Here is a 1,153,433-nt window from a genome sequence, read left to right as displayed (position 1 = left end):
TGCTCCAAGTAGGGAGATTGCTAGTAAAGTGGCTGGAATGGCGAACCCGAGCACAAGGAGATGAGAAATGAGGTGCGTTTTAGAAACCTTTCCCCATCACACGGTGTACCATCTTCTGGGTTTCTCATGCATGTTTTCGATGTAGGAAGATGCCCTTGAACCTGGAGATTTGGGACCCATGCGATGGGTAGCACGCAGTATTACTTTAAAGGGTCTGCGTTTGCTCACCCAACCTCACCAAACCTCTCAGCCCCAAGAGTGTCCACCCTTATGTCTCATCCAGCTGTGGGTCTAGATATGGTCAATCCAGGTTGCATCACAGCCCCTGAACGAATTGTGTAAGAATTTCTCTCTCTTTCCCTGTCTTTGTTTCATGGGTTTTTAAAAGTAATTTATTTTTATAATGGGGTTTAGCTGCTTTTCACGGCTGTGTTTATGCCGCTTTACACCCACTTGACACACTAACAGAGAGATATCAATACATAGGTTTTAAGATTATTACTAGTCAGATATATTCTTGTGCGGTGAATCGGGCGTGTTGAGTCCAGTTCTCTGAGCAAGGAGTAGGTCTTGTCTATTACATATTGGGTTTATGGAACGGTATCTGAGCTAATTTGAAACTCTTGTTTTATGTATCACCCCACCTCACCTTATTCGTTAAGCAGCCATAGTGTGTTTTCTGCATGTGTGACTCTGTTCTGTTTTGTAATTCAGTTCAAGTGTAACGGTTTTTACATTCCCTCTATAAGTGACACCTTATGAGAAGTGTCCTTTTCTGTGTGACTTATTTCACTTAGAATCGTCTTACCTAAATCCACTCATCATGCTGCTGCTAGCCTTATGACATTGATTTCATGGCTGAGTGATATTCCATTGTACATAAGGACCACCACTTTTTTATCCATTTTTCGCTTTCCTGGGATATTTAAGGTGGAATGAAGTGGAGGTCCTTGTCAACAGAGCAGCCCTAAACTTTGGGGTGCTTGTGTCTTGCTGATTTTCAATTTTCCCACTTTATCCCCCCATGCGTGGAAGTGCCCTATGCTCTCTAAGCTGTGTTTTTTAGATGTTTCAGCACACACCGTACACTTCTCCAGAGTGGCTGTTGGCAATTTACATCCCGCCCATCAGTGTAGCAAGGCTCCCATTTCTCCATGGCCTGTCCTGCATTTCTGGTTTTGACACTTTTTTCAGCATGGCCCTTTTGACCGATGGGAAGCGAGACTTCTTTGTAGCGCTGATTTGCCTTTCCAGGTTGCTTGGTTGGCCAAAAAGGGCGTATGCGTTTTTTCCTGAATATATTCAGGAAAAAACGCATACGCCCTTTTTGGCCAAGGGCATCATTGTCAACGTTTTGCCGCTTTTCATGTGCTTTAAAGGCGATTCGAATCTACCTCCTAAAATCTGTTTCCTGCAATTTTGCCTTGATTTCAAATCCTCTTCTTTGCCTTCCCTCAATATATTTGTGGACGAGAGTTATCATTTATAACTCTGCAGGTTTGTGAATTGCAGTGCCCTGAAGCTCCATTTTACAAGTCGCTTTTTTGGGAGCTTGCCGCAAAAGCGCAGGATGGCTTCAGGCCCTGTTCTGGTTCCGGGGGGCAGGCTGAGCCTGTGGTTAATTCTTCTTCCTGATGGGAAAATAGAGTGACCTGTGCCTGTCCCAACACCAAGAGCTAGTCTCTCATTGGTTCCCCGTCTTCCCGTTCATCCTCAGGACAAATTGCAACCTGTACGGAACAGGAGGTTAAAGGTGCTGATGCTCCAAGTAGGGAGATTGCTAGTAAAGTGGCTGGAATGGCGAACCCGAGCACAAGGAGATGAGAAATGAGGTGCGTTTTAGAAACCTTTCCCCAGCACACGGTGTACCATCTTCTGGGTTTCTCATGCATGTTTTCGATGTAGGAAGATGCCCTTGAACCTGGGGATTTGGGACCCATGCGATGGGTGGCACGCAGTATTACTTTAAAGGGTCTGCGTTTGCTCACCCAACCTCACCAAACCTCTCAGCCCCAAGAGTGTCCACCCTTATGTCTCATCCAGCTGTGGGTCTAGATATGGTCAATCCAGGTTGCATCACAGCCCCTGAACGAATTGTGTAAGAATTTCTCTCTCTTTCCCTGTCTTTGTTTCATGGGTTTTTAAAAGTAATTTATTTTTATAATGGGGTTTAGCTGCTTTTCACGGCTGTGTTTATGCCGCTTTACACCCACTTGACACACTAACAGAGAGATATCAATACATAGGTTTTAAGATTCTTACTAGTCAGATATATTCTTGTGCGGTGAATCGGGCGTGTTGAGTCCAGTTCTCTGAGCAAGGAGTAGGTCTTGTCTATTACATATTGGGTTTATGGAACGGTATCTGAGCTAATTTGAAACTCTTGTTTTATGTATCACCCCACCTCACCTTTCCCGTTACGCAGCCATAGTGTGTTTTCTGCATGTGTGACTCTGTTCTGTTTTGTAATTCAGTTCAAGTGTAACGGTTTTTACATTCCCTCTATAAGTGACACCTTATGAGAAGTGTCCTTTTCTGTGTGACTTATTTCACTTAGAATCGTCTTACCTAAATCCACTCATCATGCTGCTACTAGCCTTATGGCATTGATTTCATGGCTGAGTGATATTCCATTGTACATAAGGACCACAACTTTTTTATCCATTTTTCGCTTTCCTGGGATATTTAAGGTGGAATGAAGTGGAGGTCCTTGTCAACAGAGCAGCCCTAAACTTTGGGGTGCTTGTGTCTTGCTGATTTTCAATTTTCCCACTTTATCCCCCCATGCGTGGAAGTGCCCTATGCTCTCTAAGCTGTGTTTTTTAGATGTTTCAGGACACACCGTACACTTCTCCAGAGTGGCTGTTGGCAATTTACATCCCGCCCATCAGTGTAGCAAGGCTCCCATTTCTCCATGGCCTGTCCTGCATTTCTGGTTTTGACACTTTTTTCAGCATGGCCCTTTTGACCGATGGGAAGCGAGACTTCTTTGTAGCGCTGATTTGCCTTTCCAGGTTGCTTTGTTGGCCAAAAAGGGCGTATGCGTTTTTTCCTGAATATATTCAGGAAAAAACGCATACGCCCTTTTTGGCCAAGGGCATCATTGTCCACGTTTTGCCGCTTTTCATGTGCTTTAAAGGCGATTCGAATCTACCTCCTGAAATCTGTTTCCTGCAATTTTGCCTTGATTTCAAATCCTCTTCTTTGCCTTCCCTCAATATATTTGTGGACGAGAGTTATCATTTATAACTCTGCAGGTTTGTGAATTGCAGTGCCCTGAAGCTCCATTTTACAAGTCGCTTTTTTGGGAGCTTGCCGCAAAAGCGCAGGATGGCTTCAGGCCCTGTTCTGGTTCCGGGGGGCAGGCTGAGCCTGTGGTTAATTCTTCTTCCTGATGGGAAAATAGAGTGACCTGTGCCTGTCCCAACACCAAGAGCTAGTCTCTCATTGGTTCCCCGTCTTCCCGTTCATCCTCAGGACAAATTGCAACCTGTACGGAACAGGAGGTTAAAGGTGCTGATGCTCCAAGTAGGGAGATTGCTAGTAAAGTGGCTGGAATGGTGAACCCGAGCACAAGGAGATGAGAAATGAGGTGCGTTTTAGAAACCTTTCCCCATCACACGGTGTACCATCTTCTGGGTTTCTCATGCATGTTTTCGATGTAGGAAGATGCCCTTGAACCTGGAGATTTGGGACCCATGCGATGGGTAGCACGCAGTATTACTTTAAAGGGTCTGCGTTTGCTCACCCAACCTCACCAAACCTCTCAGCCCCAAGAGTGTCCACCCTTATGTCTCATCCAGCTGTGGGTCTAGATATGGTCAATCCAGGTTGCATCACAGCCCCTGAACGAATTGTGTAAGAATTTCTCTCTCTTTCCCTGTCTTTGTTTCATGGGTTTTTAAAAGTAATTTATTTTTATAATGGGGTTTAGCTGCTTTTCACGGCTGTGTTTATGCCGCTTTACACCCACTTGACACACTAACAGAGAGATATCAATACATAGGTTTTAAGATTCTTACTAGTCAGATATATTCTTGTGCGGTGAATCGGGCGTGTTGAGTCCATTTCTCTGAGCAAGGAGTAGGTCTTGTCTATTACATATTGGGTTTATGGAACGGTATCTGAGCTAATTTGAAACTCTTGTTTTATGTATCACCCCACCTCACCTTTCCCGTTAAGCAGCCATAGTGTGTTTTCTGCATGTGTGACTCTGTTCTGTTTTGTAATTCAGTTCAAGTGTAACGGTTTTTACATTCCCTCTATAAGTGACACCTTAAGAGAAGTGTCCTTTTCTGTGTGACTTATTTCACTTAGAATCGTCTTACCTAAATCCACTCATCATGCTGCTACTAGCCTTATGACATTGATTTCATGGCTGAGTGATATTCCATTGTACATAAGGACCACAACTTTTTTATCCATTTTTCGCTTTCCTGGGATATTTAAGGTGGAATGAAGTGGAGGTCCTTGTCAACAGAGCAGCCCTAAACTTTGGGGTGCTTGTGTGTTGCTGATTTTCAATTTTCCCACTTTATCCCCCATTGCGTGGAAGTGCCCTATGCTCTCTAAGCTGTGTTTTTTAGATGTTTCAGGACACACCGTACACTTCTCCAGAGTGGCTGTTGGCAATTTACATCCCGCCCATCAGTGTAGCAAGGCTCCCATTTCTCCATGGCCTGTCCTGCATTTCTGGTTTTGACACTTTTTTCAGCATGGCCCTTTTGACCGATGGGAAGCGAGACTTCTTTGTAACGCTGATTTGCCTTTCCAGGTTGCTTGGTTGGCCAAAAAGGGCGTATGCGTTTTTTCCTGAATATATTCAGGAAAAAACGCATACGCCCTTTTTGGCCAAGGGCATCATTGTCAACGTTTTGCCGCTTTTCATGTGCTTTAAAGGCGATTCGAATCTACCTCCTGAAATCTGTTTCCTGCAATTTTGCCTTGATTTCAAATCCTCTTCTTTGCCTTCCCTCAATATATTTGTGGACGAGAGTTATCATTTATAACTCTGCAGGTTTGTGAATTGCAGTGCCCTGAAGCTCCATTTTACAAGTCGCTTTTTTGGGAGCTTGCCGCAAAAGCGCAGGATGGCTTCAGGCCCTGTTCTGGTTCCGGGGGGCAGGCTGAGCCTGTGGTTAGTTCTTCTTCCTGATGGGAAAATAGAGTGACCTGTGCCTGTCCCAACACCAAGAGCTAGTCTCTCATTGGTTCCCCGTCTTCCCGTTCATCCTCAGGACAAATTGCAACCTGTACGGAACAGGAGGTTAAAGGTGCTGATGCTCCAAGTAGGGAGATTGCTAGTAAAGTGGCTGGAATGGCGAACCCGAGCACAAGGAGATGAGAAATGAGGTGCGTTTTAGAAACCTATCCCCATCACACGGTGTACCATCTTCTGGGTTTCTCATGCATGTTTTCGATGTAGGAAGATGCCCTTGAACCTGGAGATTTGGGACCCATGCGATGGGTAGCACGCAGTATTACTTTAAAGGGTCTGCGTTTGCTCACCCAACCTCACCAAACCTCTCAGCCCCAAGAGTGTCCACCCTTATGTCTCATCCAGCTGTGGGTCTAGATATGGTCAATCCAGGTTGCATCACAGCCCCTGAACGAATTGTGTAAGAATTTCTCTCTCTTTCCCTGTCTTTGTTTCATGGGTTTTTAAAAGTAATTTATTTTTATAATGGGGTTTAGCTGCTTTTCACGGCTGTGTTTATGCCGCTTTACACCCACTTGACACACTAACAGAGAGATATCAATACATAGGTTTTAAGATTCTTACTAGTCAGATATATTCTTGTGCGGTGAATCGGGCGTGTTGAGTCCAGTTCTCTGAGCAAGGAGTAGGTCTTGTCTATTACATATTGGGTTTATGGAACGGTATCTGAGCTAATTTGAAACTCTTGTTTTATGTATCACCCCACCTCACCTTTCCCGTTAAGCAGCCATAGTGTGTTTTCTGCATGTGTGACTCTGTTCTGTTTTGTAATTCAGTTCAAGTGTAACGGTTTTTACATTCCCTCTATAAGTGACACCTTATGAGAAGTGTCCTTTTCTGTGTGACTTATTTCACTTAGAATCGTCTTACCTAAATCCACTCATCATGCTGCTACTAGCCTTATGGCATTGATTTCATGGCTGAGTGATATTCCATTGTACATAAGGACCACAACTTTTTTATCCATTTTTCGCTTTCCTGGGATATTTAAGGTGGAATGAAGTGGAGATCCTTGTCAACAGAGCAGCCCTAAACTTTGGGGTGCTTGTGTCTTGCTGATTTTCAATTTTCCCACTTTATCCCCCCATGCGTGGAAGTGCCCTATGCTCTCTAAGCTGTGTTTTTTAGATGTTTCAGGACACACCGTACACTTCTCCAGAGTGGCTGTTGGCAATTTACATCCCGCCCATCAGTGTAGCAAGGCTCCCATTTCTCCATGGCCTGTCCTGCATTTCTGGTTTTGACACTTTTTTCAGCATGGCCCTTCTGACCGATGGGAAGCGAGACTTCTTTGTAGCGCTGATTTGCCTTTCCAGGTTGCTTGGTTGGCCAAAAAGGGCGTATGCGTTTTTTCCTGAATATATTCAGGAAAAAACGCATACGCCCTTTTTGGCCAAGGGCATCATTGTCAACGTTTTGCCGCTTTTCATGTGCTTTAAAGGCGATTCGAATCTACCTCCTGAAATCTGTTTCCTGCAATTTTGCCTTGATTTCAAATCCTCTTCTTTGCCTTCCCTCAATATATTTGTGGACGAGAGTTATCGTTTATAACTCTGCAGGTTTCTGAATTGCAGTGCCTTGAAGCTCCATTTTACAAGTCGCTTTTTTGGGAGCTTGCCGCAAAAGCGCAGGATGGCTTCAGGCCCTGTTCTGGTTCCGGGGGGCAGGCTGAGCCTGTGGTTAGTTCTTCTTCCTGATGGGAAAATAGAGTGACCTGTGCCTGTCCCAACACCAAGAGCTAGTCTCTCATTGGTTCCCCGTCTTCCCGTTCATCCTCAGGACAAATTGCAACCTGTACGGAACAGGAGGTTAAAGGTGCTGATGCTCCAAGTAGGGAGATTGCTAGTAAAGTGGCTGGAATGGCGAACCCGAGCACAAGGAGATGAGAAATGAGGTGCGTTTTAGAAACCTTTCCCCATCACACGGTGTACCATCTTCTGGGTTTCTCATGCATGTTTTCGATGTAGGAAGATGCCCTTGAACCTGGAGATTTGGGACCCATGCGATGGGTAGCACGCAGTATTACTTTAAAGGGTCTGCGTTTGCTCACCCAACCTCACCAAACCTCTCAGCCCCAAGAGTGTCCACCCTTATGTCTCATCCAGCTGTGGGTCTAGATATGGTCAATCCAGGTTGCATCACAGCCCCTGAACGAATTGTGTAAGAATTTCTCTCTCTTTCCCTGTCTTTGTTTCATGGGTTTTTAAAAGTAATTTATTTTTATAATGGGGTTTAGCTGCTTTTCACGGCTGTGTTTATGCCGCTTTACACCCACTTGACTCACTTCCAGAGAGATATAAATTCATAGGTTTTAAGATTTTTACTAGTCAGATATATTCTTGTGCGGTGAAGAGGGGGTGTTGATTCCAGTTCACTGAGCAAGGAGTAGGTCTTTCTATTACATATTGGGTTTATGGAACGGTATCTGAGCTAATTTGAAACCCTTGTTTTATGCATCACCCCACCTCACCTTTCCCGTTAAGCAGCCATAGTGTGTTTTCTAAACGTGTGACTCTGTTCTGTTTTGTAATTCAGTTCAAGTGTAGCGGTTTTTACATTCCCTCTATAAGTGATAGCTTATGATAAGTGTCTTTTTCTGTGTGACTTATTTCACTTAGAATTGTCGTACCTAAATCCACTCATCATGCTGCTACTAGCCTTATGACATTGATTTCATGGCTGAATGATATTCCATTGTACATAAGGACCACCACTTCTTTATCCATTTTTCTCTTTCCTGGGATATTTAAGGTGTCATGAAGTGGAGGTTCTTGTCAACAGAGCAGCCCTAAACTTTGGGGTGCCTGTGTCTTGCTGATTTTTAGTTTTCCCAATTTATACGCCAATGAGTGGATGTGCCCTATGCGCACTAAGCTGTGTTTTTTCGATGTTTCAGGACACACCGTACACTTCTCGAGAGTGGCTGTTGGCAATTTACATCCCGCCCATCAGCGTAGCAAGGCTCCCATTTCTCCATGGCCTGTCCTGCATTTCTGGTTTAGAGACTTTTTTCAGGATGGCCCTTTTGACCCATGGGAAGCGAGACTTCTTTGTAGCGCTGATTTGCCTTTCCAGGTTGCTTGGTTGGCCAAAAAGGGCGTATGCGTTTTTTCCTGAATATATTCAGGAAAAAACGCATACGCCCTTTATGGCCAAGGGCATCATTGTCGACGTTTTGCTGCTTTTTATGTGCTTTAAAGGCGATTCGAATCTACCTCCTGAAATCTGTTTCGTGCAATTCTGCCTTGCTTTCAAATCCTCTTCGTTGCCTTCCCTCAGTATATTTGTGGATGAGAGTTATCATTTATAACTCTGCAGGTTTGTGAATTGCAGTGCCCCTGAGCTCCATTTTTCAACTCGCTTTTTTGGGAGCTGGCCGCAAAAGCGCTGGATGGCCTCAGGCCCTATTCTGGTTCCGGGCGGCAGGCTGAGCCTGTGGTTAATTCTTCTTCCTGATGGGAAAATAGAGTGACCTGTGCCTGTCCCAACACCTAGAGCTAGTCTCTCATTGGCTCCCCCTCTTCCCGTTCATCCTCAGGACAAATGGCAAGCTGTACGGAACAGGAGGTTAAAGGTGCTGATGCTCCAAGGAGGGAGATTGCTAGTAAAGCGGCTGGAATGGCGAACCCGAGCACAAGGAGATGAGAAATGAGGTGCGTTTTAGAAACCTTTCTCGGTCACACGGTCTACCACCTTCTGGGTTTCTCATGCATGTTTTCGATGTAGGAAAATGCCCTTGAACCTGGAGATTTGGGACCCATGGGATGGGTAACAGGCAGTAGTACTTTAAAGGCTCTGCGTTCGCTCCCCCAACCTCACCAAATCTCTCAGCCCCGAAAGTATCCACCCTTACGTCTCATCCAGCTGTGGGTCTAGATATGGTCAATCCAAGTGGCATCACAGCCCCTGAACGAATTTTGTAAGAATTTCTCTCTCTTTCACTGTCTTTGTTTCACGGGTTTTTAAAATTAATTTATTTTTATAATGGGGTTTAGCTGCTTTTCACGGCTGTGTTTATGCCGCTTTACACCCACTTGACTCACATCCAGAGAGATATCAATACATAGGTTTTAAGATTCTTACTAGTCAGATATATTCTTGTGCGGTGAATAAGGGGTGTTGAGTCCAGTTCACTGAGCAAGGAGTTGGTCTTTCTATTACATATTGGGTTTATGGAACGGTATCTGAGCTAATTTGAAACCCTTGTTTTATGCATCACCCCACCTCATCTTTCCCGTTAAGCAGCCATAGTGTGTTTTCTAAACGTGTGACTCTGTTCTGTTTTGTAATTCAGTTCAAGTGTAGCGGTTTTTACATTCCCTCTATAAGTGATAGCTTATGATAAGTGTCTTTTTCTGTGTGACTTATTTCACTTAGAATTGTCGTACCTAAATCTACTCATCATACTGCTACTAGCCTTATGACATTGATTTCATGGCTGAATGATATTCCATTGTACATAAGGACCACCACTTCTTTATCCATTTTTCTCTTTCCTGGGATATTTAAGGTGTCATGAAGTGGAGGTTCTTGTCAACAGAGCAGCCCTAAACTTTGGGGTGCCTGTGTCTTGCTGATTTTTAGTTTTCCCAATTTATACGCCAATGAGTGGATGTGCCCTATGCGCACTAAGCTGTGTTTTTTCGATGTTTCAGGACACACCGTACACTTCTCGAGAGTGGCTGTTGGCAATTTACATCCCGCCCATCAGCGTAGCAAGGCTCCCATTTCTCCATGGCCTGTCCTGCATTTCTGGTTTTGAGACTTTTTTCAGGATGGCCCTTTTGACCCATGGGAAGCGAGACTTCTTTGTAGCGCTGATTTGCCTTTCCAGGTTGCTTGGTTGGCCAAAAAGGGCGTATGCGTTTTTTCCTGAATATATTCAGGAAAAAACGCATACGCCCTTTATGGCCAAGGGCATCATTGTCGACGTTTTGCTGCTTTTTATGTGCTTTAAAGGCGATTCGAATCTACCTCCTGAAATCTGTTTCGTGCAATTCTGCCTTGCTTTCAAATCCTCTTCGTTGCCTTCCCTCAGTATATTTGTGGATGAGAGTTATCATTTATAACTCTGCAGGTTTGTGAATTGCAGTGCCCCTGAGCTCCATTTTTCAACTCGCTTTTTTGGGAGCTGGCCGCAAAAGCGCTGGATGGCCTCAGGCCCTATTCTGGTTCCGGGCGGCAGGCTGAGCCTGTGGTTAATTCTTCTTCCTGATGGGAAAATAGAGTGACCTGTGCCTGTCCCAACACCTAGAGCTAGTTTCTCATTGGCTCCCCCTCTTCCCGTTCATCCTCAGGACAAATGGCAAGCTGTACGGAACAGGAGGTTAAAGGTGCTGATGCTCCAAGGAGGGAGATTGCTAGTAAAGCGGCTGGAATGGCGAACCCGAGCACAAGGAGATGAGAAATGAGGTGCGTTTTAGAAACCTTTCTCGGTCACACGGTCTACCACCTTCTGGGTTTCTCATGCATGTTTTCGATGTAGGAAAATGCCCTTGAACCTGGAGATTTGGGACCCATGGGATGGGTAACAGGCAGTAGTACTTTAAAGGCTCTGCGTTCGCTCCCCCAACCTCACCAAATCTCTCAGCCCCGAAAGTATCCACCCTTACGTCTCATCCAGCTGTGGGTCTAGATATGGTCAATCCAAGTGGCATCACAGCCCCTGAACGAATTTTGTAAGAATTTCTCTCTCTTTCACTGTCTTTGTTTCACGGGTTTTTAAAATTAATTTATTTTTATAATGGGGTTTAGCTGCTTTTCACGGCTGTGTTTATGCCGCTTTACACCCACTTGACTCACATCCAGAGAGATATCAATACATAGGTTTTAAGATTCTTACTAGTCAGATATATTCTTGTGCGGTGAATAAGGGGTGTTGAGTCCAGTTCACTGAGCAAGGAGTTGGTCTTTCTATTACATATTGGGTTTATGGAACGGTATCTGAGCTAATTTGAAACCCTTGTTTTATGCATCACCCCACCTCACTTTTCCCGTTAAGCAGCCATAGTGTGTTTTCTAAACGTGTGACTCTGTTCTGTTTTGTAATTCAGTTTAAGTGTAGCGGTTTTTACATTCCCTCTATAAGTGATAGCTTATGATAAGTGTCTTTTTCTGTGTGACTTATTTCACTTAGAATCGTCGTACCTAAATCCACTCATCATGCTGCTACTAGCCTTATGACATTGATTTTATGGCTGAGTGATATTCCATTGTACATAAGGACCACCACTTCTTTATCCATTTTTCTCTTTCCTGGGATATTTAAGGTGTCATGAAGTGGAGGTCCTTGTCAACAGAGCAGCCCTAAACTTTGGGGTGCCTGTGTCTTGCTGATTTTTAGTTTTCCCAATTTATACGCCCGTGAGTGGAAGTGCCCTATGCGCTCTAAGCTGTGTTTTTTAGATGTTTCAGGACACACCGTACACTTCTCCAGAGTGGCTGTTGGCAATTTACATCCCGCCCATCAGCGTAGCAAGGCTCTCATTTCTCCATGGCCTGTCCTGCATTTCTGGTTTTGACACTTTTTTCAGCATGGCCCTTTTGACCGATGGGAAGCGAGACTTCTTTGTAGCGCTGATTTGCCTTTCCAGGTTGCTTGGTTGGCCAAAAAGGGCGTATGCGCTTTTTCCTGAATATATTCAGGAAAAAACGCATACGCCCTTTTTGGCCAAGGGCATCATTGTCGACGTTTTGCCGCTTTTCATGTGCTTTAAAGGCGATTCGAATCTACCTCCTGAAATCTGTTTCGTGCAATTCTGCCTTGCTTTCAAATCCTCTTCGTTGCCTTCCCTCAATATATTTGAGGACGAGAATTATCATTTATAACTCTGCAGGTTTGTGAATTGCAGTGCCCCTGAGCTCCAATTTTCAACTCGCTTTTTTGGGAGCTGGCCGCAAAAGCGCAGGAAGGCCTCAGGCCCTATTTTGGTTCCGGGCGGCAGGCTGAGCCTGTGGTTAATTCTTCTTCCTGATTGGAAAATAGAGTGACCTGTGCATGACCCAACACCTAGAGCTAGTCTCTCATTGGCTCCCCCTCTTCCCGTTCATCCTCAGGACAAATTGAAAGTTGTACAGAACAGGAGGTTAAAGGTGCTGATTCTCCAAGGAGGGAGATTGCTAGTAAAGCGGCTGGAATGGCGAACCCGAGCACAAGGAGTTAGAAATGGGGTGCGTTTTAGAAACCTTTCCCGGTCACACGGTCTACCACCTTCTGGGTTTCTCATGCAAGTTTTTGATGTAGGAAGATGCCCTTGAACCTGGGGATTTGGGACCCATGCGATGGGTAGCACGCAGTATTACTTTAAAGGGTCTGCGTTTGCTCACCCAACCTCACCAAACCTCTCAGCCCCAAGAGTGTCCACCCTTATGTCTCATCCAGCTGTGGGTCTAGATATGGTCAATCCAGGTTGCATCACAGCCCCTGAACGAATTGTGTAAGAATTTCTCTCTCTTTCCCTGTCTTTGTTTCATGGGTTTTTAAAAGTAATTTATTTTTATAATGGGGTTTAGCTGCTTTTCACGGCTGTGTTTATGCCGCTTTACACCCACTTGACACACTAACAGAGAGATATCAATACATAGGTTTTAAGATTCTTACTAGTCAGATATATTCTTGTGCGGTGAATCGGGCGTGTTGAGTCCAGTTCTCTGAGCAAGGAGTAGGTCTTGTCTATTACATATTGGGTTTATGGAACGGTATCTGAGCTAATTTGAAACTCTTGTTTTATGTATCACCCCACCTCACCTTTCCCGTTAAGCAGCCATAGTGTGTTTTCTGCATGTGTGACTCTGTTCTGTTTTGTAATTCAGTTCAAGTGTAACGGTTTTTACATTCCCTCTATAAGTGACACCTTATGAGAAGTGTCCTTTTCTGTGTGACTTATTTCACTTAGAATCGTCTTACCTAAATCCACTCATCATGCTGCTACTAGCCTTATGGCATTGATTTCATGGCTGAGTGATATTCCATTGTACATAAGGACCACAACTTTTTTATCCATTTTTCGCTTTCCTGGGATATTTAAGGTGGAATGAAGTGGAGGTCCTTGTCAACAGAGCAGCCCTAAACTTTGGGGTGCTTGTGTCTTGCTGATTTTCAATTTTCCCACTTTATCCCCCCATGCGTGGAAGTGCCCTATGCTCTCTAAGCTGTGTTTTTTAGATGTTTCAGGACACACCGTACACTTCTCCAGAGTGGCTGTTGGCAATTTACATCCCGCCCATCAGTGTAGCAAGGCTCCCATTTCTCCATGGCCTGTCCTGCATTTCTGGTTTTGACACTTTTTTCAGCATGGCCCTTTTGACCGATGGGAAGCGAGACTTCTTTGTAGCGCTGATTTGCCTTTCCAGGTTGCTTGGTTGGCCAAAAAGGGCGTATGCGTTTTTTCCTGAATATATTCAGGAAAAAACGCATACGCCCTTTTTGGCCAAGGGCATCATTGTCAACGTTTTGCCGCTTTTCATGTGCTTTAAAGGCGATTCGAATCTACCTCCTGAAATCTGTTTCCTGCAATTTTGCCTTGATTTCAAATCCTCTTCTTTGCCTTCCCTCAATATATTTGTGGACGAGAGTTATCATTTATAACTCTGCAGGTTTGTGAATTGCAGTGCCCTGAAGCTCCATTTTACAAGTCGCTTTTTTGGGAGCTTGCCGCAAAAGCGCAGGATGGCTTCAGGCCCTGTTCTGGTTCCGGGGGGCAGGCTGAGCCTGTGGTTAATTCTTCTTCCTGATGGGAAAATAGAGTGACCTGTGCCTGTCCCAACACCAAGAGCTAGTCTCTCATTGGTTCCCCGTCTTCCCGTTCATCCTCAGGACAAATTGCAACCTGTACGGAACAGGAGGTTAAAGGTGCTGATGCTCCAAGTAGGGAGATTGCTAGTAAAGTGGCTGGAATGGCGAACCCGAGCACAAGGAGATGAGAAATGAGGTGCGTTTTAGAAACCTTTCCCCAGCACACGGTGTACCATCTTCTGGGTTTCTCATGCATGTTTTCGATGTAGGAAGATGCCCTTGAACCTGGAGATTTGGGACCCATGCGATGGGTGGCACGCAGTATTACTTTAAAGGGTCTGCGTTTGCTCACCCAACCTCACCAAACCTCTCAGCCCCAAGAGTGTCCACCCTTATGTCTCATCCAGCTGTGGGTCTAGATATGGTCAATCCAGGTTGCATCACAGCCCCTGAACGAATTGTGTAAGAATTTCTCTCTCTTTCCCTGTCTTTGTTTCATGGGTTTTTAAAAGTAATTTATTTTTATAATGGGGTTTAGCTGCTTTTCACGGCTGTGTTTATGCCGCTTTACACCCACTTGACACACTAACAGAGAGATATCAATACATAGGTTTTAAGATTCTTACTAGTCAGATATATTCTTGTGCGGTGAATCGGGCGTGTTGAGTCCAGTTCTCTGAGCAAGGAGTAGGTCTTGTCTATTACATATTGGGTTTATGGAACGGTATCTGAGCTAATTTGAAACTCTTGTTTTATGTATCACCCCACCTCACCTTTCCCGTTACGCAGCCATAGTGTGTTTTCTGCATGTGTGACTCTGTTCTGTTTTGTAATTCAGTTCAAGTGTAACGGTTTTTACATTCCCTCTATAAGTGACACCTTATGAGAAGTGTCCTTTTCTGTGTGACTTATTTCACTTAGAATCGTCTTACCTAAATCCACTCATCATGCTGCTACTAGCCTTATGGCATTGATTTCATGGCTGAGTGATATTCCATTGTACATAAGGACCACAACTTTTTTATCCATTTTTCGCTTTCCTGGGATATTTAAGGTGGAATGAAGTGGAGGTCCTTGTCAACAGAGCAGCCCTAAACTTTGGGGTGCTTGTGTCTTGCTGATTTTCAATTTTCCCACTTTATCCCCCCATGCGTGGAAGTGCCCTATGCTCTCTAAGCTGTGTTTTTTAGATGTTTCAGGACACACCGTACACTTCTCCAGAGTGGCTGTTGGCAATTTACATCCCGCCCATCAGTGTAGCAAGGCTCCCATTTCTCCATGGCCTGTCCTGCATTTCTGGTTTTGACACTTTTTTCAGCATGGCCCTTTTGACCGATGGGAAGCGAGACTTCTTTGTAGCGCTGATTTGCCTTTCCAGGTTGCTTTGTTGGCCAAAAAGGGCGTATGCGTTTTTTCCTGAATATATTCAGGAAAAAACGCATACGCCCTTTTTGGCCAAGGGCATCATTGTCCACGTTTTGCCGCTTTTCATGTGCTTTAAAGGCGATTCGAATCTACCTCCTGAAATCTGTTTCCTGCAATTTTGCCTTGATTTCAAATCCTCTTCTTTGCCTTCCCTCAATATATTTGTGGACGAGAGTTATCATTTATAACTCTGCAGGTTTGTGAATTGCAGTGCCCTGAAGCTCCATTTTACAAGTCGCTTTTTTGGGAGCTTGCCGCAAAAGCGCAGGATGGCTTCAGGCCCTGTTCTGGTTCCGGGGGGCAGGCTGAGCCTGTGGTTAATTCTTCTTCCTGATGGGAAAATAGAGTGACCTGTGCCTGTCCCAACACCAAGAGCTAGTCTCTCATTGGTTCCCCGTCTTCCCGTTCATCCTCAGGACAAATTGCAACCTGTACGGAACAGGAGGTTAAAGGTGCTGATGCTCCAAGTAGGGAGATTGCTAGTAAAGTGGCTGGAATGGTGAACCCGAGCACAAGGAGATGAGAAATGAGGTGCGTTTTAGAAACCTTTCCCCATCACACGGTGTACCATCTTCTGGGTTTCTCATGCATGTTTTCGATGTAGGAAGATGCCCTTGAACCTGGAGATTTGGGACCCATGCGATGGGTAGCACGCAGTATTACTTTAAAGGGTCTGCGTTTGCTCACCCAACCTCACCAAACCTCTCAGCCCCAAGAGTGTCCACCCTTATGTCTCATCCAGCTGTGGGTCTAGATATGGTCAATCCAGGTTGCATCACAGCCCCTGAAAGAATTGTGTAAGAATTTCTCTCTCTTTCCCTGTCTTTGTTTCATGGGTTTTTAAAAGTAATTTATTTTTATAATGGGGTTTAGCTGCTTTTCACGGCTGTGTTTATGCCGCTTTACACCCACTTGACACACTAACAGAGAGATATCAATACATAGGTTTTAAGATTCTTACTAGTCAGATATATTCTTGTGCGGTGAATCGGGCGTGTTGAGTCCATTTCTCTGAGCAAGGAGTAGGTCTTGTCTATTACATATTGGGTTTATGGAACGGTATCTGAGCTAATTTGAAACTCTTGTTTTATGTATCACCCCACCTCACCTTTCCCGTTAAGCAGCCATAGTGTGTTTTCTGCATGTGTGACTCTGTTCTGTTTTGTAATTCAGTTCAAGTGTAACGGTTTTTACATTCCCTCTATAAGTGACACCTTAAGAGAAGTGTCCTTTTCTGTGTGACTTATTTCACTTAGAATCGTCTTACCTAAATCCACTCATCATGCTGCTACTAGCCTTATGACATTGATTTCATGGCTGAGTGATATTCCATTGTACATAAGGACCACAACTTTTTTATCCATTTTTCGCTTTCCTGGGATATTTAAGGTGGAATGAAGTGGAGGTCCTTGTCAACAGAGCAGCCCTAAACTTTGGGGTGCTTGTGTCTTGCTGATTTTCAATTTTCCCACTTTATCCCCCATTGCGTGGAAGTGCCCTATGCTCTCTAAGCTGTGTTTTTTAGATGTTTCAGGACACACCGTACACTTCTCCAGAGTGGCTGTTGGCAATTTACATCCCGCCCATCAGTGTAGCAAGGCTCCCATTTCTCCATGGCCTGTCCTGCATTTCTGGTTTTGACACTTTTTTCAGCATGGCCCTTTTGACCGATGGGAAGCGAGACTTCTTTGTAACGCTGATTTGCCTTTCCAGGTTGCTTGGTTGGCCAAAAAGGGCGTATGCGTTTTTTCCTGAATATATTCAGGAAAAAACGCATACGCCCTTTTTGGCCAAGGGCATCATTGTCAACGTTTTGCCGCTTTTCATGTGCTTTAAAGGCGATTCGAATCTACCTCCTGAAATCTGTTTCCTGCAATTTTGCCTTGATTTCAAATCCTCTTCTTTGCCTTCCCTCAATATATTTGTGGACGAGAGTTATCATTTATAACTCTGCAGGTTTGTGAATTGCAGTGCCCTGAAGCTCCATTTTACAAGTCGCTTTTTTGGGAGCTTGCCGCAAAAGCGCAGGATGGCTTCAGGCCCTGTTCTGGTTCCGGGGGGCAGGCTGAGCCTGTGGTTAGTTCTTCTTCCTGATGGGAAAATAGAGTGACCTGTGCCTGTCCCAACACCAAGAGCTAGTCTCTCATTGGTTCCCCGTCTTCCCGTTCATCCTCAGGACAAATTGCAACCTGTACGGAACAGGAGGTTAAAGGTGCTGATGCTCCAAGTAGGGAGATTGCTAGTAAAGTGGCTGGAATGGCGAACCCGAGCACAAGGAGATGAGAAATGAGGTGCGTTTTAGAAACCTTTCCCCATCACACGGTGTACCATCTTCTGGGTTTCTCATGCATGTTTTCGATGTAGGAAGATGCCCTTGAACCTGGAGATTTGGGACCCATGCGATGGGTAGCACGCAGTATTACTTTAAAGGGTCTGCGTTTGCTCACCCAACCTCACCAAACCTCTCAGCCCCAAGAGTGTCCACCCTTATGTCTCATCCAGCTGTGGGTCTAGATATGGTCAATCCAGGTTGCATCACAGCCCCTGAACGAATTGTGTAAGAATTTCTCTCTCTTTCCCTGTCTTTGTTTCATGGGTTTTTAAAAGTAATTTATTTTTATAATGGGGTTTAGCTGCTTTTCACGGCTGTGTTTATGCCGCTTTACACCCACTTGACACACTAACAGAGAGATATCAATACATAGGTTTTAAGATTCTTACTAGTCAGATATATTCTTGTGCGGTGAATCGGGCGTGTTGAGTCCAGTTCTCTGAGCAAGGAGTAGGTCTTGTCTATTACATATTGGGTTTATGGAACGGTATCTGAGCTAATTTGAAACTCTTGTTTTATGTATCACCCCACCTCACCTTTCCCGTTAAGCAGCCATAGTGTGTTTTCTGCATGTGTGACTCTGTTCTGTTTTGTAATTCAGTTCAAGTGTAACGGTTTTTACATTCCCTCTATAAGTGACACCTTATGAGAAGTGTCCTTTTCTGTGTGACTTATTTCACTTAGAATCGTCTTACCTAAATCCACTCATCATGCTGCTACTAGCCTTATGGCATTGATTTCATGGCTGAGTGATATTCCATTGTACATAAGGACCACAACTTTTTTATCCATTTTTCGCTTTCCTGGGATATTTAAGGTGGAATGAAGTGGAGATCCTTGTCAACAGAGCAGCCCTAAACTTTGGGGTGCTTGTGTCTTGCTGATTTTCAATTTTCCCACTTTATCCCCCCATGCGTGGAAGTGCCCTATGCTCTCTAAGCTGTGTTTTTTAGATGTTTCAGGACACACCGTACACTTCTCCAGGGTGGCTGTTGGCAATTTACATCCCGCCCATCAGTGTAGCAAGGCTCCCATTTCTCCATGGCCTGTCCTGCATTTCTGGTTTTGACACTTTTTTCAGCATGGCCCTTCTGACCGATGGGAAGCGAGACTTCTTTGTAGCGCTGATTTGCCTTTCCAGGTTGCTTGGTTGGCCAAAAAGGGCGTATGCGTTTTTTCCTGAATATATTCAGGAAAAAACGCATACGCCCTTTTTGGCCAAGGGCATCATTGTCAACGTTTTGCCGCTTTTCATGTGCTTTAAAGGCGATTCGAATCTACCTCCTGAAATCTGTTTCCTGCAATTTTGCCTTGATTTCAAATCCTCTTCTTTGCCTTCCCTCAATATATTTGTGGACGAGAGTTATCGTTTATAACTCTGCAGGTTTCTGAATTGCAGTGCCCTGAAGCTCCATTTTACAAGTCGCTTTTTTGGGAGCTTGCCGCAAAAGCGCAGGATGGCTTCAGGCCCTGTTCTGGTTCCGGGGGGCAGGCTGAGCCTGTGGTTAGTTCTTCTTCCTGATGGGAAAATAGAGTGACCTGTGCCTGTCCCAACACCAAGAGCTAGTCTCTCATTGGTTCCCCGTCTTCCCGTTCATCCTCAGGACAAATTGCAACCTGTACGGAACAGGAGGTTAAAGGTGCTGATGCTCCAAGTAGGGAGATTGCTAGTAAAGTGGCTGGAATGGCGAACCCGAGCACAAGGAGATGAGAAATGAGGTGCGTTTTAGAAACCTTTCCCCATCACACGGTGTACCATCTTCTGGGTTTCTCATGCATGTTTTCGATGTAGGAAGATGCCCTTGAACCTGGAGATTTGGGACCCATGCGATGGGTAGCACGCAGTATTACTTTAAAGGGTCTGCGTTTGCTCACCCAACCTCACCAAACCTCTCAGCCCCAAGAGTGTCCACCCTTATGTCTCATCCAGCTGTGGGTCTAGATATGGTCAATCCAGGTTGCATCACAGCCCCTGAACGAATTGTGTAAGAATTTCTCTCTCTTTCCCTGTCTTTGTTTCATGGGTTTTTAAAAGTAATTTATTTTTATAATGGGGTTTAGCTGCTTTTCACGGCTGTGTTTATGCCGCTTTACACCCACTTGACTCACTTCCAGAGAGATATAAATTCATAGGTTTTAAGATTTTTACTAGTCAGATATATTCTTGTGCGGTGAAGAGGGGGTGTTGATTCCAGTTCACTGAGCAAGGAGTAGGTCTTTCTATTACATATTGGGTTTATGGAACGGTATCTGAGCTAATTTGAAACCCTTGTTTTATGCATCACCCCACCTCACCTTTCCCGTTAAGCAGCCATAGGGTGTTTTCTAAACGTGTGACTCTGTTCTGTTTTGTAATTCAGTTCAAGTGTAGCGGTTTTTACATTCCCTCTATAAGTGATAGCTTATGATAAGTGTCTTTTTCTGTGTGACTTATTTCACTTAGAATTGTCGTACCTAAATCCACTCATCATGCTGCTACTAGCCTTATGACATTGATTTCATGGCTGAATGATATTCCATTGTACATAAGGACCACCACTTCTTTATCCATTTTTCTCTTTCCTGGGATATTTAAGGTGTCATGAAGTGGAGGTTCTTGTCAACAGAGCAGCCCTAAACTTTGGGGTGCCTGTGTCTTGCTGATTTTTAGTTTTCCCAATTTATACGCCAATGAGTGGATGTGCCCTATGCGCACTAAGCTGTGTTTTTTCGATGTTTCAGGACACACCGTACACTTCTCGAGAGTGGCTGTTGGCAATTTACATCCCGCCCATCAGCGTAGCAAGGCTCCCATTTCTCCATGGCCTGTCCTGCATTTCTGGTTTTGAGACTTTTTTCAGGATGGCCCTTTTGACCCATGGGAAGCGAGACTTCTTTGTAGCGCTGATTTGCCTTTCCAGGTTGCTTGGTTGGCCAAAAAGGGCGTATGCGTTTTTTCCTGAATATATTCAGGAAAAAACGCATACGCCCTTTATGGCCAAGGGCATCATTGTCGACGTTTTGCTGCTTTTTATGTGCTTTAAAGGCGATTCGAATCTACCTCCTGAAATCTGTTTCGTGCAATTCTGCCTTGCTTTCAAATCCTCTTCGTTGCCTTCCCTCAGTATATTTGTGGATGAGAGTTATCATTTATAACTCTGCAGGTTTGTGAATTGCAGTGCCCCTGAGCTCCATTTTTCAACTCGCTTTTTTGGGAGCTGGCCGCAAAAGCGCTGGATGGCCTCAGGCCCTATTCTGGTTCCGGGCGGCAGGCTGAGCCTGTGGTTAATTCTTCTTCCTGATGGGAAAATAGAGTGACCTGTGCCTGTCCCAACACCTAGAGCTAGTTTCTCATTGGCTCCCCCTCTTCCCGTTCATCCTCAGGACAAATGGCAAGCTGTACGGAACAGGAGGTTAAAGGTGCTGATGCTCCAAGGAGGGAGATTGCTAGTAAAGCGGCTGGAATGGCGAACCCGAGCACAAGGAGATGAGAAATGAGGTGCGTTTTAGAAACCTTTCTCGGTCACACGGTCTACCACCTTCTGGGTTTCTCATGCATGTTTTCGATGTAGGAAAATGCCCTTGAACCTGGAGATTTGGGACCCATGGGATGGGTAACAGGCAGTAGTACTTTAAAGGCTCTGCGTTCGCTCCCCCAACCTCACCAAATCTCTCAGCCCCGAAAGTATCCACCCTTACGTCTCATCCAGCTGTGGGTCTAGATATGGTCAATCCAAGTGGCATCACAGCCCCTGAACGAATTTTGTAAGAATTTCTCTCTCTTTCACTGTCTTTGTTTCACGGGTTTTTAAAATTAATTTATTTTTATAATGGGGTTTAGCTGCTTTTCACGGCTGTGTTTATGCCGCTTTACACCCACTTGACTCACATCCAGAGAGATATCAATACATAGGTTTTAAGATTCTTACTAGTCAGATATATTCTTGTGCGGTGAATAAGGGGTGTTGAGTCCAGTTCACTGAGCAAGGAGTTGGTCTTTCTATTACATATTGGGTTTATGGAACGGTATCTGAGCTAATTTGAAACCCTTGTTTTATGCATCACCCCACCTCACTTTTCCCGTTAAGCAGCCATAGTGTGTTTTCTAAACGTGTGACTCTGTTCTGTTTTGTAATTCAGTTTAAGTGTAGCGGTTTTTACATTCCCTCTATAAGTGATAGCTTATGATAAGTGTCTTTTTCTGTGTGACTTATTTCACTTAGAATCGTCGTACCTAAATCCACTCATCATGCTGCTACTAGCCTTATGACATTGATTTTATGGCTGAGTGATATTCCATTGTACATAAGGACCACCACTTCTTTATCCATTTTTCTCTTTCCTGGGATATTTAAGGTGTCATGAAGTGGAGGTTCTTGTCAACAGAGCAGCCCTAAACTTTGGGGTGCCTGTGTCTTGCTGATTTTTAGTTTTCCCAATTTATACGCCCGTGAGTGGAAGTGCCCTATGCGCTCTAAGCTGTGTTTTTTAGATGTTTCAGGACACACCGTACACTTCTCCAGAGTGGCTGTTGGCAATTTACATCCCGCCCATCAGCGTAGCAAGGCTCTCATTTCTCCATGGCCTGTCCTGCATTTCTGGTTTTGACACTTTTTTCAGCATGGCCCTTTTGACCGATGGGAAGCGAGACTTCTTTGTAGCGCTGATTTGCCTTTCCAGGTTGCTTGGTTGGCCAAAAAGGGCGTATGCGCTTTTTCCTGAATATATTCAGGAAAAAACGCATACGCCCTTTTTGGCCAAGGGCATCATTGTCGACGTTTTGCCGCTTTTCATGTGCTTTAAAGGCGATTCGAATCTACCTCCTGAAATCTGTTTCGTGCAATTCTGCCTTGCTTTCAAATCCTCTTCGTTGCCTTCCCTCAATATATTTGAGGACGAGAATTATCATTTATAACTCTGCAGGTTTGTGAATTGCAGTGCCCCTGAGCTCCAATTTTCAACTCGCTTTTTTGGGAGCTGGCCGCAAAAGCGCAGGAAGGCCTCAGGCCCTATTTTGGTTCCGGGCGGCAGGCTGAGCCTGTGGTTAATTCTTCTTCCTGATTGGAAAATAGAGTGACCTGTGCATGACCCAACACCTAGAGCTAGTCTCTCATTGGCTCCCCCTCTTCCCGTTCATCCTCAGGACAAATTGAAAGTTGTACAGAACAGGAGGTTAAAGGTGCTGATTCTCCAAGGAGGGAGATTGCTAGTAAAGCGGCTGGAATGGCGAACCCGAGCACAAGGAGTTAGAAATGGGGTGCGTTTTAGAAACCTTTCCCGGTCACACGGTCTACCACCTTCTGGGTTTCTCATGCAAGTTTTTGATGTAGGAAGATGCCCTTGAACCTGGAGATTTGGGACCCATGCGATGGGTAGCACGCAGTATTACTTTAAAGGGTCTGCGTTTGCTCACCCAACCTCACCAAACCTCTCAGCCCCAAGAGTGTCCACCCTTATGTCTCATCCAGCTGTGGGTCTAGATATGGTCAATCCAGGTTGCATCACAGCCCCTGAACGAATTGTGTAAGAATTTCTCTCTCTTTCCCTGTCTTTGTTTCATGGGTTTTTAAAAGTAATTTATTTTTATAATGGGGTTTAGCTGCTTTTCACGGCTGTGTTTATGCCGCTTTACACCCACTTGACACACTAACAGAGAGATATCAATACATAGGTTTTAAGATTCTTACTAGTCAGATATATTCTTGTGCGGTGAATCGGGCGTGTTGAGTCCAGTTCTCTGAGCAAGGAGTAGGTCTTGTCTATTACATATTGGGTTTATGGAACGGTATCTGAGCTAATTTGAAACTCTTGTTTTATGTATCACCCCACCTCACCTTTCCCGTTAAGCAGCCATAGTGTGTTTTCTGCATGTGTGACTCTGTTCTGTTTTGTAATTCAGTTCAAGTGTAACGGTTTTTACATTCCCTCTATAAGTGACACCTTATGAGAAGTGTCCTTTTCTGTGTGACTTATTTCACTTAGAATCGTCTTACCTAAATCCACTCATCATGCTGCTACTAGCCTTATGGCATTGATTTCATGGCTGAGTGATATTCCATTGTACATAAGGACCACAACTTTTTTATCCATTTTTCGCTTTCCTGGGATATTTAAGGTGGAATGAAGTGGAGGTCCTTGTCAACAGAGCAGCCCTAAACTTTGGGGTGCTTGTGTCTTGCTGATTTTCAATTTTCCCACTTTATCCCCCCATGCGTGGAAGTGCCCTATGCTCTCTAAGCTGTGTTTTTTAGATGTTTCAGGACACACCGTACACTTCTCCAGAGTGGCTGTTGGCAATTTACATCCCGCCCATCAGTGTAGCAAGGCTCCCATTTCTCCATGGCCTGTCCTGCATTTCTGGTTTTGACACTTTTTTCGGCATGGCCCTTTTGACCGATGGGAAGCGAGACTTCTTTGTAACGCTGATTTGCCTTTCCAGGTTGCTTGGTTGGCCAAAAAGGGCGTATGCGTTTTTTCCTGAATATATTCAGGAAAAAACGCATACGCCCTTTTTGGCCAAGGGCATCATTGTCAACGTTTTGCCGCTTTTCATGTGCTTTAAAGGCGATTCGAATCTACCTCCTGAAATCTGTTTCCTGCAATTTTGCCTTGATTTCAAATCCTCTTCTTTGCCTTCCCTCAATATATTTGTGGACGAGAGTTATCATTTATAACTCTGCAGGTTTGTGAATTGCAGTGCCCTGAAGCTCCATTTTACAAGTCGCTTTTTTGGGAGCTTGCCGCAAAAGCGCAGGATGGCTTCAGGCCCTGTTCTGGTTCCGGGGGGCAGGCTGAGCCTGTGGTTAGTTCTTCTTCCTGATGGGAAAATAGAGTGACCTGTGCCTGTCCCAACACCAAGAGCTAGTCTCTCATTGGTTCCCCGTCTTCCCGTTCATCCTCAGGACAAATTGCAACCTGTACGGAACAGGAGGTTAAAGGTGCTGATGCTCCAAGTAGGGAGATTGCTAGTAAAGTGGCTGGAATGGCGAACCCGAGCACAAGGAGATGAGAAATGAGGTGCGTTTTAGAAACCTTTCCCCATCACACGGTGTACCATCTTCTGGGTTTCTCATGCATGTTTTCGATGTAGGAAGATGCCCTTGAACCTGGAGATTTGGGACCCATGCGATGGGTAGCACGCAGTATTACTTTAAAGGGTCTGCGTTTGCTCACCCAACCTCACCAAACCTCTCAGCCCCAAGAGTGTCCACCCTTATGTCTCATCCAGCTGTGGGTCTAGATATGGTCAATCCAGGTTGCATCACAGCCCCTGAACGAATTGTGTAAGAATTTCTCTCTCTTTCCCTGTCTTTGTTTCATGGGTTTTTAAAAGTAATTTATTTTTATAATGGGGTTTAGCTGCTTTTCACGGCTGTGTTTATGCCGCTTTACACCCACTTGACACACTAACAGAGAGATATCAATACATAGGTTTTAAGATTCTTACTAGTCACATATATTCTTGTGCGGTGAATCGGGCGTGTTGAGTCCAGTTCTCTGAGCAAGGAGTAGGTCTTGTCTATTACATATTGGGTTTATGGAACGGTATCTGAGCTAATTTGAAACTCTTGTTTTATGTATCACCCCACCTCACCTTTCCCGTTAAGCAGCCATAGTGTGTTTTCTGCATGTGTGACTCTGTTCTGTTTTGTAATTCAGTTCAAGTGTAACGGTTTTTACATTCCCTCTATAAGTGACACCTTATGAGAAGTGTCCTTTTCTGTGTGACTTATTTCACTTAGAATCGTCTTACCTAAATCCACTCATCATGCTGCTACTAGCCTTATGACATTGATTTCATGGCTGAGTGATATTCCATTGTACATAAGGACCACAACTTTTTTATCCATTTTTCGCTTTCCTGGGATATTTAAGGTGGAATGAAGTGGAGGTCCTTGTCAACAGAGCAGCCCTAAACTTTGGGGTGCTTGTGTCTTGCTGATTTTCAATTTTCCCACTTTATCCCCCCATGCGTGGAAGTGCCCTATGCTCTCTAAGCTGTTTTTTTTAGATGTTTCAGGACACACCGTACACTTCTCCAGAGTGGCTGTTGGCAATTTACATCCCGCCCATCAGTGTAGCAAGGCTCCCATTTCTCCATGGCCTGTCCTGCATTTCTGGTTTTGACACTTTTTTCAGCATGGCCCTTCTGACCGATGGGAAGCGAGACTTCTTTGTAGCGCTGATTTGCCTTTCCAGGTTGCTTGGTTGGCCAAAAAGGGCGTATGCGTTTTTTCCTGAATATATTCAGGAAAAAACGCATACGCCCTTTTTGGCCAAGGGCATCATTGTCAACGTTTTGCCGCTTTTCATGTGCTTTAAAGGCGATTCGAATCTACCTCCTGAAATCTGTTTCCTGCAATTTTGCCTTGATTTCAAATCCTCTTCTTTGCCTTCCCTCAATATATTTGTGGACGAGAGTTATCGTTTATAACTCTGCAGGTTTCTGAATTGCAGTGCCCTGAAGCTCCATTTTACAAGTCGCTTTTTTGGGAGCCGGCCGCAAAAGCGCAGGATGGCTTCAGGCCCTGTTCTGGTTCCGGGGGGCAGGCTGAGCCTGTGGTTAGTTCTTCTTCCTGATGGGAAAATAGAGTGACCTGTGCCTGTCCCAACACCAAGAGCTAGTCTCTCATTGGTTCCCCGTCTTCCCGTTCATCCTCAGGACAAATTGCAACCTGTACGGAACAGGAGGTTAAAGGTGCTAATGCTCCAAGTAGGGAGATTGCTAGTAAAGTGGCTGGAATGGCGAACCCGAGCACAAGGAGATGAGAAATGAGGTGCGTTTTAGAAACCTTTCCCCATCACACGGTGTACCATCTTCTGGGTTTCTCATGCATGTTTTCGATGTAGGAAGATGCCCTTGAACCTGGAGATTTGGGACCCATGCGATGGGTAGCACGCAGTATTACTTTAAAGGGTCTGCGTTTGCTCACCCAACCTCACCAAACGTCTCAGCCCCAAGAGTGTCCACCCTTATGTCTCATCCAGCTGTGGGTCTAGATATGGTCAATCCAGGTTGCATCACAGCCCCTGAACGAATTGTGTAAGAATTTCTCTCTCTTTCCCTGTCTTTGTTTCATGGGTTTTTAAAAGTAATTTATTTTTATAATGGGATTTAGCTGCTTTTCACGGCTGTGTTTATGCCGCTTTACACCCACTTGACACACTAACAGAGAGATATCAATACATAGGTTTTAAGATTCTTACTAGTCAGATATATTCTTGTGCGGTGAATCGGGCGTGTTGAGTCCAGTTCTCTGAGCAAGGAGTAGGTCTTGTGTATTACATATTGGGTTTATGGAACTGTATCTGAGCTAATTTGAAACTCTTGTTTTATGTATCACCCCACCTCACCTTATTCGTTAAGCAGCCATAGTGTGTTTTCTGCATGTGTGACTCTGTTCTGTTTTGTAATTCAGTTCAAGTGTAACGGTTTTTACATTCCCTCTATAAGTGACACCTTATGAGAAGTGTCCTTTTCTGTGTGACTTATTTCACTTAGAATCGTCTTACCTAAATCCACTCATCATGCTGCTGCTAGCCTTATGACATTGATTTCATGGCTGAGTGATATTCCATTGTACATAAGGACCACAACTTTTTTATCTATTTTTCACTTTCCTGGGATATTTAAGGTGGAATGAAGTGGAGGTCCTTGTCAACAGAGCAGCCCTAAACTTTGGGGTGCTTGTGTCTTGCTGATTTTCAATTTTCCCACTTTATCCCCCCATGCGTGGAAGTGCCCTATGCTCTCTAAGCTGTGTTTTTTAGATGTTTCAGGACACACCGTACACTTCTCCAGAGTGGCTGTTGGCAATTTACATCCCGCCCATCAGTGTAGCAAGGCTCCCATTTCTCCATGGCCTGTCCTGCATTTCTGGTTTTGACACTTTTTTCAGCATGGCCCTTTTGACCGATGGGAAGCGAGACTTCTTTGTAGCGCTGATTTGCCTTTCCAGGTTGCTTGGTTGGCCAAAAAGGGCGTATGCGTTTTTTCCTGAATATATTCAGGAAAAAACGCATACGCCCTTTTTGGCCAAGGGCATCATTGTCAACGTTTTGCCGCTTTTCATGTGCTTTAAAGGGGATTCGAATCTACCTCCTGAAATCTGTTTCCTGCAATTCTGCCTTGATTTCAAATCCTCTTCTTTGCCTTCCCTCAATATATTTGTGGACGAGAGTTATCATTTATAACTCTGCAGGTTTGTGAATTGCAGTGCCCTGAAGCTCCATTTTACAACTCGCTTTTTTGGGAGCTGGCCGCAAAAGCGCAGGATGGCTTCAGGCCCTGTTCTGGTTCCGGGGGGCAGGCTGAGCCTGTGGTTAATTCTTCTTCCTGATGGGAAAATAGAGTGACCTGTGCCTGTCCCAACACCAAGAGCTAGTCTCTCATTGGTTCCCCGTCTTCCCGTTCATCCTCAGGACAAATTGCAACCTGTACGGAACAGGAGGTTAAAGGTGCTGAGGCTCCAAGTAGGGAGATTGCTAGTAAAGTGGCTGGAATGGCGAACCCGAGCACAAGGAGATGAGAAATGAGGTGCGTTTTAGAAACCTTTCCCCATCACACGGTGTACCATCTTCTGGGTTTCTCATGCATGTTTTCGATGTAGGAAGATGCCCTTGAACCTGGAGATTTGCGACCCATGCGATGGGTAGCACGCAGTATTACTTTAAAGTGTCTGCGTTTGCTCACCCAACCTCACCAAAACTCTCAGCCCCAAGAGTGTCCACCCTTATGTCTCATCCAGCTGTGGGTCTAGATATGGTCAATCCAGGTTGCATCACAGCCCCTGAACGAATTGTGTAAGAATTTCTCTCTCTTTCCCTGTCTTTGTTTCATGGGTTTTTAAAAGTAATTTAAGTTTATAATGGGGTTTAGCTGCTTTTCACGGCTGTGTTTATGCCGCTTTACACCCACTTGACACACTAACAGAGAGATATCAATACATAGGTTTTAAGATTCTTACTAGTCAGATATATTCTTGTGCGGTGAATCGGGCGTGTTGAGTCCAGTTCTCTGAGCAAGGAGTAGGTCTTGTCTATTACATATTGGGTTTATGGAACGGTATCTGAGCTAATTTGAAACTCTTGTTTTATGTATCACCCCACCTCACCTTTCCCGTTAAGCAGCCATAGTGTGTTTTCTGCATGTGTGACTCTGTTCTGTTTTGTAATTCAGTTCAAGTGTAACGGTTTTTACATTCCCTCTATAAGTGACACCTTAAGAGAAGTGTCCTTTTCTGTGTGACTTATTTCACTTAGAATCGTCTTACCTAAATCCACTCATCATGCTGCTACTAGCCTTATGACATTGATTTCATGGCTGAGTGATATTCCATTGTACATAAGGACCACAACTTTTTTATCCATTTTTCGCTTTCCTGGGATATTTAAGGTGGAATGAAGTGGAGGTCCTTGTCAACAGAGCAGCCCTAAACTTTGGGGTGCTTGTGTCTTGCTGATTTTCAATTTTCCCACTTTATCCCTCCATGCGTGGAAGTGCCCTATGCTCTCTAAGCTGTTTTTTTTAGATGTTTCAGGACACACCGTACACTTCTCCAGAGTGGCTGTTGGCAATTTACATCCCGCCCATCAGTGTAGCAAGGCTCCCATTTCTCCATGGCCTGTCCTGCATTTCTGGTTTTGACACTTTTTTCAGCATGGCCCTTTTGACCGATGGGAAGCGAGACTTCTTTGTAGCGCTGATTTGCCTTTCCAGGTTGCTTGGTTGGCCAAAAATGGCGTATGCGTTTTTTCCTGAATATATTCAGGAAAAAACGCATACGCCCTTTTTGGCCAAGGGCATCATTGTCAACGTTTTGCCGCTTTTCATGTGCTTTAAAGGGGATTCGAATCTACCTCCTGAAATCTGTTTCCTGCAATTCTGCCTTGATTTCAAATCCTCTTCTTTGCCTTCCCTCAATATATTTGTGGACGAGAGTTATCATTTATAACTCTGCAGGTTTGTGAATTGCAGTGCCCTGAAGCTCCATTTTACAACTCGCTTTTTTGGGAGCTGGCCGCAAAAGCGCAGGATGGCTTCAGGCCCTGTTCTGGTTCCGGGGGGCAGGCTGAGCCTGTGGTTAATTCTTCTTCCTGATGGGAAAATAGAGTGACCTGTGCCTGTCCCAACACCAAGAGCTAGTCTCTCATTGGTTCCCCGTCTTCCCGTTCATCCTCAGGACAAATTGCAACCTGTACGGAACAGGAGGTTAAAGGTGCTGAGGCTCCAAGTAGGGAGATTGCTAGTAAAGTGGCTGGAATGGCGAACCCGAGCACAAGGAGATGAGAAATGAGGTGCGTTTTAGAAACCTTTCCCCATCACACGGTGTACCATCTTCTGGGTTTCTCATGCATGTTTTCGATGTAGGAAAATGCCCTTGAACCTGGAGATTTGCGACCCATGCGATGGGTAGCACGCAGTATTACTTTAAAGTGTCTGCGTTTGCTCACCCAACCTCACCAAACCTCTCAGCCCCAAGAGTGTCCACCCTTATGTCTCATCCAGCTGTGGGTCTAGATATGGTCAATCCAGGTTGCATCACAGCCCCTGAACGAATTGTGTAAGAATTTCTCTCTCTTTCCCTGTCTTTGTTTCATGGGTTTTTAAAAGTAATTTAAGTTTATAATGGGGTTTAGCTGCTTTTCACGGCTGTGTTTATGCCGCTTTACACCCACTTGACACACTAACAGAGAGATATCAATACATAGGTTTTAAGATTCTTACTAGTCAGATATATTCTTGTGCGGTGAATCGGGCGTGTTGAGTCCAGTTCTCTGAGCAAGGAGTAGGTCTTGTCTAATACATATTGGGTTTATGGAACGGTATCTGAGCTAATTTGAAACTCTTGTTTTATGTATCACCTCACCTCACCTTTCCCGTTAAACAGCCATAGTGTGTTTTCTGCATGTGTGACTCTGTTCTGTTTTGTAATTCAGTTCAAGTGTAACGATTTTTACATTCCCTCTATAAGTGACACCTTATGAGAAGTGTCCTTTTCTCTGTGACTTATTTCACTTAGAATCGTCGTACCTAAATCCACTCATCATGCTGCTACTAGCCTTATGACATTGATTTCATGGCTGAGTGATATTCCATTGTACATAAGGACCACAACTTTTTTATCCATTTTTCGCTTTCCTGGGATATTTAAGGTGGAATGAAGTGGAGGTCCTTGTCAAGAGAGCAGCCCTAAACTTTGGCGTGCTGGTGTCTTGCTGATTTTCAATTTTCCCACTTTATACCCCCATGCGTGGAAGTGCCCTATGCTCTCTAAGCTGTGTTTTATAGATGTTTCAGGACACACCGTACCCTTCTCCAGAGTGGCTGTTGGCAATTTACATCCCGCCCATCAGTGTAGCAAGGCTCCCATTTCTCCATGGCCTGTCCTGCATTTCTGTTTTTGACACTTTTTCAGCATGGCCCTTTTGACCGATGTGAAGCGAGACTTCTTTGTAGCGCTCATTTGCCTTTCCAGGTTGCTTGGTTGGCCAAAAAGGGCGTAGGCGTTTTTTCCTGAATATATTCAGGAAAAAACGCCTACGCCCTTTTTGGCCAAGGGCATCATTGTCAACGTTTTGCCGCTTTTCACGTGCTTTAAAGGCGATTCGAATCTACCTCCTGAAATCTGTTTCCTGCAATTCTGCCTTGATTTCAAATCCTCTTCTTTGCCTTCCCTCAATATATTTGTGGACGAGAGTTATCATTTATAACTCTGCAGGTTTGTGAATTGCAGTGCCCTGAAGCTCCATTTTACAACTCGCTTTTTTGGGAGCTGGCCGCAAAAGCGCAGGATGGCTTCAGGCCCTGTTCTGTTTCCGGGGGTCAGGCTGAGCCTCTGGTTAATTCTTCTTCCTGATGGGAAAATAGAGTGACCTGTGCCTGTCCCAACACCAAGAGCTAGTGTCTCATTGGTTCCCCATCTTCCCGTTCATCCTCAGGACAAATTGCAACCTGTATGGAACAGGAGGTTAAAGGTGCTGATGTTCCAAGTAGGGAGATTGCTAGTAAAGTGGCTGGAATGGCGAACCCGAGCACAAGGAGATGAGAAATGAGGTGCGTTTTAGAAACCTTTCCCCATCACACGGTGTACCATCTTCTGGGTTTCTCATGCATGTTTTTGATGTAGGAAGATGCCCTTGAACCTGGAGATTTGGGACCCATGCGATGGGTAGCACACAGTATTACTTTAAAGGGTCTGCGTTTGCTCACCTAACCTCACCAAACCTCTCAGCCCCAAGAGTGTCCACCCTTATGTCTCATCCAGCTGTGGGTCTAGATATGGTCAATCCAGGTTGCATCACAGCCATTGAACGAATTGTGTAAAAATTTCTCTCTCTTTCCCTGTCTTTTTTCATGGGTTTTTAAAAGTAATTTATTTTTATAATGGGGTTTAGCTGCTTTTCACGGCTGTGTTTATGCCGCTTTACACCCACTTGACACACAAACAGAGAGATATCAATACATAGGTTTTAAGATTATTACTAGTCAGATATATTCTTGTGCGGTGAATCGGGCGTGTTGAGTCCAGTTCTCTGAGCAAGGAGTAGGTCTTGTCTAATACATATTGGGTTTATGGAACGGTATCTGAGCTAATTTGAAACTCTTGTTTTATGTATCACCCCACTTCACCTTTCCCGTTAAGCAACCATAGTGTGTTTTCTGCATGTGTGACTCTGTTCTGTTTTGTAATTCAGTTCAAGTGTAACGATTTTTACATTCCTCTATAAGTGACACCTTATGAGAAGTGTCCTTTTCTGTGTGACTTATTTCACTTAGAATCGTCGTACCTAAATCCACTCATCATGCTGCTACTAGCCTTTTGACATTGATTTCATTGCTGAGTGATATTCCATTGTACATAAGGACCACAAATTTTTTATCCATTTTTCGCTTTCCTGGGATATTTAAGGTGGAATGAAGTGGAGGTCCTTGTCAACAGAGCAGCCCTAAACTTTGGCGTGCTTGTGTCTTGCTGATTTTCAATTTTCCCACTTTATACCCCCATGCGTGGAAGTGCCCTATGCTCTCTAAGCTGTGTTTTATAGATGTTTCAGGACACACCGTACCCTTCTCCAGAGTGGCTGTTGGCAATTTACATCCCGCCCATCAGTGTAGCAAGGCTCCCATTTCTCCATGGCCTGTCCTGCATTTCTGGTTTTGACACTTTTTTCAGCATGGCCCTTTTGACCGATGGGAAGCGAGACTTCTTTGTAGCGCTGATTTGCCTTTCCAGGTTGCTTGGTTGGCCAAAAAGGGCGTATGCGTTTTTTCCTGAATATATTCAGGAAAAAACGCATACGCCCTTTTTGGCCAAGGGCATCATTGTCAACGTTTTGCTGCTTTTCACGTGCTTTAAAGGCGATTCGAATCTACCTCCTGAAATCTGTTTCCTGCAATTCTGCCTTGATTTCAAATCCTCTTCTTTGCCTTCCCTCAATATATTTGTGGACGAGAGTTATCATTTATAACTCTGCAGGTTTGTGAATTGCAGTGCCCTGAAGCTCCATTTTACAACTCGCTTTTTTGGGAGCTGGCCGCAAAAGCGCAGGATGGCTTCAGGCCCTGTTCTGGTTCCGGGGGGCAGGCTGAGCCTGTGGTTAATTCTTCTTCCTGATGGCAAAATAGAGTGACCTGTGCCTGTCCCAACACCAAGAGCTAGTGTCTCATTGGTTCCCCGTCTTCCCGTTCATCCTCAGGACAAATTGCAACCTGTACGCAACAGGAGGTTAAAGGTGCTGATGCTCCAAGTAGGGAGATTGCTAGTAAAGTGGCTGGAATGGCGAACCCGAGCACAAGGAGATGAGAAATGAGGTGCGTTTTAGAAACCTTTCCCCATCACACGGTGTACCATCTTCTGGGTTCCTCATGCATGTTTTTGATGAAGGAAGATGCCCTTGAACCTGGAGATTTGGGACCCATGCGATGGGTAGCACGCAGTATTACTTTAAAGGGTCTGCGTTTGCTCACCCAACCTCACCAAACCTCTCAGCCCCAAGAGTGTCCACCCTTATGTCTCATCCAGCGGTGGGTCTAGATATGGTCAATCCAGGTTGCATCACAGCCCCTGAACGAATTGTGTAAAAATTTCTCTCTCTTTCACTGTCTTTGTTTCATGGGTTTTTAAAAGTAATTTATTTTTATAATGGGGTTTAGCTGCTTTTCACGGCTGTGTTTATGCCGCTTTACACCCACTTGACACACAAACAGAGAGATATCAATACATAGGTTTTAAGATTATTACTAGTCAGATATATTCTTGTGCGATGAATCGGGCGTGTTGAGTCCAGTTCTCTGAGCAGGGAGTAGGTCTTGTCTATTACATATTGAGTTTATGGAACGGTATCTGAGCTAATTTGAAACTCTTGTTTTATGTATCACCCCACCTCACCTTTCTCGTTAAGCAGCCATAGTGTGTTTTCTGCATGTGTGATTCTGTTCTGTTTTGTAATTCAGTTCAAGTGTAACGATTTTTACATTCCCTCTATAAGTGACACCTTATGAGAAGTGTCCTTTTCTGTGTGACTTATTTCACTTAGAATCGTCGTACCTAAATCCACTCATCATGCTGCTACTAGCCTTATGACATTGATTTCATGGCTGAGTGATATTCCATTGTACATAAGGACCACAACTTTTTTATCCATTTTTCGCTTTCCTGGGATATTTAAGGTGGAATGAAGTGGAGGTCCTTGTCAACAGAGCAGCCCTAAACTTTGGGGTGCTTGTGTCTTGCTGATTTTCAATTTTCCCACTTTATACCCCCATGCGTGGAAGTGCCCTATGCTCTCTAAGCTGTGTTTTATAGATGTTTCAGGACACACCGTACCCTTCTCCAGAGTGGCTGTTGGCAATTTACATCCCACCCATCAGTGTAGCAAGGCTCCCATTTCTCCATGGCCTGTCCTGCATTTCTGTTTTTGAAACTTTTTCAGCATGGCCCTTTTGACCGATGTGAAGCGAGACTTCTTTGTAGCGCTGATTTGCCTTTCCAGGTTGCTTGGTTGGCCAAAAAGGGCGTAGGCGTTTTTTCCTGAATATATTCAGGAAAAAACGCCTACGCCCTTTTTGGCCAAGGGCATCATTGTCAACGTTTTGCCGCTTTTCACGTGCTTTAAAGGCGATTCGAATCTACCTCCTGAAATCTGTTTCCTGCAATTCTGCCTTGATTTCAAATCCTCTTCTTTGCCTTCCCTCAATATATTTGTGGACGAGAGTTATCATTTATAACTCTGCAGGTTTGTGAATTGCAGTGCCCTGAAGCTCCATTTTACAACTCGCTTTTTTGGGAGCTGGCCGCAAAAGCGCAGGATGGCTTTAGGCCCTGTTCTGTTTCCGGGGGTCAGGCTGAGCCTCTGGTTAATTCTTCTTCCTGATGGGAAAATAGAGTGACCTGTGCCTGTCCCAACACCAAGAGCTAGTGTCTCATTGGTTCCCCATCTTCCCGTTCATCCTCAGGACAAATTGCAACCTGTACGGAACAGGAGGTTAAAGGTGCTGATGTTCCAAGTAGGGAGATTGCTAGTAAAGTGGCTGGAATGGCGAACCCGAGCACAAGGAGATGAGAAATGAGGTGCGTTTTAGAAACCTTTCCCCATCACACGGTGTACCATCTTCTGGGTTTCTCATGCATGTTTTTGATGTAGGAAGATGCCCTTGAACCTGGAGATTTGGGACCCATGCGATGGGTAGCACACAGTATTACTTTAAAGGGTCTGCGTTTGCTCACCTAACCTCACCAAACCTCTCAGCCCCAAGAGTGTCCACCCTTATGTCTCATCCAGCTGTGGGTCTAGATATGGTCAATCCAGGTTGCATCACAGCCCCTGAACGAATTGTGTAAAAATTTCTCTCTCTTTCACTGTCTTTGTTTCATGGGTTTTTAAAAGTAATTTATTTTTATAATGGGGTTTAGCTGCTTTTCACGGCTGTGTTTATGCCGCTTTACACCCACTTGACACACAAACAGAGAGATATCAATACATAGGTTTTAAGATTATTACTAGTCAGATATATTCTTGTGCGGTGAATCGGGCGTGTTGAGTCCAGTTCTCTGAGCAAGGAGTAGGTCTTGTCTAATACATATTGGGTTTATGGAACGGTATCTGAGCTAATTTGAAACTCTTGTTTTATGTATCACCCCACCTCACCTTTCCCGTTAAACAGCCATAGTGTGTTTTCTGCATGTGTGACTTTGTTCTGTTTTGTAATTCAGTTCAAGTGTAACGATTTTTACATTCCCTCTATAAGTGACACCTTATGAGAAGTGTCCTTTTCTCTGTGACTTATTTCACTTAGAATCGTCGTACCTAAATCCACTCATCATGCTGCTACTAGCCTTATGACATTGATTTCATGGCTGAGTGATATTCCATTGTACATAAGGACCACAACTTTTTTATCCATTTTTCGCTTTCCTGGGATATTTAAGGTGGAATGAAGTGGAGGTCCTTGTCAACAGAGCAGCCCTAAACTTTGGGGTGCTTGTGTCTTGCTGATTTTCAATTTTCCCACTTTATACCCCCATGCGTGGAAGTGCCCTATGCTCTCTAAGCTGTGTTTTATAGATGTTTCAGGACACACCGTACCCTTCTCCAGAGTGGCTGTTGGCAATTTACATCCCACCCATCAGTGTAGCAAGGCTCCCATTTCTCCATGGCCTGTCCTGCATTTCTGTTTTTGACACTTTTTCAGCATGGCCCTTTTGACCGATGTGAAGCGAGACTTCTTTGTAGCGCTGATTTGCCTTTCCAGGTTGCTTGGTTGGCCAAAAAGGGCGTAGGCGTTTTTTCCTGAATATATTCAGGAAAAAACGCCTACGCCCTTTTTGGCCAAGGGCATCATTGTCAACGTTTTGCCGCTTTTCACGTGCTTTAAAGGCGATTCGAATCTACCTCCTGAAATCTGTTTCCTGCAATTCTGCCTTGATTTCAAATCCTCTTCTTTGCCTTCCCTCAATATATTTGTGGACGAGAGTTATCATTTATAACTCTGCAGGTTTGTGAATTGCAGTGCCCTGAAGCTCCATTTTACAACTCGCTTTTTTGGGAGCTGGCCGCAAAAGCGCAGGATGGCTTCAGGCCCTGTTCTGTTTCCGGGGGTCAGGCTGAGCCTCTGGTTAATTCTTCTTCCTGATGGGAAAATAGAGTGACCTGTGCCTGTCCCAACACCAAGAGCTAGTGTCTCATTGGTTCCCCATCTTCCCGTTCATCCTCAGGACAAATTGCAACCTGTACGGAACAGGAGGTTAAAGGTGCTGATGTTCCAAGTAGGGAGATTGCTAGTAAAGTGGCTGGAATGGCGAACCCGAGCACAAGGAGATGAGAAATGAGGTGCGTTTTAGAAAGCTTTCCCCATCACACGGTGTACCATCTTCTGGGTTTCTCATGCATGTTTTTGATGTAGGAAGATGCCCTTGAACCTGGGGATTTGGGACCCATGCGATGGGTAGCACGCAGTATTACTTTAAAGGGTCTGCGTTTGCTCACCTAACCTCACCAAACCTCTCAGCCCCAAGAGTGTCCACCCTTATGTCTCATCCAGCTGTGGGTCTAGATATGGTCAATCCAGGTTGCATCACAGCCACTGAACGAATTGTGTAAAAATTTCTCTCTCTTTCACTGTCTTTGTTTCATGGGTTTTTAAAAGTAATTTATTTTTATAATGGGGTTTAGCTGCTTTTCACGGCTGTGTTTATGCCGCTTTACACCCACTTGACACACAAACAGAGAGATATCAATACATAGGTTTTAAGATTATTACTAGTCAGATATATTCTTGTGCGGTGAATCGGGCGTGTTGAGTCCAGTTCTCTGAGCAAGGAGTAGGTCTTGTCTAATACATATTGGGTTTATGGAACGGTATCTGAGCTAATTTGAAACTCTTGTTTTATGTATCACCCCACCTCACCTTTCCCGTTAAACAGCCATAGTGTGTTTTCTGCATGTGTGACTTTGTTCTGTTTTGTAATTCAGTTCAAGTGTAACGATTTTTACATTCCCTCTATAAGTGACACCTTATGAGAAGTGTCCTTTTCTCTGTGACTTATTTCACTTAGAATCGTCGTACCTAAATCCACTCATCATGCTGCTACTAGCCTTATGACATTGATTTCATGGCTGAGTGATATTCCATTGTACATAAGGACCACAACTTTTTTATCCATTTTTCGCTTTCCTGGGATATTTAAGGTGGAATGAAGTGGAGGTCCTTGTCAACAGAGCAGCCCTAAACTTTGGGGTGCTTGTGTCTTGCTGATTTTCAATTTTCCCACTTTATACCCCCATGCGTGGAAGTGCCCTATGCTCTCTAAGCTGTGTTTTATAGATGTTTCAGGACACACCGTACCCTTCTCCAGAGTGGCTGTTGGCAATTTACATCCCGCCCATCAGTGTAGCAAGGCTCCCATTTCTCCATGGCCTGTCCTGCATTTCTGTTTTTGACACTTTTTCAGCATGGCCCTTTTGACCGATGTGAAGCGAGACTTCTTTGTAGCGCTGATTTGCCTTTCCAGGTTGCTTGGTTGGCCAAAAAGGGCGTAGGCGTTTTTTCCTGAATATATTCAGGAAAAAACGCCTACGCCCTTTTTGGCCAAGGGCATCATTATCAACGTTTTGCTGCTTTTCACGTGCTTTAAAGGCGATTCGAATCTACCTCCTGAAATCTGTTTCCTGCAATTCTGCCTTGATTTCAAATCCTCTTCTTTGCCTTCCCTCAATATATTTGTGGACGAGAGTTATCATTTATAACTCTGCAGGTTTTTGAATTGCAGTGCCCTGAAGCTCCATTTTAAAAGTCGCGTTTTTGGGAGCTGGCCGCAAAAGCGCAGGATGGCTTCAGGCCCTGTTCTGGTTCCAGGGGGCAGGCTGAGCCTGTGGTTAATTCTTCTTCCTGATGGGAAAATAGAGTGACCTGTGCCTGTCCCAACACCAAGAGCTAGTGTCTCATTGGTTCCCCGTCTTCCCGTTCATCCTCAGGACAAATTGCAACCTGTACGGAACAGGAGGTTAAAGGTGCTGATGCTCTAAGTGGGGAGATTGCTAGTAAAGTGGCTGGAATGGCGAACCCGAGCACAAGGAGATGAGAAATGAGGTGCGTTTTAGAAACCTTTCCCCATCACACGGTGTACCATCTTCTGGGTTTCTCATGCATGTTTTTGATGTAGGAAGATGCCCTTGAACCTGGAGATTTGGGACCCATGCGATGGGTAGCACGCAGTATTACTTTAAAGGGTCTGCGTTTGCTCACCCAACCTCACCAAACCTCTCAGCCCCAAGAGTGTCCACCCTTATGTCTCATCCAGCTGTGGGTCTAGATATGGTCAATCCAGGTTGCATCACAGCCCCTGAACGAATTGTGTAAAAATTTCTCTCTCTTTCACTGTCTTTGTTTCATGGGTTTTTAAAATTAATTTATTTTTATAATGGGATTTAGCTGCTTTTCACGGCTGTGTTTATGCCGCTTTACACCCACTTGACACACAAACAGAGAGATATCAATACATAGGTTTTAAGATTATTACTAGTCAGATATATTCTTGTGCGGTGAATCGGGCGTGTTGAGTCCAGTTCTCTGAGCAAGGAGTAGGTTTTGTCTAATACATATTGGGTTTATGGAACGGTATCTGAGCTAATTTGAAACTCTTGTTTTATGTATCACCCCACCTCACCTTTCCCGTTAAGCAACCATAGTGTGTTTTCTGCATGTGTGACTGTGTTCTGTTTTGTAATTCAGTTCAAGTGTAACGATTTTTACATTCCTCTATAAGTGACACCTTATGAGAAGTGTCCTTTTCTGTGTGACTTATTTCACTTAGAATCGTCGTACATAAATCCACTCATCATGCTGCTACTAGCCTTATGACATTGATTTCATGGCTGAGTGATATTCCATTGTACATAAGGACCACAACTTTTTTATCCATTTTTCGCTTTCCTGGGATATTTAAGGTGGAATGAAGTGGAGGTCCTTGTCAACAGAGCAGCCCTAAACTTTGGCGTGCTTGTGTCTTGCTGATTTTCAATTTTCCCACTTTATACCCCCATGCGTGGAAGTGCCCTATGCTCTCTAAGCTGTGTTTTATAGATGTTTCAGGACACACCGTACCCTTCTCCAGAGTGGCTGTTGGCAATTTACATCCCGCCCATCAGTGTAGCAAGGCTCCCATTTCTCCATGGCCTGTCCTGCATTTCTGATTTGGACACTTTTTTCAGCATGGCCCTTTTGACCGATGGGAAGCGAGACTTCTTTGTAGCACTGATTTGCCTTTCCAGGTTGCTTGGTTGGCCAAAAAGGGCGTATGCGTTTTTTCCTGAATATATTCAGGAAAAATCGCCTACGCACTTTTTGGCCAAGGGCATCATTGTCAACGTTTTCCTGCTTTTCACGTGCTTTAAAGGCGATTCGAATCTACCTCCTGAAATCTGTTTCCTGCAATTCTGCCTTGATTTCAAATCCTCTTCTTTGCCTTCCCTCAATATATTTGTGGACGAGAGTTATCATTTATAACTCTGCAGGTTTGTGAATTGCAGTGCCCTGAAGCTCCATTTTACAACTCGCTTTTTTGGGAGCTGGCCGCAAAAGCGCAGGATGGCTTCAGGCCCTGTTCTGGTTCCGGGGGGCAGGCTGAGCCTGTGGTTAATTCTTCTTCCTGATGGGAAAATAGAGTGACCTGTGCCTGTCCCAACACCAAGAGCTAGTGTCTCATTGGTTCCCCGTCTTCCCGTTCATCCTCAGGACAAATTGCAACCTGTACGGAACAGGAGGTTAAAGGTGCTGATGCTCCAAGTAGGGAGATTGCTAGTAAAGTGGCTGGAATGGCGAACCCGAGCACAAGGAGATGAGAAATGAGGTGCGTTTTAGAAACCTTTCCCCATCACACGGTGTACCATCTTCTGGGTTTCTCATGCATGTTTTTGATGTAGGAAGATGCCCTTGAACCTGGAGATTTGGGACCCATGCGATGGGTAGCACGCAGTATTACTTTAAAGGGTCTGCGTTTGCTCACCTAACCTCACCAAACCTCTCAGCCCCAAGAGTGTCCACCCTTATGTCTCATCCAGCTGTGGGTCTAGATATGGTCAATCCATGTTGCATCACAGCCACTGAACGAATTGTGTAAAAATTTCTCTCTCTTTCACTGTCTTTGTTTCATGGGTTTTTAAAAGTAATTTATTTTTATAATGGGGTTTAGCTGCTTTTCACGGCTGTGTTTATGCCGCTTTACACCCACTTGACACACTAACAGAGAGATATCAATACATAGGTTTTAAGATTATTACTAGTCAGATATATTCTTGTGCGATGAATCGGGCGTGTTGAGTCCAGTTCTCTGAGCAGGGAGTAGGTCTTGTCTATTACATATTGGGTTTATGGAACGGTATCTGAGCTAATTTGAAACTCTTGTTTTATGTATCACCCCACCTCACCTTTCCCGTTAAGCAGCCATAGTGTGTTTTCTGCATGTGTGACTCTGTTCTGTTTTGTAATTCAGTTCAAGTGTAACGATTTTTACATTCCCTCTATAAGTGACACCTTATGAGAAGTGTCCTTTTCTGTGTGACTTATTTCACTTAGAATCGTCGTACCTAAATCCAATCATCATGCTGCTACTAGCCTTATGACATTGATTTCATGGCTGAGTGATATTCCATTGTACATAAGGACCACAACTTTTTTATCCATTTTTCGCTTTCCTGGGATATTTAAGGTGGAATGAAGTGGAGGTCCTTGTCAACAGAGCAGCCCTAAACTTTGGGGTGCTTGTGTCTTGCTGATTTTCAATTTTCCCACTTTATATCCCCATGCGTGGAAGTGCCCTATGCTCTCTAAGCTGTGTTTTATAGATGTTTCAGGACACACCGTACCCTTCTCCAGAGTGGCTGTTGGCAATTTACATCCCACCCATCAGTGTAGCAAGGCTCCCATTTCTCCATGGCCTGTCCTGCATTTCTGGTTTGGACACTTTTTTCAGCATGGCCCTTTTGACCGATGGGAAGCGAGACTTCTTTTTAGCACTGATTTGCCTTTCCAGGTTGCTTGGTTGGCCAAAAAGGGCGTAGGCGTTTTTTCCTGAATATATTCAGGAAAAAACGCCTAAGCCCTTTTTGGCCAAGGGCATCATTGTCAACGTTTTGCTGCTTTTCACGTGCTTTAAAGGCGATTCGAATCTACCTCCTGAAATCTGTTTCCTGCAATTCTGCCTTGATTTCTAATCCTCTTCTTTGCCTTCCCTCAATATATTTGTGGACGAGAGTTATCATTTATAACTCTGCAGGTTTGTGAATTGCAGTGCCCTGAAGCTCCATTTTACAACTCGCTTTTTTGGGAGCTGGCCGCAAAAGCGCAGGATGGCTTCAGGCCCTGTTCTGGTTCCAGGGGGCAGGCTGAGCCTGTGGTTAATTCTTCTTCCTGATGGGAAAATAGAGTGACCTGTGCCTGTCCCAACACCAAGAGCTAGTGTCTCATTGGTTCCCCGTCTTCCCGTTCATCCTCAGGACAAATTGCAACCTGTACGGAACAGGAGGTTAAAGGGGCTGATGCTCCAAGTAGGGAGATTGCTAGTAAAGTGGCTGGAATGGCGAACCCGAGCACAAGGAGATGAGAAATGAGGTGCGTTTTAGAAACCTTTCCCCATCACACGGTGTACCGTCTTCTGGGTTTCTCATGCATGTTTTTGATGTAGGAAGATGCCCTTGAACCTGGAGATTTGGGACCCATGCGATGGGTAACACGCAGTATTACTTTAAAGGGTCTGCGTTTGCTCACCTAACCTCACCAAACCTCTCAGCCCCAAGAGTGTCCACCCTTATGTCTCAACCAGCTGTGGGTCTAGATATGGTCAATCCAGGTTGCATCACAGCCACTGAACGAATTGTGTAAAAATTTCTCTCTCTTTCACTGTCTTTGTTTCATGGGTTTTTAAAAGTAATTTATTTTTATACTGGGGTTTATCTGCTTTTCACGGCTGTGTTTATGCCGCTTTACACCCACTTGACACACAAACAGAGAGATATCAATACATAGGTTTTAAGATTATTACTAGTCAGATATATTCTTGTGCGATGAATCGGGCGTGTTGAGTCCAGTTCTCTGAGCAAGGAGTAGGTCTTGTCTATTACATATTGGGTTTATGGAACGGTATCTGAGCTAATTTGAAACTCTTGTTTTATGTATCACCCCACCTCACCTTTCCCGTTAAGCAGCCATAGTGTGTTTTCTGCATGTGTGACTCTGTTCTGTTTTGTAATTCAGTTCAAGTGTAACGGTTTTTACATTCCCTCTATAAGTGACACCTTATGAGAAGTGTCCTTTTCTGTGTGACTTATTTCACTTAGAATCGTCGTACCTAAATCCACTCATCATGCTGCTACTAGCCTTATGACATTGATTTCATGGCTGAGTGATATTCCATTGTACATAAGGACCACAACTTTTTTATCCATTTTTCGCTTTCCTGGGATATTTAAGGTGGAATGAAGTGGAGGTCCTTGTCAACAGAGCAGCCCTAAACTTTGGGGTGCTTGTGTCTTGCTGATTTTCAATTTTCCCACTTTATACCCCCATGCGTGGAAGTGCCCTATGCTCTCTAAGCTGTGTTTTATAGATGTTTCAGGACACACCGTACCCTTCTCCAGAGTGGCTGTTGGCAATTTACATCCCACCCATCAGTGTAGCAAGGCTCCCATTTCTCCATGGCCTGTCCTGCATTTCTGTTTTTGAAACTTTTTCAGCATGGCCCTTTTGACCGATGTGAAGCGAGACTTCTTTGTAGCGCTGATTTGCCTTTCCAGGTTGCTTGGTTGGCCAAAAAGGGCGTAGGCGTTTTTTCCTGAATATATTCAGGAAAAAACGCCTACGCCCTTTTTGGCCAAGGGCATCATTGTCAACGTTTTGCCGCTTTTCACGTGCTTTAAAGGCGATTCGAATCTACCTCCTGAAATCTGTTTCCTGCAATTCTGCCTTGATTTCAAATCCTCTTCTTTGCCTTCCCTCAATATATTTGTGGACGAGAGTTATCATTTATAACTCTGCAGGTTTGTGAATTGCAGTGCCCTGAAGCTCCATTTTACAACTCGCTTTTTTGGGAGCTGGCCGCAAAAGCGCAGGATGGCTTTAGGCCCTGTTCTGTTTCCGGGGGTCAGGCTGAGCCTCTGGTTAATTCTTCTTCCTGATGGGAAAATAGAGTGACCTGTGCCTGTCCCAACACCAAGAGCTAGTGTCTCATTGGTTCCCCATCTTCCCGTTCATCCTCAGGACAAATTGCAACCTGTACGGAACAGGAGGTTAAAGGTGCTGATGTTCCAAGTAGGGAGATTGCTAGTAAAGTGGCTGGAATGGCGAACCCGAGCACAAGGAGATGAGAAATGAGGTGCGTTTTAGAAACCTTTCCCCATCACACGGTGTACCATCTTCTGGGTTTCTCATGCATGTTTTTGATGTAGGAAGATGCCCTTGAACCTGGAGATTTGGGACCCATGCGATGGGTAGCACACAGTATTACTTTAAAGGGTCTGCGTTTGCTCACCTAACCTCACCAAACCTCTCAGCCCCAAGAGTGTCCACCCTTATGTCTCATCCAGCTGTGGGTCTAGATATGGTCAATCCAGGTTGCATCACAGCCCCTGAACGAATTGTGTAAAAATTTCTCTCTCTTTCACTGTCTTTGTTTCATGGGTTTTTAAAAGTAATTTATTTTTATAATGGGGTTTAGCTGCTTTTCACGGCTGTGTTTATGCCGCTTTACACCCACTTGACACACAAACAGAGAGATATCAATACATAGGTTTTAAGATTATTACTAGTCAGATATATTCTTGTGCGGTGAATCGGGCGTGTTGAGTCCAGTTCTCTGAGCAAGGAGTAGGTCTTGTCTAATACATATTGGGTTTATGGAACGGTATCTGAGCTAATTTGAAACTCTTGTTTTATGTATCACCCCACCTCACCTTTCCCGTTAAACAGCCATAGTGTGTTTTCTGCATGTGTGACTTTGTTCTGTTTTGTAATTCAGTTCAAGTGTAACGATTTTTACATTCCCTCTATAAGTGACACCTTATGAGAAGTGTCCTTTTCTCTGTGACTTATTTCACTTAGAATCGTCGTACCTAAATCCACTCATCATGCTGCTACTAGCCTTATGACATTGATTTCATGGCTGAGTGATATTCCATTGTACATAAGGACCACAACTTTTTTATCCATTTTTCGCTTTTCTGGGATATTTAAGGTGGAATGAAGTGGAGGTCCTTGTCAACAGAGCAGCCCTAAACTTTGGGGTGCTTGTGTCTTGCTGATTTTCAATTTTCCCACTTTATACCCCCATGCGTGGAAGTGCCCTATGCTCTCTAAGCTGTGTTTTATAGATGTTTCAGGACACACCGTACCCTTCTCCAGAGTGGCTGTTGGCAATTTACATCCCACCCATCAGTGTAGCAAGGCTCCCATTTCTCCATGGCCTGTCCTGCATTTCTGTTTTTGACACTTTTTCAGCATGGCCCTTTTGACCGATGTGAAGCGAGACTTCTTTGTAGCGCTGATTTGCCTTTCCAGGTTGCTTGGTTGGCCAAAAAGGGCGTAGGCGTTTTTTCCTGAATATATTCAGGAAAAAACGCCTACGCCCTTTTTGGCCAAGGGCATCATTGTCAACGTTTTGCCGCTTTTCACGTGCTTTAAAGGCGATTCGAATCTACCTCCTGAAATCTGTTTCCTGCAATTCTGCCTTGATTTCAAATCCTCTTCTTTGCCTTCCCTCAATATATTTGTGGACGAGAGTTATCATTTATAACTCTGCAGGTTTGTGAATTGCAGTGCCCTGAAGCTCCATTTTACAACTCGCTTTTTTGGGAGCTGGCCGCAAAAGCGCAGGATGGCTTCAGGCCCTGTTCTGTTTCCGGGGGTCAGGCTGAGCCTCTGGTTAATTCTTCTTCCTGATGGGAAAATAGAGTGACCTGTGCCTGTCCCAACACCAAGAGCTAGTGTCTCATTGGTTCCCCATCTTCCCGTTCATCCTCAGGACAAATTGCAACCTGTACGGAACAGGAGGTTAAAGGTGCTGATGTTCCAAGTAGGGAGATTGCTAGTAAAGTGGCTGGAATGGCGAACCCGAGCACAAGGAGATGAGAAATGAGGTGCGTTTTAGAAAGCTTTCCCCATCACACGGTGTACCATCTTCTGGGTTTCTCATGCATGTTTTTGATGTAGGAAGATGCCCTTGAACCTGGGGATTTGGGACCCATGCGATGGGTAGCACGCAGTATTACTTTAAAGGGTCTGCGTTTGCTCACCTAACCTCACCAAACCTCTCAGCCCCAAGAGTGTCCACCCTTATGTCTCATCCAGCTGTGGGTCTAGATATGGTCAATCCAGGTTGCATCACAGCCACTGAACGAATTGTGTAAAAATTTCTCTCTCTTTCACTGTCTTTGTTTCATGGGTTTTTAAAAGTAATTTATTTTTATAATGGGGTTTAGCTGCTTTTCACGGCTGTGTTTATGCCGCTTTACACCCACTTGACACACAAACAGAGAGATATCAATACATAGGTTTTAAGATTATTACTAGTCAGATATATTCTTGTGCGGTGAATCGGGCGTGTTGAGTCCAGTTCTCTGAGCAAGGAGTAGGTCTTGTCTAATACATATTGGGTTTATGGAACGGTATCTGAGCTAATTTGAAACTCTTGTTTTATGTATCACCCCACCTCACCTTTCCCGTTAAACAGCCATAGTGTGTTTTCTGCATGTGTGACTTTGTTCTGTTTTGTAATTCAGTTCAAGTGTAACGATTTTTACATTCCCTCTATAAGTGACACCTTATGAGAAGTGTCCTTTTCTCTGTGACTTATTTCACTTAGAATCGTCGTACCTAAATCCACTCATCATGCTGCTACTAGCCTTATGACATTGATTTCATGGCTGAGTGATATTCCATTGTACATAAGGACCACAACTTTTTTATCCATTTTTCGCTTTCCTGGGATATTTAAGGTGGAATGAAGTGGAGGTCCTTGTCAACAGAGCAGCCCTAAACTTTGGGGTGCTTGTGTCTTGCTGATTTTCAATTTTCCCACTTTATACCCCCATGCGTGGAAGTGCCCTATGCTCTCTAAGCTGTGTTTTATAGATGTTTCAGGACACACCGTACCCTTCTCCAGAGTGGCTGTTGGCAATTTACATCCCGCCCATCAGTGTAGCAAGGCTCCCATTTCTCCATGGCCTGTCCTGCATTTCTGTTTTTGACACTTTTTCAGCATGGCCCTTTTGACCGATGTGAAGCGAGACTTCTTTGTAGCGCTGATTTGCCTTTCCAGGTTGCTTGGTTGGCCAAAAAGGGCGTAGGCGTTTTTTCCTGAATATATTCAGGAAAAAACGCCTACGCCCTTTTTGGCCAAGGGCATCATTATCAACGTTTTGCTGCTTTTCACGTGCTTTAAAGGCGATTCGAATCTACCTCCTGAAATCTGTTTCCTGCAATTCTGCCTTGATTTCAAATCCTCTTCTTTGCCTTCCCTCAATATATTTGTGGACGAGAGTTATCATTTATAACTCTGCAGGTTTTTGAATTGCAGTGCCCTGAAGCTCCATTTTAAAAGTCGCTTTTTTGGGAGCTGGCCGCAAAAGCGCAGGATGGCTTCAGGCCCTGTTCTGGTTCCAGGGGGCAGGCTGAGCCTGTGGTTAATTCTTCTTCCTGATGGGAAAATAGAGTGACCTGTGCCTGTCCCAACACCAAGAGCTAGTGTCTCATTGGTTCCCCGTCTTCCCGTTCATCCTCAGGACAAATTGCAACCTGTACGGAACAGGAGGTTAAAGGTGCTGATGCTCTAAGTGGGGAGATTGCTAGTAAAGTGGCTGGAATGGCGAACCCGAGCACAAGGAGATGAGAAATGAGGTGCGTTTTAGAAACCTTTCCCCATCACACGGTGTACCATCTTCTGGGTTTCTCATGCATGTTTTTGATGTAGGAAGATGCCCTTGAACCTGGAGATTTGGGACCCATGCGATGGGTAGCACGCAGTATTACTTTAAAGGGTCTGCGTTTGCTCACCCAACCTCACCAAACCTCTCAGCCCCAAGAGTGTCCACCCTTATGTCTCATCCAGCTGTGGGTCTAGATATGGTCAATCCAGGTTGCATCACAGCCCCTGAACGAATTGTGTAAAAATTTCTCTCTCTTTCACTGTCTTTGTTTCATGGGTTTTTAAAATTAATTTATTTTTATAATGGGATTTAGCTGCTTTTCACGGCTGTGTTTATGCCGCTTTACACCCACTTGACACACAAACAGAGAGATATCAATACATAGGTTTTAAGATTATTACTAGTCAGATATATTCTTGTGCGGTGAATCGGGCGTGTTGAGTCCAGTTCTCTGAGCAAGGAGTAGGTTTTGTCTAATACATATTGGGTTTATGGAACGGTATCTGAGCTAATTTGAAACTCTTGTTTTATGTATCACCCCACCTCACCTTTCCCGTTAAGCAACCATAGTGTGTTTTCTGCATGTGTGACTGTGTTCTGTTTTGTAATTCAGTTCAAGTGTAACGATTTTTACATTCCTCTATAAGTGACACCTTATGAGAAGTGTCCTTTTCTGTGTGACTTATTTCACTTAGAATCGTCGTACATAAATCCACTCATCATGCTGCTACTAGCCTTATGACATTGATTTCATGGCTGAGTGATATTCCATTGTACATAAGGACCACAACTTTTTTATCCATTTTTCGCTTTCCTGGGATATTTAAGGTGGAATGAAGTGGAGGTCCTTGTCAACAGAGCAGCCCTAAACTTTGGCGTGCTTGTGTCTTGCTGATTTTCAATTTTCCCACTTTATACCCCCATGCGTGGAAGTGCCCTATGCTCTCTAAGCTGTGTTTTATAGATGTTTCAGGACACACCGTACCCTTCTCCAGAGTGGCTGTTGGCAATTTACATCCCGCCCATCAGTGTAGCAAGGCTCCCATTTCTCCATGGCCTGTCCTGCATTTCTGATTTGGACACTTTTTTCAGCATGGCCCTTTTGACCGATGGGAAGCGAGACTTCTTTGTAGCACTGATTTGCCTTTCCAGGTTGCTTGGTTGGCCAAAAAGGGCGTATGCGTTTTTTCCTGAATATATTCAGGAAAAATCGCCTACGCACTTTTTGGCCAAGGGCATCATTGTCAACGTTTTCCTGCTTTTCACGTGCTTTAAAGGCGATTCGAATCTACCTCCTGAAATCTGTTTCCTGCAATTCTGCCTTGATTTCAAATCCTCTTCTTTGCCTTCCCTCAATATATTTGTGGACGAGAGTTATCATTTATAACTCTGCAGGTTTGTGAATTGCAGTGCCCTGAAGCTCCATTTTACAACTCGCTTTTTTGGGAGCTGGCCGCAAAAGCGCAGGATGGCTTCAGGCCCTGTTCTGGTTCCGGGGGGCAGGCTGAGCCTGTGGTTAATTCTTCTTCCTGATGGGAAAATAGAGTGACCTGTGCCTGTCCCAACACCAAGAGCTAGTGTCTCATTGGTTCCCCGTCTTCCCGTTCATCCTCAGGACAAATTGCAACCTGTACGGAACAGGAGGTTAAAGGTGCTGATGCTCCAAGTAGGGAGATTGCTAGTAAAGTGGCTGGAATGGCGAACCCGAGCACAAGGAGATGAGAAATGAGGTGCGTTTTAGAAACCTTTCCCCATCACACGGTGTACCATCTTCTGGGTTTCTCATGCATGTTTTTGATGTAGGAAGATGCCCTTGAACCTGGAGATTTGGGACCCATGCGATGGGTAGCACGCAGTATTACTTTAAAGGGTCTGCGTTTGCTCACCTAACCTCACCAAACCTCTCAGCCCCAAGAGTGTCCACCCTTATGTCTCATCCAGCTGTGGGTCTAGATATGGTCAATCCATGTTGCATCACAGCCACTGAACGAATTGTGTAAAAATTTCTCTCTCTTTCACTGTCTTTGTTTCATGGGTTTTTAAAAGTAATTTATTTTTATAATGGGGTTTAGCTGCTTTTCACGGCTGTGTTTATGCCGCTTTACACCCACTTGACACACTAACAGAGAGATATCAATACATAGGTTTTAAGATTATTACTAGTCAGATATATTCTTGTGCGATGAATCGGGCGTGTTGAGTCCAGTTCTCTGAGCAGGGAGTAGGTCTTGTCTATTACATATTGGGTTTATGGAACGGTATCTGAGCTAATTTGAAACTCTTGTTTTATGTATCACCCCACCTCACCTTTCCCGTTAAGCAGCCATAGTGTGTTTTCTGCATGTGTGACTCTGTTCTGTTTTGTAATTCAGTTCAAGTGTAACGATTTTTACATTCCCTCTATAAGTGACACCTTATGAGAAGTGTCCTTTTCTGTGTGACTTATTTCACTTAGAATCGTCGTACCTAAATCCAATCATCATGCTGCTACTAGCCTTATGACATTGATTTCATGGCTGAGTGATATTCCATTGTACATAAGGACCACAACTTTTTTATCCATTTTTCGCTTTCCTGGGATATTTAAGGTGGAATGAAGTGGAGGTCCTTGTCAACAGAGCAGCCCTAAACTTTGGGGTGCTTGTGTCTTGCTGATTTTCAATTTTCCCACTTTATATCCCCATGCGTGGAAGTGCCCTATGCTCTCTAAGCTGTGTTTTATAGATGTTTCAGGACACACCGTACCCTTCTCCAGAGTGGCTGTTGGCAATTTACATCCCACCCATCAGTGTAGCAAGGCTCCCATTTCTCCATGGCCTGTCCTGCATTTCTGGTTTGGACACTTTTTTCAGCATGGCCCTTTTGACCGATGGGAAGCGAGACTTCTTTTTAGCACTGATTTGCCTTTCCAGGTTGCTTGGTTGGCCAAAAAGGGCGTAGGCGTTTTTTCCTGAATATATTCAGGAAAAAACGCCTAAGCCCTTTTTGGCCAAGGGCATCATTGTCAACGTTTTGCTGCTTTTCACGTGCTTTAAAGGCGATTCGAATCTACCTCCTGAAATCTGTTTCCTGCAATTCTGCCTTGATTTCTAATCCTCTTCTTTGCCTTCCCTCAATATATTTGTGGACGAGAGTTATCATTTATAACTCTGCAGGTTTGTGAATTGCAGTGCCCTGAAGCTCCATTTTACAACTCGCTTTTTTGGGAGCTGGCCGCAAAAGCGCAGGATGGCTTCAGGCCCTGTTCTGGTTCCAGGGGGCAGGCTGAGCCTGTGGTTAATTCTTCTTCCTGATGGGAAAATAGAGTGACCTGTGCCTGTCCCAACACCAAGAGCTAGTGTCTCATTGGTTCCCCGTCTTCCCGTTCATCCTCAGGACAAATTGCAACCTGTACGGAACAGGAGGTTAAAGGGGCTGATGCTCCAAGTAGGGAGATTGCTAGTAAAGTGGCTGGAATGGCGAACCCGAGCACAAGGAGATGAGAAATGAGGTGCGTTTTAGAAACCTTTCCCCATCACACGGTGTACCATCTTCTGGGTTTCTCATGCATGTTTTTGATGTAGGAAGATGCCCTTGAACCTGGAGATTTGGGACCCATGCGATGGGTAACACGCAGTATTACTTTAAAGGGTCTGCGTTTGCTCACCTAACCTCACCAAACCTCTCAGCCCCAAGAGTGTCCACCCTTATGTCTCAACCAGCTGTGGGTCTAGATATGGTCAATCCAGGTTGCATCACAGCCACTGAACGAATTGTGTAAAAATTTCTCTCTCTTTCACTGTCTTTGTTTCATGGGTTTTTAAAAGTAATTTATTTTTATACTGGGGTTTATCTGCTTTTCACGGCTGTGTTTATGCCGCTTTACACCCACTTGACACACAAACAGAGAGATATCAATACATAGGTTTTAAGATTATTACTAGTCAGATATATTCTTGTGCGATGAATCGGGCGTGTTGAGTCCAGTTCTCTGAGCAAGGAGTAGGTCTTGTCTATTACATATTGGGTTTATGGAACGGTATCTGAGCTAATTTGAAACTCTTGTTTTATGTATCACCCCACCTCACCTTTCCCGTTAAGCAGCCATAGTGTGTTTTCTGCATGTGTGACTCTGTTCTGTTTTGTAATTCAGTTCAAGTGTAACGATTTTTACATTCCCTCTATAAGTGACACCTTATGAGAAGTGTCCTTTTCTGTGTGACTTATTTCACTTAGAATCGTCGTACCTAAATCCACTCATCATGCTGCTACTAGCCTTATGACATTGATTTCATGGCTGAGTGATATTCCATTGTACATAAGGACCACAACTTTTTTATCCATTTTTCGCTTTCCTGGGATATTTAAGGTGGAATGAAGTGGAGGTCCTTGTCAGCAGAGCAGCCCTAAAATTTGGGGTGCTTGTGTCTTGCTGATTTTCAATTTTCCACTTTATACCCCCATGCGTGGAAGTGCCCTATGCTCTCTAAGCTGTGTTTTATAGATGTTTCAGGACACACCGTACCCTTCTCCAGAGTGGCTGTTGGCAATTTACATCCCGCCCATCAGTGTAGCAAGGCTCCCATTTCTCCATGGCCTGTCCTGCATTTCTGGTTTGGACACTTTTTTCAGCATGGCCCTTTTGACCGATGGGAAGCGAGACTTCTTTGTAGCACTGATTTGCCTTTCCAGGTTGCTTGGTTGGCCAAAAAGGGCGTATGCGTTTTTTCCTGAATATATTCAGGAAAAATCGCCTACGCACTTTTTGGCCAAGGGCATCATTGTCAACGTTTTGCTGCTTTTCACGTGCTTTAAAGGCGATTCGAATCTACCTCCTGAAATCTGTTTCCTGCAATTCTGCCTTGATTTCAAATCCTCTTCTTTGCCTTCCCTCAATATATTTGTGGACGAGAGTTATCATTTATAACTCTGCAGGTTTGTGAATTGCAGTGCCCTGAAGCTCCATTTTACAACTCGCTTTTTTGGGAGCTGGCCGCAAAAGCGCAGGATGGCTTCAGGCCCTGTTCTGGTTCCGGGGGGCAGGCTTAGCCTGTGGTTAATTCTTCTTCCTGATGGGAAAATAGAGTGACCTGTGCCTGTCCCAACACCAAGAGCTAGTCTCTCATTGGTTCCCCGTCTTCCCGTTCATCCTCAGGACAAATTGCAACCTGTACGGAACAGGAGGTTAAAGGTGCTGATGCTCCAAGTAGGGAGATTGCTAGTAAAGTGGCTGGAATGGCGAACCCGAGCACAAGGAGATGAGAAATGAGGTGCGTTTTAGAAACCTTTCCCCATCACACGGTGTACCATCTTCTGGGTTTCTCATGCATGTTTTTGATGTAGGAAGATGCCCTTGAACCTTGAGATTTGGGACCCATGCGATGGGTAGCACGCAGTATTACTTTAAAGGGTCTGCGTTTGCTCACCTAACCTCACCAAACCTCTCAGCCCCAAGAGTGTCCACCCTTATGTCTCATCCAGCTGTGGGTCTAGATATGGTCAATCCAGGTTGCATCACAGCCACTGAACGAATTGTGTAAAAATTTCTCTCTCTTTCACTGTCTTTGTTTCATGGGTTTTTAAAAGTAATTTATTTTTATAATGGGGTTTAGCTGCTTTTCACGGCTGTGTTTATGCCGCTTTACACCCACTTGACACACAAACAGAGAGATATCAATACATAGGTTTTAAGATTATTACTAGTCAGATATATTCTTGTGCGGTGAATCGGGCGTGTTGAGTCCAGTTCTCTGAGCAAGGAGTAGGTTTTGTCTAATACATATTGGGTTTATGGAACGGTATCTGAGCTAATTTGAAACTCTTGTTTTATGTATCACCCCACCTCACCTTTCCCGTTAAGCAACCATAGTGTGTTTTCTGCATGTGTGACTGTGTTCTGTTTTGTAATTCAGTTCAAGTGTAACGATTTTTACATTCCTCTATAAGTGACACCTTATGAGAAGTGTCCTTTTCTGTGTGACTTATTTCACTTAGAATCGTCGTACCTAAATCCACTCATCATGCTGCTACTAGCCTTATGACATTGATTTCATGGCTGAGTGATATTCCATTGTACATAAGGACCACAACTTTTTTATCCATTTTTCGCTTTCCTGGGATATTTAAGGTGGAATGAAGTGGAGGTCCTTGTCAACAGAGCAGCCCTAAACTTTGGCGTGCTTGTGTCTTGCTGATTTTCAATTTTCCCACTTTATACCCCCATGCGTGGAAGTGCCCTATGCTCTCTAAGCTGTGTTTTATAGATGTTTCAGGACACACCGTACCCTTCTCCAGAGTGGCTGTTGGCAATTTACATCCCGCCCATCAGTGTAGCAAGGCTCCCATTTCTCCATGGCCTGTCCTGCATTTCTGATTTGGACACTTTTTTCAGCATGGCCCTTTTGACCGATGGGAAGCGAGACTTCTTTGTAGCACTGATTTGCCTTTCCAGGTTGCTTGGTTGGCCAAAAAGGGCGTATGCGTTTTTTCCTGAATATATTCAGGAAAAATCGCCTACGCCCTTTTTGGCCAAGGGCATCATTGTCAACGTTTTGCTGCTTTTCACGTGCTTTAAAGGCGATTCGAATCTACCTCCTGAAATCTGTTTCCTGCAATTCTGCCTTGATTTCAAATCCTCTTCTTTGCCTTCCCTCAATATATTTGTGGACGAGAGTTATCATTTATAACTCTGCAGGTTTGTGAATTGCAGTGCCCTGAAGCTCCATTTTACAACTCGCTTTTTTGGGAGCTGGCCGCAAAAGCGCAGGATGGCTTCAGGCCCTGTTCTGGTTCCGGGGGGCAGGCTGAGCCTGTGGTTAATTCTTCTTCCTGATGGGAAAATAGAGTGACCTGTGCCTGTCCCAACACCAAGAGCTAGTGTCTCATTGGTTCCCCGTCTTCCCGTTCATCCTCAGGACAAATTGCAACCTGTACGGAACAGGAGGTTAAAGGTGCTGATGCTCCAAGTAGGGAGATTGCTAGTAAAGTGGCTGGAATGGCGAACCCGAGCACAAGGAGATGAGAAATGAGGTGCGTTTTAGAAACCTTTCCCCATCACACGGTGTACCATCTTCTGGGTTTCTCATGCATGTTTTTGATGTAGGAAGATGCCCTTGAACCTGGAGATTTGGGACCCATGCGATGGGTAGCACGCAGTATTACTTTAAAGGGTCTGCGTTTGCTCACCTAACCTCACCAAACCTCTCAGCCCCAAGAGTGTCCACCCTTATGTCTCATCCAGCTGTGGGTCTAGATATGGTCAATCCAGGTTGCATCACAGCCACTGAACGAATTGTGTAAAAATTTCTCTCTCTTTCACTATGTTTGTTTCATGGGTTTTTAAAAGTAATTTATTTTTATAATGGGGTTTATCTGCTTTTCACGGCTGTGTTTATGCCGCTTTACACCCACTTGACACACAAACAGAGAGATATCAATACATAGGTTTTAAGATTATTACTAGTCAGATATATTCTTGTGCGATGAATCGGGCGTGTTGAGTCCAGTTCTCTGAGCAGGGAGTAGGTCTTGTCTATTACATATTGGGTTTATGGAACGGTATCTGAGCTAATTTGAAACTCTTGTTTTATGTATCACCCCACCTCACCTTTCCCGTTAAGCAGCCATAGTGTGTTTTCTGCATGTGTGACTCTGTTCTGTTTTGTAATTCAGTTCAAGTGTAACGATTTTTACATTCCCTCTATAAGTGACACCTTATGAGAAGTGTCCTTTTCTGTGTGACTTATTTCACTTAGAATCGTCTTACCTAAATCCACTCATCATGCTGCTACTAGCCTTATGACATTGATTTCATGGCTGAGTGATATTCCATTGTACATAAGGACCACAACTTTTTTATCCATTTTTCGCTTTCCTGGGATATTTAAGGTGGAATGAAGTGGAGGTCCTTGTCAGCAGAGCAGCCCTAAAATTTGGGGTGCTTGTGTCTTGCTGATTTTCAATTTTCCACTTTATACCCCCATGCGTGGAAGTGCCCTATGCTCTCTAAGCTGTGTTTTATAGATGTTTCAGGACACACCGTACCCTTCTCCAGAGTGGCTGTTGGCAATTTACATCCCGCCCATCAGTGTAGCAAGGCTCCCATTTCTCCATGGCCTGTCCTGCATTTCTGGTTTGGACACTTTTTTCAGCATGGCCCTTTTGACCGATGGGAAGCGAGAATTCTTTGTAGCGCTGATTTGCCTTTCCAGGTTGCTTGGTTGGCCAAAAAGGGCGTAGGCGTTTTTTCCTGAATATATTCAGGAAAAAACGCCTACGCCCTTTTTGGCCAAGGGCATCATTGTCAACGTTTTGCCGCTTTTCACGTGCTTTAAAGGCGATTCGAATCTACCTCCTGAAATCTGTTTCCTGCAATTCTGCCTTGATTTCAAATCCTCTTCTTTGCCTTCCCTCAATATATTTGTGGACGAGAGTTATCATTTATAACTCTGCAGGTTTGTGAATTGCAGTGCCCTGAAGCTCCATTTTACAACTCGCTTTTTTGGGAGCTGGCCGCAAAAGCGCAGGATGGCTTCAGGCCCTGTTCTGTTTCCGGGGGTCAGGCTGAGCCTCTGGTTAATTCTTCTTCCTGATGGGAAAATAGAGTGACCTGTGCCTGTCCCAACACCAAGAGCTAGTGTCTCATTGGTTCCCCGTCTTCCCGTTCATCCTCAGGACAAATTGCAACCTGTACGGAACAGGAGGTTAAAGGTGCTGATGTTCCAAGTAGGGAGATTGCTAGTAAAGTGGCTGGAATGGCGAACCCGAGCACAAGGAGATGAGAAATGAGGTGCGTTTTAGAAACCTTTCCCCATCACACGGTGTACCATCTTCTGGGTTTCTCATGCATGTTTTTGATGTAGGAAGATGCCCTTGAACCTGGAGATTTGGGACCCATGCGATGGGTAGCACGCAGTATTACTTTAAAGGGTCTGCGTTTGCTCACCTAACCTCTACAAACCTTTCAGCCCCAAGAGTGTCCACCCTTATGTCTCATCCAGCTGTGGGTCTAGATATGGTCAATCCAGGTTGCATCACAGCCACTGAACGAATTGTGTAAAAATTTCTCTCTCTTTCACTGTCTTTGTTTCATGGGTTTTTAAAAGTAATTTATTTTTATAATGGGGTTTAGCTGCTTTTCACGGCTGTGTTTATGCCGCTTTACACCCACTTGACACACAAACAGAGAGGTATCAATACATAGGTTTTAAGATTATTACTAGTCAGATATATTCTTGTGCGGTGAATCGGGCGTGTTGAGTCCAGTTCTCTGAGCAAGGAGTAGGTCTTGTCTAATACATATTGGGTTTATGGAACGGTATCTGAGCTAATTTGAAACTCTTGTTTTATGTATCACCCCACCTCACCTTTCCCGTTAAACAGCCATAGTGTGTTTTCTGCATGTGTGACTTTGTTCTGTTTTGTAATTCAGTTCAAGTGTAACGATTTTTACATTCCCTCTATAAGTGACACCTTATGAGAAGTGTCCTTTTCTCTGTGACTTATTTCACTTAGAATCGTCGTACCTAAATCCACTCATCATGCTGCTACTAGCCTTATGACATTGATTTCATGGCTGAGTGATATTCCATTGTACATAAGGACCACAACTTTTTTATCCATTTTTCGCTTTCCTGGGATATTTAAGGTGGAATGAAGTGGAGGTCCTTGTCAACAGAGCAGCCCTAAACTTTGGGGTGCTTGTGTCTTCCTGATTTTCAATTTTCCCACTTTATACCCCCATGCGTGGAAGTGCCCTATGCTCTCTAAGCTGTGTTTTATAGATGTTTCAGGACACACCGTACCCTTCTCCAGAGTGGCTGTTGGCAATTTACATCCCGCCCATCAGTGTAGCAAGGCTCCCATTTCTCCATGGCCTATCCTGCATTTCTGTTTTTGACACTTTTTCAGCATGGCCCTTTTGACCGATGTGAAGCGAGACTTCTTTGTAGCGCTGATTTGCCTTTCCAGGTTGCTTGGTTGGCCAAAAAGGGCGTAGGCGTTTTTTCCTGAATATATTCAGGAAAAAACGCCTACGCCCTTTTTGGCCAAGGGCATCATTGTCAACGTTTTGCCGCTTTTCACGTGCTTTAAAGGCGATTCGAATCTACCTCCTGAAATCTGTTTCCTGCAATTCTGCCTTGATTTCAAATCCTCTTCTTTGCCTTCCCTCAATATATTTGTGGACGAGAGTTATCATTTATAACTCTGCAGGTTTGTGAATTGCAGTGCCCTGTTGCTCCATTTTACAACTCGCTTTTTTGGGACCTGGCCGCAAAAGCGCAGGATGGCTTCAGGCCTTGTTCTGGTTCCAGGGGGCAGGCTGAGCCTGTGGTTAATTCTTCTTCCTGATGGGAAAATAGAGTGACCTGTGCCTGTCCCAACACCAAGAGCTAGTGTCTCATTGGTTCCCCGTCTTCCCGTTCATCCTCAGGACAAATTGCAACCTGTACGGAACAGGAGGTTAAAAGTGCTGATGCTCCAAGTAGGGAGATTGCTAGTAAAGTGGCTGGAAAGGCGAACCCGAGCACAAGGAGATGAGAAATGAGGTGCATTTTAGAAACCTTTCCCCATCACACGGTGTACCATCTTCTGGGTTTCTCATGCATGTTTTTGATGTAGGAAGATGCCCTTGAACCTGGAGATTTGGGACCCATGCGATGGGTAGCACGCAGTATTACTTTAAAGGGTCTGCGTTTGCTCACCCAACCTCACCAAACCTCTCAGCCCCAAGAGTGTCCACCCTTATGTCTCATCCAGCTGTGGGTCTAGATATGGTCAATCCAGGTTGCATCACAGCCCCTGAACGAATTGTGTAAAAATTTCTCTCTCTTTCACTGTGTTTGTTTCATGGGTTTTTAAAAGTAATTTATTTTTATAATGGGGTTTAGCTGCTTTTCACGGCTGTGTTTATGCCGCTTTACACCTACTTGACACACTAACAGAGAGATATCAATACATAGGTTTTAAGATTATTACTAGTCAGATATATTCTTGTGCGATGAATCGGGCGTGTTGAGTCCAGTTCTCTGAGCAAGGAGTAGGTCTTGTCTATTACATATTGGGTTTATGGAACGGTATCTGAGCTAATTTGAAACTCTTGTTTTATGTATCACCCCACCTCACCTTTCCCGTTAAGCAGCCATAGTGTGTTTTCTGCATGTGTGACTCTGTTCTGTTTTGTAATTCAGTTCAAGTGTAACGATTTTTACATTCCCTCTATAAGTGACACCTTATGAGAAGTGTCCTTTTCTGTGTGACGTATTTCACTTAGAATCGTCGTACCTAAATCCACTCATCATGCTGCTACTAGCCTTATGACATTGATTTCATGGCTGAGTGATATTCCATTGTACATAAGGACCACAACTTTTTTATCCATTTTTCGCTTTCCTGGGATATTTAAGGTGGAATGAAGTGGAGGTCCTTGTCAGCAGAGCAGCCCTAAAATTTGGGGTGCTTGTGTCTTGCTGATTTTCAATTTTCCACTTTATACCCCCATGCGTGGAAGTGCCCTATGCTCTCTAAGCTGTGTTTTATAGATGTTTCAGGACACACCGTACCCTTCTCCAGAGTGGCTGTTGGCAATTTACATCCCGCCCATCAGTGTAGCAAGGCTCCCATTTCTCCATGGCCTGTCCTGCATTTCTGGTTTGGACACTTTTTTCAGCATGGCCCTTTTGACCGATGGGAAGCGAGACTTCTTTGTAGCGCTGATTTGCCTTTCCAGGTTGCTTGGTTGGCCAAAAAGGGCGTAGGCGTTTTTTCCTGAATATATTCAGGAAAAAACGCCTACGCCCTTTTTGGCCAAGGGCATCATTGTCAACGTTTTGCAGCTTTTCACGTGCTTTAAAGGCGATTCGAATCTACCTCCTGAAATCTGTTTCCTGCAATTCTGCCTTGATTTCAAATCCTCTTCTTTGCCTTCCCTCAATATATTTGTGGACGAGAGTTATCATTTATAACTCTGCAGGTTTGTGAATTGCAGTGCCCTGAAGCTCCATTTTACAACTCGCTTTTTTGGGAGCTGGCCGCAAAAGCGCAGGATGGCTTCAGGCCCTGTTCTGATTCCGGGGGGCAGGCTGAGCCTCTGGTTAATTCTTCTTCCTGATGGGAAAATAGAGTGACCTGTGCCTGTCCCAACACCAAGAGCTAGTGTCTCATTGGTTCCCCGTCTTCCCGTTCATCCTCAGGACAAATTGCAACCTGTACGCAACAGGAGGTTAAAGGTGCTGATGTTCCAAGTAGGGAGATTGCTAGTAAAGTGGCTGGAATGGCGAACCCGAGCACAAGGAGATGAGAAATGAGGTGCGTTTTAGAAACCTTTCCCCATCACACGGTGTACCATCTTCTGGGATTCTCATGCATGTTTTTGATGTAGGAAGATGCCCTTGAACCTGGAGATTTGGGACCCATGCGATGGGTAGCACGCAGTATTACTTTAAAGGGTCTGCGTTTGCTCACCTAACCTCACCAAACCTCTCAGCCCCAAGAGTGTCCACCCTTATGTCTCATCCAGCTGTGGGTCTAGATATGGTCAATCCAGGTTGCATCACAGCCACTGAACGAATTGTGTAAAACTTTCTCTCTCTTTCACTGTCTTTGTTTCATGGGTTTTTAAAAGTAATTTATTTTTATAATGGGGTTTAGCTGCTTTTCACGGCTGTGTTTATGCCGCTTTACACCCACTTGACACACAAACAGAGAGATATCAATACATAGGTTTTAAGATTATTACTAGTCAGATATATTCTTGTGCGGTGAATCGGGCGTGTTGAGTCCAGTTCTCTGAGCAAGGAGTAGGTCTTGTCTAATACATATTGGGTTTATGGAACGGTATCTGAGCTAATTTGAAACTCTTGTTTTATGTATCACCCCACCTCACCTTTCCCGTTAAGCAACCATAGTGTGTTTTCTGCATGTGTGATTCTGTTCTGTTTTGTAATTCAGTTCAAGTGTAACGATTTTTACATTCCCTCTATAAGTGACACCTTATGAGAAGTGTCCTTTTCTGTGTGACTTATTTCACTTAGAATCGTCGTACCTAAATCCACTCATCATGATGCTACTAGCCTTATGACATTGATTTCATGGCTGAGTGATATTCCATTGTACATAAGGACCACAACTTTTTTATCCATTTTTCGCTTTCCTGGGATATTTAAGGTGGAATGAAGTGGAGGTCCTTGTCAACAGAGCAGCCCTAAACTTTGGGGTGCTTGTGTCTTCCTGATTTTCAATTTTCCCTCTTTATCCCCCCATGCGTGGAAGTGCCCTATGCTCTCTAAGCTGTGTTTTATAGATGTTTCAGGACACACCGTACCCTTCTCCAGAGTGGCTGTTGGCAGTTTACATCCCGCCCATCAGTGTAGCAAGGCTCCCATTTCTCCATGGCCTGTCCTGCATTTCTGGTTTGGACACTTTTTTCAGCATGGCCCTTTTGACTGATGGGAAGCGAGACTTCTTTGTAGCGCTGATTTGCCTTTCCAGGTTGCTTGGTTGGCCAAAAAGGGCGTAGGCGTTTTTTCCTGAATATATTCAGGAAAAAACGCCTACGCCCTTTTTGGCCAAGGGCATCATTGTCAACGTTTTGCTGCTTTTCACGTGCTTTAAAGGCGATTCGAATCTACCTCCTGAAATCTGTTTCCTGCAATTCTGCCTTGATTTCAAATCCTCTTCTTTGCCTTCCCTCAATATATTTGTGGACGAGAGTTATCATTTATAACTCTGCAGGTTTGTGAATTGCAGTGCCCTGAAGCTCCATTTTACAACTCGCTTTTTTGGGAGCTGGCCGCAAAAGCGCAGGATGGCTTCAGGCCCTGTTCTGGTTCCGGGGGTCAGGCTGAGCCTGTGGTTAATTCTTCTTCCTGATGGGAAAATAGAGTGACCTGTGCCTGTCCCTACACCAAGAGCTAGTGTCTCATTGGTTCCCCGTCTTCCCGTTCATCCTCAGGACAAATTGCAACCTGTACGGAACAGGAGGTTAAAGGTGCTGATGCTCCAAGTAGGGAGATTGCTAGTAAAGTGGCTTGAATGGCGAACCAGAGCACAAGGAGATGAGAAATGAGGTGCGTTTTAGAAACCTTTCCCCATCACACGGTGTACCATCTTCTGGGTTTCTCATGCATGTTTTTGATGTAGGAAGATGCCCTTGAACCTGGAGATTTGGGACCCATGCAATGGGTAGCACGCAGTATTACTTTAAAGGGTCTGCGTTTGCTCACCCAACCACACCAAACCTCTCAGCCCCAAGAGTGTCCACCCTTATGTCTCATCCAGCTGTGGGTCTAGATATGGTCAATCCAGGTTGCATCACAGCCACTGAACGAATTGTGTAAAAATTTCTCTCTCTTTCACTGTCTTTGTTTCATGGGTTTTTAAAAGTAATTTATTTTTCTAATGGGGTTTAGCTGCTTTTCACGGCTGTGTTTATGCCGCTTTACACCCACTTGACACACAAACAGAGAGATATCAATACATAGGTTTTAAGATTATTACTAGTCAGATATATTCTTGTGCGATGAATCGGGCGTGTTGAGTCCAGTTCTCTGAGCAGGGAGTAGGTCTTGTCTATTACATATTGGGTTTATGGAACGGTATCTGAGCTAATTTGAAACTCTTGTTTTATGTATCACCCCACCTCACCTTTCCCGTTAAGCAGCCATAGTGTGTTTTCTGCATGTGTGACTCTGTTCTGTTTTGTAATTCAGTTCAAGTGTAACGATTTTTACATTCCCTCTATAAGTGACACCTTATGAGAAGTGTCCTTTTCTGTGTGACTTATTTCACTTAGAATCGTCGTACCTAAATCCACTCATCATGCTGCTACTAGCCTTATGACATTGATTTCATGGCTGAGTGATATTCCATTGTACATAAGGACCACAACTTTTTTATCCATTTTTCGCTTTCCTGGGATATTTAAGGTGGAATGAAGTGGAGGTCCTTGTCAACAGAGCAGCCCTAAACTTTGGGGTGCTTGTGTCTTGCTGATTTTCAAATTTCCCACTTTATACCCCCATGCGTGGAAGTGCCCTATGCTCTCTAAGCTGTGTTTTATAGATGTTTCAGGACACACCGTACCCTTCTCCAGAGTGGCTGTTGGCAATTTACATCCCGCCCATCAGTGTAGCAAGGCTCCCATTTCTCCATGGCCTGTCCTGCATTTCTGGTTTTGACACTTTTTTCAGCATGGCCCTTTTGACCAATGGGAAGCGAGACTTCTTTGTAGCGCTGATTTGCCTTTCCAGGTTGCTTGGTTGGCCAAAAAGGGCGTAGGCGTTTTTTCCTGAATATATTCAGGAAAAAACGCCTACGCCCTTTTTGGCCAAGGGCATCATTGTCAACGTTTTGCCGCTTTTCACGTGCTTTAAAGGCGATTCGAATCTACCTCCTGAAATCTGTTTCCTGCAATTCTGCCTTGATTTCAAATCCTCTTCTTTGCCTTCCCTCAATATATTTGTGGACGAGAGTTATCATTTATAACTCTGCAGGTTTGTGAATTGCAGTACCCTGAAGCTCCATTTTACAACTCGCTTTTTTGGGAGCTGGCCGCAAAAGCGCAGGATGGCTTCAGGCCCTGTTCTGTTTCCGGGGGTCAGGCTGAGCCTCTGGTTAATTCTTCTTCCTGAGGGGAAAATAGAGTGACCTGTGCCTGTCCCAACACCAAGAGCTAGTGTCTCATTGGTTCCCCATCTTCCCGATCATCCTCAGGACAAATTGCAACCTGTACGGAACAGGAGGTTAAAGGTGCTGATGTTCCAAGTAGGGAGATTGCTAGTAAAGTGGCTGGAATGGCGAACCCGAGCACAAGGAGATGAGAAATGAGGTGCGTTTTAGAAACCTTTCCCCATCACACGGTGTACCATCTTCTGGGTTTCTCATGCATGTTTTTGATGTAGGAAGATGCCCTTGAACCTGGAGATTTGGGACCCATGCGATGGGTAGCACGCAGTATTACTTTAAAGGGTCTGCGTTTGCTCACCCAACCTCACCAAACCTCTCAGCCCCAAGAGTGTCCACCCTTATGTCTCATCCAGCTGTGGGTCTAGATATGGTCAATCCAGGTTGCATCACAGCCCCTGAACGAATGGTGTAAAAATTTCTCTCTCTTTCACTGTCTTTGTTTCATGGGTTTTTAAAAGTAATTTATTTTTATAATGGGGTTTAGCTGCTTTTCACGGCTGTGTTTATGCCGCTTTACACCCACTTGACACACAAACAGAGAGATATCAATACATAGGTTTTAAGATTATTACTAGTCAGATATATTCTTGTGCGATGAATCGGGCGTGTTGAGTCCAGTTCTCTGAGCAAGGAGTAGGTCTTGTCTAATACATATTGGGTTTATGGAACGGTATCTGAGCTAATTTGAAACTCTTGTTTTATGTATCACCCCACCTCACCTTTCCCGTTAAACAGCCATAGTGTGTTTTGTGCATGTGTGACTTTGTTCTGTTTTGTAATTCAGTTCAAGTGTAACGATTTTTACATTCCCTCTATAAGTGACACCTTATGAGAAGTGTCCTTTTCTCTGTGACTTATTTCACTTAGAATCGTCGTACCTAAATCCACTCATCATGCTGCTACTAGCCTTATGACATTTATTTCATGGCTGAGTGATATTCCATTGTACATAAGGACCACAACTTTTTTATCCATTTTTCGCTTTCCTGGGATATTTAAGGTGGAATGAAGTGGAGGTCCTTGTCAACAGAGCAGCCCTAAACTTTGGCGTGCTTGTGTCTTGCTGATTTTCAATTTTCCCACTTTATACCCCCATGCGTGGAAGTGCCCTATGCTCTCTAAGCTGTGTTTTATAGATGTTTCAGTACACACCGTACCCTTCTCCAGAGTGGCTGTTGGCAATTTACATCCCGCCCATCAGTGTAGCAAGGCTCCCATTTCTCCATGGCCTGTCCTGCATTTCTGTTTTTGACACTTTTTCAGCATGGCCCTTTTGACCGATGTGAAGCGAGACTTCTTTGTAGCGCTGATTTGCCTTTCCAGGTTGCTTGGTTGGCCAAAAAGGGCGTAGGCGTTTTTTCCTGAATATATTCAGGAAAAAACGCCTACGCCCTTTTTGGCCAAGGGCATCATTGTCAACGTTTTGCTGCTTTTCACGTGCTTTAAAGGCGATTCGAATCTACCTCCTGAAATCTGTTTCCTGCAATTCTGCCTTGATTTCAAATCCTCTTCTTTGCCTTCCCTCAATATATTTGTGGACGAGAGTTATCATTTATAATTCTGCAGGTTTGTGAATTGCAGTGCCCTGAAGCTCCATTTTACAACTCGCTTTTTTGGGACTGGCCGCAAAAGCGCAGGATGGCTTCAGGCCCTGTTCTGGTTCCGGGGGGCAGGCTGAGCCTGTGGTTAATTCTTCTTCCTGATGGGAAAATAGAGTGACCTGTGCCTGTCCCAACACCAAGAGCTAGTCTCTCATTGGTTCCCCGTCTTCCCGTTCATCCTCAGGACAAATTGCAACCTGTACGGAACAGGAGGTTAAAGGTGCTGATGCTCCAAGTAGGGAGATTGCTAGTAAAGTGGCTGGAATGGCGAACCCGAGCACAAGGAGATGAGAAATGAGGTGCGTTTTAGAAACCTTTCCCCATCACACGGTGTACCATCTTCTGGGTTTCTCATGCATGTTTTTGATGTAGGAAGATGCCCTTGAACCTGGAGATTTGGGACCCATGCGATGGGTAGCACGCAGTATTACTTTAAAGGGTCTGCGTTTGCTCACCCAACCTCACCAAACCTCTCAGCCCCAAGAGTGTCCACCCTTATGTCTCATCCAGCTGTGGGTCTAGATATGGTCAATCCAGGTTGCATCACAGCCCCTGAACGAATTGTGTAAAAATTTCTCTCTCTTTCACTGTCTTTGTTTCATGGGTTTTTAAAAGTAATTTATTTTTATAATGGGGTTTAGCTGCTTTTCACGGCTGTGTTTATGCCGCTTTACACCACTTGACACACAAACAGAGAGATATCAATACATAGGTTTTAAGATTATTACTAGTCAGATATATTCTTGTGCGATGAATCGGGCGTGTTGAGTCCAGTTCTCTGAGCAGGGAGTAGGTCTTGTCTATTACATATTGGGTTTATGGAACGGTATCTGAGCTAATTTGAAACTCTTGTTTTATGTATCACCCCACCTCACCTTTCCCGTTAAGCAGCCATAGTGTGTTTTCTGCATGTGTGACTCTGTTTTGTTTTGTAATTCAGTTCAAGTGTAACGATTTTTACATTCCCTCTATAAGTGACACCTTATGAGAAGTGTCCTTTTCTGTGTGACTTATTTCACTTAGAATCGTCGTACCTAAATCCACTCATCATGCTGCTACTAGCCTTATGACATTGATTTCATGGCTGAGTGATATTCCATTGTACATAAGGACCACAACTTTTTTATCCATTTTTCGCTTTCCTGGGATATTTAAGGTGGAATGAAGTGGAGGTCCTTGTCAACAGAGCAGCCCTAAACTTTGGGGTGCTTGTGTCTTGCTGATTTTCAATTTTCCCACTTTATACCCCCATGCGTGGAAGTGCCCTATGCTCTCTAAGCTGTGTTTTATAGATGTTTCAGGACACACCGTACCCTTCTCCAGAGTGGCTGTTGGCAATTTACATCCCGCCCATCAGTGTAGCAAGGCTCCCATTTCTCCATGGCCTGTCCTGCATTTCTGGTTTTGACACTTTTTTCAGCATGGCCCTTTTGATCGATGGGAAGCGAGACTTCTTTGTAGCGCTGATTTGCCTTTCCAGGTTGCTTGGTTGGCCAAAAAGGGCGTAGGCGTTTTTTCCTGAATATATTCAGGAAAAAACACCTACGCCCTTTTTGGCCAAGGGCATCATTGTCAACGTTTTGCCGCTTTTCACGTGCTTTAAAGGCGATTCGAATCTACCTCCTGAAATCTGTTTCCTGCAATTCTGCCTTGATTTCAAATCCTCTTCTTTGCCTTCCCTCAATATATTTGTGGACGAGAGTTATCATTTATAACTCTGCAGGTTTGTGAATTGCAGTGCCCTGAAGCTCCATTTTACAACTCGCTTTTTTGGGAGCTGGCCGCAAAAGCGCAGGATGGCTTCAGGCCCTGTTCTGATTCGGGGGGCAGGCTGAGCCTCTGGTTAATTCTTCTTCCTGATGGGAAAATAGAGTGACCTGTGCCTGTCCCAACACCAAGAGCTAGTGTCTCATTGATTCCCCGTCTTCCCGTTCATCCTCAGGACAAATTGCAACCTGTACGGAACAGGAGGTTAAAAGTGCTGATGTTCCAAGTAGGGAGATTGCTAGTAAAGTGGCTGGAATGGCGAACCCGAGCACAAGGAGATGAGAAATGAGGTGCGTTTTAGAAACCTTTCCCCATCACACGGTGTACCATCTTCTGGGTTTCTCATGCATGTTTTTGATGTAGGAAGATGCCCTTGAACCTGGAGATTTGGGACCCATGCGATGGGTAGCACGCAGTATTACTTTAAAGGGTCTGCGTTTGCTCACCCAACCTCACCAAACCTCTCAGCCCCAAGAGTGTCCACCCTTATGTCTCATCCAGCTGTGGCTCTAGATATGGTCAATCCAGGTTGCATCACAGCCCCTGAACGAATTGTGTAAAAATTTCTCTCTCTTTCACTGTCTTTGTTTCATGGGTTTTTAAAAGTAATTTATTTTTATAATGGGGTTTAGCTGCTTTTCACGGCTGTGTTCATGCCGCTTTACACCCACTTGACACACAAACAGAGAGATATCAATACATAGGTTTTAAGATTATTACTAGTCAGATATATTCTTGTGCGGTGAATCGGGCGTGTTGAGTCCAGTTCTCTGAGCAGGGAGTAGGTCTTGTCTATTACATATTGGATTTATGGAACGGTATCTGAGCTAATTTGAAACTCTTGTTTTATGTATCACCCCACCTCACCTTTCCCGTTAAGCAACCATAGTGTGTTTTCTGCATGTGTGACTCTGTTCTGTTTTGTAATTCAGTTCAAGTGTAACGATTTTTACATTCCCTCTATAAGTGACACCTTATGAGAAGTGTCCTTTTCTGTGTGACTTATTTCACTTAGAATCGTCGTACCTAAATCCACTCATCATGCTGCTACTAGCCTTATGACATTGATTTCATGGCTGAGTGATATTCCATTGAACATAAGGACCACAACTTTTTTATCCATTTTTCGCTTTCCTGGGATATTTAAGGTAGAATGAAGTGGAGGTCCTTGTCAACAGAGCAGCCCTAAACTTTGGGGTGCTTGTGTCTTGCTGATTTTCAATTTTCCCACTTTATACCCCCATGCGTGGAAGTGCCCTATGCTCTCTAAGCTGTGTTTTATAGATGTTTCAGGACACACCGTACCCTTCTCCAGAGTGGCTGTTGGCAATTTACATCCCGCCCATCAGTGTAGCAAGGCTCCCATTTCTCCATGGCCTGTCCTGCATTTCTGGTTTTGACACTTTTTTCAGCATGGCCCTTTTGACCGATGGGAAGCGAGACTTCTTTGTAGCGCTGATTTGCCTTTCCAGGTTGCTTGGTTGGCCAAAAAGGGCGTAGGCGTTTTTTCCTGAATATATTCAGGAAAAAACGCCTACGCCCTTTTTGGCCAAGGGCATCATTGTCAACGTTTTGCCGCTTTTCACGTGCTTTAAAGGCGATTCGAATCTACCTCCTGAAATCTGTTTCCTGCAATTCTGCCTTGATTTCAAATCCTCTTCTTTGCCTTCCCTCAATATATTTGTGGACGAGAGTTATCATTTATAACTCTGCAGGTTTGTGAATTGCAGTGCCCTGAAGCTCCATTTTACAACTCGCTTTTTTGGGAGCTGGCCGCAAAAGCGCAGGATGGCTTCAGGCCCTGTTCTGATTCCGGGGGGCAGGCTGAGCCTCTGGTTAATTCTTCTTCCTGATGGGAAAATAGAGTGACCTGTGCCTGTCCCAACACCAAGAGCTAGTGTCTCATTGGTTCCCCGTCTTCCCGTTCATCCTCAGGACAAATTGCAACCTGTACGCAACAGGAGGTTAAAGGTGCTGATGTTCCAAGTAGGGAGATTGCTAGTAAAGTGGCTGGAATGGCGAACCCGAGCACAAGGAGATGAGAAATGAGGTGCGTTTTAGAAACCTTTCCCCATCACACGGTGTACCATCTTCTGGGTTTCTCATGCATGTTTTTGATGTAGGAAGATGCCCTTGAACCTGGAGATTTGGGACCCATGCGATGGGTAGCACGCAGTATTACTTTAAAGGGTCTGCGTTTGCTCACCTAACCTCACCAAACCTCTCAGCCCCAAGAGTGTCCACCCTTATGTCTCATCCAGCTGTGGGTCTAGATATGGTCAATCCAGGTTGCATCACAGCCACTGAACGAATTGTGTAAAACTTTCTCTCTCTTTCACTGTCTTTGTTTCATGGGTTTTTAAAAGTAATTTATTTTTATAATGGGGTTTAGCTGCTTTTCACGGCTGTGTTTATGCCGCTTTACACCCACTTGACACACAAACAGAGAGATATCAATACATAGGTTTTAAGATTATTACTAGTCAGATATATTCTTGTGCGGTGAATCGGGCGTGTTGAGTCCAGTTCTCTGAGCAAGGAGTAGGTCTTGTCTAATACATATTGGGTTTATGGAACGGTATCTGAGCTAATTTGAAACTCTTGTTTTATGTATCACCCCACCTCACCTTTCCCGTTAAGCAACCATAGTGTGTTTTCTGCATGTGTGATTCTGTTCTGTTTTGTAATTCAGTTCAAGTGTAACGATTTTTACATTCCCTCTATAAGTGACACCTTATGAGAAGTGTCCTTTTCTGTGTGACTTATTTCACTTAGAATCGTCGTACCTAAATCCACTCATCATGATGCTACTAGCCTTATGACATTGATTTCATGGCTGAGTGATATTCCATTGTACATAAGGACCACAACTTTTTTATCCATTTTTCGCTTTCCTGGGATATTTAAGGTGGAATGAAGTGGAGGTCCTTGTCAACAGAGCAGCCCTAAACTTTGGGGTGCTTGTGTCTTCCTGATTTTCAATTTTCCCTCTTTATCCCCCCATGCGTGGAAGTGCCCTATGCTCTCTAAGCTGTGTTTTATAGATGTTTCAGGACACACCGTACCCTTCTCCAGAGTGGCTGTTGGCAGTTTACATCCCGCCCATCAGTGTAGCAAGGCTCCCATTTCTCCATGGCCTGTCCTGCATTTCTGGTTTGGACACTTTTTTCAGCATGGCCCTTTTGACCGATGGGAAGCGAGACTTCTTTGTAGCGCTGATTTGCCTTTCCAGGTTGCTTGGTTGGCCAAAAAGGGCGTAGGCGTTTTTTCCTGAATATATTCAGGAAAAAACGCCTACGCCCTTTTTGGCCAAGGGCATCATTGTCAACGTTTTGCTGCTTTTCACGTGCTTTAAAGGCGATTCGAATCTACCTCCTGAAATCTGTTTCCTGCAATTCTGCCTTGATTTCAAATCCTCTTCTTTGCCTTCCCTCAATATATTTGTGGACGAGAGTTATCATTTATAACTCTGCAGGTTTGTGAATTGCAGTGCCCTGAAGCTCCATTTTACAACTCGCTTTTTTGGGACTGGCCGCAAAAGCGCAGGATGGCTTCAGGCCCTTTTCTGGTTCCGGGGGGCAGGCTGAGCCTGTGGTTAATTCTTCTTCCTGATGGGAAAATAGAGTGACCTGTGCCTGTCCCAACACCAAGAGCTAGTCTCTCATTGGTTCCCCGTCTTCCCGTTCATCCTCAGGACAAATTGCAACCTGTACGGAACAGGAGGTTAAAGGTGCTGATGCTCCAAGTAGGGAGATTGCTAGTAAAGTGGCTGGAATGGCGAACCCGAGCACAAGGAGATGAGAAATGAGGTGCGTTTTAGAAACCTTTCCCCATCACACGGTGTACCATCTTCTGGGTTTCTCATGCATGTTTTTGATGTAGGAAGATGCCCTTGAACCTGGAGATTTGGGACCCATGCGATGGGTAGCACGCAGTATTACTTTAAAGGGTCTGCGTTTGCTCACCCAACCTCACCAAACCTCTCAGCCCCAAGAGTGTCCACCCTTATGTCTCATCCAGCTGTGGGTCTAGATATGGTCAATCCAGGTTGCATCACAGCCACTGAACGAATTGTGTAAAAATTTCTCTCTCTTTCACTGTCTTTGTTTCATGGGTTTTTAAAAGTAATTTATTTTTATAATGGGGTTTAGCTGCTTTTCACGGCTGTGTTTATGCCGCTTTACACCCACTTGACACACAAACAGAGAGATATCAATACATAGGTTTTAAGATTATTACTAGTCAGATATATTCTTGTGCGGTGAATCGGGCGTGTTGAGTCCAGTTCTCTGAGCAAGGAGTAGGTCTTGTCTAATACATATTGGGTTTATGGAACGGTATCTGAGCTAATTTGAAACTCTTGTTTTATGTATCACCCCACCTCACCTTTCCCGTTAAGCAACCATAGTGTGTTTTCTGCATGTGTGATTCTGTTCTGTTTTGTAATTCAGTTCAAGTGTAACGATTTTTACATTCCCTCTATAAGTGACACCTTATGAGAAGTGTCCTTTTCTGTGTGACTTATTTCACTTAGAATCGTCGTACCTAAATCCACTCATCATGATGCTACTAGCCTTATGACATTGATTTCATGGCTGAGTGATATTCCATTGTACATAAGGACCACAACTTTTTTATCCATTTTTCGCTTTCCTGGGATATTTAAGGTGGAATGAAGTGGAGGTCCTTGTCAACAGAGCAGCCCTAAACTTTGGGGTGCTTGTGTCTTGCTGATTTTCAATTTTCCCTCTTTATCCCCCCATGCGTGGAAGTGCCCTATGCTCTCTAAGCTGTGTTTTATAGATGTTTCAGGACACACCGTACCCTTCTCCAGAGTGGCTGTTGGCAATTTACATCCCGCCCATCAGTGTAGCAAGGCTCCCATTTCTCCATGGCCTGTCCTGCATTTCTGGTTTGGACACTTTTCTCAGCATGGCCCTTTTGACCGATGGGAAGCGAGACTTCTTTGTAGTGCTGATTTGCCTTTCCAGGTTGCTTGGTTGGACAACAAGTGCGTAGGCGTTTTTACCTGAATATATTCAGGAAAAAACGCCTACGCCCTTTTTGGCCAAGGGCATCATTGTCAACGTTTTGCTGCTTTTCATGTGCTTTAAAGGCGATTCGAATCTACCTCCTGAAATCTGTTTCCTGCAATTCTGCCTTGATTTCAAATCCTCTTCTTTGCCTTCCCTCAATATATTTGTGGACGAGAGTTATCATTTATAACTCTGCAGGTTTGTGAATTGCAGTGCCCTGAAGCTCCATTTTACAACTCGCTTTTTTGGGAGCTGGCCGCAAAAGCGCAGGATGGCTTCAGGCCCTGTTCTGGTTCCGGGGGTCAGGCTGAGCCTGTGGTTAATTCTTCTTCCTGATGGGAAAATAGAGTGACCTGTGCCTGTCCCTACACCAAGAGCTAGTGTCTCATTGGTTCCCCGTCTTCCCGTTCATCCTCAGGACAAATTGCAACCTGTACGGAACAGGAGGTTAAAGGTGCTGATGCTCCAAGTAGGGAGATTGCTAGTAAAGTGGCTTGAATGGCGAACCAGAGCACAAGGAGATGAGAAATGAGGTGCGTTTTAGAAACCTTTCCCCATCACACGGTGTACCATCTTCTGGGTTTCTCATGCATGTTTTTGATGTAGGAAGATGCCCTTGAACCTGGAGATTTGGGACCCATGCAATGGGTAGCACGCAGTATTACTTTAAAAGGTCTGCGTTTGCTCACCCAACCACACCAAACCTCTCAGCCCCAAGAGTGTCCACCCTTATGTCTCATCCAGCTGTGGGTCTAGATATGGTCAATCCAGGTTGCATCACAGCCCCTGAACGAATTGTGTAAAAATTTCTCTCTCTTTCACTGTCTTTGTTTCATGGGTTTTTAAAAGTAATTTATTTTTATAATGGGGTTTAGCTGCTTTTCACGGCTGTGTTCATGCCGCTTTACACCCACTTGACACACAAACAGAGAGATATCAATACATAGGTTTTAAGATTATTACTAGTCAGATATATTCTTGTGCGGTGAATCGGGCGTGTTGAGTCCAGTTCTCTGAGCAGGGAGTAGGTCTTGTCTATTACATATTGGATTTATGGAACGGTATCTGAGCTAATTTGAAACTCTTGTTTTATGTATCACCCCACCTCACCTTTCCCGTTAAGCAACCATAGTGTGTTTTCTGCATGTGTGACTCTGTTCTGTTTTGTAATTCAGTTCAAGTGTAACGATTTTTACATTCCCTCTATAAGTGACACCTTATGAGAAGTGTCCTTTTCTGTGTGACTTATTTCACTTAGAATCGTCGTACCTAAATCCACTCATCATGCTGCTACTAGCCTTATGACATTGATTTCATGGCTGAGTGATATTCCATTGAACATAAGGACCACAACTTTTTTATCCATTTTTCGCTTTCCTGGGATATTTAAGGTGGAATGAAGTGGAGGTCCTTGTCAACAGAGCAGCCCTAAACTTTGGGGTGCTTGTGTCTTGCTGATTTTCAATTTTCCCACTTTATACCCCCATGCGTGGAAGTGCCCTATGCTCTCTAAGCTGTGTTTTATAGATGTTTCAGGACACACCGTACCCTTCTCCAGAGTGGCTGTTGGCAATTTACATCCCGCCCATCAGTGTAGCAAGGCTCCCATTTCTCCATGGCCTGTCCTGCATTTCTGGTTTTGACACTTTTTTCAGCATGGCCCTTTTGACCGATGGGAAGCGAGACTTCTTTGTAGCGCTGATTTGCCTTTCCAGGTTGCTTGGTTGGCCAAAAAGGGCATGTGCGTTTTTTCCTGAATATATTCAGGAAAAAACGCATACGCCCTTTTTGGCCAAGGGCATCATTGTCAACGTTTTGCCGCTTTTCATGTGCTTTAAAGGCGATTCGAATCTACCTCCTGAAATCTGTTTCCTGCAATTCTGCCTTGATTTCAAATCCTCTTCTTTGCCTTCCCTCAATATATTTGTGGACGAGAGTTATCATTTATAACTCTGCAGGTTTGTGAATTGCAGTGCCCTGAAGCTCCATTTTACAACTCGCTTTTTTGGGAGCTGGCCGCAAAAGCGCAGGATGGCTTCAGGCCCTGTTCTGATTCCGGGGGGCAGGCTGAGCCTCTGGTTAATTCTTCTTCCTGATGGGAAAATAGAGTGACCTGTGCCTGTCCCAACACCAAGAGCTAGTGTCTCATTGGTTCCCCGTCTTCCCGTTCATCCTCAGGACAAATTGCAACCTGTACGCAACAGGAGGTTAAAGGTGCTGATGTTCCAAGTAGGGAGATTGCTAGTAAAGTGGCTGGAATGGCGAACCCGAGCACAAGGAGATGAGAAATGAGGTGCGTTTTAGAAACCTTTCCCCATCACACGGTGTACCATCTTCTGGGTTTCTCATGCATGTTTTTGATGTAGGAAGATGCCCTTGAACCTGGAGATTTGGGACCCATGCGATGGGTAGCACGCAGTATTACTTTAAAGGGTCTGCGTTTGCTCACCTAACCTCACCAAACCTCTCAGCCCCAAGAGTGTCCACCCTTATGTCTCATCCAGCTGTGGGTCTAGATATGGTCAATCCAGGTTGCATCACAGCCACTGAACGAATTGTGTAAAACTTTCTCTCTCTTTCACTGTCTTTGTTTCATGGGTTTTTAAAAGTAATTTATTTTTATAATGGGGTTTAGCTGCTTTTCACGGCTGTGTTTATGCCGCTTTACACCCACTTGACACACAAACAGAGAGATATCAATACATAGGTTTTAAGATTATTACTAGTCAGATATATTCTTGTGCGGTGAATCGGGCGTGTTGAGTCCAGTTCTCTGAGCAAGGAGTAGGTCTTGTCTAATACATATTGGGTTTATGGAACGGTATCTGAGCTAATTTGAAACTCTTGTTTTATGTATCACCCCACCTCACCTTTCCCGTTAAGCAACCATAGTGTGTCTTCTGCATGTGTGATTCTGTTCTGTTTTGTAATTCAGTTCAAGTGTAACGATTTTTACATTCCCTCTATAAGTGACACCTTATGAGAAGTGTCCTTTTCTGTGTGACTTATTTCACTTAGAATCGTCGTACCTAAATCCACTCATCATGATGCTACTAGCCTTATGACATTGATTTCATGGCTGAGTGATATTCCATTGTACATAAGGACCACAACTTTTTTATCCATTTTTCGCTTTCCTGGGATATTTAAGGTGGAATGAAGTGGAGGTCCTTGTCAACAGAGCAGCCCTAAACTTTGGGGTGCTTGTGTCTTCCTGATTTTCAATTTTCCCTCTTTATCCCCCCATGCGTGGAAGTGCCCTATGCTCTCTAAGCTGTGTTTTATAGATGTTTCAGGACACACCGTACCCTTCTCCAGAGTGGCTGTTGGCAGTTTACATCCCGCCCATCAGTGTAGCAAGGCTCCCATTTCTCCATGGCCTGTCCTGCATTTCTGGTTTGGACACTTTTTTCAGCATGGCCCTTTTGACCGATGGGAAGCGAGACTTCTTTGTAGCGCTGATTTGCCTTTCCAGGTTGCTTGGTTGGCCAAAAAGGGCGTAGGCGTTTTTTCCTGAATATATTCAGGAAAAAACGCCTACGCCCTTTTTGGCCAAGGGCATCATTGTCAACGTTTTGCTGCTTTTCACGTGCTTTAAAGGCGATTCGAATCTACCTCCTGAAATCTGTTTCCTGCAATTCTGCCTTGATTTCAAATCCTCTTCTTTGCCTTCCCTCAATATATTTGTGGACTAGAGTTATCATTTATAACTCTGCAGGTTTGTGAATTGCAGTGCCCTGAAGCTCCATTTTACAACTCGCTTTTTTGGGACTGGCCGCAAAAGCGCAGGATGGCTTCAGGCCCTGTTCTGGTTCCGGGGGGCAGGCTGAGCCTGTGGTTAATTCTTCTTCCTGATGGGAAAATAGAGTGACCTGTGCCTGTCCCAACACCAAGAGCTAGTCTCTCATTGGTTCCCCGTCTTCCCGTTCATCCTCAGGACAAATTGCAACCTGTACGGAACAGGAGGTTAAAGGTGCTGATGCTCCAAGTAGGGAGATTGCTAGTAAAGTGGCTGGAATGGCGAACCCGAGCACAAGGAGATGAGAAATGAGGTGCGTTTTAGAAACCTTTCCCCATCACACGGTGTACCATCTTCTGGGTTTCTCATGCATGTTTTTGATGTAGGAAGATGCCCTTGAACCTGGAGATTTGGGACCCATGCGATGGGTAGCACGCAGTATTACTTTAAAGGGTCTGCGTTTGCTCACCCAACCTCACCCAACCTCTCAGCCCCAAGAGTGTCCACCCTTATGTCTCATCCAGCTGTGGGTCTAGATATGGTCAATCCAGGTTGCATCACAGCCACTGAACGAATTGTGTAAAACTTTCTCTCTCTTTCACTGTCTTTGTTTCATGGGTTTTTAAAAGTAATTTATTTTTATAATGGGGTTTAGCTGCTTTTCACGGCTGTGTTTATGCCGCTTTACACCCACTTGACACACAAACAGAGAGATATCAATACATAGGTTTTAAGATTATTACTAGTCAGATATATTCTTGTGCGGTGAATCGGGCGTGTTGAGTCCAGTTCTCTGAGCAAGGAGTAGGTCTTGTCTAATACATATTGGGTTTATGGAACGGTATCTGAGCTAATTTGAAACTCTTGTTTTATGTATCACCCCACCTCACCTTTCCCGTTAAGCAACCATAGTGTGTTTTCTGCATGTGTGATTCTGTTCTGTTTTGTAATTCAGTTCAAGTGTAACGATTTTTACATTCCCTCTATAAGTGACACCTTATGAGAAGTGTCCTTTTCTGTGTGACTTATTTCACTTAGAATCGTCGTACCTAAATCCACTCATCATGATGCTACTAGCCTTATGACATTGATTTCATGGCTGAGTGATATTCCATTGTACATAAGGACCACAACTTTTTTATCCATTTTTCGCTTTCCTGGGATATTTAAGGTGGAATGAAGTGGAGGTCCTTGTCAACAGAGCAGCCCTAAACTTTGGGGTGCTTGTGTCTTGCTGATTTTCAATTTTCCCTCTTTATCCCCCCATGCGTGGAAGTGCCCTATGCTCTCTAAGCTGTGTTTTATAGATGTTTCAGGACACACCGTACCCTTCTCCAGAGTGGCTGTTGGCAATTTACATCCCGCCCATCAGTGTAGCAAGGCTCCCATTTCTCCATGGCCTGTCCTGCATTTCTGGTTTGGACACTTTTCTCAGCATGGCCCTTTTGACCGATGGGAAGCGAGACTTCTTTGTAGTGCTGATTTGCCTTTCCAGGTTGCTTGGTTGGACAACAAGTGCGTAGGCGTTTTTACCTGAATATATTCAGGAAAAAACGCCTACGCCCTTTTTGGCCAAGGGCATCATTGTCAACGTTTTGCTGCTTTTCATGTGCTTTAAAGGCGATTCGAATCTACCTCCTGAAATCTGTTTCCTGCAATTCTGCCTTGATTTCAAATCCTCTTCTTTGCCTTCCCTCAATATATTTGTGGACGAGAGTTATCATTTATAACTCTGCAGGTTTGTGAATTGCAGTGCCCTGAAGCTCCATTTTACAACTCGCTTTTTTGGGAGCTGGCCGCAAAAGCGCAGGATGGCTTCAGGCCCTGTTCTGGTTCCGGGGGTCAGGCTGAGCCTGTGGTTAATTCTTCTTCCTGATGGGAAAATAGAGTGACCTGTGCCTGTCCCTACACCAAGAGCTAGTGTCTCATTGGTTCCCCGTCTTCCCGTTCATCCTCAGGACAAATTGCAACCTGTACGGAACAGGAGGTTAAAGGTGCTGATGCTCCAAGTAGGGAGATTGCTAGTAAAGTGGCTTGAATGGCGAACCAGAGCACAAGGAGATGAGAAATGAGGTGCGTTTTAGAAACCTTTCCCCATCACACGGTGTACCATCTTCTGGGTTTCTCATGCATGTTTTTGATGTAGGAAGATGCCCTTGAACCTGGAGATTTGGGACCCATGCAATGGGTAGCACGCAGTATTACTTTAAAGGGTCTGCGTTTGCTCACCCAACCACACCAAACCTCTCAGCCCCAAGAGTGTCCACCCTTATGTCTCATCCAGCTGTGGGTCTAGATATGGTCAATCCAGGTTGCATCACAGCCACTGAACGAATTGTGTAAAAATTTCTCTCTCTTTCACTGTCTTTGTTTCATGGGTTTTTAAAAGTAATTTATTTTTATAATGGGGTTTAGCTGCTTTTCACGGCTGTGTTTATGCCGCTTTACACCCACTTGACACACAAACAGAGAGATATCAATACATAGGTTTTAAGATTATTACTAGTCAGATATATTCTTGTGCGATGAATCGGGCGTGTTGAGTCCAGTTCTCTGAGCAGGGAGTAGGTCTTGTCTATTACATATTGGGTTTATGGAACGGTATCTGAGCTAATTTGAAACTCTTGTTTTATGTATCACCCCACCTCACCTTTCCCGTTAAGCAGCCATAGTGTGTTTTCTGCATGTGTGACTCTGTTCTGTTTTGTAATTCAGTTCAAGTGTAACGATTTTTACATTCCCTCTATAAGTGACACCTTATGAGAAGTGTCCTTTTCTGTGTGACTTATTTCACTTAGAATCGTCGTACCTAAATCCACTCATCATGCTGCTACTAGCCTTATGACATTGATTTCATGGCTGAGTGATATTCCATTGTACATAAGGACCACAACTTTTTTATCCATTTTTCGCTTTCCTGGGATATTTAAGGTGGAATGAAGTGGAGGTCCTTGTCAACAGAGCAGCCCTAAACTTTGGGGTGCTTGTGTCTTGCTGATTTTCAATTTTCCCACTTTATACCCCCATGCGTGGAAGTGCCCTATGCTCTCTAAGCTGTGTTTTATAGATGTTTCAGGACACACCGTACCCTTCTCCAGAGTGGCTGTTGGCAATTTACATCCCGCCCATCAGTGTAGCAAGGCTCCCATTTCTCCATGGCCTGTCCTGCATTTCTGGTTTTGACACTTTTTTCAGCATGGCCCTTTTGACCAATGGGAAGCGAGACTTCTTTGTAGCGCTGATTTGCCTTTCCAGGTTGCTTGGTTGGCCAAAAAGGGCGTAGGCGTTTTTTCCTGAATATATTCAGGAAAAAACGCCTACGCCCTTTCTGGCCAAGGGCATCATTGTCAACGTTTTGCCGCTTTTCACGTGCTTTAAAGGCGATTCGAATCTACCTCCTGAAATCTGTTTCCTGCAATTCTGCCTTGATTTCAAATCCTCTTCTTTGCCTTCCCTCAATATATTTGTGGACGAGAGTTATCATTTATAACTCTGCAGGTTTGTGAATTGCAGTGCCCTGAAGCTCCATTTTACAACTCGCTTTTTTGGGAGCTGGCCGCAAAAGCGCAGGATGGCTTCAGGCCCTGTTCTGATTCCGGCGGGCAGGCTGAGCCTCTGGTTAATTCTTCTTCCTGATGGGAAAATAGAGTGACCTGTGCCTGTCCCAACACCAAGAGCTAGTGTCTCATTGGTTCCCCGTCTTCCCGTTCATCCTCAGGGCAAATTGCAACCTGTACGGAACAGGAGGTTAAAGGTGCTGATGTTCCAAATAGGGAGATTGCTAGTAAAGTGGCTGGAATGGCGAACCCGAGCACAAGGAGATGAGAAATGAGGTGCGTTTTAGAAACCTTTCCCCATCATACGGTGTACCATCTTCTGGGTTTCTCATGCATGTTTTTGATGTAGGAAGATGCCCTTGAACCTGGAGATTTGGGACCCATGCGATGGGTAGCACGCAGTATTACTTTAAAGGGTCTGCGTTTGCTCACCTAACCTCACCAAACCTCTCAGCCCCAAGAGTGTCCACCCTTATGTCTCATCCAGCTGTGGGTCTAGATATGGTCAATCCAGGTTGCATCACAGCCACTGAACGAATTGTGTAAAAATTTCTCTCTCTTTCACTGTCTTTGTTTCATGGGTTTTTAAAAGTAATTTATTTTTATAATGGGGTTTAGCTGCTTTTCACGGCTGTGTTTATGCCACTTTACACCCACTTGACACACAAACAGAGAGATATCAATACATAGGTTTTAAGATTATTACTAGTTAGATATATTCTTGTGCGATGAATCGGGCGTGTTGAGTCCAGTTCTCTGAGCAGGGAGTAGGTCTTGTCTATTACATATTGGGTTTATGGAACGGTATCTGAGCTAATTTGAAACTCTTGTTTTATGTATCACCCCACCTCACCTTTCCCGTTAAGCAGCCATAGTGTGTTTTCTGCATTTGTGACTTTGTTCTGTTTTGTAATTCAGTTCAAGTGTAACGATTTTTACATTCCCTCTATAAGTGACACCTTATGAGAAGTGTCCTTTTCTCTGTGACTTATTTCACTTAGAATCGTCTTACCTAAATCCACTCATCATGCTGCTACTAGCCTTATGACATTGATTTCATGGCTGAGTGATATTCCATTGTACATAAGGACCACAACTTTTTTATCCATTTTTCGCTTTCCTGGGATATTTAAGGTGGAATGAAGTGGAGGTCCTTGTCAACAGAGCAGCCCTAAACTTTGGGGTGCTTGTGTCTTGTTGATTTTCAATTTTCCCTCTTTATCCCCCCATGCGTGGAAGTGCCCTATGCTTTCTAAGCTGTGTTTTTTAGATGTTTCAGGACACACCGTACACTTCTCCAGAGTGGCTGTTGGCAATTTACATCCCGCCCATCAGTGTAGCAAGGCTCCCATTTCTCCATGGCCTGTCCTGCATTTCTGGTTTGGACACTTTTTTCAGCATGGCCCTTTTGACCGATGGGAAGCGAGACTTCTTTGTAGCGCTGATGTGCCTTTCCAGGTTGCTTGGTTGGCCAAAAAGGGCGTAGGCGTTTTTACCTGAATATATTCAGGAAAAAACGCCTACGCCCTTTTTGGCCAAGGGCATCATTGTCAACATTTTGCCGCTTTTCACGTGCTTTAAAGGCGATTCGAATCTACCTCCTGAAATCTGTTTCCTGCAATTCTGCCTTGATTTCAAATCCTCTTCTTTGCCTTTCCTCAATATATTTGTGGACGAGAGTTATCATTTATAACTCTGCAGGTTTGTGAATTGCAGTGCCCTGAAGCTCCATTTTACAAGTCGCTTTTTTGGGAGCTGGCCGCAAAAGCGCAGGATGGCTTCAGGCCCTGTTCTGGTTCCGGGGGGCAGGCTGAGCCTGTGGTTAATTCTTCTTCCTGATGGGAAAATAGAGTGACATGCGCCTGTCCCAACACCAAGAGCTAGTGTCTCATTGGTTCCCCGTCTTCCCGTTCATCCTCAGGACAAATTGCAACCTGTACGGAACAGGAGGTTAAAGGTGCTGATGCTCCAAGTAGAGAGATTGCTAGTAAAGTGGCTGGAATGGCAAACCCGAGCACAAGGAGATGAGAAATGAGGTGCGTTTTAGAAACCTTTCCCCATCACACGGTGTACCATCTTCTGGGTTTCTCATGCATGTTTTTGATGTAGGAAGATGCCCTTGAACCTGGAGATTTGGGACCCATGCGATGGGTAGCACGCAGTATTACTTTAAAGGGTTTGCGTTTGCTCACCCAACCTCACCAAACCTCTCAGCCCCAAGAGTGTCCACCCTTATGTCTCATCCAGCTGTGGGTCTAGATATGGTCAATCCAGGTTGCATCACAGCCCCTGAACGAATTGTGTAAAAATTTCTCTCTCTTTCACTGTCTTTGTTTCATGGGTTCTTAAAAGTGATTTATTTTTATAATGGGGTTTAGCTGCTTTTCACGGCTGTGTTTATGCCGCTTTACACCCACTTGACACACAAACAGAGAGATATCAATACATAGGTTTTAAGATTATTACTAGTCAGATATATTCTTGTGCCATGAATCGGGCATGTTGAGTCCAGTTCTCTGAGCAGGAAGTAGGTCTTGTCTGTTACATATTGGGTTTATGGAAAGGTATCTGAGCTAATTTGAAACTCTTGTTTTATGTATCATCCCACCTCACCTTTCCCGTTAAGCAGCCATAGTGTGTTTTCTGCATGTGTGACTCTGTTCTGTTTTGTAATTCAGTTCAAGTGTAACGATTTTTACATTCCCTCTATAAGTGACACCCTATGATAAGTGTCCTTTTCTGTGTGACTTATTTCACTTAGAATCGTCGTACCTAAATCCACTCATCATGCTGCTACTAGCCTTATGACATTGATTTCATGGCTGAGTGATATTCCATTGTACATAAGGACCACAACTTTTTTATCCATTTTTCGCTTTCCTGGGATACTTAAGGTGGAATGAAGTGGAGGTCCTTGTCAACAGAGCAGCCCTAAACTTTGGGGTGCTTGTGTCTTCCTGATTTTCAATTTTCCCACTTTATACCCCCATGCGTGGAAGTGCCCTATGCTCTCTAAGCTGTGTTTTATAGATGTTTCAGGACACACCGTACCCTTCTCCAGAGTGGCTGTTGGCAATTTACATCCCGCCCATCAGTGTAGCAAGGCTCCCATTTCTCCATGGCCTGTCCTGCATTTCTGGTTTTGACACTTTTTTCAGCATAGCCCTTTTGACCGATGGGAAGCGAGACTTCTTGGTAGCGCTGATTTGCCTTTCCAGGTTGCTTGGTTGGCCAAAAAGGGCATAGGCGTTTTTTCCTGAATATATTCAGGAAAAAACGCCTACGCCCTTTATGGCCAAGGGCATCATTGTCAACGTTTTGCTGCTTTTCACGTGCTTTAAAGGCGATTCGAATCTACCTCCTGAAATCTGTTTCCTGCAATTCTGCCTTGATTTCAAATCCTCTTCTTTGCCTTCCCTCAATATATTTGTGGACGAGAGTTATCATTTATAACTCTGCAGGTTTGTGAATTGCAGTGCCCTGAAGCTCCATTTTACAACTCGCTTTTTTGGGACTGGCCGCAAAAGCGCAGGATGGCTTCAGGCCCTGTTCTGGTTCCGGGGGGCAGGCTGAGCCTGTGGTTAATTCTTCTTCCTGATGGGAAAATAGAGTGACCTGTGCCTGTCCCAACACCAAGAGCTAGTCTCTCATTGGTTCCCCGTCTTCCCGTTCATCCTCAGGACAAATTGCAACCTGTACGGAACAGGAGGTTAAAGGTGCTGATGCTCCAAGTAGGGAGATTGCTAGTAAAGTGGCTGGAATGGCGAACTCGAGCACAAGGAGATGAGAAATGAGGTGCGTTTTAGAAACCTTTCCCCATCACACGGTCTACCATCTTCTGTGTTTCTCATGCATGTTTTTGATGTAGGAAGATGCCCTTGAACCTGGAGATTTGGGACCCATGCGATGGGTAGCACGCAGTATTACTTTAAAGGGTCTGCGTTTGCTCACCCAACCTCACCAATCCTCTCAGCCCCAAGAGTGTCCACCCTTATGTCTCACCCAGCTGTGGGTCTAGATATGGTCAATCCAGGTTGCATCACAGCCACTGAACGAATTGTGTAAAAATTTCTCTCTCTTTCACTGTCTTGGTTTCATGGGTTTTTAAAAGTAATTTATTTTTATAATGGGGTTTAGCTGCTTTTCACGGCTGTGTTTATGCCGCTTTACACCCACTTGACACACAAACAGAGAGATATCAATACATAGGATTTAAGATTATTACTAGTCAGATATATTCTTGTGCGATGAATCGGGCGTGTTGAGTCCAGTTCTCTGAGCAGGGAGTAGGTCTTGTCTATTACATATTGGGTTTATGGAACGGTATCTGAGCTAATTTGAAACTCTTGTTTTATGTATCACCCCACCTCACCTTTCCCGTTAAGCAGCCATAGTGTGTTTTCTGCATGTGTGACTCTGTTCTGTTTTGTAATTCAGTTCAAGTGTAACGATTTTTACATTCCCTCTATAAGTGACACCTTATGAGAAGTGTCCTTTTCTGTGTGACTTATTTCACTTAGAATCGTCATACCTAAATCCACTCATCATGCTGCTACTAGCCTTATGACATTGATTTCATGGCTGAGTGATATTCCATTGTACATAAGGACCACAACTTTTTTATCCATTTTTCGCTTTCCTGGGATACTTAAGGTGGAATGAAGTGGAGGTCCTTGTCAACAGAGCAGCCCTAAACTTTGGGGTGCTTGTGTCTTCCTGATTTTCAATTTTCCCACTTTATACCCCCATGCGTGGAAGTGCCCTATGCTCTCTAAGCTGTGTTTTATAGATGTTTCAGGACACACCGTACCCTTCTCCAGAGTGGCTGTTGGCAATTTACATCCCGCCCAACAGTGTAGCAAGGCTCCCATTTCTCCATGGCCTGTCCTGCATTTCTGGTTTTGACACTTTTTTCAGCATGGCCCTTTTGACCGATGGGAAGCGAGACTTCTTTGTAGCGCTGATTTGCCTTTCCATGTTGCTTGGTTGGCCCAAAAGGGCGTAGTCGTTTTTTCCTGAATATATTCAGGAATAAACGCCTACGCCCTTTTTGGCCAAGGGCATCATTGTCAACGTTTTGCTGCTTTTCACGTGCTTTAAAGGCGATTCGAATCTACCTCCTGAAATCTGTTTCCTGCAATTCTGCCTTGATTTCAAATCCTCTTCTTTGCTTTCCCTCAATATATTTGTGGACGAGAGTTATCATTTATAACTCTGCAGGTTCGTGAATTGCAGTGCCCTGAAGCTCCATTTTACAACTCGCTTTTTTGGGACTGGCCGCAAAAGCGCAGGATGGCTTCAGGCCCTGTTCTGGTTCCGGGGGGCAGGCTGAGCCTGTGGTTAATTCTTCTTCCTGATGGGAAAATAGAGTGACCTGTGCCTGTCCCAACACCAAGAGCTAGTCTCTCATTGGTTCCCCGTCTTCCCGTTCATCCTCAGGACAAATTGCAACCTGTACGGAACAGGAGGTTAAAGGTGCTGATGCTCCAAGTAGGGAGATTGCTAGTAAAGTGGCTGGAATGGCGAACCCGAGCACAAGGAGATGAGAAATGAGGTGCGTTTTAGAAACCTTTCCCCATCACACGGTGTACCATCTTCTGGGTTTCTCATGCATGTTTTTGATGTAGGAAGATGCCCTTGAACCTGGAGATTTGGGACCCATGCGATGGGTAGCACGCAGTATTACTTTAAAGGGTCTGCGTTTGCTCACCCAACCTCACCAAACCTCTCAGCCCCAAGAGTGTCCACCCTTATGTCTCATCCAGCTGTGGGTCTAGATATGGTCAATCCAGGTTGCATCACAGCCACTGAAAGAATTGTGTAAAAATTTCTCTCTCTTTCACTGTCTTTGTTTCATGGGTTTTTAAAAGTAATTTATTTTTATAATGGGGTTTAGCTGCTTTTCACGGCTGTGTTCATGCCGCTTTACACCCACTTGACACACAAACAGAGAGATATCAATACATAGGTTTTAAGATTATTACTAGTCAGATATATTCTTGTGCGATGAATCGGGCGTGTTGAGTCCAGTTCTCTGAGCAGGGAGTAGGTCTTGTCTATTACATATTGGGTTTATGGAACGGTATCTGAGCTAATTTGAAACTCTTGTTTTATGTATCACCCCACCTCACCTTTCCCGTTAAGCAGCCATAGTGTGTTTTCTGCATGTGTGACTCTGTTCTGTTTGGTAATTCAGTTCAAGTGTAACGATTTTTACATTCCCTCTATAAGTGACACCTTATGAGAAGTGTCCTTTTCTGTGTGACTTATTTCACTTAGAATCGTCGTACCTAAATCCACTCATCATGCTGCTACTAGCCTTATGACATTGATTTCATGGCTGAGTGATATTCCATTGTACATAAGGACCACAACTTTTTTATCCATTTTTCGCTTTCCTGGGATACTTAAGGTGGAATGAAGTGGAGGTCCTTGTCAACAGAGCAGCCCTAAACTTTGGGGTGCTTGTGTCTTCCTGATTTTCAATTTTCCCACTTTATACCCCCATGCGTGGAAGTGCCCTATGCTCGCTAAGCTGTGTTTTATAGATGTTTCAGGACACACCGTTCCCTTCTCCAGAGTGGCTGTTGGCAATTTACATCCCGCCCAACAGTGTAGCAAGGTTCCCATTTCTCCATGGCCTGTCCTGCATTTCTGGTTTTGACACTTTTTTCAGCATGGCCCTTTTGACCGATGGGAAGCGAGACTTCTTTGTAGCGCTGATTTGCCTTTCCAGGTTGCTTGGTTGGCCCAAAAGGGCGTAGGCGTTTTTTCCTGAATATATTCAGGAAAAAACGCCTACGCCCTTTTTGGCCAAGGGCATCATTGTCAACGTTTTGCTGCTTTTCATGTGCTTTAAAGGCGATTCGAATCTACCTCCTGAAATCTGTTTCCTGCAATTCTGCCTTGATTTCAAATCCTCTTCTTTGCCTTCCCTCAATATATTTGTGGACGAGAGTTATCATTTATAACTCTGCAGGTTTGTGAATTGCAGTGCCCTGAAGCTCCATTTTACAACTCGCTTTTTTGGGAGCTGGCCGCAAAAGCGCAGGATGGCTTCAGGCCCTGTTCTGGTTCCGGGGGTCAGGCTGAGCCTGTGGTTAATTCTTCTTCCTGATGGGAAAATAGAGTGACCTGTGCCTGTCCCTACACCAAGAGCTAGTGTCTCATTGGTTCCCCGTCTTCCCGTTCATCCTCAGGACAAATTGCAACCTGTACGGAACAGGAGGTTAAAGGTGCTGATGCTCCAAGTAGGGAGATTGCTAGTAAAGTGGCTTGAATGGCGAACCAGAGCACAAGGAGATGAGAAATGAGGTGCGTTTTAGAAACCTTTCCCCATCACACGGTGTACCATCTTCTGGGTTTCTCATGCATGTTTTTGATGTAGGAAGATGCCCTTGAACCTGGAGATTTGGGACCCATGCAATGGGTAGCACGCAGTATTACTTTAAAGGGTCTGCGTTTGCTCACCCAACCACACCAAACCTCTCAGCCCCAAGAGTGTCCACCCTTATGTCTCATCCAGCTGTGGGTCTAGATATGGTCAATCCAGGTTGCATCACAGCCACTGAACGAATTGTGTAAAAATTTCTCTCTCTTTCACTGTCTTTGTTTCATGGGTTTTTAAAAGTAATTTATTTTTATAATGGGGTTTAGCTGCTTTTCACGGCTGTGTTTATGCCGCTTTACACCCACTTGACACACAAACAGAGAGATATCAATACATAGGTTTTAAGATTATTACTAGTCAGATATATTCTTGTGCGATGAATCGGGCGTGTTGAGTCCAGTTCTCTGAGCAGGGAGTAGGTCTTGTCTATTACATATTGGGTTTATGGAACGGTATCTGAGCTAATTTGAAACTCTTGTTTTATGTATCACCCCACCTCACCTTTCCCGTTAAGCAGCCATAGTGTGTTTTCTGCATGTGTGACTCTGTTCTGTTTTGTAATTCAGTTCAAGTGTAACGATTTTTACATTCCCTCTATAAGTGACACCTTATGAGAAGTGTCCTTTTCTGTGTGACTTATTTCACTTAGAATCGTCGTACCTAAATCCACTCATCATGCTGCTACTAGCCTTATGACATTGATTTCATGGCTGAGTGATATTCCATTGTACATAAGGACCACAACTTTTTTATCCATTTTTCGCTTTCCTGGGATATTTAAGGTGGAATGAAGTGGAGGTCCTTGTCAACAGAGCAGCCCTAAACTTTGGGGTGCTTGTGTCTTGCTGATTTTCAATTTTCCCACTTTATACCCCCATGCGTGGAAGTGCCCTATGCTCTCTAAGCTGTGTTTTATAGATGTTTCAGGACACACCGTACCCTTCTCCAGAGTGGCTGTTGGCAATTTACATCCCGCCCATCAGTGTAGCAAGGCTCCCATTTCTCCATGGCCTGTCCTGCATTTCTGGTTTTGACACTTTTTTCAGCATGGCCCTTTTGACCAATGGGAAGCGAGACTTCTTTGTAGCGCTGATTTGCCTTTCCAGGTTGCTTGGTTGGCCAAAAAGGGCGTAGGCGTTTTTTCCTGAATATATTCAGGAAAAAACGCCTACGCCCTTTCTGGCCAAGGGCATCATTGTCAACGTTTTGCCGCTTTTCACGTGCTTTAAAGGCGATTCGAATCTACCTCCTGAAATCTGTTTCCTGCAATTCTGCCTTGATTTCAAATCCTCTTCTTTGCCTTCCCTCAATATATTTGTGGACGAGAGTTATCATTTATAACTCTGCAGGTTTGTGAATTGCAGTGCCCTGAAGCTCCATTTTACAACTCGCTTTTTTGGGAGCTGGCCGCAAAAGCGCAGGATGGCTTCAGGCCCTGTTCTGATTCCGGGGGGCAGGCTGAGCCTCTGGTTAATTCTTCTTCCTGATGGGAAAATAGAGTGACCTGTGCCTGTCCCAACACCAAGAGCTAGTGTCTCATTGGTTCCCCGTCTTCCCGTTCATCCTCAGGACAAATTGCAACCTGTACGGAACAGGAGGTTAAAGGTGCTGATGCTCCAAGTAGGGAGATTGCTAGTAAAGTGGCTGGAATGGCGAACTCGAGCACAAGGAGATGAGAAATGAGGTGCGTTTTAGAAACCTTTCCCCATCACACGGTCTACCATCTTCTGGGTTTCTCATGCATGTTTTTGATGTAGGAAGATGCCCTTGAACCTGGAGATTTGGGACCCATGCGATGGGTAGCACGCAGTATTACTTTAAAGGGTCTGCGTTTGCTCACCCAACCTCACCAAACCTCTCAGCCCCAAGAGTGTCCACCCTTATGTCTCATACAACTGTGGGTCTAGATATGGTCAATCCAGGTTGCATCACAGCCACTGAACGAATTGTGTAAAAATTTCTCTCTCTTTCACTGTCTTTGTTTCATGGGTTTTTAAAAGTAATTTATTTTTATAATGGGGTTTAGCTGCTTTTCACGGCTGTGTTTATGCCGCTTTACACCCACTTGACACACAAACAGAGAGATATCAATACATAGGATTTAAGATTATTACTAGTCAGATATATTCTTGTGCGATGAATCGGGCGTGTTGAGTCCAGTTCTCTGAGCAGGGAGTAGGTCTTGTCTATTACATATTGGGTTTATGGAACGGTATCTGAGCTAATTTGAAACTCTTGTTTTATGTATCACCCCACCTCACCTTTCCCGTTAAGCAGCCATAGTGTGTTTTCTGCATGTGTGACTCTGTTCTGTTTTGTAATTCAGTTCAAGTGTAACGATTTTTACATTCCCTCTATAAGTGACACCTTATGAGAAGTGTCCTTTTCTGTGTGACTTATTTTACTTAGAATCGTCGTACCTAAATCCACTCATCATGCTGCTACTAGCCTTATGACATTGATTTCATGGCTGAGTGATATTCCATTGTACATAAGGACCACAACTTTTTTATCCATTTTTCGCTTTCCTGGGATATTTAAGGTGGAATGAAGTGGAGGTCCTTGTCAACAGAGCAGCCCTAAACTTTGGGGTGCTTGTGTCTTGCTGATTTTCAATTTTCCCACTTTATACCCCCATGCGTGGAAGTGCCCTATGCTCTCTAAGCTGTGTTTTATAGATGTTTCAGGACACACCGTACCCTTCTCCAGAGTGGCTGTTGGCAATTTACATCCCGCCCATCAGTGTAGCAAGGCTCCCATTTCTCCATGGCCTGTCCTGCATTTCTGGTTTTGACACTTTTTTCAGCATGGCCCTTTTGACCGATGGGAAGCGAGACTTCTTTGTAGCGCTGATTTGCCTTTCCAGGTTGCTTGGTTGGCCAAAAAGGGCGTAGGCGTTTTTTCCTGAATATATTCAGGAAAAAACGCCTACGCCCTTTTTGGCCAAGGGCATCATTGTCAACGTTTTGCCGCTTTTCACGTGCTTTAAAGGCGATTCGAATCTACCTCCTGAAATCTGTTTCCTGCAATTCTGCCTTGATTTCAAATCCTCTTCTTTGCCTTCCCTCAATATATTTGTGGACGAGAGTTATCATTTATAACTCTGCAGGTTTGTGAATTGCAGTGCCCTGAAGCTCCATTTTACAACTCGCTTTTTTGGGAGCTGGCCGCAAAAGCGCAGGATGGCTTCAGGCACTGTTCTGATTCCGGGGGGCAGGCTGAGCCTCTGGTTAATTCTTCTTCCTGATGGGAAAATAGAGTGACCTGTGCCTGTCCCAACACCAAGAGCTAGTGTCTCATTGGTTCCCCGTCTTCCCGTTCATCCTCAGGACAAATTGCAACCTGTACGGAACAGGAGGTTAAAGGTGCTGATGTTCCAAGTAGGGAGATTGCTAGTAAAGTGGCTGGAATGGTGAACCCGAGCACAAGGAGATGAGAAATGAGGTGCGTTTTAGAAACCTTTCCCCATCACACGGTGTACCATCTTCTGGGTTTCTCATGCATGTTTTTGATGTAGGAAGATGCCCTTGAACCTGGAGATTTGGGACCCATGCGATGGGTAGCACGCAGTATTACTTTAAAGGGTCTGCGTTTGCTCACCTAACCTCACCAAACCTCTCAGCCCCAAGAGTGTCCACCCTTATGTCTCATCCAGCTGTGGGTCTAGATATGGTCAATCCAGGTTGCATCACAGCCACTGAACGAATTGTGTAAAAATTTCTCTCTCTTTCACTGTCTTTGTTTCATGGGTTTTTAAAAGTAATTTATTTTTATAATGGGGTTTACCTGCTTTTCACGGCTGTGTTTATGCCGCTTTACACCCACTTGACACACAAACAGAGAGATATCAATACATAGGTTTTAAGATTATTACTAGTCAGATATATTCTTGTGCGGTGAATCGGGCGTGTTGAGTCCAGCTCTCTGAGCAAGGAGTAGGTCTTGTCTAATACATATTGGGTTTATGGAACAGTATCTGAGCTAATTTGAAACTCTTGTTTTATGTATCACCCCACCTCACCTTTCCCGTTAAGCAACCATAGTGTGTTTTCTGCATGTGTGATTCTGTTCTGTTTTGTAATTCAGTTCAAGTGTAACGATTTTTACATTCCCTCTATAAGTGACACCTTATGAGAAGTGTCCTTTTCTGTGTGACTTATTTCACTTAGAATCGTCGTACCTAAATCCACTCATCATGATGCTACTAGCCTTATGACATTGATTTCATGGCTGAGTGATATTCCATTGTACATAAGGACCACAACTTTTTTATCCATTTTTCGCTTTCCTGGGATATTTAAGGTGGAATGAAGTGGAGGTCCTTGTCAACAGAGCAGCCCTAAACTTTGGGGTGCTTGTGTCTTGCTGATTTTCAATTTTCCCTCTTTATCCCCCCATGTGTGGAAGTGCCCTATGCTTTCTAAGCTGTGTTTTTTAGATGTTTCAGGACACACCGTACACTTCTCCAGAGTGGCTGTTGGCAATTTACATCCCGCCCATCAGTGTAGCAAGGCTCCCATTTCTCCATGGCCTGTCCTGCATTTCTGGTTTGGACACTTTTTTCAGCATGGCCCTTTTGACCGATGGGAAGCGAGACTTCTTTGTAGTGCTGATTTGCCTTTCCAGGTTGCTTGGTTGGACAACAAGTGCGTAGGCGTTTTTACCTGAATATATTCAGGAAAAAACGCCTACGCCCTTTCTGGCCAAGGGCATCATTGTCAACGTTTTGCCGCTTTTCACGTGCTTTAAAGGCGATTCGAATCTACCTCCTGAAATCTGTTTCCTGCAATTCTGCCTTGATTTCAAATCCTCTTCTTTGCCTTCCCTCAATATATTTGTGGACGAGAGTTATCATTTATAACTCTGCAGGTTTGTGAATTGCAGTGCCCTGAAGCTCCATTTTACAACTCGCTTTTTTGGGAGCTGGCCGCAAAAGCGCAGGATGGCTTCAGGCCCTGTTCTGATTCCGGGGGGCAGGCTGAGCCTCTGGTTAATTCTTCTTCCTGATGGGAAAATAGAGTGACCTGTGCCTGTCCCAACACCAAGAGCTAGTGTCTCATTGGTTCCCCGTCTTCCCGTTCATCCTCAGGACAAATTGCAACCTGTACGGAACAGGAGGTTAAAGGTGCTGATGCTCCAAGTAGGGAGATTGCTAGTAAAGTGGCTGGAATGGCGAACTCGAGCACAAGGAGATGAGAAATGAGGTGCGTTTTAGAAACCTTTCCCCATCACACGGTCTACCATCTTCTGGGTTTCTCATGCATGTTTTTGATGTAGGAAGATGCCCTTGAACCTGGAGATTTGGGACCCATGCGATGGGTAGCACGCAGTATTACTTTAAAGGGTCTGCGTTTGCTCACCCAACCTCACCAAACCTCTCAGCCCCAAGAGTGTCCACCCTTATGTCTCATACAACTGTGGGTCTAGATATGGTCAATCCAGGTTGCATCACAGCCACTGAACGAATTGTGTAAAAATTTCTCTCTCTTTCACTGTCTTTGTTTCATGGGTTTTTAAAAGTAATTTATTTTTATAATGGGGTTTAGCTGCTTTTCACGGCTGTGTTTATGCCGCTTTACACCCACTTGACACACAAACAGAGAGATATCAATACATAGGATTTAAGATTATTACTAGTCAGATATATTCTTGTGCGATGAATCGGGCGTGTTGAGTCCAGTTCTCTGAGCAGGGAGTAGGTCTTGTCTATTACATATTGGGTTTATGGAACGGTATCTGAGCTAATTTGAAACTCTTGTTTTATGTATCACCCCACCTCACCTTTCCCGTTAAGCAGCCATAGTGTGTTTTCTGCATGTGTGACTCTGTTCTGTTTTGTAATTCAGTTCAAGTGTAACGATTTTTACATTCCCTCTATAAGTGACACCTTATGAGAAGTGTCCTTTTCTGTGTGACTTATTTTACTTAGAATCGTCGTACCTAAATCCACTCATCATGCTGCTACTAGCCTTATGACATTGATTTCATGGCTGAGTGATATTCCATTGTACATAAGGACCACAACTTTTTTATCCATTTTTCGCTTTCCTGGGATATTTAAGGTGGAATGAAGTGGAGGTCCTTGTCAACAGAGCAGCCCTAAACTTTGGGGTGCTTGTGTCTTGCTGATTTTCAATTTTCCCACTTTATACCCCCATGCGTGGAAGTGCCCTATGCTCTCTAAGCTGTGTTTTATAGATGTTTCAGGACACACCGTACCCTTCTCCAGAGTGGCTGTTGGCAATTTACATCCCGCCCATCAGTGTAGCAAGGCTCCCATTTCTCCATGGCCTGTCCTGCATTTCTGGTTTTGACACTTTTTTCAGCATGGCCCTTTTGACCGATGGGAAGCGAGACTTCTTTGTAGCGCTGATTTGCCTTTCCAGGTTGCTTGGTTGGCCAAAAAGGGCGTAGGCGTTTTTTCCTGAATATATTCAGGAAAAAACGCCTACGCCCTTTTTGGCCAAGGGCATCATTGTCAACGTTTTGCCGCTTTTCACGTGCTTTAAAGGCGATTCGAATCTACCTCCTGAAATCTGTTTCCTGCAATTCTGCCTTGATTTCAAATCCTCTTCTTTGCCTTCCCTCAATATATTTGTGGACGAGAGTTATCATTTATAACTCTGCAGGTTTGTGAATTGCAGTGCCCTGAAGCTCCATTTTACAACTCGCTTTTTTGGGAGCTGGCCGCAAAAGCGCAGGATGGCTTCAGGCACTGTTCTGATTCCGGGGGGCAGGCTGAGCCTCTGGTTAATTCTTCTTCCTGATGGGAAAATAGAGTGACCTGTGCCTGTCCCAACACCAAGAGCTAGTGTCTCATTGGTTCCCCGTCTTCCCGTTCATCCTCAGGACAAATTGCAACCTGTACGGAACAGGAGGTTAAAGGTGCTGATGTTCCAAGTAGGGAGATTGCTAGTAAAGTGGCTGGAATGGTGAACCCGAGCACAAGGAGATGAGAAATGAGGTGCGTTTTAGAAACCTTTCCCCATCACACGGTGTACCATCTTCTGGGTTTCTCATGCATGTTTTTGATGTAGGAAGATGCCCTTGAACCTGGAGATTTGGGACCCATGCGATGGGTAGCACGCAGTATTACTTTAAAGGGTCTGCGTTTGCTCACCTAACCTCACCAAACCTCTCAGCCCCAAGAGTGTCCACCCTTATGTCTCATCCAGCTGTGGGTCTAGATATGGTCAATCCAGGTTGCATCACAGCCACTGAACGAATTGTGTAAAAATTTCTCTCTCTTTCACTGTCTTTGTTTCATGGGTTTTTAAAAGTAATTTATTTTTATAATGGGGTTTACCTGCTTTTCACGGCTGTGTTTATGCCGCTTTACACCCACTTGACACACAAACAGAGAGATATCAATACATAGGTTTTAAGATTATTACTAGTCAGATATATTCTTGTGCGGTGAATCGGGCGTGTTGAGTCCAGCTCTCTGAGCAAGGAGTAGGTCTTGTCTAATACATATTGGGTTTATGGAACGGTATCTGAGCTAATTTGAAACTCTTGTTTTATGTATCACCCCACCTCACCTTTCCCGTTAAGCAACCATAGTGTGTTTTCTGCATGTGTGATTCTGTTCTGTTTTGTAATTCAGTTCAAGTGTAACGATTTTTACATTCCCTCTATAAGTGACACCTTATGAGAAGTGTCCTTTTCTGTGTGACTTATTTCACTTAGAATCGTCGTACCTAAATCCACTCATCATGATGCTACTAGCCTTATGACATTGATTTCATGGCTGAGTGATATTCCATTGTACATAAGGACCACAACTTTTTTATCCATTTTTCGCTTTCCTGGGATATTTAAGGTGGAATGAAGTGGAGGTCCTTGTCAACAGAGCAGCCCTAAACTTTGGGGTGCTTGTGTCTTGCTGATTTTCAATTTTCCCTCTTTATCCCCCCATGCGTGGAAGTGCCCTATGCTTTCTAAGCTGTGTTTTTTAGATGTTTCAGGACACACCGTACACTTCTCCAGAGTGGCTGTTGGCAATTTACATCCCGCCCATCAGTGTAGCAAGGCTCCCATTTCTCCATGGCCTGTCCTGCATTTCTGGTTTGGACACTTTTTTCAGCATGGCCCTTTTGACCGATGGGAAGCGAGACTTCTTTGTAGTGCTGATTTGCCTTTCCAGGTTGCTTGGTTGGACAACAAGTGCGTAGGCGTTTTTACCTGAATATATTCAGGAAAAAACGCCTACGCCCTTTTTGGCCAAGGGCATCATTGTCAACGTTTTGCTGCTTTTCATGTGCTTTAAAGGCGATTCGAATCTACCTCCTGAAATCTGTTTCCTGCAATTCTGCCTTGATTTCAAATCCTCTTCCTTGCCTTCCCTCAATATATTTGTGGACGAGAGTTATCATTTATAACTCTGCAGGTTTGTGAATTGCAGTGCCCTGAAGCTCCATTTTACAACTCGCTTTTTTGGGAGCTGGCCGCAAAAGCGCAGGATGGCTTCAGGCCCTGTTCTGGTTCCGGGGGTCAGGATGAGCCTGTGGTTAATTCTTCTTCCTGATGGGAAAATAGAGTGACCTGTGCCTGTCCCAACACCAAGAGCTAGTGTCTCATTGGTTCCCCGTCTTCCCGTTCATCCTCAGGACAAATTGCAACCTGTACGGAACAGGAGGTTAAAGGTGCTGATGCTCCAAGTAGGGAGATTGCTAGTAAAGTGGCTTGAATGGCGAACCAGAGCACAAGGAGATGAGAAATGAGGTGCGTTTTAGAAACCTTTCCCCATCACACGGTGTACCATCTTCTGGGTTTCTCATGCATGTTTTTGATGTAGGAAGATGCCCTTGAACCTGGAGATTTGGGACCCATGCAATGGGTAGCACGCAGTATTACTTTAAAGGGTCTGCGTTTGCTCACCCAACCACACCAAACCTCTCAGCCCCAAGAGTGTCCACCCTTATGTCTCATCCAGCTGTGGGTCTAGATATGGTCAATCCAGGTTGCATCACAGCCACTGAACGAATTGTGTAAAAATTTCTCTCTCTTTCACTGTCTTTGTTTCATGGGTTTTTAAAAGTAATTTATTTTTATAATGGGGTTTAGCTGCTTTTCACGGCTGTGTTTATGCCGCTTTACACCCACTTGACACACAAACAGAGAGATATCAATACATAGGTTTTAAGATTATTACTAGTCAGATATATTCTTGTGCGATGAATCGGGCGTGTTGAGTCCAGTTCTCTGAGCAGGGAGTAGGTCTTGTCTATTACATATTGGGTTTATGGAACGGTATCTGAGCTAATTTGAAACTCTTGTTTTATGTATCACCCCACCTCACCTTTCCCGTTAAGCAGCCATAGTGTGTTTTCTGCATGTGTGACTCTGTTCTGTTTTGTAATTCAGTTCAAGTGTAACGATTTTTACATTCCCTCTATAAGTGACACCTTATGAGAAGTGTCCTTTTCTGTGTGACTTATTTCACTTAGAATCGTCGTACCTAAATCCACTCATCATGCTGCTACTAGCCTTATGACATTGATTTCATGGCTGAGTGATATTCCATTGTACATAAGGACCACAACTTTTTTATCCATTTTTCGCTTTCCTGGGATATTTAAGGTGGAATGAAGTGGAGGTCCTTGTCAACAGAGCAGCCCTAAACTTTGGGGTGCTTGTGTCTTGCTGATTTTCAATTTTCCCACTTTATACCCCCATGCGTGGAAGTGCCCTATGCTCTCTAAGCTGTGTTTTATAGTTGTTTCAGGACACACCGTACCCTTCTCCAGAGTGGCTGTTGGCAATTTACATCCCGCCCATCAGTGTAGCAAGGCTCCCATTTCTCCATGGCCTGTCCTGCATTTCTGGTTTTGACACTTTTTTCAGCATGGCCCTTTTGACCAATGGGAAGCGAGACTTCTTTGTAGCGCTGATTTGCCTTTCCAGGTTGCTTGGTTGGCCAAAAAGGGCGTAGGCGTTTTTTCCTGAATATATTCAGGAAAAAACGCCTACGCCCTTTTTGGCCAAGGGCATCATTGTCAACGTTTTGCCGCTTTTCACGTGCTTTAAAGGCGATTCGAATCTACCTCCTGAAATCTGTTTCCTGCAATTCTGCCTTGATTTCAAATCCTCTTCTTTGCCTTCCCTCAATATATTTGTGGACGAGAGTTATCATTTATAACTCTGCAGGTTTGTGAATTGCAGTGCCCTGAAGCTCCATTTTACAACTCGCTTTTTTGGGAGCTGGCCGCAAAAGCGCAGGATGGCTTCAGGCCCTGTTCTGATTCCGGGGGGCAGGCTGAGCCTCTGGTTAATTCTTCTTCCTGATGGGAAAATAGAGTGACCTGTGCCTGTCCCAACACCAAGAGCTAGTGTCTCATTGGTTCCCCGTCTTCCCGTTCATCCTCAGGACAAATTGCAACCTGTACGGAACAGGAGGTTAAAGGTGCTGATGTTCCAAATACGGAGATTGCTAGTAAAGTGGCTGGAATGGCGAACCCGAGCACAAGGAGATGAGAAATGAGGTGCGTTTTAGAAACCTTTCCCCATCACACGGTGTACCATCTTCTGGGTTTCTCATGCATGTTTTTGACGTAGGAAGATGCCCTTGAACCTGGAGATTTGGGACCCATGCGATGGGTAGCACGCAGTATTAATTTAAAGGGTCTGCGTTTGCTCACCCAACCTCACCAAACCTCTAAGCCCCAAGAGTGTCCACCCTTATGTCTCATCCAGCTGTGGGTCTAGATATGGTCAATCCAGGTTGCATCACAGCCACTGAACGAATTGTGTAAAAATTTCTCTCTCTTTCACTGTCTTTGTTTCATGGGTTTTTAAAAGTAATTTATTTTTATAATGGGGTTTAGCTGCTTTTCACGGCTGTGTTTATGCCGCTTTACACCCACTTGACACACAAACAGAGAGCTATCAATACATAGGTTTTAAGATTATTACTAGTCAGATATATTCTTGTGCGATGAATCGGGCGTGTTGAGTCCAGTTCTCTGAGCAGGGAGTAGGTCTTGTCTATTACATATTGGGTTTATGGAACGGTATCTGAGCTAATTTGAAACTCTTGTTTTATGTATCACCCCACCTCACCTTTCCCGTTAAGCAGCCATAGTGTGTTTTCTGCATTTGTGACTTTGTTCTGTTTTGTAATTCAGTTCAAGTGTAACGATTTTTACATTCCCTCTATAAGTGACACCTTATGAGAAGTGTCCTTTTCTCTGTGACTTATTTCACTTAGAATCGTCTTACCTAAATCCACTCATCATGCTGCTACTAGCCTTATGACATTGATTTCATGGCTGAGTGATATTCCATTGTACATAAGAACCACAACTTTTTTATCCATTTTTCGCTTTCCTGGGATATTTAAGGTGGAATGAAGTGGAGGTCCTTGTCAACAGAGCAGCCCTAAACTTTGGGGTGCTTGTGTCTTGCTGATATTCAATTTTCCCACTTTATACCCCCATGCGTGGAAGTGCCCTATGCTCTCTAAGCTGTGTTTTATAGATGTTTCAGGACACACCGTACCCTTCTCAAGAGTGGCTGTTGGCAATTTACATCCCGCCCATCAGTGTAGCAAGGCTCCCATTTCTCCATGGCCTGTCCTGCATTTCTGGTTTTGACACTTTTTTCAGCACGGCCCTTTTGACCGATGGGAAGCGAGACTTCTTTGTAGCGCTGATTTGCCTTTCCAGGTTGCTTGGTTGGCCAAAAAGGGCGTAGGCGTTTTTTCCTGAATATATTCAGGAAAAAACGCCTACGCCCTTTTTGGCCAAGGGCATCATTTTCAACGTTTTGCTGCTTTTCACGTGCTTTAAAGGCGATTCGAATCTACCTCCTGAAATCTGTTTCCTGCAATTCTGCCTTGCTTTCAAATCCTCTTCTTTGCCTTCCCTCAATATATTTGTGGACGAGAGTTATCATTTATAACTCTGCAGGTTTGTGAATTGCAGTGCCCTGAAGCTCCATTTTACAAGTCGCTTTTTTGGGAGCTGGCCGCAAAAGCGCAGGATGGCTTCAGGCCCTGTTCTGGTTCCAGGGGGCAGGCTGAGCCTGTGGTTAATTCTTCTTCCTGATGGGAAAATAGAGTGACCTGTGCCTGTCCCAACACCAAGAGCTAGTGTCTCATTGGTTCCCCGTCTTCCCGTTCATCCTCAGGACAAATTGCAACCTGTACGGAACAGGAGGTTAAAGGTGCTGATGTTCCAAGTAGGGAGATTGCTAGTAAAGTGGCTGGAATGGTGAACCCGAGCACAAGGAGATGAGAAATGAGGTGCGTTTTAGAAACCTTTCCCCATCACACGGTGTACCATCTTCTGGGTTTCTCATGCATGTTTTTGATGTAGGAAGATGCCCTTGAACCTGGAGATTTGGGACCCATGCGATGGGTAGCACGCAGTATTACTTTAAAGGGTCTGCGTTTGCTCACCTAACCTCACCAAACCTCTCAGCCCCAAGAGTGTCCACCCTTATGTCTCATCCAGCTGTGGGTCTAGATATGGTCAATCCAGGTTGCATCACAGCCCCTGAACGAATTGTGTAAAAATTTCTCTCTCTTTCACTGTCTTTGTTTCATGGGTTTTTAAAAGTAATTTATTTTTATAATGGGGTTTACCTGCTTTTCACGGCTGTGTTTATGCCGCTTTACACCCACTTGACACACAAACAGAGAGATATCAATACATAGGTTTTAAGATTATTACTAGTCAGATATATTCTTGTGCGGTGAATCGGGCGTGTTGAGTCCAGCTCTCTGAGCAAGGAGTAGGTCTTGTCTAATACATATTGGGTTTATGGAACGGTATCTGAGCTAATTTGAAACTCTTGTTTTATGTATCACCCCACCTCACCTTTCCCGTTAAGCAACCATAGTGTGTTTTCTGCATGTGTGATTCTGTTCTGTTTTGTAATTCAGTTCAAGTGTAACGATTTTTACATTCCCTCTATAAGTGACACCTTATGAGAAGTGTCCTTTTCTGTGTGACTTATTTCACTTAGAATCGTCGTACCTAAATCCACTCATCATGATGCTACTAGCCTTATGACATTGATTTCATGGCTGAGTGATATTCCATTGTACATAAGGACCACAACTTTTTTATCCATTTTTCGCTTTCCTGGGATATTTAAGGTGGAATGAAGTGGAGGTCCTTGTCAACAGAGCAGCCCTAAACTTTGGGGTGCTTGTGTCTTCCTGATTTTCAATTTTCCCTCTTTATCCCCCCATGCGTGGAAGTGCCCTATGCTCTCTAAGCTGTGTTTTATAGATGTTTCAGGACACACCGTACCCTTCTCCAGAGTGGCTGTTGGCAGTTTACATCCCGCCCATCAGTGTAGCAAGGCTCCCATTTCTCCATGGCCTGTCCTGCATTTCTGGTTTGGACACTTTTTTCAGCATGGCCCTTTTGACCGATGGGAAGCGAGACTTCTTTGTAGCGCTGATTTGCCTTTCCAGGTTGCTTGGTTGGCCAAAAAGGGCGTAGGCGTTTTTTCCTGAATATATTCAGGAAAAAACGCCTACGCCCTTTTTGGCCAAGGGCATCATTGTCAACGTTTTGCTGCTTTTCACGTGCTTTAAAGGCGATTCGAATCTACCTCCTGAAATCTGTTTCCTGCAATTCTGCCTTGATTTCAAATCCTCTTCTTTGCCTTCCCTCAATATATTTGTGGACGAGAGTTATCATTTATAACTCTGCAGGTTTGTGAATTGCAGTGCCCTGAAGCTCCATTTTACAACTCGCTTTTTTGGGACTGGCCGCAAAAGCGCAGGATGGCTTCAGGCCCTGTTCTGGTTCCGGGGGGCAGGCTGAGCCTGTGGTTAATTCTTCTTCCTGATGGGAAAATAGAGTGACCTGTGCCTGTCCCAACACCAAGAGCTAGTCTCTCATTGGTTCCCCGTCTTCCCGTTCATCCTCAGGACAAATTGCAACCTGTACGGAACAGGAGGTTAAAGGTGCTGATGCTCCAAGTAGGGAGATTGCTAGTAAAGTGGCTGGAATGGCGAACCCGAGCACAAGGAGATGAGAAATGAGGTGCGTTTTAGAAACCTTTCCCCATCACACGGTGTACCATCTTCTGGGTTTCTCATGCATGTTTTTGATGTAGGAAGATGCCCTTGAACCTGGAGATTTGGGACCCATGCGATGGGTAGCACGCAGTATTACTTTAAAGGGTCTGCGTTTGCTCACCCAACCTCACCCAACCTCTCAGCCCCAAGAGTGTCCACCCTTATGTCTCATCCAGCTGTGGGTCTAGATATGGTCAATCCAGGTTGCATCACAGCCACTGAACGAATTGTGTAAAAATTTCTCTCTCTTTCACTGTCTTTGTTTCATGGGTTTTTAAAAGTAATTTATTTTTATAATGGGGTTTAGCTGCTTTTCACGGCTGTGTTTATGCCGCTTTACACCCACTTGACACACAAACAGAGAGATATCAATACATAGGTTTTAAGATTATTACTAGTCAGATATATTCTTGTGCGGTGAATCGGGCGTGTTGAGTCCAGTTCTCTGAGCAAGGAGTAGGTCTTGTCTAATACATATTGGGTTTATGGAACGGTATCTGAGCTAATTTGAAACTCTTGTTTTATGTATCACCCCACCTCACCTTTCCCGTTAAGCAACCATAGTGTGTTTTCTGCATGTGTGATTCTGTTCTGTTTTGTAATTCAGTTCAAGTGTAACGATTTTTACATTCCCTCTATAAGTGACACCTTATGAGAAGTGTCCTTTTCTGTGTGACTTATTTCACTTAGAATCGTCGTACCTAAATCCACTCATCATGATGCTACTAGCCTTATGACATTGATTTCATGGCTGAGTGATATTCCATTGTACATAAGGACCACAACTTTTTTATCCATTTTTCGCTTTCCTGGGATATTTAAGGTGGAATGAAGTGGAGGTCCTTGTCAACAGAGCAGCCCTAAACTTTGGGGTGCTTGTGTCTTGCTGATTTTCAATTTTCCCTCTTTATCCCCCCATGCGTGGAAGTGCCCTATGCTCTCTAAGCTGTGTTTTATAGATGTTTCAGGACACACCGTACCCTTCTCCAGAGTGGCTGTTGGCAATTTACATCCCGCCCATCAGTGTAGCAAGGCTCCCATTTCTCCATGGCCTGTCCTGCATTTCTGGTTTGGACACTTTTCTCAGCATGGCCCTTTTGACCGATGGGAAGCGAGACTTCTTTGTAGTGCTGATTTGCCTTTCCAGGTTGCTTGGTTGGACAACAAGTGCGTAGGCGTTTTTACCTGAATATATTCAGGAAAAAACGCCTACGCCCTTTTTGGCCAAGGGCATCATTGTCAACGTTTTGCTGCTTTTCATGTGCTTTAAAGGCGATTCGAATCTACCTCCTGAAATCTGTTTCCTGCAATTCTGCCTTGATTTCAAATCCTCTTCTTTGCCTTCCCTCAATATATTTGTGGACGAGAGTTATCATTTATAACTCTGCAGGTTTGTGAATTGCAGTGCCCTGAAGCTCCATTTTACAACTCGCTTTTTTGGGAGCTGGCCGCAAAAGCGCAGGATGGCTTCAGGCCCTGTTCTGGTTCCGGGGGTCAGGCTGAGCCTGTGGTTAATTCTTCTTCCTGATGGGAAAATAGAGTGACCTGTGCCTGTCCCTACACCAAGAGCTAGTGTCTCATTGGTTCCCCGTCTTCCCGTTCATCCTCAGGACAAATTGCAACCTGTACGGAACAGGAGGTTAAAGGTGCTGATGCTCCAAGTAGGGAGATTGCTAGTAAAGTGGCTTGAATGGCGAACCAGAGCACAAGGAGATGAGAAATGAGGTGCGTTTTAGAAACCTTTCCCCATCACACGGTGTACCATCTTCTGGGTTTCTCATGCATGTTTTTGATGTAGGAAGATGCCCTTGAACCTGGAGATTTGGGACCCATGCAATGGGTAGCACGCAGTATTACTTTAAAGGGTCTGCGTTTGCTCACCCAACCACACCAAACCTCTCAGCCCCAAGAGTGTCCACCCTTATGTCTCATCCAGCTGTGGGTCTAGATATGGTCAATCCAGGTTGCATCACAGCCACTGAACGAATTGTGTAAAAATTTCTCTCTCTTTCACTGTCTTTGTTTCATGGGTTTTTAAAAGTAATTTATTTTTATAATGGGGTTTAGCTGCTTTTCACGGCTGTGTTTATGCCGCTTTACACCCACTTGACACACAAACAGAGAGATATCAATACATAGGTTTTAAGATTATTACTAGTCAGATATATTCTTGTGCGATGAATCGGGCGTGTTGAGTCCAGTTCTCTGAGCAGGGAGTAGGTCTTGTCTATTACATATTGGGTTTATGGAACGGTATCTGAGCTAATTTGAAACTCTTGTTTTATGTATCACCCCACCTCACCTTTCCCGTTAAGCAGCCATAGTGTGTTTTCTGCATGTGTGACTCTGTTCTGTTTTGTAATTCAGTTCAAGTGTAACGATTTTTACATTCCCTCTATAAGTGACACCTTATGAGAAGTGTCCTTTTCTGTGTGACTTATTTCACTTAGAATCGTCGTACCTAAATCCACTCATCATGCTGCTACTAGCCTTATGACATTGATTTCATGGCTGAGTGATATTCCATTGTACATAAGGACCACAACTTTTTTATCCATTTTTCGCTTTCCTGGGATATTTAAGGTGGAATGAAGTGGAGGTCCTTGTCAACAGAGCAGCCCTAAACTTTGGGGTGCTTGTGTCTTGCTGATTTTCAATTTTCCCACTTTATACCCCCATGCGTGGAAGTGCCCTATGCTCTCTAAGCTGTGTTTTATAGATGTTTCAGGACACACCGTACCCTTCTCCAGAGTGGCTGTTGGCAATTTACATCCCGCCCATCAGTGTAGCAAGGCTCCCATTTCTCCATGGCCTGTCCTGCATTTCTGGTTTTGACACTTTTTTCAGCATGGCCCTTTTGACCAATGGGAAGCGAGACTTCTTTGTAGCGCTGATTTGCCTTTCCAGGTTGCTTGGTTGGCCAAAAAGGGCGTAGGCGTTTTTTCCTGAATATATTCAGGAAAAAACGCCTACGCCCTTTCTGGCCAAGGGCATCATTGTCAACGTTTTGCCGCTTTTCACGTGCTTTAAAGGCGATTCGAATCTACCTCCTGAAATCTGTTTCCTGCAATTCTGCCTTGATTTCAAATCCTCTTCTTTGCCTTCCCTCAATATATTTGTGGACGAGAGTTATCATTTATAACTCTGCAGGTTTGTGAATTGCAGTGCCCTGAAGCTCCATTTTACAACTCGCTTTTTTGGGAGCTGGCCGCAAAAGCGCAGGATGGCTTCAGGCCCTGTTCTGATTCCGGCGGGCAGGCTGAGCCTCTGGTTAATTCTTCTTCCTGATGGGAAAATAGAGTGACCTGTGCCTGTCCCAACACCAAGAGCTAGTGTCTCATTGGTTCCCCGTCTTCCCGTTCATCCTCAGGGCAAATTGCAACCTGTACGGAACAGGAGGTTAAAGGTGCTGATGTTCCAAATAGGGAGATTGCTAGTAAAGTGGCTGGAATGGCGAACCCGAGCACAAGGAGATGAGAAATGAGGTGCGTTTTAGAAACCTTTCCCCATCATACGGTGTACCATCTTCTGGGTTTCTCATGCATGTTTTTGATGTAGGAAGATGCCCTTGAACCTGGAGATTTGGGACCCATGCGATGGGTAGCACGCAGTATTACTTTAAAGGGTCTGCGTTTGCTCACCTAACCTCACCAAACCTCTCAGCCCCAAGAGTGTCCACCCTTATGTCTCATCCAGCTGTGGGTCTAGATATGGTCAATCCAGGTTGCATCACAGCCACTGAACGAATTGTGTAAAAATTTCTCTCTCTTTCACTGTCTTTGTTTCATGGGTTTTTAAAAGTAATTTATTTTTATAATGGGGTTTAGCTGCTTTTCACGGCTGTGTTTATGCCACTTTACACCCACTTGACACACAAACAGAGAGATATCAATACATAGGTTTTAAGATTATTACTAGTTAGATATATTCTTGTGCGATGAATCGGGCGTGTTGAGTCCAGTTCTCTGAGCAGGGAGTAGGTCTTGTCTATTACATATTGGGTTTATGGAACGGTATCTGAGCTAATTTGAAACTCTTGTTTTATGTATCACCCCACCTCACCTTTCCCGTTAAGCAGCCATAGTGTGTTTTCTGCATTTGTGACTTTGTTCTGTTTTGTAATTCAGTTCAAGTGTAACGATTTTTACATTCCCTCTATAAGTGACACCTTATGAGAAGTGTCCTTTTCTCTGTGACTTATTTCACTTAGAATCGTCTTACCTAAATCCACTCATCATGCTGCTACTAGCCTTATGACATTGATTTCATGGCTGAGTGATATTCCATTGTACATAAGGACCACAACTTTTTTATCCATTTTTCGCTTTCCTGGGATATTTAAGGTGGAATGAAGTGGAGGTCCTTGTCAACAGAGCAGCCCTAAACTTTGGGGTGCTTGTGTCTTGTTGATTTTCAATTTTCCCTCTTTATCCCCCCATGCGTGGAAGTGCCCTATGCTTTCTAAGCTGTGTTTTTTAGATGTTTCAGGACACACCGTACACTTCTCCAGAGTGGCTGTTGGCAATTTACATCCCGCCCATCAGTGTAGCAAGGCTCCCATTTCTCCATGGCCTGTCCTGCATTTCTGGTTTGGACACTTTTTTCAGCATGGCCCTTTTGACCGATGGGAAGCGAGACTTCTTTGTAGCGCTGATGTGCCTTTCCAGGTTGCTTGGTTGGCCAAAAAGGGCGTAGGCGTTTTTACCTGAATATATTCAGGAAAAAACGCCTACGCCCTTTTTGGCCAAGGGCATCATTGTCAACATTTTGCCGCTTTTCACGTGCTTTAAAGGCGATTCGAATCTACCTCCTGAAATCTGTTTCCTGCAATTCTGCCTTGATTTCAAATCCTCTTCTTTGCCTTTCCTCAATATATTTGTGGACGAGAGTTATCATTTATAACTCTGCAGGTTTGTGAATTGCAGTGCCCTGAAGCTCCATTTTACAAGTCGCTTTTTTGGGAGCTGGCCGCAAAAGCGCATGATGGCTTCAGGCCCTGTTCTGGTTCCGGGGGGCAGGCTGAGCCTGTGGTTAATTCTTCTTCCTGATGGGAAAATAGAGTGACATGCGCCTGTCCCAACACCAAGAGCTAGTGTCTCATTGGTTCCCCGTCTTCCCGTTCATCCTCAGGACAAATTGCAACCTGTACGGAACAGGAGGTTAAAGGTGCTGATGCTCCAAGTAGAGAGATTGCTAGTAAAGTGGCTGGAATGGCAAACCCGAGCACAAGGAGATGAGAAATGAGGTGCGTTTTAGAAACCTTTCCCCATCACACGGTGTACCATCTTCTGGGTTTCTCATGCATGTTTTTTATGTAGGAAGATGCCCTTGAACCTGGAGATTTGGGACCCATGCGATGGGTAGCACGCAGTATTACTTTAAAGGGTTTGCGTTAGCTCACCCAACCTCACCAAACCTCTCAGCCCCAAGAGTGTCCACCCTTATGTCTCATCCAGCTGTGGGTCTAGATATGGTCAATCCAGGTTGCATCACAGCCCCTGAACGAATTGTGTAAAAATTTCTCTCTCTTTCACTGTCTTTGTTTCATGGGTTCTTAAAAGTGATTTATTTTTATAATGGGGTTTAGCTGCTTTTCACGGCTGTGTTTATGCCGCTTTACACCCACTTGACACACAAACAGAGAGATATCAATACATAGGTTTTAAGATTATTACTAGTCAGATATATTCTTGTGCCATGAATCGGGCATGTTGAGTCCAGTTCTCTGAGCAGGAAGTAGGTCTTGTCTGTTACATATTGGGTTTATGGAAAGGTATCTGAGCTAATTTGAAACTCTTGTTTTATGTATCATCCCACCTCACCTTTCCCGTTAAGCAGCCATAGTGTGTTTTCTGCATGTGTGACTCTGTTCTGTTTTGTAATTCAGTTCAAGTGTAACGATTTTTACATTCCCTCTATAAGTGACACCCTATGATAAGTGTCCTTTTCTGTGTGACTTATTTCACTTAGAATCGTCGTACCTAAATCCACTCATCATGCTGCTACTAGCCTTATGACATTGATTTCATGGCTGAGTGATATTCCATTGTACATAAGGACCACAACTTTTTTATCCATTTTTCGCTTTCCTGGGATACTTAAGGTGGAATGAAGTGGAGGTCCTTGTCAACAGAGCAGCCCTAAACTTTGGGGTGCTTGTGTCTTCCTGATTTTCAATTTTCCCACTTTATACCCCCATGCGTGGAAGTGCCCTATGCTCTCTAAGCTGTGTTTTATAGATGTTTCAGGACACACCGTACCCTTCTCCAGAGTGGCTGTTGGCAATTTACATCCCGCCCATCAGTGTAGCAAGGCTCCCATTTCTCCATGGCCTGTCCTGCATTTCTGGTTTTGACACTTTTTTCAGCATGGCCCTTTTGACCGATGGGAAGCGAGACTTCTTGGTAGCGCTGATTTGCCTTTCCAGGTTGCTTGGTTGGCCAAAAAGGGCATAGGAGTTTTTTCCTGAATATATTCAGGAAAAAACGCCTACGCCCTTTATGGCCAAGGGCATCATTGTCAACGTTTTGCTGCTTTTCACGTGCTTTAAAGGCGATTCGAATCTACCTCCTGAAATCTGTTTCCTGCAATTCTGCCTTGATTTCAAATCCTCTTCTTTGCCTTCCCTCAATATATTTGTGGACGAGAGTTATCATTTATAACTCTGCAGGTTTGTGAATTGCAGTGCCCTGAAGCTCCATTTTACAACTCGCTTTTTTGGGACTGGCCGCAAAAGCGCAGGATGGCTTCAGGCCCTGTTCTGGTTCCGGGGGGCAGGCTGAGCCTGTGGTTAATTCTTCTTCCTGATGGGAAAATAGAGTGACCTGTGCCTGTCCCAACACCAAGAGCTAGTCTCTCATTGGTTCCCCGTCTTCCCGTTCATCCTCAGGACAAATTGCAACCTGTACGGAACAGGAGGTTAAAGGTGCTGATGCTCCAAGTAGGGAGATTGCTAGTAAAGTGGCTGGAATGGCGAACTCGAGCACAAGGAGATGAGAAATGAGGTGCGTTTTAGAAACCTTTCCCCATCACACGGTCTACCATCTTCTGGGTTTCTCATGCATGTTTTTGATGTAGGAAGATGCCCTTGAACCTGGAGATTTGGGACCCATGCGATGGGTAGCACGCAGTATTACTTTAAAGGGTCTGCGTTTGCTCACCCAACCTCACCAATCCTCTCAGCCCCAAGAGTGTCCACCCTTATGTCTCACCCAGCTGTGGGTCTAGATATGGTCAATCCAGGTTGCATCACAGCCACTGAACGAATTGTGTAAAAATTTCTCTCTCTTTCACTGTCTTGGTTTCATGGGTTTTTAAAAGTAATTTATTTTTATAATGGGGTTTAGCTGCTTTTCACGGCTGTGTTTATGCCGCTTTACACCCACTTGACACACAAACAGAGAGATATCAATACATAGGATTTAAGATTATTACTAGTCAGATATATTCTTGTGCGATGAATCGGGCGTGTTGAGTCCAGTTCTCTGAGCAGGGAGTAGGTCTTGTCTATTACATATTGGGTTTATGGAACGGTATCTGAGCTAATTTGAAACTCTTGTTTTATGTATCACCCCACCTCACCTTTCCCGTTAAGCAGCCATAGTGTGTTTTCTGCATGTGTGACTCTGTTCTGTTTTGTAATTCAGTTCAAGTGTAACGATTTTTACATTCCCTCTATAAGTGACACCTTATGAGAAGTGTCCTTTTCTGTGTGACTTATTTCACTTAGAATCGTCATACCTAAATCCACTCATCATGCTGCTACTAGCCTTATGACATTGATTTCATGGCTGAGTGATATTCCATTGTACATAAGGACCACAACTTTTTTATCCATTTTTCGCTTTCCTGGGATACTTAAGGTGGAATGAAGTGGAGGTCCTTGTCAACAGAGCAGCCCTAAACTTTGGGGTGCTTATGTCTTCCTGATTTTCAATTTTCCCACTTTATACCCCCATGCGTGGAAGTGCCCTATGCTCTCTAAGCTGTGTTTTATAGATGTTTCAGGACACACCGTACCCTTCTCCAGAGTGGCTGTTGGCAATTTACATCCCGCCCAACAGTGTAGCAAGGCTCCCATTTCTCCATGGCCTGTCCTGCATTTCTGGTTTTGACACTTTTTTCAGCATGGCCCTTTTGACCGATGGGAAGCGAGACTTCTTTGTAGCGCTGATTTGCCTTTCCAGGTTGCTTGGTTGGCCCAAAAGGGCGTAGTCGTTTTTTCCTGAATATATTCAGGAATAAACGCCTACGCCCTTTTTGGCCAAGGGCATCATTGTCAACGTTTTGCTGCTTTTCACGTGCTTTAAAGGCGATTCGAATCTACCTCCTGAAATCTGTTTCCTGCAATTCTGCCTTGATTTCAAATCCTCTTCTTTGCTTTCCCTCAATATATTTGTGGACGAGAGTTATCATTTATAACTCTGCAGGTTCGTGAATTGCAGTGCCCTGAAGCTCCATTTTACAACTCGCTTTTTTGGGACTGGCCGCAAAAGCGCAGGATGGCTTCAGGCCCTGTTCTGGTTCCGGGGGGCAGGCTGAGCCTGTGGTTAATTCTTCTTCCTGATGGGAAAATAGAGTGACCTGTGCCTGTCCCAACACCAAGAGCTAGTCTCTCATTGGTTCCCCGTCTTCCCGTTCATCCTCAGGACAAATTGCAACCTGTACGGAACAGGAGGTTAAAGGTGCTGATGCTCCAAGTAGGGAGATTGCTAGTAAAGTGGCTGGAATGGCGAACCCGAGCACAAGGAGATGAGAAATGAGGTGCGTTTTAGAAACCTTTCCCCATCACACGGTGTACCATCTTCTGGGTTTCTCATGCATGTTTTTGATGTAGGAAGATGCCCTTGAACCTGGAGATTTGGGACCCATGCGATGGGTAGCACGCAGTATTACTTTAAAGGGTCTGCGTTTGCTCACCCAACCTCACCAAACCTCTCAGCCCCAAGAGTGTCCACCCTTATGTCTCATCCAGCTGTGGGTCTAGATATGGTCAATCCAGGTTGCATCACAGCCACTGAAAGAATTGTGTAAAAATTTCTCTCTCTTTCACTGTCTTTGTTTCATGGGTTTTTAAAAGTAATTTATTTTTATAATGGGGTTTAGCTGCTTTTCACGGCTGTGTTCATGCCGCTTTACACCCACTTGACACACAAACAGAGAGATATCAATACATAGGTTTTAAGATTATTACTAGTCAGATATATTCTTGTGCGATGAATCGGGCGTGTTGAGTCCAGTTCTCTGAGCAGGGAGTAGGTCTTGTCTATTACATATTGGGTTTATGGAACGGTATCTGAGCTAATTTGAAACTCTTGTTTTATGTATCACCCCACCTCACCTTTCCCGTTAAGCAGCCATAGTGTGTTTTCTGCATGTGTGACTCTGTTCTGTTTGGTAATTCAGTTCAAGTGTAACGATTTTTACATTCCCTCTATAAGTGACACCTTATGAGAAGTGTCCTTTTCTGTGTGACTTATTTCACTTAGAATCGTCGTACCTAAATCCACTCATCATGCTGCTACTAGCCTTATGACATTGATTTCATGGCTGAGTGATATTCCATTGTACATAAGGACCACAACTTTTTTATCCATTTTTCGCTTTCCTGGGATACTTAAGGTGGAATGAAGTGGAGGTCCTTGTCAACAGAGCAGCCCTAAACTTTGGGGTGCTTGTGTCTTCCTGATTTTCAATTTTCCCACTTTATACCCCCATGCGTGGAAGTGCCCTATGCTCGCTAAGCTGTGTTTTATAGATGTTTCAGGACACACCGTTCCCTTCTCCAGAGTGGCTGTTGGCAATTTACATCCCGCCCAACAGTGTAGCAAGGCTCCCATTTCTCCATGGCCTGTCCTGCATTTCTGGTTTTGACACTTTTTTCAGCATGGCCCTTTTGACCGATGGGAAGCGAGACTTCTTTGTAGCGCTGATTTGCCTTTCCAGGTTGCTTGGTTGGCCCAAAAGGGCGTAGGCGTTTTTTCCTGAATATATTCAGGAAAAAACGCCTACGCCCTTTTTGGCCAAGGGCATCATTGTCAACGTTTTGCTGCTTTTCATGTGCTTTAAAGGCGATTCGAATCTACCTCCTGAAATCTGTTTCCTGCAATTCTGCCTTGATTTCAAATCCTCTTCTTTGCCTTCCCTCAATATATTTGTGGACGAGAGTTATCATTTATAACTCTGCAGGTTTGTGAATTGCAGTGCCCTGAAGCTCCATTTTACAACTCGCTTTTTTGGGAGCTGGCCGCAAAAGCGCAGGATGGCTTCAGGCCCTGTTCTGGTTCCGGGGGTCAGGCTGAGCCTGTGGTTAATTCTTCTTCCTGATGGGAAAATAGAGTGACCTGTGCCTGTCCCTACACCAAGAGCTAGTGTCTCATTGGTTCCCCGTCTTCCCGTTCATCCTCAGGACAAATTGCAACCTGTACGGAACAGGAGGTTAAAGGTGCTGATGCTCCAAGTAGGGAGATTGCTAGTAAAGTGGCTTGAATGGCGAACCAGAGCACAAGGAGATGAGAAATGAGGTGCGTTTTAGAAACCTTTCCCCATCACACGGTGTACCATCTTCTGGGTTTCTCATGCATGTTTTTGATGTAGGAAGATGCCCTTGAACCTGGAGATTTGGGACCCATGCAATGGGTAGCACGCAGTATTACTTTAAAGGGTCTGCGTTTGCTCACCCAACCACACCAAACCTCTCAGCCCCAAGAGTGTCCACCCTTATGTCTCATCCAGCTGTGGGTCTAGATATGGTCAATCCAGGTTGCATCACAGCCACTGAACGAATTGTGTAAAAATTTCTCTCTCTTTCACTGTCTTTGTTTCATGGGTTTTTAAAAGTAATTTATTTTTATAATGGGGTTTAGCTGCTTTTCACGGCTGTGTTTATGCCGCTTTACACCCACTTGACACACAAACAGAGAGATATCAATACATAGGTTTTAAGATTATTACTAGTCAGATATATTCTTGTGCGATGAATCGGGCGTGTTGAGTCCAGTTCTCTGAGCAGGGAGTAGGTCTTGTCTATTACATATTGGGTTTATGGAACGGTATCTGAGCTAATTTGAAACTCTTGTTTTATGTATCACCCCACCTCACCTTTCCCGTTAAGCAGCCATAGTGTGTTTTCTGCATGTGTGACTCTGTTCTGTTTTGTAATTCAGTTCAAGTGTAACGATTTTTACATTCCCTCTATAAGTGACACCTTATGAGAAGTGTCCTTTTCTGTGTGACTTATTTCACTTAGAATCGTCGTACCTAAATCCACTCATCATGCTGCTACTAGCCTTATGACATTGATTTCATGGCTGAGTGATATTCCATTGTACATAAGGACCACAACTTTTTTATCCATTTTTCGCTTTCCTGGGATATTTAAGGTGGAATGAAGTGGAGGTCCTTGTCAACAGAGCAGCCCTAAACTTTGGGGTGCTTGTGTCTTGCTGATTTTCAATTTTCCCACTTTATACCCCCATGCGTGGAAGTGCCCTATGCTCTCTAAGCTGTGTTTTATAGATGTTTCAGGACACACCGTACCCTTCTCCAGAGTGGCTGTTGGCAATTTACATCCCGCCCATCAGTGTAGCAAGGCTCCCATTTCTCCATGGCCTGTCCTGCATTTCTGGTTTTGACACTTTTTTCAGCATGGCCCTTTTGACCAATGGGAAGCGAGACTTCTTTGTAGCGCTGATTTGCCTTTCCAGGTTGCTTGGTTGGCCAAAAAGGGCGTAGGCGTTTTTTCCTGAATATATTCAGGAAAAAACGCCTACGCCCTTTCTGGCCAAGGGCATCATTGTCAACGTTTTGCCGCTTTTCACGTGCTTTAAAGGCGATTCGAATCTACCTCCTGAAATCTGTTTCCTGCAATTCTGCCTTGATTTCAAATCCTCTTCTTTGCCTTCCCTCAATATATTTGTGGACGAGAGTTATCATTTATAACTCTGCAGGTTTGTGAATTGCAGTGCCCTGAAGCTCCATTTTACAACTCGCTTTTTTGGGAGCTGGCCGCAAAAGCGCAGGATGGCTTCAGGCCCTGTTCTGATTCCGGGGGGCAGGCTGAGCCTCTGGTTAATTCTTCTTCCTGATGGGAAAATAGAGTGACCTGTGCCTGTCCCAACACCAAGAGCTAGTGTCTCATTGGTTCCCCGTCTTCCCGTTCATCCTCAGGACAAATTGCAACCTGTACGGAACAGGAGGTTAAAGGTGCTGATGCTCCAAGTAGGGAGATTGCTAGTAAAGTGGCTGGAATGGCGAACTCGAGCACAAGGAGATGAGAAATGAGGTGCGTTTTAGAAACCTTTCCCCATCACACGGTCTACCATCTTCTGGGTTTCTCATGCATGTTTTTGATGTAGGAAGATGCCCTTGAACCTGGAGATTTGGGACCCATGCGATGGGTAGCACGCAGTATTACTTTAAAGGGTCTGCGTTTGCTCACCCAACCTCACCAAACCTCTCAGCCCCAAGAGTGTCCACCCTTATGTCTCATACAACTGTGGGTCTAGATATGGTCAATCCAGGTTGCATCACAGCCACTGAACGAATTGTGTAAAAATTTCTCTCTCTTTCACTGTCTTTGTTTCATGGGTTTTTAAAAGTAATTTATTTTTATAATGGGGTTTAGCTGCTTTTCACGGCTGTGTTTATGCCGCTTTACACCCACTTGACACACAAACAGAGAGATATCAATACATAGGATTTAAGATTATTACTAGTCAGATATATTCTTGTGCGATGAATCGGGCGTGTTGAGTCCAGTTCTCTGAGCAGGGAGTAGGTCTTGTCTATTACATATTGGGTTTATGGAACGGTATCTGAGCTAATTTGAAACTCTTGTTTTATGTATCACCCCACCTCACCTTTCCCGTTAAGCAGCCATAGTGTGTTTTCTGCATGTGTGACTCTGTTCTGTTTTGTAATTCAGTTCAAGTGTAACGATTTTTACATTCCCTCTATAAGTGACACCTTATGAGAAGTGTCCTTTTCTGTGTGACTTATTTTACTTAGAATCGTCGTACCTAAATCCACTCATCATGCTGCTACTAGCCTTATGACATTGATTTCATGGCTGAGTGATATTCCATTGTACATAAGGACCACAACTTTTTTATCCATTTTTCGCTTTCCTGGGATATTTAAGGTGGAATGAAGTGGAGGTCCTTGTCAACAGAGCAGCCCTAAACTTTGGGGTGCTTGTGTCTTGCTGATTTTCAATTTTCCCACTTTATACCCCCATGCGTGGAAGTGCCCTATGCTCTCTAAGCTGTGTTTTATAGATGTTTCAGGACACACCGTACCCTTCTCCAGAGTGGCTGTTGGCAATTTACATCCCGCCCATCAGTGTAGCAAGGCTCCCATTTCTCCATGGCCTGTCCTGCATTTCTGGTTTTGACACTTTTTTCAGCATGGCCCTTTTGACCGATGGGAAGCGAGACTTCTTTGTAGCGCTGATTTGCCTTTCCAGGTTGCTTGGTTGGCCAAAAAGGGCGTAGGCGTTTTTTCCTGAATATATTCAGGAAAAAACGCCTACGCCCTTTTTGGCCAAGGGCATCATTGTCAACGTTTTGCCGCTTTTCACGTGCTTTAAAGGCGATTCGAATCTACCTCCTGAAATCTGTTTCCTGCAATTCTGCCTTGATTTCAAATCCTCTTCTTTGCCTTCCCTCAATATATTTGTGGACGAGAGTTATCATTTATAACTCTGCAGGTTTGTGAATTGCAGTGCCCTGAAGCTCCATTTTACAACTCGCTTTTTTGGGAGCTGGCCGCAAAAGCGCAGGATGGCTTCAGGCACTGTTCTGATTCCGGGGGGCAGGCTGAGCCTCTGGTTAATTCTTCTTCCTGATGGGAAAATAGAGTGACCTGTGCCTGTCCCAACACCAAGAGCTAGTGTCTCATTGGTTCCCCGTCTTCCCGTTCATCCTCAGGACAAATTGCAACCTGTACGGAACAGGAGGTTAAAGGTGCTGATGTTCCAAGTAGGGAGATTGCTAGTAAAGTGGCTGGAATGGTGAACCCGAGCACAAGGAGATGAGAAATGAGGTGCGTTTTAGAAACCTTTCCCCATCACACGGTGTACCATCTTCTGGGTTTCTCATGCATGTTTTTGATGTAGGAAGATGCCCTTGAACCTGGAGATTTGGGACCCATGCGATGGGTAGCACGCAGTATTACTTTAAAGGGTCTGCGTTTGCTCACCTAACCTCACCAAACCTCTCAGCCCCAAGAGTGTCCACCCTTATGTCTCATCCAGCTGTGGGTCTAGATATGGTCAATCCAGGTTGCATCACAGCCACTGAACGAATTGTGTAAAAATTTCTCTCTCTTTCACTGTCTTTGTTTCATGGGTTTTTAAAAGTAATTTATTTTTATAATGGGGTTTACCTGCTTTTCACGGCTGTGTTTATGCCGCTTTACACCCACTTGACACACAAACAGAGAGATATCAATACATAGGTTTTAAGATTATTACTAGTCAGATATATTCTTGTGCGGTGAATCGGGCGTGTTGAGTCCAGCTCTCTGAGCAAGGAGTAGGTCTTGTCTAATACATATTGGGTTTATGGAACGGTATCTGAGCTAATTTGAAACTCTTGTTTTATGTATCACCCCACCTCACCTTTCCCGTTAAGCAACCATAGTGTGTTTTCTGCATGTGTGATTCTGTTCTGTTTTGTAATTCAGTTCAATTGTAACGATTTTTACATTCCCTCTATAAGTGACACCTTATGAGAAGTGTCCTTTTCTGTGTGACTTATTTCACTTAGAATCGTCGTACCTAAATCCACTCATCATGATGCTACTAGCCTTATGACATTGATTTCATGGCTGAGTGATATTCCATTGTACATAAGGACCACAACTTTTTTATCCATTTTTCGCTTTCCTGGGATATTTAAGGTGGAATGAAGTGGAGGTCCTTGTCAACAGAGCAGCCCTAAACTTTGGGGTGCTTGTGTCTTGCTGATTTTCAATTTTCCCTCTTTATCCCCCCATGCGTGGAAGTGCCCTATGCTTTCTAAGCTGTGTTTTTTAGATGTTTCAGGACACACCGTACACTTCTCCAGAGTGGCTGTTGGCAATTTACATCCCGCCCATCAGTGTAGCAAGGCTCCCATTTCTCCATGGCCTGTCCTGCATTTCTGGTTTGGACACTTTTTTCAGCATGGCCCTTTTGACCGATGGGAAGCGAGACTTCTTTGTAGTGCTGATTTGCCTTTCCAGGTTGCTTGGTTGGACAACAAGTGCGTAGGCGTTTTTACCTGAATATATTCAGGAAAAAACGCCTACGCCCTTTCTGGCCAAGGGCATCATTGTCAACGTTTTGCCGCTTTTCACGTGCTTTAAAGGCGATTCGAATCTACCTCCTGAAATCTGTTTCCTGCAATTCTGCCTTGATTTCAAATCCTCTTCTTTGCCTTCCCTCAATATATTTGTGGACGAGAGTTATCATTTATAACTCTGCAGGTTTGTGAATTGCAGTGCCCTGAAGCTCCATTTTACAACTCGCTTTTTTGGGAGCTGGCCGCAAAAGCGCAGGATGGCTTCAGGCCCTGTTCTGATTCCGGGGGGCAGGCTGAGCCTCTGGTTAATTCTTCTTCCTGATGGGAAAATAGAGTGACCTGTGCCTGTCCCAACACCAAGAGCTAGTGTCTCATTGGTTCCCCGTCTTCCCGTTCATCCTCAGGACAAATTGCAACCTGTACGGAACAGGAGGTTAAAGGTGCTGATGCTCCAAGTAGGGAGATTGCTAGTAAAGTGGCTGGAATGGCGAACTCGAGCACAAGGAGATGAGAAATGAGGTGCGTTTTAGAAACCTTTCCCCATCACACGGTCTACCATCTTCTGGGTTTCTCATGCATGTTTTTGATGTAGGAAGATGCCCTTGAACCTGGAGATTTGGGACCCATGCGATGGGTAGCACGCAGTATTACTTTAAAGGGTCTGCGTTTGCTCACCCAACCTCACCAAACCTCTCAGCCCCAAGAGTGTCCACCCTTATGTCTCATACAACTGTGGGTCTAGATATGGTCAATCCAGGTTGCATCACAGCCACTGAACGAATTGTGTAAAAATTTCTCTCTCTTTCACTGTCTTTGTTTCATGGGTTTTTAAAAGTAATTTATTTTTATAATGGGGTTTAGCTGCTTTTCACGGCTGTGTTTATGCCGCTTTACACCCACTTGACACACAAACAGAGAGATATCAATACATAGGATTTAAGATTATTACTAGTCAGATATATTCTTGTGCGATGAATCGGGCGTGTTGAGTCCAGTTCTCTGAGCAGGGAGTAGGTCTTGTCTATTACATATTGGGTTTATGGAACGGTATCTGAGCTAATTTGAAACTCTTGTTTTATGTATCACCCCACCTCACCTTTCCCGTTAAGCAGCCATAGTGTGTTTTCTGCATGTGTGACTCTGTTCTGTTTTGTAATTCAGTTCAAGTGTAACGATTTTTACATTCCCTCTATAAGTGACACCTTATGAGAAGTGTCCTTTTCTGTGTGACTTATTTTACTTAGAATCGTCGTACCTAAATCCACTCATCATGCTGCTACTAGCCTTATGACATTGATTTCATGGCTGAGTGATATTCCATTGTACATAAGGACCACAACTTTTTTATCCATTTTTCGCTTTCCTGGGATATTTAAGGTGGAATGAAGTGGAGGTCCTTGTCAACAGAGCAGCCCTAAACTTTGGGGTGCTTGTGTCTTGCTGATTTTCAATTTTCCCACTTTATACCCCCATGCGTGGAAGTGCCCTATGCTCTCTAAGCTGTGTTTTATAGATGTTTCAGGACACACCGTACCCTTCTCCAGAGTGGCTGTTGGCAATTTACATCCCGCCCATCAGTGTAGCAAGGCTCCCATTTCTCCATGGCCTGTCCTGCATTTCTGGTTTTGACACTTTTTTCAGCATGGCCCTTTTGACCGATGGGAAGCGAGACTTCTTTGTAGCGCTGATTTGCCTTTCCAGGTTGCTTGGTTGGCCAAAAAGGGCGTAGGCGTTTTTTCCTGAATATATTCAGGAAAAAACGCCTACGCCCTTTTTGGCCAAGGGCATCATTGTCAACGTTTTGCCGCTTTTCACGTGCTTTAAAGGCGATTCGAATCTACCTCCTGAAATCTGTTTCCTGCAATTCTGCCTTGATTTCAAATCCTCTTCTTTGCCTTCCCTCAATATATTTGTGGACGAGAGTTATCATTTATAACTCTGCAGGTTTGTGAATTGCAGTGCCCTGAAGCTCCATTTTACAACTCGCTTTTTTGGGAGCTGGCCGCAAAAGCGCAGGATGGCTTCAGGCACTGTTCTGATTCCGGGGGGCAGGCTGAGCCTCTGGTTAATTCTTCTTCCTGATGGGAAAATAGAGTGACCTGTGCCTGTCCCAACACCAAGAGCTAGTGTCTCATTGGTTCCCCGTCTTCCCGTTCATCCTCAGGACAAATTGCAACCTGTACGGAACAGGAGGTTAAAGGTGCTGATGTTCCAAGTAGGGAGATTGCTAGTAAAGTGGCTGGAATGGTGAACCCGAGCACAAGGAGATGAGAAATGAGGTGCGTTTTAGAAACCTTTCCCCATCACACGGTGTACCATCTTCTGGGTTTCTCATGCATGTTTTTGATGTAGGAAGATGCCCTTGAACCTGGAGATTTGGGACCCATGCGATGGGTAGCACGCAGTATTACTTTAAAGGGTCTGCGTTTGCTCACCTAACCTCACCAAACCTCTCAGCCCCAAGAGTGTCCACCCTTATGTCTCATCCAGCTGTGGGTCTAGATATGGTCAATCCAGGTTGCATCACAGCCACTGAACGAATTGTGTAAAAATTTCTCTCTCTTTCACTGTCTTTGTTTCATGGGTTTTTAAAAGTAATTTATTTTTATAATGGGGTTTACCTGCTTTTCACGGCTGTGTTTATGCCGCTTTACACCCACTTGACACACAAACAGAGAGATATCAATACATAGGTTTTAAGATTATTACTAGTCAGATATATTCTTGTGCGGTGAATCGGGCGTGTTGAGTCCAGCTCTCTGAGCAAGGAGTAGGTCTTGTCTAATACATATTGGGTTTATGGAACGGTATCTGAGCTAATTTGAAACTCTTGTTTTATGTATCACCCCACCTCACCTTTCCCGTTAAGCAACCATAGTGTGTTTTCTGCATGTGTGATTCTTTTCTGTTTTGTAATTCAGTTCAAGTGTAACGATTTTTACATTCCCTCTATAAGTGACACCTTATGAGAAGTGTCCTTTTCTGTGTGACTTATTTCACTTAGAATCGTCGTACCTAAATCCACTCATCATGATGCTACTAGCCTTATGACATTGATTTCATGGCTGAGTGATATTCCATTGTACATAAGGACCACAACTTTTTTATCCATTTTTCGCTTTCCTGGGATATTTAAGGTGGAATGAAGTGGAGGTCCTTGTCAACAGAGCAGCCCTAAACTTTGGGGTGCTTGTGTCTTGCTGATTTTCAATTTTCCCTCTTTATCCCCCCATGCGTGGAAGTGCCCTATGCTTTCTAAGCTGTGTTTTTTAGATGTTTCAGGACACACCGTACACTTCTCCAGAGTGGCTGTTGGCAATTTACATCCCGCCCATCAGTGTAGCAAGGCTCCCATTTCTCCATGGCCTGTCCTGCATTTCTGGTTTGGACACTTTTTTCAGCATGGCCCTTTTGACCGATGGGAAGCGAGACTTCTTTGTAGTGCTGATTTGCCTTTCCAGGTTGCTTGGTTGGACAACAAGTGCGTAGGCGTTTTTACCTGAATATATTCAGGAAAAAACGCCTACGCCCTTTTTGGCCAAGGGCATCATTGTCAACGTTTTGCTGCTTTTCATGTGCTTTAAAGGCGATTCGAATCTACCTCCTGAAATCTGTTTCCTGCAATTCTGCCTTGATTTCAAATCCTCTTCCTTGCCTTCCCTCAATATATTTGTGGACGAGAGTTATCATTTATAACTCTGCAGGTTTGTGAATTGCAGTGCCCTGAAGCTCCATTTTACAACTCGCTTTTTTGGGAGCTGGCCGCAAAAGCGCAGGATGGCTTCAGGCCCTGTTCTGGTTCCGGGGGTCAGGATGAGCCTGTGGTTAATTCTTCTTCCTGATGGGAAAATAGAGTGACCTGTGCCTGTCCCAACACCAAGAGCTAGTGTCTCATTGGTTCCCCGTCTTCCCGTTCATCCTCAGGACAAATTGCAACCTGTACGGAACAGGAGGTTAAAGGTGCTGATGCTCCAAGTAGGGAGATTGCTAGTAAAGTGGCTTGAATGGCGAACCAGAGCACAAGGAGATGAGAAATGAGGTGCGTTTTAGAAACCTTTCCCCATCACACGGTCTACCATCTTCTGCGTTTCTCATGCATGTTTTTGATGTAGGAAGATGCCCTTGAACCTGGAGATTTGGGACCCATGCAATGGGTAGCACGCAGTATTACTTTAAAGGGTCTGCGTTTGCTCACCCAACCACACCAAACCTCTCAGCCCCAAGAGTGTCCACCCTTATGTCTCATCCAGCTGTGGGTCTAGATATGGTCAATCCAGGTTGCATCACAGCCACTGAACGAATTGTGTAAAAATTTCTCTCTCTTTCACTGTCTTTGTTTCATGGGTTTTTAAAAGTAATTTATTTTTATAATGGGGTTTAGCTGCTTTTCACGGCTGTGTTTATGCCGCTTTACACCCACTTGACACACAAACAGAGAGATATCAATACATAGGTTTTAAGATTATTACTAGTCAGATATATTCTTGTGCGATGAATCGGGCGTGTTGAGTCCAGTTCTCTGAGCAGGGAGTAGGTCTTGTCTATTACATATTGGGTTTATGGAACGGTATCTGAGCTAATTTGAAACTCTTGTTTTATGTATCACCCCACCTCACCTTTCCCGTTAAGCAGCCATAGTGTGTTTTCTGCATGTGTGACTCTGTTCTGTTTTGTAATTCAGTTCAAGTGTAACGATTTTTACATTCCCTCTATAAGTGACACCTTATGAGAAGTGTCCTTTTCTGTGTGACTTATTTCACTTAGAATCGTCGTACCTAAATCCACTCATCATGCTGCTACTAGCCTTATGACATTGATTTCATGGCTGAGTGATATTCCATTGTACATAAGGACCACAACTTTTTTATCCATTTTTCGCTTTCCTGGGATATTTAAGGTGGAATGAAGTGGAGGTCCTTGTCAACAGAGCAGCCCTAAACTTTGGGGTGCTTGTGTCTTGCTGATTTTCAATTTTCCCACTTTATACCCCCATGCGTGGAAGTGCCCTATGCTCTCTAAGCTGTGTTTTATACTTGTTTCAGGACACACCGTACCCTTCTCCAGAGTGGCTGTTGGCAATTTACATCCCGCCCATCAGTGTAGCAAGGCTCCCATTTCTCCATGGCCTGTCCTGCATTTCTGGTTTTGACACTTTTTTCAGCATGGCCCTTTTGACCAATGGGAAGCGAGACTTCTTTGTAGCGCTGATTTGCCTTTCCAGGTTGCTTGGTTGGCCAAAAAGGGCGTAGGCGTTTTTTCCTGAATATATTCAGGAAAAAACGCCTACGCCCTTTTTGGCCAAGGGCATCATTGTCAACGTTTTGCCGCTTTTCACGTGCTTTAAAGGCGATTCGAATCTACCTCCTGAAATCTGTTTCCTGCAATTCTGCCTTGATTTCAAATCCTCTTCTTTGCCTTCCCTCAATATATTTGTGGACGAGAGTTATCATTTATAACTCTGCAGGTTTGTGAATTGCAGTGCCCTGAAGCTCCATTTTACAACTCGCTTTTTTGGGAGCTGGCCGCAAAAGCGCAGGATGGCTTCAGGCCCTGTTCTGATTCCGGGGGGCAGGCTGAGCCTCTGGTTAATTCTTCTTCCTGATGGGAAAATAGAGTGACCTGTGCCTGTCCCAACACCAAGAGCTAGTGTCTCATTGGTTCCCCGTCTTCCCGTTCATCCTCAGGACAAATTGCAACCTGTACGGAACAGGAGGTTAAAGGTGCTGATGTTCCAAATACGGAGATTGCTAGTAAAGTGGCTGGAATGGCGAACCCGAGCACAAGGAGATGAGAAATGAGGTGCGTTTTAGAAACCTTTCCCCATCACACGGTGTACCATCTTCTGGGTTTCTCATGCATGTTTTTGACGTAGGAAGATGCCCTTGAACCTGGAGATTTGGGACCCATGCGATGGGTAGCACGCAGTATTAATTTAAAGGGTCTGCGTTTGCTCACCCAACCTCACCAAACCTCTAAGCCCCAAGAGTGTCCACCCTTATGTCTCATCCAGCTGTGGGTCTAGATATGGTCAATCCAGGTTGCATCACAGCCACTGAACGAATTGTGTAAAAATTTCTCTCTCTTTCACTGTCTTTGTTTCATGGGTTTTTAAAAGTAATTTATTTTTATAATGGGGTTTAGCTGCTTTTCACGGCTGTGTTTATGCCGCTTTACACCCACTTGACACACAAACAGAGAGCTATCAATACATAGGTTTTAAGATTATTACTAGTCAGATATATTCTTGTGCGATGAATCGGGCGTGTTGAGTCCAGTTCTCTGAGCAGGGAGTAGGTCTTGTCTATTACATATTGGGTTTATGGAACGGTATCTGAGCTAATTTGAAACTCTTGTTTTATGTATCACCCCACCTCACCTTTCCCGTTAAGCAGCCATAGTGTGTTTTCTGCATTTGTGACTTTGTTCTGTTTTGTAATTCAGTTCAAGTGTAACGATTTTTACATTCCCTCTATAAGTGACACCTTATGAGAAGTGTCCTTTTCTCTGTGACTTATTTCACTTAGAATCGTCTTACCTAAATCCACTCATCATGCTGCTACTAGCCTTATGACATTGATTTCATGGCTGAGTGATATTCCATTGTACATAAGAACCACAACTTTTTTATCCATTTTTCGCTTTCCTGGGATATTTAAGGTGGAATGAAGTGGAGGTCCTTGTCAACAGAGCAGCCCTAAACTTTGGGGTGCTTGTGTCTTGCTGATATTCAATTTTCCCACTTTATACCCCCATGCGTGGAAGTGCCCTATGCTCTCTAAGCTGTGTTTTATAGATGTTTCAGGACACACCGTACCCTTCTCCAGAGTGGCTGTTGGCAATTTACATCCCGCCCATCAGTGTAGCAAGGCTCCCATTTCTCCATGGCCTGTCCTGCATTTCTGGTTTTGACACTTTTTTCAGCACGGCCCTTTTGACCGATGGGAAGCGAGACTTCTTTGTAGCGCTGATTTGCCTTTCCAGGTTGCTTGGTTGGCCAAAAAGGGCGTAGGCGTTTTTTCCTGAATATATTCAGGAAAAAACGCCTACGCCCTTTTTGGCCAAGGGCATCATTTTCAACGTTTTGCTGCTTTTCACGTGCTTTAAAGGCGATTCGAATCTACCTCCTGAAATCTGTTTCCTGCAATTCTGCCTTGCTTTCAAATCCTCTTCTTTGCCTTCCCTCAATATATTTGTGGACGAGAGTTATCATTTATAACTCTGCAGGTTTGTGAATTGCAGTGCCCTGAAGCTCCATTTTACAAGTCGCTTTTTTGGGAGCTGGCCGCAAAAGCGCAGGATGGCTTCAGGCCCTGTTCTGGTTCCAGGGGGCAGGCTGAGCCTGTGGTTAATTCTTCTTCCTGATGGGAAAATAGAGTGACCTGTGCCTGTCCCAACACCAAGAGCTAGTGTCTCATTGGTTCCCCGTCTTCCCGTTCATCCTCAGGACAAATTGCAACCTGTACGGAACAGGAGGTTAAAGGTGCTGATGTTCCAAGTAGGGAGATTGCTAGTAAAGTGGCTGGAATGGTGAACCCGAGCACAAGGAGATGAGAAATGAGGTGCGTTTTAGAAACCTTTCCCCATCACACGGTGTACCATCTTCTGGGTTTCTCATGCATGTTTTTGATGTAGGAAGATGCCCTTGAACCTGGAGATTTGGGACCCATGCGATGGGTAGCACGCAGTATTACTTTAAAGGGTCTGCGTTTGCTCACCTAACCTCACCAAACCTCTCAGCCCCAAGAGTGTCCACCCTTATGTCTCATCCAGCTGTGGGTCTAGATATGGTCAATCCAGGTTGCATCACAGCCCCTGAACGAATTGTGTAAAAATTTCTCTCTCTTTCACTGTCTTTGTTTCATGGGTTTTTAAAAGTAATTTATTTTTATAATGGGGTTTACCTGCTTTTCACGGCTGTGTTTATGCCGCTTTACACCCACTTGACACACAAACAGAGAGATATCAATACATAGGTTTTAAGATTATTACTAGTCAGATATATTCTTGTGCGGTGAATCGGGCGTGTTGAGTCCAGCTCTCTGAGCAAGGAGTAGGTCTTGTCTAATACATATTGGGTTTATGGAACGGTATCTGAGCTAATTTGAAACTCTTGTTTTATGTATCACCCCACCTCACCTTTCCCGTTAAGCAACCATAGTGTGTTTTCTGCATGTGTGATTCTGTTCTGTTTTGTAATTCAGTTCAAGTGTAACGATTTTTACATTCCCTCTATAAGTGACACCTTATGAGAAGTGTCCTTTTCTGTGTGACTTATTTCACTTAGAATCGTCGTACCTAAATCCACTCATCATGATGCTACTAGCCTTATGACATTGATTTCATGGCTGAGTGATATTCCATTGTACATAAGGACCACAACTTTTTTATCCATTTTTCGCTTTCCTGGGATATTTAAGGTGGAATGAAGTGGAGGTCCTTGTCAACAGAGCAGCCCTAAACTTTGGGGTGCTTGTGTCTTGCTGATTTTCAATTTTCCCTCTTTATCCCCCCATGCGTGGAAGTGCCCTATGCTCTCTAAGCTGTGTTTTATAGATGTTTCAGGACACACCGTACCCTTCTCCAGAGTGGCTGTTGGCAATTTACATCCCGCCCATCAGTGTAGCAAGGCTCCCATTTCTCCATGGCCTGTCCTGCATTTCTGGTTTGGACACTTTTTTCAGCATGGCCCTTTTGACCGATGGGAAGCGAGACTTCTTTGTAGTGCTGATTTGCCTTTCCAGGTTGCTTGGTTGGACAACAAGTGCGTAGGCGTTTTTACCTGAATATATTCAGGAAAAAACGCCTACGCCCTTTTTGGCCAAGGGCATCATTGTCAACGTTTTGCTGCTTTTCATGTGCTTTAAAGGCGATTCGAATCTACCTCCTGAAATCTGTTTCCTGCAATTCTGCCTTGATTTCAAATCCTCTTCCTTGCCTTCCCTCAATATATTTGTGGACGAGAGTTATCATTTATAACTCTGCAGGTTTGTGAATTGCAGTGCCCTGAAGCTCCATTTTACAACTCGCTTTTTTGGGAGCTGGCCGCAAAAGCGCAGGATGGCTTCAGGCCCTGTTCTGGTTCCGGGGGTCAGGATGAGCCTGTGGTTAATTCTTCTTCCTGATGGGAAAATAGAGTGACCTGTGCCTGTCCCAACACCAAGAGCTAGTGTCTCATTGGTTCCCCGTCTTCCCGTTCATCCTCAGGACAAATTGCAACCTGTACGGAACAGGAGGTTAAAGGTGCTGATGCTCCAAGTAGGGAGATTGCTAGTAAAGTGGCTTGAATGGCGAACCAGAGCACAAGGAGATGAGAAATGAGGTGCGTTTTAGAAACCTTTCCCCATCACACGGTGTACCATCTTCTGGGTTTCTCATGCATGTTTTTGATGTAGGAAGATGCCCTTGAACCTGGAGATTTGGGACCCATGCAATGGGTAGCACGCAGTATTACTTTAAAGGGTCTGCGTTTGCTCACCCAACCACACCAAACCTCTCAGCCCCAAGAGTGTCCACCCTTATGTCTCATCCAGCTGTGGGTCTAGATATGGTCAATCCAGGTTGCATCACAGCCACTGAACGAATTGTGTAAAAATTTCTCTCTCTTTCACTGTCTTTGTTTCATGGGTTTTTAAAAGTAATTTATTTTTATAATGGGGTTTAGCTGCTTTTCACGGCTGTGTTTATGCCGCTTTACACCCACTTGACACACAAACAGAGAGATATCAATACATAGGTTTTAAGATTATTACTAGTCAGATATATTCTTGTGCGATGAATCGGGCGTGTTGAGTCCAGTTCTCTGAGCAGGGAGTAGGTCTTGTCTATTACATATTGGGTTTATGGAACGGTATCTGAGCTAATTTGAAACTCTTGTTTTATGTATCACCCCACCTCACCTTTCCCGTTAAGCAGCCATAGTGTGTTTTCTGCATGTGTGACTCTGTTCTGTTTTGTAATTCAGTTCAAGTGTAACGATTTTTACATTCCCTCTATAAGTGACACCTTATGAGAAGTGTCCTTTTCTGTGTGACTTATTTCACTTAGAATCGTCGTACCTAAATCCACTCATCATGCTGCTACTAGCCTTATGACATTGATTTCATGGCTGAGTGATATTCCATTGTACATAAGGACCACAACTTTTTTATCCATTTTTCGCTTTCCTGGGATATTTAAGGTGGAATGAAGTGGAGGTCCTTGTCAACAGAGCAGCCCTAAACTTTGGGGTGCTTGTGTCTTGCTGATTTTCAATTTTCCCACTTTATACCCCCATGCGTGGAAGTGCCCTATGCTCTCTAAGCTGTGTTTTATACTTGTTTCAGGACACACCGTACCCTTCTCCAGAGTGGCTGTTGGCAATTTACATCCCGCCCATCAGTGTAGCAAGGCTCCCATTTCTCCATGGCCTGTCCTGCATTTCTGGTTTTGACACTTTTTTCAGCATGGCCCTTTTGACCAATGGGAAGCGAGACTTCTTTGTAGCGCTGATTTGCCTTTCCAGGTTGCTTGGTTGGCCAAAAAGGGCGTAGGCGTTTTTTCCTGAATATATTCAGGAAAAAACGCCTACGCCCTTTTTGGCCAAGGGCATCATTGTCAACGTTTTGCCGCTTTTCACGTGCTTTAAAGGCGATTCGAATCTACCTCCTGAAATCTGTTTCCTGCAATTCTGCCTTGATTTCAAATCCTCTTCTTTGCCTTCCCTCAATATATTTGTGGACGAGAGTTATCATTTATAACTCTGCAGGTTTGTGAATTGCAGTGCCCTGAAGCTCCATTTTACAACTCGCTTTTTTGGGAGCTGGCCGCAAAAGCGCAGGATGGCTTCAGGCCCTGTTCTGATTCCGGGGGGCAGGCTGAGCCTGTGGTTAATTCTTCTTCCTGATGGGAAAATAGAGTGACCTGTGCCTGTCCCAACACCAAGAGCTAGTGTCTCATTGGTTCCCCGTCTTCCCGTTCATCCTCAGGACAAATTGCAACCTGTACGGAACAGGAGGTTAAAGGTGCTGATGTTCCAAATACGGAGATTGCTAGTAAAGTGGCTGGAATGGCGAACCCGAGCACAAGGAGATGAGAAATGAGGTGCGTTTTAGAAACCTTTCCGCATCACACGGTGTACCATCTTCTGGGTTTCTCATGCATGTTTTTGATGTAGGAAGATGCCCTTGAACCTGGAGATTTGGGACCCATGCGATGGGTAGCACGCAGTATTACTTTAAAGGGTCTGCGTTTGCTCACCCAACCTCACCAAACCTCTAAGCCCCAAGAGTGTCCACCCTTATGTCTCATCCAGCTGTGGGTCTAGATATGGTCAATCCAGGTTGCATCACAGCCACTGAACGAATTGTGTAAAAATTTCTCTCTCTTTCACTGTCTTTGTTTCATGGGTTTTTAAAAGTAATTTATTTTTATAATGGGGTTTAGCTGCTTTTCACGGCTGTGTTTATGCCGCTTTACACCCACTTGACACACAAACAGAGAGCTATCAATACATAGGTTTTAAGATTATTACTAGTCAGATATATTCTTGTGCGATGAATCGGGCGTGTTGAGTCCAGTTCTCTGAGCAGGGAGTAGGTCTTGTCTATTACATATTGGGTTTATGGAACGGTATCTGAGCTAATTTGAAACTCTTGTTTTATGTATCACCCCACCTCACCTTTCCCGTTAAGCAGCCATAGTGTGTTTTCTGCATTTGTGACTTTGTTCTGTTTTGTAATTCAGTTCAAGTGTAACGATTTTTACATTCCCTCTATAAGTGACACCTTATGAGAAGTGTCCTTTTCTCTGTGACTTATTTCACTTAGAATCGTCTTACCTAAATCCACTCATCATGCTGCTACTAGCCTTATGACATTGATTTCATGGCTGAGTGATATTCCATTGTACATAAGAACCACAACTTTTTTATCCATTTTTCGCTTTCCTGGGATATTTAAGGTGGAATGAAGTGGAGGTCCTTGTCAACAGAGCAGCCCTAAACTTTGGGGTGCTTGTGTCTTGCTGATATTCAATTTTCCCACTTTATACCCCCATGCGTGGAAGTGCCCTATGCTCTCTAAGCTGTGTTTTATAGATGTTTCAGGACACACCGTACCCTTCTCCAGAGTGGCTGTTGGCAATTTACATCCCGCCCATCAGTGTAGCAAGGCTCCCATTTCTCCATGGCCTGTCCTGCATTTCTGGTTTTGACACTTTTTTCAGCACGGCCCTTTTGACCGATGGGAAGCGAGACTTCTTTGTAGCGCTGATTTGCCTTTCCAGGTTGCTTGGTTGGCCAAAAAGGGCGTAGGCGTTTTTTCCTGAATATATTCAGGAAAAAACGCCTACGCCCTTTTTGGCCAAGGGCATCATTTTCAACGTTTTGCTGCTTTTCACGTGCTTTAAAGGCGATTCGAATCTACCTCCTGAAATCTGTTTCCTGCAATTCTGCCTTGCTTTCAAATCCTCTTCTTTGCCTTCCCTCAATATATTTGTGGACGAGAGTTATCATTTATAACTCTGCAGGTTTGTGAATTGCAGTGCCCTGAAGCTCCATTTTACAAGTCGCTTTTTTGGGAGCTGGCCGCAAAAGCGCAGGATGGCTTCAGGCCCTGTTCTGGTTCCAGGGGGCAGGCTGAGCCTGTGGTTAATTCTTCTTCCTGATGGGAAAATAGAGTGACCTGTGCCTGTCCCAACACCAAGAGCTAGTCTCTCATTGGTTCCCCGTCTTCCCGTTCATCCTCAGGACAAATTGCAACCTGTACGGAACAGGAGGTTAAAGGTGCTGATGCTCCAAGTAGGGAGATTGCTAGTAAAGTGCCTGGAATGGCGAACCCGAGCACAAGGAGATGAGAAATGAGGTGCGTTTTAGAAACCTTTCCCCATCACACGGTGTACCATCTTCTGGGTTTCTCATGCATGTTTTTGATGTAGGAAGATGCCCTTGAACCTGGAGATTTGGGACCCATGCGATGGGTAGCACGCAGTATTACTTTAAAGGGTCTGCGTTTGCTCACCCAACCTCACCAAACCTCTCAGCCCCAAGAGTGTCCACCCTTATGTCTCATCCAGCTGTGGGTCTAGATATGGTCAATCCAGGTTGCATCACAGCCCCTGAACGAATTGTGTAAAAATTTCTCTCTCTTTCACTGTCTTTGTTTCATGGGTTTTTAAAAGTAATTTAGTTTTATAATGGGGTTTAGCTGCTTTTCACGGCTGTGTTTATGCCGCTTTACACCCACTTGACACACAAACAGAGAGATATCAATACATAGGTTTTAAGATTATTACTAGTCAGATATATTCTTGTGCGATGAATCGGGCGTGTTGAGTCCAGTTCTCTGAGCAGGGAGTAGGTCTTGTCTATTACATATTGGGTTTATGGAACGGTATCTGAGCTAATTTGAAACTCTTGTTTTATGTATCACCCCACCTCACCTTTCCCGTTAAGCAGCCATAGTGTGTTTTCTGCATGTGTGACTCTGTTCTGTTTTGTAATTCAGTTCAAGTGTAATGATTTTTACATTCCCTCTATAAGTGACACCTTATGAGAAGTGTCCTTTTCTGTGTGACTTATTTCACTTAGAATCGTCGTACCTAAATCCACTCATCATGCTGCTACTAGCCTTATGACATTGATTTCATGGCTGAGTGATATTCCATTGTACATAAGGACCACAACTTTTTTATCCATTTTTCGCTTTCCTGGGATACTTAAGGTGGAATGAAGTGGAGGTCCTTGTCAACAGAGCAGCCCTAAACTTTGGGGTGCTTGTGTCTTGCTGATTTTCAATTTTCCCACTTTATACCCCCATGCGTGGAAGTGCCCTATGCTCTCTAAGCTGTGTTTTATAGATGTTTCAGGACACACCGTACCCTTCTCCAGAGTGGCTGTGGGCAATTTACATCCCGCCCATCAGTGTAGCAAGGCTCCCATTTCTCCATGGCCTGTCCTGCATTTCTGGTTTTGACACTTTTTTCAGCATGGCCCTTTTGACCGATGGGAAGCGAGACTTCTTTGTAGCGCTGATTTGCCTTTCCAGGTTGCTTGGTTGGCCAAAAAGGGCGTAGGCGTTTTTTCCTGAATATATTCAGGAAAAAACGCCTACGCCCTTTTTGGCCAAGGGCATCATTGTCAACGTTTTGCTGCTTTTCACGTGCTTTAAAGGCGATTCGAATCTACCTCCTGAAATCTGTTTCCTGCAATTCTGCCTTGATTTCAAATCCTCTTCTTTGCCTTCCCTCAATGTATTTGTGGACGAGAGTTATCATTTATAACTGTGCAGGTTTGTGAATTGCAGTGCCCTGAAGCTCCATTTTACAAGTCGCTTTTTTGGGAGCTGGCCGCAAAAGCGCAGGATGGCTTCAGGCCCTGTTCTGGTTCCGGGGGGCAGGCTGAGCCTGTGGTTAATTCTTCTTCCTGATGGGAAAATAGAGTGACCTGTGCCTGTCCCAACACCAAGAGCTAGTGTCTCATTGGTTCCCCGTCTTCCCGTTCATCCTCAGGACAAATTGCAACGTGTACGGAACAGGAGGTTAAAGGTGCTGATGCTCCAAGTAGGGAGATTGCTAGTAAAGTGGCTGGAATGGCGAACCCGAGCACAAGGAGATGAGAAATGAGGTGCGTTTTAGAAACCTTTCCCCATCACACGGTGTACCATCTTCTGGGTTTCTCATGCATGTTTTTGATGTAGGAAGATGCCCTTGAACCTGGAGATTTGAGACCCATGCGATGGGTAGCACGCAGTATTACTTTAAAGGGTCTGCATTTGCTCACCCAACCTCACCAAACCTCTCAGCCCCAAGAGTGTCCACCCTTATGTCTCATCCAGCTGTGGGTCTAGATATGGTCAATCCAGGTTGCATCACAGCCCCTGAACGAATTGTGTAAAAATTTCTCTCTCTTTCACTGTCTTTGTTTCATGGGTTTTTAAAAGTAATTTAGTTTTATAATGGGGTTTAGCTGCTTTTCACGGCTGTGTTTATGCCGCTTTACACCCACTTGACACACAAACAGAGAGATATCAATACATAGGTTTTAAGATTATTACTAGTCAGATATATTCTTGTGCGATGAATCGGGCGTGTTGAGTCCAGTTCTCTGAGCAGGGAGTAGGTCTTGTTTATTACATATTGGGTTTATGGAACGGTATCTGAGCTAATTTGAAACTCTTGTTTTATGTATCACCCCACCTCACCTTTCCCGTTAAGCAGCCATAGTGTGTTTTCTGCATGTGTGACTCTGTTCTGTTTTGTAATTCAGTTCAAGTGTAACGATTTTTACATTCCCTCTATAAGTGACACCTTATGAGAAGTGTCCTTTTCTGTGTGACTTATTTCACTTAGAATCGTCGTACCTAAATCCACTCATCATGCTGCTACTAGCCTTATGACATTGATTTCATGGCTGAGTGATATTCCATTGTACATAAGGACCACAACATTTTTATCCATTTTTCGCTTTCCTGGGATACTTAAGGTGGAATGAAGTGGAGGTCCTTGTCAACAGAGCAGCCCTAAACTTTGGGGTGCTTGTGTCTTCCTGATTTTCAATTTTCCCACTTTATACCCCCATGCGTGGAAGTGCCCTATGCTCTCTAAGCTGTGTTTTATAGATGTTTCAGGACACACCGTACCCTTCTCCAGAGTGGCTGTGGGCAATTTACATCCCGCCCATCAGTGTAGCAAGGCTCCCATTTCTCCATGGCCTGTCCTGCATTTCTGGTTTTGACACTTTTTTCAGCATGGCCCTTTTGACCGATGGGAAGCGAGACTTCTTTGTAGCGCTGATTTGCCTTTCCAGGTTGCTTGGTTGGCCAAAAAGGGCGTAGGCGTTTTTTCCTGAATATATTCAGGAAAAAACGCCTACGCCCTTTTTGGCCAAGGGCATCATTGTCAACGTTTTGCTGCTTTTCACGTGCTTTAAAGGCGATTCGAATCTACCTCCTGAAATCTGTTTCCTGCAATTCTGCCTTGATTTCAAATCCTCTTCTTTGCCTTCCCTCAATATATTTTGGACGAGAGTTATCATTTATAACTCTGCAGGTTTGTGAATTGCAGTGCCCTGAAGCTCCATTTTACAAGTCGCTTTTTTGGGAGCTGGCCGCAAAAGCGCAGGATGGCTTCAGGCCCTGTTCTGGTTCCGGGGGGCAGGCTTAGCCTGTGGTTAACTCTTCTTCCTGATGGGAAAATAGAGTGACCTGTGCCTGTCCCAACACCAAGAGCTAGTGTCTCATTGGTTCCCCGTCTTCACGTTCATCCTCAGGACAAATTGCAACCTGTACGGAACAGGAGGTTAAAGGTGCTGATGCTCCAAGTAGGGAGATTGCTAGTAAAGTGGCTGGAACGGCGAACCCGAGCACAAGGAGATGAGAAATGAGGTGCGTTTTAGAAACCTTTCCCCATCACACGGTGTACCATCTTCTGGGTTTCTCATGCATGTTTTTGATGTAGGAATATGCCCTTGAACCTGCAGATTTGGGACCCATGCGATGGGTAGCACGCAGTATTACTTTAAAGGGTCTGCGTTTGCTCACCCAACCTCACCAAACCTCTCAGCCCCAAGAGTGTCCACCCTTATGTCTCATCCAGCTGTGGGTCTAGATATGGTCAATCCAGGTTGCATCACAGCCACTGAACGAATTGTGTAAAAATTTCTCTCTCTTTCACTGTCTTTGTTTCATGGGTTTTTAAAAGTAATTTATTTTTATAATGGGGTTTAGCTGCTTTTCACGGCTGTGTTTATGCCGCTTTACACCCACTTGACACACAAACAGAGAGATATCAATACTTAGGATTTAAGATTATTACTAGTCAGATATATTCTTGTGCGATGAATCGGGCGTGTTGAGTCCAGTTCTCTGAGCAGGGAGTAGGTCTTGTCTATTACATATTGGGTTTATGGAACGGTATCTGAGCTAATTTGAAACTCTTGTTTTATGTATCACCCCACCTCACCTTTCCCGTTAAGCAGCCATAGTGTGTTTTCTGCATGTGTGACTTTGTTCTGTTTTGTAATTCAGTTCAAGTGTAACGATTTTTACAATCCCTCTATAAGTGACACCTTATGAGAAGTGTCCTTTTCTGTGTGCCTTATTTCACTTAGAATCGTCGTACCTAAATCCACTCATCATGCTGCTACTAGCCTTATGACATTGATTTCATTGCTGAGTGATATTCCATTGTACATAAGGACCACAACTTTTTTATCCATTTTTCGCTTTCCTGGGATATTTAAGGTGGAATGAAGTGGAGGTCCTTGTCAACAGAGCAGCCCTAAACTTTGGGGTGCTTGTGTCTTCCTGATTTTCAATTTTCCCACTTTATACCCCCATGCGTGGAAGTGCCCTATGCTCTCTAAGCTGTGTTTTTTAGATGTTTCAGGACACACCGTACCCTTCTCCAGAGTGGCTGTTGGGAATTTACATCCCGCCCATCAGTGTAGCAAGGCTCCCATTTCTCCATGGCCTGTCCTGCATTTCTGGTTTTGACACTTTTTTCAGCATGGCCCTTTTGACCGATGGGAAGCGAGACTTCTTTGTAGCGCTGATTTGCCTTTCCAGGTTGCTTGGTTGGCCAAAAAGAGCGTAGGCGTTTTTTCCTGAATATATTCAGGAAAAAACGCCTACGCCCTTTTTGGCCAAGGGCATCATTGTCAACGTTTTGCTGCTTTTCACGTGCTTTAAAGGCGATTCGAATCTACCTCCTGAAATCTGTTTCCTGCAATTCTGCCTTGATTTCAAATCCTCTTCTTTGCCTTCCCTCAATATATTTGTGGACGAGAGTTATCATTTATAACTCTGCAGGTTTGTGAATTGCCGTGCCCTGAAGCTCCATTTTACAATTCGCTTTTTTGGGACTGGCCGCTAAAGCGCAGGATGGCTTCAGGCCCTGTTCTGGTTCCGGGGGGCAGGCTGAGCCTGTGGTTAATTCTTCTTCCTGATGGGAAAATAGAGTGACCTGTGCCTGTCCCAACACCAAGAGCTAGTGTCTCATTGGTTCCCCGTCTTCCCGTTCATCCTCAGGACAAATTGCAACGTGTACGGAACAGGAGGTTAAAGGTGCTGATGCTCCAAGTAGGGAGATTGTTAGTAAAGTGGCTGGAATGGCGAACCCGAGCACAAGGAGATGAGAAATGAGGTGCGTTTTAGAAACCTTTCCCCATCACACGGTGTACCATCTTCTGGGTTTCTCATGCATGTTTTTGATGTAGGAAGATGCCCTTGAACCTGGAGATTTGGGACCCATGCAATGGGTAGCACGCAGTATTACTTTAAAGGGTCTGCGTTTGCTCACCCAACCACACCAAACCTCTCAGCCCCAAGAGTGTCCACCCTTATGTCTCATCCAGCTGTGGGTCTAGATATGGTCAATCCAGGTTGCATCACAGCCACTGAACGAATTGTGTAAAAATTTCTCTCTCTTTCACTGTCTTTGTTTCATGGGTTTTTAAAAGTAATTTATTTTTATAATGGGGTTTAGCTGCTTTTCACGGCTGTGTTTATGCCGCTTTACACCCACTTGACACACAAACAGAGAGATATCAATACATAGGTTTTAAGATTATTACTAGTCAGATATATTCTTGTGCGATGAATCGGGCGTGTTGAGTCCAGTTCTCTGAGCAGGGAGTAGGTCTTGTCTATTACATATTGGGTTTATGGAACGGTATCTGAGCTAATTTGAAACTCTTGTTTTATGTATCACCCCACCTCACCTTTCCCGTTAAGCAGCCATAGTGTGTTTTCTGCATGTGTGACTCTGTTCTGTTTTGTAATTCAGTTCAAGTGTAACGATTTTTACATTCCCTCTATAAGTGACACCTTATGAGAAGTGTCCTTTTCTGTGTGACTTATTTCACTTAGAATCGTCGTACCTAAATCCACTCATCATGCTGCTACTAGCCTTATGACATTGATTTCATGGCTGAGTGATATTCCATTGTACATAAGGACCACAACTTTTTTATCCATTTTTCGCTTTCCTGGGATATTTAAGGTGGAATGAAGTGGAGGTCCTTGTCAACAGAGCAGCCCTAAACTTTGGGGTGCTTGTGTCTTGCTGATTTTCAATTTTCCCACTTTATACCCCCATGCGTGGAAGTGCCCTATGCTCTCTAAGCTGTGTTTTATACTTGTTTCAGGACACACCGTACCCTTCTCCAGAGTGGCTGTTGGCAATTTACATCCCGCCCATCAGTGTAGCAAGGCTCCCATTTCTCCATGGCCTGTCCTGCATTTCTGGTTTTGACACTTTTTTCAGCATGGCCCTTTTGACCAATGGGAAGCGAGACTTCTTTGTAGCGCTGATTTGCCTTTCCAGGTTGCTTGGTTGGCCAAAAAGGGCGTAGGCGTTTTTTCCTGAATATATTCAGGAAAAAACGCCTACGCCCTTTTTGGCCAAGGGCATCATTGTCAACGTTTTGCCGCTTTTCACGTGCTTTAAAGGCGATTCGAATCTACCTCCTGAAATCTGTTTCCTGCAATTCTGCCTTGATTTCAAATCCTCTTCTTTGCCTTCCCTCAATATATTTGTGGACGAGAGTTATCATTTATAACTCTGCAGGTTTGTGAATTGCAGTGCCCTGAAGCTCCATTTTACAACTCGCTTTTTTGGGAGCTGGCCGCAAAAGCGCAGGATGGCTTCAGGCCCTGTTCTGATTCCGGGGGGCAGGCTGAGCCTGTGGTTAATTCTTCTTCCTGATGGGAAAATAGAGTGACCTGTGCCTGTCCCAACACCAAGAGCTAGTGTCTCATTGGTTCCCCGTCTTCCCGTTCATCCTCAGGACAAATTGCAACCTGTACGGAACAGGAGGTTAAAGGTGCTGATGTTCCAAATACGGAGATTGCTAGTAAAGTGGCTGGAATGGCGAACCCGAGCACAAGGAGATGAGAAATGAGGTGCGTTTTAGAAACCTTTCCGCATCACACGGTGTACCATCTTCTGGGTTTCTCATGCATGTTTTTGATGTAGGAAGATGCCCTTGAACCTGGAGATTTGGGACCCATGCGATGGGTAGCACGCAGTATTACTTTAAAGGGTCTGCGTTTGCTCACCCAACCTCACCAAACCTCTAAGCCCCAAGAGTGTCCACCCTTATGTCTCATCCAGCTGTGGGTCTAGATATGGTCAATCCAGGTTGCATCACAGCCACTGAACGAATTGTGTAAAAATTTCTCTCTCTTTCACTGTCTTTGTTTCATGGGTTTTTAAAAGTAATTTATTTTTATAATGGGGTTTAGCTGCTTTTCACGGCTGTGTTTATGCCGCTTTACACCCACTTGACACACAAACAGAGAGCTATCAATACATAGGTTTTAAGATTATTACTAGTCAGATATATTCTTGTGCGATGAATCGGGCGTGTTGAGTCCAGTTCTCTGAGCAGGGAGTAGGTCTTGTCTATTACATATTGGGTTTATGGAACGGTATCTGAGCTAATTTGAAACTCTTGTTTTATGTATCACCCCACCTCACCTTTCCCGTTAAGCAGCCATAGTGTGTTTTCTGCATTTGTGACTTTGTTCTGTTTTGTAATTCAGTTCAAGTGTAACGATTTTTACATTCCCTCTATAAGTGACACCTTATGAGAAGTGTCCTTTTCTCTGTGACTTATTTCACTTAGAATCGTCTTACCTAAATCCACTCATCATGCTGCTACTAGCCTTATGACATTGATTTCATGGCTGAGTGATATTCCATTGTACATAAGAACCACAACTTTTTTATCCATTTTTCGCTTTCCTGGGATATTTAAGGTGGAATGAAGTGGAGGTCCTTGTCAACAGAGCAGCCCTAAACTTTGGGGTGCTTGTGTCTTGCTGATATTCAATTTTCCCACTTTATACCCCCATGCGTGGAAGTGCCCTATGCTCTCTAAGCTGTGTTTTATAGATGTTTCAGGACACACCGTACCCTTCTCCAGAGTGGCTGTTGGCAATTTACATCCCGCCCATCAGTGTAGCAAGGCTCCCATTTCTCCATGGCCTGTCCTGCATTTCTGGTTTTGACACTTTTTTCAGCACGGCCCTTTTGACCGATGGGAAGCGAGACTTCTTTGTAGCGCTGATTTGCCTTTCCAGGTTGCTTGGTTGGCCAAAAAGGGCGTAGGCGTTTTTTCCTGAATATATTCAGGAAAAAACGCCTACGCCCTTTTTGGCCAAGGGCATCATTTTCAACGTTTTGCTGCTTTTCACGTGCTTTAAAGGCGATTCGAATCTACCTCCTGAAATCTGTTTCCTGCAATTCTGCCTTGCTTTCAAATCCTCTTCTTTGCCTTCCCTCAATATATTTGTGGACGAGAGTTATCATTTATAACTCTGCAGGTTTGTGAATTGCAGTGCCCTGAAGCTCCATTTTACAAGTCGCTTTTTTGGGAGCTGGCCGCAAAAGCGCAGGATGGCTTCAGGCCCTGTTCTGGTTCCAGGGGGCAGGCTGAGCCTGTGGTTAATTCTTCTTCCTGATGGGAAAATAGAGTGACCTGTGCCTGTCCCAACACCAAGAGCTAGTCTCTCATTGGTTCCCCGTCTTCCCGTTCATCCTCAGGACAAATTGCAACCTGTACGGAACAGGAGGTTAAAGGTGCTGATGCTCCAAGTAGGGAGATTGCTAGTAAAGTGCCTGGAATGGCGAACCCGAGCACAAGGAGATGAGAAATGAGGTGCGTTTTAGAAACCTTTCCCCATCACACGGTGTACCATCTTCTGGGTTTCTCATGCATGTTTTTGATGTAGGAAGATGCCCTTGAACCTGGAGATTTGGGACCCATGCGATGGGTAGCACGCAGTATTACTTTAAAGGGTCTGCGTTTGCTCACCCAACCTCACCAAACCTCTCAGCCCCAAGAGTGTCCACCCTTATGTCTCATCCAGCTGTGGGTCTAGATATGGTCAATCCAGGTTGCATCACAGCCCCTGAACGAATTGTGTAAAAATTTCTCTCTCTTTCACTGTCTTTGTTTCATGGGTTTTTAAAAGTAATTTAGTTTTATAATGGGGTTTAGCTGCTTTTCACGGCTGTGTTTATGCCGCTTTACACCCACTTGACACACAAACAGAGAGATATCAATACATAGGTTTTAAGATTATTACTAGTCAGATATATTCTTGTGCGATGAATCGGGCGTGTTGAGTCCAGTTCTCTGAGCAGGGAGTAGGTCTTGTCTATTACATATTGGGTTTATGGAACGGTATCTGAGCTAATTTGAAACTCTTGTTTTATGTATCACCCCACCTCACCTTTCCCGTTAAGCAGCCATAGTGTGTTTTCTGCATGTGTGACTCTGTTCTGTTTTGTAATTCAGTTCAAGTGTAATGATTTTTACATTCCCTCTATAAGTGACACCTTATGAGAAGTGTCCTTTTCTGTGTGACTTATTTCACTTAGAATCGTCGTACCTAAATCCACTCATCATGCTGCTACTAGCCTTATGACATTGATTTCATGGCTGAGTGATATTCCATTGTACATAAGGACCACAACTTTTTTATCCATTTTTCGCTTTCCTGGGATACTTAAGGTGGAATGAAGTGGAGGTCCTTGTCAACAGAGCAGCCCTAAACTTTGGGGTGCTTGTGTCTTGCTGATTTTCAATTTTCCCACTTTATACCCCCATGCGTGGAAGTGCCCTATGCTCTCTAAGCTGTGTTTTATAGATGTTTCAGGACACACCGTACCCTTCTCCAGAGTGGCTGTGGGCAATTTACATCCCGCCCATCAGTGTAGCAAGGCTCCCATTTCTCCATGGCCTGTCCTGCATTTCTGGTTTTGACACTTTTTTCAGCATGGCCCTTTTGACCGATGGGAAGCGAGACTTCTTTGTAGCGCTGATTTGCCTTTCCAGGTTGCTTGGTTGGCCAAAAAGGGCGTAGGCGTTTTTTCCTGAATATATTCAGGAAAAAACGCCTACGCCCTTTTTGGCCAAGGGCATCATTGTCAACGTTTTGCTGCTTTTCACGTGCTTTAAAGGCGATTCGAATCTACCTCCTGAAATCTGTTTCCTGCAATTCTGCCTTGATTTCAAATCCTCTTCTTTGCCTTCCCTCAATATATTTGTGGACGAGAGTTATCATTTATAACTCTGCAGGTTTGTGAATTGCAGTGCCCTGAAGCTCCATTTTACAAGTCGCTTTTTTGGGAGCTGTCCGCAAAAGCGCAGGATGGCTTCAGGCCCTGTTCTGGTTCCAGGGGGCAGGCTGAGCCTGTGGTTAATTCTTCTTCCTGATGGGAAAATAGAGTGACCTGTGCCTGTCCCAACACCAAGAGCTAGTGTCTCATTGGCTCCCCGTCTTCCCGTTCATCCTCAGGACAAATTTCAACCTGTACGGAACAGGAGGTTAAAGGTGCTGATGCTCCAAGTAGGGAGATTGCTAGTAAAGTGGCTGGAATGGCGAACCCGAGCACAAGGAGATGAGAAATGAGGTGCGTTTTAGAAACCTTTCCCCATCACACGGTGTACCATCTTCTGGGTTCCTCATGCATGTTTTTGATGTAGGAAGATGCCCTTGAACCTGGAGATTTGGGACCCATGCGATGGGTAGCACGCAGTATTACTTTAAAGGGTCTGCGTTTGCTCACCCAACCTCACCAAACCTCTCAGCCCCAAGAGTGTCCACGCTTATGTCTCATCCAGCTGTGGGTCTAGATATGGTCAATCCAGGTTGCATCACAGCCCCTGAACGAATTGTGTAAAAATTTCTCTCTCTTTCACTGTCTTTGTTTCATGGGTTTTTAAAAGTAATTTAGTTTTATAATGGGGTTTAGCTGCTTTTCACGGCTGTGTTTATGCCGCTTTACACCCACTTGACACACAAACAGAGAGATATCAATACATAGGTTTTAAGATTATTACTAGTCAGATATATTCTTGTGCGATGAATCGGGCGTGTTGAGTCCAGTTCTCTGAGCAGGGAGTAGGTCTTGTCTATTACATATTGGGTTTATGGAACGGTATCTGAGCTAATTTGAAACTCTTGTTTTATGTATCACCCCACCTCACCTTTCCCGTTAAGCAGCCATAGTGTGTTTTCTGCATGTGTGACTCTGTTCTGTTTTGTAATTCAGTTCAAGTGTAACGATTTTTACATTCCCTCTATAAGTGACACCTTATGAGAAGTGTCCTTTTCTGTGTGACTTATTTCACTTAGAATCGTCGTACCTAAATCCACTCATCATGCTGCTACTAGCCTTATGACATTGATTTCATGGCTGAGTGATATTCCATTGTACATAAGGACCACAACTTTTTTATCCATTTTTCGCTTTCCTGGGATACTTAAGGTGGAATGAAGTGGAGGTCCTTGTCAACAGAGCAGCCCTAAACTTTGGGGTGCTTGTGTCTTGCTGATTTTCAATTTTCCCACTTTATACCCCCATGCGTGGAAGTGCCCTATGCTCTCTAAGCTGTGTTTTATAGATGTTTCAGGACACACCGTACCCTTCTCCAGAGTGGCTGTGGGCAATTTACATCCCGCCCATCAGTGTAGCAAGGCTCCCATTTCTCCATGGCCTGTCCTGCATTTCTGGTTTTGACACTTTTTTCAGCATGGCCCTTTTGACCGATGGGAAGCGAGACTTCTTTGTAGCGCTGATTTGCCTTTCCAGGTTGCTTGGTTGGCCAAAAAGGGCGTAGGCGTTTTTTCCTGAATATATTCAGGAAAAAACGCCTACGCCCTTTTTGGCCAAGGGCATCATTGTCAACGTTTTGCTGCTTTTCACGTGCTTTAAAGGCGATTCGAATCTACCTCCTGAAATCTGTTTCCTGCAATTCTGCCTTGATTTCAAATCCTCTTCTTTGCCTTCCCTCAATATATTTTGGACGAGAGTTAACATTTATAACTCTGCAGGTTTGTGAATTGCAGTGCCCTGAAGCTCCATTTTACAACTCGCTTTTTTGGGAGCTGGCCGCAAAAGCGCAGGATGGCTTCAGGCCCTGTTCTGGTTCCGGGGGGCAGGCTGAGCCTGTGGTTAATTCTTCTTCCTGATGGGAAAATAGAGTGACCTGTGCCTGTCCCAACACCAAGAGCTAGTGTCTCATTGGTTCCCCGTCTTCCCGTTCATCCTCAGGACAAATTGCAACCTGTACGGAACAGGAGGTTAAAGGTGCTGATGCTCCAAGTAGGGAGATTGCTAGTAAAGTGGCTGGAATGGCGAACCCGAGCACAAGGAGATGAGAAATGAGGTGCGTTTTAGAAACCTTTCCCCATCACACGGTGTACCATCTTCTGGGTTTCTCATGCATGTTTTTGATGTAGGAAGATGCCCTTGAACCTGGAGATTTGGGACCCATGCGATGGGTAGCACGCAGTATTACTTTAAAGGGTCTGCGTTTGCTCACCCAACCTCACCAAACCTCTCAGCCCCAAGAGTGTCCACCCTTATGTCTCATCCAGCTGTGGGTCTAGATATGGTCAATCCAGGTTGCATCACAGCCCCTGAACGAATTGTGTAAAAATTTCTCTCTCTTTCACTGTCTTTGTTTCATGGGTTTTTAAAAGTAATTTAGTTTTATAATGGGGTTTAGCTGCTTTTCACGGCTGTGTTTATGCCGCTTTACACCCACTTGACACACAAACAGAGAGATATCAATACATAGGTTTTAAGATTATTACTAGTCAGATATATTCTTGTGCGATGAATCGGGCGTGTTGAGTCCAGTTCTCTGAGCAGGGAGTAGGTCTTGTCTATTACATATTGGGTTTATGGAACGGTATCTGAGCTAATTTGAAACTCTTGTTTTATGTATCACCCCACCTCACCTTTCCCGTTAAGCAGCCATAGTGTGTTTTCTGCATGTGTGACTCTGTTCTGTTTTGTAATTCAGTTCAAGTGTAATGATTTTTACATTCCCTCTATAAGTGACACCTTATGAGAAGTGTCCTTTTCTGTGTGACTTATTTCACTTAGAATCGTCGTACCTAAATCCACTCATCATGCTGCTACTAGCCTTATGACATTGATTTCATGGCTGAGTGATATTCCATTGTACATAAGGACCACAACTTTTTTATCCATTTTTCGCTTTCCTGGGATACTTAAGGTGGAATGAAGTGGAGGTCCTTGTCAACAGAGCAGCCCTAAACTTTGGGGTGCTTGTGTCTTGCTGATTTTCAATTTTCCCACTTTATACCCCCATGCGTGGAAGTGCCCTATGCTCTCTAAGCTGTGTTTTATAGATGTTTCAGGACACACCGTACCCTTCTCCAGAGTGGCTGTGGGCAATTTACATCCCGCCCATCAGTGTAGCAAGGCTCCCATTTCTCCATGGCCTGTCCTGCATTTCTGGTTTTGACACTTTTTTCAGCATGGCCCTTTTGACCGATGGGAAGCGAGACTTCTTTGTAGCGCTGATTTGCCTTTCCAGGTTGCTTGGTTGGCCAAAAAGGGCGTAGGCGTTTTTTCCTGAATATATTCAGGAAAAAACGCCTACGCCCTTTTTGGCCAAGGGCATCATTGTCAACGTTTTGCTGCTTTTCACGTGCTTTAAAGGCGATTCGAATCTACCTCCTGAAATCTGTTTCCTGCAATTCTGCCTTGATTTCAAATCCTCTTCTTTGCCTTCCCTCAATATATTTGTGGACGAGAGTTATCATTTATAACTCTGCAGGTTTGTGAATTGCAGTGCCCTGAAGCTCCATTTTACAAGTCGCTTTTTTGGGAGCTGTCCGCAAAAGCGCAGGATGGCTTCAGGCCCTGTTCTGGTTCCAGGGGGCAGGCTGAGCCTGTGGTTAATTCTTCTTCCTGATGGGAAAATAGAGTGACCTGTGCCTGTCCCAACACCAAGAGCTAGTGTCTCATTGGCTCCCCGTCTTCCCGTTCATCCTCAGGACAAATTTCAACCTGTACGGAACAGGAGGTTAAAGGTGCTGATGCTCCAAGTAGGGAGATTGCTAGTAAAGTGGCTGGAATGGCGAACCCGAGCACAAGGAGATGAGAAATGAGGTGCGTTTTAGAAACCTTTCCCCATCACACGGTGTACCATCTTCTGGGTTCCTCATGCATGTTTTTGATGTAGGAAGATGCCCTTGAACCTGGAGATTTGGGACCCATGCGATGGGTAGCACGCAGTATTACTTTAAAGGGTCTGCGTTTGCTCACCCAACCTCACCAAACCTCTCAGCCCCAAGAGTGTCCACGCTTATGTCTCATCCAGCTGTGGGTCTAGATATGGTCAATCCAGGTTGCATCACAGCCCCTGAACGAATTGTGTAAAAATTTCTCTCTCTTTCACTGTCTTTGTTTCATGGGTTTTTAAAAGTAATTTAGTTTTATAATGGGGTTTAGCTGCTTTTCACGGCTGTGTTTATGCCGCTTTACACCCACTTGACACACAAACAGAGAGATATCAATACATAGGTTTTAAGATTATTACTAGTCAGATATATTCTTGTGCGATGAATCGGGCGTGTTGAGTCCAGTTCTCTGAGCAGGGAGTAGGTCTTGTCTATTACATATTGGGTTTATGGAACGGTATCTGAGCTAATTTGAAACTCTTGTTTTATGTATCACCCCACCTCACCTTTCCCGTTAAGCAGCCATAGTGTGTTTTCTGCATGTGTGACTCTGTTCTGTTTTGTAATTCAGTTCAAGTGTAACGATTTTTACATTCCCTCTATAAGTGACACCTTATGAGAAGTGTCCTTTTCTGTGTGACTTATTTCACTTAGAATCGTCGTACCTAAATCCACTCATCATGCTGCTACTAGCCTTATGACATTGATTTCATGGCTGAGTGATATTCCATTGTACATAAGGACCACAACTTTTTTATCCATTTTTCGCTTTCCTGGGATACTTAAGGTGGAATGAAGTGGAGGTCCTTGTCAACAGAGCAGCCCTAAACTTTGGGGTGCTTGTGTCTTGCTGATTTTCAATTTTCCCACTTTATACCCCCATGCGTGGAAGTGCCCTATGCTCTCTAAGCTGTGTTTTATAGATGTTTCAGGACACACCGTACCCTTCTCCAGAGTGGCTGTGGGCAATTTACATCCCGCCCATCAGTGTAGCAAGGCTCCCATTTCTCCATGGCCTGTCCTGCATTTCTGGTTTTGACACTTTTTTCAGCATGGCCCTTTTGACCGATGGGAAGCGAGACTTCTTTGTAGCGCTGATTTGCCTTTCCAGGTTGCTTGGTTGGCCAAAAAGGGCGTAGGCGTTTTTTCCTGAATATATTCAGGAAAAAACGCCTACGCCCTTTTTGGCCAAGGGCATCATTGTCAACGTTTTGCTGCTTTTCACGTGCTTTAAAGGCGATTCGAATCTACCTCCTGAAATCTGTTTCCTGCAATTCTGCCTTGATTTCAAATCCTCTTCTTTGCCTTCCCTCAATATATTTGTGGACGAGAGTTATCATTTATAACTCTGCAGGTTTGTGAATTGCAGTGCCCTGAAGCTCCATTTTACAAGTCGCTTTTTTGGGAGCTGTCCGCAAAAGCGCAGGATGGCTTCAGGCCCTGTTCTGGTTCCAGGGGGCAGGCTGAGCCTGTGGTTAATTCTTCTTCCTGATGGGAAAATAGAGTGACCTGTGCCTGTCCCAACACCAAGAGCTAGTGTCTCATTGGCTCCCCGTCTTCCCGTTCATCCTCAGGACAAATTTCAACCTGTACGGAACAGGAGGTTAAAGGTGCTGATGCTCCAAGTAGGGAGATTGCTAGTAAAGTGGCTGGAATGGCGAACCCGAGCACAAGGAGATGAGAAATGAGGTGCGTTTTAGAAACCTTTCCCCATCACACGGTGTACCATCTTCTGGGTTCCTCATGCATGTTTTTGATGTAGGAAGATGCCCTTGAACCTGGAGATTTGGGACCCATGCGATGGGTAGCACGCAGTATTACTTTAAAGGGTCTGCGTTTGCTCACCCAACCTCACCAAACCTCTCAGCCCCAAGAGTGTCCACGCTTATGTCTCATCCAGCTGTGGGTCTAGATATGGTCAATCCAGGTTGCATCACAGCCCCTGAACGAATTGTGTAAAAATTTCTCTCTCTTTCACTGTCTTTGTTTCATGGGTTTTTAAAAGTAATTTAGTTTTATAATGGGGTTTAGCTGCTTTTCACGGCTGTGTTTATGCCGCTTTACACCCACTTGACACACAAACAGAGAGATATCAATACATAGGTTTTAAGATTATTACTAGTCAGATATATTCTTGTGCGATGAATCGGGCGTGTTGAGTCCAGTTCTCTGAGCAGGGAGTAGGTCTTGTCTATTACATATTGGGTTTATGGAACGGTATCTGAGCTAATTTGAAACTCTTGTTTTATGTATCACCCCACCTCACCTTTCCCGTTAAGCAGCCATAGTGTGTTTTCTGCATGTGTGACTCTGTTCTGTTTTGTAATTCAGTTCAAGTGTAACGATTTTTACATTCCCTCTATAAGTGACACCTTATGAGAAGTGTCCTTTTCTGTGTGACTTATTTCACTTAGAATCGTCGTACCTAAATCCACTCATCATGCTGCTACTAGCCTTATGACATTGATTTCATGGCTGAGTGATATTCCATTGTACATAAGGACCACAACTTTTTTATCCATTTTTCGCTTTCCTGGGATACTTAAGGTGGAATGAAGTGGAGGTCCTTGTCAACAGAGCAGCCCTAAACTTTGGGGTGCTTGTGTCTTGCTGATTTTCAATTTTCCCACTTTATACCCCCATGCGTGGAAGTGCCCTATGCTCTCTAAGCTGTGTTTTATAGATGTTTCAGGACACACCGTACCCTTCTCCAGAGTGGCTGTGGGCAATTTACATCCCGCCCATCAGTGTAGCAAGGCTCCCATTTCTCCATGGCCTGTCCTGCATTTCTGGTTTTGACACTTTTTTCAGCATGGCCCTTTTGACCGATGGGAAGCGAGACTTCTTTGTAGCGCTGATTTGCCTTTCCAGGTTGCTTGGTTGGCCAAAAAGGGCGTAGGCGTTTTTTCCTGAATATATTCAGGAAAAAACGCCTACGCCCTTTTTGGCCAAGGGCATCATTGTCAACGTTTTGCTGCTTTTCACGTGCTTTAAAGGCGATTCGAATCTACCTCCTGAAATCTGTTTCCTGCAATTCTGCCTTGATTTCAAATCCTCTTCTTTGCCTTCCCTCAATATATTTTGGACGAGAGTTAACATTTATAACTCTGCAGGTTTGTGAATTGCAGTGCCCTGAAGCTCCATTTTACAACTCGCTTTTTTGGGAGCTGGCCGCAAAAGCGCAGGATGGCTTCAGGCCCTGTTCTGGTTCCGGGGGGCAGGCTGAGCCTGTGGTTAATTCTTCTTCCTGATGGGAAAATAGAGTGACCTGTGCCTGTCCCAACACCAAGAGCTAGTGTCTCATTGGTTCCCCGTCTTCCCGTTCATCCTCAGGACAAATTGCAACCTGTACGGAACAGGAGGTTAAAGGTGCTGATGCTCCAAGTAGGGAGATTGCTAGTAAAGTGGCTGGAATGGCGAACCCGAGCACAAGGAGATGAGAAATGAGGTGCGTTTTAGAAACCTTTCCCCATCACACGGTGTACCATCTTCTGGGTTTCTCATGCATGTTTTTGATGTAGGAAGATGCCCTTGAACCTGGAGATTTGGGACCCATGCGATGGGTAGCACGCAGTATTACTTTAAAGGGTCTGCGTTTGCTCACCCAACCTCACCAAACCTCTCAGCCCCAAGAGTGTCCACCCTTATGTCTCATCCAGCTGTGGGTCTAGATATGGTCAATCCAGGTTGCATCACAGCCCCTGAACGAATTGTGTAAAAATTTCTCTCTCTTTCACTGTCTTTGTTTCATGGGTTTTTAAAAGTAATTTAGTTTTATAATGGGGTTTAGCTGCTTTTCACGGCTGTGTTTATGCCGCTTTACACCCACTTGACACACAAACAGAGAGATATCAATACATAGGTTTTAAGATTATTACTAGTCAGATATATTCTTGTGCGATGAATCGGGCGTGTTGAGTCCAGTTCTCTGAGCAGGGAGTAGGTCTTGTCTATTACATATTGGGTTTATGGAACGGTATCTGAGCTAATTTGAAACTCTTGTTTTATGTATCACCCCACCTCACCTTTCCCGTTAAGCAGCCATAGTGTGTTTTCTGCATGTGTGACTCTGTTCTGTTTTGTAATTCAGTTCAAGTGTAATGATTTTTACATTCCCTCTATAAGTGACACCTTATGAGAAGTGTCCTTTTCTGTGTGACTTATTTCACTTAGAATCGTCGTACCTAAATCCACTCATCATGCTGCTACTAGCCTTATGACATTGATTTCATGGCTGAGTGATATTCCATTGTACATAAGGACCACAACTTTTTTATCCATTTTTCGCTTTCCTGGGATACTTAAGGTGGAATGAAGTGGAGGTCCTTGTCAACAGAGCAGCCCTAAACTTTGGGGTGCTTGTGTCTTGCTGATTTTCAATTTTCCCACTTTATACCCCCATGCGTGGAAGTGCCCTATGCTCTCTAAGCTGTGTTTTATAGATGTTTCAGGACACACCGTACCCTTCTCCAGAGTGGCTGTGGGCAATTTACATCCCGCCCATCAGTGTAGCAAGGCTCCCATTTCTCCATGGCCTGTCCTGCATTTCTGGTTTTGACACTTTTTTCAGCATGGCCCTTTTGACCGATGGGAAGCGAGACTTCTTTGTAGCGCTGATTTGCCTTTCCAGGTTGCTTGGTTGGCCAAAAAGGGCGTAGGCGTTTTTTCCTGAATATATTCAGGAAAAAACGCCTACGCCCTTTTTGGCCAAGGGCATCATTGTCAACGTTTTGCTGCTTTTCACGTGCTTTAAAGGCGATTCGAATCTACCTCCTGAAATCTGTTTCCTGCAATTCTGCCTTGATTTCAAATCCTCTTCTTTGCCTTCCCTCAATATATTTGTGGACGAGAGTTATCATTTATAACTCTGCAGGTTTGTGAATTGCAGTGCCCTGAAGCTCCATTTTACAAGTCGCTTTTTTGGGAGCTGTCCGCAAAAGCGCAGGATGGCTTCAGGCCCTGTTCTGGTTCCAGGGGGCAGGCTGAGCCTGTGGTTAATTCTTCTTCCTGATGGGAAAATAGAGTGACCTGTGCCTGTCCCAACACCAAGAGCTAGTGTCTCATTGGCTCCCCGTCTTCCCGTTCATCCTCAGGACAAATTTCAACCTGTACGGAACAGGAGGTTAAAGGTGCTGATGCTCCAAGTAGGGAGATTGCTAGTAAAGTGGCTGGAATGGCGAACCCGAGCACAAGGAGATGAGAAATGAGGTGCGTTTTAGAAACCTTTCCCCATCACACGGTGTACCATCTTCTGGGTTCCTCATGCATGTTTTTGATGTAGGAAGATGCCCTTGAACCTGGAGATTTGGGACCCATGCGATGGGTAGCACGCAGTATTACTTTAAAGGGTCTGCGTTTGCTCACCCAACCTCACCAAACCTCTCAGCCCCAAGAGTGTCCACGCTTATGTCTCATCCAGCTGTGGGTCTAGATATGGTCAATCCAGGTTGCATCACAGCCCCTGAACGAATTGTGTAAAAATTTCTCTCTCTTTCACTGTCTTTGTTTCATGGGTTTTTAAAAGTAATTTAGTTTTATAATGGGGTTTAGCTGCTTTTCACGGCTGTGTTTATGCCGCTTTACACCCACTTGACACACAAACAGAGAGATATCAATACATAGGTTTTAAGATTATTACTAGTCAGATATATTCTTGTGCGATGAATCGGGCGTGTTGAGTCCAGTTCTCTGAGCAGGGAGTAGGTCTTGTCTATTACATATTGGGTTTATGGAACGGTATCTGAGCTAATTTGAAACTCTTGTTTTATGTATCACCCCACCTCACCTTTCCCGTTAAGCAGCCATAGTGTGTTTTCTGCATGTGTGACTCTGTTCTGTTTTGTAATTCAGTTCAAGTGTAACGATTTTTACATTCCCTCTATAAGTGACACCTTATGAGAAGTGTCCTTTTCTGTGTGACTTATTTCACTTAGAATCGTCGTACCTAAATCCACTCATCATGCTGCTACTAGCCTTATGACATTGATTTCATGGCTGAGTGATATTCCATTGTACATAAGGACCACAACTTTTTTATCCATTTTTCGCTTTCCTGGGATACTTAAGGTGGAATGAAGTGGAGGTCCTTGTCAACAGAGCAGCCCTAAACTTTGGGGTGCTTGTGTCTTGCTGATTTTCAATTTTCCCACTTTATACCCCCATGCGTGGAAGTGCCCTATGCTCTCTAAGCTGTGTTTTATAGATGTTTCAGGACACACCGTACCCTTCTCCAGAGTGGCTGTGGGCAATTTACATCCCGCCCATCAGTGTAGCAAGGCTCCCATTTCTCCATGGCCTGTCCTGCATTTCTGGTTTTGACACTTTTTTCAGCATGGCCCTTTTGACCGATGGGAAGCGAGACTTCTTTGTAGCGCTGATTTGCCTTTCCAGGTTGCTTGGTTGGCCAAAAAGGGCGTAGGCGTTTTTTCCTGAATATATTCAGGAAAAAACGCCTACGCCCTTTTTGGCCAAGGGCATCATTGTCAACGTTTTGCTGCTTTTCACGTGCTTTAAAGGCGATTCGAATCTACCTCCTGAAATCTGTTTCCTGCAATTCTGCCTTGATTTCAAATCCTCTTCTTTGCCTTCCCTCAATATATTTTGGACGAGAGTTAACATTTATAACTCTGCAGGTTTGTGAATTGCAGTGCCCTGAAGCTCCATTTTACAACTCGCTTTTTTGGGAGCTGGCCGCAAAAGCGCAGGATGGCTTCAGGCCCTGTTCTGGTTCCAGGGGGCAGGCTGAGCCTGTGGTTAATTCTTCTTCCTGATGGGAAAATAGAGTGACCTGTGCCTGTCCCAACACCAAGAGCTAGTGTCTCATTGGTTCCCCGTCTTCCCGTTCATCCTCAGGACAAATTGCAACCTGTACGGAACAGGAGGTTAAAGGTGCTGATGCTCCAAGTAGGGAGATTGCTAGTAAAGTGGCTGGAATGGCGAACCCGAGCACAAGGAGATGAGAAATGAGGTGCGTTTTAGAAACCTTTCCCCATCACACGGTGTACCATCTTCTGGGTTTCTCATGCATGTTTTTGATGTAGGAAGATGCCCTTGAACCTGGAGATTTGGGACCCATGCGATGGGTAGCACGCAGTATTACTTTAAAGGGTCTGCGTTTGCTCACCCAACCTCACCAAACCTCTCAGCCCCAAGAGTGTCCACCCTTATGTCTCATCCAGCTGTGGGTCTAGATATGGTCAATCCAGGTTGCATCACAGCCCCTGAACGAATTGTGTAAAAATTTCTCTCTCTTTCACTGTCTTTGTTTCATGGGTTTTTAAAAGTAATTTAGTTTTATAATGGGGTTTAGCTGCTTTTCACGGCTGTGTTTATGCCGCTTTACACCCACTTGACACACAAACAGAGAGATATCAATACATAGGTTTTAAGATTATTACTAGTCAGATATATTCTTGTGCGATGAATCGGGCGTGTTGAGTCCAGTTCTCTGAGCAGGGAGTAGGTCTTGTCTATTACATATTGGGTTTATGGAACGGTATCTGAGCTAATTTGAAACTCTTGTTTTATGTATCACCCCACCTCACCTTTCCCGTTAAGCAGCCATAGTGTGTTTTCTGCATGTGTGACTCTGTTCTGTTTTGTAATTCAGTTCAAGTGTAATGATTTTTACATTCCCTCTATAAGTGACACCTTATGAGAAGTGTCCTTTTCTGTGTGACTTATTTCACTTAGAATCGTCGTACCTAAATCCACTCATCATGCTGCTACTAGCCTTATGACATTGATTTCATGGCTGAGTGATATTCCATTGTACATAAGGACCACAACTTTTTTATCCATTTTTCGCTTTCCTGGGATACTTAAGGTGGAATGAAGTGGAGGTCCTTGTCAACAGAGCAGCCCTAAACTTTGGGGTGCTTGTGTCTTGCTGATTTTCAATTTTCCCACTTTATACCCCCATGCGTGGAAGTGCCCTATGCTCTCTAAGCTGTGTTTTATAGATGTTTCAGGACACACCGTACCCTTCTCCAGAGTGGCTGTGGGCAATTTACATCCCGCCCATCAGTGTAGCAAGGCTCCCATTTCTCCATGGCCTGTCCTGCATTTCTGGTTTTGACACTTTTTTCAGCATGGCCCTTTTGACCGATGGGAAGCGAGACTTCTTTGTAGCGCTGATTTGCCTTTCCAGGTTGCTTGGTTGGCCAAAAAGGGCGTAGGCGTTTTTTCCTGAATATATTCAGGAAAAAACGCCTACGCCCTTTTTGGCCAAGGGCATCATTGTCAACGTTTTGCTGCTTTTCACGTGCTTTAAAGGCGATTCGAATCTACCTCCTGAAATCTGTTTCCTGCAATTCTGCCTTGATTTCAAATCCTCTTCTTTGCCTTCCCTCAATATATTTGTGGACGAGAGTTATCATTTATAACTCTGCAGGTTTGTGAATTGCAGTGCCCTGAAGCTCCATTTTACAAGTCGCTTTTTTGGGAGCTGTCCGCAAAAGCGCAGGATGGCTTCAGGCCCTGTTCTGGTTCCAGGGGGCAGGCTGAGCCTGTGGTTAATTCTTCTTCCTGATGGGAAAATAGAGTGACCTGTGCCTGTCCCAACACCAAGAGCTAGTGTCTCATTGGCTCCCCGTCTTCCCGTTCATCCTCAGGACAAATTTCAACCTGTACGGAACAGGAGGTTAAAGGTGCTGATGCTCCAAGTAGGGAGATTGCTAGTAAAGTGGCTGGAATGGCGAACCCGAGCACAAGGAGATGAGAAATGAGGTGCGTTTTAGAAACCTTTCCCCATCACACGGTGTACCATCTTCTGGGTTCCTCATGCATGTTTTTGATGTAGGAAGATGCCCTTGAACCTGGAGATTTGGGACCCATGCGATGGGTAGCACGCAGTATTACTTTAAAGGGTCTGCGTTTGCTCACCCAACCTCACCAAACCTCTCAGCCCCAAGAGTGTCCACGCTTATGTCTCATCCAGCTGTGGGTCTAGATATGGTCAATCCAGGTTGCATCACAGCCCCTGAACGAATTGTGTAAAAATTTCTCTCTCTTTCACTGTCTTTGTTTCATGGGTTTTTAAAAGTAATTTAGTTTTATAATGGGGTTTAGCTGCTTTTCACGGCTGTGTTTATGCCGCTTTACACCCACTTGACACACAAACAGAGAGATATCAATACATAGGTTTTAAGATTATTACTAGTCAGATATATTCTTGTGCGATGAATCGGGCGTGTTGAGTCCAGTTCTCTGAGCAGGGAGTAGGTCTTGTCTATTACATATTGGGTTTATGGAACGGTATCTGAGCTAATTTGAAACTCTTGTTTTATGTATCACCCCACCTCACCTTTCCCGTTAAGCAGCCATAGTGTGTTTTCTGCATGTGTGACTCTGTTCTGTTTTGTAATTCAGTTCAAGTGTAACGATTTTTACATTCCCTCTATAAGTGACACCTTATGAGAAGTGTCCTTTTCTGTGTGACTTATTTCACTTAGAATCGTCGTACCTAAATCCACTCATCATGCTGCTACTAGCCTTATGACATTGATTTCATGGCTGAGTGATATTCCATTGTACATAAGGACCACAACTTTTTTATCCATTTTTCGCTTTCCTGGGATACTTAAGGTGGAATGAAGTGGAGGTCCTTGTCAACAGAGCAGCCCTAAACTTTGGGGTGCTTGTGTCTTGCTGATTTTCAATTTTCCCACTTTATACCCCCATGCGTGGAAGTGCCCTATGCTCTCTAAGCTGTGTTTTATAGATGTTTCAGGACACACCGTACCCTTCTCCAGAGTGGCTGTGGGCAATTTACATCCCGCCCATCAGTGTAGCAAGGCTCCCATTTCTCCATGGCCTGTCCTGCATTTCTGGTTTTGACACTTTTTTCAGCATGGCCCTTTTGACCGATGGGAAGCGAGACTTCTTTGTAGCGCTGATTTGCCTTTCCAGGTTGCTTGGTTGGCCAAAAAGGGCGTAGGCGTTTTTTCCTGAATATATTCAGGAAAAAACGCCTACGCCCTTTTTGGCCAAGGGCATCATTGTCAACGTTTTGCTGCTTTTCACGTGCTTTAAAGGCGATTCGAATCTACCTCCTGAAATCTGTTTCCTGCAATTCTGCCTTGATTTCAAATCCTCTTCTTTGCCTTCCCTCAATATATTTTGGACGAGAGTTAACATTTATAACTCTGCAGGTTTGTGAATTGCAGTGCCCTGAAGCTCCATTTTACAACTCGCTTTTTTGGGAGCTGGCCGCAAAAGCGCAGGATGGCTTCAGGCCCTGTTCTGGTTCCGGGGGGCAGGCTGAGCCTGTGGTTAATTCTTCTTCCTGATGGGAAAATAGAGTGACCTGTGCCTGTCCCAACACCAAGAGCTAGTGTCTCATTGGTTCCCCGTCTTCCCGTTCATCCTCAGGACAAATTGCAACCTGTACGGAACAGGAGGTTAAAGGTGCTGATGCTCCAAGTAGGGAGATTGCTAGTAAAGTGGCTGGAATGGCGAACCCGAGCACAAGGAGATGAGAAATGAGGTGCGTTTTAGAAACCTTTCCCCATCACACGGTGTACCATCTTCTGGGTTTCTCATGCATGTTTTTGATGTAGGAAGATGCCCTTGAACCTGGAGATTTGGGACCCATGCGATGGGTAGCACGCAGTATTACTTTAAAGGGTCTGCGTTTGCTCACCCAACCTCACCAAACCTCTCAGCCCCAAGAGTGTCCACCCTTATGTCTCATCCAGCTGTGGGTCTAGATATGGTCAATCCAGGTTGCATCACAGCCCCTGAACGAATTGTGTAAAAATTTCTCTCTCTTTCACTGTCTTTGTTTCATGGGTTTTTAAAAGTAATTTAGTTTTATAATGGGGTTTAGCTGCTTTTCACGGCTGTGTTTATGCCGCTTTACACCCACTTGACACACAAACAGAGAGATATCAATACATAGGTTTTAAGATTATTACTAGTCAGATATATTCTTGTGCGATGAATCGGGCGTGTTGAGTCCAGTTCTCTGAGCAGGGAGTAGGTCTTGTCTATTACATATTGGGTTTATGGAACGGTATCTGAGCTAATTTGAAACTCTTGTTTTATGTATCACCCCACCTCACCTTTCCCGTTAAGCAGCCATAGTGTGTTTTCTGCATGTGTGACTCTGTTCTGTTTTGTAATTCAGTTCAAGTGTAATGATTTTTACATTCCCTCTATAAGTGACACCTTATGAGAAGTGTCCTTTTCTGTGTGACTTATTTCACTTAGAATCGTCGTACCTAAATCCACTCATCATGCTGCTACTAGCCTTATGACATTGATTTCATGGCTGAGTGATATTCCATTGTACATAAGGACCACAACTTTTTTATCCATTTTTCGCTTTCCTGGGATACTTAAGGTGGAATGAAGTGGAGGTCCTTGTCAACAGAGCAGCCCTAAACTTTGGGGTGCTTGTGTCTTGCTGATTTTCAATTTTCCCACTTTATACCCCCATGCGTGGAAGTGCCCTATGCTCTCTAAGCTGTGTTTTATAGATGTTTCAGGACACACCGTACCCTTCTCCAGAGTGGCTGTGGGCAATTTACATCCCGCCCATCAGTGTAGCAAGGCTCCCATTTCTCCATGGCCTGTCCTGCATTTCTGGTTTTGACACTTTTTTCAGCATGGCCCTTTTGACCGATGGGAAGCGAGACTTCTTTGTAGCGCTGATTTGCCTTTCCAGGTTGCTTGGTTGGCCAAAAAGGGCGTAGGCGTTTTTTCCTGAATATATTCAGGAAAAAACGCCTACGCCCTTTTTGGCCAAGGGCATCATTGTCAACGTTTTGCTGCTTTTCACGTGCTTTAAAGGCGATTCGAATCTACCTCCTGAAATCTGTTTCCTGCAATTCTGCCTTGATTTCAAATCCTCTTCTTTGCCTTCCCTCAATGTATTTGTGGACGAGAGTTATCATTTATAACTGTGCAGGTTTGTGAATTGCAGTGCCCTGAAGCTCCATTTTACAAGTCGCTTTTTTGGGAGCTGGCCGCAAAAGCGCAGGATGGCTTCAGGCCCTGTTCTGGTTCCGGGGGGCAGGCTGAGCCTGTGGTTAATTCTTCTTCCTGATGGGAAAATAGAGTGACCTGTGCCTGTCCCAACACCAAGAGCTAGTGTCTCATTGGTTCCCCGTCTTCCCGTTCATCCTCAGGACAAATTGCAACGTGTACGGAACAGGAGGTTAAAGGTGCTGATGCTCCAAGTAGGGAGATTGTTAGTAAAGTGGCTGGAATGGCGAACCCGAGCACAAGGAGATGAGAAATGAGGTGCGTTTTAGAAACCTTTCCCCATCACACGGTGTACCATCTTCTGGGTTTCTCATGCATGTTTTTGATGTAGGAAGATGCCCTTGAACCTGGAGATTTGGGACCCATGCGATGGGTAGCACGCAGTATTACTTTAAAGGGTCTGCGTTTGCTCACCCAACCTCACCAAACCTCTCAGCCCCAAGAGTGTCCACCCTTATGTCTCATCCAGCTGTGGGTCTAGATATGGTCAATCCAGGTTGCGTCACAGCCCCTGAACGAAATGTGTAAAAATTTCTCTCTCTTTCACTGTCTTTGTTTCATGGGTTTTTAAAAGTAATTTAGTTTTATAATGGGGTTTAGCTGCTTTTCACGGCTGTGTTTATGCCGCTTTACACCCACTTGACACACAAACAGAGAGCTATCAATACATAGGTTTTAAGATTATTACTAGTCAGATATATTCTTGTGCGATGAATCGGGCGTGTTGAGTCCAGTTCTCTGAGCAGGGAGTAGGTCTTGTCTATTACATATTGGGTTTATGGAACGGTATCTGAGCTAATTTGAAACTCTTGTTTTATGTATCACCCCACCTCACCTTTCCCGTTAAGCAGCCATAGTGTGTTTTCTGCATGTGTGACTTTGTTCTGTTTTGTAATTCAGTTCAAGTGTAACGGTTTTTACATTCCCTCTATAAGTGACACCTTATGAGAAGTGTCCTTTTCTGTGTGACTTATTTCACTTAGAATCGTCGTACCTAAATCCACTCATCATGCTGCTACTAGCCTTATGACATTGATTTCATGGCTGAGTGATATTCCATTGTACATAAGGACCACAACTTTTTTATCCATTTTTCGCTTTCCTGGGATACTTAAGGTGGAATGAAGTGGAGGTCCTTGTCAACAGAGCAGCCCTAAACTTTGGGGTGCTTGTGTCTTCCTGATTTTCAATTTTCCCACTTTATACCCCCATGCGTGGAAGTGCCCTATGCTCTCTAAGCTGTGTTTTTTAGATGTTTCAGGACACACCGTACCCTTCTCCAGAGTGGCTGTTGGCAATTTACATCCCGCCCATCAGTGTAGCAAGGCTCCCATTTCTCCATGGCCTGTCCTGCATTTCTGGTTTTGACACTTTTTTCACCACGGCCCTTTTGACCGATGGGAAGCGAGACTTCTTTGTAGCGCTGATTTGCCTTTCCAGGTTGCTTGGTTGGCCAAAAAGGGCGTAGGCGTTTTTTCCTGAATATATTCAGGAAAAAACGCCTACGCCCTTTTTGGCCAAGGGCATCATTGTCAACGTTTTGCTGCTTTTCACGTGCTTTAAAGGCGATTCGAATCTACCTCCTGAAATCTGTTTCCTGCAATTCTGCCTTGATTTCAAATCCTCTTCTTTGCCTTCCCTCAATATATTTGTGGACGAGAGTTATCATTTATAACTCTGCAGGTTTGTGAATTGCAGTGCCCTGAAGCTCCATTTTACAAGTCGCTTTTTTGGGAGCTGTCCGCAAAAGCGCAGGATGGCTTCAGGCCCTGTTCTGGTTCCAGGGGGCAGGCTGAGCCTGTGGTTAATTCTTCTTCCTGATGGGAAAATAGAGTGACCTGTGCCTGTCCCAACACCAAGAGCTAGTGTCTCATTGGCTCCCCGTCTTCCCGTTCATCCTCAGGACAAATTTCAACCTGTACGGAACAGGAGGTTAAAGGTGCTGATGCTCCAAGTAGGGAGATTGCTAGTAAAGTGGCTGGAATGGCGAACCCGAGCACAAGGAGATGAGAAATGAGGTGCGTTTTAGAAACCTTTCCCCATCACACGGTGTACCATCTTCTGGGTTCCTCATGCATGTTTTTGATGTAGGAAGATGCCCTTGAACCTGGAGATTTGGGACCCATGCGATGGGTAGCACGCAGTATTACTTTAAAGGGTCTGCGTTTGCTCACCCAACCTCACCAAACCTCTCAGCCCCAAGAGTGTCCACGCTTATGTCTCATCCAGCTGTGGGTCTAGATATGGTCAATCCAGGTTGCATCACAGCCCCTGAACGAATTGTGTAAAAATTTCTCTCTCTTTCACTGTCTTTGTTTCATGGGTTTTTAAAAGTAATTTAGTTTTATAATGGGGTTTAGCTGCTTTTCACGGCTGTGTTTATGCCGCTTTACACCCACTTGACACACAAACAGAGAGATATCAATACATAGGTTTTAAGATTATTACTAGTCAGATATATTCTTGTGCGATGAATCGGGCGTGTTGAGTCCAGTTCTCTGAGCAGGGAGTAGGTCTTGTCTATTACATATTGGGTTTATGGAACGGTATCTGAGCTAATTTGAAACTCTTGTTTTATGTATCACCCCACCTCACCTTTCCCGTTAAGCAGCCATAGTGTGTTTTCTGCATGTGTGACTCTGTTCTGTTTTGTAATTCAGTTCAAGTGTAACGATTTTTACATTCCCTCTATAAGTGACACCTTATGAGAAGTGTCCTTTTCTGTGTGACTTATTTCACTTAGAATCGTCGTACCTAAATCCACTCATCATGCTGCTACTAGCCTTATGACATTGATTTCATGGCTGAGTGATATTCCATTGTACATAAGGACCACAACTTTTTTATCCATTTTTCGCTTTCCTGGGATACTTAAGGTGGAATGAAGTGGAGGTCCTTGTCAACAGAGCAGCCCTAAACTTTGGGGTGCTTGTGTCTTGCTGATTTTCAATTTTCCCACTTTATACCCCCATGCGTGGAAGTGCCCTATGCTCTCTAAGCTGTGTTTTATAGATGTTTCAGGACACACCGTACCCTTCTCCAGAGTGGCTGTGGGCAATTTACATCCCGCCCATCAGTGTAGCAAGGCTCCCATTTCTCCATGGCCTGTCCTGCATTTCTGGTTTTGACACTTTTTTCAGCATGGCCCTTTTGACCGATGGGAAGCGAGACTTCTTTGTAGCGCTGATTTGCCTTTCCAGGTTGCTTGGTTGGCCAAAAAGGGCGTAGGCGTTTTTTCCTGAATATATTCAGGAAAAAACGCCTACGCCCTTTTTGGCCAAGGGCATCATTGTCAACGTTTTGCTGCTTTTCACGTGCTTTAAAGGCGATTCGAATCTACCTCCTGAAATCTGTTTCCTGCAATTCTGCCTTGATTTCAAATCCTCTTCTTTGCCTTCCCTCAATATATTTTGGACGAGAGTTAACATTTATAACTCTGCAGGTTTGTGAATTGCAGTGCCCTGAAGCTCCATTTTACAACTCGCTTTTTTGGGAGCTGGCCGCAAAAGCGCAGGATGGCTTCAGGCCCTGTTCTGGTTCCAGGGGGCAGGCTGAGCCTGTGGTTAATTCTTCTTCCTGATGGGAAAATAGAGTGACCTGTGCCTGTCCCAACACCAAGAGCTAGTGTCTCATTGGTTCCCCGTCTTCCCGTTCATCCTCAGGACAAATTGCAACCTGTACGGAACAGGAGGTTAAAGGTGCTGATGCTCCAAGTAGGGAGATTGCTAGTAAAGTGGCTGGAATGGCGAACCCGAGCACAAGGAGATGAGAAATGAGGTGCGTTTTAGAAACCTTTCCCCATCACACGGTGTACCATCTTCTGGGTTTCTCATGCATGTTTTTGATGTAGGAAGATGCCCTTGAACCTGGAGATTTGGGACCCATGCGATGGGTAGCACGCAGTATTACTTTAAAGGGTCTGCGTTTGCTCACCCAACCTCACCAAACCTCTCAGCCCCAAGAGTGTCCACCCTTATGTCTCATCCAGCTGTGGGTCTAGATATGGTCAATCCAGGTTGCATCACAGCCCCTGAACGAATTGTGTAAAAATTTCTCTCTCTTTCACTGTCTTTGTTTCATGGGTTTTTAAAAGTAATTTAGTTTTATAATGGGGTTTAGCTGCTTTTCACGGCTGTGTTTATGCCGCTTTACACCCACTTGACACACAAACAGAGAGATATCAATACATAGGTTTTAAGATTATTACTAGTCAGATATATTCTTGTGCGATGAATCGGGCGTGTTGAGTCCAGTTCTCTGAGCAGGGAGTAGGTCTTGTCTATTACATATTGGGTTTATGGAACGGTATCTGAGCTAATTTGAAACTCTTGTTTTATGTATCACCCCACCTCACCTTTCCCGTTAAGCAGCCATAGTGTGTTTTCTGCATGTGTGACTCTGTTCTGTTTTGTAATTCAGTTCAAGTGTAATGATTTTTACATTCCCTCTATAAGTGACACCTTATGAGAAGTGTCCTTTTCTGTGTGACTTATTTCACTTAGAATCGTCGTACCTAAATCCACTCATCATGCTGCTACTAGCCTTATGACATTGATTTCATGGCTGAGTGATATTCCATTGTACATAAGGACCACAACTTTTTTATCCATTTTTCGCTTTCCTGGGATACTTAAGGTGGAATGAAGTGGAGGTCCTTGTCAACAGAGCAGCCCTAAACTTTGGGGTGCTTGTGTCTTGCTGATTTTCAATTTTCCCACTTTATACCCCCATGCGTGGAAGTGCCCTATGCTCTCTAAGCTGTGTTTTATAGATGTTTCAGGACACACCGTACCCTTCTCCAGAGTGGCTGTGGGCAATTTACATCCCGCCCATCAGTGTAGCAAGGCTCCCATTTCTCCATGGCCTGTCCTGCATTTCTGGTTTTGACACTTTTTTCAGCATGGCCCTTTTGACCGATGGGAAGCGAGACTTCTTTGTAGCGCTGATTTGCCTTTCCAGGTTGCTTGGTTGGCCAAAAAGGGCGTAGGCGTTTTTTCCTGAATATATTCAGGAAAAAACGCCTACGCCCTTTTTGGCCAAGGGCATCATTGTCAACGTTTTGCTGCTTTTCACGTGCTTTAAAGGCGATTCGAATCTACCTCCTGAAATCTGTTTCCTGCAATTCTGCCTTGATTTCAAATCCTCTTCTTTGCCTTCCCTCAATATATTTTGGACGAGAGTTAACATTTATAACTCTGCAGGTTTGTGAATTGCAGTGCCCTGAAGCTCCATTTTACAACTCGCTTTTTTGGGAGCTGGCCGCAAAAGCGCAGGATGGCTTCAGGCCCTGTTCTGGTTCCGGGGGGCAGGCTGAGCCTGTGGTTAATTCTTCTTCCTGATGGGAAAATAGAGTGACCTGTGCCTGTCCCAACACCAAGAGCTAGTGTCTCATTGGTTCCCCGTCTTCCCGTTCATCCTCAGGACAAATTGCAACCTGTACGGAACAGGAGGTTAAAGGTGCTGATGCTCCAAGTAGGGAGATTGCTAGTAAAGTGGCTGGAACGGCGAACCCGAGCACAAGGAGATGAGAAATGAGGTGCGTTTTAGAAACCTTTCCCCATCACACGGTGTACCATCTTCTGGGTTTCTCATGCATGTTTTTGATGTAGGAAGATGCCCTTGAACCTGGAGATTTGGGACCCATGCGATGGGTAGCACGCAGTATTACTTTAAAGGGTCTGCGTTTGCTCACCCAACCTCACCAAACCTCTAAGCCCCAAGAGTGTCCACCCTTATGTCTCATCCAGCTGTGGGTCTAGATATGGTCAATCCAGGTTGCATCACAGCCACTGAACGAATTGTGTAAAAATTTCTCTCTTTTTCACTGTCTTTGTTTCATGGGTTTTTAAAAGTAATTTATTTTTATAATGGGGTTTAGCTGCTTTTCACGGCTGTGTTTATGCCGCTTTACACCCACTAGACACACAAACAGAGAGATATCAATACATAGGTTTTAAGATTATTACTAGTCAGATATATTCTTGTGCGATGAATCGGGCGTGTTGAGTCCAGTTCTCTGAGCAGGGAGTAGGTCTTGTCTATTACATATTGGGTTTATGGAACGGTATCTGAGCTAATTTGAAACTCTTGTTTTATGTATCACCCCACCTCACCTTTCCCGTTAAGCAGCCATAGTGTGTTTTCTGCATGTGTGACTCTGTTCTGTTTTGTAATTCAGTTCAAGTGTAACGATTTTTACATTCCCTCTATAAGTGACACCTTATGAGAAGTGTCCTTTTCTGTGTGACTTATTTCACTTAGAATCGTCGTACCTAAATCCACTCATCATGCTGCTACTAGCCTTATGACATTGATTTCATGGCTGAGTGATATTCCATTGTACATAAGAACCACAACTTTTTTATCCATTTTTCGCTTTCCTGGGATATTTAAGGTGGAATGAAGTGGAGGTCCTTGTCAACAGAGCAGCCCTAAACTTTGGGGTGCTTGAGTCTTGCTGATTTTCAATTTTCCCACTTTATACCCCCATGCGTGGAAGTGCCCTATGCTCTCTAAGCTGTGTTTTATAGATGTTTCAGGACACACCGTACCCTTCTCCAGAGTGGCTGTTGGCAATTTACATCCCGCCCATCAGTGTAGCAAGGCTCCCATTTCTCCAAGGCCTGTCCTGCATTTCTGGTTTGGACACTTTTTTCAGCATGGCCCTTTTGACTGATGGGAAGCGAGACTTCTTTGTAGCGCTGATTTGCCTTTCCAGGTTGCTTGGTTGGCCAAAGAGGGCATAGGCGTTTTTTCCTGAATATATTCAGGAAAAAACGCCTACGCCCTCTTTGGCCAAGGGCATCATTGTCAACGTTTTGCTGCTTTTCACGTGCTTTAAAGGCGATTCGAATCTACCTCCTGAAATCTGTTTCCTGCAATTCTGCCTTGATTTCAAATCCTCTTCTTTGCCTTCCCTCAATATATTTGTGGACGAGAGTTATCATTTATAACTCTGCAGGTTTGTGAATTGCAGTGCCCTGAAGCTCCATTTTACAAGTCGCTCTTTTGGGAGCTGGCCGCAAAAGCGCAGGATGGCTTCAGGCCCTGTTCTGGTTCCAGGGGGCAGGCTGAGCCTGTGGTTAATTCTTCTTCCTGATGGGAAAATAGAGTGACCTGTGCCTGTCCCAACACCAAGAGCTAGTGTCTCATTGGTTCCCCGTCTTCCCGTTCATCCTCAGGACAAATTGCAACCTGTACGGAACAGGAGGTTAAAGGTGCTGATGCTCCAAGTAGGGAGATTGTTAGTAAAGTGGCTGGAATGGCGAACCCGAGCACAAGGAGATGAGAAATGAGGTGCGTTTTAGAAACCTTTCCCCATCACACGGTGTACCATCTTCTGGGTTCCTCATGCATGTTTTTGATGTAGGAAGATGCCCTTGAACCTGGAGATTTGGGACCCATGCGATGGGTAGCACGCAGTATTACTTTAAAGGGTCTGCGTTTGCTCACCCAACCTCACCAAACCTCTCAGCCCCAAGAGTGTCCACCCTTATGTCTCATCAAGCTGTGGGTCTAGATATGGTCAATCCAGGTTGCATCACAGCCCCTGAACGAATTGTGTAAAAATTTCTCTCTCTTTCACTGTCTTTGTTTCATGGGTTTTTAAAAGTAATTTAGTTTTATAATGGGGTTTAGCTGCTTTTCACGGCTGTGTTTATGCCGCTTTACACCCACTTGACACACAAACAGAGAGATATCAATACATAGGTTTTAAGATTATTACTAGTCAGATATATTCTTGTGCGATGAATCGGGCGTGTTGAGTCCAGTTTTCTGAGCAGGGAGTAGGTCTTGTCTATTACATATTGGGTTTATGGAACGGTATCTGAGCTAATTTGAAACTCTTGTTTTATGTATCACCCCACCTCACCTTTCCCGTTAAGCAGCCATAGTGTGTTTTCTGCATGTGTGACTCTGTTCTGTTTTGTAATTCAGTTCAAGTGTAACGATTTTTACATTCCCTCTATAAGTGACACCTTATGAGAAGTGTCCTTTTCTGTGTGACTTATTTCACTTAGAATCGTCGTACCTAAATCCACTCATCATGCTGCTACTAGCCTTATGACATTGATTTCATGGCTGAGGGATATTCCATTGTACATAAGGACCACAAATTTTTTATCCATTTTTCGCTTTCCTGGGATATTTAAGGTGGAATGAAGTGGAGGTCCTTGTCAACAGAGCAGCCCTGAACTTTGGGGTGCTTGTGTCTTGCTGATTTTCAATTTTCCCACTTTATAACCCCATGCGTGGAAGTGCCCTATGCTCTCTAAGCTGTGTTTTATAGATGTTTCAGGACACACCGTACCCTTCTCCAGAGTGGCTGTGGGCAATTTACATCCCACCCATCAGTGTAGCAAGGCTCCCATTTCTCCATGGCCTGTCCTGCATTTCTGGTTTTGACACTTTTTTCAGCATGGCCCTTTTGACCGATGGGAAGCGAGACTTCTTTGTAGCGCTGATTTGCCTTTCCAGGTTGCTTGGTTGGCCAAAAAGGGCGTAGGCGTTTTTTCCTGAATATATTCAGGAAAAAACGCCTACGCCCTTTTTGGCCAAGGGCATCATTGTCAACGTTTTGCTGCTTTTCACGTGCTTTAAAGGCGATTCGAATCTACCTCCTGAAATCTGTTTCCTGCAATTCTGCCTTGATTTCAAATCCTCTTCTTTGCCTTCCCTCAATATATTTTGGACGAGAGTTAACATTTATAACTCTGCAGGTTTGTGAATTGCAGTGCCCTGAAGCTCCATTTTACAACTCGCTTTTTTGGGAGCTGGCCGCAAAAGCGCAGGATGGCTTCAGGCCCTGTTCTGGTTCCGGGGGGCAGGCTGAGCCTGTGGTTAATTCTTCTTCCTGATGGGAAAATAGAGTGACCTGTGCCTGTCCCAACACCAAGAGCTAGTGTCTCATTGGTTCCCCGTCTTCCCGTTCATCCTCAGGACAAATTGCAACCTGTACGGAACAGGAGGTTAAAGGTGCTGATGCTCCAAGTAGGGAGATTGCTAGTAAAGTGGCTGGAATGGCGAACCCGAGCACAAGGAGATGAGAAATGAGGTGCGTTTTAGAAACCTTTCCCCATCACACGGTGTACCATCTTCTGGGTTTCTCATGCATGTTTTTGATGTAGGAAGATGCCCTTGAACCTGGAGATTTGGGACCCATGCGATGGGTAGCACGCAGTATTACTTTAAAGGGTCTGCGTTTGCTCACCCAACCTCACCAAACCTCTCAGCCCCAAGAGTGTCCACCCATATGTCTCATCCAGCTGTGGGTCTAGATATGGTCAATCCAGGTTGCATCACAGCCACTGAACGAATTGTGTAAAAATTTCTCTCTCTTTCACTGTCTTTGTTTCATGGGTTTTTAAAAGTAATTTATTTTTATAATGGGGTTTAGCTGCTTTTCACGGCTGTGTTTATGCCGCTTTACACCCACTTGACACACAAACAGAGAGATATCAATACATAGGATTTAAGATTATTACTAGTCAGATATATTCTTGTGCGATGAATCGGGCGTGTTGAGTCCAGTTCTCTGAGCAGGGAGTAGGTCTTGTCTATTACATATTGGGTTTATGGAACGGTATCTGAGCTAATTTGAAACTCTTGTTTTATGTATCACCCCACCTCACCTTTCCCGTTAAGCAGCCATAGTGTGTTTTCTGCATGTGTGACTTTGTTCTGTTTTGTAATTCAGTTCAAGTGTAACGATTTTTACAATCCCTCTATAAGTGACACCTTATGAGAAGTGTCCTTTTCTGTGTGACTTATTTCACTTAGAATCGTCGTACCTAAATCCACTCATCATGCTGCTACTAGCCTTATGACATTGATTTCATGGCTGAGTGATATTCCATTGTACATAAGGACCACAACTTTTTTATCCATTTTTCGCTTTCCTGGGATATTTAAGGTGGAATGAAGTGGAGGTCCTTGTCAACAGAGCAGCCCTAAACTTTGGGGTGCTTGTGTCTTGCTGATTTTCAATTTTCCCACTTTATACCCCCATGCGTGGAAGTGCCCTATGCTCTCTAAGCTGTGTTTTATAGATGTTTCAGGACACACCGTACCCTTCTCCAGAGTGGCTGTGGGCAATTTATATCCCGCCCATCAGTGTAGCAAGGCTCCCATTTCTCCATGGCCTGTCCTGCATTTCTGGTTTTGACACTTTTTTCAGCATGGCCCTTTTGACCGATGGGAAGCGAGACTTCTTTGTAGCGCTGATTTGCCTTTCCAGGTTGCTTGGTTGGCCAAAAAGGGCGTAGGCGTTTTTTCCTGAATATATTCAGGAAAAAACGCCTACGCCCTTTTTGGCCAAGGGCATCATTGTCAACGTTTTGCTGCTTTTCACGTGCTTTAAAGGCGATTCGAATCTACCTCCTGAAATCTGTTTCCTGCAATTCTGCCTTGATTTCAAATCCTCTTCTTTGCCTTCCCTCAATATATTTTGGACGAGAGTTAACATTTATAACTCTGCAGGTTTGTGAATTGCAGTGCCCTGAAGCTCCATTTTACAACTCGCTTTTTTGGGAGCTGGCCGCAAAAGCGCAGGATGGCTTCAGGCCCTGTTCTGGTTCCGGGGGGCAGGCTGAGCCTGTGGTTAATTCTTCTTCCTGATGGGAAAATAGAGTGACCTGTGCCTGTCCCAACACCAAGAGCTAGTGTCTCATTGGTTCCCCGTCTTCCCGTTCATCCTCAGGACAAATTGCAACCTGTACGGAACAGGAGGTTAAAGGTGCTGATGCTCCAAGTAGGGAGATTGCTAGTAAAGTGGCTGGAACGGCGAACCCGAGCACAAGGAGATGAGAAATGAGGTGCGTTTTAGAAACCTTTCCCCATCACACGGTGTACCATCTTCTGGGTTTCTCATGCATGTTTTTGATGTAGGAAGATGCCCTTGAACCTGGAGATTTGGGACCCATGCGATGGGTAGCACGCAGTATTACTTTAAAGGGTCTGCGTTTGCTCACCCAACCTCACCAAACCTCTAAGCCCCAAGAGTGTCCACCCTTATGTCTCATCCAGCTGTGGGTCTAGATATGGTCAATCCAGGTTGCATCACAGCCACTGAACGAATTGTGTAAAAATTTCTCTCTTTTTCACTGTCTTTGTTTCATGGGTTTTTAAAAGTAATTTATTTTTATAATGGGGTTTAGCTGCTTTTCACGGCTGTGTTTATGCCGCTTTACACCCACTAGACACACAAACAGAGAGATATCAATACATAGGTTTTAAGATTATTACTAGTCAGATATATTCTTGTGCGATGAATCGGGCGTGTTGAGTCCAGTTCTCTGAGCAGGGAGTAGGTCTTGTCTATTACATATTGGGTTTATGGAACGGTATCTGAGCTAATTTGAAACTCTTGTTTTATGTATCACCCCACCTCACCTTTCCCGTTAAGCAGCCATAGTGTGTTTTCTGCATGTGTGACTCTGTTCTGTTTTGTAATTCAGTTCAAGTGTAACGATTTTTACATTCCCTCTATAAGTGACACCTTATGAGAAGTGTCCTTTTCTGTGTGACTTATTTCACTTAGAATCGTCGTACCTAAATCCACTCATCATGCTGCTACTAGCCTTATGACATTGATTTCATGGCTGAGTGATATTCCATTGTACATAAGAACCACAACTTTTTTATCCATTTTTCGCTTTCCTGGGATATTTAAGGTGGAATGAAGTGGAGGTCCTTGTCAACAGAGCAGCCCTAAACTTTGGGGTGCTTGAGTCTTGCTGATTTTCAATTTTCCCACTTTATACCCCCATGCGTGGAAGTGCCCTATGCTCTCTAAGCTGTGTTTTATAGATGTTTCAGGACACACCGTACCCTTCTCCAGAGTGGCTGTTGGCAATTTACATCCCGCCCATCAGTGTAGCAAGGCTCCCATTTCTCCAAGGCCTGTCCTGCATTTCTGGTTTGGACACTTTTTTCAGCATGGCCCTTTTGACTGATGGGAAGCGAGACTTCTTTGTAGCGCTGATTTGCCTTTCCAGGTTGCTTGGTTGGCCAAAGAGGGCATAGGCGTTTTTTCCTGAATATATTCAGGAAAAAACGCCTACGCCCTCTTTGGCCAAGGGCATCATTGTCAACGTTTTGCTGCTTTTCACGTGCTTTAAAGGCGATTCGAATCTACCTCCTGAAATCTGTTTCCTGCAATTCTGCCTTGATTTCAAATCCTCTTCTTTGCCTTCCCTCAATATATTTGTGGACGAGAGTTATCATTTATAACTCTGCAGGTTTGTGAATTGCAGTGCCCTGAAGCTCCATTTTACAAGTCGCTCTTTTGGGAGCTGGCCGCAAAAGCGCAGGATGGCTTCAGGCCCTGTTCTGGTTCCAGGGGGCAGGCTGAGCCTGTGGTTAATTCTTCTTCCTGATGGGAAAATAGAGTGACCTGTGCCTGTCCCAACACCAAGAGCTAGTGTCTCATTGGTTCCCCGTCTTCCCGTTCATCCTCAGGACAAATTGCAACCTGTACGGAACAGGAGGTTAAAGGTGCTGATGCTCCAAGTAGGGAGATTGTTAGTAAAGTGGCTGGAATGGCGAACCCGAGCACAAGGAGATGAGAAATGAGGTGCGTTTTAGAAACCTTTCCCCATCACACGGTGTACCATCTTCTGGGTTCCTCATGCATGTTTTTGATGTAGGAAGATGCCCTTGAACCTGGAGATTTGGGACCCATGCGATGGGTAGCACGCAGTATTACTTTAAAGGGTCTGCGTTTGCTCACCCAACCTCACCAAACCTCTCAGCCCCAAGAGTGTCCACCCTTATGTCTCATCAAGCTGTGGGTCTAGATATGGTCAATCCAGGTTGCATCACAGCCCCTGAACGAATTGTGTAAAAATTTCTCTCTCTTTCACTGTCTTTGTTTCATGGGTTTTTAAAAGTAATTTAGTTTTATAATGGGGTTTAGCTGCTTTTCACGGCTGTGTTTATGCCGCTTTACACCCACTTGACACACAAACAGAGAGATATCAATACATAGGTTTTAAGATTATTACTAGTCAGATATATTCTTGTGCGATGAATCGGGCGTGTTGAGTCCAGTTTTCTGAGCAGGGAGTAGGTCTTGTCTATTACATATTGGGTTTATGGAACGGTATCTGAGCTAATTTGAAACTCTTGTTTTATGTATCACCCCACCTCACCTTTCCCGTTAAGCAGCCATAGTGTGTTTTCTGCATGTGTGACTCTGTTCTGTTTTGTAATTCAGTTCAAGTGTAACGATTTTTACATTCCCTCTATAAGTGACACCTTATGAGAAGTGTCCTTTTCTGTGTGACTTATTTCACTTAGAATCGTCGTACCTAAATCCACTCATCATGCTGCTACTAGCCTTATGACATTGATTTCATGGCTGAGTGATATTCCATTGTACATAAGGACCACAACTTTTTTATCCATTTTTCGCTTTCCTGGGATACTTAAGGTGGAATGAAGTGGAGGTCCTTGTCAACAGAGCAGCCCTAAACTTTGGGGTGCTTGTGTCTTGCTGATTTTCAATTTTCCCACTTTATACCCCCATGCGTGGAAGTGCCCTATGCTCTCTAAGCTGTGTTTTATAGATGTTTCAGGACACACCGTACCCTTCTCCAGAGTGGCTGTGGGCAATTTACATCCCGCCCATCAGTGTAGCAAGGCTCCCATTTCTCCATGGCCTGTCCTGCATTTCTGGTTTTGACACTTTTTTCAGCATGGCCCTTTTGACCGATGGGAAGCGAGACTTCTTTGTAGCGCTGATTTGCCTTTCCAGGTTGCTTGGTTGGCCAAAAAGGGCGTAGGCGTTTTTTCCTGAATATATTCAGGAAAAAACGCCTACGCCCTTTTTGGCCAAGGGCATCATTGTCAACGTTTTGCTGCTTTTCACGTGCTTTAAAGGCGATTCGAATCTACCTGCTGAAATCTGTTTCCTGCAATTCTGCCTTGATTTCAAATCCTCTTCTTTGCCTTCCCTCAATATATTTTGGACGAGAGTTAACATTTATAACTCTGCAGGTTTGTGAATTGCAGTGCCCTGAAGCTCCATTTTACAACTCGCTTTTTTGGGAGCTGGCCGCAAAAGCGCAGGATGGCTTCAGGCCCTGTTCTGGTTCCGGGGGGCAGGCTGAGCCTGTGGTTAACTCTTCTTCCTGATGGGAAAATAGAGTGACCTGTGCCTGTCCCAACACCAAGAGCTAGTGTCTCATTGGTTCCCCGTCTTCCCGTTCATCCTCAGGACAAATTGCAACCTGTACGGAACAGGAGGTTAAAGGTGCTGATGCTCCAAGTAGGGAGATTGTTAGTAAAGTGGCTGGAACGGCGAACCGGAGCACAAGGAGATGAGAAATGAGGTGCGTCTTAGAAACCTTTCCCCATCACACGGTGTACCATCTTCTGGGTTTCTCATGCATGTTTTTGATGTAGGAAGATGCCCTTGAACCTGGAGATTTGGGACCCATGCGATGGGTAGCACGCAGTATTACTTTAAAGGGTCTGCGTTTGCTCACCCAACCTCACCAAACCTCTCAGCCCCAAGAGTGTCCACCCTTATTTCTCATCCAGCTGTGGGTCTAGATATGGTCAATCCAGGTTGCATCACAGCCACTGAACGAATTGTGTAAAAATTTCTCTCTCTTTCACTGTCTTTGTTTCATGGGTTTTTAAAAGTAATTTAGTTTTATAATGGGGTTTAGCTGCTTTTCACGGCTGTGTTTATGCCGCTTTACACCCACTTGACACACAAACAGAGAGATATCAATACATAGGTTTTAAGATTATTACTAGTTAGATATATTCTTGTGCGATGAATCGGGCGTGTTGAGTCCAGTTTTCTGAGCAGGGAGTAGGTCTTGTCTATTACATATTGGGTTTATGGAACGGTATCTGAGCTAATTTGAAACTCTTGTTTTATGTATCACCCCACCTCACCTTTCCCGTTAAGCAGCCATAGTGTGTTTTCTGCATGTGTGACTCTGTTCTGTTTTGTAATTCAGTTCAAGTGTAACGATTTTTACATTCCCTCTATAAGTGACACCTTATGAGAAGTGTCCTTTTCTGTGTGACTTATTTCACTTAGAATCGTCGTACCTAAATCCACTCATCATGCTGCTACTAGCCTTATGACATTGATTTCATGGCTGAGTGATATTCCATTGTACATAAGGACCACAACTTTTTTATCCATTTTTCGCTTTCCTGGGATACTTAAGGTGGAATGAAGTGGAGGTCCTTGTCAACAGAGCAGCCCTAAACTTTGGGGTGCTTGTGTCTTGCTGATTTTCAATTTTCCCACTTTATACCCCCATGCGTGGAAGTGCCCTATGCTCTCTAAGCTGTGTTTTATAGATGTTTCAGGACACACCGTACCCTTCTCCAGAGTGGCTGTTGGCAATTTACATCCCGCCCATCAGTGTAGCAAGGCTCCTATTTCTCCATGGCCTGTCCTGCATTTCTGGTTTTGACACTTTTTTCAGCATGGCCCTTTTGACCGATGGGAAGCGAGACTTCTTTGTAGCGCTGATTTGCCTTTCCAGGTTGCTTGGTTGGCCAAAAAGGGCGTAGGCGTTTTTTCCTGAATATATTCAGGAAAAAACGCCTACGCCCTTTTTGGCCAAGGGCATCATTGTCAACGTTTTGCTGCTTTTCACGTGCTTTAAAGGCGATTCGAATCTACCTCCTGAAATCTGTTTCCTGCAATTCTGCCTTGATTTCAAATCCTCTTCTTTGCCTTCCCTCAATATATTTGTGGACGAGAGTTATCATTTATAACTCTGCAGGATTGTGAATTGCAGTGCCCTGAAGCTCCATTTTACAAGTCGCTTTTTTGGGAGCTGGCCGCAAAAGCGCAGGATGGCTTCAGGCCCTGTTCTGGTTCCGCGGGGCAGGCTGAGCCTGTGGTTAATTCTTCTTCCTGATGGGAAAATAGAGTGTCCTGTGCCTGTCCCAACACCAAGAGCTAGTCTCTCATTGGTTCCCCGTCTTCCCGTTCATCCTCAGGACAAATTGCAACCTGTACGGAACAGGAGGTTAAAGGTGCTGATGCTCCAAGTAGGGAGATTGCTAGTAAAGTGGCTGGAATGGCGAACCCGAGCACAAGGAGATGAGAAATGAGGTGCGTTTTAGAAACCTTTCCCCATCACACGGTGTACCATCTTCTGGGTTTCTCATGCATGTTTTTGATGTAGGAAGATGCCCTTGAACCTGGAGATTTGGGACCCATGCGATGGGTAGCACGCAGTATTACTTTAAAGGGTCTGCGTTTGCTCACCCAACCTCACCAAACCTCTCAGCCCCAAGAGTGTCCACCCTTATGTCTCATCCAGCTGTGGGTCTAGATATGGTCAATCCAGGTTGCATCACAGCCCCTGAACGAATTGTGTAAAAATTTCTCTCTCTTTCACTGTCTTTGTTTCATGGGTTTTTAAAAGTAATTTAGTTTTATAATGGGGTTTAGCTGCTTTTCACGGCTGTGTTTATGCCGCTTTACACCCACTTGACACACAAACAGAGAGATATCAATACATAGGTTTTAAGATTATTACTAGTCAGATATATTCTTGTGCGATGAATCGGGCGTGTTGAGTCCAGTTCTCTGAGCAGGGAGTAGGTCTTGTCTATTACATATTGGGTTTATGGAACGGTATCTGAGCTAATTTGAAACTCTTGTTTTATGTATCACCCCACCTCACCTTTCCCGTTAAGCAGCCATAGTGTGTTTTCTGCATGTGTGACTCTGTTCTGTTTTGTAATTCAGTTCAAGTGTAACGATTTTTACATTCCCTCTATAAGTGACACCTTATGAGAAGTGTCCTTTTCTGTGTGACTTATTTCACTTAGAATCGTCGTACCTAAATCCACTCATCATGCTGCTACTAGCCTTATGACATTGATTTCATGGCTGAGTGATATTCCATTGTACATAAGGACCACAACATTTTTATCCATTTTTCGCTTTCCTGGGATACTTAAGGTGGAATGAAGTGGAGGTCCTTGTCAACAGAGCAGCCCTAAACTTTGGGGTGCTTGTGTCTTCCTGATTTTCAATTTTCCCACTTTATACCCCCATGCGTGGAAGTGCCCTATGCTCTCTAAGCTGTGTTTTATAGATGTTTCAGGACACACCGTACCCTTCTCCAGAGTGGCTGTGGGCAATTTACATCCCGCCCATCAGTGTAGCAAGGCTCCCATTTCTCCATGGCCTGTCCTGCATTTCTGGTTTTGACACTTTTTTCAGCATGGCCCTTTTGACCGATGGGAAGCGAGACTTCTTTGTAGCGCTGATTTGCCTTTCCAGGTTGCTTGGTTGGCCAAAAAGGGCGTAGGCGTTTTTTCCTGAATATATTCAGGAAAAAACGCCTACGCCCTTTTTGGCCAAGGGCATCATTGTCAACGTTTTGCTGCTTTTCACGTGCTTTAAAGGCGATTCGAATCTACCTGCTGAAATCTGTTTCCTGCAATTCTGCCTTGATTTCAAATCCTCTTCTTTGCCTTCCCTCAATATATTTTGGACGAGAGTTAACATTTATAACTCTGCAGGTTTGTGAATTGCAGTGCCCTGAAGCTCCATTTTACAACTCGCTTTTTTGGGAGCTGGCCGCAAAAGCGCAGGATGGCTTCAGGCCCTGTTCTGGTTCCGGGGGGCAGGCTGAGCCTGTGGTTAACTCTTCTTCCTGATGGGAAAATAGAGTGACCTGTGCCTGTCCCAACACCAAGAGCTAGTGTCTCATTGGTTCCCCGTCTTCCCGTTCATCCTCAGGACAAATTGCAACCTGTACGGAACAGGAGGTTAAAGGTGCTGATGCTCCAAGTAGGGAGATTGTTAGTAAAGTGGCTGGAACGGCGAACCGGAGCACAAGGAGATGAGAAATGAGGTGCGTCTTAGAAACCTTTCCCCATCACACGGTGTACCATCTTCTGGGTTTCTCATGCATGTTTTTGATGTAGGAAGATGCCCTTGAACCTGGAGATTTGGGACCCATGCGATGGGTAGCACGCAGTATTACTTTAAAGGGTCTGCGTTTGCTCACCCAACCTCACCAAACCTCTCAGCCCCAAGAGTGTCCACCCTTATTTCTCATCCAGCTGTGGGTCTAGATATGGTCAATCCAGGTTGCATCACAGCCACTGAACGAATTGTGTAAAAATTTCTCTCTCTTTCACTGTCTTTGTTTCATGGGTTTTTAAAAGTAATTTATTTTTATAATGGGGTTTAGCTGCTTTTCACGGCTGTGTTTATGCCGCTTTACACCCACTTGACACACAAACAGAGAGATATCAATACTTAGGATTTAAGATTATTACTAGTCAGATATATTCTTGTGCGATGAATCGGGCGTGTTGAGTCCAGTTCTCTGAGCAGGGAGTAGGTCTTGTCTATTACATATTGGGTTTATGGAACGGTATCTGAGCTAATTTGAAACTCTTGTTTTATGTATCACCCCACCTCACCTTTCCCGTTAAGCAGCCATAGTGTGTTTTCTGCATGTGTGACTTTGTTCTGTTTTGTAATTCAGTTCAAGTGTAACGATTTTTACAATCCCTCTATAAGTGACACCTTATGAGAAGTGTCCTTTTCTGTGTGACTTATTTCACTTAGAATCGTCGTACCTAAATCCACTCATCATGCTGCTACTAGCCTTATGACATTGATTTCATGGCTGAGTGATATTCCATTGTACATAAGGACCACAACTTTTTTATCCATTTTTCGCTTTCCTGGGATATTTAAGGTGGAATGAAGTGGAGGTCCTTGTCAACAGAGCAGCCCTAAACTTTGGGGTGCTTGTGTCTTGCTGATTTTCAATTTTCCCACTTTATAACCCCATGCGTGGAAGTGCCCTATGCTCTCTAAGCTGTGTTTTATAGATGTTTCAGGACACACCGTACCCTTCTCCAGAGTGGCTGTGGGCAATTTACATCCCGCCCATCAGTGTAGCAAGGCTCCCATTTCTCCATGGCCTGTCCTGCATTTCTGGTTTTGACACTTTTTTCAGCATGGCCCTTTTGACCGATGGGAAGCGAGACTTCTTTGTAGCGCTGATTTGCCTTTCCAGGTTGCTTGGTTGGCCAAAAAGGGCGTAGGCGTTTTTTCCTGAATATATTCAGGAAAAAACGCCTACGCCCTTTTTGGCCAAGGGCATCATTGTCAACGTTTTGCTGCTTTTCACGTGCTTTAAAGGCGATTCGAATCTACCTCCTGAAATCTGTTTCCTGCAATTCTGCCTTGATTTCAAATCCTCTTCTTTGCCTTCCCTCAATATATTTTGGACGAGAGTTAACATTTATAACTCTGCAGGTTTGTGAATTGCAGTGCCCTGAAGCTCCATTTTACAACTCGCTTTTTTGGGAGCTGGCCGCAAAAGCGCAGGATGGCTTCAGGCCCTGTTCTGGTTCCGGGGGGCAGGCTGAGCCTGTGGTTAATTCTTCTTCCTGATGGGAAAATAGAGTGACCTGTGCCTGTCCCAACACCAAGAGCTAGTGTCTCATTGGTTCCCCGTCTTCCCGTTCATCCTCAGGACAAATTGCAACCTGTACGGAACAGGAGGTTAAAGGTGCTGATGCTCCAAGTAGGGAGATTGCTAGTAAAGTGGCTGGAATGGCGAACCCGAGCACAAGGAGATGAGAAATGAGGTGCGTTTTAGAAACCTTTCCCCATCACACGGTGTACCATCTTCTGGGTTTCTCATGCATGTTTTTGATGTAGGAAGATGCCCTTGAACCTGGAGATTTGGGACCCATGCGATGGGTAGCACGCAGTATTACTTTAAAGGGTCTGCGTTTGCTCACCCAACCTCACCAAACCTCTCAGCCCCAAGAGTGTCCACCCTTATGTCTCATCCAGCTGTGGGTCTAGATATGGTCAATCCAGGTTGCATCACAGCCCCTGAACGAATTGTGTAAAAATTTCTCTCTCTTTCACTGTCTTTGTTTCATGGGTTTTTAAAAGTAATTTATTTTTATAATGGGGTTTAGCTGCTTTTCACGGCTGTGTTTATGCCGCTTTACACCCACTTGACACACAAACAGAGAGCTATCAATACATAGGTTTGAAGATTATTACTAGTCAGATATATTCTTGTGCGATGAATCGGGCGTGTTGAGTCCAGTTCTCTGAGCAGGGAGTAGGTCTTGTCTATTACATATTGGGTTTATGGAACGGTATCTGAGCTAATTTGAAACTCTTGTTTTATGTATCACCCCACCTCACCTTTCCCGTTAAGCAGCCATAGTGTGTTTTCTGCATGTGTGACTCTGTTCTGTTTTGTAATTCAGTTCAAGTGTAACGATTTTTACATTCCCTCTATAAGTGACACCTTATGAGAAGTGTCCTTTTCTGTGTGACTTATTTCACTTAGAATCGTCGTACCTAAATCCACTCATCAAGCTGCTACTAGCCTTATGACATTGATTTCATGGCTGAGTGATATTCCATTGTACATAAGGACCACAACTTTTTTATCCATTTTTCGCTTTCCTGGGATATTTAAGGTGGAATGAAGTGGAGGTCCTTGTCAACAGAGCAGCCCTAAACTTTGGGGTGCTTGTGTCTTGCTGATATTCAATTTTCCCACTTTATACCCCCATGCGTGGAAGTGCCCTATGCTCTCTAATCTGTGTTTTATAGATGTTTCAGGACACGCCGTACCCTTCTCCAGAGTGGCTGTTGGCAATTTACATCCCGCCCATCAGTGTAGCAAGGCTCCCATTTCTCCATGGCCTGTCCTGCATTTCTGGTTTTGACACTTTTTTCAGCACGGCCCTTTTGACCGATGGGAAGTGAGACTTCTTTGTAGCGCTGATTTGCCTTTCCAGGTTGCTTGGTTGGCCAAAAAGGGCATAGGCGTTTTTTCCTGAATATATTCAGGAAAAAACGCCTACGCCCTCTTTGGCCAAGGGCATCATTGTCAACGTTTTGCTGCTTTTCACGTGCTTTAAAGGCGATTCGAATCTACCTCCTGAAATCTGTTTCCTGCAATTCTGCCTTGATTTCAAATCCTCTTCTTTGCCTTCCCTCAATATATTTGTGGACGAGAGTTATCATTTATAACTCTGCAGGTTTGTGAATTGCAGTGCCCTGAAGCTCCATTTTACAAGTCGCTCTTTTGGGAGCTGGCCGCAAAAGCGCAGGATGGCTTCAGGCCCTGTTCTGGTTCCAGGGGGCAGGCTGAGCCTGTGGTTAATTCTTCTTCCTGATGGGAAAATAGAGTGACCTGTGCCTGTCCCAACACCAAGAGCTAGTGTCTCATTGGTTCCCCGTCTTCCCGTTCATCCTCAGGACAAATTGCAACCTGTACGGAACAGGAGGTTAAAGGTGCTGATGCTCCAAGTAGGGAGATTGTTAGTAAAGTGGCTGGAATGGCGAACCCGAGCACAAGGAGATGAGAAATGAGGTGCGTTTTAGAAACCTTTCCCCATCACACGGTGTACCATCTTCTGGGTTCCTCATGCATGTTTTTGATGTAGGAAGATGCCCTTGAACCTGGAGATTTGGGACCCATGCGATGGGTAGCACGCAGTATTACTTTAAAGGGTCTGCGTTTGCTCACCCAACCTCACCAAACCTCTCAGCCCCAAGAGTGTCCACCCTTATGTCTCATCAAGCTGTGGGTCTAGATATGGTCAATCCAGGTTGCATCACAGCCCCTGAACGAATTGTGTAAAAATTTCTCTCTCTTTCACTGTCTTTGTTTCATGGGTTTTTAAAAGTAATTTAGTTTTATAATGGGGTTTAGCTGCTTTTCACGGCTGTGTTTATGCCGCTTTACACCCACTTGACACACAAACAGAGAGATATCAATACATAGGTTTTAAGATTATTACTAGTCAGATATATTCTTGTGCGATGAATCGGGCGTGTTGAGTCCAGTTCTCTGAGCAGGGAGTAGGTCTTGTCTATTACATATTGGGTTTATGGAACGGTATCTGAGCTAATTTGAAACTCTTGTTTTATGTATCACCCCACCTCACCTTTCCCGTTAAGCAGCCATAGTGTGTTTTCTGCATGTGTGACTCTGTTCTGTTTTGTAATTCAGTTCAAGTGTAACGATTTTTACATTCCCTCTATAAGTGACACCTTATGAGAAGTGTCCTTTTCTGTGTGACTTATTTCACTTAGAATCGTCGTACCTAAATCCACTCATCATGCTGCTACTAGCCTTATGACATTGATTTCATGGCTGAGTGATATTCCATTGTACATAAGGACCACAACTTTTTTATCCATTTTTCGCTTTCCTGGGATACTTAAGGTGGAATGAAGTGGAGGTCCTTGTCAACAGAGCAGCCCTAAACTTTGGGGTGCTTGTGTCTTGCTGATTTTCAATTTTCCCACTTTATACCCCCATGCGTGGAAGTGCCCTATGCTCTCTAAGCTGTGTTTTATAGATGTTTCAGGACACACCGTACCCTTCTCCAGAGTGGCTGTTGGCAATTTACATCCCGCCCATCAGTGTAGCAAGGCTCCTATTTCTCCATGGCCTGTCCTGCATTTCTGGTTTTGACACTTTTTTCAGCATGGCCCTTTTGACCGATGGGAAGCGAGACTTCTTTGTAGCGCTGATTTGCCTTTCCAGGTTGCTTGGTTGGCCAAAAAGGGCGTAGGCGTTTTTTCCTGAATATATTCAGGAAAAAACGCCTACGCCCTTTTTGGCCAAGGGCATCATTGTCAACGTTTTGCTGCTTTTCACGTGCTTTAAAGGCGATTCGAATCTACCTGCTGAAATCTGTTTCCTGCAATTCTGCCTTGATTTCAAATCCTCTTCTTTGCCTTCCCTCAATATATTTTGGACGAGAGTTAACATTTATAACTCTGCAGGTTTGTGAATTGCAGTGCCCTGAAGCTCCATTTTACAACTCGCTTTTTTGGGAGCTGGCCGCAAAAGCGCAGGATGGCTTCAGGCCCTGTTCTGGTTCCGGGGGGCAGGCTGAGCCTGTGGTTAACTCTTCTTCCTGATGGGAAAATAGAGTGACCTGTGCCTGTCCCAACACCAAGAGCTAGTGTCTCATTGGTTCCCCGTCTTCCCGTTCATCCTCAGGACAAATTGCAACCTGTACGGAACAGGAGGTTAAAGGTGCTGATGCTCCAAGTAGGGAGATTGTTAGTAAAGTGGCTGGAACGGCGAACCGGAGCACAAGGAGATGAGAAATGAGGTGCGTTTTAGAAACCTTTCCCCATCACACGGTGTACCATCTTCTGGGTTTCTCATGCATGTTTTTGATGTAGGAAGATGCCGTTGAACCTGGAGATTTGGGACCCATGCGATGGGTAGCACGCAGTATTACTTTAAAGGGTCTGCGTTTGCTCACCCAACCTCACCAAACCTCTCAGCCCCAAGAGTGTCCACCCTTATGTCTCATCCAGCTGTGGGTCTAGATATGGTCAATCCAGGTTGCATCACAGCCACTGAACGAATTGTGTAAAAATTTCTCTCTCTTTCACTGTCTTTGTTTCATGGGTTTTTAAAAGTAATTTATTTTTATAATGGGGTTTAGCTGCTTTTCACGGCTGTGTTTATGCCGCTTTACACCCACTTGACACACAAACAGAGAGATATCAATACTTAGGATTTAAGATTATTACTAGTCAGATATATTCTTGTGCGATGAATCGGGCGTGTTGAGTCCAGTTCTCTGAGCAGGGAGTAGGTCTTGTCTATTACATATTGGGTTTATGGAACGGTATCTGAGCTAATTTGAAACTCTTGTTTTATGTATCACCCCACCTCACCTTTCCCGTTAAGCAGCCATAGTGTGTTTTCTGCATGTGTGACTTTGTTCTGTTTTGTAATTCAGTTCAAGTGTAACGATTTTTACAATCCCTCTATAAGTGACACCTTATGAGAAGTGTCCTTTTCTGTGTGACTTATTTCACTTAGAATCGTCGTACCTAAATCCACTCATCATGCTGCTACTAGCCTTATGACATTGATTTCATGGCTGAGTGATATTCCATTGTACATAAGGACCACAACTTTTTTATCCATTTTTCGCTTTCCTGGGATATTTAAGGTGGAATGAAGTGGAGGTCCTTGTCAACAGAGCAGCCCTAAACTTTGGGGTGCTTGTGTCTTGCTGATTTTCAATTTTCCCACTTTATACCCCCATGCGTGGAAGTGCCCTATGCTCTCTAAGCTGTGTTTTATAGATGTTTCAGGACACACCGTACCCTTCTCCAGAGTGGCTGTGGGCAATTTACATCCCGCCCATCAGTGTAGCAAGGCTCCCATTTCTCCATGGCCTGTCCTGCATTTCTGGTTTTGACACTTTTTTCAGCATGGCCCTTTTGACCGATGGGAAGCGAGACTTCTTTGTAGCGCTGATTTGCCTTTCCAGGTTGCTTGGTTGGCCAAAAAGGGCGTAGGCGTTTTTTCCTGAATATATTCAGGAAAAAACGCCTACGCCCTTTTTGGCCAAGGGCATCATTGTCAACGTTTTGCTGCTTTTCACGTGCTTTAAAGGCGATTCGAATCTACCTCCTGAAATCTGTTTCCTGCAATTCTGCCTTGATTTCAAATCCTCTTCTTTGCCTTCCCTCAATATATTTTGGACGAGAGTTAACATTTATAACTCTGCAGGTTTGTGAATTGCAGTGCCCTGAAGCTCCATTTTACAACTCGCTTTTTTGGGAGCTGGCCGCAAAAGCGCAGGATGGCTTCAGGCCCTGTTCTGGTTCCGGGGGGCAGGCTGAGCCTGTGGTTAATTCTTCTTCCTGATGGGAAAATAGAGTGACCTGTGCCTGTCCCAACACCAAGAGCTAGTGTCTCATTGGTTCCCCGTCTTCCCGTTCATCCTCAGGACAAATTGCAACCTGTACGGAACAGGAGGTTAAAGGTGCTGATGCTCCAAGTAGGGAGATTGCTAGTAAAGTGGCTGGAACGGCGAACCCGAGCACAAGGAGATGAGAAATGAGGTGCGTTTTAGAAACCTTTCCCCATCACACGGTGTACCATCTTCTGGGTTTCTCATGCATGTTTTTGATGTAGGAAGATGCCCTTGAACCTGGAGATTTGGGACCCATGCGATGGGTAGCACGCAGTATTACTTTAAAGGGTCTGCGTTTGCTCACCCAACCTCACCAAACCTCTAAGCCCCAAGAGTGTCCACCCTTATGTCTCATCCAGCTGTGGGTCTAGATATGGTCAATCCAGGTTGCATCACAGCCACTGAACGAATTGTGTAAAAATTTCTCTCTTTTTCACTGTCTTTGTTTCATGGGTTTTTAAAAGTAATTTATTTTTATAATGGGGTTTAGCTGCTTTTCACGGCTGTGTTTATGCCGCTTTACACCCACTAGACACACAAACAGAGAGATATCAATACATAGGTTTTAAGATTATTACTAGTCAGATATATTCTTGTGCGATGAATCGGGCGTGTTGAGTCCAGTTCTCTGAGCAGGGAGTAGGTCTTGTCTATTACATATTGGGTTTATGGAACGGTATCTGAGCTAATTTGAAACTCTTGTTTTATGTATCACCCCACCTCACCTTTCCCGTTAAGCAGCCATAGTGTGTTTTCTGCATGTGTGACTCTGTTCTGTTTTGTAATTCAGTTCAAGTGTAACGATTTTTACATTCCCTCTATAAGTGACACCTTATGAGAAGTGTCCTTTTCTGTGTGACTTATTTCACTTAGAATCGTCGTACCTAAATCCACTCATCATGCTGCTACTAGCCTTATGACATTGATTTCATGGCTGAGTGATATTCCATTGTACATAAGAACCACAACTTTTTTATCCATTTTTCGCTTTCCTGGGATATTTAAGGTGGAATGAAGTGGAGGTCCTTGTCAACAGAGCAGCCCTAAACTTTGGGGTGCTTGAGTCTTGCTGATTTTCAATTTTCCCACTTTATACCCCCATGCGTGGAAGTGCCCTATGCTCTCTAAGCTGTGTTTTATAGATGTTTCAGGACACACCGTACCCTTCTCCAGAGTGGCTGTTGGCAATTTACATCCCGCCCATCAGTGTAGCAAGGCTCCCATTTCTCCAAGGCCTGTCCTGCATTTCTGGTTTGGACACTTTTTTCAGCATGGCCCTTTTGACTGATGGGAAGCGAGACTTCTTTGTAGCGCTGATTTGCCTTTCCAGGTTGCTTGGTTGGCCAAAGAGGGCATAGGCGTTTTTTCCTGAATATATTCAGGAAAAAACGCCTACGCCCTCTTTGGCCAAGGGCATCATTGTCAACGTTTTGCTGCTTTTCACGTGCTTTAAAGGCGATTCGAATCTACCTCCTGAAATCTGTTTCCTGCAATTCTGCCTTGATTTCAAATCCTCTTCTTTGCCTTCCCTCAATATATTTGTGGACGAGAGTTATCATTTATAACTCTGCAGGTTTGTGAATTGCAGTGCCCTGAAGCTCCATTTTACAAGTCGCTCTTTTGGGAGCTGGCCGCAAAAGCGCAGGATGGCTTCAGGCCCTGTTCTGGTTCCAGGGGGCAGGCTGAGCCTGTGGTTAATTCTTCTTCCTGATGGGAAAATAGAGTGACCTGTGCCTGTCCCAACACCAAGAGCTAGTGTCTCATTGGTTCCCCGTCTTCCCGTTCATCCTCAGGACAAATTGCAACCTGTACGGAACAGGAGGTTAAAGGTGCTGATGCTCCAAGTAGGGAGATTGTTAGTAAAGTGGCTGGAATGGCGAACCCGAGCACAAGGAGATGAGAAATGAGGTGCGTTTTAGAAACCTTTCCCCATCACACGGTGTACCATCTTCTGGGTTCCTCATGCATGTTTTTGATGTAGGAAGATGCCCTTGAACCTGGAGATTTGGGACCCATGCGATGGGTAGCACGCAGTATTACTTTAAAGGGTCTGCGTTTGCTCACCCAACCTCACCAAACCTCTCAGCCCCAAGAGTGTCCACCCTTATGTCTCATCAAGCTGTGGGTCTAGATATGGTCAATCCAGGTTGCATCACAGCCCCTGAACGAATTGTGTAAAAATTTCTCTCTCTTTCACTGTCTTTGTTTCATGGGTTTTTAAAAGTAATTTAGTTTTATAATGGGGTTTAGCTGCTTTTCACGGCTGTGTTTATGCCGCTTTACACCCACTTGACACACAAACAGAGAGATATCAATACATAGGTTTTAAGATTATTACTAGTCAGATATATTCTTGTGCGATGAATCGGGCGTGTTGAGTCCAGTTTTCTGAGCAGGGAGTAGGTCTTGTCTATTACATATTGGGTTTATGGAACGGTATCTGAGCTAATTTGAAACTCTTGTTTTATGTATCACCCCACCTCACCTTTCCCGTTAAGCAGCCATAGTGTGTTTTCTGCATGTGTGACTCTGTTCTGTTTTGTAATTCAGTTCAAGTGTAACGATTTTTACATTCCCTCTATAAGTGACACCTTATGAGAAGTGTCCTTTTCTGTGTGACTTATTTCACTTAGAATCGTCGTACCTAAATCCACTCATCATGCTGCTACTAGCCTTATGACATTGATTTCATGGCTGAGTGATATTCCATTGTACATAAGGACCACAACTTTTTTATCCATTTTTCGCTTTCCTGGGATACTTAAGGTGGAATGAAGTGGAGGTCCTTGTCAACAGAGCAGCCCTAAACTTTGGGGTGCTTGTGTCTTGCTGATTTTCAATTTTCCCACTTTATACCCCCATGCGTGGAAGTGCCCTATGCTCTCTAAGCTGTGTTTTATAGATGTTTCAGGACACACCGTACCCTTCTCCAGAGTGGCTGTGGGCAATTTACATCCCGCCCATCAGTGTAGCAAGGCTCCCATTTCTCCATGGCCTGTCCTGCATTTCTGGTTTTGACACTTTTTTCAGCATGGCCCTTTTGACCGATGGGAAGCGAGACTTCTTTGTAGCGCTGATTTGCCTTTCCAGGTTGCTTGGTTGGCCAAAAAGGGCGTAGGCGTTTTTTCCTGAATATATTCAGGAAAAAACGCCTACGCCCTTTTTGGCCAAGGGCATCATTGTCAACGTTTTGCTGCTTTTCACGTGCTTTAAAGGCGATTCGAATCTACCTGCTGAAATCTGTTTCCTGCAATTCTGCCTTGATTTCAAATCCTCTTCTTTGCCTTCCCTCAATATATTTTGGACGAGAGTTAACATTTATAACTCTGCAGGTTTGTGAATTGCAGTGCCCTGAAGCTCCATTTTACAACTCGCTTTTTTGGGAGCTGGCCGCAAAAGCGCAGGATGGCTTCAGGCCCTGTTCTGGTTCCGGGGGGCAGGCTGAGCCTGTGGTTAACTCTTCTTCCTGATGGGAAAATAGAGTGACCTGTGCCTGTCCCAACACCAAGAGCTAGTGTCTCATTGGTTCCCCGTCTTCCCGTTCATCCTCAGGACAAATTGCAACCTGTACGGAACAGGAGGTTAAAGGTGCTGATGCTCCAAGTAGGGAGATTGTTAGTAAAGTGGCTGGAACGGCGAACCGGAGCACAAGGAGATGAGAAATGAGGTGCGTCTTAGAAACCTTTCCCCATCACACGGTGTACCATCTTCTGGGTTTCTCATGCATGTTTTTGATGTAGGAAGATGCCCTTGAACCTGGAGATTTGGGACCCATGCGATGGGTAGCACGCAGTATTACTTTAAAGGGTCTGCGTTTGCTCACCCAACCTCACCAAACCTCTCAGCCCCAAGAGTGTCCACCCTTATTTCTCATCCAGCTGTGGGTCTAGATATGGTCAATCCAGGTTGCATCACAGCCACTGAACGAATTGTGTAAAAATTTCTCTCTCTTTCACTGTCTTTGTTTCATGGGTTTTTAAAAGTAATTTAGTTTTATAATGGGGTTTAGCTGCTTTTCACGGCTGTGTTTATGCCGCTTTACACCCACTTGACACACAAACAGAGAGCTATCAATACATAGGTTTGAAGATTATTACTAGTCAGATATATTCTTGTGCGATGAATCGGGCGTGTTGAGTCCAGTTCTCTGAGCAGGGAGTAGGTCTTGTCTATTACATATTGGGTTTATGGAACGGTATCTGAGCTAATTTGAAACTCTTGTTTTATGTATCACCCCACCTCACCTTTCCCGTTAAGCAGCCATAGTGTGTTTTCTGCATGTGTGACTCTGTTCTGTTTTGTAATTCAGTTCAAGTGTAACGATTTTTACATTCCCTCTATAAGTGACACCTTATGAGAAGTGTCCTTTTCTGTGTGACTTATTTCACTTAGAATCGTCGTACCTAAATCCACTCATCAAGCTGCTACTAGCCTTATGACATTGATTTCATGGCTGAGTGATATTCCATTGTACATAAGGACCACAACTTTTTTATCCATTTTTCGCTTTCCTGGGATATTTAAGGTGGAATGAAGTGGAGGTCCTTGTCAACAGAGCAGCCCTAAACTTTGGGGTGCTTGTGTCTTGCTGATATTCAATTTTCCCACTTTATACCCCCATGCGTGGAAGTGCCCTATGCTCTCTAATCTGTGTTTTATAGATGTTTCAGGACACGCCGTACCCTTCTCCAGAGTGGCTGTTGGCAATTTACATCCCGCCCATCAGTGTAGCAAGGCTCCCATTTCTCCATGGCCTGTCCTGCATTTCTGGTTTTGACACTTTTTTCAGCACGGCCCTTTTGACCGATGGGAAGTGAGACTTCTTTGTAGCGCTGATTTGCCTTTCCAGGTTGCTTGGTTGGCCAAAAAGGGCATAGGCGTTTTTTCCTGAATATATTCAGGAAAAAACGCCTACGCCCTCTTTGGCCAAGGGCATCATTGTCAACGTTTTGCTGCTTTTCACGTGCTTTAAAGGCGATTCGAATCTACCTCCTGAAATCTGTTTCCTGCAATTCTGCCTTGATTTCAAATCCTCTTCTTTGCCTTCCCTCAATATATTTGTGGACGAGAGTTATCATTTATAACTCTGCAGGTTTGTGAATTGCAGTGCCCTGAAGCTCCATTTTACAAGTCGCTCTTTTGGGAGCTGGCCGCAAAAGCGCAGGATGGCTTCAGGCCCTGTTCTGGTTCCAGGGGGCAGGCTGAGCCTGTGGTTAATTCTTCTTCCTGATGGGAAAATAGAGTGACCTGTGCCTGTCCCAACACCAAGAGCTAGTGTCTCATTGGTTCCCCGTCTTCCCGTTCATCCTCAGGACAAATTGCAACCTGTACGGAACAGGAGGTTAAAGGTGCTGATGCTCCAAGTAGGGAGATTGTTAGTAAAGTGGCTGGAATGGCGAACCCGAGCACAAGGAGATGAGAAATGAGGTGCGTTTTAGAAACCTTTCCCCATCACACGGTGTACCATCTTCTGGGTTCCTCATGCATGTTTTTGATGTAGGAAGATGCCCTTGAACCTGGAGATTTGGGACCCATGCGATGGGTAGCACGCAGTATTACTTTAAAGGGTCTGCGTTTGCTCACCCAACCTCACCAAACCTCTCAGCCCCAAGAGTGTCCACCCTTATGTCTCATCAAGCTGTGGGTCTAGATATGGTCAATCCAGGTTGCATCACAGCCCCTGAACGAATTGTGTAAAAATTTCTCTCTCTTTCACTGTCTTTGTTTCATGGGTTTTTAAAAGTAATTTAGTTTTATAATGGGGTTTAGCTGCTTTTCACGGCTGTGTTTATGCCGCTTTACACCCACTTGACACACAAACAGAGAGATATCAATACATAGGTTTTAAGATTATTACTAGTCAGATATATTCTTGTGCGATGAATCGGGCGTGTTGAGTCCAGTTCTCTGAGCAGGGAGTAGGTCTTGTCTATTACATATTGGGTTTATGGAACGGTATCTGAGCTAATTTGAAACTCTTGTTTTATGTATCACCCCACCTCACCTTTCCCGTTAAGCAGCCATAGTGTGTTTTCTGCATGTGTGACTCTGTTCTGTTTTGTAATTCAGTTCAAGTGTAACGATTTTTACATTCCCTCTATAAGTGACACCTTATGAGAAGTGTCCTTTTCTGTGTGACTTATTTCACTTAGAATCGTCGTACCTAAATCCACTCATCATGCTGCTACTAGCCTTATGACATTGATTTCATGGCTGAGTGATATTCCATTGTACATAAGGACCACAACTTTTTTATCCATTTTTCGCTTTCCTGGGATACTTAAGGTGGAATGAAGTGGAGGTCCTTGTCAACAGAGCAGCCCTAAACTTTGGGGTGCTTGTGTCTTGCTGATTTTCAATTTTCCCACTTTATACCCCCATGCGTGGAAGTGCCCTATGCTCTCTAAGCTGTGTTTTATAGATGTTTCAGGACACACCGTACCCTTCTCCAGAGTGGCTGTTGGCAATTTACATCCCGCCCATCAGTGTAGCAAGGCTCCTATTTCTCCATGGCCTGTCCTGCATTTCTGGTTTTGACACTTTTTTCAGCATGGCCCTTTTGACCGATGGGAAGCGAGACTTCTTTGTAGCGCTGATTTGCCTTTCCAGGTTGCTTGGTTGGCCAAAAAGGGCGTAGGCGTTTTTTCCTGAATATATTCAGGAAAAAACGCCTACGCCCTTTTTGGCCAAGGGCATCATTGTCAACGTTTTGCTGCTTTTCACGTGCTTTAAAGGCGATTCGAATCTACCTGCTGAAATCTGTTTCCTGCAATTCTGCCTTGATTTCAAATCCTCTTCTTTGCCTTCCCTCAATATATTTTGGACGAGAGTTAACATTTATAACTCTGCAGGTTTGTGAATTGCAGTGCCCTGAAGCTCCATTTTACAACTCGCTTTTTTGGGAGCTGGCCGCAAAAGCGCAGGATGGCTTCAGGCCCTGTTCTGGTTCCGGGGGGCAGGCTGAGCCTGTGGTTAACTCTTCTTCCTGATGGGAAAATAGAGTGACCTGTGCCTGTCCCAACACCAAGAGCTAGTGTCTCATTGGTTCCCCGTCTTCCCGTTCATCCTCAGGACAAATTGCAACCTGTACGGAACAGGAGGTTAAAGGTGCTGATGCTCCAAGTAGGGAGATTGTTAGTAAAGTGGCTGGAACGGCGAACCGGAGCACAAGGAGATGAGAAATGAGGTGCGTTTTAGAAACCTTTCCCCATCACACGGTGTACCATCTTCTGGGTTTCTCATGCATGTTTTTGATGTAGGAAGATGCCGTTGAACCTGGAGATTTGGGACCCATGCGATGGGTAGCACGCAGTATTACTTTAAAGGGTCTGCGTTTGCTCACCCAACCTCACCAAACCTCTCAGCCCCAAGAGTGTCCACCCTTATGTCTCATCCAGCTGTGGGTCTAGATATGGTCAATCCAGGTTGCATCACAGCCACTGAACGAATTGTGTAAAAATTTCTCTCTCTTTCACTGTCTTTGTTTCATGGGTTTTTAAAAGTAATTTATTTTTATAATGGGGTTTAGCTGCTTTTCACGGCTGTGTTTATGCCGCTTTACACCCACTTGACACACAAACAGAGAGATATCAATTCTTAGGATTTAAGATTATTACTAGTCAGATATATTCTTGTGCGATGAATCGGGCGTGTTGAGTCCAGTTCTCTGAGCAGGGAGTAGGTCTTGTCTATTACATATTGGGTTTATGGAACGGTATCTGAGCTAATTTGAAACTCTTGTTTTATGTATCACCCCACCTCACCTTTCCCGTTAAGCAGCCATAGTGTGTTTTCTGCATGTGTGACTTTGTTCTGTTTTGTAATTCAGTTCAAGTGTAACGATTTTTACAATCCCTCTATAAGTGACACCTTATGAGAAGTGTCCTTTTCTGTGTGACTTATTTCACTTAGAATCGTCGTACCTAAATCCACTCATCATGCTGCTACTAGCCTTATGACATTGATTTCATGGCTGAGTGATATTCCATTGTACATAAGGACCACAACTTTTTTATCCATTTTTCGCTTTCCTGGGATATTTAAGGTGGAATGAAGTGGAGGTCCTTGTCAACAGAGCAGCCCTAAACTTTGGGGTGCTTGTGTCTTGCTGATTTTCAATTTTCCCACTTTATACCCCCATGCGTGGAAGTGCCCTATGCTCTCTAAGCTGTGTTTTATAGATGTTTCAGGACACACCGTACCCTTCTCCAGAGTGGCTGTGGGCAATTTACATCCCGCCCATCAGTGTAGCAAGGCTCCCATTTCTCCATGGCCTGTCCTGCATTTCTGGTTTTGACACTTTTTTCAGCATGGCCCTTTTGACCGATGGGAAGCGAGACTTCTTTGTAGCGCTGATTTGCCTTTCCAGGTTGCTTGGTTGGCCAAAAAGGGCGTAGGCGTTTTTTCCTGAATATATTCAGGAAAAAACGCCTACGCCCTTTTTGGCCAAGGGCATCATTGTCAACGTTTTGCTGCTTTTCACGTGCTTTAAAGGCGATTCGAATCTACCTGCTGAAATCTGTTTCCTGCAATTCTGCCTTGATTTCAAATCCTCTTCTTTGCCTTCCCTCAATATATTTTGGACGAGAGTTAACATTTATAACTCTGCAGGTTTGTGAATTGCAGTGCCCTGAAGCTCCATTTTACAACTCGCTTTTTTGGGAGCTGGCCGCAAAAGCGCAGGATGGCTTCAGGCCCTGTTCTGGTTCCGGGGGGCAGGCTGAGCCTGTGGTTAACTCTTCTTCCTGATGGGAAAATAGAGTGACCTGTGCCTGTCCCAACACCAAGAGCTAGTGTCTCATTGGTTCCCCGTCTTCCCGTTCATCCTCAGGACAAATTGCAACCTGTACGGAACAGGAGGTTAAAGGTGCTGATGCTCCAAGTAGGGAGATTGTTAGTAAAGTGGCTGGAACGGCGAACCGGAGCACAAGGAGATGAGAAATGAGGTGCGTCTTAGAAACCTTTCCCCATCACACGGTGTACCATCTTCTGGGTTTCTCATGCATGTTTTTGATGTAGGAAGATGCCCTTGAACCTGGAGATTTGGGACCCATGCGATGGGTAGCACGCAGTATTACTTTAAAGGGTCTGCGTTTGCTCACCCAACCTCACCAAACCTCTCAGCCCCAAGAGTGTCCACCCTTATTTCTCATCCAGCTGTGGGTCTAGATATGGTCAATCCAGGTTGCATCACAGCCACTGAACGAATTGTGTAAAAATTTCTCTCTCTTTCACTGTCTTTGTTTCATGGGTTTTTAAAAGTAATTTATTTTTATAATGGGGTTTAGCTGCTTTTCACGGCTGTGTTTATGCCGCTTTACACCCACTTGACACACAAACAGAGAGATATCAATACTTAGGATTTAAGATTATTACTAGTCAGATATATTCTTGTGCGATGAATCGGGCGTGTTGAGTCCAGTTCTCTGAGCAGGGAGTAGGTCTTGTCTATTACATATTGGGTTTATGGAACGGTATCTGAGCTAATTTGAAACTCTTGTTTTATGTATCACCCCACCTCACCTTTCCCGTTAAGCAGCCATAGTGTGTTTTCTGCATGTGTGACTTTGTTCTGTTTTGTAATTCAGTTCAAGTGTAACGATTTTTACAATCCCTCTATAAGTGACACCTTATGAGAAGTGTCCTTTTCTGTGTGACTTATTTCACTTAGAATCGTCGTACCTAAATCCACTCATCATGCTGCTACTAGCCTTATGACATTGATTTCATGGCTGAGTGATATTCCATTGTACATAAGGACCACAACTTTTTTATCCATTTTTCGCTTTCCTGGGATATTTAAGGTGGAATGAAGTGGAGGTCCTTGTCAACAGAGCAGCCCTGAACTTTGGGGTGCTTGTGTCTTGCTGATTTTCAATTTTCCCACTTTATAACCCCATGCGTGGAAGTGCCCTATGCTCTCTAAGCTGTGTTTTATAGATGTTTCAGGACACACCGTACCCTTCTCCAGAGTGGCTGTGGGCAATTTACATCCCGCCCATCAGTGTAGCAAGGCTCCCATTTCTCCATGGCCTGTCCTGCATTTCTGGTTTTGACACTTTTTTCAGCATGGCCCTTTTGACCGATGGGAAGCGAGACTTCTTTGTAGCGCTGATTTGCCTTTCCAGGTTGCTTGGTTGGCCAAAAAGGGCGTAGGCGTTTTTTCCTGAATATATTCAGGAAAAAACGCCTACGCCCTTTTTGGCCAAGGGCATCATTGTCAACGTTTTGCTGCTTTTCACGTGCTTTAAAGGCGATTCGAATCTACCTCCTGAAATCTGTTTCCTGCAATTCTGCCTTGATTTCAAATCCTCTTCTTTGCCTTCCCTCAATATATTTTGGACGAGAGTTAACATTTATAACTCTGCAGGTTTGTGAATTGCAGTGCCCTGAAGCTCCATTTTACAACTCGCTTTTTTGGGAGCTGGCCGCAAAAGCGCAGGATGGCTTCAGGCCCTGTTCTGGTTCCGGGGGGCAGGCTGAGCCTGTGGTTAATTCTTCTTCCTGATGGGAAAATAGAGTGACCTGTGCCTGTCCCAACACCAAGAGCTAGTGTCTCATTGGTTCCCCGTCTTCCCGTTCATCCTCAGGACAAATTGCAACCTGTACGGAACAGGAGGTTAAAGGTGCTGATGCTCCAAGTAGGGAGATTGCTAGTAAAGTGGCTGGAACGGCGAACCCGAGCACAAGGAGATGAGAAATGAGGTGCGTTTTAGAAACCTTTCCCCATCACACGGTGTACCATCTTCTGGGTTTCTCATGCATGTTTTTGATGTAGGAAGATGCCCTTGAACCTGGAGATTTGGGACCCATGCGATGGGTAGCACGCAGTATTACTTTAAAGGGTCTGCGTTTGCTCACCCAACCTCACCAAACCTCTAAGCCCCAAGAGTGTCCACCCTTATGTCTCATCCAGCTGTGGGTCTAGATATGGTCAATCCAGGTTGCATCACAGCCACTGAACGAATTGTGTAAAAATTTCTCTCTTTTTCACTGTCTTTGTTTCATGGGTTTTTAAAAGTAATTTATTTTTATAATGGGGTTTAGCTGCTTTTCACGGCTGTGTTTATGCCGCTTTACACCCACTAGACACACAAACAGAGAGATATCAATACATAGGTTTTAAGATTATTACTAGTCAGATATATTCTTGTGCGATGAATCGGGCGTGTTGAGTCCAGTTCTCTGAGCAGGGAGTAGGTCTTGTCTATTACATATTGGGTTTATGGAACGGTATCTGAGCTAATTTGAAACTCTTGTTTTATGTATCACCCCACCTCACCTTTCCCGTTAAGCAGCCATAGTGTGTTTTCTGCATGTGTGACTCTGTTCTGTTTTGTAATTCAGTTCAAGTGTAACGATTTTTACATTCCCTCTATAAGTGACACATTATGAGAAGTGTCCTTTTCTGTGTGACTTATTTCACTTAGAATCGTCGTACCTAAATCCACTCATCATGCTGCTACTAGCCTTATGACATTGATTTCATGGCTGAGTGATATTCCATTGTACATAAGGACCACAACTTTTTTATCCATTTTTCGCTTTCCTGGGATATTTAAGGTGGAATGAAGTGGAGGTCCTTGTCAACAGAGCAGCCCTAAACTTTGGGGTGCTTGAGTCTTGCTGATTTTCAATTTTCCCACTTTATACCCCCATGCGTGGAAGTGCCCTATGCTCTCTAAGCTGTGTTTTATAGATGTTTCAGGACACACCGTACCCTTCTCCAGAGTGGCTGTTGGCAATTTACATCCCGCCCATCAGTGTAGCAAGGCTCCCATTTCTCCAAGGCCTGTCCTGCATTTCTGGTTTGGACACTTTTTTCAGCATGGCCCTTTTGACTGATGGGAAGCGAGACTTCTTTGTAGCGCTGATTTGCCTTTCCAGGTTGTTTGGTTGGCCAAAAAGGGCGTAGGCGTTTTTTCCTGAATATATTCAGGAAAAAACGCCTACGCCCTTTTTGGCCAAGGGCATCATTGTCAACGTTTTGCTGCTTTTCATGTGCTTTAAAGGCGATTCGAATCTACCTCCTGAAATCTGTTTCCTAAAATTCTGCCTTGATTTCAAATCCTCTTCTTTGCCTTCCCTCAATATATTTGTGGACGAGAGTTATCATTTATAACTCTGCAGGTTTGTGAATTGCAGTGCCCTGAAGCTCCATTTTGCAACTCGCTTTTTTGGGACTGGCCGCTAAAGCGCAGGATGGCTTCAGGCCCTGTTCTGGTTCCGGGGGGCAGGCTGAGCGTGTGGTTAATTCTTCTTCCTGATGGGAAAATAGAGTGACCTGTGCCTGTCCCAACACCAAGAGGTAGTCTCTCATTGGTTCCCCGTCTTCCCGTTCATCCTCAGGACAAATTGCAACCTGTACGGAACAGGAGGTTAAAGGTGCTGATGCTCCAAGTAGGGAGATTGCTAGTAAAGTGGCTGGAATGGCGAACCCGAGCACAAGGAGATGAGAAATGAGGTGCGTTTTAGAAACCTTTCCCCATCACACGGTGTACCATCTTCTGGGTTTCTCATGCATGTTTTTGATGTAGGAAGATGCCCTTGAACCTGGAGATTTGGGACCCATGCGATGGGTAGCACGCAGTATTACTTTAAAGGGTCTGCGTTTGCTCACCCAACCTCACCAAACCTCTCAGCCCCAAGAGTGTCCACCCTTATGTCTCATCCAGCTGTGGGTCTAGATATGGTCAATCCAGGTTGCATCACAGCCCCTGAACGAATTGTGTAAAAATTTCTCTCTCTTTCACTGTCTTTGTTTCATGGGTTTTTAAAAGTAATTTATTTTTATAATGGGGTTTAGCTGCTTTTCACGGCTGTGTTTATGCCGCTTTACACCCACTTGACACACAAACAGAGAGCTATCAATACATAGGTTTTAAGATTATTACTAGTCAGATATATTCTTGTGCGATGAATCGGGCGTGTTGAGTCCAGTTCTCTGAGCAGGGAGTAGGTCTTGTCTATTACATATTGGGTTTATGGAACGGTATCTGAGCTAATTTGAAACTCTTGTTTTATGTATCACCCCACCTCACCTTTCCCGTTAAGCAGCCATAGTGTGTTTTCTGCATGTGTGACTCTGTTCTGTTTTGTAATTCAGTTCAAGTGTAACGATTTTTACATTCCCTCTATAAGTGACACCTTATGAGAAGTGTCCTTTTCTGTGTGACTTATTTCACTTAGAATCGTCGTACCTAAATCCACTCATCATGCTGCTACTAGCCTTATGACATTGATTTCATGGCTGAGTGATATTCCATTGTACATAAGGACCACAACATTTTTATCCATTTTTCGCTTTCCTGGGATACTTAAGGTGGAATGAAGTGGAGGTCCTTGTCAACAGAGCAGCCCTAAACTTTGGGGTGCTTGTGTCTTCCTGATTTTCAATTTTCCCACTTTATACCCCCATGCGTGGAAGTGCCCTATGCTCTCTAAGCTGTGTTTTATAGATGTTTCAGGACACACCGTACCCTTCTCCAGAGTGGCTGTGGGCAATTTACATCCCGCCCATCAGTGTAGCAAGGCTCCCATTTCTCCATGGCCTGTCCTGCATTTCTGGTTTTGACACTTTTTTCAGCATGGCCCTTTTGACCGATGGGAAGCGAGACTTCTTTGTAGCGCTGATTTGCCTTTCCAGGTTGCTTGGTTGGCCAAAAAGGGCGTAGGCGTTTTTTCCTGAATATATTCAGGAAAAAACGCCTACGCCCTTTTTGGCCAAGGGCATCATTGTCAACGTTTTGCTGCTTTTCACGTGCTTTAAAGGCGATTCGAATCTACCTGCTGAAATCTGTTTCCTGCAATTCTGCCTTGATTTCAAATCCTCTTCTTTGCCTTCCCTCAATATATTTTGGACGAGAGTTAACATTTATAACTCTGCAGGTTTGTGAATTGCAGTGCCCTGAAGCTCCATTTTACAACTCGCTTTTTTGGGAGCTGGCCGCAAAAGCGCAGGATGGCTTCAGGCCCTGTTCTGGTTCCGGGGGGCAGGCTGAGCCTGTGGTTAACTCTTCTTCCTGATGGGAAAATAGAGTGACCTGTGCCTGTCCCAACACCAAGAGCTAGTGTCTCATTGGTTCCCCGTCTTCCCGTTCATCCTCAGGACAAATTGCAACCTGTACGGAACAGGAGGTTAAAGGTGCTGATGCTCCAAGTAGGGAGATTGTTAGTAAAGTGGCTGGAACGGCGAACCGGAGCACAAGGAGATGAGAAATGAGGTGCGTCTTAGAAACCTTTCCCCATCACACGGTGTACCATCTTCTGGGTTTCTCATGCATGTTTTTGATGTAGGAAGATGCCCTTGAACCTGGAGATTTGGGACCCATGCGATGGGTAGCACGCAGTATTACTTTAAAGGGTCTGCGTTTGCTCACCCAACCTCACCAAACCTCTCAGCCCCAAGAGTGTCCACCCTTATGTCTCATCCAGCTGTGGGTCTAGATATGGTCAATCCAGGTTGCATCACAGCCCCTGAACGAATTGTGTAAAAATTTCTCTCTCTTTCACTGTCTTTGTTTCATGGGTTTTTAAAAGTAATTTAGTTTTATAATGGGGTTTAGCTGCTTTTCACGGCTGTGTTTATGCCGCTTTACACCCACTTGACACACAAACAGAGAGATATCAATACATAGGTTTTAAGATTATTACTAGTCAGATATATTCTTGTGCGATGAATCGGGCGTGTTGAGTCCAGTTCTCTGAGCAGGGAGTAGGTCTTGTCTATTACATATTGGGTTTATGGAACGGTATCTGAGCTAATTTGAAACTCTTGTTTTATGTATCACCCCACCTCACCTTTCCCGTTAAGCAGCCATAGTGTGTTTTCTGCATGTGTGACTCTGTTCTGTTTTGTAATTCAGTTCAAGTGTAACGATTTTTACATTCCCTCTATAAGTGACACCTTATGAGAAGTGTCCTTTTCTGTGTGACTTATTTCACTTAGAATCGTCGTACCTAAATCCACTCATCAAGCTGCTACTAGCCTTATGACATTGATTTCATGGCTGAGTGATATTCCATTGTACATAAGGACCACAACTTTTTTATCCATTTTTCGCTTTCCTGGGATATTTAAGGTGGAATGAAGTGGAGGTCCTTGTCAACAGAGCAGCCCTAAACTTTGGGGTGCTTGTGTCTTGCTGATATTCAATTTTCCCACTTTATACCCCCATGCGTGGAAGTGCCCTATGCTCTCTAATCTGTGTTTTATAGATGTTTCAGGACACGCCGTACCCTTCTCCAGAGTGGCTGTTGGCAATTTACATCCCGCCCATCAGTGTAGCAAGGCTCCCATTTCTCCATGGCCTGTCCTGCATTTCTGGTTTTGACACTTTTTTCAGCACGGCCCTTTTGACCGATGGGAAGTGAGACTTCTTTGTAGCGCTGATTTGCCTTTCCAGGTTGCTTGGTTGGCCAAAAAGGGCATAGGCGTTTTTTCCTGAATATATTCAGGAAAAAACGCCTACGCCCTCTTTGGCCAAGGGCATCATTGTCAACGTTTTGCTGCTTTTCACGTGCTTTAAAGGCGATTCGAATCTACCTCCTGAAATCTGTTTCCTGCAATTCTGCCTTGATTTCAAATCCTCTTCTTTGCCTTCCCTCAATATATTTGTGGACGAGAGTTATCATTTATAACTCTGCAGGTTTGTGAATTGCAGTGCCCTGAAGCTCCATTTTACAAGTCGCTCTTTTGGGAGCTGGCCGCAAAAGCGCAGGATGGCTTCAGGCCCTGTTCTGGTTCCAGGGGGCAGGCTGAGCCTGTGGTTAATTCTTCTTCCTGATGGGAAAATAGAGTGACCTGTGCCTGTCCCAACACCAAGAGCTAGTGTCTCATTGGTTCCCCGTCTTCCCGTTCATCCTCAGGACAAATTGCAACCTGTACGGAACAGGAGGTTAAAGGTGCTGATGCTCCAAGTAGGGAGATTGTTAGTAAAGTGGCTGGAATGGCGAACCCGAGCACAAGGAGATGAGAAATGAGGTGCGTTTTAGAAACCTTTCCCCATCACACGGTGTACCATCTTCTGGGTTCCTCATGCATGTTTTTGATGTAGGAAGATGCCCTTGAACCTGGAGATTTGGGACCCATGCGATGGGTAGCACGCAGTATTACTTTAAAGGGTCTGCGTTTGCTCACCCAACCTCACCAAACCTCTCAGCCCCAAGAGTGTCCACCCTTATGTCTCATCAAGCTGTGGGTCTAGATATGGTCAATCCAGGTTGCATCACAGCCCCTGAACGAATTGTGTAAAAATTTCTCTCTCTTTCACTGTCTTTGTTTCATGGGTTTTTAAAAGTAATTTAGTTTTATAATGGGGTTTAGCTGCTTTTCACGGCTGTGTTTATGCCGCTTTACACCCACTTGACACACAAACAGAGAGATATCAATACATAGGTTTTAAGATTATTACTAGTCAGATATATTCTTGTGCGATGAATCGGGCGTGTTGAGTCCAGTTTTCTGAGCAGGGAGTAGGTCTTGTCTATTACATATTGGGTTTATGGAACGGTATCTGAGCTAATTTGAAACTCTTGTTTTATGTATCACCCCACCTCACCTTTCCCGTTAAGCAGCCATAGTGTGTTTTCTGCATGTGTGACTCTGTTCTGTTTTGTAATTCAGTTCAAGTGTAACGATTTTTACATTCCCTCTATAAGTGACACCTTATGAGAAGTGTCCTTTTCTGTGTGACTTATTTCACTTAGAATCGTCGTACCTAAATCCACTCATCATGCTGCTACTAGCCTTATGACATTGATTTCATGGCTGAGTGATATTCCATTGTACATAAGGACCACAACTTTTTTATCCATTTTTCGCTTTCCTGGGATACTTAAGGTGGAATGAAGTGGAGGTCCTTGTCAACAGAGCAGCCCTAAACTTTGGGGTGCTTGTGTCTTGCTGATTTTCAATTTTCCCACTTTATACCCCCATGCGTGGAAGTGCCCTATGCTCTCTAAGCTGTGTTTTATAGATGTTTCAGGACACACCGTACCCTTCTCCAGAGTGGCTGTTGGCAATTTACATCCCGCCCATCAGTGTAGCAAGGCTCCTATTTCTCCATGGCCTGTCCTGCATTTCTGGTTTTGACACTTTTTTCAGCATGGCCCTTTTGACCGATGGGAAGCGAGACTTCTTTGTAGCGCTGATTTGCCTTTCCAGGTTGCTTGGTTGGCCAAAAAGGGCGTAGGCGTTTTTTCCTGAATATATTCAGGAAAAAACGCCTACGCCCTTTTTGGCCAAGGGCATCATTGTCAACGTTTTGCTGCTTTTCACGTGCTTTAAAGGCGATTCGAATCTACCTGCTGAAATCTGTTTCCTGCAATTCTGCCTTGATTTCAAATCCTCTTCTTTGCCTTCCCTCAATATATTTTGGACGAGAGTTAACATTTATAACTCTGCAGGTTTGTGAATTGCAGTGCCCTGAAGCTCCATTTTACAACTCGCTTTTTTGGGAGCTGGCCGCAAAAGCGCAGGATGGCTTCAGGCCCTGTTCTGGTTCCGGGGGGCAGGCTGAGCCTGTGGTTAACTCTTCTTCCTGATGGGAAAATAGAGTGACCTGTGCCTGTCCCAACACCAAGAGCTAGTGTCTCATTGGTTCCCCGTCTTCCCGTTCATCCTCAGGACAAATTGCAACCTGTACGGAACAGGAGGTTAAAGGTGCTGATGCTCCAAGTAGGGAGATTGTTAGTAAAGTGGCTGGAACGGCGAACCGGAGCACAAGGAGATGAGAAATGAGGTGCGTTTTAGAAACCTTTCCCCATCACACGGTGTACCATCTTCTGGGTTTCTCATGCATGTTTTTGATGTAGGAAGATGCCGTTGAACCTGGAGATTTGGGACCCATGCGATGGGTAGCACGCAGTATTACTTTAAAGGGTCTGCGTTTGCTCACCCAACCTCACCAAACCTCTCAGCCCCAAGAGTGTCCACCCTTATGTCTCATCCAGCTGTGGGTCTAGATATGGTCAATCCAGGTTGCATCACAGCCACTGAACGAATTGTGTAAAAATTTCTCTCTCTTTCACTGTCTTTGTTTCATGGGTTTTTAAAAGTAATTTATTTTTATAATGGGGTTTAGCTGCTTTTCACGGCTGTGTTTATGCCGCTTTACACCCACTTGACACACAAACAGAGAGATATCAATACTTAGGATTTAAGATTATTACTAGTCAGATATATTCTTGTGCGATGAATCGGGCGTGTTGAGTCCAGTTCTCTGAGCAGGGAGTAGGTCTTGTCTATTACATATTGGGTTTATGGAACGGTATCTGAGCTAATTTGAAACTCTTGTTTTATGTATCACCCCACCTCACCTTTCCCGTTAAGCAGCCATAGTGTGTTTTCTGCATGTGTGACTTTGTTCTGTTTTGTAATTCAGTTCAAGTGTAACGATTTTTACAATCCCTCTATAAGTGACACCTTATGAGAAGTGTCCTTTTCTGTGTGACTTATTTCACTTAGAATCGTCGTACCTAAATCCACTCATCATGCTGCTACTAGCCTTATGACATTGATTTCATGGCTGAGTGATATTCCATTGTACATAAGGACCACAACTTTTTTATCCATTTTTCGCTTTCCTGGGATATTTAAGGTGGAATGAAGTGGAGGTCCTTGTCAACAGAGCAGCCCTAAACTTTGGGGTGCTTGTGTCTTGCTGATTTTCAATTTTCCCACTTTATACCCCCATGCGTGGAAGTGCCCTATGCTCTCTAAGCTGTGTTTTATAGATGTTTCAGGACACACCGTACCCTTCTCCAGAGTGGCTGTGGGCAATTTACATCCCGCCCATCAGTGTAGCAAGGCTCCCATTTCTCCATGGCCTGTCCTGCATTTCTGGTTTTGACACTTTTTTCAGCATGGCCCTTTTGACCGATGGGAAGCGAGACTTCTTTGTAGCGCTGATTTGCCTTTCCAGGTTGCTTGGTTGGCCAAAAAGGGCGTAGGCGTTTTTTCCTGAATATATTCAGGAAAAAACGCCTACGCCCTTTTTGGCCAAGGGCATCATTGTCAACGTTTTGCTGCTTTTCACGTGCTTTAAAGGCGATTCGAATCTACCTGCTGAAATCTGTTTCCTGCAATTCTGCCTTGATTTCAAATCCTCTTCTTTGCCTTCCCTCAATATATTTTGGACGAGAGTTAACATTTATAACTCTGCAGGTTTGTGAATTGCAGTGCCCTGAAGCTCCATTTTACAACTCGCTTTTTTGGGAGCTGGCCGCAAAAGCGCAGGATGGCTTCAGGCCCTGTTCTGGTTCCGGGGGGCAGGCTGAGCCTGTGGTTAACTCTTCTTCCTGATGGGAAAATAGAGTGACCTGTGCCTGTCCCAACACCAAGAGCTAGTGTCTCATTGGTTCCCCGTCTTCCCGTTCATCCTCAGGACAAATTGCAACCTGTACGGAACAGGAGGTTAAAGGTGCTGATGCTCCAAGTAGGGAGATTGTTAGTAAAGTGGCTGGAACGGCGAACCGGAGCACAAGGAGATGAGAAATGAGGTGCGTCTTAGAAACCTTTCCCCATCACACGGTGTACCATCTTCTGGGTTTCTCATGCATGTTTTTGATGTAGGAAGATGCCCTTGAACCTGGAGATTTGGGACCCATGCGATGGGTAGCACGCAGTATTACTTTAAAGGGTCTGCGTTTGCTCACCCAACCTCACCAAACCTCTCAGCCCCAAGAGTGTCCACCCTTATTTCTCATCCAGCTGTGGGTCTAGATATGGTCAATCCAGGTTGCATCACAGCCACTGAACGAATTGTGTAAAAATTTCTCTCTCTTTCACTGTCTTTGTTTCATGGGTTTTTAAAAGTAATTTATTTTTATAATGGGGTTTAGCTGCTTTTCACGGCTGTGTTTATGCCGCTTTACACCCACTTGACACACAAACAGAGAGATATCAATACTTAGGATTTAAGATTATTACTAGTCAGATATATTCTTGTGCGATGAATCGGGCGTGTTGAGTCCAGTTCTCTGAGCAGGGAGTAGGTCTTGTCTATTACATATTGGGTTTATGGAACGGTATCTGAGCTAATTTGAAACTCTTGTTTTATGTATCACCCCACCTCACCTTTCCCGTTAAGCAGCCATAGTGTGTTTTCTGCATGTGTGACTTTGTTCTGTTTTGTAATTCAGTTCAAGTGTAACGATTTTTACAATCCCTCTATAAGTGACACCTTATGAGAAGTGTCCTTTTCTGTGTGACTTATTTCACTTAGAATCGTCGTACCTAAATCCACTCATCATGCTGCTACTAGCCTTATGACATTGATTTCATGGCTGAGTGATATTCCATTGTACATAAGGACCACAACTTTTTTATCCATTTTTCGCTTTCCTGGGATATTTAAGGTGGAATGAAGTGGAGGTCCTTGTCAACAGAGCAGCCCTGAACTTTGGGGTGCTTGTGTCTTGCTGATTTTCAATTTTCCCACTTTATAACCCCATGCGTGGAAGTGCCCTATGCTCTCTAAGCTGTGTTTTATAGATGTTTCAGGACACACCGTACCCTTCTCCAGAGTGGCTGTGGGCAATTTACATCCCGCCCATCAGTGTAGCAAGGCTCCCATTTCTCCATGGCCTGTCCTGCATTTCTGGTTTTGACACTTTTTTCAGCATGGCCCTTTTGACCGATGGGAAGCGAGACTTCTTTGTAGCGCTGATTTGCCTTTCCAGGTTGCTTGGTTGGCCAAAAAGGGCGTAGGCGTTTTTTCCTGAATATATTCAGGAAAAAACGCCTACGCCCTTTTTGGCCAAGGGCATCATTGTCAACGTTTTGCTGCTTTTCACGTGCTTTAAAGGCGATTCGAATCTACCTCCTGAAATCTGTTTCCTGCAATTCTGCCTTGATTTCAAATCCTCTTCTTTGCCTTCCCTCAATATATTTTGGACGAGAGTTAACATTTATAACTCTGCAGGTTTGTGAATTGCAGTGCCCTGAAGCTCCATTTTACAACTCGCTTTTTTGGGAGCTGGCCGCAAAAGCGCAGGATGGCTTCAGGCCCTGTTCTGGTTCCGGGGGGCAGGCTGAGCCTGTGGTTAATTCTTCTTCCTGATGGGAAAATAGAGTGACCTGTGCCTGTCCCAACACCAAGAGCTAGTGTCTCATTGGTTCCCCGTCTTCCCGTTCATCCTCAGGACAAATTGCAACCTGTACGGATCAGGAGGTTAAAGGTGCTGATGCTCCAAGTAGGGAGATTGCTAGTAAAGTGGCTGGAATGGCGAACCCGAGCACAAGGAGATGAGAAATGAGGTGCGTTTTAGAAACCTTTCCCCATCACACGGTGTACCATCTTCTGGGTTTCTCATGCATGTTTTTGATGTAGGAAGATGCCCTTGAACCTGGAGATTTGGGACCCATGCGATGGGTAGCACGCAGTATTACTTTAAAGGGTCTGCGTTTGCTCACCCAACCTCACCAAACCTCTCAGCCCCAAGAGTGTCCACCCATATGTCTCATCCAGCTGTGGGTCTAGATATGGTCAATCCAGGTTGCATCACAGCCACTGAACGAATTGTGTAAAAATTTCTCTCTCTTTCACTGTCTTTGTTTCATGGGTTTTTAAAAGTAATTTATTTTTATAATGGGGTTTAGCTGCTTTTCACGGCTGTGTTTATGCCGCTTTACACCCACTTGACACAAAAACAGAGAGATATCAATACATAGGATTTAAGATTATTACTAGTCAGATATATTCTTGTGCGATGAATCGGGCGTGTTGAGTCCAGTTCTCTGAGCAGGGAGTAGGTCTTGTCTATTACATATTGGGTTTATGGAACGGTATCTGAGCTAATTTGAAACTCTTGTTTTATGTATCACCCCACCTCACCTTTCCCGTTAAGCAGCCATAGTGTGTTTTCTGCATGTGTGACTTTGTTCTGTTTTGTAATTCAGTTCAAGTGTAACGATTTTTACAATCCCTCTATAAGTGACACCTTATGAGAAGTGTCCTTTTCTGTGTGACTTATTTCACTTAGAATCGTCGTACCTAAATCCACTCATCATGCTGCTACTAGCCTTATGACATTGATTTCATGGCTGAGTGATATTCCATTGTACATAAGGACCACAACTTTTTTATCCATTTTTCGCTTTCCTGGGATATTTAAGGTGGAATGAAGTGGAGGTCCTTGTCAACAGAGCAGCCCTAAACTTTGGGGTGCTTGTGTCTTGCTGATTTTCAATTTTCCCACTTTATACCCCCATGCGTGGAAGTGCCCTATGCTCTCTAAGCTGTGTTTTATAGATGTTTCAGGACACACCGTACCCTTCTCCAGAGTGGCTGTGGGCAATTTACATCCCGCCCATCAGTGTAGCAAGGCTCCCATTTCTCCATGGCCTGTCCTGCATTTCTGGTTTTGACACTTTTTTCAGCATGGCCCTTTTGACCGATGGGAAGCGAGACTTCTTTGTAGCGCTGATTTGCCTTTCCAGGTTGCTTGGTTGGCCAAAAAGGGCGTAGGCGTTTTTTCCTGAATATATTCAGGAAAAAACGCCTACGCCCTTTTTGGCCAAGGGCATCATTGTCAACGTTTTGCTGCTTTTCACGTGCTTTAAAGGCGATTCGAATCTACCTCCTGAAATCTGTTTCCTGCAATTCTGCCTTGATTTCAAATCCTCTTCTTTGCCTTCCCTCAATATATTTTGGACGAGAGTTAACATTTATAACTCTGCAGGTTTGTGAATTGCAGTGCCCTGAAGCTCCATTTTACAACTCGCTTTTTTGGGAGCTGGCCGCAAAAGCGCAGGATGGCTTCAGGCCCTGTTCTGGTTCCGGGGGGCAGGCTGAGCCTGTGGTTAATTCTTCTTCCTGATGGGAAAATAGAGTGACCTGTGCCTGTCCCAACACCAAGAGCTAGTGTCTCATTGGTTCCCCGTCTTCCCGTTCATCCTCAGGACAAATTGCAACCTGTACGGAACAGGAGGTTAAAGGTGCTGATGCTCCAAGTAGGGAGATTGCTAGTAAAGTGGCTGGAACGGCGAACCCGAGCACAAGGAGATGAGAAATGAGGTGCGTTTTAGAAACCTTTCCCCATCACACGGTGTACCATCTTCTGGGTTTCTCATGCATGTTTTTGATGTAGGAAGATGCCCTTGAACCTGGAGATTTGGGACCCATGCGATGGGTAGCACGCAGTATTACTTTAAAGGGTCTGCGTTTGCTCACCCAACCTCACCAAACCTCTAAGCCCCAAGAGTGTCCTCCCTTATGTCTCATCCAGCTGTGGGTCTAGATATGGTCAATCCAGGTTGCATCACAGCCACTGAACGAATTGTGTAAAAATTTCTCTCTTTTTCACTGTCTTTGTTTCATGGGTTTTTAAAAGTAATTTATTTTTATAATGGGGTTTAGCTGCTTTTCACGGCTGTGTTTATGCCGCTTTACACCCACTAGACACACAAACAGAGAGATATCAATACATAGGTTTTAAGATTATTACTAGTCAGATATATTCTTGTGCGATGAATCGGGCGTGTTGAGTCCAGTTCTCTGAGCAGGGAGTAGGTCTTGTCTATTACATATTGGGTTTATGGAACGGTATCTGAGCTAATTTGAAACTCTTGTTTTATGTATCACCCCACCTCACCTTTCCCGTTAAGCAGCCATAGTGTGTTTTCTGCATGTGTGCCTCTGTTCTGTTTTGTAATTCAGTTCAAGTGTAACGATTTTTACATTCCCTCTATAAGTGACACATTATGAGAAGTGTCCTTTTCTGTGTGACTTATTTCACTTAGAATCGTCGTACCTAAATCCACTCATCATGCTGCTACTAGCCTTATGACATTGATTTCATGGCTGAGTGATATTCCATTGTACATAAGGACCACAACTTTTTTATCCATTTTTCGCTTTCCTGGGATATTTAAGGTGGAATGAAGTGGAGGTCCTTGTCAACAGAGCAGCCCTAAACTTTGGGGTGCTTGAGTCTTGCTGATTTTCAATTTTCCCACTTTATACCCCCATGCGTGGAAGTGCCCTATGCTCTCTAAGCTGTGTTTTATAGATGTTTCAGGACACACCGTACCCTTCTCCAGAGTGGCTGTTGGCAATTTACATCCCGCCCATCAGTGTAGCAAGGCTCCCATTTCTCCAAGGCCTGTCCTGCATTTCTGGTTTGGACACTTTTTTCAGCATGGCCCTTTTGACTGATGGGAAGCGAGACTTCTTTGTAGCTCTGATTTGCCTTTCCAGGTTGTTTGGTTGGCCAAAAAGGGCGTAGGCGTTTTTTCCTGAATATATTCAGGAAAAAACGCCTACGCCCTTTTTGGCCAAGGGCATCATTGTCAACGTTTTGCTGCTTTTCATGTGCTTTAAAGGCGATTCGAATCTACCTCCTGAAATCTGTTTCCTAAAATTCTGCCTTGATTTCAAATCCTCTTCTTTGCCTTCCCTCAATATATTTGTGGACGAGAGTTATCATTTATAACTCTGCAGGTTTGTGAATTGCAGTGCCCTGAAGCTCCATTTTACAACTCGCTTTTTTGGGACTGGCCGCTAAAGCGCAGGATGGCTTCAGGCCCTGTTCTGGTTCCGGGGGGCAGGCTGAGCGTGTGGTTAATTCTTCTTCCTGATGGGAAAATAGAGTGACCTGTGCCTGTCCCAACACCAAGAGGTAGTCTCTCATTGGTTCCCCGTCTTCCCGTTCATCCTCAGGACAAATTGCAACCTGTACGGAACAGGAGGTTAAAGGTGCTGATGCTCCAAGTAGGGAGATTGCTAGTAAAGTGGCTGGAATGGCGAACCCGAGCACAAGGAGATGAGAAATGAGGTGCGTTTTAGAAACCTTTCCCCATCACACGGTGTACCATCTTCTGGGTTTCTCATGCATGTTTTTGATGTAGGAAGATGCCCTTAAACCTGGAGATTTGGGACCCATGCGATGGGTAGCACGCAGTATTACTTTAAAGGGTCTGCGTTTGCTCACCCAACCTCACCAAACCTCTCAGCCCCAAGAGTGTCCACCCTTATGTCTCATCCAGCTGTGGGTCTAGATATGGTCAATCCAGGTTGCATCACAGCCCCTGAACGAATTGTGTAAAAATTTCTCTCTCTTTCACTGTCTTTGTTTCATGGGTTTTTAAAAGTAATTTATTTTTATAATGGGGTTTAGCTGCTTTTCACGGCTGTGTTTATGCCGCTTTACACCCACTTGACACACAAACAGAGAGCTATCAATACATAGGTTTTAAGATTATTACTAGTCAGATATATTCTTGTGCGATGAATCGGGCGTGTTGAGTCCAGTTCTCTGAGCAGGGAGTAGGTCTTGTCTATTACATATTGGGTTTATGGAACGGTATCTGAGCTAATTTGAAACTCTTGTTTTATGTATCACCCCACCTCACCTTTCCCGTTAAGCAGCCATAGTGTGTTTTCTGCATGTGTGACTCTGTTCTGTTTTGTAATTCAGTTCAAGTGTAACGATTTTTACATTCCCTCTATAAGTGACACCTTATGAGAAGTGTCCTTTTCTGTGTGACTTATTTCACTTAGAATCGTCGTACCTAAATCCACTCATCAAGCTGCTACTAGCCTTATGACATTGATTTCATGGCTGAGTGATATTCCATTGTACATAAGGACCACAACTTTTTTATCCATTTTTCGCTTTCCTGGGATATTTAAGGTGGAATGAAGTGGAGGTCCTTGTCAACAGAGCAGCCCTAAACTTTGGGGTGCTTGTGTCTTGCTGATTTTCAATTTTCCCACTTTATACCCCCATGCGTGGAAGTGCCCTATGCTCTCTAATCTGTGTTTTATAGATGTTTCAGGACACGCCGTACCCTTCTCCAGAGTGGCTGTTGGCAATTTACATCCCGCCCATCAGTGTAGCAAGGCTCCCATTTCTCCATGGCCTGTCCTGCATTTCTGGTTTTGACACTTTTTTCAGCACGGCCCTTTTGACCGATGGGAAGTGAGACTTCTTTGTAGCGCTGATTTGCCTTTCCAGGTTGCTTGGTTGGCCAAAAAGGGCATAGGCGTTTTTTCCTGAATATATTCAGGAAAAAACGCCTACGCCCTCTTTGGCCAAGGGCATCATTGTCAACGTTTTGCTGCTTTTCACGTGCTTTAAAGGCGATTCGAATCTACCTCCTGAAATCTGTTTCCTGCAATTCTGCCTTGATTTCAAATCCTCTTCTTTGCCTTCCCTCAATATATTTGTGGACGAGAGTTATCATTTATAACTCTGCAGGTTTGTGAATTGCAGTGCCCTGAAGCTCCATTTTACAAGTCGCTCTTTTGGGAGCTGGCCGCAAAAGCGCAGGATGGCTTCAGGCCCTGTTCTGGTTCCAGGGGGCAGGCTGAGCCTGTGGTTAATTCTTCTTCCTGATGGGAAAATAGAGTGACCTGTGCCTGTCCCAACACCAAGAGCTAGTGTCTCATTGGTTCCCCGTGTTCCCGTTCATCCTCAGGACAAATTGCAACCTGTACGGAACAGGAGGTTAAAGGTGCTGATGCTCCAAGTAGGGAGATTGTTAGTAAAGTGGCTGGAATGGCGAACCCGAGCACAAGGAGATGAGAAATGAGGTGCGTTTTAGAAACCTTTCCCCATCACACGGTGTACCATCTTCTGGGTTCCTCATGCATGTTTTTGATGTAGGAAGATGCCCTTGAACCTGGAGATTTGGGACCCATGCGATGGGTAGCACGCAGTATTACTTTAAAGGGTCTGCGTTTGCTCACCCAACCTCACCAAACCTCTCAGCCCCAAGAGTGTCCACCCTTATGTCTCATCAAGCTGTGGGTCTAGATATGGTCAATCCAGGTTGCATCACAGCCCCTGAACGAATTGTGTAAAAATTTCTCTCTCTTTCACTGTCTTTGTTTCATGGGTTTTTAAAAGTAATTTAGTTTTATAATGGGATTTAGCTGCTTTTCACGGCTGTGTTTATGCCGCTTTACACCCACTTGACACACAAACAGAGAGATATCAATACATAGGTTTTAAGATTATTACTAGTCAGATATATTCTTGTGCGATGAATCGGGCGTGTTGAGTCCAGTTTTCTGAGCAGGGAGTAGGTCTTGTCTATTACATATTGGGTTTATGGAACGGTATCTGAGCTAATTTGAAACTCTTGTTTTATGTATCACCCCACCTCACCTTTCCCGTTAAGCAGCCATAGTGTGTTTTCTGCATGTGTGACTCTGTTCTGTTTTGTAATTCAGTTCAAGTGTAACGATTTTTACATTCCCTCTATAAGTGACACCTTATGAGAAGTGTCCTTTTCTGTGTGACTTATTTCACTTAGAATCGTCGTACCTAAATCCACTCATCATGCTGCTACTAGCCTTATGACATTGATTTCATGGCTGAGTGATATTCCATTGTACATAAGGACCACAACTTTTTTATCCATTTTTCGCTTTCCTGGGATACTTAAGGTGGAATGAAGTGGAGGTCCTTGTCAACAGAGCAGCCCTAAACTTTGGGGTGCTTGTGTCTTGCTGATTTTCAATTTTCCCACTTTATACCCCCATGCGTGGAAGTGCCCTATGCTCTCTAAGCTGTGTTTTATAGATGTTTCAGGACACACCGTACCCTTCTCCAGAGTGGCTGTTGGCAATTTACATCCCGCCCATCAGTGTAGCAAGGCTCCTATTTCTCCATGGCCTGTCCTGCATTTCTGGTTTTGACACTTTTTTCAGCATGGCCCTTTTGACCGATGGGAAGCGAGACTTCTTTGTAGCGCTGATTTGCCTTTCCAGGTTGCTTGGTTGGCCAAAAAGGGCGTAGGCGTTTTTTCCTGAATATATTCAGGAAAAAACGCCTACGCCCTTTTTGGCCAAGGGCATCATTGTCAACGTTTTGCTGCTTTTCACGTGCTTTAAAGGCGATTCGAATCTACCTCCTGAAATCTGTTTCCTGCAATTCTGCCTTGATTTCAAATCCTCTTCTTTGCCTTCCCTCAATATATTTGTGGACGAGAGTTATCATTTATAACTCTGCAGGATTGTGAATTGCAGTGCCCTGAAGCTCCATTTTACAAGTCGCTTTTTTGGGAGCTGGCCGCAAAAGCGCAGGATGGCTTCAGGCCCTGTTCTGGTTCCGCGGGGCAGGCTGAGCCTGTGGTTAATTCTTCTTCCTGATGGGAAAATAGAGTGTCCTGTGCCTGTCCCAACACCAAGAGCTAGTCTCTCATTGGTTCCCCGTCTTCCCGTTCATCCTCAGGACAAATTGCAACCTGTACGGAACAGGAGGTTAAAGGTGCTGATGCTCCAAGTAGGGAGATTGCTAGTAAAGTGGCTGGAATGGCGAACCCGAGCACAAGGAGATGAGAAATGAGGTGCGTTTTAGAAACCTTTCCCCATCACACGGTGTACCATCTTCTGGGTTTCTCATGCATGTTTTTGATGTAGGAAGATGCCCTTGAACCTGGAGATTTGGGACCCATGCGATGGGTAGCACGCAGTATTACTTTAAAGGGTCTGCGTTTGCTCACCCAACCTCACCAAACCTCTCAGCCCCAAGAGTGTCCACCCTTATGTCTCATCCAGCTGTGGGTCTAGATATGGTCAATCCAGGTTGCATCACAGCCCCTGAACGAATTGTGTAAAAATTTCTCTCTCTTTCACTGTCTTTGTTTCATGGGTTTTTAAAAGTAATTTAGTTTTATAATGGGGTTTAGCTGCTTTTCACGGCTGTGTTTATGCCGCTTTACACCCACTTGACACACAAACAGAGAGATATCAATACATAGGTTTTAAGATTATTACTAGTCAGATATATTCTTGTGCGATGAATCGGGCGTGTTGAGTCCAGTTCTCTGAGCAGGGAGTAGGTCTTGTTTATTACATATTGGGTTTATGGAACGGTATCTGAGCTAATTTGAAACTCTTGTTTTATGTATCACCCCACCTCACCTTTCCCGTTAAGCAGCCATAGTGTGTTTTCTGCATGTGTGACTCTGTTCTGTTTTGTAATTCAGTTCAAGTGTAACGATTTTTACATTCCCTCTATAAGTGACACCTTATGAGAAGTGTCCTTTTCTGTGTGACTTATTTCACTTAGAATCGTCGTACCTAAATCCACTCATCATGCTGCTACTAGCCTTATGACATTGATTTCATGGCTGAGTGATATTCCATTGTACATAAGGACCACAACATTTTTATCCATTTTTCGCTTTCCTGGGATACTTAAGGTGGAATGAAGTGGAGGTCCTTGTCAACAGAGCAGCCCTAAACTTTGGGGTGCTTGTGTCTTCCTGATTTTCAATTTTCCCACTTTATACCCCCATGCGTGGAAGTGCCCTATGCTCTCTAAGCTGTGTTCTATAGATGTTTCAGGATACACCGTACCCTTCTCCAGAGTGGCTGTGGGCAATTTACATCCCGCCCATCAGTGTAGCAAGGCTCCCATTTCTCCATGGCCTGTCCTGCATTTCTGGTTTTGACACTTTTTTCAGCATGGCCCTTTTGACCGATGGGAAGCGAGACTTCTTTGTAGCGCTGATTTGCCTTTCCAGGTTGCTTGGTTGGCCAAAAAGGGCGTAGGCGTTTTTTCCTTAATATATTCAGGAAAAAACGCCTACGCCCTTTTTGGCCAAGGGCATCATTGTCAACGTTTTGCTGCTTTTCACGTGCTTTAAACGCGATTCGAATCTACCTCCTGAAATCTGTTTCCTGCAATTCTGCCTTGATTTCAAATCCTCTTCTTTGCCTTCCCTCAATATATTTTGGACGAGAGTTAACATTTATAACTCTGCAGGTTTGTGAATTGCAGTGCCCTGAAGCTCCATTTTACAACTCGCTTTTTTGGGAGCTGGCCGCAAAAGCGCAGGATGGCTTCAGGCCCTGTTCTGGTTCCGGGGGGCAGGCTGAGCCTGTGGTTAACTCTTCTTCCTGATGGGAAAATAGAGTGACCTGTGCCTGTCCCAACACCAAGAGCTAGTGTCTCATTGGTTCCCCGTCTTCCCCTTCATCCTCAGGACAAATTGCAACGTGTACGGAACAGGAGGTTAAAGGTGCTGATGCTCCAAGTAGGGAGATTGCTAGTAAAGTGGCTGGAATGGTGAACCCGAGCACAAGGAGATGAGAAATGAGGTGCGTTTTAGAAACCTTTCCCCATCACATGGTGTACCATCTTCTGGGTTTCTCATGCATGTTTTGATGTAGGAAGATGCCCTTGAACCTGGAGATTTGGGACCCATGCGATGGGTAGCACACAGTATTACTTTAAAGGGTCTGCGTTTGCTCACCCAACCTCACCAAACCTCTCAGCCCCAAGAGTGTCCACCCTTATGTCTCATCCAGCTGTGGGTCTAGATATGGTCAATCCAGGTTGCATCACAGCCCCTGAACGAATTGTGTAAAAATTTCTCTCTCTTTCACTGTCTTTGTTTCATGGGTTTTTAAAAGTAATTTAGTTTTATAATGGGGTTTAGCTGCTTTTCACGGCTGTGTTTATGCCGCTTTACACCCTCTTGACACACAAACAGAGAGATATCAATACATAGGTTTTAAGATTATTACTAGTCAGATATATTCTTGTGCGATGAATCGGGCGTGTTGAGTCCAGTTCTCTGAGCAGGGAGTAGGTCTTGTCTATTACATATTGGGTTTATGGAACGGTATCTGAGCTAATTTGAAACTCTTGTTTTATGTATCACCCCACCTCACCTTTCCCGTTAAGCAGCCATAGTGTGTTTTCTGCATGTGTGACTCTGTTCTGTTTTGTAATTCAGTTCAAGTGTAACGATTTTTACATTCCCTCTATAAGTGACACCTTATGAGAAGTGTCCTTTTCTGTGTGACTTATTTCACTTAGAATCGTCGTACCTAAATCCACTCATCATGCTGCTACTAGCCTTATGACATTGATTTCATGGCTGAGTGATATTCCATTGTACATAAGGACCACAACTTTTTTATCCATTTTTCGCTTTCCTGGGATACTTAAGGTGGAATGAAGTGGAGGTCCTTGTCAACAGAGCAGCCCTAAACTTTGGGGTGCTTGTGTCTTGCTGATTTTCAATTTTCCCACTTTATACCCCCATGCGTGGAAGTGCCCTATGCTCTCTAAGCTGTGTTTTATAGATGTTTCAGGACACACCGTACCCTTCTCCAGAGTGGCTGTTGGCAATTTACATCCCGCCCATCAGTGTAGCAAGGCTCCCATTTCTCCATGGCCTGTCCTGCATTTCTGGTTTTGACACTTTTTTCAGCATGGCCCTTTTGACCGATGGGAAGCGAGACTTCTTGGTAGCGCTGATTTGCCTTTCCAGGTTGCTTGGTTGGCCAAAAAGGGCGTAGGCGTTTTTTCCTGAATATATTCAGGAAAAAACGCCTACGCCCTTTTTGGCCAAGGGCATCATTGTCAACGTTTTGCTGCTTTTCACGTGCTTTAAAGGCGATTCGAATCTACCTCCTGAAATCTGTTTCCTGCAATTCTGCCTTGATTTCAAATCCTCTTCTTTGCCTTCCCTCAATGTATTTGTGGACGAGAGTTATCATTTATAACTCTGCAGGTTTGTGAATTGCAGTGCCCTGAAGCTCCATTTTACAAGTCGCTTTTTTGGGAGCTGGCCGCAAAAGCGCAGGATGGCTTCAGGCCCTGTTCTGGTTCCGGGGGGCAGGCTGAGCCTGTGGTTAATTCTTCTTCCTGATGGGAAAATAGAGTGACCTGTGCCTGTCCCAACACCAAGAGCTAGTCTCTCATTGGTTCCCCGTCTTCCCGTTCATCCTCAGGACAAATTGCAACCTGTACGGAACAGGAGGTTAAAGGTGCTGATGCTCCAAGTAGGGAGATTGCTAGTAAAGTGGCTGGAATGGCGAACCCGAGCACAAGGAGATGAGAAATGAGGTGCGTTTTAGAAACCTTTCCCCATCACACGGTGTACCATCTTCTGGGTTTCTCATGCATGTTTTTGATGTAGGAAGATGCCCTTGAACCTGGAGATTTGGGACCCATGCGATGGGTAGCACGCAGTATTACTTTAAAGGGTCTGCGTTTGCTCACCCAACCTCACCAAACCTCTCAGCCCCAAGAGTGTCCACCCTTATGTCTCATCCAGCTGTGGGTCTAGATATGGTCAATCCAGGTTGCATCACAGCCCCTGAACGAATTGTGTAAAAATTTCTCTCTCTTTCACTGTCTTTGTTTCATGGGTTTTTAAAAGTAATTTAGTTTTATAATGGGGTTTAGCTGCTTTTCACGGCTGTGTTTATGCCGCTTTACACCCACTTGACACACAAACAGAGAGATATCAATACATAGGTTTTAAGATTATTACTAGTCAGATATATTCTTGTGCGATGAATCGGGCGTGTTGAGTCCAGTTCTCTGAGCAGGGAGTAGGTCTTGTCTATTACATACTGGGTTTATGGAACGGTATCTGAGCTAATTTGAAACTCTTGTTTTATGTATCACCCCACCTCACCTTTCCCGTTAAGCAGCCATAGTGTGTTTTCTGCATGTGTGACTCTGTTCTGTTTTGTAATTCAGTTCAAGTGTAACGATTTTTACATTCCCTCTATAAGTGACACCTTATGAGAAGTGTCCTTTTCTGTGTGACTTATTTCACTTAGAATCGTCGTACCTAAATCCACTCATCATGCTGCTACTAGCCTTATGACATTGATTTCATGGCTGAGTGATATTCCATTGTACATAAGGACCACAACATTTTTATCCATTTTTCGCTTTCCTGGGATACTTAAGGTGGAATGAAGTGGAGGTCCTTGTCAACAGAGCAGCCCTAAACTTTGGGGTGCTTGTGTCTTCCTGATTTTCAATTTTCCCACTTTATACCCCCATGCGTGGAAGTGCCCTATGCTCTCTAAGCTGTGTTTTATAGATGTTTCAGGACACACCGTACCCTTCTCCAGAGTGGCTGTGGGCAATTTACATCCCGCCCATCAGTGTAGCAAGGCTCCCATTTCTCCATGGCCTGTCCTGCATTTCTGGTTTTGACACTTTTTTCAGCATGGCCCTTTTGACCGATGGGAAGCGAGACTTCTTTGTAGCGCTGATTTGCCTTTCCAGGTTGCTTGGTTGGCCAAAAAGGGCGTAGGCGTTTTTTCCTGAATATATTCAGGAAAAAACGCCTACGCCCTTTTTGGCCAAGGGCATCATTGTCAACGTTTTGCTGCTTTTCACGTGCTTTAAACGCGATTCGAATCTACCTCCTGAAATCTGTTTCCTGCAATTCTGCCTTGATTTCAAATCCTCTTCTTTGCCTTCCCTCAATATATTTTGGACGAGAGTTAACATTTATAACTCTGCAGGTTTGTGAATTGCAGTGCCCTGAAGCTCCATTTTACAACTCGCTTTTTTGGGAGCTGGCCGCAAAAGCGCAGGATGGCTTCAGGCCCTGTTCTGGTTCCGGGGGGCAGGCTGAGCCTGTGGTTAACTCTTCTTCCTGATGGGAAAATAGAGTGACCTGTGCCTGTCCCAACACCAAGAGCTAGTGTCTCATTGGTTCCCCGTCTTCCCGTTCATCCTCAGGACAAATTGCAACCTGTACGGAACAGGAGGTTAAAGGTGCTGATGCTCCAAGTAGGGAGATTGCTAGTAAAGTGGCTGGAATGGCGAACCCGAGCACAAGGAGATGAGAAATGATGTGCGTTTTAGAAACCTTTCCCCATCACACGGTGTACCATCTTCTGGGTTTCTCATGCATGTTTTGATGTAGGAAGATGCCCTTGAACCTGGAGATTTGGGACCCATGCGATGGGTAGCACGCAGTATTACTTTAAAGGGTCTGCGTTTGCTCACCCAACCTCACCAAACCTCTCAGCCCCAAGAGTGTCCACCCTTATGTCTCATCCAGCTGTGGGTCTAGATATGGTCAATCCAGGTTGCATCACAGCCCCTGAACGAATTGTGTAAAAATTTCTCTCTCTTTCACTGTCTTTGTTTCATGGGTTTTTAAAAGTAATTTAGTTTTATAATGGGGTTTAGCTGCTTTTCACGGCTGTGTTTATGCCGCTTTACACCCACTTGACACACAAACAGAGAGATATCAATACATAGGTTTTAAGATTATTACTAGTCAGATATATTCTTGTGCGATGAATCGGGCGTGTTGAGTCCAGTTCTTTGAGCAGGGAGTAGGTCTTGTCTATTACATATTGGGTTTATGGAACGGTATCTGAGCTAATTTGAAACTCTTGTTTTATGTATCACCCCACCTCACCTTTCCCGTTAAGCAGCCATAGTGTGTTTTCTGCATGTGTGACTCTGTTCTGTTTTGTAATTCAGTTCAAGTGTAACGATTTTTACATTCCCTCTATAAGTGACACCTTATGAGAAGTGTCCTTTTCTGTGTGACTTATTTCACTTAGAATCGTCGTACCTAAATCCACTCCTCATGCTGCTACTAGCCTTATGACATTGATTTCATGGCTGAGTGATATTCCATTGTACATAAGGACCACAACTTTTTTATCCATTTTTCGCTTTCCTGGGATACTTAAGGTGGAATGAAGTGGAGGTCCTTGTCAACAGAGCAGCCCTAAACTTTGGGGTGCTTGTGTCTTGCTGATTTTCAATTTTCCCACTTTATATCCCCATGCGTGGAAGTGCCCTATGCTCTCTAAGCTGTGTTTTATAGATGTTTCAGGACACACCGTACCCTTCTCCAGAGTGGCTGTTGGCAATTTACATCCCGCCCATCAGTGTAGCAAGGCTCCCATTTCTCCATGGCCTGTCCTGCATTTCTGGTTTTGACACTTTTTTCAGCATGGCCCTTTTGACCGATGGGAAGCGAGACTTCTTGGTAGCGCTGATTTGCCTTTCCAGGTTGCTTGGTTGGCCAAAAAGGGCGTAGGCGTTTTTTCCTGAATATATTCAGGAAAAAACGCCTACCTCCTTTTTGGCCAAGGGCATCATTGTCAACGTTTTGCTGCTTTTCACGTGCTTTAAAGGCGATTCGAATCTACCTCCTGAAATCTGTTTCCTGCAATTCTGCCTTGATTTCAAATCCTCTTCTTTGCCTTCCCTCAATGTATTTGTGGACGAGAGTTATCATTTATAACTCTGCAGGTTTGTGAATTGCAGTGCCCTGAAGCTCCATTTTACAAGTCGCTTTTTTGGGAGCTGGCCGCAAAAGCGCAGGATGGCTTCAGGCCCTGTTCTGGTTCAGGGGGGCAGGCTGAGCCTGTGGTTAATTCTTCTTCCTGATGGGAAAATAGAGTGACCTGTGCCTGTCCCAACACCAAGAGCTAGTCTCTCATTGGTTCCCCGTCTTCCCGTTCATCCTCAGGACAAATTGCAACCTGTACGGAAGAGGAGGTTAAAGGTGCTGATGCTCCAAGTAGGGAGATTGCTAGTAAAGTGGCTGGAATGGCGAACCCGAGCACAAGGAGATGAGAAATGAGGTGCGTTTTAGAAACCTTTCCCCATCACACGGTGTACCATCTTCTGGGTTTCTCATGCATGTTTTTGATGTAGGAAGATGCCCTTGAACCTGGAGATTTGGGACCCATGCGATGGGTAGCACGCAGTATTACTTTAAAGGGTCTGCGTTTGCTCACCCAACCTCACCAAACCTCTCAGCCCCAAGAGTGTCCACCCTTATGTCTCATCCAGCTGTGGGTCTAGATATGGTCAATCCAGGTTGCATCACAGCCCCTGAACGAATTGTGTAAAAATTTCTCTCTCTTTCACTGTCTTTGTTTCATGGGTTTTTAAAAGTAATTTATTTTTATAATGGGGTTTAGCTGCTTTTCACGGCTGTGTTTATGCCGCTTTACACCCACTTGACACACAAACAGAGAGCTATCAATACATAGGTTTTAAGATTATTACTAGTCAGATATATTCTTGTGCGATGAATCGGGCGTGTTGAGTCCAGTTCTCTGAGCAGGGAGTAGGTCTTGTCTATTACATATTGGGTTTATGGAACGGTATCTGAGCTAATTTGAAACTCTTGTTTTATGTATCACCCCACCTCACCTTTCCCGTTAAGCAGCCATAGTGTGTTTTCTGCATGTGTGACTCTGTTCTGTTTTGTAATTCAGTTCAAGTGTAACGATTTTTACATTCCCTCTATAAGTGACACCTTATGAGAAGTGTCCTTTTCTGTGTGACTTATTTCACTTAGAATCGTCGTACCTAAATCCACTCATCAAGCTGCTACTAGCCTTATGACATTGATTTCATGGCTGAGTGATATTCCATTGTACATAAGGACCACAACTTTTTTATCCATTTTTCGCTTTCCTGGGATATTTAAGGTGGAATGAAGTGGAGGTCCTTGTCAACAGAGCAGCCCTAAACTTTGGGGTGCTTGTGTCTTGCTGATATTCAATTTTCCCACTTTATACCCCCATGCGTGGAAGTGCCCTATGCTCTCTAATCTGTGTTTTATAGATGTTTCAGGACACGCCGTACCCTTCTCCAGAGTGGCTGTTGGCAATTTACATCCCGCCCATCAGTGTAGCAAGGCTCCCATTTCTCCATGGCCTGTCCTGCATTTCTGGTTTTGACACTTTTTTCAGCACGGCCCTTTTGACCGATGGGAAGTGAGACTTCTTTGTAGCGCTGATTTGCCTTTCCAGGTTGCTTGGTTGGCCAAAAAGGGCGTAGGCGTTTTTTCCTGAATATATTCAGGAAAAAACGCCTACGCCCTCTTTGGCCAAGGGCATCATTGTCAACGTTTTGCTGCTTTTCACGTGCTTTAAAGGCGATTCGAATCTACCTCCTGAAATCTGTTTCCTGCAATTCTGCCTTGATTTCAAATCCTCTTCTTTGCCTTCCCTCAATATATTTGTGGACGAGAGTTATCATTTATAACTCTGCAGGTTTGTGAATTGCAGTGCCCTGAAGCTCCATTTTACAAGTCGCTCTTTTGGGAGCTGGCCGCAAAAGCGCAGGATGGCTTCAGGCCCTGTTCTGGTTCCAGGGGGCAGGCTGAGCCTGTGGTTAATTCTTCTTCCTGATGGGAAAATAGAGTGACCTGTGCCTGTCCCAACACCAAGAGCTAGTGTCTCATTGGTTCCCCGTGTTCCCGTTCATCCTCAGGACAAATTGCAACCTGTACGGAACAGGAGGTTAAAGGTGCTGATGCTCCAAGTAGGGAGATTGTTAGTAAAGTGGCTGGAATGGCGAACCCGAGCACAAGGAGATGAGAAATGAGGTGCGTTTTAGAAACCTTTCCCCATCACACGGTGTACCATCTTCTGGGTTCCTCATGCATGTTTTTGATGTAGGAAGATGCCCTTGAACCTGGAGATTTGGGACCCATGCGATGGGTAGCACGCAGTATTACTTTAAAGGGTCTGCGTTTGCTCACCCAACCTCACCAAACCTCTCAGCCCCAAGAGTGTCCACCCTTATGTCTCATCAAGCTGTGGGTCTAGATATGGTCAATCCAGGTTGCATCACAGCCCCTGAACGAATTGTGTAAAAATTTCTCTCTCTTTCACTGTCTTTGTTTCATGGGTTTTTAAAAGTAATTTAGTTTTATAATGGGATTTAGCTGCTTTTCACGGCTGTGTTTATGCCGCTTTACACCCACTTGACACACAAACAGAGAGATATCAATACATAGGTTTTAAGATTATTACTAGTCAGATATATTCTTGTGCGATGAATCGGGCGTGTTGAGTCCAGTTTTCTGAGCAGGGAGTAGGTCTTGTCTATTACATATTGGGTTTATGGAACGGTATCTGAGCTAATTTGAAACTCTTGTTTTATGTATCACCCCACCTCACCTTTCCCGTTAAGCAGCCATAGTGTGTTTTCTGCATGTGTGACTCTGTTCTGTTTTGTAATTCAGTTCAAGTGTAACGATTTTTACATTCCCTCTATAAGTGACACCTTATGAGAAGTGTCCTTTTCTGTGTGACTTATTTCACTTAGAATCGTCGTACCTAAATCCACTCATCATGCTGCTACTAGCCTTATGACATTGATTTCATGGCTGAGTGATATTCCATTGTACATAAGGACCACAACTTTTTTATCCATTTTTCGCTTTCCTGGGATACTTAAGGTGGAATGAAGTGGAGGTCCTTGTCAACAGAGCAGCCCTAAACTTTGGGGTGCTTGTGTCTTGCTGATTTTCAATTTTCCCACTTTATACCCCCATGCGTGGAAGTGCCCTATGCTCTCTAAGCTGTGTTTTATAGATGTTTCAGGACACACCGTACCCTTCTCCAGAGTGGCTGTTGGCAATTTACATCCCGCCCATCAGTGTAGCAAGGCTCCTATTTCTCCATGGCCTGTCCTGCATTTCTGGTTTTGACACTTTTTTCAGCATGGCCCTTTTGACCGATGGGAAGCGAGACTTCTTTGTAGCGCTGATTTGCCTTTCCAGGTTGCTTGGTTGGCCAAAAAGGGCGTAGGCGTTTTTTCCTGAATATATTCAGGAAAAAACGCCTACGCCCTTTTTGGCCAAGGGCATCATTGTCAACGTTTTGCTGCTTTTCACGTGCTTTAAAGGCGATTCGAATCTACCTCCTGAAATCTGTTTCCTGCAATTCTGCCTTGATTTCAAATCCTCTTCTTTGCCTTCCCTCAATATATTAGTGGACGAGAGTTATCATTTATAACTCTGCAGGATTGTGAATTGCAGTGCCCTGAAGCTCCATTTTACAAGTCGCTTTTTTGGGAGCTGGCCGCAAAAGCGCAGGATGGCTTCAGGCCCTGTTCTGGTTCCGCGGGGCAGGCTGAGCCTGTGGTTAATTCTTCTTCCTGATGGGAAAATAGAGTGTCCTGTGCCTGTCCCAACACCAAGAGCTAGTCTCTCATTGGTTCCCCGTCTTCCCGTTCATCCTCAGGACAAATTGCAACCTGTACGGAACAGGAGGTTAAAGGTGCTGATGCTCCAAGTAGGGAGATTGCTAGTAAAGTGGCTGGAATGGCGAACCCGAGCACAAGGAGATGAGAAATGAGGTGCGTTTTAGAAACCTTTCCCCATCACACGGTGTACCATCTTCTGGGTTTCTCATGCATGTTTTTGATGTAGGAAGATGCCCTTGAACCTGGAGATTTGGGACCCATGCGATGGGTAGCACGCAGTATTACTTTAAAGGGTCTGCGTTTGCTCACCCAACCTCACCAAACCTCTCAGCCCCAAGAGTGTCCACCCTTATGTCTCATCCAGCTGTGGGTCTAGATATGGTCAATCCAGGTTGCATCACAGCCCCTGAACGAATTGTGTAAAAATTTCTCTCTCTTTCACTGTCTTTGTTTCATGGGTTTTTAAAAGTAATTTAGTTTTATAATGGGGTTTAGCTGCTTTTCACGGCTGTGTTTATGCCGCTTTACACCCACTTGACACACAAACAGAGAGATATCAATACATAGGTTTTAAGATTATTACTAGTCAGATATATTCTTGTGCGATGAATCGGGCGTGTTGAGTCCAGTTCTCTGAGCAGGGAGTAGGTCTTGTCTATTACATATTGGGTTTATGGAACGGTATCTGAGCTAATTTGAAACTCTTGTTTTATGTATCACCCCACCTCACCTTTCCCGTTAAGCAGCCATAGTGTGTTTTCTGCATGTGTGACTCTGTTCTGTTTTGTAATTCAGTTCAAGTGTAACGATTTTTACATTCCCTCTATAAGGGACACCTTATGAGAAGTGTCCTTTTCTGTGTGACTTATTTCACTTAGAATCGTCGTACCTAAATCCACTCATCATGCTGCTACTAGCCTTATGACATTGATTTCATGGCTGAGTGATATTCCATTGTACATAAGGACCACAACATTTTTATCCATTTTTCGCTTTCCTGGGATACTTAAGGTGGAATGAAGTGGAGGTCCTTGTCAAGAGAGCAGCCCTAAACTTTGGGGTGCTTGTGTCTTCCTGATTTTCAATTTTCCCACTTTATACCCCCATGCGTGGAAGTGCCCTATGCTCTCTAAGCTGTGTTCTATAGATGTTTCAGGATACACCGTACCCTTCTCCAGAGTGGCTGTGGGCAATTTACATCCCGCCCATCAGTGTAGCAAGGCTCCCATTTCTCCATGGCCTGTCCTGCATTTCTGGTTTTGACACTTTTTTCAGCATGGCCCTTTTGACCGATGGGAAGCGAGACTTCTTTGTAGCGCTGATTTGCCTTTCCAGGTTGCTTGGTTGGCCAAAAAGGGCGTAGGCGTTTTTTCCTGAATATATTCAGGAAAAAACGCCTACGCCCTTTTTGGCCAAGGGCATCATTGTCAACGTTTTGCTGCTTTTCACGTGCTTTAAACGCGATTCGAATCTACCTCCTGAAATCTGTTTCCTGCAATTCTGCCTTGATTTCAAATCCTCTTCTTTGCCTTCCCTCAATATATTTTGGACGAGAGTTAACATTTATAACTCTGCAGGTTTGTGAATTGCAGTGCCCTGAAGCTCCATTTTACAACTCGCTTTTTTGGGAGCTGGCCGCAAAAGCGCAGGATGGCTTCAGGCCCTGTTCTGGTTCCGGGGGGCAGGCTGAGCCTGTGGTTAACTCTTCTTCCTGATGGGAAAATAGAGTGACCTGTGCCTGTCCCAACACCAAGAGCTAGTGTCTCATTGGTTCCCCGTCTTCCCCTTCATCCTCAGGACAAATTGCAACGTGTACGGAACAGGAGGTTAAAGGTGCTGATGCTCCAAGTAGGGAGATTGCTAGTAAAGTGGCTGGAATGGTGAACCCGAGCACAAGGAGATGAGAAATGAGGTGCGTTTTAGAAACCTTTCCCCATCACATGGTGTACCATCTTCTGGGTTTCTCATGCATGTTTTGATGTAGGAAGATGCCCTTGAACCTGGAGATTTGGGACCCATGCGATGGGTAGCACACAGTATTACTTTAAAGGGTCTGCGTTTGCTCACCCAACCTCACCAAACCTCTCAGCCCCAAGAGTGTCCACCCTTATGTCTCATCCAGCTGTGGGTCTAGATATGGTCAATCCAGGTTGCATCACAGCCCCTGAACGAATTGTGTAAAAATTTCTCTCTCTTTCACTGTCTTTGTTTCATGGGTTTTTAAAAGTAATTTAGTTTTATAATGGGGTTTAGCTGCTTTTCACGGCTGTGTTTATGCCGCTTTACACCCTCTTGACACACAAACAGAGAGATATCAATACATAGGTTTTAAGATTATTACTAGTCAGATATATTCTTGTGCGATGAATCGGGCGTGTTGAGTCCAGTTCTCTGAGCAGGGAGTAGGTCTTGTCTATTACATATTGGGTTTATGGAACGGTATCTGAGCTAATTTGAAACTCTTGTTTTATGTATCACCCCACCTCACCTTTCCCGTTAAGCAGCCATAGTGTGTTTTCTGCATGTGTGACTGTGTTCTGTTTTGTAATTCAGTTCAAGTGTAACGATTTTTACATTCCCTCTATAAGTGACACCTTATGAGAAGTGTCCTTTTCTGTGTGACTTATTTCACTTAGAATCGTCGTACCTAAATCCACTCATCATGCTGCTACTAGCCTTATGACATTGATTTCATGGCTGAGTGATATTCCATTGTACATAAGGACCACAACTTTTTTATCCATTTTTCGCTTTCCTGGGATACTTAAGGTGGAATGAAGTGGAGGTCCTTGTCAACAGAGCAGCCCTAAACTTTGGGGTGCTTGTGTCTTGCTGATTTTCAATTTTCCCACTTTATACCCCCATGCGTGGAAGTGCCCTATGCTCTCTAAGCTGTGTTTTATAGATGTTTCAGGACACACCGTACCCTTCTCCAGAGTGGCTGTTGGCAATTTACATCCCGCCCATCAGTGTAGCAAGGCTCCCATTTCTCCATGGCCTGTCCTGCATTTCTGGTTTTGACACTTTTTTCAGCATGGCCCTTTTGACCGATGGGAAGCGAGACTTCTTGGTAGCGCTGATTTGCCTTTCCAGGTTGCTTGGTTGGCCAAAAAGGGCGTAGGCGTTTTTTCCTGAATATATTCAGGAAAAAACGCCTACGCCCTTTTTGGCCAAGGGCATCATTGTCAACGTTTTGCTGCTTTTCACGTGCTTTAAAGGCGATTCGAATCTACCTCCTGAAATCTGTTTCCTGCAATTCTGCCTTGATTTCAAATCCTCTTCTTTGCCTTCCCTCAATGTATTTGTGGACGAGAGTTATCATTTATAACTCTGCAGGTTTGTGAATTGCAGTGCCCTGAAGCTCCATTTTACAAGTCGCTTTTTTGGGAGCTGGCCGCAAAAGCGCAGGATGGCTTCAGGCCCTGTTCTGGTTCCGGGGGGCAGGCTGAGCCTGTGGTTAATTCTTCTTCCTGATGGGAAAATAGAGTGACCTGTGCCTGTCCCAACACCAAGAGCTAGTCTCTCATTGGTTCCCCGTCTTCCCGTTCATCCTCAGGACAAATTGCAACCTGTACGGAACAGGAGGTTAAAGGTGCTGATGCTCCAAGTAGGGAGATTGCTAGTAAAGTGGCTGGAATGGCGAACCCGAGCACAAGGAGATGAGAAATGAGGTGCGTTTTAGAAACCTTTCCCCATCACACGGTGTACCATCTTCTGGGTTTCTCATGCATGTTTTTGATGTAGGAAGATGCCCTTGAACCTGGAGATTTGGGACCCATGCGATGGGTAGCACGCAGTATTACTTTAAAGGGTCTGCGTTTGCTCACCCAACCTCACCAAACCTCTCAGCCCCAAGAGTGTCCACCCTTATGTCTCATCCAGCTGTGGGTCTAGATATGGTCAATCCAGGTTGCATCACAGCCCCTGAACGAATTGTGTAAAAATTTCTCTCTCTTTCACTGTCTTTGTTTCATGGGTTTTTAAAAGTAATTTAGTTTTATAATGGGGTTTAGCTGCTTTTCACGGCTGTGTTTATGCCGCTTTACACCCACTTGACACACAAACAGAGAGATATCAATACATAGGTTTTAAGATTATTACTAGTCAGATATATTCTTGTGCGATGAATCGGGCGTGTTGAGTCCAGTTCTCTGAGCAGGGAGTAGGTCTTGTCTATTACATATTGGGTTTATGGAACGGTATCTGAGCTAATTTGAAACTCTTGTTTTATGTATCACCCCACCTCACCTTTCCCGTTAAGCAGCCATAGTGTGTTTTCTGCATGTGTGACTCTGTTCTGTTTTGTAATTCAGTTCAAGTGTAACGATTTTTACATTCCCTCTATAAGTGACACCTTATGAGAAGTGTCCTTTTCTGTGTGACTTATTTCACTTAGAATCGTCGTACCTAAATCCACTCCTCATGCTGCTACTAGCCTTATGACATTGATTTCATGGCTGAGTGATATTCCATTGTACATAAGGACCACAACTTTTTTATCCATTTTTCGCTTTCCTGGGATACTTAAGGTGGAATGAAGTGGAGGTCCTTGTCAACAGAGCAGCCCTAAACTTTGGGGTGCTTGTGTCTTGCTGATTTTCAATTTTCCCACTTTATATCCCCATGCGTGGAAGTGCCCTATGCTCTCTAAGCTGTGTTTTATAGATGTTTCAGGACACACCGTACCCTTCTCCAGAGTGGCTGTTGGCAATTTACATCCCGCCCATCAGTGTAGCAAGGCTCCCATTTCTCCATGGCCTGTCCTGCATTTCTGGTTTTGACACTTTTTTCAGCATGGCCCTTTTGACCGATGGGAAGCGAGACTTCTTGGTAGCGCTGATTTGCCTTTCCAGGTTGCTTGGTTGGCCAAAAAGGGCGTAGGCGTTTTTTCCTGAATATATTCAGGAAAAAACGCCTACGCCCTTTTTGGCCAAGGGCATCATTGTCAACGTTTTGCTGCTTTTCACGTGCTTTAAAGGCGATTCGAATCTACCTCCTGAAATCTGTTTCCTGCAATTCTGCCTTGATTTCAAATCCTCTTCTTTGCCTTCCCTCAATGTATTTGTGGACGAGAGTTATCATTTATAACTCTGCAGGTTTGTGAATTGCAGTGCCCTGAAGCTCCATTTTACAAGTCGCTTTTTTGGGAGCTGGCCGCAAAAGCGCAGGATGGCTTCAGGCCCTGTTCTGGTTCAGGGGGGCAGGCTGAGCCTGTGGTTAATTCTTCTTCCTGATGGGAAAATAGAGTGACCTGTGCCTGTCCCAACACCAAGAGCTAGTCTCTCATTGGTTCCCCGTCTTCCCGTTCATCCTCAGGACAAATTGCAACCTGTACGGAACAGGAGGTTAAAGGTGCTGATGCTCCAAGTAGGGAGATTGCTAGTAAAGTGGCTGGAATGGCGAACCCGAGCACAAGGAGATGAGAAATGAGGTGCGTTTTAGAAACCTTTCCCCATCACACGGTGTACCATCTTCTGGGTTTCTCATGCATGTTTTTGATGTAGGAAGATGCCCTTGAACCTGGAGATTTGGGACCCATGCGATGGGTAGCACGCAGTATTACTTTAAAGGGTCTGCGTTTGCTCACCCAACCTCACCAAACCTCTCAGCCCCAAGAGTGTCCACCCTTATGTCTCATCCAGCTGTGGGTCTAGATATGGTCAATCCAGGTTGCATCACAGCCCCTGAACGAATTGTGTAAAAATTTCTCTCTCTTTCACTGTCTTTGTTTCATGGGTTTTTAAAAGTAATTTAGTTTTATAATGGGGTTTAGCTGCTTTTCACGGCTGTGTTTATGCCGCTTTACACCCACTTGACACACAAACAGAGAGATATCAATACATAGGTTTTAAGATTATTACTAATCAGATATATTCTTGTGCGATGAATCGGGCGTGTTGAGTCCAGTTCTCTGAGCAGGGAGTAGGTCTTGTCTATTACATATTGGGTTTATGGAACGGTATCTGAGCTAATTTGAAACTCTTGTTTTATGTATCACCCCACCTCACCTTTCCCGTTAAGCAGCCATAGTGTGTTTTCTGCATGTGTGACTCTGTTCTGTTTTGTAATTCAGTTCAAGTGTAACGATTTTTACATTCCCTCTATAAGTGACACCTTATGAGAAGTGTCCTTTTCTGTGTGACTTATTTCACTTAGAATCGTCGTACCTAAATCCACTCATCATGCTGCTACTAGCCTTATGACATTGATTTCATGGCTGAGTGATATTCCATTGTACATAAGGACCACAACATTTTTATCCATTTTTCGCTTTCCTGGGATACTTAAGGTGGAATGAAGTGGAGGTCCTTGTCAACAGAGCAGCCCTAAACTTTGGGGTGCTTGTGTCTTCCTGATTTTCAATTTTCCCACTTTATACCCCCATGCGTGGAAGTGCCCTATGCTCTCTAAGCTGTGTTTTATAGATGTTTCAGGACACACCGTACCCTTCTCCAGAGTGGCTGTGGGCAATTTACATCCCGCCCATCAGTGTAGCAAGGCTCCCATTTCTCCATGGCCTGTCCTGCATTTCTGGTTTTGACACTTTTTTCAGCATGGCCCTTTTGACCGATGGGAAGCGAGACTTCTTTGTAGCGCTGATTTGCCTTTCCAGGTTGCTTGGTTGGCCTAAAAGGGCGTATGCGTTTTTTCCTGAATATATTCAGGAAAAAACGCCTACGCCCTTTTTGGCCAAGGGCATCATTGTCAACGTTTTGCTGCTTTTCACGTGCTTTAAAGGCGATTCGAATCTACCTCCTGAAATCTGTTTCCTGCAATTCTGCCTTGATTTCAAATCCTCTTCTTTGCCTTCCCTCAATATATTTTGGACGAGAGTTAACATTTATAACTCTGCAGGTTTGTGAATTGCAGTGCCCTGAAGCTCCATTTTACAACTCGCTTTTTTGGGAGCTGGCCGCAAAAGCGCAGGATGGCTTCAGGCCCTGTTCTGGTTCCGAGGGGCAGGCTGAGCCTGTGGTTAACTCTTCTTCCTCATGGGAAAATAGAGTGACCTGTGCCTGTCCCAACACGAAGAGCTAGTGTCTCATTGGTTCCCCGTCTTCCCGTTCATCCTCAGGACAAATTGCAACCTGTACGGAACAGGAGGTTAAAGGTGCTGATGCTCCAAGTAGGGAGATTGCTAGTAAAGTGGCTGGAATGGCGAACCCGAGCACAAGGAGATGAGAAATGAGGTGCGTTTTAGAAACCTTTCCCCATCACACGGTGTACCATCTTCTGGGTTTCTCATGCATGTTTTGATGTAGGAAGATGCCCTTGAACCTGGAGATTTGGGACCCATGCGATGGGTAGCACGCAGTATTACTTTAAAGGGTCTGCGTTTGCTCACCCAACCTCACCAAACCTCTCAGCCCCAAGAGTGTCCACCCTTATGTCTCATCCAGCTGTGGGTCTAGATATGGTCAATCCAGGTTGCATCACAGCCCCTGAACGAATTGTGTAAAAATTTCTCTCTCTTTCACTGTCTTTGTTTCATGGGTTTTTAAAAGTAATTTAGTTTTATAATGGGGTTTAGCTGCTTTTCACGGCTGTGTTTATGCCGCTTTACACCCACTTGACACAAAAACAGAGAGATATCAATACATAGGTTTTAAGATTATTACTAGTCAGATATATTCTTGTGCGATGAATCGGGCGTGTTGAGTCCAGTTCTCTGAGCAGGGAGTAGGTCTTGTCTATTACATATTGGGTTTATGGAACGGTATCTGAGCTAATTTGAAACTCTTGTTTTATGTATCACCCCACCTCACCTTTCCCGTTAAGCAGCCATAGTGTGTTTTCTGCATGTGTGACTCTGTTCTGTTTTGTAATTCAGTTCAAGTGTAACGATTTTTACATTCCCTCTATAAGTGACACCTTATGAGAAGTGTCCTTTTCTGTGTGACTTATTTCACTTAGAATCGTCGTACCTAAATCCACTCATCATGCTGCTACTAGCCTTATGACATTGATTTCATGGCTGAGTGATATTCCATTGTACATAAGGACCACAACTTTTTTATCCATTTTTCGCTTTCCTGGGATACTTAAGGTGGAATGAAGTGGAGGTCCTTGTCAACAGAGCAGCCCTAAACTTTGGGGTGCTTGTGTCTTGCTGATTTTCAATTTTCCCACTTTATACCCCCATGCGTGGAAGTGCCCTATGCTCTCTAAGCTGTGTTTTATAGATGTTTCAGGACACACCGTACCCTTCTCCAGAGTGGCTGTTGGCAATTTACATCCCGCCCATCAGTGTAGCAAGGCTCCCATTTCTCCATGGCCTGTCCTGCATTTCTGGTTTTGACACTTTTTTCAGCATGGCCCTTTTGACCGATGGGAAGCGAGACTTCTTGGTAGCGCTGATTTGCCTTTCCAGGTTGCTTGGTTGGCCAAAAAGGGCGTAGGCGTTTTTTCCTGAATATATTCAGGAAAAAACGCCTACGCCCTTTTTGGCCAAGGGCATCATTGTCAACGTTTTGCTGCTTTTCACGTGCTTTAAAGGCGATTCGAATCTACCTCCTGAAATCTGTTTCCTGCAATTCTGCCTTGATTTCAAATCCTCTTCTTTGCCTTCCCTCAATATATTTTGGACGAGAGTTAACATTTATAACTCTGCAGGTTTGTGAATTGCAGTGCCCTGAAGCTCCATTTTACAACTCGCTTTTTTGGGAGCTGGCCGCAAAAGCGCAGGATGGCTTCAGGCCCTGTTCTGGTTCCGAGGGGCAGGCTGAGCCTGTGGTTAACTCTTCTTCCTCATGGGAAAATAGAGTGACCTGTGCCTGTCCCAACACGAAGAGCTAGTGTCTCATTGGTTCCCCGTCTTCCCGTTCATCCTCAGGACAAATTGCAACCTGTACGGAACAGGAGGTTAAAGGTGCTGATGCTCCAAGTAGGGAGATTGCTAGTAAAGTGGCTGGAATGGCGAACCCGAGCACAAGGAGATGAGAAATGAGGTGCGTTTTAGAAACCTTTCCCCATCACACGGTGTACCATCTTCTGGGTTTCTCATGCATGTTTTGATGTAGGAAGATGCCCTTGAACCTGGAGATTTGGGACCCATGCGATGGGTAGCACGCAGTATTACTTTAAAGGGTCTGCGTTTGCTCACCCAACCTCACCAAACCTCTCAGCCCCAAGAGTGTCCACCCTTATGTCTCATCCAGCTGTGGGTCTAGATATGGTCAATCCAGGTTGCATCACAGCCCCTGAACGAATTGTGTAAAAATTTCTCTCTCTTTCACTGTCTTTGTTTCATGGGTTTTTAAAAGTAATTTAGTTTTATAATGGGGTTTAGCTGCTTTTCACGGCTGTGTTTATGCCGCTTTACACCCACTTGACACAAAAACAGAGAGATATCAATACATAGGTTTTAAGATTATTACTAGTCAGATATATTCTTGTGCGATGAATCGGGCGTGTTGAGTCCAGTTCTCTGAGCAGGGAGTAGGTCTTGTCTATTACATATTGGGTTTATGGAACGGTATCTGAGCTAATTTGAAACTCTTGTTTTATGTATCACCCCACCTCACCTTTCCCGTTAAGCAGCCATAGTGTGTTTTCTGCATGTGTGACTCTGTTCTGTTTTGTAATTCAGTTCAAGTGTAACGATTTTTACATTCCCTCTATAAGTGACACCTTATGAGAAGTGTCCTTTTCTGTGTGACTTATTTCACTTAGAATCGTCGTACCTAAATCCACTCATCATGCTGCTACTAGCCTTATGACATTGATTTCATGGCTGAGTGATATTCCATTGTACATAAGGACCACAACTTTTTTATCCATTTTTCGCTTTCCTGGGATACTTAAGGTGGAATGAAGTGGAGGTCCTTGTCAACAGAGCAGCCCTAAACTTTGGGGTGCTTGTGTCTTGCTGATTTTCAATTTTCCCACTTTATACCCCCATGCGTGGAAGTGCCCTATGCTCTCTAAGCTGTGTTTTATAGATGTTTCAGGACACACCGTACCCTTCTCCAGAGTGGCTGTTGGCAATTTACATCCCGCCCATCAGTGTAGCAAGGCTCCCATTTCTCCATGGCCTGTCCTGCATTTCTGGTTTTGACACTTTTTTCAGCATGGCCCTTTTGACCGATGGGAAGCGAGACTTCTTGGTAGCGCTGATTTGCCTTTCCAGGTTGCTTGGTTGGCCAAAAAGGGCGTAGGCGTTTTTTCCTGAATATATTCAGGAAAAAACGCCTACGCCCTTTTTGGCCAAGGGCATCATTGTCAACGTTTTGCTGCTTTTCACGTGCTTTAAAGGCGATTCGAATCTACCTCCTGAAATCTGTTTCCTGCAATTCTGCCTTGATTTCAAATCCTCTTCTTTGCCTTCCCTCAATATATTTTGGACGAGAGTTAACATTTATAACTCTGCAGGTTTGTGAATTGCAGTGCCCTGAAGCTCCATTTTACAACTCGCTTTTTTGGGAGCTGGCCGCAAAAGCGCAGGATGGCTTCAGGCCCTGTTCTGGTTCCGAGGGGCAGGCTGAGCCTGTGGTTAACTCTTCTTCCTCATGGGAAAATAGAGTGACCTGTGCCTGTCCCAACACGAAGAGCTAGTGTCTCATTGGTTCCCCGTCTTCCCGTTCATCCTCAGGACAAATTGCAACCTGTACGGAACAGGAGGTTAAAGGTGCTGATGCTCCAAGTAGGGAGATTGCTAGTAAAGTGGCTGGAATGGCGAACCCGAGCACAAGGAGATGAGAAATGAGGTGCGTTTTAGAAACCTTTCCCCATCACACGGTGTACCATCTTCTGGGTTTCTCATGCATGTTTTGATGTAGGAAGATGCCCTTGAACCTGGAGATTTGGGACCCATGCGATGGGTAGCACGCAGTATTACTTTAAAGGGTCTGCGTTTGCTCACCCAACCTCACCAAACCTCTCAGCCCCAAGAGTGTCCACCCTTATGTCTCATCCAGCTGTGGGTCTAGATATGGTCAATCCAGGTTGCATCACAGCCCCTGAACGAATTGTGTAAAAATTTCTCTCTCTTTCACTGTCTTTGTTTCATGGGTTTTTAAAAGTAATTTAGTTTTATAATGGGGTTTAGCTGCTTTTCACGGCTGTGTTTATGCCGCTTTACACCCACTTGACACAAAAACAGAGAGATATCAATACATAGGTTTTAAGATTATTACTAGTCAGATATATTCTTGTGCGATGAATCGGGCGTGTTGAGTCCAGTTCTCTGAGCAGGGAGTAGGTCTTGTCTATTACATATTGGGTTTATGGAACGGTATCTGAGCTAATTTGAAACTCTTGTTTTATGTATCACCCCACCTCACCTTTCCCGTTAAGCAGCCATAGTGTGTTTTCTGCATGTGTGACTCTGTTCTGTTTTGTAATTCAGTTCAAGTGTAACGATTTTTACATTCCCTCTATAAGTGACACCTTATGAGAAGTGTCCTTTTCTGTGTGACTTATTTCACTTAGAATCGTCGTACCTAAATCCACTCATCATGCTGCTACTAGCCTTAAGACATTGATTTCATGGCTGAGTGATATTCCATTGTACATAAGGACCACAACTTTTTTATCCATTTTTCGCTTTCCTGGGATACTTAAGGTGGAATGAAGTGGAGGTCCTTGTCAACAGAGCAGCCCTAAACTTTGGGGTGCTTGTGTCTTGCTGATTTTCAATTTTCCCACTTTATACCCCCATGCGTGGAAGTGCCCTATGCTCTCTAAGCTATGTTTTATAGATGTTTCAGGACACACCGTACCCTTCTCCAGAGTGGCTGTTGGCAATTTACATCCCGCCCATCAGTGTAGCAAGGCTCCCATTTCTCCATGGCCTGTCCTGCATTTCTGGTTTTGACACTTTTTTCAGCATGGCCCTTTTGACCGATGGGAAGCGAGACTTCTTTGTAGCGCTGATTTGCCTTTCCAGGTTGCTTGGTTGGCCAAAAAGGGCGTAGGCGTTTTTTCCTGAATATATTCAGGAAAAAACGCCTACGCCCTTTTTGGCCAAGGGCATCATTGTCAACGTTTTGCTGCTTTTCACGTGCTTTAAAGGCGATTCGAATCTACCTCCTGAAATCTGTTTCCTGCAATTCTGCCTTGATTTCAAATCCTCTTCTTTGCCTTCCCTCAATGTATTTGTGGACGAGAGTTATCATTTATAACTCTGCAGGTTTGTGAATTGCAGTGCCCTGAAGCTCCATTTTACAAGTCGCTTTTTTGGGAGCTGGCCGCAAAAGCGCAGGATGGCTTCAGGCCCTGTTCTGGTTCCGGGGGGCAGGCTGAGCCTGTGGTTAATTCTTCTTCCTGATGGGAAAATAGAGTGACCTGTGCCTGTCCCAACACCAAGAGCTAGTGTCTCATTGGTTCCCCGTCTTCCCGTTCATCCTCAGGACAAATTGCAACGTGTACGGAACAGGAGGTTAAAGGTGCTGATGCTCCAAGTAGGGAGATTGCTAGTAAAGTGGCTGGAATGGCGAACCCGAGCACAAGGAGATGAGAAATGAGGTGCGTTTTAGAAACCTTTCCCCATCACACGGTGTACCATCTTCTGGGTTTCTCATGCATGTTTTTGATGTAGGAAGATGCCCTTGAACCTGGAGATTTGAGACCCATGCGATGGGTAGCACGCAGTATTACTTTAAAGGGTCTGCATTTGCTCACCCAACCTCACCAAACCTCTCAGCCCCAAGAGTGTCCACCCTTATGTCTCATCCAGCTGTGGGTCTAGATATGGTCAATCCAGGTTGCATCACAGCCCCTGAACGAATTGTGTAAAAATTTCTCTCTCTTTCACTGTCTTTGTTTCATGGGTTTTTAAAAGTAATTTAGTTTTATAATGGGGTTTAGCTGCTTTTCACGGCTGTGTTTATGCCGCTTTACACCCACTTGACACACAAACAGAGAGATATCAATACATAGGTTTTAAGATTATTACTAGTCAGATATATTCTTGTGCGATGAATCGGGCGTGTTGAGTCCAGTTCTCTGAGCAGGGAGTAGGTCTTGTCTATTACATATTGGGTTTATGGAACGGTATCTGAGCTAATTTGAAACTCTTGTTTTATGTATCACCCCACCTCACCTTTCCCGTTAAGCAGCCATAGTGTGTTTTCTGCATGTGTGACTCTGTTCTGTTTTGTAATTCAGTTCAAGTGTAACGATTTTTACATTCCCTCTATAAGTGACACCTTATGAGAAGTGTCCTTTTCTGTGTGACTTATTTCACTTAGAATCGTCGTACCTAAATCCACTCATCATGCTGCTACTAGCCTTATGACATTGATTTCATGGCTGAGTGATATTCCATTGTACATAAGGACCACAACATTTTTATCCATTTTTCGCTTTCCTGGGATACTTAAGGTGGAATGAAGTGGAGGTCCTTGTCAACAGAGCAGCCCTAAACTTTGGGGTGCTTGTGTCTTCCTGATTTTCAATTTTCCCACTTTATACCCCCATGCGTGGAAGTGCCCTATGCTCTCTAAGCTGTGTTTTATAGATGTTTCAGGACACACCGTACCCTTCTCCAGAGTGGCTGTGGGCAATTTACATCCCGCCCATCAGTGTAGCAAGGCTCCCATTTCTCCATGGCCTGTCCTGCATTTCTGGTTTTGACACTTTTTTCAGCATGGCCCTTTTGACCGATGGGAAGCGAGACTTCTTTGTAGCGCTGATTTGCCTTTCCAGGTTGCTTGGTTGGCCAAAAAGGGCGTAGGCGTTTTTTCCTGAATATATTCAGGAAATAACGCCTACGCCCTTTTTGGCCAAGGGCATCATTGTCAACGTTTTGCTGCTTTTCATGTGCTTTAAAGGCGATTCGAATCTACCTCCTGAAATCTGTTTCCTGCAATTCTGCCTTGATTTCAAATCCTCTTCTTTGCCTTCCCTCAATATATTTTGGACGAGAGTTAACATTTATAACTCTGCAGCTTTGTGAATTGCAGTGCCCTGAAGCTCCATTTTACAACTCGCTTTTTTGGGAGCTGGCCGCAAAAGCGCAGGATGGCTTCAGGCCCTGTTCTGGTTCCGGGGGGCAGGCTTAGCCTGTGGTTAACTCTTCTTCCTGATGGGAAAATAGAGTGACCTGTGCCTGTCCCAACACCAAGAGCTAGTGTCTCATTGGTTCCCCGTCTTCCCGTTCATCCTCAGGACAAATTGCAACCTGTACGGAACAGGAGGTTAAAGGTGCTGATGCTCCAAGTAGGGAGATTGCTAGTAAAGTGGCTGGAACGGCGAACCCGAGCACAAGGAGATGAGAAATGAGGTGCGTTTTAGAAACCTTTCCCCATCACACGGTGTACCATCTTCTGGGTTTCTCATGCATGTTTTTGATGTAGGAATATGCCCTTGAACCTGGAGATTTGGGACCCATGCGATGGGTAGCACGCAGTATTACTTTAAAGGGTCTGCGTTTGCTCACCCAACCTCACCAGACCTCTCAGCCCCAAGAGTGTCCACCCTTATGTCTCATCCAGCTGTGGGTCTAGATATGGTCAATCCAGGTTGCATCACAGCCACTGAACGAATTGTGTAAAAATTTCTCTCTCTTTCACTGTCTTTGTTTCATGGGTTTTTAAAAGTAATTTATTTTTATAATGGGGTTTAGCTGCTTTTCACGGCTGTGTTTATGCCGCTTTACACCCACTTGACACACAAACAGAGAGATATCAATACTTAGGATTTAAGATTATTACTAGTCAGATATATTCTTGTGCGATGAATCGGGCGTGTTGAGTCCAGTTCTCTGAGCAGGGAGTAGGTCTTGTCTATTACATATTGGGTTTATGGAACGGTATCTGAGCTAATTTGAAACTCTTGTTTTATGTATCACCCCACCTCACCTTTCCCGTTAAGCAGCCATAGTGTGTTTTCTGCATGTGTGACTTTGTTCTGTTTTGTAATTCAGTTCAAGTGTAACGATTTTTACAATCCCTCTATAAGTGACACCTTATGAGAAGTGTCCTTTTCTGTGTGACTTATTTCACTTAGAATCGTCGTACCTAAATCCACTCATCATGCTGCTACTAGCCTTATGACATTGATTTCATGGCTGAGTGATATTCCATTGTACATAAGGACCACAACTTTTTTATCCATTTTTCGCTTTCCTGGGATATTTAAGGTGGAATGAAGTGGAGGTCCTTGTCAACAGAGTAGCCCTAAACTTTGGGGTGCTTGTGTCTTCCTGATTTTCAATTTTCCCACTTTATACCCCCATGCGTGGAAGTGCCCTATGCTCTCTAAGCTGTGTTTTTTAGATGTTTCAGGACACACCGTACCCTTCTCCAGAGTGGCTGTTGGCAATTTACATCCCGCCCATCAGTGTAGCAAGGCTCCCATTTCTCCATGGCCTGTCCTGCATTTCTGGTTTTGACACTTTTTTCAGCATGGCCCTTTTGACCGATGGGAAGCGAGACTTCTTGGTAGCGCTGATTTGCCTTTCCAGGTTGCTTGGTTGGCCAAAAAGGGCGTAGGCGTTTTTTCCTGAATATATTCAGGAAAAAACGCCTACGCCCTTTTTGGCCAAGGGCATCATTGTCAACGTTTTGCTGCTTTTCACGTGCTTTAAAGGCGATTCGAATCTACCTCCTGAAATCTGTTTCCTGCAATTCTGCCTTGATTTCAAATCCTCTTCTTTGCCTTCCCTCAATGTATTTGTGGACGAGAGTTATCATTTATAACTCTGCAGGTTTGTGAATTGCAGTGCCCTGAAGCTCCATTTTACAAGTCGCTTTTTTGGGAGCTGGCCGCAAAAGCGCAGGATGGCTTCAGGCCCTGTTCTGGTTCTGGGGGGCAGGCTGAGCCTGTGGTTAATTCTTCTTCCTGATGGGAAAATAGAGTGACCTGTGCCTGTCCCAACACCAAGAGCTAGTCTCTCATTGGTTCCCCGTCTTCCCGTTCATCCTCAGGACAAATTGCAACCTGTACGGAACAGGAGGTTAAAGGTGCTGATGCTCCAAGTAGGGAGATTGCTAGTAAAGTGGCTGGAATGGCGAACCCGAGCACAAGGAGATGAGAAATGAGGTGCGTTTTAGAAACCTTTCCCCATCACACGGTGTACCATCTTCTGGGTTTCTCATGCATGTTTTGATGTAGGAAGATGCCCTTGAACCTGGAGATTTGGGACCCATGCGATGGGTAGCACGCAGTATTACTTTAAAGGGTCTGCGTTTGCTCACCCAACCTCACCAAACCTCTCAGCCCCAAGAGTGTCCACCCTTATGTCTCATCCAGCTGTGGGTCTAGATATGGTCAATCCAGGTTGCATCACAGCCCCTGAACGAATTGTGTAAAAATTTCTCTCTCTTTCACTGTCTTTGTTTCATGGGTTTTTAAAAGTAATTTAGTTTTATAATGGGGTTTAGCTGCTTTTCACGGCTGTGTTTATGCCGCTTTACACCCACTTGACACAAAAACAGAGAGATATCAATACATAGGTTTTAAGATTATTACTAGTCAGATATATTCTTGTGCGATGAATCGGGCGTGTTGAGTCCAGTTCTCTGAGCAGGGAGTAGGTCTTGTCTATTACATATTGGGTTTATGGAACGGTATCTGAGCTAATTTGAAACTCTTGTTTTATGTATCACCCCACCTCACCTTTCCCGTTAAGCAGCCATAGTGTGTTTTCTGCATGTGTGACTCTGTTCTGTTTTGTAATTCAGTTCAAGTGTAACGATTTTTACATTCCCTCTATAAGTGACACCTTATGAGAAGTGTCCTTTTCTGTGTGACTTATTTCACTTAGAATCGTCGTACCTAAATCCACTCATCATGCTGCTACTAGCCTTAAGACATTGATTTCATGGCTGAGTGATATTCCATTGTACATAAGGACCACAACTTTTTTATCCATTTTTCGCTTTCCTGGGATACTTAAGGTGGAATGAAGTGGAGGTCCTTGTCAACAGAGCAGCCCTAAACTTTGGGGTGCTTGTGTCTTGCTGATTTTCAATTTTCCCACTTTATACCCCCATGCGTGGAAGTGCCCTATGCTCTCTAAGCTATGTTTTATAGATGTTTCAGGACACACCGTACCCTTCTCCAGAGTGGCTGTTGGCAATTTACATCCCGCCCATCAGTGTAGCAAGGCTCCCATTTCTCCATGGCCTGTCCTGCATTTCTGGTTTTGACACTTTTTTCAGCATGGCCCTTTTGACCGATGGGAAGCGAGACTTCTTTGTAGGGCTGATTTGCCTTTCCAGGTTGCTTGGTTGGCCAAAAAGGGCGTAGGCGTTTTTTCCTGAATATATTCAGGAAAAAACGCCTACGCCCTTTTTGGCCAAGGGCATCATTGTCAACGTTTTGCTGCTTTTCACGTGCTTTAAAGGCGATTCGAATCTACCTCCTGAAATCTGTTTCCTGCAATTCTGCCTTGATTTCAAATCCTCTTCTTTGCCTTCCCTCAATGTATTTGTGGACGAGAGTTATCATTTATAACTCTGCAGGTTTGTGAATTGCAGTGCCCTGAAGCTCCATTTTACAAGTCGCTTTTTTGGGAGCTGGCCGCAAAAGCGCAGGATGGCTTCAGGCCCTGTTCTGGTTCCGGGGGGCAGGCTGAGCCTGTGGTTAATTCTTCTTCCTGATGGGAAAATAGAGTGACCTGTGCCTGTCCCAACACCAAGAGCTAGTGTCTCATTGGTTCCCCGTCTTCCCGTTCATCCTCAGGACAAATTGCAACGTGTACGGAACAGGAGGTTAAAGGTGCTGATGCTCCAAGTAGGGAGATTGCTAGTAAAGTGGCTGGAATGGCGAACCCGAGCACAAGGAGATGAGAAATGAGGTGCGTTTTAGAAACCTTTCCCCATCACACGGTGTACCATCTTCTGGGTTTCTCATGCATGTTTTTGATGTAGGAAGATGCCCTTGAACCTGGAGATTTGAGACCCATGCGATGGGTAGCACGCAGTATTACTTTAAAGGGTCTGCATTTGCTCACCCAACCTCACCAAACCTCTCAGCCCCAAGAGTGTCCACCCTTATGTCTCATCCAGCTGTGGGTCTAGATATGGTCAATCCAGGTTGCATCACAGCCCCTGAACGAATTGTGTAAAAATTTCTCTCTCTTTCACTGTCTTTGTTTCATGGGTTTTTAAAAGTAATTTAGTTTTATAATGGGGTTTAGCTGCTTTTCACGGCTGTGTTTATGCCGCTTTACACCCACTTGACACACAAACAGAGAGATATCAATACATAGGTTTTAAGATTATTACTAGTCAGATATATTCTTGTGCGATGAATCGGGCGTGTTGAGTCCAGTTCTCTGAGCAGGGAGTAGGTCTTGTCTATTACATATTGGGTTTATGGAACGGTATCTGAGCTAATTTGAAACTCTTGTTTTATGTATCACCCCACCTCACCTTTCCCGTTAAGCAGCCATAGTGTGTTTTCTGCATGTGTGACTCTGTTCTGTTTTGTAATTCAGTTCAAGTGTAACGATTTTTACATTCCCTCTATAAGTGACACCTTATGAGAAGTGTCCTTTTCTGTGTGACTTATTTCACTTAGAATCGTCGTACCTAAATCCACTCATCATGCTGCTACTAGCCTTATGACATTGATTTCATGGCTGAGTGATATTCCATTGTACATAAGGACCACAACATTTTTATCCATTTTTCGCTTTCCTGGGATACTTAAGGTGGAATGAAGTGGAGGTCCTTGTCAACAGAGCAGCCCTAAACTTTGGGGTGCTTGTGTCTTCCTGATTTTCAATTTTCCCACTTTATACCCCCATGCGTGGAAGTGCCCTATGCTCTCTAAGCTGTGTTTTATAGATGTTTCAGGACACACCGTACCCTTCTCCAGAGTGGCTGTGGGCAATTTACATCCCGCCCATCAGTGTAGCAAGGCTCCCATTTCTCCATGGCCTGTCCTGCATTTCTGGTTTTGACACTTTTTTCAGCATGGCCCTTTTGACCGATGGGAAGCGAGACTTCTTTGTAGCGCTGATTTGCCTTTCCAGGTTGCTTGGTTGGCCAAAAAGGGCGTAGGCGTTTTTTCCTGAATATATTCAGGAAATAACGCCTACGCCCTTTTTGGCCAAGGGCATCATTGTCAACGTTTTGCTGCTTTTCATGTGCTTTAAAGGCGATTCGAATCTACCTCCTGAAATCTGTTTCCTGCAATTCTGCCTTGATTTCAAATCCTCTTCTTTGCCTTCCCTCAATATATTTTGGACGAGAGTTAACATTTATAACTCTGCAGCTTTGTGAATTGCAGTGCCCTGAAGCTCCATTTTACAACTCGCTTTTTTGGGAGCTGGCCGCAAAAGCGCAGGATGGCTTCAGGCCCTGTTCTGGTTCCGGGGGGCAGGCTTAGCCTGTGGTTAACTCTTCTTCCTGATGGGAAAATAGAGTGACCTGTGCCTGTCCCAACACGAAGAGCTAGTGTCTCATTGGTTCCCCGTCTTCCCGTTCATCCTCAGGACAAATTGCAACCTGTACGGAACAGGAGGTTAAAGGTGCTGATGCTCCAAGTAGGGAGATTGCTAGTAAAGTGGCTGGAACGGCGAACCCGAGCACAAGGAGATGAGAAATGAGGTGCGTTTTAGAAACCTTTCCCCATCACACGGTGTACCATCTTCTGGGTTTCTCATGCATGTTTTTGATGTAGGAATATGCCCTTGAACCTGGAGATTTGGGACCCATGCGATGGGTAGCACGCAGTATTACTTTAAAGGGTCTGCGTTTGCTCACCCAACCTCACCAGACCTCTCAGCCCCAAGAGTGTCCACCCTTATGTCTCATCCAGCTGTGGGTCTAGATATGGTCAATCCAGGTTGCATCACAGCCACTGAACGAATTGTGTAAAAATTTCTCTCTCTTTCACTGTCTTTGTTTCATGGGTTTTTAAAAGTAATTTATTTTTATAATGGGGTTTAGCTGCTTTTCACGGCTGTGTTTATGCCGCTTTACACCCACTTGACACACAAACAGAGAGATATCAATACTTAGGATTTAAGATTATTACTAGTCAGATATATTCTTGTGCGATGAATCGGGCGTGTTGAGTCCAGTTCTCTGAGCAGGGAGTAGGTCTTGTCTATTACATATTGGGTTTATGGAACGGTATCTGAGCTAATTTGAAACTCTTGTTTTATGTATCACCCCACCTCACCTTTCCCGTTAAGCAGCCATAGTGTGTTTTCTGCATGTGTGACTTTGTTCTGTTTTGTAATTCAGTTCAAGTGTAACGATTTTTACAATCCCTCTATAAGTGACACCTTATGAGAAGTGTCCTTTTCTGTGTGACTTATTTCACTTAGAATCGTCGTACCTAAATCCACTCATCATGCTGCTACTAGCCTTATGACATTGATTTCATGGCTGAGTGATATTCCATTGTACATAAGGACCACAACTTTTTTATCCATTTTTCGCTTTCCTGGGATATTTAAGGTGGAATGAAGTGGAGGTCCTTGTCAACAGAGTAGCCCTAAACTTTGGGGTGCTTGTGTCTTCCTGATTTTCAATTTTCCCACTTTATACCCCCATGCGTGGAAGTGCCCTATGCTCTCTAAGCTGTGTTTTTTAGATGTTTCAGGACACACCGTACCCTTCTCCAGAGTGGCTGTTGGCAATTTACATCCCGCCCATCAGTGTAGCAAGGCTCCCATTTCTCCATGGCCTGTCCTGCATTTCTGGTTTTGACACTTTTTTCAGCATGGCCCTTTTGACCGATGGGAAGCGAGACTTCTTGGTAGCGCTGATTTGCCTTTCCAGGTTGCTTGGTTGGCCAAAAAGGGCGTAGGCGTTTTTTCCTGAATATATTCAGGAAAAAACGCCTACGCCCTTTTTGGCCAAGGGCATCATTGTCAACGTTTTGCTGCTTTTCACGTGCTTTAAAGGCGATTCGAATCTACCTCCTGAAATCTGTTTCCTGCAATTCTGCCTTGATTTCAAATCCTCTTCTTTGCCTTCCCTCAATGTATTTGTGGACGAGAGTTATCATTTATAACTCTGCAGGTTTGTGAATTGCAGTGCCCTGAAGCTCCATTTTACAAGTCGCTTTTTTGGGAGCTGGCCGCAAAAGCGCAGGATGGCTTCAGGCCCTGTTCTGGTTCTGGGGGGCAGGCTGAGCCTGTGGTTAATTCTTCTTCCTGATGGGAAAATAGAGTGACCTGTGCCTGTCCCAACACCAAGAGCTAGTCTCTCATTGGTTCCCCGTCTTCCCGTTCATCCTCAGGACAAATTGCAACCTGTACGGAACAGGAGGTTAAAGGTGCTGATGCTCCAAGTAGGGAGATTGCTAGTAAAGTGGCTGGAATGGCGAACCCGAGCACAAGGAGATGAGAAATGAGGTGCGTTTTAGAAACCTTTCCCCATCACACGGTGTACCATCTTCTGGGTTTCTCATGCATGTTTTTGATGTAGGAAGATGCCCTTGAACCTGGAGATTTGGGACCCATGCGATGGGTAGCACGCAGTATTACTTTAAAGGGTCTGCGTTTGCTCACCCAACCTCACCAAACCTCTCAGCCCCAAGAGTGTCCACCCTTATGTCTCATCCAGCTGTGGGTCTAGATATGGTCAATCCAGGTTGCATCACAGCCCCTGAACGAATTGTGTAAAAATTTCTCTCTCTTTCACTGTCTTTGTTTCATGGGTTTTTAAAAGTAATTTAGTTTTATAATGGGGTTTAGCTGCTTTTCACGGCTGTGTTTATGCCGCTTTACACCCACTTGACACACAAACAGAGAGATATCAATACATAGGTTTTAAGATTATTACTAGTCAGATATATTCTTGTGCGATGAATCGGGCGTGTTGAGTCCAGTTCTCTGAGCAGGGAGTAGGTCTTGTCTATTACATATTGGGTTTATGGAACGGTATCTGAGCTAATTTGAAACTCTTGTTTTATGTATCACCCCACCTCACCTTTCCCGTTAAGCAGCCATAGTGTGTTTTCTGCATGTGTGACTCTGTTCTGTTTTGTAATTCAGTTCAAGTGTAACGATTTTTACATTCCCTCTATAAGTGACACCTTATGAGAAGTGTCCTTTTCTGTGTGACTTATTTCACTTAGAATCGTCGTACCTAAATCCACTCATCATGCTGCTACTAGCCTTATGACATTGATTTCATGGCTGAGTGATATTCCATTGTACATAAGGACCACAACATTTTTATCCATTTTTCGCTTTCCTGGGATACTTAAGGTGGAATGAAGTGGAGGTCCTTGTCAACAGAGCAGCCCTAAACTTTGGGGTGCTTGTGTCTTCCTGATTTTCAATTTTCCCACTTTATACCCCCATGCGTGGAAGTGCCCTATGCTCTCTAAGCTGTGTTTTATAGATGTTTCAGGACACACCGTACCCTTCTCCAGAGTGGCTGTGGGCAATTTACATCCCGCCCATCAGTGTAGCAAGGCTCCCATTTCTCCATGGCCTGTCCTGCATTTCTGGTTTTGAAACTTTTTTCAGCATGGCCCTTTTGACCGATGGGAAGCGAGACTTCTTTGTAGCGCTGATTTGCCTTTCCAGGTTGCTTGGTTGGCCAAAAAGGGCGTAGGCGTTTTTTCCTGAATATATTCAGGAAATAACGCCTACGCCCTTTTTGGCCAAGGGCATCATTGTCAACGTTTTGCTGCTTTTCATGTGCTTTAAAGGCGATTCGAATCTACCTCCTGAAATCTGTTTCCTGCAATTCTGCCTTGATTTCAAATCCTCTTCTTTGCCTTCCCTCAATATATTTTGGACGAGAGTTAACATTTATAACTCTGCAGCTTTGTGAATTGCAGTGCCCTGAAGCTCCATTTTACAACTCGCTTTTTTGGGAGCTGGCCGCAAAAGCGCAGGATGGCTTCAGGCCCTGTTCTGGTTCCGGGGGGCAGGCTTAGCCTGTGGTTAACTCTTCTTCCTGATGGGAAAATAGAGTGACCTGTGCCTGTCCCAACACCAAGAGCTAGTGTCTCATTGGTTCCCCGTCTTCCCGTTCATCCTCAGGACAAATTGCAACCTGTACGGAACAGGAGGTTAAAGGTGCTGATGCTCCAAGTAGGGAGATTGCTAGTAAAGTGGCTGGAACGGCGAACCCGAGCACAAGGAGATGAGAAATGAGGTGCGTTTTAGAAACCTTTCCCCATCACACGGTGTACCATCTTCTGGGTTTCTCATGCATGTTTTTGATGTAGGAATATGCCCTTGAACCTGGAGATTTGGGACCCATGCGATGGGTAGCACGCAGTATTACTTTAAAGGGTCTGCGTTTGCTCACCCAACCTCACCAGACCTCTCAGCCCCAAGAGTGTCCACCCTTATGTCTCATCCAGCTGTGGGTCTAGATATGGTCAATCCAGGTTGCATCACAGCCACTGAACGAATTGTGTAAAAATTTCTCTCTCTTTCACTGTCTTTGTTTCATGGGTTTTTAAAAGTAATTTATTTTTATAATGGGGTTTAGCTGCTTTTCACGGCTGTGTTTATGCCGCTTTACACCCACTTGACACACAAACAGAGAGATATCAATACTTAGGATTTAAGATTATTACTAGTCAGATATATTCTTGTGCGATGAATCGGGCGTGTTGAGTCCAGTTCTCTGAGCAGGGAGTAGGTCTTGTCTATTACATATTGGGTTTATGGAACGGTATCTGAGCTAATTTGAAACTCTTGTTTTATGTATCACCCCACCTCACCTTTCCCGTTAAGCAGCCATAGTGTGTTTTCTGCATGTGTGACTTTGTTCTGTTTTGTAATTCAGTTCAAGTGTAACGATTTTTACAATCCCTCTATAAGTGACACCTTATGAGAAGTGTCCTTTTCTGTGTGACTTATTTCACTTAGAATCGTCGTACCTAAATCCACTCATCATGCTGCTACTAGCCTTATGACATTGATTTCATGGCTGAGTGATATTCCATTGTACATAAGGACCACAACTTTTTTATCCATTTTTCGCTTTCCTGGGATATTTAAGGTGGAATGAAGTGGAGGTCCTTGTCAACAGAGTAGCCCTAAACTTTGGGGTGCTTGTGTCTTCCTGATTTTCAATTTTCCCACTTTATACCCCCATGCGTGGAAGTGCCCTATGCTCTCTAAGCTGTGTTTTTTAGATGTTTCAGGACACACCGTACCCTTCTCCAGAGTGGCTGTTGGCAATTTACATCCCGCCCATCAGTGTAGCAAGGCTCCCATTTCTCCATGGCCTGTCCTGCATTTCTGGTTTTGACACTTTTTTCAGCATGGCCCTTTTGACCGATGGGAAGCGAGACTTCTTGGTAGCGCTGATTTGCCTTTCCAGGTTGCTTGGTTGGCCAAAAAGGGCGTAGGCGTTTTTTCCTGAATATATTCAGGAAAAAACGCCTACGCCCTTTTTGGCCAAGGGCATCATTGTCAACGTTTTGCTGCTTTTCACGTGCTTTAAAGGCGATTCGAATCTACCTCCTGAAATCTGTTTCCTGCAATTCTGCCTTGATTTCAAATCCTCTTCTTTGCCTTCCCTCAATGTATTTGTGGACGAGAGTTATCATTTATAACTCTGCAGGTTTGTGAATTGCAGTGCCCTGAAGCTCCATTTTACAAGTCGCTTTTTTGGGAGCTGGCCGCAAAAGCGCAGGATGGCTTCAGGCCCTGTTCTGGTTCTGGGGGGCAGGCTGAGCCTGTGGTTAATTCTTCTTCCTGATGGGAAAATAGAGTGACCTGTGCCTGTCCCAACACCAAGAGCTAGTCTCTCATTGGTTCCCCGTCTTCCCGTTCATCCTCAGGACAAATTGCAACCTGTACGGAACAGGAGGTTAAAGGTGCTGATGCTCCAAGTAGGGAGATTGCTAGTAAAGTGGCTGGAATGGCGAACCCGAGCACAAGGAGATGAGAAATGAGGTGCGTTTTAGAAACCTTTCCCCATCACACGGTGTACCATCTTCTGGGTTTCTCATGCATGTTTTTGATGTAGGAAGATGCCCTTGAACCTGGAGATTTGGGACCCATGCGATGGGTAGCACGCAGTATTACTTTAAAGGGTCTGCGTTTGCTCACCCAACCTCACCAAACCTCTCAGCCCCAAGAGTGTCCACCCTTATGTCTCATCCAGCTGTGGGTCTAGATATGGTCAATCCAGGTTGCATCACAGCCCCTGAACGAATTGTGTAAAAATTTCTCTCTCTTTCACTGTCTTTGTTTCATGGGTTTTTAAAAGTAATTTAGTTTTATAATGGGGTTTAGCTGCTTTTCACGGCTGTGTTTATGCCGCTTTACACCCACTTGACACACAAACAGAGAGATATCAATACATAGGTTTTAAGATTATTACTAGTCAGATATATTCTTGTGCGATGAATCGGGCGTGTTGAGTCCAGTTCTCTGAGCAGGGAGTAGGTCTTGTCTATTACATATTGGGTTTATGGAACGGTATCTGAGCTAATTTGAAACTCTTGTTTTATGTATCACCCCACCTCACCTTTCCCGTTAAGCAGCCATAGTGTGTTTTCTGCATGTGTGACTCTGTTCTGTTTTGTAATTCAGTTCAAGTGTAACGATTTTTACATTCCCTCTATAAGTGACACCTTTTGAGAAGTGTCCTTTTCTGTGTGACTTATTTCACTTAGAATCGTCGTACCTAAATCCACTCATCATGCTGCTACTAGCCTTATGACATTGATTTCATGGCTGAGTGATATTCCATTGTACATAAGGACCACAACTTTTTTATCCATTTTTCGCTTTCCTGGGATACTTAAGGTGGAATGAAGTGGAGGTCCTTGTCAACAGAGCAGCCCTAAACTTTGGGGTGCTTGTGTCTTGCTGATTTTCAATTTTCCCACTTTATACCCCCATGCGTGGAAGTGCCCTATGCTCTCTAAGCTGTGTTTTATAGATGTTTCAGGACACACCGTACCCTTCTCCAGAGTGGCTGTGGGCAATTTACATCCCGCCCATCAGTGTAGCAAGGCTCCCATTTCTCCATGGCCTGTCCTGCATTTCTGGTTTTGACACTTTTTTCAGCATGGCCCTTTTGACCGATGGGAAGCGAGACTTCTTTGTAGCGCTGATTTGCCTTTCCAGGTTGCTTGGTTGGCCAAAAAGGGCGTAGGCGTTTTTTCCTGAATATATTCAGGAAAAAACGCCTACGCCCTTTTTGGCCAAGGGCATCATTGTCAACGTTTTGCTGCTTTTCACGTGCTTTAAAGGCGATTCGAATCTACCTCCTGAAATCTGTTTCCTGCAATTCTGCCTTGATTTCAAATCCTCTTCTTTGCCTTCCCTCAATATATTTGTGGACGAGAGTTATCATTTATAACTCTGCAGGTTTGTGAATTGCAGTGCCCTGAAGCTCCATTTTACAAGTCGCTTTTTTGGGAGCTGGCCGCAAAAGCGCAGGATGGCTTCAGGCCCTGTTCTGGTTCCGCGGGGCAGGCTGAGCCTGTGGTTAATTCTTCTTCCTGATGGGAAAATAGAGTGACCTGTGCCTGTCCCAACACCAAGAGCTAGTGTCTCATTGGTTCCCCGTCTTCCCGTTCATCCTCAGGACAAATTGCAACCTGTACGGAACAGGAGGTTAAAGGTGCTGATGCTCCAAGTAGGGAGATTGCTAGTAAAGTGGCTGGAATGGCGAACCCGAGCACAAGGAGATGAGAAATGAGGTGCGTTTTAGAAACCTTTCCCCATCACACGGTGTACCATCTTCTGGGTTTCTCATGCATGTTTTTGATGTAGGAAGATGCCCTTGAACCTGGAGATTTGGGACCCATGCGATGGGTAGCACGCAGTATTACTTTAAAGCGTCTGCGTTTGCTCACCCAACCTCACCAAACCTCTCAGCCCCAAGAGTGTCCACCCTTATGTCTCATCCAGCTGTGGGTCTAGATATGGTCAATCCAGGTTGCATCACAGCCCCTGAACGAATTGTGTAAAAATTTCTCTCTCTTTCACTGTCTTTGTTTCATGGGTTTTTAAAAGTAATTTAGTTTTATAATGGGGTTTAGCTGCTTTTCACGGCTGTGTTTATGCCGCTTTACACCCACTTGACACACAAACAGAGAGATATCAATACATAGGTTTTAAGATTATTACTAGTCAGATATATTCTTGTGCGATGAATCGGGCGTGTTGAGTCCAGTTCTCTGAGCAGGGAGTAGGTCTTGTCTATTACATATTGGGTTTATGGAACGGTATCTGAGCTAATTTGAAACTCTTGTTTTATGTATCACCCCACCTCACCTTTCCCGTTAAGCAGCCATAGTGTGTTTTCTGCATGTGTGACTCTGTTCTGTTTTGTAATTCAGTTCAAGTGTAACGATTTTTACATTCCCTGTATAAGTGACACGTTATGAGAAGTGTCCTTTTCTGTGTGACTTATTTCACTTAGAATCGTCGTACCTAAATCCACTCATCATGCTGCTACTAGCCTTATGACATTGATTTCATGGCTGAGTGATATTCCATTGTACATAAGGACCACAACATTTTTATCCATTTTTCGCTTTCCTGGGATACTTAAGGTGGAATGAAGTGGAGGTCCTTGTCAACAGAGCAGCCCTAAACTTTGGGGTGCTTGTGTCTTGCTGATTTTCAATTTTCCCACTTTATACCCCCATGCGTGGAAGTGCCCTATGCTCTCTTAGCTGTGTTTTATAGATGTTTCAGGACACACCGTACCCTTCTCCAGAGTGGCTGTGGGCAATTTACATCCCGCCCATCAGTGTAGCAAGGCTCCCATTTCTCCATGGCCTGTCCTGCATTTCTGGTTTTGACACTTTTTTCAGCATGGCCCTTTTGACCGATGGGAAGCGAGACTTCTTTGTAGCGCTGATTTGCCTTTCCAGGTTGCTTGGTTGGCCAAAAAGGGCGTAGGCGTTTTTTCCTGAATATATTCAGGAAAAAACGCCTACGCCCTTTTTGGCCAAGGGCATCATTGTCAACGTTTTGCTGCTTTTCACGTGCTTTAAAGGCGATTCGAATCTACCTCCTGAAATCTGTTTCCTGCAATTCTGCCTTGATTTCAAATCCTCTTCTTTGCCTTCCCTCAATATATTTTGGACGAGAGTTAACATTTATAACTCTGCAGGTTTGTGAATTGCAGTGCCCTGAAGCTCCATTTTACAACTCGCTTTTTTGGGAGCTGGCCGCAAAAGCGCAGGATGGCTTCAGGCCCTGTTCTGGTTCCGGGGGGCAGACTGAGCCTGTGGTTAACTCTTCTTCCTGATGGGAAAATAGAGTGACCTGTGCCTGTCCCAACACCAAGAGCTAGTGTCTCTTTGGTTCCCCGTCTTCCCGTTCATCCTCAGGACAAATTGCAACCTGTACGGAACAGGAGGTTAAAGGTGCTGATGCTCCAAGTAGGGAGATTGCTAGTAAAGTGGCTGGAATGGCGAACCCGAGCACAAGGAGATGAGAAATGAGGTGCGTTTTAGAAACCTTTCCCCATCACACGGTGTACCATCTTCTGGGTTTCTCATGCATGTTTTTGATGTAGGAAGATGCCCTTGAACCTGGAGATTTGGGACCCATGCGATGGGTAGCACGCAGTATTACTTTAAAGGGTCTGCGTTTGCTCACCCAACCTCACCAAACCTCTCAGCCCCAAGAGTGTCCACCCTTATGTCTCATCCAGCTGTGGGTCTAGATATGGTCAATCCAGGTTGCATCACAGCCCCTGAACGAATTGTGTAAAAATTTCTCTCTCTTTCACTGTCTTTGTTTCATGGGTTTTTAAAAGTAATTTAGTTTTATAATGGGGTTTAGCTGCTTTTCACGGCTGTGTTTATGCCGCTTTACACCCACTTGACACACAAACAGAGAGATATCAATACATAGGTTTTAAGATTATTACTAGTCAGATATATTCTTGTGCGATGAATCGGGCGTGTTGAGTCCAGTTCTCTGAGCAGGGAGTAGGTCTTGTCTATTACATATTGGGTTTATGGAACGGTATCTGAGCTAATTTGAAACTCTTGTTTTATGTATCACCCCACCTCACCTTTCCCGTTAAGCAGCCATAGTGTGTTTTCTGCATGTGTGACTCTGTTCTGTTTTGTAATTCAGTTCAAGTGTAACGATTTTTACATTCCCTCTATAAGTGACACCTTATGAGAAGTGTCCTTTTCTGTGTGACTTATTTCACTTAGAATCGTCGTACCTAAATCCACTCATCATGCTGCTACTAGCCTTATGACATTGATTTCATGGCTGAGTGATATTCCATTGTACATAAGGACCACAACTTTTTTATCCATTTTTCGCTTTCCTGGGATACTTAAGGTGGAATGAAGTGGAGGTCCTTGTCAACAGAGCAGCCCTAAACTTTGGGGTGCTTGTGTCTTGCTGATTTTCAATTTTCCCACTTTATACCCCCATGCGTGGAAGTGCCCTATGCTCTCTAAGCTGTGTTTTATAGATGTTTCAGGACACACCGTACCCTTCTCCAGAGTGGCTGTGGGCAATTTACATCCCGCCCATCAGTGTAGCAAGGCTCCCATTTCTCCATGGCCTGTCCTGCATTTCTGGTTTTGACACTTTTTTCAGCATGGCCCTTTTGACCGATGGGAAGCGAGACTTCTTTGTAGCGCTGATTTGCCTTTCCAGGTTGCTTGGTTGGTCAAAAAGGGCGTAGGCGTTTTTAACTGAATATATTCCGGAAAAAACGCCTACGCCCTTTTTGGCCAAGGGCATCATTGTCAACGTTTTGCCGCTTTTCACGAGCTTTAAAGGCGATTCGAATCTACCTCCTGAAATCTGTTTCCTGCAATTCTGCCTTGATTTCAAATCCTCTTCTTTGCCTTCCCTCAATATATTTGTGGAAGAGAGTTATCATTTATAACTCTGCAGGTTTGTGAATTGCAGTGCCCTGAAGCTCCATTTTACAACTCGCTTTTTTGGGAGCTGGCCGCAAAAGCGCAGGATGGCTTCAGGCCCTGTTCTGGTTCCGGGGGGCAGGCTGAGCCTGTGGTTAATTCTTCTTCCTGATGGGAAAATAGAGTGACCTGTGCCTGTCCCAACACCAAGAGCTAGTGTCTCATTGGTTCCCCGTCTTCCCGTTCATCCTCAGGACAAATTGCAACGTGTACGGAACAGGAGGTTAAAGGTGCTGATGCTCCAAGTAGGGAGATTGCTAGTAAAGTGGCTGGAATGGCGAACCCGAGCACAAGGAGATGAGAAATGAGGTGCGTTTTAGAAACCTTTCCCCATCACACGGTGTACCATCTTCTGGGTTTCTCATGCATGTTTTTGATGTAGGAAGATGCCCTTGAACCTGGAGATTTGAGACCCATGCGATGGGTAGCACGCAGTATTACTTTAAAGGGTCTGCGTTTGCTCACCCAACCTCACCAAACCTCTCAGCCCCAAGAGTGTCCACCCTTATGTCTCATCCAGCTGTGGGTCTAGATATGGTCAATCCAGGTTGCATCACAGCCCCTGAACGAATTGTGTAAAAATTTCTCTCTCTTTCACTGTCTTTGTTTCATGGGTTTTTAAAAGTAATTTAGTTTTATAATGGGGTTTAGCTGCTTTTCACGGCTGTGTTTATGCCGCTTTACACCCACTTGACACACAAACAGAGAGATATCAATACATATGTTTTAAGATTATTACTAGTCAGATATATTCTTGTGCGATGAATCGGGCGTGTTGAGTCCAGTTCTCTGAGCAGGGAGTAGGTCTTGTCTATTACATATTGGGTTTATGGAACGGTATCTGAGCTAATTTGAAACTCTTGTTTTATGTATCACCCCACCTCACCTTTCCCGTTAAGCAGCCATAGTGTGTTTTCTGCATGTGTGACTCTGTTCTGTTTTGTAATTCAGTTCAAGTGTAACGATTTTTACATTCCCTCTATAAGTGACACCTTATGAGAAGTGTCCTTTTCTGTGTGACTTATTTCACTTAGAATCGTCGTACCTAAATCCACTCATCATGCTGCTACTAGCCTTATGACATTGATTTCATGGCTGAGTGATATTCCATTGTACATAAGGACCACAACTTTTTTATCCATTTTTCGCTTTCCTGGGATACTTAAGGTGGAATGAAGTGGAGGTCCTTGTCAACAGAGCAGCCCTAAACTTTGGGGTGCTTGTGTCTTCCTGATTTTCAATTTTCCCACTTTATACCCCCATGCGTGGAAGTGCCCTATGCTCTCTAAGCTGTGTTTTTTAGATGTTTCAGGACACACCGTACCCTTCTCCAGAGTGGCTGTGGGCAATTTACATCCCGCCCATCAGTGTAGCAAGGCTCCCATTTCTCCATGGCCTGTCCTGCATTTCTGGTTTTGACACTTTTTTCAGCATGGCCCTTTTGACCGATGGGAAGCGAGACTTCTTTGTAGCGCTGATTTGCCTTTCCAGGTTGCTTGGTTGGCCAAAAAGGGCGTAGGCGTTTTTTCCTGAATATATTCAGGAAAAAACGCCTACGCCCTTTTTGGCCAAGGGCATCATTGTCAACGTTTTGCTGCTTTTCACGTGCTTTAAAGGCGATTCGAATCTACCTCCTGAAATCTGTTTCCTGCAATTCTGCCTTGATTTCAAATCCTCTTCTTTGCCTTCCCTCAATATATTTTGGACGAGAGTTAACATTTATAACTCTGCAGGTTTGTGAATTGCAGTGCCCTGAAGCTCCATTTTACAACTCGCTTTTTTGGGAGCTGGCCGCAAAAGCGCAGGATGGCTTCAGGCCCTGTTCTGGTTCCGGGGGGCAGACTGAGCCTGTGGTTAACTCTTCTTCCTGATGGGAAAATAGAGTGACCTGTGCCTGTCCCAACACCAAGAGCTAGTGTCTCTTTGGTTCCCCGTCTTCCCGTTCATCCTCAGGACAAATTGCAACCTGTACGGAACAGGAGGTTAAAGGTGCTGATGCTCCAAGTAGGGAGATTGCTAGTAAAGTGGCTGGAATGGCGAACCCGAGCACAAGGAGATGAGAAATGAGGTGCGTTTTAGAAACCTTTCCCCATCACACGGTGTACCATCTTCTGGGTTTCTCATGCATGTTTTTGATGTAGGAAGATGCCCTTGAACCTGGAGATTTGGGACCCATGCGATGGGTAGCACGCAGTATTACTTTAAAGGGTCTGCGTTTGCTCACCCAACCTCACCAAACCTCTCAGCCCCAAGAGTGTCCACCCTTATGTCTCATCCAGCTGTGGGTCTAGATATGGTCAATCCAGGTTGCATCACAGCCCCTGAACGAATTGTGTAAAAATTTCTCTCTCTTTCACTGTCTTTGTTTCATGGGTTTTTAAAAGTAATTTAGTTTTATAATGGGGTTTAGCTGCTTTTCACGGCTGTGTTTATGCCGCTTTACACCCACTTGACACACAAACAGAAAGATATCAATACATAGGTTTTAAGATTATTACTAGTCAGATATATTCTTGTGCGATGAATCGGGCGTGTTGAGTCCAGTTCTCTGAGCAGGGAGTAGGTCTTGTCTATTACATATTGGGTTTATGGAACGGTATCTGAGCTAATTTGAAACTCTTGTTTTATGTATCACCCCACCTCACCTTTCCCGTTAAGCAGCCATAGTGTGTTTTCTGCATGTGTGACTCTGTTCTGTTTTGTAATTCAGTTCACGTGTAACGATTTTTACATTCCCTCTATAAGTGACACCTTATGAGAAGTGTCCTTTTCTGTGTGACTTATTTCACTTAGAATCGTCGTACCTAAATCCACTCATCATGCTGCTACTAGCCTTATGACATTGATTTCATGGCTGAGTGATATTCCATTGTACATAAGGACCACAACTTTTTTATCCATTTTTCGCTTTCCTGGGATACTTAAGGTGGAATGAAGTGGAGGTCCTTGTCAACAGAGCAGCCCTAAACTTTGGGGTGCTTGTGTCTTGCTGATTTTCAATTTTCCCACTTTATACCCCCATGCGTGGAAGTGCCCTATGCTCTCTAAGCTGTGTTTTATAGATGTTTCAGGACACACCGTACCCTTCTCCAGAGTGGCTGTGGGCAATTTACATCCCGCCCATCAGTGTAGCAAGGCTCCCATTTCTCCATGGCCTGTCCTGCATTTCTGGTTTTGACACTTTTTTCAGCATGGCCCTTTTGACCGATGGGAAGCGAGACTTCTTTGTAGCGCTGATTTGCCTTTCCAGGTTGCTTGGTTGGTCAAAAAGGGCGTAGGCGTTTTTAACTGAATATATTCCGGAAAAAACGCCTACGCCCTTTTTGGCCAAGGGCATCATTGTCAACGTTTTGCCGCTTTTCACGAGCTTTAAAGGCGATTCGAATCTACCTCCTGAAATCTGTTTCCTGCAATTCTGCCTTGATTTCAAATCCTCTTCTTTGCCTTCCCTCAATATATTTGTGGAAGAGAGTTATCATTTATAACTCTGCAGGTTTGTGAATTGCAGTGCCCTGAAGCTCCATTTTACAACTCGCTTTTTTGGGAGCTGGCCGCAAAAGCGCAGGATGGCTTCAGGCCCTGTTCTGGTTCCGGGGGGCAGGCTGAGCCTGTGGTTAATTCTTCTTCCTGATGGGAAAATAGAGTGACCTGTGCCTGTCCCAACACCAAGAGCTAGTGTCTCATTGGTTCCCCGTCTTCCCGTTCATCCTCAGGACAAATTGCAACGTGTACGGAACAGGAGGTTAAAGGTGCTGATGCTCCAAGTAGGGAGATTGCTAGTAAAGTGGCTGGAATGGCGAACCCGAGCACAAGGAGATGAGAAATGAGGTGCGTTTTAGAAACCTTTCCCCATCACACGGTGTACCATCTTCTGGGTTTCTCATGCATGTTTTTGATGTAGGAAGATGCCCTTGAACCTGGAGATTTGGGACCCATGCGATGGGTAGCACGCAGTATTACTTTAAAGGGTCTGCGTTTGCTCACCCAACCTCACCAAACCTCTCAGCCCCAAGAGTGTCCACCCTTATGTCTCATCCAGCTGTGGGTCTAGATATGGTCAATCCAGGTTGCATCACAGCCCCTGAACGAATTGTGTAAAAATTTCTCTCTCTTTCACTGTCTTTGTTTCATGGGTTTTTAAAAGTAATTTAGTTTTATAATGGGGTTTAGCTGCTTTTCACGGCTGTGTTTATGCCGCTTTACACCCACTTGACACACAAACAGAGAGATATCAATACATAGGTTTTAAGATTATTACTAGTCAGATATATTCTTGTGCGATGAATCGGGCGTGTTGAGTCCAGTTCTCTGAGCAGGGAGTAGGTCTTGTCTATTACATATTGGGTTTATGGAACGGTATCTGAGCTAATTTGAAACTCTTGTTTTATGTATCACCCCACCTCACCTTTCCCGTTAAGCAGCCATAGTGTGTTTTCTGCATGTGTGACTCTGTTCTGTTTTGTAATTCAGTTCAAGTGTAACGATTTTTACATTCCCTCTATAAGTGACACCTTATGAGAAGTGTCCTTTTCTGTGTGACTTATTTCACTTAGAATCGTCGTACCTAAATCCACTCATCATGCTGCTACTAGCCTTATGACATTGATTTCATGGCTGAGTGATATTCCATTGTACATAAGGACCACAACTTTTTTATCCATTTTTCGCTTTCCTGGGATACTTAAGGTGGAATGAAGTGGAGGTCCTTGTCAACAGAGCAGCCCTAAACTTTGGGGTGCTTGTGTCTTGCTGATTTTCAATTTTCCCACTTTATACCCCCATGCGTGGAAGTGCCCTATGCTCTCTAAGCTGTGTTTTATAGATGTTTCAGGACACACCGTACCCTTCTCCAGAGTGGCTGTGGGCAATTTACATCCCGCCCATCAGTGTAGCAAGGCTCCCATTTCTCCATGGCCTGTCCTGCATTTCTGGTTTTGACACTTTTTTCAGCATGGCCCTTTTGACCGATGGGAAGCGAGACTTCTTTGTAGCGCTGATTTGCCTTTCCAGGTTGCTTGGTTGGTCAAAAAGGGCGTAGGCGTTTTTAACTGAATATATTCCGGAAAAAACGCCTACGCCCTTTTTGGCCAAGGGCATCATTGTCAACGTTTTGCCGCTTTTCACGAGCTTTAAAGGCGATTCGAATCTACCTCCTGAAATCTGTTTCCTGCAATTCTGCCTTGATTTCAAATCCTCTTCTTTGCCTTCCCTCAATATATTTGTGGAAGAGAGTTATCATTTATAACTCTGCAGGTTTGTGAATTGCAGTGCCCTGAAGCTCCATTTTACAACTCGCTTTTTTGGGAGCTGGCCGCAAAAGCGCAGGATGGCTTCAGGCCCTGTTCTGGTTCCGGGGGGCAGGCTGAGCCTGTGGTTAATTCTTCTTCCTGATGGGAAAATAGAGTGACCTGTGCCTGTCCCAAAACCAAGAGCTAGTGTCTCATTGGTTCCCCGTCTTCCCGTTCATCCTCAGGACAAATTGCAACGTGTACGGAACAGGAGGTTAAAGGTGCTGATGCTCCAAGTAGGGAGATTGCTAGTAAAGTGGCTGGAATGGCGAACCCGAGCACAAGGAGATGAGAAATGAGGTGCGTTTTAGAAACCTTTCCCCATCACACGGTGTACCATCTTCTGGGTTTCTCATGCATGTTTTTGATGTAGGAAGATGCCCTTGAACCTGGAGATTTGAGACCCATGCGATGGGTAGCACGCAGTATTACTTTAAAGGGTCTGCGTTTGCTCACCCAACCTCACCAAACCTCTCAGCCCCAAGAGTGTCCACCCTTATGTCTCATCCAGCTGTGGGTCTAGATATGGTCAATCCAGGTTGCATCACAGCCCCTGAACGAATTGTGTAAAAATTTCTCTCTCTTTCACTGTCTTTGTTTCATGGGTTTTTAAAAGTAATTTAGTTTTATAATGGGGTTTAGCTGCTTTTCACGGCTGTGTTTATGCCGCTTTACACCCACTTGACACACAAACAGAGAGATATCAATACATATGTTTTAAGATTATTACTAGTCAGATATATTCTTGTGCGATGAATCGGGCGTGTTGAGTCCAGTTCTCTGAGCAGGGAGTAGGTCTTGTCTATTACATATTGGGTTTATGGAACGGTATCTGAGCTAATTTGAAACTCTTGTTTTATGTATCACCCCACCTCACCTTTCCCGTTAAGCAGCCATAGTGTGTTTTCTGCATGTGTGACTCTGTTCTGTTTTGTAATTCAGTTCAAGTGTAACGATTTTTACATTCCCTCTATAAGTGACACCTTATGAGAAGTGTCCTTTTCTGTGTGACTTATTTCACTTAGAATCGTCGTACCTAAATCCACTCATCATGCTGCTACTAGCCTTATGACATTGATTTCATGGCTGAGTGATATTCCATTGTACATAAGGACCACAACTTTTTTATCCATTTTTCGCTTTCCTGGGATACTTAAGGTGGAATGAAGTGGAGGTCCTTGTCAACAGAGCAGCCCTAAACTTTGGGGTGCTTGTGTCTTCCTGATTTTCAATTTTCCCACTTTATACCCCCATGCGTGGAAGTGCCCTATGCTCTCTAAGCTGTGTTTTTTAGATGTTTCAGGACACACCGTACCCTTCTCCAGGGTGGCTGTTGGCAATTTACATCCCGCCCATCAGTGTAGCAAGGCTCCCATTTCTCCATGGCCTGTCCTGCATTTCTGGTTTTGACACTTTTTTCAGCATGGCCCTTTTGACCGATGGGAAGCGAGACTTCTTGGTAGCGCTGATTTGCCTTTCCAGGTTGCTTGGTTGGCCAAAAAGGGCGTAGGCGTTTTTTCCTGAATATATTCAGGAAAAAACGCCTACGCCCTTTTTGGCCAAGGGCATCATTGTCAACGTTTTGCTGCTTTTCACGTGCTTTAAAGGCGATTCGAATCTACCTCCTGAAATCTGTTTCCTGCAATTCTGCCTTGATTTCAAATCCTCTTCTTTGCCTTCCCTCAATATATTTGTGGACGAGAGTTATCATTTATAACTCTGCAGGTTTGTGAATTGCAGTGCCCTGAAGCTCCATTTTACAAGTCGCTTTTTTGGGAGCTGGCCGCAAAAGCGCAGGATGGCTTCAGGCCCTGTTCTGGTTCCAGGGGGCAGGCTGAGCCTGTGGTTAATTCTTCTTCCTGATGGGAAAATAGAGTGACCTGTGCCTGTCCCAACACCAAGAGCTAGTGTCTCATTGGCTCCCCGTCTTCCCGTTCATCCTCAGGACAAATTGCAACCTGTACGGAACAGGAGGTTAAAGGTGCTGATGCTCCAAGTAGGGAGATTGCTAGTAAAGTGGCTGGAATGGCGAACCCGAGCACAAGGAGATGAGAAATGAGGTGCGTTTTAGAAACCTTTCCCCATCACACGGTGTACCATCTTCTGGGTTCCTCATGCATGTTTTTGATGTAGGAAGATGCCCTTGAACCTGGAGATTTGGGACCCATGCGATGGGTAGCACGCAGTATTACTTTAAAGGGTCTGCGTTTGCTCACCCAACCTCACCAAACCTCTCAGCCCCAAGAGTGTCCACCCTTATGTCTCATCCAGCTGTGGGTCTAGATATGGTCAATCCAGGTTGCATCACAGCCCCTGAACGAATTGTGTAAAAATTTCTCTCTCTTTCACTGTCTTTGTTTCATGGGTTTTTAAAAGTAATTTAGTTTTATAATGGGGTTTAGCTGCTTTTCACGGCTGTGTTTATGCCGCTTTACACCCACTTGACACACAAACAGAGAGATATCAATACATAGGTTTTAAGATTATTACTAGTCAGATATATTCTTGTGCGATGAATCGGGCGTGTTGAGTCCAGTTCTCTGAGCAGGGAGTAGGTCTTGTCTATTACATATTGGGTTTATGGAACGGTATCTGAGCTAATTTGAAACTCTTGTTTTATGTATCACCCCACCTCACCTTTCCCGTTAAGCAGCCATAGTGTGTTTTCTGCATGTGTGACTCTGTTCTGTTTTGTAATTCAGTTCAAGTGTAACGATTTTTACATTCCCTCTATAAGTGACACCTTTTGAGAAGTGTCCTTTTCTGTGTGACTTATTTCACTTAGAATCGTCGTACCTAAATCCACTCATCATGCTGCTACTAGCCTTATGACATTGATTTCATGGCTGAGTGATATTCCATTGTACATAAGGACCACAACATTTTTATCCATTTTTCGCTTTCCTGGGATACTTAAGGTGGAATGAAGTGGAGGTCCTTGTCAACAGAGCAGCCCTAAACTTTGGGGTGCTTGTGTCTTGCTGATTTTCAATTTTCCCACTTTATACCCCCATGCGTGGAAGTGCCCTATGCTCTCTAAGCTGTGTTTTATAGATGTTTCAGGACACACCGTACCCTTCTCCAGAGTGGCTGTGGGCAATTTACATCCCGCCCATCAGTGTAGCAAGGCTCCCATTTCTCCATGGCCTGTCCTGCATTTCTGGTTTTGACACTTTTTTCAGCATGGCCCTTTTGACCGATGGGAAGCGAGACTTCTTGGTAGCGCTGATTTGCCTTTCCAGGTTGCTTGGTTGGCCAAAAAGGGCGTAGGCGTTTTTTCCTGAATATATTCAGGAAAAAACGCCTACGCCCTTTTTGGCCAAGGGCATCATTGTCAACGTTTTGCTGCTTTTCACGTGCTTTAAAGGCGATTCGAATCTACCTCCTGAAATCTGTTTCCTGCAATTCTGCCTTGATTTCAAATCCTCTTCTTTGCCTTCCCTCAATATATTTGTGGACGAGAGTTATCATTTATAACTCTGCAGGTTTGTGAATTGCAGTGCCCTGAAGCTCCATTTTACAAGTCGCTTTTTTGGGAGCTGGCCGCAAAAGCGCAGGATGGCTTAAGGCCCTGTTCTGGTTCCAGGGGGCAGGCTGAGCCTGTGGTTAATTCTTTTTCCTGATGGGAGAATAGAGTGACCTGTGCCTGTCCCAACACCAAGAGCTAGTGTCTCATTGGCTCCCCGTCTTCCCGTTCATCCTCAGGACAAATTGCAACCTGTACGGAACAGGAGGTTAAAGGTGCTGATGCTCCAAGTAGGGAGATTGCTAGTAAAGTGGCTGGAATGGCGAACCCGAGCACAAGGAGATGAGAAATGAGGTGCGTTTTAGAAACCTTTCCCCATCACACGGTGTACCATCTTCTGGGTTCCTCATGCATGTTTTTGATGTAGGAAGATGCCCTTGAACCTGGAGATTTGGGACCCATGCGATGGGTAGCACGCAGTATTACTTTAAAGGGTCTGCGTTTGCTCACCCAACCTCACCAAACCTCTCAGCCCCAAGAGTGTCCACCCTTATGTCTCATCCAGCTGTGGGTCTAGATATGGTCAATCCAGGTTGCATCACAGCCCCTGAACGAATTGTGTAAAAACTTCTCTCTCTTTCACTGTCTTTGTTTCATGGGTTTTTAAAAGTAATTTAGTTTTATAATGGGGTTTAGCTGCTTTTCACTGCTGTGTTTATGCCGCTTTACACCCACTTGACACACAAACAGAGAGATATCAATACATAGGTTTTAAGATTATTACTAGTCAGATATATTCTTGTGCGATGAATCGGGCGTGTTGAGTCCAGTTCTCTGAGCAGGGAGTAGGTCTTGTCTATTACATATTGGGTTTATGGAACGGTATCTGAGCTAATTTGAAACTCTTGTTTTATGTATCACCCCACCTCACCTTTCCCGTTAAGCAGCCATAGTGTGTTTTCTGCATGTGTGACTCTGTTCTGTTTTGTAATTCAGTTCAAGTGTAACGATTTTTACATTCCCTCTATAAGTGACACCTTTTGAGAAGTGTCCTTTTCTGTGTGACTTATTTCACTTAGAATCGTCGTACCTAAATCCACTCATCATGCTGCTACTAGCCTTATGACATTGATTTCATGGCTGAGTGATATTCCATTGTACATAAGGACCACAACTTTTTTATCCATTTTTCGCTTTCCTGGGATACTTAAGGTGGAATGAAGTGGAGGTCCTTGTCAACAGAGCAGCCCTAAACTTTGGGGTGCTTGTGTCTTGCTGATTTTCAATTTTCCCACTTTATACCCCCATGCGTGGAAGTGCCCTATGCTCTCTAAGCTGTGTTTCATAGATGTTTCAGGACACACCGTACCCTTCTCCAGAGTGGCTGTGGACAATTTACATCCCGCCCATCACTGTAGCAAGGCTCCCATTTCTCCATGGCCTGTCCTGCATTTCTGGTTTTGACACTTTTTTCAGCATGGCCCTTTTGACCGATGGGAAGCGAGACTTCTTTGTAGCGCTGATTTGCCTTTCCAGGTTGCTTGGTTGGCCAAAAAGGGCGTAGGCGTTTTTTCCTGAATATATTCAGGAAAAAACGCCTACGCCCTTTTTGGCCAAGGGCATCATTGTCAACGTTTTGCTGCTTTTCACGTGCTTTAAAGGCGATTCGAATCTACCTCCTGAAATCTGTTTCCTGCAATTCTGCCTTGATTTCAAATCCTCTTCTTTGCCTTCCCTCAATATATTTGTGGACGAGAGTTATCATTTATAACTCTGCAGGTTTGTGAATTGCAGTGCCCTGAAGCTCCATTTTACAAGTCGCTTTTTTGGGAGCTGGCCGCAAAAGCGCAGGATGGCTTCAGGCCCTGTTCTGGTTCCGCGGGGCAGGCTGAGCCTGTGGTTAATTCTTCTTCCTGATGGGAAAATAGAGTGACCTGTGCCTGTCCCAACACCAAGAGCTAGTGTCTCATTGGTTCCCCGTCTTCCCGTTCATCCTCAGGACAAATTGCAACCTGTACGGAACAGGAGGTTAAAGGTGCTGATGCTCCAAGTAGGGAGATTGCTAGTAAAGTGGCTGGAATGGCGAACCCGAGCACAAGGAGATGAGAAATGAGGTGCGTTTTAGAAACCTTTCCCCATCACACGGTGTACCATCTTCTGGGTTTCTCATGCATGTTTTTGATGTAGGAAGATGCCCTTGAACCTGGAGATTTGGGACCCATGCGATGGGTAGCACGCAGTATTACTTTAAAGGGTCTGCGTTTGCTCACCCAACCTCACCAAACCTCTCAGCCCCAAGAGTGTCCACCCTTATGTCTCATCCAGCTGTGGGTCTAGATATGGTCAATCCAGGTTGCATCACAGCCCCTGAACGAATTGTGTAAAAATTTCTCTCTCTTTCACTGTCTTTGTTTCATGGGTTTTTAAAAGTAATTTAGTTTTATAATGGGGTTTAGCTGCTTTTCACGGCTGTGTTTATGCCGCTTTACACCCACTTGACACACAAACAGAGAGATATCAATACATATGTTTTAAGATTATTACTAGTCATATATATTCTTGTGCGATGAATCGGGCGTGTTGAGTCCAGTTCTCTGAGCAGGGAGTAGGTCTTGTCTATTACATATTGGGTTTATGGAACGGTATCTGAGCTAATTTGAAACTCTTGTTTTATGTATCACCCCACCTCACCTTTCCCGTTAAGCAGCCATAGTGTGTTTTCTGCATGTGTGACTCTGTTCTGTTTTGTAATTCAGTTCAAGTGTAACGATTTTTACATTCCCTCTATAAGTGACACGTTATGAGAAGTGTCCTTTTCTGTGTGACTTATTTCACTTAGAATCGTCGTACCTAAATCCACTCATCATGCTGCTACTAGCCTTATGACATGGATTTCATGGCTGAGTGATATTCCATTGTACATAAGGACCACAACATTTTTATCCATTTTTCGCTTTCCTGGGATACTTAAGGTGGAATGAAGTGGAGGTCCTTGTCAACAGAGCAGCCCTAAACTTTGGGGTGCTTGTGTCTTGCTGATTTTCAATTTTCCCACTTTATACCCCCATGCGTGGAAGTGCCCTATGCTCTCTAAGCTGTGTTTTATAGATGTTTCAGGACACACCGTACCCTTCTCCAGAGTGGCTGTGGGCAATTTACATCCCGCCCATCAGTGTAGCAAGGCTCCCATTTCTCCATGGCCTGTCCTGCATTTCTGGTTTTGACACTTTTTTCAGCATGGCCCTTTTGACCGATGGGAAGCGAGACTTCTTTGTAGCGCTGATTTGCCTTTCCAGGTTGCTTGGTTGGCCAAAAAGGGCGTAGGCGTTTTTTCCTGAATATATTCAGGAAAAAACGCCTACGCCCTTTTTGGCCAAGGGCATCATTGTCAACGTTTTGCTGCTTTTCACGTGCTTTAAAGGCGATTCGAATCTACCTCCTGAAATCTGTTTCCTGCAATTCTGCCTTGATTTCAAATCCTCTTCTTTGCCTTCCCTCAATATATTTTGGACGAGAGTTAACATTTATAACTCTGCAGGTTTGTGAATTGCAGTGCCCTGAAGCTCCATTTTACAACTCGCTTTTTTGGGAGCTGGCCGCAAAAGCGCAGGATGGCTTCAGGCCCTGTTCTGGTTCCGGGGGGCAGGCTGAGCCTGTGGTTAACTCTTCTTCCTGATGGGAAAATAGAGTGACCTGTGCCTGTCCCAACACCAAGAGCTAGTGTCTCATTGGTTCCCCGTCTTCCCGTTCATCCTCAGGACAAATTGCAACCTGTACGGAACAGGAGGTTAAAGGTGCTGATGCTCCAAGTAGGGAGATTGCTAGTAAAGTGGCTGGAATGGCGAACCCGAGCACAAGGAGATGAGAAATGAGGTGCGTTTTAGAAACCTTTCCCCATCACACGGTGTACCATCTTCTGGGTTTCTCATGCATGTTTTTGATGTAGGAAGATGCCCTTGAACCTGGAGATTTGGGACCCATGCGATGGGTAGCACGCAGTATTACTTTAAAGGGTCTGCGTTTGCTCACCCAACCTCACCAAACCTCTCAGCCCCAAGAGTGTCCACCCTTATGTCTCATCCAGCTGTGGGTCTAGATATGGTCAATCCAGGTTGCATCACAGCCACTGAACGAATTGTGTAAAAATTTCTCTCTCTTTCACTGTCTTTGTTTCATGGGTTTTTAAAAGTAATTTATTTTTATAATGGGGTTTAGCTGCTTTTCACGGCTGTGTTTATGCCGCTTTACACCCACTTGACACACAAACAGAGAGATATCAATACATATGTTTTAAGATTATTACTAGTCAGATATATTCTTGTGCGATGAATCGGGCGTGTTGAGTCCAGTTCTCTGAGCAGGGAGTAGGTCTTGTCTATTACATATTGGGTTTATGGAACGGTATCTGAGCTAATTTGAAACTCTTGTTTTATGTATCACCACACCTCACCTTTCCCGTTAAGCAGCCATAGTGTGTTTTCTGCATGTGTGACTCTGTTCTGTTTTGTAATTCAGTTCAAGTGTAACGATTTTTACATTCCCTCTATAAGTGACACCTTATGAGAAGTGTCCTTTTCTGTGTGACTTATTTCACTTAGAATCGTCGTACCTAAATCCACTCATCATGCTGCTACTAGCCTTATGACATTGATTTCATGGCTGAGTGATATTCCATTGTACATAAGGACCACAACTTTTTTATCCATTTTTCGCTTTCCTGGGATACTTAAGGTGGAATGAAGTGGAGGTCCTTGTCAACAGAGCAGCCCTAAACTTTGGGGTGCTTGTGTCTTGCTGATTTTCAATTTTCCCACTTTATACCCCCATGCGTGGAAGTGCCCTATGCTCTCTAAGCTGTGTTTTATAGATGTTTCAGGACACACCGTACCCTTCTCCAGAGTGGCTGTGGGCAATTTACATCCCGCCCATCAGTGTAGCAAGGCTCCCATTTCTCCATGGGCTGTCCTGCATTTCTGGTTTTGACACTTTTTTCAGCATGGCCCTTTTGACCGATGGGAAGCGAGACTTCTTTGTAGCGCTGATTTGCCTTTCCAGGTTGCTTGGTTGGTCAAAAAGGGCGTAGGCGTTTTTTCCTGAATATATTCCGGAAAAAACGCCTACGCCCTTTTTGGCCAAGGGCATCATTGTCAACGTTTTGCCGCTTTTCACGAGCTTTAAAGGCGATTCGAATCTACCTCCTGAAATCTGTTTCCTGCAATTCTGCCTTGATTTCAAATCCTCTTCTTTGCCTTCCCTCAATATATTTGTGGAAGAGAGTTATCATTTATAACTCTGCAGGTTTGTGAATTGCAGTGCCCTGAAGCTCCATTTTACAACTCGCTTTTTTGGGAGCTGGCCGCAAAAGCGCAGGATGGCTTCAGGCCCTGTTCTGGTTCCGGGGGGCAGGCTGAGCCTGTGGTTAATTCTTCTTCCTGATGGGAAAATAGAGTGACCTGTGCCTGTCCCAACACCAAGAGCTAGTGTCTCATTGGTTCCCCGTCTTCCCGTTCATCCTCAGGACAAATTGCAACGTGTACGGAACAGGAGGTTAAAGGTGCTGATGCTCCAAGTAGGGAGATTGCTAGTAAAGTGGCTGGAATGGCGAACCCGAGCACAAGGAGATGAGAAATGAGGTGCGTTTTAGAAACCTTTCCCCATCACACGGTGTACCATCTTCTGGGTTTCTCATGCATGTTTTTGATGTAGGAAGATGCCCTTGAACCTGGAGATTTGAGACCCATGCGATGGGTAGCACGCAGTATTACTTTAACGGGTCTGCGTTTGCTCACCCAACCTCACCAAACCTCTCAGCCCCAAGAGTGTCCACCCTTATGTCTCATCCAGCTGTGGGTCTAGATATGGTCAATCCAGGTTGCATCACAGCCCCTGAACGAATTGTGTAAAAATTTCTCTCTCTTTCACTGTCTTTGTTTCATGGGTTTTTAAAAGTAATTTAGTTTTATAATGGGGTTTAGCTGCTTTTCACGGCTGTGTTTATGCCGCTTTACACCCACTTGACACACAAACAGAGAGATATCAATACATAGGTTTTAAGATTATTACTAGTCAGATATATTCTTGTGCGATGAATCGGGCGTGTTGAGTCCAGTTCTCTGAGCAGGGAGTAGGTCTTGTCTATTACATATTGGGTTTATGGAACGGTATCTGAGCTAATTTGAAACTCTTGTTTTATGTATCACCCCACCTCACCTTTCCCGTTAAGCAGCCATAGTGTGTTTTCTGCATGTGTGACTCTGTTCTGTTTTGTAATTCAGTTCAAGTGTAACGATTTTTACATTCCCTCTATAAGTGACACCTTATGAGAAGTGTCCTTTTCTGTGTGACTTATTTCACTTAGAATCGTCGTACCTAAATCCACTCATCATGCTGCTACTAGCCTTATGACATTGATTTCATGGCTGAGTGATATTCCATTGTACATAAGGACCACAACATTTTTATCCATTTTTCGCTTTCCTGGGATACTTAAGGTGGAATGAAGTGGAGGTCCTTGTCAACAGAGCAGCCCTAAACTTTGGGGTGCTTGTGTCTTGCTGATTTTCAATTTTCCCACTTTATACCCCCATGCGTGGAAGTGCCCTATGCTCTCTAAGCTGTGTTTTATAGATGTTTCAGGACACACCGTACCCTTCTCCAGAGTGGCTGTGGGCAATTTACATCCCGCCCATCAGTGTAGCAAGGCTCCCATTTCTCCATGGCCTGTCCTGCATTTCTGGTTTTGACACTTTTTTCAGCATGGCCCTTTTGACCGATGGGAAGCGAGACTTCTTTGTAGCGCTGATTTGCCTTTCCAGGTTGCTTGGTTGGCCAAAAAGGGCGTAGGCGTTTTTTCCTGAATATATTCAGGAAAAAACGCCTACGCCCTTTTTGGCCAAGGGCATCATTGTCAACGTTTTGCTGCTTTTCACGTGCTTTAAAGGCGATTCGAATCTACCTCCTGAAATCTGTTTCTTGCAATTCTGCCTTTATTTCAAATCCTCTTCTTTGCCTTCCCTCAATATATTTTGGACGAGAGTTAACATTTATAACTCTGCAGGTTTGTGAATTGCAGTGCCCTGAAGCTCCATTTTACAACTCGCTTTTTTGGGAGCTGGCCGCAAAAGCGCAGGATGACTTCAGGCCCTGTTCTGGTTCCGGGGGGCAGGCTGAGCCTGTGGTTAACTCTTCTTCCTGATGGGAAAATAGAGTGACCTGTGCCTGTCCCAACACCAAGAGCTAGTGTCTCATTGGTTCCCCGTCTTCCCGTTCATCCTCAGGACAAATTGCAACCTGTACGGAACAGGAGGTTAAAGGTGCTGATGCTCCAAGTAGGGAGATTGTTATTAAAGTGGCTGGAACGGCGAACCCGAGCACAAGGAGATGAGAAATGAGGTGCGTTTTAGAAACCTTTCCCCATCACACGGTGTACCATCTTCTGGGTTTCTCATGCATGTTTTTGATGTAGGAAGATGCCCTTGAACCTGGAGATTTGGGACCCATGCGATGGGTAGCACGCAGTATTACTTTAAAGGGTCTGCGTTTGCTCACCCAACCTCACCAAACCTCTCAGCCCCAAGAGTGTCCACCCTTATGTCTCATCCAGCTGTGGGTCTAGATATGGTCAATCCAGGTTGCATCACAGCCACTGAACGAATTGTGTAAAAATTTCTCTCTCTTTCACTGTCTTTGTTTCATGGGTTTTTAAAAGTAATTTATTTTTATAATGGGGTTTAGCTGCTTTTCACGGCTGTGTTTATGCCGCTTTACACCCACTTGACACACAAACAGAGAGATATCAATACTTAGGATTTAAGATTATTACTAGTCAGATATATTCTTGTGCGATGAATCGGGCGTGTTGAGTCCAGTTCTCTGAGCAGGGAGTAGGTCTTGTCTATTACATATTGGGTTTATGGAACGGTATCTGAGCTAATTTGAAACTCTTGTTTTATGTATCACCCCACCTCACCTTTCCCGTTAAGCAGCCATAGTGTGTTTTCTGCATGTGTGACTTTGTTCTGTTTTGTAATTCAGTTCAAGTGTAACGATTTTTACATTCCCTCTATAAGTGACACCTTTTGAGAAGTGTCCTTTTCTGTGTGACTTATTTCACTTAGAATCGTCGTACCTAAATCCACTCATCATGCTGCTACTAGCCTTATGACATTGATTTCATGGCTGAGTGATATTCCATTGTACATAAGGACCACAACTTTTTTATCCATTTTTCGCTTTCCTGGGATACTTAAGGTGGAATGAAGTGGAGGTCCTTGTCAACAGAGCAGCCCTAAACTTTGGGGTGCTTGTGTCTTGCTGATTTTCAATTTTCCCACTTTATACCCCCATGCGTGGAAGTGCCCTATGCTCTCTAAGCTGTGTTTTATAGATGTTTCAGGACACACCGTACCCTTCTCCAGAGTGGCTGTGGGCAATTTACATCCCGCCCATCAGTGTAGCAAGGCTCCCATTTCTCCATGGCCTGTCCTGCATTTCTGGTTTTGACACTTTTTTCAGCATGGCCCTTTTGACCGATGGGAAGCGAGACTTCTTTGTAGCGCTGATTTGCCTTTCCAGGTTGCTTGGTTGGCCAAAAAGGGCGTAGGCGTTTTTTCCTGAATATATTCAGGAAAAAACGCCTACGCCCTTTTTGGCCAAGGGCATCATTGTCAACGTTTTGCTGCTTTTCACGTGCTTTAAAGGCGATTCGAATCTACCTCCTGAAATCTGTTTCCTGCAATTCTGCCTTGATTTCAAATCCTCTTCTTTGCCTTCCCTCAATATATTTTGGACGAGAGTTAACATTTATAACTCTGCAGGTTTGTGAATTGCAGTGCCCTGAAGCTCCATTTTACAACTCGCTTTTTTTGGAGCTGGCCGCAAAAGCGCAGGATGGCTTCAGGCCCTGTTCTGGTTCCGGCGGGCAGGCTGAGCCTGTGGTTAATTCTTCTTCCTGATGGGAAAATAGAGTGACCTGTGCCTGTCCCAACACCAAGAGCTAGTGTCTCATTGGTTCCCCGTCTTCCCGTTCATCCTCAGGACAAATTGCAACCTGTACGGAACAGGAGGTTAAAGGTGCTGATGCTCCAAGTAGGGAGATTGCTAGTAAAGTGGCTGGAACGGCGAACCCGAGCACAAGGAGATGAGAAATGAGGTGCGTTTTAGAAACCTTTCCCCATCACACGGTGTACCATCTTCTGGGTTTCTCATGCATGTTTTTGATGTAGGAAGATGCCCTTGAACCTGGAGATTTGGGACCCATGCGATGGGTAGCACGCAGTATTACTTTAAAGGGTCTGCGTTTGCTCACCCAACCTCACCAAACCTCTCAGCCCCAAGAGTGTCCACCCTTAAGTCTCATCCAGCTGTGGGTCTAGATATGGTCAATCCAGGTTGCATCACAGCCACTGAACGAATTGTGTAAAAATTTCTCTCTCTTTCACTGTCTTTGTTTCATGGGTTTTTAAAAGTAATTTATTTTTATAATGGGGTTTAGCTGCTTTTCACGGCTGTGTTTATGCCGCTTTACACCCACTTGACACACAAACAGAGAGATATCAATACATAGGATTTAAGATTATTACTAGTCAGATATATTCTTGTGCGATGAATCGGGCGTGTTGAGTCCAGTTCTCTGAGCAGGGAGTAGGTCTTGTCTATTACATATTGGGTTTATGGAACGGTATCTGAGCTAATTTGAAACTCTTGTTTTATGTATCACCCCACCTCACCTTTCCCGTTAAGCAGCCATAGTGTGTTTTCTGCATGTGTGACTTTGTTCTGTTTTGTAATTCAGTTCAAGTGTAACGATTTTTACATTCCCTCTATAAGTGACACCTTTTGAGAAGTGTCCTTTTCTGTGTGACTTATTTCACTTAGAATCGTCGTACCTAAATCCACTCATCATGCTGCTACTAGCCTTATGACATTGATTTCATGGCTGAGTGATATTCCATTGTACATAAGGACCACAACTTTTTTATCCATTTTTCGCTTTCCTGGGATACTTAAGGTGGAATGAAGTGGAGGTCCTTGTCAACAGAGCAGCCCTAAACTTTGGGGTGCTTGTGTCTTGCTGATTTTCAATTTTCCCACTTTATACCTTCATGCGTGGAAGTGCCCTATGCTCTCTAAGCTGTGTTTTATAGATGTTTCAGGACACACCGTACCCTTCTCCAGAGTGGCTGTGGGCAATTTACATCCCGCCCATCAGTGTAGCAAGGCTCCCATTTCTCCATGGCCTGTCCTGCATTTCTGGTTTTGACACTTTTTTCAGCATGGCCCTTTTGACCGATGGGAAGCGAGACTTCTTTGGAGCGCTGATTTGCCTTTCCAGGTTGCTTGGTTGGCCAAAAAGGGCGTAGGCGTTTTTTCCTGAATATATTCAGGAAAAAACGCCTACGCCCTTTTTGGCCAAGGGCATCATTGTCAACGTTTTGCTGCTTTTCACGTGCTTTAAAGGCGATTCGAATCTACCTCCTGAAATCTGTTTCCTGCAATTCTGCCTTGATTTCAAATCCTCTTCTTTGCCTTCCCTCAATATATTTTGGACGAGAGTTAACATTTATAACTCTGCAGGTTTGTGAATTGCAGTGCCCTGAAGCTCCATTTTACAACTCGCTTTTTTGGGAGCTGGCCGCAAAAGCGCAGGATGGCTTCAGGCCCTGTTCTGGTTCCGGCGGGCAGGCTGAGCCTGTGGTTAATTCTTCTTCCTGATGGGAAAATAGAGTGACCTGTGCCTGTCCCAACACCAAGAGCTAGTGTCTCATTGGTTCCCCGTCTTCCCGTTCATCCTCAGGACAAATTGCAACCTGTACGGAACAGGAGGTTAAAGGTGCTGATGCTCCAAGTAGGGAGATTGCTAGTAAAGTGGCTGGAACGGCGAACCCGAGCACAAGGAGATGAGAAATGAGGTGCGTTTTAGAAACCTTTCCCCATCACACGGTGTACCATCTTCTGGGTTTCTCATGCATGTTTTTGATGTAGGAAGATGCCCTTGAACCTGGAGATTTGGGACCCATGCGATGGGTAGCACGCAGTATTACTTTAAAGGGTCTGCGTTTGCTCACCCAACCTCACCAAACCTCTCAGCCCCAAGAGTGTCCACCCTTAAGTCTCATCCAGCTGTGGGTCTAGATATGGTCAATCCAGGTTGCATCACAGCCACTGAACGAATTGTGTAAAAATTTCTCTCTCTTTCACTGTCTTTGTTTCATGGGTTTTTAAAAGTAATTTATTTTTATAATGGGGTTTAGCTGCTTTTCACGGCTGTGTTTATGCCGCTTTACACCCACTTGACACACAAACAGAGAGATATCAATACATAGGATTTAAGATTATTACTAGTCAGATATATTCTTGTGCGATGAATCGGGCGTGTTGAGTCCAGTTCTCTGAGCAGGGAGTAGGTCTTGTCTATTACATATTGGGTTTATGGAACGGTATCTGAGCTAATTTGAAACTCTTGTTTTATGTATCACCCCACCTCACCTTTCCCGTTAAGCAGCCATAGTGTGTTTTCTGCATGTGTGACTTTGTTCTGTTTTGTAATTCAGTTCAAGTGTAACGATTTTTACATTCCCTCTATAAGTGACACCTTTTGAGAAGTGTCCTTTTCTGTGTGACTTATTTCACTTAGAATCGTCGTACCTAAATCCACTCATCATGCTGCTACTAGCCTTATGACATTGATTTCATGGCTGAGTGATATTCCATTGTACATAAGGACCACAACTTTTTTATCCATTTTTCGCTTTCCTGGGATACTTAAGGTGGAATGAAGTGGAGGTCCTTGTCAACAGAGCAGCCCTAAACTTTGGGGTGCTTGTGTCTTGCTGATTTTCAATTTTCCCACTTTATACCCCCATGCGTGGAAGTGCCCTATGCTCTCTAAGCTGTGTTTTATAGATGTTTCAGGACACACCGTACCCTTCTCCAGAGTGGCTGTGGGCAATTTACATCCCGCCCATCAGTGTAGCAAGGCTCCCATTTCTCCATGGCCTGTCCTGCATTTCTGGTTTTGACACTTTTTTCAGCATGGCCCTTTTGACCGATGGGAAGCAAGACTTCTTTGTAGCGCTGATTTGCCTTTCCAGGTTGCTTGGTTGGCCAAAAAGGGCGTAGGCGTTTTTTCCTGAATATATTCAGGAAAAAACGCCTACGCCCTTTTTGGCCAAGGGCATCATTGTCAACGTTTTGCTGCTTTTCACGTGCTTTAAAGGCGATTCGAATCTACCTCCTGAAATCTGTTTCCTGCAATTCTGCCTTGATTTCAAATCCTCTTCTTTGCCTTCCCTCAATATATTTTGGACGAGAGTTAACATTTATAACTCTGCAGGTTTGTGAATTGCAGTGCCCTGAAGCTCCATTTTACAACTCGCTTTTTTGGGAGCTGGCCGCAAAAGCGCAGGATGGCTTCAGGCCCTGTTCTGGTTCCGGCGGGCAGGCTGAGCCTGTGGTTAATTCTTCTTCCTGATGGGAAAATAGAGTGACCTGTGCCTGTCCCAACACCAAGAGCTAGTGTCTCATTGGTTCCCCGTCTTCCCGTTCATCCTCAGGACAAATTGCAACCTGTACGGAACAGGAGGTTAAAGGTGCTGATGCTCCAAGTAGGGAGATTGCTAGTAAAGTGGCTGGAACGGCGAACCCGAGCACAAGGAGATGAGAAATGAGGTGCGTTTTAGAAACCTTTCCCCATCACACGGTGTACCATCTTCTGGGTTTCTCATGCATGTTTTTGATGTAGGAAGATGCCCTTGAACCTGGAGATTTGGGACCCATGCGATGGGTAGCACGCAGTATTACTTTAAAGGGTCTGCGTTTGCTCACCCAACCTCACCAAACCTCTCAGCCCCAAGAGTGTCCACCCTTAAGTCTCATCCAGCTGTGGGTCTAGATATGGTCAATCCAGGTTGCATCACAGCCACTGAACGAATTGTGTAAAAATTTCTCTCTCTTTCACTGTCTTTGTTTCATGGGTTTTTAAAAGTAATTTATTTTTATAATGGGGTTTAGCTGCTTTTCACGGCTGTGTTTATGCCGCTTTACACCCACTTGACACACAAACAGAGAGATATCAATACATAGGATTTAAGATTATTACTAGTCAGATATATTCTTGTGCGATGAATCGGGCGTGTTGAGTCCAGTTCTCTGAGCAGGGAGTAGGTCTTGTCTATTACATATTGGGTTTATGGAACGGTATCTGAGCTAATTTGAAACTCTTGTTTTATGTATCACCCCACCTCACCTTTCCCGTTAAGCAGCCATAGTGTGTTTTCTGCATGTGTGACTTTGTTCTGTTTTGTAATTCAGTTCAAGTGTAACGATTTTTACATTCCCTCTATAAGTGACACCTTTTGAGAAGTGTCCTTTTCTGTGTGACTTATTTCACTTAGAATCGTCGTACCTAAATCCACTCATCATGCTGCTACTAGCCTTATGACATTGATTTCATGGCTGAGTGATATTCCATTGTACATAAGGACCACAACTTTTTTATCCATTTTTCGCTTTCCTGGGATACTTAAGGTGGAATGAAGTGGAGGTCCTTGTCAACAGAGCAGCCCTAAACTTTGGGGTGCTTGTGTCTTGCTGATTTTCAATTTTCCCACTTTATACCCCCATGCGTGGAAGTGCCCTATGCTCTCTAAGCTGTGTTTTATAGATGTTTCAGGACACACCGTACCCTTCTCCAGAGTGGCTGTGGGCAATTTACATCCCGCCCATCAGTGTAGCAAGGCTCCCATTTCTCCATGGCCTGTCCTGCATTTCTGGTTTTGACACTTTTTTCAGCATGGCCCTTTTGACCGATGGGAAGCGAGACTTCTTTGTAGCGCTGATTTGCCTTTCCAGGTTGCTTGGTTGGCCAAAAAGGGCGTAGGCGTTTTTTCCTGAATATATTCAGGAAAAAACGCCTACGCCCTTTTTGGCCAAGGGCATCATTGTCAACGTTTTGCTGCTTTTCACGTGCTTTAAAGGCGATTCGAACCTCCTGAAATCTGTTTCCTGCAATTCTGCCTTGATTTCAAATCCTCTTCTTTGCCTTCCCTCAATATATTTTGGACGAGAGTTAACATTTATAACTCTGCAGGTTTGTGAATTGCAGTGCCCTGAAGCTCCATTTTACAACTCGCTTTTTTGGGAGCTGGCCGCAAAAGCGCAGGATGGCTTCAGGCCCTGTTCTGGTTCCGGCGGGCAGGCTGAGCCTGTGGTTAATTCTTCTTCCTGATGGGAAAATAGAGTGACCTGTGCCTGTCCCAACACCAAGAGCTAGTGTCTCATTGGTTCCCCGTCTTCCCGTTCATCCTCAGGACAAATTGCAACCTGTACGGAACAGGAGGTTAAAGGTGCTGATGCTCCAAGTAGGGAGATTGCTAGTAAAGTGGCTGGAACGGCGAACCCGAGCACAAGGAGATGAGAAATGAGGTGCGTTTTAGAAACCTTTCCCCATCACACGGTGTACCATCTTCTGGGTTTCTCATGCATGTTTTTGATGTAGGAAGATGCCCTTGAACCTGGAGATTTGGGACCCATGCGATGGGTAGCACGCAGTATTACTTTAAAGGGTCTGCGTTTGCTCACCCAACCTCACCAAACCTCTCAGCCCCAAGAGTGTCCACCCTTAAGTCTCATCCAGCTGTGGGTCTAGATATGGTCAATCCAGGTTGCATCACAGCCACTGAACGAATTGTGTAAAAATTTCTCTCTCTTTCACTGTCTTTGTTTCATGGGTTTTTAAAAGTAATTTATTTTTATAATGGGGTTTAGCTGCTTTTCACGGCTGTGTTTATGCCGCTTTACACCCACTTGACACACAAACAGAGAGATATCAATACATAGGATTTAAGATTATTACTAGTCAGATATATTCTTGTGCGATGAATCGGGCGTGTTGAGTCCAGTTCTCTGAGCAGGGAGTAGGTCTTGTCTATTACATATTGGGTTTATGGAACGGTATCTGAGCTAATTTGAAACTCTTGTTTTATGTATCACCCCACCTCACCTTTCCCGTTAAGCAGCCATAGTGTGTTTTCTGCATGTGTGACTTTGTTCTGTTTTGTAATTCAGTTCAAGTGTAACGATTTTTACATTCCCTCTATAAGTGACACCTTTTGAGAAGTGTCCTTTTCTGTGTGACTTATTTCACTTAGAATCGTCGTACCTAAATCCACTCATCATGCTGCTACTAGCCTTATGACATTGATTTCATGGCTGAGTGATATTCCATTGTACATAAGGACCACAACTTTTTTATCCATTTTTCGCTTTCCTGGGATACTTAAGGTGGAATGAAGTGGAGGTCCTTGTCAACAGAGCAGCCCTAAACTTTGGGGTGCTTGTGTCTTGCTGATTTTCAATTTTCCCACTTTATACCCCCATGCGTGGAAGTGCCCTATGCTCTCTAAGCTGTGTTTTATAGATGTTTCAGGACACACCGTACCCTTCTCCAGAGTGGCTGTGGGCAATTTACATCCCGCCCATCAGTGTAGCAAGGCTCCCATTTCTCCATGGCCTGTCCTGCATTTCTGGTTTTGACACTTTTTTCAGCATGGCCCTTTTGACCGATGGGAAGCGAGACTTCTTTGTAGCGCTGATTTGCCTTTCCAGGTTGCTTGGTTGGCCAAAAAGGGCGTAGGCGTTTTTTCCTGAATATATTCAGGAAAAAACGCCTACGCCCTTTTTGGCCAAGGGCATCATTGTCAACGTTTTGCTGCTTTTCACGTGCTTTAAAGGCGATTCGAATCTACCTCCTGAAATCTGTTTCCTGCAATTCTGCCTTGATTTCAAATCCTCTTCTTTGCCTTCCCTCAATATATTTTGGACGAGAGTTAACATTTATAACTCTGCAGGTTTGTGAATTGCAGTGCCCTGAAGCTCCATTTTACAACTCGCTTTTTTGGGAGCTGGCCGCAAAAGCGCAGGATGGCTTCAGGCCCTGTTCTGGTTCCGGCGGGCAGGCTGAGCCTGTGGTTAATTCTTCTTCCTGATGGGAAAATAGAGTGACCTGTGCCTGTCCCAACACCAAGAGCTAGTGTCTCATTGGTTCCCCGTCTTCCCGTTCATCCTCAGGACAAATTGCAACCTGTACGGAACAGGAGGTTAAAGGTGCTGATGCTCCAAGTAGGGAGATTGCTAGTAAAGTGGCTGGAACGGCGAACCCGAGCACAAGGAGATGAGAAATGAGGTGCGTTTTAGAAACCTTTCCCCATCACACGGTGTACCATCTTCTGGGTTTCTCATGCATGTTTTTGATGTAGGAAGATGCCCTTGAACCTGGAGATTTGGGACCCATGCGATGGGTAGCACGCAGTATTACTTTAAAGGGTCTGCGTTTGCTCACCCAACCTCACCAAACCTCTCAGCCCCAAGAGTGTCCACCCTTAAGTCTCATCCAGCTGTGGGTCTAGATATGGTCAATCCAGGTTGCATCACAGCCACTGAACGAATTGTGTAAAAATTTCTCTCTCTTTCACTGTCTTTGTTTCATGGGTTTTTAAAAGTAATTTATTTTTATAATGGGGTTTAGCTGCTTTTCACGGCTGTGTTTATGCCGCTTTACACCCACTTGACACACAAACAGAGAGATATCAATACATAGGATTTAAGATTATTACTAGTCAGATATATTCTTGTGCGATGAATCGGGCGTGTTGAGTCCAGTTCTCTGAGCAGGGAGTAGGTCTTGTCTATTACATATTGGGTTTATGGAACGGTATCTGAGCTAATTTGAAACTCTTGTTTTATGTATCACCCCACCTCACCTTTCCCGTTAAGCAGCCATAGTGTGTTTTCTGCATGTGTGACTTTGTTCTGTTTTGTAATTCAGTTCAAGTGTAACGATTTTTACATTCCCTCTATAAGTGACACCTTTTGAGAAGTGTCCTTTTCTGTGTGACTTATTTCACTTAGAATCGTCGTACCTAAATCCACTCATCATGCTGCTACTAGCCTTATGACATTGATTTCATGGCTGAGTGATATTCCATTGTACATAAGGACCACAACTTTTTTATCCATTTTTCGCTTTCCTGGGATACTTAAGGTGGAATGAAGTGGAGGTCCTTGTCAACAGAGCAGCCCTAAACTTTGGGGTGCTTGTGTCTTGCTGATTTTCAATTTTCCCACTTTATACCCCCATGCGTGGAAGTGCCCTATGCTCTCTAAGCTGTGTTTTATAGATGTTTCAGGACACACCGTACCCTTCTCCAGAGTGGCTGTGGGCAATTTACATCCCGCCCATCAGTGTAGCAAGGCTCCCATTTCTCCATGGCCTGTCCTGCATTTCTGGTTTTGACACTTTTTTCAGCATGGCCCTTTTGACCGATGGGAAGCGAGACTTCTTTGTAGCGCTGATTTGCCTTTCCAGGTTGCTTGGTTGGCCAAAAAGGGCGTAGGCGTTTTTTCCTGAATATATTCAGGAAAAAACGCCTACGCCCTTTTTGGCCAAGGGCATCATTGTCAACGTTTTGCTGCTTTTCACGTGCTTTAAAGGCGATTCGAATCTACCTCCTGAAATCTGTTTCCTGCAATTCTGCCTTGATTTCAAATCCTCTTCTTTGCCTTCCCTCAATATATTTTGGACGAGAGTTAACATTTATAACTCTGCAGGTTTGTGAATTGCAGTGCCCTGAAGCTCCATTTTACAACTCGCTTTTTCGGGAGCTGGCCGCAAAAGCGCAGGATGGCTTCAGGCCCTGTTCTGGTTCCGGGGGGCAGGCTGAGCGTGTGGTTAATTCTTCTTCCTGATGGGAAAATAGAGTGACCTGTGCCTGTCCCAACACCAAGAGCTAGTGTCTCATTGGTTCCCCGTCTTCCCGTTCATCCTCAGGACAAATTGCAACCTGTACGGAACAGGAGGTTAAAGGTGCTGATGCTCCAAGTAGGGAGATTGCTAGTAAAGTGGCTGGAACGGCGAACCCGAGCACAAGGAGATGAGAAATGAGGTGCGTTTTAGAAACCTTTCCCCATCACACGGTGTACCATCTTCTGGGTTTCTCATGCATGTTTTTGATGTAGGAAGATGCCCTTGAACCTGGAGATTTGGGACCCATGCGATGGGTAGCACGCAGTATTACTTTAAAGGGTCTGCGTTTGCTCACCCAACCTCACCAAACCTCTCAGCCCCAAGAGTGTCCACCCTTAAGTCTCATCCAGCTGTGGGTCTAGATATGGTCAATCCAGGTTGCATCACAGCCACTGAACGAATTGTGTAAAAATTTCTCTCTCTTTCACTGTCTTTGTTTCATGGGTTTTTAAAAGTAATTTATTTTTATAATGGGGTTTAGCTGCTTTTCACGGCTGTGTTTATGCCGCTTTACACCCACTTGACACACAAACAGAGAGATATCAATACATAGGATTTAAGATTATTACTAGTCAGATATATTCTTGTGCGATGAATCGGGCGTGTTGAGTCCAGTTCTCTGAGCAGGGAGTAGGTCTTGTCTATTACATATTGGGTTTATGGAACGGTATCTGAGCTAATTTGAAACTCTTGTTTTATGTATCACCCCACCTCACCTTTCCCGTTAAGCAGCCATAGTGTGTTTTCTGCATGTGTGACTTTGTTCTGTTTTGTAATTCAGTTCAAGTGTAACGATTTTTACATTCCCTCTATAAGTGACACCTTTTGAGAAGTGTCCTTTTCTGTGTGACTTATTTCACTTAGAATCGTCGTACCTAAATCCACTCATCATGCTGCTACTAGCCTTATGACATTGATTTCATGGCTGAGTGATATTCCATTGTACATAAGGACCACAACTTTTTTATCCATTTTTCGCTTTCCTGGGATACTTAAGGTGGAATGAAGTGGAGGTCCTTGTCAACAGAGCAGCCCTAAACTTTGGGGTGCTTGTGTCTTGCTGATTTTCAATTTTCCCACTTTATACCCCCATGCGTGGAAGTGCCCTATGCTCTCTAAGCTGTGTTTTATAGATGTTTCAGGACACACCGTACCCTTCTCCAGAGTGGCTGTGGGCAATTTACATCCCGCCCATCAGTGTAGCAAGGCTCCCATTTCTCCATGGCCTGTCCTGCATTTCTGGTTTTGACACTTTTTTCAGCATGGCCCTTTTGACCGATGGGAAGCGAGACTTCTTTGTAGCGCTGATTTGCCTTTCCAGGTTGCTTGGTTGGCCAAAAAGGGCGTAGGCGTTTTTTCCTGAATATATTCAGGAAAAAACGCCTACGCCCTTTTTGGCCAAGGGCATCATTGTCAACGTTTTGCTGCTTTTCACGTGCTTTAAAGGCGATTCGAATCTACCTCCTGAAATCTGTTTCCTGCAATTCTGCCTTGATTTCAAATCCTCTTCTTTGCCTTCCCTCAATATATTTTGGACGAGAGTTAACATTTATAACTCTGCAGGTTTGTGAATTGCAGTGCCCTGAAGCTCCATTTTACAACTCGCTTTTTTTTGGAGCTGGCCGCAAAAGCGCAGGATGGCTTCAGGCCCTGTTCTGGTTACGGGGGGCAGGCTGAGCCTGTGGTTAATTCTTCTTCCTGATGGGAAAATAGAGTGACTTGTGCCTGTCCCAACACCAAGAGCTAGTGTCTCATTGGTTCCCCGAGTTCCCGTTCATCCTCAGGACAAATTGCAACCTGTACGGAACAGGAGGTTAAAGGTGCTGATGCTCCAAGTAGGGAGATTGCTAGTAAAGTGGCTGAAATGGGGAACCCGAGCACAAGGAGATGAGAAATGAGGTGCGTTTTAGAAACCTTTCCCCATCACACGGTGTACCATCTTCTGGGTTTCTCATGCATGTTTTCGATGTAGGAAGATGCCCTTGAACCTGGAGATTTGGGACCCATGCGATGGGTAGCAGGCAGTATTACTTTAAGGGTCTGCGTTTGCTCACCCAACCTCACCAAAACTCTCAGCCCCAAAGGTGTTCACCCTTATGTCTCATCCAGCTGTGGGTCTAGATATGGTCACTCCAGGTTGCATCACAGCCCCTGAACGAATTGTGTAAGAATTTCTCTCTCTTTCCCTGTCTTTGTTTCTTGGGTTTTTGAAAGTAATTTATTTTTATAATGGGGTTTAGCTTCTTTTCACGGCTGTGTTTATGCCGCTTTACACCCACTTGACACACTAACAGAGAGATATCAATACATAGGTTTTAAGATTATTACTAGTCAGATATATTCTTGTGCAGTGAATCGGGCGTGTTGAGTCCAGTTCTCTGAGCAAGGAGTAGGTCTTCTCTATTACATATTGGGTTTATGGAACGGTATCTGAGCTGATTTGAAACTCTTGTTTTATGTATCACCCCACCTCACCTTTCCCGTTAAGCAGCCATAGTGTGTTTTCTGCATGTGTGACTCTGTTCTGTTTTGTAATTCAGTTCAAGTGTAACGGTTTTTACATTCCCTCTATAAGTGACACTTTATGAGAAGTGTCCTTTTCTGTGTGACTTATTTCACTTAGAATTGTCGTACCTAAATCCACTCATCATGCTGCTACTAGCCTTATGACATTGATTTCATGGCTGAGTGATATTCCATTGTACATAAGGACCACAACTTTTTTATCCATTTTTCGCTTTCCTGGGATATTTAAGGTGGAATGAAGTGGAGGTCCTTGTCAACAGAGCAGACCTAATCTTTGGGGTGCTAGTGTCTTGCTGATTTTCAATTTTCCCACTTTATACCCCCATGCGTGGAAGTGCCCTATGCTCTCTAAGCTGTGTTTTATAGATGTTTCAGGACACACCGTACACTTCTCCAGAGTGGCTGTTGGCAATTTACATCCCGCCCATCAGTGTAGCAAGGCTCCCATTTCTCCATGGCCTGTCCTGCATTTCTGGTTTTGACACTTTTTTCAGCATGGCCCTTTTGACCGATGGGAGCGAGACTTCTTTGTAGCGCTGATTTGCCTTTCCAGGTTGCTTGGTTGGCCAAAAAGGGCGTATGCGTTTTTTCCTGAATATATTCAGGAAAAAACGCATACGCCCTTTTTGGCCAAGAGCATCATTGTCAACGTTTTGCTGCTTTTCACGTGCTTTAAAGGCGATTCGAATCTACCTCCTGAAATCTGTTTCCTGCAATTCTGCCTTGAGTTCAAATCCTCTTCTTTGCCTTCCCTCAATATATTTGTGGACGAGAGTTATCATTTATAACTCTGCAGGTTTGTGAATTGCAGTGCCCTGAAGCTCCATTTTACAAGTCGCTTTTTTTGGAGCTGGCCGCAAAAGCGCAGGATGGCTTCAGGCCCTGTTCTTGTTCCGGGGAGCAGGCTGAGCCTGTGGTTAATTCTTCTTCCTGATGGGAAAATAGAGTGACCTGTGCCTGTCCCAACACCAAGAGCTAGTCTCTCATTGGTTCCCCGTCTTCCCGTTCATCCTCAGGACAAATTGCAACCTGTACGGAACAGGAGGTTAAAGGTGCTGATGCTCCAAGTAGGGAGATTGCTAGTAAAGTGGCTGGAATGGCGAACCCGAGCACAAGGAGATGAGAAATGAGGTGCGTTTTAGAAACCTTTCCCCATCACACGGTGTACCATCTTCTGGGTTTCTCATGCATGTTTTCGATGTAGGAAGATGCCCTTGAACCTGGAGATTTGGGACCCATGCGCTGGGTAGCACGCAGTATTACTTTAAAGGGTCTGCGTTTGCTCACCCAACCTCACCAAACCTCTCAGCCCCAAGAGTGTCCACCCCTATGTCTCATCCAGCTGTGGGTCTAGATATGGTCAATCCAGGTTGCATCACAGCCCCTGAACGAATTGTGTAAGAATTTCTCTCTCTTTCCCTGTCTTTGTTTCATGGGTTTTTAAAAGTAATTTATTTTTATAATGGGGTTTAGCTGCTTTTCACGGCTGTGTTTATGCCGCTTTACACCCACTTGACACACTAACAGAGAGATATCAATACATAGGTTTTAAGATTATTACTAGTCAGATATATTCTTGTGCGGTGAATCGGGCGTGTTGAGTCCAGTTCTCTGAGCAAGGAGTAGGTCTTGTCTATTACATATTGGGTTTATGGAACGGTATCTGAGCTGATTTGAAACTCTTGTTTTATGTATCACCCCACCTCACCTTTCCCGTTAAGCAGCCATAGTGTGTTTTCTGCATGTTTGACTCTGTTCTGTTTTGTAATTCAGTTCAAGTGTAACGGTTTTTACATTCCCTCTATAAGTGACACTTTATGAGAAGTGTCCTTTTCTGTGTGACTTATTTCACTTAGAATCGTCGTACCTAAATCCACTCATCATGCTGCTACTAGCCTTATGACATTGATTTCATGGCTGAGTGATATTCCATTGTACATAAGGACCACAACTTTTTTATCCATTTTTCGCTTTCCTGGGATATTTAAGGTGGAATGAAGTGGCGGTCCTTGTCAACAGAGCAGACCTAAACTTTGGGGTGCTAGTGTCTTGCTGATTTTCAATTTTCCCACTTTATACCCCCATGCGTGGAAGTGCCCTATGCTCTCTAAGCTGTGTTTTATAGATGTTTCAGGACACACCGTACCCTTCTCCAGAGTGGCTGTTGGCAATTTACATCCCGCCCATCAGTGTAGCAAGGCTCCCATTTCTCCATGGCCTGTCCTGCATTTCTGGTTTTGACACTTTTTTCAGCATGGCCCTTTTGACCGATGGGAAGCGAGACTTTTTGTAGCGCTGATTTGCCTTTCCAGGTTGCTTGGTTGGCCAAAAAGGGCGTATGCGTTTTTTCCTGAATATATTCAGGAAAAAATGCATACGCCCTTTTTGGCCAAGGGCATCATTGTCAACGTTTTGCTGCTTTTCACGTGCTTTAAAGGCGATTCGAATCTACCTCCTGAAATCTGTTTCCTGCAATTCTGCCTTGAGTTCAAATCCTCTTCTTTGCCTTCCCTCAATATATTTGTGGACGAGAGTTATCATTTATAACTCTGCAGGTTTGTGAATAGCAGTGCCCTGAAGCTCCATTTTAAAACTCGCTTTTTTTGGAGCTGGCCGCAAAAGCGCAGGATGGCTTCAGGCCCTGTTCTGGTTACGGGGGGCAGGCTGAGCCTGTGGTTAATTCTTCTTCCTGAAGGGAAAATAGAGTGACCTGTGCCTGTCCCAACACCAAGAGCTAGTGTCTCATTGGTTCCCCGAGTTCCCGTTCATCCTCAGGACAAATTGCAACCTGTACGGAACAGGAGGTTAAAGGTGCTGATGCTCCAAGTAGGGAGATTGCTAGTAAAGTGGCTGGAATGGGGAACCCGAGCACAAGGAGATGAGAAATGAGGTGCGTTTTAGAAACCTTTCCCCATCACACGGTGTACCATCTTCTGGGTTTCTCATGCATGTTTTCGATGTAGGAAGATGCCCTTGAACCTGGAGATTTGGGACCCATGCGATGGGTAGCAGGCAGTATTACTTTAAGGGTCTGCGTTTGCTCACCCAACCTCACCAAAACTCTCAGCCCCAAGAGTGTCCACCCTTATGTCTCATCCAGCTGTGGGTCTAGATATGGTCACTCCAGGTTGCATCACAGCCCCTGAACGAATTGTGTAAGAATTTCTCTCTCTTTCCCTGTCTTTGTTTCTTGGGTTTTTGAAAGTAATTTATTTTTATAATGGGGTTTAGCTGCTTTTCACAGCTGTAATTATGCCACTTTACACCCACTTGACACACTAACAGAGAGATATCAATACATAGGTTTTAAGATTATTACTAGTCAGATATATTCTTGTGCGGTGAATCGGGTGTGTTGAGTCCAGTTCTCTGAGCAAGGAGTAGGTCTTGTCTATTACATATTGGGTTTATGGAACGGTATCTGAGCTGATTTGAAACTCTTGTTTTATGTATCACCCCACCTCACCTTTCCCGTTAAGCAGCCATAGTGTGTTTTCTGCATGTGTGACTGTTCTGTTTTGTAATTCAGTTCAAGTGTAACGGTTTTTACATTCCCTCTATAAGTGACACCTTATGAGAAGTGTCCTTTTCTGTGTGGCTTATTTCACTTAGAATCGTCTTACCTAAATCCACTCATCATGCTGCTACTAGCCTTATGACATTGATTTCATGGCTGAGTGATATTCCATTGTACTTATGACCACAACTTTTTTATCCATTTTTCGCTTTCCTGGGATATTTAAGGTGGAATGAAGTGGAGGTCCTTGTCAACAGAGCAGACCTAAACTTTGGGGTGCTTGTGTCTTGCTGCTTTTCAATTTTCCCACTTTATCCCCCCATGCGTGGAAGTGCCCTATGCTCTCTAATCTGTGTTTTTTAGATGTTTCAGGACACACCGTACACTTCTCCAGAGTGGCTGTTGGCGATTTACATCCCGCCCATCAGTGTAGCAAGGCTCCCATTTCTCCATGGCCTGTCCTGCATTTCTGGTTTTGACACTTTTTTCAGCATGGCCCTTTTGACCGATGGGAAGCGAGACTTCTTTGTAGCGCTGATTTGCCTTTCCAGGTTGCTTGGTTGGCCAAAAAGGGCGTATGCGTTTTTTCCTGAATATATTCAGGAAAAAACGCATACGCCCTTTTTGGCCAAGGGCATCATTGTCAACGTTTTGCCGCTTTTCATGTGCTTTAAAGGTGATTCGAATCTACCTCCTGAAATCTGTTTCCTGCAATTCTGCCTTGATTTCAAATCCTCTTCTTTGCCTTCCCTCAATATATTTGTGGACGAGAGTTATCATTTATAACTCTGCAGGTTTGTGAATTGCAGTGCCCTGAAGCTCCCTTTTACAAGTCGCTTTTTTGGGAGCTGGCCGCAAAAGCGCAGGATGGCTTCAGGCCCTGTTCTGGTTCCGGGGGGCAGGCTGAGCCTGTGGTTAATTCTTCTTCCTGATGGGAAAATAGAGTGACCTGTGCCTGTCCCAACACCAAGAGCTAGTCTCTCATTGGTTCCCCGTCTTCCCGTTCATCCTCAGGACAAATTGCAACCTGTACGGAACAGGAGGTTAAAGGTGCTGATGCTCCAAGTAGGGAGATTGCTAGTAAAGTGGCTGGAATGGCGAACCCGAGCACAAGGAGATGAGAAATGAGGTGCGTTTTAGAAACCTTTCCCCATCACACGGTGTACCATCTTCTGGGTTTCTCATGCATGTTTTCGATGTAGGAAGATGTCCTTGAACCTGGAGATTTGGGACCCATGCGCTGGGTAGCACGCAGTATTACTTTAAAGGGTCTGCGTTTGCTCACCCAACCTCACCAAACCTCTCAGCCCCAAGAGTGTCCACCCCTATGTCTCATCCAGCTGTGGGTCTAGATATGGTCAATCCAGGTTGCATCACAGCCCCTGAACGAATTGTGTAAGAATTTCTCTCTCTTTCCCTGTCTTTGTTTCATGGGTTTTTAAAAGTAATTTATTTTTATAATGGGGTTTAGCTGCTTTTCACGGCTGTGTTTATGCCGCTTTACACCCACTTGACACACTAACAGAGAGATATCAATACATAGGTTTTAAGATTATTACTAGTCAGATATATTCTTGTGCGGTGAATCGGGCGTGTTGAGTCCAGTTCTCTGAGCAAGGAGTAGGTCTTGTCTATTACATATTGGGTTTATGGAACGGTATCTGAGCTAATTTGAAGCTCTCGTTTTATGTATCACCCCACCTCACCTTTCCCGTTAAGCAGCCATAGTGTGTTTTCTGCATGTGTGACTGTTCTGTTTTGTAATTCAGTTCAAGTGTAACGGTTTTTACATTCCCTCTATAAGTGACACCTTATGAGAAGTGTCCTTTTCTGTGTGGCTTATTTCACTTAGAATCGTCTTACCTAAATCCACTCATCATGCTGCTACTAGCCTTATGACATTGATTTCATGGCTGAGTGATATTCCATTGTACTTATGACCACAACTTTTTTATCCATTTTTCGCTTTCCTGGGATATTTAAGGTGGAATGAAGTGGAGGTCCTTGTCAACAGAGCAGACCTAAACTTTGGGGTGCTTGTGTCTTGCTGCTTTTCAATTTTCCCACTTTATCCCCCCATGCGTGGAAGTGCCCTATGCTCTCTAATCTGTGTTTTTTAGATGTTTCAGGACACACCGTACACTTCTCCAGAGTGGCTGTTGGCGATTTACATCCCGCCCATCAGTGTAGCAAGGCTCCCATTTCTCCATGGCCTGTCCTGCATTTCTGGTTTTGACACTTTTTTCAGCATGGCCCTTTTGACCGATGGGAAGCGAGACTTCTTTGTAGCGCTGATTTGCCTTTCCAGGTTGCTTGGTTGGCCAAAAAGGGCGTATGCGTTTTTTCCTGAATATATTCAGGAAAAAACGCATACGCCCTTTTTGGCCAAGGGCATCATTGTCAACGTTTTGCCGCTTTTCATGTGCTTTAAAGGTGATTCGAATCTACCTCCTGAAATCTGTTTCCTGCAATTCTGCCTTGATTTCAAATCCTCTTCTTTGCCTTCCCTCAATATATTTGTGGACGAGAGTTATCATTTATAACTCTGCAGGTTTGTGAATTGCAGTGCCCTGAAGCTCCCTTTTACAAGTCGCTTTTTTGGGAGCTGGCCGCAAAAGCGCAGGATGGCTTCAGGCCCTGTTCTGGTTCCGGGGGGCAGGCTGAGCCTGTGGTTAATTCTTCTTCCTGATGGGAAAATAGAGTGACCTGTGCCTGTCCCAACACCAAGAGCTAGTCTCTCATTGGTTCCCCGTCTTCCCGTTCATCCTCAGGACAAATTGCAACCTGTACGGAACAGGAGGTTAAAGGTGCTGATGCTCCAAGTAGGGAGATTGCTAGTAAAGTGGCTGGAATGGCGAACCCGAGCACAAGGAGATGAGAAATGAGGTGCGTTTTAGAAACCTTTCCCCATCACACGGTGTACCATCTTCTGGGTTTCTCATGCATGTTTTCGATGTAGGAAGATGCCCTTGAACCTGGAGATTTGGGACCCATGCGCTGGGTAGCACGCAGTATTACTTTAAAGGGTCTGCGTTTGCTCACCCAACCTCACCAAACCTCTCAGCCCCAAGAGTGTCCACCCCTATGTCTCATCCAGCTGTGGGTCTAGATATGGTCAATCCAGGTTGCATCACAGCCCCTGAACGAATTGTGTAAGAATTTCTCTCTCTTTCCCTGTCTTTGTTTCATGGGTTTTTAAAAGTAATTTATTTTTATAATGGGGTTTAGCTGCTTTTCACGGCTGTGTTTATGCCGCTTTACACCCACTTGACACACTAACAGAGAGATATCAATACATAGGTTTTAAGATTATTACTAGTCAGATATATTCTTGTGCGGTGAATCGGGCGTGTTGAGTCCAGTTCTCTGAGCAAGGAGTAGGTCTTGTCTATTACATATTGGGTTTATGGAACGGTATCTGAGCTAATTTGAAGCTCTCGTTTTATGTATCACCCCACCTCACCTTTCCCGTTAAGCAGCCATAGTGTGTTTTCTGCATGTGTGACTGTTCTGTTTTGTAATTCAGTTCAAGTGTAACGGTTTTTACATTCCCTCTATAAGTGACACCTTATGAGAAGTGTCCTTTTCTGTGTGGCTTATTTCACTTAGAATCGTCTTACCTAAATCCACTCATCATGCTGCTACTAGCCTTATGACATTGATTTCATGGCTGAGTGATATTCCATTGTACTTATGACCACAACTTTTTTATCCATTTTTCGCTTTCCTGGGATATTTAAGGTGGAATGAAGTGGAGGTCCTTGTCAACAGAGCAGACCTAAACTTTGGGGTGCTTGTGTCTTGCTGCTTTTCAATTTTCCCACTTTATCCCCCCATGCGTGGAAGTGCCCTATGCTCTCTAATCTGTGTTTTTTAGATGTTTCAGGACACACCGTACACTTCTCCAGAGTGGCTGTTGGCGATTTACATCCCGCCCATCAGTGTAGCAAGGCTCCCATTTCTCCATGGCCTGTCCTGCATTTCTGGTTTTGACACTTTTTTCAGCATGGCCCTTTTGACCGATGGGAAGCGAGACTTCTTTGTAGCGCTGATTTGCCTTTCCAGGTTGCTTGGTTGGCCAAAAAGGGCGTATGCGTTTTTTCCTGAATATATTCAGGAAAAAACGCATACGCCCTTTTTGGCCAAGGGCATCATTGTCAACGTTTTGCCGCTTTTCATGTGCTTTAAAGGTGATTCGAATCTACCTCCTGAAATCTGTTTCCTGCAATTCTGCCTTGATTTCAAATCCTCTTCTTTGCCTTCCCTCAATATATTTGTGGACGAGAGTTATCATTTATAACTCTGCAGGTTTGTGAATTGCAGTGCCCTGAAGCTCCCTTTTACAAGTCGCTTTTTTGGGAGCTGGCCGCAAAAGCGCAGGATGGCTTCAGGCCCTGTTCTGGTTCCGGGGGGCAGGCTGAGCCTGTGGTTAATTCTTCTTCCTGATGGGAAAATAGAGTGACCTGTGCCTGTCCCAACACCAAGAGCTAGTCTCTCATTGGTTCCCCGTCTTCCCGTTCATCCTCAGGACAAATTGCAACCTGTACGGAACAGGAGGTTAAAGGTGCTGATGCTCCAAGTAGGGAGATTGCTAGTAAAGTGGCTGGAATGGCGAACCCGAGCACAAGGAGATGAGAAATGAGGTGCGTTTTAGAAACCTTTCCCCATCACACGGTGTACCATCTTCTGGGTTTCTCATGCATGTTTTCGATGTAGGAAGATGTCCTTGAACCTGGAGATTTGGGACCCATGCGCTGGGTAGCACGCAGTATTACTTTAAAGGGTCTGCGTTTGCTCACCCAACCTCACCAAACCTCTCAGCCCCAAGAGTGTCCACCCCTATGTCTCATCCAGCTGTGGGTCTAGATATGGTCAATCCAGGTTGCATCACAGCCCCTGAACGAATTGTGTAAGAATTTCTCTCTCTTTCCCTGTCTTTGTTTCATGGGTTTTTAAAAGTAATTTATTTTTATAATGGGGTTTAGCTGCTTTTCACGGCTGTGTTTATGCCGCTTTACACCCACTTGACACACTAACAGAGAGATATCAATACATAGGTTTTAAGATTATTACTAGTCAGATATATTCTTGTGCGGTGAATCGGGCGTGTTGAGTCCAGTTCTCTGAGCAAGGAGTAGGTCTTGTCTATTACATATTGGGTTTATGGAACGGTATCTGAGCTAATTTGAAGCTCTCGTTTTATGTATCACCCCACCTCACCTTTCCCGTTAAGCAGCCATAGTGTGTTTTCTGCATGTGTGACTGTTCTGTTTTGTAATTCAGTTCAAGTGTAACGGTTTTTACATTCCCTCTATAAGTGACACCTTATGAGAAGTGTCCTTTTCTGTGTGACTTATTTCACTTAGAATCGTCTTACCTAAATCCACTCATCATGCTGCTACTAGCCTTATGACATTGATTTCATGGCTGAGTGATATTCCATTGTACATAAGGACCACAACTTTTTTATCCATTTTTCGCTTTCCTGGGATATTTAAGGTGGAATGAAGTGGAGGTCCTTGTCAACAGAACAGCCCTAAACTTTGGGGTGCTTGTGTCTTGCTGATTTTCAATTTTCCCACTTTATCCCCCCATGCGTGGAAGTGCCGTATGCTCTCTAAGCTGTGTTTTTTAGATGTTTCAGGACACACCGTACACTTCTCCAGAGTGGCTGTTGGCAATTTACATCCCGCCCATCTGTGTAGCAAGGCTCCCATTTCTCCATGGCCTGTCCTGCATTTCTGGTTTTGACACTTTTTTCAGCATGGCCCTTTTGACTGATGGGAAGCGAGACTTCTTTGTAGCGCTGATTTGCCTTTCCAGGTTGCTTGGTTGGCCAAAAAGGGCGTATGCGTTTTTTCCTGAATATATTCAGGAAAAAACGCATACGCCCTTTTTGGCCAAGGGCATCATTGTCAACGTTTTGCCGCTTTTCGTGTGCTTTAAACGCGATTCGAATCTACCTCCTGAAATCTGTTTCCTGCAATTCTGCCTTGATTTCAAATCCTCTTCTTTGCCTTCCCTCAATATATTTGTGGACGAGAGTTATCATTTATAACTCTGCAGGTTTGTGAATTGCAGTGCCCTGAAGCTCCATTTTACAAGTCGCTTTTTTGGGAGCTGGCCGCAAAAGCGCAGGATGGCTTCAGGCCCTGTTCTGGTTCCGGGGGGCAGGCTGAGCCTGTGGTTAATTCTTCTTCCTGATGGGAAAATAGAGTGACCTGTGCCTGTCCCAACACCAAGAGCTAGTCTCTCATTGGTTCCCCGTCTTCCCGTTCATCCTCAGGACAAATTGCAACCTGTACGGAAGAGGAGGTTAAAGGTGCTGATGCTCCAAGTAGGGAGATTGCTAGTAAAGTGGCTGGAATGGCGAACCCGAGCACAAGGAGATGAGAAATGAGGTGCGTTTTAGAAACCTTTCCCCATCACACGGTGTACCATCTTCTGGGTTTCTCATGCATGTTTTCGATGTAGGAAGATGCCCTTGAACCTGGAGATTTGGGACCCATGCGATGGGTAGCACGCAGTAGTATTACTTTAAAGGGTCTGCGTTTGCTCACCCAACCTCACCAAAACTCTCAGCCCCAAGAGTGTCCAACCTTATGTCTCATCCAGCTGTGGGTCTAGATATGGTCAATCCAGGTTGCATCAGAGCCCCTGAACGAATTGTGTAAGAATTTCTCTCTCTTTCCCTGTCTATGTTTCATGGGTTTTTAAAAGTAATTTATTTTTATAATGGGGTTTAGCTGCTTTTCACGGCTGTGTTTATGCCGCTTTACACCCACTTGACACACTAACAGAGAGATATCAATACATAGGTTTTAAGATTATTACTAGTCAGATATATTCTTGTGCGGTGAATCGGGCCTGTTGAGTCCAGTTCTCTGAGCAAGGAGTAAGTCTTGTCTATTACATATTGGGTTTATGGAACGGTATCTGAGCTAATTTGAAGCTCTCGTTTTATGTATCACCCCACCTCACCTTTCCCGTTAAGCAGCCATAGTGTGTTTTCTGCATGTGTGACTGTTCTGTTTTGTAATTCAGTTCAAGTGTAACGGTTTTTACATTCCCTCTATAAGTGACACCTTATGAGAAGTGTCCTTTTCTGTGTGACTTATTTCACTTAGAATCGTCTTACCTAAATCCACTCATCATGCTGCTACTAGCCTTATGACATTGATTTCATGGCTGAGTGATATTCCTTTGTACATAAGGACCACACCTTTTTTATCCATTTTTCGCTTTCCTGGGATATTTAAGGTGGAATGAAGTGGAGGTCCTTGTCAACAGAGCAGCCCTAAACTTTGGGGTGCTTGTGTCTTGCTGATTTTCAATTTTCCCACTTTATCCCCCCATGCGTGGAAGTGCCCTATGCTCTCTAAGCTGTGTTTTTTAGATGTTTCAGGACACACCGTACACTTCTCCAGAGTGGCTGTTGGCGATTTACATCCCGCCCAGCAGTGTAGCAAGGCTCCCATTTCTCCATGGCCTGTCCTGCATTTCTGGTTTTGACACTTTTTTCAGCATGGCCCTTTTGACCGATGGGAAGCGAGACTTCTTTGTAGCGCTGATTTGCCTTTCCAGGTTGCTTGGTTGGCCAAAAAGGGCGTATGCGTTTTTTCCTGAATATATTCAGGAAAAAACGCATACGCCCTTTTTGGCCAAGGGCATCATTGTCAACGTTTTGCCGCTTTTCATGTGCTTTAAAGGTGATTCGAATCTACCTCCTGAAATCTGTTTCCTGCAATTCTGCCTTGATTTCAAATCCTCTTCTTTGCCTTCCCTCAATATATTTGTGGACGAGAGTTATCATTTATAACTCTGCAGGTTTGTGAATTGCAGTGCCCTGAAGCTCCCTTTTACAAGTCGCTTTTTTGGGAGCTGGCCGCAAAAGCGCTGGATGGCTTCAGGCCCTGTTCTGGTTCCGGGGGGCAGGCTGAGCCTGTGGTTAATTCTTCTTCCTGATGGGAAAATAGAGTGACCTGTGCCTGTCCCAACACCAAGAGCTAGTCTCTCATTGGTTCCCCGTCTTCCCGTTCATCCTCAGGACAAATTGCAACCTGTACGGAACAGGAGGTTAAAGGTGCTGATGCTCCAAGTAGGGAGATTGCTAGTAAAGTGGCTGGAATGGCGAACCCGAGCACAAGGAGATGAGAAATGAGGTGCGTTTTAGAAACCTTTCCCCATCACACGGTGTACCATCTTCTGGGTTTCTCATGCATGTTTTCGATGTAGGAAGATGCCCTTGAACCTGGAGATTTGGGACCCATGCGCTGGGTAGCACGCAGTATTACTTTAAAGGGTCTGCGTTTGCTCACCCAACCTCACCAAACCTCTCAGCCCCAAGAGTGTCCACCCCTATGTCTCATCCAGCTGTGGGTCTAGATATGGTCAATCCAGGTTGCATCACAGCCCCTGAACGAATTGTGTAAGAATTTCTCTCTCTTTCCCTGTCTTTGTTTCATGGGTTTTTAAAAGTAATTTATTTTTATAATGGGGTTTAGCTGCTTTTCACGGCTGTGTTTATGCCGCTTTACACCCACTTGACACACTAACAGAGAGATATCAATACATAGGTTTTAAGATTATTACTAGTCAGATATATTCTTGTGCGGTGAATCGGGCGTGTTGAGTCCAGTTCTCTGAGCAAGGAGTAGGTCTTGTCTATTACATATTGGGTTTATGGAACGGTATCTGAGCTAATTTGAAGCTCTCGTTTTATGTATCACCCCACCTCACCTTTCCCGTTAAGCAGCCATAGTGTGTTTTCTGCATGTGTGACTGTTCTGTTTTGTAATTCAGTTCAAGTGTAACGGTTTTTACATTCCCTCTATAAGTGACACCTTATGAGAAGTGTCCTTTTCTGTGTGGCTTATTTCACTTAGAATCGTCTTACCTAAATCCACTCATCATGCTGCTACTAGCCTTATGACATTGATTTCATGGCTGAGTGATATTCCATTGTACTTATGACCACAACTTTTTTATCCATTTTTCGCTTTCCTGGGATATTTAAGGTGGAATGAAGTGGAGGTCCTTGTCAACAGAGCAGACCTAAACTTTGGGGTGCTTGTGTCTTGCTGCTTTTCAATTTTCCCACTTTATCCCCCCATGCGTGGAAGTGCCCTATGCTCTCTAATCTGTGTTTTTTAGATGTTTCAGGACACACCGTACACTTCTCCAGAGTGGCTGTTGGCGATTTACATCCCGCCCATCAGTGTAGCAAGGCTCCCATTTCTCCATGGCCTGTCCTGCATTTCTGGTTTTGACACTTTTTTCAGCATGGCCCTTTTGACCGATGGGAAGCGAGACTTCTTTGTAGCGCTGATTTGCCTTTCCAGGTTGCTTGGTTGGCCAAAAAGGGCGTATGCGTTTTTTCCTGAATATATTCAGGAAAAAACGCATACGCCCTTTTTGGCCAAGGGCATCATTGTCAACGTTTTGCCGCTTTTCATGTGCTTTAAAGGTGATTCGAATCTACCTCCTGAAATCTGTTTCCTGCAATTCTGCCTTGATTTCAAATCCTCTTCTTTGCCTTCCCTCAATATATTTGTGGACGAGAGTTATCATTTATAACTCTGCAGGTTTGTGAATTGCAGTGCCCTGAAGCTCCCTTTTACAAGTCGCTTTTTTGGGAGCTGGCCGCAAAAGCGCAGGATGGCTTCAGGCCCTGTTCTGGTTCCGGGGGGCAGGCTGAGCCTGTGGTTAATTCTTCTTCCTGATGGGAAAATAGAGTGACCTGTGCCTGTCCCAACACCAAGAGCTAGTCTCTCATTGGTTCCCCGTCTTCCCGTTCATCCTCAGGACAAATTGCAACCTGTACGGAACAGGAGGTTAAAGGTGCTGATGCTCCAAGTAGGGAGATTGCTAGTAAAGTGGCTGGAATGGCGAACCCGAGCACAAGGAGATGAGAAATGAGGTGCGTTTTAGAAACCTTTCCCCATCACACGGTGTACCATCTTCTGGGTTTCTCATGCATGTTTTCGATGTAGGAAGATGTCCTTGAACCTGGAGATTTGGGACCCATGCGCTGGGTAGCACGCAGTATTACTTTAAAGGGTCTGCGTTTGCTCACCCAACCTCACCAAACCTCTCAGCCCCAAGAGTGTCCACCCCTATGTCTCATCCAGCTGTGGGTCTAGATATGGTCAATCCAGGTTGCATCACAGCCCCTGAACGAATTGTGTAAGAATTTCTCTCTCTTTCCCTGTCTTTGTTTCATGGGTTTTTAAAAGTAATTTATTTTTATAATGGGGTTTAGCTGCTTTTCACGGCTGTGTTTATGCCGCTTTACACCCACTTGACACACTAACAGAGAGATATCAATACATAGGTTTTAAGATTATTACTAGTCAGATATATTCTTGTGCGGTGAATCGGGCGTGTTGAGTCCAGTTCTCTGAGCAAGGAGTAGGTCTTGTCTATTACATATTGGGTTTATGGAACGGTATCTGAGCTAATTTGAAGCTCTCGTTTTATGTATCACCCCACCTCACCTTTCCCGTTAAGCAGCCATAGTGTGTTTTCTGCATGTGTGACTGTTCTGTTTTGTAATTCAGTTCAAGTGTAACGGTTTTTACATTCCCTCTATAAGTGACACCTTATGAGAAGTGTCCTTTTCTGTGTGGCTTATTTCACTTAGAATCGTCTTACCTAAATCCACTCATCATGCTGCTACTAGCCTTATGACATTGATTTCATGGCTGAGTGATATTCCATTGTACTTATGACCACAACTTTTTTATCCATTTTTCGCTTTCCTGGGATATTTAAGGTGGAATGAAGTGGAGGTCCTTGTCAACAGAGCAGACCTAAACTTTGGGGTGCTTGTGTCTTGCTGCTTTTCAATTTTCCCACTTTATCCCCCCATGCGTGGAAGTGCCCTATGCTCTCTAATCTGTGTTTTTTAGATGTTTCAGGACACACCGTACACTTCTCCAGAGTGGCTGTTGGCGATTTACATCCCGCCCATCAGTGTAGCAAGGCTCCCATTTCTCCATGGCCTGTCCTGCATTTCTGGTTTTGACACTTTTTTCAGCATGGCCCTTTTGACCGATGGGAAGCGAGACTTCTTTGTAGCGCTGATTTGCCTTTCCAGGTTGCTTGGTTGGCCAAAAAGGGCGTATGCGTTTTTTCCTGAATATATTCAGGAAAAAACGCATACGCCCTTTTTGGCCAAGGGCATCATTGTCAACGTTTTGCCGCTTTTCATGTGCTTTAAAGGTGATTCGAATCTACCTCCTGAAATCTGTTTCCTGCAATTCTGCCTTGATTTCAAATCCTCTTCTTTGCCTTCCCTCAATATATTTGTGGACGAGAGTTATCATTTATAACTCTGCAGGTTTGTGAATTGCAGTGCCCTGAAGCTCCCTTTTACAAGTCGCTTTTTTGGGAGCTGGCCGCAAAAGCGCAGGATGGCTTCAGGCCCTGTTCTGGTTCCGGGGGGCAGGCTGAGCCTGTGGTTAATTCTTCTTCCTGATGGGAAAATAGAGTGACCTGTGCCTGTCCCAACACCAAGAGCTAGTCTCTCATTGGTTCCCCGTCTTCCCGTTCATCCTCAGGACAAATTGCAACCTGTACGGAACAGGAGGTTAAAGGTGCTGATGCTCCAAGTAGGGAGATTGCTAGTAAAGTGGCTGGAATGGCGAACCCGAGCACAAGGAGATGAGAAATGAGGTGCGTTTTAGAAACCTTTCCCCATCACACGGTGTACCATCTTCTGGGTTTCTCATGCATGTTTTCGATGTAGGAAGATGCCCTTGAACCTGGAGATTTGGGACCCATGCGCTGGGTAGCACGCAGTATTACTTTAAAGGGTCTGCGTTTGCTCACCCAACCTCACCAAACCTCTCAGCCCCAAGAGTGTCCACCCCTATGTCTCATCCAGCTGTGGGTCTAGATATGGTCAATCCAGGTTGCATCACAGCCCCTGAACGAATTGTGTAAGAATTTCTCTCTCTTTCCCTGTCTTTGTTTCATGGGTTTTTAAAAGTAATTTATTTTTATAATGGGGTTTAGCTGCTTTTCACGGCTGTGTTTATGCCGCTTTACACCCACTTGACACACTAACAGAGAGATATCAATACATAGGTTTTAAGATTATTACTAGTCAGATATATTCTTGTGCGGTGAATCGGGCGTGTTGAGTCCAGTTCTCTGAGCAAGGAGTAGGTCTTGTCTATTACATATTGGGTTTATGGAACGGTATCTGAGCTAATTTGAAGCTCTCGTTTTATGTATCACCCCACCTCACCTTTCCCGTTAAGCAGCCATAGTGTGTTTTCTGCATGTGTGACTGTTCTGTTTTGTAATTCAGTTCAAGTGTAACGGTTTTTACATTCCCTCTATAAGTGACACCTTATGAGAAGTGTCCTTTTCTGTGTGGCTTATTTCACTTAGAATCGTCTTACCTAAATCCACTCATCATGCTGCTACTAGCCTTATGACATTGATTTCATGGCTGAGTGATATTCCATTGTACTTATGACCACAACTTTTTTATCCATTTTTCGCTTTCCTGGGATATTTAAGGTGGAATGAAGTGGAGGTCCTTGTCAACAGAGCAGACCTAAACTTTGGGGTGCTTGTGTCTTGCTGCTTTTCAATTTTCCCACTTTATCCCCCCATGCGTGGAAGTGCCCTATGCTCTCTAATCTGTGTTTTTTAGATGTTTCAGGACACACCGTACACTTCTCCAGAGTGGCTGTTGGCGATTTACATCCCGCCCATCAGTGTAGCAAGGCTCCCATTTCTCCATGGCCTGTCCTGCATTTCTGGTTTTGACACTTTTTTCAGCATGGCCCTTTTGACCGATGGGAAGCGAGACTTCTTTGTAGCGCTGATTTGCCTTTCCAGGTTGCTTGGTTGGCCAAAAAGGGCGTATGCGTTTTTTCCTGAATATATTCAGGAAAAAACGCATACGCCCTTTTTGGCCAAGGGCATCATTGTCAACGTTTTGCCGCTTTTCATGTGCTTTAAAGGTGATTCGAATCTACCTCCTGAAATCTGTTTCCTGCAATTCTGCCTTGATTTCAAATCCTCTTCTTTGCCTTCCCTCAATATATTTGTGGACGAGAGTTATCATTTATAACTCTGCAGGTTTGTGAATTGCAGTGCCCTGAAGCTCCCTTTTACAAGTCGCTTTTTTGGGAGCTGGCCGCAAAAGCGCAGGATGGCTTCAGGCCCTGTTCTGGTTCCGGGGGGCAGGCTGAGCCTGTGGTTAATTCTTCTTCCTGATGGGAAAATAGAGTGACCTGTGCCTGTCCCAACACCAAGAGCTAGTCTCTCATTGGTTCCCCGTCTTCCCGTTCATCCTCAGGACAAATTGCAACCTGTACGGAACAGGAGGTTAAAGGTGCTGATGCTCCAAGTAGGGAGATTGCTAGTAAAGTGGCTGGAATGGCGAACCCGAGCACAAGGAGATGAGAAATGAGGTGCGTTTTAGAAACCTTTCCCCATCACACGGTGTACCATCTTCTGGGTTTCTCATGCATGTTTTCGATGTAGGAAGATGTCCTTGAACCTGGAGATTTGGGACCCATGCGCTGGGTAGCACGCAGTATTACTTTAAAGGGTCTGCGTTTGCTCACCCAACCTCACCAAACCTCTCAGCCCCAAGAGTGTCCACCCCTATGTCTCATCCAGCTGTGGGTCTAGATATGGTCAATCCAGGTTGCATCACAGCCCCTGAACGAATTGTGTAAGAATTTCTCTCTCTTTCCCTGTCTTTGTTTCATGGGTTTTTAAAAGTAATTTATTTTTATAATGGGGTTTAGCTGCTTTTCACGGCTGTGTTTATGCCGCTTTACACCCACTTGACACACTAACAGAGAGATATCAATACATAGGTTTTAAGATTATTACTAGTCAGATATATTCTTGTGCGGTGAATCGGGCGTGTTGAGTCCAGTTCTCTGAGCAAGGAGTAGGTCTTGTCTATTACATATTGGGTTTATGGAACGGTATCTGAGCTAATTTGAAGCTCTCGTTTTATGTATCACCCCACCTCACCTTTCCCGTTAAGCAGCCATAGTGTGTTTTCTGCATGTGTGACTGTTCTGTTTTGTAATTCAGTTCAAGTGTAACGGTTTTTACATTCCCTCTATAAGTGACACCTTATGAGAAGTGTCCTTTTCTGTGTGACTTATTTCACTTAGAATCGTCTTACCTAAATCCACTCATCATGCTGCTACTAGCCTTATGACATTGATTTCATGGCTGAGTGATATTCCATTGTACATAAGGACCACAACTTTTTTATCCATTTTTCGCTTTCCTGGGATATTTAAGGTGGAATGAAGTGGAGGTCCTTGTCAACAGAACAGCCCTAAACTTTGGGGTGCTTGTGTCTTGCTGATTTTCAATTTTCCCACTTTATCCCCCCATGCGTGGAAGTGCCGTATGCTCTCTAAGCTGTGTTTTTTAGATGTTTCAGGACACACCGTACACTTCTCCAGAGTGGCTGTTGGCAATTTACATCCCGCCCATCTGTGTAGCAAGGCTCCCATTTCTCCATGGCCTGTCCTGCATTTCTGGTTTTGACACTTTTTTCAGCATGGCCCTTTTGACTGATGGGAAGCGAGACTTCTTTGTAGCGCTGATTTGCCTTTCCAGGTTGCTTGGTTGGCCAAAAAGGGCGTATGCGTTTTTTCCTGAATATATTCAGGAAAAAACGCATACGCCCTTTTTGGCCAAGGGCATCATTGTCAACGTTTTGCCGCTTTTCGTGTGCTTTAAACGCGATTCGAATCTACCTCCTGAAATCTGTTTCCTGCAATTCTGCCTTGATTTCAAATCCTCTTCTTTGCCTTCCCTCAATATATTTGTGGACGAGAGTTATCATTTATAACTCTGCAGGTTTGTGAATTGCAGTGCCCTGAAGCTCCATTTTACAAGTCGCTTTTTTGGGAGCTGGCCGCAAAAGCGCAGGATGGCTTCAGGCCCTGTTCTGGTTCCGGGGGGCAGGCTGAGCCTGTGGTTAATTCTTCTTCCTGATGGGAAAATAGAGTGACCTGTGCCTGTCCCAACACCAAGAGCTAGTCTCTCATTGGTTCCCCGTCTTCCCGTTCATCCTCAGGACAAATTGCAACCTGTACGGAAGAGGAGGTTAAAGGTGCTGATGCTCCAAGTAGGGAGATTGCTAGTAAAGTGGCTGGAATGGCGAACCCGAGCACAAGGAGATGAGAAATGAGGTGCGTTTTAGAAACCTTTCCCCATCACACGGTGTACCATCTTCTGGGTTTCTCATGCATGTTTTCGATGTAGGAAGATGCCCTTGAACCTGGAGATTTGGGACCCATGCGATGGGTAGCACGCAGTAGTATTACTTTAAAGGGTCTGCGTTTGCTCACCCAACCTCACCAAAACTCTCAGCCCCAAGAGTGTCCAACCTTATGTCTCATCCAGCTGTGGGTCTAGATATGGTCAATCCAGGTTGCATCAGAGCCCCTGAACGAATTGTGTAAGAATTTCTCTCTCTTTCCCTGTCTATGTTTCATGGGTTTTTAAAAGTAATTTATTTTTATAATGGGGTTTAGCTGCTTTTCACGGCTGTGTTTATGCCGCTTTACACCCACTTGACACACTAACAGAGAGATATCAATACATAGGTTTTAAGATTATTACTAGTCAGATATATTCTTGTGCGGTGAATCGGGCCTGTTGAGTCCAGTTCTCTGAGCAAGGAGTAAGTCTTGTCTATTACATATTGGGTTTATGGAACGGTATCTGAGCTAATTTGAAGCTCTCGTTTTATGTATCACCCCACCTCACCTTTCCCGTTAAGCAGCCATAGTGTGTTTTCTGCATGTGTGACTGTTCTGTTTTGTAATTCAGTTCAAGTGTAACGGTTTTTACATTCCCTCTATAAGTGACACCTTATGAGAAGTGTCCTTTTCTGTGTGACTTATTTCACTTAGAATCGTCTTACCTAAATCCACTCATCATGCTGCTACTAGCCTTATGACATTGATTTCATGGCTGAGTGATATTCCTTTGTACATAAGGACCACACCTTTTTTATCCATTTTTCGCTTTCCTGGGATATTTAAGGTGGAATGAAGTGGAGGTCCTTGTCAACAGAGCAGCCCTAAACTTTGGGGTGCTTGTGTCTTGCTGATTTTCAATTTTCCCACTTTATCCCCCCATGCGTGGAAGTGCCCTATGCTCTCTAAGCTGTGTTTTTTAGATGTTTCAGGACACACCGTACACTTCTCCAGAGTGGCTGTTGGCGATTTACATCCCGCCCAGCAGTGTAGCAAGGCTCCCATTTCTCCATGGCCTGTCCTGCATTTCTGGTTTTGACACTTTTTTCAGCATGGCCCTTTTGACCGATGGGAAGCGAGACTTCTTTGTAGCGCTGATTTGCCTTTCCAGGTTGCTTGGTTGGCCAAAAAGGGCGTATGCGTTTTTTCCTGAATATATTCAGGAAAAAACGCATACGCCCTTTTTGGCCAAGGGCATCATTGTCAACGTTTTGCCGCTTTTCATGTGCTTTAAAGGTGATTCGAATCTACCTCCTGAAATCTGTTTCCTGCAATTCTGCCTTGATTTCAAATCCTCTTCTTTGCCTTCCCTCAATATATTTGTGGACGAGAGTTATCATTTATAACTCTGCAGGTTTGTGAATTGCAGTGCCCTGAAGCTCCCTTTTACAAGTCGCTTTTTTGGGAGCTGGCCGCAAAAGCGCTGGATGGCTTCAGGCCCTGTTCTGGTTCCGGGGGGCAGGCTGAGCCTGTGGTTAATTCTTCTTCCTGATGGGAAAATAGAGTGACCTGTGCCTGTCCCAACACCAAGAGCTAGTCTCTCATTGGTTCCCCGTCTTCCCGTTCATCCTCAGGACAAATTGCAACCTGTACGGAACAGGAGGTTAAAGGTGCTGATGCTCCAAGTAGGGAGATTGCTAGTAAAGTGGCTGGAATGGCGAACCCGAGCACAAGGAGATGAGAAATGAGGTGCGTTTTAGAAACCTTTCCCCATCACACGGTGTACCATCTTCTGGGTTTCTCATGCATGTTTTCGATGTAGGAAGATGCCCTTGAACCTGGAGATTTGGGACCCATGCGCTGGGTAGCACGCAGTATTACTTTAAAGGGTCTGCGTTTGCTCACCCAACCTCACCAAACCTCTCAGCCCCAAGAGTGTCCACCCCTATGTCTCATCCAGCTGTGGGTCTAGATATGGTCAATCCAGGTTGCATCACAGCCCCTGAACGAATTGTGTAAGAATTTCTCTCTCTTTCCCTGTCTTTGTTTCATGGGTTTTTAAAAGTAATTTATTTTTATAATGGGGTTTAGCTGCTTTTCACGGCTGTGTTTATGCCGCTTTACACCCACTTGACACACTAACAGAGAGATATCAATACATAGGTTTTAAGATTATTACTAGTCAGATATATTCTTGTGCGGTGAATCGGGCGTGTTGAGTCCAGTTCTCTGAGCAAGGAGTAGGTCTTGTCTATTAAATATTGGGTTTATGGAACGGTATCTGAGCTAATTTGAAGCTCTCGTTTTATGTATCACCCCACCTCACCTTTCCCGTTAAGCAGCCATAGTGTGTTTTCTGCATGTGTGACTGTTCTGTTTTGTAATTCAGTTCAAGTGTAACGGTTTTTACATTCCCTCTATAAGTGACACCTTATGAGAAGTGTCCTTTTCTGTGTGGCTTATTTCACTTAGAATCGTCTTACCTAAATCCACTCATCATGCTGCTACTAGCCTTATGACATTGATTTCATGGCTGAGTGATATTCCATTGTACTTATGACCACAACTTTTTTATCCATTTTTCGCTTTCCTGGGATATTTAAGGTGGAATGAAGTGGAGGTCCTTGTCAACAGAGCAGACCTAAACTTTGGGGTGCTTGTGTCTTGCTGCTTTTCAATTTTCCCACTTTATCCCCCCATGCGTGGAAGTGCCCTATGCTCTCTAATCTGTGTTTTTTAGATGTTTCAGGACACACCGTACACTTCTCCAGAGTGGCTGTTGGCGATTTACATCCCGCCCATCAGTGTAGCAAGGCTCCCATTTCTCCATGGCCTGTCCTGCATTTCTGGTTTTGACACTTTTTTCAGCATGGCCCTTTTGACCGATGGGAAGCGAGACTTCTTTGTAGCGCTGATTTGCCTTTCCAGGTTGCTTGGTTGGCCAAAAAGGGCGTATGCGTTTTTTCCTGAATATATTCAGGAAAAAACGCATACGCCCTTTTTGGCCAAGGGCATCATTGTCAACGTTTTGCCGCTTTTCATGTGCTTTAAAGGTGATTCGAATCTACCTCCTGAAATCTGTTTCCTGCAATTCTGCCTTGATTTCAAATCCTCTTCTTTGCCTTCCCTCAATATATTTGTGGACGAGAGTTATCATTTATAACTCTGCAGGTTTGTGAATTGCAGTGCCCTGAAGCTCCCTTTTACAAGTCGCTTTTTTGGGAGCTGGCCGCAAAAGCGCAGGATGGCTTCAGGCCCTGTTCTGGTTCCGGGGGGCAGGCTGAGCCTGTGGTTAATTCTTCTTCCTGATGGGAAAATAGAGTGACCTGTGCCTGTCCCAACACCAAGAGCTAGTCTCTCATTGGTTCCCCGTCTTCCCGTTCATCCTCAGGACAAATTGCAACCTGTACGGAACAGGAGGTTAAAGGTGCTGATGCTCCAAGTAGGGAGATTGCTAGTAAAGTGGCTGGAATGGCGAACCCGAGCACAAGGAGATGAGAAATGAGGTGCGTTTTAGAAACCTTTCCCCATCACACGGTGTACCATCTTCTGGGTTTCTCATGCATGTTTTCGATGTAGGAAGATGTCCTTGAACCTGGAGATTTGGGACCCATGCGCTGGGTAGCACGCAGTATTACTTTAAAGGGTCTGCGTTTGCTCACCCAACCTCACCAAACCTCTCAGCCCCAAGAGTGTCCACCCCTATGTCTCATCCAGCTGTGGGTCTAGATATGGTCAATCCAGGTTGCATCACAGCCCCTGAACGAATTGTGTAAGAATTTCTCTCTCTTTCCCTGTCTTTGTTTCATGGGTTTTTAAAAGTAATTTATTTTTATAATGGGGTTTAGCTGCTTTTCACGGCTGTGTTTATGCCGCTTTACACCCACTTGACACACTAACAGAGAGATATCAATACATAGGTTTTAAGATTATTACTAGTCAGATATATTCTTGTGCGGTGAATCGGGCGTGTTGAGTCCAGTTCTCTGAGCAAGGAGTAGGTCTTGTCTATTACATATTGGGTTTATGGAACGGTATCTGAGCTAATTTGAAGCTCTCGTTTTATGTATCACCCCACCTCACCTTTCCCGTTAAGCAGCCATAGTGTGTTTTCTGCATGTGTGACTGTTCTGTTTTGTAATTCAGTTCAAGTGTAACGGTTTTTACATTCCCTCTATAAGTGACACCTTATGAGAAGTGTCCTTTTCTGTGTGACTTATTTCACTTAGAATCGTCTTACCTAAATCCACTCATCATGCTGCTACTAGCCTTATGACATTGATTTCATGGCTGAGTGATATTCCATTGTACATAAGGACCACAACTTTTTTATCCATTTTTCGCTTTCCTGGGATATTTAAGGTGGAATGAAGTGGAGGTCCTTGTCAACAGAACAGCCCTAAACTTTGGGGTGCTTGTGTCTTGCTGATTTTCAATTTTCCCACTTTATCCCCCCATGCGTGGAAGTGCCGTATGCTCTCTAAGCTGTGTTTTTTAGATGTTTCAGGACACACCGTACACTTCTCCAGAGTGGCTGTTGGCAATTTACATCCCGCCCATCTGTGTAGCAAGGCTCCCATTTCTCCATGGCCTGTCCTGCATTTCTGGTTTTGACACTTTTTTCAGCATGGCCCTTTTGACTGATGGGAAGCGAGACTTCTTTGTAGCGCTGATTTGCCTTTCCAGGTTGCTTGGTTGGCCAAAAAGGGCGTATGCGTTTTTTCCTGAATATATTCAGGAAAAAACGCATACGCCCTTTTTGGCCAAGGGCATCATTGTCAACGTTTTGCCGCTTTTCGTGTGCTTTAAACGCGATTCGAATCTACCTCCTGAAATCTGTTTCCTGCAATTCTGCCTTGATTTCAAATCCTCTTCTTTGCCTTCCCTCAATATATTTGTGGACGAGAGTTATCATTTATAACTCTGCAGGTTTGTGAATTGCAGTGCCCTGAAGCTCCATTTTACAAGTCGCTTTTTTGGGAGCTGGCCGCAAAAGCGCAGGATGGCTTCAGGCCCTGTTCTGGTTCCGGGGGGCAGGCTGAGCCTGTGGTTAATTCTTCTTCCTGATGGGAAAATAGAGTGACCTGTGCCTGTCCCAACACCAAGAGCTAGTCTCTCATTGGTTCCCCGTCTTCCCGTTCATCCTCAGGACAAATTGCAACCTGTACGGAAGAGGAGGTTAAAGGTGCTGATGCTCCAAGTAGGGAGATTGCTAGTAAAGTGGCTGGAATGGCGAACCCGAGCACAAGGAGATGAGAAATGAGGTGCGTTTTAGAAACCTTTCCCCATCACACGGTGTAACATCTTCTGGGTTTCTCATGCATGTTTTCGATGTAGGAAGATGCCCTTGAACCTGGAGATTTGGGACCCATGCGATGGGTAGCACGCAGTAGTATTACTTTAAAGGGTCTGCGTTTGCTCACCCAACCTCACCAAAACTCTCAGCCCCAAGAGTGTCCAACCTTATGTCTCATCCAGCTGTGGGTCTAGATATGGTCAATCCAGGTTGCATCAGAGCCCCTGAACGAATTGTGTAAGAATTTCTCTCTCTTTCCCTGTCTATGTTTCATGGGTTTTTAAAAGTAATTTATTTTTATAATGGGGTTTAGCTGCTTTTCACGGCTGTGTTTATGCCGCTTTACACCCACTTGACACACTAACAGAGAGATATCAATACATAGGTTTTAAGATTATTACTAGTCAGATATATTCTTGTGCGGTGAATCGGGCCTGTTGAGTCCAGTTCTCTGAGCAAGGAGTAAGTCTTGTCTATTACATATTGGGTTTATGGAACGGTATCTGAGCTAATTTGAAGCTCTCGTTTTATGTATCACCCCACCTCACCTTTCCCGTTAAGCAGCCATAGTGTGTTTTCTGCATGTGTGACTGTTCTGTTTTGTAATTCAGTTCAAGTGTAACGGTTTTTACATTCCCTCTATAAGTGACACCTTATGAGAAGTGTCCTTTTCTGTGTGACTTATTTCACTTAGAATCGTCTTACCTAAATCCACTCATCATGCTGCTACTAGCCTTATGACATTGATTTCATGGCTGAGTGATATTCCTTTGTACATAAGGACCACACCTTTTTTATCCATTTTTCGCTTTCCTGGGATATTTAAGGTGGAATGAAGTGGAGGTCCTTGTCAACAGAGCAGCCCTAAACTTTGGGGTGCTTGTGTCTTGCTGATTTTCAATTTTCCCACTTTATCCCCCCATGCGTGGAAGTGCCCTATGCTCTCTAAGCTGTGTTTTTTAGATGTTTCAGGACACACCGTACACTTCTCCAGAGTGGCTGTTGGCGATTTACATCCCGCCCAGCAGTGTAGCAAGGCTCCCATTTCTCCATGGCCTGTCCTGCATTTCTGGTTTTGACAATTTTTTCAGCATGGCCCTTTTGACCGATGGGAAGCGAGACTTCTTTGTAGCGCTGATTTGCCTTTCCAGGTTGCTTGGTTGGCCAAAAAGGGCGTATGCGTTTTTTCCTGAATATATTCAGGAAAAAACGCATACGCCCTTTTTGGCCAAGAGCATCATTGTCAACGTTTTGCTGCTTTTCACGTGCTTTAAAGGCGATTCGAATCTACCTCCTGAAATCTGTTTCCTGCAATTCTGCCTTGAGTTCAAATCCTCTTCTTTGCCTTCCCTCAATATATTTGTGGACGAGAGTTATCATTTATAACTCTGCAGGTTTGTGAATAGCAGTGCCCTGAAGCTCCATTTTAAAACTCGCTTTTTTTGGAGCTGGCCACAAAAGCGCAGGATGGCTTCAGGCCCTGTTCTGGTTACGGGGGGCAGGCTGAGCCTGTGGTTAATTCTTCTTCCTGATGGGAAAATAGAGTGACCTGTGCCTGTCCCAACACCAAGAGCTAGTGTCTCATTGGTTCCCCGAGTTCCCGTTCATCCTCAGGACAAATTGCAACCTGTACGGAACAGGAGGTTAAAGGTGCTGATGCTCCAAGTAGGGAGATTGCTAGTAAAGTGGCTGGAATGGGGAACCCGAGCACAAGGAGATGAGAAATGAGGTGCGTTTTAGAAACCTTTCCCCATCACACGGTGTACCATCTTCTGGGTTTCTCATGCATGTTTTCGATGTAGGAAGATGCCCTTGAACCTGGAGATTTGGGACCCATGCGATGGGTAGCAGGCAGTATTACTTTAAGGGTCTGCGTTTGCTCACCCAACCTCACCAAAACTCTCAGCCCCAAAGGTGTTCACCCTTATGTCTCATCCAGCTGTGGGTCTAGATATGGTCACTCCAGGTTGCATCACAGCCCCTGAACGAATTGTGTAAGAATTTCTCTCTCTTTCCCTGTCTTTGTTTCTTGGGTTTTTGAAAGTAATTTATTTTTATAATGGGGTTTAGCTTCTTTTCACGGCTGTGTTTATGCCGCTTTACACACACTTGACACACTAACAGAGAGATATCAATACATAGGTTTTAAGATTATTACTAGTCAGATATATTCTTGTGCAGTGAATCGGGCGTGTTGAGTCCAGTTCTCTGAGCAAGGAGTAGGTCTTCTCTATTACATATTGGGTTTATGGAACGGTATCTGAGCTGATTTGAAACTCTTGTTTTATGTATCACCCCACCTCACCTTTCCCGTTAAGCAGCCATAGTGTGTTTTCTGCATGTGTGACTCTGTTCTGTTTTGTAATTCAGTTCAAGTGTAACGGTTTTTACATTCCCTCTATAAGTGACACTTTATGAGAAGTGTCCTTTTCTGTGTGACTTATTTCACTTAGAATCGTCGTACCTAAATCCACTCATCATGCTGCTACTAGCCTTATGACATTGATTTCATGGCTGAGTGATATTCCATTGTACATAAGGACCACAACTTTTTTATCCATTTTTCGCTTTCCTGGGATATTTAAGGTGGAATGAAGTGGAGGTCCTTGTCAACAGAGCAGACCTAAACTTTGGGGTGCTAGTGTCTTGCTGATTTTCAATTTTCCCACTTTATACCCCCATGCGTGGAAGTGCCCTATGCTCTCTAAGCTGTGTTTTATAGATGTTTCAGGACACACCGTACCCTTCTCCAGAGTGGCTGTTGGCAATTTACATCCCGCCCATCAGTGTAGCAAGGCTCCCATTTCTCCATGGCCTGTCCTGCATTTCTGGTTTTGACACTTTTTTCAGCATGGCCCTTTTGACCGATGGGAAGCGAGACTTCTTTGTAGCGCTGATTTGCCTTTCCAGGTTGCTTGGTTGGCCAAAAAGGGCGTATGCGTTTTTTCCTGAATATATTCAGGAAAAAACGCATACGCCCTTTTTGGCCAAGAGCATCATTGTCAACGTTTTGCTGCTTTTCACGTTCTTTAAAGGCGATTCGAATCTACCTCCTGAAATCTGTTTCCTACAATTCTGCCTTGAGTTCAAATCCTCTTCTTTGCCTTCCCTCAATATATTTGTGGACGAGAGTTATCATTTATAACTCTGCAGGTTTGTGAATAGCAGTGCCCTTAAGCTCCATTTTGCAAGTCGCTTTTTTTGGAGCTGGCCGCAAAAGCGCAGGATGGCTTCAGGCCCTGTTCTGGTTACGGGGGGCAGGCTGAGCCTGTGGTTAATTCTTCTTCCTGATGGGAAAATAGAGTGACCTGTGCCTGTCCCAACACCAAGAGCTAGTGTCTCATTGGTTCCCCGAGTTCCCGTTCATCCTCAGGACAAATTGCAACCTGTACGGAACAGGAGGTTAAAGGTGCTGATGCTCCAAGTAGGGAGATTGCTAGTAAAGTGGCTGGAATGGCGAACCCGAGCACAAAGAGATGAGAAATGAGGTGCGTTTTAGAAACCTTTCCCCATCACACGGTGTACCATCTTCTGGGTTTCTCATGCATGTTTTCGATGTAGGAAGATGCCCTTGAACCTGGAGATTTGGGACCCATGCGCTGGGTAGCACGCAGTATTACTTTAAAGGGTCTGCGTTTGCTCACCCAACCTCACCAAACCTCTCAGCCCCAAGAGTGTCCACCCCTATGTCTCATCCAGCTGTGGGTCTAGATATGGTCAATCCAGGTAGCATCACAGCCCCTGCACGAATTGTGTAAGAATTTCTCTCTCTTTCCCTGTCTTTGTTTCATGGGTTTTTGAAAGTAATTTATTTTTATAATGGGGTTTAGCTGCTTTTCACGGCTGTAATTATGCCACTTTACACCCACTTGACACACTAACAGAGAGATATCAATACATAGGTTTTAAGATTATTACTAGTCAGATATATTCTTGTGCGGTGAATCGGGTGTGTTGAGTCCAGTTCTCTGAGCAAGGAGTAGGTCTTGTCTATTACATATTGGGTTTATGGAACGGTATCTGAGCTGATTTGAAACTCTTGTTTTATGTATCACCCCACCTCACCTTTCCCGTTAAGCAGCCATAGTGTGTTTTCTGCATGTGTGACTGTTCTGTTTTGTAATTCAGTTCAAGTGTAACGGTTTTTACATTCCCTCTATAAGTGACACCTTATGAGAAGTGTCCTTTTCTGTGTGGCTTATTTCACTTAGAATCGTCTTACCTAAATCCACTCATCATGCTGCTACTAGCCTTATGACATTGATTTCATGGCTGAGTGATATTCCATTGTACTTATGACCACAACTTTTTTATCCATTTTTCGCTTTCCTGGGATATTTAAGGTGGAATGAAGTGGAGGTCCTTGTCAACAGAGCAGACCTAAACTTTGGGGTGCTTGTGTCTTGCTGCTTTTCAATTTTCCCACTTTATCCCCCCATGCGTGGAAGTGCCCTATGCTCTCTAATCTGTGTTTTTTAGATGTTTCAGGACACACCGTACACTTCTCCAGAGTGGCTGTTGGCGATTTACATCCCGCCCATCAGTGTAGCAAGGCTCCCATTTCTCCATGGCTTGTCCTGCATTTCTGGTTTTGACACTTTTTTCAGCATGGCCCTTTTGACCGATGGGAAGCGAGACTTCTTTGTAGCGCTGATTTGCCTTTCCAGGTTGCTTGGTTGGCCAAAAAGGGCGTATGCGTTTTTTCCTGAATATATTCAGGAAAAAACGCATACGCCCTTTTTGGCCAAGGGCATCATTGTCAACGTTTTGCCGCTTTTCATGTGCTTTAAAGGTGATTCGAATCTACCTCCTGAAATCTGTTTCCTGCAATTCTGCCTTGATTTCAAATCCTCTTCTTTGCCTTCCCTCAATATATTTGTGGACGAGAGTTATCATTTATAACTCTGCAGGTTTGTGAATTGCAGTGCCCTGAAGCTCCCTTTTACAAGTCGCTTTTTTGGGAGCTGGCCGCAAAAGCGCAGGATGGCTTCAGGCCCTGTTCTGGTTCCGGGGGGCAGGCTGAGCCTGTGGTTAATTCTTCTTCCTGATGGGAAAATAGAGTGACCTGTGCCTGTCCCAACACCAAGAGCTAGTCTCTCATTGGTTCCCCGTCTTCCCGTTCATCCTCAGGACAAATTGCAACCTGTACGGAACAGGAGGTTAAAGGTGCTGATGCTCCAAGTAGGGAGATTGCTAGTAAAGTGGCTGGAATGGCGAACCCGAGCACAAGGAGATGAGAAATGAGGTGCGTTTTAGAAACCTTTCCCCATCACACGGTGTACCATCTTCTGGGTTTCTCATGCATGTTTTCGATGTAGGAAGATGTCCTTGAACCTGGAGATTTGGGACCCATGCGCTGGGTAGCACGCAGTATTACTTTAAAGGGTCTGCGTTTGCTCACCCAACCTCACCAAACCTCTCAGCCCCAAGAGTGTCCACCCCTATGTCTCATCCAGCTGTGGGTCTAGATATGGTCAATCCAGGTAGCATCACAGCCCCTGCACGAATTGTGTAAGAATTTCTCTCTCTTTCCCTGTCTTTGTTTCATGGGTTTTTGAAAGTAATTTATTTTTATAATGGGGTTTAGCTGCTTTTCACGGCTGTAATTATGCCACTTTACACCCACTTGACACACTAACAGAGAGATATCAATACATAGGTTTTAAGATTATTACTAGTCAGATATATTCTTGTGCGGTGAATCGGGTGTGTTGAGTCCAGTTCTCTGAGCAAGGAGTAGGTCTTGTCTATTACATATTGGGTTTATGGAACGGTATCTGAGCTGATTTGAAACTCTTGTTTTATGTATCACCCCACCTCACCTTTCCCGTTAAGCAGCCATAGTGTGTTTTCTGCATGTGTGACTGTTCTGTTTTGTAATTCAGTTCAAGTGTAACGGTTTTTACATTCCCTCTATAAGTGACACCTTATGAGAAGTGTCCTTTTCTGTGTGGCTTATTTCACTTAGAATCGTCTTACCTAAATCCACTCATCATGCTGCTACTAGCCTTATGACATTGATTTCATGGCTGAGTGATATTCCATTGTACTTATGACCACAACTTTTTTATCCATTTTTCGCTTTCCTGGGATATTTAAGGTGGAATGAAGTGGAGGTCCTTGTCAACAGAGCAGACCTAAACTTTGGGGTGCTTGTGTCTTGCTGCTTTTCAATTTTCCCACTTTATCCCCCCATGCGTGGAAGTGCCCTATGCTCTCTAATCTGTGTTTTTTAGATGTTTCAGGACACACCGTACACTTCTCCAGAGTGGCTGTTGGCGATTTACATCCCGCCCATCAGTGTAGCAAGGCTCCCATTTCTCCATGGCTTGTCCTGCATTTCTGGTTTTGACACTTTTTTCAGCATGGCCCTTTTGACCGATGGGAAGCGAGACTTCTTTGTAGCGCTGATTTGCCTTTCCAGGTTGCTTGGTTGGCCAAAAAGGGCGTATGCGTTTTTTCCTGAATATATTCAGGAAAAAACGCATACGCCCTTTTTGGCCAAGGGCATCATTGTCAACGTTTTGCCGCTTTTCATGTGCTTTAAAGGTGATTCGAATCTACCTCCTGAAATCTGTTTCCTGCAATTCTGCCTTGATTTCAAATCCTCTTCTTTGCCTTCCCTCAATATATTTGTGGACGAGAGTTATCATTTATAACTCTGCAGGTTTGTGAATTGCAGTGCCCTGAAGCTCCCTTTTACAAGTCGCTTTTTTGGGAGCTGGCCGCAAAAGCGCAGGATGGCTTCAGGCCCTGTTCTGGTTCCGGGGGGCAGGCTGAGCCTGTGGTTAATTCTTCTTCCTGATGGGAAAATAGAGTGACCTGTGCCTGTCCCAACACCAAGAGCTAGTCTCTCATTGGTTCCCCGTCTTCCCGTTCATCCTCAGGACAAATTGCAACCTGTACGGAACAGGAGGTTAAAGGTGCTGATGCTCCAAGTAGGGAGATTGCTAGTAAAGTGGCTGGAATGGCGAACCCGAGCACAAGGAGATGAGAAATGAGGTGCGTTTTAGAAACCTTTCCCCATCACACGGTGTACCATCTTCTGGGTTTCTCATGCATGTTTTCGATGTAGGAAGATGTCCTTGAACCTGGAGATTTGGGACCCATGCGCTGGGTAGCACGCAGTATTACTTTAAAGGGTCTGCGTTTGCTCACCCAACCTCACCAAACCTCTCAGCCCCAAGAGTGTCCACCCCTATGTCTCATCCAGCTGTGGGTCTAGATATGGTCAATCCAGGTTGCATCACAGCCCCTGAACGAATTGTGTAAGAATTTCTCTCTCTTTCCCTGTCTTTGTTTCATGGGTTTTTAAAAGTAATTTATTTTTATAATGGGGTTTAGCTGCTTTTCACGGCTGTGTTTATGCCGCTTTACACCCACTTGACACACTAACAGAGAGATATCAATACATAGGTTTTAAGATTATTACTAGTCAGATATATTCTTGTGCGGTGAATCGGGCGTGTTGAGTCCAGTTCTCTGAGCAAGGAGTAGGTCTTGTCTATTACATATTGGGTTTATGGAACGGTATCTGAGCTTATTTGAAGCTCTCGTTTTATGTATCACCCCACCTCACCTTTCCCGTTAAGCAGCCATAGTGTGTTTTCTGCATGTGTGACTGTTCTGTTTTGTAATTCAGTTCAAGTGTAACGGTTTTTACATTCCCTCTATAAGTGACACCTTATGAGAAGTGTCCTTTTCTGTGTGGCTTATTTCACTTAGAATCGTCTTACCTAAATCCACTCATCATGCTGCTACTAGCCTTATGACATTGATTTCATGGCTGAGTGATATTCCTTTGTACATAAGGACCACACCTTTTTTATCCATTTTTCGCTTTCCTGGGATATTTAAGGTGGAATGAAGTGGAGGTCCTTGTCAACAGAGCAGCCCTAAACTTTGGGGTGCTTGTGTCTTGCTGATTTTCAATTTTCCCACTTTATCCCCCCATGCGTGGAAGTGCCCTATGCTCTCTAAGCTGTGTTTTTTAGATGTTTCAGGACACACCGTACACTTCTCCAGAGTGGCTGTTGGCGATTTACATCCCGCCCAGCAGTGTAGCAAGGCTCCCATTTCTCCATGGCCTGTCCTGCATTTCTGGTTTTGACAATTTTTTCAGCATGGCCCTTTTGACCGATGGGAAGCGAGACTTCTTTGTAGCGCTGATTTGCCTTTCCAGGTTGCTTGGTTGGCCAAAAAGGGCGTATGCGTTTTTTCCTGAATATATTCAGGAAAAAACGCATACGCCCTTTTTGGCCAAGAGCATCATTGTCAACGTTTTGCTGCTTTTCACGTGCTTTAAAGGCGATTCGAATCTACCTCCTGAAATCTGTTTCCTGCAATTCTGCCTTGAGTTCAAATCCTCTTCTTTGCCTTCCCTCAATATATTTGTGGACGAGAGTTATCATTTATAACTCTGCAGGTTTGTGAATAGCAGTGCCCTGAAGCTCCATTTTAAAACTCGCTTTTTTTGGAGCTGGCCACAAAAGCGCAGGATGGCTTCAGGCCCTGTTCTGGTTACGGGGGGCAGGCTGAGCCTGTGGTTAATTCTTCTTCCTGATGGGAAAATAGAGTGACCTGTGCCTGTCCCAACACCAAGAGCTAGTGTCTCATTGGTTCCCCGAGTTCCCGTTCATCCTCAGGACAAATTGCAACCTGTACGGAACAGGAGGTTAAAGGTGCTGATGCTCCAAGTAGGGAGATTGCTAGTAAAGTGGCTGGAATGGGGAACCCGAGCACAAGGAGATGAGAAATGAGGTGCGTTTTAGAAACCTTTCCCCATCACACGGTGTACCATCTTCTGGGTTTCTCATGCATGTTTTCGATGTAGGAAGATGCCCTTGAACCTGGAGATTTGGGACCCATGCGATGGGTAGCAGGCAGTATTACTTTAAGGGTCTGCGTTTGCTCACCCAACCTCACCAAAACTCTCAGCCCCAAAGGTGTTCACCCTTATGTCTCATCCAGCTGTGGGTCTAGATATGGTCACTCCAGGTTGCATCACAGCCCCTGAACGAATTGTGTAAGAATTTCTCTCTCTTTCCCTGTCTTTGTTTCTTGGGTTTTTGAAAGTAATTTATTTTTATAATGGGGTTTAGCTTCTTTTCACGGCTGTGTTTATGCCGCTTTACACACACTTGACACACTAACAGAGAGATATCAATACATAGGTTTTAAGATTATTACTAGTCAGATATATTCTTGTGCAGTGAATCGGGCGTGTTGAGTCCAGTTCTCTGAGCAAGGAGTAGGTCTTCTCTATTACATATTGGGTTTATGGAACGGTATCTGAGCTGATTTGAAACTCTTGTTTTATGTATCACCCCACCTCACCTTTCCCGTTAAGCAGCCATAGTGTGTTTTCTGCATGTGTGACTCTGTTCTGTTTTGTAATTCAGTTCAAGTGTAACGGTTTTTACATTCCCTCTATAAGTGACACTTTATGAGAAGTGTCCTTTTCTGTGTGACTTATTTCACTTAGAATCGTCGTACCTAAATCCACTCATCATGCTGCTACTAGCCTTATGACATTGATTTCATGGCTGAGTGATATTCCATTGTACATAAGGACCACAACTTTTTTATCCATTTTTCGCTTTCCTGGGATATTTAAGGTGGAATGAAGTGGAGGTCCTTGTCAACAGAGCAGACCTAAACTTTGGGGTGCTAGTGTCTTGCTGATTTTCAATTTTCCCACTTTATACCCCCATGCGTGGAAGTGCCCTATGCTCTCTAAGCTGTGTTTTATAGATGTTTCAGGACACACCGTACCCTTCTCCAGAGTGGCTGTTGGCAATTTACATCCCGCCCATCAGTGTAGCAAGGCTCCCATTTCTCCATGGCCTGTCCTGCATTTCTGGTTTTGACACTTTTTTCAGCATGGCCCTTTTGACCGATGGGAAGCGAGACTTCTTTGTAGCGCTGATTTGCCTTTCCAGGTTGCTTGGTTGGCCAAAAAGGGCGTATGCGTTTTTTCCTGAATATATTCAGGAAAAAACGCATACGCCCTTTTTGGCCAAGAGCATCATTGTCAACGTTTTGCTGCTTTTCACGTTCTTTAAAGGCGATTCGAATCTACCTCCTGAAATCTGTTTCCTACAATTCTGCCTTGAGTTCAAATCCTCTTCTTTGCCTTCCCTCAATATATTTGTGGACGAGAGTTATCATTTATAACTCTGCAGGTTTGTGAATAGCAGTGCCCTTAAGCTCCATTTTGCAAGTCGCTTTTTTTGGAGCTGGCCGCAAAAGCGCAGGATGGCTTCAGGCCCTGTTCTGGTTACGGGGGGCAGGCTGAGCCTGTGGTTAATTCTTCTTCCTGATGGGAAAATAGAGTGACCTGTGCCTGTCCCAACACCAAGAGCTAGTGTCTCATTGGTTCCCCGAGTTCCCGTTCATCCTCAGGACAAATTGCAACCTGTACGGAACAGGAGGTTAAAGGTGCTGATGCTCCAAGTAGGGAGATTGCTAGTAAAGTGGCTGGAATGGCGAACCCGAGCACAAAGAGATGAGAAATGAGGTGCGTTTTAGAAACCTTTCCCCATCACACGGTGTACCATCTTCTGGGTTTCTCATGCATGTTTTCGATGTAGGAAGATGCCCTTGAACCTGGAGATTTGGGACCCATGCGCTGGGTAGCACGCAGTATTACTTTAAAGGGTCTGCGTTTGCTCACCCAACCTCACCAAACCTCTCAGCCCCAAGAGTGTCCACCCCTATGTCTCATCCAGCTGTGGGTCTAGATATGGTCAATCCAGGTAGCATCACAGCCCCTGCACGAATTGTGTAAGAATTTCTCTCTCTTTCCCTGTCTTTGTTTCATGGGTTTTTGAAAGTAATTTATTTTTATAATGGGGTTTAGCTGCTTTTCACGGCTGTAATTATGCCACTTTACACCCACTTGACACACTAACAGAGAGATATCAATACATAGGTTTTAAGATTATTACTAGTCAGATATATTCTTGTGCGGTGAATCGGGTGTGTTGAGTCCAGTTCTCTGAGCAAGGAGTAGGTCTTGTCTATTACATATTGGGTTTATGGAACGGTATCTGAGCTGATTTGAAACTCTTGTTTTATGTATCACCCCACCTCACCTTTCCCGTTAAGCAGCCATAGTGTGTTTTCTGCATGTGTGACTGTTCTGTTTTGTAATTCAGTTCAAGTGTAACGGTTTTTACATTCCCTCTATAAGTGACACCTTATGAGAAGTGTCCTTTTCTGTGTGGCTTATTTCACTTAGAATCGTCTTACCTAAATCCACTCATCATGCTGCTACTAGCCTTATGACATTGATTTCATGGCTGAGTGATATTCCATTGTACTTATGACCACAACTTTTTTATCCATTTTTCGCTTTCCTGGGATATTTAAGGTGGAATGAAGTGGAGGTCCTTGTCAACAGAGCAGACCTAAACTTTGGGGTGCTTGTGTCTTGCTGCTTTTCAATTTTCCCACTTTATCCCCCCATGCGTGGAAGTGCCCTATGCTCTCTAATCTGTGTTTTTTAGATGTTTCAGGACACACCGTACACTTCTCCAGAGTGGCTGTTGGCGATTTACATCCCGCCCATCAGTGTAGCAAGGCTCCCATTTCTCCATGGCTTGTCCTGCATTTCTGGTTTTGACACTTTTTTCAGCATGGCCCTTTTGACCGATGGGAAGCGAGACTTCTTTGTAGCGCTGATTTGCCTTTCCAGGTTGCTTGGTTGGCCAAAAAGGGCGTATGCGTTTTTTCCTGAATATATTCAGGAAAAAACGCATACGCCCTTTTTGGCCAAGGGCATCATTGTCAACGTTTTGCCGCTTTTCATGTGCTTTAAAGGTGATTCGAATCTACCTCCTGAAATCTGTTTCCTGCAATTCTGCCTTGATTTCAAATCCTCTTCTTTGCCTTCCCTCAATATATTTGTGGACGAGAGTTATCATTTATAACTCTGCAGGTTTGTGAATTGCAGTGCCCTGAAGCTCCCTTTTACAAGTCGCTTTTTTGGGAGCTGGCCGCAAAAGCGCAGGATGGCTTCAGGCCCTGTTCTGGTTCCGGGGGGCAGGCTGAGCCTGTGGTTAATTCTTCTTCCTGATGGGAAAATAGAGTGACCTGTGCCTGTCCCAACACCAAGAGCTAGTCTCTCATTGGTTCCCCGTCTTCCCGTTCATCCTCAGGACAAATTGCAACCTGTACGGAACAGGAGGTTAAAGGTGCTGATGCTCCAAGTAGGGAGATTGCTAGTAAAGTGGCTGGAATGGCGAACCCGAGCACAAGGAGATGAGAAATGAGGTGCGTTTTAGAAACCTTTCCCCATCACACGGTGTACCATCTTCTGGGTTTCTCATGCATGTTTTCGATGTAGGAAGATGTCCTTGAACCTGGAGATTTGGGACCCATGCGCTGGGTAGCACGCAGTATTACTTTAAAGGGTCTGCGTTTGCTCACCCAACCTCACCAAACCTCTCAGCCCCAAGAGTGTCCACCCCTATGTCTCATCCAGCTGTGGGTCTAGATATGGTCAATCCAGGTAGCATCACAGCCCCTGCACGAATTGTGTAAGAATTTCTCTCTCTTTCCCTGTCTTTGTTTCATGGGTTTTTGAAAGTAATTTATTTTTATAATGGGGTTTAGCTGCTTTTCACGGCTGTAATTATGCCACTTTACACCCACTTGACACACTAACAGAGAGATATCAATACATAGGTTTTAAGATTATTACTAGTCAGATATATTCTTGTGCGGTGAATCGGGTGTGTTGAGTCCAGTTCTCTGAGCAAGGAGTAGGTCTTGTCTATTACATATTGGGTTTATGGAACGGTATCTGAGCTGATTTGAAACTCTTGTTTTATGTATCACCCCACCTCACCTTTCCCGTTAAGCAGCCATAGTGTGTTTTCTGCATGTGTGACTGTTCTGTTTTGTAATTCAGTTCAAGTGTAACGGTTTTTACATTCCCTCTATAAGTGACACCTTATGAGAAGTGTCCTTTTCTGTGTGGCTTATTTCACTTAGAATCGTCTTACCTAAATCCACTCATCATGCTGCTACTAGCCTTATGACATTGATTTCATGGCTGAGTGATATTCCATTGTACTTATGACCACAACTTTTTTATCCATTTTTCGCTTTCCTGGGATATTTAAGGTGGAATGAAGTGGAGGTCCTTGTCAACAGAGCAGACCTAAACTTTGGGGTGCTTGTGTCTTGCTGCTTTTCAATTTTCCCACTTTATCCCCCCATGCGTGGAAGTGCCCTACGCTCTCTAATCTGTGTTTTTTAGATGTTTCAGGACACACCGTACACTTCTCCAGAGTGGCTGTTGGCGATTTACATCCCGCCCATCAGTGTAGCAAGGCTCCCATTTCTCCATGGCTTGTCCTGCATTTCTGGTTTTGACACTTTTTTCAGCATGGCCCTTTTGACCGATGGGAAGCGAGACTTCTTTGTAGCGCTGATTTGCCTTTCCAGGTTGCTTGGTTGGCCAAAAAGGGCGTATGCGTTTTTTCCTGAATATATTCAGGAAAAAACGCATACGCCCTTTTTGGCCAAGGGCATCATTGTCAACGTTTTGCCGCTTTTCATGTGCTTTAAAGGTGATTCGAATCTACCTCCTGAAATCTGTTTCCTGCAATTCTGCCTTGATTTCAAATCCTCTTCTTTGCCTTCCCTCAATATATTTGTGGACGAGAGTTATCATTTATAACTCTGCAGGTTTGTGAATTGCAGTGCCCTGAAGCTCCCTTTTACAAGTCGCTTTTTTGGGAGCTGGCCGCAAAAGCGCAGGATGGCTTCAGGCCCTGTTCTGGTTCCGGGGGGCAGGCTGAGCCTGTGGTTAATTCTTCTTCCTGATGGGAAAATAGAGTGACCTGTGCCTGTCCCAACACCAAGAGCTAGTCTCTCATTGGTTCCCCGTCTTCCCGTTCATCCTCAGGACAAATTGCAACCTGTACGGAACAGGAGGTTAAAGGTGCTGATGCTCCAAGTAGGGAGATTGCTAGTAAAGTGGCTGGAATGGCGAACCCGAGCACAAGGAGATGAGAAATGAGGTGCGTTTTAGAAACCTTTCCCCATCACACGGTGTACCATCTTCTGGGTTTCTCATGCATGTTTTCGATGTAGGAAGATGTCCTTGAACCTGGAGATTTGGGACCCATGCGCTGGGTAGCACGCAGTATTACTTTAAAGGGTCTGCGTTTGCTCACCCAACCTCACCAAACCTCTCAGCCCCAAGAGTGTCCACCCCTATGTCTCATCCAGCTGTGGGTCTAGATATGGTCAATCCAGGTTGCATCACAGCCCCTGAACGAATTGTGTAAGAATTTCTCTCTCTTTCCCTGTCTTTGTTTCATGGGTTTTTAAAAGTAATTTATTTTTATAATGGGGTTTAGCTGCTTTTCACGGCTGTGTTTATGCCGCTTTACACCCACTTGACACACTAACAGAGAGATATCAATACATAGGTTTTAAGATTATTACTAGTCAGATATATTCTTGTGCGGTGAATCGGGCGTGTTGAGTCCAGTTCTCTGAGCAAGGAGTAGGTCTTGTCTATTACATATTGGGTTTATGGAACGGTATCTGAGCTTATTTGAAGCTCTCGTTTTATGTATCACCCCACCTCACCTTTCCCGTTAAGCAGCCATAGTGTGTTTTCTGCATGTGTGACTGTTCTGTTTTGTAATTCAGTTCAAGTGTAACGGTTTTTACATTCCCTCTATAAGTGACACCTTATGAGAAGTGTCCTTTTCTGTGTGGCTTATTTCACTTAGAATCGTCTTACCTAAATCCACTCATCATGCTGCTACTAGCCTTATGACATTGATTTCATGGCTGAGTGATATTCCATTGTACTTATGACCACAACTTTTTTATCCATTTTTCGCTTTCCTGGGATATTTAAGGTGGAATGAAGTGGAGGTCCTTGTCAACAGAGCAGACCTAAACTTTGGGGTGCTTGTGTCTTGCTGCTTTTCAATTTTCCCACTTTATCCCCCCATGCGTGGAAGTGCCCTATGCTCTCTAATCTGTGTTTTTTAGATGTTTCAGGACACACCGTACACTTCTCCAGAGTGGCTGTTGGCGATTTACATCCCGCCCATCAGTGTAGCAAGGCTCCCATTTCTCCATGGCCTGTCCTGCATTTCTGGTTTTGACACTTTTTTCAGCATGGCCCTTTTGACCGATGGGAAGCGAGACTTCTTTGTAGCGCTGATTTGCCTTTCCAGGTTGCTTGGTTGGCCAAAAAGGGCGTATGCGTTTTTTCCTGAATATATTCAGGAAAAAACGCATACGCCCTTTTTGGCCAAGGGCATCATTGTCAACGTTTTGCTGCTTTTCACGTGCTTTAAAGGCGATTCGAATCTACCTCCTGAAATCTGTTTCCTGCAATTCTGCCTTGAGTTCAAATCCTCTTCTTTGCCTTCCCTCAATATATTTGTGGACGAGAGTTATCATTTATAACTCTGCAGGTTTGTGAATTGCAGTGCCCTGAAGCTCCCTTTTACAAGTCGCTTTTTTGGGAGCTGGCCGCAAAAGCGCAGGATGGCTTCAGGCCCTGTTCTGGTTCCGGGGGGCAGGCTGAGCCTGTGGTTAATTCTTCTTCCTGATGGGAAAATAGAGTGACCTGTGCCTGTCCCAACACCAAGAGCTAGTCTCTCATTGGTTCCCCGTCTTCCCGTTCATCCTCAGGACAAATTGCAACCTGTACGGAACAGGAGGTTAAAGGTGCTGATGCTCCAAGTAGGGAGATTGCTAGTAAAGTGGCTGGAATGGCGAACCCGAGCACAAGGAGATGAGAAATGAGGTGCGTTTTAGAAACCTTTCCCCATCACACGGTGTACCATCTTCTGGGTTTCTCATGCATGTTTTCGATGTAGGAAGATGTCCTTGAACCTGGAGATTTGGGACCCATGCGCTGGGTAGCACGCAGTATTACTTTAAAGGGTCTGCGTTTGCTCACCCAACCTCACCAAACCTCTCAGCCCCAAGAGTGTCCACCCCTATGTCTCATCCAGCTGTGGGTCTAGATATGGTCAATCCAGGTTGCATCACAGCCCCTGAACGAATTGTGTAAGAATTTCTCTCTCTTTCCCTGTCTTTGTTTCATGGGTTTTTAAAAGTAATTTATTTTTATAATGGGGTTTAGCTGCTTTTCACGGCTGTGTTTATGCCGCTTTACACCCACTTGACACACTAACAGAGAGATATCAATACATAGGTTTTAAGATTATTACTAGTCAGATATATTCTTGTGCGGTGAATCGGGCGTGTTGAGTCCAGTTCTCTGAGCAAGGAGTAGGTCTTGTCTATTACATATTGGGTTTATGGAACGGTATCTGAGCTAATTTGAAGCTCTCGTTTTATGTATCACCCCACCTCACCTTTCCCGTTAAGCAGCCATAGTGTGTTTTCTGCATGTGTGACTGTTCTGTTTTGTAATTCAGTTCAAGTGTAACGGTTTTTACATTCCCTCTATAAGTGACACCTTATGAGAAGTGTCCTTTTCTGTGTGACTTATTTCACTTAGAATCATCTTACCTAAATCCACTCATCATGCTGCTACTAGCCTTATGACATTGATTTCATGGCTGAGTGATATTCCATTGTACATAAGGACCACAACTTTTTTATCCATTTTTCGCTTTCCTGGGATATTTAAGGTGGAATGAAGTGGAGGTCCTTGTCAACAGAACAGCCCTAAACTTTGGGGTGCTTGTGTCTTGCTGATTTTCAATTTTCCCACTTTATCCCCCCATGCGTGGAAGTGCCGTATGCTCTCTAAGCTGTGTTTTTTAGATGTTTCAGGACACACCGTACACTTCTCCAGAGTGGCTGTTGGCAATTTACATCCCGCCCATCAGTGTAGCAAGGCTCCCATTTCTCCATGGCCTGTCCTGCATTTCTGGTTTTGACACTTTTTTCAGCATGGCCCTTTTGACTGATGGGAAGCGAGACTTCTTTGTAGCGCTGATTTGCCTTTCCAGGTTGCTTGGTTGGCCAAAAAGGGCGTATGCGTTTTTTCCTGAATATATTCAGGAAAAAACGCATACGCCCTTTTTGGCCAAGGGCATCATTGTCAACGTTTTGCCGCTTTTCGTGTGCTTTAAACGCGATTCGAATCTACCTCCTGAAATCTGTTTCCTGCAATTCTGCCTTGATTTCAAGTCCTCTTCTTTGCCTTCCCTCAATATATTTGTGGACGAGAGTTATCATTTATAACTCTGCAGGTTTGTGAATTGCAGTGCCCTGAAGCTCCATTTTACAAGTCGCTTTTTTGGGAGCTGGCCGCAAAAGCGCAGGATGGCTTCAGGCCCTGTTCTGGTTCCGGGGGGCAGGCTGAGCCTGTGGTTAATTCTTCTTCCTGATGGGAAAATAGAGTGACCTGTGCCTGTCCCAACACCAAGAGCTAGTCTCTCATTGGTTCCCCGTCTTCCCGTTCATCCTCAGGACAAATTGCAACCTGTACGGAAGAGGAGGTTAAAGGTGCTGATGCTCCAAGTAGGGAGATTGCTAGTAAAGTGGCTGGAATGGCGAACCCGAGCACAAGGAGATGAGAAATGAGGTGCGTTTTAGAAACCTTTCCCCATCACACGGTGTACCATCTTCTGGGTTTCTCATGCATGTTTTCGATGTAGGAAGATGCCCTTGAACCTGGAGATTTGGGACCCATGCGATGGGTAGCACGCAGTAGTATTACTTTAAAGGGTCTGCGTTTGCTCACCCAACCTCACCAAAACTCTCAGCCCCAAGAGTGTCCAACCTTATGTCTCATCCAGCTGTGGGTCTAGATATGGTCAATCCAGGTTGCATCAGAGCCCCTGAACGAATTGTGTAAGAATTTCTCTCTCTTTCCCTGTCTTTGTTTCATGGGTTTTTAAAAGTAATTTATTTTTATAATGGGGTTTAGCTGCTTTTCACGGCTGTGTTTATGCCGCTTTACACCCACTTGACACACTAACAGAGAGATATCAATACATAGGTTTTAAGATTATTACTAGTCAGATATATTCTTGTGCGGTGAATCGGGCCTGTTGAGTCCAGTTCTCTGAGCAAGGAGTAAGTCTTGTCTATTACATATTGGGTTTATGGAACGGTATCTGAGCTAATTTGAAGCTCTCGTTTTATGTATCACCCCACCTCACCTTTCCCGTTAAGCAGCCATAGTGTGTTTTCTGCATGTGTGACTGTTCTGTTTTGTAATTCAGTTCAAGTGTAACGGTTTTTACATTCCCTCTATAAGTGACACCTTATGAGAAGTGTCCTTTTCTGTGTGACTTATTTCACTTAGAATCGTCTTACCTAAATCCACTCATCATGCTGCTACTAGCCTTATGACATTGATTTCATGGCTGAGTGATATTCCTTTGTACATAAGGACCACAACTTTTTTATCCATTTTTCGCTTTCCTGGGATATTTAAGGTGGAATGAAGTGGAGGTCCTTGTCAACAGAGCAGCCCTAAACTTTGTGGTGCTTGTGTCTTGCTGATTTTCAATTTTCCCACTTTATCCCCCCATGCGTGGAAGTGCCCTATGCTCTCTAAGCTGTGTTTTTTAGATGTTTCAGGACACACCGTACACTTCTCCAGAGTGGCTGTTGGCGATTTACATCCCGCCCAGCAGTGTAGCAAGGCTCCCATTTCTCCATGGCCTGTCCTGCATTTCTGGTTTTGACACTTTTTTCAGCATGGCCCTTTTGACCGATGGGAAGCGAGACTTCTTTGTAGCGCTGATTTGCCTTTCCAGGTTGCTTGGTTGGCCAAAAAGGGCGTATGCGTTTTTTCCTGAATATATTCAGGAAAAAACGCATACGCCCTTTTTGGCCAAGAGCATCATTGTCAACGTTTTGCTGCTTTTCACGTGCTTTAAAGGCGATTCGAATCTACCTCCTGAAATCTGTTTCCTGCAATTCTGCCTTGAGTTCAAATCCTCTTCTCTGCCTTCCCTCAATATATTTGTGGACGAGAGTTATCATTTATAACTCTGCAGGTTTGTGAATAGCAGTGCCCTGAAGCTCCATTTTAAAACTCGCTTTTTTTGGAGCTGGCCACAAAAGCGCAGGATGGCTTCAGGCCCTGTTCTGGTTACGGGGGGCAGGCTGAGCCTGTGGTTAATTCTTCTTCCTGATGGGAAAATAGAGTGACCTGTGCCTGTCCCAACACCAAGAGCTAGTGTCTCATTGGTTCCCCGAGTTCCCGTTCATCCTCAGGACAAATTGCAACCTGTACGGAACAGGAGGTTAAAGGTGCTGATGCTCCAAGTAGGGAGATTGCTAGTAAAGTGGCTGGAATGGGGAACCCGAGCACAAGGAGATGAGAAATGAGGTGCGTTTTAGAAACCTTTCCCCATCACACGGTGTACCATCTTCTGGGTTTCTCATGCATGTTTTCGATGTAGGAAGATGCCCTTGAACCTGGAGATTTGGGACCCATGCGATGGGTAGCAGGCAGTATTACTTTAAGGGTCTGCGTTTGCTCACCCAACCTCACCAAAACTCTCAGCCCCAAAGGTGTTCAACCTTATGTCTCATCCAGCTGTGGGTCTAGATATGGTCACTCCAGGTTGCATCACAGCCCCTGAACGAATTGTGTAAGAATTTCTCTCTCTTTCCCTGTCTTTGTTTCTTGGGTTTTTGAAAGTAATTTATTTTTATAATGGGGTTTAGCTGCTTTTCACGGCTGTAATTATGCCACTTTACACCCACTTGACACACTAACAGAGAGATATCAATACATAGGTGTTAAGATTATTACTAGTCAGATATATTCTTGTGCGGTGAATCGGGTGTGTTGAGTCCAGTTCTCTGAGCAAGGAGTAGGTCTTGTCTATTACATATTGGGTTTATGGAACGGTATCTGAGCTGATTTGAAACTCTTGTTTTATGTATCACCCCACCTCACCTTTCCCGTTAAGCAGCCATAGTGTGTTTTCTGCATGTGTGACTCTGTTCTGTTTTGTAATTCAGTTCAAGTGTAACGGTTTTTACATTCCGTCTATAAGTGACACTTTATGAGAAGTGTCCTTTTCTGTGTGACTTATTTCACTTAGAATCGTCGTACCTAAATCCACTCATCATGCTGCTACTAGCCTTATGACATTGATTTCATGGCTGAGTGATATTCCATTGTACATAAGGACCACAACTTTTTTATCCATTTTTCGCTTTCCTGGGATATTTAAGGTGGAATGAAGTGGAGGTCCTTGTCAACAGAGCAGACCTAAACTTTGGGGTGCTAGTGTCTTGCTGATTTTCAATTTTCCCACTTTATACCCCCATGCGTGGAAGTGCCCTATGCTCTCTAAGCTGTGTTTTATAGATGTTTCAGGACACACCGTACCCTTCTCCAGAGTGGCTGTTGGCAATTTACATCCCGCCCATCAGTGTAGCAAGGCTCCCATTTCTCCATGGCCTGTCCTGCATTTCTGGTTTTGACACTTTTTTCAGCATGGCCCTTTTGACCGATGGGAAGCGAGACTTTTTGTAGCGCTGATTTGCCTTTCCAGGTTGCTTGGTTGGCCAAAAAGGGCGTATGCGTTTTTTCCTGAATATATTCAGGAAGAAATGCATACGCCCTTTTTGGCCAAGGGCATCATTGTCAACGTTTTGCTGCTTTTCACGTGCTTTAAAGGCGATTCGAATCTACCTCCTGAAATCTGTTTCCTGCAATTCTGCCTTGAGTTCAAATCCTCTTCTTTGCCTTCCCTCAATATATTTGTGGACGAGAGTTATCATTTATAACTCTGCAGGTTAGTGAATAGCAGTGCCCTGAAGCTCCATTTTAAAACTCGCTTTTTTTGGAGCTGGCCGCAAAAGCGCAGGATGGCTTCAGGCCCTGTTCTGGTTACGGGGGGCAGGCTGAGCCTGTGGTTAATTCTTCTTCCTGAAGGGAAAATAGAGTGACCTGTGCCTGTCCCAACACCAAGAGCTAGTGTCTCATTGGTTCCCCGAGTTCCCGTTCATCCTCAGGACAAATTGCAACCTGTACGGAACAGGAGGTTAAAGGTGCTGATGCTCCAAGTAGGGAGATTGCTAGTAAAGTGGCTGGAATGGGGAACCCGAGCACAAGGAGATGAGAAATGAGGTGCGTTTTAGAAACCTTTCCCCATCACACGGTGTACCATCTTCTGGGTTTCTCATGCATGTTTTCGATGTAGGAAGATGCCCTTGAACCTGGAGATTTGGGACCCATGCGATGGGTAGCAGGCAGTATTACTTTAAGGGTCTGCGTTTGCTCACCCAACCTCACCAAAACTCTCAGCCCCAAGAGTGTCCACCCTTATGTCTCATCCAGCTGTGGGTCTAGATATGGTCACTCCAGGTTGCATCACAGCCCCTGAACGAATTGTGTAAGAATTTCTCTCTCTTTCCCTGTCTTTGTTTCTTGGGTTTTTGAAAGTAATTTATTTTTATAATGGGGTTTAGCTGCTTTTCACGGCTGTAATTATGCCACTTTACACCCACTTGACACACTAACAGAGAGATATCAATACATAGGTTTTAAGATTATTACTAGTCAGATATATTCTTGTGCGGTGAATCGGGTGTGTTGAGTCCAGTTCTCTGAGCAAGGAGTAGGTCTTGTCTATTACATATTGGGTTTATGGAACGGTATCTGAGCTGATTTGAAACTCTTGTTTTATGTATCACCCCACCTCACCTTTCCCGTTAAGCAGCCATAGTGTGTTTTCTGCATGTGTGACTGTTCTGTTTTGTAATTCAGTTCAAGTGTAACGGTTTTTACATTCCCTCTATAAGTGACACCTTATGAGAAGTGTCCTTTTCTGTGTGGCTTATTTCACTTAGAATCGTCTTACCTAAATCCACTCATCATGCTGCTACTAGCGTTATGACATTGATTTCATGGCTGAGTGATATTCCATTGTACTTATGACCACAACTTTTTTATCCATTTTTCGCTTTCCTGGGATATTTAAGGTGGAATGAAGTGGAGGTCCTTGTCAACAGAGCAGACCTAAACTTTGGGGTGCTTGTGTCTTGCTGCTTTTCAATTTTCCCACTTTATCCCCCCATGCGTGGAAGTGCCCTATGCTCTCTAATCTGTGTTTTTTAGATGTTTCAGGACACACCGTACACTTCTCCAGAGTGGCTGTTGGCGATTTACATCCCGCCCATCAGTGTAGCAAGGCTCCCATTTCTCCATGGCCTGTCCTGCATTTCTGGTTTTGACACTTTTTTCAGCATGGCCCTTTTGACCGATGGGAAGCGAGACTTCTTTGTAGCGCTGATTTGCCTTTCCAGGTTGCTTGGTTGGCCAAAAAGGGCGTATGCGTTTTTTCCTGAATATATTCAGGAAAAAACGCATACGCCCTTTTTGGCCAAGGGCATCATTGTCAACGTTTTGCCGCTTTTCATGTGCTTTAAAGGTGATTCGAATCTACCTCCTGAAATCTGTTTCCTGCAATTCTGCCTTGATTTCAAATCCTCTTCTTTGCCTTCCCTCAATATATTTGTGGACGAGAGTTATCATTTATAACTCTGCAGGTTTGTGAATTGCAGTGCCCTGAAGCTCCCTTTTACAAGTCGCTTTTTTGGGAGCTGGCCGCAAAAGCGCAGGATGGCTTCAGGCCCTGTTCTGGTTCCGGGGGGCAGGCTGAGCCTGTGGTTAATTCTTCTTCCTGATGGGAAAATAGAGTGACCTGTGCCTGTCCCAACACCAAGAGCTAGTCTCTCATTGGTTCCCCGTCTTCCCGTTCATCCTCAGGACAAATTGCAACCTGTACGGAACAGGAGGTTAAAGGTGCTGATGCTCCAAGTAGGGAGATTGCTAGTAAAGTGGCTGGAATGGCGAACCCGAGCACAAGGAGATGAGAAATGAGGTGCGTTTTAGAAACCTTTCCCCATCACACGGTGTACCATCTTCTGGGTTTCTCATGCATGTTTTCGATGTAGGAAGATGTCCTTGAACCTGGAGATTTGGGACCCATGCGCTGGGTAGCACGCAGTATTACTTTAAAGGGTCTGCGTTTGCTCACCCAACCTCACCAAACCTCTCAGCCCCAAGAGTGTCCACCCCTATGTCTCATCCAGCTGTGGGTCTAGATATGGTCAATCCAGGTTGCATCACAGCCCCTGAACGAATTGTGTAAGAATTTCTCTCTCTTTCCCTGTCTTTGTTTCATGGGTTTTTAAAAGTAATTTATTTTTATAATGGGGTTTAGCTGCTTTTCACGGCTGTGTTTATGCCGCTTTACACCCACTTGACACACTAACAGAGAGATATCAATACATAGGTTTTAAGATTATTACTAGTCAGATATATTCTTGTGCGGTGAATCGGGCGTGTTGAGTCCAGTTCTCTGAGCAAGGAGTAGGTCTTGTCTATTACATATTGGGTTTATGGAACGGTATCTGAGCTAATTTGAAGCTCTCGTTTTATGTATCACCCCACCTCACCTTTCCCGTTAAGCAGCCATAGTGTGTTTTCTGCATGTGTGACTGTTCTGTTTTGTAATTCAGTTCAAGTGTAACGGTTTTTACATTCCCTCTATAAGTGACACCTTATGAGAAGTGTCCTTTTCTGTGTGGCTTATTTCACTTAGAATCGTCTTACCTAAATCCACTCATCATGCTGCTACTAGCCTTATGACATTGATTTCATGGCTGAGTGATATTCCATTGTACTTATGACCACAACTTTTTTATCCATTTTTCGCTTTCCTGGGATATTTAAGGTGGAATGAAGTGGAGGTCCTTGTCAACAGAGCAGACCTAAACTTTGGGGTGCTTGTGTCTTGCTGCTTTTCAATTTTCCCACTTTATCCCCCCATGCGTGGAAGTGCCCTATGCTCTCTAATCTGTGTTTTTTAGATGTTTCAGGACACACCGTACACTTCTCCAGAGTGGCTGTTGGCGATTTACATCCCGCCCATCAGTGTAGCAAGGCTCCCATTTCTCCATGGCCTGTCCTGCATTTCTGGTTTTGACACTTTTTTCAGCATGGCCCTTTTGACCGATGGGAAGCGAGACTTCTTTGTAGCGCTGATTTGCCTTTCCAGGTTGCTTGGTTGGCCAAAAAGGGCGTATGCGTTTTTTCCTGAATATATTCAGGAAAAAACGCATACGCCCTTTTTGGCCAAGGGCATCATTGTCAACGTTTTGCCGCTTTTCATGTGCTTTAAAGGTGATTCGAATCTACCTCCTGAAATCTGTTTCCTGCAATTCTGCCTTGATTTCAAATCCTCTTCTTTGCCTTCCCTCAATATATTTGTGGACGAGAGTTATCATTTATAACTCTGCAGGTTTGTGAATTGCAGTGCCCTGAAGCTCCCTTTTACAAGTCGCTTTTTTGGGAGCTGGCCGCAAAAGCGCAGGATGGCTTCAGGCCCTGTTCTGGTTCCGGGGGGCAGGCTGAGCCTGTGGTTAATTCTTCTTCCTGATGGGAAAATAGAGTGACCTGTGCCTGTCCCAACACCAAGAGCTAGTCTCTCATTGGTTCCCCGTCTTCCCGTTCATCCTCAGGACAAATTGCAACCTGTACGGAACAGGAGGTTAAAGGTGCTGATGCTCCAAGTAGGGAGATTGCTAGTAAAGTGGCTGGAATGGCGAACCCGAGCACAAGGAGATGAGAAATGAGGTGCGTTTTAGAAACCTTTCCCCATCACACGGTGTACCATCTTCTGGGTTTCTCATGCATGTTTTCGATGTAGGAAGATGTCCTTGAACCTGGAGATTTGGGACCCATGCGCTGGGTAGCACGCAGTATTACTTTAAAGGGTCTGCGTTTGCTCACCCAACCTCACCAAACCTCTCAGCCCCAAGAGTGTCCACCCCTATGTCTCATCCAGCTGTGGGTCTAGATATGGTCAATCCAGGTTGCATCACAGCCCCTGAACGAATTGTGTAAGAATTTCTCTCTCTTTCACTGTCTTTGTTTCATGGGTTTTTAAAAGTAATTTATTTTTATAATGGGGTTTAGCTGCTTTTCACGGCTGTGTTTATGCCGCTTTACACCCACTTGACACACTAACAGAGAGATATCAATACATAGGTTTTAAGATTATTACTAGTCAGATATATTCTTGTGCGGTGAATCGGGCGTGTTGAGTCCAGTTCTCTGAGCAAGGAGTAGGTCTTGTCTATTACATATTGGGTTTATGGAACGGTATCTGAGCTAATTTGAAGCTCTCGTTTTATGTATCACCCCACCTCACCTTTCCCGTTAAGCAGCCATAGTGTGTTTTCTGCATGTGTGACTGTTCTGTTTTGTAATTCAGTTCAAGTGTAACGGTTTTTACATTCCCTCTATAAGTGACACCTTATGAGAAGTGTCCTTTTCTGTGTGACTTATTTCACTTAGAATCGTCTTACCTAAATCCACTCATCATGCTGCTACTAGCCTTATGACATTGATTTCATGGCTGAGTGATATTCCATTGTACATAAGGACCACAACTTTTTTATCCATTTTTCGCTTTCCTGGGATATTTAAGGTGGAATGAAGTGGAGGTCCTTGTCAACAGAACAGCCCTAAACTTTGGGGTGCTTGTGTCTTGCTGATTTTCAATTTTCCCACTTTATCCCCCCATGCGTGGAAGTGCCGTATGCTCTCTAAGCTGTGTTTTTTAGATGTTTCAGGACACACCGTACCCTTCTCCAGAGTGGCTGTTGGCGATTTACATCCCGCCCAGCAGTGTAGCAAGGCTCCCATTTCTCCATGGCCTGTCCTGCATTTCTGGTTTTGACACTTTTTTCAGCATGGCCCTTTTGACCGATGGGAAGCGAGACTTCTTTGTAGCGCTGATTTGCCTTTCCAGGTTGCTTGGTTGGCCAAAAAGGGCGTATGCGTTTTTTCCTGAATATATTCAGGAAAAAACGCATACGCCCTTTTTGGCCAAGAGCATCATTGTCAACGTTTTGCTGCTTTTCACGTGCTTTAAAGGCGATTCGAATCTACCTCCTGAAATCTGTTTCCTGCAATTCTGCCTTGAGTTCAAATCCTCTTCTTTGCCTTCCCTCAATATATTTGTGGACGAGAGTTATCATTTATAACTCTGCAGGTTTGTGAATAGCAGTGCCCTGAAGCTCCATTTTAAAACTCGCTTTTTTTGGAGCTGGCCACAAAAGCGCAGGATGGCTTCAGGCCCTGTTCTGGTTACGGGGGGCAGGCTGAGCCTGTGGTTAATTCTTCTTCCTGAAGGGAAAATAGAGTGACCTGTGCCTGTCCCAACACCAAGAGCTAGTGTCTCATTGGTTCCCCGAGTTCCCGTTCATCCTCAGGACAAATTGCAACCTGTACGGAACAGGAGGTTAAAGGTGCTGATGCTCCAAGTAGGGAGATTGCTAGTAAAGTGGCTGGAATGGGGAACCCGAGCACAAGGAGATGAGAAATGAGGTGCGTTTTAGAAACCTTTCCCCATCACACGGTGTACCATCTTCTGGGTTTCTCATGCATGTTTTCGATGTAGGAAGATGCCCTTGAACCTGGAGATTTGGGACCCATGCGATGGGTAGCAGGCAGTATTACTTTAAGGGTCTGCGTTTGCTCACCCAACCTCACCAAAACTCTCAGCCCCAAAGGTGTTCACCCTTATGTCTCATCCAGCTGTGGGTCTAGATATGGTCACTCCAGGTTGCATCACAGCCCCTGAACGAATTGTGTAAGAATTTCTCTCTCTTTCCCTGTCTTTGTTTCTTGGGTTTTTGAAAGTAATTTATTTTTATAATGGGGTTTAGCTTCTTTTCACGGCTGTGTTTATGCCGCTTTACACCCACTTGACACACTAACAGAGAGATATCAATACATAGGTTTTAAGATTATTACTAGTCAGATATATTCTTGTGCAGTGAATCGGGCGTGTTGAGTCCAGTTCTCTGAGCAAGGAGTAGGTCTTCTCTATTACATATTGGGTTTATGGAACGGTATCTGAGCTGATTTGAAACTCTTGTTTTATGTATCACCCCACCTCACCTTTCCCGTTAAGCAGCCATAGTGTGTTTTCTGCATGTGTGACTCTGTTCTGTTTTGTAATTCAGTTCAAGTGTAACGGTTTTTACATTCCCTCTATAAGTGACACTTTATGAGAAGTGTCCTTTTCTGTGTGACTTATTTCACTTAGAATCGTCGTACCTAAATCCACTCATCATGCTGCTACTAGCCTTATGACATTGATTTCATGGCTGAGTGATATTCCATTGTACATAAGGACCACAACTTTTTTATCCATTTTTCGCTTTCCTGGGATATTTAAGGTGGAATGAAGTGGAGGTCCTTGTCAACAGAGCAGACCTAAACTTTGGGGTGCTAGTGTCTTGCTGATTTTCAATTTTCCCACTTTATACCCCCATGCGTGGAAGTGCCCTATGCTCTCTAAGCTGTGTTTTATAGATGTTTCAGGACACACCGTACCCTTCTCCAGAGTGGCTGTTGGCAATTTACATCCCGCCCATCAGTGTAGCAAGGCTCCCATTTCTCCATGGCCTGTCCTGCATTTCTGGTTTTGACACTTTTTTCAGCATGGCCCTTTTGACCGATGGGAAGCGAGACTTCTTTGTAGCGCTGATTTGCCTTTCCAGGTTGCTTGGTTGGCCAAAAAGGGCGTATGCGTTTTTTCCTGAATATATTCAGGAAAAAACGCATACGCCCTTTTTGGCCAAGAGCATCATTGTCAACGTTTTGCTGCTTTTCACGTTCTTTAAAGGCGATTCGAATCTCCCTCCTGAAATCTGTTTCCTGCAATTCTGCCTTGAGTTCAAATCCTCTTCTTTGCCTTCCCTCAATATATTTGTGGACGAGAGTTATCATTTATAACTCTGCAGGTTTGTGAATAGCAGTGCCCTTAAGCTCCATTTTGCAAGTCGCTTTTTTTGGAGCTGGCCGCAAAAGCGCAGGATGGCTTCAGGCCCTGTTCTGGTTACGGGGGGCAGGCTGAGCCTGTGGTTAATTCTTCTTCCTGATGGGAAAATAGAGTGACCTGTGCCTGTCCCAACACCAAGAGCTAGTGTCTCATTGGTTCCCCGAGTTCCCGTTCATCCTCAGGACAAATTGCAACCTGTACGGAACAGGAGGTTAAAGGTGCTGATGCTCCAAGTAGGGAGATTGCTAGTAAAGTGGCTGGAATGGCGAACCCGAGCACAAGGAGATGAGAAATGAGGTGCGTTTTAGAAACCTTTCCCCATCACACGGTGTACCATCTTCTGGGTTTCTCATGCATGTTTTCGATGTAGGAAGATGCCCTTGAACCTGGAGATTTGGGACCCATGCGCTGGGTAGCACGCAGTATTACTTTAAAGGGTCTGCGTTTGCTCACCCAACCTCACCAAACCTCTCAGCCCCAAGAGTGTCCACCCCTATGTCTCATCCAGCTGTGGGTCTAGATATGGTCAATCCAGGTAGCATCACAGCCCCTGCACGAATTGTGTAAGAATTTCTCTCTCTTTCCCTGTCTTTGTTTCATGGGTTTTTAAAAGTAATTTATTTTTATAATGGGGTTTAGCTGCTTTTCACGGCTGTGTTTATGCCACTTTACACCCACTTGACACACTAACAGAGAGATATCAATACATAGGTTTTAAGATTATTACTAGTCAGATATATTCTTGTGCGATGAATCGGGCGTGTTGAGTCCAGTTCTCTGAGCAGGGAGTAGGTCTTGTCTATTACATATTGGGTTTATGGAACGGTATCTGAGCTAATTTGAAACTCTTGTTTTATGTATCACCCCACCTCACCTTTCCCGTTAAGCAGCCATAGTGTGTTTTCTGCATGTGTGACTCTGTTCTGTTTTGTAATTCAGTTCAAGTGTAACGATTTTTGCATTCCCTCTATAAGTGACACCTTATGAGAAGTGTCCTTTTCTGTGTGACTTATTTCACTTAGAATTGTCGTACCTAAATCCACTCATCATGCTGCTACTAGCCTTATGACATTGATTTCATGGCTGAGTGATATTCCATTGTACATAAGGACCAAAACTTTTTTATCCATTTTTCGCTTTCCTGGGATATTTAAGGTGGAATGAAGTGGAGGTCCTTGTCAACAGAGCAGACCTAATCTTTGGGGTGCTAGTGTCTTGCTGATTTTCAATTTTCCCACTTTATACCCCCATGCGTGGAAGTGCCCTATGCTCTCTAAGCTGTGTTTTATAGATGTTTCAGGACACACCGTACACTTCTCCAGAGTGGCTGTTGGCAATTTACATCCCGCCCATCAGTGTAGCAAGGCTCCCATTTCTCCATGGCCTGTCCTGCATTTCTGGTTTTGACACTTTTTTCAGCATGGCCCTTTTGACCGATGGGAAGCGAGACTTCTTTGTAGCGCTGATTTGCCTTTCCAGGTTGCTTGGTTGGCCAAAAAGGGCGTATGCGTTTTTTCCTGAATATATTCAGGAAAAAACGCATACGCCCTTTTTGGCCAAGAGCATCATTGTCAACGTTTTGCTGCTTTTCACGTGCTTTAAAGGCGATTCGAATCTACCTCCTGAAATCTGTTTCCTGCAATTCTGCCTTGATTTCAAGTCCTCTTCTTTGCCTTCCCTCAATATATTTGTGGACGAGAGTTATCATTTATAACTCTGCAGGTTTGTGAATAGCAGTGCCCTGAAGCTCCATTTTAAAACTCGCTTTTTTTGGAGCTGGCCGCAAAAGCGCAGGATGGCTTCAGGCCCTGTTCTGGTTACGGGGGGCAGGCTGAGCCTGTGGTTAATTCTTCTTCCTGATGGGAAAATAGAGTGACCTGTGCCTGTCCCAACACCAAGAGCTAGTGTCTCATTGGTTCCCCGAGTTCCCGTTCATCCTCAGGACAAATTGCAACCTGTACGGAACAGGAGGTTAAAGGTGCTGATGCTCCAAGTAGGGAGATTGCTAGTAAAGTGGCTGGAATGGGGAACCCGAGCACAAGGAGATGAGAAATGAGATGCGTTTTAGAAACCTTTCCCCATCACACGGTGTACCATCTTCTGGGTTTCTCATGCATGTTTTCGATGTAGGAAGATGCCCTTGAACCTGGAGATTTGGGACCCATGCGATGGGTAGCAGGCAGTATTACTTTAAGGGTCTGCGTTTGCTCACCCAACCTCACCAAAACTCTCAGCCCCAAGAGTGTCCACCCTTATGTCTCATCCAGCTGTGGGTCTAGATATGGTCACTCCAGGTTGCATCACAGCCCCTGAACGAATTGTGTAAGAATTTCTCTCTCTTTCCCTGTCTTTGTTTCTTAGGTTTTTGAAAGTAATTTATTTTTATAATGGGGTTTAGCTGCTTTTCACGGCTGTAATTATGCCACTTTACACCCACTTGACACACTAACAGAGAGATATCAATACATAGGTTTTAAGATTATTACTAGTCAGATATATTCTTGTGCGGTGAATCGGGTGTGTTGAGTCCAGTTCTCTGAGCAAGGAGTAGGTCTTGTCTATTACATATTGGGTTTATGGAACGGTATCTGAGCTGATTTGAAACTCTTGTTTTATGTATCACCCCACCTCACCTTTCCCGTTAAGCAGCCATAGTGTGTTTTCTGCATGTGTGACTCTGTTCTGTTTTGTAATTCAGTTCAAGTGTAACGGTTTTTACATTCCCTCTATAAGTGACACTTTATGAGAAGTGTCCTTTTCTGTGTGACTTATTTCACTTAGAATCGTCGTACCTAAATCCACTCATCATGCTGCTACTAGCCTTATGACATTGATTTCATGGCTGAGTGATATTCCATTGTACATAAGGACCACAACTTTTTTATCCATTTTTCGCTTTCCTGGGATTTTTAAGGTGGAATGAAGTGGAGGTCCTTGTCAACAGAGCAGACCTAAACTTTGGGGTGCTAGTGTCTTGCTGATTTTCAATTTTCCCACTTTATACCCCCATGCGTGGAAGTGCCCTATGCTCTCTAAGCTGTGTTTTATAGATGTTTCAGGACACACCGTACCCTTCTCCAGAGTGGCTGTTGGCAATTTACATCCCGCCCATCAGTGTAGCAAGGCTCCCATTTCTCCATGGCCTGTCCTGCATTTCTGGTTTTGACACTTTTTTCAGCATGGCCCTTTTGACCGATGGGAAGCGAGACTTTTTGTAGCGCTGATTTGCCTTTCCAGGTTGCTTGGTTGGCCAAAAAGGGCGTATGCGTTTTTTCCTGAATATATTCAGGAAAAAATGCATACGCCCTTTTTGGCCAAGGGCATCATTGTCAACGTTTTGCTGCTTTTCACGTGCTTTAAAGGCGATTCGAATCTACCTCCTGAAATCTGTTTCCTGCAATTCTGCCTTGAGTTCAAATCCTCTTCTTTGCCTTCCCTCAATATATTTGTGGACGAGAGTTATCATTTATAACTCTGCAGGTTTGTGAATAGCAGTGCCCTGAAGCTCCATTTTAAAACTCGCTTTTTTTGGAGCTGGCCGCAAAAGCGCAGGATGGCTTCAGGCCCTGTTCTGGTTACGGGGGGCAGGCTGAGCCTGTGGTTAATTCTTCTTCCTGAAGGGAAAATAGAGTGACCTGTGCCTGTCCCAACACCAAGAGCTAGTGTCTCATTGGTTCCCCGAGTTCCCGTTCATCCTCAGGACAAATTGCAACCTGTACGGAACAGGAGGTTAAAGGTGCTGATGCTCCAAGTAGGGAGATTGCTAGTAAAGTGGCTGGAATGGGGAACCCGAGCACAAGGAGATGAGAAATGAGGTGCGTTTTAGAAACCTTTCCCCATCACACGGTGTACCATCTTCTGGGTTTCTCATGCAGGTTTTCGATGTAGGAAGATGCCCTTGAACCTGGAGATTTGGGACCCATGCGCTGGGTAGCACGCAGTATTACTTTAAAGGGTCTGCGTTTGCTCACCCAACCTCACCAAACCTCTCAGCCCCAAGAGTGTCCACCCCTATGTCTCATCCAGCTGTGGGTCTAGATATGGTCAATCCAGGTTGCATCACAGCCCCTGAACGAATTGTGTAAGAATTTCTCTGTCTTTTCCTGTCTTTGTTTCATGGGTTTTTAAAAGTAATTTATTTTTATAATGGAGTTTAGCTGCTTTTCACGGCTGTGTTTATGCCGCTTTACACCCACTTGACACACTAACAGAGAGATATCAATACATAGGTTTTAAGATTATTACTAGTCAGATATATTCTTGTGCGGTGAATCGGGCGTGTTGTGTCCAGTTCTCTGAGCAAGGAGTAGGTCTTGTCTATTACATATTGGGTTTATGGAACGGTATCTGAGCTAATTTGAAGCTCTCGTTTTATGTATCACCCCACCTCACCTTTCCCGTTAAGCAGCCATAGTGTGTTTTCTGCATGTGTGACTGTTCTGTTTTGTAATTCAGTTCAAGTGTAACGGTTTTTACATTCCCTCTATAAGTGACACCTTATGAGAAGTGTCCTTTTCTGTGTGACTTATTTCACTTAGAATCGTCTTACCTAAATCCACTCATCATGCTGCTACTAGCCTTATGACATTGATTTCATGGCTGAGTGATATTCCATTGTACATAAGGACCACAACTTTTTGATCCATTTTTCGCTTTCCTGGGATATTTAAGGTGGAATGAAGTGGAGGTCCTTGTCAACAGAGCAGCCCTAAACTTTGGGGTGCTTGTGTCTTGCTGATTTTCAATTTTCCCACTTTATCCCCCCATGCGTGGAAGTGCCCTATGCTCTCTAAGCTGTGTTTTTTAGATGTTTCAGGACACACCGTACACTTCTCCAGAGTGGCTGTTGGCGATTTACATCCCGCCCATCAGTGTAGCAAGGCTCCCATTTCTCCATGGCCTGTCCTGCATTTCTGGTTTTGACACTTTTTTCAGCATGGCCCTTTTGACCGATGGGAAGCGAGACTTCTTTGTAGCGCTGATTTGCCTTTCCAGGTTGCTTGGTTGGCCAAAAAGGGCGTATGCGTTTTTTCCTGAATATATTCAGGAAAAAACGCATACGCCCTTTTTGGCCAAGGGCATCATTGTCAACGTTTTGCCGCTTTTCATGTGCTTTAAAGGCGATTCGAATCTACCTCCTGAAATCTGTTTCCTGCAATTCTGCCTTGATTTCAAATCCTCTTCTTTGCCTTCCCTCAATATATTTGTGGACGAGAGTTATCATTTATAACTCTGCAGGTTTGTGAATTGCAGTGCCCTGAAGCTCCATTTTACAAGTCGCTTTTTTGGGAGCTGGCCGCAAAAGCGCAGGATGGCTTCAGGCCCTTTTCTGGTTCCGGGGGTCAGGCTGAGCCTGTGGTTAATTCTTCTTCCTGATGGGAAAATAGAGTGACCTGTGCCTGTCCCAACACCAAGAGCTAGTCTCTCATTGGTTCCCCGTCTTCCCGTTCATCCTCAGGACAAATTGCAACCTGTACGGAACAGGAGGTTAAAGGTGCTGATGCTCCAAGTAGGGAGATTGCTAGTAAAGTGGCTGGAATGGCGAACCCGAGCACAAGGAGATGAGAAATGAGGTGCGTTTTAGAAACCTTTCCCCATCACACGGTGTACCATCTTCTGGGTTTCTCATGCAGGTTTTCGATGTAGGAAGATGCCCTTGAACCTGGAGATTTGGGACCCATGCGCTGGGTAGCACGCAGTATTACTTTAAAGGGTCTGCGTTTGCTCACCCAACCTCACCAAACCTCTCAGCCCCAAGAGTGTCCACCCCTATGTCTCATCCAGCTGTGGGTCTAGATATGGTCAATCCAGGTTGCATCACAGCCCCTGAACGAATTGTGTAAGAATTTCTCTCTCTTTTCCTGTCTTTGTTTCATGGGTTTTTAAAAGTAATTTATATTTATAATGGGGTTTAGCTGCTTTTCACGGCTGTGTTTATGCCGCTTTACACCCACTTGACACACTAACAGAGAGATATCAATACATAGGTTTTAAGATTATTACTAGTCAGATATATTTTTGTGCGGTGAATCGGGCGTGTTGTGTCCAGTTCTCTGAGCAAGGAGTAGGTCTTGTCTATTACATATTGGGTTTATGGAACGGTATCTGAGCTAATTTGAAGCTCTCGTTTTATGTATCACCCCACCTCACCTTTCCCGTTAAGCAGCCATAGTGTGTTTTCTGCATGTGTGACTGTTCTGTTTTGTAATTCAGTTCAAGTGTAACGGTTTTTACATTCCCTCTATAAGTGACACCTTATGAGAAGTGTCCTTTTCTGTGTGACTTATTTCACTTAGAATCGTCTTACCTAAATCCACTCATCATGCTGCTACTAGCCTTATGACATTGATTTCATGGCTGAGTGATATTCCATTGTACATAAGGACCACAACTTTTTTATCCATTTTTCGCTTTCCTGGGATATTTAAGGTGGAATGAAGTGGAGGTCCTTGTCAACAGAGCAGCCCTAAACTTTGGGGTGCTTGTGTCTTGCTGATTTTCAATTTTCCCACTTTATCCCCCCATGCGTGGAAGTGCCCTATGCTCTCTAAGCTGTGTTTTTTAGATGTTTCAGGACACACCGTACACTTCTCCAGAGTGGCTGTTGGCGATTTACATCCCGCCCATCAGTGTAGCAAGGCTCCCATTTCTCCATGGCCTGTCCTGCATTTCTGGTTTTGACACTTTTTTCAGCATGGCCCTTTTGACCGATGGGAAGCGAGACTTCTTTGTAGCGCTGATTTGCCTTTCCATGTTTCTTGGTTGGCCAAAAAGGGCGTATGCGTTTTTTCCTGAATATATTCAGGAAAAAACGCATACGCCCTATTTGGCCAAGGGCATCATTGTCAACGTTTTGCCGCTTTTCATGTGCTTTAAAGGCGATTCGAATCTACCTCCTGAAATCTGTTTCCTGCAATTCTGCCTTGATTTCAAATCCTCTTCTTTGCCTTCCCTCAATATATTTGTGGATGAGAGTTATCATTTATAACTCTGCAGGTTTGTGAATTGCAGTGCCCTGAAGCTCCATTTTACAAGTCACTTTTTTGGGAACTGGCCGCAAAAGCACAGGATGGCTTCAGGCCCTGTTCTGAGTCCGGGGGGCAGGCTGAGCCTGTGGTTAATTCTTCTTCCTGATGGGAAAATAGAGTGACCTGTGCCTGTCCCAACACCAAGAGCTAGTCTCTCATTGGTTCCCCGTCTTCCCGTTCATCCTCAGGACAAATTGCAACCTGTACGGAACAGGAGGTTAAAGGTGCTGATGCTCCAAGTAGGGAGATTGCTAGTAAAGTGGCTGGAATGGCGAACCCGAGCACAAGGAGATGAGAAATGAGGTGCGTTTTAGAAACCTTTCCCCATCACACGGTGTACCATCTTCTGGGTTTCTCATGCATGTTTTCGATGTAGGAAGATGCCCTTGAATCTGGAGATTTGGGACCCATGCGATGGGTAGCACGCAGTATTACTTTAAAGGGTCTGTGTTTGCTCACCCAACCTCACCAAACCTCTCAGCCCCAAGAGTGTCCACCCCTATGTCTCATCCAGCTGTGGGTCTAGATATGGTCAATCCAGGTTGCATCACAGCCCCTGAACGAATTGTGTAAGAATTTCTCTCTCTTTCCCTGTCTTTGTTTCATGGGTTTTTAAAAGTAATTTATTTTTATAATGGGGTTTAGCTGCTTTTCACGGCTGTGTTTATGCCGCTTTACACCCACTTGACACACTAACAGAGAGATATCAATACATAGGTTTTAAGATTATTACTAGTCAGATATATTCTTGTGCGGTGAATCGGGCGTGTTGAGTCCAGTTCTCTGAGCAAGGAGTAGGTCTTGTCTATTACATATTGGGATTATGGAACGGTATCTGAACTAATTTGAAACTCTCGTTTTATGTATCACCCCACCTCACCTTTCCCGTTAAGCAGCCATAGTGTGTTTTCTGCATGTGTGACTCTGTTCTGTTTTGTAATTCAGTTCAAGTGTAACGGTTTTTACATTCCCTCTATAAGTGACACCTTATGAGAAGTGTCCTTTTCTGTGTGACTTATTTCACTTAGAATCGTCTTACCTAAATCCACTCATCATGCTGCTACTAGCCTTATGACATTGATTTCATGGCTGAGTGATATTCCATTGTACATAAGGACCACAACTTTTTGATCCATTTTTCGCTTTCCTGGGATATTTAAGGTGGAATGAAGTGGAGGTCCTTGTCAACAGAGCAGCCCTAAACTTTGGGGTGCTTGTGTCTTGCTGATTTTCAATTTTTCCACTTTATCCCCCCATGCGTGGAAGTGCCCTATGCTCTCTAAGCTGTGTTTTTTAGATGTTTCAGGACACACCGTACACTTCTCCAGAATGGCTGTTGGCGATTTACATCCCGCCCATCAGTGTAGCAAGGCTCCCATTTCTCCATGGCCTGTCCTGCATTTCTGGTTTTGACACTTTTTTCAGCATGGCCCTTTTGACCGATGGGAAGCGAGACTTCTTTGTAGCGCTGATTTGCCTTTCCAGGTTGCTTGGTTGGCCAAAAAGGGCGTATGCGTTTTTTCCTGAATATATTCAGGAAAAAACGCATACGCCCTTTTTGGCCAAGGGCATCATTGTCAACGTTTTGCCGCTTTTCATGTGCTTTAAAGGCGATTCGAATCTACCTCCTGAAATCTGTTTCCTGCAATTCTGCCTTGATTTCAATTCCTCTTCTTTGCCTTCCCTCAATATATTTGTGGACGAGAGTTATCATTTATAACTCTGCAGGTTTGTGAATTGCAGTGCCCTGAAGCTCCATTTTACAAGTCGCTTTTTTGGGAACTGGCCGCAAAAGCACAGGATGGCTTCAGGCCCTGTTCTGGTTCCGGGGGGCAGGCTGAGCCTGTGGTTAATTCTTCTTCCTGATGGGAAAATAGAGTGACCTGTGACTGTCCCAACACCAAGAGCTAGTCTCTCATTGGTTCCCCGTCTTCCCGTTCATCCTCAGGACAAATTGCAACCTGTACGGAACAGGAGGTTAAAGGTGCTGATGCTCCAAGTAGGGAGATTGCTAGTAAAGTGGCTGGAATGGCGAACCCGAGCACAAGGAGATGAGAAATGAGGTGCGTTTTAGAAACTTTTCCCCATCACACGGTGTACCATCTTCTGGGTTTCTCATGCATGCTTTCGATGTAGGAAGATGCCCTTGAATCTGGAGATTTGGGACCCATGCGCTGGGTAGCAAGCAGTATTACTTTAAAGGGTCTGTGTTTGCTCACCCAACCTCACCAAACCTCTCAGCCCCAAGAGTGTCCACCCCTATGTCTCATCCAGCTGTGGGTCTAGATATGGTCAATCCAGGTTGCATCACAGCCCCTGAAGGAATTGTGTAAGAATTTCTCTCTCTTTCCCTGTCTTTGTTTCATGGGTTTTTAAAAGTAATTTATTTTTATAATGGGGTTTAGCTGCTTTTCACGGCTGTGTTTATGCCGCTTTACACCCACTTGACACACTAACAGAGAGATATCAATACATAGGTTTTAAGATTATTACTAGTCAGATATATTCTTGTGCGGTGAATCGGGCGTGTTGAGTCCAGTTCTCTGAGCAAGGAGTAGGTCTTGTCTATTACATATTGGGATTATGGAACGGTATCTGAGCTAATTTGAAACTCTCGTTTTATGTATCACCCCACCTCACCTTTCCCGTTAAGCAGCCATAGTGTGTTTTCTGCATGTGTGACTCTGTTCTGTTTTGTAATTCAGTTCAAGTGTAACGGTTTTTACATTCCCTCTATAAGTGACACCTTATGAGAAGTGTCCTTTTCTGTGTGACATATTTCACTTAGAATCGTCTTACCTAAATCCACTCATCATGCTGCTACTAGCCTTATGACATTGATTTCATGGCTGAGTGATATTCCATTGTACATAAGGACCACAACTTTTTTATCCATTTTTCGCTTTCCTGGGATATTTAAGGTGGAATGAAGTGGAGGTCCTTGTCAACAGAGCAGCCCTAAACTTTGGGGTGCTTGTGTCTTGCTGATTTTCAATTTTCCCACTTTATCCCCCCATGCGTGGAAGTGCCCTATGCTCTCTAAGCTGTGTTTTTTAGATGTTTCAGGACACACCGTACACTTCTCCAGAGTGGCTGTTGGCGATTTACATCCCGCCCATCAGTGTAGCAAGGCTCCCATTTCTCCATGGCCTGTCCTGCATTTCTGGTTTTGACACTTTTTTCAGCATGGCCCTTTTGACCGATGGGCAGCGAGACTTCTTTGTAGCGCTGATTTGCCTTTCCAGGTTGCTTGGTTGGCCAAAAAGGGCGTATGCGTTTTTTCCTGAATATATTCAGGAAAAAACGCATACGCCCTTTTTGGCCAAGGGCATCATTGTCAACGTTTTGCCGCTTTTCATGTGCTTTAAAGGCGATTCGAATCTACCTCCTGAAATCTGTTTCCTGCAATTCTGCCTTGATTTCAAATCCTCTTCTTTGCCTTCCCTCAATATATTTGTGGACGAGAGTTATCATTTATAACTCTGCAGGTTTGTGAATTGCAGTGCCCTGAAGCTCCATTTTACAAGTCGCTTTTTTGGGAGCTGGCCGCAAAAGCGCAGGATGGCTTCAGGCCCTGTTCTGGTTCCGGGGGGCAGGCTGAGCCTGTGGTTAATTCTTCTTCCTGATGGGAAAATAGAGTGACCTGTGCCTGTCCCAACACCAAGAGCTAGTCTCTCATTGGTTCCCCGTCTTCCCGTTCATCCTCAGGACAAATTGCAACCTGTACGGAACAGGAGGTTAAAGGTGCTGATGCTCCAAGTAGGGAGATTGCTAGTAAAGTGGCTGGAATGGCGAACCCCAGCACAAGGAGATGAGAAATGAGGTGCGTTTTAGAAACCTTTCCCCATCACACGGTGTACCATCTTCTGGGTTTCTCATGCATGTTTTCGATGTAGGAAGATGCCCTTGAACCTGGAGATTTGGGACCCATGCGCTGGGTAGCACGCAGTATTACTTTAAAGGGTCTGCGTTTGCTCACCCAACCTCACCAAACCTCTCAGCCCCAAGAGTGTCCACCCCTATGTCTCATCCAGCTGTGGGTCTAGATATGGTCAATCCAGGTTGCATCACAGCCCCTGAACGAATTGTGTAAGAATTTCTCTCTCTTTCCCTGTCTTTGTTTCATGGGTTTTTAAAAGTAATTTATTTTTATAATGGGGTTTAGCTGCTTTTCACGGCTGTGTTTATGCCGCTTTACACCCACTTGACACACTAACAGAGAGATATCAATACATAGGTTTTAAGATTATTACTAGTCAGATATATTCTTGTGCGGTGAATCGGGCGTGTTGAGTACAGTTCTCTGAGCAAGGAGTAGGTTTTGTCTATTACATATTGGGTTTATGGAACGGTATCTGAGCTAATTTGAAACTCTTGTTTTATGGATCACCCCACCTCACCTTTCCCGTTAAGCAGCCTTAGTGTGTTTTCTGCATGTGTGACTCTGTTCTGTTTTGTAATTCAGTTCAAGTGTAACGGTTTTTACTTTCCCTCTATAAGTGACACCTTATGAGAAGTGTCCTTTTCTGTGTGACTTATTTCACTTAGAATCGTCTTACCTAAATCCACTCATCATGCTGCTACTAGCCTTATGACATTGATTTCATGGCTGAGTGATATTCCATTGTACATAAGGACCACAACTTTTTGATCCATTTTTCTCTTTCCTGGGATATTTAAGGTGGAATGAAGTGGAGGTCCTTGTCAACAGAGCAGCCCTAAACTTTGAGGTGCTTGTGTCTTGCTGATTTTCAATTTTCCCACTTTATTCCCCCATGCGTGGAAGTGCCCTATGCTCTCTAAGCTGTGTTTTTTAGATGTTTCAGGACACACCGTACACTTCTCCAGAGTGGCTGTTGGCGATTTACATCCCGCCCATCAGTGTAGCAAGGCTCCCATTTCTCCATGGCCTGTCCTGCATTTCTGGTTTTGACACTTTTTTCAGCATGGCCCTTTTGACCGATGGGAAGCGAGACTTCTTTGTAGCGTTGATTTGCCTTTCCAGGTTGCTTGGTTGGCCAAAAAGGGCGTATGCGTTTTTTCCTGAATATATTCAGGAAAAAACGCATACGCCCTTTTTGGCCAAGGGCATCATTGTCAACGTTTTGCCGCTTTTCATGTGCTTTAAAGGCGATTCGAATCTACCTCCTGAAATCTGTTTCCTGCAATTCTGCCTTGATTTCAAATCCTCTTCTTTGCCTTCCCTCAATATATTTGTGGACGAGAGTTATCATTTATAACTCAGCAGGTTTGTGAATTGCAGTGCCCTGAAGCTCCATTTTACAAGTCGCTTTTTTGGGAGCTGGCCACAAAAGGGCAGGATGGCTTCAGGCCCTGTTCTGGTTCCGGGGGGCAGGCTGAGCCTGTGGTTAATTCTTCTTCCTGATGGGAAAATAGAGTGACCTGTGCCTGTCCCAACACCAAGAGCTAGTCTCTCATTGGTTCCCCGTCTTCCCGTTCATCCTCAGGACAAATTGCAACCTGTATGGAACAGGAGGTTAAAGGTGCTGATGCTCCAAGTAGGGAGATTGCTAGTAAAGTGGCTGGAATGGCGAACCCGAGCACAAGGAGATGAGAAATGAGGTGCGTTTTAGAAACCTTTCCCCATCACACGGTGTACCATCTTCTGGGTTTCTCATGCATGTTTTCAATGTAGGAAGATGCACTTGAACCTGGAGATTTGGGACCCATGCGATGGGTAGCACGCAATATTAGTTTAAAGGGTCTGCGTTTGCTCACCTAACCTCACCAAACCTCTCAGCCCCAAGAGTGTCCACCCTTATGTCTCATCCAGCTGTGGGTCTAGATATGGTCAATCCAGGTTGCATCACAGCCCCTGAACGAATTGTGTAAGAATTTCTCTCTCTTTCCCTGTCTTTGTTTCATGGGTTTTTAAAAGTAATTTATTTTTATAATGGGGTTTAGCTGCTTTTCACGGCTGTGTTTATGCCACTTTACACCCACTTGACACACTAACAGAGAGATATCAATACATAGGTTTTAAGATTATTACTAGTCAGATATATTCTTGTGCGGTGAATCGGGCGTGTTGAGTCCAGTTCTCTGAGCAAGGAGCAGGTCTTGTCTATTACATATTGGGTTTATGGAACGGTATCTGAGCTAATTTGAAACTCTTGTTTTATGTATCACCCCACCTCACCTTTCCCTTTAAGCAGCCATAGTGTGTTTTCTGCATGTGTGACTCTGTTCTGTTTTGTAATTCAGTTCAAGTGTAACGGTTTTTACATTCCCTCTATAAGTGACACCTTATGAGAAGTGTCCTTTTCTGTGTGACTTATTTCACTTAGAATCGTCGTACCTAAATCCACTCATCATGCTGCTACTAGCCTTATGACATTGATTTCATGGCTGAGTGATATTCCATTGTACATAAGGACCACAAAGTTTGTATCCATTTTTCGCTTTCCTGGGATATTTAAGGTGGAATGAAGTGGAGGTCCTTGTCAATAGAGCAGCCCTAAACTTTGGGGTTCTTGTGTCTTGCTGATTTTCAATTTTCCCACTTTATCCCCCCATGCGTGGAAGTGCCCTATGCTCTCTAAGCTGTGTTTTTTAGATGTTTCAGGACACACCGTACACTTCTCCAGAGTGGCTGTTGGCGATTTACATCCCGCCCATCAGTGTAGCAAGGCTCCCATTTCTCCATGGCCTGTCCTGCATTTCTGGTTTTGACACTTTTTTCAGCATGGCCCTTTTGACCGATGGGAAGCGAAACTTCTTTGTAGCGCTGATTTGCCTTTCCAGGTTGCTTGGTTGGCCAAAAAGGGCGTATGCGTTTTTTCCTGAATATATTCAGGAAAAAACGCATACGCCCTTTTTGGCCAAGGGCATCATTGTCAAAGTTTTTCTGCTTTTCATGTGCGTTAAAGGCGATTCGAATCTACCTCCTGAAATCTGTTTCCTGCACTTCTGCCTTTATTTCAAATCCTCTTCTTTGCCTTCCCTCAATATATTTATGGACGAGAGTTATCATTTATAACTGTGCAGGTTTGTGAATTGCAGTGCCCTGAAGCTCCATTTTACAACTCGCTTTTTCAGGAGATGGCCGCAAAAGCGCAGGATGGCTTCAGGCCCTGTTCTGGTTCCGGGGGGCAGGCTGAGCCTGTGGTTAATTCTTCTTCCGGATGGGAAAATAGAGTGACCTGTGCCTGTCCCAACACCAAGAGCTAGTCTCTCATTGGTTCCCCGTCTTCCCGTTCATCCTCAGGACAAATTGCAACCTGTACGGAACTGGAGGTTAAAGGTGCTGATGTTCCAAGTAGGGAGATTGCTAGTAAAGTGGCTGGAATGGCGAAGCCGAGCACAAGGAGATGAGAAATGAGGTGCGTTTTAGAAACCTTTCCCCATCACACGGTGTACCATCTTCTGGGTTTCTCATGCATGTTTTCAATGTAGGAAGATGCCCTTGAACCTGAGATTTGGGACCCATGCGATGGGTAGCACGCTGTATTACTTTAAACGGTCTGCGTTTGCTCACCCAACCTCACCAAACCTCTCAGCCCCAAGAGTGTCCATCCTTATGTCTCATCCAGCTGTGGGTCTAGATATGGTCAATACAAGTTGCATCACAGCCCCTGAACGAATTGTGTAAGAATTTCTCTCTCTTTCACTGTCTTTGTTTCATGGGTTTTTAAAAGTAAATTATTTTTATAATGGGGTTTAGCTGCTTTTCACTGCTCTGTTTATGCTGCTTTACACCCACTTGACACTCTAACAGAGTGATATCAATACATAGGTTTTAAGATTCTTACTAGTCAGATATGTTCTTGTGCGGTGAATAGGGGGTGTTGAGTCCAGTTCACTGAGCAAGGAGTAAGTCTTGTCTATTACATATTGGGTATATGGAACGTTATTTGAGCTAATTTGAAATCCTTGTTTTTGCATCACCCCAGCTCACCTTTCCCATTAAGCAACCATAGTGTATTTTCTAAATGTGTGACTCTGTTCTGTTTTGTAATTCCGTTCAAGTGTAACGGTTTTTACATTACTTCTGTTAGTGATATCTTATGATAAGTGTCTTTTTCTGTGTGACTTATTTCACTTAGAATTGTCGTACCTAAATCCACTCATCATGCTGCTACTAGCCTTATGATATTGATTTCACGCCCGAGTGATATTGTATTGTACATAAGGACCACAAATTCTTTATCCATTTTTCTCTTTCCTGGGATATTTAAGGTGGAATGAAGTTGAGGTTCTTGTCAACAGAGCAGCCCTAAACTTTGGGGTGCCTGTGTCTTGCTGATTTTTAGTTTTCCCAATTTATACCCCCATGAGTGGATGTGCCCCTTCCTCTCTAGCTGTGTTTTTTAGATGTTTTAGGAAACACCATACCCTTCTCCAGAGTTGTCATTGGCAATTTACATCCCTCCCATCAGTGTAACAAGGCTCCCTTTCCTCCCTGGCCTCTCCTGCATTTCTTGTTTTTACACTTTTTTAGGAAGGACCTTTTGACCGATGGGAAGTGAGACTCCTTTGTAGTGCTGAATTGCATTTCCGGCTTGCTTGGTTGGCCAAAAAGGGCCTATGGGTTTTTTCCTGAATTTATTCAGAACAAAACGCATATTGTCTTTTTGGCCAAGTGCATCATTGTGGACGTTTGGCCGCTTTTCTTGTGCTTTAGGGGCTATTCAAATCTAACTCCTTAAATCTGTTTCCTGCAATTCTGCCTTGATTTCAAATCCTCTTCGTTGCCTTCCTTCAATATATTTGTGGACGAGAGTTATCATTTATAACTCTGCAGGTTTGTGAATTGCAGGGCCCCTGAGCTCCATTTTTCAACTCGCTTTTTTGGGAGCTTTCCGCAGAACCGCTGATTTGTTTTTGGCCCTCTTCTGGTTCCCGGTTGCAGGCTAAGCCTTTGCTTAATTCTTCTTCCTTACTGGAAAGTAGAGTGACATGTGCCTCTCTGAACATCTTGGGCTTGGCTCTCCTTGTTTCTCCTCCTTCCCCTTCTTCCTTTGGACAAATTCCAATTTCTGTGCAACTGGTTGTTGAAGGTGCTGACATACTCAAGTGGGGAGATTTTAAGGAAAAAGGCTGGAGGGGTGAACCCAATAACCAGGAAATTAGGAGTTTTAGTGCCTTTTCCAAAATCTTCCTGATCCAACCGTGTTCCATCTTCTGGGTGTCACAGGCATGTTGTAGCTGTAGGAAAGGTCCCGTGTATGTAAGGAGAACACCAGGGATTTTTCCAAATCATTGTCTCCCCTAACTCCAATCTGGGGAATTTTTAAGCTACTGGTACATGTGTGTTCATTAAGGGACTTGGGCCGTAGGCAGAGTCCGAACTTTAGATGATTGAAGTCTTCAGGTTCAGAAACGCTCACCATCGGCCTCCTTTAGTTTCCATTTTATCTGTAGTTGATAGATGATGTCGATATAGATATCTATGGTTTTTCAGATTATTTCCCCTCAGGGGTCATTACAAAATATTGAGTATAGTTCCCTGTGCTATACAGTAGTTCCTTGTTGATGATATATTTTATACATAGCAGTGTGTATATGTTAATCTGAAACTGTTAATTTATCCCTCCTCCCACCTTTCCCCTTTGGTAATAAAAAATATAAGATTTTATACTTCTCAGAAATCTAGGAGCTGAAAGACAGGTATCATTTTCAATGGAAAATCATTCGAAACAAGGTTGAAACTTCAACCAAGATTATTAGATGTACATCCTTGGAAAGAAATCACTGCATTTCTCTACTGTTGACCTGACAAATAAGACAAACCCCTCCACTGAACTTGCTTATAATAAAGTGATGGAAATATCAAATGGAAGTGTTAGAAACATCTTATTTTACACGAGCCTTATACACTGCTCTATGTTAATTACAGTTTGGCTCAGACATCTGTTCATTGAAGTTACAATGTTCTCAAATTCTGTTACTGCTCCTGCAGAGTGGGCCCCAACAAGGGTCTCCCTGCCCAGTGTCATTGGAGCCAACAGATCGAGACTGACTTTGGTTCAGAAGCAAAGGAAATCTTTATATTTTGATCAGAGAATGGAGAGGTGATAGTGTGTGCTCCCCTGCGGGTTGTGGGCCTGGCTGCTGTGTAGGGTTCCTGTCAGCATCAGCGGGAGTGAGGGGGCGGAGCTCTCGAGGGCTGGGTTGCCTGGAGCTCAGGCTCTATGTCGCAGAGTCTGCACGGGGCCCCACGAGCTGAGGTGTCGGCCCAGCCATTTTGCACTAGGAAATCGGGTCTGAAGTGTCGGGTGTGGGACCTCTGCATGTGGAAACCTAGGAGCAAGTGAAATTAGACAAAGCACAAAGGAAAAAATGGTTAGACTTTATTTTATTGCCCAGATTCTATTTTTATCTCCCAGGAATTTTTAATGGGCTTTGCCAGTGACAAAGCCCTCCTCTGCCTTTTGTCCCATTCCTCATTCTTGGGGCGCTGAGGGTGCAGACACGTCTTCTGTAAATGCTTCGTGCTGAGTTGGGTGTCCTCATACCCGGGTGTAGGGGCAGGACTTCTCCCCAGCAGCGTCCAGGTGAGATTGATTTTCCGCAGGCCTCCTCCCTCACTGCTCGTCTGCCTGAGCACCAGCATTGGCAGTTTTATAGATTCTAATGACCTTTAAGGGTCCAGGAAAGAGATGTGCAGAGACGCTGAGGGGGTGGGCGGTTTTACCCTGCTCCACATTGGTTCGGCCCCCTTAGGCTGACGGTTTCTGCCAGCCTAGATGCTCTGACCAGTAGTCTGCGCTTTCTTCAGTTAGGCCAACTGAATTAACGTACAAACAGCACCAGGTGTCAGAGCCCTGCTTGCTCAACTCCCAGACATTCCAGGGCCGGTGGTGATCCAGGACCATGACGGCCACTCAGTCAACGGCCTTTTGAAGTAGCCAGGAGTACAGCCGGTCTCATTGGCCCCCGTCACCACGGTGTCTGTAGGTTTTTCTATGGTGGCAGCGTTATTTACGGTTCCCCTGCCAAGTTTATTAGCTCGGCTCTGGGTGCAGTAAGTCCTGTAAGCAATAGTCAGCTCTTTAGGGGCACACTCTTGTTGTTTTCTGAGAGAAGCTCCAGGTCAAGTGATGGTCACACGAGTCGTCATGGGGGCCCATTGCCCCAGGTTGTCTCTCTGGAGGTTGGTGTTGGAGGGCCTCCTCACTCGAGGTCATTGTGCCCACGGAGCAATCCCTGCAACTTCATGGCATGGTGGGTGGTTAGGATCACCAAGTGGCGTCCTTTTCCCTTAGGAGGGAGCTGGCCTTGCGGGCTGCTGATTTCCAGGTTTTTAGATACCCCCAGTATCCTGGTCGGATGGGGTGGCTGGCCAATGCCTGGAGGGCATTCTTGCATTGTTCCATTTCAAGTGGTCCCAGTTTTTGCACTAATACTCCAAGGGCGATTCACCTTGGACCAGGAATGTAAAGGTCAAAGGGTTTAGCTAACTTAGGGAGGTCCAGGGCCAGGGTCTGAATTGACTGCTCTTTCCATTCTTGAAAGGCCGCTTCTGGATTCTATTCAAAAGGATCATCATCTTTTCCTTTCAGTGTTTCATATAGAGGCCCAGCTATTAGACTCTAGTTAGGGATCCAGATGCAGCAAACCCCGGTCTCCCCAGGAACCCCTAAGCTGTCTTCTAGTTTCAGGAAGGCTGAGGCTGCAAATGGCTTCTTCCCTTTCCTGGGGTGGGCTTCTCCGACCTTCTGTGCGAATGAAGCCCAGGAAGGCCACTTTAGTTTGTGATATTTGAGCCTTTTCCTTGGACACCTTCTATCTTTTATTGGCTAGGTAGTTCAGAGGCCTCCTTAGTCGGGCTGGTGATCAGAATGTCATCTGCATATTGAAGGAGGGTTCCCTTCTCCAGAGGTAGATCTTTTAGGTCTTTAGCTAACGTTTCCCCAAAGATGGTGTGGGAATTTTTGAACCCCTGGGGCAGGACGGCCCAGCAGTATTGTTTTTGTTGTATGTTGAGTCCTGCCACTCACAGCCAAAATTTCTTGTGACTCTGGGACTAATGGAATACAGAAGAAGGCATCATTGAAATCTAATACAGAATACCATGTCCTGGTGGATGGTAGAATGACCAGCAGGGTGTAGGAATTAGGAACTACTAGATGTATATCCTCTGTGGCTTCACTGACTGTCCTGGCGTCCTCTACCAGGTCCCCAGCAGTCCACGGGGCTCTTTTGGTCAGGCCCCTCCCAGGATATGGAGCTTACCTGGGCAGGTACCCAGCGGCCCACAGGGCTCTGGTGGTTAGGCCGCTCCCAGGATATGGAGCTCACCTGGGCAGGTACCCAGCAGCCCATGGGGCCCTCATGGTCAGGCCCCTCCCAGGATATGGAGCTCACTTGGGCAGGTACGCAGCAGCCCACGGGGCTCTCGTTGGCAGGCCCCTCCCTGGATATGGAGCTCCCGTGGACAGGTACCCCGGCAGGGCTGGGCTCACAGGAACCGTGCACATAGCCCTCATTGCAGAGCACCCCCAGCACACCTGTCACTCAGAGCTGACACAGAGCACCTCAGAGCAGAGCTTGAACTAACAAACAGCAGCTCCAACAGGTCTGTGACCCTAGGCTTCACTCTGTGCAGCCTCCCTCTGCCTGGTCTTCCAGGGGCTTCCACTGCAGCCGGGGCACCAGGCCTCTGTCTCCACCCACCACCCCTCCTCTCCCTGACTCCTGGGTTCCTCTCATTAGCAGAGGTTCTTCTTGAAGTTGTCTCCCACTCATGGACCAGATAAAATGATTAGAAAACAAGCCAGGGCTGCCGCCCCTTATCTATCCTGACTCTCGGGACCCTACACCTGTTTCTTGGATCTGGCCGGTGCAGCAAGGCCCATTCTCTGCAACTCTGAGCCCCTGAGGGGCGAGGATTGGCTGACCTGGGCAGCCTGACCCGGCCGGCCAGCCCTTCCCAGGTGTGCCTGGGTTGAGGTCAATATAAACACCCCTCCAGGCAGCAAAAGCCTCTGCAGCTGTGCCTGACGCCATATTCTCTGCCCCGTCAGCAGTCTCGGGGTTGGGCTGGTGGGAGGGAGTAGGGCCCACGGCTCTATGAGTGGCCCGGTGTGACTGGGGCTCTGCTGGACTTTCTGCAGGAGTTGCCGGGCTGCCACCTGCTAAAGAAGAGGATGTGTCACCCATACTTGCTGCTGGAATTTCTCCCCGGGCAGAGGTGAGGAAGGAAAAAAGCAGTGGGGGCCGGGACAGGAGGGGTACCTCAGGCAGGGAAATGGAAAGCTTCCAGACGAGCGCCCGGGGCCAGGACCATCCTGGCTGGCCTGCAGGCACCATGTCGGCCTGCGTGCTGTCACTGGTGTGACTCCAAGCCCCTTCCTCTAGTTTTTAAAGTCTTTGCACACATTCAGGTGTTTTACCTGGGAAGGGTGGGAAAAGTTCAGCAGCAGCTGGCCTGGGGCTCAGCTCACGTTTACTCAGAGACGCCTCCTCACGGTCCCCCAGCTTTGCAATGAGGACGCTCCTCGTTTGGGGGCTGCTGGCTGCATGGGAGATGATTCCCCACCTGTGACCAACTTCAGAATTGTTTACCACTGGAGCAAGTGCCCTGATAGGGTTTTCCTCTGTATGACCAGTGGGTTCTGTTTTTTTTTTTTTCTTTTTTGGTTCAAGGTAAGTTTTATTCCTCATTTTGTATTTATGGATATAAGCATGGAAATAATTCATTCATATAAATACGTCTATGGGAAGGACAGAACTTTTTTTTCTGTTTTATTTCTTTAAGTATTATTTCTTTTTTAATTTTTGAATTTATTTTATTCATTTTTTTATACAGCAGGCTCTTATTGGTTATCTATTTTATACACATAAGTGTATATATGTCAATCCCAGGCTCGCAATTCATCCCACCACCACCACCCTGCCACTTTCCCCCCTTGGTGTCCATACATTTGTTCTCTACATCTGTGTCTCTATTTCTCCCTTGCAAACCGGTTCATCTTTACCATTTTTCTAGGTTCCCCATGTATGCATTAATATACGATATTTGTTTTCTCTTTCTGACTTACTTCACTCTGTATGACAGTCTCTAGATCTATCCACGTCTCTACAAATGACCCAATTTCATTCCTTTTTATGGCTGAGTAATATTCCATTTTGTACATGTAGCACATCTTTTCTGTTCGTCTGTCTATGGGCATTTAAGTTGCTTCCATGACCTGGCTATTATAAATAGTGCTGCAATGAATATTGTGGTGAATATGTCTTTTTGAATTATGGTTTTCTCTGGGTATATGGCCAGTAGTGGGATTGCTGGGTCATATGGTAATTCTATTTTTAGTTTTTTAAGGAACCTCCATACTGTTCTCCATAGTGACTGTATCAATTTACATTCCCACAAATAGTGTAAGAGGGTTCCCTTTTCTCCACACCCTCTCCAGCATTTGTTGCTTGTAGATTTTCTGATGATGCCCATTCTAACTCGTGTGAAGTGATACCTCATTGTAGTTTTGGTGTATATTTCTCTAATAATTAGTGATGTTGAGCAGCTTTTCATGTGCTTCTTAGTCATCTGTATGTCTTCTTGGGACAAATGTCTATTTACATCATCTGCCCATTTTTGGATTGGGTTGTTTGTTTTTTTACTGTTGAGCTGCATGAGCTGTTTATATACATTGGAGATTACTCCTTTGTCCATTGATTCGTTTGCAAATATTTTCTCCCATTGTGAGGGTTGTCTTTTCGTCTTGTTTGTAGTTTCCTTTGCTTTGCAAAAGCTTTTAGGTTTCATTTGCTCCCATATGTTTATTTATTTTTTATTCCATTACTCTACAAGGTGGATCAAAAAAGATCTTGCTGTGATTTATGTCAAAGAGTATTCTTCCTATGTTTTCCTCTAAGAGTTTTATAGTGTCCGGTCTTACATTTTGGTCTCTAATCCATTTTGAGTTTATTTTTTGTGTATGGTGTTAGGGAGTGTTCTAATTTCATTCTTTTACATGTAGCTGTCCATTTTTCCCAGCACCACTTATTGAAGAGACTGTCTTTTCTCCTTTGTATACCCTTGCCTCCTTTGTCATAGATTAGTGGGCCATAGGTGTGTAGGTTTACCTCTGGGCTTTCATTTTTTTTTTCTTTTACATCTTTATTGGAGTATAATTGCTTTACAATTGTGTGTTAGTTTCTGCTGTATAAAAAAGTGAATCAGCTGTGCGTATACATATAACACCATATCCCCTCCCTCTTGCACCTCCCTCTCACTCCCTTATCCCACCCTTTTAGGTGGTCACAAAGCACAGAGCTGATCTCCCTGTGCTATGTGGCTGCTTCCCAGTAGCTATCAATTTTACATTTGGTAGTGTATATTTGTCCATACCACTCTCGCACTTTGTCCCAGCTTACCCTTCCCTCTCCCCATGTCCTCAAGTCCTTTCTCTACGTCTGTGTCCTTAATCCTTTCCTGCCCCTAGGTTCTTCATAAACTTTTTTTTTTAGATTCCATATATATGTGTTAGCATACGGTATTTGTTTTTCTCTTTCTGACTTACTTCACTCTGTAGGACAGACTCTAGATCCATCCACCTCACTAAAAATAACTCAATTTCGTTTCTTTTTATGGCTGAATAATGTTCCATTGTATATATGTGCCACATCTTCTTTATCCATTTATCTGTTGATGGACACTTAGGTTGCTTCCATGTCCTGGCTATTGTAAATAGAGCTACAGTGAACATTGTGGTACATGACTCTTTTTGAATTATGGTTTTCTCAGGGTAAATGTCCAGGAGTGGGTTTGCTGGGTTGTATGGTAGTTCTATTTTTAGGTTTTAAGGAACCCCCATACCATTCTCCCTAGTGGCTATGTCAATTTACATTCCCACCAACAGTGCAAGAGGGTTCCCTTGGCTCCAATAAATGCCTCTCCAGCATTTATTGTTGGTAGATTTTTTGATGATGGCCAATCTGACTGGTGTGAGGTGATACCTCACTGTAGTTTTGATTTGCATTTTTCTAATGATTAGTGATGTTCAGCATCCTTTCATGTGTTTGTTGGCAACCTGTATATCTTCTTTGGAGAAATGTCTATTTAGGTCTTCTGCCCATTTTTGGATTGGGTTGTTTGGTTTTGTGATATTGAGCTACATGAGCTGCTTTTTGGAGATTAATCCTTTGCCATTTGCTTCATTTGAAAATATTTTCTCCCATTCTGATGGTTGTCTTTTCATCTTGCTAATGTTTTCCTTTGCTGTGCAAAAGAATTTATGTTTCATTCAGTCCCATTTTTTAATTTTTGTTTTTATTTCCATTTCTCTAGGAGGTGGGTCAAAAAGGATCTTGCTGTGATTTATGTCATAGACTGTTCTGCTTATGTTTTCCTCTAAGAGTTTTATAGTGGCTGGTCTTATATTTAGGTCTCTAATCCATTTTGAGTTTACTTTTGTGTATGGTGTTAAGGAGTGTACTAATTTCATTCTTTTACATGTAACTGTCCAGTTTTCCCAGCACCACTTACTGAAGACACTGTCTTTTCTCCATTGTATACCCTTGCCTCCTTTGTCATAGATTAGTGAACCATAGGTACATGGGTTTATCTCTGTGCTTTATATCCTGTTCTATTGACCTATATTACTGTTTTTGTGTCAGTACCATATTATCTTGATTACTCTAGCTTTGTAATATAGTCTGAAGTCTGGAAGTCTGATTCCTCCAGCTCTTTTTTTTCCCCCTCAAGACTGCTTTGGCTATCCAGGGTCTTTTGTGTCTCCCTACAAATTTTAAGATTTTTTTTTCTTGTTCTGTAGAAAATGCCAAAGGTATTTTGATCGGGATTGCATTGAATATGTAGATTGCTTTGGGTAGTATAGTCATTTTCACAATATTGATTCTTCTAATCCAAGAACATGGTATATGTCTCCATCTGTTTATATCATCTTTGATTTCTTTCATCAGTGTCTTATAGTTTTCTGAGTACAGGTCTTTTACTTCCTTAGGTAGGTTTATTCCTAGGTATTTTATTCTTTTTGTTGCAGTGGTAATGGGATTGTTTCCTTAATTTCTCTTTCTGATCTTTCATTGTTAGTGTAGAGGAATGCAAGCAATTTCTGTGCATTAATTTTGTATCCTGCAACTTTACCAAATTCATTGATTAGCTCCAGTGGTTTTCTGGTGGCATCTTTAGGATTCTCTATCTATGATATCATGTCATCTGCAAACAGTGACAATTTTACTTCTTCTTTTCCTTTTTGTATTCCTTTTATTTCTTTTTCTTCTCTGATTGCCATGGCTAGGACTTCCAAAACTATGTTGAATAGCAGTGGTGAGAGTGGACATCCTCGTCTTGTTCCTGATCTTAGAGGAAACGCTTTCAGTTTTTCACCATTGAGAATGCTGTTTGCTGTGGGTTTGTCATATATGGCCTTTATTATGTTGAGGTAGTTTCCCTCTATGCCCACACTCTGCAGAGTTTTTATCGTAAATGAGTGTTGAATTTTCTCAAAATCTTTTCCTTCATCTATTGAGATGATCATATGGTTTTATTCTACAATTTGTTAATATGGTGTATCACATTGATTTGTGTATATTGAAGAATCCTTGCATCCCTGGGATAAACCCCACTTGATCATGGTGTATGATCCTTTTAATGTGTTGTTCGATTCTGTTTGCTAGTATTTTGTTGAGGATTTTTACATCTATATTCATCAGTGATATTGGTCTATAATTTTCTTTCCTTGTAGTATCTCTGTCTGATTTTGGTATCAGGGTGATGGTGGTCTCATAGAATGAGTTTGGGAGTGTTCCTTCCCCTGCAATTGTTTTGAAGAATTTGAGAAGGTTGGGTGTTAGCTCTTCTCTAAATGTTTGATAGAATTCACCTGTGATGCCATCTGGTTCTGAACTTTTGTTTGTTGGAAGATTTTTAATCACAGTTTCAATTTCATTGCTTGCGATAGGTTTGTTCATATTTTCTATTTCTTCCTGGTTCAGTCTTAGAAGGTTATCCCTTTCTAAGAATTTGTCCATTTCTTCCAGATTGTCCATTTTATTGCCCTAGAGTTGCTTGTAGTAGTCTCTTAGGATGCTTTGTATTCCTGTGGTGTCTGTTGTAACTTCTGCTTTTTCACTTCTAATTTTGTTGATTTGCGTCCTCTCTCTCTTTTTCTGGAGTCTGGCTAAAGGTTGATCATTTTTGCTTATCTTCTCAAAGAACCAGCTTTTAGTTTTATTGATCTTTGCTTTCGTTTTCTTTGTTTCTATTTCATTTATTTCCGCTCTGATCTTTATGATTGCTTTCCTTCTACTAACTTTGGGTTTTGTTCTTCTTTCTCTAGTTCCTCTAGGTGTAAGGTTAGATTATTTATTTGAGATTTTTCTTGTTTCTTGAGGTAGGCTTGTATTGCTATAAACTTCCCTCTTAGAACTCCTTTTGCTGCATCCCATAGGTTTTGGATCATCGTGTTTTTGTTGTCATTTGTCTCTAGGTAGTTTTTGATTTCCTCTTTGATTTCCTCAGTGATCTCTTGGTTATTTATTAACGTATTGTTTAGCCTCCATGTGTTTGTGTTTTTTACGTTTTTTTCCATGTAATTGATTTCTAATCTCATAGCATTGTGGTCGGAACAGCTGCTTGATATGATTTCAGTTTTCTTAAATTTACTGAGGCTTTATCTGTGACCCAAGATGTGATCTATCCTGGAGAATGTTCCGTGTGCAGTTGAGAAGAACGTGTAATCTGCTGCTTTTGGATGGAATGTCCTATAAATATCAATTAACTCTATCTGGTCTGTTGTGTCATTTAAAGCTTGTGTTTCCTTATTAATTTTCTGTCTGGCTGATCTCCACTGGCGTAAATGAGCTGTTAAAGTCCCCCGCTATTATTGTGTTACTGTCGATTTCCTCTTTTATAGCTGTTAGCAGTTGCCTTATACATTGAGGTGCTCCTATTTTGGGTGCATATATATTTATAATTGTTATATCTTCTTCTTGGATTGATCCCTTGACCATTATGTAGTGTCTTTCCTTGTCTCTTGTAACATTCTTTATTTTAAAGTCTATTTTATCTGATATGAGTATTGCTACTCCAGCTTTCTTTTGATTTTCATTTGCATAGAATATATTTTTCCATCGCCTCACTTTGAGTCTGTATGTGTCCCTAGGTCTGAAATGGATCTCTTGTAGACAGCATATATATGGGTCTTGTTTTTGTATCCATTCAGCGAGCCTGTGTCTTTTGGTTGGAACATTTAGTGCATTCACGTTTAAGGTAATTATCGATATGTATGTTCCTACTACTATTTTCTTAATTGTTATGGGTTTGTCTTGGTGGGTCCTTTTCTTCTCTTGTGTTTCCCACTGAGAGAAGTTCCTTCAGCATTTGGTGTAGAGCTGGTTTCATGGTGCTGAATCCTCTTAGCTTTTGCTTGTCTGTAACGCTTTTGATTTCTCCATCAAATCTGAATGAGCTCTTTGCAGGGTGGAGTACTCTTGGTTGTAGGTTCTTCCCTTTCATCACTTTAAATTTATCATGCCACTTCCTTCTGGCTTGTAGATTTTCTACTGAGAAATCAGCTGTTCTCCTTATGGGAGTTCCCTTGTATGTTATTTGTCATTTTTCCCTTGCTGCTTTCAATCATTTCTCTTTGTCGTTAATTTTTGTCAATTTGATTACTATGTGTCTTGTCATTTTTCTCCTTTGGTTTATCCTGCCTGGGACACTCTGTGCTTCTGGACTTGGGTGGCTATTTCTTTTCCCATGCTAGGGAAGTTTTTGACCATAATCTCTTCAAATATATTCTCGGGTCCTTTCTCTCTCTCTTCTCCTTCTGGGACCCCTATAATGCGAATGTTGTTGTGTTTAATGTTGTCCCAGAGGACTCTTGCGGTGTCTTCATTTATTTTCATTCTTTCTCTTTATTCTGTTCCATGGCAGTGATTTCCACCTTTCTGTCTTCCAGGTCACTTATCCGTTCTTCTGCCACAGTTATTCTGCTACTGATTCCTTCTAGTGTATTTTTCATTTCAGTTATTCCATTGTTCACCTCTGTTTGTTTGTTCTTTAATTCTTCTAGGTGTTTGTTCCTTAATTCTTCTAGGTCTTTGTTAAGCATTTCTTGCGTCTTCTCGATCTTTGCCTCCTTTCTTTTTCCAAGGTCTTGGCTCAACTTCACTATCATTATTCTGAATTCTTTTTCTGGAAGGTTCCCTATCTCCACCTCATTTCATTTTTTTCTTGGGTTTTATCTTGTTCCTTGATCTGGTATAATGTCCTCTGCCTTTTCATTTTGTCTATCTTTCTGTGAATGTGGTTTTCCTTCCACAGGCTGCAGAATTGTAGTTCTTCTTGCTTCTGCTGTCTGCTCTCTGGTGGATGAGTCTATCTTAGAGGCTTGTGCAAGCTTCCTGATGGGAGGGACTGGTGGTAGGTAGAGCTGGGTGTTGCTTTGGTGGACAGAGCTTTAAACTGCTTGTCTACGGATTAAATAAAACTTTAATAAAAAGTTTAATCCGCTTGTCTGCTGATGCATGGGGCTGGGTTCCCTCCCTGTTGGTTGTTTGGCCTGAGGCGACCCAGCACTGGAGCCTACCTTGCTCTTGGTGGGGCTAACGGCGGACTCTGGGAGGGCTCACACCAAGGAGTATTTCCCAGAACTTCTGCTGCCAGTGTCGTTGTCCTCACGGTGAGCCACAGCCACAGACACCACCTGCCTCTGCAGGAGACCCTCTAAAAGTAGCAGGTAATTCTGGTCATTCTCCTATGGGGTCACTGCTCCTTCCCCTGGGTCCTGATGTGCACACTACTTTGTGTGTGCCTTCCAAGAGTGGAGTATCTGAGTGGAGTTGAGACTCTGATTCTCTGTGTGGAGTCGCACAGACTCTGGGTCCTGTGAAGCTTCGATGTTTTCTGATTCTAGAAATCCTATAGGAGACGGTCCACAGCAGGTGACACTAATGTTGTCAGTAAAGGTGTTGAAGCCAAAGATCTGCAGTTCCAACTAGAGGTGCCGATGTACATACAGGACAAAATCATCTCGTGTGAATGTAGTTCAGGCATGTTTAAGATGAATGGAGTCATGTTAATGCCTACCATATTCTATCTTGAACCTCTCCTCAGGGACCCCCTCCTCAGTTCCTGAGGCTCCTGTAAGTCATGTACAGGGGACTGAAGAGTGGGCTCCGTCCAGTCTGAGCCCTGAGTTACCCTGTGTGTATCTTAGGATACTTTGTATTTCTGTGGTGTCTGTTGTAACATCATCTCTTTCATTTCAGATTTATTTGGGCCCTCTCTTTTTAAAAAAACATACGACTGTTGTCTTTTATTCTTTACAGAAGTTTAATAAGTGTTTGATCTACTATCCTTACCCTATGTATACTTTTTGCAGTGAGATTTTTACTTTTCTTTGTTTCCTTGTTACTATCAATAATTAGTGAGACTTCTTTTAAGCTACCTTCAACATTGCTTATAAAGCTGCTTTATTAGTGATGACAGAGCCTTAATGGAAGTCATGTTCTGGTTGTAAATTAGAATGCAATGTGCCAGCAAAAAGCCCCTTAAGTTTATGTCTCATTACTTCTTGTTCTTTTTTTAATTTAATTTTTATTTTTTGTCAGAGCAAATGTAATTAAAATGTTTTGTTTCTTCTAGGTGTGCAAGATGTGGTTCTTTTAAACATATACATATATCTATTCTTCTTTGGATCATTTTCCCATGTAGGTTATGATACGATGTTGAGTAGTCTTGTCTTGGTATTACGTAGGTCTTTGGTGATTACATATTTCACATGTGTTTCTATATCTATCTTAACCCCAATATCCTAATGTTTCCAATCCTCACACCTTTCCATTTGGTGAACCATAAGTTTGTTTAATGAACCTGTGATTGCATTTCTCTGTGGAAATATCTTCATTGGTATCAATTTTTAGCTAAGACCTATAAGTGATATTATAGGATATGTGTCTTTTGCTTTCTGACTTAGTACAATTTGCCTGATTACCTCAAGAATCATACATGGTGCTGCAAATGGCATTGTTTCATTTTTTTCCCTGGCTAATAGTCCATCTGTATGTGTACCAGTTCTTCTTTGGCCACGCACCTGTTGATGGACTTTCTGGTTGCCTCCATGTCTTGGCTATTGTAATACTGCTGCAATGCACATTTGCTTGCCTGTGTCTTTCCAGTTCTATCTTCTTATGTTATAGGCCAAGGAGTGGGCTTGCTGTATCATATGGTAGCTCAGTGTGTACGTTTTAAAGGCACCACCATTCAGTTCTCATTAGTGGCTCTTTCCAGGTTACGTCCCACTTAAAATTGAGGGTATGCATTTCTCCAAAACACCTTCAATATTTATTGTTTGTAATTTTCTTGCTGATGGATATTCTAACAGGTGTGAGCTGATACCTCTCTGTGGTTGAATTTGCATGTGTCCCATAATCTGTTGAAATTGAGCTTTAAAGCATGCCCTTTTTATTTATCAAACTGTGATTACAGCTTAGTTGTTCAAAGTGTTTTCTTAAAATAAGTGTCACATTTTGAAAATTTTTGGCCATTACCTCCATCAAGACATTTTGAGGGCAGGTTTCATTTACAGCCCTGAAGTACTTGTTCATATGAAGTGACCATTAGCACAGGTTTTAAAGCTGTTTTACAGGTAAAGGCAAGAGGGCGGCAGCCTTTCTACGTTCCCCAATCTGGTAACTAGGGAAAGAGACCTTCAGCCCCAAGAGTGTCCAGCTTTATTTCTCATCCAGCTGTGGGTCTAGATATGGCCACACCAGGTTGCATCACAGCCCCGGAACGAATTATGTAAAAATTACTCCCTCTATCACTGTCTTTGTTTTTTGGGTTTTTTAAAGTAATTTATTTTTATAATGGGGTTTACCTGATTTTCACTGCTGTGTTTATGCCACTTTACACCCACTTCTTTCACTTACAGAGAGATATCAATACATAGGTTTTAAGATTTTTACTAGTCAGATATATTCTTCTTCGTTGAATAGGGGGTGTTGCGTCCACTTCACTGAGCAAGGAGTAGGTCTTGTCTATTACATATTGGGTTTATGGAACGGTATCTGAGCTAATTTGAAACCCTTGTTTTATGCATCACCCCACCTCAGCTTTCCCGTTAAGCAGCCATAGTCTGTTTTCTAAATATGTGACTCTGTTCTGTTTAGTAATTCAGTTCAAGTGTAACGGTTTTTACATTCCCTCTATAAGTGATATCTTATGATAAGTGCCGTTTTCTGTGTGACTTCTTTCACTTAGAATCGTCGTACCTAAATCCACTCATGATGCAGCTACTAGCATTATGACATTGATTTAATGGCTGAATGATATTCCATTGTACATAAGGATCACAACTTCTTTATCCATTTTTCTCTTTCCTGGGATATTTAAGGTGGAATGAATTGGAGGTCCTTGTCAACAGAGTACCCCTAAACTTTGGGGTGCCTGTATATTGCTGATTTTTCATTTTCCCGATTTATACCCCATGCGTGGAAGTGCCCTATGCTCTCTAAGCTGTGTTTTTTAGATGTTTCAGGACACACCGTACACTTCTCAAGCGTGGCTGTTGGCAATTTACATCCCACCCATGAGCGTAGCAAGGCTCACATTTCTCCACGGTCTGTCCTGCATTTCTGGATTTTACACGTTTTTCAGCATGGCCCTTTTGACCGTTGGGAAGCGAGACTTCTTTGTAGCGCTGATTTGCCTTTCCAGGTTGCTTGGTTGGCCAAAAAGGGCGTATGCGTTTTTTCCTGAATATATTCAGGAAAAAACGCATACGCCCTTTTTGGCCAAGGGCATCATTGTCCACGTTTTGCCGCTTTTCATGTGCTTTAAAGCCGATTCGCATCTACCTCCTGAAATCTGTTTCCTGCAATTCTTCCTTGCTTTCAAATCCTCTTCGTTGCCTTACCTCAATATATTTGTGAATGAGTTTTATCATTTATAATTCTGCAGGTTTGTGAATTGCTGTGCCCTTGAGCTCCATTTTTCAACTCGCTTTTTTGCGAGCTCTCTGCAAAAGCGCAGGTTTCTTTCAGGCCCTATTCTAGTTCCGGAGAGAAGGCAGAGCCCATGTTTAATTCTTCTTCCCGACGGGAAAATAGAGTAACCTGTGCCTGTTCCAACACCTAGAGCTAGTCTCTCATTGGTTACCCCTCTTCCCGTTCACCCTCAGGACAAATTGCAAACTGTACGGAACAAGAGGTTAAAGGTGCTGATGCTCCAAGTAGTGAGATTGCTAGTATAGAGGCTGGAATGGTGAACCCAAGCACAAGGAGATGAGGAATGAGGTACGTTTTAGAAACCTTTCCCCATCACACCGTGTACCATCTTCTGGGTTTCTCTTGCATGTTTTCGATGTAGGAAGATGCCCTTGAACCTGGAGATTTGGAACCCATGCGATGGGTAGCACGCAGTATTACTGTGAAGGGTCTGCGTTTGCTTACCCAACCTCACCAAACCTCTCAGCCCCAAGAGTGTCCACCCTTATGTCTCATCCAGCTGTGGGTCTAGATATCGTCAATCCAGGTTGCATCACTGCCCCTGAATGAATTGTGTAAGTATTTCTCGCTCTTTCACTGTCTTTTTTCATGGGTTTTTAAAAGTAATTTATTTTTATAATGGGGTTTGGCTGCTTTTCACTGCTGTGTTTATGCCGCTTTACAGCCACTTGACACACTTACAGAGAGATATCAATACATATTTTAAGATTCTTACTAGTCAGATATATTCTTATTCGGTGAATAGCGGGTGTTGTGTTCAGTTCTCTGAGCAAGGAGTAGGTCTTGTCTATTACATATTTGGTTTATGGAATGGTATCTGAGCTAATTTGAAACACTTGTTTTATGCATTACCTCACCTCACCCTTCCCATTAAGCAGCCATCGTGTATTTTCTGCATGTGTGACTCTGTTTTATTTTGTAAATCAGTTCAAGTGTAACGGATTTTACATTCCCTCTATAAGTGATATCTTATGATAAGTGTCTTTTTCTGTGTGACTAATTTCACTTAGAATCGTCGTACCTAAATCCACTCCTCCTGCTGCTACTAGCCTTATGACATTGATTTCATGGCTGAGTGATATTCCATTGTACATAAGGAACACAACTTCTTTATCCATTTTTCTCTTTCCTGGGATACTTAAGTTGGAATGAAGTGGAGGATCCTGTCAACAGAGAAGCCCTAAACTTTGGAGTGCCTGTGTCCTGCTGATTTTTGGTTTTCCCAATTTATACCCCCATGAGTGGAAGTGCCCTATGCTCTCTAAGCTGTGTTTTTTATATGTTTCAGGACACACCGTACACTTCTCCAGAGTGGCTGTTGGCAATTTACATCCTGTCCATCAGAATAGCAAGGCTCCCATTTCTCCATGGCCTGTCCTGCATTTCTGGTTTGTACAGATTTTTCAGCATGGCACTTTTGACCAATGGGAAGCGATACTTCTTTGTACCTCTGATTTGCATTTCCACGTTGCTTGGTTGGCCAAAAAGGGCGTATGCGGTTTTTCCTGAATATATTCAGGAAAAACCGCATACGCCCTTTTTGGCCAAAGGCATCATTGTCGACGTTTTGCCTCTTTTCATGTGCGTTAAAAGCGATTCGAATCTACCTCCTGAAATCTGTTTCCGGCAATTCTGCCTTGCTTTCAAATCCTCTTTGCTGCCTTCCCTCAATATATTTGTGGATGAGAGTTATCATTTATAACTCTGCAGGTTTGTGAATTGCAGTGCCCCTGACGCCCATTTTTCAACTCGCTTTTTAGGGAGCTGACCGCAGAAGCACAGGATTGCTTCAGGCCCTATTCTGGTTCCGGGGGGAAGGCTGAGCCTATGTTTAATTCTTCTTCCCGATGGGAAAATACAGTGAACTGTGCCTGTTCCAACACCTAGAGCTAGTCTATCATTGGTTCCCCCTATTCCCGTTCACCCTCAGGACAAATTGCAACCTGTACGGAACAGGAGGTTAAAGGTGCTGATGCTCCAAGTAGGGAAATTGCTAGTAAAGCGACTGGAATGGGGCACACTAGCACAAGGAGATGAGAAATGAGGTGCGTTTTAGAAACCTTTCGCCATCACACGCTGTACCATCTTCTGGGTTTCTCATGCAAGTTTTTGATGTAGGAAGATTCCCTTGAACCTGGAGATTAGGGACCCATGGGAGGGGTAACACGCAGTATTATTTTAAGGGTCTGCGTTTGCTCACCCAACCTCAACAAACCTCTCAGCCCCAAGAGTGTCCACCCATATGTCTCATCCAGCTGTGGGTCTAGATATGGTCAATCCAGGTGGCATCAAAGCCCCTGAACGAATTCTGTAAGAATTTCTCTCTTTTTCACTGTCTTTGTTCCATGGGGTTTTAAAAGTAATTTATTTTTTATGATGCGGTATAGCTGCTTTTCACTCCTGTGGTTATGCCACTTTACACCCACTTGACACATTTACAGTGATATATCAATACACAGGTTTTAAGATTCTTACTAGTCAGATATATCCTTTTGCGGTGAATAGGGGGTGTAGAGTCCATTTCCTGAGCAAGGAGTAGGTCTTGTCTATTACATATTGGGTTTAAGGAACGGTATCTGAGCTAATTTGAAACCCTTGTTTTATGTATCACCCCACCTCACCTTTCCCGTTAAGCAGCCATAGTGTGTTTTCTGCATGTGTGACTCTGTTCTGTTTCGTAATTCAGTTCAAGTGTAACGGTTTTTACAATCCCTCTCTAATTGATACCTTATGAGAAATGTCCTTTTCTGTGTTACTTATTTCACCTAGAATCGTCGTACCTAAATCCACTCATCATGCTGCTACTAGCTTCATGACATTGATTTCATGGCTGAGTGATATTTCAGTGGACATAAGGACCACAACTTCTTTATCCATTTTTCTCTTTCCTGGGATATTTAAGGTGGAATGAAGTGGAGGTCCTTGGCAACAGAGCGTCCCTAAACTTTGGGGTGCATGTGTCTTGCTGATTTTAAATTTTCCCTATTTATATCCCGAGGAGTGGATTTGCCCTATGCTCTCTAAGCTGTGTTTTTAGATGTTTCAGGACACACCATACCCTTCTCCAGAGTGGCTGTTGGCAATTTACATCCCACCCATCAGTGTAGCAAGGCTCCCATTTCTCCATGGCCTGTCCTGCATTTCTGGTTTTGACACTTTTTTCAGCATGGCCCTTTTGACCGATGGGAAGCGAGACTTCTTTGTAGCGCTGATTTGCCTTTCCAGTTTGCTTGGTTGGTCAAAACGGAATATGCGTTTTTTCCTGAATATATTCAGGAAAAAACGCATACGCCCTTTTTGGCCAAGGGCATCATTGTCAACGTTTTGCCGCTTTTCATGTGCTTTAAAGGCGATTCGAATCTACCTCCTGATATCTGTTTCCTGCAATTCTGCCTTGATTTCAAATCCTCTTCTTTGCCTTCCCTCAATATATTTGTGGACGAGAGTTATCATTTATAACTCTGCAGGTTTGTGAAATGCAGTGCCCTGAAACTCCATTTTACAAGTCGCTTTTTTGGGAGCTGGCCGGAAAAGCGCAGGATGGCTTCAGGCCCTTTTCTGGTTCCGGGGGCCAGGCTGAGCCTGTGGTTAATTCTTCTTCCTGATGGGAAAATAGAGTGACCTGTGCCTGTCCCAACACCAATAGCTAGTCTCTCATTGGTTCCACGTCTTCCTGTTCATCCTCAGGACAAATTGCAACCTGTACGGAACAGGAGGTTAAAGGTGCTGATGCTCCAAGTAGGGAGATTGCTAGTAAAGTGTCTGAAATGGTGAACCCGAGCACAAGGAGATTAGAAATGAGGTGCTTTTTAGAAACCTTTCCCCATCACACGGTGTACCATCTTCTGGGTTTCTCATGCATGTTTTCGATGTAGGAAGATGCCCTTGAACCTGGAGATTTGGGACCCATGGGATGGGTACCACTCACTATTACTTTAAAGGGTCTGCGTTTGCTCACCCAACCTCACCAAACCTCTCAGCCCCGAGAGTGTCCACCCTTATGTCTCATCCAGCTGTGGGTCTAGATATGGTCAATCCAGGTTGCATCACAGCCCCTGAACGAATTGTGTAAGAATTTCTCTCTCTTTCCCTGTCTTTGTTTCATGGGTTTTTAAAAGTAATTTATTTTTATAATGGGGTTTAGCTGCTTTTCACGGCTGTGTTTATGCCGCTTTACACCCACTTGACACACTAACAGAGAGATATCAATACTTAGGTTTTAAGATTATTACTAGTCAGATATATTCTTGTGCGGTGAATCGGGCGTGTTGAGTCCAGTTCTCTGAGCAAGGAGTAGGTCTTTCTATTACATATTGGGTTTATGGAACTGAATCTCAGCTAATTTGAAACCCTTGTTTTATGAATCACCCCACCTCACCTTTCCCGTTAAGCAGCCATAGTTTGTTTTCTGCATGTGTGACTCTGTTCTGTTTTGTAATTCAGTTCAAGTGTAACGGTTTTTACATTCCCTCTATAAGTGATAACTGATGAGAAGTGTCCTTTTCTGTGTGTCTTATTTCACTTAGAATCGTCGTACCTAAATCCACTCATCATGCTGCTACTAGCCTCATGACATTGATTTCATGGCTGACTGATATTCCATTGTACATAAGGACCACCAATTCTTTATCCATTTTTCTCTTTCCTGGGATATTTAAGGTGTCATGAAGTGGAGGTCCTTGGCAACAGAGCAGCCCTAAACTTTGGGGTGCTTGTGTCTTGCTGATTTTTAATTTTCCCACTTTATACCCCCATGCGTGGAAGTGCCCTATGCTCCCTAAGCTGTGTTTTTTCGATGTTTCTGGACACACCGTACCCTTCTCCAGAGTGGCTGTTGGCAATTTACATCCCGCCCATTAGTGTAGCAAGGCTCCCATTTCTCCATGGCCTGTCCTGCATTTCTGGTTTTGACACTTTTTTCAGCACTGCCCTTTTGACCTTTGGGAAGTGAGAATTCTTTGTAGCGCTGATTTGCCTTTCCAGGTTGCTTGGTTGGCCAAAAAGGGCGTATGCGTTTTTTCCTGAATATATTCAGGAAAAAACGCATACGCCCTTTTTGGCCAAGGGCATCATTGTAGACATTTTGCCACTTTTCATGTGCTTTTAAGGCGATTCGAATCTTCCTCCGGAAATCTGTTTCCTGCAATTCCGCCTAGCTTTCAAATCCTCTTCCTTGCCTTCCCTCAATATATTTGTGGACGATAGTTATCATTTATAACTCTGCAATTTTCTGAATTGCAGTGCCTCTGAGCTCCATTTTTCAACTTGCTTTTTTGGGAGCTGGCCGCAAAAGCGCAGGATTGCCTCAGGCCCTATTCTGGTTCTGGACGGCAGGATGAGCCTGTGGTTAATTCTTCTTCCTGATGGGAAAATAGGGTGACCTGGGCCTGTCCCAACACCTAGAGCTAGTCTCTCATTGGCTCCCCCTCTTCCAGTTCATCCTCAGGACAAATTGCAAGCTGTACGGAACAGGAGGTTAAAGGTGCTGATTCTCCAAGGAGGGAGATTGCTAGTAAAGCGGCTGGAATGGCGAACCCGAGCACAAGGAGGTGAGAAATGAGGTGCGTTTTAGAAACCTTTCCCGGTCACACGGTCTACCACCTACTGGGTTTCTCATGCATGTTTTCGATGTAGGAAGATGCCCTTGAACCTGGAGATTTGGAACCCATGCGATGGGTAGCACGCAGTATTACTGTGAAGGGTCTGCGTTTGCTTACCCAACCTCACCAAACCTCTCAGCCCCAAGAGTGTCCACCCTTATGTCTCATCCAGCTGTGGGTCTAGATATCGTCAATCCAGGTTGCATCACTGCCCCTGAATGAATTGTGTAAGTATTTCTCGCTCTTTCACTGTCTTTTTTCATGGGTTTTTAAAAGTAATTTATTTTTATAATGGGGTTTGGCTGCTTTTCACTGCTGTGTTTATGCCGCTTTACAGCCACTTGACACACTTACAGAGAGATATCAATACATATTTTAAGATTCTTACTAGTCAGATATATTCTTATTCGGTGAATAGCGGGTGTTGTGTTCAGTTCTCTGAGCAAGGAGTAGGTCTTGTCTATTACATATTTGGTTTATGGAATGGTATCTGAGCTAATTTGAAACACTTGTTTTATGCATTACCTCACCTCACCCTTCCCATTAAGCAGCCATCGTGTATTTTCTGCATGTGTGACTCTGTTTTATTTTGTAAATCAGTTCAAGTGTAACGGATTTTACATTCCCTCTATAAGTGATATCTTATGATAAGTGTCTTTTTCTGTGTGACTAATTTCACTTAGAATCGTCGTACCTAAATCCACTCCTCCTGCTGCTACTAGCCTTATGACATTGATTTCATGGCTGAGTGATATTCCATTGTACATAAGGAACACAACTTCTTTATCCATTTTTCTCTTTCCTGGGATACTTAAGTTGGAATGAAGTGGAGGATCCTGTCAACAGAGAAGCCCTAAACTTTGGAGTGCCTGTGTCCTGCTGATTTTTGGTTTTCCCAATTTATACCCCCATGAGTGGAAGTGCCCTATGCTCTCTAAGCTGTGTTTTTTATATGTTTCAGGACACACCGTACACTTCTCCAGAGTGGCTGTTGGCAATTTACATCCTGTCCATCAGAATAGCAAGGCTCCCATTTCTCCATGGCCTGTCCTGCATTTCTGGTTTGTACAGATTTTTCAGCATGGCACTTTTGACCAATGGGAAGCGATACTTCTTTGTACCTCTGATTTGCATTTCCACGTTGCTTGGTTGGCCAAAAAGGGCGTATGCGGTTTTTCCTGAATATATTCAGGAAAAACCGCATACGCCCTTTTTGGCCAAGGGCATCATTGTCGACGTTTTGCCTCTTTTCATGTGCGTTAAAAGCGATTCGAATCTACCTCCTGAAATCTGTTTCCGGCAATTCTGCCTTGCTTTCAAATCCTCTTTGCTGCCTTCCCTCAATATATTTGTGGATGAGAGTTATCATTTATAACTCTGCAGGTTTGTGAATTGCAGTGCCCCTGACGCCCATTTTTCAACTCGCTTTTTAGGGAGCTGACCGCAGAAGCACAGGATTGCTTCAGGCCCTATTCTGGTTCCGGGGGGAAGGCTGAGCCTATGTTTAATTCTTCTTCCCGATGGGAAAATAGAGTGAACTGTGCCTGTTCCAACACCTAGAGCTAGTCTATCATTGGTTCCCCCTATTCCCGTTCACCCTCAGGACAAATTGCAACCTGTACGGAACAGGAGGTTAAAGGTGCTGATGCTCCAAGTAGGGAAATTGCTAGTAAAGCGACTGGAATGGGGCACACTAGCACAAGGAGATGAGAAATGAGGTGCGTTTTAGAAACCTTTCGCCATCACACGCTGTACCATCTTCTGGGTTTCTCATGCAAGTTTTTGATGTAGGAAGATTCCCTTGAACCTGGAGATTAGGGACCCATGGGAGGGGTAACACGCAGTATTATTTTAAGGGTCTGCGTTTGCTCACCCAACCTCAACAAACCTCTCAGCCCCAAGAGTGTCCACCCATATGTCTCATCCAGCTGTGGGTCTAGATATGGTCAATCCAGGTGGGATCAAAGCCCCTGAACGAATTCTGTAAGAATTTCTCTCTTTTTCACTGTCTTTGTTCCATGGGGTTTTAAAAGTAATTTATTTTTTATGATGCGGTATAGCTGCTTTTCACTCCTGTGGTTATGCCACTTTACACCCACTTGACACATTTACAGTGATATATCAATACACAGGTTTTAAGATTCTTACTAGTCAGATATATCCTTTTGCGGTGAATAGGGGGTGTAGAGTCCATTTCCTGAGCAAGGAGTAGGTCTTGTCTATTACATATTGGGTTTAAGGAACGGTATCTGAGCTAATTTGAAACCCTTGTTTTATGTATCACCCCACCTCACCTTTCCCGTTAAGCAGCCATAGTGTGTTTTCTGCATGTGTGACTCTGTTCTGTTTCGTAATTCAGTTCAAGTGTAACGGTTTTTACAATCCCTCTCTAATTGATACCTTATGAGAAATGTCCTTTTCTGTGTTACTTATTTCACCTAGAATCGTCGTACCTAAATCCACTCATCATGCTGCTACTAGCTTCATGACATTGATTTCATGGCTGAGTGATATTTCAGTGGACATAAGGACCACAACTTCTTTATCCATTTTTCTCTTTCCTGGGATATTTAAGGTGGAATGAAGTGGAGGTCCTTGGCAACAGAGCGTCCCTAAACTTTGGGGTGCATGTGTCTTGCTGATTTTAAATTTTCCCTATTTATATCCCGAGGAGTGGATTTGCCCTATGCTCTCTAAGCTGTGTTTTTAGATGTTTCAGGACACACCATACCCTTCTCCAGAGTGGCTGTTGGCAATTTACATCCCACCCATCAGTGTAGCAAGGCTCCCATTTCTCCATGGCCTGTCCTGCATTTCTGGTTTTGACACTTTTTTCAGCATGGCCCTTTTGACCGATGGGAAGCGAGACTTCTTTGTAGCGCTGATTTGCCTTTCCAGTTTGCTTGGTTGGTCAAAACGGAATATGCGTTTTTTCCTGAATATATTCAGGAAAAAACGCATACGCCCTTTTTGGCCAAGGGCATCATTGTCAACGTTTTGCCGCTTTTCATGTGCTTTAAAGGCGATTCGAATCTACCTCCTGATATCTGTTTCCTGCAATTCTGCCTTGATTTCAAATCCTCTTCTTTGCCTTCCCTCAATATATTTGTGGACGAGAGTTATCATTTATAACTCTGCAGGTTTGTGAAATGCAGTGCCCTGAAACTCCATTTTACAAGTCGCTTTTTTGGGAGCTGGCCGGAAAAGCGCAGGATGGCTTCAGGCCCTTTTCTGGTTCCGGGGGCCAGGCTGAGCCTGTGGTTAATTCTTCTTCCTGATGGGAAAATAGAGTGACCTGTGCCTGTCCCAACACCAATAGCTAGTCTCTCATTGGTTCCACGTCTTCCTGTTCATCCTCAGGACAAATTGCAACCTGTACGGAACAGGAGGTTAAAGGTGCTGATGCTCCAAGTAGGGAGATTGCTAGTAAAGTGTCTGAAATGGTGAACCCGAGCACAAGGAGATTAGAAATGAGGTGCTTTTTAGAAACCTTTCCCCATCACACGGTGTACCATCTTCTGGGTTTCTCATGCATGTTTTCGATGTAGGAAGATGCCCTTGAACCTGGAGATTTGGGACCCATGGGATGGGTACCACTCACTATTACTTTAAAGGGTCTGCGTTTGCTCACCCAACCTCACCAAACCTCTCAGCCCCGAGAGTGTCCACCCTTATGTCTCATCCAGCTGTGGGTCTAGATATGGTCAATCCAGGTTGCATCACAGCCCCTGAACGAATTGTGTAAGAATTTCTCTCTCTTTCCCTGTCTTTGTTTCATGGGTTTTTAAAAGTAATTTATTTTTATAATGGGGTTTAGCTGCTTTTCACGGCTGTGTTTATGCCGCTTTACACCCACTTGACACACTAACAGAGAGATATCAATACTTAGGTTTTAAGATTATTACTAGTCAGATATATTCTTGTGCGGTGAATCGGGCGTGTTGAGTCCAGTTCTCTGAGCAAGGAGTAGGTCTTTCTATTACATATTGGGTTTATGGAACTGAATCTCAGCTAATTTGAAACCCTTGTTTTATGAATCACCCCACCTCACCTTTCCCGTTAAGCAGCCATAGTTTGTTTTCTGCATGTGTGACTCTGTTCTGTTTTGTAATTCAGTTCAAGTGTAACGGTTTTTACATTCCCTCTATAAGTGATAACTGATGAGAAGTGTCCTTTTCTGTGTGTCTTATTTCACTTAGAATCGTCGTACCTAAATCCACTCATCATGCTGCTACTAGCCTCATGACATTGATTTCATGGCTGACTGATATTCCATTGTACATAAGGACCACCAATTCTTTATCCATTTTTCTCTTTCCTGGGATATTTAAGGTGTCATGAAGTGGAGGTCCTTGGCAACAGAGCAGCCCTAAACTTTGGGGTGCTTGTGTCTTGCTGATTTTTAATTTTCCCACTTTATACCCCCATGCGTGGAAGTGCCCTATGCTCCCTAAGCTGTGTTTTTTCGATGTTTCTGGACACACCGTACCCTTCTCCAGAGTGGCTGTTGGCAATTTACATCCCGCCCATTAGTGTAGCAAGGCTCCCATTTCTCCATGGCCTGTCCTGCATTTCTGGTTTTGACACTTTTTTCAGCACTGCCCTTTTGACCTTTGGGAAGTGAGAATTCTTTGTAGCGCTGATTTGCCTTTCCAGGTTGCTTGGTTGGCCAAAAAGGGCGTATGCGTTTTTTCCTGAATATATTCAGGAAAAAACGCATACGCCCTTTTTGGCCAAGGGCATCATTGTAGACATTTTGCCACTTTTCATGTGCTTTTAAGGCGATTCGAATCTTCCTCCGGAAATCTGTTTCCTGCAATTCCGCCTAGCTTTCAAATCCTCTTCCTTGCCTTCCCTCAATATATTTGTGGACGATAGTTATCATTTATAACTCTGCAATTTTCTGAATTGCAGTGCCTCTGAGCTCCATTTTTCAACTTGCTTTTTTGGGAGCTGGCCGCAAAAGCGCAGGATTGCCTCAGGCCCTATTCTGGTTCTGGACGGCAGGATGAGCCTGTGGTTAATTCTTCTTCCTGATGGGAAAATAGGGTGACCTGGGCCTGTCCCAACACCTAGAGCTAGTCTCTCATTGGCTCCCCCTCTTCCAGTTCATCCTCAGGACAAATTGCAAGCTGTACGGAACAGGAGGTTAAAGGTGCTGATTCTCCAAGGAGGGAGATTGCTAGTAAAGCGGCTGGAATGGCGAACCCGAGCACAAGGAGGTGAGAAATGAGGTGCGTTTTAGAAACCTTTCCCGGTCACACGGTCTACCACCTACTGGGTTTCTCATGCATGTTTTCGATGTAGGAAGATGCCCTTGAACCTGGAGATTTGGGACCCATGGGATGGGTAATACTCAGTAGTACTTTAAAGGCTCTGCATTTGCTCCCCCAACCTCACCAAATCTCTCAGCCCAGAGAGTATCCACCCTTACGTCTCATCCAGCTGTGGGTCTAGATATGGTCAATCCAGGTGGCATCACAGCCCCTGAACGAATTATGTAAGAATTTCCCTCTCTTTCACTGTCTTTGTTTCACGGGTTTTTAAAATTAATTTATTTTTATAATGGGGTTTAGCTGCTTTTCACGGCTGTGTTTATGCCGCTTTACACACACTTGACTCACATCCAGAGAGATATCAATACATATGTTTTAAGATTTTTACTAGTAAGATATATTCTTGTGCGGTGAATAGGGGGTGTTGAGTCCAGTTCTCTGAGCAAGGAGTAGGTCTTTCTATTACATATTGGGTTTATGGAACGGTTTCAGAGCTAATTTGAAACCCTTGTTTTATGCATCACCCCAGCTCACCTTTCCTGTTAAGCAGCCATAGTGTGTTTTCTAAACGTGTGACTCTGTTCTGTTTTGTAATTCAGTTCAAGTGTAGCGGTTTTTACATTCCCTCTATAAGTGATAGCTTTTGATAAGTGTCTTTTTCTGTGTGACTTATTTCACTTAGAATCGTCGTACCTAAATCCACTCATCATGCTGCTACTAGCCTTATGACATTGATTTCATGGCTGAGTGATATTCCATTGTACATAAGGACCACCACATCTTTATCCATTTTTCTCTTTCCTGGGATATTTAAGGTGTCATGAAGTGGAGGTTCTTGTCAACAGAGCAGCCCTAAACTTTGGGGTGCCTGTGTCTTGCTGATTTTTAGTTTTCCCAATTTATACGCCCGTGAGTGGAAGTGCCCTATGTGCTCTAAGCTGTGTTTTCTCGATGTTTCGGGACACACCGTACACTTCTCCAGAGTGGCTGTTGGCAATTTACATCCCGCCCATCAGCATAGCAAGGCTCCCATTTCTCCATGGCCTGTCCTGCATTTCTGGGTTTGACACTTTTTTCAGCATGGCCCTTTTGACCGATGGGAAGCAAGACTTCTTTGTAGCGCTGATTTGCCTTTCCAGGTTGCTTGGTTGGCCAAAAAGGGCGTATGCGTTTTTTCCTGAATATATTCAGGGAAAAACGTATACGCCCTTTTTGGCCAAGGGCATCATTGTCAACGTTTTGCCGCTTTTCATGTGCTTTAAAGGCGACTCGAATCTACCTCCTGAAATCTGTTTCCTGCAATTCTGCCTTGCTTTCAAATCCTCTTCTTTGCCTTCCCTCAATATATTTGTGGACGAGAGTTATCATTTATAACTCTGCCGGTTTGTGACTTGCAGTGCCCCTGAGCTCCATTTTCCAACTCGCTTTTTTGGGAGCTGGCCGCAAAAGTGTAGGATGGCCTCAGGCCCTATTCTGGTTCCGGGCGGCAGGCTGAGGCTGTGGTTAATTCTTCTTCCTGTTGGGAAAATAGAGTGACCTGTGCCTGTCCCAACACCTAGAGTTAGACTCTCATTGGCTCCCCCTCTTCCCGTTCATCCACAGGACAAATTGCAAGCTGTACGGAACAGGAGGTTAAAGGTGCTGATTCTCCAAGGTGGGAGATTGCTAGTAAAGCGGCTGGAATGGCGAACCCGAGCACAAGGAGATGAGAAATGAGGTGCGTTTTAGAAACCTTTCCCGGTCACACAGTGTACCACCTTCTGGGTTTCTCATGCATGTTTTCGATGTAGGAAGATGCCCTTGAACCTGGAGATTTGGGAACCATCGGATGGGTAAAAGGCAGTATTACTTTAAAGGATCTGCCTTTGCTCCCCCAACCTCACCAAATCTCTCAGCCCCGAGAGTGTCCACCCTTATGTCTCATCAAGCTGTTGGTCTACATATGGTCAATCCAGGTGGCATCACAGCCCCTGAACGAATTTTGTAAGAATTTCTCTCTCTTTCACTGTCTTTGTTTCACGGGTTTTTAAAATTAATTTATTTTTATAATGGGGTTTAGCTGCTTTTCTCGGCTGTGTTTATGCTGCTTTACACCCACTTGACTCACATCCAGAGAGATATCAATACATAGGTTTTAAGATTCTTACTAGTCAGATATATTCTTATGCGGTGAATAGGGGGTGTTGAGTCCAGTTCACTGAGCAAGGAGTAGGTCTTTCTATTACATATTGGGTTTATGGAACGGTATCTGAGCTAATTTGAAACCCTTGTTTTATGCATCACCCCACCTCACCTTTCCCGTTAAGCAGCCATAGTGTGTTTTCTAAACGTGTGACTCTGTTCTGTTTTGTAATTCAGTTCAAGTGTAGCGGTTTTTACATTCCCTCTATAAGTGATAGCTTTTGATAAGTGTCTTTTTCTGTGTGACTTATTTCACTTAGAATCGTCGTACCTAAATCCACTCATCATGCTGCTACTAGCCTTATGACATTGATTTCATGGCTGAGTGATATTCCATTGTACATAAGGACCACCACATCTTTATCCATTTTTCTCTTTCCTGGGATATTTAAGGTGTCATGAAGTGGAGGTTCTTGTCAACAGAGCAGCCCTAAACTTTGGGGTGCCTGTGTCTTGCTGATTTTTAGTTTTCCCAATTTATACGCCCGTGAGTGGAAGTGCCCTATGTGCTCTAAGCTGTGTTTTCTCGTTGTTTCGGGACACACCGTACACTTCTCCAGAGTGGCTGTTGGCAATTTACATCCCGCCCATCAGCATAGCAAGGCTCCCATTTCTCCATGGCCTGTCCTGCATTTCTGGGTTTGACACTTTTTTCAGCATGGCCCTTTTGACCGATGGGAAACAAGACTTCTTTGTAGCGCTGATTTGCCTTTCCAGGTTGCTTGGTAGGCCAAAAAGGGCGTATGCGTTTTTTCCTGAATATATTCAGGGAAAAACGCATACGCCCTTTTTGGCCAAGGGCATCATTGTCGACGTTTTGCCGCTTTTCATGTGCTTTAAAGGCGACTCGAATCTACCTCCTGAAATCTGTTTCCTGCAATTCTGCCTTGCTTTCAAATCCTCTTCTTTGCCTTCCCTCAATATATTTGTGGACGAGAGTTATCATTTATAACTCTGCCGGTTTGTGACTTGCAGTGCCCCTGAGCTCCATTTTCCAACTCGCTTTTTTGGGAGCTGGCCGCAAAAGTGTAGGATGGCCTCAGGCCCTATTCTGGTTCCGGGCGGCAGGCTGAGCCTGTGGTTAATTCTTCTTCCTGTTGGGAAAATAGAGTGACCTGTGCCTGTCCCAACACCTAGAGTTAGACTCTCATTGGCTCCCCCTCTTCCCGTTCATCCACAGGACAAATTGCAAGCTGTACGGAACAGGAGGTTAAAGGTGCTGATTTTCCAAGGAGGGAGATTGCTAGTAAAGCGGCTGGAATGGCGAACCCGAGCACAAGGAGATGAGAAATGAGGTGCGTTTTAGAAACCTTTCCCGGTCACACAGTGTACCACCTTCTTGGTTTCTCATGCATGTTTTCGATGTAGGAAGATGCCCTTGAACCTGGAGATTTGGGAACCATCGGATGGGTAAAAGGCAGTATTACTTTAAAGGATCTGCGTTTGCTCCCCCAACCTCACCAAATCTCTCAGCCCCGAGAGTGTCCACCCTTATGTCTCATCAAGCTGTTGGTCTACATATGGTCAATCCAGGTGGCATCACAGCCCCTGAACGAATTTTGTAAGAATTTCTCTCTCTTTCACTGTCTTTGTTTCACGGGTTTTTAAAATTAATTTATTTTTATAATGGGGTTTAGCTGCTTTTCTCGGCTGTGTTTATGCTGCTTTACACCCACTTGACTCACATCCAGAGAGATATCAATACATAGGTTTTAAGATTCTTACTATTCAGATATATTCTTGTGCGGTAAAGAGGGGGTGTTGAGTCCAGTTCACTGAGCAAGGAGTAGGTCTTTCTATTACATATTGGGTTTATGGAACGGTATCTGAGCTAATTTGAAACCCTTGTTTTATGCATCACCCCACCTCACCTTTCCCGTTAAGCAGCCATAGTGTGTTTTCTAAACGTGTGACTCTGTTCTGTTTTGTAATTCAGTTCAAGTGTAGCGTTTTTTACATTCCCTCTATAAGTGATAGCTTATGATAAGTGTCTTTTTCTGTGTGACTTATTTCATTTAGAATTGTCGTACCTAAATCCACTCATCATGCTGCTACTAGCCTTATGACATTGATTTTATGGCTGAGTGATATTCCATTGTACATAAGGACCAAAAATTCTTTATCCATTTTTCTCTTTCCTGGGATATTTAAGGTGTCATGAAGTGGAGGTTCTTGTCAACAGAGCAGCCCTAAACTTTGGGGTGCCTGTGTCTTGATGATTTTTAGTTTTCCCAATTTATTCGCCCGTGAGTGGAAGTGCCCTATGCTCTCTAAGCTGTGTTTTTTCGATGTTTCAGGACACACCGTACCCTTCTCCAGAGTGGCTGTTGGCAATTTACATCCCGCCCATCAGCGTAGCAAGGCTCTCATTTCTCCATGGCCTGTCCTGCATTTCTGGTTTTGACACTTTTTTCAGCATGGCCCTTTTGACCGATGGGAAGCGAGACTTCTTTGTAGCGCTGATTTGCCTTTCCAGGTTGCTTGGTTGGCCAAAAAGGGCGTATGCGCTTTTTCCTGAATATATTCAGGAAAAAACGCATACGCCCTTTTTGGCCAAGGGCATCATTATCGACGTTTTGCCGCTTTTCATGTGCTTTAAAGGCGATTCGAATCTACCTCCTGAAATCTGTTTCGTGCAATTCTGCCTTGCTTTCAAATCCTCTTCGTTGCCTTCCCTCAATATATTTGAGGACGAGAATTATCATTTATAACTCTGCAGGTTTGTGAATTGCAGTGCCCCTGAGCTCCATTTTTCAACTCGCTTTTTTGGGAGCTGGCCCCAAAAGCGCAGGATGGCCTCAGGCCCTATTTTGGTTCCGGGCGGCAGGCTGAGCCTGTGGTTAATTCTTCTTCCTGATGGGAAAATAGAGTGACCTGTGCCTGTCCCAACACCTAGAGCTAGTCTCTCATTGGCTCCCCCTCTTCCCGTTCATCCTCAGGACAAATTGAAAGTTGTACGGAACAGGAGGTTAAAGGTGCTGATTCTCCAAGGAGGGAGATTGCTAGTAAAGCGGCTGGAATGGCGAACCCGAGCACAAGGAGATTAGAAATGGGGTGCGTTTTAGAAACCTTTCCCGGTCACACGGTCTACCACCTTCTGGGTTTCTCATGTATGTTTTTGATGTAGGAAGATGCCCTTGAACCTGGAGATTTGGGACCAATGGGATGGGTAACAGGCAGTAGTACTTTAAAGGCTCTGCGTTTGCTCCCCCAACCTCACCAAATCTCTCAGCCCTGAGAGTATGCACCGTTACGTCTCATCCAGCTGTGGGTCTAGATATGGTCAATCCAGGTGGCATAACAGCCCCTGAACGAATTTTGTAAGAATTTCTCTCTCTGTCACTGTCTTTGTTTCACGGGTTTTTAAAAGTAATTTATTTTTATAATGGGGTTTAGCTGCTTTTCACGGCTGTGTTTATGCCGCTTTACACCCACTTGACACACAAACAGAGAGATATCAATACATAGGTTTTAAGATTCTTACTAGTCAGATATATTCTTGTGCGGTGAATAAGGGGTGTTGAGTCCAGTTCACTGAGCAAGGAGTTGGTCTTTCTATTACATATTGGGTTTATGGAACGGTATCTGAGCTAATTTGAAACCCTTGTTTTATGCATCACCCCACCTCACCTTTCCCGTTAAGCAGCCATAGTGTGTTTTCTAAACGTGTGACTCTGTTCTGTTTTGTAATTCAGTTTAAGTGTAGCGGTTTTTACATTCCCTCTATAAGTGACACCTTATGAGAAGTGTCCTTTTCTGTGTGACTTATTTCACTTAGAATCGTCTTACCTAAATCCACTCATCATGCTGCTACTAGCCTTATGACATTGATTTTATGGCTGAGTGATATTCCATTGTACATAAGGACCAAAAATTCTTTATCCATTTTTCTCTTTCCTGGGATATTTAAGGTGTCATGAAGTGGAGGTTCTTGTCAACAGAGCAGCCCTAAACTTGGGGTGCCTGTGTCTTGCTGATTTTTAGTTTTCCCAATTTATACGCCAATGAGTGGATGTGCCCTATGCGCACTAAGCTGTGTTTTTTCGATGTTTCAGGACACACCGTACACTTCTCCAGAGTGGCTGTTGGCAATTTACATCCCGCCCATCAGCGTAGCAAGGCTCCCATTTCTCCATGGCCTGTCCTGCATTTCTGGTTTTGAGACTTTTTTCAGGATGGCCCTTTTGACCCATGGGAAGCGAGACTTCTTTGTAGCGCTGATTTGCCTTTCCAGGTTGCTTGGTTGGCCAAAAAGGGCGTATGCGTTTTTTCCTGAATATATTCAGGAAAAAACGCATACGCCCTTTTTGGCCAAGGGCATCATTGTCGACGTTTTGCTGCTTTTCATGTGCTTTAAAGGCGATTCGAATCTACCTCCTGAAATCTGTTTCCTGCAATTCTGCCTTGCTTTCAAATCCTCTTCGTTGCCTTCCCTCAATATATTTGTGGACGAGAATTATCATTTATAACTCTGCAGGTTTGTGAATTGCAGTGCCCCTGAGCTCCATTTTTCAACTCGCTTTTTTGGGAGCTGGCCGCAAAAGCGCAGGATGGCCTCAGGCCCTTTTCTGTTTCCGGGCAGCAGGCTGAGCCTGTGGTTAATTCTTCTTCCTGATGGGAAAATAGAGTGACCTGTGCCTGTCCCAACACCTAGAGCTAGTCTCTCATTGGCTCCCCCTCTTCCGGTTCATCCTCAGGACAAATTGAAAGCTGTACGGAACAGGAGGTTAAAGGTGCTGATTCTCCAAGGAGGGAGATTGCTAGTAAAGCGGCTGGAATGGAGAACCCGAGCACAAGGATATGAGAAATGAGGTGCGTTTTAGAAACCTTTTCCGGTCACACGGTCTACCACCTTCTGGGTTTCTCATGCATGTTTTCGATGTAGGAAGATGCCCTTGAACCTGGAGATTTGGGACCCATGGGATGGGTAACAGGCAGTAGTACTTTAAAGCCTCTGCGTTTGCTCCCCCAACCTCACCAAATCTCTCAGCCCCGAGAGTATCCACCCTTACGTCTCATCCAGCTGTGGGTCTAGATATGGTCAATCCAGGTTGCATCACAGCCCTTGAACGACTTGTGTAAGAATTTCTCTTTCTTTCCCTGCCTTTGTTTCATGGGTTTTTAAAAGTAATTTATTTTTATAATGGGGTTTAGCTGCTTTTCACGGCTGTGTTTATGCCGCTTTACACCCACTTGACCCACATCCAGAGAGATATCAATACATAGGTTTTAAGATTCTTACTAGTCAGATATATTCTTGTGCGGTGAATAGGGGGTGTTGAGTCCAGTTCACTGAGCAAGGAGTAGGTCTTTCTATTACATATTGGGTTTATGGAACGGTATCTGAGCTAATTTGAAACCTTTGTTTTATGCATCACCCCACCTCACCTTTCCCGTTAAGCAGCCATAGGGTGTTTTCTAAACGTGTGACTCTGTTCTGTTTTGTAATTCAGTTCAAGTGTAGCGGTTTTTACATTCCCTCTATAAGTGATAGCTTATGATAAGTGTCTATTTCTGTGTGACTTATTTCACTTAGAATCGTCTTACCTAAATCCACTCATCATGCTGCTACTAGCCTTATGACATTGATTTTATGGCTGAGTGATATTCCATTGTACATAAGGACCACCAATTCTTTATCCATTTTTCTCTTTCCTGGGATATTTAAGGTGTCATGAAGTGGAGGTTCTTGTCAACAGAGCAGCCCTAAACTTGGGGTGCCTGTGTCTTGCTGATTTTTAGTTTTCCCAATTTATACACCCGTGAGTGGAAGTGCCCTATGCGCTCTAAGCTGTGTTTTTTCGATGTTTCAGGACACACCGTACACTTCTCCAGAGTGGCTGTTGGCAATTTACATCCCGCCCATCAGCGTAGCAAGGCTCTCATTTCTCCATGGCCTGTCCTGCATTTCTGGTTTTGACACTTTTTTCAGCATGGCCCTTTTGACCGATGGGAAGCGAGACTTCTTTGTAGCGCTGATTTGCCTTTCCAGGTTGCTTGGTTGGCCAAAAAGGGCGTATGCGTTTTTTCCTGAATATATTCAGGAAAAAACGCATACGCCCTTTTTGGCCAAGGGCATCATTGTCGACGTTTTGCCGCTTTTCATGTGCTTTAAAGGCGATTCGAATCTACCTCCTGAAATCTGTTTCGTGCAATTCTGCCTTGCTTTCAAATCCTCTTCGTTGCCTTCCCTCAATATATTTGAGGACGAGAATTATCATTTATAACTCTGCAGGTTTGTGAATTGCAGTGCCCCTGAGCTCCAATTTTCAACTCGCTTTTTTGGGAGCTGGCCGCAAAAGCGCAGGATGGCCTCAGGCCCTATTTTGGTTCCGGGCGGCAGGCTGAGCCTGTGGTTAATTCTTCTTCCTGATGGGAAAATAGAGTGACCTGTGCCTGTCCCAACACCTAGAGCTAGTCTCTCATTGGCTCCCCCTCTTCCCGTTCATCCTCAGGACAAATTGAAAGTTGTACGGAACAGGAGGTTAAAGGTGCTGATTCTCCAAGGAGGGAGATTGCTAGTAAAGCAGCTGGAATGGCGAACCCGAGCACAAGGAGATTAGAAATGGGGTGCGTTTTAGAAACCTTTCCCGGTCACACGGTCTACCACCTTCTGGGTTTCTCATGCATGTTTTTGATGTAGGAAGATGCCCTTGAACCTGGAGATTTGGGACCCATGGGATGGGTAACAGGCAGTAGTACTTTAAAGGCTCTGCGTTTGCTTCCCCAACCTCACCAAATCTCTCAGCCCTGAGAGTATGCACCGTTACGTCTCATCCAGCTGTGGGTCTAGATATGGTCAATCCAGGTGGCATCACAGCCCCTGAACGAATTTTGTAAGAATTTCTCTCTCTTTCACTGTCTTTGTTTCACGGGTTTTTAAAAGTAATTTATTTTTATAATGGGGTTTAGCTGCTTTTCACGGCTGTGTTTATGCCGCTTTACACCCACTTGACTCACATCCAGAGAGATATCAATACATAGGTTTTAAGATTCTTACTAGTCAGATATATTCTTGTGCGGTGAATAAGGGGTGTTGAGTCCAGTTCACTGAGCAAGGAGTTGGTCTTTCTATTACATATTGGGTTTATGGAACGGTATCTGAGCTAATTTGAAACCCTTGTTTTATGCATCACCCCACCTCACCTTTCCCGTTAAGCAGCCATAGTGTGTTTTCTAAACGTGTGACTCTGTTCTGTTTTGTAATTCAGTTTAAGTGTAGCGGTTTTTACATTCCCTCTATAAGTGATAGCTTATGATAAGTGTCTTTTTCTGTGTGACTTATTTCACTTAGAATCGTCGTACCTAAATCCACTCATCATGCTGCTACTAGCCTTATGACATTGATTTTATGGCTGAGTGATATTCCATTGTACATAAGGACCACCACTTCTTTATCCATTTTTCTCTTTCCTGGGATATTTAAGGTGTCATGAAGTGGAGGTTCTTGTCAACAGAGCAGCCCTAAACTTTGGGGTGCCTGTGTCTTGCTGATTTTTAGTTTTCCAATTTATACGCCCGTGAGTGGAAGTGCCCTATGCGCTCTAAGCTGTGTTTTTTCGATGTTTCAGGACACACCGTACACTTCTCCAGAGTGGCTGCTGGCAATTTACATCCCGCCCATCAGCGTAGCAAGCCTCTCATTTCTCCATGGCCTGTCCTGCATTTCTGGTTTAGACACTTTTTTCATCATGGCCCTTTTGACCGATGGGAAGCGAGACTTCTTTGTAGCGCTGATTTGCCTTTCCAGGTTGCTTGGTTGGCCAAAAAGGGCGTATGCGCTTTTTCCTGAATATATTCAGGAAAAAACGCATACGCCCTTTTTGGCCAAGGGCATCATTGTCGACGTTTTGCCGCTTTTCATGTGCTTTAAAGGCGATTCGAATCTACCTCCTGAAATCTGTTTCGTGCAATTCTGCCTTGCTTTCAAATCCTCTTCGTTGCCTTCCCTCAATATATTTGTGGACGAGAATTATCATTTATAACTCTGCAGTTTTGTGAATTGCAGTGCCCCTGAGCTCCATTTTTCAACTCGCTTTTTTGGGAGCTGGCCGCAAAAGCGCAGGATGGCCTCAGGCCCTATTTTGGTTCCGGGCGGCAGGCTGAGCCTGTGGTTAATTCTTCTTCCTGATGGGAAAATAGAGTGACCTGTGCCTGTCCCAACACCTAGAGCTAGTCTCTCATTGGCTCCCCCTCTTCCCGTTCATCCTCAGGACAAATAGAAAGTTGTACGGAACAGGAGGTTAAAGGTGCTGATTCTCCAAGGAGGGAGATTGCTAGTAAAGCGGCTGGAATGGCGAACCCGAGCACAAGGAGATTAGAAATGGGGTGCGTTTTAGAAACCTTTCCCGGTCACACGGTCTACCACCTTCTGGGTTTCTCATGCATGTTTTTGATGTAGGAAGATGCCCTTGAACCTGGAGATTTGGGACCCATGGGATGGGTAACAGGCAGTAGTACTTTAAAGGCTCTGCGTTTGCTCCCCCAACCTCACCAAATCTCTCAGCCCCGAGAGTATCCACCCTTACGTCTCATCCAGCTGTGGGTCTAGATATGGTCAATCCAGGTGGCATCACAGCCCCTGAACGAATTTTGCAAGAATTTATCTCTCTTTCACTGTCTTTGTTTCACGGGCTTTTAAAATTAATTTATTTTTATAATGGTGTTTAGCTGCTTTTCACGGCTTTGTTTATGCCGCTTTACACCCACTTGACTCACTTCCAGAGAGATATAAATTCATAGGTTTTAAGATTCTTACTAGTCAGATATATTCTTGTGCGGTGAAGAGGGGGTGTTGATTCCAGTTCACTGAGCAAGGAGTAGGTCTTTCTATTACATATTGGGTTTATGGAACGGTATCTGAGCTAATTTGAAACCCTTGTTTTATGCATCACCCCACCTCACCTTTCCCGTTAAGCAGCCATAGTGTGTTTTGTAAACGTGTGACTCTGTTCTGTTTTGTAATTCAGTTCAAGTGTAGCGGTTTTTACATTCCCTCTATAAGTGATAGCTTATGATAAGTGTCTTTTTCTGTGTGACTTTTTTCACTTAGAATTGTCGTACCTAAATCCACTCATCATGCTGCTACTAGCCTTATGACATTGATTTTATGCCTGAGTGATATTCCATTGTACATAAGGACCACCACTTCTTTATCCATTTTTCTCTTTCCTGGGATATTTAAGGTGTCATGAAGTGGAGGTTCTTGTCAACAGAGCAGCCCTAAACTTTGGGGTGCCTGTGTCTTGCTGATTTTTAGTTTTCCCAATTTATACGCCAATGAGTGGAAGTGCTCTATGCGCACTAAGCTGTGTTTTTTCGATGTTTCAGGACACACCGTACACTTCTCCAGAGTGGCTGTTGGCAATTTACATCCCGCCCATCAGCATAGCAAGGCTCCCATTTCTCCATGGCCTGTCCTGCATTTCTGGTTTTGACACTTTTTTCAGGATGGCCCTTTTGACCCATGGGAAGCGAGACTTCTTTGTAGCGCTGATTTGCCTTTCCAGGTTGCTTGGTTGGCCAAAAAGGGCGTATGCGTTTTTTCCTGAATATATTCAGGAAAAAACGCATACGCCCTTTTTGGCCAAGGGCATCATTGTGGACGTTTTGCTGCTTTTCATGTTCTTTAAAGGTGATTCGAATCTACCTCTTGAAATCTGTTTCCTGCAATTCTGCCTTGCTTTCAAATCCTCTTCGTTGCCTTCCCTCAATATATTTGTGGATGAGAGTTATCATTTATAACTCTGCAGGTTTGTGAATTGCAGTGCCCCTGAGCTCCATTTTTCAACTCGCTTTTTTGGGAGCTGGCCGCAAAAGCGCAGGATGGCCTCAGGCCCTATTCTGGTTCCGGGCGGCAGGCTGAGCCTGTGGTTAATTCTTCTTCCTGATGGGAAAATAGAGTGACCTGTGCCTGTCCCAACACCTAGAGCTAGTCTCTCATTGGCTCACCCTCTTCCCGTTCATCCTCAGGACAAATTGAAAGATGTACGGAACAGGAGGTTAAAGGTGCTGATTCTCCAAGGAGGGAGATTGCTAGTAAAGCGGCTGGAATGGAGAACCCGAGCACAAGGAGATGAGAAATGAGGTGCGTTTTAGAAACCTTTCCCGGTCACACGGTCTACCAACTTCTGGGTTTCTCATGCATGTTTTCGATGTAGGAAGATGCCCTTGAACCTGGAGATTTGGGACCCATGGGATGGGTAACAGGCAGTAGTACTTTAAAGGCTCTGCGTTTGCTCCCCCAACCTCACCAAATCTCTCAGCCCCGAAAGTATCCACCGTTAGGTCTCATCCAGCTGTGGGTCTAGATATGGTCAATCCAGGTGGCATCACAGCCCATGAACGAATTTTGTAAGAATTTCTCTCTCTTTCACTGTCTTTGTTTCACGGGCTTTTAAAATTAATTTATTTTTATAATGGTGTTTAGCTGCTTTTCACGGCTGTGTTTATGCCGCTTTACACCCACTTGACTCACTTCCAGAGAGATATAAATTCATAGGTTTTAAGATTCTTACTAGTCAGATATATTCTTGTGCGGTGAATAAGGGGTGTTGAGTCCTGTTCACTGAGCAAGGAGTTGGTCTTTCTATTACATATTGGGTTTATGGAACGGTATCTGAGCTAATTTGAAACCCTTGTTTTATGCATCACCCCACCTCACCTTTCCCGTTAAGCAGCCATAGTGTGTTTTCTAAACGTGTGACTCTGTTCTGTTTTGTAATTCAGTTTAAGTGTAGCGGTTTTTACATTCCCTCTATAAGTGATAGCTTATGATAAGTGTCTTTTTCTGTGTGACTTATTTCACTTAGAATCGTCGTACCTAAATCCACTCATCATGCTGCTACTAGCCTTATGACATTGATTTTATGGCTGAGTGATATTCCATTGTACATAAGGACCACCACTTCTTTATCCATTTTTCTCTTTCCTGGGATATTTAAGGTGTCATGAAGTGGAGGTTCTTGTCAACAGAGCAGCCCTAAACTTTGGGGTGCCTGTGTCTTGCTGATTTTTAGTTTTCCCAATTTATACGCCCGTGAGTGGAAGTGCCCTATGCGCTCTAAGCTGTGTTTTTTCGATGTTTCAGGACACACCGTACACTTCTCCAGAGTGGCTGTTGGCAATTTACATCCCGCCCATCAGCGTAGCAAGGCTCTCATTTCTCCATGGCCTGTCCTGCATTTCTGGTTTTGACACTTTTTTCAGCATGACCCTTTTGACCGATGGGAAGCGAGACTTCTTTGTAGCGCTGATTTGCCTTTCCAGGTTGCTTGGTTGGCCAAAAAGGGCGTATGCGCTTTTTCCTGAATATATTCAGGAAAAAACGCATACGCCCTTTTTGGCCAAGGGCATCATTGTCGACGTTTTGCCGCTTTTCATGTGCTTTAAAGGCGATTCGAATCTACCTCCTGAAATCTGTTTCGTGCAATTCTGCCTTGCTTTCAAATCCTCTTGGTTGCCTTCCCTCAATATATTTGTGGACGAGAATTATCATTTATAACTCTGCAGTTTTGTGAATTGCAGTGCCCCTGAGCTCCATTTTTCAACTCGCTTTTTTGGGAGCTGGCCGCAAAAGCGCAGGATGGCCTCAGGCCCTATTTTGGTTCCGGGTGGCAGGCTGAGCCTGTGGTTAATTCTTCTTCCTGATGGGAAAATAGAGTGACCTGTGCCTGTCCCAACACCTAGAGCTAGTCTCTCATTGGCTCCCCCTCTTCCCGTTCATCCTCAGGACAAATAGAAAGTTGTACGGAACAGGAGGTTAAAGGTGCTGATTCTCCAAGGAGGGAGATTGCTAGTAAAGCGGCTGGAATGGCGAACCCGAGCACAAGGAGATTAGAAATGGGGTGCGTTTTAGAAACCTTTCCCGGTCACACGGTCTACCACCTTCTGGGTTTCTCATGCATGTTTTTGATGTAGGAAGATGCCCTTGAACCTGGAGATTTGGGACCCATGGGATGGGTAACAGGCAGTAGTACTTTAAAGGCTCTGCGTTTGCTCCCCCAACCTCACCAAATCTCTCAGCCCCGAGAGTATCCACCCTTACGTCTCATCCAGCTGTGGGTCTAGATATGGTCAATCCAGGTGGCATCACAGCCCCTGAACGAATTTTGCAAGAAATTCTCTCTCTTTCACTGTCTTTGTTTCACGGGCTTTTAAAATTAATTTATTTTTATAATGGTGTTTAGCTGCTTTTCACGGCTTTGTTTATGCCGCTTTACACCCACTTGACTCACTTCCAGAGAGATATAAATTCATAGGTTTTAAGATTCTTACTAGTCAGATATATTCTTGTGCGGTGAAGAGGGGGTGTTGATTCCAGTTCACTGAGCAAGGAGTAGGTCTTTCTATTACATATTGGGTTTATGGAACGGTATCTGAGCTAATTTGAAACCCTTGTTTTATGCATCACCCCACCTCACCTTTCCCGTTAAGCAGCCATAGTGTGTTTTCTAAACGTGTGACTCTGTTCTGTTTTGTAATTCAGTTCAAGTGTAGCGGTTTTTACATTCCCTCTATAAGTGATAGCTTATGATAAGTGTCTTTTTCTGTGTGACTTTTTTCACTTAGAATTGTCGTACCTAAATCCACTCATCATGCTGCTACTAGCCTTATGAAATTGATTTTATGCCTGAGTGATATTCCATTGTACATAAGGACCACCACTTCTTTATCCATTTTTCTCTTTCCTGGGATATTTAAGGTGTCATGAAGTGGAGGTTCTTGTCAACAGAGCAGCCCTAAACTTTGGGGTGCCTGTGTCTTGCTGATTTTTAGTTTTCCCAATTTATACGCCAATGAGTGGAAGTGCTCTATGCGCACTAAGCTGTGTTTTTTCGATGTTTCAGGACACACCGTACACTTCTCCAGAGTGGCTGTTGGCAATTTACATCCCGCCCATCAGCATAGCAAGGCTCCCATTTCTCCATGGCCTGTCCTGCATTTCTGGTTTTGACACTTTTTTCAGGATGGCCCTTTTGACCCATGGGAAGCGAGACTTCTTTGTAGCGCTGATTTGCCTTTCCAGGTTGCTTGGTTGGCCAAAAAGGGCGTATGCGTTTTTTCCTGAATATATTCAGGAAAAAACGCATACGCCCTTTTTGGCCAAGGGCATCATTGTGGACGTTTTGCTGCTTTTCATGTGCTTTAAAGGCGATTCGAATCTACCTCTTGAAATCTGTTTCCTGCAATTCTGCCTTGCTTTCAAATCCTCTTCGTTGCCTTCCCTCAATATATTTGTGGATGAGAGTTATCATTTATAACTCTGCAGGTTTGTGAATTGCAGTGCCCCTGAGCTCCATTTTTCAACTCGCTTTTTTGGGAGCTGGCCGCAAAAGCGCAGGATGGCCTCAGGCCCTATTCTGGTTCCGGGCGGCAGGCTGAGCCTGTGGTTAATTCTTCTTCCTGATGGGAAAATAGAGTGACCTGTGCCTGTCCCAACACCTAGAGCTAGTCTCTCATTGGCTCACCCTCTTCCCGTTCATCCTCAGGACAAATTGAAAGATGTACGGAACAGGAGGTTAAAGGTGCTGATTCTCCAAGGAGGGAGATTGCTAGTAAAGTGGCTGGAATGGAGAACCCGAGCACAAGGAGATGAGAAATGAGGTGCGTTTTAGAAACCTTTCCCGGTCACACGGTCTACCAACTTCTGGGTTTCTCATGCATGTTTTCGATGTAGGAAGATGCCCTTGAACCTGGAGATTTGGGACCCATGGGATGGGTAACAGGCAGTAGTACTTTAAAGGCTCTGCGTTTGCTCCCCCAACCTCACCAAATCTCTCAGCCCCGAAAGTATCCACCCTTACGTCTCATCCAGCTGTGGGTCTAGATATGGTCAATCCAGGTGGCATCACAGCCCATGAACGAATTTTGTAAGAATTTCTCTCTCTTTCACTGTCTTTGTTTCACGGGCTTTTAAAATTAATTTATTTTTATAATGGTGTTTAGCTGCTTTTCACGGCTGTGTTTATGCCGCTTTACACCCACTTGACTCACTTCCAGAGAGATATAAATTCATAGGTTTTAAGATTCTTACTAGTCAGATATATTCTTGTGCGGTGAATAAGGGGTGTTGAGTCCTGTTCACTGAGCAAGGAGTTGGTCTTTCTATTACATATTGGGTTTATGGAACGGTATCTGAGCTAATTTGAAACCCTTGTTTTATGCATCACCCCACCTCACCTTTCCCGTTAAGCAGCCATAGTGTGTTTTCTAAACGTGTGACTCTGTTCTGTTTTGTAATTCAGTTTAAGTGTAGCGGTTTTTACATTCCCTCTATAAGTGATAGCTTATGATAAGTGTCTTTTTCTGTGTGACTTATTTCACTTAGAATCGTCGTACCTAAATCCACTCATCATGCTGCTACTAGCCTTATGACATTGATTTTATGGCTGAGTGATATTCCATTGTACATAAGGACCACCACTTCTTTATCCATTTTTCTCTTTCCTGGGATATTTAAGGTGTCATGAAGTGGAGGTTCTTGTCAACAGAGCAGCCCTAAACTTTGGGGTGCCTGTGTCTTGCTGATTTTTAGTTTTCCCAATTTATACGCCCGTGAGTGGAAGTGCCCTATGCGCTCTAAGCTGTGTTTTTTCGATGTTTCAGGACACACCGTACACTTCTCCAGAGTGGCTGTTGGCAATTTACATCCCGCCCATCAGCGTAGCAAGGCTCTCATTTCTCCATGGCCTGTCCTGCATTTCTGGTTTTGACACTTTTTTCAGCATGGCCCTTTTGACCGATGGGAAGCGAGACTTCTTTGTAGCGCTGATTTGCCTTTCCAGGTTGCTTGGTTGGCCAAAAAGGGCGTATGCGTTTTTTCCTGAATATATTCAGGAAAAAACGCATACGCCCTTTTTGGCCAAGGGCATCATTGTCGACGTTTTGCCGCTTTTCATGTGCTTTAAAGGCGATTCGAATCTACCTCCTGAAATCTGTTTCGTGCAATTCTGCCTTGCTTTCAAATCCTCTTCGTTGCCTTCCCTCAATATATTTGAGGACGAGAATTATCATTTATAACTCTGCAGGTTTGTGAATTGCAGTGCCCCTGAGCTCCAATTTTCAACTCGCTTTTTTGGGAGCTGGCCGCAAAAGCGCAGGATGGCCTCAGGCCCTATTTTGGTTCCGGGCGGCAGGCTGAGCCTGTGGTTAATTCTTCTTCCTGATGGGAAAATAGAGTGACCTGTGCCTGTCCCAACACCTAGAGCTAGTCTCTCATTGGCTCCCCCTCTTCCCGTTCATCCTCAGGACAAATTGAAAGTTGTACGGAACAGGAGGTTAAAGGTGCTGATTCTCCAAGGAGGGAGATTGCTAGTAAAGCGGCTGGAATGGCGAACCCGAGCACAAGGAGATTAGAAATGGGGTGCGTTTTAGAAACCTTTCCCGGTCACACGGTCTACCACCTTCTGGATTTCTCATGCATGTTTTTGATGTAGGAAGATGCCCTTGAAACTGGAGATTTGGGACCCATGGGATGGGTAACAGGCAGTAGTACTTTAAAGGCTCTGCGTTTGCTTCCCCAACCTCACCAAATCTCTCAGCCCTGAGAGTATGCACCGTTACGTCTCATCCAGCTGTGGGTCTAGATATGGTCAATCCAGGTGGCATCACAGCCCCTGAACGAATTTTGTAAGAATTTCTCTCTCTTTCACTGTCTTTGTTTCACGGGTTTTTAAAATTAATTTATTTTTATAATGGGGTTTAGCTGCTTTTCACGGCTGTGTTTATGCCGCTTTACACCCACTTGACTCACATCCAGAGAGATATCAATACATAGGTTTTAAGATTCTTACTAGTCAGATATATTCTTGTGCGGTGAATAAGGGGTGTTGAGTCCAGTTCACTGAGCAAGGAGTTGGTCTTTCTATTACATATTGGGTTTATGGAACGGTATCTGAGCTAATTTGAAACCCTTGTTTTATGCATCACCCCACCTCACCTTTCCCGTTAAGCAGCCATAGTGTGTTTTCTAAACGTGTGACTCTGTTCTGTTTTGTAATTCAGTTTAAGTGTAGCGGTTTTTACATTCCCTCTATAAGTGATAGCTTATGATAAGTGTCTTTTTCTGTGTGACTTATTTCACTTAGAATCGTCGTACCTAAATCCACTCATCATGCTGCTACTAGCCTTATGACATTGATTTTATGGCTGAGTGATATTCCATTGTACATAAGGACCACCACTTCTTTATCCATTTTTCTCTTTCCTGGGATATTTAAGGTGTCATGAAGTGGAGGTTCTTGTCAACAGAGCAGCCCTAAACTTTGGGGTGCCTGTGTCTTGCTGATTTTTAGTTTTCCAATTTATACGCCCGTGAGTGGAAGTGCCCTATGCGCTCTAAGCTGTGTTTTTTCGATGTTTCAGGACACACCGTACACTTCTCCAGAGTGGCTGTTGGCAATTTACATCCCGCCCATCAGCGTAGCAAGGCTCTCATTTCTCCATGGCCTGTCCTGCATTTCTGGTTTAGACACTTTTTTCATCATGGCCCTTTTGACCGATGGGAAGCGAGACTTCTTTGTAGTGCTGATTTGCCTTTCCAGGTTGCTTGGTTGGCCAAAAAGGGCGTATGCGCTTTTTCCTGAATATATTCAGGAAAAAACGCATACGCCCTTTTTGGCCAAGGGCATCATTGTCGACGTTTTGCCGCTTTTCATGTGCTTTAAAGGCGATTCGAATCTACCTCCTGAAATCTGTTTCGTGCAATTCTACCTTGCTTTCAAATCCTCTTCGTTGCCTTCCCTCAATATATTTGTGGACGAGAATTATCATTTATAACTCTGCAGTTTTGTGAATTGCAGTGCCCCTGAGCTCCATTTTTCAACTCGCTTTTTTGGGAGCTGGCCGCAAAAGCGCAGGATGGCCTCAGGCCCTATTTTGGTTCCGGGCGGCAGGCTGAGCCTGTGGTTAATTCTTCTTCCTGATGGGAAAATAGAGTGACCTGTGCCTGTCCCAACACCTAGAGCTAGTCTCTCATTGGCTCCCCCTCTTCCCCTTCATCCTCAGGACAAATAGAAAGTTGTACGGAACAGGAGGTTAAAGGTGCTGATTCTCCAAGGAGGGAGATTGCTAGTAAAGCGGCTGGAATGGCGAACCCGAGCACAAGGAGATTAGAAATGGGGTGCGTTTTAGAAACCTTTCCCGGTCACACGGTCTACCACCTTCTGGGTTTCTCATGCATGTTTTTGATGTAGGAAGATGCCCTTGAACCTGGAGATTTGGGACCCATGGGATGGGTAACAGGCAGTAGTACTTTAAAGGCTCTGCGTTTGCTCCCCCAACCTCACCAAATCTCTCAGCCCCGAGAGTATCCACCCTTACGTCTCATCCAGCTGTGGGTCTAGATATGGTCAATCCAGGTGGCATCACAGCCCCTGAACGAATTTTGCAAGAATTTCTCTCTCTTTCACTGTCTTTGTTTCACGGGCTTTTAAAATTAATTTATTTTTATAATGGTGTTTAGCTGCTTTTCACGGCTTTGTTTATGCCGCTTTACACCCACTTGACTCACTTCCAGAGAGATATAAATTCATAGGTTTTAAGATTCTTACTAGTCAGATATATTCTTGTGCGGTGAAGAGGGGGTGTTGATTCCAGTTCACTGAGCAAGGAGTAGGTCTTTCTATTACATATTGGGTTTATGGAACGGTATCTGAGCTAATTTGAAACCCTTGTTTTATGCATCACCCCACCTCACCTTTCCCGTTAAGCAGCCATAGTGTGTTTTGTAAACGTGTGACTCTGTTCTGTTTTGTAATTCAGTTCAAGTGTAGCGGTTTTTACATTCCCTCTATAAGTGATAGCTTATGATAAGTGTCTTTTTCTGTGTGACTTTTTTCACTTAGAATTGTCGTACCTAAATCCACTCATCATGCTGCTACTAGCCTTATGACATTGATTTTATGCCTGAGTGATATTCCATTGTACATAAGGACCACCACTTCTTTATCCATTTTTCTCTTTCCTGGGATATTTAAGGTGTCATGAAGTGGAGGTTCTTGTCAACAGAGCAGCCCTAAACTTTGGGGTGCCTGTGTCTTGCTGATTTTTAGTTTTCCCAATTTATACGCCAATGAGTGGAAGTGCTCTATGCGCACTAAGCTGTGTTTTTTCGATGTTTCAGGACACACCGTACACTTCTCCAGAGTGGCTGTTGGCAATTTACATCCCGCCCATCAGCATAGCAAGGCTCCCATTTCTCCATGGCCTGTCCTGCATTTCTGGTTTTGACACATTTTTCATCATGGCCCTTTTGACCGATGGGAAGCGAGACTTCTTTGTAGCGCTGATTTGCCTTTCCAGGTTGCTTGGTTGGCCAAAAAGGGCGTATGCGCTTTTTCCTGAATATATTCAGGAAAAAACGCATACGCCCTTTTTGGCCAAGGGCATCATTGTCGACGTTGTGCCACTTTTCATGTGCTTTAAAGGCGATTCGAATCTACCTCCTGAAATCTGTTTCCTGCAATTCTGCTTTGCTTTCAAATCCTCTTCGTTGCCTTCCCTCAATATATTTGTGGACGAGAATTATCATTTATAACTCTGAAGGTTTGTGAATTGCAGTGCCCCTGAGCTCCATTTTTCAACTCCCTTTTTTGGGAGCTGGCCGCAAAAGCGCAGGATGGCCTCAGGCCCTATTTTGGTTCCGGGCGGCAGGCTGAGCCTGTGGTTAATTCTTCTTCCTGATGGGAAAATAGAGTGACCTGTGCCTGTGCCAACACCTAGAGCTAGTCTCTCATTGGCTCCCCCTCTTCCCGTTCATCCTCAGGACAAATAGAAAGTTGTACGGTACAGGAGGTTAAAGGTGCTGATTCTCCAAGGAGGGAGATTGCTAGTAAAGCGGCTGGAATGGCGAACCCGAGCACAAGGAGATTAGAAATGGTGTGCGTTTTAGAAACCTTTCCCGGTCACACGGTCTACCACCTTCTGGGTTTCTCATGCATGTTTTTGATGTAGGAAGATGCCATTGAACCTGGAGATTTGGGACCCATGGGATGGGTAACAGGCAGTAGTACTTTAAAGGCTCTGCGTTTGCTCCCCCAACCTCACCAAATCTCACAGCCCCGAGAGTATCCACCCTTACGTCTCATCCAGCTGTGGGTCTAGATATGGTCAATCCAAGTGGCATCACAGCCCCTGAACGAATTTTGTAAGAATTTCTCTCTCTTTCACTGTCTTTGTTTCACGGGTTTTTAAAATTAATTTATTTTTATAATGGGGTTTAGCTGCTTTTCACGGCTGTGTTTATGCCGCTTTACACCCACTTGACTCACATCCAGAGAGATATCAATACATAGGTTTTAAGATTCTTACTAGTCAGATATATTCTTGTGCGGTGAATAAGGGGTGTTGAGTCCAGTTCACTGAGCAAGGAGTAGGTCTTTCTATTACATATTGGGTTTATGGAACGGTATCTGAGCTAATTTGAAACCCTTGTTTTATGCATCACCCCACCTCACCTTTCCCGTTAAGCAGCCATAGTGTGTTTTCTAAACGTGTGACTCTGTTCTGTTTTGTAATTCAGTTTAAGTGTAGCGGTTTTTACATTCCCTCTATAAGTGATAGCTTATGATAAGTGTCTTTTTCTGTGTGACTTATTTCACTTAGAATCGTCGTACCTAAATCCACTCATCATGCTGCTACTAGCCTTATGACATTGATTTTATGGCTGAGTGATATTCCATTGTACGTAAGGACCACCACTTCTTTATCCATTTTTCTCTTTCCTGGGATATTTAAGGTGTCATGAAGTGGAGGTTCTTGTCAACAGAGCAGCCCTAAACTTTGGGGTGCCTGTGTCTTGCTGATTTTTAGTTTTCCCAATTTATATGCCCGTGAGTGGAAGTGCCCTATGCGCTCTAAGCTGTGTTTTTTCGATGTTTCAGGACACACCGTACACTTCTCCAGAGTGGCTGTTGGCAATTTACATCCCGCCCATCAGCGTAGCAAGGCTCTCATTTCTCCATGGCCTGTCCTGCATTTCTGGTTTTGACACTTTTTTCATCATGGCCCTTTTGACCGATGGGAAGCGAGACTTCTTTGTAGCGCTGATTTGCCTTTCCAGGTTGCTTGGTTGGCCAAAAAGGGCGTATGCGCTTTTTCCTGAATATATTCAGGAAAAAACGCATACGCCCTTTTTGGCCCAGGGCATCATTGTCGACGTTTTGCTGCTTTTCATGTGCTTTAAAGGCGATTCGAATCTACCTCCTGAAATCTGTTTCCAGCATTCTACCTTGCTTTCAAATCCTCTTCGTTACCTTCCCTCAATATATTTGTGGACGAGAGTTATCATGTATAACTCTGCAGGTTTGTGAATTGCAGTGCCCCTGAGCTCCATTTTTCAACTCGCTTTTTTGGGAGCTGGCCGCAAAAGCGCAGGATGGCCTCAGGCCCTATTTTGGTTCCGGGCGGCAGGCTGAGCCTGTGGTTAATTCTTCTTCCTAATGGGAAAATAGAGTGACCTGTGCCTGTCCCAACACCTAGAGCTAGTCTCTCATTGGCTCCCCCTCTTCCCGCTCATCCTCAGGACAAATTGAAAGCTGTACGGAACAGGAGGTTAAAGGTGCTGATTCTCCAAGGAGGAAGATTGCTAGTAAAGCGGCTGGAATGGCGACCCCGAGCACAAGGAGATGAGAAATGAAGTGCGTTTTAGAAACCTTTCCCGGTCACATGGTCTACCACCTTCTGGGTTTCTCATGCATGTTTTCGATGTAGGAAGATGCCCTTGAACCTGGAGATTTGGGACCCATGGGATGGGTAACAGGCAGTAGTACTTTAAAGGCTCTGCGTTTGCTCCCCCAACCTCACCAAATCTCTCAGCCCCGAAAGTATCCACCCTTACGTCTCATCCAGCTGTGGGTCTAGATATGGTCAATCCAGGTGGAATCACAGCCCCTTAACGAATTTTGTAAGAATTTCTCTCTCTTTCACTGTCTTTGTTTCACGGGTTTTTAAAATTAATTTATTTTTATAACGGGGTTTATCTGCTTTTCACGGCTGTGTTTATGCCGCTTTACACCCACTTGTCTCACATCCAGAGAGATATCAATACATAGGTTTTAAGTTTCTTACTAGTCATATATATTCTTGTGCGGTGAATAGGGGGTGTTGAGTCCAGTTCACTGAGCAAGGAGTAGGTATTTCTATTACATATTGGGTTTATGGAACGGTATCTGAGCTAATTTGAAACCCTTGTTTTATGCATCACCCCACCTCACCTTTCCCGTTAAGCAGCCATAGTGTGTTTTGTAAACGTGTGACTCTGTTCTGTTTTTAATTCAGTTCAAGTGTAGCGGTTTTTACATTCCCTCTATAAGTGATAGCTTATGATAAGTGTCTTTTTCTGTGTGACTTATTTCACTTAGAATCGTCGTACCGAAATCCACTTATCATGCTGCTACTAGCCTTAAGACATTGATTTCATGGCTGAGTGATATTCCATTGTACATAAGGACCACCACTTCTTTATCCATTTTTCTCTTTCCTGGGATATTTAAGGTGTTATGAAGTGGAGGTTCTTGTCAACAGAGCAGCCCTAAACTTTGGGGTGCCTGTGTCTTGCTGATTTTTAGTTTTCCCAATATATACGCCCGTGAGTGGAAGTGCCCTATGCGCTCTAAGCTGTGTTTTTTCGATGTTTCAGGACACACCGTACACTTCTCCAGAGTGGCTGTTGGCAATTTACATCCCGCCCATCAGCGTAGCAAGGCTCCCATTTCTCCATGGCCTGTCCTGCATTTCTGGTTTTGAGACTTTTTTCAGGATGGCCCTTTTGACCCATGGGAAGCGAGACTTCTTTGTAGCGCTGATTTGCCTTTCCAGGTTGCTTGCTTGGCCAAAAAGGGCGTATGCGTTTTTTCCTGAATATATTCAGGAAAAAACGCATACGCCCTTTTTGGCCAAGGGCATCATTGTCGACGTTTTGCTGCTTTTCATGTGCTTTAAAGGCGATTCGAATCTACCTCCTGAAATCTGTTTCGTGCAATTCTGCCTTGCTTTCAAATCCTCTTCGTTGCCTTCCCTCAATATATTTGAGGACGAGAATTATCATTTATAACTCTGCAGGTTTGTGAATTGCAGTGCCCCTGAGCTCCATTTTTCAACTCGCTTTTTTGGGAGCTGGCCGCAAAAGCGCAGGATGGCCTCAGGCCCTATTTTGGTTCCGGGCGGCAGGCTGAGCCTGTGGTTAATTCTTCTTCCTGATGGGAAAATAGAGTGACCTGTGCCTGTCCCAACACCTAGAGCTAGTCTCTCATTGGCTCCCCCTCTTCCCGCTCATCCTCAGGACAAATTGAAAGCTGTACGGAACAGGAGGTTAAAGGTGCTGATTCTCCAAGGAGGGAGATTGCTAGTAAAGCGGCTGGAATGGCGAACCCGAGCACAAGGAGATTAGAAATGGGGTGCGTTTTAGAAACCTTTCCCGGTCACACGGTCTACCACCTTCTGGGTTTCTCATGCATGTTTTTGATGTAGGAAGATGCCCTTGAACCTGGAGATTTGGGACCCATGGGATGGGTAACAGGCAGTAGTAATTTAAAGGCTCTGCGTTTGCTCCCCCAACCTCACCAAATCTCTCAGCCCCGAGAGTATCCACCCTTACGTCTCATCCAGCTGTGGGTCTAGATATGGTCAATCCAGGTGGCATCACAGCCCCTGAACGAATTTTGTAAGAATTTCTCTCTCTTTCACTGTCTTTGTTTCACGGGCTTTTAAAATTAATTTATTTTTATAATGGTGTTTAGCTGCTTTTCACGGCTGTGTTTATGCCGCTTTACACCCACTTGACTCACTTCCAGAGAGATATAAATTCATAGGTTTTAAGATTCTTACTAGTCAGATATATTCTTGTGCGGTGAAGAGGGGGTGTTGATTCCAGTTCACTGAGCAAAGAGTAGGTCTTTCTATTACATATTGGGTTTATGGAACGGTATCTGAGCTAATTTGAAACCCTTGTTTTATGCATCACCCCACCTCACCTTTCCCGTTAAGCAGCCATAGTGTGTTTTGTAAACGTGTGACTCTGTTCTGTTTTGTAATTCAGTTCAAGTGTAGCGGTTTTTACATTCCCTCTATAAGTGATAGCTTATGATAAGTGTCTTTTTTTGTGTGACTTATTTCACTTAGAATTGTCGTACCTAAATCCACTCATCATGCTGCTACTAGCCTTATGACATTGATTTCATGGCTGAATGATATTCCATTGTACCTAAGGACCACCACTTCTTTATCCATTTTTCTCTTTCCTGGGATATTTAAGGTGTCATGAAGTGGAGGTTCTTGTCAACAGAGCAGCCCTAAACTTTGGGGTGCCTGTGTCTTGCTGGTTTTTAGTTTTCCCAATTTATACGCCAATGAGTGGATGTGCCCTATGCGCACTAAGCTGTGTTTTTTCGATATTTCAGGACACACCGTACACTTCTCCAGAGTGGCTGTTGGCAATTTACATCCCGCCCATCAGCGTAGCAAGGCTCCCATTTCTCCATGGCCTGTCCTGCATTTCTGGTTTTGAGACTTTTTTCAGGATGGCCCTTTTGACCCATGGGAAGCGAGACTTCTTTGTAGCGCTGATTTGCCTTTCCAGGTTGCTTGGTTGGCCAAAAAGGGCGTATGCGTTTTTTCCTGAATATATTCAGGAAAAAACGCATACGCCCTTTTTGGCCAAGGGCATCATTGTCGACGTTTTGCTGCTTTTCATGTGCTTTAAAGGCGATTCGAATCTACCTCCTGAAATCTGTTTCCTGCAATTCTGCCTTGCTTTCAAATCCTCTTCGTTGCCTTCCCTCAATATATTTGTGGACGAGAATTATCATTTATAACTCTGCAGGTTTGGGAATTGCAGTGCCCCTGAGCTCCATTTTTCAACTCGCTTTTTTGGGAGCTGGCCGCAAAAGCGCAGGATGGCCTCAGGCCCTTTTCTGTTTCCGGGCGGCAGGCTGAGCCTGTGGTTAATTCTTCTTCCTGATGGGAAAATAGAGTGACCTGTGCCTGTCCCAACACCTAGAGCTAGTCTCTCATTGGCTCCCCCTCTTCCGGTTCATCCTCAGGACAAATTGAAAGCTGTACGGAACAGGAGGTTAAAGGTGCTGATTCTCCAAGGACGGAGATTGCTAGTAAAGCGGCTGGAATGGCGAACCCGAGCACAAGGATATGAGAAATGAGGTGCGTTTTAGAAACCTTTTCCGGTCACACGGTCTACCAACTTCTGGGTTTCTCATGCATGTTTTCGATGTAGGAAGATGCCCTTGAACCTGGAGATTTGGGACCCATGGGATGGGTAACAGGCAGTAGTACTTTAAAGGCTCTGCGTTTGCTCCCCCAACCTCACCAAATCTCTCAGCCCCGAAAGTATCCACCCTTACGTCTCATCCAGCTGTGGGTCTAGATATGGTCAATCCAGGTTGCATCACAGCCACTGAACGACTTGTGTAAGAATTTCTCTTTCTTTCCCTGCCTTTGTTTCATGGGTTTTTAAAAGTAATTTATTTTTATAATGGGGTTTAGCTGCTTTTCACGGCTGTGTTTATGCCGCTTTACACCCACTTGACCCACATCCAGAGAGATATCAATACATAGGTTTTAAGATTCTTACTAGTCAGATATATTCTTGTGCGGTGAATAGGGGGTGTTGAGTCCAGTTCACTGAGCAAGGAGTAGGTCTTTCTATTACATATTGGGTTTATGGAACGGTATCTGAGCTAATTTGAAACCTTTGATTTATGCATCACCCCACCTCACCTTTCCCGTTAAGCAGCCATAGGGTGTTTTCTAAACGTGTGACTCTGTTCTGTTTTGTAATTCAGTTCAAGTGTAGCGGTTTTTACATTCCCTCTATAAGTGATAGCTTATGATAAGTGTCTATTTCTGTGTGACTTATTTCACTTAGAATCGTCTTACCTAAATCCACTCATCATGCTGCTACTAGCCTTATGACATTGATTTTATGGCTGAGTGATATTCCATTGTACATAAGGACCACCAATTCTTTATCCATTTTTCTCTTTCCTGGGATATTTAAGGTGTCATGAAGTGGAGGTTCTTGTCAACAGAGCAGCCCTAAACTTGGGGTGCCTGTGTCTTGCTGATTTTTAGTTTTCCCAATTTATACACCCGTGAGTGGAAGTGCCCTATGCGCTCTAAGCTGTGTTTTTTCGATGTTTCAGGACACACCGTACACTTCTCCAGAGTGGCTGTTGGCAATTTACATCCCGCCCATCAGCGTAGCAAGGCTCTCATTTCTCCATGGCCTGTCCTGCATTTCTGGTTTTGACACTTTTTTCAGCATGGCCCTTTTGACCGATGGGAAGCGAGACTTCTTTGTAGCGCTGATTTGCCTTTCCAGGTTGCTTGGTTGGCCAAAAAGGGCGTATGCGTTTTTTCCTGAATATATTCAGGAAGAAACACATACGCCCTTTTTGGCCAAGGGCATCATTGTCGACGTTTTGCCGCTTTTCATGTGCTTTAAAGGCGATTCGAATCTACCTCCTGAAATCTGTTTCGTGCAATTCTGCCTTGCTTTCAAATCCTCTTCGTTGCCTTCCCTCAATATATTTGAGGACGAGAATTATCATTTATAACTCTGCAGGTTTGTGAATTGCAGTGCCCCTGAGCTCCAATTTTCAACTCGCTTTTTTGGGAGCTGGCCGCAAAAGCGCAGGATGGCCTCAGGCCCTATTTTGGTTCCGGGCGGCAGGCTGAGCCTGTGGTTAATTCTTCTTCCTGATGGGAAAATAGAGTGACCTGTGCCTGTCCCAACACCTAGAGCTAGTCTCTCATTGGCTCCCCCTCTTCCTGTTCATCCTCAGGACAAATTGAAAGTTGTACAGAACAGGAGGTTAAAGGTGCTGATTCTCCAAGGAGGGAGATTGCTAGTAAAGCGGCTGGAATGGCGAACCCGAGCACAAGGAGTTAGAAATGGGGTGCGTTTTAGAAACCTTTCCCGGTCACACAGTCTACCACATTCTGGGTTTCTCATGCATGTTTTTGATGTAGGAAGATGCCCTTGAACCTGGAGATTTGGGACCCATGGGATGGGTAACAGGAAGTAGTACTTTAAAGGCTCTGCGTTTGCTCCCCCAACCTCACCAAATCTCTCAGCCCCGAGAGTATCCACCGTTACGTCTCATCCAGCTGTGGGTCTAGATATGGTCAATCCAGGTGGCATCACAGCCCCTGAACGAATTTTGTAAGAATTTCTCTCTCTTTCACTGTCTTTGTTTCACAGGCTTTTAAAATTAATTTATTTTTATAATGGGGTTTAGCTGCTTTTCACGGCTGTGTTTATGCCGCTTTACACCCACTTGACTAACTTCCAGAGAGATATAAATTCATAGGTTTTAAGATTCTTACTAGTCAGATATATTCTTGTGCGGTGAAGAGGGGGTGTTGATTCCAGTTCACTGAGCAAGGAGTAGGTCTTTCTATTACATATTGGGTTTATGGAACGGTATCTGAGCTAATTTGAAACCCTTGTTTTATGCATCACCCCACCTCACCTTTCCCGTTAAGCAGCCATAGTGTGTTTTCTAAACGTGTGACTCTGTTCTGTTTTGTAATTCAGTTCAAGTGTAGCGGTTTTTACATTCCCTCTATAAGTGATAGCTTATGATAAGTGTCTTTTTCTGTGTGACTTATTTCACTTAGGATTGTCGTACCTAAATCCACTCATCATGCTGCTACTAGCCTTATGACATTGATTTCATGGCTGAATGATATTACATTGTACATAAGGACCACCACTTCTTTATCCATTTTTCTCTTTCCTGGGATATTTAAGGTGTCATGAAGTGGAGGTTCTTGTCAACAGAGCAGCCCTAAACTTTGGGGTGCCTGTGTCTTGCTGATTTTTAGTTTTCCCAATTTATACGCCAATGAGTGGATGTGCCCTATGCGCACTAAGCTGTGTTTTTTCGATGTTTCAGGACACACCGTACACTTCTCCAGAGTGGCTGTTGGCAATTTACATCCCGCCCATCAGCGTAGCAAGGCTCCCATTTCTCCATGGCCTGTCCTGCATTTCTGGTTTTGAGACTTTTTTCAGGATGGCCCTTTTGACCCATGGGAAGCGAGACTTCTTTGTAGCGCTGATTTGCCTTTCCAGGTTGCTTGCTTGGCCAAAAAGGGCGTATGCGTTTTTTCCTGAATATATTCAGGAAAAAACGCATACGCCCTTTTTGACCAAGGGCATCATTGTCGACGTTTTGCCGCTTTTCATGTGCTTTAAAGGCGATTCGAATCTACCTCCTGAAATCTGTTTCGTGCAATTCTGCCTTGCTTTCAAATCCTCTTCGTTGCCTTCCCTCAATATATTGGAGGACGAGAATTATCATTTATAACTCTGCAGGTTTGTGAATTGCAGTGCCCCTGAGCTCCATTTTTCAACTCGCTTTTTTGGGAGCTGGCCGCAAAAGCGCAGGATGGCCTCAGGCCCTATTTTGTTTCCGGGCGGCAGGCTGAGCCTGTGGTTAATTCTTCTTCCTGATGGGAAAATAGAGTGACCTGTGCCTGTCCCAACACCTAGAGCTAGTCTCTCATTGGCTCCCCCTCTTCCCGTTCATCCTCAGGACAAATAGAAAGTTGTACGGAACAGGAGGTTAAAGGTGCTGATTCTCCAAGGAGGGAGATTGCTAGTAAAGCGGCTGGAATGGCGAACCCGAGCACAAGGAGATTAGAAATGGGGTGCGTTTTAGAAACCTTTCCCGGTCACACGGTCTACCACCTTCTGGGTTTCTCATGCATGTTTTTGATGTAGGAAGATGCCCTTGAACCTGGAGATTTGGGACCCATGGGATGGGTAACAGGCAGTAGTACTTTAAAGGCTCTGCGTTTGCTCCCCCAACCTCACCAAATCTCTCAGCCCCGAGAGTATCCACCCTTACGTCTCATCCAGCTGTGGGTCTAGATATGGTCAATCCAGGTGGCATCACAGCCCCTGAACGAATTTTGTAAGAATTTCTCTCTCTTTCACTGTCTTTGTTTCACGGGCTTTTAAAATTAATTTATTTTTATAATGGTGTTTAGCTGCTTTTCACGGCTGTGTTTATGCCGCTTTACATCCACTTGACTCACTTCCAGAGAGATATAAATTCATAGGTTTTAAGATTCTTACTAGTCAGATATATTCTTGTGCGGTGAAGAGGGGGTGTTGATTCCAGTTCACTGAGCAAGGAGTAGGTCTTTCTATTACATATTGGGTTTATGGAACGGTATCTGAGCTAATTTGAAACCCTTGTTTTATGCATCACCCCACCTCACCTTTCCCGTTAAGCAGCCATAGTGTGTTTTCTAAACGTGTGACTCTGTTCTGTTTTGTAATTCAGTTCAAGTGTAGCGGTTTTTACATTCCCTCTATAAGTGATAGCTTATGATAAGTGTCTATTTCTGTGTGACTTATTTCACTTAGAATCGTCTTACCTAAATCCACTCATCCTGCTGCTACTAGCCTTATGACATTGATTTTATGGCTGAGTGATATTCCATTGTACATAAGGACCACCAATTCTTTATCCATTTTTCTCTTTCCTGGGATATTTAAGGTGTCATGAAGTGGAGGTTCTTGTCAACAGAGCAGCCCTAAACTTGGGGTGCCTGTGTCTTGCTGATTTTTAGTTTTCCCAATTTATACACCCGTGAGTGGAAGTGCCCTATGCGCTCTAAGCTGTTTTTTTTTCGATGTTTCAGGACACACCGTACACTTCTCCAGAGTGGCTGTTGGCAATTTACATCCCGCCCATCAGCGTAGCAAGGCTCTCATTTCTCCATGGCCTGTCCTGCATTTCTGGTTTTGACACTTTTTTCAGCATGGCCCTTTTGACCGATGGGAAGCGAGACTTCTTTGTAGCGCTGATTTGCCTTTCCAGGTTGCTTGGTTGGCCAAAAAGGGCGTATGCGTTTTTACCTGAATATATTCAGGAAAAAACGCATACGCTCTTTTTGGCCAAGGGCATCATTGTCGACGTTTTGCCGCTTTTCATGTGCTTTAAAGGCGATTCGAATCTACCTCCTGAAATCTGTTTCGTGCAATTCTGCCTTGCTTTCAAATCCTCTTCGTTGCCTTCCCTCAATATATTTGAGGACGAGAATTATCATTTATAACTCTGCAGGTTTGTGAATTGCAGTGCCCCTGAGCTCCATTTTTCAACTCGCTTTTTTGGGAGCTGGCCGCAAAAGCGCAGGATGGCCTCAGGCCCTATTTTGGTTCCGGGCGGCAGGCTGAGCCTGTGGTTAATTCTTCTTCCTGATGGGAAAATAGAGTGACCTGTGCCTGTCCCAACACCTAGAGCTAGTCTCTCATTGGCTCCCCCTCTTCCCGTTCATCCTCAGGACAAATAGAAAGTTGTACGGAACAGGAGGTTAAAGGTGCTGATTCTCCAAGGAGGGAGATTGCTAGTAAAGCGGCTGGAATGGCGAACCCGAGCACAAGGAGATTAGAAATGGGGTGCGTTTTAGAAACCTTTCCCGGTCACACGGTCTACCACCTTCTGGGTTTCTCATGCATGTTTTTGATGTAGGAAGATGCCCTTGAACCTGGAGATTTGGGACCCATGGGATGGGTAACAGGCAGTAGTACTTTAAAGGCTCTGCGTTTGCTCCCCCAACCTCACCAAATCTCTCAGCCCCGAGAGTATCCACCCTTACGTCTCATCCAGCTGTGGGTCTAGATATGGTCAATCCAGGTGGCATCACAGCCCCTGAACGAATTTTGTAAGAATTTCTCTCTCTTTCACTGTCTTTGTTTCACGGGCTTTTAAAATTAATTTATTTTTATAATGGTGTTTAGCTGCTTTTCACGGCTGTGTTTATGCCGCTTTACATCCACTTGACTCACTTCCAGAGAGATATAAATTCATAGGTTTTAAGATTCTTACTAGTCAGATATATTCTTGTGCCGTGAAGAGGGGGTGTTGATTCCAGTTCACTGAGCAAAGAGTAGGTCTTTCTATTACATATTGGGTTTATGGAACGGTATCTGAGCTAATTTGAAACCCTTGTTTTATGCATCACCCCACCTCACCTTTCCCGTTAAGCAGCCATAGTGTGTTTTGTAAACGTGTGACTCTGTTCTGTTTTGTAATTCAGTTCAAGTGTAGCGGTTTTTACATTCCCTCTATAAGTGATAGCTTATGATAAGTGTCTATTTCTGTGTGACTTATTTCACTTAGAATCGTCTTACCTAAATCCACTCATCATGCTGCTACTAGCCTTATGACATTGATTTTATGGCTGAGTGATATTCCATTGTACATAAGGACCACCAATTCTTTATCCATTTTTCTCTTTCCTGGGATATTTAAGGTGTCATGAAGTGGAGGTTCTTGTCAACAGAGCAGCCCTAAACTTGGGGTGCCTGTGTCTTGCTGATTTTTAGTTTTCCCAATTTATACACCCGTGAGTGGAAGTGCCCTATGCGCTCTAAGCTGTGTTTTTTCGATGTTTCAGGACACACCGTACACTTCTCCAGAGTGGCTGTTGGCAATTTACATCCCGCCCATCAGCGTAGCAAGGCTCTCATTTCTCCATGGCCTGTCCTGCATTTCTGGTTTTGACACTTTTTTCAGCATGGCCCTTTTGACCGATGGGAAGCGAGACTTCTTTGTAGCGCTGATTTGCCTTTCCAGGTTGCTTGGTTGGCCAAAAAGGGCGTATGCGCTTTTTCCTGAATATATTCAGGAAGAAACACATACGCCCTTTTTGGCCAAGGGCATCATTGTCGACGTTTTGCCGCTTTTCATGTGCTTTAAAGGCGATTCGAATCTACCTCCTGAAATCTGTTTCGTGCAATTCTGCCTTGCTTTCAAATCCTCTTCGTTGCCTTCCCTCAATATATTTGAGGACGAGAATTATCATTTATAACTCTGCAGGTTTGTGAATTGCAGTGCCCCTGAGCTCTAATTTTCAACTCGCTTTTTTGGGAGCTGGCCGCAAAAGCGCAGGATGGCCTCAGGCCCTATTTTGGTTCCGGGCGGCAGGCTGAGCCTGTGGTTAATTCTTCTTCCTGATGGGAAAATAGAGTGACCTGTGCCTGTCCCAACACGTAGAGCTAGTCTCTCATTGGCTCCCCCTCTTCCCGTTCATCCTCAGGACAAATTGAAAGTTGTACAGAACAGGAGGTTAAAGGTGCTGATTCTCCAAGGAGGGAGATTGCTAGTAAAGCGGCTGGAATGGCGAACCCGAGCACAAGGAGTTAGAAATGGGGTGCGTTTTAGAAACCTTTCCCGGTCACACAGTCTACCACCTTCTGGGTTTCTCATGCATGTTTTTGATGTAGGAAGATGCCCTTGAACCTGGAGATTTGGGACCCATGGGATGGGTAACAGGCAGTAGTACTTTAAAGGCTCTGCGTTTGCTCCCCCAACCTCACCAAATCTCTCAGCCCCGAGAGTATCCACCCTTACGTCTCATCCAGCTGTGGGTCTAGATATGGTCAATCCAGGTGGCATCACAGCCCCTGAACGAATTTTGCAAGAATTTCTCTCTCTTTCACTGTCTTTGTTTCACGGGCTTTTAAAATTAATTTATTTTTATAATGGTGTTTAGCTGCTTTTCACGGCTGTGTTTATGCCGCTTTACACCCACTTGACTCACTTCCAGAGAGATATAAATTCATAGGTTTTAAGATTCTTACTAGTCAGATATATTCTTGTGCGGTGAAGAGGGGGTGTTGATTCCAGTTCACTGAGCAAAGAGTAGGTCTTTCTATTACATATTGGGTTTATGGAACGGTATCTGAGCTAATTTGAAACCCTTGTTTTATGCATCACCCCACCTCACCTTTCCCGTTAAGCAGCCATAGTGTGTTTTGTAAACGTGTGACTCTGTTCTGTTTTGTAATTCAGTTCAAGTGTAGCGGTTTTTACATTCCCTCTATAAGTGATAGCTTATGATAAGTGTCTATTTCTGTGTGACTTATTTCACTTAGAATCGTCTTACCTAAATCCACTCATCCTGCTGCTACTAGCCTTATGACATTGATTTTATGGCTGAGTGATATTCCATTGTACATAAGGACCACCAATTCTTTATCCATTTTTCTCTTTCCTGGGATATTTAAGGTGTCATGAAGTGGAGGTTCTTGTCAACAGAGCAGCCCTAAACTTGGGGTGCCTGTGTCTTGCTGATTTTTAGTTTTCCCAATTTATACACCCGTGAGTGGAAGTGCCCTATGCGCTCTAAGCTGTTTTTTTTTCGATGTTTCAGGACACACCGTACACTTCTCCAGAGTGGCTGTTGGCAATTTACATCCCGCCCATCAGCGTAGCAAGGCTCTCATTTCTCCATGGCCTGTCCTGCATTTCTGGTTTTGACACTTTTTTCAGCATGGCCCTTTTGACCGATGGGAAGCGAGACTTCTTTGTAGCGCTGATTTGCCTTTCCAGGTTGCTTGGTTGGCCAAAAAGGGCGTATGCGTTTTTTCCTGAATATATTCAGGAAAAAACGCATACGCTCTTTTTGGCCAAGGGCATCATTGTCGACGTTTTGCCGCTTTTCATGTGCTTTAAAGGCGATTCGAATCTACCTCCTGAAATCTGTTTCGTGCAATTCTGCCTTGCTTTCAAATCCTCTTCGTTGCCTTCCCTCAATATATTTGAGGACGAGAATTATCATTTATAACTCTGCAGGTTTGTGAATTGCAGTGCCCCTGAGCTCCATTTTTCAACTCGCTTTTTTGGGAGCTGGCCGCAAAAGCGCAGGATGGCCTCAGGCCCTATTTTGGTTCCGGGCGGCAGGCTGAGCCTGTGGTTAATTCTTCTTCCTGATGGGAAAATAGAGTGACCTGTGCCTGTCCCAACACCTAGAGCTAGTCTCTCATTGGCTCCCCCTCTTCCCGTTCATCCTCAGGACAAATAGAAAGTTGTACGGAACAGGAGGTTAAAGGTGCTGATTCTCCAAGGAGGGAGATTGCTAGTAAAGCGGCTGGAATGGCGAACCCGAGCACAAGGAGATTAGAAATGGGGTGCGTTTTAGAAACCTTTCCCGGTCACACGGTCTACCACCTTCTGGGTTTCTCATGCATGTTTTTGATGTAGGAAGATGCCCTTGAACCTGGAGATTTGGGACCCATGGGATGGGTAACAGGCAGTAGTACTTTAAAGGCTCTGCGTTTGCTCCCCCAACCTCACCAAATCTCTCAGCCCCGAGAGTATCCACCCTTACGTCTCATCCAGCTGTGGGTCTAGATATGGTCAATCCAGGTGGCATCACAGCCCCTGAACGAATTTTGTAAGAATTTCTCTCTCTTTCACTGTCTTTGTTTCACGGGCTTTTAAAATTAATTTATTTTTATAATGGTGTTTAGCTGCTTTTCACGGCTGTGTTTATGCCGCTTTACATCCACTTGACTCACTTCCAGAGAGATATAAATTCATAGGTTTTAAGATTCTTACTAGTCAGATATATTCTTGTGCCGTGAAGAGGGGGTGTTGATTCCAGTTCACTGAGCAAAGAGTAGGTCTTTCTATTACATATTGGGTTTATGGAACGGTATCTGAGCTAATTTGAAACCCTTGTTTTATGCATCACCCCACCTCACCTTTCCCGTTAAGCAGCCATAGTGTGTTTTGTAAACGTGTGACTCTGTTCTGTTTTGTAATTCAGTTCAAGTGTAGCGGTTTTTACATTCCCTCTATAAGTGATAGCTTATGATAAGTGTCTATTTCTGTGTGACTTATTTCACTTAGAATCGTCTTACCTAAATCCACTCATCATGCTGCTACTAGCCTTATGACATTGATTTTATGGCTGAGTGATATTCCATTGTACATAAGGACCACCAATTCTTTATCCATTTTTCTCTTTCCTGGGATATTTAAGGTGTCATGAAGTGGAGGTTCTTGTCAACAGAGCAGCCCTAAACTTGGGGTGCCTGTGTCTTGCTGATTTTTAGTTTTCCCAATTTATACACCCGTGAGTGGAAGTGCCCTATGCGCTCTAAGCTGTGTTTTTTCGATGTTTCAGGACACACCGTACACTTCTCCAGAGTGGCTGTTGGCAATTTACATCCCGCCCATCAGCGTAGCAAGGCTCTCATTTCTCCATGGCCTGTCCTGCATTTCTGGTTTTGACACTTTTTTCAGCATGGCCCTTTTGACCGATGGGAAGCGAGACTTCTTTGTAGCGCTGATTTGCCTTTCCAGGTTGCTTGGTTGGCCAAAAAGGGCGTATGCGTTTTTTCCTGAATATATTCAGGAAGAAACACATACGCCCTTTTTGGCCAAGGGCATCATTGTCGACGTTTTGCCGCTTTTCATGTGCTTTAAAGGCGATTCGAATCTACCTCCTGAAATCTGTTTCGTGCAATTCTGCCTTGCTTTCAAATCCTCTTCGTTGCCTTCCCTCAATATATTTGAGGACGAGAATTATCATTTATAACTCTGCAGGTTTGTGAATTGCAGTGCCCCTGAGCTCCAATTTTCAACTCGCTTTTTTGGGAGCTGGCCGCAAAAGCGCAGGATGGCCTCAGGCCCTATTTTGGTTCCGGGCGGCAGGCTGAGCCTGTGGTTAATTCTTCTTCCTGATGGGAAAATAGAGTGACCTGTGCCTGTCCCAACACCTAGAGCTAGTCTCTCATTGGCTCCCCCTCTTCCTGTTCATCCTCAGGACAAATTGAAAGTTGTACAGAACAGGAGGTTAAAGGTGCTGATTCTCCAAGGAGGGAGATTGCTAGTAAAGCGGCTGGAATGGCGAACCCGAGCACAAGGAGTTAGAAATGGGGTGCGTTTTAGAAACCTTTCCCGGTCACACAGTCTACCACATTCTGGGTTTCTCATGCATGTTTTTGATGTAGGAAGATGCCCTTGAACCTGGAGATTTGGGACCCATGGGATGGGTAACAGGAAGTAGTACTTTAAAGGCTCTGCGTTTGCTCCCCCAACCTCACCAAATCTCTCAGCCCCGAGAGTATCCACCGTTACGTCTCATCCAGCTGTGGGTCTAGATGTGGTCAATCCAGGTGGCATCACAGCCCCTGAACGAATTTTGTAAGAATTTCTCTCTCTTTCACTGTCTTTGTTTCACAGGCTTTTAAAATTAATTTATTTTTATAATGGGGTTTAGCTGCTTTTCACGGCTGTGTTTATGCCGCTTTACACCCACTTGACTAACTTCCAGAGAGATATAAATTCATAGGTTTTAAGATTCTTACTAGTCAGATATATTCTTGTGCGGTGAAGAGGGGGTGTTGATTCCAGTTCACTGAGCAAGGAGTAGGTCTTTCTATTACATATTGGGTTTATGGAACGGTATCTGAGCTAATTTGAAACCCTTGTTTTATGCATCACCCCACCTCACCTTTCCCGTTAAGCAGCCATAGTGTGTTTTCTAAACGTGTGACTCTGTTCTGTTTTGTAATTCAGTTCAAGTGTAGCGGTTTTTACATTCCCTCTATAAGTGATAGCTTATGATAAGTGTCTTTTTCTGTGTGACTTATTTCACTTAGGATTGTCGTACCTAAATCCACTCATCATGCTGCTACTAGCCTTATGACATTGATTTCATGGCTGAATGATATTACATTGTACATAAGGACCACCACTTCTTTATCCATTTTTCTCTTTCCTGGGATATTTAAGGTGTCATGAAGTGGAGGTTCTTGTCAACAGAGCAGCCCTAAACTTTGGGGTGCCTGTGTCTTGCTGATTTTTAGTTTTCCCAATTTATACGCCAATGAGTGGATGTGCCCTATGCGCACTAAGCTGTGTTTTTTCGATGTTTCAGGACACACCGTACACTTCTCCAGAGTGGCTGTTGGCAATTTACATCCCGCCCATCAGCGTAGCAAGGCTCCCATTTCTCCATGGCCTGTCCTGCATTTCTGGTTTTGAGACTTTTTTCAGGATGGCCCTTTTGACCCATGGGAAGCGAGACTTCTTTGTAGCGCTGATTTGCCTTTCCAGGTTGCTTGCTTGGCCAAAAAGGGCGTATGCGTTTTTTCCTGAATATATTCAGGAAAAAACGCATACGCCCTTTTTGACCAAGGGCATCATTGTCGACGTTTTGCCGCTTTTCATGTGCTTTAAAGGCGATTCGAATCTACCTCCTGAAATCTGTTTCGTGCAATTCTGCCTTGCTTTCAAATCCTCTTCGTTGCCTTCCCTCAATATATTGGAGGACGAGAATTATCATTTATAACTCTGCAGGTTTGTGAATTGCAGTGCCCCTGAGCTCCATTTTTCAACTCGCTTTTTTGGGAGCTGGCCGCAAAAGCGCAGGATGGCCTCAGGCCCTATTTTGTTTCCGGGCGGCAGGCTGAGCCTGTGGTTAATTCTTCTTCCTGATGGGAAAATAGAGTGACCTGTGCCTGTCCCAACACCTAGAGCTAGTCTCTCATTGGCTCCCCCTCTTCCCGTTCATCCTCAGGACAAATAGAAAGTTGTACGGAACAGGAGGTTAAAGGTGCTGATTCTCCAAGGAGGGAGATTGCTAGTAAAGCGGCTGGAATGGCGAACCCGAGCACAAGGAGATTAGAAATGGGGTGCGTTTTAGAAACCTTTCCCGGTCACACGGTCTACCACCTTCTGGGTTTCTCATGCATGTTTTTGATGTAGGAAGATGCCCTTGAACCTGGAGATTTGGGACCCATGGGATGGGTAACAGGCAGTAGTACTTTAAAGGCTCTGCGTTTGCTCCCCCAACCTCACCAAATCTCTCAGCCCCGAGAGTATCCACCCTTACGTCTCATCCAGCTGTGGGTCTAGATATGGTCAATCCAGGTGGCATCACAGCCCCTGAACGAATTTTGTAAGAATTTCTCTCTCTTTCACTGTCTTTGTTTCACGGGCTTTTAAAATTAATTTATTTTTATAATGGTGTTTAGCTGCTTTTCACGGCTGTGTTTATGCCGCTTTACATCCACTTGACTCACTTCCAGAGAGATATAAATTCATAGGTTTTAAGATTCTTACTAGTCAGATATATTCTTGTGCGGTGAAGAGGGGGTGTTGATTCCAGTTCACTGAGCAAGGAGTAGGTCTTTCTATTACATATTGGGTTTATGGAACGGTATCTGAGCTAATTTGAAACCCTTGTTTTATGCATCACCCCACCTCACCTTTCCCGTTAAGCAGCCATAGTGTGTTTTCTAAACGTGTGACTCTGTTCTGTTTTGTAATTCAGTTCAAGTGTAGCGGTTTTTACATTCCCTCTATAAGTGATAGCTTATGATAAGTGTCTATTTCTGTGTGACTTATTTCACTTAGAATCGTCTTACCTAAATCCACTCATCCTGCTGCTACTAGCCTTATGACATTGATTTTATGGCTGAGTGATATTCCATTGTACATAAGGACCACCAATTCTTTATCCATTTTTCTCTTTCCTGGGATATTTAAGGTGTCATGAAGTGGAGGTTCTTGTCAACAGAGCAGCCCTAAACTTGGGGTGCCTGTGTCTTGCTGATTTTTAGTTTTCCCAATTTATACACCCGTGAGTGGAAGTGCCCTATGCGCTCTAAGCTGTTTTTTTTTCGATGTTTCAGGACACACCGTACACTTCTCCAGAGTGGCTGTTGGCAATTTACATCCCGCCCATCAGCGTAGCAAGGCTCTCATTTCTCCATGGCCTGTCCTGCATTTCTGGTTTTGACACTTTTTTCAGCATGGCCCTTTTGACCGATGGGAAGCGAGACTTCTTTGTAGCGCTGATTTGCCTTTCCAGGTTGCTTGGTTGGCCAAAAAGGGCGTATGCGTTTTTACCTGAATATATTCAGGAAAAAACGCATACGCTCTTTTTGGCCAAGGGCATCATTGTCGACGTTTTGCCGCTTTTCATGTGCTTTAAAGGCGATTCGAATCTACCTCCTGAAATCTGTTTCGTGCAATTCTGCCTTGCTTTCAAATCCTCTTCGTTGCCTTCCCTCAATATATTTGAGGACGAGAATTATCATTTATAACTCTGCAGGTTTGTGAATTGCAGTGCCCCTGAGCTCCATTTTTCAACTCGCTTTTTTGGGAGCTGGCCGCAAAAGCGCAGGATGGCCTCAGGCCCTATTTTGGTTCCGGGCGGCAGGCTGAGCCTGTGGTTAATTCTTCTTCCTGATGGGAAAATAGAGTGACCTGTGCCTGTCCCAACACCTAGAGCTAGTCTCTCATTGGCTCCCCCTCTTCCCGTTCATCCTCAGGACAAATAGAAAGTTGTACGGAACAGGAGGTTAAAGGTGCTGATTCTCCAAGGAGGGAGATTGCTAGTAAAGCGGCTGGAATGGCGAACCCGAGCACAAGGAGATTAGAAATGGGGTGCGTTTTAGAAACCTTTCCCGGTCACACGGTCTACCACCTTCTGGGTTTCTCATGCATGTTTTTGATGTAGGAAGATGCCCTTGAACCTGGAGATTTGGGACCCATGGGATGGGTAACAGGCAGTAGTACTTTAAAGGCTCTGCGTTTGCTCCCCCAACCTCACCAAATCTCTCAGCCCCGAGAGTATCCACCCTTACGTCTCATCCAGCTGTGGGTCTAGATATGGTCAATCCAGGTGGCATCACAGCCCCTGAACGAATTTTGTAAGAATTTCTCTCTCTTTCACTGTCTTTGTTTCACGGGCTTTTAAAATTAATTTATTTTTATAATGGTGTTTAGCTGCTTTTCACGGCTGTGTTTATGCCGCTTTACATCCACTTGACTCACTTCCAGAGAGATATAAATTCATAGGTTTTAAGATTCTTACTAGTCAGATATATTCTTGTGCCGTGAAGAGGGGGTGTTGATTCCAGTTCACTGAGCAAAGAGTAGGTCTTTCTATTACATATTGGGTTTATGGAACGGTATCTGAGCTAATTTGAAACCCTTGTTTTATGCATCACCCCACCTCACCTTTCCCGTTAAGCAGCCATAGTGTGTTTTGTAAACGTGTGACTCTGTTCTGTTTTGTAATTCAGTTCAAGTGTAGCGGTTTTTACATTCCCTCTATAAGTGATAGCTTATGATAAGTGTCTATTTCTGTGTGACTTATTTCACTTAGAATCGTCTTACCTAAATCCACTCATCATGCTGCTACTAGCCTTATGACATTGATTTTATGGCTGAGTGATATTCCATTGTACATAAGGACCACCAATTCTTTATCCATTTTTCTCTTTCCTGGGATATTTAAGGTGTCATGAAGTGGAGGTTCTTGTCAACAGAGCAGCCCTAAACTTGGGGTGCCTGTGTCTTGCTGATTTTTAGTTTTCCCAATTTATACACCCGTGAGTGGAAGTGCCCTATGCGCTCTAAGCTGTGTTTTTTCGATGTTTCAGGACACACCGTACACTTCTCCAGAGTGGCTGTTGGCAATTTACATCCCGCCCATCAGCGTAGCAAGGCTCTCATTTCTCCATGGCCTGTCCTGCATTTCTGGTTTTGACACTTTTTTCAGCATGGCCCTTTTGACCGATGGGAAGCGAGACTTCTTTGTAGCGCTGATTTGCCTTTCCAGGTTGCTTGGTTGGCCAAAAAGGGCGTATGCGCTTTTTCCTGAATATATTCAGGAAGAAACACATACGCCCTTTTTGGCCAAGGGCATCATTGTCGACGTTTTGCCGCTTTTCATGTGCTTTAAAGGCGATTCGAATCTACCTCCTGAAATCTGTTTCGTGCAATTCTGCCTTGCTTTCAAATCCTCTTCGTTGCCTTCCCTCAATATATTTGAGGACGAGAATTATCATTTATAACTCTGCAGGTTTGTGAATTGCAGTGCCCCTGAGCTCTAATTTTCAACTCGCTTTTTTGGGAGCTGGCCGCAAAAGCGCAGGATGGCCTCAGGCCCTATTTTGGTTCCGGGCGGCAGGCTGAGCCTGTGGTTAATTCTTCTTCCTGATGGGAAAATAGAGTGACCTGTGCCTGTCCCAACACGTAGAGCTAGTCTCTCATTGGCTCCCCCTCTTCCCGTTCATCCTCAGGACAAATTGAAAGTTGTACAGAACAGGAGGTTAAAGGTGCTGATTCTCCAAGGAGGGAGATTGCTAGTAAAGCGGCTGGAATGGCGAACCCGAGCACAAGGAGTTAGAAATGGGGTGCGTTTTAGAAACCTTTCCCGGTCACACAGTCTACCACCTTCTGGGTTTCTCATGCATGTTTTTGATGTAGGAAGATGCCCTTGAACCTGGAGATTTGGGACCCATGGGATGGGTAACAGGCAGTAGTACTTTAAAGGCTCTGCGTTTGCTCCCCCAACCTCACCAAATCTCTCAGCCCCGAGAGTATCCACCCTTACGTCTCATCCAGCTGTGGGTCTAGATATGGTCAATCCAGGTGGCATCACAGCCCCTGAACGAATTTTGCAAGAATTTCTCTCTCTTTCACTGTCTTTGTTTCACGGGCTTTTAAAATTAATTTATTTTTATAATGGTGTTTAGCTGCTTTTCACGGCTGTGTTTATGCCGCTTTACACCCACTTGACTCACTTCCAGAGAGATATAAATTCATAGGTTTTAAGATTCTTACTAGTCAGATATATTCTTGTGCGGTGAAGAGGGGGTGTTGATTCCAGTTCACTGAGCAAAGAGTAGGTCTTTCTATTACATATTGGGTTTATGGAACGGTATCTGAGCTAATTTGAAACCCTTGTTTTATGCATCACCCCACCTCACCTTTCCCGTTAAGCAGCCATAGTGTGTTTTGTAAACGTGTGACTCTGTTCTGTTTTGTAATTCAGTTCAAGTGTAGCGGTTTTTACATTCCCTCTATAAGTGATAGCTTATGATAAGTGTCTATTTCTGTGTGACTTATTTCACTTAGAATCGTCTTACCTAAATCCACTCATCCTGCTGCTACTAGCCTTATGACATTGATTTTATGGCTGAGTGATATTCCATTGTACATAAGGACCACCAATTCTTTATCCATTTTTCTCTTTCCTGGGATATTTAAGGTGTCATGAAGTGGAGGTTCTTGTCAACAGAGCAGCCCTAAACTTGGGGTGCCTGTGTCTTGCTGATTTTTAGTTTTCCCAATTTATACACCCGTGAGTGGAAGTGCCCTATGCGCTCTAAGCTGTTTTTTTTTCGATGTTTCAGGACACACCGTACACTTCTCCAGAGTGGCTGTTGGCAATTTACATCCCGCCCATCAGCGTAGCAAGGCTCTCATTTCTCCATGGCCTGTCCTGCATTTCTGGTTTTGACACTTTTTTCAGCATGGCCCTTTTGACCGATGGGAAGCGAGACTTCTTTGTAGCGCTGATTTGCCTTTCCAGGTTGCTTGGTTGGCCAAAAAGGGCGTATGCGTTTTTTCCTGAATATATTCAGGAAAAAACGCATACGCTCTTTTTGGCCAAGGGCATCATTGTCGACGTTTTGCCGCTTTTCATGTGCTTTAAAGGCGATTCGAATCTACCTCCTGAAATCTGTTTCGTGCAATTCTGCCTTGCTTTCAAATCCTCTTCGTTGCCTTCCCTCAATATATTTGAGGACGAGAATTATCATTTATAACTCTGCAGGTTTGTGAATTGCAGTGCCCCTGAGCTCCATTTTTCAACTCGCTTTTTTGGGAGCTGGCCGCAAAAGCGCAGGATGGCCTCAGGCCCTATTTTGGTTCCGGGCGGCAGGCTGAGCCTGTGGTTAATTCTTCTTCCTGATGGGAAAATAGAGTGACCTGTGCCTGTCCCAACACCTAGAGCTAGTCTCTCATTGGCTCCCCCTCTTCCCGTTCATCCTCAGGACAAATAGAAAGTTGTACGGAACAGGAGGTTAAAGGTGCTGATTCTCCAAGGAGGGAGATTGCTAGTAAAGCGGCTGGAATGGCGAACCCGAGCACAAGGAGATTAGAAATGGGGTGCGTTTTAGAAACCTTTCCCGGTCACACGGTCTACCACCTTCTGGGTTTCTCATGCATGTTTTTGATGTAGGAAGATGCCCTTGAACCTGGAGATTTGGGACCCATGGGATGGGTAACAGGCAGTAGTACTTTAAAGGCTCTGCGTTTGCTCCCCCAACCTCACCAAATCTCTCAGCCCCGAGAGTATCCACCCTTACGTCTCATCCAGCTGTGGGTCTAGATATGGTCAATCCAGGTGGCATCACAGCCCCTGAACGAATTTTGTAAGAATTTCTCTCTCTTTCACTGTCTTTGTTTCACGGGCTTTTAAAATTAATTTATTTTTATAATGGTGTTTAGCTGCTTTTCACGGCTGTGTTTATGCCGCTTTACATCCACTTGACTCACTTCCAGAGAGATATAAATTCATAGGTTTTAAGATTCTTACTAGTCAGATATATTCTTGTGCCGTGAAGAGGGGGTGTTGATTCCAGTTCACTGAGCAAAGAGTAGGTCTTTCTATTACATATTGGGTTTATGGAACGGTATCTGAGCTAATTTGAAACCCTTGTTTTATGCATCACCCCACCTCACCTTTCCCGTTAAGCAGCCATAGTGTGTTTTGTAAACGTGTGACTCTGTTCTGTTTTGTAATTCAGTTCAAGTGTAGCGGTTTTTACATTCCCTCTATAAGTGATAGCTTATGATAAGTGTCTATTTCTGTGTGACTTATTTCACTTAGAATCGTCTTACCTAAATCCACTCATCATGCTGCTACTAGCCTTATGACATTGATTTTATGGCTGAGTGATATTCCATTGTACATAAGGACCACCAATTCTTTATCCATTTTTCTCTTTCCTGGGATATTTAAGGTGTCATGAAGTGGAGGTTCTTGTCAACAGAGCAGCCCTAAACTTGGGGTGCCTGTGTCTTGCTGATTTTTAGTTTTCCCAATTTATACACCCGTGAGTGGAAGTGCCCTATGCGCTCTAAGCTGTGTTTTTTCGATGTTTCAGGACACACCGTACACTTCTCCAGAGTGGCTGTTGGCAATTTACATCCCGCCCATCAGCGTAGCAAGGCTCTCATTTCTCCATGGCCTGTCCTGCATTTCTGGTTTTGACACTTTTTTCAGCATGGCCCTTTTGACCGATGGGAAGCGAGACTTCTTTGTAGCGCTGATTTGCCTTTCCAGGTTGCTTGGTTGGCCAAAAAGGGCGTATGCGCTTTTTCCTGAATATATTCAGGAAGAAACACATACGCCCTTTTTGGCCAAGGGCATCATTGTCGACGTTTTGCCGCTTTTCATGTGCTTTAAAGGCGATTCGAATCTACCTCCTGAAATCTGTTTCGTGCAATTCTGCCTTGCTTTCAAATCCTCTTCGTTGCCTTCCCTCAATATATTTGAGGACGAGAATTATCATTTATAACTCTGCAGGTTTGTGAATTGCAGTGCCCCTGAGCTCTAATTTTCAACTCGCTTTTTTGGGAGCTGGCCGCAAAAGCGCAGGATGGCCTCAGGCCCTATTTTGGTTCCGGGCGGCAGGCTGAGCCTGTGGTTAATTCTTCTTCCTGATGGGAAAATAGAGTGACCTGTGCCTGTCCCAACACGTAGAGCTAGTCTCTCATTGGCTCCCCCTCTTCCCGTTCATCCTCAGGACAAATTGAAAGTTGTACAGAACAGGAGGTTAAAGGTGCTGATTCTCCAAGGAGGGAGATTGCTAGTAAAGCGGCTGGAATGGCGAACCCGAGCACAAGGAGTTAGAAATGGGGTGCGTTTTAGAAACCTTTCCCGGTCACACAGTCTACCACCTTCTGGGTTTCTCATGCATGTTTTTGATGTAGGAAGATGCCCTTGAACCTGGAGATTTGGGACCCATGGGATGGGTAACAGGCAGTAGTACTTTAAAGGCTCTGCGTTTGCTCCCCCAACCTCACCAAATCTCTCAGCCCCGAGAGTATCCACCCTTACGTCTCATCCAGCTGTGGGTCTAGATATGGTCAATCCAGGTGGCATCACAGCCCCTGAACGAATTTTGCAAGAATTTCTCTCTCTTTCACTGTCTTTGTTTCACGGGCTTTTAAAATTAATTTATTTTTATAATGGTGTTTAGCTGCTTTTCACGGCTGTGTTTATGCCGCTTTACACCCACTTGACTCACTTCCAGAGAGATATAAATTCATAGGTTTTAAGATTCTTACTAGTCAGATATATTCTTGTGCGGTGAAGAGGGGGTGTTGATTCCAGTTCACTGAGCAAAGAGTAGGTCTTTCTATTACATATTGGGTTTATGGAACGGTATCTGAGCTAATTTGAAACCCTTGTTTTATGCATCACCCCACCTCACCTTTCCCGTTAAGCAGCCATAGTGTGTTTTGTAAACGTGTGACTCTGTTCTGTTTTGTAATTCAGTTCAAGTGTAGCGGTTTTTACATTCCCTCTATAAGTGATAGCTTATGATAAGTGTCTATTTCTGTGTGACTTATTTCACTTAGAATCGTCTTACCTAAATCCACTCATCCTGCTGCTACTAGCCTTATGACATTGATTTTATGGCTGAGTGATATTCCATTGTACATAAGGACCACCAATTCTTTATCCATTTTTCTCTTTCCTGGGATATTTAAGGTGTCATGAAGTGGAGGTTCTTGTCAACAGAGCAGCCCTAAACTTGGGGTGCCTGTGTCTTGCTGATTTTTAGTTTTCCCAATTTATACACCCGTGAGTGGAAGTGCCCTATGCGCTCTAAGCTGTTTTTTTTTCGATGTTTCAGGACACACCGTACACTTCTCCAGAGTGGCTGTTGGCAATTTACATCCCGCCCATCAGCGTAGCAAGGCTCTCATTTCTCCATGGCCTGTCCTGCATTTCTGGTTTTGACACTTTTTTCAGCATGGCCCTTTTGACCGATGGGAAGCGAGACTTCTTTGTAGCGCTGATTTGCCTTTCCAGGTTGCTTGGTTGGCCAAAAAGGGCGTATGCGTTTTTTCCTGAATATATTCAGGAAAAAACGCATACGCTCTTTTTGGCCAAGGGCATCATTGTCGACGTTTTGCCGCTTTTCATGTGCTTTAAAGGCGATTCGAATCTACCTCCTGAAATCTGTTTCGTGCAATTCTGCCTTGCTTTCAAATCCTCTTCGTTGCCTTCCCTCAATATATTTGAGGACGAGAATTATCATTTATAACTCTGCAGGTTTGTGAATTGCAGTGCCCCTGAGCTCCATTTTTCAACTCGCTTTTTTGGGAGCTGGCCGCAAAAGCGCAGGATGGCCTCAGGCCCTATTTTGGTTCCGGGCGGCAGGCTGAGCCTGTGGTTAATTCTTCTTCCTGATGGGAAAATAGAGTGACCTGTGCCTGTCCCAACACCTAGAGCTAGTCTCTCATTGGCTCCCCCTCTTCCCGTTCATCCTCAGGACAAATAGAAAGTTGTACGGAACAGGAGGTTAAAGGTGCTGATTCTCCAAGGAGGGAGATTGCTAGTAAAGCGGCTGGAATGGCGAACCCGAGCACAAGGAGATTAGAAATGGGGTGCGTTTTAGAAACCTTTCCCGGTCACACGGTCTACCACCTTCTGGGTTTCTCATGCATGTTTTTGATGTAGGAAGATGCCCTTGAACCTGGAGATTTGGGACCCATGGGATGGGTAACAGGCAGTAGTACTTTAAAGGCTCTGCGTTTGCTCCCCCAACCTCACCAAATCTCTCAGCCCCGAGAGTATCCACCCTTACGTCTCATCCAGCTGTGGGTCTAGATATGGTCAATCCAGGTGGCATCACAGCCCCTGAACGAATTTTGTAAGAATTTCTCTCTCTTTCACTGTCTTTGTTTCACGGGCTTTTAAAATTAATTTATTTTTATAATGGTGTTTAGCTGCTTTTCACGGCTGTGTTTATGCCGCTTTACATCCACTTGACTCACTTCCAGAGAGATATAAATTCATAGGTTTTAAGATTCTTACTAGTCAGATATATTCTTGTGCCGTGAAGAGGGGGTGTTGATTCCAGTTCACTGAGCAAAGAGTAGGTCTTTCTATTACATATTGGGTTTATGGAACGGTATCTGAGCTAATTTGAAACCCTTGTTTTATGCATCACCCCACCTCACCTTTCCCGTTAAGCAGCCATAGTGTGTTTTGTAAACGTGTGACTCTGTTCTGTTTTGTAATTCAGTTCAAGTGTAGCGGTTTTTACATTCCCTCTATAAGTGATAGCTTATGATAAGTGTCTATTTCTGTGTGACTTATTTCACTTAGAATCGTCTTACCTAAATCCACTCATCATGCTGCTACTAGCCTTATGACATTGATTTTATGGCTGAGTGATATTCCATTGTACATAAGGACCACCAATTCTTTATCCATTTTTCTCTTTCCTGGGATATTTAAGGTGTCATGAAGTGGAGGTTCTTGTCAACAGAGCAGCCCTAAACTTGGGGTGCCTGTGTCTTGCTGATTTTTAGTTTTCCCAATTTATACACCCGTGAGTGGAAGTGCCCTATGCGCTCTAAGCTGTGTTTTTTCGATGTTTCAGGACACACCGTACACTTCTCCAGAGTGGCTGTTGGCAATTTACATCCCGCCCATCAGCGTAGCAAGGCTCTCATTTCTCCATGGCCTGTCCTGCATTTCTGGTTTTGACACTTTTTTCAGCATGGCCCTTTTGACCGATGGGAAGCGAGACTTCTTTGTAGCGCTGATTTGCCTTTCCAGGTTGCTTGGTTGGCCAAAAAGGGCGTATGCGTTTTTTCCTGAATATATTCAGGAAGAAACACATACGCCCTTTTTGGCCAAGGGCATCATTGTCGACGTTTTGCCGCTTTTCATGTGCTTTAAAGGCGATTCGAATCTACCTCCTGAAATCTGTTTCGTGCAATTCTGCCTTGCTTTCAAATCCTCTTCGTTGCCTTCCCTCAATATATTTGAGGACGAGAATTATCATTTATAACTCTGCAGGTTTGTGAATTGCAGTGCCCCTGAGCTCCAATTTTCAACTCGCTTTTTTGGGAGCTGGCCGCAAAAGCGCAGGATGGCCTCAGGCCCTATTTTGGTTCCGGGCGGCAGGCTGAGCCTGTGGTTAATTCTTCTTCCTGATGGGAAAATAGAGTGACCTGTGCCTGTCCCAACACCTAGAGCTAGTCTCTCATTGGCTCCCCCTCTTCCTGTTCATCCTCAGGACAAATTGAAAGTTGTACAGAACAGGAGGTTAAAGGTGCTGATTCTCCAAGGAGGGAGATTGCTAGTAAAGCGGCTGGAATGGCGAACCCGAGCACAAGGAGTTAGAAATGGGGTGCGTTTTAGAAACCTTTCCCGGTCACACAGTCTACCACATTCTGGGTTTCTCATGCATGTTTTTGATGTAGGAAGATGCCCTTGAACCTGGAGATTTGGGACCCATGGGATGGGTAACAGGAAGTAGTACTTTAAAGGCTCTGCGTTTGCTCCCCCAACCTCACCAAATCTCTCAGCCCCGAGAGTATCCACCGTTACGTCTCATCCAGCTGTGGGTCTAGATATGGTCAATCCAGGTGGCATCACAGCCCCTGAACGAATTTTGTAAGAATTTCTCTCTCTTTCACTGTCTTTGTTTCACAGGCTTTTAAAATTAATTTATTTTTATAATGGGGTTTAGCTGCTTTTCACGGCTGTGTTTATGCCGCTTTACACCCACTTGACTAACTTCCAGAGAGATATAAATTCATAGGTTTTAAGATTCTTACTAGTCAGATATATTCTTGTGCGGTGAAGAGGGGGTGTTGATTCCAGTTCACTGAGCAAGGAGTAGGTCTTTCTATTACATATTGGGTTTATGGAACGGTATCTGAGCTAATTTGAAACCCTTGTTTTATGCATCACCCCACCTCACCTTTCCCGTTAAGCAGCCATAGTGTGTTTTCTAAACGTGTGACTCTGTTCTGTTTTGTAATTCAGTTCAAGTGTAGCGGTTTTTACATTCCCTCTATAAGTGATAGCTTATGATAAGTGTCTTTTTCTGTGTGACTTATTTCACTTAGGATTGTCGTACCTAAATCCACTCATCATGCTGCTACTAGCCTTATGACATTGATTTCATGGCTGAATGATATTACATTGTACATAAGGACCACCACTTCTTTATCCATTTTTCTCTTTCCTGGGATATTTAAGGTGTCATGAAGTGGAGGTTCTTGTCAACAGAGCAGCCCTAAACTTTGGGGTGCCTGTGTCTTGCTGATTTTTAGTTTTCCCAATTTATACGCCAATGAGTGGATGTGCCCTATGCGCACTAAGCTGTGTTTTTTCGATGTTTCAGGACACACCGTACACTTCTCCAGAGTGGCTGTTGGCAATTTACATCCCGCCCATCAGCGTAGCAAGGCTCCCATTTCTCCATGGCCTGTCCTGCATTTCTGGTTTTGAGACTTTTTTCAGGATGGCCCTTTTGACCCATGGGAAGCGAGACTTCTTTGTAGCGCTGATTTGCCTTTCCAGGTTGCTTGCTTGGCCAAAAAGGGCGTATGCGTTTTTTCCTGAATATATTCAGGAAAAAACGCATACGCCCTTTTTGACCAAGGGCATCATTGTCGACGTTTTGCCGCTTTTCATGTGCTTTAAAGGCGATTCGAATCTACCTCCTGAAATCTGTTTCGTGCAATTCTGCCTTGCTTTCAAATCCTCTTCGTTGCCTTCCCTCAATATATTGGAGGACGAGAATTATCATTTATAACTCTGCAGGTTTGTGAATTGCAGTGCCCCTGAGCTCCATTTTTCAACTCGCTTTTTTGGGAGCTGGCCGCAAAAGCGCAGGATGGCCTCAGGCCCTATTTTGTTTCCGGGCGGCAGGCTGAGCCTGTGGTTAATTCTTCTTCCTGATGGGAAAATAGAGTGACCTGTGCCTGTCCCAACACCTAGAGCTAGTCTCTCATTGGCTCCCCCTCTTCCCGTTCATCCTCAGGACAAATAGAAAGTTGTACGGAACAGGAGGTTAAAGGTGCTGATTCTCCAAGGAGGGAGATTGCTAGTAAAGCGGCTGGAATGGCGAACCCGAGCACAAGGAGATTAGAAATGGGGTGCGTTTTAGAAACCTTTCCCGGTCACACGGTCTACCACCTTCTGGGTTTCTCATGCATGTTTTTGATGTAGGAAGATGCCCTTGAACCTGGAGATTTGGGACCCATGGGATGGGTAACAGGCAGTAGTACTTTAAAGGCTCTGCGTTTGCTCCCCCAACCTCACCAAATCTCTCAGCCCCGAGAGTATCCACCCTTACGTCTCATCCAGCTGTGGGTCTAGATATGGTCAATCCAGGTGGCATCACAGCCCCTGAACGAATTTTGTAAGAATTTCTCTCTCTTTCACTGTCTTTGTTTCACGGGCTTTTAAAATTAATTTATTTTTATAATGGTGTTTAGCTGCTTTTCACGGCTGTGTTTATGCCGCTTTACATCCACTTGACTCACTTCCAGAGAGATATAAATTCATAGGTTTTAAGATTCTTACTAGTCAGATATATTCTTGTGCGGTGAAGAGGGGGTGTTGATTCCAGTTCACTGAGCAAGGAGTAGGTCTTTCTATTACATATTGGGTTTATGGAACGGTATCTGAGCTAATTTGAAACCCTTGTTTTATGCATCACCCCACCTCACCTTTCCCGTTAAGCAGCCATAGTGTGTTTTCTAAACGTGTGACTCTGTTCTGTTTTGTAATTCAGTTCAAGTGTAGCGGTTTTTACATTCCCTCTATAAGTGATAGCTTATGATAAGTGTCTATTTCTGTGTGACTTATTTCACTTAGAATCGTCTTACCTAAATCCACTCATCCTGCTGCTACTAGCCTTATGACATTGATTTTATGGCTGAGTGATATTCCATTGTACATAAGGACCACCAATTCTTTATCCATTTTTCTCTTTCCTGGGATATTTAAGGTGTCATGAAGTGGAGGTTCTTGTCAACAGAGCAGCCCTAAACTTGGGGTGCCTGTGTCTTGCTGATTTTTAGTTTTCCCAATTTATACACCCGTGAGTGGAAGTGCCCTATGCGCTCTAAGCTGTTTTTTTTTCGATGTTTCAGGACACACCGTACACTTCTCCAGAGTGGCTGTTGGCAATTTACATCCCGCCCATCAGCGTAGCAAGGCTCTCATTTCTCCATGGCCTGTCCTGCATTTCTGGTTTTGACACTTTTTTCAGCATGGCCCTTTTGACCGATGGGAAGCGAGACTTCTTTGTAGCGCTGATTTGCCTTTCCAGGTTGCTTGGTTGGCCAAAAAGGGCGTATGCGTTTTTACCTGAATATATTCAGGAAAAAACGCATACGCTCTTTTTGGCCAAGGGCATCATTGTCGACGTTTTGCCGCTTTTCATGTGCTTTAAAGGCGATTCGAATCTACCTCCTGAAATCTGTTTCGTGCAATTCTGCCTTGCTTTCAAATCCTCTTCGTTGCCTTCCCTCAATATATTTGAGGACGAGAATTATCATTTATAACTCTGCAGGTTTGTGAATTGCAGTGCCCCTGAGCTCCATTTTTCAACTCGCTTTTTTGGGAGCTGGCCGCAAAAGCGCAGGATGGCCTCAGGCCCTATTTTGGTTCCGGGCGGCAGGCTGAGCCTGTGGTTAATTCTTCTTCCTGATGGGAAAATAGAGTGACCTGTGCCTGTCCCAACACCTAGAGCTAGTCTCTCATTGGCTCCCCCTCTTCCCGTTCATCCTCAGGACAAATAGAAAGTTGTACGGAACAGGAGGTTAAAGGTGCTGATTCTCCAAGGAGGGAGATTGCTAGTAAAGCGGCTGGAATGGCGAACCCGAGCACAAGGAGATTAGAAATGGGGTGCGTTTTAGAAACCTTTCCCGGTCACACGGTCTACCACCTTCTGGGTTTCTCATGCATGTTTTTGATGTAGGAAGATGCCCTTGAACCTGGAGATTTGGGACCCATGGGATGGGTAACAGGCAGTAGTACTTTAAAGGCTCTGCGTTTGCTCCCCCAACCTCACCAAATCTCTCAGCCCCGAGAGTATCCACCCTTACGTCTCATCCAGCTGTGGGTCTAGATATGGTCAATCCAGGTGGCATCACAGCCCCTGAACGAATTTTGTAAGAATTTCTCTCTCTTTCACTGTCTTTGTTTCACGGGCTTTTAAAATTAATTTATTTTTATAATGGTGTTTAGCTGCTTTTCACGGCTGTGTTTATGCCGCTTTACATCCACTTGACTCACTTCCAGAGAGATATAAATTCATAGGTTTTAAGATTCTTACTAGTCAGATATATTCTTGTGCCGTGAAGAGGGGGTGTTGATTCCAGTTCACTGAGCAAAGAGTAGGTCTTTCTATTACATATTGGGTTTATGGAACGGTATCTGAGCTAATTTGAAACCCTTGTTTTATGCATCACCCCACCTCACCTTTCCCGTTAAGCAGCCATAGTGTGTTTTGTAAACGTGTGACTCTGTTCTGTTTTGTAATTCAGTTCAAGTGTAGCGGTTTTTACATTCCCTCTATAAGTGATAGCTTATGATAAGTGTCTATTTCTGTGTGACTTATTTCACTTAGAATCGTCTTACCTAAATCCACTCATCATGCTGCTACTAGCCTTATGACATTGATTTTATGGCTGAGTGATATTCCATTGTACATAAGGACCACCAATTCTTTATCCATTTTTCTCTTTCCTGGGATATTTAAGGTGTCATGAAGTGGAGGTTCTTGTCAACAGAGCAGCCCTAAACTTGGGGTGCCTGTGTCTTGCTGATTTTTAGTTTTCCCAATTTATACACCCGTGAGTGGAAGTGCCCTATGCGCTCTAAGCTGTGTTTTTTCGATGTTTCAGGACACACCGTACACTTCTCCAGAGTGGCTGTTGGCAATTTACATCCCGCCCATCAGCGTAGCAAGGCTCTCATTTCTCCATGGCCTGTCCTGCATTTCTGGTTTTGACACTTTTTTCAGCATGGCCCTTTTGACCGATGGGAAGCGAGACTTCTTTGTAGCGCTGATTTGCCTTTCCAGGTTGCTTGGTTGGCCAAAAAGGGCGTATGCGCTTTTTCCTGAATATATTCAGGAAGAAACACATACGCCCTTTTTGGCCAAGGGCATCATTGTCGACGTTTTGCCGCTTTTCATGTGCTTTAAAGGCGATTCGAATCTACCTCCTGAAATCTGTTTCGTGCAATTCTGCCTTGCTTTCAAATCCTCTTCGTTGCCTTCCCTCAATATATTTGAGGACGAGAATTATCATTTATAACTCTGCAGGTTTGTGAATTGCAGTGCCCCTGAGCTCTAATTTTCAACTCGCTTTTTTGGGAGCTGGCCGCAAAAGCGCAGGATGGCCTCAGGCCCTATTTTGGTTCCGGGCGGCAGGCTGAGCCTGTGGTTAATTCTTCTTCCTGATGGGAAAATAGAGTGACCTGTGCCTGTCCCAACACGTAGAGCTAGTCTCTCATTGGCTCCCCCTCTTCCCGTTCATCCTCAGGACAAATTGAAAGTTGTACAGAACAGGAGGTTAAAGGTGCTGATTCTCCAAGGAGGGAGATTGCTAGTAAAGCGGCTGGAATGGCGAACCCGAGCACAAGGAGTTAGAAATGGGGTGCGTTTTAGAAACCTTTCCCGGTCACACAGTCTACCACCTTCTGGGTTTCTCATGCATGTTTTTGATGTAGGAAGATGCCCTTGAACCTGGAGATTTGGGACCCATGGGATGGGTAACAGGCAGTAGTACTTTAAAGGCTCTGCGTTTGCTCCCCCAACCTCACCAAATCTCTCAGCCCCGAGAGTATCCACCCTTACGTCTCATCCAGCTGTGGGTCTAGATATGGTCAATCCAGGTGGCATCACAGCCCCTGAACGAATTTTGCAAGAATTTCTCTCTCTTTCACTGTCTTTGTTTCACGGGCTTTTAAAATTAATTTATTTTTATAATGGTGTTTAGCTGCTTTTCACGGCTGTGTTTATGCCGCTTTACACCCACTTGACTCACTTCCAGAGAGATATAAATTCATAGGTTTTAAGATTCTTACTAGTCAGATATATTCTTGTGCGGTGAAGAGGGGGTGTTGATTCCAGTTCACTGAGCAAAGAGTAGGTCTTTCTATTACATATTGGGTTTATGGAACGGTATCTGAGCTAATTTGAAACCCTTGTTTTATGCATCACCCCACCTCACCTTTCCCGTTAAGCAGCCATAGTGTGTTTTGTAAACGTGTGACTCTGTTCTGTTTTGTAATTCAGTTCAAGTGTAGCGGTTTTTACATTCCCTCTATAAGTGATAGCTTATGATAAGTGTCTATTTCTGTGTGACTTATTTCACTTAGAATCGTCTTACCTAAATCCACTCATCCTGCTGCTACTAGCCTTATGACATTGATTTTATGGCTGAGTGATATTCCATTGTACATAAGGACCACCAATTCTTTATCCATTTTTCTCTTTCCTGGGATATTTAAGGTGTCATGAAGTGGAGGTTCTTGTCAACAGAGCAGCCCTAAACTTGGGGTGCCTGTGTCTTGCTGATTTTTAGTTTTCCCAATTTATACACCCGTGAGTGGAAGTGCCCTATGCGCTCTAAGCTGTTTTTTTTTCGATGTTTCAGGACACACCGTACACTTCTCCAGAGTGGCTGTTGGCAATTTACATCCCGCCCATCAGCGTAGCAAGGCTCTCATTTCTCCATGGCCTGTCCTGCATTTCTGGTTTTGACACTTTTTTCAGCATGGCCCTTTTGACCGATGGGAAGCGAGACTTCTTTGTAGCGCTGATTTGCCTTTCCAGGTTGCTTGGTTGGCCAAAAAGGGCGTATGCGTTTTTTCCTGAATATATTCAGGAAAAAACGCATACGCTCTTTTTGGCCAAGGGCATCATTGTCGACGTTTTGCCGCTTTTCATGTGCTTTAAAGGCGATTCGAATCTACCTCCTGAAATCTGTTTCGTGCAATTCTGCCTTGCTTTCAAATCCTCTTCGTTGCCTTCCCTCAATATATTTGAGGACGAGAATTATCATTTATAACTCTGCAGGTTTGTGAATTGCAGTGCCCCTGAGCTCCATTTTTCAACTCGCTTTTTTGGGAGCTGGCCGCAAAAGCGCAGGATGGCCTCAGGCCCTATTTTGGTTCCGGGCGGCAGGCTGAGCCTGTGGTTAATTCTTCTTCCTGATGGGAAAATAGAGTGACCTGTGCCTGTCCCAACACCTAGAGCTAGTCTCTCATTGGCTCCCCCTCTTCCCGTTCATCCTCAGGACAAATAGAAAGTTGTACGGAACAGGAGGTTAAAGGTGCTGATTCTCCAAGGAGGGAGATTGCTAGTAAAGCGGCTGGAATGGCGAACCCGAGCACAAGGAGATTAGAAATGGGGTGCGTTTTAGAAACCTTTCCCGGTCACACGGTCTACCACCTTCTGGGTTTCTCATGCATGTTTTTGATGTAGGAAGATGCCCTTGAACCTGGAGATTTGGGACCCATGGGATGGGTAACAGGCAGTAGTACTTTAAAGGCTCTGCGTTTGCTCCCCCAACCTCACCAAATCTCTCAGCCCCGAGAGTATCCACCCTTACGTCTCATCCAGCTGTGGGTCTAGATATGGTCAATCCAGGTGGCATCACAGCCCCTGAACGAATTTTGTAAGAATTTCTCTCTCTTTCACTGTCTTTGTTTCACGGGCTTTTAAAATTAATTTATTTTTATAATGGTGTTTAGCTGCTTTTCACGGCTGTGTTTATGCCGCTTTACATCCACTTGACTCACTTCCAGAGAGATATAAATTCATAGGTTTTAAGATTCTTACTAGTCAGATATATTCTTGTGCCGTGAAGAGGGGGTGTTGATTCCAGTTCACTGAGCAAAGAGTAGGTCTTTCTATTACATATTGGGTTTATGGAACGGTATCTGAGCTAATTTGAAACCCTTGTTTTATGCATCACCCCACCTCACCTTTCCCGTTAAGCAGCCATAGTGTGTTTTGTAAACGTGTGACTCTGTTCTGTTTTGTAATTCAGTTCAAGTGTAGCGGTTTTTACATTCCCTCTATAAGTGATAGCTTATGATAAGTGTCTATTTCTGTGTGACTTATTTCACTTAGAATCGTCTTACCTAAATCCACTCATCATGCTGCTACTAGCCTTATGACATTGATTTTATGGCTGAGTGATATTCCATTGTACATAAGGACCACCAATTCTTTATCCATTTTTCTCTTTCCTGGGATATTTAAGGTGTCATGAAGTGGAGGTTCTTGTCAACAGAGCAGCCCTAAACTTGGGGTGCCTGTGTCTTGCTGATTTTTAGTTTTCCCAATTTATACACCCGTGAGTGGAAGTGCCCTATGCGCTCTAAGCTGTGTTTTTTCGATGTTTCAGGACACACCGTACACTTCTCCAGAGTGGCTGTTGGCAATTTACATCCCGCCCATCAGCGTAGCAAGGCTCTCATTTCTCCATGGCCTGTCCTGCATTTCTGGTTTTGACACTTTTTTCAGCATGGCCCTTTTGACCGATGGGAAGCGAGACTTCTTTGTAGCGCTGATTTGCCTTTCCAGGTTGCTTGGTTGGCCAAAAAGGGCGTATGCGCTTTTTCCTGAATATATTCAGGAAGAAACACATACGCCCTTTTTGGCCAAGGGCATCATTGTCGACGTTTTGCCGCTTTTCATGTGCTTTAAAGGCGATTCGAATCTACCTCCTGAAATCTGTTTCGTGCAATTCTGCCTTGCTTTCAAATCCTCTTCGTTGCCTTCCCTCAATATATTTGAGGACGAGAATTATCATTTATAACTCTGCAGGTTTGTGAATTGCAGTGCCCCTGAGCTCTAATTTTCAACTCGCTTTTTTGGGAGCTGGCCGCAAAAGCGCAGGATGGCCTCAGGCCCTATTTTGGTTCCGGGCGGCAGGCTGAGCCTGTGGTTAATTCTTCTTCCTGATGGGAAAATAGAGTGACCTGTGCCTGTCCCAACACGTAGAGCTAGTCTCTCATTGGCTCCCCCTCTTCCCGTTCATCCTCAGGACAAATTGAAAGTTGTACAGAACAGGAGGTTAAAGGTGCTGATTCTCCAAGGAGGGAGATTGCTAGTAAAGCGGCTGGAATGGCGAACCCGAGCACAAGGAGTTAGAAATGGGGTGCGTTTTAGAAACCTTTCCCGGTCACACAGTCTACCACCTTCTGGGTTTCTCATGCATGTTTTTGATGTAGGAAGATGCCCTTGAACCTGGAGATTTGGGACCCATGGGATGGGTAACAGGCAGTAGTACTTTAAAGGCTCTGCGTTTGCTCCCCCAACCTCACCAAATCTCTCAGCCCCGAGAGTATCCACCCTTACGTCTCATCCAGCTGTGGGTCTAGATATGGTCAATCCAGGTGGCATCACAGCCCCTGAACGAATTTTGCAAGAATTTCTCTCTCTTTCACTGTCTTTGTTTCACGGGCTTTTAAAATTAATTTATTTTTATAATGGTGTTTAGCTGCTTTTCACGGCTGTGTTTATGCCGCTTTACACCCACTTGACTCACTTGCAGAGAGATATAAATTCATAGGTTTTAAGATTCTTACTAGTCAGATATATTCTTGTGCGGTGAAGAGGGGGTGTTGATTCCAGTTCACTGAGCAAAGAGTAGGTCTTTCTATTACATATTGGGTTTATGGAACGGTATCTGAGCTAATTTGAAACCCTTGTTTTATGCATCACCCCACCTCACCTTTCCCGTTAAGCAGCCATAGTGTGTTTTGTAAACGTGTGACTCTGTTCTGTTTTGTAATTCAGTTCAAGTGTAGCGGTTTTTACATTCCCTCTATAAGTGATAGCTTATGATAAGTGTCTATTTCTGTGTGACTTATTTCACTTAGAATCGTCTTACCTAAATCCACTCATCCTGCTGCTACTAGCCTTATGACATTGATTTTATGGCTGAGTGATATTCCATTGTACATAAGGACCACCAATTCTTTATCCATTTTTCTCTTTCCTGGGATATTTAAGGTGTCATGAAGTGGAGGTTCTTGTCAACAGAGCAGCCCTAAACTTGGGGTGCCTGTGTCTTGCTGATTTTTAGTTTTCCCAATTTATACACCCGTGAGTGGAAGTGCCCTATGCGCTCTAAGCTGTTTTTTTTTCGATGTTTCAGGACACACCGTACACTTCTCCAGAGTGGCTGTTGGCAATTTACATCCCGCCCATCAGCGTAGCAAGGCTCTCATTTCTCCATGGCCTGTCCTGCATTTCTGGTTTTGACACTTTTTTCAGCATGGCCCTTTTGACCGATGGGAAGCGAGACTTCTTTGTAGCGCTGATTTGCCTTTCCAGGTTGCTTGGTTGGCCAAAAAGGGCGTATGCGTTTTTTCCTGAATATATTCAGGAAAAAACGCATACGCTCTTTTTGGCCAAGGGCATCATTGTCGACGTTTTGCCGCTTTTCATGTGCTTTAAAGGCGATTCGAATCTACCTCCTGAAATCTGTTTCGTGCAATTCTGCCTTGCTTTCAAATCCTCTTCGTTGCCTTCCCTCAATATATTTGAGGACGAGAATTATCATTTATAACTCTGCAGGTTTGTGAATTGCAGTGCCCCTGAGCTCCATTTTTCAACTCGCTTTTTTGGGAGCTGGCCGCAAAAGCGCAGGATGGCCTCAGGCCCTATTTTGGTTCCGGGCGGCAGGCTGAGCCTGTGGTTAATTCTTCTTCCTGATGGGAAAATAGAGTGACCTGTGCCTGTCCCAACACCTAGAGCTAGTCTCTCATTGGCTCCCCCTCTTCCCGTTCATCCTCAGGACAAATAGAAAGTTGTACGGAACAGGAGGTTAAAGGTGCTGATTCTCCAAGGAGGGAGATTGCTAGTAAAGCGGCTGGAATGGCGAACCCGAGCACAAGGAGATTAGAAATGGGGTGCGTTTTAGAAACCTTTCCCGGTCACACGGTCTACCACCTTCTGGGTTTCTCATGCATGTTTTTGATGTAGGAAGATGCCCTTGAACCTGGAGATTTGGGACCCATGGGATGGGTAACAGGCAGTAGTACTTTAAAGGCTCTGCGTTTGCTCCCCCAACCTCACCAAATCTCTCAGCCCCGAGAGTATCCACCCTTACGTCTCATCCAGCTGTGGGTCTAGATATGGTCAATCCAGGTGGCATCACAGCCCCTGAACGAATTTTGTAAGAATTTCTCTCTCTTTCACTGTCTTTGTTTCACGGGCTTTTAAAATTAATTTATTTTTATAATGGTGTTTAGCTGCTTTTCACGGCTGTGTTTATGCCGCTTTACATCCACTTGACTCACTTCCAGAGAGATATAAATTCATAGGTTTTAAGATTCTTACTAGTCAGATATATTCTTGTGCCGTGAAGAGGGGGTGTTGATTCCAGTTCACTGAGCAAAGAGTAGGTCTTTCTATTACATATTGGGTTTATGGAACGGTATCTGAGCTAATTTGAAACCCTTGTTTTATGCATCACCCCACCTCACCTTTCCCGTTAAGCAGCCATAGTGTGTTTTGTAAACGTGTGACTCTGTTCTGTTTTGTAATTCAGTTCAAGTGTAGCGGTTTTTACATTCCCTCTATAAGTGATAGCTTATGATAAGTGTCTATTTCTGTGTGACTTATTTCACTTAGAATCGTCTTACCTAAATCCACTCATCATGCTGCTACTAGCCTTATGACATTGATTTTATGGCTGAGTGATATTCCATTGTACATAAGGACCACCAATTCTTTATCCATTTTTCTCTTTCCTGGGATATTTAAGGTGTCATGAAGTGGAGGTTCTTGTCAACAGAGCAGCCCTAAACTTGGGGTGCCTGTGTCTTGCTGATTTTTAGTTTTCCCAATTTATACACCCGTGAGTGGAAGTGCCCTATGCGCTCTAAGCTGTGTTTTTTCGATGTTTCAGGACACACCGTACACTTCTCCAGAGTGGCTGTTGGCAATTTACATCCCGCCCATCAGCGTAGCAAGGCTCTCATTTCTCCATGGCCTGTCCTGCATTTCTGGTTTTGACACTTTTTTCAGCATGGCCCTTTTGACCGATGGGAAGCGAGACTTCTTTGTAGCGCTGATTTGCCTTTCCAGGTTGCTTGGTTGGCCAAAAAGGGCGTATGCGCTTTTTCCTGAATATATTCAGGAAGAAACACATACGCCCTTTTTGGCCAAGGGCATCATTGTCGACGTTTTGCCGCTTTTCATGTGCTTTAAAGGCGATTCGAATCTACCTCCTGAAATCTGTTTCGTGCAATTCTGCCTTGCTTTCAAATCCTCTTCGTTGCCTTCCCTCAATATATTTGAGGACGAGAATTATCATTTATAACTCTGCAGGTTTGTGAATTGCAGTGCCCCTGAGCTCTAATTTTCAACTCGCTTTTTTGGGAGCTGGCCGCAAAAGCGCAGGATGGCCTCAGGCCCTATTTTGGTTCCGGGCGGCAGGCTGAGCCTGTGGTTAATTCTTCTTCCTGATGGGAAAATAGAGTGACCTGTGCCTGTCCCAACACGTAGAGCTAGTCTCTCATTGGCTCCCCCTCTTCCCGTTCATCCTCAGGACAAATTGAAAGTTGTACAGAACAGGAGGTTAAAGGTGCTGATTCTCCAAGGAGGGAGATTGCTAGTAAAGCGGCTGGAATGGCGAACCCGAGCACAAGGAGTTAGAAATGGGGTGCGTTTTAGAAACCTTTCCCGGTCACACAGTCTACCACCTTCTGGGTTTCTCATGCATGTTTTTGATGTAGGAAGATGCCCTTGAACCTGGAGATTTGGGACCCATGGGATGGGTAACAGGCAGTAGTACTTTAAAGGCTCTGCGTTTGCTCCCCCAACCTCACCAAATCTCTCAGCCCCGAGAGTATCCACCCTTACGTCTCATCCAGCTGTGGGTCTAGATATGGTCAATCCAGGTGGCATCACAGCCCCTGAACGAATTTTGCAAGAATTTCTCTCTCTTTCACTGTCTTTGTTTCACGGGCTTTTAAAATTAATTTATTTTTATAATGGTGTTTAGCTGCTTTTCACGGCTGTGTTTATGCCGCTTTACACCCACTTGACTCACTTCCAGAGAGATATAAATTCATAGGTTTTAAGATTCTTACTAGTCAGATATATTCTTGTGCGGTGAAGAGGGGGTGTTGATTCCAGTTCACTGAGCAAAGAGTAGGTCTTTCTATTACATATTGGGTTTATGGAACGGTATCTGAGCTAATTTGAAACCCTTGTTTTATGCATCACCCCACCTCACCTTTCCCGTTAAGCAGCCATAGTGTGTTTTGTAAACGTGTGACTCTGTTCTGTTTTGTAATTCAGTTCAAGTGTAGCGGTTTTTACATTCCCTCTATAAGTGATAGCTTATGATAAGTGTCTATTTCTGTGTGACTTATTTCACTTAGAATCGTCTTACCTAAATCCACTCATCCTGCTGCTACTAGCCTTATGACATTGATTTTATGGCTGAGTGATATTCCATTGTACATAAGGACCACCAATTCTTTATCCATTTTTCTCTTTCCTGGGATATTTAAGGTGTCATGAAGTGGAGGTTCTTGTCAACAGAGCAGCCCTAAACTTGGGGTGCCTGTGTCTTGCTGATTTTTAGTTTTCCCAATTTATACACCCGTGAGTGGAAGTGCCCTATGCGCTCTAAGCTGTTTTTTTTTCGATGTTTCAGGACACACCGTACACTTCTCCAGAGTGGCTGTTGGCAATTTACATCCCGCCCATCAGCGTAGCAAGGCTCTCATTTCTCCATGGCCTGTCCTGCATTTCTGGTTTTGACACTTTTTTCAGCATGGCCCTTTTGACCGATGGGAAGCGAGACTTCTTTGTAGCGCTGATTTGCCTTTCCAGGTTGCTTGGTTGGCCAAAAAGGGCGTATGCGTTTTTTCCTGAATATATTCAGGAAAAAACGCATACGCTCTTTTTGGCCAAGGGCATCATTGTCGACGTTTTGCCGCTTTTCATGTGCTTTAAAGGCGATTCGAATCTACCTCCTGAAATCTGTTTCGTGCAATTCTGCCTTGCTTTCAAATCCTCTTCGTTGCCTTCCCTCAATATATTTGAGGACGAGAATTATCATTTATAACTCTGCAGGTTTGTGAATTGCAGTGCCCCTGAGCTCCATTTTTCAACTCGCTTTTTTGGGAGCTGGCCGCAAAAGCGCAGGATGGCCTCAGGCCCTATTTTGGTTCCGGGCGGCAGGCTGAGCCTGTGGTTAATTCTTCTTCCTGATGGGAAAATAGAGTGACCTGTGCCTGTCCCAACACCTAGAGCTAGTCTCTCATTGGCTCCCCCTCTTCCCGTTCATCCTCAGGACAAATAGAAAGTTGTACGGAACAGGAGGTTAAAGGTGCTGATTCTCCAAGGAGGGAGATTGCTAGTAAAGCGGCTGGAATGGCGAACCCGAGCACAAGGAGATTAGAAATGGGGTGCGTTTTAGAAACCTTTCCCGGTCACACGGTCTACCACCTTCTGGGTTTCTCATGCATGTTTTTGATGTAGGAAGATGCCCTTGAACCTGGAGATTTGGGACCCATGGGATGGGTAACAGGCAGTAGTACTTTAAAGGCTCTGCGTTTGCTCCCCCAACCTCACCAAATCTCTCAGCCCCGAGAGTATCCACCCTTACGTCTCATCCAGCTGTGGGTCTAGATATGGTCAATCCAGGTGGCATCACAGCCCCTGAACGAATTTTGCAAGAATTTCTCTCTCTTTCACTGTCTTTGTTTCACGGGCTTTTAAAATTAATTTATTTTTATAATGGTGTTTAGCTGCTTTTCACGGCTGTGTTTATGCCGCTTTACACCCACTTGACTCACTTCCAGAGAGATATAAATTCATAGGTTTTAAGATTCTTACTAGTCAGATATATTCTTGTGCGGTGAAGAGGGGGTGTTGATTCCAGTTCACTGAGCAAAGAGTAGGTCTTTCTATTACATATTGGGTTTATGGAACGGTATCTGAGCTAATTTGAAACCCTTGTTTTATGCATCACCCCACCTCACCTTTCCCGTTAAGCAGCCATAGTGTGTTTTGTAAACGTGTGACTCTGTTCTGTTTTGTAATTCAGTTCAAGTGTAGCGGTTTTTACATTCCCTCTATAAGTGATAGCTTATGATAAGTGTCTATTTCTGTGTGACTTATTTCACTTAGAATCGTCTTACCTAAATCCACTCATCATGCTGCTACTAGCCTTATGACATTGATTTTATGGCTGAGTGATATTCCATTGTACATAAGGACCACCAATTCTTTATCCATTTTTCTCTTTCCTGGGATATTTAAGGTGTCATGAAGTGGAGGTTCTTGTCAACAGAGCAGCCCTAAACTTGGGGTGCCTGTGTCTTGCTGATTTTTAGTTTTCCCAATTTATACACCCGTGAGTGGAAGTGCCCTATGCGCTCTAAGCTGTTTTTTTTTCGATGTTTCAGGACACACCGTACACTTCTCCAGAGTGGCTGTTGGCAATTTACATCCCGCCCATCAGCGTAGCAAGGCTCTCATTTCTCCATGGCCTGTCCTGCATTTCTGGTTTTGACACTTTTTTCAGCATGGCCCTTTTGACCGATGGGAAGCGAGACTTCTTTGTAGCGCTGATTTGCCTTTCCAGGTTGCTTGGTTGGCCAAAAAGGGCGTATGCGTTTTTTCCTGAATATATTCAGGAAAAAACGCATACGCTCTTTTTGGCCAAGGGCATCATTGTCGACGTTTTGCCGCTTTTCATGTGCTTTAAAGGCGATTCGAATCTACCTCCTGAAATCTGTTTCGTGCAATTCTGCCTTGCTTTCAAATCCTCTTCGTTGCCTTCCCTCAATATATTTGAGGACGAGAATTATCATTTATAACTCTGCAGGTTTGTGAATTGCAGTGCCCCTGAGCTCCATTTTTCAACTCGCTTTTTTGGGAGCTGGCCGCAAAAGCGCAGGATGGCCTCAGGCCCTATTTTGGTTCCGGGCGGCAGGCTGAGCCTGTGGTTAATTCTTCTTCCTGATGGGAAAATAGAGTGACCTGTGCCTGTCCCAACACCTAGAGCTAGTCTCTCATTGGCTCCCCCTCTTCCCGTTCATCCTCAGGACAAATAGAAAGTTGTACGGAACAGGAGGTTAAAGGTGCTGATTCTCCAAGGAGGGAGATTGCTAGTAAAGCGGCTGGAATGGCGAACCCGAGCACAAGGAGATTAGAAATGGGGTGCGTTTTAGAAACCTTTCCCGGTCACACGGTCTACCACCTTCTGGGTTTCTCATGCATGTTTTTGATGTAGGAAGATGCCCTTGAACCTGGAGATTTGGGACCCATGGGATGGGTAACAGGCAGTAGTACTTTAAAGGCTCTGCGTTTGCTCCCCCAACCTCACCAAATCTCTCAGCCCCGAGAGTATCCACCCTTACGTCTCATCCAGCTGTGGGTCTAGATATGGTCAATCCAGGTGGCATCACAGCCCCTGAACGAATTTTGTAAGAATTTCTCTCTCTTTCACTGTCTTTGTTTCACGGGCTTTTAAAATTAATTTATTTTTATAATGGTGTTTAGCTGCTTTTCACGGCTGTGTTTATGCCGCTTTACATCCACTTGACTCACTTCCAGAGAGATATAAATTCATAGGTTTTAAGATTCTTACTAGTCAGATATATTCTTGTGCGGTGAAGAGGGGGTGTTGATTCCAGTTCACTGAGCAAGGAGTAGGTCTTTCTATTACATATTGGGTTTATGGAACGGTATCTGAGCTAATTTGAAACCCTTGTTTTATGCATCACCCCACCTCACCTTTCCCGTTAAGCAGCCATAGTGTGTTTTCTAAACGTGTGACTCTGTTCTGTTTTGTAATTCAGTTCAAGTGTAGCGGTTTTTACATTCCCTCTATAAGTGATAGCTTATGATAAGTGTCTATTTCTGTGTGACTTATTTCACTTAGAATCGTCTTACCTAAATCCACTCATCCTGCTGCTACTAGCCTTATGACATTGATTTTATGGCTGAGTGATATTCCATTGTACATAAGGACCACCAATTCTTTATCCATTTTTCTCTTTCCTGGGATATTTAAGGTGTCATGAAGTGGAGGTTCTTGTCAACAGAGCAGCCCTAAACTTGGGGTGCCTGTGTCTTGCTGATTTTTAGTTTTCCCAATTTATACACCCGTGAGTGGAAGTGCCCTATGCGCTCTAAGCTGTTTTTTTTTCGATGTTTCAGGACACACCGTACACTTCTCCAGAGTGGCTGTTGGCAATTTACATCCCGCCCATCAGCGTAGCAAGGCTCTCATTTCTCCATGGCCTGTCCTGCATTTCTGGTTTTGACACTTTTTTCAGCATGGCCCTTTTGACCGATGGGAAGCGAGACTTCTTTGTAGCGCTGATTTGCCTTTCCAGGTTGCTTGGTTGGCCAAAAAGGGCGTATGCGTTTTTTCCTGAATATATTCAGGAAAAAACGCATACGCTCTTTTTGGCCAAGGGCATCATTGTCGACGTTTTGCCGCTTTTCATGTGCTTTAAAGGCGATTCGAATCTACCTCCTGAAATCTGTTTCGTGCAATTCTGCCTTGCTTTCAAATCCTCTTCGTTGCCTTCCCTCAATATATTTGAGGACGAGAATTATCATTTATAACTCTGCAGGTTTGTGAATTGCAGTGCCCCTGAGCTCCATTTTTCAACTCGCTTTTTTGGGAGCTGGCCGCAAAAGCGCAGGATGGCCTCAGGCCCTATTTTGGTTCCGGGCGGCAGGCTGAGCCTGTGGTTAATTCTTCTTCCTGATGGGAAAATAGAGTGACCTGTGCCTGTCCCAACACCTAGAGCTAGTCTCTCATTGGCTCCCCCTCTTCCCGTTCATCCTCAGGACAAATAGAAAGTTGTACGGAACAGGAGGTTAAAGGTGCTGATTCTCCAAGGAGGGAGATTGCTAGTAAAGCGGCTGGAATGGCGAACCCGAGCACAAGGAGATTAGAAATGGGGTGCGTTTTAGAAACCTTTCCCGGTCACACGGTCTACCACCTTCTGGGTTTCTCATGCATGTTTTTGATGTAGGAAGATGCCCTTGAACCTGGAGATTTGGGACCCATGGGATGGGTAACAGGCAGTAGTACTTTAAAGGCTCTGCGTTTGCTCCCCCAACCTCACCAAATCTCTCAGCCCCGAGAGTATCCACCCTTACGTCTCATCCAGCTGTGGGTCTAGATATGGTCAATCCAGGTGGCATCACAGCCCCTGAACGAATTTTGTAAGAATTTCTCTCTCTTTCACTGTCTTTGTTTCACGGGCTTTTAAAATTAATTTATTTTTATAATGGTGTTTAGCTGCTTTTCACGGCTGTGTTTATGCCGCTTTACATCCACTTGACTCACTTCCAGAGAGATATAAATTCATAGGTTTTAAGATTCTTACTAGTCAGATATATTCTTGTGCCGTGAAGAGGGGGTGTTGATTCCAGTTCACTGAGCAAAGAGTAGGTCTTTCTATTACATATTGGGTTTATGGAACGGTATCTGAGCTAATTTGAAACCCTTGTTTTATGCATCACCCCACCTCACCTTTCCCGTTAAGCAGCCATAGTGTGTTTTGTAAACGTGTGACTCTGTTCTGTTTTGTAATTCAGTTCAAGTGTAGCGGTTTTTACATTCCCTCTATAAGTGATAGCTTATGATAAGTGTCTATTTCTGTGTGACTTATTTCACTTAGAATCGTCTTACCTAAATCCACTCATCATGCTGCTACTAGCCTTATGACATTGATTTTATGGCTGAGTGATATTCCATTGTACATAAGGACCACCAATTCTTTATCCATTTTTCTCTTTCCTGGGATATTTAAGGTGTCATGAAGTGGAGGTTCTTGTCAACAGAGCAGCCCTAAACTTGGGGTGCCTGTGTCTTGCTGATTTTTAGTTTTCCCAATTTATACACCCGTGAGTGGAAGTGCCCTATGCGCTCTAAGCTGTGTTTTTTCGATGTTTCAGGACACACCGTACACTTCTCCAGAGTGGCTGTTGGCAATTTACATCCCGCCCATCAGCGTAGCAAGGCTCTCATTTCTCCATGGCCTGTCCTGCATTTCTGGTTTTGACACTTTTTTCAGCATGGCCCTTTTGACCGATGGGAAGCGAGACTTCTTTGTAGCGCTGATTTGCCTTTCCAGGTTGCTTGGTTGGCCAAAAAGGGCGTATGCGCTTTTTCCTGAATATATTCAGGAAGAAACACATACGCCCTTTTTGGCCAAGGGCATCATTGTCGACGTTTTGCCGCTTTTCATGTGCTTTAAAGGCGATTCGAATCTACCTCCTGAAATCTGTTTCGTGCAATTCTGCCTTGCTTTCAAATCCTCTTCGTTGCCTTCCCTCAATATATTTGAGGACGAGAATTATCATTTATAACTCTGCAGGTTTGTGAATTGCAGTGCCCCTGAGCTCTAATTTTCAACTCGCTTTTTTGGGAGCTGGCCGCAAAAGCGCAGGATGGCCTCAGGCCCTATTTTGGTTCCGGGCGGCAGGCTGAGCCTGTGGTTAATTCTTCTTCCTGATGGGAAAATAGAGTGACCTGTGCCTGTCCCAACACGTAGAGCTAGTCTCTCATTGGCTCCCCCTCTTCCCGTTCATCCTCAGGACAAATTGAAAGTTGTACAGAACAGGAGGTTAAAGGTGCTGATTCTCCAAGGAGGGAGATTGCTAGTAAAGCGGCTGGAATGGCGAACCCGAGCACAAGGAGTTAGAAATGGGGTGCGTTTTAGAAACCTTTCCCGGTCACACAGTCTACCACCTTCTGGGTTTCTCATGCATGTTTTTGATGTAGGAAGATGCCCTTGAACCTGGAGATTTGGGACCCATGGGATGGGTAACAGGCAGTAGTACTTTAAAGGCTCTGCGTTTGCTCCCCCAACCTCACCAAATCTCTCAGCCCCGAGAGTATCCACCCTTACGTCTCATCCAGCTGTGGGTCTAGATATGGTCAATCCAGGTGGCATCACAGCCCCTGAACGAATTTTGCAAGAATTTCTCTCTCTTTCACTGTCTTTGTTTCACGGGCTTTTAAAATTAATTTATTTTTATAATGGTGTTTAGCTGCTTTTCACGGCTGTGTTTATGCCGCTTTACACCCACTTGACTCACTTCCAGAGAGATATAAATTCATAGGTTTTAAGATTCTTACTAGTCAGATATATTCTTGTGCGGTGAAGAGGGGGTGTTGATTCCAGTTCACTGAGCAAAGAGTAGGTCTTTCTATTACATATTGGGTTTATGGAACGGTATCTGAGCTAATTTGAAACCCTTGTTTTATGCATCACCCCACCTCACCTTTCCCGTTAAGCAGCCATAGTGTGTTTTGTAAACGTGTGACTCTGTTCTGTTTTGTAATTCAGTTCAAGTGTAGCGGTTTTTACATTCCCTCTATAAGTGATAGCTTATGATAAGTGTCTATTTCTGTGTGACTTATTTCACTTAGAATCGTCTTACCTAAATCCACTCATCATGCTGCTACTAGCCTTATGACATTGATTTTATGGCTGAGTGATATTCCATTGTACATAAGGACCACCAATTCTTTATCCATTTTTCTCTTTCCTGGGATATTTAAGGTGTCATGAAGTGGAGGTTCTTGTCAACAGAGCAGCCCTAAACTTGGGGTGCCTGTGTCTTGCTGATTTTTAGTTTTCCCAATTTATACACCCGTGAGTGGAAGTGCCCTATGCGCTCTAAGCTGTTTTTTTTTCGATGTTTCAGGACACACCGTACACTTCTCCAGAGTGGCTGTTGGCAATTTACATCCCGCCCATCAGCGTAGCAAGGCTCTCATTTCTCCATGGCCTGTCCTGCATTTCTGGTTTTGACACTTTTTTCAGCATGGCCCTTTTGACCGATGGGAAGCGAGACTTCTTTGTAGCGCTGATTTGCCTTTCCAGGTTGCTTGGTTGGCCAAAAAGGGCGTATGCGTTTTTTCCTGAATATATTCAGGAAAAAACGCATACGCTCTTTTTGGCCAAGGGCATCATTGTCGACGTTTTGCCGCTTTTCATGTGCTTTAAAGGCGATTCGAATCTACCTCCTGAAATCTGTTTCGTGCAATTCTGCCTTGCTTTCAAATCCTCTTCGTTGCCTTCCCTCAATATATTTGAGGACGAGAATTATCATTTATAACTCTGCAGGTTTGTGAATTGCAGTGCCCCTGAGCTCCATTTTTCAACTCGCTTTTTTGGGAGCTGGCCGCAAAAGCGCAGGATGGCCTCAGGCCCTATTTTGGTTCCGGGCGGCAGGCTGAGCCTGTGGTTAATTCTTCTTCCTGATGGGAAAATAGAGTGACCTGTGCCTGTCCCAACACCTAGAGCTAGTCTCTCATTGGCTCCCCCTCTTCCCGTTCATCCTCAGGACAAATAGAAAGTTGTACGGAACAGGAGGTTAAAGGTGCTGATTCTCCAAGGAGGGAGATTGCTAGTAAAGCGGCTGGAATGGCGAACCCGAGCACAAGGAGATTAGAAATGGGGTGCGTTTTAGAAACCTTTCCCGGTCACACGGTCTACCACCTTCTGGGTTTCTCATGCATGTTTTTGATGTAGGAAGATGCCCTTGAACCTGGAGATTTGGGACCCATGGGATGGGTAACAGGCAGTAGTACTTTAAAGGCTCTGCGTTTGCTCCCCCAACCTCACCAAATCTCTCAGCCCCGAGAGTATCCACCCTTACGTCTCATCCAGCTGTGGGTCTAGATATGGTCAATCCAGGTGGCATCACAGCCCCTGAACGAATTTTGCAAGAATTTCTCTCTCTTTCACTGTCTTTGTTTCACGGGCTTTTAAAATTAATTTATTTTTATAATGGTGTTTAGCTGCTTTTCACGGCTGTGTTTATGCCGCTTTACACCCACTTGACTCACTTCCAGAGAGATATAAATTCATAGGTTTTAAGATTCTTACTAGTCAGATATATTCTTGTGCGGTGAAGAGGGGGTGTTGATTCCAGTTCACTGAGCAAAGAGTAGGTCTTTCTATTACATATTGGGTTTATGGAACGGTATCTGAGCTAATTTGAAACCCTTGTTTTATGCATCACCCCACCTCACCTTTCCCGTTAAGCAGCCATAGTGTGTTTTGTAAACGTGTGACTCTGTTCTGTTTTGTAATTCAGTTCAAGTGTAGCGGTTTTTACATTCCCTCTATAAGTGATAGCTTATGATAAGTGTCTATTTCTGTGTGACTTATTTCACTTAGAATCGTCTTACCTAAATCCACTCATCATGCTGCTACTAGCCTTATGACATTGATTTTATGGCTGAGTGATATTCCATTGTACATAAGGACCACCAATTCTTTATCCATTTTTCTCTTTCCTGGGATATTTAAGGTGTCATGAAGTGGAGGTTCTTGTCAACAGAGCAGCCCTAAACTTGGGGTGCCTGTGTCTTGCTGATTTTTAGTTTTCCCAATTTATACACCCGTGAGTGGAAGTGCCCTATGCGCTCTAAGCTGTTTTTTTTTCGATGTTTCAGGACACACCGTACACTTCTCCAGAGTGGCTGTTGGCAATTTACATCCCGCCCATCAGCGTAGCAAGGCTCTCATTTCTCCATGGCCTGTCCTGCATTTCTGGTTTTGACACTTTTTTCAGCATGGCCCTTTTGACCGATGGGAAGCGAGACTTCTTTGTAGCGCTGATTTGCCTTTCCAGGTTGCTTGGTTGGCCAAAAAGGGCGTATGCGTTTTTTCCTGAATATATTCAGGAAAAAACGCATACGCTCTTTTTGGCCAAGGGCATCATTGTCGACGTTTTGCCGCTTTTCATGTGCTTTAAAGGCGATTCGAATCTACCTCCTGAAATCTGTTTCGTGCAATTCTGCCTTGCTTTCAAATCCTCTTCGTTGCCTTCCCTCAATATATTTGAGGACGAGAATTATCATTTATAACTCTGCAGGTTTGTGAATTGCAGTGCCCCTGAGCTCCATTTTTCAACTCGCTTTTTTGGGAGCTGGCCGCAAAAGCGCAGGATGGCCTCAGGCCCTATTTTGGTTCCGGGCGGCAGGCTGAGCCTGTGGTTAATTCTTCTTCCTGATGGGAAAATAGAGTGACCTGTGCCTGTCCCAACACCTAGAGCTAGTCTCTCATTGGCTCCCCCTCTTCCCGTTCATCCTCAGGACAAATAGAAAGTTGTACGGAACAGGAGGTTAAAGGTGCTGATTCTCCAAGGAGGGAGATTGCTAGTAAAGCGGCTGGAATGGCGAACCCGAGCACAAGGAGATTAGAAATGGGGTGCGTTTTAGAAACCTTTCCCGGTCACACGGTCTACCACCTTCTGGGTTTCTCATGCATGTTTTTGATGTAGGAAGATGCCCTTGAACCTGGAGATTTGGGACCCATGGGATGGGTAACAGGCAGTAGTACTTTAAAGGCTCTGCGTTTGCTCCCCCAACCTCACCAAATCTCTCAGCCCCGAGAGTATCCACCCTTACGTCTCATCCAGCTGTGGGTCTAGATATGGTCAATCCAGGTGGCATCACAGCCCCTGAACGAATTTTGTAAGAATTTCTCTCTCTTTCACTGTCTTTGTTTCACGGGCTTTTAAAATTAATTTATTTTTATAATGGTGTTTAGCTGCTTTTCACGGCTGTGTTTATGCCGCTTTACATCCACTTGACTCACTTCCAGAGAGATATAAATTCATAGGTTTTAAGATTCTTACTAGTCAGATATATTCTTGTGCGGTGAAGAGGGGGTGTTGATTCCAGTTCACTGAGCAAGGAGTAGGTCTTTCTATTACATATTGGGTTTATGGAACGGTATCTGAGCTAATTTGAAACCCTTGTTTTATGCATCACCCCACCTCACCTTTCCCGTTAAGCAGCCATAGTGTGTTTTCTAAACGTGTGACTCTGTTCTGTTTTGTAATTCAGTTCAAGTGTAGCGGTTTTTACATTCCCTCTATAAGTGATAGCTTATGATAAGTGTCTATTTCTGTGTGACTTATTTCACTTAGAATCGTCTTACCTAAATCCACTCATCCTGCTGCTACTAGCCTTATGACATTGATTTTATGGCTGAGTGATATTCCATTGTACATAAGGACCACCAATTCTTTATCCATTTTTCTCTTTCCTGGGATATTTAAGGTGTCATGAAGTGGAGGTTCTTGTCAACAGAGCAGCCCTAAACTTGGGGTGCCTGTGTCTTGCTGATTTTTAGTTTTCCCAATTTATACACCCGTGAGTGGAAGTGCCCTATGCGCTCTAAGCTGTTTTTTTTTCGATGTTTCAGGACACACCGTACACTTCTCCAGAGTGGCTGTTGGCAATTTACATCCCGCCCATCAGCGTAGCAAGGCTCTCATTTCTCCATGGCCTGTCCTGCATTTCTGGTTTTGACACTTTTTTCAGCATGGCCCTTTTGACCGATGGGAAGCGAGACTTCTTTGTAGCGCTGATTTGCCTTTCCAGGTTGCTTGGTTGGCCAAAAAGGGCGTATGCGTTTTTTCCTGAATATATTCAGGAAAAAACGCATACGCCCTTTTTGGCCAAGGGCATCATTGTCGACGTTTTGCCGCTTTTCATGTGCTTTAAAGGCGATTCGAATCTACCTCCTGAAATCTGTTTCGTGCAATTCTGCCTTGCTTTCAAATCCTCTTCGTTGCCTTCCCTCAATATATTTGAGGACGAGAATTATCATTTATAACTCTGCAGGTTTGTGAATTGCAGTGCCCCTGAGCTCCATTTTTCAACTCGCTTTTTTGGGAGCTGGCCGCAAAAGCGCAGGATGGCCTCAGGCCCTATTTTGGTTCCGGGCGGCAGGCTGAGCCTGTGGTTAATTCTTCTTCCTGATGGGAAAATAGAGTGACCTGTGCCTGTCCCAACACCTAGAGCTAGTCTCTCATTGGCTCCCCCTCTTCCCGTTCATCCTCAGGACAAATAGAAAGTTGTACGGAACAGGAGGTTAAAGGTGCTGATTCTCCAAGGAGGGAGATTGCTAGTAAAGCGGCTGGAATGGCGAACCCGAGCACAAGGAGATTAGAAATGGGGTGCGTTTTAGAAACCTTTCCCGGTCACACGGTCTACCACCTTCTGGGTTTCTCATGCATGTTTTTGATGTAGGAAGATGCCCTTGAACCTGGAGATTTGGGACCCATGGGATGGGTAACAGGCAGTAGTACTTTAAAGGCTCTGCGTTTGCTCCCCCAACCTCACCAAATCTCTCAGCCCCGAGAGTATCCACCCTTACGTCTCATCCAGCTGTGGGTCTAGATATGGTCAATCCAGGTGGCATCACAGCCCCTGAACGAATTTTGTAAGAATTTCTCTCTCTTTCACTGTCTTTGTTTCACGGGCTTTTAAAATTAATTTATTTTTATAATGGTGTTTAGCTGCTTTTCACGGCTGTGTTTATGCCGCTTTACATCCACTTGACTCACTTCCAGAGAGATATAAATTCATAGGTTTTAAGATTCTTACTAGTCAGATATATTCTTGTGCCGTGAAGAGGGGGTGTTGATTCCAGTTCACTGAGCAAAGAGTAGGTCTTTCTATTACATATTGGGTTTATGGAACGGTATCTGAGCTAATTTGAAACCCTTGTTTTATGCATCACCCCACCTCACCTTTCCCGTTAAGCAGCCATAGTGTGTTTTGTAAACGTGTGACTCTGTTCTGTTTTGTAATTCAGTTCAAGTGTAGCGGTTTTTACATTCCCTCTATAAGTGATAGCTTATGATAAGTGTCTTTTTCTGTGTGACTTATTTCACTTAGAATCGTCGTACCTAAATCCACTCATCATGCTGCTACTCGCCTTATGACATTGATTTTATGGCTGAGTGATATTCCATTGTACATAAGGACCACCACTTCTTTATCCAATTTTCTCTTTCCTGGGATATTTAAGGTGTCATGAAGTGGAGGTTCTTGTCAACAGAGCAGCCCTAAACTTTGGGGTGCCTGTGTCTTGCTGATTTTTAGTTTTCCCAATTTATATGCCCGTGAGTGGAAGTGCCCTATGCGTTCTAAACTGTGTTTTTTCGATGTTTCAGGACACACCGTACACTTCTCCAGAGTGGCTGTTGGCAATTTACATCCCGCCCATCAGCGTAGCAAGGCTCTCATTTCTCCATGGCCTGTCCTGCATTTCTGGTTTTGACACTTTTTTCATCATGGCCCTTTTGACCGATGGGAAGCGAGACTTCTTTGTAGCGCTGATTTGCCTTTCCAGGTTGCTTGGTTGGCCAAAAAGGGCGTATGCGCTTTTTCCTGAATATATTCAGGAAGAAACGCATACGCCCTTTTTGGCCAAGGGCATCATTGTCGACGTTTTGCCGCTTTTCATGTGCTTTAAAGGCGATTCGAATCTACCTCCTGAAATCTGTTTCGTGCAATTCTGCCTTGCTTTCAAATCCTCTTCGTTGCCTTCCCTCAATATATTTGTGGACGAGAATTATCATTTATAACTCTGCAGGTCTGTGAATTGCAGTGCCCCTGAGCTCCATTTTTCAACTCGCTTTTTTAGGGAGCTGGCCGCAAAAGCGCAGGATGGCCTCAGGCCCTATTTTGGTTCCGGGCGGCAGGCTGAGCCTGTGGTTAATTCTTCTTCCTGATGGGAAAATAGAGTGACCTGTGCCTGTCCCAACACCTAGAGCTAGTCTCTCATTGGCTCCCCCTCTTCCCGTTCATCCTCAGGACAAATAGAAAGTTGTACGGAACAGGAGGTTAAAGGTGCTGATTCTCCAAGGAGGGAGATTGCTAGTAAAGCGCCTGGAATGGCGAACCCGAGCACAAGGAGATGAGAAATGAGGTGCGTTTTAGAAACCTTTCTCGTTCACACGGTCTACCACCATCTGGGATTCTCATGCATGTTTTCGATGTAGGAAGATGCCCTTGAACCTGGAGATTTGGGACCCATGGGATGGGTAACAGGCAGTAGTACTTTAAAGGCTCTGTGTTTGCTCCCCCAACCTCACCAAATCTCTCAGCCCCGAAAGTATCCACCCTTACGTCTCATCCAGCTGTGGGTCTAGATATGGTCAATCCAAGTGGCATCACAGCCCCTGAACGAATTTTGTAAGAATTTCTCTCTCTTTCACTGTCTTTGTTTCACGGGTTTTTAAAATTAATTTATTTTTATAATGGGGTTTAGCTGCTTTTCACGGCTGTGTTTATGCCGCTTTACACCCACTTGACTCACATCCAGAGAGATATCAATACATAGGTTTTAAGATTCTTACTAGTCAGATATATTCTTGTGCGGTGAATAAGGGGTGTTGAGTCCAGTTCACTGAGCAAGGAGTTGGTCTTTCTATTACATATTGGGTTTATGGAACGGTATCTGAGCTAATTTGAAACCCTTGTTTTATGCATCACCCCACCTCACCTTTCCCGTTAAGCAGCCATAGTGTGTTTTCTAAATGTGTGACTCTGTTCTGTTTTGTAATTCAGTTTAAGTGTAGCGGTTTTTACATTCCCTCTATAAGTGATAGCTATGATAAGTGTCTTTTTCTGTGTGACTTATTTCACTTAGAATCGTCGTACCTAAATCCACTCATCATGCTGCTACTAGCCTTATGACATTGATTTTATGGCTGAGTGATATTCCATTGTACATAAGGACCACCACTTCTTTATCCATTTTTCTCTTTCCTGGGATATTTAAGGTGTCATGAAGTGGAGGTTCTTGTCAACAGAGCAGCCCTAAACTTGGGGTGCCTGTGTCTTGCTGATTTTTAGTTTTCCCAATTTATACACCCGTGAGTGGAAGTGCCCTATGCGCTCTAAGCTGTGTTTTTTCGATGTTTCAGGACACACCGTACACTTCTCCAGAGTGGCTGTTGGCAATTTACATCCCGCCCATCAGCGTAGCAAGGCTCTCATTTCTCCATGGCCTGTCCTGCATTTCTGGTTTTGACACTTTTTTCATCATGGCCCTTTTGACCGATGGGAAGCGAGACTTCTTTGTAGCGCTGATTTGCCTTTCCAGGTTGCTTGGTTGGACAAAAAGGGCGTATGCGCTTTTTCCTGAATATATTCAGGAAAAAACGCATACGCCCTTTTTGGCCAAGGGCATCATTGTCGACGTTTTGCCACTTTTCATGTGCTTTAAAGGCGATTCGAATCTACCTCCTGAAATCTGTTTCGTGCAATTCTGCCTTGCTTTCAAATCCTCTTCGTTGCCTTCCCTCAATATATTTGTGGACGAGAATTATCATTTATAACTCTGCAGGTTTGTGAATTGCAGTGCCCCTGAGCTCCATTTTTCAACTCGCTTTTTTGGGAGCTGGCCGCAAAAGCGCATGATGGCCTCAGGCCCTATTTTGGTTCCGGGCGGCAGGCTGAGCCTGTGGTTAATTCTTCTTCCTGATGGGAAAATAGAGTGACCTGTGCCTCTCCCAACACCTAGAGCTAGTCTCTCATTGGCTCCCACTCTTCCCGTTCATCCTCAGGACAAATTGAAAGCTGTACGGAACAGGAGGTTAAAGGTGCTGATTCTCCAAGGAGGGAGATTGCTAGTAAAGCGCCTGGAATGGCGAACCCGAGCACAAGGAGATGAGAAATGAGGTGCGTTTTAGAAACCTTTCTCGGTCACACGGTCTACCACCTTCTGGGATTCTCATGCATGTTTTCGATGTAGGAAGATGCCCTTGAACCTGGAGATTTGGGACCCATGGGATGGGTAACAGGCAGTAGTACTTTAAAGGCTCTGTGTTTGCTCCCCCAACCTCACCAAATCTCTCAGCCCCGAAAGTATCCACCCTTACGTCTCATCCAGCTGTGGGTCTAGATATGGTCAATCCAAGTGGCATCACAGCCCCTGAACGAATTTTGTAAGAATTTCTCTCTCTTTCACTGTCTTTGTTTCACGGGTTTTTAAAATTAATTTATTTTTATAATGGGGTTTAGCTGCTTTTCACGGCTGTGTTTATGCCGCTTTACACCCACTTGACTCACATCCAGAGAGATATCAATACATAGGTTTTAAGATTCTTACTAGTCAGATATATTCTTGTGCGGTGAATAAGGGGTGTTGAGTCCAGTTCACTGAGCAAGGAGTTGGTCTTTCTATTACATATTGGGTTTATGGAACGGTATCTGAGCTAATTTGAAACCCTTGTTTTATGCATCACCCCACCTCACCTTTCCCGTTAAGCAGCCATAGTGTGTTTTCTAAATGTGTGACTCTGTTCTGTTTTGTAATTCAGTTTAAGTGTAGCGGTTTTTACATTCCCTCTATAAGTGATAGCTTATGATAAGTGTCTTTTTCTGTGTGACTTATTTCACTTAGAATCGTCGTACCTAAATCCACTCATCATGCTGCTACTAGCCTTATGACATTGATTTTATGGCTGAGTGATATTCCATTGTACATAAGGACCACCACTTCTTTATCCATTTTTCTCTTTCCTGGGATATTTAAGGTGTCATGAAGTGGAGGTTTTTGTCAACAGAGCAGCCCTAAACTTTGGGGTGCCTGTGTCTTGCTGATTTTTAGTTTTCCCAATTTATATGCCCGTGAGTGGAAGTGCCCTATGCGCTCTAAGCTGTGTTTTTTCGATGTTTCAGGACACACCGTACACTTCTCCAGAGTGGCTGTTGGCAATTTACATCCCGCCCATTAGCGTAGCAAGGCTCTCATTTCTCCATGGCCTGTCCTGCATTTCTGGTTTTGACACTTTTTTCATCATGGCCCTTTTGACCGATGGGAAGCGAGACTTCTTTGTAGCGCTGATTTGCCTTTCCAGGTTGCTTGGTTGGCCAAAAAGGGCGTATGCGCTTTTTCCTGAATATATTCAGGAAAAAACGCATACGCCCTTTTTGGCCAAGGGCATCATTGTCGACGTTTTGCCGCTTTTCATGTGCTTTAAAGGCGATTCGAATCTACCTCCTGAAATCTGTTTCGTGCAATTCTGCCTTGCTTTCAAATCCTCTTCGTTGCCTTCCCTCAATATATTTGTGGACGAGAATTATCATTTATAACTCTGCAGGTTTGTGAATTGCAGTGCCCCTGAGCTCCATTTTTCAACTCGCTTTTTTGGGAGCTGGCCGCAAAAGCGCAGGATGACCTCAGGCCCTATTTTGGTTCCGGGTGGCAGGCTGAGCCTGTGGTTAATTCTTCTTCCTGATGGGAAAATAGAGTGACCTGTGCCTCTCCCAACACCTAGAGCTAGTCTCTCATTGGCTCCCACTCTTCCCGTTCATCCTCAGGACAAATAGAAAGTTGTACAGAACAGGAGGTTAAAGGTGCTGATTCTCCAAGGAGGGAGATTGCTAGTAAAGCGGCTGGAATGGCGAACCCGAGCACAAGGAGATTAGAAATGGGGTGCGTTTTAGAAACCTTTCCCGGTCACACGGTCTACCACCTTCTGGGTTTCTCATGCATGTTTTTGATGTAGGAAGATGCCCTTGAACCTGGAGATTTGGGACCCATGGGATGGGTAACAGGCAGTAGTACTTTAAAGGCTCTGCGTTTGCTCCCCCAACCTCACCAAATCTCTCAGCCCCGAGAGTATCCACCCTTACGTCTCATCCAGCTGTGGGTCTAGATATGGTCAATCCAGGTGGCATCACAGCCCCTGAACGAATTTTGTAAGAATTTCTCTCTCTTTCACTGTCTTTGTTTCACGGGTTTTTAAAATTAATTTATTTTTATAATGGGGTTTAGCTGCTTTTCACGGCTGTGTTTATGCCGCTTTACACCCACTTGACTCACATCCAGAGAGATATCAATACATAGGTTTTAAGATTCTTACTAGTCAGATATATTCTTGTGCGGTGAATAAGGGGTGTTGAGTCCAGTTCACTGAGCAAGGAGTAGGTCTTTCTATTACATATTGGGTTTATGGAACGGTATCTGAGCTAATTTGAAACCCTTGTTTTATGCATCACCCCACCTCACCTTTCCCGTTAAGCAGCCATAGTGTGTTTTCTAAACGTGTGACTCTGTTCTGTTTTGTAATTCAGTTCAAGTGTAGCGGTTTTTACATTCCCTCTATAAGTGATAGCTTATGATAAGTGTCTTTTTCTGTGTGACTTATTTCACTTAGAATCGTCGTACCTAAATCCACTCATCATGCTGCTACTCGCCTTATGACATTGATTTTATGGCTGAGTGATATTCCATTGTACATAAGGACCACCACTTCTTTATCCAATTTTCTCTTTCCTGGGATATTTAAGGTGTCATGAAGTGGAGGTTCTTGTCAACAGAGCAGCCCTAAACTTTGGGGTGCCTGTGTCTTGCTGATTTTTAGTTTTCCCAATTTATACGCCAATGAGTGGATGTGCCCTATGCGCACTAAGCTGTGTTTTTTCGATGTTTCAGGACACACCGTACACTTCTCCAGAGTGGCTGTTGGCAATTTACATCCCGCCCATCAGCGTAGCAAGGCTCCCATTTCTCCATGGCCTGTCCTGCATTTCTGGTTTTGAGACTTTTTTCAGGATGGCCCTTTTGACCCATGGGAAGCGAGACTTCTTTGTAGCGCTGATTTGCCTTTCCAGGTTGCTTGGTTGGCCAAAAAGGGCGTATGCGTTTTTTCCTGAATATATTCAGGAAAAAACGCATACGCCCTTTTTGGCCAAGGGCATCATTGTCGACGTTTTGCTGCTTTTCATGTGCTTTAAAGGCGATTCGAATCTACCTCCTGAAATCTGTTTCCTGCAATTCTGCCTTGCTTTCAAATCCTCTTCGTTGCCTTCCCTCAATATATTTGTGGACGAGAATTATCATTTATAACTCTGCAGGTTTGGGAATTGCAGTGCCCCTGAGCTCCATTTTTCAACTCGCTTTTTTGGGAGCTGGCCGCAAAAGCGCAGGATGGCCTCAGGCCCTTTTCTGTTTCCGGGCGGCAGGCTGAGCCTGTGGTTAATTCTTCTTCCTGATGGGAAAATAGAGTGACCTGTGCCTGTCCCAACACCTAGAGCTAGTCTCTCATTGGCTCCCCCTCTTCCGGTTCATCCTCAGGACAAATTGAAAGCTGTACGGAACAGGAGGTTAAAGGTGCTGATTCTCCAAGGACGGAGATTGCTAGTAAAGCGGCTGGAATGGCGAACCCGAGCACAAGGATATGAGAAATGAGGTGCGTTTTAGAAACCTTTTCCGGTCACACGGTCTACCAACTTCTGGGTTTCTCATGCATGTTTTCGATGTAGGAAGATGCCCTTGAACCTGGAGATTTGGGACCCATGGGATGGGTAACAGGCAGTAGTACTTTAAAGGCTCTGCGTTTGCTCCCCCAACCTCACCAAATCTCTCAGCCCCGAAAGTATCCACCCTTACGTCTCATCCAGCTGTGGGTCTAGATATGGTCAATCCAGGTTGCATCACAGCCCCTGAACGACTTGTGTAAGAATTTCTCTTTCTTTCCCTGCCTTTGTTTCATGGGTTTTTAAAAGTAATTTATTTTTATAATGGGGTTTAGCTGCTTTTCACGGCTGTGTTTATGCCGCTTTACACCCACTTGACCCACATCCAGAGAGATATCAATACATAGGTTTTAAGATTCTTACTAGTCAGATATATTCTTGTGCGGTGAATAGGGGGTGTTGAGTCCAGTTCACTGAGCAAGGAGTAGGTCTTTCTATTACATATTGGGTTTATGGAACGGTATCTGAGCTAATTTGAAACCTTTGATTTATGCATCACCCCACCTCACCTTTCCCGTTAAGCAGCCATAGGGTGTTTTCTAAACGTGTGACTCTGTTCTGTTTTGTAATTCAGTTCAAGTGTAGCGGTTTTTACATTCCCTCTATAAGTGATAGCTTATGATAAGTGTCTATTTCTGTGTGACTTATTTCACTTAGAATCGTCTTACCTAAATCCACTCATCATGCTGCTACTAGCCTTATGACATTGATTTTATGGCTGAGTGATATTCCATTGTACATAAGGACCACCAATTCTTTATCCATTTTTCTCTTTCCTGGGATATTTAAGGTGTCATGAAGTGGAGGTTCTTGTCAACAGAGCAGCCCTAAACTTGGGGTGCCTGTGTCTTGCTGATTTTTAGTTTTCCCAATTTATACACCCGTGAGTGGAAGTGCCCTATGCGCTCTAAGCTGTGTTTTTTCGATGTTTCAGGACACACCGTACACTTCTCCAGAGTGGCTGTTGGCAATTTACATCCCGCCCATCAGCGTAGCAAGGCTCTCATTTCTCCATGGCCTGTCCTGCATTTCTGGTTTTGACACTATTTTCAGCATGGCCCTTTTGACCGATGGGAAGCGAGACTTATTTGTAGCGCTGATTTGCCTTTCCAGGTTGCTTGGTTGGCCAAAAAGGGCGTATGCGTTTTTTCCTGAATATATTCAGGAAGAAACACATACGCCCTTTTTGGCCAAGGGCATCATTGTCGACGTTTTGCCGCTTTTCATGTGCTTTAAAGGCGATTCGAATCTACCTCCTGAAATCTGTTTCGTGCAATTCTGCCTTGCTTTCAAATCCTCTTCGTTGCCTTCCCTCAATATATTTGAGGACGAGAATTATCATTTATAACTCTGCAGGTTTGTGAATTGCAGTGCCCCTGAGCTCCAATTTTCAACTCGCTTTTTTGGGAGCTGGCCGCAAAAGCGCAGGATGGCCTCAGGCCCTATTTTGGTTCCGGGCGGCAGGCTGAGCCTGTGGTTAATTCTTCTTCCTGATGGGAAAATAGAGTGACCTGTGCCTGTCCCAACACCTAGAGCTAGTCTCTCATTGGCTCCCCCTCTTCCTGTTCATCCTCAGGACAAATTGAAAGTTGTACAGAACAGGAAGTTAAAGGTGCTGATTCTCCAAGGAGGGAGATTGCTAGTAAAGCGGCTGGAATGGCGAACCCGAGCACAAGGAGTTAGAAATGGGGTGCGTTTTAGAAACCTTTCCCGGTCACACAGTCTACCACCTTCTGGGTTTCTCATGCATGTTTTTGATGTAGGAAGATGCCCTTGAACCTGGAGATTTGGGACCCATGGGATGGGTAACAGGAAGTAGTACTTTAAAGGCTCTGCGTTTGCTCCCCCAACCTCACCAAATCTCTCAGCCCCGAGAGTATCCACCGTTACGTCTCATCCAGCTGTGGGTCTAGATATGGTCAATCCAGGTGGCATCACAGCCCCTGAACGAATTTTGTAAGAATTTCTCTCTCTTTCACTGTCTTTGTTTCACAGGCTTTTAAAATTAATTTATTTTTATAATGGGGTTTAGCTGCTTTTCACGGCTGTGTTTATGCCGCTTTACACCCACTTGACTAACTTCCAGAGAGATATAAATTCATAGGTTTTAAGATTCTTACTAGTCAGATATATTCTTGTGCGGTGAAGAGGGGGTGTTGATTCCAGTTCACTGAGCAAGGAGTAGGTCTTTCTATTACATATTGGGTTTATGGAACGGTATCTGAGCTAATTTGAAACCCTTGTTTTATGCATCACCCCACCTCACCTTTCCCGTTAAGCAGCCATAGTGTGTTTTCTAAACGTGTGACTCTGTTCTGTTTTGTAATTCAGTTCAAGTGTAGCGGTTTTTACATTCCCTCTATAAGTGATAGCTTATGATAAGTGTCTTTTTCTGTGTGACTTATTTCACTTAGGATTGTCGTACCTAAATCCACTCATCATGCTGCTACTAGCCTTATGACATTGATTTCATGGCTGAATGATATTACATTGTACATAAGGACCACCACTTCTTTATCCATTTTTCTCTTTCCTGGGATATTTAAGGTGTCATGAAGTGGAGGTTCTTGTCAACAGAGCAGCCCTAAACTTTGGGGTGCCTGTGTCTTGCTGATTTTTAGTTTTCCCAATTTATACGCCAATGAGTGGATGTGCCCTATGCGCACTAAGCTGTGTTTTTTCGATGTTTCAGGACACACCGTACACTTCTCCAGAGTGGCTGTTGGCAATTTACATCCCGCCCATCAGCGTAGCAAGGCTCCCATTTCTCCATGGCCTGTCCTGCATTTCTGGTTTTGAGACTTTTTTCAGGATGGCCCTTTTGACCCATGGGAAGCGAGACTTCTTTGTAGCGCTGATTTGCCTTTCCAGGTTGCTTGCTTGGCCAAAAAGGGCGTATGCGTTTTTTCCTGAATATATTCAGGAAAAAACGCATACGCCCTTTTTGACCAAGGGCATCATTGTCGACGTTTTGCCGCTTTTCATGTGCTTTAAAGGCGATTCGAATCTACCTCCTGAAATCTGTTTCGTGCAATTCTGCCTTGCTTTCAAATCCTCTTCGTTGCCTTCCCTCAATATATTTGAGGACGAGAATTATCATTTATAACTCTGCAGGTTTGTGAATTGCAGTGCCCCTGAGCTCCATTTTTCAACTCGCTTTTTTGGGAGCTGGCCGCAAAAGCGCAGGATGGCCTCAGGCCCTATTTTGTTTCCGGGCGGCAGGCTGAGCCTGTGGTTAATTCTTCTTCCTGATGGGAAAATAGAGTGACCTGTGCCTGTCCCAACACCTAGAGCTAGTCTCTCATTGGCTCCCCCTCTTCCCGTTCATCCTCAGGACAAATAGAAAGTTGTACGGAACAGGAGGTTAAAGGTGCTGATTCTCCAAGGAGGGAGATTGCTAGTAAAGCGGCTGGAATGGCGAACCCGAGCACAAGGAGATTAGAAATGGGGTGCGTTTTAGAAACCTTTCCCGGTCACACGGTCTACCACCTTCTGGGTTTCTCATGCATGTTTTTGATGTAGGAAGATGCCCTTGAACCTGGAGATTTGGGACCCATGGGATGGGTAACAGGCAGTAGTACTTTAAAGGCTCTGCGTTTGCTCCCCCAACCTCACCAAATCTGTCAGCCCCGAGAGTATCCACCCTTACGTCTCATCCAGCTGTGGGTCTAGATATGGTCAATCCAGGTGGCATCACAGCCCCTGAACGAATTTTGTAAGAATTTCTCTCTCTTTCACTGTCTTTGTTTCACGGGCTTTTAAAATTAATTTATTTTTATAATGGTGTTTAGCTGCTTTTCACGGCTGTGTTTATGCCGCTTTACATCCACTTGACTCACTTCCAGAGAGATATAAATTCATAGGTTTTAAGATTCTTACTAGTCAGATATATTCTTGTGCGGTGAAGAGGGGGTGTTGATTCCAGTTCACTGAGCAAGGAGTAGGTCTTTCTATTACATATTGGGTTTATGGAACGGTATCTGAGCTAATTTGAAACCCTTGTTTTATGCATCACCCCACCTCACCTTTCCCGTTAAGCAGCCATAGTGTGTTTTCTAAACGTGTGACTCTGTTCTGTTTTGTAATTCAGTTCAAGTGTAGCGGTTTTTACATTCCCTCTATAAGTGATAGCTTATGATAAGTGTCTATTTCTGTGTGACTTATTTCACTTAGAATCGTCTTACCTAAATCCACTCATCCTGCTGCTACTAGCCTTATGACATTGATTTTATGGCTGAGTGATATTCCATTGTACATAAGGACCACCAATTCTTTATCCATTTTTCTCTTTCCTGGGATATTTAAGGTGTCATGAAGTGGAGGTTCTTGTCAACAGAGCAGCCCTAAACTTGGGGTGCCTGTGTCTTGCTGATTTTTAGTTTTCCCAATTTATACACCCGTGAGTGGAAGTGCCCTATGCGCTCTAAGCTGTTTTTTTTTCGATGTTTCAGGACACACCGTACACTTCTCCAGAGTGGCTGTTGGCAATTTACATCCCGCCCATCAGCGTAGCAAGGCTCTCATTTCTCCATGGCCTGTCCTGCATTTCTGGTTTTGACACTTTTTTCAGCATGGCCCTTTTGACCGATGGGAAGCGAGACTTCTTTGTAGCGCTGATTTGCCTTTCCAGGTTGCTTGGTTGGCCAAAAAGGGCGTATGCGTTTTTTCCTGAATATATTCAGGAAAAAACGCATACGCTCTTTTTGGCCAAGGGCATCATTGTCGACGTTTTGCCGCTTTTCATGTGCTTTAAAGGCGATTCGAATCTACCTCCTGAAATCTGTTTCGTGCAATTCTGCCTTGCTTTCAAATCCTCTTCGTTGCCTTCCCTCAATATATTTGAGGACGAGAATTATCATTTATAACTCTGCAGGTTTGTGAATTGCAGTGCCCCTGAGCTCCATTTTTCAACTCGCTTTTTTGGGAGCTGGCCGCAAAAGCGCAGGATGGCCTCAGGCCCTATTTTGGTTCCGGGCGGCAGGCTGAGCCTGTGGTTAATTCTTCTTCCTGATGGGAAAATAGAGTGACCTGTGCCTGTCCCAACACCTAGAGCTAGTCTCTCATTGGCTCCCCCTCTTCCCGTTCATCCTCAGGACAAATAGAAAGTTGTACGGAACAGGAGGTTAAAGGTGCTGATTCTCCAAGGAGGGAGATTGCTAGTAAAGCGGCTGGAATGGCGAACCCGAGCACAAGGAGATTAGAAATGGGGTGCGTTTTAGAAACCTTTCCCGGTCACACGGTCTACCACCTTCTGGGTTTCTCATGCATGTTTTTGATGTAGGAAGATGCCCTTGAACCTGGAGATTTGGGACCCATGGGATGGGTAACAGGCAGTAGTACTTTAAAGGCTCTGCGTTTGCTCCCCCAACCTCACCAAATCTCTCAGCCCCGAGAGTATCCACCCTTACGTCTCATCCAGCTGTGGGTCTAGATATGGTCAATCCAGGTGGCATCACAGCCCCTGAACGAATTTTGTAAGAATTTCTCTCTCTTTCACTGTCTTTGTTTCACGGGCTTTTAAAATTAATTTATTTTTATAATGGTGTTTAGCTGCTTTTCACGGCTGTGTTTATGCCGCTTTACATCCACTTGACTCACTTCCAGAGAGATATAAATTCATAGGTTTTAAGATTCTTACTAGTCAGATATATTCTTGTGCCGTGAAGAGGGGGTGTTGATTCCAGTTCACTGAGCAAAGAGTAGGTCTTTCTATTACATATTGGGTTTATGGAACGGTATCTGAGCTAATTTGAAACCCTTGTTTTATGCATCACCCCTCCTCACCTTTCCCGTTAAGCAGCCATAGTGTGTTTTGTAAACGTGTGACTCTGTTCTGTTTTGTAATTCAGTTCAAGTGTAGCGGTTTTTACATTCCCTCTATAAGTGATAGCTTATGATAAGTGTCTATTTCTGTGTGACTTATTTCACTTAGAATCGTCTTACCTAAATCCACTCATCATGCTGCTACTAGCCTTATGACATTGATTTTATGGCTGAGTGATATTCCATTGTACATAAGGACCACCAATTCTTTATCCATTTTTCTCTTTCCTGGGATATTTAAGGTGTCATGAAGTGGAGGTTCTTGTCAACAGAGCAGCCCTAAACTTGGGGTGCCTGTGTCTTGCTGATTTTTAGTTTTCCCAATTTATACACCCGTGAGTGGAAGTGCCCTATGCGCTCTAAGCTGTGTTTTTTCGATGTTTCAGGACACACCGTACACTTCTCCAGAGTGGCTGTTGGCAATTTACATCCCGCCCATCAGCGTAGCAAGGCTCTCATTTCTCCATGGCCTGTCCTGCATTTCTGGTTTTGACACTTTTTTCAGCATGGCCCTTTTGACCGATGGGAAGCGAGACTTCTTTGTAGCGCTGATTTGCCTTTCCAGGTTGCTTGGTTGGCCAAAAAGGGCGTATGCGCTTTTTCCTGAATATATTCAGGAAGAAACACATACGCCCTTTTTGGCCAAGGGCATCATTGTCGACGTTTTGCCGCTTTTCATGTGCTTTAAAGGCGATTCGAATCTACCTCCTGAAATCTGTTTCGTGCAATTCTGCCTTGCTTTCAAATCCTCTTCGTTGCCTTCCCTCAATATATTTGAGGACGAGAATTATCATTTATAACTCTGCAGGTTTGTGAATTGCAGTGCCCCTGAGCTCTAATTTTCAACTCGCTTTTTTGGGAGCTGGCCGCAAAAGCGCAGGATGGCCTCAGGCCCTATTTTGGTTCCGGGCGGCAGGCTGAGCCTGTGGTTAATTCTTCTTCCTGATGGGAAAATAGAGTGACCTGTGCCTGTCCCAACACGTAGAGCTAGTCTCTCATTGGCTCCCCCTCTTCCCGTTCATCCTCAGGACAAATTGAAAGTTGTACAGAACAGGAGGTTAAAGGTGCTGATTCTCCAAGGAGGGAGATTGCTAGTAAAGCGGCTGGAATGGCGAACCCGAGCACAAGGAGTTAGAAATGGGGTGCGTTTTAGAAACCTTTCCCGGTCACACAGTCTACCACCTTCTGGGTTTCTCATGCATGTTTTTGATGTAGGAAGATGCCCTTGAACCTGGAGATTTGGGACCCATGGGATGGGTAACAGGCAGTAGTACTTTAAAGGCTCTGCGTTTGCTCCCCCAACCTCACCAAATCTCTCAGCCCCGAGAGTATCCACCCTTACGTCTCATCCAGCTGTGGGTCTAGATATGGTCAATCCAGGTGGCATCACAGCCCCTGAACGAATTTTGCAAGAATTTCTCTCTCTTTCACTGTCTTTGTTTCACGGGCTTTTAAAATTAATTTATTTTTATAATGGTGTTTAGCTGCTTTTCACGGCTGTGTTTATGCCGCTTTACACCCACTTGACTCACTTCCAGAGAGATATAAATTCATAGGTTTTAAGATTCTTACTAGTCAGATATATTCTTGTGCGGTGAAGAGGGGGTGTTGATTCCAGTTCACTGAGCAAAGAGTAGGTCTTTCTATTACATATTGGGTTTATGGAACGGTATCTGAGCTAATTTGAAACCCTTGTTTTATGCATCACCCCACCTCACCTTTCCCGTTAAGCAGCCATAGTGTGTTTTGTAAACGTGTGACTCTGTTCTGTTTTGTAATTCAGTTCAAGTGTAGCGGTTTTTACATTCCCTCTATAAGTGATAGCTTATGATAAGTGTCTATTTCTGTGTGACTTATTTCACTTAGAATCGTCTTACCTAAATCCACTCATCATGCTGCTACTAGCCTTATGACATTGATTTTATGGCTGAGTGATATTCCATTGTACATAAGGACCACCAATTCTTTATCCATTTTTCTCTTTCCTGGGATATTTAAGGTGTCATGAAGTGGAGGTTCTTGTCAACAGAGCAGCCCTAAACTTGGGGTGCCTGTGTCTTGCTGATTTTTAGTTTTCCCAATTTATACACCCGTGAGTGGAAGTGCCCTATGCGCTCTAAGCTGTTTTTTTTTCGATGTTTCAGGACACACCGTACACTTCTCCAGAGTGGCTGTTGGCAATTTACATCCCGCCCATCAGCGTAGCAAGGCTCTCATTTCTCCATGGCCTGTCCTGCATTTCTGGTTTTGACACTTTTTTCAGCATGGCCCTTTTGACCGATGGGAAGCGAGACTTCTTTGTAGCGCTGATTTGCCTTTCCAGGTTGCTTGGTTGGCCAAAAAGGGCGTATGCGTTTTTTCCTGAATATATTCAGGAAAAAACGCATACGCTCTTTTTGGCCAAGGGCATCATTGTCGACGTTTTGCCGCTTTTCATGTGCTTTAAAGGCGATTCGAATCTACCTCCTGAAATCTGTTTCGTGCAATTCTGCCTTGCTTTCAAATCCTCTTCGTTGCCTTCCCTCAATATATTTGAGGACGAGAATTATCATTTATAACTCTGCAGGTTTGTGAATTGCAGTGCCCCTGAGCTCCATTTTTCAACTCGCTTTTTTGGGAGCTGGCCGCAAAAGCGCAGGATGGCCTCAGGCCCTATTTTGGTTCCGGGCGGCAGGCTGAGCCTGTGGTTAATTCTTCTTCCTGATGGGAAAATAGAGTGACCTGTGCCTGTCCCAACACCTAGAGCTAGTCTCTCATTGGCTCCCCCTCTTCCCGTTCATCCTCAGGACAAATAGAAAGTTGTACGGAACAGGAGGTTAAAGGTGCTGATTCTCCAAGGAGGGAGATTGCTAGTAAAGCGGCTGGAATGGCGAACCCGAGCACAAGGAGATTAGAAATGGGGTGCGTTTTAGAAACCTTTCCCGGTCACACGGTCTACCACCTTCTGGGTTTCTCATGCATGTTTTTGATGTAGGAAGATGCCCTTGAACCTGGAGATTTGGGACCCATGGGATGGGTAACAGGCAGTAGTACTTTAAAGGCTCTGCGTTTGCTCCCCCAACCTCACCAAATCTCTCAGCCCCGAGAGTATCCACCCTTACGTCTCATCCAGCTGTGGGTCTAGATATGGTCAATCCAGGTGGCATCACAGCCCCTGAACGAATTTTGTAAGAATTTCTCTCTCTTTCACTGTCTTTGTTTCACGGGCTTTTAAAATTAATTTATTTTTATAATGGTGTTTAGCTGCTTTTCACGGCTGTGTTTATGCCGCTTTACATCCACTTGACTCACTTCCAGAGAGATATAAATTCATAGGTTTTAAGATTCTTACTAGTCAGATATATTCTTGTGCGGTGAAGAGGGGGTGTTGATTCCAGTTCACTGAGCAAGGAGTAGGTCTTTCTATTACATATTGGGTTTATGGAACGGTATCTGAGCTAATTTGAAACCCTTGTTTTATGCATCACCCCACCTCACCTTTCCCGTTAAGCAGCCATAGTGTGTTTTCTAAACGTGTGACTCTGTTCTGTTTTGTAATTCAGTTCAAGTGTAGCGGTTTTTACATTCCCTCTATAAGTGATAGCTTATGATAAGTGTCTATTTCTGTGTGACTTATTTCACTTAGAATCGTCTTACCTAAATCCACTCATCCTGCTGCTACTAGCCTTATGACATTGATTTTATGGCTGAGTGATATTCCATTGTACATAAGGACCACCAATTCTTTATCCATTTTTCTCTTTCCTGGGATATTTAAGGTGTCATGAAGTGGAGGTTCTTGTCAACAGAGCAGCCCTAAACTTGGGGTGCCTGTGTCTTGCTGATTTTTAGTTTTCCCAATTTATACACCCGTGAGTGGAAGTGCCCTATGCGCTCTAAGCTGTTTTTTTTTCGATGTTTCAGGACACACCGTACACTTCTCCAGAGTGGCTGTTGGCAATTTACATCCCGCCCATCAGCGTAGCAAGGCTCTCATTTCTCCATGGCCTGTCCTGCATTTCTGGTTTTGACACTTTTTTCAGCATGGCCCTTTTGACCGATGGGAAGCGAGACTTCTTTGTAGCGCTGATTTGCCTTTCCAGGTTGCTTGGTTGGCCAAAAAGGGCGTATGCGTTTTTTCCTGAATATATTCAGGAAAAAACGCATACGCTCTTTTTGGCCAAGGGCATCATTGTCGACGTTTTGCCGCTTTTCATGTGCTTTAAAGGCGATTCGAATCTACCTCCTGAAATCTGTTTCGTGCAATTCTGCCTTGCTTTCAAATCCTCTTCGTTGCCTTCCCTCAATATATTTGAGGACGAGAATTATCATTTATAACTCTGCAGGTTTGTGAATTGCAGTGCCCCTGAGCTCCATTTTTCAACTCGCTTTTTTGGGAGCTGGCCGCAAAAGCGCAGGATGGCCTCAGGCCCTATTTTGGTTCCGGGCGGCAGGCTGAGCCTGTGGTTAATTCTTCTTCCTGATGGGAAAATAGAGTGACCTGTGCCTGTCCCAACACCTAGAGCTAGTCTCTCATTGGCTCCCCCTCTTCCCGTTCATCCTCAGGACAAATAGAAAGTTGTACGGAACAGGAGGTTAAAGGTGCTGATTCTCCAAGGAGGGAGATTGCTAGTAAAGCGGCTGGAATGGCGAACCCGAGCACAAGGAGATTAGAAATGGGGTGCGTTTTAGAAACCTTTCCCGGTCACACGGTCTACCACCTTCTGGGTTTCTCATGCATGTTTTTGATGTAGGAAGATGCCCTTGAACCTGGAGATTTGGGACCCATGGGATGGGTAACAGGCAGTAGTACTTTAAAGGCTCTGCGTTTGCTCCCCCAACCTCACCAAATCTCTCAGCCCCGAGAGTATCCACCCTTACGTCTCATCCAGCTGTGGGTCTAGATATGGTCAATCCAGGTGGCATCACAGCCCCTGAACGAATTTTGTAAGAATTTCTCTCTCTTTCACTGTCTTTGTTTCACGGGCTTTTAAAATTAATTTATTTTTATAATGGTGTTTAGCTGCTTTTCACGGCTGTGTTTATGCCGCTTTACATCCACTTGACTCACTTCCAGAGAGATATAAATTCATAGGTTTTAAGATTCTTACTAGTCAGATATATTCTTGTGCGGTGAAGAGGGGGTGTTGATTCCAGTTCACTGAGCAAGGAGTAGGTCTTTCTATTACATATTGGGTTTATGGAACGGTATCTGAGCTAATTTGAAACCCTTGTTTTATGCATCACCCCACCTCACCTTTCCCGTTAAGCAGCCATAGTGTGTTTTCTAAACGTGTGACTCTGTTCTGTTTTGTAATTCAGTTCAAGTGTAGCGGTTTTTACATTCCCTCTATAAGTGATAGCTTATGATAAGTGTCTATTTCTGTGTGACTTATTTCACTTAGAATCGTCTTACCTAAATCCACTCATCCTGCTGCTACTAGCCTTATGACATTGATTTTATGGCTGAGTGATATTCCATTGTACATAAGGACCACCAATTCTTTATCCATTTTTCTCTTTCCTGGGATATTTAAGGTGTCATGAAGTGGAGGTTCTTGTCAACAGAGCAGCCCTAAACTTGGGGTGCCTGTGTCTTGCTGATTTTTAGTTTTCCCAATTTATACACCCGTGAGTGGAAGTGCCCTATGCGCTCTAAGCTGTTTTTTTTTCGATGTTTCAGGACACACCGTACACTTCTCCAGAGTGGCTGTTGGCAATTTACATCCCGCCCATCAGCGTAGCAAGGCTCTCATTTCTCCATGGCCTGTCCTGCATTTCTGGTTTTGACACTTTTTTCAGCATGGCCCTTTTGACCGATGGGAAGCGAGACTTCTTTGTAGCGCTGATTTGCCTTTCCAGGTTGCTTGGTTGGCCAAAAAGGGCGTATGCGTTTTTTCCTGAATATATTCAGGAAAAAACGCATACGCTCTTTTTGGCCAAGGGCATCATTGTCGACGTTTTGCCGCTTTTCATGTGCTTTAAAGGCGATTCGAATCTACCTCCTGAAATCTGTTTCGTGCAATTCTGCCTTGCTTTCAAATCCTCTTCGTTGCCTTCCCTCAATATATTTGAGGACGAGAATTATCATTTATAACTCTGCAGGTTTGTGAATTGCAGTGCCCCTGAGCTCCATTTTTCAACTCGCTTTTTTGGGAGCTGGCCGCAAAAGCGCAGGATGGCCTCAGGCCCTATTTTGGTTCCGGGCGGCAGGCTGAGCCTGTGGTTAATTCTTCTTCCTGATGGGAAAATAGAGTGACCTGTGCCTGTCCCAACACCTAGAGCTAGTCTCTCATTGGCTCCCCCTCTTCCCGTTCATCCTCAGGACAAATAGAAAGTTGTACGGAACAGGAGGTTAAAGGTGCTGATTCTCCAAGGAGGGAGATTGCTAGTAAAGCGGCTGGAATGGCGAACCCGAGCACAAGGAGATTAGAAATGGGGTGCGTTTTAGAAACCTTTCCCGGTCACACGGTCTACCACCTTCTGGGTTTCTCATGCATGTTTTTGATGTAGGAAGATGCCCTTGAACCTGGAGATTTGGGACCCATGGGATGGGTAACAGGCAGTAGTACTTTAAAGGCTCTGCGTTTGCTCCCCCAACCTCACCAAATCTCTCAGCCCCGAGAGTATCCACCCTTACGTCTCATCCAGCTGTGGGTCTAGATATGGTCAATCCAGGTGGCATCACAGCCCCTGAACGAATTTTGTAAGAATTTCTCTCTCTTTCACTGTCTTTGTTTCACGGGCTTTTAAAATTAATTTATTTTTATAATGGTGTTTAGCTGCTTTTCACGGCTGTGTTTATGCCGCTTTACATCCACTTGACTCACTTCCAGAGAGATATAAATTCATAGGTTTTAAGATTCTTACTAGTCAGATATATTCTTGTGCCGTGAAGAGGGGGTGTTGATTCCAGTTCACTGAGCAAAGAGTAGGTCTTTCTATTACATATTGGGTTTATGGAACGGTATCTGAGCTAATTTGAAACCCTTGTTTTATGCATCACCCCACCTCACCTTTCCCGTTAAGCAGCCATAGTGTGTTTTGTAAACGTGTGACTCTGTTCTGTTTTGTAATTCAGTTCAAGTGTAGCGGTTTTTACATTCCCTCTATAAGTGATAGCTTATGATAAGTGTCTATTTCTGTGTGACTTATTTCACTTAGAATCGTCTTACCTAAATCCACTCATCATGCTGCTACTAGCCTTATGACATTGATTTTATGGCTGAGTGATATTCCATTGTACATAAGGACCACCAATTCTTTATCCATTTTTCTCTTTCCTGGGATATTTAAGGTGTCATGAAGTGGAGGTTCTTGTCAACAGAGCAGCCCTAAACTTGGGGTGCCTGTGTCTTGCTGATTTTTAGTTTTCCCAATTTATACACCCGTGAGTGGAAGTGCCCTATGCGCTCTAAGCTGTGTTTTTTCGATGTTTCAGGACACACCGTACACTTCTCCAGAGTGGCTGTTGGCAATTTACATCCCGCCCATCAGCGTAGCAAGGCTCTCATTTCTCCATGGCCTGTCCTGCATTTCTGGTTTTGACACTTTTTTCAGCATGGCCCTTTTGACCGATGGGAAGCGAGACTTCTTTGTAGCGCTGATTTGCCTTTCCAGGTTGCTTGGTTGGCCAAAAAGGGCGTATGCGCTTTTTCCTGAATATATTCAGGAAGAAACACATACGCCCTTTTTGGCCAAGGGCATCATTGTCGACGTTTTGCCGCTTTTCATGTGCTTTAAAGGCGATTCGAATCTACCTCCTGAAATCTGTTTCGTGCAATTCTGCCTTGCTTTCAAATCCTCTTCGTTGCCTTCCCTCAATATATTTGAGGACGAGAATTATCATTTATAACTCTGCAGGTTTGTGAATTGCAGTGCCCCTGAGCTCCAATTTTCAACTCGCTTTTTTGGGAGCTGGCCGCAAAAGCGCAGGATCGCCTCAGGCCCTATTTTGGTTCCGGGCGGCAGGCTGAGCCTGTGGTTAATTCTTCTTCCTGATGGGAAAATAGAGTGACCTGTGCCTGTCCCAACACCTAGAGCTAGTCTCTCATTGGCTCCCCCTCTTCCCGTTCATCCTCAGGACAAATTGAAAGTTGTACAGAACAGGAGGTTAAAGGTGCTGATTCTCCAAGGAGGGAGATTGCTAGTAAAGCGGCTGGAATGGCGAACCCGAGCACAAGGAGATTAGAAATGGGGTGCGTTTTAGAAACCTTTCCCGGTCACACGGTCTACCACCTTCTGGGTTTCTCATGCATGTTTTTGATGTAGGAAGATGCCCTTGAACCTGGAGATTTGGGACCCATGGGATGGGTAACAGGCAGTAGTACTTTAAAGGCTCTGCGTTTGCTCCCCCAACCTCACCAAATCTCTCAGCCCCGAGAGTATCCACCCTTACGTCTCATCCAGCTGTGGGTCTAGATATGGTCAATCCAGGTGGCATCACAGCCCCTGAACGAATTTTGCAAGAATTTCTCTCTCTTTCACTCTCTTTGTTTCACGGGCTTTTAAAATTAATTTATTTTTATAATGGTGTTTAGCTGCTTTTCACGGCTGTGTTTATGCCGCTTTACACCCACTTGACTCACTTCCAGAGAGATATAAATTCATAGGTTTTAAGATTCTTACTAGTCAGATATATTCTTGTGCGGTGAAGAGGGGGTGTTGATTCCAGTTCACTGAGCAAAGAGTAGGTCTTTCTATTACATATTGGGTTTATGGAACGGTATCTGAGCTAATTTGAAACCCTTGTTTTATGCATCACCCCACCTCACCTTTCCCGTTAAGCAGCCATAGTGTGTTTTGTAAACGTGTGACTCTGTTCTGTTTTGTAATTCAGTTCAAGTGTAGCGGTTTTTACATTCCCTCTATAAGTGATAGCTTATGATAAGTGTCTATTTCTGTGTGACTTATTTCACTTAGAATCGTCTTACCTAAATCCACTCATCATGCTGCTACTAGCCTTATGACATTGATTTTATGGCTGAGTGATATTCCATTGTACATAAGGACCACCAATTCTTTATCCATTTTTCTCTTTCCTGGGATATTTAAGGTGTCATGAAGTGGAGGTTCTTGTCAACAGAGCAGCCCTAAACTTGGGGTGCCTGTGTCTTGCTGATTTTTAGTTTTCCCAATTTATACACCCGTGAGTGGAAGTGCCCTATGCGCTCTAAGCTGTTTTTTTTCGATGTTTCAGGACACACCGTACACTTCTCCAGAGTGGCTGTTGGCAATTTACATCCCGCCCATCAGCGTAGCAAGGCTCTCATTTCTCCATGGCCTGTCCTGCATTTCTGGTTTTGACACTTTTTTCAGCATGGCCCTTTTGACCGATGGGAAGCGAGACTTCTTTGTAGCGCTGATTTGCCTTTCCAGGTTGCTTGGTTGGCCAAAAAGGGCGTATGCGTTTTTTCCTGAATATATTCAGGAAAAAACGCATACGCCCTTTTTGGCCAAGGGCATCATTGTCGACGTTTTGCCGCTTTTCATGTGCTTTAAAGGCGATTCGAATCTACCTCCTGAAATCTGTTTCGTGCAATTCTGCCTTGCTTTCAAATCCTCTTCGTTGCCTTCCCTCAATATATTTGAGGACGAGAATTATCATTTATAACTCTGCAGGTTTGTGAATTGCAGTGCCCCTGAGCTCCATTTTTCAACTCGCTTTTTTGGGAGCTGGCCGCAAAAGCGCAGGATCGCCTCAGGCCCTATTTTGGTTCCGGGCGGCAGGCTGAGCCTGTGGTTAATTCTTCTTCCTGATGGGAAAATAGAGTGACCTGTGCCTGTCCCAACACCTAGAGCTAGTCTCTCATTGGCTCCCCCTCTTCCCGTTCATCCTCAGGACAAATAGAAAGTTGTACGGAACAGGAGGTTAAAGGTGCTGATTCTCCAAGGAGGGAGATTGCTAGTAAAGCGGCTGGAATGGCGAACCCGAGCACAAGGAGATTAGAAATGGGGTGCGTTTTAGAAACCTTTCCCGGTCACACGGTCTACCACCTTCTGGGTTTCTCATGCATGTTTTTGATGTAGGAAGATGCCCTTGAACCTGGAGATTTGGGACCCATGGGATGGGTAACAGGCAGTAGTACTTTAAAGGCTCTGCGTTTGCTCCCCCAACCTCACCAAATCTCTCAGCCCCGAGAGTATCCACTCTTACGTCTCATCCAGCTGTGGGTCTAGATATGGTCAATCCAGGTGGCATCACAGCCCCTGAACGAATTTTGTAAGAATTTCTCTCTCTTTCACTGTCTTTCTTTCACGGGCTTTTAAAATTAATTTATTTTTATAATGGTGTTTAGCTGCTTTTCACGGCTGTGTTTATGCCGCTTTACATCCACTTGACTCACTTCCAGAGAGATATAAATTCATAGGTTTTAAGATTCTTACTAGTCAGATATATTCTTGTGCCGTGAAGAGGGGGTGTTGATTCCAGTTCACTGAGCAAAGAGTAGGTCTTTCTATTACATATTGGGTTTATGGAACGGTATCTGAGCTAATTTGAAACCCTTGTTTTATGCATCACCCCACCTCACCTTTCCCGTTAAGCAGCCATAGTGTGTTTTGTAAACGTGTGACTCTGTTCTGTTTTGTAATTCAGTTCAAGTGTAGCGGTTTTTACATTCCCTCTATAAGTGATAGCTTATGATAAGTGTCTATTTCTGTGTGACTTATTTCACTTAGAATCGTCTTACCTAAATCCACTCATCATGCTGCTACTAGCCTTATGACATTGATTTTATGGCTGAGTGATATTCCATTGTACATAAGGACCACCAATTCTTTATCCATTTTTCTCTTTCCTGGGATATTTAAGGTGTCATGAAGTGGAGGTTCTTGTCAACAGAGCAGCCCTAAACTTGGGGTGCCTGTGTCTTGCTGATTTTTAGTTTTCCCAATTTATACACCCGTGAGTGGAAGTGCCCTATGCGCTCAAAGCTGTGTTTTTTCGATGTTTCAGGACACACCGTACACTTCTCCAGAGTGGCTGTTGGCAATTTACATCCCGCCCATCAGCGTAGCAAGGCTCTCATTTCTCCATGGCCTGTCCTGCATTTCTGGTTTTGACACTTTTTTCAGCATGGCCCTTTTGACCGATGGGAAGCGAGACTTCTTTGTAGCGCTGATTTGCCTTTCCAGGTTGCTTGGTTGGCCAAAAAGGGCGTATGCGTTTTTTCCTGAATATATTCAGGAAAAAACGCATACGCTCTTTTTGGCCAAGGGCATCATTGTCGACGTTTTGCCGCTTTTCATGTGCTTTAAAGGCGATTCGAATCTACCTCCTGAAATCTGTTTCGTGCAATTCTGCCTTGCTTTCAAATCCTCTTCGTTGCCTTCCCTCAATATATTTGAGGACGAGAATTATCATTTATAACTCTGCAGGTTTGTGAATTGCAGTGCCCCTGAGCTCCATTTTTCAACTCGCTTTTTTGGGAGCTGGCCGCAAAAGCGCAGGATGGCCTCAGGCCCTATTTTGGTTCCGGGCGGCAGGCTGAGCCTGTGGTTAATTCTTCTTCCTGATGGGAAAATAGAGTGACCTGTGCCTGTCCCAACACCTAGAGCTAGTCTCTCATTGGCTCCCCCTCTTCCCGTTCATCCTCAGGACAAATAGAAAGTTGTACGGAACAGGAGGTTAAAGGTGCTGATTCTCCAAGGAGGGAGATTGCTAGTAAAGCGGCTGGAATGGCGAACCCGAGCACAAGGAGATTAGAAATGGGGTGCGTTTTAGAAACCTTTCCCGGTCACACGGTCTACCACCTTCTGGGTTTCTCATGCATGTTTTTGATGTAGGAAGATGCCCTTGAACCTGGAGATTTGGGACCCATGGGATGGGTAACAGGCAGTAGTACTTTAAAGGCTCTGCGTTTGCTCCCCCAACCTCACCAAATCTCTCAGCCCCGAGAGTATCCACCCTTACGTCTCATCCAGCTGTGGGTCTAGATATGGTCAATCCAGGTGGCATCACAGCCCCTGAACGAATTTTGTAAGAATTTCTCTCTCTTTCACTGTCTTTGTTTCACGGGCTTTTAAAATTAATTTATTTTTATAATGGTGTTTAGCTGCTTTTCACGGCTGTGTTTATGCCGCTTTACATCCACTTGACTCACTTCCAGAGAGATATAAATTCATAGGTTTTAAGATTCTTACTAGTCAGATATATTCTTGTGCGGTTAAGAGGGGGTGTTGATTCCAGTTCACTGAGCAAGGAGTAGGTCTTTCTATTACATATTGGGTTTATGGAACGGTATCTGAGCTAATTTGAAACCCTTGTTTTATGCATCACCCCACCTCACCTTTCCCGTTAAGCAGCCATAGTGTGTTTTCTAAACGTGTGACTCTGTTCTGTTTTGTAATTCAGTTCAAGTGTAGCGGTTTTTACATTCCCTCTATAAGTGATAGCTTATGATAAGTGTCTATTTCTGTGTGACTTATTTCACTTAGAATCGTCTTACCTAAATCCACTCATCCTGCTGCTACTAGCCTTATGACATTGATTTTATGGCTGAGTGATATTCCATTGTACATAAGGACCACCAATTCTTTATCCATTTTTCTCTTTCCTGGGATATTTAAGGTGTCATGAAGTGGAGGTTCTTGTCAACAGAGCAGCCCTAAACTTGGGGTGCCTGTGTCTTGCTGATTTTTAGTTTTCCCAATTTATACACCCGTGAGTGGAAGTGCCCTATGCGCTCTAAGCTGTTTTTTTTTCGATGTTTCAGGACACACCGTACACTTCTCCAGAGTGGCTGTTGGCAATTTACATCCCGCCCATCAGCGTAGCAAGGCTCTCATTTCTCCATGGCCTGTCCTGCATTTCTGGTTTTGACACTTTTTTCAGCATGGCCCTTTTGACCGATGGGAAGCGAGACTTCTTTGTAGCGCTGATTTGCCTTTCCAGGTTGCTTGGTTGGCCAAAAAGGGCGTATGCGTTTTTTCCTGAATATATTCAGGAAAAAACGCATACGCTCTTTTTGGCCAAGGGCATCATTGTCGACGTTTTGCCGCTTTTCATGTGCTTTAAAGGCGATTCGAATCTACCTCCTGAAATCTGTTTCGTGCAATTCTGCCTTGCTTTCAAATCCTCTTCGTTGCCTTCCCTCAATATATTTGAGGACGAGAATTATCATTTATAACTCTGCAGGTTTGTGAATTGCAGTGCCCCTGAGCTCCATTTTTCAACTCGCTTTTTTGGGAGCTGGCCGCAAAAGCGCAGGATGGCCTCAGGCCCTATTTTGGTTCCGGGCGGCAGGCTGAGCCTGTGGTTAATTCTTCTTCCTGATGGGAAAATAGAGTGACCTGTGCCTGTCCCAACACCTAGAGCTAGTCTCTCATTGGCTCCCCCTCTTCCCGTTCATCCTCAGGACAAATAGAAAGTTGTACGGAACAGGAGGTTAAAGGTGCTGATTCTCCAAGGAGGGAGATTGCTAGTAAAGCGGCTGGAATGGCGAACCCGAGCACAAGGAGATTAGAAATGGGGTGCGTTTTAGAAACCTTTCCCGGTCACACGGTCTACCACCTTCTGGGTTTCTCATGCATGTTTTTGATGTAGGAAGATGCCCTTGAACCTGGAGATTTGGGACCCATGGGATGGGTAACAGGCAGTAGTACTTTAAAGGCTCTGCGTTTGCTCCCCCAACCTCACCAAATCTCTCAGCCCCGAGAGTATCCACCCTTACGTCTCATCCAGCTGTGGGTCTAGATATGGTCAATCCAGGTGGCATCACAGCCCCTGAACGAATTTTGTAAGAATTTCTCTCTCTTTCACTGTCTTTGTTTCACGGGCTTTTAAAATTAATTTATTTTTATAATGGTGTTTAGCTGCTTTTCACGGCTGTGTTTATGCCGCTTTACATCCACTTGACTCACTTCCAGAGAGATATAAATTCATAGGTTTTAAGATTCTTACTAGTCAGATATATTCTTGTGCCGTGAAGAGGGGGTGTTGATTCCAGTTCACTGAGCAAAGAGTAGGTCTTTCTATTACATATTGGGTTTATGGAACGGTATCTGAGCTAATTTGAAACCCTTGTTTTATGCATCACCCCACCTCACCTTTCCCGTTAAGCAGCCATAGTGTGTTTTGTAAACGTGTGACTCTGTTCTGTTTTGTAATTCAGTTCAAGTGTAGCGGTTTTTACATTCCCTCTATAAGTGATAGCTTATGATAAGTGTCTATTTCTGTGTGACTTATTTCACTTAGAATCGTCTTACCTAAATCCACTCATCATGCTGCTACTAGCCTTATGACATTGATTTTATGGCTGAGTGATATTCCATTGTACATAAGGACCACCAATTCTTTATCCATTTTTCTCTTTCCTGGGATATTTAAGGTGTCATGAAGTGGAGGTTCTTGTCAACAGAGCAGCCCTAAACTTGGGGTGCCTGTGTCTTGCTGATTTTTAGTTTTCCCAATTTATACACCCGTGAGTGGAAGTGCCCTATGCGCTCTAAGCTGTTTTTTTTCGATGTTTCAGGACACACCGTACACTTCTCCAGAGTGGCTGTTGGCAATTTACATCCCGCCCATCAGCGTAGCAAGGCTCTCATTTCTCCATGGCCTGTCCTGCATTTCTGGTTTTGACACTTTTTTCAGCATGGCCCTTTTGACCGATGGGAAGCGAGACTTCTTTGTAGCGCTGATTTGCCTTTCCAGGTTGCTTGGTTGGCCAAAAAGGGCGTATGCGTTTTTTCCTGAATATATTCAGGAAAAAACGCATACGCCCTTTTTGGCCAAGGGCATCATTGTCGACGTTTTGCCGCTTTTCATGTGCTTTAAAGGCGATTCGAATCTACCTCCTGAAATCTGTTTCGTGCAATTCTGCCTTGCTTTCAAATCCTCTTCGTTGCCTTCCCTCAATATATTTGAGGACGAGAATTATCATTTATAACTCTGCAGGTTTGTGAATTGCAGTGCCCCTGAGCTCCATTTTTCAACTCGCTTTTTTGGGAGCTGGCCGCAAAAGCGCAGGATCGCCTCAGGCCCTATTTTGGTTCCGGGCGGCAGGCTGAGCCTGTGGTTAATTCTTCTTCCTGATGGGAAAATAGAGTGACCTGTGCCTGTCCCAACACCTAGAGCTAGTCTCTCATTGGCTCCCCCTCTTCCCGTTCATCCTCAGGACAAATAGAAAGTTGTACGGAACAGGAGGTTAAAGGTGCTGATTCTCCAAGGAGGGAGATTGCTAGTAAAGCGGCTGGAATGGCGAACCCGAGCACAAGGAGATTAGAAATGGGGTGCGTTTTAGAAACCTTTCCCGGTCACACGGTCTACCACCTTCTGGGTTTCTCATGCATGTTTTTGATGTAGGAAGATGCCCTTGAACCTGGAGATTTGGGACCCATGGGATGGGTAACAGGCAGTAGTACTTTAAAGGCTCTGCGTTTGCTCCCCCAACCTCACCAAATCTCTCAGCCCCGAGAGTATCCACTCTTACGTCTCATCCAGCTGTGGGTCTAGATATGGTCAATCCAGGTGGCATCACAGCCCCTGAACGAATTTTGTAAGAATTTCTCTCTCTTTCACTGTCTTTCTTTCACGGGCTTTTAAAATTAATTTATTTTTATAATGGTGTTTAGCTGCTTTTCACGGCTGTGTTTATGCCGCTTTACATCCACTTGACTCACTTCCAGAGAGATATAAATTCATAGGTTTTAAGATTCTTACTAGTCAGATATATTCTTGTGCCGTGAAGAGGGGGTGTTGATTCCAGTTCACTGAGCAAAGAGTAGGTCTTTCTATTACATATTGGGTTTATGGAACGGTATCTGAGCTAATTTGAAACCCTTGTTTTATGCATCACCCCACCTCACCTTTCCCGTTAAGCAGCCATAGTGTGTTTTGTAAACGTGTGACTCTGTTCTGTTTTGTAATTCAGTTCAAGTGTAGCGGTTTTTACATTCCCTCTATAAGTGATAGCTTATGATAAGTGTCTATTTCTGTGTGACTTATTTCACTTAGAATCGTCTTACCTAAATCCACTCATCATGCTGCTACTAGCCTTATGACATTGATTTTATGGCTGAGTGATATTCCATTGTACATAAGGACCACCAATTCTTTATCCATTTTTCTCTTTCCTGGGATATTTAAGGTGTCATGAAGTGGAGGTTCTTGTCAACAGAGCAGCCCTAAACTTGGGGTGCCTGTGTCTTGCTGATTTTTAGTTTTCCCAATTTATACACCCGTGAGTGGAAGTGCCCTATGCGCTCAAAGCTGTGTTTTTTCGATGTTTCAGGACACACCGTACACTTCTCCAGAGTGGCTGTTGGCAATTTACATCCCGCCCATCAGCGTAGCAAGGCTCTCATTTCTCCATGGCCTGTCCTGCATTTCTGGTTTTGACACTTTTTTCAGCATGGCCCATTTGACCGATGGGAAGCGAGACTTCTTTGTAGCGCTGATTTGCCTTTCCAGGTTGCTTGGTTGGCCAAAAAGGGCGTATGCGTTTTTTCCTGAATATATTCAGGAAGAAACGCATACGCCCTTTTTGGCCAAGGGCATCATTGTCGACGTTTTGCCGCTTTTCATGTGCTTTAAAGGCGATTCGAATCTACCTCCTGAAATCTGTTTCGTGCAATTCTGCCTTGCTTTCAAATCCTCTTCGTTGCCTTCCCTCAATATATTTGAGGACGAGAATTATCATTTATAACTCTGCAGGTTTGTGAATTGCAGTGCCCCTGAGCTCCAATTTTCAACTCGCTTTTTTGGGAGCTGGCCGCAAAAGCGCATGATGGCCTCAGGCCCTATTTTGGTTCCGGGCGGCAGGCTGAGCCTGTGGTTAATTCTTCTTCCTGATGGGAAAATAGAGTGACCTGTGCCTGTCCCAACACCTAGAGCTAGTCTCTCATTGGCTCCCCCTCTTCCCGTTCATCCTCAGGACAAATTGAAAGTTGTACAGAACAGGAGGTTAAAGGTGCTGATTCTCCAAGGAGGGAGATTGCTAGTAAAGCGGCTGGAATGGCGAACCCGAGCACAAGGAGTTAGAAATGGGGTGCGTTTTAGAAACCTTTCCCGGTCACACAGTCTACCACCTTCTGGGTTTCTCATGCATGTTTTTGATGTAGGAAGATGCCCTTGAACCTGGAGATTTGGGACCCATGGGATGGGTAACAGGAAGTAGTACTTTAAAGGCTCTGCGTTTGCTCCCCCAACGTCACCAAATCTCTCAGCCCCGAGAGTATCCACCCTTACGTCTCATCCAGCTGTGGGTCTAGATATGGTCAATCCAGGTGGCATCACAGCCCCTGAACGAATTTTGTAAGAATTTCTCTCTCTTTCACTGTCTTTGTTTCACGGGCTTTTAAAATTAATTTATTTTTATAATGGTGTTTAGCGGCTTTTCACGGCTGTGTTTATGCCGCTTTACACCCACTTGACTCACTTCCAGAGAGATATAAATTCATAGGTTTTAAGATTCTTACTAGTCAGATATATTCTTGTGCCGTGAAGAGGGGGTGTTGATTCCAGTTCACTGAGCAAAGAGTAGGTCTTTCTATTACATATTGGGTTTATGGAACGGTATCTGAGCTAATTTGAAACCCTTGTTTTATGCATCACCCCACCTCACCTTTCCCGTTAAGCAGCCATAGTGTGTTTTGTAAACGTGTGACTCTGTTCTGTTTTGTAATTCAGTTCAAGTGTAGCGGTTTTTACATTCCCTCTATAAGTGATAGCTTATGATAAGTGTCTTTTTCTGTGTGACTTATTTCACTTAGAATTGTCGTACCTAAATCCACTCATCATGCTGCTACTAGCCTTATGACATTGATTTCATGGCTGAATGATATTCCATTGTACCTAAGGACCACCACTTCTTTATCCATTTTTCTCTTTCCTGGGATATTTAAGGTGTCATGAAGTGGAGGTTCTTGTCAACAGAGCAGCCCTAAACTTTGGGGTGCCTGTGTCTTGCTGATTTTTAGTTTTCCCAATTTATACGCCAATGAGTGGATGTGCCCTATGCGCACTAAGCTGTGTTTTTTCGATGTTTCTGGACACACCGTACACTTCTCCAGAGTGGCTGTTGGCAATTTACATCCCGCCCATCAGCGTAGCAAGGCTCCCATTTCTCCATGGCCTGTCCTGCATTTCTGGTTTTGAGACTTTTTTCAGGATGGCCCTTTTGACCCATGGGAAGCGAGACTTCTTTGTAGCGCTGATTTGCCTTTCCAGGTTGCTTGGTTGGCCAAAAAGGGCGTATGCGTTTTTTCCTGAATATATTCAGGAAAAAACGCATACGCCCTTTTTGGCCAAGGGCATCATTGTCGACGTTTTGCTGCTTTTCATGTGCTTTAAAGGCGATTCGAATCTACCTCCTGAAATCTGTTTCCTGCAATTCTGCCTTGCTTTCAAATCCTCTTCGTTGCCTTCCCTCAATATATTTGTGGACGAGAATTATCATTTATAACTCTGCAGGTTTGTGAATTGCAGTGCCCCTGAGCTCCATTTTTCAACTCGCTTTTTTGGGAGCTGGCCGCAAAAGCGCAGGATGGCCTCAGGCCCTTTTCTGTTTCCGGGCGGCAGGCTGAGCCTGTGGTTAATTCTTCTTCCTGATGGGAAAATAGAGTGACCTGTGCCTGTCCCAACACCTAGAGCTAGTCTCTCATTGGCTCCCCCTCTTCCGGTTCATCCTCAGGACAAATTGAAAGCTGTATGGAACAGGAGGTTAAAGGTGCTGATTCTCCAAGGAGGGAGATTGCTAGTAAAGCGGCTGAAATGGCGAACCCGAGCACAAGGATATGAGAAATGAGGTGAGTTTTAGAAACCTTTTCCGGTCACACGGTCTACCACCTTCTGGGTTTCTCATGCATGTTTTCGATGTAGGAAGATGCCCTTGAACCTGGAGATTTGGGACCCATGGGATGGGTAACAGGCAGTAGTACTTTAAAGGCTCTGCGTTTGCTCCCCCAACCTCACCAAATCTCTCAGCCCCGAAAGTATCCACCCTTACGTCTCATCCAGCTGTGGGTCTAGATATGGTCAATCCAGGTTGCATCACAGCCCCTGAACGACTTGTGTAAGAATTTCTCTTTCTTTCCCTGCCTTTGTTTCATGGGTTTTTAAAAGTAATTTATTTTTATAATGGGGTTTAGCTGCTTTTCACGGCTGTGTTTATGCCGCTTTACACCCACTTGACCCACATCCAGAGAGATATCAATACATAGGTTTTAAGATTCTTACTAGTCAGATATATTCTTGTGCGGTGAATAGGGGGTGTTGAGTCCAGTTCACTGAGCAAGGAGTAGGTCTTTCTATTACATATTGGGTTTATGGAACGGTATCTGAGCTAATTTGAAACCTTTGTTTTATGCATCACCCCACCTCACCTTTCCCGTTAAGCAGCCATAGGGTGTTTTCTAAACGTGTGACTCTGTTCTGTTTTGTAATTCAGTTCAAGTGTAGCGGATTTTACATTCCTTCTATAAGTGATAGCTTATGATAAGTGTCTTTTTCTGTGTGACTTATTTCACTTAGAATCGTCTTACCTAAATCCACTCATCATGCTGCTACTAGCCTTATGACATTGATTTTATGGCTGAGTGATATTCCATTGTACATAAGGACCACCAATTCTTTATCCATTTTTCTCTTTCCTGGGATATTTAAGGTGTCATGAAGTGGAGGTTCTTGTCAACAGAGCAGCCCTAAACTTGGGGTGCCTGTGTCTTGCTGATTTTTAGTTTTCCCAATTTATACGCCCGTGAGTGGAAGTGCCCTATGCGCTCTAAGCTGTGTTTTTTCGATGTTTCAGGACACACCGTACACTTCTCCAGAGTGGCTGTTGGCAATTTACATCCCGCCCATCAGCGTAGCAAGGCTCTCATTTCTCCATGGCCTGTCCTGCATTTCTGGTTTTGACACTTTTTTCAGCATGGCCCTTTTGACCGATGGGAAGCGAGACTTCTTTGTAGCGCTGATTTGCCTTTCCAGGTTGCTTGGTTGGCCAAAAAGGGCGTATGCGTTTTTTCCTGAATATATTCAGGAAGAAACGCATACGCCCTTTTTGGCCAAGGGCATCATTGTCGACATTTTGCCGCTTTTCATGTGCTTTAAAGGTGATTCGAATCTACCTCCTGAAATCTGTTTCGTGCAATTCTGCCTTGCTTTCAAATCCTCTTCGTTGCCTTCCCTCAATATATTTGAGGACGAGAATTATCATTTATAACTCTGCAGGTTTGTGAATTGCAGTGCCCCTGAGCTCCAATTTTCAACTCGCTTTTTTGGGAGCTGGCCGCAAAAGCGCAGGATGGCCTCAGGCCCTATTTTGGTTCCGGGCGGCAGGCTGATCCTGTGGTTAATTCTTCTTCCTGATGGGAAAATAGAGTGACCTGTGCCTGTCCCAACACCTAGAGCTAGTCTCTCATTGGCTCCCCCTCTTCCCGTTCATCCTCAGGACAAATTGAAAGTTGTACAGAACAGGAGGTTAAAGGTGCTGATTCTCCAACGAGGGAGATTGCTAGTAAAGCGGTTGGAATGGCGAACCCGAGCACAAGGAGTTAGAAATGGGGTGCGTTTTAGAAACCTTTCCCGGTCACACGGTCTACCACATTCTGGGTTTCTCATGCATGTTTTTGATGTAGGAAGATGCCCTTGAACCTGGAGATTTGGGACCCATGGGATGGGTAACAGGCAGTAGTACTTTAAAGGCTCTGCGTTTGATCCCCCAACCTCACCAAATCTCTCAGCCCGGAGAGTATCCACCCTTACGTCTCATCCAGCTGTGGGTCTAGATATGGTCAATCCAGGTGGCATCACAGCCCCTGAACGAATTTTGTAAGAATTTCTCTCTCTTTCACTGTCTTTGTTTCACGGGCTTTTAAAATTAATTTATTTTTATAATGGTGTTTAGCTGCTTTTCACGGCTGTGTTTATGCCGCTTTACACCCACTTGACTCACTTCCAGAGAGATATAAATTCATAGGTTTTAACATTCTTACTAGTCAGATATATTCTTGTGCGGTGAAGAGGGGGTGTTGATTCCAGTTCACTGAGCAAGGAGTAGGTCTTTCTATTACATATTGGGTTTATGGAACGGTATCTGAGCTAATTTGAAACCCCTGTTTTAGGCATCACCCCACCTCACATTTCCCGTTAAGCAGCCATAGTGTGTTTTCTAAACGTGTGACTCTGTTCTGTTTTGTAATTCAGTTCAAGTGTAGCGGTTTTTACATTCCCTCTATAAGTGATAGCTTATGATAAGTGTCTTTTTCTGTGTGACTTATTTCACTTAGAATCGTCGTACCTAAATCCACTCATCATGCTGCTACTAGCCTTATGACATTGATTTTATGGCTGAGTGATATTCCATTGTACATAAGGACCACCACTTCTTTATCCATTTTTCTCTTTCCTGGGATATTTAAGGTGTCATGAAGTGGAGGTTCTTGTCAACAGAGCAGCCCTAAACTTTGGGGTGCTTGTGTCTTGCTGATTTTTAATTTTCCCACTTTATACCCCCATGCGTGCCCTATGCTCCCTAAGCTGTGTTTTTTAGATGTTTCAGGACACACCGTACACTTCTCCAGAGTGGCTGTTGGCAATTTACATCCCGCCCATCAGCGTAGCAAGGCTCTCATTTCTCCATGGCCTGTCCTGCATTTCTGGTTTTGACACTTTTTTCATCATGGCCCTTTTGACCGATGGGAAGCGAGACTTCTTTGTAGCGCTGATTTGCCTTTCCAGGTTGCTTGGTTGGCCAAAAAGGGCGTATGCGTTTTTTCCTGAATATATTCAGGAAAAAGCGCATACGCCCTTTTTGGCCAAGGGCATCATTGTCGACGTTTTGCCGCTTTTCATGTGCTTTAAAGGCGATTCGAATCTACCTCCTGAAATCTGTTTCGTGCAATTCTGCCTTGCTTTCAAATCCTCTTCGTTGCCTTCCCTCAATATATTTGAGGACGAGAATTATCATTTATAACTCTGCAGGTTTGTGAATTGCAGTGCCCCTGAGCTCCATTTTTCAACTCGCTTTTTTGGGAGCTGGCCGCAAAAGCGCAGGATGGCCTCAGGCCCTATTTTGGTTCCGGGCGGCAGGCTGAGCCTGTGGTTAATTCTTCTTCCTGATGGGAAAATAGAGTGACCTGTGCCTGTCCCAACACCTAGAGCTAGTCTCTCATTGGCTCCCCCTCTTCCCGTTCATCCTCAGGACAAATAGAAAGTTGTACGGAACAGGAGGTTAAAGGTGCTGATTCTCCAAGGAGGGAGATTGCTAGTAAAGCGGCTGGAATGGCGAACCCGAGCACAAGGAGATTAGAAATGGGGTGCGTTTTAGAAACCTTTCCCGGTCACACGGTCTACCACCTTCTGGGTTTCTCATGCATGTTTTTGATGTAGGAAGATGCCCTTGAACCTGGAGATTTGGGACCCATGGGATGGGTAACAGGCAGTAGTACTTTAAAGGCTCTGCGTTTGATCCCCCAACCTCACCAAATCTCTCAGCCCCGAGAGTATCCACCCTTACGTCTCATCCAGCTGTGGGTCTAGATATGGTCAATCCAGGTGGCATCACAGCCCCTGAACGAATTTTGTAAGAATTTCTCTCTCTTTCACTGTCTTTGTTTCACGGGCTTTTAAAATTAATTTATTTTTATAATGGTGTTTAGCTGCTTTTCACGGCTGTGTTTATGCCGCTTTACACCCACTTGACTCACTTCCAGAGAGATATAAATTCATAGGTTTTAAGATTCTTACTAGTCAGATATATTCTTGTGCGGTGAAGAGGGGGTGTTGATTCCAGTTCACTGAGCAAAGAGTAGGTCTTTCTATTACATATTGGGTTTATTGAACGGTATCTGAGCTAATTTGAAACCCTTGTTTTATGCATCACCCCACCTCACCTTTCCCGTTAAGCAGCCATAGTGTGTTTTGTAAACGTGTGACTCTGTTCTGTTTTGTAATTCAGTTCAAGTGTAGCGGTTTTTACATTCCCTCTATAAGTGATAGCTTATGATAAGTGTCTTTTTCTGTGTGACTTATTTCACTTAGAATTGTCGTACCTAAATCCACTCATCATGCTGCTACTAGCCTTATGACATTGATTTCATGGCTGAATGATATTCCATTGTACCTAAGGACCACCACTTCTTTATCCATTTTTCTCTTTCCTGGGATATTTAAGGTGTCATGAAGTGGAGGTTCTTGTCAACAGAGCAGCCCTAAACTTTGGGGTGCCTGTGTCTTGCTGATTTTTAGTTTTCCCAATTTATACGCCAATGAGTGGATGTGCCCTATGCGCACTAAGCTGTGTTTTTTCGATGTTTCAGGACACACCGTACACTTCTCCAGAGTGGCTGTTGGCAATTTATATCCCGCCCATCAGCGTAGCAAGGCTCCCATTTCTCCATGGCCTGTCCAGCATTTCTGGTTTTGAGACTTTTTTCAGGATGGCCCTTTTGACCCATGGGAAGCGAGACTTCTTTGTAGCGCTGATTTGCCTTTCCAGGTTGCTTGGTTGGCCAAAAAGGGCGTATGCGTTTTTTCCTGAATATATTCTGGAAAAAACGCATACGCCCTTTTTGGCCAAGGGCATCATTGTCGACGTTTTGCTGCTTTTCATGTGCTTTAAAGGCGATTCGAATCTACCTCCTGAAATCTGTTTCCTGCAATTCTGCCTTGCTTTCAAATCCTCTTCGTTGCCTTCCCTCAATATATTTGTGGACGAGAATTATCATTTATAACTCTGCAGGTTTGTGAATTGCAGTGCCCCTGAGCTCCATTTTTCAACTCGCTTTTTTGGGAGCTGGCCGCAAAAGCGCAGGATGGCCTCAGGCCCTTTTCTGTTTCCGGGCGGCAGGCAGAGCCTGTGGTTAATTCTTCTTCCTGATGGGAAAATAGAGTGACCTGTGCCTGTCCCAACACCTAGAGCTAGTCTCTCATTGGCTCCCCCTCTTCCGGTTCATCCTCAGGACAAATTGAAAGCTGTACGGAACAGGAGGTTAAAGGTGCTGATTCTCCAAGGAGGGAGATTGCTAGTAAAGCGGCTGGAATGGCGAACCCGAGCACAAGGATATGAGAAATGAGGTGCGTTTTAGAAACCTTTTCCGGTCACACGGTCTACCACCTTCTGGGTTTCTCATGCATGTTTTCGATGTAGGAAGATGCCCTTGAACCTGGAGATTTGGGACCCATGGGATGGGTAACAGGCAGTAGTACTTTAAAGGCTCTGCGTTTGCTCCCCCAACCTCACCAAATCTCTCAGCCCCGAAAGTATCCACCCTTACGTCTCATCCAGCTGTGGGTCTAGATATGGTCAATCCAGGTTGCATCACAGCCCCTGAACGACTTGTGTAAGAATTTCTCTTTCTTTCCCTGCCTTTGTTTCATGGGTTTTTAAAAGTAATTTATTTTTATAATGGGGTTTAGCTGCTTTTCACGGCTGTGTTTATGCCGCTTTACACCCACTTGACCCACATCCAGAGAGATATCAATAAATAGGTTTTAAGATTCTTACTAGTCAGATATATTCTTGTGCGGTGAATAGGGGGTGTTATGTCCAGTTCACTGAGCAAGGAGTAGGTCTTTCTATTACATATTGGGTTTATGGAACGGTATCTGAGCTAATTTGAAACCTTTGTTTTATGCATCACCCCACCTCACCTTTCCCGTTAAGCAGCCATAGGGTGTTTTCTAAACGTGTGACTCTGTTCTGTTTTGTAATTCAGTTCAAGTGTAGCGGTTTTTACATTCCCTCTATAAGTGATAGCTTATGATAAGTGTCTATTTCTGTGTGACTTATTTCACTTAGAATCGTCTTACCTAAATCCACTCATCATGCTGCTACTAGCCTTATGACATTGATTTTATGGCTGAGTGATATTCCATTGTACATAAGGACCACCAATTCTTTATCCATTTTTCTCTTTCCTGGGATATTTAAGGTGTCATGAAGTGGAGGTTCTTGTCAACAGAGCAGCCCTAAACTTGGGGTGCCTGTGTCTTGCTGATTTTTAGTTTTCCCAATTTATACACCCGTGAGTGGAAGTGCCCTATGCGCTCTAAGCTGTGTTTTTTCGATGTTTCAGGACACACCGTACACTTCTCCAGAGTGGCTGTTGGCAATTTACATCCCGCCCATCAGCGTAGCAAGGCTCTCATTTCTCCATGGCCTGTCCTGCATTTCTGGATTTGACACTTTTTTCAGCATGGCCCTTTTGACCGATGGGAAGCGAGACTTCTTTGTAGCGCTGATTTGCCTTTCCAGGTTGCTTGGTTGGCCAAAAAGGGCGTATGCGTTTTTTCCTGAATATATTCAGAAAGAAACGCATACGCCCTTTTTGGCCAAGGGCATCATTGTCCACGTTTTGCCGCTTTTCATGTGCTTTAAAGGCGATTCGAATCTACCTCCTGAAATCTGTTTCGTGCAATTCTGCCTTGCTTTCAAATCCTCTTCGTTGCCTTCCCTCAATATATTTGAGGACGAGAATTATCATTTATAACTCTGCAGGTTTGTGAATTGCAGTGCCCCTGAGCTCCAATTTTCAACTCGCTTTTTTGGGAGCTGGCCGCAAAAGCGCAGGATGGCCTCAGGCCCTATTTTGGTTCCGGGCGGCAGGCTGAGCCTGTGGTTAATTCTTCTTCCTGATGGGAAAATAGAGTGACCTGTGCCTGTCCCAACACCTAGAGCTAGTCTCTCATTGGCTCCCCCTCTTCCCGTTCATCCTCAGGACAAATTGAAAGTTGTACAGAACAGGAGGTTAAAGGTGCTGATTCTCCAAGGAGGGAGATTGCTAGTAAAGCGGCTGGAATGGCGAACCCGAGCACAAGGAGTTAGAAATGGGGTGCGTTTTAGAAACCTTTCCCGGTCACACAGTCTACCACCTTCTGGGTTTCTCATGCATGTTTTTGATGTAGGAAGATGCCCTTGAACCTGGAGATTTGGGACCCATGGGATGGGTAACAGGAAGTAGTACTTTAAAGGCTCTGCGTTTGCTCCCCCAACCTCACCAAATCTCTCAGCCCCGAGAGTATCCACCCTTACGTCTCATCCAGCTGTGGGTCTAGATATGGTCAATCCAGGTGGCATCACAGCCCCTGAACGAATTTTGTAAGAATTTCTCTCTCTTTCACTGTCTTTGTTTCACGGGCTTTTAAAATTAATTTATTTTTATAATGGTGTTTAGCTGCTTTTCACGGCTGTGTTTATGCCGCTTTACACCCACTTGACTCACTTCCAGAGAGATATAAATTCATAGGTTTTAAGATTCTTACTAGTCATATATATTCTTGTGCGGTGAAGAGGGGGTGTTGATTCCAGTTCACTGAGCAAGGAGTAGGTCTTTCTATTACATATTGGGTTTATGGAACGGTATCTGAGCTAATTTGAAACCCTTGTTTTATGCATCACCCCACCTCACCTTTCCCGTTAAGCAGCCATAGTGTGTTTTCTAAACGTGTGACTCTGTTCTGTTTTGTAATTCAGTTCAAGTGTAGCGGTTTTTACATTCCCTCTATAAGTGATAGCTTATGATAAGTGTCTTTTTCTGTGTGACTTATTTCACTTAGGATTGTCGTACCTAAATCCACTCATCATGCTGCTACTAGCCTTATGACATTGATTTCATGGCTGAATGATATTCCATTGTACCTAAGGACCACCACTTCTTTATCCATTTTTCTCTTTCCTGGGATATTTAAGGTGTCATGAAGTGGAGGTTCTTGTCAACAGAGCAGCCCTAAACTTTGGGGTGCCTGTGTCTTGCTGATTTTTAGTTTTCCCAATTTATACGCCAATGAGTGGATGTGCCCTATGCGCACTAAGCTGTGTTTTTTCGATGTTTCAGGACACACCGTACACTTCTCCAGAGTGGCTGTTGGCAATTTACATCCCGCCCATCAGCGTAGCAAGGCTCCCATTTCTCCATGGCCTGTCCTGCATTTCTGGTTTTGAGACTTTTTTCAGGATGGCCCTTTTGACCCATGGGAAGCGAGACTTCTTTGTAGCGCTGATTTGCCTTTCCAGGTTGCTTGGTTGGCCAAAAAGGGCGTATGCGATTTTTCCTGAATATATTCAGGAAAAAACGCATACGCCCTTTTTGGCCAAGGGCATCATTGTCGACGTTTTGCTGCTTTTCATGTGCTTTAAAGGCGATTCGAATCTACCTCCTGAAATCTGTTTCCTGCAATTCTTCCTTGCTTTCAAATCCTCTTCGTTGCCTTCCCTCAATATATTTGTGGATGAGAGTTATCATTTATAACTCTGCAGGTTTGTGAATTGCAGTGCCCCTGAGCTCCATTTTTCAACTCGCTTTTTTGGGAGCTGGCCGCAAAAGCGCTGGATGGCCTCAGGCCCTATTCTGGTTCCGGGCGGCAGGCTGAGACTGTGGTTAATTCTTCTTCCTGATGGGAAAATAGAGTGACCTGTGCCTGTCCCAACACCTAGAGCTAGTCTCTCATTGGCTCCCCCTCTTCCCGTTCATCCTCAGGACAAATAGAAAGTTGTACGGAACAGGAGGTTAAAGGTGCTGATTCTCCAAGGAGGGAGATTGCTAGTAAAGCGGCTGGAATGGCGAACCCGAGCACAAGGAGATTAGAAATGGGGTGCGTTTTAGAAACCTTTCCCGGTCACACGGTCTACCACCTTCTGGGTTTCTCATGCATGTTTTTGATGTAGGAAGATGCCCTTGAACCTGGAGATTTGGGACCCATGGGATGGGTAACAGGCAGTAGTACTTTAAAGGCTCTGCGTTTGCTCCCCCAACCTCACCAAATCTCTCAGCCCCGAGAGTATCCACCCTTACGTCTCATCCAGCTGTGGGTCTAGATATGGTCAATTCAGGTGGCATCACAGCCCCTGAACGAATTTTGTAAGAATTTTTCTCTCTTTCACTGTCTTTGTTTCACGGGCTTTTAAAATTAATTTATTTTTATAATGGTGTTTAGCTGCTTTTCACGGCTGTGTTTATGCCACTTTACACCCACTTGACTCACTTCCAGAGAGATATAAATTCATAGGTATTAAGATTCTTACTAGTCAGATATATTCTTGTGCGGTGAAGAGGGGGTGTTGATTCCAGTTCACTGAGCAAGGAGTAGGTCTTTCTATTACATATTGGGTTTATGGAACGGTATCTGAGCTAATTTGAAACCCTTGTTTTATGCATCTCCCCACCTCACCGTTCCCGTTAAGCAGCCATAGTGTGTTTTCTAAACGTGTGACTCTGTTCTGTTTTGTAATTCAGTTCAAGTGTAGCGGTTTTTACATTCCCTCTATAAGTGATAGCTTATGATAAGTGTCTTTTTCTGTGTGACTTATTTCACTTAGAATCGTCGTACCTAAATCCACTCATCATGCTGCTACTAGCCTTATGACATTGATTTTATGGCTGAGTGATATTCCATTGTACATAAGGACCACCAATTCTTTATCCATTTTTCTCTTTCCTGGGATATTTAAGGTGTCATGAAGTGGAGGTTCTTGTCAACAGAGCAGCCCTAAACTTGGGGTGCCTGTGTCTTGCTGATTTTCAGTTTTCCCAATTTATACGCCCGTGAGTGGATGTGCCCTATGCGCTCTAAGCAGTGTTTTTTCGATGTTTCAGGACACACCGTACACTTCTCCAGAGTGGCTGTTGGCAATTTACATCCCGCCCATCAGCGTAGCAAGGCTCCTATTTCTCCATGGCCTGTCCTGCATTTCTGGTTTTGACACTTTTTTCAGGATGGCCCTTTTGACCCATGGGAAGCGAGACTTCTTTATAGCGCTGATTTGCCTTTCCAGGTTGCTTGGTTGGCAAAAAAGGGCGTATGCGTTTTTTCCTGAATATATTCAGGAAAAAACGCATACGCCCTTTTTGGCCAAGGGCATCATTGTCGACGTTTTGCTGCTTTTCATGTGCTTTAAAGGCGATTCGAATCTACCTCCTGAAATCTGTTTCCTGCAATTCTGCCTTGCTTTCAAATCCTCTTCGTTGCCTTCCCTCAATATATTTGTGGATGAGAGTTATCATTTATAACTCTGCAGGTTTGTGAATTGCAGTGCCCCTGAGCTCCATTTTTCAACTCGCTTTTTTGGGAGCTGGCCGCAAAAGCGCTGGGTGGCCTCAGGCCCTATTCTGGTTCCGGGCGGCAGGCTGAGCCTGTGGTGAATTCTTCTTCCTGATGGGAAAATAGAGTGACCTGTGCCTGTCCCAACACCTAGAGCTAGTCTCTCATTGGCTCCCCCTCTTCCCGTTCATCCTCAGGACAAATTGAAAGCTGTACGGAACAGGAGGTTAAAGGTGCTGATTCTCCAAGGAGGGAGATTGCTAGTAAAGCGCCTGGAATGGCGAACCCGAGCACAAGGAGATGAGAAATGAGGTGCGTTTTAGAAACCTTTCTCGGTCACACGGTCTACCACCTTCTGGGATTCTCATGCATGTTTTCGATGTAGGAAGATGCCCTTGAACCTGGAGATTTGGGACCCATGGGATGGGTAACAGGCAGTAGTACTTTAAAGGCTCTGTGTTTGCTCCCCCAACCTCACCAAATCTCTCAGCCCCGAAAGTATCCACCCTTACGTCTCATCCAGCTGTGGGTCTAGATATGGTCAATCCAAGTGGCATCACAGCCCCTGAACGAATTTTGTAAGAATTTCTCTCTCTTTCACTGTCTTTGTTTCACGGGTTTTTAAAATTAATTTATTTTTATAATGGGGTTTAGCTGCTTTTCACGGCTGTGTTTATGCCGCTTTACACCCACTTGACTCACATCCAGAGAGATATCAATACATAGGTTTTAAGATTCTTACTAGTCAGATATATTCTTGTGCGGTGAATAAGGGGTGTTGAGTCCAGTTCACTGAGCAAGGAGTTGGTCTTTCTATTACATATTGGGTTTATGGAACGGTATCTGAGCTAATTTGAAACCCTTGTTTTATGCATCACCCCACCTCACCTTTCCCGTTAAGCAGCCATAGTGTGTTTTCTAAATGTGTGACTCTGTTCTGTTTTGTAATTCAGTTTAAGTGTAGCGGTTTTTACATTCCCTCTATAAGTGATAGCTTATGATAAGTGTCTTTTTCTGTGTGACTTATTTCACTTAGAATCGTCGTACCTAAATCCACTCATCATGCTGCTACTAGCCTTATGACATTGATTTTATGGCTGAGTGATATTCCATTGTACATAAGGACCACCACTTCTTTATCCATTTTTCTCTTTCCTGGGATATTTAAGGTGTCATGAAGTGGAGGTTTTTGTCAACAGAGCAGCCCTAAACTTTGGGGTGCCTGTGTCTTGCTGATTTTTAGTTTTCCCAATTTATATGCCCGTGAGTGGAAGTGCCCTATGCGCTCTAAGCTGTGTTTTTTCGATGTTTCAGGACACACCGTACACTTCTCCAGAGTGGCTGTTGGCAATTTACATCCCGCCCATCAGCGTAGCAAGGCTCTCATTTCTCCATGGCCTGTCCTGCATTTCTGGTTTTGACACTTTTTTCATCATGGCCCTTTTGACCGATGGGAAGCGAGACTTCTTTGTAGCGCTGATTTGCCTTTCCAGGTTGCTTGGTTGGCCAAAAAGGGCGTATGCGCTTTTTCCTGAATATATTCAGGAAAAAACGCATACGCCCTTTTTGGCCAAGGGCATCATTGTCGACGTTTTGCCGCTTTTCATGTGCTTTAAAGGCGATTCGAATCTACCTCCTGAAATCTGTTTCGTGCAATTCTGCCTTGCTTTCAAATCCTCTTCGTTGCCTTCCCTCAATATATTTGTGGACGAGAATTATCATTTATAACTCTGCAGGTTTGTGAATTGCAGTGCCCCTGAGCTCCATTTTTCAACTCGCTTTTTTGGGAGCTGGCCGCAAAAGCGCAGGATGACCTCAGGCCCTATTTTGGTTCCGGGTGGCAGGCTGAGCCTGTGGTTAATTCTTCTTCCTGATGGGAAAATAGAGTGACCTGTGCCTCTCCCAACACCTAGAGCTAGTCTCTCATTGGCTCCCACTCTTCCCGTTCATCCTCAGGACAAATAGAAAGTTGTACAGAACAGGAGGTTAAAGGTGCTGATTCTCCAAGGAGGGAGATTGCTAGTAAAGCGGCTGGAATGGCGAACCCGAGCACAAGGAGATTAGAAATGGGGTGCGTTTTAGAAACCTTTCCCGGTCACACGGTCTACCACCTTCTGGGTTTCTCATGCATGTTTTTGATGTAGGAAGATGCCCTTGAACCTGGAGATTTGGGAACCATGGGATGGGTAACAGGCAGTAGTACTTTAAAGGCTCTGCGTTTGCTCCCCCAACCTCACCAAATCTCTCAGCCCCGAGAATATCCACCCTTACGTCTCATCCAGCTGTGGGTCTAGATATGGTCAATCCAGGTGGCATCACAGCCCCTGAACGAATTTTGTAAGAATTTCTCTCTCTTTCACTGTCTTTGTTTCACGGGTTTTTAAAATTAATTTATTTTTATAATGGGGTTTAGCTGCTTTTCACGGCTGTGTTTATGCCGCTTTACACCCACTTGACTCACATCCAGAGAGATATCAATACATAGGTTTTAAGATTCTTACTAGTCAGATATATTCTTGTGCGGTGAATAAGGGGTGTTGAGTCCAGTTCACTGAGCAAGGAGTAGGTCTTTCTATTACATATTGGGTTTATGGAACGGTATCTGAGCTAATTTGAAACCCTTGTTTTATGCATCACCCCACCTCACCTTTCCCGTTAAGCAGCCATAGTGTGTTTTCTAAACGTGTGACTCTGTTCTGTTTTGTAATTCAGTTCAAGTGTAGCGGTTTTTACATTCCCTCTATAAGTGATAGCTTATGATAAGTGTCTTTTTCTGTGTGACTTATTTCACTTAGAATCGTCGTACCTAAATCCACTCATCATGCTGCTACTAGCCTTATGACATTGATTTTATGGCTGAGTGATATTCCATTGTACATAAGGACCACCAATTCTTTATCCATTTTTCTCTTTCCTGGGATATTTAAGGTGTCATGAAGTGGAGGTTCTTGTCAACAGAGCAGCCCTAAACTTGGGGTGCCTGTGTCTTGCTGATTTTTAGTTTTCCCAATTTATACGCCCGTGAGTGGAAGTGCCCTATGCGCTCTAAGCTGTGTTTTTTCGATGTTTCAGGACACACCGTACACTTCTCCAGAGTGGCTGTTGGCAATTTACATCCCGCCCATCAGCGTAGCAAGGCTCTCATTTCTCCATGGCCTGTCCTGCATTTCTGGTTTTGACACTTTTTTCAGCATGGCCCTTTTGACCGATGGGAAGCGAGACTTCTTAGTAGCGCTGATTTGCCTTTCCAGGTTGCTTGGTTGGCCAAAAAGGGCGTATGCGTTTTTTCCTGAATATATTCAGGAAGAAACGCATACGCCCTTTTTGGCCAAGGGCATCATTGTCGACGTTTTGCCGCTTTTCATGTGCTTTAAAGGCGATTCGAATCTACCTCCTGAAATCTGTTTCGTGCAATTCTGCCTTGCTTTCAAATCCTCTTCGTTGCCTTCCCTCAATATATTTGAGGACGAGAATTATCATTTATAACTCTGCAGGTTTGTGAATTACAGTGCCCCTGAGCTCCAATTTTCAACTCGCTTTTTTGGGAGCTGGCCGCAAAAGCGCTGGATGGCCTCAGGCCCTATTCTGGTTCCGGGCGGCAGGCTGAGCCTGTGGTTAATTCTTCTTCCTGATGGGAAAATAGAGTGACCTGTGCCTGCCCAACACCTAGAGCTAGTCTCTCATTGGCTCCCCCTCTTCCCGTTCATCCTCAGGACAAATAGAAAGTTGTACGGAACAGGAGGTTAAAGGTGCTGATTCTCCAAGGAGGGAGATTGCTAGTAAAGCGGCTGGAATGGCGAACCCGAGCACAAGGAGATTAGAAATGGGGTGCGTTTTAGAAACCTTTCCCGGTCACACGGTCTACCACCTTCTGGGTTTCTCATGCATGTTTTTGATGTAGGAAGATGCCCTTGAACCTGGAGATTTGGGACCCATGGGATGGGTAACAGGCAGTAGTACTTTAAAGGCTCTGCGTTTGCTCCCCCAACCTCACCAAATCTCTCAGCCCCGAGAGTATCCACCCTTACGTCTCATCCAGCTGTGGGTCTAGATATGGTCAATTCAGGTGGCATCACAGCCCCTGAACGAATTTTGTAAGAATTTTTCTCTCTTTCACTGTCTTTGTTTCACGGGCTTTTAAAATTAATTTATTTTTATAATGGTGTTTAGCTGCTTTTCACGGCTGTGTTTATGCCACTTTACACCCACTTGACTCACTTCCAGAGAGATATAAATTCATAGGTATTAAGATTCTTACTAGTCAGATATATTCTTGTGCGGTGAAGAGGGGGTGTTGATTCCAGTTCACTGAGCAAGGAGTAGGTCTTTCTATTACATATTGGGTTTATGGAACGGTATCTGAGCTAATTTGAAACCCTTGTTTTATGCATCTCCCCACCTCACCGTTCCCGTTAAGCAGCCATAGTGTGTTTTCTAAACGTGTGACTCTGTTCTGTTTTGTAATTCAGTTCAAGTGTAGCGGTTTTTACATTCCCTCTATAAGTGATAGCTTATGATAAGTGTCTTTTTCTGTGTGACTTATTTCACTTAGAATCGTCGTACCTAAATCCACTCATCATGCTGCTACTAGCCTTATGACATTGATTTTATGGCTGAGTGATATTCCATTGTACATAAGGACCACCAATTCTTTATCCATTTTTCTCTTTCCTGGGATATTTAAGGTGTCATGAAGTGGAGGTTCTTGTCAACAGAGCAGCCCTAAACTTGGGGTGCCTGTGTCTTGCTGATTTTCAGTTTTCCCAATTTATACGCCCGTGAGTGGATGTGCCCTATGCGCTCTAAGCAGTGTTTTTTCGATGTTTCAGGACACACCGTACACTTCTCCAGAGTGGCTGTTGGCAATTTACATCCCGCCCATCAGCGTAGCAAGGCTCCTATTTCTCCATGGCCTGTCCTGCATTTCTGGTTTTGACACTTTTTTCAGGATGGCCCTTTTGACCCATGGGAAGCGAGACTTCTTTATAGCGCTGATTTGCCTTTCCAGGTTGCTTGGTTGGCAAAAAAGGGCGTATGCGTTTTTTCCTGAATATATTCAGGAAAAAACGCATACGCCCTTTTTGGCCAAGGGCATCATTGTCGACGTTTTGCTGCTTTTCATGTGCTTTAAAGGCGATTCGAATCTACCTCCTGAAATCTGTTTCCTGCAATTCTGCCTTGCTTTCAAATCCTCTTCGTTGCCTTCCCTCAATATATTTGTGGATGAGAGTTATCATTTATAACTCTGCAGGTTTGTGAATTGCAGTGCCCCTGAGCTCCATTTTTCAACTCGCTTTTTTGGGAGCTGGCCGCAAAAGCGCTGGGTGGCCTCAGGCCCTATTCTGGTTCCGGGCGGCAGGCTGAGCCTGTGGTGAATTCTTCTTCCTGATGGGAAAATAGAGTGACCTGTGCCTGTCCCAACACCTAGAGCTAGTCTCTCATTGGCTCCCCCTCTTCCCGTTCATCCTCAGGACAAATTGAAAGCTGTACGGAACAGGAGGTTAAAGGTGCTGATTCTCCAAGGAGGGAGATTGCTAGTAAAGCGCCTGGAATGGCGAACCCGAGCACAAGGAGATGAGAAATGAGGTGCGTTTTAGAAACCTTTCTCGGTCACACGGTCTACCACCTTCTGGGATTCTCATGCATGTTTTCGATGTAGGAAGATGCCCTTGAACCTGGAGATTTGGGACCCATGGGATGGGTAACAGGCAGTAGTACTTTAAAGGCTCTGTGTTTGCTCCCCCAACCTCACCAAATCTCTCAGCCCCGAAAGTATCCACCCTTACGTCTCATCCAGCTGTGGGTCTAGATATGGTCAATCCAAGTGGCATCACAGCCCCTGAACGAATTTTGTAAGAATTTCTCTCTCTTTCACTGTCTTTGTTTCACGGGTTTTTAAAATTAATTTATTTTTATAATGGGGTTTAGCTGCTTTTCACGGCTGTGTTTATGCCGCTTTACACCCACTTGACTCACATCCAGAGAGATATCAATACATAGGTTTTAAGATTCTTACTAGTCAGATATATTCTTGTGCGGTGAATAAGGGGTGTTGAGTCCAGTTCACTGAGCAAGGAGTTGGTCTTTCTATTACATATTGGGTTTATGGAACGGTATCTGAGCTAATTTGAAACCCTTGTTTTATGCATCACCCCACCTCACCTTTCCCGTTAAGCAGCCATAGTGTGTTTTCTAAATGTGTGACTCTGTTCTGTTTTGTAATTCAGTTTAAGTGTAGCGGTTTTTACATTCCCTCTATAAGTGATAGCTTATGATAAGTGTCTTTTTCTGTGTGACTTATTTCACTTAGAATCGTCGTACCTAAATCCACTCATCATGCTGCTACTAGCCTTATGACATTGATTTTATGGCTGAGTGATATTCCATTGTACATAAGGACCACCACTTCTTTATCCATTTTTCTCTTTCCTGGGATATTTAAGGTGTCATGAAGTGGAGGTTTTTGTCAACAGAGCAGCCCTAAACTTTGGGGTGCCTGTGTCTTGCTGATTTTTAGTTTTCCCAATTTATATGCCCGTGAGTGGAAGTGCCCTATGCGCTCTAAGCTGTGTTTTTTCGATGTTTCAGGACACACCGTACACTTCTCCAGAGTGGCTGTTGGCAATTTACATCCCGCCCATCAGCGTAGCAAGGCTCTCATTTCTCCATGGCCTGTCCTGCATTTCTGGTTTTGACACTTTTTTCATCATGGCCCTTTTGACCGATGGGAAGCGAGACTTCTTTGTAGCGCTGATTTGCCTTTCCAGGTTGCTTGGTTGGCCAAAAAGGGCGTATGCGCTTTTTCCTGAATATATTCAGGAAAAAACGCATACGCCCTTTTTGGCCAAGGGCATCATTGTCGACGTTTTGCCGCTTTTCATGTGCTTTAAAGGCGATTCGAATCTACCTCCTGAAATCTGTTTCGTGCAATTCTGCCTTGCTTTCAAATCCTCTTCGTTGCCTTCCCTCAATATATTTGTGGACGAGAATTATCATTTATAACTCTGCAGGTTTGTGAATTGCAGTGCCCCTGAGCTCCATTTTTCAACTCGCTTTTTTGGGAGCTGGCCGCAAAAGCGCAGGATGACCTCAGGCCCTATTTTGGTTCCGGGTGGCAGGCTGAGCCTGTGGTTAATTCTTCTTCCTGATGGGAAAATAGAGTGACCTGTGCCTCTCCCAACACCTAGAGCTAGTCTCTCATTGGCTCCCACTCTTCCCGTTCATCCTCAGGACAAATAGAAAGTTGTACAGAACAGGAGGTTAAAGGTGCTGATTCTCCAAGGAGGGAGATTGCTAGTAAAGCGGCTGGAATGGCGAACCCGAGCACAAGGAGATTAGAAATGGGGTGCGTTTTAGAAACCTTTCCCGGTCACACGGTCTACCACCTTCTGGGTTTCTCATGCATGTTTTTGATGTAGGAAGATGCCCTTGAACCTGGAGATTTGGGAACCATGGGATGGGTAACAGGCAGTAGTACTTTAAAGGCTCTGCGTTTGCTCCCCCAACCTCACCAAATCTCTCAGCCCCGAGAGTATCCACCCTTACGTCTCATCCAGCTGTGGGTCTAGATATGGTCAATCCAGGTGGCATCACAGCCCCTGAACGAATTTTGTAAGAATTTCTCTCTCTTTCACTGTCTTTGTTTCACGGGTTTTTAAAATTAATTTATTTTTATAATGGGGTTTAGCTGCTTTTCACGGCTGTGTTTATGCCGCTTTACACCCACTTGACTCACATCCAGAGAGATATCAATACATAGGTTTTAAGATTCTTACTAGTCAGATATATTCTTGTGCGGTGAATAAGGGGTGTTGAGTCCAGTTCACTGAGCAAGGAGTAGGTCTTTCTATTACATATTGGGTTTATGGAACGGTATCTGAGCTAATTTGAAACCCTTGTTTTATGCATCACCCCACCTCACCTTTCCCGTTAAGCAGCCATAGTGTGTTTTCTAAACGTGTGACTCTGTTCTGTTTTGTAATTCAGTTCAAGTGTAGCGGTTTTTACATTCCCTCTATAAGTGATAGCTTATGATAAGTGTCTTTTTCTGTGTGACTTATTTCACTTAGAATCGTCGTACCTAAATCCACTCATCATGCTGCTACTCGCCTTATGACATTGATTTTATGGCTGAGTGATATTCCATTGTACATAAGGACCACCACTTCTTTATCCAATTTTCTCTTTCCTGGGATATTTAAGGTGTCATGAAGTGGAGGTTCTTGTCAACAGAGCAGCCCTAAACTTTGGGGTGCCTGTGTCTTGCTGATTTTTAGTTTTCCCAATTTATATGCCCGTGAGTGGAAGTGCCCTATGCGTTCTAAACTGTGTTTTTTCGATGTTTCAGGACACACCGTACACTTCTCCAGAGTGGCTGTTGGCAATTTACATCCCGCCCATCAGCGTAGCAAGGCTCTCATTTCTCCATGGCCTGTCCTGCATTTCTGGTTTTGACACTTTTTTCATCATGGCCCTTTTGACCGATGGGAAGCGAGACTTCTTTGTAGCGCTGATTTGCCTTTCCAGGTTGCTTGGTTGGCCAAAAAGGGCGTATGCGCTTTTTCCTGAATATATTCAGGAAGAAACGCATACGCCCTTTTTGGCCAAGGGCATCATTGTCGACGTTTTGCCGCTTTTCATGTGCTTTAAAGGCGATTCGAATCTACCTCCTGAAATCTGTTTCGTGCAATTCTGCCTTGCTTTCAAATCCTCTTCGTTGCCTTCCCTCAATATATTTGTGGACGAGAATTATCATTTATAACTCTGCAGGTCTGTGAATTGCAGTGCCCCTGAGCTCCATTTTTCAACTCGCTTTTTTAGGGAGCTGGCCGCAAAAGCGCAGGATGGCCTCAGGCCCTATTTTGGTTCCGGGCGGCAGGCTGAGCCTGTGGTTAATTCTTCTTCCTGATGGGAAAATAGAGTGACCTGTGCCTGTCCCAACACCTAGAGCTAGTCTCTCATTGGCTCCCCCTCTTCCCGTTCATCCTCAGGACAAATAGAAAGTTGTACGGAACAGGAGGTTAAAGGTGCTGATTCTCCAAGGAGGGAGATTGCTAGTAAAGCGCCTGGAATGGCGAACCCGAGCACAAGGAGATGAGAAATGAGGTGCGTTTTAGAAACCTTTCTCGTTCACACGGTCTACCACCATCTGGGATTCTCATGCATGTTTTCGATGTAGGAAGATGCCCTTGAACCTGGAGATTTGGGACCCATGGGATGGGTAACAGGCAGTAGTACTTTAAAGGCTCTGTGTTTGCTCCCCCAACCTCACCAAATCTCTCAGCCCCGAAAGTATCCACCCTTACGTCTCATCCAGCTGTGGGTCTAGATATGGTCAATCCAAGTGGCATCACAGCCCCTGAACGAATTTTGTAAGAATTTCTCTCTCTTTCACTGTCTTTGTTTCACGGGTTTTTAAAATTAATTTATTTTTATAATGGGGTTTAGCTGCTTTTCACGGCTGTGTTTATGCCGCTTTACACCCACTTGACTCACATCCAGAGAGATATCAATACATAGGTTTTAAGATTCTTACTAGTCAGATATATTCTTGTGCGGTGAATAAGGGGTGTTGAGTCCAGTTCACTGAGCAAGGAGTTGGTCTTTCTATTACATATTGGGTTTATGGAACGGTATCTGAGCTAATTTGAAACCCTTGTTTTATGCATCACCCCACCTCACCTTTCCCGTTAAGCAGCCATAGTGTGTTTTCTAAATGTGTGACTCTGTTCTGTTTTGTAATTCAGTTTAAGTGTAGCGGTTTTTACATTCCCTCTATAAGTGATAGCTATGATAAGTGTCTTTTTCTGTGTGACTTATTTCACTTAGAATCGTCGTACCTAAATCCACTCATCATGCTGCTACTAGCCTTATGACATTGATTTTATGGCTGAGTGATATTCCATTGTACATAAGGACCACCACTTCTTTATCCATTTTTCTCTTTCCTGGGATATTTAAGGTGTCATGAAGTGGAGGTTCTTGTCAACAGAGCAGCCCTAATCTTTGGGGTGCCTGTGTCTTGCTGATTTTTAGTTTTCCCAATTTATATGCCCGTGAGTGGAAGTGCCCTATGCGCTCTAAGCTGTGTTTTTTCGATGTTTCAGGACACACCGTACACTTCTCCAGAGTGGCTGTTGGCAATTTACATCCCGCCCATCAGCGTAGCAAGGCTCTCATTTCTCCATGGCCTGTCCTGCATTTCTGGTTTTGACACTTTTTTCATCATGGCCCTTTTGACCGATGGGAAGCGAGACTTCTTTGTAGCGCTGATTTGCCTTTCCAGGTTGCTTGGTTGGACAAAAAGGGCGTATGCGCTTTTTCCTGAATATATTCAGGAAAAAACGCATACGCCCTTTTTGGCCAAGGGCATCATTGTCGACGTTTTGCCACTTTTCATGTGCTTTAAAGGCGATTCGAATCTACCTCCTGAAATCTGTTTCGTGCAATTCTGCCTTGCTTTCAAATCCTCTTCGTTGCCTTCCCTCAATATATTTGTGGACGAGAATTATCATTTATAACTCTGCAGGTTTGTGAATTGCAGTGCCCCTGAGCTCCATTTTTCAACTCGCTTTTTTGGGAGCTGGCCGCAAAAGCGCATGATGGCCTCAGGCCCTATTTTGGTTCCGGGCGGCAGGCTGAGCCTGTGGTTAATTCTTCTTCCTGATGGGAAAATAGAGTGACCTGTGCCTCTCCCAACACCTAGAGCTAGTCTCTCATTGGCTCCCACTCTTCCCGTTCATCCTCAGGACAAATTGAAAGCTGTACGGAACAGGAGGTTAAAGGTGCTGATTCTCCAAGGAGGGAGATTGCTAGTAAAGCGCCTGGAATGGCGAACCCGAGCACAAGGAGATGAGAAATGAGGTGCGTTTTAGAAACCTTTCTCGGTCACACGGTCTACCACCTTCTGGGATTCTCATGCATGTTTTCGATGTAGGAAGATGCCCTTGAACCTGGAGATTTGGGACCCATGGGATGGGTAACAGGCAGTAGTACTTTAAAGGCTCTGTGTTTGCTCCCCCAACCTCACCAAATCTCTCAGCCCCGAAAGTATCCACCCTTACGTCTCATCCAGCTGTGGGTCTAGATATGGTCAATCCAAGTGGCATCACAGCCCCTGAACGAATTTTGTAAGAATTTCTCTCTCTTTCACTGTCTTTGTTTCACGGGTTTTTAAAATTAATTTATTTTTATAATGGGGTTTAGCTGCTTTTCACGGCTGTGTTTATGCCGCTTTACACCCACTTGACTCACATCCAGAGAGATATCAATACATAGGTTTTAAGATTCTTACTAGTCAGATATATTCTTGTGCGGTGAATAAGGGGTGTTGAGTCCAGTTCACTGAGCAAGGAGTTGGTCTTTCTATTACATATTGGGTTTATGGAACGGTATCTGAGCTAATTTGAAACCCTTGTTTTATGCATCACCCCACCTCACCTTTCCCGTTAAGCAGCCATAGTGTGTTTTCTAAATGTGTGACTCTGTTCTGTTTTGTAATTCAGTTTAAGTGTAGCGGTTTTTACATTCCCTCTATAAGTGATAGCTTATGATAAGTGTCTTTTTCTGTGTGACTTATTTCACTTAGAATCGTCGTACCTAAATCCACTCATCATGCTGCTACTAGCCTTATGACATTGATTTTATGGCTGAGTGATATTCCATTGTACATAAGGACCACCACTTCTTTATCCATTTTTCTCTTTCCTGGGATATTTAAGGTGTCATGAAGTGGAGGTTTTTGTCAACAGAGCAGCCCTAAACTTTGGGGTGCCTGTGTCTTGCTGATTTTTAGTTTTCCCAATTTATATGCCCGTGAGTGGAAGTGCCCTATGCGCTCTAAGCTGTGTTTTTTCGATGTTTCAGGACACACCGTACACTTCTCCAGAGTGGCTGTTGGCAATTTACATCCCGCCCATTAGCGTAGCAAGGCTCTCATTTCTCCATGGCCTGTCCTGCATTTCTGGTTTTGACACTTTTTTCATCATGGCCCTTTTGACCGATGGGAAGCGAGACTTCTTTGTAGCGCTGATTTGCCTTTCCAGGTTGCTTGGTTGGCCAAAAAGGGCGTATGCGCTTTTTCCTGAATATATTCAGGAAAAAACGCATACGCCCTTTTTGGCCAAGGGCATCATTGTCGACGTTTTGCCGCTTTTCATGTGCTTTAAAGGCGATTCGAATCTACCTCCTGAAATCTGTTTCGTGCAATTCTGCCTTGCTTTCAAATCCTCTTCGTTGCCTTCCCTCAATATATTTGTGGACGAGAATTATCATTTATAACTCTGCAGGTTTGTGAATTGCAGTGCCCCTGAGCTCCATTTTTCAACTCGCTTTTTTGGGAGCTGGCCGCAAAAGCGCAGGATGACCTCAGGCCCTATTTTGGTTCCGGGTGGCAGGCTGAGCCTGTGGTTAATTCTTCTTCCTGATGGGAAAATAGAGTGACCTGTGCCTCTCCCAACACCTAGAGCTAGTCTCTCATTGGCTCCCACTCTTCCCGTTCATCCTCAGGACAAATAGAAAGTTGTACAGAACAGGAGGTTAAAGGTGCTGATTCTCCAAGGAGGGAGATTGCTAGTAAAGCGGCTGGAATGGCGAACCCGAGCACAAGGAGATTAGAAATGGGGTGCGTTTTAGAAACCTTTCCCGGTCACACGGTCTACCACCTTCTGGGTTTCTCATGCATGTTTTTGATGTAGGAAGATGCCCTTGAACCTGGAGATTTGGGACCCATGGGATGGGTAACAGGCAGTAGTACTTTAAAGGCTCTGCGTTTGCTCCCCCAACCTCACCAAATCTCTCAGCCCCGAGAGTATCCACCCTTACGTCTCATCCAGCTGTGGGTCTAGATATGGTCAATCCAGGTGGCATCACAGCCCCTGAACGAATTTTGTAAGAATTTCTCTCTCTTTCACTGTCTTTGTTTCACGGGTTTTTAAAATTAATTTATTTTTATAATGGGGTTTAGCTGCTTTTCACGGCTGTGTTTATGCCGCTTTACACCCACTTGACTCACATCCAGAGAGATATCAATACATAGGTTTTAAGATTCTTACTAGTCAGATATATTCTTGTGCGGTGAATAAGGGGTGTTGAGTCCAGTTCACTGAGCAAGGAGTAGGTCTTTCTATTACATATTGGGTTTATGGAACGGTATCTGAGCTAATTTGAAACCCTTGTTTTATGCATCACCCCACCTCACCTTTCCCGTTAAGCAGCCATAGTGTGTTTTCTAAACGTGTGACTCTGTTCTGTTTTGTAATTCAGTTCAAGTGTAGCGGTTTTTACATTCCCTCTATAAGTGATAGCTTATGATAAGTGTCTTTTTCTGTGTGACTTATTTCACTTAGAATCGTCGTACCTAAATCCACTCATCATGCTGCTACTCGCCTTATGACATTGATTTTATGGCTGAGTGATATTCCATTGTACATAAGGACCACCACTTCTTTATCCAATTTTCTCTTTCCTGGGATATTTAAGGTGTCATGAAGTGGAGGTTCTTGTCAACAGAGCAGCCCTAAACTTTGGGGTGCCTGTGTCTTGCTGATTTTTAGTTTTCCCAATTTATACGCCAATGAGTGGATGTGCCCTATGCGCACTAAGCTGTGTTTTTTCGATGTTTCAGGACACACCGTACACTTCTCCAGAGTGGCTGTTGGCAATTTACATCCCGCCCATCAGCGTAGCAAGGCTCCCATTTCTCCATGGCCTGTCCTGCATTTCTGGTTTTGAGACTTTTTTCAGGATGGCCCTTTTGACCCATGGGAAGCGAGACTTCTTTGTAGCGCTGATTTGCCTTTCCAGGTTGCTTGGTTGGCCAAAAAGGGCGTATGCGTTTTTTCCTGAATATATTCAGGAAAAAACGCATACGCCCTTTTTGGCCAAGGGCATCATTGTCGACGTTTTGCTGCTTTTCATGTGCTTTAAAGGCGATTCGAATCTACCTCCTGAAATCTGTTTCCTGCAATTCTGCCTTGCTTTCAAATCCTCTTCGTTGCCTTCCCTCAATATATTTGTGGACGAGAATTATCATTTATAACTCTGCAGGTTTGGGAATTGCAGTGCCCCTGAGCTCCATTTTTCAACTCGCTTTTTTGGGAGCTGGCCGCAAAAGCGCAGGATGGCCTCAGGCCCTTTTCTGTTTCCGGGCGGCAGGCTGAGCCTGTGGTTAATTCTTCTTCCTGATGGGAAAATAGAGTGACCTGTGCCTGTCCCAACACCTAGAGCTAGTCTCTCATTGGCTCCCCCTCTTCCGGTTCATCCTCAGGACAAATTGAAAGCTGTACGGAACAGGAGGTTAAAGGTGCTGATTCTCCAAGGACGGAGATTGCTAGTAAAGCGGCTGGAATGGCGAACCCGAGCACAAGGATATGAGAAATGAGGTGCGTTTTAGAAACCTTTTCCGGTCACACGGTCTACCAACTTCTGGGTTTCTCATGCATGTTTTCGATGTAGGAAGATGCCCTTGAACCTGGAGATTTGGGACCCATGGGATGGGTAACAGGCAGTAGTACTTTAAAGGCTCTGCGTTTGCTCCCCCAACCTCACCAAATCTCTCAGCCCCGAAAGTATCCACCCTTACGTCTCATCCAGCTGTGGGTCTAGATATGGTCAATCCAGGTTGCATCACAGCCCCTGAACGACTTGTGTAAGAATTTCTCTTTCTTTCCCTGCCTTTGTTTCATGGGTTTTTAAAAGTAATTTATTTTTATAATGGGGTTTAGCTGCTTTTCACGGCTGTGTTTATGCCGCTTTACACCCACTTGACCCACATCCAGAGAGATATCAATACATAGGTTTTAAGATTCTTACTAGTCAGATATATTCTTGTGCGGTGAATAGGGGGTGTTGAGTCCAGTTCACTGAGCAAGGAGTAGGTCTTTCTATTACATATTGGGTTTATGGAACGGTATCTGAGCTAATTTGAAACCTTTGATTTATGCATCACCCCACCTCACCTTTCCCGTTAAGCAGCCATAGGGTGTTTTCTAAACGTGTGACTCTGTTCTGTTTTGTAATTCAGTTCAAGTGTAGCGGTTTTTACATTCCCTCTATAAGTGATAGCTTATGATAAGTGTCTATTTCTGTGTGACTTATTTCACTTAGAATCGTCTTACCTAAATCCACTCATCATGCTGCTACTAGCCTTATGACATTGATTTTATGGCTGAGTGATATTCCATTGTACATAAGGACCACCAATTCTTTATCCATTTTTCTCTTTCCTGGGATATTTAAGGTGTCATGAAGTGGAGGTTCTTGTCAACAGAGCAGCCCTAAACTTGGGGTGCCTGTGTCTTGCTGATTTTTAGTTTTCCCAATTTATACACCCGTGAGTGGAAGTGCCCTATGCGCTCTAAGCTGTGTTTTTTCGATGTTTCAGGACACACCGTACACTTCTCCAGAGTGGCTGTTGGCAATTTACATCCCGCCCATCAGCGTAGCAAGGCTCTCATTTCTCCATGGCCTGTCCTGCATTTCTGGTTTTGACACTTTTTTCATCATGGCCCTTTTGACCGATGGGAAGCGAGACTTCTTTGTAGCGCTGATTTGCCTTTCCAGGTTGCTTGGTTGGCCAAAAAGGGCGTATGCGCTTTTTCCTGAATATATTCAGGAAGAAACGCATACGCCCTTTTTGGCCAAGGGCATCATTGTCGACGTTTTGCCGCTTTTCATGTGCTTTAAAGGCGATTCGAATCTACCTCCTGAAATCTGTTTCGTGCAATTCTGCCTTGCTTTCAAATCCTCTTCGTTGCCTTCCCTCAATATATTTGTGGACGAGAATTATCATTTATAACTCTGCAGGTCTGTGAATTGCAGTGCCCCTGAGCTCCATTTTTCAACTCGCTTTTTTAGGGAGCTGGCCGCAAAAGCGCAGGATGGCCTCAGGCCCTATTTTGGTTCCGGGCGGCAGGCTGAGCCTGTGGTTAATTCTTCTTCCTGATGGGAAAATAGAGTGACCTGTGCCTGTCCCAACACCTAGAGCTAGTCTCTCATTGGCTCCCCCTCTTCCCGTTCATCCTCAGGACAAATAGAAAGTTGTACGGAACAGGAGGTTAAAGGTGCTGATTCTCCAAGGAGGGAGATTGCTAGTAAAGCGCCTGGAATGGCGAACCCGAGCACAAGGAGATGAGAAATGAGGTGCGTTTTAGAAACCTTTCTCGTTCACACGGTCTACCACCATCTGGGATTCTCATGCATGTTTTCGATGTAGGAAGATGCCCTTGAACCTGGAGATTTGGGACCCATGGGATGGGTAACAGGCAGTAGTACTTTAAAGGCTCTGTGTTTGCTCCCCCAACCTCACCAAATCTCTCAGCCCCGAAAGTATCCACCCTTACGTCTCATCCAGCTGTGGGTCTAGATATGGTCAATCCAAGTGGCATCACAGCCCCTGAACGAATTTTGTAAGAATTTCTCTCTCTTTCACTGTCTTTGTTTCACGGGTTTTTAAAATTAATTTATTTTTATAATGGGGTTTAGCTGCTTTTCACGGCTGTGTTTATGCCGCTTTACACCCACTTGACTCACATCCAGAGAGATATCAATACATAGGTTTTAAGATTCTTACTAGTCAGATATATTCTTGTGCGGTGAATAAGGGGTGTTGAGTCCAGTTCACTGAGCAAGGAGTTGGTCTTTCTATTACATATTGGGTTTATGGAACGGTATCTGAGCTAATTTGAAACCCTTGTTTTATGCATCACCCCACCTCACCTTTCCCGTTAAGCAGCCATAGTGTGTTTTCTAAATGTGTGACTCTGTTCTGTTTTGTAATTCAGTTTAAGTGTAGCGGTTTTTACATTCCCTCTATAAGTGATAGCTATGATAAGTGTCTTTTTCTGTGTGACTTATTTCACTTAGAATCGTCGTACCTAAATCCACTCATCATGCTGCTACTAGCCTTATGACATTGATTTTATGGCTGAGTGATATTCCATTGTACATAAGGACCACCACTTCTTTATCCATTTTTCTCTTTCCTGGGATATTTAAGGTGTCATGAAGTGGAGGTTCTTGTCAACAGAGCAGCCCTAATCTTTGGGGTGCCTGTGTCTTGCTGATTTTTAGTTTTCCCAATTTATATGCCCGTGAGTGGAAGTGCCCTATGCGCTCTAAGCTGTGTTTTTTCGATGTTTCAGGACACACCGTACACTTCTCCAGAGTGGCTGTTGGCAATTTACATCCCGCCCATCAGCGTAGCAAGGCTCTCATTTCTCCATGGCCTGTCCTGCATTTCTGGTTTTGACACTTTTTTCATCATGGCCCTTTTGACCGATGGGAAGCGAGACTTCTTTGTAGCGCTGATTTGCCTTTCCAGGTTGCTTGGTTGGACAAAAAGGGCGTATGCGCTTTTTCCTGAATATATTCAGGAAAAAACGCATACGCCCTTTTTGGCCAAGGGCATCATTGTCGACGTTTTGCCACTTTTCATGTGCTTTAAAGGCGATTCGAATCTACCTCCTGAAATCTGTTTCGTGCAATTCTGCCTTGCTTTCAAATCCTCTTCGTTGCCTTCCCTCAATATATTTGTGGACGAGAATTATCATTTATAACTCTGCAGGTTTGTGAATTGCAGTGCCCCTGAGCTCCATTTTTCAACTCGCTTTTTTGGGAGCTGGCCGCAAAAGCGCATGATGGCCTCAGGCCCTATTTTGGTTCCGGGCGGCAGGCTGAGCCTGTGGTTAATTCTTCTTCCTGATGGGAAAATAGAGTGACCTGTGCCTCTCCCAACACCTAGAGCTAGTCTCTCATTGGCTCCCACTCTTCCCGTTCATCCTCAGGACAAATTGAAAGCTGTACGGAACAGGAGGTTAAAGGTGCTGATTCTCCAAGGAGGGAGATTGCTAGTAAAGCGCCTGGAATGGCGAACCCGAGCACAAGGAGATGAGAAATGAGGTGCGTTTTAGAAACCTTTCTCGGTCACACGGTCTACCACCTTCTGGGATTCTCATGCATGTTTTCGATGTAGGAAGATGCCCTTGAACCTGGAGATTTGGGACCCATGGGATGGGTAACAGGCAGTAGTACTTTAAAGGCTCTGTGTTTGCTCCCCCAACCTCACCAAATCTCTCAGCCCCGAAAGTATCCACCCTTACGTCTCATCCAGCTGTGGGTCTAGATATGGTCAATCCAAGTGGCATCACAGCCCCTGAACGAATTTTGTAAGAATTTCTCTCTCTTTCACTGTCTTTGTTTCACGGGTTTTTAAAATTAATTTATTTTTATAATGGGGTTTAGCTGCTTTTCACGGCTGTGTTTATGCCGCTTTACACCCACTTGACTCACATCCAGAGAGATATCAATACATAGGTTTTAAGATTCTTACTAGTCAGATATATTCTTGTGCGGTGAATAAGGGGTGTTGAGTCCAGTTCACTGAGCAAGGAGTTGGTCTTTCTATTACATATTGGGTTTATGGAACGGTATCTGAGCTAATTTGAAACCCTTGTTTTATGCATCACCCCACCTCACCTTTCCCGTTAAGCAGCCATAGTGTGTTTTCTAAATGTGTGACTCTGTTCTGTTTTGTAATTCAGTTTAAGTGTAGCGGTTTTTACATTCCCTCTATAAGTGATAGCTTATGATAAGTGTCTTTTTCTGTGTGACTTATTTCACTTAGAATCGTCGTACCTAAATCCACTCATCATGCTGCTACTAGCCTTATGACATTGATTTTATGGCTGAGTGATATTCCATTGTACATAAGGACCACCACTTCTTTATCCATTTTTCTCTTTCCTGGGATATTTAAGGTGTCATGAAGTGGAGGTTTTTGTCAACAGAGCAGCCCTAAACTTTGGGGTGCCTGTGTCTTGCTGATTTTTAGTTTTCCCAATTTATATGCCCGTGAGTGGAAGTGCCCTATGCGCTCTAAGCTGTGTTTTTTCGATGTTTCAGGACACACCGTACACTTCTCCAGAGTGGCTGTTGGCAATTTACATCCCGCCCATTAGCGTAGCAAGGCTCTCATTTCTCCATGGCCTGTCCTGCATTTCTGGTTTTGACACTTTTTTCATCATGGCCCTTTTGACCGATGGGAAGCGAGACTTCTTTGTAGCGCTGATTTGCCTTTCCAGGTTGCTTGGTTGGCCAAAAAGGGCGTATGCGCTTTTTCCTGAATATATTCAGGAAAAAACGCATACGCCCTTTTTGGCCAAGGGCATCATTGTCGACGTTTTGCCGCTTTTCATGTGCTTTAAAGGCGATTCGAATCTACCTCCTGAAATCTGTTTCGTGCAATTCTGCCTTGCTTTCAAATCCTCTTCGTTGCCTTCCCTCAATATATTTGTGGACGAGAATTATCATTTATAACTCTGCAGGTTTGTGAATTGCAGTGCCCCTGAGCTCCATTTTTCAACTCGCTTTTTTGGGAGCTGGCCGCAAAAGCGCAGGATGACCTCAGGCCCTATTTTGGTTCCGGGTGGCAGGCTGAGCCTGTGGTTAATTCTTCTTCCTGATGGGAAAATAGAGTGACCTGTGCCTCTCCCAACACCTAGAGCTAGTCTCTCATTGGCTCCCACTCTTCCCGTTCATCCTCAGGACAAATAGAAAGTTGTACAGAACAGGAGGTTAAAGGTGCTGATTCTCCAAGGAGGGAGATTGCTAGTAAAGCGGCTGGAATGGCGAACCCGAGCACAAGGAGATTAGAAATGGGGTGCGTTTTAGAAACCTTTCCCGGTCACACGGTCTACCACCTTCTGGGTTTCTCATGCATGTTTTTGATGTAGGAAGATGCCCTTGAACCTGGAGATTTGGGACCCATGGGATGGGTAACAGGCAGTAGTACTTTAAAGGCTCTGCGTTTGCTCCCCCAACCTCACCAAATCTCTCAGCCCCGAGAGTATCCACCCTTACGTCTCATCCAGCTGTGGGTCTAGATATGGTCAATCCAGGTGGCATCACAGCCCCTGAACGAATTTTGTAAGAATTTCTCTCTCTTTCACTGTCTTTGTTTCACGGGTTTTTAAAATTAATTTATTTTTATAATGGGGTTTAGCTGCTTTTCACGGCTGTGTTTATGCCGCTTTACACCCACTTGACTCACATCCAGAGAGATATCAATACATAGGTTTTAAGATTCTTACTAGTCAGATATATTCTTGTGCGGTGAATAAGGGGTGTTGAGTCCAGTTCACTGAGCAAGGAGTAGGTCTTTCTATTACATATTGGGTTTATGGAACGGTATCTGAGCTAATTTGAAACCCTTGTTTTATGCATCACCCCACCTCACCTTTCCCGTTAAGCAGCCATAGTGTGTTTTCTAAACGTGTGACTCTGTTCTGTTTTGTAATTCAGTTCAAGTGTAGCGGTTTTTACATTCCCTCTATAAGTGATAGCTTATGATAAGTGTCTTTTTCTGTGTGACTTATTTCACTTAGAATCGTCGTACCTAAATCCACTCATCATGCTGCTACTCGCCTTATGACATTGATTTTATGGCTGAGTGATATTCCATTGTACATAAGGACCACCACTTCTTTATCCAATTTTCTCTTTCCTGGGATATTTAAGGTGTCATGAAGTGGAGGTTCTTGTCAACAGAGCAGCCCTAAACTTTGGGGTGCCTGTGTCTTGCTGATTTTTAGTTTTCCCAATTTATACGCCAATGAGTGGATGTGCCCTATGCGCACTAAGCTGTGTTTTTTCGATGTTTCAGGACACACCGTACACTTCTCCAGAGTGGCTGTTGGCAATTTACATCCCGCCCATCAGCGTAGCAAGGCTCCCATTTCTCCATGGCCTGTCCTGCATTTCTGGTTTTGAGACTTTTTTCAGGATGGCCCTTTTGACCCATGGGAAGCGAGACTTCTTTGTAGCGCTGATTTGCCTTTCCAGGTTGCTTGGTTGGCCAAAAAGGGCGTATGCGTTTTTTCCTGAATATATTCAGGAAAAAACGCATACGCCCTTTTTGGCCAAGGGCATCATTGTCGACGTTTTGCTGCTTTTCATGTGCTTTAAAGGCGATTCGAATCTACCTCCTGAAATCTGTTTCCTGCAATTCTGCCTTGCTTTCAAATCCTCTTCGTTGCCTTCCCTCAATATATTTGTGGACGAGAATTATCATTTATAACTCTGCAGGTTTGGGAATTGCAGTGCCCCTGAGCTCCATTTTTCAACTCGCTTTTTTGGGAGCTGGCCGCAAAAGCGCAGGATGGCCTCAGGCCCTTTTCTGTTTCCGGGCGGCAGGCTGAGCCTGTGGTTAATTCTTCTTCCTGATGGGAAAATAGAGTGACCTGTGCCTGTCCCAACACCTAGAGCTAGTCTCTCATTGGCTCCCCCTCTTCCGGTTCATCCTCAGGACAAATTGAAAGCTGTACGGAACAGGAGGTTAAAGGTGCTGATTCTCCAAGGACGGAGATTGCTAGTAAAGCGGCTGGAATGGCGAACCCGAGCACAAGGATATGAGAAATGAGGTGCGTTTTAGAAACCTTTTCCGGTCACACGGTCTACCAACTTCTGGGTTTCTCATGCATGTTTTCGATGTAGGAAGATGCCCTTGAACCTGGAGATTTGGGACCCATGGGATGGGTAACAGGCAGTAGTACTTTAAAGGCTCTGCGTTTGCTCCCCCAACCTCACCAAATCTCTCAGCCCCGAAAGTATCCACCCTTACGTCTCATCCAGCTGTGGGTCTAGATATGGTCAATCCAGGTTGCATCACAGCCCCTGAACGACTTGTGTAAGAATTTCTCTTTCTTTCCCTGCCTTTGTTTCATGGGTTTTTAAAAGTAATTTATTTTTATAATGGGGTTTAGCTGCTTTTCACGGCTGTGTTTATGCCGCTTTACACCCACTTGACCCACATCCAGAGAGATATCAATACATAGGTTTTAAGATTCTTACTAGTCAGATATATTCTTGTGCGGTGAATAGGGGGTGTTGAGTCCAGTTCACTGAGCAAGGAGTAGGTCTTTCTATTACATATTGGGTTTATGGAACGGTATCTGAGCTAATTTGAAACCTTTGATTTATGCATCACCCCACCTCACCTTTCCCGTTAAGCAGCCATAGGGTGTTTTCTAAACGTGTGACTCTGTTCTGTTTTGTAATTCAGTTCAAGTGTAGCGGTTTTTACATTCCCTCTATAAGTGATAGCTTATGATAAGTGTCTATTTCTGTGTGACTTATTTCACTTAGAATCGTCTTACCTAAATCCACTCATCATGCTGCTACTAGCCTTATGACATTGATTTTATGGCTGAGTGATATTCCATTGTACATAAGGACCACCAATTCTTTATCCATTTTTCTCTTTCCTGGGATATTTAAGGTGTCATGAAGTGGAGGTTCTTGTCAACAGAGCAGCCCTAAACTTGGGGTGCCTGTGTCTTGCTGATTTTTAGTTTTCCCAATTTATACACCCGTGAGTGGAAGTGCCCTATGCGCTCTAAGCTGTGTTTTTTCGATGTTTCAGGACACACCGTACACTTCTCCAGAGTGGCTGTTGGCAATTTACATCCCGCCCATCAGCGTAGCAAGGCTCTCATTTCTCCATGGCCTGTCCTGCATTTCTGGTTTTGACACTTTTTTCAGCATGGCCCTTTTGACCGATGGGAAGCGAGACTTATTTGTAGCGCTGATTTGCCTTTCCAGGTTGCTTGGTTGGCCAAAAAGGGCGTATGCGTTTTTTCCTGAATATATTCAGGAAGAAACACATACGCCCTTTTTGGCCAAGGGCATCATTGTCGACGTTTTGCCGCTTTTCATGTGCTTTAAAGGCGATTCGAATCTACCTCCTGAAATCTGTTTCGTGCAATTCTGCCTTGCTTTCAAATCCTCTTCGTTGCCTTCCCTCAATATATTTGAGGACGAGAATTATCATTTATAACTCTGCAGGTTTGTGAATTGCAGTGCCCCTGAGCTCCAATTTTCAACTCGCTTTTTTGGGAGCTGGCCGCAAAAGCGCAGGATGGCCTCAGGCCCTATTTTGGTTCCGGGCGGCAGGCTGAGCCTGTGGTTAATTCTTCTTCCTGATGGGAAAATAGAGTGACCTGTGCCTGTCCCAACACCTAGAGCTAGTCTCTCATTGGCTCCCCCTCTTCCTGTTCATCCTCAGGACAAATTGAAAGTTGTACAGAACAGGAAGTTAAAGGTGCTGATTCTCCAAGGAGGGAGATTGCTAGTAAAGCGGCTGGAATGGCGAACCCGAGCACAAGGAGTTAGAAATGGGGTGCGTTTTAGAAACCTTTCCCGGTCACACAGTCTACCACCTTCTGGGTTTCTCATGCATGTTTTTGATGTAGGAAGATGCCCTTGAACCTGGAGATTTGGGACCCATGGGATGGGTAACAGGAAGTAGTACTTTAAAGGCTCTGCGTTTGCTCCCCCAACCTCACCAAATCTCTCAGCCCCGAGAGTATCCACCGTTACGTCTCATCCAGCTGTGGGTCTAGATATGGTCAATCCAGGTGGCATCACAGCCCCTGAACGAATTTTGTAAGAATTTCTCTCTCTTTCACTGTCTTTGTTTCACAGGCTTTTAAAATTAATTTATTTTTATAATGGGGTTTAGCTGCTTTTCACGGCTGTGTTTATGCCGCTTTACACCCACTTGACTAACTTCCAGAGAGATATAAATTCATAGGTTTTAAGATTCTTACTAGTCAGATATATTCTTGTGCGGTGAAGAGGGGGTGTTGATTCCAGTTCACTGAGCAAGGAGTAGGTCTTTCTATTACATATTGGGTTTATGGAACGGTATCTGAGCTAATTTGAAACCCTTGTTTTATGCATCACCCCACCTCACCTTTCCCGTTAAGCAGCCATAGTGTGTTTTCTAAACGTGTGACTCTGTTCTGTTTTGTAATTCAGTTCAAGTGTAGCGGTTTTTACATTCCCTCTATAAGTGATAGCTTATGATAAGTGTCTTTTTCTGTGTGACTTATTTCACTTAGGATTGTCGTACCTAAATCCACTCATCATGCTGCTACTAGCCTTATGACATTGATTTCATGGCTGAATGATATTACATTGTACATAAGGACCACCACTTCTTTATCCATTTTTCTCTTTCCTGGGATATTTAAGGTGTCATGAAGTGGAGGTTCTTGTCAACAGAGCAGCCCTAAACTTTGGGGTGCCTGTGTCTTGCTGATTTTTAGTTTTCCCAATTTATACGCCAATGAGTGGATGTGCCCTATGCGCACTAAGCTGTGTTTTTTCGATGTTTCAGGACACACCGTACACTTCTCCAGAGTGGCTGTTGGCAATTTACATCCCGCCCATCAGCGTAGCAAGGCTCCCATTTCTCCATGGCCTGTCCTGCATTTCTGGTTTTGAGACTTTTTTCAGGATGGCCCTTTTGACCCATGGGAAGCGAGACTTCTTTGTAGCGCTGATTTGCCTTTCCAGGTTGCTTGCTTGGCCAAAAAGGGCGTATGCGTTTTTTCCTGAATATATTCAGGAAAAAACGCATACGCCCTTTTTGACCAAGGGCATCATTGTCGACGTTTTGCCGCTTTTCATGTGCTTTAAAGGCGATTCGAATCTACCTCCTGAAATCTGTTTCGTGCAATTCTGCCTTGCTTTCAAATCCTCTTCGTTGCCTTCCCTCAATATATTTGAGGACGAGAATTATCATTTATAACTCTGCAGGTTTGTGAATTGCAGTGCCCCTGAGCTCCATTTTTCAACTCGCTTTTTTGGGAGCTGGCCGCAAATGCGCAGGATGGCCTCAGGCCCTATTTTGTTTCCGGGCGGCAGGCTGAGCCTGTGGTTAATTCTTCTTCCTGATGGGAAAATAGAGTGACCTGTGCCTGTCCCAACACCTAGAGCTAGTCTCTCATTGGCTCCCCCTCTTCCCGTTCATCCTCAGGACAAATAGAAAGTTGTACGGAACAGGAGGTTAAAGGTGCTGATTCTCCAAGGAGGGAGATTGCTAGTAAAGCGGCTGGAATGGCGAACCCGAGCACAAGGAGATTAGAAATGGGGTGCGTTTTAGAAACCTTTCCCGGTCACACGGTCTACCACCTTCTGGGTTTCTCATGCATGTTTTTGATGTAGGAAGATGCCCTTGAACCTGGAGATTTGGGACCCATGGGATGGGTAACAGGCAGTAGTACTTTAAAGGCTCTGCGTTTGCTCCCCCAACCTCACCAAATCTCTCAGCCCCGAGAGTATCCACCCTTACGTCTCATCCAGCTGTGGGTCTAGATATGGTCAATCCAGGTGGCATCACAGCCCCTGAACGAATTTTGTAAGAATTTCTCTCTCTTTCACTGTCTTTGTTTCACGGGCTTTTAAAATTAATTTATTTTTATAATGGTGTTTAGCTGCTTTTCACGGCTGTGTTTATGCCGCTTTACATCCACTTGACTCACTTCCAGAGAGATATAAATTCATAGGTTTTAAGATTCTTACTAGTCAGATATATTCTTGTGCGGTGAAGAGGGGGTGTTGATTCCAGTTCACTGAGCAAGGAGTAGGTCTTTCTATTACATATTGGGTTTATGGAACGGTATCTGAGCTAATTTGAAACCCTTGTTTTATGCATCACCCCACCTCACCTTTCCCGTTAAGCAGCCATAGTGTGTTTTCTAAACGTGTGACTCTGTTCTGTTTTGTAATTCAGTTCAAGTGTAGCGGTTTTTACATTCCCTCTATAAGTGATAGCTTATGATAAGTGTCTATTTCTGTGTGACTTATTTCACTTAGAATCGTCTTACCTAAATCCACTCATCCTGCTGCTACTAGCCTTATGACATTGATTTTATGGCTGAGTGATATTCCATTGTACATAAGGACCACCAATTCTTTATCCATTTTTCTCTTTCCTGGGATATTTAAGGTGTCATGAAGTGGAGGTTCTTGTCAACAGAGCAGCCCTAAACTTGGGGTGCCTGTGTCTTGCTGATTTTTAGTTTTCCCAATTTATACACCCGTGAGTGGAAGTGCCCTATGCGCTCTAAGCTGTTTTTTTTTCGATGTTTCAGGACACACCGTACACTTCTCCAGAGTGGCTGTTGGCAATTTACATCCCGCCCATCAGCGTAGCAAGGCTCTCATTTCTCCATGGCCTGTCCTGCATTTCTGGTTTTGACACTTTTTTCAGCATGGCCCTTTTGACCGATGGGAAGCGAGACTTCTTTGTAGCGCTGATTTGCCTTTCCAGGTTGCTTGGTTGGCCAAAAAGGGCGTATGCGTTTTTTCCTGAATATATTCAGGAAAAAACGCATACGCTCTTTTTGGCCAAGGGCATCATTGTCGACGTTTTGCCGCTTTTCATGTGCTTTAAAGGCGATTCGAATCTACCTCCTGAAATCTGTTTCGTGCAATTCTGCCTTGCTTTCAAATCCTCTTCGTTGCCTTCCCTCAATATATTTGAGGACGAGAATTATCATTTATAACTCTGCAGGTTTGTGAATTGCAGTGCCCCTGAGCTCCATTTTTCAACTCGCTTTTTTGGGAGCTGGCCGCAAAAGCGCAGGATGGCCTCAGGCCCTATTTTGGTTCCGGGCGGCAGGCTGAGCCTGTGGTTAATTCTTCTTCCTGATGGGAAAATAGAGTGACCTGTGCCTGTCCCAACACCTAGAGCTAGTCTCTCATTGGCTCCCCCTCTTCCCGTTCATCCTCAGGACAAATAGAAAGTTGTACGGAACAGGAGGTTAAAGGTGCTGATTCTCCAAGGAGGGAGATTGCTAGTAAAGCGGCTGGAATGGCGAACCCGAGCACAAGGAGATTAGAAATGGGGTGCGTTTTAGAAACCTTTCCCGGTCACACGGTCTACCACCTTCTGGGTTTCTCATGCATGTTTTTGATGTAGGAAGATGCCCTTGAACCTGGAGATTTGGGACCCATGGGATGGGTAACAGGCAGTAGTACTTTAAAGGCTCTGCGTTTGCTCCCCCAACCTCACCAAATCTCTCAGCCCCGAGAGTATCCACCCTTACGTCTCATCCAGCTGTGGGTCTAGATATGGTCAATCCAGGTGGCATCACAGCCCCTGAACGAATTTTGTAAGAATTTCTCTCTCTTTCACTGTCTTTGTTTCACGGGCTTTTAAAATTAATTTATTTTTATAATGGTGTTTAGCTGCTTTTCACGGCTGTGTTTATGCCGCTTTACATCCACTTGACTCACTTCCAGAGAGATATAAATTCATAGGTTTTAAGATTCTTACTAGTCAGATATATTCTTGTGCCGTGAAGAGGGGGTGTTGATTCCAGTTCACTGAGCAAAGAGTAGGTCTTTCTATTACATATTGGGTTTATGGAACGGTATCTGAGCTAATTTGAAACCCTTGTTTTATGCATCACCCCTCCTCACCTTTCCCGTTAAGCAGCCATAGTGTGTTTTGTAAACGTGTGACTCTGTTCTGTTTTGTAATTCAGTTCAAGTGTAGCGGTTTTTACATTCCCTCTATAAGTGATAGCTTATGATAAGTGTCTATTTCTGTGTGACTTATTTCACTTAGAATCGTCTTACCTAAATCCACTCATCATGCTGCTACTAGCCTTATGACATTGATTTTATGGCTGAGTGATATTCCATTGTACATAAGGACCACCAATTCTTTATCCATTTTTCTCTTTCCTGGGATATTTAAGGTGTCATGAAGTGGAGGTTCTTGTCAACAGAGCAGCCCTAAACTTGGGGTGCCTGTGTCTTGCTGATTTTTAGTTTTCCCAATTTATACACCCGTGAGTGGAAGTGCCCTATGCGCTCTAAGCTGTGTTTTTTCGATGTTTCAGGACACACCGTACACTTCTCCAGAGTGGCTGTTGGCAATTTACATCCCGCCCATCAGCGTAGCAAGGCTCTCATTTCTCCATGGCCTGTCCTGCATTTCTGGTTTTGACACTTTTTTCAGCATGGCCCTTTTGACCGATGGGAAGCGAGACTTCTTTGTAGCGCTGATTTGCCTTTCCAGGTTGCTTGGTTGGCCAAAAAGGGCGTATGCGCTTTTTCCTGAATATATTCAGGAAGAAACACATACGCCCTTTTTGGCCAAGGGCATCATTGTCGACGTTTTGCCGCTTTTCATGTGCTTTAAAGGCGATTCGAATCTACCTCCTGAAATCTGTTTCGTGCAATTCTGCCTTGCTTTCAAATCCTCTTCGTTGCCTTCCCTCAATATATTTGAGGACGAGAATTATCATTTATAACTCTGCAGGTTTGTGAATTGCAGTGCCCCTGAGCTCTAATTTTCAACTCGCTTTTTTGGGAGCTGGCCGCAAAAGCGCAGGATGGCCTCAGGCCCTATTTTGGTTCCGGGCGGCAGGCTGAGCCTGTGGTTAATTCTTCTTCCTGATGGGAAAATAGAGTGACCTGTGCCTGTCCCAACACGTAGAGCTAGTCTCTCATTGGCTCCCCCTCTTCCCGTTCATCCTCAGGACAAATTGAAAGTTGTACAGAACAGGAGGTTAAAGGTGCTGATTCTCCAAGGAGGGAGATTGCTAGTAAAGCGGCTGGAATGGCGAACCCGAGCACAAGGAGTTAGAAATGGGGTGCGTTTTAGAAACCTTTCCCGGTCACACAGTCTACCACCTTCTGGGTTTCTCATGCATGTTTTTGATGTAGGAAGATGCCCTTGAACCTGGAGATTTGGGACCCATGGGATGGGTAACAGGCAGTAGTACTTTAAAGGCTCTGCGTTTGCTCCCCCAACCTCACCAAATCTCTCAGCCCCGAGAGTATCCACCCTTACGTCTCATCCAGCTGTGGGTCTAGATATGGTCAATCCAGGTGGCATCACAGCCCCTGAACGAATTTTGCAAGAATTTCTCTCTCTTTCACTGTCTTTGTTTCACGGGCTTTTAAAATTAATTTATTTTTATAATGGTGTTTAGCTGCTTTTCACGGCTGTGTTTATGCCGCTTTACACCCACTTGACTCACTTCCAGAGAGATATAAATTCATAGGTTTTAAGATTCTTACTAGTCAGATATATTCTTGTGCGGTGAAGAGGGGGTGTTGATTCCAGTTCACTGAGCAAAGAGTAGGTCTTTCTATTACATATTGGGTTTATGGAACGGTATCTGAGCTAATTTGAAACCCTTGTTTTATGCATCACCCCACCTCACCTTTCCCGTTAAGCAGCCATAGTGTGTTTTGTAAACGTGTGACTCTGTTCTGTTTTGTAATTCAGTTCAAGTGTAGCGGTTTTTACATTCCCTCTATAAGTGATAGCTTATGATAAGTGTCTATTTCTGTGTGACTTATTTCACTTAGAATCGTCTTACCTAAATCCACTCATCATGCTGCTACTAGCCTTATGACATTGATTTTATGGCTGAGTGATATTCCATTGTACATAAGGACCACCAATTCTTTATCCATTTTTCTCTTTCCTGGGATATTTAAGGTGTCATGAAGTGGAGGTTCTTGTCAACAGAGCAGCCCTAAACTTGGGGTGCCTGTGTCTTGCTGATTTTTAGTTTTCCCAATTTATACACCCGTGAGTGGAAGTGCCCTATGCGCTCTAAGCTGTTTTTTTTTCGATGTTTCAGGACACACCGTACACTTCTCCAGAGTGGCTGTTGGCAATTTACATCCCGCCCATCAGCGTAGCAAGGCTCTCATTTCTCCATGGCCTGTCCTGCATTTCTGGTTTTGACACTTTTTTCAGCATGGCCCTTTTGACCGATGGGAAGCGAGACTTCTTTGTAGCGCTGATTTGCCTTTCCAGGTTGCTTGGTTGGCCAAAAAGGGCGTATGCGTTTTTTCCTGAATATATTCAGGAAAAAACGCATACGCTCTTTTTGGCCAAGGGCATCATTGTCGACGTTTTGCCGCTTTTCATGTGCTTTAAAGGCGATTCGAATCTACCTCCTGAAATCTGTTTCGTGCAATTCTGCCTTGCTTTCAAATCCTCTTCGTTGCCTTCCCTCAATATATTTGAGGACGAGAATTATCATTTATAACTCTGCAGGTTTGTGAATTGCAGTGCCCCTGAGCTCCATTTTTCAACTCGCTTTTTTGGGAGCTGGCCGCAAAAGCGCAGGATGGCCTCAGGCCCTATTTTGGTTCCGGGCGGCAGGCTGAGCCTGTGGTTAATTCTTCTTCCTGATGGGAAAATAGAGTGACCTGTGCCTGTCCCAACACCTAGAGCTAGTCTCTCATTGGCTCCCCCTCTTCCCGTTCATCCTCAGGACAAATAGAAAGTTGTACGGAACAGGAGGTTAAAGGTGCTGATTCTCCAAGGAGGGAGATTGCTAGTAAAGCGGCTGGAATGGCGAACCCGAGCACAAGGAGATTAGAAATGGGGTGCGTTTTAGAAACCTTTCCCGGTCACACGGTCTACCACCTTCTGGGTTTCTCATGCATGTTTTTGATGTAGGAAGATGCCCTTGAACCTGGAGATTTGGGACCCATGGGATGGGTAACAGGCAGTAGTACTTTAAAGGCTCTGCGTTTGCTCCCCCAACCTCACCAAATCTCTCAGCCCCGAGAGTATCCACCCTTACGTCTCATCCAGCTGTGGGTCTAGATATGGTCAATCCAGGTGGCATCACAGCCCCTGAACGAATTTTGTAAGAATTTCTCTCTCTTTCACTGTCTTTGTTTCACGGGCTTTTAAAATTAATTTATTTTTATAATGGTGTTTAGCTGCTTTTCACGGCTGTGTTTATGCCGCTTTACATCCACTTGACTCACTTCCAGAGAGATATAAATTCATAGGTTTTAAGATTCTTACTAGTCAGATATATTCTTGTGCCGTGAAGAGGGGGTGTTGATTCCAGTTCACTGAGCAAAGAGTAGGTCTTTCTATTACATATTGGGTTTATGGAACGGTATCTGAGCTAATTTGAAACCCTTGTTTTATGCATCACCCCACCTCACCTTTCCCGTTAAGCAGCCATAGTGTGTTTTGTAAACGTGTGACTCTGTTCTGTTTTGTAATTCAGTTCAAGTGTAGCGGTTTTTACATTCCCTCTATAAGTGATAGCTTATGATAAGTGTCTATTTCTGTGTGACTTATTTCACTTAGAATCGTCTTACCTAAATCCACTCATCATGCTGCTACTAGCCTTATGACATTGATTTTATGGCTGAGTGATATTCCATTGTACATAAGGACCACCAATTCTTTATCCATTTTTCTCTTTCCTGGGATATTTAAGGTGTCATGAAGTGGAGGTTCTTGTCAACAGAGCAGCCCTAAACTTGGGGTGCCTGTGTCTTGCTGATTTTTAGTTTTCCCAATTTATACACCCGTGAGTGGAAGTGCCCTATGCGCTCTAAGCTGTGTTTTTTCGATGTTTCAGGACACACCGTACACTTCTCCAGAGTGGCTGTTGGCAATTTACATCCCGCCCATCAGCGTAGCAAGGCTCTCATTTCTCCATGGCCTGTCCTGCATTTCTGGTTTTGACACTTTTTTCAGCATGGCCCTTTTGACCGATGGGAAGCGAGACTTCTTTGTAGCGCTGATTTGCCTTTCCAGGTTGCTTGGTTGGCCAAAAAGGGCGTATGCGCTTTTTCCTGAATATATTCAGGAAGAAACACATACGCCCTTTTTGGCCAAGGGCATCATTGTCGACGTTTTGCCGCTTTTCATGTGCTTTAAAGGCGATTCGAATCTACCTCCTGAAATCTGTTTCGTGCAATTCTGCCTTGCTTTCAAATCCTCTTCGTTGCCTTCCCTCAATATATTTGAGGACGAGAATTATCATTTATAACTCTGCAGGTTTGTGAATTGCAGTGCCCCTGAGCTCCAATTTTCAACTCGCTTTTTTGGGAGCTGGCCGCAAAAGCGCAGGATCGCCTCAGGCCCTATTTTGGTTCCGGGCGGCAGGCTGAGCCTGTGGTTAATTCTTCTTCCTGATGGGAAAATAGAGTGACCTGTGCCTGTCCCAACACGTAGAGCTAGTCTCTCATTGGCTCCCCCTCTTCCCGTTCATCCTCAGGACAAATTGAAAGTTGTACAGAACAGGAGGTTAAAGGTGCTGATTCTCCAAGGAGGGAGATTGCTAGTAAAGCGGCTGGAATGGCGAACCCGAGCACAAGGAGATTAGAAATGGGGTGCGTTTTAGAAACCTTTCCCGGTCACACGGTCTACCACCTTCTGGGTTTCTCATGCATGTTTTTGATGTAGGAAGATGCCCTTGAACCTGGAGATTTGGGACCCATGGGATGGGTAACAGGCAGTAGTACTTTAAAGGCTCTGCGTTTGCTCCCCCAACCTCACCAAATCTCTCAGCCCCGAGAGTATCCACCCTTACGTCTCATCCAGCTGTGGGTCTAGATATGGTCAATCCAGGTGGCATCACAGCCCCTGAACGAATTTTGCAAGAATTTCTCTCTCTTTCACTCTCTTTGTTTCACGGGCTTTTAAAATTAATTTATTTTTATAATGGTGTTTAGCTGCTTTTCACGGCTGTGTTTATGCCGCTTTACACCCACTTGACTCACTTCCAGAGAGATATAAATTCATAGGTTTTAAGATTCTTACTAGTCAGATATATTCTTGTGCGGTGAAGAGGGGGTGTTGATTCCAGTTCACTGAGCAAAGAGTAGGTCTTTCTATTACATATTGGGTTTATGGAACGGTATCTGAGCTAATTTGAAACCCTTGTTTTATGCATCACCCCACCTCACCTTTCCCGTTAAGCAGCCATAGTGTGTTTTGTAAACGTGTGACTCTGTTCTGTTTTGTAATTCAGTTCAAGTGTAGCGGTTTTTACATTCCCTCTATAAGTGATAGCTTATGATAAGTGTCTATTTCTGTGTGACTTATTTCACTTAGAATCGTCTTACCTAAATCCACTCATCATGCTGCTACTAGCCTTATGACATTGATTTTATGGCTGAGTGATATTCCATTGTACATAAGGACCACCAATTCTTTATCCATTTTTCTCTTTCCTGGGATATTTAAGGTGTCATGAAGTGGAGGTTCTTGTCAACAGAGCAGCCCTAAACTTGGGGTGCCTGTGTCTTGCTGATTTTTAGTTTTCCCAATTTATACACCCGTGAGTGGAAGTGCCCTATGCGCTCTAAGCTGTTTTTTTTCGATGTTTCAGGACACACCGTACACTTCTCCAGAGTGGCTGTTGGCAATTTACATCCCGCCCATCAGCGTAGCAAGGCTCTCATTTCTCCATGGCCTGTCCTGCATTTCTGGTTTTGACACTTTTTTCAGCATGGCCCTTTTGACCGATGGGAAGCGAGACTTCTTTGTAGCGCTGATTTGCCTTTCCAGGTTGCTTGGTTGGCCAAAAAGGGCGTATGCGTTTTTTCCTGAATATATTCAGGAAAAAACGCATACGCCCTTTTTGGCCAAGGGCATCATTGTCGACGTTTTGCCGCTTTTCATGTGCTTTAAAGGCGATTCGAATCTACCTCCTGAAATCTGTTTCGTGCAATTCTGCCTTGCTTTCAAATCCTCTTCGTTGCCTTCCCTCAATATATTTGAGGACGAGAATTATCATTTATAACTCTGCAGGTTTGTGAATTGCAGTGCCCCTGAGCTCCATTTTTCAACTCGCTTTTTTGGGAGCTGGCCGCAAAAGCGCAGGATCGCCTCAGGCCCTATTTTGGTTCCGGGCGGCAGGCTGAGCCTGTGGTTAATTCTTCTTCCTGATGGGAAAATAGAGTGACCTGTGCCTGTCCCAACACCTAGAGCTAGTCTCTCATTGGCTCCCCCTCTTCCCGTTCATCCTCAGGACAAATAGAAAGTTGTACGGAACAGGAGGTTAAAGGTGCTGATTCTCCAAGGAGGGAGATTGCTAGTAAAGCGGCTGGAATGGCGAACCCGAGCACAAGGAGATTAGAAATGGGGTGCGTTTTAGAAACCTTTCCCGGTCACACGGTCTACCACCTTCTGGGTTTCTCATGCATGTTTTTGATGTAGGAAGATGCCCTTGAACCTGGAGATTTGGGACCCATGGGATGGGTAACAGGCAGTAGTACTTTAAAGGCTCTGCGTTTGCTCCCCCAACCTCACCAAATCTCTCAGCCCCGAGAGTATCCACTCTTACGTCTCATCCAGCTGTGGGTCTAGATATGGTCAATCCAGGTGGCATCACAGCCCCTGAACGAATTTTGTAAGAATTTCTCTCTCTTTCACTGTCTTTCTTTCACGGGCTTTTAAAATTAATTTATTTTTATAATGGTGTTTAGCTGCTTTTCACGGCTGTGTTTATGCCGCTTTACATCCACTTGACTCACTTCCAGAGAGATATAAATTCATAGGTTTTAAGATTCTTACTAGTCAGATATATTCTTGTGCCGTGAAGAGGGGGTGTTGATTCCAGTTCACTGAGCAAAGAGTAGGTCTTTCTATTACATATTGGGTTTATGGAACGGTATCTGAGCTAATTTGAAACCCTTGTTTTATGCATCACCCCACCTCACCTTTCCCGTTAAGCAGCCATAGTGTGTTTTGTAAACGTGTGACTCTGTTCTGTTTTGTAATTCAGTTCAAGTGTAGCGGTTTTTACATTCCCTCTATAAGTGATAGCTTATGATAAGTGTCTATTTCTGTGTGACTTATTTCACTTAGAATCGTCTTACCTAAATCCACTCATCATGCTTCTACTAGCCTTATGACATTGATTTTATGGCTGAGTGATATTCCATTGTACATAAGGACCACCAATTCTTTATCCATTTTTCTCTTTCCTGGGATATTTAAGGTGTCATGAAGTGGAGGTTCTTGTCAACAGAGCAGCCCTAAACTTGGGGTGCCTGTGTCTTGCTGATTTTTAGTTTTCCCAATTTATACACCCGTGAGTGGAAGTGCCCTATGCGCTCAAAGCTGTGTTTTTTCGATGTTTCAGGACACACCGTACACTTCTCCAGAGTGGCTGTTGGCAATTTACATCCCGCCCATCAGCGTAGCAAGGCTCTCATTTCTCCATGGCCTGTCCTGCATTTCTGGTTTTGACACTTTTTTCAGCATGGCCCTTTTGACCGATGGGAAGCGAGACTTCTTTGTAGCGCTGATTTGCCTTTCCAGGTTGCTTGGTTGGCCAAAAAGGGCGTATGCGCTTTTTCCTGAATATATTCAGGAAGAAACACATACGCCCTTTTTGGCCAAGGGCATCATTGTCGACGTTTTGCCGCTTTTCATGTGCTTTAAAGGCGATTCGAATCTACCTCCTGAAATCTGTTTCGTGCAATTCTGCCTTGCTTTCAAATCCTCTTCGTTGCCTTCCCTCAATATATTTGAGGACGAGAATTATCATTTATAACTCTGCAGGTTTGTGAATTGCAGTGCCCCTGAGCTCCAATTTTCAACTCGCTTTTTTGGGAGCTGGCCGCAAAAGCGCATGATGGCCTCAGGCCCTATTTTGGTTCCGGGCGGCAGGCTGAGCCTGTGGTTAATTCTTCTTCCTGATGGGAAAATAGAGTGACCTGTGCCTGTCCCAACACCTAGAGCTAGTCTCTCATTGGCTCCCCCTCTTCCCGTTCATCCTCAGGACAAATTGAAAGTTGTACAGAACAGGAGGTTAAAGGTGCTGATTCTCCAAGGAGGGAGATTGCTAGTAAAGCGGCTGGAATGGCGAACCCGAGCACAAGGAGTTAGAAATGGGGTGCGTTTTAGAAACCTTTCCCGGTCACACAGTCTACCACCTTCTGGGTTTCTCATGCATGTTTTTGATGTAGGAAGATGCCCTTGAACCTGGAGATTTGGGACCCATGGGATGGGTAACAGGAAGTAGTACTTTAAAGGCTCTGCGTTTGCTCCCCCAACGTCACCAAATCTCTCAGCCCCGAGAGTATCCACCCTTACGTCTCATCCAGCTGTGGGTCTAGATATGGTCAATCCAGGTGGCATCACAGCCCCTGAACGAATTTTGTAAGAATTTCTCTCTCTTTCACTGTCTTTGTTTCACGGGCTTTTAAAATTAATTTATTTTTATAATGGTGTTTAGCGGCTTTTCACGGCTGTGTTTATGCCGCTTTACACCCACTTGACTCACTTCCAGAGAGATATAAATTCATAGGTTTTAAGATTCTTACTAGTCAGATATATTCTTGTGCCGTGAAGAGGGGGTGTTGATTCCAGTTCACTGAGCAAAGAGTAGGTCTTTCTATTACATATTGGGTTTATGGAACGGTATCTGAGCTAATTTGAAACCCTTGTTTTATGCATCACCCCACCTCACCTTTCCCGTTAAGCAGCCATAGTGTGTTTTGTAAACGTGTGACTCTGTTCTGTTTTGTAATTCAGTTCAAGTGTAGCGGTTTTTACATTCCCTCTATAAGTGATAGCTTATGATAAGTGTCTTTTTCTGTGTGACTTATTTCACTTAGAATTGTCGTACCTAAATCCACTCATCATGCTGCTACTAGCCTTATGACATTGATTTCATGGCTGAATGATATTCCATTGTACCTAAGGACCACCACTTCTTTATCCATTTTTCTCTTTCCTGGGATATTTAAGGTGTCATGAAGTGGAGGTTCTTGTCAACAGAGCAGCCCTAAACTTTGGGGTGCCTGTGTCTTGCTGATTTTTAGTTTTCCCAATTTATACGCCAATGAGTGGATGTGCCCTATGCGCACTAAGCTGTGTTTTTTCGATGTTTCTGGACACACCGTACACTTCTCCAGAGTGGCTGTTGGCAATTTACATCCCGCCCATCAGCGTAGCAAGGCTCCCATTTCTCCATGGCCTGTCCTGCATTTCTGGTTTTGAGACTTTTTTCAGGATGGCCCTTTTGACCCATGGGAAGCGAGACTTCTTTGTAGCGCTGATTTGCCTTTCCAGGTTGCTTGGTTGGCCAAAAAGGGCGTATGCGTTTTTTCCTGAATATATTCAGGAAAAAACGCATACGCCCTTTTTGGCCAAGGGCATCATTGTCGACGTTTTGCTGCTTTTCATGTGCTTTAAAGGCGATTCGAATCTACCTCCTGAAATCTGTTTCCTGCAATTCTGCCTTGCTTTCAAATCCTCTTCGTTGCCTTCCCTCAATATATTTGTGGACGAGAATTATCATTTATAACTCTGCAGGTTTGTGAATTGCAGTGCCCCTGAGCTCCATTTTTCAACTCGCTTTTTTGGGAGCTGGCCGCAAAAGCGCAGGATGGCCTCAGGCCCTTTTCTGTTTCCGGGCGGCAGGCTGAGCCTGTGGTTAATTCTTCTTCCTGATGGGAAAATAGAGTGACCTGTGCCTGTCCCAACACCTAGAGCTAGTCTCTCATTGGCTCCCCCTCTTCCGGTTCATCCTCACGACAAATTGAAAGCTGTATGGAACAGGAGGTTAAAGGTGCTGATTCTCCAAGGAGGGAGATTGCTAGTAAAGCGGCTGAAATGGCGAACCCGAGCACAAGGATATGAGAAATGAGGTGAGTTTTAGAAACCTTTTCCGGTCACACGGTCTACCACCTTCTGGGTTTCTCATGCATGTTTTCGATGTAGGAAGATGCCCTTGAACCTGGAGATTTGGGACCCATGGGATGGGTAACAGGCAGTAGTACTTTAAAGGCTCTGCGTTTGCTCCCCCAACCTCACCAAATCTCTCAGCCCCGAAAGTATCCACCCTTACGTCTCATCCAGCTGTGGGTCTAGATATGGTCAATCCAGGTTGCATCACAGCCCCTGAACGACTTGTGTAAGAATTTCTCTTTCTTTCCCTGCCTTTGTTTCATGGGTTTTTAAAAGTAATTTATTTTTATAATGGGGTTTAGCTGCTTTTCACGGCTGTGTTTATGCCGCTTTACACCCACTTGACCCACATCCAGAGAGATATCAATACATAGGTTTTAAGATTCTTACTAGTCAGATATATTCTTGTGCGGTGAATAGGGGGTGTTGAGTCCAGTTCACTGAGCAAGGAGTAGGTCTTTCTATTACATATTGGGTTTATGGAACGGTATCTGAGCTAATTTGAAACCTTTGTTTTATGCATCACCCCACCTCACCTTTCCCGTTAAGCAGACATAGGGTGTTTTCTAAACGTGTGACTCTGTTCTGTTTTGTAATTCAGTTCAAGTGTAGCGGATTTTACATTCCCTCTATAAGTGATAGCTTATGATAAGTGTCTTTTTCTGTGTGACTTATTTCACTTAGAATCGTCTTACCTAAATCCACTCATCATGCTGCTACTAGCCTTATGACATTGATTTTATGGCTGAGTGATATTCCATTGTACATAAGGACCACCAATTCTTTATCCATTTTTCTCTTTCCTGGGATATTTAAGGTGTCATGAAGTGGAGGTTCTTGTCAACAGAGCAGCCCTAAACTTGGGGTGCCTGTGTCTTGCTGATTTTTAGTTTTCCCAATTTATACGCCCGTGAGTGGAAGTGCCCTATGCGCTCTAAGCTGTGTTTTTTCGATGTTTCAGGACACACCGTACACTTCTCCAGAGTGGCTGTTGGCAATTTACATCCCGCCCATCAGCGTAGCAAGGCTCTCATTTCTCCATGGCCTGTCCTGCATTTCTGGTTTTGACACTTTTTTCAGCATGGCCCTTTTGACCGATGGGAAGCGAGACTTCTTTGTAGCGCTGATTTGCCTTTCCAGGTTGCTTGGTTGGCCAAAAAGGGCGTATGCGTTTTTTCCTGAATATATTCAGGAAGAAACGCATACGCCCTTTTTGGCCAAGGGCATCATTGTCGACATTTTGCCGCTTTTCATGTGCTTTAAAGGTGATTCGAATCTACCTCCTGAAATCTGTTTCGTGCAATTCTGCCTTGCTTTCAAATCCTCTTCGTTGCCTTCCCTCAATATATTTGAGGACGAGAATTATCATTTATAACTCTGCAGGTTTGTGAATTGCAGTGCCCCTGAGCTCCAATTTTCAACTCGCTTTTTTGGGAGCTGGCCGCAAAAGCGCAGGATGGCCTCAGGCCCTATTTTGGTTCCGGGCGGCAGGCTGATCCTGTGGTTAATTCTTCTTCCTGATGGGAAAATAGAGTGACCTGTGCCTGTCCCAACACCTAGAGCTAGTCTCTCATTGGCTCCCCCTCTTCCCGTTCATCCTCAGGACAAATTGAAAGTTGTACAGAACAGGAGGTTAAAGGTGCTGATTCTCCAACGAGGGAGATTGCTAGTAAAGCGGTTGGAATGGCGAACCCGAGCACAAGGAGTTAGAAATGGGGTGCGTTTTAGAAACCTTTCCCGGTCACACGGTCTACCACATTCTGGGTTTCTCATGCATGTTTTTGATGTAGGAAGATGCCCTTGAACCTGGAGATTTGGGACCCATGGGATGGGTAACAGGCAGTAGTACTTTAAAGGCTCTGCGTTTGATCCCCCAACCTCACCAAATCTCTCAGCCCGGAGAGTATCCACCCTTACGTCTCATCCAGCTGTGGGTCTAGATATGGTCAATCCAGGTGGCATCACAGCCCCTGAACGAATTTTGTAAGAATTTCTCTCTCTTTCACTGTCTTTGTTTCACGGGCTTTTAAAATTAATTTATTTTTATAATGGTGTTTAGCTGCTTTTCACGGCTGTGTTTATGCCGCTTTACACCCACTTGACTCACTTCCAGAGAGATATAAATTCATAGGTTTTAACATTCTTACTAGTCAGATATATTCTTGTGCGGTGAAGAGGGGGTGTTGATTCCAGTTCACTGAGCAAGGAGTAGGTCTTTCTATTACATATTGGGTTTATGGAACGGTATCTGAGCTAATTTGAAACCCCTGTTTTAGGCATCACCCCACCTCACATTTCCCGTTAAGCAGCCATAGTGTGTTTTCTAAACGTGTGACTCTGTTCTGTTTTGTAATTCAGTTCAAGTGTAGCGGTTTTTACATTCCCTCTATAAGTGATAGCTTATGATAAGTGTCTTTTTCTGTGTGACTTATTTCACTTAGAATCGTCGTACCTAAATCCACTCATCATGCTGCTACTAGCCTTATGACATTGATTTTATGGCTGAGTGATATTCCATTGTACATAAGGACCACCACTTCTTTATCCATTTTTCTCTTTCCTGGGATATTTAAGGTGTCATGAAGTGGAGGTTCTTGTCAACAGAGCAGCCCTAAACTTTGGGGTGCTTGTGTCTTGCTGATTTTTAATTTTCCCACTTTATACCCCCATGCGTGCCCTATGCTCCCTAAGCTGTGTTTTTTAGATGTTTCAGGACACACCGTACACTTCTCCAGAGTGGCTGTTGGCAATTTACATCCCGCCCATCAGCGTAGCAAGGCTCTCATTTCTCCATGGCCTGTCCTGCATTTCTGGATTTGACACTTTTTTCAGCATGGCCCTTTTGACCGATGGGAAGCGAGACTTCTTTGTAGCGCTGATTTGCCTTTCCAGGTTGCTTGGTTGGCCAAAAAGGGCGTATGCGTTTTTTCCTGAATATATTCAGAAAGAAACGCATACGCCCTTTTTGGCCAAGGGCATCATTGTCGACGTTTTGCCGCTTTTCATGTGCTTTAAAGGCGATTCGAATCTACCTCCTGAAATCTGTTTCGTGCAATTCTGCCTTGCTTTCAAATCCTCTTCGTTGCCTTCCCTCAATATATTTGAGGACGAGAATTATCATTTATAACTCTGCAGGTTTGTGAATTGCAGTGCCCCTGAGCTCCAATTTTCAACTCGCTTTTTTGGGAGCTGGCCGCAAAAGCGCAGGATGGCCTCAGGCCCTATTTTGGTTCCGGGCGGCAGGCTGAGCCTGTGGTTAATTCTTCTTCCTGATGGGAAAATAGAGTGACCTGTGCCTGTCCCAACACCTAGAGCTAGTCTCTCATTGGCTCCCCCTCTTCCCGTTCATCCTCAGGACAAATTGAAAGTTGTACAGAACAGGAGGTTAAAGGTGCTGATTCTCCAAGGAGGGAGATTGCTAGTAAAGCGGCTGGAATGGCGAACCCGAGCACAAGGAGTTAGAAATGGGGAGCGTTTTAGAAACCTTTCCCGGTCACACAGTCTACCACCTTCTGGGTTTCTCATGCATGTTTTTGATGTTGGAAGATGCCCTTGAACCTGGAGATTTGGGACCCATGGGATGGGTAACAGGAAGTAGTACTTTAAAGGCTCTGCGTTTGCTCCCCCAACCTCACCAAATCTCTCAGCCCCGAGAGTATCCACCCTTACGTCTCATCCAGCTGTGGGTCTAGATATGGTCAATCCAGGTGGCATCACAGCCCCTGAACGAATTTTGTAAGAATTTCTCTCTCTTTCACTGTCTTTGTTTCACGGGCTTTTAAAATTAATTTATTTTTATAATGGTGTTTAGCTGCTTTTCACGGCTGTGTTTATGCCGCTTTACACCCACTTGACTCACTTCCAGAGAGATATAAATTCATAGGTTTTAAGATTCTTACTAGTCATATATATTCTTGTGCGGTGAAGAGGGGGTGTTGATTCCAGTTCACTGAGCAAGGAGTAGGTCTTTCTATTACATATTGGGTTTATGGAACGGTATCTGAGCTAATTTGAAACCCTTGTTTTATGCATCACCCCACCTCACCTTTCCCGTTAAGCAGCCATAGTGTGTTTTCTAAACGTGTGACTCTGTTCTGTTTTGTAATTCAGTTCAAGTGTAGCGGTTTTTACATTCCCTCTATAAGTGATAGCTTATGATAAGTGTCTTTTTCTGTGTGACTTATTTCACTTAGGATTGTCGTACCTAAATCCACTCATCATGCTGCTACTAGCCTTATGACATTGATTTCATGGCTGAATGATATTCCATTGTACCTAAGGACCACCACTTCTTTATCCATTTTTCTCTTTCCTGGGATATTTAAGGTGTCATGAAGTGGAGGTTCTTGTCAACAGAGCAGCCCTAAACTTTGGGGTGCCTGTGTCTTGCTGATTTTTAGTTTTCCCAATTTATACGCCAATGAGTGGATGTGCCCTATGCGCACTAAGCTGTGTTTTTTCGATGTTTCAGGACACACCGTACACTTCTCCAGAGTGGCTGTTGGCAATTTACATCCCGCCCATCAGCGTAGCAAGGCTCCCATTTCTCCATGGCCTGTCCTGCATTTCTGGTTTTGAGACTTTTTTCAGGATGGCCCTTTTGACCCATGGGAAGCGAGACTTCTTTGTAGCGCTGATTTGCCTTTCCAGGTTGCTTGGTTGGCCAAAAAGGGCGTATGCGATTTTTCCTGAATATATTCAGGAAAAAACGCATACGCCCTTTTTGGCCAAGGGCATCATTGTCGACGTTTTGCTGCTTTTCATGTGCTTTAAAGGCGATTCGAATCTACCTCCTGAAATCTGTTTCCTGCAATTCTTCCTTGCTTTCAAATCCTCTTCGTTGCCTTCCCTCAATATATTTGTGGATGAGAGTTATCATTTATAACTCTGCAGGTTTGTGAATTGCAGTGCCCCTGAGCTCCATTTTTCAACTCGCTTTTTTGGGAGCTGGCCGCAAAAGCGCTGGATGGCCTCAGGCCCTATTCTGGTTCCGGGCGGCAGGCTGAGACTGTGGTTAATTCTTCTTCCTGATGGGAAAATAGAGTGACCTGTGCCTGTCCCAACACCTAGAGCTAGTCTCTCATTGGCTCCCCCTCTTCCCGTTCATCCTCAGGACAAATTGCAAGCTGTACGGAACAGGAGGTTAAAGGTGCTGATTCTCCAAGGAGGGAGATTGCTAGTAAAGCGGCTGGAATGGCGAACCCGAGCACAAGGAGATGAGAAATGAGGTGCGTTTTAGAAACCTTTTCCGGTCACACGGTCTACCACCTTCTGGGTTTCTCATGCATGTTTTCGATATAGGAAGATGCCCTTGAACCTGGAGATTTGGGACCCATGGGATGGGTAACAGGCAGTAGTACTTTAAAGGCTCTGCGTTTGCTCCCCCAACCTCACCAAATCTCTCAGCCCCGAAAGTATCCACCCTTACGTCTCATCCAGCTGTGGGTCTAGATATGGTCAATCCAGGTTGCATCACATCCCCTGAACGACTTGTGTAAGAATTTCTCTTTCTTTCCCTGCCTTTGTTTCATGGGTTTTTAAAAGTAATTTATTTTTATAATGGGGTTTAGCTGCTTTTCATGGCTGTGTTTATGCCGCTTTACACCCACTTGACCCACATCCAGAGAGATATCAATACATAGGTTTTAAGATTCTTACTAGTCAGATATATTCTTGTGCGGTGAATAGGGGGTGTTGAGTCCAGTTCACTGAGCAAGGAGTAGGTGTTTCTATTACATATTGGGTTTATGGAACGGTATCTGAGCTAATTTGAAACCTTTGTTTTATGCATCACCCCACCTCACCTTTCCCGTTAAGCAGCCATAGGGTGTTTTCTAAACGTGTGACTCTGTTCTGTTTTGTAATTCAGTTCAAGTGTAGCGGTTTTTACATTCCCTCTATAAGTGATAGCTTATGATAAGTGTCTTTTTCTGTGTGACTTATTTCACTTAGAATCGTCTTACCTAAATCCACTCATCATGCTGCTACTAGCCTTATGACATTGATTTTATGGCTGAGTGATATTCCATTGTACATAAGGACCACCAATTCTTTATCCATTTTTCTCTTTCCTGGGATATTTAAGGTGTCATGAAGTGGAGGTTCTTGTCAACAGAGCAGCCCTAAACTTGGGGTGCCTGTGTCTTGCTGATTTTTAGTTTTCCCAATTTATACGCCCGTGAGTGGAAGTGCCCTATGCGCTCTAAGCTGTGTTTTTTCGATGTTTCAGGACACACCGTACACTTCTCCAGAGTGGCTGTTGGCAATTTACATCCCGCCCATCAGCGTAGCAAGGCTCTCATTTCTCCATGGCCTGTCCTGCATTTCTGGTTTTGACACTTTTTTCAGCATGGCCCTTTTGACCGATGGGAAGCGAGACTTCTTAGTAGCGCTGATTTGCCTTTCCAGGTTGCTTGGTTGGCCAAAAAGGGCGTATGCGTTTTTTCCTGAATATATTCAGGAAGAAACGCATACGCCCTTTTTGGCCAAGGGCATCATTGTCGACGTTTTGCCGCTTTTCATGTGCTTTAAAGGCGATTCGAATCTACCTCCTGAAATCTGTTTCGTGCAATTCTGCCTTGCTTTCAAATCCTCTTCGTTGCCTTCCCTCAATATATTTGAGGACGAGAATTATCATTTATAACTCTGCAGGTTTGTGAATTACAGTGCCCCTGAGCTCCAATTTTCAACTCGCTTTTTTGGGAGCTGGCCGCAAAAGCGCTGGATGGCCTCAGGCCCTATTCTGGTTCCGGGCGGCAGGCTGAGCCTGTGGTTAATTCTTCTTCCTGATGGGAAAATAGAGTGACCTGTGCCTGTCCCAACACCTAGAGCTAGTCTCTCATTGGCTCCCCCTCTTCCCGTTCATCCTCAGGACAAATAGAAAGTTGTACGGAACAGGAGGTTAAAGGTGCTGATTCTCCAAGGAGGGAGATTGCTAGTAAAGCGGCTGGAATGGCGAACCCGAGCACAAGGAGATTAGAAATGGGGTGCGTTTTAGAAACCTTTCCCGGTCACACGGTCTACCACCTTCTGGGTTTCTCATGCATGTTTTTGATGTAGGAAGATGCCCTTGAACCTGGAGATTTGGGACCCATGGGATGGGTAACAGGCAGTAGTACTTTAAAGGCTCTGCGTTTGCTCCCCCAACCTCACCAAATCTCTCAGCCCCGAGAGTATCCACCCTTACGTCTCATCCAGCTGTGGGTCTAGATATGGTCAATTCAGGTGGCATCACAGCCCCTGAACGAATTTTGTAAGAATTTTTCTCTCTTTCACTGTCTTTGTTTCACGGGCTTTTAAAATTAATTTATTTTTATAATGGTGTTTAGCTGCTTTTCACGGCTGTGTTTATGCCACTTTACACCCACTTGACTCACTTCCAGAGAGATATAAATTCATAGGTATTAAGATTCTTACTAGTCAGATATATTCTTGTGCGGTGAAGAGGGGGTGTTGATTCCAGTTCACTGAGCAAGGAGTAGGTCTTTCTATTACATATTGGGTTTATGGAACGGTATCTGAGCTAATTTGAAACCCTTGTTTTATGCATCTCCCCACCTCACCGTTCCCGTTAAGCAGCCATAGTGTGTTTTCTAAACGTGTGACTCTGTTCTGTTTTGTAATTCAGTTCAAGTGTAGCGGTTTTTACATTCCCTCTATAAGTGATAGCTTATGATAAGTGTCTTTTTCTGTGTGACTTATTTCACTTAGAATCGTCGTACCTAAATCCACTCATCATGCTGCTACTAGCCTTATGACATTGATTTTATGGCTGAGTGATATTCCATTGTACATAAGGACCACCAATTCTTTATCCATTTTTCTCTTTCCTGGGATATTTAAGGTGTCATGAAGTGGAGGTTCTTGTCAACAGAGCAGCCCTAAACTTGGGGTGCCTGTGTCTTGCTGATTTTCAGTTTTCCCAATTTATACGCCCGTGAGTGGATGTGCCCTATGCGCTCTAAGCAGTGTTTTTTCGATGTTTCAGGACACACCGTACACTTCTCCAGAGTGGCTGTTGGCAATTTACATCCCGCCCATCAGCGTAGCAAGGCTCCTATTTCTCCATGGCCTGTCCTGCATTTCTGGTTTTGACACTTTTTTCAGGATGGCCCTTTTGACCCATGGGAAGCGAGACTTCTTTATAGCGCTGATTTGCCTTTCCAGGTTGCTTGGTTGGCAAAAAAGGGCGTATGCGTTTTTTCCTGAATATATTCAGGAAAAAACGCATACGCCCTTTTTGGCCAAGGGCATCATTGTCGACGTTTTGCTGCTTTTCATGTGCTTTAAAGGCGATTCGAATCTACCTCCTGAAATCTGTTTCCTGCAATTCTGCCTTGCTTTCAAATCCTCTTCGTTGCCTTCCCTCAATATATTTGTGGATGAGAGTTATCATTTATAACTCTGCAGGTTTGTGAATTGCAGTGCCCCTGAGCTCCATTTTTCAACTCGCTTTTTTGGGAGCTGGCCGCAAAAGCGCTGGGTGGCCTCAGGCCCTATTCTGGTTCCGGGCGGCAGGCTGAGCCTGTGGTGAATTCTTCTTCCTGATGGGAAAATAGAGTGACCTGTGCCTGTCCCAACACCTAGAGCTAGTCTCTCATTGGCTCCCCCTCTTCCCGTTCATCCTCAGGACAAATTGAAAGCTGTACGGAACAGGAGGTTAAAGGTGCTGATTCTCCAAGGAGGGAGATTGCTAGTAAAGCGCCTGGAATGGCGAACCCGAGCACAAGGAGATGAGAAATGAGGTGCGTTTTAGAAACCTTTCTCGGTCACACGGTCTACCACCTTCTGGGATTCTCATGCATGTTTTCGATGTAGGAAGATGCCCTTGAACCTGGAGATTTGGGACCCATGGGATGGGTAACAGGCAGTAGTACTTTAAAGGCTCTGTGTTTGCTCCCCCAACCTCACCAAATCTCTCAGCCCCGAAAGTATCCACCCTTACGTCTCATCCAGCTGTGGGTCTAGATATGGTCAATCCAAGTGGCATCACAGCCCCTGAACGAATTTTGTAAGAATTTCTCTCTCTTTCACTGTCTTTGTTTCACGGGTTTTTAAAATTAATTTATTTTTATAATGGGGTTTAGCTGCTTTTCACGGCTGTGTTTATGCCGCTTTACACCCACTTGACTCACATCCAGAGAGATATCAATACATAGGTTTTAAGATTCTTACTAGTCAGATATATTCTTGTGCGGTGAATAAGGGGTGTTGAGTCCAGTTCACTGAGCAAGGAGTTGGTCTTTCTATTACATATTGGGTTTATGGAACGGTATCTGAGCTAATTTGAAACCCTTGTTTTATGCATCACCCCACCTCACCTTTCCCGTTAAGCAGCCATAGTGTGTTTTCTAAATGTGTGACTCTGTTCTGTTTTGTAATTCAGTTTAAGTGTAGCGGTTTTTACATTCCCTCTATAAGTGATAGCTTATGATAAGTGTCTTTTTCTGTGTGACTTATTTCACTTAGAATCGTCGTACCTAAATCCACTCATCATGCTGCTACTAGCCTTATGACATTGATTTTATGGCTGAGTGATATTCCATTGTACATAAGGACCACCACTTCTTTATCCATTTTTCTCTTTCCTGGGATATTTAAGGTGTCATGAAGTGGAGGTTTTTGTCAACAGAGCAGCCCTAAACTTTGGGGTGCCTGTGTCTTGCTGATTTTTAGTTTTCCCAATTTATATGCCCGTGAGTGGAAGTGCCCTATGCGCTCTAAGCTGTGTTTTTTCGATGTTTCAGGACACACCGTACACTTCTCCAGAGTGGCTGTTGGCAATTTACATCCCGCCCATCAGCGTAGCAAGGCTCTCATTTCTCCATGGCCTGTCCTGCATTTCTGGTTTTGACACTTTTTTCATCATGGCCCTTTTGACCGATGGGAAGCGAGACTTCTTTGTAGCGCTGATTTGCCTTTCCAGGTTGCTTGGTTGGCCAAAAAGGGCGTATGCGCTTTTTCCTGAATATATTCAGGAAAAAACGCATACGCCCTTTTTGGCCAAGGGCATCATTGTCGACGTTTTGCCGCTTTTCATGTGCTTTAAAGGCGATTCGAATCTACCTCCTGAAATCTGTTTCGTGCAATTCTGCCTTGCTTTCAAATCCTCTTCGTTGCCTTCCCTCAATATATTTGTGGACGAGAATTATCATTTATAACTCTGCAGGTTTGTGAATTGCAGTGCCCCTGAGCTCCATTTTTCAACTCGCTTTTTTGGGAGCTGGCCGCAAAAGCGCAGGATGACCTCAGGCCCTATTTTGGTTCCGGGTGGCAGGCTGAGCCTGTGGTTAATTCTTCTTCCTGATGGGAAAATAGAGTGACCTGTGCCTCTCCCAACACCTAGAGCTAGTCTCTCATTGGCTCCCACTCTTCCCGTTCATCCTCAGGACAAATAGAAAGTTGTACAGAACAGGAGGTTAAAGGTGCTGATTCTCCAAGGAGGGAGATTGCTAGTAAAGCGGCTGGAATGGCGAACCCGAGCACAAGGAGATTAGAAATGGGGTGCGTTTTAGAAACCTTTCCCGGTCACACGGTCTACCACCTTCTGGGTTTCTCATGCATGTTTTTGATGTAGGAAGATGCCCTTGAACCTGGAGATTTGGGAACCATGGGATGGGTAACAGGCAGTAGTACTTTAAAGGCTCTGCGTTTGCTCCCCCAACCTCACCAAATCTCTCAGCCCCGAGAGTATCCACCCTTACGTCTCATCCAGCTGTGGGTCTAGATATGGTCAATCCAGGTGGCATCACAGCCCCTGAACGAATTTTGTAAGAATTTCTCTCTCTTTCACTGTCTTTGTTTCACGGGTTTTTAAAATTAATTTATTTTTATAATGGGGTTTAGCTGCTTTTCACGGCTGTGTTTATGCCGCTTTACACCCACTTGACTCACATCCAGAGAGATATCAATACATAGGTTTTAAGATTCTTACTAGTCAGATATATTCTTGTGCGGTGAATAAGGGGTGTTGAGTCCAGTTCACTGAGCAAGGAGTAGGTCTTTCTATTACATATTGGGTTTATGGAACGGTATCTGAGCTAATTTGAAACCCTTGTTTTATGCATCACCCCACCTCACCTTTCCCGTTAAGCAGCCATAGTGTGTTTTCTAAACGTGTGACTCTGTTCTGTTTTGTAATTCAGTTCAAGTGTAGCGGTTTTTACATTCCCTCTATAAGTGATAGCTTATGATAAGTGTCTTTTTCTGTGTGACTTATTTCACTTAGAATCGTCGTACCTAAATCCACTCATCATGCTGCTACTCGCCTTATGACATTGATTTTATGGCTGAGTGATATTCCATTGTACATAAGGACCACCACTTCTTTATCCAATTTTCTCTTTCCTGGGATATTTAAGGTGTCATGAAGTGGAGGTTCTTGTCAACAGAGCAGCCCTAAACTTTGGGGTGCCTGTGTCTTGCTGATTTTTAGTTTTCCCAATTTATATGCCCGTGAGTGGAAGTGCCCTATGCGTTCTAAACTGTGTTTTTTCGATGTTTCAGGACACACCGTACACTTCTCCAGAGTGGCTGTTGGCAATTTACATCCCGCCCATCAGCGTAGCAAGGCTCTCATTTCTCCATGGCCTGTCCTGCATTTCTGGTTTTGACACTTTTTTCATCATGGCCCTTTTGACCGATGGGAAGCGAGACTTCTTTGTAGCGCTGATTTGCCTTTCCAGGTTGCTTGGTTGGCCAAAAAGGGCGTATGCGCTTTTTCCTGAATATATTCAGGAAGAAACGCATACGCCCTTTTTGGCCAAGGGCATCATTGTCGACGTTTTGCCGCTTTTCATGTGCTTTAAAGGCGATTCGAATCTACCTCCTGAAATCTGTTTCGTGCAATTCTGCCTTGCTTTCAAATCCTCTTCGTTGCCTTCCCTCAATATATTTGTGGACGAGAATTATCATTTATAACTCTGCAGGTCTGTGAATTGCAGTGCCCCTGAGCTCCATTTTTCAACTCGCTTTTTTAGGGAGCTGGCCGCAAAAGCGCAGGATGGCCTCAGGCCCTATTTTGGTTCCGGGCGGCAGGCTGAGCCTGTGGTTAATTCTTCTTCCTGATGGGAAAATAGAGTGACCTGTGCCTGTCCCAACACCTAGAGCTAGTCTCTCATTGGCTCCCCCTCTTCCCGTTCATCCTCAGGACAAATAGAAAGTTGTACGGAACAGGAGGTTAAAGGTGCTGATTCTCCAAGGAGGGAGATTGCTAGTAAAGCGCCTGGAATGGCGAACCCGAGCACAAGGAGATGAGAAATGAGGTGCGTTTTAGAAACCTTTCTCGTTCACACGGTCTACCACCATCTGGGATTCTCATGCATGTTTTCGATGTAGGAAGATGCCCTTGAACCTGGAGATTTGGGACCCATGGGATGGGTAACAGGCAGTAGTACTTTAAAGGCTCTGTGTTTGCTCCCCCAACCTCACCAAATCTCTCAGCCCCGAAAGTATCCACCCTTACGTCTCATCCAGCTGTGGGTCTAGATATGGTCAATCCAAGTGGCATCACAGCCCCTGAACGAATTTTGTAAGAATTTCTCTCTCTTTCACTGTCTTTGTTTCACGGGTTTTTAAAATTAATTTATTTTTATAATGGGGTTTAGCTGCTTTTCACGGCTGTGTTTATGCCGCTTTACACCCACTTGACTCACATCCAGAGAGATATCAATACATAGGTTTTAAGATTCTTACTAGTCAGATATATTCTTGTGCGGTGAATAAGGGGTGTTGAGTCCAGTTCACTGAGCAAGGAGTTGGTCTTTCTATTACATATTGGGTTTATGGAACGGTATCTGAGCTAATTTGAAACCCTTGTTTTATGCATCACCCCACCTCACCTTTCCCGTTAAGCAGCCATAGTGTGTTTTCTAAATGTGTGACTCTGTTCTGTTTTGTAATTCAGTTTAAGTGTAGCGGTTTTTACATTCCCTCTATAAGTGATAGCTATGATAAGTGTCTTTTTCTGTGTGACTTATTTCACTTAGAATCGTCGTACCTAAATCCACTCATCATGCTGCTACTAGCCTTATGACATTGATTTTATGGCTGAGTGATATTCCATTGTACATAAGGACCACCACTTCTTTATCCATTTTTCTCTTTCCTGGGATATTTAAGGTGTCATGAAGTGGAGGTTCTTGTCAACAGAGCAGCCCTAATCTTTGGGGTGCCTGTGTCTTGCTGATTTTTAGTTTTCCCAATTTATATGCCCGTGAGTGGAAGTGCCCTATGCGCTCTAAGCTGTGTTTTTTCGATGTTTCAGGACACACCGTACACTTCTCCAGAGTGGCTGTTGGCAATTTACATCCCGCCCATCAGCGTAGCAAGGCTCTCATTTCTCCATGGCCTGTCCTGCATTTCTGGTTTTGACACTTTTTTCATCATGGCCCTTTTGACCGATGGGAAGCGAGACTTCTTTGTAGCGCTGATTTGCCTTTCCAGGTTGCTTGGTTGGCCAAAAAGGGCGTATGCGCTTTTTCCTGAATATATTCAGGAAAAAACGCATACGCCCTTTTTGGCCAAGGGCATCATTGTCGACGTTTTGCCACTTTTCATGTGCTTTAAAGGCGATTCGAATCTACCTCCTGAAATCTGTTTCGTGCAATTCTGCCTTGCTTTCAAATCCTCTTCGTTGCCTTCCCTCAATATATTTGTGGACGAGAATTATCATTTATAACTCTGCAGGTTTGTGAATTGCAGTGCCCCTGAGCTCCATTTTTCAACTCGCTTTTTTGGGAGCTGGCCGCAAAAGCGCATGATGGCCTCAGGCCCTATTTTGGTTCCGGGCGGCAGGCTGAGCCTGTGGTTAATTCTTCTTCCTGATGGGAAAATAGAGTGACCTGTGCCTCTCCCAACACCTAGAGCTAGTCTCTCATTGGCTCCCACTCTTCCCGTTCATCCTCAGGACAAATTGAAAGCTGTACGGAACAGGAGGTTAAAGGTGCTGATTCTCCAAGGAGGGAGATTGCTAGTAAAGCGCCTGGAATGGCGAACCCGAGCACAAGGAGATGAGAAATGAGGTGCGTTTTAGAAACCTTTCTCGGTCACACGGTCTACCACCTTCTGGGATTCTCATGCATGTTTTCGATGTAGGAAGATGCCCTTGAACCTGGAGATTTGGGACCCATGGGATGGGTAACAGGCAGTAGTACTTTAAAGGCTCTGTGTTTGCTCCCCCAACCTCACCAAATCTCTCAGCCCCGAAAGTATCCACCCTTACGTCTCATCCAGCTGTGGGTCTAGATATGGTCAATCCAAGTGGCATCACAGCCCCTGAACGAATTTTGTAAGAATTTCTCTCTCTTTCACTGTCTTTGTTTCACGGGTTTTTAAAATTAATTTATTTTTATAATGGGGTTTAGCTGCTTTTCACGGCTGTGTTTATGCCGCTTTACACCCACTTGACTCACATCCAGAGAGATATCAATACATAGGTTTTAAGATTCTTACTAGTCAGATATATTCTTGTGCGGTGAATAAGGGGTGTTGAGTCCAGTTCACTGAGCAAGGAGTTGGTCTTTCTATTACATATTGGGTTTATGGAACGGTATCTGAGCTAATTTGAAACCCTTGTTTTATGCATCACCCCACCTCACCTTTCCCGTTAAGCAGCCATAGTGTGTTTTCTAAATGTGTGACTCTGTTCTGTTTTGTAATTCAGTTTAAGTGTAGCGGTTTTTACATTCCCTCTATAAGTGATAGCTTATGATAAGTGTCTTTTTCTGTGTGACTTATTTCACTTAGAATCGTCGTACCTAAATCCACTCATCATGCTGCTACTAGCCTTATGACATTGATTTTATGGCTGAGTGATATTCCATTGTACATAAGGACCACCACTTCTTTATCCATTTTTCTCTTTCCTGGGATATTTAAGGTGTCATGAAGTGGAGGTTTTTGTCAACAGAGCAGCCCTAAACTTTGGGGTGCCTGTGTCTTGCTGATTTTTAGTTTTCCCAATTTATATGCCCGTGAGTGGAAGTGCCCTATGCGCTCTAAGCTGTGTTTTTTCGATGTTTCAGGACACACCGTACACTTCTCCAGAGTGGCTGTTGGCAATTTACATCCCGCCCATCAGCGTAGCAAGGCTCTCATTTCTCCATGGCCTGTCCTGCATTTCTGGTTTTGACACTTTTTTCATCATGGCCCTTTTGACCGATGGGAAGCGAGACTTCTTTGTAGCGCTGATTTGCCTTTCCAGGTTGCTTGGTTGGCCAAAAAGGGCGTATGCGCTTTTTCCTGAATATATTCAGGAAAAAACGCATACGCCCTTTTTGGCCAAGGGCATCATTGTCGACGTTTTGCCGCTTTTCATGTGCTTTAAAGGCGATTCGAATCTACCTCCTGAAATCTGTTTCGTGCAATTCTGCCTTGCTTTCAAATCCTCTTCGTTGCCTTCCCTCAATATATTTGTGGACGAGAATTATCATTTATAACTCTGCAGGTTTGTGAATTGCAGTGCCCCTGAGCTCCATTTTTCAACTCGCTTTTTTGGGAGCTGGCCGCAAAAGCGCAGGATGACCTCAGGCCCTATTTTGGTTCCGGGTGGCAGGCTGAGCCTGTGGTTAATTCTTCTTCCTGATGGGAAAATAGAGTGACCTGTGCCTCTCCCAACACCTAGAGCTAGTCTCTCATTGGCTCCCACTCTTCCCGTTCATCCTCAGGACAAATAGAAAGTTGTACAGAACAGGAGGTTAAAGGTGCTGATTCTCCAAGGAGGGAGATTGCTAGTAAAGCGGCTGGAATGGCGAACCCGAGCACAAGGAGATTAGAAATGGGGTGCGTTTTAGAAACCTTTCCCGGTCACACGGTCTACCACCTTCTGGGTTTCTCATGCATGTTTTTGATGTAGGAAGATGCCCTTGAACCTGGAGATTTGGGACCCATGGGATGGGTAACAGGCAGTAGTACTTTAAAGGCTCTGCGTTTGCTCCCCCAACCTCACCAAATCTCTCAGCCCCGAGAGTATCCACCCTTACGTCTCATCCAGCTGTGGGTCTAGATATGGTCAATCCAGGTGGCATCACAGCCCCTGAACGAATTTTGTAAGAATTTCTCTCTCTTTCACTGTCTTTGTTTCACGGGTTTTTAAAATTAATTTATTTTTATAATGGGGTTTAGCTGCTTTTCACGGCTGTGTTTATGCCGCTTTACACCCACTTGACTCACATCCAGAGAGATATCAATACATAGGTTTTAAGATTCTGACTAGTCAGATATATTCTTGTGCGGTGAATAAGGGGTGTTGAGTCCAGTTCACTGAGCAAGGAGTAGGTCTTTCTATTACATATTGGGTTTATGGAACGGTATCTGAGCTAATTTGAAACCCTTGTTTTATGCATCACCCCACCTCACCTTTCCCGTTAAGCAGCCATAGTGTGTTTTCTAAACGTGTGACTCTGTTCTGTTTTGTAATTCAGTTCAAGTGTAGCGGTTTTTACATTCCCTCTATAAGTGATAGCTTATGATAAGTGTCTTTTTCTGTGTGACTTATTTCACTTAGAATCGTCGTACCTAAATCCACTCATCATGCTGCTACTCGCCTTATGACATTGATTTTATGGCTGAGTGATATTCCATTGTACATAAGGACCACCACTTCTTTATCCAATTTTCTCTTTCCTGGGATATTTAAGGTGTCATGAAGTGGAGGTTCTTGTCAACAGAGCAGCCCTAAACTTTGGGGTGCCTGTGTCTTGCTGATTTTTAGTTTTCCCAATTTATATGCCCGTGAGTGGAAGTGCCCTATGCGTTCTAAACTGTGTTTTTTCGATGTTTCAGGACACACCGTACACTTCTCCAGAGTGGCTGTTGGCAATTTACATCCCGCCCATCAGCGTAGCAAGGCTCTCATTTCTCCATGGCCTGTCCTGCATTTCTGGTTTTGACACTTTTTTCATCATGGCCCTTTTGACCGATGGGAAGCGAGACTTCTTTGTAGCGCTGATTTGCCTTTCCAGGTTGCTTGGTTGGCCAAAAAGGGCGTATGCGCTTTTTCCTGAATATATTCAGGAAGAAACGCATACGCCCTTTTTGGCCAAGGGCATCATTGTCGACGTTTTGCCGCTTTTCATGTGCTTTAAAGGCGATTCGAATCTACCTCCTGAAATCTGTTTCGTGCAATTCTGCCTTGCTTTCAAATCCTCTTCGTTGCCTTCCCTCAATATATTTGTGGACGAGAATTATCATTTATAACTCTGCAGGTCTGTGAATTGCAGTGCCCCTGAGCTCCATTTTTCAACTCGCTTTTTTAGGGAGCTGGCCGCAAAAGCGCAGGATGGCCTCAGGCCCTATTTTGGTTCCGGGCGGCAGGCTGAGCCTGTGGTTAATTCTTCTTCCTGATGGGAAAATAGAGTGACCTGTGCCTGTCCCAACACCTAGAGCTAGTCTCTCATTGGCTCCCCCTCTTCCCGTTCATCCTCAGGACAAATAGAAAGTTGTACGGAACAGGAGGTTAAAGGTGCTGATTCTCCAAGGAGGGAGATTGCTAGTAAAGCGCCTGGAATGGCGAACCCGAGCACAAGGAGATGAGAAATGAGGTGCGTTTTAGAAACCTTTCTCGTTCACACGGTCTACCACCATCTGGGATTCTCATGCATGTTTTCGATGTAGGAAGATGCCCTTGAACCTGGAGATTTGGGACCCATGGGATGGGTAACAGGCAGTAGTACTTTAAAGGCTCTGTGTTTGCTCCCCCAACCTCACCAAATCTCTCAGCCCCGAAAGTATCCACCCTTACGTCTCATCCAGCTGTGGGTCTAGATATGGTCAATCCAAGTGGCATCACAGCCCCTGAACGAATTTTGTAAGAATTTCTCTCTCTTTCACTGTCTTTGTTTCACGGGTTTTTAAAATTAATTTATTTTTATAATGGGGTTTAGCTGCTTTTCACGGCTGTGTTTATGCCGCTTTACACCCACTTGACTCACATCCAGAGAGATATCAATACATAGGTTTTAAGATTCTTACTAGTCAGATATATTCTTGTGCGGTGAATAAGGGGTGTTGAGTCCAGTTCACTGAGCAAGGAGTTGGTCTTTCTATTACATATTGGGTTTATGGAACGGTATCTGAGCTAATTTGAAACCCTTGTTTTATGCATCACCCCACCTCACCTTTCCCGTTAAGCAGCCATAGTGTGTTTTCTAAATGTGTGACTCTGTTCTGTTTTGTAATTCAGTTTAAGTGTAGCGGTTTTTACATTCCCTCTATAAGTGATAGCTATGATAAGTGTCTTTTTCTGTGTGACTTATTTCACTTAGAATCGTCGTACCTAAATCCACTCATCATGCTGCTACTAGCCTTATGACATTGATTTTATGGCTGAGTGATATTCCATTGTACATAAGGACCACCACTTCTTTATCCATTTTTCTCTTTCCTGGGATATTTAAGGTGTCATGAAGTGGAGGTTCTTGTCAACAGAGCAGCCCTAATCTTTGGGGTGCCTGTGTCTTGCTGATTTTTAGTTTTCCCAATTTATATGCCCGTGAGTGGAAGTGCCCTATGCGCTCTAAGCTGTGTTTTTTCGATGTTTCAGGACACACCGTACACTTCTCCAGAGTGGCTGTTGGCAATTTACATCCCGCCCATCAGCGTAGCAAGGCTCTCATTTCTCCATGGCCTGTCCTGCATTTCTGGTTTTGACACTTTTTTCATCATGGCCCTTTTGACCGATGGGAAGCGAGACTTCTTTGTAGCGCTGATTTGCCTTTCCAGGTTGCTTGGTTGGCCAAAAAGGGCGTATGCGCTTTTTCCTGAATATATTCAGGAAAAAACGCATACGCCCTTTTTGGCCAAGGGCATCATTGTCGACGTTTTGCCACTTTTCATGTGCTTTAAAGGCGATTCGAATCTACCTCCTGAAATCTGTTTCGTGCAATTCTGCCTTGCTTTCAAATCCTCTTCGTTGCCTTCCCTCAATATATTTGTGGACGAGAATTATCATTTATAACTCTGCAGGTTTGTGAATTGCAGTGCCCCTGAGCTCCATTTTTCAACTCGCTTTTTTGGGAGCTGGCCGCAAAAGCGCATGATGGCCTCAGGCCCTATTTTGGTTCCGGGCGGCAGGCTGAGCCTGTGGTTAATTCTTCTTCCTGATGGGAAAATAGAGTGACCTGTGCCTCTCCCAACACCTAGAGCTAGTCTCTCATTGGCTCCCACTCTTCCCGTTCATCCTCAGGACAAATAGAAAGTTGTACAGAACAGGAGGTTAAAGGTGCTGATTCTCCAAGGAGGGAGATTGCTAGTAAAGTGGCTGGAATGGCGAACCCGAGCACAAGGAGATTAGAAATGGGGTGCGTTTTAGAAACCTTTCCCGGTCACACGGTCTACCAACTTCTGGGTTTCTCATGCATGTTTTTGATGTAGGAAGATGCCCTTGAACCTGGAGATTTGGGACCCATGGGATGGGTAACAGGCAGTAGTACTTTAAAGGCTCTGCGTTTGCTCCCCCAACCTCACCAAATCTCTCAGCCCCGAGAGTATCCACCCTTACGTCTCATCCAGCTGTGGGTCTAGATATGGTCAATCCAGGTGGCATCACAGCCCCTGAACGAATTTTGTAAGAATTTCTCTCTCTTTCACTGTCTTTGTTTCACGGGTTTTTAAAATTAATTTATTTTTATAATGGGGTTTAGCTGCTTTTCACGGCTGTGTTTATGCTGCTTTACACCCACTTGACTCACATCCAGAGAGATATCAATACATAGGTTTTAAGATTCTTACTAGTCAGATATATTCTTGTGCGGTGAATAAGGGGTGTTGAGTCCCATTCACTGAGCAAGGAGTAGGTCTTTCTATTACATATTGGGTTTATGGAACGGTATCTGAGCTAATTTGAAACCCTTGTTTTATGCATCACCCCACCTCACCTTTCCCGTTAAGCAGCCATAGTGTGTTTTCTAAACGTGTGACTCTGTTCTGTTTTGTAATTCAGTTCAAGTGTAACGGTTTTTACATTCCCTCTATAAGTGATAGCTTATGATAAGTGTCTTTTTCTGTGTGACTTATTTCACTTAGAATCGTCGTACCTAAATCCACTCATCATGCTGCTACTCGCCTTATGACATTGATTTTATGGCTGAGTGATATTCCATTGTACATAAGGACCACCACTTCTTTATCCAATTTTCTCTTTCCTGGGATATTTAAGGTGTCATGAAGTGGAGGTTCTTGTCAACAGAGCAGCCCTAAACTTTGGGGTGCCTGTGTCTTGCTGATTTTTAGTTTTCCCAATTTATATGCCCGTGAGTGGAAGTGCCCTATGCGTTCTAAACTGTGTTTTTTCGATGTTTCAGGACACACCGTACACTTCTCCAGAGTGGCTGTTGGCAATTTACATCCCGCCCATCAGCGTAGCAAGGCTCTCATTTCTCCATGGCCTGTCCTGCATTTCTGGTTTTGACACTTTTTTCATCATGGCCCTTTTGACCGATGGGAAGCGAGACTTCTTTGTAGCGCTGATTTGCCTTTCCAGGTTGCTTGGTTGGCCAAAAAGGGCGTATGCGCTTTTTCCTGAATATATTCAGGAAGAAACGCATACGCCCTTTTTGGCCAAGGGCATCATTGTCGACGTTTTGCCGCTTTTCATGTGCTTTAAAGGCGATTCGAATCTACCTCCTGAAATCTGTTTCGTGCAATTCTGCCTTGCTTTCAAATCCTCTTCGTTACCTTCCCTCAATATATTTGTGGACGAGAATTATCATTTATAACTCTGCAGGTCTGTGAATTGCAGTGCCCCTGAGCTCCATTTTTCAACTCGCTTTTTTAGGGAGCTGGCCGCAAAAGCGCAGGATGGCCTCAGGCCCTATTTTGGTTCCGGGCGGCAGGCTGAGCCTGTGGTTAATTCTTCTTCCTGATGGGAAAATAGAGTGACCTGTGCCTGTCCCAACACCTAGAGCTAGTCTCTCATTGGCTCCCCCTCTTCCCGTTCATCCTCAGGACAAATAGAAAGTTGTACGGAACAGGAGGTTAAAGGTGCTGATTCTCCAAGGAGGGAGATTGCTAGTAAAGCGCCTGGAATGGCGAACCCGAGCACAAGGAGATGAGAAATGAGGTGCGTTTTAGAAACCTTTCTCGGTCACACGGTCTACCACCTTCTGGGATTCTCATGCATGTTTTCGATGTAGGAAGATGCCCTTGAACCTGGAGATTTGGGACCCATGGGATGGGTAACAGGCAGTAGTACTTTAAAGGCTCTGTGTTTGCTCCCCCAACCTCACCAAATCTCTCAGCCCCGAAAGTATCCACCCTTACGTCTCATCCAGCTGTGGGTCTAGATATGGTCAATCCAAGTGGCATCACAGCCCCTGAACGAATTTTGTAAGAATTTCTCTCTCTTTCACTGTCTTTTTTTCACGGGTTTTTAAAATTAATTTATTTTTATAATGGGGTTTAGCTGCTTTTCACGGCTGTGTTTATGCCGCTTTACACCCACTTGACTCACATGCAGAGAGATATCAATACATAGGTTTTAAGATTCTTACTAGTCAGATATATTCTTGTGCGGTGAATAAGGGGTGTTGAGTCCAGTTCACTGAGCAAGGAGTTGGTCTTTCTATTACATATTGGGTTTATGGAACGGTATCTGAGCTAATTTGAAACCCTTGTTTTATGCATCACCCCACCTCACCTTTCCCGTTAAGCAGCCATAGTGTGTTTTCTAAATGTGTGACTCTGTTCTGTTTTGTAATTCAGTTTAAGTGTAGCGGTTTTTACATTCCCTCTATAAGTGATAGCTTATGATAAGTGTCTTTTTCTGTGTGACTTATTTCACTTAGAATCGTCGTACCTAAATCCACTCATCATGCTGCTACTAGCCTTATGACATTGATTTTATGGCTGAGTGATATTCCATTGTACATAAGGACCACCACTTCTTTATCCATTTTTCTCTTTCCTGGGATATTTAAGGTGTCATGAAGTGGAGGTTCTTGTCAACAGAGCAGCCCTAATCTTTGGGGTGCCTGTGTCTTGCTGATTTTTAGTTTGCCCAATTTATATGCCCGTGAGTGGAAGTGCCCTATGCGCTCTAAGCTGTGTTTTTTCGATGTTTCAGGACACACCGTACACTTCTCCAGAGTGGCTGTTGGCAATTTACATCCCGCCCATCAGCGTAGCAAGGCTCTCATTTCTCCATGGCCTGTCCTGCATTTCTGGTTTTGACACTTTTTTCATCATGGCCCTTTTGACCGATGGGAAGCGAGACTTCTTTGTAGCGCTGATTTGCCTTTCCAGGTTGCTTGGTTGGCCAAAAAGGGCGTATGCGCTTTTTCCTGAATATATTCAGGAAAAAACGCATACGCCCTTTTTGGCCAAGGGCATCATTGTCGACGTTTTGCCACTTTTCATGTGCTTTAAAGGCGATTCGAATCTACCTCCTGAAATCTGTTTCGTGCAATTCTGCCTTGCTTTCAAATCCTCTTCGTTGCCTTCCCTCAATATATTTGTGGACGAGAATTATCATTTATAACTCTGCAGGTTTGTGAATTGCAGTGCCCCTGAGCTCCATTTTTCAACTCGCTTTTTTGGGAGCTGGCCGCAAAAGCGCATGATGGCCTCAGGCCCTATTTTGGTTCCGGGCGGCAGGCTGAGCCTGTGGTTAATTCTTCTTCCTGATGGGAAAATAGAGTGACCTGTGCCTCTCCCAACACCTAGAGCTAGTCTCTCATTGGCTCCCACTCTTCCCGTTCATCCTCAGGACAAATAGAAAGTTGTACAGAACAGGAGGTTAAAGGTGCTGATTCTCCAAGGAGGGAGATTGCTAGTAAAGCGGCTGGAATGGCGAACCCGAGCACAAGGAGATTAGAAATGGGGTGCGTTTTAGAAACCTTTCCCGGTCACACGGTCTACCACCTTCTGGGTTTCTCATGCATGTTTTTGATGTAGGAAGATGCCCTTGAACCTGGAGATTTGGGACCCATGGGATGGGTAACAGGCAGTAGTACTTTAAAGGCTCTGCGTTTGCTCCCCCAACCTCACCAAATCTCTCAGCCCCGAGAGTATCCACCCTTACGTCTCATCCAGCTGTGGGTCTAGATATGGTCAATCCAGGTGGCATCACAGCCCCTGAACGAATTTTGTAAGAATTTCTCTCTCTTTCACTGTCTTTGTTTCACGGGTTTTTAAAATTAATTTATTTTTATAATGGGGTTTAGCTGCTTTTCACGGCTGTGTTTATGCTGCTTTACACCCACTTGACTCACATCCAGAGAGATATCAATACATAGGTTTTAAGATTCTTACTAGTCAGATATATTCTTGTGCGGTGAATAAGGGGTGTTGAGTCCCATTCACTGAGCAAGGAGTAGGTCTTTCTATTACATATTGGGTTTATGGAACGGTATCTGAGCTAATTTGAAACCCTTGTTTTATGCATCACCCCACCTCACCTTTCCCGTTAAGCAGCCATAGTGTGTTTTCTAAATGTGTGACTCTGTTCTGTTTTGTAATTCAGTTTAAGTGTAGCGGTTTTTACATTCCCTCTATAAGTGATAGCTTATGATAAGTGTCTTTTTCTGTGTGACTTATTTCACTTAGAATCGTCGTACCTAAATCCACTCATCATGCTGCTACTAGCCTTATGACATTGATTTTATGGCTGAGTGATATTCCATTGTACATAAGGACCACCACTTCTTTATCCATTTTTCTCTTTCCTGGGATATTTAACGTGTCATGAAGTGGAGGTTTTTGTCAACAGAGCAGCCCTAAACTTTGGGGTGCCTGTGTCTTGCTGATTTTTAGTTTTCCCAATTTATATGCCCGTGAGTGGAAGTGCCCTATGCGCTCTAAGCTGTGTTTTTTCGATGTTTCAGGACACACCATACACTTCTCCAGAGTGGCTGTTGGCAATTTACATCCCGCCCATCAGCGTAGCAAGGCTCTCATTTCTCCATGGCCTGTCCTGCATTTCTGGTTTTGACACTTTTTTCATCATGGCCCTTTTGACCGATGGGAAGCGAGACTTCTTTGTAGCGCTGATTTGCCTTTCCAGGTTGCTTGGTTGGCCAAAAAGGGCGTATGCGCTTTTTCCTGAATATATTCAGGAAAAAACGCATACGCCCTTTTTGGCCAAGGGCATCATTGTCGACGTTTTGCCGCTTTTCATGTGCTTTAAAGGCGATTCGAATCTACCTCCTGAAATCTGTTTCGTGCAATTCTGCCTTGCTTTCAAATCCTCTTCGTTGCCTTCCCTCAATATATTTGTGGACGAGAATTATCATTTATAACTCTGCAGGTTTGTGAATTGCAGTGCCCCTGAGCTCCATTTTTCAACTCGCTTTTTTGGGAGCTGGCCGCAAAAGCGCAGGATGACCTCAGGCCCTATTTTGGTTCCGGGTGGCAGGCTGAGCCTGTGGTTAATTCTTCTTCCTGATGGGAAAATAGAGTGACCTGTGCCTCTCCCAACACCTAGAGCTAGTCTCTCATTGGCTCCCACTCTTCCCGTTCATCCTCAGGACAAATAGAAAGTTGTACAGAACAGGAGGTTAAAGGTGCTGATTCTCCAAGGAGGGAGATTGCTAGTAAAGCGGCTGGAATGGCGAACCCGAGCACAAGGAGATTAGAAATGGGGTGCGTTTTAGAAACCTTTCCCGGTCACACGGTCTACCACCTTCTGGGTTTCTCATGCATGTTTTTGATGTAGGAAGATGCCCTTGAACCTGGAGATTTGGGACCCATGGGATGGGTAACAGGCAGTAGTACTTTAAAGGCTCTGCGTTTGCTCCCCCAACCTCACCAAATCTCTCAGCCCCGAGAGTATCCACCCTTACGTCTCATCCAGCTGTGGGTCTAGATATGGTCAATCCAGGTGGCATCACAGCCCCTGAACGAATTTTGTAAGAATTTCTCTCTCTTTCACTGTCTTTGTTTCACGGGTTTTTAAAATTAATTTATTTTTATAATGGGGTTTAGCTGCTTTTCACGGCTGTGTTTATGCCGCTTTACACCCACTTGACTCACATCCAGAGAGATATCAATACATAGGTTTTAAGATTCTTACTAGTCAGATATATTCTTGTGCGGTGAATAAGGGGTGTTGAGTCCAGTTCACTAAGCAAGGAGTAGGTCTTTCTATTACATATTGGGTTTATGGAACGGTATCTGAGCTAATTTGAAACCCTTGTTTTATGCATCACCCCACCTCACCTTTCCCGTTAAGCAGCCATAGTGTGTTTTCTAAACGTGTGACTCTGTTCTGTTTTGTAATTCAGTTCAAGTGTAGCGGTTTTTACATTCCCTCTATAAGTGATAGCTTATGATAAGTGTCTTTTTCTGTGTGACTTATTTCACTTAGAATCGTCGTACCTAAATCCACTCATCATGCTGCTACTCGCCTTATGACATTGATTTTATGGCTGAGTGATATTCCATTGTACATAAGGACCACCACTTCTTTATCCAATTTTCTCTTTCCTGGGATATTTAAGGTGTCATGAAGTGGAGGTTCTTGTCAACAGAGCAGCCCTAAACTTTGGGGTGCCTGTGTCTTGCTGATTTTTAGTTTTCCCAATTTATATGCCCGTGAGTGGAAGTGCCCTATGCGTTCTAAACTGTGTTTTTTCGATGTTTCAGGACACACCGTACACTTCTCCAGAGTGGCTGTTGGCAATTTACATCCCGCCCATCAGCGTAGCAAGGCTCTCATTTCTCCATGGCCTGTCCTGCATTTCTGGTTTTGACACTTTTTTCATCATGGCCCTTTTGACCGATGGGAAGCGAGACTTCTTTGTAGCGCTGATTTGCCTTTCCAGGTTGCTTGGTTGGCCAAAAAGGGCGTATGCGCTTTTTCCTGAATATATTCAGGAAGAAACGCATACGCCCTTTTTGGCCAAGGGCATCATTGTCGACGTTTTGCCGCTTTTCATGTGCTTTAAAGGCGATTCGAATCTACCTCCTGAAATCTGTTTCGTGCAATTCTGCCTTGCTTTCAAATCCTCTTCGTTGCCTTCCCTCAATATATTTGTGGACGAGAATTATCATTTATAACTCTGCAGGTCTGTGAATTGCAGTGCCCCTGAGCTCCATTTTTCAACTCGCTTTTTTAGGGAGCTGGCCGCAAAAGCGCAGGATGGCCTCAGGCCCTATTTTGGTTCCGGGCGGCAGGCTGAGCCTGTGGTTAATTCTTCTTCCTGATGGGAAAATAGAGTGACCTGTGCCTGTCCCAACACTTAGAGCTAGTCTCTCATTGGCTCCCCCTCTTCCCGTTCATCCTCAGGACAAATAGAAAGTTGTACGGAACAGGAGGTTAAAGGTGCTGATTCTCCAAGGAGGGAGATTGCTAGTAAAGCGCCTGGAATGGCGAACCCGAGCACAAGGAGATGAGAAATGAGGTGCGTTTTAGAAACCTTTCTCGTTCACACGGTCTACCACCATCTGGGATTCTCATGCATGTTTTCGATGTAGGAAGATGCCCTTGAACCTGGAGATTTGGGACCCATGGGATGGGTAACAGGCAGTAGTACTTTAAAGGCTCTGTGTTTGCTCCCCCAACCTCACCAAATCTCTCAGCCCCGAAAGTATCCACCCTTACGTCTCATCCAGCTGTGGGTCTAGATATGGTCAATCCAAGTGGCATCACAGCCCCTGAACGAATTTTGTAAGAATTTCTCTCTCTTTCACTGTCTTTGTTTCACGGGTTTTTAAAATTAATTTATTTTTATAATGGGGTTTAGCTGCTTTTCACGGCTGTGTTTATGCCGCTTTACACCCACTTGACTCACATCCAGAGAGATATCAATACATAGGTTTTAAGATTCTTACTAGTCAGATATATTCTTGTGCGGTGAATAAGGGGTGTTGAGTCCAGTTCACTGAGCAAGGAGTTGGTCTTTCTATTACATATTGGGTTTATGGAACGGTATCTGAGCTAATTTGAAACCCTTGTTTTATGCATCACCCCACCTCACCTTTCCCGTTAAGCAGCCATAGTGTGTTTTCTAAATGTGTGACTCTGTTCTGTTTTGTAATTCAGTTTAAGTGTAGCGGTTTTTACATTCCCTCTATAAGTGATAGCTATGATAAGTGTCTTTTTCTGTGTGACTTATTTCACTTAGAATCGTCGTACCTAAATCCACTCATCATGCTGCTACTAGCCTTATGACATTGATTTTATGGCTGAGTGATATTCCATTGTACATAAGGACCACCACTTCTTTATCCATTTTTCTCTTTCCTGGGATATTTAAGGTGTCATGAAGTGGAGGTTCTTGTCAACAGAGCAGCCCTAATCTTTGGGGTGCCTGTGTCTTGCTGATTTTTAGTTTTCCCAATTTATATGCCCGTGAGTGGAAGTGCCCTATGCGCTCTAAGCTGTGTTTTTTCGATGTTTCAGGACACACCGTACACTTCTCCAGAGTGGCTGTTGGCAATTTACATCCCGCCCATCAGCGTAGCAAGGCTCTCATTTCTCCATGGCCTGTCCTGCATTTCTGGTTTTGACACTTTTTTCATCATGGCCCTTTTGACCGATGGGAAGCGAGACTTCTTTGTAGCGCTGATTTGCCTTTCCAGGTTGCTTGGTTGGCCAAAAAGGGCGTATGCGCTTTTTCCTGAATATATTCAGGAAAAAACGCATACGCCCTTTTTGGCCAAGGGCATCATTGTCGACGTTTTGCCACTTTTCATGTGCTTTAAAGGCGATTCGAATCTACCTCCTGAAATCTGTTTCGTGCAATTCTGCCTTGCTTTCAAATCCTCTTCGTTGCCTTCCCTCAATATATTTGTGGACGAGAATTATCATTTATAACTCTGCAGGTTTGTGAATTGCAGTGCCCCTGAGCTCCATTTTTCAACTCGCTTTTTTGGGAGCTGGCCGCAAAAGCGCATGATGGCCTCAGGCCCTATTTTGGTTCCGGGCGGCAGGCTGAGCCTGTGGTTAATTCTTCTTCCTGATGGGAAAATAGAGTGACCTGTGCCTCTCCCAACACCTAGAGCTAGTCTCTCATTGGCTCCCACTCTTCCCGTTCATCCTCAGGACAAATAGAAAGTTGTACAGAACAGGAGGTTAAAGGTGCTGATTCTCCAAGGAGGGAGATTGCTAGTAAAGTGGCTGGAATGGCGAACCCGAGCACAAGGAGATTAGAAATGGGGTGCGTTTTAGAAACCTTTCCCGGTCACACGGTCTACCAACTTCTGGGTTTCTCATGCATGTTTTTGATGTAGGAAGATGCCCTTGAACCTGGAGATTTGGGACCCATGGGATGGGTAACAGGCAGTAGTACTTTAAAGGCTCTGCGTTTGCTCCCCCAACCTCACCAAATCTCTCAGCCCCGAGAGTATCCACCCTTACGTCTCATCCAGCTGTGGGTCTAGATATGGTCAATCCAGGTGGCATCACAGCCCCTGAACGAATTTTGTAAGAATTTCTCTCTCTTTCACTGTCTTTGTTTCACGGGTTTTTAAAATTAATTTATTTTTATAATGGGGTTTAGCTGCTTTTCACGGCTGTGTTTATGCTGCTTTACACCCACTTGACTCACATCCAGAGAGATATCAATACATAGGTTTTAAGATTCTTACTAGTCAGATATATTCTTGTGCGGTGAATAAGGGGTGTTGAGTCCCATTCACTGAGCAAGGAGTAGGTCTTTCTATTACATATTGGGTTTATGGAACGGTATCTGAGCTAATTTGAAACCCTTGTTTTATGCATCACCCCACCTCACCTTTCCCGTTAAGCAGCCATAGTGTGTTTTCTAAACGTGTGACTCTGTTCTGTTTTGTAATTCAGTTCAAGTGTAACGGTTTTTACATTCCCTCTATAAGTGATAGCTTATGATAAGTGTCTTTTTCTGTGTGACTTATTTCACTTAGAATCGTCGTACCTAAATCCACTCATCATGCTGCTACTCGCCTTATGACATTGATTTTATGGCTGAGTGATATTCCATTGTACATAAGGACCACCACTTCTTTATCCAATTTTCTCTTTCCTGGGATATTTAAGGTGTCATGAAGTGGAGGTTCTTGTCAACAGAGCAGCCCTAAACTTTGGGGTGCCTGTGTCTTGCTGATTTTTAGTTTTCCCAATTTATATGCCCGTGAGTGGAAGTGCCCTATGCGTTCTAAACTGTGTTTTTTCGATGTTTCAGGACACACCGTACACTTCTCCAGAGTGGCTGTTGGCAATTTACATCCCGCCCATCAGCGTAGCAAGGCTCTCATTTCTCCATGGCCTGTCCTGCATTTCTGGTTTTGACACTTTTTTCATCATGGCCCTTTTGACCGATGGGAAGCGAGACTTCTTTGTAGCGCTGATTTGCCTTTCCAGGTTGCTTGGTTGGCCAAAAAGGGCGTATGCGCTTTTTCCTGAATATATTCAGGAAGAAACGCATACGCCCTTTTTGGCCAAGGGCATCATTGTCGACGTTTTGCCGCTTTTCATGTGCTTTAAAGGCGATTCGAATCTACCTCCTGAAATCTGTTTCGTGCAATTCTGCCTTGCTTTCAAATCCTCTTCGTTGCCTTCCCTCAATATATTTGTGGACGAGAATTATCATTTATAACTCTGCAGGTCTGTGAATTGCAGTGCCCCTGAGCTCCATTTTTCAACTCGCTTTTTTAGGGAGCTGGCCGCAAAAGCGCAGGATGGCCTCAGGCCCTATTTTGGTTCCGGGCGGCAGGCTGAGCCTGTGGTTAATTCTTCTTCCTGATGGGAAAATAGAGTGACCTGTGCCTGTCCCAACACCTAGAGCTAGTCTCTCATTGGCTCCCCCTCTTCCCGTTCATCCTCAGGACAAATAGAAAGTTGTACGGAACAGGAGGTTAAAGGTGCTGATTCTCCAAGGAGGGAGATTGCTAGTAAAGCGCCTGGAATGGCGAACCCGAGCACAAGGAGATGAGAAATGAGGTGCGTTTTAGAAACCTTTCTCGGTCACACGGTCTACCACCTTCTGGGATTCTCATGCATGTTTTCGATGTAGGAAGATGCCCTTGAACCTGGAGATTTGGGACCCATGGGATGGGTAACAGGCAGTAGTACTTTAAAGGCTCTGTGTTTGCTCCCCCAACCTCACCAAATCTCTCAGCCCCGAAAGTATCCACCCTTACGTCTCATCCAGCTGTGGGTCTAGATATGGTCAATCCAAGTGGCATCACAGCCCCTGAACGAATTTTGTAAGAATTTCTCTCTCTTTCACTGTCTTTTTTTCACGGGTTTTTAAAATTAATTTATTTTTATAATGGGGTTTAGCTGCTTTTCACGGCTGTGTTTATGCCGCTTTACACCCACTTGACTCACATCCAGAGAGATATCAATACATAGGTTTTAAGATTCTTACTAGTCAGATATATTCTTGTGCGGTGAATAAGGGGTGTTGAGTCCAGTTCACTGAGCAAGGAGTTGGTCTTTCTATTACATATTGGGTTTATGGAACGGTATCTGAGCTAATTTGAAACCCTTGTTTTATGCATCACCCCACCTCACCTTTCCCGTTAAGCAGCCATAGTGTGTTTTCTAAATGTGTGACTCTGTTCTGTTTTGTAATTCAGTTTAAGTGTAGCGGTTTTTACATTCCCTCTATAAGTGATAGCTTATGATAAGTGTCTTTTTCTGTGTGACTTATTTCACTTAGAATCGTCGTACCTAAATCCACTCAACATGCTGCTACTAGCCTTATGACATTGATTTTATGGCTGAGTGATATTCCATTGTACATAAGGACCACCACTTCTTTATCCATTTTTCTCTTTCCTGGGATATTTAAGGTGTCATGAAGTGGAGGTTCTTGTCAACAGAGCAGCCCTAATCTTTGGGGTGCCTGTGTCTTGCTGATTTTTAGTTTTCCCAATTTATATGCCCGTGAGTGGAAGTGCCCTATGCGCTCTAAGCTGTGTTTTTTCGATGTTTCAGGACACACCGTACACTTCTCCAGAGTGGCTGTTGGCAATTTACATCCCGCCCATCAGCGTAGCAAGGCTCTCATTTCTCCATGGCCTGTCCTGCATTTCTGGTTTTGACACTTTTTTCATCATGGCCCTTTTGACCGATGGGAAGCGAGACTTCTTTGTAGCGCTGATTTGCCTTTCCAGGTTGCTTGGTTGGCCAAAAAGGGCGTATGCGCTTTTTCCTGAATATATTCAGGAAAAAACGCATACGCCCTTTTTGGCCAAGGGCATCATTGTCGACGTTTTGCCACTTTTCATGTGCTTTAAAGGCGATTCGAATCTACCTCCTGAAATCTGTTTCGTGCAATTCTGCCTTGCTTTCAAATCCTCTTCGTTGCCTTCCCTCAATATATTTGTGGACGAGAATTATCATTTATAACTCTGCAGGTTTGTGAATTGCAGTGCCCCTGAGCTCCATTTTTCAACTCGCTTTTTTGGGAGCTGGCCGCAAAAGCGCATGATGGCCTCAGGCCCTATTTTGGTTCCGGGCGGCAGGCTGAGCCTGTGGTTAATTCTTCTTCCTGATGGGAAAATAGAGTGACCTGTGCCTCTCCCAACACCTAGAGCTAGTCTCTCATTGGCTCCCACTCTTCCCGTTCATCCTCAGGACAAATAGAAAGTTGTACAGAACAGGAGGTTAAAGGTGCTGATTCTCCAAGGAGGGAGATTGCTAGTAAAGCGGCTGGAATGGCGAACCCGAGCACAAGGAGATTAGAAATGGGGTGCGTTTTAGAAACCTTTCCCGGTCACACGGTCTACCACCTTCTGGGTTTCTCATGCATGTTTTTGATGTAGGAAGATGCCCTTGAACCTGGAGATTTGGGACCCATGGGATGGGTAACAGGCAGTAGTACTTTAAAGGCTCTGCGTTTGCTCCCCCAACCTCACCAAATCTCTCAGCCCCGAGAGTATCCACCCTTACGTCTCATCCAGCTGTGGGTCTAGATATGGTCAATCCAGGTGGCATCACAGCCCCTGAACGAATTTTGTAAGAATTTCTCTCTCTTTCACTGTCTTTGTTTCACGGGTTTTTAAAATTAATTTATTTTTATAATGGGGTTTAGCTGCTTTTCACGGCTGTGTTTATGCTGCTTTACACCCACTTGACTCACATCCAGAGAGATATCAATACATAGGTTTTAAGATTCTTACTAGTCAGATATATTCTTGTGCGGTGAATAAGGGGTGTTGAGTCCCATTCACTGAGCAAGGAGTAGGTCTTTCTATTACATATTGGGTTTATGGAACGGTATCTGAGCTAATTTGAAACCCTTGTTTTATGCATCACCCCACCTCACCTTTCCCGTTAAGCAGCCATAGTGTGTTTTCTAAATGTGTGACTCTCTTCTGTTTTGTAATTCAGTTTAAGTGTAGCGGTTTTTACATTCCCTCTATAAGTGATAGCTTATGATAAGTGTCTTTTTCTGTGTGACTTATTTCACTTAGAATCGTCGTACCTAAATCCACTCATCATGCTGCTACTAGCCTTATGACATTGATTTTATGGCTGAGTGATATTCCATTGTACATAAGGACCACCACTTCTTTATCCATTTTTCTCTTTCCTGGGATATTTAAGGTGTCATGAAGTGGAGGTTTTTGTCAACAGAGCAGCCCTAAACTTTGGGGTGCCTGTGTCTTGCTGATTTTTAGTTTTCCCAATTTATATGCCCGTGAGTGGAAGTGCCCTATGCGCTCTAAGCTGTGTTTTTTCGATGTTTCAGGACACACCATACACTTCTCCAGAGTGGCTGTTGGCAATTTACATCCCGCCCATCAGCGTAGCAAGGCTCTCATTTCTCCATGGCCTGTCCTGCATTTCTGGTTTTGACACTTTTTTCATCATGGCCCTTTTGACCGATGGGAAGCGAGACTTCTTTGTAGCGCTGATTTGCCTTTCCAGGTTGCTTGGTTGGCCAAAAAGGGCGTATGCGCTTTTTCCTGAATATATTCAGGAAAAAACGCATACGCCCTTTTTGGCCAAGGGCATCATTGTCGACGTTTTGCCGCTTTTCATGTGCTTTAAAGGCGATTCGAATCTACCTCCTGAAATCTGTTTCGTGCAATTCTGCCTTGCTTTCAAATCCTCTTCGTTGCCTTCCCTCAATATATTTGTGGACGAGAATTATCATTTATAACTCTGCAGGTTTGTGAATTGCAGTGCCCCTGAGCTCCATTTTTCAACTCGCTTTTTTGGGAGCTGGCCGCAAAAGCGCAGGATGACCTCAGGCCCTATTTTGGTTCCGGGTGGCAGGCTGAGCCTGTGGTTAATTCTTCTTCCTGATGGGAAAATAGAGTGACCTGTGCCTCTCCCAACACCTAGAGCTAGTCTCTCATTGGCTCCCACTCTTCCCGTTCATCCTCAGGACAAATAGAAAGTTGTACAGAACAGGAGGTTAAAGGTGCTGATTCTCCAAGGAGGGAGATTGCTAGTAAAGCGGCTGGAATGGCGAACCCGAGCACAAGGAGATTAGAAATGGGGTGCGTTTTAGAAACCTTTCCCGGTCACACGGTCTACCACCTTCTGGGTTTCTCATGCATGTTTTTGATGTAGGAAGATGCCCTTGAACCTGGAGATTTGGGACCCATGGGATGGGTAACAGGCAGTAGTACTTTAAAGGCTCTGCGTTTGCTCCCCCAACCTCACCAAATCTCTCAGCCCCGAGAGTATCCACCCTTACGTCTCATCCAGCTGTGGGTCTAGATATGGTCAATCCAGGTGGCATCACAGCCCCTGAACGAATTTTGTAAGAATTTCTCTCTCTTTCACTGTCTTTGTTTCACGGGTTTTTAAAATTAATTTATTTTTATAATGGGGTTTAGCTGCTTTTCACGGCTGTGTTTATGCCGCTTTACACCCACTTGACTCACATCCAGAGAGATATCAATACATAGGTTTTAAGATTCTTACTAGTCAGATATATTCTTGTGCGGTGAATAAGGGGTGTTGAGTCCAGTTCACTGAGCAAGGAGTAGGTCTTTCTATTACATATTGGGTTTATGGAACGGTATCTGAGCTAATTTGAAACCCTTGTTTTATGCATCACCCCACCTCACCTTTCCCGTTAAGCAGCCATAGTGTGTTTTCTAAACGTGTGACTCTGTTCTGTTTTGTAATTCAGTTCAAGTGTAGCGGTTTTTACATTCCCTCTATAAGTGATAGCTTATGATAAGTGTCTTTTTCTGTGTGACTTATTTCACTTAGAATCGTCGTACCTAAATCCACTCATCATGCTGCTACTCGCCTTATGACATTGATTTTATGGCTGAGTGATATTCCATTGTACATAAGGACCACCACTTCTTTATCCAATTTTCTCTTTCCTGGGATATTTAAGGTGTCATGAAGTGGAGGTTCTTGTCAACAGAGCAGCCCTAAACTTTGGGGTGCCTGTGTCTTGCTGATTTTTAGTTTTCCCAATTTATATGCCCGTGAGTGGAAGTGCCCTATGCGTTCTAAACTGTGTTTTTTCGATGTTTCAGGACACACCGTACACTTCTCCAGAGTGGCTGTTGGCAATTTACATCCCGCCCATCAGCGTAGCAAGGCTCTCATTTCTCCATGGCCTGTCCTGCATTTCTGGTTTTGACACTTTTTTCATCATGGCCCTTTTGACCGATGGGAAGCGAGACTTCTTTGTAGCGCTGATTTGCCTTTCCAGGTTGCTTGGTTGGCCAAAAAGGGCGTATGCGCTTTTTCCTGAATATATTCAGGAAGAAACGCATACGCCCTTTTTGGCCAAGGGCATCATTGTCGACGTTTTGCCGCTTTTCATGTGCTTTAAAGGCGATTCGAATCTACCTCCTGAAATCTGTTTCGTGCAATTCTGCCTTGCTTTCAAATCCTCTTCGTTGCCTTCCCTCAATATATTTGTGGACGAGAATTATCATTTATAACTCTGCAGGTCTGTGAATTGCAGTGCCCCTGAGCTCCATTTTTCAACTCGCTTTTTTAGGGAGCTGGCCGCAAAAGCGCAGGATGGCCTCAGGCCCTATTTTGGTTCCGGGCGGCAGGCTGAGCCTGTGGTTAATTCTTCTTCCTGATGGGAAAATAGAGTGACCTGTGCCTGTCCCAACACCTAGAGCTAGTCTCTCATTGGCTCCCCCTCTTCCCGTTCATCCTCAGGACAAATAGAAAGTTGTACGGAACAGGAGGTTAAAGGTGCTGATTCTCCAAGGAGGGAGATTGCTAGTAAAGCGCCTGGAATGGCGAACCCGAGCACAAGGAGATGAGAAATGAGGTGCGTTTTAGAAACCTTTCTCGTTCACACGGTCTACCACCATCTGGGATTCTCATGCATGTTTTCGATGTAGGAAGATGCCCTTGAACCTGGAGATTTGGGACCCATGGGATGGGTAACAGGCAGTAGTACTTTAAAGGCTCTGTGTTTGCTCCCCCAACCTCACCAAATCTCTCAGCCCCGAAAGTATCCACCCTTACGTCTCATCCAGCTGTGGGTCTAGATATGGTCAATCCAAGTGGCATCACAGCCCCTGAACGAATTTTGTAAGAATTTCTCTCTCTTTCACTGTCTTTGTTTCACGGGTTTTTAAAATTAATTTATTTTTATAATGGGGTTTAGCTGCTTTTCACGGCTGTGTTTATGCCGCTTTACACCCACTTGACTCACATCCAGAGAGATATCAATACATAGGTTTTAAGATTCTTACTAGTCAGATATATTCTTGTGCGGTGAATAAGGGGTGTTGAGTCCAGTTCACTGAGCAAGGAGTTGGTCTTTCTATTACATATTGGGTTTATGGAACGGTATCTGAGCTAATTTGAAACCCTTGTTTTATGCATCACCCCACCTCACCTTTCCCGTTAAGCAGCCATAGTGTGTTTTCTAAATGTGTGACTCTGTTCTGTTTTGTAATTCAGTTTAAGTGTAGCGGTTTTTACATTCCCTCTATAAGTGATAGCTATGATAAGTGTCTTTTTCTGTGTGACTTATTTCACTTAGAATCGTCGTACCTAAATCCACTCATCATGCTGCTACTAGCCTTATGACATTGATTTTATGGCTGAGTGATATTCCATTGTACATAAGGACCACCACTTCTTTATCCATTTTTCTCTTTCCTGGGATATTTAAGGTGTCATGAAGTGGAGGTTCTTGTCAACAGAGCAGCCCTAATCTTTGGGGTGCCTGTGTCTTGCTGATTTTTAGTTTTCCCAATTTATATGCCCGTGAGTGGAAGTGCCCTATGCGCTCTAAGCTGTGTTTTTTCGATGTTTCAGGACACACCGTACACTTCTCCAGAGTGGCTGTTGGCAATTTACATCCCGCCCATCAGCGTAGCAAGGCTCTCATTTCTCCATGGCCTGTCCTGCATTTCTGGTTTTGACACTTTTTTCATCATGGCCCTTTTGACCGATGGGAAGCGAGACTTCTTTGTAGCGCTGATTTGCCTTTCCAGGTTGCTTGGTTGGCCAAAAAGGGCGTATGCGTTTTTTCCTGAATATATTCAGGAAGAAACACATACGCCCTTTTTGGCCAAGGGCATCATTGTCGACGTTTTGCCGCTTTTCATGTGCTTTAAAGGCGATTCGAATCTACCTCCTGAAATCTGTTTCGTGCAATTCTGCCTTGCTTTCAAATCCTCTTCGTTGCCTTCCCTCAATATATTTGTGGACGAGAATTATCATTTATAACTCTGCAGGTTTGTGAATTGCAGTGCCCCTGAGCTCCATTTTTCAACTCGCTTTTTTGGGAGCTGGCCGCAAAAGCGCATGATGGCCTCAGGCCCTATTTTGGTTCCGGGCGGCAGGCTGAGCCTGTGGTTAATTCTTCTTCCTGATGGGAAAATAGAGTGACCTGTGCCTCTCCCAACACCTAGAGCTAGTCTCTCATTGGCTCCCACTCTTCCCGTTCATCCTCAGGACAAATAGAAAGTTGTACAGAACAGGAGGTTAAAGGTGCTGATTCTCCAAGGAGGGAGATTGCTAGTAAAGTGGCTGGAATGGCGAACCCGAGCACAAGGAGATTAGAAATGGGGTGCGTTTTAGAAACCTTTCCCGGTCACACGGTCTACCAACTTCTGGGTTTCTCATGCATGTTTTTGATGTAGGAAGATGCCCTTGAACCTGGAGATTTGGGACCCATGGGATGGGTAACAGGCAGTAGTACTTTAAAGGCTCTGCGTTTGCTCCCCCAACCTCACCAAATCTCTCAGCCCCGAGAGTATCCACCCTTACGTCTCATCCAGCTGTGGGTCTAGATATGGTCAATCCAGGTGGCATCACAGCCCCTGAACGAATTTTGTAAGAATTTCTCTCTCTTTCACTGTCTTTGTTTCACGGGTTTTTAAAATTAATTTATTTTTATAATGGGGTTTAGCTGCTTTTCACGGCTGTGTTTATGCTGCTTTACACCCACTTGACTCACATCCAGAGAGATATCAATACATAGGTTTTAAGATTCTTACTAGTCAGATATATTCTTGTGCGGTGAATAAGGGGTGTTGAGTCCCATTCACTGAGCAAGGAGTAGGTCTTTCTATTACATATTGGGTTTATGGAACGGTATCTGAGCTAATTTGAAACCCTTGTTTTATGCATCACCCCACCTCACCTTTCCCGTTAAGCAGCCATAGTGTGTTTTCTAAACGTGTGACTCTGTTCTGTTTTGTAATTCAGTTCAAGTGTAACGGTTTTTACATTCCCTCTATAAGTGATAGCTTATGATAAGTGTCTTTTTCTGTGTGACTTATTTCACTTAGAATCGTCGTACCTAAATCCACTCATCATGCTGCTACTAGCCTTATGACATTGATTTTATGGCTGAGTGATATTCCATTGTACATAAGGACCACCACTTCTTTATCCATTTTTCTCTTTCCTGGGATATTTAAGGTGTCATGAAGTGGAGGTTCTTGTCAACAGAGCAGCCCTAATCTTTGGGGTGCCTGTGTCTTGCTGATTTTTAGTTTTCCCAATTTATATGCCCGTGAGTGGAAGTGCCCTATGCGCTCTAAGCTGTGTTTTTTCGATGTTTCAGGACACACCGTACACTTCTCCAGAGTGGCTGTTGGCAATTTACATCCCGCCCATCAGCGTAGCAAGGCTCTCATTTCTCCATGGCCTGTCCTGCATTTCTGGTTTTGACACTTTTTTCATCATGGCCCTTTTGACCGATGGGAAGCGAGACTTCTTTGTAGCGCTGATTTGCCTTTCCAGGTTGCTTGGTTGGCCAAAAAGGGCGTATGCGCTTTTTCCTGAATATATTCAGGAAGAAACGCATACGCCCTTTTTGGCCAAGGGCATCATTGTCGACGTTTTGCCGCTTTTCATGTGCTTTAAAGGCGATTCGAATCTACCTCCTGAAATCTGTTTCGTGCAATTCTGCCTTGCTTTCAAATCCTCTTCGTTGCCTTCCCTCAATATATTTGTGGACGAGAATTATCATTTATAACTCTGCAGGTCTGTGAATTGCAGTGCCCCTGAGCTCCATTTTTCAACTCGCTTTTTTAGGGAGCTGGCCGCAAAAGCGCAGGATGGCCTCAGGCCCTATTTTGGTTCCGGGCGGCAGGCTGAGCCTGTGGTTAATTCTTCTTCCTGATGGGAAAATAGAGTGACCTGTGCCTCTCCCAACACCTAGAGCTAGTCTCTCATTGGCTCCCACTCTTCCCGTTCATCCTCAGGACAAATAGAAAGTTGTACAGAACAGGAGGTTAAAGGTGCTGATTCTCCAAGGAGGGAGATTGCTAGTAAAGTGGCTGGAATGGCGAACCCGAGCACAAGGAGATTAGAAATGGGGTGCGTTTTAGAAACCTTTCCCGGTCACACGGTCTACCAACTTCTGGGTTTCTCATGCATGTTTTTGATGTAGGAAGATGCCCTTGAACCTGGAGATTTGGGACCCATGGGATGGGTAACAGGCAGTAGTACTTTAAAGGCTCTGCGTTTGCTCCCCCAACCTCACCAAATCTCTCAGCCCCGAGAGTATCCACCCTTACGTCTCATCCAGCTGTGGGTCTAGATATGGTCAATCCAGGTGGCATCACAGCCCCTGAACGAATTTTGTAAGAATTTCTCTCTCTTTCACTGTCTTTGTTTCACGGGTTTTTAAAATTAATTTATTTTTATAATGGGGTTTAGCTGCTTTTCACGGCTGTGTTTATGCTGCTTTACACCCACTTGACTCACATCCAGAGAGATATCAATACATAGGTTTTAAGATTCTTACTAGTCAGATATATTCTTGTGCGGTGAATAAGGGGTGTTGAGTCCCATTCACTGAGCAAGGAGTAGGTCTTTCTATTACATATTGGGTTTATGGAACGGTATCTGAGCTAATTTGAAACCCTTGTTTTATGCATCACCCCACCTCACCTTTCCCGTTAAGCAGCCATAGTGTGTTTTCTAAACGTGTGACTCTGTTCTGTTTTGTAATTCAGTTCAAGTGTAACGGTTTTTACATTCCCTCTATAAGTGATAGCTTATGATAAGTGTCTTTTTCTGTGTGACTTATTTCACTTAGAATCGTCGTACCTAAATCCACTCATCATGCTGCTACTAGCCTTATGACATTGATTTTATGGCTGAGTGATATTCCATTGTACATAAGGACCACCACTTCTTTATCCATTTTTCTCTTTCCTGGGATATTTAAGGTGTCATGAAGTGGAGGTTCTTGTCAACAGAGCAGCCCTAATCTTTGGGGTGCCTGTGTCTTGCTGATTTTTAGTTTTCCCAATTTATATGCCCGTGAGTGGAAGTGCCCTATGCGCTCTAAGCTGTGTTTTTTCGATGTTTCAGGACACACCGTACACTTCTCCAGAGTGGCTGTTGGCAATTTACATCCCGCCCATCAGCGTAGCAAGGCTCTCATTTCTCCATGGCCTGTCCTGCATTTCTGGTTTTGACACTTTTTTCATCATGGCCCTTTTGACCGATGGGAAGCGAGACTTCTTTGTAGCGCTGATTTGCCTTTCCAGGTTGCTTGGTTGGCCAAAAAGGGCGTATGCGCTTTTTCCTGAATATATTCAGGAAGAAACGCATACGCCCTTTTTGGCCAAGGGCATCATTGTCGACGTTTTGCCGCTTTTCATGTGCTTTAAAGGCGATTCGAATCTACCTCCTGAAATCTGTTTCGTGCAATTCTGCCTTGCTTTCAAATCCTCTTCGTTGCCTTCCCTCAATATATTTGTGGACGAGAATTATCATTTATAACTCTGCAGGTCTGTGAATTGCAGTGCCCCTGAGCTCCATTTTTCAACTCGCTTTTTTAGGGAGCTGGCCGCAAAAGCGCAGGATGGCCTCAGGCCCTATTTTGGTTCCGGGCGGCAGGCTGAGCCTGTGGTTAATTCTTCTTCCTGATGGGAAAATAGAGTGACCTGTGCCTGTCCCAACACCTAGAGCTAGTCTCTCATTGGCTCCCCCTCTTCCCGTTCATCCTCAGGACAAATAGAAAGTTGTACGGAACAGGAGGTTAAAGGTGCTGATTCTCCAAGGAGGGAGATTGCTAGTAAAGCGCCTGGAATGGCGAACCCGAGCACAAGGAGATGAGAAATGAGGTGCGTTTTAGAAACCTTTCTCGTTCACACGGTCTACCACCATCTGGGATTCTCATGCATGTTTTCGATGTAGGAAGATGCCCTTGAACCTGGAGATTTGGGACCCATGGGATGGGTAACAGGCAGTAGTACTTTAAAGGCTCTGTGTTTGCTCCCCCAACCTCACCAAATCTCTCAGCCCCGAAAGTATCCACCCTTACGTCTCATCCAGCTGTGGGTCTAGATATGGTCAATCCAAGTGGCATCACAGCCCCTGAACGAATTTTGTAAGAATTTCTCTCTCTTTCACTGTCTTTGTTTCACGGGTTTTTAAAATTAATTTATTTTTATAATGGGGTTTAGCTGCTTTTCACGGCTGTGTTTATGCCGCTTTACACCCACTTGACTCACATCCAGAGAGATATCAATACATAGGTTTTAAGATTCTTACTAGTCAGATATATTCTTGTGCGGTGAATAAGGGGTGTTGAGTCCAGTTCACTGAGCAAGGAGTTGGTCTTTCTATTACATATTGGGTTTATGGAACGGTATCTGAGCTAATTTGAAACCCTTGTTTTATGCATCACCCCACCTCACCTTTCCCGTTAAGCAGCCATAGTGTGTTTTCTAAATGTGTGACTCTGTTCTGTTTTGTAATTCAGTTTAAGTGTAGCGGTTTTTACATTCCCTCTATAAGTGATAGCTATGATAAGTGTCTTTTTCTGTGTGACTTATTTCACTTAGAATCGTCGTACCTAAATCCACTCATCATGCTGCTACTAGCCTTATGACATTGATTTTATGGCTGAGTGATATTCCATTGTACATAAGGACCACCACTTCTTTATCCATTTTTCTCTTTCCTGGGATATTTAAGGTGTCATGAAGTGGAGGTTCTTGTCAACAGAGCAGCCCTAATCTTTGGGGTGCCTGTGTCTTGCTGATTTTTAGTTTTCCCAATTTATATGCCCGTGAGTGGAAGTGCCCTATGCGCTCTAAGCTGTGTTTTTTCGATGTTTCAGGACACACCGTACACTTCTCCAGAGTGGCTGTTGGCAATTTACATCCCGCCCATCAGCGTAGCAAGGCTCTCATTTCTCCATGGCCTGTCCTGCATTTCTGGTTTTGACACTTTTTTCATCATGGCCCTTTTGACCGATGGGAAGCGAGACTTCTTTGTAGCGCTGATTTGCCTTTCCAGGTTGCTTGGTTGGCCAAAAAGGGCGTATGCGTTTTTTCCTGAATATATTCAGGAAGAAACACATACGCCCTTTTTGGCCAAGGGCATCATTGTCGACGTTTTGCCGCTTTTCATGTGCTTTAAAGGCGATTCGAATCTACCTCCTGAAATCTGTTTCGTGCAATTCTGCCTTGCTTTCAAATCCTCTTCGTTGCCTTCCCTCAATATATTTGTGGACGAGAATTATCATTTATAACTCTGCAGGTTTGTGAATTGCAGTGCCCCTGAGCTCCATTTTTCAACTCGCTTTTTTGGGAGCTGGCCGCAAAAGCGCATGATGGCCTCAGGCCCTATTTTGGTTCCGGGCGGCAGGCTGAGCCTGTGGTTAATTCTTCTTCCTGATGGGAAAATAGAGTGACCTGTGCCTCTCCCAACACCTAGAGCTAGTCTCTCATTGGCTCCCACTCTTCCTGTTCATCCTCAGGACAAATAGAAAGTTGTACAGAACAGGAGGTTAAAGGTGCTGATTCTCCAAGGAGGGAGATTGCTAGTAAAGTGGCTGGAATGGCGAACCCGAGCACAAGGAGATTAGAAATGGGGTGCGTTTTAGAAACCTTTCCCGGTCACACGGTCTACCAACTTCTGGGTTTCTCATGCATGTTTTTGATGTAGGAAGATGCCCTTGAACCTGGAGATTTGGGACCCATGGGATGGGTAACAGGCAGTAGTACTTTAAAGGCTCTGCGTTTGCTCCCCCAACCTCACCAAATCTCTCAGCCCCGAGAGTATCCACCCTTACGTCTCATCCAGCTGTGGGTCTAGATATGGTCAATCCAGGTGGCATCACAGCCCCTGAACGAATTTTGTAAGAATTTCTCTCTCTTTCACTGTCTTTGTTTCACGGGTTTTTAAAATTAATTTATTTTTATAATGGGGTTTAGCTGCTTTTCACGGCTGTGTTTATGCTGCTTTACACCCACTTGACTCACATCCAGAGAGATATCAATACATAGGTTTTAAGATTCTTACTAGTCAGATATATTCTTGTGCGGTGAATAAGGGGTGTTGAGTCCCATTCACTGAGCAAGGAGTAGGTCTTTCTATTACATATTGGGTTTATGGAACGGTATCTGAGCTAATTTGAAACCCTTGTTTTATGCATCACCCCACCTCACCTTTCCCGTTAAGCAGCCATAGTGTGTTTTCTAAACGTGTGACTCTGTTCTGTTTTGTAATTCAGTTCAAGTGTAACGGTTTTTACATTCCCTCTATAAGTGATAGCTTATGATAAGTGTCTTTTTCTGTGTGACTTATTTCACTTAGAATCGTCGTACCTAAATCCACTCATCATGCTGCTACTAGCCTTATGACATTGATTTTATGGCTGAGTGATATTCCATTGTACATAAGGACCACCACTTCTTTATCCATTTTTCTCTTTCCTGGGATATTTAAGGTGTCATGAAGTGGAGGTTCTTGTCAACAGAGCAGCCCTAATCTTTGGGGTGCCTGTGTCTTGCTGATTTTTAGTTTTCCCAATTTATATGCCCGTGAGTGGAAGTGCCCTATGCGCTCTAAGCTGTGTTTTTTCGATGTTTCAGGACACACCGTACACTTCTCCAGAGTGGCTGTTGGCAATTTACATCCCGCCCATCAGCGTAGCAAGGCTCTCATTTCTCCATGGCCTGTCCTGCATTTCTGGTTTTGACACTTTTTTCATCATGGCCCTTTTGACCGATGGGAAGCGAGACTTCTTTGTAGCGCTGATTTGCCTTTCCAGGTTGCTTGGTTGGCCAAAAAGGGCGTATGCGCTTTTTCCTGAATATATTCAGGAAGAAACGCATACGCCCTTTTTGGCCAAGGGCATCATTGTCGACGTTTTGCCGCTTTTCATGTGCTTTAAAGGCGATTCGAATCTACCTCCTGAAATCTGTTTCGTGCAATTCTGCCTTGCTTTCAAATCCTCTTCGTTGCCTTCCCTCAATATATTTGTGGACGAGAATTATCATTTATAACTCTGCAGGTCTGTGAATTGCAGTGCCCCTGAGCTCCATTTTTCAACTCGCTTTTTTAGGGAGCTGGCCGCAAAAGCGCAGGATGGCCTCAGGCCCTATTTTGGTTCCGGGCGGCAGGCTGAGCCTGTGGTTAATTCTTCTTCCTGATGGGAAAATAGAGTGACCTGTGCCTGTCCCAACACCTAGAGCTAGTCTCTCATTGGCTCCCCCTCTTCCCGTTCATCCTCAGGACAAATAGAAAGTTGTACGGAACAGGAGGTTAAAGGTGCTGATTCTCCAAGGAGGGAGATTGCTAGTAAAGCGCCTGGAATGGCGAACCCGAGCACAAGGAGATGAGAAATGAGGTGCGTTTTAGAAACCTTTCTCGTTCACACGGTCTACCACCATCTGGGATTCTCATGCATGTTTTCGATGTAGGAAGATGCCCTTGAACCTGGAGATTTGGGACCCATGGGATGGGTAACAGGCAGTAGTACTTTAAAGGCTCTGTGTTTGCTCCCCCAACCTCACCAAATCTCTCAGCCCCGAAAGTATCCACCCTTACGTCTCATCCAGCTGTGGGTCTAGATATGGTCAATCCAAGTGGCATCACAGCCCCTGAACGAATTTTGTAAGAATTTCTCTCTCTTTCACTGTCTTTGTTTCACGGGTTTTTAAAATTAATTTATTTTTATAATGGGGTTTAGCTGCTTTTCACGGCTGTGTTTATGCCGCTTTACACCCACTTGACTCACATCCAGAGAGATATCAATACATAGGTTTTAAGATTCTTACTAGTCAGATATATTCTTGTGCGGTGAATAAGGGGTGTTGAGTCCAGTTCACTGAGCAAGGAGTTGGTCTTTCTATTACATATTGGGTTTATGGAACGGTATCTGAGCTAATTTGAAACCCTTGTTTTATGCATCACCCCACCTCACCTTTCCCGTTAAGCAGCCATAGTGTGTTTTCTAAATGTGTGACTCTGTTCTGTTTTGTAATTCAGTTTAAGTGTAGCGGTTTTTACATTCCCTCTATAAGTGATAGCTATGATAAGTGTCTTTTTCTGTGTGACTTATTTCACTTAGAATCGTCGTACCTAAATCCACTCATCATGCTGCTACTAGCCTTATGACATTGATTTTATGGCTGAGTGATATTCCATTGTACATAAGGACCACCACTTCTTTATCCATTTTTCTCTTTCCTGGGATATTTAAGGTGTCATGAAGTGGAGGTTCTTGTCAACAGAGCAGCCCTAATCTTTGGGGTGCCTGTGTCTTGCTGATTTTTAGTTTTCCCAATTTATATGCCCGTGAGTGGAAGTGCCCTATGCGCTCTAAGCTGTGTTTTTTCGATGTTTCAGGACACACCGTACACTTCTCCAGAGTGGCTGTTGGCAATTTACATCCCGCCCATCAGCGTAGCAAGGCTCTCATTTCTCCATGGCCTGTCCTGCATTTCTGGTTTTGACACTTTTTTCATCATGGCCCTTTTGACCGATGGGAAGCGAGACTTCTTTGTAGCGCTGATTTGCCTTTCCAGGTTGCTTGGTTGGCCAAAAAGGGCGTATGCGTTTTTTCCTGAATATATTCAGGAAGAAACACATACGCCCTTTTTGGCCAAGGGCATCATTGTCGACGTTTTGCCGCTTTTCATGTGCTTTAAAGGCGATTCGAATCTACCTCCTGAAATCTGTTTCGTGCAATTCTGCCTTGCTTTCAAATCCTCTTCGTTGCCTTCCCTCAATATATTTGTGGACGAGAATTATCATTTATAACTCTGCAGGTTTGTGAATTGCAGTGCCCCTGAGCTCCATTTTTCAACTCGCTTTTTTGGGAGCTGGCCGCAAAAGCGCATGATGGCCTCAGGCCCTATTTTGGTTCCGGGCGGCAGGCTGAGCCTGTGGTTAATTCTTCTTCCTGATGGGAAAATAGAGTGACCTGTGCCTCTCCCAACACCTAGAGCTAGTCTCTCATTGGCTCCCACTCTTCCCGTTCATCCTCAGGACAAATAGAAAGTTGTACAGAACAGGAGGTTAAAGGTGCTGATTCTCCAAGGAGGGAGATTGCTAGTAAAGTGGCTGGAATGGCGAACCCGAGCACAAGGAGATTAGAAATGGGGTGCGTTTTAGAAACCTTTCCCGGTCACACGGTCTACCAACTTCTGGGTTTCTCATGCATGTTTTTGATGTAGGAAGATGCCCTTGAACCTGGAGATTTGGGACCCATGGGATGGGTAACAGGCAGTAGTACTTTAAAGGCTCTGCGTTTGCTCCCCCAACCTCACCAAATCTCTCAGCCCCGAGAGTATCCACCCTTACGTCTCATCCAGCTGTGGGTCTAGATATGGTCAATCCAGGTGGCATCACAGCCCCTGAACGAATTTTGTAAGAATTTCTCTCTCTTTCACTGTCTTTGTTTCACGGGTTTTTAAAATTAATTTATTTTTATAATGGGGTTTAGCTGCTTTTCACGGCTGTGTTTATGCTGCTTTACACCCACTTGACTCACATCCAGAGAGATATCAATACATAGGTTTTAAGATTCTTACTAGTCAGATATATTCTTGTGCGGTGAATAAGGGGTGTTGAGTCCCATTCACTGAGCAAGGAGTAGGTCTTTCTATTACATATTGGGTTTATGGAACGGTATCTGAGCTAATTTGAAACCCTTGTTTTATGCATCACCCCACCTCACCTTTCCCGTTAAGCAGCCATAGTGTGTTTTCTAAACGTGTGACTCTGTTCTGTTTTGTAATTCAGTTCAAGTGTAACGGTTTTTACATTCCCTCTATAAGTGATAGCTTATGATAAGTGTCTTTTTCTGTGTGACTTATTTCACTTAGAATCGTCGTACCTAAATCCACTCATCATGCTGCTACTAGCCTTATGACATTGATTTTATGGCTGAGTGATATTCCATTGTACATAAGGACCACCACTTCTTTATCCATTTTTCTCTTTCCTGGGATATTTAAGGTGTCATGAAGTGGAGGTTCTTGTCAACAGAGCAGCCCTAATCTTTGGGGTGCCTGTGTCTTGCTGATTTTTAGTTTTCCCAATTTATATGCCCGTGAGTGGAAGTGCCCTATGCGCTCTAAGCTGTGTTTTTTCGATGTTTCAGGACACACCGTACACTTCTCCAGAGTGGCTGTTGGCAATTTACATCCCGCCCATCAGCGTAGCAAGGCTCTCATTTCTCCATGGCCTGTCCTGCATTTCTGGTTTTGACACTTTTTTCATCATGGCCCTTTTGACCGATGGGAAGCGAGACTTCTTTGTAGCGCTGATTTGCCTTTCCAGGTTGCTTGGTTGGCCAAAAAGGGCGTATGCGCTTTTTCCTGAATATATTCAGGAAGAAACGCATACGCCCTTTTTGGCCAAGGGCATCATTGTCGACGTTTTGCCGCTTTTCATGTGCTTTAAAGGCGATTCGAATCTACCTCCTGAAATCTGTTTCGTGCAATTCTGCCTTGCTTTCAAATCCTCTTCGTTGCCTTCCCTCAATATATTTGTGGACGAGAATTATCATTTATAACTCTGCAGGTCTGTGAATTGCAGTGCCCCTGAGCTCCATTTTTCAACTCGCTTTTTTAGGGAGCTGGCCGCAAAAGCGCAGGATGGCCTCAGGCCCTATTTTGGTTCCGGGCGGCAGGCTGAGCCTGTGGTTAATTCTTCTTCCTGATGGGAAAATAGAGTGACCTGTGCCTGTCCCAACACCTAGAGCTAGTCTCTCATTGGCTCCCCCTCTTCCCGTTCATCCTCAGGACAAATAGAAAGTTGTACGGAACAGGAGGTTAAAGGTGCTGATTCTCCAAGGAGGGAGATTGCTAGTAAAGCGCCTGGAATGGCGAACCCGAGCACAAGGAGATGAGAAATGAGGTGCGTTTTAGAAACCTTTCTCGTTCACACGGTCTACCACCATCTGGGATTCTCATGCATGTTTTCGATGTAGGAAGATGCCCTTGAACCTGGAGATTTGGGACCCATGGGATGGGTAACAGGCAGTAGTACTTTAAAGGCTCTGTGTTTGCTCCCCCAACCTCACCAAATCTCTCAGCCCCGAAAGTATCCACCCTTACGTCTCATCCAGCTGTGGGTCTAGATATGGTCAATCCAAGTGGCATCACAGCCCCTGAACGAATTTTGTAAGAATTTCTCTCTCTTTCACTGTCTTTGTTTCACGGGTTTTTAAAATTAATTTATTTTTATAATGGGGTTTAGCTGCTTTTCACGGCTGTGTTTATGCCGCTTTACACCCACTTGACTCACATCCAGAGAGATATCAATACATAGGTTTTAAGATTCTTACTAGTCAGATATATTCTTGTGCGGTGAATAAGGGGTGTTGAGTCCAGTTCACTGAGCAAGGAGTTGGTCTTTCTATTACATATTGGGTTTATGGAACGGTATCTGAGCTAATTTGAAACCCTTGTTTTATGCATCACCCCACCTCACCTTTCCCGTTAAGCAGCCATAGTGTGTTTTCTAAATGTGTGACTCTGTTCTGTTTTGTAATTCAGTTTAAGTGTAGCGGTTTTTACATTCCCTCTATAAGTGATAGCTATGATAAGTGTCTTTTTCTGTGTGACTTATTTCACTTAGAATCGTCGTACCTAAATCCACTCATCATGCTGCTACTAGCCTTATGACATTGATTTTATGGCTGAGTGATATTCCATTGTACATAAGGACCACCACTTCTTTATCCATTTTTCTCTTTCCTGGGATATTTAAGGTGTCATGAAGTGGAGGTTCTTGTCAACAGAGCAGCCCTAATCTTTGGGGTGCCTGTGTCTTGCTGATTTTTAGTTTTCCCAATTTATATGCCCGTGAGTGGAAGTGCCCTATGCGCTCTAAGCTGTGTTTTTTCGATGTTTCAGGACACACCGTACACTTCTCCAGAGTGGCTGTTGGCAATTTACATCCCGCCCATCAGCGTAGCAAGGCTCTCATTTCTCCATGGCCTGTCCTGCATTTCTGGTTTTGACACTTTTTTCATCATGGCCCTTTTGACCGATGGGAAGCGAGACTTCTTTGTAGCGCTGATTTGCCTTTCCAGGTTGCTTGGTTGGCCAAAAAGGGCGTATGCGTTTTTTCCTGAATATATTCAGGAAGAAACACATACGCCCTTTTTGGCCAAGGGCATCATTGTCGACGTTTTGCCGCTTTTCATGTGCTTTAAAGGCGATTCGAATCTACCTCCTGAAATCTGTTTCGTGCAATTCTGCCTTGCTTTCAAATCCTCTTCGTTGCCTTCCCTCAATATATTTGTGGACGAGAATTATCATTTATAACTCTGCAGGTTTGTGAATTGCAGTGCCCCTGAGCTCCATTTTTCAACTCGCTTTTTTGGGAGCTGGCCGCAAAAGCGCAGGATGGCCTCAGGCCCTATTTTGGTTCCAGGCGGCAGGCTGAGCCTGTGGTTAATTCTTCTTCCTGATGGGAAAATAGAGTGACCTGTGCCTGTCCCAACACCTAGAGCTAGTCTCTCATTGGCTCCCCCTCTTCCCCCTCATCCTCAGGACAAATTGAAAGCTGTACGGAACAGGAGGTTAAAGGTGCTGATTCTCCAAGGAGGAAGATTGCTAGTAAAGCGGCTGGAATGGCGAACCCGAGCACAAGGAGATGAGAAATGAAGTGCGTTTTAGAAACCTTTCCCGGTCACATGGTCTACCACCTTCTGGGTTTCTCATGCATGTTTTCGATGTAGGAAGATGCCCTTGAACCTGGAGATTTGGGACCCATGGGATGGGTAACAGGCAGTAGTACTTTAAAGGCTCTGCGTTTGCTCCCCCAACCTCACCAAATCTCTCAGCCCCGAAAGTATCCACCCTTACGTCTCATCCAGCTGTGGGTCTAGATATGGTCAATCCAGGTGGCATCACAGCCCCTTAACGAATTTTGTAAGAATTTCTCTCTCTTTCACTGTCTTTGTTTCACGGGTTTTTAAAATTAATTTATTTTTATAACGGGGTTTATCTGCTTTTCACGGCTGTGTTTTTGCCGCTTTACACCCACTTGTCTCACATCCAGAGAGATATCAATACATAGGTTTTAAGATTCTTACTAGTCAGATATATTCTTGTGCGGTGAATAGGGGGTGTTGAGTCCAGTTCACTGAGCAAGGAGTAGGTCTTTCTATTACATATTGGGTTTATGGAACGGTATCTGAGCTAATTTGAAACCCTTGTTTTATGCATCACCCCACCTCACGTTTCCCGTTAAGCAGCCATAGTGTGTTTTGTAAACGTGTGACTCTGTTCTGTTTTTAATTCAGTTCAAGTGTAGCGGTTTTTACATTCCCTCTATAAGTGATAGCTCATGATAAGTGTCTTTTTCTGTGTGACTTATTTCACTTAGAATTGTCGTACCTAAATCCCCTCATCATGCTGCTACTAGCCTTATGACATTGATTTCATGGCTGAATGATATTCCATTGTACATAAGGACCACCACTTCTTTATCCATTTTTCTCTTTCCTGGGATATTTAAGGTGTCATGAAGTGGAGGTTCTTGTCAACAGAGCAGCCCTAAACTTTGGGGTGCCTGTGTCTTGCTGATTTTCAGTTTTCCCAATTTATACGCCCGTGAGTGGATGTGCCCTATGCGCTCTAAGCTGTGTTTTTTCGATGTTTCAGGACACACCGTACACTTCTCCAGAGTGGCTGTTGGCAATTTACATCCCGCCCATCAGCGTAGCAAGGCTCCCATTTCTCCATGGTCTGTCCTGCATTTCTGGTTTTGACACTTTTTTCAGGATGGCCCTTTTGACCCATGGGAAGCGAGACTTCTTGTAGCGCTGATTTGCCTTTCCAGGTTGCTTGGTTGGCCAAAAAGGGCGTATGCGTTTTTTCCTGAATATATTCAGGAAAAAACGCATACGCCCTTTTTGGCCAAGGGCATCATTGTCGACGTTTTGCTGCTTTTCATGTGCTTTAAAGGCGATTCGAATCTACCTCCTGAAATCTGTTTCCTGCAATTCTGCCTTGCTTTCAAATCCTCTTCGTTGCCTTCCCTCAATATATTTGTGGATGAGAGTTATCATGTATAACTCTGCAGGTTTGTGAATTGCAGTGCCCCTGAGCTCCATTTTTCAACTCGCTTTTTTGGGAGCTGGCCGCAAAAGCGCAGGATGGCCTCAGGCCCTATTTTGGTTCCGGGCGGCAGGCTGAGCCTGTGGTTAATTCTTCTTCCTGATGGGAAAATAGAGTGACCTGTGCCTGTCCCAACACCTAGAGCTAGTCTCTCATTGGCTCCCCCTCTTCCCGCTCATCCTCAGGACAAATTGAAAGCTGTACGGAACAGGAGGTTAAAGGTGCTGATTCTCCAAGGAGGAAGATTGCTAGTAAAGCGGCTGGAATGGCGAACCCGAGCACAAGGAGATGAGAAATGAAGTGCGTTTTAGAAACCTTTCCCGGTCACATGGTCTACCACCTTCTGGGTTTCTCATACATGTTTTCGATGTAGGAAGATGCCCTTGAACCTGGAGATTTGGGACCCATGGGATGGGAAACAGGCAGTAGTACTTTAAAGGCTCTGCGTTTGCTCCCCCAACCTCACCAAATCTCTCAGCCCCGAAAGTATCCACCCTTACGTCTCATCCAGCTGTGGGTCTAGATATGGTCAATCCAAGTGGCATCACAGCCCCTGAACGAATTTTGTAAGAATTTCTCTCTCTTTCACTGTCTTTGTTTCACGGGTTTTTAAAATTAATTTATTTTTATAATGGGGTTTAGCTGCTTTTCACGGCTGTGTTTATGCCGCTTTACACCCACTTGACTCACATCCAGAGAGATATCAATACATAGGTTTTAAGATTCTTACTAGTCAGATATATTCTTGTGCGGTGAATAAGGGGTGTTGAGTCCAGTTCACTGAGCAAGGAGTTGGTCTTTCTATTACATATTGGGTTTATGGAACGGTATCTGAGCTAATTTGAAACCCTTGTTTTATGCATCACCCCACCTCACCTTTCCCGTTAAGCAGCCATAGTGTGTTTTCTAAACGCGTGACTCTGTTCTCTTTTGTAATTCAGTTCAACTGTAGCGGTTTTTACATTCCCTCTATAAGTGATAGCTTATGATAAGTGTCTTTTTCTGTGTGACTTATTTCACTTAGAATTGTCGTACCTAAATCCCCTCATCATGCTGCTACTAGCCTTATGACATTGATTTCATGGCTGAATGATATTCCATTGTACATAAGGACCACCACTTCTTTATCCATTTTTCTCTTTCCTGGGATATTTAAGGTGTCATGAAGTGGAGGTTCTTGTCAACAGAGCAGCCCTAAACTTTGGGGTGCCTGTGTCTTGCTGATTTTTAGTTTTCCCAATTTATACGCCAATGAGTGGATGTGCCCTATGCGCACTAAGCTGTGTTTTTTCGATGTTTCAGGACACTCCGTACACTTCTCCAGAGTGGCTGTTGTCAATTTACATCCCGCCCATCAGCGTAGCAAGGCTCCCATTTCTCCATGGCCTGTCCTGCATTTCTGGTTTTGACACTTTTTTCAACATGGCCCTTTTGACCGATGGGAATCGAGACTTCTTTGTAGCACTGATTTTCCTTTCCAGGTTGCTTGGTTGGCCAAAAAGGGCGTATGCGTTTTTTCCTGAATATATTCAGGAAAAAACGCATACGCCCTTTTTGGCCCAGGGCATCATTGTCGACGTTTTGCTGCTTTTCATGTGCTTTAAAGGCGATTCGAATCTACCTCCTGAAATCTGTTTCCAGCATTCTACCTTGCTTTCAAATCCTCTTCGTTACCTTCCCTCAATATATTTGTGGACGAGAGTTATCATGTATAACTCTGCAGGTTTGTGAATTGCAGTGCCCCTGAGCTCCATTTTTCAACTCGCTTTTTTGGGAGCTGGCCGCAAAAGCGCAGGATGGCCTCAGGCCCTATTTTGGTTCGGGGCGGCAGGCTGAGCCTGTGGTTAATTCTTCTTCCTGATGGGAAAATAGAGTGACCTGTGCCTGTCCCAACACCTAGAGCTAGTCTCTCATTGGCTCCCCCTCTTCCCGCTCATCCTCAGGACAAATTGAAAGCTGTACGGAACAGGAGGTTAAAGGTGCTGATTCTCCAAGGAGGGAGATTGCTAGTAAAGCGGCTGGAATGGCGAACCCGAGCACAAGGAGATGAGAAATGAAGTGCGTTTTAGAAACCTTTCCCGGTCACATGGTCTACCACCTTCTGGGTTTCTCATGCATGTTTTCGATGTAGGAAGATGCCCTTGAACCTGGAGATTTGGGACCCATGGGATGGGTAACAGGCAGTAGTACTTTAAAGGCTCTGCGTTTGCTCCCCCAACCTCACCAAATCTCTCAGCCCCGAGAGTATCCACCCTTACGTCTCATCCAGCTGTGGGTCTCGATATGGTCAATCCAGGTTGCATCACAGCCCCTGAACGACTTGTGTAAGAATTTCTCTTTCTTTCCCTGCCTTTGTTTCATGGGTTTTTAAAAGTAATTTATTTTTATAATGGTGTTTAGCTGCTTTTCACGGCTGTGTTTATGCCGCTTTACACCCACTTGACCCACATCCAGAGAGATATCAATACATAGGTTTTAAGATTCTTACTAGTCAGATATATTCTTGTGCGGTGAATAGGGGGTGTTGAGTCCAGTTCACTGAGCAAGGAGTAGGTCTTTCTATTACATATTGGGTTTATGGAACGGTATCTGAGCTAATTTGAAACCTTTGTTTTATGCATCACCCCACCTCACCTTTCCCGTTAAGCAGCCATAGGGTGTTTTCTAAACGTGTGACTCTGTTCTGTTTTATAATTCAGTTCAAGTGTAGTGGTTTTTACATTCCCTCTATAAGTGATAGCTTATGATAAGTGTCTTTTTCTGTGTGACTTATTTCACTTAGAATCGTCGTACCTAAATCCACTCATCATGCTGCTACTAGCCTTATGACATTGATTTCATGGCTGAGTGATATTCCATTGTACATAAGGACCACCACTTCTTTATCCATTTTTCTCTTTCCTGGGATTTTTAAGGTGTTATGAAGTGGAGGTTCTTGTCAACAGAGCAGCCCTAAACTTTGGGGTGCCTGTGTCTTGCTGATTTTTAGTTTTCCCAATTTATACGCCCGTGAGTGGAAGTGCCCTATGCGCTCTAAGCTGTGTTTTTTCGATGTTTCAGGACACACCGTACACTTCTCCAGAGTGGCTGTTGGCAATTTACATTCCGCCCATCAGCGTAGCAAGGCTCCCATTTCTCCATGGCCTGTCCTGCATTTCTGGTTTTGAGACTTTTTTCAGGATGGCCCTTTTGACCCATGGGAAGCGAGACTTCTTTGTAGCGCTGATTTGCCTTTCCAGGTTGCTTGGTTGGCCAAAAAGGGCGTATGCGTTTTTTCCTGAATATATTCAGGAAAAAACGCATACGCCCTTTTTGGCCAAGGGCATCATTGTTGACGTTTTGCTGCTTTTCATGTGCTTTAAAGGCGATTCGAATCTACCTCCTGAAATCTGTTTCCTGCAATTCTGCCTTGCTTTCAAATCCTCTTCGTTGCCTTCCCTCAATATATTTGTGGACGAGAATTATCATTTATAACTCTGCAGGTTTGTGAATTGCAGTGCCCCTGAGCTCCATTTTTCAACTCGCTTTTTTGGGAGCTGGCCGCAAAAGCGCAGGATGGCCTCAGGCCCTTTTCTGGTTCCGGGCGGCAGGCTGAGCCTGTGGTTAATTCTTCTTCCTGATGGGAAAATAGAGTGACCTGTGCCTGTCCCAACACCTAGAGCTAGTCTCTCATTGGCTCCCCCTCTTCCGGTTCATCCTCAGGACAAATTGAAAGCTGTACGGAACAGGAGGTTAAAGGTGCTGATTCTCCAAGGAGGGAGATTGCTAGTAAAGCGGCTGGAATGGCGAACCCGAGCACAAGGATATGAGAAATGAGGTGCGTTTTAGAAACCTTTTCCGGTCACACGGTCTACCACCTTCTGGGTTTCTCATGCATGTTTTCGATGTAGGAAGATGCCCTTGAACCTGGAGATTTGGGACCCATGGGATGGGTAACAGGCAGTAGTACTTTAAAGGCTCTGCGTTTGCTCCCCCAACCTCACCAAATCTCTCAGCCCCGAAAGTATCCACCCTTACGTCTCATCCAGCTGTGGGTCTAGATATGGTCAATCCAGGTTGCATCACAGCCCCTGAACGACTTGTGTAAGTATTTCTCTTTCTTTCCCTGCCTTTGTTTCATGGGTTTTTAAAAGTAATTTATTTTTATAATGGTGTTTAGCTGCTTTTCACGGCTGTGTTTATGCCGCTTTACACCCACTTGACCCACATCCAGAGAGATATCAATACATAGGTTTTAAGATTCTTACTAGTCAGATATATTCTTGTGCGGTGAATAGGGGGTGTTGAGTCCAGTTCACTGAGCAAGGAGTAGGTCTTTCTATTACATATTGGGTTTATGGAACGGTATCTGAGCTAATTTGAAACCTTTGTTTTATGCATCACCCCACCTCACCTTTCCCGTTAAGCAGCCATAGGGTGTTTTCTAAACGTGTGACTCTGTTCTGTTTTATAATTTAGTTCAAGTGTAGTGGTTTTTACATTCCCTCTATAAGTGATAGCTTATGATAAGTGTCTTTTTCTGTGTGACTTATTTCACTTAGAATCGTCGTACCTAAATCCACTCATCATGCTGCTACTAGCCTTATGACATTGATTTCATGGCTGAGTGATATTCCATTGTACATAAGGACCACCACTTCTTTATCCATTTTTCTCTTTCCTGGGATTTTTAAGGTGTTATGAAGTGGAGGTTCTTGTCAACAGAGCAGCCCTAAACTTTGGGGTGCCTGTGTCTTGCTGATTTTTAGTTTTCCCAATTTATACGCCCGTGAGTGGAAGTGCCCTATGCGCTCTAAGCTGTGTTTTTTCGATGTTTCAGGACACACCGTACACTTCTCCAGAGTGGCTGTTGGCAATTTACATTCCGCCCATCAGCGTAGCAAGGCTCCCATTTCTCCATGGCCTGTCCTGCATTTCTGGTTTTGAGACTTTTTTCAGGATGGCCCTTTTGACCCATGGGAAGCGAGACTTCTTTGTAGCGCTGATTTGCCTTTCCAGGTTGCTTGGTTGGCCAAAAAGGGCGTATGCGTTTTTTCCTGAATATATTCAGGAAAAAACGCATACGCCCTTTTTGGCCAAGGGCATCATTGTCGACGTTTTGCCGCTTTTCATGTGCTTTAAAGGCGATTCGAATCTACCTCCTGAAATCTGTTTCCTGCAATTCTGCCTTGCTTTCAAATCCTCTTCGTTGCCTTCCCTCAATATATTTGTGGACGAGAGTTATCATTTATAGCTCTGCAGGTTTGTGAATTGCAGTGCCCCTGAGCTCCATTTTTCAACTCGCTTTTTTGGGAGCTGGCCGCAAAAGTGCAGGATGGCCTCAGGCCCTATTTTAGTTCCGGGCGGCAGGCTGAGCCTGTGGTTAATTCTTCTTCCTGATGGGAAAATAGAGTGACCTGTGCCTGTCCCAACACCTAGAGCTAGTCTCTCATTGGCTCCCCCTCTTCCCGTTCATCCTCAGGACAAATTGCAAGCTGTTCTGAACAGGAGGTTAAAGGTGCTGATTCTCCAAGGAGGGAGATTGCTAGTAAAGCGGCTGGAATGGCGAACCCCAGCACAAGGAGATGAGAAATGAAGTGCGTTTTAGAAACCTTTCCCGGTCACACGGTCTACCATCTTCTGGGTTTCTCATGCATGTTTTCGATGTAGGAAGATGCCCTTGAACCTGGAGATTTGGGACCCATGGGATGGGTAACAGGCAGTAGTACTTTAAAGGCTCTTCGTTTGCTCCCCCAACCTCACCAAATCTCTCAGCCCCGAAAGTATCCACCCTTACGTCTCATCCAGCTGTGGGTCTAGATATGGTCAATCCAGGTGGCATCAGAGCCCCTGAACGAATTTTGTAAGAATTTCTCTCTCTTTCACTGTCTTTATTTCACGGATTTTTAAAATTAATTTATTTTTATAACGGGGTTTAGCTGCTTTTCACGACTGTGTTTATGCCACTTTAAACCCACTTGTCTCATATCCAGAGAGATATCAATACATAGGTTTTAAGATTCTTACTAGTCAGATATATTCTTGTGCGGTGAATAGGGGGTGTTGAGTCCAGTTCAGTGAGCAAGGAGTAGGTCTTTCTATTACATATTGGGTTTATGGAACGGTATCTGAGCTAATTTGAAACCCTTGTTTTATGCATCACCCCACCTCACCTTTCCCGTTAAGCAGGCATAGTGTGTTTTGTAAACGTGTGACTCTGTTCTGTTTTTAATTCAGTTCAAGTGTAGGGGTTTTTACATTCCCTCTATAAGTGATAGCTTATGATAAGTGTCTTTTTCTGTGTGACTTATTTCACTTAGAATCGTCGTACCTAAATCCACTCATCATGCTGCTACTAGCCTTATGACATTGATTTCATGGCTGAGTGATATTCCATTGTACATAAGGACCACCACTTCTTTATCCATTTTTCTCTTTCCTGGGATATTTAAGGTGTTATGAAGTGGAGGTTCTTGTGAACAGAGCAGCCCTAAACTTTGGGGTGCCTGTGTCTTGCTGATTTTTAGTTTTCCCAATTTATACGCCCGTGAGTGGAAGTGCCCTATGCGCTCTAAGCTGTGTTTTTTCGATGTTTCAGGACACACCGTACACTTCTCCAGAGTGGCTGTTGGCAATTTACATCCCGCCCATCAGCGTAGCAAGGCTCCCATTTCTCCATGGCCTGTCCTGCATTTCTGGTTTTGACACTTTTTTCAGGATGGCCCTTTTGACCCATGGGAAGCGAGACTTCTTTGTAGTGCTGATTTGCCTTTCCAGGTTGCTTGGTTGGCCAAAAAGGGCGTATGCGTTTTTTCCTGAATATATTCAGGAAAAAACGCATACGCCCTTTTTGGCCAAGGGCATCATTGTCGACGTTTTGCTGCTTTTCATGTGCTTTAAAGGCGATTCGAATCTACCTCCTGAAATCTGTTTCGTGCAATTTTGCCTTGCTTTCAAAACCTCTTCGTTGCCTTCCCTCAATATATTTGTGGACGAGAATTATCATTTATAACTCTGCAGGTTTGTGAATTGCAGTGCCCCTAAGCTCCATTTTTCAACTCGCTTTTTTGGGAGCTGGCCGCAAAAGCGCAGGATGGCCTCAGGCCCTATTTTGGTTCCGGGCGGCAGGCTGAGCCTGTGGTTAATTGTTCTTCCTGATGGGAAAATAGAGTGACCTGTGCCTGTCCCAACACCTAGAGCTAGTCTCTCATTGGCTCCCCCTCTTTCCGCTCATCCTCAGGACAAATTGAAAGCTGTACGGAACAGGAGGTTAAAGGTGCTGATTCTCCAAGGAGGGCGATTGCTAGTAAAGTGGCTGGAATGGCGAACCCGAGCACAAGGAGATGAGAAATGAAGTGCGTTTTAGAAACCTTTCCCGGTCACATGGTCTACCACATTCTGGGTTTCTCATGCATGTTTTCGATGTAGCAAGATGCCCTTGAACCTGGAGATTTGGGACCCATGGGATGGGAAACAGGCAGTAGTACTTTAAAGGCTCTGTGTTTCCTCCCCCAACCTCACCAAATCTCTCAGCCCCGAAAGTATCCACCCTTACGTCTCATCCAGCTGTGGGTCTAGATATGGTCAATCCAGGTGGCATCACAGCCCCTGAACGAATTTTGTAAGAATTTCTCTCTCTTTCACTGTCTTTGTTTCACGGGTTTTTAAAATTAATTTATTTTTATAACGGGGTTTATCTGCTTTTCACGGCTGTGTTTATGCTGCTTTACACCCACTTGTCTAACATCCAGAGAGATATCAATACATAGGTTTTAAGATTCTTACTAGTCAGATATATTCTTGTGCGATGAATAGGGGGTGTTGAGTCCAGTTCACTGAGCAAGGAGTAGGTCTTTCTATTACATATTGGGTTTATGGAACGGTATCTGAGCTAATTTGAAAACCTTGTTTTATGTATCACCCCACCTCACCTTTCCCGTTAAGCAGCCATAGTGTGTTTTCTGCATGTGTGACTCTGTTCTGTTTTGTAATTCAGTTCAAGTGTAACAGTTTTTACATTCCCTCTATAAGTGACACCTTATGAGAAGTGTCCTTTTCTGTGTGACTTATTTCACTTAGAATCCTCGTACCTAAATCCACTCATCATGCTGCTACTAGCCTTATGACATTGATTTCATGGCTGAGTGATATTCCATTGTACATAAGGACCACAACTTTTTTATCCATTTTTCGCTTTCCTGGGATATTTAAGGTGGAATGAAGTGGAGTTCCTTGTCAACAGAGCAGCCCTAAACTTTGGGGTGCTTGTGTCTTGCTGATTTTCAATTTTCCCACTTTATCCCCCCATGCGTGGAAGTGCCCTATGCTCTCTAAGCTGTGTTTTTTAGATGTTTCAGGAGACACCGTACACTTCTCCAGAGTGGCTGTTGGCAATTTACATCCCGCCCATCAGTGTAGCAAGGCTCCCATTTCTCCATGGCCTGTCCTGCATTTCTGGTTTTGACACTTTTTTCAGCATGGCCTTTTTGACCGATGGGAAGCGAGACTTCTTTGTAGCGCTGATTTGCCTTTCCAGGTTGCTTGGTTGGCCAAAAAGGGCGTATGCGTTTTTTCCTGAATATATTCAGGAAAAAACGCATACGCCCTTTTTGGCCAAGGGCATCATTGTCAACGTTTTGCCGCTTTTCATGTGCTTTAAAGGGGATTCGAATCTACCTCCTGAAATCTGTTTCCTGAAATTCTGCCTTGATTTCAAATCCTCTTCTTTGCCTTCCCTCAATATATTTGTGGACGAGAGTTATCATTTATAACTCTGCAGGTTTGTGAATTGCAGTGCCCAGAAGCTCCATTTTACAAGTCGCTTTTTTGGGAGCTGGCCGCAAAAGCGCAGGATGGCTTCAGGCCCTGTTCTGGTTCCGGGGGGCAGGCTGAGCCTGTGGTTAATTCTTCTTCCTGATGGGAAAATAGAGTGACCTGTGCCTGTCCCAACACCAAGAGCTAGTCTCTCATTGGTTCCCCGTCTTCCCGTTCATCCTCAGGACAAATTGCAACCCTTACGGAACAGGAGGTTAAAGGTGCTGATGCTCCAAGTAGGGAGATTGCTAGTAAAGTGTCTGGAATGGCGAACCCGAGCACAAGGAGATGAGAAATGAGGTGCGTTTTAGAAACCTTTCCCCATCACACGGTGTACCATCTTCTGGGTTTCTCATGCATGTTTTCGTTGTAGGAAGATGCCCTTGAACCTGGAGATTTGGGACCCATGCGATGGGTAGCACGCAGTATTACTTTAAAGGGTCTGCGTTTGCTCACCCAACCTCACCAAACCTCTCAGCCCCAAGAGTGTCCACCCTTATGTCTCATCCAGCTGTGGGTCTAGATATGGTCAATCCAGGTTGCATCACAGCCCCTGAACGAATTGTGTAAGAATTTCTCTCTCTTTCCCTGTCTTTGTTTCATGGGTTTTTAAAAGTAATTTATTTTTATAATGGGGTTTAGCTGCTTTTCACGGCTGTGTTTATGCCGCTTTACACCCACTTGACACACTAACAGAGAGATATCAATACTTAGGTTTTAAGATTATTACTAGTCAGATATATTCTTGTGCGGTGAATCGGGCGTGTTGAGTCCAGTTCTCTGAGCAAGGAGTAGGTCTTGTCTATTACATATTGGGTTTATGGAACGGTATCTGAGCTCATTTGAAACTCTTGTTTTATGTATCACCCCACCTCACCTTTCCCGTTAAGCAGCCATAGTGTGTTTTCTGCATGTGTGACTCTGTTCTGTTTTGTAATTCAGTTCAAGTGTAACGGTTTTTACATTCCCTCTATAAGTGACACCTTATGAGAAGTGTCCCTTTCTGTGTGACTTATTTCACTTAGAATCGTCTTACCTAAATCCACTCATCATGCTGCTACTAGCCTTATGACATTGATTTCATGGCTGAGTGATATTCCATTGTACATAAGGACCACAACTTTTTTATCCATTTTTCGCTTTCCTGGGATATTTAAGGTGGAATGAAGTGGTGGTCCTTGTCAACAGAGCAGCCCTAAACTTTGGGGTGCTTGTGTCTTGCTGATTTTCAATTTTCCCACTTTATCCCCCCATGGGTGGAAGTGCCCTATGCTCTCTAAGCTGTGTTTTTTAGATGTTTCAGGACACACCGTACACTTCTCCAGAGTGGCTGTTGGCAATTTACATCCCGCCCATCAGTGTAGCAAGGCTCCCATTTCTCCATGGCCTGTCCTGCATTTCTGGTTTTGACACTTTTTTCAGCATGGCCCTTTTGACCGATGGGAAGCGAGACTTCTTTGTAGCGCTGATTTGCCTTTCCAGGTTGCTTGGTTGGCCAAAAAGGGCGTATGTGTTTTTTCCTGAATATATTCAGGAAAAAACGCATACGCCCTTTTTGGCCAAGGGCATCATTGTCAACGTTTTGCCGCTTTTCATGTGCTTTAGAGGCGATTCGAATCTACCTCCTGAAATCTGTTTCCTGCAATTCTGCCTTGATTTCAATTCCTCGTCTTTGCCTTCCCTCAATATATTTGTGGACGAGAGTTATCATTTATAACTGTGCAGGTTTGTGAATTGCAGTGCCCTGAAGCTCCATTTTACAACTCGCTTTTTCGGGAGCTGGCCGGAAAAGCGCAGGATGGCTTCAGGCCCTGTTCTGGTTCCGGGAGGCAGGCTGAGCCTGTGGTTAATTCTTCTTCCTGATGGAAAAATAGAGTGACCTGTGCCTGTTCCAACACCAAGAGCTAGTCTCTCATTGGGTCCACGTCTTCCCGTTCATCCTCAGGACAAATTGCAACCTGTATGGAACAGGAGGTTAAAGGTGCTGATGCTCCAAGTAGGGAGATTGCTAGTAAAGTGGCTGGAATGGCGAACCCGAGCACAAGGAGATGAGAAATGAGGTGCGTTTTAGAAACCTTTCCCCATCACACGGTGTACCATCTTCTGGGTTTCTCATGCATGTTTTCGATGTAGGAAGATGCCCTTGAACCTGGAGATTTGGGACTCATGGGATGGGTAGCACGCAGTATTACTTTAAAGGGTCTGCGTTTGCTCACCCAACCTCACCAAACCTCTCAGCCCCAAGAGTGTCCACCCTTATGTCTCATCCAGCTGTGGGTCTAGATATGGTCAATCCAGGTTGCATCACAGCCCCTGAACGAATTGTGTAAGAATTTCTCTCTCTTTCCCTGTCTTTGTTTCATGGGTTTTTAAAAGTAATTTATTTTTATAATGGGGTTTAGCTGCTTTTCACGGCTGTGTTTATGCCGCTTTACACCCACTTCACACACTAACAGAGAGATATCAATACATAGGTTTTAAGATTATTACTAGTCAGATATATTCATGTGCGGTGAATCGGGCGTGTTGAGTCCAGTTCTCTGAGCAAGGAGTAGGTCTTGTCTATTACATATTGGGTTTATGGAATGGTATCTGAGCTAATTTGAAACTCTTGTTTTATGTATCACCCCACCTCACCTTTCCCGTTAAGCAGCCATAGTGTGTTTTCAGCATGTGTGACTCTGTTCTGTTTTGTAATTCAGTTCAAGTGTAACGGTTTTTACATTCCCACTATAAGTGACACCTTATGAGAAGTGTCCTTTTCTGTGTGACTTATTTCACTTAGAATCGTCTTACCTAAATCCACTCATCATGCTGCTACTAGCCTTATGACATTGATTTCATGACTGAGTGATATTCCATTGTACATAAGGACCACAACTTTTTTATCCATTTTTCGCTTTCCTGGGATATTTAAGGTGGAATGAAGTGGAGGTCCTTGTCAACAGAGCAGCCCTAAACTTTGGGGTGCTTGTGTCTTGCTGATTTTCAATTTTCCCACTTTATCCCCCCATGCGTGGAAGTGCCCTATGCTCTCTAAGCTGTGTTTTTTAGATGTTTCAGGACACACCGTACACTTCTCCAGAGTGGCTGTTGGCAATTTACATCCCGCCCATCAGTGTAGCATGGCTCCCATTTCTCCATGGCCTGTCCTGCATTTCTGGTTTTGACACTTTTTTCAGCATGGCCCTTTTGACCGATGGGAAGCGAGACTTCTTTGTAGCACTGATTTGCCTTTCCAGGTTGCTTGGTTGGCCAAAAAGGGCGTATGCGTTTTTTCCTGAATATATTCAGGAAAAAACGCATACGCCCTTTTTGGCCAAGGGCATCATTGTCAACGTTTTGCCGCTTTTCATGTGCTTTAGAGGCGATTCGAATCTACCTCCTGAAATCTGTTTCCTGCAATTCTGCCTTGATTTCAATTCCTCATCTTTGCCTTCCCTCAATATATTTGTGGACGAGAGTTATCATTTATAACTGTGCAGGTTTGTGAATTGCAGTGCCCTGAAGCTCCATTTTACAACTCGCTTTTTCGGGAGCTGGCCGCAAAAGCGCAGGATGGCTTCAGGCCCTGTTCTGGTTCCGGGGGGCAGGCTGAGCCTGTGGTTAATTCTTCTTCCTGATGGGAAAATAGAGTGACCTGTGCCTGTCCCAACACCAAGAGCTAGTCTCTCATTGGTTCCCCGTCTTCCCGTTCATCCTCAGGACAAATTGCAACCTGTACGGAACAGGAGGTTAAAGGTGCTGATGCTCCAGGTAGGGAGATTGCTAGTAAAGTGGCTGGAATGGCGAACCCGAGCACAAGGAGATGAGAAATGAGGTGCGTTTTAGAAACCTTTCCCCATCACACGGTGTACCATCTTCTGGGTTTCTCATGCATGTTTTCGATGTAGGAAGATGCCCTTGAACCTGGAGATTTGGGACCCATGCGATGGGTAGCACGCAGTATTACTTTAAAGGGTCTGCGTTTGCTCACCCAACCTCACCAAACCTCTCAGCCCCAAGAGTGTCCACCCTTATGTCTCATCCAGCTGTGGGTCTAGATATGGTCAATCCAGGTTGCATCACAGCCCCTGAACGAATTGTGTAAGAATTTCTCTCTCTTTCCCTGTCTTTGTTTCATGGGTTTTTAAAAGTAATTTATTTTTATAATGGGGTTTAGCTGCTTTTCACGGCTGTGTTTATGCCGCTTTACACCCACTTCACACACTAACAGAGAGATATCAATACATAGGTTTTAAGATTATTACTAGTCAGATATATTCATGTGCGGTGAATCGGGCGTGTTGAGTCCAGTTCTCTGAGCAAGGAGTAGGTCTTGTCTATTACATATTGGGTTTATGGAACGGTATCTGAGCTAATTTGAAACTCTTGTTTTATGTATCACCCCACCTCACCTTTCCCGTTAAGCAGCCATAGTGTGTTTTCAGCATGTGTGACTCTGTTCTGTTTTGTAATTCAGTTCAAGTGTAACGGTTTTTACATTCCCACTATAAGTGACACCTTATGAGAAGTGTCCTTTTCTGTGTGACTTATTTCACTTAGAATCGTCTTACCTAAATCCACTCATCATGCTGCTACTAGCCTTATGACATTGATTTCATGACTGAGTGATATTCCATTGTACATAAGGACCACAACTTTTGTATCCATTTTTCGCTTTCCTGGGATATTTAAGGTGGAATGAAGTGGAGGTCCTTGTCAACAGAGCAGCCCTAAACTTTGGGGTGCTTGTGTCTTGCTGATTTTCAATTTTCCCACTTTATCCCCCCATGCGTGGAAGTGCCCTATGCTCTCTAAGCTGTGTTTTTTAGATGTTTCAGGACACACCATACACTTCTCCAGAGTGGCTGTTGGCAATTTACATCCCGCCCATCAGTGTAGCAAGGCTCCCATTTCTCCATGGCCTGTCCTGCATTTCTGGTTTTGACACTTTTTTCAGCATGGCCCTTTTGACCGATGGGAAGCGAGACTTCTTTGTAGCACTGATTTGCCTTTCCAGGTTGCTTGGTTGGCCAAAAAGGGCGTATGCGTTTTTTCCTGAATATATTCAGGAAAAAACGCATACGCCCTTTTTGGCCAAGGGCATCATTGTCAACGTTTTGCCGCTTTTCATGTGCTTTAGAGGCGATTCGAATCTACCTCCTGAAATCTGTTTCCTGCAATTCTGCCTTGATTTCAATTCCTCGTCTTTGCCTTCCCTCAATATATTTGTGGACGAGAGTTATCATTTATAACAGTGCAGGTTTGTGAATTGCAGTGCCCTGAAGCTCCATTTTACAACTCGCTTTTTCGGGAGCTGGCCGCAAAAGCGCAGGATGGCTTCAGGCCCTGTTCTGGTTCCGGGGGGCAGGCTGAGCCTGTGGTTAATTCTTCTTCCTGATGGGAAAATAGAGTGACCTGTGCCTGTCCCAACACCAAGAGCTAGTCTCTCATTGGTTCCCCGTCTTCCCGTTCATCCTCAGGACAAATTGCAACCTGTACGGAACAGGAGGTTAAAGGTGCTGATGCTCCAGGTAGGGAGATTGCTAGTAAAGTGGCTGGAATGGCGAACCCGAGCACAAGGAGATGAGAAATGAGGTGCGTTTTAGAAACCTTTCCCCATCACACGGTGTACCATCTTCTGGGTTTCTCATGCATGTTTTCGATGTAGGAAGATGCCCTTGAACCTGGAGATTTGGGACCCATGCGATGGGTAGCACGCAGTATTACTTTAAAGGGTCTGCGTTTGCTCACCCAACCTCACCAAACCTCTCAGCCCCAAGAGTGTCCACCCTTATGTCTCATCCAGCTGTGGGTCTAGATATGGTCAATCCAGGTTGCATCACAGCCCCTGAACGAATTGTGTAAGAATTTCTCTCTCTTTCCCTGTCTTTGTTTCATGGGTTTTTAAAAGTAATTTATTTTTATAATGGGGTTTAGCTGCTTTTCACTGCTGTGTTTATGCCACTTTACACCCACTTGACACACTAACAGAGAGATATCAATACATACGTTTTAAGATTATTACTAGTCAGATATATTCATGTGCGGTGAATCGGGCGTGTTGAGTCCAGTTCTCTGAGCAAGGAGTAGGTCTTGTCTATTACATATTGGGTTTATGGAACGGTATCTGAGCTAATTTGAAACTCTTGTTTTATGTATCACCCCACCTCACCTTTCCCGTTAAGCAGCCATAGTGTGTTTTCTGCATGTGTGACTCTGTTCTGTTTTGTAATTCAGTTCAAGTGTAACGGTTTTTACATTCCCACTATAAGTGACAGCTTATGAGAAGTGTCCTTTACTGTGTGACTTATTTCACTTAGAATCGTCTTACCTAAATCCACTCATCATGCTGCTACTAGCCTTTTGACATTGATTTCATGGCTGAGTGATATTCCATTGTACATAAGGACCACAACTTTTTTATCCATTTTTCGCTTTCCTGGGATATTTAAGGTGGAATGAAGTGGAGGTCCTTGTCAACAGAGCAGCCCTAAACTTTGGGGTGCTTGTGTCTTGCTGATTTTCAATTTTCCCACTTTATCCCCCCATGCGTGGAAGTGCCCTATGCTCTCTAAGCTGTGTTTTTTAGATGTTTCAGGACACACCGTACACTTCTCCAGAGTGGCTGTTGGCAATTTACATCCCGCCCATCAGTGTAGCAAGGCTCCCATTTCTCCATGGCCTGTCCTGCATTTCTGGTTTTGACACTTTTTTCAGCATGGCCCTTTTGACCGATGGGAAGCGAGACTTCTTTGTAGCGCTGATTTGCCTTTCCAGGTTGCTTGGTTGGCCAAAAACGGCGTATGCGTTTTTTCCTGAATATATTCAGGAAAAAACGCATACGCCCTTTTTGGCCAAGGGCATCATTGTCAACGTTTTGCCGCTTTTCATGTGCTTTAGAGGCGATTCGAATCTACCTCCTGAAATCTGTTTCCTGCAATTCTGCCTTGATTTCAATTCCTCGTCTTTGCCTTCCCTCAATATATTTGTGGACGAGAGTTATCATTTATAACTGTGCAGGTTTGTGAATTGCAGTGCCCTGAAGCTCCATTTTACAACTCGCTTTTTCGGGAGCTGGCCGGAAAAGCGCAGGATGGCTTCAGGCCCTGTTCTGGTTCCGGGGGGCAGGCTGAGCCTGTGGTTAATTCTTCTTCCTGATGGGAAAATAGAGTGACCTGTGCCTGTCCCAACACCAAGAGCTAGTCTCTCATTGAGTCCCCGTCTTCCCGTTCATCCTCAGGACAAATTGCAACCTGTATGGAACAGGAGGTTAAAGGTGCTGATGCTCCAAGTAGGGAGATTGCTAGTAAAGTGGCTGGAATGGCGAACCCCAGCACAAGGAGATGAGAAATGAGGTGCGTTTTAGAAACCTTTCCCCATCACACGGTGTACCATCTTCTGGGTTTCTCATGCATGTTTTCGATGTAGGAAGATGCCCTTGAACCTGGAGATTTGGGACCCATGCGATGGGTAGCACGCAGTATTACTTTAAAGGGTCTGCGTTTGCTCACCCAACCTCACCAAACTTCTCAGCCCCAAGAGTGTCCACCCTTATGTCTCATCCAGCTGTGGGTCTAGATATGGTCAATCCAGGTGGCATCACAGCCCCTGAACGAATTGTGTAAGAATTTCTCTCTCTTTCACTGTCTTTGTTTCATGGGTTTTTAAAAGTAATTTATTTTTATAATGGGGTTTAGCTGCTTTTCACGGCTGTGTTTATGCCGCTTTACACCTACTTGACACACTAACAGAGAGATATCAATACATAGGTTTTAAGATTATTACTAGTCAGATATATTCTTGTGCGGTGAATCGGGCGTGTTGAATCCAGTTCTCTGAGCAAGGAGTAGGTCTTGTCTATTACATATTGGGTTTATGGAACGGTATCTGAGCTAATTTGAAACTCTTGTTTTATGTATCAACCCACCTCACCTTTCCCGTTAAGCAGCCATAGTGTGTTTTCTGCATGTGTGACTCTGTTCTGTTTTGTAATTCCTTTCAAGTGTAACGGTTTTTACATTCCCTCTATAAGTGACACCTTATGAGAAGTGTCCTTTTCTGGGTGACTTATTTCACTTAGAATCGTCGTACCTAAATCCACTCATCATGCTGCTACTAGCCTTATGACATTGATTTCATGGCTGAGTGATATTCCATTGTACATAAGAACCACAAGTTTTGTATCCATTTTTCGCTTTCCTGGGATATTTAAGGTGGAATGAAGTGGAGGTTCTTGTCAACAGAGCAGCCCTAAACTTTGGGGTGCTTGTGTCTTGCTGATTTTTAATTTTCCCACTTTATACACCCATGCGTGGAAGTGCCCTATGCTCTCTAAGCTGTGTTTTTTAGATGTTTCAGGACACACCGTACACTTCTCCAGAGTGGCTATTGGCAATTTACATCCCGCCCATCAGTGTAGCAAGGCTCCCATTTCTCCATGGCCTGTCCTGCATTTCTGGTTTTGAAACTTTTTTCAGCATGGCCCTTTTGACCGATGGGAAGCGAGACTTCTTTGTAGCGTTGATTTGCCTTTCCAGGTTGCTTGGTTGGCCAAAAAGGGCGTATGCGTTTTTTCCTGAATATATTCAGGAAAAAACGCATACGCCCTTTTTGGCCAAGGGCATCATTGTCAACGTTTTGCCGCTTTTCATGTGCTTTAGAGGCGATTCGAATCTACCTCCTGAAATCTGTTTCCTGCAATTCTGCCTTGATTTCAATTCCTCATCTTTGCCTTCCCTCAATCTATTTGTGGACGAGAGTTATCATTTATAACTGTGCAGGTTTGTGGGTTGCAGTGCCCTGAAGCTCCATTTTACAACTCGCTTTTTCGGGAGCTGGTCGCAAAAGCGCAGGATGGCTTCAGGCCCTGTTCTGGTTCCGGGGGGCAGGCTGAGCGTGTGGTTAATTCTTCTTCCTGATGGGAAAATAGAGTGACCTGTGCCTGTCCCAACACCAAGAGCTAGTCTCTCATTGGTTCCCTGTCTTCCCGTTCATTCTCAGGACAAATTGCAACCTGTACGGAACAGGAGGTTAAAGGTGCTGATGCTCCAAGTGGGAAGATTGCTAGTAAAGTGGCTGGAATGGCGAACCCGAGCACAAGGAGATGAGAAATGAGGTGCGTTTTAGAAACCTTTCCCCATCACACGGTGTACCATCTTCTGGGTTTCTCATGCATGTTTTCGATGTAGGAAGATGCCCTTGAACCTGGAGATTTGGGACCCATGCGATGGATAGCACGCAGTATTACTTTAAAGGGTCTGCGTTTGCTCACCCAACCTCACCAAACCTCTCAGCCCCAAGAGTGTCCACCCTTATGTCTCATCCAGCTGTGGGTCTAGATATGGTCAATCCAGGTTGCATCACAGCCCCTGAACGAAATGTGTAAGAATTTCTCTCTCTTTCACTGTCTTTGTTTCATGGGTTTTTAAAAGTAATTTATGTTTATAATGGGGTTTAGCTGCTTTTCACGGCTGTGTTTATGCCCCTTTACACCTATTGACGCACTAACAGAGAGATATCAATACATAGGTTTTAAGATTATAACTAGTCAGATATATTCTTGTGCGGTGAATCGGGCGTGTTGAGTCCAGTTCTCTGAGCAAGGAGTAGGTCTTGTCTATTACATATTGGGTTTATGGAACGGTATCTGAGCTAATTTGAAACTCTTGTTTTATGTATCACCCCACCTCACCTTTCCCGTTTAGCAGCCATAGTGTGTTTTCTGCATGTGTGACTCTGTTCTGTTTTGTAATTCAGTTCAAGTGTAACGGTTTTTACATTCCCTCTATAAGTGACACCTTATGAGAAGTGTCCTTTTCTGTGTGACTTATTTCACTTAGAATCGTCGTACCTAAATCCACTCATCATGCTGCTACTAGCCTTATGACATTGATTTCATGGCTGAGTGATATTCCATTGTACATAAGGACCACAAATTTTTTATCCATTTTTCGATTTCCTGGGATATTTAAGGTGGAATGAAGTGGAGGTTCTTGTCAACAGAGCAGCCCTAAACTTTGGGGTGCTTGTGTCTTGCTGATTTTTAATTTTCCCACTTTATACCCCAATGCGTGGAAGTGCCCTATGCTCTCTAAGCTGTGTTTTTAGATGTTTCAGGACACACCGTACACTTCTCCAGAGTGGCTGTTGGCAATTTACATCCCGCCTATCAGTGTAGCAAAGCTCCCATTTCTCCATGGCCTGTCCTGCATTTCTGGTTTTGACACTTTTTTCAGCATGGCCCTTTTGACCGATGAGAAGCGAGACTTCTTGTAGCGCTGATTTGCATTTCCAGGTTGCTTGGTTGGCCAAAAAGGGCGTATGCGTTTTTTCCTGAATATATTCAGGAAAAATCGCATACGCCCTTTTTGGCCAAGGGCATCATTGTCAACGTTTTGCCGCATTTCATGTGCTTTAAAGGCGATTCGAATCTACCTCCTGAAATCTGTTTCCGGCAATTCTGCCTTGATTTCAATTCCTCGTCTTTGCCTTCCCTCAATATATTTGTGGACGAGAGTTATCATTTATAACTGTGCAGGTTTGTGAGTTGCAGTGCCCTGAAGCTCCATTTTACAACTCGCTTTTTCGGGAGCTGGCCGCAAAAGCGCAGGATGGCTTCAGGCCCTGTTCTGGTTCCGGGGGGCAGGCTGAGCGTGTGGTTAATTCTTCTTCCTGATGGGAAAATAGAGTGACCTGTGCCTGTCCCAACACCAAGAGCTAGTCTCTCATTGGTTCCCTGTCTTCCCGTTCATCCTCAGGACAAATTGCAACCTGTACGGAACAGGAGGTTAAAGGTGCTGATGCTCCAAGTAGGGAGATTGCTAGTAAAGTGGCTGGAATGGCGAACCCGAGCACAAGGAGATGAGAAATGAGGTGCGTTTTAGAAACCTTTCCCCATCACACGGTGTACCATGTTCTGGGTTTCTCATGCATGTTTTTGATGTAGGAAGATGCCCTTGAACCTGGAGATTTGGGACCCATGCGATGGGTAGCACGCAGTATTACTTTAAAGGGTCTGCGTTTGCTCACCAACCTCACCAAACCTCTCAGCCCCAAGAGTGTCCACCCTTATGTCTCATCCAGCTGTGTGTCTAGATATGGTCAATCTAGGTTGCATCACAGCCCCTGAACGAATTGTGTAAGAATTTCTCTCTCTTTCACTGTCTTTGTTTCATGGGTTTTTAAAAGTAATTTATTTTTATAATGGGGTTTAGCTGCTTTTCACAGCTGTGTTTATGCCGCTTTACACCTACTTGACACACTAACAGAGAGATATCAATACATAGGTTTTAAGATTATTACTAGTCAGATATATTCTTGTGCGGTGAATCGGGCGTGTTGAGTCCAGTTCTCTGAGCAAGGAGTAGGTCTTGTCTATTACATATTGGGTTTATGGAACGGTATCTGAGCTAATTTGAAACTCTTGTTTTATGTATCACCCCACCTCACCTTTCCCCTTTAGCAGCCATAGTGTGTTTTCTGCATGTGTGACTCTGTTCTGTTTTGTAATTCAGTTCAAGTGTAACGGTTTTTACATTCCCTCTATAAGTGACACCTTATGAGAAGTGTCCTTTTCTGTGTGACTTATTTCACTTAGAATCGTCGTACCTAAATCCACTCATCATGCTGCTACTAGCCTTATGACATTGATTTCATGGCTGAGTGATATTCCATTGTACATACCGACAACAACTTTTGTATCCATTTTTCGCTTTCCTGGGATATTTAAGGTGGAATGAAGTGGAGGTCCTTGTCAACAGAGCAGCCCTAAACTTTGGGGTGCTTGTGTCTTGCTGATTTTTAATTTTCCCACTTTATACCCCCATGCGTGCCCTATGCTCCCTAAGCTGTGTTTTTTAGATGTTTCAGGACACACAGTACACTTCTCCAGAGTGGCTGTTGGCAATTTACATCCCGCCCATCAGTGTAGCAAAGCTCCCATTTCTCCATGGCCTGTCCTGCATTTCTGGTTTTGACACTTTTTTCAGCATGGCCCTTTTGACCGATGGGAAGCGAGAGTTCTTTGTAGCGCTGATTTGCCTTTCCAGGTTGCTTGGTTGGCCAAAAAGGGCGTATGCGTTTTTTCCTGAATATATTCAGGAAAAAACGCATACGCCCTTTTTGGCCAAGGGCATCATTGTCAACGTTTTGCTGCTTTTCATGTGCTTTAGAGGCGATTCGAATCTACCTCCTGAAATCTGTTTCCGACAATTCTGACTTGATTTCAATTCCTCGTCTTTGCCTTCCCTCAATATATTTGTGGACGAGAGTTATCATTTATAACTGTGCAGGTTTGTGAGTTGCAGTGCCCTGAAGCTCCATTTTACAACTCGCTTTTTCGGGAGCTGGCCGCAAAAGCGCAGGATGGCTTCAGGCCCTGTTCTGGTTCCAGGGGGCAGGCTGAGCCTGTGGTTAATTCTTCTTCCTGATGGGAAAATAGAGTGACCTGTGCCTGTCCCAACACCAAGAGCTAGTCTCTCATTGGTTCCCCGTCTTCCCGTTCATCCTCAGGACAAATTGCAACCTGTATGGAACAGGAGGTTAAAGGTGCTGATGCTCCAAGTAGGGAGATTGCTATTAAAGTGGCTGGAATGGCAAACCCAAGCACAAGGAGATGAGAAACGAGGTGCGTTTTAGAAACCTTTCCCCATCACACGGTGTACCATCTTCTGGGTTTCTCATGCATGTTTTCGATGTAGGAAGATGCCCTTGAACCTGGAAATTTGGGACCCATGCGATGGGTAGCACGCAGTATTACTTTAAAGGGTCTGCGTTTGTTCACCCAACCTCACCAAACCTATCAGCCACAAGAGTGTCCACCCTTATGTCTCATCCAGTTGTGGGTCTAGATATGGTCAATCCAGGTGGCATCACAGACCCTGAACGAATTGTGTAAGAATTTCTCTCTCTTTCACTGTCTTTTTTTCATGGGTTTTTAAAAGTAATTTATTTTTATAATGGGGTTTAGCTGCTTTTCACGGCTGTGTTTATGCCGCTTTACACCCACTTGACACACTAACAGAGAGATATCAATACATAGGTTTTAAGATTATTACTAGTCAGATATATTCTTGTGCGGTGAATCGGGCATGTTGAGTCCAGTTCTCTGAGCAAGGAGTAGGTCTTGTCTATTACATATTGGGTTTATGGAACGGTATCTGAGCTAATTTGAAACTCTTGTTTTATGTATCACCCCACCTCACCTTTCCCGTTAAGCAGCCATAGTGTGTTTTCTGCATGTGTGACTCTGTTCTGTTTTGTAATTCATTTCAAGTGTAACGGTTTTTACATTCCCTCTTTAAGTGACACCTTATGAGAAGTGTCCTTTTCTGTGTGACTTATTTCACTTAGAATCGTCGTACCTAAATCCACTCATCATGCTGCTACTAGCCTTATGACATTGATTTCATGGCTGAGTGATATTCCATTGTACATACCGACCACAACTTTTGTATCCATTTTTCGCTTTCCTGGGATATTTAAGGTGGAATGAAGTGGAGGTCCTTGTCAACAGAGCAGCCCTAAACTTTGGGGTGCTTGTGTCTTGCTGATTTTTAATTTTCCCACTTTATACCCCCATGCGTGCCCTATGCTCCCTAAGCTGTGTTTTTTAGATGTTTCAGGACACACCGTACACTTCTCCAGAGTGGATGTTGGCAATTTACATCCCGCCTATCAGTGTAGCAAAGCTCCCATTTCTCCATGGCCTATCCTGCATTTCTGGTTTTGACACTTTTTTCAGCATGGCCCTTTTGACCGATGAGAAGCGAGACTTCTTGTAGCGCTGATTTGCATTTCCAGGTTGCTTGGTTGGCCAAAAAGGGCGTATGCGTTTTTTCCTGAATATATTCAGGAAAAATCGCATACGCCCTTTTTGGCCAAGGGCATCATTGTCAACGTTTTGCCGCATTTCATGTGCTTTAAAGGCGAATCGAATCTACCTCCTGAAATCTGTTTCCGGCAATTCTGCCTTGATTTCAATTCCTCGTCTTTGCCTTCCCTCAATATATTTGTGGACGAGAGTTATCATTTATAACTGTGCAGGTTTGTGAGTTGCAGTGCCCTGAAGCTCCATTTTACAACTCGCTTTTTCGGGAGCTGGCCGCAAAAGCGCAGGATGGCTTCAGGCCCTGTTCTGGTTCCGGGGGGCAGGCTGAGCGTGTGGTTAATTCTTCTTCCTGATGGGAAAATAGAGTGACCTGTGCCTGTCCCAACACCAAGAGCTAGTCTCTCATTGGTTCCCTGTCTTCCCGTTCATCCTCAGGACAAATTGCAACCTGTACGGAACAGGAGGTTAAAGGTGCTGATGCTCCAAGTGGGGAGATTGCTAGTAAAGTGGCTGGAATGTCGAACCCGAGCACAAGGAGATGAGAAATGAGGTGCGTTTTAGAAACCTTTCCCCATCACACGGTGTACCATGTTCTGGGTTTCTCATGCATGTTTTTGATGTAGGAAGATGCCCTTGAACCTGGAGATTTGGGACCCATGCGAGGGGTAGCACGCAGTATTACTTTAAAGGGTCTGCGTTTGCTCACCAACCTCACCAAACCTCTCAGCCCCAAGAGTGTCCACCCTTATGTCTCATCCAGCTGTGTGTCTAGATATGGTCAATCTAGGTTGCATCACAGCCCCTGAACGAATTGTGTAAGAATTTCTCTCTCTTTCACTGTCTTTGTTTCATGGGTTTTTAAAAGTAATTTATTTTTATAATGGGGTTTAGCTGCTTTTCACAGCTGTGTTTATGCCGCTTTACACCTACTTGACACACTAACAGAGAGATATCAATACATAGGTTTTAAGATTATTACTAGTCAGATATATTCTTGTGCGGTGAATCGGGCGTGTTGAGTCCTGTTCTCTGAGCAAGGAGTAGGTCTTTTCTATTACATATTGGGTTTATGGAACGGTATCTGAGCTAATTTGAAACTCTTGTTTTATGTATCACCCCACCTCACCTTTCCCGTTTAGCAGCCATAGTGTGTTTTCTGCATGTGTGACTCTGTTCTGTTTTGTAATTCAGTTCAAGTGTAACGGTTTTTACATTCCCTCTATAAGTGACACCTTATGAGAAGTGTCCTTTTCTGTGTGACTTATTTCACTTAGAATCGTCGTACCTAAATCCACTCATCATGCTGCTACTAGCCTTATGACATTGATTTCATGGCTGAGTGATATTCCATTGTACATAAGGACCACAAATTTTTTATCCATTTTTCGCTTTCCTGGGATATTTAAGGTGGAATGAAGTGGAGGTCCTTGTCAACAGAGCAGCCCTAAACTTTGGGGTGCTTGTGTCTTGCTGATTTTTAATTTTCCCACTTTATACACCCATGCGTGTAAGTGCCCTATGCTCTCTAAGCTGTGCTTTTTAGATGTTTCAGGACACACCGTACACTTCTCCAGAGTGGCTATTGGCAATTTACATCCCGCCCATCAGTGTAGCAAGGCTCCCATTTCTCCATGGCCTGTCCTGCATTTCTGACTTTGAAACTTTTTTCAGCATGGCCCTTTTGACCGATGGGAAGTGAGACTTCTTTGTAGCGCTGATTTGCCTTTCCAGGTTGCTTGGTTGGCCAAAAAGGGCGTATGCGTTTTTTCCTGAATATATTCAGGAAAAAACGCATACGCCCTTTTTGGCCAAGGGCATCATTGTCAACGTTTTGCCGCTTTTCATGTGCTTTAGAGGCGATTCGAATCTACCTCCTGAAATCTGTTTCCTGCAATTCTGCCTTGATTTCAATTCCTCATCTTTGCCTTCCCTCAATATATTTGTGGACGAGAGTTATCATTTATAACTGTGCAGGTTTGTGGGTTGCAGTGCCTTGAAGCTCCATTTTACAACTCGCTTTTTCGGGAGCTGGCCGCAAAAGCGCAGGATGGCTTCAGGCCCTGTTCTGGTTCCGGGGTGCAGGCTGAGCGTGTGGTTAATTCTTCTTCCTGATGGGAAAATAGAGTAACCTGTGCCTGTCCCAACACCAAGAGCTAGTCTCTCATTGGTTCCCCGTCTTCCCGTTCATCCTCAGGACAAATTGCAACCTGTATGGAACAGGAGGTTAAAGGTGCTGATGCTCCAAGTGGGGAGATTGCTAGTAAAGTGGCTGGAATGGCGAACCCAAGCACAAGGAGATGAGAAACGAGGTGCGTTTTAGAAACCTTTCCCCATCACACGGTGTACCATCTTCTGGGTTTCTCATGCATGTTTTCGATGTAGGAAGATGCCCTTGAACCTGGAGATTTGGGACCCATGCGATGGGTAGCACGCAGTATTACTTTAAAGGGTCTGCGTTTGCTCACCCAACCTCACCAAACCTATCAGCCACAAGAGTGTCCACCCTTATGTCTCATCCAGTTGTGGGTCTAGATATGGTCAATCCAGGTGGCATCACAGACCCTGAACGAATTGTGTAAGAATTTCTCTCTCTTTCACTGTCTTTGTTTCATGGGTTTTTAAAAGTAATTTATTTTTATAATGGGGTTTAGCTGCTTTTCACGGCTGTGTTTATGCCGCTTTACACCCACTTGACACACTAACAGAGAGATATCAATACATAGGTTTTAAGATTATTACTAGTCAGATATATTCTTGTGCGGTGAATCGGGCATGTTGAGTCCAGTTCTCTGAGCAAGGAGTAGGTCTTGTCTATTACATATTGGGTTTATGGAACGGTATCTGAGCTAATTTGAAACTCTTGTTTTATGTATCACCCCACCTCACCTTTCCCGTTAAGCAGCCATAGTGTGTTTTCTGCATGTGTGACTCTGTTCTGTTTTGTAATTCATTTCAAGTGTAACGGTTTTTACATTCCCTCTATAAGTGACACCTTATGAGATGTGTCCTTTTCTGTGTGACTTATTTCACTTGGAATCGTCGTACCTAAATCCACTCATCATGCTGCTACTAGCCTTATGACATTGATTTCATGGCTGAGTGATATTCCATTGTACATAAGGACCACAAATTTTTTATCCATTTTTCGCTTTCCTGGGATATTTAAGGTGGAATGAAGTGGAGGTCCTTGTCAACAGAGCAGCCCTAAACTTTGGGGTGCTTGTGTCTTGCTGATTTTTAATTTTCCCACTTTATACACCCATGCGTGTAAGTGCCCTATGCTCTCTAAGCTGTGCTTTTTAGATGTTTCAGGACACACCGTACACTTCTCCAGAGTGGCTATTGGCAATTTACATCCCGCCCATCAGTGTAGCAAGGCTCCCATTTCTCCATGGCCTGTCCTGCATTTCTGACTTTGAAACTTTTTTCAGCATGGCCCTTTTGACCGATGGGAAGTGAGACTTCTTTGTAGCGCTGATTTGCCTTTCCAGGTTGCTTGGTTGGCCAAAAAGGGCGTATGCGTTTTTTCCTGAATATATTCAGGAAAAAACGCATACGCCCTTTTTGGCCAAGGGCATCATTGTCAACGTTTTGCCGCTTTTCATGTGCTTTAGAGGCGATTCGAATCTACCTCCTGAAATCTGTTTCCTGCAATTCTGCCTTGATTTCAATTCCTCATCTTTGCCTTCCCTCAATATATTTGTGGACGAGAGTTATCATTTATAACTGTGCAGGTTTGTGGGTTGCAGTGCCTTGAAGCTCCATTTTACAACTCGCTTTTTCGGGAGCTGGCCGCAAAAGCGCAGGATGGCTTCAGGCCCTGTTCTGGTTCCGGGGTGCAGGCTGAGCGTGTGGTTAATTCTTCTTCCTGATGGGAAAATAGAGTAACCTGTGCCTGTCCCAACACCAAGAGCTAGTCTCTCATTGGTTCCCCGTCTTCCCGTTCATCCTCAGGACAAATTGCAACCTGTATGGAACAGGAGGTTAAAGGTGCTGATGCTCCAAGTGGGGAGATTGCTAGTAAAGTGGCTGGAATGGTGAACCCAAGCACAAGGAGATGAGAAACGAGGTGCGTTTTAGAAACCTTTCCCCATCACACGGTGTACCATCTTCTGGGTTTCTCATGCATGTTTTCGATGTAGGAAGATGCCCTTGAACCTGGAGATTTGGGACCCATGCGATGGGTAGCACGCAGTATTACTTTAAAGGGTCTGCGTTTGCTCACCCAACCTCACCAAACCTATCAGCCACAAGAGTGTCCACCCTTATGTCTCATCCAGTTGTGGGTCTAGATATGGTCAATCCAGGTGGCATCACAGACCCTGAACGAATTGTGTAAGAATTTCTCTCTCTTTCACTGTCTTTGTTTCATGGGTTTTTAAAAGTAATTTATTTTTATAATGGGGTTTAGCTGCTTTTCACGGCTGTGTTTATGCCGCTTTACACCCACTTGACACACTAACAGAGAGATATCAATACATAGGTTTTAAGATTATTACTAGTCAGATATATTCTTGTGCGGTGAATCGGGCATGTTGAGTCCAGTTCTCTGAGCAAGGAGTAGGTCTTGTCTATTACATATTGGGTTTATGGAACGGTATCTGAGCTAATTTGAAACTCTTGTTTTATGTATCACCCCACCTCACCTTTCCCGTTAAGCAGCCATAGTGTGTTTTCTGCATGTGTGACTCTGTTCTGTTTTGTAATTCATTTCAAGTGTAACGGTTTTTACATTCCCTCTATAAGTGACACCTTATGAGATGTGTCCTTTTCTGTGTGACTTATTTCACTTGGAATCGTCGTACCTAAATCCACTCATCATGCTGCTACTAGCCTTATGACATTGATTTCATGGCTGAGTGATATTCCATTGTACATAAGGACCACAAATTTTTTATCCATTTTTCGCTTTCCTGGGATATTTAAGGTGGAATGAAGTGGAGGTCCTTGTCAAGAGAGCAGCCCTAAACTTTGGGGTGCTTGTGTCTTGCTGATTTTTAATTTTCCCACTTTATACACCCATGCGTGTAAGTGCCCTATGCTCTCTAAGCTGTGCTTTTTAGATGTTTCAGGACACACCGTACACTTCTCCAGAGTGGCTATTGGCAATTTACATCCCGCCCATCAGTGTAGCAAGGCTCCCATTTCTCCATGGCCTGTCCTGCATTTCTGGTTTTGAAACTTTTTTCAGCATGGCCCTTTTGACCGATGGGAAGCGAGACTTCTTTGTAGCGCTGATTTGCCTTTCCAGGTTGCTTGGTTGGCCAAAAAGGGCGTATGCGTTTTTTCCTGAATATATTCAGGAAAAAACGCATACGCCCTTTTTGGCCAAGGGCATCATTGTCAACGTTTTGCCGCTTTTCATGTGCTTTAGAGGCGATTCGAATCTACCTCCTGAAATCTGTTTCGTGCAATTCTGCCTTGATTTCAATTCCTCATCTTTGCCTTCCCTCAATATATTTGTGGACGAGAGTTATCATTTATAACTGTGCAGGTTTGTGGGTTGCAGTTCCCTGAAGCTCCATTTTACAACTCGCTTTTTCGGGAGCTGGCCGCAAAAGCGCAGGATGGCTTCAGGCCCTGTTCTGGTTCCGGGGGGCAGGCTGAGCGTGTGGTTAATTCTTCTTCCTGATTGGAAAATAGAGTGACCTGTGCCTGTCCCAACAGCAAGAGCTAGTCTCTCATTGGTTCCCTGTATTCCCGTTCATCCTCAGGACAAATTGCAACCTGTACGGAACAGGAGGTTAAAGGTGCTGATGCTCCAAATGGGGAGATTGCTAGTAAAGTGGCTGGAATGGCGAACCCAAGCACAAGGAGATGAGAAACGAGGTGCGTTTTAGAAACCTTTCCCCATCACACGGTGTACCATCTTCTGGGTTTCTCATGCATGTTTTCGATGTAGGAAGATGCCCTTGAACCTGGAGATTTGGGACCCATGCGATGGGTAGCACGCAGTATTACTTTAAAGGGTCTGCGTTTGCTCAGCCAACCTCACCAAACCTATCAGCCACAAGAGTGTCCACCCTTATGTCTCATCCAGTTGTGTGTCTAGATATGGTCAATCCAGGTGGCATCACAGACCCTGAACGAATTGTGTAAGAATTTCTCTCTCTTTCACTGTCTTTGTTTCATGGGTTTTTAAAAGTAATTTATTTTTATAATGGGGTTTAGCTGCTTTTCACGGCTGTGTTTATGCCGCTTTACACCCACTTGACACACTAACAGAGAGATATCAATACATAGGTTTTAAGATTATTACTAGTCAGATATATTCTTGTGCGGTGAATCGGGCATGTTGAGTCCAGTTCTCTGAGCAAGGAGTAGGTCTTGTCTATTACATATTGGGTTTATGGAACGGTATCTGAGCTAATTTGAAACTCTTGTTTTATGTATCACCCCACCTCACCTTTCCCGTTAAGCAGCCATAGTGTGTTTTCTGCATGTGTGACTCTGTTCTGTTTTGTAATTCATTTCAAGTGTAACGGTTTTTACATTCCCTCTTTAAGTGACACCTTATGAGAAGTGTCCTTTTCTGTGTGACTTATTTCACTTAGAATCGTCGTACCTAAATCCACTCATCATGCTGCTACTAGCCTTATGACATTGATTTCATGGCTGAGTGATATTCCATTGTACATACCGACCACAACTTTTGTATCCATTTTTCGCTTTCCTGGGATATTTAAGGTGGAATGAAGTGGAGGTCCTTATCAACAGAGCAGCCCTAAACTTTGGGGTGCTTGTGTCTTGCTGATTTTTAATTTTCCCACTTTATACCCCCATGCGTGCCCTATGCTCCCTAAGCTGTGTTTTTTAGATGTTTCAGGACACACCGTACACTTCTCCAGAGTGGCTGTTGGCAATTTACATCCCGCCCATCAGTGTAGCAAAGCTCCCATTTCTCCATGGCCTGTCCTGCATTTCTGGTTTTGACACTTTTTTCAGCATGGCCCTTTTGACCGATGGGAAGCGAGAGTTCTTTGTAGCGCTGATTTGCCTTTCCAGGTTGCTTGGTTGGCCAAAAAGGGCGTATGCGTTTTTTCCTGAATATATTCAGGAAAAAACGCATACGCCCTTTTTGGCCAAGGGCATCATTGTCAACGTTTTGCTGCTTTTCATGTGCTTTAGAGGCGATTCGAATCTACCTCCTGAAATCTGTTTCCGGCAATTCTGACTTGATTTCAATTCCTCGTCTTTGCCTTCCCTCAATATATTTGTGGACGAGAGTTATCATTTATAACTGTGCAGGTTTGTGAGTTGCAGTGCCCTGAAGCTCCATTTTACAACTCGCTTTTTCGGGAGCTGGCCGCAAAAGCGCAGGATGGCTTCAGGCCCTGTTCTGGTTCCGGGGGGCAGGCTGAGCGTGTGGTTAATTCTTCTTCCTGATGGGAAAATAGAGTGACCTGTGCCTGTCCCAACACCAAGAGCTAGTCTCACATTGGTTCCCTGTCTTCCCGTTCATCCTCAGGACAAATTGCAACCTGTACGGAACAGGAGGTTAAAGGTGCTGATGCTCCAAGTGGGGAGATTGCTAGTAAAGTGGCTGGAATGGCGAACCCGAGCACAAGGAGATGAGAAATGAGGTGCGTTTTAGAAACCTTTCCCCATCACACGGTGTACCATCTTCTGGGTTTCTCATGCATGTTTTTGATGTAGGAAGATGCCCTTGAACCTGGAGATTTGGGACCCATGCGATGGGTAGCACGCAGTATTACTTTAAAGGGTCTGCGTTTGCTCACCCAACCTCACCAAACCTCTCAGCCCCAAGAGTGTCCACCCTTATGTCTCATCCAGCTGTGGGTCTAGATATGGTCAATCCAGGTTGCATCACAGCCCCTGAACGAATTGTGTAAGAATTTCTCTCTCTTTCACTGTCTTTGTTTCATGGGTTTTTAAAAGTAATTTATTTTTATAATGGGGTTTAGCTGCTTTTCACGGCTGTGTTTATGCCGCTTTACACCTACTTGACACACTAACAGAGAGATATCAATACATAGGTTTTAAGATTTTTACTAGTCAGATATATTCTTGTGCGGTGAATCGGGCGTGTTGAGTCCAGTTCTCTGAGCAAGGAGTAGGTCTTGTCTATTACATATTGGGTTTATGGAACGGTATCTGAGCTAATTTGAAACTCTTGTTTTATGTATCACCCCACCTCACCTTTCCCGTTTAGCAGCCATAGTGTGTTTTCTGCATGTGTGACTCTGTTCTGTTTTGTAATTCAGTTCAAGTGTAACGGTTTTTACATTCCCTCTATAAGTGACACCTTATGAGAAGTGTCCTTTTCTGTGTGACTTATTTCACTTAGAATCGTCGTACCTAAATCCACTCATCATGCTGCTACTAGCCTTATGACATTGATTTCATGGCTGAGTGATATTCCATTGTACATATGGACCTCAAATTTTTTATCCATTTTTCGCTTTCCTGGGATATTTAAGGTGGAATGAAGTGGAGGTCCTTGTCAACAGAGCAGCCCTAAACTTTGGGGTGCTTGTGTCTTGCTGATTTTTAATTTTCCCACTTTATACCCCCATGCGTGGAAGTGCCCTATGCTCTCTAAGCTGTGTTTTTTAGATGTTTCAGGACACACCGTACACTTCTCCAGAGTGGCTGTTGGCAATTTACATCCCGCCCATCAGTGTAGCAAGGCTCCCATTTCTCCATGGCCTGTCCTGCATTTCTGGTTTTGACACTTTTTTCAGCATGGCCCTTTTGACCGATGGGAAGCGAGACTTCTTTGTAGCGCTGATTTGCCTTTCCAGGTTGCTTGGTTGGCCAAAAAGGGCGTATGCGTTTTTTCCTGAATATATTCAGGAAAAAACGCATACGCCCTTTTTGGCCAAGGGCATCATTGTCAACGTTTTGCCGCTTTTCATGTGCTTTAGAGGTGATTCGAATCTACCTCCTGAAGTCTGTTTCCTGCAATTCTGCCTTGATTTCAATTCCTCATCTTTGCCTTGCCCAAATATATTTGTGGACGAGAGTTATCATTTATAACTGTGCAGCTTTGTGAATTGCAGTGCCCTGAAGCTCCATTTTACAACTCGCTTTTTCGGGAGCTGGCCGCAAAAGCGCAGGATGGCTTCAGGCCCTGTTCTGGTTCCAGGGGGCAGGCTGAGCCTGTGGTTAATTCTTCTTCCTGATGGGAAAATAGAGTGACCTGTGCCTGTCCCAACACCAAGAGTTAGTCTCTCATTGGTTCCCCATCTTCCCGTTCATCCTCAGGACAAATTGCAACCTGTACGGAACAGGAGGTTAAAGGTGCTGATGCTCCAAGTGGGGAGATTGCTAGTAAAGTGGCTGGAATGGCGAACCCGAGCACAAGGAGATGAGTAATGAGGTGTGTTTTAGAAGCCTTTCCCCCTCACACGGTGTACCATCTTCTGGGTTTCTCATGCATGTTTTCGATGTAGGAAGATGCCCTTGAACCTGGTAATTTGGGACCCATGCGATGGGTAGCACGCAGTATTACTTTAAAGGGTCTGCGTTTGCTCACCCAACCTCACCAAACCTCTCAGCCCCAAGAGTGTCCACCCTTATGTCTCATCCAGCTGTGGGTCTAGATATGGTCAATCCAGGTGGCATCACAGACCCTGAACGAATTGTGTAAGAATTTCTCTCTCTTTCACTGTCTTTGTTTCATGGGTTTTGAAAAGTAATTTATTTTTATAATGGGGTTTAGCTGCATTTCACGGCTGTGTTTATGCTGCTTTACACCCACTTGACACACTAACAGAGAGATATCAATACATAGGTTTTAAGATTATTACTAGTCAGATATATTCTTGTGCGGTGAATCGGGCGTGTTGAGTCCAGTTCTCTGAGCAAGGAGTAGGTCTTGTCTGTTACATATTGGGTTTATGGAACGGTATCTGAGCTAATTTGAAACTCTTGTTTTATGGATCACCCCACCTCACCTTTCCCGTTAAGCAGCCATAGTGTGTTTTCTGCATGTGTGACTCTGTTCTGTTTTGTAATTCAGTTCAAGTGTAACGGTTTTTACATTCCCTCTATAAGTGACACCTTATGAGAAGTGTCCTTTTCTGTGTGACTTATTTCACTTAGAATCGTCGTACCTAAATCTACTCATCATGCTGCTACTAGCCTTATGACATTGATTTCATGGCTGAGTGATATTCCATTTTACATAAGGACCACAACTTTTGTATCCATTTTTCTCTTTCCTGGGATATTTAAGGTGGAATGAAGTGGAGTTCCTTGTCAACAGACCAGCCCTAAACATTGGGGTTCTTGTGTCTTGCTAATTTTAATTTTCCCACTTTATACCCCCATGCGTGGAAGTGCCCTATGCTCTCTAAGCTGTGTTTTTTAGATGTTTCAGGACACACCGTACACTTCTCCAGAGTGGCTGTTGGCAATTTACATCCCACCCATCAGTGTACCAAGGCTCCCATTTCTCCATGGCCTGTCCTGCATTTCTGGTTTTGACACTTTTTTCAGCATGGCCCTTTTGACCGATGGGAAGCGAGACTTCTTTGTAGCGCTGATTTGCCTTTCCAGGTTGCTTGGTTGGCCAAAAAGGGCGTATGCGTTTTTTCCTGAATATATTCAGGAAAAAACGCATACGCCCTTTTTGGCCAAGGGCATCATTGTCAACGTTTTGCTGCTTTTCATATGCTTTAAAGGCGATTCGAATCTACCTCCTGAAATCTGTTTCCTGCAATTCTGCCTTGATTTCAAATCCTCTTCTTTGCCTTCGCTCAATATATTTGTGGACGAGAGTTATCATTTATAACTCTGCAGGTTTCTGAATTGCAGTGCCCTGAAGCTCCATTTTACAACTCGCTTTTTTGAGAGGTGGCCGCAAAAGCGCAGGATGGCTTCAGGCCCTGTTCTGGTTCCAGGGGGCAGGCTGAGCCTGTGGTTAATTCTTCTTCCTGATGGGAAAATAGATTGACCTGTGCCTGTCCCAACACCAAGAGCTAGTCTCTCATTGGTTCCCCGTCTTCCCGTTCATCCTCAGGACAAATTGCAACCTGTACGGAACAGGAGGTTAAAGGTGCTGATGCTCCAAGTGGGGAGATTGCTAGTAAAGTGGCTGGAATGGCGAACCCGAGCACAAGGAGATGAGAAATGAGGTGCGTTTTAGAAACATTTCCCCATCACACGGTGTACCATCTTCTGGGTTTCTCATGCATGTTTTCGATGTAGGAAGATGCCCTTGAACCTGGAGATTTGGGACCCATGCGATGGGTAGCACGCAGTATTACTTTAAAGGGTCTGCGTTTGCTCACCCAACCTCACCAAACCTCTCAGCCCCAAGAGTGTCCACCCTTATGTCTCATCCAGCTGTGGGTCTAGATATGGTCAATCCAGGTTGCATCACAGACCCTGAACGAATTTTGTAAGAATTTCTCTCTCTTTCACTGTCTTTGTTTCATGGGTTTTTAAAAGTAATTTATTTTTATAATGGGGTTTAGCTGCTTTTCACGGCTGTGTTTATGCCGCTTTACACCCACTTGACACACTAACAGAGAGATATAAATACATACGTTTTAAGATTATTACTAGTCAGATATATTCTTGTGCGGTGAATCGGGCGTGTTGAGTCCAGTTCTCTGAGCAAGGAGTAGGTGTTGTCTATTACATATTGGGTTTATGGAACGGTATCTGAGCTAATTTGAAACTCTTGTTTTATGTACCACCCCACCTCACCTTTCCCGTTTAGCAGCCATAGTGTGTTTTCTGCATGTGTGACTCTGTTCTGTTTTGTAATTCAGTTCAAGTGTAACGGTTTTTACATTCCCTCTATAAGTGACAGCTTATGAGAAGTGTCCTTTTCTGTGTGACTTATTTCACTTAGAATCGTCGTACCTAAATCCACTCATCATGCTGCTACCAACCTTATGACATTGATTTCATGGCTGAGTGATATTCCATTGTACATAAGGACCACAAATTTTTTATCCATTTTTCGCTTTCCTGGGATATTTAAGGTGGAATGAAGTGGAGGTCCTTGTCAACACAGCAGCCCTAAACTTTGGGGTGCTTGTGTCTTGCTGATTTTTAATTTTCCCACTTTATACAGCCATGCGTGGAAGTGCCCTATGCTCTCTAAGCTGTGTTTTTTAGATGTTTGAAGACACACCGTACACTTCTCCAGAGTGGCTGTTGGCAATTTACATCCCGCCCATCAGTGTAGGAAGGCTCCCATTTCTCCATGGCCTGTCCTGCATTTCTGGTTTTGAAACTTTTTTCAGCATGGCCCTTTTGACCGATGGGAAGTGAGACTTCTTTGTAGCGCTGATTTGCCTTTCCAGGTTGCTTGGTTGGCCAAAAAGGGCGTATGCGTTTTTTCCTGAATATATTCAGGAAAAAACGCATACGCCCTTTTTGGCCAAGGGCATCATTGTCAACGTTTTGCCGCTTTTCATGTGCTTTAGAGGCGATTCGAATCTACCTCCTGAAATCTGTTTCCTGCAATTCTGCCTTGATTTCAATTCCTCATCTTTGCCTTCCCTCAATATATTTGTGGACGAGAGTTATCCTTTATAACTGTGCAGGTTTGTGGGTTGCAGTGCCCTGAAGCTCCATTTTACAACTCGCTTTTTCGGGAGCTGGCCGCAAAAGCGCAGGATGGCTTCAGGCCCTGTTCTGGTTCCGGGGGGCAGGCTGAGCGTGTGGTTAATTCTTCTTCCTGATGGGAAAATAGAGTGACCTGTGCCTGTCCCAACACCAAGAGCTAGTCTCTCATTGGTTCCCCGTCTTCCCGTTCATCCTCAGGACAAATTGCAACCTGTATGGAACAGGAGGTTAAAGGTGCTGATGCTCCAAGTAGGGAGATTGCTAGTAAAGTGGCTGGAATGGCGAACCCAAGCACAAGGAGATGAGAAACGAGGTGCGTTTTAGAAACCTTTCCCCATCACACGGTGTACCATCTTCTGGGTTTCTCATGCATGTTTTCGATGTAGGAAGATGCCCTTGAACCTGGAGATTTGGGACCCATGCGATGGGTAGCACGCAGTATTACTTTAAAGGGTCTGCGTTTGCTCACCCAACCTCACCAAACCTATCAGCCACAAGAGTGTCCACCCTTATGTCTCATCCAGTTGTGGGTCTAGATATGGTCAATCCAGGTGGCATCACAGACCCTGAACGAATTGTGTAAGAATTTCTCTCTCTTTCACTGTCTTTGTTTCATGGGTTTTTAAAAGTAATTTATTTTTATAATGGGGTTTAGCTGCTTTTCACGGCTGTGTTTATGCCGCTTTACACCCACTTGACACACTAACAGAGAGATATCAATACATAGGTTTTAAGATTATTACTAGCCAGATATATTCTTGTGCGGTGAATCGGGCATGTTGAGTCCAGTTCTCTGAGCAAGGAGTAGGTCTTGTCTATTACATATTGGGTTTATGGAACGGTATCTGAGCTAATTTGAAACTCTTGTTTTATGTATCACCCCACCTCACCTTTCCCGTTAAGCAGCCATAGTGTGTTTTCTGCATGTGTGACTCTGTTCTGTTTGTAATTCATTTCAAGTGTAACGGTTTTTACATTCCCTCTATAAGTGACACCTTATGAGATGTGTCCTTTTCTGTGTGACTTATTTCACTTGGAATCGTCGTACCTAAATCCACTCATCATGCTGCTACTAGCCTTATGACATTGATTTCATGGCTGAGTGATATTCCATTGTACATAAGGACCACAAATTTTTTATCCATTTTTCGCTTTCCTGGGATATTTAAGGTGGAATGAAGTGGAGGTCCTTGTCAACAGAGCAGCCCTAAACTTTGGGGTGCTTGTGTCTTGCTGATTTTTAATTTTCCCACTTTATACCCCCATGCGTGCCCTATGCTCCCTAAGCTGTGTTTTTCAGATGTTTCAGGACACACCGTACACTTCTCCAGAGTGGCTGTTGGCAATTTACATCCCGCCCATCAGTGTAGCAAAGCTCCCATTTCTCCATGGCCTGTCCTGCATTTCTGGTTTTGACACTTTTTTCAGCATGGCCCTTTTGACCGATGGGAAGCGAGAGTTCTTTGTAGCGCTGATTTGCCTTTCCAGGTTGCTTGGTTGGCCAAAAAGGGCGTATGCGTTTTTTCCTGAATATATTCAGGAAAAAACGCATACGCCCTTTTTGGCCAAGGGCATCATTGTCAACGTTTTGCTGCTTTTCATGTGCTTTAGAGGCGATTCGAATCTACCTCCTGAAATCTGTTTCCGGCAATTCTGACTTGATTTCAATTCCTCGTCTTTGCCTTCCCTCAATATATTTGTGGACGAGAGTTATCATTTATAACTGTGCAGGTTTGTGAGTTGCAGTGCCCTGAAGCTCCATTTTACAACTCGCTTTTTCGGGAGCTGGCCGCAAAAGCGCAGGATGGCTTCAGGCCCTGTTCTGGTTCCGGGGGGCAGGCTGAGCGTGTGGTTAATTCTTCTTCCTGATGGGAAAATAGAGTGACCTGTGCCTGTCCCAACACCAAGAGCTAGTCTCACATTGGTTCCCTGTCTTCCCGTTCATCCTCAGGACAAATTGCAACCTGTACGGAACAGGAGGTTAAAGGTGCTGATGCTCCAAGTGGGGAGATTGCTAGTAAAGTGGCTGGAATGGCGAACCCGAGCACAAGGAGATGAGAAATGAGGTGCGTTTTAGAAACCTTTCCCCATCACACGGTGTACCATCTTCTGGGTTTCTCATGCATGTTTTTGATGTAGGAAGATGCCCTTGAACCTGGAGATTTGGGACCCATGCGATGGGTAGCACGCAGTATTACTTTAAAGGGTCTGCGTTTGCTCACCCAACCTCACCAAACCTCTCAGCCCCAAGAGTGTCCACCCTTATGTCTCATCCAGCTGTGGGTCTAGATATGGTCAATCCAGGTTGCATCACAGCCCCTGAACGAATTGTGTAAGAATTTCTTTCTCTTTCACTGTCTTTGTTTCATGGGTTTTTAAAAGTAATTTATGTTTATAATGGGGTTTAGCTGCTTTTCACGGCTGTGTTTATGCCGCTTTACATCTACTTGACGCACTAACAGAGAGATATCAATACATAGGTTTTAAGATTATTACTAGTCAGATATATTCTTGTGCGGTGAATCGGGCGTGTTGAGTCCAGTTCTCTGAGCAAGGAGTAGGCCTTGTCTATTACATATTGGGTTTATGGAACGGTATCTGAGCTAATTTGAAACTCTTGTTTTATGTATCACCCCACCTCACCTTTCCCGTTTAGCAGCCATAGTGTGTTTTCTGCATGTGTGACTCTGTTCTGTTTTGTAATTCAGTTCAAGTGTAACGGTTTTTACATTCCCTCTATAAGTGACACCTTATGAGAAGTGTCCTTTTCTGTGTGACTTATTTCACTTAGAATCGTCGTACCTAAATCCACTCATCATGCTGCTACTAGCCTTATGACATTGATTTCATGGCTGAGTGATATTCCATTGTACATAAGGACCACAAATTTTTTATCCATTTTTCGCTTTCCTGGGATATTTAAGGTGGAATGAAGTGGAGGTCCTTGTCAACAGAGCAGCCCTAAACTTTGGGTTGCTTGTGTCTTGCTGATTTTTAATTTTCCCACTTTATACCCCCATGCGTGGAAGTGCCCTATGTTCTCTAAGCTGTGTTTTTTAGATGTTTCAGGACACACCGTACACTTCTCCAGAGTGGCTGTTGGCAATTTACATCCCGCCCATCAGTGTAGCAAGGCTCCCATTTCTCCATGGACTGTCCTGCATTTCTGGTTTTGACACTTTTTTCAGCATGGCCCTTTTGACCGATGGGAAGCGAGAGTTCTTTGTAGCGCTGATTTGCCTTTCCAGGTTGCTTGGTTGGCCACAAATGGCGTATGCGTTTTTTCCTGAATATATTCAGGAAAAAACGCATACGCCCTTTTTGGCCAAGGGCATCATTGTCAACGTTTTGCCGCTTTTCATGTGCTTTAGAGGCGATTCGAATCTACCTCCTGAAATCTGTTTCCTGCAATTCTGCCTTGATTTCAATTCCTCATCTTTGCCTTCCCCCAATATATTTGTGGACGAGAGTTATCATTTATAACTGTGCAGGTTTGTGAATTGCAGTGCCCTGAAGCTCCATTTTACAACTCGCTTTTTCGGGAGCTGGCCGCAAAAGCGCAGGATGACTTCAGGCCCTGTTCTGGTTCCAGGGGGCAGGCTGAGCCTGTGGTTAATTCTTCTTCCTGATGGGAAAGTAGAGTGACCTGTGCCTGTCCCAACACCAAGAGCTAGTCTCTCATTGGTTCCCCGTCTTCCCGTTCATCCTCAGGACAAATTGCAACCTGTATGGAACAGCAGGTTAAAGGTGCTGATGCTCCAAGTAGGGAGATTGCTAGTAAAGTGGCTGGAATGGCGAACCCAAGCACAAGGAGATGAGAAACGAGGTGCGTTTTAGAAACCTTTCCCCATCACACGGTGTACCATCTTCTGGGTTTCTCATGCATGTTTTCGATGTAGGAAGATGCCCTTGAACTTGGAGATTTGGGACCCATGCGATGGGTAGCACGCAGTATTACTTTAAAGGGTCTGCGTTTGCTCACCCAACCTCACCAAACCTATCAGCCACAAGAGTGTCCACCCTTATGTCTCATCCAGTTGTGGGTCTAGATATGGTCAATCCAGGTGGCATCACAGACCCTGAACGAATTGTGTAAGAATTTCTCTCTCTTTCACTGTCTTTGTTTCATGGCTTTTTAAAAGTAATTTATTTTTATAATGGGGTTTAGCTGCTTTTCACGGCTGTGTTTATGCCGCTTTACACCCACTTGACACACTAACAGAGAGATATCAATACATAGTTTTTAAGATTATTACTAGTCAGATATATTCTTGTGCGGTGAATCGGGCATGTTGAGTCCAGTTCTCTGAGCAAGGAGTAGGTCTTGTCTATTACATATTGGGTTTATGGAACGGTATCTGAGCTAATTTGAAACTCTTGTTTTATGTATCACCCCACCTCACCTTTCCCGTTAAGCAGCCATAGTGTGTTTTCTGCATGTGTGACTCTGTTCTGTTTTGTAATTCAGTTCAAGTGTAACGGTTTTTACATTCCCTCTTTAAGTGACACCTTATGAGAAGTGTCCTTTTCTGTGTGACTTATTTCACTTAGAATCGTCGTACCTAAATCCACTCATCATGCTGCTACTAGCCTTATGACATTGATTTCATGGCTGAGTGATATTCCATTGTACATACCGACCACAACTTTTGTATCCATTTTTCGCTTTCCTGGGATATTTAAGGTGGAATGAAGTGGAGGTCCTTGTCAACAGAGCAGCCCTAAACTTTGGGGTGCTTGTGTCTTGCTGATTTTTAATTTTCCCACTTTATACACCCATGCGTGAAAGTGCCCTATGCTCTCTAAGCTGTGCTTTTTACATGTTTCAGGACACACCGTACACTTCTCCAGAGTGGCTATTGGCAATTTACATCCCGCCCATCAGTGTAGCAAGGCTCCCATTTCTCCATGGCCTGTCCTGCATTTCTGGTTTTGAAACTTTTTTCACCATGGCCCTTTTGACCGATGGGAAGCGAGACTTCTTTGTAGCGCTGATTTGCCTTTCCAGGTTGCTTGGTTGGCCAAAAAGGGCGTATGCGTTTTTTCCTGAATATATTCAGGAAAAAACGCATACGCCCTTTTTGGCCAAGGGCATCATTGTCAACGTTTTGCCGCTTTTCATGTGCTTTAGAGGCGATTCGAATCTACCTCCTGAAATCTGTTTCCTGCAATTCTGCCTTGAATTCAATTCCTCATCTTTGCCTTCCCTCAATATATTTGTGGACGAGAGTTATCATTTATAACTGTGCAGGTTTGTGGGTTGCAGTGCCCTGAAGCTCCATTTTACAACTCGCTTTTTCGGGAGCTGGCCGCAAAAGCGCAGGATGGCTTCAGGCCCTGTTCTGGTTCCGGGGGGCAGGCTGAGCGTGTGGTTAATTCTTCTTCCTGATTGGAAAATAGAGTGATCTGTGCCTGTCCCAACACCAAGAGCTAGTCTCTCATTGGTTCCCTGTCTTCCCGTTCATCCTCAGGACAAATTGCAACCTGTACGGAACAGGAGGTTAAAGGTGCTGATGCTCCACGTGGGGAGATTGCTAGTAAAGTGGCTGGAATGGCGAACCCGAGCACAAGGAGATGAGAAATGAGGTGCGTTTTAGAAACCTTTCCCCATCACACGGTGTACCATCTTCTGGGTTTCTCATGCATGTTTTCGATGTAGGAAGATGCTCTTGAACTTGGAGATTTGTGACCCATGCGATGGGTAGCACGCAGTATTACTTTAAAGGGTCTGTGTTTGCTCACCCAACCTCACCAAACCTCTCAACCCCAAGAGTGTACACCCTTATGTCTCATCCCGCTGTGGGTCTAGATATGGTCAACCCAGGTTGCATCACAGCCCCTGAACGAATTGTGTAAGAATTTCTCTCTCTTTCACTCTCTTTGTTTCATGGGTTTTGAAAAGTAATTTATTTTTATAATGGGGTTTAGCTGCTTTTCACGGCTGTGTTTCTGCCGCTTTACACCCACTTGACACACTAACAGAGAGATATCAATACATAGGTTTTAAGATTATTACTAGTCAGATATATTCCTTTGCGGTGAATCGGGCGTGTTGAGTCCAGGTCTCTGAGCAAGGAGTATGTCTTGTCTATTACATATTGGGTTTATGGAACGGTATCTGAGCTAATTTGAAACTCTTGTTTTATGTATCACCCCACCTCACCTTTCCCGTTAAGCAGCCATAGTGTGTTTTCTGCATGTGTGACTCTGTTCTGTTTTGTAATTCAGTTCAAGTGTAACGGTTTATACATTCCCTCTATAAGTGACACCTTATGAGAAGTGTCCTTTTCTGTGTGACTTATTTCACTTAGAATCGTCGTACCTAAATCCACTCATCATGCTGCTACTAGCCTTATGACATTGATTTCATGGCTGAGTGATATTCCATTGTACATAAGGACCACAAATTTTTTATCCATTTTTCGCTTTCCTGGGATATTTAAGGTGGAATGAAGTGGAGGTCCTTGTCAACAGAGCAGCCCTAAACTTTGGGTTGCTTGTGTCTTGCTGATTTTTAATTTTCCCACTTTATACCCCCATGTGTGGAAGTGCCCTATGTTCTCTAAGCTGTGTTTTTTAGATGTTTCAGGACACACCGTACACTTCTCCAGAGTGGCTGTTGGCAATTTACATCCCGCCCATCAGTGTAGCAAGGCTCCCATTTCTCCATGGCCTGTCCTGCATTTCTGGTTTTGACACTTTTTTCAGCATGGCCCTTTTGACCGATGGGAAGCGAGACTTCTTTGTAGCGCTGATTTGCCTTTCCAGGTTGCTTGGTTGGCCACAAATGGCGTATGCGTTTTTTCCTGAATATATTCAGGAAAAAACGCATACGCCCTTTTTGGCCAAGGGCATCATTGTCAACGTTTTGCCGCTTTTCATGTGCTTTAGAGGCGATTCGAATCTACCTCCTGAAATCTGTTTCCTGCAATTCTGCCTTGATGTCAATTCCTCATCTTTGCCTTCCCCCAATATATTTGTGGACGAGAGTTATCATTTATAACTGTGCAGATTTGTGAATTGCAGTGCCCTGAAGCTCCATTTTACAACTCGCTTTTTCGGGAGCTGGCCGCAAAAGCGCAGGATGACTTCAGGCCCTGTTCTGGTTCCAGGGGGCAGGCTGAGCCTGTGGTTAATTCTTCTTCCTGATGGGAAAATAGAGTGACCTGTGCCTGTCCCAACACCAAGAGCTAGTCTCTCATTGGTTCCCCGTCTTCCCGTTCATCCTCAGGACAAATTGCAACCTGTATGGAACAGGAGGTTAAAGGTGCTGATGCTCCAAGTAGGGAGATTGCTAGTAAAGTGGCTGGAATGGCGAACCCAAGCACAAGGAGATGAGAAACGAGGTGCGTTTTAGAAACCTTTCCCCATCACACGGTGTACCATCTTCTGGGTTTCTCATGCATGTTTTTGATGTAGGAAGATGCCCTTGAACCTGGAGATTTGGGACCCATGCGATGGGTAGCACGCAGTATTACTTTAAAGGGTCTGCGTTTGCTCACCCAACCTCACCAAACCTATCAGCCACAAGAGTGTCCACCCTTATGTCTCATCCAGTTGTGGGTCTAGATATGGTCAATCCAGGTGGCATCACAGACCCTGAACGAATTGTGTAAGAATTTCTCTCTCTTTCACTGTCTTTGTTTCATGGGTTTTTAAAAGTAATTTATTTTTATAATGGGGTTTAGCTGCTTTTCACGGCTGTGTTTATGCCGCTTTACACCCACTTGACACACTAACAGAGAGATATCAATACATAGGTTTTAAGATTATTACTAGTCAGATATATTCTTGTGCGGTGAATCGGGCATGTTGAGTCCAGTTCTCTGAGCAAGGAGTAGGTCTTGTCTATTACATATTGGGTTTATGGAACGGTATCTGAGCTATTTTGAAACTCTTGTTTTATGTATCACCCCACTTCACCTTTCCCTTTAAGCAGCCATAGTGTGTTTTCTGCATGTGTGACTCTGTTCTGTTTTGTAATTCAGTTGAAGTGTAACGGTTTTTACATTCCCTCTATAAGTGACACCTTATGAGATGTGTCCTTTTCTGTGTGACTTATTTCACTTGGAATCGTCGTACCTAAATCCACTCATCATGCTGCTACTAGCCTTATGACATTGATTTCATGGCTGAGTGATATTCCATTGTACATAAGGACCACAAATTTTTTATCCATTTTTCGCTTTCCTGGGATATTTAAGGTGGAATGAAGTGGAGGTCCTTGTCAACAGAGCAGCCCTAAACTTTGGGGTGCTTGTGTCTTGCTGATTTTTAATTTTCCCACTTTATACACCCATGCGTGCCCTATGCTCCCTAAGCTGTGTTTTTTAGATGTTTCAGGACACACCGTACACTTCTCCAGAGTGGCTGTTGGCAATTTACATCCCGCCCATCAGTGTAGCAAAGCTCCCATTTCTCCATGGCCTCTCCTGCATTTCTGGTTTTGACACTTTTTTCAGCATGGCCCTTTTGACCGATGGGAAGCGAGAGTTCTTTGTAGCGCTGATTTGCCTTTCCAGGTTGCTTGGTTGGCCACAAATGGCGTATGCGTTTTTTCCTGAATATATTCAGGAAAAAACGCATACGCCCTTTTTGGCCAAGGGCATCATTGTCAACGTTTTGCCGCTTTTCATGTGCTTTAGAGGCGATTCGAATCTACCTCCTGAAATCTGTTTCCTGCAATTCTGCCTTGATTTCAATTCCTCGTCTTTGCCTTCCCCCAATATATTTGTGGACGAGAGTTATCATTTATAACTGTGCAGGTTTGTGAATTGCAGTGCCCTGAAGCTCCATTTTACAACTCGCTTTTTCGGGTGCTGGCCGCAAAAGCGCAGGATGACTTCAGGCCCTGTTCTGGTTCCGGGGGGCAGGCTGAGCCTGTGGTTAATTCTTCTTCCTGATGGGAAAATAGAGTGACCTGTGCCTGTCCCAACACCAAGAGCTAGTCTCTCATTGGTTCCCCGTCTTCCCGTTCATCCTCAGGACAAATTGCAACCTGTATGGAACAGGAGGTTAAAGGTGCTGATGCTCCAAGTGGGGAGATTGCTAGTAAAGTGGCTGGAATGGCGAACCCGAGCACAAGGAGATGAGAAACGAGGTGCGTTTAAGAAACCTTTCCCCATCACACGGTGTACCATCTTCTGGGTTTCTCATGCATGTTTTTGATGTAGGAAGATGCCCTTGAACCTGGAGATTTGGGACCCATGCGATGGGTAGCACGCAGTATTACTTTAAAGGGTCTGCGTTTGCTCACCCAACCTCACCAAACCTATCAGCCACAAGAGTGTCCACCCTTATGTCTCATCCAGTTGTGGGTCTAGATATGGTCAATCCAGGTGGCATCACAGACCCTGAACGAATTGTGTAAGAATTTCTCTCTCTTTCACTGTCTTTGTTTCATGGGTTTTTAAAAGTAATTTATTTTTATAATGGGGTTTAGCTGCTTTTCACGGCTGTGTTTATGCCGCTTTACACCCACTTGACACACTAACAGAGAGATATCAATACATAGGTTTTAAGATTATTACTAGTCAGATATATTCTTGTGCGGTGAATCGGGCATGTTGAGTCCAGTTCTCTGAGCAAGGAGTAGGTCTTGTCTATTACATATTGGGTTTATGGAACGGTATCTGAGCTATTTTGAAACTCTTGTTTTATGTATCACCCCACTTCACCTTTCCCTTTAAGCAGCCATAGTGTGTTTTCTGCATGTGTGACTCTGTTCTGTTTTGTAATTCAGTTGAAGTGTAACGGTTTTTACATTCCCTCTATAAGTGACACCTTATGAGATGTGTCCTTTTCTGTGTGACTTATTTCACTTGGAATCGTCGTACCTAAATCCACTCATCATGCTGCTACTAGCCTTATGACATTGATTTCATGGCTGAGTGATATTCCATTGTACATAAGGACCACAAATTTTTTATCCATTTTTCGCTTTCCTGGGATATTTAAGGTGGAATGAAGTGGAGGTCCTTGTCAACAGAGCAGCCCTAAACTTTGGGGTGCTTGTGTCTTGCTGATTTTTAATTTTCCCACTTTATACACCCATGCGTGCCCTATGCTCCCTAAGCTGTGTTTTTTAGATGTTTCAGGACACACCGTACACTTCTCCAGAGTGGCTATTGGCAATTTACATCCCGCCCATCAGTGTAGCAAGGCTCCCATTTCTCCATGGCCTGTCCTGCATTTCTGGTTTTGAAACTTTTTTCAGCATGGCCCTTTTGACCGATGGGAAGCGAGACTTCTTTGTAGCGCTGATTTGCCTTTCCAGGTTGCTTGGTTGGCCAAGAAGGGCGTATGCGTTTTTTCCTGAATATATTCAGGAAAAAACGCATACGCCCTTTTTGGCCAAGGGCATCATTGTCAACGTTTTGCCGCTTTTTATGTGCTTTAGAGGCGATTCGAATCTACCTCCTGAAATCTGTTTCCTGCAATTCTGCCTTGATTTCAATTCCTCATCTTTGCCTTCCCCCAATATATTTGTGGACGAGAGTTATCATTTATAACTGTGCAGGTTTGTGAATTGCAGTGCCCTGAAGCTCCATTTTACAACTCGCTTTTTCGGGAGCTGGCCGCAAAAGCGCAGGATGACTTCAGGCCCTGTTCTGGTTCCAGGGGGCAGGCTGAGCCTGTGGTTAATTCTTCTTCCTGATGGGAAAATAGAGTGACCTGTGCCTGTCCCAACACCAAGAGCTAGTCTCTCATTGGTTCCCCGTCTTCCCGTTCATCCTCAGGACAAATTGCAACCTGTACGGAACAGGAGGTTAAAGGTGCTGATGCTCCAAGTAGGGAGATTGCTAGTAAAGTGGCTGGAATGGCGAACCCGAGCACAAGGAGATGAGAAATGAGGTGCGTTTTAGAAACCTTTCCCCATCACACGGTGTACCATCTTCTGGGTTTCTCATGCATGTTTTCGATGTAGGAAGATGCCCTTGAACCTGGTGATTTGGGACCCTTGTGATGGGTAGCACGCAGTATTACTTTAAAGGGTCTGCGTTTGCTCACCCAACCTCACCAAACCTCTCAGCCCCAAGAGTGTCCACCCTTATGTCTCATCCAGCTGTGGGTCTAGATATGGTCAATCCAGGTTGCATCACAGCCCCTGAACGAATTGTGTAAGAATTTCTCTCTCTTTTACTGTCTTTGTTTCATGGGTTTTTAAAAGTAATTTATTTTTATAATGGGGTTTAGCTGCTTTTCACGGCTGTGTTTATGCCGCTTTACACCCACTTGACACACTAACAGAGAGATATCAATACATAGGTTTTAAGATTATTACTAGTCAGATATATTCTTGTGCGGTGAATCGGGCGTGTTGAGTCCAGTTCTCTGAGCAAGGAGTAGGTCTTGTCTATTACATATTGGGTTTATGGAACGGTATCTGAGCTAATTTGAAACTCTTGTTTTATGTATCACCCCACCTCACCTTTCCCGTTAAGCAGCCATAGTGTGTTTTCTGCATGTGTGACTCTGTTCTGTTTTGTAATTCATTTCAAGTGTAACGGTTTTTACATTCCCTCTTTAAGTGACACCTTATGAGAAGTGTCCTTTTCTGTGTGACTTATTTCACTTAGAATCGTCGTACCTAAATCCACTCATCATGCTGCTACTAGCCTTATGACATTGATTTCATGGCTGAGTGATATTCCATTGTACATACCGACCACAACTTTTGTATCCATTTTTCGCTTTCCTGGGATATTTAAGGTGGAATGAAGTGGAGGTCCTTGTCAACAGAGCAGCCCTAAACTTTGGGTTGCTTGTGTCTTGCTGATTTTTAATTTTCCCACTTTATACCCCCATGTGTGGAAGTGCCCTATGTTCTCTAAGCTGTGTTTTTTAGATGTTTCAGGACACACCGTACACTTCTCCAGAGTGGCTGTTGGCAATTTACATCCCGCCCATCAGTGTAGCAAGGCTCCCATTTCTCCATGGCCTGTCCTGCATTTCTGGTTTTGACACTTTTTTCAGCATGGCCCTTTTGACCGATGGGAAGCGAGACTTCTTTGTAGCGCTGATTTGCCTTTCCAGGTTGCTTGGTTGGCCAAAAAGGGCGTATGCGTTTTTTCCTGAATATATTCAGGAAAAAACGCATACGCCCTTTTTGGCCAAGGGCATCATTGTCAACGTTTTGCCGCTTTTCATGTGCTTTAGAGGCGATTCGAATCTACCTCCTGAAATCTGTTTCCTGCAATTCTGCCTTGATTTCAATTCCTCGTCTTTGCCTTCCCTCAATATATTTGTGGACGAGAGTTATCATTTATAACTGTGCAGGTTTGTGGGTTGCAGTGCCCTGAAGCTCCATTTTACAACTCGCTTTTTCGGGAGCTGGCCGCAAAAGCGCAGGATGGCTTCAGGCCCTGTTCTGGTTCCGGGGGGCAGGCTGAGCGTGTGGTTAATTCTTCTTCCTGATTGGAAAATAGAGTGATCTGTGCCTGTACCAACACCAAGAGCTAGTCTCTCATTGGTTCCCTGTCTTCCCGTTCATCCTCAGGACAAATTGCAACCGGTACGGAACAGGAGGTTAAAGGTGCTGATGCTCCAAATGGGGAGATTGCTAGTAAAGTGGCTGGAATGGCGAACCCGAGCACAAGGAGATGAGAAATGAGGTGCGTTTTAGAAACCTTTCCCCATCACACGGTGTACCATCTTCTGGGTTTCTCATGCATGTTTTCGATGTAGGAAGATGCTCTTGAACTTGGAGATTTGTGACCCATGCGATGGGTAGCACGCAGTATTACTTTAAAGGGTCTGTGTTTGCTCACCCAACCTCACCAAACCTCTCAACCCCAAGAGTGTACACCCTTATGTCTCATCCCGCTGTGGGTCTAGATATGGTCAACCCAGGTTGCATCACAGCCCCTGAACGAATTGTGTAAGAATTTCTCTCTCTTTCACTCTCTTTGTTTCATGGGTTTTGAAAAGTAATTTATTTTTATAATGGGGTTTAGCTGCTTTTCACGGCTGTGTTTCTGCCGCTTTACACCCACTTGACACACTAACAGAGAGATATCAATACATAGGTTTTAAGATTATTACTAGTCAGATATATTCCTTTGCGGTGAATCGGGCGTGTTGAGTCCAGGTCTCTGAGCAAGGAGTATGTCTTGTCTATTACATATTGGGTTTATGGAACGGTATCTGAGCTAATTTGAAACTCTTGTTTTATGTATCACCCCACCTCACCTTTCCCGTTAAGCAGCCATAGTGTGTTTTCTGCATGTGTGACTCTGTTCTGTTTTGTAATTCAGTTCAAGTGTAACGGTTTATACATTCCCTCTATAAGTGACACCTTATGAGAAGTGTCCTTTTCTGTGTGACTTATTTCACTTAGAATCGTCGTACCTAAATCCACTCATCATGCTGCTACTAGCCTTATGACATTGATTTCATGGCTGAGTGATATTCCATTGTACATAAGGACCACAAATTTTTTATCCATTTTTCGCTTTCCTGGGATATTTAAGGTGGAATGAAGTGGAGGTCCTTGTCAACAGAGCAGCCCTAAACTTTGGGTTGCTTGTGTCTTGCTGATTTTTAATTTTCCCACTTTATACCCCCATGTGTGGAAGTGCCCTATGTTCTCTAAGCTGTGTTTTTTAGATGTTTCAGGACACACCGTACACTTCTCCAGAGTGGCTGTTGGCAATTTACATCCCGCCCATCAGTGTAGCAAGGCTCCCATTTCTCCATGGCCTGTCCTGCATTTCTGGTTTTGACACTTTTTTCAGCATGGCCCTTTTGACCGATGGGAAGCGAGACTTCTTTGTAGCGCTGATTTGCCTTTCCAGGTTGCTTGGTTGGCCACAAATGGCGTATGCGTTTTTTCCTGAATATATTCAGGAAAAAACGCATACGCCCTTTTTGGCCAAGGGCATCATTGTCAACGTTTTGCCGCTTTTCATGTGCTTTAGAGGCGATTCGAATCTACCTCCTGAAATCTGTTTCCTGCAATTCTGCCTTGATGTCAATTCCTCATCTTTGCCTTCCCCCAATATATTTGTGGACGAGAGTTATCATTTATAACTGTGCAGATTTGTGAATTGCAGTGCCCTGAAGCTCCATTTTACAACTCGCTTTTTCGGGAGCTGGCCGCAAAAGCGCAGGATGACTTCAGGCCCTGTTCTGGTTCCAGGGGGCAGGCTGAGCCTGTGGTTAATTCTTCTTCCTGATGGGAAAATAGAGTGACCTGTGCCTGTCCCAACACCAAGAGCTAGTCTCTCATTGGTTCCCCGTCTTCCCGTTCATCCTCAGGACAAATTGCAACCTGTATGGAACAGGAGGTTAAAGGTGCTGATGCTCCAAGTAGGGAGATTGCTAGTAAAGTGGCTGGAATGGCGAACCCAAGCACAAGGAGATGAGAAACGAGGTGCGTTTTAGAAACCTTTCCCCATCACACGGTGTACCATCTTCTGGGTTTCTCATGCATGTTTTTGATGTAGGAAGATGCCCTTGAACCTGGAGATTTGGGACCCATGCGATGGGTAGCACGCAGTATTACTTTAAAGGGTCTGCGTTTGCTCACCCAACCTCACCAAACCTATCAGCCACAAGAGTGTCCACCCTTATGTCTCATCCAGTTGTGGGTCTAGATATGGTCAATCCAGGTGGCATCACAGACCCTGAACGAATTGTGTAAGAATTTCTCTCTCTTTCACTGTCTTTGTTTCATGGGTTTTTAAAAGTAATTTATTTTTATAATGGGGTTTAGCTGCTTTTCACGGCTGTGTTTATGCCGCTTTACACCCACTTGACACACTAACAGAGAGATATCAATACATAGGTTTTAAGATTATTACTAGTCAGATATATTCTTGTGCGGTGAATCGGGCATGTTGAGTCCAGTTCTCTGAGCAAGGAGTAGGTCTTGTCTATTACATATTGGGTTTATGGAACGGTATCTGAGCTATTTTGAAACTCTTGTTTTATGTATCACCCCACTTCACCTTTCCCTTTAAGCAGCCATAGTGTGTTTTCTGCATGTGTGACTCTGTTCTGTTTTGTAATTCAGTTGAAGTGTAACGGTTTTTACATTCCCTCTATAAGTGACACCTTATGAGATGTGTCCTTTTCTGTGTGACTTATTTCACTTGGAATCGTCGTACCTAAATCCACTCATCATGCTGCTACTAGCCTTATGACATTGATTTCATGGCTGAGTGATATTCCATTGTACATAAGGACCACAAATTTTTTATCCATTTTTCGCTTTCCTGGGATATTTAAGGTGGAATGAAGTGGAGGTCCTTGTCAACAGAGCAGCCCTAAACTTTGGGGTGCTTGTGTCTTGCTGATTTTTAATTTTCCCACTTTATACACCCATGCGTGCCCTATGCTCCCTAAGCTGTGTTTTTTAGATGTTTCAGGACACACCGTACACTTCTCCAGAGTGGCTGTTGGCAATTTACATCCCGCCCATCAGTGTAGCAAAGCTCCCATTTCTCCATGGCCTCTCCTGCATTTCTGGTTTTGACACTTTTTTCAGCATGGCCCTTTTGACCGATGGGAAGCGAGAGTTCTTTGTAGCGCTGATTTGCCTTTCCAGGTTGCTTGGTTGGCCACAAATGGCGTATGCGTTTTTTCCTGAATATATTCAGGAAAAAACGCATACGCCCTTTTTGGCCAAGGGCATCATTGTCAACGTTTTGCCGCTTTTCATGTGCTTTAGAGGCGATTCGAATCTACCTCCTGAAATCTGTTTCCTGCAATTCTGCCTTGATTTCAATTCCTCGTCTTTGCCTTCCCCCAATATATTTGTGGACGAGAGTTATCATTTATAACTGTGCAGGTTTGTGAATTGCAGTGCCCTGAAGCTCCATTTTACAACTCGCTTTTTCGGGTGCTGGCCGCAAAAGCGCAGGATGACTTCAGGCCCTGTTCTGGTTCCGGGGGGCAGGCTGAGCCTGTGGTTAATTCTTCTTCCTGATGGGAAAATAGAGTGACCTGTGCCTGTCCCAACACCAAGAGCTAGTCTCTCATTGGTTCCCCGTCTTCCCGTTCATCCTCAGGACAAATTGCAACCTGTATGGAACAGGAGGTTAAAGGTGCTGATGCTCCAAGTGGGGAGATTGCTAGTAAAGTGGCTGGAATGGCGAACCCGAGCACAAGGAGATGAGAAACGAGGTGCGTTTAAGAAACCTTTCCCCATCACACGGTGTACCATCTTCTGGGTTTCTCATGCATGTTTTTGATGTAGGAAGATGCCCTTGAACCTGGAGATTTGGGACCCATGCGATGGGTAGCACGCAGTATTACTTTAAAGGGTCTGCGTTTGCTCACCCAACCTCACCAAACCTATCAGCCACAAGAGTGTCCACCCTTATGTCTCATCCAGTTGTGGGTCTAGATATGGTCAATCCAGGTGGCATCACAGACCCTGAACGAATTGTGTAAGAATTTCTCTCTCTTTCACTGTCTTTGTTTCATGGGTTTTTAAAAGTAATTTATTTTTATAATGGGGTTTAGCTGCTTTTCACGGCTGTGTTTATGCCGCTTTACACCCACTTGACACACTAACAGAGAGATATCAATACATAGGTTTTAAGATTATTACTAGTCAGATATATTCTTGTGCGGTGAATCGGGCATGTTGAGTCCAGTTCTCTGAGCAAGGAGTAGGTCTTGTCTATTACATATTGGGTTTATGGAACGGTATCTGAGCTATTTTGAAACTCTTGTTTTATGTATCACCCCACTTCACCTTTCCCTTTAAGCAGCCATAGTGTGTTTTCTGCATGTGTGACTCTGTTCTGTTTTGTAATTCAGTTGAAGTGTAACGGTTTTTACATTCCCTCTATAAGTGACACCTTATGAGATGTGTCCTTTTCTGTGTGACTTATTTCACTTGGAATCGTCGTACCTAAATCCACTCATCATGCTGCTACTAGCCTTATGACATTGATTTCATGGCTGAGTGATATTCCATTGTACATAAGGACCACAAATTTTTTATCCATTTTTCGCTTTCCTGGGATATTTAAGGTGGAATGAAGTGGAGGTCCTTGTCAACAGAGCAGCCCTAAACTTTGGGGTGCTTGTGTCTTGCTGATTTTTAATTTTCCCACTTTATACACCCATGCGTGCCCTATGCTCCCTAAGCTGTGTTTTTTAGATGTTTCAGGACACACCGTACACTTCTCCAGAGTGGCTATTGGCAATTTACATCCCGCCCATCAGTGTAGCAAGGCTCCCATTTCTCCATGGCCTGTCCTGCATTTCTGGTTTTGAAACTTTTTTCAGCATGGCCCTTTTGACCGATGGGAAGCGAGACTTCTTTGTAGCGCTGATTTGCCTTTCCAGGTTGCTTGGTTGGCCAAGAAGGGCGTATGCGTTTTTTCCTGAATATATTCAGGAAAAAACGCATACGCCCTTTTTGGCCAAGGGCATCATTGTCAACGTTTTGCCGCTTTTTATGTGCTTTAGAGGCAATTCGAATCTACCTCCTGAAATCTGTTTCCTGCAATTCTGCCTTGATTTCAATTCCTCATCTTTGCCTTCCCCCAATATATTTGTGGACGAGAGTTATCATTTATAACTGTGCAGGTTTGTGAATTGCAGTGCCCTGAAGCTCCATTTTACAACTCGCTTTTTCGGGAGCTGGCCGCAAAAGCGCAGGATGACTTCAGGCCCTGTTCTGGTTCCAGGGGGCAGGCTGAGCCTGTGGTTAATTCTTCTTCCTGATGGGAAAATAGAGTGACCTGTGCCTGTCCCAACACCAAGAGCTAGTCTCTCATTGGTTCCCCGTCTTCCCGTTCATCCTCAGGACAAATTGCAACCTGTACGGAACAGGAGGTTAAAGGTGCTGATGCTCCAAGTAGGGAGATTGCTAGTAAAGTGGCTGGAATGGCGAACCCGAGCACAAGGAGATGAGAAATGAGGTGCGTTTTAGAAACCTTTCCCCATCACACGGTGTACCATCTTCTGGGTTTCTCATGCATGTTTTCGATGTAGGAAGATGCCCTTGAACCTGGTGATTTGGGACCCTTGTGATGGGTAGCACGCAGTATTACTTTAAAGGGTCTGCGTTTGCTCACCCAACCTCACCAAACCTCTCAGCCCCAAGAGTGTCCACCCTTATGTCTCATCCAGCTGTGGGTCTAGATATGGTCAATCCAGGTTGCATCACAGCCCCTGAACGAATTGTGTAAGAATTTCTCTCTCTTTTACTGTCTTTGTTTCATGGGTTTTTAAAAGTAATTTATTTTTATAATGGGGTTTAGATGCTTTTCACGGCTGTGTTTATTACGCTTTACACCCACTTGACACACTAACAGAGAGATATCAATACATAGGTTTTAAGATTATTACTAGTCAGATATATTCTTGTGCGGTGAATCGGGCGTGTTGAGTCCAGTTCTCTGAGCAAGGAGTAGGTCTTGTCTATTACATATTGGGTTTATGGAACGGTATCTGAGCTAATTTGAAACTCTTGTTTTATGTATCACCCCACCTCACCTTTCCCGTTAAGCAGCCATAGTGTGTTTTCTGCATGTGTGACTCTGTTCTGTTTTGTAATTCATTTCAAGTGTAACGGTTTTTACATTCCCTCTTTAAGTGACACCTTATGAGAAGTGTCCTTTTCTGTGTGACTTATTTCACTTAGAATCGTCGTACCTAAATCCACTCATCATGCTGCTACTAGCCTTATGACATTGATTTCATGGCTGAGTGATATTCCATTGTACATACCGACCACAACTTTTGTATCCATTTTTCGCTTTCCTGGGATATTTAAGGTGGAATGAAGTGGAGGTCCTTGTCAACAGAGCAGCCCTAAACTTTGGGGTGCTTGTGTCTTGCTGATTTTTAATTTTCCCACTTTATACCCCCATGCGTGCCCTATGCTCTCTAAGCTGTGTTTTTTAGATGTTTCAGGACACACCGTACACTTCTCCAGAGTGGCTGTTGGCAATTTACATCCCGCCCATCAGTGTAGCAAGGCTCCCATTTCTCCATGGCCTGTCCTGCATTTCTGGTTTTGACACTTTTTTCAGCATGGCCCTTTTGACCGATGGGAAGCGAGACTTCTTTGTAGCGCTGATTTGCCTTTCCAGGTTGCTTGGTTGGCCAAAAAGGGCGTATGCGTTTTTTCCTGAATATATTCAGGAAAAAACGCATACGCCCTTTTTGGCCAAGGGCATCATTGTCAACGTTTTGCCGCTTTTCATGTGCTTTAGAGGCGATTCGAATCTACCTCCTGAAATCTGTTTCCTGCAATTCTGCCTTGATTTCAATTCCTCGTCTTTGCCTTCCCTCAATATATTTGTGGACGAGAGTTATCATTTATAACTGTGCAGGTTTGTGAGTTGCAGTGCCCTGAAGCTCCATTTTACAACTCGATTTTTCGGGAGCTGGCCGCAAAACCGCAGGATGGCTTCAGGCCCTGTTCTGGTTCCGGGGGGCAGGCTGAGCGTGTGGTTAATTCTTCTTCCTGATGGGAAAATAGAGTGACCTGTGCCTGTCCCAACACCAAGAGCTAGTCTCACATTGGTTCCCTGTCTTCCCGTTCATCCTCAGGACAAATTGTAACCTGTACGGAACAGGAGGTTAAAGGTGCTGATGCTCCACGTGGGGAGATTGCTAGTAAAGTGGCTGGAATGGCGAACCCGAGCACAAGGAGATGAGAAATGAGGTGCGTTTTAGAAACCTTTCCCCATCACACGGTGTACCATCTTCTGGGTTTCTCATGCATGTTTTTGCTGTAGGAAGATGCCCTTGAACCTGGAGATTTGGGACCCATGCGATGGGTAGCACGCAGTATTACTTTAAAGGGTCTGCATTTGCTCACCCAACCTCACCAAACCTCTCAGCCCCAAGAGTGTCCACCCTTATGTCTCATCCAGCTGTGGGTCTAGATATGGTCAATCCAGGTTGCATCACAGCCCCTGAACGAATTGTGTGAGAATTTCTCTCTCTTTCACTGTCTTTGTTTCATGGGTTTTTAAAAGTAATTTATTTTTATAATGGGGTTTAGCTGCTTTTCACGGCTGTGTTTATGCCGCTTTACACCTACTTGACACACTAACAGAGAGATATCAATACATAGGTTTTAAGATTATTACTAGTCAGATATATTCTTGTGCGGTGAATCGGGCGTGTTGAGTCCAGTTCTCTGAGCAAGGAGTAGGTCTTGTGTATTACATATTGGGTTTATGGAACGGTATCTGAGCTAATTTGAAACTCTTGTTTTATGTATCACCCCACCTCACCTTTCCCGTTTAGCAGCCATAGTGTGTTTTCTGCATGTGTGACTCTGTTCTGTTTTGTAATTCAGTTCAAGTGTAACGGTTTTTACATTCCCTCTATAAGTGACACCTTATGAGAAGTGTCCTTTTCTGTGTGACTTATTTCACTTAGAATCGTCGTACCTAAATCCACTCATCATGCTGCTACTAGCCTTATGACATTGATTTCATGGCTGAGTGATATTCCATTGTACATAAGGACCACAAATTTTTTATCCATTTTTCGCTTTCCTGGGATATTTAAGGTGGAATGAAGTGGAGGTCCTTGTCAACAGAGCAGCCCTAAACTTTGGGGTGCTTGTGTCTTGCTGATTTTTAGTTTTCCCACTTTATACACCCATGCGTGTAAGTGCCCTATGCTCTCTAAGCTGTGCTTTTTAGATGTTTCAGGACACACCGTACACTTCTCCAGAGTGGCTATTGGCAATTTACATCCCGCCCATCAGTGTACCAAGGCTCCCATTTCTCCATGGCCTGTCCTGCATTTCTGGTTTTGAAACTTTTTTCAGCATGGCCCTTTTGACCGATGGGAAGCGAGACTTCTTTGTAGCGCTCATTTGCCTTTCCATGTTGCTTGGTTGGCCAAAAAGGGCGTATGCGTTTTTTCCTGAATATATTCAGGATAAAACGCATACGCCCTTTTTGGCCAAGGGCATCATTGTCAACGTTTTGCCGCTTTTCATGTGCTTTAGAGGCGATTCGAATCTACCTCCTGAAATCTGTTTCCTGCAATACTGCCTTGATTTCAATTCCTCATCTTTGCCTTCCCTCAATATATTTGTGGACGAGAGTTATCATTTATAACTGTGCAGGTTTGTGGGTTGCAGTGCCCTGAAGCTCCATTTTACAACTCGCTTTTTCGGGAGCTGGCCGCAAAAGCGCAGGATGGCTTCAGGCCCTGTTCTGGTTCCGGGGGGCAGGCTGAGCGTGTGGTTAATTCTTCTTCCTGATTGGAAAATAGAGTGATCTGTGCCTGTACCAACACCAAGAGCTAGTCTCTCATTGGTTCCCTGTCTTCCCGTTCATCCTCAGGACAAATTGCAACCGGTACGGAACAGGAGGTTAAAGGTGCTGATGCTCCAAATGGGGAGATTGCTAGTAAAGTGGCTGGAATGGCGAACCCGAGCACAAGGAGATGAGAAATGAGGTGCGTTTTAGAAACCTTTCCCCATCACACGGTGTACCATCTTCTGGGTTTCTCATGCATGTTTTCGATGTAGGAAGATGCCCTTTAACCTGGAGATTTGGGACCCATGCGATGGGTAGCACACAGTATTACTTTAAAGGGTCTGCGTTTGCTCACCCAACCTCACCAAACCTCTCAGCCCCAAGAGTGTCCACCCTTATGTCTCATCCAGCTGTGGGTCTAGATATGGTCAATCCAGGTTGCATCACAGCCCCTGAACGAATTGTGTAAGAATTTCTCTCTCTTTCACTGTCTTTGTTTCATGGGTTTTTAAAAGTAATTTATGTTTATAATGGGGTTTAGCTGCTTTTCACGGCTGTGTTTATGCCGCTTTACACCTACTTGACGCACTAACAGAGAGATATCAATACATAGGTTTTAAGATTATTACTAGTCAGATATATTCTTGTGCGGTGAATCGGGCGTGTTGAGTCCAGTTCTCTGAGCAAGGAGTAGGCCTTGTCTATTACATATTGGGTTTATGGAACGGTATCTGAGCTAATTTGAAACTCTTGTTTTATGTATCACCCCACCTCACCTTTCCCGTTTAGCAGCCATAGTGTGTTTTCTGCATGTGTGACTCTGTTCTGTTTTGTAATTCAGTTCAAGTGTAACGGTTTTTACATTCCCTCTTTAAGTGACACCTTATGAGAAGTGTCCTTTTCTGTGTGACTTATTTCACTTAGAATCGTCGTACCTAAATCCACTCATCATGCTGCTACTAGCCTTATGACATTGATTTCATGGCTGAGTGATATTCCATTGTACATAAGGACCACAAATTTTTTATCCATTTTTCGCTTTCCTGGGATATTTAAGGTGGAATGAAGTGGAGGTCCTTGTCAACAGAGCAGCCCTAAACTTTGGGTTGCTTGTGTCTTGCTGATTTTTAATTTTCCCACTTTATACCCCCATGTGTGGAAGTGCCCTATGTTCTCTAAGCTGTGTTTTTTAGATGTTTCAGGACACACCGTACACTTCTCCAGAGTGGCTGTTGGCAATTTACATCCCGCCCATCAGTGTAGCAAGGCTCCCATTTCTCCATGGCCTGTACTGCATTTCTGGTTTTGACACTTTTTTCAGCATGGCCCTTTTGACCGATGGGAAGCGAGACTTCTTTGTAGCGCTGATTTGCCTTTCCAGGTTGCTTGGTTGGCCACAAATGGCGTATGCGTTTTTTCCTGAATATATTCAGGAAAAAACGCATACGCCCTTTTTGGCCAAGGGCATCATTGTCAACGTTTTGCCGCTTTTCATGTGCTTTAGAGGCGATTCGAATCTACCTCCTGAAATCTGTTTCCTGCAATTCTGCCTTGATGTCAATTCCTCATCTTTGCCTTCCCCCAATATATTTGTGGACGAGAGTTATCATTTATAACTGTGCAGGTTTGTGAATTGCAGTGCCCTGAAGCTCCATTTTACAACTCGCTTTTTCGGGAGCTGGCCGCAAAAGCGCAGGATGACTTCAGGCCCTGTTCTGGTTCCAGGGGGCAGGCTGAGCCTGTGGTTAATTCTTCTTCCTGATGGGAAAATAGAGTGACCTGTGCCTTTCCCAACACCAAGAGCTAGTCTCTCATTGGTTCCCCGTCTTCCCGTTCATCCTCAGGACAAATTGCAACCTGTATGGAACAGGAGGTTAAAGGTGCTGATGCTCCAAGTAGGGAGATTGCTAGTAAAGTGGCTGGAATGGCGAACCCAAGCACAAGGAGATGAGAAACGAGGTGCGTTTTAGAAACCTTTCCCCATCACACGGTGTACCATCTTCTGGGTTTCTCATGCATGTTTTTGATGTAGGAAGATGCCCTTGAACCTGGAGATTTGGGACCCATGCGATGGGTAGCACGCAGTATTACTTTAAAGGGTCTGCGTTTGCTCACCCAACCTCACCAAACCTATCAGCCCCAAGAGTGTCCACCCTTATGTCTCATCCAGTTGTGGGTCTAGATATGGTCAATCCAGGTGGCATCACAGACCCTGAACGAATTGTGTAAGAATTTCTCTCTCTTTCACTGTCTTTGTTTCATGGGTTTTTAAAAGTAATTTATTTTTATAATGGGGTTTAGCTGCTTTTCACGGCTGTGTTTATGCCGCTTTACACCCACTTGACACACTAACAGAGAGATATCAATACATAGGTTCTAAGATTATTACTAGTCAGATATATTCTTGTGCGGTGAATCGGGCATGTTGAGTCCAGTTCTCTGAGCAAGGAGTAGGTCTTGTCTATTACATATTGGGTTTATGGAACGGTATCTGAGCTATTTTGAAACTCTTGTTTTATGTATCACCCCACTTCACCTTTCCCTTTAAGCAGCCATAGTGTGTTTTCTGCATGTGTGACTCTGTTCTGTTTTGTAATTCAGTTGAAGTGTAACGGTTTTTACATTCCCTCTATAAGTGACACCTTATGAGATGTGTCCTTTTCTGTGTGACTTATTTCACTTGGAATCGTCGTACCTAAATCCACTCATCATGCTGCTACTAGCCTTATGACATTGATTTCATGGCTGAGTGATATTCCATTGTACATAAGGACCACAAATTTTTTATCCATTTTTCGCTTTCCTGGGATATTTAAGGTGGAATGAAGTGGAGGTCCTTGTCAACAGAGCAGCCCTAAACTTTGGGGTGCTTGTGTCTTGCTGATTTTTAATTTTCCCACTTTATACCCCCATGCGTGCCCTATGCTCCCTAAGCTGTGTTTTTTAGATGTTTCAGGACACACCGTACACTTCTCCAGAGTGGCTGTTGGCAATTTACATCCCGCCCATCAGTGTAGCAAAGCTCCCATTTCTCCATGGCCTCTCCTGCATTTCTGGTTTTGACACTTTTTTCAGCATGGCCCTTTTGACCGATGGGAAGCGAGAGTTCTTTGTAGCGCTGATTTGCCTTTCCAGGTTGCTTGGTTGGCCACAAATGGCGTATGCGTTTTTTCCTGAATATATTCAGGAAAAAACGCATACGCCCTTTTTGGCCAAGGGCATCATTGTCAACGTTTTGCCGCTTTTCATGTGCTTTAGAGGCGATTCGAATCTACCTCCTGAAATCTGTTTCCTGCAATTCTGCCTTGATTTCAATTCCTCGTCTTTGCCTTCCCCCAATATATTTGTGGACGAGAGTTATCATTTATAACTGTGCAGGTTTGTGAATTGCAGTGCCCTGAAGCTCCATTTTACAACTCGCTTTTTCGGGTGCTGGCCGCAAAAGCGCAGGATGACTTCAGGCCCTGTTCTGGTTCCGGGGGGCAGGCTGAGCCTGTGGTTAATTCTTCTTCCTGATGGGAAAATAGAGTGACCTGTGCCTGTCCCAACACCAAGAGCTAGTCTCTCATTGGTTCCCCGTCTTCCCGTTCATCCTCAGGACAAATTGCAACCTGTATGGAACAGGAGGTTAAAGGTGCTGATGCTCCAAGTGGGGAGATTGCTAGTAAAGTGGCTGGAATGGTGAACCCGAGCACAAGGAGATGAGAAACGAGGTGCGTTTAAGAAACCTTTCCCCATCACACGGTGTACCATCTTCTGGGTTTCTCATGCATGTTTTTGATGTAGGAAGATGCCCTTGAACCTGGAGATTTGGGACCCATGCGATGGGTAGCACGCAGTATTACTTTAAAGGGTCTGCGTTTGCTCACCCAACCTCACCAAACCTATCAGCCACAAGAGTGTCCACCCTTATGTCTCATCCAGTTGTGGGTCTAGATATGGTCAATCCAGGTGGCATCACAGACCCTGAACGAATTGTGTAAGAATTTCTCTCTCTTTCACTGTCTTTGTTTCATGGGTTTTTAAAAGTAATTTATTTTTATAATGGGGTTTAGCTGCTTTTCACGGCTGTGTTTATGCCGCTTTACACCCACTTGACACACTAACAGAGAGATATCAATACATAGGTTTTAAGATTATTACTAGTCAGATATATTCTTGTGCGGTGAATCGGGCATGTTGAGTCCAGTTCTCTGAGCAAGGAGTAGGTCTTGTCTATTACATATTGGGTTTATGGAACGGTATCTGAGCTATTTTGAAACTCTTGTTTTATGTATCACCCCACTTCACCTTTCCCTTTAAGCAGCCATAGTGTGTTTTCTGCATGTGTGACTCTGTTCTGTTTTGTAATTCAGTTGAAGTGTAACGGTTTTTACATTCCCTCTATAAGTGACACCTTATGAGATGTGTCCTTTTCTGTGTGACTTATTTCACTTGGAATCGTCGTACCTAAATCCACTCATCATGCTGCTACTAGCCTTATGACATTGATTTCATGGCTGAGTGATATTCCATTGTACATAAGGACCACAAATTTTTTATCCATTTTTTGCTTTCCTGGGATATTTAAGGTGGAATGAAGTGGAGGTCCTTGTCAACAGAGCAGCCCTAAACTTTGGGGTGCTTGTGTCTTGCTGATTTTTAATTTTCCCACTTTATACACCCATGCGTGCCCTATGCTCCCTAAGCTGTGTTTTTTAGATGTTTCAGGACACACCGTACACTTCTCCAGAGTGGCTATTGGCAATTTACATCCCGCCCATCAGTGTAGCAAGGCTCCCATTTCTCCATGGCCTGTCCTGCATTTCTGGTTTTGAAACTTTTTTCAGCATGGCCCTTTTGACCGATGGGAAGCGAGACTTCTTTGTAGCGCTGATTTGCCTTTCCAGGTTGCTTGGTTGGCCAAGAAGGGCGTATGCGTTTTTTCCTGAATATATTCAGGAAAAAACGCATACGCCCTTTTTGGCCAAGGGCATCATTGTCAACGTTTTGCCGCTTTTCATGTGCTTTAGAGGCGATTCGAATCTACCTCCTGAAATCTGTTTCCTGCAATTCTGCCTTGATTTCAATTCCTCATCTTTGCCTTCCCTCAATATATTTGTGGACGAGAGTTATCATTTATAACTGTGCAGGTTTGTGGGTTGCAGTGCCCTGAAGCTCCATTTTACAACTCGCTTTATCGGGAGCTGGCCGGAAAAGCGCAGGATGGCTTCAGGCCCTGTTCTGGTTCCGGGGGGCAGGCTGAGCGTGTGGTTAATTCTTCTTCCTGATTGGAAAATAGAGTGATCTGTGCCTGTCCCAACACCAAGAGCTAGTCTCTCATTGGTTCCCTGTCTTCCCGTTCATCCTCAGGACAAATTGCAACCTGTACGGAACAGGAGGTTAAAGGTGCTGATGCTCCAAATGGGGAGATTGCTAGTAAAGTGGCTGGAATGGCGAACCCGAGCACAAGGAGATGAGAAATGAGGTGCGTTTTAGAAACCTTTCCCCATCACACGGTGTACCATCTTCTGGGTTTCTCATGCATGTTTTCGATGTAGGAAGATGCCCTTCAACCTGGAGATTTGGGACCCATGCGATGGGTAGCACACAGTATTACTTTAAAGGGTCTGCGTTTGCTCACCCAACCTCACCAAACCTCTCAGCCCCAAGAGTGTCCACCCTTATGTCTCATCCAGCTGTGGGTCTAGATATGGTCAATCCAGGTTGCATCACAGCCCCTGAACGAATTGTGTAAGAATTTCTCTCTCTTTCACTGTCTTTGTTTCATGGGTTTTTAAAAGTAATTTATGTTTATAATGGGGTTTAGCTGCTTTTCACGGCTGTGTTTATGCCGCTTTACACCTACTTGACGCACTAACAGAGAGATATAAATACATAGGTTTTAAGATTATTACTAGTCAGATATATTCTTGTGCGGTGAATCGGGCGTGTTGAGTCCAGTTCTCTGAGCAAGGAGTAGGCCTTGTCTATTACATATTGGGTTTATGGAACGGTATCTGAGCTAATTTGAAACTCTTGTTTTATGTATCACCCCACCTCACCTTTCCCGTTTAGCAGCCATAGTGTGTTTTCTGCATGTGTGACTCTGTTCTGTTTTGTAATTCAGTTCAAGTGTAACGGTTTTTACATTCCCTCTATAAGTGACACCTTATGAGAAGTGTCCTTTTCTGTGTGACTTATTTCACTTAGAATCGTCGTACCTAAATCCACTCATCATGCTGCTACTAGCCTTATGACATTGATTTCATGGGTGAGTGATATTCCATTGTACATAAGGACCACACATTTTTTATCCATTTTTCGCTTTCCTGGGATATTTAAGGTGGAATGAAGTGGAGGTCCTTGTCAACAGAGCAGCCCTAAATTTTGGGTTGCTTGTGTCTTGCTGATTTTTAATTTTCCCACTTTATACCCCCATGCGTGGAAGTGCCCTATGTTCTCTAAGCTGTGTTTTTTAGATGTTTCAGGACACACCGTACACTTCTCCAGAGTGGCTGTTGGCAATTTACATCCCGCCCATCAGTGTAGCAAGGCTCCCATTTCTCCATGGCCTGTCCTGCATTTCTGGTTTTGACACTTTTTTCAGCATGGCCCTTTTGACCGATGGGAAGCGAGACTTCTTTGTAGCGCTGATTTGCCTTTCCAGGTTGCTTGGTTGGCCAAAAAGGGCGTATGCGTTTTTTCCTGAATATATTCAGGAAAAAACGCATACGCCCTTTTTGGCCAAGGGCATCATTGTCAACGTTTTGCCGCTTTTCATGTGCTTTAGAGGCGATTCGAATCTACCTCCTGAAATCTGTTTCCTGCAATTCTGCCTTGATTTCAATTCCTCATCTTTGCCTTCCCCCAATATATTTGTGGACGAGAGTTATCATTTATAACTGTGCAGGTTTGTGAATTGCAGTGCGCTGAAGCTCCATTTTACAACTCGCTTTTTCGGGAGCTGGCCGCAAAAGCGCAGGATGACTTCAGGCCCTGTTCTGGTTCCAGGGGGCAGGCTGAGCCTGTGGTTAATTCTTCTTCCTGATGGGAAAATAGAGTGACCTGTACCTGTCCCAACACCAAGAGCTAGTCTCTCATTGGTTCCCCATCTTCCCGTTCATCCTCAGGACAAATTGCAACCTGTATGGAACAGGAGGTTATAGGCTCTGATGCTCCAAGTAGGGAGATTGCTAGTAAAGTGGCTGGAATGGCGAACCCAAGCACAAGGAGATGAGAAACGAGGTGCGTTTTAGAAAACTTTCCCCATCACACGGTGTACCATCTTCTGGGTTTCTCATGCATGTTTTTGATGTAGGAAGATGCCCTTGAACCTGGAGATTTGGGACCCATGCGATGGGTAGCACGCAGTATTACTTTAAAGGGTCTGCGTTTGCTCACCCAACCTCACCAAACCTATCAGCCACAAGAGTGTCCACCCTTATGTCTCATCCAGTTGTGGGTCTACATATGGTCAATCCAGGTGGCATCACAGACCCTGAACGAATTGTGTAAGAATTTCTCTCTATTTCACTGTCTTTGTTTCATGGGTTTTTAAAAGTAATTTATTTTTATAATGGGGTTTAGCTGCTTTTCACGGCTGTGTTTATGCCGCTTTACACCCACTTGACACACTAACAGAGAGATATCAATACATAGGTTTTAAGATTATTACTAGTCAGATATATTCTTGTGCGGTGAATCGGGCATGTTGAGTCCAGTTCTCTGAGCAAGGAGTAGGTCTTGTCTATTACATATTGGGTTTATGGAACGGTATCTGAGCTATTTTGAAACTCTTGTTTTATGTATCACCCCACTTCACCTTTCCCTTTAAGCAGCCATAGTGTGTTTTCTGCATGTGTGACTCTGTTCTGTTTTGTAATTCAGTTGAAGTGTAACGGTTTTTACATTCCCTCTATAAGTGACACCTTATGAGATGTGTCCTTTTCTGTGTGACTTATTTCACTTGGAATCGTCGTACCTAAATCCACTCATCATGCTGCTACTAGCCTTATGACATTGATTTCATGGCTGAGTGATATTCCATTGTACATAAGGACCACAAATTTTTTATCCATTTTTCGCTTTCCTGGGATATTTAAGGTGTCATGAAGTGGAGGTTCTTGTCAACAGAGCAGCCCTAAACTTTGGGGTGCTTGTGTCTTGCTGATTTTTAATTTTCCCACTTTATACCCCCATGCGTGCCCTATGCTCCCTAAGCTGTGTTTTTTAGATGTTTCAGGACACACCGTACACTTCTCCAGAGTGGCTGTTGGCAATTTACATCCCGCCCATCAGTGTAGCAAAGCTCCCATTTCTCCATGGCCTGTCCTGCATTTCTGGTTTTGACACTTTTTTCAGCATGGCCCTTTTGACCGATGGGAAGCGAGAGTTCTTTGTAGCGCTGATTTGCCTTTCCAGGTTGCTTGGTTGGCCAAAAAGGGCGTATGCGTTTTTTCCTGAATATATTCAGGAAAAAACGCATACGCCCTTTTTGGCCAAGGGCATCATTGTCAACGTTTTGCTGCTTTTCATGTGCTTTAGAGGCGATTCGAATCTACCTCCTGAAATCTGTTTCCGGCAATTCTAACTTGATTTCAATTCCTCATCTTTGCCTTCCCTCAATATATTTGTGGACGAGAGTTATCATTTATAACTGTGCAGGTTTGTGAGTTGCAGTGCCCTGAAGCTCCATTTTACAACTCGCTTTTTCGGGAGCTGGCCGCAAAAGCGCAGGATGGCTTCAGGCCCTGTTCTGGTTCCGGGGGGCAGGCTGAGCGTGTGGTTAATTCTTCTTCCTGATGGGAAAATAGAGTGACCTGTGCCTGTCCCAACACCAAGAGCTAGTCTCACATTGGTTCCCTGTCTTCCCGTTCATCCTCAGGACAAATTGCAACCTGTACGGAACAGGAGGTTAAAGGTGCTGATGCTCCAAGTGGGGAGATTGCTAGTAAAGTGGCTGGAATGGCGAACCCGAGCACAAGGAGATGAGAAATGAGGTGCGTTTTAGAAACCTTTCCCCATCACACGGTGTACCATCTTCTGGGTTTCTCATGCATGTTTTTGATGTAGGAAGATGCCCTTGAACCTGGAGATTTGGGACCCATGCGATGGGTAGCACGCAGTATTACTTTAAAGGGTCTGCGTTTGCTCACCCAACCTCACCAAACCTCTCAGCCCCAAGAGTGTCCACCCTTATGTCTCATCCAGCTGTGGGTCTAGATATGGTCAATCCAGGTTGCATCACAGCCCCTGAACGAATTGTGTAAGAATTTCTCTCTCTTTCACTGTCTTTGTTTCATGGGTTTTTAAAAGTAATTTATTTTTATAATGGGGTTTAGCTGCTTTTCACGGCTGTGTTTATGCCGCTTTACACCTACTTGACACACTAACAGAGAGATATCAATACATAGGTTTTAAGATTATTACTAGTCAGATATATTCTTGTGCGGTGAATCGGGCGTGTTGAGTCCAGTTCTCTGAGCAAGGAGTAGGTCTTGTCTATTACATATTGGGTTTATGGAACGGTATCTGAGCTAATTTGAAACTCTTGTTTTATGTATCACCCCACCTCACCTTTCCCGTTTAGCAGCCATAGTGTGTTTTCTGCATGTGTGACTCTGTTCTGTTTTGTAATTCAGTTCAAGTGTAACGGTTTTTACATTCCCTCTATAAGTGACACCTTATGAGAAGTGTCCTTTTCTGTGTGACTTATTTCACTTAGAATCGTCGTACCTAAATCCACTCATCATGCTGCTACTAGCCTTATGACATTGATTTCATGGCTGAGTGATATTCCATTGTACATAAGGACCACAAATTTTTTATCCATTTTTCGCTTTCCTGGGATATTTAAGGTGGAATGAAGTGGAGGTCCTTGTCAACAGAGCAGCCCTAAACTTTGGGGTGCTTGTGTCTTGCTGATTTTTAGTTTTCCCACTTTATACACCCATGCGTGGAAGTGCCCTATGCTCTCTAAGCTGTGCTTTTTAGATGTTTCAGGACACACCGTACACTTCTCCAGAGTGGCTATTGGCAATTTACATCCCGCCCATCAGTGTAGCAAGGCTCCCATTTCTCCATGGCCTTTCCTGCATTTCTGGTTTTGAAACTTTTTTCAGCATGGCCCTTTTGACCGATGGGAAGCGAGACTTCTTTGTAGCGCTGATTTGCCTTTCCAGGTTGCTTGGTTGGCCAAAAAGGGCGTATGCGTTTTTTCCTGAATATATTCAGAAAGAAACGCATACGCCCTTTTTGGCCAAGGGCATCATTGTCGACGTTTTGCCGCTTTTCATGTGCTTTAAAGGCGATTCGAATCTACCTCCTGAAATCTGTTTCGTGCAATTCTGCCTTGATTTCAATTCCTCATCTTTGCCTTCCCTCAATATATTTGTGGACGAGAGTTATCATTTATAACTGTGCAGGTTTGTGGGTTGCAGTGCCCTGAAGCTCCATTTTACAACTCGCTTTTTCGGGAGCTGGCCGCAAAAGCGCAGGATGGCTTCAGGCCCTGTTCTGGTTCCGGGGGGCAGGCTGAGCGTGTGGTTAATTCTTCTTCCTGATTGGAAAATAGAGTGATCTGTGCCTGTCCCAACACCAAGAGCTAGTCTCTCATTGGTTCCCTGTCTTCCCGTTCATCCTCAGGACAAATTGCAACCTGTACGGAACAGGAGGTTAAAGGTGCTGATGCTCCAAATGGGGAGATTGCTAGTAAAGTGGCTGGAATGGCGAACCCGAGCACAAGGAGATGAGAAATGAGGTGCGTTTTAGAAACCTTTCCCCATCACACGGTGTACCATCTTCTGGGTTTCTCATGCATGTTTTCGATGTAGGAAGATGCCCTTCAACCTGGAGATTTGGGACCCATGCGATGGGTAGCACACAGTATTACTTTAAAGGGTCTGCGTTTGCTCACCCAACCTCACCAAACCTCTCAGCCCCAAGAGTGTCCACCCTTATGTCTCATCCAGCTGTGGGTCTAGATATGGTCAATCCAGGTTGCATCACAGCCCCTGAACGAATTGTGTAAGAGTTTCTCTCTCTTTCACTGTCTTTGTTTCATGGGTTTTTAAAAGTAATTTATGTTTATAATGGGGTTTAGCTGCTTTTCACGGCTGTGTTTATGCCGCTTTACACCTACTTGACGCACTAACAGAGAGATATCAATACATAGGTTTTAAGATTATTACCAATCAGATATATTCTTGTGCGGTGAATCGGGCGTGTTGAGTCCAGTTCTCTGAGCAAGGAGTAGGCCTTGTCTATTACATATTGGGTTTATGGAACGGTATCTGAGCTAATTTGAAACTCTTGTTTTATGTATCACCCCACCTCACCTTTCCCGTTTAGCAGCCATAGTGTGTTTTCTGCATGTGTGACTCTGTTCTGTTTTGTAATTCAGTTCAAGTGTAACGGTTTTTACATTCCCTCTATAAGTGACACCTTATGAGAAGTGTCCTTTTCTGTGTGACTTATTTCACTTAGAATCGTCGTACCTAAATCCACTCATCATGCTGCTACTAGCCTTATGACATTTATTTCATGGCTGTGTGATATTCCATTGTACATAAGGACCACACATTTTTTATCCATTTTTCGCTTTCCTGGGATATTTAAGGTGGAATGAAGTGGAGGTCCTTGTCAACAGAGCAGCCCTAAACTTTGGGTTGCTTGTGTCTTGCTGATTTTTAATTTTCCCACTTTATACCCCCATGCGTGGAAGTCCCCTATGTTCTCTAAGCTGTGTTTTTTAGATGTTTCAGGACACACCGTACACTTCTCCAGAGTGGCTGTTGGCAATTTACATCCCGCCCATCAGTGCAGCAAGGCTCCCATTTCTCCATGGCCTGTCCTGCATTTCTGGTTTTGACACTTTTTTCAGCATGGCCCTTTTGACCGATGGGAAGCGAGACTTCTTTGTAGCGCTGATTTGCCTTTCCAGGTTGCTTGGTTGGCCACAAATGGCGTATGCGTTTTTTCCTGAATATATTCAGGAAAAAACGCATACGCCCTTTTTGGCCAAGGGCATCATTGTCAACGTTTTGCCGCTTTTCATGTGCTTTAGAGGCGATTCGAATCTACCTCCTGAAATCTGTTTCCTGCAATTCTGCCTTGATTTCAATTCCTCATCTTTGCCTTCCCCCAATTTATTTGTGGACGAGAGTATTCATTTATAACTGTGCAGGTTTGTGAATTGCAGTGCCCTGAAGCTCCATTTTACAACTCGCTTTTTCGGGAGCTGGCCGCAAAAGCGCAGGATGACTTCAGGCCCTGTTCTGGTTCCAGGGGGCAGGCTGAGCCTGTGGTTAATTCTTCTTCCTGATGGGAAAATAGACTGACCTGTGCCTGTCCCAACACCAAGAGCTAGTCTCTCATTGGTTCCCCGTCTTCCCGTTCATCCTCAGGACAAATTGCAACCTGTATGGAACAGGAGGTTAAAGGTGCTGATGCTCCAAGTAGGGAGATTGCTAGTAAAGTGGCTGGAATGGCGAACCCAAGCACAAGGAGATGAGAAACGAGGTGCGTTTTAGAAACCTTTCCCCATCACACGGTGTACCATCTTCTGGGTTTCTCATGCATGTTTTTGATGTAGGAAGATGCCCTTGAACCTGGAGATTTGGGACCCATGCGATGGGTAGCACGCAGTATTACTTTAAAGGGTCTGCGTTTGCTCACCCAACCTCACCAAACCTATCAGCCCCAAGAGTGTCCACCCTTATGTCTCATCCAGTTGTGGGTCTAGATATGGTCAATCCAGGTGGCATCACAGACCCTGAACGAATTGTGTAAGAATTTCTCTCTCTTTCACTGTCTTTGTTTCATGGGTTTTTAAAAGTAATTTATTTTTATAATGGGGTTTAGCTGCTTTTCACGGCTGTGTTTATGCCGCTTTACACCCACTTGACACACTAACAGAGAGATATCAATACATAGGTTTTAAGATTATTACTAGTCAGATATATTCTTGTGCGGTGAATCGGGCATGTTGAGTCCAGTTCTCTGAGCAAGGAGTAGGTCTTGTCTATTACATATTGGGTTTATGGAACGGTATCTGAGCTAATTTGAAACTCTTGTTTTATGTATCACCCCACTTCACCTTTCCCTTTAAGCAGCCATAGTGTGTTTTCTGCATGTGTGACTCTGTTCTGTTTTGTAATTCAGTTGAAGTGTAACGGTTTTTACATTCCCTCTATAAGTGACACCTTATAAGATGTGTCCTTTTCTGTGTGACTTATTTCACTTGGAATCGTCGTACCTAAATCCACTCATCATGCTGCTACTAGCCTTATGACATTGATTTCATGGCTGAGTGATATTCCATTGTACATAAGGACCACAAATTTTTTATCCATTTTTCGCTTTCCTGGGATATTTAAGGTGGAATGAAGTGGAGGTCCTTGTCAACAGAGCAGCCCTAAACTTTGGGGTGCTTGTGTCTTGCTGATTTTTAATTTTCCCACTTTATACCCCCATGCGTGCCCTATGCTCCCTAAGCTGTGTTTTTTAGATGTTTCAGGACACACCGTACACTTCTCCAGAGTGGCTGTTGGCAATTTACATCCCGCCCATCAGTGTAGCAAAGCTCCCATTTCTCCATGGCCTGTCCTGCATTTCTGGTTTTGACACTTTTTTCAGCATGGCCCTTTTGACCGATGGGAAGCGAGAGTTCTTTGTAGCGCTGATTTGCCTTTCCAGGTTGCTTGGTTGGCCAAAAAGGGCGTATGCGTTTTTTCCTGAATATATTCAGGAAAAAACGCATACGCCCTTTTTGGCCAAGGGCATCATTGTCAACGTTTTGCCGCTTTTCATGTGCTTTAGAGGCGATTCGAATCTACCTCCTGAAATCTGTTTCCTGCAATTCTGCCTTGATTTCAATTCCTCATCTTTGCCTTCCCCCAATTTATTTGTGGACGAGAGTATTCATTTATAACTGTGCAGGTTTGTGAATTGCAGTGCCCTGAAGCTCCATTTTACAACTCGCTTTTTCGGGAGCTGGCCGCAAAAGCGCAGGATGACTTCAGGCCCTGTTCTGGTTCCAGGGGGCAGGCTGAGCCTGTGGTTAATTCTTCTTCCTGATGGGAAAATAGACTGACCTGTGCCTGTCCCAACACCAAGAGCTAGTCTCTCATTGGTTCCCCGTCTTCCCGTTCATCCTCAGGACAAATTGCAACCTGTATGGAACAGGAGGTTAAAGGTGCTGATGCTCCAAGTAGGGAGATTGCTAGTAAAGTGGCTGGAATGGCGAACCCAAGCACAAGGAGATGAGAAACGAGGTGCGTTTTAGAAACCTTTCCCCATCACACGGTGTACCATCTTCTGGGTTTCTCATGCATGTTTTTGATGTAGGAAGATGCCCTTGAACCTGGAGATTTGGGACCCATGCGATGGGTAGCACGCAGTATTACTTTAAAGGGTCTGCGTTTGCTCACCCAACCTCACCAAACCTATCAGCCCCAAGAGTGTCCACCCTTATGTCTCATCCAGTTGTGGGTCTAGATATGGTCAATCCAGGTGGCATCACAGACCCTGAACGAATTGTGTAAGAATTTCTCTCTCTTTCACTGTCTTTGTTTCATGGGTTTTTAAAAGTAATTTATTTTTATAATGGGGTTTAGCTGCTTTTCACGGCTGTGTTTATGCCGCTTTACACCCACTTGACACACTAACAGAGAGATATCAATACATAGGTTTTAAGATTATTACTAGTCAGATATATTCTTGTGCGGTGAATCGGGCATGTTGAGTCCAGTTCTCTGAGCAAGGAGTAGGTCTTGTCTATTACATATTGGGTTTATGGAACGGTATCTGAGCTAATTTGAAACTCTTGTTTTATGTATCACCCCACTTCACCTTTCCCTTTAAGCAGCCATAGTGTGTTTTCTGCATGTGTGACTCTGTTCTGTTTTGTAATTCAGTTGAAGTGTAACGGTTTTTACATTCCCTCTATAAGTGACACCTTATAAGATGTGTCCTTTTCTGTGTGACTTATTTCACTTGGAATCGTCGTACCTAAATCCACTCATCATGCTGCTACTAGCCTTATGACATTGATTTCATGGCTGAGTGATATTCCATTGTACATAAGGACCACAAATTTTTTATCCATTTTTCGCTTTCCTGGGATATTTAAGGTGGAATGAAGTGGAGGTCCTTGTCAACAGAGCAGCCCTAAACTTTGGGGTGCTTGTGTCTTGCTGATTTTTAATTTTCCCACTTTATACCCCCATGCGTGCCCTATGCTCCCTAAGCTGTGTTTTTTAGATGTTTCAGGACACACCGTACACTTCTCCAGAGTGGCTGTTGGCAATTTACATCCCGCCCATCAGTGTAGCAAAGCTCCCATTTCTCCATGGCCTGTCCTGCATTTCTGGTTTTGACACTTTTTTCAGCATGGCCCTTTTGACCGATGGGAAGCGAGAGTTCTTTGTAGCGCTGATTTGCCTTTCCAGGTTGCTTGGTTGGCCAAAAAGGGCGTATGCGTTTTTTCCTGAATATATTCAGGAAAAAACGCATACGCCCTTTTTGGCCAAGGGCATCATTGTCAACGTTTTGCTGCTTTTCATGTGCTTTAGAGGCGATTCGAATCTACCTCCTGAAATCTGTTTCCGGCAATTCTGACTTGATTTCAATTCCTCATCTTTGCCTTCCCTCAATATATATGTGGACGAGAGTTATCATTTATAACTGTGCAGGTTTGTGAGTTGCAGTGCCCTGAAGCTCCATTTTACAACTCGCTTTTTCGGGAGCTGGCCGCAAAAGCGCAGGATGGCTTCAGGCCCTGTTCTGGTTCCGGGGGGCAGGCTGAGCGTGTGGTTAATTCTTCTTCCTGATGGGAAAATAGAGTGACCTGTGCCTGTCCCAACACCAAGAGCTAGTCTCACATTGGTTCCCTGTCTTCCCGTTCATCCTCAGGACAAATTGCAACCTGTACGGAACAGGAGGTTAAAGGTGCTGATGCTCCACGTGGGGAGATTGCTAGTAAAGTGGCTGGAATGGCGAACCCGAGCACAAGGAGATGAGAAATGAGGTGCGTTTTAGAAACCTTTCCCCATCACACGGTGTACCATCTTCTGGGTTTCTCATGCATGTTTTTGCTGTAGGAAGATGCCCTTGAACCTGGAGATTTGGGACCCATGCGATGGGTAGCACGCAGTATTACTTTAAAGGGTCTGCATTTGCTCACCCAACCTCACCAAACCTCTCAGCCCCAAGAGTGTCCACCCTTATGTCTCATCCAGCTGTGGGTCTAGATATGGTCAATCCAGGTTGCATCACAGCCCCTGAACGAATTGTGTGAGAATTTCTCTCTCTTTCACTGTCTTTGTTTCATGGGTTTTTAAAAGTAATTTATGTTTATAATGGGGTTTAGCTGCTTTTCACGGCTGTGTTTATGCCGCTTTACACCTACTTGACGCACTAACAGAGAGATATCAATACATAGGTTTTAAGATTATTACTAGTCAGATATATTCTTGTGCGGTGAATCGGGCGTGTTGAGTCCAGTTCTCTGAGCAAGGAGTAGGCCTTGTCTATTACATATTGGGTTTATGGAACGGTATCTGAGCTAATTTGAAACTCTTGTTTTATGTATCACCCCACCTCACCTTTCCCGTTTAGCAGCCATAGTGTGTTTTCTGCATGTGTGACTCTGTTCTGTTTTGTAATTCAGTTCAAGTGTAACGGTTTTTACATTCCCTCTATAAGTGACACCTTATGAGAAGTGTCCTTTTCTGTGTGACTTATTTCACTTAGAATCGTCGTACCTAAATCCACTCATCATGCTGCTACAAGCCTTATGACATTGATTTCATGGCTGAGTGATATTCCATTGTACATAAGGACCACACATTTTTTATCCATTTATCGCTTTCCTGGGATATTTAAGGTGGAATGAAGTGGAGGTCCTTGTCAACAGAGCAGCCCTAAACTTTGGGTTGCTTGTGTCTTGCTGATTTTTAATTTTCCCACTTTATACCCCCATGCGTGGAAGTGCCCTATGTTCTCTAAGCTGTGTTTTTTAGATGTTTCAGGACACACCGTACACTTCTCCAGAGTGGCTGTTGGCAATTTACATCCCGCCCATCAGTGTAGCAAGGCTCCCATTTCTCCATGGACTGTCCTGCATTTCTGGTTTTGACACTTTTTTCAGCATGGCCCTTTTGACCGATGGGAAGCGAGACTTCTTTGTAGCGCTGATTTGCCTTTCCAGGTTGCTTGGTTGGCCAAAAAGGGCGTATGCGTTTTTTCCTGAATATATTCAGGAAAAAACGCATACGCCCTTTTTGGCCAAGGGCATCATTGTCAACGTTTTGCCGCTTTTCATGTGCTTTAGAGGCGATTCGAATCTACCTCCTGAAATCTGTTTCCTGCAATTCTGCCTTGATTTCAATTCCTCATCTTTGCCTTCCCCCAATATATTTGTGGACGAGAGTTATCATTTATAACTGTGCAGGTTTGTGAATTGCAGTGCCCTGAAGCTCCATTTTACAACTCGCTTTTTCGGGAGCTGGCCGCAAAAGCGCAGGATGACTTCAGGCCCTGTTCTGGTTCCAGGGGGCAGGCTGAGCCTGTGGTTAATTCTTCTTCCTGATGGGAAAATAGAGTGACCTGTGCCTGTCCCAACACCAAGAGCTAGTCTCTCATTGGTTCCCCATCTTCCCGTTCATCCTCAGGACAAATTGCAACCTGTATGGAACAGGAGGTTAAAGGTGCTGATGCTCCAAGTAGGGAGATTGCTAGTAAAGTGGCTGGAATGGCGAACCCAAGCACAAGGAGATGAGAAATGAGGTGCGTTTTAGAAACCTTTCCCCATCACACGGTGTACCATCTTCTGGGTTTCTCATGCATGTTTTTGATGTAGGAAGATGCCCTTGAACCTGGAGATTTGGGACCCATGCGATGGGTAGCACGCAGTATTACTTTAAAGGGTCTGCGTTTGCTCACCCAACCTCACCAAACCTATCAGCCACAAGAGTGTCCACCCTTATGTCTCATCCAGTTGTGGGTCTAGATATGGTCAATCCAGGTGGCATCACAGACCCTGAACGAATTGTGTAAGAATTTCTCTCTCTTTCACTGTCTTTGTTTCATGGGTTTTTAAAAGTAATTTATTTTTATAATGGGGTTTAGCTGCTTTTCACGGCTGTGTTTATGCCGCTTTACACCCACTTGACACACTAACAGAGAGATATCAATACATAGGTTTTAAGATTATTACTAGTCAGATATATTCTTGTGCGGTGAATCGGGCATGTTGAGTCCAGTTCTCTGAGCAAGGAGTAGGTCTTGTCTATTACATATTGGGTTTATGGAACGGTATCTGAGCTAATTTGAAACTCTTGTTTTATGTATCACCCCACTTCACCTTTCCCTTTAAGCAGCCATAGTGTGTTTTCTGCATGTGTGACTCTGTTCTGTTTTGTAATTCAGTTGAAGTGTAACGGTTTTTACATTCCCTCTATAAGTGACACCTTATAAGATGTGTCCTTTTCTGTGTGACTTATTTCACTTGGAATCGTCGTACCTAAATCCACTCATCATGCTGCTACTAGCCTTATGACATTGATTTCATGGCTGAGTGATATTCCATTGTACATAAGGACCACAAATTTTTTATCCATTTTTCGCTTTCCTGGGATATTTAAGGTGGAATGAAGTGGAGGTCCTTGTCAACAGAGCAGCCCTAAACTTTGGGGTGCTTGTGTCTTGCTGATTTTTAATTTTCCCACTTTATACCCCCATGCGTGCCCTATGCTCCCTAAGCTGTGTTTTTTAGATGTTTCAGGACACACCGTACACTTCTCCAGAGTGGCTGTTGGCAATTTACATCCCGCCCATCAGTGTAGCAAAGCTCCCATTTCTCCATGGCCTGTCCTGCATTTCTGGTTTTGACACTTTTTTCAGCATGGCCCTTTTGACCGATGGGAAGCGAGAGTTCTTTGTAGCGCTGATTTGCCTTTCCAGGTTGCTTGGTTGGCCAAAAAGGGCGTATGCGTTTTTTCCTGAATATATTCAGGAAAAAACGCATACGCCCTTTTTGGCCAAGGGCATCATTGTCAACGTTTTGCTGCTTTTCATGTGCTTTAGAGGCGATTCGAATCTACCTCCTGAAATCTGTTTCCGGCAATTCTGACTTGATTTCAATTCCTCATCTTTGCCTTCCCTCAATATATATGTGGACGAGAGTTATCATTTATAACTGTGCAGGTTTGTGAGTTGCAGTGCCCTGAAGCTCCATTTTACAACTCGCTTTTTCGGGAGCTGGCCGCAAAAGCGCAGGATGGCTTCAGGCCCTGTTCTGGTTCCGGGGGGCAGGCTGAGCGTGTGGTTAATTCTTCTTCCTGATGGGAAAATAGAGTGACCTGTGCCTGTCCCAACACCAAGAGCTAGTCTCACATTGGTTCCCTGTCTTCCCGTTCATCCTCAGGACAAATTGCAACCTGTACGGAACAGGAGGTTAAAGGTGCTGATGCTCCACGTGGGGAGATTGCTAGTAAAGTGGCTGGAATGGCGAACCCGAGCACAAGGAGATGAGAAATGAGGTGCGTTTTAGAAACCTTTCCCCATCACACGGTGTACCATCTTCTGGGTTTCTCATGCATGTTTTTGCTGTAGGAAGATGCCCTTGAACCTGGAGATTTGGGACCCATGCGATGGGTAGCACGCAGTATTACTTTAAAGGGTCTGCATTTGCTCACCCAACCTCACCAAACCTCTCAGCCCCAAGAGTGTCCACCCTTATGTCTCATCCAGCTGTGGGTCTAGATATGGTCAATCCAGGTTGCATCACAGCCCCTGAACGAATTGTGTGAGAATTTCTCTCTCTTTCACTGTCTTTGTTTCATGGGTTTTTAAAAGTAATTTATGTTTATAATGGGGTTTAGCTGCTTTTCACGGCTGTGTTTATGCCGCTTTACACCTACTTGACGCACTAACAGAGAGATATCAATACATAGGTTTTAAGATTATTACTAGTCAGATATATTCTTGTGCGGTGAATCGGGCGTGTTGAGTCCAGTTCTCTGAGCAAGGAGTAGGCCTTGTCTATTACATATTGGGTTTATGGAACGGTATCTGAGCTAATTTGAAACTCTTGTTTTATGTATCACCCCACCTCACCTTTCCCGTTTAGCAGCCATAGTGTGTTTTCTGCATGTGTGACTCTGTTCTGTTTTGTAATTCAGTTCAAGTGTAACGGTTTTTACATTCCCTCTATAAGTGACACCTTATGAGAAGTGTCCTTTTCTGTGTGACTTATTTCACTTAGAATCGTCGTACCTAAATCCACTCATCATGCTGCTACAAGCCTTATGACATTGATTTCATGGCTGAGTGATATTCCATTGTACATAAGGACCACACATTTATTATCCATTTATCGCTTTCCTGGGATATTTAAGGTGGAATGAAGTGGAGGTCCTTGTCAACAGAGCAGCCCTAAACTTTGGGTTGCTTGTGTCTTGCTGATTTTTAATTTTCCCACTTTATACCCCCATGCGTGGAAGTGCCCTATGTTCTCTAAGCTGTGTTTTTTAGATGTTTCAGGACACACCGTACACTTCTCCAGAGTGGCTGTTGGCAATTTACATCCCGCCCATCAGTGTAGCAAGGCTCCCATTTCTCCATGGACTGTCCTGCATTTCTGGTTTTGACACTTTTTTCAGCATGGCCCTTTTGACCGATGGGAAGCGAGACTTCTTTGTAGCGCTGATTTGCCTTTCCAGGTTGCTTGGTTGGCCAAAAAGGGCGTATGCGTTTTTTCCTGAATATATTCAGGAAAAAACGCATACGCCCTTTTTGGCCAAGGGCATCATTGTCAACGTTTTGCCGCTTTTCATGTGCTTTAGAGGCGATTCGAATCTACCTCCTGAAATCTGTTTCCTGCAATTCTGCCTTGATTTCAATTCCTCATCTTTGCCTTCCCCCAATATATTTGTGGACGAGAGTTATCATTTATAACTGTGCAGGTTTGTGAATTGCAGTGCCCTGAAGCTCCATTTTACAACTCGCTTTTTCGGGAGCTGGCCGCAAAAGCGCAGGATGACTTCAGGCCCTGTTCTGGTTCCAGGGGGCAGGCTGAGCCTGTGGTTAATTCTTCTTCCTGATGGGAAAATAGAGTGACCTGTGCCTGTCCCAACACCAAGAGCTAGTCTCTCATTGGTTCCCCATCTTCCCGTTCATCCTCAGGACAAATTGCAACCTGTATGGAACAGGAGGTTAAAGGTGCTGATGCTCCAAGTAGGGAGATTGCTAGTAAAGTGGCTGGAATGGCGAACCCAAGCACAAGGAGATGAGAAATGAGGTGCGTTTTAGAAACCTTTCCCCATCACACGGTGTACCATCTTCTGGGTTTCTCATGCATGTTTTTGATGTAGGAAGATGCCCTTGAACCTGGAGATTTGGGACCCATGCGATGGGTAGCACGCAGTATTACTTTAAAGGGTCTGCGTTTGCTCACCCAACCTCACCAAACCTATCAGCCACAAGAGTGTCCACCCTTATGTCTCATCCAGTTGTGGGTCTAGATATGGTCAATCCAGGTGGCATCACAGACCCTGAACGAATTGTGTAAGAATTTCTCTCTCTTTCACTGTCTTTGTTTCATGGGTTTTTAAAAGTAATTTATTTTTATAATGGGGTTTAGCTGCTTTTCACGGCTGTGTTTAAGCCGCTTTACACCCACTTGACACACTAACAGAGAGATATCAATACATAGGTTTTAAGATTATTACTAGTCAGATATATTCTTGTGCGGTGAATCGGGCATGTTGAGTCCAGTTCTCTGAGCAAGGAGTAGGTCTTGTCTATTACATATTGGGTTTATGGAACGGTATCTGAGCTATTTTGAAACTCTTGTTTTATGTATCACCCCACTTCACCTTTCCCTTTAAGCAGCCATAGTGTGTTTTCTGCATGTGTGACTCTGTTCTGTTTTGTAATTCAGTTGAAGTGTAACGGTTTTTACATTCCCTCTATAAGTGACACCTTATGAGATGTGTCCTTTTCTGTGTGACTTATTTCACTTGGAATCGTCGTACCTAAATCCACTCATCATGCTGCTACTAGCCTTATGACATTGATTTCATGGCTGAGTGATATTCCATTGTACATAAGGACCACAAATTTTTTATCCATTTTTCGCTTTCCTGGGATATTTAAGGTGGAATGAAGTGGAGGTCCTTGTCAACAGAGCAGCCCTAAACTTTGCGGTGCTTGTGTCTTGCTGATTTTTAATTTTCCCACTTTATACCCCCATGCGTGCCCTATGCTCCCTAAGCTGTGTTTTTTAGATGTTTCAGGACACACCGTACACTTCTCCAGAGTGGCTGTTGGCAATTTACATCCCGCCCATCAGTGTAGCAAAGCTCCCATTTCTCCATGGCCTGTCCTGCATTTCTGGTTTTGACACTTTTTTCAGCATGGCCCTTTTGACCGATGGGAAGCGAGAGTTCTTTGTAGCGCTGATTTGCCTTTCCAGGTTGCTTGGTTGGCCAAAAAGGGCGTATGCGTTTTTTCCTGAATATATTCAGGAAAAAACGCATACGCCCTTTTTGGCCAAGGGCATCATTGTCAACGTTTTGCTGCTTTTCATGTGCTTTAGAGGCGATTCGAATCTACCTCCTGAAATCTGTTTCCGGCAATTCTGACTTGATTTCAATTCCTCATCTTTGCCTTCCCTCAATATATATGTGGACGAGAGTTATCATTTATAACTGTGCAGGTTTGTGAGTTGCAGTGCCCTGAAGCTCCATTTTACAACTCGCTTTTTCGGGAGCTGGCCGCAAAAGCGCAGGATGGCTTCAGGCCCTGTTCTGGTTCCGGGGGGCAGGCTGAGCGTGTGGTTAATTCTTCTTCCTGATGGGAAAATAGAGTGACCTGTGCCTGTCCCAACACCAAGAGCTAGTCTCACATTGGTTCCCTGTCTTCCCGTTCATCCTCAGGACAAATTGCAACCTGTACGGAACAGGAGGTTAAAGGTGCTGATGCTCCACGTGGGGAGATTGCTAGTAAAGTGGCTGGAATGGCGAACCCGAGCACAAGGAGATGAGAAATGAGGTGCGTTTTAGAAACCTTTCCCCATCACACGGTGTACCATCTTCTGGGTTTCTCATGCATGTTTTTGCTGTAGGAAGATGCCCTTGAACCTGGAGATTTGGGACCCATGCGATGGGTAGCACGCAGTATTACTTTAAAGGGTCTGCATTTGCTCACCCAACCTCACCAAACCTCTCAGCCCCAAGAGTGTCCACCCTTATGTCTCATCCAGCTGTGGGTCTAGATATGGTCAATCCAGGTTGCATCACAGCCCCTGAACGAATTGTGTGAGAATTTCTCTCTCTTTCACTGTCTTTGTTTCATGGGTTTTTAAAAGTAATTTATTTTTATAATGGGGTTTAGCTGCTTTTCACGGCTGTGTTTATGCCGCTTTACACCTACTTGACACACTAACAGAGAGATATCAATACATAGGTTTTAAGATTATTACTAGTCAGATATATTCTTGTGCAATGAATCGGGCGTGTTGAGTCCAGTTCTCTGAGCAAGGAGTAGGTCTTGTCTATTACATATTGGGTTTATGGAACGGTATCTGAGCTAATTTAAAACTCTTGTTTTATGTATCACCCCACCTCACCTTTCCCGTTAAGCAACCATAGTGTGTTTTCTGCATGTGTGACTCTGTTCTGTTTTGTAATTCAGTTCAAGTGTAACGGTTTTTACATTCCCTCTATAAGTGACACCTTATGAGAAGTGTCCTTTTCTGTGTGACTTATTTCACTTAGAATCGTCGTACCTAAATCCACTCATCATGCTGCTACTAGCCTTATGACATTGATTTCATGGCTGAGTGATATTCCATTGTACATAAGGACCACAAATTTTTTATCCATTTTTCGCTTTCCTGGGATATTTAAGGTGGAATGAAGTGGAGGTCCTTGTCAACAGAGCAGCCCTAAACTTTGGGGTGCTTGTGTCTTGCTGATTTTTAGTTTTCCCACTTTATACACCCATGCGTGTAAGTGCCCTATGCTCTCTAAGCTGTGCTTTTTAGATGTTTCAGGACACACCGTACACTTCTCCAGAGTGGCTATTGGCAATTTACATCCCGCCCATCAGTGTAGCAAGGCTCCCATTTCTCCATGGCCTGTCCTGCATTTCTGGTTTTGAAACTTTTTTCAGCATGGCCCTTTTGACCGATGGGAAGCGAGACTTCTTTGTAGCGCTGATTTGCCTTTCCAGGTTGCTTGGTTGGCCAAAAAGGGCGTATGCGTTTTTTCCTAAATATATTCAGGAAAAAACGCATACGCCCTTTTTGGCCAAGGGCATCATTGTCAACGTTTTGCCGCTTTTCATGTGCTTTAGAGGCGATTCGAATCTACCTCCTGAAATCTGTTTCCTGCAATTCTGCCTTGATTTCAATTCCTCATCTTTGCCTTCCCTCAATATATTTGTGGACGAGAGTTATCATTTATAACTGTGCAGGTTTGTGGGTTGCAGTGCCCTGAAGCTCCATTTTACAACTCGCTTTTTCGGGAGCTGGCCGCAAAAGCGCAGGATGGCTTCAGGCCCTGTTCTGGTTCCGGGGGGCAGGCTGAGCGTGTGGTTAATTCTTCTTCCTGATTGGAAAATAGAGTGATCTGTGCCTGTCCCAACACCAAGAGCTAGTCTCTCATTGGTTCCCTGTCTTCCCGTTCATCCTCAGGACAAATTGCAACCTGTACGGAACAGGAGGTTAAAGGTGCTGATGCTCCAAATGGGGAGATTGCTAGTAAAGTGGCTGGAATGGCGAACCCGAGCACAAGGAGATGAGAAATGAGGTGCGTTTTAGAAACCTTTCCCCATCACACGGTGTACCATCTTCTGGGTTTCTCATGCATGTTTTCGATGTAGGAAGATGCCCTTGAACCTGGAGATTTGGGACCCATGCGATGGGTAGCACACAGTATTACTTTAAAGGGTCTGCGTTTGCTCACCCAACCTCACCAAACCTCTCAGCCCCAAGAGTGTCCACCCTTATGTCTCATCCAGCTGTGGGTCTAGATATGGTCAATCCAGGTTGCATCACATCCCCTGAACGAATTGTGTAAGAGTTTCTCTCTCTTTCACTGTCTTTGTTTCATGGGTTTTTAAAAGTAATTTATGTTTATAATGGGGTTTAGCTGCTTTTCACGGCTGTGTTTATGCCGCTTTACACCTACTTGACGCACTAACAGAGAGATATCAATACATAGGTTTTAAGATTATTACTAGTCAGATATATTCTTGTGCGGTGAATCGGGCGTGTTGAGTCCAGTTCTCTGAGCAAGGAGTAGGCCTTGTCTATTACATATTGGGTTTATGGAACGGTATCTGAGCTAATTTGAAACTCTTGTTTTATGTATCACCCCACCTCACCTTTCCCGTTTAGCAGCCATAGTGTGTTTTCTGCATGTGTGACTCTGTTCTGTTTTGTAATTCAGTTCAAGTGTAACGGTTTTTACATTCCCTCTATAAGTGACACCTTATGAGAAGTGTCCTTTTCTGTGTGACTTATTTCACTTAGAATCGTCGTACCTAAATCCACTCATCATGCTGCTACTAGCCTTATGACATTGATTTCATGGCTGAGTGATATTCCATTGTACATAAGGACCACAAATTTTTTATCCATTTATCGCTTTCCTGGGATATTTAAGGTGGAATGAAGTGGAGGTCCTTGTCAACAGAGCAGCCCTAAACTTTGGGTTGCTTGTGTCTTGCTGATTTTTAATTTTCCCACTTTATACCCCCATGCGTGGAAGTCCCCTATGTTCTCTAAGCTGTGTTTTTTAGATGTTTCAGGACACACCGTACACTTCTCCAGAGTGGCTGTTGGCAATTTACATCCCGCCCATCAGTGCAGCAAGGCTCCCATTTCTCCATGGCCTGTCCTGCATTTCTGGTTTTGACACTTTTTTCAGCATGGCCCTTTTGACCGATGGGAAGCGAGACTTCTTTGTAGCGCTGATTTGCCTTTCCAGGTTGCTTGGTTGGCCACAAATGGCGTATGCGTTTTTTCCTGAATATATTCAGGAAAAAACGCATACGCCCTTTTTGGCCAAGGGCATCATTGTCAACGTTTTGCCGCTTTTCATGTGCTTTAGAGGCGATTCGAATCTACCTCCTGAAATCTGTTTCCTGCAATTCTGCCTTGATTTCAATTCCTCATCTTTGCCTTCCCCCAATATATTTGTGGACGAGAGTATTCATTTATAACTGTGCAGGTTTGTGAATTGCAGTGCCCTGAAGCTCCATTTTACAACTCGCTTTTTCGGGAGCTGGCCGCAAAAGCGCAGGATGACTTCAGGCCCTGTTCTGGTTCCAGGGGGCAGGCTGAGCCTGTGGTTAATTCTTCTTCCTGATGGGAAAATAGACTGATCTGTGCCTGTCCAAACACCAAGAGCTAGTCTCTCATTGGTTCCCCGTCTTCCCGTTCATCCCCAGGACAAATTGCAACCTGTATGGAACAGGAGGTTAAAGGTGCTGATGCTCCAAGTAGGGAGATTGCTAGTAAAGTGGCTGGAATGGCGAACCCAAGCACAAGGAGATGAGAAACGAGGTGCGTTTTAGAAACCTTTCCCCATCACACGGTGTACCATCTTCTGGGTTTCTCATGCATGTTTTTGATGTAGGAAGATGCCCTTGAACCTGGAGATTTGGGACCCATGCGATGGGTAGCACGCAGTATTACTTTAAAGGGTCTGCGTTTCCTCACCCAACCTCACCAAACCTATCAGCCACAAGAGTGTCCACCCTTATGTCTCATCCAGTTGTGGGTCTAGATATGGTCAATCCAGGTGGCATCACAGACCCTGAACGAATTGTGTAAGAATTTCTCTCTCTTTCACTGTCTTTGTTTCATGGGTTTTTAAAAGTAATTTATTTTTATAATGGGGTTTAGCTGCTTTTCACGGCTGTGTTTATGCCGCTTTACACCCACTTGACACACTAACAGAGAGATATCAATACATAGGTTTTAAGATTATTACTAGTCAGATATATTCTTGTGCGGTGAATCGGGCATGTTGAGTCCAGTTCTCTGAGCAAGGAGTAGGTCTTGTCTATTACATATTGGGTTTATGGAACGGTATCTGAGCTAATTTGAAACTCTTGTTTTATGTATCACCCCACTTCACCTTTCCCTTTAAGCAGCTATAGTGTGTTTTCTGCATGTGTGACTCTGTTCTGTTTTGTAATTCAGTTGAAGTGTAACGGTTTTTACATTCCCTCTATAAGTGACACCTTATAAGATGTGTCCTTTTCTGTGTGACTTATTTCACTTGGAATCGTCGTACCTAAATCCACTCATCATGCTGCTACTAGCCTTATGACATTGATTTCATGGCTGAGTGATATTCCATTGTACATAAGGACCACAAATTTTTTATCCATTTTTCGCTTTCCTGGGATATTTAAGGTGGAATGAAGTGGAGGTCCTTGTCAACAGAGCAGCCCTAAACTTTGGGGTGCTTGTGTCTTGCTGATTTTTAATTTTCCCACTTTATACCCCCATGCGTGCCCTATGCTCCCTAAGCTGTGTTTTTTAGATGTTTCAGGACACACCGTACACTTCTCCAGAGTGGCTGTTGGCAATTTACATCCCGCCCATCAGTGTAGCAAAGCTCCCATTTCTCCATGGCCTGTCCTGCATTTCTGGTTTTGACAATTTTTTCAGCATGGCCCTTTTGACCGATGGGAAGCGAGAGTTCTTTGTAGTGCTGATTTGCCTTTCCAGGTTGCTTGGTTGGCCAAAAAGGGCGTATGCGTTTTTTCCTGAATATATTCAGGAAAAAACGCATACGCCCTTTTTGGCCAAGGGCATCATTGTCAACGTTTTGCTGCTTTTCATGTGCTTTAGAGGCGATTCGAATCTACCTCCTGAAATCTGTTTCCGGCAATTCTGACTTGATTTCAATTCCTCGTCTTTGCCTTCCCTCAATATATTTGTGGACGAGAGTTATCATTTATAACTGTGCAGGTTTGTGAGTTGCAGTGCTCTGAAGCTCCATTTTACAACTCGCTTTTTCGGGAGCTGGCCGCAAAAGCGCAGGATGGCTTCAGGTGCTGTTCTGGTTCCGGGGGGCAGGCTGAGCGTGTGGTTAATTCTTCTTCCTGATGGGAAAATAGAGTGACCTGTGCCTGTCCCAACACCAAGAGCTAGTCTCACATTGGTTCCCTGTCTTCCCGTTCATCCTCAGGACAAATTGCAACCTGTACGGAACAGGAGGTTAAAGGTGCTGATGCTCCAAGTGGGGAGATTGCTAGTAAAGTGGCTGGAATGGCGAACCCGAGCACAAGGAGATGAGAAATGAGGTGTGTTTTAGAAACCTTTCCCCATCACACGGTGTACCATCTTCTGGGTTTCTCATGCATGTTTTTGATGTAGGAAGATGCCCTTGAACCTGGAGATTTGGGACCCATGCGATGGGTAGCACGCAGTATTACTTTAAAGGGTCTGCGTTTGCTCACCCAACCTCACCAAACCTCTCAGCCCCAAGAGTGTCCACCCTTATGTCTCATCCAGCTGTGGGTCTAGATATGGTCAATCCAGGTTGCATCACAGCCCCTGAACGAATTGTGTAAGAATTTCTCTCTCTTTCACTGTCTTTGTTTCATGGGTTTTTAAAAGTAATTTATTTTTATAATGGGGTTTAGCTGCTTTTCACGGCTGTGTTTATGCCGCTTTACACCTACTTCACACACTAACAGAGAGATATCAATACATAGGTTTTAAGATTATTACTAGTCAGATATATTCTTGTGCGGTGAATCGGGCGTGTTGAGTCCAGTTCTCTGAGCAAGGAGTAGGTCTTGTCTATTACATATTGGGTTTATGGAACGGTATCTGAGCTAATTTGAAACTCTTGTTTTATGAATCACCCCACCTCACCTTTCCCGTTTAGCAGCCATAGTGTGTTTTCTGCATGTGTGACTCTGTTCTGTTTTGTAATTCAGTTCAAGTGTAACGGTTTTTACATTCCCTCTATAAGTGACACCTTATGAGAAGTGTCCTTTTCTGTGTGACTTATTTCACTTAGAATCGTCGTACCTAAATCCACTCATCATGCTGCTACTAGCCTTATGACATTGATTTCATGGCTGAGTGATATTCCATTGTACATAAGGACCACAAATTTTTTATCCATTTATCGCTTTCCTGGGATATTTAAGGTGGAATGAAGTGGAGGTCCTTGTCAACAGAGCAGCCCTAAACTTTGGGTTGCTTGTGTCTTGCTGATTTTTAATTTTCCCACTTTATACCCCCATGCGTGGAAGTGCCCTATGTTCTCTAAGCTGTGTTTTTTAGATGTTTCAGGACACACCGTACACTTCTCCAGAGTGGCTGTTGGCAATTTACATCCCGCCCATCAGTGTAGCAAGGCTCCCATTTCTCCATGGCCTGTCCTGCATTTCTGGTTTTGACACTTTTTTCAGCATGGCCCTTTTGACCGATGGGAAGCGAGACTTCTTTGTAGCGCTGATTTGCCTTTCCAGGTTGCTTGGTTGGCCAAAAAGGGCGTATGCGTTTTTTCCTGAATATATTCAGGAAAAAACGCATACGCCCTTTTTGGCCAAGGGCATCATTGTCAACGTTTTGCTGCTTTTCATGTGCTTTAGAGGCGATTCGAATCTACCTCCTGAAATCTGTTTCCGGCAATTCTGACTTGATTTCAATTCCTCGTCTTTGCCTTCCCTCAATATATTTGTGGACGAGAGTTATCATTTATAACTGTGCAGGTTTGTGAGTTGCAGTGCTCTGAAGCTCCATTTTACAACTCGCTTTTTCGGGAGCTGGCCGCAAAAGCGCAGGATGGCTTCAGGCGCTGTTCTGGTTCCGGGGGGCAGGCTGAGCGTGTGGTTAATTCTTCTTCCTGATGGGAAAATAGAGTGACCTGTGCCTGTCCCAACACCAAGAGCTAGTCTCACATTGGTTCCCTGTCTTCCCGTTCATCCTCAGGACAAATTGCAACCTGTACGGAACAGGAGGTTAAAGGTGCTGATGCTCCAAGTGGGGAGATTGCTAGTAAAGTGGCTGGAATGGCGAACCCGAGCACAAGGAGATGAGAAATGAGGTGTGTTTTAGAAACCTTTCCCCATCACACGGTGTACCATCTTCTGGGTTTCTCATGCATGTTTTTGATGTAGGAAGATGCCCTTGAACCTGGAGATTTGGGACCCATGCGATGGGTAGCACGCAGTATTACTTTAAAGGGTCTGCGTTTGCTCACCCAACCTCACCAAACCTCTCAGCCCCAAGAGTGTCCACCCTTATGTCTCATCCAGCTGTGGGTCTAGATATGGTCAATCCAGGTTGCATCACAGCCCCTGAACGAATTGTGTAAGAATTTCTCTCTCTTTCACTGTCTTTGTTTCATGGGTTTTTAAAAGTAATTTATTTTTATAATGGGGTTTAGCTGCTTTTCACGGCTGTGTTTATGCCGCTTTACACCTACTTCACACACTAACAGAGAGATATCAATACATAGGTTTTAAGATTATTACTAGTCAGATATATTCTTGTGCGGTGAATCGGGCGTGTTGAGTCCAGTTCTCTGAGCAAGGAGTAGGTCTTGTCTATTACATATTGGGTTTATGGAACGGTATCTGAGCTAATTTGAAACTCTTGTTTTATGAATCACCCCACCTCACCTTTCCCGTTTAGCAGCCATAGTGTGTTTTCTGCATGTGTGACTCTGTTCTGTTTTGTAATTCAGTTCAAGTGTAACGGTTTTTACATTCCCTCTATAAGTGACACCTTATGAGAAGTGTCCTTTTCTGTGTGACTTATTTCACTTAGAATCGTCGTACCTAAATCCACTCATCATGCTGCTACTAGCCTTATGACATTGATTTCATGGCTGAGTGATATTCCATTGTACATAAGGACCACAAATTTTTTATCCATTTATCGCTTTCCTGGGATATTTAAGGTGGAATGAAGTGGAGGTCCTTGTCAACAGAGCAGCCCTAAACTTTGGGTTGCTTGTGTCTTGCTGATTTTTAATTTTCCCACTTTATACCCCCATGCGTGGAAGTGCCCTATGTTCTCTAAGCTGTGTTTTTTAGATGTTTCAGGACACACCGTACACTTCTCCAGAGTGGCTGTTGGCAATTTACATCCCGCCCATCAGTGTAGCAAGGCTCCCATTTCTCCATGGCCTGTCCTGCATTTCTGGTTTTGACACTTTTTTCAGCATGGCCCTTTTGACCGATGGGAAGCGAGACTTCTTTGTAGCGCTGATTTGCCTTTCCAGGTTGCTTGGTTGGCCAAAAAGGGCGTATGCGTTTTTTCCTGAATATATTCAGGAAAAAACGCATACGCCCTTTTTGGCCAAGGGCATCATTGTCAACGTTTTGCCGCTTTTCATGTGCTTTAGAGGCGATTCGAATCTACCTCCTGAAATCTGTTTCCTGCAATTCTGCCTTGATTTCAATTCCTCATCTTTGCCTTCCCCCAATATATTTGTGGACGAGAGTTATCATTTATAACTGTGCAGGTTTGTGAATTGCAGTGCGCTGAAGCTCCATTTTACAACTCGCTTTTTCGGGAGCTGGCCGCAAAAGCGCAGGATGACTTCAGGCCCTGTTCTGGTTCCAGGGGGCAGGCTGAGCCTGTGGTTAATTCTTCTTACTGATGGGAAAATAGAGTGACCTGTGCCTGTCCCAACACCAAGAGCTAGTCTCTCATTGGTTCCCCATCTTCCCGTTCATCCTCAGGACAAATTGCAACCTGTATGGAACAGGAGGTTAAAGGCTCTGATGCTCCAAGTAGGGAGATTGCTAGTAAAGTGGCTGGAATGGCGAACCCAAGCACAAGGAGATGAGAAACGAGGTGCGTTTTAGAAACCTTTCCCCATCACACGGTGTACCATCTTCTGGGTTTCTCATGCATGTTTTTGATGTAGGAAGATGCCCTTGAACCTGGAGATTTGGGACCCATGCGATGGGTAGCACGCAGTATTACTTTAAAGGGTCTGCGTTTGCTCACCCAACCTCACCAAACCTATCAGCCACAAGAGTGTCCACCCTTATGTCTCATCCAGTTGTGGGTCTACATATGGTCAATCCAGGTGGCATCACAGACCCTGAACGAATTGTGTAAGAATTTCTCTCTCTTTCACTGTCTTTGTTTCATGGGTTTTTAAAAGTAATTTATTTTTATAATGGGGTTTAGCTGCTTTTCACGGCTGTGTTTATGCCGCTTTACACCCACTTGACACACTAACAGAGAGATATCAATACATAGGTTTTAAGATTATTACTAGTCAGATATATTCTTGTGCGGTGAATCGGGCATGTTGAGTCCAGTTCTCTGAGCAAGGAGTAGGTCTTGTCTATTACATATTGGGTTTATGGAACGGTATCTGAGCTATTTTGAAACTCTTGTTTTATGTATCACCCCACTTCACCTTTCCCTTTAAGCAGCCATAGTGTGTTTTCTGCATGTGTGACTCTGTTCTGTTTTGTAATTCAGTTGAAGTGTAACGGTTTTTACATTCCCTCTATAAGTGACACCTTATGAGATGTGTCCTTTTCTGTGTGACTTATTTCACTTGGAATCGTCGTACCTAAATCCACTCATCATGCTGCTACTAGCCTTATGACATTGATTTCATGGCTGAGTGATATTCCATTGTACATAAGGACCACAAATTTTTTATCCATTTTTCGCTTTCCTGGGATATTTAAGGTGGAATGAAGTGGAGGTCCTTGTCAACAGGGCAGCCCTAAACTTTGGGGTGCTTGTGTCTTGCTGATTTTTAATTTTCCCACTTTATACCCCCATGCGTGCCCTATGCTCCCTAAGCTGTGTTTTTTAGATGTTTCAGGACACACCGTACACTTCTCCAGAGTGGCTGTTGGCAATTTACATCCCGCCCATCAGTGTAGCAAAGCTCCCATTTCTCCATGGCCTGTCCTGCATTTCTGGTTTTGACACTTTTTTCAGCATGGCCCTTTTGACCGATGGGAAGCGAGAGTTCTTTGTAGCGCTGATTTGCCTTTCCAGGTTGCTTGGTTGGCCAAAAAGGGCGTATGCGTTTTTTCCTGAATATATTCAGGAAAAAACGCATACGCCCTTTTTGGCCAAGGGCATCATTGTCAACGTTTTGCTGCTTTTCATGTGCTTTAGAGGCGATTCGAATCTACCTCCTGAAATCTGTTTCCGGCAATTCTGACTTGATTTCAATTCCTCGTCTTTGCCTTCCCTCAATATATTTGTGGACGAGAGTTATCATTTATAACTGTGCAGGTTTGTGAGTTGCAGTGCCCTGAAGCTCCATTTTACAACTCGCTTTTTCGGGAGCTGGCCGCAAAAGCGCAGGATGGCTTCAGGCCCTGTTCTGGTTCCGGGGGGCAGGCTGAGCGTGTGGTTAATTCTTCTTCCTGATGGGAAAATAGAGTGACCTGTGCCTGTCCCAACACCAAGAGCTAGTCTCGCATTGGTTCCCTGTCTTCCCGTTCATCCTCAGGACAAATTGCAACCTGTACGGAACAGGAGGTTAAAGGTGCTGATGCTCCAAGTGGGGAGATTGCTAGTAAAGTGGCTGGAATGGCGAACCCGAGCACAAGGAGATGAGAAATGAGGTGTGTTTTAGAAACCTTTCCCCATCACACGGTGTACCATCTTCTGGGTTTCTCATGCATGTTTTTGATGTAGGAAGATGCCCTTGAACCTGGAGATTTGGGACCCATGCGATGGGTAGCACGCAGTATTACTTTAAAGGGTCTGCGTTTGCTCACCCAACCTCACCAAACCTCTCAGCCCCAAGAGTGTCCACCCTTATGTCTCATCCAGCTGTGGGTCTAGATATGGTCAATCCAGGTTGCATCACAGCCCCTGAACGAATTGTGTAAGAATTTCTCTCTCTTTCACTGTCTTTGTTTCATGGGTTTTTAAAAGTAATTTATTTTTATAATGGGGTTTAGCTGCTTTTCACGGCTGTGTTTATGCCGCTTTACACCTACTTGACACACTAACAGAGAGATATCAATACATAGGTTTTAAGATTATTACTAGTCAGATATATTCTTGTGCGGTGAATCGGGCGTGTTGAGTCCAGTTCTCTGAGCAAGGAGTAGGTCTTGTCTATTACATATTGGGTTTATGGAACGGTATCTGAGCTAATTTGAAACTCTTGATTTATGTATCACCCCACCTCACCTTTCCCGTTTAGCAGCCATAGTGTGTTTTCTGCATGTGTGACTCTGTTCTGTTTTGTAATTCAGTTCAAGTGTAACGGTTTTTACATTCCCTCTATAAGTGACACCTTATGAGAAGTGTCCTTTTCTGTGTGACTTATTTCACTTAGAATCGTCGTACCTAAATCCACTCATCATGCTGCTACTAGCCTTATGACATTGATTTCATGGCTGAGTGATATTCCATTGTACATAAGGACCACAAATTTTTTATCCATTTATCGCTTTCCTGGGATATTTAAGGTGGAATGAAGTGGAGGTCCTTGTCAACAGAGCAGCCCTAAACTTTGGGTTGCTTGTGTCTTGCTGATTTTTAATTTTCCCACTTTATACCCCCATGCGTGGAAGTGCCCTATGTTCTCTAAGCTGTGTTTTTTAGATGTTTCAGGACACACCGTACACTTCTCCAGAGTGGCTGTTGGCAATTTACATCCCGCCCATCAGTGTAGCAAGGCTCCCATTTCTCCATGGCCTGTCCTGCATTTCTGGTTTTGACACTTTTTTCAGCATGGCCCTTTTGACCGATGGGAAGCGAGACTTCTTTGTAGCGCTGATTTGCCTTTCCAGGTTGCTTGGTTGGCCAAAAAGGGCGTATGCGTTTTTTCCTGAATATATTCAGGAAGAAACGCATACGCCCTTTTTGGCCAAGGGCATCATTGTCAACGTTTTGCCGCTTTTCATGTGCTTTAGAGGCGATTCGAATCTACCTCCTGAAATCTGTTTCCTGCAATTCTGCCTTGATTTCAATTCCTCATCTTTGCCTTCCCCCAATATATTTGTGGACGAGAGTTATCATTTATAACTGTGCAGGTTTGTGAATTGCAGTGCGCTGAAGCTCCATTTTACAACTCGCTTTTTCGGGAGCTGGCCGCAAAAGCGCAGGATGACTTCAGGCCCTGTTCTGGTTCCAGGGGGCAGGCTGAGCCTGTGGTTAATTCTTCTTACTGATGGGAAAATAGAGTGACCTGTGCCTGTCCCAACACCAAGAGCTAGTCTCTCATTGGTTCCCCATCTTCCCGTTCATCCTCAGGACAAATTGCAACCTGTATGGAACAGGAGGTTAAAGGCTCTGATGCTCCAAGTAGGGAGATTGCTAGTAAAGTGGCTGGAATGGCGAACCCAAGCACAAGGAGATGAGAAACGAGGTGCGTTTTAGAAACCTTTCCCCATCACACGGTGTACCATCTTCTGGGTTTCTCATGCATGTTTTTGATGTAGGAAGATGCCCTTGAACCTGGAGATTTGGGACCCATGCGATGGGTAGCACGCAGTATTACTTTAAAGGGTCTGCGTTTGCTCACCCAACCTCACCAAACCTATCAGCCACAAGAGTGTCCACCCTTATGTCTCATCCAGTTGTGGGTCTACATATGGTCAATCCAGGTGGCATCACAGACCCTGAACGAATTGTGTAAGAATTTCTCTCTCTTTCACTGTCTTTGTTTCATGGGTTTTTAAAAGTAATTTATTTTTATAATGGGGTTTAGCTGCTTTTCACGGCTGTGTTTATGCCGCTTTACACCCACTTGACACACTAACAGAGAGATATCAATACATAGGTTTTAAGATTATTACTAGTCAGATATATTCTTGTGCGGTGAATCGGGCATGTTGAGTCCAGTTCTCTGAGCAAGGAGTAGGTCTTGTCTATTACATATTGGGTTTATGGAACGGTATCTGAGCTATTTTGAAACTCTTGTTTTATGTATCACCCCACTTCACCTTTCCCTTTAAGCAGCCATAGTGTGTTTTCTGCATGTGTGACTCTGTTCTGTTTTGTAATTCAGTTGAAGTGTAACGGTTTTTACATTCCCTCTATAAGTGACACCTTATGAGATGTGTCCTTTTCTGTGTGACTTATTTCACTTGGAATCGTCGTACCTAAATCCACTCATCATGCTGCTACTAGCCTTATGACATTGATTTCATGGCTGAGTGATATTCCATTGTACATAAGGACCACAAATTTTTTATCCATTTTTCGCTTTCCTGGGATATTTAAGGTGGAATGAAGTGGAGGTCCTTGTCAACAGGGCAGCCCTAAACTTTGGGGTGCTTGTGTCTTGCTGATTTTTAATTTTCCCACTTTATACCCCCATGCGTGCCCTATGCTCCCTAAGCTGTGTTTTTTAGATGTTTCAGGACACACCGTACACTTCTCCAGAGTGGCTGTTGGCAATTTACATCCCGCCCATCAGTGTAGCAAAGCTCCCATTTCTCCATGGCCTGTCCTGCATTTCTGGTTTTGACACTTTTTTCAGCATGGCCCTTTTGACCGATGGGAAGCGAGAGTTCTTTGTAGCGCTGATTTGCCTTTCCAGGTTGCTTGGTTGGCCAAAAAGGGCGTATGCGTTTTTTCCTGAATATATTCAGGAAAAAACGCATACGCCCTTTTTGGCCAAGGGCATCATTGTCAACGTTTTGCTGCTTTTCATGTGCTTTAGAGGCGATTCGAATCTACCTCCTGAAATCTGTTTCCGGCAATTCTGACTTGATTTCAATTCCTCATCTTTGCCTTCCCTCAATATATTTGTGGACGAGAGTTATCATTTATAACTGTGCAGGTTTGTGAGTTGCAGTGCCCTGAAGCTCCATTTTACAACTCGCTTTTTCGGGAGCTGGCCGCAAAAGCGCAGGATGGCTTCAGGCCCTGTTCTGGTTCCGGGGGGCAGGCTGAGCGTGTGGTTAATTCTTCTTCCTGATTGGAAAATAGAGTGATCTGTGCCTGTCCCAACACCAAGAGCTAGTCTCTCATTGGTTCCCTGTCTTCCCGTTCATCCTCAGGACAAATTGCAACCTGTACGGAACAGGAGGTTAAAGGTGCTGATGCTCCAAATGGGGAGATTGCTAGTAAAGTGGCTGGAATGGCGAACCCGAGCACAAGGAGATGAGAAATGAGGTGCGTTTTAGAAACCTTTCCCCATCACACGGTGTACCATCTTCTGGGTTTCTCATGCATGTTTTCGATGTAGGAAGATGCCCTTGAACCTGGAGATTTGGGACCCATGCGATGGGTAGCACACAGTATTACTTTAAAGGGTCTGCGTTTGCTCACCCAACCTCACCAAACCTCTCAGCCCCAAGAGTGTCCACCCTTATGTCTCATCCAGCTGTGGGTCTAGATATGGTCAATCCAGGTTGCATCACAGCCCCTGAACGAATTGTGTAAGAGTTTCTCTCTCTTTCACTGTCTTTGTTTCATGGGTTTTTAAAAGTAATTTATGTTTATAATGGGGTTTAGCTGCTTTTCACGGCTGTGTTTATGCCGCTTTACACCTACTTGACGCACTAACAGAGAGATATCAATACATAGGTTTTAAGATTATTACTAGTCAGATATATTCTTGTGCGGTGAATCGGGCGTGTTGAGTCCAGTTCTCTGAGCAAGGAGTAGGCCTTGTCTATTACATATTGGGTTTATGGAACGGTATCTGAGCTAATTTGAAACTCTTGTTTTATGTATCACCCCACCTCACCTTTCCCGTTTAGCAGCCATAGTGTGTTTTCTGCATGTGTGACTCTGTTCTGTTTTGTAATTCAGTTCAAGTGTAACGGTTTTTACATTCCCTCTATACGTGACACCTTATGAGAAGTGTCCTTTTCTGTGTGACTTATTTCACTTAGAATCGTCGTACCTAAATCCACTCATCATGCTGCTACTAGCCTTATGACATTGATTTCATGGCTGTGTGATATTCCATTGTACATAAGGACCACACATTTTTTATCCATTTTTCGCTTTCCTGGGATATTTAAGGTGGAATGAAGTGGACGTCCTTGTCAACAGAGCAGTCCTAAACTTTGGGTTGCTTGTGTCTTGCTGATTTTTAATTTTCCCACTTTATACCCCCATGCGTGGAAGTCCCCTATGTTCTCTAAGCTGTGTTTTTTAGATGTTTCAGGACACACCGTACACTTCTCCAGAGTGGCTGTTGGCAATTTACATCCCGCCCATCAGTGCAGCAAGGCTCCCATTTCTCCATGGCCTGTCCTGCATTTCTGGTTTTGACACTTTTTTCAGCATGGCCCTTTTGACCGATGGGAAGCGAGACTTCTTTGTAGCGCTGATTTGCCTTTCCAGGTTGCTTGGTTGGCCACAAATGGCGTATGCGTTTTTTCCTGAATATATTCAGGAAAAAACGCATACGCCCTTTTTGGCCAAGGGCATCATTGTCAACGTTTTGCCGCTTTTCATGTGCTTTAGAGGCGATTCGAATCTACCTCCTGAAATCTGTTTCCTGCAATTCTGCCTTGATTTCAATTCCTCATCTTTGCCTTCCCCCAATTTATTTGTGGACGAGAGTATTCATTTATAACTGTGCAGGTTTGTGAATTGCAGTGCCCTGAAGCTCCATTTTACAACTCGCTTTTTCGGGAGCTGGCCGCAAAAGCGCAGGATGACTTCAGGCCCTGTTCTGGTTCCAGGGGGCAGGCTGAGCCTGTGGTTAATTCTTCTTCCTGATGGGAAAATAGACTGACCTGTGCCTGTCCCAACACCAAGAGCTAGTCTCTCATTGGTTCCCCGTCTTCCCGTTCATCCTCAGGACAAATTGCAACCTGTATGGAACAGGAGGTTAAAGGTGCTGATGCTCCAAGTAGGGAGATTGCTAGTAAAGTGGCTGGAATGGCGAACCCAAGCACAAGGAGATGAGAAACGAGGTGCGTTTTAGAAACCTTTCCCCATCACACGGTGTACCATCTTCTGGGTTTCTCATGCATGTTTTTGATGTAGGAAGATGCCCTTGAACCTGGAGATTTGGGACCCATGCGATGGGTAGCACGCAGTATTACTTTAAAGGGTCTGCGTTTCCTCACCCAACCTCACCAAACCTATCAGCCACAAGAGTGTCCACCCTTATGTCTCATCCAGTTGTGGGTCTAGATATGGTCAATCCAGGTGGCATCACAGACCCTGAACGAATTGTGTAAGAATTTCTCTCTCTTTCACTGTCTTTGTTTCATGGGTTTTTAAAAGTAATTTATTTTTATAATGGGGTTTAGCTGCTTTTCACGGCTGTGTTTATGCCGCTTTACACCCACTTGACACACTAACAGAGAGATATCAATACATAGGTTTTAAGATTATTACTAGTCAGATATATTCTTGTGCGGTGAATCGGGCATGTTGAGTCCAGTTCTCTGAGCAAGGAGTAGGTCTTGTCTATTACATATTGGGTTTATGGAACGGTATCTGAGCTAATTTGAAACTCTTGTTTTATGTATCACCCCACTTCACCTTTCCCTTTAAGCAGCCATAGTGTGTTTTCTGCATGTGTGACTCTGTTCTGTTTTGTAATTCAGTTGAAGTGTAACGGTTTTTACATTCCCTCTATAAGTGACACCTTATAAGATGTGTCCTTTTCTGTGTGACTTATTTCACTTGGAATCGTCGTACCTAAATCCACTCATCATGCTGCTACTAGCCTTATGACATTGATTTCATGGCTGAGTGATATTCCATTGTACATAAGGACCACAAATTTTTTATCCATTTTTCGCTTTCCTGGGATATTTAAGGTGGAATGAAGTGGAGGTCCTTGTCAACAGAGCAGCCCTAAACTTTGGGGTGCTTGTGTCTTGCTGATTTTTAATTTTCCCACTTTATACCCCCATGCGTGCCCTATGCTCCCTAAGCTGTGTTTTTTAGATGTTTCAGGACACACCGTACACTTCTCCAGAGTGGCTGTTGGCAATTTACATCCCGCCTATCAGTGTAGCAAAGCTCCCATTTCTCCATGGCCTGTCCTGCATTTCTGGTTTTGACAATTTTTTCAGCATGGCCCTTTTGACCGATGGGAAGCGAGAGTTCTTTGTAGCGCTGATTTGCCTTTCCAGGTTGCTTGGTTGGCCAAAAAGGGCGTATGCGTTTTTTCCTGAATATATTCAGGAAAAAACGCATACGCCCTTTTTGGCCAAGGGCATCATTGTCAACGTTTTGCTGCTTTTCATGTGCTTTAGAGGCGATTCGAATCTACCTCCTGAAATCTGTTTCCGGCAATTCTGACTTGATTTCAATTCCTCGTCTTTGCCTTCCCTCAATATATTTGTGGACGAGAGTTATCATTTATAACTGTGCAGGTTTGTGAGTTGCAGTGCCCTGAAGCTCCATTTTACAACTCGCTTTTTCGGGAGCTGGCCGCAAAAGCGCAGGATGGCTTCAGGCCCTGTTCTGGTTCCGGGGGGCAGGCTGAGCGTGTGGTTAATTCTTCTTCCTGATGGGAAAATAGAGTGACCTGTGCCTGTCCCAACACCAAGAGCTAGTCTCGCATTGGTTCCCTGTCTTCCCGTTCATCCTCAGGACAAATTGCAACCTGTACGGAACAGGAGGTTAAAGGTGCTGATGCTCCTAGTGGGGAGATTGCTAGTAAAGTGGCTGGAATGGCGAACCCGAGCACAAGGAGATGAGAAATGAGGTGTGTTTTAGAAACCTTTCCCCATCACACGGTGTACCATCTTCTGGGTTTCTCATGCATGTTTTTGATGTAGGAAGATGCCCTTGAACCTGGAGATTTGGGACCCATGCGATGGGTAGCACGCAGTATTACTTTAAAGGGTCTGCGTTTGCTCACCCAACCTCACCAAACCTCTCAGCCCCAAGAGTGTCCACCCTTATGTCTCATCCAGCTGTGGGTCTAGATATGGTCAATCCAGGTTGCATCACAGCCCCTGAACGAATTGTGTAAGAATTTCTCTCTCTTTCACTGTCTTTGTTTCATGGGTTTTTAAAAGTAATTTATTTTTATAATGGGGTTTAGCTGCTTTTCACGGCTGTGTTTATGCCGCTTTACACCTACTTGACACACTAACAGAGAGATATCAATACATAGGTTTTAAGATTATTACTAGTCAGATATATTATTGTGCGGTGAATCGGGCGTGTTGAGTCCAGTTCTCTGAGCAAGGAGTAGGTCTTGTCTATTACATATTGGGTTTATGGAACGGTATCTGAGCTAATTTGAAACTCTTGATTTATGTATCACCCCACCTCACCTTTCCCGTTTAGCAGCCATAGTGTGTTTTCTGCATGTGTGACTCTGTTCTGTTTTGTAATTCAGTTCAAGTGTAACGGTTTTTACATTCCCTCTATAAGTGACACCTTATGAGAAGTGTCCTTTTCTGTGTGACTTATTTCACTTAGAATCGTCGTACCTAAATCCACTCATCATGCTGCTACTAGCCTTATGACATTGATTTCATGGCTGAGTGATATTCCATTGTACATAAGGACCACAAATTTTTTATCCATTTATCGCTTTCCTGGGATATTTAAGGTGGAATGAAGTGGAGGTCCTTGTCAACAGAGCAGCCCTAAACTTTGGGTTGCTTGTGTCTTGCTGATTTTTAATTTTCCCACTTTATACCCCCATGCGTGGAAGTGCCCTATGTTCTCTAAGCTGTGTTTTTTAGATGTTTCAGGACACACCGTACACTTCTCCAGAGTGGCTGTTGGCAATTTACATCCCGCCCATCAGTGTAGCAAGGCTCCCATTTCTCCATGGCCTGTCCTGCATTTCTGGTTTTGACACTTTTTTCAGCATGGCCCTTTTGACCGATGGGAAGCGAGACTTCTTTGTAGCGCTGATTTGCCTTTCCAGGTTGCTTGGTTGGCCAAAAAGGGCGTATGCGTTTTTTCCTGAATATATTCAGGAAGAAACGCATACGCCCTTTTTGGCCAAGGGCATCATTGTCAACGTTTTGCCGCTTTTCATGTGCTTTAGAGGCGATTCGAATCTACCTCCTGAAATCTGTTTCCTGCAATTCTGCCTTGATTTCAATTCCTCATCTTTGCCTTCCCCCAATATATTTGTGGACGAGAGTTATCATTTATAACTGTGCAGGTTTGTGAATTGCAGTGCCCTGAAGCTCCATTTTACAACTCGCTTTTTCGGGAGCTGGCCGCAAAAGCGCAGGATGACTTCAGGCCCTGTTCTGGATCCAGGGGGCAGGCTGAGCCTGTGGTTAATTCTTCTTCCTGATGGGAAAATAGAGTGACCTGTGCCTGTCCCAACACCAAGAGCTAGTCTCTCATTGGTTCCCCATCTTCCCGTTCATCCTCAGGACAAATTGCAACCTGTATGGAACAGGAGGTTAAAGGTGCTGATGCTCCAAGTAGGGAGATTGCTAGTAAAGTGGCTGGAATGGCGAACCCAAGCACAAGGAGATGAGAAACGAGGTGCGTTTTAGAAACCTTTCCCCATCACACGGTGTACCATCTTCTGGGTTTCTCATGCATGTTTTTGATGTAGGAAGATGCCCTTGAACCTGGAGATTTGGGACCCATGCGATGGGTAGCACGCAGTATTACTTTAAAGGGTCTGCGTTTGCTCACCCAACCTCACCAAACCTATCAGCCACAAGAGTGTCCACCCTTATGTCTCATCCAGTTGTGGGTCTAGATATGGTCAATCCAGGTGGCATCACAGACCCTGAACGAATTGTGTAAGAATTTCTCTCTCTTTCACTGTCTTTGTTTCATGGGTTTTTAAAAGTAATTTATTTTTATAATGGGGTTTAGCTGCTTTTCACGGCTGTGTTTATGCCGCTTTACACCCACTTGACACACTAACAGAGAGATATCAATACATAGGTTTTAAGATTATTACTAGTCAGATATATTCTTGTGCGGTGAATCGGGCATGTTGAGTCCAGTTCTCTGAGCAAGGAGTAGGTCTTGTCTATTACATATTGGGTTTATGGAACGGTATCTGAGCTATTTTGAAACTCTTGTTTTATGTATCACCCCACTTCACCTTTCCCTTTAAGCAGCCATAGTGTGTTTTCTGCATGTGTGACTCTGTTCTGTTTTGTAATTCAGTTGAAGTGTAACGGTTTTTACATTCCCTCTATAAGTGACACCTTATGAGATGTGTCCTTTTCTGTGTGACTTATTTCACTTGGAATCGTCGTACCTAAATCCACTCATCATGCTGCTACTAGCCTTATGACATTGATTTCATGGCTGAGTGATATTCCATTGTACATAAGGACCACAAATTTTTTATCCATTTTTCGCTTTCCTGGGATATTTAAGGTGGAATGAAGTGGAGGTCCTTGTCAACAGAGCAGCCCTAAACTTTGGGGTGCTTGTGTCTTGCTGATTTTTAATTTTCCCACTTTATACCCCCATGCGTGCCCTATGCTCCCTAAGCTGTGTTTTTTAGATGTTTCAGGACACACCGTACACTTCTCCAGAGTGGCTGTTGGCAATTTACATCCCGCCTATCAGTGTAGCAAAGCTCCCATTTCTCCATGGCCTGTCCTGCATTTCTGGTTTTGACAATTTTTTCAGCATGGCCCTTTTGACCGATGGGAAGCGAGAGTTCTTTGTAGCGCTGATTTGCCTTTCCAGGTTGCTTGGTTGGCCAAAAAGGGCGTATGCGTTTTTTCCTGAATATATTCAGGAAAAAACGCATACGCCCTTTTTGGCCAAGGGCATCATTGTCAACGTTTTGCTGCTTTTCATGTGCTTTAGAGGCGATTCGAATCTACCTCCTGAAATCTGTTTCCGGCAATTCTGACTTGATTTCAATTCCTCGTCTTTGCCTTCCCTCAATATATTTGTGGACGAGAGTTATCATTTATAACTGTGCAGGTTTGTGAGTTGCAGTGCCCTGAAGCTCCATTTTACAACTCGCTTTTTCGGGAGCTGGCCGCAAAAGCGCAGGATGGCTTCAGGCCCTGTTCTGGTTCCGGGGGGCAGGCTGAGCGTGTGGTTAATTCTTCTTCCTGATGGGAAAATAGAGTGACCTGTGCCTGTCCCAACACCAAGAGCTAGTCTCGCATTGGTTCCCTGTCTTCCCGTTCATCCTCAGGACAAATTGCAACCTGTACGGAACAGGAGGTTAAAGGTGCTGATGCTCCTAGTGGGGAGATTGCTAGTAAAGTGGCTGGAATGGCGAACCCGAGCACAAGGAGATGAGAAATGAGGTGTGTTTTAGAAACCTTTCCCCATCACACGGTGTACCATCTTCTGGGTTTCTCATGCATGTTTTTGATGTAGGAAGATGCCCTTGAACCTGGAGATTTGGGACCCATGCGATGGGTAGCACGCAGTATTACTTTAAAGGGTCTGCGTTTGCTCACCCAACCTCACCAAACCTCTCAGCCCCAAGAGTGTCCACCCTTATGTCTCATCCAGCTGTGGGTCTAGATATGGTCAATCCAGGTTGCATCACAGCCCCTGAACGAATTGTGTAAGAATTTCTCTCTCTTTCACTGTCTTTGTTTCATGGGTTTTTAAAAGTAATTTATTTTTATAATGGGGTTTAGCTGCTTTTCACGGCTGTGTTTATGCCGCTTTACACCTACTTGACACACTAACAGAGAGATATCAATACATAGGTTTTAAGATTATTACTAGTCAGATATATTATTGTGCGGTGAATCGGGCGTGTTGAGTCCAGTTCTCTGAGCAAGGAGTAGGTCTTGTCTATTACATATTGGGTTTATGGAACGGTATCTGAGCTAATTTGAAACTCTTGATTTATGTATCACCCCACCTCACCTTTCCCGTTTAGCAGCCATAGTGTGTTTTCTGCATGTGTGACTCTGTTCTGTTTTGTAATTCAGTTCAAGTGTAACGGTTTTTACATTCCCTCTATAAGTGACACCTTATGAGAAGTGTCCTTTTCTGTGTGACTTATTTCACTTAGAATCGTCGTACCTAAATCCACTCATCATGCTGCTACTAGCCTTATGACATTGATTTCATGGCTGAGTGATATTCCATTGTACATAAGGACCACAAATTTTTTATCCATTTATCGCTTTCCTGGGATATTTAAGGTGGAATGAAGTGGAGGTCCTTGTCAACAGAGCAGCCCTAAACTTTGGGTTGCTTGTGTCTTGCTGATTTTTAATTTTCCCACTTTATACCCCCATGCGTGGAAGTGCCCTATGTTCTCTAAGCTGTGTTTTTTAGATGTTTCAGGACACACCGTACACTTCTCCAGAGTGGCTGTTGGCAATTTACATCCCGCCCATCAGTGTAGCAAGGCTCCCATTTCTCCATGGCCTGTCCTGCATTTCTGGTTTTGACACTTTTTTCAGCATGGCCCTTTTGACCGATGGGAAGCGAGACTTCTTTGTAGCGCTGATTTGCCTTTCCAGGTTGCTTGGTTGGCCAAAAAGGGCGTATGCGTTTTTTCCTGAATATATTCAGGAAGAAACGCATACGCCCTTTTTGGCCAAGGGCATCATTGTCAACGTTTTGCCGCTTTTCATGTGCTTTAGAGGCGATTCGAATCTACCTCCTGAAATCTGTTTCCTGCAATTCTGCCTTGATTTCAATTCCTCATCTTTGCCTTCCCCCAATATATTTGTGGACGAGAGTTATCATTTATAACTGTGCAGGTTTGTGAATTGCAGTGCCCTGAAGCTCCATTTTACAACTCGCTTTTTCGGGAGCTGGCCGCAAAAGCGCAGGATGACTTCAGGCCCTGTTCTGGATCCAGGGGGCAGGCTGAGCCTGTGGTTAATTCTTCTTCCTGATGGGAAAATAGAGTGACCTGTGCCTGTCCCAACACCAAGAGCTAGTCTCTCATTGGTTCCCCATCTTCCCGTTCATCCTCAGGACAAATTGCAACCTGTATGGAACAGGAGGTTAAAGGTGCTGATGCTCCAAGTAGGGAGATTGCTAGTAAAGTGGCTGGAATGGCGAACCCAAGCACAAGGAGATGAGAAACGAGGTGCGTTTTAGAAACCTTTCCCCATCACACGGTGTACCATCTTCTGGGTTTCTCATGCATGTTTTTGATGTAGGAAGATGCCCTTGAACCTGGAGATTTGGGACCCATGCGATGGGTAGCACGCAGTATTACTTTAAAGGGTCTGCGTTTGCTCACCCAACCTCACCAAACCTATCAGCCACAAGAGTGTCCACCCTTATGTCTCATCCAGTTGTGGGTCTAGATATGGTCAATCCAGGTGGCATCACAGACCCTGAACGAATTGTGTAAGAATTTCTCTCTCTTTCACTGTCTTTGTTTCATGGGTTTTTAAAAGTAATTTATTTTTATAATGGGGTTTAGCTGCTTTTCACGGCTGTGTTTATGCCGCTTTACACCCACTTGACACACTAACAGAGAGATATCAATACATAGGTTTTAAGATTATTACTAGTCAGATATATTCTTGTGCGGTGAATCGGGCATGTTGAGTCCAGTTCTCTGAGCAAGGAGTAGGTCTTGTCTATTACATATTGGGTTTATGGAACGGTATCTGAGCTATTTTGAAACTCTTGTTTTATGTATCACCCCACTTCACCTTTCCCTTTAAGCAGCCATAGTGTGTTTTCTGCATGTGTGACTCTGTTCTGTTTTGTAATTCAGTTGAAGTGTAACGGTTTTTACATTCCCTCTATAAGTGACACCTTATGAGATGTGTCCTTTTCTGTGTGACTTATTTCACTTGGAATCGTCGTACCTAAATCCACTCATCATGCTGCTACTAGCCTTATGACATTGATTTCATGGCTGAGTGATATTCCATTGTACATAAGGACCACAAATTTTTTATCCATTTTTCGCTTTCCTGGGATATTTAAGGTGGAATGAAGTGGAGGTCCTTGTCAACAGAGCAGCCCTAAACTTTGGGGTGCTTGTGTCTTGCTGATTTTTAATTTTCCCACTTTATACCCCCATGCGTGCCCTATGCTCCCTAAGCTGTGTTTTTTAGATGTTTCAGGACACACCGTACACTTCTCCAGAGTGGCTGTTGGCAATTTACATCCCGCCCATCAGTGTAGCAAAGCTCCCATTTCTCCATGGCCTGTCCTGCATTTCTGGTTTTGACACTTTTTTCAGCATGGCCCTTTTGACCGATGGGAAGCGAGAGTTCTTTGTAGCGCTGATTTGCCTTTCCAGGTGGCTTGGTTGGCCAAAAAGGGCGTATGCGTTTTTTCCTGAATATATTCAGGAAAAAACGCATACGCCCTTTTTGGCCAAGGGCAGCATTGTCAACGTTTTGCTGCTTTTCATGTGCTTTAGAGGCGATTCGAATCTACCTCCTGAAATCTGTTTCCGGCAATTCTGACTTGATTTCAATTCCTCGTCTTTGCCTTCCCTCAATATATTTGTGGACGAGAGTTATCATTTATAACTGTGCAGGTTTGTGAGTTGCAGTGCCCTGAAGCTCCATTTTACAACTCGCTTTTTCGGGAGCTGGCCGCAAAAGCGCAGGATGGCTTCAGGCCCTGTTCTGGTTCCGGGGGACAGGCTGAGCGTGTGGTTAATTCTTCTTCCTGATGGGAAAATAGAGTGACCTGTGCCTGTCCCAACACCAAGAGCTAGTCTCTCATTGGTTCCCTGTCTTCCCGTTCATCCTCAGGACAAATTGCAACCTGTACGGAACAGGAGGTTAAAGGTGCTGATGCTCCACGTGGGGAGATTGCTAGTAAAGTGGCTGGAATGGCGAACCCGAGCACAAGGAGATGAGAAATGAGGTGCGTTTTAGAAACCTTTCCCCATCACACGGTGTACCATCTTCTGGGTTTCTCATGCATGTTTTTGCTGTAGGAAGATGCCCTTGAACCTGGAGATTTGGGACCCATGCGATGGGTAGCACGCAGTATTACTTTAAAGGGTCTGCGTTTGCTCACCCAACCTCACCAAACCTCTCAGCCCCAAGAGTGTCCACCCTTATGTCTCATCCAGCTGTGGGTCTAGATATGGTCAATCCAGGTTGCATCACAGCCCCTGAAAGAATTGTGTAAGAATTTCTCTCTCTTTCACTGTCTTTGTTTCATGGGCTTTTAAAAGTAATTTATTTTTATAATGGGGTTTAGCTGCTTTTCACGGCTGTGTTTATGCCGCTTTACACCTACTTGACACACTAACAGAGAGATATCAATACATAGGTTTTAAGATTATTACTAGTCAGATATATTCTTGTGCGGTGAATCGGGCGTGTTGAGTCCAGTTCTCTGAGCAAGGAGTAGGTCTTGTCTATTACATATTGGGTTTATGGAACGGTATCTGAGCTAATTTGAAACTCTTGTTTTATGTATCACCCCACCTCACCTTTCCCGTTTAGCAGCCATAGTGTGTTTTCTGCATGTGTGACTCTGTTCTGTTTTGTAATTCAGTTCAAGTGTAACGGTTTTTACATTCCCTCTATAAGTGACACCTTATGAGAAGTGTCCTTTTCTGTGTGACTTATTTCACTTAGAATCGTCGTACCTAAATCCACTCATCATGCTGCTACTAGCCTTATGACATTGATTTCATGGCTGAGTGATATTCCATTGAACATAAGGACCACAAATTTTTTATCCATTTTTCGCTTTCCTGGGATATTTAAGGTGGAATGAAGTGGAGGTCCTTGTCAACAGAGCAGCCCTAAACTTTGGGGTGCTTGTGTCTTGCTGATTTTTAATTTTCCCACTTTATACCCCCATGCGTGGAAGTGCCCTATGCTCTCTAAGCTGTGTTTTTTAGATGTTTCAGGACACACCGTACACTTCTCCAGAGTGGCTGTTGGCAATTTACATCCCGCCCATCAGTGTAGAAAGGCTCCCATTTCTCCATGGCCTGTCCTGCATTTCTGGTTTTGAAACCTTTTTCAGCATGGCCCTTTTGACCGATGGGAAGCGAGACTTCTTTGTAGCGCTGATTTGCCTTTCCAGGTTGCTTGGTTGGCCAAAAAGGGCGTATGCGTTTTTTCCTGAATATATTCAGGAAAAAACGCATACGCCCTTTTTGGCCAAGGGCATCATTGTCAACGTTTTGCCGCTTTTCATGTGCTTTAGAGGCGATTCGAATCTACCTCCTGAAATCTGTTTCCTGCAATTCTGCCTTGATTTCAATTCCTCGTCTTTGCCTTCCCTCAATATATTTGTGGACGAGAGTTATCATTTATAACTGTGCAGGTTTGTGAGTTGCAGTGCCCTGAAGCTCCATTTTACAACTCGCTTTTTCGGGAGCTGGCCGCAAAAGCGCAGGATGGCTTCAGGCCCTGTTCTGGTTCCGGGGGGCAGGCTGAGCGTGTGGTTAATTCTTCTTCCTGATGGGAAAATAGAGTGACCTGTGCCTGTCCCAACACCAAGAGCTAGTCTCTCATTGGTTCCCTGTCTTCCCGTTCATCCTCAGGACAAATTGCAACCTGTACGGAACAGGAGGTTAAAGGTGCTGATGCTCCACGTGGGGAGATTGCTAGTAAAGTGGCTGGAATGGCGAACCCGAGCACAAGGAGATGAGAAATGAGGTGCGTTTTAGAAACCTTTCCCCATCACACGGTGTACCATCTTCTGGGTTTCTCATGCATGTTTTTGCTGTAGGAAGATGCCCTTGAACCTGGAGATTTGGGACCCATGCGATGGGTAGCACGCAGTATTACTTTAAAGGGTCTGCGTTTGCTCACCCAACCTCACCAAACCTCTCAGCCCCAAGAGTGTCCACCCTTATGTCTCATCCAGCTGTGGGTCTAGATATGGTCAATCCAGGTTGCATCACAGCCCCTGAAAGAATTGTGTAAGAATTTCTCTCTCTTTCACTGTCTTTGTTTCATGGGCTTTTAAAAGTAATTTATTTTTATAATGGGGTTTAGCTGCTTTTCACGGCTGTGTTTATGCCGCTTTACACCTACTTGACACACTAACAGAGAGATATCAATACATAGGTTTTAAGATTATTACTAGTCAGATATATTCTTGTGCGGTGAATCGGGCGTGTTGAGTCCAGTTCTCTGAGCAAGGAGTAGGCCTTGTCTATTACATATTGGGTTTATGGAACGGTATCTGAGCTAATTTGAAACTCTTGTTTTATGTATCACCCCACCTCACCTTTCCCGTTTAGCAGCCATAGTGTGTTTTCTGCATGTGTGACTCTGTTCTGTTTTGTAATTCAGTTCAAGTGTAACGGTTTTTACATTCCCTCTATAAGTGACACCTTATGAGAAGTGTCCTTTTCTGTGTGACTTATTTCACTTAGAATCGTCGTACCTAAATCCACTCATCATGCTGCTACTAGCCTTATGACATTGATTTCATGGCTGAGTGATATTCCATTGTACATAAGGACCACAAATTTTTTATCCATTTTTCGCTTTCCTGGGATATTTAAGGTGGAATGAAGTGGAGGTCCTTGTCAACAGAGCAGCAATAAATTTTGGGGTGCTTGTGTCTTGCTGATTTTTAATTTTCCCACTTTATACCCCCATGCGTGGAAGTGCCCTATGCTCTCTAAGCTGTGTTTTTTAGATGTTTCAGGACACACCGTACACTTCTCCAGAGTGGCTGTTGGCAATTTACATCCCGCCCATCAGTGTAGAAAGGCTCCCATTTCTCCATGGCCTGTCCTGCATTTCTGGTTTTGGAACCTTTTTCAGCATGGCCCTTTTGACCGATGGGAAGCGAGACTTCTTTGTAGCGCTGATTTGCCTTTCCAGGTTGCTTGGTTGGCCAAAAAGGGCGTATGCGTTTTTTCCTGAATATATTCAGGAAAAAACGCATACGCCCTTTTTGGCCAAGGGCATCATTGTCAACGTTTTGCCGCTTTTCATGTGCTTTAGAGGCGATTCGAATCTACCTCCTGAAATCTGTTTCCTGCAATTCTGCCTTGATTTCAATTCCTCGTCTTTGCCTTCCCTCAATATATTTGTGGACGAGAGTTATCATTTATAACTGTGCAGGTTTGTGAGTTGCAGTGCCCTGAAGCTCCATTTTACAACTCGCTTTTTCGGGAGCTGGCCGCAAAAGTGCAGGATGGCTTCAGGCCCTGTACTGGTTCCGGGGGGCAGGCTGAGCGTGTGGTTAATTCTTCTTCCTGATGGGAAAATAGAGTGACCTGTGCCTGTCCCAACACCAAGAGCTAGTCTCACATTGGTTCCCTGTCTTCCCGTTCATCCTCAGGACAAATTGCAACCTGTACGGAACAGGAGGTTAAAGGTGCTGATGCTCCAAGTGGGGAGATTGCTAGTAAAGTGGCTGGAATGGCGAACCCGAGCACAAGGAGATGAGAAATGAGGTGCGTTTTAGAAACCTTTCCCCATCACACTGTGTACCATCTTCTGGGTTTCTCATGCATGTTTTTTATGTAGGAAGATGCCCTTGAACCTGGAGATTTGGGACCCATGCGATGGGTAGCACGCAGTATTACTTTAAAGGGTCTGCGTTTGCTCACCCAACCTCACCAAACCTCTCAGCCCCAAGAGTGTCCACCCTTATGTCTCATCCAGCTGTGGGTCTAGATATGGTCAATCCAGGTTGCATCACAGCCCCTGAACGAATTGTGTAAGAATTTCTCTCTCTTTCACTGTCTTTGTTTCATGGGTTTTTAAAAGTAATTTATGTTTATAATGGGGTTTAGCTGCTTTTCACGGCTGTGTTTATGCCGCTTTACACCTACTTGACGCACTAACAGAGAGATATCAATACATAGGTTTTAAGATTATTACTAGTCAGATATATTCTTGTGCGGTGAATCGGGCGTGTTGAGTCCAGTTCTCTGAGCAAGGAGTAGGCCTTGTCTATTACATATTGGGTTTATGGAACGGTATCTGAGCTAATTTGAAACTCTTGTTTTATGTATCACCCCACCTCACCTTTCCCGTTTAGCAGCCATAGTGTGTTTTCTGCATGTGTGACTCTGTTCTGTTTTGTAATTCAGTTCAAGTGTAACGGTTTTTACATTCCCTCTATAAGTGACACCTTATGAGAAGTGTCCTTTTCTGTGTGACTTATTTCACTTAGAATCGTCGTACCTAAATCCACTCATCATGCTGCTACTAGCCTTATGACATTGATTTCATGGCTGAGTGATATTCCATTGTAAATAAGGACCACAAATTTTTTATCCAGTTTTCGCTTTCCTGGGATATTTAAGGTGGAATGAAGTGGAGGTCCTTGTCAACAGAGCAGCCCTAAACTTTGGGTTGCTTGTATCTTGCTGATTTTTAATTTTCCCACTTTATACCCCCATGCGTGGAAGTGCCCTATGTTCTCTAAGCTGTGTTTTTTAGATGTTTCAGGACACACCGTACACTTCTCCAGAGTGGCTGTTGGCAATTTACATCCCGCCCATCAGTGTAGCAAGGCTCCCATTTCTCCATGGCCTGTCCTGCATTTCTGGTTTTGACACTTTTTTCAGCATGGCCCTTTTGACCGATGGGAAGCGAGACTTCTTTGTAGTGCTGATTTGCCTTTCCAGGTTACTTGGTTGGCCACAAATGGCGTATGCGTTTTTTCCTGAATATATTCAGGAAAAAACGCATACGCCCTTTTTGGCCAAGGGCATCATTGTCAACGTTTTGCCGCTTTTCATGTGCTTTAGAGGCGATTCGAATCTACCACCTGAAATCTGTTTCCTGCAATTCTGCCTTGATTTCAATTCCTCATCTTTGCCTTCCCCCAATATATTTGTGGACGAGAGTATTCATTTATAACTGTGCAGGTTTGTGAATTGCAGTGCCCTGAAGCTCCATTTTACAACTCGGTTTTTCGGGAGCTGGCCGCAAAAGCGCAGGATGACTTCAGGCCCTGTTCTGGTTCCAGGGGGCAGGCTGAGCCTGTGGTTAATTCTTCTTCCTGATGGGAAAATAGAGTGACCTGTGCCTGTCCCAACACCAAGAGCTAGTCTCTCATTGGTTCCCCGTCTTCCCGTTCATCCTCAGGACAAATTGCAACCTGTATGGAACAGGAGGTTAAAGGTGCTGATGCTCCAAGTAGGGAGATTGCTAGTAAAGTGGCTGGAATGGCGAACCCAAGCACAAGGAGATGAGAAACGAGGTGCGTTTTAGAAACCTTTCCCCATCACACGGTGTACCATCTTCTGGGTTTCTCATGCATGTTTTTGATATAGGAAGATTCCCTTGAACCTGGAGATTTGGGACCCATGTGATGGGTAGCACGCAGTATTACTTTAAAGGGTCTGCGTTTGCTCACCCAACCTCTCAGCCCCAAGAGTGTCCACCCTTATGTCTCATCCAGCTGTGGGTCTAGATATGGTCAATCCAGGTTGCATCACAGCCCCTAAACGAATTGTGTAAGAATTTCTCTCTCTTTCACTGTCTTTGTTTCATGGGTTTTTAAAAGTAATTTATTTTTATAATGGGGTTTAGCTGCTTTTCACGGCTGTGTTTATGCCGCTTTACACCCACTTGACACAATAACAGAGAGATATCAATACATACGTTTTAAGATTATTACTAGTCAGATATATTCTTGTGCGGTGAATCGGGCATGTTGAGTCCAGTTCTCTGAGCAAGGAGTAGGTCTTGTCTATTACATATTGGGTTTATGGAACGGTATCTGAGCTAATTTGAAACTCTTGTTTTATGTATCACCCCACCTCACCTTTCCCGTTTAGCAGCCATAGTGTGTTTTCTGCATGTGTGACTCTGTTCTGTTTTGTAATTCAGTTGAAGTGTAACGGTTTTTACATTCCCTCTATAAGTGACACCTTATGAGATGTGTCCTTTTCTGTGTGACTTATTTCACTTGGAATCGTCGTACCTAAATCCACTCATCATGCTGCTACTAGCCTTATGACATTGATTTCATGGCTGAGTGATATTCCATTGTACATAAGGACCACAAATTTTTTATCCATTTTTCGCTTTCCTGGGATATTTAAGGTGGAATGAAGTGGAGGTCCTTGTCAACAGAGCAGCCGTAAACTTTGGGGTGCTTGTGTCTTGCTGATTTTTAATTTTCCCACTTTATACACCCATGCGTGTAAGTGCCCTATGCTCTCTAAGCTGTGCTTTTTAGATGTTTCAGGACACACCGTACACTTCTCCAGAGTGGCTATTGGCAATTTACATCCCGCCCATCAGTGTAGCAAGGCTCCCATTTCTCCATGGCCTGTCCTGCATTTCTGGTTTTGAAACTTTTTTCAGCATGGCCCTTTTGACCGATGGGAAGCGAGACTTCTTTGTAGCGCTGATTTGCCTTTCCAGGTTGCTTGGTTGGCCAAAAAGGGCGTATGCGTTTTTTCCTGAATATATTCAGGAAAAAACGCATACGCCCTTTTTGGCCAAGGGCATCATTGTCAACGTTTTGCTGCTTTTCATGTGCTTTAGAGGCGATTCGAATCTACCTCCTGAAATCTGTTTCCGGCAATTCTGACTTGATTTCAATTCCTCGTCTTTGCCTTCCCTCAATATATTTGTGGACGAGAGTTATCATTTATAACTGTGCAGGTTTGTGAGTTGCAGTGCCCTGAAGCTCCATTTTACACCTCGCTTTTTCGGGAGCTGGCCGCAAAAGCGCAGGATAGCTTCAGGCCCTGTTCTGGTTCCGGGAGGCAGGCTGAGCGTGTGGTTAATTCTTCTTCCTGATGGGAAAATAGAGTGACCTGTGCCTGTCCCAACACCAAGAGCTAGTCTCTCATTGGTTCCCTGTCTTCCCGTTCATCCTCAGGACAAATTGCAACCTGTACGGAACAGGAGGTTAAAGGTGCTGATGCTCCACGTGGGGAGATTGCTAGTAAAGTGGATGGAATGGCGAACCCGAGCACAAGGAGATGAGAAATGAGGTGCGTTTTAGAAACCTTTCCCCATCACACGGTGTACCATCTTCTGGGTTTCTCATGCATGTTTTTGCTGTAGGAAGATGCCCTTGAACCTGGAGATTTGGGACCCATGCGATGGGTAGCACGCAGTATTACTTTAAAGGGTCTGCGTTTGCTCACCCAACCTCACCAAACCTCTCAGCCCCAAGAGTGTCCACCCTTATGTCTCATCCAGCTGTGGGTCTAGATATGGTCAATCCAGGTTGCATCACAGCCCCTGAACGAATTGTGTAAGAATTTCTCTCTCTTTCACTGTCTTTGTTTCATGGGTTTTTAAAAGTAATTTATTTTTATAATGGGGTTTAGCTGCTTTTCACGGCTGTGTTTATGCCGCTTTACACCTACTTGACACACTAACAGAGAGATATCAATACATAGGTTTTAAGATTATTACTAGTCAGATATATTCTTGTGCGGTGAATTGGGCGTGTTGAGTCCAGTTCTCTGAGCAAGGAGTAGGTCTTGTCTATTACATATTGGGTTTATGGAACAGTATCTGAGCTAATTTGAAACTCTTGTTTTATGTATCACCCCACCTCACCTTTCCCGTTTAGCAGCCATAGTGTGTTTTCTGCATGTGTGACTCTGTTCTGTTTTGTAATTCAGTTCAAGTGTAACGGTTTTTACATTCCCTCTATAAGTGACACCTTATGAGAAGTGTCCTTTTCTGTGTGACTTATTTCACTTAGAATCGTCGTACCTAAATCCACTCATCATGCTGCTACTAGCCTTATGACATTGATTTCATGGCTGAGTGATATTCCATTGTACATAAGGACCACAAATTTTTTATCCATTTTTCGCTTTCCTGGGATATTTAAGGTGGAATGAAGTGGAGGTCCTTGTCAACAGAGCAGCCCTAAACTTTGGGGTGCTTGTGTCTTGCTGATTTTTAATTTTCCCACTTTATACCCCCATGCGTGGAAGTGCCCTATGCTCTCTAAGCTGTGTTTTTTAGATGCTTCAGGACACACCGTACACTTCTCCAGAGTGGCTGTTTGCAATTTACATCCCGCCCATCAGTGTAGCAAGGCTCCCATTTCTCCATGGCCTGTCCTGCATTTCTGGTTTTGAAACTTTTTTCAGCATGGCCATTTTGACCGATGGGAAGCGAGACTTCTTTGTAGCGCTGATTTGCCTTTCCAGGTTGCTTGGTTGGCCAAAAAGGGCGTATGCGTTTTTTCCTGAATATATTCAGGAAAAAACGCATACGCCCTTTTTGGCCAAGGGCATCATTGTCAACGTTTTGCCGCTTTTCATGTGCTTTAGAGGTGATTCGAATCTACCTCCTGAAATCTGTTTCCTGCAATTCTGCCTTGATTTCAATTCCTCGTCTTTGCCTTCCCTCAATATATTTGTGGACGAGAGTTATCATTTATAACTGTGCAGGTTTGTGAGTTGCAGTGCCCTGAAGCTCCATTTTACAACTCGCTTTTTCGGGAGCTGGCCGCAAAAGCGCAGGATGGCTTCAGGCCCTGTTCTGGTTCCGGGGGGCAGGCTGAGCGTGTGGTTAATTCTTCTTCCTGATGGGAAAATAGAGTAACCTGTGCCTGTCCCAACACCAAGAGCTAGTCTCACATTGGTTCTCTGTCTTCCCGTTCATCCTCAGGACAAATTGCAACCTGTACGGAACAGGAGGTTAAAGGTGCTGATGCTCCAAGTGGGGAGATTGCTAGTAAAGTGGCTGGAATGGCGAACACGAGCACAAGGAAATGAGAAATGAGGTGCGTTTTAGAAACCTTTCCCCATCACACGGTGTACCATCTTCTGGGTTTCTCATGCATGTTTTTGATGTAGGAAGATGCCCTTGAACCTGGAGATTTGGGACCCATGCGATGGGTAGCACGCAGTATTACTTTAAAGGGTCTGCGTTTGCTCACCCAACCTCACCAAACCTCTCAGCCCCAAGAGTGTCCACCCTTATGTCTCATCCAGCTGTGGGTCTAGATATGGTCAATCCAGGTTGCATCACAGCCGCTGAACGAATTGTGTAAGAATTTCTCTCTCTTTCACTGTCTTTGTTTCATGGGTTTTTAAAAGTAATTTATTTTTATAATGGGGTTTAGCTGCTTTTCACGGCTGTGTTTATGCCGCTTTACACCTACTTGACACACTAACAGAGAGATATCAATACATAGGTTTTAAGATTATTACTAGTCAGATATATTCTTGTGCGGTGAATCGGGCGTGTTGTGTCCAGTTCTCTGAGCAAGGAGTAGGTCTTGTCTATTACATATTGGATTTATGGAACGGTATCTGAGCTAATTTGAAACTCTTGTTTTATGTATCACCCCACCTCACCTTTCCCGTTTAGCAGCCATAGTGTGTTTTCTGCATGTGTGACTCTGTTCTGTTTTGTAATTCAGTTCAAGTGTAACGGTTTTTACATTCCCTCTATAAGTGACACCTTATGAGAAGTGTCCTTTTCTGTGTGACTTATTTCACTTAGAATCGTCGTACCTAAATCCACTCATCATGCTGCTACTAGCCTTATGACATTGATTTCATGGCTGAGTGATATTCCATTGTACATAAGGACCACAAATTTTTTATCCATTTTTCGCTTTCCTGGGATATTTAAGGTGGAATGAAGTGGAGGTCCTTGTCAACAGAGCAGCCCTAAACTTTGGGGTGCTTGTGTCTTGCTGATTTTTAATTTTCCCACTTTATACCCCCATGCGTGGAAGTGCCCTATGCTCTCTAAGCTGTGTTTTTTAGATGTTTCAGGACACACCGTACACTTCTCCAGAGTTGCTGTTGGCAATTTACATCCCGCCCATCAGTGTAGCAAGGCTCCCATTTCTCCATGGCCTGTCCTGCATTTCTGGTTTTGAAACTTTTTTCAGCATGGCCCTTTTGACCGATGGGAAGCGAGACTTCTTTGTAGCGCTGATTTGCCTTTCCAGGTTGCTTGGTTGGCCCAAAAGGGCGTATGCGTTTTTTCCTGAATATATTCAGTAAAAAACGCATACGCCCTTTTTGGCCAAGGGCATCATTGTCAACGTTTTGCCGCTTTTCATGTGCTTTAGAGGCGATTCGAATCTACCTCCTGAAATCTGTTTACTGCAATTCTGCCTTGATTTCAATTCCTCGTCTTTGCCTTCCCTCAATATATTTGTGGACGAGAGTTATCATTTATAACTGTGCAGGTTTGTGAGTTGCAGTGCCCTGAAGCTCCATTTTACAACTCGCTTTTTCGGGAGCTGGCCGCAAAAGCGCTGGATGGCTTCAGGCCCTGTTCTGGTTCCGTGTGGCAGGCTGAGCGTGTGGTTAATTCTTCTTCCTGATGGGAAAATAGAGTGACCTGTGCCTGTCCCAACACCAAGAGCTAGTCTCACATTGGTTCCCTGTCTTCCCGTTCATCCTCAGGACAAATTGCAACCTGTACGGAACAGGAGGTTAAAGGTGCTGATGCTCCAAGTGGGGAGATTGCTAGTAAAGTGGCTGGAATGGCGAACCCGAGCACAAGGAGATGAGAAATGAGGTGCGTTTTAGAAACCTTTCCCCATCACACGGTGTACCATCTTCTGGGTTTCTCATGCATGTTTTCGATGTAGGAAGATGCCCTTGAACCTGGAGATTTGGGACCCATGCGATGGGTAGCACGCAGTATTACTTTAAAGGGTCTGCGTTTGCTCACCCAACCTCACCAAACCTCTCAGCCCCAAGAGTGTCCACCCTTATGTCTCATCCAGCTGTGGGTCTAGATATGGTCAATCCAGGTTGCATCACAGCCCCTGAACGAATTGTGTAAGAATTTCTCTCTCTTTCACTGTCTTTGTTTCATGGGTTTTTAAAAGTAATTTATTTTTATAATGGGGTTTAGCTGCTTTTCACGGCTGTGTTTATGCCGCTTTACACCTACTTGACACACTAACAGAGAGATATCAATACATAGGTTTTAAGATTATTACTAGTCAGATATATTCTTGTGCGGTGAATCGGGCGTGTTGCGTCCAGTTCTCTGAGCAAGGAGTAGGTCTTGTCTATTACATATTGGGTTTATGGAACGGTATCTGAGCTAATTTGAAACTCTTGTTTTATGTATCACCCCACCTCACCTTTCCCGTTTAGCAGCCATAGTCTGTTTTCTGCATGTGTGACTCTGTTCTGTTTTGTAATTCAGTTCAAGTGTAACGGTTTTTACATTCCCTCTATAAGTGACACCTTATGAGAAGTGTCCTTTTCTGTGTGACTTATTTCACTTAGAATCATCGTACCTAAATCCACTCATCATGCTGCTACTAGCCTTATGACATTGATTTCATGGCTGAGTGATATTCCATTGTACATAAGGACCACAAATTTTTTATCCATTTTTCGCTTTCCTGGGATATTTAAGGTGGAATGAAGTGGAGGTCCTTGTCAACAGAGCAGCCCTAAACTTTGGGGTGCTTGTGTCTTGCTGATTTTTAATTTTCCCACTTTATACCCCCATGCGTGGAAGTGCCCTATGCTCTCTAAGCTGTGTTTTTTAGATGTTTCAGGACACACCGTACACTTCTCCAGAGTGGCTGTTTGCAATTTACATCCCGCCCATCAGTGTAGCAAGGCTCCCATTTCTCCATGGCCTGTCCTGCATTTCTGGTTTTGAAACTTTTTTCAGCATGGCCCTTTTGACCGATGGGAAGCGAGACTTCTTTGTAGCGCTGATTTGCCTTTCCAGGTTGCTTGGTTGGCCAAAAAGGGCGTATGCGTTTTTTCCTGAATATATTCAGGAAAAAACGCATACGCCCTTTTTGGCCAAGGGCATCATTGTCAACGTTTTGCCGCTTTTCATGTGCTTTAGAGGCGATTCGAATCTACCTCCTGAAATCTGTTTACTGCAATTTTGCCTTGATTTCAATTCCTCGTCTTTGCCTTCCCTCAATATATTTGTGGACGAGAGTTATCATTTATAACTGTGCAGGTTTGTGAGTTGCAGTGCCCTGAAGCTCCATTTTACAACTCGCTTTTTCGGGAGCTGGCCGCAAAAGCGCTGGATGGCTTCAGGCCCTGTTCTGGTTCCGGGTGGCAGGCTGAGCGTGTGGTTAATTCTTCTTCCTGATGGGAAAATAGAGTGACCTGTGCCTGTCCCAACACCAAGAGCTAGTCTCACATTGGTTCCCTGTCTTCCCGTTCATCCTCAGGACAAATTGCAACCTGTACGGAACAGGAGGTTAAAGGTGCTGATGCTCCAAGTGGGGAGATTGCTAGTAAAGTGGCTGGAATGGCGAACCCGAGCACAAGGAGATGAGAAATGAGGTGCGTTTTAGAAACCTTTCCCCATCACACGGTGTACCATCTTCTGGGTTTCTCATGCATGTTTTTGCTGTAGGAAGATGCCCTTGAACCTGGAGATTTGGGACCCATGCGATGGGTAGCACGCAGTATTACTTTAAAGGGTCTGCGTTTGCTCACCCAACCTCACCAAACCTCTCAGCCCCAAGAGTGTCCACCCTTATGTCTCATCCAGCTGTGGGTCTAGATATGGTCAATCCAGGTTGCATCACAGCCCCTGAACGAATTGTGTAAGAATTTCTCTCTCTTTCACTGTCTTTGTTTCATGGGTTTTTAAAAGTAATTTATTTTTATAATGGGGTTTAGCTGCTTTTCACGGCTGTGTTTATGCCGCTTTACACCTACTTGACACACTAACAGAGAGATATCAATACATAGGTTTTAAGATTATTACTAGTCAGATATATTCTTGTGCGGTGAATCGGGCGTGTTGCGTCCAGTTCTCTGAGCAAGGAGTAGGTCTTGTCTATTACATATTGGGTTTATGGAACGGTATTTGAGCTAATTTGAAACTCTTGTTTTATGTATCACCCCACCTCACCTTTCCCGTTTAGCAGCCATAGTCTGTTTTCTGCATGTGTGACTCTGTTCTGTTTTGTAATTCAGTTCAAGTGTAACGGTTTTTACATTCCCTCTATAAGTGACACCTTATGAGAAGTGTCCTTTTCTGTGTGACTTATTTCACTTAGAATCGTCGTACCTAAATCCACTCATCATGCTGCTACTAGCCTTATGACATTGATTTCATGGCTGAGTGATATTCCATTGTACATAAGGACCACAACTTTTTTATCCATTTTTCGCTTTCCTGGGATATTTAAGGTGGAATGAAGTGGAGGTCCTTGTCAACAGAGCAGCCCTAAACTTTGGGGTGCTTGTGTCTTGCTGATTTTAAATTTTCCCACTTTATACCCCCATGCGTGGAAGTGCCCTATGCTCTCTAAGCTGTGTTTTTTAGATGTTTCAGGACACACCGTACACTTCTCCAGAGTGGCTGTTTGCAATTTACATCCCGCCCATCAGTGTAGCAAGGCTCCCATTTCTCCATGGCCTGTCCTGCATTTCTGGTTTTGAAACTTTTTTCAGCATGGCCCTTTTGACCGATGGGAAGCGAGACTTCTTTGTAGCGCTGATTTGCCTTTCCAGGTTGCTTGGTTGGCCAAAAAGGGCGTATGCGTTTTTTCCTGAATATATTCAGGAAAAAACGCATACGCCCTTTTTGGCCAAGGGCATCATTGTCAACGTTTTGCCGCTTTTCATGTGCTTTAGAGGTGATTCGAATCTACCTCCTGAAATCTGTTTCCTGCAATTCTGCCTTGATTTCAATTCCTCGTCTTTGCCTTCCCTCAATATATTTGTGGACGAGAGTTATCATTTATAACTGTGCAGGTTTGTGAGTTGCAGTGCCCTGAAGCTCCATTTTACAACTCGCTTTTTCGGGAGCTGGCCGCAAAAGCGCAGGATGGCTTCAGGCCCTGTTCTGGTTCCGGGGGGCAGGCTGAGCGTGTGGTTAATTCTTCTTCCTGATGGGAAAATAGAGTAACCTGTGCCTGTCCCAACACCAAGAGCTAGTCTCACATTGGTTCTCTGTCTTCCCGTTCATCCTCAGGACAAATTGCAACCTGTACGGAACAGGAGGTTAAAGGTGCTGATGCTCCAAGTGGGGAGATTGCTAGTAAAGTGGCTGGAATGGCGAACACGAGCACAAGGAGATGAGAAATGAGGTGCGTTTTAGAAACCTTTCCCCATCACACGGTGTACCATCTTCTGGGTTTCTCATGCATGTTTTCGATGTAGGAAGATGCCCTTGAACCTGGAGATTTGGGACCCATGCGATGGGTAGCACACAGTATTACTTTAAAGGGTCTGCGTTTGCTCACCCAACCTCACCAAACCTCTCAGCCCCAAGAGTGTCCACCCTTATGTCTCATCCAGCTGTGGGTCTAGATATGGTCAATCCAGGTTGCATCACAGCCCCTGAACGAATTGTGTAAGAATTTCTCTCTCTTTCACTGTCTTTGTTTCATGGGTTTTTAAAAGTAATTTATGTTTATAATGGGGTTTAGCTGCTTGTCACGGCTGTGTTTATGCCGCTTTACACCTACTTGACGCACTAACGGAGAGATATCAATACATAGGTTTTAAGATTATTACTAGTCAGATATATTCTTGTGCGGTGAATCGGGCGTGTTGAGTCCAGTTCTCTGAGCAAGGAGTAGGCCTTGTCTATTACATATTGGGATAATGGAATGGTATCTGAGCTAATTTGAAACTCTTGTTTTATGTATCACCCCACCTCACCTTTCCCGTTTAGCAGCCATAGTGTGTTTTCTGCATGTGTGACTCTGTTCTGTTTTGTAATTCAGTTCAAGTGTAACGGTTTTTACATTCCCTCTATAAGTGACACCTTATGAGAAGTGTCCTTTTCTGTGTGATTATTTCACTTAGAATCGTCGTACCTAAATCCACTCATCATGCTGCTACTAGCCTTATGACATTGATTTCATGGCTGAGTGATATTCCATTGTACATAAGGACCACAAATTTTTTATCCATTTTTCGCTTTCCTGGGATATTTAAGGTGGAATGAAGTGGAGGTCCTTGTCAACAGAGCAGCCCTAAACTTTGGGTTGCTTGTGTCTTGCTGATTTTTAATTTTCCCACTTTATACCCCCATGCGTGGAAGTGCCCTATGCTCTCTAAGCTGTGTTTTTTAGATGTTTCAGGACACACCGTACACTTCTCCAGAGTGGCTGTTGGCAATTTACATCCCGCCCAACAGTGTAGCAAGGCTCCCATTTCTCCATGGCCTGTCCTGCATTTCTGGTTTTGAAACTTTTTTCAGCATGGCCCTTTTGACCGATGGGAAGCGAGACTTCTTTGTAGCGCTGATTTGCCTTTCCAGGTTGCTTGGTTGGCCAAAAAGGGCGTATGCGTTTTTTCCTGAATATATTCAGGAAAAAACGCATACGCCCTTTTTGGCCAAGGGCATCATTGTCAACGTTTTGCCGCTTTTCATATGCTTTAGAGGCGATTCGAATCTACCTCCTGAAATCTGTTTACTGCAATTCTGCCTTGATTTCAATTCCTCGTCTTTGCCTTCCCTCAATATATTTGTGGACGAGAGTTATCATTTATAACTGTGCAGGTTTGTGAGTTGCAGTGCCCTGAAGCTCCATTTTACAACTCGCTTTTTCGGGAGCTGGCCGCAAAAGCGCAGGATGGCTTCAGGCCCTGTTCTGGTTCCGGGGGGCAGGCTGAGCGTGTGGTTAATTCTTCTTCCTGATGGGAAAATAGAGTGACCTGTGCCTGTCCCAACACCAAGAGCTAGTCTCACATTGGTTCCCTGTCTTCCCGTTCATCCTCAGGACAAATTGCAACCTGTACGGAACAGGAGGTTAAAGGTGCTGATGCTCCAAGTGGGGAGATTGCTAGTAAAGTGGCTGGAATGGCGAACCCGAGCACAAGGAGATGAGAAATGAGGTGCGTTTTAGAAACCTTTCCCCATCACACGGTGTACCATCTTCTGGATTTCTCATGCATGTTTTTGATGTAGGAAGATGCCCTTGAACCTGGAGATTTGGGACCCATGCGATGGGTAGCACGCAGTATTACTTTAAAGGGTCTGCGTTTGCTCACCCAACCTCACCAAACCTCTCAGCCCCAAGAGTGTCCACCCTTATGTCTCATCCAGCTGTGGGTCTAGATATGGTCAATCCAGGTGGCATCACAGACCCTGAACGAATTGTGTAAGAATTTCTCTCTCTTTCACTGTCTTTGTTTCATGGGTTTTTAAAAGTAATTTATTTTTATAATGGGGTTTAGCTGCTTTTCACGGCTGTGTTTATGCCGCTTTACACCTACTTGACACACTAACAGAGAGATATCAATACATAGGTTTTAAGATTATTACTAGTCAGATATATTCTTGTGCGGTGAATCGGGCGTGTTGCGTCCAGTTCTCTGAGCAAGGAGTAGGTCTTGTCTATTACATATTGGGTTTATGGAACGGTATCTGAGCTAATTTGAAACTCTTGTTTTATGTATCACCCCACCTCACCTTTCCCGTTTAGCAGCCATAGTGTGTTTTCTGCCTGTGTGACTCTGTTCTGTTTTGTAATTCAGTTCAAGTGTAACGGTTTTTACATTCCCTCTATAAGTGACACCTTATGAGAAGTGTCCTTTTCTGTGTGACTTATTTCACTTAGAATCGTCGTACCTAAATCCACTCATCATGCTGCTACTAGCCTTATGACATTGATTTCATGGCTGAGTGATATTCCATTGTACATAAGGACCACAAATTTTTTATCCATTTTTCGCTTTCCTGGGATATTTAAGGTGGAATGAAGTGGAGGTCCTTGTCAACAGAGCAGCCCTAAACTTTGGGGTGCTTGTGTCTTGCTGATTTTTAATTTTCCCACTTTATACCCCCATGCGTGGAAGTGCCCTATGCTCTCTAAGCTGTGTTTTTTAGATGTTTCAGGACACACCGTACACTTCTCCAGAGTTGCTGTTGGCAATTTACATCCCGCCCATCAGTGTAGCAAGGCTCCCATTTCTCCATGGCCTGTCCTGCATTTCTGGTTTTGAAACTTTTTTCAGCATGGCCCTTTTGACCGATGGGAAGCGAGACTTCTTTGTAGCGCTGATTTGCCTTTCCAGGTTGCTTGGTTGGCCAAAAAGGGCGTATGCGTTTTTTCCTGAATATATTCAGGAAAAAACGCATACGCCCTTTTTGGCCAAGGGCATCATTGTCAACGTTTTGCCGCTTTTCATGTGCTTTAGAGGCGATTCGAGTCTACCTCCTGAAATCTGTTTACTGCAATTCTGCCTTGATTTCAATTCCTCGTCTTTGCCTTCCCTCAATATATTTGTGGACGAGAGTTATCATTTATAACTGTGCAGGTTTGTGAGTTGCAGTGCCCTGAAGCTCCATTTTACAACTCGCTTTTTCGGGAGCTGGCCGCAAAAGCGCTGGATGGCTTCAGGCCCTGTTCTGGTTCCGGGTGGCAGGCTGAGCGTGTGGTTAATTCTTCTTCCTGATGGGAAAATAGAGTGACCTGTGCCTGTCCCAACACCAAGAGCTAGTCTCACATTGGTTCCCTGTCTTCCCGTTCATCCTCAGGACAAATTGCAACCTGTACGGAACAGGAGGTTAAAGGTGCTGATGCTCCAAGTGGGGAGATTGCTAGTAAAGTGGCTGGAATGGCGAACCCGAGCACAAGGAGATGAGAAATGAGGTGCGTTTTAGAAACCTTTCCCCATCACACGGTGTACCATCTTCTGGGTTTCTCATGCTTGTTTTTGACGTAGGAAGATGCCCTTGAACCTGGAGATTTGGGACCCATGCGATGGGTAGCACGCAGTATTACTTTAAAGGGTCTGCGTTTGCTCACCCAACCTCACCAAACCTCTCAGCCCCAAGAGTGTCCACCCTTATGTCTCATCCAGCTGTGGGTCTAGATATGGTCAATCCAGGTTGCATCACAGCCCCTGAACGAATTGTGTAAGAATTTCTCTCTCTTTCACTGTCTTTGTTTCATGGGTTTTTAAAAGTAATTTATTTTTATAATGGGGTTTAGCTGCTTTTCACGGCTGTGTTTATGCCGCTTTACACCTACTTGACACACTAACAGAGAGATATCAATACATAGGTTTTAAGATTATTACTAGTCAGATATATTCTTGTGCGGTGAATCGGGCGTGTTGCGTCCAGTTCTCTGAGCAAGGAGTAGGTCTTGTCTATTACATATTGGGTTTATGGAACGGTATCTGAGCTAATTTGAAACTCTTGTTTTATGTATCACCCCACCTCACCTTTCCCGTTTAGCAGCCATAGTCTGTTTTCTGCATGTGTGACTCTGTTCTGTTTTGTAATTCAGTTCAAGTGTAACGGTTTTTACATTCCCTCTATAAGTGACACCTTATGAGAAGTGTCCTTTTCTGTGTGACTTATTTCACTTAGAATCGTCGTACCTAAATCCACTCATCATGCTGCTACTAGCCTTATGACATTGATTTCATGGCTGAGTGATATTCCATTGTACATAAGGACCACAAATTTTTTATCCATTTTTCGCTTTCCTGGGATATTTAAGGTGGAATGAAGTGGAGGTCCTTGTCAACAGAGCAGCCCTAAACTTTGGGGTGCTTGTGTCTTGCTGATTTTTAGTTTTCCCACTTTATACACCCATGCGTGTAAGTGCCCTATGCTCTCTAAGCTGTGCTTTTTAGATGTTTCAGGACACACCGTACACTTCTCCAGAGTGGCTATTGGCAATTTACATCCCGCCCATCAGTGTAGCAAGGCTCCCATTTCTCCATGGCCTGTCCTGCATTTCTGGTTTTGAAACTTTTTTCAGCATGGCCCTTTTGACCGATGGGAAGCGAGACTTCTTTGTAGCGCTGATTTGCCTTTCCAGGTTGCTTGGTTGGCCAAAAAGGGCGTATGCGTTTTTTCCTGAATATATTCAGGAAAAAACGCATACGCCCTTTTTGGCCAAGGGCATCATTGTCAACGTTTTGCCGCTTTTCATGTGCTTTAGAGGCGATTCGAATCTACCTCCTGAAATCTGTTTCCTGCAATTCTGCCTTGATTTCAATTCCTCATCTTTGCCTTCCCTCAATATATTTGTGGACGAGAGTTATCATTTATAACTGTGCAGGTTTGTGGGTTGCAGTGCCCTGAAGCTCCATTTTACATCTCGCTTTTTCGGAAGCTGGCCGCAAAAGCGCAGGATGACTTCAGGCCCTGTTCTGGTTCCAGGGGGCAGGCTGAGCCTGTGGTTAATTCTTCTTCCTGATGGGAAAATAGAGTGACCTGTGCCTGTCCCAACACCAAGAGCTAGTCTCTCATTGGTTCCCCGTCTTCCCGTTCATCCTCAGGCCAAATTGCAACCTGTATGGAACAGGAGGTTAAAGGTGCTGATGCTCCAAGTAGGGAGATTGCTAGTAAAGTGGCTGGAATGGCGAACCCAAGCACAAGGAGATGAGAAACGAGGTGCGTTTTAGAAACCTTTCCCCATCACACGGTGTACCATCTTCTGGGTTTCTCATGCATGTTTTTGATGTAGGAAGATGTCCTTGAACCTGGAGATTTGGGACCCATGCGATGGGTAGCACGCAGTATTACTTTAAAGGGTCTGCGTTTGCTCACCCAACCTCACCAAACCTATCAGCCACAAGAGTGTCCACCCTTATGTCTCATCCAGTTGTGGGTCTAGATATGGTCAATCCAGGTGGCATCACAGACCCTGAACGAATTGTGTAAGAATTTCTCTCTCTTTCACTGTCTTTGTTTCATGGGTTTTTAAAAGTAATTTATTTTTATAATGGGGTTTAGCTGCTTTTCACGGCTGTGTTTATGCCGCTTTACACCCACTTGACACACTAACAGAGAGATATCAATACATAGGTTTTAAGATTATTACTAGTCAGATATATTCTTGTGCGGTGAATCGGGCATGTTGAGTCCAGTTCTCTGAGCAAGGAGTAGGTCTTGTCTATTACATATTGGGTTTATGGAACGGTATCTGAGCTAATTTGAAACTCTTGTTTTATGTATCACCCCACTTCACCTTTCCCTTTAAGCAGCCATAGGGTGTTTTCTGCATGTGTGACTCTGTTCTTTTCTGTAATTCAGTTGAAGTGTAACGGTTTTTACATTCCCTCTATAAGTGACACCTTATGAGATGTGTCCTTTTCTGTGTGACTTATTTCACTTGGAATCGTCGTACCTAAATCCACTCATCATGCTGCTACTAGCCTTATGACATTGATTTCATGGCTGAGTGATATTCCATTGTACATAAGGACCACAAATTTTTTATCCATTTTTCGCTTTCCTGGGATATTTAAGGTGGAATGAAGTGGAGGTCCTTGTCAACAGAGCAGCCCTAAACTTTGGGGTGCTTGTGTCTTGCTGAATTTTAATTTTCCCACTTTATACCCCCATGCGTGGAAGTGCCCTATGCTCTCTAAGCTGTGTTTTTAGATGTTTCAGGACACACCGTACACTTCTCCAGAGTGGCTGTTGGCAATTTACATCCCGCCCATCCGTGTAGCAAAGCTCCCATTTCTCCATGGCCTGTCCTGCATTTCTGGTTTTGACACTTTTTTCAGCATGGCCCTTTTGACCGATGTGAAGCGAGACTTCTTTGTAGCGCTGATTTGCCTTTCCAGGTTGCTTGGTTGGCCAAAAAGGGCGTATGCGTTTTTTCCTGAATATATTCAGGAAAAATCGCATACGCCCTTTTTGGCCAAGGGCATCATTGTCAACGTTTTGCCGCATTTCATGTGCTTTAAAGACGATTCGAATCTACCTCCTGAAATCTGTTTCCTGCAATTCTGCCTTGATTTCAATTCCTCATCTTTGCCTTCCCTCAATATATTTGTGGACGAGAGTTATCATTTATAACTGTGCAGGTTTGTGAATTGCAGTGCCCTGAAGCACCATTTTACAACTCGCTTTTTCGGGAGCTGGCCGCAAAAGCACAGGATGGCTTCAGGCCCTGTTCTGGTTCCGGGGGGCAGGCTGAGCGTGTGGTTAATTCTTCTTCCTGATGGGAAAATAGAGTGACCTGTGCCTTTCCAACACCAAGAGCTAGTCTCTCATTGGTTCCCTGTCTTCCCGTTCATCCTCAGGACAAATTGCAACCTGTACGGAACAGGAGGTTAAAGGTGCTGATGCTCCAAGTGGGGAGATTGCTAGTAAAGTGGCTGGAATGGCGAACCCGAGCACAAGGAGATGAGAAATGAGGTGCGTTTTAGAAACCTTTCCCCATCACACGGTGTACCATCTTCTGGGTTTCTCATGCATGTTTTCGATGTAGGAAGATGCCCTTGAACCTGGTGATTTGGGACCCATGCGATGGGTAGCACGCAGTATTACTTTAAAGGGTCTGCGTTTGCTCACCCAACCTCACCAAACCTCTCAGCCCCAAGAGTGTCCACCCTTATGTCTCATCCAGCTGTGGGTCTAGATATGGTCAATCCAGGTTGCATCACAGCCCCTGAACGAATTGTGTAAGAATTTCTCTCTCTTTTACTGTCTTTGTTTCATGGGTTTTTAAAAGTAATTTATTTTTATAATGGGGTTTAGATGCTTTTCACGGCTGTGTTTATTACGCTTTACACCCACTTGACACACTAACAGAGAGATATCAATACATAGGTTTTAAGATTATTACTAGTCAGATATATTCTTGTGCGGTGAATCGGGCGTGTTGAGTCCAGTTCTCTGAGCAAGGAGTAGGTCTTGTCTATTACATATTGGGTTTATGGAACGGTATCTGAGCTAATTTGAAACTCTTGTTTTATGTATCACCCCACCTCACCTTTCCCGTTAAGCAGCCATAGTGTGTTTTCTGCATGTGTGACTCTGTTCTGTTTTGTAATTCATTTCAAGTGTAACGGTTTTTACATTCCCTCTTTAAGTGACACCTTATGAGAAGTGTCCTTTTCTGTGTGACTTATTTCACTTAGAATCGTCGTACCTAAATCCACTCATCATGCTGCTACTAGCCTTATGACATTGATTTCATGGCTGAGTGATATTCCATTGTACATACCGACCACAACTTTTGTATCCATTTTTCGCTTTCCTGGAATATTTAAGGTGGAATGAAGTGGAGGTCCTTGTCAACAGAGCAGCCCTAAACTTTGGGGTGCTTGTGTCTTGCTGATTTTTAATTTTCCCACTTTATACCCCCATGCGTGCCCTATGCTCTCTAAGCTGTGTTTTTTAGATGTTTCAGGACACACCATACACTTCTCCAGAGTGGCTGTTGGCAATTTACATCCCGCCCATCAGTGTAGCAAAGCTCCCATTTCTCCATGGCCTGTCCTGCATTTCTGGTTTTGACACTTTTTTCAGCATGGCCCTTTTGACCGATGGGAAGCGAGAGTTCTTTGTAGCGCTGATTTGCCTTTCCAGGTTGCTTGGTTGGCCAAAAAGGGCGTATGCGTTTTTTCCTGAATATATTCAGGAAAAAACGCATACGCCCTTTTTGGCCAAGGGCATCATTGTCAACGTTTTGCTGCTTTTCATGTGCTTTAGAGGCGATTCGAATCTACCTCCTGAAATCTGTTTCCGGCAATTCTGACTTGATTTCAATTCCTCGTCTTTGCCTTCCCTCAATATATTTGTGGACGAGAGTTATCATTTATAACTGTGCAGGTTTGTGAGTTGCAGTGCCCTGAAGCTCCATTTTACAACTCGCTTTTTCGGGAGCTGGCCGCAAAAGCGCAGGATGGCTTCAGGCCCTGTTCTGGTTCCGGGGGGCAGGCTGAGCGTGTGGTTAATTCTTCTTCCTGATGGGAAAATAGAGTGACCTGTGCATGTCCCAACACCAAGAGCTAGTCTCTCATTGGTTCCCTGTCTTCCCGTTCATCCTCAGGACAAATTGCAGCCTGTACGGAACAGGAGGTTAAAGGTGCTGATGCTCCACGTGGGGAGATTGCTAGTAAAGTGGCTGGAATGGCGAACCCGAGCACAAGGAGATGAGAAATGAGGTGCGTTTTAGAAACCTTTCCCCATCACACGGTGTACCATCTTCTGGGTTTCTCATGCATGTTTTTGCTGTAGGAAGATGCCCTTGAACCTGGAGATTTGGGACCCATGCGATGGGTAGCACGCAGTATTACTTTAAAGGGTCTGCGTTTGCTCACCCAACCTCACCAAACTTCTCAGCCCCAAGAGGGTCCACCCTTATGTCTCATCCAGCTGTGGGTCTAGATATGGTCAATCCAGGTTGCATCACAGCCCCTGAACGAATTGTGTAAGAATTTCTCTCTCTTTCACTGTCTTTGTTTCATGGGTTTTTAAAAGTAATTTATTTTTATAATGGGGTTTAGCTGCTTTTCACGGCTGTGTTTATGCCGCTTTACACCTACTTGACACACTAACAGAGAGATATCAATACATAGGTTTTAAGATTATTACTAGTCAGATATATTCTTGTGCGGTGAATCGGGCGTGTTGCGTCCAGTTCTCTGAGCAAGGAGTAGGTCTTGTCTATTACATATTGGGTTTATGGAACGGTATCTGAGCTAATTTGAAACTCTTGTTTTATGTATCACCCAACCTCACCTTTCCCGTTTAGCAGCCATAGTGTGTTTTCTGCATGTGTGACTCTGTTCTGTTTTGTAATTCAGTTCAAGTGTAACGGTTTTTACATTCCCTCTATAAGTGACACCTTATGAGAAGTGTCCTTTTCTGTGTGACTTATTTCACTTAGAATCGTCGTACCTAAATCCACTCATCATGCTGCTACTAGCCTTATGACATTGATTTCATGGCTGAGTGATATTCCATTGTACATAAGGACCACAAATTTTTTATCCATTTTTCGCTTTCCTGGGATATTTAAGGTGGAATGAAGTGGAGGTCCTTGTCAACAGAGCAGCCCTAAACTTTGGGGTGCTTGTGTCTTGCTGATTTTTAATTTTCCCACTTTATACACCCATGCGTGTAAGTGCCCTATGCTCTCTAAGCTGTGCTTTTTAGATGTTTCAGGACACACCGTACACTTCTCCAGAGTGGCTATTGGCAATTTACATCCCGCCCATCAGTGTAGCAAGGCTCCCATTTCTCCATGGCCTGTCCTGCATTTCTGGTTTTGAAACTTTTTTCAGCATGGCCCTTTTGACCGATGGGAAGCGAGAGTTCTTTGTAGCGCTGATTTGCATTTCCAGGTTGCTTGGTTGGCCAAAAAGGGCGTATGCGTTTTTTCCTGAATATATTCAGGAAAAAACGCATACGCCCTTTTTGGCCAAGGGCATCATTGTCAACGTTTTGCTGCTTTTCATGTGCTTTAGAGGCGATTCGAATCTACCTCCTGAAATCTGTTTCCGGCAATTCTGACTTGATTTCAATTCCTCGTCTTTGCCTTCCCTCAATATATTTGTGGACGAGAGTTATCATTTATAACTGTGCAGGTTTGTGAGTTGCAGTGCCCTGAAGCTCCATTTTACAACTCTCTTTTTCGGGAGCTGGCCGCAAAAGCGCAGGATGGCTTCAGGCCCTGTTCTGGTTCCGGGGGGCAGGCTGAGTGTGTGGTTAATTCTTCTTCCTGATGGGAAAATAGAGTGACCTGTGCCTGTCCCAACACCAAGAGCTAGTCTCTCATTGGTTCCCTGTCTTCCCGTTCATCCTCAGGACAAATTGCAACCTGTACGGAACAGGAGGTTAAAGGTGCTGATGCTCCACGTGGGGAGATTGCTAGTAAAGTGGCTGGAATGGCGAACCCGAGCACAAGGAGATGAGAAATGAGGTGCGTTTTAGAAACCTTTCCCCATCACACGGTGTACCATCTTCTGGGTTTCTCATGCATGTTTTTGCTGTAGGAAGATGCCCTTGAACCTGGAGATTTGGGACCCATGCGATGGGTAGCACGCAGTATTACTTTAAAGGGTCTGCGTTTGCTCACCCAACCTCACCAAACCTCTCAGCCCCAAGAGTGTCCACCCTTATGTCTCATCCAGCTGTGGGTCTAGATATGGTCAATCCAGGTTGCATCACAGCCCCTGAACGAATTGTGTAAGAATTTCTCTCTCTTTCACTGTCTTTGTTTCATGGGTTTTTAAAAGTAATTTATTTTTATAATGGGGTTTAGCTGCTTTTCACGGCTGTGTTTATGCCGCTTTACACCTACTTGACACACTAACAGAGAGATATCAATACATAGGTTTTAAGATTATTACTAGTCAGATATATTCTTGTGCGGTGAATCGGGCGTGTTGCGTCCAGTTCTCTGAGCAAGGAGTAGGTCTTGTCTATTACATATTGGGTTTATGGAACGGTATCTGAGCTAATTTGAAACTCTTGTTTTATGTATCACCCCACCTCACCTTTCCCGTTTAGCAGCCATAGTGTGTTTTCTGCCTGTGTGACTCTGTTCTGTTTTGTAAATCAGTTCAAGTGTAACGGTTTTTACATTCCCTCTATAAGTGACACCTTATGAGAAGTGTCCTTTTCTGTGTGACTTATTTCACTTAGAATCGTCGTACCTAAATCCACTCATCATGCTGCTACTAGCCTTATGACATTGATTTCATGGCTGAGTGATATTCCATTGTACATAAGGACCACAAATTTTTTATCCATTTTTCGCTTTCCTGGGATATTTAAGGTGGAATGAAGTGGAGGTCCTTGTCAACAGAGCAGCCCTAAACTTTGGGGTGCTTGTGTCTTGCTGATTTTTAATTTTCCCACTTTATACACCCATGCGTGTAAGTGCCCTATGCTCTCTAAGCTGTGCTTTTTAGATGTTTCAGGACACACCGTACACTTCTCCAGAGTGGCTATTGGCAATTTACATCCCGCCCATCAGTGTAGCAAGGCTCCCATTTCTCCATGGCCTGTCCTGCATTTCTGGTTTTGAAACTTTTTTCAGCATGGCCCTTTTGACCGATGGGAAGCGAGAGTTCTTTGTAGCGCTGATTTGCATTTCCAGGTTGCTTGGTTGGCCAAAAAGGGCGTATGCGTTTTTTCCTGAATATATTCAGGAAAAAACGCATACGCCCTTTTTGGCCAAGGGCATCATTGTCAACGTTTTGCTGCTTTTCATGTGCTTTAGAGGCGATTCGAATCTACCTCCTGAAATCTGTTTCCGGCAATTCTGACTTGATTTCAATTCCTCGTCTTTGCCTTCCCTCAATATATTTGTGGACGAGAGTTATCATTTATAACTGTGCAGGTTTGTGAGTTGCAGTGCCCTGAAGCTCCATTTTACAACTCTCTTTTTCGGGAGCTGGCCGCAAAAGCGCAGGATGGCTTCAGGCCCTGTTCTGGTTCCGGGGGGCAGGCTGAGTGTGTGGTTAATTCTTCTTCCTGATGGGAAAATAGAGTGACCTGTGCCTGTCCCAACACCAAGAGCTAGTCTCTCATTGGTTCCCTGTCTTCCCGTTCATCCTCAGGACAAATTGCAACCTGTACGGAACAGGAGGTTAAAGGTGCTGATGCTCCACGTGGGGAGATTGCTAGTAAAGTGGCTGGAATGGCGAACCCGAGCACAAGGAGATGAGAAATGAGGTGCGTTTTAGAAACCTTTCCCCATCACACGGTGTACCATCTTCTGGGTTTCTCATGCATGTTTTTGCTGTAGGAAGATGCCCTTGAACCTGGAGATTTGGGACCCATGCGATGGGTAGCACGCAGTATTACTTTAAAGGGTCTGCGTTTGCTCACCCAACCTCACCAAACCTCTCAGCCCCAAGAGTGTCCACCCTTATGTCTCATCCAGCTGTGGGTCTAGATATGGTCAATCCAGGTTGCATCACAGCCCCTGAACGAATTGTGTAAGAATTTCTCTCTCTTTCACTGTCTTTGTTTCATGGGTTTTTAAAAGTAATTTATTTTTATAATGGGGTTTAGCTGCTTTTCACGGCTGTGTTTATGCCGCTTTACACCTACTTGACACACTAACAGAGAGATATCAATACATAGGTTTTAAGATTATTACTAGTCAGATATATTCTTGTGCGGTGAATCGGGCGTGTTGCGTCCAGTTCTCTGAGCAAGGAGTAGGTCTTGTCTATTACATATTGGGTTTATGGAACGGTATCTGAGCTAATTTGAAACTCTTGTTTTATGTATCACCCCACCTCACCTTTCCCGTTTAGCAGCCATAGTGTGTTTTCTGCCTGTGTGACTCTGTTCTGTTTTGTAAATCAGTTCAAGTGTAACGGTTTTTACATTCCCTCTATAAGTGACACCTTATGAGAAGTGTCCTTTTCTGTGTGACTTATTTCACTTAGAATCGTCGTACCTAAATCCACTCATCATGCTGCTACTAGCCTTATGACATTGATTTCATGGCTGAGTGATATTCCATTGTACATAAGGACCACAAATTTTTTATCCATTTTTCGCTTTCCTGGGATATTTAAGGTGGAATGAAGTGGAGGTCCTTGTCAACAGAGCAGCCCTAAACTTTGGGGTGCTTGTGTCTTGCTGATTTTTAATTTTCCCACTTTATACCCCCATGCGTGGAAGTGCCCTATGCTCTCTAAGCTGTGTTTTTTAGATGTTTCAGGACACACCGTACACTTCTCCAGAGTGGCTGTTGGCAATTTACATCCCGCCCATCAGTGTAGCAAGGCTCCCATTTCTCCATGGCCTGTCCTGCATTTCTGGTTTTGAAACTTTTTTCAGCATGGCCCTTTTGACCGATGGGAAGCGAGACTTCTTTGTAGCGCTGATTTGCCTTTCCAGGTTGCTTGGTTGGCCAAAAAGGGCGTATGCGTTTTTTCCTGAATATATTCAGGAAAAAACGCATACGCCCTTTTTGGCCAAGGGCATCATTGTCAAAGTTTTGCCGCTTTTCATGTGCTTTAGAGGCGATTCGAATCTACCTCCTGAAATCTGTTTCCTGCAATTCTGCCTTGATTTCAATTCCTCGTCTTTGCCTTCCCTCAATATATTTGTGGACGAGAGTTATCATTTATAACTGTGCAGGTTTGTGAATTGCAGTGCCCTGAAGGTCCATTTTACAACTCGCTTTTTCGGGAGCTGGCCGCAAAAGCGCAGGATGGCTTCAGGCCCTGTTCTGGTTCCAGGGGGCAGGCTGAGCCTGTGGTTAATTCTTCTTCCTGATGGGAAAATAGAGTGACCTGTGCCTGTCCCAAAACCAAGAACTAGTCTCTCATTGGTTCCCCATCTTCCCGTTCATCCTCAGGGCAAATTGCAACCTGTACGGAACAAGAGGTTAATGGTGCTGATGCTCCAAATAGGGAGATTGCTAGTAAAGTGGCTGGAATGGCGAAGCCGAGCACAAGGAGATGAGAAATGAGGTGCGTTTTAGAAACCTTTCGCCATCACACGGTGTACCATCTTCTGGGTTTTTCATGCATGTTTTCGATGTAGGAAGATGCCCTTGAACCTGGAGATTTGGGACCCATGCGATGGGTAGCACGCAGTATTACTTTAAAGGGTCTGCGTTTGCTCACCCAACCTCACCAAACCTCTCAGCCCCAAGAGTGTCCACCCTTATGTCTCATCCAGCTGTGGGTCTAGATATGGTCAATCCAGGTTGCATCACAGACCCTGAACAAATTGTGTAAGAATTTCTCTCTCTTTCACTGTCTTTGTTTCATGGGTTTTTAAAAGTAATTTATTTTTATAATGGGGTTTAGCTGCTTTTCACGGCTGTGTTTATGCCGCTTTACACCTACTTGACACACTAACAGAGAGGTATCAATACATAGGTTTTAAGATTATTACTAGTCAGATATATTCTTGTGCGGTGAATCGGGCGTGTTGAGTCCAGTTCTCTGAGCAAGGAGTAGGTCTTGTCTATTACATATTGGGTTTATGGAACGGTATCTGAGCTAATTTGAAACTCTTGTTTTATGTATCACCCCACCTCAACTTTCCCGTTTAGCAGCCATAGTCTGTTTTCTGCATGTGTGACTCTGTTCTGTTTTGTAATTCAGTTCAAGTGTAACGGTTTTTACATTCCCTCTATAAGTGACACCTTATGAGAAGTGTCCTTTTCTGTGTGACTTATTTCACTTAGAATCGTCGTACCTAAATCCACTCATCATGCTGCTACTAGCCTTATGACATTGATTTCATGGCTGAGTGATATTCCATTGTACATAAGGACCACAAATTTTTTATCCATTTTTCGCTTTCCTGGGATATTTAAGGTGGAATGAAGTGGAGGTCCTTGTCAACAGAGCAGCCCTAAACTTTGGGGTGCTTGTGTCTTGCTGATTTTTAGTTTTCCCACTTTATACACCCATGCGTGTAAGTGCCCTATGCTCTCTAAGCTGTGCTTTTTAGATGTTTCAGGACACACCGTACACTTCTCCAGAGTGGCTATTGGCAATTTACATCCCGCCCATCAGTGTAGCAAGGCTCCCATTTCTCCATGGCCTGTCCTGCATTTCTGGTTTTGAAACTTTTTTCAGCATGGCCCTTTTGACCGATGGGAAGCGAGACTTCTTTGTAGCGCTGATTTGCCTTTCCAGGTTGCTTGGTTGGCCAAAAAGGGCGTATGCGTTTTTTCCTGAATATATTCAGGAAAAAACGCATACGCCCTTTTTGGCCAAGGGCATCATTGTCAACGTTTTGCCGCTTTTCATGTGCTTTAGAGGCGATTCGAATCTACCTCCTGAAATCTGTTTCCTGCAATTCTGCCTTGATTTCAATTCCTCATCTTTGCCTTCCCTCAATATATTTGTGGACGAGAGTTATCATTTATAACTGTGCAGGTTTGTGGGTTGCAGTGCCCTGAAGCTCCATTTTACATCTCGCTTTTTCGGGAGCTGGCCGCAAAAGCGCAGGATGACTTCAGGCCCTGTTCTGGTTCCAGGGGGCAGGCTGAGCCTGTGGTTAATTCTTCTTCCTGATGGGAAAATAGAGTGACCTGTGCCTGTCCCAACACCAAGAGCTATTCTCTCATTGGTTCCCCGTCTTCCCGTTCATCCTCAGGACAAATTGCAACCTGTATGGAACAGGAGGTTAAAGGTGCTGATGCTCCAAGTAGGGAGATTGCTAGTAAAGTGGCTGGAATGGCGAACCCAAGCACAAGGAGATGAGAAACGAGGTGCGTTTTAGAAACCTTTCCCCATCACACGGTGTACCATCTTCTGGGTTTCTCATGCATGTTTTTGATGTAGGAAGATGCCCTTGAACCTGGAGATTTGGGACCCATGCGATGGGTAGCACGCAGTATTACTTTAAAGGGTCTGCGTTTGCTCACCCAACCTCACCAAACCTATCAGCCACAAGAGTGTCCACCCTTATGTCTCATCCAGTTGTGGGTCTAGATATGGTCAATCCAGGTGGCATCACAGACCCTGAACGAATTGTGTAAGAATTTCTCTCTCTTTCACTGTCTTTGTTTCATGGGTTTTTAAAAGTAATTTATTTTTATAATGGGGTTTAGCTGCTTTTCACGGCTGTGTTTATGCCGCTTTACACCCACTTGACACACTAACAGAGAGATATCAATACATAGGTTTTAAGATTATTACTAGTCAGATATATTCTTGTGCGGTGAATCGGGCATGTTGAGTCCAGTTCTCTGAGCAAGGAGTAGGTCTTGTCTATTACATATTGGGTTTATGGAACGGTATCTGAGCTAATTTGAAACTCTTGTTTTATGTATCACCCCACTTCACCTTTCCCTTTAAGCAGCCATAGTGTGTTTTCTGCATGTGTGACTCTGTTCTGTTCTGTAATTCAGTTGAAGTGTAACGGTTTTTACATTCCCTCTATAAGTGACACCTTATGAGATGTGTCCTTTTCTGTGTGACTTATTTCACTTGGAATCGTCGTACCTAAATCCACTCATCATGCTGCTACTAGCCTTATGACATTGATTTCATGGCTGAGTGATATTCCATTGTACATAAGGACCACAAATTTTTTATCCATTTTTCGCTTTCCTGGGATATTTAAGGTGGAATGAAGTGGAGGTCCTTGTCAACAGAGCAGCCCTGAACTTTGGGGTGCTTGTGTCTTGCTGAATTTTAATTTTCCCACTTTATACCCCCATGCGTGGAAGTGCCCTATGCTCTCTAAGCTGTGTTTTTAGATGTTTCAGGACACACCGTACACTTCTCCAGAGTGGCTGTTGGCAATTTACATCCCGCCCATCCGTGTAGCAAAGCTCCCATTTCTCCATGGCCTGTCCTGCATTTCTGGTTTTGACACTTTTTTCAACATGGCCCTTTTGACCGATGTGAAGCGAGACTTCTTTGTAGCGCTGATTTGCCTTTCCAGGTTGCTTGGTTGGCCAAAAAGGGCGTATGCGTTTTTTCCTGAATATATTCAGGAAAAATCGCATACGCCCTTTTTGGCCAAGGGCATCATTGTCAACGTTTTGCCGCATTTCATGTGCTTTAAAGACGATTCGAATCTACCTCCTGAAATCTGTTTCCTGCAATTCTGCCTTGATTTCAATTCCTCATCTTTGCCTTCCCTCAATATATTTGTGGACGAGAGTTATCATTTATAACTGTGCAGGTTTGTGAATTGCAGTGCCCTGAAGCACCATTTTACAACTCGCTTTTTCGGGAGCTGGCCGCAAAAGCACAGGATGGCTTCAGGCCCTGTTCTGGTTCCGGGGGGCAGGCTGAGCGTGTGGTTAATTCTTCTTCCTGATGGGAAAATAGAGTGACCTGTGCCTGTCCCAACACCAAGAGCTAGTCTCTCATTGGTTCCCTGTCTTCCCGTTCATCCTCAGGACAAATTGCAACCTGTACGGAACAGGAGGTTAAAGGTGCTGATGCTCCAAGTGGGGAGATTGCTAGTAAAGTGGCTGGAATGGCGAACCCGAGCACAAGGAGATGAGAAATGAGGTGCGTTTTAGAAACCTTTCCCCATCACACGGTGTACCATCTTCTGGGTTTCTCATGCATGTTTTCGATGTAGGAAGATGCCCTTGAACCTGGTGATTTGGGACCCATGCGATGGGTAGCACGCAGTATTACTTTAAAGGGTCTGCGTTTGCTCACCCAACCTCACCAAACCTCTCAGCCCCAAGAGTGTCCACCCTTATGTCTCATCCAGCTGTGGGTCTAGATATGGTCAATCCAGGTTGCATCACAGCCCCTGAACGAATTGTGTAAGAATTTCTCTCTCTTTTACTGTCTTTGTTTCATGGGTTTTTAAAAGTAATTTATTTTTATAATGGGGTTTAGATGCTTTTCACGGCTGTGTTTATTACGCTTTACACCCACTTGACACACTAACAGAGAGATATCAATACATAGGTTTTAAGATTATTACTAGTCAGATATATTCTTGTGCGGTGAATCGGGCGTGTTGAGTCCAGTTCTCTGAGCAAGGAGTAGGTCTTGTCTATTACATATTGGGTTTATGGAACGGTATCTGAGCTAATTTGAAACTCTTGTTTTATGTATCACCCCACCTCACCTTTCCCGTTAAGCAGCCATAGTGTGTTTTCTGCATGTGTGACTCTGTTCTGTTTTGTAATTCATTTCAAGTGTAACGGTTTTTACATTCCCTCTTTAAGTGACACCTTATGAGAAGTGTCCTTTTCTGTGTGACTTATTTCACTTAGAATCGTCGTACCTAAATCCACTCATCATGCTGCTACTAGCCTTATGACATTGATTTCATGGCTGAGTGATATTCCATTGTACATACCGACCACAACTTTTGTATCCATTTTTCGCTTTCCTGGAATATTTAAGGTGGAATGAAGTGGAGGTCCTTGTCAACAGAGCAGCCCTAAACTTTGGGGTGCTTGTGTCTTGCTGATTTTTAATTTTCCCACTTTATACCCCCATGCGTGCCCTATGCTCTCTAAGCTGTGTTTTTTAGATGTTTCAGGACACACCGTACACTTCTCCAGAGTGGCTGTTGGCAATTTACATCCCGCCCATCAGTGTAGCAAAGCTCCCATTTCTCCATGGCCTGTCCTGCATTTCTGGTTTTGACACTTTTTTCAGCATGGCCCTTTTGACCGATGGGAAGCGAGAGTTCTTTGTAGCGCTGATTTGCCTTTCCAGGTTGCTTGGTTGGCCAAAAAGGGCGTATGCGTTTTTTCCTGAATATATTCAGGAAAAAACGCATACGCCCTTTTTGGCCAAGGGCATCATTGTCAACGTTTTGCTGCTTTTCATGTGCTTTAGAGGCGATTCGAATCTACCTCCTGAAATCTGTTTCCGGCAATTCTGACTTGATTTCAATTCCTCGTCTTTGCCTTCCCTCAATATATTTGTGGACGAGAGTTATCATTTATAACTGTGCAGGTTTGTGAGTTGCAGTGCCCTGAAGCTCCATTTTACAACTCGCTTTTTCGGGAGCTGGCCGCAAAAGCGCAGGATGGCTTCAGGCCCTGTTCTGGTTCCGGGGGGCAGGCTGAGCGTGTGGTTAATTCTTCTTCCTGATGGGAAAATAGAGTGACCTGTGCATGTCCCAACACCAAGAGCTAGTCTCTCATTGGTTCCCTGTCTTCCCGTTCATCCTCAGGACAAATTGCAACCTGTACGGAATAGGAGGTTAAAGGTGCTGATGCTCCACGTGGGGAGATTGCTAGTAAAGTGGCTGGAATGGCGAACCCGAGAACAAAGAGATGAGAAATGAGGTGCGTTTTAGAAACCTTTCCCCATCACACGGTGTACCATCTTCTGGGTTTCTCATGCATGTTTTTGCTGTAGGAAGATGCCCTTGAACCTGGAGATTTGGGACCCATGCGATGGGTAGCACGCAGTATTACTTTAAAGGGTCTGCGTTTGCTCACCCAACCTCACCAAACCTCTCAGCCCCAAGAGGGTCCACCCTTATGTCTCATCCAGCTGTGGGTCTAGATATGGTCAATCCAGGTTGCATCACAGCCCCTGAACGAATTGTGTAAGAATTTCTCTCTCTTTCACTGTCTTTGTTTCATGGGTTTTTAAAAGTAATTTATTTTTATAATGGGGTTTAGCTGCTTTTCACGGCTGTGTTTATGCCGCTTTACACCTACTTGACACACTAACAGAGAGATATCAATACATAGGTTTTAAGATTATTACTAGTCAGATATATTCTTGTGCGGTGAATCGGGCGTGTTGAGTCCAGTTCTCTGAGCAAGGAGTAGGTCTTGTCTATTACATATTGGGTTTATGGAACGGTATCTGAGCTAATTTGAAACTCTTGTTTTATGTATCACCCCACCTCACCTTTCCCGTTTAGCAGCCATAGTGTGTTTTCTGCATGTGTGACTCTGTTCTGTTTTGTAATTCAGTTCAAGTGTAACGGTTTTTACATTCCCTCTATAAGTGACACCTTATGAGAAGTGTCCTTTTCTGTGTGACTTATTTCACTTAGAATCGTCGTACCTAAATCCACTCATCATGCTGCTACTAGCCTTATGACATTGATTTCATGGCTGAGTGATATTCCATTGTACATAAGGACCACAAATTTTTTATCCATTTTTCGCTTTCCTGGGATATTTAAGGTGGAATGAAGTGGAGGTCCTTGTCAACAGAGCAGCCCTAAACTTTGGGGTGCTTGTGTCTTGCTGATTTTTAATTTTCCCACTTTATACACCCATGCGTGTAAGTGCCCTATGCTCTCTAAGCTGTGCTTTTTAGATGTTTCAGGACACACCGTACACTTCTCCAGAGTGGCTATTGGCAATTTACATCCCGCCCATCAGTGTAGCAAGGCTCCCATTTCTCCATGGCCTGTCCTGCATTTCTGGTTTTGAAAGTTTTTTCAGCATGGCCCTTTTGACCGATGGGAAGCGAGAGTTCTTTGTAGCGCTGATTTGCATTTCCAGGTTGCTTGGTTGGCCAAAAAGGGCGTATGCGTTTTTTCCTGAATATATTCAGGAAAAAACGCATACGCCCTTTTTGGCCAAGGGCATCATTGTCAACGTTTTGCTGCTTTTCATGTGCTTTAGAGGCGATTCGAATGTACCTCCTGAAATCTGTTTCCGGCAATTCTGAATTGATTTCAATTCCTCGTCTTTGCCTTCCCTCAATATATTTGTGGACGAGAGTTATCATTTATAACTGTGCAGGTTTGTGAGTTGCAGTGCCCTGAAGCTCCATTTTACAACTCGCTTTTTCGGGAGCTGGCCGCAAAAGCGCAGGATGGCTTCAGGCCCTGTTCTGTTTCCGGGGGGCAGGCTGAGCGTGTGGTTAATTCTTCTTCCTGATGGGAAAATAGAGTGACCTGTGCCTGTCCCAACACCAAGAGCTAGTCTCTCATTGGTTCCCTGTCTTCCCGTTCATCCTCCGGACAAATTGCAACCTGTACGGAACAGGAGGTTAAAGGTGCTGATGCTCCACGTGGGGAGATTGCTAGTAAAGTGGCTGGAATGGCGAACCCGAGCACAAGGAGATGAGAAATGAGGTGCGTTTTAGAAACCTTTCCCCATCACACGGTGTACCATCTTCTGGGTTTCTCATGCATGTTTTTGCTGTAGGAAGATGCCCTTGAACCTGGAGATTTGGGACCCATGCGATGGGTAGCACGCAGTATTACTTTAAAGGGTCTGCGTTTGCTCACCCAACCTCACCAAACCTCTCAGCCCCAAGAGTGTCCACCCTTATGTCTCATCCAGCTGTGGGTCTAGATATGGTCAATCCAGGTTGCATCACAGCCCCTGAAAGAATTGTGTAAGAATTTCTCTCTCTTTCACTGTCTTTGTTTCATGGGTTTTTAAAAGTAATTTATTTTTATAATGGGGTTTAGCTGCTTTTCACGGCTGTGTTTATGCCGCTTTACACCTACTTGACACACTAACAGAGAGATATCAATACATAGGTTTTAAGATTATTACTAGTCAGATATATTCTTGTGCGGTGAATCGGGCGTGTTGAGTCCAGTTCTCTGAGCAAGGAGTAGGTCTTGTCTATTACATATTGGGTTTATGGAACGGTATCTGAGCTAATTTGAAACTCTTGTTTTATGTATCACCCAACCTCACCTTTCCCGTTTAGCAGCCATAGTGTGTTTTCTGCATGTGTGACTCTGTTCTGTTTTGTAATTCAGTTCAAGTGTAACGGTTTTTACATTCCCTCTATAAGTGACACCTTATGAGAAGTGTCCTTTTCTGTGTGACTTATTTCACTTAGAATCGTCGTACCTAAATCCACTCATCATGCTGCTACTAGCCTTATGACATTGATTTCATGGCTGAGTGATATTCCATTGTACATAAGGACCACAAATTTTTTATCCATTTTTCGCTTTCCTGGGATATTTAAGGTGGAATGAAGTGGAGGTCCTTGTCAACAGAGCAGCCCTAAACTTTGGGGTGCTTGTGTCTTGCTGATTTTTAATTTTCCCACTTTATACACCCATGCGTGTAAGTGCCCTATGCTCTCTAAGCTGTGCTTTTTAGATGTTTCAGGACACACCGTACACTTCTCCAGAGTGGCTATTGGCAATTTACATCCCGCCCATCAGTGTAGCAAGGCTCCCATTTCTCCATGGCCTGTCCTGCATTTCTGGTTTTGAAACTTTTTTCAGCATGGCCCTTTTGACCGATGGGAAGCGAGACTTCTTTGTAGCGCTGATTTGCCTTTCCAGGTTGCTTGGTTGGCCAAAAAGGGCGTATGCGTTTTTTCCTGAATATATTCAGGAAGAAACGCATACGCCCTTTTTGGCCAAGGGCATCATTGTCAACGTTTTGCTGCTTTTCATGTGCTTTAGAGGCGATTCGAATCTACCTCCTGAAATCTGTTTCCGGCAATTCTGACTTGATTTCAATTCCTCGTCTTTGCCTTCCCTCAATATATTTGTGGACGAGAGTTATCATTTATAACTGTGCAGGTTTGTGAGTTGCAGTGCCCTGAAGCTCCATTTTACAACTCGCTTTTTCGGGAGCTGGCCGCAAAAGCGCAGGATAGCTTCAGGCCCTGTTCTGGTTCCGGGGGGCAGGCTGAGCGTGTGGTTAATTCTTCTTCCTGATGGGAAAATAGAGTGACCTGTGCCTGTCCCAACACCAAGAGCTAGTCTCTCATTGGTTCCCTGTCTTCCCGTTCATCCTCAGGACAAATTGCAACCTGTACGGAACAGGAGGTTAAAGGTGCTGATGCTCCACGTGGGGAGATTGCTAGTAAAGTGGCTGGAATGGCGAACCCGAGCACAAGGAGATGAGAAATGAGGTGCGTTTTAGAAACCTTTCCCCATCACACGGTGTACCATCTTCTGGGTTTCTCATGCATGTTTTTGCTGTAGGAAGATGCCCTTGAACCTGGAGATTTGGGACCCATGCGATGGGTAGCACGCAGTATTACTTTAAAGGGTCTGCGTTTGCTCACCCAACCTCACCAAACCTCTCAGCCCCAAGAGTGTCCACCCTTATGTCTCATCCAGCTGTGGGTCTAGATATGGTCAATCCAGGTTGCATCACAGCCCCTGAACGAATTGTGTAAGAATTTCTCTCTCTTTCACTGTCTTTGTTTCATGGGTTTTTAAAAGTAATTTATTTTTATAATGGGGTTTAGCTGCTTTTCACGGCTGTGTTTATGCCGCTTTAGACCTACTTGACACACTAACAGAGAGATATCAATACATAGGTTTTAAGATTATTACTAGTCAGATATATTCTTGTGCGGTGAATCGGGCGTGTTGAGTCCAGTTCTCTGAGCAAGGAGTAGGTCTTGTCTATTACATATTGGGTTTATGGAACGGTATCTGAGCTAATTTGAAACTCTTGTTTTATGTATCACCCCACCTCACCTTTCCCGTTTAGCAGCCATAGTGTGTTTTCTGCATGTGTGACTCTGTTCTGTTTTGTAATTCAGTTCAAGTGTAACGGTTTTTACATTCCCTCTATAAGTGACACCTTATGAGAAGTGTCCTTTTCTGTGTGACTTATTTCACTTAGAATCGTCGTACCTAAATCCACTCATCATGCTGCTACTAGCCTTATGACATTGATTTCATGGCTGAGTGATATTCCATTGTACATAAGGACCACAAATTTTTTATCCATTTTTCGCTTTCCTGGGATATTTAAGGTGGAATGAAGTGGAGGTCCTTGTCAACAGAGCAGCCCTAAACTTTGGGGTGCTTGTGTCTTGCTGATTTTTAATTTTCCCACTTTATACCCCCATGCGTGGAAGTGCCCTATGCTCTCTAAGCTGTGTTTTTTAGATGTTTCAGGACACACCGTACACTTCTCCAGAGTGGCTGTTTGCAATTTACATCCCGCCCATCAGTGTAGCAAGGCTCCCATTTCTCCATGGCCTGTCCTGCATTTCTGGTTTTGAAACTTTTTTCAGCATGGCCCTTTTGACCGATGGGAAGCGAGACTTCTTTGTAGCGCTGATTTGCCTTTCCAGGTTGCTTGGTTGGCCAAAAAGGGCGTATGCGTTTTTTCCTGAATATATTCAGGAAAAAACGCATACGCCCTTTTTGGCCAAGGGCATCATTGTCAACGTTTTGCCGCTTTTCATGTGCTTTAGAGGCGATTCGAATCTACCTCCTGAAATCTGTTTCCTGCAATTCTGCCTTGATTTCAATTCCTCGTCTTTGCCTTCCCTCAATATATTTGTGGACGAGAGTTATCATTTATAACTGTGCAGGTTTGTGAATTGCAGTGCCCTGAAGCTCCATTTTACAACTCGCTTTTTCGGGAGCTGGCCGCAAAAGCGCAGGATGGCTTCAGGCCCTGTTCTGGTTCCAGGGGGCAGGCTGAGCCTGTGGTTAATTCTTCTTCCTGATGGGAAAATAGAGTGACCTGTGCCTGTCCCAAAACCAAGAACTAGTCTCTCATTGGTTCCGCATCTTCCCGTTCATCCTCAGGGCAAATTGCAACCTGTACGGAACAAGAGGTTAATGGTGCTGATGCTCCAAATAGGGAGATTGCTAGTAAAGTGGCTGGAATGGCGAAGCCGAGCACAAGGAGATGAGAAATGAGGTGCGTTTTAGAAACCTTTCCCCATCACACGGTGTACCATCTTCTGGGTTTTTCATGCATGTTTTCGATGTAGGAAGATGCCCTTGAACCTGTAGATTTGGGACCCATGCGATGGGTAGCACGCAGTATTACTTTAAAGGGTCTGCGTTTGCTCACCCAACCTCACCAAACCTCTCAGCCCCAAGAGTGTCCACCCTTATGTCTCATCCAGCTGTGGGTCTAGATATGGTCAATCCAGGTTGCATCACAGACCCTGAACAAATTGTGTAAGAATTTCTCTCTCTTTCACTGTCTTTGTTTCATGGGTTTTTAAAAGTAATTTATTTTTATAATGGGGTTTAGCTGCTTTTCACGGCTGTGTTTATGCCGCTTTACACCTACTTGACACACTAACAGAGAGATATCAATACATAGGTTTTAAGATTATTACTAGTCAGATATATTCTTGTGCGGTGAATCGGGCGTGTTGAGTCCAGTTCTCTGAGCAAGGAGTAGGTCTTGTCTATTACATATTGGGTTTATGGAACGGTATCTGAGCTAATTTGAAACTCTTGTTTTATGTATCACCCCACCTCACCTTTCCCGTTTAGCAGCCATAGTGTGTTTTCTGCATGTGTGACTCTGTTCTGTTTTGTAATTCAGTTCAAGTGTAACGGTTTTTACATTCCCTCTATAAGTGACACCTTATGAGAAGTGTCCTTTTCTGTGTGACTTATTTCACTTAGAATCGTCGTACCTAAATCCACTCATCATGCTGCTACTAGCCTTATGACATTGATTTCATGGCTGAGTGATATTCCATTGTACATAAGGACCACAAATTTTTATCCATTTTTCGCTTTCCTGGGATATTTAAGGTGGAATGAAGTGGAGGTCCTTGTCAACAGAGCAGCCCTAAACTTTGGGGTGCTTGTGTCTTGCTGATTTTTAGTTTTCCCACTTTATACACCCATGCGTGTAAGTGCCCTATGCTCTCTAAGCTGTGCTTTTTAGATGTTTCAGGACACACCGTACACTTCTCCAGAGTGGCTATTGGCAATTTACATCCCGCCCATCAATGTAGCAAGGCTCCCATTTCTCCATGGCCTGTCCTGCATTTCTGGTTTTGAAACTTTTTTCAGCATGGCCCTTTTGACCGATGGGAAGCGAGACTTCTTTGTAGCGCTGATTTGCCTTTCCAGGTTGCTTGGTTGGCCAAAAAGGGCGTATGCGTTTTTTCCTGAATATATTCAGGAAAAAACGCATACGCCCTTTTTGGCCAAGGGCATCATTGCCAACGTTTTGCCGCTTTTCATGTGCTTTAGAGGCGATTCGAATCTACCTCCTGAAATCTGTTTCCTGCAATTCTGCCTTGATTCAAATTCCTCATCTTTGCCTTCCCTCAATATATTTGTGGACGAGAGTTATCATTTATAACTGTGCAGGTTTGTGGGTTGCAGTGCCCTGAAGCTCCATTTTACATCTCGCTTTTTCGGGAGCTGGCCGCAAATCGCAGGATGACTTCAGGCCCTGTTCTGGTTCCAGGGGGCAGGCTGAGCCTGTGGTTAATTCTTCTTCCTGATGGGAAAATAGAGTGACCTGTGCCTGTCCCAACACCAAGAGCTAGTCTCTCATTGGTTCCCCGTCTTCCCGTTCATCCTCAGGACAAATTGCAACCTGTATGGAACAGGAGGTTAAAGGTGCTGATGCTCCAAGTAGGGAGATTGCTAGTAAAGTGGCTGGAATGGCGAACCCAAGCACAAGGAGATGAGAAACGAGGTGCGTTTTAGAAACCTTTCCCCATCACACGGCGTACCATCTTCTGGGTTTCTCATGCAAGTTTTTGATGTAGGAAGATGCCCTTGAACCTGGAGATTTGGGAACCATGCGATGGGTAGCACGCAGTATTACTTTAAAGGGTCTGCGTTTGCTCACCCAACCTCACCAAACCTATCAGCCACAAGAGTGTCCACCCTTATGTCTCATCCAGTTGTGGGTCTAGATATGGTCAATCCAGGTGGCATCACAGACCCTGAACGAATTGTGTAAGAATTTCTCTCTCTTTCACTGTCTTTGTTTCATGGGTTTTTAAAAGTAATTTATTTTTATAATGGGGTTTAGCTGCTTTTCACGGCTGTGTTTATGCCGCTTTACACCCACTTGACACACTAACAGAGAGATATCAATACATAGGTTTTAAGATTATTACTAGTCAGATATATTCTTGTGCGGTGAATCGGGCATGTTGAGTCCAGTTCTCTGAGCAAGGAGTAGGTCTTGTCTATTACATATTGGGTTTATGGAACGGTATCTGAGCTAATTTGAAACTCTTGTTTTATGTATCACCCCACTTCACCTTTCCCTTTAAGCAGCCATAGTGTGTTTTCTGCATGTGTGACTCTGTTCTGTTTTGTAATTCAGTTGAAGTGTAACGGTTTTTACATTCCCTCTATAAGTGACACCTTATGAGATGTGTCCTTTTCTGTGTGACTTATTTCACTTGGAATCGTCGTACCTAAATCCACTCATCATGCTGCTACTAGCCTTATGACATTGATTTCATGGCTGAGTGATATTCCATTGTACATAAGGACCACAAATTTTTTATCCATTTTTCGCTTTCCTGGGATATTTAAGGTGGAATGAAGTGGAGGTCCTTGTCAACAGAGCAGCCCTAAACTTTGGGGTGCTTGTGTCTTGCTGAATTTTAATTTTCCCACTTTATACCCCCATGCGTGGAAGTGCCCTATGCTCTCTAAGCTGTGTTTTTAGATGTTTCAGGACACACCGTACACTTCTCCAGAGTGGCTGTTGGCAATTTACATCCCGCCCATCCGTGTAGCAAAGCTCCCATTTCTCCATGGCCTGTCCTGCATTTCTGGTTTTGACACTTTTTTCAGCATGGCCCTTTTGACCGATGTGAAGCGAGACTTCTTTGTAGCGCTGATTTGCCTTTCCAGGTTGCTTGGTTGGCCAAAAAGGGCGTATGCGTTTTTTCCTGAATATATTCAGGTAAAATCGCATACGCCCTTTTTGGCCAAGGGCATCATTGTCAACGTTTTGCCGCATTTCATGTGCTTTAAAGACGATTCGAATCTACCTCCTGAAATCTGTTTCCTGCAATTCTGCCTTGATTTCAATTCCTCATCTTTGCCTTCCGTCAATATATTTGTGGACGAGAGTTATCATTTATAACTGTGCAGGTTTGTGAATTGCAGTGCCCTGAAGCACCATTTTACAACTCGCTTTTTCGGGAGCTGGCCGCAAAAGCACAGGATGGCTTCAGGCCCTGTTCTGGTTCCGGGGGGCAGGCTGAGCGTGTGGTTAATTCTTCTTCCTGATGGGAAAATAGAGTGACCTGTGCCTGTCCCAACACCAAGAGCTAGTCTCTCATTGGTTCCCTGTCTTCCCGTTCATCCTCAGGACAAATTGCAACCTGTACGGAACAGGAGGTTAAAGGTGCTGATGCTCCAAGTGGGGAGATTGCTAGTAAAGTGGCTGGAATGGCGAACCCGAGCACAAGGAGATGAGAAATGAGGTGCGTTTTAGAAACCTTTCCCCATCACACGGTGTACCATCTTCTGGGTTTCTCATGCATGTTTTCGATGTAGGAAGATGCCCTTGAACCTGGTGATTTGGGACCCATGCGATGGGTAGCACGCAGTATTACTTTAAAGGGTCTGCGTTTGCTCACCCAACCTCACCAAACCTCTCAGCCCCAAGAGTGTCCACCCTTATGTCTCATCCAGCTGTGGGTCTAGATATGGTCAATCCAGGTTGCATCACAGCCCCTGAACGAATTGTGTAAGAATTTCTCTCTCTTTTACTGTCTTTGTTTCATGGGTTTTTAAAAGTAATTTATTTTTATAATGGGGTTTAGATGCTTTTCACGGCTGTGTTTATTACGCTTTACACCCACTTGACACACTAACAGAGAGATATCAATACATATGTTTTAAGATTATTACTAGTCAGATATATTCTTGTGCGGTGAATCGGGCGTCTTGAGTCCAGTTCTCTGAGCAAGGAGTAGGTCTTGTCTATTACATATTGGGTTTATGGAACGGTATCTGAGCTAATTTGAAACTCTTGTTTTATGTATCACCCCACCTCACCTTTCCCGTTAAGCAGCCATAGTGTGTTTTCTGCATGTGTGACTCTGTTCTGTTTTGTAATTCATTTCAAGTGTAACGGTTTTTACATTCCCTCTTTAAGTGACACCTTATGAGAAGTGTCCTTTTCTGTGTGACTTATTTCACTTAGAATCGTCGTACCTAAATCCACTCATCATGCTGCTACTAGCCTTATGACATTGATTTCATGGCTGAGTGATATTCCATTGTACATAAGGACCACAAATTTTTTATCCATTTTTCGCTTTCCTGGGATATTTAAGGTGGAATGAAGTGGAGGTCCTTGTCAACAGAGCAGCCCTAAAGTTTGGGGTGCTTGTGTCTTGCTGATTTTTAATTTTCCCACTTTATACACCCATGCGTGTAAGTGCCCTATGCTCTCTAAGCTGTGCTTTTTAGATGTTTCAGGACACACCGTACACTTCTCCAGAGTGGCTATTGGCAATTTACATCCCGCCCATCAGTGTAGCAAGGCTCCCATTTCTCCATGGCCTGTCCTGCATTTCTGGTTTTGAAACTTTTTTCAGCATGGCCCTTTTGACCGATGGGAAGCGAGAGTTCTTTGTAGCGCTGATTTGCATTTCCAGGTTGCTTGGTTGGCCAAAAAGGGCGTATGCGTTTTTTCCTGAATATATTCAGGAAAAAACGCATACGCCCTTTTTGGCCAAGGGCATCATTGTCAACGTTTTGCTGCTTTTCATGTGCTTTAGAGGCGATTCGAATCTACCTCCTGAAATCTGTTTCCGGCAATTCTGACTTGATTTCAATTCCTCGTCTTTGCCTTCCCTCAATATATTTGTGGACGAGAGTTATCATTTATAACTGTGCAGGTTTGTGAGTTGCAGTGCCCTAAAGCTCCATTTTACAACTCGCTTTTTCGGGAGCTGGCCGCAAAAGCGCAGGATGGCTTCAGGCCCTGTTCTGGTTCCGGGGGGCAGGCTGAGCGTGTGGTTAATTCTTCTTCCTGATGGGAAAATAGAGTGATCTGTGCCTGTCCCAACACCAAGAGCTAGTCTCTCATTGGTTCCCTGTCTTCCCGTTCATCCTCAGGACAAATTGCAACCTGTACGGAACAGGAGGTTAAAGGTGCTGATGCTCCACGTGGGGAGATTGCTAGTAAAGTGGCTGGAATGGCGAACCCGAGCACAAGGAGATGAGAAATGAGGTGCGTTTTAGAAACCTTTCCCCATCACACGGTGTACCATCTTCTGGGTTTCTCATGCATGTTTTTGCTGTAGGAAGATGCCCTTGAACCTGGAGATTTGGGACCCATGCGATGGGTAGCACGCAGTATTACTTTAAAGGGTCTGCGTTTGCTCACCCAACCTCACCAAACCTCTCAGCCCCAAGAGTGTCCACCCTTATGTCTCATCCAGCTGTGGGTCTAGATATGGTCAATCCAGGTTGCATCACAGCCCCTGAAAGAATTGTGTAAGAATTTCTCTCTCTTTCACTGTCTTTGTTTCATGGGTTTTTAAAAGTAATTTATTTTTATAATGGGGTTTAGCTGCTTTTCACGGCTGTGTTTATGCCGCTTTACACCTACTTGACACACTAACAGAGAGATATCAATACACAGGTTTTAAGATTATTACTAGTCAGATATATTCTTGTGCGGTGAATCGGGCGTGTTGAGTCCAGTTCTCTGAGCAAGGAGTAGGTCTTGTCTATTACATATTGGGTTTATGGAACGGTATCTGAGCTAATTTGAAACTCTTGTTTTATGTATCACCCCACCTCACCTTTCCCGTTTAGCAGCCATAGTGTGTTTTCTGCATGTGTGACTCTGTTCTGTTTTGTAATTCAGTTCAAGTGTAACGGTTTTTACATTCCCTCTATAAGTGACACCTTATGAGAAGTGTCCTTTTCTGTGTGACTTATTTCACTTAGAATCGTCGTACCTAAATCCACTCATCATGCTGCTACTAGCCTTATGACATTGATTTCATGGCTGAGTGATATTCCATTGTACATAAGGACCACAAATTTTTTATCCATTTTTCGCTTTCCTGGGATATTTAAGGTGGAATGAAGTGGAGGTCCTTGTCAACAGAGCAGCCCTAAACTTTGGGGTGCTTGTGTCTTGCTGATTTTTAATTTTCCCACTTTATACACCCATGCGTGTAAGTGCCCAATGCTCTCTAAGCTGTGCTTTTTAGATGTTTCAGGACACACCGTACACTTCTCCAGAGTGGCTATTGGCAATTTACATCCCGCCCATCAGTGTAGCAAGGCTCCCATTTCTCCATGGCCTGTCCTGCATTTCTGGTTTTGAAACTTTTTTCAGCATGGCCCTTTTGACCGATGGGAAGCGAGACTTCTTTGTAGCGCTGATTTGCCTTTCCAGGTTGCTTGGTTGGCCAAAAAGGGCGTATGCGTTTTTTCCTGAATATATTCAGGAAAAAACGCATACGCCCTTTTTGGCCAAGGGCATCATTTTCAACGTTTTGCCGCTTTTCATGTGCTTTAGAGGCGATTCGAATCTACCTCCTGAAATCTGTTTCCTGCAATTCTGCCTTGATTTCAATTCCTCATCTTTGCCTTCCCTCAATATATTTGTGGACGAGAGTTATCATTTATAACTGTGCAGGTTTGTGGGTTGCAGTGCCCTGAAGCTCCATTTTACAACTCGCTTTTTCGGGAGCTGGCCGCAAAAGCGCAGGATGGCTTCAGGCCCTGTTCTGGTTCCGGGGGGCAGGCTGAGCGTGTGGTTAATTCTTCTTCCTGACTGGAAAATAGAGTGATCTGTGCCTGTCCCAACACCAAGAGCTAGTCTCTCATTGGTTCCCTGTCTTCCCGTTCATCCTCAGGACAAATTGCAACCTGTACGGAACAGGAGGTTAAAGGTGCTGATGCTCCAAATGGGGAGATTGCTAGTAAAGTGGCTGGAATGGCGAACCCGAGCACAAGGAGATGAGAAATGAGGTGCATTTTAGAAACCTTTCCCCATCACACGGTGTACCATCTTCTGGGTTTCTCATGCATGTTTTCGATGTAGGAAGATGCCCTTGAACCTGGAGATTTGGGACCCATGCGATGGGTAGCACACAGTATTACTTTAAAGGGTCTGCGTTTGCTCACCCAACCTCACCAAACCTCTCAGCCCCAAGAGTGTCCACCCTTATGTCTCATCCAGCTGTGGGTCTAGATATGGTCAATCCAGGTTGCATCACAGCCCCTGAACGAATTGTGTAAGAATTTCTCTCTCTTTCACTGTCTTTGTTTCATGGGTTTTTAAAAGTAATTTATGTTTATAATGGGGTTTAGCTGCTTTTCACGGCTGTGTTTATGCCGCTTTACACCTACTTGACGCACTAACAGAGAGATATCAATACATAGGTTTTAAGATTATTACTAGTCAGATATATTCTTGTGCGGTGAATCGGGCGTGTTGAGTCCAGTTCTCTGAGCAAGGAGTCGGCCTTGTCTATTACATATTGGGTTTATGGAACGGTATCTGAGCTAATTTGAAACTCTTGTTTTATGTATCACCCCACCTCACCTTTCCCGTTTAGCAGCCATAGTGTGTTTTCTGCATGTGTGACTCTGTTCTGTTTTGTAATTCAGTTCAAGTGTAACGGTTTTTACATTCCCTCTATAAGTGACACCTTATGAGAAGTGTCCTTTTCTGTGTGACTTATTTCACTTAGAATCGTCGTACCTAAATCCACTCATCATGCTGCTACTAGCCTTATGACATTGATTTCATGGCTGAGTGATATTCCATTGTACATAAGGACCACAAATTTTTTATCCATTTTTCGCTTTCCTGGGATATTTAAGGTGGAATGAAGTGGAGGTCCTTGTCAACAGAGGAGCCCTAAACTTTGGGTTGCTTGTGTCTTGCTGATTTTTAATTTTCCCACTTTATACCCCCATGCGTGGAAGTGCCCTATGTTCTCTAAGCTGTGTTTTTTAGATGTTTCAGGACACACCGTACACTTCTCCAGAGTGGCTGTTGGCAATTTACATCCCGCCCATCAGTGTAGCAAGGCTCCCATTTCTCCATGGCCTGTCCTGCATTTCTGGTTTTGAAACTTTTTTCAGCATGGCCCTTTTGACCGATGGGAAGCGAGACTTCTTTGTAGCGCTGATTTGCCTTTCCAGGTTGCTTGGTTGGCCAAAAAGGGCGTATGCGTTTTTTCCTGAATATATTCAGGAAAAAACGCATACGCCCTTTTTGGCCAAGGGCATCATTGTCAACGTTTTGCCGGTTTTCATGTGCTTTAGAGGCGATTCGAATCTACCTCCTGAAATCTGTTTCCTGCAATTCTGCCTTGATTTCAATTCCTCGTCTTTGCCTTCCCTCAATATATTTGTGGACGAGAGTTATCATTTATAACTGTGCAGGTTTGTGAGTTGCAGTGCCCTGAAGCTCCATTTTACAACTCGCTTTTTCGGGAGCTGGCCGCAAAAGCGCAGGATGGCTTCAGGCCCTGTTCTGGTTCCGGGGGGCAGGCTGAGCGTGTGGTTAATTCTTCTTCCTGATGGGAAAATAGAGTGACCTGTGCCTGTCCCAACACCAAGAGCTAGTCTCACATTGGTTCCCTGTCTTCCCGTTCATCCTCAGGACAAATTGCAACCTGTACGGAACAGGAGGTTAAAGGTGCTGATGCTCCAAGTGGGGAGATTGCTAGTAAAGTGGCTGGAATGGCGAACCCGAGCACAAGGAGATGAGAAATGAGGTGCGTTTTAGAAACCTTTCCCCATCACACGGTGTACCATCTTCTGGGTTTCTCATGCATGTTTTCGATGTAGAAAGATGCCCTTGAACCTGGAGATTTGGGACCCATGCGATGGGTAGCACGCAGTATTACTTTAAAGGGTCTGCGTTTGCTCACCCAACCTCACCAAACCTCTCAGCCCCAAGAGTGTCCACCCTTATGTCTCATCCAGCTGTGGGTCTAGATATGGTCAATCCAGGTTGCATCACAGCCCCTGAACGAATTGTGTAAGAATTTCTCTCTCTTTCACTGTCTTTGTTTCATGGGTTTTTAAAAGTAATTTATTTTTATAATGGGGTTTAGCTGCTTTTCACGGCTGTGTTTATGCCGCTTTACACCTACTTGACACACTAACAGAGAGATATCAATACATAGGTTTTAAGATTATTACTAGTCAGATATATTCTTGTGCGGTGAATCGGGCGTGTTGCGTCCAGTTCTCTGAGCAAGGAGTAGGTCTTGTCTATTACATATTGGGTTTATGGAACGGTATCTGAGCTAATTTGAAACTCTTGTTTTATGTATCACCCAACCTCACCTTTCCCGTTTAGCAGCCATAGTGTGTTTTCTGCCTCTGTGACTCTGTTCTGTTTTGTAATTCAGTTCAAGTGTAACGGTTTTTACATTCCCTCTATAAGTGACACCTTATGAGAAGTGTCCTTTTCTGTGTGACTTATTTCACTTAGAATCGTCGTACCTAAATCCACTCATCATGCTGCTACTAGCCTTATGACATTGATTTCATGGCTGAGTGATATTCCATTGTACATAAGGACCACAAATTTTTTATCCATTTTTCGCTTTCCTGGGATATTTAAGGTGGAATGAAGTGGAGGTCCTTGTCAACAGAGGAGCCCTAAACTTTGGGTTGCTTGTGTCTTGCTGATTTTTAATTTTCCCACTTTATACCCCCATGCGTGGAAGTGCCCTATGTTCTCTAAGCTGTGTTTTTTAGATGTTTCAGGACACACCGTACACTTCTCCAGAGTGGCTGTTGGCAATTTACATCCCGCCCATCAGTGTAGCAAGGCTCCCATTTCTCCATGGCCTGTCCTGCATTTCTGGTTTTGAAACTTTTTTCAGCATGGCCCTTTTGACCGATGGGAAGCGAGACTTCTTTGTAGCGCTGATTTGCCTTTCCAGGTTGCTTGGTTGGCCAAAAAGGGCGTATGCGTTTTTTCCTGAATATATTCAGGAAAAAACGCATACGCCCTTTTTGGCCAAGGGCATCATTGTCAACGTTTTGCCGCTTTTCATGTGCTTTAGAGGCGATTCGAATCTACCTCCTGAAATCTGTTTCCTGCAATTCTGCCTTGATTTCAATTCCTCGTCTTTGCCTTCCCTCAATATATTTGTGGACGAGAGTTATCATTTATAACTCTGCAGGTTTGTGAGTTGCAGTGCCCTGAAGCTCCATTTTACAACTCGCTTTTTCGGGAGCTGGCCGCAAAAGCGCAGGATGGCTTCAGGCCCTGTTCTGGTTCCGGGGGGCAGGCTGAGCGTGTGGTTAATTCTTCTTCCTGATGGGAAAATAGAGTGACCTGTGCCTGTCCCAACACCAAGAGCTAGTCTCACATTGGTTCCCTGTCTTCCCGTTCATCCTCAGGACAAATTGCAACCTGTACGGAACAGGAGGTTAAAGGTGCTGATGCTCCAAGTGGGGAGATTGCTAGTAAAGTGGCTGGAATGGCGAACCCGAGCACAAGGAGATGAGAAATGAGGTGCGTTTTAGAAACCTTTCCCCATCACACGGTGTACCATCTTCTGGGTTTCTCATGCATGTTTTCGATGTAGGAAGATGCCCTTGAACCTGGAGATTTGGGACCCATGCGATGGGTAGCACGCAGTATTACTTTAAAGGGTCTGCGTTTGCTCACCCAACCTCACCAAACCTCTCAGCCCCAAGAGTGTCCACCCTTATGTCTCATCCAGCTGTGGGTCTAGATATGGTCAATCCAGGTTGCATCACAGCCCCTGAACGAATTGTGTAAGAATTTCTCTCTCTTTCACTGTCTTTGTTTCATGGGTTTTTAAAAGTAATTTATTTTTATAATGGGGTTTAGCTGCTTTTCACGGCTGTGTTTATGCCGCTTTACACCTACTTGACACACTAACAGAGAGATATCAATACATAGGTTTTAAGATTATTACTAGTCAGATATATTCTTGTGCGGTGAATCGGGCGTGTTGCGTCCAGTTCTCTGAGCAAGGAGTAGGTCTTGTCTATTACATATTGGGTTTATGGAACGGTATCTGAGCTAATTTGAAACTCTTGTTTTATGTATCACCCAACCTCACCTTTCCCGTTTAGCAGCCATAGTGTGTTTTCTGCCTCTGTGACTCTGTTCTGTTTTGTAATTCAGTTCAAGTGTAACGGTTTTTACATTCCCTCTATAAGTGACACCTTATCAGAAGTGTCCTTTTCTGTGTGACTTATTTCACTTAGAATCGTCGTACCTAAATCCACTCATCATGCTGCTACTAGCCTTATGACATTGATTTCATGGCTGAGTGATATTCCATTGTACATAAGGACCACAAATTTTTTATCCATTTTTCGCTTTCCTGGGATATTTAAGGTGGAATGAAGTGGAGGTCCTTGTCAACAGAGCAGCCCTAAACTTTGGGGTGCTTGTGTCTTGCTGATTTTTAATTTTCCCACTTTATACACCCATGCGTGTAAGTGCCCAATGCTCTCTAAGCTGTGCTTTTTAGATGTTTCAGGACACACCGTACACTTCTCCAGAGTGGCTATTGGCAATTTACATCCCGCCCATCAGTGTAGCAAGGCTCCCATTTCTCCATGGCCTGTCCTGCATTTCTGGTTTTGAAACTTTTTTCAGCATGGCCCTTTTGACCGATGGGAAGCGAGACTTCTTTGTAGCGCTGATTTGCCTTTCCAGGTTGCTTGGTTGGCCAAAAAGGGCGTATGCGTTTTTTCCTGAATATATTCAGGAAAAAACGCATACGCCCTTTTTGGCCAAGGGCATCATTTTCAACGTTTTGCCGCTTTTCATGTGCTTTAGAGGCGATTCGAATCTACCTCCTGAAATCTGTTTCCTGCAATTCTGCCTTGATTTCAATTCCTCATCTTTGCCTTCCCTCAATATATTTGTGGACGAGAGTTATCATTTATAACTGTGCAGGTTTGTGGGTTGCAGTGCCCTGAAGCTCCATTTTACAACTCGCTTTTTCGGGAGCTGGCCGCAAAAGCGCAGGATGGCTTCAGGCCCTGTTCTGGTTCCGGGGGGCAGGCTGAGCGTGTGGTTAATTCTTCTTCCTGACTGGAAAATAGAGTGATCTGTGCCTGTCCCAACACCAAGAGCTAGTCTCTCATTGGTTCCCTGTCTTCCCGTTCATCCTCAGGACAAATTGCAACCTGTACGGAACAGGAGGTTAAAGGTGCTGATGCTCCAAATGGGGAGATTGCTAGTAAAGTGGCTGGAATGGCGAACCCGAGCACAAGGAGATGAGAAATGAGGTGCATTTTAGAAACCTTTCCCCATCACACGGTGTACCATCTTCTGGGTTTCTCATGCATGTTTTCGATGTAGGAAGATGCCCTTGAACCTGGAGATTTGGGACCCATGCGATGGGTAGCACACAGTATTACTTTAAAGGGTCTGCGTTTGCTCACCCAACCTCACCAAACCTCTCAGCCCCAAGAGTGTCCACCCTTATGTCTCATCCAGCTGTGGGTCTAGATATGGTCAATCCAGGTTGCATCACAGCCCCTGAACGAATTGTGTAAGAATTTCTCTCTCTTTCACTGTCTTTGTTTCATGGGTTTTTAAAAGTAATTTATGTTTATAATGGGGTTTAGCTGCTTTTCACGGCTGTGTTTATGCCGCTTTACACCTACTTGACGCACTAACAGAGAGATATCAATACATAGGTTTTAAGATTATTACTAGTCAGATATATTCTTGTGCGGTGAATCGGGCGTGTTGAGTCCAGTTCTCTGAGCAAGGAGTCGGCCTTGTCTATTACATATTGGGTTTATGGAACGGTATCTGAGCTAATTTGAAACTCTTGTTTTATGTATCACCCCACCTCACCTTTCCCGTTTAGCAGCCATAGTGTGTTTTCTGCATGTGTGACTCTGTTCTGTTTTGTAATTCAGTTCAAGTGTAACGGTTTTTACATTCCCTCTATAAGTGACACCTTATGAGAAGTGTCCTTTTCTGTGTGACTTATTTCACTTAGAATCGTCGTACCTAAATCCACTCATCATGCTGCTACTAGCCTTATGACATTGATTTCATGGCTGAGTGATATTCCATTGTACATAAGGACCACAAATTTTTTATCCATTTTTCGCTTTCCTGGGATATTTAAGGTGGAATGAAGTGGAGGTCCTTGTCAACAGAGGAGCCCTAAACTTTGGGTTGCTTGTGTCTTGCTGATTTTTAATTTTCCCACTTTATACCCCCATGCGTGGAAGTGCCCTATGTTCTCTAAGCTGTGTTTTTTAGATGTTTCAGGACACACCGTACACTTCTCCAGAGTGGCTGTTGGCAATTTACATCCCGCCCATCAGTGTAGCAAGGCTCCCATTTCTCCATGGCCTGTCCTGCATTTCTGGTTTTGAAACTTTTTTCAGCATGGCCCTTTTGACCGATGGGAAGCGAGACTTCTTTGTAGCGCTGATTTGCCTTTCCAGGTTGCTTGGTTGGCCAAAAAGGGCGTATGCGTTTTTTCCTGAATATATTCAGGAAAAAACGCATACGCCCTTTTTGGCCAAGGGCATCATTGTCAACGTTTTGCCGGTTTTCATGTGCTTTAGAGGCGATTCGAATCTACCTCCTGAAATCTGTTTCCTGCAATTCTGCCTTGATTTCAATTCCTCGTCTTTGCCTTCCCTCAATATATTTGTGGACGAGAGTTATCATTTATAACTGTGCAGGTTTGTGAGTTGCAGTGCCCTGAAGCTCCATTTTACAACTCGCTTTTTCGGGAGCTGGCCGCAAAAGCGCAGGATGGCTTCAGGCCCTGTTCTGGTTCCGGGGGGCAGGCTGAGCGTGTGGTTAATTCTTCTTCCTGATGGGAAAATAGAGTGACCTGTGCCTGTCCCAACACCAAGAGCTAGTCTCACATTGGTTCCCTGTCTTCCCGTTCATCCTCAGGACAAATTGCAACCTGTACGGAACAGGAGGTTAAAGGTGCTGATGCTCCAAGTGGGGAGATTGCTAGTAAAGTGGCTGGAATGGCGAACCCGAGCACAAGGAGATGAGAAATGAGGTGCGTTTTAGAAACCTTTCCCCATCACACGGTGTACCATCTTCTGGGTTTCTCATGCATGTTTTCGATGTAGAAAGATGCCCTTGAACCTGGAGATTTGGGACCCATGCGATGGGTAGCACGCAGTATTACTTTAAAGGGTCTGCGTTTGCTCACCCAACCTCACCAAACCTCTCAGCCCCAAGAGTGTCCACCCTTATGTCTCATCCAGCTGTGGGTCTAGATATGGTCAATCCAGGTTGCATCACAGCCCCTGAACGAATTGTGTAAGAATTTCTCTCTCTTTCACTGTCTTTGTTTCATGGGTTTTTAAAAGTAATTTATTTTTATAATGGGGTTTAGCTGCTTTTCACGGCTGTGTTTATGCCGCTTTACACCTACTTGACACACTAACAGAGAGATATCAATACATAGGTTTTAAGATTATTACTAGTCAGATATATTCTTGTGCGGTGAATCGGGCGTGTTGCGTCCAGTTCTCTGAGCAAGGAGTAGGTCTTGTCTATTACATATTGGGTTTATGGAACGGTATCTGAGCTAATTTGAAACTCTTGTTTTATGTATCACCCCACCTCACCTTTCCCGTTTAGCAGCCATAGTGTGTTTTCTGCATGTGTGACTCTGTTCTGTTTTGTAATTCAGTTCAAGTGTAACGGTTTTTACATTCCCTCTATAAGTGACACCTTATGAGAAGTGTCCTTTTCTGTGTGACTTATTTCACTTAGAATCGTCGTACCTAAATCCACTCATCATGCTGCTACTAGCCTTATGACATTGATTTCATGGCTGAGTGATATTCCATTGTACATAAGGACCACAAATTTTTTATCCATTTTTCGCTTTCCTGGGATATTTAAGGTGGAATGAAGTGGAGGTCCTTGTCAACAGAGCAGCCCTAAACTTTGGGGTGCTTGTGTCTTGCTGATTTTTAATTTTCCCACTTTATACCCCCATGCGTGGAAGTGCCCTATGCTCTCTAAGCTGTGTTTTTTAGATGTTTCAGGACACACCGTACACTTCTCCAGAGTGGCTGTTTGCAATTTACATCCCGCCCATCAGTGTAGCAAGGCTCCCATTTCTCCATGGCCTGTCCTGCATTTCTGGTTTTGAAACTTTTTTCAGCATGGCCCTTTTGACCGATGGGAAGCGAGACTTCTTTGTAGCGCTGATTTGCCTTTCCAGGTTGCTTGGTTGGCCAAAAAGGGCGTATGCGTTTTTTCCTGAATATATTCAGGAAAAAACGCATACGCCCTTTTTGGCCAAGGGCATCATTGTCAACGTTTTGCCGCTTTTCATGTGCTTTAGAGGCGATTCGAATCTACCTCCTGAAATCTGTTTCCTGCAATTCTGCCTTGATTTCAATTCCTCGTCTTTGCCTTCCCTCAATATATTTGTGGACGAGAGTTATCATTTATAACTGTGCAGGTTTGTGAGTTGCAGTGCCCTGAAGCTCCATTTTACAAGTCGCTTTTTCGGGAGCTGGCCGCAAAAGCGCAGGATGGCTTCAGGCCCTGTTCTGGTTCCGGGGGGCAGGCTGAGCGTGTGGTTAATTCTTCTTCCTGATGGGAAAATAGAGTGACCTGTGCCTGTCCCAACACCAAGAGCTAGTCTCACATTGGTTCCCTGTCTTCCCGTTCATCCTCAGGACAAATTGCAACCTGTACGGAACAGGAGGTTAAAGGTGCTGATGCTCCAAGTGGGGAGATTGCTAGTAAAGTGGCTGGAATGGCGAACCCGAGCACAAGGAGATGAGAAATGAGGTGCGTTTTAGAAACCTTTCCCCATCACACGGTGTACCATCTTCTGGGTTTCTCATGCATGTTTTTGCTGTAGGAAGATGCCCTTGAACCTGGAGATTTGGGACCCATGCGATGGGTAGCACGCAGTATTACTTTAAAGGGTCTGCGTTTGCTCACCCAACCTCACCAAACCTCTCAGCCCCAAGAGTGTCCACCCTTATGTCTCATCCAGCTGTGGGTCTAGATATGGTCAATCCAGGTTGCATCACAGCCCCTGAACGAATTGTGTAAGAATTTCTCTCTCTTTCACTGTCTTTGTTTCATGGGTTTTTAAAAGTAATTTATTTTTATAATGGGGTTTAGCTGCTTTTCACGGCTGTGTTTATGCCGCTTTACACCCACTTGACACACTAACAGAGAGGTATCAATACATAGGTTTTAAGATTATTACTAGTCAGATATATTCTTGTGCGGTGAATCGGGCGTGTTGCGTCCAGTTCTCTGAGCAAGGAGTAGGTCTTGTCTATTACATATTGGGTTTATGGAACGGTATCTGAGCTAATTTGAAACTCTTGTTTTATGTATCACCCCACCTCACCTTTCCCGTTTAGCAGCCATAGTGTGTTTTCTGCATGTGTGACTCTGTTCTGTTTTGTAATTCAGTTCAAGTGTAACGGTTTTTACATTCCCTCTATAAGTGACACCTTATGAGAAGTGTCCTTTTCTGTGTGACTTATTTCACTTAGAATCGTCGTACCTAAATCCACTCATCATGCTGCTACTAGCCTTATGACATTGATTTCATGGCTGAGTGATATTCCATTGTACATAAGGACCACAAATTTTTTATCCATTTTTCGCTTTCCTGGGATATTTAAGGTGGAATGAAGTGGAGGTCCTTGTCAACAGAGGAGCCCTAAACTTTGGGGTTCTTGTGTCTTGCTGATTTTTAATTTTCCCACTTTATACACCCATGCGTGTAAGTGCCCTATGCTCTCTAAGCTGTGCTTTTTAGATGTTTCAGGACACACCGTACACTTCTCCAGAGTGGCTGTTGGCAATTTACATCCCGCCCATCAGTGTAGCAAGGCTCCCATTTCTCCATGGCCTGTCCTGCATTTCTGGTTTTGAAACTTTTTTCAGCATGGCCCTTTTGGCCGATGGGAAGCGAGACTTCTTTGTAGCGCTGATTTGCCTTTCCAGGTTGCTTGGTTGGCCACAAATGGCGTATGCGTTTTTTCCTAAATATATTCAGGAAAAAACGCATACGCCCTTTTTGGCCAAGGGCATCATTGTCAACGTTTTGCTGCTTTTCATGTGCTTTAGAGGCGATTCGAATCTACCTCCTGAAATCTGTTTCCGGCAATTCTGACTTGATTTCAATTCCTCGTCTTTGCCTTCCCTCAATATATTTGTGGACGAGAGTTATCATTTATAACTGTGCAGGTTTGTGAGTTGAGTGCCCTGAAGCTCCATTTTACAACTCGCTTTTTCGGGAGCTGGCCGCAAAAGCGCAGGATAGCTTCAGGCCCTGTTCTGGTTCCGGGGGGCAGGCTGAGCGTGTGGTTAATTCTTCTTCCTGATGGGAAAATAGAGTGACCTGTGCCTGTCCCAACACCAAGAGCTAGTCTCTCATTGGTTCCCTGTCTTCCCGTTCATCCTCAGGACAAATTGCAACCTGTACGGAACAGGAGGTTAAAGGTGCTGATGCTCCACGTGGGGAGATTGCTAGTAAAGTGGATGGAATGGCGAACCCGAGCACAAGGAGATGAGAAATGAGGTGCGTTTTAGAAAGCTTTCCCCATCACACGGTGTACCATCTTCTGGGTTTCTCATGCATGTTTTTGCTGTAGGAAGATGCCCTTGAACCTGGAGATTTGGGACCCATGCGATGGGTAGCACGCAGTATTACTTTAAAGGGTCTGCGTTTGCTCACCCAACCTCACCAAACCTCTCAGCCCCAAGAGTGTCCACCCTTATGTCTCATCCAGCTGTGGGTCTAGATATGGTCAATCCAGGTTGCATCACAGCCCCTGAACGAATTGTGTAAGAATTTCTCTCTCTTTCACTGTCTTTGTTTCATGGGTTTTTAAAAGTAATTTATTTTTATAATGGGGTTTAGCTGCTTTTCACGGCTGTGTTTATGCCGCTTTAGACCTACTTGACACACTAACAGAGAGATATCAATACATAGGTTTTAAGATTATTACTAGTCAGATATATTCTTGTGCGGTGAATCGGGCGTGTTGAGTCCAGTTCTCTGAGCAAGGAGTAGGTCTTGTCTATTACATATTGGGTTTATGGAACGGTATCTGAGCTAATTTGAAACTCTTGTTTTATGTATCACCCCACCTCACCTTTCCGTTTAGCAGCCATAGTGTGTTTTCTGCATGTGTGACTCTGTTCTGTTTTGTAATTCAGTTCAAGTGTAACGGTTTTTACATTCCCTCTATAAGTGACACCTTATGAGAAGTGTCCTTTTCTGTGTGACTTATTTCACTTAGAATCGTCGTACCTAAATCCACTCATCATGCTGCTACTAGCCTTATGACATTGATTTCATGGCTGAGTGATATTCCATTGTACATAAGGACCACAAATTTTTTATCCATTTTTCGCTTTCCTGGGATATTTAAGGTGGAATGAAGTGGAGGTCCTTGTCAACAGAGCAGCCCTAAACTTTGGGGTGCTTGTGCCTTGCTGATTTTTAATTTTCCCACTTTATACCCCCATGCGTGGAAGTGCCCTATGCTCTCTAAGCTGTGTTTTTTAGATGTTTCAGGACACACCGTACACTTCTCCAGAGTGGCTGTTGGCAATTTACATCCCGCCCATCAGTGTAGCAAGGCTCCCATTTCTCCATGGCCTGTCCTGCATTTCTGGTTTTGAAACTTTTTTCAGCATGGCCCTTTTGACCGATGGGAAGCGAGACTTCTTTGTAGCGCTGATTTGCCTTTCCAGGTTGCTTGGTTGGCCAAAAAGGGCGTATGCGTTTTTTCCTGAATATATTCAGGAAAAAACGCATACGCCCTTTTTGGCCAAGGGCATCATTGTCAACGTTTTGCCGCTTTTCATGTGCTTTAGAGGCGATTCGAATCTACCTCCTGAAATCTGTTTCCTGCAATTCTGCCTTGATTTCAATTCCTCGTCTTTGCCTTCCCTCAATATATTTGTGGACGAGAGTTATCATTTATAACTGTGCAGGTTTGTGAGTTGCAGTGCCCTGAAGCTCCATTTTACAAGTCGCTTTTTCGGGAGCTGGCCGCAAAAGCGCAGGATGGCTTCAGGCCCTGTTCTGGTTCCGGGGGGCAGGCTGAGCGTGTGGTTAATTCTTCTTCCTGATGGGAAAATAGAGTGACCTGTGCCTGTCCCAACACCAAGAGCTAGTCTCACATTGGTTCCCTGTCTTCCCGTTCATCCTCAGGACAAATTGCAACCTGTACGGAACAGGAGGTTAAAGGTGCTGATGCTCCAAGTGGGGAGATTGCTAGTAAAGTGGCTGGAATGGCGAACCCGAGCACAAGGAGATGAGAAATGAGGTGCGTTTTAGAAACCTTTCCCCATCACACGGTGTACCATCTTCTGGGTTTCTCATGCATGTTTTTGCTGTAGGAAGATGCCCTTGAACCTGGAGATTTGGGACCCATGCGATGGGTAGCACGCAGTATTACTTTAAAGGGTCTGCGTTTGCTCACCCAACCTCACCAAACCTCTCAGCCCCAAGAGTGTCCACCCTTATGTCTCATCCAGCTGTGGGTCTAGATATGGTCAATCCAGGTTGCATCACAGCCCCTGAACGAATTGTGTAAGAATTTCTCTCTCTTTCACTGTCTTTGTTTCATGGGTTTTTAAAAGTAATTTATTTTTATAATGGGGTTTAGCTGCTTTTCACGGCTGTGTTTATGCCGCTTTACACCCACTTGACACACTAACAGAGAGGTATCAATACATAGGTTTTAAGATTATTACTAGTCAGATATATTCTTGTGCGGTGAATCGGGCGTGTTGCGTCCAGTTCTCTGAGCAAGGAGTAGGTCTTGTCTATTACATATTGGGTTTATGGAACGGTATCTGAGCTAATTTGAAACTCTTGTTTTATGTATCACCCCACCTCACCTTTCCCGTTTAGCAGCCATAGTGTGTTTTCTGCATGTGTGACTCTGTTCTGTTTTGTAATTCAGTTCAAGTGTAACGGTTTTTACATTCCCTCTATAAGTGACACCTTATGAGAAGTGTCCTTTTCTGTGTGACTTATTTCACTTAGAATCGTCATACCTAAATCCACTCATCATGCTGCTACTAGCCTTATGACATTGATTTCATGGCTGAGTGATATTCCATTGTACATAAGGACCACAAATTTTTTATCCATTTTTCGCTTTCCTGGGATATTTAAGGTGGAATGAAGTGGAGGTCCTTGTCAACAGAGCAGCCCTAAACTTTGGGGTGCTTGTGTCTTGCTGATTTTTAATTTTCCCACTTTATACCCCCATGCGTGGAAGTGCCCTATGCTCTCTAAGCTGTGTTTTTTAGATGTTTCAGGACACACCGTACACTTCTCCAGAGTGGCTGTTTGCAATTTACATCCCGCCCATCAGTGTAGCAAGGCTCCCATTTCTCCATGGCCTGTCCTGCATTTCTGGTTTTGAAACTTTTTTCAGCATGGCCCTTTTGACCGATGGGAAGCGAGACTTCTTTGTAGCGCTGATTTGCCTTTCCAGGTTGCTTGGTTGGCCAAAAAGGGCGTATGCGTTTTTTCCTGAATATATTCAGGAAAAAACGCATACGCCCTTTTTGGCCAAGGGCATCATTGTCAACGTTTTGCCGCTTTTCATGTGCTTTAGAGGCGATTCGAATCTACCTCCTGAAATCTGTTTCCTGCAATTCTGCCTTGATTTCAATTCCTCGTCTTTGCCTTCCCTCAATATATTTGTGGACGAGAGTTATCATTTATAACTGTGCAGGTTTGTGAGTTGCAGTGCCCTGAAGCTCCATTTTACAACTCGCTTTTTCGGGAGCTGGCCGCAAAAGCGCAGGATGGCTTCAGGCCCTGTTCTGGTTCCGGGGGGCAGGCTGAGCGTGTGGTTAATTCTTCTTCCTGATGGGAAAATAGAGTGACCTGTGCCTGTCCCAACACCAAGAGCTAGTCTCACATTGGTTCCCTGTCTTCCCGTTCATCCTCAGGACAAATTGCAACCTGTACGGAACAGGAGTTTAAAGGTGCTGATGCTCCAAGTGGGGAGATTGCTAGTAAAGTGGCTGGAATGGCGAACCCGAGCACAAGGAGATGAGAAATGAGGTGCGTTTTAGAAACCTTTCCCCATCACACGGTGTACCATCTTCTGGGTTTCTCATGCATGTTTTTGATGTAGGAAGATGCCCTTGAACCTGGAGATTTGGGACCCATGCGATGGGTAGCACGCAGTATTACTTTAAAGGGTCTGCGTTTGCTCACCCAACCTCACCAAACCTCTCAGCCCCAAGAGTGTCCACCCTTATGTCTCATCCAGCTGTGGGTCTAGATATGGTCAATCCAGGTTGCATCACAGCCCCTGAACGAATTGTGTAAGAATTTCTCTCTCTTTCACTGTCTTTGTTTCATGGGTTTTTAAAAGTAATTTATTTTTATAATGGGGTTTAGCTGCTTTTCACGGCTGTGTTTATGCCGCTTTACACCTACTTGACACACTAACAGAGAGATATCAATACATAGGTTTTAAGATTATTACTAGTCAGATATATTCTTGTGCGGTGAATCGGGCGTGTTGCGTCCAGTTCTCTGAGCAAGGAGTAGGTCTTGTCTATTACATATTGGGTTTATGGAACGGTATCTGAGCTAATTTGAAACTCTTGTTTTATGTATCACCCCACCTCACCTTTCCCGTTTAGCAGCCATAGTGTGTTTTCTGCATGTGTGACTCTGTTCTGTTTTGTAATTCAGTTCAAGTGTAACGGTTTTTACATTCCCTCTATAAGTGACACCTTATCAGAAGTGTCCTTTTCTGTGTGACTTATTTCACTTAGAATCGTCGTACCTAAATCCACTCATCATGCTGCTACTAGCCTTATGACATTGATTTCATGGCTGAGTGATATTCCATTGTACATAAGGACCACAAATTTTTTATCCATTTTTCGCTTTCCTGGGATATTTAAGGTGGAATGAAGTGGAGGCCCTTGTCAACAGAGCAGCCCTAAACTTTGGGGTGCTTGTGTCTTGCTGATTTTTAATTTTCCCACTTTATACACCCATGCGTGTAAGTGCCCTATGCTCTCTAAGCTGTGCTTTTTAGATGTTTCAGGACACACCGTACACTTCTCCAGAGTGGCTGTTGGCAATTTACATCCCGCCCATCAGTGTAGCAAGGCTCCCATTTCTCCATGGCCTGTCCTGCATTTCTGGTTTTGAAACTTTTTTCAGCATGGCCCTTTTGACCGATGGGAAGCGAGACTTCTTTGTAGCGCTGATTTGCCTTTCCAGGTTGCTTGGTTGGCCAAAAAGGGCGTATGCGTTTTTTCCTGAATATATTCAGGAAAAAACGCATACGCCCTTTTTGGCCAAGGGCATCATTGTCAACGTTTTGCCGCTTTTCATGTGCTTTAGAGGCGATTCGAATCTACCTCCTGAAATCTGTTTCCTGCAATTCTGCCTTGATTTCAATTCCTCGTCTTTGCCTTCCCTCAATATATTTGTGGACGAGAGTTATCATTTATAACTGTGCAGGTTTGTGAGTTGCAGTGCCCTGAAGCTCCATTTTACAACTCGCTTTTTCGGGAGCTGGCCGCAAAAGCGCAGGATGGCTTCAGGCCCTGTTCTGGTTCCGGGGGGCAGGCTGAGCGTGTGGTTAATTCTTCTTCCTGATGGGAAAATAGAGTGACCTGTGCCTGTCCCAACACCAAGAGCTAGTCTCACATTGGTTCCCTGTCTTCCCGTTCATCCTCAGGACAAATTGCAACCTGTACGGAACAGGAGGTTAAAGGTGCTGATGCTCCAAGTAGGGAGATTGCTAGTAAAGTGGCTGGAATGGCGAACCCGAGCACAAGGAGATGAGAAATGAGGTGCGTTTTAGAAACCTTTCCCCATCACACGGTGTACCATCTTCTGGGTTTCTCATGCATGTTTTTGATGTAGGAAGATGCCCTTGAACCTGGAGATTTGGGACCCATGCGATGGGTAGCACGCAGTATTACTTTAAAGGGTCTGCGTTTGCTCACCCAACCTCACCAAACCTCTCAGCCCCAAGAGTGTCCACCCTTATGTCTCATCCAGCTGTGGGTCTAGATATGGTCAATCCAGGTTGCATCACAGCCCCTGAACGAATTGTGTAAGAATTTCTCTCTCTTTCACTGTCTTTGTTTCATGGGTTTTTAAAAGTAATTTATTTTTATAATGGGGTTTAGCTGCTTTTCACGGCTGTGTTTATGCCGCTTTACACCTACTTGACACACTAACAGAGAGATATCAATACATAGGTTTTAAGATTATTACTAGTCAGATATATTCTTGTGCGGTGAATCGGGCGTGTTGCGTCCAGTTCTCTGAGCAAGGAGTAGGTCTTGTCTATTACATATTGGGTTTATGGAACGGTATCTGAGCTAATTTGAAACTCTTGTTTTATGTATCACCCCACCTCACCTTTCCCGTTTAGCAGCCATAGTGTGTTTTCTGCCTGTGTGACTCTGTTCTGTTTTGTAATTCAGTTCAAGTGTAACGGTTTTTACATTCCCTCTATAAGTGACACCTTATCAGAAGTGTCCTTTTCTGTGTGACTTATTTCACTTAGAATCGTCGTACCTAAATCCACTCATCATGCTGCTACTAGCCTTATGACATTGATTTCATGGCTGAGTGATATTCCATTGTACATAAGGACCACAAATTTTTTATCCATTTTTCGCTTTCCTGGGATATTTAAGGTGGAATGAAGTGGAGGTCCTTGTCAACAGAGCAGCCCTAAACTTTGGGGTGCTTGTGTCTTGCTGATTTTTAATTTTCCCACTTTATACCCCCATGCGTGGAAGTGCCCTATGCTCTCTAAGCTGTGTGTTTTAGATGTTTCAGGACACACCGTACACTTCTCCAGAGTGGCTGTTGGCAATTTACATCCCGCCCATCAGTGTAGCAAGGCTCCCATTTCTCCATGGCCTGTCCTGCATTTCTGGTTTTGAAACTTTTTTCAGCATGGCCCTTTTGACCGATGGGAAGCGAGACTTCTTTGTAGCGCTGATTTGCCTTTCCAGGTTGCTTGGTTGGCCAAAAAGGGCGTATGCGTTTTTTCCTGAATATATTCAGGAAAAAACGCATACGCCCTTTTTGGCCAAGGGCATCATTGTCAACGTTTTGCCGCTTTTCATGTGCTTTAGAGGCGATTCGAATCTACCTCCTGAAATCTGTTTCCTGCAATTCTGCCTTGATTTCAATTCCTCGTCTTTGCCTTCCCTCAATATATTTGTGGACGAGAGTTATCATTTATAACTGTGCAGGTTTGTGAATTGCAGTGCCCTGAAGCTCCATTTTACAAGTCGCTTTTTCGGGAGCTGGCCGCAAAAGCGCAGGATGGCTTCAGGCCCTGTTCTGGTTCCAGGGGGCAGGCTGAGCCTGTGGTTAATTCTTCTTCCTGATGGGAAAATAGAGTGACCTGTGCCTGTCCCAACACCAAGAACTAGTCTCTCATTGGTTCCCCATCTTCCCGTTCAACCTCAGGGCAAATTGCAACCTGTACGGAACAAGAGGTTAATGGTGCTGATGCTCCAAATAGGGAGATTGCTAGTAAAGTGGCTGGAATGGCGAAGCCGAGCACAAGGAGATGAGAAATGAGGTGCGTTTTAGAAACCTTTCCCTATCACACGGTGTACCATCTTCTGGGTTTTTCATGCATGTTTTCGATGTAGGAAGATGCCCTTGAACCTGGAGATTTGGGACCCATGCGATGGGTAGCACGCAGTATTACTTTAAAGGGTCTGCGTTTGCTCACCCAACCTCACCAAACCTCTCAGCCCCAAGAGTGTCCACCCTTATGTCTCATCCAGCTGTGGGTCTAGATATGGTCAATCCAGGTTGCATCACAGACCCTGAACAAATTGTGTAAGAATTTCTCTCTCTTTCACTGTCTTTGTTTCATGGGTTTTTAAAAGTAATTTATTTTTATAATGGGGTTTAGCTGCTTTTCACGGCTGTGTTAATGCCGCTTTACACCCACTTGACACACTAACAGAGAGATATCAATATATAGGTTTTAAGATTATTACTAGTCAGATATATTCTTGTGCGGTGAATCGGGCGTGTTGAGTCCAGTTCTCTGAGCAAGGAGTAGGTTTTGTCTATTACATATTGGGTTTATGGAACGGTATCTGAGCTAATTTGAAACTCTTGTTTTATGTATCACCCCACCTCACCTTTCCCGTTTAGCAGCCATAGTGTGTTTTCTGCATGTGTGACTCTGTTCTGTTTTGTAATTCAGTTCAAGTGTAACGGTTTTTACATTCCCTCTATAAGTGACACCTTATGAGAAGTGTCCTTTTCTGTGTGACTTATTTCACTTAGAATCGTCGTACCTAAATCCACTCATCATGCTGCTACTAGCCTTATGACATTGATTTCATGGCTGAGTGATATTCCATTGTACATAAGGACCACAAATTTTTTATCCATTTTTCGCTTTCCTGGGATATTTAAGGTGGAATGAAGTGGAGGTCCTTGTCAACAGAGCAGCCCTAAACTTTGGGGTGCTTGTGTCTTGCTGATTTTTAATTTTCCCACTTTATACACCCATGCGTGTAAGTGCCCTATGCTCTCTAAGCTGTGCTTTTTAGATGTTTCAGGACACACCGTACACTTCTCCAGAGTGGCTATTGGCAATTTACATCCCGCCCATGAGTGTAGCAAGGCTCCCATTTCTCCATGGCCTGTCCTGCATTTCTGGTTTTGAAACTTTTTTCAGCATGGCCCTTTTGACCGATGGGAAGCGAGACTTCTTTGTAGCGCTGATTTGCCTTTCCAGGTTGCTTGGTTGGCCAAAAAGGGCGTATGCGTTTTTTCCTGAATATATTCAGGAAAAAACGCATACGCCCTTTTTGGCCAAGGGCATCATTGTCAACGTTTTGCCGCTTTTCATGTGCTTTAGAGGCGATTCGAATCTACCTCCTGAAATCTGTTTCCTGCAATTCTGCCTTGATTTCAATTCCTCGTCTTTGCCTTCCCTCAATATATTTGTGGACGAGAGTTATCATTTATAACTGTGCAGGTTTGTGAGTTGCAGTGCCCTGAAGCTCCATTTTACAACTCGCTTTTTCGGGAGCTGGCCGCAAAAGCGCAGGATGGCTTCAGGCCCTGTTCTGGTTCCGGGGGGCAGGCTGAGCGTGTGGTTAATTCTTCTTCCTGATGGGAAAATAGAGTGACCTGTGCCTGTCCCAACACCAAGAGCTAGTCTCACATTGGTTCCCTGTCTTCCCGTTCATCCTCAGGACAAATTGCAACCTGTACGGAATAGGAGGTTAAAGGTGCTGATGCTCCAAGTGGGGAGATTGCTAGTAAAGTGGCTGGAATGGCGAACCCGAGCACAAGGAGATGAGAAATGAGGTGCGTTTTAGAAACCTTTCCCCATCACACGGTGTACCATCTTCTGGGTTTCTCATGCATGTTTTTGATGTAGGAAGATGCCCTTGAACCTGGAGATTTGGGACCCATGCGATGGGTAGCACGCAGTATTACTTTAAAGGGTCTGCGTTTGCTCACCCAACCTCACCAAACCTCTCAGCCCCAAGAGTGTCCACCCTTATGTCTCATCCAGCTGTGGGTCTAGATATGGTCAATCCAGGTTGCATCACAGCCCCTGAACGAATTGTGTAAGAATTTCTCTCTCTTTCACTGTCTTTGTTTCATGGGTTTTTAAAAGTAATTTATTTTTATAATGGGGTTTAGCTGCTTTTCACGGCTGTGTTTATGCCGCTTTACACCTACTTGACACACTAACAGAGAGATATCAATACATAGGTTTTAAGATTATTACTAGTCAGATATATTCTTGTGCGGTGAATCGGGCGTGTTGCGTCCAGTTCTCTGAGCAAGGAGTAGGTCTTGTCTATTACATATTGGGTTTATGGAACGGTATCTGAGCTAATTTGAAACTCTTGTTTTATGTATCACCCCACCTCACCTTTCCCGTTTAGCAGCCATAGTGTGTTTTCTGCATGTGTGACTCTGTTCTGTTTTGTAATTCAGTTCAAGTGTAACGGTTTTTACATTCCCTCTATAAGTGACACCTTATGAGAAGTGTCCTTTTCTGTGTGACTTATTTCACTTAGAATCGTCGTACCTAAATCCACTCATCATGCTGCTACTAGCCTTATGACATTGATTTCATGGCTGAGTGATATTCCATTGTACATAAGGACCACAAATTTTTTATCCATTTTTCGCTTTCCTGGGATATTTAAGGTGGAATGAAGTGGAGGTCCTTGTCAACAGAGCAGCCCTAAACTTTGGGGTGCTTGTGTCTTGCTGATTTTTAATTTTCCCACTTTATACACCCATGCGTGTAAGTGCCCTATGCTCTCTAAGCTGTGCTTTTTAGATGTTTCAGGACACACCGTACACTTCTCCAGAGTGGCTGTTGGCAATTTACATCCCGCCCATCAGTGTAGCAAGGCTCCCATTTCTCCATGGCCTGTCCTGCATTTCTGGTTTTGAAACTTTTTTCAGCATGGCCCTTTTGACCGATGGGAAGCGAGACTTCTTTGTAGCGCTGATTTGCCTTTCCAGGTTGCTTGGTTGGCCAAAAAGGGCGTATGCGTTTTTTCCTGAATATATTCAGGAAAAAACGCATACGCCCTTTTTGGCCAAGGGCATCATTGTCAACGTTTTGCCGCTTTTCATGTGCTTTAGAGGCGATTCGAATCTACCTCCTGAAATCTGTTTCCTGCAATTCTGCCTTGATTTCAATTCCTCATCTTTGCCTTCCCTCAATATATTTGTGGACGAGAGTTTTCATTTATAACTGTGCAGGTTTGTGGGTTGCAGTGCCCTGAAGCTCCATTTTACAACTCGCTTTTTCGGGAGCTGGCCGCAAAAGCGCAGGATGGCTTCAGGCCCTGTTCTGGTTCCGGGGGGCAGGCTGAGCGTGTGGTTAATTCTTCTTCCTGATTGGAAAATAGAGTGATCTGTGCCTGTCCCAACACCAAGAGCTAGTCTCTCATTGGTTCCCTGTCTTCCCATTCATCCTCAGGACAAATTGCAACCTGTACGGAACAGGAGGTTAATGGTGCTGATGCTCCAAATGGGGAGATTGCTAGTAAAGTGGCTGGAATGGCGAACCCGAGCACAAGGAGATGAGAAATGAGGTGCGTTTTAGAAACCTTTCCCCATCACACGGTGTACCATCTTCTGGGTTTCTCATGCATGTTTTCGATGTAGGAAGATGCCCTTGAACCTGGAGATTTGGGACCCATGCGATGGGTAGCACACAGTATTACTTTAAAGGGTCTGCGTTTGCTCACCCAACCTCACCAAACCTCTCAGCCCCAAGAGTGTCCACCCTTATGTCTCATCCAGCTGTGGGTCTAGATATGGTCAATCCAGGTTGCATCACAGCTCCTGAACGAATTGTGTAAGAATTTCTCTCTCTTTCACTGTCTTTGTTTCATGGGTTTTTAAAAGTAATTTATTTTTATAATGGGGTTTAGCTGCTTTTCACGGCTGTGTTTATGCCGCTTTACACCTACTTGACGCACTAACAGAGAGATATCAATACATAGGTTTTAAGATTATTACTAGTCAGATATATTCTTGTGCGGTGAATCGGGCGTGTTGAGTCCAGTTCTCTGATCAAGGAGTAGGCCTTGTCTATTACATATTGGGATAATGGAACGGTATCTGAGCTAATTTGAAACTCTTGTTTTATGTATCACCCCACCTCACCTTTCCCGTTTAGCAGCCATAGTGTGTTTTCTGCATGTGTGACTCTGTTCTGTTTTGTAATTCAGTTCAAGTGTAACGGTTTTTACATTCCCTCTATAAGTGACACCTTATGAGAAGTGTCCTTTTCTGTGTGATTATTTCACTTAGAATCGTCGTACCTAAATCCACTCATCATGCTGCTACTAGCCTTATGACATTGATTTCATGGCTGAGTGATATTCCATTGTACATAAGGACCACAAATTTTTTATCCATTTTTCGCTTTCCTGGGATATTTAAGGTGGAATGAAGTGGAGGTCCTTGTCAACAGAGCAGCCCTAAACTTTGGGGTGCTTGTGTCTTGCTGATTTTTAATTTTCCCACTTTATCCCCCCATGCGTGGAAGTGCCCTATGCTCTCTAAGCTGTGTTTTTTAGATGTTTCAGGACACACCGTACACTTCTCCAGAGTGGCTGTTGGCAATTTACATCCCGCCCATCAGTGTAGCAAGGCTCCCATTTCTCCATGGCCTGTCCTGCATTTCTGGTTTTGAAACTTTTTTCAGCATGGCCCTTTTGACCGATGGGAAGCGAGACTTCTTTGTAGCGCTGATTTGCCTTTCCAGGTTGCTTGGTTGGCCAAAAAGGGCGTATGCGTTTTTTCCTGAATATATTCAGGAAAAAACGCATACGCCCTTTTTGGCCAAGGGCATCATTGTCAACGTTTTGCCGCTTTTCATGTGCTTTAGAGGCGATTCGAATCTACCTCCTGAAATCTGTTTCCTGCAATTCTGCCTTGATTTCAATTCCTCGTCTTTGCCTTCCCTCAATATATTTGTGGACGAGAGTTATCATTTATAACTGTGCAGGTTTGTGAGTTGCAGTGCCCTGAAGCTCCATTTTACAACTCGCTTTTTCGGGAGCTGGCCGCAAAAGCGCAGGATGGCTTCAGGCCCTGTTCTGGTTCCGGGGGGCAGGCTGAGCGTGTGGTTAATTCTTCTTCCTGATTGGAAAATAGAGTGATCTGTGCCTGTCCCAACACCAAGAGCTAGTCTCTCATTGGTTCCCTGTCTTCCCATTCATCCTCAGGACAAATTGCAACCTGTACGGAACAGGAGGTTAATGGTGCTGATGCTCCAAATGGGGAGATTGCTAGTAAAGTGGCTGGAATGGCGAACCCGAGCACAAGGAGATGAGAAATGAGGTGCGTTTTAGAAACCTTTCCCCATCACACGGTGTACCATCTTCTGGGTTTCTCATGCATGTTTTCGATGTAGGAAGATGCCCTTGAACCTGGAGATTTGGGACCCATGCGATGGGTAGCACACAGTATTACTTTAAAGGGTCTGCGTTTGCTCACCCAACCTCACCAAACCTCTCAGCCCCAAGAGTGTCCACCCTTATGTCTCATCCAGCTGTGGGTCTAGATATGGTCAATCCAGGTTGCATCACAGCTCCTGAACGAATTGTGTAAGAATTTCTCTCTCTTTCACTGTCTTTGTTTCATGGGTTTTTAAAAGTAATTTATTTTTATAATGGGGTTTAGCTGCTTTTCACGGCTGTGTTTATGCCGCTTTACACCTACTTGACGCACTAACAGAGAGATATCAATACATAGGTTTTAAGATTATTACTAGTCAGATATATTCTTGTGCGGTGAATCGGGCGTGTTGAGTCCAGTTCTCTGATCAAGGAGTAGGCCTTGTCTATTACATATTGGGATAATGGAACGGTATCTGAGCTAATTTGAAACTCTTGTTTTATGTATCACCCCACCTCACCTTTCCCGTTTAGCAGCCATAGTGTGTTTTCTGCATGTGTGACTCTGTTCTGTTTTGTAATTCAGTTCAAGTGTAACGGTTTTTACATTCCCTCTATAAGTGACACCTTATGAGAAGTGTCCTTTTCTGTGTGATTATTTCACTTAGAATCGTCGTACCTAAATCCACTCATCATGCTGCTACTAGCCTTATGACATTGATTTCATGGCTGAGTGATATTCCATTGTACATAAGGACCACAAATTTTTTATCCATTTTTCGCTTTCCTGGGATATTTAAGGTGGAATGAAGTGGAGGTCCTTGTCAACAGAGCAGCCCTAAACTTTGGGGTGCTTGTGTCTTGCTGATTTTTAATTTTCCCACTTTATACACCCATGCGTGTAAGTGCCCTATGCTCTCTAAGCTGTGCTTTTTAGATGTTTCAGGACACACCGTACACTTCTCCAGAGTGGCTGTTGGCAATTTACATCCCGCCCATCAGTGTAGCAAGGCTCCCATTTCTCCATGGCCTGTCCTGCATTTCTGGTTTTGAAACTTTTTTCAGCATGGCCCTTTTGACCGATGGGAAGCGAGACTTCTTTGTAGCGCTGATTTGCCTTTCCAGGTTGCTTGGTTGGCCACAAATGGCGTATGCGTTTTTTCCTAAATATATTCAGGAAAAAACGCATACGCCCTTTTTGGCCAAGGGCATCATTGTCAACGTTTTGCTGCTTTTCATGTGCTTTAGAGGCGATTCGAATCTACCTCCTGAAATCTGTTTCCGGCAATTCTGACTTGATTTCAATTCCTCGTCTTTGCCTTCCCTCAATATATTTGTGGACGAGAGTTATCATTTATAACTGTGCAGGTTTGTGAGTTGCAGTGCCCTGAAGCTCCATTTTACAACTCGCTTTTTCGGGAGCTGGCCGCAAAAGCGCAGGATAGCTTCAGGCCCTGTTCTGGTTCCGGGGGGCAGGCTGAGCGTGTGGTTAATTCTTCTTCCTGATGGGAAAATAGAGTGACCTGTGCCTGTCCCAACACCAAGAGCTAGTCTCTCATTGGTTCCCTGTCTTCCCGTTCATCCTCAGGACAAATTGCAACCTGTACGGAACAGGAGGTTAAAGGTGCTGATGCTCCACGTGGGGAGATTGCTAGTAAAGTGGATGGAATGGCGAACCCGAGCACAAGGAGATGAGAAATGAGGTGCGTTTTAGAAACCTTTCCCCATCACACGGTGTACCATCTTCTGGGTTTCTCATGCATGTTTTTGCTGTAGGAAGATGCCCTTGAACCTGGAGATTTGGGACCCATGCGATGGGTAGCACGCAGTATTACTTTAAAGGGTCTGCGTTTGCTCACCCAACCTCACCAAACCTCTCAGCCCCAAGAGTGTCCACCCTTATGTCTCATCCAGCTGTGGGTCTAGATATGGTCAATCCAGGTTGCATCACAGCCCCTGAACGAATTGTGTAAGAATTTCTCTCTCTTTCACTGTCTTTGTTTCATGGGTTTTTAAAAGTAATTTATTTTTATAATGGGGTTTAGCTGCTTTTCACGGCTGTGTTTATGCCGCTTTAGACCTACTTGACACACTAACAGAGAGATATCAATACATAGGTTTTAAGATTATTACTAGTCAGATATATTCTTGTGCGGTGAATCGGGCGTGTTGAGTCCAGTTCTCTGAGCAAGGAGTAGGTCTTGTCTATTACATATTGGGTTTATGGAACGGTATCTGAGCTAATTTGAAACTCTTGTTTTATGTATCACCCCACCTCACCTTTCCCGTTTAGCAGCCATAGTGTGTTTTCTGCATGTGTGACTCTGTTCTGTTTTGTAATTCAGTTCAAGTGTAACGGTTTTTACATTCCCTCTATAAGTGACACCTTATGAGAAGTGTCCTTTTCTGTGTGACTTATTTCACTTAGAATCGTCGTACCTAAATCCACTCATCATGCTGCTACTAGCCTTATGACATTGATTTCATGGCTGAGTGATATTCCATTGTACATAAGGACCACAAATTTTTTATCCATTTTTCGCTTTCCTGGGATATTTAAGGTGGAATGAAGTGGAGGTCCTTGTCAACAGAGCAGCCCTAAACTTTGGGGTGCTTGTGTCTTGCTGATTTTTAATTTTCCCACTTTATACCCCCATGCGTGGAAGTGCCCTATGCTCTCTAAGCTGTGTTTTTTAGATGTTTCAGGACACACCGTACACTTCTCCAGAGTGGCTGTTTGCAATTTACATCCCGCCCATCAGTGTAGCAAGGCTCCCATTTCTCCATGGCCTGTCCTGCATTTCTGGTTTTGAAACTTTTTTCAGCATGGCCCTTTTGACCGATGGGAAGCGAGACTTCTTTGTAGCGCTGATTTGCCTTTCCAGGTTGCTTGGTTGGCCAAAAAGGGCGTATGCGTTTTTTCCTGAATATATTCAGGAAAAAACGCATACGCCCTTTTTGGCCAAGGGCATCATTGTCAACGTTTTGCCGCTTTTCATGTGCTTTAGAGGCGATTCGAATCTACCTCCTGAAATCTGTTTCCTGCAATTCTGCCTTGATTTCAATTCCTCGTCTTTGCCTTCCCTCAATATATTTGTGGACGAGAGTTATCATTTATAACTGTGCAGGTTTGTGAGTTGCAGTGCCCTGAAGCTCCATTTTACAACTCGCTTTTTCGGGAGCTGGCCGCAAAAGCGCAGGATGGCTTCAGGCCCTGTTCTGGTTCCGGGGGGCAGGCTGAGCGTGTGGTTAATTCTTCTTCCTGATGGGAAAATAGAGTGACCTGTGCCTGTCCCAACACCAAGAGCTAGTCTCACATTGGTTCCCTGTCTTCCCGTTCATCCTCAGGACAAATTGCAACCTGTACGGAACAGGAGTTTAAACGTGCTGATGCTCCAAGTGGGGAGATTGCTAGTAAAGTGGCTGGAATGGCGAACCCGAGCACAAGGAGATGAGAAATGAGGTGCGTTTTAGAAACCTTTCCCCATCACACGGTGTACCATCTTCTGGGTTTCTCATGCATGTTTTTGATGTAGGAAGATGCCCTTGAACCTGGAGATTTGGGACCCATGCGATGGGTAGCACGCAGTATTACTTTAAAGGGTCTGCGTTTGCTCACCCAACCTCACCAAACCTCTCAGCCCCAAGAGTGTCCACCCTTATGTCTCATCCAGCTGTGGGTCTAGATATGGTCAATCCAGGTTGCATCACAGCCCCTGAACGAATTGTGTAAGAATTTCTCTCTCTTTCACTGTCTTTGTTTCATGGGTTTTTAAAAGTAATTTATTTTTATAATGGGGTTTAGCTGCTTTTCACGGCTGTGTTTATGCCGCTTTACACCTACTTGACACACTAACAGAGAGATATCAATACATAGGTTTTAAGATTATTACTAGTCAGATATATTCTTGTGCGGTGAATCGGGCGTGTTGCGTCCAGTTCTCTGAGCAAGGAGTAGGTCTTGTCTATTACATATTGGGTTTATGGAACGGTATCTGAGCTAATTTGAAACTCTTGTTTTATGTATCACCCCACCTCACCTTTCCCGTTTAGCAGCCATAGTGTGTTTTCTGCATGTGTGACTCTGTTCTGTTTTGTAATTCAGTTCAAGTGTAACGGTTTTTACATTCCCTCTATAAGTGACACCTTATGAGAAGTGTCCTTTTCTGTGTGACTTATTTCACTTAGAATCGTCGTACCTAAATCCACTCATCATGCTGCTACTAGCCTTATGACATTGATTTCATGGCTGAGTGATATTCCATTGTACATAAGGACCACAAATTTTTTATCCATTTTTCGCTTTCCTGGGATATTTAAGGTGGAATGAAGTGGAGGCCCTTGTCAACAGAGCAGCCCTAAACTTTGGGGTGCTTGTGTCTTGCTGATTTTTAATTTTCCCACTTTATACACCCATGCGTGTAAGTGCCCTATGCTCTCTAAGCTGTGCTTTTTAGATGTTTCAGGACACACCGTACACTTCTCCAGAGTGGCTGTTGGCAATTTACATCCCGCCCATCAGTGTAGCAAGGCTCCCATTTCTCCATGGCCTGTCCTGCATTTCTGGTTTTGAAACTTTTTTCAGCATGGCCCTTTTGACCGATGGGAAGCGAGACTTCTTTGTAGCGCTGATTTGCCTTTCCAGGTTGCTTGGTTGGCCAAAAAGGGCGTATGCGTTTTTTCCTGAATATATTCAGGAAAAAACGCATACGCCCTTTTTGGCCAAGGGCATCATTGTCAACGTTTTGCCGCTTTTCATGTGCTTTAGAGGCGATTCGAATCTACCTCCTGAAATCTGTTTCCTGCAATTCTGCCTTGATTTCAATTCCTCATCTTTGCCTTCCCTCAATATATTTGTGGACGAGAGTTTTCATTTATAACTGTGCAGGTTTGTGGGTTGCAGTGCCCTGAAGCTCCATTTTACAACTCGCTTTTTCGGGAGCTGGCCGCAAAAGCGCAGGATGGCTTCAGGCCCTGTTCTGGTTCCGGGGGGCAGGCTGAGCGTGTGGTTAATTCTTCTTCCTGATTGGAAAATAGAGTGATCTGTGCCTGTCCCAACACCAAGAGCTAGTCTCTCATTGGTTCCCTGTCTTCCCGTTCATCCTCAGGACAAATTGCAACCTGTACGGAACAGGAGGTTAAAGGTGCTGATGCTCCAAATGGGGAGATTGCTAGTAAAGTGGCTGGAATGGCGAACCCGAGCACAAGGAGATGAGAAATGAGGTGCGTTTTAGAAACCTTTCCCCATCACACGGTGTACCATCTTCTGGGTTTCTCATGCATGTTTTCGATGTAGGAAGATGCCCTTGAACCTGGAGATTTGGGACCCATGCGATGGGTAGCACACAGTATTACTTTAAAGGGTCTGCGTTTGCTCACCCAACCTCACCAAACCTCTCAGCCCCAAGAGTGTCCACCCTTATGTCTCATCCAGCTGTGGGTCTAGATATGGTCAATCCAGGTTGCATCACAGCCCCTGAACGAATTGTGTAAGAATTTCTCTCTTTCACTGTCTTTGTTTCATGGGTTTTTAAAAGTAATTTATGTTTATAATGGGGTTTAGCTGCTTTTCACGGCTGTGTTTATGCCGCTTTACACCTACTTGACGCACTAACAGAGAGATATCAATACATAGGTTTTAAGATTATTACTAGTCAGATATATTCTTGTGCGGTGAATCGGGCGTGTTGAGTCCAGTTCTCTGAGCAAGGAGTAGGCCTTGTCTATTACATATTGGGATAATGGAACGGTATCTGAGCTAATTTGAAACTCTTGTTTTATGTATCACCCCACCTCACCTTTCCCGTTTAGCAGCCATAGTGTGTTTTCTGCATGTGTGACTCTGTTATGTTTTGTAATTCAGTTCAAGTGTAACGGTTTTTACATTCCCTCTATAAGTGACACCTTATGAGAAGTGTCCTTTTCTGTGTGATTATTTCACTTAGAATCGTCGTACCTAAATCCACTCATCATGCTGCTACTAGCCTTATGACATTGATTTCATGGCTGAGTGATATTCCATTGTACATAAGGACCACAAATTTTTTATCCATTTTTCGCTTTCCTGGGATATTTAAGGTGGAATGAAGTGGAGGTCCTTGTCAACAGAGCAGCCCTAAACTTTGGGTTGCTTGTGTCTTGCTGATTTTTAATTTTCCCACTTTATACCCCCATGCGTGGAAGTGCCCTATGCTCTCTAAGCTGTGTTTTTTAGATGTTTCAGGACACACCGTACACTTCTCCAGAGTGGCTGTTGGCAATTTACATCCCGCCCATCAGTGTAGCAAGCCTCCCATTTCTCCATGGCCTGTCCTGCATTTCTGGTTTTGAAACTTTTTTCAGCATGGCCCTTTTGACCGATGGGAAGCGAGACTTCTTTGTAGCGCTGATTTGCCTTTCCAGGTTGCTTGGTTGGCCAAAAAGGGCGTATGCGTTTTTTCCTGAATATATTCAGGAAAAAACGCATACGCCCTTTTTGGCCAAGGGCATCATTGTCAACGTTTTGCCGCTTTTCATGTGCTTTAGAGGCGATTCGAATCTACCTCCTGAAATCTGTTTCCTGCAATTCTGCCTTGATTTCAATTCCTCGTCTTTGCCTTCCCTCAATATATTTGTGGACGAGAGTTATCATTTATAACTGTGCAGGTTTGTGAGTTGCAGTGCCCTGAAGCTCCATTTTACAACTCGCTTTTTCGGGAGCTGGCCGCAAAAGCGCAGGATGGCTTCAGGCCCTGTTCTGGTTCCGGGGGGCAGGCTGAGCGTGTGGTTAATTCTTCTTCCTGATGGGAAAATAGAGTGACCTGTGCCTGTCCCAACACCAAGAGCTAGTCTCACATTGGTTCCCTGTCTTCCCGTTCATCCTCAGGACAAATTGCAACCTGTACGGAACAGGAGGTTAAAGGTGCTGATGCTCCAAGTGGGGAGATTGCTAGTAAAGTGGCTGGAATGGCGAACCCGAGCACAAGGAGATGAGAAATGAGGTGCGTTTTAGAAACCTTTCCCCATCACACGGTGTACCATCTTCTGGGTTTCTCATGCATGTTTTCGATGTAGGAAGATGCCCTTGAACCTGGAGATTTGGGACCCATGCGATGGGTAGCACACAGTATTACTTTAAAGGGTCTGCGTTTGCTCACCCAACCTCACCAAACCTCTCAGCCCCAAGAGTGTCCACCCTTATGTCTCATCCAGCTGTGGGTCTAGATATGGTCAATCCAGGTTGCATCACAGCCCCTGAACGAATTGTGTAAGAATTTCTCTCTTTCACTGTCTTTGTTTCATGGGTTTTTAAAAGTAATTTATGTTTATAATGGGGTTTAGCTGCTTTTCACGGCTGTGTTTATGCCGCTTTACACCTACTTGACGCCCTAACAGAGAGATATCAATACATAGGTTTTAAGATTATTACTAGTCAGATATATTCTTGTGCGGTGAATCGGGCGTGTTGAGTCCAGTTCTCTGAGCAAGGAGTAGGCCTTGTCTATTACATATTGGGATAATGGAACGGTATCTGAGCTAATTTGAAACTCTTGTTTTATGTATCACCCCACCTCACCTTTCCCGTTTAGCAGCCATAGTGTGTTTTCTGCATGTGTGACTCTGTTCTGTTTTGTAATTCAGTTCAAGTGTAACGGTTTTTACATTCCCTCTATAAGTGACACCTTATGAGAAGTGTCCTTTTCTGTGTGATTATTTCACTTAGAATCGTCGTACCTAAATCCACTCATCATGTTGCTACTAGCCTTATGACATTGATTTCATGGCTGAGTGATATTCCATTGTACATAAGGACCACAAATTTTTTATCCATTTTTCGCTTTCCTGGGATATTTAAGGTGGAATGAAGTGGAGGTCCTTGTCAACAGAGCAGCCCTAAACTTTTGTTGCTTGTGTCTTGCTGATTTTTAATTTTCCCACTTTATACCCCCATGCGTGGAAGTGCCCTATGCTCTCTAAGCTGTGTTTTTTAGATGTTTCAGGACACACCGTACACTTCTCCAGAGTGGCTGTTGGCAATTTACATCCCGCCCATCAGTGTAGCAAGCCTCCCATTTCTCCATGGCCTGTCCTGCATTTCTGGTTTTGAAACTTTTTTCAGCATGGCCCTTTTGACCGATGGGAAGCGAGACTTCTTTGTAGCGCTGATTTGCCTTTCCAGGTTGCTTGGTTGGCCAAAAAGGGCGTATGCGTTTTTTCCTGAATATATTCAGGAAAAAACGCATACGCCCTTTTTGGCCAAGGGCATCATTGTCAACGTTTTGCCGCTTTTCATGTGCTTTAGAGGCGATTCGAATCTACCTCCTGAAATCTGTTTCCTGCAATTCTGCCTTGATTTCAATTCCTCGTCTTTGCCTTCCCTCAATATATTTGTGGACGAGAGTTATCATTTATAACTGTGCAGGTTTGTGAGTTGCAGTGCCCTGAAGCTCCATTTTACAACTCGCTTTTTCGGGAGCTGGCCGCAAAAGCGCAGGATGGCTTCAGGCCCTGTTCTGGTTCCGGGGGGCAGGCTGAGCGTGTGGTTAATTCTTCTTCCTGATGGGAAAATAGAGTGACCTGTGCCTGTCCCAACACCAAGAGCTAGTCTCACATTGGTTCCCTGTCTTCCCGTTCATCCTCAGGACAAATTGCAACCTGTACGGAACAGGAGGTTAAAGGTGCTGATGCTCCAAGTGGGGAGATTGCTAGTAAAGTGGCTGGAATGGCGAACCCGAGCACAAGGAGATGAGAAATGAGGTGTGTTTTAGAAACCTTTCCCCATCACACGGTGTACCATCTTCTGGGTTTCTCATGCATGTTTTTGATGTAGGAAGATGCCCTTGAACCTGGAGATTTGGGACCCATGCGATGGGTAGCACGCAGTATTACTTTAAAGGGTCTGCGTTTGCTCACCCAACCTCACCAAACCTCTCAGCCCCAAGAGTGTCCACCCTTATGTCTCATCCAGCTGTGGGTCTAGATATGGTCAATCCAGGTTGCATCACAGCCCCTGAACGAATTGTGTAAGAATTTCTCTCTCTTTTACTGTCTTTGTTTCATGGGTTTTTAAAAGTAATTTATTTTTATAATGGGGTTTAGATGCTTTTCACGGCTGTGTTTATTACGCTTTACACCCACTTGACACACTAACAGAGAGATATCAATACATAGGTTTTAAGATTATTACTAGTCAGATATATTCTTGTGCGGTGAATCGGGCGTGTTGAGTCCAGTTCTCTGAGCAAGGAGTAGGTCTTGTCTATTACATATTGGGTTTATGGAACGGTATCTGAGCTAATTTGAAACTCTTGTTTTATGTATCACCCCACCTCACCTTTCCCGTTAAGCAGCCATAGTGTGTTTTCTGCATGTGTGACTCTGTTCTGTTTTGTAATTCATTTCAAGTGTAACGGTTTTTACATTCCCTCTTTAAGTGACACCTTATGAGAAGGGTCCTTTTCTGTGTGACTTATTTCACTTAGAATCGTCGTACCTAAATCCACTCATCATGCTGCTACTAGCCTTATGACATTGATTTCATGGCTGAGTGATATTCCATTGTACATACCGACCACAACTTTTGTATCCATTTTTCGCTTTCCTGGGATATTTAAGGTGGAATGAAGTGGAGGTCCTTGTCAACAGAGCAGCCCGAAACTTTGGGGTGCTTGTGTCTTGCTGATTTTTAATTTTCCCACTTTATACCCCCATGCGTGCCCTATGCTCTCTAAGCTGTGTTTTTTAGATGTTTCAGGACACACCGTACACTTCTCCAGAGTGGCTGTTGGCAATTTACATCCCGCCCATCAGTGTAGCAAAGCTCCCATTTCTCCATGGCCTGTCCTGCATTTCTGGTTTTGACACTTTTTTCAGCATGGCCCTTTTGACCGATGGGAAGCGAGAGTTCTTTGTAGCGCTGATTTGCCTTTCCAGGTTGCTTGGTTGGCCAAAAAGGGCGTATGCGTTTTTTCCTGAATATATTCAGGAAAAAACGCATACGCCCTTTTTGGCCAAGGGCATCATTGTCAACGTTTTGCTGCTTTTCATGTGCTTTAGAGGCGATTCGAATCTACCTCCTGAAATCTGTTTCCGGCAATTCTGACTTGATTTCAATTCCTCGTCTTTGCCTTCCCTCAATATATTTGTGGACGAGAGTTATCATTTATAACTGTGCAGGTTTGTGAGTTGCAGTGCCCTGAAGCTCCATTTTACAACTCGCTTTTTCGGGAGCTGGCCGCAAAAGCGCAGGATGGCTTCAGGCCCTGTTCTGGTTCCGGGGGGCAGGCTGAGCGTGTGGTTAATTCTTCTTCCTGATGGGAAAATAGAGTGACCTGTGCCTGTCCCAACACCAAGAGCTAGTCTCTCATTGGTTCCCCGTCTTCCCGTTCATCCTCAGGACAAATTGCAACCTGTACGGAACAGGAGGTTAAAGGTGCTGATGCTCCAAGTGGGGAGATTGCTAGTAAAGTGGCTGGAATGGCGAACCCGAGCACAAGGAGATGAGAAATGAGGTGCGTTTTAGAAACCTTTCCCCATCACACGGTGTACCATCTTCTGGGTTTCTCATGCATGTTTTTGCTGTAGGAAGATGCCCTTGAACCTGGAGATTTGGGACCCATGCGATGGGTAGCACGCAGTATTACTTTAAAGGGTCTGCGTTTGCTCACCCAACCTCACCAAACCTCTCAGCCCCAAGAGTGTCCACCCTTATGTCTCATCCAGCTGTGGGTCTAGATATGGTCAATCCAGGTTGCATCACAGCCCCTGAACGAATTGTGTAAGAATTTCTCTCTCTTTTACTGTCTTTGTTTCATGGGTTTTTAAAAGTAATTTATTTTTATAATGGGGTTTAGATGCTTTTCACGGCTGTGTTTATTACGCTTTACACCCACTTGACACACTAACAGAGAGATATCAATACATAGGTTTTAAGATTATTACTAGTCAGATATATTCTTGTGCGGTGAATCGGGCGTGTTGAGTCCAGTTCTCTGAGCAAGGAGTAGGTCTTGTCTATTACATATTGGGTTTATGGAACGGTATCTGAGCTAATTTGAAACTCTTGTTTTATGTATCACCCCACCTCAACTTTCCCGTTAAGCAGCCATAGTGTGTTTTCTGCATGTGTGACTCTGTTCTGTTTTGTAATTCATTTCAAGTGTAACGGTTTTTACATTCCCTCTTTAAGTGACACCTTATGAGAAGTGTCCTTTTCTGTGTGACTTATTTCACTTAGAATCGTCGTACCTAAATCCACTCATCATGCTGCTACTAGCCTTATGACATTGATTTCATGGCTGAGTGATATTCCATTGTACATACCGACCACAACTTTTGTATCCATTTTTCGCTTTCCTGGGATATTTAAGGTGGAATGAAGTGGAGGTCCTTGTCAACAGAGCAGCCCGAAACTTTGGGGTGCTTGTGTCTTGCTGATTTTTAATTTTCCCACTTTATACCCCCATGCGTGCCCTATGCTCTCTAAGCTGTGTTTTTTAGATGTTTCAGGACACACCGTACACTTCTCCAGAGTGGCTGTTGGCAATTTACATCCCGCCCATCAGTGTAGCAAAGCTCCCATTTCTCCATGGCCTGTCCTGCATTTCTGGTTTTGACACTTTTTTCAGCATGGCCCTTTTGACCGATGGGAAGCGAGAGTTCTTTGTAGCGCTGATTTGCCTTTCCAGGTTGCTTGGTTGGCCAAAAAGGGCGTATGCGTTTTTTCCTGAATATATTCAGGAAAAAACGCATACGCCCTTTTTGGCCAAGGGCATCATTGTCAACGTTTTGCTGCTTTTCATGTGCTTTAGAGGCGATTCGAATCTACCACCTGAAATCTGTTTCCGGCAATTCTGACTTGATTTCAATTCCTCGTCTTTGCCTTCCCTCAATATATTTGTGGACGAGAGTTATCATTTATAACTGTGCAGGTTTGTGAGTTGCAGTGCCCTGAAGCTCCATTTTACAACTCGCTTTTTCGGGAGCTGGCCGCAAAAGCGCAGGATGGCTTCAGGCCCTGTTCTGGTTCCGGGGGGCAGGCTGAGCGTGTGGTTAATTCTTCTTCCTGATGGGAAAATAGAGTGACCTGTGCCTGTCCCAACACCAAGAGCTAGTCTCTCATTGGTTCCCCGTCTTCCCGTTCATCCTCAGGACAAATTGCAACCTGTACGGAACAGGAGGTTAAAGGTGCTGATGCTCCAAGTGGGGAGATTGCTAGTAAAGTGGCTGGAATGGCGAACCCGAGCACAAGGAGATGAGAAATGAGGTGCGTTTTAGAAACCTTTCCCCATCACACGGTGTACCATCTTCTGGGTTTCTCATGCATGTTTTTGCTGTAGGAAGATGCCCTTGAACCTGGAGATTTGGGACCCATGCGATGGGTAGCACGCAGTATTACTTTAAAGGGTCTGCGTTTGCTCACCCAACCTCACCAAACCTCTCAGCCCCAAGAGTGTCCACCCTTATGTCTCATCCAGCTGTGGGTCTAGATATGGTCAATCCAGGTTGCATCACAGCCCCTGAACGAATTGTGTAAGAATTTCTCTCTCTTTCACTGTCTTTGTTTCATGGGTTTTTAAAAGTAATTTATTTTTATAATGGGGTTTAGCTGCTTTTCACGGCTGTGTTTATGCCGCTTTACACCTACTTGACACACTAACAGAGAGATATCAATACATAGGTTTTAAGATTATTACTAGTCAGATATATTCTTGTGCGGTGAATCGGGCGTGTTGAGTCCAGTTCTCTGAGCAAGGAGTAGGTCTTGTCTATTACATATTGGGTTTATGGAACGGTATCTGAGCTAATTTGAAACTCTTGTTTTATGTATCACCCCACCTCACCTTTCCCGTTTAGCAGCCATAGTGTGTTTTCTGCATGTGTGACTCTGTTCTGTTTTGTAATTCAGTTCAAGTGTAACGGTTTTTACATTCCCTCTATAAGTGACACCTTATGAGAAGTGTCCTTTTCTGTGTGACTTATTTCACTTGGAATCGTCGTACCTAAATCCACTCATCATGCTGCTACTAGCCTTATGACATTGATTTCATGGCTGAGTGATATTCCATTGTACATAAGGACCACAAATTTTTTATCCATTTTTCGCTTTCCTTGGATATTTAAGGTGGAATGAAGTGGAGGTCCTTGTCAACAGAGCAGCCCTAAACTTTGGGGTGCTTGTGTCTTGCTGATTTTTAATTTTCCCACTTTATACCCACATGCGTGGAAGTGCCCTAAGCTCTCTAAGCTGTGTTTTTTAGATGTTTCAGGACACACCGTACACTTCTCCAGAGTGGCTGTTGGCAATTTACATCCCGCCCATCAGTGTAGCAAGGCTCCCATTTCTCCATGGCCTGTCCTGCATTTCTGGTTTTGAAACTTTTTTCAGCATGGCCCTTTTGACCGATGGGAAGCGAGACTTCTTTGTAGCGCTGATTTGCCTTTCCAGGTTGCTTGGTTGGCCAAAAAGGGCGTATGCGTTTTTTCCTGAATATATTCAGGAAAAAACGCATACGCCCTTTTTGGCCAAGGGCATCATTGTCAACGTTTTGCCGCTTTTCATGTGCTTTAGAGGCGATTCGAATCTACCTCCTGAAATCTGTTTCCTGCAATTCTGCCTTGATTTCAATTCCTCGTCTTTGCCTTCCCTCAATATATTTATGGACGAGAGTTATCATTTATAACTGTGCAGGTTTGTGAATTGCAGTGCCCTGAAGCTCCATTTTACAACTCGCTTTTTCGGGAGCTGGCCGCAAAAGCGCAGGATGGCTTCAGGCCCCGTTCTGGTTCCAGGGGGCAGGCTGAGCCTGTGGTTAATTCTTCTTCCTGATGGGAAAATAGAGTGACCTGAGCCTGTCCCAACACCAAGAACTAGTCTCTCATTGGTTCCCCATCTTCCCTTTCATCCTCAGGGCAAATTGCAACCTGTACGGAACAAGAGGTTAATGGTGCTGATGCTCCAAATAGGGAGATTGCTAGTAAAGTGGCTGGAATGGCGAAGCCGAGCACAAGGAGATGAGAAATGAGGTGCGTTTTAGAAACCTTTCCCCATCACACGGTGTACCATCTTCTGGGTTTTTCATGCATGTTTTCGATGTAGGAAGATGCCCTTGAACCTGGAGATTTGGGACCCATGCGATGGGTAGCACGCAGTATTACTTTAAAGGGTCTGCGTTTGCTCACCCAACGTCACCAAACCTCTCAGCCCCAAGAGTGTCCACCCTTATGTCTCATCCAGCTGTGTGTATAGATATGGTCAATCCAGGTTGCATCACAGACCCTGAACAAATTGTGTAAGAATTTCTCTCTCTTTCACTGTCTTTGTTTCATGAGTTTTTAAAAGTAATTTATTTTTATAATGGGGTTTAGCTGCTTTTCACTGCTGTGTTGATGCCGCTTTACACCCACTTGACACACTAACAGAGAGATATCAATATATAGGTTTTAAGATTATTACTAGTCAGATATATTCTGGTGCGGTGAATCGGGCGTGTTGAGTCCAGTTCTCTGAGCAAGGAGTAGGTCTTGTCTATTACATATTGGGTTTATGGAACGGTATCTGAGCTAATTTGAAACTCTTGTTTTATGTATCACCCCACCTCACCTTTCCCGTTAAGCAGCCATAGTGTGTTTTCTGCATGTGTGACTCTGTTCTGTTTTGTAATTCATTTCAAGTGTAACGGTTTTTACATTCCCTCTTTAAGTGACACCTTATGAGAAGTGTCCTTTTCTGTGTGACTTATTTCACTTAGAATCGTCGTACCTAAATCCACTCATCATGCTGCTACTAGCCTTATGACATTGATTTCATGGCTGAGTGATATTCCATTGTACATACCGACCACAACTTTTGTATCCATTTTTCGCTTTCCTGGGATATTTAAGGTGGAATGAAGTGGAGGTCCTTGTCAACAGAGCAGCCCGAAACTTTGGGGTGCTTGTGTCTTGCTGATTTTTAATTTTCCCACTTTATACCCCCATGCGTGCCCTATGCTCTCTAAGCTGTGTTTTTTAGATGTTTCAGGACACACCGTACACTTCTCCAGAGTGGCTGTTGGCAATTTACATCCCGCCCATCAGTGTAGCAAAGCTCCCATTTCTCCATGGCCTGTCCTGCATTTCTGGTTTTGACACTTTTTTCAGCATGGCCCTTTTGACCGATGGGAAGCGAGAGTTCTTTGTAGCGCTGATTTGCCTTTCCAGGTTGCTTGGTTGGCCAAAAAGGGCGTATGCGTTTTTTCCTGAATATATTCAGGAAAAAACGCATACGCCCTTTTTGGCCAAGGGCATCATTGTCAACGTTTTGCTGCTTTTCATGTGCTTTAGAGGCGATTCGAATCTACCTCCTGAAATCTGTTTCCGGCAATTCTGACTTGATTTCAATTCCTCGTCTTTGCCTTCCCTCAATATATTTGTGGACGAGAGTTATCATTTATAACTGTGCAGGTTTGTGAGTTGCAGTGCCCTGAAGCTCCATTTTACAACTCGCTTTTTCGGGAGCTGGCCGCAAAAGCGCAGGATGGCTTCAGGCCCTGTTCTGGTTCCGGGGGGCAGGCTGAGCGTGTGGTTAATTCTTCTTCCTGATGGGAAAATAGAGTGACCTGTGCCTGTCCCAACACCAAGAGCTAGTCTCTCATTGGTTCCCCGTCTTCCCGTTCATCCTCAGGACAAATTGCAACCTGTACGGAACAGGAGGTTAAAGGTGCTGATGCTCCAAGTGGGGAGATTGCTAGTAAAGTGGCTGGAATGGCGAACCCGAGCACAAGGAGATGAGAAATGAGGTGCGTTTTAGAAACCTTTCCCCATCACACGGTGTACCATCTTCTGGGTTTCTCATGCATGTTTTTGCTGTAGGAAGATGCCCTTGAACCTGGAGATTTGGGACCCATGCGATGGGTAGCACGCAGTATTACTTTAAAGGGTCTGCGTTTGCTCACCCAACCTCACCAAACCTCTCAGCCCCAAGAGTGTCCACCCTTATGTCTCATCCAGCTGTGGGTCTAGATATGGTCAATCCAGGTTGCATCACAGCCCCTGATCGAATTGTGTAAGAATTTCTCTCTCTTTCACTGTCTTTGTTTCATGGGTTTTTAAAAGTAATTTATTTTTATAATGGGGTTTAGCTGCTTTTCACGGCTGTGTTTATGCCGCTTTACACCTACTTGACACACTAACAGAGAGATATCAATACATAGGTTTTAAGATTATTACTAGTCAGATATATTCTTGTGCGGTGAATCGGGCGTGTTGAGTCCAGTTCTCTGAGCAAGGAGTAGGTCTTGTCTATTACATATTGGGTTTATGGAACGGTATCTGAGCTAATTTGAAACTCTTGTTTTATGTATCACCCCACCTCACCTTTCCCGTTTAGCAGCCATAGTGTGTTTTCTGCATGTGTGACTCTGTTCTGTTTTGTAATTCAGTTCAAGTGTAACGGTTTTTACATTCCCTCTATAAGTGACACCTTATGAGAAGTGTCCTTTTCTGTGTGACTTATTTCACTTGGAATCGTCGTACCTAAATCCACTCATCATGCTGCTACTAGCCTTATGACATTGATTTCATGGCTGAGTGATATTCCATTGTACATAAGGACCACAAATTTTTTATCCATTTTTCGCTTTCCTTGGATATTTAAGGTGGAATGAAGTGGAGGTCCTTGTCAACAGAGCAGCCCTAAACTTTGGGGTGCTTGTGTCTTGCTGATTTTTAATTTTCCCACTTTATACCCACATGCGTGGAAGTGCCCTATGCTCTCTAAGCTGTGTTTTTTAGATGTTTCAGGACACACCGTACACTTCTCCAGAGTGGCTGTTGGCAATTTACATCCCGCCCATCAGTGTAGCAAGGCTCCCATTTCTCCATGGCCTGTCCTGCATTTCTGGTTTTGAAACTTTTTTCAGCATGGCCCTTTTGACCGATGGGAAGCGAGACTTCTTTGTAGCGCTGATTTGCCTTTCCAGGTTGCTTGGTTGGCCAAAAAGGGCGTATGCGTTTTTTCCTGAATATATTCAGGAAAAAACGCATACGCCCTTTTTGGCCAAGGGCATCATTGTCAACGTTTTGCCGCTTTTCATGTGCTTTAGAGGCGATTCGAATCTACCTCCTGAAATCTGTTTCCTGCAATTCTGCCTTGATTTCAATTCCTCGTCTTTGCCTTCCCTCAATATATTTATGGACGAGAGTTATCATTTATAACTGTGCAGGTTTGTGAATTGCAGTGCCCTGAAGCTCCATTTTACAACTCGCTTTTTCGGGAGCTGGCCGCAAAAGCGCAGGATGGCTTCAGGCCCCGTTCTGGTTCCAGGGGGCAGGCTGAGCCTGTGGTTAATTCTTCTTCCTGATGGGAAAATAGAGTGACCTGAGCCTGTCCCAACACCAAGAACTAGTCTCTCATTGGTTCCCCATCTTCCCTTTCATCCTCAGGGCAAATTGCAACCTGTACGGAACAAGAGGTTAATGGTGCTGATGCTCCAAATAGGGAGATTGCTAGTAAAGTGGCTGGAATGGCGAAGCCGAGCACAAGGAGATGAGAAATGAGGTGCGTTTTAGAAACCTTTCCCCATCACACGGTGTACCATCTTCTGGGTTTTTCATGCATGTTTTCGATGTAGGAAGATGCCCTTGAACCTGGAGATTTGGGACCCATGCGATGGGTAGCACGCAGTATTACTTTAAAGGGTCTGCGTTTGCTCACCCAACGTCACCAAACTTCTCAGCCCCAAGAGTGTCCACCCTTATGTCTCATCCAGCTGTGGGTATAGATATGGTCAATCCAGGTTGCATCACAGACCCTGAACAAATTGTGTAAGAATTTCTCTCTCTTTCACTGTCTTTGTTTCATGAGTTTTTAAAAGTAATTTATTTTTATAATGGGGTTTAGCTGCTTTTCACTGCTGTGTTGATGCCGCTTTACACCCACTTGACACACTAACAGAGAGATATCAATATATAGGTTTTAAGATTATTACTAGTCAGATATATTCTGGTGCGGTGAATCGGGCGTGTTGAGTCCAGTTCTCTGAGCAAGGAGTAGGTCTTGTCTATTACATATTGGGTTTATGGAACGGTATCTGAGCTAATTTGAAACTCTTGTTTTATGTATCACCCCACCTCACCTTTCCCGTTAAGCAGCCATAGTGTGTTTTCTGCATGTGTGACTCTGTTCTGTTTTGTAATTCATTTCAAGTGTAACGGTTTTTACATTCCCTATATAAGTGACACCTTATGAGAAGTGTCCTTTTCTGTGTGACTTATTTCACTTAGAATCGTCGTACCTAAATCCACTCATCATGCTGCTACTAACCTTATGACATTGATTTCATGGCGGAGTGATATTCCATTGTACATAAGGACCACAAATTTTTTATCCATTTTTCGCTTTCCTGGGATATTTAAGGTGGAATGAAGTGGAGGTCCTTGTCAACAGAGCAGCCCTAAACTTTGGGGTGCTTGTGTCTTGCTGAATTTTAATTTTCCCACTTTATACCCCCATGCGTGGAAGTGCCCTATGCTCTCTAAGCTGTGTTTTTAGATGTTTCAGGACACACCGTACACTTCTTCAGAGTGGCTGTTGGCAATTTACATCCCGCCCATCAGTGTAGCAAAGCTCCCATTTCTCCATGGCCTGTCCTGCATTTCTGGTTTTGACACTTTTTTCAGCATGGCCCTTTTGACCGATGAGAAGCGAGACTTCTTTGTAGCGCTGATTTGCCTTTCCAGGTTGCTTGGTTGGCCAAAAAGGGCGTTTGCGTTTTTTCCTGAATATATTCAGGAAAAATCGCATACGCCCTTTTTGGCCAAGGGCATCATTGTCAACGTTTTGCCGCATTTCATGCGCTTTAAAGGCGATTCGAATCTACCTCCTGAAATCTGTTTCCTGCAATTCTGCCTTGATTTCAATTCCTCGTCTTTGCCTTCCCTCAATATATTTGTGGACGAGAGTTATCATTTATAACTGTGCAGGTTTGTGAATTGCAGTGCCCTGAAGCTCCATTTTACAACTCGCTTTTTCGGGAGCTGGCCGCAAAAGCGCAGGATGGCTTCAGGCCCTGTTCTGGTTCCGGGGGGCAGGCTGAGCGTGTGGTTAATTCTTCTTCCTGATGGGAAAATAGAGTGACCTGTGCCTGTCCCAACACCAAGAGCTAGTCTCTCATTGGTTCCCCGTCTTCCCGTTCATCCTCAGGACAAATTGCAACCTGTACGGAACAGGAGGTTAAAGGTGCTGATGCTCCAAGTAGGGAGATTGCTAGTAAAGTGGCTGGAATGGCGAACCCGAGCACAAGGAGATGAGAAATGACGTGCGTTTTAGAAACCTTTCCCCATCACACGGTGTACCATCTTCTGGGTTTCTCATGCATGTTTTCGATGTAGGAAGATGCCCTTGAACCTGGTGATTTGGGACCCATGCGATGGGTAGCACGCAGTATTACTTTAAAGGGTCTGCGTTTGCTCACCCAACCTCACCAAACCTCTCAGCCCCAAGAGTGTCCACCCTTATGTCTCATCCAGCTGTGGGTCTAGATATGGTCAATCCAGGTTGCATCACAGCCCCTGAACGAATTGTGTAAGAATTTCTCTCTCTTTTACTGTCTTTGTTTCATGGGTTTTTAAAAGTAATTTATTTTTATAATGGGGTTTAGATGCTTTTCACGGCTGTGTTTATGCCGCTTTACACCCACTTGACACACTAACAGAGAGATATCAATACATAGGTTTTAAGATTATTACTGGTCAGATATATTCTTGTGCGGTGAATCGGGCGTGTTGAGTCCAGTTCTCTGAGCAAGGAGTAGGTCTTGTCTATTACATATTGGGTTTATGGAACGGTATCTGAGCTAATTTGAAACTCTTGTTTTATGTATCACCCCACCTCACCTTTCCCGTTAAGCAGCCATAGTGTGTTTTCTGCATGTGTGACTCTGTTCTGTTTTGTAATTCATTTCAAGTGTAACGGTTTTTACATTCCCTCTTTAAGTGACACCTTATGAGAAGTGTCCTTTTCTGTGTGACTTATTTCACTTAGAATCGTCGTACCTAAATCCACTCATCATGCTGCTACTAGCCTTATGACATTGATTTCATGGCTGAGTGATATTCCATTGTACATACCGACCACAACTTTTGTATCCATTTTTCGCTTTCCTGGGATATTTAAGGTGGAATGAAGTGGAGGTCCTTGTCAACAGAGCAGCCCGAAACTTTGGGGTGCTTGTGTCTTGCTGATTTTTAATTTTCCCACTTTATACCCCCATGCGTGCCCTATGCTCTCTAAGCTGTGTTTTTTAGATGTTTCAGGACACACCGTACACTTCTCCAGAGTGGCTGTTGGCAATTTACATCCCGCCCATCAGTGTAGCAAAGCTCCCATTTCTCCATGGCCTGTCCTGCATTTCTGGTTTTGACACTTTTTTCAGCATGGCCGTTTTGACCGATGGGAAGCGAGACTTCTTGTAGCGCTGATTTGCCTTTCCAGGTTGCTTGGTTGGCCAAAAAGGGCGTATGCGTATTTTCCTGAATATATTCAGGAAAAAACGCATACGCCCTTTTTGGCCAAGGGCATCATTGTCAACGTTTTGCTGCTTTTCATGTGCTTTAGAGGCGATTCGAATCTACCTCCTGAAATCTGTTTCCGGCAATTCTGACTTGATTTCAATTCCTCGTCTTTGCCTTCCCTCAATATATTTGTGGACGAGAGTTATCATTTATAACTGTGCAGGTTTGTGAGTTGCAGTGCCCTGAAGCTCCATTTTACAACTCGCTTTTTCGGGAGCTGGCCGCAAAAGCGCAGGATGGCTTCAGGCCCTGTTCTGGTTCCGGGGGGCAGGCTGAGCCTGTGGTTAATTCTTCTTCCTGATGGGAAAATAGAGTGACCTGTGCCTGTCCCAACACCAAGAGCTAGTCTCTCATTGGTTCCCCGTCTTCCCGTTCATCCTCAGGACAAATTGCAACCTGTACGGAACAGGAGGTTAAAGGTGCTGATGCTCCAAGTGGGGAGATTGCTAGTAAAGTGGCTGGAATGGCGAACCCGAGCACAAGGAGATGAGAAATGAGGTGCGTTTTAGAAACCTTTCCCCCTCACACGGTGTACCATCTTCTGGGTTTCTCATGCATGTTTTCGATGTAGAACGATGCCCTTGAACCTGGAGATTTGGGACCCATGCGATGGGTAGCACGCAGTATTACTTTAAAGGGTCTGCGTTTGCTCACCCAACGTCACCAAACCTCTCAGCCCCAAGAGTGTCCACCCTTATGTCTCATCCAGCTGTGGGTCTAGATATGGTCAATCCAGGTTGCATCACAGCCCCTGAACGAATTGTGTAAGAATTTCTCTCTCTTTCACTGTCTTTGTTTCATGGGTTTTTAAAAGTAATTTATTTTTATAATGCGGTTTAGCTGCTTTTCACGGCTGTGTTTATGCCGCTTTACACCCACTTGTCACACTAACAGAGAGATATCAATACATAGGTTTTAAGATTATTACTAGTCAGATATATTCTTGTGCGGTAAATCGGGCGTGTTGAATCCAGTTCTCTGAGCAAGGAGTAGGTCTTGTCTATTACATATTGGGTTTATGGAACGGTATCTGAGCTAATTTGAAACTCTTGTTTTATGTATCACCCCACCTCACCTTTCCCGTTAAGCAGCCATAGTGTGTTTTCTGCATGTGTGACTCTGTTCTGTTTTGTAATTCAGTTGAAGTGTAACGGTTTTTACATTCCCTCTATAAGTGACACCTTATGAGAAGTGTCCTTTTCTGTGTGACTTATTTCACTTAGAATCGTCGTACCTAAATCCACTCATCATGCTGCTACTAGCCTTATGACATTGATTTCATGGCTGAGTGATATTCCATTGTACATATGGACCTCAAATTTTTTATCCATTTTTCGCTTTCCTGGGATATTTAAGGTGGAATGAAGTGGAGGTCCTTGTCAACAGAGCAGCCCTAAACTTTGGGGTGCTTGTGTCTTGCTGATTTTTAATTTTCCCACTTTATACCCCCATGCGTGGAAGTGCCCTATGCTCTCTAAGCTGTGTTTTTTAGATGTTTCAGGACACACCGTACACTTCTCCAGAGTGGCTGTTGGCAATTTACATCCCGCCCATCAGTGTAGCAAGGCTCCCATTTCTCCATGGCCTGTCCTGCATTTCTGGTTTTGACACTTTTTTCAGCATGGCCCTTTTGACCGATGGGAAGCGAGACTTCTTTGTAGCGCTGATTTGCCTTTCCAGGTTGCTTGGTTGGCCAAAAAGGGCGTATGCGTTTTTTCCTGAATATATTCAGGAAAAAACGCATACGCCCTTTTTGGCCAAGGGCATCATTGTCAACGTTTTGCCGCTTTTCATGTGCTTTAGAGGTGATTCGAATCTACCTCCTGAAGTCTGTTTCCTGCAATTCTGCCTTGATTTCAATTCCTCATCTTTGCCTTGCCCAAATATATTTGTGGACGAGAGTTATCATTTATAACTGTGCAGCTTTGTGAATTGCAGTGCCCTGAAGCTCCATTTTACAACTCGCTTTTTCGGGAGCTGGCCGCAAAAGCGCAGGATGGCTTCAGGCCCTGTTCTGGTTCCAGGGGGCAGGCTGAGCCTGTGGTTAATTCTTCTTCCTGATGGGAAAATAGAGTGACCTGTGCCTGTCCCAACACCAAGAGTTAGTCTCTCATTGGTTCCCCGTCTTCCCGTTCATCCTCAGGACAAATTGCAACCTGTACGGAACAGGAGGTTAAAGGTGCTGATGCTCCAAGTGGGGAGATTGCTAGTAAAGTGGCTGGAATGGCGAACCCGAGCACAAGGAGATGAGTAATGAGGTGTGTTTTAGAAGCCTTTCCCCCTCACACGGTGTACCATCTTCTGGGTTTCTCATGCATGTTTTCGATGTAGGAAGATGCCCTTGAACCTGGTAATTTGGGACCCATGCGATGGGTAGCACGCAGTATTACTTTAAAGGGTCTGCGTTTGCTCACCCAACCTCACCAAACCTCTCAGCCCCAAGAGTGTCCACCCTTATGTCTCATCCAGCTGTGGGTCTAGATATGGTCAATCCAGGTGGCATCACAGACCCTGAACGAATTGTGTAAGAATTTCTCTCTCTTTCACTGTCTTTGTTTCATGGGTTTTGAAAAGTAATTTATTTTTATAATGGGGTTTAGCTGCTTTTCACGGCTGTGTTTATGCTGCTTTACACCCACTTGACACACTAACAGAGAGATATCAATACATAGGTTTTAAGATTATTACTAGTCAGATATATTCTTGTGCGGTGAATCGGGCGTGTTGAGTCCAGTTCTCTGAGCAAGGAGTAGGTCTTGTCTGTTACATATTGGGTTTATGGAACGGTATCTGAGCTAATTTGAAACTCTTGTTTTATGGATCACCCCACCTCACCTTTCCCGTTAAGCAGCCATAGTGTGTTTTCTGCATGTGTGACTCTGTTCTGTTTTGTAATTCAGTTCAAGTGTAACGGTTTTTACATTCCCTCTATAAGTGACACCTTATGAGAAGTGTCCTTTTCTGTGTGACTTATTTCACTTAGAATCGTCGTACCTAAATCCACTCATCATGCTGCTACTAGCCTTATGACATTGATTTCATGGCTGAGTGATATTCCATTGTACATAAGGACCACAACTTTTGTATCCATTTTTCTCTTTCCTGGGATATTTAAGGTGGAATGAAGTGGAGTTCCTTGTCAACAGACCAGCCCTAAACATTGGGGTTCTTGTGTCTTGCTAATTTTAATTTTCCCACTTTATACCCCCATGCGTGGAAGTGCCCTATGCTCTCTAAGCTGTGTTTTTTAGATGTTTCAGGACACACCGTACACTTCTCCAGAGTGGCTGTTGGCAATTTACATCCCACCCATCAGTGTACCAAGGCTCCCATTTCTCCATGGCCTGTCCTGCATTTCTGGTTTTGACACTTTTTTCAGCATGGCCCTTTTGACCGATGGGAAGCGAGACTTCTTTGTAGCGCTGATTTGCCTTTCCAGGTTGCTTGGTTGGCCAAAAAGGGCGTATGCGTTTTTTCCTGAATATATTCAGGAAAAAACGCATACGCCCTTTTTGGCCAAGGGCATCATTGTCAACGTTTTGCCGCTTTTCATATGCTTTAAAGGCGATTCGAATCTACCTCCTGAAATCTGTTTCCTGCAATTCTGCCTTGATTTCAAATCCTCTTCTTTGCCTTCGCTCAATATATTTGTGGACGAGAGTTATCATTTATAACTGTGCAGGTTTGTGAATTGCAGTGCCCTGAAGCTCCATTTTACAACTCGCTTTTTTGAGAGGTGGCCGCAAAAGCGCAGGATGGCTTCAGGCCCTGTTCTGGTTCCGGGGGGCAGGCTGAGCCTGTGGTTAATTCTTCTTCCTGATGGGAAAATAGATTGACCTGTGCCTGTCCCAACACCAAGAGCTAGTCTCTCATTGGTTCCCCGTCTTCCCGTTCATCCTCAGGACAAATTGCAACCTGTACGGAACAGGAGGTTAAAGGTGCTGATGCTCCAAGTGGGGAGATTGCTAGTAAAGTGGCTGGAATGGCGAACCCGAGCACAAGGAGATGAGAAATGAGGTGCGTTTTAGAAACATTTCCCCATCACACGGTGTACCATCTTCTGGGTTTCTCATGCATGTTTTCGATGTAGGAAGATGCCCTTGAACCTGGAGATTTGGGACCCATGCGATGGGTAGCACGCAGTATTACTTTAAAGGGTCTGCGTTTGCTCACCCAACCTCACCAAACCTCTCAGCCCCAAGAGTGTCCACCCTTATGTCTCATCCAGCTGTGGGTCTAGATATGGTCAATCCAGGTTGCATCACAGACCCTGAACGAATTTTGTAAGAATTTCTCTCTCTTTCACTGTCTTTGTTTCATGGGTTTTTAAAAGTAATTTATTTTTATAATGGGGTTTAGCTGCTTTTCACGGCTGTGTTTATGCCGCTTTACACCCACTTGACACACTAACAGAGAGATATAAATACATACGTTTTAAGATTATTACTAGTCAGATATATTCTTGTGCGGTGAATCGGGCGTGTTGAGTCCAGTTCTCTGAGCAAGGAGTAGGTGTTGTCTATTACATATTGGGTTTATGGAACGGTATCTGAGCTAATTTGAAACTCTTGTTTTATGTACCACCCCACCTCACCTTTCCCGTTTAGCAGCCATAGTGTGTTTTCTGCATGTGTGACTCTGTTCTGTTTTGTAATTCAGTTCAAGTGTAACGGTTTTTACATTCCCTCTATAAGTGACAGCTTATGAGAAGTGTCCTTTTCTGTGTGACTTATTTCACTTAGAATCGTCGTACCTAAATCCACTCATCATGCTGCTACCAACCTTATGACATTGATTTCATGGCTGAGTGATATTCCATTGTACATAAGGACCACAAATTTTTTATCCATTTTTCGCTTTCCTGGGATATTTAAGGTGGAATGAAGTGGAGGTCCTTGTCAACAGAGCAGCCCTAAACTTTGGGGTGCTTGTGTCTTGCTGATTTTTAATTTTCCCACTTTATACAGCCATGCGTGGAAGTGCCCTATGCTCTCTAAGCTGTGTTTTTTAGATGTTTGAAGACACACCGTACACTTCTCCAGAGTGGCTGTTGGCAATTTACATCCCGCCCATCAGTGTAGGAAGGCTCCCATTTCTCCATGGCCTGTCCTGCATTTCTGGTTTTGAAACTTTTTTCAGCATGGCCCTTTTGACCGATGGGAAGCGAGACTTCTTTGTAGCGCTGATTTGCCTTTCCAGGTTGCTTGGTTGGCCAAAAAGGGCGTATGCGTTTTTTCCTGAATATATTCAGGAAAAAACGCATACGCCCTTTTTGGCCAAGGGCATCATTGTCAACGTTTTGCCGCTTTTCATGTGCTTTAGAGGCGATTCGAATCTACCTCCTGAAATTTGTTTCCTGCAATTCTGCCTTGATTTCAATTCCTCATCTTTGCCTTCCCTCAATATATTTGTGGACGAGAGTTATCATTTATAACTCTGTAAGTTTGTGAATTGCAGTGCCCTGAAGCTCCATTTTACAACTCGCTTTTTCGGGAGCTGGCCGCAAAAGCGCAGGATGGCTTCAGGCCCTGTTCTGGTTCCAGTGGGCAGGCTGAGCCTGTGGTTAATTCTTCTTCCTGATGGGAAAATAGAGTGACCTGTGCCTGTCCCAACACCAAGAGCTAGTCTCTCATTGGTTCCCCGTCTTCCCGTTCATCCTCAGGACAAATTGCAACCTGTACGGAACAGGAGGTTAAAGGTGCTGATGCTCCAAGTAGGGAGATTGCTAGTAAAGTGGCTGGAATGGCGAACCCAAGCACAAGGAGATGAGAAATGAGGTGCGTTTTAGAAACATTTCCCCATCACACGGTGTACCATCTTCTGGGTTTCTCATGCATGTTTTCGATGTAGGAAGATGCCCTTGAACCTGGAGATTTGGGACCCATGCGATGGGTAGCACGCAGTATTACTTTAAAGGGTCTGTGTTTGCTCTCCCAACCTCACCAAACCACTCAGCCCCAAGAGTGTCCACCCTTATGTCTCATCCAGCTGTGGGTCTAGATATGGTCAATCCATGTGGCATTACAGACCCTGAACAAATTGTGTAAGAATTTCTCTCTCTTTCACTGTCTTTGTTTCATGGGTTTTTAAAAGTAATTTATTTTTATAATGGGGTTTAGCTGCTTTTCACGGCTGTGTTTATGCCGCTTTACACCCACTTGACACACTAACAGAGAGATATCAATACATAGGTTTTAAGATTATTACTAGTCAGATATATTCTAGTGCGGTGAATCGGGCGTGTTGAGTCCAGTTCTCTGAGCAAGGAGTAGGTCTTGTCTATTACATATTGGGTTTATGGAACGGTATCTGAGCTAATTTGAAACTCTTGTTTTATGTATCACCCCACCTCACCTTTCCCGTTAAGCAGCCATAGTGTGTTTTGTGCATGTGTGACTCTGTTCTGTTTTGTAATTCAGTTCAAGTGTAACGGTTTTTACATTCCCTCTATAAGTGACAGCTTATGAGAAGTGTCCTTTTCTGTGTGACTTATTTCACTTAGAATCGTCGTACCTAAATCCACTCATCATGCTGCTACCAACCTTATGACATTGATTTCATGGCTGAGTGATATTCCATTGTACATAAGGACCACAAATTTTTTATCCATTTTTCGCTTTCCTGGGATATTTAAGGTGGAATGAAGTGGAGGTCCTTGTCAACAGAGCAGCCCTAAACTTTGGGGTGCTTGTGTCTGGCTGATTTTTAATTTGCCACTTTATACCCCCATGCGTGGAAGTGCCCTATGCTCTCTAAGCTGTGTTTTTAGATGTTTCAGGACACACCGTACACTTCTCCAGAGTGGCTGTTGGCAATTTACATCCCGCCCATCAGTGTAGCAAAGCTCCCATTTCTCCATGGCCTGTCCTGCATTTCTGGTTTTGACACTTTTTTCAGCATGGCCCTTTTGACCGATGAGAAGCGAGACTTCTTGTAGCGCTGATTTGCCTTTCCAGGTTGCTTGGTTGGCCAAAAAGGGCGTATGCGTTTTTTCCTGAATATATTCAGGAAAAAACGCATACGCCCTTTATGGCCAAGGGCATCATTGTCAACGTTTTGCCGCTTTTCATGTGCTTTAGAGGCGATTCGAATCTACCTCCTGAAATCTTTTTCCTGCAATTCTGCCTTGATTTCAATTCCTCGTCTTTGCCTTCCCTCAATATATTTGTGGACGAGAGTTATCATTTATAACTGTGCAGGTTTGTGAATTGCAGTGCCCTGAAGCTCCATTTTACAACTCGCTTTTTCAGGAGCTGGCCGCAAAAGCGCAGGATGGCTTCAGGCCCTGTTCTGGTTCCGGGGGGCAGGCTGAGCCTGTGGTTAATTCTTCTTCCTGATGGGAAAATAGAGTGACCTGTGCCTGTCCCAACACCAAGGACTAGTCTCTCATTGGTTCCCCATCTTCCCGTTCATCCTCAGGACAAATTGCAACCTGTACGGAACAGGAGGTTAAAGATGCTGATGCTCCAAGTAGGGAGATTGCTAGTAAAGTGGCTGGATTGGCGAAGCCGAGCACAAGGAGATGAGAAATGAGGTGCCTTTTAGAAACCTTTCCCCATCACACGGTGTACCATCTTCTGGGTTTCTCATGCATGTTTTCGATGTAGGAAGATGCCCTTGAACCTGGAGATTTGGGACCCATGCGATGGGTAGCACACAGTATTACTTTAAAGGGTCTGCATTTGCTCACCCAACCTCACCAAACCTCTCAGCCCCAAGAGTGTCCACCCTTATGTCTCATCCAGCTGTGGGTCTAGATATGGTCAACCCAGGTTGCATCACAGCCCCTGAACGAATTGTGTAAGAATTTCTCTCTCTTTCACTGTCTTTGTTTCATGGGTTTTGAAAAGTAATTTATTTTTATAATGGGGTTTAGCTGCTTTTCACGGCTGTGTTTATGCCGCTTTACACCCACTTGACACACTAACAGAGAGATATCAATACATAGGTTTTAAGATTATTACTAGTCAGATATATTCTTGTGCGGTGAATCGGGCGTGTTGCGTCCAGTTCTCTGAGCAAGGAGTAGGCCTTGTCTATTACATATTGGGTTTATGGAACGGTATCTGAGCTAATTTGAAACTCTTGTTTTATGTATCACCCCACCTCACCTTTCCCGTTTAGCAGCCATAGTGTGTTTTCTGCATGTGTGACTCTGTTCTGTTTTGTAATTCAGTTCAAGTGTAACGGTTTTTACATTCCCTCTATAAGTGACACCTTATGAGAAGTGACCTTTTCTGTGTGACTTATTTCACTTAGAATCGTCGTACCTAAATCCACTCATCATGCTGCTACTAGCCTTATGACATTGATTTCATGGCTGAGTGATATTCCATTGTACATATGGACCTCAAATTTTTTATCCATTTTTCGCTTTCCTGGGATATTTAAGGTAGAATGAAGTGGAGGTCCTTGTCAACAGAGCAGCCCTAAACTTTGGGGTGCTTGTATTTTGCTGATTTTTAATTTTCCCACTTTATACCCCCATGTGTGGAAGTGCCCTATGCTCTCTAAGCTGTGTTTTTAGATGTTTCAGGACACACCGTACACTTCTCCAGAGTGGCTGTTGGCAATTTACATCCCGCCCATCAGTGTAGCAAAGCTCCCATTTCTCCATGGCCTGTCCTGCATTTCTGGTTTTGACACTTTTTTCAGCATGGCCCTTTTGACCGATGAGAAGCGAGACTTCTTTGTAGCGCTGATTTGCCTTTCCAGGTTGCTTGGTTGGCCAAAAAGGGCGTATGCGTTTTTTCCTGAATATATTCAGGAAAAATCGCATACGCCCTTTTTGGCCAAGGGCATCATTGTCAACGTTTTGCCGCATTTCATGTGCTTTAAAGGCGATTCGAATCTACCTCCTGAAATCTTTTTCCTGCAATTCTGCCTTGATTTCAATTCCTCGTCTTTGCCTTCCCTCAATATATTTGTGGACAAGAGTTATCATTTATAACTGTGCAGGTTTGTGAGTTGCAGTGCCCGGAAGCTCCATTTTACAACTCGCTTTTTCGGGAGCTGGCCGTAAAAGCGCAGGATGGCTTCAGGCCCTGTTCTGTTTCCGGGGGGCAGGCTGAGCGTGTGGTTAATTCTTCTTCCTGATGGGAAAATAGAGTGACCTGTGCCTGTCCCAACACCAAGAGCTAGTCTCTCATTGGTTCCCCGTCTTCCCGTTCATCCTCAGGACAAATTGCAACCTGTACGGAACAGGAGGTTAAAGGTGCTGATGCTCCAAGTGGGGAGATTGCTAGTAAAGTGGCTGGAATGGCGAACCCGAGCACAAGGAGATGAGAAATGAGGTGCGTTTTAGAAACATTTCCCCATCACACGGTGTACCATCTTCTGGGTTTCTCATGCATGTTTTCGATGTAGGAAGATGCCCTTGAACCTGGAGATTTGGGACCCATGCGATGGGTAGCACGCAGTATTACTTTAAAGGGTCTGCGTTTGCTCACCCAACCTCACCAAACCTCTCAGCCCCAAGAGTGTCCACCCTTATGTCTCATCCAGCTGTGGGTCTAGATATGGTCAATCCAGGTTGCATCACAGCCCCTGAACGAATTGTGTAAGAATTTCTCTCTCTTTCACTGTCTTTGTTTCATGGGTTTTTAAAAGTAATTTATTTTTATAATGGGGTTTAGCTGCTTTTCACGGCTGTGTTTATGGGGCTTTACACCTACTTGACACACTAACAGAGAGATATCAATACATAGGTTTTAAGATTATTACTAGTCAGATATATTCTTGTGCGGTGAATCGGGCGTGTTGAGTCCAGTTCTCTGAGCAAGGAGTAGGTCTTGTCTATTACATATTGGGTTTATGGAACGGTATCTGAGCTAATTTGAAACTCTTGTTTTATGTATCACCCCACCTCACCTTTCCCGTTTAGCAGCCATAGTGTGTTTTCTGCATGTGTGACTCTGTTCTGTTTTGTAATTCAGTTCAAGTGTAACGGTTTTTACATTCCCTCTATAAGTGACACCTTATGAGAAGTGTCCTTTTCTGTGTGACTTATTTCACTTGGAATCGTCGTACCTAAATCCACTCATCATGCTGCTACTAGCCTTATGACATTGATTTCATGGCTGAGTGATATTCCATTGTACATAAGGACCACAAATTTTTTATCCATTTTTCGCTTTCCTTGGATATTTAAGGTGGAATGAAGTGGAGGTCCTTGTCAACAGAGCAGCCCTAAACTTTGGGGTGCTTGTGTCTTGCTGATTTTTAATTTTCCCACTTTATACCCACATGCGTGGAAGTGCCCTATGCTCTCTAAGCTGTGTTTTTTAGATGTTTCAGGACACACCGTACACTTCTCCAGAGTGGCTGTTGGCAATTTACATCCCGCCCATCAGTGTAGCAAGGCTCCCATTTCTCCATGGCCTGTCCTGCATTTCTGGTTTTGAAACTTTTTTCAGCATGGCCCTTTTGACCGATGGGAAGCGAGACTTCTTTGTAGCGCTGATTTGCCTTTCCAGGTTGCTTGGTTGGCCAAAAAGGGCGTATGCGTTTTTTCCTGAATATATTCAGGAAAAAACGCATACGCCCTTTTTGGCCAAGGGCATCATTGTCAACGTTTTGCCGCTTTTCATGTGCTTTAGAGGCGATTCGAATCTACCTCCTGAAATCTGTTTCCTGCAATTCTGCCTTGATTTCAATTCCTCGTCTTTGCCTTCCCTCAATATATTTATGGACGAGAGTTATCATTTATAACTGTGCAGGTTTGTGAATTGCAGTGCCCTGAAGCTCCATTTTACAACTCGCTTTTTCGGGAGCTGGCCGCAAAAGCGCAGGATGGCTTCAGGCCCCGTTCTGGTTCCAGGGGGCAGGCTGAGCCTGTGGTTAATTCTTCTTCCTGATGGGAAAATAGAGTGACCTGAGCCTGTCCCAACACCAAGAACTAGTCTCTCATTGGTTCCCCATCTTCCCTTTCATCCTCAGGGCAAATTGCAACCTGTACGGAACAAGAGGTTAATGGTGCTGATGCTCCAAATAGGGAGATTGCTAGTAAAGTGGCTGGAATGGCGAAGCCGAGCACAAGGAGATGAGAAATGAGGTGCGTTTTAGAAACCTTTCCCCATCACACGGTGTACCATCTTCTGGGTTTTTCATGCATGTTTTCGATGTAGGAAGATGCCCTTGAACCTGGAGATTTGGGACCCATGCGATGGGTAGCACGCAGTATTACTTTAAAGGGTCTGCGTTTGCTCACCCAACGTCACCAAACCTCTCAGCCCCAAGAGTGTCCACCCTTATGTTTCATCCAGCTGTGGGTATAGATATGGTCAATCCAGGTTGCATCACAGACCCTGAACAAATTGTGTAAGAATTTCTCTCTCTTTCACTGTCTTTGTTTCATGAGTTTTTAAAAGTAATTTATTTTTATAATGGGGTTTAGCTGCTTTTCACTGCTGTGTTGATGCCGCTTTACACCCACTTGACACACTAACAGAGAGATATCAATATATAGGTTTTAAGATTATTACTAGTCAGATATATTCTGGTGCGGTGAATCGGGCGTGTTGAGTCCAGTTCTCTGAGCAAGGAGTAGGTCTTGTCTATTACATATTGGGTTTATGGAACGGTATCTGAGCTAATTTGAAACTCTTGTTTTATGTATCACCCCACCTCACCTTTCCCGTTAAGCAGCCATAGTGTGTTTTCTGCATGTGTGACTCTGTTCTGTTTTGTAATTCAGTTCAAGTGTAACGGTTTTTACATTCCCTATATAAGTGTCACCTTATGAGAAGTGTCCTTTTCTGTGTGACTTATTTCACTTAGAATCGTCGTACCTAAATCCACTCATCATGCTGCTACTAGCCTTATGACATTGATTTCATGGCGGAGTGATATTCCATTGTACATAAGGACCACAAATTTTTTATCCATTTTTCGCTTTCCTGGGATATTTAAGGTGGAATGAAGTGGAGGTCCTTGTCAACAGAGCAGCCCTAAACTTTGGGGTGCTTGTGTCTTGCTGAATTTTAATTTTCCCACTTTATACCCCCATGCGTGGAAGTGCCCTATGCTCTCTAAGCTGTGTTTTTAGATGTTTCAGGACACACCGTACACTTCTCCAGAGTGGCTGTTGGCAATTTACATCCCGCCCATCAGTGTAGCAAAGCTCCCATTTCTCCATGGCCTGTCCTGCATTTCTGGTTTTGACACTTTTTTCAGCATGGCCCTTTTGACCGATGAGAAGCGAGACTTCTTTGTAGCGCTGATTTGCCTTTCCAGGTTGCTTGGTTGGCCAAAAAGGGCGTTTGCGTTTTTTCCTGAATATATTCAGGAAAAATCGCATACGCCCTTTTTGGCCAAGGGCATCATTGTCAACGTTTTGCCGCATTTCATGTGCTTTAAAGGCGATTCGAATCTACCTCCTGAAATCTGTTTCCTGCAATTCTGCCTTGATTTCAATTCCTCGTCTTTGCCTTCCCTCAATATATTTGTGGACGAGAGTTATCATTTATAACTGTGCAGGTTTGTGAATTGCAGTGCCCTGAAGCTCCATTTTACAACTCGCTTTTTCGGGAGCTGGCCGCAAAAGCGCAGGATGGCTTCAGGCCCTGTTCTGGTTCCGGGGGGCAGGCTGAGCGTGTGGTTAATTCTTCTTCCTGATGGGAAAATAGAGTGACCTGTGCCTGTCCCAACACCAAGAGCTAGTCTCTCATTGGTTCCCTGTCTTCCCGTTCATCCTCAGGACAAATTGCAACCTGTACGGAACAGGAGGTTAAAGGTGCTGATGCTCCAAGTAGGGAGATTGCTAGTAAAGTGGCTGGAATGGCGAACCCGAGCACAAGGAGATGAGAAATGAGGTGCGTTTTAGAAACCTTTCCCCATCACACGGTGTACCATCTTCTGGGTTTCTCATGCATGTTTTCGATGTAGGAAGATGCCCTTGAACCTGGTGATTTGGGACCCATGCGATGGGTAGCACGCAGTATTACTTTAAAGGGTCTGCGTTTGCTCACCCAACCTCACCAAACCTCTCAGCCCCAAGAGTGTCCACCCTTATGTCTCATCCAGCTGTGGGTCTAGATATGGTCAATCCAGGTTGCATCACAGCCCCTGAACGAATTGTGTAAGAATTTCTCTCTCTTTTACTGTCTTTGTTTCATGGGTTTTTAAAAGTAATTTATTTTTATAATGGGGTTTAGATGCTTTTCACGGCTGTGTTTATTACGCTTTACACCCACTTGACACACTAACAGAGAGATATCAATACATAGGTTTTAAGATTATTACTAGTCAGATATATTCTTGTGCGGTGAATCGGGCGTGTTGAGTCCAGTTCTCTGAGCAAGGAGTAGGTCTTGTCTATTACATATTGGGTTTATGGAACGGTATCTGAGCTAATTTGAAACTCTTGTTTTATGTATCACCCCACCTCACCTTTCCCGTTAAGCAGCCATAGTGTGTTTTCTGCATGTGTGACTCTGTTCTGTTTTGTAATTCATTTCAAGTGTAACGGTTTTTACATTCCCTCTTTAAGTGACACCTTATGAGAAGTGTCCTTTTCTGTGTGACTTATTTCACTTAGAATCGTCGTACCTAAATCCACTCATCATGCTGCTACTAGCCTTATGACATTGATTTCATGGCTGAGTGATATTCCATTGTACATACCGACCACAACTTTTGTATCCATTTTTCGCTTTCCTGGGATATTTAAGGTGGAATGAAGTGGAGGTCCTTGTCAACAGAGCAGCCCGAAACTTTGGGGTGCTTGTGTCTTGCTGATTTTTAATTTTCCCACTTTATACCCCCATGCGTGCCCTATGCTCTCTAAGCTGTGTTTTTTAGATGTTTCAGGACACACCGTACACTTCTCCAGAGTGGCTGTTGGCAATTTACATCCCGCCCATCAGTGTAGCAAAGCTCCCATTTCTCCATGGCCTGTCCTGCATTTCTGGTTTTGACACTTTTTTCAGCATGGCCCTTTTGACCGATGGGAAGCGAGAGTTCTTTGTAGCGCTGATTTGCCTTTCCAGGTTGCTTGGTTGGCCAAAAAGGGCGTATGCGTTTTTTCCTGAATATATTCAGGAAAAAACGCATACGCCCTTTTTGGCCAAGGGCATCATTGTCAACGTTTTGCTGCTTTTCATGTGCTTTAGAGGCGATTCGAATCTACCTCCTGAAATCTGTTTCCGGCAATTCTGACTTGATTTCAATTCCTCGTCTTTGCCTTCCCTCAATATATTTGTGGACGAGAGTTATCATTTATAACTGTGCAGGTTTGTGAGTTGCAGTGCCCTGAAGCTCCATTTTACAACTCGCTTTTTCGGGAGCTGGCCGCAAAAGCGCAGGATGGCTTCAGGCCCTGTTCTGGTTCCGGGGGGCAGGCTGAGCGTGTGGTTAATTCTTCTTCCTGATGGGAAAATAGAGTGACCTGTGCCTGTCCCAACACCAAGAGCTAGTCTCTCATTGGTTCCCCGTCTTCCCGTTCATCCTCAGGACAAATTGCAACCTGTACGGAACAGGAGGTTAAAGGTGCTGATGCTCCAAGTGGGGAGATTGCTAGTAAAGTGGCTGGAATGGCGAACCCGAGCACAAGGAGATGAGAAATGAGGTGCGTTTTAGAAACCTTTCCCCATCACACGGTGTACCATCTTCTGGGTTTCTCATGCATGTTTTTGCTGTAGGAAGATGCCCTTGAACCTGGAGATTTGGGACCCATGCGATGGGTAGCACGCAGTATTACTTTAAAGGGTCTGCGTTTGCTCACCCAACCTCACCAAACCTCTCAGCCCCAAGAGTGTCCACCCTTATGTCTCATCCAGCTGTGGGTCTAGATATGGTCAATCCAGGTTGCATCACAGCCCCTGAACGAATTGTGTAAGAATTTCTCTCTCTTTCACTGTCTTTGTTTCATGGGTTTTTAAAAGTAATTTATTTTTATAATGGGGTTTAGCTGCTTTTCACGGCTGTGTTTATGGGGCTTTACACCTACTTGACACACTAACAGAGAGATATCAATACATAGGTTTTAAGATTATTACTAGTCAGATATATTCTTGTGCGGTGAATCGGGCGTGTTGAGTCCAGTTCTCTGAGCAAGGAGTAGGTCTTGTCTATTACATATTGGGTTTATGGAACGGTATCTGAGCTAATTTGAAACTCTTGTTTTATGTATCACCCCACCTCACCTTTCCCGTTTAGCAGCCATAGTGTGTTTTCTGCATGTGTGACTCTGTTCTGTTTTGTAATTCAGTTCAAGTGTAACGGTTTTTACATTCCCTCTATAAGTGACACCTTATGAGAAGTGTCCTTTTCTGTGTGACTTATTTCACTTGGAATCGTCGTACCTAAATCCACTCATCATGCTGCTACTAGCCTTATGACATTGATTTCATGGCTGAGTGATATTCCATTGTACATAAGGACCACAAATTTTTTATCCATTTTTCGCTTTCCTTGGATATTTAAGGTGGAATGAAGTGGAGGTCCTTGTCAACAGAGCAGCCCTAAACTTTGGGGTGCTTGTGTCTTGCTGATTTTTAATTTTCCCACTTTATACCCACATGCGTGGAAGTGCCCTATGCTCTCTAAGCTGTGTTTTTTAGATGTTTCAGGACACACCGTACACTTCTCCAGAGTGGCTGTTGGCAATTTACATCCCGCCCATCAGTGTAGCAAGGCTCCCATTTCTCCATGGCCTGTCCTGCATTTCTGGTTTTGAAACTTTTTTCAGCATGGCCCTTTTGACCGATGGGAAGCGAGACTTCTTTGTAGCGCTGATTTGCCTTTCCAGGTTGCTTGGTTGGCCAAAAAGGGCGTATGCGTTTTTTCCTGAATATATTCAGGAAAAAACGCATACGCCCTTTTTGGCCAAGGGCATCATTGTCAACGTTTTGCCGCTTTTCATGTGCTTTAGAGGCGATTCGAATCTACCTCCTGAAATCTGTTTCCTGCAATTCTGCCTTGATTTCAATTCCTCGTCTTTGCCTTCCCTCAATATATTTATGGACGAGAGTTATCATTTATAACTGTGCAGGTTTGTGAATTGCAGTGCCCTGAAGCTCCATTTTACAACTCGCTTTTTCGGGAGCTGGCCGCAAAAGCGCAGGATGGCTTCAGGCCCCGTTCTGGTTCCAGGGGGCAGGCTGAGCCTGTGGTTAATTCTTCTTCCTGATGGGAAAATAGAGTGACCTGAGCCTGTCCCAACACCAAGAACTAGTCTCTCATTGGTTCCCCATCTTCCCTTTCATCCTCAGGGCAAATTGCAACCTGTACGGAACAAGAGGTTAATGGTGCTGATGCTCCAAATAGGGAGATTGCTAGTAAAGTGGCTGGAATGGCGAAGCCGAGCACAAGGAGATGAGAAATGAGGTGCGTTTTAGAAACCTTTCCCCATCACACGGTGTACCATCTTCTGGGTTTTTCATGCATGTTTTCGATGTAGGAAGATGCCCTTGAACCTGGAGATTTGGGACCCATGCGATGGGTAGCACGCAGTATTACTTTAAAGGGTCTGCGTTTGCTCACCCAACGTCACCAAACCTCTCAGCCCCAAGAGTGTCCACCCTTATGTCTCATCCAGCTGTGGGTATAGATATGGTCAATCCAGGTTGCATCACAGACCCTGAACAAATTGTGTAAGAATTTCTCTCTCTTTCACTGTCTTTGTTTCATGAGTTTTTAAAAGTAATTTATTTTTATAATGGGGTTTAGCTGCTTTTCACTGCTGTGTTGATGCCGCTTTACACCCACTTGACACACTAACAGAGAGATATCAATATATAGGTTTTAAGATTATTACTAGTCAGATATATTCTGGTGCGGTGAATCGGGCGTGTTGAGTCCAGTTCTCTGAGCAAGGAGTAGGTCTTGTCTATTACATATTGGGTTTATGGAACGGTATCTGAGCTAATTTGAAACTCTTGTTTTATGTATCACCCCACCTCACCTTTCCCGTTAAGCAGCCATAGTGTGTTTTCTGCATGTGTGACTCTGTTCTGTTTTGTAATTCAGTTCAAGTGTAACGGTTTTTACATTCCCTATATAAGTGACACCTTATGAGAAGTGTCCTTTTCTGTGTGACTTATTTCACTTAGAATCGTCGTACCTAAATCCACTCATCATGCTGCTACTAGCCTTATGACATTGATTTCATGGCGGAGTGATATTCCATTGTACATAAGGACCACAAATTTTTTATCCATTTTTCGCTTTCCTGGGATATTTAAGGTGGAATGAAGTGGAGGTCCTTGTCAACAGAGCAGCCCTAAACTTTGGGGTGCTTGTGTCTTGCTGAATTTTAATTTTCCCACTTTATACCCCCATGCGTGGAAGTGCCCTATGCTCTCTAAGCTGTGTTTTTAGATGTTTCAGGACACACCGTACACTTCTCCAGAGTGGCTGTTGGCAATTTACATCCCGCCCATCAGTGTAGCAAAGCTCCCATTTCTCCATGGCCTGTCCTGCATTTCTGGTTTTGACACTTTTTTCAGCATGGCCCTTTTGACCGATGAGAAGCGAGACTTCTTTGTAGCGCTGATTTGCCTTTCCAGGTTGCTTGGTTGGCCAAAAAGGGCGTTTGCGTTTTTTCCTGAATATATTCAGGAAAAATCGCATACGCCCTTTTTGGCCAAGGGCATCATTGTCAACGTTTTGCCGCATTTCATGTGCTTTAAAGGCGATTCGAATCTACCTCCTGAAATCTGTTTCCTGCAATTCTGCCTTGATTTCAATTCCTCGTCTTTGCCTTCCCTCAATATATTTGTGGACGAGAGTTATCATTTATAACTGTGCAGGTTTGTGAATTGCAGTGCCCTGAAGCTCCATTTTACAACTCGCTTTTTCGGGAGCTGGCCGCAAAAGCGCAGGATGGCTTCAGGCCCTGTTCTGGTTCCGGGGGGCAGGCTGAGCGTGTGGTTAATTCTTCTTCCTGATGGGAAAATAGAGTGACCTGTGCCTGTCCCAACACCAAGAGCTAGTCTCTCATTGGTTCCCTGTCTTCCCGTTCATCCTCAGGACAAATTGCAACCTGTACGGAACAGGAGGTTAAAGGTGCTGATGCTCCAAGTAGGGAGATTGCTAGTAAAGTGGCTGGAATGGCGAACCCGAGCACAAGGAGATGAGAAATGAGGTGCGTTTTAGAAACCTTTCCCCATCACACGGTGTACCATCTTCTGGGTTTCTCATGCATGTTTTCGATGTAGGAAGATGCCCTTGAACCTGGTGATTTGGGACCCATGCGATGGGTAGCACGCAGTATTACTTTAAAGGGTCTGCGTTTGCTCACCCAACCTCACCAAACCTCTCAGCCCCAAGAGTGTCCACCCTTATGTCTCATCCAGCTGTGGGTCTAGATATGGTCAATCCAGGTTGCATCACAGCCCCTGAACGAATTGTGTAAGAATTTCTCTCTCTTTTACTGTCTTTGTTTCATGGGTTTTTAAAAGTAATTTATTTTTATAATGGGGTTTAGATGCTTTTCACGGCTGTGTTTATTACGCTTTACACCCACTTGACACACTAACAGAGAGATATCAATACATAGGTTTTAAGATTATTACTAGTCAGATATATTCTTGTGCGGTGAATCGGGCGTGTTGAGTCCAGTTCTCTGAGCAAGGAGTAGGTCTTGTCTATTACATATTGGGTTTATGGAACGGTATCTGAGCTAATTTGAAACTCTTGTTTTATGTATCACCCCACCTCACCTTTCCCGTTAAGCAGCCATAGTGTGTTTTCTGCATGTGTGACTCTGTTCTGTTTTGTAATTCATTTCAAGTGTAACGGTTTTTACATTCCCTCTTTAAGTGACACCTTATGAGAAGTGTCCTTTTCTGTGTGACTTATTTCACTTAGAATCGTCGTACCTAAATCCACTCATCATGCTGCTACTAGCCTTATGACATTGATTTCATGGCTGAGTGATATTCCATTGTACATACCGACCACAACTTTTGTATCCATTTTTCGCTTTCCTGGGATATTTAAGGTGGAATGAAGTGGAGGTCCTTGTCAACAGAGCAGCCCGAAACTTTGGGGTGCTTGTGTCTTGCTGATTTTTAATTTTCCCACTTTATACCCCCATGCGTGCCCTATGCTCTCTAAGCTGTGTTTTTTAGATGTTTCAGGACACACCGTACACTTCTCCAGAGTGGCTGTTGGCAATTTACATCCCGCCCATCAGTGTAGCAAAGCTCCCATTTCTCCATGGCCTGTCCTGCATTTCTGGTTTTGACACTTTTTTCAGCATGGCCGTTTTGACCGATGGGAAGCGAGACTTCTTGTAGCGCTGATTTGCCTTTCCAGGTTGCTTGGTTGGCCAAAAAGGGCGTATGCGTATTTTCCTGAATATATTCAGGAAAAAACGCATACGCCCTTTTTGGCCAAGGGCATCATTGTCAACGTTTTGCCGCTTTTCATGTGCTTTAGAGGCGATTCGAATCTACCTCCTGAAATCTGTTTCCTGCAATTCTGCCTTGATTTCAATTCCTCGTCTTTGCCTTCCCTAAATATATTTGTGGACGAGAGTTATCATTTATAACTGTGCAGGTTTGTGAATTGCAGTGCCCTGAAGCTCCATTTTACAACTCGCTTTTTCGGGAGCTGGCCGCAAAAGTGCAGGATGGCTTCAGGCCCTGTTCTGGTTCCGGGGGGCAGGCTGAGCCTGTGGTTAATTCTTCTTCCTGATGGGAAAATAGAGTGACCTGTGCCTGTCCCAACACCAAGAGCTAGTCTCTCATTGGTTCCCCGTCTTCCCGTTCATCCTCAGGACAAATTGCAACCTGTACGGAACAGGAGGTTAAAGGTGCTGATGCTCCAAGTGGGGAGATTGCTAGTAAAGTGGCTGGAATGGTGAACCCGAGCACAAGGAGATGAGAAATGAGGTGCGTTTTAGAAACCTTTCCCCCTCACACGGTGTACCATCTTCTGGGTTTCTCATGCATGTTTTCGATGTAGAACGATGCCCTTGAACCTGGAGATTTGGGACCCATGCGATGGGTAGCACGCAGTATTACTTTAAAGGGTCTGCGTTTGCTCACCCAACCTCACCAAACCTCTCAGCCCCAAGAGTGTCCACCCTTATGTCTCATCCAGCTGTGGGTCTAGATATGGTCAATCCAGGTTGCATCACAGCCCCTGAACGAATTGTGTAAGAATTTCTCTCTCTTTCACTGTCTTTGTTTCATGGGTTTTTAAAAGTAATTTATTTTTATAATGGGGTTTAGCTGCTTTTCACGGCTGTGTTTATGCCGCTTTACACCCACTTGTCACACTAAGAGAGAGATATCAATACATAGGTTTTAAGATTATTACTAGTCAGATATATTCTTGTGCGGTAAATCGGGCGTGTTGAATCCAGTTCTCTGAGCAAGGAGTAGGTCTTGTCTATTACATATTGGGTTTATGGAATGGTATCTGAGCTAATTTGAAACTCTTGTTTTATGTATCACCCCACCTCACCTTTCCCGTTAAGCAGCCATAGTGTGTTTTCTGCATGTGTGACTCTCTTCTGTTTTGTAATTCAGTTGAAGTGTAACGGTTTTTACATTCCCTCTATAAGTGACACCTTATGAGAAGTGTCCTTTTCTGTGTGACTTATTTCACTTAGAATCGTCGTACCTAAATCCACTCATCATGCTGCTACTAGCCTTATGACATTGATTTCATGGCTGAGTGATATTCCATTGTACATATGGACCTCAAATTTTTTATCCATTTTTCGCTTTCCTGGGATATTTAAGGTGGAATGAAGTGGAGGTCCTTGTCAACAGAGCAGCCCTAAACTTTGGGGTGCTTGTGTCTTGCTGATTTTTAATTTTCCCACTTTATACCCCCATGCGTGGAAGTGCCCTATGCTCTCTAAGCTGTGTTTTTTAGATGTTTCAGGACACACCGTACACTTCTCCAGAGTGGCTGTTGGCAATTTACATCCCGCCCATCAGTGTAGCAAGGCTCCCATTTCTCCATGGCCTGTCCTGCATTTCTGGTTTTGACACTTTTTTCAGCATGGCCCTTTTGACCGATGGGAAGCGAGACTTCTTTGTAGCGCTGATTTGCCTTTCCAGGTTGCTTGGTTGGCCAAAAAGGGCGTATGCGTTTTTTCCTGAATATATTCAGGAAAAAACGCATACGCCCTTTTTGGCCAAGGGCATCATTGTCAACATTTTGCCGCTTTTCATGTGCTTTAGAGGTGATTCGAATCTACCTCCTGAAGTCTGTTTCCTGCAATTCTGCCTTGATTTCAATTCCTCATCTTTGCCTTGCCCAAATATATTTGTGGACGAGAGTTATCATTTATAACTGTGCAGCTTTGTGAATTGCAGTGCCCTGAAGCTCCATTTTACAACTCGCTTTTTCGGGAGCTGGCCGCAAAAGCGCAGGATGGCTTCAGGCCCTGTTCTGGTTCCAGGGGGCAGGCTGAGCCTGTGGTTAATTCTTCTTCCTGATGGGAAAATAGAGTGACCTGTGCCTGTCCCAACACCAAGAGTTAGTCTCTCATTGGTTCCCCGTCTTCCCGTTCATCCTCAGGACAAATTGCAACCTGTACGGAACAGGAGGTTAAAGGTGCTGATGCTCCAAGTGGGGAGATTGCTAGTAAAGTGGCTGGAATGGCGAACCCGAGCACAAGGAGATGAGTAATGAGGTGTGTTTTAGAAGCCTTTCCCCCTCACACGGTGTACCATCTTCTGGGTTTCTCATGCATGTTTTCGATGTAGGAAGATGCCCTTGAACCTGGTAATTTGGGACCCATGCGATGGGTAGCACGCAGTATTACTTTAAAGGGTCTGCGTTTGCTCACCCAACCTCACCAAACCTCTCAGCCCCAAGAGTGTCCACCCTTATGTCTCATCCAGCTGTGGGTCTAGATATGGTCAATCCAGGTGGCATCACAGACCCTGAACGAATTGTGTAAGAATTTCTCTCTCTTTCACTGTCTTTGTTTCATGGGTTTTGAAAAGTAATTTATTTTTATAATGGGGTTTAGCTGCATTTCACGGCTGTGTTTATGCTGCTTTACACCCACTTGACACACTAACAGAGAGATATCAATACATAGGTTTTAAGATTATTACTAGTCAGATATATTCTTGTGCGGTGAATCGGGCGTGTTGAGTCCAGTTCTCTGAGCAAGGAGTAGGTCTTGTCTGTTACATATTGGGTTTATGGAACGGTATCTGAGCTAATTTGAAACTCTTGTTTTATGGATCACCCCACCTCACCTTTCCCGTTAAGCAGCCATAGTGTGTTTTCTGCATGTGTGACTCTGTTCTGTTTTGTAATTCAGTTCAAGTGTAACGGTTTTTACATTCCCTCTATAAGTGACACCTTATGAGAAGTGTCCTTTTCTGTGTGACTTATTTCACTTAGAATCGTCGTACCTAAATCTACTCATCATGCTGCTACTAGCCTTATGACATTGATTTCATGGCTGAGTGATATTCCATTGTACATAAGGACCACAACTTTTGTATCCATTTTTCTCTTTCCTGGGATATTTAAGGTGGAATGAAGTGGAGTTCCTTGTCAACAGACCAGCCCTAAACATTGGGGTTCTTGTGTCTTGCTAATTTTAATTTTCCCACTTTATACCCCCATGCGTGGAAGTGCCCTATGCTCTCTAAGCTGTGTTTTTTAGATGTTTCAGGACACACCGTACACTTCTCCAGAGTGGCTGTTGGCAATTTACATCCCACCCATCAGTGTACCAAGGCTCCCATTTCTCCATGGCCTGTCCTGCATTTCTGGTTTTGACACTTTTTTCAGCATGGCCCTTTTGACCGATGGGAAGCGAGACTTCTTTGTAGCGCTGATTTGCCTTTCCAGGTTGCTTGGTTGGCCAAAAAGGGCGTATGCGTTTTTTCCTGAATATATTCAGGAAAAAACGCATACGCCCTTTTTGGCCAAGGGCATCATTGTCAACGTTTTGCTGCTTTTCATATGCTTTAAAGGCGATTCGAATCTACCTCCTGAAATCTGTTTCCTGCAATTCTGCCTTGATTTCAAATCCTCTTCTTTGCCTTCGCTCAATATATTTGTGGACGAGAGTTATCATTTATAACTCTGCAGGTTTCTGAATTGCAGTGCCCTGAAGCTCCATTTTACAACTCGCTTTTTTGAGAGGTGGCCGCAAAAGCGCAGGATGGCTTCAGGCCCTGTTCTGGTTCCAGGGGGCAGGCTGAGCCTGTGGTTAATTCTTCTTCCTGATGGGAAAATAGATTGACCTGTGCCTGTCCCAACACCAAGAGCTAGTCTCTCATTGGTTCCCCGTCTTCCCGTTCATCCTCAGGACAAATTGCAACCTGTACGGAACAGGAGGTTAAAGGTGCTGATGCTCCAAGTGGGGAGATTGCTAGTAAAGTGGCTGGAATGGCGAACCCGAGCACAAGGAGATGAGAAATGAGGTGCGTTTTAGAAACATTTCCCCATCACACGGTGTACCATCTTCTGGGTTTCTCATGCATGTTTTCGATGTAGGAAGATGCCCTTGAACCTGGAGATTTGGGACCCATGCGATGGGTAGCACGCAGTATTACTTTAAAGGGTCTGCGTTTGCTCACCCAACCTCACCAAACCTCTCAGCCCCAAGAGTGTCCACCCTTATGTCTCATCCAGCTGTGGGTCTAGATATGGTCAATCCAGGTTGCATCACAGACCCTGAACGAATTTTGTAAGAATTTCTCTCTCTTTCACTGTCTTTGTTTCATGGGTTTTTAAAAGTAATTTATTTTTATAATGGGGTTTAGCTGCTTTTCACGGCTGTGTTTATGCCGCTTTACACCCACTTGACACACTAACAGAGAGATATAAATACATACGTTTTAAGATTATTACTAGTCAGATATATTCTTGTGCGGTGAATCGGGCGTGTTGAGTCCAGTTCTCTGAGCAAGGAGTAGGTGTTGTCTATTACATATTGGGTTTATGGAACGGTATCTGAGCTAATTTGAAACTCTTGTTTTATGTACCACCCCACCTCACCTTTCCCGTTTAGCAGCCATAGTGTGTTTTCTGCATGTGTGACTCTGTTCTGTTTTGTAATTCAGTTCAAGTGTAACGGTTTTTACATTCCCTCTATAAGTGACAGCTTATGAGAAGTGTCCTTTTCTGTGTGACTTATTTCACTTAGAATCGTCGTACCTAAATCCACTCATCATGCTGCTACCAACCTTATGACATTGATTTCATGGCTGAGTGATATTCCATTGTACATAAGGACCACAAATTTTTTATCCATTTTTCGCTTTCCTGGGATATTTAAGGTGGAATGAAGTGGAGGTCCTTGTCAACACAGCAGCCCTAAACTTTGGGGTGCTTGTGTCTTGCTGATTTTTAATTTTCCCACTTTATACAGCCATGCGTGGAAGTGCCCTATGCTCTCTAAGCTGTGTTTTTTAGATGTTTGAAGACACACCGTACACTTCTCCAGAGTGGCTGTTGGCAATTTACATCCCGCCCATCAGTGTAGGAAGGCTCCCATTTCTCCATGGCCTGTCCTGCATTTCTGGTTTTGAAACTTTTTTCAGCATGGCCCTTTTGACCGATGGGAAGCGAGACTACTTTGTAGCGCTGATTTGCCTTTCCAGGTTGCTTGGTTGGCCAAAAAGGGCGTATGCGTTTTTTCCTGAATATATTCAGGAAAAAACGCATACGCCCTTTTTGGCCAAGGGCATCATTGTCAACGTTTTGCCGCTTTTCATGTGCTTTAGAGGCGATTCGAATCTACCTCCTGAAATTTGTTTCCTGCAATTCTGCCTTGATTTCAATTCCTCATCTTTGCCTTCCCTCAATATATTTGTGGACGAGAGTTATCATTTATAACTCTGTAAGTTTGTGAATTGCAGTGCCCTGAAGCTCCATTTTACAACTCGCTTTTTCGGGAGCTGGCCGCAAAAGCGCAGGATGGCTTCAGGCCCTGTTCTGGTTCCAGTGGGCAGGCTGAGCCTGTGGTTAATTCTTCTTCCTGATGGGAAAATAGAGTGACCTGTGCCTGTCCCAACACCAAGAGCTAGTCTCTCATTGGTTCCCCGTCTTCCCGTTCATCCTCAGGACAAATTGCAACCTGTACGGAACAGGAGGTTAAAGGTGCTGATGCTCCAAGTAGGGAGATTGCTAGTAAAGTGGCTGGAATGGCGAACCCAAGCACAAGGAGATGAGAAATGAGGTGCGTTTTAGAAACATTTCCCCATCACACGGTGTACCATCTTCTGGGTTTCTCATGCATGTTTTCGATGTAGGAAGATGCCCTTGAACCTGGAGATTTGGGACCCATGCGATGGGTAGCACGCAGTATTACTTTAAAGGGTCTGTGTTTGCTCACCCAACCTCACCAAACCACTCAGCCCCAAGAGTGTCCACCCTTATGTCTCATCCAGCTGTGGGTCTAGATATGGTCAATCCATGTGGCATTACAGACCCTGAACAAATTGTGTAAGAATTTCTCTCTCTTTCACTGTCTTTGTTTCATGGGTTTTTAAAAGTAATTTATTTTTATAATGGGGTTTAGCTGCTTTTCACGGCTGTGTTTATGCCGCTTTACACCCACTTGACACACTAACAGAGAGATATCAATACATAGGTTTTAAGATTATTACTAGTCAGATATATTCTAGTGCGGTGAATCGGGCGTGTTGAGTCCAGTTCTCTGAGCAAGGAGTAGGTCTTGTCTATTACATATTGGGTTTATGGAACGGTATCTGAGCTAATTTGAAACTCTTGTTTTATGTATCACCCCACCTCACCTTTCCCGTTAAGCAGCCATAGTGTGTTTTGTGCATGTGTGACTCTGTTCTGTTTTGTAATTCAGTTCAAGTGTAACGGTTTTTACATTCCCTCTATAAGTGACAGCTTATGAGAAGTGTCCTTTTCTGTGTGACTTATTTCACTTAGAATCGTCGTACCTAAATCCACTCATCATGCTGCTACCAACCTTATGACATTGATTTCATGGCTGAGTGATATTCCATTGTACATAAGGACCACAAATTTTTTATCCATTTTTCGCTTTCCTGGGATATTTAAGGTGGAATGAAGTGGAGGTCCTTGTCAACAGAGCAGCCCTAAACTTTGGGGTGCTTGTGTCTGGCTGATTTTTAATTTGCCACTTTATACCCCCATGCGTGGAAGTGCCCTATGCTCTCTAAGCTGTGTTTTTAGATGTTTCAGGACACACCGTACACTTCTCCAGAGTGGCTGTTGGCAATTTACATCCCGCCCATCAGTGTAGCAAAGCTCCCATTTCTCCATGGCCTGTCCTGCATTTCTGGTTTTGACACTTTTTTCAGCATGGCCCTTTTGACCGATGAGAAGCGAGACTTCTTGTAGCGCTGATTTGCCTTTCCAGGTTGCTTGGTTGGCCAAAAAGGGCGTATGCGTTTTTTCCTGAATATATTCAGGAAAAAACGCATACGCCCTTTATGGCCAAGGGCATCATTGTCAACGTTTTGCCGCTTTTCATGTGCTTTAGAGGCGATTCGAATCTACCTCCTGAAATCTTTTTCCTGCAATTCTGCCTTGATTTCAATTCCTCGTCTTTGCCTTCCCTCAATATATTTGTGGACGAGAGTTATCATTTATAACTGTGCAGGTTTGTGAATTGCAGTGCCCTGAAGCTCCATTTTACAACTCGCTTTTTCAGGAGCTGGCCGCAAAAGCGCAGGATGGCTTCAGGCCCTGTTCTGGTTCTGGGGGGCAGGCTGAGCCTGTGGTTAATTCTTCTTCCTGATGGGAAAATAGAGTGACCTGTGCCTGTCCCAACACCAAGGACTAGTCTCTCATTGGTTCCCCATCTTCCCGTTCATCCTCAGGACAAATTGCAACCTGTACGGAACAGGAGGTTAAAGATGCTGATGCTCCAAGTAGGGAGATTGCTAGTAAAGTGGCTGGAATGGCGAAGCCGAGCACAAGGAGATGAGAAATGAGGTGCCTTTTAGAAACCTTTCCCCATCACACGGTGTACCATCTTCTGGGTATTTCATGCATGTTTTCGATGTAGGAAGATGCCCTTGAACCTGGAGATTTGGGACCCATGCGATGGGTAGCACGCAGTATTACTTTAAAGGGTCTGCGTTTGCTCACCCAACCTCACCAAACCTCTCAGCCCCAAGAGTGTCCACCCTTATGTCTCATCCAGCTGTGGGTCTAGATATGGTCAACCCAGATTGCATCACAGACCCTGAACGAATTGTGTAAGAATTTCTCTCTCTTTCACTTTCTTTGTTTCATGGGTTTTTAAAAGTAATTTATTTTTATAATGGGGTTTAGCTGCTTTTCACGGCTGTGTTTATGCCGCTTTACACCCACTTGACACACTAACAGAGAGATATCAATACATAGGTTTTAAGATTATTACTAGTCAGATATAATCCTTTGCGGTGAATCGGGCGTGTTGAGTCCACTTCTCTGAGCAAGCAGTAGGTCTTGTCTATTACATATTGGGTTTATGGAACGGTATCTGAGCTAATTTGAAACTCTTGTTTTATGTATCACCCCACCTCACCTTTCCCGTTAAGCAGCCATAGTGTGATTTCTGCATGTGTGACTCTGTTCTGTTTTGTAATTCAGTTCAAGTGTAACGGTTTTTACATTCCCTCTATAAGTGACACCTTATGAGAAGTGTCCTTTTCTGTGTGACTTATTTCACTTAGAATCGTCGTACCTAAATCCACTCATCATGCTGCTACTAGCCTTAGAACATTGATTTCATGGCTGAGTGATATTCCATTGTACATATGGACCTCAAATTTTTTATCCATTTTTCGCTTTCCTGGGATATTTAAGGTGGAATGAAGTGGAGGTCCTTGTCATCAGAGCAGCCCTAAACTTTGGGGTGCTTGTGTCTTGCTGATTTTTAATTTTCCCACTTTATACCCCCATGCGTGGAAGTGCCCTGTGCTCTCTAAGCTGTGTTTTTTAGATGTTTCAGGACACACCGTACACTTCTCCAGAGTGGCTGTTGGCAATTTACATCCCGCCCATCAGTGTAGCAAGGCTCCCATTTCTCCATGGCCTGTCCTGCATTTCTGGTTTTGACACTTTTTTCACCATGGCCCTTTTGACCGATGGGAAGCGAGACTTCTTTGTAGCGCTGATTTGCCTTTCCAGGTTGCTTGGTTGGCCAAAAAGGGCGTATGCGTTTTTTCCTGAATATATTCAGGAAAAAACGCATACGCCCTTTTTGGCCAAGGGCATCATTGTCAACGTTTTGCCACTTTTCATGTGCTTTAGAGGCGATTCGAATCTACCTCCTGAAATCTGTTTCCTGCAATTCTGCCTTGATTTCAATTCCTCGTCTTTGCCTTCCCTCAATATATTTGTGGACGAGAGTTATCATTTATAACTGTGCAGGTTTGTGAATTGCAGTGCCCTGAAGCTCCATTTTACAACTCGCTTTCTCGGGAGCTGGCTGAAAAACCGCAGGATGGCTTCAGGCCCTGTTCTGGTTCCGGGGGGCAGGCTGAGCCTGTGGTTAATTCTTCTTCCTGATGGGAAAATAGAGTGACCTGTGCCTGTCCCAACACCAAGGACTAGTCTCTCATTGGTTCCCCATCTTCCCCTTCATCCTCAGGACAAATTGCAACCTGTACGGAATAGGAGGTTAAAGGTGCTGATGCTCCAAGTAGGGAGATTGCTAGTAAAGTGGCTGGAATGGCGAAGCCGAGCACAAGGAGATGAGAAATGAGGTGCCTTTTAGAAACCTTTCCCCATCACACGGTGTACCATCTTCTGGGTATTTCATGCATGTTTTCGATGTAGGAAGATGCCCTTGAACCTGGAGATTTGGGACCCATGCGATGGGTAGCACACAGTATTACTTTAAAGGGTCTGCATTTGCTCACCCAACCTCACCAAACCTCTCAGCCCCAAGAGTGTCCACCCTTATGTCTCATCCAGCTGTGGGTCTAGATATGGTCAACCCAGGTTGCATCACAGCCCCTGAACGAATTGTGTAAGAATTTCTCTCTCTTTCACTGTCTTTGTTTCATGGGTTTTTAAAAGTAATTTATTTTTATAATGGGGCTTAGCTACTTTTCACGGCTGTGTTTATGCCGCTTTACACCCACTTGACACACTAACAGAGAGATATCAATACATAGGTTTTAAGATTATTACTAGTCAGATATATTCTTGTGCGGTGAATCGGGCGTGTTGAGTCCAGTTCTCTGAGCAAGGAGTAGGTCTTGTCTATTACATATTGGGTTTATGGAACGGTATCTGAGCTAATTTGAAACTCTTGTTTTATGTATCACCCCACCTCACCTTTCCCTTTAAGCAGCCGTAGTGTGTTTTCTGCATGTGTGACTCTGTTCTGTTTTGTAATTCAGTTGAAGTGTAACGGTTTTTACATTCCCTCTATAAGTGACACCTTATGAGAAGTGACCTTTTCTGTGTAACTTATTTCACTTAGAATCGTCGTACCTAAATCCACTCATCATGCTGCTACTAGCCTTATGACATTGATTTCATGGCTGAGTGATATTCCATTGTACATATGGACCTCAAATTTTTTATCCATTTTTCGCTTTCCTGGGATATTTAAGGTAGAATGAAGTGGAGGTCCTTGTCAACAGAGCAGCCCTAAACTTTGGGGTGCTTGTATTTTGCTGATTTTTAATTTTCCCACTTTATACCCCCATGTGTGGAAGTGCCCTATGCTCTCTAAGCTGTGTTTTTAGATGTTTCAGGACACACCGTACACTTCTCCAGAGTGGCTGTTGGCAATTTACATCCCGCCCATCAGTGTAGCAAAGCTCCCATTTCTCCATGGCCTGTCCTGCATTTCTGGTTTTGACACTTTTTTCAGCATGGCCCTTTTGACCGATGAGAAGCGAGACTTCTTTGTAGCGCTGATTTGCCTTTCCAGGTTGCTTGGTTGGCCAAAAAGGGCGTATGCGTTTTTTCCTGAATATATTCAGGAAAAATCGCATACGCGCTTTTTGGCCAAGGGCATCATTGTCAACGTTTTGCCGCATTTCATGTGCTTTAAAGGCGATTCGAATCTACCTCCTGAAATCTTTTTCCTGCAATTCTGCCTTGATTTCAATTCCTCGTCTTTGCCTTCCCTCAATATATTTGTGGACAAGAGTTATCATTTATAACTGTGCAGGTTTGTGAGTTGCAGTGCCCGGAAGCTCCATTTTACAACTCGCTTTTTCGGGAGCTGGCCGTAAAAGCGCAGGATGGCTTCAGGCCCTGTTCTGTTTCCGGGGGGCAGGCTGAGCGTGTGGTTAATTCTTCTTCCTGATGGGAAAATAGAGTGACCTGTGCCTGTCCCAACACCAAGAGCTAGTCTCTCATTGGTTCCCCGTCTTCCCGTTCATCCTCAGGACAAATTGCAACCTGTACGGAACAGGAGGTTAAAGGTGCTGATGCTCCAAGTGGGGAGATTGCTAGTAAAGTGGCTGGAATGGCGAACCCGAGCACAAGGAGATGAGAAATGAGGTGCGTTTTAGAAACATTTCCCCATCACACGGTGTACCATCTTCTGGGTTTCTCATGCATGTTTTCGATGTAGGAAGATGCCCTTGAACCTGGAGATTTGGGACCCATGCGATGGGTAGCACGCAGTATTACTTTAAAGGGTCTGCGTTTGCTCACCCAACCTCACCAAACCTCTCAGCCCCAAGAGTGTCCACCCTTATGTCTCATCCAGCTGTGGGTCTAGATATGGTCAATCCAGGTTGCATCACAGACCCTGAACGAATTTTGTAAGAATTTCTCTCTCTTTCACTGTCTTTGTTTCATGGGTTTTTAAAAGTAATTTATTTTTATAATGGGGTTTAGCTGCTTTTCACGGCTGTGTTTATGCCGCTTTACACCCACCTGACACACTAACAGAGAGATATCAATACATAGGTTTTAAGATTATTACTAGTCAGATATATTCTTGTGCGGTGAATCGGGCGTGTTGAGTCCAGTTCTCTGAGCAAGGAGTAGGTGTTGTCTATTACATATTGGGTTTATGGAACGGTATCTGAGCTAATTTGAAACTCTTGTTTTATGTACCACCCCACCTCACCTTTCCCGTTTAGCAGCCATAGTGTGTTTTCTGCATGTGTGACTCTGTTCTGTTTTGTAATTCAGTTCAAGTGTAACGGTTTTTACATTCCCTCTATAAGTGACAGCTTATGAGAAGTGTCCTTTTCTGTGTGACTTATTTCACTTAGAATCGTCGTACCTAAATCCACTCATCATGCTGCTACCAACCTTATGACATTGATTTCATGGCTGAGTGATATTCCATTGTATATAAGGACCACAAATTTTTTATCCATTTTTCGCTTTCCTGGGATATTTATGGTGGAATGAAGTGGAGGTCCTTGTCAACACAGCAGCCCTAAACTTTGGGGTGCTTGTGTCTTGCTGATTTTTAATTTTCCCACTTTATACAGCCATGCGTGGAATTGCCCTATGCTCTCTAAGCTGTGTTTTTTAGATGTTTGAAGACACACCGTACACTTCTCCAGAGTGGCTGTTGGCAATTTACATCCCGCCCATCAGTGTAGCAAGGCTCCCATTTCTCCATGGCCTGTCCTGCATTTCTGGTTTTGAAACTTTTTTCAGCATGGCCCTTTTGACCGATGGGAAGCGAGACTTCTTTGTAGCGCTGATTTGCCTTTCCAGGTTGCTTGGTTGGCCAAAAAGGGCGTATGCGTTTTTTCCTGAATATATTCAGGAAAAAACGCATACGCCCTTTTTGGCCAAGGGCATCATTGTCAACGTTTTGCCGCTTTTCATGTGCTTTAGAGGCGATTCGAATCTACCTCCTGAAATTTGTTTCCTGCAATTCTGCCTTGATTTCAATTCCTCATCTTTGCCTTCCCTCAATATATTTGTGGACGAGAGTTATCATTTATAACTCTGTAAGTTTGTGAATTGCAGTGCCCTGAAGCTCCATTTTACAACTCGCTTTTTCGGGAGCTGGCCGCAAAAGCGCAGGATGGCTTCAGGCCCTGTTCTGGTTCCAGTGGGCAGGCTGAGCCTGTGGTTAATTCTTCTTCCTGATGGGAAAATAGAGTGACCTGTGCCTGTCCCAACACCAAGAGCTAGTCTCTCATTGGTTCCCCGTCTTCCCGTTCATCCTCAGGACAAATTGCAACCTGTACGGAACAGGAGGTTAAAGGTGCTGATGCTCCAAGTAGGGAGATTGCTAGTAAAGTGGCTGGAATGGCGAACCCAAGCACAAGGAGATGAGAAATGAGGTGCGTTTTAGAAACATTTCCCCATCACACGGTGTACCATCTTCTGGGTTTCTCATGCATGTTTTCGATGTAGGAAGATGCCCTTGAACCTGGAGATTTGGGACCCATGCGATGGGTAGCACGCAGTATTACTTTAAAGGGTCTGCGTTTGCTCACCCAACCTCACCAAACCTCTCAGCCCCAAGAGTGTCCACCCTTATGTCTCATCCAGCTGTGGGTCTAGATATGGTCAATCCAGGTGGCATTACAGACCCTGAACAAATTGTGTAAGAATTTCTCTCTCTTTCACTGTCTTTGTTTCATGGGTTTTTAAAAGTAATTTATTTTTATAATGGGGTTTAGCTGCTTTTCACGGCTGTGTTTATGCCGCTTTACACCTACTTGACACACTAACAGAGAGATATCAATACATAGGTTTTAAGATTATTACTAGTCAGATATATTCTTGTGCGGTGAATCGGGCGTGTTGAGTCCAGTTCTCTGAGCAAGGAGTAGGTCTTGTCTATTACATATTGGGTTTATGGAACGGTATCTGAGCTAATTTGAAACTCTTGTTTTATGTATCACCCCACCTCACCTTTCCCGTTAAGCAGCCATAGTGTGTTTTCTGCATGTGTGACTCTGTTCTGTTTTGTAATTCAGTTCAAGTGTAACGGTTTTTACATTCCCTCTATAAGTGACACCTTATGAGAAGTGTCCTTTTCTGTGTGACTTATTTCACTTAGAATCGTCGTACCTAAATCCACTCATCATGCTGCTACTAGCCTTATGACATTGATTTCATGGCTGAGTGATATTCCATTGTACATAAGGACCACAAATTTTTTATCCATTTTTCGCTTTCCTGGGATATTTAAGGTGGAATGAAGTGGAGGTCCTTGTCAACAGAGCAGCCCTAAACTTTGGGGTGCTTGTGTCTGGCTGATTTTTAATTTGCCACTTTATACCCCCATGCGTGGAAGTGCCCTATGCTCTCTAAGCTGTGTTTTTAGATGTTTCAGGACACACCGTACACTTCTCCAGAGTGGCTGTTGGCAATTTACATCCCGCCCATCAGTGTAGCAAGGCTCCCATTTCTCCATGGCCTGTCCTGCATTTCTGGTTTTGAAACTTTTTTCAGCATGGCCCTTTTGACCGATGGGAAGCGAGACTTCTTTGTAGCGCTGATTTGCCTTTCCAGGTTGCTTGGTTGGCCAAAAAGGGCGTATGCGTTTTTTCCTGAATATATTCAGGAAAAAACGCATACGCCCTTTTTGGCCAAGGGCATCATTGTCAACGTTTTGCCGCTTTTCATGTGCTTTAGAGGCGATTCGAATCTACCTCCTGAAATCTGTTTCCTGCAATTCTGCCTTGATTTCAATTCCTCGTCTTTGCCTTCCCTCAATATATTTGTGGACGAGAGTTATCATTTATAACTGTGCAGGTTTGTGAATTGCAGTGCCCTGAAGCTCCATTTTACAAGTCGCTTTTTCGGGAGCTGGCCGCAAAAGCGCAGGATGGCTTCAGGCCCTGTTCTGGTTCCAGGGGGCAGGCTGAGCCTGTGGTTAATTCTTCTTCCTGATGGGAAAATAGAGTGACCTGTGCCTGTCCCAACACCAAGAACTAGTCTCTCATTGGTTCCCCATCTTCCCGTTCATCCTCAGGGCAAATTGCAACCTGTACGGAACAAGAGGTTAATGGTGCTGATGCTCCAAATAGGGAGATTGCTAGTAAAGTGGCTGGAATGGCGAAGCCGAGCACAAGGAGATGAGAAATGAGGTGCGTTTTAGAAACCTTTCCCTATCACACGGTGTACCATCTTCTGGGTTTTTCATGCATGTTTTCGATGTAGGAAGATGCCCTTGAACCTGGAGATTTGGGACCCATGCGATGGGTAGCACGCAGTATTACTTTAAAGGGTCTGCGTTTGCTCACCCAACCTCACCAAACCTCTCAGCCCCAAGAGTGTCCACCCTTATGTCTCATCCAGCTGTGGGTCTAGATATGGTCAATCCAGGTTGCATCACAGACCCTGAACAAATTGTGTAAGAATTTCTCTCTCTTTCACTGTCTTTGTTTCATGGGTTTTTAAAAGTAATTTATTTTTATAATGGGGTTTAGCTGCTTTTCACGGCTGTGTTAATGCCGCTTTACACCCACTTGACACACTAACAGAGAGATATCAATATATAGGTTTTAAGATTATTACTAGTCAGATATATTCTTGTGCGGTGAATCGGGCGTGTTGAGTCCAGTTCTCTGAGCAAGGAGTAGGTTTTGTCTATTACATATTGGGTTTATGGAACGGTATCTGAGCTAATTTGAAACTCTTGTTTTATGTATCACCCCACCTCACCTTTCCCGTTTAGCAGCCATAGTGTGTTTTCTGCATGTGTGACTCTGTTCTGTTTTGTAATTCAGTTCAAGTGTAACGGTTTTTACATTCCCTCTATAAGTGACACCTTATGAGAAGTGTCCTTTTCTGTGTGACTTATTTCACTTAGAATCGTCGTACCTAAATCCACTCATCATGCTGCTACTAGCCTTATGACATTGATTTCATGGCTGAGTGATATTCCATTGTACATAAGGACCACAAATTTTTTATCCATTTTTCGCTTTCCTGGGATATTTAAGGTGGAATGAAGTGGAGGTCCTTGTCAACAGAGCAGCCCTAAACTTTGGGGTGCTTGTGTCTTGCTGATTTTTAATTTTCCCACTTTATACACCCATGCGTGTAAGTGCCCTATGCTCTCTAAGCTGTGCTTTTTAGATGTTTCAGGACACACCGTACACTTCTCCAGAGTGGCTATTGGCAATTTACATCCCGCCCATGAGTGTAGCAAGGCTCCCATTTCTCCATGGCCTGTCCTGCATTTCTGGTTTTGAAACTTTTTTCAGCATGGCCCTTTTGACCGATGGGAAGCGAGACTTCTTTGTAGCGCTGATTTGCCTTTCCAGGTTGCTTGGTTGGCCAAAAAGGGCGTATGCGTTTTTTCCTGAATATATTCAGGAAAAAACGCATACGCCCTTTTTGGCCAAGGGCATCATTGTCAACGTTTTGCCGCTTTTCATGTGCTTTAGAGGCGATTCGAATCTACCTCCTGAAATCTGTTTCCTGCAATTCTGCCTTGATTTCAATTCCTCATCTTTGCCTTCCCTCAATATATTTGTGGACGAGAGTTATCATTTATAACTGTGCAGGTTTGTGGGTTGCAGTGCCCTGAAGCTCCATTTTACAACTCGCTTTTTCGGGAGCTGGCCGCAAAAGCGCAGGATGGCTTCAGGCCCTGTTCTGGTTCCGGGGGGCAGGCTGAGCGTGTGGTTAATTCTTCTTCCTGATTGGAAAATAGAGTGATCTGTGCCTGTCCCAACACCAAGAGCTAGTCTCTCATTGGTTCCCTGTCTTCCCGTTCATCCTCAGGACAAATTGCAACCTGTACGGAACAGGAGGTTAAAGGTGCTGATGCTCCAAATGGGGAGATTGCAAGTAAAGTGGCTGGAATGGCGAACCCGAGCACAAGGAGATGAGAAATGAGGTGCGTTTTAGAAACCTTTCCCCATCACACGGTGTACCATCTTCTGGGTTTCTCATGCATGTTTTCGATGTAGGAAGATGCCCTTGAACCTGGAGATTTGGGACCCATGCGATGGGTAGCACACAGTATTACTTTAAAGGGTCTGCATTTGCTCACCCAACCTCACCAAACCTCTCAGCCCCAAGAGTGTCCACCCTTATGTCTCATCCAGCTGTGGGTCTAGATATGGTCAACCCAGGTTGCATCACAGCCCCTGAACGAATTGTGTAAGAATTTCTCTCTCTTTCACTGTCTTTGTTTCATGGGTTTTTAAAAGTAATTTATTTTTATAATGGGGCTTAGCTACTTTTCACGGCTGTGTTTATGCCGCTTTACACCCACTTGACACACTAACAGAGAGATATCAATACATAGGTTTTAAGATTATTACTAGTCAGATATATTCTTGTGCGGTGAATCGGGCGTGTTGAGTCCAGTTCTCTGAGCAAGGAGTAGGTCTTGTCTATTACATATTGGGTTTATGGAACGGTATCTGAGCTAATTTGAAACTCTTGTTTTATGTATCACCCCACCTCACCTTTCCCTTTAAGCAGCCGTAGTGTGTTTTCTGCATGTGTGACTCTGTTCTGTTTTGTAATTCAGTTGAAGTGTAACGGTTTTTACATTCCCTCTATAAGTGACACCTTATGAGAAGTGACCTTTTCTGTGTGACTTATTTCACTTAGAATCGTCGTACCTAAATCCACTCATCATGCTGCTACTAGCCTTATGACATTGATTTCATGGCTGAGTGATATTCCATTGTACATATGGACCTCAAATTTTTTATCCATTTTTCGCTTTCCTGGGATATTTAAGGTAGAATGAAGTGGAGGTCCTTGTCAACAGAGCAGCCCTAAACTTTGGGGTGCTTGTATTTTGCTGATTTTTAATTTTCCCACTTTATACCCCCATGTGTGGAAGTGCCCTATGCTCTCTAAGCTGTGTTTTTAGATGTTTCAGGACACACCGTACACTTCTCCAGAGTGGCTGTTGGCAATTTACATCCCGCCCATCAGTGTAGCAAAGCTCCCATTTCTCCATGGCCTGTCCTGCATTTCTGGTTTTGACACTTTTTTCAGCATGGCCCTTTTGACCGATGAGAAGCGAGACTTCTTTGTAGCGCTGATTTGCCTTTCCAGGTTGCTTGGTTGGCCAAAAAGGGCGTATGCGTTTTTTCCTGAATATATTCAGGAAAAATCGCATACGCCCTTTTTGGCCAAGGGCATCATTGTCAACGTTTTGCCGCATTTCATGTGCTTTAAAGGCGATTCGAATCTACCTCCTGAAATCTTTTTCCTGCAATTCTGCCTTGATTTCAATTCCTCGTCTTTGCCTTCCCTCAATATATTTGTGGACAAGAGTTATCATTTATAACTGTGCAGGTTTGTGAGTTGCAGTGCCCGGAAGCTCCATTTTACAACTCGCTTTTTCGGGAGCTGGCCGTAAAAGCGCAGGATGGCTTCAGGCCCTGTTCTGTTTCCGGGGGGCAGGCTGAGCGTGTGGTTAATTCTTCTTCCTGATGGGAAAATAGAGTGACCTGTGCCTGTCCCAACACCAAGAGCTAGTCTCTCATTGGTTCCCCGTCTTCCCGTTCATCCTCAGGACAAATTGCAACCTGTACGGAACAGGAGGTTAAAGGTGCTGATGCTCCAAGTGGGGAGATTGCTAGTAAAGTGGCTGGAATGGCGAACCCGAGCACAAGGAGATGAGAAATGAGGTGCGTTTTAGAAACATTTCCCCATCACACGGTGTACCATCTTCTGGGTTTCTCATGCATGTTTTCGATGTAGGAAGATGCCCTTGAACCTGGAGATTTGGGACCCATGCGATGGGTAGCACGCAGTATTACTTTAAAGGGTCTGCGTTTGCTCACCCAACCTCACCAAACCTCTCAGCCCCAAGAGTGTCCACCCTTATGTCTCATCCAGCTGTGGGTCTAGATATGGTCAATCCAGGTTGCATCACAGACCCTGAACGAATTTTGTAAGAATTTCTCTCTCTTTCACTGTCTTTGTTTCATGGGTTTTTAAAAGTAATTTATTTTTATAATGGGGTTTAGCTGCTTTTCACGGCTGTGTTTATGCCGCTTTACACCCACCTGACACACTAACAGAGAGATATCAATACATAGGTTTTAAGATTATTACTAGTCAGATATATTCTTGTGCGGTGAATCGGGCGTGTTGAGTCCAGTTCTCTGAGCAAGGAGTAGGTGTTGTCTATTACATATTGGGTTTATGGAACGGTATCTGAGCTAATTTGAAACTCTTGTTTTATGTACCACCCCACCTCACCTTTCCCGTTTAGCAGCCATAGTGTGTTTTCTGCATGTGTGACTCTGTTCTGTTTTGTAATTCAGTTCAAGTGTAACGGTTTTTACATTCCCTCTATAAGTGACAGCTTATGAGAAGTGTCCTTTTCTGTGTGACTTATTTCACTTAGAATCGTCGTACCTAAATCCACTCATCATGCTGCTACCAACCTTATGACATTGATTTCATGGCTGAGTGATATTCCATTGTATATAAGGACCACAAATTTTTTATCCATTTTTCGCTTTCCTGGGATATTTATGGTGGAATGAAGTGGAGGTCCTTGTCAACACAGCAGCCCTAAACTTTGGGGTGCTTGTGTCTTGCTGATTTTTAATTTTCCCACTTTATACAGCCATGCGTGGAATTGCCCTATGCTCTCTAAGCTGTGTTTTTTAGATGTTTGAAGACACACCGTACACTTCTCCAGAGTGGCTGTTGGCAATTTACATCCCGCCCATCAGTGTAGCAAGGCTCCCATTTCTCCATGGCCTGTCCTGCATTTCTGGTTTTGAAACTTTTTTCAGCATGGCCCTTTTGACCGATGGGAAGCGAGACTTCTTTGTAGCGCTGATTTGCCTTTCCAGGTTGCTTGGTTGGCCAAAAAGGGCGTATGCGTTTTTTCCTGAATATATTCAGGAAAAAACGCATACGCCCTTTTTGGCCAAGGGCATCATTGTCAACGTTTTGCCGCTTTTCATGTGCTTTAGAGGCGATTCGAATCTACCTCCTGAAATTTGTTTCCTGCAATTCTGCCTTGATTTCAATTCCTCATCTTTGCCTTCCCTCAATATATTTGTGGACGAGAGTTATCATTTATAACTCTGTAAGTTTGTGAATTGCAGTGCCCTGAAGCTCCATTTTACAACTCGCTTTTTCGGGAGCTGGCCGCAAAAGCGCAGGATGGCTTCAGGCCCTGTTCTGGTTCCAGTGGGCAGGCTGAGCCTGTGGTTAATTCTTCTTCCTGATGGGAAAATAGAGTGACCTGTGCCTGTCCCAACACCAAGAACTAGTCTCTCATTGGTTCCCCATCTTCCCGTTCATCCTCAGGGCAAATTGCAACCTGTACGGAACAAGAGGTTAATGGTGCTGATGCTCCAAATAGGGAGATTGCTAGTAAAGTGGCTGGAATGGCGAAGCCGAGCACAAGGAGATGAGAAATGAGGTGCGTTTTAGAAACCTTTCCCTATCACACGGTGTACCATCTTCTGGGTTTTTCATGCATGTTTTCGATGTAGGAAGATGCCCTTGAACCTGGAGATTTGGGACCCATGCGATGGGTAGCACGCAGTATTACTTTAAAGGGTCTGCGTTTGCTCACCCAACCTCACCAAACCTCTCAGCCCCAAGAGTGTCCACCCTTATGTCTCATCCAGCTGTGGGTCTAGATATGGTCAATCCAGGTTGCATCACAGACCCTGAACAAATTGTGTAAGAATTTCTCTCTCTTTCACTGTCTTTGTTTCATGGGTTTTTAAAAGTAATTTATTTTTATAATGGGGTTTAGCTGCTTTTCACGGCTGTGTTAATGCCGCTTTACACCCACTTGACACACTAACAGAGAGATATCAATATATAGGTTTTAAGATTATTACTAGTCAGATATATTCTTGTGCGGTGAATCGGGCGTGTTGAGTCCAGTTCTCTGAGCAAGGAGTAGGTTTTGTCTATTACATATTGGGTTTATGGAACGGTATCTGAGCTAATTTGAAACTCTTGTTTTATGTATCACCCCACCTCACCTTTCCCGTTTAGCAGCCATAGTGTGTTTTCTGCATGTGTGACTCTGTTCTGTTTTGTAATTCAGTTCAAGTGTAACGGTTTTTACATTCCCTCTATAAGTGACACCTTATGAGAAGTGTCCTTTTCTGTGTGACTTATTTCACTTAGAATCGTCGTACCTAAATCCACTCATCATGCTGCTACTAGCCTTATGACATTGATTTCATGGCTGAGTGATATTCCATTGTACATAAGGACCACAAATTTTTTATCCATTTTTCGCTTTCCTGGGATATTTAAGGTGGAATGAAGTGGAGGTCCTTGTCAACAGAGCAGCCCTAAACTTTGGGGTGCTTGTGTCTTGCTGATTTTTAATTTTCCCACTTTATACACCCATGCGTGTAAGTGCCCTATGCTCTCTAAGCTGTGCTTTTTAGATGTTTCAGGACACACCGTACACTTCTCCAGAGTGGCTATTGGCAATTTACATCCCGCCCATGAGTGTAGCAAGGCTCCCATTTCTCCATGGCCTGTCCTGCATTTCTGGTTTTGAAACTTTTTTCAGCATGGCCCTTTTGACCGATGGGAAGCGAGACTTCTTTGTAGCGCTGATTTGCCTTTCCAGGTTGCTTGGTTGGCCAAAAAGGGCGTATGCGTTTTTTCCTGAATATATTCAGGAAAAAACGCATACGCCCTTTTTGGCCAAGGGCATCATTGTCAACGTTTTGCCGCTTTTCATGTGCTTTAGAGGCGATTCGAATCTACCTCCTGAAATCTGTTTCCTGCAATTCTGCCTTGATTTCAATTCCTCATCTTTGCCTTCCCTCAATATATTTGTGGACGAGAGTTATCATTTATAACTGTGCAGGTTTGTGGGTTGCAGTGCCCTGAAGCTCCATTTTACAACTCGCTTTTTCGGGAGCTGGCCGCAAAAGCGCAGGATGGCTTCAGGCCCTGTTTTGGTTCCGGGGGGCAGGCTGAGCGTGTGGTTAATTCTTCTTCCTGATTGGAAAATAGAGTGATCTGTGCCTGTCCCAACACCAAGAGCTAGTCTCTCATTGGTTCCCTGTCTTCCCGTTCATCCTCAGGACAAATTGCAACCTGTACGGAACAGGAGGTTAAAGGTGCTGATGCTCCAAATGGGGAGATTGCAAGTAAAGTGGCTGGAATGGCGAACCCGAGCACAAGGAGATGAGAAATGAGGTGCGTTTTAGAAACCTTTCCCCATCACACGGTGTACCATCTTCTGGGTTTCTCATGCATGTTTTCGATGTAGGAAGATGCCCTTGAACCTGGAGATTTGGGACCCATGCGATGGGTAGCACACAGTATTACTTTAAAGGGTCTGCGTTTGCTCACCCAACCTCACCAAACCTCTCAGCCCCAAGAGTGTCCACCCTTATGTCTCATCCAGCTGTGGGTCTAGATATGGTCAATCCAGGTTGCATCACAGCCCCTGAACGAATTGTGTAAGAATTTCTCTCTCTTTCACTGTCTTTGTTTCATGGGTTTTTAAAAGTAATTTATGTTTATAATGGGGTTTAGCTGCTTTTCACGGCTGTGTTTATGCCGCTTTACACCTACTTGACGCACTAACAGAGAGATATCAATACATAGGTTTTAAGATTATTACTAGTCAGATATATTCTTGTGCGGTGAATCGGGCGTGTTGAGTCCAGTTCTCTGAGCAAGGAGTCGGCCTTGTGTATTACATATTGGGTTTATGGAACGGTTTCTGAGCTAATTTGAAACTCTTGTTTTATGTATCACCCCACCTCACCTTTCCCGTTTAGCAGCCATAGTGTGTTTTCTGCATGTGTGACTCTGTTCTGTTTTGTAATTCAGTTCAAGTGTAACGGTTTTTACATTCCCTCTATAAGTGACACCTTATGAGAAGTGTCCTTTTCTGTGTGACTTATTTCACTTAGAATCGTCGTACCTAAATCCACTCATCATGCTGCTACTAGCCTTATGACATTGATTTCATGGCTGAGTGATATTCCATTGTACATAAGGACCACAAATTTTTTATCCATTTTTCGCTTTCCTGGGATATTTAAGGTGGAATGAAGTGGAGGTCCTTGTCAACAGAGGAGCCCTAAACTTTGGGTTGCTTGTGTCTTGCTGATTTTTAATTTTCCCACTTTATACCCCCATACGTGGAAGTGCCCTATGTTCTCTAAGCTGTGTTTTTTAGATGTTTCAGGACACACCGTACACTTCTCCAGAGTGGCTGTTGGCAATTTACATCCCGCCCATCAGTGTAGCAAGGCTCCCATTTCTCCATGGCCTGTCCTGCATTTCTGGTTTTGAAACTTTTTTCAGCATGGCCCTTTTGACCGATGGGAAGCGAGACTTCTTTGTAGCGCTGATTTGCCTTTCCAGGTTGCTTGGTTGGCCACAAATGGCGTATGCGTTTTTTCCTAAATATATTCAGGAAAAAACGCATACGCCCTTTTTGGCCAAGGGCATCATTGTCAACGTTTTGCTGCTTTTCATGTGCTTTAGAGGCGATTCGAATCTACCTCCTGAAATCTGTTTCCGGCAATTCTGACTTGATTTCAATTCCTCGTCTTTGCCTTCCCTCAATATATTTGTGGACGAGAGTTATCATTTATAACTGTGCAGGATTGTGAGTTGCAGTGCCCTGAAGCTCCATTTTACAACTCGCTTTTCGGGAGCTGGCCGCAAAAGCGCAGGATAGCTTCAGGCCCTGTTCTGGTTCCGGGGGGCAGGCTGAGCGTGTGGTTAATTCTTCTTCCTGATGGGAAAATAGAGTGACCTGTGCCTGTCCCAACACCAAGAGCTAGTCTCTCATTGGTTCCCTGTCTTCCCGTTCATCCTCAGGACAAATTGCAACCTGTACGGAACAGGAGGTTAAAGGTGCTGATGCTCCACGTGGGGAGATTGCTAGTAAAGTGGATGGAATGGCGAACCCGAGCACAAGGAGATGAGAAATGAGGTGCGTTTTAGAAACCTTTCCCCATCACACGGTGTACCATCTTCTGGGTTTCTCATGCATGTTTTTGATGGAGGAAGATGCCCTTGAACCTGGAGATTTGGGACCCATGCGATGGGTAGCACGCAGTATTACTTTAAAGGGTCTGCGTTTGCTCACCCAACCTCACCAAACCTCTCAGCCCCAAGAGTGTCCACCCTTATGTCTCATCCAGCTGTGGGTCTAGATATGGTCAATCCAGGTTGCATCACAGCCCCTGAACGAATTGTGTAAGAATTTCTCTCTCTTTCACTGTCTTTGTTTCATGGGTTTTTAAAAGTAATTTATTTTTATAATGGGGTTTAGCTGCTTTTCACGGCTGTGTTTATGCCGCTTTACACCTACTTGACACACTAACAGAGAGATATCAATACATAGGTTTTAAGATTATTACTAGTCAGATATATTCTTGTGCGGTGAATCGGGCGTGTTGCGTCCAGTTCTCTGAGCAAGGAGTAGGTCTTGTCTATTACATATTGGGTTTATGGAACGGTATCTGAGCTAATTTGAAACTCTTGTTTTATGTATCATCCCACCTCACCTTTCCCGTTTAGCAGCCATAGTGTGTTTTCTGCATGTGTGACTCTGTTCTGTTTTGTAATTCAGTTCAAGTGTAACGGTTTTTACATTCCCTCTATAAGTGACACCTTATGAGAAGTGTCCTTTTCTGTGTGACTTATTTCACTTAGAATCGTCGTACCTAAATCCACTCATCATGCTGCTACTAGCCTTATGACATTGATTTCATGGCTGAGTGATATTCCATTGTACATAAGGACCACAAATTTTTTATCCATTTTTCGCTTTCCTGGGATATTTAAGGTGGAATGAAGTGGAGGTCCTTGTCAACAGAGCAGCCCTAAACTTTGGGGTGCTTGTGTCTTGCTGATTTTTAATTTTCCCACTTTATACACCCATGCGTGTAAGTGCCCTATGCTCTCTAAGCTGTGCTTTTTAGATGTTTCAGGACACACCGTACACTTCTCCAGAGTGGCTGTTGGCAATTTACATCCCGCCCATCAGTGTAGCAAGGCTCCCATTTCTCCATGGCCTGTCCTGCATTTCTGGTTTTGAAACTTTTTTCAGCATGGCCCTTTTGACCGATGGGAAGCGAGACTTCTTTGTAGCGCTGATTTGCCTTTCCAGGTTGCTTGGTTGGCCAAAAAGGGCGTATGCGTTTTTTCCTGAATATATTCAGGAAAAAACGCATACGCCCTTTTTGGCCAAGGGCATCATTGTCAACGTTTTGCCGCTTTTCATGTGCTTTAGAGGCGATTCGAATCAACCTCCTGAAATCTGTTTCCTGCAATTCTGCCTTGATTTAAATTCCTCATCTTTGCCTTCCCTCAATATATTTGTGGACGAGAGTTTTCATTTATAACTGTGCAGGTTTGTGGGTTGCAGTGCCCTGAAGCTCCATTTTACAACTCGCTTTTTCGGGAGCTGGCCGCAAAAGCGCAGGATGGCTTCAGGCCCTGTTCTGGTTCCGGGGGGCAGGCTGAGCGTGTGGTTAATTCTTCTTCCTGATTGGAAAATAGAGTGATCTGTGCCTGTCCCAACACCAAGAGCTAGTCTCTCATTGGTTCCCTGTCTTCCCGTTCATCCTCAGGACAAATTGCAACCTGTACGGAACAGGAGGTTAAAGGTGCTGATGCTCCAAATGGGGAGATTGCTAGTAAAGTGGCTGGAATGGCGAACCCGAGCACAAGGAGATGAGAAATGAGGTGCGTTTTAGAAACCTTTCCCCATCACACGGTGTACCATCTTCTGGGTTTCTCATGCATGTTTTCGATGTAGGAAGATGCCCTTGAACCTGGAGATTTGGGACCCATGCGATGGGTAGCACACAGTATTACTTTAAAGGGTCTGCGTTTGCTCACCCAACCTCACCAAACCTCTCAGCCCCAAGAGTGTCCACCCTTATGTCTCATCCAGCTGTGGGTCTAGATATGGTCAATCCAGGTTGCATCACAGCCCCTGAACGAATTGTGTAAGAATTTCTCTCTTTCACTGTCTTTGTTTCATGGGTTTTTAAAAGTAATTTATGTTTATAATGGGGTTTAGCTGCTTTTCACGGCTGTGTTTATGCCGCTTTACACCTACTTGACGCACTAACAGAGAGATATCAATACATAGGTTTTAAGATTATTACTAGTCAGATATATTCTTGTGCGGTGAATCGGGCGTGTTGAGTCCAGTTCTCTGAGCAAGGAGTAGGCCTTGTCTATTACATATTGGGATAAAGGAACGGTATCTGAACTAATTTGAAACTCTTGTTTTATGTATCACCCCACCTCACCTTTCCCGTTTAGCAGCCATAGTGTGTTTTCTGCATGTGTGACTCTGTTCTGTTTTGTAATTCAGTTCAAGTGTAACGGTTTTTACATTCCCTCTATAAGTGACACCTTATGAGAAGTGTCCTTTTCTGTGTGATTATTTCACTTAGAATCGTCGTACCTAAATCCACTCATCATGCTGCTACTAGCCTTATGACATTGATTTCATGGCTGAGTGATATTCCATTGTACATAAGGACCACAAATTTTTTATCCATTTTTCGCTTTCCTGGGATATTTAAGGTGGAATGAAGTGGAGGTCCTTGTCAACAGAGCAGCCCTAAACTTTGGGTTGCTTGTGTCTTACTGATTTTTAATTTTCCCACTTTATACCCCCATGCGTGGAAGTGCCCTATGCTCTCTAAGCTGTGTTTTTTAGATGTTTCAGGACACACCGTACACTTCTCCAGAGTGGCTGTTGGCAATTTACATCCCGCCCATCAGTGTAGCAAGCCTCCCATTTCTCCATGGCCTGTCCTGCATTTCTGGTTTTGAAACTTTTTTCAGCATGGCCCTTTTGACCGATGGGAAGCGAGACTTCTTTGTAGCGCTGATTTGCCTTTCCAGGTTGCTTGGTTGGCCAAAAAGGGCGTATGCGTTTTTTCCTGAATATATTCAGGAAAAAACGCATACGCCCTTTTTGGCCAAGGGCATCATTGTCAACGTTTTGCCGCTTTTCATGTGCTTTAGAGGCGATTCGAATCTACCTCCTGAAATCTGTTTCCTGCAATTCTGCCTTGATTTCAATTCCTCGTCTTTGCCTTCCCTCAATATATTTGTGGACGAGAGTTATCATTTATAACTGTGCAGGTTTGTGAGTTGCAGTGCCCTGAAGCTCCATTTTACAACTCGCTTTTTCGGGAGCTGGCCGCAAAAGCGCAGGATGGCTTCAGGCCCTGTTCTGGTTCCGGGGGCAGGCTGAGCGTGTGGTTAATTCTTCTTCCTGATGGGAAAATAGAGTGACCTGTGCCTGTCCCAACACCAAGAGCTAGTCTCACATTGGTTCCCTGTCTTCCCGTTCATCCTCAGGACAAATTGCAACCTGTACGGAACAGGAGGTTAAAGGTGCTGATGCTCCAAGTGGGGAGATTGCTAGTAAAGTGGCTGGAATGGCGAACCCGAGCACAAGGAGATGAGAAATGAGGTGTGTTTTAGAAACCTTTCCCCATCACACGGTGTACCATCTTCTGGGTTTCTCATGCATGTTTTTGATGTAGGAAGATGCCCTTGAACCTGGAGATTTGGGACCCATGCGATGGGTAGCACGCAGTATTACTTTAAAGGGTCTGCGTTTGCTCACCCAACCTCACCAAACCTCTCAGCCCAAGAGTGTCCACCCTTATGTCTCATCCAGCTGTGGGTCTAGATATGGTCAATCCAGGTTGCATCACAGCCCCTGAACGAATTGTGTAAGAATTTCTCTCTCTTTTACTGTCTTTGTTTCATGGGTTTTTAAAAGTAATTTATTTTTATAATGGGGTTTAGATGCTTTTCACGGCTGTGTTTATTACGCTTTACACCCACTTGACACACTAACAGAGAGATATCAATACATAGGTTTTAAGATTATTACTAGTCAGATATATTCTTGTGCGGTGAATCGGGCGTGTTGAGTCCAGTTCTCTGAGCAAGGAGTAGGTCTTGTCTATTACATATTGGGTTTATGGAACGGTATCTGAGCTAATTTGAAACTCTTGTTTTATGTATCACCCACACCTCACCTTTCCCGTTAAGCAGCCATAGTGTGTTTTCTGCATGTGTGACTCTGTTCTGTTTTGTAATTCATTTCAAGTGTAACGGTTTTTACATTCCCTCTTTAAGTGACACCTTATGAGAAGTGTCCTTTTCTGTGTGACTTATTTCACTTAGAATCGTCGTACCTAAATCCACTCATCATGCTGCTACTAGCCTTATGACATTGATTTCATGGCTGAGTGATATTCCATTGTACATACCGACCACAACTTTTGTATCCATTTTCGCTTTCCTGGGATATTTAAGGTGGAATGAAGTGGAGGTCCTTGTCAACAGAGCAGCCCGAAACTTTGGGGTGCTTGTGTCTTGCTGATTTTTAATTTTCCCACTTTATACCCCCATGCGTGCCCTATGCTCTCTAAGCTGTGTTTTTTAGATGTTTCAGGACACACCGTACACTTCTCCAGAGTGGCTGTTGGCAATTTACATCCCGCCCATCAGTGTAGCAAAGCTCCCATTTCTCCATGGCCTGTCCTGCATTTCTGGTTTTGACACTTTTTTCAGCATGGCCCTTTTGACCGATGGGAAGCGAGAGTTCTTTGTAGCGCTGATTTGCCTTTCCAGGTTGCTTGGTTGGCCAAAAAGGGCGTATGCGTTTTTTCCTGAATATATTCAGGAAAAAACGCATACGCCCTTTTTGGCCAAGGGCATCATTGTCAACGTTTTGCTGCTTTTCATGTGCTTTAGAGGCGATTCGAATCTACCTCCTGAAATCTGTTTCCGGCAATTCTGACTTGATTTCAATTCCTCGTCTTTGCCTTCCCTCAATATATTTGTGGACGAGAGTTATCATTTATAACTGTGCAGGTTTGTGAGTTGCAGTGCCCTGAAGCTCCATTTTACAACTCGCTTTTTCGGGAGCTGGCCGCAAAAGCGCAGGATGGCTTCAGGCCCTGTTCTGGTTCCGGGGGCAGGCTGAGCGTGTGGTTAATTCTTCTTCCTGATGGGAAAATAGAGTGACCTGTGCCTGTCCCAACACCAAGAGCTAGTCTCTCATTGGTTCCCCGTCTTCCCGTTCATCCTCAGGACAAATTGCAACCTGTACGGAACAGGAGGTTAAAGGTGCTGATGCTCCAAGTGGGGAGATTGCTAGTAAAGTGGCTGGAATGGCGAACCCGAGCACAAGGAGATGAGAAATGAGGTGCGTTTTAGAAACCTTTCCCCATCACACGGTGTACCATCTTCTGGGTTTCTCATGCATGTTTTTGCTGTAGGAAGATGCCCTTGAACCTGGAGATTTGGGACCCATGCGATGGGTAGCACGCAGTATTACTTTAAAGGGTCTGCGTTTGCTCACCCAACCTCACCAAACCTCTCAGCCCCAAGAGTGTCCACCCTTATGTCTCATCCAGCTGTGGGTCTAGATATGGTCAATCCAGGTTGCATCACAGCCCTGAACGAATTGTGTAAGAATTTCTCTCTCTTTCACTGTCTTTGTTTCATGGGTTTTTAAAAGTAATTTATTTTTATAATGGGGTTTAGCTGCTTTTCACGGCTGTGTTTATGCCGCTTTACACCTACTTGACACACTAACAGAGAGATATCAATACATAGGTTTTAAGATTATTACTAGTCAGATATATTCTTGTGCGGTGAATCGGGCGTGTTGAGTCCAGTTCTCTGAGCAAGGAGTAGGTCTTGTCTATTACATATTGGGTTTATGGAACGGTATCTGAGCTAATTTGAAACTCTTGTTTTATGTATCACCCCACCTCACCTTTCCCGTTTAGCAGCCATAGTGTGTTTTCTGCATGTGTGACTCTGTTCTGTTTTGTAATTCAGTTCAAGTGTAACGGTTTTTACATTCCCTCTATAAGTGACACCTTATGAGAAGTGTCCTTTTCTGTGTGACTTATTTCACTTAGAATCGTCGTACCTAAATCCACTCATCATGCTGCTACTAGCCTTATGACATTGATTTCATGGCTGAGTGATATTCCATTGTACATAAGGACCACAAATTTTTTATCCATTTTTCGCTTTCCTGGGATATTTAAGGTGGAATGAAGTGGAGGTCCTTGTCAACAGAGCAGCCCTAAACTTTGGGGTGCTTGTGTCTTGCTGATTTTTAATTTTCCCACTTTATACACCCATGCGTGTAAGTGCCCTATGCTCTCTAAGCTGTGCTTTTTAGATGTTTCAGGACACACCGTACACTTCTCCAGAGTGGCTATTGGCAATTTACATCCCGCCCATGAGTGTAGCAAGGCTCCCATTTCTCCATGGCCTGTCCTGCATTTCTGGTTTTGAAACTTTTTTCAGCATGGCCCTTTTGACCGATGGGAAGCGAGACTTCTTTGTAGCGCTGATTTGCCTTTCCAGGTTGCTTGGTTGGCCAAAAAGGGCGTATGCGTTTTTTCCTGAATATATTCAGGAAAAAACGCATACGCCCTTTTTGGCCAAGGGCATCATTGTCAACGTTTTGCCGCTTTTCATGTGCTTTAGAGGCGATTCGAATCTACCTCCTGAAATCTGTTTCCTGCAATTCTGCCTTGATTTCAATTCCTCATCTTTGCCTTCCCTCAATATATTTGTGGACGAGAGTTATCATTTATAACTGTGCAGGTTTGTGGGTTGCAGTGCCCTGAAGCTCCATTTTACAACTCGCTTTTTCGGGAGCTGGCCGCAAAAGCGCAGGATGGCTTCAGGCCCTGTTCTGGTTCCGGGGGGCAGGCTGAGCGTGTGGTTAATTCTTCTTCCTGATTGGAAAATAGAGTGATCTGTGCCTGTCCCAACACCAAGAGCTAGTCTCTCATTGGTTCCCTGTCTTCCCGTTCATCCTCAGGACAAATTGCAACCTGTACGGAACAGGAGGTTAAAGGTGCTGATGCTCCAAATGGGGAGATTGCAAGTAAAGTGGCTGGAATGGCGAACCCGAGCACAAGGAGATGAGAAATGAGGTGCGTTTTAGAAACCTTTCCCCATCACACGGTGTACCATCTTCTGGGTTTCTCATGCATGTTTTCGATGTAGGAAGATGCCCTTGAACCTGGAGATTTGGGACCCATGCGATGGGTAGCACACAGTATTACTTTAAAGGGTCTGCGTTTGCTCACCCAACCTCACCAAACCTCTCAGCCCCAAGAGTGTCCACCCTTATGTCTCATCCAGCTGTGGGTCTAGATATGGTCAATCCAGGTTGCATCACAGCCCCTGAACGAATTGTGTAAGAATTTCTCTCTCTTTCACTGTCTTTGTTTCATGGGTTTTTAAAAGTAATTTATGTTTATAATGGGGTTTAGCTGCTTTTCACGGCTGTGTTTATGCCGCTTTACACCTACTTGACGCACTAACAGAGAGATATCAATACATAGGTTTTAAGATTATTACTAGTCAGATATATTCTTGTGCGGTGAATCGGGCGTGTTGAGTCCAGTTCTCTGAGCAAGGAGTCGGCCTTGTCTATTACATATTGGGTTTATGGAACGGTATCTGAGCTAATTTGAAACTCTTGTTTTATGTATCACCCCACCTCACCTTTCCCGTTTAGCAGCCATAGTGTGTTTTCTGCATGTGTGACTCTGTTCTGTTTTGTAATTCAGTTCAAGTGTAACGGTTTTTACATTCCCTCTATAAGTGACACCTTATGAGAAGTGTCCTTTTCTGTGTGACTTATTTCACTTAGAATCGTCGTACCTAAATCCACTCATCATGCTGCTACTAGCCTTATGACATTGATTTCATGGCTGAGTGATATTCCATTGTACATAAGGACCACAAATTTTTTATCCATTTTTCGCTTTCCTGGGATATTTAAGGTGGAATGAAGTGGAGGTCCTTGTCAACAGAGGAGCCCTAAACTTTGGGTTGCTTGTGTCTTGCTGATTTTTAATTTTCCCACTTTATACCCCCATGCGTGGAAGTGCCCTATGTTCTCTAAGCTGTGTTTTTTAGATGTTTCAGGACACACCGTACACTTCTCCAGAGTGGCTGTTGGCAATTTACATCCCGCCCATCAGTGTAGCAAGGCTCCCATTTCTCCATGGCCTGTCCTGCATTTCTGGTTTTGAAACTTTTTTCAGCATGGCCCTTTTGACCGATGGGAAGCGAGACTTCTTTGTAGCGCTGATTTGCCTTTCCAGGTTGCTTGGTTGGCCACAAATGGCGTATGCGTTTTTTCCTAAATATATTCAGGAAAAAACGCATACGCCCTTTTTGGCCAAGGGCATCATTGTCAACGTTTTGCTGCTTTTCATGTGCTTTAGAGGCGATTCGAATCTACCTCCTGAAATCTGTTTCCGGCAATTCTGACTTGATTTCAATTCCTCGTCTTTGCCTTCCCTCAATATATTTGTGGACGAGAGTTATCATTTATAACTGTGCAGGATTGTGAGTTGCAGTGCCCTGAAGCTCCATTTTACAACTCGCTTTTCGGGAGCTGGCCGCAAAAGCGCAGGATAGCTTCAGGCCCTGTTCTGGTTCCGGGGGGCAGGCTGAGCGTGTGGTTAATTCTTCTTCCTGATGGGAAAATAGAGTGACCTGTGCCTGTCCCAACACCAAGAGCTAGTCTCTCATTGGTTCCCTGTCTTCCCGTTCATCCTCAGGACAAATTGCAACCTGTACGGAACAGGAGGTTAAAGGTGCTGATGCTCCACGTGGGGAGATTGCTAGTAAAGTGGATGGAATGGCGAACCCGAGCACAAGGAGATGAGAAATGAGGTGCGTTTTAGAAACCTTTCCCCATCACACGGTGTACCATCTTCTGGGTTTCTCATGCATGTTTTTGATGGAGGAAGATGCCCTTGAACCTGGAGATTTGGGACCCATGCGATGGGTAGCACGCAGTATTACTTTAAAGGGTCTGCGTTTGCTCACCCAACCTCACCAAACCTCTCAGCCCCAAGAGTGTCCACCCTTATGTCTCATCCAGCTGTGGGTCTAGATATGGTCAATCCAGGTTGCATCACAGCCCCTGAACGAATTGTGTAAGAATTTCTCTCTCTTTCACTGTCTTTGTTTCATGGGTTTTTAAAAGTAATTTATTTTTATAATGGGGTTTAGCTGCTTTTCACGGCTGTGTTTATGCCGCTTTACACCTACTTGACACACTAACAGAGAGATATCAATACATAGGTTTTAAGATTATTACTAGTCAGATATATTCTTGTGCGGTGAATCGGGCGTGTTGCGTCCAGTTCTCTGAGCAAGGAGTAGGTCTTGTCTATTACATATTGGGTTTATGGAACGGTATCTGAGCTAATTTGAAACTCTTGTTTTATGTATCATCCCACCTCACCTTTCCCGTTTAGCAGCCATAGTGTGTTTTCTGCATGTGTGACTCTGTTCTGTTTTGTAATTCAGTTCAAGTGTAACGGTTTTTACATTCCCTCTATAAGTGACACCTTATGAGAAGTGTCCTTTTCTGTGTGACTTATTTCACTTAGAATCGTCGTACCTAAATCCACTCATCATGCTGCTACTAGCCTTATGACATTGATTTCATGGCTGAGTGATATTCCATTGTACATAAGGACCACAAATTTTTTATCCATTTTTCGCTTTCCTGGGATATTTAAGGTGGAATGAAGTGGAGGTCCTTGTCAACAGAGCAGCCCTAAACTTTGGGGTGCTTGTGTCTTGCTGATTTTTAATTTTCCCACTTTATACACCCATGCGTGTAAGTGCCCTATGCTCTCTAAGCTGTGCTTTTTAGATGTTTCAGGACACACCGTACACTTCTCCAGAGTGGCTGTTGGCAATTTACATCCCGCCCATCAGTGTAGCAAGGCTCCCATTTCTCCATGGCCTGTCCTGCATTTCTGGTTTTGAAACTTTTTTCAGCATGGCCCTTTTGACCGATGGGAAGCGAGACTTCTTTGTAGCGCTGATTTGCCTTTCCAGGTTGCTTGGTTGGCCAAAAAGGGCGTATGCGTTTTTTCCTGAATATATTCAGGAAAAAACGCATACGCCCTTTTTGGCCAAGGGCATCATTGTCAACGTTTTGCCGCTTTTCATGTGCTTTAGAGGCGATTCGAATCAACCTCCTGAAATCTGTTTCCTGCAATTCTGCCTTGATTTAAATTCCTCATCTTTGCCTTCCCTCAATATATTTGTGGACGAGAGTTTTCATTTATAACTGTGCAGGTTTGTGGGTTGCAGTGCCCTGAAGCTCCATTTTACAACTCGCTTTTTCGGGAGCTGGCCGCAAAAGCGCAGGATGGCTTCAGGCCCTGTTCTGGTTCCGGGGGGCAGGCTGAGCGTGTGGTTAATTCTTCTTCCTGATTGGAAAATAGAGTGATCTGTGCCTGTCCCAACACCAAGAGCTAGTCTCTCATTGGTTCCCTGTCTTCCCGTTCATCCTCAGGACAAATTGCAACCTGTACGGAACAGGAGGTTAAAGGTGCTGATGCTCCAAATGGGGAGATTGCTAGTAAAGTGGCTGGAATGGCGAACCCGAGCACAAGGAGATGAGAAATGAGGTGCGTTTTAGAAACCTTTCCCCATCACACGGTGTACCATCTTCTGGGTTTCTCATGCATGTTTTCGATGTAGGAAGATGCCCTTGAACCTGGAGATTTGGGACCCATGCGATGGGTAGCACACAGTATTACTTTAAAGGGTCTGCGTTTGCTCACCCAACCTCACCAAACCTCTCAGCCCCAAGAGTGTCCACCCTTATGTCTCATCCAGCTGTGGGTCTAGATATGGTCAATCCAGGTTGCATCACAGCCCCTGAACGAATTGTGTAAGAATTTCTCTCTTTCACTGTCTTTGTTTCATGGGTTTTTAAAAGTAATTTATGTTTATAATGGGGTTTAGCTGCTTTTCACGGCTGTGTTTATGCCGCTTTACACCTACTTGACGCACTAACAGAGAGATATCAATACATAGGTTTTAAGATTATTACTAGTCAGATATATTCTTGTGCGGTGAATCGGGCGTGTTGAGTCCAGTTCTCTGAGCAAGGAGTAGGCCTTGTCTATTACATATTGGGATAAAGGAACGGTATCTGAGCTAATTTGAAACTCTTGTTTTATGTATCACCCCACCTCACCTTTCCCGTTTAGCAGCCATAGTGTGTTTTCTGCATGTGTGACTCTGTTCTGTTTTGTAATTCAGTTCAAGTGTAACGGTTTTTACATTCCCTCTATAAGTGACACCTTATGAGAAGTGTCCTTTTCTGTGTGATTATTTCACTTAGAATCGTCGTACCTAAATCCACTCATCATGCTGCTACTAGCCTTATGACATTGATTTCATGGCTGAGTGATATTCCATTGTACATAAGGACCACAAATTTTTTATCCATTTTTCGCTTTCCTGGGATATTTAAGGTGGAATGAAGTGGAGGTCCTTGTCAACAGAGCAGCCCTAAACTTTGGGTTGCTTGTGTCTTACTGATTTTTAATTTTCCCACTTTATACCCCCATGCGTGGAAGTGCCCTATGCTCTCTAAGCTGTGTTTTTTAGATGTTTCAGGACACACCGTACACTTCTCCAGAGTGGCTGTTGGCAATTTACATCCCGCCCATCAGTGTAGCAAGCCTCCCATTTCTCCATGGCCTGTCCTGCATTTCTGGTTTTGAAACTTTTTTCAGCATGGCCCTTTTGACCGATGGGAAGCGAGACTTCTTTGTAGCGCTGATTTGCCTTTCCAGGTTGCTTGGTTGGCCAAAAAGGGCGTATGCGTTTTTTCCTGAATATATTCAGGAAAAAACGCATACGCCCTTTTTGGCCAAGGGCATCATTGTCAACGTTTTGCCGCTTTTCATGTGCTTTAGAGGCGATTCGAATCTACCTCCTGAAATCTGTTTCCTGCAATTCTGCCTTGATTTCAATTCCTCGTCTTTGCCTTCCCTCAATATATTTGTGGACGAGAGTTATCATTTATAACTGTGCAGGTTTGTGAGTTGCAGTGCCCTGAAGCTCCATTTTACAACTCGCTTTTTCGGGAGCTGGCCGCAAAAGCGCAGGATGGCTTCAGGCCCTGTTCTGGTTCCGGGGGGCAGGCTGAGCGTGTGGTTAATTCTTCTTCCTGATGGGAAAATAGAGTGACCTGTGCCTGTCCCAACACCAAGAGCTAGTCTCACATTGGTTCCCTGTCTTCCCGTTCATCCTCAGGACAAATTGCAACCTGTACGGAACAGGAGGTTAAAGGTGCTGATGCTCCAAGTGGGGAGATTGCTAGTAAAGTGGCTGGAATGGCGAACCCGAGCACAAGGAGATGAGAAATGAGGTGCGTTTTAGAAACCTTTCCCCATCACACGGTGTACCATCTTCTGGGTTTCTCATGCATGTTTTCGATGTAGGAAGATGCCCTTGAACCTGGAGATTTGGGACCCATGCGATGGGTAGCACACAGTATTACTTTAAAGGGTCTGCGTTTGCTCACCCAACCTCACCAAACCTCTCAGCCCCAAGAGTGTCCACCCTTATGTCTCATCCAGCTGTGGGTCTAGATATGGTCAATCCAGGTTGCATCACAGCCCCTGAACGAATTGTGTAAGAATTTCTCTCTTTCACTGTCTTTGTTTCATGGGTTTTTAAAAGTAATTTATGTTTATAATGGGGTTTAGCTGCTTTTCACGGCTGTGTTTATGCCGCTTTACACCTACTTGACGCCCTAACAGAGAGATATCAATACATAGGTTTTAAGATTATTACTAGTCAGATATATTCTTGTGCGGTGAATCGGGCGTGTTGAGTCCAGTTCTCTGAGCAAGGAGTAGGCCTTGTCTATTACATATTGGGATAATGGAACGGTATCTGAGCTAATTTGAAACTCTTGTTTTATGTATCACCCCACCTCACCTTTCCCGTTTAGCAGCCATAGTGTGTTTTCTGCATGTGTGACTCTGTTCTGTTTTGTAATTCAGTTCAAGTGTAACGGTTTTTACATTCCCTCTATAAGTGACACCTTATGAGAAGAGTCCTTTTCTGTGTGATTATTTCACTTAGAATCGTCGTACCTAAATCCACTCATCATGTTGCTACTAGCCTTATGACATTGATTTCATGGCTGAGTGATATTCCATTGTACATAAGGACCACAAATTTTTTATCCATTTTTCGCTTTCCTGGGATATTTAAGGTGGAATGAAGTGGAGGTCCTTGTCAACAGAGCAGCCCTAAACTTTGGGTTGCTTGTGTCTTGCTGATTTTTAATTTTCCCACTTTATACCCCCATGCGTGGAAGTGCCCTATGCTCTCTAAGCTGTGTTTTTTAGATGTTTCAGGACACACCGTACACTTCTCCAGAGTGGCTGTTGGCAATTTACATCCCGCCCATCAGTGTAGCAAGCCTCCCATTTCTCCATGGCCTGTCCTGCATTTCTGGTTTTGAAACTTTTTTCAGCATGGCCCTTTTGACCGATGGGAAGCGAGACTTCTTTGTAGCGCTGATTTGCCTTTCCAGGTTGCTTGGTTGGCCAAAAAGGGCGTATGCGTTTTTTCCTGAATATATTCAGGAAAAAACGCATACGCCCTTTTTGGCCAAGGGCATCATTGTCAACGTTTTGCCGCTTTTCATGTGCTTTAGAGGCGATTCGAATCTACCTCCTGAAATCTGTTTCCTGCAATTCTGCCTTGATTTCAATTCCTCGTCTTTGCCTTCCCTCAATATATTTGTGGACGAGAGTTATCATTTATAACTGTGCAGGTTTGTGAGTTGCAGTGCCCTGAAGCTCCATTTTACAACTCGCTTTTTCGGGAGCTGGCCGCAAAAGCGCAGGATGGCTTCAGGCCCTGTTCTGGTTCCGGGGGGCAGGCTGAGCGTGTGGTTAATTCTTCTTCCTGATGGGAAAATAGAGTGACCTGTGCCTGTCCCAACACCAAGAGCTAGTCTCACATTGGTTCCCTGTCTTCCCGTTCATCCTCAGGACAAATTGCAACCTGTACGGAACAGGAGGTTAAAGGTGCTGATGCTCCAAGTGGGGAGATTGCTAGTAAAGTGGCTGGAATGGCGAACCCGAGCACAAGGAGATGAGAAATGAGGTGTGTTTTAGAAACCTTTCCCCATCACACGGTGTACCATCTTCTGGGTTTCTCATGCATGTTTTTGATGTAGGAAGATGCCCTTGAACCTGGAGATTTGGGACCCATGCGATGGGTAGCACGCAGTATTACTTTAAAGGGTCTGCGTTTGCTCACCCAACCTCACCAAACCTCTCAGCCCCAAGAGTGTCCACCCTTATGTCTCATCCAGCTGTGGGTCTAGATATGGTCAATCCAGGTTGCATCACAGCCCCTGAACGAATTGTGTAAGAATTTCTCTCTCTTTTACTGTCTTTGTTTCATGGGTTTTTAAAAGTAATTTATTTTTATAATGGGGTTTAGATGCTTTTCACGGCTGTGTTTATTACGCTTTACACCCACTTGACACACTAACAGAGAGATATCAATACATAGGTTTTAAGATTATTACTAGTCAGATATATTCTTGTGCGGTGAATCGGGCGTGTTGAGTCCAGTTCTCTGAGCAAGGAGTAGGTCTTGTCTATTACATATTGGGTTTATGGAACGGTATCTGAGCTAATTTGAAACTCTTGTTTTATGTATCACCCCACCTCACCTTTCCCGTTAAGCAGCCATAGTGTGTTTTCTGCATGTGTGACTCTGTTCTGTTTTGTAATTCATTTCAAGTGTAACGGTTTTTACATTCCCTCTTTAAGTGACACCTTATGAGAAGTGTCCTTTTCTGTGTGACTTATTTCACTTAGAATCGTCGTACCTAAATCCACTCATCATGCTGCTACTAGCCTTATGACATTGATTTCATGGCTGAGTGATATTCCATTGTACATACCGACCACAACTTTTGTATCCATTTTTCGCTTTCCTGGGATATTTAAGGTGGAATGAAGTGGAGGTCCTTGTCAACAGAGCAGCCCGAAACTTTGGGGTGCTTGTGTCTTGCTGATTTTTAATTTTCCCACTTTATACCCCCATGCGTGCCCTATGCTCTCTAAGCTGTGTTTTTTAGATGTTTCAGGACACACCGTACACTTCTCCAGAGTGGCTGTTGGCAATTTACATCCCGCCCATCAGTGTAGCAAAGCTCCCATTTCTCCATGGCCTGTCCTGCATTTCTGGTTTTGACACTTTTTTCAGCATGGCCCTTTTGACCGATGGGAAGCGAGAGTTCTTTGTAGCGCTGATTTGCCTTTCCAGGTTGCTTGGTTGGCCAAAAAGGGCGTATGCGTTTTTTCCTGAATATATTCAGGAAAAAACGCATACGCCCTTTTTGGCCAAGGGCATCATTGTCAACGTTTTGCTGCTTTTCATGTGCTTTAGAGGCGATTCGAATCTACCTCCTGAAATCTGTTTCCGGCAATTCTGACTTGATTTCAATTCCTCGTCTTTGCCTTCCCTCAATATATTTGTGGACGAGAGTTATCATTTATAACTGTGCAGGTTTGTGAGTTGCAGTGCCCTGAAGCTCCATTTTACAACTCGCTTTTTCGGGAGCTGGCCGCAAAAGCGCAGGATGGCTTCAGGCCCTGTTCTGGTTCCGGGGGGCAGGCTGAGCGTGTGGTTAATTCTTCTTCCTGATGGGAAAATAGAGTGACCTGTGCCTGTCCCAACACCAAGAGCTAGTCTCTCATTGGTTCCCCGTCTTCCCGTTCATCCTCAGGACAAATTGCAACCTGTACGGAACAGGAGGTTAAAGGTGCTGATGCTCCAAGTGGGGAGATTGCTAGTAAAGTGGCTGGAATGGCGAACCCGAGCACAAGGAGATGAGAAATGAGGTGCGTTTTAGAAACCTTTCCCCATCACACGGTGTACCATCTTCTGGGTTTCTCATGCATGTTTTTGCTGTAGGAAGATGCCCTTGAACCTGGAGATTTGGGACCCATGCGATGGGTAGCACGCAGTATTACTTTAAAGGGTCTGCGTTTGCTCACCCAACCTCACCAAACCTCTCAGCCCCAAGAGTGTCCACCCTTATGTCTCATCCAGCTGTGGGTCTAGATATGGTCAATCCAGGTTGCATCACAGCCCCTGAACGAATTGTGTAAGAATTTCTCTCTTTCACTGTCTTTGTTTCATGGGTTTTTAAAAGTAATTTATGTTTATAATGGGGTTTAGCTGCTTTTCACGGCTGTGTTTATGCCGCTTTACACCTACTTGACGCCCTAACAGAGAGATATCAATACATAGGTTTTAAGATTATTACTAGTCAGATATATTCTTGTGCGGTGAATCGGGCGTGTTGAGTCCAGTTCTCTGAGCAAGGAGTAGGCCTTGTCTATTACATATTGGGATAATGGAACGGTATCTGAGCTAATTTGAAACTCTTGTTTTATGTATCACCCCACCTCACCTTTCCCGTTTAGCAGCCATAGTGTGTTTTCTGCATGTGTGACTCTGTTCTGTTTTGTAATTCAGTTCAAGTGTAACGGTTTTTACATTCCCTCTATAAGTGACACCTTATGAGAAGAGTCCTTTTCTGTGTGATTATTTCACTTAGAATCGTCGTACCTAAATCCACTCATCATGTTGCTACTAGCCTTATGACATTGATTTCATGGCTGAGTGATATTCCATTGTACATAAGGACCACAAATTTTTTATCCATTTTTCGCTTTCCTGGGATATTTAAGGTGGAATGAAGTGGAGGTCCTTGTCAACAGAGCAGCCCTAAACTTTGGGTTGCTTGTGTCTTGCTGATTTTTAATTTTCCCACTTTATACCCCCATGCGTGGAAGTGCCCTATGCTCTCTAAGCTGTGTTTTTTAGATGTTTCAGGACACACCGTACACTTCTCCAGAGTGGCTGTTGGCAATTTACATCCCGCCCATCAGTGTAGCAAGGCTCCCATTTCTCCATGGCCTGTCCTGCATTTCTGGTTTTGACACTTTTTTCAGCATGGCCCTTTTGACCGATGGGAAGCGAGACTTCTTTGTAGCGCTGATTTGCCTTTCCAGGTTGCTTGGTTGGCCAAAAAGGGCGTATGCGTTTTTTCCTGAATATATTCAGGAAAAAACGCATACGCCCTTTTTGGCCAAGGGCATCATTGTCAACGTTTTGCCGCTTTTCATGTGCTTTAGAGGCGATTCGAATCTACCTCCTGAAATCTGTTTCCTGCAATTCTGCCTTGATTTCAATTCCTCGTCTTTGCCTTCCCTCAATATATTTGTGGACGAGAGTTATCATTTATAACTGTGCAGGTTTGTGAGTTGCAGTGCCCTGAAGCTCCATTTTACAACTCGCTTTTTCGGGAGCTGGCCGCAAAAGCGCAGGATGGCTTCAGGCCCTGTTCTGGTTCCGGGGGGCAGGCTGAGCGTGTGGTTAATTCTTCTTCCTGATGGGAAAATAGAGTGACCTGTGCCTGTCCCAACACCAAGAGCTAGTCTCACATTGGTTCCCTGTCTTCCCGTTCATCCTCAGGACAAATTGCAACCTGTACGGAACAGGAGGTTAAAGGTGCTGATGCTCCAAGTGGGGAGATTGCTAGTAAAGTGGCTGGAATGGCGAACCCGAGCACAAGGAGATGAGAAATGAGGTGTGTTTTAGAAACCTTTCCCCATCACACGGTGTACCATCTTCTGGGTTTCTCATGCATGTTTTTGATGTAGGAAGATGCCCTTGAACCTGGAGATTTGGGACCCATGCGATGGGTAGCACGCAGTATTACTTTAAAGGGTCTGCGTTTGCTCACCCAACCTCACCAAACCTCTCAGCCCCAAGAGTGTCCACCCTTATGTCTCATCCAGCTGTGGGTCTAGATATGGTCAATCCAGGTTGCATCACAGCCCCTGAACGAATTGTGTAAGAATTTCTCTCTCTTTTACTGTCTTTGTTTCATGGGTTTTTAAAAGTAATTTATTTTTATAATGGGGTTTAGATGCTTTTCACGGCTGTGTTTATTACGCTTTACACCCACTTGACACACTAACAGAGAGATATCAATACATAGGTTTTAAGATTATTACTAGTCAGATATATTCTTGTGCGGTGAATCGGGCGTGTTGAGTCCAGTTCTCTGAGCAAGGAGTAGGTCTTGTCTATTACATATTGGGTTTATGGAACGGTATCTGAGCTAATTTGAAACTCTTGTTTTATGTATCACCCCACCTCACCTTTCCCGTTAAGCAGCCATAGTGTGTTTTCTGCATGTGTGACTCTGTTCTGTTTTGTAATTCATTTCAAGTGTAACGGTTTTTACATTCCCTCTTTAAGTGACACCTTATGAGAAGTGTCCTTTTCTGTGTGACTTATTTCACTTAGAATCGTCGTACCTAAATCCACTCATCATGCTGCTACTAGCCTTATGACATTGATTTCATGGCTGAGTGATATTCCATTGTACATACCGACCACAACTTTTGTATCCATTTTTCGCTTTCCTGGGATATTTAAGGTGGAATGAAGTGGAGGTCCTTGTCAACAGAGCAGCCCGAAACTTTGGGGTGCTTGTGTCTTGCTGATTTTTAATTTTCCCACTTTATACCCCCATGCGTGCCCTATGCTCTCTAAGCTGTGTTTTTTAGATGTTTCAGGACACACCGTACACTTCTCCAGAGTGGCTGTTGGCAATTTACATCCCGCCCATCAGTGTAGCAAAGCTCCCATTTCTCCATGGCCTGTCCTGCATTTCTGGTTTTGACACTTTTTTCAGCATGGCCCTTTTGACCGATGGGAAGCGAGAGTTCTTTGTAGCGCTGATTTGCCTTTCCAGGTTGCTTGGTTGGCCAAAAAGGGCGTATGCGTTTTTTCCTGAATATATTCAGGAAAAAACGCATACGCCCTTTTTGGCCAAGGGCATCATTGTCAACGTTTTGCTGCTTTTCATGTGCTTTAGAGGCGATTCGAATCTACCTCCTGAAATCTGTTTCCGGCAATTCTGACTTGATTTCAATTCCTCGTCTTTGCCTTCCCTCAATATATTTGTGGACGAGAGTTATCATTTATAACTGTGCAGGTTTGTGAGTTGCAGTGCCCTGAAGCTCCATTTTACAACTCGCTTTTTCGGGAGCTGGCCGCAAAAGCGCAGGATGGCTTCAGGCCCTGTTCTGGTTCCGGGGGGCAGGCTGAGCGTGTGGTTAATTCTTCTTCCTGATGGGAAAATAGAGTGACCTGTGCCTGTCCCAACACCAAGAGCTAGTCTCTCATTGGTTCCCCGTCTTCCCGTTCATCCTCAGGACAAATTGCAACCTGTACGGAACAGGAGGTTAAAGGTGCTGATGCTCCAAGTGGGGAGATTGCTAGTAAAGTGGCTGGAATGGCGAACCCGAGCACAAGGAGATGAGAAATGAGGTGCGTTTTAGAAACCTTTCCCCATCACACGGTGTACCATCTTCTGGGTTTCTCATGCATGTTTTTGCTGTAAGAAGATGCCCTTGAACCTGGAGATTTGGGACCCATGCGATGGGTAGCACGCAGTATTACTTTAAAGGGTCTGCGTTTGCTCACCCAACCTCACCAAACCTCTCAGCCCCAAGAGTGTCCACCCTTATGTCTCATCCAGCTGTGGGTCTAGATATGGTCAATCCAGGTTGCATCACAGCCCCTGAACGAATTGTGTAAGAATTTCTCTCTCTTTCACTGTCTTTGTTTCATGGGTTTTTAAAAGTAATTTATTTTTATAATGGGGTTTAGCTGCTTTTCACGGCTGTGTTTATGCCGCTTTACACCTACTTGACACACTAACAGAGAGATATCAATACATAGGTTTTAAGATTATTACTAGTCAGATATATTCTTGTGCGGTGAATCGGGCGTGTTGAGTCCAGTTCTCTGAGCAAGGAGTAGGTCTTGTCTATTACATATTGGGTTTATGGAACGGTATCTGAGCTAATTTGAAACTCTTGTTTTATGTATCACCCCACCTCACCTTTCCCGTTTAGCAGCCATAGTGTGTTTTCTGCATGTGTGACTCTGTTCTGTTTTGTAATTCAGTTCAAGTGTAACGGTTTTTACATTCCCTCTATAAGTGACACCTTATGAGAAGTGTCCTTTTCTGTGTGACTTATTTCACTTGGAATCGTCGTACCTAAATCCACTCATCATGCTGCTACTAGCCTTATGACATTGATTTCATGGCTGAGTGATATTCCATTGTACATAAGGACCACAAATTTTTTATCCATTTTTCGCTTTCCTTGGATATTTAAGGTGGAATGAAGTGGAGGTCCTTGTCAACAGAGCAGCCTTAAACTTTGGGGTGCTTGTGTCTTGCTGATTTTTAATTTTCCCACTTTATACCCACATGCGTGGAAGTGCCCTATGCTCTCTAAGCTGTGTTTTTTAGATGTTTCAGGACACACCGTACACTTCTCCAGAGTGGCTGTTGGCAATTTACATCCCGCCCATCAGTGTAGCAAGGCTCCCATTTCTCCATGGCCTGTCCTGCATTTCTGGTTTTGAAACTTTTTTCAGCATGGCCCTTTTGACCGATGGGAAGCGAGACTTCTTTGTAGCGCTGATTTGCCTTTCCAGGTTGCTTGGTTGGCCAAAAAGGGCGTATGCGTTTTTTCCTGAATATATTCAGGAAAAAACGCATACGCCCTTTTTGGCCAAGGGCATCATTGTCAACGTTTTGCCGCTTTTCATGTGCTTTAGAGGCGATTCGAATCTACCTCCTGAAATCTGTTTCCTGCAATTCTGCCTTGATTTCAATTCCTCGTCTTTGCCTTCCCTCAATATATTTATGGACGAGAGTTATCATTTATAACTGTGCAGGTTTGTGAATTGCAGTGCCCTGAAGCTCCATTTTACAACTCGCTTTTTCGGGAGCTGGCCGCAAAAGCGCAGGATGGCTTCAGGCCCCGTTCTGGTTCCAGGGGGCAGGCTGAGCCTGTGGTTAATTCTTCTTCCTGATGGGAAAATAGAGTGACCTGAGCCTGTCCCAACACCAAGAACTAGTCTCTCATTGGTTCCCCATCTTCCCTTTCATCCTCAGGGCAAATTGCAACCTGTACGGAACAAGAGGTTAATGGTGCTGATGCTCCAAATAGGGAGATTGCTAGTAAAGTGGCTGGAATGGCGAAGCCGAGCACAAGGAGATGAGAAATGAGGTGCGTTTTAGAAACCTTTCCCCATCACACGGTGTACCATCTTCTGGGTTTTTCATGCATGTTTTCGATGTAGGAAGATGCCCTTGAACCTGGAGATTTGGGACCCATGCGATGGGTAGCACGCAGTATTACTTTAAAGGGTCTGCGTTTGCTCACCCAACGTCACCAAACTTCTCAGCCCCAAGAGTGTCCACCCTTATGTCTCATCCAGCTGTGGGTATAGATATGGTCAATCCAGGTTGCATCACAGACCCTGAACAAATTGTGTAAGAATTTCTCTCTCTTTCACTGTCTTTGTTTCATGAGTTTTTAAAAGTAATTTATTTTTATAATGGGGTTTAGCTGCTTTTCACTGCTGTGTTGATGCCGCTTTACACCCACTTGACACACTAACAGAGAGATATCAATATATAGGTTTTAAGATTATTACTAGTCAGATATATTCTGGTGCGGTGAATCGGGCGTGTTGAGTCCAGTTCTCTGAGCAAGGAGTAGGTCTTGTCTATTACATATTGGGTTTATGGAACGGTATCTGAGCTAATTTGAAACTCTTGTTTTATGTATCACCCCACCTCACCTTTCCCGTTAAGCAGCCATAGTGTGTTTTCTGCATGTGTGACTCTGTTCTGTTTTGTAATTCATTTCAAGTGTAACGGTTTTTACATTCCCTATATAAGTGACACCTTATGAGAAGTGTCCTTTTCTGTGTGACTTATTTCACTTAGAATCGTCGTACCTAAATCCACTCATCATGCTGCTACTAGCCTTATGACATTGATTTCATGGCGGAGTGATATTCCATTGTACATAAGGACCACAAATTTTTTATCCATTTTTCGCTTTCCTGGGATATTTAAGGTGGAATGAAGTGGCGGTCCTTGTCAACAGAGCAGCCCTAAACTTTGGGGTGCTTGTGTCTTGCTGAATTTTAATTTTCCCACTTTATACCCCCATGCGTGGAAGTGCCCTATGCTCTCTAAGCTGTGTTTTTAGATGTTTCAGGACACACCGTACACTTCTCCAGAGTGGCTGTTGGCAATTTACATCCCGCCCATCAGTGTAGCAAAGCTCCCATTTCTCCATGGCCTGTCCTGCATTTCTGGTTTTGACACTTTTTTCAGCATGGCCCTTTTGACCGATGAGAAGCGAGACTTCTTTGTAGCGCTGATTTGCCTTTCCAGGTTGCTTGGTTGGCCAAAAAGGGCGTTTGCGTTTTTTCCTGAATATATTCAGGAAAAATCGCATACGCCCTTTTTGGCCAAGGGCATCATTGTCAACGTTTTGCCGCATTTCATGTGCTTTAAAGGCGATTCGAATCTACCTCCTGAAATCTGTTTCCTGCAATTCTGCCTTGATTTCAATTCCTCGTCTTTGCCTTCCCTCAATATATTTGTGGACGAGAGTTATCATTTATAACTGTGCAGGTTTGTGAATTGCAGTGCCCTGAAGCTCCATTTTACAACTCGCTTTTTCGGGAGCTGGCCGCAAAAGCGCAGGATGGCTTCAGGCCCTGTTCTGGTTCCGGGGGGCAGGCTGAGCGTGTGGTTAATTCTTCTTCCTGATGGGAAAATAGAGTGACCTGTGCCTGTCCCAACACCAAGAGCTAGTCTCTCATTGGTTCCCCGTCTTCCCGTTCATCCTCAGGACAAATTGCAACCTGTACGGAACAGGAGGTTAAAGGTGCTGATGCTCCAAGTAGGGAGATTGCTAGTAAAGTGGCTGGAATGGCGAACCCGAGCACAAGGAGATGAGAAATGAGGTGCGTTTTAGAAACCTTTCCCCATCACACGGTGTACCATCTTCTGGGTTTCTCATGCATGTTTTCGATGTAGGAAGATGCCCTTGAACCTGGTGATTTGGGACCCATGCGATGGGTAGCACGCAGTATTACTTTAAAGGGTCTGCGTTTGCTCACCCAACCTCACCAAACCTCTCAGCCCCAAGAGTGTCCACCCTTATGTCTCATCCAGCTGTGGGTCTAGATATGGTCAATCCAGGTTGCATCACAGCCCCTGAACGAATTGTGTAAGAATTTCTCTCTCTTTTACTGTCTTTGTTTCATGGGTTTTTAAAAGTAATTTATTTTTATAATGGGGTTTAGATGCTTTTCACGGCTGTGTTTATGCCGCTTTACACCCACTTGACACACTAACAGAGAGATATCAATACATAGGTTTTAAGATTATTACTGGTCAGATATATTCTTGTGCGGTGAATCGGGCGTGTTGAGTCCAGTTCTCTGAGCAAGGAGTAGGTCTTGTCTATTACATATTGGGTTTATGGAACGGTATCTGAGCTAATTTGAAACTCTTGTTTTATGTATCACCCCACCTCACCTTTCCCGTTAAGCAGCCATAGTGTGTTTTCTGCATGTGTGACTCTGTTCTGTTTTGTAATTCATTTCAAGTGTAACGGTTTTTACATTCCCTCTTTAAGTGACACCTTATGAGAAGTGTCCTTTTCTGTGTGACTTATTTCACTTAGAATCGTCGTACCTAAATCCACTCATCATGCTGCTACTAGCCTTATGACATTGATTTCATGGCTGAGTGATATTCCATTGTACATACCGACCACAACTTTTGTATCCATTTTTCGCTTTCCTGGGATATTTAAGGTGGAATGAAGTGGAGGTCCTTGTCAACAGAGCAGCCCGAAACTTTGGGGTGCTTGTGTCTTGCTGATTTTTAATTTTCCCACTTTATACCCCCATGCGTGCCCTATGCTCTCTAAGCTGTGTTTTTTAGATGTTTCAGGACACACCGTACACTTCTCCAGAGTGGCTGTTGGCAATTTACATCCCGCCCATCAGTGTAGCAAAGCTCCCATTTCTCCATGGCCTGTCCTGCATTTCTGGTTTTGACACTTTTTTCAGCATGGCCGTTTTGACCGATGGGAAGCGAGACTTCTTGTAGCGCTGATTTGCCTTTCCAGGTTGCTTGGTTGGCCAAAAAGGGCGTATGCGTATTTTCCTGAATATATTCAGGAAAAAACGCATACGCCCTTTTTGGCCAAGGGCATCATTGTCAACGTTTTGCCGCTTTTCATGTGCTTTAGAGGCGATTCGAATCTACCTCCTGAAATCTGTTTCCTGCAATTCTGCCTTGATTTCAATTCCTCGTCTTTGCCTTCCCTAAATATATTTGTGGACGAGAGTTATCATTTATAACTGTGCAGGTTTGTGAATTGCAGTGCCCTGAAGCTCCATTTTACAACTCGCTTTTTCGGGAGCTGGCCGCAAAAGCGCAGGATGGCTTCAGGCCCTGTTCTGGTTCCGGGGGGCAGGCTGAGCCTGTGGTTAATTCTTCTTCCTGATGGGAAAATAGAGTGACCTGTGCCTGTCCCAACACCAAGAGCTAGTCTCTCATTGGTTCCCCGTCTTCCCGTTCATCCTCAGGACAAATTGCAACCTGTACGGAACAGGAGGTTAAAGGTGCTGATGCTCCAAGTGGGGAGATTGCTAGTAAAGTGGCTGGAATGGCGAACCCGAGCACAAGGAGATGAGAAATGAGGTGCGTTTTAGAAACCTTTCCCCCTCACACGGTGTACCATCTTCTGGGTTTCTCATGCATGTTTTCGATGTAGAACGATGCCCTTGAACCTGGAGATTTGGGACCCATGCGATGGGTAGCACGCAGTATTACTTTAAAGGGTCTGCGTTTGCTCACCCAACGTCACCAAACCTCTCAGCCCCAAGAGTGTCCACCCTTATGTCTCATCCAGCTGTGGGTCTAGATATGGTCAATCCAGGTTGCATCACAGCCCCTGAACGAATTGTGTAAGAATTTCTCTCTCTTTCACTGTCTTTGTTTCATGGGTTTTTAAAAGTAATTTATTTTTATAATGCGGTTTAGCTGCTTTTCACGGCTGTGTTTATGCCGCTTTACACCCACTTGTCACACTAACAGAGAGATATCAATACATAGGTTTTAAGATTATTACTAGTCAGATATATTCTTGTGCGGTAAATCGGGCGTGTTGAATCCAGTTCTCTGAGCAAGGAGTAGGTCTTGTCTATTACATATTGGGTTTATGGAACGGTATCTGAGCTAATTTGAAACTCTTGTTTTATGTATCACCCCACCTCACCTTTCCCGTTAAGCAGCCATAGTGTGTTTTCTGCATGTGTGACTCTGTTCTGTTTTGTAATTCAGTTGAAGTGTAACGGTTTTTACATTCCCTCTATAAGTGACACCTTATGAGAAGTGTCCTTTTCTGTGTGACTTATTTCACTTAGAATCGTCGTACCTAAATCCACTCATCATGCTGCTACTAGCCTTATGACATTGATTTCATGGCTGAGTGATATTCCATTGTACATATGGACCTCAAATTTTTTATCCATTTTTCGCTTTCCTGGGATATTTAAGGTGGAATGAAGTGGAGGTCCTTGTCAACAGAGCAGCCCTAAACTTTGGGGTGCTTGTGTCTTGCTGATTTTTAATTTTCCCACTTTATACCCCCATGCGTGGAAGTGCCCTATGCTCTCTAAGCTGTGTTTTTTAGATGTTTCAGGACACACCGTACACTTCTCCAGAGTGGCTGTTGGCAATTTACATCCCGCCCATCAGTGTAGCAAGGCTCCCATTTCTCCATGGCCTGTCCTGCATTTCTGGTTTTGACACTTTTTTCAGCATGGCCCTTTTGACCGATGGGAAGCGAGACTTCTTTGTAGCGCTGATTTGCCTTTCCAGGTTGCTTGGTTGGCCAAAAAGGGCGTATGCGTTTTTTCCTGAATATATTCAGGAAAAAACGCATACGCCCTTTTTGGCCAAGGGCATCATTGTCAACGTTTTGCCGCTTTTCATGTGCTTTAGAGGTGATTCGAATCTACCTCCTGAAGTCTGTTTCCTGCAATTCTGCCTTGATTTCAATTCCTCATCTTTGCCTTGCCCAAATATATTTGTGGACGAGAGTTATCATTTATAACTGTGCAGCTTTGTGAATTGCAGTGCCCTGAAGCTCCATTTTACAACTCGCTTTTTCGGGAGCTGGCCGCAAAAGCGCAGGATGGCTTCAGGCCCTGTTCTGGTTCCAGGGGGCAGGCTGAGCCTGTGGTTAATTCTTCTTCCTGATGGGAAAATAGAGTGACCTGTGCCTGTCCCAACACCAAGAGTTAGTCTCTCATTGGTTCCCCGTCTTCCCGTTCATCCTCAGGACAAATTGCAACCTGTACGGAACAGGAGGTTAAAGGTGCTGATGCTCCAAGTGGGGAGATTGCTAGTAAAGTGGCTGGAATGGCGAACCCGAGCACAAGGAGATGAGTAATGAGGTGTGTTTTAGAAGCCTTTCCCCCTCACACGGTGTACCATCTTCTGGGTTTCTCATGCATGTTTTCGATGTAGGAAGATGCCCTTGAACCTGGTAATTTGGGACCCATGCGATGGGTAGCACGCAGTATTACTTTAAAGGGTCTGCGTTTGCTCACCCAACCTCACCAAACCTCTCAGCCCCAAGAGTGTCCACCCTTATGTCTCATCCAGCTGTGGGTCTAGATATGGTCAATCCAGGTGGCATCACAGACCCTGAACGAATTGTGTAAGAATTTCTCTCTCTTTCACTGTCTTTGTTTCATGGGTTTTGAAAAGTAATTTATTTTTATAATGGGGTTTAGCTGCTTTTCACGGCTGTGTTTATGCTGCTTTACACCCACTTGACACACTAACAGAGAGATATCAATACATAGGTTTTAAGATTATTACTAGTCAGATATATTCTTGTGCGGTGAATCGGGCGTGTTGAGTCCAGTTCTCTGAGCAAGGAGTAGGTCTTGTCTGTTACATATTGGGTTTATGGAACGGTATCTGAGCTAATTTGAAACTCTTGTTTTATGGATCACCCCACCTCACCTTTCCCGTTAAGCAGCCATAGTGTGTTTTCTGCATGTGTGACTCTGTTCTGTTTTGTAATTCAGTTCAAGTGTAACGGTTTTTACATTCCCTCTATAAGTGACACCTTATGAGAAGTGTCCTTTTCTGTGTGACTTATTTCACTTAGAATCGTCGTACCTAAATCCACTCATCATGCTGCTACTAGCCTTATGACATTGATTTCATGGCTGAGTGATATTCCATTGTACATAAGGACCACAACTTTTGTATCCATTTTTCTCTTTCCTGGGATATTTAAGGTGGAATGAAGTGGAGTTCCTTGTCAACAGACCAGCCCTAAACATTGGGGTTCTTGTGTCTTGCTAATTTTAATTTTCCCACTTTATACCCCCATGCGTGGAAGTGCCCTATGCTCTCTAAGCTGTGTTTTTTAGATGTTTCAGGACACACCGTACACTTCTCCAGAGTGGCTGTTGGCAATTTACATCCCACCCATCAGTGTACCAAGGCTCCCATTTCTCCATGGCCTGTCCTGCATTTCTGGTTTTGACACTTTTTTCAGCATGGCCCTTTTGACCGATGGGAAGCGAGACTTCTTTGTAGCGCTGATTTGCCTTTCCAGGTTGCTTGGTTGGCCAAAAAGGGCGTATGCGTTTTTTCCTGAATATATTCAGGAAAAAACGCATACGCCCTTTTTGGCCAAGGGCATCATTGTCAACGTTTTGCCGCTTTTCATATGCTTTAAAGGCGATTCGAATCTACCTCCTGAAATCTGTTTCCTGCAATTCTGCCTTGATTTCAAATCCTCTTCTTTGCCTTCGCTCAATATATTTGTGGACGAGAGTTATCATTTATAACTGTGCAGGTTTGTGAATTGCAGTGCCCTGAAGCTCCATTTTACAACTCGCTTTTTTGAGAGGTGGCCGCAAAAGCGCAGGATGGCTTCAGGCCCTGTTCTGGTTCCGGGGGGCAGGCTGAGCCTGTGGTTAATTCTTCTTCCTGATGGGAAAATAGATTGACCTGTGCCTGTCCCAACACCAAGAGCTAGTCTCTCATTTGTTCCCCGTCTTCCCGTTCATCCTCAGGACAAATTGCAACCTGTACGGAACAGGAGGTTAAAGGTGCTGATGCTCCAAGTGGGGAGATTGCTAGTAAAGTGGCTGGAATGGCGAACCCGAGCACAAGGAGATGAGAAATGAGGTGCGTTTTAGAAACATTTCCCCATCACACGGTGTACCATCTTCTGGGTTTCTCATGCATGTTTTCGATGTAGGAAGATGCCCTTGAACCTGGAGATTTGGGACCCATGCGATGGGTAGCACGCAGTATTACTTTAAAGGGTCTGCGTTTGCTCACCCAACCTCACCAAACCTCTCAGCCCCAAGAGTGTCCACCCTTATGTCTCATCCAGCTGTGGGTCTAGATATGGTCAATCCAGGTTGCATCACAGACCCTGAACGAATTTTGTAAGAATTTCTCTCTCTTTCACTGTCTTTGTTTCATGGGTTTTTAAAAGTAATTTATTTTTATAATGGGGTTTAGCTGCTTTTCACGGCTGTGTTTATGCCGCTTTACACCCACTTGACACACTAACAGAGAGATATAAATACATACGTTTTAAGATTATTACTAGTCAGATATATTCTTGTGCGGTGAATCGGGCGTGTTGAGTCCAGTTCTCTGAGCAAGGAGTAGGTGTTGTCTATTACATATTGGGTTTATGGAACGGTATCTGAGCTAATTTGAAACTCTTGTTTTATGTACCACCCCACCTCACCTTTCCCGTTTAGCAGCCATAGTGTGTTTTCTGCATGTGTGACTCTGTTCTGTTTTGTAATTCAGTTCAAGTGTAACGGTTTTTACATTCCCTCTATAAGTGACACCTTATGAGAAGTGTCCTTTTCTGTGTGACTTATTTCACTTAGAATCGTCGTACCTAAATCCACTCATCATGCTGCTACCAACCTTATGACATTGATTTCATGGCTGAGTGATATTCCATTGTACATAAGGACCACAAATTTTTTATCCATTTTTCGCTTTCCTGGGATATTTAAGGTGGAATGAAGTGGAGGTCCTTGTCAACAGAGCAGCCCTAAACTTTGGGGTGCTTGTGTCTTGCTGATTTTTAATTTTCCCACTTTATACAGCCATGCGTGGAAGTGCCCTATGCTCTCTAAGCTGTGTTTTTTAGATGTTTGAAGACACACCGTACACTTCTCCAGAGTGGCTGTTGGCAATTTACATCCCGCCCATCAGTGTAGGAAGGCTCCCATTTCTCCATGGCCTGTCCTGCATTTCTGGTTTTGAAACTTTTTTCAGCATGGCCCTTTTGACCGATGGGAAGCGAGACTACTTTGTAGCGCTGATTTGCCTTTCCAGGTTGCTTGGTTGGCCAAAAAGGGCGTATGCGTTTTTTCCTGAATATATTCAGGAAAAAACGCATACGCCCTTTTTGGCCAAGGGCATCATTGTCAACGTTTTGCCGCTTTTCATGTGCTTTAGAGGCGATTCGAATCTACCTCCTGAAATTTGTTTCCTGCAATTCTGCCTTGATTTCAATTCCTCATCTTTGCCTTCCCTCAATATATTTGTGGACGAGAGTTATCATTTATAACTCTGTAAGTTTGTGAATTGCAGTGCCCTGAAGCTCCATTTTACAACTCGCTTTTTCGGGAGCTGGCCGCAAAAGCGCAGGATGGCTTCAGGCCCTGTTCTGGTTCCAGTGGGCAGGCTGAGCCTGTGGTTAATTCTTCTTCCTGATGGGAAAATAGAGTGACCTGTGCCTGTCCCAACACCAAGAGCTAGTCTCTCATTGGTTCCCCGTCTTCCCGTTCATCCTCAGGACAAATTGCAACCTGTACGGAACAGGAGGTTAAAGGTGCTGATGCTCCAAGTAGGGAGATTGCTAGTAAAGTGGCTGGAATGGCGAACCCAAGCACAAGGAGATGAGAAATGAGGTGCGTTTTAGAAACATTTCCCCATCACACGGTGTACCATCTTCTGGGTTTCTCATGCATGTTTTCGATGTAGGAAGATGCCCTTGAACCTGGAGATTTGGGACCCATGCGATGGGTAGCACGCAGTATTACTTTAAAGGGTCTGTGTTTGCTCACCCAACCTCACCAAACCACTCAGCCCCAAGAGTGTCCACCCTTATGTCTCATCCAGCTGTGGGTCTAGATATGGTCAATCCATGTGGCATTACAGACCCTGAACAAATTGTGTAAGAATTTCTCTCTCTTTCACTGTCTTTGTTTCATGGGTTTTTAAAAGTAATTTATTTTTATAATGGGGTTTAGCTGCTTTTCACGGCTGTGTTTATGCCGCTTTACACCCACTTGACACACTAACAGAGAGATATCAATACATAGGTTTTAAGATTATTACTAGTCAGATATATTCTAGTGCGGTGAATCGGGCGTGTTGAGTCCAGTTCTCTGAGCAAGGAGTAGGTCTTGTCTATTACATATTGGGTTTATGGAACGGTATCTGAGCTAATTTGAAACTCTTGTTTTATGTATCACCCCACCTCACCTTTCCCGTTAAGCAGCCATAGTGTGTTTTGTGCATGTGTGACTCTGTTCTGTTTTGTAATTCAGTTCAAGTGTAACGGTTTTTACATTCCCTCTATAAGTGACAGCTTATGAGAAGTGTCCTTTTCTGTGTGACTTATTTCACTTAGAATCGTCGTACCTAAATCCACTCATCATGCTGCTACCAACCTTATGACATTGATTTCATGGCTGAGTGATATTCCATTGTACATAAGGACCACAAATTTTTTATCCATTTTTCGCTTTCCTGGGATATTTAAGGTGGAATGAAGTGGAGGTCCTTGTCAACAGAGCAGCCCTAAACTTTGGGGTGCTTGTGTCTGGCTGATTTTTAATTTGCCACTTTATACCCCCATGCGTGGAAGTGCCCTATGCTCTCTAAGCTGTGTTTTTAGATGTTTCAGGACACACCGTACACTTCTCCAGAGTGGCTGTTGGCAATTTACATCCCGCCCATCAGTGTAGCAAAGCTCCCATTTCTCCATGGCCTGTCCTGCATTTCTGGTTTTGACACTTTTTTCAGCATGGCCCTTTTGACCGATGAGAAGCGAGACTTCTTGTAGCGCTGATTTGCCTTTCCAGGTTGCTTGGTTGGCCAAAAAGGGCGTATGCGTTTTTTCCTGAATATATTCAGGAAAAAACGCATACGCCCTTTATGGCCAAGGGCATCATTGTCAACGTTTTGCCGCTTTTCATGTGCTTTAGAGGCGATTCGAATCTACCTCCTGAAATCTTTTTCCTGCAATTCTGCCTTGATTTCAATTCCTCGTCTTTGCCTTCCCTCAATATATTTGTGGACGAGAGTTATCATTTATAACTGTGCAGGTTTGTGAATTGCAGTGCCCTGAAGCTCCATTTTACAACTCGCTTTTTCAGGAGCTGGCCGCAAAAGCGCAGGATGGCTTCAGGCCCTGTTCTGGTTCCGGGGGGCAGGCTGAGCCTGTGGTTAATTCTTCTTCCTGATGGGAAAATAGAGTGACCTGTGCCTGTCCCAACACCAAGGACTAGTCTCTCATTGGTTCCCCATCTTCCCGTTCATCCTCAGGACAAATTGCAACCTGTACGGAACAGGAGGTTAAAGATGCTGATGCTCCAAGTAGGGAGATTGCTAGTAAAGTGGCTGGAATGGCGAAGCCGAGCACAAGGAGATGAGAAATGAGGTGCCTTTTAGAAACCTTTCCCCATCACACGGTGTACCATCTTCTGGGTATTTCATGCATGTTTTCGATGTAGGAAGATGCCCTTGAACCTGGAGATTTGGGACCCATGCGATGGGTAGCACGCAGTATTACTTTAAAGGGTCTGCGTTTGCTCACCCAACCTCACCAAACCTCTCAGCCCCAAGAGTGTCCACCCTTATGTCTCATCCAGCTGTGGGTCTAGATATGGTCAACCCAGATTGCATCACAGACCCTGAACGAATTGTGTAAGAATTTCTCTCTCTTTCACTTTCTTTGTTTCATGGGTTTTTAAAAGTAATTTATTTTTATAATGGGGTTTAGCTGCTTTTCACGGCTGTGTTTATGCCGCTTTACACCCACTTGACACACTAACAGAGAGATATCAATACATAGGTTTTAAGATTATTACTAGTCAGATATAATCCTTTGCGGTGAATCGGGCGTGTTGAGTCCACTTCTCTGAGCAAGCAGTAGGTCTTGTCTATTACATATTGGGTTTATGGAACGGTATCTGAGCTAATTTGAAACTCTTGTTTTATGTATCACCCCACCTCACCTTTCCCGTTAAGCAGCCATAGTGTGATTTCTGCATGTGTGACTCTGTTCTGTTTTGTAATTCAGTTCAAGTGTAACGGTTTTTACATTCCCTCTATAAGTGACACCTTATGAGAAGTGTCCTTTTCTGTGTGACTTATTTCACTTAGAATCGTCGTACCTAAATCCACTCATCATGCTGCTACTAGCCTTAGAACATTGATTTCATGGCTGAGTGATATTCCATTGTACATATGGACCTCAAATTTTTTATCCATTTTTCGCTTTCCTGGGATATTTAAGGTGGAATGAAGTGGAGGTCCTTGTCATCAGAGCAGCCCTAAACTTTGGGGTGCTTGTGTCTTGCTGATTTTTAATTTTCCCACTTTATACCCCCATGCGTGGAAGTGCCCTGTGCTCTCTAAGCTGTGTTTTTTAGATGTTTCAGGACACACCGTACACTTCTCCAGAGTGGCTGTTGGCAATTTACATCCCGCCCATCAGTGTAGCAAGGCTCCCATTTCTCCATGGCCTGTCCTGCATTTCTGGTTTTGACACTTTTTTCACCATGGCCCTTTTGACCGATGGGAAGCGAGACTTCTTTGTAGCGCTGATTTGCCTTTCCAGGTTGCTTGGTTGGCCAAAAAGGGCGTATGCGTTTTTTCCTGAATATATTCAGGAAAAAACGCATACGCCCTTTTTGGACAAGGGCATCATTGTCAACGTTTTGCCACTTTTCATGTGCTTTAGAGGCGATTCGAATCTACCTCCTGAAATCTGTTTCCTGCAATTCTGCCTTGATTTCAATTCCTCGTCTTTGCCTTCCCTCAATATATTTGTGGACGAGAGTTATCATTTATAACTGTGCAGGTTTGTGAATTGCAGTGCCCTGAAGCTCCATTTTACAACTCGCTTTCTCGGGAGCTGGCTGAAAAACCGCAGGATGGCTTCAGGCCCTGTTCTGGTTCCGGGGGGCAGGCTGAGCCTGTGGTTAATTCTTCTTCCTGATGGGAAAATAGAGTGACCTGTGCCTGTCCCAACACCAAGGACTAGTCTCTCATTGGTTCCCCATCTTCCCCTTCATCCTCAGGACAAATTGCAACCTGTACGGAATAGGAGGTTAAAGGTGCTGATGCTCCAAGTGGGGAGATTGCTAGTAAAGTGGCTGGAATGGCGAACCCGAGCACAAGGAGATGAGAAATGAGGTGCGTTTTAGAAACCTTTCCCCATCACACGGTGTACCATCTTCTGGGTTTCTCATGCATGTTTTCGATGTAGGAAGATGCCCTTGAACCTGGAGATTTGGGACCCATGCGATGGGTAGCACACAGTATTACTTTAAAGGGTCTGCATTTGCTCACCCAACCTCACCAAACCTCTCAGCCCCAAGAGTGTCCACCCTTATGTCTCATCCAGCTGTGGGTCTAGATATGGTCAACCCAGGTTGCATCACAGCCCCTGAACGAATTGTGTAAGAATTTCTCTCTCTTTCACTGTCTTTGTTTCATGGGTTTTGAAAAGTAATTTATTTTTATAATGGGGTTTAGCTGCTTTTCACGGCTGTGTTTATGCCGCGTTACACCCACTTGACACACTAACAGAGAGATATCAATACATAGGTTTTAAGATTATTACTAGTCAGATATATTCTTGTGCGGTGAATCGGGCGTGTTGCGTCCAGTTCTCTGAGCAAGGAGTAGGCCTTGTCTATTACATATTGGGTTTATGGAACGGTATCTGAGCTAATTTGAAACTCTTGTTTTATGTATCACCCCACCTCACCTTTCCCGTTTAGCAGCCATAGTGTGTTTTCTGCATGTGTGACTCTGTTCTGTTTTGTAATTCAGTTCAAGTGTAACGGTTTTTACATTCCCTCTATAAGTGACACCTTATGAGAAGTGACCTTTTCTGTGTGACTTATTTCACTTAGAATCGTCGTACCTAAATCCACTCATCATGCTGCTACTAGCCTTATGACATTGATTTCATGGCTGAGTGATATTCCATTGTACATATGGACCTCAAATTTTTTATCCATTTTTCGCTTTCCTGGGATATTTAAGGTAGAATGAAGTGGAGGTCCTTGTCAACAGAGCAGCCCTAAACTTTGGGGTGCTTGTATTTTGCTGATTTTTAATTTTCCCACTTTATACCCCCATGTGTGGAAGTGCCCTATGCTCTCTAAGCTGTGTTTTTAGATGTTTCAGGACACACCGTACACTTCTCCAGAGTGGCTGTTGGCAATTTACATCCCGCCCATCAGTGTAGCAAAGCTCCCATTTCTCCATGGCCTGTCCTGCATTTCTGGTTTTGACACTTTTTTCAGCATGGCCCTTTTGACCGATGAGAAGCGAGACTTCTTTGTAGCGCTGATTTGCCTTTCCAGGTTGCTTGGTTGGCCAAAAAGGGCGTATGCGTTTTTTCCTGAATATATTCAGGAAAAATCGCATACGCCCTTTTTGGCCAAGGGCATCATTGTCAACGTTTTGCCGCATTTCATGTGCTTTAAAGGCGATTCGAATCTACCTCCTGAAATCTTTTTCCTGCAATTCTGCCTTGATTTCAATTCCTCGTCTTTGCCTTCCCTCAATATATTTGTGGACAAGAGTTATCATTTATAACTGTGCAGGTTTGTGAGTTGCAGTGCCCGGAAGCTCCATTTTACAACTCGCTTTTTCGGGAGCTGGCCGTAAAAGCGCAGGATGGCTTCAGGCCCTGTTCTGTTTCCGGGGGGCAGGCTGAGCGTGTGGTTAATTCTTCTTCCTGATGGGAAAATAGAGTGACCTGTGCCTGTCCCAACACCAAGAGCTAGTCTCTCATTGGTTCCCCGTCTTCCCGTTCATCCTCAGGACAAATTGCAACCTGTACGGAACAGGAGGTTAAAGGTGCTGATGCTCCAAGTGGGGAGATTGCTAGTAAAGTGGCTGGAATGGCGAACCCGAGCACAAGGAGATGAGAAATGAGGTGCGTTTTAGAAACATTTCCCCATCACACGGTGTACCATCTTCTGGGTTTCTCATGCATGTTTTCGATGTAGGAAGATGCCCTTGAACCTGGAGATTTGGGACCCATGCGATGGGTAGCACGCAGTATTACTTTAAAGGGTCTGCGTTTGCTCACCCAACCTCACCAAACCTCTCAGCCCCAAGAGTGTCCACCCTTATGTCTCATCCAGCTGTGGGTCTAGATATGGTCAATCCAGGTTGCATCACAGACCCTGAACGAATTTTGTAAGAATTTCTCTCTCTTTCACTGTCTTTGTTTCATGGGTTTTTAAAAGTAATTTATTTTTATAATGGGGTTTAGCTGCTTTTCACGGCTGTGTTTAGGCCGCTTTACACCCATTTGACACACTAACAGAGAGATATCAATACATAGGTTTTAAGATTATTACTAGTCAGATATATTCTTGTGCGGTGAATCGGGCGTGTTGAGTCCAGTTCTCTGAGCAAGGAGTAGGTGTTGTCTATTACATATTGGGTTTATGGAACGGTATCTGAGCTAATTTGAAACTCTTGTTTTATGTACCACCCCACCTCACCTTTCCCGTTTAGCAGCCATAGTGTGTTTTCTGCATGTGTGACTCTGTTCTGTTTTGTAATTCAGTTCAAGTGTAACGGTTTTTACATTCCCTCTATAAGTGACACCTTATGAGAAGTGTCCTTTTCTGTGTGATTATTTCACTTAGAATCGTCGTACCTAAATCCACTCATCATGCTGCTACTAGCCTTATGACATTGATTTCATGGCTGAGTGATATTCCATTGTACATAAGGACCACAAATTTTTTATCCATTTTTCGCTTTCCTGGGATATTTAAGGTGGAATGAAGTGGAGGTCCTTGTCAACAGAGCAGCCCTAAACTTTGGGTTGCTTGTGTCTTGCTGATTTTTAATTTTCCCACTTTATACCCCCATGCGTGGAAGTGCCCTATGCTCTCTAAGCTGTGTTTTTTAGATGTTTCAGGACACACCGTACACTTCTCCAGAGTGGCTGTTGGCAATTTACATCCCGCCCATCAGTGTAGCAAGCCTCCCATTTCTCCATGGCCTGTCCTGCATTTCTGGTTTTGAAACTTTTTTCAGCATGGCCCTTTTGACCGATGGGAAGCGAGACTTCTTTGTAGCGCTGATTTGCCTTTCCAGGTTGCTTGGTTGGCCAAAAAGGGCGTATGCGTTTTTTCCTGAATATATTCAGGAAAAAACGCATACGCCCTTTTTGGCCAAGGGCATCATTGTCAACGTTTTGCCGCTTTTCATGTGCTTTAGAGGCGATTCGAATCTACCTCCTGAAATCTGTTTCCTGCAATTCTGCCTTGATTTCAATTCCTCGTCTTTGCCTTCCCTCAATATATTTGTGGACGAGAGTTATCATTTATAACTGTGCAGGTTTGTGAGTTGCAGTGCCCTGAAGCTCCATTTTACAACTCGCTTTTTCGGGAGCTGGCCGCAAAAGCGCAGGATGGCTTCAGGCCCTGTTCTGGTTCCGGGGGGCAGGCTGAGCGTGTGGTTAATTCTTCTTCCTGATGGGAAAATAGAGTGACCTGTGCCTGTCCCAACACCAAGAGCTAGTCTCACATTGGTTCCCTGTCTTCCCGTTCATCCTCAGGACAAATTGCAACCTGTACGGAACAGGAGGTTAAAGGTGCTGATGCTCCAAGTGGGGAGATTGCTAGTAAAGTGGCTGGAATGGCGAACCCGAGCACAAGGAGATGAGAAATGAGGTGTGTTTTAGAAACCTTTCCCCATCACACGGTGTACCATCTTCTGGGTTTCTCATGCATGTTTTTGATGTAGGAAGATGCCCTTGAACCTGGAGATTTGGGACCCATGCGATGGGTAGCACGCAGTATTACTTTAAAGGGTCTGCGTTTGCTCACCCAACCTCACCAAACCTCTCAGCCCCAAGAGTGTCCACCCTTATGTCTCATCCAGCTGTGGGTCTAGATATGGTCAATCCAGGTTGCATCACAGCCCCTGAACGAATTGTGTAAGAATTTCTCTCTCTTTTACTGTCTTTGTTTCATGGGTTTTTAAAAGTAATTTATTTTTATAATGGGGTTTAGATGCTTTTCACGGCTGTGTTTATTACGCTTTACACCCACTTGACACACTAACAGAGAGATATCAATATATAGGTTTTAAGATTATTACTAGTCAGATATATTCTGGTGCGGTGAATCGGGCGTGTTGAGTCCAGTTCTCTGAGCAAGGAGTAGGTCTTGTCTATTACATATTGGGTTTATGGAACGGTATCTGAGCTAATTTGAAACTCTTGTTTTATGTATCACCCCACCTCACCTTTCCCGTTAAGCAGCCATAGTGTGTTTTCTGCATGTGTGACTCTGTTCTGTTTTGTAATTCATTTCAAGTGTAACGGTTTTTACATTCCCTCTTTAAGTGACACCTTATGAGAAGTGTCCTTTTCTGTGTGACTTATTTCACTTAGAATCGTCGTACCTAAATCCACTCATCATGCTGCTACTAGCCTTATGACATTGATTTCATGGCTGAGTGATATTCCATTGTACATACCGACCACAACTTTTGTATCCATTTTTCGCTTTCCTGGGATATTTAAGGTGGAATGAAGTGGAGGTCCTTGTCAACAGAGCAGCCCGAAACTTTGGGGTGCTTGTGTCTTGCTGATTTTTAATTTTCCCACTTTATACCCCCATGCGTGCCCTATGCTCTCTAAGCTGTGTTTTTTAGATGTTTCAGGACACACCGTACACTTCTCCAGAGTGGCTGTTGGCAATTTACATCCCGCCCATCAGTGTAGCAAAGCTCCCATTTCTCCATGGCCTGTCCTGCATTTCTGGTTTTGACACTTTTTTCAGCATGGCCCTTTTGACCGATGGGAAGCGAGAGTTCTTTGTAGCGCTGATTTGCCTTTCCAGGTTGCTTGGTTGGCCAAAAAGGGCGTATGCGTTTTTTCCTGAATATATTCAGGAAAAAACGCATACGCCCTTTTTGGCCAAGGGCATCATTGTCAACGTTTTGCTGCTTTTCATGTGCTTTAGAGGCGATTCGAATCTACCTCCTGAAATCTGTTTCCGGCAATTCTGACTTGATTTCAATTCCTCGTCTTTGCCTTCCCTCAATATATTTGTGGACGAGAGTTATCATTTATAACTGTGCAGGTTTGTGAGTTGCAGTGCCCTGAAGCTCCATTTTACAACTCGCTTTTTCGGGAGCTGGCCGCAAAAGCGCAGGATGGCTTCAGGCCCTGTTCTGGTTCCGGGGGGCAGGCTGAGCGTGTGGTTAATTCTTCTTCCTGATGGGAAAATAGAGTGACCTGTGCCTGTCCCAACACCAAGAGCTAGTCTCTCATTGGTTCCCCGTCTTCCCGTTCATCCTCAGGACAAATTGCAACCTGTACGGAACAGGAGGTTAAAGGTGCTGATGCTCCAAGTGGGGAGATTGCTAGTAAAGTGGCTGGAATGGCGAACCCGAGCACAAGGAGATGAGAAATGAGGTGCGTTTTAGAAACCTTTCCCCATCACACGGTGTACCATCTTCTGGGTTTCTCATGCATGTTTTTGCTGTAGGAAGATGCCCTTGAACCTGGAGATTTGGGACCCATGCGATGGGTAGCACGCAGTATTACTTTAAAGGGTCTGCGTTTGCTCACCCAACCTCACCAAACCTCTCAGCCCCAAGAGTGTCCACCCTTATGTCTCATCCAGCTGTGGGTCTAGATATGGTCAATCCAGGTTGCATCACAGCCCCTGAACGAATTGTGTAAGAATTTCTCTCTCTTTCACTGTCTTTGTTTCATGGGTTTTTAAAAGTAATTTATTTTTATAATGGGGTTTAGCTGCTTTTCACGGCTGTGTTTATGGGGCTTTACACCTACTTGACACACTAACAGAGAGATATCAATACATAGGTTTTAAGATTATTACTAGTCAGATATATTCTTGTGCGGTGAATCGGGCGTGTTGAGTCCAGTTCTCTGAGCAAGGAGTAGGTCTTGTCTATTACATATTGGGTTTATGGAACGGTATCTGAGCTAATTTGAAACTCTTGTTTTATGTATCACCCCACCTCACCTTTCCCGTTTAGCAGCCATAGTGTGTTTTCTGCATGTGTGACTCTGTTCTGTTTTGTAATTCAGTTCAAGTGTAACGGTTTTTACATTCCCTCTATAAGTGACACCTTATGAGAAGTGTCCTTTTCTGTGTGACTTATTTCACTTGGAATCCTCGTACCTAAATCCACTCATCATGCTGATACTAGCCTTATGACATTGATTTCATGGCTGAGTGATATTCCATTGTACATAAGGACCACAAATTTTTTATCCATTTTTCGCTTTCCTTGGATATTTAAGGTGGAATGAAGTGGAGGTCCTTGTCAACAGAGCAGCCCTAAACTTTGGGGTGCTTGTGTCTTGCTGATTTTTAATTTTCCCACTTTATACCCACATGCGTGGAAGTGCCCTATGCTCTCTAAGCTGTGTTTTTTAGATGTTTCAGGACACACCGTACACTTCTCCAGAGTGGCTGTTGGCAATTTACATCCCGCCCATCAGTGTAGCAAGGCTCCCATTTCTCCATGGCCTGTCCTGCATTTCTGGTTTTGAAACTTTTTTCAGCATGGCCCTTTTGACCGATGGGAAGCGAGACTTCTTTGTAGCGCTGATTTGCCTTTCCAGGTTGCTTGGTTGGCCAAAAAGGGCGTATGCGTTTTTTCCTGAATATATTCAGGAAAAAACGCATACGCCCTTTTTGGCCAAGGGCATCATTGTCAACGTTTTGCCGCTTTTCATGTGCTTTAGAGGCGATTCGAATCTACCTCCTGAAATCTGTTTCCTGCAATTCTGCCTTGATTTCAATTCCTCGTCTTTGCCTTCCCTCAATATATTTATGGACGAGAGTTATCATTTATAACTGTGCAGGTTTGTGAATTGCAGTGCCCTGAAGCTCCATTTTACAACTCGCTTTTTCGGGAGCTGGCCGCAAAAGCGCAGGATGGCTTCAGGCCCCGTTCTGGTTCCAGGGGGCAGGCTGAGCCTGTGGTTAATTCTTCTTCCTGATGGGAAAATAGAGTGACCTGAGCCTGTCCCAACACCAAGAACTAGTCTCTCATTGGTTCCCCATCTTCCCTTTCATCCTCAGGGCAAATTGCAACCTGTACGGAACAAGAGGTTAATGGTGCTGATGCTCCAAATAGGGAGATTGCTAGTAAAGTGGCTGGAATGGCGAAGCCGAGCACAAGGAGATGAGAAATGAGGTGCGTTTTAGAAACCTTTCCCCATCACACGGTGTACCATCTTCTGGGTTTTTCATGCATGTTTTCGATGTAGGAAGATGCCCTTGAACCTGGAGATTTGGGACCCATGCGATGGGTAGCACGCAGTATTACTTTAAAGGGTCTGCATTTGCTCACCCAACGTCACCAAACCTCTCAGCCCCAAGAGTGTCCACCCTTATGTCTCATCCAGCTGTGGGTATAGATATGGTCAATCCAGGTTGCATCACAGACCCTGAACAAATTGTGTAAGAATTTCTCTCTCTTTCACTGTCTTTGTTTCATGAGTTTTTAAAAGTAATTTATTTTTATAATGGGGTTTAGCTGCTTTTCACTGCTGTGTTGATGCCGCTTTACACCCACTTGACACACTAACAGAGAGATATCAATATATAGGTTTTAAGATTATTACTAGTCAGATATATTCTGGTGCGGTGAATCGGGCGTGTTGAGTCCAGTTCTCTGAGCAAGGAGTAGGTCTTGTCTATTACATATTGGGTTTATGGAACGGTATCTGAGCTAATTTGAAACTCTTGTTTTATGTATCACCCCACCTCACCTTTCCCGTTAAGCAGCCATAGTGTGTTTTCTGCATGTGTGACTCTGTTCTGTTTTGTAATTCAGTTCAAGTGTAACGGTTTTTACATTCCCTATATAAGTGACACCTTATGAGAAGTGTCCTTTTCTGTGTGACTTATTTCACTTAGAATCGTCGTACCTAAATCCACTCATCATGCTGCTACTAGCCTTATGACATTGGTTTCATGGCGGAGTGATATTCCATTGTACATAAGGACCACAAATTTTTTATCCATTTTTCGCTTTCCTGGGATATTTAAGGTGGAATGAAGTGGAGGTCCTTGTCAACAGAGCAGCCCTAAACTTTGGGGTGCTTGTGTCTTGCTGAATTTTAATTTTCCCACTTTATACCCCCATGCGTGGAAGTGCCCTATGCTCTCTAAGCTGTGTTTTTAGATGTTTCAGGACACACCGTACACTTCTCCAGAGTGGCTGTTGGCAATTTACATCCCGCCCATCAGTGTAGCAAAGCTCCCATTTCTCCATGGCCTGTCCTGCATTTCTGGTTTTGACACTTTTTTCAGCATGGCCCTTTTGACCGATGAGAAGCGAGACTTCTTTGTAGCGCTGATTTGCCTTTCCAGGTTGCTTGGTTGGCCAAAAAGGGCGTTTGCGTTTTTTCCTGAATATATTCAGGAAAAATCGCATACGCCCTTTTTGGCCAAGGGCATCATTGTCAACGTTTTGCCGCATTTCATGTGCTTTAAAGGCGATTCGAATCTACCTCCTGAAATCTGTTTCCTGCAATTCTGCCTTGATTTCAATTCCTCGTCTTTGCCTTCCCTCAATATATTTGTGGACGAGAGTTATCATTTATAACTGTGCAGGTTTGTGAATTGCAGTGCCCTGAAGCTCCATTTTACAACTCGCTTTTTCGGGAGCTGGCCGCAAAAGCGCAGGATGGCTTCAGGCCCTGTTCTGGTTCCGGGGGGCAGGCTGAGCGTGTGGTTAATTCTTCTTCCTGATGGGAAAATAGAGTGACCTGTGCCTGTCCCAACACCAAGAGCTAGTCTCTCATTGGTTCCCTGTCTTCCCGTTCATCCTCAGGACAAATTGCAACCTGTACGGAACAGGAGGTTAAAGGTGCTGATGCTCCAAGTAGGGAGATTGCTAGTAAAGTGGCTGGAATGGCGAACCCGAGCACAAAGAGATGAGAAATGAGGTGCGTTTTAGAAACCTTTCCCCATCACACGGTGTACCATCTTCTGGGTTTCTCATGCATGTTTTCGATGTAGGAAGATGCCCTTGAACCTGGTGATTTGGGACCCATGCGATGGGTAGCACGCAGTATTACTTTAAAGGGTCTGCGTTTGCTCACCCAACCTCACCAAACCTCTCAGCCCCAAGAGTGTCCACCCTTATGTCTCATCCAGCTGTGGGTCTAGATATGGTCAATCCAGGTTGCATCACAGCCCCTGAACGAATTGTGTAAGAATTTCTCTCTCTTTTACTGTCTTTGTTTCATGGGTTTTTAAAAGTAATTTATTTTTATAATGGGGTTTAGATGCTTTTCACGGCTGTGTTTATTACGCTTTACACCCACTTGACACACTAACAGAGAGATATCAATACATAGGTTTTAAGATTATTACTAGTCAGATATATTCTTGTGCGGTGAATCGGGCGTGTTGAGTCCAGTTCTCTGAGCAAGGAGTAGGTCTTGTCTATTACATATTGGGTTTATGGAACGGTATCTGAGCTAATTTGAAACTCTTGTTTTATGTATCACCCCACCTCACCTTTCCCGTTAAGCAGCCATAGTGTGTTTTCTGCATGTGTGACTCTGTTCTGTTTTGTAATTCATTTCAAGTGTAACGGTTTTTACATTCCCTCTTTAAGTGACACCTTATGAGAAGTGTCCTTTTCTGTGTGACTTATTTCACTTAGAATCGTCGTACCTAAATCCACTCATCATGCTGCTACTAGCCTTATGACATTGATTTCATGGCTGAGTGATATTCCATTGTACATACCGACCACAACTTTTGTATCCATTTTTCGCTTTCCTGGGATATTTAAGGTGGAATGAAGTGGAGGTCCTTGTCAACAGAGCAGCCCGAAACTTTGGGGTGCTTGTGTCTTGCTGATTTTTAATTTTCCCACTTTATACCCCCATGCGTGCCCTATGCTCTCTAAGCTGTGTTTTTTAGATGTTTCAGGACACACCGTACACTTCTCCAGAGTGGCTGTTGGCAATTTACATCCCGCCCATCAGTGTAGCAAAGCTCCCATTTCTCCATGGCCTGTCCTGCATTTCTGGTTTTGACACTTTTTTCAGCATGGCCGTTTTGACCGATGGGAAGCGAGACTTCTTGTAGCGCTGATTTGCCTTTCCAGGTTGCTTGGTTGGCCAAAAAGGGCGTATGCGTATTTTCCTGAATATATTCAGGAAAAAACGCATACGCCCTTTTTGGCCAAGGGCATCATTGTCAACGTTTTGCCGCTTTTCATGTGCTTTAGAGGCGATTCGAATCTACCTCCTGAAATCTGTTTCCTGCAATTCTGCCTTGATTTCAATTCCTCGTCTTTGCCTTCCCTAAATATATTTGTGGACGAGAGTTATCATTTATAACTGTGCAGGTTTGTGAATTGCAGTGCCCTGAAGCTCCATTTTACAACTCGCTTTTTCGGGAGCTGGCCGCAAAAGTGCAGGATGGCTTCAGGCCCTGTTCTGGTTCCGGGGGGCAGGCTGAGCCTGTGGTTAATTCTTCTTCCTGATGGGAAAATAGAGTGACCTGTGCCTGTCCCAACACCAAGAGCTAGTCTCTCATTGGTTCCCCGTCTTCCCGTTCATCCTCAGGACAAATTGCAACCTGTACGGAACAGGAGGTTAAAGGTGCTGATGCTCCAAGTGGGGAGATTGCTAGTAAAGTGGCTGGAATGGCGAACCCGAGCACAAGGAGATGAGAAATGAGGTGCGTTTTAGAAACCTTTCCCCCTCACACGGTGTACCATCTTCTGGGTTTCTCATGCATGTTTTCGATGTAGAACGATGCCCTTGAACCTGGAGATTTGGGACCCATGCGATGGGTAGCACGCAGTATTACTTTAAAGGGTCTGCGTTTGCTCACCCAACCTCACCAAACCTCTCAGCCCCAAGAGTGTCCACCCTTATGTCTCATCCAGCTGTGGGTCTAGATATGGTCAATCCAGGTTGCATCACAGCCCCTGAACGAATTGTGTAAGAATTTCTCTCTCTTTCACTGTCTTTGTTTCATGGGTTTTTAAAAGTAATTTATTTTTATAATGGGGTTTAGCTGCTTTTCACGGCTGTGTTTATGCCGCTTTACACCCACTTGTCACACTAACAGAGAGATATCAATACATAGGTTTTAAGATTATTACTAGTCAGATATATTCTTGTGCGGTAAATCGGGCGTGTTGAATCCAGTTCTCTGAGCAAGGAGTAGGTCTTGTCTATTACATATTGGGTTTATGGAATGGTATCTGAGCTAATTTGAAACTCTTGTTTTATGTATCACCCCACCTCACCTTTCCCGTTAAGCAGCCATAGTGTGTTTTCTGCATGTGTGACTCTGTTCTGTTTTGTAATTCAGTTGAAGTGTAACGGTTTTTACATTCCCTCTATAAGTGACACCTTATGAGAAGTGTCCTTTTCTGTGTGACTTATTTCACTTAGAATCGTCGTACCTAAATCCACTCATCATGCTGCTACTAGCCTTATGACATTGATTTCATGGCTGAGTGATATTCCATTGTACATATGGACCTCAAATTTTTTATCCATTTTTCGCTTTCCTGGGATATTTAAGGTGGAATGAAGTGGAGGTCCTTGTCAACAGAGCAGCCCTAAACTTTGGGGTGCTTGTGTCTTGCTGATTTTTAATTTTCCCACTTTATACCCCCATGCGTGGAAGTGCCCTATGCTCTCTAAGCTGTGTTTTTTAGATGTTTCAGGACACACCGTACACTTCTCCAGAGTGGCTGTTGGCAATTTACATCCCGCCCATCAGTGTAGCAAGGCTCCCATTTCTCCATGGCCTGTCCTGCATTTCTGGTTTTGACACTTTTTTCAGCATGGCCCTTTTGACCGATGGGAAGCGAGACTTCTTTGTAGCGCTGATTTGCCTTTCCAGGTTGCTTGGTTGGCCAAAAAGGGCGTATGCGTTTTTTCCTGAATATATTCAGGAAAAAACGCATACGCCCTTTTTGGCCAAGGGCATCATTGTCAACGTTTTGCCGCTTTTCATGTGCTTTAGAGGTGATTCGAATCTACCTCCTGAAGTCTGTTTCCTGCAATTCTGCCTTGATTTCAATTCCTCATCTTTGCCTTGCCCAAATATATTTGTGGACGAGAGTTATCATTTATAACTGTGCAGCTTTGTGAATTGCAGTGCCCTGAAGCTCCATTTTACAACTCGCTTTTTCGGGAGCTGGCCGCAAAAGCGCAGGATGGCTTCAGGCCCTGTTCTGGTTCCAGGGGGCAGGCTGAGCCTGTGGTTAATTCTTCTTCCTGATGGGAAAATAGAGTGACCTGTGCCTGTCCCAACACCAAGAGTTAGTCTCTCATTGGTTCCCCGTCTTCCCGTTCATCCTCAGGACAAATTGCAACCTGTACGGAACAGGAGGTTAAAGGTGCTGATGCTCCAAGTGGGGAGATTGCTAGTAAAGTGGCTGGAATGGCGAACCCGAGCACAAGGAGATGAGTAATGAGGTGTGTTTTAGAAGCCTTTCCCCCTCACACGGTGTACCATCTTCTGGGTTTCTCATGCATGTTTTCGATGTAGGAAGATGCCCTTGAACCTGGTAATTTGGGACCCATGCGATGGGTTGCACGCAGTATTACTTTAAAGGGTCTGCGTTTGCTCACCCAACCTCACCAAACCTCTCAGCCCCAAGAGTGTCCACCCTTATGTCTCATCCAGCTGTGGGTCTAGATATGGTCAATCCAGGTGGCATCACAGACCCTGAACGAATTGTGTAAGAATTTCTCTCTCTTTCACTGTCTTTGTTTCATGGGTTTTGAAAAGTAATTTATTTTTATAATGGGGTTTAGCTGCATTTCACGGCTGTGTTTATGCTGCTTTACACCCACTTGACACACTAACAGAGAGATATCAATACATAGGTTTTAAGATTATTACTAGTCAGATATATTCTTGTGCGGTGAATCGGGCGTGTTGAGTCCAGTTCTCTGAGCAAGGAGTAGGTCTTGTCTGTTACATATTGGGTTTATGGAACGGTATCTGAGCTAATTTGAAACTCTTGTTTTATGGATCACCCCACCTCACCTTTCCCGTTAAGCAGCCATAGTGTGTTTTCTGCATGTGTGACTCTGTTCTGTTTTGTAATTCAGTTCAAGTGTAACGGTTTTTACATTCCCTCTATAAGTGACACCTTATGAGAAGTGTCCTTTTCTGTGTGACTTATTTCACTTAGAATCGTCGTACCTAAATCTACTCATCATGCTGCTACTAGCCTTATGACATTGATTTCATGGCTGAGTGATATTCCATTGTACATAAGGACCACAACTTTTGTATCCATTTTTCTCTTTCCTGGGATATTTAAGGTGGAATGAAGTGGAGTTCCTTGTCAACAGACCAGCCCTAAACATTGGGGTTCTTGTGTCTTGCTAATTTTAATTTTCCCACTTTATACCCCCATGCGTGGAAGTGCCCTATGCTCTCTAAGCTGTGTTTTTTAGATGTTTCAGGACACACCGTACACTTCTCCAGAGTGGCTGTTGGCAATTTACATCCCACCCATCAGTTTACCAAGGCTCCCATTTCTCCATGGCCTGTCCTGCATTTCTGGTTTTGACACTTTTTTCAGCATGGCCCTTTTGACCGATGGGAAGCGAGACTTCTTTGTAGCGCTGATTTGCCTTTCCAGGTTGCTTGGTTGGCCAAAAAGGGCGTATGCGTTTTTTCCTGAATATATTCAGGAAAAAACGCATACGCCCTTTTTGGCCAAGGGCATCATTGTCAACGTTTTGCTGCTTTTCATATGCTTTAAAGGCGATTCGAATCTACCTCCTGAAATCTGTTTCCTGCAATTCTGCCTTGATTTCAAATCCTCTTCTTTGCCTTCGCTCAATATATTTGTGGACGAGAGTTATCATTTATAACTCTGCAGGTTTCTGAATTGCAGTGCCCTGAAGCTCCATTTTACAACTCGCTTTTTTGAGAGGTGGCCGCAAAAGCGCAGGATGGCTTCAGGCCCTGTTCTGGTTCCAGGGGGCAGGCTGAGCCTGTGGTTAATTCTTCTTCCTGATGGGAAAATAGATTGACCTGTGCCTGTCCCAACACCAAGAGCTAGTCTCTCATTGGTTCCCCGTCTTCCCGTTCATCCTCAGGACAAATTGCAACCTGTACGGAACAGGAGGTTAAAGGTGCTGATGCTCCAAGTGGGGAGATTGCTAGTAAAGTGGCTGGAATGGCGAACCCGAGCACAAGGAGATGAGAAATGAGGTGCGTTTTAGAAACATTTCCCCATCACACGGTGTACCATCTTCTGGGTTTCTCATGCATGTTTTCGATGTAGGAAGATGCCCTTGAACCTGGAGATTTGGGACCCATGCGATGGGTAGCACGCAGTATTACTTTAAAGGGTCTGCGTTTGCTCACCCAACCTCACCAAACCTCTCAGCCCCAAGAGTGTCCACCCTTATGTCTCATCCAGCTGTGGGTCTAGATATGGTCAATCCAGGTTGCATCACAGACCCTGAACGAATTTTGTAAGAATTTCTCTCTCTTTCACTGTCTTTGTTTCATGGGTTTTTAAAAGTAATTTATTTTTATAATGGGGTTTAGCTGCTTTTCACGGCTGTGTTTATGCCGCTTTACACCCACTTGACACACTAACAGAGAGATATAAATACATACGTTTTAAGATTATTACTAGTCAGATATATTCTTGTGCGGTGAATCGGGCGTGTTGAGTCCAGTTCTCTGAGCAAGGAGTAGGTGTTGTCTATTACATATTGGGTTTATGGAACGGTATCTGAGCTAATTTGAAACTCTTGTTTTATGTACCACCCCACCTCACCTTTCCCGTTTAGCAGCCATAGTGTGTTTTCTGCATGTGTGAGTCTGTTCTGTTTTGTAATTCAGTTCAAGTGTAACGGTTTTTACATTCCCTCTATAAGTGACAGCTTATGAGAAGTGTCCTTTTCTGTGTGACTTATTTCACTTAGAATCGTCGTACCTAAATCCACTCATCATGCTGCTACCAACCTTATGACATTGATTTCATGGCTGAGTGATATTCCATTGTACATAAGGACCACAAATTTTTTATCCATTTTTCGCTTTCCTGGGATATTTAAGGTGGAATGAAGTGGAGGTCCTTGTCAACACAGCAGCCCTAAACTTTGGGGTGCTTGTGTCTTGCTGATTTTTAATTTTCCCACTTTATACAGCCATGCGTGGAAGTGCCCTATGCTCTCTAAGCTGTGTTTTTTAGATGTTTGAAGACACACCGTACACTTCTCCAGAGTGGCTGTTGGCAATTTACATCCCGCCCATCAGTGTAGGAAGGCTCCCATTTCTCCATGGCCTGTCCTGCATTTCTGGTTTTGAAACTTTTTTCAGCATGGCCCTTTTGACCGATGGGAAGCGAGACTACTTTGTAGCGCTGATTTGCCTTTCCAGGTTGCTTGGTTGGCCAAAAAGGGCGTATGCGTTTTTTCCTGAATATATTCAGGAAAAAACGCATACGCCCTTTTTGGCCAAGGGCATCATTGTCAACGTTTTGCCGCTTTTCATGTGCTTTAGAGGCGATTCGAATCTACCTCCTGAAATTTGTTTCCTGCAATTCTGCCTTGATTTCAATTCCTCATCTTTGCCTTCCCTCAATATATTTGTGGACGAGAGTTATCATTTATAACTCTGTAAGTTTGTGAATTGCAGTGCCCTGAAGCTCCATTTTACAACTCGCTTTTTCGGGAGCTGGCCGCAAAAGCGCAGGATGGCTTCAGGCCCTGTTCTGGTTCCAGTGGGCAGGCTGAGCCTGTGGTTAATTCTTCTTCCTGATGGGAAAATAGAGTGACCTGTGCCTGTCCCAACACCAAGAGCTAGTCTCTCATTGGTTCCCCGTCTTCCCGTTCATCCTCAGGACAAATTGCAACCTGTACGGAACAGGAGGTTAAAGGTGCTGATGCTCCAAGTAGGGAGATTGCTAGTAAAGTGGCTGGAATGGCGAACCCAAGCACAAGGAGATGAGAAATGAGGTGCGTTTTAGAAACATTTCCCCATCACACGGTGTACCATCTTCTGGGTTTCTCATGCATGTTTTCGATGTAGGAAGATGCCCTTGAACCTGGAGATTTGGGACCCATGCGATGGGTAGCACGCAGTATTACTTTAAAGGGTCTGTGTTTGCTCACCCAACCTCACCAAACCACTCAGCCCCAAGAGTGTCCACCCTTATGTCTCATCCAGCTGTGGGTCTAGATATGGTCAATCCATGTGGCATTACAGACCCTGAACAAATTGTGTAAGAATTTCTCTCTCTTTCACTGTCTTTGTTTCATGGGTTTTTAAAAGTAATTTATTTTTATAATGGGGTTTAGCTGCTTTTCACGGCTGTGTTTATGCCGCTTTACACCCACTTGACACACTAACAGAGAGATATCAATACATAGGTTTTAAGATTATTACTAGTCAGATATATTCTAGTGCGGTGAATCGGGCGTGTTGAGTCCAGTTCTCTGAGCAAGGAGTAGGTCTTGTCTATTACATATTGGGTTTATGGAACGGTATCTGAGCTAATTTGCAACTCTTGTTTTATGTATCACCCCACCTCACCTTTCCCGTTAAGCAGCCATAGTGTGTTTTGTGCATGTGTGACTCTGTTCTGTTTTGTAATTCAGTTCAAGTGTAACGGTTTTTACATTCCCTCTATAAGTGACAGCTTATGAGAAGTGTCCTTTTCTGTGTGACTTATTTCACTTAGAATCGTCGTACCTAAATCCACTCATCATGCTGCTACCAACCTTATGACATTGATTTCATGGCTGAGTGATATTCCATTGTACATAAGGACCACAAATTTTTTATCCATTTTTCGCTTTCCTGGGATATTTAAGGTGGAATGAAGTGGAGGTCCTTGTCAACAGAGCAGCCCTAAACTTTGGGGTGCTTGTGTCTGGCTGATTTTTAATTTGCCACTTTATACCCCCATGCGTGGAAGTGCCCTATGCTCTCTAAGCTGTGTTTTTAGATGTTTCAGGACACACCGTACACTTCTCCAGAGTGGCTGTTGGCAATTTACATCCCGCCCATCAGTGTAGCAAAGCTCCCATTTCTCCATGGCCTGTCCTGCATTTCTGGTTTTGACACTTTTTTCAGCATGGCCCTTTTGACCGATGAGAAGCGAGACTTCTTGTAGCGCTGATTTGCCTTTCCAGGTTGCTTGGTTGGCCAAAAAGGGCGTATGCGTTTTTTCCTGAATATATTCAGGAAAAAACGCATACGCCCTTTATGGCCAAGGGCATCATTGTCAACGTTTTGCCGCTTTTCATGTGCTTTAGAGGCGATTCGAATCTACCTCCTGAAATCTTTTTCCTGCAATTCTGCCTTGATTTCAATTCTTCGTCTTTGCCTTCCCTCAATATATTTGTGGACGAGAGTTATCATTTATAACTGTGCAGGTTTGTGAATTGCAGTGCCCTGAAGCTCCATTTTACAACTCGCTTTTTCAGGAGCTGGCCGCAAAAGCGCAGGATGGCTTCAGGCCCTGTTCTGGTTCCGGGGGGCAGGCTGAGCCTGTGGTTAATTCTTCTTCCTGATGGGAAAATAGAGTGACCTGTGCCTGTCCCAACACCAAGGACTAGTCTCTCATTGGTTCCCCATCTTCCCGTTCATCCTCAGGACAAATTGCAACCTGTACGGAACAGGAGGTTAAAGATGCTGATGCTCCAAGTAGGGAGATTGCTAGTAAAGTGGCTGGAATGGCGAAGCCGAGCACAAGGAGATGAGAAATGAGGTGCCTTTTAGAAACCTTTCCCCATCACACGGTGTACCATCTTCTGGGTATTTCATGCATGTTTTCGATGTAGGAAGATGCCCTTGAACCTGGAGATTTGGGACCCATGCGATGGGTAGCACGCAGTATTACTTTAAAGGGTCTGCGTTTGCTCACCCAACCTCACCAAACCTCTCAGCCCCAAGAGTGTCCACCCTTATGTCTCATCCAGCTGTGGGTCTAGATATGGTCAACCCAGATTGCATCACAGACCCTGAACGAATTGTGTAAGAATTTCTCTCTCTTTCACTTTCTTTGTTTCATGGGTTTTTAAAAGTAATTTATTTTTATAATGGGGTTTAGCTGCTTTTCACGGCTGTGTTTATGCCGCTTTACACCCACTTGACACACTAACAGAGAGATATCAATACATAGGTTTTAAGATTATTACTAGTCAGATATAATCCTTTGCGGTGAATCGGGCGTGTTGAGTCCACTTCTCTGAGCAAGCAGTAGGTCTTGTCTATTACATATTGGGTTTATGGAACGGTATCTGAGCTAATTTGAAACTCTTGTTTTATGTATCACCCCACCTCACCTTTCCCGTTAAGCAGCCATAGTGTGATTTCTGCATGTGTGACTCTGTTCTGTTTTGTAATTCAGTTCAAGTGTAACGGTTTTTACATTCCCTCTATAAGTGACACCTTATGAGAAGTGTCCTTTTCTGTGTGACTTATTTCACTTAGAATCGTCGTACCTAAATCCACTCATCATGCTGCTACTAGCCTTAGAACATTGATTTCATGGCTGAGTGATATTCCATTGTACATATGGACCTCAAATTTTTTATCCATTTTTCGCTTTCCTGGGATATTTAAGGTGGAATGAAGTGGAGGTCCTTGTCATCAGAGCAGCCCTAAACTTTGGGGTGCTTGTGTCTTGCTGATTTTTAATTTTCCCACTTTATACCCCCATGCGTGGAAGTGCCCTGTGCTCTCTAAGCTGTGTTTTTTAGATGTTTCAGGACACACCGTACACTTCTCCAGAGTGGCTGTTGGCAATTTACATCCCGCCCATCAGTGTAGCAAGGCTCCCATTTCTCCATGGCCTGTCCTGCATTTCTGGTTTTGACACTTTTTTCACCATGGCCCTTTTGACCGATGGGAAGCGAGACTTCTTTGTAGCGCTGATTTGCCTTTCCAGGTTGCTTGGTTGGCCAAAAAGGGCGTATGCGTTTTTTCCTGAATATATTCAGGAAAAAACGCATACGCCCTTTTTGGCCAAGGGCATCATTGTCAACGTTTTGCCACTTTTCATGTGCTTTAGAGGCGATTCGAATCTACCTCCTGAAATCTGTTTCCTGCAATTCTGCCTTGATTTCAATTCCTCGTCTTTGCCTTCCCTCAATATATTTGTGGACGAGAGTTATCATTTATAACTGTGCAGGTTTGTGAATTGCAGTGCCCTGAAGCTCCATTTTACAACTCGCTTTCTCGGGAGCTGGCTGAAAAACCGCAGGATGGCTTCAGGCCCTGTTCTGGTTCCGGGGGGCAGGCTGAGCCTGTGGTTAATTCTTCTTCCTGATGGGAAAATAGAGTGACCTGTGCCTGTCCCAACACCAAGGACTAGTCTCTCATTGGTTCCCCATCTTCCCCTTCATCCTCAGGACAAATTGCAACCTGTACGGAATAGGAGGTTAAAGGTGCTGATGCTCCAAGTAGGGAGATTGCTAGTAAAGTGGCTGGAATGGCGAAGCCGAGCACAAGGAGATGAGAAATTAGGTGCCTTTTAGAAACCTTTCCCCATCACACGGTGTACCATCTTCTGGGTATTTCATGCATGTTTTCGATGTAGGAAGATGCCCTTGAACCTGGAGATTTGGGACCCATGCGATGGGTAGCACACAGTATTACTTTAAAGGGTCTGCATTTGCTCACCCAACCTCACCAAACCTCTCAGCCCCAAGAGTGTCCACCCTTATGTCTCATCCAGCTGTGGGTCTAGATATGGTCAACCCAGGTTGCATCACAGCCCCTGAACGAATTGTGTAAGAATTTCTCTCTCTTTCACTGTCTTTGTTTCATGGGTTTTTAAAAGTAATTTATTTTTATAATGGGGCTTAGCTACTTTTCACGGCTGTGTTTATGCCGCTTTACACCCACTTGACACACTAACAGAGAGATATCAATACATAGGTTTTAAGATTATTACGAGTCAGATATATTCTTGTGCGGTGAATCGGGCGTGTTGAGTCCAGTTCTCTGAGCAAGGAGTAGGTCTTGTCTATTACATATTGGGTTTATGGAACGGTATCTGAGCTAATTTGAAACTCTTGTTTTATGTATCACCCCACCTCACCTTTCCCTTTAAGCAGCCGTAGTGTGTTTTCTGCATGTGTGACTCTGTTCTGTTTTGTAATTCAGTTGAAGTGTAACGGTTTTTACATTCCCTCTATAAGTGACACCTTATGAGAAGTGACCTTTTCTGTGTGACTTATTTCACTTAGAATCGTCGTACCTAAATCCACTCATCATGCTGCTACTAGCCTTATGACATTGATTTCATGGCTGAGTGATATTCCATTGTACATATGGACCTCAAATTTTTTATCCATTTTTCGCTTTCCTGGGATATTTAAGGTAGAATGAAGTGGAGGTCCTTGTCAACAGAGCAGCCCTAAACTTTGGGGTGCTTGTATTTTGCTGATTTTTAATTTTCCCACTTTATACCCCCATGTGTGGAAGTGCCCTATGCTCTCTAAGCTGTGTTTTTAGATGTTTCAGGACACACCGTACACTTCTCCAGAGTGGCTGTTGGCAATTTACATCCCGCCCATCAGTGTAGCAAAGCTCCCATTTCTCCATGGCCTGTCCTGCATTTCTGGTTTTGACACTTTTTTCAGCATGGCCCTTTTGACCGATGAGAAGCGAGACTTCTTTGTAGCGCTGATTTGCCTTTCCAGGTTGCTTGGTTGGCCAAAAAGGGCGTATGCGTTTTTTCCTGAATATATTCAGGAAAAATCGCATACGCCCTTTTTGGCCAAGGGCATCATTGTCAACGTTTTGCCGCATTTCATGTGCTTTAAAGGCGATTCGAATCTACCTCCTGAAATCTTTTTCCTGCAATTCTGCCTTGATTTCAATTCCTCGTCTTTGCCTTCCCTCAATATATTTGTGGACAAGAGTTATCATTTATAACTGTGCAGGTTTGTGAGTTGCAGTGCCCGGAAGCTCCATTTTACAACTCGCTTTTTCGGGAGCTGGCCGTAAAAGCGCAGGATGGCTTCAGGCCCTGTTCTGTTTCCGGGGGGCAGGCTGAGCGTGTGGTTAATTCTTCTTCCTGATGGGAAAATAGAGTGACCTGTGCCTGTCCCAACACCAAGAGCTAGTCTCTCATTGGTTCCCCGTCTTCCCGTTCATCCTCAGGACAAATTGCAACCTGTACGGAACAGGAGGTTAAAGGTGCTGATGCTCCAAGTGGGGAGATTGCTAGTAAAGTGGCTGGAATGGTGAACCCGAGCACAAGGAGATGAGAAATGAGGTGCGTTTTAGAAACATTTCCCCATCACACGGTGTACCATCTTCTGGGTTTCTCATGCATGTTTTCGATGTAGGAAGATGCCCTTGAACCTGGAGATTTGGGACCCATGCGATGGGTAGCACGCAGTATTACTTTAAAGGGTCTGCGTTTGCTCACCCAACCTCACCAAACCTCTCAGCCCCAAGAGTGTCCACCCTTATGTCTCATCCAGCTGTGGGTCTAGATATGGTCAATCCAGGTTGCATCACAGACCCTGAACGAATTTTGTAAGAATTTCTCTCTCTTTCACTGTCTTTGTTTCATGGGTTTTTAAAAGTAATTTATTTTTATAATGGGGTTTAGCTGCTTTTCACGGCTGTGTTTAGGCCGCTTTACACCCACTTGACACACTAACAGAGAGATATCAATACATAGGTTTTAAGATTATTACTAGTCAGATATATTCTTGTGCGGTGAATCGGGCGTGTTGAGTCCAGTTCTCTGAGCAAGGAGTAGGTGTTGTCTATTACATATTGGGTTTATGGAACGGTATCTGAGCTAATTTGAAACTCTTGTTTTATGTACCACCCCACCTCACCTTTCCCGTTTAGCAGCCATAGTGTGTTTTCTGCATGTGTGACTCTGTTCTGTTTTGTAATTCAGTTCAAGTGTAACGGTTTTTACATTCCCTCTATAAGTGACACCTTATGAGAAGTGTCCTTTTCTGTGTGATTATTTCACTTAGAATCGTCGTACCTAAATCCACTCATCATGCTGCTACTAGCCTTATGACATTGATTTCATGGCTGAGTGATATTCCATTGTACATAAGGACCACAAATTTTTTATCCATTTTTCGCTTTCCTGGGATATTTAAGGTGGAATGAAGTGGAGGTCCTTGTCAACAGAGCAGCCCTAAACTTTGGGTTGCTTGTGTCTTGCTGATTTTTAATTTTCCCACTTTATACCCCCATGCGTGGAAGTGCCCTATGCTCTCTAAGCTGTGTTTTTTAGATGTTTCAGGACACACCGTACACTTCTCCAGAGTGGCTGTTGGCAATTTACATCCCGCCCATCAGTGTAGCAAGCCTCCCATTTCTCCATGGCCTGTCCTGCATTTCTGGTTTTGAAACTTTTTTCAGCATGGCCCTTTTGACCGATGGGAAGCGAGACTTCTTTGTAGCGCTGATTTGCCTTTCCAGGTTGCTTGGTTGGCCAAAAAGGGCGTATGCGTTTTTTCCTGAATATATTCAGGAAAAAACGCATACGCCCTTTTTGGCCAAGGGCATCATTGTCAACGTTTTGCCGCTTTTCATGTGCTTTAGAGGCGATTCGAATCTACCTCCTGAAATCTGTTTCCTGCAATTCTGCCTTGATTTCAATTCCTCGTCTTTGCCTTCCCTCAATATATTTGTGGACGAGAGTTATCATTTATAACTGTGCAGGTTTGTGAGTTGCAGTGCCCTGAAGCTCCATTTTACAACTCGCTTTTTCGGGAGCTGGCCGCAAAAGCGCAGGATGGCTTCAGGCCCTGTTCTGGTTCCGGGGGGCAGGCTGAGCGTGTGGTTAATTCTTCTTCCTGATGGGAAAATAGAGTGACCTGTGCCTGTCCCAACACCAAGAGCTAGTCTCACATTGGTTCCCTGTCTTCCCGTTCATCATCAGGACAAATTGCAACCTGTACGGAACAGGAGGTTAAAGGTGCTGATGCTCCAAGTGGGGAGATTGCTAGTAAAGTGGCTGGAATGGCGAACCCGAGCACAAGGAGATGAGAAATGAGGTGCGTTTTAGAAACCTTTCCCCATCACACGGTGTACCATCTTCTGGGTTTCTCATGCATGTTTTCGATGTAGGAAGATGCCCTTGAACCTGGAGATTTGGGACCCATGCGATGGGTAGCACACAGTATTACTTTAAAGGGTCTGCGTTTGCTCACCCAACCTCACCAAACCTCTCAGCCCCAAGAGTGTCCACCCTTATGTCTCATCCAGCTGTGGGTCTAGATATGGTCAATCCAGGTTGCATCACAGCCCCTGAACGAATTGTGTAAGAATTTCTCTCTTTCACTGTCTTTGTTTCATGGGTTTTTAAAAGTAATTTATGTTTATAATGGGGTTTAGCTGCTTTTCACGGCTGTGTTTATGCCGCTTTACACCTACTTGACGCCCTAACAGAGAGATATCAATACATAGGTTTTAAGATTATTACTAGTCAGATATATTCTTGTGCGGTGAATCGGGCGTGTTGAGTCCAGTTCTCTGAGCAAGGAGTAGGCCTTGTCTATTACATATTGGGATAATGGAACGGTATCTGAGCTAATTTGAAACTCTTGTTTTATGTATCACCCCACCTCACCTTTCCCGTTTAGCAGCCATAGTGTGTTTTCTGCATGTGTGACTCTGTTCTGTTTTGTAATTCAGTTCAAGTGTAACGGTTTTTACATTCCCTCTATAAGTGACACCTTATGAGAAGTGTCCTTTTCTGTGTGATTATTTCACTTAGAATCGTCGTACCTAAATCCACTCATCATGTTGCTACTAGCCTTATGACATTGATTTCATGGCTGAGTGATATTCCATTGTACATAAGGACCACAAATTTTTTATCCATTTTTCGCTTTCCTGGGATATTTAAGGTGGAATGAAGTGGAGGTCCTTGTCAACAGAGCAGCCCTAAACTTTGGGTTGCTTGTGTCTTGCTGATTTTTAATTTTCCCACTTTATACCCCCATGCGTGGAAGTGCCCTATGCTCTCTAAGCTGTGTTTTTTAGATGTTTCAGGACACACCGTACACTTCTCCAGAGTGGCTGTTGGCAATTTACATCCCGCCCATCAGTGTAGCAAGCCTCCCATTTCTCCATGGCCTGTCCTGCATTTCTGGTTTTGAAACTTTTTTCAGCATGGCCCTTTTGACCGATGGGAAGCGAGACTTCTTTGTAGCGCTGATTTGCCTTTCCAGGTTGCTTGGTTGGCCAAAAAGGGCGTATGCGTTTTTTCCTGAATATATTCAGGAAAAAACGCATACGCCCTTTTTGGCCAAGGGCATCATTGTCAACGTTTTGCCGCTTTTCATGTGCTTTAGAGGCGATTCGAATCTACCTCCTGAAATCTGTTTCCTGCAATTCTGCCTTGATTTCAATTCCTCGTCTTTGCCTTCCCTCAATATATTTGTGGACGAGAGTTATCATTTATAACTGTGCAGGTTTGTGAGTTGCAGTGCCCTGAAGCTCCATTTTACAACTCGCTTTTTCGGGAGCTGGCCGCAAAAGCGCAGGATGGCTTCAGGCCCTGTTCTGGTTCCGGGGGGCAGGCTGAGCGTGTGGTTAATTCTTCTTCCTGATGGGAAAATAGAGTGACCTGTGCCTGTCCCAACACCAAGAGCTAGTCTCACATTGGTTCCCTGTCTTCCCGTTCATCCTCAGGACAAATTGCAACCTGTACGGAACAGGAGGTTAAAGGTGCTGATGCTCCAAGTGGGGAGATTGCTAGTAAAGTGGCTGGAATGGCGAACCCGAGCACAAGGAGATGAGAAATGAGGTGTGTTTTAGAAACCTTTCCCCATCACACGGTGTACCATCTTCTGGGTTTCTCATGCATGTTTTTGATGTAGGAAGATGCCCTTGAACCTGGAGATTTGGGACCCATGCGATGGGTAGCACGCAGTATTACTTTAAAGGGTCTGCGTTTGCTCACCCAACCTCACCAAACCTCTCAGCCCCAAGAGTGTCCACCCTTATGTCTCATCCAGCTGTGGGTCTAGATATGGTCAATCCAGGTTGCATCACAGCCCCTGAACGAATTGTGTAAGAATTTCTCTCTCTTTTACTGTCTTTGTTTCATGGGTTTTTAAAAGTAATTTATTTTTATAATGGGGTTTAGATGCTTTTCACGGCTGTGTTTATTACGCTTTACACCCACTTGACACACTAACAGAGAGATATCAATACATAGGTTTTAAGATTATTACTAGTCAGATATATTCTTGTGCGGTGAATCGGGCGTGTTGAGTCCAGTTCTCTGAGCAAGGAGTAGGTCTTGTCTATTACATATTGGGTTTATGGAACGGTATCTGAGCTAATTTGAAACTCTTGTTTTATGTATCACCCCACCTCACCTTTCCCGTTAAGCAGCCATAGTGTGTTTTCTGCATGTGTGACTCTGTTCTGTTTTGTAATTCATTTCAAGTGTAACGGTTTTTACATTCCCTCTTTAAGTGACACCTTATGAGAAGTGTCCTTTTCTGTGTGACTTATTTCACTTAGAATCGTCGTACCTAAATCCACTCATCATGCTGCTACTAGCCTTATGACATTGATTTCATGGCTGAGTGATATTCCATTGTACATACCGACCACAACTTTTGTATCCATTTTTCGCTTTCCTGGGATATTTAAGGTGGAATGAAGTGGAGGTCCTTGTCAACAGAGCAGCCCGAAACTTTGGGGTGCTTGTGTCTTGCTGATTTTTAATTTTCCCACTTTATACCCCCATGCGTGCCCTATGCTCTCTAAGCTGTGTTTTTTAGATGTTTCAGGACACACCGTACACTTCTCCAGAGTGGCTGTTGGCAATTTACATCCCGCCCATCAGTGTAGCAAAGCTCCCATTTCTCCATGGCCTGTCCTGCATTTCTGGTTTTGACACTTTTTTCAGCATGGCCCTTTTGACCGATGGGAAGCGAGAGTTCTTTGTAGCGCTGATTTGCCTTTCCAGGTTGCTTGGTTGGGCAAAAAGGGCGTATGCGTTTTTTCCTGAATATATTCAGGAAAAAACGCATACGCCCTTTTTGGCCAAGGGCATCATTGTCAACGTTTTGCTGCTTTTCATGTGCTTTAGAGGCGATTCGAATCTACCTCCTGAAATCTGTTTCCGGCAATTCTGACTTGATTTCAATTCCTCGTCTTTGCCTTCCCTCAATATATTTGTGGACGAGAGTTATCATTTATAACTGTGCAGGTTTGTGAGTTGCAGTGCCCTGAAGCTCCATTTTACAACTCGCTTTTTCGGGAGCTGGCCGCAAAAGCGCAGGATGGCTTCAGGCCCTGTTCTGGTTCCGGGGGGCAGGCTGAGCGTGTGGTTAATTCTTCTTCCTGATGGGAAAATAGAGTGACCTGTGCCTGTCCCAACACCAAGAGCTAGTCTCTCATTGGTTCCCCGTCTTCCCGTTCATCCTCAGGACAAATTGCAACCTGTACGGAACAGGAGGTTAAAGGTGCTGATGCTCCAAGTGGGGAGATTGCTAGTAAAGTGGCTGGAATGGCGAACCCGAGCACAAGGAGATGAGAAATGAGGTGCGTTTTAGAAACCTTTCCCCATCACACGGTGTACCATCTTCTGGGTTTCTCATGCATGTTTTTGCTGTAGGAAGATGCCCTTGAACCTGGAGATTTGGGACCCATGCGATGGGTAGCACGCAGTATTACTTTAAAGGGTCTGCGTTTGCTCACCCAACCTCACCAAACCTCTCAGCCCCAAGAGTGTCCACCCTTATGTCTCATCCAGCTGTGGGTCTAGATATGGTCAATCCAGGTTGCATCACAGCCCCTGAACGAATTGTGTAAGAATTTCTCTCTCTTTCACTGTCTTTGTTTCATGGGTTTTTAAAAGTAATTTATTTTTATAATGGGGTTTAGCTGCTTTTCACGGCTGTGTTTATGCCGCTTTACACCTACTTGACACACTAACAGAGAGATATCAATACATAGGTTTTAAGATTATTACTAGTCAGATATATTCTTGTGCGGTGAATCGGGCGTGTTGAGTCCAGTTCTCTGAGCAAGGAGTAGGTCTTGTCTATTACATATTGGGTTTATGGAACGGTATCTGAGCTAATTTGAAACTCTTGTTTTATGTATCACCCCACCTCACCTTTCCCGTTTAGCAGCCATAGTGTGTTTTCTGCATGTGTGACTCTGTTCTGTTTTGTAATTCAGTTCAAGTGTAACGGTTTTTACATTCCCTCTATAAGTGACACCTTATGAGAAGTGTCCTTTTCTGTGTGACTTATTTCACTTGGAATCGTCGTACCTAAATCCACTCATCATGCTGCTACTAGCCTTATGACATTGATTTCATGGCTGAGTGATATTCCATTGTACATAAGGACCACAAATTTTTTATCCATTTTTCGCTTTCCTTGGATATTTAAGGTGGAATGAAGTGGAGGTCCTTGTCAACAGAGCAGCCCTAAACTTTGGGGTGCTTGTGTCTTGCTGATTTTTAATTTTCCCACTTTATACCCACATGCGTGGAAGTGCCCTATGCTCTCTAAGCTGTGTTTTTTAGATGTTTCAGGACACACCGTACACTTCTCCAGAGTGGCTGTTGGCAATTTACATCCCGCCCATCAGTGTAGCAAGGCTCCCATTTCTCCATGGCCTGTCCTGCATTTCTGGTTTTGAAACTTTTTTCAGCATGGCCCTTTTGACCGATGGGAAGCGAGACTTCTTTGTAGCGCTGATTTGCCTTTCCAGGTTGCTTGGTTGGCCAAAAAGGGCGTATGCGTTTTTTCCTGAATATATTCAGGAAAAAACGCATACGCCCTTTTTGGCCAAGGGCATCATTGTCAACGTTTTGCCGCTTTTCATGTGCTTTAGAGGCGATTCGAATCTACCTCCTGAAATCTGTTTCCTGCAATTCTGCCTTGATTTCAATTCCTCGTCTTTGCCTTCCCTCAATATATTTATGGACGAGAGTTATCATTTATAACTGTGCAGGTTTGTGAATTGCAGTGCCCTGAAGCTCCATTTTACAACTCGCTTTTTCGGGAGCTGGCCGCAAAAGCGCAGGATGGCTTCAGGCCCCGTTCTGGTTCCAGGGGGCAGGCTGAGCCTGTGGTTAATTCTTCTTCCTGATGGGAAAATAGAGTGACCTGAGCCTGTCCCAACACCAAGAACTAGTCTCTCATTGGTTCCCCATCTTCCCTTTCATCCTCAGGGCAAATTGCAACCTGTACGGAACAAGAGGTTAATGGTGCTGATGCTCCAAATAGGGAGATTGCTAGTAAAGTGGCTGGAATGGCGAAGCCGAGCACAAGGAGATGAGAAATGAGGTGCGTTTTAGAAACCTTTCCCCATCACACGGTGTACCATCTTCTGGGTTTTTCATGCATGTTTTCGATGTAGGAAGATGCCCTTGAACCTGGAGATTTGGGACCCATGCGATGGGTAGCACGCAGTATTACTTTAAAGGGTCTGCGTTTGCTCACCCAACGTCACCAAACTTCTCAGCCCCAAGAGTGTCCACCCTTATGTCTCATCCAGCTGTGGGTATAGATATGGTCAATCCAGGTTGCATCACAGACCCTGAACAAATTGTGTAAGAATTTCTCTCTCTTTCACTGTCTTTGTTTCATGAGTTTTTAAAAGTAATTTATTTTTATAATGGGGTTTAGCTGCTTTTCACTGCTGTGTTGATGCCGCTTTACACCCACTTGACACACTAACAGAGAGATATCAATATATAGGTTTTAAGATTATTACTAGTCAGATATATTCTGGTGCGGTGAATCGGGCGTGTTGAGTCCAGTTCTCTGAGCAAGGAGTAGGTCTTGTCTATTACATATTGGGTTTATGGAACGGTATCTGAGCTAATTTGAAACTCTTGTTTTATGTATCACCCCACCTCACCTTTCCCGTTAAGCAGCCATAGTGTGTTTTCTGCATGTGTGACTCTGTTCTGTTTTGTAATTCATTTCAAGTGTAACGGTTTTTACATTCCCTATATAAGTGACACCTTATGAGAAGTGTCCTTTTCTGTGTGACTTATTTCACTTAGAATCGTCGTACCTAAATCCACTCATCATGCTGCTACTAGCCTTATGACATTGATTTCATGGCGGAGTGATATTCCATTGTACATAAGGACCACAAATTTTTTATCCATTTTTCGCTTTCCTGGGATATTTAAGGTGGAATGAAGTGGCGGTCCTTGTCAACAGAGCAGCCCTAAACTTTGGGGTGCTTGTGTCTTGCTGAATTTTAATTTTCCCACTTTATACCCCCATGCGTGGAAGTGCCCTATGCTCTCTAAGCTGTGTTTTTAGATGTTTCAGGACACACCGTACACTTCTCCAGAGTGGCTGTTGGCAATTTACATCCCGCCCATCAGTGTAGCAAAGCTCCCATTTCTCCATGGCCTGTCCTGCATTTCTGGTTTTGACACTTTTTTCAGCATGGCCCTTTTGACCGATGAGAAGCGAGACTTCTTTGTAGCGCTGATTTGCCTTTCCAGGTTGCTTGGTTGGCCAAAAAGGGCGTTTGCATTTTTTCCTGAATATATTCAGGAAAAATCGCATACGCCCTTTTTGGCCAAGGGCATCATTGTCAACGTTTTGCCGCATTTCATGTGCTTTAAAGGCGATTCGAATCTACCTCCTGAAATCTGTTTCCTGCAATTCTGCCTTGATTTCAATTCCTCGTCTTTGCCTTCCCTCAATATATTTGTGGACGAGAGTTATCATTTATAACTGTGCAGGTTTGTGAATTGCAGTGCCCTGAAGCTCCATTTTACAACTCGCTTTTTCGGGAGCTGGCCGCAAAAGCGCAGGATGGCTTCAGGCCCTGTTCTGGTTCCGGGGGGCAGGCTGAGCGTGTGGTTAATTCTTCTTCCTGATGGGAAAATAGAGTGACCTGTGCCTGTCCCAACACCAAGAGCTAGTCTCTCATTGGTTCCCCGTCTTCCCGTTCATCCTCAGGACAAATTGCAACCTGTACGGAACAGGAGGTTAAAGGTGCTGATGCTCCAAGTAGGGAGATTGCTAGTAAAGTGGCTGGAATGGCGAACCCGAGCACAAGGAGATGAGAAATGAGGTGCGTTTTAGAAACCTTTCCCCATCACACGGTGTACCATCTTCTGGGTTTCTCATGCATGTTTTCGATGTAGGAAGATGCCCTTGAACCTGGTGATTTGGGACCCATGCGATGGGTAGCACGCAGTATTACTTTAAAGGGTCTGCGTTTGCTCACCCAACCTCACCAAACCTCTCAGCCCCAAGAGTGTCCACCCTTATGTCTCATCCAGCTGTGGGTCTAGATATGGTCAATCCAGGTTGCATCACAGCCCCTGAACGAATTGTGTAAGAATTTCTCTCTCTTTTACTGTCTTTGTTTCATGGGTTTTTAAAAGTAATTTATTTTTATAATGGGGTTTAGATGCTTTTCACGGCTGTGTTTATGCCGCTTTACACCCACTTGACACACTAACAGAGAGATATCAATACATAGGTTTTAAGATTATTACTGGTCAGATATATTCTTGTGCGGTGAATCGGGCGTGTTGAGTCCAGTTCTCTGAGCAAGGAGTAGGTCTTGTCTATTACATATTGGGTTTATGGAACGGTATCTGAGCTAATTTGAAACTCTTGTTTTATGTATCACCCCACCTCACCTTTCCCGTTAAGCAGCCATAGTGTGTTTTCTGCATGTGTGACTCTGTTCTGTTTTGTAATTCATTTCAAGTGTAACGGTTTTTACATTCCCTCTTTAAGTGACACCTTATGAGAAGTGTCCTTTTCTGTGTGACTTATTTCACTTAGAATTGTCGTACCTAAATCCACTCATCATGCTGCTACTAGCCTTATGACATTGATTTCATGGCTGAGTGATATTCCATTGTACATACCGACCACAACTTTTGTATCCATTTTTCGCTTTCCTGGGATATTTAAGGTGGAATGAAGTGGAGGTCCTTGTCAACAGAGCAGCCCGAAACTTTGGGGTGCTTGTGTCTTGCTGATTTTTAATTTTCCCACTTTATACCCCCATGCGTGCCCTATGGTCTCTAAGCTGTGTTTTTTAGATGTTTCAGGACACACCGTACACTTCTCCAGAGTGGCTGTTGGCAATTTACATCCCGCCCATCAGTGTAGCAAAGCTCCCATTTCTCCATGGCCTGTCCTGCATTTCTGGTTTTGACACTTTTTTCAGCATGGCCGTTTTGACCGATGGGAAGCGAGACTTCTTGTAGCGCTGATTTGCCTTTCCAGGTTGCTTGGTTGGCCAAAAAGGGCGTATGCGTATTTTCCTGAATATATTCAGGAAAAAACGCATACGCCCTTTTTGGCCAAGGGCATCATTGTCAACGTTTTGCCGCTTTTCATGTGCTTTAGAGGCGATTCGAATCTACCTCCTGAAATCTGTTTCCTGCAATTCTGCCTTGATTTCAATTCCTCGTCTTTGCCTTCCCTAAATATATTTGTGGACGAGAGTTATCATTTATAACTGTGCAGGTTTGTGAATTGCAGTGCCCTGAAGCTCCATTTTACAACTCGCTTTTTCGGGAGCTGGCCGCAAAAGCGCAGGATGGCTTCAGGCCCTGTTCTGGTTCCGGGGGGCAGGCTGAGCCTGTGGTTAATTCTTCTTCCTGATGGGAAAATAGAGTGACCTGTGCCTGTCCCAACACCAAGAGCTAGTCTCTCATTGGTTCCCCGTCTTCCCGTTCATCCTCAGGACAAATTGCAACCTGTACGGAACAGGAGGTTAAAGGTGCTGATGCTCCAAGTGGGGAGATTGCTAGTAAAGTGGCTGGAATGGCGAACCCGAGCACAAGGAGATGAGAAATGAGGTGCGTTTTAGAAACCTTTCCCCCTCACACGGTGTACCATCTTCTGGGTTTCTCATGCATGTTTTCGATGTAGAACGATGCCCTTGAACCTGGAGATTTGGGACCCATGCGATGGGTAGCACGCAGTATTACTTTAAAGGGTCTGCGTTTGCTCACCCAACGTCACCAAACCTCTCAGCCCCAAGAGTGTCCACCCTTATGTCTCATCCAGCTGTGGGTCTAGATATGGTCAATCCAGGTTGCATCACAGCCCCTGAACGAATTGTGTAAGAATTTCTCTCTCTTTCACTGTCTTTGTTTCATGGGTTTTTAAAAGTAATTTATTTTTATAATGCGGTTTAGCTGCTTTTCACGGCTGTGTTTATGCCGCTTTACACCCACTTGTCACACTAACAGAGAGATATCAATACATAGGTTTTAAGATTATTACTAGTCAGATATATTCTTGTGCGGTAAATCGGGCGTGTTGAATCCAGTTCTCTGAGCAAGGAGTAGGTCTTGTCTATTACATATTGGGTTTATGGAACGGTATCTGAGCTAATTTGAAACTCTTGTTTTATGTATCACCCCACCTCACCTTTCCCGTTAAGCAGCCATAGTGTGTTTTCTGCATGTGTGACTCTGTTCTGTTTTGTAATTCAGTTGAAGTGTAACGGTTTTTACATTCCCTCTATAAGTGACACCTTATGAGAAGTGTCCTTTTCTGTGTGACTTATTTCACTTAGAATCGTCGTACCTAAATCCACTCATCATGCTGCTACTAGCCTTATGACATTGATTTCATGGCTGAGTGATATTCCATTGTACATATGGACCTCAAATTTTTTATCCATTTTTCGCTTTCCTGGGATATTTAAGGTGGAATGAAGTGGAGGTCCTTGTCAACAGAGCAGCCCTAAACTTTGGGGTGCTTGTGTCTTGCTGATTTTTAATTTTCCCACTTTATACCCCCATGCGTGGAAGTGCCCTATGCTCTCTAAGCTGTGTTTTTTAGATGTTTCAGGACACACCGTACATTTCTCCAGAGTGGCTGTTGGCAATTTACATCCCGCCCATCAGTGTAGCAAGGCTCCCATTTCTCCATGGCCTGTCCTGCATTTCTGGTTTTGACACTTTTTTCAGCATGGCCCTTTTGACCGATGGGAAGCGAGACTTCTTTGTAGCGCTGATTTGCCTTTCCAGGTTGCTTGGTTGGCCAAAAAGGGCGTATGCGTTTTTTCCTGAATATATTCAGGAAAAAACGCATACGCCCTTTTTGGCCAAGGGCATCATTGTCAACGTTTTGCCGCTTTTCATGTGCTTTAGAGGTGATTCGAATCTACCTCCTGAAGTCTGTTTCCTGCAATTCTGCCTTGATTTCAATTCCTCATCTTTGCCTTGCCCAAATATATTTGTGGACGAGAGTTATCATTTATAACTGTGCAGCTTTGTGAATTGCAGTGCCCTGAAGCTCCATTTTACAACTCGCTTTTTCGGGAGCTGGCCGCAAAAGCGCAGGATGGCTTCAGGCCCTGTTCTGGTTCCAGGGGGCAGGCTGAGCCTGTGGTTAATTCTTCTTCCTGATGGGAAAATAGAGTGACCTGTGCCTGTCCCAACACCAAGAGTTAGTCTCTCATTGGTTCCCCGTCTTCCCGTTCATCCTCAGGACAAATTGCAACCTGTACGGAACAGGAGGTTAAAGGTGCTGATGCTCCAAGTGGGGAGATTGCTAGTAAAGTGGCTGGAATGGCGAACCCGAGCACAAGGAGATGAGTAATGAGGTGTGTTTTAGAAGCCTTTCCCCCTCACACGGTGTACCATCTTCTGGGTTTCTCATGCATGTTTTCGATGTAGGAAGATGCCCTTGAACCTGGTAATTTGGGACCCATGCGATGGGTAGCACGCAGTATTACTTTAAAGGGTCTGCGTTTGCTCACCCAACCTCACCAAACCTCTCAGCCCCAAGAGTGTCCACCCTTATGTCTCATCCAGCTGTGCGTCTAGATATGGTCAATCCAGGTGGCATCACAGACCCTGAACGAATTGTGTAAGAATTTCTCTCTCTTTCACTGTCTTTGTTTCATGGGTTTTGAAAAGTAATTTATTTTTATAATGGGGTTTAGCTGCTTTTCACGGCTGTGTTTATGCTGCTTTACACCCACTTGACACACTAACAGAGAGATATCAATACATAGGTTTTAAGATTATTACTAGTCAGATATATTCTTGTGCGGTGAATCGGGCGTGTTGAGTCCAGTTCTCTGAGCAAGGAGTAGGTCTTGTCTGTTACATATTGGGTTTATGGAACGGTATCTGAGCTAATTTGAAACTCTTGTTTTATGGATCACCCCACCTCACCTTTCCCGTTAAGCAGCCATAGTGTGTTTTCTGCATGTGTGACTCTGTTCTGTTTTGTAATTCAGTTCAAGTGTAACGGTTTTTACATTCCCTCTATAAGTGACACCTTATGAGAAGTGTCCTTTTCTGTGTGACTTATTTCACTTAGAATCGTCGTACCTAAATCCACTCATCATGCTGCTACTAGCCTTATGACATTGATTTCATGGCTGAGTGATATTCCATTGTACATACCGACCACAACTTTTGTATCCATTTTTCGCTTTCCTGGGATATTTAAGGTGGAATGAAGTGGAGGTCCTTGTCAACAGAGCAGCCCGAAACTTTGGGGTGCTTGTGTCTTGCTGATTTTTAATTTTCCCACTTTATACCCCCATGCGTGCCCTATGGTCTCTAAGCTGTGTTTTTTAGATGTTTCAGGACACACCGTACACTTCTCCAGAGTGGCTGTTGGCAATTTACATCCCGCCCATCAGTGTAGCAAAGCTCCCATTTCTCCATGGCCTGTCCTGCATTTCTGGTTTTGACACTTTTTTCAGCATGGCCGTTTTGACCGATGGGAAGCGAGACTTCTTGTAGCGCTGATTTGCCTTTCCAGGTTGCTTGGTTGGCCAAAAAGGGCGTATGCGTATTTTCCTGAATATATTCAGGAAAAAACGCATACGCCCTTTTTGGCCAAGGGCATCATTGTCAACGTTTTGCCGCTTTTCATGTGCTTTAGAGGCGATTCGAATCTACCTCCTGAAATCTGTTTCCTGCAATTCTGCCTTGATTTCAATTCCTCGTCTTTGCCTTCCCTAAATATATTTGTGGACGAGAGTTATCATTTATAACTGTGCAGGTTTGTGAATTGCAGTGCCCTGAAGCTCCATTTTACAACTCGCTTTTTCGGGAGCTGGCCGCAAAAGCGCAGGATGGCTTCAGGCCCTGTTCTGGTTCCGGGGGGCAGGCTGAGCCTGTGGTTAATTCTTCTTCCTGATGGGAAAATAGAGTGACCTGTGCCTGTCCCAACACCAAGAGCTAGTCTCTCATTGGTTCCCCGTCTTCCCGTTCATCCTCAGGACAAATTGCAACCTGTACGGAACAGGAGGTTAAAGGTGCTGATGCTCCAAGTGGGGAGATTGCTAGTAAAGTGGCTGGAATGGCGAACCCGAGCACAAGGAGATGAGAAATGAGGTGCGTTTTAGAAACCTTTCCCCCTCACACGGTGTACCATCTTCTGGGTTTCTCATGCATGTTTTCGATGTAGAACGATGCCCTTGAACCTGGAGATTTGGGACCCATGCGATGGGTAGCACGCAGTATTACTTTAAAGGGTCTGCGTTTGCTCACCCAACGTCACCAAACCTCTCAGCCCCAAGAGTGTCCACCCTTATGTCTCATCCAGCTGTGGGTCTAGATATGGTCAATCCAGGTTGCATCACAGCCCCTGAACGAATTGTGTAAGAATTTCTCTCTCTTTCACTGTCTTTGTTTCATGGGTTTTTAAAAGTAATTTATTTTTATAATGCGGTTTAGCTGCTTTTCACGGCTGTGTTTATGCCGCTTTACACCCACTTGTCACACTAACAGAGAGATATCAATACATAGGTTTTAAGATTATTACTAGTCAGATATATTCTTGTGCGGTAAATCGGGCGTGTTGAATCCAGTTCTCTGAGCAAGGAGTAGGTCTTGTCTATTACATATTGGGTTTATGGAACGGTATCTGAGCTAATTTGAAACTCTTGTTTTATGTATCACCCCACCTCACCTTTCCCGTTAAGCAGCCATAGTGTGTTTTCTGCATGTGTGACTCTGTTCTGTTTTGTAATTCAGTTGAAGTGTAACGGTTTTTACATTCCCTCTATAAGTGACACCTTATGAGAAGTGTCCTTTTCTGTGTGACTTATTTCACTTAGAATCGTCGTACCTAAATCCACTCATCATGCTGCTACTAGCCTTATGACATTGATTTCATGGCTGAGTGATATTCCATTGTACATATGGACCTCAAATTTTTTATCCATTTTTCGCTTTCCTGGGATATTTAAGGTGGAATGAAGTGGAGGTCCTTGTCAACAGAGCAGCCCTAAACTTTGGGGTGCTTGTGTCTTGCTGATTTTTAATTTTCCCACTTTATACCCCCATGCGTGGAAGTGCCCTATGCTCTCTAAGCTGTGTTTTTTAGATGTTTCAGGACACACCGTACATTTCTCCAGAGTGGCTGTTGGCAATTTACATCCCGCCCATCAGTGTAGCAAGGCTCCCATTTCTCCATGGCCTGTCCTGCATTTCTGGTTTTGACACTTTTTTCAGCATGGCCCTTTTGACCGATGGGAAGCGAGACTTCTTTGTAGCGCTGATTTGCCTTTCCAGGTTGCTTGGTTGGCCAAAAAGGGCGTATGCGTTTTTTCCTGAATATATTCAGGAAAAAACGCATACGCCCTTTTTGGCCAAGGGCATCATTGTCAACGTTTTGCCGCTTTTCATGTGCTTTAGAGGTGATTCGAATCTACCTCCTGAAGTCTGTTTCCTGCAATTCTGCCTTGATTTCAATTCCTCATCTTTGCCTTGCCCAAATATATTTGTGGACGAGAGTTATCATTTATAACTGTGCAGCTTTGTGAATTGCAGTGCCCTGAAGCTCCATTTTACAACTCGCTTTTTCGGGAGCTGGCCGCAAAAGCGCAGGATGGCTTCAGGCCCTGTTCTGGTTCCAGGGGGCAGGCTGAGCCTGTGGTTAATTCTTCTTCCTGATGGGAAAATAGAGTGACCTGTGCCTGTCCCAACACCAAGAGTTAGTCTCTCATTGGTTCCCCGTCTTCCCGTTCATCCTCAGGACAAATTGCAACCTGTACGGAACAGGAGGTTAAAGGTGCTGATGCTCCAAGTGGGGAGATTGCTAGTAAAGTGGCTGGAATGGCGAACCCGAGCACAAGGAGATGAGTAATGAGGTGTGTTTTAGAAGCCTTTCCCCCTCACACGGTGTACCATCTTCTGGGTTTCTCATGCATGTTTTCGATGTAGGAAGATGCCCTTGAACCTGGTAATTTGGGACCCATGCGATGGGTAGCACGCAGTATTACTTTAAAGGGTCTGCGTTTGCTCACCCAACCTCACCAAACCTCTCAGCCCCAAGAGTGTCCACCCTTATGTCTCATCCAGCTGTGGGTCTAGATATGGTCAATCCAGGTGGCATCACAGACCCTGAACGAATTGTGTAAGAATTTCTCTCTCTTTCACTGTCTTTGTTTCATGGGTTTTGAAAAGTAATTTATTTTTATAATGGGGTTTAGCTGCTTTTCACGGCTGTGTTTATGCTGCTTTACACCCACTTGACACACTAACAGAGAGATATCAATACATAGGTTTTAAGATTATTACTAGTCAGATATATTCTTGTGCGGTGAATCGGGCGTGTTGAGTCCAGTTCTCTGAGCAAGGAGTAGGTCTTGTCTGTTACATATTGGGTTTATGGAACGGTATCTGAGCTAATTTGAAACTCTTGTTTTATGGATCACCCCACCTCACCTTTCCCGTTAAGCAGCCATAGTGTGTTTTCTGCATGTGTGACTCTGTTCTGTTTTGTAATTCAGTTCAAGTGTAACGGTTTTTACATTCCCTCTATAAGTGACACCTTATGAGAAGTGTCCTTTTCTGTGTGACTTATTTCACTTAGAATCGTCGTACCTAAATCCACTCATCATGCTGCTACTAGCCTTATGACATTGATTTCATGGCTGAGTGATATTCCATTGTACATAAGGACCACAACTTTTGTATCCATTTTTCTCTTTCCTGGGATATTTAAGGTGGAATGAAGTGGAGTTCCTTGTCAACAGACCAGCCCTAAACATTGGGGTTCTTGTGTCTTGCTAATTTTAATTTTCCCACTTTATACCCCCATGCGTGGAAGTGCCCTATGCTCTCTAAGCTGTGTTTTTTAGATGTTTCAGGACACACCGTACACTTCTCCAGAGTGGCTGTTGGCAATTTACATCCCACCCATCAGTGTACCAAGGCTCCCATTTCTCCATGGCCTGTCCTGCATTTCTGGTTTTGACACTTTTTTCAGCATGGCCCTTTTGACCGATGGGAAGCGAGACTTCTTTGTAGCGCTGATTTGCCTTTCCAGGTTGCTTGGTTGGCCAAAAAGGGCGTATGCGTTTTTTCCTGAATATATTCAGGAAAAAACGCATACGCCCTTTTTGGCCAAGGGCATCATTGTCAACGTTTTGCCGCTTTTCATATGCTTTAAAGGCGATTCGAATCTACCTCCTGAAATCTGTTTCCTGCAATTCTGCCTTGATTTCAAATCCTCTTCTTTGCCTTCGCTCAATATATTTGTGGACGAGAGTTATCATTTATAACTGTGCAGGTTTGTGAATTGCAGTGCCCTGAAGCTCCATTTTACAACTCGCTTTTTTGAGAGGTGGCCGCAAAAGCGCAGGATGGCTTCAGGCCCTGTTCTGGTTCCGGGGGGCAGGCTGAGCCTGTGGTTAATTCTTCTTCCTGATGGGAAAATAGATTGACCTGTGCCTGTCCCAACACCAAGAGCTAGTCTCTCATTGGTTCCCCGTCTTCCCGTTCATCCTCAGGACAAATTGCAACCTGTACGGAACAGGAGGTTAAAGGTGCTGATGCTCCAAGTGGGGAGATTGCTAGTAAAGTGGCTGGAATGGCGAACCCGAGCACAAGGAGATGAGAAATGAGGTGCGTTTTAGAAACATTTCCCCATCACACGGTGTACCATCTTCTGGGTTTCTCATGCATGTTTTCGATGTAGGAAGATGCCCTTGAACCTGGAGATTTGGGACCCATGCGATGGGTAGCACGCAGTATTACTTTAAAGGGTCTGCGTTTGCTCACCCAACCTCACCAAACCTCTCAGCCCCAAGAGTGTCCACCCTTATGTCTCATCCAGCTGTGGGTCTAGATATGGTCAATCCAGGTTGCATCACAGACCCTGAACGAATTTTGTAAGAATTTCTCTCTCTTTCACTGTCTTTGTTTCATGGGTTTTTAAAAGTAATTTATTTTTATAATGGGGTTTAGCTGCTTTTCACGGCTGTGTTTATGCCGCTTTACACCCACTTGACACACTAACAGAGAGATATAAATACATACGTTTTAAGATTATTACTAGTCAGATATATTCTTGTGCGGTGAATCGGGCGTGTTGAGTCCAGTTCTCTGAGCAAGGAGTAGGTGTTGTCTATTACATATTGGGTTTATGGAACGGTATCTGAGCTAATTTGAAACTCTTGTTTTATGGACCACCCCACCTCACCTTTCCCGTTTAGCAGCCATAGTGTGTTTTCTGCATGTGTGACTCTGTTCTGTTTTGTAATTCAGTTCAAGTGTAACGGTTTTTACATTCCCTCTATAAGTGACAGCTTATGAGAAGTGTCCTTTTCTGTGTGACTTATTTCACTTAGAATCGTCGTACCTAAATCCACTCATCATGCTGCTACCAACCTTATGACATTGATTTCATGGCTGAGTGATATTCCATTGTACATAAGGACCACAAATTTTTTATCCATTTTTCGCTTTCCTGGGATATTTAAGGTGGAATGAAGTGGAGGTCCTTGTCAACAGAGCAGCCCTAAACTTTGGGGTGCTTGTGTCTTGCTGATTTTTAATTTTCCCACTTTATACAGCCATGCGTGGAAGTGCCCTATGCTCTCTAAGCTGTGTTTTTTAGATGTTTGAAGACACACCGTACACTTCTCCAGAGTGGCTGTTGGCAATTTACATCCCGCCCATCAGTGTAGGAAGGCTCCCATTTCTCCATGGCCTGTCCTGCATTTCTGGTTTTGAAACTTTTTTCAGCATGGCCCTTTTGACCGATGGGAAGCGAGACTACTTTGTAGCGCTGATTTGCCTTTCCAGGTTGCTTGGTTGGCCAAAAAGGGCGTATGCGTTTTTTCCTGAATATATTCAGGAAAAAACGCATACGCCCTTTTTGGCCAAGGGCATCATTGTCAACGTTTTGCCGCTTTTCATGTGCTTTAGAGGCGATTCGAATCTACCTCCTGAAATTTGTTTCCTGCAATTCTGCCTTGATTTCAATTCCTCATCTTTGCCTTCCCTCAATATATTTGTGGACGAGAGTTATCATTTATAACTCTGTAAGTTTGTGAATTGCAGTGCCCTGAAGCTCCATTTTACAACTCGCTTTTTCGGGAGCTGGCCGCAAAAGCGCAGGATGGCTTCAGGCCCTGTTCTGGTTCCAGTGGGCAGGCTGAGCCTGTGGTTAATTCTTCTTCCTGATGGGAAAATAGAGTGACCTGTGCCTGTCCCAACACCAAGAGCTAGTCTCTCATTGGTTCCCCGTCTTCCCGTTCATCCTCAGGACAAATTGCAACCTGTACGGAACAGGAGGTTAAAGGTGCTGATGCTCCAAGTAGGGAGATTGCTAGTAAAGTGGCTGGAATGGCGAACCCAAGCACAAGGAGATGAGAAATGAGGTGCGTTTTGGAAACATTTCCCCATCACACGGTGTACCATCTTCTGGGTTTCTCATGCATGTTTTCGATGTAGGAAGATGCCCTTGAACCTGGAGATTTGGGACCCATGCGATGGGTAGCACGCAGTATTACTTTAAAGGGTCTGTGTTTGCTCACCCAACCTCACCAAACCACTCAGCCCCAAGAGTGTCCACCCTTATGTCTCATCCAGCTGTGGGTCTAGATATGGTCAATCCATGTGGCATTACAGACCCTGAACAAATTGTGTAAGAATTTCTCTCTCTTTCACTGTCTTTGTTTCATGGGTTTTTAAAAGTAATTTATTTTTATAATGGGGTTTAGCTGCTTTTCACGGCTGTGTTTATGCCGCTTTACACCCACTTGACACACTAACAGAGAGATATCAATACATAGGTTTTAAGATTATTACTAGTCAGATATATTCTAGTGCGGTGAATCGGGCGTGTTGAGTCCAGTTCTCTGAGCAAGGAGTAGGTCTTGTCTATTACATATTGGGTTTATGGAACGGTATCTGAGCTAATTTGAAACTCTTGTTTTATGTATCACCCCACCTCACCTTTCCCGTTAAGCAGCCATAGTGTGTTTTGTGCATGTGTGACTCTGTTCTGTTTTGTAATTCAGTTCAAGTGTAACGGTTTTTACATTCCCTCTATAAGTGACAGCTTATGAGAAGTGTCCTTTTCTGTGTGACTTATTTCACTTAGAATCGTCGTACCTAAATCCACTCATCATGCTGCTACCAACCTTATGACATTGATTTCATGGCTGAGTGATATTCCATTGTACATAAGGACCACAAATTTTTTATCCATTTTTCGCTTTCCTGGGATATTTAAGGTGGAATGAAGTGGAGGTCCTTGTCAACAGAGCAGCCCTAAACTTTGGGGTGCTTGTGTCTGGCTGATTTTTAATTTGCCACTTTATACCCCCATGCGTGGAAGTGCCCTATGCTCTCTAAGCTGTGTTTTTAGATGTTTCAGGACACACCGTACACTTCTCCAGAGTGGCTGTTGGCAATTTACATCCCGCCCATCAGTGTAGCAAAGCTCCCATTTCTCCATGGCCTGTCCTGCATTTCTGGTTTTGACACTTTTTTCAGCATGGCCCTTTTGACCGATGAGAAGCGAGACTTCTTGTAGCGCTGATTTGCCTTTCCAGGTTGCTTGGTTGGCCAAAAAGGGCGTATGCGTTTTTTCCTGAATATATTCAGGAAAAAACGCATACGCCCTTTATGGCCAAGGGCATCATTGTCAACGTTTTGCCGCTTTTCATGTGCTTTAGAGGCGATTCGAATCTACCTCCTGAAATCTTTTTCCTGCAATTCTGCCTTGATTTCAATTCCTCGTCTTTGCCTTCCCTCAATATATTTGTGGACGAGAGTTATCATTTATAACTGTGCAGGTTTGTGAATTGCAGTGCCCTGAAGCTCCATTTTACAACTCGCTTTTTCAGGAGCTGGCCGCAAAAGCGCAGGATGGCTTCAGGCCCTGTTCTGGTTCCGGGGGGCAGGCTGAGCCTGTGGTTAATTCTTCTTCCTGATGGGAAAATAGAGTGACCTGTGCCTGTCCCAACACCAAGGACTAGTCTCTCATTGGTTCCCCATCTTCCCGTTCATCCTCAGGACAAATTGCAACCTGTACGGAACAGGAGGTTAAAGATGCTGATGCTCCAAGTAGGGAGATTGCTAGTAAAGTGGCTGGAATGGCGAAGCCGAGCACAAGGAGATGAGAAATGAGGTGCCTTTTAGAAACCTTTCCCCATCACACGGTGTACCATCTTCTGGGTATTTCATGCATGTTTTCGATGTAGGAAGATGCCCTTGAACCTGGAGATTTGGGACCCATGCGATGGGTAGCACGCAGTATTACTTTAAAGGGTCTGCGTTTGCTCACCCAACCTCACCAAACCTCTCAGCCCCAAGAGTGTCCACCCTTATGTCTCATCCAGCTGTGGGTCTAGATATGGTCAACCCAGATTGCATCACAGACCCTGAACGAATTGTGTAAGAATTTCTCTCTCTTTCACTTTCTTTGTTTCATGGGTTTTTAAAAGTAATTTATTTTTATAATGGGGTTTAGCTGCTTTTCACGGCTGTGTTTATGCCGCTTTACACCCACTTGACACACTAACAGAGAGATATCAATACATAGGTTTTAAGATTATTACTAGTCAGATATAATCCTTTGCGGTGAATCGGGCGTGTTGAGTCCACTTCTCTGAGCAAGCAGTAGGTCTTGTCTATTACATATTGGGTTTATGGAACGGTATCTGAGCTAATTTGAAACTCTTGTTTTATGTATCACCCCACCTCACCTTTCCCGTTAAGCAGCCATAGTGTGATTTCTGCATGTGTGACTCTGTTCTGTTTTGTAATTCAGTTCAAGTGTAACGGTTTTTACATTCCCTCTATAAGTGACACCTTATGAGAAGTGTCCTTTTCTGTGTGACTTATTTCACTTAGAATCGTCGTACCTAAATCCACTCATCATGCTGCTACTAGCCTTAGAACATTGATTTCATGGCTGAGTGATATTCCATTGTACATATGGACCTCAAATTTTTTATCCATTTTTCGCTTTCCTGGGATATTTAAGGTGGAATGAAGTGGAGGTCCTTGTCATCAGAGCAGCCCTAAACTTTGGGGTGCTTGTGTCTTGCTGATTTTTAATTTTCCCACTTTATACCCCCATGCGTGGAAGTGCCCTGTGCTCTCTAAGCTGTGTTTTTTAGATGTTTCAGGACACACCGTACACTTCTCCAGAGTGGCTGTTGGCAATTTACATCCCGCCCATCAGTGTAGCAAGGCTCCCATTTCTCCATGGCCTGTCCTGCATTTCTGGTTTTGACACTTTTTTCACCATGGCCCTTTTGACCGATGGGAAGCGAGACTTCTTTGTAGCGCTGATTTGCCTTTCCAGGTTGCTTGGTTGGCCAAAAAGGGCGTATGCGTTTTTTCCTGAATATATTCAGGAAAAAACGCATACGCCCTTTTTGGCCAAGGGCATCATTGTCAACGTTTTGCCACTTTTCATGTGCTTTAGAGGCGATTCGAATCTACCTCCTGAAATCTGTTTCCTGCAATTCTGCCTTGATTTCAATTCCTCGTCTTTGCCTTCCCTCAATATATTTGTGGACGAGAGTTATCATTTATAACTGTGCAGGTTTGTGAATTGCAGTGCCCTGAAGCTCCATTTTACAACTCGCTTTCTCGGGAGCTGGCTGAAAAACCGCAGGATGGCTTCAGGCCCTGTTCTGGTTCCGGGGGGCAGGCTGAGCCTGTGGTTAATTCTTCTTCCTGATGGGAAAATAGAGTGACCTGTGCCTGTCCCAACACCAAGGACTAGTCTCTCATTGGTTCCCCATCTTCCCCTTCATCCTCAGGACAAATTGCAACCTGTACGGAATAGGAGGTTAAAGGTGCTGATGCTCCAAGTAGGGAGATTGCTAGTAAAGTGGCTGGAATGGCGAAGCCGAGCACAAGGAGATGAGAAATGAGGTGCCTTTTAGAAACCTTTCCCCATCACACGGTGTACCATCTTCTGGGTATTTCATGCATGTTTTCGATGTAGGAAGATGCCCTTGAACCTGGAGATTTGGGACCCATGCGATGGGTAGCACACAGTATTACTTTAAAGGGTCTGCATTTGCTCACCCAACCTCACCAAACCTCTCAGCCCCAAGAGTGTCCACCCTTATGTCTCATCCAGCTGTGGGTCTAGATATGGTCAACCCAGGTTGCATCACAGCCCCTGAACGAATTGTGTAAGAATTTCTCTCTCTTTCACTGTCTTTGTTTCATGGGTTTTGAAAAGTAATTTATTTTTATAATGGGGTTTAGCTGCTTTTCACGGCTGTGTTTATGCCGCTTTACACCCACTTGACACACTAACAGAGAGATATCAATACATAGGTTTTAAGATTATTACTAGTCAGATATATTCTTGTGCGGTGAATCGGGCGTGTTGCGTCCAGTTCTCTGAGCAAGGAGTAGGCCTTGTCTATTACATATTGGGTTTATGGAACGGTATCTGAGCTAATTTGAAACTCTTGTTTTATGTATCACCCCACCTCACCTTTCCCGTTTAGCAGCCATAGTGTGTTTTCTGCATGTGTGACTCTGTTCTGTTTTGTAATTCAGTTCAAGTGTAACGGTTTTTACATTCCCTCTATAAGTGACACCTTATGAGAAGTGACCTTTTCTGTGTGACTTATTTCACTTAGAATCGTCGTACCTAAATCCACTCATCATGCTGCTACTAGCCTTATGACATTGATTTCATGGCTGAGTGATATTCCATTGTACATATGGACCTCAAATTTTTTATCCATTTTTCGCTTTCCTGGGATATTTAAGGTAGAATGAAGTGGAGGTCCTTGTCAACAGAGCAGCCCTAAACTTTGGGGTGCTTGTATTTTGCTGATTTTTAATTTTCCCACTTTATACCCCCATGTGTGGAAGTGCCCTATGCTCTCTAAGCTGTGTTTTTAGATGTTTCAGGACACACCGTACACTTCTCCAGAGTGGCTGTTGGCAATTTACATCCCGCCCATCAGTGTAGCAAAGCTCCCATTTCTCCATGGCCTGTCCTGCATTTCTGGTTTTGACACTTTTTTCAGCATGGCCCTTTTGACCGATGAGAAGCGAGACTTCTTTGTAGCGCTGATTTGCCTTTCCAGGTTGCTTGGTTGGCCAAAAAGGGCGTATGCGTTTTTTCCTGAATATATTCAGGAAAAATCGCATACGCCCTTTTTGGCCAAGGGCATCATTGTCAACGTTTTGCCGCATTTCATGTGCTTTAAAGGCGATTCGAATCTACCTCCTGAAATCTTTTTCCTGCAATTCTGCCTTGATTTCAATTCCTCGTCTTTGCCTTCCCTCAATATATTTGTGGACAAGAGTTATCATTTATAACTGTGCAGGTTTGTGAGTTGCAGTGCCCGGAAGCTCCATTTTACAACTCGCTTTTTCGGGAGCTGGCCGTAAAAGCGCAGGATGGCTTCAGGCCCTGTTCTGTTTCCGGGGGGCAGGCTGAGCGTGTGGTTAATTCTTCTTCCTGATGGGAAAATAGAGTGACCTGTGCCTGTCCCAACACCAAGAGCTAGTCTCTCATTGGTTCCCCGTCTTCCCGTTCATCCTCAGGACAAATTGCAACCTGTACGGAACAGGAGGTTAAAGGTGCTGATGCTCCAAGTGGGGAGATTGCTAGTAAAGTGGCTGGAATGGCGAACCCGAGCACAAGGAGATGAGAAATGAGGTGCGTTTTAGAAACATTTCCCCATCACACGGTGTACCATCTTCTGGGTTTCTCATGCATGTTTTCGATGTAGGAAGATGCCCTTGAACCTGGAGATTTGGGACCCATGCGATGGGTAGCACGCAGTATTACTTTAAAGGGTCTGCGTTTGCTCACCCAACCTCACCAAACCTCTCAGCCCCAAGAGTGTCCACCCTTATGTCTCATCCAGCTGTGGGTCTAGATATGGTCAATCCAGGTTGCATCACAGACCCTGAACGAATTTTGTAAGAATTTCTCTCTCTTTCACTGTCTTTGTTTCATGGGTTTTTAAAAGTAATTTATTTTTATAATGGGGTTTAGCTGCTTTTCACGGCTGTGTTTAGGCCGCTTTACACCCACTTGACACACTAACAGAGAGATATCAATACATAGGTTTTAAGATTATTACTAGTCAGATATATTCTTGTGCGGTGAATCGGGCGTGTTGAGTCCAGTTCTCTGAGCAAGGAGTAGGTGTTGTCTATTACATATTGGGTTTATGGAACGGTATCTGAGCTAATTTGAAACTCTTGTTTTATGTACCACCCCACCTCACCTTTCCCGTTTAGCAGCCATAGTGTGTTTTCTGCATGTGTGACTCTGTTCTGTTTTGTAATTCAGTTCAAGTGTAACGGTTTTTACATTCCCTCTATAAGTGACACCTTATGAGAAGTGTCCTTTTCTGTGTGATTATTTCACTTAGAATCGTCGTACCTAAATCCACTCATCATGCTGCTACTAGCCTTATGACATTGATTTCATGGCTGAGTGATATTCCATTGTACATAAGGACCACAAATTTTTTATCCATTTTTCGCTTTCCTGGGATATTTAAGGTGGAATGAAGTGGAGGTCCTTGTCAACAGAGCAGCCCTAAACTTTGGGTTGCTTGTGTCTTGCTGATTTTTAATTTTCCCACTTTATACCCCCATGCGTGGAAGTGCCCTATGCTCTCTAAGCTGTGTTTTTTAGATGTTTCAGGACACACCGTACACTTCTCCAGAGTGGCTGTTGGCAATTTACATCCCGCCCATCAGTGTAGCAAGCCTCCCATTTCTCCATGGCCTGTCCTGCATTTCTGGTTTTGAAACTTTTTTCAGCATGGCCCTTTTGACCGATGGGAAGCGAGACTTCTTTGTAGCGCTGATTTGCCTTTCCAGGTTGCTTGGTTGGCCAAAAAGGGCGTATGCGTTTTTTCCTGAATATATTCAGGAAAAAACGCATACGCCCTTTTTGGCCAAGGGCATCATTGTCAACGTTTTGCCGCTTTTCATGTGCTTTAGAGGCGATTCGAATCTACCTCCTGAAATCTGTTTCCTGCAATTCTGCCTTGATTTCAATTCCTCGTCTTTGCCTTCCCTCAATATATTTGTGGACGAGAGTTATCATTTATAACTGTGCAGGTTTGTGAGTTGCAGTGCCCTGAAGCTCCATTTTACAACTCGCTTTTTCGGGAGCTGGCCGCAAAAGCGCAGGATGGCTTCAGGCCCTGTTCTGGTTCCGGGGGGCAGGCTGAGCGTGTGGTTAATTCTTCTTCCTGATGGGAAAATAGAGTGACCTGTGCCTGTCCCAACACCAAGAGCTAGTCTCACATTGGTTCCCTGTCTTCCCGTTCATCCTCAGGACAAATTGCAACCTGTACGGAACAGGAGGTTAAAGGTGCTGATGCTCCAAGTGGGGAGATTGCTAGTAAAGTGGCTGGAATGGCGAACCCGAGCACAAGGAGATGAGAAATGAGGTGTGTTTTAGAAACCTTTCCCCATCACACGGTGTACCATCTTCTGGGTTTCTCATGCATGTTTTTGATGTAGGAAGATGCCCTTGAACCTGGAGATTTGGGACCCATGCGATGGGTAGCACGCAGTATTACTTTAAAGGGTCTGCGTTTGCTCACCCAACCTCACCAAACCTCTCAGCCCCAAGAGTGTCCACCCTTATGTCTCATCCAGCTGTGGGTCTAGATATGGTCAATCCAGGTTGCATCACAGCCCCTGAACGAATTGTGTAAGAATTTCTCTCTCTTTTACTGTCTTTGTTTCATGGGTTTTTAAAAGTAATTTATTTTTATAATGGGGTTTAGATGCTTTTCACGGCTGTGTTTATTACGCTTTACACCCACTTGACACACTAACAGAGAGATATCAATATATAGGTTTTAAGATTATTACTAGTCAGATATATTCTGGTGCGGTGAATCGGGCGTGTTGAGTCCAGTTCTCTGAGCAAGGAGTAGGTCTTGTCTATTACATATTGGGTTTATGGAACGGTATCTGAGCTAATTTGAAACTCTTGTTTTATGTATCACCCCACCTCACCTTTCCCGTTAAGCAGCCATAGTGTGTTTTCTGCATGTGTGACTCTGTTCTGTTTTGTAATTCATTTCAAGTGTAACGGTTTTTACATTCCCTCTTTAAGTGACACCTTATGAGAAGTGTCCTTTTCTGTGTGACTTATTTCACTTAGAATCGTCGTACCTAAATCCACTCATCATGCTGCTACTAGCCTTATGACATTGATTTCATGGCTGAGTGATATTCCATTGTACATACCGACCACAACTTTTGTATCCATTTTTCGCTTTCCTGGGATATTTAAGGTGGAATGAAGTGGAGGTCCTTGTCAACAGAGCAGCCCGAAACTTTGGGGTGCTTGTGTCTTGCTGATTTTTAATTTTCCCACTTTATACCCCCATGCGTGCCCTATGCTCTCTAAGCTGTGTTTTTTAGATGTTTCAGGACACACCGTACACTTCTCCAGAGTGGCTGTTGGCAATTTACATCCCGCCCATCAGTGTAGCAAAGCTCCCATTTCTCCATGGCCTGTCCTGCATTTCTGGTTTTGACACTTTTTTCAGCATGGCCCTTTTGACCGATGGGAAGCGAGAGTTCTTTGTAGCGCTGATTTGCCTTTCCAGGTTGCTTGGTTGGCCAAAAAGGGCGTATGCGTTTTTTCCTGAATATATTCAGGAAAAAACGCATACGCCCTTTTTGGCCAAGGGCATCATTGTCAACGTTTTGCTGCTTTTCATGTGCTTTAGAGGCGATTCGAATCTACCTCCTGAAATCTGTTTCCGGCAATTCTGACTTGATTTCAATTCCTCGTCTTTGCCTTCCCTCAATATATTTGTGGACGAGAGTTATCATTTATAACTGTGCAGGTTTGTGAGTTGCAGTGCCCTGAAGCTCCATTTTACAACTCGCTTTTTCGGGAGCTGGCCGCAAAAGCGCAGGATGGCTTCAGGCCCTGTTCTGGTTCCGGGGGGCAGGCTGAGCGTGTGGTTAATTCTTCTTCCTGATGGGAAAATAGAGTGACCTGTGCCTGTCCCAACACCAAGAGCTAGTCTCTCATTCGTTCCCCGTCTTCCCGTTCATCCTCAGGACAAATTGCAACCTGTACGGAACAGGAGGTTAAAGGTGCTGATGCTCCAAGTGGGGAGATTGCTAGTAAAGTGGCTGGAATGGCGAACCCGAGCACAAGGAGATGAGAAATGAGGTGCGTTTTAGAAACCTTTCCCCATCACACGGTGTACCATCTTCTGGGTTTCTCATGCATGTTTTTGCTGTAGGAAGATGCCCTTGAACCTGGAGATTTGGGACCCATGCGATGGGTAGCACGCAGTATTACTTTAAAGGGTCTGCGTTTGCTCACCCAACCTCACCAAACCTCTCAGCCCCAAGAGTGTCCACCCTTATGTCTCATCCAGCTGTGGGTCTAGATATGGTCAATCCAGGTTGCATCACAGCCCCTGAACGAATTGTGTAAGAATTTCTCTCTCTTTCACTGTCTTTGTTTCATGGGTTTTTAAAAGTAATTTATTTTTATAATGGGGTTTAGCTGCTTTTCACGGCTGTGTTTATGGGGCTTTACACCTACTTGACACACTAACAGAGAGATATCAATACATAGGTTTTAAGATTATTACTAGTCAGATATATTCTTGTGCGGTGAATCGGGCGTGTTGAGTCCAGTTCTCTGAGCAAGGAGTAGGTCTTGTCTATTACATATTGGGTTTATGGAACGGTATCTGAGCTAATTTGAAACTCTTGTTTTATGTATCACCCCACCTCACCTTTCCCGTTTAGCAGCCATAGTGTGTTTTCTGCATGTGTGACTCTGTTCTGTTTTGTAATTCAGTTCAAGTGTAACGGTTTTTACATTCCCTCTATAAGTGACACCTTATGAGAAGTGTCCTTTTCTGTGTGACTTATTTCACTTGGAATCGTCGTACCTAAATCCACTCATCATGCTGCTACTAGCCTTATGACATTGATTTCATGGCTGAGTGATATTCCATTGTACATAAGGACCACAAATTTTTTATCCATTTTTCGCTTTCCTTGGATATTTAAGGTGGAATGAAGTGGAGGTCCTTGTCAACAGAGCAGCCCTAAACTTTGGGGTGCTTGTGTCTTGCTGATTTTTAATTTTCCCACTTTATACCCACATGCGTGGAAGTGCCCTATGCTCTCTAAGCTGTGTTTTTTAGATGTTTCAGGACACACCGTACACTTCTCCAGAGTGGCTGTTGGCAATTTACATCCCGCCCATCAGTGTAGCAAGGCTCCCATTTCTCCATGGCCTGTCCTGCATTTCTGGTTTTGAAACTTTTTTCAGCATGGCCCTTTTGACCGATGGGAAGCGAGACTTCTTTGTAGCGCTGATTTGCCTTTCCAGGTTGCTTGGTTGGCCAAAAAGGGCGTATGCGTTTTTTCCTGAATATATTCAGGAAAAAACGCATACGCCCTTTTTGGCCAAGGGCATCATTGTCAACGTTTTGCCACTTTTCATGTGCTTTAGAGGCGATTCGAATCTACCTCCTGAAATCTGTTTCCTGCAATTCTGCCTTGATTTCAATTCCTCGTCTTTGCCTTCCCTCAATATATTTGTGGACGAGAGTTATCATTTATAACTGTGCAGGTTTGTGAATTGCAGTGCCCTGAAGCTCCATTTTACAACTCGCTTTCTCGGGAGCTGGCTGAAAAACCGCAGGATGGCTTCAGGCCCTGTTCTGGTTCCGGGGGGCAGGCTGAGCCTGTGGTTAATTCTTCTTCCTGATGGGAAAATAGAGTGACCTGTGCCTGTCCCAACACCAAGGACTAGTCTCTCATTGGTTCCCCATCTTCCCCTTCATCCTCAGGACAAATTGCAACCTGTACGGAATAGGAGGTTAAAGGTGCTGATGCTCCAAGTAGGGAGATTGCTAGTAAAGTGGCTGGAATGGCGAAGCCGAGCACAAGGAGATGAGAAATGAGGTGCCTTTTAGAAACCTTTCCCCATCACACGGTGTACCATCTTCTGGGTATTTCATGCATGTTTTCGATGTAGGAAGATGCCCTTGAACCTGGAGATTTGGGACCCATGCGATGGGTAGCACACAGTATTACTTTAAAGGGTCTGCATTTGCTCACCCAACCTCACCAAACCTCTCAGCCCCAAGAGTGTCCACCCTTATGTCTCATCCAGCTGTGGGTCTAGATATGGTCAACCCAGGTTGCATCACAGCCCCTGAACGAATTGTGTAAGAATTTCTCTCTCTTTCACTGTCTTTGTTTCATGGGTTTTGAAAAGTAATTTATTTTTATAATGGGGTTTAGCTGCTTTTCACGGCTGTGTTTATGCCGCTTTACACCCACTTGACACACTAACAGAGAGATATCAATACATAGGTTTTAAGATTATTACTAGTCAGATATATTCTTGTGCGGTGAATCGGGCGTGTTGCGTCCAGTTCTCTGAGCAAGGAGTAGGCCTTGTCTATTACATATTGGGTTTATGGAACGGTATCTGAGCTAATTTGAAACTCTTGTTTTATGTATCACCCCACCTCACCTTTCCCGTTTAGCAGCCATAGTGTGTTTTCTGCATGTGTGACTCTGTTCTGTTTTGTAATTCAGTTCAAGTGTAACGGTTTTTACATTCCCTCTATAAGTGACACCTTATGAGAAGTGACCTTTTCTGTGTGACTTATTTCACTTAGAATCGTCGTACCTAAATCCACTCATCATGCTGCTACTAGCCTTATGACATTGATTTCATGGCTGAGTGATATTCCATTGTACATATGGACCTCAAATTTTTTATCCATTTTTCGCTTTCCTGGGATATTTAAGGTAGAATGAAGTGGAGGTCCTTGTCAACAGAGCAGCCCTAAACTTTGGGGTGCTTGTATTTTGCTGATTTTTAATTTTCCCACTTTATACCCCCATGTGTGGAAGTGCCCTATGCTCTCTAAGCTGTGTTTTTAGATGTTTCAGGACACACCGTACACTTCTCCAGAGTGGCTGTTGGCAATTTACATCCCGCCCATCAGTGTAGCAAAGCTCCCATTTCTCCATGGCCTGTCCTGCATTTCTGGTTTTGACACTTTTTTCAGCATGGCCCTTTTGACCGATGAGAAGCGAGACTTCTTTGTAGCGCTGATTTGCCTTTCCAGGTTGCTTGGTTGGCCAAAAAGGGCGTATGCGTTTTTTCCTGAATATATTCAGGAAAAATCGCATACGCCCTTTTTGGCCAAGGGCATCATTGTCAACGTTTTGCCGCATTTCATGTGCTTTAAAGGCGATTCGAATCTACCTCCTGAAATCTTTTTCCTGCAATTCTGCCTTGATTTCAATTCCTCGTCTTTGCCTTCCCTCAATATATTTGTGGACAAGAGTTATCATTTATAACTGTGCAGGTTTGTGAGTTGCAGTGCCCGGAAGCTCCATTTTACAACTCGCTTTTTCGGGAGCTGGCCGTAAAAGCGCAGGATGGCTTCAGGCCCTGTTCTGTTTCCGGGGGGCAGGCTGAGCGTGTGGTTAATTCTTCTTCCTGATGGGAAAATAGAGTGACCTGTGCCTGTCCCAACACCAAGAGCTAGTCTCTCATTGGTTCCCCGTCTTCCCGTTCATCCTCAGGACAAATTGCAACCTGTACGGAACAGGAGGTTAAAGGTGCTGATGCTCCAAGTGGGGAGATTGCTAGTAAAGTGGCTGGAATGGCGAACCCGAGCACAAGGAGATGAGAAATGAGGTGCGTTTTAGAAACATTTCCCCATCACACGGTGTACCATCTTCTGGGTTTCTCATGCATGTTTTCGATGTAGGAAGATGCCCTTGAACCTGGAGATTTGGGACCCATGCGATGGGTAGCACGCAGTATTACTTTAAAGGGTCTGCGTTTGCTCACCCAACCTCACCAAACCTCTCAGCCCCAAGAGTGTCCACCCTTATGTCTCATCCAGCTGTGGGTCTAGATATGGTCAATCCAGGTTGCATCACAGACCCTGAACGAATTTTGTAAGAATTTCTCTCTCTTTCACTGTCTTTGTTTCATGGGTTTTTAAAAGTAATTTATTTTTATAATGGGGTTTAGCTGCTTTTCACGGCTGTGTTTAGGCCGCTTTACACCCACTTGACACACTAACAGAGAGATATCAATACATAGGTTTTAAGATTATTACTAGTCAGATATATTCTTGTGCGGTGAATCGGGCGTGTTGAGTCCAGTTCTCTGAGCAAGGAGTAGGTGTTGTCTATTACATATTGGGTTTATGGAACGGTATCTGAGCTAATTTGAAACTCTTGTTTTATGTACCACCCCACCTCACCTTTCCCGTTTAGCAGCCATAGTGTGTTTTCTGCATGTGTGACTCTGTTCTGTTTTGTAATTCAGTTCAAGTGTAACGGTTTTTACATTCCCTCTATAAGTGACACCTTATGAGAAGTGTCCTTTTCTGTGTGATTATTTCACTTAGAATCGTCGTACCTAAATCCACTCATCATGCTGCTACTAGCCTTATGACATTGATTTCATGGCTGAGTGATATTCCATTGTACATAAGGACCACAAATTTTTTATCCATTTTTCGCTTTCCTGGGATATTTAAGGTGGAATGAAGTGGAGGTCCTTGTCAACAGAGCAGCCCTAAACTTTGGGTTGCTTGTGTCTTGCTGATTTTTAATTTTCCCACTTTATACCCCCATGCGTGGAAGTGCCCTATGCTCTCTAAGCTGTGTTTTTTAGATGTTTCAGGACACACCGTACACTTCTCCAGAGTGGCTGTTGGCAATTTACATCCCGCCCATCAGTGTAGCAAGCCTCCCATTTCTCCATGGCCTGTCCTGCATTTCTGGTTTTGAAACTTTTTTCAGCATGGCCCTTTTGACCGATGGGAAGCGAGACTTCTTTGTAGCGCTGATTTGCCTTTCCAGGTTGCTTGGTTGGCCAAAAAGGGCGTATGCGTTTTTTCCTGAATATATTCAGGAAAAAACGCATACGCCCTTTTTGGCCAAGGGCATCATTGTCAACGTTTTGCCGCTTTTCATGTGCTTTAGAGGCGATTCGAATCTACCTCCTGAAATCTGTTTCCTGCAATTCTGCCTTGATTTCAATTCCTCGTCTTTGCCTTCCCTCAATATATTTGTGGACGAGAGTTATCATTTATAACTGTGCAGGTTTGTGAGTTGCAGTGCCCTGAAGCTCCATTTTACAACTCGCTTTTTCGGGAGCTGGCCGCAAAAGCGCAGGATGGCTTCAGGCCCTGTTCTGGTTCCGGGGGGCAGGCTGAGCGTGTGGTTAATTCTTCTTCCTGATGGGAAAATAGAGTGACCTGTGCCTGTCCCAACACCAAGAGCTAGTCTCACATTGGTTCCCTGTCTTCCCGTTCATCCTCAGGACAAATTGCAACCTGTACGGAACAGGAGGTTAAAGGTGCTGATGCTCCAAGTGGGGAGATTGCTAGTAAAGTGGCTGGAATGGCGAACCCGAGCACAAGGAGATGAGAAATGAGGTGTGTTTTAGAAACCTTTCCCCATCACACGGTGTACCATCTTCTGGGTTTCTCATGCATGTTTTTGATGTAGGAAGATGCCCTTGAACCTGGAGATTTGGGACCCATGCGATGGGTAGCACGCAGTATTACTTTAAAGGGTCTGCGTTTGCTCACCCAACCTCACCAAACCTCTCAGCCCCAAGAGTGTCCACCCTTATGTCTCATCCAGCTGTGGGTCTAGATATGGTCAATCCAGGTTGCATCACAGCCCCTGAACGAATTGTGTAAGAATTTCTCTCTCTTTTACTGTCTTTGTTTCATGGGTTTTTAAAAGTAATTTATTTTTATAATGGGGTTTAGATGCTTTTCACGGCTGTGTTTATTACGCTTTACACCCACTTGACACACTAACAGAGAGATATCAATATATAGGTTTTAAGATTATTACTAGTCAGATATATTCTGGTGCGGTGAATCGGGCGTGTTGAGTCCAGTTCTCTGAGCAAGGAGTAGGTCTTGTCTATTACATATTGGGTTTATGGAACGGTATCTGAGCTAATTTGAAACTCTTGTTTTATGTATCACCCCACCTCACCTTTCCCGTTAAGCAGCCATAGTGTGTTTTCTGCATGTGTGACTCTGTTCTGTTTTGTAATTCATTTCAAGTGTAACGGTTTTTACATTCCCTCTTTAAGTGACACCTTATGAGAAGTGTCCTTTTCTGTGTGACTTATTTCACTTAGAATCGTCGTACCTAAATCCACTCATCATGCTGCTACTAGCCTTATGACATTGATTTCATGGCTGAGTGATATTCCATTGTACATACCGACCACAACTTTTGTATCCATTTTTCGCTTTCCTGGGATATTTAAGGTGGAATGAAGTGGAGGTCCTTGTCAACAGAGCAGCCCGAAACTTTGGGGTGCTTGTGTCTTGCTGATTTTTAATTTTCCCACTTTATACCCCCATGCGTGCCCTATGCTCTCTAAGCTGTGTTTTTTAGATGTTTCAGGACACACCGTACACTTCTCCAGAGTGGCTGTTGGCAATTTACATCCCGCCCATCAGTGTAGCAAAGCTCCCATTTCTCCATGGCCTGTCCTGCATTTCTGGTTTTGACACTTTTTTCAGCATGGCCCTTTTGACCGATGGGAAGCGAGAGTTCTTTGTAGCGCTGATTTGCCTTTCCAGGTTGCTTGGTTGGCCAAAAAGGGCGTATGCGTTTTTTCCTGAATATATTCAGGAAAAAACGCATACGCCCTTTTTGGCCAAGGGCATCATTGTCAACGTTTTGCTGCTTTTCATGTGCTTTAGAGGCGATTCGAATCTACCTCCTGAAATCTGTTTCCGGCAATTCTGACTTGATTTCAATTCCTCGTCTTTGCCTTCCCTCAATATATTTGTGGACGAGAGTTATCATTTATAACTGTGCAGGTTTGTGAGTTGCAGTGCCCTGAAGCTCCATTTTACAACTCGCTTTTTCGGGAGCTGGCCGCAAAAGCGCAGGATGGCTTCAGGCCCTGTTCTGGTTCCGGGGGGCAGGCTGAGCGTGTGGTTAATTCTTCTTCCTGATGGGAAAATAGAGTGACCTGTGCCTGTCCCAACACCAAGAGCTAGTCTCTCATTCGTTCCCCGTCTTCCCGTTCATCCTCAGGACAAATTGCAACCTGTACGGAACAGGAGGTTAAAGGTGCTGATGCTCCAAGTGGGGAGATTGCTAGTAAAGTGGCTGGAATGGCGAACCCGAGCACAAGGAGATGAGAAATGAGGTGCGTTTTAGAAACCTTTCCCCATCACACGGTGTACCATCTTCTGGGTTTCTCATGCATGTTTTTGCTGTAGGAAGATGCCCTTGAACCTGGAGATTTGGGACCCATGCGATGGGTAGCACGCAGTATTACTTTAAAGGGTCTGCGTTTGCTCACCCAACCTCACCAAACCTCTCAGCCCCAAGAGTGTCCACCCTTATGTCTCATCCAGCTGTGGGTCTAGATATGGTCAATCCAGGTTGCATCACAGCCCCTGAACGAATTGTGTAAGAATTTCTCTCTCTTTCACTGTCTTTGTTTCATGGGTTTTTAAAAGTAATTTATTTTTATAATGGGGTTTAGCTGCTTTTCACGGCTGTGTTTATGGGGCTTTACACCTACTTGACACACTAACAGAGAGATATCAATACATAGGTTTTAAGATTATTACTAGTCAGATATATTCTTGTGCGGTGAATCGGGCGTGTTGAGTCCAGTTCTCTGAGCAAGGAGTAGGTCTTGTCTATTACATATTGGGTTTATGGAACGGTATCTGAGCTAATTTGAAACTCTTGTTTTATGTATCACCCCACCTCACCTTTCCCGTTTAGCAGCCATAGTGTGTTTTCTGCATGTGTGACTCTGTTCTGTTTTGTAATTCAGTTCAAGTGTAACGGTTTTTACATTCCCTCTATAAGTGACACCTTATGAGAAGTGTCCTTTTCTGTGTGACTTATTTCACTTGGAATCGTCGTACCTAAATCCACTCATCATGCTGCTACTAGCCTTATGACATTGATTTCATGGCTGAGTGATATTCCATTGTACATAAGGACCACAAATTTTTTATCCATTTTTCGCTTTCCTTGGATATTTAAGGTGGAATGAAGTGGAGGTCCTTGTCAACAGAGCAGCCCTAAACTTTGGGGTGCTTGTGTCTTGCTGATTTTTAATTTTCCCACTTTATACCCACATGCGTGGAAGTGCCCTATGCTCTCTAAGCTGTGTTTTTTAGATGTTTCAGGACACACCGTACACTTCTCCAGAGTGGCTGTTGGCAATTTACATCCCGCCCATCAGTGTAGCAAGGCTCCCATTTCTCCATGGCCTGTCCTGCATTTCTGGTTTTGAAACTTTTTTCAGCATGGCCCTTTTGACCGATGGGAAGCGAGACTTCTTTGTAGCGCTGATTTGCCTTTCCAGGTTGCTTGGTTGGCCAAAAAGGGCGTATGCGTTTTTTCCTGAATATATTCAGGAAAAAACGCATACGCCCTTTTTGGCCAAGGGCATCATTGTCAACGTTTTGCCGCTTTTCATGTGCTTTAGAGGCGATTCGAATCTACCTCCTGAAATCTGTTTCCTGCAATTCTGCCTTGATTTCAATTCCTCGTCTTTGCCTTCCCTCAATATATTTATGGACGAGAGTTATCATTTATAACTGTGCAGGTTTGTGAATTGCAGTGCCCTGAAGCTCCATTTTACAACTCGCTTTTTCGGGAGCTGGCCGCAAAAGCGCAGGATGGCTTCAGGCCCCGTTCTGGTTCCAGGGGGCAGGCTGAGCCTGTGGTTAATTCTTCTTCCTGATGGGAAAATAGAGTGACCTGAGCCTGTCCCAACACCAAGAACTAGTCTCTCATTGGTTCCCCATCTTCCCTTTCATCCTCAGGGCAAATTGCAACCTGTACGGAACAAGAGGTTAATGGTGCTGATGCTCCAAATAGGGAGATTGCTAGTAAAGTGGCTGGAATGGCGAAGCCGAGCACAAGGAGATGAGAAATGAGGTGCGTTTTAGAAACCTTTCCCCATCACACGGTGTACCATCTTCTGGGTTTTTCATGCATGTTTTCGATGTAGGAAGATGCCCTTGAACCTGGAGATTTGGGACCCATGCGATGGGTAGCACGCAGTATTACTTTAAAGGGTCTGCGTTTGCTCACCCAACGTCACCAAACCTCTCAGCCCCAAGAGTGTCCACCCTTATGTCTCATCCAGCTGTGGGTATAGATATGGTCAATCCAGGTTGCATCACAGACCCTGAACAAATTGTGTAAGAATTTCTCTCTCTTTCACTGTCTTTGTTTCATGAGTTTTTAAAAGTAATTTATTTTTATAATGGGGTTTAGCTGCTTTTCACTGCTGTGTTGATGCCGCTTTACACCCACTTGACACACTAACAGAGAGATATCAATATATAGGTTTTAAGATTATTACTAGTCAGATATATTCTGGTGCGGTGAATCGGGCGTGTTGAGTCCAGTTCTCTGAGCAAGGAGTAGGTCTTGTCTATTACATATTGGGTTTATGGAACGGTATCTGAGCTAATTTGAAACTCTTGTTTTATGTATCACCCCACCTCACCTTTCCCGTTAAGCAGCCATAGTGTGTTTTCTGCATGTGTGACTCTGTTCTGTTTTGTAATTCAGTTCAAGTGTAACGGTTTTTACATTCCCTATATAAGTGACACCTTATGAGAAGTGTCCTTTTCTGTGTGACTTATTTCACTTAGAATCGTCGTACCTAAATCCACTCATCATGCTGCTACTAGCCTTATGACATTGATTTCATGGCGGAGTGATATTCCATTGTACATAAGGACCACAAATTTTTTATCCATTTTTCGCTTTCCTGGGATATTTAAGGTGGAATGAAGTGGAGGTCCTTGTCAACAGAGCAGCCCTAAACTTTGGGGTGCTTGTGTCTTGCTGAATTTTAATTTTCCCACTTTATACCCCCATGCGTGGAAGTGCCCTATGCTCTCTAAGCTGTGTTTTTAGATGTTTCAGGACACACCGTACACTTCTCCAGAGTGGCTGTTGGCAATTTACATCCCGCCCATCAGTGTAGCAAAGCTCCCATTTCTCCATGGCCTGTCCTGCATTTCTGGTTTTGACACTTTTTTCAGCATGGCCCTTTTGACCGATGAGAAGCGAGACTTCTTTGTAGCGCTGATTTGCCTTTCCAGGTTGCTTGGTTGGCCAAAAAGGGCGTTTGCGTTTTTTCCTGAATATATTCAGGAAAAATCGCATACGCCCTTTTTGGCCAAGGGCATCATTGTCAACGTTTTGCCGCATTTCATGTGCTTTAAAGGCGATTCGAATCTACCTCCTGAAATCTGTTTCCTGCAATTCTGCCTTGATTTCAATTCCTCGTCTTTGCCTTCCCTCAATATATTTGTGGACGAGAGTTATCATTTATAACTGTGCAGGTTTGTGAATTGCAGTGCCCTGAAGCTCCATTTTACAACTCGCTTTTTCGGGAGCTGGCCGCAAAAGCGCAGGATGGCTTCAGGCCCTGTTCTGGTTCCGGGGGGCAGGCTGAGCGTGTGGTTAATTCTTCTTCCTGATGGGAAAATAGAGTGACCTGTGCCTGTCCCAACACCAAGAGCTAGTCTCTCATTGGTTCCCTGTCTTCCCGTTCATCCTCAGGACAAATTGCAACCTGTACGGAACAGGAGGTTAAAGGTGCTGATGCTCCAAGTAGGGAGATTGCTAGTAAAGTGGCTGGAATGGCGAACCCGAGCACAAGGAGATGAGAAATGAGGTGCGTTTTAGAAACCTTTCCCCATCACACGGTGTACCATCTTCTGGGTTTCTCATGCATGTTTTCGATGTAGGAAGATGCCCTTGAACCTGGTGATTTGGGACCCATGCGATGGGTAGCACGCAGTATTACTTTAAAGGGTCTGCGTTTGCTCACCCAACCTCACCAAACCTCTCAGCCCCAAGAGTGTCCACCCTTATGTCTCATCCAGCTGTGGGTCTAGATATGGTCAATCCAGGTTGCATCACAGCCCCTGAACGAATTGTGTAAGAATTTCTCTCTCTTTTACTGTCTTTGTTTCATGGGTTTTTAAAAGTAATTTATTTTTATAATGGGGTTTAGATGCTTTTCACGGCTGTGTTTATTACGCTTTACACCCACTTGACACACTAACAGAGAGATATCAATACATAGGTTTTAAGATTATTACTAGTCAGATATATTCTTGTGCGGTGAATCGGGCGTGTTGAGTCCAGTTCTCTGAGCAAGGAGTAGGTCTTGTCTATTACATATTGGGTTTATGGAACGGTATCTGAGCTAATTTGAAACTCTTGTTTTATGTATCACCCCACCTCACCTTTCCCGTTAAGCAGCCATAGTGTGTTTTCTGCATGTGTGACTCTGTTCTGTTTTGTAATTCATTTCAAGTGTAACGGTTTTTACATTCCCTCTTTAAGTGACACCTTATGAGAAGTGTCCTTTTCTGTGTGACTTATTTCACTTAGAATCGTCGTACCTAAATCCACTCATCATGCTGCTACTAGCCTTATGACATTGATTTCATGGCTGAGTGATATTCCATTGTACATACCGACCACAACTTTTGTATCCATTTTTCGCTTTCCTGGGATATTTAAGGTGGAATGAAGTGGAGGTCCTTGTCAACAGAGCAGCCCGAAACTTTGGGGTGCTTGTGTCTTGCTGATTTTTAATTTTCCCACTTTATACCCCCATGCGTGCCCTATGCTCTCTAAGCTGTGTTTTTTAGATGTTTCAGGACACACCGTACACTTCTCCAGAGTGGCTGTTGGCAATTTACATCCCGCCCATCAGTGTAGCAAAGCTCCCATTTCTCCATGGCCTGTCCTGCATTTCTGGTTTTGACACTTTTTTCAGCATGGCCGTTTTGACCGATGGGAAGCGAGACTTCTTGTAGCGCTGATTTGCCTTTCCAGGTTGCTTGGTTGGCCAAAAAGGGCGTATGCGTATTTTCCTGAATATATTCAGGAAAAAACGCATACGCCCTTTTTGGCCAAGGGCATCATTGTCAACGTTTTGCCGCTTTTCATGTGCTTTAGAGGCGATTCGAATCTACCTCCTGAAATCTGTTTCCTGCAATTCTGCCTTGATTTCAATTCCTCGTCTTTGCCTTCCCTAAATATATTTGTGGACGAGAGTTATCATTTATAACTGTGCAGGTTTGTGAATTGCAGTGCCCTGAAGCTCCATTTTACAACTCGCTTTTTCGGGAGCTGGCCGCAAAAGTGCAGGATGGCTTCAGGCCCTGTTCTGGTTCCGGGGGGCAGGCTGAGCCTGTGGTTAATTCTTCTTCCTGATGGGAAAATAGAGTGACCTGTGCCTGTCCCAACACCAAGAGCTAGTCTCTCATTGGTTCCCCGTCTTCCCGTTCATCCTCAGGACAAATTGCAACCTGTACGGAACAGGAGGTTAAAGGTGCTGATGCTCCAAGTGGGGAGATTGCTAGTAAAGTGGCTGGAATGGCGAACCCGAGCACAAGGAGATGAGAAATGAGGTGCGTTTTAGAAACCTTTCCCCCTCACACGGTGTACCATCTTCTGGGTTTCTCATGCATGTTTTCGATGTAGAACGATGCCCTTGAACCTGGAGATTTGGGACCCATGCGATGGGTAGCACGCAGTATTACTTTAAAGGGTCTGCGTTTGCTCACCCAACCTCACCAAACCTCTCAGCCCCAAGAGTGTCCACCCTTATGTCTCATCCAGCTGTGGGTCTAGATATGGTCAATCCAGGTTGCATCACAGCCCCTGAACGAATTGTGTAAGAATTTCTCTCTCTTTCACTGTCTTTGTTTCATGGGTTTTTAAAAGTAATTTATTTTTATAATGGGGTTTAGCTGCTTTTCACGGCTGTGTTTATGCCGCTTTACACCCACTTGTCACACTAACAGAGAGATATCAATACATAGGTTTTAAGATTATTACTAGTCAGATATATTCTTGTGCGGTAAATCGGGCGTGTTGAATCCAGTTCTCTGAGCAAGGAGTAGGTCTTGTCTATTACATATTGGGTTTATGGAATGGTATCTGAGCTAATTTGAAACTCTTGTTTTATGTATCACCCCACCTCACCTTTCCCGTTAAGCAGCCATAGTGTGTTTTCTGCATGTGTGACTCTGTTCTGTTTTGTAATTCAGTTGAAGTGTAACGGTTTTTACATTCCCTCTATAAGTGACACCTTATGAGAAGTGTCCTTTTCTGTGTGACTTATTTCACTTAGAATCGTCGTACCTAAATCCACTCATCATGCTGCTACTAGCCTTATGACATTGATTTCATGGCTGAGTGATATTCCATTGTACATATGGACCTCAAATTTTTTATCCATTTTTCGCTTTCCTGGGATATTTAAGGTGGAATGAAGTGGAGGTCCTTGTCAACAGAGCAGCCCTAAACTTTGGGGTGCTTGTGTCTTGCTGATTTTTAATTTTCCCACTTTATACCCCCATGCGTGGAAGTGCCCTATGCTCTCTAAGCTGTGTTTTTTAGATGTTTCAGGACACACCGTACACTTCTCCAGAGTGGCTGTTGGCAATTTACATCCCGCCCATCAGTGTAGCAAGGCTCCCATTTCTCCATGGCCTGTCCTGCATTTCTGGTTTTGACACTTTTTTCAGCATGGCCCTTTTGACCGATGGGAAGCGAGACTTCTTTGTAGCGCTGATTTGCCTTTCCAGGTTGCTTGGTTGGCCAAAAAGGGCGTATGCGTTTTTTCCTGAATATATTCAGGAAAAAACGCATACGCCCTTTTTGGCCAAGGGCATCATTGTCAACGTTTTGCCGCTTTTCATGTGCTTTAGAGGTGATTCGAATCTACCTCCTGAAGTCTGTTTCCTGCAATTCTGCCTTGATTTCAATTCCTCATCTTTGCCTTGCCCAAATATATTTGTGGACGAGAGTTATCATTTATAACTGTGCAGCTTTGTGAATTGCAGTGCCCTGAAGCTCCATTTTACAACTCGCTTTTTCGGGAGCTGGCCGCAAAAGCGCAGGATGGCTTCAGGCCCTGTTCTGGTTCCAGGGGGCAGGCTGAGCCTGTGGTTAATTCTTCTTCCTGATGGGAAAATAGAGTGACCTGTGCCTGTCCCAACACCAAGAGTTAGTCTCTCATTGGTTCCCCGTCTTCCCGTTCATCCTCAGGACAAATTGCAACCTGTACGGAACAGGAGGTTAAAGGTGCTGATGCTCCAAGTGGGGAGATTGCTAGTAAAGTGGCTGGAATGGCGAACCCGAGCACAAGGAGATGAGTAATGAGGTGTGTTTTAGAAGCCTTTCCCCCTCACACGGTGTACCATCTTCTGGGTTTCTCATGCATGTTTTCGATGTAGGAAGATGCCCTTGAACCTGGTAATTTGGGACCCATGCGATGGGTAGCACGCAGTATTACTTTAAAGGGTCTGCGTTTGCTCACCCAACCTCACCAAACCTCTCAGCCCCAAGAGTGTCCACCCTTATGTCTCATCCAGCTGTGGGTCTAGATATGGTCAATCCAGGTGGCATCACAGACCCTGAACGAATTGTGTAAGAATTTCTCTCTCTTTCACTGTCTTTGTTTCATGGGTTTTGAAAAGTAATTTATTTTTATAATGGGGTTTAGCTGCATTTCACGGCTGTGTTTATGCTGCTTTACACCCACTTGACACACTAACAGAGAGATATCAATACATAGGTTTTAAGATTATTACTAGTCAGATATATTCTTGTGCGGTGAATCGGGCGTGTTGAGTCCAGTTCTCTGAGCAAGGAGTAGGTCTTGTCTGTTACATATTGGGTTTATGGAACGGTATCTGAGCTAATTTGAAACTCTTGTTTTATGGATCACCCCACCTCACCTTTCCCGTTAAGCAGCCATAGTGTGTTTTCTGCATGTGTGACTCTGTTCTGTTTTGTAATTCAGTTCAAGTGTAACGGTTTTTACATTCCCTCTATAAGTGACACCTTATGAGAAGTGTCCTTTTCTGTGTGACTTATTTCACTTAGAATCGTCGTACCTAAATCTACTCATCATGCTGCTACTAGCCTTATGACATTGATTTCATGGCTGAGTGATATTCCATTTTACATAAGGACCACAACTTTTGTATCCATTTTTCTCTTTCCTGGGATATTTAAGGTGGAATGAAGTGGAGTTCCTTGTCAACAGACCAGCCCTAAACATTGGGGTTCTTGTGTCTTGCTAATTTTAATTTTCCCACTTTATACCCCCATGCGTGGAAGTGCCCTATGCTCTCTAAGCTGTGTTTTTTAGATGTTTCAGGACACACCGTACACTTCTCCAGAGTGGCTGTTGGCAATTTACATCCCACCCATCAGTGTACCAAGGCTCCCATTTCTCCATGGCCTGTCCTGCATTTCTGGTTTTGACACTTTTTTCAGCATGGCCCTTTTGACCGATGGGAAGCGAGACTTCTTTGTAGCGCTGATTTGCCTTTCCAGGTTGCTTGGTTGGCCAAAAAGGGCGTATGCGTTTTTTCCTGAATATATTCAGGAAAAAACGCATACGCCCTTTTTGGCCAAGGGCATCATTGTCAACGTTTTGCTGCTTTTCATATGCTTTAAAGGCGATTCGAATCTACCTCCTGAAATCTGTTTCCTGCAATTCTGCCTTGATTTCAAATCCTCTTCTTTGCCTTCGCTCAATATATTTGTGGACGAGAGTTATCATTTATAACTCTGCAGGTTTCTGAATTGCAGTGCCCTGAAGCTCCATTTTACAACTCGCTTTTTTGAGAGGTGGCCGCAAAAGCGCAGGATGGCTTCAGGCCCTGTTCTGGTTCCAGGGGGCAGGCTGAGCCTGTGGTTAATTCTTCTTCCTGATGGGAAAATAGATTGACCTGTGCCTGTCCCAACACCAAGAGCTAGTCTCTCATTGGTTCCCCGTCTTCCCGTTCATCCTCAGGACAAATTGCAACCTGTACGGAACAGGAGGTTAAAGGTGCTGATGCTCCAAGTGGGGAGATTGCTAGTAAAGTGGCTGGAATGGCGAACCCGAGCACAAGGAGATGAGAAATGAGGTGCGTTTTAGAAACATTTCCCCATCACACGGTGTACCATCTTCTGGGTTTCTCATGCATGTTTTCGATGTAGGAAGATGCCCTTGAACCTGGAGATTTGGGACCCATGCGATGGGTAGCACGCAGTATTACTTTAAAGGGTCTGCGTTTGCTCACCCAACCTCACCAAACCTCTCAGCCCCAAGAGTGTCCACCCTTATGTCTCATCCAGCTGTGGGTCTAGATATGGTCAATCCAGGTTGCATCACAGACCCTGAACGAATTTTGTAAGAATTTCTCTCTCTTTCACTGTCTTTGTTTCATGGGTTTTTAAAAGTAATTTATTTTTATAATGGGGTTTAGCTGCTTTTCACGGCTGTGTTTATGCCGCTTTACACCCACTTGACACACTAACAGAGAGATATAAATACATACGTTTTAAGATTATTACTAGTCAGATATATTCTTGTGCGGTGAATCGGGCGTGTTGAGTCCAGTTCTCTGAGCAAGGAGTAGGTGTTGTCTATTACATATTGGGTTTATGGAACGGTATCTGAGCTAATTTGAAACTCTTGTTTTATGTACCACCCCACCTCACCTTTCCCGTTTAGCAGCCATAGTGTGTTTTCTGCATGTGTGAGTCTGTTCTGTTTTGTAATTCAGTTCAAGTGTAACGGTTTTTACATTCCCTCTATAAGTGACAGCTTATGAGAAGTGTCCTTTTCTGTGTGACTTATTTCACTTAGAATCGTCGTACCTAAATCCACTCATCATGCTGCTACCAACCTTATGACATTGATTTCATGGCTGAGTGATATTCCATTGTACATAAGGACCACAAATTTTTTATCCATTTTTCGCTTTCCTGGGATATTTAAGGTGGAATGAAGTGGAGGTCCTTGTCAACACAGCAGCCCTAAACTTTGGGGTGCTTGTGTCTTGCTGATTTTTAATTTTCCCACTTTATACAGCCATGCGTGGAAGTGCCCTATGCTCTCTAAGCTGTGTTTTTTAGATGTTTGAAGACACACCGTACACTTCTCCAGAGTGGCTGTTGGCAATTTACATCCCGCCCATCAGTGTAGGAAGGCTCCCATTTCTCCATGGCCTGTCCTGCATTTCTGGTTTTGAAACTTTTTTCAGCATGGCCCTTTTGACCGATGGGAAGCGAGACTACTTTGTAGCGCTGATTTGCCTTTCCAGGTTGCTTGGTTGGCCAAAAAGGGCGTATGCGTTTTTTCCTGAATATATTCAGGAAAAAACGCATACGCCCTTTTTGGCCAAGGGCATCATTGTCAACGTTTTGCCGCTTTTCATGTGCTTTAGAGGCGATTCGAATCTACCTCCTGAAATTTGTTTCCTGCAATTCTGCCTTGATTTCAATTCCTCATCTTTGCCTTCCCTCAATATATTTGTGGACGAGAGTTATCATTTATAACTCTGTAAGTTTGTGAATTGCAGTGCCCTGAAGCTCCATTTTACAACTCGCTTTTTCGGGAGCTGGCCGCAAAAGCGCAGGATGGCTTCAGGCCCTGTTCTGGTTCCAGTGGGCAGGCTGAGCCTGTGGTTAATTCTTCTTCCTGATGGGAAAATAGAGTGACCTGTGCCTGTCCCAACACCAAGAGCTAGTCTCTCATTGGTTCCCCGTCTTCCCGTTCATCCTCAGGACAAATTGCAACCTGTACGGAACAGGAGGTTAAAGGTGCTGATGCTCCAAGTAGGGAGATTGCTAGTAAAGTGGCTGGAATGGCGAACCCAAGCACAAGGAGATGAGAAATGAGGTGCGTTTTAGAAACATTTCCCCATCACACGGTGTACCATCTTCTGGGTTTCTCATGCATGTTTTCGATGTAGGAAGATGCCCTTGAACCTGGAGATTTGGGACCCATGCGATGGGTAGCACGCAGTATTACTTTAAAGGGTCTGTGTTTGCTCACCCAACCTCACCAAACCACTCAGCCCCAAGAGTGTCCACCCTTATGTCTCATCCAGCTGTGGGTCTAGATATGGTCAATCCATGTGGCATTACAGACCCTGAACAAATTGTGTAAGAATTTCTCTCTCTTTCACTGTCTTTGTTTCATGGGTTTTTAAAAGTAATTTATTTTTATAATGGGGTTTAGCTGCTTTTCACGGCTGTGTTTATGCCGCTTTACACCCACTTGACACACTAACAGAGAGATATCAATACATAGGTTTTAAGATTATTACTAGTCAGATATATTCTAGTGCGGTGAATCGGGCGTGTTGAGTCCAGTTCTCTGAGCAAGGAGTAGGTCTTGTCTATTACATATTGGGTTTATGGAACGGTATCTGAGCTAATTTGAAACTCTTGTTTTATGTATCACCCCACCTCACCTTTCCCGTTAAGCAGCCATAGTGTGTTTTGTGCATGTGTGACTCTGTTCTGTTTTGTAATTCAGTTCAAGTGTAACGGTTTTTACATTCCCTCTATAAGTGACAGCTTATGAGAAGTGTCCTTTTCTGTGTGACTTATTTCACTTAGAATCGTCGTACCTAAATCCACTCATCATGCTGCTACCAACCTTATGACATTGATTTCATGGCTGAGTGATATTCCATTGTACATAAGGACCACAAATTTTTTATCCATTTTTCGCTTTCCTGGGATATTTAAGGTGGAATGAAGTGGAGGTCCTTGTCAACAGAGCAGCCCTAAACTTTGGGGTGCTTGTGTCTGGCTGATTTTTAATTTGCCACTTTATACCCCCATGCGTGGAAGTGCCCTATGCTCTCTAAGCTGTGTTTTTAGATGTTTCAGGACACACCGTACACTTCTCCAGAGTGGCTGTTGGCAATTTACATCCCGCCCATCAGTGTAGCAAAGCTCCCATTTCTCCATGGCCTGTCCTGCATTTCTGGTTTTGACACTTTTTTCAGCATGGCCCTTTTGACCGATGAGAAGCGAGACTTCTTGTAGCGCTGATTTGCCTTTCCAGGTTGCTTGGTTGGCCAAAAAGGGCGTATGCGTTTTTTCCTGAATATATTCAGGAAAAAACGCATACGCCCTTTATGGCCAAGGGCATCATTGTCAACGTTTTGCCGCTTTTCATGTGCTTTAGAGGCGATTCGAATCTACCTCCTGAAATCTTTTTCCTGCAATTCTGCCTTGATTTCAATTCTTCGTCTTTGCCTTCCCTCAATATATTTGTGGACGAGAGTTATCATTTATAACTGTGCAGGTTTGTGAATTGCAGTGCCCTGAAGCTCCATTTTACAACTCGCTTTTTCAGGAGCTGGCCGCAAAAGCGCAGGATGGCTTCAGGCCCTGTTCTGGTTCCGGGGGGCAGGCTGAGCCTGTGGTTAATTCTTCTTCCTGATGGGAAAATAGAGTGACCTGTGCCTGTCCCAACACCAAGGACTAGTCTCTCATTGGTTCCCCATCTTCCCGTTCATCCTCAGGACAAATTGCAACCTGTACGGAACAGGAGGTTAAAGATGCTGATGCTCCAAGTAGGGAGATTGCTAGTAAAGTGGCTGGAATGGCGAAGCCGAGCACAAGGAGATGAGAAATGAGGTGCCTTTTAGAAACCTTTCCCCATCACACGGTGTACCATCTTCTGGGTATTTCATGCATGTTTTCGATGTAGGAAGATGCCCTTGAACCTGGAGATTTGGGACCCATGCGATGGGTAGCACGCAGTATTACTTTAAAGGGTCTGCGTTTGCTCACCCAACCTCACCAAACCTCTCAGCCCCAAGAGTGTCCACCCTTATGTCTCATCCAGCTGTGGGTCTAGATATGGTCAACCCAGATTGCATCACAGACCCTGAACGAATTGTGTAAGAATTTCTCTCTCTTTCACTTTCTTTGTTTCATGGGTTTTTAAAAGTAATTTATTTTTATAATGGGGTTTAGCTGCTTTTCACGGCTGTGTTTATGCCGCTTTACACCCACTTGACACACTAACAGAGAGATATCAATACATAGGTTTTAAGATTATTACTAGTCAGATATAATCCTTTGCGGTGAATCGGGCGTGTTGAGTCCACTTCTCTGAGCAAGCAGTAGGTCTTGTCTATTACATATTGGGTTTATGGAACGGTATCTGAGCTAATTTGAAACTCTTGTTTTATGTATCACCCCACCTCACCTTTCCCGTTAAGCAGCCATAGTGTGATTTCTGCATGTGTGACTCTGTTCTGTTTTGTAATTCAGTTCAAGTGTAACGGTTTTTACATTCCCTCTATAAGTGACACCTTATGAGAAGTGTCCTTTTCTGTGTGACTTATTTCACTTAGAATCGTCGTACCTAAATCCACTCATCATGCTGCTACTAGCCTTAGAACATTGATTTCATGGCTGAGTGATATTCCATTGTACATATGGACCTCAAATTTTTTATCCATTTTTCGCTTTCCTGGGATATTTAAGGTGGAATGAAGTGGAGGTCCTTGTCATCAGAGCAGCCCTAATCTTTGGGGTGCTTGTGTCTTGCTGATTTTTAATTTTCCCACTTTATACCCCCATGCGTGGAAGTGCCCTGTGCTCTCTAAGCTGTGTTTTTTAGATGTTTCAGGACACACCGTACACTTCTCCAGAGTGGCTGTTGGCAATTTACATCCCGCCCATCAGTGTAGCAAGGCTCCCATTTCTCCATGGCCTGTCCTGCATTTCTGGTTTTGACACTTTTTTCACCATGGCCCTTTTGACCGATGGGAAGCGAGACTTCTTTGTAGCGCTGATTTGCCTTTCCAGGTTGCTTGGTTGGCCAAAAAGGGCGTATGCGTTTTTTCCTGAATATATTCAGGAAAAAACGCATACGCCCTTTTTGGCCAAGGGCATCATTGTCAACGTTTTGCCACTTTTCATGTGCTTTAGAGGCGATTCGAATCTACCTCCTGAAATCTGTTTCCTGCAATTCTGCCTTGATTTCAATTCCTCGTCTTTGCCTTCCCTCAATATATTTGTGGACGAGAGTTATCATTTATAACTGTGCAGGTTTGTGAATTGCAGTGCCCTGAAGCTCCATTTTACAACTCGCTTTCTCGGGAGCTGGCTGAAAAACCGCAGGATGGCTTCAGGCCCTGTTCTGGTTCCGGGGGGCAGGCTGAGCCTGTGGTTAATTCTTCTTCCTGATGGGAAAATAGAGTGACCTGTGCCTGTCCCAACACCAAGGACTAGTCTCTCATTGGTTCCCCATCTTCCCCTTCATCCTCAGGACAAATTGCAACCTGTACGGAATAGGAGGTTAAAGGTGCTGATGCTCCAAGTAGGGAGATTGCTAGTAAAGTGGCTGGAATGGCGAAGCCGAGCACAAGGAGATGAGAAATGAGGTGCCTTTTAGAAACCTTTCCCCATCACACGGTGTACCATCTTCTGGGTATTTCATGCATGTTTTCGATGTAGGAAGATGCCCTTGAACCTGGAGATTTGGGACCCATGCGATGGGTAGCACACAGTATTACTTTAAAGGGTCTGCATTTGCTCACCCAACCTCACCAAACCTCTCAGCCCCAAGAGTGTCCACCCTTATGTCTCATCCAGCTGTGGGTCTAGATATGGTCAACCCAGGTTGCATCACAGCCCCTGAACGAATTGTGTAAGAATTTCTCTCTCTTTCACTGTCTTTGTTTCATGGGTTTTTAAAAGTAATTTATTTTTATAATGGGGCTTAGCTACTTTTCACGGCTGTGTTTATGCCGCTTTACACCCACTTGACACACTAACAGAGAGATATCAATACATAGGTTTTAAGATTATTACTAGTCAGATATATTCTTGTGCGGTGAATCGGGCGTGTTGAGTCCAGTTCTCTGAGCAAGGAGTAGGTCTTGTCTATTACATATTGGGTTTATGGAACGGTATCTGAGCTAATTTGAAACTCTTGTTTTATGTATCACCCCACCTCACCTTTCCCTTTAAGCAGCCGTAGTGTGTTTTCTGCATGTGTGACTCTGTTCTGTTTTGTAATTCAGTTGAAGTGTAACGGTTTTTACATTCCCTCTATAAGTGACACCTTATGAGAAGTGACCTTTTCTGTGTGACTTATTTCACTTAGAATCGTCGTACCTAAATCCACTCATCATGCTGCTACTAGCCTTATGACATTGATTTCATGGCTGAGTGATATTCCATTGTACATATGGACCTCAAATTTTTTATCCATTTTTCGCTTTCCTGGGATATTTAAGGTAGAATGAAGTGGAGGTCCTTGTCAACAGAGCAGCCCTAAACTTTGGGGTGCTTGTATTTTGCTGATTTTTAATTTTCCCACTTTATACCCCCATGTGTGGAAGTGCCCTATGCTCTCTAAGCTGTGTTTTTAGATGTTTCAGGACACACCGTACACTTCTCCAGAGTGGCTGTTGGCAATTTACATCCCGCCCATCAGTGTAGCAAAGCTCCCATTTCTCCATGGCCTGTCCTGCATTTCTGGTTTTGACACTTTTTTCAGCATGGCCCTTTTGACCGATGAGAAGCGAGACTTCTTTGTAGCGCTGATTTGCCTTTCCAGGTTGCTTGGTTGGCCAAAAAGGGCGTATGCGTTTTTTCCTGAATATATTCAGGAAAAATCGCATACGCCCTTTTTGGCCAAGGGCATCATTGTCAACGTTTTGCCGCATTTCATGTGCTTTAAAGGCGATTCGAATCTACCTCCTGAAATCTTTTTCCTGCAATTCTGCCTTGATTTCAATTCCTCGTCTTTGCCTTCCCTCAATATATTTGTGGACAAGAGTTATCATTTATAACTGTGCAGGTTTGTGAGTTGCAGTGCCCGGAAGCTCCATTTTACAACTCGCTTTTTCGGGAGCTGGCCGTAAAAGCGCAGGATGGCTTCAGGCCCTGTTCTGTTTCCGGGGGGCAGGCTGAGCGTGTGGTTAATTCTTCTTCCTGATGGGAAAATAGAGTGACCTGTGCCTGTCCCAACACCAAGAGCTAGTCTCTCATTGGTTCCCCGTCTTCCCGTTCATCCTCAGGACAAATTGCAACCTGTACGGAACAGGAGGTTAAAGGTGCTGATGCTCCAAGTGGGGAGATTGCTAGTAAAGTGGCTGGAATGGCGAACCCGAGCACAAGGAGATGAGAAATGAGGTGCGTTTTAGAAACATTTCCCCATCACACGGTGTACCATCTTCTGGGTTTCTCATGCATGTTTTCGATGTAGGAAGATGCCCTTGAACCTGGAGATTTGGGACCCATGCGATGGGTAGCACGCAGTATTACTTTAAAGGGTCTGCGTTTGCTCACCCAACCTCACCAAACCTCTCAGCCCCAAGAGTGTCCACCCTTATGTCTCATCCAGCTGTGGGTCTAGATATGGTCAATCCAGGTTGCATCACAGACCCTGAACGAATTTTGTAAGAATTTCTCTCTCTTTCACTGTCTTTGTTTCATGGGTTTTTAAAAGTAATTTATTTTTATAATGGGGTTTAGCTGCTTTTCACGGCTGTGTTTATGCCGCTTTACACCCACCTGACACACTAACAGAGAGATATCAATACATAGGTTTTAAGATTATTACTAGTCAGATATATTCTTGTGCGGTGAATCGGGCGTGTTGAGTCCAGTTCTCTGAGCAAGGAGTAGGTGTTGTCTATTACATATTGGGTTTATGGAACGGTATCTGAGCTAATTTGAAACTCTTGTTTTATGTACCACCCCACCTCACCTTTCCCGTTTAGCAGCCATAGTGTGTTTTCTGCATGTGTGACTCTGTTCTGTTTTGTAATTCAGTTCAAGTGTAACGGTTTTTACATTCCCTCTATAAGTGACAGCTTATGAGAAGTGTCCTTTTCTGTGTGACTTATTTCACTTAGAATCGTCGTACCTAAATCCACTCATCATGCTGCTACCAACCTTATGACATTGATTTCATGGCTGAGTGATATTCCATTGTACATAAGGACCACAAATTTTTTATCCATTTTTCGCTTTCCTGGGATATTTAAGGTGGAATGAAGTGGAGGTCCTTGTCAACAGAGCAGCCCTAAACTTTGGGGTGCTTGTGTCTGGCTGATTTTTAATTTGCCACTTTATACCCCCATGCGTGGAAGTGCCCTATGCTCTCTAAGCTGTGTTTTTAGATGTTTCAGGACACACCGTACACTTCTCCAGAGTGGCTGTTGGCAATTTACATCCCGCCCATCAGTGTAGCAAAGCTCCCATTTCTCCATGGCCTGTCCTGCATTTCTGGTTTTGACACTTTTTTCAGCATGGCCCTTTTGACCGATGAGAAGCGAGACTTCTTGTAGCGCTGATTTGCCTTTCCAGGTTGCTTGGTTGGCCAAAAAGGGCGTATGCGTTTTTTCCTGAATATATTCAGGAAAAAACGCATACGCCCTTTATGGCCAAGGGCATCATTGTCAACGTTTTGCCGCTTTTCATGTGCTTTAGAGGCGATTCGAATCTACCTCCTGAAATCTTTTTCCTGCAATTCTGCCTTGATTTCAATTCTTCGTCTTTGCCTTCCCTCAATATATTTGTGGACGAGAGTTATCATTTATAACTGTGCAGGTTTGTGAATTGCAGTGCCCTGAAGCTCCATTTTACAACTCGCTTTTTCAGGAGCTGGCCGCAAAAGCGCAGGATGGCTTCAGGCCCTGTTCTGGTTCCGGGGGGCAGGCTGAGCCTGTGGTTAATTCTTCTTCCTGATGGGAAAATAGAGTGACCTGTGCCTGTCCCAACACCAAGGACTAGTCTCTCATTGGTTCCCCATCTTCCCGTTCATCCTCAGGACAAATTGCAACCTGTACGGAACAGGAGGTTAAAGATGCTGATGCTCCAAGTAGGGAGATTGCTAGTAAAGTGGCTGGAATGGCGAAGCCGAGCACAAGGAGATGAGAAATGAGGTGCCTTTTAGAAACCTTTCCCCATCACACGGTGTACCATCTTCTGGGTATTTCATGCATGTTTTCGATGTAGGAAGATGCCCTTGAACCTGGAGATTTGGGACCCATGCGATGGGTAGCACGCAGTATTACTTTAAAGGGTCTGCGTTTGCTCACCCAACCTCACCAAACCTCTCAGCCCCAAGAGTGTCCACCCTTATGTCTCATCCAGCTGTGGGTCTAGATATGGTCAACCCAGATTGCATCACAGACCCTGAACGAATTGTGTAAGAATTTCTCTCTCTTTCACTTTCTTTGTTTCATGGGTTTTTAAAAGTAATTTATTTTTATAATGGGGTTTAGCTGCTTTTCACGGCTGTGTTTATGCCGCTTTACACCCACTTGACACACTAACAGAGAGATATCAATACATAGGTTTTAAGATTATTACTAGTCAGATATAATCCTTTGCGGTGAATCGGGCGTGTTGAGTCCACTTCTCTGAGCAAGCAGTAGGTCTTGTCTATTACATATTGGGTTTATGGAACGGTATCTGAGCTAATTTGAAACTCTTGTTTTATGTATCACCCCACCTCACCTTTCCCGTTAAGCAGCAATAGTGTGATTTCTGCATGTGTGACTCTGTTCTGTTTTGTAATTCAGTTCAAGTGTAACGGTTTTTACATTCCCTCTATAAGTGACACCTTATGAGAAGTGTCCTTTTCTGTGTGACTTATTTCACTTAGAATCGTCGTACCTAAATCCACTCATCATGCTGCTACTAGCCTTAGAACATTGATTTCATGGCTGAGTGATATTCCATTGTACATATGGACCTCAAATTTTTTATCCATTTTTCGCTTTCCTGGGATATTTAAGGTGGAATGAAGTGGAGGTCCTTGTCATCAGAGCAGCCCTAAACTTTGGGGTGCTTGTGTCTTGCTGATTTTTAATTTTCCCACTTTATACCCCCATGCGTGGAAGTGCCCTGTGCTCTCTAAGCTGTGTTTTTTAGATGTTTCAGGACACACCGTACACTTCTCCAGAGTGGCTGTTGGCAATTTACATCCCGCCCATCAGTGTAGCAAGGCTCCCATTTCTCCATGGCCTGTCCTGCATTTCTGGTTTTGACACTTTTTTCACCATGGCCCTTTTGACCGATGGGAAGCGAGACTTCTTTGTAGCGCTGATTTGCCTTTCCAGGTTGCTTGGTTGGCCAAAAAGGGCGTATGCGTTTTTTCCTGAATATATTCAGGAAAAAACGCATACGCCCTTTTTGGCCAAGGGCATCATTGTCAACGTTTTGCCACTTTTCATGTGCTTTAGAGGCGATTCGAATCTACCTCCTGAAATCTGTTTCCTGCAATTCTGCCTTGATTTCAATTCCTCGTCTTTGCCTTCCCTCAATATATTTGTGGACGAGAGTTATCATTTATAACTGTGCAGGTTTGTGAATTGCAGTGCCCTGAAGCTCCATTTTACAACTCGCTTTCTCGGGAGCTGGCTGAAAAACCGCAGGATGGCTTCAGGCCCTGTTCTGGTTCCGGGGGGCAGGCTGAGCCTGTGGTTAATTCTTCTTCCTGATGGGAAAATAGAGTGACCTGTGCCTGTCCCAACACCAAGGACTAGTCTCTCATTGGTTCCCCATCTTCCCCTTCATCCTCAGGACAAATTGCAACCTGTACGGAATAGGAGGTTAAAGGTGCTGATGCTCCAAGTAGGGAGATTGCTAGTAAAGTGGCTGGAATGGCGAAGCCGAGCACAAGGAGATGAGAAATGAGGTGCCTTTTAGAAACCTTTCCCCATCACACGGTGTACCATCTTCTGGGTATTTCATGCATGTTTTCGATGTAGGAAGATGCCCTTGAACCTGGAGATTTGGGACCCATGCGATGGGTAGCACACAGTATTACTTTAAAGGGTCTGCATTTGCTCACCCAACCTCACCAAACCTCTCAGCCCCAAGAGTGTCCACCCTTATGTCTCATCCAGCTGTGGGTCTAGATATGGTCAACCCAGGTTGCATCACAGCCCCTGAACGAATTGTGTAAGAATTTCTCTCTCTTTCACTGTCTTTGTTTCATGGGTTTTTAAAAGTAATTTATTTTTATAATGGGGCTTAGCTACTTTTCACGGCTGTGTTTATGCCGCTTTACACCCACTTGACACACTAACAGAGAGATATCAATACATAGGTTTTAAGATTATTACTAGTCAGATATATTCTTGTGCGGTGAATCGGGCGTGTTGAGTCCAGTTCTCTGAGCAAGGAGTAGGTCTTGTCTATTACATATTGGGTTTATGGAACGGTATCTGAGCTAATTTGAAACTCTTGTTTTATGTACCACCCCACCTCACCTTTCCCGTTTAGCAGCCATAGTGTGTTTTCTGCATGTGTGACTCTGTTCTGTTTTGTAATTCAGTTCAAGTGTAACGGTTTTTACATTCCCTCTATAAGTGACAGCTTATGAGAAGTGTCCTTTTCTGTGTGACTTATTTCACTTAGAATCGTCGTACCTAAATCCACTCATCATGCTGCTACCAACCTTATGACATTGATTTCATGGCTGAGTGATATTCCATTGTATATAAGGACCACAAATTTTTTATCCATTTTTCGCTTTCCTGGGATATTTATGGTGGAATGAAGTGGAGGTCCTTGTCAACACAGCAGCCCTAAACTTTGGGGTGCTTGTGTCTTGCTGATTTTTAATTTTCCCACTTTATACAGCCATGCGTGGAATTGCCCTATGCTCTCTAAGCTGTGTTTTTTAGATGTTTGAAGACACACCGTACACTTCTCCAGAGTGGCTGTTGGCAATTTACATCCCGCCCATCAGTGTAGCAAGGCTCCCATTTCTCCATGGCCTGTCCTGCATTTCTGGTTTTGAAACTTTTTTCAGCATGGCCCTTTTGACCGATGGGAAGCGAGACTTCTTTGTAGCGCTGATTTGCCTTTCCAGGTTGCTTGGTTGGCCAAAAAGGGCGTATGCGTTTTTTCCTGAATATATTCAGGAAAAAACGCATACGCCCTTTTTGGCCAAGGGCATCATTGTCAACGTTTTGCCGCTTTTCATGTGCTTTAGAGGCGATTCGAATCTACCTCCTGAAATTTGTTTCCTGCAATTCTGCCTTGATTTCAATTCCTCATCTTTGCCTTCCCTCAATATATTTGTGGACGAGAGTTATCATTTATAACTCTGTAAGTTTGTGAATTGCAGTGCCCTGAAGCTCCATTTTACAACTCGCTTTTTCGGGAGCTGGCCGCAAAAGCGCAGGATGGCTTCAGGCCCTGTTCTGGTTCCAGTGGGCAGGCTGAGCCTGTGGTTAATTCTTCTTCCTGATGGGAAAATAGAGTGACCTGTGCCTGTCCCAACACCAAGAGCTAGTCTCTCATTGGTTCCCCGTCTTCCCGTTCATCCTCAGGACAAATTGCAACCTGTACGGAACAGGAGGTTAAAGGTGCTGATGCTCCAAGTAGGGAGATTGCTAGTAAAGTGGCTGGAATGGCGAACCCAAGCACAAGGAGATGAGAAATGAGGTGCGTTTTAGAAACATTTCCCCATCACACGGTGTACCATCTTCTGGGTTTCTCATGCATGTTTTCGATGTAGGAAGATGCCCTTGAACCTGGAGATTTGGGACCCATGCGATGGGTAACACGCAGTATTACTTTAAAGGGTCTGCGTTTGCTCACCCAACCTCACCAAACCTCTCAGCCCCAAGAGTGTCCACCCTTATGTCTCATCCAGCTGTGGGTCTAGATATGGTCAATCCAGGTGGCATTACAGACCCTGAACAAATTGTGTAAGAATTTCTCTCTCTTTCACTGTCTTTGTTTCATGGGTTTTTAAAAGTAATTTATTTTTATAATGGGGTTTAGCTGCTTTTCACGGCTGTGTTTATGCCGCTTTACACCTACTTGACACACTAACAGAGAGATATCAATACATAGGTTTTAAGATTATTACTAGTCAGATATATTCTTGTGCGGTGAATCGGGCGTGTTGAGTCCAGTTCTCTGAGCAAGGAGTAGGTCTTGTCTATTACATATTGGGTTTATGGAACGGTATCTGAGCTAATTTGAAACTCTTGTTTTATGTATCACCCCACCTCACCTTTCCCGTTAAGCAGCCATAGTGTGTTTTCTGCATGTGTGACTCTGTTCTGTTTTGTAATTCAGTTCAAGTGTAACGGTTTTTACATTCCCTCTATAAGTGACACCTTATGAGAAGTGTCCTTTTCTGTGTGACTTATTTCACTTAGAATCGTCGTACCTAAATCCACTCATCATGCTGCTACTAGCCTTATGACATTGATTTCATGGCTGAGTGATATTCCATTGTACATAAGGACCACAAATTTTTTATCCATTTTTCGCTTTCCTGGGATATTTAAGGTGGAATGAAGTGGAGGTGCTTGTCAACAGAGCAGCCCTAAACTTTGGGGTGCTTGTGTCTGGCTGATTTTTAATTTGCCACTTTATACCCCCATGCGTGGAAGTGCCCTATGCTCTCTAAGCTGTGTTTTTAGATGTTTCAGGACACACCGTACACTTCTCCAGAGTGGCTGTTGGCAATTTACATCCCGCCCATCAGTGTAGCAAAGCTCCCATTTCTCCATGGCCTGTCCTGCATTTCTGGTTTTGACACTTTTTTCAGCATGGCCCTTTTGACCGATGAGAAGCGAGACTTCTTGTAGCGCTGATTTGCCTTTCCAGGTTGCTTGGTTGGCCAAAAAGGGCGTATGCGTTTTTTCCTGAATATATTCAGGAAAAAACGCATACGCCCTTTTTGGCCAAGGGCATCATTGTCAACGTTTTGCCGCTTTTCATGTGCTTTAGAGGCGATTCGAATCTACCTCCTGAAATCTTTTTCCTGCAATTCTGCCTTCATTTCAATTCCTCGTCTTTGCCTTCCCTCAATATATTTGTGGACGAGAGTTATCATTTATAACTGTGCAGGTTTGTGAATTGCAGTGCCCTGAAGCTCCATTTTACAACTCGCTTTTTCGGGAGCTGGCCGCAAAAGCGCAGGATGGCTTCAGGCCCTGTTCTGGTTCCGGGGGGCAGGCTGAGCCTGTGGTTAATTCTTCTTCCTGATGGGAAAATAGAGTGACCTGTGCTTGTCCCAACACCAAGGACTAGTCTCTCATTGGTTCCCCATCTTCCCGTTCATCCTCAGGACAAATTGCAACCTGTACGGAACAGGAGGTTAAAGATGCTGATGCTCCAAGTAGGGAGATTGCTAGTAAAGTGGCTGGAATGGCGAAGCCGAGCACAAGGAGATGAGAAATGAGGTGCCTTTTAGAAACCTTTCCCCATCACACGGTGTACCATCTTCTGGGTATTTCATGCATGTTTTCGATGTAGGAAGATGCCCTTGAACCTGGAGATTTGGGACCCATGCGATGGGTAGCACGCAGTATTACTTTAAAGGGTCTGCGTTTGCTCACCCAACCTCACCAAACCTCTCAGCCCCAAGAGTGTCCACCCTTATGTCTCATCCAGCTGTGGGTCTAGATATGGTCAACCCAGATTGCATCACAGACCCTGAACGAATTGTGTAAGAATTTCTCTCTCTTTCACTTTCTTTGTTTCATGGGTTTTTAAAAGTAATTTATTTTTATAATGGGGTTTAGCTGCTTTTCACGGCTGTGTTTATGCCGCTTTACACCCACTTGACACACTAACAGAGAGATATCAATACATAGGTTTTAAGATTATTACTAGTCAGATATAATCCTTTGCGGTGAATCGGGCGTGTTGAGTCCACTTCTCTGAGCAAGCAGTAGGTCTTGTCTATTACATATTGGGTTTATGGAACGGTATCTGAGCTAATTTGAAACTCTTGTTTTATGTATCACCCCACCTCACCTTTCCCGTTAAGCAGCCATAGTGTGATTTCTGCATGTGTGACTCTGTTCTGTTTTGTAATTCAGTTCAAGTGTAACGGTTTTTACATTCCCTCTATAAGTGACACCTTATGAGAAGTGTCCTTTTCTGTGTGACTTATTTCACTTAGAATCGTCGTACCTAAATCCACTCATCATGCTGCTACTAGCCTTAGGACATTGATTTCATGGCTGAGTGATATTCCATTGTACATATGGACCTCAAATTTTTTATCCATTTTTCGCTTTCCTGGGATATTTAAGGTGGAATGAAGTGGAGGTCCTTGTCATCAGAGCAGCCCTAAACTTTGGGGTGCTTGTGTCTTGCTGATTTTTAATTTTCCCACTTTATACCCCCATGCGTGGAAGTGCCCTATGCTCTCTAAACTGTGTTTTTTAGATGTTTCAGGACACACCGTACACTTCTCCAGAGTGGCTGTTGGCAATTTACATCCCGCCCATCAGTGTAGCAAGGCTCCCATTTCTCCATGGCCTGTCCTGCATTTCTGGTTTTGACACTTTTTTCAGCATGGCCCTTTTGACCGATGGGAAGCGAGACTTCTTTGTAGCGCTGATTTGCCTTTCCAGGTTGCTTGGTTGGCCAAAAAGGGCGTATGCGTTTTTTCCTGAATATATTCAGGAAAAAACGCATACGCCCTTTTTGGCCAAGGGCATCATTGTCAACGTTTTGCCGCTTTTCATGTGCTTTAGAGGCGAGTCTAATCTACCTCCTGAAATCTGTTTCCTGCAATTCTGCCTTGATTTCAATTCCTCGTCTTTGCCTTCCCTCAATATATTTGTGGACGAGAGTTATCATTTATAACTGTGCAGGTTTGTGAATTGCAGTGCCCTGAAGCTCCATTTTACAACTCGCTTTTTCGGGAGCTGGCCGCAAAAGCGCAGGATGGCTTCAGGCCCTGTTTTGGTTCCAGGGGGCAGGCTGAGCCTGTGGTTAATTCTTTTTCCTAATGGGAAAATAGAGTGACCTGTGCCTGTCCCAACACCAAGGACTAGTCTCTCATTGTTTCCCCATCTTCCCGTTCATCCTCAGAACAAATTGCAACCTGTACGGAACAGGAGGTTAAAGGTGCTGATGCTCCAAATAGGGAGATTGCTAGTAAAGTGGCTGGAATTGCGAAGCCGAGCACAAGGAGATGAGAAATGAGGTGCGTTTTAGAAACCTTTCCCCATCACACGGTGTACCATCTTCTGGGTATTTCATGCATGTTTTCGATGTAGGAAGATGCCCTTGAACCTGGAGATTTGGGACCCATGCGATGGGTAGCACGCAGTATTACTTTAAAGGGTCTGCGTTTGCTCACCCAACCTCACCAAACCTCTCAGCCCCAAGAGTGTCCACCCTTATGTCTCATCCAGCTGTGGGTCTAGATATGGTCAACCCAGGTTGCATCACAGCCCCTGAACGAATTGTGTAAGAATTTCTCTCTCTTTCACTGTCTTTGTTTCATGGGTTTTGAAAAGTAATTTATTTTTATAATGGGGTTTGGCTGCTTTTCATGGCTGTGTTTATGCCGCTTTACACCCACTTGTCACACTAACAGAGAGATATCAATACATAGGTTTTAAGATTGTTATTAGTCAGATATATACCTTTGCGGTGAATCGGGCGTGTTGAGTCCACTTCTCTGAGCAAGGAGTAGGTCTTGTCTATTACATATTGGGTTTATGGAACGGTATCTGAGCTAATTTGAAACTCTTGTTTTATGTATCACCGCACCTCACGTTTCCCGTTAAGCAGCCATAGTGTGTTTTCTGCATGTGTGACTCTGTTCTGTTTTGTAATTCAGTTGAAGTGTAACGGTTTTTACATTCCCTCTATAAGTGACACCTTATGAGAAGTGTCCTTTTCTGTGTGACTTATTTCACTTAGAATCGTCGTACCTAAATCCACTCATCATGCTGCTACTAGCCTTATGACATTGATTTCATGGCTGAGTGATATTCCATTGTACATATGGACCTCCAATTTTTTATCCATTTTTCGCTTTCCTGGGATATTTAAGGCGGAATGAAGTGGAGGTCCTTGTCAACAGAGCAGCCCTAAACTTTGGGGTGCTTGTGTCTTGCTGATTTTTAATTTTCCCACTTTATACCCCCATGCATGGAAGTGCCCTATGCTCTCTAAGCTGTGTTTTTTAGATGTTTCAGGACACACCGTACACTTCTCCAGAGTGGCTGTTGGCAATTTACATCCCACCCATCAGTGTAGCAAGGCTCCCATTTCTCAATGGCCTGTCCTGCATTTCTGGTTTTGACACTTTTTTCAGCATGGCCCTTTTGACCGATGGGAAGCGAGACTTCTTTGTAGCGCTGATTTGCCTTTCCAGGTTGCTTGGTTGGCCAAAAAGGGCGTATGCGTTTTTTCCTGAATATATTCAGGAAAATACGCATACTCCCTTTTTGGCCAAGGGCATCATTGTGAACGTATTGCCGCTTTTCATGTGCTTTAGAGGCGATTCGAATCTACCTCCTGAAATCTGTTTCCTGCAATTCTCCCTTGATTTCAATTCCTCGTCTTTGCCTTCCCTCAATATATTTGTGGACGAGAGTTATCATTTATAACTGTTCAGGTTTGTGAATTGCAGTGCCCTGAAGCTCCATTTTACAACTCGCTTTTTCGGGAGCTGGCCGCAAAAGCGCAGGATGGCTTCAGGCCCTGTTCTGGTTCCAGTGGGCAGGCTGAGCCTGTGGTTAATTCTTCTTCCTGATGGGAAAATAGAGTGACCTGTGCCTGTCCCAACACCAAGAGCTAGTCTCTCATTGGTTCCCCGTCTTCCCGTTCATCCTCAGGACAAATTGCAACCTGTACGGAACAGGAGGTTAAAGGTGCTGATGCTCCAAGTAGGGAGATTGCTAGTAAAGTGGCTGGAATGGCGAACCCAAGCACAAGGAGATGAGAAATGAGGTGCATTTTAGAAACATTTCCCCATCACACGGTGTACCATCTTCTGGGTTTCTCATGCATGTTTTCGATGTAGGAAGATGCCCTTGAACCTGGAGATTTGGGACCCATGCGATGGGTAGCACGCAGTATTACTTTAAAGGGTCTGCGTTTGCTCACCCAACCTCACCAAACCTCTCAGCCCCAAGAGTGTCCACCCTTATGTCTCATCCAGCTGTGGGTCTAGATATGGTCAACCCAGATTGCATCACAGACCCTGAACGAATTGTGTAAGAATTTCTCTCTCTTTCACTTTCTTTGTTTCATGGGTTTTTAAAAGTAATTTATTTTTATAATGGGGTTTAGCTGCTTTTCACGGCTGTGTTTATGCCGCTTTACACCCACTTGACACACTAACAGAGAGATATCAATACATAGGTTTTAAGATTATTACTAGTCAGATATAATCCTTTGCGGTGAATCGGGCGTGTTGAGTCCACTTCTCTGAGCAAGCAGTAGGTCTTGTCTATTACATATTGGGTTTATGGAACGGTATCTGAGCTAATTTGAAACTCTTGTTTTATGTATCACCCCACCTCACCTTTCCCGTTAAGCAGCCATAGTGTGATTTCTGCATGTGTGACTCTGTTCTGTTTTGTAATTCAGTTCAAGTGTAACGGTTTTTACATTCCCTCTATAAGTGACACCTTATGAGAAGTGTCCTTTTCTGTGTGACTTATTTCACTTAGAATCGTCGTACCTAAATCCACTCATCATGCTGCTACTAGCCTTAGGACATTGATTTCATGGCTGAGTGATATTCCATTGTACATATGGACCTCAAATTTTTTATCCATTTTTCGCTTTCCTGGGATATTTAAGGTGGAATGAAGTGGGGGTCCTTGTCATCAGAGCAGCCCTAAACTTTGGGGTGCTTGTGTCTTGCTGATTTTTAATTTTCCCACTTTATACCCCCATGCGTGGAAGTGCCCTATGCTCTCTAAACTGTGTTTTTTAGATGTTTCAGGACACACCGTACACTTCTCCAGAGTGGCTGTTGGCAATTTACATCCCGCCCATCAGTGTAGCAAGGCTCCCATTTCTCCATGGCCTGTCCTGCATTTCTGGTTTTGACACTTTTTTCAGCATGGCCCTTTTGACCGATGGGAAGCGAGACTTCTTTGTAGCGCTGATTTGCCTTTCCAGGTTGCTTGGTTGGCCAAAAAGGGCGTATGCGTTTTTTCCTGAATATATTCAGGAAAAAACGCATACGCCCTTTTTGGCCAAGGGCATCATTGTCAACGTTTTGCCGCTTTTCATGTGCTTTAGAGGCGAGTCTAATCTACCTCCTGAAATCTGTTTCCTGCAATTCTGCCTTGATTTCAATTCCTCGTCTTTGCCTTCCCTCAATATATTTGTGGACGAGAGTTATCATTTATAACTGTGCAGGTTTGTGAATTGCAGTGCCCTGAAGCTCCAATTTACAACTCGCTTTTTCGGGAGCTGGCCGCAAAAGCGCAGGATGGCTTCAGGCCCTGTTTTGGTTCCAGGGGGCAGGCTGAGCCTGTGGTTAATTCTTTTTCCTAATGGGAAAATAGAGTGACCTGTGCCTGTCCCAACACCAAGGACTAGTCTCTCATTGTTTCCCCATCTTCCCGTTCATCCTCAGAACAAATTGCAACCTGTACGGAACAGGAGGTTAAAGGTGCTGATGCTCCAAATAGGGAGATTGCTAGTAAAGTGGCTGGAATGGCGAAGCCGAGCACAAGGAGATGAGAAATGAGGTGCGTTTTAGAAACCTTTCCCCATCACACGGTGTACCATCTTCTGGGTATTTCATGCATGTTTTCGATGTAGGAAGATGCCCTTGAACCTGGAGATTTGGGACCCATGCGATGGGTAGCACGCAGTATTACTTTAAAGGGTCTGCGTTTGCTCACCCAACCTCACCAAACCTCTCAGCCCCAAGAGTGTCCACCCTTATGTCTCATCCAGCTGTGGGTCTAGATATGGTCAACCCAGGTTGCATCACAGCCCCTGAACGAATTGTGTAAGAATTTCTCTCTCTTTCACTGTCTTTGTTTCATGGGTTTTGAAAAGTAATTTATTTTTATAATGGGGTTTAGCTGCTTTTCATGGCTGTGTTTATGCCGCTTTACACCCACTTGTCACACTAACAGAGAGATATCAATACATAGGTTTTAAGATTGTTATTAGTCAGATATATACCTTTGCGGTGAATCGGGCGTGTTGAGTCCAGTTCTCTGAGCAAGGAGTAGGTCTTGTCTATTACATATTGGGTTTATGGAACGGTATCTGAGCTAATTTGAAACTCTTGTTTTATGTATCACCGCACCTCACGTTTCCCGTTAAGCAGCCATAGTGTGTTTTCTGCATGTGTGACTCTGTTCTGTTTTGTAATTCAGTTGAAGTGTAACGGTTTTTACATTCCCTCTATAAGTGACACCTTATGAGAAGTGTCCTTTTCTGTGTGACTTATTTCACTTAGAATCGTCGTACCTAAATCCACTCATCATGCTGCTACTAGCCTTATGACATTGATTTCATGGCTGAGTGATATTCCATTGTACATATGGACCTCCAATTTTTTATCCATTTTTCGCTTTCCTGGGATATTTAAGGCGGAATGAAGTGGAGGTCCTTGTCAACAGAGCAGCACTAAACTTTGGGGTGCTTGTGTCTTGCTGATTTTTAATTTTCCCACTTTATACCCCCATGCATGGAAGTGCCCTATGCTCTCTAAGCTGTGTTTTTTAGATGTTTCAGGACACACCGTACACTTCTCCAGAGTGGCTGTTGGCAATTTACATCCCACCCATCAGTGTAGCAAGGCTCCCATTTCTCAATGGCCTGTCCTGCATTTCTGGTTTTGACACTTTTTTCAGCATGGCCCTTTTGACCGATGGGAAGCGAGACTTCTTTGTAGCGCTGATTTGCCTTTCCAGGTTGCTTGGTTGGCCAAAAAGGGCGTATGCGTTTTTTCCTGAATATATTCAGGAAAATACGCATACGCCCTTTTTGGCCAAGGGCATCATTGTGAACGTATTGCCGCTTTTCATGTGCTTTAGAGGCGATTCTAATCTACCTCCTGAAATCTGTTTCCTGCAATTCTGCCTTGATTTCAATTCCTCGTCTTTGCCTTCCCTCAATATATTTGTGGACGAGAGTTATCATTTATAACTGTGCAGGTTTGTGAATTGCAGTGCCCTGAAGCTCCATTTTACAACTCGCTTTTTCGGGAGCTGGCCGCAAAAGCGCAGGATGGCTTCAGGCCCTGTTTTGGTTCCAGGGGGCAGGCTGAGCCTGTGGTTAATTCTTTTTCCTAATGGGAAAATAGAGTGACCTGTGCCTGTCCCAACACCAAGGACTAGTCTCTCATTGTTTCCCCATCTTCCCGTTCATCCTCAGAACAAATTGCAACCTGTACGGAACAGGAGGTTAAAGGTGCTGATGCTCCAAATAGGGAGATTGCTAGTAAAGTGGCTGGAATGGCGAAGCCGAGCACAAGGAGATGAGAAATGAGGTGCGTTTTAGAAACCTTTCCCCATCACACGGTGTACCATCTTCTGGGTATTTCATGCATGTTTTCGATGTAGGAAGATGCCCTTGAACCTGGAGATTTGGGACCCATGCGATGGGTAGCACGCAGTATTACTTTAAAGGGTCTGCGTTTGCTCACCCAACCTCACCAAACCTCTCAGCCCCAAGAGTGTCCACCCTTATGTCTCATCCAGCTGTGGGTCTAGATATGGTCAACCCAGGTTGCATCACAGCCCCTGAACGAATTGTGTAAGAATTTCTCTCTCTTTCACTGTCTTTGTTTCATGGGTTTTGAAAAGTAATTTATTTTTATAATGGGGTTTAGCTGCTTTTCATGGCTGTGTTTATGCCGCTTTACACCCACTTGTCACACTAACAGAGAGATATCAATACATAGGTTTTAAGATTGTTATTAGTCAGATATATACCTTTGCGGTGAATCGGGCGTGTTGAGTCCACTTCTCTGAGCAAGGAGTAGGTCTTGTCTATTACATATTGGGTTTATGGAACGGTATCTGAGCTAATTTGAAACTCTTGTTTTATGTATCACCGCACCTCACGTTTCCCGTTAAGCAGCCATAGTGTGTTTTCTGCATGTGTGACTCTGTTCTGTTTTGTAATTCAGTTGAAGTGTAACGGTTTTTACATTCCCTCTATAAGTGACACCTTATGAGAAGTGTCCTTTTCTGTGTGACTTATTTCACTTAGAATCGTCGTACCTAAATCCACTCATCATGCTGCTACTAGCCTTATGACATTGATTTCATGGCTGAGTGATATTCCATTGTACATATGGACCTCCAATTTTTTATCCATTTTTCGCTTTCCTGGGATATTTAAGGCGGAATGAAGTGGAGGTCCTTGTCAACAGAGCAGCCCTAAACTTTGGGGTGCTTGTGTCTTGCTGATTTTTAATTTTCCCACTTTATACCCCCATGCATGGAAGTGCCCTATGCTCTCTAAGCTGTGTTTTTTAGATGTTTCAGGACACACCGTACACTTCTCCAGAGTGGCTGTTGGCAATTTACATCCCACCCATCAGTGTAGCAAGGCTCCCATTTCTCAATGGCCTGTCCTGCATTTCTGGTTTTGACACTTTTTTCAGCATGGCCCTTTTGACCGATGGGAAGCGAGACTTCTTTGTAGCGCTGATTTGCCTTTCCAGGTTGCTTGGTTGGCCAAAAAGGGCGTATGCGTTTTTTCCTGAATATATTCAGGAAAATACGCATACGCCCTTTTTGGCCAAGGGCATCATTGTGAACGTATTGCCGCTTTTCATGTGCTTTAGAGGCGATTCGAATCTACCTCCTGAAATCTGTTTCCTGCAATTCTCCCTTGATTTCAATTCCTCGTCTTTGCCTTCCCTCAATATATTTGTGGACGAGAGTTATCATTTATAACTGTTCAGGTTTGTGAATTGCAGTGCCCTGAAGCTCCATTTTACAACTCGCTTTTTCGGGAGCTGGCCGCAAAAGCGCAGGATGTCTTCAGGTCCTGTTCTGGTTCCAGGGGCAGGCTGAGCCTGTGGTTAATTCTTCTTCCTGATGGGAAAATAGAGTGACCTGTGCCTGTCCCAACACCAAGAGCTAGTCTCTCATTGGTTCCCCGTCTTCCCGTTCATCCTCAGGACAAATTGCAACCTGTACGGAAGAGGAGGTCAAAGGTGCTGATGCTCCAAGTGGGGAGATTGCTAGTAAAGTGGCTGGAATGGCGAACCCGAGCACAAGGAGATGAGAAATGAGGTGCGTTTTAGAAACCTTTCCCCATCACACGGTGTACCATCTTCTGGGTATTTCATGCATGTTTTTGATGTAGGAAGATGCCCTTGAACCTGGAGATTTGGGACCCATGCGATGGGTAGCACGCAGTATTACTTTAAAGGGTCTGCGTTTGCTCACCCAACCTCACCAAACCTCTCAGCCCCAAGAGTGTCCACCCTTATGTCTCATCCAGCTGTGGGTCTAGATATGGTCAATCTAGGTTGCATCACAGCCCCTGAACGAATTGTGTAAGAATTTCTCTCTCTTTCCCTGTCTTTGTTTCATGGGTTTTTAAAAGTAATTTATTTTTATAATGGGGTTTAGCTGCTTTTCACGGCTGTGTTTATGCCGCTTTACACCCACTTGACACACTAACAGAGAGATATCAATACATAGGTTTTAAGATTATTACTAGTCAGATATAATCCTTTGCGGTGAATCGGGCGTGTTGAGTCCACTTCTCTGAGCAAGCAGTAGGTCTTGTCTATTACATATTGGGTTTATGGAACGGTATCTGAGCTAATTTGAAACTCTTGTTTTATGTATCACCCCACCTCACCTTTCCCGTTAAGCAGCCATAGTGTGATTTCTGCATGTGTGACTCTGTTCTGTTTTGTAATTCAGTTCAAGTGTAACGGTTTTTACATTCCCTCTATAAGTGACACCTTATGAGAAGTGTCCTTTTCTGTGTGACTTATTTCACTTAGAATCGTCGTACCTAAATCCACTCATCATGCTGCTACTAGCCTTAGAACATTGATTTCATGGCTGAGTGATATTCCATTGTACATATGGACCTCAAATTGTTTATCCATTTTTCGCTTTCCTGGGATATTTAAGGTGGAATGAAGTGGAGGTCCTTGTCATCAGAGCAGCCCTAAACTTTGGGGTGCTTGTGTCTTGCTGATTTTTAATTTTCCCACTTTATACCCCCATGCGTGGAAGTGCCCTATGCTCTCTAAGCTGTGTTTTTTAGATGTTTCAGGACACACCGTACACTTCTCCAGAGTGGCTGTTGGCAATTTACATCCCGCCCATCAGTGTAGCAAGGCTCCCATTTCTCCATGGCCTGTCCTGCATTTCTGGTTTTGACACTTTTTTCACCATGGCCCTTTTGACCGATGGGAAGCGAGACTTCTTTGTAGCGCTGATTTGCCTTTCCAGGTTGCTTGGTTGGCCAAAAAGGGCGTATGCGTTTTTTCCTGAATATATTCAGGAAAAAACGCATACGCCCTTTTTGGCCAAGGGCATCATTGTCAACGTTTTGCCACTTTTCATGTGCTTTAGAGGCGATTCGAATCTACCTCCTGAAATCTGTTTCCTGCAATTCTGCCTTGATTTCAATTCCTCGTCTTTGCCTTCCCTCAATATATTTGTGGACGAGAGTTATCATTTATAACTGTGCAGGTTTGTGAATTGCAGTGCCCTGAAGCTCCATTTTACAACTCGCTTTTTCGGGAGCTGGCTGAAAAACCGCAGGATGGCTTCAGGCCCTGTTCTGGTTCCGGGGGGCAGGCTGAGCCTGTGGTTAATTCTTCTTCCTGATGGGAAAATAGAGTGACCTGTGCCTGTCCCAACACCAAGGACTAGTCTCTCATTGGTTCCCCATCTTCCCCTTCATCCTCAGGACAAATTGCAACCTGTACGGAACAGGAGGTTAAAGGTGCTGATGCTCCAAGTAGGGAGATTGCTAGTAAAGTGGCTGGAATGGCGAAGCCGAGCACAAGGAGATGAGAAATGAGGTGCCTTTTAGAAACCTTTCCCAATCACACGGTGTACCATCTTCTGGGTATTTCATGCATGTTTTCGATGTAGGAAGATGCCCTTGAACCTGGAGATTTGGGACCCATGCGATGGGTAGCACACAGTATTACTTTAAAGGGTCTGCATTTGCTCACCCAACCTCACCAAACCTCTCAGCCCCAAGAGTGTCCACCCTTATGTCTCATCCAGCTGTGGGTCTAGATATGGTCAACCCAGGTTGCATCACAGCCCCTGAACGAATTGTGTAAGAATTTCTCTCTCTTTCACTGTCTTTGTTTCATGGGTTTTTAAAAGTAATTTATTTTTATAATGGGGCTTAGCTACTTTTCACGGCTGTGTTTATGCCGCTTTACACCCACTTGACACACTAACAGAGAGATATCAATACATAGGTTTTAAGATTTTTACTAGTCAGATATATTCTTGTGCGGTGAATCGGGCGTGTTGAGTCCAGTTCTCTGAGCAAGGAGTAGGTCTTGTCTATTACATATTGGGTTTATGGAACGGTATCTGAGCTAATTTGAAACTCTTGTTTTATGTATCACCCCACCTCACCTTTCCCTTTAAGCAGCCGTAGTGTGTTTTCTGCATGTGTGACTCAGTTCTGTTTTGTAATTCAGTTGAAGTGTAACGGTTTTTACATTCCCTCTATAAGTGACACCTTATGAGAAGTGACCTTTTCTGTGTGACTTATTTCACTTAGAATCGTCGTACCTAAATCCACTCATCATGCTGCTACTAGCCTTATGACATTGATTTCATGGCTGAGTGATATTCCATTGTACATATGGACCTCAAATTTTTTATCCATTTTTCGCTTTCCTGGGATATTTAAGGTAGAATGAAGTGGAGGTCCTTGTCAACAGAGCATCCCTAAACTTTGGGGTGCTTGTATTTTGCTGATTTTTAATTTTCCCACTTTATACCCCCATGTGTGGAAGTGCCCTATGCTCTCTAAGCTGTGTTTTTAGATGTTTCAGGACACACCGTACACTTCTCCAGAGTGGCTGTTGGCAATTTACATCCCGCCCATCAGTGTAGCAAAGCTCCCATTTCTCCATGGCCTGTCCTGCATTTCTGGTTTTGACACTTTTTTCAGCATGGCCCTTTTGACCGATGAGAAGCGAGACTTCTTTGTAGCGCTGATTTGCCTTTCCAGGTTGCTTGGTTGGCCAAAAAGGGCGTATGCGTTTTTTCCTGAATATATTCAGGAAAAAACGCATACGCCCTTTTTGGCCAAGGGCATCATTGTCAACGTTTTGCCGCTTTTCATGTGCTTTAGAGGCGATTCGAATCTACCTCCTGAAATTTGTTTCCTGCAATTCTGCCTTGATTTCAATTCCTCATCTTTGCCTTCCCTCAATATATTTGTGGACGAGAGTTATCATTTATAACTCTGTAAGTTTGTGAATTGCAGTGCCCTGAAGCTCCATTTTACAACTCGCTTTTTCGGGAGCTGGCCGCAAAAGCGCAGGATGGCTTCAGGCCCTGTTCTGGTTCCAGTGGGCAGGCTGAGCCTGTGGTTAATTCTTCTTCCTGATGGGAAAATAGAGTGACCTGTGCCTGTCCCAACACCAAGAGCTAGTCTCTCATTGGTTCCCCGTCTTCCCTTTCATCCTCAGGACAAATTGCAACCTGTACGGAACAGGAGGTTAAAGGTGCTGATGCTCCAAGTAGGGAGATTGCTAGTAAAGTGGCTGGAATGGCGAACCCAAGCACAAGGAGATGAGAAATGAGGTGCGTTTTAGAAACATTTCCCCATCACACGGTGTACCATCTTCTGGGTTTCTCATGCATGTTTTCGATGTAGGAAGATGCCCTTGAACCTGGAGATTTGGGACCCATGCGATGGGTAGCACGCAGTATTACTTTAAAGGGTCTGCGTTTGCTCACCCAACCTCACCAAACCTCTCAGCCCCAAGAGTGTCCACCCTTATGTCTCATCCAGCTGTGGGTCTAGATATGGTCAATCCAGGTGGCATTACAGACCCTGAACAAATTGTGTAAGAATTTCTCTCTCTTTCACTGTCTTTGTTTCATGGGTTTTTAAAAGTAATTTATTTTTATAATGGGGTTTAGCTGCTTTTCACGGCTGTGTTTATGCCGCTTTACACCCACTTGACACACTAACAGAGAGATATCAATACATAGGTTTTAAGATTATTACTAGTCAGATATATTCTTGTGCGGTGAATCGGGCGTGTTGAGTCCAGTTCTCTGAGCAAGGAGTAGGTCTTGTCTATTACATATTGGGTTTATGGAACGGTATCTGAGCTAATTTGAAACTCTTGTTTTATGTATCACCCCACCTCACCTTTCCCGTTAAGCAGCCATAGTGTGTTTTCTGCATGTGTGACTCTGTTCTGTTTTGTAATTCAGTTCAAGTGTAACGGTTTTTACATTCCCTCTATAAGTGACACCTTATGAGAAGTGTCCTTTTCTGTGTGACTTATTTCACTTAGAATCGTCTTACCTAAATCCACTCATCATGCTGCTACTAGCCTTATGACATTGATTTCATGGCTGAGTGATATTCCATTGTACATAAGGACCACAAATTTTTTATCCATTTTTCGCTTTCCTGGGATATTTAAGGTGGAATGAAGTGGAGGTCCTTGTCAACAGAGCAGCCCTAAACTTTGGGGTGCTTGTGTCTGGCTGATTTTTAATTTGCCACTTTATACCCCCATGCGTGGAAGTGCCCTATGCTCTCTAAGCTGTGTTTTTAGATGTTTCAGGACACACCGTACACTTCTCCAGAGTGGCTGTTGGCAATTTACATCCCGCCCATCAGTGTAGCAAAGCTCCCATTTCTCCATGGCCTGTCCTGCATTTCTGGTTTTGACACTTTTTTCAGCATGGCCCTTTTGACCGATGAGAAGCGAGACTTCTTGTAGCGCTGATTTGCCTTTCCAGGTTGCTTGGTTGGCCAAAAAGGGCGTATGCGTTTTTTCCTGAATATATTCAGGAAAAAACGCATACGCCCTTTTTGGCCAACGGCATCATTGTCAACGTTTTGCCGCTTTTCATGTGCTTTAGAGGCGATTCGAATCTACCTCCTGAAATCTTTTTCCTGCAATTCTGCCTTGATTTCAATTCCTCGTCTTTGCCTTCCCTCAATATATTTGTGGACGAGAGTTATCATTTATAACTGTGCAGGTTTGTGAATTGCAGTGCCCTGAAGCTCCATTTTACAACTCGCTTTTTCGGGAGCTGGCCGCAAAAGCGCAGGATGGCTTCAGGCCCTGTTCTGGTTCCGGGGGGCAGGCTGAGCCTGTGGTTAATTCTTCTTCCTGATGGGAAAATAGAGTGACCTGTGCTTGTCCCAACACCAAGGACTAGTCTCTCATTGGTTCCCTGTCTTCCCGTTCATCCTCAGGACAAATTGCAACCTGTACGGAACAGGAGGTTAAAGATGCTGATGCTCCAAGTAGGGAGATTGCTAGTAAAGTGGCTGGAATGGCGAAGCCGAGCACAAGGAGATGAGAAATGAGGTGCCTTTTAGAAACCTTTCCCCATCACACGGTGTACCATCTTCTGGGTATTTCATGCATGTTTTCGATGTAGGAAGATGCCCTTGAACCTGGAGATTTGGGACCCATGCGATGGGTAGCACGCAGTATTACTTTAAAGGGTCTGCGTTTGCTCACCCAACCTCACCAAACCTCTCAGCCCCAAGAGTGTCCACCCTTATGTCTCATCCAGCTGTGGGTCTAGATATGGTCAACCCAGATTGCATCACAGACCCTGAACGAATTGTGTAAGAATTTCTCTCTCTTTCACTTTCTTTGTTTCATGGGTTTTTAAAAGTAATTTATTTTTATAATGGGGTTTAGCTGCTTTTCACGGCTGTGTTTATGCCGCTTTACACCCACTTGACACACTAACAGAGAGATATCAATACATAGGTTTTAAGATTATTACTAGTCAGATATAATCCTTTGCGGTGAATCGGGCGTGTTGAGTCCACTTCTCTGAGCAAGCAGTAGGTCTTGTCTATTACATATTGGGTTTATGGAACGGTATCTGAGCTAATTTGAAACTCTTGTTTTATGTATCACCCCACCTCACCTTTCCCGTTAAGCAGCCATAGTGTGATTTCTGCATGTGTGACTCTGTTCTGTTTTGTAATTCAGTTCAAGTGTAACGGTTTTTACATTCCCTCTATAAGTGACACCTTATGAGAAGTGTCCTTTTCTGTGTGACTTATTTCACTTAGAATCGTCGTACCTAAATCCACTCATCATGCTGCTACTAGCCTTAGGACATTGATTTCATGGCTGAGTGATATTCCATTGTACATATGGACCTCAAATTTTTTATCCATTTTTCGCTTTCCTGGGATATTTAAGGTGGAATGAAGTGGAGGTCCTTGTCATCAGAGCAGCCCTAAACTTTGGGGTGCTTGTGTCTTGCTGATTTTTAATTTTCCCACTTTATACCCCCATGCGTGGAAGTGCCCTATGCTCTCTAAACTGTGTTTTTTAGATGTTTCAGGACACACCGTACACTTCTCCAGAGTGGCTGTTGGCAATTTACATCCCGCCCATCAGTGTAGCAAGGCTCCCATTTCTCCATGGCCTGTCCTGCATTTCTGGTTTTGACACTTTTTTCAGCATGGCCCTTTTGACCGATGGGAAGCGAGACTTCTTTGTAGCGCTGATTTGCCTTTCCAGGTTGCTTGGTTGGCCAAAAAGGGCGTATGCGTTTTTTCCTGAATATATTCAGGAAAAAACGCATACGCCCTTTTTGGCCAAGGGCATCATTGTCAACGTTTTGCCGCTTTTCATGTGCTTTAGAGGCGATTCTAATCTACCTCCTGAAATCTGTTTCCTGCAATTCTGCCTTGATTTCAATTCCTCGTCTTTGCCTTCCCTCAATATATTTGTGGACGAGAGTTATCATTTATAACTGTGCAGGTTTGTGAATTGCAGTGCCCTGAAGCTCCATTTTACAACTCGCTTTTTCGGGAGCTGGCCGCAAAAGCGCAGGATGGCTTCAGGCCCTGTTTTGGTTCCAGGGGGCAGGCTGAGCCTGTGGTTAATTCTTTTTCCTAATGGGAAAATAGAGTGACCTGTGCCTGTCCCAACACCAAGGACTAGTCTCTCATTGTTTCCCCATCTTCCCGTTCATCCTCAGAACAAATTGCAACCTGTACGGAACAGGAGGTTAAAGGTGCTGATGCTCCAAATAGGGAGATTGCTAGTAAAGTGGCTGGAATGGCGAAGCCGAGCACAAGGAGATGAGAAATGAGGTGCGTTTTAGAAACCTTTCCCCATCACACGGTGTACCATCTTCTGGGTATTTCATGCATGTTTTCGATGTAGGAAGATGCCCTTGAACCTGGAGATTTGGGACCCATGCGATGGGTAGCACGCAGTATTACTTTAAAGGGTCTGCGTTTGCTCACCCAACCTCACCAAACCTCTCAGCCCCAAGAGTGTCCACCCTTATGTCTCATCCAGCTGTGGGTCTAGATATGGTCAACCCAGGTTGCATCACAGCCCCTGAACGAATTGTGTAAGAATTTCTCTCTCTTTCACTGTCTTTGTTTCATGGGTTTTGAAAAGTAATTTATTTTTATAATGGGGTTTAGCTGCTTTTCATGGCTGTGTTTATGCCGCTTTACACCCACTTGTCACACTAACAGAGAGATATCAATACAAAAGTTTTAAGATTGTTATTAGTCAGATATATACCTTTGCGGTGAATCGGGCGTGTTGAGTCCACTTCTCTGAGCAAGGAGTAGGTCTTGTCTATTACATATTGGGTTTATGGAACGGTATCTGAGCTAATTTGAAACTCTTGTTTTATGTATCACCGCACCTCACGTTTCCCGTTAAGCAGCCATAGTGTGTTTTCTGCATGTGTGACTCTGTTCTGTTTTGTAATTCAGTTGAAGTGTAACGGTTTTTACATTCCCTCTATAAGTGACACCTTATGAGAAGTGTCCTTTTCTGTGTGACTTATTTCACTTAGAATCGTCGTACCTAAATCCACTCATCATGCTGCTACTAGCCTTATGACATTGATTTCATGGCTGAGTGATATTCCATTGTACATATGGACCTCCAATTTTTTATCCATTTTTCGCTTTCCTGGGATATTTAAGGCGGAATGAAGTGGAGGTCCTTGTCAACAGAGCAGCCCTAAACTTTGGGGTGCTTGTGTCTTGCTGATTTTTAATTTTCCCACTTTATACCCCCATGCATGGAAGTGCCCTATGCTCTCTAAGCTGTGTTTTTTAGATGTTTCAGGACACACCGTACACTTCTCCAGAGTGGCTGTTGGCAATTTACATCCCACCCATCAGTGTAGCAAGGCTCCCATTTCTCAATGGCCTGTCCTGCATTTCTGGTTTTGACACTTTTTTCAGCATGGCCCTTTTGACCGATGGGAAGCGAGACTTCTTTGTAGCGCTGATTTGCCTTTCCAGGTTGCTTGGTTGGCCAAAAAGGGCGTATGCGTTTTTTCCTGAATATATTCAGGAAAATACGCATACGCCCTTTTTGGCCAAGGGCATCATTGTGAACGTATTGCCGCTTTTCATGTGCTTTAGAGGCGATTCGAATCTACCTCCTGAAATCTGTTTCCTGCAATTCTCCCTTGATTTCAATTCCTCGTCTTTGCCTTCCCTCAATATATTTGTGGACGAGAGTTATCATTTATAACTGTTCAGGTTTGTGAATTGCAGTGCCCTGAAGCTCCATTTTACAACTCGCTTTTTCGGGAGCTGGCCGCAAAAGCGCAGGATGTCTTCAGGTCCTGTTCTGGTTCCAGGGGCAGGCTGAGCCTGTGGTTAATTCTTCTTCCTGATGGGAAAATAGAGTGACCTGTGCCTGTCCCAACACCAAGAGCTAGTCTCTCATTGGTTCCCCGTCTTCCCGTTCATCCTCAGGACAAATTGCAACCTGTACGGAAGAGGAGGTCAAAGGTGCTGATGCTCCAAGTGGGGAGATTGCTAGTAAAGTGGCTGGAATGGCGAACCCGAGCACAAGGAGATGAGAAATGAGGTGCGTTTTAGAAACCTTTCCCCATCACACGGTGTACCATCTTCTGGGTATTTCATGCATGTTTTTGATGTAGGAAGATGCCCTTGAACCTGGAGATTTGGGACCCATGCGATGGGTAGCACGCAGTATTACTTTAAAGGGTCTGCGTTTGCTCACCCAACCTCACCAAACCTCTCAGCCCCAAGAGTGTCCACCCTTATGTCTCATCCAGCTGTGGGTCTAGATATGGTCAATCTAGGTTGCATCACAGCCCCTGAACGAATTGTGTAAGAATTTCTCTCTCTTTCACTGTCTTTGTTTCATGGGTTTTTAAAAGTAATTTATTTTTATAATGGGGTTTAGCTGCTTTTCACGGCTGTGTTTATGCCGCTTTACACCTACTTGACACACTAACAGAGAGATATCAATACATAGGTTTTAAGATTATTACTAGTCAGATATATTCCTTTGCGGTGAATCGGGCGTGTTGAGTCCACTTCTCTGAGCAAGCAGTAGGTCTTGTCTATTACATATTGGGTTTATGGAACGGTATCTGAGCTAATTTGAAACTCTTGTTTTATGTATCACCCCACCTCACCTTTCCCGTTAAGCAGCCATAGTGTGATTTCTGCATGTGTGACTCTCTTCTGTTTTGTAATTCAGTTCAAGTGTAACGGTTTTTACATTCCCTCTATAAGTGACACCTTATGAGAAGTGTCCTTTTCTGTGTGACTTATTTCACTTAGAATCGTCGTACCTAAATCCACTCATCATGCTGCTACTAGCCTTAGGACATTGATTTCATGGCTGAGTGATATTCCATTGTACATATGGACCTCAAATTTTTTATCCATTTTTCGCTTTCCTGGGATATTTAAGGTGGAATGAAGTGGAGGTCCTTGTCAACAGAGCAGCCCTAAACTTTGGGGTGCTTGTGTCTTGCTGATTTTTAATTTTCGCACTTTATACCCCCATGCGTGGAAGTGCCCTGTGCTCTCTAAGCTGTGTTTTTTAGATGTTTCAGGACACACCGTACACTTCTCCAGAGTGGCTGTTGGCAATTTACATCCCGCCCATCAGTGTAGCAAGGCTCCCATTTCTCCATGGCCTTTCCTGCATTTCTGGTTTTGACACTTTTTTCAGCATGGCCCTTTTGACCGATGGGAAGCGAGACTTCTTTGTAGCGCTGATTTGCCTTTCCAGGTTGCTTGGTTGGCCAAAAAGGGCGTATGCGTTTTTTCCTGAATATATTCAGGAAAAAACGCATACGCCCTTTTTGGCCAAGGGCATCATTGTCAACGTTTTGCCACTTTTCATGTGCTTTAGAGGCGATTCGAATCTACCTCCTGAAATCTGTTTCCTGCAATTCTGCCTTGATTTCAATTCCTCGTCTTTGCCTTCCCTCAATATATTTGTGGACGAGAGTTATCATTTATAACTGTGCAGGTTTGTGAATTGCAGTGCCCTGAAGCTCCATTTTACAACTCGCTTTTTCGGGAGCTGGCCGCAAAAGCGCAGGATGGCTTCAGGCCCTGTTCTGGTTCCGGGGGGCAGGCTGAGCCTGTGGTTAATTCTTCTTCCAGATGGGAAAATAGAGTGACCTGTGCCTGTCCCAACACCAAGGACTAGTCTCTCATTGGTTCCCCATCTTCCCGTTCATCCTCAGGACAAATTGCAACCTGTACGGAACAGGAGGTTAAAGGTGCTGATGCTCCAAGTAGGGAGATTGCTAGTAAAGTGGCTGGAATGGCGAAGCCGAGCACAAGGAGATGAGAAATGAGGTGCGTTTTAGAAACCTTTCCCCATCACACAGTGTACCATCTTCTGGGTTTTTCATGCATGTTTTCGATGTAGGAAGATGCCCTTGAACCTGGAGATTTGGGACCCATGCGATGGGTAGCACGCAGTATTACTTTAAAGGGTCTGCGTTTGCTCACCCAACCTCACCAAACCTCTCAGCCCCAAGAGTGTCCACCCTTATGTCTCATCCAGCTGTGGGTCTAGATATGGTCAACACAGATTGCATCACAGACCCTGAACGAATTGTGTAAGAATTTCTCTCTCTTTCACTTTCTTTGTTTCATGGGTTTTGAAAAGTAATTTATTTTTATAATGGGGTTTAGCTGCTTTTCACAGCTGTGTTTATGCCACTTTACACCCACTTGACACACTAACAGAGAGATATCAATACATAGGTTTTAAGATTATTACTAGTCAGATATATTCCTTTGCGGTGAATCGGGCGTGTTGAGTCCACTTCTCTGAGCAAGCAGTAGGTCTTGTCTATTACATATTGGGTTTATGGAACGGTATCTGAGCTAATTTGAAACTCTTGTTTTATGTATCACCCCACCTCACCTTTCCCGTTAAGCAGCCATAGTGTGATTTCTGCATGTGTGACTCTGTTCTGTTTTGTAATTCAGTTCAAGTGTAACGGTTTTTACATTCCCTCTATAAGTGACACCTTATGAGAAGTGTCCTTTTCTGTGTGACTTATTTCACTTAGAATCGTCGTACCTAAATCCACTCATCATGCTGCTACTAGCCTTAGGACATTGATTTCATGGCTGAGTGATATTCCATTGTACATATGGACCTCAAATTTTTTATCCATTTTTCGCTTTCCTGGGATATTTAAGGTGGAATGAAGTGGAGGTCCTTGTCATCAGAGCAGCACTAAACTTTGGGGTGCTTGTGTCTTGCTGATTTTTAATTTTCCCACTTTATACCCCCATGCGTGGAAGTGCCCTATGCTCTCTAAGCTGTGTTTTTTAGATGTTTCAGGACACACCGTACACTTCTCCAGAGTGGCTGTTGGCAATTTACATCCCGCCCATCAGTGTGGCAAGGCTCCCATTTCTCCATGGCCTGTCCTGCATTTCTGGTTTTGACACTTTTTTCAGCATGGCCCTTTTGACCGATGGGAAGCGAGACTTCTTTGTAGCGCTGATTTGCCTTTCCAGGTTGCTTGGTTGGCCAAAAAGGGCGTATGCGTTTTTTCCTGAATATATTCAGGAAAAAACGCATACGCCCTTTTTGGCCAAGGGCATCATTGTCAACGTTTTGCCGCTTTTCATGTGCTTTAGAGGCGATTCGAATCTACCTCCTGATATCTGTTTCCTGCAATTCTGCCTTGATTTCAATTCCTCGTCTTTGCCTTCCCTCAATATATTTGTGGACGAGAGTTATCATTTATAACTGTGCAGGTTTGTGAATTGCAGTGCCCTGAAGCTCCATTTTACAACTCGCTTTTTCGGGAGCTGGCCGCAAAAGCGCAGGATGGCTTCAGGCCCTGTTCTGGTTCCGGGGGGCAGGCTGAGCCTGTGGTTAATTCTTCTTCCTGATGGGAAAATAGAGTGACCTGTGCCTGTCCCAACACCAAGGACTAGTCTCTCATTGGTTCCCCATCTTCCCGTTCATCCTCAGGACAAATTGCAACCTGTACGGAACAGGAGGTTAAAGGTGCTGATGCTCCAAGTAGGGAGATTGCTAGTAAAGTGGCTGGAATGGCGAAGCCGAGCACAAGGAGATGAGAAATGAGGTGCGTTTTAGAAACCTTTCCCCATCACACGGTGTACCATCTTCTGGGTTTTTCATGCATGTTTTCGATGTAGGAAGATGCCCTTGAACCTGGAGATTTGGGACCCATGCGATGGGTAGCACGCAGTATTACTTTAAAGGGTCTGCGTTTGCTCACCCAACCTCACCAAACCTCTCAGCCCCAAGAGTGTCCACCCTTATGTCTCATCCAGCTGTGGGTCTAGATATGGTCAACCCAGGTTGCATCACAGACCCTGAACGAATTGTGTAAGAATTTCTCTCTCTTTCACTTTCTTTGTTTCATGGGTTTTGAAAAGTAATTTATTTTTATAATGGGGTTTAGCTGCTTTTCACGGCTGTGTTTATGCCGCTTTACACCCACTTGACACACTAACAGAGAGATATCAATACATAGGTTTTAAGATTATTACTAGTCAGATATATTCCTTTGCGGTGAATCGGGCGTGTTGAGTCCACTTCTCTGAGCAAGCAGTAGGTCTTGTCTATTACATATTGGGTTTATGGAACGGTATCTGAGCTAATTTGAAACTCTTGTTTTATGTATCACCCCACCTCACCTTTCCCGTTAAGCAGCCATAGTGTGATTTCTGCATGTGTGACTCTGTTCTGTTTTGTAATTCAGTTCAAGTGTAACGGTTTTTACATTCCCTCTATAAGTGACACCTTATGAGAAGTGTCCTTTTCTGTGTGACTTATTTCACTTAGAATCGTCGTACCTAAATCCACTCATCATGCTGCTACTAGCCTTAGGACATTGATTTCATGGCTGAGTGATATTCCATTGTACATATGGACCTCAAATTTTTTATCCATTTTTCGCTTTCCTGGGATATTTAAGGTGGAATGAAGTGGAGGTCCTTGTCAACAGAGCAGCCCTAAACTTTGGGGTGCTTGTGTCTTGCTGATTTTTAATTTTCGCACTTTATCCCCCCATGCGTGGAAGTGCCCTATGCTCTCTAAGCTGTGTTTTTTAGATGTTTCAGGACACACCGTACACTTCTCCAGAGTGGCTGTTGGCAATTTACATCCCGCCCATCAGTGTAGCAAGGCTCCCATTTCTCCATGGCCTGTCCTGCATTTCTGGTTTTGACACTTTTTTCAGCATGGCCCTTTTGACCGATGGGAAGCGAGACTTCTTTGGAGCGCTGATTTGCCTTTCCAGGTTGCTTGGTTGGCCAAAAAGGGCGTATGCGTTTTTCCCTGAATATATTCAGGAAAAAACGCATACGCCCTTTTTGGGAAAGGGCATCATTGTCAACGTTTTGCCACTTTTCATGTGCTTTAGAGGCGATTCGAATCTACCTCCTGAAATCTGTTTCCTGCAATTCTGCCTTGATTTCAATTCCTCGTCTTTGCCTTCCCTCAATATATTTGTGGACGAGAGTTATCATTTATAACTGTGCAGGTTTGTGAATTGCAGTGCCCTGAAGCTCCATTTTACAACTCGCTTTTTCGGGAGCTGGCCGCAAAAGCGCAGGATGGCTTCAGGCCCTGTTCTGGTTCCGGGGGGCAGGCTGAGCCTGTGGTTAATTCTTCTTCCTGATGGGAAAATAGAGTGACCTGTGCCTGTCCCAACACCAAGAGCTAGTCTCTCATTGGTTCCCCGTCTTCCCGTTCATCCTCAGGACAAATTGCAACCTGTACGGAAGAGGAGGTCAAAGGTGCTGATGCTCCAAGTAGGGAGATTGCTAGTTAAGTGGCTGGAATGGCGAACCCGAGCACAAGGAGATGAGAAATGAGGTGCGTTTTAGAAACCTTTCCCCATCACACGGTGTACCATCTTCTGGGTTTTTCATGCATGTTTTCGATGTAGGAAGATGCCCTTGAACCTGGAGATTTGGGACCCATGCGATGGGTAGCACGCAGTATTACTTTAAAGGGTCTGCGTTTGCTCACCCAACCTCACCAAACCTCTCAGCCCCAAGAGTGTCCACCCTTATGTCTCATCCAGCTGTGGGTCTAGATATGGTCAACCCAGGTTGCATCACAGACCCTGAACGAATTGTGTAAGAATTTCTCTCTCTTTCACTGTCTTTGTTTCATGGGTTTTGAAAAGTAATTTATTTTTATAATGGGGTTTAGCTGCTTTTCACGGCTGTGTTTATGCCGCTTTACACCCACTTGACACACTAACAGAGAGATATCAATACATAGGTTTTAAGATTATTACTAGTCAGATATATTCCTTTGCGGTGAATCGGGCGTGTTGAGTCCACTTCTCTGAGCAAGCAGTAGGTCTTGTCTATTACATATTGGGTTTATGGAACGGTATCTGAGCTAATTTGAAACTCTTGTTTTATGTATCACCCCACCTCACCTTTCCCGTTAAGCAGCCATAGTGTGATTTCTGCATGTGTGACTCTGTTCTATTTTGTAATTCAGTTCAAGTGTAACGGTTTTTACATTCCCTCTATAAGTGACACCTTATGAGAAGTGTCCTTTTCTGTGTGACTTATTTCACTTAGAATCGTCGTACCTAAATCCACTCATCATGCTGCTACTAGCCTTAGGACATTGATTTCATGGCTGAGTGATATTCCATTGTACATATGGACCTCAAATTTTTTATCCATTTTTCGCTTTCCTGGGATATTTAAGGTGGAATGAAGTGGAGGTCCTTGTCAACAGAGCAGCCCTAAACTTTGGGGTGCTTGTGTCTTGCTGATTTTTAATTTTCGCACTTTATACCCCCATGCCTGGAAGTGCCCTGTGCTCTCTAAGCTGTGTTTTTTAGATGTTTCAGGACACACCGTACACTTCTCCAGAGTGGCTGTTGGCAATTTACATCCCGCCCATCAGTGTAGCAAGGCTCCCATTTCTCCATGGCCTTTCCTGCATTTCTGGTTTTGACACTTTTTTCAGCATGGCCCTTTTGACCGATGGGAAGCGAGACTTCTTTGGAGCGCTGATTTGCCTTTCCAGGTTGCTTGGTTGGCCAAAAAGGGCGTATGCGTTTTTTCCTGAATATATTCAGGAAAAAACGAATAAGCACTTTTTGGCCAAGGGCATCATTTTCAACGTTTTGCCACTTTTCATGTGCTTTAGAGGCGATTCGAATCTACCTCCTGAAATCTGTTTCCTGCAATTCTGCCTTGATTTCAATTCCTCGTCTTTGCCTTCCCTCAATATATTTGTGGACGAGAGTTATCATTTATAACTGTGCAGGTTTGTGAATTGCAGTGCCCTGAAGCTCCATTTTACAACTCGCTTTTTCGGGAGCTGGCCGCAAAAGCGCAGGATGGCTTCAGGCCCTGTTCTGGTTCCGGGGGGCAGGCTGAGCCTGTGGTTAATTCTTCTTCCTGATGGGAAAATAGAGTGACCTGTGCCTGTCCCAACACCAAGGACTAGTCTCTCATTGGTTCCCCATCTTCCCGTTCATCCTCAGGACAAATTGCAACCTGTACGGAACAGGAGGTTAAAGGTGCTGATGCTCCAAGTAGGGAGATTGCTAGTAAAGTGGCTGGAATGGCGAAGCCGAGCACAAGGAGATGAGAAATGAGGTGCGTTTTAGAAACCATTCCCCATCACACAGTGTACCATCTTCTGGGTTTTTCATGCATGTTTTCGATGTAGGAAGATGCCCTTGAACCTGGAGATTTGGGACCCATGCGATGGGTAGCACGCAGTATTACTTTAAAGGGTCTGCGTTTGCTCACCCAACCTCACCAAACCTCTCAGCCCCAAGAGTGTCCACCCTTATGTCTCATCCAGCTGTGGGTCTAGATATGGTCAACCCAGATTGCATCACAGACCCTGAACGAATTGTGTAAGAATTTCTCTCTCTTTCACTTTCTTTGTTTCATGGGTTTTGAAAAGTAATTTATTTTTATAATGGGGTTTAGCTGCTTTTCACAGCTGTGTTTATGCCGCTTTACACCCACTTGACACACTAACAGAGAGATATCAATACATAGGTTTTAAGATTATTACTAGTCAGATATATTCCTTTGCGGTGAATCGGGCGTGTTGAGTCCACTTCTCTGAGCAAGCAGTAGGTCTTGTCTATTACATATTGGGTTTATGGAACGGTATCTGAGCTAATTTGAAACTCTTGTTTTATGTATCACCCCACCTCACCTTTCCCGTTAAGCAGCCATAGTGTGATTTCTGCATGTGTGACTCTGTTCTGTTTTGTAATTCAGTTCAAGTGTAACGGTTTTTACATTCCCTCTATAAGTGACACCTTATGAGAAGTGTCCTTTTCTGTGTGACTTATTTCACTTAGAATCGTCGTACCTAAATCCACTCATCATGCTGCTACTAGCCTTAGGACATTGATTTCATGGTTGAGTGATATTCCATTGTACATATGGACCTCAAATTTTTTATCCATTTTTCGCTTTCCTGGGATATTTAAGGTGGAATGAAGTGGAGGTCCTTGTCAACAGAGCAGCCCTAAACTTTGGGGTGCTTGTGTCTTGCTGATTTTTAATTTTCGCACTTTATACCCCCATGCGTGGAAGTGCCCTGTGCTCTCTAAGCTTTGTTTTTTAGATGTTTCAGGACACACCGTACACTTCTCCAGAGTGGCTGTTGGCAATTTACATCCCGCCCATCAGTGTAGCAAGGCTCCCATTTCTCCATGGCCTGTCCTGCATTTCTGGTTTTGACACTTTTTTCAGCATGGCCCTTTTGACCGATGGGAAGCGAGACTTCTTTGGAGCGCTGATTTGCCTTTCCAGGTTGCTTGGTTGGCCAAAAAGGGCGTATGCGTTTTTCCCTGAATATATTCAGGGAAAAACGCATACGCCCTTTTTGGCCAAGGGCATCATTGTCAACGATTTGCCACTTTTCATGTGCTTTAGAGGCGATTCGAATCTACCTCCTGAAATCTGTTTCCTGCAATTCTGCCTTGATTACAATTCCTCGTCTTTGCCTTCCCTCAATATATTTGTGGACGAGAGTTATCATTTATAACTGTGCAGGTTTGTGAATTGCAGTGCCCTGAAGCTCCATTTTACAACTCGCTTTTTCGGGAGCTGGCCGCAAAAGCGCAGGATGGCTTCAGGCCCTGTTCTGGTTCCGGGGGGCAGGCTGAGCCTGTGGTTAATTCTTCTTCCTGATGGGAAAATAGAGTGACCTGTGCCTGTCCCAACACCAAGAGCTAGTCTCTCATTGGTTCCCCGTCTTCCCGTTCATCCTCAGGACAAATTGCAACCTGTACGGAAGAGGATGTCAAAGGTGCTGATGCTCCAAGTAGGGAGATTGCTAGTTAAGTGGCTGGAATGGCGAACCCGAGCACAAGGAGATGAGAAATGAGGTGCGTTTTAGAAACCTTTCCCCATCACACGGTGTAACATCTTCTGGGTTTCTCATGCATGTTTTCGATGTAGGAAGATGCCCTTGAACCTGGAGATTTGTGACCCATCCGATGGGTAGCACGCAATATTACTTTAAAGGGTCTGCGTTTGCTCATCGAACCTCACCAAACCTCTCATCCCCAAGAGTGTCCACCCTTATGTCTCATCCAGCTGTGGGTCTAGATATGGTCAATCCAGGTTGCATCACAGCCCCTGAAAGAATTGTGTAAGAATTTCTCTCTCTTTCCCTGTCTTTGTTTCATGGGTTTTGAAAAGTAATTTATTTTTATAATGGGGTTTAGCTGCTTTTCACGGCTGTGTTTATGCCGCTTTACACCCACTTGACACACTAACAGAGAGATATCAATACATAGGTTTTAAGATTATTACTAGTCAGATATATTCTTGTGCGGTGAATCGGGCGTGTTGAGTCCAGTTCTCTGAGCAAGGAGTAGGTCTTGTCTATTACCTATTGGGTTTATGGAATGGTATCTGAGCTAATTTGAAACTCTTGTTTTATGTATCACCCCACCTCACCTTTCCCGTTAAGCAGCCATAGTGTGTTTTCTGCATGTGTGACTCTGTTCTGTTTTGTAATTCAGTTCAAGTGTAACGGTTTTTACATTCCCTCTATAAGTGACACCATATGAGAAGTGTCTTTTTCTGTGTGACTTATTTCACTTAGAATCGTCGTACCTAAATCCACTCATCATGCTGCTACTAGCCTTATGACATTGATTTCATGGCTGAGTGATATTCCATTGTACATAAGGACCACAACTTTTGTATCCATTTTTCGCTTTCCTGGGATATTTAAGGTGGAATGAAGTGGAGGTCCTTGTCAACAGAGGAGCCCTAAACTTTGGGGTTCTTGTGTCTTGCTGATTTTTAATTTTCCCACTTTATACCCCCATGCGTGGAAGTGCCCTATGCTCTCTAAGCTGTGTTTTTTAGATGTTTCAGGACACACCGTACACTTCTCCAGAGTGGCTGTTGGCAATTTACATCCCGCCCATCAGTGTAGCAAGGCTCCCATTTCTCCATGGCCTGTCCTGCATTTCTGGTTTTGATACTTTTTTCAGCATGGCCCTTTTGACCGATGGGAAGCGAGACTTCTTTGTAGCGCTGATTTGCATTTCTAGGTTGTTTGGTTGGCCAAAAAGGGCGTATGCGTTTTTTCCTGAATATATTCAGGAAAAAACGCATACGCCCTTTTTCGCCAAGGGCATCATTGTCAACGTTTTGCCGCTTTTCATATGCTTTAAAGGCGATTCGAATCTACCTCCTGAAATCAGTTTCCTGCAATTCTGCCTTGATTTCAATTCCTCGTCTTTGCCTTCCCTCAATATATTTGTGGACGAGAGTTATCATTTATTACTGTGCAGGTTTGTGAATTGCAGTGCCCTGAAGCTGCATGTTACAACTCGCTTTTTCGGGAGCTGGCCGCAAAAGCGCAGGATGGCTTCAGGCTCTGTTCTGGTTCCGGGGGCAGGCTGAGCCTGTGGTTAATTCTTCTTCCTGATGGGAAAATAGAGTGACCTGTGCCTTTCCCAACACCAAGAGCTAGTCTCTCATTGGTTCCCCGTCTTCCCGTTCATCCTCAGGACAAATTGCAACCTGTACGAAACAGGAGGTTAAAGGTGCTGATGCTCCAAGTGGGGAGATTGCTAGTAAAGTGGCTGGAATGGCCAACCCGAGCACAAGGAGATGAGAAATGAGGTGCGTTTTAGAAACCTTTCCCCATCACACGGTGTACCATCTTCTGGGTTTCTCATGCATGTTTTCGATGTAGGAAGATGCTCTTGAACTTGGAGATTTGTGACCCATGCGATGGGTAGCACGCAGTATTACTTTAAAGGGTCTGTGTTTGCTCACCCAACCTCACCAAACCTCTCAGCCCCAAGAGTGTACACCCTTATGTCTCATCCCGCTGTGGGTCTAGATATGGTCAATCCATGTTGCATCACAGCCCCTGAACGAATTGTGTAAGAATTTCTCTCTCTTTCACTCTCTTTGTTTCATGGGTTTTGAAAAGTAATTTATTTTTATAATGGGGTTTAGCTGCTTTTCACGGCTGTGTTTCTGCCGCTTTACACCCACTTGACACACTAACAGAGAGATATCAATACATAGGTTTTAAGATTATTACTAGTCAGATATATTCCTTTGCGGTGAATCGGGCGTGTTGAGTCCAGGTCTCTGAGCAAGGAGTATGTCTTGTCTATTACATATTGGGTTTATGGAACGGTATCTGAGCTAATTTGAAACTCTTGTTTTATGTATCACCCCACCTCACCTTTCCCGTTAGGCAGCCATAGTGTGTTTTCTGCATGTGTGACTCTGTTCTGTTTTGTAATTCAGTTGAAGTGTAACGGTTTTTACATTCCCTCTATAAGTGACACCTTATGAGAAGTGTCCTTTTCTGTGTGACTTATTTCACTTAGAATCGTCGTACCTAAATCCACTCATCATGCTGCTACTAGCCTTATGACATTGATTTCATGGCTGAGTGATATTCCATTGTACATATGGACCTCCAATTTTTTATCCATTTTTCGGTTTCCTGGGATATTTAAGGCGGAATGAAGTGGAGGTCCTTGTGAACAGAGCAGCCCTAAACTTCGGGGTGCTTGTGTCTTGCTGATTTTTAATTTTCCCACTTTATACCCCCATGCATAGAAGTGCCCTATGCTCTCTAAGCTGTGTTTTTTAGATGTTTCAGGACACACCGTACACTTCTCCAGAGTGGCTGTTGGCAATTTACATCCCACCCATCAGTGTAGCAAGGCTCCCATTTCTCCATGGCCTGTCCTGCATTTCTGGTTTTGACACTTTTTTCAGCATGGCCCTTTTGACCGATGGGAAGCGAGACGTCTTTGTAGCACTGATTTGCCTTTCCAGGTTGCTTGGTTGGCCAAAAAGGGCGTATGCGTTTTTTCCTGAATATATTCAGGAAAATACGCATACGCCCTTTTTGGCCAAGGGCATCATTGTCAACGTTTGGCCGCTTTTCATGTGCTTTAAAGGCGATTCGAATCTACCTCCTGAAATCTGTTTCCTGCAATTCTCCCTTGATTTCAATTCCTCGTCTTTGCCTTCCCTCAATCTATTTGTGGACGAGAGTTATCATTTATAACTGTGCAGGTTTGTGAATTGCAGTGCCCTGAAGCTCCATTTTACAACTCGCTTTTTCGGGAGCTGGCCGCAAAAGGGCAGGATGGCTTCAGGCCCTGTTCTGGTTCCAGGGGCAGGCTGAGCCTGTGGTTAATTCTTCTTCCTGATGGGAAAATAGAGTGACCTGTGCCTGTCCCAACACCAAGAGCTAGTCTCTCATTGGTTCCCCGTCTTCCCGTTCATCCTCAGGACAAATTGCAACCTGTACGGAAGAGGAGGTCAAAGGTGCTGATGCTCCAAGTAGGGAGATTGCTAGTTAAGTGGCTGGAATGGCGAACCCGAGCACAAGGAGATGAGAAATGAGGTGCGTTTTAGAAACCTTTCCCCATCACACGGTGTACCATCTTCTGGGTTTTTCATGCATGTTTTCGATGTAGGAAGATGCCCTTGAACCTGGAGATTTGGGACCCATGCGATGGGTAGCACGCAGTATTACTTTAAAGGGTCTGCGTTTGCTCACCCAACCTCACCAAACCTCTCATCCCCAAGAGTGTCCACCCTTATGTCTCATCCAGCTGTGGGTCTAGATATGGTCAATCCAGGTTGCATCACAGCCCCTGAAAGAATTGTGTAAGAATTTCTCTCTCTTTCCCTGTCTTTGTTTCATGGGTTTTGAAAAGTAATTTATTTTTATAATGGGGTTTACCTGCTTTTCAAGGCTGTGTTTATGCCGCTTTACACCCACTTGACACACTAACAGAGAGATATCAATATATAGGTTTTAAGATTATTACTAGTCAGATATATTCTTGTGCGGTGAATCGGGCGTATTGAGTCCAGTTCTCTGAGCAAGGAGTAGGTCTTGTCTATTACATATTGGGTTTATGGAATGGTATCTGAGCTAATTTGAAACTCTTGTTTTATGTATCACCCCACCTCACCTTTCCCGTTAAGCAGCCATAGTGTGTTTTCTGCATGTGTGACTCTGTTCTGTCTTGTAATTCAGTTCAAGTGTAACGGTTTTTACATTCCCTCTATAAGTGACACCATATGAGAAGTGTCTTTTTCTGTGTGACTTATTTCACTTAGAATCGTCGTACCTAAATCCACTCATCATGCTGCTACTAGCCTTATGACATTGATTTCATGGCTGAGTGATATTCCATTGTACATTAGGACCACAACTTTTGTATCCATTTTTCGCTTTCCTGGGAATTTAAGGTGGAATGAAGTGGAGGTCCTTGTCAACAGAGGAGCCCTAAACTTTGGGGTTCTTGTGTCTTGCTGATTTTTAATTTTCCCACTTTATACCCCCATGCGTGGAAGTGCCCTATGCTCTCTAAGCTGTGTTTTTTAGATGTTTCAGGACACACCGTACACTTCTCCAGAGTGGCTGTTGGCAATTTACATCCCGCCCATCAGTGTAGCAAGGCTCCCATTTCTCCATGGCCTGTCCTGCATTTCTGGTTTTGATACTTTTTTCAGCATGGCCCTTTTGACCGATGGGAAGCGAGACTTCTTTGTAGCGCTGATTTGCATTTCTAGGTTGCTTGGTTGGCCAAAAAGGACGTATGCGTTTTTTCCTGAATATATTCAGGAAAAAAAGCATACGCCCTTTTACGCCAAGGGCATCATTGTCAACGTTTGGCCGATTTGCATATGCTTTAAAGGCGATTCGAATCTACCTCCTGAAATCAGTTTCCTGCAATTCTGCCTTGATTTCAATTCCTCGTCTTTGCCTTCCCTCAATATATTTGTGGACGAGAGTTATCATTTATTACTGTGGAGGTTTGTGAATTGCAGTGCCCTGAAGCTGCATGTTACAACTCGCTTTTTCGGGAGCTGGCCGCAAAAGCGCAGGATGGCTTCAGGCTCTGTTCTGGTTCCGGGGGCAGCCTGAGCCTGTGGTTAATTCTTCTTCCTGATGGGAAAATAGAGTGGCCTGTGCCTTTCCCAACACCAAGAGCTAGTCTCTCATTGGTTCCCCGTCTTCCCGTTCATCCTCAGGACAAATTGCAACCTGTACGAAACAGGAGGTTAAAGGTGCTGATGCTCCAAGTGGGGAGATTGCTAGTAAAGTGGCTGGAATGGCCAACCCGAGCACAAGGAGATGAGAAATGAGGTGCGTTTTAGAAACCTTTCCCCATCACACGGTGTACCATCTTCTGGGTTTCTCATGCATGTTTTCGATGTAGGAAGATGCTCTTGAACTTGGAGATTTGTGACCCATGCGATGGGTAGCACGCAGTATTACTTTAAAGGGTCTGTGTTTGCTCACCCAACCTCACCAAACCTCTCAACCCCAAGAGTGTACACCCTTATGTCTCATCCCGCTGTGGGTCTAGATATGGTCAACCCAGGTTGCATCACAGCCCCTGAACGAATTGTGTAAGAATTTCTCTCTCTTTCACTCTCTTTGTTTCATGGGTTTTGAAAAGTAATTTATTTTTATAATGGGGTTTAGCTGCTTTTCACGGCTGTGTTTCTGCCGCTTTACACCCACTTGACACACTAACAGAGAGATATCAATACATAGGTTTTAAGATTATTACTAGTCAGATATATTCCTTTGCGGTGAATCGGGCGTGTTGAGTCCAGGTCTCTGAGCAAGGAGTATGTCTTGTCTATTACATATTGGGTTTATGGAACGGTATCTGAGCTAATTTGAAACTCTTGTTTTATGTATCACCCCACCTCACCTTTCCCGTTAAGCAGCCATAGTGTGTTTTCTGCATGTGTGACTCTGTTCTGTTTTGTAATTCAGTTCAAGTGTAACGGTTTATACATTCCCTCTATAAGTGACACCTTATGAGAAGTGTCCTTTTCTGTGTGACTTATTTCACTTAGAATCGTCGTACCTAAATCCACTCATCATGCTGCTACTAGCCTTATGACATTGATTTCATGGCTGAGTGATATTCCATTGTACATAAGGACCACAACTTTTGTATCCATTTTTCGCTTTCCTGGGATATTTAAGGTGGAATGAAGTGGAGGTCCTTGTCAACAGAGCAGCCCTAAACTTTGGGGTTCTTGTGTCTTGCTGATTTTTAATTTTCCCACTTTATACCCCCATGCGTGGAAGTGCCTTATGCTCTCTAAGCTGTGTTTTTTAGATGTGTCAGGACACACCGTACACTTCTCCAGAGTGGCTGTTGGCAATTTACATCCCACCCATCAGTGTAGCAAGGCTCCCATTTCTCCATGGCCTGTCCTACATTTCTGGTTTTGACACTTTTTTCAGCATGGCCCTTTTGACCGATGGGAAGCGAGACTTCTTTGTAGCGCTGATTTGAATTTCCAGGTTGCTTGGTTGGCCAAAAAGGGTGAATGCGTTTTTTCCTGAATATATTCAGGAAAAAACGCATACGCCCTTTTTGGCCAAGGGCATCATTGTCAACGTTTGGCCGCTTTTCATGTGCTTTAAAGGCGATTCGAATCTACCTCCTGAAATCAGTTTCCTGCAATTCTGCCTTGATTTCAATTCCTCGTGTTTGCCTTCCCTCAATATATTTGTGGACGAGAGTTATCATTTATTACTGTGCAGGTTTGTGAATTGCAGTACCCTGAAGCTCCATTTTACAACTCGCTTTTTCGGGAGCTGGCCGCAAAAGCGCAGGATGGCTTCAGGCCCTGTTCTGGTTCCGGGGGCAGGCTGAGCCTGTGGTTAATTCTTCTTCCTGATGGGAAAATAGAGTGACCTGTGCCTGTCCCAACACCAAGAGCTAGTCTCTCATTGGTTCCCCGTCTTCCCGTTCATCCTCAGGACAAATTGCAACCTGTACGGAACAGGAGGTTAAAGGTGCTGATGCTCCAAGTAGGGAGATTGCTAGTAAAGTGGCTGGAATGGCGAACCCGAGCACAAGGAGATGAGAAATGAGGTGCGTTTTAGAAACCTTTCCCCATCACACGGTGTACCATCTTCTGGGTTTCTCATGCATGTTTTCGATGTAGGAAGATGCCCTTGAACCTGGAGATTTGGGACCCATGCGATGGGTAGCACGCAGTATTACTTTAAAGGGTCTGCGTTTGCTCACCCAACCTCACCAAACCTCTCAGCCCCAAGAGTGTCCACCCTTATTTATCATCCAGCTGTGGGTCTAGATATGGTCAATCCAGGTTGCATCACAGCCCCTGAACGAATTGTGTAAGAATTTCTCTCTCTTTCACTGTCTTTGTTTCATAGGTTTTGAAAAGTAATTTCTTTTTATAATGGGGTTTAGCTGCTTTCCACGGCTGTGTTTATGCCGCTTTACACCCACTTGACACACTAACAGAGAGATATCAATACATAGGTTTTAAGATTATTACTAGTCAGATATATTCCTTTGCGGTGAATCGGGCGTGTTGAGTCCAGGTCTCTGAGCAAGGAGTAGGTCTTGTCTATTACATATTGGGTTTATGGAACGGTATCTGAGCTAATTTGAAACTCTTGTTTTATGTATCACCCCACCTCACCTTTCCCGTTAAGCAGCCATAGTGTGTTTTCTGCATGTGTGACTCTGTTCTGTTTTGTAATTCAGTTCAAGTGTAACGGTTTATACATTCCCTCTATAAGTGACACCTTATGAGAAGTGTCCTTTTCTGTGTGACTTATTTCACTTAGAATCGTCGTACCTAAATCCACTCATCATGCTGCTACTAGCCTTATGACATTGATTTCATGGCTGAGTGCTATTCCATTGTACATAAGGACCACAACTTTTGTATCCATTTTTCGCTTTCCTGGGATATTTAAGGTGGAATGAAGTGGAGGTCCTTGTCAACAGAGCAGCCCTAAACTTTGGGGTTCTTGTGTCTTGCTGATTTTTAATTTTCCCACTTTATACCCCCATGCGTGGAAGTGCCTTATGCTCTCTAAGCTGTGTTTTTTAGATGTGTCAGGACACACCGTACACTTCTCCAGAGTGGCTGTTGGCAATTTACATCCCACCCATCAGTGTAGCAAGGCTCCCATTTCTCCATGGCCTGTCCTACATTTCTGGGTTTGACACTTTTTTCAGCATGGCGCTTTTGACCGATGGGAAGCGAGACTTCTTTGTAGCGCTGATTTGAATTTCCAGGTTGCTTGGTTGGCCAAAAAGGGCGTATGCGTTTTTTCCTGAATATATTCAGGAAAAAACGCATACGCCCTTTTTGGCCAAGGGCATCATTGTCAACGTTTGGCCGCTTTTCATGTGCTTTAAAGGCGATTCGAATCTACCTCCTGAAATCAGTTTCCTGCAATTCTGCCTTGATTTCAATTCCTCGTCTTTGCCTTCCCTCAATATATTTGTGGACGAGAGTTATCATTTATTACTGTGCAGGTTTGTGAATTGCAGTACCCTGAAGCTCCATTTTACAACTCGCTTTTTCGGGAGCTGGCCGCAAAAGCGCAGGATGGCTTCAGGCCCTGTTCTGGTTCCGGGGGCAGGCTGAGCCTGTGGTTAATTCTTCTTCCTGATGGGAAAATAGAGTGACCTGTGCCTGTCCCAACACCAAGAGCTAGTCTCTCATTGGTTCCCCGTCTTCCCGTTCATCCTCAGGACAAATTGCAACCTGTACGGAACAGGAGGTTAAAGGTGCTGATGCTCCAAGTAGGGAGATTGCTAGTAAAGTGGCTGGAATGGCGAACCCGAGCACAAGGAGATGAGAAATGAGGTGCGTTTTAGAAACCATTCCCCATCACACGGTGTACCATCTTCTGGGTTTCTCATGCATGTTTTCGATGTAGGAAGATGCCCTTGAACCTGGAGATTTGGGACCCATCCGATGGGTAGCACGCAGTATTACTTTAAAGGGTCTGCGTTTGCTCACCCAACCTCACCAAACCTCTCAGCCCCAAGAGTGTCCACCCTTATTTATCATCCAGCTGTGGGTCTAGATATGGTCAATCCAGGTTGCATCACAGCCCCTGAACTAATTGTGTAAGAATTTCTCTCTCTTTCACTGTCTTTGTTTCATAGGTTTTGAAAAGTAATTTCTTTTTATAATGGGGTTTAGCTGCTTTTCACGGCTGTGTTTATGCCGCTTTACACCCACTTGACACACTAACAGAGAGATATCAATACATAGGTTTTAAGATTATTACTAGTCAGATATAATCCTTTGCGGTGAATCGGGCGTGTTGAGTCCAGGTCTCTGAGCAAGGAGTAGGTCTTGTCTATTACATATTGGGTTTATGGAACGGTATCTGAGCTAATTTGAAACTCTTGTTTTATGTATCACCCCACCTCACCTTTCCCGTTAAGCAGCCATAGTGTGTTTTCTGCATGTGTGACTCTGTTCTGTTTTGTAATTCAGTTCAAGTGTAACGGTTTATACATTCCCTCTATAAGTGACACCTTATGAGAAGTGTCCTTTTCTGTGTGACTTATTTCACTTAGAATCGTCGTACCTAAATCCACTCATCATGCTGCTACTAGCCTTAGGACATTGATTTCATGGCTGAGTGATATTCCATTGTACATAAGGACCACAAGTTTTGTATCCATTTTTCGCTTTCCTGGGATATTTAAGGTGGAATGAAGTGGAGGTCCTTGTCAACAGAGCAGCCCTAAACTTTGGGGTTCTTGTGTCTTGCTGATTTTTAATTTTCCCACTTTATACCCCCATGCGTGGAAGTGCCTTATGCTCTCTAAGCTGTGTTTTTTAGATGTGTCAGGACACACCGTACACTTCTCCAGAGTGGCTGTTGGCAATTTACATCCCGCCCATCAGTGTAGCAAGGCTCCCATTTCTCCATGGCCTGTCCTGCATTTCTGGTTTTGACACTTTTTTCAGCATGGCCCTTTTGACCGATGGGAAGCGAGACTTCTTTGTAGCGCTGATTTGCATTTCTAGGTTGCTTGGTTGGCCAAAAAGTGCGTATGCGTTTTTTCCTGAATATATTCAGGAAAAAACGCATACGCCCTTTTTCCCCAAGGGCATCATTGTCAATGTTTGGCCGCTTTTCATGTGCTTTAAAGGCGATTCGAATCTACCTCCTGAAATCAGTTTCCTGCAATTCTGCCTTGATTTCAATTCCTCGTCTTTGCCTTCCCTCAATATATTTGTGGACGTGAGTTATCATTTATTACTGTGCAGGTTTGTGAATTGCAGTACCCTGAAGCTCCATTTTACAACTCGCTTTTTCGGGAGCTGGCCGCAAAAGCGCAGGATGGCTTCAGGCCCTGTTCTGGTTCCGGGGGCAGGCTGAGCCTGTGGTTAATTCTTCTTCCTGATGGGAAAATAGAGTGACCTGTGCCTGTCCCAACACCAAGAGCTAGTCTCTCATTGGTTCCCCGTCTTCCCGTTCATCCTCAGGACAAATTGCAACCTGTACGGAACAGGAGGTTAAAGGTGCTGATGCTCCAAGTAGGGAGACTGCTAGTAAAGTGGCTGGAATGGCGAACCCGAGCACAAGGAGATGAGAAATGAGGTGCGTTTTAGAAACCTTTCCCCATCACACGGTGTACCATCTTCTGGGTTTCTCATGCATGTTTTCGATGTAGGAAGATGCCCTTGAACCTGGAGATTTGGGACCCATCCGATGGGTAGCACGCAGTATTACTTTAAAGGGTCTGCGTTTGCTCACCCAACCTCACCAAACCTCTCAGCCCCAAGAGTGTCCACCCTTATTTATCATCCAGCTGTGGATCTAGATATGGTCAATCCAGGTTGCATCACAGCCCCTGAACGAATTGTGTAAGAATTTCTCTCTCTTTTACTGTCTTTGTTTCATAGGTTTTGAAAAGTAATTTCTTTTTATAATGGGGTTTACCTGCTTTTCACGGCTGTGTTTATGCCGCTTTACACCCACTTGACACAGTAACAGAGAGATATCAATACATAGGTTTTAAGATTATTACTAGTCAGATATAATCCTTTGCGGTGAATCGGGTGTGTTGAGTCCAGGTCTCTGAGCAAGGAGTAGGTCTTGTCTATTACATATTGGGTTTATGGAACGGTATCTGAGCTAATTTGAAACTCTTGTTTTATGTATCACCCCACCTCACCTTTCCCGTTAAGCAGCCATAGTGTGTTTTCTGCATGTGTGACTCTGTTCTGTTTTGTAATTCAGTTCAAGTGTAACGGTTTATACATTCCCTCTATAAGTGACACCTTATGAGAAGTGTCCTTTTCTGTGTGACTTATTTCACTTAGAATCGTCGTACCTAAATCCACTCATCATGCTGCTACTAGCCTTATGACATTGATTTCATGGCTGAGTGATATTCCATTGTACATAAGGACCACAAGTTTTGTATCCATTTTTCGCTTTCCTGGGATATTTAAGGTGGAATGAAGTGGAGGTCCTTGTCAACAGAGCAGCCCTAAACTTTGGGGTTCTTGTGTCTTGCTGATTTTTAATTTTCCCACTTTATACCCCCATGCATGGAAGTGCCTTATGCTCTCTAAGCTGTGTTTTTTAGATGTGTCAGGACACACCGTACACTTCTCCAGAGTGGCTGTTGGCAATTTACATCCCGCCCATCAGTGTAGCAAGGCTCCCATTTCTCCATGGCCTGTCCTGCATTTCTGGTTTTGACACTTTTTTCAGCATGGCCCTTTTGACCGATGGGAAGCGAGACTTCTTTGTAGTGCTGATTTGCATTTCCAGGTTGCTTGGTTGGCCCAAAAGGGCGTATGCGTTTTTTCCTGAATATATTCAGGAAAAAACGCATACGCCCTTTTTGGCCAAGGGCATCATTGTCAACGTTTTGCTACTTTTCATGTGCGTTAAAGGCGATTCGAATCTACCTCCTGAAATCTGTTTCCTGCAATTCTGCCTTGATTTCAAATCCTCTTCTTTGCCTTCCCTCAATATATTTGTGGACGAGAGTTATCATTTATAACTGTGCAGGTTTGTGAATTGCAGTGCCCTGAAGCTCCATTTTACAACTCGCTTTTTCGGGAGCTGGCCGCAAAAGCGCAGGATGGCTTCTGGCCCTGTTCTGGTTCCGGGGGCAGGCTGAGCCTGTGGTTAATTCTTCTTCCTGATGGGAAAATAGAGAGACCTGTGCCTGTCCCAACACCAAGGGCTAGTCTCTCATTTGTTCCCCGTCTTCCCGTTCATCCTCAGGACAAATGGCAACCTGTACGGAACAGGAGGTTAAAGGTGCTGATGCTCCAAGTAGGGAGATTGCTAGTAAAGTGGCTGGAATGGCGAACCCGAGCACAAGGAGATGAGAAATGAGGTGCGTTTTAGAAACCTTTCCCCATCACACGGTGTACCATCTTCAGGGTTTCTCATGCATGTTTTCGATGTAGGAAGATGCCCTTGAACCTGGAGATTTGGGACCCATACGATGGGTACCACGCAGTATTACTTTAAAGGGTCTGGGTTTGCTCACCCAACCTCACCAAACCTCTCATCCCCAAGAGTGTCCACCCTTATGTCTCATCCAGCTGTGGGTCTAGATATGGTCAATCCAGGTTGCATCACAGCCCCTGAAAGAATTGTGTAAGAATTTCTCTCTCTTTCCCTGTCTTTGTTTCATGGGTTTTTAAAAGTAATTTATTTTTATAATGGGGTTTACCTGCTTTTCACGGCTGTGTTTATGCCGCTTTACACCCACTTGACACACTAACAGAGAGATATCAATACATAGGTTTTAAGATTATTACTAGTCAGATATATTCTTGTGCGGTGAATCGGGCGTGTTGAGTCCAGTTCTCTGAGCAAGGAGTAGGTCTTGTCTATTACATATTGGGTTTATGGAATGGTATCTGAGCTAATTTGAAACTCTTGTTTTATGTATCACCCCACCTCACCTTTCCCGTTAAGCAGCCATAGTGTGTTTTCTGCATGTGTGACTCTGTTCTGTCTTGTAATTCAGTTCAAGTGTAACGGTTTTTACATTCCCTCTATAAGTGACACCATATGAGAAGTGTCTTTTTCTGTGTGACTTATTTCACTTAGAATCGTCGTACCTAAATCCACTCATCATGCTGCTACTAGCCTTATGACATTGATTTCATGGCTGAGTGATATTCCATTGTACATTAGGACCACAATTTTGTATCCATTTTTCGCTTTCCTGGGATATTTAAGGTGGAATGAAGTGGAGGTCCTTGTCAACAGAGGAGCCCTAAACTTTGGGGTTCTTGTGTCTTGCTGATTTTTAATTTTCCCACTTTATACCCCCATGCGTGGAAGTGCCCTATGCTCTCTAAGCTGTGTTTTTTAGATGTTTCAGGACACACCGTACACTTCTCCAGAGTGGCTGTTGGCAATTTACATCCCGCCCATCAGTGTAGCAAGGCTCCCATTTCTCCATGGCCTGTCCTGCATTTCTGGTTTTGATACTTTTTTCAGCATGGCCCTTTTGACCGATGGGAAGCGAGACTTCTTTGTAGCGCTGATTTGCATTTCTAGGTTGCTTGGTTGGCCAAAAAGGGCGTATGCGTTTTTTCCTGAATATATTCAGGAAAAAACGCATACGCCCTTTTTCGCCAAGGGCATCATTGTCAACGTTTTGCCGCTTTTCATATGCTTTAAAGGTGATTCGAATCTACCTCCTGAAATCAGTTTCCTGCAATTCTGCCTTGATTTCAATTCCTCGTCTTTGCCTTCCCTCGATATATTTGTGGACGAGAGTTATCATTTATTACTGTGCAGGTTTGTGAATTGCAGTGCCCTTCAGCTGCATGTTACAACTCGCTTTTTCGGGAGCTGGCCGCAAAAGCGCAGGATGGCTTCAGGCTCTGTTCTAGTTCCGGGGGCAGCCTGAGCCTGTGGTTAATTCTTCTTCCTGATGGGAAAATAGAGTGACCTGTGCCTTTCCCAACACCAAGAGCTAGTCTCTCATTGGTTCCCCGTCTTCCCGTTCATCCTCAGGACAAATTGCAACCTGTACGAAACAGGAGGTTAAAGGTGCTGATGCTCCAAGTGGGGAGATTGCTAGTAAAGTGGCTGGAATGGCCAACCCGAGCACAAGGAGATGAGAAATGAGGTGCGTTTTAGAAACCTTTCCCCATCACACGGTGTACCATCTTCTGGGTTTCTCATGCATGTTTTCGATGTAGGAAGATGCTCTTGAACTTGGAGATTTGTGACCCATGCGATGGGTAGCACGCAGTATTACTTTAAAGGGTCTGTGTTTGCTCACCCAACCTCACCAAACCTCTCAGCCCCAAGAGTGTACACCCTTATGTCTCATCCCGCTGTGGGTCTAGATATGGTCAACCCAGGTTGCATCACAGCCCCTGAACGAATTGTGTAAGAATTTCTCTCTCTTTCACTCTCTTTGTTTCATGGGTTTTGAAAAGTAATTTATTTTTATAATGGGGTTTAGCTGCTTTTCACGGCTGTGTTTCTGCCGCTTTACACCCACTTGACACACTAACAGAGAGATATCAATACATAGGTTTTAAGATTATTACTAGTCAGATATATTCCTTTGCGGTGAATCGGGCGTGTTGAGTCCAGGTCTCTGAGCAAGGAGTATGTCTTGTCTATTACATATTGGGTTTATGGAACGGTATCTGAGCTAATTTGAAACTCTTGTTTTATGTATCACCCCACCTCACCTTTCCCGTTAAGCAGCCATAGTGTGTTTTCTGCATGTGTGACTCTGTTCTGTTTTGTAATTCAGTTCAAGTGTAACGGTTTATACATTCCCTCTATAAGTGACACCTTATGAGAAGTGTCCTTTTCTGTGTGACTTATTTCACTTAGAATCGTCATACCTAAATCCACTCATCATGCTGCTACTAGCCTTATGACATTGATTTCATGGCTGAGTGATATTCCATTGTACATAAGGACCACAACTTTTGTATCCATTTATCGCTTTCCTGGGATATTTAAGGTGGAATGAAGTGGAGGTCCTTGTCAACAGAGCAGCCCTAAACTTTGGGGTTCTTGTGTCTTGCTGATTTTTAATTTTCCCACTTTATACCCCCATGCGTGGAAGTGCCTTATGCTCTCTAAGCTGTGTTTTTTAGATGTGTCAGGACACACCGTACACTTCTCCAGAGTGGCTGTTGGCAATTTACATCCCGCCCATCAGTGTAGCAAGGCTCCCATTTCTCCATGGCCTATCCGGCATTTCTGGTTTTGACACTTTTTTCAGCATGGCCCTTTTGACCGATGGGAAGCGAGACTTCTTTGTAGTGCTGATTTGCATTTCCAGGTTGCTTGGTTGGCCCAAAAGGGCGTATGCGTTTTTTCCTGAATATATTCAGGAAAAAACGCATACGCCCTTTTTGGCCAAGGGCATCATTGTCAACGTTTTGCTACTTTTCATGTGCGTTAAAGGCGATTCGAATCTACCTCCTGAAATCTGTTTCCTGCAATTCTGCCTTGATTTCAAATCCTCTTCTTTGCCTTCCCTCAATATATTTGTGGACGAGAGTTATCATTTATAACTGTGCAGGTTTGTGAATTGCAGTGCCCTGAAGCTCCATTTTACAACTCGCTTTTTCGGGAGCTGGCCGCAAAAGCGCAGGATGGCTTCTGGCCCTGTTCTGGTTCCGGGGGCAGGCTGAGCCTGTGGTTAATTCTTCTTCCTGATGGGAAAATAGAGAGACCTGTGCCTGTCCCAACACCAAGGGCTAGTCTCTCATTTGTTCCCCGTCTTCCCGTTCATCCTCAGGACAAATGGCAACCTGTACGGAACAGGAGGTTAAAGGTGCTGATGCTCCAAGTAGGGAGATTGCTAGTAAAGTGGCTGGAATGGCGAACCCGAGCACAAGGAGATGAGAAATGAGGTGCGTTTTAGAAACCTTTCCCCATCACACGGTGTAACATCTTCTGGGTTTCTCATGCATGTTTTCGATGTAGGAAGATGCCCTTGAACCTGGAGATTTGTGACCCATCCGATGGGTAGCACGCAGTATTACTTTAAAGGGTCTGCGTTTGCTCATCGAACCTCACCAAACCTCTCAGCTCCAAGAGTGTCCACCCTTATGTCTCATCCAGCTGTGGGTCTAGATATGATCAATCCAGGTTTCATCACAGCCCCTGAAAGAATTGTGTAAGAATTTCTCTCTCTTTCACTGTCTTTGTTTCATAGGTTTTGAAAAGTAATTTCTTTTTATAATGGGGTTTAGCTGCTTTTCACGGCTGTGTTTCTGCCGCTTTACACCCACTTGACACACTAACAGAGAGATATCAATACATAGGTTTTAAGATTATTACTAGTCAGATATATTCCTTTGCGGTGAATCGGGCGTGTTGAGTCCAGGTCTCTGAGCAAGGAGTAGGTCTTGTCTATTACATATTGGGTTTATGGAACGGTATCTGAGCTAATTTGAAACTCTTGTTTTATGTATCACCCCACCTCACCTTTCCCGTTAAGCAGCCATAGTGTGTTTTCTGCATGTGTGACTCTGTTCTGTTTTGTAATTCAGTTCAAGTGTAACGGTTTATACATTCCCTCTATAAGTGACACCTTATGAGAAGTGTCCTTTTCTGTGTGACTTATTTCACTTAGAATCGTCGTACCTAAATCCACTCATCATGCTGCTACTAGCCTTATGACATTGATTTCATGGCTGAGTGATATTCCATTGTACATAAGGACCACAACTTTTGTATCCATTTTTCGCTTTCCTGGGATATTTAAGGTGGAATGAAGTGGAGGTCCTTGTCAACAGAGCAGCCCTAAACTTTGGGGTTCTTGTGTCTTGCTGATTTTTAATTTTCCCACTTTATACCATCATGCGTGGAAGTGCCTTATGCTCTCTAAGCTGTGTTTTTTAGATGTGTCAGGACACACCGTACACTTCTCCAGAGTGGCTGTTGGCAATTTACATCCCGCCCATCAGTGTAGCAAGGCTCCCATTTCTCCATGGCCTGTCCTGCATTTCTGGTTTTGACACTTTTTTCAGCATGGCCCTTTTGACCGATGGGAAGCGAGACTTCTTTGTAGTGCTGATTTGCATTTCCAGGTTGCTTGGTTGGCCCAAAAGGGCGTATGCGTTTTTTCCTGAATATATTCAGGAAAAAACGCATACGCCCTTTTTGGCCAAGGGCATCATTGTCAACGTTTTGCTACTTTTCATGTGCGTTAAAGGCGATTCGAATCTACCTCCTGAAATCTGTTTCCTGCAATTCTGCCTTGATTTCAAATCCTCTTCTTTGCCTTCCCTCAATATATTTGTGGACGAGAGTTATCATTTATAACTGTGCAGGTTTGTGAATTGCAGTGCCCTGAAGCTCCATTTTACAACTCGCTTTTTCGGGAGCTGGCCGCAAAAGCGCAGGATGGCTTCTGGCCCTGTTCTGGTTCCGGGGGCAGGCTGAGCCTGTGGTTAATTCTTCTTCCTGATGGGAAAATAGAGAGACCTGTGCCTGTCCCAACACCAAGGGCTAGTCTCTCATTTGTTCCCCGTCTTCCCGTTCATCCTCAGGACAAATGGCAACCTGTACGGAACAGGAGGTTAAAGGTGCTGATGCTCCAAGTAGGGAGATTGCTAGTAAAGTGGCTGGAATGGCGAACCCGAGCACAAGGAGATGAGAAATGAGGTGCGTTTTAGAAACCTTTCCCCATCACACGGTGTACCATCTTCTGGGTTTCTCATGCATGTTTTCGATGTAGGAAGATGCCCTTGAACCTGGAGATTTGGGACCCATCCGATGGGTAGCACGCAGTATTACTTTAAAGGGTCTGCGTTTGCTCATCGAACCTCACCAAACCTCTCAGCCCCAAGAGTGTCCACCCTTATGTCTCATCCAGCTGTGGGTCTAGATATGGTCAACCCAGGTTGCATCACAGACCCTGAACGAATTGTGTAAGAATTTCTCTCTCTTTCACTGTCTTTGTTTCATGGGTTTTGAAAAGTAATTTATTTTTATAATGGGGTTTAGCTGCTTTTCACGGCTGTGTTTATGCCGCTTTACACCTACTTGACACACTAACAGAGAGATATCAATACATAGGTTTTAAGATTATTACTAGTCAGATATATTCCTTTGCAGTGAATCGGGCGTGTTGAGTCCACTTCTCTGAGCAAGCAGTAGGTCTTGTCTATTACATATTGGGTTTATGGAACGGTATCTGAGCTAATTTGAAACTCTTGTTTTATGTATCACCCCACCTCACCTTTCCCGTTAAGCAGCCATAGTGTGATTTCTGCATGTGTGACTCTGTTCTATTTTGTAATTCAGTTCAAGTGTAACGGTTTTTACATTCCCTCTATAAGTGACACCTTATGAGAAGTGTCCTTTTCTGTGTGACTTATTTCACTTAGAATCGTCGTACCTAAATCCACTCATCATGCTGCTACTAGCCTTAGGACATTGATTTCATGGCTGAGTGATATTCCATTGTACATATGGACCTCAAATTTTTTATCCATTTTTCGCTTTCCTGGGATATTTAAGGTGGAATGAAGTGGAGGTCCTTGTCAACAGAGCAGCCCTAAACTTTGGGGTGCTTGTGTCTTGCTGATTTTTAATTTTCGCACTTTATACCCCCATGCCTGGAAGTGCCCTGTGCTCTCTAAGCTGTGTTTTTTAGATGTTTCAGGACACACCGTACACTTCTCCAGAGTGGCTGTTGGCAATTTACATCCCGCCCATCAGTGTAGCAAGGCTCCCATTTCTCCATGGCCTTTCCTGCATTTCTGGTTTTGACACTTTTTTCAGCATGGCCCTTTTGACCGATGGGAAGCGAGACTTCTTTGGAGCGCTGATTTGCCTTTCCAGGTTGCTTGGTTGGCCAAAAAGGGCGTATGCGTTTTTTCCTGAATATATTCAGGAAAAAACGAATAAGCACTTTTTGGCCAAGGGCATCATTGTCAACGTTTTGCCACTTTTCATGTGCTTTAGAGGCGATTCGAATCTACCTCCTGAAATCTGTTTCCTGCAATTCTGCCTTGATTTCAATTCCTCGTCTTTGCCTTCCCTCAATATATTTGTGGACGAGAGTTATCATTTATAACTGTGCAGGTTTGTGAATTGCAGTGCCCTGAAGCTCCATTTTACAACTCGCTTTTTCGGGAGCTGGCCGCAAAAGCGCAGGATGGCTTCAGGCCCTGTTCTGGTTCCGGGGGGCAGGCTGAGCCTGTGGTTAATTCTTCTTCCTGATGGGAAAATAGAGTGACCTGTGCCTGTCCCAACACCAAGGACTAGTCTCTCATTGGTTCCCCATCTTCCCGTTCATCCTCAGGACAAATTGCAACCTGTACGGAACAGGAGGTTAAAGGTGCTGATGCTCCAAGTAGGGAGATTGCTAGTAAAGTGGCTGGAATGGCGAAGCCGAGCACAAGGAGATGAGAAATGAGGTGCGTTTTAGAAACCATTCCCCATCACACAGTGTACCATCTTCTGGGTTTTTCATGCATGTTTTCGATGTAGGAAGATGCCCTTGAACCTGGAGATTTGGGACCCATGCGATGGGTAGCACGCAGTATTACTTTAAAGGGTCTGCGTTTGCTCACCCAACCTCACCAAACCTCTCAGCCCCAAGAGTGTCCACCCTTATGTCTCATCCAGCTGTGGGTCTAGATATGGTCAACCCAGATTGCATCACAGACCCTGAACGAATTGTGTAAGAATTTCTCTCTCTTTCACTTTCTTTGTTTCATGGGTTTTGAAAAGTAATTTATTTTTATAATGGGGTTTAGCTGCTTTTCACAGCTGTGTTTATGCCGCTTTACACCCACTTGACACACTAACAGAGAGATATCAATACATAGGTTTTAAGATTATTACTAGTCAGATATATTCCTTTGCGGTGAATCGGGCGTGTTGAGTCCACTTCTCTGAGCAAGCAGTAGGTCTTGTCTATTACATATTGGGTTTATGGAACGGTATCTGAGCTAATTTGAAACTCTTGTTTTATGTATCACCCCACCTCACCTTTCCCGTTAAGCAGCCATAGTGTGATTTCTGCATGTGTGACTCTGTTCTGTTTTGTAATTCAGTTCAAGTGTAACGGTTTTTACATTCCCTCTATAAGTGACACCTTATGAGAAGTGTCCTTTTCTGTGTGACTTATTTCACTTAGAATCGTCGTACCTAAATCCACTCATCATGCTGCTACTAGCCTTAGGACATTGATTTCATGGTTGAGTGATATTCCATTGTACATATGGACCTCAAATTTTTTATCCATTTTTCGCTTTCCTGGGATATTTAAGGTGGAATGAAGTGGAGGTCCTTGTCAACAGAGCAGCCCTAAACTTTGGGGTGCTTGTGTCTTGCTGATTTTTAATTTTCGCACTTTATACCCCCATGCGTGGAAGTGCCCTGTGCTCTCTAAGCTGTGTTTTTTAGATGTTTCAGGACACACCGTACACTTCTCCAGAGTGGCTGTTGGCAATTTACATCCCGCCCATCAGTGTAGCAAGGCTCCCATTTCTCCATGGCCTGTCCTGCATTTCTGGTTTTGACACTTTTTTCAGCATGGCCCTTTTGACCGATGGGAAGCGAGACTTCTTTGTAGTGCTGATTTGCATTTCCAGGTTGCTTGGTTGGCCCAAAAGGGCGTATGCGTTTTTTCCTGAATATATTCAGGAAAAAACGCATACGCCCTTTTTGGCCAAGGGCATCATTGTCAACGTTTTGCTACTTTTCATGTGCGTTAAAGGCGATTCGAATCTACCTCCTGAAATCTGTTTCCTGCAATTCTGCCTTGATTTCAAATCCTCTTCTTTGCCTTCCCTCAATATATTTGTGGACGAGAGTTATCATTTATAACTGTGCAGGTTTGTGAATTGCAGTGCCCTGAAGCTCCATTTTACAACTCGCTTTTTCGGGAGCTGGCCGCAAAAGCGCAGGATGGCTTCTGGCCCTGTTCTGGTTCCGGGGGCAGGCTGAGCCTGTGGTTAATTCTTCTTCCTGATGGGAAAATAGAGAGACCTGTGCCTGTCCCAACACCAAGGGCTAGTCTCTCATTTGTTCCCCGTCTTCCCGTTCATCCTCAGGACAAATGGCAACCTGTACGGAACAGGAGGTTAAAGGTGCTGATGCTCCAAGTAGGGAGATTGCTAGTAAAGTGGCTGGAATGGCGAACCCGAGCACAAGGAGATGAGAAATGAGGTGCGTTTTAGAAACCTTTCCCCATCACACGGTGTACCATCTTCAGGGTTTCTCATGCATGTTTTCGATGTAGGAAGATGCCCTTGAACCTGGAGATTTGGGACCCATACGATGGGTACCACGCAGTATTACTTTAAAGGGTCTGCGTTTGCTCACCCAACCTCACCAAACCTCTCATCCCCAAGAGTGTCCACCCTTATGTCTCATCCAGCTGTGGGTCTAGATATGGTCAATCCAGGTTGCATCACAGCCCCTGAAAGAATTGTGTAAGAATTTCTCTCTCTTTCCCTGTCTTTGTTTCATGGGTTTTTAAAAGTAATTTATTTTTATAATGGGGTTTACCTGCTTTTCACGGCTGTGTTTATGCCGCTTTACACCCACTTGACACACTAACAGAGAGATATCAATACATAGGTTTTAAGATTATTACTAGTCAGATATATTCTTGTGCGGTGAATCGGGCGTGTTGAGTCCAGTTCTCTGAGCAAGGAGTAGGTCTTGTCTATTACATATTGGGTTTATGGAATGGTATCTGAGCTAATTTGAAACTCTTGTTTTATGTATCACCCCACCTCACCTTTCCCGTTAAGCAGCCATAGTGTGTTTTCTGCATGTGTGACTCTGTTCTGTCTTGTAATTCAGTTCAAGTGTAACGGTTTTTACATTCCCTCTATAAGTGACACCATATGAGAAGTGTCTTTTTCTGTGTGACTTATTTCACTTAGAATCGTCGTACCTAAATCCACTCATCATGCTGCTACTAGCCTTATGACATTGATTTCATGGCTGAGTGATATTCCATTGTACATTAGGACCACAACTTTTGTATCCATTTTTCGCTTTCCTGGGATATTTAAGGTGGAATGAAGTGGAGGTCCTTGTCAACAGAGGAGCCCTAAACTTTGGGGTTCTTGTGTCTTGCTGATTTTTAATTTTCCCACTTTATACCCCCATGCGTGGAAGTGCCCTATGCTCTCTAAGCTGTGTTTTTTAGATGTTTCAGGACACACCGTACACTTCTCCAGAGTGGCTGTTGGCAATTTACATCCCGCCCATCAGTGTAGCAAGGCTCCCATTTCTCCATGGCCTGTCCTGCATTTCTGGTTTTGATACTTTTTTCAGCATGGCCCTTTTGACCGATGGGAAGCGAGACTTCTTTGTAGCGCTGATTTGCATTTCTAGGTTGCTTGGTTGGCCAAAAAGGGCGTATGCGTTTTTTCCTGAATATATTCAGGAAAAAACGCATACGCCCTTTTTCGCCAAGGGCATCATTGTCAACATTTTGCCGCTTTTCATATGCTTTAAAGGTGATTCGAATCTACCTCCTGAAATCAGTTTCCTGCAATTCTGCCTTGATTTCAATTCCTCGTCTTTGCCTTCCCTCAATATATTTGTGGACGAGAGTTATCATTTATTACTGTGCAGGTTTGTGAATTGCAGTGCCCTTCAGCTGCATGTTACAACTCGCTTTTTCGGGAGCTGGCCGCAAAAGCGCAGGATGGCTTCAGGCTCTGTTCTAGTTCCGGGGGCAGCCTGAGCCTGTGGTTAATTCTTCTTCCTGATGGGAAAATAGAGTGACCTGTGCCTTTCCCAACACCAAGAGCTAGTCTCTCATTGGTTCCCCGTCTTCCCGTTCATCCTCAGGACAAATTGCAACCTGTACGAAACAGGAGGTTAAAGGTGCTGATGCTCCAAGTGGGGAGATTGCTAGTAAAGTGGCTGGAATGGTCAACCCGAGCACAAGGAGATGAGAAATGAGGTGCGTTTTAGAAACCTTTCCCCATCACACGGTGTACCATCTTCTGGGTTTCTCATGCATGTTTTCGATGTAGGAAGATGCTCTTGAACTTGGAGATTTGTGACCCATGCGATGGGTAGCACGCAGTATTACTTTAAAGGGTCTGTGTTTGCTCACCCAACCTCACCAAACCTCTCAGCCCCAAGAGTGTACACCCTTATGTCTCATCCCGCTGTGGGTCTAGATATGGTCAACCCAGGTTGCATCACAGCCCCTGAACGAATTGTGTAAGAATTTCTCTCTCTTTCACTCTCTTTGTTTCATGGGTTTTGAAAAGTAATTTATTTTTATAATGGGGTTTAGCTGCTTTTCACGGCTGTGTTTCTGCCGCTTTACACCCACTTGACACACTAACAGAGAGATATCAATACATAGGTTTTAAGATTATTACTAGTCAGATATATTCCTTTGCGGTGAATCGGGCGTGTTGAGTCCAGGTCTCTGAGCAAGGAGTATGTCTTGTCTATTACATATTGGGTTTATGGAACGGTATCTGAGCTAATTTGAAACTCTTGTTTTATGTATCACCCCACCTCACCTTTCCCGTTAAGCAGCCATAGTGTGTTTTCTGCATGTGTGACTCTGTTCTGTTTTGTAATTCAGTTCAAGTGTAACGGTTTATACATTCCCTCTATAAGTGACACCTTATGAGAAGTGTCCTTTTCTGTGTGACTTATTTCACTTAGAATCGTCGTACCTAAATCCACTCATCATGCTGCTACTAGCCTTATGACATTGATTTCATGGCTGAGTGATATTCCATTGTACATAAGGACCACAACTTTTGTATCCATTTATCGCTTTCCTGGGATATTTAAGGTGGAATGAAGTGGAGGTCCTTGTCAACAGAGCAGCCCTAAACTTTGGGGTTCTTGTGTCTTGCTGATTTTTAATTTTCCCACTTTATACCCCCATGCGTGGAAGTGCCTTATGCTCTCTAAGCTGTGTTTTTTAGATGTGTCAGGACACACCGTACACTTCTCCAGAGTGGCTGTTGGCAATTTACATCCCGCCCATCAGTGTAGCAAGGCTCCCATTTCTCCATGGCCTGTCCGGCATTTCTGGTTTTGACACTTTTTTCAGCATGGCCCTTTTGACCGATGGGAAGCGAGACTTCTTTGTAGTGCTGATTTGCATTTCCAGGTTGCTTGGTTGGCCCAAAAGGGCGTATGCGTTTTTTCCTGAATATATTCAGGAAAAAACGCATACGCCCTTTTTGGCCAAGGGCATCATTGTCAACGTTTTGCTACTTTTCATGTGCGTTAAAGGCGATTCGAATCTACCTCCTGAAATCTGTTTCCTGCAATTCTGCCTTGATTTCAAATCCTCTTCTTTGCCTTCCCTCAATATATTTGTGGACGAGAGTTATCATTTATAACTGTGCAGGTTTGTGAATTGCAGTGCCCTGAAGCTCCATTTTACAACTCGCTTTTTCGGGAGCTGGCCGCAAAAGCGCAGGATGGCTTCTGGCCCTGTTCTGGTTCCGGGGGCAGGCTGAGCCTGTGGTTAATTCTTCTTCCTGATGGGAAAATAGAGAGACCTGTGCCTGTCCCAACACCAAGGGCTAGTCTCTCATTTGTTCCCCGTCTTCCCGTTCATCCTCAGGACAAATGGCAACCTGTACGGAACAGGAGGTTAAAGGTGCTGATGCTCCAAGTAGGGAGATTGCTAGTAAAGTGGCTGGAATGGCGAACCCGAGCACAAGGAGATGAGAAATGAGGTGCGTTTTAGAAACCTTTCCCCATCACACGGTGTAACATCTTCTGGGTTTCTCATGCATGTTTTCGATGTAGGAAGATGCCCTTGAACCTGGAGATTTGTGACCCATCCGATGGGTAGCACGCAGTATTACTTTAAAGGGTCTGCGTTTGCTCATCGAACCTCACCAAACCTCTCAGCCCCAAGAGTGTCCACCCTTATGTCTCATCCAGCTGTGGGTCTAGATATGATCAATCCAGGTTTCATCACAGCCCCTGAACGAATTGTGTAAGAATTTCTCTCTCTTTCACTGTCTTTGTTTCATAGGTTTTGAAAAGTAATTTCTTTTTATAATGGGGTTTAGCTGCTTTTCACGGCTGTGTTTCTGCCGCTTTACACCCACTTGACACACTAACAGAGAGATATCAATACATAGGTTTTAAGATTATTACTAGTCAGATATATTCCTTTGCGGTGAATCGGGCGTGTTGAGTCCAGGTCTCTGAGCAAGGAGTAGGTCTTGTCTATTACATATTGGGTTTATGGAACGGTATCTGAGCTAATTTGAAACTCTTGTTTTATGTATCACCCCACCTCACCTTTCCCGTTAAGCAGCCATAGTGTGTTTTCTGCATGTGTGACTCTGTTCTGTTTTGTAATTCAGTTCAAGTGTAACGGTTTATACATTCCCTCTATAAGTGACACCTTATGAGAAGTGTCCTTTTCTGTGTGACTTATTTCACTTAGAATCGTCGTACCTAAATCCACTCATCATGCTGCTACTAGCCTTATGACATTGATTTCATGGCTGAGTGATATTCCATTGTACATAAGGACCACAACTTTTGTATCCATTTTTCGCTTTCCTGGGATATTTAAGGTGGAATGAAGTGGAGGTCCTTGTCAACAGAGCAGCCCTAAACTTTGGGGTTCTTGTGTCTTGCTGATTTTTAATTTTCCCACTTTATACCATCATGCGTGGAAGTGCCTTATGCTCTCTAAGCTGTGTTTTTTAGATGTGTCAGGACACACCGTACACTTCTCCAGAGTGGCTGTTGGCAATTTACATCCCGCCCATCAGTGTAGCAAGGCTCACATTTCTCCATGGCCTGTCCTGCATTTCTGGTTTTGACACTTTTTTCAGCATGGCCCTTTTGACCGATGGGAAGCGAGACTTCTTTGTAGTGCTGATTTGCATTTCCAGGTTGCTTGGTTGGCCCAAAAGGGCGTATGCGTTTTTTCCTGAATATATTCAGGAAAAAACGCATACGCCCTTTTTGGCCAAGGGCATCATTGTCAACGTTTTGCTACTTTTCATGTGCGTTAAAGGCGATTCGAATCTACCTCCTGAAATCTGTTTCCTGCAATTCTGCCTTGATTTCAAATCCTCTTCTTTGCCTTCCCTCAATATATTTGTGGACGAGAGTTATCATTTATAACTGTGCAGGTTTGTGAATTGCAGTGCCCTGAAGCTCCATTTTACAACTCGCTTTTTCGGGAGCTGGCCGCAAAAGCGCAGGATGGCTTCTGGCCCTGTTCTGGTTCCGGGGGCAGGCTGAGCCTGTGGTTAATTCTTCTTCCTGATGGGAAAATAGAGAGACCTGTGCCTGTCCCAACACCAAGGGCTAGTCTCTCATTTGTTCCCCGTCTTCCCGTTCATCCTCAGGACAAATGGCAACCTGTACGGAACAGGAGGTTAAAGGTGCTGATGCTCCAAGTAGGGAGATTGCTAGTAAAGTGGCTGGAATGGCGAACCCGAGCACAAGGAGATGAGAAATGAGGTGCGTTTTAGAAACCTTTCCCCATCACACGGTGTACCATCTTCTGGGTTTCTCATGCATGTTTTCGATGTAGGAAGATGCCCTTGAACCTGGAGATTTGGGACCCATCCGATGGGTAGCACGCAGTATTACTTTAAAGGGTCTGCGTTTGCTCATCGAACCTCACCAAACCTCTCAGCCCCAAGAGTGTCCACCCTTATGTCTCATCCAGCTGTGGGTCTAGATATGGTCAACCCAGGTTGCATCACAGACCCTGAACGAATTGTGTAAGAATTTCTCTCTCTTTCACTGTCTTTGTTTCATGGGTTTTGAAAAGTAATTTATTTTTATAATGGGGTTTAGCTGCTTTTCACGGCTGTGTTTATGCCGCTTTACACCCACTTGACACACTAACAGAGAGATATCAATACATAGGTTTTAAGATTATTACTAGTCAGATATATTCCTTTGCGGTGAATCGGGCGTGTTGAGTCCACTTCTCTGAGCAAGCAGTAGGTCTTGTCTATTACATATTGGGTTTATGGAACGGTATCTGAGCTAATTTGAAACTCTTGTTTTATGTATCACCCCACCTCACCTTTCCCGTTAAGCAGCCATAGTGTGATTTCTGCATGTGTGACTCTGTTCTATTTTGTAATTCAGTTCAAGTGTAACGGTTTTTACATTCCCTCTATAAGTGACACCTTATGAGAAGTGTCCTTTTCTGTGTGACTTATTTCACTTAGAATCGTCGTACCTAAATCCACTCATCATGCTGCTACTAGCCTTAGGACATTGATTTCATGGCTGAGTGATATTCCATTGTACATATGGACCTCAAATTTTTTATCCATTTTTCGCTTTCCTGGGATATTTAAGGTGGAATGAAGTGGAGGTCCTTGTCAACAGAGCAGCCCTAAACTTTGGGGTGCTTGTGTCTTGCTGATTTTTAATTTTCGCACTTTATACCCCCATGCCTGGAAGTGCCCTGTGCTCTCTAAGCTGGGTTTTTTAGATGTTTCAGGACACACCGTACACTTCTCCAGAGTGGCTGTTGGCAATTTACATCCCGCCCATCAGTGTAGCAAGGCTCCCATTTCTCCATGGCCTTTCCTGCATTTCTGGTTTTGACACTTTTTTCAGCATGGCCCTTTTGACCGATGGGAAGCGAGACTAATTTGGAGCGCTGATTTGCCTTTCCAGGTTGCTTGGTTGGCCAAAAAGGGCGTATGCGTTTTTTCCTGAATATATTCAGGAAAAAACGAATAAGCACTTTTTGGCCAAGGGCATCATTGTCAACGTTTTGCCACTTTTCATGTGCTTTAGAGGCGATTCGAATCTACCTCCTGAAATCTGTTTCCTGCAATTCTGCCTTGATTTCAATTCCTCGTCTTTGCCTTCCCTCAATATATTTGTGGACGAGAGTTATCATTTATAACTGTGCAGGTTTGTGAATTGCAGTGCCCTGAAGCTCCATTTTACAACTCGCTTTTTCGGGAGCTGGCCGCAAAAGCGCAGGATGGCTTCAGGCCCTGTTCTGGTTCCGGGGGGCAGGCTGAGCCTGTGGTTAATTCTTCTTCCTGATGGGAAAATAGAGTGACCTGTGCCTGTCCCAACACCAAGGACTAGTCTCTCATTGGTTCCCCATCTTCCCGTTCATCCTCAGGACAAATTGCATCCTGTACGGAACAGGAGGTTAAAGGTGCTGATGCTCCAAGTAGGGAGATTGCTAGTAAAGTGGCTGGAATGGCGAAGCCGAGCACAAGGAGATGAGAAATGAGGTGCGTTTTAGAAACCATTCCCCATCACACAGTGTACCATCTTCTGGGTTTTTCATGCATGTTTTCGATGTAGGAAGATGCCCTTGAACCTGGAGATTTGGGACCCATGCGATGGGTAGCACGCAGTATTACTTTAAAGGGTCTGCGTTTGCTCACCCAACCTCACCAAACCTCTCAGCCCCAAGAGTGTCCACCCTTATGTCTCATCCAGCTGTGGGTCTAGATATGGTCAACCCAGATTGCATCACAGACCCTGAACGAATTGTGTAAGAATTTCTCTCTCTTTCACTTTCTTTGTTTCATGGGTTTTGAAAAGTAATTTATTTTTATAATGGGGTTTAGCTGCTTTTCACAGCTGTGTTTATGCCGCTTTACACCCACTTGACACACTAACAGAGAGATATCAATACATAGGTTTTAAGATTATTACTAGTCAGATATATTCCTTTGCGGTGAATCGGGCGTGTTGAGTCCACTTCTCTGAGCAAGCAGTAGGTCTTGTCTATTACATATTGGGTTTATGGAACGGTATCTGAGCTAATTTGAAACTCTTGTTTTATGTATCACCCCACCTCACCTTTCCCGTTAAGCAGCCATAGTGTGATTTCTGCATGTGTGACTCTGTTCTGTTTTGTAATTCAGTTCAAGTGTAACGGTTTTTACATTCCCTCTATAAGTGACACCTTATGAGAAGTGTCCTTTTCTGTGTGACTTATTTCACTTAGAATCGTCGTACCTAAATCCACTCATCATGCTGCTACTAGCCTTAGGACATTGATTTCATGGTTGAGTGATATTCCATTGTACATATGGACCTCAAATTTTTTATCCATTTTTCGCTTTCCTGGGATATTTAAGGTGGAATGAAGTGGAGGTCCTTGTCAACAGAGCAGCCCTAAACTTTGGGGTGCTTGTGTCTGGCTGATTTTTAATTTTCGCACTTTATACCCCCATGCGTGGAAGTGCCCTGTGCTCTCTAAGCTGTGTTTTTTAGATGTTTCAGGACACACCGTACACTTCTCCAGAGTGGCTGTTGGCAATTTACATCCCGCCCATCAGTGTAGCAAGGCTCCCATTTCTCCATGGCCTGTCCTGCATTTCTGGTTTTGACACTTTTTTCAGCATGGCCCTTTTGACCGATGGGAAGCGAGACTTCTTTGGAGCGCTGATTTGCCTTTCCAGGTTGCTTGGTTGGCCAAAAAGGGCGTATGCGTTTTTCCCTGAATATATTCAGGGAAAAACGCATACGCCCTTTTTGGCCAAGGGCATCATTGTCAACGATTTGCCACTTTTCATGTGCTTTAGAGGCGATTCGAATCTACCTCCTGAAATCTGTTTCCTGCAATTCTGCCTTGATTTCAATTCCTCGTCTTTGCCTTCCCTCAATATATTTGTGGACGAGAGTTATCATTTATAACTGTGCAGGTTTGTGAATTGCAGTGCCCTGAAGCTCCATTTTACAACTCGCTTTTTCGGGAGCTGGCCGCAAAAGCGCAGGATGGCTTCAGGCCCTGTTCTGGTTCCGGGGGGCAGGCTGAGCCTGTGGTTAATTCTTCTTCCTGATGGGAAAATAGAGTGACCTGTGCCTGTCCCAACACCAAGAGCTAGTCTCTCATTGGTTCCCCGTCTTCCCGTTCATCCTCAGGACAAATTGCAACCTGTACGGAAGAGGATGTCAAAGGTGCTGATGCTCCAAGTAGGGAGATTGCTAGTTAAGTGGCTGGAATGGCGAACCCGAGCACAAGGAGATGAGAAATGAGGTGCGTTTTAGAAACCTTTCCCCATCACACGGTGTAACATCTTCTGGGTTTCTCATGCATGTTTTCGATGTAGGAAGATGCCCTTGAACCTGGAGATTTGTGACCCATCCGATGGGTAGCACGCAATATTACTTTAAAGGGTCTGCGTTTGCTCATCGAACCTCACCAAACCTCTCATCCCCAAGAGTGTCCACCCTTATGTCTCATCCAGCTGTGGGTCTAGATATGGTCAATCCAGGTTGCATCACAGCCCCTGAAAGAATTGTGTAAGAATTTCTCTCTCTTTCCCTGTCTTTGTTTCATGGGTTTTGAAAAGTAATTTATTTTTATAATGGGGTTTAGCTGCTTTTCACGGCTGTGTTTATGCCGCTTTACACCCACTTGACACACTAACAGAGAGATATCAATACATAGGTTTTAAGATTATTACTAGTCAGATATATTCTTGTGCGGTGAATCGGGCGTGTTGAGTCCAGTTCTCTGAGCAAGGAGTAGGTCTTGTCTATTACCTATTGGGTTTATGGAATGGTATCTGAGCTAATTTGAAACTCTTGTTTTATGTATCACCCCACCTCACCTTTCCCGTTAAGCAGCCATAGTGTGTTTTCTGCATGTGTGACTCTGTTCTGTTTTGTAATTCAGTTCAAGTGTAACGGTTTTTACATTCCCTCTATAAGTGACACCATATGAGAAGTGTCTTTTTCTGTGTGACTTATTTCACTTAGAATCGTCGTACCTAAATCCACTCATCATGCTGCTACTAGCCTTATGACATTGATTTCATGGCTGAGTGATATTCCATTGTACATAAGGACCACAACTTTTGTATCCATTTTTCGCTTTCCTGGGATATTTAAGGTGGAATGAAGTGGAGGTCCTTGTCAACAGAGGAGCCCTAAACTTTGGGGTTCTTGTGTCTTGCTGATTTTTAATTTTCCCACTTTATACCCCCATGCGTGGAAGTGCCCTATGCTCTCTAAGCTGTGTTTTTTAGATGTTTCAGGACACACCGTACACTTCTCCAGAGTGGCTGTTGGCAATTTACATCCCGCCCATCAGTGTAGCAAGGCTCCCATTTCTCCATGGCCTGTCCTGCATTTCTGGTTTTGATACTTTTTTCAGCATGGCCCTTTTGACCGATGGGAAGCGAGACTTCTTTGTAGCGCTGATTTGCATTTCTAGGTTGCTTGGTTGGCCAAAAAGGACGTATGCGTTTTTTCCTGAATATATTCAGGAAAAAAAGCATACGCCCTTTTTCGCCAAGGGCATCATTGTCAACGTTTGGCCGATTTTCATATGCTTTAAAGGCGATTCGAATCTACCTCCTGAAATCAGTTTCCTGCAATTCTGCCTTGATTTCAATTCCTCGTCTTTGCCTTCCCTCAATATATTTGTGGACGAGAGTTATCATTTATTACTGTGGAGGTTTGTGAATTGCAGTGCCCTGAAGCTGCATGTTACAACTCGCTTTTTCGGGAGCTGGCCGCAAAAGCGCAGGATGGCTTCAGGCTCTGTTCTGGTTCCGGGGGCAGCCTGAGCCTGTGGTTAATTCTTCTTCCTGATGGGAAAATAGAGTGGCCTGTGCCTTTCCCAACACCAAGAGCTAGTCTCTCATTGGTTCCCCGTCTTCCCGTTCATCCTCAGGACAAATTGCAACCTGTACGAAACAGGAGGTTAAAGGTGCTGATGCTCCAAGTGGGGAGATTGCTAGTAAAGTGGCTGGAATGGCCAACCCGAGCACAAGGAGATGAGAAATGAGGTGCGTTTTAGAAACCTTTCCCCATCACACGGTGTACCATCTTCTGGGTTTCTCATGCATGTTTTCGATGTAGGAAGATGCTCTTGAACTTGGAGATTTGTGACCCATGCGATGGGTAGCACGCAGTATTACTTTAAAGGGTCTGTGTTTGCTCACCCAACCTCACCAAACCTCTCAACCCCAAGAGTGTACACCCTTATGTCTCATCCCGCTGTGGGTCTAGATATGGTCAACCCAGGTTGCATCACAGCCCCTGAACGAATTGTGTAAGAATTTCTCTCTCTTTCACTCTCTTTGTTTCATGGGTTTTGAAAAGTAATTTATTTTTATAATGGGGTTTAGCTGCTTTTCACGGCTGTGTTTCTGCCGCTTTACACCCACTTGACACACTAACAGAGAGATATCAATACATAGGTTTTAAGATTATTACTAGTCAGATATATTCCTTTGCGGTGAATCGGGCGTGTTGAGTCCAGGTCTCTGAGCAAGGAGTATGTCTTGTCTATTACATATTGGGTTTATGGAACGGTATCTGAGCTAATTTGAAACTCTTGTTTTATGTATCACCCCACCTCACCTTTCCCGTTAAGCAGCCATAGTGTGTTTTCTGCATGTGTGACTCTGTTCTGTTTTGTAATTCAGTTCAAGTGTAACGGTTTATACATTCCCTCTATAAGTGACACCTTATGAGAAGTGTCCTTTTCTGTGTGACTTATTTCACTTAGAATCGTCGTACCTAAATCCACTCATCATGCTGCTACTAGCCTTATGACATTGATTTCATGGCTGAGTGATATTCCATTGTACATACGGACCACAACTTTTGTATCCATTTTTCGCTTTCCTGGGATATTTAAGGTGGAATGAAGTGGAGGTCCTTGTCAACAGAGCAGCCCTAAACTTTGGGGTTCTTGTGTCTTGCTGATTTTTAATTTTCCCACTTTATACCCCCATGCGTGGAAGTGCCTTATGCTCTCTAAGCTGTGTTTTTTAGATGTGTCAGGACACACCGTACACTTCTCCAGAGTGGCTGTTGGCAATTTACATCCCACCCATCAGTGTAGCAAGGCTCCCATTTCTCCATGGCCTGTCCTACATTTCTGGTTTTGACACTTTTTTCAGCATGGCCCTTTTGACCGATGGGAAGCGAGACTTCTTTGTAGCGCTGATTTGAATTTCCAGGTTGCTTGGTTGGCCAAAAAGGGCGTATGCGTTTTTTCCTGAATATATTCAGGAAAAAACGCATACGCCCTTTTTTGCCAAGGGCATCATTGTCAACGTTTGGCCGCTTTTCATGTGCTTTAAAGGCGATTCGAATCTACCTCCTGAAATCAGTTTCCTGCAATTCTGCCTTGATTTCAATTCCTCGTCTTTGCCTTCCCTCAATATATTTGTGGACGAGAGTTATCATTTATTACTGTGCAGGTTTGTGAATTGCAGTACCCTGAAGCTCCATTTTACAACTCGCTTTTTCGGGAGCTGGCCGCAAAAGCGCAGGATGGCTTCAGGCCCTGTTCTGGTTCCGGGGGCAGGCTGAGCCTGTGGTTAATTCTTCTTCCTGATGGGAAAATAGAGTGACCTGTGCCTGTCCCAACACCAAGAGCTAGTCTCTCATTGGTTCCCCGTCTTCCCGTTCATCCTCAGGACAAATTGCAACCTGTACGGAACAGGAGGTTAAAGGTGCTGATGCTCCAAGTAGGGAGATTGCTAGTAAAGTGGCTGGAATGGCGAACCCGAGCACAAGGAGATGAGAAATGAGGTGCGTTTTAGAAACCTTTCCCCATCACACGGTGTACCATCTTCTGGGTTTCTCATGCATGTTTTCGATGTAGGAAGATGCCCTTGAACCTGGAGATTTGGGACCCATGCGATGGGTAGCACGCAGTATTACTTTAAAGGGTCTGCGTTTGCTCACCCAACCTCACCAAACCTCTCAGCCCCAAGAGTGTCCACCCTTATTTATCATCCAGCTGTGGGTCTAGATATGGTCAATCCAGGTTGCATCACAGCCCCTGAACGAATTGTGTAAGAATTTCTCTCTCTTTCACTGTCTTTGTTTCATAGGTTTTGAAAAGTAATTTCTTTTTATAATGGGGTTTAGCTGCTTTCCACGGCTGTGTTTATGCCGCTTTACACCCACTTGACACACTAACAGAGAGATATCAATACATAGGTTTTAAGATTATTACTAGTCAGATATATTCCTTTGCGGTGAATCGGGCGTGTTGAGTCCAGGTCTCTGAGCAAGGAGTAGGTCTTGTCTATTACATATTGGGTTTATGGAACGGTATCTGAGCTAATTTGAAACTCTTGTTTTATGTATCACCCCACCTCACCTTTCCCGTTAAGCAGCCATAGTGTGTTTTCTGCATGTGTGACTCTGTTCTGTTTTGTAATTCAGTTCAAGTGTAACGGTTTATACATTCCCTCTATAAGTGACACCTTATGAGAAGTGTCCTTTTCTGTGTGACTTATTTCACTTAGAATCGTCGTACCTAAATCCACTCATCATGCTGCTACTAGCCTTATGACATTGATTTCATGGCTGAGTGCTATTCCATTGTACATAAGGACCACAACTTTTGTATCCATTTTTCGCTTTCCTGGGATATTTAAGGTGGAATGAAGTGGAGGTCCTTGTCAACAGAGCAGCCCTAAACTTTGGGGTTCTTGTGTCTTGCTGATTTTTAATTTTCCCACTTTATACCCCCATGCGTGGAAGTGCCTTATGCTCTCTAAGCTGTGTTTTTTAGATGTGTCAGGACACACCGTACACTTCTCCAGAGTGGCTGTTGGCAATTTACATCCCACCCATCAGTGTAGCAAGGCTCCCATTTCTCCATGGCCTGTCCTACATTTCTGGGTTTGACACTTTTTTCAGCATGGCGCTTTTGACCGATGGGAAGCGAGACTTCTTTGTAGCGCTGATTTGAATTTCCAGGTTGCTTGGTTGGCCAAAAAGGGCGTATGCGTTTTTTCCTGAATATATTCAGGAAAAAACGCATACGCCCTTTTTGGCCAAGGGCATCATTGTCAACGTTTGGCCGCTTTTCATGTGCTTTAAAGGCGATTCGAATCTACCTCCTGAAATCAGTTTCCTGCAATTCTGCCTTGATTTCAATTCCTCGTCTTTGCCTTCCCTCAATATATTTGTGGACGAGAGTTATCATTTATTACTGTGCAGGTTTGTGAATTGCAGTACCCTGAAGCTCCATTTTACAACTCGCTTTTTCGGGAGCTGGCCGCAAAAGCGCAGGATGGCTTCAGGCCCTGTTCTGGTTCCGGGGGCAGGCTGAGCCTGTGGTTAATTCTTCTTCCTGATGGGAAAATAGAGTGACCTGTGCCTGTCCCAACACCAAGAGCTAGTCTCTCATTGGTTCCCCGTCTTCCCGTTCATCCTCAGGACAAATTGCAACCTGTACGGAACAGGAGGTTAAAGGTGCTGATGCTCCAAGTAGGGAGATTGCTAGTAAAGTGGCTGGAATGGCGAACCCGAGCACAAGGAGATGAGAAATGAGGTGCGTTTTAGAAACCATTCCCCATCACACGGTGTACCATCTTCTGGGTTTCTCATGCATGTTTTCGATGTAGGAAGATGCCCTTGAACCTGGAGATTTGGGACCCATCCGATGGGTAGCACGCAGTATTACTTTAAAGGGTCTGCGTTTGATCACCCAACCTCACCAAACCTCTCAGCCCCAAGAGTGTCCACCCTTATTTATCATCCAGCTGTGGGTCTAGATATGGTCAATCCAGGTTGCATCACAGCCCCTGAACTAATTGTGTAAGAATTTCTCTCTCTTTCACTGTCTTTGTTTCATAGGTTTTGAAAAGTAATTTCTTTTTATAATGGGGTTTAGCTGCTTTTCACGGCTGTGTTTATGCCGCTTTACACCCACTTGACACACTAACAGAGAGATATCAATACATAGGTTTTAAGATTATTACTAGTCAGATATAATCCTTTGCGGTGAATCGGGCGTGTTGAGTCCAGGTCTCTGAGCAAGGAGTAGGTCTTGTCTATTACATATTGGGTTTATGGAACGGTATCTGAGCTAATTTGAAACTCTTGTTTTATGTATCACCCCACCTCACCTTTCCCGTTAAGCAGCCATAGTGTGTTTTCTGCATGTGTGACTCTGTTCTGTTTTGTAATTCAGTTCAAGTGTAACGGTTTATACATTCCCTCTATAAGTGACACCTTATGAGAAGTGTCCTTTTCTGTGTTACTTATTTCACTTAGAATCGTCGTACCTAAATCCACTCATCATGCTGCTACTAGCCTTATGACATTGATTTCATGGCTGAGTGATATTCCATTGTACATAAGGACCACAACTTTTGTATCCATTTTTCGCTTTCCTGGGATATTTAAGGTGGAATGAAGTGGAGGTCCTTGTCAACAGAGCAGCCCTAAACTTTGGGGTTCTTGTGTCTTGCTGATTTTTAATTTTCCCACTTTATACCCCCATGCGTGGAAGTGCCTTATGCTCTCTAAGCTGTGTTTTTTAGATGTGTCAGGACACACCGTACACTTCTCCAGAGTGGCTGTTGGCAATTTACATCCCACCCATCAGTGTAGCAAGGCTCCCATTTCTCCATGGCCTGTCCTACATTTCTGGGTTTGACACTTTTTTCAGCATGGCGCTTTTGACCGATGGGAAGCGAGACTTCTTTGTAGCGCTGATTTGAATTTCCAGGTTGCTTGGTTGGCCAAAAAGGGCGTATGCGTTTTTTCCTGAATATATTCAGGAAAAAACGCATACGCCCTTTTTGGCCAAGGGCATCATTGTCAACGTTTGGCCGCTTTTCATGTGCTTTAAAGGCGATTCGAATCTACCTCCTGAAATCAGTTTCCTGCAATTCTGCCTTGATTTCAATTCCTCGTCTTTGCCTTCCCTCAATATATTTGTGGACGAGAGTTATCATTTATTACTGTGCAGGTTTGTGAATTGCAGTACCCTGAAGCTCCATTTTACAACTCGCTTTTTCGGGAGCTGGCCGCAAAAGCGCAGGATGGCTTCAGGCCCTGTTCTGGTTCCGGGGGCAGGCTGAGCCTGTGGTTAATTCTTCTTCCTGATGGGAAAATAGAGTGACCTGTGCCTGTCCCAACACCAAGAGCTAGTCTCTCATTGGTTCCCCGTCTTCCCGTTCATCCTCAGGACAAATTGCAACCTGTACGGAACAGGAGGTTAAAGGTGCTGATGCTCCAAGTAGGGAGATTGCTAGTAAAGTGGCTGGAATGGCGAACCCGAGCACAAGGAGATGAGAAATGAGGTGCGTTTTAGAAACCATTCCCCATCACACGGTGTACCATCTTCTGGGTTTCTCATGCATGTTTTCGATGTAGGAAGATGCCCTTGAACCTGGAGATTTGGGACCCATCCGATGGGTAGCACGCAGTATTACTTTAAAGGGTCTGCGTTTGATCACCCAACCTCACCAAACCTCTCAGCCCCAAGAGTGTCCACCCTTATTTATCATCCAGCTGTGGGTCTAGATATGGTCAATCCAGGTTGCATCACAGCCCCTGAACTAATTGTGTAAGAATTTCTCTCTCTTTCACTGTCTTTGTTTCATAGGTTTTGAAAAGTAATTTCTTTTTATAATGGGGTTTAGCTGCTTTTCACGGCTGTGTTTATGCCGCTTTACACCCACTTGACACACTAACAGAGAGATATCAATACATAGGTTTTAAGATTATTACTAGTCAGATATAATCCTTTGCGGTGAATCGGGCGTGTTGAGTCCAGGTCTCTGAGCAAGGAGTAGGTCTTGTCTATTACATATTGGGTTTATGGAACGGTATCTGAGCTAATTTGAAACTCTTGTTTTATGTATCACCCCACCTCACCTTTCCCGTTAAGCAGCCATAGTGTGTTTTCTGCATGTGTGACTCTGTTCTGTTTTGTAATTCAGTTCAAGTGTAACGGTTTATACATTCCCTCTATAAGTGACACCTTATGAGAAGTGTCCTTTTCTGTGTGACTTATTTCACTTAGAATCGTCGTACCTAAATCCACTCATCATGCTGCTACTAGCCTTATGACATTGATTTCATGGCTGAGTGATATTCCATTGTACATAAGGACCACAAGTTTTGTATCCATTTTTCGCTTTCCTGGGATATTTAAGGTGGAATGAAGTGGAGGTCCTTGTCAACAGAGCAGCCCTAAACTTTGGGGTTCTTGTGTCTTGCTGATTTTTAATTTTCCCACTTTATACCCCCATGCGTGGAAGTGCCTTATGCTCTCTAAGCTGTGTTTTTTAGATGTGTCAGGACACACCGTACACTTCTCCAGAGTGGCTGTTGGCAATTTACATCCCGCCCATCAGTGTAGCAAGGCTCCCATTTCTCCATGGCCTGTCCTGCATTTCTGGTTTTGACACTTTTTTCAGCATGGCCCTTTTGACCGATGGGAAGCGAGACTTCTTTGTAGCGCTGATTTGCATTTCTAGGTTGCTTGGTTGGCCAAAAAGGGCGTATGCGTTTTTTCCTGAATATATTCAGGAAAAAACGCATACGCCCTTTTTCGCCAAGGGCATCATTGTCAACGTTTGGCCGCTTTTCATGTGCTTTAAAGGCGATTCGAATCTACCTCCTGAAATCAGTTTCCTGCAATTCTGCCTTGATTTCAATTCCTCGTCTTTGCCTTCCCTCAATATATTTGTGGACGAGAGTTATCATTTATTACTGTGCAGGTTTGTGAATTGCAGTACCCTGAAGCTCCATTTTACAACTCGCTTTTTCGGGAGCTGGCCGCAAAAGCGCAGGATGGCTTCAGGCCCTGTTCTGGTTCCGGGGGCAGGCTGAGCCTGTGGTTAATTCTTCTTCCTGATGGGAAAATAGAGTGACCTGTGCCTGTCCCAACACCAAGAGCTAGTCTCTCATTGGTTCCCCGTCTTCCCGTTCATCCTCAGGACAAATTGCAACCTGTACGGAACAGGAGGTTAAAGGTGCTGATGCTCCAAGTAGGGAGATTGCTAGTAAAGTGGCTGGAATGGCGAACCCGAGCACAAGGAGATGAGAAATGAGGTGCGTTTTAGAAACCATTCCCCATCACACGGTGTACCATCTTCTGGGTTTCTCATGCATGTTTTCGATGTAGGAAGATGCCCTTGAACCTGGAGATTTGGGACCCATCCGATGGGTAGCACGCAGTATTACTTTAAAGGGTCTGCGTTTGATCACCCAACCTCACCAAACCTCTCAGCCCCAAGAGTGTCCACCCTTATTTATCATCCAGCTGTGGGTCTAGATATGGTCAATCCAGGTTGCATCACAGCCCCTGAACTAATTGTGTAAGAATTTCTCTCTCTTTCACTGTCTTTGTTTCATAGGTTTTGAAAAGTAATTTCTTTTTATAATGGGGTTTAGCTGCTTTTCACGGCTGTGTTTATGCCGCTTTACACCCACTTGACACACTAACAGAGAGATATCAATACATAGGTTTTAAGATTATTACTAGTCAGATATAATCCTTTGCGGTGAATCGGGCGTGTTGAGTCCAGGTCTCTGAGCAAGGAGTAGGTCTTGTCTATTACATATTGGGTTTATGGAACGGTATCTGAGCTAATTTGAAACTCTTGTTTTATGTATCACCCCACCTCACCTTTCCCGTTAAGCAGCCATAGTGTGTTTTCTGCATGTGTGACTCTGTTCTGTTTTGTAATTCAGTTCAAGTGTAACGGTTTATACATTCCCTCTATAAGTGACACCTTATGAGAAGTGTCCTTTTCTGTGTGACTTATTTCACTTAGAATCGTCGTACCTAAATCCACTCATCATGCTGCTACTAGCCTTATGACATTGATTTCATGGCTGAGTGATATTCCATTGTACATAAGGACCACAAGTTTTGTATCCATTTTTCGCTTTCCTGGGATATTTAAGGTGGAATGAAGTGGAGGTCCTTGTCAACAGAGCAGCCCTAAACTTTGGGGTTCTTGTGTCTTGCTGATTTTTAATTTTCCCACTTTATACCCCCATGCGTGGAAGTGCCTTATGCTCTCTAAGCTGTGTTTTTTAGATGTGTCAGGACACACCGTACACTTCTCCAGAGTGGCTGTTGGCAATTTACATCCCGCCCATCAGTGTAGCAAGGCTCCCATTTCTCCATGGCCTGTCCTGCATTTCTGGTTTTGACACTTTTTTCAGCATGGCCCTTTTGACCGATGGGAAGCGAGACTTCTTTGTAGCGCTGATTTGCATTTCTAGGTTGCTTGGTTGGCCAAAAAGGGCGTATGCGTTTTTTCCTGAATATATTCAGGAAAAAACGCATACGCCCTTTTTCGCCAAGGGCATCATTGTCAACGTTTGGCCGCTTTTCATGTGCTTTAAAGGCGATTCGAATCTACCTCCTGAAATCAGTTTCCTGCAATTCTGCCTTGATTTCAATTCCTCGTCTTTGCCTTCCCTCAATATATTTGTGGACGAGAGTTATCATTTATTACTGTGCAGGTTTGTGAATTGCAGTACCCTGAAGCTCCATTTTACAACTCGCTTTTTCGGGAGCTGGCCGCAAAAGCGCAGGATGGCTTCAGGCCCTGTTCTGGTTCCGGGGGCAGGCTGAGCCTGTGGTTAATTCTTCTTCCTGATGGGAAAATAGAGTGACCTGTGCCTGTCCCAACACCAAGAGCTAGTCTCTCATTGGTTCCCCGTCTTCCCGTTCATCCTCAGGACAAATTGCAACCTGTACGGAACAGGAGGTTAAAGGTGCTGATGCTCCAAGTAGGGAGACTGCTAGTAAAGTGGCTGGAATGGCGAACCCGAGCACAAGGAGATGAGAAATGAGGTGCGTTTTAGAAACCTTTCCCCATCACACGGTGTACCATCTTCTGGGTTTCTCATGCATGTTTTCGATGTAGGAAGATGCCCTTGAACCTGGAGATTTGGGACCCATCCGATGGGTAGCACGCAGTATTACTTTAAAGGGTCTGCGTTTGCTCACCCAACCTCACCAAACCTCTCAGCCCCAAGAGTGTCCACCCTTATTTATCATCCAGCTGTGGATCTAGATATGGTCAATCCAGGTTGCATCACAGCCCCTGAACGAATTGTGTAAGAATTTCTCTCTCTTTTACTGTCTTTGTTTCATAGGTTTTGAAAAGTAATTTCTTTTTATAATGGGGTTTAGCTGCTTTTCACGGCTGTGTTTATGCCGCTTTACACCCACTTGACACAGTAACAGAGAGATATCAATACATAGGTTTTAAGATTATTACTAGTCAGATATAATCCTTTGCGGTGAATCGGGTGTGTTGAGTCCAGGTCTCTGAGCAAGGAGTAGGTCTTGTCTATTACATATTGGGTTTATGGAACGGTATCTGAGCTAATTTGAAACTCTTGTTTTATGTATCACCCCACCTCACCTTTCCCGTTAAGCAGCCATAGTGTGTTTTCTGCATGTGTGACTCTGTTCTGTTTTGTAATTCAGTTCAAGTGTAACGGTTTATACATTCCCTCTATAAGTGACACCTTATGAGAAGTGTCCTTTTCTGTGTGACTTATTTCACTTAGAATCGTCGTACCTAAATCCACTCATCATGCTGCTACTAGCCTTATGACATTGATTTCATGGCTGAGTGATATTCCATTGTACATAAGGACCACAAGTTTTGTATCCATTTTTCGCTTTCCTGGGATATTTAAGGTGGAATGAAGTGGAGGTCCTTGTCAACAGAGCAGCCCTAAACTTTGGGGTTCTTGTGTCTTGCTGATTTTTAATTTTCCCACTTTATACCCCCATGCATGGAAGTGCCTTATGCTCTCTAAGCTGTGTTTTTTAGATGTGTCAGGACACACCGTACACTTCTCCAGAGTGGCTGTTGGCAATTTACATCCCGCCCATCAGTGTAGCAAGGCTCCCATTTCTCCATGGCCTGTCCTGCATTTCTGGTTTTGACACTTTTTTCAGCATGGCCCTTTTGACCGATGGGAAGCGAGACTTCTTTGTAGTGCTGATTTGCATTTCCAGGTTGCTTGGTTGGCCCAAAAGGGCGTATGCGTTTTTTCCTGAATATATTCAGGAAAAAACGCATACGCCCTTTTTGGCCAAGGGCATCATTGTCAACGTTTTGCTACTTTTCATGTGCGTTAAAGGCGATTCGAATCTACCTCCTGAAATCTGTTTCCTGCAATTCTGCCTTGATTTCAAATCCTCTTCTTTGCCTTCCCTCAATATATTTGTGGACGAGAGTTATCATTTATAACTCTGCAGGTTTGTGAATTGCAGTGCCCTGAAGCTCCATTTTACAACTCGCTTTTTCGGGAGCTGGCCGCAAAAGCGCAGGATGGCTTCTGGCCCTGTTCTGGTTCCGGGGGCAGGCTGAGCCTGTGGTTAATTCTTCTTCCTGATGGGAAAATAGAGAGACCTGTGCCTGTCCCAACACCAAGGGCTAGTCTCTCATTTGTTCCCCGTCTTCCCGTTCATCCTCAGGACAAATGGCAACCTGTACGGAACAGGAGGTTAAAGGTGCTGATGCTCCAAGTAGGGAGATTGCTAGTAAAGTGGCTGGAATGGCGAACCCGAGCACAAGGAGATGAGAAATGAGGTGCGTTTTAGAAACCTTTCCCCATCACACGGTGTACCATCTTCAGGGTTTCTCATGCATGTTTTCGATGTAGGAAGATGCCCTTGAACCTGGAGATTTGGGACCCATACGATGGGTACCACGCAGTATTACTTTAAAGGGTCTGCGTTTGCTCACCCAACCTCACCAAACCTCTCATCCCCAAGAGTGTCCACCCTTATGTCTCATCCAGCTGTGGGTCTAGATATGGTCAATCCAGGTTGCATCACAGCCCCTGAAAGAATTGTGTAAGAATTTCTCTCTCTTTCCCTGTCTTTGTTTCATGGGTTTTTAAAAGTAATTTATTTTTATAATGGGGTTTACCTGCTTTTCACGACTGTGTTTATGCCGCTTTACACCCACTTGACACACTAACAGAGAGATATCAATACATAGGTTTTAAGATTATTACAAGTCAGATATATTCTTGTGCGGTGAATCGGGCGTGTTGAGTCCAGTTCTCTGAGCAAGGAGTAGGTCTTGTCTATTACATATTGGGTTTATGGAATGGTATCTGAGCTAATTTGAAACTCTTGTTTTATGTATCACCCCACCTCACCTTTCCCGTTAAGCAGCCATAGTGTGTTTTCTGCATGTGTGACTCTGTTCTGTCTTGTAATTCAGTTCAAGTGTAACGGTTTTTACATTCCCTCTATAAGTGACACCATATGAGAAGTGTCTTTTTCTGTGTGACTTATTTCACTTAGAATCGTCGTACCTAAATCCACTCATCATGCTGCTACTAGCCTTATGACATTGATTTCATGGCTGAGTGATATTCCATTGTACATTAGGACCACAACTTTTGTATCCATTTTTCGCTTTCCTGGGATATTTAAGGTGGAATGAAGTGGAGGTCCTTGTCAACAGAGGAGCCCTAAACTTTGGGGTTCTTGTGTCTTGCTGATTTTTAATTTTCCCACTTTATACCCCCATGCGTGGAAGTGCCCTATGCTCTCTAAGCTGTGTTTTTTAGATGTTTCAGGACACACCGTACACTTCTCCAGAGTGGCTGTTGGCAATTTACATCCCGCCCATCAGTGTAGCAAGGCTCCCATTTCTCCATGGCCTGTCCTGCATTTCTGGTTTTGATACTTTTTTCAGCATGGCCCTTTTGACCGATGGGAAGCGAGACTTCTTTGTAGCGCTGATTTGCATTTCTAGGTTGCTTGGTTGGCCAAAAAGGGCGTATGCGTTTTTTCCTGAATATATTCAGGAAAAAACGCATACGCCCTTTTTCGCCAAGGGCATCATTGTCAACGTTTTGCCGCTTTTCATATGCTTTAAAGGTGATTCGAATCTACCTCCTGAAATCAGTTTCCTGCAATTCTGCCTTGATTTCAATTCCTCGTCTTTGCCTTCCCTCAATATATTTGTGGACGAGAGTTATCATTTATTACTGTGCAGGTTTGTGAATTGCAGTGCCCTTCAGCTGCATGTTACAACTCGCTTTTTCGGGAGCTGGCCGCAAAAGCGCAGGATGGCTTCAGGCTCTGTTCTAGTTCCGGGGGCAGCCTGAGCCTGTGGTTAATTCTTCTTCCTGATGGGAAAATAGAGTGACCTGTGCCTTTCCCAACACCAAGAGCTAGTCTCTCATTGGTTCCCCGTCTTCCCGTTCATCCTCAGGACAAATTGCAACCTGTACGAAACAGGAGGTTAAAGGTGCTGATGCTCCAAGTGGGGAGATTGCTAGTAAAGTGGCTGGAATGGCCAACCCGAGCACAAGGAGATGAGAAATGAGGTGCGTTTTAGAAACCTTTCCCCATCACACGGTGTACCATCTTCTGGGTTTCTCATGCATGTTTTCGATGTAGGAAGATGCTCTTGAACTTGGAGATTTGTGACCCATGCGATGGGTAGCACGCAGTATTACTTTAAAGGGTCTGTGTTTGCTCACCCAACCTCACCAAACCTCTCAGCCCCAAGAGTGTACACCCTTATGTCTCATCCCGCTGTGGGTCTAGATATGGTCAACCCAGGTTGCATCACAGCCCCTGAACGAATTGTGTAAGAATTTCTCTCTCTTTCACTCTCTTTGTTTCATGGGTTTTGAAAAGTAATTTATTTTTATAATGGGGTTTAGCTGCTTTTCACGGCTGTGTTTCTGCCGCTTTACACCCACTTGACACACTAACAGAGAGATATCAATACATAGGTTTTAAGATTATTACTAGTCAGATATATTCCTTTGCGGTGAATCGGGCGTGTTGAGTCCAGGTCTCTGAGCAAGGAGTATGTCTTGTCTATTACATATTGGGTTTATGGAACGGTATCTGAGCTAATTTGAAACTCTTGTTTTATGTATCACCCCACCTCACCTTTCCCGTTAAGCAGCCATAGTGTGTTTTCTGCATGTGTGACTCTGTTCTGTTTTGTAATTCAGTTCAAGTGTAACGGTTTATACATTCCCTCTATAAGTGACACCTTATGAGAAGTGTCCTTTTCTGTGTGACTTATTTCACTTAGAATCGTCGTACCTAAATCCACTCATCATGCTGCTACTAGCCTTATGACATTGATTTCATGGCTGAGTGATATTCCATTGTACATAAGGACCACAACTTTTGTATCCATTTATCGCTTTCCTGGGATATTTAAGGTGGAATGAAGTGGAGGTCCTTGTCAACAGAGCAGCCCTAAACTTTGGGGTTCTTGTGTCTTGCTGATTTTTAATTTTCCCACTTTATACCCCCATGCGTGGAAGTGCCTTATGCTCTCTAAGCTGTGTTTTTTAGATGTGTCAGGACACACCGTACACTTCTCCAGAGTGGCTGTTGGCAATTTACATCCCGCCCATCAGTGTAGCAAGGCTCCCATTTCTCCATGGCCTGTCCGGCATTTCTGGTTTTGACACTTTTTTCAGCATGGCCCTTTTGACCGATGGGAAGCGAGACTTCTTTGTAGTGCTGATTTGCATTTCCAGGTTGCTTGGTTGGCCCAAAAGGGCGTATGCGTTTTTTCCTGAATATATTCAGGAAAAAACGCATACGCCCTTTTTGGCCAAGGGCATCATTGTCAACGTTTTGCTACTTTTCATGTGCGTTAAAGGCGATTCGAATCTACCTCCTGAAATCTGTTTCCTGCAATTCTGCCTTGATTTCAAATCCTCTTCTTTGCCTTCCCTCAATATATTTGTGGACGAGAGTTATCATTTATAACTGTGCAGGTTTGTGAATTGCAGTGCCCTGAAGCTCCATTTTACAACTCGCTTTTTCGGGAGCTGGCCGCAAAAGCGCAGGATGGCTTCTGGCCCTGTTCTGGTTCCGGGGGCAGGCTGAGCCTGTGGTTAATTCTTCTTCCTGATGGGAAAATAGAGAGACCTGTGCCTGTCCCAACACCAAGGGCTAGTCTCTCATTTGTTCCCCGTCTTCCCGTTCATCCTCAGGACAAATGGCAACCTGTACGGAACAGGAGGTTAAAGGTGCTGATGCTCCAAGTAGGGAGATTGCTAGTAAAGTGGCTGGAATGGCGAACCCGAGCACAAGGAGATGAGAAATGAGGTGCGTTTTAGAAACCTTTCCCCATCACACGGTGTAACATCTTCTGGGTTTCTCATGCATGTTTTCGATGTAGGAAGATGCCCTTGAACCTGGAGATTTGTGACCCATCCGATGGGTAGCACGCAGTATTACTTTAAAGGGTCTGCGTTTGCTCATCGAACCTCACCAAACCTCTCAGCTCCAAGAGTGTCCACCCTTATGTCTCATCCAGCTGTGGGTCTAGATATGATCAATCCAGGTTTCATCACAGCCCCTGAACGAATTGTGTAAGAATTTCTCTCTCTTTCACTGTCTTTGTTTCATACGTTTTGAAAAGTAATTTCTTTTTATAATGGGGTTTAGCTGCTTTTCACGGCTGTGTTTCTGCCGCTTTACACCCACTTGACACACTAACAGAGAGATATCAATACATAGGTTTTAAGATTATTACTAGTCAGATATATTCCTTTGCGGTGAATCGGGCGTGTTGAGTCCAGGTCTCTGAGCAAGGAGTAGGTCTTGTCTATTACATATTGGGTTTATGGAACGGTATCTGAGCTAATTTGAAACTCTTGTTTTATGTATCACCCCACCTCACCTTTCCCGTTAAGCAGCCATAGTGTGTTTTCTGCATGTGTGACTCTGTTCTGTTTTGTAATTCAGTTCAAGTGTAACGGTTTATACATTCCCTCTATAAGTGACACCTTATGAGAAGTGTCCTTTTCTGTGTGACTTATTTCACTTAGAATCGTCGTACCTAAATCCACTCATCATGCTGCTACTAGCCTTATGACATTGATTTCATGGCTGAGTGATATTCCATTGTACATAAGGACCACAACTTTTGTATCCATTTTTCGCTTTCCTGGGATATTTAAGGTGGAATGAAGTGGAGGTCCTTGTCAACAGAGCAGCCCTAAACTTTGGGGTTCTTGTGTCTTGCTGATTTTTAATTTTCCCACTTTATACCATCATGCGTGGAAGTGCCTTATGCTCTCTAAGCTGTGTTTTTTAGATGTGTCAGGACACACCGTACACTTCTCCAGAGTGGCTGTTGGCAATTTACATCCCGCCCATCAGTGTAGCAAGGCTCCCATTTCTCCATGGCCTGTCCTGCATTTCTGGTTTTGACACTTTTTTCAGCATGGCCCTTTTGACCGATGGGAAGCGAGACTTCTTTGTAGTGCTGATTTGCATTTCCAGGTTGCTTGGTTGGCCCAAAAGGGCGTATGCGTTTTTTCCTGAATATATTCAGGAAAAAACGCATACGCCCTTTTTGGCCAAGGGCATCATTGTCAACGTTTTGCTACTTTTCATGTGCGTTAAAGGCGATTCGAATCTACCTCCTGAAATCTGTTTCCTGCAATTCTGCCTTGATTTCAAATCCTCTTCTTTGCCTTCCCTCAATATATTTGTGGACGAGAGTTATCATTTATAACTGTGCAGGTTTGTGAATTGCAGTGCCCTGAAGCTCCATTTTACAACTCGCTTTTTCGGGAGCTGGCCGCAAAAGCGCAGGATGGCTTCTGGCCCTGTTCTGGTTCCGGGGGCAGGCTGAGCCTGTGGTTAATTCTTCTTCCTGATGGGAAAATAGAGAGACCTGTGCCTGTCCCAACACCAAGGGCTAGTCTCTCATTTGTTCCCCGTCTTCCCGTTCATCCTCAGGACAAATGGCAACCTGTACGGAACAGGAGGTTAAAGGTGCTGATGCTCCAAGTAGGGAGATTGCTAGTAAAGTGGCTGGAATGGCGAACCCGAGCACAAGGAGATGAGAAATGAGGTGCGTTTTAGAAACCTTTCCCCATCACACGGTGTACCATCTTCTGGGTTTCTCATGCATGTTTTCGATGTAGGAAGATGCCCTTGAACCTGGAGATTTGGGACCCATCCGATGGGTAGCACGCAGTATTACTTTAAAGGGTCTGCGTTTGCTCATCGAACCTCACCAAACCTCTCAGCTCCAAGAGTGTCCACCCTTATGTCTCATCCAGCTGTGGGTCTAGATATGATCAATCCAGGTTTCATCACAGCCCCTGAACGAATTGTGTAAGAATTTCTCTCTCTTTCCCTGTCTTTGTTTCATGGGTTTTTAAAAGTAATTTATTTTTATAATGGGGTTTAGCTGCTTTTCACGGCTGTGTTTCTGCCGCTTTACACCCACTTGACACACTAACAGAGAGATATCAATACATAGGTTTTAAGATTATTACTAGTCAGATATATTCTTGTGCGGTGAATCGGGCGTGTTGAGTCCAGGTCTCTGAGCAAGGAGTAGGTCTTGTCTATTACATATTGGGTTTATGGAACGGTATCTGAGCTAATTTGAAACTCTTGTTTTATGTATCACCCCACCTCACCTTTCCCGTTAAGCAGCCATAGTGTGTTTTCTGCATGTGTGACTCTGTTCTGTTTTGTAATTCAGTTCAAGTGTAACGGTTTATACATTCCCTCTATAAGTGACACCTTATGAGAAGTGTCCTTTTCTGTGTGACTTATTTCACTTAGAATCGTCGTACCTAAATCCACTCATCATGCTGCTACTAGCCTTATGACATTGATTTCATGGCTGAGTGATATTCCATTGTACATAAGGACCACAACTTTTGTATCCATTTTTCGCTTTCCTGGGATATTTAAGGTGGAATGAAGTGGAGGTCCTTGTCAACAGAGCAGCCCTAAACTTTGGGGTTCTTGTGTCTTGCTGATTTTTAATTTTCCCACTTTATACCCCCATGCGTGGAAGTGCCTTATGCTCTCTAAGCTGTGTTTTTTAGATGTGTCAGGACACACCGTACACTTCTCCAGAGTGGCTGTTGGCAATTTACATCCCGCCCATCAGTGTAGCAAGGCTCCCATTTCTCCATGGCCTGTCCTGCATTTCTGGTTTTGACACTTTTTTCAGCATGGCCCTTTTGACCGATGGGAAGCGAGACTTCTTTGTAGTGCTGATTTGCATTTCCAGGTTGCTTGGTTGGCCCAAAAGGGCGTATGCGTTTTTTCCTGAATATATTCAGGAAAAAACGCATACGCCCTTTTTGGCCAAGGGCATCATTGTCAACGTTTTGCTACTTTTCATGTGCGTTAAAGGCGATTCGAATCTACCTCCTGAAATCTGTTTCCTGCAATTCTGCCTTGATTTCAAATCCTCTTCTTTGCCTTCCCTCAATATATTTGTGGACGAGAGTTATCATTTATAACTGTGCAGGTTTGTGAATTGCAGTGCCCTGAAGCTCCATTTTACAACTCGCTTTTTCGGGAGCTGGCCGCAAAAGCGCAGGATGGCTTCTGGCCCTGTTCTGGTTCCGGGGGCAGGCTGAGCCTGTGGTTAATTCTTCTTCCTGATGGGAAAATAGAGAGACCTGTGCCTGTCCCAACACCAAGGGCTAGTCTCTCATTTGTTCCCCGTCTTCCCGTTCATCCTCAGGACAAATGGCAACCTGTACGGAACAGGAGGTTAAAGGTGCTGATGCTCCAAGTAGGGAGATTGCTAGTAAAGTGGCTGGAATGGCGAACCCGAGCACAAGGAGATGAGAAATGAGGTGCGTTTTAGAAACCTTTCCCCATCACACGGTGTACCATCTTCTGGGTTTCTCATGCATGTTTTCGATGTAGGAAGATGCCCTTGAACCTGGAGATTTGGGACCCATCCGATGGGTAGCACGCAGTATTACTTTAAAGGGTCTGCGTTTGCTCATCGAACCTCACCAAACCTCTCAGCTCCAAGAGTGTCCACCCTTATGTCTCATCCAGCTGTGGGTCTAGATATGATCAATCCAGGTTTCATCACAGCCCCTGAACGAATTGTGTAAGAATTTCTCTCTCTTTCCCTGTCTTTGTTTCATGGGTTTTTAAAAGTAATTTATTTTTATAATGGGGTTTAGCTGCTTTTCACGGCTGTGTTACTGCCGCTTTACACCCACTTGACACACTAACAGAGAGATATCAATACATAGGTTTTAAGATTATTACTAGTCAGATATATTCCTTTGCTGTGAATCGGGCGTGTTGAGTCCAGGTCTCTGAGCAAGGAGTAGTTCTTGTCTATTACATATTGGGTTTATGGAACGGTATCTGAGCTAATTTGAAACTCTTGTTTTATGTATCACCCCACCTCACCTTTCCCGTTAAGCAGCCATAGTGTGTTTTCTGCATGTGTGACTCTGTTCTGTTTTGTAATTCAGTTCAAGTGTAACGGTTTATACATTCCCTCTATAAGTGACACCTTATGAGAAGTGTCCTTTTCTGTGTGACTTATTTCACTTAGAATCGTCGTACCTAAATCCACTCATCATGCTGCTACTAGCCTTATGACTTTGATTTCATGGCTGAGTGATATTCCATTGTACATAAGGACCACAACTTTTGTATCCATTTTTCGTTTTCCTGGGATATTTAAGGTGGAATGAAGTGGAGGTCCTTGTCAACAGAGCAGCCCTAAACTTTGGGGTTCTTGTGTCTTGCTGATTTTTAATTTTCCCACTTTATACCCCCATGCGTGGAAGTGCCTTATGCTCTCTAAGCTGTGTTTTTTAGATGTGTCAGGACACACCGTACACTTCTCCAGAGTGGCTGTTGGCAATTTACATCCCACCCATCAGTGTAGCAAGGCTCCCATTTCTCCATGGCCTGTCCTACATTTCTGGTTTTGACACTTTTTTCAGCATGGCCCTTTTGACCGATGGGAAGCGAGACTTCTTTGTAGCGCTGATTTGAATTTCCAGGTTGCTTGGTTGGCCAAAAAGGGCGTATGCGTTTTTTCCTGAATATATTCAGGAAAATACGCATACGCCCTTTTTGGCCAAGGGCATCATTGTCAACGTATTGCCGCTTTTCATGTGCTTTAGAGGCAATTCGAATCTACCTCCTGAAATCTGTTTCCTGCAATTCTCCCTTGATTTCAATTCCTCGTCTTTGCCTTCCCTCAATCTATTTGTGGACGAGAGTTATCATTTATAACTGTTCAGGTTTGTGAATTGCAGTGCCCTGAAGCTCCATTTTACAACTCGCTTTTTCGGGAGCTGGCCGCAAAAGCGCAGGATGGCTTCAGGCACTGTTCTGGTTCCAGGGGCAGGCTGAGCCTGTGGTTAATTCTTCTTCCTGATGGGAAAATAGAGTGACCTGTGCCTGTCCCAACACCAAGAGCTAGTCTCTTATTGGTTCCCCGTCTTCCCTTTCATCCTCAGGACAAATTGCAACCTGTACGGAAGAGGAGGTCAAAGGTGCTGATGCTCCAAGTAGGGAGATTGCTAGTTAAGTGGCTGGAATGGCGAACCCGAGCACAAGGAGATGAGAAATGAGGTGCGTTTTAGAAACCTTTCCCCATCACACGGTGTACCATCTTCTGGGTTTTTCATGCATGTTTTCGATGTAGGAAGATGCCCTTGAACCTGGAGATTTGGGACCCATGCGATGGGTAGCACGCAGTATTACTTTAAAGGGTCTGCGTTTGCTCACCCAACCTCACCAAACCTCTCAGCCCCAAGAGTGTCCACCCTTATGTCTCATCCAGCTGTGGGTCTAGATATGGTCAACCCAGGTTGCATCACAGACCCTGAACGAATTGTGTAAGAATTTCTCTCTCTTTCACTGTCTTTGTTTCATGGGTTTTGAAAAGTAATTTATTTTTATAATGGGGTTTAGCTGCTTTTCACGGCTGTGTTTATGCCGCTTTACACCCACTTGACACACTAACAGAGAGATATCAATACATAGGTTTTAAGATTATTACTAGTCAGATATATTCCTTTGAGGTGAATCGGGCGTGTTGAGTCCACTTCTCTGAGCAAGCAGTAGGTCTTGTCTATTACATATTGGGTTTATGGAACGGTATCTGAGCTAATTTGAAACTCTTGTTTTATGTATCACCCCACCTCACCTTTCCCGTTAAGCAGCCATAGTGTGATTTCTGCATGTGTGACTCTGTGCTATTTTGTAATTCAGTTCAAGTGTAACGGTTTTTACATTCCCTCTATAAGTGACACCTTATGAGAAGTGTCCTTTTCTGTGTGACTTATTTCACTTAGAATCGTCGTACCTAAATCCACTCATCATGCTGCTACTAGCCTTAGGACATTGATTTCTTGGCTGAGTGATATTCCATTGTACATATGGACCTCAAATTTTTTATCCATTTTTCGCTTTCCTGGGATATTTAAGGTGGAATGAAGTGGAGGTCCTTGTCATCAGAGCAGCCCTAAACTTTGGGGTGCTTGTGTCTTGCTGATTTTTAATTTTCCTACTTTATACCCCCATGCGTGGAAGTGCCCTATGCTCTCTAAGCTGTGTTTTTTAGATGTTTCAGGACACACCGTACACTTCTCCAGAGTGGCTGTTGGCAATTTACATCCCGCCCATCAGTGTAGCAAGGCTCCCATTTCTCCATGGCCTGTCCTGCATTTCTGGTTTTGACACTTTTTTCAGCATGGCCCTTTTGACCGATGGGAAGCTAGACTTCTTTGAAGCGCTGATTTGCCTTTCCAGGTTGCTTGGTTGGCCAAAAAGGGCGTATGCGTTTTTTCCTGAATATATTCAGGAAAAAAACGAATACGCCCTTTTTGGCCAAGGGCATCATTGTCAACGTTTTGCCGCTTTTCATGTGCTTTAAAGGCGATTCGAATCTACCTCCTGAAATCTGTTTCCTGCAATTCTGCCTTGATTTCAATTCCTCGTCTTTGCCTTCCCTCAATATATTTGTGGACGAGAGTTATCATTTATAACTGTGCAGGTTTGTGAATTGCAGTGCCCTGAAGCTCCATTTTGCAACTCGCTTTTTCGGGAGCTGGCCGCAAAAGCGCAGGATGGCTTCAGGCCCTGTTCTGGTTCCGGGGGGCAGGCTGAGCCTGTGGTTAATTCTTCTTCCTGATGGGAAAAGAGAGTGACCTGTGCCTGTCCCAACACCAAGAGCTAGTCTCTCATTGGTTCCTCGTCTTCCCGTTCATCCTCAGGACACATTGCAACCTGTACGGAAGAGGAGGTCAAAGGTGCTGATGCTCCAAGTAGGGAGATTGCTAGTAAAGTGGCTGGAATGGCCAACCCGAGCACAAGGAGATGAGAAATGGGGTGCGTTTTAGAAACCTTTCCCCATCACACGGTGTACCATCTTCAGGGTTTCTCATGCATGTTTTCGATGTAGGAAGATGCCCTTGAACCTGGAGATTTGGGACCCATACGATGGGTAGCACGCAGTATTACTTTAAAGGGTCTGTGTTTGCTCACCCAACCTCACCAAACCTCTCAGCCCCAAGAGTGTACACCCTTATGTCTCATCCCGCTGTGGGTCTAGATATGGTCAACCCAGGTTGCATCACAGCCCCTGAACGAATTGTGTAAGAATTTCTCTCTCTTTCACTCTCTTTGTTTCATGGGTTTTGAAAAGTAATTTATTTTTATAATGGGGTTTAGCTGCTTTTCACGGCTGTGTTTCTGCCGCTTTACACCCACTTGACACACTAACAGAGAGATATCAATACATAGGTTTTAAGATTATTACTAGTCAGATATATTCCTTTGCGGTGAATCGGGCGTGTTGAGTCCAGGTCTCTGAGCAAGGAGTATGTCTTGTCTATTACATATTGGGTTTATGGAACGGTATCTGAGCTAATTTGAAACTCTTGTTTTATGTATCACCCCACCTCACCTTTCCCGTTAAGCAGCCATAGTGTGTTTTCTGCATGTGTGACTCTGTTCTGTTTTGTAATTCAGTTCAAGTGTAACGGTTTATACATTCCCTCTATAAGTGACACCTTATGAGAAGTGTCCTTTTCTGTGTGACTTATTTCACTTAGAATCGTCGTACCTAAATCCACTCATCATGCTGCTACTAGCCTTATGACATTGATTTCATGGCTGAGTGATATTCCATTGTACATAAGGACCACAACTTTTGTATCCATTTATCGCTTTCCTGGGATATTTAAGGTGGAATGAAGTGGAGGTCCTTGTCAACAGAGCAGCCCTAAACTTTGGGGTTCTTGTGTCTTGCTGATTTTTAATTTTCCCACTTTATACCCCCATGCGTGGAAGTGCCTTATGCTCTCTAAGCTGTGTTTTTTAGATGTGTCAGGACACACCGTACACTTCTCCAGAGTGGCTGTTGGCAATTTACATCCCGCCCATCAGTGTAGCAAGGCTCCCATTTCTCCATGGCCTGTCCGGCATTTCTGGTTTTGACACTTTTTTCAGCATGGCCCTTTTGACCGATGGGAAGCGAGACTTCTTTGTAGTGCTGATTTGCATTTCCAGGTTGCTTGGTTGGCCCAAAAGGGCGTATGCGTTTTTTCCTGAATATATTCAGGAAAAAACGCATACGCCCTTTTTGGCCAAGGGCATCATTGTCAACGTTTTGCTACTTTTCATGTGCGTTAAAGGCGATTCGAATCTACCTCCTGAAATCTGTTTCCTGCAATTCTGCCTTGATTTCAAATCCTCTTCTTTGCCTTCCCTCAATATATTTGTGGACGAGAGTTATCATTTATAACTGTGCAGGTTTGTGAATTGCAGTGCCCTGAAGCTCCATTTTACAACTCGCTTTTTCGGGAGCTGGCCGCAAAAGCGCAGGATGGCTTCTGGCCCTGTTCTGGTTCCGGGGGCAGGCTGAGCCTGTGGTTAATTCTTCTTCCTGATGGGAAAATAGAGAGACCTGTGCCTGTCCCAACACCAAGGGCTAGTCTCTCATTTGTTCCCCGTCTTCCCGTTCATCCTCAGGACAAATGGCAACCTGTACGGAACAGGAGGTTAAAGGTGCTGATGCTCCAAGTAGGGAGATTGCTAGTAAAGTGGCTGGAATGGCGAACCCGAGCACAAGGAGATGAGAAATGAGGTGCGTTTTAGAAACCTTTCCCCATCACACGGTGTAACATCTTCTGGGTTTCTCATGCATGTTTTCGATGTAGGAAGATGCCCTTGAACCTGGAGATTTGTGACCCATCCGATGGGTAGCACGCAGTATTACTTTAAAGGGTCTGCGTTTGCTCATCGAACCTCACCAAACCTCTCAGCTCCAAGAGTGTCCACCCTTATGTCTCATCCAGCTGTGGGTCTAGATATGATCAATCCAGGTTTCATCACAGCCCCTGAACGAATTGTGTAAGAATTTCTCTCTCTTTCACTGTCTTTGTTTCATACGTTTTGAAAAGTAATTTCTTTTTATAATTGGGTTTAGCTGCTTTTCACGGCTGTGTTTCTGCCGCTTTACACCCACTTGACACACTAACAGAGAGATATCAATACATAGGTTTTAAGATTATTACTAGTCAGATATATTCCTTTGCGGTGAATCGGTCGTGTTGAGTCCAGGTCTCTGAGCAAGGAGTAGGTCTTGTCTATTACATATTGGGTTTATGGAACGGTATCTGAGCTAATTTGAAACTCTTGTTTTATGTATCACCCCACCTCACCTTTCCCGTTAAGCAGCCATAGTGTGTTTTCTGCATGTGTGACTCTGTTCTGTTTTGTAATTCAGTTCAAGTGTAACGGTTTATACATTCCCTCTATAAGTGACACCTTATGAGAAGTGTCCTTTTCTGTGTGACTTATTTCACTTAGAATCGTCGTACCTAAATCCACTCATCATGCTGCTACTAGCCTTATGACATTGATTTCATGGCTGAGTGATATTCCATTGTACATAAGGACCACAACTTTTGTATCCATTTTTCGCTTTCCTGGGATATTTAAGGTGGAATGAAGTGGAGGTCCTTGTCAACAGAGCAGCCCTAAACTTTGGGGTTCTTGTGTCTTGCTGATTTTTAATTTTCCCACTTTATACCCCCATGCGTGGAAGTGCCTTATGCTCTCTAAGCTGTGTTTTTTAGATGTGTCAGGACACACCGTACACTTCTCCAGAGTGGCTGTTGGCAATTTACATCCCGCCCATCAGTGTAGCAAGGCTCCCATTTCTCCATGGCCTGTCCTGCATTTCTGGTTTTGACACTTTTTTCAGCATGGCCCTTTTGACCGATGGGAAGCGAGACTTCTTTGTAGTGCTGATTTGCATTTCCAGGTTGCTTGGTTGGCCCAAAAGGGCGTATGCGTTTTTTCCTCAATATATTCAGGAAAAAACGCATACGCCCTTTTTGGCCAAGGGCATCATTGTCAACGTTTTGCTACTTTTCATGTGCGTTAAAGGCGATTCGAATCTACCTCCTGAAATCTGTTTCCTGCAATTCTGCCTTGATTTCAAATCCTCTTCTTTGCCTTCCCTCAATATATTTGTGGACGAGAGTTATCATTTATAACTGTGCAGGTTTGTGAATTGCAGTGCCCTGAAGCTCCATTTTACAACTCGCTTTTTCGGGAGCTGGCCGCAAAAGCGCAGGATGGCTTCTGGCCCTGTTCTGGTTCCGGGGGCAGGCTGAGCCTGTGGTTAATTCTTCTTCCTGATGGGAAAATAGAGAGACCTGTGCCTGTCCCAACACCAAGGGCTAGTCTCTCATTTGTTCCCCGTCTTCCCGTTCATCCTCAGGACAAATGGCAACCTGTACGGAACAGGAGGTTAAAGGTGCTGATGCTCCAAGTAGGGAGATTGCTAGTAAAGTGGCTGGAATGGCGAACCCGAGCACAAGGAGATGAGAAATGAGGTGCGTTTTAGAAACCTTTCCCCATCACACGGTGTACCATCTTCTGGGTTTCTCATGCATGTTTTCGATGTAGGAAGATGCCCTTGAACCTGGAGATTTGGGACCCATCCGATGGGTAGCACGCAGTATTACTTTAAAGGGTCTGCGTTTGCTCATCGAACCTCACCAAACCTCTCAGCTCCAAGAGTGTCCACCCTTATGTCTCATCCAGCTGTGGGTCTAGATATGATCAATCCAGGTTTCATCACAGCCCCTGAACGAATTGTGTAAGAATTTCTCTCTCTTTCCCTGTCTTTGTTTCATGGGTTTTTAAAAGTAATTTATTTTTATAATGGGGTTTAGCTGCTTTTCACGGCTGTGTTACTGCCGCTTTACACCCACTTGACACACTAACAGAGAGATATCAATACATAGGTTTTAAGATTATTACTAGTCAGATATATTCCTTTGCTGTGAATCGGGCGTGTTGAGTCCAGGTCTCTGAGCAAGGAGTAGTTCTTGTCTATTACATATTGGGTTTATGGAACGGTATCTGAGCTAATTTGAAACTCTTGTTTTATGTATCACCCCACCTCACCTTTCCCGTTAAGCAGCCATAGTGTGTTTTCTGCATGTGTGACTCTGTTCTGTTTTGTAATTCAGTTCAAGTGTAACGGTTTATACATTCCCTCTATAAGTGACACCTTATGAGAAGTGTCCTTTTCTGTGTGACTTATTTCACTTAGAATCGTCGTACCTAAATCCACTCATCATGCTGCTACTAGCCTTATGACTTTGATTTCATGGCTGAGTGATATTCCATTGTACATAAGGACCACAACTTTTGTATCCATTTTTCGTTTTCCTGGGATATTTAAGGTGGAATGAAGTGGAGGTCCTTGTCAACAGAGCAGCCCTAAACTTTGGGGTTCTTGTGTCTTGCTGATTTTTAATTTTCCCACTTTATACCCCCATGCGTGGAAGTGCCTTATGCTCTCTAAGCTGTGTTTTTTAGATGTGTCAGGACACACCGTACACTTCTCCAGAGTGGCTGTTGGCAATTTACATCCCACCCATCAGTGTAGCAAGGCTCCCATTTCTCCATGGCCTGTCCTACATTTCTGGTTTTGACACTTTTTTCAGCATGGCCCTTTTGACCGATGGGAAGCGAGACTTCTTTGTAGCGCTGATTTGAATTTCCAGGTTGCTTGGTTGGCCAAAAAGGGCGTATGCGTTTTTTCCTGAATATATTCAGGAAAATACGCATACGCCCTTTTTGGCCAAGGGCATCATTGTCAACGTATTGCCGCTTTTCATGTGCTTTAGAGGCAATTCGAATCTACCTCCTGAAATCTGTTTCCTGCAATTCTCCCTTGATTTCAATTCCTCGTCTTTGCCTTCCCTCAATCTATTTGTGGACGAGAGTTATCATTTATAACTGTTCAGGTTTGTGAATTGCAGTGCCCTGAAGCTCCATTTTACAACTCGCTTTTTCGGGAGCTGGCCGCAAAAGCGCAGGATGGCTTCAGGCACTGTTCTGGTTCCAGGGGCAGGCTGAGCCTGTGGTTAATTCTTCTTCCTGATGGGAAAATAGAGTGACCTGTGCCTGTCCCAACACCAAGAGCTAGTCTCTTATTGGTTCCCCGTCTTCCCTTTCATCCTCAGGACAAATTGCAACCTGTACGGAAGAGGAGGTCAAAGGTGCTGATGCTCCAAGTAGGGAGATTGCTAGTTAAGTGGCTGGAATGGCGAACCCGAGCACAAGGAGATGAGAAATGAGGTGCGTTTTAGAAACCTTTCCCCATCACACGGTGTACCATCTTCTGGGTTTTTCATGCATGTTTTCGATGTAGGAAGATGCCCTTGAACCTGGAGATTTGGGACCCATGCGATGGGTAGCACGCAGTATTACTTTAAAGGGTCTGCGTTTGCTCACCCAACCTCACCAAACCTCTCAGCCCCAAGAGTGTCCACCCTTATGTCTCATCCAGCTGTGGGTCTAGATATGGTCAACCCAGGTTGCATCACAGACCCTGAACGAATTGTGTAAGAATTTCTCTCTCTTTCACTGTCTTTGTTTCATGGGTTTTGAAAAGTAATTTATTTTTATAATGGGGTTTAGCTGCTTTTCACGGCTGTGTTTATGCCGCTTTACACCCACTTGACACACTAACAGAGAGATATCAATACATAGGTTTTAAGATTATTACTAGCCAGATATATTCCTTTGAGGTGAATCGGGCGTGTTGAGTCCACTTCTCTGAGCAAGCAGTAGGTCTTGTCTATTACATATTGGGTTTATGGAACGGTATCTGAGCTAATTTGAAACTCTTGTTTTATGTATCACCCCACCTCACCTTTCCCGTTAAGCAGCCATAGTGTGATTTCTGCATGTGTGACTCTGTGCTATTTTGTAATTCAGTTCAAGTGTAACGGTTTTTACATTCCCTCTATAAGTGACACCTTATGAGAAGTGTCCTTTTCTGTGTGACTTATTTCACTTAGAATCGTCGTACCTAAATCCACTCATCATGCTGCTACTAGCCTTAGGACATTGATTTCTTGGCTGAGTGATATTCCATTGTACATATGGACCTCAAATTTTTTATCCATTTTTCGCTTTCCTGGGATATTTAAGGTGGAATGAAGTGGAGGTCCTTGTCATCAGAGCAGCCCTAAACTTTGGGGTGCTTGTGTCTTGCTGATTTTTAATTTTCCTACTTTATACCCCCATGCGTGGAAGTGCCCTATGCTCTCTAAGCTGTGTTTTTTAGATGTTTCAGGACACACCGTACACTTCTCCAGAGTGGCTGTTGGCAATTTACATCCCGCCCATCAGTGTAGCAAGGCTCCCATTTCTCCATGGCCTGTCCTGCATTTCTGGTTTTGACACTTTTTTCAGCATGGCCCTTTTGACCGATGGGAAGCTAGACTTCTTTGAAGCGCTGATTTGCCTTTCCAGGTTGCTTGGTTGGCCAAAAAGGGCGTATGCGTTTTTTCCTGAATATATTCAGGAAAAAAACGAATACGCCCTTTTTGGCCAAGGGCATCATTGTCAACGTTTTGCCGCTTTTCATGTGCTTTAAAGGCGATTCGAATCTACCTCCTGAAATCTGTTTCCTGCAATTCTGCCTTGATTTCAATTCCTCGTCTTTGCCTTCCCTCAATATATTTGTGGACGAGAGTTATCATTTATAACTGTGCAGGTTTGTGAATTGCAGTGCCCTGAAGCTCCATTTTGCAACTCGCTTTTTCGGGAGCTGGCCGCAAAAGCGCAGGATGGCTTCAGGCCCTGTTCTGGTTCCGGGGGGCAGGCTGAGCCTGTGGTTAATTCTTCTTCCTGATGGGAAAAGAGAGTGACCTGTGCCTGTCCCAACACCAAGAGCTAGTCTCTCATTGGTTCCTCGTCTTCCCGTTCATCCTCAGGACACATTGCAACCTGTACGGAAGAGGAGGTCAAAGGTGCTGATGCTCCAAGTAGGGAGATTGCTAGTAAAGTGGCTGGAATGGCCAACCCGAGCACAAGGAGATGAGAAATGGGGTGCGTTTTAGAAACCTTTCCCCATCACACGGTGTACCATCTTCAGGGTTTCTCATGCATGTTTTCGATGTAGGAAGATGCCCTTGAACCTGGAGATTTGGGACCCATACGATGGGTAGCACGCAGTATTACTTTAAAGGGTCTGTGTTTGCTCACCCAACCTCACCAAACCTCTCATCCCCAAGAGTGTCCACCCTTATGTCTCATCCAGCTGTGGGTCTAGATATGGTCAATCCAGGTTGCATCACAGCCCCTGAACGAATTGTGTAAGAATTTCTCTCTCTTTCACTCTCTTTGTTTCATGGGTTTTGAAAAGTAATTTATTTTTATAATGGGGTTTAGCTGCTTTTCACGGCTGTGTTTATGCCGCTTTACACCCACTTGACACACTAACAGAGAGATATCAATACATAGGTTTTAAGATTATTACTAGTCAGATATATTCCTTTGCGGTGAATCGGGCGTGTTGAGTCCAGGTCTCTGAGCAAGGAGTATGTCTTGTCTATTACATATTGGGTTTATGGAACGGTATCTGAGCTAATTTGAAACTCTTGTTTTATGTATCACCCCACCTCACCTTTCCCGTTAAGCAGCCATAGTGTGTTTTCTGCATGTGTGACTCTGTTCTGTTTTGTAATTCAGTTCAAGTGTAACGGTTTATACATTCCCTCTATAAGTGACACCTTATGAGAAGTGTCCTTTTCTGTGTGACTTATTTCACTTAGAATCGTCGTACCTAAATCCACTCATCATGCTGCTACTAGCCTTATGACATTGATTTCATGGCTGAGTGATATTCCATTGTACATAAGGACCACAACTTTTGTATCCATTTTTCGCTTTCCTGGGATATTTAAGGTGGAATGAAGTGGAGGTCCTTGTCAACAGAGCAGCCCTAAACTTTGGGGTTCTTGTGTCTTGCTGATTTTTAATTTTCCCACTTTATACCCCCATGCGTGGAAGTGCCTTATGCTCTCTAAGCTGTGTTTTTTAGATGTGTCAGGACACACCGTACACTTCTCCAGAGTGGCTGTTGGCAATTTACATCCCACCCATCAGTGTAGCAAGGCTCCCATTTCTCCATGGCCTGTCCTACATTTCTGGTTTTGACACTTTTTTCAGCATGGCCCTTTTGACCGATGGGAAGCGAGACTTCTTTGTAGCGCTGATTTGAATTTCCAGGTTGCTTGGTTGGCCAAAAAGGGCGTATGCGTTTTTTCCTGAATATATTCAGGAAAATACGCATACGCCCTTTTTGGCCAAGGGCATCATTGTCAACGTATTGCCGCTTTTCATGTGCTTTAGAGGCAATTCGAATCTACCTCCTGAAATCTGTTTCCTGCAATTCTCCCTTGATTTCAATTCCTCGTCTTTGCCTTCCCTCAATCTATTTGTGGACGAGAGTTATCATTTATAACTGTTCAGGTTTGTGAATTGCAGTGCCCTGAAGCTCCATTTTACAACTCGCTTTTTCGGGAGCTGGCCGCAAAAGCGCAGGATGGCTTCAGGCACTGTTCTGGTTCCAGGGGCAGGCTGAGCCTGTGGTTAATTCTTCTTCCTGATGGGAAAATAGAGTGACCTGTGCCTGTCCCAACACCAAGAGCTAGTCTCTCATTGGTTCCCCGTCTTCCCTTTCATCCTCAGGACAAATTGCAACCTGTACGGAAGAGGAGGTCAAAGGTGCTGATGCTCCAAGTAGGGAGATTGCTAGTTAAGTGGCTGGAATGGCGAACCCGAGCACAAGGAGATGAGAAATGAGGTGCGTTTTAGAAACCTTTCCCCATCACACGGTGTACCATCTTCTGGGTTTTTCATGCATGTTTTCGATGTAGGAAGATGCCCTTGAACCTGGAGATTTGGGACCCATGCGATGGGTAGCACGCAGTATTACTTTAAAGGGTCTGCGTTTGCTCACCCAACCTCACCAAACCTCTCAGCCCCAAGAGTGTGCACCCTTATGTCTCATCCAGCTGTGGGTCTAGATATGGTCAACCCAGGTTGCATCACAGACCCTGAACGAATTGTGTAAGAATTTCTCTCTCTTTCACTGTCTTTGTTTCATGGGTTTTGAAAAGTAATTTATTTTTATAATGGGGTTTAGCTGCTTTTCACGGCTGTGTTTATGCCGCTTTACACCCACTTGACACACTAACAGAGAGATATCAATACATAGGTTTTAAGATTATTACTAGTCAGATATATTCCTTTGAGGTGAATCGGGCGTGTTGAGTCCACTTCTCTGAGCAAGCAGTAGGTCTTGTCTATTACATATTGGGTTTATGGAACGGTATCTGAGCTAATTTGAAACTCTTCTTTTATGTATCACCCCACCTCACCTTTCCCGTTAAGCAGCCATAGTGTGATTTCTGCATGTGTGACTCTGTTCTATTTTGTAATTCAGTTCAAGTGTAACGGTTTTTACATTCCCTCTATAAGTGACACCTTATGAGAAGTGTCCTTTTCTGTGTGACTTATTTCACTTAGAATCGTCGTACCTAAATCCACTCATCATGCTGCTACTAGCCTTAGGACATTGATTTCATGGCTGAGTGATATTCCATTGAACATAAGGACCTCAAATTTTTTATCCATTTTTCGCTTTCCTGGGATATTTAAGGTGGAATGAAGTGGAGGTCCTTGTCATCAGAGCAGCCCTAAACTTTGGGGTGCTTGTGTCTTGCTGATTTTTAATTTTCCTACTTTATACCCCCATGCGTGGAAGTGCCCTATGCTCTCTAAGCTGTGTTTTTTAGATGTTTCAGGACACACCGTACACTTCTCCAGAGTGGCTGTTGGCAATTTACATCCCGCCCATCAGTGTAGCAAGGCTCCCATTTCTCCATGGCCTGTCCTGCATTTCTGGTTTTGACACTTTTTTCAGCATGGCCCTTTTGACCGATGGGAAGCTAGACTTCTTTGTAGCGCTGATTTGCCTTTCCAGGTTGCTTGGTTGGCCAAAAAGGGCGTATGCGTTTTTTCCTGAATATATTCAGGAAAAAACGAATACGCCCTTTTTGGCCAAGGGCATCATTGTCAACGTTTTGCCGCTTTTCATGTGCTTTAAAGGCGATTCGAATCTACCTCCTGAAATCTGTTTCCTGCAATTCTGCCTTGATTTCAATTCCTCGTCTTTGCCTTCCCTCAATATATTTGTGGACGAGAGTTATCATTTATAACTGTGCAGGTTTGTGAATTGCAGTGCCCTGAAGCTCCATTTTACAACTCGCTTTTTCGGGAGCTGGCCGCAAAAGCGCAGGATGGCTTCAGGCCCTGTTCTGGTTCCGGGGGGCAGGCTGAGCCTGTGGTTAATTCTTCTTCCTGATGGGAAAAGAGAGTGACCTGTGCCTATCCCAACACCAAGAGCTAGTCTCTCATTGGTTCCTCGTCTTCCCGTTCATCCTCAGGACACATTGCAACCTGTACGGAAGAGGAGGTCAAAGGTGCTGATGCTCCAAGTAGGGAGATTGCTAGTAAAGTGGCTGGAATGGCCAACCCGAGCACAAGGAGATGAGAAATGGGGTGCGTTTTAGAAACCTTTCCCCATCACACGGTGTACCATCTTCAGGGTTTCTCATGCATGTTTTCGATGTAGGAAGATGCCCTTGAACCTGGAGATTTGGGACCCATACGATGGGTAGCACGCAGTATTACTTTAAAGGGTCTGTGTTTGCTCACCCAACCTCACCAAACCTCTCATCCCCAAGAGTGTCCACCCTTATGTCTCATCCAGCTGTGGGTCTAGATATGGTCAATCCAGGTTGCATCACAGCCCCTGAACGAATTGTGTAAGAATTTCTCTCTCTTTCACTCTCTTTGTTTCATGGGTTTTGAAAAGTAATTTATTTTTATAATGGGGTTTAGCTGCTTTTCACGGCTGTGTTTCTGCCGCTTTACACCCACTTGACACACTAACAGAGAGATATCAATACATAGGTTTTAAGATTATTACTAGTCAGATATATTCCTTTGCGGTGAATCGGGCGTGTTGAGTCCAGGTCTCTGAGCAAGGAGTATGTCTTGTCTATTACATATTGGGTTTATGGAACGGTATCTGAGCTAATTTGAAACTCTTGTTTTATGTATCACCCCACCTCACCTTTCCCGTTAAGCAGCCATAGTGTGTTTTCTGCATGTGTGACTCTGTTCTGTTTTGTAATTCAGTTCAAGTGTAACGGTTTATACATTCCCTCTATAAGTGACACCTTATGAGAAGTGTCCTTTTCTGTGTGACTTATTTCACTTAGAATCGTCGTACCTAAATCCACTCATCATGCTGCTACTAGCCTTATGACATTGATTTCATGGCTGAGTGATATTCCATTGTACATAAGGACCACAACTTTTGTATCCATTTTTCGCTTTCCTGGGATATTTAAGGTGGAATGAAGTGGAGGTCCTTGTCAACAGAGCAGCCCTAAACTTTGGGGTTCTTGTGTCTTGCTGATTTTTAATATTCCCACTTTATACCCCCATGCGTGGAAGTGCCTTATGCTCTCTAAGCTGTGTTTTTTAGATGTGTCAGGACACACCGTACACTTCTCCAGAGTGGCTGTTGGCAATTTACATCCCACCCATCAGTGTAGCAAGGCTCCCATTTCTCCATGGCCTGTCCTACATTTCTGGTTTTGACACTTTTTTCAGCATGGCCCTTTTGACCGATGGGAAGCGAGACTTCTTTGTAGCGCTGATTTGAATTTCCAGGTTGCTTGGTTGGCCAAAAAGGGCGTATGCGTTTTTTCCTGAATATATTCAGGAAAAAACGCATACGCCCTTTTTGGCCAAGGGCATCATTGTCAACGTTTGGCCGCTTTTCATGTGCTTTAAAGGCGATTCGAATCTACCTCCTGAAATCAGTTTCCTGCAATTCTGCCTTGATTTCAATTCCTCGTCTTTGCCTTCCCTCAATATATTTGTGGACGAGAGTTATCATTTATTACTGTGCAGGTTTGTGAATTGCAGTACCCTGAAGCTCCATTTTACAACTCGCTTTTTCGGGAGCTGGCCGCAAAAGCGCAGGATGGCTTCAGGCCCTGTTCTGGTTCCGGGGGCAGGCTGAGCCTGTGGTTAATTCTTCTTCCTGATGGGAAAATAGAGTGACCTGTGCCTGTCCCAACACCAAGAGCTAGTCTCTCATTGGTTCCCCGTCTTCCCGTTCATCCTCAGGACAAATTGCAACCTGTACGGAACAGGAGGTTAAAGGTGCTGATGCTCCAAGTAGGGAGATTGCTAGTAAAGTGGCTGGAATGGCGAACCCGAGCACAAGGAGATGAGAAATGAGGTGCGTTTTAAAAACCTTTCCCCATCACACGGTGTACCATCTTCTGGGTTTCTCATGCATGTTTTCGATGTAGGAAGATGCCCTTGAACCTGGAGATTTGGGACCCATGCGATGGGTAGCACGCAGTATTACTTTAAAGGGTCTGCGTTTGCTCACCCAACCTCACCAAACCTCTCAGCCCCAAGAGTGTCCACCCTTATTTATCATCCAGCTGTGGGTCTAGATATGGTCAATCCAGGTTGCATCACAGCCCCTGAACGAATTGTGTAAGAATTTCTCTCTCTTTCACTGTCTTTGTTTCATAGGTTTTGAAAAGTAATTTCTTTTTATAATGGGGTTTAGCTGCTTTTCACGGCTGTGTTTATGCCGCTTTACACCCACTTGACACAGTAACAGAGAGATATCAATACATAGGTTTTAAGATTATTACTAGTCAGATATATTCCTTTGCGGTGAATCGGGCGTGTTGAGTCCAGGTCTCTGAGCAAGGAGTAGGTCTTGTCTATTACATATTGGGTTTATGGAACGGTATCTGAGCTAATTTGAAACTCTTGTTTTATGTATCACCCCACCTCACCTTTCCCGTTAAGCAGCCATAGTGTGTTTTCTGCATGTGTGACTCTGTTCTGTTTTGTAATTCAGTTCAAGTGTAACGGTTTATACATTCCCTCTATAAGTGACACCTTATGAGAAGTGTCCTTTTCTGTGTGACTTATTTCACTTAGAATCGTCGTACCTAAATCCACTCATCATGCTGCTACTAGCCTTATGACATTGATTTCATGGCTGAGTGATATTCCATTGTACATAAGGACCACAACTTTTGTATCCATTTTTCGCTTTCCTGGGATATTTAAGGTGGAATGAAGTGGAGGTCCTTGTCAACAGAGCAGCCCTAAACTTTGGGGTTCTTGTGTCTTGCTGATTTTTAATTTTCCCACTTTATACCCCCATGCGTGGAAGTGCCTTATGCTCTCTAAGCTGTGTTTTTTAGATGTGTCAGGACACACCGTACACTTCTCCAGAGTGGCTGTTGGCAATTTACATCCCGCCCATCAGTGTAGCAAGGCTCCCATTTCTCCATGGCCTGTCCTGCATTTCTGGTTTTGACACTTTTTTCAGCATGGCCCTTTTGACCGATGGGAAGCTAGACTTCTTTGAAGCGCTGATTTGCCTTTACAGGTTGCTTGGTTGGCCAAAAAGGGCGTATGCGTTTTTTCCTGAATATATTCAGGAAAAAACGAATACGCCCTTTTTGGCCAAGGGCATCATTGTCAACGTTTTGCCGCTTTTCATGTGCTTTAAAGGCGATTCGAATCTACCTCCTGAAATCTGTTTCCTGCAATTCTGCCTTGATTTCAATTCCTCGTCTTTGCCTTCCCTCAATATATTTGTGGACGAGAGTTATCATTTATAACTGTGCAGGTTTGTGAATTGCAGTGCCCTGAAGCTCCATTTTACAACTCGCTTTTTCGGGAGCTGGCCGCAAAAGCGCAGGATGGCTTCAGGCCCTGTTCTGGTTCCGGGGGGCAGGCTGAGCCTGTGGTTAATTCTTCTTCCTGATGGGAAAAGAGAGTGACCTGTGCCTGTCCCAACACCAAGAGCTAGTCTCTCATTGGTTCCTCGTCTTCCCGTTCATCCTCAGGACACATTGCAACCTGTACGGAAGAGGAGGTCAAAGGTGCTGATGCTCCAAGTAGGGAGATTGCTAGTAAAGTGGCTGGAATGGCCAACCCGAGCACAAGGAGATGAGAAATGGGGTGCGTTTTAGAAACCTTTCCCCATCACACGGTGTACCATCTTCAGGGTTTCTCATGCATGTTTTCGATGTAGGAAGATGCCCTTGAACCTGGAGATTTGGGACCCATACGATGGGTAGCACGCAGTATTACTTTAAAGGGTCTGTGTTTGCTCACCCAACCTCACCAAACCTCTCATCCCCAAGAGTGTCCACCCTTATGTCTCATCCAGCTGTGGGTCTAGATATGGTCAATCCAGGTTGCATCACAGCCCCTGAACGAATTGTGTAAGAATTTCTCTCTCTTTCACTCTCTTTGTTTCATGGGTTTTGAAAAGTAATTTATTTTTATAATGGGGTTTAGCTGCTTTTCACGGCTGTGTTTCTGCCGCTTTACACCCACTTGACACACTAACAGAGAGATATCAATACATAGGTTTTAAGATTATTACTAGTCAGATATATTCCTTTGCGGTGAATCGGGCGTGTTGAGTCCAGGTCTCTGAGCAAGGAGTATGTCTTGTCTATTACATATTGGGTTTATGGAACGGTATCTGAGCTAATTTGAAACTCTTGTTTTATGTATCACCCCACCTCACCTTTCCCGTTAAGCAGCCATAGTGTGATTTCTGCATGTGTGACTCTGTTCTATTTTGTAATTCAGTTCAAGTGTAACGGTTTTTACATTCCCTCTATAAGTGACACCTTATGAGAAGTGTCCTTTTCTGTGTGACTTATTTCACTTAGAATCGTCGTACCTAAATCCACTCATCATGCTGCTACTAGCCTTAGGACATTGATTTCATGGCTGAGTGATATTCCATTGTACATATGGACCTCAAATTTTTTATCCATTTTTCGCTTTCCTGGGATATTTAAGGTGGAATGAAGTGGAGGTCCTTGTCATCAGAGCAGCCCTAAACTTTGGGGTGCTTGTGTCTTGCTGATTTTTAATTTTCCTACTTTATACCCCCATGCGTGGAAGTGCCCTATGCTCTCTAAGCTGTGTTTTTTAGATGTTTCAGGACACACCGTACACTTCTCCAGAGTGGCTGTTGGCAATTTACATCCCGCCCATCAGTGTAGCAAGGCTCCCATTTCTCCATGGCCTGTCCTGCATTTCTGGTTTTGACACTTTTTTCAGCATGGCCCTTTTGACCGATGGGAAGCTAGACTTCTTTGTAGCGCTGATTTGCCTTTCCAGGTTGCTTGGTTGGCCAAAAAGGGCGTATGCGTTTTTTCCTGAATATATTCAGGAAAAAACGAATACGCCCTTTTTGGCCAAGGGCATCATTGTCAACGTTTTGCCGCTTTTCATGTGCTTTAAAGGCGATTCGAATCTACCTCCTGAAATCTGTTTCCTGCAATTCTGCCTTGATTTCAATTCCTCGTCTTTGCCTTCCCTCAATATATTTGTGGACGAGAGTTATCATTTATAACTGTGCAGGTTTGTGAATTGCAGTGCCCTGAAGCTCCATTTTACAACTCGCTTTTTCGGGAGCTGGCCGCAAAAGCGCAGGATGGCTTCAGGCCCTGTTCTGGTTCCGGGGGGCAGGCTGAGCCTGTGGTTAATTCTTCTTCCTGATGGGAAAAGAGAGTGACCTGTGCCTGTCCCAACACCAAGAGCTAGTCTCTCATTGGTTCCTCGTCTTCCCGTTCATCCTCAGGACACATTGCAACCTGTACGGAAGAGGAGGTCAAAGGTGCTGATGCTCCAAGTAGGGAGATTGCTAGTAAAGTGGCTGGAATGGCCAACCCGAGCACAAGGAGATGAGAAATGGGGTGCGTTTTAGAAACCTTTCCCCATCACACGGTGTACCATCTTCAGGGTTTCTCATGCATGTTTTCGATGTAGGAAGATGCCCTTGAACCTGGAGATTTGGGACCCATACGATGGGTAGCACGCAGTATTACTTTAAAGGGTCTGTGTTTGCTCACCCAACCTCACCAAACCTCTCATCCCCAAGAGTGTCCACCCTTATGTCTCATCCAGCTGTGGGTCTAGATATGGTCAATCCAGGTTGCATCACAGCCCCTGAACGAATTGTGTAAGAATTTCTCTCTCTTTCACTCTCTTTGTTTCATGGGTTTTGAAAAGTAATTTATTTTTATAATGGGGTTTAGCTGCTTTTCACGGCTGTGTTTCTGCCGCTTTACACCCACTTGACACACTAACAGAGAGATATCAATACATAGGTTTTAAGATTATTACTAGTCAGATATATTCCTTTGCGGTGAATCGGGCGTGTTGAGTCCAGGTCTCTGAGCAAGGAGTATGTCTTGTCTATTACATATTGGGTTTATGGAACGGTATCTGAGCTAATTTGAAACTCTTGTTTTATGTATCACCCCACCTCACCTTTCCCGTTAAGCAGCCATAGTGTGTTTTCTGCATGTGTGACTCTGTTCTGTTTTGTAATTCAGTTCAAGTGTAACGGTTTATACATTCCCTCTATAAGTGACACCTTATGAGAAGTGTCCTTTTCTGTGTGACTTATTTCACTTAGAATCGTCGTACCTAAATCCACTCATCATGCTGCTACTAGCCTTATGACATTGATTTCATGGCTGAGTGATATTCCATTGTACATAAGGACCACAACTTTTGTATCCATTTTTCGCTTTCCTGGGATATTTAAGGTGGAATGAAGTGGAGGTCCTTGTCAACAGAGCAGCCCTAAACTTTGGGGTTCTTGTGTCTTGCTGATTTTTAATATTCCCACTTTATACCCCCATGCGTGGAAGTGCCTTATGCTCTCTAAGCTGTGTTTTTTAGATGTGTCAGGACACACCGTACACTTCTCCAGAGTGGCTGTTGGCAATTTACATCCCACCCATCAGTGTAGCAAGGCTCCCATTTCTCCATGGCCTGTCCTACATTTCTGGTTTTGACACTTTTTTCAGCATGGCCCTTTTGACCGATGGGAAGCGAGACTTCTTTGTAGCGCTGATTTGAATTTCCAGGTTGCTTGGTTGGCCAAAAAGGGCGTATGCGTTTTTTCCTGAATATATTCAGGAAAAAACGCATACGCCCTTTTTGGCCAAGGGCATCATTGTCAACGTTTGGCCGCTTTTCATGTGCTTTAAAGGCGATTCGAATCTACCTCCTGAAATCAGTTTCCTGCAATTCTGCCTTGATTTCAATTCCTCGTCTTTGCCTTCCCTCAATATATTTGTGGACGAGAGTTATCATTTATTACTGTGCAGGTTTGTGAATTGCAGTACCCTGAAGCTCCATTTTACAACTCGCTTTTTCGGGAGCTGGCCGCAAAAGCGCAGGATGGCTTCAGGCCCTGTTCTGGTTCCGGGGGCAGGCTGAGCCTGTGGTTAATTCTTCTTCCTGATGGGAAAATAGAGTGACCTGTGCCTGTCCCAACACCAAGAGCTAGTCTCTCATTGGTTCCCCATCTTCCCGTTCATCCTCAGGACAAATTGCAACCTGTACGGAACAGGAGGTTAAAGGTGCTGATGCTCCAAGTAGGGAGATTGCTAGTAAAGTGGCTGGAATGGCGAACCCGAGCACAAGGAGATGAGAAATGAGGTGCGTTTTAAAAACCTTTCCCCATCACACGGTGTACCATCTTCTGGGTTTCTCATGCATGTTTTCGATGTAGGAAGATGCCCTTGAACCTGGAGATTTGGGACCCATGCGATGGGTAGCACGCAGTATTACTTTAAAGGGTCTGCGTTTGCTCACCCAACCTCACCAAACCTCTCAGCCCCAAGAGTGTCCACCCTTATTTATCATCCAGCTGTGGGTCTAGATATGGTCAATCCAGGTTGCATCACAGCCCCTGAACGAATTGTGTAAGAATTTCTCTCTCTTTCACTGTCTTTGTTTCATAGGTTTTGAAAAGTAATTTCTTTTTATAATGGGGTTTAGCTGCTTTTCACGGCTGTGTTTATGCCGCTTTACACCCACTTGACACAGTAACAGAGAGATATCAATACATAGGTTTTAAGATTATTACTAGTCAGATATATTCCTTTGCGGTGAATCGGGCGTGTTGAGTCCAGGTCTCTGAGCAAGGAGTAGGTCTTGTCTATTACATATTGGGTTTATGGAACGGTATCTGAGCTAATTTGAAACTCTTGTTTTATGTATCACCCCACCTCACCTTTCCCGTTAAGCAGCCATAGTGTGTTTTCTGCATGTGTGACTCTGTTCTGTTTTGTAATTCAGTTCAAGTGTAACGGTTTATACATTCCCTCTATAAGTGACACCTTATGAGAAGTGTCCTTTTCTGTGTGACTTATTTCACTTAGAATCGTCGTACCTAAATCCACTCATCATGCTGCTACTAGCCTTATGACATTGATTTCATGGCTGAGTGATATTCCATTGTACATAAGGACCACAACTTTTGTATCCATTTTTCGCTTTCCTGGGATATTTAAGGTGGAATGAAGTGGAGGTCCTTGTCAACAGAGCAGCCCTAAACTTTGGGGTTCTTGTGTCTTGCTGATTTTTAATATTCCCACTTTATACCCCCATGCGTGGAAGTGCCTTATGCTCTCTAAGCTGTGTTTTTTAGATGTGTCAGGACACACCGTACACTTCTCCAGAGTGGCTGTTGGCAATTTACATCCCACCCATCAGTGTAGCAAGGCTCCCATTTCTCCATGGCCTGTCCTACATTTCTGGTTTTGACACTTTTTTCAGCATGGCCCTTTTGACCGATGGGAAGCGAGACTTCTTTGTAGCGCTGATTTGAATTTCCAGGTTGCTTGGTTGGCCAAAAAGGGCGTATGCGTTTTTTCCTGAATATATTCAGGAAAAAACGCATACGCCCTTTTTGGCCAAGGGCATCATTGTCAACGTTTGGCCGCTTTTCATGTGCTTTAAAGGCGATTCGAATCTACCTCCTGAAATCAGTTTCCTGCAATTCTGCCTTGATTTCAATTCATCGTCTTTGCCTTCCCTCAATATATTTGTGGACGAGAGTTATCATTTATTACTGTGCAGGTTTGTGAATTGCAGTACCCTGAAGCTCCATTTTACAACTCGCTTTTTCGGGAGCTGGCCGCAAAAGCGCAGGATGGCTTCAGGCCCTGTTCTGGTTCCGGGGGCAGGCTGAGCCTGTGGTTAATTCTTCTTCCTGATGGGAAAATAGAGTGACCTGTGCCTGTCCCAACACCAAGAGCTAGTCTCTCATTGGTTCCCCGTCTTCGCGTTCATCCTCAGGACAAATTGCAACCTGTACGGAACAGGAGGTTAAAGGTGCTGATGCTCCAAGTAGGGAGATTGCTAGTAAAGTGGCTGGAATGGCGAACCCGAGCACAAGGAGATGAGAAATGAGGTGCGTTTTAGAAACCTTTCCCCATCACACGGTGTACCATCTTCTGGGTTTCTCATGCATGTTTTCGATGTAGGAAGATGCCCTTGAACCTGGAGATTTGGGACCCATGCGATGGGTAGCACGCAGTATTACTTTAAAGGGTCTGCGTTTGCTCACCCAACCTCACCAAACCTCTCAGCCCCAAGAGTGTCCACCCTTATTTATCATCCAGCTGTGGGTCTAGATATGGTCAATCCAGGTTGCATCACAGCCCCTGAACGAATTGTGTAAGAATTTCTCTCTCTTTCACTGTCTTTGTTTCATAGGTTTTGAAAAGTAATTTCTTTTTATAATGGGGTTTAGCTGCTTTTCACGGCTGTGTTTATGCCGCTTTACACCCACTTGACACACTAACAGAGAGATATCAATACATAGGTTTTAAGATTATTACTAGTCAGATATATTCCTTTGCGGTGAATCGGGCGTGTTGAGTCCAGGTCTCTGAGCAAGGAGTATGTCTTGTCTATTACATATTGGGTTTATGGAACGGTATCTGAGCTAATTTGAAACTCTTGTTTTATGTATCACCCCACGTCACCTTTCCCGTTAAGCAGCCATAGTGTGTTTTCTGCATGTGTGACTCTGTTCTGTTTTGTAATTCAGTTCAAGTGTAACGGTTTATACATTCCCTCTATAAGTGACACCTTATGAGAAGTGTCCTTTTCTGTGTGACTTATTTCACTTAGTATCGTCGTACCTAAATCCACTCATCATGCTGCTACTAGCCTTATGACATTGATTTCATGGCTGAGTGATATTCCATTGTACATAAGGACCACAACTTTTGTATCCATTTTTCGCTTTCCTGGGATATTTAAGGTGGAATGAAGTGGAGGTCCTTGTCAACAGAGCAGCCCTAAACTTTGGGGTTCTTGTGTCTTGCTGATTTTTAATTTTCCCACTTTATACCCCCATGCGTGGAAGTGCCTTATGCTCTCTAAGCTGTGTTTTTTAGATGTGTCAGGACACACCGTACACTTCTCCAGAGTGGCTGTTGGCAATTTACATCCCGCCCATCAGTGTAGCAAGGCTCCCATTTCTCCATGGCCTGTCCTGCATTTTTGGTTTTGACACTTTTTTCAGCATGGCCCTTTTGACCGATGGGAAGCGAGACTTCTTTGTAGTGCTGATTTGCATTTCCAGGTTGCTTGGTTGGCCCAAAAGGGCGTATGCGTTTTTTCCTGAATATATTCAGGAAAAAACGCATACGCCCTTTTTGGCCAAGGGCATCATTGTCAACGTTTTGCTACTTTTCATGTGCGTTAAAGGCGATTCGAATCTACCTCCTGAAATCTGTTTCCTGCAATTCTGCCTTGATTTCAAATCCTCTTCTTTGCCTTTCCTCAATATATTTGTGGACGAGAGTTATCATTTATAACTGTGCAGGTTTGTGAATTGCAGTGCCCTGAAGCTCCATTTTACAACTCGCTTTTTCGGGAGCTGGCCGCAAAAGCGCAGGATGGCTTCTGGCCCTGTTCTTGTTCCGGGGGCAGGCTGAGCCTGTGGTTAATTCTTCTTCCTGATGGGAAAATAGAGAGACCTGTGCCTGTCCCAACACCAAGGGCTAGTCTCTCATTTGTTCCCCGTCTTCCCGTTCATCCTCAGGACAAATGGCAACCTGTACGGAACAGGAGGTTAAAGGTGCTGATGCTCCAAGTAGGGAGATTGCTAGTAAAGTGGCTGGAATGGCGAACCCGAGCACAAGGAGATGAGAAATGAGGTGCGTTTTAGAAACCTTTCCCCATCACACGGTGTAACATCTTCTGGGTTTCTCATGCATGTTTTCGATGTAGGAAGATGCCCTTGAACCTGGAGATTTGGGACCCATCCGATGGGTAGCACGCAGTATTACTTTAAAGGGTCTGCGTTTGCTCATCGAACCTCACCAAACCTCTCAGCTCCAAGAGTGTCCACCCTTATGTCTCATCCAGCTGTGGGTCTAGATATGATCAATCCAGGTTTCATCACAGCCCCTGAACGAATTGTGTAAGAATTTCTCTCTCTTTCCCTGTCTTTGTTTCATGGGTTTTTAAAAGTAATTTATTTTTATAATGGGGTTTAGCTGCTTTTCACGGCTGTGTTTCTGCCGCTTTACACCCACTTGACACACTAACAGAGAGATATCAATACATAGGTTTTAAGATTATTACTAGTCAGATATATTCCTTTGCGGTGAATCGGGCGTGTTGAGTCCAGGTCTCTGAGCAAGGAGTATGTCTTGTCTATTACATATTGGGTTTATGGAACGGTATCTGAGCTAATTTGAAACTCTTGTTTTATGTATCACCCCACCTCACCTTTCCCGTTAAGCAGCCATAGTGTGTTTTCTGCATGTGTGACTCTGTTCTGTTTTGTAATTCAGTTCAAGTGTAACGGTTTATACATTCCCTCTATAAGTGACAAGTTATGAGAAGTGTCCTTTTCTGTGTGACTTATTTCACTTAGAATCGTCGTACCTAAATCCACTCATCATGCTGCTACTAGCCTTATGACATTGATTGCATGGCTGAGTGATATTCCATTGTACATAAGGACCACAACTTTTGTATCCATTTTTCGCTTTCCTGGGATATTTAAGGTGGAATGAAGTGGAGGTCCTTGTCAACAGAGCAGCCCTAAACTTTGGGGTTCTTGTGTCTTGCTGATTTTTAATATTCCCACTTTATACCCCCATGCGTGGAAGTGCCTTATGCTCTCTAAGCTGTGTTTTTTAGATGTGTCAGGACACACCGTACACTTCTCCAGAGTGGCTGTTGGCAATTTACATCCCACCCATCAGTGTAGCAAGGCTCCCATTTCTCCATGGCCTGTCCTACATTTCTGGTTTTGACACTTTTTTCAGCATGGCCCTTTTGACCGATGGGAAGCGAGACTTCTTTGTAGCGCTGATTTGAATTTCCAGGTTGCTTGGTTGGCCAAAAAGGGCGTATGCGTTTTTTCCTGAATATATTCAGGAAAAAACGCATACGCCCTTTTTGGCCAAGGGCATCATTGTCAACGTTTGGCCGCTTTTCATGTGCTTTAAAGGCGATTCGAATCTACCTCCTGAAATCAGTTTCCTGCAATTCTGCCTTGATTTCAATTCCTCGTCTTTGCCTTCCCTCAATATATTTGTGGACGAGAGTTATCATTTATTACTGTGCAGGTTTGTGAATTGCAGTACCCTGAAGCTCCATTTTACAACTCGCTTTTTCGGGAGCTGGCCGCAAAAGCGCAGGATGGCTTCAGGCCCTGTTCTGGTTCCGGGGGCAGGCTGAGCCTGTGGTTAATTCTTCTTCCTGATGGGAAAATAGAGTGACCTGTGCCTGTCCCAACACCAAGAGCTAGTCTCTCATTGGTTCCCCGTCTTCCCGTTCATCCTCAGGACAAATTGCAACCTGTACGGAACAGGAGGTTAAAGGTGCTGATGCTCCAAGTAGGGAGATTGCTAGTAAAGTGGCTGGAATGGCGAACCCGAGCACAAGGAGATGAGAAATGAGGTGCGTTTTAGAAACCTTTCCCCATCACACGGTGTACCATCTTCTGGGTTTCTCATGCATGTTTTCGATGTAGGAAGATGCCCTTGAACCTGGAGATTTGGGACCCATGCGATGGGTAGCACGCAGTATTACTTTAAAGGGTCTGCGTTTGCTCACCCAACCTCACCAAACCTCTCAGCCCCAAGAGTGTCCACCCTTATTTATCATCCAGCTGTGGGTCTAGATATGGTCAATCCAGGTTGCATCACAGCCCCTGAACGAATTGTGTAAGAATTTCTCTCTCTTTCACTGTCTTTGTTTCATAGGTTTTGAAAAGTAATTTCTTTTTATAATGGGGTTTAGCTGCTTTTCACGGCTGTGTTTATGCCGCTTTACACCCACTTGACACAGTAACAGAGAGATATCAATACATAGGTTTTAAGATTATTACTAGTCAGATATATTCCTTTGCGGTGAATCGGGCGTGTTGAGTCCAGGTCTCTGAGCAAGGAGTAGGTCTTGTCTATTACATATTGGGTTTATGGAACGGTATCTGAGCTAATTTGAAACTCTTGTTTTATGTATCACCCCACCTCACCTTTCCCGTTAAGCAGCCATAGTGTGTTTTCTGCATGTGTGACTCTGTTCTGTTTTGTAATTCAGTTCAAGTGTAACGGTTTATACATTCCCTCTATAAGTGACACCTTATGAGAAGTGTCCTTTTCTGTGTGACTTATTTCACTTAGAATCGTCGTACCTAAATCCACTCATCATGCTGCTACTAGCCTTATGACATTGATTTCATGGCTGAGTGATATTCCATTGTACATAAGGACCACAACTTTTGTATCCATTTTTCGCTTTCCTGGGATATTTAAGGTGGAATGAAGTGGAGGTCCTTGTCAACAGAGCAGCCCTAAACTTTGGGGTTCTTGTGTCTTGCTGATTTTTAATTTTCCCACTTTATACCCCCATGCGTGGAAGTGCCTTATGCTCTCTAAGCTGTGTTTTTTAGATGTGTCAGGACACACCGTACACTTCTCCAGAGTGGCTGTTGGCAATTTACATCCCGCCCATCAGTGTAGCAAGGCTCCCATTTCTCCATGGCCTGTCCTGCATTTTTGGTTTTGACACTTTTTTCAGCATGGCCCTTTTGACCGATGGGAAGCGAGACTTCTTTGTAGTGCTGATTTGCATTTCCAGGTTGCTTGGTTGGCCCAAAAGGGCGTATGCGTTTTTTCCTGAATATATTCAGGAAAAAACGCATACGCCCTTTTTGGCCAAGGGCATCATTGTCAACGTTTTGCTACTTTTCATGTGCGTTAAAGGCGATTCGAATCTACCTCCTGAAATCTGTTTCCTGCAATTCTGCCTTGATTTCAAATCCTCTTCTTTGCCTTTCCTCAATATATTTGTGGACGAGAGTTATCATTTATAACTGTGCAGGTTTGTGAATTGCAGTGCCCTGAAGCTCCATTTTACAACTCGCTTTTTCGGGAGCTGGCCGCAAAAGCGCAGGATGGCTTCTGGCCCTGTTCTTGTTCCGGGGGCAGGCTGAGCCTGTGGTTAATTCTTCTTCCTGATGGGAAAATAGAGAGACCTGTGCCTGTCCCAACACCAAGGGCTAGTCTCTCATTTGTTCCCCGTCTTCCCGTTCATCCTCAGGACAAATGGCAACCTGTACGGAACAGGAGGTTAAAGGTGCTGATGCTCCAAGTAGGGAGATTGCTAGTAAAGTGGCTGGAATGGCGAACCCGAGCACAAGGAGATGAGAAATGAGGTGCGTTTTAGAAACCTTTCCCCATCACACGGTGTAACATCTTCTGGGTTTCTCATGCATGTTTTCGATGTAGGAAGATGCCCTTGAACCTGGAGACTTGGGACCCATCCGATGGGTAGCACGCAGTATTACTTTAAAGGGTCTGCGTTTGCTCATCGAACCTCACCAAACCTCTCAGCTCCAAGAGTGTCCACCCTTATGTCTCATCCAGCTGTGGGTCTAGATATGATCAATCCAGGTTTCATCACAGCCCCTGAACGAATTGTGTAAGAATTTCTCTCTCTTTCCCTGTCTTTGTTTCATGGGTTTTTAAAAGTAATTTATTTTTATAATGGGGTTTAGCTGCTTTTCACGGCTGTGTTTCTGCCGCTTTACACCCACTTGACACACTAACAGAGAGATATCAATACATAGGTTTTAAGATTATTACTAGTCAGATATATTCCTTTGCGGTGAATCGGGCGTGTTGAGTCCAAGTCTCTGAGCAAGGAGTAGGTCTTGTCTATTACATATTGGGTTTATGGAACGGTATCTGAGCTAATTTGAAACTCTTGTTTTATGTATCACCCCACGTCACCTTTCCCGTTAAGCAGCCATAGTGTGTTTTCTGCATGTGTGACTCTGTTCTGTTTTGTAATTCAGTTCAAGTGTAACGGTTTATACATTCCCTCTATAAGTGACACCTTATGAGAAGTGTCCTTTTCTGTGTGACTTATTTCACTTAGAATCGTCGTACCTAAATCCACTCATCATGCTGCTACTAGCCTTATGACATTGATTTCATGGCTGAGTGATATTCCATTGTACATAAGGACCACAACTTTTGTATCCATTTTTCGCTTTCCTGGGATATTTAAGGTGGAATGAAGTGGAGGTCCTTGTCAACAGAGCAGCCCTAAACTTTGGGGTTCTTGTGTCTTGCTGATTTTTAATATTCCCACTTTATACCCCCATGCGTGGAAGTGCCTTATGCTCTCTAAGCTGTGTTTTTTAGATGTGTCAGGACACACCGTACACTTCTCCAGAGTGGCTGTTGGCAATTTACATCCCACCCATCAGTGTAGCAAGGCTCCCATTTCTCCATGGCCTGTCCTACATTTCTGGTTTTGACACTTTTTTCAGCATGGCCCTTTTGACCGATGGGAAGCGAGACTTCTTTGTAGCGCTGATTTGAATTTCCAGGTTGCTTGGTTGGCCAAAAAGGGCGTATGCGTTTTTTCCTGAATATATTCAGGAAAAAACGCATACGCCCTTTTTGGCCAAGGGCATCATTGTCAACGTTTGGCCGCTTTTCATGTGCTTTAAAGGCGATTCGAATCTACCTCCTGAAATCAGTTTCCTGCAATTCTGCCTTGATTTCAATTCCTCGTCTTTGCCTTCCCTCAATATATTTGTGGACGAGAGTTATCATTTATTACTGTGCAGGTTTGTGAATTGCAGTACCCTGAAGCTCCATTTTACAACTCGCTTTTTCGGGAGCTGGCCGCAAAAGCGCAGGATGGCTTCAGGCCCTGTTCTGGTTCCGGGGGCAGGCTGAGCCTGTGGTTAATTCTTCTTCCTGATGGGAAAATAGAGTGACCTGTGCCTGTCCCAACACCAAGAGCTAGTCTCTCATTGGTTCCCCGTCTTCCCGTTCATCCTCAGGACAAATTGCAACCTGTACGGAACAGGAGGTTAAAGGTGCTGATGCTCCAAGTAGGGAGATTGCTAGTAAAGTGGCTGGAATGGCGAACCCGAGCACAAGGAGATGAGAAATGAGGTGCGTTTTAGAAACCTTTCCCCATCACACGGTGTACCATCTTCTGGGTTTCTCATGCATGTTTTCGATGTAGGAAGATGCCCTTGAACCTGGAGATTTGGGACCCATGCGATGGGTAGCACGCAGTATTACTTTAAAGGGTCTGCGTTTGCTCACCCAACCTCACCAAACCTCTCAGCCCCAAGAGTGTCCACCCTTATTTATCATCCAGCTGTGGGTCTAGATATGGTCAATCCAGGTTGCATCACAGCCCCTGAACGAATTGTGTAAGAATTTCTCTCTCTTTCACTGTCTTTGTTTCATAGGTTTTGAAAAGTAATTTCTTTTTATAATGGGGTTTAGCTGCTTTTCACGGCTGTGTTTATGCCGCTTTACACCCACTTGACACACTAACAGAGAGATATCAATACATAGGTTTTAAGATTATTACTAGTCAGATATATTCCTTTGCGGTGAATCGGGCGTGTTGAGTCCAGGTCTCTGAGCAAGGAGTAGGTCTTGTCTATTACATATTGGGTTTATGGAACGGTATCTGAGCTAATTTGAAACTCTTCTTTTATGTATCACCCCACCTCACCTTTCCCGTTAAGCAGCCATAGTGTGTTTTCTGCATGTGTGACTCTGTTCTGTTTTGTAATTCAGTTCAAGTGTAACGGTTTATACATTCCCTCTATAAGTGACACCTTATGAGAAGTGTCCTTTTCTGTGTGACTTATTTCACTTAGAATCGTCGTACCTAAATCCACTCATCATGCTGCTACTAGCCTTATGACATTGATTTCATGGCTGAGTGATATTCCATTGTACATAAGGACCACAACTTTTGTATCCATTTTTCGCTTTCCTGGGATATTTAAGGTGGAATGAAGTGGAGGTCCTTGTCAACAGAGCAGCCCTAAACTTTGGGGTTCTTGTGTCTTGCTGATTTTTAATTTTCCCACTTTATACCCCCATGCGTGGAAGTGCCTTATGCTCTCTAAGCTGTGTTTTTTAGATGTGTCAGGACACACCGTACACTTCTCCAGAGTGGCTGTTGGCAATTTACATCCCGCCCATCAGTGTAGCAAGGCTCCCATTTCTCCATGGCCTGTCCTGCATTTTTGGTTTTGACACTTTTTTCAGCATGGCCCTTTTGACCGATGGGAAGCGAGACTTCTTTGTAGTGCTGATTTGCATTTCCAGGTTGCTTGGTTGGCCCAAAAGGGCGTATGCGTTTTTTCCTGAATATATTCAGGAAAAAACGCATACGCCCTTTTTGGCCAAGGGCATCATTGTCAACGTTTTGCTACTTTTCATGTGCGTTAAAGGCGATTCGAATCTACCTCCTGAAATCTGTTTCCTGCAATTCTGCCTTGATTTCAAATCCTCTTCTTTGCCTTTCCTCAATATATTTGTGGACGAGAGTTATCATTTAAAACTGTGCAGGTTTGTGAATTGCAGTGCCCTGAAGCTCCATTTTACAACTCGCATTTTCGGGAGCTGGCCGGAAATGCGCAGGATGGCTTCAGGCCCTGTTCTGGTTCCGGGGGGCAGGCTGAGCCTGTGGTTACTTCCTCTTCCTGATGGGAAAATAGAGTGACCTGTGCCTATCCCAACACCAAGAGCTATTCTCTCATTGGTTCCCCGTATTCCCGTTCATCCTCAGGAGAAATTGCAACCTGTACGGAACAGGAGGTTAAAGGTGCTGATGCTCCAAGTAGGGAGATTGCTAGTAAAGTGGCTGGAATGGCGAACCCGAGCACAAGGAGATGAGAAATGAGGTGTGTTTTAGAAACATTTCCCCATCACACGGTGTACCATCTTCTGGGTTTCTCATGCATGTTTTCGATGTAGGAAGATGCCCTTGAACCTGGAGATTTGGGACCCATGCGATGGGTAGCACGCAGTATTACTTTAAAGGGTCTGCGTTTGCTCACCCAACCTCACCAAACCTCTCAGCCGCAAGAGTGTCCACCCTTATGTCTCATCCAGCTGTGGGTCTAGATATGGTCAATCCAGGTTGCATCACAGTCCCTGAACGAATTGTGTAAGAATTTCTCTCTCTTTCACTGTCTTTTTTTCATGGGTTTTTAAAAGTAATTTATTTTTATAATGAGGTTTAGCTGCTTTTCACGGCTGTGTTTATGCCACTTTACACCCACTTGACACACTAACAGAGAGATATCAATACATAGGTTTTAAGATTATTACTAGTCAGATATATTCTTGTTCGGTGAATCGGGCGTGTTGAGTCCAGTTCTCTGAGCAAGGAGTAGGTATTGTCTATTACATATTGGGTTTATGGAACGGTATCTGAGCTAATTTGAAACTCTTGTTTTATGTATCACCCCACCTCACCTTTCCCTTTAAGCAGCCATAGTGTGTTTTCTGCATGTGTGACTCTGTTCTGTTTTGTAATTCAGTTCAAGTGTAACGGTTTTTACATTCTCTCTATAAGTGACACCTTATGAGAAGTGTCCTTTTCTGTGTGACTTATTTCACTTAGAATCGTCGTACCTAAATCCACTCATCATGCTGCTACTAGCCTTATGACATTGATTTCATGGCTGAGTGATATTCCATTGTACATAAGGATCACAAAGTTTGTATCCATTTTTCACTTTCCGGGGATATTTAAGGTGGAATGAAGTGGAGGTCATTGTCAATAGAGCAGCCCTAAACTTTGGGGTTCTTGTGTCTTGCTGATTTTTAATTTTCCCACTTTATACCCCCATGCATGGAAGTGCCTTATGCTCTCTAAGGTGTGTTTTTTAGATGTTTCAGGACACACCGTACACTTCTCCAGAGTGGCTGTTGGCAATTTACATCCCGCCCATCAGTGTAGCAAGGCTCCCATTTTTCCATGGCCTGTTCTGCATTTCTGATTTTGACACTTTTTCAGCATGGCCCTTTTGACCGATGGGAAGCGAGACTTCTTTGTAGTGCTGATTTGCCTTTCCAGGTTGCTTGGTTGGCCAAAAAGGGCGTATGCGTTTTTTCCTGAATATATTCAGGAAAAAACGCATACGCCCTTTTTGGCCAAGGGCATCATTGTCAAAGTTTTTCTGCTTTTCATGTGCGTTAAAGGCGATTCGAATCTACCTCCTGAAATCTGTTTCCTGCACTTCTGCCTTTATTTCAAATCCTCTTCTTTGCCTTCCCTCAATATATTTGTGGACGAGAGTTATCATTTATAACTGTGCAGGTTTGTGAATTGCAGTGCCCTGAAGCTCCATTTTACAACTCGCTTTTTCAGGAGATGGCCGCAAAAGCGCAGGATCGCTTCAGTCCCTTTTCTGGTTCCGGGGGGCAGGCTGAGCCTGTGGTTAATTCTTCTTCCGGATGGGAAAATAGAGTGACCTGTGCCTGTCCCAACACCAAGAGCTAGTCTCTCATTGGTTCCCCGTCTTCCCGTTCATCCTCAGGACAAATTGCAACCTGTACGGAACTGGAGGTTAAAGGTGCTGATGTTCCAAGTAGGGAGATTGCTAGTAAAGTGGCTGGAATGGCGAAGCCGAGCACAAGGAGATGAGAAATGAGGAGCGTTTTAGAAACCTTTCCCCATCACACGGTGTACCATCTTCTGGGTTTCTCATGCATGTTTTCGATGTAGGAAGATGCCCTTGAACCTGAGATTTGGGACCCATGCGATGGGTAGCACGCTGTATTACTTTAAACGGTCTGCGTTTGCTCACCCAACCTCACCAAACCTCTCAGCCCCAAGAGTGTCCATCCTTATGTCTCATCCAGCTGTGGGTCTAGATATGTTCAATCCAAGTTGCATCACAGCCCCTGAACGAATTGTGTAAGAATTTCTCTCTCTTTCACTGTCTTTGTTTCATGGGTTTTTAAAAGTAAATTATTTTTATAATGGGGTTTAGCTGCTTTTCACTGCTGTGTTTATGCCTCTTTACACCCACTTGACACTCTAACAGAGAGATATCAATACATAGGTTTTAAGATTCTTACTAGTCAGATATGTTCTTGTGCGGTGAATAGGGGGTGTTGAGTCCAGTTCACTGAGCAAGGAGTAAGTCTTGTCTATTACATATTGGGTTTATGGAACGTTGTTTGAGCTAATTTGAAATCCTTGTTTTTGCATCACCCCAGCTCACCTTTCCCATTAAGCAACCATAGTGTGTTTTCTAAATGTGTGACTCTGTTCTGTTTTGTAATTCCGTTCAAGTGTAACGGTTTTTACATTACTTCTGTTAGTGATATCTTATGATAAGTGTCTTTTTCTGTGTGACTTATTTCACTTAGAATTGTCGTACCTAAATCCACTCATCATGCTGCTACTAGCCTTATGATATTGATTTCACGCCCGAGTGATATTGTATTGTACATAAGGACCACAAATTCTTTATCCATTTTTCTCTTTCCTGGGATATTTAAGGTGGAATGAAGTTGAGGTTCTTATCAACAGAGCAGCCCTAAAGTTTGGGGTGCCTGTGTCTTGCTGATTTTTAGTTTTCCCAATTTATACCCCCATGAGTGGATGTGCCCCTTTCTCTCTAGCTGTGTTTTTTAGATGTTTTAGGAAACACCATACCCTTTTCCAGAGTTGTCATTGGCAATTTACATCCCTCCCATCAGTGTAACAAGGCTCCCTTTCCTCCCTGGCCTCTCCTGCATTTCTTGTTTTTACACTTTTTTAGGAAGGACCTTTTGACCGATGGGAAGTGAGACTCCTTTGTAGTGCTGAATTGCATTTCTGGCTTGCTTGGTTGGCCAAAAAGGGCCTATGGGTTTTTTCCTGAATTTATTCAGAAAAAAACGCATATTGTCTTTTTGGCCAAGTGCATCATTGTGGACGTTTGGCCGCTTTTCTTGTGCTTTAGGGGCGATTCAAATCTAACTCCTGAAATCTGTTTCCTGCAATTCTGCCTTGATTTCATATCCTCTTCGTTGCCTTCCCTCAATATATTTGTGGACGAGAGTTATCATTTATAACTCTGCAGGTTTGTGAATTGCAGTGCCCCTGAGCTCCATTTTTCAACTCGCTTTTTTGGGAGCTTTCCGCAGAACCGCTGGTTTGCTTTTGGCCCTCTTCTGGTTCCCGGTTGCAGGCTAAGCCTTTGCTTAATTCTTCTTCCTGACTGGAAAGTAGAGTGACATGTGCCTCTCTGAACATCTTGGGCTTGGCTCTCCTTGTTTCTCCTCCTTCCCCTTCTTCCTTTGGACAAATTCCAATTTCTGTGCAACTGGTGGTTGAAGGTGCTGACATACTCAAGTGGGGAGATTTTAAGGAAAAAGGCTGGAGGGGTGAACCCAATAACCAGGAAATTAGGAGTTTTAGTGCCTTTTCCAAAATCTTCCTTATCCAACCGTGTTCCATCTTCTGGGTGTCACAGGCATGTTGTAGCTGTAGGAAAGGTCCCGTGTATGTAAGGAGAACACAAGGGATTTTTCCAAATCAGTGTCTCCCCGAACTCCAATCTGGGGAATTTTTAAGCTACTGGTACATGTGTGTTCATTAAGGGACTTGGGCCGTAGGCAGAGTCCGAACTTTAGATGATTGAAGTCTTCAGGTTCAGAAACGCTCACCATCGGCCTCCTTTAGTTTCCATTTTATCTGTAGTTGATAGATGATGTCGATATAGATATCTATGGTTTTTCAGATTATTTCCCCTCAAGGGTCATTACAAAATATTGAGTATAGTTCCCTGTGCTATACAGTAGTTCCTTGTTGATGATATATTTTATACATAGCAGTGTGTATATGTTAATCTGAAACTGTTAATTTATCCCTCCTCCCACCTTTCCCCTTTGGTAATAAAAAATATAAGATTATAAACTTCTCAGAAATCTAGGAGCTGAAAGACAGGTATCATTTTCAATGGAAAATCATTCGAAACAAGGTTGAAACTTCAACCAAGATTATTAGATGTACATCCTTGGAAAGAAATCACTGCATTTCTCTACTGTTGACCTGACAAATAAGACAAACCCCTCCACTGAACTTGCTTATAATAAAGTGATGGAAATATCAAATGGAAGTGTTAGAAACATCTTATTTTACACGAGCCTTATACACTGCTCTATGTTAATTACAGTTTGGCTCACACATCTGTTCATTGAAGTTACAATGTTCTCAAATTCTGTTACTGATCCTGCAGAGTGGGCCCCAACAAGGGTCTCCCTGCCCAGTGTCATTGGAGCCAACAGATCGAGACTGACTTTGGTTCAGAAGCAAAGGAAATCTTTATATTTTGATCAGAGAATGGAGAGGTGATAGTGTGTGCTCCCCTGCGGGTTGTGGGCCTGGCTGCTGTGTAGGGATCCTGTCAGCATCAGCGGGAGTGAGGGGGCGGAGCTCTCGAGGGCTGGGTTGCCTGGAGCTCAGGCTCTATGTCGCAGAGTCTGCACGGGGCCCCACGAGCTGAGGTGTCGGCCCAGCCATTTTGCACTAGGAAATCGGGTCTGAAGTGTCGGGTGTGGGACCTCTGCATGTGGAAACCTAGGAGCAAGTGAAATTAGACAAAGCACAAAGGAAAAAATGGTTAGACTTTATTTTATTGCCCAGATTCTATTTTTATCTCCCAGGAATTTTTAATGGGCTTTGCCAGTGACAAAGCCCTCCTCTGCCTTTTGTCCCATTCCTCATTCTTGGGGCACTGAGGGTGCAGACACGTCTTCTGTAAATGCTTCGTGCTGAGTTGGGTGTCCTCATACCCGGGTGTAGGGGCAGGACTTCTCCCCAGCAGCCTCCAGGTGAGATTGATTGTCCGCAGGCCTCCTCCCTCACTGCTCGTCTGCCTGAGCACCAGCATTGGCAGTTTTATAGATTCTAATGACCTTTAAGGGTCCAGGAAAGAGATGTGCAGAGACGCTGAGGGGGTGGGCGGTTTTACCCTGCTCCACATTGGTTCGGCCCCCTTAGGCTGACGGTTTCTGCCAGCCTAGATGCTCTGACCAGTAGTCTGCGCTTTCTTCAGTTAGGCCAACTGAATTAACGTACAAACAGCACCAGGTGTCAGAGCCCTGCTTGCTCAACTCCCAGACATTCCAGGGCCGGTGGTGATCCAGGACCATGACGGCCACTCAGTCAACGGCCTTTTGAAGTAGCCAGGAGTACAGCCGGTCTCATTGGCCCCCGTCACCACGGTGTCTGTAGGTTTTTCTATGGTGGCAGCGTTATTTACGGTTCCCCTGCCAAGTTTATTAGCTCGGCTCTGGGTGCAGTAAGTCCTGTAAGCAATAGTCAGCTCTTTAGGGGCACACTCTTGTTGTTTTCTGAGAGAAGCTCCAGGTCAAGTGATGGTCACACGAGTCGTCATGGGGGCCCATTGCCCCAGGTTGTCTCTCTGGAGGTTGGTGTTGGAGGGCCTCCTCACTCGAGGTCATTGTGCCCACGGAGCAATCCCTGCAACTTCATGGCATGGTGGGTGGTTAGGATCACCAAGTGGCGTCCTTTTCCCTTAGGAGGGAGCTGGCCTTGCGGGCTGCTGATTTCCAGGTTTTTAGATACCCCCAGTATCCTGGTCGGATGGGGTGGCTGGCCAATGCCTGGAGGGCATTCTTGCATTGTTCCATTTCAAGTGGTCCCAGTTTTTGCACTAATACTCCAAGGGCGATTCACCTTGGACCAGGAATGTAAAGGTCAAAGGGTTTAGCTAACTTAGGGAGGTCCAGGGCCAGGGTCTGAATTGACTGCTCTTTCCATTCTTGAAAGGCCGCTTCTGGATTCTATTCAAAAGGATCATCATCTTTTCCTTTCAGTGTTTCATATAGAGGCCCAGCTATTAGACTCTAGTTAGGGATCCAGATGCAGCAAACCCCGGTCTCCCCAGGAACCCCTAAGCTGTCTTCTAGTTTCAGGAAGGCTGAGGCTGCAAATGGCTTCTTCCCTTTCCTGGGGTGGGCTTCTCCGACCTTCTGTGCGAATGAAGCCCAGGAAGGCCACTTTAGTTTGTGATATTTGAGCCTTTTCCTTGGACACCTTCTATCTTTTATTGGCTAGGGAGTTCAGAGGCCTCCTTAGTCGGGCTGGTGATCAGAATGTCATCTGCATATTGAAGGAGGGTTCCCTTCTCCAGAGGTAGATCTTTTAGGTCTTTAGCTAACGTTTCCCCAAAGATGGTGTGGGAATTTTTGAACCCCTGGGGCAGGACGGCCCAGCAGTATTGTTTTTGTTGTATGTTGAGTCCTGCCACTCACAGCCAAAATTTCTTGTGACTCTGGGACTAATGGAATACAGAAGAAGGCATCATTGAAATCTAATACAGAATACCATGTCCTGGTGGATGGTAGAATGACCAGCAGGGTGTAGGAATTAGGAACTACTAGATGTATATCCTCTGTGGCTTCACTGACTGTCCTGGCGTCCTCTACCAGGTCCCCAGCAGCCCACGGGGCTCTTGTGGTCAGGCCCCTCCCAGGATATGGAGCTTACCTGGGCAGGTACCCAGCGGCCCACAGGGCTCTGGTGGTTAGGCCGCTCCCAGGATATGGAGCTCACCTGGGCAGGTACCCAGCAGCCCATGGGGCCCTCATGGTCAGGCCCCTCCCAGGATATGGAGCTCACCTGGGCAGGTACGCAGCAGCCCACGGGGCTCTCGTTGGCAGGCCCCTCCCTGGATATGGAGCTCCCGTGGACAGGTACCCCGGCAGGGCTGGGCTCACAGGAACCGTGCACATAGCCCTCATTGCAGAGCACCCCCAGCACACCTGTCACTCAGAGCTGACACAGAGCACCTCAGAGCAGAGCTTGAACTAACAAACAGCAGCTCCAACAGGTCTGTGACCCTAGGCTTCACTCTGTGCAGCCTCCCTCTGCCTGGTCTTCCAGGGGCTTCCACTGCAGCCGGGGCACCAGGCCTCTGTCTCCACCCACCACCCCTCCTCTCCCTGACTCCTGGGTTCCTCTCATTAGCAGAGGTTCTTCTTGAAGTTGTCTCCCACTCATGGACCAGATAAAATGATTAGAAAACAAGCCAGGGCTGCCGCCCCTTATCTATCCTGACTCTCGGGACCCTACACCTGTTTCTTGGATCTGGCCGGTGCAGCAAGGCCCATTCTCTGCAACTCTGAGCCCCTGAGGGGCGAGGATTGGCTGACCTGGGCAGCCTGACCCGGCCGGCCAGCCCTTCCCAGGTGTGCCTGGGTTGAGGTCAATATAAACACCCCTCCAGGCAGCAAAAGCCTCTGCAGCTGTGCCTGACGCCATATTCTCTGCCCCGTCAGCAGTCTCGGGGTTGGGCTGGTGGGAGGGAGTAGGGCCCACGGCTCTATGAGTGGCCCGGTGTGACTGGGGCTCTGCTGGACTTTCTGCAGGAGTTGCCGGGCTGCCACCTGCTAAAGAAGAGGATGTGTCACCCATACTTGCTGCTGGAATTTCTCCCCGGGCAGAGGTGAGGAAGGAAAAAAGCAGTGGGGGCCGGGACAGGAGGGGTACCTCAGGCAGGGAAATGGAAAGCTTCCAGACGAGCGCCCGGGGCCAGGACCATCCTGGCTGGCCTGCAGGCACCATGTCGGCCTGCGTGCTGTCACTGGTGTGACTCCAAGCCCCTTCCTCTAGTTTTTAAAGTCTTTGCACACATTCAGGTGTTTTACCTGGGAAGGGTGGGAAAAGTTCAGCAGCAGCTGGCCTGGGGCTCAGCTCACGTTTACTCAGAGACGCCTCCTCACGGTCCCCCAGCTTTGCAATGAGGACGCTCCTCGTTTGGGGGCTGCTGGCTGCATGGGAGATGATTCCCCACCTGTGACCAACTTCAGAATTGTTTACCACTGGAGCAAGTGCCCTGATAGGGTTTTCCTCTGTATGACCAGTGGGTTCTGTTTTTTTTTTTTCTTTTTTGGTTCAAGGTAAGTTTTATTCCTCATTTTGTATTTATGGATATAAGCATGGAAATAATTCATTCATATAAATACGTCTATGGGAAGGACAGAACTTTTTTTTCTGTTTTATTTCTTTAAGTATTATTTCTTTTTTAATTTTTGAATTTATTTTATTCATTTTTTTATACAGCAGGCTCTTATTGGTTATCTATTTTATACATATAAGTGTATATATGTCAATCCCAGGCTCGCAATTCATCCCACCACCACCACCCTGCCACTTTCCCCCCTTGGTGTCCATACATTTGTTCTCTACATCTGTGTCTCTATTTCTCCCTTGCAAACCGGTTCATCTTTACCATTTTTCTAGGTTCCCCATGTATGCATTAATATACGATATTTGTTTTCTCTTTCTGACTTACTTCACTCTGTATGACAGTCTCTAGATCTATCCACGTCTCTACAAATGACCCAATTTCATTCCTTTTTATGGCTGAGTAATATTCCATTTTATACATGTAGCACATCTTTTCTGTTCGTCTGTCTATGGGCATTTAAGTTGCTTCCATGACCTGGCTATTATAAATAGTGCTGCAATGAATATTGTGGTGAATATGTCTTTTTGAATTATGGTTTTCTCTGGGTATATGGCCAGTAGTGGGATTGCTGGGTCATATGGTAATTCTATTTTTAGTTTTTTAAGGAACCTCCATACTGTTCTCCATAGTGACTGTATCAATTTACATTCCCACAAATAGTGTAAGAGGGTTCCCTTTTCTCCACACCCTCTCCAGCATTTGTTGCTTGTAGATTTTCTGATGATGCCCATTCTAACTCGTGTGAAGTGATACCTCATTGTAGTTTTGGTGTATATTTCTCTAATAATTAGTGATGTTGAGCAGCTTTTCATGTGCTTCTTAGTCATCTGTATGTCTTCTTGGGACAAATGTCTATTTACATCATCTGCCCATTTTTGGATTGGGTTGTTTGTTTTTTTACTGTTGAGCTGCATGAGCTGTTTATATACATTGGAGATTACTCCTTTGTCCATTGATTCGTTTGCAAATATTTTCTCCCATTGTGAGGGTTGTCTTTTCGTCTTGTTTGTAGTTTCCTTTGCTTTGCAAAAGCTTTTAGGTTTCATTTGCTCCCATATGTTTATTTATTTTTTATTCCATTACTCTACAAGGTGGATCAAAAAAGATCTTGCTGTGATTTATGTCAAAGAGTATTCTTCCTATGTTTTCCTCTAAGAGTTTTATAGTGTCCGGTCTTACATTTTGGTCTCTAATCCATTTTGAGTTTATTTTTTGTGTATGGTGTTAGGGAGTGTTCTAATTTCATTCTTTTACATGTAGCTGTCCATTTTTCCCAGCACCACTTATTGAAGAGACTGTCTTTTCTCCTTTGTATACCCTTGCCTCCTTTGTCATAGATTAGTGGGCCATAGGTGTGTAGGTTTACCTCTGGGCTTTCATTTTTTTTTTCTTTTACATCTTTATTGGAGTATAATTGCTTTACAATTGTGTGTTAGTTTCTGCTGTATAAAAAAGTGAATCAGCTGTGCGTATACATATAACACCATATCCCCTCCCTCTTGCACCTCCCTCTCACTCCCTTATCCCACCCTTTTAGGTGGTCACAAAGCACAGAGCTGATCTCCCTGTGCTATGTGGCTGCTTCCCAGTAGCTATCAATTTTACATTTGGTAGTGTATATTTGTCCATACCACTCTCGCACTTTGTCCCAGCTAACCCTTCCCTCTCCCCATGTCCTCAAGTCCTTTCTCTACGTCTGTGTCCTTAATCCTTTCCTGCCCCTAGGTTCTTCATAAACTTTTTTTTTTAGATTCCATATATATGTGTTAGCATACGGTATTTGTTTTTCTCTTTCTGACTTACTTCACTCTGTAGGACAGACTCTAGATCCATCCACCTCACTAAAAATAACTCAATTTCGTTTCTTTTTATGGCTGAATAATGTTCCATTGTATATATGTGCCACATCTTCTTTATCCATTTATCTGTTGATGGACACTTAGGTTGCTTCCATGTCCTGGCTATTGTAAATAGAGCTACAGTGAACATTGTGGTACATGACTCTTTTTGAATTATGGTTTTCTCAGGGTAAATGTCCAGGAGTGGGTTTGCTGGGTTGTATGGTAGTTCTATTTTTAGGTTTTAAGGAACCCCCATACCGTTCTCCCTAGTGGCTATGTCAATTTACATTCCCACCAACAGTGCAAGAGGGTTCCCTTGGCTCCAATAAATGCCTCTCCAGCATTTATTGTTGGTAGATTTTTTGATGATGGCCAATCTGACTGGTGTGAGGTGATACCTCACTGTAGTTTTGATTTGCATTTTTCTAATGATTAGTGATGTTCAGCATCCTTTCATGTGTTTGTTGGAAACCTGTATATCTTCTTTGGAGAAATGTCTATTTAGGTCTTCTGCCCATTTTTGGATTGGGTTGTTTGGTTTTGTGATATTGAGCTACATGAGCTGCTTTTTGGAGATTAATCCTTTGCCATTTGCTTCATTTGAAAATATTTTCTCCCATTCTGATGGTTGTCTTTTCATCTTGCTAATGTTTTCCTTTGCTGTGCAAAAGAATTTATGTTTCATTCGGTCCCATTTTTTAATTTTTGTTTTTATTTCCATTTCTCTAGGAGGTGGGTCAAAAAGGATCTTGCTGTGATTTATGTCATAGACTGTTCTGCTTATGTTTTCCTCTAAGAGTTTTATAGTGGCTGGTCTTATATTTAGGTCTCTAATCCATTTTGAGTTTACTTTTGTGTATGGTGTTAGGGAGTGTACTAATTTCATTCTTTTACATGTAACTGTCCAGTTTTCCCAGCACCACTTACTGAAGACACTGTCTTTTCTCCATTGTATACCCTTGCCTCCTTTGTCATAGATTAGTGAACCATAGGTACATGGGTTTATCTCTGTGCTTTATATCCTGTTCTATTGACCTATATTACTGTTTTTGTGTCAGTACCATATTATCTTGATTACTCTAGCTTTGTAATATAGTCTGAAGTCTGGAAGTCTGATTCCTCCAGCTCTTTTTTTTCCCCCTCAAGACTGCTTTGGCTATCCAGGGTCTTTTGTGTCTCCCTACAAATTTTAAGATTTTTTTTTCTTGTTCTGTAGAAAATGCCAAAGGTATTTTGATCGGGATTGCATTGAATATGTAGATTGCTTTGGGTAGTATAGTCATTTTCACAATATTGATTCTTCTACTCCAAGAACATGGTATATGTCTCCATCTGTTTATATCATCTTTGATTTCTTTCATCAGTGTCTTATAGTTTTCTGAGTACAGGTCTTTTACTTCCTTAGGTAGGTTTATTCCTAGGTATTTTATTCTTTTTGTTGCAGTGGTAATGGGATTGTTTCCTTAATTTCTCTTTCTGATCTTTCATTGTTAGTGTAGAGGAATGCAAGCAATTTCTGTGCATTAATTTTGTATCCTGCAACTTTACCAAATTCATTGATTAGCTCAAGTGGTTTTCTGGTGGCATCTTTAGGATTCTCTATCTATGATATCATGTCATCTGCAAACAGTGACAATTTTACTTCTTCTTTTCCTTTTTGTATTCCTTTTATTTCTTTTTCTTCTCTGATTGCCATGGCTAGGACTTCCAAAACTATGTTGAATAGCAGTGGTGAGAGTGGACATCCTCGTCTTGTTCCTGATCTTAGAGGAAACGCTTTCAGTTTTTCACCATTGAGAATGCTGTTTGCTGTGGGTTTGTCATATATGGCCTTTATTATGTTGAGGTAGTTTCCCTCTATGCCCACACTCTGCAGAGTTTTTATCGTAAATGAGTGTTGAATTTTCTCAAAATCTTTTCCTTCATCTATTGAGATGATCATATGGTTTTATTCTACAATTTGTTAATATGGTGTATCACATTGATTTGTGTATATTGAAGAATCCTTGCATCCCTGGGATAAACCCCACTTGATCATGGTGTATGATCCTTTTAATGTGTTGTTCGATTCTGTTTGCTAGTATTTTGTTGAGGATTTTTACATCTATATTCATCAGTGATATTGGTCTATAATTTTCTTTCCTTGTAGTATCTCTGTCTGATTTTGGTATCAGGGTGATGGTGGTCTCATAGAATGAGTTTGGGAGTGTTCCTTCCCCTGCAATTGTTTTGAAGAATTTGAGAAGGTTGGGTGTTAGCTCTTCTCTAAATGTTTGATAGAATTCACCTGTGATGCCATCTGGTTCTGAACTTTTGTTTGTTGGAAGATTTTTAATCACAGTTTCAATTTCATTGCTTGCGATAGGTTTGTTCATATTTTCTATTTCTTCCTGGTTCAGTCTTAGAAGGTTATCCCTTTCTAAGAATTTGTCCATTTCTTCCAGATTGTCCATTTTATTGCCCTAGAGTTGCTTGTAGTAGTCTCTTAGGATGCTTTGTATTCCTGTGGTGTCTGTTGTAACTTCTGCTTTTTCACTTCTAATTTTGTTGATTTGCGTCCTCTCTCTCTTTTTCTGGAGTCTGGCTAAAGGTTGATCATTTTTGCTTATCTTCTCAAAGAACCAGCTTTTAGTTTTATTGATCTTTGCTTTCGTTTTCTTTGTTTCTATTTCATTTATTTCCGCTCTGATCTTTATGATTGCTTTCCTTCTACTAACTTTGGGTTTTGTTCTTCTTTCTCTAGTTCCTCTAGGTGTAAGGTTAGATTATTTATTTGAGATTTTTCTTGTTTCTTGAGGTAGGCTTGTATTGCTATAAACTTCCCTCTTAGAACTCCTTTTGCTGCATCCCATAGGTTTTGGATCATCGTGTTTTTGTTGTCATTTGTCTCTAGGTAGTTTTTGATTTCCTCTTTGATTTCCTCAGTGATCTCTTGGTTATTTATTAACGTATTGTTTAGCCTCCATGTGTTTGTGTTTTTTACGTTTTTTTCCATGTAATTGATTTCTAATCTCATAGCATTGTGGTCGGAACAGCTGCTTGATATGATTTCAGTTTTCTTAAATTTACTGAGGCTTTATCTGTGACCCAAGATGTGATCTATCCTGGAGAATGTTCCGTGTGCAGTTGAGAAGAACGTGTAATCTGCTGCTTTTGGATGGAATGTCCTATAAATATCAATTAACTCTATCTGGTCTGTTGTGTCATTTAAAGCTTGTGTTTCCTTATTAATTTTCTGTCTGGCTGATCTCCACTGGCGTAAATGAGCTGTTAAAGTCCCCCGCTATTATTGTGTTACTGTCGATTTCCTCTTTTATAGCTGTTAGCAGTTGCCTTATACATTGAGGTGCTCCTATTTTGGGTGCATATATATTTATAATTGTTATATCTTCTTCTTGGATTGATCCCTTGACCATTATGTAGTGTCTTTCCTTGTCTCTTGTAACATTCTTTATTTTAAAGTCTATTTTATCTGATATGAGTATTGCTACTCCAGCTTTCTTTTGATTTTCATTTGCATAGAATATATTTTTCCATCGCCTCACTTTGAGTCTGTATGTGTCCCTAGGTCTGAAATGGATCTCTTGTAGACAGCATATATATGGGTCTTGTTTTTGTATCCATTCAGCGAGCCTGTGTCTTTTGGTTGGAACATTTAGTGCATTCACGTTTAAGGTAATTATCGATATGTATGTTCCTACTACTATTTTCTTAATTGTTATGGGTTTGTCTTGGTGGGTCCTTTTCTTCTCTTGTGTTTCCCACTGAGAGAAGTTCCTTCAGCATTTGGTGTAGAGCTGGTTTCATGGTGCTGAATCCTCTTAGCTTTTGCTTGTCTGTAACGCTTTTGATTTCTCCATCAAATCTGAATGAGCTCTTTGCAGGGTGGAGTACTCTTGGTTGTAGGTTCTTCCCTTTCATCACTTTAAATTTATCATGCCACTTCCTTCTGGCTTGTAGATTTTCTACTGAGAAATCAGCTGTTCTCCTTATGGGAGTTCCCTTGTATGTTATTTGTCATTTTTCCCTTGCTGCTTTCAATCATTTCTCTTTGTCGTTAATTTTTGTCAATTTGATTACTATGTGTCTTGTCATTTTTCTCCTTTGGTTTATCCTGCCTGGGACACTCTGTGCTTCTGGACTTGGGTGGCTATTTCTTTTCCCATGCTAGGGAAGTTTTTGACCATAATCTCTTCAAATATATTCTCGGGTCCTTTCTCTCTCTCTTCTCCTTCTGGGACCCCTATAATGCGAAAGTTGTTGTGTTTAATGTTGTCCCAGAGGACTCTTGCGGTGTCTTCATTTATTTTCATTCTTTCTCTTTATTCTGTTCCATGGCAGTGATTTCCACCTTTCTGTCTTCCAGGTCACTTATCCGTTCTTCTGCCACAGTTATTCTGCTACTGATTCCTTCTAGTGTATTTTTCATTTCAGTTATTCCATTGTTCACCTCTGTTTGTTTGTTCTTTAATTCTTCTAGGTGTTTGTTCCTTAATTCTTCTAGGTCTTTGTTAAGCATTTCTTGCGTCTTCTCGATCTTTGCCTCCTTTCTTTTTCCAAGGTCTTGGCTCAACTTCACTATCATTATTCTGAATTCTTTTTCTGGAAGGTTCCCTATCTCCACCTCATTTCATTTTTTTCTTGGGTTTTATCTTGTTCCTTGATCTGGTATAATGTCCTCTGCCTTTTCATTTTGTCTATCTTTCTGTGAATGTGGTTTTCCTTCCACAGGCTGCAGAATTGTAGTTCTTCTTGCTTCTGCTGTCTGCTCTCTGGTGGATGAGTCTATCTTAGAGGCTTGTGAAAGCTTCCTGATGGGAGGGACTGGTGGTAGGTAGAGCTGGGTGTTGCTTTGGTGGACAGAGCTTTAAACTGCTTGTCTACGGATTAAATAAAACTTTAATAAAAAGTTTAATCCGCTTGTCTGCTGATGCATGGGGCTGGGTTCCCTCCCTGTTGGTTGTTTGGCCTGAGGCGACCCAGCACTGGAGCCTACCTTGCTCTTGGTGGGGCTAACGGCGGACTCTGGGAGGGCTCACACCAAGGAGTATTTCCCAGAACTTCTGCTGCCAGTGTCGTTGTCCTCACGGTGAGCCACAGCCACAGACACCACCTGCCTCTGCAGGAGACCCTCTAAAAGTAGCAGGTAATTCTGGTCATTCTCCTATGGGGTCACTGCTCCTTCCCCTGGGTCCTGATGTGCACACTACTTTGTGTGTGCCTTCCAAGAGTGGAGTATCTGAGTGGAGTTGAGACTCTGATTCTCTGTGTGGAGTCGCACAGACTCTGGGTCCTGTGAAGCTTCGATGTTTTCTGATTCTAGAAATCCTATAGGAGACGGTCCACAGCAGGTGACACTAATGTTGTCAGTAAAGGTGTTGAAGCCAAAGATCTGCAGTTCCAACTAGAGGTGCCGATGTACATACAGGACAAAATCATCTCGTGTGAATGTAGTTCAGGCATGTTTAAGATGAATGGAGTCATGTTAATGCCTACCATATTCTATCTTGAACCTCTCCTCAGGGACCCCCTCCTCAGTTCCTGAGGCTCCTGTAAGTCATGTACAGGGGACTGAAGAGTGGGCTCCGTCCAGTCTGAGCCCTGAGTTACCCTGTGTGTATCTTAGGATACTTTGTATTTCTGTGGTGTCTGTTGTAACATCATCTCTTTCATTTCAGATTTATTTGGGCCCTCTCTTTTTAAAAAAACATACGACTGTTGTCTTTTATTCTTTACAGAAGTTTAATAAGTGTTTGATCTACTATCCTTACCCTATGTATACTTTTTGCAGTGAGATTTTTACTTTTCTTTGTTTCCTTGTTACTATCAATAATTAGTGAGACTTCTTTTAAGCTACCTTCAACATTGCTTATAAAGCTGCTTTATTAGTGATGACAGAGCCTTAATGGAAGTCATGTTCTGGTTGTAAATTAGAATGCAATGTGCCAGCAAAAAGCCCCTTAAGTTTATGTCTCATTACTTCTTGTTCTTTTTTTAATTTAATTTTTATTTTTTGTCAGAGCAAATGTAATTAAAATGTTTTGTTTCTTCTAGGTGTGCAAGATGTGGTTCTTTTAAACATATACATATATCTATTCTTCTTTGGATCATTTTCCCATGTAGGTTATGATACGATGTTGAGTAGTCTTGTCTTGGTATTACGTAGGTCTTTGGTGATTACATATTTCACATGTGTTTCTATATCTATCTTAACCCCAATATCCTAATGTTTCCAATCCTCACACCTTTCCATTTGGTGAACCATAAGTTTGTTTAATGAACCTGTGATTGCATTTCTCTGTGGAAATATCTTCATTGGTATCAATTTTTAGCTAAGACCTATAAGTGATATTATAGGATATGTGTCTTTTGCTTTCTGACTTAGTACAATTTGCCTGATTACCTCAAGAATCATACATGGTGCTGCAAATGGCATTGTTTCATTTTTTTCCCTGGCTAATAGTCCATCTGTATGTGTACCAGTTCTTCTTTGGCCACGCACCTGTTGATGGACTTTCTGGTTGCCTCCATGTCTTGGCTATTGTAATACTGCTGCAATGCACATTTGCTTGCCTGTGTCTTTCCAGTTCTATCTTCTTATGTTATAGGCCAAGGAGTGGGCTTGCTGTATCATATGGTAGCTCAGTGTGTACGTTTTAAAGGCACCACCATTCAGTTCTCATTAGTGGCTCTTTCCAGGTTACGTCCCACTTAAAATTGAGGGTATGCATTTCTCCAAAACACCTTCAATATTTATTGTTTGTAATTTTCTTGCTGATGGATATTCTAACAGGTGTGAGCTGATACCTCTCTGTGGTTGAATTTGCATGTGTCCCATAATCTGTTGAAATTGAGCTTTAAAGCATGCCCTTTTTATTTATCAAACTGTGATTACAGCTTAGTTGTTCAAAGTGTTTTCTTAAAATAAGTGTCACATTTTGAAAATTTTTGGCCATTACCTCCATCAAGACATTTTGAGGGCAGGTTTCATTTACAGCCCTGAAGTACTTGTTCATATGAAGTGACCATTAGCACAGGTTTTAAAGCTGTTTTACAGGTAAAGGCAAGAGGGCGGCAGCCTTTCTACGTTCCCCAATCTGGTAACTAGGGAAAGAGACCTTCAGCCCCAAGAGTGTCCAGCTTTATTTCTCATCCAGCTGTGGGTCTAGACATGGCCACACCAGGTTGCATCACAGCCCCGGAACGAATTATGTAAAAATTACTCCCTCTATCACTGTCTTTGTTTTTTGGGTTTTTTAAAGTAATTTATTTTTATAATGGGGTTTACCTGATTTTCACTGCTGTGTTTATGCCACTTTACACCCATTTCTTTCACTTACAGAGAGATATCAATACATAGGTTTTAAGATTTTTACTAGTCAGATATATTCTTCTTCGTTGAATAGGGGGTGTTGCGTCCACTTCACTGAGCAAGGAGTAGGTCTTGTCTATTACATATTGGGTTTATGGAACGGTATCTGAGCTAATTTGAAACCCTTGTTTTATGAATCACCCCACCTCAGCTTTCCCGTTAAGCAGCCATAGTCTGTTTTCTAAATATGTGACTCTGTTCTGTTTAGTAATTCAGTTCAAGTGTAACGGTTTTTACATTCCCTCTATAAGTGATATCTTATGATAAGTGCCGTTTTCTGTGTGACTTCTTTCACTTAGAATCGTCGTACCTAAATCCACTCATCATGCAGCTACTAGCATTATGACATTGATTTAATGGCTGAATGATATTCCATTGTACATAAGGATCACAACTTCTTTATCCATTTTTCTCTTTCCTGGGATATTTAAGGTGGAATGAATTGGAGGTCCTTGTCAACAGAGTACCCCTAAACTTTGGGGTGCCTGTATCTTGCTGATTTTTCATTTTCCCGATTTATACCCCATGCGTGGAAGTGCCCTATGCTCTCTAAGCTGTGTTTTTTAGATGTTTCAGGACACACCGTACACTTCTCAAGCGTGGCTGTTGGCAATTTACATCCCACCCATGAGCGTAGCAAGGCTCATATTTCTCCACGGTCTGTCCTGCATTTCTGGATTTTACACGTTTTTCAGCATGGCCCTTTTGACCGTTGGGAAGCGAGACTTCTTTGTAGCGCTGATTTGCCTTTCCAGGTTGCTTGGTTGGCCAAAAAGGGCGTATGCGTTTTTTCCTGAATATATTCAGGAAAAAACGCATACGCCCTTTTTGGCCAAGGGCATCATTGTCAAAGTTTTTCTGCTTTTCATGTGCGTTAAAGGCGATTCGAATCTACCTCCTGAAATCTGTTTCCTGCACTTCTGCCTTTATTTCAAATCCTCTTCTTTGCCTTCCCTCAATATATTTGTGGACGAGAGTTATCATTTATAACTGTGCAGGTTTGTGAATTGCAGTGCCCTGAAGCTCCATTTTACAACTCGCTTTTTCAGGAGATGGCCGCAAAAGCGCAGGATCGCTTCAGGCCCTTTTCTGGTTCCGGGGGGCAGGCTGAGCCTGTGGTTAATTCTTCTTCCGGATGGGAAAATAGAGTGACCTGTGCCTGTCCCAACACCAAGAGCTAGTCTCTCATTGGTTCCCCGTCTTCCCGTTCATCCTCAGGACAAATTGCAACCTGTACGGAACTGGAGGTTAAAGGTGCTGATGTTCCAAGTAGGGAGATTGCTAGTAAAGTGGCTGGAATGGCGAAGCCGAGCACAAGGAGATGAGAAATGAGGAGCGTTTTAGAAACCTTTCCCCATCACACGGTGTACCATCTTCTGGGTTTCTCATGCATGTTTTCGATGTAGGAAGATGCCCTTGAACCTGAGATTTGGGACCCATGCGATGGGTAGCACGCTGTATTACTTTAAACGGTCTGCGTTTGCTCACCCAACCTCACCAAACCTCTCAGCCCCAAGAGTGTCCATCCTTATGTCTCATCCAGCTGTGGGTCTAGATATGGTCAATCCAAGTTGCATCACAGCCCCTGAACGAATTGTGTAAGAATTTCTCTCTCTTTCACTGTCTTTGTTTCATGGGTTTTTAAAAGTAAATTATTTTTATAAGGGGGTTTAGCTGCTTTTCACTGCTGTGTTTATGCCGCTTTACACCCACTTGACACTCTAACAGAGAGATATCAATACATAGGTTTTAAGATTCTTACTAGTCAGATATGTTCTTGTGCGGTGAATAGGGGGTGTTGAGTCCAGTTCACTGAGCAAGGAGTAAGTCTTGTCTATTACATATTGGGTTTATGGAACGTTGTTTGAGCTAATTTGAAATCCTTGTTTTTGCATCACCCCAGCTCACCTTTCCCATTAAGCAACCATAGTGTGTTTTCTAAATGTGTGACTCTGTTCTGTTTTGTAATTCCGTTCAAGTGTAACGGTTTTTACATTACTTCTGTTAGTGATATCTTATGATAAGTGTCTTTTTCTGTGTGACTTATTTCACTTAGAATTGTCGTACCTAAATCCACTCATCATGCTGCTACTAGCCTTATGATATTGATTTCACGCCCGAGTGATATTGTATTGTACATAAGGACCACAAATTCTTTATCCATTTTTCTCTTTCCTGGGATATTTAAGGTGGAATGAAGTTGAGGTTCTTATCAACAGAGCAGCCCTAAAGTTTGGGGTGCCTGTGTCTTGCTGATTTTTAGTTTTCCCAATTTATACCCCCATGAGTGGATGTGCCCCTTTCTCTCTAGCTGTGTTTTTTAGATGTTTTAGGAAACACCATACCCTTCTCCAGAGTTGTCATTGGCAATTTACATCCCTCCCATCAGTGTAACAAGGCTCCCTTTCCTCCCTGGCCTCTCCTGCATTTCTTGTTTTTACACTTTTTTAGGAAGGACCTTTTGACCGATGGGAAGTGAGACTCCTTTGTAGTGCTGAATTGCATTTCTGGCTTGCTTGGTTGGCCAAAAAGGGCCTATGGGTTTTTTCCTGAATTTATTCAGAAAAAAACGCATATTGTCTTTTTGGCCAAGTGCATCATTGTGGACGTTTGGCCGCTTTTCTTGTGCTTTAGGGGCGATTCAAATCTAACTCCTGAAATCTGTTTCCTGCAATTCTGCCTTGATTTCATATCCTCTTCGTTGCCTTCCCTCAATATATTTGTGGACGAGAGTTATCATTTATAACTCTGCAGGTTTGTGAATTGCAGTGCCCCTGAGCTCCATTTTTCAACTCGCTTTTTTGGGAGCTTTCCGCAGAACCGCTGGTTTGCTTTTGGCCCTCTTCTGGTTCCCGGTTGCAGGCTAAGCCTTTGCTTAATTCTTCTTCCTGACTGGAAAGTAGAGTGACATGTGCCTCTCTGAACATCTTGGGCTTGGCTCTCCTTGTTTCTCCTCCTTCCCCTTCTTCCTTTGGACAAATTCCAATTTCTGTGCAACTGGTGGTTGAAGGTGCTGACATACTCAAGTGGGGAGATTTTAAGGAAAAAGGCTGGAGGGGTGAACCCAATAACCAGGAAATTAGGAGTTTTAGTGCCTTTTCCAAAATCTTCCTTATCCAACCGTGTTCCATCTTCTGGGTGTCACAGGCATGTTGTAGCTGTAGGAAAGGTCCCGTGTATGTAAGGAGAACACAAGGGATTTTTCCAAATCAGTGTCTCCCCGAACTCCAATCTGGGGAATTTTTAAGCTACTGGTACATGTGTGTTCATTAAGGGACTTGGGCCGTAGGCAGAGTCCGAACTTTAGATGATTGAAGTCTTCAGGTTCAGAAACGCTCACCATCGGCCTCCTTTAGTTTCCATTTTATCTGTAGTTGATAGATGATGTCGATATAGATATCTATGGTTTTTCAGATTATTTCCCCTCAAGGGTCATTACAAAATATTGAGTATAGTTCCCTGTGCTATACAGTAGTTCCTTGTTGATGATATATTTTATACATAGCAGTGTGTATATGTTAATCTGAAACTGTTAATTTATCCCTCCTCCCACCTTTCCCCTTTGGTAATAAAAAATATAAGATTATAAACTTCTCAGAAATCTAGGAGCTGAAAGACAGGTATCATTTTCAATGGAAAATCATTCGAAACAAGGTTGAAACTTCAACCAAGATTATTAGATGTACATCCTTGGAAAGAAATCACTGCATTTCTCTACTGTTGACCTGACAAATAAGACAAACCCCTCCACTGAACTTGCTTATAATAAAGTGATGGAAATATCAAATGGAAGTGTTAGAAACATCTTATTTTACACGAGCCTTATACACTGCTCTATGTTAATTACAGTTTGGCTCACACATCTGTTCATTGAAGTTACAATGTTCTCAAATTCTGTTACTGATCCTGCAGAGTGGGCCCCAACAAGGGTCTCCCTGCCCAGTGTCATTGGAGCCAACAGATCGAGACTGACTTTGGTTCAGAAGCAAAGGAAATCTTTATATTTTGATCAGAGAATGGAGAGGTGATAGTGTGTGCTCCCCTGTGGGTTGTGGGCCTGGCTGCTGTGTAGGGATCCTGTCAGCATCAGCGGGAGTGAGGGGGCGGAGCTCTCGAGGGCTGGGTTGCCTGGAGCTCAGGCTCTATGTCGCAGAGTCTGCACGGGGCCCCACGAGCTGAGGTGTCGGCCCAGCCATTTTGCACTAGGAAATCGGGTCTGAAGTGTCGGGTGTGGGACCTCTGCATGTGGAAACCTAGGAGCAAGTGAAATTAGACAAAGCACAAAGGAAAAAATGGTTAGACTTTATTTTATTGCCCAGATTCTATTTTTATCTCCCAGGAATTTTTAATGGGCTTTGCCAGTGACAAAGCCCTCCTCTGCCTTTTGTCCCATTCCTCATTCTTGGGGCGCTGAGGGTGCAGACACGTCTTCTGTAAATGCTTCGTGCTGAGTTGGGTGTCCTCATACCCGGGTGTAGGGGCAGGACTTCTCCCCAGCAGCCTCCAGGTGAGATTGATTGTCCGCAGGCCTCCTCCCTCACTGCTCGTCTGCCTGAGCACCAGCATTGGCAGTTTTATAGATTCTAATGACCTTTAAGGGTCCAGGAAAGAGATGTGCAGAGACGCTGAGGGGGTGGGCGGTTTTACCCTGCTCCACATTGGTTCGGCCCCCTTAGGCTGACGGTTTCTGCCAGCCTAGATGCTCTGACCAGTAGTCTGCGCTTTCTTCAGTTAGGCCAACTGAATTAACGTACAAACAGCACCAGGTGTCAGAGCCCTGCTTGCTCAACTCCCAGACATTCCAGGGCCGGTGGTGATCCAGGACCATGACGGCCACTCAGTCAACGGCCTTTTGAAGTAGCCAGGAGTACAGCCGGTCTCATTGGCCCCCGTCACCACGGTGTCTGTAGGTTTTTCTATGGTGGCAGCGTTATTTACGGTTCCCCTGCCAAGTTTATTAGCTCGGCTCTGGGTGCAGTAAGTCCTGTAAGCAATAGTCAGCTCTTTAGGGGCACACTCTTGTTGTTTTCTGAGAGAAGCTCCAGGTCAAGTGATGGTCACACGAGTCGTCATGGGGGCCCATTGCCCCAGGTTGTCTCTCTGGAGGTTGGTGTTGGAGGGCCTCCTCACTCGAGGTCATTGTGCCCACGGAGCAATCCCTGCAACTTCATGGCATGGTGGGTGGTTAGGATCACCAAGTGGCGTCCTTTTCCCTTAGGAGGGAGCTGGCCTTGCGGGCTGCTGATTTCCAGGTTTTTAGATACCCCCAGTATCCTGGTCGGATGGAGTGGCTGGCCAATGCCTGGAGGGCATTCTTGCATTGTTCCATTTCAAGTGGTCCCAGTTTTTGCACTAATACTCCAAGGGCGATTCACCTTGGACCAGGAATGTAAAGGTCAAAGGGTTTAGCTAACTTAGGGAGGTCCAGGGCCAGGGTCTGAATTGACTGCTCTTTCCATTCTTGAAAGGCCGCTTCTGGATTCTATTCAAAAGGATCATCATCTTTTCCTTTCAGTGTTTCATATAGAGGCCCAGCTATTAGACTCTAGTTAGGGATCCAGATGCAGCAAACCCCGGTCTCCCCAGGAACCCCTAAGCTGTCTTCTAGTTTCAGGAAGGCTGAAGCTGCAAATGGCTTCTTCCCTTTCCTGGGGTGGGCTTCTCCGACCTTCTGTGCGAATGAAGCCCAGGAAGGCCACTTTAGTTTGTGATATTTGAGCCTTTTCCTTGGACACCTTCTATCTTTTATTGGCTAGGGAGTTCAGAGGCCTCCTTAGTCGGGCTGGTGATCAGAATGTCATCTGCATATTGAAGGAGGGTTCCCTTCTCCAGAGGTAGATCTTTTAGGTCTTTAGCTAACGTTTCCCCAAAGATGGTGTGGGAATTTTTGAACCCCTGGGGCAGGACGGCCCAGCAGTATTGTTTTTGTTGTATGTTGAGTCCTGCCACTCACAGCCAAAATTTCTTGTGACTCTGGGACTAATGGAATACAGAAGAAGGCATCATTGAAATCTAATACAGAATACCATGTCCTGGTGGATGGTAGAATGACCAGCAGGGTGTAGGAATTAGGAACTACTAGATGTATATCCTCTGTGGCTTCACTGACTGTCCTGGCGTCCTCTACCAGGTCCCCAGCAGCCCACGGGGCTCTTGTGGTCAGGCCCCTCCCAGGATATGGAGCTTACCTGGGCAGGTACCCAGCGGCCCACAGGGCTCTGGTGGTTAGGCCGCTCCCAGGATATGGAGCTCACCTGGGCAGGTACCCAGCAGCCCATGGGGCCCTCATGGTCAGGCCCCTCCCAGGATTTGGAGCTCACCTGGGCAGGTACGCAGCAGCCCACGGGGCTCTCATTGGCAGGCCCCTCCCTGGATATGGAGCTCCCGTGGACAGGTACCCCGGCAGGGCTGGGCTCACAGGAACCGTGCACATAGCCCTCATTGCAGAGCACCCCCAGCACACCTGTCACTCAGAGCTGACACAGAGCACCTCAGAGCAGAGCTTGAACTAACAAACAGCAGCTCCAACAGGTCTGTGACCCTAGGCTTCACTCTGTGCAGCCTCCCTCTGCCTGGTCTTCCAGGGGCTTCCACTGCAGCCGGGGCACCAGGCCTCTGTCTCCACCCACCACCCCTCCTCTCCCTGACTCCTGGGTTCCTCTCATTAGCAGAGGTTCTTCTTGAAGTTGTCTCCCACTCATGGACCAGATAAAATGATTAGAAAACAAGCCAGGGCTGCCGCCCCTTATCTATCCTGACTCTCGGGACCCTACACCTGTTTCTTGGATCTGGCCGGTGCAGCAAGGCCCATTCTCTGCAACTCTGAGCCCCTGAGGGGCGAGGATTGGCTGACCTGGGCAGCCTGACCCGGCCGGCCAGCCCTTCCCAGGTGTGCCTGGGTTGAGGTCAATATAAACACCCCTCCAGGCAGCAAAAGCCTCTGCAGCTGTGCCTGACGCCATATTCTCTGCCCCGTCAGCAGTCTCGGGGTTGGGCTGGTGGGAGGGAGTAGGGCCCACGGCTCTATGAGTGGCCCGGTGTGACTGGGGCTCTGCTGGACTTTCTGCAGGAGTTGCCGGGCTGCCACCTGCTAAAGAAGAGGATGTGTCACCCATACTTGCTGCTGGAATTTCTCCCCGGGCAGAGGTGAGGAAGGAAAAAAGCAGTGGGGGCCGGGACAGGAGGGGTACCTCAGGCAGGGAAATGGAAAGCTTCCAGACGAGCGCCCGGGGCCAGGACCATCCTGGCTGGCCTGCAGGCACCATGTCGGCCTGCGTGCTGTCACTGGTGTGACTCCAAGCCCCTTCCTCTAGTTTTTAAAGTCTTTGCACACATTCAGGTGTTTTACCTGGGAAGGGTGGGAAAAGTTCAGCAGCAGCTGGCCTGGGGCTCAGCTCACGTTTACTCAGAGACGCCTCCTCACGGTCCCCCAGCTTTGCAATGAGGACGCTCCTCGTTTGGGGGCTGCTGGCTGCATGGGAGATGATTCCCCACCTGTGACCAACTTCAGAATTGTTTACCACTGGAGCAAGTGCCCTGATAGGGTTTTCCTCTGTATGACCAGTGGGTTCTGTTTTTTTTTTTCTTTTTTGGTTCAAGGTAAGTTTTATTCCTCATTTTGTATTTATGGATATAAGCATGGAAATAATTCATTCATATAAATACGTCTATGGGAAGGACAGAACTTTTTTTTCTGTTTTATTTCTTTAAGTATTATTTCTTTTTTAATTTTTGAATTTATTTTATTCATTTTTTTATACAGCAGGCTCTTATTGGTTATCTATTTTATACATATAAGTGTATATATGTCAATCCCAGGCTCGCAATTCATCCCACCACCACCACCCTGCCACTTTCCCCCCTTGGTGTCCATACATTTGTTCTCTACATCTGTGTCTCTATTTCTCCCTTGCAAACCGGTTCATCTTTACCATTTTTCTAGGTTCCCCATGTATGCATTAATATACGATATTTGTTTTCTCTTTCTGACTTACTTCACTCTGTATGACAGTCTCTAGATCTATCCACGTCTCTACAAATGACCCAATTTCATTCCTTTTTATGGCTGAGTAATATTCCATTTTATACATGTAGCACATCTTTTCTGTTCGTCTGTCTATGGGCATTTAAGTTGCTTCCATGACCTGGCTATTATAAATAGTGCTGCAATGAATATTGTGGTGAATATGTCTTTTTGAATTATGGTTTTCTCTGGGTATATGGCCAGTAGTGGGATTGCTGGGTCATATGGTAATTCTATTTTTAGTTTTTTAAGGAACCTCCATACTGTTCTCCATAGTGACTGTATCAATTTACATTCCCACAAATAGTGTAAGAGGGTTCCCTTTTCTCCACACCCTCTCCAGCATTTGTTGCTTGTAGATTTTCTGATGATGCCCATTCTAACTCGTGTGAAGTGATACCTCATTGTAGTTTTGGTGTATATTTCTCTAATAATTAGTGATGTTGAGCAGCTTTTCATGTGCTTCTTAGTCATCTGTATGTCTTCTTGGGACAAATGTCTATTTACATCATCTGCCCATTTTTGGATTGGGTTGTTTGTTTTTTTACTGTTGAGCTGCATGAGCTGTTTATATACATTGGAGATTACTCCTTTGTCCATTGATTCGTTTGCAAATATTTTCTCCCATTGTGAGGGTTGTCTTTTCGTCTTGTTTGTAGTTTCCTTTGCTTTGCAAAAGCTTTTAGGTTTCATTTGCTCCCATATGTTTATTTATTTTTTATTCCATTACTCTACAAGGTGGATCAAAAAAGATCTTGCTGTGATTTATGTCAAAGAGTATTCTTCCTATGTTTTCCTCTAAGAGTTTTATAGTGTCCGGTCTTACATTTTGGTCTCTAATCCATTTTGAGTTTATTTTTTGTGTATGGTGTTAGGGAGTGTTCTAATTTCATTCTTTTACATGTAGCTGTCCATTTTTCCCAGCACCACTTATTGAAGAGACTGTCTTTTCTCCTTTGTATACCCTTGCCTCCTTTGTCATAGATTAGTGGGCCATAGGTGTGTAGGTTTACCTCTGGGCTTTCATTTTTTTTTTCTTTTACATCTTTATTGGAGTATAATTGCTTTACAATTGTGTGTTAGTTTCTGCTGTATAAAAAAGTGAATCAGCTGTGCGTATACATATAACACCATATCCCCTCCCTCTTGCACCTCCCTCTCACTCCCTTATCCCACCCTTTTAGGTGGTCACAAAGCACAGAGCTGATCTCCCTGTGCTATGTGGCTGCTTCCCAGTAGCTATCAATTTTACATTTGGTAGTGTATATTTGTCCATACCACTCTCGCACTTTGTCCCAGCTAACCCTTCCCTCTCCCCATGTCCTCAAGTCCTTTCTCTACGTCTGTGTCCTTAATCCTTTCTTGCCCCTAGGTTCTTCATAAACTTTTTTTTTTAGATTCCATATATATGTGTTAGCATACGGTATTTGTTTTTCTCTTTCTGACTTACTTCACTCTGTAGGACAGACTCTAGATCCATCCACCTCACTAAAAATAACTCAATTTCGTTTCTTTTTATGGCTGAATAATGTTCCATTGTATATATGTGCCACATCTTCTTTATCCATTTATCTGTTGATGGACACTTAGGTTGCTTCCATGTCCTGGCTATTGTAAATAGAGCTACAGTGAACATTGTGGTACATGACTCTTTTTGAATTATGGTTTTCTCAGGGTAAATGTCCAGGAGTGGGTTTGCTGGGTTGTATGGTAGTTCTATTTTTAGGTTTTAAGGAACCCCCATACCGTTCTCCCTAGTGGCTATGTCAATTTACATTCCCACCAACAGTGCAAGAGGGTTCCCTTGGCTCCAATAAATGCCTCTCCAGCATTTATTGTTGGTAGATTTTTTGATGATGGCCAATCTGACTGGTGTGAGGTGATACCTCACTGTAGTTTTGATTTGCATTTTTCTAATGATTAGTGATGTTCAGCATCCTTTCATGTGTTTGTTGGAAACCTGTATATCTTCTTTGGAGAAATGTCTATTTAGGTCTTCTGCCCATTTTTGGATTGGGTTGTTTGGTTTTGTGATATTGAGCTACATGAGCTGCTTTTTGGAGATTAATCCTTTGCCATTTGCTTCATTTGAAAATATTTTCTCCCATTCTGATGGTTGTCTTTTCATCTTGCTAATGTTTTCCTTTGCTGTGCAAAAGAATTTATGTTTCATTCGGTCCCATTTTTTAATTTTTGTTTTTATTTCCATTTCTCTAGGAGGTGGGTCAAAAAGGATCTTGCTGTGATTTATGTCATAGACTGTTCTGCTTATGTTTTCCTCTAAGAGTTTTATAGTGGCTGGTCTTATATTTAGGTCTCTAATCCATTTTGAGTTTACTTTTGTGTATGGTGTTAGGGAGTGTACTAATTTCATTCTTTTACATGTAACTGTCCAGTTTTCCCAGCACCACTTACTGAAGACACTGTCTTTTCTCCATTGTATACCCTTGCCTCCTTTGTCATAGATTAGTGAACCATAGGTACATGGGTTTATCTCTGTGCTTTATATCCTGTTCTATTGACCTATATTACTGTTTTTGTGTCAGTACCATATTATCTTGATTACTCTAGCTTTGTAATATAGTCTGAAGTCTGGAAGTCTGATTCCTCCAGCTCTTTTTTTTCCCCCTCAAGACTGCTTTGGCTATCCAGGGTCTTTTGTGTCTCCCTACAAATTTTAAGATTTTTTTTTCTTGTTCTGTAGAAAATGCCAAAGGTATTTTGATCGGGATTGCATTGAATATGTAGATTGCTTTGGGTAGTATAGTCATTTTCACAATATTGATTCTTCTACTCCAAGAACATGGTATATGTCTCCATCTGTTTATATCATCTTTGATTTCTTTCATCAGTGTCTTATAGTTTTCTGAGTACAGGTCTTTTACTTCCTTAGGTAGGTTTATTCCTAGGTATTTTATTCTTTTTGTTGCAGTGGTAATGGGATTGTTTCCTTAATTTCTCTTTCTGATCTTTCATTGTTAGTGTAGAGGAATGCAAGCAATTTCTGTGCATTAATTTTGTATCCTGCAACTTTACCAAATTCATTGATTAGCTCAAGTGGTTTTCTGGTGGCATCTTTAGGATTCTCTATCTATGATATCATGTCATCTGCAAACAGTGACAATTTTACTTCTTCTTTTCCTTTTTGTATTCCTTTTATTTCTTTTTCTTCTCTGATTGCCATGGCTAGGACTTCCAAAACTATGTTGAATAGCAGTGGTGAGAGTGGACATCCTCGTCTTGTTCCTGATCTTAGAGGAAACGCTTTCAGTTTTTCACCATTGAGAATGCTGTTTGCTGTGGGTTTGTCATATATGGCCTTTATTATGTTGAGGTAGTTTCCCTCTATGCCCACACTCTGCAGAGTTTTTATCGTAAATGAGTGTTGAATTTTCTCAAAATCTTTTCCTTCATCTATTGAGATGATCATATGGTTTTATTCTACAATTTGTTAATATGGTGTATCACATTGATTTGTGTATATTGAAGAATCCTTGCATCCCTGGGATAAACCCCACTTGATCATGGTGTATGATCCTTTTAATGTGTTGTTCGATTCTGTTTGCTAGTATTTTGTTGAGGATTTTTACATCTATATTCATCAGTGATATTGGTCTATAATTTTCTTTCCTTGTAGTATCTCTGTCTGATTTTGGTATCAGGGTGATGGTGGTCTCATAGAATGAGTTTGGGAGTGTTCCTTCCCCTGCAATTGTTTTGAAGAATTTGAGAAGGTTGGGTGTTAGCTCTTCTCTAAATGTTTGATAGAATTCACCTGTGATGCCATCTGGTTCTGAACTTTTGTTTGTTGGAAGATTTTTAATCACAGTTTCAATTTCATTGCTTGCGATAGGTTTGTTCATATTTTCTATTTCTTCCTGGTTCAGTCTTAGAAGGTTATCCCTTTCTAAGAATTTGTCCATTTCTTCCAGATTGTCCATTTTATTGCCCTAGAGTTGCTTGTAGTAGTCTCTTAGGATGCTTTGTATTCCTGTGGTGTCTGTTGTAACTTCTGCTTTTTCACTTCTAATTTTGTTGATTTGCGTCCTCTCTCTCTTTTTCTGGAGTCTGGCTAAAGGTTGATCATTTTTGCTTATCTTCTCAAAGAACCAGCTTTTAGTTTTATTGATCTTTGCTTTCGTTTTCTTTGTTTCTATTTCATTTATTTCCGCTCTGATCTTTATGATTGCTTTCCTTCTACTAACTTTGGGTTTTGTTCTTCTTTCTCTAGTTCCTCTAGGTGTAAGGTTAGATTATTTATTTGAGATTTTTCTTGTTTCTTGAGGTAGGCTTGTATTGCTATAAACTTCCCTCTTAGAACTCCTTTTGCTGCATCCCATAGGTTTTGGATCATCGTGTTTTTGTTGTCATTTGTCTCTAGGTAGTTTTTGATTTCCTCTTTGATTTCCTCAGTGATCTCTTGGTTATTTATTAACGTATTGTTTAGCCTCCATGTGTTTGTGTTTTTTACGTTTTTTTCCATGTAATTGATTTCTAATCTCATAGCATTGTGGTCGGAACAGCTGCTTGATATGATTTCAGTTTTCTTAAATTTACTGAGGCTTTATCTGTGACCCAAGATGTGATCTATCCTGGAGAATGTTCCGTGTGCAGTTGAGAAGAACGTGTAATCTGCTGCTTTTGGATGGAATGTCCTATAAATATCAATTAACTCTATCTGGTCTGTTGTGTCATTTAAAGCTTGTGTTTCCTTATTAATTTTCTGTCTGGCTGATCTCCACTGGCGTAAATGAGCTGTTAAAGTCCCCCGCTATTATTGTGTTACTGTCGATTTCCTCTTTTATAGCTGTTAGCAGTTGCCTTATACATTGAGGTGCTCCTATTTTGGGTGCATATATATTTATAATTGTTATATCTTCTTCTTGGATTGATCCCTTGACCATTATGTAGTGTCTTTCCTTGTCTCTTGTAACATTCTTTATTTTAAAGTCTATTTTATCTGATATGAGTATTGCTACTCCAGCTTTCTTTTGATTTTCATTTGCATAGAATATATTTTTCCATCGCCTCACTTTGAGTCTGTATGTGTCCCTAGGTCTGAAATGGATCTCTTGTAGACAGCATATATATGGGTCTTGTTTTTGTATCCATTCAGCGAGCCTGTGTCTTTTGGTTGGAACATTTAGTGCATTCACGTTTAAGGTAATTATCGATATGTATGTTCCTACTACTATTTTCTTAATTGTTATGGGTTTGTCTTGGTGGGTCCTTTTCTTCTCTTGTGTTTCCCACTGAGAGAAGTTCCTTCAGCATTTGGTGTAGAGCTGGTTTCATGGTGCTGAATCCTCTTAGCTTTTGCTTGTCTGTAACGCTTTTGATTTCTCCATCAAATCTGAATGAGCTCTTTGCAGGGTGGAGTACTCTTGGTTGTAGGTTCTTCCCTTTCATCACTTTAAATTTATCATGCCACTTCCTTCTGGCTTGTAGATTTTCTACTGAGAAATCAGCTGTTCTCCTTATGGGAGTTCCCTTGTATGTTATTTGTCATTTTTCCCTTGCTGCTTTCAATCATTTCTCTTTGTCGTTAATTTTTGTCAATTTGATTACTATGTGTCTTGTCATTTTTCTCCTTTGGTTTATCCTGCCTGGGACACTCTGTGCTTCTGGACTTGGGTGGCTATTTCTTTTCCCATGCTAGGGAAGTTTTTGACCATAATCTCTTCAAATATATTCTCGGGTCCTTTCTCTCTCTCTTCTCCTTCTGGGACCCCTATAATGCGAAAGTTGTTGTGTTTAATGTTGTCCCAGAGGACTCTTGCGGTGTCTTCATTTATTTTCATTCTTTCTCTTTATTCTGTTCCATGGCAGTGATTTCCACCTTTCTGTCTTCCAGGTCACTTATCCGTTCTTCTGCCACAGTTATTCTGCTACTGATTCCTTCTAGTGTATTTTTCATTTCAGTTATTCCATTGTTCACCTCTGTTTGTTTGTTCTTTAATTCTTCTAGGTGTTTGTTCCTTAATTCTTCTAGGTCTTTGTTAAGCATTTCTTGCGTCTTCTCGATCTTTGCCTCCTTTCTTTTTCCAAGGTCTTGGCTCAACTGCACTATCATTATTCTGAATTCTTTTTCTGGAAGGTTCCCTATCTCCACCTCATTTCATTTTTTTCTTGGGTTTTATCTTGTTCCTTGATCTGGTATAATGTCCTCTGCCTTTTCATTTTGTCTATCTTTCTGTGAATGTGGTTTTCCTTCCACAGGCTGCAGAATTGTAGTTCTTCTTGCTTCTGCTGTCTGCTCTCTGGTGGATGAGTCTATCTTAGAGGCTTGTGAAAGCTTCCTGATGGGAGGGACTGGTGGTAGGTAGAGCTGGGTGTTGCTTTGGTGGACAGAGCTTTAAACTGCTTGTCTACGGATTAAATAAAACTTTAATAAAAAGTTTAATCCGCTTGTCTGCTGATGCATGGGGCTGGGTTCCCTCCCTGTTGGTTGTTTGGCCTGAGGCGACCCAGCACTGGAGCCTACCTTGCTCTTGGTGGGGCTAACGGCGGACTCTGGGAGGGCTCACACCAAGGAGTATTTCCCAGAACTTCTGCTGCCAGTGTCGTTGTCCTCACGGTGAGCCACAGCCACAGACACCACCTGCCTCTGCAGGAGACCCTCTAAAAGTAGCAGGTAATTCTGGTCATTCTCCTATGGGGTCACTGCTCCTTCCCCTGGGTCCTGATGTGCACACTACTTTGTGTGTGCCTTCCAAGAGTGGAGTATCTGAGTGGAGTTGAGACTCTGATTCTCTGTGTGGAGTCGCACAGACTCTGGGTCCTGTGAAGCTTCGATGTTTTCTGATTCTAGAAATCCTATAGGAGACGGTCCACAGCAGGTGACACTAATGTTGTCAGTAAAGGTGTTGAAGCCAAAGATCTGCAGTTCCAACTAGAGGTGCCGATGTACATACAGGACAAAATCATCTCGTGTGAATGTAGTTCAGGCATGTTTAAGATGAATGGAGTCATGTTAATGCCTACCATATTCTATCTTGAACCTCTCCTCAGGGACCCCCTCCTCAGTTCCTGAGGCTCCTGTAAGTCATGTACAGGGGACTGAAGAGTGGGCTCCGTCCAGTCTGAGCCCTGAGTTACCCTGTGTGTATCTTAGGATACTTTGTATTTCTGTGGTGTCTGTTGTAACATCATCTCTTTCATTTCAGATTTATTTGGGCCCTCTCTTTTTAAAAAAACATACGACTGTTGTCTTTTATTCTTTACAGAAGTTTAATAAGTGTTTGATCTACTATCCTTACCCTATGTATACTTTTTGCAGTGAGATTTTTACTTTTCTTTGTTTCCTTGTTACTATCAATAATTAGTGAGACTTCTTTTAAGCTACCTTCAACATTGCTTATAAAGCTGCTTTATTAGTGATGACAGAGCCTTAATGGAAGTCATGTTCTGGTTGTAAATTAGAATGCAATGTGCCAGCAAAAAGCCCCTTAAGTTTATGTCTCATTACTTCTTGTTCTTTTTTTAATTTAATTTTTATTTTTTGTCAGAGCAAATGTAATTAAAATGTTTTGTTTCTTCTAGGTGTGCAAGATGTGGTTCTTTTAAACATATACATATATCTATTCTTCTTTGGATCATTTTCCCATGTAGGTTATGATACGATGTTGAGTAGTCTTGTCTTGGTATTACGTAGGTCTTTGGTGATTACATATTTCACATGTGTTTCTATATCTATCTTAACCCCAATATCCTAATGTTTCCAATCCTCACACCTTTCCATTTGGTGAACCATAAGTTTGTTTAATGAACCTGTGATTGCATTTCTCTGTGGAAATATCTTCATTGGTATCAATTTTTAGCTAAGACCTATAAGTGATATTATAGGATATGTGTCTTTTGCTTTCTGACTTAGTACAATTTGCCTGATTACCTCAAGAATCATACATGGTGCTGCAAATGGCATTGTTTCATTTTTTTCCCTGGCTAATAGTCCATCTGTATGTGTACCAGTTCTTCTTTGGCCACGCACCTGTTGATGGACTTTCTGGTTGCCTCCATGTCTTGGCTATTGTAATACTGCTGCAATGCACATTTGCTTGCCTGTGTCTTTCCAGTTCTATCTTCTTATGTTATAGGCCAAGGAGTGGGCTTGCTGTATCATATGGTAGCTCAGTGTGTACGTTTTAAAGGCACCACCATTCAGTTCTCATTAGTGGCTCTTTCCAGGTTACGTCCCACTTAAAATTGAGGGTATGCATTTCTCCAAAACACCTTCAATATTTATTGTTTGTAATTTTCTTGCTGATGGATATTCTAACAGGTGTGAGCTGATACCTCTCTGTGGTTGAATTTGCATGTGTCCCATAATCTGTTGAAATTGAGCTTTAAAGCATGCCCTTTTTATTTATCAAACTGTGATTACAGCTTAGTTGTTCAAAGTGTTTTCTTAAAATAAGTGTCACATTTTGAAAATTTTTGGCCATTACCTCCATCAAGACATTTTGAGGGCAGGTTTCATTTACAGCCCTGAAGTACTTGTTCATATGAAGTGACCATTAGCACAGGTTTTAAAGCTGTTTTACAGGTAAAGGCAAGAGGGCGGCAGCCTTTCTACGTTCCCCAATCTGGTAACTAGGGAAAGAGACCTTCAGCCCCAAGAGTGTCCAGCTTTATTTCTCATCCAGCTGTGGGTCTAGATATGGCCACACCAGGTTGCATCACAGCCCCGGAACGAACTTTGTAAAAATTACTCCCTCTATCACTGTCTTTGTTTTTTGGGTTTTTTAAAGTAATTTATTTTTATAATGGGGTTTACCTGATTTTCACTGCTGTGTTTATGCCACTTTACACCCACTTCTTTCACTTACAGAGAGATATCAATACATAGGTTTTAAGATTTTTACTAGTCAGATATATTCTTCTTCGTTGAATAGGGGGTGTTGCGTCCACTTCACTGAGCAAGGAGTAGGTCTTGTCTATTACATATTGGGTTTATGGAACGGTATCTGAGCTAATTTGAAACCCTTGTTTTATGAATCACCCCACCTCAGCTTTCCCGTTAAGCAGCCATAGTCTGTTTTCTAAATATGTGACTCTGTTCTGTTTAGTAATTCAGTTCAAGTGTAACGGTTTTTACATTCCCTCTATAAGTGATATCTTATGATAAGTGCCGTTTTCTGTGTGACTTCTTTCACTTAGAATCGTCGTACCTAAATCCACTCATCATGCAGCTACTAGCATTATGACATTGATTTAATGGCTGAATGATATTCCATTGTACATAAGGATCACAACTTCTTTATCCATTTTTCTCTTTCCTGGGATATTTAAGGTGGAATGAATTGGAGGTCCTTGTCAACAGAGTACCCCTAAACTTTGGGGTGCCTGTATCTTGCTGATTTTTCATTTTCCCGATTTATACCCCATGCGTGGAAGTGCCCTATGCTCTCTAAGCTGTGTTTTTTAGATGTTTCAGGACACACCGTACACTTCTCAAGCGTGGCTGTTGGCAATTTACATCCCACCCATGAGCGTAGCAAGGCTCATATTTCTCCACGGTCTGTCCTGCATTTCTGGATTTTACACGTTTTTCAGCATGGCCCTTTTGACCGTTGGGAAGCGAGACTTCTTTGTAGCGCTGATTTGCCTTTCCAGGTTGCTTGGTTGGCCAAAAAGGGCGTATGCGTTTTTTCCTGAATATATTCAGGAAAAAACGCATACGCCCTTTTTGGCCAAGGGCATCATTGTCAAAGTTTTTCTGCTTTTCATGTGCGTTAAAGGCGATTCGAATCTACCTCCTGAAATCTGTTTCCTGCACTTCTGCCTTTATTTCAAATCCTCTTCTTTGCCTTCCCTCAATATATTTGTGGACGAGAGTTATCATTTATAACTGTGCAGGTTTGTGAATTGCAGTGCCCTGAAGCTCCATTTTACAACTCGCTTTTTCAGGAGATGGCCGCAAAAGCGCAGGATCGCTTCAGGCCCTTTTCTGGTTCCGGGGGGCAGGCTGAGCCTGTGGTTAATTCTTCTTCCGGATGGGAAAATAGAGTGACCTGTGCCTGTCCCAACACCAAGAGCTAGTCTCTCATTGGTTCCCCGTCTTCCCGTTCATCCTCAGGACAAATTGCAACCTGTACGGAACTGGAGGTTAAAGGTGCTGATGTTCCAAGTAGGGAGATTGCTAGTAAAGTGGCTGGAATGGCGAAGCCGAGCACAAGGAGATGAGAAATGAGGAGCGTTTTAGAAACCTTTCCCCATCACACGGTGTACCATCTTCTGGGTTTCTCATGCATGTTTTCGATGTAGGAAGATGCCCTTGAACCTGAGATTTGGGACCCATGCGATGGGTAGCACGCTGTATTACTTTAAACGGTCTGCGTTTGCTCACCCAACCTCACCAAACCTCTCAGCCCCAAGAGTGTCCATCCTTATGTCTCATCCAGCTGTGGGTCTAGATATGGTCAATCCAAGTTGCATCACAGCCCCTGAACGAATTGTGTAAGAATTTCTCTCTCTTTCACTGTCTTTGTTTCATGGGTTTTTAAAAGTAAATTATTTTTATAAGGGGGTTTAGCTGCTTTTCACTGCTGTGTTTATGCCGCTTTACACCCACTTGACACTCTAACAGAGAGATATCAATACATAGGTTTTAAGATTCTTACTAGTCAGATATGTTCTTGTGCGGTGAATAGGGGGTGTTGAGTCCAGTTCACTGAGCAAGGAGTAAGTCTTGTCTATTACATATTGGGTTTATGGAACGTTGTTTGAGCTAATTTGAAATCCTTGTTTTTGCATCACCCCAGCTCACCTTTCCCATTAAGCAACCATAGTGTGTTTTCTAAATGTGTGACTCTGTTCTGTTTTGTAATTCCGTTCAAGTGTAACGGTTTTTACATTACTTCTGTTAGTGATATCTTATGATAAGTGTCTTTTTCTGTGTGACTTATTTCACTTAGAATTGTCGTACCTAAATCCACTCATCATGCTGCTACTAGCCTTATGATATTGATTTCACGCCCGAGTGATATTGTATTGTACATAAGGACCACAAATTCTTTATCCATTTTTCTCTTTCCTGGGATATTTAAGGTGGAATGAAGTTGAGGTTCTTATCAACAGAGCAGCCCTAAAGTTTGGGGTGCCTGTGTCTTGCTGATTTTTAGTTTTCCCAATTTATACCCCCATGAGTGGATGTGCCCCTTTCTCTCTAGCTGTGTTTTTTAGATGTTTTAGGAAACACCATACCCTTCTCCAGAGTTGTCATTGGCAATTTACATCCCTCCCATCAGTGTAACAAGGCTCCCTTTCCTCCCTGGCCTCTCCTGCATTTCTTGTTTTTACACTTTTTTAGGAAGGACCTTTTGACCGATGGGAAGTGAGACTCCTTTGTAGTGCTGAATTGCATTTCTGGCTTGCTTGGTTGGCCAAAAAGGGCCTATGGGTTTTTTCCTGAATTTATTCAGAAAAAAACGCATATTGTCTTTTTGGCCAAGTGCATCATTGTGGACGTTTGGCCGCTTTTCTTGTGCTTTAGGGGCGATTCAAATCTAACTCCTGAAATCTGTTTCCTGCAATTCTGCCTTGATTTCATATCCTCTTCGTTGCCTTCCCTCAATATATTTGTGGACGAGAGTTATCATTTATAACTCTGCAGGTTTGTGAATTGCAGTGCCCCTGAGCTCCATTTTTCAACTCGCTTTTTTGGGAGCTTTCCGCAGAACCGCTGGTTTGCTTTTGGCCCTCTTCTGGTTCCCGGTTGCAGGCTAAGCCTTTGCTTAATTCTTCTTCCTGACTGGAAAGTAGAGTGACATGTGCCTCTCTGAACATCTTGGGCTTGGCTCTCCTTGTTTCTCCTCCTTCCCCTTCTTCCTTTGGACAAATTCCAATTTCTGTGCAACTGGTGGTTGAAGGTGCTGACATACTCAAGTGGGGAGATTTTAAGGAAAAAGGCTGGAGGGGTGAACCCAATAACCAGGAAATTAGGAGTTTTAGTGCCTTTTCCAAAATCTTCCTTATCCAACCGTGTTCCATCTTCTGGGTGTCACAGGCATGTTGTAGCTGTAGGAAAGGTCCCGTGTATGTAAGGAGAACACAAGGGATTTTTCCAAATCAGTGTCTCCCCGAACTCCAATCTGGGGAATTTTTAAGCTACTGGTACATGTGTGTTCATTAAGGGACTTGGGCCGTAGGCAGAGTCCGAACTTTAGATGATTGAAGTCTTCAGGTTCAGAAACGCTCACCATCGGCCTCCTTTAGTTTCCATTTTATCTGTAGTTGATAGATGATGTCGATATAGATATCTATGGTTTTTCAGATTATTTCCCCTCAAGGGTCATTACAAAATATTGAGTATAGTTCCCTGTGCTATACAGTAGTTCCTTGTTGATGATATATTTTATACATAGCAGTGTGTATATGTTAATCTGAAACTGTTAATTTATCCCTCCTCCCACCTTTCCCCTTTGGTAATAAAAAATATAAGATTATAAACTTCTCAGAAATCTAGGAGCTGAAAGACAGGTATCATTTTCAATGGAAAATCATTCGAAACAAGGTTGAAACTTCAACCAAGATTATTAGATGTACATCCTTGGAAAGAAATCACTGCATTTCTCTACTGTTGACCTGACAAATAAGACAAACCCCTCCACTGAACTTGCTTATAATAAAGTGATGGAAATATCAAATGGAAGTGTTAGAAACATCTTATTTTACACGAGCCTTATACACTGCTCTATGTTAATTACAGTTTGGCTCACACATCTGTTCATTGAAGTTACAATGTTCTCAAATTCTGTTACTGATCCTGCAGAGTGGGCCCCAACAAGGGTCTCCCTGCCCAGTGTCATTGGAGCCAACAGATCGAGACTGACTTTGGTTCAGAAGCAAAGGAAATCTTTATATTTTGATCAGAGAATGGAGAGGTGATAGTGTGTGCTCCCCTGCGGGTTGTGGGCCTGGCTGCTGTGTAGGGATCCTGTCAGCATCAGCGGGAGTGAGGGGGCGGAGCTCTCGAGGGCTGGGTTGCCTGGAGCTCAGGCTCTATGTCGCAGAGTCTGCACGGGGCCCCACGAGCTGAGGTGTCGGCCCAGCCATTTTGCACTAGGAAATCGGGTCTGAAGTGTCGGGTGTGGGACCTCTGCATGTGGAAACCTAGGAGCAAGTGAAATTAGACAAAGCACAAAGGAAAAAATGGTTAGACTTTATTTTATTGCCCAGATTCTATTTTTATCTCCCAGGAATTTTTAATGGGCTTTGCCAGTGACAAAGCCCTCCTCTGCCTTTTGTCCCATTCCTCATTCTTGGGGCGCTGAGGGTGCAGACACGTCTTCTGTAAATGCTTCGTGCTGAGTTGGGTGTCCTCATACCCGGGTGTAGGGGCAGGACTTCTCCCCAGCAGCCTCCAGGTGAGATTGATTGTCCGCAGGCCTCCTCCCTCACTGCTCGTCTGCCTGAGCACCAGCATTGGCAGTTTTATAGATTCTAATGACCTTTAAGGGTCCAGGAAAGAGATGTGCAGAGACGCTGAGGGGGTGGGCGGTTTTACCCTGCTCCACATTGGTTCGGCCCCCTTAGGCTGACGGTTTCTGCCAGCCTAGATGCTCTGACCAGTAGTCTGCGCTTTCTTCAGTTAGGCCAACTGAATTAACGTACAAACAGCACCAGGTGTCAGAGCCCTGCTTGCTCAACTCCCAGACATTCCAGGGCCGGTGGTGATCCAGGACCATGACGGCCACTCAGTCAACGGCCTTTTGAAGTAGCCAGGAGTACAGCCGGTCTCATTGGCCCCCGTCACCACGGTGTCTGTAGGTTTTTCTATGGTGGCAGCGTTATTTACGGTTCCCCTGCCAAGTTTATTAGCTCGGCTCTGGGTGCAGTAAGTCCTGTAAGCAATAGTCAGCTCTTTAGGGGCACACTCTTGTTGTTTTCTGAGAGAAGCTCCAGGTCAAGTGATGGTCACACGAGTCGTCATGGGGGCCCATTGCCCCAGGTTGTCTCTCTGGAGGTTGGTGTTGGAGGGCCTCCTCACTCGAGGTCATTGTGCCCATGGAGCAATCCCTGCAACTTCATGGCATGGTGGGTGGTTAGGATCACCAAGTGGCGTCCTTTTCCCTTAGGAGGGAGCTGGCCTTGCGGGCTGCTGATTTCCAGGTTTTTAGATACCCCCAGTATCCTGGTCGGATGGGGTGGCTGGCCAATGCCTGGAGGGCATTCTTGCATTGTTCCATTTCAAGTGGTCCCAGTTTTTGCACTAATACTCCAAGGGCGATTCACCTTGGACCAGGAATGTAAAGGTCAAAGGGTTTAGCTAACTTAGGGAGGTCCAGGGCCAGGGTCTGAATTGACTGCTCTTTCCATTCTTGAAAGGCCGCTTCTGGATTCTATTCAAAAGGATCATCATCTTTTCCTTTCAGTGTTTCATATAGAGGCCCAGCTATTAGACTCTAGTTAGGGATCCAGATGCAGCAAACCCCGGTCTCCCCAGGAACCCCTAAGCTGTCTTCTAGTTTCAGGAAGGCTGAGGCTGCAAATGGCTTCTTCCCTTTCCTGGGGTGGGCTTCTCCGACCTTCTGTGCGAATGAAGCCCAGGAAGGCCACTTTAGTTTGTGATATTTGAGCCTTTTCCTTGGACACCTTCTATCTTTTATTGGCTAGGGAGTTCAGAGGCCTCCTTAGTCGGGCTGGTGATCAGAATGTCATCTGCATATTGAAGGAGGGTTCCCTTCTCCAGAGGTAGATCTTTTAGGTCTTTAGCTAACGTTTCCCCAAAGATGGTGTGGGAATTTTTGAACCCCTGGGGCAGGACGGCCCAGCAGTATTGTTTTTGTTGTATGTTGAGTCCTGCCACTCACAGCCAAAATTTCTTGTGACTCTGGGACTAATGGAATACAGAAGAAGGCATCATTGAAATCTAATACAGAATACCATGTCCTGGTGGATGGTAGAATGACCAGCAGGGTGTAGGAATTAGGAACTACTAGATGTATATCCTCTGTGGCTTCACTGACTGTCCTGGCGTCCTCTACCAGGTCCCCAGCAGCCCACGGGGCTCTTGTGGTCAGGCCCCTCCCAGGATATGGAGCTTACCTGGGCAGGTACCCAGCGGCCCACAGGGCTCTGGTGGTTAGGCCGCTCCCAGGATATGGAGCTCACCTGGGCAGGTACCCAGCAGCCCATGGGGCCCTCATGGTCAGGCCCCTCCCAGGATTTGGAGCTCACCTGGGCAGGTACGCAGCAGCCCACGGGGCTCTCGTTGGCAGGCCCCTCCCTGGATATGGAGCTCCCGTGGACAGGTACCCCGGCAGGGCTGGGCTCACAGGAACCGTGCACATAGCCCTCATTGCAGAGCACCCCCAGCACACCTGTCACTCAGAGCTGACACAGAGCACCTCAGAGCAGAGCTTGAACTAACAAACAGCAGCTCCAACAGGTCTGTGACCCTAGGCTTCACTCTGTGCAGCCTCCCTCTGCCTGGTCTTCCAGGGGCTTCCACTGCAGCCGGGGCACCAGGCCTCTGTCTCCACCCACCACCCCTCCTCTCCCTGACTCCTGGGTTCCTCTCATTAGCAGAGGTTCTTCTTGAAGTTGTCTCCCACTCATGGACCAGATAAAATGATTAGAAAACAAGCCAGGGCTGCCGCCCCTTATCTATCCTGACTCTCGGGACCCTACACCTGTTTCTTGGATCTGGCCGGTGCAGCAAGGCCCATTCTCTGCAACTCTGAGCCCCTGAGGGGCGAGGATTGGCTGACCTGGGCAGCCTGACCCGGCCGGCCAGCCCTTCCCAGGTGTGCCTGGGTTGAGGTCAATATAAACACCCCTCCAGGCAGCAAAAGCCTCTGCAGCTGTGCCTGACGCCATATTCTCTGCCCCGTCAGCAGTCTCGGGGTTGGGCTGGTGGGAGGGAGTAGGGCCCACGGCTCTATGAGTGGCCCGGTGTGACTGGGGCTCTGCTGGACTTTCTGCAGGAGTTGCCGGGCTGCCACCTGCTAAAGAAGAGGATGTGTCACCCATACTTGCTGCTGGAATTTCTCCCCGGGCAGAGGTGAGGAAGGAAAAAAGCAGTGGGGGCCGGGACAGGAGGGGTACCTCAGGCAGGGAAATGGAAAGCTTCCAGACGAGCGCCCGGGGCCAGGACCATCCTGGCTGGCCTGCAGGCACCATGTCGGCCTGCGTGCTGTCACTGGTGTGACTCCAAGCCCCTTCCTCTAGTTTTTAAAGTCTTTGCACACATTCAGGTGTTTTACCTGGGAAGGGTGGGAAAAGTTCAGCAGCAGCTGGCCTGGGGCTCAGCTCACGTTTACTCAGAGACGCCTCCTCACGGTCCCCCAGCTTTGCAATGAGGACGCTCCTCGTTTGGGGGCTGCTGGCTGCATGGGAGATGATTCCCCACCTGTGACCAACTTCAGAATTGTTTACCACTGGAGCAAGTGCCCTGATAGGGTTTTCCTCTGTATGACCAGTGGGTTCTGTTTTTTTTTTTTCTTTTTTGGTTCAAGGTAAGTTTTATTCCTCATTTTGTATTTATGGATATAAGCATGGAAATAATTCATTCATATAAATACGTCTATGGGAAGGACAGAACTTTTTTTTCTGTTTTATTTCTTTAAGTATTATTTCTTTTTTAATTTTTGAATTTATTTTATTCATTTTTTTATACAGCAGGCTCTTATTGGTTATCTATTTTATACATATAAGTGTATATATGTCAATCCCAGGCTCGCAATTCATCCCACCACCACCACCCTGCCACTTTCCCCCCTTGGTGTCCATACATTTGTTCTCTACATCTGTGTCTCTATTTCTCCCTTGCAAACCGGTTCATCTTTACCATTTTTCTAGGTTCCCCATGTATGCATTAATATACGATATTTGTTTTCTCTTTCTGACTTACTTCACTCTGTATGACAGTCTCTAGATCTATCCACGTCTCTACAAATGACCCAATTTCATTCCTTTTTATGGCTGAGTAATATTCCATTTTATACATGTAGCACATCTTTTCTGTTCGTCTGTCTATGGGCATTTAAGTTGCTTCCATGACCTGGCTATTATAAATAGTGCTGCAATGAATATTGTGGTGAATATGTCTTTTTGAATTATGGTTTTCTCTGGGTATATGGCCAGTAGTGGGATTGCTGGGTCATATGGTAATTCTATTTTTAGTTTTTTAAGGAACCTCCATACTGTTCTCCATAGTGACTGTATCAATTTACATTCCCACAAATAGTGTAAGAGGGTTCCCTTTTCTCCACACCCTCTCCAGCATTTGTTGCTTGTAGATTTTCTGATGATGCCCATTCTAACTCGTGTGAAGTGATACCTCATTGTAGTTTTGGTGTATATTTCTCTAATAATTAGTGATGTTGAGCAGCTTTTCATGTGCTTCTTAGTCATCTGTATGTCTTCTTGGGACAAATGTCTATTTACATCATCTGCCCATTTTTGGATTGGGTTGTTTGTTTTTTTACTGTTGAGCTGCATGAGCTGTTTATATACATTGGAGATTACTCCTTTGTCCATTGATTCGTTTGCAAATATTTTCTCCCATTGTGAGGGTTGTCTTTTCGTCTTGTTTGTAGTTTCCTTTGCTTTGCAAAAGCTTTTAGGTTTCATTTGCTCCCATATGTTTATTTATTTTTTATTCCATTACTCTACAAGGTGGATCAAAAAAGATCTTGCTGTGATTTATGTCAAAGAGTATTCTTCCTATGTTTTCCTCTAAGAGTTTTATAGTGTCCGGTCTTACATTTTGGTCTCTAATCCATTTTGAGTTTATTTTTTGTGTATGGTGTTAGGGAGTGTTCTAATTTCATTCTTTTACATGTAGCTGTCCATTTTTCCCAGCACCACTTATTGAAGAGACTGTCTTTTCTCCTTTGTATACCCTTGCCTCCTTTGTCATAGATTAGTGGGCCATAGGTGTGTAGGTTTACCTCTGGGCTTTCATTTTTTTTTTCTTTTACATCTTTATTGGAGTATAATTGCTTTACAATTGTGTGTTAGTTTCTGCTGTATAAAAAAGTGAATCAGCTGTGCGTATACATATAACACCATATCCCCTCCCTCTTGCACCTCCCTCTCACTCCCTTATCCCACCCTTTTAGGTGGTCACAAAGCACAGAGCTGATCTCCCTGTGCTATGTGGCTGCTTCCCAGTAGCTATCAATTTTACATTTGGTAGTGTATATTTGTCCATACCACTCTCGCACTTTGTCCCAGCTATCCCTTCCCTCTCCCCATGTCCTCAAGTCCTTTCTCTACGTCTGTGTCCTTAATCCTTTCCTGCCCCTAGGTTCTTCATAAACTTTTTTTTTTAGATTCCATATATATGTGTTAGCATACGGTATTTGTTTTTCTCTTTCTGACTTACTTCACTCTGTAGGACAGACTCTAGATCCATCCACCTCACTAAAAATAACTCAATTTCGTTTCTTTTTATGGCTGAATAATGTTCCATTGTATATATGTGCCACATCTTCTTTATCCATTTATCTGTTGATGGACACTTAGGTTGCTTCCATGTCCTGGCTATTGTAAATAGAGCTACAGTGAACATTGTGGTACATGACTCTTTTTGAATTATGGTTTTCTCAGGGTAAATGTCCAGGAGTGGGTTTGCTGGGTTGTATGGTAGTTCTATTTTTAGGTTTTAAGGAACCCCCATACCGTTCTCCCTAGTGGCTATGTCAATTTACATTCCCACCAACAGTGCAAGAGGGTTCCCTTGGCTCCAATAAATGCCTCTCCAGCATTTATTGTTGGTAGATTTTTTGATGATGGCCAATCTGACTGGTGTGAGGTGATACCTCACTGTAGTTTTGATTTGCATTTTTCTAATGATTAGTGATGTTCAGCATCCTTTCATGTGTTTGTTGGAAACCTGTATATCTTCTTTGGAGAAATGTCTATTTAGGTCTTCTGCCCATTTTTGGATTGGGTTGTTTGGTTTTGTGATATTGAGCTACATGAGCTGCTTTTTGGAGATTAATCCTTTGCCATTTGCTTCATTTGAAAATATTTTCTCCCATTCTGATGGTTGTCTTTTCATCTTGCTAATGTTTTCCTTTGCTGTGCAAAAGAATTTATGTTTCATTCGGTCCCATTTTTTAATTTTTGTTTTTATTTCCATTTCTCTAGGAGGTGGGTCAAAAAGGATCTTGCTGTGATTTATGTCATAGACTGTTCTGCTTATGTTTTCCTCTAAGAGTTTTATAGTGGCTGGTCTTATATTTAGGTCTCTAATCCATTTTGAGTTTACTTTTGTGTATGGTGTTAGGGAGTGTACTAATTTCATTCTTTTACATGTAACTGTCCAGTTTTCCCAGCACCACTTACTGAAGACACTGTCTTTTCTCCATTGTATACCCTTGCCTCCTTTGTCATAGATTAGTGAACCATAGGTACATGGGTTTATCTCTGTGCTTTATATCCTGTTCTATTGACCTATATTACTGTTTTTGTGTCAGTACCATATTATCTTGATTACTCTAGCTTTGTAATATAGTCTGAAGTCTGGAAGTCTGATTCCTCCAGCTCTTTTTTTTCCCCCTCAAGACTGCTTTGGCTATCCAGGGTCTTTTGTGTCTCCCTACAAATTTTAAGATTTTTTTTTCTTGTTCTGTAGAAAATGCCAAAGGTATTTTGATCGGGATTGCATTGAATATGTAGATTGCTTTGGGTAGTATAGTCATTTTCACAATATTGATTCTTCTACTCCAAGAACATGGTATATGTCTCCATCTGTTTATATCATCTTTGATTTCTTTCATCAGTGTCTTATAGTTTTCTGAGTACAGGTCTTTTACTTCCTTAGGTAGGTTTATTCCTAGGTATTTTATTCTTTTTGTTGCAGTGGTAATGGGATTGTTTCCTTAATTTCTCTTTCTGATCTTTCATTGTTAGTGTAGAGGAATGCAAGCAATTTCTGTGCATTAATTTTGTATCCTGCAACTTTACCAAATTCATTGATTAGCTCAAGTGGTTTTCTGGTGGCATCTTTAGGATTCTCTATCTATGATATCATGTCATCTGCAAACAGTGACAATTTTACTTCTTCTTTTCCTTTTTGTATTCCTTTTATTTCTTTTTCTTCTCTGATTGCCATGGCTAGGACTTCCAAAACTATGTTGAATAGCAGTGGTGAGAGTGGACATCCTCGTCTTGTTCCTGATCTTAGAGGAAACGCTTTCAGTTTTTCACCATTGAGAATGCTGTTTGCTGTGGGTTTGTCATATATGGCCTTTATTATGTTGAGGTAGTTTCCCTCTATGCCCACACTCTGCAGAGTTTTTATCGTAAATGAGTGTTGAATTTTCTCAAAATCTTTTCCTTCATCTATTGAGATGATCATATGGTTTTATTCTACAATTTGTTAATATGGTGTATCACATTGATTTGTGTATATTGAAGAATCCTTGCATCCCTGGGATAAACCCCACTTGATCATGGTGTATGATCCTTTTAATGTGTTGTTCGATTCTGTTTGCTAGTATTTTGTTGAGGATTTTTACATCTATATTCATCAGTGATATTGGTCTATAATTTTCTTTCCTTGTAGTATCTCTGTCTGATTTTGGTATCAGGGTGATGGTGGTCTCATAGAATGAGTTTGGGAGTGTTCCTTCCCCTGCAATTGTTTTGAAGAATTTGAGAAGGTTGGGTGTTAGCTCTTCTCTAAATGTTTGATAGAATTCACCTGTGATGCCATCTGGTTCTGAACTTTTGTTTGTTGGAAGATTTTTAATCACAGTTTCAATTTCATTGCTTGCGATAGGTTTGTTCATATTTTCTATTTCTTCCTGGTTCAGTCTTAGAAGGTTATCCCTTTCTAAGAATTTGTCCATTTCTTCCAGATTGTCCATTTTATTGCCCTAGAGTTGCTTGTAGTAGTCTCTTAGGATGCTTTGTATTCCTGTGGTGTCTGTTGTAACTTCTGCTTTTTCACTTCTAATTTTGTTGATTTGCGTCCTCTCTCTCTTTTTCTGGAGTCTGGCTAAAGGTTGATCATTTTTGCTTATCTTCTCAAAGAACCAGCTTTTAGTTTTATTGATCTTTGCTTTCGTTTTCTTTGTTTCTATTTCATTTATTTCCGCTCTGATCTTTATGATTGCTTTCCTTCTACTAACTTTGGGTTTTGTTCTTCTTTCTCTAGTTCCTCTAGGTGTAAGGTTAGATTATTTATTTGAGATTTTTCTTGTTTCTTGAGGTAGGCTTGTATTGCTATAAACTTCCCTCTTAGAACTCCTTTTGCTGCATCCCATAGGTTTTGGATCATCGTGTTTTTGTTGTCATTTGTCTCTAGGTAGTTTTTGATTTCCTCTTTGATTTCCTCAGTGATCTCTTGGTTATTTATTAACGTATTGTTTAGCCTCCATGTGTTTGTGTTTTTTACGTTTTTTTCCATGTAATTGATTTCTAATCTCATAGCATTGTGGTCGGAACAGCTGCTTGATATGATTTCAGTTTTCTTAAATTTACTGAGGCTTTATCTGTGACCCAAGATGTGATCTATCCTGGAGAATGTTCCGTGTGCAGTTGAGAAGAACGTGTAATCTGCTGCTTTTGGATGGAATGTCCTATAAATATCAATTAACTCTATCTGGTCTGTTGTGTCATTTAAAGCTTGTGTTTCCTTATTAATTTTCTGTCTGGCTGATCTCCACTGGCGTAAATGAGCTGTTAAAGTCCCCCGCTATTATTGTGTTACTGTCGATTTCCTCTTTTATAGCTGTTAGCAGTTGCCTTATACATTGAGGTGCTCCTATTTTGGGTGCATATATATTTATAATTGTTATATCTTCTTCTTGGATTGATCCCTTGACCATTATGTAGTGTCTTTCCTTGTCTCTTGTAACATTCTTTATTTTAAAGTCTATTTTATCTGATATGAGTATTGCTACTCCAGCTTTCTTTTGATTTTCATTTGCATAGAATATATTTTTCCATCGCCTCACTTTGAGTCTGTATGTGTCCCTAGGTCTGAAATGGATCTCTTGTAGACAGCATATATATGGGTCTTGTTTTTGTATCCATTCAGCGAGCCTGTGTCTTTTGGTTGGAACATTTAGTGCATTCACGTTTAAGGTAATTATCGATATGTATGTTCCTACTACTATTTTCTTAATTGTTATGGGTTTGTCTTGGTGGGTCCTTTTCTTCTCTTGTGTTTCCCACTGAGAGAAGTTCCTTCAGCATTTGGTGTAGAGCTGGTTTCATGGTGCTGAATCCTCTTAGCTTTTGCTTGTCTGTAACGCTTTTGATTTCTCCATCAAATCTGAATGAGCTCTTTGCAGGGTGGAGTACTCTTGGTTGTAGGTTCTTCCCTTTCATCACTTTAAATTTATCATGCCACTTCCTTCTGGCTTGTAGATTTTCTACTGAGAAATCAGCTGTTCTCCTTATGGGAGTTCCCTTGTATGTTATTTGTCATTTTTCCCTTGCTGCTTTCAATCATTTCTCTTTGTCGTTAATTTTTGTCAATTTGATTACTATGTGTCTTGTCATTTTTCTCCTTTGGTTTATCCTGCCTGGGACACTCTGTGCTTCTGGACTTGGGTGGCTATTTCTTTTCCCATGCTAGGGAAGTTTTTGACCATAATCTCTTCAAATATATTCTCGGGTCCTTTCTCTCTCTCTTCTCCTTCTGGGACCCCTATAATGCGAAAGTTGTTGTGTTTAATGTTGTCCCAGAGGACTCTTGCGGTGTCTTCATTTATTTTCATTCTTTCTCTTTATTCTGTTCCATGGCAGTGATTTCCACCTTTCTGTCTTCCAGGTCACTTATCCGTTCTTCTGCCACAGTTATTCTGCTACTGATTCCTTCTAGTGTATTTTTCATTTCAGTTATTCCATTGTTCACCTCTGTTTGTTTGTTCTTTAATTCTTCTAGGTGTTTGTTCCTTAATTCTTCTAGGTCTTTGTTAAGCATTTCTTGCGTCTTCTCGATCTTTGCCTCCTTTCTTTTTCCAAGGTCTTGGCTCAACTTCACTATCATTATTCTGAATTCTTTTTCTGGAAGGTTCCCTATCTCCACCTCATTTCATTTTTTTCTTGGGTTTTATCTTGTTCCTTGATCTGGTATAATGTCCTCTGCCTTTTCATTTTGTCTATCTTTCTGTGAATGTGGTTTTCCTTCCACAGGCTGCAGAATTGTAGTTCTTCTTGCTTCTGCTGTCTGCTCTCTGGTGGATGAGTCTATCTTAGAGGCTTGTGAAAGCTTCCTGATGGGAGGGACTGGTGGTAGGTAGAGCTGGGTGTTGCTTTGGTGGACAGAGCTTTAAACTGCTTGTCTACGGATTAAATAAAACTTTAATAAAAAGTTTAATCCGCTTGTCTGCTGATGCATGGGGCTGGGTTCCCTCCCTGTTGGTTGTTTGGCCTGAGGCGACCCAGCACTGGAGCCTACCTTGCTCTTGGTGGGGCTAACGGCGGACTCTGGGAGGGCTCACACCAAGGAGTATTTCCCAGAACTTCTGCTGCCAGTGTCGTTGTCCTCACGGTGAGCCACAGCCACAGACACCACCTGCCTCTGCAGGAGACCCTCTAAAAGTAGCAGGTAATTCTGGTCATTCTCCTATGGGGTCACTGCTCCTTCCCCTGGGTCCTGATGTGCACACTACTTTGTGTGTGCCTTCCAAGAGTGGAGTATCTGAGTGGAGTTGAGACTCTGATTCTCTGTGTGGAGTCGCACAGACTCTGGGTCCTGTGAAGCTTCGATGTTTTCTGATTCTAGAAATCCTATAGGAGACGGTCCACAGCAGGTGACACTAATGTTGTCAGTAAAGGTGTTGAAGCCAAAGATCTGCAGTTCCAACTAGAGGTGCCGATGTACATACAGGACAAAATCATCTCGTGTGAATGTAGTTCAGGCATGTTTAAGATGAATGGAGTCATGTTAATGCCTACCATATTCTATCTTGAACCTCTCCTCAGGGACCCCCTCCTCAGTTCCTGAGGCTCCTGTAAGTCATGTACAGGGGACTGAAGAGTGGGCTCCGTCCAGTCTGAGCCCTGAGTTACCCTGTGTGTATCTTAGGATACTTTGTATTTCTGTGGTGTCTGTTGTAACATCATCTCTTTCATTTCAGATTTATTTGGGCCCTCTCTTTTTAAAAAAACATACGACTGTTGTCTTTTATTCTTTACAGAAGTTTAATAAGTGTTTGATCTACTATCCTTACCCTATGTATACTTTTTGCAGTGAGATTTTTACTTTTCTTTGTTTCCTTGTTACTATCAATAATTAGTGAGACTTCTTTTAAGCTACCTTCAACATTGCTTATAAAGCTGCTTTATTAGTGATGACAGAGCCTTAATGGAAGTCATGTTCTGGTTGTAAATTAGAATGCAATGTGCCAGCAAAAAGCCCCTTAAGTTTATGTCTCATTACTTCTTGTTCTTTTTTTAATTTAATTTTTATTTTTTGTCAGAGCAAATGTAATTAAAATGTTTTGTTTCTTCTAGGTGTGCAAGATGTGGTTCTTTTAAACATATACATATATCTATTCTTCTTTGGATCATTTTCCCATGTAGGTTATGATACGATGTTGAGTAGTCTTGTCTTGGTATTACGTAGGTCTTTGGTGATTACATATTTCACATGTGTTTCTATATCTATCTTAACCCCAATATCCTAATGTTTCCAATCCTCACACCTTTCCATTTGGTGAACCATAAGTTTGTTTAATGAACCTGTGATTGCATTTCTCTGTGGAAATATCTTCATTGGTATCAATTTTTAGCTAAGACCTATAAGTGATATTATAGGATATGTGTCTTTTGCTTTCTGACTTAGTACAATTTGCCTGATTACCTCAAGAATCATACATGGTGCTGCAAATGGCATTGTTTCATTTTTTTCCCTGGCTAATAGTCCATCTGTATGTGTACCAGTTCTTCTTTGGCCACGCACCTGTTGATGGACTTTCTGGTTGCCTCCATGTCTTGGCTATTGTAATACTGCTGCAATGCACATTTGCTTGCCTGTGTCTTTCCAGTTCTATCTTCTTATGTTATAGGCCAAGGAGTGGGCTTGCTGTATCATATGGTAGCTCAGTGTGTACGTTTTAAAGGCACCACCATTCAGTTCTCATTAGTGGCTCTTTCCAGGTTACGTCCCACTTAAAATTGAGGGTATGCATTTCTCCAAAACACCTTCAATATTTATTGTTTGTAATTTTCTTGCTGATGGATATTCTAACAGGTGTGAGCTGATACCTCTCTGTGGTTGAATTTGCATGTGTCCCATAATCTGTTGAAATTGAGCTTTAAAGCATGCCCTTTTTATTTATCAAACTGTGATTACAGCTTAGTTGTTCAAAGTGTTTTCTTAAAATAAGTGTCACATTTTGAAAATTTTTGGCCATTACCTCCATCAAGACATTTTGAGGGCAGGTTTCATTTACAGCCCTGAAGTACTTGTTCATATGAAGTGACCATTAGCACAGGTTTTAAAGCTGTTTTACAGGTAAAGGCAAGAGGGCGGCAGCCTTTCTACGTTCCCCAATCTGGTAACTAGGGAAAGAGACCTTCAGCCCCAAGAGTGTCCAGCTTTATTTCTCATCCAGCTGTGGGTCTAGATATGGCCACACCAGGTTGCATCACAGCCCCGGAACGAATTATGTAAAAATTACTCCCTCTATCACTGTCTTTGTTTTTTGGGTTTTTTAAAGTAATTTATTTTTATAATGGGGTTTACCTGATTTTCACTGCTGTGTTTATGCCACTTTACACCCATTTCTTTCACTTACAGAGAGATATCAATACATAGGTTTTAAGATTTTTACTAGTCAGATATATTCTTCTTCGTTGAATAGGGGGTGTTGCGTCCACTTCACTGAGCAAGGAGTAGGTCTTGTCTATTACATATTGGGTTTATGGAACGGTATCTGAGCTAATTTGAAACCCTTGTTTTATGAATCACCCCACCTCAGCTTTCCCGTTAAGCAGCCATAGTCTGTTTTCTAAATATGTGACTCTGTTCTGTTTAGTAATTCAGTTCAAGTGTAACGGTTTTTACATTCCCTCTATAAGTGATATCTTATGATAAGTGCCGTTTTCTGTGTGACTTCTTTCACTTAGAATCGTCGTACCTAAATCCACTCATCATGCAGCTACTAGCATTATGACATTGATTTAATGGCTGAATGATATTCCATTGTACATAAGGATCACAACTTCTTTATCCATTTTTCTCTTTCCTGGGATATTTAAGGTGGAATGAATTGGAGGTCCTTGTCAACAGAGTACCCCTAAACTTTGGGGTGCCTGTATCTTGCTGATTTTTCATTTTCCCGATTTATACCCCATGCGTGGAAGTGCCCTATGCTCTCTAAGCTGTGTTTTTTAGATGTTTCAGGACACACCGTACACTTCTCAAGCGTGGCTGTTGGCAATTTACATCCCACCCATGAGCGTAGCAAGGCTCATATTTCTCCACGGTCTGTCCTGCATTTCTGGATTTTACACGTTTTTCAGCATGGCCCTTTTGACCGTTGGGAAGCGAGACTTCTTTGTAGCGCTGATTTGCCTTTCCAGGTTGCTTGGTTGGCCAAAAAGGGCGTATGCGTTTTTTCCTGAATATATTCAGGAAAAAACGCATACGCCCTTTTTGGCCAAGGGCATCATTGTCAAAGTTTTTCTGCTTTTCATGTGCGTTAAAGGCGATTCGAATCTACCTCCTGAAATCTGTTTCCTGCACTTCTGCCTTTATTTCAAATCCTCTTCTTTGCCTTCCCTCAATATATTTGTGGACGAGAGTTATCATTTATAACTGTGCAGGTTTGTGAATTGCAGTGCCCTGAAGCTCCATTTTACAACTCGCTTTTTCAGGAGATGGCCGCAAAAGCGCAGGATCGCTTCAGGCCCTTTTCTGGTTCCGGGGGGCAGGCTGAGCCTGTGGTTAATTCTTCTTCCGGATGGGAAAATAGAGTGACCTGTGCCTGTCCCAACACCAAGAGCTAGTCTCTCATTGGTTCCCCGTCTTCCCGTTCATCCTCAGGACAAATTGCAACCTGTACGGAACTGGAGGTTAAAGGTGCTGATGTTCCAAGTAGGGAGATTGCTAGTAAAGTGGCTGGAATGGCGAAGCCGAGCACAAGGAGATGAGAAATGAGGAGCGTTTTAGAAACCTTTCCCCATCACACGGTGTACCATCTTCTGGGTTTCTCATGCATGTTTTCGATGTAGGAAGATGCCCTTGAACCTGAGATTTGGGACCCATGCGATGGGTAGCACGCTGTATTACTTTAAACGGTCTGCGTTTGCTCACCCAACCTCACCAAACCTCTCAGCCCCAAGAGTGTCCATCCTTATGTCTCATCCAGCTGTGGGTCTAGATATGGTCAATCCAAGTTGCATCACAGCCCCTGAACGAATTGTGTAAGAATTTCTCTCTCTTTCCCTGTCTTTGTTTCATGGGTTTTTAAAAGTAAATTATTTTTATAAGGGGGTTTAGCTGCTTTTCACTGCTGTGTTTATGCCGCTTTACACCCACTTGACACTCTAACAGAGAGATATCAATACATAGGTTTTAAGATTCTTACTAGTCAGATATGTTCTTGTGCGGTGAATAAGGGGTGTTGAGTCCAGTTCACTGAGCAAGGAGTAAGTCTTGTCTATTACATATTGGGTTTATGGAACGTTGTTTGAGCTAATTTGAAATCCTTGTTTTTGCATCACCCCAGCTCACCTTTCCCATTAAGCAACCATAGTGTGTTTTCTAAATGTGTGACTCTGTTCTGTTTTGTAATTCCGTTCAAGTGTAACGGTTTTTACATTACTTCTGTTAGTGATATCTTATGATAAGTGTCTTTTTCTGTGTGACTTATTTCACTTAGAATTGTCGTACCTAAATCCACTCATCATGCTGCTACTAGCCTTATGATATTGATTTCACGCCCGAGTGATATTGTATTGTACATAAGGACCACAAATTCTTTATCCATTTTTCTCTTTCCTGGGATATTTAAGGTGGAATGAAGTTGAGGTTCTTATCAACAGAGCAGCCCTAAAGTTTGGGGTGCCTGTGTCTTGCTGATTTTTAGTTTTCCCAATTTATACCCCCATGAGTGGATGTGCCCCTTTCTCTCTAGCTGTGTTTTTTAGATGTTTTAGGAAACACCATACCCTTCTCCAGAGTTGTCATTGGCAATTTACATCCCTCCCATCAGTGTAACAAGGCTCCCTTTCCTCCCTGGCCTCTCCTGCATTTCTTGTTTTTACACTTTTTTAGGAAGGACCTTTTGACCGATGGGAAGTGAGACTCCTTTGTAGTGCTGAATTGCATTTCTGGCTTGCTTGGTTGGCCAAAAAGGGCCTATGGGTTTTTTCCTGAATTTATTCAGAAAAAAACGCATATTGTCTTTTTGGCCAAGTGCATCATTGTGGACGTTTGGCCGCTTTTCTTGTGCTTTAGGGGCGATTCAAATCTAACTCCTGAAATCTGTTTCCTGCAATTCTGCCTTGATTTCATATCCTCTTCGTTGCCTTCCCTCAATATATTTGTGGACGAGAGTTATCATTTATAACTCTGCAGGTTTGTGAATTGCAGTGCCCCTGAGCTCCATTTTTCAACTCGCTTTTTTGGGAGCTTTCCGCAGAACCGCTGGTTTGCTTTTGGCCCTCTTCTGGTTCCCGGTTGCAGGCTAAGCCTTTGCTTAATTCTTCTTCCTGACTGGAAAGTAGAGTGACATGTGCCTCTCTGAACATCTTGGGCTTGGCTCTCCTTGTTTCTCCTCCTTCCCCTTCTTCCTTTGGACAAATTCCAATTTCTGTGCAACTGGTGGTTGAAGGTGCTGACATACTCAAGTGGGGAGATTTTAAGGAAAAAGGCTGGAGGGGTGAACCCAATAACCAGGAAATTAGGAGTTTTAGTGCCTTTTCCAAAATCTTCCTTATCCAACCGTGTTCCATCTTCTGGGTGTCACAGGCATGTTGTAGCTGTAGGAAAGGTCCCGTGTATGTAAGGAGAACACAAGGGATTTTTCCAAATCAGTGTCTCCCCGAACTCCAATCTGGGGAATTTTTAAGCTACTGGTACATGTGTGTTCATTAAGGGACTTGGGCCGTAGGCAGAGTCCGAACTTTAGATGATTGAAGTCTTCAGGTTCAGAAACGCTCACCATCGGCCTCCTTTAGTTTCCATTTTATCTGTAGTTGATAGATGATGTCGATATAGATATCTATGGTTTTTCAGATTATTTCCCCTCAAGGGTCATTACAAAATATTGAGTATAGTTCCCTGTGCTATACAGTAGTTCCTTGTTGATGATATATTTTATACATAGCAGTGTGTATATGTTAATCTGAAACTGTTAATTTATCCCTCCTCCCACCTTTCCCCTTTGGTAATAAAAAATATAAGATTATAAACTTCTCAGAAATCTAGGAGCTGAAAGACAGGTATCATTTTCAATGGAAAATCATTCGAAACAAGGTTGAAACTTCAACCAAGATTATTAGATGTACATCCTTGGAAAGAAATCACTGCATTTCTCTACTGTTGACCTGACAAATAAGACAAACCCCTCCACTGAACTTGCTTATAATAAAGTGATGGAAATATCAAATGGAAGTGTTAGAAACATCTTATTTTACACGAGCCTTATACACTGCTCTATGTTAATTACAGTTTGGCTCACACATCTGTTCATTGAAGTTACAATGTTCTCAAATTCTGTTACTGATCCTGCAGAGTGGGCCCCAACAAGGGTCTCCCTGCCCAGTGTCATTGGAGCCAACAGATCGAGACTGACTTTGGTTCAGAAGCAAAGGAAATCTTTATATTTTGATCAGAGAATGGAGAGGTGATAGTGTGTGCTCCCCTGTGGGTTGTGGGCCTGGCTGCTGTGTAGGGATCCTGTCAGCATCAGCGGGAGTGAGGGGGCGGAGCTCTCGAGGGCTGGGTTGCCTGGAGCTCAGGCTCTATGTCGCAGAGTCTGCACGGGGCCCCACGAGCTGAGGTGTCGGCCCAGCCATTTTGCACTAGGAAATCGGGTCTGAAGTGTCGGGTGTGGGACCTCTGCATGTGGAAACCTAGGAGCAAGTGAAATTAGACAAAGCACAAAGGAAAAAATGGTTAGACTTTATTTTATTGCCCAGATTCTATTTTTATCTCCCAGGAATTTTTAATGGGCTTTGCCAGTGACAAAGCCCTCCTCTGCCTTTTGTCCCATTCCTCATTCTTGGGGCGCTGAGGGTGCAGACACGTCTTCTGTAAATGCTTCGTGCTGAGTTGGGTGTCCTCATACCCGGGTGTAGGGGCAGGACTTCTCCCCAGCAGCCTCCAGGTGAGATTGATTGTCCGCAGGCCTCCTCCCTCACTGCTCGTCTGCCTGAGCACCAGCATTGGCAGTTTTATAGATTCTAATGACCTTTAAGGGTCCAGGAAAGAGATGTGCAGAGACGCTGAGGGGGTGGGCGGTTTTACCCTGCTCCACATTGGTTCGGCCCCCTTAGGCTGACGGTTTCTGCCAGCCTAGATGCTCTGACCAGTAGTCTGCGCTTTCTTCAGTTAGGCCAACTGAATTAACGTACAAACAGCACCAGGTGTCAGAGCCCTGCTTGCTCAACTCCCAGACATTCCAGGGCCGGTGGTGATCCAGGACCATGACGGCCACTCAGTCAACGGCCTTTTGAAGTAGCCAGGAGTACAGCCGGTCTCATTGGCCCCCGTCACCACGGTGTCTGTAGGTTTTTCTATGGTGGCAGCGTTATTTACGGTTCCCCTGCCAAGTTTATTAGCTCGGCTCTGGGTGCAGTAAGTCCTGTAAGCAATAGTCAGCTCTTTAGGGGCACACTCTTGTTGTTTTCTGAGAGAAGCTCCAGGTCAAGTGATGGTCACACGAGTCGTCATGGGGGCCCATTGCCCCAGGTTGTCTCTCTGGAGGTTGGTGTTGGAGGGCCTCCTCACTCGAGGTCATTGTGCCCACGGAGCAATCCCTGCAACTTCATGGCATGGTGGGTGGTTAGGATCACCAAGTGGCGTCCTTTTCCCTTAGGAGGGAGCTGGCCTTGCGGGCTGCTGATTTCCAGGTTTTTAGATACCCCCAGTATCCTGGTCGGATGGAGTGGCTGGCCAATGCCTGGAGGGCATTCTTGCATTGTTCCATTTCAAGTGGTCCCAGTTTTTGCACTAATACTCCAAGGGCGATTCACCTTGGACCAGGAATGTAAAGGTCAAAGGGTTTAGCTAACTTAGGGAGGTCCAGGGCCAGGGTCTGAATTGACTGCTCTTTCCATTCTTGAAAGGCCGCTTCTGGATTCTATTCAAAAGGATCATCATCTTTTCCTTTCAGTGTTTCATATAGAGGCCCAGCTATTAGACTCTAGTTAGGGATCCAGATGCAGCAAACCCCGGTCTCCCCAGGAACCCCTAAGCTGTCTTCTAGTTTCAGGAAGGCTGAAGCTGCAAATGGCTTCTTCCCTTTCCTGGGGTGGGCTTCTCCGACCTTCTGTGCGAATGAAGCCCAGGAAGGCCACTTTAGTTTGTGATATTTGAGCCTTTTCCTTGGACACCTTCTATCTTTTATTGGCTAGGGAGTTCAGAGGCCTCCTTAGTCGGGCTGGTGATCAGAATGTCATCTGCATATTGAAGGAGGGTTCCCTTCTCCAGAGGTAGATCTTTTAGGTCTTTAGCTAACGTTTCCCCAAAGATGGTGTGGGAATTTTTGAACCCCTGGGGCAGGACGGCCCAGCAGTATTGTTTTTGTTGTATGTTGAGTCCTGCCACTCACAGCCAAAATTTCTTGTGACTCTGGGACTAATGGAATACAGAAGAAGGCATCATTGAAATCTAATACAGAATACCATGTCCTGGTGGATGGTAGAATGACCAGCAGGGTGTAGGAATTAGGAACTACTAGATGTATATCCTCTGTGGCTTCACTGACTGTCCTGGCGTCCTCTACCAGGTCCCCAGCAGCCCACGGGGCTCTTGTGGTCAGACCCCTCCCAGGATATGGAGCTTACCTGGGCAGGTACCCAGCGGCCCACAGGGCTCTGGTGGTTAGGCCGCTCCCAGGATATGGAGCTCACCTGGGCAGGTACCCAGCAGCCCATGGGGCCCTCATGGTCAGGCCCCTCCCAGGATTTGGAGCTCACCTGGGCAGGTACGCAGCAGCCCACGGGGCTCTCATTGGCAGGCCCCTCCCTGGATATGGAGCTCCCGTGGACAGGTACCCCGGCAGGGCTGGGCTCACAGGAACCGTGCACATAGCCCTCATTGCAGAGCACCCCCAGCACACCTGTCACTCAGAGCTGACACAGAGCACCTCAGAGCAGAGCTTGAACTAACAAACAGCAGCTCCAACAGGTCTGTGACCCTAGGCTTCACTCTGTGCAGCCTCCCTCTGCCTGGTCTTCCAGGGGCTTCCACTGCAGCCGGGGCACCAGGCCTCTGTCTCCACCCACCACCCCTCCTCTCCCTGACTCCTGGGTTCCTCTCATTAGCAGAGGTTCTTCTTGAAGTTGTCTCCCACTCATGGACCAGATAAAATGATTAGAAAACAAGCCAGGGCTGCCGCCCCTTATCTATCCTGACTCTCGGGACCCTACACCTGTTTCTTGGATCTGGCCGGTGCAGCAAGGCCCATTCTCTGCAACTCTGAGCCCCTGAGGGGCGAGGATTGGCTGACCTGGGCAGCCTGACCCGGCCGGCCAGCCCTTCCCAGGTGTGCCTGGGTTGAGGTCAATATAAACACCCCTCCAGGCAGCAAAAGCCTCTGCAGCTGTGCCTGACGCCATATTCTCTGCCCCGTCAGCAGTCTCGGGGTTGGGCTGGTGGGAGGGAGTAGGGCCCACGGCTCTATGAGTGGCCCGGTGTGACTGGGGCTCTGCTGGACTTTCTGCAGGAGTTGCCGGGCTGCCACCTGCTAAAGAAGAGGATGTGTCACCCATACTTGCTGCTGGAATTTCTCCCCGGGCAGAGGTGAGGAAGGAAAAAAGCAGTGGGGGCCGGGACAGGAGGGGTACCTCAGGCAGGGAAATGGAAAGCTTCCAGACGAGCGCCCGGGGCCAGGACCATCCTGGCTGGCCTGCAGGCACCATGTCGGCCTGCGTGCTGTCACTGGTGTGACTCCAAGCCCCTTCCTCTAGTTTTTAAAGTCTTTGCACACATTCAGGTGTTTTACCTGGGAAGGGTGGGAAAAGTTCAGCAGCAGCTGGCCTGGGGCTCAGCTCACGTTTACTCAGAGACGCCTCCTCACGGTCCCCCAGCTTTGCAATGAGGACGCTCCTCGTTTGGGGGCTGCTGGCTGCATGGGAGATGATTCCCCACCTGTGACCAACTTCAGAATTGTTTACCACTGGAGCAAGTGCCCTGATAGGGTTTTCCTCTGTATGACCAGTGGGTTCTGTTTTTTTTTTTCTTTTTTGGTTCAAGGTAAGTTTTATTCCTCATTTTGTATTTATGGATATAAGCATGGAAATAATTCATTCATATAAATACGTCTATGGGAAGGACAGAACTTTTTTTTCTGTTTTATTTCTTTAAGTATTATTTCTTTTTTAATTTTTGAATTTATTTTATTCATTTTTTTATACAGCAGGCTCTTATTGGTTATCTATTTTATACATATAAGTGTATATATGTCAATCCCAGGCTCGCAATTCATCCCACCACCACCACCCTGCCACTTTCCCCCCTTGGTGTCCATACATTTGTTCTCTACATCTGTGTCTCTATTTCTCCCTTGCAAACCGGTTCATCTTTACCATTTTTCTAGGTTCCCCATGTATGCATTAATATACGATATTTGTTTTCTCTTTCTGACTTACTTCACTCTGTATGACAGTCTCTAGATCTATCCACGTCTCTACAAATGACCCAATTTCATTCCTTTTTATGGCTGAGTAATATTCCATTTTATACATGTAGCACATCTTTTCTGTTCGTCTGTCTATGGGCATTTAAGTTGCTTCCATGACCTGGCTATTATAAATAGTGCTGCAATGAATATTGTGGTGAATATGTCTTTTTGAATTATGGTTTTCTCTGGGTATATGGCCAGTAGTGGGATTGCTGGGTCATATGGTAATTCTATTTTTAGTTTTTTAAGGAACCTCCATACTGTTCTCCATAGTGACTGTATCAATTTACATTCCCACAAATAGTGTAAGAGGGTTCCCTTTTCTCCACACCCTCTCCAGCATTTGTTGCTTGTAGATTTTCTGATGATGCCCATTCTAACTCGTGTGAAGTGATACCTCATTGTAGTTTTGGTGTATATTTCTCTAATAATTAGTGATGTTGAGCAGCTTTTCATGTGCTTCTTAGTCATCTGTATGTCTTCTTGGGACAAATGTCTATTTACATCATCTGCCCATTTTTGGATTGGGTTGTTTGTTTTTTTACTGTTGAGCTGCATGAGCTGTTTATATACATTGGAGATTACTCCTTTGTCCATTGATTCGTTTGCAAATATTTTCTCCCATTGTGAGGGTTGTCTTTTCGTCTTGTTTGTAGTTTCCTTTGCTTTGCAAAAGCTTTTAGGTTTCATTTGCTCCCATATGTTTATTTATTTTTTATTCCATTACTCTACAAGGTGGATCAAAAAAGATCTTGCTGTGATTTATGTCAAAGAGTATTCTTCCTATGTTTTCCTCTAAGAGTTTTATAGTGTCCGGTCTTACATTTTGGTCTCTAATCCATTTTGAGTTTATTTTTTGTGTATGGTGTTAGGGAGTGTTCTAATTTCATTCTTTTACATGTAGCTGTCCATTTTTCCCAGCACCACTTATTGAAGAGACTGTCTTTTCTCCTTTGTATACCCTTGCCTCCTTTGTCATAGATTAGTGGGCCATAGGTGTGTAGGTTTACCTCTGGGCTTTCATTTTTTTTTTCTTTTACATCTTTATTGGAGTATAATTGCTTTACAATTGTGTGTTAGTTTCTGCTGTATAAAAAAGTGAATCAGCTGTGCGTATACATATAACACCATATCCCCTCCCTCTTGCACCTCCCTCTCACTCCCTTATCCCACCCTTTTAGGTGGTCACAAAGCACAGAGCTGATCTCCCTGTGCTATGTGGCTGCTTCCCAGTAGCTATCAATTTTACATTTGGTAGTGTATATTTGTCCATACCACTCTCGCACTTTGTCCCAGCTAACCCTTCCCTCTCCCCATGTCCTCAAGTCCTTTCTCTACGTCTGTGTCCTTAATCCTTTCCTGCCCCTAGGTTCTTCATAAACTTTTTTTTTTAGATTCCATATATATGTGTTAGCATACGGTATTTGTTTTTCTCTTTCTGACTTACTTCACTCTGTAGGACAGACTCTAGATCCATCCACCTCACTAAAAATAACTCAATTTCGTTTCTTTTTATGGCTGAATAATGTTCCATTGTATATATGTGCCACATCTTCTTTATCCATTTATCTGTTGATGGACACTTAGGTTGCTTCCATGTCCTGGCTATTGTAAATAGAGCTACAGTGAACATTGTGGTACATGACTCTTTTTGAATTATGGTTTTCTCAGGGTAAATGTCCAGGAGTGGGTTTGCTGGGTTGTATGGTAGTTCTATTTTTAGGTTTTAAGGAACCCCCATACCGTTCTCCCTAGTGGCTATGTCAATTTACATTCCCACCAACAGTGCAAGAGGGTTCCCTTGGCTCCAATAAATGCCTCTCCAGCATTTATTGTTGGTAGATTTTTTGATGATGGCCAATCTGACTGGTGTGAGGTGATACCTCACTGTAGTTTTGATTTGCATTTTTCTAATGATTAGTGATGTTCAGCATCCTTTCATGTGTTTGTTGGAAACCTGTATATCTTCTTTGGAGAAATGTCTATTTAGGTCTTCTGCCCATTTTTGGATTGGGTTGTTTGGTTTTGTGATATTGAGCTACATGAGCTGCTTTTTGGAGATTAATCCTTTGCCATTTGCTTCATTTGAAAATATTTTCTCCCATTCTGATGGTTGTCTTTTCATCTTGCTAATGTTTTCCTTTGCTGTGCAAAAGAATTTATGTTTCATTCGGTCCCATTTTTTAATTTTTGTTTTTATTTCCATTTCTCTAGGAGGTGGGTCAAAAAGGATCTTGCTGTGATTTATGTCATAGACTGTTCTGCTTATGTTTTCCTCTAAGAGTTTTATAGTGGCTGGTCTTATATTTAGGTCTCTAATCCATTTTGAGTTTACTTTTGTGTATGGTGTTAGGGAGTGTACTAATTTCATTCTTTTACATGTAACTGTCCAGTTTTCCCAGCACCACTTACTGAAGACACTGTCTTTTCTCCATTGTATACCCTTGCCTCCTTTGTCATAGATTAGTGAACCATAGGTACATGGGTTTATCTCTGTGCTTTATATCCTGTTCTATTGACCTATATTACTGTTTTTGTGTCAGTACCATATTATCTTGATTACTCTAGCTTTGTAATATAGTCTGAAGTCTGGAAGTCTGATTCCTCCAGCTCTTTTTTTTCCCCCTCAAGACTGCTTTGGCTATCCAGGGTCTTTTGTGTCTCCCTACAAATTTTAAGATTTTTTTTTCTTGTTCTGTAGAAAATGCCAAAGGTATTTTGATCGGGATTGCATTGAATATGTAGATTGCTTTGGGTAGTATAGTCATTTTCACAATATTGATTCTTCTACTCCAAGAACATGGTATATGTCTCCATCTGTTTATATCATCTTTGATTTCTTTCATCAGTGTCTTATAGTTTTCTGAGTACAGGTCTTTTACTTCCTTAGGTAGGTTTATTCCTAGGTATTTTATTCTTTTTGTTGCAGTGGTAATGGGATTGTTTCCTTAATTTCTCTTTCTGATCTTTCATTGTTAGTGTAGAGGAATGCAAGCAATTTCTGTGCATTAATTTTGTATCCTGCAACTTTACCAAATTCATTGATTAGCTCAAGTGGTTTTCTGGTGGCATCTTTAGGATTCTCTATCTATGATATCATGTCATCTGCAAACAGTGACAATTTTACTTCTTCTTTTCCTTTTTGTATTCCTTTTATTTCTTTTTCTTCTCTGATTGCCATGGCTAGGACTTCCAAAACTATGTTGAATAGCAGTGGTGAGAGTGGACATCCTCGTCTTGTTCCTGATCTTAGAGGAAACGCTTTCAGTTTTTCACCATTGAGAATGCTGTTTGCTGTGGGTTTGTCATATATGGCCTTTATTATGTTGAGGTAGTTTCCCTCTATGCCCACACTCTGCAGAGTTTTTATCGTAAATGAGTGTTGAATTTTCTCAAAATCTTTTCCTTCATCTATTGAGATGATCATATGGTTTTATTCTACAATTTGTTAATATGGTGTATCACATTGATTTGTGTATATTGAAGAATCCTTGCATCCCTGGGATAAACCCCACTTGATCATGGTGTATGATCCTTTTAATGTGTTGTTCGATTCTGTTTGCTAGTATTTTGTTGAGGATTTTTACATCTATATTCATCAGTGATATTGGTCTATAATTTTCTTTCCTTGTAGTATCTCTGTCTGATTTTGGTATCAGGGTGATGGTGGTCTCATAGAATGAGTTTGGGAGTGTTCCTTCCCCTGCAATTGTTTTGAAGAATTTGAGAAGGTTGGGTGTTAGCTCTTCTCTAAATGTTTGATAGAATTCACCTGTGATGCCATCTGGTTCTGAACTTTTGTTTGTTGGAAGATTTTTAATCACAGTTTCAATTTCATTGCTTGCGATAGGTTTGTTCATATTTTCTATTTCTTCCTGGTTCAGTCTTAGAAGGTTATCCCTTTCTAAGAATTTGTCCATTTCTTCCAGATTGTCCATTTTATTGCCCTAGAGTTGCTTGTAGTAGTCTCTTAGGATGCTTTGTATTCCTGTGGTGTCTGTTGTAACTTCTGCTTTTTCACTTCTAATTTTGTTGATTTGCGTCCTCTCTCTCTTTTTCTGGAGTCTGGCTAAAGGTTGATCATTTTTGCTTATCTTCTCAAAGAACCAGCTTTTAGTTTTATTGATCTTTGCTTTCGTTTTCTTTGTTTCTATTTCATTTATTTCCGCTCTGATCTTTATGATTGCTTTCCTTCTACTAACTTTGGGTTTTGTTCTTCTTTCTCTAGTTCCTCTAGGTGTAAGGTTAGATTATTTATTTGAGATTTTTCTTGTTTCTTGAGGTAGGCTTGTATTGCTATAAACTTCCCTCTTAGAACTCCTTTTGCTGCATCCCATAGGTTTTGGATCATCGTGTTTTTGTTGTCATTTGTCTCTAGGTAGTTTTTGATTTCCTCTTTGATTTCCTCAGTGATCTCTTGGTTATTTATTAACGTATTGTTTAGCCTCCATGTGTTTGTGTTTTTTACGTTTTTTTCCATGTAATTGATTTCTAATCTCATAGCATTGTGGTCGGAACAGCTGCTTGATATGATTTCAGTTTTCTTAAATTTACTGAGGCTTTATCTGTGACCCAAGATGTGATCTATCCTGGAGAATGTTCCGTGTGCAGTTGAGAAGAACGTGTAATCTGCTGCTTTTGGATGGAATGTCCTATAAATATCAATTAACTCTATCTGGTCTGTTGTGTCATTTAAAGCTTGTGTTTCCTTATTAATTTTCTGTCTGGCTGATCTCCACTGGCGTAAATGAGCTGTTAAAGTCCCCCGCTATTATTGTGTTACTGTCGATTTCCTCTTTTATAGCTGTTAGCAGTTGCCTTATACATTGAGGTGCTCCTATTTTGGGTGCATATATATTTATAATTGTTATATCTTCTTCTTGGATTGATCCCTTGACCATTATGTAGTGTCTTTCCTTGTCTCTTGTAACATTCTTTATTTTAAAGTCTATTTTATCTGATATGAGTATTGCTACTCCAGCTTTCTTTTGATTTTCATTTGCATAGAATATATTTTTCCATCGCCTCACTTTGAGTCTGTATGTGTCCCTAGGTCTGAAATGGATCTCTTGTAGACAGCATATATATGGGTCTTGTTTTTGTATCCATTCAGCGAGCCTGTGTCTTTTGGTTGGAACATTTAGTGCATTCACGTTTAAGGTAATTATCGATATGTATGTTCCTACTACTATTTTCTTAATTGTTATGGGTTTGTCTTGGTGGGTCCTTTTCTTCTCTTGTGTTTCCCACTGAGAGAAGTTCCTTCAGCATTTGGTGTAGAGCTGGTTTCATGGTGCTGAATCCTCTTAGCTTTTGCTTGTCTGTAACGCTTTTGATTTCTCCATCAAATCTGAATGAGCTCTTTGCAGGGTGGAGTACTCTTGGTTGTAGGTTCTTCCCTTTCATCACTTTAAATTTATCATGCCACTTCCTTCTGGCTTGTAGATTTTCTACTGAGAAATCAGCTGTTCTCCTTATGGGAGTTCCCTTGTATGTTATTTGTCATTTTTCCCTTGCTGCTTTCAATCATTTCTCTTTGTCGTTAATTTTTGTCAATTTGATTACTATGTGTCTTGTCATTTTTCTCCTTTGGTTTATCCTGCCTGGGACACTCTGTGCTTCTGGACTTGGGTGGCTATTTCTTTTCCCATGCTAGGGAAGTTTTTGACCATAATCTCTTCAAATATATTCTCGGGTCCTTTCTCTCTCTCTTCTCCTTCTGGGACCCCTATAATGCGAAAGTTGTTGTGTTTAATGTTGTCCCAGAGGACTCTTGCGGTGTCTTCATTTATTTTCATTCTTTCTCTTTATTCTGTTCCATGGCAGTGATTTCCACCTTTCTGTCTTCCAGGTCACTTATCCGTTCTTCTGCCACAGTTATTCTGCTACTGATTCCTTCTAGTGTATTTTTCATTTCAGTTATTCCATTGTTCACCTCTGTTTGTTTGTTCTTTAATTCTTCTAGGTGTTTGTTCCTTAATTCTTCTAGGTCTTTGTTAAGCATTTCTTGCGTCTTCTCGATCTTTGCCTCCTTTCTTTTTCCAAGGTCTTGGCTCAACTGCACTATCATTATTCTGAATTCTTTTTCTGGAAGGTTCCCTATCTCCACCTCATTTCATTTTTTTCTTGGGTTTTATCTTGTTCCTTGATCTGGTATAATGTCCTCTGCCTTTTCATTTTGTCTATCTTTCTGTGAATGTGGTTTTCCTTCCACAGGCTGCAGAATTGTAGTTCTTCTTGCTTCTGCTGTCTGCTCTCTGGTGGATGAGTCTATCTTAGAGGCTTGTGAAAGCTTCCTGATGGGAGGGACTGGTGGTAGGTAGAGCTGGGTGTTGCTTTGGTGGACAGAGCTTTAAACTGCTTGTCTACGGATTAAATAAAACTTTAATAAAAAGTTTAATCCGCTTGTCTGCTGATGCATGGGGCTGGGTTCCCTCCCTGTTGGTTGTTTGGCCTGAGGCGACCCAGCACTGGAGCCTACCTTGCTCTTGGTGGGGCTAACGGCGGACTCTGGGAGGGCTCACACCAAGGAGTATTTCCCAGAACTTCTGCTGCCAGTGTCGTTGTCCTCACGGTGAGCCACAGCCACAGACACCACCTGCCTCTGCAGGAGACCCTCTAAAAGTAGCAGGTAATTCTGGTCATTCTCCTATGGGGTCACTGCTCCTTCCCCTGGGTCCTGATGTGCACACTACTTTGTGTGTGCCTTCCAAGAGTGGAGTATCTGAGTGGAGTTGAGACTCTGATTCTCTGTGTGGAGTCGCACAGACTCTGGGTCCTGTGAAGCTTCGATGTTTTCTGATTCTAGAAATCCTATAGGAGACGGTCCACAGCAGGTGACACTAATGTTGTCAGTAAAGGTGTTGAAGCCAAAGATCTGCAGTTCCAACTAGAGGTGCCGATGTACATACAGGACAAAATCATCTCGTGTGAATGTAGTTCAGGCATGTTTAAGATGAATGGAGTCATGTTAATGCCTACCATATTCTATCTTGAACCTCTCCTCAGGGACCCCCTCCTCAGTTCCTGAGGCTCCTGTAAGTCATGTACAGGGGACTGAAGAGTGGGCTCCGTCCAGTCTGAGCCCTGAGTTACCCTGTGTGTATCTTAGGATACTTTGTATTTCTGTGGTGTCTGTTGTAACATCATCTCTTTCATTTCAGATTTATTTGGGCCCTCTCTTTTTAAAAAAACATACGACTGTTGTCTTTTATTCTTTACAGAAGTTTAATAAGTGTTTGATCTACTATCCTTACCCTATGTATACTTTTTGCAGTGAGATTTTTACTTTTCTTTGTTTCCTTGTTACTATCAATAATTAGTGAGACTTCTTTTAAGCTACCTTCAACATTGCTTATAAAGCTGCTTTATTAGTGATGACAGAGCCTTAATGGAAGTCATGTTCTGGTTGTAAATTAGAATGCAATGTGCCAGCAAAAAGCCCCTTAAGTTTATGTCTCATTACTTCTTGTTCTTTTTTTAATTTAATTTTTATTTTTTGTCAGAGCAAATGTAATTAAAATGTTTTGTTTCTTCTAGGTGTGCAAGATGTGGTTCTTTTAAACATATACATATATCTATTCTTCTTTGGATCATTTTCCCATGTAGGTTATGATACGATGTTGAGTAGTCTTGTCTTGGTATTACGTAGGTCTTTGGTGATTACATATTTCACATGTGTTTCTATATCTATCTTAACCCCAATATCCTAATGTTTCCAATCCTCACACCTTTCCATTTGGTGAACCATAAGTTTGTTTAATGAACCTGTGATTGCATTTCTCTGTGGAAATATCTTCATTGGTATCAATTTTTAGCTAAGACCTATAAGTGATATTATAGGATATGTGTCTTTTGCTTTCTGACTTAGTACAATTTGCCTGATTACCTCAAGAATCATACATGGTGCTGCAAATGGCATTGTTTCATTTTTTTCCCTGGCTAATAGTCCATCTGTATGTGTACCAGTTCTTCTTTGGCCACGCACCTGTTGATGGACTTTCTGGTTGCCTCCATGTCTTGGCTATTGTAATACTGCTGCAATGCACATTTGCTTGCCTGTGTCTTTCCAGTTCTATCTTCTTATGTTATAGGCCAAGGAGTGGGCTTGCTGTATCATATGGTAGCTCAGTGTGTACGTTTTAAAGGCACCACCATTCAGTTCTCATTAGTGGCTCTTTCCAGGTTACGTCCCACTTAAAATTGAGGGTATGCATTTCTCCAAAACACCTTCAATATTTATTGTTTGTAATTTTCTTGCTGATGGATATTCTAACAGGTGTGAGCTGATACCTCTCTGTGGTTGAATTTGCATGTGTCCCATAATCTGTTGAAATTGAGCTTTAAAGCATGCCCTTTTTATTTATCAAACTGTGATTACAGCTTAGTTGTTCAAAGTGTTTTCTTAAAATAAGTGTCACATTTTGAAAATTTTTGGCCATTACCTCCATCAAGACATTTTGAGGGCAGGTTTCATTTACAGCCCTGAAGTACTTGTTCATATGAAGTGACCATTAGCACAGGTTTTAAAGCTGTTTTACAGGTAAAGGCAAGAGGGCGGCAGCCTTTCTACGTTCCCCAATCTGGTAACTAGGGAAAGAGACCTTCAGCCCCAAGAGTGTCCAGCTTTATTTCTCATCCAGCTGTGGGTCTAGATATGGCCACACCAGGTTGCATCACAGCCCCGGAACGAATTATGTAAAAATTACTCCCTCTATCACTGTCTTTGTTTTTTGGGTTTTTTAAAGTAATTTATTTTTATAATGGGGTTTACCTGATTTTCACTGCTGTGTTTATGCCACTTTACACCCATTTCTTTCACTTACAGAGAGATATCAATACATAGGTTTTAAGATTTTTACTAGTCAGATATATTCTTCTTCGTTGAATAGGGGGTGTTGCGTCCACTTCACTGAGCAAGGAGTAGGTCTTGTCTATTACATATTGGGTTTATGGAACGGTATCTGAGCTAATTTGAAACCCTTGTTTTATGAATCACCCCACCTCAGCTTTCCCGTTAAGCAGCCATAGTCTGTTTTCTAAATATGTGACTCTGTTCTGTTTAGTAATTCAGTTCAAGTGTAACGGTTTTTACATTCCCTCTATAAGTGATATCTTATGATAAGTGCCGTTTTCTGTGTGACTTCTTTCACTTAGAATCGTCGTACCTAAATCCACTCATCATGCAGCTACTAGCATTATGACATTGATTTAATGGCTGAATGATATTCCATTGTACATAAGGATCACAACTTCTTTATCCATTTTTCTCTTTCCTGGGATATTTAAGGTGGAATGAATTGGAGGTCCTTGTCAACAGAGTACCCCTAAACTTTGGGGTGCCTGTATCTTGCTGATTTTTCATTTTCCCGATTTATACCCCATGCGTGGAAGTGCCCTATGCTCTCTAAGCTGTGTTTTTTAGATGTTTCAGGACACACCGTACACTTCTCAAGCGTGGCTGTTGGCAATTTACATCCCACCCATGAGCGTAGCAAGGCTCATATTTCTCCACGGTCTGTCCTGCATTTCTGGATTTTACACGTTTTTCAGCATGGCCCTTTTGACCGTTGGGAAGCGAGACTTCTTTGTAGCGCTGATTTGCCTTTCCAGGTTGCTTGGTTGGCCAAAAAGGGCGTATGCGTTTTTTCCTGAATATATTCAGGAAAAAACGCATACGCCCTTTTTGGCCAAGGGCATCATTGTCAAAGTTTTTCTGCTTTTCATGTGCGTTAAAGGCGATTCGAATCTACCTCCTGAAATCTGTTTCCTGCACTTCTGCCTTTATTTCAAATCCTCTTCTTTGCCTTCCCTCAATATATTTGTGGACGAGAGTTATCATTTATAACTGTGCAGGTTTGTGAATTGCAGTGCCCTGAAGCTCCATTTTACAACTCGCTTTTTCAGGAGATGGCCGCAAAAGCGCAGGATCGCTTCAGGCCCTTTTCTGGTTCCGGGGGGCAGGCTGAGCCTGTGGTTAATTCTTCTTCCGGATGGGAAAATAGAGTGACCTGTGCCTGTCCCAACACCAAGAGCTAGTCTCTCATTGGTTCCCCGTCTTCCCGTTCATCCTCAGGACAAATTGCAACCTGTACGGAACTGGAGGTTAAAGGTGCTGATGTTCCAAGTAGGGAGATTGCTAGTAAAGTGGCTGGAATGGCGAAGCCGAGCACAAGGAGATGAGAAATGAGGAGCGTTTTAGAAACCTTTCCCCATCACACGGTGTACCATCTTCTGGGTTTCTCATGCATGTTTTCGATGTAGGAAGATGCCCTTGAACCTGAGATTTGGGACCCATGCGATGGGTAGCACGCTGTATTACTTTAAACGGTCTGCGTTTGCTCACCCAACCTCACCAAACCTCTCAGCCCCAAGAGTGTCCATCCTTATGTCTCATCCAGCTGTGGGTCTAGATATGGTCAATCCAAGTTGCATCACAGCCCCTGAACGAATTGTGTAAGAATTTCTCTCTCTTTCCCTGTCTTTGTTTCATGGGTTTTTAAAAGTAAATTATTTTTATAAGGGGGTTTAGCTGCTTTTCACTGCTGTGTTTATGCCGCTTTACACCCACTTGACACTCTAACAGAGAGATATCAATACATAGGTTTTAAGATTCTTACTAGTCAGATATGTTCTTGTGCGGTGAATAGGGGGTGTTGAGTCCAGTTCACTGAGCAAGGAGTAAGTCTTGTCTATTACATATTGGGTTTATGGAACGTTGTTTGAGCTAATTTGAAATCCTTGTTTTTGCATCACCCCAGCTCACCTTTCCCATTAAGCAACCATAGTGTGTTTTCTAAATGTGTGACTCTGTTCTGTTTTGTAATTCCGTTCAAGTGTAACGGTTTTTACATTACTTCTGTTAGTGATATCTTATGATAAGTGTCTTTTTCTGTGTGACTTATTTCACTTAGAATTGTCGTACCTAAATCCACTCATCATGCTGCTACTAGCCTTATGATATTGATTTCACGCCCGAGTGATATTGTATTGTACATAAGGACCACAAATTCTTTATCCATTTTTCTCTTTCCTGGGATATTTAAGGTGGAATGAAGTTGAGGTTCTTATCAACAGAGCAGCCCTAAAGTTTGGGGTGCCTGTGTCTTGCTGATTTTTAGTTTTCCCAATTTATACCCCCATGAGTGGATGTGCCCCTTTCTCTCTAGCTGTGTTTTTTAGATGTTTTAGGAAACACCATACCCTTCTCCAGAGTTGTCATTGGCAATTTACATCCCTCCCATCAGTGTAACAAGGCTCCCTTTCCTCCCTGGCCTCTCCTGCATTTCTTGTTTTTACACTTTTTTAGGAAGGACCTTTTGACCGATGGGAAGTGAGACTCCTTTGTAGTGCTGAATTGCATTTCTGGCTTGCTTGGTTGGCCAAAAAGGGCCTATGGGTTTTTTCCTGAATTTATTCAGAAAAAAACGCATATTGTCTTTTTGGCCAAGTGCATCATTGTGGACGTTTGGCCGCTTTTCTTGTGCTTTAGGGGCGATTCAAATCTAACTCCTGAAATCTGTTTCCTGCAATTCTGCCTTGATTTCATATCCTCTTCGTTGCCTTCCCTCAATATATTTGTGGACGAGAGTTATCATTTATAACTCTGCAGGTTTGTGAATTGCAGTGCCCCTGAGCTCCATTTTTCAACTCGCTTTTTTGGGAGCTTTCCGCAGAACCGCTGGTTTGCTTTTGGCCCTCTTCTGGTTCCCGGTTGCAGGCTAAGCCTTTGCTTAATTCTTCTTCCTGACTGGAAAGTAGAGTGACATGTGCCTCTCTGAACATCTTGGGCTTGGCTCTCCTTGTTTCTCCTCCTTCCCCTTCTTCCTTTGGACAAATTCCAATTTCTGTGCAACTGGTGGTTGAAGGTGCTGACATACTCAAGTGGGGAGATTTTAAGGAAAAAGGCTGGAGGGGTGAACCCAATAACCAGGAAATTAGGAGTTTTAGTGCCTTTTCCAAAATCTTCCTTATCCAACCGTGTTCCATCTTCTGGGTGTCACAGGCATGTTGTAGCTGTAGGAAAGGTCCCGTGTATGTAAGGAGAACACAAGGGATTTTTCCAAATCAGTGTCTCCCCGAACTCCAATCTGGGGAATTTTTAAGCTACTGGTACATGTGTGTTCATTAAGGGACTTGGGCCGTAGGCAGAGTCCGAACTTTAGATGATTGAAGTCTTCAGGTTCAGAAACGCTCACCATCGGCCTCCTTTAGTTTCCATTTTATCTGTAGTTGATAGATGATGTCGATATAGATATCTATGGTTTTTCAGATTATTTCCCCTCAAGGGTCATTACAAAATATTGAGTATAGTTCCCTGTGCTATACAGTAGTTCCTTGTTGATGATATATTTTATACATAGCAGTGTGTATATGTTAATCTGAAACTGTTAATTTATCCCTCCTCCCACCTTTCCCCTTTGGTAATAAAAAATATAAGATTATAAACTTCTCAGAAATCTAGGAGCTGAAAGACAGGTATCATTTTCAATGGAAAATCATTCGAAACAAGGTTGAAACTTCAACCAAGATTATTAGATGTACATCCTTGGAAAGAAATCACTGCATTTCTCTACTGTTGACCTGACAAATAAGACAAACCCCTCCACTGAACTTGCTTATAATAAAGTGATGGAAATATCAAATGGAAGTGTTAGAAACATCTTATTTTACACGAGCCTTATACACTGCTCTATGTTAATTACAGTTTGGCTCACACATCTGTTCATTGAAGTTACAATGTTCTCAAATTCTGTTACTGATCCTGCAGAGTGGGCCCCAACAAGGGTCTCCCTGCCCAGTGTCATTGGAGCCAACAGATCGAGACTGACTTTGGTTCAGAAGCAAAGGAAATCTTTATATTTTGATCAGAGAATGGAGAGGTGATAGTGTGTGCTCCCCTGTGGGTTGTGGGCCTGGCTGCTGTGTAGGGATCCTGTCAGCATCAGCGGGAGTGAGGGGGCGGAGCTCTCGAGGGCTGGGTTGCCTGGAGCTCAGGCTCTATGTCGCAGAGTCTGCACGGGGCCCCACGAGCTGAGGTGTCGGCCCAGCCATTTTGCACTAGGAAATCGGGTCTGAAGTGTCGGGTGTGGGACCTCTGCATGTGGAAACCTAGGAGCAAGTGAAATTAGACAAAGCACAAAGGAAAAAATGGTTAGACTTTATTTTATTGCCCAGATTCTATTTTTATCTCCCAGGAATTTTTAATGGGCTTTGCCAGTGACAAAGCCCTCCTCTGCCTTTTGTCCCATTCCTCATTCTTGGGGCGCTGAGGGTGCAGACACGTCTTCTGTAAATGCTTCGTGCTGAGTTGGGTGTCCTCATACCCGGGTGTAGGGGCAGGACTTCTCCCCAGCAGCCTCCAGGTGAGATTGATTGTCCGCAGGCCTCCTCCCTCACTGCTCGTCTGCCTGAGCACCAGCATTGGCAGTTTTATAGATTCTAATGACCTTTAAGGGTCCAGGAAAGAGATGTGCAGAGACGCTGAGGGGGTGGGCGGTTTTACCCTGCTCCACATTGGTTCGGCCCCCTTAGGCTGACGGTTTCTGCCAGCCTAGATGCTCTGACCAGTAGTCTGCGCTTTCTTCAGTTAGGCCAACTGAATTAACGTACAAACAGCACCAGGTGTCAGAGCCCTGCTTGCTCAACTCCCAGACATTCCAGGGCCGGTGGTGATCCAGGACCATGACGGCCACTCAGTCAACGGCCTTTTGAAGTAGCCAGGAGTACAGCCGGTCTCATTGGCCCCCGTCACCACGGTGTCTGTAGGTTTTTCTATGGTGGCAGCGTTATTTACGGTTCCCCTGCCAAGTTTATTAGCTCGGCTCTGGGTGCAGTAAGTCCTGTAAGCAATAGTCAGCTCTTTAGGGGCACACTCTTGTTGTTTTCTGAGAGAAGCTCCAGGTCAAGTGATGGTCACACGAGTCGTCATGGGGGCCCATTGCCCCAGGTTGTCTCTCTGGAGGTTGGTGTTGGAGGGCCTCCTCACTCGAGGTCATTGTGCCCACGGAGCAATCCCTGCAACTTCATGGCATGGTGGGTGGTTAGGATCACCAAGTGGCGTCCTTTTCCCTTAGGAGGGAGCTGGCCTTGCGGGCTGCTGATTTCCAGGTTTTTAGATACCCCCAGTATCCTGGTCGGATGGAGTGGCTGGCCAATGCCTGGAGGGCATTCTTGCATTGTTCCATTTCAAGTGGTCCCAGTTTTTGCACTAATACTCCAAGGGCGATTCACCTTGGACCAGGAATGTAAAGGTCAAAGGGTTTAGCTAACTTAGGGAGGTCCAGGGCCAGGGTCTGAATTGACTGCTCTTTCCATTCTTGAAAGGCCGCTTCTGGATTCTATTCAAAAGGATCATCATCTTTTCCTTTCAGTGTTTCATATAGAGGCCCAGCTATTAGACTCTAGTTAGGGATCCAGATGCAGCAAACCCCGGTCTCCCCAGGAACCCCTAAGCTGTCTTCTAGTTTCAGGAAGGCTGAAGCTGCAAATGGCTTCTTCCCTTTCCTGGGGTGGGCTTCTCCGACCTTCTGTGCGAATGAAGCCCAGGAAGGCCACTTTAGTTTGTGATATTTGAGCCTTTTCCTTGGACACCTTCTATCTTTTATTGGCTAGGGAGTTCAGAGGCCTCCTTAGTCGGGCTGGTGATCAGAATGTCATCTGCATATTGAAGGAGGGTTCCCTTCTCCAGAGGTAGATCTTTTAGGTCTTTAGCTAACGTTTCCCCAAAGATGGTGTGGGAATTTTTGAACCCCTGGGGCAGGACGGCCCAGCAGTATTGTTTTTGTTGTATGTTGAGTCCTGCCACTCACAGCCAAAATTTCTTGTGACTCTGGGACTAATGGAATACAGAAGAAGGCATCATTGAAATCTAATACAGAATACCATGTCCTGGTGGATGGTAGAATGACCAGCAGGGTGTAGGAATTAGGAACTACTAGATGTATATCCTCTGTGGCTTCACTGACTGTCCTGGCGTCCTCTACCAGGTCCCCAGCAGCCCACGGGGCTCTTGTGGTCAGGCCCCTCCCAGGATATGGAGCTTACCTGGGCAGGTACCCAGCGGCCCACAGGGCTCTGGTGGTTAGGCCGCTCCCAGGATATGGAGCTCACCTGGGCAGGTACCCAGCAGCCCATGGTGCCCTCATGGTCAGGCCCCTCCCAGGATTTGGAGCTCACCTGGGCAGGTACGCAGCAGCCCACGGGGCTCTCATTGGCAGGCCCCTCCCTGGATATGGAGCTCCCGTGGACAGGTACCCCGGCAGGGCTGGGCTCACAGGAACCGTGCACATAGCCCTCATTGCAGAGCACCCCCAGCACACCTGTCACTCAGAGCTGACACAGAGCACCTCAGAGCAGAGCTTGAACTAACAAACAGCAGCTCCAACAGGTCTGTGACCCTAGGCTTCACTCTGTGCAGCCTCCCTCTGCCTGGTCTTCCAGGGGCTTCCACTGCAGCCGGGGCACCAGGCCTCTGTCTCCACCCACCACCCCTCCTCTCCCTGACTCCTGGGTTCCTCTCATTAGCAGAGGTTCTTCTTGAAGTTGTCTCCCACTCATGGACCAGATAAAATGATTAGAAAACAAGCCAGGGCTGCCGCCCCTTATCTATCCTGACTCTCGGGACCCTACACCTGTTTCTTGGATCTGGCCGGTGCAGCAAGGCCCATTCTCTGCAACTCTGAGCCCCTGAGGGGCGAGGATTGGCTGACCTGGGCAGCCTGACCCGGCCGGCCAGCCCTTCCCAGGTGTGCCTGGGTTGAGGTCAATATAAACACCCCTCCAGGCAGCAAAAGCCTCTGCAGCTGTGCCTGACGCCATATTCTCTGCCCCGTCAGCAGTCTCGGGGTTGGGCTGGTGGGAGGGAGTAGGGCCCACGGCTCTATGAGTGGCCCGGTGTGACTGGGGCTCTGCTGGACTTTCTGCAGGAGTTGCCGGGCTGCCACCTGCTAAAGAAGAGGATGTGTCACCCATACTTGCTGCTGGAATTTCTCCCCGGGCAGAGGTGAGGAAGGAAAAAAGCAGTGGGGGCCGGGACAGGAGGGGTACCTCAGGCAGGGAAATGGAAAGCTTCCAGACGAGCGCCCGGGGCCAGGACCATCCTGGCTGGCCTGCAGGCACCATGTCGGCCTGCGTGCTGTCACTGGTGTGACTCCAAGCCCCTTCCTCTAGTTTTTAAAGTCTTTGCACACATTCAGGTGTTTTACCTGGGAAGGGTGGGAAAAGTTCAGCAGCAGCTGGCCTGGGGCTCAGCTTACGTTTACTCAGAGACGCCTCCTCACGGTCCCCCAGCTTTGCAATGAGGACGCTCCTCGTTTGGGGGCTGCTGGCTGCATGGGAGATGATTCCCCACCTGTGACCAACTTCAGAATTGTTTACCACTGGAGCAAGTGCCCTGATAGGGTTTTCCTCTGTATGACCAGTGGGTTCTGTTTTTTTTTTTCTTTTTTGGTTCAAGGTAAGTTTTATTCCTCATTTTGTATTTATGGATATAAGCATGGAAATAATTCATTCATATAAATACGTCTATGGGAAGGACAGAACTTTTTTTTCTGTTTTATTTCTTTAAGTATTATTTCTTTTTTAATTTTTGAATTTATTTTATTCATTTTTTTATACAGCAGGCTCTTATTGGTTATCTATTTTATACATATAAGTGTATATATGTCAATCCCAGGCTCGCAATTCATCCCACCACCACCACCCTGCCACTTTCCCCCCTTGGTGTCCATACATTTGTTCTCTACATCTGTGTCTCTATTTCTCCCTTGCAAACCGGTTCATCTTTACCATTTTTCTAGGTTCCCCATGTATGCATTAATATACGATATTTGTTTTCTCTTTCTGACTTACTTCACTCTGTATGACAGTCTCTAGATCTATCCACGTCTCTACAAATGACCCAATTTCATTCCTTTTTATGGCTGAGTAATATTCCATTTTATACATGTAGCACATCTTTTCTGTTCGTCTGTCTATGGGCATTTAAGTTGCTTCCATGACCTGGCTATTATAAATAGTGCTGCAATGAATATTGTGGTGAATATGTCTTTTTGAATTATGGTTTTCTCTGGGTATATGGCCAGTAGTGGGATTGCTGGGTCATATGGTAATTCTATTTTTAGTTTTTTAAGGAACCTCCATACTGTTCTCCATAGTGACTGTATCAATTTACATTCCCACAAATAGTGTAAGAGGGTTCCCTTTTCTCCACACCCTCTCCAGCATTTGTTGCTTGTAGATTTTCTGATGATGCCCATTCTAACTCGTGTGAAGTGATACCTCATTGTAGTTTTGGTGTATATTTCTCTAATAATTAGTGATGTTGAGCAGCTTTTCATGTGCTTCTTAGTCATCTGTATGTCTTCTTGGGACAAATGTCTATTTACATCATCTGCCCATTTTTGGATTGGGTTGTTTGTTTTTTTACTGTTGAGCTGCATGAGCTGTTTATATACATTGGAGATTACTCCTTTGTCCATTGATTCGTTTGCAAATATTTTCTCCCATTGTGAGGGTTGTCTTTTCGTCTTGTTTGTAGTTTCCTTTGCTTTGCAAAAGCTTTTAGGTTTCATTTGCTCCCATATGTTTATTTATTTTTTATTCCATTACTCTACAAGGTGGATCAAAAAAGATCTTGCTGTGATTTATGTCAAAGAGTATTCTTCCTATGTTTTCCTCTAAGAGTTTTATAGTGTCCGGTCTTACATTTTGGTCTCTAATCCATTTTGAGTTTATTTTTTGTGTATGGTGTTAGGGAGTGTTCTAATTTCATTCTTTTACATGTAGCTGTCCATTTTTCCCAGCACCACTTATTGAAGAGACTGTCTTTTCTCCTTTGTATACCCTTGCCTCCTTTGTCATAGATTAGTGGGCCATAGGTGTGTAGGTTTACCTCTGGGCTTTCATTTTTTTTTTCTTTTACATCTTTATTGGAGTATAATTGCTTTACAATTGTGTGTTAGTTTCTGCTGTATAAAAAAGTGAATCAGCTGTGCGTATACATATAACACCATATCCCCTCCCTCTTGCACCTCCCTCTCACTCCCTTATCCCACCCTTTTAGGTGGTCACAAAGCACAGAGCTGATCTCCCTGTGCTATGTGGCTGCTTCCCAGTAGCTATCAATTTTACATTTGGTAGTGTATATTTGTCCATACCACTCTCGCACTTTGTCCCAGCTAACCCTTCCCTCTCCCCATGTCCTCAAGTCCTTTCTCTACGTCTGTGTCCTTAATCCTTTCCTGCCCCTAGGTTCTTCATAAACTTTTTTTTTTAGATTCCATATATATGTGTTAGCATACGGTATTTGTTTTTCTCTTTCTGACTTACTTCACTCTGTAGGACAGACTCTAGATCCATCCACCTCACTAAAAATAACTCAATTTCATTTCTTTTTATGGCTGAATAATGTTCCATTGTATATATGTGCCACATCTTCTTTATCCATTTATCTGTTGATGGACACTTAGGTTGCTTCCATGTCCTGGCTATTGTAAATAGAGCTACAGTGAACATTGTGGTACATGACTCTTTTTGAATTATGGTTTTCTCAGGGTAAATGTCCAGGAGTGGGTTTGCTGGGTTGTATGGTAGTTCTATTTTTAGGTTTTAAGGAACCCCCATACCGTTCTCCCTAGTGGCTATGTCAATTTACATTCCCACCAACAGTGCAAGAGGGTTCCCTTGGCTCCAATAAATGCCTCTCCAGCATTTATTGTTGGTAGATTTTTTGATGATGGCCAATCTGACTGGTGTGAGGTGATACCTCACTGTAGTTTTGATTTGCATTTTTCTAATGATTAGTGATGTTCAGCATCCTTTCATGTGTTTGTTGGAAACCTGTATATCTTCTTTGGAGAAATGTCTATTTAGGTCTTCTGCCCATTTTTGGATTGGGTTGTTTGGTTTTGTGATATTGAGCTACATGAGCTGCTTTTTGGAGATTAATCCTTTGCCATTTGCTTCATTTGAAAATATTTTCTCCCATTCTGATGGTTGTCTTTTCATCTTGCTAATGTTTTCCTTTGCTGTGCAAAAGAATTTATGTTTCATTCGGTCCCATTTTTTAATTTTTGTTTTTATTTCCATTTCTCTAGGAGGTGGGTCAAAAAGGATCTTGCTGTGATTTATGTCATAGACTGTTCTGCTTATGTTTTCCTCTAAGAGTTTTATAGTGGCTGGTCTTATATTTAGGTCTCTAATCCATTTTGAGTTTACTTTTGTGTATGGTGTTAGGGAGTGTACTAATTTCATTCTTTTACATGTAACTGTCCAGTTTTCCCAGCACCACTTACTGAAGACACTGTCTTTTCTCCATTGTATACCCTTGCCTCCTTTGTCATAGATTAGTGAACCATAGGTACATGGGTTTATCTCTGTGCTTTATATCCTGTTCTATTGACCTATATTACTGTTTTTGTGTCAGTACCATATTATCTTGATTACTCTAGCTTTGTAATATAGTCTGAAGTCTGGAAGTCTGATTCCTCCAGCTCTTTTTTTTCCCCCTCAAGACTGCTTTGGCTATCCAGGGTCTTTTGTGTCTCCCTACAAATTTTAAGATTTTTTTTTCTTGTTCTGTAGAAAATGCCAAAGGTATTTTGATCGGGATTGCATTGAATATGTAGATTGCTTTGGGTAGTATAGTCATTTTCACAATATTGATTCTTCTACTCCAAGAACATGGTATATGTCTCCATCTGTTTATATCATCTTTGATTTCTTTCATCAGTGTCTTATAGTTTTCTGAGTACAGGTCTTTTACTTCCTTAGGTAGGTTTATTCCTAGGTATTTTATTCTTTTTGTTGCAGTGGTAATGGGATTGTTTCCTTAATTTCTCTTTCTGATCTTTCATTGTTAGTGTAGAGGAATGCAAGCAATTTCTGTGCATTAATTTTGTATCCTGCAACTTTACCAAATTCATTGATTAGCTCAAGTGGTTTTCTGGTGGCATCTTTAGGATTCTCTATCTATGATATCATGTCATCTGCAAACAGTGACAATTTTACTTCTTCTTTTCCTTTTTGTATTCCTTTTATTTCTTTTTCTTCTCTGATTGCCATGGCTAGGACTTCCAAAACTATGTTGAATAGCAGTGGTGAGAGTGGACATCCTCGTCTTGTTCCTGATCTTAGAGGAAACGCTTTCAGTTTTTCACCATTGAGAATGCTGTTTGCTGTGGGTTTGTCATATATGGCCTTTATTATGTTGAGGTAGTTTCCCTCTATGCCCACACTCTGCAGAGTTTTTATCGTAAATGAGTGTTGAATTTTCTCAAAATCTTTTCCTTCATCTATTGAGATGATCATATGGTTTTATTCTACAATTTGTTAATATGGTGTATCACATTGATTTGTGTATATTGAAGAATCCTTGCATCCCTGGGATAAACCCCACTTGATCATGGTGTATGATCCTTTTAATGTGTTGTTCGATTCTGTTTGCTAGTATTTTGTTGAGGATTTTTACATCTATATTCATCAGTGATATTGGTCTATAATTTTCTTTCCTTGTAGTATCTCTGTCTGATTTTGGTATCAGGGTGATGGTGGTCTCATAGAATGAGTTTGGGAGTGTTCCTTCCCCTGCAATTGTTTTGAAGAATTTGAGAAGGTTGGGTGTTAGCTCTTCTCTAAATGTTTGATAGAATTCACCTGTGATGCCATCTGGTTCTGAACTTTTGTTTGTTGGAAGATTTTTAATCACAGTTTCAATTTCATTGCTTGCGATAGGTTTGTTCATATTTTCTATTTCTTCCTGGTTCAGTCTTAGAAGGTTATCCCTTTCTAAGAATTTGTCCATTTCTTCCAGATTGTCCATTTTATTGCCCTAGAGTTGCTTGTAGTAGTCTCTTAGGATGCTTTGTATTCCTGTGGTGTCTGTTGTAACTTCTGCTTTTTCACTTCTAATTTTGTTGATTTGCGTCCTCTCTCTCTTTTTCTGGAGTCTGGCTAAAGGTTGATCATTTTTGCTTATCTTCTCAAAGAACCAGCTTTTAGTTTTATTGATCTTTGCTTTCGTTTTCTTTGTTTCTATTTCATTTATTTCCGCTCTGATCTTTATGATTGCTTTCCTTCTACTAACTTTGGGTTTTGTTCTTCTTTCTCTAGTTCCTCTAGGTGTAAGGTTAGATTATTTATTTGAGATTTTTCTTGTTTCTTGAGGTAGGCTTGTATTGCTATAAACTTCCCTCTTAGAACTCCTTTTGCTGCATCCCATAGGTTTTGGATCATCGTGTTTTTGTTGTCATTTGTCTCTAGGTAGTTTTTGATTTCCTCTTTGATTTCCTCAGTGATCTCTTGGTTATTTATTAACGTATTGTTTAGCCTCCATGTGTTTGTGTTTTTTACGTTTTTTTCCATGTAATTGATTTCTAATCTCATAGCATTGTGGTCGGAACAGCTGCTTGATATGATTTCAGTTTTCTTAAATTTACTGAGGCTTTATCTGTGACCCAAGATGTGATCTATCCTGGAGAATGTTCCGTGTGCAGTTGAGAAGAACGTGTAATCTGCTGCTTTTGGATGGAATGTCCTATAAATATCAATTAACTCTATCTGGTCTGTTGTGTCATTTAAAGCTTGTGTTTCCTTATTAATTTTCTGTCTGGCTGATCTCCACTGGCGTAAATGAGCTGTTAAAGTCCCCCGCTATTATTGTGTTACTGTCGATTTCCTCTTTTATAGCTGTTAGCAGTTGCCTTATACATTGAGGTGCTCCTATTTTGGGTGCATATATATTTATAATTGTTATATCTTCTTCTTGGATTGATCCCTTGACCATTATGTAGTGTCTTTCCTTGTCTCTTGTAACATTCTTTATTTTAAAGTCTATTTTATCTGATATGAGTATTGCTACTCCAGCTTTCTTTTGATTTTCATTTGCATAGAATATATTTTTCCATCGCCTCACTTTGAGTCTGTATGTGTCCCTAGGTCTGAAATGGATCTCTTGTAGACAGCATATATATGGGTCTTGTTTTTGTATCCATTCAGCGAGCCTGTGTCTTTTGGTTGGAACATTTAGTGCATTCACGTTTAAGGTAATTATCGATATGTATGTTCCTACTACTATTTTCTTAATTGTTATGGGTTTGTCTTGGTGGGTCCTTTTCTTCTCTTGTGTTTCCCACTGAGAGAAGTTCCTTCAGCATTTGGTGTAGAGCTGGTTTCATGGTGCTGAATCCTCTTAGCTTTTGCTTGTCTGTAACGCTTTTGATTTCTCCATCAAATCTGAATGAGCTCTTTGCAGGGTGGAGTACTCTTGGTTGTAGGTTCTTCCCTTTCATCACTTTAAATTTATCATGCCACTTCCTTCTGGCTTGTAGATTTTCTACTGAGAAATCAGCTGTTCTCCTTATGGGAGTTCCCTTGTATGTTATTTGTCATTTTTCCCTTGCTGCTTTCAATCATTTCTCTTTGTCGTTAATTTTTGTCAATTTGATTACTATGTGTCTTGTCATTTTTCTCCTTTGGTTTATCCTGCCTGGGACACTCTGTGCTTCTGGACTTGGGTGGCTATTTCTTTTCCCATGCTAGGGAAGTTTTTGACCATAATCTCTTCAAATATATTCTCGGGTCCTTTCTCTCTCTCTTCTCCTTCTGGGACCCCTATAATGCGAAAGTTGTTGTGTTTAATGTTGTCCCAGAGGACTCTTGCGGTGTCTTCATTTATTTTCATTCTTTCTCTTTATTCTGTTCCATGGCAGTGATTTCCACCTTTCTGTCTTCCAGGTCACTTATCCGTTCTTCTGCCACAGTTATTCTGCTACTGATTCCTTCTAGTGTATTTTTCATTTCAGTTATTCCATTGTTCACCTCTGTTTGTTTGTTCTTTAATTCTTCTAGGTGTTTGTTCCTTAATTCTTCTAGGTCTTTGTTAAGCATTTCTTGCGTCTTCTCGATCTTTGCCTCCTTTCTTTTTCCAAGGTCTTGGCTCAACTTCACTATCATTATTCTGAATTCTTTTTCTGGAAGGTTCCCTATCTCCACCTCATTTCATTTTTTTCTTGGGTTTTATCTTGTTCCTTGATCTGGTATAATGTCCTCTGCCTTTTCATTTTGTCTATCTTTCTGTGAATGTGGTTTTCCTTCCACAGGCTGCAGAATTGTAGTTCTTCTTGCTTCTGCTGTCTGCTCTCTGGTGGATGAGTCTATCTTAGAGGCTTGTGAAAGCTTCCTGATGGGAGGGACTGGTGGTAGGTAGAGCTGGGTGTTGCTTTGGTGGACAGAGCTTTAAACTGCTTGTCTACGGATTAAATAAAACTTTAATAAAAAGTTTAATCCGCTTGTCTGCTGATGCATGGGGCTGGGTTCCCTCCCTGTTGGTTGTTTGGCCTGAGGCGACCCAGCACTGGAGCCTACCTTGCTCTTGGTGGGGCTAACGGCGGACTCTGGGAGGGCTCACACCAAGGAGTATTTCCCAGAACTTCTGCTGCCAGTGTCGTTGTCCTCACGGTGAGCCACAGCCACAGACACCACCTGCCTCTGCAGGAGACCCTCTAAAAGTAGCAGGTAATTCTGGTCATTCTCCTATGGGGTCACTGCTCCTTCCCCTGGGTCCTGATGTGCACACTACTTTGTGTGTGCCTTCCAAGAGTGGAGTATCTGAGTGGAGTTGAGACTCTGATTCTCTGTGTGGAGTCGCACAGACTCTGGGTCCTGTGAAGCTTCGATGTTTTCTGATTCTAGAAATCCTATAGGAGACGGTCCACAGCAGGTGACACTAATGTTGTCAGTAAAGGTGTTGAAGCCAAAGATCTGCAGTTCCAACTAGAGGTGCCGATGTACATACAGGACAAAATCATCTCGTGTGAATGTAGTTCAGGCATGTTTAAGATGAATGGAGTCATGTTAATGCCTACCATATTCTATCTTGAACCTCTCCTCAGGGACCCCCTCCTCAGTTCCTGAGGCTCCTGTAAGTCATGTACAGGGGACTGAAGAGTGGGCTCCGTCCAGTCTGAGCCCTGAGTTACCCTGTGTGTATCTTAGGATACTTTGTATTTCTGTGGTGTCTGTTGTAACATCATCTCTTTCATTTCAGATTTATTTGGGCCCTCTCTTTTTAAAAAAACATACGACTGTTGTCTTTTATTCTTTACAGAAGTTTAATAAGTGTTTGATCTACTATCCTTACCCTATGTATACTTTTTGCAGTGAGATTTTTACTTTTCTTTGTTTCCTTGTTACTATCAATAATTAGTGAGACTTCTTTTAAGCTACCTTCAACATTGCTTATAAAGCTGCTTTATTAGTGATGACAGAGCCTTAATGGAAGTCATGTTCTGGTTGTAAATTAGAATGCAATGTGCCAGCAAAAAGCCCCTTAAGTTTATGTCTCATTACTTCTTGTTCTTTTTTTAATTTAATTTTTATTTTTTGTCAGAGCAAATGTAATTAAAATGTTTTGTTTCTTCTAGGTGTGCAAGATGTGGTTCTTTTAAACATATACATATATCTATTCTTCTTTGGATCATTTTCCCATGTAGGTTATGATACGATGTTGAGTAGTCTTGTCTTGGTATTACGTAGGTCTTTGGTGATTACATATTTCACATGTGTTTCTATATCTATCTTAACCCCAATATCCTAATGTTTCCAATCCTCACACCTTTCCATTTGGTGAACCATAAGTTTGTTTAATGAACCTGTGATTGCATTTCTCTGTGGAAATATCTTCATTGGTATCAATTTTTAGCTAAGACCTATAAGTGATATTATAGGATATGTGTCTTTTGCTTTCTGACTTAGTACAATTTGCCTGATTACCTCAAGAATCATACATGGTGCTGCAAATGGCATTGTTTCATTTTTTTCCCTGGCTAATAGTCCATCTGTATGTGTACCAGTTCTTCTTTGGCCACGCACCTGTTGATGGACTTTCTGGTTGCCTCCATGTCTTGGCTATTGTAATACTGCTGCAATGCACATTTGCTTGCCTGTGTCTTTCCAGTTCTATCTTCTTATGTTATAGGCCAAGGAGTGGGCTTGCTGTATCATATGGTAGCTCAGTGTGTACGTTTTAAAGGCACCACCATTCAGTTCTCATTAGTGGCTCTTTCCAGGTTACGTCCCACTTAAAATTGAGGGTATGCATTTCTCCAAAACACCTTCAATATTTATTGTTTGTAATTTTCTTGCTGATGGATATTCTAACAGGTGTGAGCTGATACCTCTCTGTGGTTGAATTTGCATGTGTCCCATAATCTGTTGAAATTGAGCTTTAAAGCATGCCCTTTTTATTTATCAAACTGTGATTACAGCTTAGTTGTTCAAAGTGTTTTCTTAAAATAAGTGTCACATTTTGAAAATTTTTGGCCATTACCTCCATCAAGACATTTTGAGGGCAGGTTTCATTTACAGCCCTGAAGTACTTGTTCATATGAAGTGACCATTAGCACAGGTTTTAAAGCTGTTTTACAGGTAAAGGCAAGAGGGCGGCAGCCTTTCTACGTTCCCCAATCTGGTAACTAGGGAAAGAGACCTTCAGCCCCAAGAGTGTCCAGCTTTATTTCTCATCCAGCTGTGGGTCTAGATATGGCCACACCAGGTTGCATCACAGCCCCGGAACGAACTTTGTAAAAATTACTCCCTCTATCACTGTCTTTGTTTTTTGGGTTTTTTAAAGTAATTTATTTTTATAATGGGGTTTACCTGATTTTCACTGCTGTGTTTATGCCACTTTACACCCACTTCTTTCACTTACAGAGAGATATCAATACATAGGTTTTAAGATTTTTACTAGTCAGATATATTCTTCTTCGTTGAATAGGGGGTGTTGCGTCCACTTCACTGAGCAAGGAGTAGGTCTTGTCTATTACATATTGGGTTTATGGAACGGTATCTGAGCTAATTTGAAACCCTTGTTTTATGAATCACCCCACCTCAGCTTTCCCGTTAAGCAGCCATAGTCTGTTTTCTAAATATGTGACTCTGTTCTGTTTAGTAATTCAGTTCAAGTGTAACGGTTTTTACATTCCCTCTATAAGTGATATCTTATGATAAGTGCCGTTTTCTGTGTGACTTCTTTCACTTAGAATCGTCGTACCTAAATCCACTCATCATGCAGCTACTAGCATTATGACATTGATTTAATGGCTGAATGATATTCCATTGTACATAAGGATCACAACTTCTTTATCCATTTTTCTCTTTCCTGGGATATTTAAGGTGGAATGAATTGGAGGTCCTTGTCAACAGAGTACCCCTAAACTTTGGGGTGCCTGTATCTTGCTGATTTTTCATTTTCCCGATTTATACCCCATGCGTGGAAGTGCCCTATGCTCTCTAAGCTGTGTTTTTTAGATGTTTCAGGACACACCGTACACTTCTCAAGCGTGGCTGTTGGCAATTTACATCCCACCCATGAGCGTAGCAAGGCTCATATTTCTCCACGGTCTGTCCTGCATTTCTGGATTTTACACGTTTTTCAGCATGGCCCTTTTGACCGTTGGGAAGCGAGACTTCTTTGTAGCGCTGATTTGCCTTTCCAGGTTGCTTGGTTGGCCAAAAAGGGCGTATGCGTTTTTTCCTGAATATATTCAGGAAAAAACGCATACGCCCTTTTTGGCCAAGGTCATCATTGTCCACGTTTTGCCGCTTTTCATGTGCTTTAAAGCCGATTCGCATCTACCTCCTGAAATCTGTTTCCTGCAATTCTTCCTTGCTTTCAAATCCTCTTCGTTGCCTTACCTCAATATATTTGTGAATGAGTGTTATCATTTATATCTCTGCAGGTTTGTGAATTGCTGTGCCCTTGAGCTCCATTTTTCAACTCGCTTTTTTGGGAGCTCTCCGCAAAAGCGCAGGTTTCTTTCAGGCCCTATTCTGGTTCCGTAGAGAAGGCAGAGCCTATGTTTAATTCTTCTTCCCGACGGGAAAATAAAGTAACCTGTGCCTGTTCCAACACCTAGAGCTAGTCTCTCATTGGTTACCCCTCTTCCCGTTCACCCTCAGGACAAATTGCAAACTGTACGGAACAAGAGGTTAAAGGTGCTGATGCTCCAAGTAGTGAGATTGCTAGTATAGAGGCTGGAATGGTGAACCCAAGCACAAGGAGATGAGGAATGAGGTACGTTTTAGAAACCTTTCCCCATCACACCGTGTACCATCTTCTGGGTTTCTCTTGCATGTTTTCGATGTAGGAAGATGCCCTTGAACCTGGAGATTTGGAACCCATGCGATGGGTAGCACGCAGTATTACTGTGAAGGGTCTGCGTTTGCTTACCCAACCTCACCAAACCTCTCAGCCCCAAGAGTGTCCACCCTTATGTCTCATCCAGCTGTGGGTCTAGATATCGTCAATCCAGGTTGCATCACTGCCCCTGAATGAATTGTGTAAGTATTTCTCGCTCTTTCACTGTCTTTTTTCATGGGTTTTTAAAAGTAATTTATTTTTATAATGGGGTTTGGCTGCTTTTCACTGCTGTGTTTATGCCGCTTTACAGCCACTTGACACACTTACAGAGAGATATCAATACATATTTTAAGATTCTTACTAGTCAGATATATTCTTATTCGGTGAATAGCGGGTGTTGTGTTCAGTTCTCTGAGCAAGGAGTAGGTCTTGTCTATTACATATTTGGTTTATGGAATGGTATCTGAGCTAATTTGAAACACTTGTTTTATGCATTACCTCACCTCACCCTTCCCATTAAGCAGCCATCGTGTATTTTCTGCATGTGTGACTCTGTTTTATTTTGTAAATCAGTTCAAGTGTAACGGATTTTACATTCCCTCTATAAGTGATATCTTATGATAAGTGTCTTTTTCTGTGTGACTAATTTCACTTAGAATCGTCGTACCTAAATCCACTCCTCCTGCTGCTACTAGCCTTATGACATTGATTTCATAGCTGAGTGATATTCCATTGTACATAAGGAACACAACTTCTTTATCCATTTTTCTCTTTCCTGGGATACTTAAGTTGGAATGAAGTGGAGGATCCTGTCAACAGAGAAGCCCTAAACTTTGGAGTGCCTGTGTCCTGCTGATTTTTGGTTTTCCCAATTTATACCCCCATGAGTGGAAGTGCCCTATGCTCTCTAAGCTGTGTTTTTTATATGTTTCAGGACACACCGTACACTTCTCCAGAGTGGCTGTTGGCAATTTACATCCTGTCCATCAGAATAGCAAGGCTCCCATTTCTCCATGGCCTGTCCTGCATTTCTGGTTTGTACAGATTTTTCAGCATGGCACTTTTGACCAATGGGAAGCGATACTTCTTTGTACCTCTGATTTGCATTTCCACGTTGCTTGGTTGGCCAAAAAGGGCGTATGCGTTTTTTCCTGAATATATTCAGGAAAAACCGCATACGACCTTTTTGGCCAAGGGCATCATTGTCGACGTTTTGCCTCTTTTCATGTGCGTTAAAGGCGATTCGAATCTACCTCCTGAAATCTGTTTCCGGCAATTCTGCCTTGCTTTCAAATCCTCTTTGCTGCCTTCCCTCAATATATTTGTGGATGAGAGTTATCATTTCTAACTCTGCAGGTTTGTGAATTGCAGTGCCCCTGACGCCCATTTTTCAACTCGCTTTTTAGGGAGCTGACCGCAGAAGCACAGGATTGCTTCAGGCCCTATTCTGGTTCCGGGGGGAAGGCTGAGCCTATGTTTAATTCTTCTTCCCGATGGGAAAATAGAGTGAACTGTGCCTGTTCCAACACCTAGAGCTAGTCTATCATTGGTTCCCCCTATTCCCGTTCACCCTCAGGACAAATTGCAACCTGTACGGAACAGGAGGTTAAAGGTGCTGATGCTCCAAGTAGGGAAATTGCTAGTAAAGCGACTGGAATGGGGCACACTAGCACAAGGAGATGAGAAATGAGGTGCGTTTTAGAAACCTTTCGCCATCACACGCTGTACCATCTTCTGGGTTTCTCATGCATGTTTTTGATGTAGGAAGATGCCCTTGAACCTGGAGATTAGGGACCCATGGGAGGGGTAACACGCAGTATTATTTTAAGGGTCTGCGTTTGCTCACCCAACCTCAACAAACCTCTCAGCCCCAAGAGTGTCCACCCATATGTCTCATCCAGCTGTGGGTCTAGATATGGTCAATCCAGGTGGCATCAAAGCCCCTGAACGAATTCTGTAAGAATTTCTCTCTTTTTCACTGTCTTTGTTCCATGGGGTTTTAAAAGTAATTTATTTTTTATGATGCGGTATAGCTGCTTTTCACTCCTGTGGTTATGCCACTTTACACCCACTTGACACATTTACAGTGATATATCAATACACAGGTTTTAAGATTCTTACTAGTCAGATATATACTTTTGCGGTGAATAGGGGGTGTAGAGTCCATTTCCTGAGCAAGGAGTAGGTCTTGTCTATTACATATTGGGTTTAAGGAACGGTATCTGAGCTAATTTGAAACCCTTGTTTTATGTATCACCCCACCTCACCTTTCCCGTTAAGCAGCCATAGTGTGTTTTCTGCATGTGTGACTCTGTTCTGTTTTGTAATTCAGTTCAAGTGTAACGGTTTTTACAATCCCTCTCTAATTGATACCTTATGAGAAATGTCCTTTTCTGTGTTACTTATTTCACCTAGAATCGTCGTACCTAAATCCACTCATCATGCTGCTACTAGCTTCATGACATTGATTTCATGGCTGAGTGATATTTCAGTGGACATAAGGACCACAACTTCTTTATCCATTTTTCTCTTTCCTGGGATATTTAAGGTGGAATGAAGTGGAGGTCCTTGGCAACAGAGCGTCCCTAAACTTTGGGGTGCATGTGTCTTGCTGATTTTTAGTTTTCCCAATTTATATGCCCGTGAGTGGAAGTGCCCTATGCTCTCTAAGCTGTGTTTTTAGATGTTTCAGGACACACCATACCCTTCTCCAGAGTGGCTGTTGGCAATTTACATCCCACCCATCAGTGTAGCAAGGCTCCCATGTCTCCATGGCCTGTCCTGCATTTCTGGTTTTGACACTTTTTTCAGCATGGCCCTTTTGACCGATGGGAAGCGAGACTTCTTTGTAGCGCTGATTTGCCTTTCCAGTTTGCTTGGTTGGTCAAAACGGAATATGCGTTTTTTCCTGAATATATTCAGGAAAAAACGCATACGCCCTTTTTGGCCAAGGGCATCATTGTCAACGTTTTGCCGCTTTTCATGTGCTTTAAAGGCGATTCGAATCTACCTCCTGATATCTGTTTCCTGCAATTCTGCCTTGATTTCAAATCCTCTTCTTTGCCTTCCCTCAATATATTTGTGGACGAGAGTTATCATTTATAACTCTGCAGGTTTGTGAAATGCAGTGCCCTGAAACTCCATTTTACAAGTCGCTTTTTTGGGAGCTGGCCGCAAAAGCGCAGGATGGCTTCAGGCCCTTTTCTGGTTCCGGGGGCCAGGCTGAGCCTGTGGTTAATTCTTCTTCCTGATGGGAAAATAGAGTGACCTGTGCCTGTCCCAACACCAATAGCTAGTCTCTCATTGGTTCCACGTCTTCCTGTTCATCCTCAGGACAAATTGCAACCTGTACGGAACAGGAGGTTAAAGGTGCTGATGCTCCAAGTAGGGAGATTGCTAGTAAAGTGGCTGAAATGGTGAACCCGAGCACAAGGAGATTAGAAATGAGGTGCTTTTTAGAAACCTTTCCCCATCACACGGTGTACCATCTTCTGGGTTTCTCATGCATGTTTTCGATGTAGGAAGATGCCCTTGAACCTGGAGATTTGGGACCCATGGGATGGGTACCACTCACTATTACTTTAAAGGGTCTGCGTTTGCTCACCCAACCTCACCAAACCTCTCAGCCCCGAGAGTGTCCACCCTTATGTCTCATCCAGCTGTGGGTCTAGATATGGTCAATCCAGGTTGCATCACAGCCGCTGAACGAATTGTGTAAGAATTTCTCTCTCTTTCACTGTCTTTGTTTCATGGGTTTTTAAAAGTAATTTATTTTTATAATGGGGTTTAGCTGCTTTTCACCGCTGTGTTTATGACGCTTTACACCCACTTGACACACTAACAGAGAGATATCAAAACATAGGTTTTAAGATTACTACTAGTCAGATATATTCTTGTGCGGTGAATAGGGCGTGTTGAGTCCAGTTGTCTGAGCAAGGATTAGGTCTTGTCTATTACGTATTGGGTTGATGGAACGGAATCTCAGCTAATTTGAAACCCTTGTTTTATGAATCACCCCACCTCACCTTTCCCGTTAAGCAGCCATAGTTTGTTTTCTGCATGTGTGACTCTGTTCTGTTTTGTAATTCAGTTCAAGTGTAACGGTTTTTACATTCCCTCTATAAGTGATAACTGATGAGAAGTGTCCTTTTCTGTGTGTCTTATTTCACTTAGAATCGTCGTACCTAAATCCACTCATCATGCTGCTACTAGACTCATGACATTGATTTCATGGCTGACTGATATTCCATTGTACATAAGGACCACCAATTCTTTATCCATTTTTCTCTTTCCTGGGATATTTAAGGTGTCATGAAGTGGAGGTCCTTGGCAACAGAGCAGCTCTAAACTTTGGGGTGCTTGTGTCTTGCTGATTTTTAATTTTCCCACTTTATACCCCCATGCGTGGAAGTGCCCTATGCTCCCTAAGCTGTGTTTTTTCGATGTTTCTGGACACACCGTACCCTTCTCCAGAGTGGCTGTTGGCAATTTACATCCCGCCCATCAGTGTAGCAAGGCTCCCATTTCTCCATGGCCTGTCCTGCATTTCTGGTTTTGATACTTTTTTCAGCACTGCCGTTTTGACCTTTGGGAAGTGAGAATTCTTTGTAGCGCTGATTTGCCTTTCCAGGTTGCTTGGTTGGCCAAAAAGGGCGTATGCGTTTTTTCCTGAATATATTCAGGAAAAAACGCATACGCCCTTTTTTGCCAAGGGCATCATTGTAGACATTTTGCCACTTTTCATGTGCTTTTAAGGCGATTCGAATTTTCCTCCGGAAATCTGTTTCCTGCAATTCCGCCTAGCTTTCAAATCCTCTTCCTTGCCTTCCCTCAATATATTTGTGGACGATAGTTATCATTTATAACTCTGCAATTTTTTGAATTGCAGTGCCTCTGAGCTCCATTTTTCAACTTGCTTTTTTGGGAGCTGGCCGCAAAAGCGCACGATTGCCTCAGGCCCTATTCTGGTTCTGGACGGCAGGATGAGCCTGTGGTTAATTCTTCTTCCTGATCGGAAAATAGGGTGACCTGGGCCTGTCCCAACACCTAGATCCAGTCTCTCATTGGTTGCCCCTCTTCCCGTTCATCCTCAGGACAAATTGCAACCTGTACGGAACAGGAGGTTAAAGGTGCTGATTCTCCAAGTAGGGAGATTGCTAGTAAAGTAGCTTAAATGGTGAACCTGAGCACAAGGAGATGAGAAATGAGGTGCGTTTTAGAAACCTTTCCTGGTCACACGGTGTACCACCTTCTAGGTTTCTCATGCATGTTTTCGATGTAGGAAGATGCCCTTGAACCTGGAGATTTGGGAACCATCGGATGGGTAAAAGGCAGTATTACTTTAAAGGCTCTGCGTTTGCTCCCCCAACGTCACCAAATCTCTCAAACCCGAGAGTGTCCACCCTTATGTCTCATCCAGCTGTTGGTCTAGATATGGTCAATCCAGGTGGCATCACAGCCCCTGAACGAATTTTGTAAGAATTTCTCTCTCTTTCACTGTCTTTGTTTAAGGGGTTTTTAAAATTAATTTATTTTTATAATGGGGTTTAGCTGCTTTTCACGGCTGTGTTTATGCCGCTTTACACCCACTTGACTCACATCCAGAGAGATATCAATACATAGGTTTTAAGATTCTTACTAGTCAGATATATTCTTGTGCGGTGAATAAGGGGTGTTGAGTCCAGTTCACTGAGCAAGGAGTTGGTCTTTCTATTACATATTGGGTTTATGGAACGGTATCTGAGCTAATTTGAAACCCTTGTTTTATGCATCACCCCACCTCACCTTTCCCGTTAAGCAGCCATAGTGTGTTTTCTAAACGTGTGACTCTGTTCTGTTTTGTAATTCAGTTTAAGTGTAGCGGTTTTTACATTCCCTCTATAAGTGATAGCTTATGATAAGTGTCTTTTTCTGTGTGACTTATTTCACTTAGAATCGTCGTACCTAAATCCACTCATCATGCTGCTACTAGCCTTATGACATTGATTTTATGGCTGAGTGATATTCCATTGTACATAAGGACCACCACTTCTTTATCCATTTTTCTCTTTCCTGGGATATTTAAGGTGTCATGAAGTGGAGGTTCTTGTCAACAGAGCAGCCCTAAACTTTGGGGTGCCTGTGTCTTGCTGATTTTTAGTTTTCCCAATTTATACGCCCGTGAGTGAAAGTGCCCTATGCGCTCTAAGCTGTGTTTTTTCGATGTTTCAGGACACACCGTACACTTCTCCAGAGTGGCTGTTGGCAATTTACATCCCGCCCATCAGCGTAGCAAGGCTCTCATTTCTCCATGGCCTGTCCTGCATTTCTGGTTTAGACACTTTTTTCATCATGGCCCTTTTGACCGATGGGAAGCGAGACTTCTTTGTAGCGCTGATTTGCCTTTCCAGGTTGCTTGGTTGGCCAAAAAGGGCGTATGCGCTTTTTCCTGAATATATTCAGGAAAAAACGCATACGCCCTTTTTGGCCAAGGGCATCATTGTCGACGTTTTGCCGCTTTTCATGTGCTTTAAAGGCGATTCGAATCTACCTCCTGAAATCTGTTTCGTGCAATTCTGCCTTGCTTTCAAATCCTCTTCGTTGCCTTCCCTCAATATATTTGTGGACGAGAATTATCATTTATAACTCTGCAGTTTTGTGAATTGCAGTGCCCCTGAGCTCCATTTTTCAACTCGCTTTTTTGGGAGCTGGCCGCAAAAGCGCAGGATGGCCTCAGGCCCTATTTTGGTTCCGGGCGGCAGGCTGAGCCTGTGGTTAATTCTTCTTCCTGATGGGAAAATAGAGTGACCTGTGCCTGTCCCAACACCTAGAGCTAGTCTCTCATTGGCTCCCCCTCTTCCCGTTCATCCTCAGGACAAATAGAAAGTTGTACGGAACAGGAGGTTAAAGGTGCTGATTCTCCAAGGAGGGAGATTGCTAGTAAAGCGGCTGGAATGGCGAACCCGAGCACAAGGAGATTAGAAATGGGGTGCGTTTTAGAAACCTTTCCCGGTCACACGGTCTACCACCTTCTGGGTTTCTCATGCATGTTTTTGATGTAGGAAGATGCCCTTGAACCTGGAGATTTGGGACCCATGGGATGGGTAACAGGCAGTAGTACTTTAAAGGCTCTGCGTTTGCTCCCCCAACCTCACCAAATCTCTCAGCCCCGAGAGTATCCACCCTTACGTCGCATCCAGCTGTGGGTCTAGATATGGTCAATCCAGGTGGCATCACAGCCCCTGAACGAATTTTGCAAGAATTTCTCTCTCTTTCACTGTCTTTGTTTCACGGGCTTTTAAAATTAATTTATTTTTATAATGGTGTTTAGCTGCTTTTCACGGCTTTGTTTATGCCGCTTTACACCCACTTGACTCACTTCCAGAGAGATATAAATTCATAGGTTTTAAGATTCTTACTAGTCAGATATATTCTTGTGCGGTGAAGAGGGGGTGTTGATTCCAGTTCACTGAGCAAGGAGTAGGTCTTTCTATTACATATTGGGTTTATGGAACGGTATCTGAGCTAATTTGAAACCCTTGTTTTATGCATCACCCCACCTCACCTTTCCCGTTAAGCAGCCATAGTGTGTTTTCTAAACGTGTGACTCTGTTCTGTTTTGTAATTCAGTTCAAGTGTAGCGGTTTTTACATTCCCTCTATAAGTGATAGCTTATGATAAGTGTCTTTTTCTGTGTGACTTTTTTCCCTTAGAATTGTCGTACCTAAATCCACTCATCATGCTGCTACTAGCCTTATGACATTGATTTTATGACTGAGTGATATTCCATTGTACATAAGGACCACCACTTCTTTATCCATTTTTCTCTTTCCTGGGATATTTAAGGTGTCATGAAGTGGAGGTTCTTGTCAACAGAGCAGCCCTAAACTTTGGGGTGCCTGTGTCTTGCTGATTTTTAGTTTTGTCAATATATACGCACGTGAGTGGAAGTGCCCTACACGCTCTAAGCTGTGTTTTTTCGATGTTTCAGGACACACCGTACACTTCTCCAGAGTGGCTGTTGGCAATATACATCCCGCCCATCAGCATAGCAAGGCTCCCATTTCTCCATGGCCTGTCCTGCATTTCTGGTTTTGACACTTTTTTTGCATGGCCCTTTTGACCGATGGGAAGCGAGACTTCTTTGTAGCGCTGATTTGCCTTTCCAGGTTGCTTGGTTGGCCAAAAAGGACGTATGCGTTTTTTCCTGAATATATTCAGGAAAAAACGCATACGTCCTTTTTGGCCAAGGGCATCATTGTCGACGTTTTGCCGTTTTTCATGTGCTTTAAAGGCGATTCGAATCTACCTCCTGAAATCTGTTTCCTGCAATTCTGCCTTGCTTTCAAATCCTCTTCGTTGCCTTCACTCAATATATTTGTGGACGAGAGTTATCATTTATAACTCTGCAGGTTTGTCAATTGCACTGCCCCTGAGCTCCATTTTTCAACTCGCTTTTTTGGGAGCTGGCCGCAAAAGCGCAGGATTGCCTCAGGCCCTATTCGGGTTCCGGGCGGCAGGTTGAGCCTGTGGTTAATTCTTCTTCCTGATGGGAAAATAGAGTGACCTGTGCCTGTCCCAACACCTAGAGCTAGTCTCTCATTGGCTCCCCCTCTTCCGGTTCATCCTCAGGACAAATTGCAAGCTGTACGGAACAGGAGGTTAAAGGTGCTGATTCTCCAAGGAGGGAGATTGCTAGTAAAGCGGCTGGAATGGCGAACCCGAGCACAAGGAGATGAGAAATGAGGTGCGTTTTAGAAACCTTTCCCGGTCACACGGTCTACCACCTACTGGGTTTCTCATGCATGTTTTCGATGTAGGAAGATGCCCTTGAACCTGGAGATTTGGGACCCATGGGATGGGTAACAGGCAGTAGTACTTTAAAGGCTCTGCATTAGCTCCCCCAACCTCACCAAATCTCTCAGCCCAGAGAGTATCCACCCTTACGTCTCATCCAGCTGTGGGTCTAGATATGGTCAATCCAGGTGGCATCACAGCCCCTGAACGAATTATGTAAGAATTTCCCTCTCTTTCACTGTCTTTGTTTCACGGGTTTTTAAAATTAATTTATTTTTATAATGGGGTTTAGCTGCTTTTCACGGCTGTGTTTATGCCGCTTTACACACTCTTGACTCACATCCAGAGAGATATCAATACATATGTTTTAAGATTTTTACTAGTAAGATATATTCTTGTGCGGTGAATAGGGGGTGTTGAGTCCAGTTCTCTGAGCAAGGAGTAGGTCTTTCTATTACATATTGGGTTTATGGAACGGTTTCAGAGCTAATTTGAAACCCTTGTTTTATGCATCACCCCAGCTCACCTTTCCTGTTAAGCAGCCATAGTGTGTTTTCTAAACGTGTGACTCTGTTCTGTTTTGTAATTCAGTTCAAGTGTAGCGGTTTTTACATTCCCTCTATAAGTGATAGCTTTTGATAAGTGTCTTTTTCTGTGTGACTTATTTCACTTAGAATCGTCGTACCTAAATCCACTCATCATGCTGCTACTAGCCTTATGACATTGATTTCATGGCTGAGTGATATTCCATTGTACATAAGGACCACCACATCTTTATCCATTTTTCTCTTTCCTGGGATATTTAAGGTGTCATGAAGTGGAGGTTCTTGTCAACAGAGCAGCCCTAAACTTTGGGGTGCTTGTGTCTTGCTGATTTTCAATTTTCCCACTTTATCCCCCCATGCGTGGAAGTGCCCTATGCTCTCTAAGCTGTGTTTTTTAGATGTTTCAGGACACACCGTACACTTCTCCAGAGTGGCTGTTGGCAATTTACATCCCGCCCATCAGCATAGCAAGGATCCCATTTCTCCATGGCCTGTCCTGCATTTCTGGTTTTGACACTTTTTTCAGGATGGCCCTTTTGACCCATCGGAAGCGAGACTTCTTTGTAGCGCTGATTTGCCTTTCCAGGTTGCTTGGTTGGCCAAAAAGGGCGTATGCGCTTTTTCCTGAATATATTCTGGAAAAAACGCATACGCCCTTTTTGGCCAAGGGCATCATTGTCGACGTTTTGCTGCTTTTCATGTGCTTTAAAGGCGATTCGAATCTACCTCCTGAAATCTGTATCCTGCAATTCTGCCTTGCTTTCAAATCCTCTTCGTTGCCTTCCCTCAATATATTTGTGGATGAGAGTTATCATTTATAACTCTGCAGGTTTGTGAATTGCAGTGCCCCTGAGCTCCATTTTTCAACTCGCTTTTTTTTGAGCTGGCCGCAAAAGCGCTGGATGGCCTCAGGCCCTATTCTGGTTCCGGGCGGCAGGCTGAGCCTGTGGTTAATTCTTCTTCCTGATGGGAAAATAGAGTGACCTGTGCCTGTCCCAAAACCTAGAGCTAGTCTCTCATTGGCTCCCCCTCTTCCCGTTCATCCTCAGGACAAATTGAAAGCTGTACGGAACAGGAGGTTAAAGGTGCTGATTCTCCAAAGAGGGAGATTGCTAGTAAAGCGGCTGGAATGTCGAACCCGAGCACAAGGAGATGAAAAATGAGGTGCGTTTTAGAAACCTTTCTCGGTCACACGGTCTACCACCTTCTGGGTTTCTCATGCATGTTTTCGATGTAGGAAGATGCCCTTGAACCTGGAGATTTGGGACCCATGGGATGGGTAACAGGCAGTAGTACTTTAAAGGCTCTGCGTTTGCTCCCCCAACCTCACCAAATCTCTCAGCCCTGAGAGTATGCACCGTTACGTCTCATCCAGCTGTGGGTCTAGATATGGTCAATCCAGGTGGCATCACAGCCCCTGAACGAATTTTGTAAGAATTTCTCTCTTTCACTGTCTTTGTTTCACGGGTTTTTAAAAGTAATTTATTTTTATAATGGGGTTTAGCTGCTTTTCACGGCTGTGTTTATGCCGCTTTACACCCACTTGACTCACATCCAGAGAGATATCAATACATAGGTTTTAAGATTCTTACTAGTCAGATATATTCTTGTGCGGTGAATAAGGGGTGTTGAGTCCAGTTCACTGAGCAAGGAGTTGGTCTTTCTATTACATATTGGGTTTATGGAACGGTATCTGAGCTAATTTGAAACCCTTGTTTTATGCATCACCCCACCTCACCTTTCCCGTTAAGCAGCCATAGTGTGTTTTCTAAACGTGTGACTCTGTTCTGTTTTGTAATTCAGTTTAAGTGTAGCGGTTTTTACATTCCCTCTATAAGTGATAGCTTATGATAAGTGTCTTTTTCTGTGTGACTTATTTCACTTAGAATCGTCGTACCTAAATCCACTCATCATGCTGCTACTAGCCTTATGACATTGATTTTATGGCTGAGTGATATTCCATTGTACATAAGGACCACCACTTCTTTATCCATTTTTCTCTTTCCTGGGATATTTAAGGTGTCATGAAGTGGAGGTTCTTGTCAACAGAGCAGCCCTAAACTTTGGGGTGCCTGTGTCTTGCTGATTTTTAGTTTTCCCAATTTATACGCCCGTGAGTGAAAGTGCCCTATGCGCTCTAAGCTGTGTTTTTTCGATGTTTCAGGACACACCGTACACTTCTCCAGAGTGGCTGTTGGCAATTTACATCCCGCCCATCAGCGTAGCAAGGCTCTCATTTCTCCATGGCCTGTCCTGCATTTCTGGTTTAGACACTTTTTTCATCATGGCCCTTTTGACCGATGGGAAGCGAGACTTCTTTGTAGCGCTGATTTGCCTTTCCAGGTTGCTTGGTTGGCCAAAAAGGGCGTATGCGCTTTTTCCTGAATATATTCAGGAAAAAACGCATACGCCCTTTTTGGCCAAGGGCATCATTGTCGACGTTTTGCCGCTTTTCATGTGCTTTAAAGGCGATTCGAATCTACCTCCTGAAATCTGTTTCGTGCAATTCTGCCTTGCTTTCAAATCCTCTTCGTTGCCTTCCCTCAATATATTTGTGGACGAGAATTATCATTTATAACTCTGCAGTTTTGTGAATTGCAGTGCCCCTGAGCTCCATTTTTCAACTCGCTTTTTTGGGAGCTGGCCGCAAAAGCGCAGGATGGCCTCAGGCCCTATTTTGGTTCCGGGCGGCAGGCTGAGCCTGTGGTTAATTCTTCTTCCTGATGGGAAAATAGAGTGACCTGTGCCTGTCCCAACACCTAGAGCTAGTCTCTCATTGGCTCCCCCTCTTCCCGTTCATCCTCAGGACAAATTGAAAGCTGTACGGAACAGGAGGTTAAAGGTGCTGATTCTCCAAGGAGGGAGATTGCTAGTAAAGCGGCTGGAATGTCGAACCCGAGCACAAGGAGATGAAAAATGAGGTGCGTTTTAGAAACCTTTCTCGGTCACACGGTCTACCACCTTCTGGGTTTCTCATGCATGTTTTCGATGTAGGAAGATGCCCTTGAACCTGGAGATTTGGGACCCATGGGATGGGTAACAGGCAGTAGTACTTTAAAGGCTCTGCATTTGCTCCCCCAACCTCACCAAATCTCTCAGCCCCGAGAGTATCAATCCTTACGTCTCATCCAGCTGTGGGTCTAGATATGGTCAATCCAGGTGGCATCACAGCCCCTGAACGAATTTTGTAAGAATTTCTCTCTCCTTCACTGTCTTTGTTTCACGGGTTTTTAAAATTAAATTATTTTTATAATGGGGTTTAGCTGCTTTTCACGGCTGTGTTTATGCTGCTTTACACCCACTTGACTCACATCCAGAGAGATATCAATACATAGGTTTTAAGATTCTTACTAGTCAGATATATTCTTGTGCGGTAAAGAGGGGGTGTTGAGTCCAGTTCACTGAGCAAGGAGTAGGTCTTTCTATTACATATTGGGTTTATGGAACGGTATCTGAGCTAATTTGAAACCCTTGTTTTATGCATCACCCCACCTCACCTTTCCCGTTAAGCAGCCATAGTGTGTTTTCTAAACGTGTGACTCTGTTCTGTTTTGTAATTCAGTTCAAGTGTAGCGTTTTTTACATTCCCTCTATAAGTGATAGCTTATGATAAGTGTCTTTTTCTGTGTGACTTATTTCACTTAGAATCGTCGTACCTAAATCCACTCATCATGCTGCTACTAGCCTTATGACATTGATTTTATGGCTGAGTGATATTCCATTGTACATAAGGACCAAAAATTCTTTATCCATTTTTCTCTTTCCTGGGATATTTAAGGTGTCATGAAGTGGAGGTTCTTGTCAACAGAGCAGCCCTAAACTTTGGGGTGCCTGTGTCTTGCTGATTTTTAGTTTTCCCAATTTATTCGCCCGTGAGTGGAAGTGCCCTATGCTCTCTAAGCTGTGTTTTTTCGATGTTTCAGGACACACCGTACACTTCTCCAGAGTGGCTGTTGGCAATTTACATCCCGCCCATCAGCGTAGCAAGGCTCTCATTTCTCCATGGCCTGTCCTGCATTTCTGGTTTTGACACTTTTTTCAGCATGGCCCTTTTGACCGATGGGAAGCGAGACTTCTTTGTAGCGCTGATTTGCCTTTCCAGGTTGCTTGGTTGGCCAAAAAGGGCGTATGCGCTTTTTCCTGAATATATTCAGGAAAAAACGCATACGCCCTTTTTGGCCAAGGGCATCATTATCGACGTTTTGCCGCTTTTCATGTGCTTTAAAGGCGATTCGAATCTACCTCCTGAAATCTGTTTCGTGCAATTCTGCCTTGCTTTCAAATCCTCTTCGTTGCCTTCCCTCAATATATTTGAGGACGAGAATTATCATTTATAACTCTGCAGGTTTGTGAATTGCAGTGCCCCTGAGCTCCATTTTTCAACTCGCTTTTTTGGGAGCTGGCCGCAAAAGCGCAGGATGGCCTCAGGCCCTATTTTGGTTCCGGGCGGCAGGATGAGCCTGTGGTTAATTCTTCTTCCTGATGGGAAAATAGAGTGACCTGTGCCTGTCCCAACACCTAGAGCTAGTCTCTCATTGGCTCCCCCTCTTCCCGTTCATCCTCAGGACAAATTGAGAGTTGTACGGAACAGGAGGTTAAAGGTGCTGATTCTCCAAGGAGGGAGATTGCTAGTAAAGCGGCTGGAATGGCGAACCCGAGCACAAGGAGATTAGAAATGGGGTGCGTTTTAGAAACCTTTCCCGGTCACACGGTCTACCACCTTCTGGGTTTCTCATGCATGTTTTTGATGTAGGAAGATGCCCTTGAACCTGGAGATTTGGGACCAATGGGATGGGTAACAGGCAGTAGTACTTTAAAGGCTCTGCGTTTTCTCCCCCAACCTCACCAAATCTCTCAGCCCTGAGAGTATGCACCGTTACGTCTCATCCAGCTGTGGGTCTAGATATGGTCAATCCAGGTGGCATCACAGCCCCTGAACGAATTTTGTAAGAATTTCTCTCTTTCACTGTCTTTGTTTCACGGGTTTTTAAAAGTAATTTATTTTTATAATGGGGTTTAGCTGCTTTTCACGGCTGTGTTTATGCCGCTTTACACCCACTTGACTCACATCCAGAGAGATATCAATACATAGGTTTTAAGATTCTTACTAGTCAGATATATTCTTGTGCGGTGAATAAGGGGTGTTGAGTCCAGTTCACTGAGCAAGGAGTTGGTCTTTCTATTACATATTGGGTTTATGGAACGGTATCTGAGCTAATTTGAAACCCTTGTTTTATGCATCACCCCACCTCACCTTTCCCGTTAAGCAGCCATAGTGTGTTTTCTAAACGTGTGAATCTGTTCTGTTTTGTAATTCAGTTTAAGTGTAGCGGTTTTTACATTCCCTCTATAAGTGATAGCTTATGATAAGTGTCTTTTTCTGTGTGACTTATTTCACTTAGAATCGTCGTACCTAAATCCACTCATCATGCTGCTACTAGCCTTATGGCATTGATTTTATGGCTGAGTGATATTCCATTGTACATAAGGACCACCACTTCTTTATCCATTTTTCTCTTTCCTGGGATATTTAAGGTGTCATGAAGTGGAGGTTCTTGTCAACAGAGCAGCCCTAAACTTTGGGGTGCCTGTGTCTTGCTGATTTTTAGTTTTCCCAATTTATACGCCCGTGAGTGAAAGTGCCCTATGCGCTCTAAGCTGTGTTTTTTCGATGTTTCAGGACACACCGTACACTTCTCCAGAGTGGCTGTTGGCAATTTACATCCCGCCCATCAGCGTAGCAAGGCTCTCATTTCTCCATGGCCTGTCCTGCATTTCTGGTTTAGACACTTTTTTCATCATGGCCCTTTTGACCGATGGGAAGCGAGACTTCTTTGTAGCGCTGATTTGCCTTTCCAGGTTGCTTGGTTGGCCAAAAAGGGCGTATGCGCTTTTTCCTGAATATATTCAGGAAAAAACGCATACGCCCTTTTTGGCCAAGGGCATCATTGTCGACGTTTTGCCGCTTTTCATGTGCTTTAAAGGCGATTCGAATCTACCTCCTGAAATCTGTTTCGTGCAATTCTGCCTTGCTTTCAAATCCTCTTCGTTGCCTTCCCTCAATATATTTGTGGACGAGAATTATCATTTATAACTCTGCAGTTTTGTGAATTGCAGTGCCCCTGAGCTCCATTTTTCAACTCGCTTTTTTGGGAGCTGGCCGCAAAAGCGCAGGATGGCCTCAGGCCCTATTTTGGTTCCGGGCGGCAGGCTGAGCCTGTGGTTAATTCTTCTTCCTGATGGGAAAATAGAGTGACCTGTGCCTGTCCCAACACCTAGAGCTAGTCTCTCATTGGCTCCCCCTCTTCCCGTTCATCCTCAGGACAAATAGAAAGTTGTACGGAACAGGAGGTTAAAGGTGCTGATTCTCCAAGGAGGGAGATTGCTAGTAAAGCGGCTGGAATGGCGAACCCGAGCACAAGGAGATTAGAAATGGGGTGCGTTTTAGAAACCTTTCCCGGTCACACGGTCTACCACCTTCTGGGTTTCTCATGCATGTTTTTGATGTAGGAAGATGCCCTTGAACCTGGAGATTTGGGACCCATGGGATGGGTAACAGGCAGTAGTACTTTAAAGGCTCTGCGTTTGCTCCCCCAACCTCACCAAATCTCTCAGCCCCGAGAGTATCCACCCTTACGTCGCATCCAGCTGTGGGTCTAGATATGGTCAATCCAGGTGGCATCACAGCCCCTGAACGAATTTTGCAAGAATTTCTCTCTCTTTCACTGTCTTTGTTTCACGGGCTTTTAAAATTAATTTATTTTTATAATGGTGTTTAGCTGCTTTTCACGGCTTTGTTTATGCCGCTTTACACCCACTTGACTCACTTCCAGAGAGATATAAATTCATAGGTTTTAAGATTCTTACTAGTCAGATATATTCTTGTGCGGTGAAGAGGGGGTGTTGATTCCAGTTCACTGAGCAAGGAGTAGGTCTTTCTATTACATATTGGGTTTATGGAACGGTATCTGAGCTAATTTGAAACCCTTGTTTTATGCATCACCCCACCTCACCTTTCCCGTTAAGCAGCCATAGTGTGTTTTCTAAACGTGTGACTCTGTTCTGTTTTGTAATTCAGTTCAAGTGTAGCGGTTTTTACATTCCCTCTATAAGTGATAGCTTATGATAAGTGTCTTTTTCTGTGTGACTTTTTTCCCTTAGAATTGTCGTACCTAAATCCACTCATCATGCTGCTACTAGCCTTATGACATTGATTTTATGCCTGAGTGATATTCCATTGTACATAAGGACCACCACTTCTTTATCCATTTTTCTCTTTCCTGGGATATTTAAGGTGTCATGAAGTGGAGGTTCTTGTCAACAGAGCAGCCCTAAACTTTGGGGTGCCTGTGTCTTGCTGATTTTTAGTTTTCCCAATTTATACGCCAATGAGTGGAAGTGCTCTATGCGCACTAAGCTGTGTTTTTTCGATGTTTCAGGACACACCGTACACTTCTCCAGAGTGGCTGTTGGCAATTTACATCCCGCCCATCAGCATAGCAAGGCTCCCATTTCTCCATGGCCTGTCCTGCATTTCTGGTTTTGACACTTTTTTCAGGATGGCCCTTTTGACCCATGGGAAGCGAGACTTCTTTGTAGCGCTGATTTGCCTTTCCAGGTTGCTTGGTTGGCCAAAAAGGGCGTATGCGTTTTTTCCTGAATATATTCAGGAAGAAACGCATACGCCCTTTTTGGCCAAGGGCATCATTTTCGACGTTTTGCTGCTTTTCATGTGCTTTAAAGGCGATTCGAATCTACCTCCTGAAATCTGTTTCCTGCAATTCTGCCTTGCTTTCAAATCCTCTTCGTTGCCTTCCCTCAATATATTTGTGGATGAGAGTTATCATTTATAACTCTGCAGGTTTGTGAATTGCAGTGCCCCTGAGCTCCAATTTTCAACTCGCTTTTTTGGGAGCTGGCCGCAAAAGCGCAGGATGGCCTCAGGCCCTATTTTGGTTCCGGGCGGCAGGCTGAGCCTGTGGTTAATTCTTCTTCCTGATGGGAAAATAGAGTGACCTGTGCCTGTGCCAACACCTAGAGCTAGTCTCTCATTGGCTCCCCCTCTTCCCGTTCATCCTCAGGACAAATAGAAAGTTGTACGGAACAGGAGGTTAAAGGTGCTGATACTCCAAGGAGGGAGATTGCTAGTAAAGCGGCTGGAATGGCGAACCCGAGCACAAGGAGATTAGAAATGGGGTGCGTTTTAGAAACCTTTCCCGGTCACACGGTCTACCACCTTCTGGGTTTCTCATGCATGTTTTTGATGTAGGAAGATGCCCTTGAACCTGGAGATTTGGGACCAATGGGATGGGTAACAGGCAGTAGTACTTTAAAGGCTCTGCGTTTGCTCCCCCAACCTCACCAAATCTCTCAGCCCTGAGAGTATGCACCGTTACGTCTCATCCAGCTGTGGGTCTAGATATGGTCAATCCAGGTGGCATCACAGCCCCTGAACGAATTTTGTAAGAATTTCTCTCTTTCACTGTCTTTGTTTCACGGGTTTTTAAAAGTAATTTATTTTTATAATGGGGTTTAGCTGCTTTTCACGGCTGTGTTTATGCCGCTTTACACCCACTTGACTCACATCCAGAGAGATATCAATACATAGGTTTTAAGATTCTTACTAGTCAGATATATTCTTGTGCGGTGAATAAGGGGTGTTGAGTCCAGTTCACTGAGCAAGGAGTTGGTCTTTCTATTACATATTGGGTTTATGGAACGGTATCTGAGCTAATTTGAAACCCTTGTTTTATGCATCACCCCACCTCACCTTTCCCGTTAAGCAGCCATAGTGTGTTTTCTAAACGTGTGACTCTGTTCTGTTTTGTAATTCAGTTTAAGTGTAGCGGTTTTTACATTCCCTCTATAAGTGATAGCTTATGATAAGTGTCTTTTTCTGTGTGACTTATTTCACTTAGAATCGTCGTACCTAAATCCACTCATCATGCTGCTACTAGCCTTATGACATTGATTTTATGGCTGAGTGATATTCCATTGTACATAAGGACCACCACTTCTTTATCCATTTTTCTCTTTCCTGGGATATTTAAGGTGTCATGAAGTGGAGGTTCTTGTCAACAGAGCAGCCCTAAACTTTGGGGTGCCTGTGTCTTGCTGATTTTTAGTTTTCCCAATTTATACGCCCGTGAGTGAAAGTGCCCTATGCGCTCTAAGCTGTGTTTTTTCGATGTTTCAGGACACACCGTACACTTCTCCAGAGTGGCTGTTGGCAATTTACATCCCGCCCATCAGCGTAGCAAGGCTCTCATTTCTCCATGGCCTGTCCTGCATTTCTGGTTTAGACACTTTTTTCATCATGGCCCTTTTGACCGATGGGAAGCGAGACTTCTTTGTAGCGCTGATTTGCCTTTCCAGGTTGCTTGGTTGGCCAAAAAGGGCGTATGCGCTTTTTCCTGAATATATTCAGGAAAAAACGCATACGCCCTTTTTGGCAAAGGGCATCATTGTCGACGTTTTGCCGCTTTTCATGTGCTTTAAAGGCGATTCGAATCTACCTCCTGAAATCTGTTTCGTGCAATTCTGCCTTGCTTTCAAATCCTCTTCGTTGCCTTCCCTCAATATATTTGTGGACGAGAATTATCATTTATAACTCTGCAGTTTTGTGAATTGCAGTGCCCCTGAGCTCCATTTTTCAACTCGCTTTTTTGGGAGCTGGCCGCAAAAGCGCAGGATGGCCTCAGGCCCTATTTTGGTTCCGGGCGGCAGGCTGAGCCTGTGGTTAATTCTTCTTCCTGATGGGAAAATAGAGTGACCTGTGCCTGTCCCAACACCTAGAGCTAGTCTCTCATTGGCTCCCCCTCTTCCCGTTCATCCTCAGGACAAATAGAAAGTTGTACGGAACAGGAGGTTAAAGGTGCTGATTCTCCAAGGAGGGAGATTGCTAGTAAAGCGGCTGGAATGGCGAACCCGAGCACAAGGAGATTAGAAATGGGGTGCGTTTTAGAAACCTTTCCCGGTCACACGGTCTACCACCTTCTGGGTTACTCATGCATGTTTTTGATGTAGGAAGATGCCCTTGAACCTGGAGATTTGGGACCCATGGGATGGGTAAGAGGCAGTAGTACTTTAAAGGCTCTGCGTTTGCTCCCCCAACCTCACCAAATCTCTCAGCCCCGAGAGTATCCACCCTTACGTCTCATCCAGCTGTGGGTCTAGATATGGTCAATCCAGGTGGCATCACAGCCCCTGAACGAATTTTGCAAGAATTTCTCTCTCTTTCACTGTCTTTGTTTCACGGGCTTTTAAAATTAATTTATTTTTATAATGGTGTTTAGCTGCTTTTCACGGCTTTGTTTATGCCGCTTTACACCCACTTGACTCACTTCCAGAGAGATATAAATTCATAGGTTTTAAGATTCTTACTAGTCAGATATATTCTTGTGCGGTGAAGAGGGGGTGTTGATTCCAGTTCACTGAGCAAGGAGTAGGTCTTTCTATTACATATTGGGTTTATGGAACGGTATCTGAGCTAATTTGAAACCCTTGTTTTATGCATCACCCCACCTCACCTTTCCCGTTAAGCAGCCATAGTGTGTTTTCTAAACGTGTGACTCTGTTCTGTTTTGTAATTCAGTTCAAGTGTAGCGGTTTTTACATTCCCTCTATAAGTGATAGCTTATGATAAGTGTCTTTTTCTGTGTGACTTTTTTCCCTTAGAATTGTCGTACCTAAATCCACTCATCATGCTGCTACTAGCCTTATGACATTGATTTTATGCCTGAGTGATATTCCATTGTACATAAGGACCACCACTTCTTTATCCATTTTTCTCTTTCCTGGGATATTTAAGGTGTCATGAAGTGGAGGTTCTTGTCAACAGAGCAGCCCTAAACTTTGGGGTGCCTGTGTCTTGCTGATTTTTAGTTTTCCCAATTTATACGCCAATGAGTGGAAGTGCTCTATGCGCACTAAGCTGTGTTTTTTCGATGTTTCAGGACACACCGTACACTTCTCCAGAGTGGCTGTTGGCAATTTACATCCCGCCCATCAGCATAGCAAGGCTCCCATTTCTCCATGGCCTGTCCTGCATTTCTGGTTTTGACACTTTTTTCAGGATGGCCCTTTTGACCCATGGGAAGCGAGACTTCTTTGTAGCGCTGATTTGCCTTTCCAGGTTGCTTGGTTGGCCAAAAAGGGCGTATGCGTTTTTTCCTGAATATATTCAGGAAGAAACGCATACGCCCTTTTTGGCCAAGGGCATCATTTTCGACGTTTTGCTGCTTTTCATGTGCTTTAAAGGCGATTCGAATCTACCTCCTGAAATCTGTTTCCTGCAATTCTGCCTTGCTTTCAAATCCTCTTCGTTGCCTTCCCTCAATATATTTGTGGATGAGAGTTATCATTTATAACTCTGCAGGTTTGTGAATTGCAGTGCCCCTGAGCTCCAATTTTCAACTCGCTTTTTTGGGAGCTGGCCGCAAAAGCGCAGGATGGCCTCAGGCCCTATTTTGGTTCCGGGCGGCAGGCTGAGCCTGTGGTTAATTCTTCTTCCTGATGGGAAAATAGAGTGACCTGTGCCTGTGCCAACACCTAGAGCTAGTCTCTCATTGGCTCCCCCTCTTCCCGTTCATCCTCAGGACAAATAGAAAGTTGTACGGAACAGGAGGTTAAAGGTGCTGATACTCCAAGGAGGGAGATTGCTAGTAAAGCGGCTGGAATGGCGAACCCGAGCACAAGGAGATTAGAAATGGGGTGCGTTTTAGAAACCTTTCCCGGTCACACGGTCTACCACCTTCTGGGTTTCTCATGCATGTTTTTGATGTAGGAAGATGCCCTTGAACCTGGAGATTTGGGACCCATGGGATGGGTAACAGGCAGTAGTACTTTAAAGGCTCTGCGTTTGCTCCCCCAACCTCACCAAATCTCTCAGCCCCAAGAGTATCCACCCTTACGTCTCATCCAGCTGTGGGTCTAGATATGGTCAATCCAGGTGGCATCACAGCCCCTGAACGAATTTTGTAAGAATTTCTCTCTCTTTCACTGTCTTTGTTTCACGGGTTTTTAAAAGTAATTTATTTTTATAATGGGGTTTAGCTGCTTTTCACGGCTGTGTTTATGCCGCTTTACACCCACTTGACTCACATCCAGAGAGATATCAATACATAGGTTTTAAGATTCTTACTAGTCAGATATATTCTTGTGCGGTGAATAAGGGGTGTTGAGTCCAGTTCACTGAGCAAGGAGTTGGTCTTTCTATTACATATTGGGTTTATGGAACGGTATCTGAGCTAATTTGAAACCCTTGTTTTATGCATCACCCCACCTCACCTTTCCCGTTAAGCAGCCATAGTGTGTTTTCTAAACGTGTGAATCTGTTCTGTTTTGTAATTCAGTTTAAGTGTAGCGGTTTTTACATTCCCTCTATAAGTGATAGCTTATGATAAGTGTCTTTTTCTGTGTGACTTATTTCACTTAGAATCGTCGTACCTAAATCCACTCATCATGCTGCTACTAGCCTTATGGCATTGATTTTATGGCTGAGTGATATTCCATTGTACATAAGGACCACCACTTCTTTATCCATTTTTCTCTTTCCTGGGATATTTAAGGTGTCATGAAGTGGAGGTTCTTGTCAACAGAGCAGCCCTAAACTTTGGGGTGCCTGTGTCTTGCTGATTTTTAGTTTTCCCAATTTATACGCCCGTGAGTGAAAGTGCCCTATGCGCTCTAAGCTGTGTTTTTTCGATGTTTCAGGACACACCGTACACTTCTCCAGAGTGGCTGTTGGCAATTTACATCCCGCCCATCAGCGTAGCAAGGCTCTCATTTCTCCATGGCCTGTCCTGCATTTCTGGTTTAGACACTTTTTTCATCATGGCCCTTTTGACCGATGGGAAGCGAGACTTCTTTGTAGCGCTGATTTGCCTTTCCAGGTTGCTTGGTTGGCCAAAAAGGGCGTATGCGCTTTTTCCTGAATATATTCAGGAAAAAACGCATACGCCCTTTTTGGCCAAGGGCATCATTGTCGACGTTTTGCCGCTTTTCATGTGCTTTAAAGGCGATTCGAATCTACCTCCTGAAATCTGTTTCGTGCAATTCTGCCTTGCTTTCAAATCCTCTTCGTTGCCTTCCCTCAATATATTTGTGGACGAGAATTATCATTTATAACTCTGCAGTTTTGTGAATTGCAGTGCCCCTGAGCTCCATTTTTCAACTCGCTTTTTTGGGAGCTGGCCGCAAAAGCGCAGGATGGCCTCAGGCCCTATTTTGGTTCCGGGCGGCAGGCTGAGCCTGTGGTTAATTCTTCTTCCTGATGGGAAAATAGAGTGACCTGTGCCTGTCCCAACACCTAGAGCTAGTCTCTCATTGGCTCCCCCTCTTCCCGTTCATCCTCAGGACAAATAGAAAGTTGTACGGAACAGGAGGTTAAAGGTGCTGATTCTCCAAGGAGGGAGATTGCTAGTAAAGCGGCTGGAATGGCGAACCCGAGCACAAGGAGATTAGAAATGGGGTGCGTTTTAGAAACCTTTCCCGGTCACACGGTCTACCACCTTCTGGGTTTCTCATGCATGTTTTTGATGTAGGAAGATGCCCTTGAACCTGGAGATTTGGGACCCATGGGATGGGTAACAGGCAGTAGTACTTTAAAGGCTCTGCGTTTGCTCCCCCAACCTCACCAAATCTCTCAGCCCCGAGAGTATCCACCCTTACGTCGCATCCAGCTGTGGGTCTAGATATGGTCAATCCAGGTGGCATCACAGCCCCTGAACGAATTTTGCAAGAATTTCTCTCTCTTTCACTGTCTTTGTTTCACGGGCTTTTAAAATTAATTTATTTTTATAATGGTGTTTAGCTGCTTTTCACGGCTTTGTTTATGCCGCTTTACACCCACTTGACTCACTTCCAGAGAGATATAAATTCATAGGTTTTAAGATTCTTACTAGTCAGATATATTCTTGTGCGGTGAAGAGGGGGTGTTGATTCCAGTTCACTGAGCAAGGAGTAGGTCTTTCTATTACATATTGGGTTTATGGAACGGTATCTGAGCTAATTTGAAACCCTTGTTTTATGCATCACCCCACCTCACCTTTCCCGTTAAGCAGCCATAGTGTGTTTTCTAAACGTGTGACTCTGTTCTGTTTTGTAATTCAGTTCAAGTGTAGCGGTTTTTACATTCCCTCTATAAGTGATAGCTTATGATAAGTGTCTTTTTCTGTGTGACTTTTTTCCCTTAGAATTGTCGTACCTAAATCCACTCATCATGCTGCTACTAGCCTTATGACATTGATTTTATGCCTGAGTGATATTCCATTGTACATAAGGACCACCACTTCTTTATCCATTTTTCTCTTTCCTGGGATATTTAAGGTGTCATGAAGTGGAGGTTCTTGTCAACAGAGCAGCCCTAAACTTTGGGGTGCCTGTGTCTTGCTGATTTTTAGTTTTCCCAATTTATACGCCAATGAGTGGAAGTGCTCTATGCGCACTAAGCTGTGTTTTTTCGATGTTTCAGGACACACCGTACACTTCTCCAGAGTGGCTGTTGGCAATTTACATCCCGCCCATCAGCATAGCAAGGCTCCCATTTCTCCATGGCCTGTCCTGCATTTCTGGTTTTGACACTTTTTTCAGGATGGCCCTTTTGACCCATGGGAAGCGAGACTTCTTTGTAGCGCTGATTTGCCTTTCCAGGTTGCTTGGTTGGCCAAAAAGGGCGTATGCGTTTTTTCCTGAATATATTCAGGAAGAAACGCATACGCCCTTTTTGGCCAAGGGCATCATTTTCGACGTTTTGCTGCTTTTCATGTGCTTTAAAGGCGATTCGAATCTACCTCCTGAAATCTGTTTCCTGCAATTCTGCCTTGCTTTCAAATCCTCTTCGTTGCCTTCCCTCAATATATTTGTGGATGAGAGTTATCATTTATAACTCTGCAGGTTTGTGAATTGCAGTGCCCCTGAGCTCCAATTTTCAACTCGCTTTTTTGGGAGCTGGCCGCAAAAGCGCAGGATGGCCTCAGGCCCTATTTTGGTTCCGGGCGGCAGGCTGAGCCTGTGGTTAATTCTTCTTCCTGATGGGAAAATAGAGTGACCTGTGCCTGTGCCAACACCTAGAGCTAGTCTCTCATTGGCTCCCCCTCTTCCCGTTCATCCTCAGGACAAATAGAAAGTTGTACGGAACAGGAGGTTAAAGGTGCTGATACTCCAAGGAGGGAGATTGCTAGTAAAGCGGCTGGAATGGCGAACCCGAGCACAAGGAGATTAGAAATGGGGTGCGTTTTAGAAACCTTTCCCGGTCACACGGTCTACCACCTTCTGGGTTTCTCATGCATGTTTTTGATGTAGGAAGATGCCCTTGAACCTGGAGATTTGGGACCAATGGGATGGGTAACAGGCAGTAGTACTTTAAAGGCTCTGCGTTTGCTCCCCCAACCTCACCAAATCTCTCAGCCCTGAGAGTATGCACCGTTACGTCTCATCCAGCTGTGGGTCTAGATATGGTCAATCCAGGTGGCATCACAGCCCCTGAACGAATTTTGTAAGAATTTCTCTCTTTCACTGTCTTTGTTTCACGGGTTTTTAAAAGTAATTTATTTTTATAATGGGGTTTAGCTGCTTTTCACGGCTGTGTTTATGCCGCTTTACACCCACTTGACTCACATCCAGAGAGATATCAATACATAGGTTTTAAGATTCTTACTAGTCAGATATATTCTTGTGCGGTGAATAAGGGGTGTTGAGTCCAGTTCACTGAGCAAGGAGTTGGTCTTTCTATTACATATTGGGTTTATGGAACGGTATCTGAGCTAATTTGAAACCCTTGTTTTATGCATCACCCCACCTCACCTTTCCCGTTAAGCAGCCATAGTGTGTTTTCTAAACGTGTGACTCTGTTCTGTTTTGTAATTCAGTTTAAGTGTAGCGGTTTTTACATTCCCTCTATAAGTGATAGCTTATGATAAGTGTCTTTTTCTGTGTGACTTATTTCACTTAGAATCGTCGTACCTAAATCCACTCATCATGCTGCTACTAGCCTTATGACATTGATTTTATGGCTGAGTGATATTCCATTGTACATAAGGACCACCACTTCTTTATCCATTTTTCTCTTTCCTGGGATATTTAAGGTGTCATGAAGTGGAGGTTCTTGTCAACAGAGCAGCCCTAAACTTTGGGGTGCCTGTGTCTTGCTGATTTTTAGTTTTCCCAATTTATACGCCCGTGAGTGAAAGTGCCCTATGCGCTCTAAGCTGTGTTTTTTCGATGTTTCAGGACACACCGTACACTTCTCCAGAGTGGCTGTTGGCAATTTACATCCCGCCCATCAGCGTAGCAAGGCTCTCATTTCTCCATGGCCTGTCCTGCATTTCTGGTTTAGACACTTTTTTCATCATGGCCCTTTTGACCGATGGGAAGCGAGACTTCTTTGTAGCGCTGATTTGCCTTTCCAGGTTGCTTGGTTGGCCAAAAAGGGCGTATGCGCTTTTTCCTGAATATATTCAGGAAAAAACGCATACGCCCTTTTTGGCAAAGGGCATCATTGTCGACGTTTTGCCGCTTTTCATGTGCTTTAAAGGCGATTCGAATCTACCTCCTGAAATCTGTTTCGTGCAATTCTGCCTTGCTTTCAAATCCTCTTCGTTGCCTTCCCTCAATATATTTGTGGACGAGAATTATCATTTATAACTCTGCAGTTTTGTGAATTGCAGTGCCCCTGAGCTCCATTTTTCAACTCGCTTTTTTGGGAGCTGGCCGCAAAAGCGCAGGATGGCCTCAGGCCCTATTTTGGTTCCGGGCGGCAGGCTGAGCCTGTGGTTAATTCTTCTTCCTGATGGGAAAATAGAGTGACCTGTGCCTGTCCCAACACCTAGAGCTAGTCTCTCATTGGCTCCCCCTCTTCCCGTTCATCCTCAGGACAAATAGAAAGTTGTACGGAACAGGAGGTTAAAGGTGCTGATTCTCCAAGGAGGGAGATTGCTAGTAAAGCGGCTGGAATGGCGAACCCGAGCACAAGGAGATTAGAAATGGGGTGCGTTTTAGAAACCTTTCCCGGTCACACGGTCTACCACCTTCTGGGTTACTCATGCATGTTTTTGATGTAGGAAGATGCCCTTGAACCTGGAGATTTGGGACCCATGGGATGGGTAAGAGGCAGTAGTACTTTAAAGGCTCTGCGTTTGCTCCCCCAACCTCACCAAATCTCTCAGCCCCGAGAGTATCCACCCTTACGTCTCATCCAGCTGTGGGTCTAGATATGGTCAATCCAGGTGGCATCACAGCCCCTGAACGAATTTTGCAAGAATTTCTCTCTCTTTCACTGTCTTTGTTTCACGGGCTTTTAAAATTAATTTATTTTTATAATGGTGTTTAGCTGCTTTTCACGGCTTTGTTTATGCCGCTTTACACCCACTTGACTCACTTCCAGAGAGATATAAATTCATAGGTTTTAAGATTCTTACTAGTCAGATATATTCTTGTGCGGTGAAGAGGGGGTGTTGATTCCAGTTCACTGAGCAAGGAGTAGGTCTTTCTATTACATATTGGGTTTATGGAACGGTATCTGAGCTAATTTGAAACCCTTGTTTTATGCATCACCCCACCTCACCTTTCCCGTTAAGCAGCCATAGTGTGTTTTCTAAACGTGTGACTCTGTTCTGTTTTGTAATTCAGTTCAAGTGTAGCGGTTTTTACATTCCCTCTATAAGTGATAGCTTATGATAAGTGTCTTTTTCTGTGTGACTTTTTTCCCTTAGAATTGTCGTACCTAAATCCACTCATCATGCTGCTACTAGCCTTATGACATTGATTTTATGCCTGAGTGATATTCCATTGTACATAAGGACCACCACTTCTTTATCCATTTTTCTCTTTCCTGGGATATTTAAGGTGTCATGAAGTGGAGGTTCTTGTCAACAGAGCAGCCCTAAACTTTGGGGTGCCTGTGTCTTGCTGATTTTTAGTTTTCCCAATTTATACGCCAATGAGTGGAAGTGCTCTATGCGCACTAAGCTGTGTTTTTTCGATGTTTCAGGACACACCGTACACTTCTCCAGAGTGGCTGTTGGCAATTTACATCCCGCCCATCAGCATAGCAAGGCTCCCATTTCTCCATGGCCTGTCCTGCATTTCTGGTTTTGACACTTTTTTCAGGATGGCCCTTTTGACCCATGGGAAGCGAGACTTCTTTGTAGCGCTGATTTGCCTTTCCAGGTTGCTTGGTTGGCCAAAAAGGGCGTATGCGTTTTTTCCTGAATATATTCAGGAAGAAACGCATACGCCCTTTTTGGCCAAGGGCATCATTTTCGACGTTTTGCTGCTTTTCATGTGCTTTAAAGGCGATTCGAATCTACCTCCTGAAATCTGTTTCCTGCAATTCTGCCTTGCTTTCAAATCCTCTTCGTTGCCTTCCCTCAATATATTTGTGGATGAGAGTTATCATTTATAACTCTGCAGGTTTGTGAATTGCAGTGCCCCTGAGCTCCAATTTTCAACTCGCTTTTTTGGGAGCTGGCCGCAAAAGCGCAGGATGGCCTCAGGCCCTATTTTGGTTCCGGGCGGCAGGCTGAGCCTGTGGTTAATTCTTCTTCCTGATGGGAAAATAGAGTGACCTGTGCCTGTGCCAACACCTAGAGCTAGTCTCTCATTGGCTCCCCCTCTTCCCGTTCATCCTCAGGACAAATAGAAAGTTGTACGGAACAGGAGGTTAAAGGTGCTGATACTCCAAGGAGGGAGATTGCTAGTAAAGCGGCTGGAATGGCGAACCCGAGCACAAGGAGATTAGAAATGGGGTGCGTTTTAGAAACCTTTCCCGGTCACACGGTCTACCACCTTCTGGGTTTCTCATGCATGTTTTTGATGTAGGAAGATGCCCTTGAACCTGGAGATTTGGGACCCATGGGATGGGTAACAGGCAGTAGTACTTTAAAGGCTCTGCGTTTGCTCCCCCAACCTCACCAAATCTCTCAGCCCCAAGAGTATCCACCCTTACGTCTCATCCAGCTGTGGGTCTAGATATGGTCAATCCAGGTGGCATCACAGCCCCTGAACGAATTTTGTAAGAATTTCTCTCTCTTTCACTGTCTTTGTTTCACGGGCTTTTAAAATTAATTTATTTTTATAATGGTGTTTAGCTGCTTTTCACGGCTGTGTTTATGCCGCTTTACACCCACTTGACTCACTTCCAGAGAGATATAAATTCATAGGTTTTAAGATTCTTACTAGTCAGATATATTCTTGTGCGGTGAAGAGGGGGTGTTGATTCCAGTTCACTGAGCAAGGAGTAGGTCTTTCTATTACATATTGGGTTTATGGAACGGTATCTGAGCTAATTTGAAACCCTTGTTTTATGCATCACCCCACCTCACCTTTCCCGTTAAGCAGCCATAGTGTGTTTTCTAAACGTGTGACTCTGTTCTGTTTTGTAATTCAGTTCAAGTGTAGCGGTTTTTACATTCCCTCTATAAGTGATAGCTTATGATAAGTGTCTTTTTCTGTGTGACTTATTTCACTTAGAATTGTCGTACCTAAATCCACTCATCATGCTGCTACTAGCCTTATGACATTGATTTCATGGCTGAATGATATTCCATTGTACATAAGGACCACCACTTCTTTATCCATTTTTCTCTTTCCTGGGATATTTTAGGTGTCATGAAGTGGAGGTTCTTGTCAACAGAGCAACCCTAAACTTTGGGGTGCCTGTGTCTTGCTGATTTTTAGTTTTCCCAATTTATACGCCAATGAGTGGATGTGCCCTATGCGCACTAAGCTGTGTTTTTTCGATGTTTTAGGACACACCGTACACTTCTCCAGAGTGGCTGTTGGCAATTTACATCCCGCCCATCAGCGTAGCAAGGCTCCCATTTCTCCATGGCCTGTCCTGCATTTCTGGTTTTGACACTTTTTTCAACATGGCCCTTTTGACCGATGGGAATCGAGACTTCTTTGTAGCACTGATTTTCCTTTCCAGGTTGCTTGGTTAGCCAAAAATGGCATATGCGTTTTTTCCTGAATATATTCAGGAAAAAACGCATACGCCCTTTTTGACCCAGGGAATCATTGTCGACGTTTTGCTGCTTTTCATGTGCTTTAAAGGCGATTCGAATCTACCTCCTGAAATCTGTTTCCTGCAATTCTGCCTTGCTTTCAAATCCTCTTCGTTGCCTTCCCTCAAAATATTTGTGGATGAGAGTTATCATTTATAACTCTGCAGGTTTGTGAATTGCAGTGCCCCTGAGCTCCATTTTTCAACTCACTTTTTTTTGAGCTGGCCGCAAAAGCGCAGGATGGCCTCAGGCCCTATTCTGGTTCCGGGCGGCAGGCTGAGCCTTTGGTTAATTCTTCTTCCTGATGGGAAAATAGAGTGACCTGTGCCTGTCCCAACACCTAGAGCTAGTCTCTCATTGGCTCACCCTCTTCCCGTTCATCCTCAGGACAAATTGAAAGATGTACGGAACAGGAGGTTAAAGGTGCTGATTCTCCAAGGAGGGAGATTGCTAGTAAAGCGCCTGGAATGGAGAACCCGAGCACAAGGAGATGAGAAATGAGGTGCGTTTTAGAAACCTTTCCCGGTCACACGGTCTACCAACTTCTGGGTTTCTCATGCATGTTTTCGATGTAGGAAGATGCCCTTGAACCTGGAGATTTGGGACCCATGGGATGGGTAACAGGCAGTAGTACTTTAAAGGCTCTGCGTTTGCTCCCCCAACCTCACCAAATCTCTCAGCCCCGAAAGTATCCACCCTTACGTCTCATCCAGCTGTGGGTCTAGATATGGTCAATCCAGGTGGCATCACAGCCCCTGAACGAATTTTGTAAGAATTTCTCTCTCTTTCACTGTCTTTGTTTCACGGGCTTTTAAAATTAATTTATTTTTATAATGGTGTTTAGCTGCTTTTCACGGCTGTGTTTATGCCGCTTTACACCCACTTGACTCACTTCCAGAGAGATATAAATTCATAGGTTTTAAGATTCTTACTAGTCAGATATATTCTTGTGCGGTGAATAAGGGGTGTTGAGTCCAGTTCACTGAGCAAGGAGTTGGTCTTTCTATTACATATTGGGTTTATGGAACGGTATCTGAGCTAATTTGAAACCCTTGTTTTATGCATCACCCCACCTCACCTTTCCCGTTAAGCAGCCATAGTGTGTTTTCTAAACGTGTGACTCTGTTCTGTTTTGTAATTCAGTTTAAGTGTAGCGGTTTTTACATTCCCTCTATAAGTGATAGCTTATGATAAGTGTCTTTTTCTGTGTGACTTATTTCACTTAGAATCGTCGTACCTAAATCCACTCATCATGCTGCTACTAGCCTTATGTAATTGATTTTATGGCTGAGTGATATTCCATTGTACATAAGGACCACCACTTCTTTATCCATTTTTCTCTTTCCTGGGATATTTAAGGTGTCATGAAGTGGAGGTTCTTGTCAACAGAGCAGCCCTAAACTTGGGGTGCCTGTGTCTTGCTGATTTTTAGTTTTCCCAATTTATACGCCCGTGAGTGGAAGTGCCCTATGCGCTCTAAGCTGTGTTTTTTCGATGTTTCAGGACACACCGTACACTTCTCCAGAGTGGCTGTTGGCAATTTACATCCCGCCCATCAGCGTAGCAAGGCTCTCATTTCTCCATGGCCTGTCCTGCATTTCTGGTTTTGACACATTTTTCATCATGGCCCTTTTGACCGATGGGAAGCGAGACTTCTTTGTAGCGCTGATTTGCCTTTCCAGGTTGCTTGGTTGGCCAAAAAGGGCGTATGCTCTTTTTCCTGAATATATTCAAGAAAAAACGCATACGCCCTTTTTGGCCAAGGGCATCATTGTCAACGTTTTGCCGCTTTTCATGTGCTTTAAAGGCGATTCGAATCTACCTCCTGAAATCTGTTTCCTGCAATTCTGCTTTGCTTTCAAATCCTCTTCGTTGCCTTCCCTCAATATATTTGTGGACGAGAATTATCATTTATAACTCTGCAGGTTTGTGAATTGCAGTGCCCCTGAGCTCCATTTTTCAACTCGCTTTTTTGGGAGCTGGCCGCAAAAGCGCAGGATGGCCTCAGGCCCTATTTTTGTTCCGGGCGGCAGGCTGAGCCTGTGGTTAATTCTTCTTCCTGATGGGAAAATAGAGTGACCTGTGCCTGTGCCAACACCTAGAGCTAGTCTCTCATTGGCTCCCCCTCTTCCCGTTCATCCTCAGGACAAATAGAAAGTTGTACGGAACAGGAGGTTAAAGGTGCTGATTCTCCAAGGAGGGAGATTGCTAGTAAAGCGGCTGGAATGGCGAACCCGAGCACAAGGAGATTAGAAATGGTGTGCGTTTTAGAAACCTTTCCCCATCACACGGTCTACCACCTTCTGGGTTTCTCATGCGTGTTTTCGATGTAGGAAGATGCCCTTGAACCTGGAGATTTGGGACCCATGGGATGGGTAACAGGCAGTAGTACTTTAAAGGCTCTGCGTTTGCTCCCCCAACCTCACCAAATCTCTCAGCCCCGAAAGTATCCACCCTTACGTCTCATCCAGCTGTGGGTCTAGATATGGTCAATCCAGGTTGCATCACAGCCCCTGAACAACTTGTGTAAAAATTTCTCTTTCTTTCCCTGCCTTTGTTTCATGGGTTTTTAAAAGTAATTTATTTTTATAATGGGGTTTAGCTGCTTTTCACGGCTGTGTTTATGCCGCTTTACACCCACTTGACCCACATCCAGAGAGATATCAATACATAGGTTTTAAGATTCTTACTAGTCAGATATATTCTTGTGCGGTGAATAGGGGGTGTTGAGTCCAGTTCACTGAGCAAGGAGTAGGTCTTTCTATTACATATTGGGTTTATGGAACGGAATCTGAGCTAATTTGAAACCTTTGTTTTATGCATCACCCCACCTCACCTTTCCCGTTAAGCAGCCATAGGGTGTTTTCTAAACGTGTGACTCTGTTCTGTTTTGTAATTCAGTTCAAGTGTAGCGGTTTTTACATTCCCTCTATAAGTGATAGCTTATGATAAGTGTCTTTTTCTGTGTGACTTATTTCACTTAGAATCGTCTTACCTAAATCCACTCATCATGCTGCTACTAGCCTTATGACATTGATTTTATGGCTGAGTGATATTCCATTGTACATAAGGACCACCAATTCTTTATCCATTTTTCTCTTTCCTGGGATATTTAAGGTGTCATGAAGTGGAGGTTCTTGTCAACAGAGCAGCCCTAAACTTGGGGTGCCTGTGTCTTGCTGATTTTTAGTTTTCCCAATTTATACGCCCGTGAGTGGAAGTGCCCTATGCGCTCTAAGCTGTGTTTTTTCGATGTTTCAGGACACACCGTACACTTCTCCAGAGTGGCTGTTGGCAATTTACATCCCGCCCATCAGCGTAGCAAGGCTCTCATTTCTCCATGGCCTGTCCTGCATTTCTGGTTTTGACACTTTTTTCAGCATGGCCCTTTTGACCGATGGGAAGCGAGACTTCTTTGTAGCGCTGATTTGCCTTTCCAGGTTGCTTGGTTGGCCAAAAAGGGCGTATGCGTTTTTTCCTGAATATATTCAGGAAGAAACGCATACGCCCTTTTTGGCCAAGGGCATCATTGTCGACGTTTTGCCGCTTTTCATGTGCTTTAAAGGTGATTCGAATCTACCTCCTGAAATCTGTTTCGTGCAATTCTGCCTTGCTTTCAAATCCTCTTCGTTGCCTTCCCTCAATATATTTGAGGACGAGAATTATCATTTATAACTCTGCAGGTTTGTGAATTGCAGTGCCCCTGAGCTCCAATTTTCAACTCGCTTTTTTGGGAGCTGGCCGCAAAAGCGCAGGATGGCCTCAGGCCCTATTTTGGTTCCGGGCGGCAGGCTGAGCCTGTGGTTAATTCTTCTTCCTGATGGGAAAATAGAGTGACCTGTGCCTGTCCCAACACCTAGAGCTAGTCTCTCATTGGCTCCCCCTCTTCCCGTTCATCCTCAGGACAAATTGAAAGTTGTACAGAACAAGAGGTTAAAGGTGCTGATTCTCCAAGGAGGGAGATTGCTAGTAAAGCGGTTGGAATGGCGAACCCGAGCACAAGGAGTTAGAAATGGGGTGCGTTTTAGAAACCTTTCCCGGTCACACGGTCTACCACCTTCTGGGTTTCTCATGCATGTTTTTGATGTAGGAAGATGCCCTTGAACCTGGAGATTTGGGACCCATGGGATGGGTAACAGGCAGTAGTACTTTAAAGGCTCTGCGTTTGCTCCCCCAACCTCACCAAATCTCTCAGCCCCGAGAGTATCCACCCTTACGTCTCATCCAGCTGTGGGTCTAGATATGGTCAATCCAGGTGGCATCACAGCCCCTGAACGAATTTTGTAAGAATTTCTCTCTCTTTCACTGTCTTTGTTTCACGGGCTTTTAAAATTAATTTATTTTTATAATGGTGTTTAGCTGCTTTTCACGGCTGTGTTTATGCCGCTTTACACCCACTTGACTCACTTCCAGAGAGATATAAATTCATAGGTTTTAACATTCTTACTAGTCAGATATATTCTTGTGCGGTGAAGAGGGGGTGTTTATTCCAGTTCACTGAGCAAGGAGTAGGTCTTTCTATTACATATTGGGTTTATGGAACGGTATCTGAGCTAATTTGAAATCCCTGTTTTATGCATCACCCCACCTCACCTTTCCCGTTAAGCAGCCATAGTGTGTTTTCTAAACGTGTGACTCTGTTCTGTTTTGTAATTCAGTTTAAGTGTAACGGTTTTTACATTCCCTCTATAAGTGATAGCTTATGATAAGTGTCTTTTTCTGTGTGACTTATTTCACTTAGAATCGTCGTACCTAAATCCACTCATCATGCTGCTACTAGCCTTATGACATTGATTTTATGGCTGAGTGATATTCCATTGTACATAAGGACCACCACTTCTTTATCCATTTTTCTCTTTCCTGGGATATTTAAGGTGTCATGAAGTGGAGGTTCTTGTCAACAGAGCAGCCCTAAACTTTGGGGTGCTTGTGTCTTGCTGATTTTTAATTTTCCCACTTTATACCCCCATGCGTGCCCTATGCTCCCTAAGCTGTGTTTTTTAAATGTTTCAGGACACACCGTACACTTCTCCAAAGTGGCTGTTGGCAATTTACATCCCGCCCATCAGCGTAGCAAGGCTCTCATTTCTCCATGGCCTGTCCTGCATTTCTGGTTTTGACACTTTTTTCATCATGGCCCTTTTGACCGATGGGAAGCGAGACTTCTTTGTAGCGCTGATTTGCCTTTCCAGGTGGCTTGGTTGGCCAAAAAGGGCGTATGCGCTTTTTCCTGAATATATTCAGGAAAAAACGCATACGCCCTTTTTGGCCAAGGGCATCATTGTCGACGTTTTGCCGCTTTTCATGTGCTTTAAAGGCGATTCGAATCTACCTCCTGAAATCTGTTTCGTGCAATTCTGCCTTGCTTTCAAATCCTCTTCGTTGCCTTCCCTCAATATATTTGAGGACGAGAATTATCATTTATATCTCTGCAGGTTTGTGAATTGCAGTGCCCCTGAGCTCCATTTTTCAACTCGCTTTTTTGGGAGCTGGCCGCAAAAGCGCAGGATGGCCTCAGGCCCTATTTTGGTTCCGGGCGGCAGGCTGAGCCTGTGGTTAATTCTTCTTCCTGATGGGAAAATAGAGTGACCTGTGCCTGTCCCAACACCTAGAGCTAGTCTCTCATTGGCTCCCCCTCTTCCCGTTCATCCTCAGGACAAATAGAAAGTTGTACGGAACAGGAGGTTAAAGGTGCTGATTCTCCAAGGAGGGAGATTGCTAGTAAAGCGGCTGGAATGGCGAACCCGAGCACAAGGAGATTAGAAATGGGGTGCGTTTTAGAAACCTTTCCCGGTCACACGGTCTACCACCTTCTGGGTTTCTCATGCATGTTTTTGATGTAGGAAGATGCCCTTGAACCTGGAGATTTGGGACCCATGGGATGGGTAACAGGCAGTAGTACTTTAAAGGCTCTGCGTTTGCTCCCCCAACCTCACCAAATCTCTCAGCCCCGAGAGTATCCACCCTTACGTCTCATCCAGCTGTGGGTCTAGATATGGTCAATCCAGGTGGCATCACAGCCCCTGAACGAATTTTGTAAGAATTTCTCTCTCTTTCACTGTCTTTGTTTCACGGGCTTTTAAAATTAATTTATTTTTATAATGGTGTTTAGCTGCTTTTCACGGCTGTGTTTATGCCGCTTTACACCCACTTGACTCACTTCCAGAGAGATATAAATTCATAGGTTTTAAGATTCTTACTAGTCAGATATATTCTTGTGCGGTGAAGAGGGGGTGTTGATTCCAGTTCACTGAGCAAAGAGTAGGTCTTTCTATTACATATTGGGTTTATTGAACGGTATCTGAGCTAATTTGAAACCCTTGTTTTATGCATCACCCCACCTCACCTTTCCCGTTAAGCAGCCATAGTGTGTTTTGTAAACGTGTGACTCTGTTCTGTTTTGTAATTCAGTTCAAGTGTAGCGGTTTTTACATTCCCTCTATAAGTGATAGCTTATGATAAGTGTCTTTTTCTGTGTGACTTATTTCACTTAGAATTGTCGTACCTAAATCCACTCATCATGCTGCTACTAGCCTTATGACATTGATTTCATGGCTGAATGATATTCCATTGTACCTAAGGACCACCACTTCTTTATCCATTTTTCTCTTTCCTGGGATATTTAAGGTGTCATGAAGTGGAGGTTCTTGTCAACAGAGCAGCCCTAAACTTTGGGGTGCCTGTGTCTTGCTGATTTTTAGTTTTCCCAATTTATACGCCAATGAGTGGATGTGCCCTATGCGCACTAAGCTGTGTTTTTTCGATGTTTCAGGACACACCGTACACTTCTCCAGAGTGGCTGTTGGCAATTTACATCCCGCCCATCAGCGTAGCAAGGCTGCCATTTCTCCATGGCCTGTCCTGCATTTCTGGTTTTGAGACTTTTTTCAGAATGGCCCTTTTGACCCATGGGAAGCAAGACTTCTTTGTAGCGCTGATTTGCCTTTCCAGGTTGCTTGGTTGGCCAAAAAGGGCGTATGCGATTTTTCCTGAATATATTCAGGAAAAAACGCATACGCCCTTTTTGGCCAAGGGCATCATTGTCGACGTTTTGCTGCTTTTCATGTGCTTTAAAGGCGATTCGAATCTACCTCCTGAAATCTGTTTCCTGCAATTCTGCCTTGCTTTCAAATCCTCTTCGTTGCCTTCCCTCAATATATTTGTGGATGAGAGTTATCATTTATAACTGTGCAGGTTTGTGGGTTGCAGTGCCCTGAAGCTCCATTTTTCAACTCGCTTTTTTGGGAGCTGGCCGCAAAAGCGCTGGATGGCCTCAGGCCCTATTCTGGTTCCGGGCGGCAGGCTGAGCCTGTGGTTAATTCTTCTTCCTGATGGGAAAATAGAGTGACTTGTGCCTGTCCCAACACCTAGAGCTAGTCTCTCATTGGCTCCCCCTCTTCCCGTTCATCCTCAGGACAAATTGCAAGCTGTACGGAACAGGAGGTTCAAGGTGCTGATTCTCCAAGGAGGGAGATTGCTAGTAAAGCGGCTGGAATGGCGAACCCGAGCACAAGGAGATGAGAAATGAGGTGCGTTTTAGAAACCTTTTCCGGTCACACGGTCTACCACCTTCTGGGTTTCTCATGCATGTTTTCGATGTAGGAAGATGCCCTTGAACCTGGAGATTTGGGACCCATGGGATGGGTAACAGGCAGTAGTACTTTAAAGGCTCTGCGTTTGCTCCCCCAACCTCACCAAATCTCTCAGCCCCGAAAGTATCCACCCTTACGTCTCATCCAGCTGTGGGTCTAGATATGGTCAATCCAGGTTGCATCACATCCCCTGAACGACTTGTGTAAGAATTTCTCTTTCTTTCCCTGCCTTTGTTTCATGGGTTTTTAAAAGTAATTTATTTTTATAATGGGGTTTAGCTGCTTTTCACGGCTGTGTTTATGCCGCTTTACACCCACTTGACCCACATCCA

General features: G+C 44.3%; 1 long non-coding RNA gene across 1 annotated transcript; it reads right to left on the bottom strand.

The window, feature by feature from the left end:
- Positions 1-371,565: 371,565 nt before the first annotated feature.
- Positions 371,566-1,116,071, bottom strand: LOC309653471. The gene is made up of 2 exons (XR_014259206.1): positions 1,115,959-1,116,071; positions 371,566-372,144 (listed from the first exon to the last, which is right to left on the bottom strand). It is a non-coding gene; the product is annotated as an uncharacterized lncRNA (long non-coding RNA).
- Between the last annotated feature and the right edge of the window lie 37,362 nt (positions 1,116,072-1,153,433).

This window comes from Balaenoptera physalus, assembly GCF_965194825.1.
Source record: "Balaenoptera physalus genome assembly, contig: HAP1_SCAFFOLD_30, whole genome shotgun sequence".
Classification (NCBI taxonomy): domain Eukaryota; kingdom Metazoa; phylum Chordata; class Mammalia; order Artiodactyla; family Balaenopteridae; genus Balaenoptera; species Balaenoptera physalus.
Note: the sequence above shows the minus strand (reverse complement) of the source record. Positions and strands in the feature narration are given on the sequence as shown.